Genomic DNA, 1,153,433 nt, shown 5'->3' on the forward strand with positions numbered 1-1,153,433 from the left:
ACTGCCTGTCCTCAAAGCCTCTGTAGCTCCCAGGCTCTGCCTGGAGATACCTTTTATTTTTTTTGGTATGAACCCAAGCATGGGAGAAAAGCGTCCCTCCCCAAAGAGGCTGAGAAAGCCAGGGCACTGGGAGCCCCTTCCCTGAGGTGGAGGCCAGCCCCAGGTGTACCCAGCGACGTGCCACTGTGGCACTGTGGATGGGGCAAGTCCCACGGCAGCCAGGTACAAGGCGCTTCTTCCCTCCTGGGGAAAAACTTCCTCTTTTCCAGCTATATGTTTTGCTCAAAAATAAAGTGGTATGTCACTTATTTAACAATAAAATTGAATTAATGGAAACCGAAAGAGGAACAGAGTCACCAACGAGCATCTCCACATGATTTGTAAGCGTTAATTTAGAGGTGCAGCAGGCTACAGCAATGCTCAGCTCATGAAAAATAATGTTGGTAGGTTCAGGGAGGTGTTTTCTTTCACTTTTGATTACAAAAACCTCTTCCCTTTCCTTACAGTCTTACTGTGGGCACTCTGCAACAGGAAGAGGGCAAGTCTGGCCAGGTTCGTCCTGTCCTGCCCTGCCCCGGTGCCTCTCAGCCCAAATGAATTGGTAACCTCCCCGCAGAGCTCTGGAAAGAAATGCTTCAGCCACGCAAATCCTGGCATGCCTGCACAAGGGCGCACAGGAGAGCACGCAGCTTGCTCTGCTCCTTGCTACCAAAACAGCCGTCAGTCAGCCCCAGTGAACACAGGGCAAGGCGATAACGCTGACATTTCTGAAGTTCAATTAGAGGAATGAGGCCGAAACAAAGAAATGACTTCTCACCCTGTGTTTGTGGAAGATGACTGGGCTCTTACCCAAACTGTCCATGTTTGCCGAGCCTCTGCGTTTGCGGGTTCTCAGCCGGTGAGGCTGATCCTTGCAGGGATCCTTGCCTCGTTTTGTAAACACAGTCTCTAAATAAAGGAGGGAGAGGAGGGACTTCTGTCCCCCAGGGCGACTGGGACTGCCTGGCTCCTAGCCACGCAGCAAAGCTCCCTGGTCTTGTGTCTCAGCTAGACTGCTGTCATCAGCACCCTGCTGATAACTATATACGTATATATATATATATATATAAATATACCTAAAATGTTGCTGTCCTCTTTTGTAGCTGCTTTAATAGCAGAAAGGTTAGTGGCTTTGTGAATGCTCGCTTGTGGACCTGCTTCCTCAGCTCCCATGGTGACAGCCAGCAGGTTAATGCTGACGGTCCCATGGTTGAAGCCCAGCAGGTTTGGGGCAAGGAAAGCTCTGTCCTCCGAGGCATGTGTGTTGAGGTCGGGAAACTCAGCGGCTGTTTCCCAGCCCACAGCAGAGGCATATGCTTGCAAGATGCTTGCGATGGGTGCCCAGTCCCCCTCCGACAAAAACAGATGGAGCATGGGAGTTTTCTGTACCTGGCAGCTTTTTTAATCTGAGGTGCCCTGGGGCTCACCACTGGTGTGAGATGCTAGCACAGTGGCTAACCCACCCGGCAGGCTCACCAGCTGAACTCCTTGTTATACCTGTTGCTAATGCCAGCATTTTAATAAAAAAAACAAAAAAAAAAAAAAGAGAGGAGTGAAGCATTGCTGGAAAAGAGCTGGCCTGACACCCCATCCCAATTTTCTACCTTGTGTCCCCACAAGCCAGGCCCTCATGCTCCTACTGTTTTTCCCAAAACATGACCCTCAGGCTTGGAGCTTGTACTCAGGTAAGAACTAAGGCATTTAGGCAGCCATCTCATTTCTGCAGCCTTTGGGCATCTGTTGTTCCACTCCCACCCAGGTGTCATTTGAGAGAACAAGGCTGTGCTTTGTAGATGGATGGACGGATCAGTGTCTTGGGCACTGTCACGCATCAAACCGTGGCTGGGGCAGCCTCACCAGCTGTGACCTGGGAACCTGCAGGTCTGGAAAGCCTCTCCAGAGGCACACTCGCTGTTCCTTTCTCCCCTGGCCTTTGGGCTTTGATGAACAGACAAGGTTCATACCATCTCCTGTCCCCGCTACTGACAGCAACAACCACAAAGAAACCAACCTTGTTACTGCTACTGATGGGCTTTTTGAACACTGCTTTTCCATAGTTACACTGTCCAGCCTCCTCCTTCTCATATCTTATCACCACAGGTTCAAAGGAATGGAAGAGCACAGCAGACGCTTTCCACATGAGTTGCGCTGCTAGACTCATGGTGGAGGGACCCGCGAGCTGAGCAAGGATGGCAGAGAAGATGGAGCGAGCGCAGGTGCCTTACTGCTCTTCTTGTGCCAGACCCATGCCAATGCCACCACTCCTTGGAGGGATGGGCCATTTCACACAGCCTCTTCCTCCTCTGGGGTGCGGGAAGGATGAGAAGATGGTGGGTCTGTCTGCAGGTCTCAGGAGGTGGCAGAGGGGCTGCGGGTCCATGGCTGCCTCCTCCCCAAGGGCCTGGCTCCTGTGGAGGGTGGGCACCAGCCCAACTGCAGGGCAATTTCTGGCAGAGCTGGTTAATCTTGAAAGTGCTTTTGGGAAAGACAATGAAAAAATGCAGATCCATTTTCTGCCCATACTCAGCAAAGCTGTCTGTGCTGGGCTTACAGAAACACTCCTCTGCTGCTCCACTTGAGCTTCTGTTTTCCTTTAGAGCTCACATTTTTTTCCTTTTGCTTCATGAGGTCAGCCTGCAGTTTAACAAGAGCTTTAAAATCCCCTTTGCGGTATGTAATGGTTTTCCCAGAGCATCTTCCATATCTTTTATTCCACTCCTCCCTTTGCTCATCATATCCATATTTTTTTCTGGAGTATCTGTCTCCCATCCTTTACAGAAGCCCCTTCCCCCCTGAAATTATTTATTCCTAGTTCATCATCTTGGAAACCAACTGTTTTCCAGACCTGCTTTTAATAGGTGAGATCATTTGTCTTTGCAGCACCCCAAACCTGAGTTTCTGAGAATAAAAATCTTTCTGTTAATTATCAGCGTTGTCATCGTTTGGGCTGTATTTATATTGTTTCTTTCTACCTTTCCCCACAAAGAGATGCTAAACCGGCTCTGATGCACTGCCTGTCATTACTGTCAACTATCTGGCACTGTCATTAGTTCACTGAAGTCAGAGGGATTTCTCTGCATTCAGCTAAATGCGAGTGTGTGTGTTTGCAGGCTTAAGAACAGAAAAAAAAAGACAGTATCTGAAAACTTTTGATAATTTATGGATATAGACTTACACACACTAATATAATCCCTGCAGAGGGTGAAACAAATTGCCACTGGTCTGAAATGGGATCACACAAACTACAGTAGCCCCATGCTGCCTCACTCCAAACTGCTTGGCATTTTTTGCTGTCATCTGACCAGTGGACCTAAAACAGCAAGGGTACCTCAAAACACAGCACATTTATGGCCAAAAGAGCCCTCCGAGCTGTTTAGCAAATACTAAGAGAATAAGGGGTTAAAACCCAAGAAATATTTTTATTTGAGTTTATCTAAAAAACCCATCCTGCTTGCTTCTTCAGGAAACGTGGCAGTGTGTAAAAATAAGCCATACGCTGGTGCACGCTTGGCACTCCCATCAGTAAGTACATTACAAACCTATTACTTTAAGGTCAAAGAGAGAGTAAATGTGTGTGAGAGTCTCGCATTGGTCTCATAAGGGCTTAAAAATCACAGAATTTTAATGACCTCCTCCTCCCGTGAGCCACTTGCTTAGTCACTAAATTGTTTTCCTGCTCCTCGGATGTCATCCAGGAGTGGAAGAGAAATGCCCAAAGACTGCGTGCTGGTCCCCGTTTGAATGGGCAGCGCGTGCCCCTGCCCCCTTCGCAAGGGAAGAAGCACTTCCAGATGAAAGGCGAGTGTTTTAACATCACTGTCACGGCTGAGAGCCCGGCTCGCTCCTGGGCACATTAAACACCTGCACAGCTGTGCCTTTCGACGCCCGGCCGCAGGAATCACCGAACCGTGCCTGCGAGTCGGCTCACCACACAGCACTGTTGCCAAATTGCAGCCCAAGGGATGCGTGGCAGCCAGGGGAGGGAAAAGTGAAGGGTTTTCCATAGGTGTTTTCCATCAGGACTGCATGTTCCCAGGATGACGTTGCCCCCTTGGTCAGTGCGGGGCTGGTTGGGTGCCGAGGACACTGCTTGTGGGGGCTGGACATCACCCCAGGGCAGTCAGAGACTGCCAGGCAGGCACTGTACCTGTGTGAAATACCAAATTTTGGGCTATTTTCCGGTGGCCTGAAATACTGAGTTTTATCTGGTTGTTCATGCTCTTCTTCTTCCTCTGGTTTCATTCAAAGGCCTGTATTTCTGTGCAATGCTGTAAGGGAGATGCTCTCTTTAGCTTAGCACCATCCTTTGTAAAATCATATCCAGAATAGGTATCTAATGAGGTCAGGCAAAATACCAGTGTATTCATGTGCTTAGATGTCTGTGACTCACCCTGACCATTCGTGATACAGCCCTTGCTAAGGGTGCGACTGCTTAAAACTACAGGCACCATGCATTGCATCTACCTATAGGTAAATATAAGTAAGCATATTCATATGCATGCATTTGTGCGTATATATGCACACACATATAAAAAGTGCATAAATCTGCGTTTACATAAAACAAATAGATACGAAACTGGAGTTTGGTAGCACTACAGTCAAACAGATTGTAACTCAGCTGCAAAAGTACACGTTGCTGTCTGCTGGTGAGTAGTTTGGCTATCGGTTAGACATTTTTGTGCATGCACACAGCTGCTGAGTTACGAAAATTGCTGCTTTCCCTGTGTAAAAGTATAAGTAAAAATGCATAATGGGAGTGCTCTAACGACCTTGCACAGGAGACCTGGTACCCAGGGCACCTGCCTCAGCCACACTCAGTCTTCTGCACCAGAAAATGTTATTTCTGAAGGACTGATGAGCTCCTGGGAGACCTCAGCTCTGCCCGTTCATCTCCCTTGGTGCCTTAGAGGTGGCAGAAGGGAAGGAGGCAGCCCTCTCCAGCAAAGCCCGGGGCTGTGGTTGCCATTGGTGTGGTGGGCAGGCAACACAGAAGGCTTCAACAGATTTAGAAATCTCAGAGGGAGCATCCAGCAGGTTAGGGCTGTGAGTCGCTAGTGCTTACCTATCCCTATGATATGGGGATATGGGGGAAATGTGATGCCCCTGTGTCCTGTTATCTGGAGGTGGCGATGCTGGGCATAGCTCCCCCAGAGTTGTCACTGAGGGGTGGTTTTCAGCTTTTTCCACCTCGTTTGGTGCAGGAATCTGCTGTGGGGCAGAGCAGCCCTCCTTTACCCAGCCTGCTCAGAGGGGACAGAAGTCTCCAGACTCCTTTGGTGGGAGTCCAAATTTCCAGTTTGTGACAGATTCCAAGATTTTTTATGTTGTTTTCATTCCAGATTGAAGCGAGCTTGAAGTTTCCCCATAGACCACATTCCTGGTGGAAGAAGAATCTCTTCAGGGTCAGGAAAAATTTATTTTAATTTAGGGCTAGGATCTTTTTCACTGGAAAAAAAATTTGGAACATTTATTTAGAAAATACATATCAGAAAACATCTGTTTCTCTACACATCCCCATATTAAAAGAAATTATGTTAGGAGGTAACATCTCAAGCTGCTCAAAATGTTTAGGGTTTTTTTTTCTTCCCCTATTTTTAATAAAATTAAAATAAAAATCAGTATGTTCTAACAGGATATTCTGGATTTACCAAAATGCTTTCAGGCAGAAAATACCCAACCGGAATGACCCTCCCTTGGTTTTGGTTCCTAGAGGCATCCCTAGGGGCTTGCTCCCAGGGGACCCCCCCGGTCACCCCTGTGGCAGCCAGCGCTGCCTCCTCCTGCTGCTCTGGGCAGAGCAGGCAGCTGCGGGAGCATCAGCAAAGCAGAAGAGACTGCAGCCTCTCAGCCAAGTCCCACCTCAAGCCACGGCTGCTCTTGCAGCTGCAAGGGAAGTAAATGCTGGCCTTGCTGCTCCCTGGGATGCTGGGGCTGGGCGGGCATGGAGCTGGGAGACAGTTTTTACAGGTCAAAAGCTAATAGAAATGTCTTTATAACACAGGCACCTTGATGAGCGGCACCCCGGCTTTGGCAAGCAGTTCCAGCAAGCGCATGCATACTCCCCTGAGCTCCTTGAGCTCGGGTGTAACAGGGGCTCTCCTGTTAAATTGAAGTTGCAAAAGTGCAAAAAGCCTTGAAGAAAGAGGGCAGCGAGTCTGAGAAATGCTGTGTCTGGAGAAAGGAAAGGAAGTGAGGGGATACGGGAAAGCAATCCCTCCGAGACCCTCCTCCCAGCTGTCTGGATCTACACGAGGAACAATCGTGTGTGTTTATGGAGGTGGAGATGTCTGCACGTTTTGTTTTTTTTTTTTTGTTTTTGTTTTGTTCTGAGATCATGGGTCAGTTGAGAAAAAAAGGGGGTTTGGAGAAACAGCCACAGCAATACTTTCTAGTATTTTTACTTCTTTTCCCTTCATCTTGCTCTAATTCATCTTTATTAGTAGAATTAACGCAGGACTAAACCCTTAATTCTCTACCTACCTATTGGCTACAGTACTGCTGTCCATGGGGGAACTACAGCAGGGCTAGGAGGGAGCCACGGAGCTCAAAACTAATGTAGCAGCAGAAGATCACATGGTTCATTTTGGTCTGCACTTTGTTGAACAAGGGCCAAAGTGTTTTGGCAGTAATGTGCAATGAGATGTGGGACAGTCGGGAGGATCAGCCCCACGAAAGTGCTGTGATGTACCAATAGTCTCTGTACATCTACCCCAGACTGTAAATACCATTTGCAGCCAAGGCTTTCTTGTGAAGAGTTATAAGGCTTGGAAAATCTTCTGTTCAGACTGAGACTGTCTTGGGCAATGACCAAAAAAATGCCAACAAAATGCCTCCTGGCACTCTGCGCAACACTGGTAGGATGTGGGAGCCTGGGGGTCTGGGCAGTGGGCACATGGCAGGGACAGTGCAGGCTGACAGTATTTCACCTCCTCCCCTTCTCCTGTCGCTCCTGCCTGCCACCTCCCAGCACCAATGTTTGTGTGGCCTTGCAGTGCCATTGGCCTCACAGGACATCAAACAGGGGAAGCATTCATAAAGCTACCGAAGTTGAGTTAAGCGAAACTCTGTGTTAAAGCAGTAAGTCTCCTTAAATGTTGTCTGCCAGTGGCCTCTAAAAAAGAAAAAAAGAAAAATCACTCTTTACAGTAAAAAGAAGGAAAGTGTTGCTGAAATTTATGCTAGGCTTGCATAGAAAATTTATAGATTTTTCATGCTGGCAAACACCAAGACTGGGTATATCAACAAAGCTGTTGAGTTACTGAGCATCAAAAATAAAAATATATCCCTGACCATAGAGCAGGGCTCAGCCCCTTTCTCCATGAGCTTGAAACTATACAGTTGCCTGTTTGTTACTAACGCAGGTCCAAGTTTCAAGTACCTTTGCTCTTCAAAAAAAGAAATTACCTTTGACATGGGTGTTTTTACAAAGTTTGAATTAGTGCCTTTGCGTTCACCCACTGGCTCAAAATACCCACGGGCTTTCTGACCAAATTGCTTAATTTTTTTGGATGCTGTTTTCTCCGAGCCCAGATTTACTAGAGTAAATGTGCTGGTCATTTGCACAAAGTGGCATACTTGGACCACAGTAAAAATGGCCAAGGTGGCCTCTCTTGTGCCCCCCAGTTACTAGTCCCCAGCAATGCCGGGCTGCCTTCCTGGAGCAAGGTGTGTGCCACCACCACCCTCCTGCCTTGTCACCAAGGCTTAGGAGTCCACGGACAGGCAACAAGTTTGCTGTCACGTTTACAACAAGTAACCTGTAGTTATCCCACAGGTCTATGGACACTGAGCCAGTAAGACTGCCATCTGGATGACCTTTGGTTGGCCTATGCTACATTTTAGCCTCACATTCTTCCATGTCTTCAATTATTCGTTCACTCAAAATTTGTTTTACGGAGTTGTAAACTGATGAGGTTGGATTAATGAGTGTGTAAACAGCTTAGATCACTCCCTCCCTCCCATTTCTCACACTAGCTGGATTCCCATGTTATGGTGTCTATCTCTGATTTGATAGATCAGAAATCCTTACTATCAGACTGGCAATTTCATGGGCCAGTTCCCTCGGCACTGGGGATGGAGATTATCTGGTCTTTCTAGCTGGAATATATTAAACTCTTGAGTTTAGCTTCAATCTGTAGCAGGGTAATTTCCATTTCTCTGAACATTTCCATTAGTCATCCTGGCTCTGACCCTGCAGTCTAGATAATTATTCTTATTGAATTGCAGAGGCAAGCTAGTCTCTTATTTTTTGAGACCTAAATAAATTGTTACTCCTTTTAACCTGAGCAGGAAGCTGAATGTCAGGATCTCACCGATAATTTCATTTAGGAGGGTAAATCAACAGGAGAAATCGAGTGGCTCTGATGTAGTTTTGTTTGCTTGCTTGCAGGGATGTGCGAAGTCCAGAACGAAAGGCTCTAATGGGTTCCCGGCTGCCTGGCCCAGGCCCAGATGGACGGCGCTGGAGCTGCCAAGCCCTGGCAGGGCTTCCCAAAGAGCCAGGGGGCTGCTGTCACTGTGGCCACCCCACCCCACCAGCAGCCAACTGCAATGCCTCCGGTCCCAAGCACTCAAGCTCCCACACAACATTTTGTTCGTCTTTGAGAAAAATTGCTTATTAGCATCTTCTTTCAAGCCCCTTAATTGAAAGGTTAAGATGTTGGTTTCAACATGGGTTAAGCAATCCAATAACCTTAGTTTTTGTCTGATCCCTCCTTTGCTGCAAGAGCGGACCACTTCTTCTTGCCCTGGTTGTATGCCACATTTTCACATTGTTAAACACTTCTAGGATGATGCAACAGATACAGAGGGCTCTGTTATTTCTTTTTGTTTCTTTGCAAGGTCTAACTGGACCTGACTGGGGTAGTTCCTCACAGTAGCCATAGACATTCTGATCTCAAATGTGTGGTTTCTTTCTTTTCAATTTCCTTTTTCCTTTCTTGGTCTCCACTCACAAGACCCTTTGAGACAGTTATATGTCTTGTTAAGCCTGGAGGGTTTTCATGCCCCTTTCCCTCCCTGCCTGGGGTACCGTATCATGGTGGCCTTTGGTGGGTCGGTGTGGTGGGTTGACCCTGGCTGGACATCAGGTGCCCACCAAAGCCGCTCTATCGCTCCCCTCCTCAACTGGACAGGGGAAAGAAAATATAATGAAAAAGCCCGTGGGTAGAGATAAGGACAGGGAGAGATCACTCAGCAATTACCGTCACAGGCAAAACAGACTCCACTTGAGGAAAATCCATTTAATTTATTACCAGCCAAAATCAGAGTAGGATAATAAGAAATAAAAACTAAATCTTAAAACACTTTCTCTCCACCCCTCCCTTCTTCCCAAGCTAAGCTTCACTCCTGATTTTTTCTACCTCCTACCTGTCAGTGGCGCAGGGGGACAGGGAATGGGGGTTGGGGTCAGTTCATCACATGTTGTGTCTGCCACTCCTTCCTCCTCAGGGGAGGACTCCTCACACTCTTTCCCTGCTTCAGCCTGGGGTCCTTCCCATGGGAGACAGTCCTCCATGAGCTTCTCCAATGTGAGTCTTTCCCATGGGCTACAGTTCTTCACAAACTGATCCAGTGTGGGTCCCTTCCATGGGGTGCAGTCCTTCAGGAACAGACTGCTCCAGCGTGGGCTCATCCCTCTCCACAGGTCCACAGGTACTGCCAGAATCCTGCTGCAGTGCAGGCTTCCCACGGGGTCACAGCCTCCTTTGAGCATCCACCTGTTCCAGCATGGGGTCCTCCCCGGGCTGCAGGTGGATATCTGCTCCACCATGGACCTCCATGGGCTGCAGGGGCGCAGCCTGCCTCACCATGGTCTTCACCATGGGCTGCAGGGGAATCTCTGTTCTAGTGTCTGGAGCACCTCCCTCCCCTCTTTCACTCACCTTGGTGTCTGCTAAGTTGTTCCTTTCACATATTCTCACTCCTCACTCTGGCTGCAGTTGTGCAGGTTTGTGGTTTGTTTTTTTTTTTTTTCCCCTTCTTAACTATGTTATCCCAGAGGTGCTACCACCATGGCTGATTGGCTCGGCCTTGGCCAGCAGTGGGTCCATCTTGGAGCCAACTGGCATTGGCTCTATCAGACATAGGGGAAGCTTCTAACAGCTTCTCACAGAAGCCACCCCTGTAGCTCCCCCACTCCCAAAACCTTGCCATGCAAACCCAATACAGTCAGTCAGGATGGAGCACAGGACAGCAGTGGTGGCAGTGATGCCTTACCTGGCCACCACCTGCCATGCCTCAACCTCTCCTGTGTGCTACAGCTGAGCCAACCTCACCAGCCTTTCACTTTCTGATGAGCACTCTTCTTCACCATGCTGTCTCCCTGGTCCAGGGCCATGATGCGACTGTACAAACCCTTGCGTCAATGTGATGGGAGAGGTGGCACACGCCTGGAGCAAGAGACGTGGCAGGATAGAACAGCCATGAGAGTAGAAAGTCAAAGCCCCCTTTTCCATAGTTCAGTAGTCAAGCTCCCAATCCAGTTCACTTCATTTCCTAAATACCCGAAAGTATTCTATTTTAAAATAAGCCATCTTGTTACAGTTCACTTTCATTATCTTTCCATGAACTTAAACTGAATCTGCTTGTGTCCACTTCATCCAAGGTCATCTTCTACAATGAGTTTTTCTATAACCAGTTGTATGGCTAACAAAATAGGTTAAGGTAACGTCATCTTTGATTGGCTCAATGACCAGTGAGCTGTTGCATCCAAGAATACCTGGGTCTGCTGATTATTAGTAGGATTATTTTCCATTTAGTAACTGTGAACTTTAAGTATTTGCAATGATGGGATTCCCAAAAGCACCTATTTCTGACGAAACTGCAAAGCTTTCTCCCACTTCTAAATCCAATACTAGGAGTGTGCAGCAGAGCCCTAGTACTAATTCACTGATCCCCTTTCCCAATCCCTAGTTCCTTAATCATCTCTTGCAAAATCAGTACATAATACCACACTCTTCTTTTTACTTTGTTTTGTCTACTTCCTTAACAGCTTACAGATTTGCCACTTGTTCTTTCTGTCTGTCTGTCTATCCATCTATTATCTTCTATCTACCTGTTGTGGTCATTGCTGTTGCTCCACCATTGTCTGTGCAATATCCACATGTTCTTCCCTCTGTTAACTCACTGACCAACTCCCTAGCAGGTGTGCAAACACTGTGGCTGTGTCTCCCTGATCTTGTCCACATTCCTACCTGTAGCAGACCCATTACCCTCTATGTTTCTGGCTACATTAAAGCTTTTTTCAACAGTAGGATTCTTCCTCTGTCCTTCCATTTTTTTATTCCCTTGTCCATTGATATCTCTGCCTTTAAATTACTTTTCTCTCTCTGTGTGGTAAAACCAAGCATATGGCTTCCCTAAATCTCACCTAACCTCTTCCTCCTTTATTTTTTTTTTGAAAACTCCTCTGTTTCCAGGCTTGCCAAACATTTATCCCACCAGACTGGTAGCTTAGACATGCAGGTGGAGCCCCTTTACCAAGAGGAGTCCTGTTCCTGGAAATGGCTACTATTGCAGTAAGAATTTGGTGATGTTCAGTTTATGCCCTGCTGCCTTGAGGGGTGGCACATGGGTTTTCTTTTTCCTGGATCCCTGAAGAAGTGCAAGTATTCCTTTTCAATGTTATTATCGATAACTTATAAGAATTTGATGATTATTTGGTGTGAGCTAATCAAGCAGAAAAGTAGATTAACTGCATTAATTGACTTTCATTTAGCTTTTATTGGAGTTTACTTCTTCAGCAGTTAGTTGCTGAACTTGAAGATTGCTTATTTCATCCTATGGGAAAATCACTGTGTATTATCCACTGCTGTAGGTGCCTGTGGTTTTCTGGTTTAAGGCTGTTGAGGCAGGTGTAGATGTACAGGACACAGCATCTTAACTCATCTGCCCTGGCCCCTAGCTGTGACTGGAAGCGTTGAGATAGCAGTGCCATTGACTCTTGCTGGGATCGCATGGACAGTTGCACCTCTTGTGTCGGCCAGAAATAACCTTGGCAAGAAAGAAGTGAGCCAAGGAGAGTAGGAGCAAACCTAATGGGTGTGATGATGTGAAAACAAGCCTTTGGGCCAAAAGGCTTCTGCAGACATGGATTGAGCTGTTTGAGTAGTCACAGTCCTTGGTAACTGGCTGTTCCTACCAGTTGCTGGGCTTGTCACCATGACAGCAGGACCCCATCATGAGGCACGTCAAGTCACTGTGGCATTCCTTCATTACGCTAAAATCCCTGGGGATGTTGCACTGAGACGGAGTGGGTGTGCTCACACAATCCTTTACAAAGCTGCCTGTGTGGCTGCCCATCCAGGGGCAATAAAGAACATCTGGGGTGTGATTTCCCTTCAGAAGCTGGTCACTTAAATATGCATGTCTAAATGTAGGTGACTACAGATGCACCAGGTATCTACAACCCCACTGTGATTAATGGAGCCTGGAGAATGATTCAGATGACCAGATTTAGGTTTCCACTGGAAGGTGAGAAGAATAAATTTAGGAGTCCACCATCTGGACCTGAATCCTACCTTTGATGACTGATAAAACCTTCATCATCTCCAAAGGTTTTCCAAATGACAATTTGGAAAATAGTTGACCAGTAAACTCAGGCACTTTGTAAGCAGGTAGAGGCTTTCAACCCAAGTTCAACCCAGCCAAAGCTAATGGTTACACACCCACACAGTCCTTCTCCATCCTTCCGTGGGCTGGAGAAGCTACCACTGCCCGGTCCCACTCCCCACCCCATGCCTCTTGTGCTAGAGCCGGAGGGAGACCAGCAACAGCTCCTCTCGTGCCCCACATATAGTGACACAGCTGGGGCAGGTCAGCACAACAGTTGGGTGGCAAACACAGTGGCTGCGAAATATTCACTATTTCCTTTCTATTACTTGTGCTGTTCAATATTTGGGGAGAGACCATGTCTTGGGTTGGGGATGGGATCTGTGTAAACATGTGGTCCTGTCCTTCCCTGTTTGCCAGGGTAGAATGGCTTAGTGCTGCTTCTCCTTTTGTCCACCTAAGCCACAACGGAGGTGCATTTTCTTTGCCATTACTGCCACCTCCAATCCCTGCTTCAAAACCAGCTTTCTGAAACTCAGGATGAAAAATATTTCCCTCCGTTCTGAGCACAGGTAGGTTTTGCTTGTTGAGGCAAAGGTTTGCAGTGCCTGTCTTTCTGCACCGCAGCGCCAGCAGATATGTCTCACAGGAACATTTATCCCTGAAATGGACATTCGGGCATCTATTTGCTCAAAGATATGAACACAGAGACTTTTATTTCCACAATTTAACCTCTTTAACCTTGTTTGTCTACTAACAAATCCCATTTAAGTGCTTTTCTTTTTATTTCAGTTGCTGTTGCACAGAAAAAAGTTCATCGAGAAGACTCTCTGCTTGTGCCAGAGCTTACTGAATAAAAATAGGTTTGGGGTTTGGGTTTCTTTTTTTTCATTGCAGAGAGGCCCAAACCAGTCACAGGGTTCCTCATTTCTGTCACTGAGCCTGCAGATGATGCCCTCTGAGTGATGCTGGCTGGGAGCATGGTGCTTCCCATGATGGGTGCAAACCACCCATTTCCCGACCACCTGGCAGTGATGCAGCAGCAGCACTGGGGATGGCAGCAGGGAGCAGGTTGGTGTCCTTGGGCACGTTCAGCCATCCAGCAGATTGTCCCAAGACCACATGGGGACAAGGACAGCCAGGAGTGGCCTGTGCACTGGCCAGCCCATGCTGCTGCATGGGGTGCTGACCAGGGCCAGGTGCCATGTGTCCCTGTGGGAGACATCCATCCCAAGGGGGAAGTACGTGACTGGCGTGTTACCATTTCCATGTGTACGTTAAACAGCACTGATTGCAAATTAACAGTCTTTTAGCCTGCATTAGAGTATTGTCATTGAATAACTGTGCACAGTGTGAAAATTGCCATGGATGGCAGGGCAATTCAAGGATGAAAATAGGTGCCCTTCGAAGCAGGATATGCACAGCCACATCCTCTGCAAGCTGATGGTTTTCCCAGGGTAGCCCAGCCTGGGAAGTTAGCCACGCCAGGCAAATGTGAGTCAAAATGCTTTCAGCAGATGCTGGGAAAAATGAAGAAATGCTCAGGATTGTTTAACCGAGCACAGACACTTGACAGCGTGGTCCAAGCACCAGCACAGCTGGTTCCAGAGCCGTGCCACACCGAGATGAGGTTCTCCGACAGCAAGAGCGAGGATTTGGCCCCGGGTGATGGGGGCAGCTGCATAAATCATGGTGCTTTGGCCAGCTCTGTGCCATGAAACCACTCCAGGCACATGAGCTTGTGCTCCTGGAGGGGTGCAATGGGCTGGGACCAAGAGCCAGTCCGTGCCCCATGTGGGCACTGAGTATTTCAGGAAGACCCATGGCTCCATGCAGACCACCTTAGGCAAAGAGGTTTGGGTGCAGTATGTCCCTCAGAGCACACATCATGCTCATGCAAGGCAAAAAAAAGGGGTGGAGGGCAGAGGCAGGGGAGAAAGGAAACAGCTGCCTTGTGTATGAAAAGACTTGCCAAGCTCCCATGGTTAAATTTAATAGCTGGGTGCTGCAAGCCCGGGAGAACAATGTAATTTATGTCATTACTGCTAAAAAGCTGGTTTGATGGTGAGGGCTTCATTTGAGTTGCCTAAAACGTTTAACAAAGAGGAAAGTAAAAACAAACATGAACGTTGTAATAAAAATGATGAGGATTTTGGGGAGACTGCCAGGCACATTTTTCCAGCGGTACAAAGTTCTCTCCTGAAAAGTGGCTCATTTTGTCTATTTTAACTCTAAGACATGAAGCTGGAGTTAGAGGTAGAAGGAAATAATTAGGTTTTGCTTTAACTACACAAGTTGCTGGAACAGTTAGTTAAGTCACCCTGTTGTGCTTGAATAGCAGAAGTGATGGTGTGCTTTTTTCATTCAGAATTAATTTCCTCTTCTTGAAAAATGACTTCTTAAGCATCTTTTTAAGGTATTTTGGGGATGCAAATGGAAGGAGACAGAATGGGTCCAAAGGGAGGAGGTCAGGGTGTTTGTGCTAAACCCAGCTTTTCTACCAGTACATTGAGTACGACAATCCCATCCTCACAGGAGTAAAAGCAATGCGTGTGGCTAACCCTGCTGTTTCGCCTGTTTTTGTGTTCGGTGCTATTTTTAATGCATCATCTCGTCCAGCATTAAGTGGAACGTGGCAGGAACTCAAGTTAAAAAATGCAACCAGCAAAGCTGCTGCTTCATGATGGCACCGCCATGCCACCTCCTCTTAATTCTGGCTGGTAGGAGGCCGTATGGTGCTGGGTACCGCTAGTCCACCTCAGCAAATGCCACTGTGTGCTGCAAGGGGAATTGCAGCTCAGAGGTGGTAAATCTGCAGATTATTTCAGCAATGTGTTGAAGTTGGCTCAGGGTGCCTTCCTTGACCACCTGCTCATCCTCTGCCAGCAAAACACACCGAAGGACTCACGCAGCCTCATAGTGAAAACTGAGGCAGCATCAGCTTCTGATTTACCATCTGGGCTGAAGCACTTCTCTGAGGCATTTTTGCCCTGAGCAGCCGGTCGGCATCGGCTGCCATCCTAGCCAGTCTCCTCCTGCAGCATCTCTTAGGGTGGTGGCACTTAAATTACTGATATCAGGAATTCACCGCAAAGCTCCCCATCCTGCAGACAGGGCTGTGCCTGCCTGTATTCGCCCACCATTTGGCACCACTGGGATCACTGGGAACAGGCCAGGTGCCACCAACCCTTTTCCTGCAGAGACATGCACTCCTCACACCCCTCCCTGCTCCCACCATAAAGCCCTTCTCTGTTGCAGGGGGGACATTTGGGGTGATGGTCAGCCCATCTCCATGCAGCAAGGCTGATCTTTGTTTGCTGGGTAGCAATGATTTTGCAACAGAACTGCTACCAAACAATTCAGATTATCTGCTCCAGCGCATTGAGGGACAGCTGGTAAAGCAAATAGCAACAATCCAGAGAAATTATCTTTATTTGCCTGTAAGCATAGCATTGTAATGCGAGGCTCAAGTGAGCCTCTTTTTTTGGCACGCAAGGTCAGCATTGCCTTTTGCATATGGCATACATTAGAGTAAGTCCCAGCCAGGCACAGCGTCTCTTTACCAAGAAGCTGCATTTAAAACTTAGATGCTTTTTGCTGCTCTTGTCAGAGATCAGCTTACAGAACAGGCAGGCAGTGAGCTTTCCAGTCTCATGTGAGCACATACTTGAATATCTTTAAATGAGTTTGAAGAACAATTTATTTTACTTTTTCTTGGTTTAGACTTGTTGCTACACACAGGAGATGGTCACCAATTTCCCATGAGCTTTGACAGTACAAGATGAGGGATGTGCACTCCAGAAAATCCTACCCGATTTTAATGATGCCATACAACTCATTCCCCCTTCCCTCCCCCTTATGCAGCTAATGTTACATGGTGGTTTCTTATAGTGAAAAATATGCCTTTTGTTGAGCAAGCCAGACCCACAGACTCCGAATATCTCTGTAACTTAAGGGTTTGCCATTGGTTTTCTGTGCCTTTCTTTGCGTTGGCATGTGCTTTGCAGTCCCGTTCTCCTCTGACTCCTACAGCTGGGGAAACAGAGGCAGGAGGGAGGTGCTGCAGGCAGGACATGCAGGCAGCAATGCAGCTGCTGGGGCGTAAGCATCTTGGGCCATTCGGGACGCACCATTACACAAGACCTCCACAGCGGTGGGGCATTTGTGTCAGGGCCCCCCAGGAAACCTTTGCCCTCTGTCTCAGCCGTCACTGCTGGTGGGCCCCCACCCGAGCATCGCTGATGGTGCTGCCGGGGCTGTGCAAGGACGGGCACGGTGTGTGCAGGCAGCACTGCGCCAACCTGCTCGCGAGAAACTTCTCTTTTAGTCAGTGGACCTGTGGTCTGTCCTCTGGCTGGCTCCTCCATGGAGGTTTCCAACAAGGAGACGGCTTCGGCGCTGGAGCCAGCTTGGAGCGGGCGCTGCACGGAGGTCTGACTCAGACGCACAGGTTGCCAGATACCCACCAGCTGGCAGAGTATTTCCATCATTAATAATCACAGGATTAAATGCAAAGCGGCAACCGTGTTTCCAGAATGAGCCAGGGTTCTCAGCCTTAGTGCCTCTGAAAACAAGTTACTTTTCCTTAAAGGGTCCAGATCCAGCCTGTATAGTGCTCCTGGAAGGACCTTGGCTCTCCTTCAGGTTCTGTTCGTCACGTTTGTACCATACCTGTGCTGTCACTGTCACTGGGTGAGGGGGGCATCAGAAAGTGTCAGGCACTATTCCTGGCATTAACATATGAAGTACATTTAACTGACTCCACTGGACCATCCCACCCAAGGCAGATCATTTGATACACTTTGTCTTTTCCCCTGTTTCTAGCAGTGGCTACCGAAATTTCAAGACATTAGTCTGAGCAGCTCTGGAGTATTATGACTGTTGCTGTGCTTTTATTCCTTCCCATCATTATCCATTTAAGCATTGTATCCGTTTCAGTGCTATCAATTTCTTGACTGTGGTTATCACATGCAATAAACTCCACTGCCTTGTATTTATGCTGTCTTCCAATGTTTTCCCTTTCAGTGTTGCTATAAGAAGGTGCATGGACCCTGCTGGATCTGCATTTGCTGTACAACTCATCAACTGTCACATCTTCACCTCTTAGTCTCATTGTATTAGTCTCATCTCTAACTTGAACAATTCTCATTTTTTTCACTGCTGACTGCAGAAGTTTTGCATATCGCTAATCCTTCTCGTTCTTGTCTCCGGCTCGCTTTGCTGTTTCTGCTGTATGCTGTGAAATGGCATGCTAATCACACTCTACAGTAATTTCCAGTGGGGGTACAATAAATTTATAAAAAGGCTCAATAGTTTGTCAATTTTCAGACTTGCTATCTTTTATGAGGCCAGGTTATTGGACACAATAAAATGCAATGATGCCTGGATCAAGGTGACTTGAATTAGTCTAGGACATACAGTCCATGTACGATGAAACCTTTAAAATCATTCCTTTCCACGTGCATCTCAAAAAGGATTTCCACCCACCATTGTGCTATGTATCTAGTTTTCCCAGCTAGCACCAGAGCCTCCCGGTCTTCCCTGGTATTTAAGAAGCTAGCTGTATATTTTGCTACCAGCCAATTCTGCCCCCACACTGCTGTTCCAGGTCATTGGCAGCTCTATTAATCACTGTTAGCAGTTTGGAAGGAGAGCATACCCAATTCCTCACCTCTAACTGCATTAAAATTAATAATTTTTCCCTCCTCCTTTGTCTCCTGCCTGTTTCAGTTGCTAATCAGAAACATCTTTTGCCCGCTCTTGCCATTTCCGTGCCTTGAGTACCTTTACTAAGCGAGTGGGAATGACAGGTTTGACAGCGCCAGCGAGCTCTTCTGCTGGGTGATTTTTGCTGACCAAGTTGTTAGTGCTGGAAAGAGCCTTGGCAGGGCATGGCACCCGGCTCTGAGCAGAGTGGGGAACCGTGGGAAGAGAAACTTCTTAGCAAGTTTCTGTGGTGTAAGTAGGATGGCATTTCATGGAAGCACTTGAGCGTATTCCCCATTCTGCACTAGCAGTACTATTTCTTGTGCTTACAGGTGGGCAAACAGTCTGACAGCCTGCCTTGAAGACTTGGCAGTCACTTGATCTGTGTACATGAATGTCCAGGGTAGCTCCAGGTAGGAGATGCTTGATACTTCCCATCCCACAGCCCTGGAAGAAGCTCGCAGAGAGGAGGGCAGCCTGCAAAGGCGTATGGCACATTTGCTACCCAGAAAGACAACCAGCAGGAGGGTTCACAAAACAGTGGATTTCAAATACATGCAGCACAGGCACTGGAAGTGAATTGCAAATTCACATCAAGCACTGGCAGAAGGAAGTTGCTTCTAAAAGCCATACTCAGTCAGGGAATACCCCGTGACCTTGCAACCCATCAACACCGCCTCGGTGCCATGAATCTCAATTAGCACCGGCAATGCTCGCAGCAAACATTAAACAAGCATCTCCCAGGCTAGAAGGTCTCATTCAAAAGCTCTTGGGCAGGGAAAGGAGAGAGTACATTGTCACTAAAACCTATCATCCGTTGAAATGGAAGAAAGTGGCGGAGTCTGTGAGGATTTCGATGAAAGCTGCTTTTAGCTTGAAAATATGAGGAGAAAAGGAACACAATGAAATACAAAACTCAGCTCCTGTCATGCACTTAAGGACGCCCCTGCTGACTCCGTTGGAAGAAGGTCAAATGGGAAGGCCGTGCTTTGCTGCTTCCAGTTGCTAATAATTATTGCCTGTGCAACAGGTGATGAGCGCAGGTTTTGCAAGTGGCCTCAGAGGAGCTTGTACCCACTCTCTCGCCTGAAAACCAAAGGTCTCTGTCTTCACTGAAGAAGAAGAAAGCGAGGACATATAGGCACGCTTTGCAAAATGACAGGGTCACTTGCTCCGGCTGCAGGTACAAGAGCCTCCCTGACCTCAACCTTCATTTAACAAATTACAAACAAAACTATATTTGGCAGACGAGGCTTTCATCACAAGGTGGCACGTTAGCGTGCGTCACGCAAAAAGGACCGAGTGCTGGTATGGATGGAGAAGCAGAGGCAGGAAACACCAACTCCATGCCTCCTGGCTTGGTGGCTGGATCATTTATAATGAAAGTAAAAACTAGGAATCATTAAGATTGGAAAGGACCTCTAAGATCATCATTCCAATCATCAACCCAACACCACCATGCCCACTAAAGCATGTCCCAAAGTGCCACTTCTGCGTGTGCCTTCCCCCTCCTTGCCCAACTCAAATGTGTACAGGTCTGAAACAAGATTAAATTTCTTTTTTTTTTTTTTTTTCCCCTTCAGAGGCCATTTCAGGCAAACTGATTTTACTAGATGTCAGCTGGCCTCAGCCTGAAAATGTTTTTTTGGAAAAATTGTTTTTAGCAGCTCTGAGAAAGCGTTTCCCTATAGGTACATGCCAGTGGAAACTGCCTGTTTGAATCACCTCACAAGGACCCTTCAGAGCAGCTCTCAGACACGGGCAATTTTGATGTGAGAACAGGCATTTCAGCTATCGCTTTTGCTTTCCTCTTCAGGACAGAAAGAGCATTTAGAGGGTTTTTTTGGTGGATTTTGTCGGACTGCCATCGTTTCTGTGGGGGGAGTTCACACGTTGACTTCTCTCCTGTAGCCATTTTCTTATTGCTCCCTCTCCAGCTGCAAATGTCTCTATCAGTAAAAGCAGTTACTATTATTACAAACTTTTTTCCATGTTTCTCCTGGGTTTTGCATGACAGCCAAAGTCTGTCTGTGGAATCACTCCTTCCTCAGTCCACTCAGGCTATCCCATGAACTCACAAGCCAAAGTGCCCCATGCTCATTGCTTAAATAATTAGCTGTAGAAAGATCTGCATCCCTGGGTAAGGGCTGGTGAGTCCCCGAAGGGTCTCGCTATTCATCACCACGCTGCCAAACAGGCCAGAGAGCTTGATTTTAAGTAGGTAGCCTCCAAGATCAGGTTCACAAAGCATTGCTCTGGTTTTTCTTTCTCCCCCACTGCTTAAGGATCAGGGAAAGCACTCAGCATCTAGAACCAAGATGCATGCAAGAGACGAGTTCCCTGCCTGCTTCCTCCTTTCCCATCCAGCAAGCCGGAATGTGAAAACTCCCCCTGCCCCCTGCAAAAAAGCACCTTACATTCCCTCTGACCATTACATTTGTGAGCAGAAATGTGTTGTTACAGACAAACGCACCCTTCGCATTTTATAACAGCCCTTTAAAAATAATTCTAGCCAATTTACTAAGCCTGACCTCCTATTTCCCTGGCGTTGCAAAGGCCAGCTCTATTCAGGCTGTCCCTTTCCAGGAGATTCCCCATTCAAGCGCTTGAAATGCTTTTTGTCTCTTTTGCCATGTACAGCACTAAAAGGACTGGAGTAGAGTTTATGTTTACCCAGGCTATTTTTATAAGTACCAGACTTACAGAGCTACTTCTTACTTCACTGGGATTTTTCAAACAAGCGCAGAAGAGAGATTGAAACTCTGAGTTCTTATAACAAACAAAAATAATACAAACTTCCTTTCCTCCTGTTGCCTTATGCTCTGTATGTGTTGATACACTTAGAAACAGAGTAGTTCTGAAAACAATGGCTTTTCCAAGTTCCTTTAGAGTTTAAATTTTATTGTCGTTTATTGTTACTACAGGAGGCAGTTTTGCTGGGAGACATGAGTGTGGGGACCCGTTGTGCCATGGAGTGCTCCTTTGGGTGAATAACTGTCTCTATGACTTCTTTTCTGTAAGTGTGAAATGAGGATGTAATGCATCCATTTTGCTCAAGAGTTTAAAGATCATTGCCTGAGAGCATGATATAGACTATAAACTCAACAAAGAGAAGCCAAAAAATCATGGTTTTTTAAACAAATTTCACTGCAATTCATTGTTAGCCCATTAAAACAAAAGGCTGATGATAAAAGAAATTTTTTACAATGAGGGTGGTGAAGCACTGGAACAGGTTGCCCAGAGAGGTGGTAGAGGCCCCATCCCTGGCAACATTCAAGGTGAGGTTGGATGGGGCTCTGAGCAACCTGATCTGGTTAAAGCTGTCCCTGCTCACTGCAGGGGGGCTGGGCTGGGTGACCTCTAAAGGTCCCTTCCAACCCAAAGCGTTCTATCATTCTATGATTCATTCTATGAGGGTTATATATGTGTCTGGATAAATTACTAGTAAAGGGTCTGTTAAGTATCAGTAGAGAAAAGGATTTCTTATTCTCAGACTTGGACATGACAGATGTGCAAAGGTGCCTCCCTGCCGCAACAGAAAATAGCTGGGAAGGACAACTCATTTGAGATCCTGTGCCCCTGGGGTCCTGAGTTTAACTCACCTTTGAGGCACTCAGCTGACAGAAAAGCAAGTGCTCATCTTTTCCAAAGTCTTTTTACAATAGATGTGCAGAAGAAAGAAGTTGGAAAAAAATCAGTCTTAGCTGGAAACTAACTTTGTTTTAACTGAGGATCAACTCCTACCTTCTTAGAAATGTTCAACAGATATTACCAGGGTATTTTATTTTTTACAGACTTTTAAGATAGGCCTTCAAAAGCCTGCTTTTACCATCAGCACCTGACTGGTCCTGGCAGAACATTTTAAACACTGTCGTACTGTAATCACTAGACAAGGAGCCTTGCCAAGTTGCACTAGATTTTAATTTGACTTTTCTGTAGGAGCCCCACAAATTCTCCGGTCTCCATGATTCTTCCATTAACTACAGGAAAATCTCCTGTCCCACGCTCTCAGCTAGTTGCTTCAGTTGGCTATTAGAATAGCCAACACTGAGTGTTTCGCCAGTGACAGCAGTAAGTTGTGCCTATTGAGGGACAGACAGGTAAGAAATACCCCGTGCTTTGAAGAACCTCAGATGTGCTGGTAGGGAGGTGTTCAGAGAGAGGGAAAACATCCTACGCGCTACCCTGACACAAGGTTTCCTATCACCTCCCACGCCTTCAGTGACTTGCAGGTGACCAAGTCCTCTTCTCACGCCCTGAACATCTCCAAGTAGAGAACTGACTTGTACATCTCACTGGACGTGTCCAGAGAGGGACTCCTCTGGAGAGGGTCCCCTGGGACTGCAACACATCATTTCCAGCACCAGGACACTTCAGCTCTGGCTTGGAGACAGGGCAGGCATGCCACGGGCCAGGGCCTGATCCACCCTGCAAAGCGGCACGGTCTGCAGCTTGACCGCAGGTAGCGGCACACAGGTTTTGTTAAGGCTGCTGTCAGGGTGGAGTGCAGGAGGCACATCCTGGAGAAAGCCAGCTAGAAACGCTCCCACAGTGCAGCACTGCGGGCATTTCAACGCACTGGAGACCAACACAGGCAAGACGCCGGGCTCTGGGGCATCAAGCTGCTTTGCTTTTGGTGCAGCTCAGGGAAATTAATGCATCCAAGCATCCTAACAAATCTGACAGCACGGATGCTGAATTACTCTGCTGATACACCTTTGGCAGCGTGTTTATCTCGGCCAGTATGTGGTTGCTTCATCAATCAGACAACGGCCAGAGCTCTTATGGAGTCTGTCCACACAAAGCCAGGGTAATGGGAGGTCTGCTCTAAGGGGATTAGTGGGAATCTCTACTTAATTAGTCTAAGAGGGCTGATCTCAAAGATTATTTCTTACACAGAGCAAAAAGAGCTACCAGGTGATCTTTGGGTCAGTCAATTACTGCATGTATTGGATGATGTGACAGAAAACACCTCCGGTTAAGACTTCTGATCCAGAAGAAGTCTGGTAGCAGAGGTATTCTGGGACCATACCGACACGCAGCTGGTCAGGAGGAAGCATAGGCCATACTCTTCTCACAGGGTGGCAGAGCAGCAACCTCTGAAATCGCAGCAGCCCGATTAGCCCAGCTTATCTGGAAATGTCCTCCGTGGCGGCTTCTCGAAGCAGAGTGAGTATTCAGCACGCTCTGGTTGTGCAGTTCCTGACCAACACCTCAAAGAGAAGGATAGCACCCCACTCTTCCTCCATGATGGACAGCACTTGAAGGCTGTTTTTTGAGGAAAATGCAGGTTTAAGAGCAATTGCGTGATCAGTTAAAGTAGCTGTGTGTTTCTAAACATACTAAGTCCCAGCTGTGGTCTGCAGGGAAGCTTTGCTAAAGAAGGTGAATCTAGCAGCTGCTGCAACACTAATCCAGCTTTCTCAGTGCTCACAGCACCATTGCTGGAGCGTGCTGCTCGTCACCCAGTGTGCGTACGATGTGGCAGACTCTGTTCATTTGAGCACTTCCTTACAGGGAGACTTGTATGGGTAGAACAGTGAACTTCCATTTTTCTTGAATGTCTATTATTATTACTACCATCAAGCCCAGAGTGATCACCTGCTTCCATCATTTTCTTTTTATACTTGATCAGATATCTTTGCGAATTATTTTGATATTCCCATCCAAACTCAGTGAGCGTCAGAACACTCTCCCCCCCCACAAGTCTTCCCTTTTCCCTCCTTTTTTTTTGCATTTCTAGGTTTCTGGACATATATAGGTAAGAAAGAGTAGCTGAAACATTTTTCATTGGACTTACCAAGATGAGGAAACCTGAATTGGGCTTGGATTATTTTCTATCTGTTTTTTACTGTTTGGTATTTTTTGTTTGTTTTGTTTGTTAAACTTTAGACAAACATGCCAAAATTTGGAACAAGTGAAAAATTTTAATGAGGCGGCAGCATTACAAACTTTTAAAAAAATGTGGTCTTTATAATTTCTTGGAAAACTTTGCCATTGATAAACAAGCAGACGAGGTTTATAGTTTTAGTGATACATAGGCTCTCTACATTTGTGAGTCAGAACGTCTCCTGAGAGCAAGGGATAACTGGCTTCAGCCATGAACTATTGATTCAAAACCACAAAGTGGCTGCTACGTGCAAAGACAAGACAAGACAAGACAAAAAAAAGAAAAAAGGAATAAAGGGAGGAAGAATCTCTCTTGTCCTACTGAAACAAGTTGTTTTCCACGTAGAAAAAAGCTGAACATGAGAACAAGATGCTGACCCAATGGCAGAGCTGACTTGTCTAGGGCGAAGAGGCATGTACCTTGATGAGCAGTAAATCTTCCCTGTCACTATCCTTCCTCCATACTGACAAACATGAACTTTTTACCAATGTATGTTTCTGGACAAACTAAAGAGCTCTGAAAGTGGGGCTGCCTTCTCCTGATGGGGAGAAAACAATGTTTATTACTCTTCAGATTTCTCGTAACCATGAAAAGTGACCCAGAAAATGAGCACTTTGCTTTAGATCTGAAGCAGAGACAAGAGCCCACTGCCATCTCATAGAACTTGTCTCCAGGTGGATTTTCTCTTCCTGGACTAAGGATGTGCACCTGATGGGTTAACTCTCACTTTAAATGCAGAGATTAGGGATTATCTGAGTAAACTATCATGCATGTCACACATAGCATTCCCCTGCTGAAAAGGGGAACGAGTAGACAACGCACCGTAAATGCACCTCCACACTTCATGGTCTCTGACTGTTTGAGTAAGCACATTCCCAGAAGCAACCACAAATACCACCTTCATCAAGGAAGGGTGCTTGAGTTCACCTAATAAAGAGGTGCCAACTCTCACGAAGACCTCTGGAAAGTCTTTAATCTTCACAGCTGTATCTTTTTCTGAAAAATTAGGCAGAACTAGCAGAGGTTTTGGTTATCTCCCTCCATCTTAAAACACAAAGCTAAGTATGAAATCAATACTGCATCTGACTCACTTCAAGGGTTGCATTCCCCAAAACAAATTTACAACAGAGCCACACAGAAAAAATGTAAACTCAGAGAAACACACTGAATGAAAACTCAGTTAGAGAAACACACAGGTCTTTCCAGGATCCTACCCCTTTTCAGAAGCAGCAGACACAACTCTTGAGGCTTCTTGGAGAATTTGAGAAGCATGTTAATTCACATTGCATTGAGAGTCCTCATCCATTTACTTCATTATCAATAGGACACTTGCGTGTCATCCATTTTGCTTTGCAGAATCCCATCTTCTTTGGATTAATAATAATACTTGTGTTCCTGTAATTAAAATCTCACACAGCAAATACTGTAAAGGTTAACTTGTTATTGCCTTACTTAAAGAAAGCAAGACTTCAAAAGTAAAATTATGCTAACACTTTTGGAAAACTTTTCTAGCATCACTGTGTTGGTCACGAGCCATCAGGCAGGTTATGATGTTCATGCGTTCAGACCAGTCCTCTACCACTGGCATTCATGAAATCCGCCCTCTGAATCTGCTCCTAGAGGACTTCACTGCCAGCAAACCTGATTTCTAGACAATAGATTAAGATCTACAGTTGGAAATCCTCCCTGCTGAACAGTCTCATCCTACTCTTTCCCACTCTGTTTCTCAGATCCTAACCTGTGTGTACATGTATGTGTGTATATGTATATACACACACACATATACAGATGCGCATGAGGACCGTACCTTGCACCCAGCAGTTACTATATATGAACTCCAAAAGGCCGAAAGCATATCCAGTGGCAGCTGAAGAGTTTGGATGCAGACTTCTCTCCCTCTTCATACTAAGTAAACCATTTTTTCAGAGGCTTAAACTTGGCCAAATTTAGACTCATGTCCTGAGATAGTGGATTTTTAGGGCAATTTCCCAATGGTTCAAAGCAGAAAGGTGGCAGGTCTTAACAGAGTGTTTTCAAGAATTTAGCACGTGCAGAATGATGAATCTTCCTTTCTTTTATCCTTAGAAACAGCTGAACCATTAAAAAAAAAAAAGAGAATAAACAACCACCCCCAAATCTGGGACAGATAGATCACCCAGAGAAAACTGGAGCTCTACTAGATAGTTTGGAAAGCAATGAAAAAAACCTGATCACCTTGTTTCATATTGGAAAGTGCCAGGCGACCTTTATTCAGTTCGATTATCTATTCCATCTGCAAGAACAGAGGGTGAACAGTAAAAAGAAGGCAATGTAATAACCAAAAGAGCTGTAATCTAGAGTGTATTCTCAGCTGTAGGATGAAAGCATATTTTGTTTTTCTAAACTGTTGTACAACTGGAAAGCTAAGGTGCCACTTCTCAAGCATTTGGGGATGACGTTTGGGGATAATGTCTTCTGGTTATTAAACTGTATAAGGATTCTAAAAGAAGACAAAAATCCAAGTATTCAGAATTTTCCCTTCCACACCTCAAGAAGCAGCTTTATAACTTCTTTCAATGAACAGAAAGGTCTTGTAGAATGCTACTCTTAAGATCCAGTTCTCCGATTTACCTACTAACTTTAGCTAATAAGCATTTTTGTGTAGGAATACTCACAACCCTTGGTCTGTGATAAACGCTGTATTTCTCCTATTCAACATAACACTCCCTCAGTCTATGTACATATTTTTCTTGAACTATCTTTCTGTTTTATATTTACACCTCTTTGCCTAGACCCATCCCCATTCCCCTCCACTCCTGCCAGTTAACCACCTCAGTTTCCCATTCTTCAGCAAGATTCTTACATGGCTGTCTGACCTTGCAAACACTCCTCAGAAGAACAGGCAGGCACATTATCCAGTTGCCTACATATGTAGCCACTGCACCGTGAAAAGTCTGAAATAAATTCTCAGTGCTCCCCAAACTATTTCATATTCAAGTCAAACCAAAATGTGCAAACTTGAAAGTACACAGAAAAAACAGTTCCAGCAGAGTGGGACGAAGATTTGCTGTTAACGATTCCAGCATTGCATGGTGCCTGGTTCACAGTAACATTGCTTTTCCTTCCACCCACTTGCAATCCAGCTTGTAAATGCAACCCACTGTCTGAACATGGGTGTGGGCTCTGCCTGGTCTGTGCCTCAGAGAAAGAGCTAAGGCAAAGCCGGGCAATGCCAATTCCTGCTTCCAAGCTGGGTTGATTTTGCTAGGTAAATAGGCACAAAGTCTAGTAAAGCTTGCACGGATACAACTCTGACTACAGTGAGGTAGCCCAACCATTGAGATAGTTCAATATTAAAGATTTCTTTTTTTTTTTTTTTTTTTGCCTCAGCTCCTATATTATGCTCATCATATGGTCTCTTAATATTTTTAAATGGCACTTTTACTTGAAAACTGACCATGAAAACACTAACTCGACACTTCTTACCTCCAATGTGAGAAAGTAAGAAAAATTTGTTGTGTTGCTTGTCCAACAGCCAAAGTCCAAATAAGTAACAACTGGGCTTAGAATCCGGATGTTTTCACACATACATTAACTGAATTCCCCATGAAGAAAGATGAGAAACCTGCAGCTCAAAATGTCTGCAAATTCAGTGACTGCAATTAGCACAGAAAACCAGAAAAGGTCCTTCTGCAGGTTTTATGGCAAAACAGGAATTATGTATAAGACGACTGACTAGGGTGCTAGTGCATCCAAACAGAGCCAGCGGAAACTGGGAATTTATGTTTATTAAAAGAGAATGACCAAGTTGGTGCCTACAAAAGGAAGACATGACTGCATACGAGTACACTCATGTGAGCCAGATGGAGCAATAAAAACAGTTGTCAGCAATTTCAGAATAATTCTTCCCTCTCTCAGAAGAAGGATGACATTTCAATGGAGAAGAAAGCACAAGGCAGCAGGTAAACAGCAGGGGAGAGAAGGAGAGGATGCCACTGAAGGTAACTTGGGATAGAAGATGTAGTCCAGTGACTCTCTGGTCAAGCAACAGGAGTAGTGACCAAAGATTGGTGATCCAGTACGACTGATACCCATGGAGGATTGATAACAAGATATTTATTCCTAATCAAATCAAAATACTTTAAGAAGCTTTCTCGGGCACTTAATGAGTTTCCTGCAGTAGCTAAAAAAAAAAAAGGCCCAGAGAAGGCATTTGTTAAGAGTACAATATTCAAAGTTTTCTTCAATATTCAAAGTTCAGTATTTGAAAAGAGCACATCGCACACTAGCATTTTTTTGAACTGTTCAGAACAGCCCAATGAATTCCTGTTGTCCCTGTATAGGTATCTTCTCAGGCAAACCAAAAGGATATTGCTAAATTAAGACTGCAAGAACCCACCAGCAAAAATTCCCCTGGAACTGGTTTACAGAATGAATGGGCAAATCAAAACCATAAAATTAGCAGTATGGGTCAGCCTTCTATATTATCTATAGAACTAGCAGCTTTTAAGATGTGCCAGCCTCAGGCTTCTTGTTCCTTATGGCATGCATGACATGAAAACAAGAGACCACCAAGCACCCATCATTACTGAAAACATCGTATTTTAGTGATGCTGGCATGACTAAAATGTAACTGCTGATCAGTGCCAATTAGCTAGAATAATCCTGTTAGCATTAGCTCAACTGTTCATTTATAAATCTCTGCAATGCTAATTGTATTTGAAGTTCTTTCTAACACTAACTCCTTTTGTATGGTGCTGAAAGCCTGCAAAACACTCATCAACTGAACAGCTGATATAACAAACAATCCTTTTTTTTTAACCCTTTGCAACCTCAATGTTATAAAAGTAGTTCTGCGTATTAACTATATCATATATTGAGCAGGTTTGTACATCATTTTATTATATTTTACAGTAAGCACTATTCTCTTGCCATAGCAAGAGCCATTATCTTATCAAATACTGAATCCTACTGATTGTTGTCAGTGTATATCCCTCTAAGAAAAGTAAAGAAAAAACCCTTTTGCTATGGCTCTTTATCAAGCTTATAACTTAAATCACAACATGCATCCATCCATAAAAATTAAAGTATATTTGCTTTTTACTTATTGCTATTTGATTTGTGCCAGAAGAGCATTTTGGCAAGAAATACTTAGCTGAACTGCAAATAGTTGACAGTGTTGTTTGAAATTACTGGGTAGCCCTCATCAACTTTGCATGAACTTTTGGATCAAATCAAAAAGGACAATACAGGAAATGCAAGCAAGATTTCATTAAATAAATTTATTTGTTAAAATAATTTAACTCCAAATACAACTGCTGAGTTTGCATTGAGTTCTATGTACAATTCTTGTTTTATTTGAAACATCAAGGTTTAAACAACTGACATTGTTACAAAACAAACTGTTGCCCCATTTTAACTTGCCAGTTGTATTAGAGCTCAACAATTAACTGTGAAATACATTAATTCACTCCTAGGAAACTCCAAATCAACAGCATTAAGCCTGATTCCAGAACCCACTTCAGTCTTTCTTCAAACCCTGATCAAGAATTAACAGATGCACAACAATGCAGATAAAAGCCTCCTGCAGTTGTCAAACATTTGCTTTTGTTGCGGAGTTTCACAATTAAAGCCTAACCAGTGCTTTGACGGCACACTGGTAAAAAAAAATAAAAATAAAAAACAAACATGCACAAAACCCCCCAACCAAATGGCTGACATCTTTAGGCAACATTCTATACAGGAAAGCAAATACCAGTAGTTTTCCCACAGAAATGTAATGGCAACTGTAGCACTGGGGTTAGGGAGAGGCTAGAACCAGAACAGAAAATGTCACCAAAATTTTTTTGATGCTCTGAAGGGGCGGGCGGGGGGACAGACACGACAGGGAAAAACAAAACCCAATGCAATTATGTTTAAAACTCTTGATCAGATACTGGTTTGTTTGCTTTGACTAGTTTTTGTGTGTATTTTTAAGGGAAAGAGGAAACAGTTGCTCTCACTATCATAGCTTAAAAGAATAAAAGTTGCAACATTTAAAAAAAAAACCAACAAAACAGGAGAAATGCTGTCTTTGTAGAAAAATACAAAGCTCTACAAGAACAGCCAAAGGAAAAGTGGGTCTTTGGAACAAATCATAATATTTTAAGGCATGTTATAAGAAACTTTCAAATACTATAATTGGTAATCCTATCAGGGTACAAATGAAACAGTGACCCAAGACCAATGACTCCCGCAGGGTGGCCACGCAGCTGCTGCATGGCTCGCTCACCTCCCCCTTTTCTGCTACCCCTGTAATTTGAAAAATCTCTGTCGAGTGCAACTGTCATTGATTCAAGCTCCACTATCTTCACATTAGTGGAAATAACAATAGTGCATAACTACTTCCTCAGAACCATACAATGAAAAACAACACTTACACTTTCCCCCCCGCCACATTGTGTGGTAGCTTACATACGGCCTAAGTTTTTGAAAGGGTAAGAGTGTAATGAAGAAACGAGACTAGGAGATATTTTCCTTAATATTTTCTGTTAAAAATTTTACTGTGCAATTTCCTATATTAAAAGCCCATCTGCTTTATACCATGGACTTCACGTTAGGCTGTTCATATTGTACTTCACGCCATTTTCTTGGTTGATGAACAAGCTGTGAGGTAAAATTTTAACATCTCTGTAAATAACATTGTATAACATGCACTTCCAACTCAGTTTCAAATTTGGGATGGTTTCTTCTTTTTTTTTTTTTTTTGAGCGCTTATGCAGTGGATCTCACGCTGACAAGCTGTTTTACAGATAGGTTGTACTGCTCAATAAACCGTTTCCCAATCTAGATATTTTAAATATTGAAATATCATTAATTCAAAATCTCGCATCTTGCTTAAGCATGGTGGCTGACACACTGGGCAGGCAGGGGGGAAGAGAACATTCATACCATCTAGTTTAGGCATAAGTTGTGTGACTCGGAGGACCAAAGTTAAAAGCCTAAGTTTGCTATAGAGTCAATGGAAAGAGGTAGGTGCCTCTAGGAGGGCGATTCAGAGCACCCAAAATGGGCATTCAGATGCCAGAAATAAATGGTGTGCCTATCTCCCTAAGAGAACAAAGTACAGTAACAAATGGTCTGCAAGGTAGATGGGAAACGGGCTACATTTACGTTCTAGTAAGGCTTAATGTTTTGCGTCATCTAATGCCCTTTGATACATTGGTTGCGGAAAGGTCTTGAAAGATTAAGGGCAGAGACGGCCAGTTCTCTTCCATTAATGATTTCCTTTAGTTATCATCCACTGAACTATAATTCAAAATGTTAAGGATATTTATGTATGAAAATCTGCAAAGCATTTTGTACTCAAGTTTCCTTTGTAGCAGATGAGAGCGTTTTTAGGAAGTTCTGCAGATGGAGGCAAAACTCTCGAACCTAACTCCAATTACAGCATTTCTAAGGGCCATATACACACACACATACACGCTCAACAGACACACACACACACACCCCAGCACCCCTGTTTTCACTCATTTAAACACAAGGAACTACACTGTTACTGCACAAGATTGAAAAACTAATAAACGCATGGTGTTATTTAGACCACAGGCTCCGTGACTCTGTGTTTTTATGGCCAATTTTACCTATTAAAGATCCAGCTCAAGACAATCTCTCCAGCATTTAAAATCTAAACATTGTGATTGAAAACTCTTCTATACTTTGATTGTAAGACTTCGGAATAGGTATTTCTGTGCCATTAGTCATGCAAATGATAAATACTTCACTGCTATGAAACTAGCAAGTCAGAGCTCGAGCATCCTTTCAAAATAAAATATTTGCTTCCACCATTTAACACTCCAATAATTGGGGCAACCTTTGAATAGTGTGTCAAGCAATTAAAGAGCCATTTCCACACTCACCTAAGGAATTACAACCGTAACTATTTCACCTCTGAACCAAATGATTTCACATGGTTATTCAATTTAAAGTTTTCAACATTAAAGCTATCAAATAGCAAACTTGATTTTCAAAGGTTAGTTAGGGATCACACCAGAGAACGTAGCCCTTAAAGGCAAGAAAAACTGTTGTCTCTAACAAACTTAAAAATGCAGGATGTTCATACTGTCCCATGAGGTTTCTGTAGAAGGGAACATATGGATGCAACATGGCTTAATTTTCCTTACAAGATGGTACTAGTTAATCTATTAAAGTGTTCCTTGTTAGTAAGGCTCAGCAATTTTTTTCATCACAGTTGCTTCCTCCTGGTTCAGTAAAGTGATAAACAAAGATGCTTCCTGCTTTGTAAACAGAGGGTTTGTTTGGCTTTTTGCAGACCAAAACCTGAAGCAATCCTCCATTTTTGAGCAGCAAAACGAAAGATTTAAAACATTCCAATGCCAGACTGTTTCTTCACCCGTCATTTGTTTTCAGATCTTGCCCCTCATTTCACACACCGGTGCAATGTTTTCTATTTCAAGATGTGGGAGAAAGTGTAGAAATAATAGCATCAACTTTGAAAAAAATCCAAACTATATAGGTCTCTGGTAGCCTCTTCCTCTAACACTGTCAGAAGTTCTGGTGAAATCAACATATTCGACTGAACAAACTTGGCCACAAGTGATAGCGCACGTCCTGAAGCACAGTAATTAGACAGTGAAAGACTTGGCTCTCCTTTCGCACTTACACTAGTTGTGAATGGTCTTCAGAGATATTCTCTCCACTGCTTTTGTTTCCCATTTCCAAAAGTTTTCCAATGTCTTCAGAAATAGTTGCTGTCTGACATGACAACACACGTACGCTCGACTGGAACGACCCTGTAGATCAACTGGCTATGCCACAAAATTGCAGGTGCTCAAAGGGAAAAACGGGTGAGATGTGGTCATTTAACCCAATTATATTCAGAGTCAGTGATTGACTTTCAATGCTCAGCTCTGAGTTAATGTTGCTACTTCACTACAGATGTATTTCAAGTGACCCACAAACCAGGAAGTGAAGTAGACAGTTTTACCACCTTACAAAATTTCTGCAAATTAAGTCCAGGTTAGGTCATTCTTAATGCTATTGTATATTACACGCAGAACAGCATGGATCATCTTTGTCTGGCTGTGCTGCATAGTTCATTTGTCTAACAATTTCCGCAAAGAGCTCATCCACCATTGTTTTACTTTTAGCAGAGGTCTCCATAAAGGGGCAGCCCCATTCTTCAGCTAAGGCTCTGCCTTCACTTGATGATACTTCTCTCTCACTTTCCAGGTCCACTTTATTACCAACCAGAATTACCGGCACCTTCTCATACCTACAGTTAAAAAAACAAAAACAAAACAAACAAAACCAACAGCAATGATTATATTTAAAAAATGGCAACATGCTAAATGTAAACATCTATTCGCAAACAGTACAGACCGAACAGAAAAGAGACATTTGGATGATCTTAAAAGTTTATGTTGAAAAATTGCTTCCCACATTTCACATTCTAGCGATTTGTTGCACATCTCTCTCACCCCAGAGGTTTCTCAGAGTTCTAGGGAATGCTTCCGCCTCTGAATTTTCTTTCCCACCAGGAAATCTGCCAGGAACACGTCCACACTACAAAAACTAGGAATATAATAATATTTTCTATGTTGGTAGTCTCAGTTAGGGTGTAAGAACAGGATGGATGTCTAACCATCCCTTCAACCTTGTCTTACTTCTCCCTGAACAGGTATCATGTTGTATTTCCTGCTTGTGATAAGGATGCATCATTCTCCCTTTCAAAGGTACATTTTTCTTTGGTTAATATATACAGAACTCTCAGATTAGCAAGAAAAGGAAGAAAACCAAAGGGCCAGCAAATTCGTTTGAAATTTCAAGAAATGTAGCCCACTTCAAGTGCTGTATACACACAAAAGTACTGTTACATAAAAACATGTATTAGCTAATACAGAATATAAAACTCTTCCTTGCAGCATTCACATCATTATGCCAGTTAAACAAGCTGAAAAGAAAAAAAAAGTTCCAGGCAATACTATTACAGTTCTGCTTCATAATCAACTTGGACAGCTCAATATATCATATAAGCTATGAAGGAATTTATTACTTTGTACCTCCTTGTGAGGGGATCCTTGCCAAATTTTTTTTAAAATTAAAATGCCTGCCTTACATTTCCCCCCCACCCCATCCTCACACGCATAAACCCTTCTTCAGACATGGAACTAAATAAGTGTTCAGTCAGGTTTTAAATTTACATATTTGCCATAGCAGAGAAGAAAACACTGGGCCTATTTCCAAAATACTAGTTTTCTCACGAAAGCAACAAGGACTGAGAGAAAAACTGATTATGGCTTTTAGCAGTAAAACTAAACGAAGATCTAAGAGAGACAAGATGGTTCCCTCTTAATTTAAACCCGATTTTCTACTTCGTATTAGCTTAGTAGCACTGCTTTGAGTCAAATCACTTGAGTAAGACTGAGCTGTGGACAGACACCAGTCGTAGCTGACACCTGCAGCAGTTGAAGATGTCACTGTCCTTAAGCCACCTACTACTCCTTCATCCCTCCTGCCCGACCTCCCTGCCTCCCAGGCAGGGCAGCAGAGCAGAGCTGGTGCATGTGCCTCAGCTGGTTGAGGGAAACATCCAGCAGCTTGGCCTGACCTGCCAGCCATGATGGAACTCAGCTGTCAAGACTGGGACAGGGAACCTGTGTGTTCCTGTCAGCTCTACTGCAGGGACAGCAGGCTCCCACCGAGTCAGAAAGGATAAAAGGGCAGTAACTTCTCAAATCACCTCAGCAACTCTTACACTGCCACAGCAGTATCAAAAATTGGTCCATCCATGCCATATGATGCAGCTGAAATCCTAAACTTTGTTATGCCTCTCTGCTAACTATGGGAATGTCATTTAATCCACAGTCTAGGGCTGTGGTCAATAACTGTAGAGAATTCCCCTCACTTTTCACCATTTATCCTATCCTTGTTTACCATCTGAAGAGATACAATCCACATCTCACTCTGTGGATATACCGTATTTAACACAACGATACCTTTGGAACTCTTGCAAGAGCTAAGCTGCCATTAATTAAGTACCAAAATACACACAAGCATCTTGAAATCTGTCCTCCCGCATTTAAACACATGACAGCATAGTCTGTAATTACATAAGATGGATGGCATTCAACAGATAAGACAGCAATTCAATATTTCTTTTTATCTTTATTGTTCAGATGCATATGTCCTATTGTATTTGCTGTACAGCATTAAAAACCCTTCAATGAAAGTGGAATCAGGTACACCTTTCACTGCATTTCTTGATATCTGAGGGCCCCAAAATTCCCCCCACCAGCTCCTCCAGGTATTCTGTGTCTTTTCAATTTTACCAGTGGGAAAAATTGAGAAATTCAAAGCAGCCACCTGAGAAGCATTCAGTTAAGAAGTAGATGGGTGAGATTAAAACACAAGATCACATCTCTTCTCGTTCTGCAAGTTCATTCCAATTCTTTGAGAAACATATGAGAAAAAAACCCCACACCTGTTGCAGATTTATAGCCACTTCCACTGAAATATTCAAGTGCTTAAAAGGTTTAGGAACCCTAGAAAAGCTGGGCAACTAAGTATCTGAGGATCTGTTTACAGTGAGTACTCAGCACCTGGGAAATGCAGCGCTGGAAATAGTGGTTTCGTACTGCAGAACAAAAAGAAGAACCGATGAGCTGACAGGACAGATACGAAAAGTCTAAATTATTTGCACAGGACCATCTAGGAACTATTAGGTGGAACACACAGAAGCACTTTTCTGTATTGCTTTTGCCTATTGCGTTTACCCTATTCACTACCTACCTTCACTACTTAAAATAAGATAGGAATCCTACAGTCAATAGCCTTATTCACCTTATAATCCAGATTCATCCAATAACCACTTTACAACATTAAACTGTGTAAGGTGTTTCTGCAGAACTCTCATTATGTCATCTTATCAAATACCTCCTCAGAGGGCAAAAATAAAGTTGTTCTTGCAAAATACATCCTTGTATTACCTAAATTTTGAGTAGTCAACTTTACAGAGAAAATACTTTTTATATATGTATATTCTGTATGACGTTATATATAAAATATATATAGATATAAAATATATAAATATATATACTAATGCCTGCCTATAGCATATATATAAACTGTCCATTTTTTAATATATATACACACACACACATATAATCACACAATTTGTCTTTCTACATAGAAAAGTCAGTATCCGTCATCTAGAATAACAGAGATTGGAATGCAGCAAATAATGGGCAAACAGTCCATGGATACTGAGCAGGAGACTGGCTCCAGTATGGGCTTATGAGCTCCAGTTCAGTATCAGTCCTGCTAGACACAAGCTGAGTATGGGAGAGCCAGACCAGATGTCTGTGCTTTGTGTTCTCCAAATATGATGATGACAATGTGTGTGAACTAACAGACCTTTACAGAAACTATGTGGTTCCATGTAGTGCTTCCAGCCCCTCCTTGTATTCATTCAGAGTCCCTAAGGGTCTCCGCACTGTACTTCCCAGCTTTTGGGTTCTGGTAACACACCATGGAAGCCCTAGCTCTCAAATAAATCAAGCTCTACAAGCTCTGAAGTTCAAGCTGGCTCTCCACCCTCTACCTCCCAACACTGGCAGAATTTCCTGCCTCACTTAGTATCCTGGGCAAATTTATTTCTGATGAGTATGGGGGAGATCCCTGGTTCAACGCTCTCCTTACCACGGCTGCTGAACTTGCTGGAGGCGACTTCTGCCTGCCCCTGAAGGCTGCACTTGCTATTCGGAGAGCTTTGGACTGGCCAGATATTGGCATACCCACTGCTGAGGTGGTGTGCAGAAGCACAGGCCCACAACAGGAAAGGGTGATTTCTCAGATGTGGTAGAATGACATGATTCTAATGAAATTTGAAGGAAGAAGAACATCTCTTCCTCACAGGCTTTTCACCCTGTTGAATTTCAGTGACCCAAGAAGAAAATAGCTTCTTTACAAAGGAAAAAAAATAGCTGCCTTGCAACACCCAAGCAGCAATGCAGAACCCTTCCATACAACCACAAAAATCAAACCCAGGAATTCATAAATCCTTCCAAAAGCTTCAGGTAGGATCTAACCTACTCACAAATACTTCTGGCAGAGAAAAAGGGGTTAAAACCCCACCACCCACACCAGAGCCCTGAAAAGCCAAATTGCTTCTGCCATCACAGGATGTGTGAGAGGGTAGCTCAGCCCACCACGGGAGCAGGGCAGAGGTCTTTGCCTTTCGGTGCAGCTCATCTCCCCCTGCCTGTCCCCTTAGTGCTAGAGAAGTGGCACAGTTCTGCTCCTCGTTCCTGCAGCAGGAAAATCCAATTTTCTCAGGACTACTGAAAAGCTTTGAGCAGCACTGATCATTCCTAATGAAAAGGATGAGGGCCACCTTAAAATGAGAACTGCTGCCAGTTTCCTCTGTATCAGCGCAGCACAGTATGGATTCTAGGGCAAACATCATAGCAGAGCCTGTAAGAAATATACTCAAATGCAGCACGGGAAGGCTTGACTTTTCAAGACCTCTTCAGGAACAAATTTTTGCAGGACCAATCACACGTGTTTGCAGAACACGTTTAAAGAACAAGGTACTTCACCCTGTTTAAATGACCTCACTATCTTAGGCTCCAATACAACAGATACAGGGCAGTGGCAACTCCTGAAGAGATAACAGGACTGCAGTCATTTATAGCCCCATGAAAGACACTGGTGCAGAGTCAAATATCATCATATCTAGGATATCACTACTGGCAAGATACAGTCGTTGCTCCATAAAAGAAAACCAGCATGTATTTCCCAGTCCCAGCTAACTATTCAATTCTAAAAGACACCCTGTTATCCATCGTTAATGAGCTTCTGGGACCAACATGCTGCAGTAAATCTTTCAGTTTTCCTGAGGACGGACGCCATAGCCACACGGAATCAATAAATACATGGACTTTAAGTGTTTTATGTGGTCCAGCTATGCACCACTGACCACATAGCCTTATGTGCCACACAGCGATAAACAGTTTCTACATTTCATGTTACTCACGCAGCACATACATCATCCACATTTCTGTTTAGATTAGTACGTGTGCTTTGAATAACAGCTTAAAACATTTAGAAAGCCTCAAGATGAATGGTATGTAAGTGATCTTCAGAGATTTTTACCTCCCATTTTTTCTACCTCCGATCTTATTCAGGGAGAGAAAAACATGGGCAGTATCTGACATTACATCTGAATCTCTTTTACAAGGTACTTTTCAGATTTCTCGTTAGAGCTGTCATTGGATAAAGATAAAAAACAAAGATGATGTGTAGTGAAAATATAATAAAAAAGAATTTAAAAAAATTTAAAAAATTATTACCAAGGCTAATAAACTGTGCCCCTAAACTGGGTGTGAGGGCAGAGAAGCAAGCTGGACCAGTACAGGCAAAAATATTAAAAAGTTTAAATGGGTTCCTGCTCTCTAATTTCATGTTCTGGAAATGTTGCATCTTTTCTAGGATTTTTGCCTGAGCTTCATATCAGAGCCAAATATGTTCCACCAAAATGCAGAAACTTTCTGTATAATAAAAACAAATTACAAGGAAAAAATGTGTATTCTTAAAGACTTTTTTTATAACTAGTTTCAGTCCTGTTGAAGTTTATAGAAAGATGTATGATTTCTAGCTTTACATGTTAAACACTGTAACCACTGAAATGCAAAGGTATCTATCCATAATAACTATTCTTAATCACCAAAAGGAGTCTTCAGTACTAAACCACCTTTATTACTTTCTTCTCCATGCAGGGTGCCTTCCCCTCTTTTTTTTTTTTTAAATTTATTTCTGGCATTTTTGATAGTATTTAAAAAATGGAAGTAACTTAAGGGATAAAGATATTAGGGACAATGATGATGCAAATAAGATCAGATGGTCAGTAAAAATAATAATTCTTCATTTTAGACTTACAAAAAGATTTGTGGTAAGAATCCTGCCAAAATACACAGTAAAAGAATTCTGGACAATATGAAATAAAGTATAAAAAAAATAACAGTTGGATCTATTAGATTGTTGACAAATTCATACATAAATATTACTAAACATTATTTTATAACGTAACTTGCAAACTTTGATTGCCTGTAGTAGAATCTGTCGTAACTTGAAGTTTCCTCATCTAGAGAGAGAAAAAATTCCAAATGTAACTATCAAGACCTTTTCTTATCCCTTTCACACAATTCCTTGGATATTTAACACAGAACCCGTAATAGTTAAAACTCACGTCAACTTCAGAGGATAAGAAAAGACACACAATGTTCCCTAGTCTGATTCTGAGCCTCTCCAACACCAGGAAGAGGAAGCAAGACCACAGAATTGTCTAGGGGAAAACAATCTTAACCTTTTGTTGAAAGCTTCCAACTCTTGAACCAAAGCAGCAGAAAAAATACATACATACTTCTAAAGCAATTACTACCTTGTCTTAAGAAATTCAGGCAGAGAGGATATTTCACTTTTTCCAAACCCTGATTCCTTGTATTTTGGTAGCTTTACAAATTTTAAAATGAGTTCAGTCAGGGGCTCAGTCTGCAGAGCTGTGTCTTCTTCCACAGAGTCCTGCAAATATACACCAATGAAGATGTGCCTATACCTGTATACATGTATAGAATGTGTCAGGAGATAGGTATGTAAATCTAAAAATAAGTAGGTTTCTGCAAAGTTTGAGCACTTTGCTTGCTAATGGAAATTATTACAGCTTCTCAGGTAAATCCATACAGAACAGCTGTAAACCCCCCACCATTCTGAATCAAACAAGTCATTCCAGTTTACCAATTAATTGCATTTAATAATCAGTTTTGTAAGCTATATTGTGTAAGGATTTAATTACTTAAGCAACAACTCCTAACTGAAAAAAAAAGTCTTAAAATCATTTTTATAAATTATTAGATGTTAAAGAGCTTATTGGAAGTCCCACTGCAATTAGGTGGCCGAGTCATGAATTATTTTACTGTAAAGAACAGTGTATGGCCTAATTGCAAGACTGGGAATGTCACATTTTATTCTAGGCTTTGACATGAACTCCTTGTATAGCCTTTGGGAAACAAACTCTTCAGATGGATAGACTGAGGTATATAAAGTCAGGATAATTGTACTTACTCATAGGACAGCAAATTAAATAATAATTGTAAAGCAACTCAAAGAATAATATTAGAATAATAAATAACCACCACACCATAGCGCTTTTGAGGAGGCTTCAGAAACTCTCTTTGTTCTTGTACACAAAACTTTCTGGAAATAAATCACCTGAACTTACATAAAATACTTTAAGAACCACAGAACTGAATTGGCTTTATAGTCAGTTTACACTTTCCAGTTTGGTTTCAAGGTCTAGGGAAAGTCTCAACCAATGCCAGTTTTGCTAAAATGGTTTGGCAGGCTCACCCTTGGTACTGTGCTTGTAAGTAATTAGAGGTAATAGTTCTCTTCCAAGCAAAAGCCCAACAACAACAAAACCCAGTGTAACAAAGCAGTATATATATTTGCTTCCCAACTGTTACTATAACCACTTTTCAGCCAAAGCGCTTGAACACATTATTTCTAGGCAGCTTACAGCTGAGACCTTCCAAGGGACAAGAACAGTGGATGGTACTATCCGATACACATACTCAAAGACTATCTAGTGAACCTACATTCCTTTGCTGCAACAGAGGCAACAGGATGATGCATATAATTTCTGCATGAAGGACACTAAAGAACTTTCCAGGTTATTTCCAATCACTTCAGAGAGAAATTCTTATCTATAGAGGATTTTCCGCACCTAAGATCTCATGGGGCAACTAGAATAATTATAAACTCCTTCCACATGTTCAATCTGCTTCTGCAAGTTACTGCAGATAAAACCTATCTTCAGCTCTGTCACCTGCTTAAATGGTAAAACAGCAAGTATACCTGAAAATTTAATGGCCTGCCAACATACCCTATAGGAGAACAGTTCACTACTCACTAAAGCAAAGTCCTAGATCATCAAGATCTCAGGGAGACCTTTCCTCAGCAAGTTTGCAGAACTCCATGCATCTTTAATGTCCAATGACATTATCAGTTCCCCTCACAGTAAGGTGCTGGCATAGGAACCGACAGGCAAACAGCACTTTGAGCGCTGGGGATGACAACGAGGAGCCTATGACAGGAGTAACAGCAGTTCTCATCCACTGCCATTTCAGATGCTCAAAAGCCTTTGCAAACAAGAGGTTAGCTTTCACCTTAAACAGGACACCCCTCCCTAGTAGCTATCATTAGAATTCATATCTAACACTATTATCAAGACTGAAAAGACTCTGAAACGATATATAACATCTACTTGCTTAGCAGCAGGTTTGCTGTGAGCATATCCAAACAATATTTTAATCCTTGAGTTCCCTCTCTATGCCAATCAAAATTCTCATCTTATACAATCCAGCACCAACATCATCTTGTTGAAATCTTGAAGCGCTGGCCACATTATCAACTTAGAAACATTGGAATTTGTATCCTTTGTATAGTTTAAGAAGCAATAACCACAAGTTTCAATTCTATATAAAATGCAAGGCAAGTGTTTTACCTGACTTTTTTCCATCATGACCAATTCTCTTGTTTCTAAAAGCAACAGGAAAATCAGAACATCCTACAAATCTGAGATTCTCACAGGTGGATCGATTTCACTTAGTTCCTGTCTCTATACTCAGTTTGCATTGAAAGAATTCTAGCTGTCAAGAAAACTATGAACAGTTTACGAGGCACAATATGGCTGCTTAATACAAAGTTCTTGCTCAAAATTTCCAGACGCTAAAGCTGAGCATCTAATTTTTCAAAAATTGCTGCTACTAGCTGTAGGAATGGCTCAACATCTTGAAAATTAGGCCTCATATTTAAGTATTTAAACTTCGGGTCCATAACTGAAAATTATTCTTAATGACCGTATTAGTTTTCTGACCTTAAATATTTTTTAAGCCATATGCCATGATAGTATAATAACATTTATTCCAATATAATGAGCATGACTGGATATGTCAAGGTTTTCAGTACCTACCAAATGTGCAACTTATGTAAGATACTAAAATCAAAGTGACTACCATCCATCTTTTATTTGTAAAGTCTTTAAAAAAGACTATTATTTAAAATGACCGTTTTTTTCAGATATAACCACTTATAATTAAACTTCATCCTCTGATACCTTGCAGAAAACACATTAAACATCAAGTGAGAGGAGTGTGGACACGCGATTTAAGAGATGTGGGTTCAGTTGCATACGCTGCTATGGACTTCCTGCGTGATTTCTAGCAAGTCCCTTGGGCTCTGTATCTCTGTTCTCCATCTGAAGAAAACAACAGTCATCAGATTTAACCTCTGAATGCCTGTGGTGCATAAACACTTCTGAGGTCTTCCATCCTTTGCGATGGAGGCAACCTGAGTATCTTTAAGGATGCATTAGCTGTTCTGCTCACTCTTCAAGAGAAAAACATCCCACATTCCAGCTATTCTCAGCAGTAGGCTATGTAACACCACAAATCTTCAGGTTTTCTTTACAAGTATTGAGAACAGATACGTTAGGGCAGATTCTGCGCCACCATCAAGCTTGCCAGCAGAAAGAATAAAGCTATTGGATTAGGTGTGCCTCAGACCAGGAGCAAGAACACAAGCATAGGGGACAAAGCCAAGGTTGTCACCTCACTTCAACTCCACCAGCTTGAGCAGAAACTCCAAGGGCTCACAATATCTTAAAATATGCTGACATTGAGGGATTTCTCCTCCTCCTTTCTTCTCCATACAAAACTTCTACAAGGTCAAAAAGCCTGCCTATTCTGATGGCATGGGATTGAATAGGTCCCTTTGCAAAGGCAATGAAAAATGCAGATACCTATTAAAAGCAATACAAGCCTCTTGCACGTTATACAGGAAATCTACAGATTCTAATTGTTTCATATTTTTAATTTATTACATTGCTGTGTTCAAAGAACTTAAGTGACCCTAACATGCATTACCATTTATCTATCAATACATGCTTTGTCACAAGAAATTTCTCTCAGAAGCATATCTCTTGACATGCAAACCTTTAGACAAATTATTGTAATATTTTAAAATATACTGTAAACCTACTGCACAAGGAAGCATTGACAAAGGTCGGGGAGGAAAAGGAAAGTGACTAAACAGATTTGTACCAATTCACATGTAAAGTTTATGCCTGTAGCTGGGTTAAAGAAAAATTTTTGAGACAAGTATATTGTTAATATTCCATTTGGAAAAGCTGAAGCAGCATCCAGCCCTTCTACAAAGCACAGAGTCTGCCGAGTAATTTATGAGGACAACAGTGGGTCTAGTTTCTTATAGATTCAGTCAATGCTGATATCTAAAGCTCTAATTTTTCCTTCATCCTACAACTCTTCCCCTTGCTATTCTCCAGTCCACAATTAAGGCTGAGCACATGCCACAGTTTTTTTCCACAACTAGAGCAGTGACAGGGTCTCTTTCCTACCAACAATTCAGATAGAACTTAATCATCATTTAGATTTCTAATTCATTCCAGGCTTTGAACCACAGAACCACTGGGGTGGGAAGGGACCTCAGGAGGTCTCTAGTCCAACCCCCTGCTCAGAGCAGGGTCAGCCAGGAGATCTCAACCAGTTTGCTCAGAGCCGTGTACAGTTCAGCCTTGAAAACTTCCGAGGACAGACCTTCCACAATCTCTTTGGGAACGTGCCCCAGCATTTAATTTAGTTTAACTTTGCCACAGAATTCAAAACTTAATGGCAGGTAATGGAAGAAGACGAGACAAGCAGACAACTGAGTTGCATAAGGCTTGTTTCCATAGAAAATGGACTGAGAAATAAATGCCAAAGCTAAACAAATAGCTATAAATATTTGTATATGTAGAGGAACTGATCATCATACTTAGAGGACTCAAGATAGACATATATCCTAGCATTATGAAAGCAAAGTGAATTAACCAGATTTTACAGAATTAACTAAAGCTCAAGCATAAGTTAATGACAACTTCAATCTCTTTATCCTTGTTTATTTAAACTATAGAAAGCAAAACTTTTTAGTAGATACACAAAGTAAAAACTTTGGCGAACAAAACCAGTCAAATGCATATGCATTTTAAAAGGGCCAGAAGACTATAGTCCTGTAATGTACTATTTCACTTTTCAAAGTGAACACACTCTTATGTTCCCTTAACCAATCTATAATCACCGATAAAAATACCACTACAAAACTTATTTAAACTATTCTAATAGGATTTTCTCTAGCTCATTAAAATTACACTTTTACAGTCTTCAAGAATAGGTCTAACAATTAATTCAAAACCTTCTTAGCAGCATCACCTGCTTCCAACGGATTAGAGTTCAGGAATGATCGTGTTGTGCCGTCCAGTCAGAACCACACAAAAAGCAACAGCTTCTCCTCCATGTCAAGGTAAGAGCCTTCTTACTCCAAGAAGTCAGAGCTACTGACTTTCAGCACTACCCAGATTTAGCCTCTGAAAACATATGCAAGCCTGGATCACAAAATTCACCTCTGACAATTTGATTGCCGCAATCTGGTCTGTAGAATCAAGCATTACGTATGGATACGAACTGCACTTCAATAGTGGCTTTTATTCATTTACGTCTTAAAGAATTTGACCTTTTGCAATGAGCCTAGCTTCAGGTCACTTAAAACTTAAGAAAAAGTAAAATAAAAATAATGGATTAAGAGGCAAACAACCTGGCGTAAGTTTCTGCTCTCTCATCAGTCCCCGTGTAGAAGCTAAGGCAGATAGATACCAGAGCTTATATGATATTGCATAGCCCGAAGAGAATTTGTGTGTCTAGTACGAAGCAGAGACTTCTTTGTTGCCCTAGTAACCAAAGAAGAATATAGCTTAATGTCCTTCAAGCTAATAAAAATATCCTACAACACTTACAAGAAAACTTTGCAAAAAATGCTCTGTTGAGACAGATATTCTTCACAATATTACAACTAGGTTACAACTCTGGGTATTTTGGGGTATTTTTCAGAAGACAGACTTTTACAGAAACTCTAAGCCAGTTCACTATACCACACTGGTATAGTGAACCAATTTAGGAGAAAATAGTGCAAGTTCTATCATTTCCTCTTTTATTTCAGCAGTAGTATTATGACTTCACATCCTTTTGACTATAGTCAAGCCCTCTTTCACCAAAATAAAATTTGTCACCAACAAAGAAAAAACAGACATGAATCCAAAAGCCTTGACTAGTTTCATTAGCAGATGCTCTTGAAAGCCTCTTCATTCCTGCTGAGTTTCTACCAGAATATTTGACTTCTAACTTGGGAAAGAAAAACATTCTGCCATGACTTCAGAAAGTTGACGGCCCTCATCTTACAGAGTAATTTATCTAATGACCATAAGCCTGGTTTAAATAATTGGAATCTTTGAATGAACAGACACCAAGAAGTTTTTCATCTACACAGTTTTGCAGAAGTGACCTCCATCTTTAATAACTCAACTTTGTAACTCTAGAAATTTGATTCAGAAAGAGCACATCAGCTAGTTAAGTGAAACCATTTCCATATCTAAACATGAATATACAAAAATAAGAGCTTCCAAAGTCATGTGGGGTTGGTTTGTTTGTTTTGTTATTTGTTTGGGGTTTTTTTTTAAATAAGTTTTGGTTCATCTTCAAGTATAAAATACTGCTTCCCGGCATACTACCTCTATGCAGCGAATATAAAGTGTGATTTACTGATAACCTCTCTTCTATGTTGAACATAAACTTCAGAAATAATTTTTTTAGGAACATTTTTCATTCTTCCTACAATAAGACAGGTACCAATTACAGAAAAAACCCCAACAGACTACTTCATTCTAAATCGGCGTCCTGCATATATTGGAAGACTTGAAGCTAAAGTTCACCCATTCTAGTATCCAGAACTTTCCTAGTAAGAACTTGTTTATAAAAATGACATAAGATATAAAGGTATCTAGTACATTAAACAGTAAAATCTAAACATCTTTTTCTTCCTTACATGTGTGTGCATGCATATCTCAAATCTAATATTTGAGTAACTACTAAAGTGAAGCCAGCTAGAATGAGGAGCTCAGATACAGCCATCATCTCAGATGTCAAGCTATTTATATTTTAACTACTGTATAAACGTTCATTTCTGTGGGTCTACTCTAGGTTAAAAAAGGCTCCCTTTTCCCAGGAGAGTTTTACTAACCTGTCTGACAGCCATTTTATTGTCTATGATAACACTGTGGCACTCAATGACCTTGAAGATCATTTTATCTTGCACACATTAACCCTATCAGCTATTAGGCCATGCCTGCACCAGCAAGGTGAGCCTCTGGGACTCCATCACCATGCAGCTGCCCGTGCTGCTGCATCTCTGGAGCTTTAGGCGCCTGGCTGCTTTGGCCAGTGCCAAAGCTGTGTCAGCAGCGGAGCACGTGCACCAGGGTCAGAGCCCAAGGCTCCCGGCTGTCAGAATCCCTAGGGCACTAGAGCACCTCCATGCTGGCATTTTGCCGGTGGCTGTACGCCGGCTGATGGCCTGCGTCACCCAAAGAGACAGTTACTCAGCTGACGGAAAGGTTGGGCTTTGCTAGCTGATTGAAAAAGCAACGCATGCATGCATGCATGCGTGAGAGAGGGAGGGAGAAAAAGAATGAAAACCTTCACAACAAGAGGCTATGTCTGTTACTGACTTTTTTTTTTTTCAGAGGGAGAGAAAACAAACAAGCCAGGCCAACATAAATAATTTCTTTAAAACATTGCAGATTCCTACATGGACACCAATTTTAATATTGCTTAAATTACATAGGAAATGAACAACATGGCTTTACATTGGTTTAACCAAACTTGTTCAGAAAGTAACTTAGTGACAAAATTTTTTATATGTGGACAAAGCCTATTTTTAAAATACTTTAAATAGAAGATGAATGCAGAACCTGATGAAATCTACATTTTCGTTTTTGTCCTAACTCCTGACCCCACTGAGAGGAAGACCGAGCAATCCCTCTGCACATATTTGTGTACACATGTACATTTCAGCTGTCACTCCTTCTGAGTAAACTTATCTTTAAAGTGGCAGCATTTAGGTAGGTAAGTTTCTGAAAGACACTGAACTATAATGTACTTTGGTTTATTCTGAGAAACAAAATATCACCCCAATATTTAAATGTCTGTTTGTCACATTCTAGGTACAGAAAGGATGATAATTTGTATACTTAACCCTCAAAAGCGATAGTAATAATGGTAAGAAAATATTTGAGAAGGTTGGATTTCTTTTAAGAAAGAGCTTATATTTCAAGGTACCACACACCCTAGTGTCCATTACACCTCCTTCATTGAATCACTAATGGGTAACTAGAATTTCCTGAAAATAGTCCACTAATTATTTTTTCCACATTAAGTTGTCCTATGCAGAAAGGCCATTTCAATTAATATGAAGGTGTGTGCGGGGGCGTGAAGCCCAGACTGTTCCCAGTCCTTTTAATCTAACCAAATTTCTTGCAGACAGACAGAAAGTCTTTCAAAGGAAGGTGTTTTGATCATCTCTGGGAGAAGAATGTAGACTTCAATTACCCGTCCAATTATCCCAGCCAGGAAGGCAATACAATTGCTTAATTTTAGAGTAATAAGGGACTTTAAAGGTGTGCCTTCTCAGCTTTCACCCAGGATTGAGCTTTCCATTGTCCCTCTCTAGCAGATGAAGCTACGCACGATGGCAGTCACTATTTCTGAATAAAAACCATCTGGAGAAGAATTCAACATATGCTAAGTTCAGTGATTTCACACCTTTAGGTGATTTGTTTTCTTTCTTGAATATGCTCATCTCAATTTAAAAAAGGATGGGGTTTTTGTATATTTTAGCCACATATAGTTTACTAGGGTTAGAACAAGATAAAGAAAAATAAGCAATATCCTGCAATAAACAGCAAATCGTATCAAATGACCAAGTTCTTGAAAATACCTGGAAAGAATACAGGGGTAAACTTTTTTCCCCCAAAATCCTATTTTCTTTCCTATGTTGAGTCTACAAAGTGGCAATTCATCCCAGATGCAACAACTTTGTAACCACAGGTTTTTTGCTTTGGTGTGTCCATATCAGGCCTAGAGATACACCAGTAAGCCCTGCAATACATGGCATGCACATCACCCTCCTTCCCTTTTCCTTACGTGCCAGAGCAATCTGGGCCTTTCAAGTTCAAGTATCCTGACCCCAGCTTCCCGTGTATTTTATTTGCCTTTTCAGAATACAGTTATATTGTAACTTCAGTAGGTAAAACTGAATTATGTGGATTTGTTTAATCAAAGAGTTACAAAAGTGGTTTGAAGCAGCAGCCAGGAGAAAACACCTTCCCATCATCAGATCAGACTACCATGATGCTTATCTTGAGCTTCTTGTGATATAATTTTTAGAACGTGTCTGCTATATAGTTCAGTAGTATGACTGAGGGTTCATATCATCTGCAAGTGCCAGTCTTCCCTTGAGAAAGGGCCCTGCTTTTAGTTAAACATTCACATTATGTGTCCTGTCTATAAACCATTACAGCTGCCCAGCAGTTGAACTCTGGGTAATTACAAATGTAACTGAGAGTGTAAATCAAAAAGATGGAAAGAACAGCAGCTCCAGTCCATCAGGAGGCTGTCCAAGGACTGCATTTGCTCACTATGGTTCCTGAAAACCACCCTTGCACAGATGCAGAGCAAGTCCAGCAATCCTCCATTACGTGGTCAGTGCAGCATTTGAGGCACAGTGCCTGGTGGCAGCGGGACTATTTCCACAGTAACACCAGACCTTTAAGTAAAAACTGGTACTTGGAGTGGTAATAGGAACAGCATTCCTTGCCAACAGTTGCTGACAGATTCATCTGATGGGTAGCAAGCATCTGACTTTGGTTGCTATGAAATCTGGTTACAGAGAGCACTAGAAATAAAAGGGTTACAAGAGGTTTGACTAAAAAACTGCTAGATGGTAAACAGGCTCATCAGAAATTTGCAGCAGCTACATAAGACAGTGATACTTCGGTAAGCAACAGAAGCTACACAATCCCAGATGGAATGACTATAATGTATATAGTGCCAGACTAGAGGCAAGACTATTAGATATCCATTCACACAGTCCAGGCAAAATTATCATCTGATCCATAATGTTATCTTTGAAGGCAGCAAAGGGTTCTTCAAATCTAATACCATCAAAATACAGCCACTCATTCACCACATCAACAGACAGCCTAGCTTCTCCACAATTTGAATCAAATTTGGGAATATTTGGATTGAGTGAAATTCCAGGACATGCTGCCATGCCTGAATTTTATGGAACATCATTGAGGATCAAGGAGCAGAAGGCTATCTATTCTCATATGGTCAACCTGTAACAACTACTGGAGAAGCAGATGATATGAAGATAGCCTGCTGAGCATTCACAGCTTTTAATGTTAAGTGAGGCTGCAGATCCAAACTAGGGGAGACACAGAAGAGATGCCTATGAAGACTAATTAATGAAGTTTCTTTGCATTTGATATTTAACATTAAAACTCTGTGGACTCTCAGCAGGCTATCTTCATATCATCTGCTTCTCCAGTTTCTTCCTAGGAAAGAGTCTATCATCCCTCAGACAACTATCTGTATGAGGATAGCCACCTAAACAGATTCTACTCCAAAGATAATCTTATAATCAGCTATAACCCGTGCACAGAACTCCTTTTTTAGAGAAGGAACACATCTGAAGTACAAGAACTGTCAAGCCCATGCTGTGGGTGATATGATCATCAAGTCTGTGGTCTACTCAATACTCTGTACTAACAAGATCCATACAAAAGGATTCAGGAATCCACTGCTCAAAACTCAAGGAATGAAACTGACGTCAAAAAGCAGGAGGTAAAGAGAGGAAAACATTCTGATGGTAAATACTTCTGCGCCCGAATGCAAAACCGAGGTAGGTAAATATACTGGGACTCCAGAAGAATTTAGAGAACCACATCCAAGAGGCTGCTCCACAAAATTTCTGCCTACCCACTTAATTTCTTGACAGGCCACATCCATCCAAGTTTTTTGTCAAAACAAGGTAGCTGCCTGAAGGCCTACAGCTGCGCAAGCCCAGCTGAGCCATATATTGGAACCACAACAGGGTCACAATCTCTTGGGATTTACAGATGAGGCATGCAAGCAGTCAAGTCCCTCAAAAGGCCTAATTCACTAAACATTCCTCTGAATCTAGCAACACACCAATAGTAAGATACTCAATAACAAACACAACAGGTATCACTTCCACACAAAGCCACAGGAATAAAAGCAAGTAGTGGCGATGCTGTTTCTCGCATTTAATGCAGCAGTCAGCGATTACAGCACTGATCAAGGAGGTGGAAGACCTGCACTATACACCTTCTTTGGTCATAGGAGTTTCACATCTGCTTTTCCCAGAAGACTGCCTTAACCACTAGGCTACCAGTGAAGTTGAGAAAACACTCTTCAATCTCCCTGTTGAAGATGAGCCACTATGAAGGCAAATACAAACACACAAAGGCAAATTCGTAGATCCTGAGGGAACAACAACAACAGAAAAAGGTCAGGTGTACCAGCTGAAGAAAGATACTAGGGACTAAAACCCAGGGATTTCTCAGGACTGCTTATTCACTTAAGATAAAGAAGTTACTGAAAAAATGCAAAATCAATATTCCATACAGTGAATGGTTACCAGCAGACTCCCCTAGTTGAAGTGACTACAATATTTCAGGAAAGGTCAGCTGTTGCTCCATGGTGACATAGCGGCTTCCATTTTTCTCCCATTCTTTTAGAATTTAAGTGTTTTGATGAGTGAGAGGGCCTGCCCCTCAAGAGGAAAGATTCTATATACATAAGGAGATAGTTCAAGTGGTTTGCTGCAACAGAACTATACACCTCAGAGCAAAATAGATTCCTAAAGAACTGACACAGAAAAGAAACACTAAGCTGTTTTGCAAGACCCATTTCTCATTTATTCTCAATGAAGTGAAAGAAAAGAGAAGGCTGACACTGTGTCGTGCTTTAACCTCAGTTGGCAACTAAGTACCACACAGCCGCTCGCTCACCCACCCCGCCTGCAGTGGGATGGGGGAGAGAACGGGGAAAAAACATAAAACCCATGGGTTGAGATAAAGACAGTTTAATAGGACAGAAAAGGAAGAGAAAATAATAATAATAAAAGAATATACAAGTGATGCACAATGCAATTCCTCAGCACCTGCTGACTGATGCCCAGCCAGTCCCCGAGCAGCAGCCACTGCCCCCTGGCCAACCTGCACGTCCCCCCCGCCCCAGTTTCTATACTGAGCATGACATCATATGGTATGCAATAGCCCTTTGGTCAGTTCGGGTCAGCTGTCCAGGCTGTGCCCCCTCCCAGCTTCTTGTGCACCTGGCAGAGCATGGGAAGCTGAAAAGTCCTTGACTAGAGTCAGCACTGCTTAGCAACAACTAAACCATCAATGTGTTATCAGCATTCTTCTCATACTAAATCCAAAACACAGCACTGTGCCTGCTACTAGGGGGAAAATTAACTCTATCCCAGCTGAAACCAGGACACACTGGGGGGAAAAAAAAAAACCAACCAAAAAACCAAACCCTCAGCAAAAAGCCCACACATCTCCTCCAGTGCATTGCATGTTCAGAAGATCAGTGCCAGGATTCCCTGCTTTGGACAGCATCCTGCACATTTGGTACAAAAACAAAACCAACTTCTCCTATGCCCAAACACCCCACTTTATACTAAGGAGGTTTATCTGTTAAAGAACCCAAGCAAATTAAACAGATTTAAGTGGTACTACATTGACTGCCCCTCTCCTTCCAAACCTAACACCACACCCAAACAGAGGAAAGCAATGGAAGAATTAATTCCAAATTACTGCTTGGATGTTGATTGTGGACCGCAGTGTTAACCCAGCAGAAGGTGACTCATGCTTCTCTCTTCCAGGCATTGTAGGGAGTAACCTGCATGTCAGCTACCAAGAATCTAACTGCTTCTGAGACTAGCACAGCAGATGCCTTAAGCAGCGAGATGGAGAGCCTGGATTTGATCGGAGACCGAGAAGCACTCAGATTAGTTAGATTTTTTTCTTTTTTTTTTTTGCGGGGGGCGGGGTCTGGGTGGGGGCACATAACACTGGGGCACATATGAAAGGCATCTGATAAATTGCTCCAGAAGAAATAGTTAATGGTGATCATCATCTGCCCTCCAAATTATTTTCAAAAAGAAATTGAGTTCCTAAAGTTAAAAAAACCCCACCACTAAACCACAAAAACCCACCATTTGACTCGTTTTCAGCAGAATTAATCACAGCAGAAGAGGGGCAAATTTTGAACCTGCAGATAGATTACTACTAGGAAAACCCTTTACAACATCAAGTCCTTTTGGCTGTAGAAAGTAATCCACAGACTGAAAACATACCTTCTTAAAAACAGTGTACAAATAGCAGTATACAAATAAGGACACACACGCATCCAGGATTCTGCATCATGGCCAAATGTAATTAAATGCAGAGGTGAGTGAAAAGAAAAAAAGCCACCCAGATTCCAGGCGCCCCCCCCCCCCCATTTATAACTTCTCGAGAAAATGGTATAAAACCCAAACATTTCATATTCATCATTTTGTTCTGACAAAAACAATGAGCTTCTAAAATTTAAAAATGAAACTGAAAACATGGCAAGGAAATTTCAAAAGAAAAGCAGTTCTTGAGGAAAGACTTAATTTATGCATTTCTAGATAGGTCTTATAAAGTTCATAGTTTTTCAAAAGAAAAAAGCATTACAATTATTTGCACATTTATGAAACATTTCAGGTAAGAATTTTTACAGCAGCTAAAAAGATGTTATAGAAATGTGGGAAACTGCAACCAGATCTAATCAGATAAAGTAGGTTGATCAGTCCTGGCTTATCCTCTATACTGCAAAATGTATTAGGAGTAAGAGGGCAAACAGTACATTCTCCTACCAAAACTTGCTCATCACAGGAAGTGCACATATAACCCAGAGGCGATCTATGTGGCTATTTCTTGAAAGCATCTTTTTTTTTTTTTGCAATTAATCAGAAATCCAAGACCAAATCTCTTCTTCACAACATTCAGGGCACAAGTTCAGTGTCCTTATCCAATTCATTTCCAGTTCAAATTAAACTGTAGTTGAATTTATACTCACATGGGAACCTCAAACACTATTGATTTTTAGTTAAGGTGGCTACCTGTTAACCACAACAATAATGGGAAGTCACCAAGCCACTCTATAAAGTAAGAGTTATATTTTATCTTACCCCAGACCACTACCCTACTATATTCTAATATTTTAAAATGCTTTAACGTCTGCCTCATTACCCTGAGTTTTTGCAGAAGATAATAACAATATTTTAAAAGACATTAAATCTCTATCTACATGACACAAGCAATGTTTCAAAACAAGCTAATCAACTCTAAAAACACCCCTGTTTTTGTTCTTCACCTGATCTTTCACCTAGTCTAGGCCTAATCAAGACAAGAATTAAAACATTGTCACCATTGCATTTGTAAGGAGTACAGCACCAACTAATTGAGCTAGCCCCATGACACTAATGTTGAGAAAGGATAATGTAGTCATATCACACCTTTAATTCTCTTGTCTAGACTAGGATTTAAGGCAACGCAGCTGCTAAAATGCAACCCATTGACAAAGTGTTGGAGTTGCACTCATCATTATAAACTGTACCTAGAGTATACTGTTTGCCTTAGTGCAGCAAAAACTAAATACTAGTCCTGTATTGGAAACCTTTAGGGAAAAAAAAACCCACAACAAACCAAACAAAAAAACAGACAAGCAGGAAGCTAATGAATAAGAGAATATGAAGAAGCAGATAGCTATAATTCTTGTTACCTTAACAATCACATAAATCTTTGTACAAGTCACTACGTGCCAGGATAATTTAGCACTGCAGTCCCAATTGCTTCCCTATTCTCTCTCAAAACGTTATCATCACATACCACCTACACAATTTACAAGGAGAAAAAAAAGGAAAAAAAAAAAAAGATAGGTGTTTGAGCAACACTTGCAATATTTCAGAAATGAAATAACCAGTAACCACAGGTTTGTTCTTAGGTGCAAAAAATAAAAGTCTGACAGTGAATTATTAAGGGGCAAACTAGAAAAGGAATGGATTTAATGATTTTGGGGAGAGTCACCCACTCAGACATTTCAAATTTTATTCATCTAAAAACTTTCAATCACCAACGAATGTCTATATTTGAGATTTCAGTCCAAAAAGTATGCCTGCTAACATAAGAGTTTTAACTAAAAATACTGCTACCCAGAATGTTTTATGTATGACCAAACAACAAAATTTGTTTCTATCCACATACTATCCAACTGAAGAGTAGAAAATCATGGTTATTTTGAAAGAAAAGATGCAAGTTACTGCCAACTGTGTTGGCTATAAAAAACAGTATTTAAAGAATTATTGTCCTCTAGGCAAAACAGAAATCCAAAGGCAAAACAGAAATTCTAATGAGCAATGATTTTTTTTTTGATAAAATTTTCCAAATATTCATTGCAAAAATCTGTGTCAAAACAGCTTAATGAATAGCAAGATAGAAAACATTCAACCCCAAGCATTAATGCTATATGATTGTACTAAACCATGAAAGCCATTAGAGTCACTGTTATATTTGGTCTTTAACACATTAAATAGCATTTTTACAACACAGACACAATCAAGCAACACTGCGCAACTGAAAACAAATTTAAGAAGTCTTGCCACAAACTATTCTACTATTTGACAATTGTAGCTATCCATATGTATTCACACACCTCTATAACAACATGAGGTATAGCAGCAATTAAGACCTGAAAAGACAAGATGATGCTAAGCGATACAGGCACCATAAAAAAGATATGCTATGCTCTAAACTAGCACAATCTAAACTAAACATGCATACAAACGGAGCTTGCCTACCTGGCTTTTTCAATAAGTCCAAAGAACACCTAAAAAGCAGGAGGGGATAAAAAGATTTATTTTCAGTGCCCACATATGGAAGTTACAATGTCACTTTACCTTACAAAGAAAAATAAATAAATCTTGGAAAGGAATACCTATTGAATTATCGGGGCTGGGGGGGGGGGGGGGGGGGGAGCAGCAAAAAAACCCCACCCCAAACAAACCCCAAAAAATCCATTACAAGACTCTGGTTATAATCATTGTCTCAAATTTTCATGGTTTCCACAGAAAGTAACTCAAAGTATTTCAGATTATCAAGAAAGTGAGAGTGGTGGGGGAAGAGTCAATAGAACTCTGCAAGTACGGAATTTAATTCAAAAGCTTCTACAGGAAAACATTAAAGGTAATATGTTCTGAAGATGCATAAGCACCTTGAAATATTCGAGTTTAAGACTAAGCCAAGCAACTTTAAAATAATCTTCTATAGCCTAAAATTGCACGCTGTCAGAGACACTTTTTAGAGGTTTGTCTATGTATGAATTCCCTGCTTAAATCAAGAAACCTGTAATTTTTGTCTGACAGAATTAGTTCATTAATTTAAAATTAAAACAGAGGTAGATTCACTTAAAAAAAAAAAAAAAGAAAAAAGATCTAAACTCTTTAGAGCCAGAAAGAAGTGTTATAAAGTTATTTTAAAAGCATGAGAACACAAAGAGAAACTAAAAATCTGAGTTTAAAGCTAAATAAAGTTTACAGTAATGTCCTATATCCTGCAAACTTGTACTCTTTCTGTTATAGACACTTTCTAGGGGACGGTGTACATATCAGCTCCCCAATAAGACCTAGGAGATCACCATACAGCTGAAGGCTCTGATGTTAAATACAGGGTCAATTTGATATGACTGACTACTTGTATTTACCACTTTATATCTCTACAGATGCTTTAAATACTTGCATTTCCTTCTTGTAAATCAATAACGTTCTCACCTGAGAAACAGCTCTCCATAGGTGTCCCTTTAAAGAGGTCAGTAAAGCTCATCTGTTGCACTTAAAATATTTAACACAATGGCCGATATCTGCACCATGTCAGAATTCCGTTCAGGTTCCTACATTTTCTTAGAAATATGTACTAGTGTTTGATTGGATTTAAAATCCATTAATCTGTTCTTGCAATAAGTGCTAAGTTTTATCTGATGGGTGCACAAGAGTAGCTGGCAGCTTGGCCGGGCATCCTGTGTAGGATGGGGGCCATGCTTAATACCTGCCCTGCCTTTTGCACGTAAAGATGAGTACTGTAATCAATCCACTACATTGAGATTATTTCAAGAAAAAAAAAAAACCCTCTTGCTAAAAAAGATTTCAGGATTTCAGTCTGTTCTTATTTCTAAGATCTCCACATGGCTAGCACCTATGAAAGTCCCTAAATACTTGTCAACCTTTTGCATACAGTACTTCAGAAGGAACAGTATTTTCCAAGTTTCACTTCTGAACACTAAGGTAATTCTTCCTGGAAGGTTAGACCCACTTTTGTGGTTGAATGTGTTGTAGCAGTGTTTATGAAGAATTCTCTAAGTAGTTCTCAAAATTAGAAAAAGACTTTCTTTAAAAAAAGATGATAAATACATAGAAATTCGGAAAACTGGTAAATTCAACCTTGCTTAAAGAATACTTATTGCAGTGAAGAGTGAAAGAACAAACTAAACTATTTAATCTCCTCAAAACTCTATATTTACTGACAGTCATCTCTATGATCATATTATCTAGTTTTAATAAGGATCTGGGCCCCAATGTGCTAAATGGTCTTTGAATAAAAACCATACTTAGTTTTCACAATACTTGGAAAGCAACATTTTCAAACTAGACATTTGAGCAATTTGTAATTTCAAGTATAGTTTTTCAGACTTAATCACCATTAAGTCACTAAATACATCAATTATCATCGACTCAGGATGCTGATTTCACAATTAATAAATTTCAATAATTACATCTCTTGTATGTTTTAAATTACCACAGAGAATCCCTAGACTGGGAGGCAGACTTCCATCCTGATGATAAACACTACCACAAAGAACACTCTCAACTTGGAGACACATTTCTGTGATATTTCACAGCAACATACCTAGATCATTTCGTCTGAATTTTCAGCCAATCTAAATTAATAAATTTTCCGGTCTTTGCTTCCTAGAGAAAAAGCAATAGATTAATGAAAAGGTTTTTTTCACTACTTGAAAGAAACCATTTCTCAGAAATACTATTTTAAGTAGAATCTGTTAGATTCTCCAAAACATGAAGACAACAGTCCTGTCTTTAAAGCACTGCTCAGACATCTAAAGAAACTATTGCAAGTGAAGAACTCTGAATTAACTTTGTGAGTTCTTTTTTTATTTCTGTGCTTTAGTTTTCTGCTTGAATGGAACTAACAAAACTTTTTCTATTTCATGGGTTTCTACTAAAAATATTTATACTAAAGTCTGTAGGACAGATTGAGAAATTACATCATTGAAGGCTACATAAGCACTTAGAATACATACCCAACGAGGTTTAAACATACCTTCATGGGACAAAGACATTGGGAAAGTAATTTACCATATTCTGAATTTTAATTTTGGAGATATCACCAGATTCTTTTCAGAGAGTTTTCTAATCACACAAAAGACAAACACAAAAAGTGTTACAAGTTACCTAACTCCTTTTTCCACAAAAAAAAAAAAAAAAAAAAAAAAAAAAAAATTACACTGCTTAATCTGCAGACTCACTACTTATTTCTAAACCTTGATATCTAACTGGAATGTACCACTTTAAATCCGTTCCATTTGACAGCTTCTTTTCTTACTTCACTGCAGACCTTCGCTGGCATGGGCCCCACTTATCCAGTTTAGTCTTGCTCTCATAAATAAAGGGTTTATCCAGAAAACAGCTCATTCTGAAACTACAGGGAATTCTGTCTGCAACATAAAAAACAGACAGGTCTTTGCTGCCAAGCTTGCAAATCCATTTTGGAGGGAAAGAAGGTCTCAGAGTGGCAGCACCTACAAATGCACAGATAACATATTTTGTGCAATATCTCACCAGGAGGCAGTAAGGCAGCAGTTGAGTCCCTTTCTCCTTGTATACAGAAAGTAAGGGGTATCCTTCAAAGCTACCACATGAAAAATATTATCCTTATGTACGCTGCATCCTCCCAACACTACAAGCCCTAAGCATTTGCAAGAATCAGAAGAAACAAGGCTTAATGGACATATTTGGCACAAGTGGGATCCAGAAACCGGTACTAGGTGCCTGAAATGCTAAGCTCATGGGGTTGGAACAACACATTTCAGGTAAGCAGTCAATTGTACAGTGAATAGGAGCTCCCAAACTGTTTACGTAGCTATCATCAGTGGTAACACCTGCAAACAAGCATGGAGGCACTCTCAAGTTCCTAAATCCAGAGACCAACCTTATACATATGGCCTCATTCTGCACAACCCCCCACCCTACATTAGAACACAACCCCTCTGTCCTCCTACCTTCCGATGACACTCCTTATCCAGCAAAATAAGGCATCCACAGCTTCACTCTCCTAGGGCACATCCCCTTTCATCAGTGTTCTGCCCCCCCACACCCCATACAGATACTAAAGCACACGTTCCAGATAAGCAAGGCTAGTTGCAGGCACTGCAAGAACAGCTGATTGCAGACGTGATTGCTTGGTACAACACAAGCTACAGCCAAGCCACTCCTTGGGTAGAAACTATTGTAAGACACAGCATCTGGAGGAAGAAGAACAGCAGCTGTGATTTTGCACCACCAAGATCCTTCATCCAATGCTGGCAGCATGCTGCACAGTGGGAAACTCCGGCCCAGTGTACAGTGAGCACGTCTGAAACCTTTTCCTTCTCCTCATCCTATGCCTAGGCAGAACTGCTGGGGGTGCACCCGTCCACTCGGAACCGATAGGGCTCCCTTCCTGAAGGTAAAGCACCCTAACTCATTCTTACAAACATCTAGACAAAAATATTTTATTTCCTTCAAAAAGAAGAATACGGTTTACCTTTAAACAGTTTCCCAGGAAAGAACTTTAATTACCTGTTTAAAAGCTATGGAGGCATCCTCCACTCTTCTTAAGCTGTGCACCATGCCTGAAAGGGATGCAAGGCTCCCACACTGCACAGTGCACAAGGAAGCTTGACTTCGGAGTTTTGCCATTAGGAGTCTTCTCTGCAGACTGGAAGACCTGGATTTCGGTCCTGTTTCTAAGTCTATTTATGCATTTTTTAATATTAAATAGTCATTTAATGAGAACAGAAACTATAGTGGCAAGAGTGATCTCAACCTCTTCTAATCACTAGCTTCAGAGTTAAGTAAAGGTCCACTTGTTTCCTCTCTTTCATTCACGAATATGTCATTCATTCCTATAAAGTAACTCAACTTCATCAGGTGGAGTGAAGGACTGCCCGAGCTTAGTTTGGCCTGGTATGTGGTGGTTAAGACCAGGGAGGCAGAGGACCCAAGCGTGCATCTCTTAACATGAAGAGGGAATTGCACCTGGCTTTTCTACTTCTTGGGAGAGTAATTTTAATTACTCTATAATTATATGGTAACACAGGGATTCTTTCATCAAAAAAAAAAAAAGCGCAAGGGTAACATGTAAAATGCAGAGATACCTACCAGTTAGAGACCTGGCCAATTGGTTTTCAGGTACAATGAAAGTTCAGAGATTTTTAGATCAAGATTTTTAGTTTTAGTTTGGTTTTGTATCAATATAAGTATACAGTTGTAATTTTCAGGTACACCTCATCGCAAATCCCTGAGTAAACAGGACTATGATTATTTGTCTCTCAACGTGGATTAAATGCATTTGTGCAACTGTAAATTATAATTTAGAAGTCCTTGTCCAGATACATACTATATCTGTAAATTTACGCATTCTTCCAGTTTAACTGGTAAAAAGGATGCAAGCTTAAGTCAACAGCACATTAGGTCTTACACTGCCTGCGAACTTAGGTCAAGTTCCAAAGCGTACCACCACCACCACCCCACCCCCCCCCCAAATATGAGGTAAGTTGACAAGGAAAGATCTGGTACACTTGCTGAAGCTACATCTTTTTAATATTGCAAGTCAACAGCACATCCCTTTCAACTACAACTCAGTTAAAATTTTCAGGATTTCAGCTGCTTTTAGATTACTTTGCATAAGTGAAATTCAGGATTAGAACTTGCTCTATGTCTTTCACAAAGTACCTAATCAAAAGCCAAAACTAGAAGTCTTGCAGTAAGAAAGATGGCAGAAACAAAATAAGAGCAGCATTTAGATCCACTCTGAGCAGTGCTGAGTCAATGTAACTATGGAAGTACAACTTGCTTCCTATTCCGCTTCACCTACCTACAGCTTGTCAGCTGGGGTCTGAACGCAGACGCTCCATTGTAAGGCGCAATGCAAGCTGCAAAAGCAACAGCTAGGCATTCGGAAACTAAATGAATTTGTATCACTGATTAAACACAGGAAAACCAAAAGCATTTATTAATAAAAAGTCCACTCTAACTACTCAAGAACTGTTCAACTACAAGGTATGCGTGAACAATAAGGATTGCAAGGATGTGGAAAATGCGTTTTCCATAACAGATTCCAAATAACTTCATTACATTGGTCTTTAGAAATCCCCAGTGAAAAAGTTAGGACACACATTAAGAAACACCTACTATGAGAAAGTTGCAAGTCTCCAAAAATATCAGCGCTTTGTCTCCTCCCTCCCCTTTCCCCTACTCACCCTCCTCCCCAGTTTCAAAATACATCTTCCCCAGGCCTTGGTCTGGAATGGCAGTTTCTGTGAACGGACCATACCCAACCATATGATTAACCATTATCACCTTTTATGCTCCTCTCCACATCAAGATGGGAATCCAACAGCTGTGGTCCAACTAAGTTATTTACAAGGGTTTCCCTTTCTGATGTCCAAGCCAAAGCTACAACCAGTTCTGCGACATTACAACCACTCTCCACAGGCAATAACAGACCTTGGTCTGTGATGATCTGGCCAGCGGCATTTTCTCATCCACGCTATGGTTCAAACGGTTGCTATGATTTCAAATGGTGCATCTACCCTCATTTTGGTGTGACTGGCTACATTGCAGCTGCTGACATCTAACTGATCGATGCATACCTAAACGACGTAGCGGTTATAAAAACAAACAGGCAGTATGCACCGGTGTTTCACCACTGTGGATTCACTCGTAACAGAGTGGCTGGCAACACGACCGTGGGAAATTTGAGAGAAGCATCGGCATACATAAGGCCTAACGCTCCCAGCCCTCATCGCTTTACCAAGGAAGAGGCTTTGCGTTCCGCACTTTTAAGAGGAGTGGGAAGTTCACAGAAATACCTATGCAGGTACCCGAAAAGGCGGATCTCTCTCCGCCTTTGAAGACGTGTGCTGCACGAAACCACCCAGGCGCTTCCCTTGCAAAGCAGCTACGGCACGTCCACTAAGAAAGTACACCGGGGGGCTGACCCGATACAGGATTCGGGGAACTGCTTTTCCGCCCCCCCGGTTACAGCCGCGGCACACACCGCCGCCCGCCCGCCCGCGGCCAGCCTGCCTGCCGTATTTCAGGCAGGAGCACCCCAAACTTACCGCGTCGTAACCGCAAACGCGGGGGAGGGCGAGCAGCGGAACCCGCCGGAGCCCGCCCCCCCCCCCCGCCCCCGCTCCGCCACCCCTGCGGCCGGCGCCCGCCCACAGGGAGCCCGGGGCTGCGGGCGAGGCACCGGCGAGGGCGGCGGCGGCGGGGGGGCCCGCCGCCCAGGGACGCCAGCGGGGAAGGCGGGCGGGAGGCGGGTGAGGGAAGGGAGCCGCGGGGCAGGCACCTGAGCGGGCAGCGGGCAGGGGATCCGGGCACTGCGGGGCGGCCCGGCGCGGGGGAGGGGGCGGAGGTTGGGGGGGGGGGGACGGGGACGGGCGGCCCGCAGGCCCCGGCGGGCCGGGCCGCAGGTGGGCGTCGGGCGCGGCCGTCGGAGGAGCGGCCGCCGGGCAAGTCACCTCTTGACGCGGATGATCTGGTCGCGCATGGGTCGGATGTCCTGGAAGCTCTGCTGGTTGACCAGGCTGTAGACGAGGATGAAGCCCTGCCCGTTCTTGATGTAGAGGTCCCGCATGGAGGCGAACTGCTCGGTGCCCGCCGTGTCCAGGATCTCCAGGACGGAGGGGGAGGCGTCCACCTCTATCTCCTTGCGGTAGAAGTCCTCGATGGTGGGGTCGTACTTCTCGATGAAGGTGCCGGTCACGAACTGCACCGTGAGCGCCGACTTCCCCACCCCGCCCGAGCCCAGCACCACCACCTTGTACTCGCGCATCCTCCCGCCGCCGCCAGCGCGGACGGACGGACCGCCCGCCCAGCCCGCCCGACCCGCACCTGCCGACGGCCCCTCCTCACCCCCCCGCCATGGGCCGCCCCGCCCTGCCCTGCCCTGCCCTGCCCGGCCCGGCCCGCAGCCGCCGCCGCCCCCGCTCCGCTCGCTCCCGCCCGGCGGATGCTCCCGGCCGCGGCGGCTCCCGGGCGGCGCTGCCGGCGGCGGGGCCGCGCTCACGGGGCTGCGGCGCGGCTGAGGTGGGGCGCCCGGCCCCGCCCCCTCCTTCCCCTGTCGCCACGGCAACAGCCAACCGGCCGGCGCGCGGAGGGGGCGCTGAGGAGGAAGAAAAGAGCGGGGAGGAGGGCGGGCGGGCGGCGCCGCGTCACGTGGCACCTCCCCGCGCACCCCCCGCCCCCCCCGCCGGAGGGCGCCGGCCAACCGGCGGGCGCGGGGGCCGCACGTGACGCCGAGGGCAGCAGCCACTCGGCGGGTGGCGGCGGCGGCGGCTGCTCCTCGTCCTCTCCCGTCCCCCGTCCCCTTGCCGTCCCTCTCCGGGCGCTGTCGCCACGGCGACAGCGGGCCTGCCCCCGCCCCGCAGCCCCGCCGCACGCGCTCGCCGGCGGGCCAACCAGCCGCCGCGCAGCCGTCACGCGCCGGGCGGCGTGAGCCAATGGGAGCGCGGGAATGGGGGCGAGCGGGGTTGGGCGGGAGCTCGCCGGCCCCGCGGCCGGAAGTGGCTGTCAGGGGCCGGCGGCGGCGGCGGTGCCGGGGCTCTGGGCTCGGTGCTGGGCGGGGGGGGACACGACACATGGGATGGGGCGGTGCGCTTGCCCCGGGAGCGGCCCGTAGCCCGAGGGGGAGCTGGCGTCGGACCGGGGCGGGGGGTGCAGGGCTCATTGGGTGAGGCGGCGGCGGCGGCCCCTGCGCTGCCCCCTGTCCCGGTAGGTGGGCGGGAGTGGGGGAGGGGGGAGAGGCCCTTCCGAGCTGCCCGAGGGGAGATCCCCGTGCAGGCTCCCCGGTTCCGCTTCCCGGTGTGTTGGGGGAGAGGGGGCTCTGGCGCGGTGAGTTCTTGCCGTTTTAAACCTGGCAGGTGTTGGGAGGCAGGAGGTGGCTGCGGCCGGGCGGGTGCGGAGGGCCCGAGGCCGCCCTGCTAATCCTTCTCGTGTATATAAAAGTACAGGGGATTCGTAAAATCCAACGCAGCGATGGTGTGAGCGTTCCCTGTGAATGCGCTGTGATTGTCATGCAGGCGTGCGCTTGCAAGGGGCGCCCTTACGTGTTTGTCACTAATGAGTGCCTACCTCCTTGTTCTGACAGATTGAGGGCCAGAAAAAGATGGTGGTATACTTTGAGAAAAGTACTCCATATAAACAGTGACGAAAATGAAGGTGACTGGTGAGAAGACAGAAACGATTTCTCATGGGAACCAGTATCACTCTGGAAAGATGCTTGCATTTGTATGCTCATCTTTCTACTATGAGACAGACTCCTTAACCCTTCATTTTTTTTCCTCAAACATCACTGTTTCGAATGATTTGCTATAGGGAGAAAAGACTTTATTTCCGTTAGAGGCTTGAGGTTCAGCTAGAGCCATTAGTCTGCTGTTCAGATACTTCCCGAAAGCTGTCAGAAAAGGAGCTCTCTCCCGGGGTTGCATTCCTTATTGTGCTGTTCTTCCCTCTGCATTGTCATGTCTTCATCTTAGGTAAGGCCTAAGGTGTCAGCCTGCTTTCCAGGCAAGTCCAGTTCTGCTTCCTTGTTGGTCTGCTTTCACATTTCTGAACCTAACTAGGAATTTTTGAGTGGCAGATGTGTTTCTGGCTTTTTGGAGCCCATTTGTCCTCTGTCTGAGTCTTTTGGTTAAATGCTTGCCTTGTGCAGTGTTTTAAGCTTTCTAGTGTTTTGCTTGTGCCTTCTGCTGTCATAGTTTGGCTTTTCCTCTGATGTTCAGGCTGTTTTTTTGGTTTGGTTGTTTTTTTTTTTTTTTGACTGCAAAGCTTCAAAACAAATTTATCTTAGTAGGATGTCCACAGCTTTGGTCTGTCTAGAAGGAAGAACATTATTCGCTGGCTTCTCGCAGTGCCCTTGTAGTCAAAAACCACCAAAGCAAAACTGAAACCCCACACATCTGTGTGATGCAAATACATTCAATACCAAAGAGATACACGAAATTTTTTACAGGAATGTCAGAATCCACTTGTAAATGTTGCAGAGCCTGGTCAGTCTAGTCAGAAATGAGTAACAATTTCAGTGAATAATCTCATTTCTGTTGGTGACTTGAGACCTTCAAGTAGTAGAAATGAGCCTACAAGAACATGTAATAGCACAAAATGCAAGATACCGCATGTGTGGATTAATAAGTGTTTGTAGTACAAATCTGGGAACCCTCCGGCAGAGTAATGGGAAAATACCTGGGTTTATTAGTCAACGATGAAAGGAAGCTCTCAATATAACGCGGTTGTGAAAAAACAAATATGACACTGGTGTGCACACAGTCAAGCTTCTGGGTGACTGGTGAGACAGTACTGTGTCCAGTTCTGACAAACTATGTCCAGGAAAGAGGAACTTGTACAGAAATACACCCAGGAGGGTTACTGGGAAAGAACAAAGCTTATCTACAAATAGAGTACACTAGGAATCTTTGATTAACCTAGGAAAAGCGAATGTGGAGGAGGCTTATTGAGTAACCAATAAGCCAGGGTAGAGTCAAGCTCAAGCGAGTAGGCATTTAAGCTAATGAAAAATATTGATAGAAGAGCGTGGATCTAAACTGATTATAATCTAGATAGAAAACTAAGAGCTATCTCGGAGGACTGAGGATTTCGCCTTCCGTTAAGAACAGGGAAAGATGAACATGTCTAACAGGCTTTAAAATGTGTTGCGCTTCAGAACAGGAAGATGATGTGCTGTCATACAAAATAGGTTTAAGTGATCTGTGTTGAAGGGAGGAGATTTGGGCCTCCCTTCTTACTCATTCCAAGACTGGAACAATCTCCTGATGTTCCGTACTTCTCAGAAAGAAGCTGTCGACTGCTGGTTCGTGATGAGGATGATGATTAGAGTGAGAAGGCAGTGATTCAGAAAGAGGTAACAGGAGTGGCCTCACTGGAAAGATTTACATGAGGTGTTCAGCCTCATAGATTGCTGAGTTTGATGGGCAGCAAAGCGTTTTTTCACTTAATGATAGTGGGGTGATATGTGCAGGGACTAAAGAAACATATATAGAGGGACAGTATATATAGCATGGAGGATGGAAAAGGAAAAGCAGGATGGTCAGCCAGAGGAGGTGCTGGATGCCTTGAATGGATGACTGGTCCCAAGGATCTCAGCCACTTCACTTGTGAGGCTGAACAACTTACTATTGCTCTATTTTTCTAGCCTTCACCCGTGGTTGATTTTGATTCATCTGGGGAAAACGACGACATTGAAAATTCAGCCGGTACATGCTGGAGGCTCAGCCCTAAAAGCAAATACGGTATCAGTTATATGGAGTTATTTATAGTGCGGTGGAGAACATGGGGCCTTTAGGTGTTGCCAGTCTTTCTTTTATGCACATTGCTTATACTTTTGTTATTCTCTACCAAAAAGTGTGTGTGTGTGTAAAGTAGTAAATTCCAGTGGAAGAAAAACTTCCTGCCACAAAGATTGAACGGGGCAAGGCTTGCCAGGCAGATTATCTCGGCCCACAGCATGCTTTCCCAGCATGACTTCCTTTGCAGCTTCTCTCAGGAGACTCAGGAGTCATCTAGTCCTCTGTGCTGTACAGCTGGGGTTTTGCCAGCTTCCTAGGATTTAGAAACTTCAGTTTCATTGCTCACTTCTCAAGTCTTTTTAGGTCTTATTTCAAATGATCTTATTTCAAATTTCAGCAGCCTGTGGCTAACCACACTGTCTTATGATAGGCTGGAGTTTCTCAATAAATACTGAATTTTTATCTTATGCAGAAACCAACATACTGTTTCATAAGGCTTTTTGCTAGCTATTGTAGCCTCTGACTAGACGTTAGGGTACGTGTATGAAAGAGGAACAAGGCCTCTGACATGTATTTCCATTCCAAGGCCAGGGGTTGCTAATTCTTCAGCAGTAACAGTATCAGTGGCAAGATGTAAACTGGAGCAGTAAGAAAAATGGGGAAATCCATAGCCCCCTCTCTCTGAGAGCTGATGATGGTCCCCTGACACCAGAGCACAAGAGAACATGTGAAATAGAGCCTGTCTACTCTACAAGCTGTTCTAGTGTATATTTGTTTTCCATGGTCAAGAGCTCTTTTAAGTGCATGTTAGTAGAACAACAGTGATTTCCTGTCCTTGCTTACTGTCATATTTTTATATTCAGGCTGGAAATGCAGTTCTGTCATCACATGGATTGCTCCTAACCATATGTCATTACAGTATTTTAGGAAATGTAGCCAGTGTTAAGGATTGAGATTATGTTTAGTCTTTAATATTTCTTGCTAAATTAATTACCTTATTAGAACTGTCCGTAAAGTTGTTATCAAATTCAGGATGCAACTAAGTGGAGTGAAAGGAGGCTGACTTTTCTTACCCTACCCTTAGCATTTTCAAGTGATCACACTGTTAATTTCCCTTTCATCCCAGCAGTGATATTGTCCATTTTTCTACTGACTGCAAAATTGTAGGTGCTTGACATCTCTGTTCATAAAAACTGCAGCTTCCTTAGAGGAGGGCAGGGACCACCTGAGTGCACTTGTAAAGGGAAAGAAGGTTGGACCTCCTCCGTCCTGTTTGGCAGCGGTCGGCTGGCAGCTCTGATTGCCCAAGAGCGCGACCAGTGACAGCAAGTGCCGTCTCCAGCCTGATGGAGGGCGTGGGGTGGGATTTAATATACTGCACTGGAAGAGCGTGTTGCGGAAGCTAGGTTTCATTAACTTCACCGCTTGCAGGCCGGTTTGGGTTTGCTGAGGTTTTTTGTTTTGTTCTTAAGGAAATCTAAGCGCTTGTTTTTGAAGGTGTAGTAGGTGTGCTTTTGTTTTGTAGTGGTGAAGCCTAGCGAGAGCTCTGAGTGAGATGACTTTCTGTGTCTGCGTTAAGCCTTACTGAAGTCAGGTGTGCTCTGTGCAAAGATGAGATAACAGCTCTGTATAACCTCACTGTAAGATCAGAGTCAGAATTTGCAGTGATGAATTGCAGTCATCATGTCTGCATTGGTTGGGGTTAACAGTTCCCTAAGCTGTCCTGTGTACCATCCCGGGCTCAGCACCCCAAGCTGGTAAACTAGGGTGCATGGGGGCAGAAGCTCAGCTGATCCACTGAGTGTAGTAAGTGTGGTGGTGATCAGCATTGCCGTGCTTTAGTTCTGGTACCTGGTTTTGGGAAGACAATTCACAAAGCTGAGGTAAGCACTAGGAAGTTCTTGGCAAAATTGAGACTTTAGCACTTGGATTGCCAGCAGTCAAGCATGCTCAGTGGGGAGATCTTAAACCAGCTGATCGGAAATGTTGTGTGGGCAGCTCTTTTCTCCTCAGTTTAAATTGCTTATAGCCTTCATTTAAGCATATTTAGAGTCAGAGAGGCAAAGGCTGAAATGGTCTCTTACACTTTCTGCGACTCTATAGGGGTGTAAGCAGACCCCACCTGCTTGCTGCGTTAGCTCCCCCATTCTGCCCAGACCCACACCGCCTTTCTTCCTCTTACACCTGTGCTGGGCCATTTTAGCTCACTAAATTTGTAGAAAGCGAATCCAGACTAGAAATGCAAATTGTTTTATAATTGCTAGCTGCCAGCAACTCAACCATGAAAGAGGAACAGAGTTAACGCCATCCTCAGCGTGAAACAGTTTAAACCCCCACCTATTGCTTCCCAAGAGGCTGTTTTGTGTTGTGAAGGAAAACAAACTAGATTACATTCCAGCAGAACGAGATTTAATTAATGTGTTTTACCTTACAACTGGAGAGGACAAGTGTGAACACAGTTACTGTGGCTTCACCAATAGGTACTCACTCAGTTGCCGTACCTGCTACTTTCAGTTGTGTGCTCCAGTCCCCAGGGTTTGGGGTTTTTTTGGTTTTTACAGTTTGAAAGAGATGGAGACAATACGAGTAGGCATACCGAAGTGTTCTCTCAGTCATAATTTAATTTTCTAACCAGAAAGGAGCATTAAGGCTTTGGTCCCATGGGTTTGTTTCAGAGGCTGGCCAGTTTGGTAGCTCTGCAAATCGCGACAGCTTTCTGTTGTTATCATCTCATTAATGTTCTTCCCTGACATTGCAGATTAACCATTCAAAGGAAGGGGATCACTCATCGAGGGATAGGGCTGATGTTCTTTTAACTACTTCATGCAGTCAGGTAGCCATCCCTGTCACGTAATAAGGTCGTCGTGTTTAATTAAAGATGGTGGTTAAATTTAAAAAGAATAATTGCTCCTGGCCCCTCTTTTTATTAGGAGTGAAAATTTGATCGAACCATTCCCCAAAGCACCAAGAAATCTAAGTGAAAATACTGCGATTTAGCTTGTGACCTGATTTTTATTGTTTTTAGTGGAGTTTTGGTGGGCTTCTGCAGATGTATTACGGCATTTCACAACAATGTTTTCTTTGCTTCCCATAAAAGCAAACAGAAGACCTTGGTGGTGTTACTAATTTTAATGAAAAGCTTCCATTGCATATCTGAGTTTTGTAAGAAATACTCATCTGCCACTAAAGTTAAGTTAAATAGCTGTCGCTCAGATGTAGCTTCAAAACAGGGGAAGGCAGTTTCAGGATATAAAAAACCACAGTAAAATAAACTAAAACCAGCTAATTTATTATTCCATTTGACTCTTTCTTTCTCCTTATCATGTTCAAAAATAAATCAATTCAATTGCAAGACTTAAGAGAAAGTGAAGATAATGATAGTCTGTTTTTATTAAGGTACAAAAGTCTTGCAGTATCTGTCACAAGTCACATAGCCATTTTTTTTTTTTCTGAGTCAGACTTGAAAGGAAATAAGTTTAACTCCTCCTTTTTAATAACCAGAGTATAAGCATCAGGGACTTGTATTTCACAAGCATTAGATTTTGTAGGCGTCAATAAAAATTTAATATTACAGTTATATTTTCTTTTTACATGGTTGTTTTGAGCAAAATATTCAGAACTGAATTAAATTGTAAGATGCTTTAATTGCTGTGAGTTACACTGTAAATTAAAATAAGATTTCCAATACACTTTCCTCATATTTATTATATATGCATTTTCTTAAAAGGGGCAGCATTTAGTCTCCATCGCATCTGTGAACAGTTCATAACTTAGATCAGTTCAATTCAGTACATGTCCTAAAACTGAGTTGGTCATTTTGGTGTATGTCCAAGTAGACACATTTGTTCTGGGTGTTTGGATTTACATCATCTCTTCTAGGCAGTGAAGCTGGTTGCTCCGCAGAGTATCCAAAGCAAACTGCGTAAGACCCCTGAAAGGTCCCCGAAGAGAGGCAGGTTTTAAGGGCAGACCACAGAGAGGTAGGTTTTAAGGGGGCTGTGAGATCCCCCGAAAAAGACTCTGCAGCGAATTTGTCAGCAAACGCTGACCCCGTCTTCATACACAGATGGACATGTGTGCCCAGCTCAAGCGTAGGCCCACGCTCCCTCCCTCAGTGAATGCATGGATACAGATAGGAGGTGGTTTGGGGATATGGGTGTGGGGAGGCAGGTCTTGCCTGTAGAATAACTTGTCTCTTTCTACCTGAAGGTCTTCTGGAGTTCCCACTTCTGGGAGCTTGTTGAGCCTAACCTCTAATTAACAGAGCAGGAAGTTTTAACTGAGTGCTTCAGAACTGTGAGTTTTATATATGATCTTTATCAACATAGGAGTTGCTAACCACTGGCCTTCAAAGATAAACATTAAAGGCCTGAAAATCATGAGGGTTTGCATCCCAACAGCATCTACTGGATTTGCCTTTTAGTCTCTAGATATTGTTGCTGCTTCTTGCTGCTTTGTCATACATTAAACGTTTGGGTTTTTTTAACAGAAGCCAGGAGTCTCATGTTCTTGATTCCAGTAGCTGGTGCTTTAAGAAGACCCAACGTCATAAATTTGTGATAAAATCGGAAGTTTTGGCAACACTGACTATGGATGGAGTAAAAGTAGCTCAGTAATCATTCTGAGCCTGGAGAAAAGATTCATGCAAGGGAAAACCAAAAAGGAACTGAGTTTGTGAGGTGTACGAAGCTCTCATACTCTTCTTTAGGTCTTCAGTGCTGTACCTGAATGCAGTCATGTGACTACTGCTTTCAAGCAAACTTTCAGAGCTGTGTTATAGTGGGAGGCCTATCCTACAAGCGCGAGATATGCGTATGCTACTTTAAAGAAGAACCACAGCTCATTTGCTTGAGGAAAAGAATACAAAGAATTAGCTCCAGTCTCTCTTTGCATTTCCTCTTGGGACTTCAGTGAGGGCTGACACAATTGCAGGTAGATTCTTGCAAAATAATTTGGGAGCAACTCGGAACACACCAAACATCCATAAATTTTCCAGAATTATTCTGGAGCTTTCATGTAGATCTGGTCCCACTGCACATAGCTGAACTTTGTCAGGATAGCTTTTCTGGGGCAGCTTCCAACGAGATTTCCTCGTGGGTTTGGGATGAACATAGAGGGCATATTAGATGACTGATGAGTCTGCCAGGACTGCTCCGTGACAGTCTTCTCAAGGTGGTCAGTGTCTGCTAGTTTCTCTCTCCTTCTGGTTCTCCTGTCGTCTTCCAAATCAATGTTTTTCTCACACTTGGATCTCTTTTCCAGTTACTCAGCAATGGGGGAAAAAAACCAGATAACATTTTGTATTTACTTAAGAGTTTGATGCAGCAGTGCAGCAAGGGGGTTATCTCTTAGGCATTTTTTTCATGGTGTCATAATTCTTGGTTCTACACTTCCTGCAAACTTCTCTTCCTCATGTGGCTTCTTCTTGGTTTCCTTCTTTTTTTAATGTAATGTTCTCACAACTCCTCTTCCACAAGGCCATGCTTTCATGGTATGTTAGCTCTGACAGGGAAACTAGGTGACCGAATTCCTACTCTTCCTCCCTAGCTACTGACCATATCATCCCGCAGTGGTCTCTCATCCAGTTAGCACAGAGCCTTTGGGCTCCAACACACCGTTGCTCCTCGGGCTCCAACATGCCATTGCTCCTCCATTTTCAGTCACTGCCTGTGGGGCTATTGCTGCAGTTTGAGGAGTTGTAGGAAGGAAATCAGTGCTGTTCAGTTTTTTAATTATGATTGCATTTATGTCATTCGTATTTTCTACCTCTTGGTACAAAAACTCCACCAATGCTTTGATTAAAAGTTCAGCATTTGTAAATTCTTTGGGTGTATCACATCCTGATATCCCAGCCCTATAAACATTCACTGGTTTGTATAGCTCTCAGTTTCTGAAATCACCCATGAAGGGGATTATTTCTACCCCTACAGAGGGACAGCACTGAAGCATCTTACTCAGGAAGATCACTGCCGTGAGCAGCTACAACTGAAACATACTGGAATTTCTTTAGAGCTACAGAAAAGATAGGGTGATGAGTGGATTTCAAGAGATCACATAGGTCATGCTGTCCTGTGGGGCAGTTTGAGTGCATCAGGGTAAGTCCTGATGGACATCTGCACAGCCGCTTCCTAAAGACCTCATGCGATGGAGGTGCCACATCAGCCCTAAGCAACCTATTCCTGTCTGTATTGTGTTTGAGGTTCAACTTGAATCTCCCTTTGTGTAGTTTGACCCTGTTACACCTTGTCCAGCTCGCTCAGGTTGTGAAGCTGCGTGTCCCCTTTTCAGCAGACTTCTAGGAACTTTAATAAAATCAGATTTTTCCCTTGGTCTTCTCCAGGATAGAAGTGCCATGAGCAACACTGACTAGACCTCTGATTGAACTGACATCTTCCCTGGATTTTTTCTGACTAGAGCATCCTTTTCCTGAAGCAGAGCATCCCAGACTGCACACAATACCTCAGCTGAGGCCTTCCGAGAGCTGAGTAGGTAGGACTCACCTTCTTGCCAGTGTAGGCTTCTGTTTGTACCTATCAGTATAACCTGGAACTTCTTTTTACTGCAAAACCATGGTGGAGTTAATTTGTATTAAGCTTGTGATCTGTAATTAGCCTCTCCCACCCAGCTCCTTCATGAAGAACTTTTGCACAGCTAGTTGCATCTCATCCCAATTTTGTAAAGCTGATTATTCTTATCTAAGTGCAGTACCGTTCACTTGTCTTCACTGAATTACATCATAGTTTTCATACTATTTTTTCCCAATTTGTCAAGACAATTTTGAATTCTAATTTTGTCCTCCAGTATACTTGCAGGTCCTTCTCAGCTTTGTATCATCCTCAGATCTAATATGCATCATCTGTTCCAACAGATGTAATACACCAATAAGTGACTGGTTGCTGGATTGTTCCCTAATCCAATAAGTATCTATTATCTTTACTGTTATTACATCAAAAACTAGATTTTAGCAAGTTCAGCAGCAGTGTATATCAGATACAGCTTAGAGGTGTCTGCTCTGTGACTGCAAAAAGTGATGGCAATGCAGAGTACAGAGATCTGAGCCAGCTAGCATAGATAGCACATAAATACTCAGTAAACTTGAAATAGTAATTAGTAGCATAATTTGCACTGTTCCATCTAATTCTCTAGGTAGTGGTTGTTTTTTTTCCTCAAGATATCTACAGAAACTTGCTGCCTGTTTAGATATGGCTGCACCGTTGATCATACCCCCACTGAAAAAAAAAATAATCATTTAAGTAAAAATTGTGATGGCTCAGCTTTTTCATGGTCTGGGACATAAGTCACCTCAATAGCCACATCCCATCCAGGCAGCTGTTAGTAAAATCTAATTGTTTAATAAAAAAGCCTAATTAATAATACGTGTCACCATATAACTTTCTTATACTTACTTTTGCTTCCTAAAATTTGCATCGCTGGGTCATCAAATGTACTCTTGCATCAAAGCTACCAATTGCTTACAAATCAAATCCTTGATTTGCATCCACACAAAGGAAGTAAGATCCTGAAAAAGTCCAGAATTGTGTGTACTGCTGTCTTTGGATAAAGATGCAAGACTCCGGTGTAAATACACAGAGGCCACAGAGACCTGTGAGAGGCCTGTGGGAGACCCACCCAGAGTCTGAAGACCTGGGACCACAGTATTCAAAGCCCTGCTCTGAATCTCTGAATCTTGCTCCAAATCTGCTGGTTTTGGGGCCCAGAGCCACGCAGCAGTGCTTGTGCCCTGCTAAGGGAGTAAGCGGGTTTGCAGAGGTCCGGTGCCACGCAGGCACGGAGGTCTTTGGTTGGGCTTCTCGCTGGTGCAGGCATCCATCATTGCTCCTCAGCCTGGTGCGACGCAAGGACACCTGAAGGCAGAGGCAAGTCTGCAGGCAGTATCTGCTGGAGGCTGCTCAGCTGATCCGTTGCTTTATGTCAGTCATTCCTTTAAGTTAAAAACATTTTAATGGGTCATTCTCAGTAGTTTCAGCTGGGAAGGCATCAGATAATATGCAGGTGGCAGATAACCTGTGGAGAGCACGTAAGTATCCAGGGAAGAATCGTGGAGATTGGTGGTCCAGAGAGACATCATCACGTGTGTAGCATGCAGCAAATGAGACCTGCTTGTTGGATGAGAGCTAGCAGTAAATCAATGCAAATCTGAGCTGGGAGAGCATGGGGTAAGGGGCATTTCTTCCCACGCAGCCCTGGTGTGGAGGGGTCTCCTGCAGTACCACCCTGTGGCTCTTGGCCTTCAGTGCCTAAATCACCTGTGAAGGTGGTTCAGGAGCCCCTAAGTCATTCAGGTGTTTGAAAAATGTCGTCCTGTACAGCTTTTCGGCTACAGTCTCTAATGGGATACAGGAGGGAATTTGTGTCCCTGAAGTAATTTAAAAGTTGTTTGGAACAAAACCCAGAAAATAACCATTTAGGTCTCCAAAACAATTCTTTACAAGAAGAAATAGCTGCAGTTTAATGTGGGAGGAAGAGAAACCAAGCCAGCAGTAGCTCCAGATCAAGCCACGAACAAATGTGCTACGTGTCAGATGGTGATATATCCAGAAAAGCGCTATACCTATATGTCTCCGCTGCGGTGTAGGTATGGCTGCCGCTCGTGTTAGGGCTAACTGCACATGTGGGGACGTGGCGATGCAGCCCGGCCTCTGTGTGTCCATCCGGGGGGGATGGGGGGGGTAAATGTGTGCCCCCCTGCTCCCCACAGGGCTATATTCAGCGGGTACCGGAGCTCCGTCTCATCTGAAGGCGAGGTGAGTGCGTATGTATGTTAGCTGTGGTTATATGTGTAACCACTGTGCTGGCATGCCCCACACCTGTTTCGGAGAAAATAATTTTCTATCAGATAACCTTGTATCTCCCTCTGCGTAAAGAAAAATACGAGCAGCAAAAGTGACTGGTCACTGTGGCCCTGAAATGTTCTCTTTGCCATACAAATCAGCCACCACATGTCTAGTTAAGGACTAGCTGCTAATAAAATACTCTTACAAGCAAAGTTTTTAAATTCTTGAAAGCGTGCTGGGAAAAAAAAATCGGTGTTGTATTTTAAAAAGTGATAATTCAATTTGCATATATTATGTAAGTACCTGTGTGTGTATACATGTAAGTGTATTCTCTCCCTGTGTGTGCCTATGTGTATGTAAACAGGTTCAAACCCCACTGAGTTTTATTTAAAACTCATCACAATCAAGAATTTTTAGATGGTTAATTCTTGCCTGTTTGAGCAGGAAATTATATTTTCTCATGTTCTAAATTAGATAGCTGTCCAGATAAAAATGATGATAATATAGCTAACACACGCACACGCGCACACAAAAAAACTATTTACAAAGAAAAGACAAAGCAGCGTGTTTTGGTTAAACAGACTATTTACAACTCTCTTTGCACTTTTTTATTTCCTTTATTTTGGTATTTTAGCTAGTGCCTAAGAAACGGATTGTCTCTGATGCTGATATATTGTTACACAGAGCCATTTGATTAGAGGAAGAAACATCTATTTAACAAGACGTAAAGGAAATAAAAGAGCAAGAACAGTTTTAGCTGCAGTATTTTCCATGGCCTTGAAAACCTTCAGCCAGAGTCTCAGCTGCTATAAATTGGCATAAACTCCACTATCTTAAAGCTGTGTGTTGGTTTATGTGACCTGAGGAGATGACCTCTGGGATTTGTGGGACCACTGTATAAATACCAGAGCTTTCAACCTGCCAGGGTCAAACTAAATAATGCTTGTGGTCCAGTCCTGGCTCCGTGCTTATGTGTCGCTCCTGGATTTAAGCAGCATCGCGTGGAGCAGCAGAGGGGAGAAGGGAGCCTTCAGCAGCTCTGCACTTCTCCCCAGCAAAACCCCTGCCAGGGTGTTGCCATTTTCATCTTGCAGGTGAGGAAGCTGATGAAGAAAGAAGCTGTCCCCTCACTGCTGTGCTAAAAAACGCACTTTTTTTGTAGCCAAAACAAGCAATGGCAGAGCTTTTTAGTACTAAGTGAGGGGCAAACCCTGCTCCAGGGGAACCTCTGGCAGGACAAGAAAACTTTGTTGCTCCAAGCCCCTCACTTGCCACTGGAGTGACGCAGAAGTCGGTGGAGAAAAGGGGAACGACAGCAACAACATTCATGTCCTCCAGAGGCTAAAACCGGAGGGGCGAGGTGCTGCTCCGCAGTGCTGCAGCACTCCCCTTGCGCCCACACGGATGCTTCATTCGTGTGAGGGCAAAACAAATTAAATGTTAGGCCCCCATCAGCTCTCACTGTGCAACCATACCCATCTGCAGCGGGTGGGTAGATGGACACGCCGGGACTAGAGTGGGCGAACTAAATTGTTAGGAATGTAAATGCCTGAGGAATGGCGGTTTTTAATTTTTATTTTTCCCCTGAAATAAAAGAGGCAGCGATGAACCCAAACCTTGGGAGCTGAGGATCGGCAAAAGGTGCCGATCCAAGCTTTATCCAGAGGAAAAAGGCAGCAGTCTGTGAGGTGCCAGGGATGCTCCCAGCAGCAGCAGCGGAGCACGGAGCAATTCTTCCCCGTGGCAGGCACAGCGGGCTTGCTGTACTAGCAGGCGTAGCTGGCAGGCCGCTATCATCATAAACCTCCAGCTATTTTCATTTCATCAAAACAAATGCAAACTCCTAAACGGGTACAAAATGCTCTGAAAGGGTCTTGGGCTTTTCCTAACATGGGAAAGGCGCAGCGAGCCAAGCCCCATGTCTCGTGCCCGCATGGGGAGGGGGTGCAGAGGGACACCAGGAAGGGCTGAGGAGCTTTTGCTGGGGGGCTTGCTTGGAGCTGGGTGAACAGCCGAAGACATGAGCCTGTGTCACTAGCATTCAGGTAGCAGGACGGCTGCAGGGTTGAGGGCCTAAGGCACACAAATCCAGCGGGATCTCTCTTCTGACGGGGCAGGAGCTTTGGTAGCACCTTGGCTGCCAGTGGCAGCGGAGCAGATGCCATCAATGGCCAAGGGAAGTTGAGGGCAGAAGCAGGCAGGCAGAAGTTGCCAGCAAGCCTTGTCTCACCTCAGCTGCCTCCATGGTCTGTAGGTGTCCCACGGGAGCTAATCAACCTTGCAGGCCCCCAGCCTTCTTAAATTTACTGATTTAAAAATAGCCTCAGGCTCCTTCAGGGGCTGCAGCTGAGGAGACTCCCTCATAACCTGGCTGGCTGAACGGGCTGTGTAAAACCCACCTGGTCCGCAGGGGACATTTTCCAAGTGTGATAGAAATAGACATTTCTACATTTCTGTCTTTGCTTGTGTTCCGATTCCCCCGTGTTTTGCAAGAAGGAAACATGGCAGAAGGGGATGGCTCCAGGGCAGCCAGCGCTGGCATCCACCAGAGATTTGGCAGAAGAAATCCCAACAAGGAGAAGCAAACAGGACTTAACTACAGAGGCCACAGGCTTTCCTTCTTCATACTTAATAGCTTCTTAGAGGGGTCCTGCTACTGCCGATGCCAAAGGTTAGGGGACTTTGGGTTTTATTTTGAACAGTGGTATTATTTTGCATGTGCAGGGACAGGACAGCTGGTGAGGCCTATAGGATTTTGCCATAGGGATGTGCTGGACTGCTCAGGATGAAGGGGCATCCCCCGGGCTGTGCCTCTGAGTCCTCTCCTCTGGGCCCTCCCATTGCCTCCAGCTCTGCCAGGAGGCTGCAGGACGTTCCTACAGTAAATCTAGTAATATGGCTGGTGGACAAAGCTGCTCTCTTTTACTCAGGCACCTGAGAGGACCTTCAATGGCTTGTCCACAGTTAACTTGGTTATCCATGTGGTGATTGCCACAGACAGACACCTTGGGATCCTGAAAAAAACCATTATGCTTCCATTTCCAACAGCCAGGGCTCTTTTCACTGCAGAGCAGCTACCAGCAGCTCCTGCAGAGCACGAGCACACGGGCAGTCTCCATAAATCCTCACACTAGCTTATCCTAATACCATGCACAAGTAACCCAGCCGAAGTTTACTCCTTTCAGCTGTGCATCCAGCTCCAGTAATAAGTTTCTAATCCCAACGAAGCCCAGCTGCTGCAGGTCTGGCTGCTGAGGAGCCCCAGCACAAACTCCGGCCGGTTCGATGGGCAATCGGCCCCGTTAATGGGAGCTCCTGACACCATGACACTGCAGCACACATTTCTAGATAAAATTCACGTTGGGACATGTTTCTGTCGCTGGGCAAACTAAATCCAAGTTCTAAAAATACCACATCTTATCAGGGCTGTTTTCTTTTATCAGTTTTATTGCAAATTGGCTCAAGCGTATGGACTCCTGGAGCATGAAGCCACATCCAGCTACATCTTAGAAAGAAGCTAAAAAATAAAGGAGAGGCAGCTGTTTCTCTCTGCAGTATTTGTGAGGTAATAATAGTAACAATAAAGGGAAGTAAAATAGAGCAGTTTCATTGTGATATTTTCAAAAAAGTAAGGATTCAATTGAGTATAAAATGATCATTGATTTTAGGCACTTTGATGGACTAATGTTTGATTCTAACGGAGTCATTTTCTGAGAAGAGCAGAAGAAATCTGTGTCAAGAGGAAACAACCCTCACTTTGTATAGAGAGGTGCTGCTGAGTAGCATTGCCAGAGTCCTTTATTTAAATAGGAATAATTATATTGCACAGGAAACTTGGATTTGAAAACAGTTCCTCTGATAATTACTCCTGAAGAGGAATGTATCTGTTGCTTTTACCAAAGCCTGAAGACCGGTCTCTTCATTATGGCTAAAATTAAAGCAAAGGGAGAGGAAACAAACAAGAAAGGACATAAAACTCCCAATGCCAGGTCCAAAAAAAAGTCCTTTCCACCAAGAAGTGGTGAAACATCTTTTAGAGTGAGCATCTGATGTAGATGGAGATGAGAGGCAAGTAAGACAATAATTATGCCGCACTTGGTTTCCACTTGGAAAGGAATTCCTACTGGCTCCTCGCCGTACAATGTCCCCTCACTGCTCTACACCTTCTGCTTTCCATTGGGTTTCCACCATGCCCGCAAGCTCTCATCAAAACCTTTCCTATGGACAGCATTCACTGTGAAAAACTGGAAAATTTCTCTGGCCAAATAATGGTAAGCAGAGAGTTGCTTCTGCTGCTGAAGTGGGGTTTGTTTGCAGTCAGCCTGGATTGCAGCCTGCCCTCCATCCTCTCCCTGACCTTAAAATGTTGGACGGAGCGGGCAAGGCACTGCCTGCATGAAAGTCAGATCCTCTCCAGGAAGGTTTAGACCACTCTACCTCCCACGCAAAGCAAATCTGTAATTAAACGATGCTTTAAATGCTCAGACTGTTGTGGTTTCCCGCTTTCCCACTTTAGTTATGAAAATGAAGACCATCTGGTCAGTCTCACTGGAAGTGACTGTCACACAGGCTTTCATAAGCTTGCAAGGAACTTCTCTGCGTGGTCACGAGCAGCGTGGCTCTTAATTTGGATCCAAGGGTCTCCTAAGGAAGGCCAGCAGAATCAAGTGGGTGAAGATAAAAGCGTCTGCACACAGATTAAACCAGGACTGACTGATACCATAAGTAGCACGAGGACATTTTCCCCCTGAAGTTTCTCTAAGCATTAAAGGATTTGTATTAATGTGCATGTGCAGCGGTGGGGAAAGATATTTGATTACGGCAGAACAGGTCACTTACAAATCATCTCCTCGCCTTTCAGGCAGCATGCTCAATCCGTGCTGGCAAGAGAAATCCGTTCATTGCAACTAATGGGCCTAAATGACCCATTAAAGCGCTGCAATGGTGCAAGGACCAAAAATGTGCTCCTCAACCACATGACGGTAAAAAAGCCTATGTCATTTCTAGAATGAAAGGAAGAAAAGAGGAAGAAGATGCTTTAAAAAAACAACCACCCTCAGACAAAAATAAAGGCGCAGAAGCTGGCAGGCAGCATGGGGTTCCTGCAGTTCACATACGCTCAGAAGAGCAGCTCAGGTGAAAGCCAGAGCACGAAGGATGTGGCTCTCTGGGGGCAGGAACAGGGATGCACAGCACCTCGCCGTGTGCCCCAGCTCGATGGAGGAGGGGGTCACCCTCGGCATCTCTGTAGACAGCCGGGCTGGGAAGGCTCCAGAAGAGGCAATCCTGCCAAGAAGTTGAATGTTGTTGCCCTCTGGCAAAGCCTCAGTCGCTCGCTCTCCATTTGCTTATACAGGAAGCCTGGGGCTGAATGCAAAAAGCATGAATTTTGTGTGGTAAAAGCATACTTCTGCTGTGTTCTGCCTGCGCACAGAATAGGATGTTCAGAAGAAAACTATTGCCACTGTTTAGGCAATCCATATATATATACTGTGCTACATCTGGCAAATAGAGTGGCTGCAAGTAAGGAAGTGCAGAGCTGGATGACAATTTCATGTAATTTGGTTTCATTTGCCTTACAGGCTCTCTGTATAGAATTATAGAATCATAGAATGGTTTGGGTTGGAAGGGACCTTTAAAGGTCATCTAGTCCAACCTCCCTGCAATGAGCAGGGACATCGTCAACCAGATCAGGTTGCTCAGAGCCCCGTCCAACCTGACCTTGAATGTTTCCAGCGATGGGGCATCTACCACCTCTCTGGGCAACCTGTTCCAGTCTTTCCCACCCTTGTTGTAAAAAATGTCTTCCTTATATCTAGGCTAAATGTACCCTCTTTTAGTTTAAAACCATTACCCCTTGTCCTGTCACAACAGGCCCTGCTAAAAAGTCTGTCCCCATCTTTCTTATAAGTCCCCTTCAAGTATTGAAAGGCCACAATCAGGTCTTCCCGGAGCCTTCTCAACTACAAATAAAATTGGACTTGAAGAAGTTCAGCCTCTTCCGTCATCCAATTAACGGGAAATAAAAGTCCATAGGCCACAGGAGGGGTTGCCAGTGTGCTTCTACTGTCACCTGTAAGCACTTACCATGGACTCTGAGACAACAGCTGAGGAATGGTCAGTGCCATCAGCCCAGCGACTTCTCCAGCAATTGGTCTTGGCAAGTTCACACTCATGGAGGAGGGCACCAATTCTTTATTAGAAGAGTTCAACCTCATTTATTTCCTCTAGAATGAGTATAAAGGTATCACTTTTAAGGTCAATAGAAAGGGAAAATGCATTCTGTCACATCCTGTAGTTAGAAAGCCTACTGAAATCTGCTCAAGGCTGATCACTTTTTTTCCATGAGAGTCCTTGTTCACTTGTGCTTGCTTACGTAGCTTTTCTTTTGACGTATTCAGCTTGAGGAAGGACACAAAGCAGGACTCTTGCATTTCACCATTTATCTTAAGCCTGGAAATGAATGTGTAGGCTCTACCTAACACCTGTCCAAGGACAGCTTGTTATCAAGCCTTACAGACAGAGAAATTAAAGCAACACAACTACATTGGACAGAGTAGGGTACAATTGTTTCACATGAAACATTTAAACAGAATGATTTATTTGCATATAGGGACAGTTCATCCCATTGCAACTGCCTTCAGATTAAGTTACACTGATAACATCACACCTTCATTGGCATAATAATTGAATAAAGCCTATGTGAAGATTAAGCCTGAAGAAATTATATTACATGCCAAAGGTTTACCATATGCTGGGTTAGCTCAGTTGGCTAGAACATGGTGCTAATAATGCCAAGTTCACAGGTTCAATCCCTGCTTACTGCAGGGGGGTTGGGCTCGATGATCTCTCAAGGTCCCTTCCAACCCAAAGCATTCTATGATTCTATGATTTCTCTCTTCATTCCTCCCTAAACATGGTGAGAGATAAGAACATCTTGAACTCACCAAATCTGTAAAATTGGTGTTGCCAGTTTTTATGACTTTCTTAAGAATTTTATGAACTGCTCTTTAACTTTACCTCCATGAGCACATGGAAAACATTTCTAGGCATCATGGTAGCAGAGAAAAAGCTTAAATATGCAAGCTGAATGTACTCCAAGTACCTACAGAGAAGAACAGGGTTTTTAACTACTAGACCATTTAAGCCAATCTCATGATTTTGTCATTTCTTGTGCACGATGGTGTTTTAAAATCCATCAAAACCATTGTTATGATTGACGGTCCCTTGTGAAAACAGGTGGGGTTCATTGACTGAACTCATTTGAGGTGTTGTAGAGCATCTGAGACACCTGCATGGGGCTGGCAGACTTAAGATACCCACCCAGACCTGTGCTGCTCCACAGCAGCAGCTTTAGGCCAAGTGGGTACCCTGCAGTGTCTGAAACGATACGTGACAGCTACAGAGAGAAAGCTGGATCCCACCCTAACAGCTTTCCAAGTGTGAAAAACTCGCTTGCAGTCCTGAGCTGTGCTGTCAGCTACCCACTTCAGCATCTCTGAATGTGCTCCGCTGGCGTTCAGCGTGGTGACTACAACCATAAAACAAGGAAATAAAAGCATTTCCTCCCTCTGTCCCTCCGTGAAAAGGGGAACCATTCGTGGCAAATGTAAACACAGCGCAGGTTTAGCATCGGCACGAACCTGCCTGACCATCCCTTCCTACAAGGTGAACCTTACACCATTGTGGTTGCCCTCATCACCACCACATTCCGGCATCTATTTGGTCCGGTGACCCTCTGAGGAACCACCCACCACGCAGGCTACACCCTGACTGTTTTGTGACAATTAGACTAAGGAGGACACTCACCAGAATTTGTTTTTCTTAAAAGCAGCATCCAAATCCAGCTCTTTGAAGATGAGAGGAGCAGGGCGTCTTTCCTGTAGTGATTTTCCTAAATCATAAAGCCAAGTGTATTTTCCTCACTCTGTAAGAAGCTTTGGTGGAAATAATGCAACTACAACACAACATTGCATAAGCAGCTCACACCAGTATCTTCCTTTCACATTTCTCAGTGTTTTTTTTTTTTTTCCCCTGCTACAGCAGAAGGTATTTTCATGTAATGAAACATGTGATTTATTTCCTACAATTTCTATGGTTTCTATAATTACAGAATTAGAAGAATTTAGAAGACATTTCTGTAATTTATTCATTCACAGATAATCTAACCATATATTCTATACCTATCACTATTTGCTCGAATACAATACATTACATCCAGCAATAGTAACTGGTTTAATGCAACAGCTGAGCTGGTATTGCCCTCACACACACTCCCAAATCCAGCAATAAAAATCATCTTGACCCATGCAAAAAGCCTCCAGAACTGCCAATTAGATGACATTAAAAAGGCAGGTTACTCGACAAAAGGCTTGGCTAGAGAAATATCTGCAGGCATAAAGATCATGGTATGCATATGATCAGATGCCAAAGAAAGTTTTCAGCCATTCCAGGAAAGGCACTTTTTTGGGTCCCGTGAATTCATGCAATTAATGCCACTAGCAGAAGCCTCAATGCCCACACTGTCAAGAGGCCTTGCCCACAAGTCCTTTTTTCCATCATCACCCACAGTACAGAAATGTTGGGCTGTTCCTAAGCTCTCTTCTGGAGTGAAACAACTCTTCCTGAAACAAAACCCAGCTGCTGTTTCGGTAACTTGCTGAACAGACACTCCCAAAATGCAGCATGGACAAGGCTGAACCAGTTTTGGCTTCCTTTGCTGTACACAAACATGCAAAGTTATCCCAGCAGGCTCTGATCCCTCAAATGTCACATCCCCTTTTGTTTCATCCTATTAATTCCAGTGGGCTGCAGAAAAACCCACCCAGCCCTTGGATGACTTCAGACTTTTGAACTGAAAACCAAGCAAAACATACTGAAAACAATAATTATGCCTTATGGTCATGGCTACACTACATGGGGCCAGAGGAGATACACAGCCAAACGCCGTGAGCGTGGACCTGGCCGGTCTGCTGGAGAGAAGGCTGATGTTGAGCAACGCGATGCTGCTGCAGCGCTTGGCCTGGGGCGAGGGATGCTCCCTGCGGGGGAGCCGCCTTTGGCACCAAAGCTGTGGCCACCGTCTGCCCATGAGGACGCGTGTGGCGGGGAGAACGCCAAAGGTTTCTGAAGCCTCTTCTCTAGGAGGCGCTTGCTTCATTTTGGAAAAGCTGATGCTATCTGAAGGGGGTACGCTCTGCACGCGGAGGTGTACGGAGATTGCTGGTTTGGTGTGGCTCCTGAAAGCTCAGGGCTCCCACGAGGGCTTCACCACTGCCAAAAAAGTGCCAAAGTTGACAAGAAACAAAGCAGCTTTTAGACAAGAAAATCGACATGTCCTGACCTTTCTTGGCAGCTGACAACTGTCCAGGGTGGGGTTTAACATAAGACAGTGTGAAGAGAGAGGGTTTCTACTCCCGAATCATTAGGAGCTGAATCTGAATCATTTGCTGCTTCTGCTCGACAGTGCCCTTGCAGCCCTCTAATGCTGCAGTCCTTCTCTGTCCCTGCAAGTCATCCCCGTACCTCCTCTCCATCCCACACGTTGGTTCTCGGCAGGCTTCTGGCTCGGTACGTTTGGGGTGATACATCCAAATGGGCTGGTCAACCTGGTGGTTTTCCACATCACTTGTGACCTTGGGCTCCTCTCAAACCAGCCCCGTGCTGATGCTATGTATACAACTCTATGACACAAACTCTTCTTGATCCTGCAGGGGTTGTATTTCCTTTCTTTAAAGCATTTAAAAAGATAGATCAGAGAAGATCGCTTGAAGAAACCATGGAGCTGCAAGGCAGAGGTTTTAATCCCTCCTCTGCCACTAGCTTGCCGTGCGATCTCTGCCCTTGGGCACGCAACTCCTCTGCGACGCTGCTCTCCCCAGAGGTAGACAGACAACGGGGATTATTGGCTGGTGTAACACTCTCCGAGACGTAGGCAAGAAAAGAGGATGCAGAGGATGCGCCGGCGAAAAAAATCCCCTAACGGTGAGGCATCTGCGAGCCACACCGCTGAGATAACCGCTGCCTGCCTGCACGCCAGCGGCACGGGCAGGCAGAAAGGGCACGAAATGACTGACTGCGGCTAAAGCCGTGCAGCGCGGCGTCCTCGGCACACCGTCTCCAGCATGAGAAGGGTACGCGCTTCCTCATACAGCGTCTGCGCGTGCCCCGAACCAGGGGACTGCACTTAAGGATTTGTTACTTGAACATGCAAACTAAGGGAAAAAAAAAAAAAAAGAATAAAATAGAATTTTAAAAAAATTATATACTTGTTAAAGACTCCTCCACTTTCCTTTGACTATTTTCGTTACCCCAGGCCCCTCTTCCCAGAGCCGCGCCACAAGAAAGGATCGCCCCGACTCCGCTCTCATTTTAAAATGCTTCTTTTTATTTCAGTGGTTGTACATTGGGTGAATGAATTTAACGTCACAACAGAAATAGAATGGCTATTTAACAGACCACTAGTAGTTATATGCTGAAAAAGAGTGAATGGAGGGGTTCTTTTAACTGTTACCGAAATATTCATCATACGCGTCGTCAATTAGGCTGGATGAGAGAGGCAAACAAAAAGGTATTTTGGTGAGGTGCTGTATCCTTTGAAGAAAAGAAACACTGAGACATCTCAAGTAACTTGAAACTGTGTCCCAGCTACAGTATTCACTGTCTCTGTGTTGGCCCATCTCATGGTTCTTTCAGGGGGTTTTATTTGTTGTGTGTTTTTTTTTTTTAATTAAACAAAGCATTTAAAATTTAATCATTTTCATTAGACTTTTTTTTTAAATATAAACAAAGTTTTGGCAAATAATATTTATACAGAAAAATAGTTTTAGATCTTCCCAAATTTTGAAATAGTCTATAAAATTACTTTATAAATAAATAAAATGCAGAATCTGTTGTACACGTATTTGCACATCTCTGTAATTGCCTCCTTACTGTTAGCATAGGTTTGTACTTGTACAATTTTCAGGAATATTACAAAGTCATAAAGTCGGAAAGTGGATCTCTTATTAAAAATACATTTTCTCTTTTTGTCTGTCAGTTTATCTGGATGAAAGACCTGATGTATCTGAAGCTTCGTCATCCATGGGCAAAAAATAGTAATATTGGATTAATTGTAAAAAACATAGAATAACAGTTATTTCTAAACATAAAAAGTTCACACAAAACAATGTCTTGAAGAGTTATCTACATAAAATATTTAAACGACATGGATAATTTACCATTTAGTATTATACAATAAGCTACCCAAATGCCTAAATTAACTATTATAAAAAAATAAAAACAACTTTGACAGATATAGGCAAGTTGCAGTGTCAACTACCTAGTTATAATGACTGAGAAAGTCTACAAATATTAGTGTTTTAATAGTATATAATGGTGATACCTTAACTGCTAAAGTAACAAGTTAAGATACATTATTTTTCCACAAATTAAAACTAACGCAACGTTACAAGCACTATGTTAATTTTACAATCGAATCGTGATTATTTTTTTCTTTCGGATGATCAAATCTCCAGCTTTATATATAAATAGATAGTAATTAGACATCGGACAAACAAGATTTAGCCCAGAAAATAATTTCCTAGACAAATAATTATATGGTTAGTGCCTTCAGTCGTTCAGAACAGGCAGTGCTGCCAAAGTTTAAAATAGTTTACAATCAATCTGAAGAGGTTAAGTTAAAATACTGCAATCACTAATAATGTCCACATAGAAAACTTATGCTGCAAACAATTATACATAATATCCACTTATAACAGCTGTCTTGTTTTTTTAAACAATAATTTAAAAACTATGTCATTTATGTGATACATGTGCAACATATAAAATGTGAAATATGAAATATTTGGTACAATAGTGCTTGAAACAAATCTCAAATCAAACAAATGAAATTTTAATTATACATATAGAATTACCTTGTAAATCAACAAAGTATTTAAAAAAGTAAACAACATTAAAATCTGCTTCATCCATATATATGTATGTATATATAATATGTATATAATCGTATTAAAGATATCTTCATACTTTTGTGACATAAAATATGTTTTTAAAGAAAAACAATTAAAAGAACTATTTTTTTCTCCACTCTAATCTGGTTACAATCGTACAATCCAATTAAAAAAAAATGCAAATACAGTAACGATTTATTAAACTGAATCTCATTCTACATTCTTAGTGTTCAGTTAATAGTCTAGATTAAAGTCACCTATGAAGTTTCAGTGACTCAACTGAATTTTAATTAAATTAGAGTATCATACAAATCTTTTCATCTACAGCCTTCTTTTTCGCCTTTTCTTTCGTTTGGTCTTTTTTTGTTTGATTTTACACTTCTAGAAGTTACTTCTTAACAGCTTGGGTCTTTTTGGTAACCTGACTATGAGTTTGAAAGATTATTCGCTTCTGGTGAGATTTGACTGTTGGCATCAGGCTCACTTTCATCAAGTCTGATGTGACAAAATTTAGGCACTTCTGCAAAGTCTCTTTTAAAAACATTATAAATATACTTGTAAAATAATATTTTCAAGACTTTGTTCTTTTGGGGATTGAAAGGGGTATGAAGTTCATACTGTGCAAAATCTTTTAATTTTCTTCTGCTATTCTGCTATGATTCAAATGCAACTTCTCCATACAAGTCAAACACCAACCATGTGCATCAAAAGAATTTGTGCTTTACTTTGGACTTCTGGCTAAAAATATTCAGATTGGCAGGGTGATGTGCAGGACACTGGGCTGCGTTTCACTTCCTCTGTCTTGGAATCAACTCGCTAGGGGAGCAAAACCAAGATTTTTTTTTTTTTTTAACCGAGAAGAAAAACCCCAATCATAGCTCGGGTGAAAATTAAACCTGCAACTGGGGTAAGTTTTTAGCCGATACAACTTAATTATTGCTGAGCTCAAAAGATTCATAAACACTGAATCTCACGAGACTAATTTGACTGGACCATTTCCTTTAGGTATAGTTATGGAGAAAAGACAATATTTGCAAGAATTAAACTATGCTTAGAAAATCTTTAAAACTAAATGTTACCCTTTATGTCTTGAAACATCACAGCTGGTATCAGGTAGTTAACTATTTTAGGTTGGAGTATAGTAAGCATACCATATTTAATATTCATATATGACATAGCAGCACTAGCTTTTTCGAGTTTGTGATTTGTCCGTAAGAACAAATTCTTGACTTAGCATGCAGTTTGTGGCAACTCTAGAGAGGAGGAGACGGGGTAGTATGTACAGTAGCCGTGCTTGGCCGTCCGCAGGGAGGCTTCGTGACACTCCGTTCCGCTCCTGCCGGCTATTTCAGGATTATCTGTCAAGAGAAAGGAAAGCGTGATCGCGCTTTTAGGTGACACGGGGAGAGCAGTTCGCCCAGACGGCCAGCACCGGACTAACTAAGCTTGGGCGCAGCTCGTACGGGACAGCATCCCAAACGGGACAGCATCCCAAACGGGACAGCATCCCGTATGGGACAGCATCCCGTACGGGACAGCATCCCAAACGGGACAGCATCCCAAACGGGACAGCATCCCGTATGGGACAGCATCCCGTACGGGACAGCATCCCAAACGGGACAGCATCCCAAACGGGACAGCATCCCAAACGGGACAGCATCCCAAACGGGACAGCATCCCGTATGGGACAGCATCCCAAACGGGACAGCATCCCAAACGGGACAGCATCCCAAACGGGACAGCATCCTGTATCCTCACGCTGCCTGGGAGGCGATTGCTTTTCACAAACCTGGCCGTCCTCCTCCCGCGCACACGTCCTCACGCGCGTGAGAACACGCGGAGGGGATATTTTACGTGCCAGAATACTGGAGACCGTGCGGAAGCCACGAAGGAAGGGCCTGGCCGCAGGCAGGGTGCACACCCTCAGCGCCCCGGCTGTCAGCGGAGGGGGAAGCAGCCCTGGCCTCCCGAGGAGGCTCACAAGTGCATGGGTGCCTGGCGCGATTCTCCAGCTCCCACCCTGCTCCCACAAAGTCAGGAGCGACCAGGGGAAACGGTGGAGGCAGGGCCCCTCGCCACTAACAAGCAAAAAAAAATGTACCGGGCTGGCTGCTTTCAACAAGCTATAGTGTCTTTTCAATGCACTTTTAGCAGCTGCTTATTTCCTAAAAAAATTATCTGCAGGTCAGCAAACTTCGGAGGCTTTTCACGCTTCCTTAGGTCAGGAGACCCAGGGGGATGATCGTAATGGTACCCCTGTGCGCCTAGCTAGTCACTAACCTTGCTGCTTTACCTCCACGATGTCTCAAACTGAGGGTGAGGCAACCATTTTACAGACGCAAACTCTCGCGCTTCCAATACTGCGAAGGTTAAATGCACGATGTGCCCAGCACCTGACTCAACCTGCTCACAGCATTGGAAAACACTCCAGATTTCCATCACCTGCCTGAAACGGCTGCCAGTGAAAGCGATGTCAAGAGCCAGGGGTGTGATGTTTTATCATGCCATTGCTAGTCTGTGCTCCAGACTTAAGCACAAGTCAAGGAATCGGAGCGCATCACCTGCTCTTCCTGTTTCATTTGGCACTCGACATATTTTTAAGCTGTATTTGTAGGTGGCAAGACAGTCATGACAGCACTTTGACCTACTTGTGTATTACGAAGCTAGACCGCTGCTTAATGCAATATTTATTTTAAAAGGAAAAAAAAAAAAAAAAAAGGTGTTTTGAAAATAATTTCAGCAACATACTACCTCTGACATACAGATTGCTGAGAAGAAACACACTTGCCTCTGCATGGAAGGTGCTTGTTCTAGTCCCCTGCCCGGTCACATTTTAACACCCCTGCAGTTTGGCCTGCTCCGAAACCAGTGAGGATTGCTTTGTTCAAGGTACGGCATGGCGTGGCATGCCATCCAGACTCCTAACTACTACAGACAGCTGCCTAGAGACCTCAGTTCAACAAAAATATCGCCAATGAGACGAAGCGTTTGCAGGAGCGACGTAAATGCTGTCACACCTGAGAGCCGCCCTCCTCTCTCCCGGAGGAGGAGGGGAAGAGCCCGGTTCTGCAGAGAGGCAGGATATGCAAAACCCCTGAACCCCAATTCCTACAGCACCTACAACTTGCCCCTTCTGCTTGAGCTTGCCATCCAACCCACACGGCAGGAGTGACGACTCCCATTGCTCCGGGAGGCAAGGGACCGTCTCCAACGCTATGTGCTCTCTGTACACAGCTACCAGCTCCCTGACCCCACATAACTTGCTGGCATGCCAAAAAGTCATCTCTGATTACCATCAGCACTGAAAATCCGGTGACACGCGAGGCCCCATTGTAATGACACTGTACAAACACCTGCTGCTCCAAAGGGCTTAACATCTAAATACATCATACATACAACAAGGACATATATTTTTAATGAACTTCCACCCATTGTGAGTTTGTTAGCTTATCGCCTATCTTCTGTTTCCTATTGAAATAACAAAGAAATACCTTTGCTGGAATAATAAAGCCCTGCCTGTGATAGCCCTGGTCCATCTACAGCACAGTGATTCGACAGTCCGTACAAAGAATGTAGCCGTGCTGAAAATAAGAAGTGACCAAGATTATCAGCACTGATATTTTTAGCAGGTTACAACCCAACATGTCTATGTAATTAATAAAGCAGCTTTAGCTATACTGGGTTAGCCATAATCACGCAAGTGTATTTAAAGGATCCTAAGGACTGAGTGTACTTAAAGGATCCTAAGGTCTGATTTAATGGGACACAACCTGAAATCTACTCAGTGTAAAAAACCAGAATTTCAGACACTGCAGTTGCCTACATCGCCTGCCAACTTTTGAGGGGATAAAATTGCATTTTCCTATAGCTTTTTTCTCCCCGCACAGGAAGACAGATCACTGCCCCTTATGCCGAGACATCCTAAAAGGTGAAACTGCCCCACAACACTGGTGCTCCTAATTCCTCCAAGAATGCATGACAGAGGCGGCAGAAGGCCTAATCTCAGGCTGTGTCTCGGGAAAAGGGTAGGACGGTCCCTGGTGCTTCGATCAACCCAAGCGCAACCCCCGCTGCCGCGTGCCAGGCGGGACGGAGGGCCCCGGGCAGCGTGGAGGAGCAGGGACCCCATCTCTGCTCCACTCTGGCGAGTGGCAGAGCCCAGGTAAGGACGTCCACCGCCCCGTCCCTATTCCTGCCGCTTCTCCCCTCCTCTGGAAACTCAGGAAACAGCAAAGACAATGTAAACACTTTCCTTTTGTGTGCGAGCACGTCCTGTTTACGCGGCTGTGGGTGCAGGAGGAGCAGCTGGAGCTCGCCCCGCTGCCGGCTTCTCCCGCTGCCAGTGGCTACGGAGCTGGCTTGCTCCCACATCGTCCTCACCGTGCTGCCACTCGTGCAGGGGATGGAACTAGGGCATGTTGCACCCTGGCTATTTCTAGTACACGTAGGAGTCCTCCTAGGAAAAAAAAAAAAACCCTCCAGTCTCTCCTTCAGAACAAGCTTCTCCACTGTGGAGATGCAGAACTGAGGAGCTACTTTTTTTTTTTTTTTTAAACCTTAGCCACAAAGTGTAAAACGTATCCCGTAGTCTTTAATTATATGTTCACACCCTACTTCTCAAAAAGATATCACAACTCTGCCATAGCTACATACACATGTATCAGCTTCTGCAACTGTTTTTTTCACTGTGTCTGACAGAGAAACATAAAATGCTAAACTGCTTTACATGGAAAACACACTGTGAACCTCTTCTGTTTAATCTACAAACGAAGTAATAAACTGTGATGGAAGACGGAGGCTATCTAACTCTGCATCGCTACTAATTGCTCCATCATCTACGTGCTGAAAAAGGAGAAGCTGTACAGAACATACCGACCAAGGAACATCCCTGCAAACACCTATTACAGAGTCTGCCCTCCCTCGTTACTTGTAAATAGGTGCAACAACCTTCATGTTCGCTACTGAATTACATCTTAAATGTACATATGTATGACTCGTCACATTCGCAGTGATACTATTATATCATTATACTTCACAGTAACTTGAGATAATGTATTGACACTTTTACCAGGGTATATATAAGCATAAAAAACCTGAAAAATAAGACTACACAATGCATGTGCATTGTCCCATGTACAAAGGTCTACAGGTCAAGCATGGGAAAGCATTTTCTCATGCTCTGTATGAATAAGATCCACAGGTATGGATACAGATGTGCCAGAAAACATACCTTCTGCTCCTGCAGGAAGAGATCTAGCAAGAATGCTATTTCTAGCAGAAGCAGAATGGCCTGGTGCTTATAGTCTGGGGTAGTAATGCACAGAAGATTTAATAACAGCAAAGGGCATTTTTTGGAGGCAATCACAGACATAGGGTACCCTCTCCATTGCCTTCTTGCTTGGTACCCGTTTGAAGTGCCAGAAAGCTGGCTACCCTTAGACTGAAATCATTAAAATTGTGCCAATGTTAGTTACTAGATCCCACTGAAACTGCAAATACATACAGTGAACCTAAATTCCTGCAAACTACTTTCTAACTGCCAAGAAGCGCTTGCCCTTCCAAATTTTCCAGCTCTTTAGAGGCGGCATTTTCAGCTCCCAAATGCCAAGACTTGACTTTCTCTCTTTTCTATCAGAGCATGGCTCTTTTAGACCTTTACCTTCAGGACCTCTGAATGACCACAGCGGTCATTAAGCCCCCTGTGCAACACAGCACGTCCCTAAATTCAGCCAGGGTTGCTCCTAAGGGTGATGCAGTTCTGCAGTGTCGTCCATGGGAATGACAACCACGAGAGGTGTTACTGCCAACGATTTCAGCTTCTCACCAACCCACCGTATGCAGCAGACCAATCGACATCAGCTTGGGACTTCCTCAGACCCAGCAAATGCGGCTGCGACCGGTTATTGTCTCGACTTAAAAGGTAAAATTGAAAATCTCTTTTAAATTAAGGTGGAAATTCCACCCTCGTGAACTCTCTTCTGACACTCAGGTTACTACGTGCACTGCCTTACTTGATACCGTTCCCGGAATTAGCCAAATTACCTAGAATCATGACTGGGTACTACAAATTTCAAGAATACCATTTGGCTTTAGATTTTCTGTTTTGAAGCTACAACTCATGAAGCTTCTTTATTCCCCATGTCTTAAATTCTGTTTCCAGCTGTGGATTTATTATACAATGATGAGTACAGAAAATTTACCATTCTGCATGAATTCAGTGTACAGGAACTCTTGTTCAACTAAAGACCTGTCACAGTGGATCAGCTGGAAAACATGACTTCGTATCTACCTCCAAGATGCTTCTCTTTCAGAAGTTCTGAAATTGTTTCTCCAAATTACACTTTGCTCTACCAGTGTTAATACATTTCAAGGGGGGATTAAGATCGTATTTGACCTCCACGTTGTGAAGCACTTATCCCTCCAAAAATGAACTCATACATAGTTAACATTTTAGACTGCTCAGCTTTTCATTTAAGCACAATGTAGTAATAGGAGTTTCTTGTAGACAAGATTCATTTCAGATTATTTCAGACATGTATGCCTCAGCTGGTCACCCTGTTTTACATCTTCCTAGCCTACCTCAGGCAACTTATTTTAGCATAAGACAGATTATCAACTCATGATGCTTTTTTCCCCTCCACCAAATATAAGAGTCTGTGGCAAACAGTTCACACTGAGGTGTTTAACTTCCACACACCTGCGTCAGGGCAGATGAATCCTACCACAGTGACATTTTCTATTTTCGTGGTTTTCACACAAGTAGCAGACTGGTCAGATATATCTAGGGTATACATTAAAAATGACAGATATTTTCAGACAGCCGACTCATATCAGGCTGTCTCATAACTTCTCCCGCTTTCTAAAAATAAAACTAACACCAAGTATTTCTTCCCTTTGACAAGAAACCCAAGCTATTTATATTTCTCCATGCCTTTGGGAAATGCCTCCATCTCTTTATTTTTCATTTTCTTGTAGAATGCTCTTTTGTGGCATGTGCCTTGTCCTTGTTCTTCAAAATAAATCCGTCTTTTTTTTTTTTTTTTTTTTTAATCAGAAGTGGAAAAGGATGAGTAAATATTCAGACATTTGCTGAGAGTAATCACTATCATATCAATTATGCTTTGTCTTACTTAATTTTTTACATAGTCTTACAGATGGACTTCACATCCTATTTCTCCATGACTTCAGCAGCAGCACCTCCACGGAACTGAGCTTTCCAACCCGCCGCCCCAGGACTCTCACCGACACTCCCCCAAGGGATGGGATTTCATAGAATCGTCTAGGTTGGAAAAGACCTTTAAGATCATCCAGTCCAACCATTAACCTACACTACCAAGCCCACCTAAACCAATCAAGGGTAGACTAGACTAAACCATATCCCGAAGTGCCACATCTACCTGTTTTTTGAACACTTCCAGGGATGGGGACTCCACCACCTCTCTGGGCAGCCTCTTCCAATGCTTGACCACCCTTTCCGTAAAGAAATTTTTCCTAATTTCCAGCCTAAACCTCCCCTGGCGCAGCTTGAGCCCATTTCCTCTCGTCCTATCGCTAGCTACTTGGGAGAAGAGACCAACACCCACCTCACTACAACCTCCTTTCAGAAGAATTAATTTGCCCCCGTCCTCCACTGGCTGGAGCTGGCTCCAACTCTCGCTTGCACTAGAAGCAGCCTGCCTGCTCCTAACACTCAGGGTGGAAAGGTGCTGGGGTACGCACACCTCATCTCTCCCACCTTAGCTGTTGTCCCGCTCCCTTTCCTGGCCCCGGCACGAGCTGTAATTCCCGCTGGAAGTCCCTTCCTGACCTACTGTCTGCACTACATTGCAGGTTTTGTCACTGCCACAAGAGCTTCTCTTCCTTGTCTCTACCACATACATTTGCGCATTTGCGCACCCATCATCTAACCTCAGGCCTGCGTCACTCATCTGTCCCTGTCCACTTCAAAATTCACAGTCACCAGTTTGCACCCCTGTAAACCTAATGTCAAACAAGCATCTTTCTGCGGGTTCATCTGCAAATACTGAAAAGAAAAAAAAAACCCAGTAAACGTATCCCCAAACAAAACCTAAAGGAACTACTAATAGGGTCGGAGGGACCTGCTGAAAGCAATTTGTTACCCTTGCTATCACTGTCAATCACTTCATCACTTTTCACAAACACATTGAGCTCCACCTTGCGTCGCTGGCTTCTTTCCTTTGCTACCCTTCCTCCCTCGATGGCCAGAAACCTCATCCTCATTTCCAGCACATTATGATTTAATGTATACGTGCTTCATTTTTCTTACCAACTGTGGATCTCTCCTCAATTCAGGGTTGAAGGAGGATTTTTTTCTTATTGCTTCTCCATTAATCCAATGCATCCCCAATATATTTGTCTACTTTGCTCATCGATAAGGTGACCTCTGATTTGTATACAAAGGGTGACATGTCTAGGCCACAGATGATCTCCTTGGTTGCCTGCCCACGCAGTAACTAACAGAGGGGGCATCAGGTGTTTGTTTCCTGAGGGGAGAAGGTCCTATTTGTTTGGCTTTCCCACAGCCCATCCCCTGACATGGTAATTCCAGTGCCCTGCTCCACCCTCTCTTTTCTTCCCTAAATCTGAGCATGCCCAGTTCTGTCTGTCCCATATGTTGATAATATGCCTCTGGAAATGGCTGAGGGTCAGATGTCCATGCTGGGCACATCTGCTAGCACATTTTCATCCCATCAGACACAAGTTGTTGGCCATCAGGGTGTCATAAAGCTGACAGAGATGTTGTCTGAATCCAGTTCTTCATGATGATCTAAAGAGAAGATCAAGGCAAGTGTGGGATCCGAAAGGGCTCAAGGATTAAACAGCATCATTCTTCTCATTTAATATTCATGAGGTCCTGAAAGAGAGTCCAAAGCCACTTGTGCTGCCAACTCCTTAGTGTGCTTACAAGCTTCAGTAGGTATTTACTCAAGTAATAATGTATAATATTTAAGTTCAACTTAATAGGTATTTACTCACTCTGAAGAAACAGGACTAGTTGTTTGAGAAATTAAAGCAATCTGGCTTTATTTATTCTTCCTTAAAGTAATAAATAATGCAGTACTAAAAATTGATCATAACATACTGTAGTATATTCTACCAAAATCTATTTTTAACTAACCACACAGGCAGCAGATGGACTACATAGAAATGAGAAAACCACTGCTATAATATTTTAGGAGCACCGTACAGTGGCTGTTTTGAATAGCCACTCAATTTTACCTTTCAGCAGGTCTGAGCTACTGCAGTCATCTGTGTTTTTCACTTCCTACTTTCAGGTCATTTTCCTTCTCTTCTTGAATTTTAGAAACTGCCAGAATAGGCTTATGCAGAGGAACTGAGAGCACAGAGGACTGAGAGGCCAAGCACAAGTTGTGCATTACCTGTGAAGGTGCCCCTATTCCTCTTGTAGGGGTGCTACTTCTCCAAACCTGCATTTTCTTAGGTGTCCTCACCTAGCCTTTTTTTTTTCTTCTTTTAACAAACCCTGCTTTATATTTTCCTCTTGCACATCATATATGCCCAAATCATGCAAAATGAGGCTGCCATTACACATATGGCATCCCTTTTAGGCAAACGCTGCCAACTGCACGCAGAGCACGGCTAGCGCTTCTGCGAGTTCCCCAGCTCTGAAACCCCTCCTCTCCCAAAACCTGGCACTTCAGTTCAGACTCCCTTCCAAGCAAGAGACGGTCCACTGCAACATCCAGAACTTAAATCAAACACAGAAAGGTACCAAATTTATGTTCATCAAGGTATACTCATCAGACACCACATACAACGCTTGTGTCAGTTTTATAAAACCCACTGTATTGGAACTTCTCTGGGGAAATCCTGGCTTTTGACTGCTTACCGCTTCCTTAATTTTCTTCTTATCTGAATACTCTCACATAAACAGACATACATACTATTGTGTGTCACTGCAGATAATACTGCGCCAAAAATGAAGTCAGTCAAAGTTAACAAATCTCTGCCTCAAGCTGAAAGTCACGACAGGTACAACACACAAACAAATAAATAAATAGGTGTTTCCACTACGGTTACGTGGGCAGCCTCCTGCACACTCAAGGCCAAAGACTGGCATTTCTGGTGGCCAATAAATCATACACCGAGATAAAAATATGATATTTGTTTAATTCAAGGGAAAATAGTTGGAGCAGCTAGAGATGTCCAGATGCAATTATTTCAAAGAACAGAATCCCAAACAAGTACATTTGGAGCTCTGCACTGCACTGTGTTGTTAAAATTTTATGATGGAAAAAAACAGACTCACACGAGCTGTATGTACATGTTAAGCACAATGAAACAAACTCATTTTTTCCCAAATGCCTACAAAATGCGTTGACCTCAGAAAAATTTTCCTATGTTTAAATAATAAATATACGCCCCAAAAGACTTCAACTCAACTTGTTCAAGTATCATTTGTTGAATAATTGAAAGCAAGAACATAAAAGGACGTTACCATATCAAACATAAACGCATTTTTTTAATTGCAATGATATGAAAGCTAAAACAGTCTATAACAGGAAAGGGAAATATGTCTTGATTTTTGTTACATAAAAGAGGTGTTTGCCTTTGTTACTGCTCATGTTATGTGACACTGCCATCTAGCAGGCTATCAGAGGAACTCAGGTTTCAGTCCTCTACAGGGGTGGGGATGTGTGAGGGGGGAATTTCTTAAAAAAAAAAAAAAAACACCAGAGATTTTCCATTTCTTCCCACTGGCTTCTTGTATATGAGCATGTGATCTAAAACTGTATGCAAGCCTGCCAGAAGTCTTCATCATCTACACAGAAACAACAGTCTATCTTAAGACACCAAAAAATGTTATTAAAAGTAAACCAAAGACTTGGTTAAAGTTCGCATGAGACTTAAAACAGACTTCCTTTAAAGTTTCCAGGGCAATCTTTTGGTTTTGCTTCCTTGCTGCCTTACAGTTAAAGAAAACAAAGTTTTGCCACATATTTTGTAATGTCAGTTGTTTCAAGGCAATTCAAAGGGTCTTTTCTTGACACTGCTTGAGATTTGTTGTGGGCTTTAAGATTGGAAACTCTTACTTCTTGAGCCTGCAAACTGTTAATTCTGAAAGTTACAGCTACTTACATGTAACTCAGTGTCTTCAGACAACAAAACTTGATTGAATTGAGGCTAGTGATTCTTGGGTGTCTAGCATGAAAGAGGCAGCAAGCGGTTTACATTTGCCTTTCCTACCGTGACAAGCTATCGCTATACCTTCTCTAGAGGAATGACTCTTCATGATCAAGGACCGTTTAGGTTCATTTTTCCAGCCTGGTGCAGATACAAGGTGAGATGTCCAGTCCTGCACCCCAGATGCCAAGGCTTGCTAGTACCTCTACATGGATGGGCTTGCTAGATGCCCGACGCTGTTCTGCCCAGGGCTCGCTCCCTGCAAGCATCCCCTCTGATAATGTGTCTGAGAAAGGAGCTTATTCTTCTATCTCCTTTGTTGGAATTTTTCATTCAAATTGCCTTTTCTGTTGTTAGAACAGAATTTTCTATAGGAGTATTTAATGTGGGACTCTATGGAATTTCTAGACCAAAACTTTCAGTCAAAAAAAAGACAAGAATTGTTTAGATACTTATTATTCACAGCAGAAGTGCTTTCCTACCTGTTCCCCCACTCCCTCAGAAACTGCAATTAAAGCTCTTCAAATCACTAACAAGAATTTTGCACAGGCCCTTATTTGTAATGTTGTTGTATACTGGCATTAAAGATGTAAATAACATTTGTTTCCCCTTCCCACCTTCCTTCTCAAAAGCTTGCTTTCAAGCAACAAAAAAGACTGTTTCCTACTACCTTCCAGATTTTCCAAATCATTTTCTCAGTATGTTGCTACTCTTCTCCCCATTTACAAGTGCAGCAGGTTTCCACAAGGAGGAAAGGCATCGTGAGACAGAAAAAGCCTTGTCGCTCCTCAGCAGCGCCGACGACAGCCCTTTGCCCTGCCGGAAGGCTTCCCAGGGTTAGGCTAGAGAGGAAAGCCCTTTTTGGGGACACCACGGAATATTTGCAAGAGGGAGCAACCGGCGCTTCTGCTTTACACAGAGGAAGAAAATAGCTTGAGTAGGTGCCACGTGACATTTCGGTCTAAGGGGAATTGGCCTCCTCTGGGAGTGGCAGCTGCCTTTGTGGGCACTTTGGCAAGGAGAGGTGCTCTGTTGCTGCACGTCTGTCCTGGTTTAGCCCCAGCCAGCAGCAAAGCACCACGCAGCTGCTCGCTCACTCCCCCTGCCCCAGTGGGATGGGGGAGAGAATCGGAGGAGTAAGAGTGAGAAACACTCCTGGGTTGAGATAAGAACAGTTTAATAATTGAAATAAAGTAAAATAGTAATGCTAATAGTAACAGTATAATAATGATAATAATAATAATGATACACGAAGCAAGTGATGCACAATGCAATTGCTCACCACCCACCAACCAATACCCAGACAGTTCCCAAGCAGCGATCACTGCTCCCCGGCCAACCCCCCCCAGTTTATATCCTGAGCATGACGTCATATGGTATGGAATAGCCCTTTGGTCAGTTTGGATCAACTATTCTGGCTGTGCCCCCTCCCAGTTTCTTGTGCACCTGGCAAAGCATGGGCAGCTGAAAAGTCCTTGACTAGCATAAGCAGTACTCAGCAACAACTAAAACATCAGCGTGTTATCAACATTCTTCTCCTACTAAATCCAAAACACAGCACTATGCCTGCTACTAGGAAGAAAATTAACTCTATCCCAGCCAAAACCAGGACAACGTCCTGGCCCCCCTCCCTCCCAAGGGAGCTGCCACGCACGGTGTCTCAGATCCCCACTAAACATTTGGCATGTTCGTATTTTACTTTTTAAATTCTGGGGCAAATACTTTAATTGTTCTTTTGTCTGTGGCACTCTAATGTAACATAACTTTTTATTTTCACTTCATTGTATTTTTACAGATTTTGACAAAACTGAAGGCTACTGAATGATTTCATAATTAATATCTGCATAATTGCCACCTAATTTAGTGCAAACGCTGATGCATAATTTAAAACAGCTGTGCTTGATAATCACAAGCCTTAGCACAAGCCAGCCTGTTGATCTTATATTTCTTTTCAGACATGGCCTATGAGTATTTCATTTTTCTATTGGCTCTGCCTTTTAATTTTTCCTTCTTGCTTAAAGGTCATATAGTAGAATAACGTTGTCACTAAATAAGATCTTTAAGCAGCATCCTCTGTAATGCTATTTTTATACTGTCAGTCTTTTGCCCATTTTCATTGCTACAGAAAGTAAAGCCATGTACTGTTCTGCACTGAAGTGGTGTGAGCAAGACTATTTTCTTTAAAATAATTTGGAATTTGGTAATTGCCCTGTAATAAGCAACAACTGAGGAAGTAACCACTGAGCCTAAGGACACAGATTAAGACACAGAAATGCTGGTGTCTATCTCCCGTCGCAGTCAATGGGGTGATACAGCCTAGTCAGTGCGCAAGCAGAGCCTGGAGATGACTTCATGTGATCACCCACTGCAGGCACAGGTCATTTGCTCACCAGGCTTTTAGTACCATTTGGGCTAAGGCCTCCTGCCTGTTGTCCAGCTGCCAGTTCACAAGCGTGCAGATTTGTCTGTAGGTCCTCAATTGCATCTGCCAAACTTGTCAAAATGTTTTGGATAACCTAGACATCCAAGGTTATCTTAGGACAATCTTAAATGTCAGTACACACATGTTTAGGCAACTGAACCAAGCCCTGCGTGACTTTTGAAGAGTGAGCCAGACTATTCTCCAGACTTCATCTGACTGTGCTGATAACCTTCACAGTCTACAGTGGGCACTTAAATGTCTAGCTTGCATGTAGACACCCATACTCAGACATCAACACTTAGGTGTCTTAATTTCGGGCTGAGTCCTAACCTTTTAATCCTTGTAGCACTCATCAATGCATGTATGTAAATAAGCAATAGTATGACTTTCTACTCAAGAAATTTAAAGCCCCCCAAAACAGGTGTTGGCATTATTCAAAATTTAAATTCAGTCCCAGAATTCAGAATAACCCCACTCTCAAATACTGCTAGGATAGATCATCCTCTGTGAAATCTTATGGCTACCTGTGAGCGAAGCTGAGGAGGTAACAGTTTCCTGGCTTACTCGAGTTCTGCTAGTCCACTAGCTACAGGAGTAGTAATGAAAAGCTTTGTTAAAGACCTCTGAAGTATATATTTACAAACAATTACTGTATTAATATTTTAAATAAGATGTTTTACATACCTCTGCCCACATGCATGCACTAGAGGGAGCTAGGACCAAATCCTCCGTATACATGCTCTAACGCTGCTTCTCACCATCATTTCACACTTTTTGGAACTTTGCTCGTTCCATCCTCCAAGAAAACGTCATCAGCATCCCCAGACGACTGAACATAAGTTCATTAAAGATCTAACCCTGAAGTGAGGTTAGGCAGCTGCAGCTTCCAGCCCCACTCTGGTGGGAACGGCTGGAGCAGTTGTGAAGGGGGGAAGAGGAAAAGGGGGAGGGACCTCTCACCTCTGATCAGTCATGCTCCCAGACTGCTCATGTACCTTTGGAAGTCCACCTGCCTTTCACTGGAAAGCCCAAGCTGAAGTCCCCCCTCCATCCCCTCTCATCACAGCCTGGCAACCAGAGTAAGCGGGGACACCCCTTCACAAGATGTCTACACTCAGTCAATGGCAACACCACCAGCTTGTGTATCAACTGAGTCATTTTTTAATCAGGATTTGTAAAACAGGGTTTGCTAAAGCACTTTTAACCCATCCTGTTTTCATTGCGCTGACTCAAAGCGATTCTCCTCCCCTCTGAAGTACGCTGCAAAAAAATTATTTTGGTTTTAAAACCTAACTTCCAGAAGTCAGGAAAAGCAAGAGACTTCCAATTTTCCACATGTTCTTAACTGGTGCCACCCTGCATGGATGTACTATGGTATACCATTCAACCCTACACAATCTCCTCACGTGCCTTGTGCCATATATTGAATGCACAATGCATAGAGTTGCTAGCCAAGCATGACTGACAGTGCGTGTGTCAATGCAGGCACATTTTGAGCTACTACTCATGTTATTTTCAGAAAGAAAGGGCATACAGAAGACATGAGACATAGTTCATCTTTTTTCAAAATACAAGCTGACAGCACATACTAAATAATTTACTGGACCCAACAGAGCTGTTAGGTTTTTTTTAGCCATCAGCTGAGACTCCATAACTTTGGGGATGTTGACTTTTCCTTCCACTGGTGCTTCAAGGACACCGGGATCACCACACTCAACCCAAGGAAGTCCAGCAATCTTTCCCCAGGCCAGAATACTAAACCAATGATATTCAGCTAAATGATTAAGCCCTGTTACAACTTTCTTTTTGTGCCTGGCATTGTGAAGAGAAGCTGAAATGGGACGGGCTGAAGGCTGCAGGTTGATTAAAAAAGTGCGGTAGAGACACTGGCAAGAGGAATCCGTACCCCACAGATATGTAAAGCAGTGTGGCACAGACCAGGAAAGGAAGTTTTATCTAGATGGGAATAAAAAAGCCCTTTTCTGAAATACACAGGAGAGTTTAAATCCATACAAGAGGACACAAAGGATGTTACGACCTTGAACAAATTCTTAACCCAAGTTGATTACCTGTTCCTTCTACGTTTCTTGGGCTAAAGAAATACTGGGAGTTAGGACCACAGAGTTACTATGGGGCCTTTCCCAGTGTTGTAGCTTTGTCTCCAACTCTTAGGAGGTTGTAAATAAACAACAAACTTGGAGATTTGCCTCTTATAAAGAAAAAGTAACTGCTACTACTTTCCCTACTTTCAAATACACAGTTTTTTTACAGTAGCTTTTAAAGATTTACAATGACTAAAACAAAGACAGGAGTGAGTTGAAAAAGACAGCGATGGCACACGCTACAGAAGCCAACGAGAAAAGCTGCTGGGGTGGGACTCATCTCCTCCATGTGCAGTGGTGCAGAGCTTTGGTTACGCACCTACGCTCCTTCCACAGGCAAGAGAAAGAGGCAGGACCCTCCAGGGCAATTTACCTTGCCCTAACACGGGCTTCTAGAAAAGCAGATGAACTAGATGCCAAACTTCTAAATGGCTGAAGCTAAAAAAGTGGAAACCCATCCCCGTGTTAAACTATCCTTTAATTTCAGCATGGAGTTATATGTACACACACACACACACACAAATATATGCAAGTAAATAAATACAGACAGATACTTTTTACAACTCCTGTTAAATTTAAAATGCTCTAATCCTCCAATGCAAACAAAATCTGCACTGGGAAAGGAGGGGCTCTGCCTGCTGTCCTGCTAGATGAGAAAGTGCATTAAGGCACACCTATGTCTCCCCAGTGGCACTAGGTACTCGTGTGAAAGTATTCCCATTAATGAAAAAAAAAAAAGACTGCTTACTGGTCCTTTTGTAGGTGTACATGTATTTATTCAACTTCAGCCACAGTCGGCCCCTCTGGCGCTCCGGAGTGCAGGTGGTGGAGCTGCCCTGGCTGCACTCCCGTGCTGGAGAGGGGCCCCAGCTGACCCCCTCCCCAAACCGCCCTGTTTTCTCATAGTCCCTTGGCATCTTCAAGTCCCTCTGTCACCAATTTGGGATCACAAAACTACACTGGATACCACCAAACAATTTTCTGCTGCAGATGCTGTTCTGGGAAGGACAGTGAAATGCACCATTTGCCTGCTGCACTTTCTTCCTTGTTCCAAGCATTTTTTCATTAAAACAAGCTAGCTCTCAGAAAAGAACGCACAAAACGACAAACCTCTTTTGATGAAAATGCTAGAAGCACAAACACCACAATGTTGGCAAAAGAGCCTTTAAAAAAAAAAACCAGAGAAAACGGACTGGTTTTTGTTTCTTTAAGAAAGTAGGGTGTATTTCAGAGGTAGTATATTTTTCCTAAATTATTATAAATAAACTCTTGCAACAACTTCTGTTTTTCCATGGGATACTTAGATAGTTTTGGGACTGACAGTTAAAAAAAAAAAAAAAAAAAAAAAATCTGCTGGTATAACATTACTAAACAAAGCATTTTGACTGATTTCTTTGTAATTCCTTGGCAGGTGGAGGGGAATGAATCAACGGGTGAGCGTTTCTACTAGGTCTGCAACAGCTTGTCGGTCTGGCCAGGAGCAACACAAGGAAAGGTGACGGGGCCATAGCCCTTTGCTTTCGCTCGGTGAGCAAATCTGCTTGCTTCCTCCTCAGTTTGACCTCTCAAAACCTGAGGGAAAACAGCTCTCAGGGGGAAGTGCCTGAGCGTGGTCCTGAAGCAACAGAAAAGCCAGAGTGACCCAGCTGCTGCGCAAGCCCCTCTCCGGGCAGATGCCAGGCGTGTCAGGGTGGGAATCTCTACAGCCCCAACGGAGGAGTCAAAGCTACACACTCAGAGCTGCAACAGATACCTCTTCCCTGGGAATCAGGTCCCAGGAGGAGGGGGAAACCCTACCAACATGAAAACTGCCATTAACGTAACAAACCGCAGAAGAAAAAGAGAAAGGATCATCTTTCCTGGCCTGCCTCTGCCAATAACCCTACCGGTTCTTCGTAACAACGTCCTTCCTCGGGGAAATATAATTCCCAGGTTAAAAAGACACTTGCAAACATAAAGCAGGCATGGTCATAAATATCTCAAGTGCTGTTTTGATCACTAGCATTTACAGAAAACATACAATTTTGTTTCTATTTTTTTTTTTTTTGTTCCAGCTACCTTGTCCCGCTTGTGATTTTAGGCAGCTTCCTTGCTTACAAATTAGTCACTTCCACACACGGCATGGAGAAGGCTACATTAACACACCTGAACCGTTTGAAACCTGTGATGATCTTCCTTTTGAACTTAGGAGTTAATAATAGGCTTTTGTAAGTAGTCCAGTACTACGGTGATTCTAACTCCAGCTGGGTTAATTACACAGTAATTAGGTACAAACATCGCAACACAAAACACAGCTACATCATTATTTGCAACAAATGTTAACTCTAAATAAGTGCAACCTGTCCCACAAACACTTGCTATAAACGACTTAAAAATAAAAGTAAAATTTGATGGGGTAAACACAGGAAAAAAAAAAAAATTCTCCGGGAGAATTTTTTTTGTTAAAAAAAAAATTAAAATAAAAATCTCAGCACTCATTTAGAGTTCGGGATCTTGTGAAAGAAAGCTTTAAAAGGAGCAAACCTGATTTGCTGTGGCTGTTGCGGCGAAGGGAACACTTGTTGCAGGAGTTGTTGCTGCAGAGACAGTGGCGGCCGTAGCGTTGTGCATCATGGGTACTTTCAGGAGGGGAACCATGGAAGCAATGAACAGGAGGGTGCAGCATTATGGTAAGAGAAGTGGTATTTTTGGCATGGTGAATATCAAGAGCGGCAAGCCATCGTCATGGGTTAAACCGGCAGATGGCATGCAATCACAGTGCAAAGCGAGAAAGCGTGGCGGAGAAATAAAAAAAAGGGAAAATAGCTTATTACAAGTACAATTAAAGGAAGGTTGTCAACACGATCGGCGATTCCCAGAAAAAAGGACAAGGACCATTGAAAATGCGGGTGTTATCTCTAAGAACAGGATTACTTGTGCAAATGAGGCCTCTACCAAAATAGCCTGTTACCTGAGAATTGTTACATGGGCAATTTGTTTTCCCCCAGTATCAATATAAAGCACTCCAAAATAAAATTCTGCTAAAAAAAATACAGTGGGAAGGAAACTGATAAATGTTTATCTTAATTTTTAAACACAATTAAAAAATGAATTATTTTCATGTATCTTCTTTTTGAAGTAAGCCAGATACTCGCTGTCTTCCTTTACAATTCAATTTATGCATTTTTTTTCTACTAGCACTGCATAACTGCTAGACTTTATCAGAGTTAAATTACCGTCTGCTTTGAGGCAAAAATCAGGAGAAGGATGATAATAATTTTCCTGATTTAAATACTACTTTGTTTGATCTAAAAAAGCAAGGTCGATTTTGTGAAAGCTGCTGCTTTTGCTCATTTTAAGAATGAATTTTAATCAGCATCTTCATGGGAGAATTATCAACTTGATGTTTTAAAGGCTTGATATTTTAACTGCTTATCTGAGTAGTCCCACAAAAAAAAAAAAATCACTGGGATAGGGCTATAGAATAGAAGAAAGATTACTTTTCTGTCTCAGGGGCTGTTGCACTGGACTTCCATTTTTCCATGCCCAAAATGTTAAGTCCAAGCTGCAAATATATTTAAAGGAGGGGCGAGATTCAGATCCCAGGTTTCAACAGAACCTCTGTGGATCAAAGTAGGCATTTCTGGGAAACGCTGATAAAACTTTCTAACACACAGCAAAAAGGAGAAATAGGCACACCACTATGAAACTTTAAAACACTGATGAAATTTGCTGGCTTTTTCCAGTATTTTATGATTTTATAGTACTAGACAGTATAAATTATAAAGAGAAATAAAACTTTGAAAACTGAAAAGCAGACTGGAATTCATGGTATTATGCTTTTGCAGTGTAGTTGTTATAGCAGGTGATATTACATCTGAACTGCGGCTTTCATCTGCAAATCTAAACACTCTGCAAAGTCAACCAGAAGGACAAGCGAACCTTTAATTCTAGTCATTGTCTAAATCTCGCCTACCATTTTTGAAACAAGTTGAATATACATCATATACAATACAAAAAGAGATCAATAAAGAAATTTGGAACCTACCAATACTGGTAGCGGGTGTCATGCACAAAACTGACCCTGCGTGTCATGCAATGATAGGTGAAAAAAGTGGATAAAGGGAAGAAACAGGTTAGCCATTTAGAGTTAACATTCAAAGTGAGATTCAAGCATAACCACAGAGAAGTAAGTTAGTTAAATGAAACTGTAAGGTCATTCATAGTTTTGCTTTAACACAAAAAAGGTGATTATGTTCTTACTAAACTCCTACCTGAGTATACTGCGTGACTTTTGGCATGTTTCTGTGTATATACAAGATACTTCATAAACTTTTTTATTTAGTACCTTTATTCTTTCACTTAGTACTTCTGCAGCAACAGGTTTTCATTTATAGAAACACCTCTGGTTAAATATTACACATCTTTGGTTAAATATCACATTATCTGGGAATTTTAGAACTCATTGCATAATTCAGACAGCTCAATGTTGCGCAGATCAACATTCACCGACTTTTTGACGTGCAGCAGAGAAAGACGTTAAAATGGAATTAGCCAATATTGTTCCGCGGGGGCTTTGCCAAATTTAATGTACTTGTTCTTAACATAACACCTGAGATGGAGAGGTGCTTCTGACCAAAGAAAACACTCCTGTGACCACTCCCCAAGCTAAACACCTCAAAGTGTGTAATGTTCCAGCAAAAGGCTCCCAGTACACCTCAACACCTCAAAGATGCTCTGGAAGGACTGCTCACCTGCCATGCAGTTTAGGTTTGGTGCCTAGTCCACCTTTAACCTTTCTGGGAAGACCAAATGAAAAAGAAAAAAAAAAAAAAAAGAAAAAAAAGAGAATAGCATATTTTCAGTACAGTGCATATAGCAAGCTGGTGAAGGTGAGCAGGTAAGGAGACTAGTTGCAGGTACATGCATATTTGATACAAGGTCAAATATGTTTCCTGTATTCCTGCTTAATTACTACAGCAGCCCCTTATCGGACCATTGCAGTAGCAGTGTAACTATGAATGACCTTACCCAAGAACAGTCCCCGGAGAATACACAAAGCTCCTCCTCTAGAGGCTACAGAAACACTAACAAACAGCAATGGGAAGAGAGAAAAGATCTGTTGATTTTAAGATCATTCACCAAACAATAAGGAGAAGGTGACAAAGCAATCAAACTGATGTAAAACAAACAAAGTGCAGAACTTCAGAAGTAAGCCATGCTAAGTCAAGCCCCACACTTTATTAGGGGAGCAAGTGGTTAAGAAAGCAGAGAAGTTATATAAAACAATTAAGTTTTATATATATTCCAGCAGCAAAACTTGTCTTAAAATTTAACTTAACACACACAAGGAACACATTTGAAAATTATACCAGTTCAGAAAATATCACATCATCATTTAAAATCCAACAGATAATGTCATGCATTGCTCCTTCGACCTGGGTGGCATGACGGTCCTAACACCCACCAAATCCAACCTGCCCAGGAAATGTGGGAATATCAGGCGTAGCATCTTTAATGAAAAACTCATGAGACCCACTCATATAGATGGGGTTCCCCTTTCCTAAGCTCCTCCCATACCCCACTCCTCTCTCCAACATCCTTTCTAGGTGCTGCACAAAGAGCAGGAGGTTCGGCACCATGAGAAAGGTTTTCCATGCTGGGCCTGGGCTCCATCTGCTATCTTATCCCTCCGTTTCTTCTTTTTTCATGCACTTGTTTTGGGGCTTGCCAACAACCTGGCCCTCAAGGTTTGGTTCCAAGAGCCACCCTTCCTACCGTCAGAAATTTGTAAGATAAGACTATAATTACAACTATTAGTTGGGAAGAGGGATGGACAACAAAAAGCACAAAGAATAAGCTACTTAAGGAAGCATGAGCACTCCAAAAGTCTGGAAAATATCCAAATGCTATTTCATTGGAAAAGGTTTAAACTACTGTATTTTCCACAGTTAATTTTAAATCCTTGGCAATTGCAAATAATAGCGGTAAGCCCTGAAAGGGAGTGCTTAAGAGAAGGAATAATGCATATCATACTGCAAATTCTCAGGGTTACAGCGTAGAATAAATTTGTGGAAATTTCTGTATGTTTGTAAGCACAGGGCAGTCTTCCATTCATGTCCAAATAGGCAATCTCACTATTTTTTTTTTTTTTCAAACACTCCCATAAATGTCAGTATGTTTTCTGCCACAGATATTCTGGTGCACCAATGTGCTAAAAATACGGCATGCTATAACTTACTATTATAAATACAGGGGCAGGCTCCAAGGTTGTTACTCAGGCCTTATAGCAAAATTCCATGAAGTCAAAGCCATCTGTGTTTGTTTTTATCTTTAAAAACATATGGGAATGCTGATAGATTGGGAAATCATCGTGTGTTGCGTTCCATCCCTTGTTTAACCGACATTATTTCTATAAACTAAAATAACATCGCTGAAATGTCAAGTGCATTTGCAAACACGTAGTTTTAAACGAATCTGGAAGTTCACACTCGATAACATTCTGATACTAAAATATGTAATTTGTTAATTACAAATGAAATCACAGAATTCGTTAGGTAGGATATCTACCTTTGGGAAGTTTGGAGTGGGGGTGACTGACATAATTTAGAGGGTTATGTTGTTATAGTTTACACGAGTACCTAGCACATGCTTTCTTCTGCAGTGTTAAAGAGCAAGCCCTGCCACCAGCCACGGTGCAGTTCAAGCCACCTCTGAATGCTCTGATTTTTACAGAGTTCCGAGCACTGAAATGCAAATTATGTTCACTCGTCTTCAGATCACCCCTATGAAGAATTATAACGCCAGCCACTAGCCGCAAATGCTCGGAAAAGTTCTAGTGGCATTCCAAAATAAAAACTACGAAAACACATTTGATGCCTCAAAGCCCTTTAGTGCGGCTGCGGGGAGCGATGTGTTCTGCCAGTGCTTCCATGCAGGCATCGACTGGTGCTCCCCTTCTTGCTCGGCTCGTGCGCAGCTGGGGTAATCCCCACGGCTGCAAAACAGCTCCCGAGGGAGCAGGAGGATGCGCCTCGGCCATGGCACACTTCCCGTGGCATCTCTGAAGCGTCATGCTTTTCCCAGCATTTTTGTTAGCGGAGCTTTGCCCTCTTGTCTCCTAGGAGGGCGCTGGCAGATAAAAGTCAAAATACAGCCAATTTAAGGTAGGAAAAAGGGGGGAAAACTCTGGTCAATGATGAACGAAGCTATGAATGTGAAAAGCAGCCTAACATCATGTTGAAATTTCTCCTTCAATTCTCGTACTTTGCAGGAGGAATTAAAATAACCTGTAAATATCTGTGCAGACTTTACCTCAAGTAGGGCAGGGAGCGTAATAAAACCTTCTGTTAAGTGCAACTGCCTGACACGGAGGCTTACCTAAGGAACACAGAATTGGTTCAATGTGGGTACAACATACCTGTTGGGATAAACGCTGCATGTTGCTGCAACTGAGCATTGGCAAGAGCCTGTTGATAGTGCAAGACACTGGGATTGAAAACGGCACTGGCACCATTGCTTTTTTCAAGTGCTTGTCTCTTTGGTAAAGGGTGAAGAACACCAGGAGGAAAGGCCTGTAAATGAGAAAGTTAGTTAAAACGGCGTCATTTTTAAGACGTTGTCTGTAACTTATACATAAATACAAAAACTTATTATTTTTTAAAGCAGCTAAAGATGCCTCGCCATGCATATTAACTCAAAGCACAGCAATGTAAAATGAGTGAAATTTTGTTATTGATAGCAAAAGCGTGGTACTATTAACCTAAAACTGTAGCAGCACAACTACTGAAAAGAAAGGCCTTTAAAGCAACGAAAATGACATTGCCTTTAAATAGGTTTTCAAATATTATAGGGAGAAAAAACCACTTGTGTTTCATTGCCAAGTATTTTCTTTTTTTAATTTAAATATTGTTTCCTATTATTATACAGATTAATGGATTACGTTAAGCGTTTTCAATTACAGAAGCAGTTTTATCTCAATTCGACTTTTCATGAGAGGATATTTAAAAAAATGAAACCATGTTAGGAACCAAACTAAATTGTCTGCGTTTATTACGTATGAGAATGAGATGGATAGAGTTTCTGGTAAATTAACGAGTATGTGAAATCATTTCCAGTTGATGTTCAAAAGTAAAGCGATACAAATTTCATTAGTTGCTTCTCTGAAAAAAAAAAAAAAAAGCTACATGCAAAGCAAAAGGTGAAAGGTCAAAGTACCAGGTCTACAGTTGCTTCGAGAGGTCGCTTCATTGCTTTGGCAGTCGACTGAGTCTTTTAATAACAGGCAGCGAGCACATGATGGCAGTGGGCCAATGGGATTCAAGCGAATTAACATACAGGTAAACAGCAAGCAGAGGTGCATCATGGGAACGGCATTGCATTTGTGGATAGGTGAGAAGGAAAAAAATATTCTGAATGCAATATACAACATACAAAACACTAGGCATGCACAACAACAAAAATGTCTTCTAAAGAAATGAATATTACATTTCGAATTAGTACCGAAGCAAAAATGCATCTACTATACCTTAGTTAAAAGCATATAAGAGAGTAAAATATAGATGTTTGAAATTCAGGAAAGTTGAGTAAAACAGCAGCTTGCAGACACTATTAAGCATCGTATAAACACTTCACAGAGATGCAGAATGTTGTAAGGATACGCCTATAAGAATTCCTGATAAGTTAGTTAAGTCACATTTTAAAGCGGAAAAATCAATTTGGAAGGCTACATTTTCAAATACAAAGCACTACTGAAAGTTGTAAGGCATTACAAATGCTATTAATATCAGTGCTTGCAAGGTGAGGGTCTTTTAATTAAGAGAAGTGCGTCATTCAATAGATTTGGGGTTCAAAATGACAGAGGTTCTCCTTTTCCAATACAAAGCAGAATAAGTAATATGTCTAGTTACACTAACTTATCATTAATTCCTTTTTTTCCCCTACAGCTGGGTCATTTTCGCAGATTTTTTTTCCTTGTAACTTACCACATTACATTGAGAGGGAAAAAAGTCTTTCAGAATTTAAAACCTATTTTCTAAATTTTGCTACAACCTTCAGTACTAGCTTCAGGAGCACGGAATAAAAATACTGCTCTCAGTTCATAAGCAAACATTAACGTATGAGTTATGATACTAGTCCAGCATTACTATTTTTTTTAAAAGAAAATATTTAGGCATAGTACGTAGGCATATACAATTATGTATACTTCCATAGTAAGATCAAACTTATGACTGATATGATGGTATTCTGTAAAAAATCTTCTCATACAAAATATTACTTTCAAGTTTTATAGTGTAAATAATTCTTACAAACCTTTAGAAAGGAAAGGAAGATTTACTTAGAAATCAGAATTTTTACTTTTTTTTTTTTAAACACAGGCTGATATTTAGCTCTTTTTAGGATATGCAGGTTATGCCTATCTTGACATTAGTAAGTGGAAATAGGGAACAAAAGTGAAAAAAAACAAAAGAGGACAAGGCACAAAATGCCTACAAACAGCTTAGGGTCACAAGATCAGCTAGCGCCAACAGGGTATTTTGCAGGATAGCCCTCGCTTTGCCTATTCCTTGCTCCTGGCTTGGTTGCACCTACGTTGCATGAGGCTTCCCAATGGCCACCCCATCTCTCCTTCAGCACACTTCTGGATTACACACCCTGATCTACAGGATCTGCTCACCTCTCTGGGTCCAAGCCTGAGACATAGCAAGAAACACCTGGTGCAAACTGAGGATCTGGAGCACCTTCTTGCATCTAAGCAGTGCGCTGCACAGCTGATGTGTGGTACCCCCCATAGACACCTCCATGGGGGACATCACTCCATCTGCATGGGGCACAGCCTCAGATCCACTCTGCATCCACCACGGATGGAAGTCTACATGGAGGTGAAGCATTACAACTGAATTCAGCATTACGTGATGATGAAGTCCACAAATTCAAATCAACATCATTAAGAGTAAAGCATTTCAGTTAATTACCTTTATTATGTAAATGCAGATCTTATCTGATCACACTTGTTAGCTTATTATCTCTGTGTTTATGATTGCCTTTCTCCACTTCTCCATGCTCTTCTTAACCTCACCTCCCTGTTTTGAAGCTTTTTGCTGGCTCTCCCCTCATCTTCCACAGCAAGTTCAGTCTCACAGTCTTCCCAGCCTGAAGGCTTTAACTTGATCTGTTTCTAGACCTACTCATCAACCTTGTTTCCACGTAGTCGTCCCCTCTTTTCAGGCTTTCAGACTGACTGTCCATTATTCTCTCCCACCTTCACCTTTTCTTTCATTTTGTCCTCATAGTAAAACCTCCTTTGCCTCTTTCTGTTCCATCAGAACATCTCCTGCTCAACATTTGATCTCCTACATAACTAACAACCCAGAAAATCAATAGCTACAGACTGGAGAGGAAAAGGCTATGGAAAGGAAATAAAGATAATAATAAAAATGATCAAACATACTTAGGCATAGTATTTGTCTGCCATATGTCACATTGGTACACTGTAATATCTATCTCTGGGAATATGAGCAAGATCCACACAGGCGGAGGCCTGTACAGATGTGCAAGGAGCTCCTGACTGAACTCAAATGCAAGAAGGGAAGCACACAAGAGGTAGAAGCAGGGATGGATGCCCCAGGAGGAATAGGGACACAGCCTGAGCATGCAGGCATGGGTTAGGAGAGCCAAAGGCCACCCGTGGTTGAATTTGGCAAGGGATGTGAAGGACAAGAAGGGCTTCTCCAAGTATATCAGCAACAAAAGGAAGACAAGGGAAAATGTAGGCCCGTTGTTGAATGGCGCAGGTGACCTGGTGACACAGGACATGGAAAAGGCTGAAGTACTGAACTTCTTCTCCACCTCAGCCTTTACTGGTAAGACTGGCCTTCAGGCCAGTGGGAGACCAGTGGGAAAGTCTGAAGCAAGGAAGATTTACCCTCGGAGGAGAAGGATCAGGCTAGGGAACATTTAAACAAACTGGAGGCACACAAACCCATAGGAGCTGACAGGATACACCAATGGGTGCTGAGGGAGCTGGCTGATGTCACTGCAAGGCCACTCTTAATTATATTTGAAAGGTCACTGCAGCTGGGGGAAGTTTCCAAAGACTGTAAGAAAGTAAATGACACTCCTATCTTTAAAAGGGCAGGAAGGAAGGTCTGAGGAATGACAGGTTGGTCAACCTCGCCTCAGTCCCTGGGAAAGCCATCAAGCAAATCCTCCTGAAAACCATCTCCAAACACATGAAAGCCAACAAGGTGACGGGGAGTAGTCAGCACAGATTTATGAAGGGGAAATTATGCTTAACCAACCTGACAGCCTTCTACGATGAGACTGGCGTGGCAGGTGAGGGGAGAGCAACAGATGTTGTTTCTCTGGACTTCAGAAAGGTTTTCAATACCGTCTACCATTTCATCCTCATAGACAAACTTATTTAGTATGGGCTAAATAGGAAACAGTGAGGTGGATTGAAAATTGGCTCATCTGCCAGGCTCAAAGGGTTGTGATCAGAAACACAAAGTCCAGCTGGAGGCCAGTCATTAGTGGTGTAAAACTCAGAGAAGTAGTTGATAGACAAGATAGATGTGCTGCCACTCAGAGGCACCTGGGAAGGATGGAGAAATGGGCACAGAGGAACATCACTAAGTTCAAGAAAGGGAAATACTAAGCCCTGCACCTGGAGAGGAACAACGCCAGGCACCAGTACATGCTGGGGCCCACCCAGATGGAAAGCAGCTTGGCAGAAAAGGTCCTCAAGGTCCTGGTGGACACCCAAGTTGAACACGAGCCAGCAATGCTCCCTCACACCAAAGGCAGTAGACAGCATCCTGGGCTGCATTAGGAAGACCATCACCAGCAGGCTGAGGGAGGTGATCCTTCCCCTCTACCTCGGCACTGGTGAGGGCACATATGGAGCACTATGTCCAGGTCTGGCCGCCCCAGCACAAGAAAGACATGGACGTACTAGAAAACAGTCCCATAAAGGGCCCCAAATATGATTAAGAGACTGGAGCACCTCTCATATGAGGAAAGGCTGAGAGAGCTGGGACGGCTCAGTCTAGAGAAGAAAAGATGCAGGGGGATCTCATCAGCATATATGAATACCTGATGAGGAAGTAAAGATGGAACCAGACTCTTCTCAGCGGTGCTCTGTGACAGGACAAGATGCAATGGAAACAAATTTAAATACAAGAAATTCCATTTAAATGTAAGTTTCTGGTTTTGTTTTTACTGTAAGCATTATTTAACCATGGAGCAGGTTGTCAGAAAAGTTGTGGAGTCTCTGTTCCTGGAAACTTTCAAAAGCCAACTAGGCATGTCCTGGGCAATCTGCTCCAGCTCACCCTGCTTGAGCAGGGGGGTTAGACTAGACAATCTCCAGAGGTCCTTTCCAACACCAACTATGAATTCACATTTTAACTTAGGCTGTACATTCTTCAGTGACTTTTTACTCTCTGATGCACCACATGAATATTTGGAGCTCCCCAAGTACAATGATATATAACGCTGCCTTTTAATGCACTTCATATTTAAGCTATACGTGGTCTACAGCCTCTTTTACAGTGTCTTTCCTCTTTCTTTTGACTTGAAATGATGGGGTCACCTAAGATACCTGACTAGAAATTCCTAAACTTCAATGTACAGAAATATAGACAGAGCATTTTCTGCAAGGTCCCAGGCTGCAGTATTCATTAACCTTCAATGGTCTTACAAGCTTTGCCTACAGTGCTCTAACTCTATCCTCACCTATGCTCACCTACACAAGCACACTCTGGACCAGAGCAATACAGCCAGCTCCCCAGCTAGGAAGAAAAACCTCTTGGACACAATTTCAACCTGGGAGCAACCTGCAAGTGAACCCTACAGGTAAGCATTTGTATTTCTGCCTTACTTTTGCTCTCTAGAGCCAACTGAGTAATCTTGGTCATTCTTGGGTGGCCTTGCAGGCATGTGTCTTTTCTACCACTTCTTTGTTTGCTATGGCCATTCCAGTGATTTTTCATTCACACTATCTGATTGTTTCAAATCTATATTAAACAAAAAATAGTTGGATTGTAAAGAATCTTTTCTGTTCGGTAGTCTAAATATGCCATTAAAATATTTTGTACATACTTTTCTGCAAAAAGTTACCCTGAATTACAGGTCCCTGCCTTCTTCTCCTGTGACATTAGAATGCTAACATTTCAATTCTGTGTTTCCAAAGATGCTTCATCTTGCTCTGAGGCTAATGCAATTCCAATTACGACTTACTTAAAATCACAGGATATGTATCCAACCATCACTGAAGCACAAAAAAGTGGATCCCCTCATCTCTCTCCTTTCTTCTTTAGTATATTGCCTAGAAATATTACATTCTCTAAATGGACAATAAATATTGCACAGTAGAAGCTAATTAGAATAAAAAACCAATCTCCTTTGCTTTAATTTCCAGATGGTATTCAATTTCTGCAAGCACAGGAAAGTTTAATTAAAAATCACCCAGTTTGAAACAGAGACTGGGGATACTATAAGAGAAAGAATATTAAAATTTCAGAAATGTTCTTCTGTTTGGAGGTTTATTTTCTTGCATAACTTAACCTTTGACCCTCAAAAAGTCTGGTCTTTGCTAATTTGCTAAATACAATAGCTTCGGGTAGTTATATACTGTACTGTATTGTGTTTCTGGTAGGCTTTTTACCCAGAGAATAACTGTATTGTCTATAACTACTGTATGCACTGCCCACAAGTCCACAAACCACATCTGCTTAATTATTCGTTCACTGCCAGCAATGAGGACAATGATTCTTTGATTTGCTGCCAGCAATTCTGTCTCCCAAGTCAGATCCTGCATGCTCGATTTATTTAACTTTATCAATACCACTCCATTTAAATTTATCAACTTTCCTGGTAGCAACCGTAAGAGATATTCAATAACTGGTAAATGGATGGGCTGACTTGCCTGAACAGTTTTCAGTAAGAGCTTAAAATATCTGAAAATAGAAAGCCCTCAACCTCTTTTCTTCTGACTATAGTTACTATGCTTTTTCTTAATGATTCCCATTTTAGTTTACTACTTTTAAACCCTGTTTTTTCTAATAGAACACTTGTACCATAGAGAGATTCAAGTAACTTGCCCATGACAGTGGGATAGGCAAGAGAAGTCTCTGGGTGTGAGATTCATCTAACCAAAGTTCAAAAAGATATAGTCAACACTTTTTAGTCAGTGTGGACAGACTTGTATCTACAGAGGGCATTTTTTTCTCATCCTCAGACAAGCACTAGTGGTAGATCACACGAATGTGCTGGTTTTTCTCCACTACCTATAAAGTGAGACCAAGGTGGCTAGGCTAGGCTCAGTTATCTAACTGTCTGACATCTAAGGTGGGGCGAGTTGAATCCTAACACAGGTTTCTTTTCTACTGCCAATCTCTGAGGCAAAATCTCTCTCTTTGCTTTTCTTCCTTTTCTTCCAAATTTCCACGTGTATATCTATCATCAAAGAGCTAAAACAGCATATGTGCCCCTATTTTCTAGGGGACATTGAAGCTTATCAGTTTTATTTCTGCTCGGAAATACTAGGGGCAAATTTAACATAGAATCAAGGCAGAGAACAGAAGTGGTATGAAGTGTCATTTGCTTCACTGTCTTGGCTAGAAACACAGCATTAAAATAAGGGCATAAAGAAAAAAAGTGCTTCCTCCCATCAAGCAATAGTAATAGTTTTATAAATTCTTATCTTTTACAAAAAAAAAAAAAGGCAAAAGACAAAAGAAAGTATAAGCAAACAGCATTAAACTGAAGCAAAATAGGCATCAAAGAGCTTCTGTCAAAAAAAGGCAGCCATATATGCCAGCACTTACCATCACAGTCGCAGCTGCCGCAGCTGCCTGGGCTGCCACCGCAGCCTGGTTGGCTTGGTGTTGCGCCGCTTTGATTTTGGCCTGCAAATGTGCAGGAGGGTGAAAATACTTGCATTTCTCCCTCATGCAACGACCTTTTATGTAATCCATACACACGGTTACGGTGTTGTCGTTTGTGTCAATCATTGTGCTGTCTGCCGGATGCGCAAAGCGGCAATCAGTCTCTCCACGCGCACAGTTTCCCCGCTGGAACTCCCTGCACACCTACGTGCAAAACAACACGCGTTGCAGGGGAAGAGCTCGGTGCAACGCGGAAGGGCAGGGAGAGCCCCGTGCCCCCAAAAGACAGACCTGCCCCTTTCCCCAGTTAGTTCAAGTTTTTCCACAAATTCAATTTAATAAACCCTTCATCTTCTTCTGGGAGAGGGAAATGCATCTATTTTACCCTTACGTGCTTGGCTCCTCAGGTAGCTCTGCGGTACAGCAGCTAAATGAACTTGACATGCAACAGAAGCATTCCCAAGTGCCTTTCTTTTTTTCTGTCTAGAAAACACCTAGGAAGGATAATTACTGAAGTAACTGCCCCTGCAAAACTAGCTGGGAATCACAAAATATTCAGTCCTTTTCTGACTACACTATATTCTTGCAGCCTCACTGGTAGGGAAGGAGTTCCTCTTGCTGGGACCCGGGGAAGATATGCATCAAGTGCACTGTCTTTTTTATGGAGTCTACAAACAAAATGGAGAACGTCCTCAAAAATTATTTTCAAAAATGTGCAGAATGAACGCTCTGATCTTCCTAGGAGGAAACGTGCTCTAGACACTAGTGCTTAGGCTTTTGGGAAAGGACATTCATTTCTGCAAGAGCCATTTGGCCTTCTCGTGTACTTGGATCACAGCCTCCACTGAGCCCAGCCACGTGGAGACCCATCAACACCAGAGAGGCTCTGCACGTAGCTGGGGGCTTGCCCATTCAGCCTGCTGCTGGGTTGGTAACATTCAACATCTCCATTTGTAGCTCAAGGCTGAAGGGCTATACCATTTCCCTAATATCGATCCATAAGGTTATAAAATTCCCCTAATATCAATGCATAAAAATGGGGACAGAATTAATACTGCAATAAAAATGTGCCTGTTAGATACTTCATCGAGGCATACCTTTACAGGCATGTATACTTGAGGTGTTTTGGAGGAGATGAACTTTACAAAAGATGAAAATTCATGTTGATATCTGTGTATTAAATTTGAGCGAATGCACTACCTTAAAAATAAGTGTTTAATTACCACTGGCTGCAAGTGTAGAAATCCTGCCTGGTTACAAGGTCTTCATTCGTAGCAACTAAATTTAAGCATCGTTTCTAAAACAATAGAGTTTTTCCCTCCAGGATCTTTCACACAGCCTAACAGAGAATTGTATTTCTAGTCACGGTGGAGTCTACAGTACCTCCAGTTTATCAGTCCTGAGGAGTTTCTGGGTAGCAGTTGAACCAGGGACTGAAACCGGTGGACTTCCAGGAACAATGACAGGCGGCGTGGGTAGGATCTCAGTCGGGACTAAGCCAACTCCCGGTGTTACTGGCGTTAGGTAAGGAGCAAAGCTAATAGCCGTGTTCGTTCCTATTGTGGGACCCACTGGAAACGTGGGCTGCAAAAGGAAAATACAGACCAAGATGAAAAAAAACAACCCCTTAATCAAGAGCTTACTTAGTTGTCTTTTGCATGTTCTTTCTGGCATTGATTCATTTTCTTAATGAAAAAATTTCAAACAGCTGGCAAAGCACACGGCATACTCTCTTCTTTTAATCACATAACACTTTCCAGTGGCATACGAAGAACCGCCCTTGTAGCTCTATTACTGGAAAAGAGGCTGCCAATGCAAAGGAAGTCGTACTTTGAACCTCCATCTCTATGGAGGTCCAGCTTACACTGCAGGCTTATTTACGCACCTAAAAGTAGAAATAACATAGACTTCATTGCTTTTTCTCAATACTTGCTTTCCTTGGGAAAACAGGCTGTTTTTCAAAGTACCAGATTTCATAGGTGAAGCGTTATTAACTATATTAAAGCCATATTTCTAATAAGAGTATATATAATGAGCTCTTTGGCATGTAACTTCCATCTGTTTGCATGCTGTATTTTGCCACCTCCTGCAATTATATGTTACTATGGCTCACACATTGAAAAACCTCACCTTTGCAAATGTTTGTGTGCTCAGCTGTCACCAGTGGCAAGCAGAATAAATATTATAATCTCAGCTGGACACAATATTTAGAAAGGGATTATTCAGGCTTAGCTAGAGTTCATCTTAGGAAAAAATTTGATTGGAAGGAATGATACAGGTCTAAAAATCTGTTTCATGCCTTCCTACAGCGAGTCAGTGAAGTCATGATCAGAAGAAAGAGCACTTGTGTGATGCTAAAACACGGCCCTACCAAGGCAGAATGGTGGGTTTGTTACCACCAGCTCCATGGGGGGTGGAGGCAGAGCATCACCATGGTCAGACCATGGTCAGACCTGGAAAGTGCTTTAGTTCTTCAGAGAGTGAAGCTATAATTATAAATGAGGAGAAAAAATATGCAGAAAAACAGGACACATCTCAGATCAGCTTTGTCAGAAATTAAGTTCCCAAATAAACGGGCAGCTAGAAGTGAACTTCGCAACAGCAAAACACTAAGGAAAGACTTAAAAACAGTTAACAAAGGAGGAGCGTCCTTCTCATCAAGGTGGCCTGCATGGCCTCTGTTGGAGAAGGGAAGCCAGCCACGCACACTATGAAGAAAATATGCATGAGAAAGCACAGGCGCTAGAAGGTTTATTTCTGTTTTGTTTTGGTTTTGGTTTTTTTTTGTCTTTGGAACAAATTACTAAATTATAAATGAATGTGAGTTAGTACCAAGAAGATGCTTTAAGCAACAGATTAGCCAGGATACCCAACTGCATGGAAATGGCATCTACCTGCCCTAGAGAGTTAAACGTGAATAACGTTCTGGTTTTATCACAGATCAAAACTGCTTGGTATCAAACTGCCCAGTTTATATGTCAAGCACGAGCTAAATTCTTCAGAGCATAATAATGAACATTCATATGAAACAACAGTTCAGCTATGTTGAGGACAATATGGGTTATGTAAAATATAAATAACAGCTTTGTATCAGATATAATTTTAAGAATAAATCCACATGTCAAATGACTTCTATGGAATTTTCTTTCACTTTTTATCCATTTGGTCAAGGCTGAGTCATCTTAATCTGGCAATTTATGAGAGACAGAGAAATAAACCCCAGCACTTCTATCACAGCAATCAGTACAGAAGGCATTACGTCAATGAAATTATAAAGTTCAAATGATGAAATGGGTGAGTAGAAAAAAGTATAATTTTGTCACTTCAATTTTTCTCATAATACTAAGAGGTGGAATCTAGTCCTTCATCAAAACTTTTTCTGGTGAAAACTTTAGCAGTAAAAAACCAGGAAATATCAAAATACATTATGCCAACATACCAAGATACATTTTGATGAACATGTACCAGAAATTCAGGGACTCCTGACACCCAATTTTTGTTCATGCCTCCCACCTTACAGCAGATGTTTCAAGTGTAAAAAACACATTTGAAAAAGGCATCTGGGGTGAGCTTCCTGTGACCAAATACAGGTGTCTTCCTCTGAGATGCTTACAGTTGGCTCCTGTGATAGCCCGTGGAAAGACGAAGGCACTTAAAAAACCAAATAATCTAATCTGAATGCAGACATCTGAAACAAGCCAAGTGAATAGTAATTAAAAGTGCCTACGTCTTTTCATAAACTATAAATGGACCTTGGAAGCCCAGCGCAGAAGTTGATGCCAACACTCCAGATGCCCCAAGTTAGAGAAAGAAATCCCATCCCAGTGCCTTACACCAGGCATTCAGATTGAGGAAAACATCATTAGCAGCCATGTGTGAAAAGTTGAATTCAGGTTACTTGCCTGCTGCTCAGGCCTGCAAGACTCTAGTTTTACGTTACCTTCTGGATTTGAAGTGTCCCAGGCACTCATATGCATTACCTTAAGATAAAATGCTGAGTTTGTAAAGTGTATGCTCCAGCAGTTCTGTGTCTTATTCTGGGACACTTCAGATTTCAAGAGTAAGAAAATGCTACCCAGAATGACACTAACCTTTGCTCCTGGTACTGGGATTAAATACTATTTAAAACCACTCAAACCCATAGACTCCTGAGAGTGGAACTTTGCCCTCCTACTCAAATAGCTTACGAGCAATTATTATTATTATACAAATTTTTGCCTCCACAAGAATCATAGGTAAAAATCTTGCAAATTTAGACTAAACCTGACATGAACTGAATGAAGGAGTTAAAAAAAAGAAAGAGAGAAAGAAAAAAAAGCAGATGAGTCTGGGGTAAAAAAATATATCAAATCTACAGCAACACTCCATTGTATCTTCAAATGCAAATATAAATGAACGTCTCTCTAGCATCTCGGCAATTCCTTAAGTCAACAGATGGGAACTATTTTTATTGACGCTAGTTTAGAGAACTTTTGCAGGTCAATATAGTCTTCGACTTTACTTACCAACAGCACCATCAGAGAAATATACTTACCACTGGCTGTAGTGGTGTCCCTGGAAACATGAACTGCATTTGCTGGGCAAGCATTGCTGCTGCAGTTTTTTGTTGGATTAAGTTGTTTCTGCCATTGATTTCCAGTTGAGTTTTTAAATGTGTTGGTGGATGAAGGTACTTGCAGTTCTCCCTTGTACAACGACCCTGGAAAAAGAAGTCACACTAATTGGTCTACTGCTTTTGATGATAGTTTAATGCCTTCGAGCAAAATATTACACTATAAACTAAACAAGAACTAATGAAATACAGGGTGTTTCCTGGGAACTATGTAGCCGGCTGGGAGGAGCTGATGGCCTTGAGCTCTGCCTCAGCCCACTACCTCTGATTGATCATTAAGGTTATTAGCCATGAAAAAAGAGAAAGGCTTTGAAAATAGGTGATGGCATCTTCATTGTTAAGTACAGATCACTGCTATACAATTAATATTCTGAGTATTATCCAGACTCCCTGAACTGCCTCTCATGGTATCTTGGCTAGAGTATCTGGTATTACCACAACATAAATGTTTTTATAAATGACATTACATTATGAATAACAAATTTAAACTTTCTTTAAGAGAGATGCAGCTTTTAAGCACATTATATTAAAAAATAATTGTATGTTCATGGCAGTAAGGCTCTAAAGTGGCCACTCTCTGCTTGTGTTCTCTCATACGTTCACCCTTATTCAAGTTCACTGCCTTCTGGCCTCCTGTTTTTATTACATCAGCACAACTTTGAACTATTTCCATCCAAGTATAAAAGAACAGAAATCAAGCTGGTACTTTGGCAGACTAAATTCAGAATCAGTGCATGGAGCTAAATCTGAAGGTACACAGCAAAAGGAGAGCTCCTTATCAACCTGAAACCAGGAATTTTTAGACAGTTATGAGACAATAAGAGACAATAAAAATAGGGGTGGGCAGTCACCTCTGAGGTGGCTTGTGTTGAAGGAGATGGACATGCAGCATACCTCTACAAGCAGTGCATGCTGACCAAAACACAGGTAGAGCAGCATAAGACGCGCTGATACGTTTTCCCCCAGAAAGGGAAATCGTAGGGTGCAGCAGCAGGTTGTGCAGCTGCGGGGCAGAACCCGCTGAGATCAGAAGCTCCTCAATGACACGGCTCACAAACAGTCTCCAAGTTTTAAGAGCTGTGACCAGAGGACCTAGAGCATTAGTCAAACTGCATTTGACACACTCAACTTGTTGAAGATAAGTTTCTAAATTGAGACGTTTTTAAAAAGTGTTTTTTAAACTTTCCATTCACTGGTATAAGGGCTTTACAATTCCTAGCCAAGCAGGAATATCCTCCTATAGCCAAGAAAACATTAAGATCTCTATGCAAGAACACCACACAGTACACATGTACACCGCATATGCGCACACACACAGCTACAAAACCTTCAATACGCTTTGAATGTCCCAGAACAACAGTGTTTATGTTACACTTCTTACTCAGACACCGAAACCCTGCTGATTCTGCCTCTAGTCTGCTATATGGATGTAATAACTACCTACACAGGAGTGAGTTAAACACGTTGAGGAAGGTTCTCCTGCACCGCAACTGACGGGAATGCAAGTAGCTATTTCCACACTACTAAGCTATTGAGAACAGCCCTTTCCTGAACTGTGCCTGGCCACTGCTTGGAAGTATACTAAAGAGCAGAGGCTAGAAGAGTTCAAGAAAGATAAAAATTTAAGGAAAAAAAGGTCTCAGCACTCAGGAACAGTTCTTGGTGTTTTAACCTGCTAGTATCGATGCAGCCATTTTCAGGACATCATGCTTTCCCTCCGAATTCTGTTGTGCGAGTCACCAATGCTGTCTGGTTGCCATCTAGTTTAATGAAGTACACAAAATGAATGTTACTTTGTCAGCTGGCATGAGCAGAACCGGAAATAGTCACGACTTGATGGACACAGAAGGCGGCTGGCTCTTCCATTCGGGGGGAACAAGGCCATAGCCTTCATAATGTTAAATTGGAGCATGCTCAGCGCAGGCAATGAGCAGACGCTTTTGTGTTGGCTGATGAGGCCAACTGATTAAGGCATTTTTTACTGAGATCTATTTAACCTTAATCTATTTTGTATATGAATGGTTCATACAGCAAATTTGAAAATTGAAACAGCAAAATTGAATCAAACCACTCTACCTGATGGAAATATCTACCTATGGAAACAAAAGTGCTCCTCAAATAAGGATTGAGAGCAACTCTCAGCCACAGTGGCTTTTGAAGTACCTTAAGCCTGAAGAGTGCCTTCAGCCAGCCCTCCACTTTTACCTCTGAAAGCACACGGCTACTATATACCATCACTTCAAGCTCTGCAAAGCAACCCATGGTGCACAAAAGATTGGTTATTTCAGAAAACTTTCCAAAATAATCCAACCATACAAAAATGTACTGTCTTTTCTAAACTTATTCATGTCTGTGCCTCATTTACTATTTTTTTGAGCTCCTGGTTAGCAATGAACATATTATAAAAGAGCTGCGTGGCCCCGTCACGCTACTATAGAAAGCGCTGTAAACAGATCAAGCCTTGTTGAAATTAAATGACCCAAAATAAACCGCAGTGGAATGAGCACTGAAAATAGTGAGCAGATTAATCTAGCCCTAGCTACAAAAATTAAATAAATTCTGAGACCAGCTTTCACTTTTTGGACCTACAATGGTTGTGGGAAAATGCCTATAAGCAATTTTTCATTCCTTTTTTAACAAACTCTCCGTGTCTCTGTGAACGCATGACGAGATTAGTTTCAGAGAGGAACCGGGCTGACTCCCAACTACTGATCACTGCAAAAACAAAAATTCAAACTTGTAGTGTCGTGTCAGTCAAATGGGACCCTGGAATTTTTTGTTTATTAAAAAGTCAAATATGAAGTCCAACTGAGATGCCAGCATGTATCAACCAAACAGCAGAACAGGCAACTGTACACAACATGCAGGGCTACTCAGCATGTTTAGGACGAGAGGAAATGGGCTCAAGCTGTGCCAGGGGAGGTTTAGGCTGGAAATTAGGAAAAATTTCTTTACGGAAAGGGTGGTCAAGCATTGGAAGAGGCTGCCCAGAGAGGTGGTGGAGTCCCCATCCCTGGAAGTGTTCAAAAAACAGGTAGATGTGGCACTTCGGGATATGGTTTAGTCTAGTCTACCCTTGATTGGTTTAGGTGGGCTTGGTAGTGTAGGTTAATGGTTGGACTGGATGATCTTAAAGGTCTTTTCCAACCTAGACGATTCTATGATTCTATGATTCTATGTTGGCTGGGTCAACATCTACAATAGGAGTCCACTTTGGATTCTTGTAAAAAACTACTATGCAAGCAGGCTGCCCCATAACAAATACAGAGACAAAACTGAGTGCTTTAACTTTAGGATGCATCAATATCAAGCCTCTGGAGCATGGTTTGGCTCATCACAGCTCTTAAAACCACAGCCGTTCAGGAACTGCTCCGCAGACATTCAGTCCCCCCAGCGCATGGCGGCACAAACTCTGTCAGCAGGATGAAGCAGGCAGCAGGGAAAATAATTGCTTCATACAGCTTTTAACCTGCTCCCACATATGAGTCAGAGTCCTGAAACTGAGGGTGCAGACAGATTGGTTTGAAACTTGGTCCCTGGAAACTCCTGTCACCCGTGAAGCGAAGGTTATCAACAAGCACGTCATAAGCTGTTGCGCACTTCCCATGCGAGTTCACCTGAAAAAATCACTTTCAATGAGCTGTCCCCTTATCTGCAATGGATAGTAACGATGAACAGATATCACATTAAATTCCTGGCACTCTGATACTCCCCTCATCCTGCAAGGATGGTACCTGCCTCTAACCTTTCATTTCTCTGCCTTTGTCCTCCACAACTAGCCTAGCCTAACGCATAAGGTCACATTTCAGGCAGGTAATGGAAAGTTTTAGCAGAAAAACTACTCTTCTACTGGGAACATGCTGGGGCTCGCGTTGGGGGTGTGCCACAGGCTTCATTCCAGTAATGAAGCGCGAGAGGGAAAGGGTGAACCAAGGAGCTGGGAACTCAAAGGGCTCCAGTGCCTATCACCCAGGCACAGCAACGAGAGGCTCCTTCTGTAGGGGCAATGGTCTTGCGAGCTGCTACCTGACTGGCTTCATATCAAAACCACATCCCTTAACAAGCCATGTCACACCACTGACTTTTTTTTTTTTTTTTAAATCAATACATTTCCCTATTAAGAACAATAGGTAGTTTGCCTAAAATCAATGGCACAAGGCAGCCCACAGACAGGAGTATATTAAAAAGTTACGTATGTACTAAGAATTATAATTTTAAAATAAGCAGAACAAGGTGAGTGAAGAAGTAACACCCCATAACTTTGCATATTAAAATACTAAGAACCCATTTCCTGTCTACAAGTTGTACAGCCACATCTCTGTCTTGAATATTTTATAAATCCACAGCTTTCTTCAGTATTTTACTATTGCTGTAATAGTAACAACAATAATACTAATTCATCCAGGCCCAAGATGAGAATTGTTTATGCATAATAATGAGTTATTTTTTACTTACTAAAATTACCTTTATCTTTGATAAAAATAAGATGTTTGAATTTAAAAAAAAAAAGAAAAAAAAGGCAAAACAATGTTTCTTTTATCTCTTAAGCCGAGAATCAACTAATGCATCCACAAACATTTTGCTCAGGTAATGAATTCTGCTTTTAAGATGGGGGGGTCAATATATATTCTTAGCACACTTATCATAAAAGTCTCACTAGTAAATGTAACTGCCCCAATCTACACAGTCAATCCAAAACTGCTATAAGACACTTTTCTGCAGCACAGTGTAGTAGGGTTTTCTTGGCAAAAGGAGAGGCTAATTCAGGTTGGAAGGGACTTCAAGAGGTCCCCAGGCCAACCTGCTCTAAGCAGGGTCAGCCCTGGGGTCAGACCAGGTTGCTCCAGCCAGGTCTTGGAAACCTCCACAGGTGGAGCCCGCACAACCTCTCTGAGCAAATCTGATCTACTGCTTGGCTGTCCTCATGATAATTTTCCTTATACTCAGTTTGAACCTGTCTAGTTTTGGCTTACACCAGCTGTTTCATGTTCTCCACCATGCACAGCTGTGAGGAGCTGGGCTGCACCTTTGGACAACCTCCTTGTCCTTGAAGGCTGCTCTTACAGGAGGAGCATCACCGTGCAACATCGTCGTGTCGTCTGCTGTTAGTGTGCCTGTGTCAGGTTTGAACCCCAAGGGATACATGTTAAGTTTTTTAAACCATACCAGCTAAATTAAGTCTCCCTCTACGCTTTATCTCATACTTTGGGAAGGCAGCAGCCATGGTTACCTGCCATCCCATCAAAGCAGCAGTGTTATCCATCATCAAACCAATCAAATTATTTATATTTTCCTTAAATAGCTGAAATGGGGAAAGTCAGGCTTGAAGCTCAGCACACAAATCCAAAGTTAACTGAGGCAATTTATTGATACTATTAGCGGGAAATAACAGAGCATGCCTCCCCCACCTCACGGCGTAGCCTAACATCTGACATGGCACAACTCCCTCCTTCCTTCTCCCCCCAAACCACCCTCCCACCTCTCCTAACTATAGACTAGGAAACAACTCATGCTATAAATATAACTTGCTCAAGCCGTGCATGTCCTGAAGGGCCAGCCAAAATGTGCACGCGGCTGGCAGACCATGCTCGGGAGCGGCTCAGTGCGCGCTCTAGCCTTTTCCTTAACGGGGTAGTAATTTGGATCTCTCTCTTCTACCCAGACACTAATTTTTGCATAACCAGTAAGAACTTTGCAGTATGTCTTTGAGATGTCTGCTTCTAGCAATTTCGCTTGAAATTGGCCAGGGTGTTCAAAAGTTATTAGGGTACGAGGATGATACTGGCAAAAATATGGATAGTGCAACTATGTAAAACCTGTTTCCTTAAGACAAGAAGCTAAAACTAACAAATGCAGATGAAATTGTATGATCTCTCAGGATTAAATATGCAGTCTCATGGGGAAAAAAAAAAGGTATATGACTTCCGAGACATGAATGCTTTCAGAAGGCATCTGAGCAACTGGTTCTACAAGGGCAAAAAGATTTTCTGGTTTCTAGCTAGACACTCTGAGATCCAAACATTTGCTGGAGTCAGAAAAGACACACACACACACACACACACACACACAAATTAAAACTAATAAACACCTGATGCCACAACCACCTCTCCTACTGGGGGGAAAAAAAAAATTCCAATTTTCTGTATCATGCAGCTGCAGCAAACTTGCACATGCTTGTAAAGATCAGATCACATTTTAATAAACTAGGCACTTGCAACTGTGGGCATGCTGGTTAGCTAGACATCACCTGCTTGATATTGATATTAGATACCTGAAGATATTACATACTGTTCAAACCTTGGCAGAGCAAGAGCTAGCACAGGCCGCTGCCGGGGGCGGTGGCAGCACACAGCAAGAATAGCCACAGAGACAGCAGTGTCAGCAGCTGTGGAGGTACCTAAGCCGTAAATACTCCTCTGGACGAGTTTCTGACAAGAGCACAAACTGTTTCTTCTCCTTTGGGATTCCTCCTCGGCAGCCCCTCAGCAAATTCTGGTTGGGAACGTGTGTGGCCTCACCCAATCAACTCTAACAATTTCACCACTGCATAAATCAGGAACTTCTCAATTCCAATAAGCCCAGGCTTCCTGGGGCTAAAACGAGACCCAGTCAATAGAAGGGCAGGGTATTTTGGGATCCTTAAGCTTCTGCTCCTGTCCATAGACAGCCACGCTAACCCTACCACCCCAAAACATCCAGTTCAAATGTCAGTTTTCAAATGTAGAAATACCAAAAAGAGGACAAAAAAATCTAAAGAAAATAGTGTGTATTCATATGCAGGGAGGGATGATTCCTCCTGTTCTACAGGACTTGCATTTATGCATTTCCCTATATATTTCAGTACATGAGAGCTCAATCACCAACAGCACTTTCAACGCTCAAGGAAAACCACTAGACTGCAGTTTGGACCAAGTTAAAAAGTATTTTCCATCTAGCATCACAATGCAGGGAACTCAATTTTCCTATGCAGGTCTGTCTGCTTCCTAACTTCTCTCAGAAAGTAAAAAAACAGATATCATACCCCCATTAATGTATTCCCTTTGCACTTGCTGTGAATATGTAACCTCTCACACAATCTGTAGGACTACACATGCCCATGGAGTTAAGCATATCTGCAAGGACTTAGGGGATTTAGTTAAGCCTTAAGAATGACTAGTCGTAGGTTTTTAAAATGTAACTTAGCATTTTATTTCTTCCTTAAGGTATACAAAAAAGCTTCAAATGTTTTTTGAATTGTGCATAACTTCACATCTAGAGTATGTTGACTTGCAAATATGCATGCTTATGAAAACATGATTCCATTAGCCTAAGTAGAATCATATCTAATTTTATAGGAAGAAATGGAGATCAGAGTAAGATCCCTTATCTTGAAAATGAGACATACTTCAACTATTTGAGAAAACGAAAAATAATTTCAAAAGGACCAAACTGTACTAGTAACAGAAATATTAAGCTTTTGATGGAGAGTTCAAATGCCTCAAACTTCATTTGTTGCCATGCACCTTACCAGCACAAAGACCTAGAGTAAAAAATGTATTTCAAAAAAACACAACCATCTCTTATATTACACTTGAAATATTTCTGCTGTTGGATCTGTTTTCCTGGAAAAAACCCCAAAAGCCAAACAAAAAACACCAACACAAACAACTTGGAAACTTCGCTGAGAAATTAATTCTGTATTTCTAAAGCCACCTTGCAAGTTCGCCCACCGAAGTTAGTGAGTGTGCATACATATTTATACGCACCTACACACCTCCATTTCAAGCAAAAGTAGAAGGCAAATTCACTTTCTTTCTTTAAAGTAGAAAAGGAAAAGAAGGCAAAAAATTCTCAGGTGACTTCAGCTTGATTCAGTTTCCAATAAGCTAAGAAAACCCATTAGCTGCTCTTCTAATGATTTCAATTATTTGTAAGAAACTAAAAGCTGGTAAAATAAAAATGACCATTTTATTCATAAAGTTATAGAACAAGAACTGCCTGTAACTGACAGCAAAAATAGAAAAATATTGAAGAAAAATGGAAGTCTTACAAAAAGATGGAAGGTCTAAATGATGTAAGAGTCTTAACACTGAAGACTTAATAGGAGATATTTATTTAAATGGAAAAAGACAAAATGTTCTACTGAAGAGCACATTTGCAATGCACAAAGAGCTCCGAGTTTCTCAAGATGCTCTTTCAAAAAAATGTTGAGAAGGATGGCTATAGAGAATGGTTTAATAATTTGCCTTGCAATATCAAGGGAAGTGTACTCAATATTAAATTGCTCAGAAGAGAAAGAACTCAAGCAGATATTGCAGATGCCAAAAAAAAGAAGAGACACTTATGAAATTGTAAATCGTTTGACAAATATCCTCGAGGTTACTCTAACAAATAAGACAAAGAAAATTCAGACAAAGAAACAACAGTTTAAACTAATATAAATTTATTTTATTTCTGTGTTTACTGCCTTGAAAATAATTTGAGACTAATAGGGAAATAAAGATTATTTCTTCCCCAGTTATGTAGCTCTTTTTCTTTTCCCTTTTCTCCCCCTCACTGGCACTCAAAATCTAAACCAGTTATTTTTATCTTAGCTTCATGTTTGGCTACTAGCATCGATCAGTACATCACAAGCAGCCGTGGACAACACTTGAAATAAATCTTCACTCTAGTGCACACAGGCAGCTTTCATGCAACAAGAGGCAGCCAACATGCAATATAGGGGAAGAGCCCTATGAAATAAACATAAAGAAAGCAGAGAGAAGCGTGACCTCGTTTCGTTAAAATTCCCCAAATGTCTGATTTCTATTACATGGGTGCTGAGACTTTTCACAGAGTCCTTGTGCAGGGCTCTAACAAACATACAGCTCCTCCCACGGAAGGTCTAGATGCAGCCTGCCATGCCACTCAAGACGGGTTGCAGTAGCAGAGTGGTGATTTAAGCCCTCCAACTCTGCCCATTCAGAGAAGTCAACGTATTCACAGATTCCTGCATTACAGAAAAAAATGTCTAAGACCTTTACGGAGTCTCACAATACAGCATTACACACAGTTAACTGATGGCTGGGCAGCTTTAACGCACCCACTCATCACAAGGATCGAGTGTTTTCGTGGAAGACAGAAGACAGCTGTGTAAATTGCAGGTGGGACCACATGGTAGCTCAAGGTGACATGGATTTTTTGCTGGTAAACAACATACTCCACCATTAAGTTTAACTTGTCTGAACTGTAAAATAAGAAGAAAAGAGCTTGGAAAGAGGCAATTTTCTTCAACTCTTCTCAGTATCTCAAGAGCAGACAAAAATAGCCATTCCAGAAGTTACACCAGTAAAGGAAGGTAAGTTGTTTGACTGCAGGTCAGCTGGCAAGAGAAAAGGCAACAGTGGTGTAGTAGGACAACAGCAGAAGACCAAGCAAGAAGATGGGCATAGTGTGGCACCACTTCCTGACGTGCCTCTTTCCTCACCTCCTTTACAATTCCCATAAAAGCCTTCAAGCGGACGTATGCTGACTTTAATGCAAGCTTGCTCATATGAACAGGACAGAGGTTAAACTCCCTTGGTTTGGAAACACCACTTGCCATGAAAAGGCAGGCAAAGATAACTGCAGAATTGACAATCAAGCCCTGAGACACTTTATTTCTCTCTCAGTGGCCTGTGAAAGAAAGCCATCATGTCTCAGCACATGGACTACAACCTCCAACATCCATACCACATGTCCTCCACCGTGACCAGGTTAGAAAAGAAAGAGTGAGTAGTGAGGACAGGTCTTTGCTGCTGGGATGCTCGTGAGCCTAAACGGTGAGCAGCCCAGCAAGGACCAGGCAATGGGCTGGTACGCTGACAACAGTTCCCTCAACAATGCAGTGGGAATCTTAACGTGCCTCAGAAAAAGCCATGAAAACAGTTATATGGCATCAAAAAGGGGCAGGAGACATGCCTTGGCAGTGAGGAGCCTGGCTGACCAGATCGGAAGGAAATGGGAGGAGAGCACTGTAAAACTGACCACATTACCCTCCTACAGCGAGTCACCTGCCCAAGGGAGCCTTGAGAAGATGCTTCATTCAAGAGTTGCAGTGAATCAAAAGAGATCTGGCAAAGGCCCACTGTTTGGAAGAGTCTCACCATATGGAAAAGGTCATCAGCACGATGTAGCAAAGCCCCTTATGTACCAAGGGATCCCACTGGTGTGCTACGGAGAAGGGCGGACCGAAAGTACCGGGAGCAAGTGACCACCTTGGCCACCGGCATGTCATAGCCCTCAGCTCTCGAGCTGGATGCCCAGCAGCCATGAACTGCTGTGGGGGTGACCTGATCTGCCGTCAGTGAGTCCCTCTGCCACTCCTTGTGGGGACACTTTCACCCTGGCCAGGCTACCCCACAGCCACACGTGCGCCAAACAACGCGCTGGGGCTCCCGGTCCAGCGGGGGCTTGCTGGGCCTCTTCCCCATTGGGGATTTCACGCTTTCTTGGCCAATCGCTTTACAAAAAAAAGGCAAAAGCAAGGGCCGAGTTAAATACACAAATTGCCAAGGACACCTTACGTAATTGCAGAGGTGAAAAGTACACCGTCTCGTCCCTCTGCAGAGGAGGAGTGTTCACCCGCCTTCAGCGGCAGCGCTGGAACCGCAGCTGCGTTATTAATAAATCATCGGCTTCGCTCCCAGGATGAGCCAGCAAGGGCTGGAGTCTGACACCAGCTCTCAACTCACTGGAAAGTTGATGAAAACACATAGAAACTTCTCAGTGTTTTAGAAACTCCATGTATTTGCAACTGCATTAACAAGCACAAATTAAAGAAAAAACTCCTAAAAATGAAAATATATTTGCATTTCCAAAGAAGAATCGCATGTAAAATCCCCTGTATTATCTATAACTGTATGAGAAGCAGCAAACAAATTATCGAGATGAAAAGACACCAGCCATAGCACTATAGGACCACCCACAGAGAGCAACCAAGTGTGCCTGACCTGAAAAGCAAAAGGTAAGCGGGCACCTTTCCTAGTCTTTTCTGTACCCAGTCCATGCTCCTCCTCTTCTGGGAACTGGTTTCTTAACATCAGCGATATGTTTCTGTTTCTATCTCTTCTTGCAGTCCGACACACCTCGGATTTCCCTCTTCAGGGAACGGGGAAACCAGCACTACTAGCAGGGAGGGCAGTGAGACCCCTGCCCCGAAGCAGCAGGACATGAGAGCTGTCACAGTGAGAAATACCCAGAGAACCAACAAACTAGTTCACCTTAAAAATGAAAAAGGGGGAGGAGGGCGGCAAGAGGTCCAGAAATTCAAGCAAGAGGAAAGAATGAAGCCCTGGCATTCCAGTAACCCAAAGAAACCCTCTTCTTTTTTGCTGAAGGGCTATCTGTCCCCCTCCACTCAGTATTAGGAAGCTTCCAGAAGATCTAGCAAAAATAGCAAGAAGTATAATGCCGTTAAATTTATCTCAAATGGTAGCTTACAGAATTAGGCAGCTAAATCATGGTTATGAGAAAAGATAAGACACATTAGCATGTCTTACTACCTTCCTTGAATGCTATATTCATCTAAGAACTAGAATATGTGATTGTGGTCTTGAGAGTGCTTATACCTTCTCAATACTGTGTTGAAGGAGCAGATAATTATTCTCTTCCTTAAGACAGATTCAGCGCCAACTAAATAAAATTCTAGGTTAATCTCAAATTAAAATACAGCCTCTAGGTTTTCCAAGGCATATATCCGTGACTTTCAGGGGAACATACACACTGGACTCCCTGCTATTTATTATACTGCAACGACATTGTCAGTGTACTCCGATGTCCATGGTACCCGTCTTCATCAGTGTTGTGAGTAGATGCGGTGATATCAACCTCAATTATGTGACCGCATCTACTATTTTACACAGCCTTCTTTCCCAGACCACAAATAGCCAGTTGAATGGTATTTCTTTTAACCCTGACAGTCAGTGGGTAGTAGTACTCTAACGCACGTTCATCTATCTCCTGGCCTGAATGCAAGTCATTCACTTCCATAGGGCTGGCTCTATAGGATCACATTAGGAATGGCTCCGTTAAAATTATTAATGGATTGCTCAGTCTTCTTGTGAGACTAGACAGCATTACTCCCACTCTACACAGAATAAACTGAGACCAAATATGGTTAAAGAGCTGAGAAGTGCCTGCAGTTTTTGGCTGCAGATTTCTGTCCTCCTTCCACTTTGCCGTTGCATCCACGTGGCACATGCAGGTGCTCCACTAGACTCCCACTGCTCTTGGGTTTTGGGAGTCCAACCACCTAAGGGCTAGCAGTGAAGATGCCAGTTTCGGTGACTCGCTTGCTGGTCTCCAGAGGAGTAGCGAACACCTGACCAGGAGGCCACCTCCTGCCAACTCGGCCACTGCCCACCTCGCTTGCTGCACCAGCACCCTTCAGATGGAGACCTGACCCCTTCTGCATGCCATCCCCTCTCCAGAAAGCTGTCTGTGATGTTCATCTACTGAGGCCGAGGAAAATACAAGGCTGGAAGAGAGAGCACACTAACATTACTTGGACAGCACAGCTTCGACATGTTTTCCTCAACTCTTGGCTCCCACCCAGTTCACGTGGGCGAACTCCCACCCTGTCCCCACCTCTTCCTTCTGCCTTTCCTCACCTTCAGCATCGCCTCTTCTCCGCTCCTGGCACCAGCACCTTACACCAGAGAGAGCAAATGCAGAGCACACCGTGCTCGGTCCTCGCTCTGAAGCCAGCTCAGTGCACGTGGAGCCCGTCTGACCTGCATGCTAGCTCATGCACGGCCTCTGCTAGGCATGCATAGATGGCAAGTGTTCACACTTAAAAAATGACCAAATTTGGGTGAAACTGCACAAAAAATAGCATAAGGCCAATTACTGATATCAGAGCAATGCTTCTGCTGCTAGATCTCAAGGTTCAGCTGTAAAAAATGAGAAATCAAGTTTATTATTGAACCAGTTTTAAGAAACACTTAAGAAGGAAAAACAAGGTATTTATGTCTCGGCTGTTTCTCAAAAATGGCTGAAGTGTTTCACCGAAACTTTAAATAAACACTCTGAGTCAGTCACTCATATGTTTCAGCCCAGATAATTGCATTTTGAGAGACTTACAAACCGCAGAAAAAAAAGGATATTATTTGGAAAGTAGTGGGCAAGATTAAATCCAGGTGATGATGATGGCACACTGTTGGTAATAAAACACTCATGTGTGTCTCATCAGCACACCCGACCAAAGGCTAATGATCGCAGGAACTCCAAGCACTTATGGAGAAATAAAAGTATTTAAACACAAGGACAGTAAAAAATCCATGCAGTAACATGTTAAAAATGAAATCTGCTGGACCATTTGTCCAGAAATACTTTGATGCAAGTAGTCATTACACATACCAGCTGATGCACTCCACAAACAGAATAAAGAGTTACGAACAGTGTTTTGGAGAATATAATGCCTATAAGCATATAAACGCCATTTCAAGGCAAACTCTTTGTTATATTTCAAATTGCATCGAAAGGGATCGTGTACTAGTGTACCAAGTCTTTCCAGCATCACAGCAAAGCCCTAATGATCTATGCAGAAAGAAAAAAAGGCATGACCATTTGACTTGAACAAGGACTTCTCTGATTTGTTTTCTTCAGCATTTTGAAGATGATACCTTCCCACCTGAACTCTTAGCAGGTAAAAGAAGTTCATCACGTATTGACAGGCTATTACAAGATCTACTAGAAAATGTGCAAACCCACTTGGATAAAGGAACCACCTTTGTGACTTGTTCTTCCTTCCCCTTAAAGTTTCTACAGGAGACAAGCAGGCTCCCCTGCAACAGCAACCAACTGACTGCTTTCAGTGTCTGTCTCCTGGAAGCCTTCACAGGTTTGGCACCACTCTCATCTGTTTCTCAGGATAAACTAACACAGGGTCTGAAATACTGTTCTCCAAGCAGGAACCAAAGGACCACATAATTTATGACTTTCCTTTGTGGGTAAAGTGTTTTCACTGCCTGCACCTTATCTGAGCAGCAGTCACAAGACAGAGATTCCCATCAAACATCTTTCTGTCAAATGCTTCCCTTTGTTTGGGTGCCAAAGAGGAAGAGGCAGGAAGCCAAGGGCACAGCCAAGGCTTCCGTCACTGCTTTTTACGCCAAAGTGGGAACAACAACCAAGTGAAAAACTCTAGGTGAAGATTGCACCACCTGCAGTTGACAGACCTTCTCCTTCTCTGATCCTGAGCAGGACTGGAGAGAACAGAAGTGCTGAGAACTTTCCTCTCTGGAGCAGGAAGGAGGAGAAGACCACAACCCCCAAGTCCTCAAAACTGCACACAGTCTCTGAGAAGGTATCCAGCTCACCACCTGGCCTGGCAGCATGGCTGAACCATCTCTTCATCATTCCCCGGAGAATCATTCATCACAGCTACATTGTAGAAATTTGGTTTAAATATCGTTTATAAATGTCACAAGGCTGAGGAACATATTAAACTAAAACTCCGCAAACCAAAACAAAGTTTTATGGAAGAAAAAAATGCATAATGATCTCATGCTTTTCACAAGAGTGGCTCTTTCACAGCCAGGAACCATGAAGTATTTGTTTCTATTTTCTATTTTTATTTGTCTGATACCCACATCATAAAGTGATTACAATTGCTGTGGCACGTCAAATTCAATCTGAAGGACTTTCAGGTTAAAATGTAGTATGGCATGATATGTTAATCATAATTGAAAAAATCTTGATTCAGATTCTTCAAAAAGCCTTTGTAATTGCAGACAGTCTGGAAAAGAAGTATTTAAATGGCCAAATCAGTGTTTTTTCCCATCCTGCTGCTTTTCAGTGAAGAAAAATTGTGATGGATGAGTACCATTCATCAGGAGAAATAGTCAAAATATGAGATCACTAACCCGCATCTAGACAGGGTTTAACCAACTTCCTTGTTTAATCACTGGGGATTCAGTGTCTGGATGGAGAGAGAGCAGGAGGGAGTTTAGACGATTCTACAAATTTAACACTAACATATTAAAAACATTTTAAAACATTTTAACCATTTTAACCAGCTTGTGGTACCTAGCAATATTCATCATGGGTTTCCAGCACAGCAGAGAGAGGATTCTCTGAACCAACAGCGACCGCATGAAGGTTGGCGTATGTAGCTATTTTGCCATGTTAGCAAGACAAAGACTAGAGTTAGGTTTTTTTTCTCAAATGTAATGTAAAATCATGCCCAAAAGATACAGCTCCTGATACAAGCCGTCATTTACCACCTACCACTCATTCACAAGGCAGCCTACAAAACATCACTCTTGTCAGGCTATTATATCCCTACACTATACTACTTAGTAGATAAATAAAACAATGAAAGCAAAAGGAAAGATCTACCTTCAAGATGTTTTCACATCTTTAGGCCAGTCTTGGGGGCACATAAGCTGCTCTGTAGGGGAAAGTATCAGGGTACCAACAAACACAGTATGGGAACCTAAAACTCATTAGGGATCCTCTGGAAGACCTATGAACCAGATGGAGTATCTTCATACGAGGGCAAAGCTCTGACCCTAGGCACTGCCAAATAAATCACAAGCACATGGGCAAAAGATGCAGGAGGTTGGAAGGACTGCACTCATCTCCCTTCAGTCGCAGCCAAGCCAGACACTACAGGATATGTGGATTATATATATAGGCAGACCAACCAAATACAAAGAGTGAGATTTTTATAAGGATACCTCTGTACCTCTAAAGATACGGCCTCTGATGCAGAGATTGCTTTGGAGACGAGTTAACACAAATGCACCCCAAGCACGTCATTATTAGCTTTACAATTATTTAGTTCCATTTGGTTTTGTAGATTTTTAGATACCTTAAAAGCAGACTGAATAGAATTATCTTGCCTTCCTACAGCAGATCATATGGAATATAGTAAATAATCTCAATCTTCCTTGGCAAGTAACTTCAGTAGAAAGGAAGAAACTGCCAACGGGGAAAACGTCTTTTAATGAATTTTAAATTTACATTAAGACTATAGCAGTGCTATTAACATTTTTAAAGAAAATTGTCTCCTCTAGTAGATGTCACTGGGCTTTTTATTTATTTTACTTTACTGTCCCACACTGAAAGCCCAGTGTTTCATCAGCAAGTATTTATCCAAGTTCTTCTCAGCAATGGTAGTCCCAGTCTCAAAGTTTCAGTGAATAGAGAATGCCAAATTAGCTTTAAATGTCAACTCTGCTTTGAGAAGAAGAAACACAGTGAATTTTAAAGGTATCAAGGCCTCAGCAGAAGGTTCATCATATGTACAGTCACCCACCATGCTGTAGACCACACTTTATTAGTTTTCCCATGCTATAATCCTGAGAACAATGAAATAGAGAGACAGCAAAGAATGGGAATGCATGCCCGAAGGATTCCTTTGGCTGGTTGTATTTAACAAATAAAGTGTTCAGTTTTAACTAGTTAAGGAACATTTGATTAGCATATCATAGCAAAACCAAAGAAAAGGTAAGAGCTATGAGAAACCTTTTCAAACATCAAACAGAAATGAAACAAGCTTATAAATAGAGTTGCCTGCAAGCAAACAATTTCTGGAATGTACTGGGGGAAGCAAAGGAGAATCCCACAACAAAGGAGATTGCAAAAGCCAACCCAGTTTAACAAGTGGAATTAGCAGTTTGGAGACTACAGGGAAACAGTGCAAAACCACCAGCAAGTCTGATACAAAGAATTTTTCTCAGCATTTAACTAAAAAACTCAACATGAAGGCCAACATAAAGGCCAATCACTAGGTAATTAAATATGGCTCTTTGGAAATACAAAGCCTTACACAGAATTGTTAACTACTGGTGGAGTACTAGAATTAATGAGGAACTGAAGGTCTCTCAGAGTAAAGCTGAACAATTTCAGATACATCTGATCACAGTTGGAAAATGTTAAGCTATTTGAGTACCAGACAACAATTTATATATCATCAAACAGCTGTCTGCCAATTTATCATGTACTACTTGCAGACACACAAGGAGCTGATAACCTATGAAGACCTCTAAAACATGATTCTAATGCTTTAAAATCTACCTTTCATGCTTGTTATGAAAAACAAACTCACACACACTAGACCCTAGATGTATAAGGAAGTATTTTTCAGATCTCTCTGACTGCAGCTAAGAGGACAATGACAACCTTGCTATGATGGAAAAGTGATGGCCACCACTGCTCTTCAACACTCTAAAAAACCCCACAAACACCCTAATGCTGTAAGGGAGTACGGGTAATTGAGCATTTGCCGGTCTGGGAATGAGAGTCATTTTGCAACATTTCTCTGTGCCCATGCATGGCCCAAGCAGGCACCATGGCTCATGGATCCAAGCAGCGAGCTGTCTACAGAGCCCAGTGGAGTCCCTCAGCTGCTGGACACCACACTCCACAGCAATATTCAATGCCCCCAGTCCCCATTGCCTCTTCCCACACAGACACAGGGATTATCCAGAATGGCTCTAAGCAGCGGCACTGGGAGGTGTGGGATTGCTGGTGGTGTCTACAAGCTGATGCCCATCTCTGAGGACCCAGCAGAAAAGGCAGTGAAGAACCCTATCCAGCCCAACCCAACTCCTCTCACCTTAGCACTGGCAGATCCCACAAAACATGGGGTGGGCCAGCCTGAGCTTGTGTGTTCAAATAATTAGCTATACATAAGCACCTATTTAATGGTCTTCAGATAAACATCATCTTCCATTTGGAAAGGTAACTTACATTACAAAACAAACTGCATCCGGTCTTTTCTTTTGCTCATGTTCATGAATAGATTAGAGGTTAACACTAATATTCCTATGTCTCTTTAGCTGCCCTATAGTTAGAAAAAAAAAAATTCATATTCCAGAAGTTTAAATTTTCTTTGTTTAAACCTAAAATAAAAATACATATTGGCATTCCTTAAAATGAAAGTGCTTCAAGGACAGTGGAGTCAGATAAAAATATATTGCCTGTTGGCTAGTTCACCATCACCGGAGAAGTGAAAACTGCTACTCCAAGTACCGCAGCCAGGAAGTATTTAGGACAGATATTCAGCCAACTTTAACTCCTGAGCAACAAGTCAACAAAGCCCAGTAAATGCTCTGACAATTTATAACATAAAAATAAGGGTCAAGGTTTTCAAAATTTCTAGCTCCTTTTAAAAACATAAAAAAAGAACGTACAGGTAGAAGGTGAATGCATCAAATGATAAAAATTCAAAAAACAGTAAGCGAAGAACACTAACCTTGGGGAAAATAATTAAATCAGGTAATAGTGTACTTAATTACAAAATCAGTTCTGATGATTAAATGGGTAAAACTACAGCAAAAGTAAAGTAAAAGTCTAACCTTGATGTCCAAATGTAGAAATTGGTTGGAAATTCTGTGAACACAAATCCTAATCCCAAGAAAACTTTCACCTTTACATATGGTCATGTAAACAGGCAAAATTAATGCCCAGGAATCTTAAAAGACCTCACTCCAAGGTTATCATTGTAAGACCATCTTCATTAGTCCAGTGTCATTAATAACAGTATTTCTATGATTCCCAGCCACGTCTGCGCTCACTGCAGCATCCACAAACCTGTTATTGACTTCAGTGGTATATGAATTAGGAATACAAAAAAAATGAACATTATAAGGCAATAGAGCTCATGTTTCTATGTCTGCTTTTTAAAATAAAAAGAACACTAACTTTTTATTATTTTACATATTAGAAGGAAAAAATATTTAAGGATCAAAATTAATGTTAAAACACAGAAGTTTCAAAAAGAAGGTGTGAAAGGTTGTAGTTGTGGGCCCTTAAAGTTTTGCTAAACTAAGGATTTAATAAAACATTTACCACCTACAGTTTTGGTCAGGTATTATGGAATTTGGACCCCCCCTGTTCTCCCCTATTCCCCTTCCTGAGCAGTGGCAACAACAGTTACCAAGTCTTGGGCAGATTTTGTTCCCCTCTGGCACCCCTTTTTTCTCTCCAGAGTGCAAGCTGGGGTAGCTCCCCTCTTTCCCTGCTGTTGGGGTCTCCAGCTCTTCTCCTCCTCAGACATCCAGACCTTCTGCAAGTTGCACACTTCATTGCAGCACAGACTTACTGCCTCTGCACTCGGCAGAAGGTTAGAATTAGGAACGCTTCTGTAATTGCTTAGATGAGCTGTTGTACACCTCTGAATTTGTCTTCATATTCTCAAGAGCAAACCGCAGACTCTGCTTCTCAAGAGCCACTGCAGCTGCATATAAGTAAATAAATAAAAATCACTTTTTATGACAAATGATTCAGCATTTAAGAAAATAAAAACAGCTGTACTGTGTTAGACCAAGGTCCTTCCAGCCCAGTATCCTGTTTCCAAAAGCAGTCAGGAGCAGATGCCTAGGGAGTAGTATAAGAACAAGGAAACCATTTAATGATATATATTGAAAATATTTTTCACATATCCTTGATGGAAAACAGAGATGGAATTTTGACAGAAGACGGAAAAAAAAGGAAAAGAAAACAAAGAGTCCAACACACACACCCTTTGCAAAAGCATGAAACATTCCTTTCAAAATATAAAAAGAACTGAGGGGAAGATAAATCTTACAGATTTCCTTTTTCTTTTCTTTTTTTTTTTTTTTAAAAGAAGCCCGCAGGAGCAAGAAGAAACCAGAATCTCACTTGCTATTCACAGAAACGGTGTAAGCACATATTGACGCACATCACTGGCCAGATAATATTTAAGAACTCTTAAAACTATGAGTGTCAATGGCTTTTCTCTTGCAAATGGGTCCCCATGGAAACCTACAGGTAGGGATTCACGTCGTGATATCAAAGCTGAGAGTCCCCAAAGTATTTAAACTACTGGATTTATAAATACAGCTTCAAAAAGTATATACCTCAGACAGAGGGAAAGCCTGTTCCAATTAATTCCCCGGGTAGGCGAACAACCACTAAGGCACCATACTGGAAACAGGCAAAACAGGCTGCACTTAGAAAGGTACAGAAAATGTGGGGACAGTGAAGTGCCCCATGAAATCAACTGGAGGTTTACGACTGGCTTAGTTGGACATGGGATCAGTCCCAGGAGCAGTCATCCATGAGGACATAGGCTGGAGGGGCTATAAATTCACAGATGCAGAAACCAACCGCTTTGATTACACTGTTAAGCTTCGTATCTCCGGGACACCAGATCAGTGTTTTTCAGAACTCCAGATAAGCTAATGAAATGTGCCGATGACTCAAGCTCATTTGGCAATGGGAAGAGAGAAGAATCAGGGTATGACAGAAGATGATGACCTTGAAATCTGGAGAACGAGAACCAGTATGAAAGAACAAAGTCTTTCTAGCCCGCGACGTGAACCCCACACGCCAGTGCAGGGACAGATAGGAAGGTGTTCGGCTGTAACCTGGGGATGGAGCTGGCCGTGGCAGATGAGAACGTCATGGACGCTTTGATCAACCACTGACTGACGGTGGAGACACCGGTGTGACAAATCGTGGAAATGGCAATCACAGCCCCAAGGATGTATCAAACAAGGATTGTCTAGGAAAGGCAGCAAGCCGCTGTGGCAAGGCTGCTTCTCTCACGGCGAATCTCTACTTGCAATGCTGCGCGTGCTTCTGGTCACCAGCATCCACATAAGATGGATTTGGCCTGGAGCAGGCAATGGGCGAGGGCTGCCAAGGCGACTCAAGGAAAGGAAAGCCTGTCTGACAAGCAGAGAAATAGAGTGTGGTGGGGTTTTTTGGCTGAGTAAAACAAAGGCTGAGGAGGGGTATCCCTGTTTCCAGTGAACGTCCTGGGAGAATTTGGGGTGGTAGGGAGGGGTGGCAGGAAGGGGGAACACAGTTGCTTCAGCTGTAGAATAACAGTGGCATTCAGCTGAACACAGGCAAGCTGGCAGTGAATAAATCCATGCTGGAAATGAGAAGAATGCACATGAAAAGTGAAACTATAGGAAAGTCTTCTGATGGAAGCAGAAAAAAAATCCTTCCAAAAAACCCCACCCACGTTTAGTATGGAGATTAGTAAATAATTTTAGCGAAGAGGTTATGTGGCTGCCCATGAAAAAACACAGCATGGAAATCTCTGACTCCCTCAAACCTATCTTTCTAACCTGTCATTAATAAAATAGGTATCTGCTGATGTACCGGAATAGTATTGGGGATTCAGAAGTCCTTGCTCAATAGAGCACTAGTAAGCAAAGCACTCGAGTGGGCTTAGGTTCCTCCTGCCTCAGCAAAGCACTGAGCGTAAAACACTGCAGCAGGATGCTTAAGGGAAAATGTGAAGCATATATATATATATATATATAAAAAAAAAAAAAAAAGATATGAGAGATAGATATATATGGTATATATGTTATATATATGATGTCTGTCAAAAAATAAAGAAACAATCAACCTCACTGGATTTTTGAGCCTCCAATTTCACACTGAAGAGCTGTGTTACAGGTAAAAAAAAGGCAAGGGAAGAGTGCATTCAGATGTTACCATATACCTTCCAAGGGTCAGTTTTGATGACTACACAAAACCTCAACAAAAGAGCACACTTCCCACTCAGAAGTTAACAGAGAAGATTACATCAAACTTCAGCAGATACCCTAGCTTAAAAACAAAAATACCGTGTGCTTGATAGGGTTTGAGAATCTCTGGCATGCCTTATTTTTAAAAAACCTGGAAATGAAATCTTACTCCCTGTGGTAGTCTCTTCCCGTGCAAATCAGCATTTGTAACCCATTCTTTGCAAAGCCTTCAGTGTAGTGCCGGGCTGCGGGTGCAGCTGCGAGGTGGCTAGAAGGTGTCCCTCGCTCAAGGGGCTTCTTACACAACCTGCCTCCACTTTGGGGAGCCCAAATTTAAACACCTGGGCCAACAGCTGAAAAGGGAGAGACCCAACTTTAGGTACACCAACCCAGGGGACCTAGATTAATGACCTGTTTTTCCCCCGACCATTGGATTCCAACTTACACTTCAACCACCAAGGTGCTAGAGGTAGACAAAGGTCACTCCGTAATTTTGGGTACAAATCTATTTTCTGAGCTGCAGAAGCAATCTACAATGCTCTTAATTCTACCACTTTACCATAACCTACCATTTTTTTAGGTGTCAGGAACCCACGGGCAAATTGCTATTGCACTGCAGGAGTGACTCAAAGTCCAATGCATTCTGGGTCCACCAACTCTAGTGCACAGCACATGCTAAATATTCCGTGTCTCTACATATATATGCATGTGATCTATGCGTTCATGGACTCCTAGGTGAATAATAAGTTGCATTACAGATGCAGCCTCTTCCAGATATTTTAAAATGCCTTTTTTTTTTTGATGAGTGAATATTGATGGGCATGCTCTGTATTTCCAAGACGCTCTATACTATAAATATGACCCAAAGAAGGGCTTGTAAGCACAAAAGTTTGTCTGTTTTTTTCCCAGCTATGTTATAGCAGGTCTGATAGAAAGTATTGCCTCTCCTTACTAACCTTGAACAGCTTATTAATTTCTCCTAAAAGAAAAAGAGAAGATAAGTAAAAAAAAAACCACAACAGGGTTACATCCCTTTCACAATGGGGAAAACAAAGGGACAGAGATGTTAAACAATTTGCTTCAAATAACACAGCACATCATGTCAAAAGCCACCATTTAAATAAACATCTTCCAATATCCAAGGTTATCTATTTGTTAGCCAATAGCAGTCCGCTACGATGTGAGTGGTTACTATGACTTGTAGACCAAAGATTTACTATATCAGCTCAAAACAGACAGATACAGGTATTTTGCAAGCAGAGGTGTGCTTAAATATACATATAAAGATTCGTGTCTTCTGATTTACCACTCACTAATTTTAAGATTGGTATAAGAGAAAGCCATACCCATAGCAAATCTGTGACTAAGAAGATTTACAAATACTGTAGATTTCACACTAATCAGACAAACGCAGCCTTATAAAGAAAACAGAAACAAATACCACATTTAGGAAACTGTAGTTAAATAAAATTTAAGCACGTCCCTTCCACATTCTTTGGGGAAGAGAAAGCATGTTAAAGTTACTGTATTTATTTAATCTATTTAAACTGGGGTCTTAACTGCACGCATTATGCACATAAGAAATGCAAAGACAAAAAAAATCAAACTAATCAATTTTAATAACAATCCTGCAGATACCATATCAGAAAGTTTCAGCCCTCCCTTCAGATCATTTAAGGTCTTTTTTCTTTTTTTTTTTTTTTGTCTGTAGTTGCACAGTAAATTTTTATTCCGCATGATAATGCTGCTCTCCAAGCCAGTCCGAATTAAACAGCCAAGCCAGAGAACATGCAATACCATCTAAACACCCTCATAACAACACTGGCATTCCCATACTCTCTGTACCTGCTGGTTGTTATCATCATACCAGAAAACAGCGAATTTAGAGAGAAGGCTGCTTCACGTTACGTGCAACAGCACGCAGTCCTGCCTGCAGCTTTCCCTTTTCTACGCACCTGCTTTATTCCTACAAATGTTGCTGAAAAACCAGCGCAGCGTTTTCCAAACTGCATTGTCCTCTCTGTGGTCTCCTCCTGGCATCCGCAGCGATGCAGGGCGCCGGTGTCTACTACTGGGCTCTGCTACCTCACCACTGTCACCCTCTCTTCCTTTGGGCTGCTCTACTCACATCTCGTTTCAAGCAATAAAGCAGTCTAAGATCACAAGCGCACTGGGATCAGCAAAACCTGTTAGGTATATCCGTTAATTAACTTCTGTTGAACTGAACCAAAAAAACAATTTGCCATCATTTCTTTATGGCGTCTAAAGGAGCTACACATTTATTAACTTATTGCACCACTTTTCCGTTTAATATTTCCACATCTGTATCAATAAGCAAACCTGCTAAATAGAATTTGGCCATGTATACAGATATGTTACGAACTAATTGACCTTCACTTGCTAATTAATTAGTGGGTGATAACTTTTCTCATTTCACATAAAAAAACTCGCTGGCTACTTTCATACCCCTGATTCTCACGTGCACCACTGAGATGCACAGCTGCTTTATAGTGAATCAAAGCACACTAAGATACAGTTGACACAGATCACAGCAGATTTTTTTGCAACATCCAGGACTGAAAGGCAAATAACTAATTAGAAAGAACAGCCTTATTCCATTACCTAATAATAAACTCCCTTGCTCATTAAACACATTACATATATTCTAACAGCTGGCATCCTGAAATATCTGATAAAGGAAAACCTGCTTATAGTATTGTTGGTGCTTTAGGGAAAGCTGGCTAGATCTGTTTGTCTTTTTTTATAGTAGTACTTGTTTAAAAGATCATCTACGCATGGAACAGTGGAGGACTTAATTACACTGCAAAAATGTCAAGTTTGGGGGAAGAAAGAAAGAGCAAACACCTCCTAGGCCAGCCTTGAGTAATGCCAAACCAGCTTACTCCTGCACCGGGATACAGGAAGTGCCTTGTGGGCTGCTGCCCCAAAACCAAAATGAGATGCTAAGAGCTCAGGACAAAATGGCATATGGTTCTTACATAAAATGCAGTCACCTCTGCTTCCAGGACAGCTTTCACTTTTTTTCATCAAGTGGCTGTCTAAAGAAAAAATGCCTCAAGATACCTAGCAGCAGAGATGGTCTCCCTCCTTCCAGATGAGCTCTAACCACATACCCTAGAGAGGCTCACCTTCTCTTCCTCTCTCCTACTGCCTTTTATAATTTCTGTGGTGCTTTCTATACACCAGCCAGCTTCAGTGAGGGACGTCACCTTCCCCACCTCTCATCCGGGATCCTTTCACTGCCTTGCACACCCAGCTAAAATAAGACCTAAACCTGAACTCCTAATGGAAATTTCCTTCTCCCTGAAGAAAAAGAAGTAAAGGTAAGTACCAAAGACTCAGTAAGATAAATCTATTTGAAAAGGTTGGAAAAGGAAAATACCATGAAAACTACGCTTAACAAGCAAGGGGAGACTAAACGCAAGAGGGAATGACTGCAAGCAGTCCTCTGCAACAGCTCTGCTCAGCACAAAGACCGCTAGTATCATTAAACGGGTAGTGCTGCAAGCACCAGCACAAATGAAGGCAGGGGCTTTACACATTTGATTGTAAATCCCAAAACCCAGCTTCCTTGTGGTTAACCGAGTTTTAAGGCTCTTCTCTTGCCTGCGCTCTCTCAGAACCTCTACTTTCATTTGGGAGGGCTTATAGGTCTCTCTCTCTTTCTCCACCCTACTATTTAGCTGCCTGTTTTTACAAAACTTGTAGGAACTTATTTATCCTTGAGACTATGATCTCTTTGTCAAACTTAGCTGAAAGCAGCCAGTGGGTTCACAAGTTAGTGGGGGAGGAGGGAAAGAGAGGCAGCCTGACTGCATAAGCCTCATTTTCTCAAGAATCCAGGCTAAAAACAATTATAGCCAGAAGTTTCAAGCAAAGAAAGAGAACCATAGACTTTTCCTGCACTTTGAACACAAACCAGTTCATGCATACTAATCAGCTAACGCTGCTCTCACTGAAGTAATGAGAGTTTTGCAGCAAATTAATATTTGTATTGATTTATACTGAGGACTGTTGCAGGCTTGAACTTCAATGGCATCAATGTGTTCAGCATGAAGCACAAAATCACCTTCATACCAACACCATAATTTACAGATGCTCACAGTATCTCCATAGCTATATCCACACACCTCCATTTCTGCACATGCAAACCCCGTGCCTCCGTTTTGGGTAACACTGACATGTATTGTATGACCAGTACTATGAAGCACACAGGTAAGGCAAAATTTGTTTGGGGAGTAGCCTGCATTTTCATCACATTCATTACTACCCACTACCTTAGGAAAATCACCATTAAGATACTCTTTGAAAAGCAAGTATTTTTTCCCATTTTGTATCAGAAATCAACTACATGCATATTTGATGGCACTTGGCATATGTTCACATCTGCAAATGAAGTAATGGAGAATTATACTTTAGAATCATAGAATAGAATCATAGAATCATTTAGGTTGGAAAAGACCTTTAAGATCATCCAGTCCAACCATTAACGTAACATTACCAAGTCCACCACTAAACCAATTAAGGGTAGAGTAGCAACCCCATGCCTCCTGGCTTGGTGGCTGGATCATTTATAATGAAAGTAAAAACTATGAATCATTAAGATTGGAAAGGACCTCTGAGATCATCAGTCCAACCATCAACCCAACACCACCATGCCCACTAAACCATGTTCCCAAGTGCCTCGTCTACCCGTTTTTTTAACACTTCCAGGGATGGTGACTCCACCACCTCTCTGGGCAGAGGGGAATGGGATTTCTTTGTTGTAACTTCCATGGTTTTTCAAACACATCGACCGCATTCTGATTAATTTCTAGTTTTAAAATCTTCATGAAGAGGTAGTTGTTGTTGCTACTCAATTCAGATTTGCAAAAGGTTGCCCATCTTTTTATTTTTAAATAGACTGAGTTCACTGTCCTAACATCCCTGTGTCTAGAAAGATTTTCTTTCTTGTCATAAATAGCAAAAGACGAGCCCAGTTACATAGGTCACAACTATTTCAAATTAATGAGTTTACATTAGCTGTTAGCATTACTAATGGTGAACTATAAAGTACATGCTGAAAATGCTCATCCCCTTCTTGGTCTCCACAAGGGCATTCTTCTGCTACAGAAGACAGTTTCTTCTGGGTTTAGCCTATGCCCCAGCTTTCCTCTCAGCCAGGTCATCACTGTGGCAAATGCATTGTCCACCTCTTTAATCAAAGCAGTTGACGTCAGAGTCTCCAGTTAGTACAAGGGCTAATGCTGCCTCCCAAGAAGGGCTTCACTCTGTTGCCATAGAGAAGTCAGCAGGACCATTTGGAGCACCCTGGGACATCCTGGACCTCCGCATGGTGCCAGCAGATATGACACACTCCTCTGACATGTCACTGGAAAGCCATCAAGAACACTCTAGGGCATCCCAAATAGTATCAGATGCCTCGGTTGGGGCAACTGAATCAAGCCTGAAGACTCAGGTCCTATAAATACAAATAAAGGTCCTATAAATACAAATAAAATACATACAATACAAATAAATACATATTAATTTTAAAGTGATGGCCTAATCTAGAAAGTGATCTTAGAGAGAAAAAAGCATTATACATCTCTTCACTTTCACATGTTACATCTAGCTTAAAAAGTTGGCTTTTGTTGAGTTTTTTACTTGGCTGGGGGTGAGGCTAGGGGTGTGTTTGACAACAGCCAGTGGGGCTTGGTCTAGTGTCTGGCATGCTGGATTTTATTTTTTGGCTCACTGTGAACCAACAGAGAAGGTCCAAGCAGCTCAGCTAGCTTCTGAATCACAGCTGAGCTGTTCTTATGGCTACCGTGTATCTTCACAGGTGCCACCAGACTGCCACTCAGTAAGCTCCCCTCCTGACAACACGTAAGATGGTACATGAACCCATTCAGGCAGAGGTACAGCTTCACTGCCAAGTGCTCAAGGCCCAAACTGAATTTCAAACAAAAGTAAATAAATCAGGTTTTTACAAAGTTTAAAAGGTGTCTGGCCTATGGGATGCGCAGGTGAGGCGGGAGCAGCAGTCCTGATGGGCTGCTAACCCAGGCCATCCATGTGGCTGCCACGACGCTGCGCACCGTAGATCCCCTCTTGTTCAAGCCAAATGAACCCTGGCCAACCAAGGGCTGAGGACTTGTAATGCCCCATGAAAAAGAGTACATCTACACTGTGGTGGTGGCACCAGGTCGTCTTTCAGTCAGGAGCGTGGCAGCGCACGGTGCCGTGTTGCGGAGCAATGCATGAGCCGGGAGGGTTACAGCTGCCCACAGGGCGCGGGACGGCTCCATGGCCCCCCGAGCCGTCAAGCGCATGCAAGGGTGTTGCACCAGAGCTGCTACGTCTCTCATACGTTTCCACGCTGCTTTCTACTGATTGTCTACTTCTTTCTTTTTACTCCTCAATGATTTGTCTTTGCAAGCGTTGGGACTATCTGATTTTCAGGGTGTTGTTCACAACACCTTGCCATACAGCTCATGGACAAAGCAGATGACAAGACAGTTTCTCTTCCCCATTATCATCTTCTTTGTTGTAGTCAAGTCCTTACAGGAATCTAATCCTGGGTGGCACAGCATGCTTACAGCCACCAGAAACACATCAATGTGGAAGAAAACAGATGCTTATGATTTCCTCTTGCATTTCAGTTGTGGGACAGGTATCTCTCATCAGGCTTTCAACGGTATGTTCCAACATCTCTAAAACCACAACAGCTTTCCTTTTATTGCAATGGGTTTTTAATACAATCCACCTCCTCAAAAACAAGGTGCCAGTCTTCATATGAGGAGATACGAGGGGTATAGTTGTCAAAGAGACTTGCAAATAAACTCCCCAATTCTTGTCATGTTTGGTTTTTAGATTTAAAATATGTTTCCAGTGCTGGGGATGACCAGGACTAATAGGAACACGGGTCTTGTCTCTGATGGGCTTTTACATCAGGAAGCTCCCTGCATCTGAACACAACCCTGTCTTTTGTATTGATGATGCCATCAAAGTATAACAGCTTGGGAAGAACAGCTGACACCTGAGCTGAGACAAACCTACATACGCAGGGCCAAGGAGAAGAAGAAGGAAAAGAAAAAAAAAAAAAAAATCCTGGAATGAAAGAGAAACCACCTGCCAGAAAAATAAAGGAGTAGGTGGGGAGACCTGGAGAGAGCAAGCCTGTGGGAACAGTGACCTGAGTTAATAGGGAGCGTGGGGGAGGAGTGGGCAGGGAGCAATTGCTCTTGTGTTCAAAATCCTAGTGATGGGATGAGTCAGAGACTCTGATTGAATTTTGCCTTCACTACACCCGCAGACTGGTTATTATAAAGCTTGGGGGAGCACGGGTTGGTGCAGAAACAAAAAGTACACAGTGAATCAATGGGTATATGAAGCACCTCCAAATGCCCAAAAATCTGAAGAACAAGGCCGAACACTGTGCCCTTTCACACAAGGTTTCCTGCAGCTCTAATTAGTCTGCCTAGCTGCTCTTCTTCATGTAATCAGACTTAGACTGATAACTGAGTGGCAACTGCATCTGAGTTGAAGGGGTATGGCAGACTACCCAGGGAATGCTCTTCACGAGTGTCTGCTGGGGCTTCTGGAAGTAGCAAGCTCCAGGAATTAACCCAGCAAGACCACTGCCCAGGAACTACTAAATACTCTTTCAGTCCCTCAGGATAACACGATTCAGTGAACAAGAAGATATGTTTTATTACATCCTTCAGTTACTGTTCTTTAACTGCTTTTCCTTTCAGACATTTCTGGTCCTAGTGCTCATCTTCCTCCCCAGGCCAGGGGCTAGGCAACCTGCTCAGCAAGTTCTACCATACCAAAAATCACAGTGAAAACTGCCAGTAAACGCCCACTTGCTCACATTGGGGAGCTGTAATGGACCAAAGGAAGCACAAGCTGTTGCGACAGGTCTCCCGCTTATGAAAGGCATCTACTCTGATCACCGAGAGGCTTTGCCACCGAATCGTGCAATGTGGAAGAGGGGCTTCCCATGCCTTCAGAGGGAAGGAGGGTCTGGGTAGCTCAGTGATCAACCGGGCTCTCCTTTGAGAATGGAACTTACATCAAGTTAAAACAAGGTGCACAGGTTTAAAATCTGACAGATCGGGTGGTGACAGGGGATACTAGTGACAGTCAGGGCAGCTTCGTGCTCTCAGTGCTGCTTCTGAAAGAGACAAACAAGGAAACAAAACAGGGCCTGAAGAAGACACCCGGCTTTTCTAACAGCCTACGTAAGTTGAACCAGTTGAAGTTCATTCTCTGCTTTTCACAGTTTCAGTTTGAGGGCAGAGACAGTAGCAGCAGGTTAGTACTTGCTCCTCCGAGTTGACTGCACGGTTGGTGCCCTTCTGCTGCAGGGGCCAGCCCTCGGCTCAGCCCTGGCAGCCCGCCGGGGGCTCCTGCCCTTGCACGCTCCCGCAGGGCTGAGCTGCGCCTCTGGACTTTGCTCCGAAACAGGTGAGAAATGTCCCTCTCAAAAGAGGGACAAATCCTAGCGAACGGCACAGCCCACCCACTCTACAGTGAGCGAACGTCCACAGCTTATTTTATTTATTTAAAAAAAACTAAACACCATGTAGCACAACAGTTAAAGGCTTAGTTCAGTTTTGTTTGACTCTCTGCTAACCCATTTAAGCCAAGCTTACGGATTTTTAAGAGCCTCCGCCCAGCAGTTCATCTAGCTGGTTTTTAACCCTACCTTTAGTTAAGCCAGAAGAGCTGGCATGGAGAGAGCTATGTGAATAGATGGGAGGGAGGCAAATGGGTAAATGGAAGCGGTAAAGGAACTTGTGCATGCTGAGAGGACTACCGGAGACAACTCAAAAATAAAAATAGAGGTTTTTGCAAAAAGCAAACAAGAAGAGGTGATTGACAATGCAGGGAATACTAGAGTCCCTAAACTCCAAGATAAGGGAGGGGGGGGTGTCTTCAGAAAGAGATTCCCCTTTCTTAAACCCCGCTGTATCTCAATTTATGTTAGATGTTGCTGCCCAAATTCCTAGTTTCATCTTGCATTTAATGCAGTTCTTTCCTTTCCTTTGCATCAACGCAAACAAGTTGCATGGCTGCATGATCACTTGAACAGAGATAAAAAAGGGGAGCTAGCTGTGATAGGACACAGGACTGGATATAATCATCTCTTTTTAGCAGCAGCTCACAGTTGCGCAAGTTGGGTATAAGGTGAAATATAGTCTCAGGAAATAGGACGACACAATCTCATGCAGCATCTGATGCCTTGCACTTTATTCTGAGCCAAAAAATTCCCATAGCCTGAAAAAGCAGGGCCTTCAGGAATCATACCTGTCCTGGGAACAGTATTTTTATGGAACAGATTTAAAACAACGAGTCTTCTCTCATGAGACTTCCTTTGAACTCAGTGGGGATAAACATGCCCCTTCCAGAGAAAAAACCCACCCAGATTCATCCTTAGGACGATTCACAGGAGATTCTCTTCTGCTTTTCCAACATAAGAACTGGGGGTATCCATGAGACAAGGAGGTTTAAAATGAACAACAGAAGTTGGTTTCCATGCTATACATAAGGAAGTTGTGAAAGTCCTTGCTGTGGCATGCTGTGGGTGCTGAAGGTGTACATGGTTCAAAAAGCAGCAGGACAGCTCCAGGAGAAAGACGGTCACTGAGAGCTATTAAGTACAGCCATATCATGCCTGGATCTCAATGTCCCCGAGCAGCACAACACTAGCAGAGCACTCAAAGAAGCCATTGCATGTTTGCACACCACCTCCTAAATATCCACTCCTGGCCATTACAGGGTCACTGGGCTAAATGGGGCTTTGGTCTGACCCAGGGTGGCCACTGCTATTCTGAATACAGAGGGAGCCTACAGAGTTAATTCTCAAGTCATCTAAATCCGTCCTTGATTGACACTTTGTCTTCATGCCCACACTTTGCAGCAACTCAGACACGTGAAAGCTTCTGCCAGGCGGTGTTCTCAGACTACCTGTAGTTTATTGGACTTTTTACAAGAAAAAACAAAAGAGGTGGGTGAAAAAGGAAGGATGCAACTGGAATTGTTGGTCCACAGGAAGAGTGAGATCTGGATTCTGCATCCCCCACCTGGAAAGGTCCAGCCTACAACTTCCAGCATCCCCAGAGCCCACAACTACTGAGAAAGGGAAGCCTATATCCGCCCCCCCATCCTGCTGAAATTGGGTCACTGTGCAGCAAAGCAGGCAAAATTCATGGGCCCAGAAGAAATAAGCTACTCTGTCACCCAGGAGAAATGAGTTTGCCTGTTTCAGTCATTCTTCCCCACCAGCTGTAGGCACAGCCCTTGAACTCACCTTGTCTTTGAACAGTGTCGCACCACATAACCAGGCGATGGGCAGCAAATTCAGCCAGCTAGGACGCTATAAATACCCATTTAAATGCTTTCTAGTATAGATAAAACTAGCCAATCCCCTCTGCATATGGTGCTCATCTACAGTCTGTTCAGACTGCCTCACCTGCCAAGTGAGAGCAGCTACCACCTACTTCAAAGTGTGAGACGATCCTGAGTCCTTGAAGTTTTGAAAACATTTAGAGACCCACAAAAGAATCACAGGAAGGCAAGTGACTACCTACTGCATTCCAACTCTGAGCTCACTCTCTTACAAACAGCCTGCTCACTTTACAAGGACTTTTTTTCCTTTTTCTAAATAAAGCTGAGGCCATCTTAAACAGATTCTTTTTAGTTCCAGATATTTCAGTGAAGTGGATGTTCCTAAAATTTCTTTTTTTTTTTCCTGGAACCCTTTTAACTTGGTAAACAGGTCTCTGTGTACAGCTTTCAATTACCTTTTATTCTGTGGTGCCAAATGAGACCAGATAGGCATATTCTTAAAAGGCTTTCATGAAAATGCAAATGAACAGTTCACACTAGTCTGCTGGCTCAATAAATAGAACAGTTCAAAGAGTTTAGACACTAGTAAATAGATAAAAATACAGAAAAAGCCATCTGTAGCCCTAAAAAAGCTTTCGTTTTCTTGTTACCACCATAAAACTTGCAATGACAGTATCTTCAAGATACCTCCTCTGTTATCTGTATTAGCTTAGACAACATATCCTTCTAGTAGCTGACCTGCAGAAAGGGTATAAATCTGAGTAGAGAAATAACACCAGAATTTAAAACCCAGACTTGCCTGCAAACATGAGAGTCAACTCCCAGCAAAACGCACATGATCATATTTTCTTATCTGCCAAGATTTTCCGCTCTCCCCCTCCTAGACGTCACCATTCATTTTAATGTTGGAGGTCTTTTTTTTTTTTTTAATTCCAGCTCAAATACAGCAGCATGTTGCATGTTCTTGTCCACAGACATTATATTATACATTAGTATTCCTTTGAAAGGATTTTGTTCTTTACTACCAGCAGGACAAGAAAGCCTTAAGAACAGTTTTGCTTATAGTGTCCAACTTGGAGGGGATCTAAATGTGATATATGAAGTGTTATATAGTTTTTATATATAGTATATAGTTTAACAGTTCTTCACTTTTAAATTAAGCTACTAGAACCCAGCGAGAAGCATAAAAATATAAACAGAGCAGTTCCTGAAAGTCAGACTTCCCAGTTAGACAGGCCACAGACCCTTCCCACTGCACAAACACTGCAGCATCCAAAGGGGAGTCTGTAAGGGCTCCAGAAAGGTTTCGGGAACATTGGAGGCAGCAGACGAAGCTCCGGCTCTGGCAGTGCTTCCTCAGCATCCTTCATCTTTCCCCCACTGTCAGGGCTCTGGGCCTCGCCATGGAAGTGCCTTCATTCACCTCAGGCACAGTCAACCAGCTTAGCTTGGAGACACTTTCATCCTCACACTAAGCTCACCAAGGCCACTTGCCTGGTACAGTTTTGGGTGTGCCCGCATGGCCCCCTTGGTTGACCAAGTCATGGGGGGCTTCAGCTGGAGGGAGCCCCATCACTGGAGGTGATGTTATGACCAGCCAACAGGCACGCATCTGGCCGATTGCTGCATCAATCATGTGCACGGGAATGATCCACCTACACTATCCTAACACCCCAAAAATGCCCTGTTCAGATCAGACCAGGCTCTGTCCTTCACCAAAGAAGGAGAAACAAATGCTGAGCCGCACCTTAGAAGCTCATGTGGCAGAACCTGGCTTGAAATCAGCAAGTTTCTGGCCTGAATCTAACCAGGCTCATTAGTCATTAGCTATTTCTGTCTAGCCTGGAGCATCTCACAGATGAAGGATATTCAGAGCCCAGACGGTCTTCAACAGTGAGCATTTTGGATCCTCAAAACTATAATCTGTCCAATGGGTTACTGTTGCAACTTTTGCTGGGTTTAAAGTCAAGTATTGCAAGGACAGGTATTCAGAGCCAAAAATCCCTTTTGAGTTAAAAGCAAACAGGGTCCATTAAATTCTGGTGACCTTTTACTTGGAACCAACAGACCTGCAAATATACGTCTTTAATACAGGAAAATTTGGATTCTGATGCAATCATGTTACTCCAAAAGCCTGGCCTAAGGCCACAGCAATACCACCAGAAGTGACGCAGTGCTCTGCTGGTGCTACACAGCCCCTCTCCTTGCTGTCAGCAGTGAATACAGCAACAGCTTAGGTTTAACCACAACCTGGAGCACCACACAATCACAAAGACAGCAGTGGGAGCACAAAGGAGGACATGGCATGGCGTGGAGGCAGCTGTCCCTGGCTGGGATGATTTCCTCCAGTCCCAACGCCAGCTGTTGCTAGCTTAGAACAACCCTGAGGCTACGGGCAAGTCAGCATGAAGATGTTTCTGGTCACAATCACAGGATGGTTGAAGTTGGAAGGACGTCATCTGGTCCAACGCCCTGCTCAAGCAGAGCCACCTACAGCTAACTGCCCAAGGACGACATCCAGACGGCTTTGGAATATCTCCAAGGATGGAGGCTGCACAACCTCCCTGGGCAACCTGTGCCAGTGCTTAGTCACCCTCACAAAGGGTGATCGTGATGTTCAGAGGGAACCTCCTGTGTTTCAGTTTGCGCCCATTGCCTCTGGTCACCACTGAGAAGAGCCTGGCTGCGTCCTCTTTGCACTCTCCCTTCAGGTATTTATATACATTGATGAGATCCCCCCTGAGCCTCCTCTTCTCCAGGCTGAACAGTCCCAGCTCTCTCAGCCTCTCCTCGTAGGAAAGATGCTCCTGTGCCTTCATCATCTTTGTGGCCCTTTGCTGGACTCTCTCCTGTAAATCCATACTGGTGCTTTGGCAGTCTGATCCAGCTGGCAGATACTGACACCATGCTCCCTCATCTACCCTGGAAATCTGGAAAGAAGGCAGCACACAGGAGAGCACATGTCCCTTGCCAAAACAGGGACTCTTGATCAATCAGCATGTGAAGGAGAGCCTGTCTCAGAGTGCTGTGTCTTGTGTTTGACCGACTTCTTAGGGAACAGCTGTAACTACCAGGCACCACCTAAACTTAACAAGTACCACAATGGGGGACTAAAAAAAATTCTCTGTCTTCTCTGGGTAGGAAGACATTTATTCAAAGAGACTCAACATACTCGATATAATTTATTTTTACAGCAGGTACACCAAACCAAGACAGTTAAAATGCTAAGTCTCCAAAGCTCTAGATATTATGTAAATAAACTCTAAATAATTGCTTGCATTAAAGTGTGGTTCAATGTTCAGTAAGGAAAACAGCTCTTGTTTTTTTTAATTAAATTCTCATTTTATCTATAATTCTAGACCGTTCTGTTTGCTTATTTACATGAAGTTATCGTGCTTGTGGAGTGCCAAAGCCTTATTCTGAAACTGTATGATTAACACCAGTATTTCTGAAAGCCACGCAACAAATAGATTTATGTGACTAATGACATAAGTCCCTCAACCAGCAGTATAAGCAAACTGAGCTAACCAGGCACATTCTTGCCGTACGTATGGTGATCTACAAACACTCTTCTGAATAATGGAGATAATGGCTGCGAGGATATTGGCTGACACAGCCAAGAGCTGTGCACTCGCAATGATCCCTAACAGCTTTTTATGCACCGTGGGGTCCGGCAGCACACCAAAACGCACGGCTCCAACCCGTGCTCAGCAGCGAGGAGCTGCAATTGAAGACGTTGTCCCGTTATTGGATCTCCCTCTGCCTGCAGCAGGGTTGGCAGGAAGAAACCTGTAGCACCACCTCTGCTGCTTCAGGCCACAATCTGGCTTCTTGGTATCATCCCATCTTTACCAGCAATTTAACCCAATAGACTCAACTAGAACATGCAAGATGGGAGGCCCAGGTGCATGCTCCCTTCTGCTAGCTGGGAAGAGGATGATGATGGGCAGCAGGATGGAGCAGCATCACTTCAGCCACCACAGCCAGGTTGGAGCAAGCTGACCGCTTGGAGCAGATGCCCTCCCACGCCAGGACAAAACACACCTGCTTGCTTTGACTACATTGTTTACACGGTTTTGGACTTCTCTCCACTGAGCAATGATGCTGGCTGTCAGTAAGTTATCTACAGCGATCCCTCAGGATTTCTCTTTGTGTTATTATTAGCTTAGTCTGTGACTCCGGTTTTGATTCACAGGCAATAACCATCCCTGCACAAAAGTCTCCAGCTCAAATAGCTGGAGTGCCCTACACTGCCAGGGAGAGCGATGGTGTCCTCGGACAGCGAGGACAGGCACATCGCTGCTTCGGCCAGGACGATGCAGCAGCAGCACCTCTTGCACTCCAAACCCACCGCCCTGCCAGCCCAGGGGTGACCAAGCCCTACTGTCCACCTTCGGCCTCCCAGCCACAGCCCCGAGTCTTTACAATAGCTAAAAACTGTATTTAAAAAAACCCTCTACTGACTTGCTTATTTTTCGTAAAAGCCGAGTATTACCCATTTGCTGTGGACACTAGCCTGGCTGTTTAAAAAAAAAAAAAAAAATTATCCCACTGGCAGGCAACCAATATACAAGAACATCTACAAAGAAGCTGTTACAGTTTATCGTTCAGTAATCCATGGATTAAGGTCATTAATAGCACTGATGACATACTGCCACGACTCCAAAGGTGCTGTTCTAGCCTGCAGGATATACAGAACATAACCTCCTCACAAACATTTCCCCTGAATTACTTTCTTCTAAATCTTCAAAAGAGGAGAAGAAATGAGAAAACCCAGAAGAAAGATGCTTATTACAATATCTTGCATTGCACCAAAAAAAAAGTTATAATGAAAATAAATTAACATTTTCAAACAACACTGAATTTTCTTCTCATTCACACTGATGTTTTCACAGTAAGAGAGGTCTTGGTGAGTAACTGAAATTTTGATCTACAGAGCTAAATTTAACAAGCAAGCCAAGACATTCTCCCATGCCCAAAAGACAAAACCACAACTAAAACTTTCAAAATAAAATCTGAAATGCTCAATTTTGCCCTTCAATTATTTATATGAAATAAGCTTTTTCCTTCTGTTGACATGAGAACACAAATGTATCACCACAGAAAACACTGTGTACTCCACAAATCCCATGGGGTCATTAATCTTCTTTTATGCAGTACATGAAGTATTTTCACAGAACTTAAAATAGTCTTCTAAAGTGTGCCTGGTGTCATTGGAAGTCAGAAGTTGTTGATGGCCTAACAACATAATTGCTAAATATCCTCCAAAAGAAAGAATCCCTTTACTCTGTTCTAAACTTATGCTGCTATCTGCACTATGCATACATGTAATTTTCAATGCTATTAATTTATCTGAGAGTCCCCATTACCAAGGGTAAACAACTCGTTGTGTCAAAATTGAAGCAATGGATAGACTTTTCTTACTTCTGTTGATTTAAATTAAAGTATCTGCACTCTTTCTGTATGATTTGTTTCATTAGGACTCTGGTAACAGCCTGATTTTGTGCCACCATGTATTTACATTTGCCACAAAACAATGATAAATCATAAAATGTACTTGGGAGAACACAATTGTCCCACCAGCTGTAAGCAATCCTGTATCCCACAGTCATATGCCATTTTTGTAAACAACATATTGACACTGGAAAAGAAAATCCTTAGAAAGAAATCTTTTCAAAGCTTCAATAAATAAAAGTTATGACAAATAACATTTGTATTAATATACATCTTACCAAGAACAAATCACTTCCTGATTAACCTGGTTTAGTCGTAACTCGTCATTTCACTTTTTACTTTCAGTACAACGTAGTAGCATTTTCACTACACATGTGATTTGTTTTTCTTACCTTTAAGGAATCAAAGCAGGCAATAACTCTTCCATTTTCAACCTGGCAACTTTTAGGGGGGTGTGCAAATTTGCATTCTTCATCAGAGCGTGAACAAGTTCCCCTCTGAAATTGCCTGCACACTTCTAATGTTAGCCATTTTGTATCTCTTACGGGAGCAACATTCAAAGCCATGATGAAAAGCTGATTTTGAATTTGTAAATTGCTGTCAAGTGAATTATGACAAAGAAGTTTCCAAAACTAATGATGAAGGGAAGGGAGAGAAAAAGAAAAAATAGCACAACAACAACAACAAAAAAAAACCAGAAAAAAATAATTTCAATTCCAATTGAAAAGAAAGTTAAAAAAAAAGTGGGGGACGATTAACGATCTCCAATGCACACAAAGCAGAATAAACAGAGAAAAGTTTATCAGCAAGCAGTCACTCATCAATCATTAAGTCCCATTTGTAGACTTTTGGCTGGGAAAAACCATGCTCAGTCGCATTTCTGTCTGTAAAACACGTGGATTTGTTGATTGTATCACAGATGCACCAGTTTTAAGCCAAGGTCCTTCAGTGCAATGGCACTCCTTGATAGAATCGTAGTTCTCTGACAGTTGCTTGCTGGTATCGATTACACAAGGAAAGCAACGCAGTCATTTGTTCATGTCCCAGGAATAATTATAATTCTTCTTCCTCTTTTTCTGCTTTCAGTTTCCCATCAACTAATTGGCAAATGGAGACAGCTGAGGTATCTTCCGCCACGTGTAAGGTGAAGGCGATGTCTGGCTGGCAAAGACGGGATTTTGAGAACACGGGAGTAGCAGGCCTCGCTCATAAAAGTGACTTGACAAAGGCACTTTTTAAGTCACTGACCTGACAAAACAAATACAGTATCAGTGCACGTTCAAATCATTCATTATGAAAGCTATCATCCCTTTTTATCAGCTATTATAAACATACTGCCAATGCTCACTTGTATTTCTTTTTTCCAAACAAAACCAGCCTCTTTCGTGAAGTTACACGTGATAAGGGAATAACCAGTTGAAACACGTATTGCAGTAAAATCCTAGGCAGCAATCCAAAAGTTGGGAATGATTTAAATAGATGAATGTGGCAGACACAATAATTAGGCATGCTGGTTGTGAAACAATTCAATCTAATGTGCTTAGTCTCCAAAACAATATACAAGAACCCGTTTCCATTAATTTATCATTTGGCCCTTTAGATTGTGTTACTACATTATAAGCTGTTGCTTGTTATTTGTTCTTCCCTAGAAATGAGGACGGTAGTATTCTGTTCAGATTTTTTTGTCTGTCCCTCTGTTTCTCAAGGGAAAAAAAAACAAACCAGAAAACTGTCATTCCAAAATTAGAGGGAAAGAAAACCTTCCATATCCAGAAAACAAGAGTTAGTTCCCCAGTTAAGCTAAAGACTGTTTCATAAAGGCTTCATGAAAGGGCTCACCACTAAGTCATCATCCTGTAATGAGTTCTAATATGAGGCAGTCTTTATCTAAATTTTCCTTTGATCAAATTAGCTTTCATGTACCTTCACAAATACATGGTTCAGCATCAAAATCTAAGACTTAAATATGGAACTTCAGCTATTTGGGGACTATAAAATATCCTAGGTACTTTACAGATAAACAGATCTGAAAAGCAAAGGGTTAGATATTATAAATACTTTTAAAATAAATGACTGTACTTTATATGCAGATGGTGAAACCACGGACCTGATGTTTCCTTCTATTCAGCTTCAAAGAAACACAACTTTCACTTTGCAGGTACCAGCCAGAAACAGTTGATGGATTATTTTTGTGCAAGCATAAAGAAAAAGGGAAGGACTGGAATAAGTGAGGTTTTAAAATGCATCAATAAAAATAGCTCTAAAAACACTGTCAGCTTTCCCATGCCAGAATAATTACCATTCTGTTCCTGGATTCATCCAATTTAATTGAAGTCAGTATTGTTAATATTGCGAGTAAGAATTACTCACACACAGTTTCAGGAACAGATCCCAGTTCCGACTTCCAGGTCTTCACATCAAAAGGCTTTTCTATTACTTAGTAATGCTACCACGAAGAGTTTTACTACGTGACTGATACCTACACCAAAATTTGCTACTGCTAGCATGAATAAAGGTATTCCAATGCTAACGGCTCAAAAATTCAGTTTCAAGTCCAACATGCAATAAGATGGGTCTGGATGATACTTAGCTAGCTTTACCTGGTCATCAAGAATAACGAGTTGCAAGAGAATTAGTACATTTTTAAATAATTCTACACAACTGTAGTTTAGTACAGTACATGAATTAAATATCCCTCAAATTAAATATCCCATTGATGTTGTTCCACAGCATCGATGAAGAGTGAGGTTAAGCTGAAAATGTACAAAGAGGTGAGAAAATACTCATAACTGATGAAAAGGAAAGAGATGGGGAAAGACAAGGAGAGCCTCTCCACAAGAGCTTGTTGAGCTGATAGCTTGTTGGGCTGATGATTTAGCTGGCTAAATGCAAAAGAGGAAATATTATCCCTAGAGCCACCCATTCCAATTCAGAAATGTCAGCAATGGTTTTTAGTAATAGATGTAGGAGACAGACAGAAATTTTGGGAAAAATGTAAATGTTATACCGCACACTGCTGAAAGTCACAAGTAGTAATACTCTGCCGGGCTGCATACTACTAAAATTGACAAAGTCGTTTCTCAAGTAGTAGGTGTTAAGACTGAAGAAAACCAGACATTGCACATGGTAGCAAAGCAAACAGCATGCATTATATAAATGGCAGTAGCCATGGTTTTAAAAAAAAATGTGCACAACAGAATCACATATGAGATTCGTGAGACTGCAGCAAGAATTAATACCAAAAAGCATTTGGGAGGTACAGCGTAGAAGAGGAGTGAAATACAGCATCATTGTATTTCCTATCTTCTTACTACATGAACATTTTCTTTAGAAAGGGAAGCATGAGAAGTTTTTCTCAAAAATACATTTCTTGTCAAAAATAACAACACTATCTGATTTCTCAAGAGGCACTGAGTGCTTCAGCAGTTTCTACTGATGCAGGCTTAGGAGAGACAGAGCCAAGACCTTTCTGAAGGACACCATGCCTTCAGCAGGAGGCAGGTACAAACATGGTGGAGACAGAAAAATTTGGAGTGCTTCATCTCTACTGCTTACATGGCCTACATATTCACAGCCACATCCTAGGCAGCTGTCATACCTCCTCTGCCCATCACCTGCACCAGGAGGGCGAAGGAAGAGATGCCACCCAGAAAGCCTGAAAGTGAGAGGGAAGCAATAGAAGGAGAAAGGAGAGGAAAGACAAACTGGGGAAAAAAAATTGTGGGAGGAACCAAGGAAAGTAGAGTTCAAGAAATGAGGAAAGAGCTCAAGAGAAGTTAAAAATGGGAGTGGAAGGTAGGAAAGTTAAATGGCTGGCTGTGGAAGAGGAAGGAAGGGAGAAGCTTCATGGGAAATGAGGAAAAAATAAGGTGGGTGTGGAATAAAGATGGAGGGAGGATGTGAACACTGCAGGAGAGAAGGGCAAGAAGGAATTTTAGAAGGAAAGCAGAGGAGACTATGGTTACAGGGGAAAATCCAGCTGTTTGGGTAAACAGAAGGAAGAAATGAGGGGAAAGAAACATGGGATTTACAGAAGAAAATACATAGAATCATAGAATCGTTTAGGTTGGAAAAGACCTTTAAGATCATCCAGTCCAACCATTAACCTAACACTACCAAGTCCACACTAAACCAGTCAAGGGTAGATGAGACTAAACCATGTCCCAAAGTGCCACACCTACCCATTTTTTGAACGCTTCCAGGGATGGGGACTCCACCACCTCTCTGGGCAGCCTCTTCCAATGCTTGACCACCCTTTCCATAAAGAAAGTTTTCCTAATATCCAATCTAAACCTCCCCTGGCGCAGCTTAAGCCCATTTCCTCTCGTCCTATCACTAACTACTTGGGAGAAGAGCCCAACACCCACCTCACTACACCCTCCTTTCAGGTAGTTGTAGAGAGCGATAAGGTCTCCCCTCAGCCTCCTCTTCTCTAGGCTAAACAACCCCAGTTCCCTCAGCCGCTCCTCATAAGGTCTGTGCTCCACACCCTTCACCAGCCTTGTTGCCCTTCTCCAGACACGCTCCAGCACCTCAATGTCTTTCTTGTATTGAGGGGCCCAAAACTGGACACAGTATTCCAGGTGCGGCCTCACCAGCGCCGAGTACAGGGGGACAATCACTTCCCTGCTCCTGCTGGCCACACTATTCCTGATACAAGCCAGGATGCTGTTGGCCTTCTTGGCCACCTGGGCACACTGCTGCCTCATGTTCAACTGGCTGTCGACCAACACCCCCAGGTCCTTTTCGGCCAGGCAGCTTTCCAGCCACTCTTCCCCAAGACTGTAGCGTTGCATGGGGTGGTTGTGACCCAAGTGCAGGACCCGGCACTTGGCCTTGTTAAACCTCATACAGTTGGCCTCGGCCAACTGGCTCTTCTTTCCACTACTTCTAACTTCTATTTGTGTCCCAACATGTCAGCCAAAGTTAGCTGTCCTGCCAAAACCAATAGGATCTCACCAGCCTAGAGCCCTCAGCACCAACGGGGTCCCTTATCCAGGCAGAAGGTTTGCTTTTTCGTTTGCTTGGGTGTTTTGTTTGGTTGTTTTGTTGTTACTGTCATTAAGGATTCCAACTCAAGCCTATGCTCCCCACTGTAGCTAAACAAACTACCAAAACTTACACATTGACAACTGAGATGCAAAATGTTCTTACTGAAGCTGAAAAAAGCACTCAATAAGTATAAAAGAACTAATGTTGTTTGTTTTTTTTACAACTACTGCTGTTTATTTTCAGTCTCTCAATCACTTGATCCAGAATACATATCTACAAATCCAGTTTTTCATATGCTAAGTGAAATAAATTCATGGACATGTGTTTGTAAAAACTATTTAGCTTTATACTCCTCTTTTCAGATAAGCACCCTTTCCCTTTTTCAGAAAGCTAGCAAGCCATGGAGGAGTAGGAGGCTTTTGCCAAGCCCATGTTCTCCTGAGAGAGCAGGAAAGAGCCTGTGTTAGGCTTCAGATCTTCTTTCTGTTCTAAACCACAAAATCATTTCTCCTTTTCCAAGTAAGTCAAAAAAAAAGAAAATTCCCGGAAAAAAAAAAAAAACCAAAACTCTTTTTAATTATTAAACAAGGCAAACCACATGCATGCTAGGAGCCCCCAGAAAAGGTTCTCGTTCTGAGGAATACTAGGCAGCCAGAATCTTTAGGAGTTACAAGTGAGCACAGAGCCCTGCCCTCTTACAAACCAGCTGGATCACTCAGCTGGAAAACAGGAGCTCTTGCTATATACAAAATATGGGCTGCTCTGGTACAGCAGTTTTACTTATCAGACAGACTATGTGGCAATGGATTACGTAGTATCTGTCTAATGGAGAAGCTGAGACTTCTTGGACATGTTGTATTCACGCTTCAGTAGATAATGTGTAATAATGAGCGAAGACCTCATCTTCAAAAAGTCAATTCTGCAAGTGATGACCTCCAGTAAAGGAGCAGCGTCCTCTGCATGGTCCCAATACAGATCTCTAGTGGAACCACTAAGTTATCTCAACACAAGACTAAGTTAAAAGTTAACACTAAGGCATTAAAACAAATTTTCACTTTACTCTTAGAGAATTAAGCACTCTGCATTATTCATCACATTAAAGTCTTCAGTAAAAGATGTCAAGACCGGGGCTCAATTTGTTGCTCTTATTGTCAAAGTTTATCAATATGATCCATATATTTCTTCTATATATACACCAGAAACTCAAGAATTAAAGAGTTAGAAAACCCTCAGTTGTACCTAAGACAGATTGCACAGTTTAAAGTATACAAACTCTTCTGTCCCAGCAAACCAGAAAAGATGTGCAAATATACTTAGCTTTACAAGTTTGATTATTTACAATGATCTGTTTTAAAAATAAGGAATTAAAAACAAAGCAAAAACAAAAACCACAAAGACTCACTATACTGTGGAAGCAGGGTGTTCCTCCTTTAGGTGACTAGCAGGGCAGAAACCTGTTGACTGTCAGAGTAGATTGCTGCCCAAATTCAGTTAAACACCCAAACTCAATGGGATAAAACTCACCTTCAGGACCTACCTACAGTCACCAAAATTGACCTGCTGGATACTCTAATGCCAAGAGAATGTCTTGAGAACTTAGTTTTCAAACCCAGCATGCATATACTGCAGTTCTTCAGAGAGAGACTGTTGGCTTACCCAAATGTGGGAACACTTTCAAGAGGACCAAAGTCACATCTCTAATCCCAGGGAAATGGTACTGCCCAATTTTAAGCCCTTGACCCAAAGAAGGTTGCTGCTACAACTTTCATACGCTTACATGTAAACACAAATTCATGTTGCTTACTTCCAGAAAATCACGTCCATAGTCTTAATTTCGCTTCAGGAATATTTTAACTAAGAAACAAAACAATGACCCTGCAGTAGACACCAGGCCCAAAGAATTTCAGGTTGAAATCTTAAGCTCTGGCTGGAAGTTGTAAACAGCAGAAAAGAGGCTCTCTACCCTTAGACACGGTTAACTAAGGATCACTGGCTTCACACTCCACAATACAAGTTCACAAACCAGCAACATTTTAACCACATATTACCTTAACTCAGATTCTTATGACGTTCCTATTTGTCCAGGAGATAAACCAGTCTATAAGAAATAATACCTTCGGCTTAGCCACTCCCTTCAGCCTGGATTTAACTAGTTTCCAGTCAGTGATTTTACCTAGGACAGGCAATGTGGGACAAAATACAACCATTCCCAGATGACCCATGACATCCAAACACAAGGATTAACCAATTTGCCCCAATCTACAGATGCATCTTCACACTACTGACAAGCATTGTGTTCCTTCAAAAAGCTGCCGCTCCTTCGGCGGCTGACCTTTTTTGCAAAGGAAACTTGCTTTGCGGTTCACTATGTTTATAGCCAAAACCTAGCGCAAAGAGTCCCCGTATAAGTCTAATGCATAGGGATCCTTCGATAACCAGATCAAGTTAAGTATCTTGAACATTCACAATGGAAATACAGATATTCAAAGACTGACAACTACTGAACCCTCACCCTGAAGGTCAGGAAAAGGCATCTAAATCCTGCTAAGTCATACCTCTTGTTTGCAGCTGCACAGTGGACTGCACTGTCAAAGCGCTCAGGACACAGACACACATTTAGGAGACACTGGCAGGTGCTTTAGTACAAAAATATGGTTGGACTTTGCTTCAGTTTTTCAACTAAACCTCACTGTCACATTCTTTTAAATGTATTTTTTTTCCCTGTTGTTTGTGCTTTAAATAGTATTCAAGGCCTCCAAACCAAAGAGAAGCTGTACACCAAAGGACCGCCACGACCCCACAAGCACACTCCAGCATCGCTTTCAATTCCAGCTACCTGCCATTTCCTCGACTCCCCCGCACTGTTTTCTCTTGCCCTCCCTCACACTCCCTGCCGAGGAAAGCAAGGCTGCAGCTTACTCCTAGGCTAAAGCTGGATCCCTTATGATCTGCCTCCCCAGGTGCAGAATAAAGCCAACACAGCAGCGCAAAGCACCCTGCATCACACATGCTGGACAACTCAACTGGGACATGCCCACCTGCCCACGCCCTCGCATCTGGTGGAGTAAAGAGCAGGGCAGGCGTGACGGGGCGTGAGGGCATGGGCTGCAGCCCCGCTCCCTCTCCTGCGCCCCACCTCCGGCAGGTCTGGCTCCTCGTTGCAGGCTCCTGTAATTACGACGCTGTATCCCACGGGATGTGCCCCCTGCCCTTTGAAAGCGAGGCTGACTCTTAGTCATTGCACGCTAATTTAAGCCTCACCATGCAAAATCCTCCGCTAACCAATACCGAGAGGATCTTACGTCAAAAGATGCTAATGTGAATTAAAAAAAAAAAAAGTAATTTTACAGACAAATAATATGACAGTTGGCACACTTGTTCATCACATTTGAATAACTTACATTCTTAAAGAGAGAACATGCAACAGATTTTCATGTAGCGGATAGGCTTTTCTCACTCCATCAGCTCACCAGATTAGGAAACAGGACCAGAAAGTGATGCAATAGCACAGAGGTATCATTCACCGGGGACTACTATGCCAGCTTCGTATTCTTCTCTTGAACCCGTTTCTACCATCTCATTCATATTTTTGATACATAGCCAAATATTAGAGTATCTAGTAAAACTGGACAATGTACAGTAGAGTTTAGTAATGTCTTTGTGTAGTTCAGTAAAATTATAGCATTAAAACCAGAATCAGGCATCTGGCTCTTTTCCAAACTGTTGCAAAGTCACAAAAAATATATTCCCTATATTCAGGGAACAAGAGAAAACAAGCCAGACTTCGATGAAACACGATCCGTTCTTTGATGGCAAATAAGAATGGAAAACTTTCCTGCCACCATAACATTTTTAAGAAAAACATTCAGTTACAGTAGAAAGTGGTGAATGCATTTCCTTCCACAAATGTCAAGTGAAAGTTGTGAATATTTCTTTAATAATTTCAAGGATTTTTTTCCACTTTTTAAGATGTTAAGCAGCTTCCATTTTGCATCGAGCAAACCAGTATTCCTCAAATGAGGAAGAAGTCAGAACTGTCCTATCAGAGAGGCAGCCCACTAGTTTGACCAGGTGGTCGGGAGCCAAAAATACTAAAATTCTAATCCTGGTTCCTGTATTAATTGAACCTGAACTCTGCTGAGGTCAAAAGTGTCCTGACTTACAAAAGAACCATTATTTATTTTATTTGCTTGACTTGGAGATAACTATTGCAACATCTCCCTTTGCCTGTTATACAACCAGAGATGAACGCCTGTCAACTGTAATTCAGATGAACATGAAACCTGGAGTCGATCCTAACTATTTTAGTTAAGGCAACAGAAGTCCAGGGACAGGTTAGAAAACACTGGTCTGTTTTATTTAAACTGAGCATGACCTCCAAGTATCAGTTTTGCTAAATGAGCCATATTCTCCTTGTCAAGATCACCAATGTGCCAGATCCAGGGTTTTTAGAATGTCCCACGCTATTTATAATACGGCAATGAGCTGCTTATTAAAACCTACCGGTTGACTTTAAAGCTGGCTTTACAATATAACAACGCTAATGTCCTTTGTCCCCAAGGAAGCAGGTGAGGAGGAAGGGGTACCGCTGACAGCGAAACAACAGGCACAGCCCAGGACCTTTTCAGTGATCCTCTGTACTAGTTTGCTAATGGACCATGAAATATTTCTGCTGAACTTTAAGTCTGTAGATGCCTTGAGCCCACAAGAGCACTTTCTAACATCAAAGCGCTTTGAAGTCATGCTGATAAAAGTAATGCTCATTATGCTTCAGTTAAAATACAATTGCAGAAAACAGTTTTTCTTCTTGTAGCAAATTTTTTTTTTTTTTTTCCTAAAAACAATGATTTTTATCCCGCTCCACTGAACCTTCTCCTCTTTTGGTCTGTACCTTCTCTCACAGTCTGTAACTTAAAACACTTCTTGTTTCTAAGTCCAAAGAAACCTTATTTTATCCTCTAGGTGTATGAATTTCATATGCAAAATTCTGCTCCCACCTTGACAAGAGGACGAAAGCAATTTCTGTTTCTGTGCCCCTGCAAGCAGAGTTAATCATCCTCGGCAGCAATGACGTTATCACTTGGCCTCTTGTGGACACAAATGTTTTGATTTTGGCAGAGTGCACCACATAATAACTATTAATCAAACCCAGTTCCCCAGGGAAGGGTACCCCCGTGCATTAGGAGCTTCTACTCACACCCAGCTGCAGACATGCATTGTATTTATTTTTTTTTTTTTTTAGGACTGTAAAAATATTTATAGAAAATTGCGCTTAGGTACTGTGAAATTTTTATAGACTGGCATGGAGGGAGCATGTGATCAAATGACTGTTCTCACCTGCCAAAGGACCGATAACATGCTGTTATACAGGAGCACAATTTAAAAGAGCTCAGGCTGTTGTCAGTTTTCTATTTTCTCTACTCCAGTTTCACACTAAGCCCAGAAGGCAGAACTCTGAGGTATTTGTTTATGTGACAAATAACATCCCTTTGCACTGAAAAACAAGGATAGGCCTGAATAAATCAAGGACTCCATGCAAATTAAGGTATGTTGAACTCACAAGCTGAAAATATGTTTAAGACTGCCGATAGCTTTATTAATAATATACTCCTACAAATTACCCAGCTCAGGGAAGTTGCATGGCACATCCAAACAAAGCTCCCGAGGCGAGGGCACCAAGAGCACCACCTAATTCTGTTAATTCCGACCACCTCTTAAGTGCTAAACCCATTCTGCTGAACAGATTCCCCACACAAAATCCAAGCAGCATCACTGTTCTGAGATAAAATACCTGCATTTCTGTGCTGTTTTCTCCATTTGCATTTTACCTGAGAACAGGGTACCAAAGTAGACAAGGTTGTCTTTAGCAGGTCAGCCAAAAAGTCCATCTTGCCCAATATCCAGTCTCCAACCATGGCCAACACCCATTTGTCTACAGAAGAGCACATAACCAGAGCAGGCAGAGCATGATAATTTCCATGAATCTTCTCCCAGCAACCTGTAACTGATCTCTTTGTATTTAATAGGTCTCACTGGATTTTTCTTCCATAGATTTGCCCACTCCCTTTTTGAACATTGCTCTGTCAGAAGTGTCTTTCATCATCATGTGCATAGAAAGTAAGACACCGAGAGGGAGCCTGACTGGTTTTCACAATTGTTGGCAAAAGCTTGGACTCACAGGAGAGGAGTGTGGATATGGAAAGGAACACTTCAGGACTTTGGAGATTTACAAAAATTTGAAAACGGCAAATAGAGCTGGGGAGCAAGATGACTGATTACAAAACTCCGTAAGTAAATCTGTGTTGTTAGTCTTTTTATTACTCTTGAACAGGTTGAACTAGAAGAGAGAACATGCCTTTTCCTTCCAGTGAAAGTGGAACTTGGAGAAAAGCGCTTTCAAAACCTACCAGAAGAGGAAGAAGCACCAAGATCCCTTCTTCTGCACCCCAAGGTGCATCACCTAGGAGTGCTCCCAGAAGCAATGCTTTCTTAGCCATCCAGCAGAGAAGGAGGAACACCTGAGGGCACACCCAAAGGAGCCCAAGCAAGGCACTCCGATCGCGTTCTGTCAGTCCCGAAGGATTTCACAACCATCTCAAACACATTTTGGAAGCAGTGACTCGTCGCAATGGGAAAGCGCTTCCAATAGGGAAAAGAAAAAACCTCAAGAGTGTCTTTACTTCTTAGAGGGTTGCCCAAGCAAGCCTTCATCAACATCCATTTTATCACAAGGATTCAATTCCCTTTTCTATCTCCATTAGTAGTGTGCACATAACATGCAACAACAGTTTTATTTACTTCCAAAACTAAAGAAATCCTCATGAAGCAGAACATCTGCAAGTGCTTTACTACTTATGTATCTCACAGGACATACTGTAAAGCCAGATTAAGCGTCTATGTCAGAATACTTTGTATCTTAAAGCAGTTAAACACACTGAACAGCAACCTAACTTTAAAGTCACCTATGTATAGCAGATTGTTATCAAGTACCTTCAAAGGCAATTTTATGTTATTTTTTTAAAATAATGTTTTTATGCTAACATTCACACAGCAATATTTTATATAACAGAAGCTGAAATCTTCCACTAAAAGCCATATTTCAAAGACCCTTCCCAGTCAAGGAGAAACCAGTAATGGGTTTTTTTTGGCACTGCCCTGGAGAAAAAAAAAAAAATTAGTAGTAATCAACAGGTTATTGGTGTCTTCTGAAGGCAGGTTGCCTTTTTGTGTTTTGAACAGAGAGATTGCTTCCTGCCTGATTATCACTGGTCCTCCAAGGCAAATACAGAAAATATCTAATCAAGCTCTACATGAAGATGGCAGGAAAAGACTCTTTTCAAAATCCATGCCATTTGTCCACAAAAAAACCCCACCCAACACCCCAAACCATTTAAAACTTCAGAGGTTACCTGTGTTGTGTTTGACAACACATAATGGAAATTTATTCTCCTTGGAATAAAACAAATTTGCATTTAGTGAACCACTATTCTGTTGTCAAATAGGTATCATGAGTTCAGAAAGAGAACACTTTTCCTCTAAAATTATTTTTGCAACTGGTGGCAGAGAAACAAAGAGCTTTCCTCAGAGTACTTGCAAGTTCTGGTGAACTTCTGTTTTCTTGGAAATCTTGAAAACTATTTAATCCTGAGGCAAATAATGGAGTTAGAACTGGAAGGACTGCACAGTAACTGTCTGCAGGAACTGCCTATGGGAGCAAACACTAATTTTTTTTCTGATCTCTAGGATGATGAATTTTGGGTTTGGTGTGCAGTACTGCTACTGACCTTCCTTTTTGCTTCAGCGCTGATTAAGAAGCACTGACCCAAAAAAATGGGTCATATCGATCTGTTTTTTTAATTTGTGTAGCACATCTCCCTCAGTCCGAAAAGCTCACCACCCGTTGCAACTTGAAGAAAGTTACTTTTTAACCCAGTTTCATTTCAGAAAATAAACTTTTTTTTTTTAATAAGTAACAGGAGACAGAGTACTTAAAACGACCGACAGAGGATACACAGGAACAAACTCAGAAAGTTTATTAGTCTACGGTAAGGACATCGGATGAGTTCACACTCATTTTTCTGCCATGTGCATAGTTCAGTTGTTTGCAATAGTAAAAGAGGACATAAACTACGTTCATATTTCTGGAAGGGAAAAAAAAAAAAAACCAAACCTGCCAGTGTGTTGTAAAATCAACTTCAATGTACAGAGCCTTCCTTTTCACTTCTGTTAGCTTAAAAGTTGAAAAGGGAATGGGTTCAGGCAGCAATACTGACTGGTTAGGCAGCGGTAGTCCAGTACTCCTAGGTCCCAGACCCAGACATGACCCTGCCTTAAAAAATTTTCTCAATATTTAAATGACAATCCCTCTCTATTTTAATTCAGCTACTTAATATGGAAAGAGAACAGTAGGAAAAAAGTCTTTCCTACTCTCACTAGGTCTTGCTGACAACTTTCCTGAAGGAAATTTGAGCATCTCAATGCCTCCTCAGACTGAAAGGTGAAAATATTGGGGAGAAAAGTAGAAGTATTTCACTAATATTGAAACAATTCCACCTCAACACTTTATTTTCATATGGTTGAATCATTTTATTGTAACTTAAATATTATCATGGATAAGCACACAGCTATTGAGGAATACATCGTAAATTGTGTTTCAATAGGAAAGCTGAAAAAGAGTTCTTTCATCCTCTGACACAAAGAATTACAATATTTTTTCAGTGAAAACGGAATGCACTTTCCAGAAATGTTTTGACAGAGCACTTTTCCAGACCTTTTTCTACTATCTCTGCTTACCTGTAACTGCAGAGATTTCTCCCTCCTGCTGGGGATGGCAGTGCTGCTAAGCACAGTCCAGTGTTCACCAGCGCTTCCAAAGCAATGGATATGTTTGTGACACGGAGCACAAGCCAACTGGCTTTTGGCAAGAGAGAGTTTTCTGCTCACATTGCAGCAGAAACTGTGGACTGGCTAAAATAAGTCTTGACAGTTTTGTCCTTTTCAAAGGTTTAATTCGTTTGTTGTACTTCAAGCTTAGTCCCAAATGGGTATTTAATGCCATATTTTGTTTTCCACTGTACAATTTGTATTGCCTTGCACAACTTCTGGGTTAAATCATAATTCAAAAACTTCCTTTAACCCTGCATAAATCTCACCTTGATAAACAGCACTATTTTTGAAAGATAATATCAAACTTTCTGTGTTAGCAAGTCAATAAATAGCACAAAAAATATTTTGTATTTGGTCAAATAAATAACATCAATATTCAGAGATTAAAAAATGTCCATTTATAAACATGAGTGGACTGCTGTTGTTATACTTACACACATTTCTATTCCGGAAAACAACTTTGCAAAAATGACTTAATAGATTTCTGTGTTGAACGTACCTCATTTTAATGCAAAATTTGCTTAGCTTGTAAGTAAGAGATTTTATATCTTCTAACCTCCAGCCTATGTACACACACTGGTCCCTGCCACTTGATAAGACTTCTTTCCATTTCATAGAACATTTCCAGGACAAAGCAGGTGAGACACAAAATCAAACCAGACCAGAAAAAAAACCCAGACAAATGAACCAACTCTCGCTCAGTCAAAATTATGCTCTCCAGCAATCCTCTGCAACTTTATGGGCTGCAAAGTATATATTACCAATATTTGGCTTTCACACAGACACCCACTTTACTACAATGCATAGACTCTAGAAATCTTGAAAACCTACTTGAAGGGCCCTTCTCCACATTTATCCCTCTGCCCATCATCTGAAATAGTAGTAACCGTGGTACCACTTTACGGCCACTGAACAGAACTGCCTGTCCACTCCCAAAAAAAGCACTATTATACTCAGAGAAGGAAGAGACTAAAAAGATACAGTGGTATTCTAGTTTTATGCTTTCAGGATTTCTCACAAACAAAGTTCACTCAGTTTACATATTAAGAGGGTTTGTTAGGGTTTTTTCAATTTAATTATTATGGTTCTGTAAAGTTGGATGGAAATCCACAACTTCAGGTTCCAGTTTTTTTCTGGCTTCGTTATTGCCAAACATTCACCAGAAAAGCAAGGTCCACCATGAAAATTTTAAAGAACAATCCTGCTGATGCACAATGCACAACACAATCTAAGTTTCATAACTGCAGCACTGGAGTCAATACAGGCACACAGATAAAAAAGTTTAGTATTTTTAAATTAGAAAAGTAGACACTCGCCTGCTGTTTCTAATGTCCTATTTCAGGGCAATCATTTTTACATTGCAGTGAAGCACTCCAAAGATGAACACCATCACATTACCTTTCCCCTAAGTGAAGTTTGCTAACATTTTGGTGTCTAGAGGCCAAGAGGGTTGAGGTACAGGTGGTTATCTTTGCCAAAGCAGACCATTACTACTAAGTCTGTTTTAATTTAATTTCTCTCTAAGAAAAAAAAAAAAAAAAAACAAAACCACAAAACCACACCTACATTGATTCCTGTGACACGAATCCTCAAGTTAAAGGACCCACTACACAATCCTGCTGCAGCACTTCTCGCCCATTTCACTAGAAGCCTGAAAACATCAAGTACATTTCATAAAGCCTTATCATCTACAAGTATGTTTACAAGGAACTGTCAGTTTTTAAAGAGTACAATTCTGACAACTGTAGAGAAGAGATATAAAATACAAATCCTACAAGCTCAAAATTAAGCAAAATAAAAGCAAATGAAACATCTCACCTTCATAAGCTGATGATTTTTGTGGGACCTCGTTCTCGTGATGACATGAGTCTTATGTAAATTTAATCAAAAAGGGTAGCTAAAAGTGCTAAGAATTCGCAGATGGCATAAAGACTGAAGTCAGAGCGGAAGGTCAGGGTCAACAAATTCTACAAAAGCCCCCAAACCCAACAAACTCACATGGTTAAACATCACGCTTTCATTTCTAATAACCTGCTGTAATTTTCACAATGAAGTTTACGAACAGAGTTGTCCTCCAATGCTTTGCAACATAACCATAAACAATAAAAGATATTTTGCAGTTAACATAAATTTTTTGCAAAGTCATACTTGAAGCCAACTGTGAAGAGTTCCAAAAGGATCTCATTATCATGAGTATACTGGATGATAAAATGACATAAGAATTTAACATAAAGATAGACAAAACAGTCCAGATGAAGGGAAAAAAACAAAATGCAATAAACAGTACACACAAAACACTAGGTTCAAACAAGACACTACTACAGAGGAAAGATCTTGTGGACATTACGGGCAATTCGCTGAAAACTTCAACAAAACACTCAGCAGCTGATGGGAGTATGAAGCAAGGAGAACATTTAGCAGTATCGAAGGAAAACAGAAAGAAATTACGCTACTACATACAGTCATGGAGCACGTAACTATTGAGTGATAAATCAGGTTAGGATCCCTCCCCATTTCAAAGAGATTACCGCAGAGCTAGGAAAGACAGGGCAAACAGCAACAGCACCATCAGCGCTACAGAAAGGCTTACATATACGAAGAGGCGACGGCGAGGCTTTGGACAACAGAAAGAATGTGACATTCATACAGACCGATGATGAGGACCACTAAATTTTGACTAGGAGGCAGGGGACACTCAGTAAACTACCAGTCAGGAAGCCACACCTCTGCATACGGCAAACAGCTAGAGTGTGAAGTTAAATGGCAGGTGATGTATTGAAGGTCAAAAATCTGAAGAAGTTTAAAATAACTTTTGAACCTGAAAATCAGATTATTTAAAAAGTCATCAGAATCACCAGCGGCTACTAAATTCAACAGTTGAGAAGGAAAGTCCTCCTCAGAAAGCCTCTCACCCCTGGTGATTAACAGCCAGAGTCATGTGCCAGTCGAGGCATGTACTCCTGTCCTCAGCTTACCCTTTTGCCTTCTCTGCCTCGGGACAGCAGCTCCTTACAAGCAGCCTAGTCCTGCATCCAGGGCTGGCTACGGATCCATGGGGACACGCTGATCCTCAAGCCCTCCCATGAGAAACTCAACACTTTCATCTCCTGTTTCAAACAAACAGACGTCGGAGATGGCGGACTCGTTCCACCTATCTTCAGGCACTCAAACGCATCACTGGCGACCAAAAAGCACAGCCTCCTTCACCACCCTCATGCCAAAGGGGAGATGGACACCTCCAAAGGACGATTCACAACGTGAAGCTACAGCTTTATCTCCTGGGGCCACCACAAAGCCACCAACCTAAAGGGACAGACACATACCTACAAGGACCGGCAGATGACATGAGCGACTGTGCCACCTGCTCTGCACTCCAGAGCGATGACTTGCCAACTTGGGAAGGCAAAAAAACCCACCCCAACCTTGCAGAAACAGGTGTTTGTTCTCAGGCCTCACTCCCTTGCCCTTCAGTGGTTGTGTTCTGCTCCTCCGCCAGAGACTGGGGAGAGAAGGGGGAACAGAAAGAAAGCAGGAAACCAGAGGAAGAAGACTGGATCCCTCCCATCCTACAGAAATGTCCAACCACATGTGAGGTGCAGGTGATGGATTTAGTTCGAGGTATTGCTCTCCAGCTTCTCACCTTGAGATGGATGTTGTGGCTTCTTACCACTTAGGACCTTTTACACCAAGGATTAAATCACCAGCTTGTCCTCCGCTGGCGTTTCCACTTTAATGAGCTGCTACTGTGGATACCACAGCCTTTGAAAGTGGCCTCACCACACAAAGTCATAAGCATTAAATGAGGTCTTCTAAAAAAAAAAAAAAAAAAAAAAGCAGCACTGGCTTTATAAACACATCCGTGCAGCCACTTTCAAAGCCTTTCATGCCTTTCCCACCATGGCAGAGAAAATCTTAGGGTTTTTTTGCTTCCCCCCACCCCCTTAAAATTATGGCAATAAAGCAACCCAGCCCCAAAATGTGTCCCAGGATCAGCAGAGGGGGACTAAAACACGCAAGGGAATTGTAGAAAATAAACACGTGAAGAGAAAAGTTTTTAAACGCAAGCGCTAGAGCTCCAGGACAGCGGCGCGCCGTGCTGCCGGCGCATGTTCAGCATGCCAATAAGGACTGCAGCACTGCAATCCCTCGCACGAGCAGCCCACGCACCGGCGTCCTCCTCCGCAAAAGCTTCTCGCCAGCCGGAGGAGGTGCCCCGGGCCCCACCGCTTTTGGGCTGCGGGGCGAGGAGGTGAAGGTGGGAAAGCCAGCACGGGTCTCTTCGCGGCAGTCGGAGGCCGCAGCTGGGGATGCCGTGCCGCGGGTGAACACAGCCGTCAGGGAAATCCCGTACGTGTTATCGCAGCCTTTTAAGTAAATAAAAGCGAGGCAGTGCTGAAGTCCTGAATCATTAACCGGGCGCAGGGGTACGCTCCTGCCAGCCGTGGGCTTGCCCGTCCCACCGCAGGCACGGCCAGAGGTGCTTGCTGCCAAACCAGTGCGGCTGTAAGGCTGAAATATGCATATAGCTGCTGCTAACAGCACCGCGGACCATCTGAAAAGGGGGAAGGAGTACCCAAAAAGAAAAGATAAAAAATGGACTAAAACTAAGCTTTGATATCCTACAAGGCAGCCGCTTCCCCCACCACGAGGAGTCTGTCACAGAGAGCTGCCGGAGGAGAGCTTTAAGCCATAAACCCAACATGCTGAAACCCAGCACCGAGAATCATCCTTCTGAGGGCCTGAAAACAAATGGAAATCTTGCCACTTTGCAATTTAAGGTTAGTTTTAGCCTAAGTTCAGTACACTGCCCATAATACCTATAAAGTGCAGAAATCATGACAGATTCAGGAAATTGGGGGGGGGGAGCTGAGCCATTTGATATACCTGAAGCATATATAACAGAGCACTTGGGCGGGGGGGGCGGGTGGGGGTGGCAATCCTTAGAAACCCAGGGGAAAAAAAATTATTCAGCCTGGATAGGAGAGAATGCTAAAGGTTTAAAAAAAATACAAAAAATTTTAAAAAATTATTTGGTAGGCCTATCTCTTAGAAGTGATCACACACAAAAAACATACTGAAAAGTTGCCTTCAGAATTCACAAAAAGAAAAAAAAAAAAAAGAGGCATTCCTAACTGAGTCGTAGCTTCCTTCCATAAAACTACAGAGGGAAAACATTTCTGTATTTTTCATTACCTGTATTCTCCAATTCTGCCTATTGTCAGAGGCACTGCACTCTCTGCAGGAGAGAAGATTTTACAGCACATGAACCTCCAGACCGACCTTGGCTCTACTTATGAGTTCAGCAATGTGTGACATCAAGACCTTCCTGAAACGCTGTTTATAATCCACTCAGAAACTGGTAAAAAATTATTGATCTAAAATAGAAAAAAATTAACAGACTCTGATATGAGCCATCTTTTCCTATTTCTTGATCCATTTCTTCATGCAACAGCTGTACCACTAAATCCCTCCTACTGTCTTTATTAGCTTTTGGTTTTGTATTGAAAAAAAAAAAAAAAATCACAAGACTGAAAAAACATCTCTTTATGAGTGTGTGTATATTACATGTGTGTGTATGCATCTGTAGACATACACCTAGGTATAAAGGGGGGGGGGGGGGGGGCAGCAGAAAGAAATGGGGGGGAGGGGAAGAGTGTGAACATGTGTGTTTATCCCTTTTGTTTACACCTGAGCTATCCTAACTTGCAGAGTTTAAGGTATCACAAGCCCACCAAGTCCTTTGCCAGACTTAGGGCTCCAGGAATCCTACAGGTCTCCTGCAGAAGCGGCAAGCTGCACACTGGCAGCTCTCGACAGCTTTAGTAATCATCAGTAGCACAAAGAGTCCCCTACATAATTAGTATTTCTTTGTGTTAGTTATAAGGATTTTACATTTAATCTCCCATTGGGTACTCTATTCAATTCTCACAGCCCCAAAGTTTTCCTTTTTTAGCACGTCCAAAATACTGAACTAAGAGCTTTAACATTGCCAGCACTGTTGGAGGGAGAGCTTGGTGTTTTAATAGCCTTATTAAAAGAGAATAATAAAAAAAAATTGGGGAGATTAAGAAGTTGGCAGATTCTAGAAAGACGCTGCACAATTTCTTTCTCCTTATGCACCCTCTACCCCAAATACAGCCAAAAAGTTTTTTTTTTTAAAAGACAACTTTGGACTCCTACATCAATAACCAACAACTGTCACTGCATTTGATCATAATGTATAAGAAGATTAGTTTAATTAGTCAAGCAGTTAATACTACTATTATTTGAACTCATTTTCAGCACTGACACCCTCTTGAAATGAGTTTTATTTTCCTCAGGCTATAATTTCAGCCTGTTTACAGGCCAGTTACACAGCACTGGTTCACACTAGTTAACCATAACACATTGTATTAAACATATCAAAATTAGCTTCACAATCAAAGGCTGGAAAATGGTCTTAAAAAGAAAATATATACTAACAAATTCTAAAGCAAGTGCTTTTATTCTCTCTTGCTACAGTTTTGTAATAGCCATATTCACAAAAAAGGGGGGAAAAAATCATTGGGCTTTAAAAAAAAGTGTTTCTTCCCTGAAAGAGGAAAAAAAAAAATCCTCAAAGTCAGAAATTTCTAGTAACATTAGAAAACAAGGTATCACTAATAGCTATTATGTGAAATTTAAATCTTAGCATTGTGTCTAACTAATGATTTAGGAAATTAGAACCATATGTGAAATCATCAATAAGAATTTAATTTGAACACTAAGTCTTTTTCTCTCAATACTATAAAAACTGGATATTGCACAGAGCTTTTTACAAATAAACACAGTACAGATTATTCCTGACATACTTATGAGCAACAGAGAACATTCATTCACAGCAGAGATGAGTTACCAGACCCGAGTGCCTGAAATCCCACGTAACATTAAGAGCTATTTTTTTTTGCTCAGAAAAAAGAAAGTTGTAGTACATGATTATCTTAGATTTCTAGAAAACATACACTTACAAATGAAGAACTTGATTTGACTTTATAAACACTCTATAGTCAAACACTATACTTCAGGACCTGTAACTCATTAGAAAATCCTACCTTAGGAAAATGAAGAAACTAATTCTAACCAGAGTAATTATTCCTTGAAAACAGGCAGACTGCACACAATAAGACGTTACCGCACCAATAGCTCTGATGAAATCCACAGAGCAATTAAGCAGTAAAGATACTACTAAATGAAAAGAGGTACCAGAATCTGGTCCAAAATACTTTTATTATCAACTATTTGCATAACAAAGGTACATACAGAATATTTACTACTACCTCTACTCTCCAAGACAAAAGCCCACTTACCTATCCATATAGTAGTAGTATATATACACCTTGAGCAGGAAATATTTTTTTAAATCCTTTTGTCACTTGATTGTCTCTCAATAGTTTGATACAAACTATTTGATTGAGCGATGAATGCAAATTTTCACTTTGGCAGTCAGGCATAAGGAGGATAATTCTATACAGTGTGATCTCCGAGGTACAAAAACCAGCCACTTAAATAATCTGAAAGTAAGAGACAGTCTCAAAACACAAGACTGAAAAGTTTTCTCTGAAAGCTGTGCAGGAAAATGGTTTTATTTGCAAAAATTTAAAATTCAGCTCATATTTTATAGCTTGAAAAAGATTATTTGACTTGCTTCCAATTATCAATCTTTGCTTCACATGCTTAACACACTCTGCACACAAACAACATATTTAAACATCAACAGCGATAGTTAGATATCCATAACCCATGGATTTTTTATAAGAATGCTCTATACCCTGACACGTGTTTCACTTGTTAGCAGGGTTTGAAATTCTCAGAAGAGACGAGGTTGGTTTTACTTAGAAGAACGTAGCATTTAAAAATAACTGCTTCATGAACTGAAGATGTGTCAACAGCCTCGCTGCAGGTCTTCAGCGAGTATTTAGCCACGGAACGGGGAAGTTGAATCAACCTCCTCCAAGCAGAGTCAGCCGTGAGGAGCCAGGAGCTGACATGGAAGTTTTGAGCCCATGTCCCGCACTTCTCCTTGGAAAAGGGCAGGGGGGTGGACAGTTGGTCTAGAAGGGCCTATTTAATGCAATACTTTTAAAACTAGTCTAACTTGTTCCTAGGATAAAAAAAAAAAATCTTGAAACTTTCCCCAAAATTACACCACTGATAGCTCTTCTAGGCAGTAAAAGGTTCTTTTACCTAATTTCTTCTTTAAGAAATTGATCTTTAGTCTTCCTCAGCTCGTACACTTGATTTTTCTACCAACATTCTATTTGAATACACATATTTATATACAATGTTCATGGCTATTAGATGAGAAATAAGATGATAACGTTTTCTTGCTGTTTCACCATTAGTCTTGAAAAAAAAATGGATTATATACTGTACATATAAACAATACTGCTATAACGCAACTGAAGACAGTATGTGAATTCAGGTGACTAATTGGGTGGGATCCTGAAAGGTACTGAGCACCATCAATGCATATGGCACTCTAAGAAAAGTTGAAGAGGCTTCAGCACGTCACAGAATGAGGCAATGTCCTCAGACCCCTCCCGCCTTATGACGGTAAAGCTTGCTTCCAATCTAATGAATAATAATAATAATAAACTCCTCTATTCTTCCAGAATTTTACAGACTTCTGCCTAAACAACCCATTTCCTTCTCTCCAGAGCATTTAACATAAATCTTCTCCATTCCTTCCTGAGGCTCCTCCTCAGCAAGAAAGTTGATGTGCCTCAGCACAGTGAAATCATTGCTGTAAAAGCCAGCCTGCTCATTAAATTATTCTGCTAGCTGTGTGTTCTCTCATTAAAAATGTATAAAGATCAGATAATTGCAGCACGTATTATTAACCTTGTTTTTCCTTGTTTTCATGTACAGGTTTTGTTTTGCTGCCGAGACAAAGACCTGGAAAGGGCAGGGGAAACGCTCAGCTAAACTACAATACAAAAAACTCTCCCGGCTTGCCTTCAAGAGCACAAGGAATCACAGTGCAGTCAAAAACACCCATACTTTTATAACAGGGTAAAATATTGTAATCTCGTTGTATGGCTCCTACAAGTCTAAGACAGGCAGTCTTGTCTTTAGTTAAAGCCTCCGACAGGGAATTATTTCGATCAGCCGGTCTAATTCACCTAAATCTTCTAACATATCTGCTATAAACTTCACAGATTTCCAGGTTGACTCCTTCTCTTTCTTAACGCTAGGAAGCACTACCAGACGACAACCCAGCTAAAAATCCAATTAGGGTAACAGCACTTCTGAAACACACTGACCTATTTCTTTTTTTACTTGTGTTATTTTAATATGCGTATACTCACGTTCTGTTTCTGAAGAGAGCTATTTACATTGGAAATTAATTCCCTTTGAAAACAAGCTACCATAAAATCCACCTATTGCACCCAAACAGAATATATTCACCGGAGAAACATTGTTTCCCCGACTCCCCCAAGCAACACATACAGTATGCAGCATACTGCAGCAAACTCTTTAAACATTCAATAAAAGACAACAATCCTCCTACCTTGTTTAGCCCTGTCTATTCGGCACATTCCCAACGTGAACAGGAACATCCGATATAAACAAACAGCCGTATCTTTCCCATCGCATCATGGTAAGTAATTTTCACATGAAACGATGGGCAGCCCGTAATTTTTTTTTTTTTTTCTTTTTGCGTTCAGAAAGCCTTGTGCCTTATCTGGGGATTTTTCCTCAGATGATGAAGCAAAGACACAGCCTAAACTCTGTTGCTGAAAGACTGCAGCCCTTCCTTCTCCCAGAGCCCTCCCAGCATATGGCAGCCAATCACACCCAGCTTCGTCAGCCCTACTGCTCTTAAACTGATCCTAACGGGATGATTGACACAGCAACACAGCACTTCTAATGTGTAAAAACAATGCATCCATACCGATGAACGGGGAATTTCCCTCGTGCAGGGAAGGAGTTTTACTGGTGAGGTAAAGTGATACCTCCATGAAACAACATACGCAGCAAAAGCAAGCAACCCCCTTCCCCTCCACTGCAACAGCAGCTACACCATTTCTTGCACAAGGATTTTCAAAGCTTTTGCTAATCGTAAATGCTTGCACAAACAACGTTTCCGAAATTGCAGAACTGCAATGATGCTGTTTTGGTTGTAAAGGTGAGCTGTGCACCATAAACCAAACAATCTAGCCTTTATTTTAACACACAGCCGAAACACACTCCGATTCAGGCAGTAATATTCTCATTTTAAGACTGCATAACCTTCCTGTGCAGTGTTTGCATTTAACAGCAATATGCGCATAACGTCTTTCCAAATATTTGAGGCCAGTTGTTAGGGACTGCAGGTATGGGATGCTTCTCAATGAAAACATAATCTGTATGATGGTGTTTCAATATCCTTAGCAGACAAATCACATCAGCAGCATCTGAACTGCGGAACTGCAATTAGCTTACAACTGATGTTCATTTGTATCAAGGTTCTGGCTTAAGGACTACGATACCAGTTGCCATTTTCAAGTCAGACTGTGGGCAGCTCGATACACTTGGTACACAAGGTCTGCTGTCAATCAGTTTTCCCGCAAATTTTGCTGAAGTTTTGAAACAAGAGAATAAAGCAGCCAAGGATTATTGAACAAGTGTTGCAATTAAGAAAAATACAAAAAGGAGATTAAGCTGAAAGTCAATCTTTATCCAGAAAGGGATAAAGATTGCAATGCAATACTACTTTAGACAGCCGTTTATGCAATTCAAGCCATTAGATTAAAAAAATGTGTAAAATGTGTTTAAAATTCCACTAAAAGTTTAGAAATATGAATAGACAAGAGGAAAACAAAGCTCTCATTCACTGGCAGCTCTGTCCCAAGGCCCCATTGTTTCCTATGGACTGTTTTGCATATTATAAATGCAGCTTCCCAAAAATCCATTATTCCTCCATCCCGCAAGCGGCAACTCTCCTTCGGGCTCTACCATCTCCCACCCAATTTGTGAAAACCCTCCCCTTCCTGGCACGGGTGAAATGTGCTGCTGCCGAGGAGGCTCCTGCCAGCCAGCCCTCGCTCTCTGCTCAATCACCTCCTCCACTCTGCTCTATTCTGCCCTATATAAAAAAAACAAAACAAAACAACCCCCCCAAAAAAACCCAAACAGTTGATTCTGGTGGGTCTCGGGAGAGACCCCAGGGACAGGGGTGGTAACTCCATCTGTTATTAAGATGGCCTGGTGCTTCTTGTCGGTATTTTCCACATTCTTTTGACTTTGCCAAACTCGAGCTGCCCATGTTAAAAATTTTCCATGCTGGACATCTGCTGCAGGATTTATTTACTTTTCTGCCAAAACACAGTTTGCCCATTTCTGAGATAGCCTAGACAAAAACATGTTGCTCTGCCACCCTTGTAACTCACTCACTGGGGAACTCTTGGCTCCCCTGCCCGTGTTGGGGCAGTCTTGAAATCTGGCAGAGTGCTGATCCCTTGCTTCTTTTGGTTGTTTTTTTTTTGTTAAATAAAGGCTACGTTTTTTTGCTATACTTATGAAAACATTTTCCTATTCGACAAAGCTTTAAAACGTGCTAGAATGCAGCTGATAGACACCATCTTTTTAATTGCTTTCCCCCCCCCCGCCGATCTCTACACTGCAAGCCTCAGAAAATGTTCTGCAACTAAGCGTCCACCACCTCCTCCAGCCATCCCTCCGCATGTGGCTGGAAAGGCACCAGCCCCACAGTGCGACCGAGCATGTAATGGGCTCAAGTTACAGGAGATTAGCAGGATTTCCCCTGTAACTGCTGCTCCCATCTGCCAGAGACCAGACATGGGAGCTGACAGCAGGAAGACAACCTCGCCCGTCGCTTTCATGACCCTTCGGCTGCGGCCCCACGGACGTGCGGGAGACAGGCCCTTGAGAGCGTGCTGCAAGAGGGGGTGTGAGAAAGGTCGGGTGGACCAAAACGTGACACAAAGCTGGGCAGAGGAGGGAGAGACAGCGATGAGAGGGAAAGGGAGAATGAGACGCAAGAGCCAGAGTCTGCAAATCCTGGATCCGGTCGAGCGGAAGGTTAGGAGGAAGAAGACGGTGCCCAAGCCGGACGAGGGGCCGGGGAGAGTAAGCGGCACAGGCACCACCAGTCAACAGGAGCCAGCCGCCCTCCCCAGCGCACCACGTGCACGTTCATATGGCAACACGTGCTGAGACCTTTTGTGGTCCACTAGTTTGCTTCTAAAGAGGGAAGAAACTTGCAAGTAACTCCCCCCCCTCCTCCCCCGCAAAAAAAAAAAAAAAAAAAAAAAAAAAAGACCTACAAGCCCAAGACAAGTTGCTAACACAACCCCCCGAAAGGCAAGGGATCAGCATTGCCTGCACAGCCCTGTTTCAGCGCCACCGCTTCACAGCACGTATGCCAGTCTTTGACCACTGCAGAGCTTCAACTGCAGTCAAACGGGGTTGAGGTGCTCCCCGATATCATTCCTAGGACTCTCAAATCACGAACGCAAAACTAGCAGGCACACACCCACCCAGCTTCTCACGTGGGTGGTTACGTTTTAGTTGCTCCCTTGCCAAAGGATCAGAAGCCCCTCAACTCAATAGGGCATGCTGAAAATAAATCACGTCACATTTGTGAACCCTTCGGCTAAGCCCCGTCAGAAAGCTCAAGAGAAATTGTATGATCTTTCTCAAAAATGGTGCTTGAGTAGCGTGCAGCAAGTAAGGCATGAGTTCATGGACTGAAGAAAAACAGAGATTTTTAAAAATACCTGCTCTGTACCTTGAAGAATGAGGAGTTCCAAAGTGACTGATCTCAAATTGAGATGTACCCATGTGCCCATTCATTTTTCACATCAGTTACAAAGAAAAAGGCCAGGATTTCAATTTTCAGGCCAATTTATACAATCGTATTATATATTTAATTGCAAAATGACATCATCTTAGAGAAGCTGAGAAATTCAGATGTCAAACACAACAAAGAATAAGAAATAAAGGTAAATTCCCAACTCAGAAAATGCCATCTGCTCTACTTGACATGCTCCTATAATTAATGAATCAAGGGGAAAATGCTGCTAAAGGTGACTATTACACATAACTTTCTGAGAAAAGTGGGCTATTTTGGAAGCAACAAAGAGGAGAAGAACTGGAGCATGCAGAACCCGCAGAGTTGTTTTTCCTTCTTTACTCTTGAATCATAACAATTAGGTCTAATCCCAAAAACAACAAAACTTCTCAATTTAAAGGGATTTTTGCAAGAAGTGTGGAATATATATAACAGTAACATTGAAGCCACCAAGCAACTTATATGACATTCAGTACAGCAGAAAGATGATTTTGAGCCTTGCATGGATGACCGATGGCAACAGTGACATTTTGGTAAGTTCAGCGATGGCAAGAAGAACTTCAAAACTATTTCTTGTGTCAGTAATAGACTCTTCCCTTAGTAACCTCCCACAACAGCTACTACCAGCGAAATTCAACCTTGGTAGCTATGGTCTGAATGACAGCATAAAGAAAAGTCAAGACAGCTGCCAAGATTTTAAAACTAGGCACCTAAACCTATTCATGCATAATACCACTGATGCCAGCCTTTGCAAAATACCTCACTCTCTCTCTCGTGGCTGAAGTGATGGTAGAAATCATTACAAGTTACAAAAATAAAGAGTAATGCCAAAATTCAAGTCACTAACTGGAAGCAGGTATGCTGCTCTGAAAGGACACTGCTAGGTCTAATTTTGGTTTTAAAAATATGCTTATCAGAAGACCTTTACATCCAGGATTTCAATTGTTTTAACTTCCTAGCACCCAGACATCCCAATATCTCCCTAACCTAGGAAAACTGGACACTGATTGTGCACAGACATGAAACCAGACTATTCTATTTTCATCATATATGCTAAGAGAAATATGAAATGAAAACACCCCACAGAAGCAAGCATATATTCAAGTTACATGCTAGGATTCAATCTTACCAAAATTAAGGTGGCTTCTTGGAGGCCTTCCAAATCCTTTCTCTCCTTCCGCTGGTTGCATAAGGAATTTAAGCCATGTCTAAATTGTGAGATCCAAACACATGCCTTCAGTCTGCATCCTGACTTTATTCTGGGATAACACCAATTCCCCATCAGGATGAAAACTGAGTACACATGCACCGTTCCTTCACGGAGTGGTTCCAGCTGGGAAGGGTGATGAAGGCACCAGCCAGGGGAGAGTTGCAGGACACTCCAACCAGGCTTTGTAGCTGAATGTTTGAGAGACATATCCCGGGTGCCATGGAGAGCTGAGCTGCCTCTGGATTGTAGCCTTATGCACTTAGCTCGAAATATATTTGACCAAATATAAACAACCACATCTCACTGAGTCACTCTACTCCCCCTCTCTCTTTATAGTCACTGAAGAGAAATAGGCATTTGTGAACTGTGATTCATCCTATCCCAAAGCAGCTATTCTAAGAGATTCTATCATATCCTAAAAGCATCTGTGTTTCTCTATTGGCTACCTGAGACGATCACCCTTAGGCTCCTTCTATCACATCCTTCATTAAACATGTAAGGGGTGAAATCTTACTAGAGAAGAAGCTTCATCAGGAACATAAATGTTTAGACACTGAAGTTATATGCACTGGATAGCACTTTTGATTTTCAAGTTCATTTAAAATAAAGACATGAACATATAGCTAAAGAACACCTGTATTTTGACAATGTACAGTTACAGCTTTGGTGTAAATCCTCAGCTTGCCATAAGCATGTTCCAGCTATGTTGCTATATAAGCTACATAAGCTTGTTCTCTAAGCTATGCTGAACATGTTCCAGGGTTTTTTTTCCCCTGACTGAACATCAATTCTTGCACTCACGCTTTCTTCCTCTGAACAACTGACTGACACCAAATTAACCTAAGTGGAGCTGGACTGGGATCCTCCTCCTGATTTTCCTTTTAGTTTTGGAGGGGGGGCAGAGGAGGGAGGATGGTGAAACAACTGATATCTTGCTGACTCTGTCTATATAAGCTAGGTAATATAAACTGGCAAAATAATAAGCTAGGCAAAATAAATTGGCAAACCACCTATGCTGCCTTACTCTTAGAACGCAGACTTATGCAAAAGTTTTTCCAGGAAAGTGATTCTATTTTTCTTCATGACAGCTGAAAAAAAAAGCTGTTTGCAGTTTGCTGATCTGAAATACCAAATCACAGAAGTATTAAAACATTAGCACTTAAATTTTAGTCACCCAAACCCAGACATCTAGTGCCTTCTTAGACACCCTAGGGAATTCCTGTTGGCCTCCAGTGGCCACTGCTGGAAAGACTGGGTTACTCGTATGTCCTGGCTTGTATCTGCCAGCCCCATGCAGACATCTCAGATACAAAATGGTCTAGTATCATTTTAGATGCCATATATTTAGGTACCTGTACCCATCCAAAAATGTAAACCATTTCCTCAGTACCTGTCAGAAGAGATCTTCCCAACTCTTCTAGCAGAATGTAAAAAGGTTACATACAAAACAGAAATCCTTTATCTTCAGCTGCTGAACCCTACTCAGAATAGATGTTTTATGAATCACAAGGAATCACAGGGTAAAATCCCAAGCACTATTTAAGCCAACAACATATATCATAAATTCAAGATAAATCCTTCTCTTTGCTAACTGACTTCATGTCCCCCTACTTTGTACAGCATCTACCACAACCAGCAAATTATCTGATGGAAGCCTCCCAAGCCTCTCATTCCAGCTGAAATAAACACCAAATGCTTAAGTCTTCGTATAAATGTATTTTGAATCCATGTGCTTATGAAGAATACTTTCCAAATGTGTCAAATTAAGAAGGAAGCAAGCATTGTATCAAAGGGTCTTTAATACCCACCTGGAAACAATGTGAAGGTGTAAACCATCACTGCTCACTAATGCCTAAATTATCTTTAGTGAGACCCCTGTGTATTGGGAAGTTCTTCCATTGCTGATAAAAACATGCTCCTTCCTCCTCAGATCTCTCCATGACTAATTTCCTCCACAGCTATTGTTCTGGCCTCAGATTTGGAGTAGCTCCTATTCAAACCCACAACAGGAGGAAACCATTTGATATCACTGTGTCAGAGAACCTACTAAACTCATCCACAAAGTCATGTGGGCATAGGAAAACCCTCTTGTGTTTCAGGGAGCATAGGTGGAGGATACATATCCTAAACTTCTGCCCCTTATCCTGAGAATTTGCTGGCTTCCCATAATAGCCAACCTACTGGGAAGACACAGAACCAAGATTTGTCCTCTAAACTTAAAGTTCCTAAACTACCAAAAATAATACTTCGTATAATTACATGAGAGAAGATTACGTTTTCTGCAGGTAAACCAAGTATTTTTTTTAATCTTTCACGAAGCTTCAGTTATCAGCCTCTAATTTATCCCAGATCCTGCATATAATTCAAGCAATGGCTGCAAATAATAAATCTTCTGACCAGCGATGTAATGAGGACTCTCCAATTATCCTTTAAATCCAAAAGCTCTATTTTATTACTCCATTATAAACCCAAAGGGGAAAAGATGCCACTGAAACTAAGCTACGTTTTGAATTCTCCCATCTTCAATTAGCAAAAAAATAATTCCACTCACTCTTTCTAATTCATTAAAATTATCCTATTGTTTTTGCACACTACTGCAATACAGGTGTAAAACACCCCATTGCTATCTAACAGGTGATGCTCGCTCCCATTTTCCTACAAGCTGCCGCTTAACAGCCTGAGCCTGTAGGGTAGATGCTCAGGGGCATGCAGCAAAATCAGCAAGCAGTCTCCACTGTAAGCAGAGAAAATAGGCTCCAGGAGACTTCACAGAAAGTGAGAGCCAATTGGATAATTTTTGTTTTTTAAAATCACTAAGAGTAGGATTGAATCCCTCACCCTTTTACCGCAATTAATAACCTGCACATGTAAGAGCAGAGGACTCCATATAATTAACAAAGCATTACTTTGGCAAGGAGGGAAGGCCTGGAGTATGTAAGTACAGGGTTTTATTTCTTTCTGTGAAGTATGGATGACAGGTAGGAGAAAGCTATGCCAAGTGAACTGCTGGCAAGCAACTAGTCTTTTGGTTAGCAGGCAGCTCTGTTTTGTGAAGTCTGGGTTTGTGTTCACATAGGCAAGCTTTTCTTTAAACAGCGGAGTTACATGCATTCAAAGGCATGAGTTTTGCACCAAATTTCCATTTTCACCTCAAAAGAGGTTGTTCTGTTTCAGCTTGCTCTCCGATTACTGTGAAGTGCCAGGAATACTTTTATTTGTGTAATGTTTTTAAACATTACATGTGGATCTTTGCCTAATTACTCTGCCCCATAATACTATATACATGATCATGAACCTTAATTTTTCCCCAATGTCACGTAACAAGAAACCAAAAAATAAGTAGCTGTATACACAGGAAGAAACAAGAATTTTCACTCCGGAAAAATAAGCAAACAAGTAATGAAGGGCAAGAAACAAGGTCCTCTAGCAAAAGCACCAGGTGTGGGATAAAATGGCTTCCAAAAGCCTGATCTCTGACAACAGCGTGTTTCAAGCAGCGCGCATCAAGATTTAATCCCACCACCTCAAAAATTACAGAATTACAGAAAGAATGCCTCAAAAATCAAAATGCACACAGGACTTCATTCACCAGAGGTCCAAAGATAGAACTGAGAGTTTATTTGTAAGGAAAAGTCTGTAAGTGGATAGCATCCAGCCTTCTAACATGGCTTACCTTACCTCTTCTGTATTTTTCTCTGACCCTCCTCTCCCTCCCTCTCTCAAAAGCAAGTGTTATAAAATTAACAAAGCCATTCATGTGGCTATTCCCCCTCATACCAACTCTAATAACGATCAAGTATTAGCACTAATACATATTAGTAGAGCCAAAAGAAGATTAGAAGCCATCCTGTCTGCTACCTTTGGCTTGCTTAAAGGCAGTACTAGGCAAAAGGGACTGCAGAGGAAAAGCACGAGATGACGATTATACAGACCTCCAGCTGTGGGGAATAGTCTGATGAACTTAAGATCCTAAGGCCAATTTCACTGCAGTCCACCTGCCCTCTTGGCAATGGCAATGCCACCTCATCCCCTGAAGCCACCTTTGGCAGGCCCATGAAGAGAGATTTGCCTGTTTGGGCAGTATTAACCATCAAAGAGTTCTGCCCCTTCCCTCTGGGCTGGGTGAGACCAAAAGAAACCTGTTGACAAAAATAACCTGCAGGTCCTCAGGTCATAAATACTTACACCAACAATACCGATCTCAGTATTGGTCACTGAAGCATTACTGTATGAACTACAAAAGCTGTACTGAGGACATGAAATTAAGTTTATTACCAAGCATCCCACAGTAGCTGGTCAGTTCAAAGCTCTCTAAAAATTTCTTTGTTTTTGGGGAATCTGAGCTCCTAGAAACTTTGGTTGGAAGAAACATCTGGAGGTTGCCTAGTCACGCCTCTGACTCAAAACAAGACTATCATCAACAGCAGATCAGGTCAGCTGTGGCTTTGTCTTGATGAGTCCTGAAAAGCTCTGAGGACAGATATTAGCTTCTCTGGATGACCTGCTGCAGTGCTGCACTACCCTCCTAGTAACAAGATTTTCCCAACATCCAACTTGAATCTCCAAAGCAACAATTTGTTGTCATTGCCCCTTGCTGCCATCTGGCGCTACTAAGTAGAGTTTGGCCCTATTACCTTCATAACTGTCCTCCAGCAGCTGTAAACAGCTGTAAACCGCTACTGGATTGTCCCTTAGCCTCCTTTTCATCCACCTAAAGAAAACCAGCTCCCTCAACATAGACCCCTATTCATAGTAATAGCTCTTCACTGGACATGGCAACAGGACTTCGAGCTAGAAGTACTGCCTTTGACAAAAGCAGTGACAGTGTGCTCCGTTCCCAATGGATGAACTAAAGAGAATTCTATCTCTTCCCTTTACTGTTGGCAGCATATGCACGGGAATATCACTCAGATGTTTTGCATTTGCTTCTTTTGATTCTTCTTTGAACTGCTGACAGAAGGGGTAGGTTAAAAGCTCTGGATCCTGCACAGAAAGGTCCACAGAATTTTAGACCTTACTATTTCAGTCCTCTCGGATATTTTGCATATTGAATGCACTTCCATTTTACAAAGATATCTACGACCAAGCCACCTAACAACAAAAAATGAAGTTACCAGTGCTTACTTTCTAAAAAGAGTTCTTTATAGGTCATTCAGAACCAAAATTTGATGCAGATGTTTCCAATTATGGCCATGTTCAAAGATTTCTTTTTGAGACAACGTAACTTCAAGTGTATTGGCAGCTCCAAAAAAAAAAAAAAAAAAAAATCAAACCACCACCAAAAAACCAACCCCTTTAAGGATATCCCATTCGTTCTGCTCCTTTTTTCAGTCTCTTATGCAGAAAGCAATAAATAACTGTGAACCCACTGACAAAATCCTGCTGAAGTAAGCACAGTGGAACTACAGTAGTTTCAATCATTCCTCCTGTTTAGAAAACTCATCATCTCAATCCTAAAAGCCTTCTGCACAGTCCTACACAAACTGATATTTCCCCTTTTCTGGTTTGTTTCCAGCAGCAGACACCACCAGGGACTCAGCAGCAGGGACCACCTCTAGCAGGTTTGGCACTGCTGGTACCACGTAAGAAAAAGTGCTTCAATCATCTTTGAAATTGGTAAAGATGAATGAGGTAAGCTTTCTAGAAAGCGAGAACAATGCTGTAATAATCCTCCTGTCAGCCCTAGTGCTGTTGACACAATTCAGATGACCAGATCGCTCTGCTGCTTCATGAGGGAGGAGTATTGAGCTCCACCCAGCTCTGGCCTCCAGTTATTGCCACACTATTAGTCAAGAGGCCTCTTCATAGCTCAGAAAGCGTATTGATTTTTCTTCCCCCTTCCTCTAATTCACGAGAGCGAGGACAGGTTATTTCAAGAAAATGACTGACTGAAGCCACCAACACCACCTCCTTCTGCTGGAACGTGCCTTAATCTTACCATTACGGCTATTACGCCCTCACTCTTCCTGTCCACACTCACCACTGCTGCCACAGGATGCATACCCAGGTCTAACCATTCCCAGCATTCAACAGCTTGCATCTCCAGAAAGAATCACAGGGTGTCCGTGCCTCTCCCATGGCACCCAGCAATCCAAATAGCACAGCCCACTTCATCTGCCACGGATGGTATAAACTGGAACGGGCTGTTCAAGGAATTAGGAAAAGAACCAGAGAAATCAGATGCCTTCTAAAAGCTCTAAGTAGCAGGAGAAATACACTCCACCACAAACAGAAAGCAAAAAGCATAAAGCATTATGAAATTAAGAGAATGAATTGAGTAACATGAGACCTACCTCTAACTGCCAACAGGCAATACACCATCCCAAGAGTGAAATACCTGATATGCATTGCATCACCCAAAGCTGTCTAGATGAGATCTAAATCCCATGTCTTTCCCCCCCGCCCCGCCTCATAATACTGAATCAAAAACTCAAGCACAAGCAGATGGCAGGAAGCACTTTGTTCACCTGTTTGGCAAACATGAAATCTAAGGTGCCTCTAGTAAGGCATCTTTATTAGATTTCATTAATCTGCAAAGCTAAAGCTAACATTTATTCACTTAAAGGCTACAATAAATGAACGGCTTTAGGAATGCTAGCACTAATACCTTGTAGCAGAAGGTAGCAAAATGTCCCAGAGTGATAAATCTTGGCAACTTCAACAGATACCTTGACAAGGCTGAACATACTGAAGTGCCCAAAATTAACCTTTTCGTGTTTTGTATGAAAAGCCAGTTTCCTCATAGTCCCCTTGGCACCTTCACAGGTCACCGCTGGTCAAACCTGCGGAGTTGGTCATATTTTTGACCTGACCCTTGACAGAGAAGTTGAACATTAAGGATATCACAACACTACTGCTGTTATAGAAACTGCATCACCTCATTCAAGCAAGTGAAAGAATGTCCAGTTTCCCAGGAATTAGAGAAAGTAGAGAAGTAGAGCAAAGACCAAGAAACTCCAAAATCTTCTCCAGCTCACAAACAGCCAGCAGGGCAAGGGCCTGAGGGCTCAGGGAACCAGTAGCTGGTACCACTAGCAATGATCAAAGATACAGTCAACTAACAACTACTACTCCAGTAGCAAACCCCAAAATCACCCTGATGTTTTGATATCTCACCATAAACACACATAGGACAGAAATTCCAGATTTGAGAACTGCAAATAAAGGCTGAAATAATTAATGCATCAAAGCCTATGCTAAGGCCTTCAATGCTCAGGGCCTGTGACATCCATATAGACACACTGCACTGCAAGGAAATGCTCCACTTTGTGGAAACCTTGTGTGCACTTGGAAAGCCCTCTCAGGTAACAAAAATGCACTTCACCCATACCCACCAACAGCCAGCTTACAGAACTCAAGTCGAGCACATTTAGACACCCCTGTACCTTAAAACATTTTTTTTTTCACCGAGACCTGTGAGTTCAACCCATACTCCCTTCCAGTCAAAAATCATTAACAAAATACTCAGAAGTTTCCTTCCTCCTTGAAAATGTAACAGTCCTACCATTGCTGAAGAAACTCGCCATGGATATACTGTCCCGAGCAAGCACTGGCTGGTGCCAAATCTCCCGTTCCTGAAAAAGGTCAGTAACAAAGCCAACTATCGGCTTGCTTAAATGAACCAGGGACACCAAACTAAAGAGAGGACATGGACCTTCCTATACTTCAAATTATCTCCTGTCAGAGGAGGTGTGGGCTGATATATACTCAACCTCCCAGACCTCCTCTTTGAGACCATCAGGCATGAAATACAAGTCTCTCACCAAGGGGGTGGGGACACCTCACAAGGGCCCACGAAAATATGGTGAACGGTCCGTGTCCTTCCTGGATAAACTAGGAGCAATGGGGAAACAAGCAGCAGTACAATCTAGCAGCAGTGGGAAGCTGCTCCCCCATCGCTCCATCCTTCCCCTGTGGAGACCTACAAAGCCCAATTCCCTCTACGCTGCTTTCTAACATCAGCATCAAACCACCAGGTGAACCAGCCAGAAACAGGCTCAAATTCTCTCAGCATGGAGACACAACAGACCTATTTATCCTTCAGCACAAACAGCTGCAGCACCATCAAAACAAGGAGTAGGTGAAGTTAAACCTAAAGCCGGAATTGGGTGCTGAGCAGAGGAAAACACTGTCAAGAGTTTTTGCAGCCACAGATAGACCCTGGTTTTGTTGCTTTAAGATACGCGATCCCAACTGGTCATAGGTCGGCAGCATTTCTGGACTTTGCACTGAGGTTATACTTTCATATTGAAACATTACTCAATGACAGTGTTGCTGTCTCAGCTCCATCTAGGCAAAGAGTGACCTACGTCTCCAGTACGCTGTGGGCAGCTCATGAAGCCTTCCAGTTCTGGGAAGGTTTTGATTGCTCCAGAACATTCTATATCTTTCCCCAGTAATGCAGCTGCGTACCATCATCCTCCTATCTTCCAGGCTGCATCCTCACAGTGCTCAAACTTCTATCCACGATCTTACAGCTCTCCGTGGCTCAGGCCCCGGGCAGCAAAAGGGCTACCTTGGGCTCCACAGAGGAACGGTCCCTGACAATCACCACTGTCATCAGTCACCCAACGTGAGCCAAAAACGTCAAGTGTGCAGCTGCAAGTCAGGATAAACTGCTGAGTTATTCAACACTTGAAGCTCTTTAAAGAAGTCTACTCTTCCTTCATACCTGTAGTTGATTGAGCCATACTGACTACATTTTTTATTCCAAATTCAGTTGAGTGTTTCGATATTGCGTTTCTCTGAAGCCATAAGCCAATTGATTGTGTCAGACCCAGTTATCACAAATAATCCAACCACAATGATCAAGACAGCAAAAAGCGCAGGGGAAATATCAGCAGTAGAAAAGAGATTGTTTTTGTTTCTAAAGGTTTATTCACCAGAAATGAGTGACTTGAAACTGAAAAGCATTTTTGATCAACACTCTTCCTGACTTTCACTTCAATGACATTTTAATGAACACTTTCTAACTAGCTCTACTTATGTAAAGTTGCAAATGAACGTGGGAGAATACTGAAGAAAGGTAAGGGGGGCGGGGGGGGAAAGAAAATTCCATCAGGCATTTTATTTCTTGGATGCCTAAGAAAATGAATAATAATTCATCTAGGGAAAAGTGATCCAGCAAAGATTCAATTGGTAAAAGACATCTGGAAAGGAGTAATGAGCAGACAGAAAGAGTCTAAATTATGATAGAGGGACATGAGGAAATATACAGTGAGATCTGGAAGCCAATTAGGTTACTTTGTAATTCTGCAAAGATGAAGGTAGCGTGTTCACATCTGTCCTGAGTACTTCAGCCCCAGACAGCTAACAATAAACTGCCAGAAAAGAAATTTATAGAAGAGCAGTAAATGTGATTGTAGGGCTGGCTGGAGCCATCTGAAGTGAGATTTCTACCCTGATAACTGACAGTATGAAAATACCTTCTTTGGTAACAGGTTTAACATGGTTCACGGTTCTTTATTTCTGTTTTTATTGGCAGGTCGGACCAAATTCTGAAACCTTCCAGTACAACCACAATAAGACCTATGAGGGCCTATTAAAAGTGGGGGAAAAAAAGGCAATATGAACAAGCAGACTGTTCATTCACCTAGCATGGCATGAGTTTCAGTGCGAACGTGCCAAACCTAAATAAATTAGGCTGTATAATTTTACTCGGCAGCGTAAGGAGTAAAATAATCATGCAGTGTTGCTGAGATTCCAAGAGCTACCCAGAGGATGCAAAAACATCTAACACCATCAGGCAGCAATGGGAATACCAATTTAATATGCTTTTTCTTCTTCCTGCCATAAATTTTTAACAGAAGTTTTTTCCAGTGTCTCGTAGCCAAGCTTTTAACCCAAGAAAAAGCAAGACTAAGAAGGTTCCCAAAATGGCAGACACATGCCACTGGTGGCAGTATTCATGTACCACTTTTGCTATGGTAGGTATACCACAGTTTAAGCATCCCTAGGTTAGCAGAAAAAGTAGTCTGTTTAGCACGGCACACTACAATTCTAGAGACTCTGCAACCAGCAGAGAAACTACAGAGCAGCTGTAGTAGAAGAGATGAAAATTTCACCCACCAAGTGTTAGCAGCAAGTAGACTTTATTTTTAATCTTCTCATGACAACTGTTATTCTATAAAAGCCAAATTTAAGAAAATGATGCTCAAATGAAGATTTCAGACTCACAATCCCAAACACACCCATGCCAAAGATTTGAGATTTTGGCAGGTCTGCTCATGTCTAAAACCAGGCCATTTCTTCAGAGAGAGGGCCATAACTGATAGAGGAGGTAAGTTTCAGAGGGAAAGCATGTTGAGGTGACACGTGTCATGTCATCCACCCACCGATCCGCACCATGCAGAAGCACCACTCTCGCGGTGACAGCAGGGATACCACCACAAAACAGGCCATCTCTTCAGCTACAGGAAAGCATTACTGTACAGCCACCATCCTGCAAGTCACCTTGGACAGACAGACAGACCCTTACGCTAGTGCAAATCACCACTGTAGCCCCACTACTATTCCAAATTTCACTCGTATGTTGATGAGACACAGCATAGGCCGGCAACTATATAGCAAGTGCCGAAGACTGACGTCCCCCGAGTCGGAGCTCCGGCCTGTGTCAGAAGTTTTGACGCCAAGACCTCCAATGAGCAAGACCGGCTGGCACCCCACGACCACCTTATCACCGGAGAGAGAAACCGCAGGGCTCTACCCGGGGGGTTCATAGACCTTCTGAAAGCATACAAAGTTGACGCTACGCAAAAGGGCCTTGCCCACGGCGGGAAGAATTACATGCCTCCCAGCAGCAGTATCAGCTGTACTGGATGCAAGCAAATGGCATTAATGCCAAATACAAGTTACAAATTGGCATCCCTGATGCTGAAGCAACTTGTTTTTTAAAGCATACTCAAAAACCGTACTAAAGCAGCTTTCCACTAGTCCTTGACAGTAACTTTAGAGCATTTCCCAGAAAGAGTTTAAATACGTATTTGGCCCCAAAGCCTACCACAGGTACTTTTTTCATTTGCACAGTCTGGTACGTGCACACACGAAGGGAAAAGGGAGGACAGATGGCTAAATCCATGCATATTTACCAAGGTATGAATACCACGTTAAAATCATACGCGCTAGGCCAAGTCACATGCTTAAAATTAATTACACTTCCGCTACTACCTACAAGTCCACACTGCTTTAAAAATCTACAAGTCTGAACAAGATACGTCAGCGTGACATGATCGCTTAAGTATATTAATCCCACATGGATATCCTCTGCAGCTGAATTAAAGGCATACAAGTTGTTCCACGCTACCGTTCAAATACATATTCAGCAACATTACGGCTGCCTCTTCCCCTCCCAGCAGAAATGCAAATATATCCAAAAGAAACAGAAAACAAAACATCTGGAAACAGAAGCCTATAGGCAACGTTCTCATAGCTCAAAAAATGCATGTGTATGTTCCATGTATACGCAGATAGATATACATATATGTAGAGAGAAGGCATAAATATATAGGGTTGCCGCACAAAACTAGGAGTAAGAAAGACATTGTAATTTCTGATAGTTTTTCCCTCCTGGTACGCTCACTTTCACGGGTGGCAATCCAATCCAACCCCCCCCCCCCTCCCCCGAAACCTGCCCGGCGTTATTCACTGCTGCCCACGGCGAGCCCCCGGCCGCTGCGCTGAAGCGGGGGGCAAGGGGAGAGGCGCGATTTGGGGGAATGGGGCCGCGGCCCCACGGAGCCCTTCTCCTCTCCCTTCCAGAAGTAAGAAAAACTTAGAGGACTCCCGCTCGCCGCCGCTCCCCGCAAGCACGCCGTGCCAAATGCTGAGTTAACAAAATCATAAATCACCGCTGGAACCAGATGCAGCGGGCAGGCTGCAGCGCCCGCCGCCCCGTCCCACGCCGCGGCGGCTCCCCCAGAAAGGCGCAGGGGAAAGGGGCGGGCGGGGCGGGCGGGGGGGGGGACCCGAACAAGTGCGGGGCTCCGGGCGCCTTCCCGCGCCCTCGGCGGGGTGGTGGCAGCGGCAGAGGAGAGGCCGAGGAGGGCTCGGCCGCCGCCCGCCCAGGTGCGGCGGGACGGGCAGCGGCTCGGCCGGGCGCACCGCGGCGGCCGCTCCCCGGGCAGGGAGGAGCCGCGGGCCGCCGCCGCCACCACCGCCAGGCTCCCCCCGGGGCGGCGGAGAAACGAAACTCCCGCCGCCGTGCCCCCGGAACGGCCCGGCCCGCTGTCCCCGCGTCCCGGGGTGTCCCACCTTACCTGGCAGCCGAAGGTCGGCGGAGGCCGGGCAGCCGCTTGCTCCTAGCCGGGCGGAGGCTCCTCGGCGCAGCGGCTTGTCACCTCTCCCGCCGCGACCGCGACGGCGGCGGCTGCTCGCCTAAGGGGCGGTCCGGGCCCCTCCCTGACGGGGCCGAGCACCGCGTCGCACCGCCCCGGGGACGGGCCGGGCCCTCCCGCCGCACCGCCCACCGCGCCGGAGCCGGCTCCGGCTCCGGCTCAGGCCCCGGCCCCGGCTCAGGCCCCGGCCCCGGCCCCGGCCCCGCGGGTTTCCCTCAGGAGCCCGTCCCGCCCCGGGGACAAACTCGAGCGTTTCCTCCACAAAACAACATGGGCGACAAGCCGGGTGGTGGTGGTGGTGGTGGTGGTGGGTGTTGCTGCGGAGGGCCCAAAAGACTGGGTTTTGAGGAGTGCTGTCCTCCTTCCTTTTCATCGCCGGAGGCATGGAGTGTCACCCGTACTCTAGGCGATTTTCTGGAAGGAACAAAACCTTGTGGTTTTTGGCTGCCGGAGCTCGTTCTTCCCAGATTCTTGACCCGAATTCCTGAAGGGTTGCTGTTGCCCTCAAGTGATTTTTCACAGGCGAAAAAGCGCTCTCCCCTCGCCCACAGCAGCCAGCGCAGGCCCGTGGTACCCCCTCGGACCCCTTCTCCTGCAAGCCGCTCTCCCTGGAGCGAGGGTTGGCATCTTTCCCTAAAAAAACCACGAAATATCCCCAGCCAGTGAGAGAGGGGAGCTGCAATGGCTCCCGGTTTGCCTCCAGCCCATCAAACCGCGCTTGTGCTCAGTGAAGATAAAGGTGGGTTCGGCGGAGCTGTCGGGGCACTGCCGCCTCCGGCCGTGTGTCCCCCGCGGTCCCCTCGCCCCCCGTGATCTCAGCTAACCCCTGCTCTGTGGGCTGGGATGGCTGAAGCCTCCTCGGCCGAAGCCCACAATTCCTTTCCAGGTGGTTTGGATCCCTGAGCAGGCTCTCCGGAATGTCAGGCAACAAGGAGATGGTCAGGCATGGCCAGGAGTGAGGCCACAGCCGCCCTACCCGAAGCAGACCTAAACTGCTGCAGCATCAAAATGTAAGGGGGAATAAATCAGAAAGCATCTGCACTTCAATTTCGCCTAAATTCTTTTAGTCTGTCCCTGAGGTCTTCTGCAAGAATCAGTAACTGAACTTTCAGATTTTTGCTACTGCCAAATGGGTTATGTTTTGAGAAAGAAAGCGAGCCTTTCAACTTAGCCACCTCCTTTGGCATTCAGAGGCTGAAAAAGAGACAAAAATATATATTTTTTTTAAAGTAATGAGCAGAGTAATGAATTAATATTTTAAGGCTAACTGGAAACCAGTCCTAACCAGTCTGTTCAAGGCGACCCCATGGATAAAGGTGTTTGAATATAACCAATGAGAAAAAGTATGTTAATATTGCTCTGCTTTGAAAGGGAAAGACAATAAACGGAATAAATACAAAGCCCAGCCAAACCCTAGCTGAGGATGCCACCCTCCCCCAGTTGGTAGGAGGAGAGAATGGCTTTGAAAAGGGGGAAAAATAATAAGAAAAGAAATCTGCTGCTGCTGCTCCAGCTTGACCCGCTGCTGAAGACGGTGGTCCCCAGGCGACCAGGAGCAGCAACAGCAACATCTCTACCCACTCCTTCCCTCCGTTTGTACGATTTCGGTCTTGGTGAATGGCAGTTCTGTGAAGGAAAACAAGTGAGATTGTAAAATTTTTCCTGGCAAGTTGTTTTTTAATCTTTGTTAAAATGAGAGCAGGTAGAACTGAGAATGAGGTTGTTAAATATGCAAAAAGCCTCCGCAGGATGTTCCATCAATAAGACTTTAGTACAGAGCTGGTATCATAAAACACAGGATCTCCTGAGGCCTCCTAGTAGGCATCTACTGACAGTGAAGCAGGATTAAAGATATTTCAGGCCAAATCCAACATGGTTTTTTACCTTGCTTTTAAAAACCTCAAGTCGGGTGCCTGTTCTCTTCAGGCAACTTCTTGTGCCCATTAACTGTTTTTGTGCAAGCCCCTCTTTCTGCAAATTAACCGGATTAAATTTTGCCTTCCTCTTGTGATCATGGAGGACAACTGATGTTATCCTATTTACAACAATCTTTTACATATACATCTGAAGCTATCATGAGGTATATTTTCCCTTCAGGCTTCTCTTTTTGATCCAAACTGTTGTGTTTTCCCAAACTTTTATCATTCGTATTGCTCTCCTCTGGACACTTGAATGTAATGTCCACAATAGGGCACTGTGGGCCAGCTGAGCATCAACAGTAATGACGAAAGTAGAATAATTAATGGTGACTTACATATAGCATATTTGCTGATAATGTCGTGGTTTAGCCCCAGCTCAATGAGATTTGTCTTCGTTGCAATGGCAACTTCATGTTGACTGCATAGGGGGTCGGTGCCGACAGCACCCTTTCTTCACCAGCTGTTCCCCATATGAATTCCGTGCCTTCCTAAGTGCCTGCTCAGCACTTGTCCTCAATTTGTTCATTTTGGATACTCTCCACAAATCGAGGGTATTTTTTTAGCAGCGATAGTTTATCAATGTACATCCTGAAGTGGCTTATTGATATTAGAACATGGATCATTAATTTCGCATTTTTCTTGAAAAAATAATTTCTAAATCAGTTTAATGAGGCTTGGTCAATATTATCCTACTTTGAAAGGTGCAGCCTAGAAAACTGATGAGAAAGCAGGACAAAGTTAAATACCATTAACTCTTTAATATTTGCAGGGGGTTTTGTCTTATTTGTATGATTACTTTTTGCTAAGAACATACCACAAAGACTCAAGATATCTTAGCGTTAAAACAAGGCATATGAATAGGGCCATTCATATTTTACAAAATGGTAAAACGATACTCAGAAATGTTGAGTACACTTCAAGCCCATCTGTCAAATCTTTTAACAGAGCACGAGAGCCCATTCTTCTGTTCTCCACTCCGCGCTCCCCCGCTGCACCACCTGCACCTCAGGGGCTTGCCGTGAGGCCACCAGCCATGTCCCCTGCCTGGAGCCCAGGAGTTTCGTAGGAGCCAGCCTGCAGAAGGTGCCCAGTAGTCATCACTTTTCCACCAGCAGCCGTCCCCCGCCCAGTGGTGCCCTCATGTGTCTTCACACGTGAACTTCAAACACTGGGATTCCAGGAATTCGTTCAACCTTTACGGGACACTAGAAATGTGGCGTACGTGACCTACACGCTGTGCAGCCCCTTTCTCTGGAGCCTCAAATCAGTTTGGGAATTGCATACAAGGGAAGATGTATGGAGTGAAATAACTTGAGCCCATACAGGCGTAAGCTGTGCTTTTAATTGAATAATAGTCGGTCCGAGAAAATCCAACAACCTGTTTTAGATCACGGCAAACTCCTAGGTTCAGACATGAATTCTCTTTTCCCCTTAATTTTCAAGGCTACCGGTAAAAAGAAGCTTTACAAAAGACCCTTTTTAGTATCTATATATTCACATGCTGCGGCAAGGGAAAGTTGGCATGCTTTCACCGATGTTATGCCTGTCTACACAAGTTGAGATTAATTTGTTGTTTCAAAGGCAGTCAAGTCAGTTCAACCCTATCTCATTTTTTTAAAGAACAGAAAAATTCAGCTGAGTATGAAGTTTTCCTATATGTGGGCACCTATAGGTACATACAGAGGCCATTAGGATTCATAGCCAGTGCTATAACTCGTTCTTTTCGTTCCTTTTTTTTTTTTTAATTCGTAAGGAGAAAATATGAAACTTAACCTATGAACTCATGCAAGTTAATTGAACAAATATTTTCTTATTTAATGCTGGCGCATCAGGTTTCCATAAACAATTCACCAAAGTTTGTGCAATGCCATCATCCAAGGAAATTAAGTCTGCAAGCTGCTGCTTCTGCACAAGTTTTGCAACGCCTTTTTTCATGTGTGCAACATGAAATTTGTTCATATGATGACTGGGGGCATCTGCCCCATCTGTTAAGGATGCTTTTTGGAAATAATACTTCAAATACCTTCACAATACATTTATTAGGAAGTTTCACTGACCTTCATTATTTCAGCACTTAAGGCCATAGTGGATCAATAGATTACAGACACCGTGTGCTATTAAATTTCTTCAAGACACAGCCACAGAGAGCCAGCCCAATGACTTTGTTGCTCATCTTCAGCAGTCACAGCAGAAGCTGTCTTATCCCACAGCAGACTGAGCTTTGCATGCTATACTCAAAGAAAAGGGGAAACTAAGGTTGACCAAGGGCCTGGTAGGGGCTGGCTTCTTCTTTAATCCACAGTGGTGCCGTATCTCCAGATGATCCTAAGAGAAAACCCGTGCCCTGTGCTCCAAAGGAAGATAGGATCCCCCTGACTTGGAAGCAAATTCTTTCCCATTTCTAAATTTGTTGAGCACTTTGGCACTTTGTTCGCCGTGTGAAAAAGCTGTAGCAGACAGGCATCTGAGAAGGAAGGTTCTCCATATGATTTCAGAAAACAAATGCTTCCCCACCTATGTTCCAGCTCTAGGAAAGACTCATTTCCAGCGCGTCAGAGGGAGATAACCCTCTACCCACAAAATACAATTGGGTTATTGTGCACAAGAGAGGAGCCTTTCCTTACTGTGACAGCCAACCAGCTGAAGTCCGGACACACAAGATTTTAATACATTCATTGTCTTAATGAAGAGCTGCAAATGTAATGAACACGCTCAGGGCAATGCAGGGCTCATATCCTCCAGCAGGCCTGCAGAGGGGCATCTCTATACTACGACATATGACTCTTCTCTGCCCCTATGGCCAAGCAACACAGTGTGCGTTGCATGCACAAAAACTTTATTCTGCGCCCAATAAAGCTGGCCACATTCGTGCAGCCTGGTGTGCACAGTTATTCCCTGAACTTAGGGGATGGCGGTGTCTGTTTGCATGGTCAGTATTGTCTGAAAGCGTGTTAGCTGCCGTGCAACTATGCCACGTATGAGGTAGTCATTAAACAGTATAGACCGATGCAGATTGCCAATGCTGAGCCTATACCATTGCCCCGTGCAGTTAACCTGTGTGCACATAACCTCCTAGGCTTCTTGACCAAAAGAACCATGCAGCACTATGACCACCCATCCTGAAACGAGGCTAAACTATATGTGTGGAGAAGAATTCTGATGAGGTTTTTACCCACTTAGTAAGCATGAGTCCTCCACCTTCCCCACTAACCTATTCCGACACTTATCTTTGCAGCTAGCATGCCACCTCTCATTTCAAGTTTGTTTTTAGCCAACTTCAAATTTCCAGCCACCAGACAGTGTTGTACCTTTGACATCTGGGTTCCGAAGCCAGCCCCGACTGAGATCTCTCCTTTGCTCGTTGCTATACCTAGCAGTCAGTTTAATTCTCTTTAGTCTTTGATAAACCACACGTGCTGCATTTCTCAAGCCTCAAATTGTAAAACTCCTTTCTGACCGCGAGTCTCCTACTCTGTAGAGACAGCTAGTCTTGTCAGATCCCTCATGGAATACGTTGTATTTGACTCTTTTAATTTGCCTTTTTATTGAATTGTGACTCTCAATCAGATGATTCAGCCCCACTGGCAAAAGTAGTACTGCTCTTCAATAATTACTATCATCTGCAAACTTACCATAATATTTATTGTTGTCTAAATCATTGATACAAGTATTAGGCAAAAAAATTGATCTCCGGGGAAAAACTCTCATCACAATCATTTTCTTTGTTTATGTCTTTTCATTAACAGTGACATCTGGAGATCAACCAGTGAGTCAGTTTTTAATCGATGTAATGTTAATTTTGTGTAACGGAAGTTCTTTTAAATCGGTGTTATTGTGCTATTGACTAAAAAGCTTTGAAGGAATCAATGGCTGTTACGTGAACAGCGTCATCTTCAGCACTCAGAATTACATACTTTTCAAAGCAAGTGAAGAAGCACAGACACCTCCCCCAGCAAAAGAACTGTAGTAAGATCTACCTTCTGGGATCACATGTGTTGACTGATCTTAATTATATTTTAACCTGTAATTTTTGTTAATAAGATCCCAAATTAGCAATCTCTTTGCGATGGTTATGAATGACATCATTAATTATTCAATAGGTCCTTTCAGGCTTTTCAGAAAACTGAGGCAACTTTTGACAATACTCTTCTGGAATTACCCATGACCTAAGGAAATGAATTATTAGCAGCTGAAGACAGGTACTTGCCTAACTCTGTTAAGGATGCAGTTTAATTTCAACAGATCCTGGCCTGCTTGCACTCTTGCAGGTGATATTTATTCTTTGTGCCACTTTCTCACATGGATACGTAATTCCTTGGTTCCAAATACCAAACAGAAATCTCTTGTACTCTTTACTTGCCATACTTCATGTATACTTGATGCAGGATTCTTCCTTCCTTTGCGTTCTACTGCTTAGTAAAAGTGCCCTTTTACTGCATTTAATCCAGCTGCCCACTAGTAGTCCAGCAAGTAACTTTTTTTTTGTATCTTGTTAAATTTAATCCCTGTCATTAATTTAATTTTTTTCCCACGTGAGTCTATACAAATTGATTTTATATTTTCTCATTTCCTCATTTAATTTTTTAACTGGGGTGGCTTTCTGCCCAGTAAAAGCTTTACATGCTAATGAAATCATGGCTATATACATATCCAACTGGCTATCTTTGAACAACCGGCAGTTTCTCTTAACACTTCCTACTTCAAAACCATGTTCTCTGTCCATTATGATGACAATTAGTCTAAGCTTTGGGTAATTAGCTCTTTTAGATTTTCATAGATGAATATTGTTGCTAGCATTACATGTTTACGCAAATGGAGTGTAATCAGATTCTAATCAGAAATACATAAACAACAGAGTAATTTTTAGAGTGACAATTAACTATTCTTTGTCAAGAGAAGGTCTGATAATGAGTCATTCCCTTTGGGAGCAGGGCATACTGCATTAAGAAGCCTTGAAAAGAAAACAACCCTTCTCCTTGAAGTTTTGTCACTTATTTTTCCATACAAGCTATCCAGCAAACGTTCCCTAGGTTGAATTGACCAATGGCGTGTATTTTCCATCTTGATGTTTTATATGTAGTTCACAAGCTTTAGCATAAAGCAATTTGTCATAAGGGAGGATCCAAACGTTTTGACAACTCATATATAGGAGAACTCTCATCTTTCACGCATTCTATGCTATAGCTTTTTAAGGCTAGTAGAGACCACAGCAATAATCCGATCAGACCTGCATTAAACCAGGACCTACATCAAAGCCATATCCCCCTCAACTCATAGCATCAACAGGTCAGATCATAGACTCATAGAATCATAGAATCGTTTAGGTTGGAAAAGACCTTTAAGATCATCCAGTCCAACCATTAACCTACACTACCAAGTCCACACTAAACCAGTCAAGGGTAGACGAGACTAAGCCATGTCCCAAAGTGCCACATCTACACGTTTTTTGAACACTTCCAGGGATGGGGACTCCACCACCTCTCTGGGCAGCCTCTTCCAATGCTTGACCACCCTTTCCATAAAGAAAGTTTTCCTCATATCCAAGCTAAACCTCCCCTGGCACAGCTTGAGCCCATTTCCTCTCATCCTATCGCTAACTACGTGGGAGAAGAGACCAACACCCACCTCACTACAACCTCCTTTCAGGTAGTTGTAGAGAGCGATAAGGTCTCCCCTCAGCCTCCTCTTCTGCAGGCTAAACAACCCCAGTTCCCTCAGCCGCTCCTCATAAGGCCTGTGCTCCAGACCCTTCACCAGCCTTGTTGCCCTTCTCCAGACATGCTCCAGCACCTCAATGTCTTTCTTGTACTGAGGGGCCCAAAACTGGACACAGTATTCCAGGTGCGGCCTCACCAGCGCCGAGTACAGGGGGACAATCACTTCCCTGCTCCTGCTGGCCACACTATTCCTGATACAGGCCAGGATGCTGTTGGCCTTCTTGGCCACCTGGGCACACTGCTGCCTCATGTTCAGCCGGCTGTCGACCAACACCCCCAGGTCCTTTTCGGCCAGGCAGCTTTCCAGCCACTCTTCCCCAAGACTGTAGCGTTGCATGGGGTTGTTGTGACCCAAGTGCAGGACCTGGCACTTGGTCTTGTTAAACCTCATACAGTTGGCCTTGACCCATTGATCCAGCCTGTCCAGGTCCCTCTGCAGGGCCATCCTACCCTCGAGCAGATCGACACTCCCACCCAGTTTGGTGTCGTCTGCAAACTAACTGAGGGTGTACTCAATCCCCTCATCCAGATCATCGATAAAGATATTAAACAAGATGTTGCACCAGTTATTCCTACTGCCATGACATTGACTAAATCAGGGCAGAATTTACTGCTGCAGATGATCACATGCTAGGGAAGTTGTATCTTTAAAATAATATTCTTTTTGTTTTTATACAAAACTCCATCATGCATCTGTTACTACACATGCTTTTTAAAATATCATTTTTGTACCTACATGTAACCAAACTGTGTAACTCTGTAACAAGATAGCACATATATTTTTAACTACTGTTAGTTCCCTATCAGAGAAGTTTTCTCAGACTTATTAGTAAAGTTGCTAAGGTTCATACTTTACAGTTTTACCTACCTCTATTTAATAATTTACAGGGTGGGAATTGCATCACTGAATTCTGTTTCAACAAAGCACTTAACTTTAAGCATTTGTTTAAGTTCGTCGCTATTTGTCAGGCCACTTAAGTATGTCTTGAAGTTCCAGTGGAGCCTTGGTATGCTTAAATGGTTTGCTGAATAGAGATGAATTTAAGTACACACATTTCGGTTTTGGTTGGGTTTTTTTTCTGAAATGGAGACTTATTCTGTAATTTTTTAACATACACTTTCAGTGTTTCTCCTGCTAAATGTCTCAGAATGATAGCTGTTTAAGAACTTTGATTTTAAAATTACCTAGGAAAAATATGCAAATATTTTTTACAATTTATCCTTTGAAATATAGAACAAAGCATTGAAATATCTGGTGGCTTATAAACTATAGTAAATTTTTAAAATGTGCAAATGACTCTTATAGGGATACGCTCAATGAATACTTAACAGATCCCTAAAGCTACTGGCGCAACTTCACAGAAGTTATGTTGGAGTTTTATACCTATGCACCACTGCTGCAAATGGATAATGTTTAAATAATTCATTTTCTTCTACACGCAATGCATTGACAAGCATAGGTGCCCTCCTAGCTACCTGAGCCTCAGTTACGGTGTGAAAAAACAGTTGAGAGTTTCTGGAAACACAAAGGTGCAAAAAGTAACATAATGAAGTAAGTCGTGTAAATTCTGACATGGAAAAATGAGCATTGAAAACAAGAGGCAGCTAGTCCATTTAAATTTTTAAAAATCCATTTAAATAGATTTTTTTTAAAAAAAAATGTACAGTATAATTGTCCCAACTGCAACGAAGCAGGTTCACAGCCAGGCAATAATGAGTGCCTCAGTTCCGACTGTGCCATCTGAGTTCGGTATTGCCAGACGCTCAGTGCAACCAGAGAGCAAAGGCTCGGAGAGGCCAGCCAGGAGCTGCAGATGAGACGATCAAGTTGGGCAACCCTGGCAGAACGTGGAACTGGAACTGAGCAACCGATTAGAGGAAAACCAGAAGGGTTTTTATTTCCAAATCAATAGAGAGAGCGATACAAAGTGAAGTTGCAGATGGGAAAATGATACATGCTTTCACATCTACATAATTCATCACTAATGTATGATTCATACAAACGCTTTCTTGTGGATAAATCCAACGCTGCACTGCGAAGAAGCAATGCATCTGTAGGTTAACTAATAGGGTGTCTGGCACTGAACGGGGAAATCTTCTACTTGATTTTACATCTTGTACTGATGTTACATATAGAGTCAAACTCTGATTTGGCAGCATCCTATTTCTAATTGTGATTTGGCTAGCCTGGACCAAATTTACAGCATGTAGGGTACAAATGATGTCTTAAGTATGTTGACCGTATGCTTTTACACTTAAACGGCTGTCTACGCTGTGTTTTACAAATCTGAAGAGGCACATGTGTTGGGTATAATCCCCATTATTTTATCTTTGGCATTTCTCTCCTACGATTTATTGAGTGCCCCCTTTTTTTTTTTTTCCCAAACCAACATAACTCAAAAGAACTTAACAGTGGAAGTCCTCTGCCTACCCAGGTTAGAGTCTTCTTTACTTTGAAAAATTAAATAGAGCTTTATTTGGGAACAAAACTTTAAAAAATGAAGCTGTGAAACCTGATTCACCTGGAAGCATTATGGAAACATGGTACTTCACCAGTGAAAGTTCAGCTGTGGTTTGTGACGCTAGAAGAAGTTCTGTTAGATAGTATACAAATATACAATATAAATTCATTTGACCTAATCTTACGGATAAAACAGTCATCTTTAAAAGTATGGTTATTTTATAGCAACACATCTTAAGGGAGCTGGGTAGGGTTAAAACTATACAAGAATATTTCTGTTCCTTTTTGATGGATTTTAAACTGGATTGTGAAAACCAGCTGCAGCTAAAAATTGCAACCATATGAATTCCTAGGTAATAGCAAAGGTCAGCTGGATTTAGTCCTTCTTATTCTGTTATTGTACCTACCATTATCTACCTTCAAATGTACCATTGCTGGGGCACTTGAGTTCTCCGCAAAGCAAATTCAATTCAGTGGAGCTATAATACAAAGTAAGAGTGGCACCATGAAAAAAATGAGTCAGGCAAAATGGATATGAAATCACTGGATAATAAAAAAAGTGCACTGTCTATAAATTGAGGGGGTTGTTGCAGAGCTATTTCTGTTACCGGTCTTTCTAATAAATTTGGAGAACCAGAGGGTTACACAGAATAATTAACTCAGTGGAAATCTCAGTTTGGGGCCTCAATTTCTCATTGCCAAAAACAAGAGCTGGGAGAATGATACAGTCTTTTCTACCCCCAAGTAAAACTACCAGTCTTTTTAAATACTCAATAACATCTTTTTTGCTGCATGATCAATACTTCACAGCACTCTGCCTTTTCAAAGTGCAACATAAGTGCTATGAATTCAATATAATGTTAGACTAAAGTTTAATAGGCTAAGGATTATATTCATTTAAGAGAATGCCATCAAGTCAGAAATTACATTAAAGTAAGTCTTCTTATTGTTGTTATTGATTAGAACTAGCTACGTTTTCTTCTAAGACTCAGTGCTATGCCCACCTTTATGGGTCCTGTCTATTTTAACACAAGACTAACACCAATCCTAAACCACCTTATTTCTTTTACTCTTTCCCCTCCTGAGCCATCATAGGGTTTGTACACTTCATACCAACACCGCAATATAAACAAAGTCCCTGTGCCTTTAAAGTAGCAAAGGCTCATGCCTTAATAATCTGCACTGAACTTAATTCTTTGTATTGAATATATATTAACAGATTGTCCGTCACAACATCCTTTTTTTTTTCTTTTCCTGTCTTTTAATTACGGACGTACCTCTCTACATTAGAGGATTTTCCTATTTGCTGCCATTGCGCCTACAATAAATACAGTAAAGATTAGTGGTAAATATTACTGGTTTGAAAATACACCTTATGTATAGGTTTCCTGAGATGGTGCCTCATATGTCAGGGAGAAAAGGCAGCAACTGCACATTTCCCCTTAGGACAAGACATAAAGGATTCCTGGATTATGGCCAAACAGCCTTGGTGCACCCACCACAGGTATATATTCTCAATGCATCAGGCTGCCTGGTCTCAAGAGCAGTGTAAGCAAAAGGAAGACTTTATTCCTAGGCCCTGCAATGAAGATAACGAGCAGTATACTAATGCAGAGCCAGAGAGCACAGAGAAAATTATGTTTCTGAGAAAACGTGGCTTCTCTAGGGGGAAGATGAATGTGTGTGACAGAGGCTCTGGAAAGAAAACAGACTTATCCAGTTCCCAAAACACGCTAGGCTCTCTTAAGGATAGAAGCTGGCTCTGTTCTTTTCCTGTATTTGAAGAGGGCCACCCCAGTAATTAGATGAGATGAAAATGTGTGTAGGTTGTTTGCTAAAGAAAATAATTTCTAAGCAGCAATTTACTCAATTTGCTAATAAGTTTCAACTTGCTTTCACAAGGCTCTTTTGCTCATCCCTATCACGACTACCATGACAATGGCAGGTTGTCCCAGGAGATACAGAACCATCTGATTCCAGTCAAAGGGGAGGAATGCTATGAAATTCCACACCTACCCATGAAAGGGACTAAGGCCTAATGCTTAAAAGCACACACTCGTTTGCTCTTCCAAATCACATGCCACTGCTTTACTGTATTTTATAAAATCATTGCACACCATATGGAATTAAAATAGCATCTGGGAATTGGCTCAGAATTCCAAGTTTCCATATAATCCTCAGCCATATCTTTCTTGTTCATTCATATACCTTGGATATCTTCCGAATTATTTATAATGTCTACTTTCTAGATAACAAAATAGGCTATCTCTGTGGTTCTTCAGCAATTTCTTGGCCTGCTGTATCTTTTCTTCCAACAGACAGGATTAGAACTTTATGTCCCTTTTTACATACAGACATATATACTTATAATCTGTACCGTTTCATCTTTGTATTTAAATCCCCATCCAAAAGATTTTCTCTTACAATCTTATTAATAGTATTGAAAGCAGCACCCATATATCTGGGTGTTTCCACTCTTGCAGATAATGCTGAAGACCCTTACATGCGTTTTGCAGCTGTGTACCAGCACTGTAATGCTTCCGGCAGATCCTGCAACACTTGGTGCATACACACATGTAAAGACAGTCTTATTGATATTCTCAATCCTTTGTAACGATGTTTTCTGGATAAACAGAGAAGTGGATGTCTACAACCATTTCAGCTTTTCAAGGAGACATGTAAACGAAGCCTGATGTACAGGTTCTTGTTTCTCATCAGGTAGACCCAGAAAGAAACAACAGAGAAAGGGACAGATTTGGAGACATCATTTTATTGTGCTGGAATTCCTTACAAGAGGAACTGTGATACCACAGTATTCTTCAAATTGTTTTCTGGCACATCTGAAATGGCAATGAGCAGTGACTGATATTACACTTGCATTATTTACAACTCTTTAAAAGGCAGATTTAAATTATTCTTTTAGTTACTATGGTAATCTAGGAGACCTTTGCAGCCTCCAGCTTTTCTGACTAAGGAATGAACTGTTGCTTCAAAGCACTTTCAATATTGCTACAGAAGATTATTTATGATGCTATTTTTTTTTTTAATCTTTCCCTTTTATATTCGTTTGGCTGGTAACACATTAGATTGCTGTCATCTGGAGTGGTGACTTCAATATAATAATTCTGGCACCAGATCTGTAGACAGCATGGGTTAAAGATGCTCAGACTTTTATCCTCATGTGTAATGATGTAAACCTAGAGTTGCACCAGACCAGATCATGAAGGTACTCCTGATTAATAAAATATGAGGTAAAAATTTGGAATTTATTTTATTATAAGGTTACATAGACTTTTTCATTTTTTTGTATGTCTTCATTGGAGGATCTACATTGGAGGTAAGATTTAAATTACTCTTACGGATGCTCTTTTTCTGTTGAGACTTATGAGAAGTGTTTCCAACCACTACCTCTGAACTTCACTGAATAGTACTAAACATTGCTAAACTGCTTTAAAATATTACTCAATTTTAGTGAAACCTGCACGCAAATAGATTTTTTAAAAGAATTACATAGCTATGAAAGGTAATGCACTGGGAGAGCCCTGAGATCTTAACTCACAGAGAAGGTGTGATGATGAAGTGTGGTGGAGCATTTTGTGATACACCCACAAGTCTTCAGGGAAATCAGCCTGACATCACCTCAGCTGTTTTATGGAATGGTCATCCTGATGATAACAGCTTTCAGTCATTACTGACCTGGATTTGATTTGTATCACAGATCAAAGGATTAGCTTTAAACTTGATACACAGTTGATTTTTTTTTGTTTGAATGTCTGTGGATATAATTCGTATTCCTTTCATCCTGATTAGAAATTATAATTTCAATTAAAATATACATTTTTTAAAATTATCTTCTGCTGCATTTTCCCCAAGTTTGCAAAGGTAGAGGCACTTATGCATTCAAGGGATTTGGGTAGGCTTTGCATTCAAATCACTTTCTTTGTCCTGTATACAGTGCACAGAAAAATTCACAAAAATATAGCATAACCTACAAGTTTGTGTAAACAATCGTGTTGCAGTGGTAGCCACCACCTCAGAACTTCTGAGTTCTGAGCTTATAAGCTTAACTTGTTTCTCTGGCATTTAAATTCATTATCTGTGCAGCATCACAATGTAAGTAAAACTCGTATTGTTAAAATTCATGCTTCTTTCCAGAGGAAGCCATTGAAATAAAACATTTGGATTTTTCCACCAATTGAAATTCTCAATTTCAAGCTACTTTTACATGCTCTTTCAAGAGAATGCATATGGAATGACACTGGGTTTAAGTTACACGACTTGTACACATCTTGCTGATCTAAAGGAAATGTTGAATCAAGTGACCAAATATAATTAGAAAATTAATTCGGCTGTGTCTATGTTGACATTTTGGTTTGGACCGTTAAAGCAGTTTTGAATCAAATTCCCCAGTTGTTCACACTTACTGCACATTGTTGCGTAAAAGGAATGGGGTTTGTATATACAAACTAGATTTCTTTCAGAGAAACTGAATCTCAAGCCCCGCACCAGGTGCTCCCCAAATGTGCTCCAGCCCCATGAGGGTCTCCAAACCACAATGCCCAAACCAAACTTCAGTGTCTAACTGCATGTGTGCCAGAGACATTTGTTCCAGAACACCAGAGTAGACCTAGTCTGAATCGAAACTTCAGACCACATTTATTGGAGAGGTAGAAGGCTCAGCATCTAACAGTAGATCTATTGATCTGCTCCTAATGTGCCACATAACTGGCTGGCATACACATAGCCTCCGTTTCCTCTGCATGTGTAGGCCTGGTGCAGCTAGAAGGAGGGACGTGTCTGCGTGCTTTTTGCAAACCAATGTGCAAACCCGCGCTCCGAGACAACCATTGCTGTGGTTGACTGAATCACAGCTACTAAACCTTGCTACGAGAAGTGCCGATCATCGCACTGACATTGCTACGTGGCTTCTGTGCAGCTCAGCGTGCAGGCCAGCTCACGCCTGCCCACCAAAGGCTGCGTGCCCATCCTCAGGGCACTGCTGCACATGTGCTGGATGTGAATCTGCACGGAGCTTCCTTAAGAGCAGGAAGATCACCCAAAGATGCTGTTCCTAGGCTCCGGGCCTGTTCCGGTGCCCCTCAGAGGAATGTTCCGATGATGGCATGCAAACTTATACAACGCTATCAGATTTCAGCCAAATCGGGACCATAGGTCACGTACAACACAGAGATGTCTGGAAAACAGATGCTCCTCATAGCTCTGGTTATCTAAATGTATGTGGTTGATTGCCTTTTTCACGTTAATGAATAGAAAGAATGGGAAGTGTTCAGATATGAGATTAAAATAATCACGACTGCAGTGGGTCCGAGAGGTCCAAAGATGTTTTGCAAACACACTTAAAAATGCAACAGCTCTGAAACTACAGTGAATACTTGACACAAAGAGTCATCTCTGTCAATATACATAATGTTCCCCTTATTGTTGTTGATGAGATATTCAGAATAAAATTCTCAGGCTTATTTTTAAGCCTATTTGTGGATTACTTCCAGCAAGTCGGTTTTACAAAACAATCCTAACAAAAAGCACACGGTGTAGCTCTTTATAGCAATATATTTCCTATTCCTCTTTTTTATAGATACTTTATAGTCCACCCATCTTATCACATAAAAGAAAAAACACTTTCATTACTGAGAACTGGCTTTCATATGAAATAGCATAACTCAATACTTTTCCACTAGGTAGGAAAATTAATCCTTCCTTGTTAAAAAAAAAAAAATCTGTTTTCATTTCACTCTCTTCTCTTTATCAACCAAAGTAAAGATGAGCAAACTTCAAACATATGTTCAGTATTTCAGCTAAAAATCCACCAGCTTATTTGAAAAAGCCAAATTTCAAACAGGTCAGAAGACAGTTTCTCTCTCGTGACATGACTTTGAAGGACACTTACCAGAAGACCCACTCGCTTGGCCAGAAAACCTTTTAGCAACCAGAAATGACAGTTCAAGCACGCACTTAAGTCCTAAATTCTAATGCCCAACATTAAAAGCTTGAACATCTCTACAGCCACCACGCAAAAGAACTTTGCTTTCTCTTTTTCTGTCTTCCAGTCAGTTCAGCTGCTTGCCTGTACTCATCTCTCTCTTTCTTATCAGACACAGAGACATTGTAAGATTAATATCTGTAACAACTTGTTCAAAAAATAGCATTATTCCTGCAGGGTACAGAGGACTGGATGGCCAAGCAGCAAAATTGGCTACTGTGAGATTTATTCCTATAAAGTAAATGAGGGACAAGTCAAGAAATGATTAATTTCCCTTAAAAGATAAATTCCGAATGCAACCTTGAAATGCTTTCTAGCATGTCACAGAATTTCATTTTCATAAAATTGATCTTACTGCTTAAAACATCAAGCAAATAAAAGAAACGGAAGGAAAAGCTTAAGTTAGTAACTCCTGACTGTCCTAGACCAACACAAGTCATCTTCATTGTTCTAGAGATACTCACTGAAGCTGTTGTCACTAGCCAGAGATTCAAAGCCATTGTATGGCTTAAGGCATTTTAAGGAGAAGCACAGAAGCAGAAGGTAGTTTGCTGTAGTGCAACTCAGTAGTGTAAGAAAGAGTTAGTTGTGGGTAAAAAAGGACCTCTCGTCCTCAGCAACTCTTCAAACACACTTGCTGCACAAATGTAAGCACTCTCTGCTTTTGAGAATGAGTCTTGGATCAGCTCAGATAGTCCTGTTGGAGTCAAGCAAAAATTCATACCACCTAGTCCTAATGTGACCTCAGCTGGGCTCCTGTGTGCACCTCTGCCCACCCATGGTTAAGAGAGAGGTGCTGAAATTCCAACAGTTGCAAATGATAGTCAGATAATCCAGGGAATGGAGAGCTTTCTTTACAAGAGGAAACTAAAAGGCTTTGGATTGCCTAGTCTAGCAAAAGGGTGACTGTTGGGGAATATGATTCATGTCATGTGCTTGGGCTTCTTCCAAGCTGTGTGAATCTTGACCAGCAGGCCAGCACACATGTGCTAGCTGGCTAACAGGCAAGCCAAACAGATCAAAGTCGCGCTGGAGCCTCTCCAACAGTGGCCTGCTGATGTGGTTGCCTACCTAGCAAAAATTTTAGTTCCTTAAAACTCATGAAAACTTACTGTCTGAACTTCTAAATGCTCTGGCAAATTCAGCTGAACCTGAGCCATGGCTTCAAAAGATACTGAGGCTAGAGCAGACTGAAACGGACCAACTGACAGGCAGAGAGACAGAATCCATAGTTTCTTAGGAAAGCAGCTGTGGACACCTTATTAAAAACGCATACTGACAGTAAACATATCTTAAACAAGAAACAATGGTGAGACAGAGAGGTATGGGAAGAGCAAGAGATATTTGCATGCGTTGAATAAACCAAGAGAGAAAACAGCTCTTGTGAGACTTTGATCAGCAGGAGCAGTGTAGTACATTCTCAACTTCTCCATTAAACAAATATAGACTGCAAGTAGGAACAACTACATAAAAGATACAATAAACAGCATACTATATTATTATTTCAGATTACAACAATCATAGTTTAAGGAATTGCACTGAGGGAAAAAAATCAGCAATGTGGTTAGTGAATCTGGTTGCAACACAGTCTGCCTACTATAGGTGCTACATTTTACCAGTTAAACACGTATTTTAAGAGGACTGATTCACCAAGGTAGCCGTGTAAAGAAAGAGATGGGTATCTCTGAAGATCTCTACCCCTTCACTTCTTAAAGAACTTAGGCCCTTACTTTGAAAATGGTGATTCAACAGGCATCTAAAATTGAGGTACAAGTCAAATATTCAAGATGCGTGAATTGAACATGATCCTTACAGTGAAGTAAGTTCTCAAATCCTATTTTTTTGAATCAATACCTTGCCAATTGCAAGAAAGCACTTACTTTCATTATTTTTTACATGTACACTGTGAACAACACTGCTTCCTGGTCCCCAGCATTGTAAAGTAAGATCCCTCCCACGTATATTCAACATTTCAACATCCCACTGAAACATTTCAATCTAGTTAAGGAGTTGGCTTGGAAGGCTGATGGAACGATCAAATAGATTTAACTTTCAGCTGCTGTCATTCATGAGTTTCCATAAGAAAATGTTGGTTTTTCCTCCCTTACATGTCATGAGGGAATTCAATTCTTTTTCAGTCACATTTACTTAAAGGAAGCAAGTCAAAAGTAAAAGACTCCACAGACCACCAGACTGGAAGGTCTTGTAGTCAAGAACGAAATTGTATTTGAAATACCCAAACACTGCTGTCTTGTACTTATGGCTTATAGTCAGCAAGACCCACTGGTGACACTTTCTGCTAGTGGGCAGGGCTTAATTAGCACTAGGTATCAACTGCAACAGGTTGTCAGTAATGTACAGACAGATTTTCTCAGGGCGATGAAGGCAATAAGAAATGGGGAAAGAAGATTTTGTGGGAGGTGGAGGGGGTCCTGTACCCCCTGCAACAGGGGGACTGCCAGGAGGGGTGGCTTCTACGTCATTTGTGTGGAACAGCATGGCTTCTGAGACATACACCCACAGCAGAGAAGAACTGAACAAAAGAAGAGCACAGGGGATCCCACGTCACTCGTGGCCAACTACAAGGAGGAGTGCTGCGTCACGCCAGTCAGCGGGGTGATGTAGGCAGCGCTCCAGGTGGCCGAGAGACACGTTCCTCCAAATCCCTGCCGACGGCAACTTCTCTGCCTTGCCACTGCCAGGGACAGTGCACGCAAAAAAGACTGAATTCCAGATGTTGGGAGCTCTCTAGTGGCCCTTGTCTTCTGGATTTCTACCAGAAAACACAAGAGAATAACAGGGAACATACTGTGTTTGTCTGACAAACATGTCCTCATGAAGAAACCATACAGAGACTCAGAACTGCAGCTTGACAGAGTTTTTACAGAGGTGGGGACTTCTTTTCCACAAAATCCTAACTCCTACAAAAGACAGAAGGAAAAAAAAAAAAAAAAGAGAAACCCCGGCCTTTTCTCTCTTTACTCAGCCCACTGGTATAGAGATGAACCTGGCTTTTTATTCTGGGCTGTTTTGCAGTCTAGTTCTCCACAGGAAGCCTGTCTAATCTAAGAATTGCCTCAGACTGACTCCAGGCCAGTAACTGGATCTGAGCAGGAAGACCAGCGCATTGCTATAAAGCCCCACTGAACTGTGGTCTACCTAGCACCGTAATTATGGAACAGTTTTTCAAGTGAATGTGATGTATTTCAAAGAATATAATGTATTTAATACTTTGGGTATCCTAGCACTTGTGTGAGACATTAGAGAGTGCGCAGCGAAGCACAGTCTTGCCAGACGGACTGGATGATCCAATATAATGAAAACCTTTCATTTCTAACATCTGTAACAATGTCTCCATTTCAGGCATTTGTGACAATGATCTTTACTTGCTGTATTTTGGATTAGTCGTCCAAGTGATATCCTCTCCAAGTATTAGCAGACAGAATAATAACAGCTCATCGTTGTAGATGGCAGCAGGCATAAACAGTAGGAGACATTAATTATCAGCCTTTTAGTTTACAGCAGCAGAAACCACCATTAAAAGAAAAAGAAAAAACCCTAAGTACAGGATAACTCTCCACTATCAAAGCTTCATTTGCTACCAAAAGGTGACCTAAAAAGGAAAATAAAGTTGAGATTATGCCAAATTTGTTTTGGGTTTGTTTGTTTTTTTTTTTTTTAATGAAGTACAGAGGCAATCTGGAAAAATATTTTTGATCTGCCTATTGGTTACATTTGAAATTCTGACGTGTAATACGCGGAGAACAAAAGGGATGGTGATCTAAGATGCACCAGTAGAAAGTGAGCACAGGAAGAAGGAAAGGACTTACTCAGATTACGTGTTTGCCTATCTATTAGTATAACAAGTCCAGAGTAAACTGGGACAAAAGGATACATGGCACAAAGCATAAAATACTGCTTCCGCCTCTGTTAAAACACCAAAAAAAAGTAGCCACATTATCTTTTGCTTGGTGTGACAGTAGGCTGGTATCAACTCTTCTTTGCCTTACTTGCATTTTCTTATTTTCATTATTATATTAATAAATCTGCTTTTTATGCTACAAATATTTTGGACATTATTGCAGGGAAGGCTTTCATAACTGTAGTGATTTTTGGTATCAAATCAATTCATAGCAGTTGAATTAGTGTTACAGTCATTAATAGTGTAAGGTTCTCTATCTGCATCACACTTCCCAACTTTATTACTATTTCTCTGATTAGACAATTTTCATCAAGGTTTTAGAAAAGGTAATAAGAAGATCGCATTAGCTCTGAAGTCTCCTCAGAAAGATATGGATTAGGGAATCTTCTCTCAAAGGGAAATGTGATTAAAGTTGAGGTTATAAGAATATACTAGCAACATTTAAAAACGATTGGGATACAACTGAATTTAAAACATGTAATGCAACTTTACTCTGGAGATCTTTCCATGCCAAATCTGCATCTTGAAATAATCCTGCAATAATTCTGTTTTAGCAGTTTCATCTATTTTAGATTTTCTATTTGTAATCCTGAAGTTGACCAGAGGTGTTTGATATAAAGGCTGCACAGAAGCCGTTCATGAAAGAGCATGCATTAAAAGCAAAATCTTTTATCCCACAGAAGATCTGACACTGATCCAATGGACCCGTCACAGTATAAACAAATCGCTGTTATACCACATCAGCTCTTCCAAACCCAACCTGTGTGATTTATTGGATTGTGTGTTTGTGATCTCATCCTCTAGGTTTTCAAGGCTAACGATTCTTCATATGCCTATTGTTGGAAATTCCTAATAGCCTCTGCTATGTATCTGATGTTTGATATATACCAAAGTAATTCAATTTGATTTTTAATGCAGCGCCCCAGCTCCACTTTTCAACAATATCTCATATGAACATTTAGGTGAAAGTTCTTGAAATCGCCCTTCTGATGGGACTGCAGGAAGGAGAATTCCAGGGCATGGAGAAGGACACAAAGCAAACCCCCCTGCGATGGTGGGCATCAAGCGAGGTGTTCAGCTCAGGTGTCATCAGTCTGTTCATTGATAACAGATACTTTTTCACAAAGCTTGCTCTAACAAAACAATAACTTGTCATTCCTAAAAAAGGCAGTAAGTCAAAGAGTGCTTAACAGCATAAGATAGCACTGCCGCTGAAAGAAGGGGTCCCCAATCTCCTCCACTCTCTGCAGCTCATTCCCACCTCTGCACTACGGCCGCCCTTTTGTGGACACAGCTGCTTCCACAGCTTACATACTCAGTCAGACGGGAGATTGGGTCAGGCGGTGTGTTAGCTTTCAGACCGCTCTGTTCCCCAGCCTAGTGCATGGTGTAACCATGCAAACACGTGTGACTCCATAAAGCAGGGATTGAGCAGCTGGGGACTAGTGAAAGCTTTTTCTGTCTTAAAGAGTTCCTCAAATTACGGAGTTGGCTATGAACTGCGCACAGTGATGGCTACTCAGGTTGGTCAAGTCCTGAAAAGACCCCTAGGAACATCAGAGGGACTTACCCCTAGCTAGGCAAACAAATAGCACAATGGCAGACTAAGGTCAATGTCACTAGATAACGCATGTGTGAAGAGAAACTTGGAATTATTTGGGATTCTTATTTAGGAAGGACACCTGCTTACTACTAGGGACAGCTCAAGCGAAAGCCTTTCTTCAGTATGCAGCTATATTCAGAAACAAAACCTGGCATTAGATTGCCTGAGAGCAGCACAGGAAAAAACACAAAAAATAATATGTACCCATTATATTAAACGAAAACAGGTTGCAGAAGTGATTGCACCATCTGCCAACAGAAGAGGGTACAAAACAGAGGTTGTGGGTATCAAGAGGAAGGCAACAGGAGTACAGAAAAAACATGCACATATAGATTGAAATGATTGGGATTGTTCATTTCACAAAGCAGACATTTAACAAGGAACATGATAATAGTATTTAAAGTAAGGAATGGTACAGGCAAGGTAGGTAAAAAGCTTTGTTGAGACAGCTTTGTTCCCTGGCTCAACACAAGACTAGGGAGACATTCAGTGAAATTGTAAGGTAGCAAATTAAAACTGATAAAAAATAACACTTTTTAGCACAGTATGTAATTAGAGGATGCGGTGCTGATGCAGGCAGTGGGGTGTATGGGGTAATTTGAGGTTGCTTACCCCTCAGTGAAAGAATAAGCAATTTAGCATGGGGTGTAAGGTAAAAAAGCATGAAGCTGGGCGGTTGCTGTAGAGCAACACAGATTGCCACCAGCTGCTGACCTATGCCAGCTTGCTGTCTGTCCCAGCTTGTAACCATCCACCTCGTCTCGCCAAGGGGTTCATAGTTAGACAAATGGCAAGACTCCTGTCTTCTGAATAGTGTGAGAGGTGTCTATTCAAAGGAAGTCAAACACATGGACTTCATGGGATTAAATGTGTGCAAGCACTGAATCATGTAGAAGGGGATTTCCTAAAAAGAATGGTCTACAAAGGGACTTTCACTGCATACGGAAGACATACATCATCACAGAACATCTCTGTTCTGTTCCAGAAGAGACAAACTGTTATGTCTAAAGATTTAGGCCAATTTGATGCACCTGACCCTCAGTACAGAGCTGAGGCAACAACTCCCATTTTCCCACCATTGGGCAAGCAGCAGAGAACAATACATGAAAGCATCAAAATAAGTCACTTTGGAAACAAGATCTAAGGCTGTATTCATAGAATCATAGAATGCTTTGGGTCAGAAGGGACCTTTAGAGGTCACCTAGCCCAGCCCCCCTGCAGTGAGCAGGGACAGCTTTAACCAGATCAGGTTGCTCACAGCCCCGTCCAACCTGGCCTTGAATGTTGCCAGGGATGGGGCCTCCACTACCTCTCTGGGCAACCTGTGCCAGTGCTTCACCACCCTCATGGTAAAAAACTTCTTTCTTATGTCTAGTCTAAATCTATTCTTCTTTAGTTTAAATCCATTATTCCTTGTCCTGTCACAAGAGGCCTTGTTAAAAAGATTGTCCCCATCCTTCCTGTAGGCCCCCTTTAAGTATTGGAAGGCCGCAATAAGGTCTCCTCGCAGCCTTCTCTTCTCCAGGCTGAACAACTCCAACTCTCTCAGCCTGGCCTCGTAGGAGAGGTGCTCCAGCCCTCGGATCATTTTGGTGGCCCTCTTCCGGACCCGCTCCGGCAGGTCCATGTCCTTCTTGTGCTGAGGGCCCCAGAGCTGGACGCAGCGCCCCAGGTGACTCCAGGAAGGAAGCCCGCTCCTTTAAAGACGCTGTTCCCGCATCTCCCTCGCACGGGGAAGGCGGCGCCGGCCGATGCCAGGTGCCGGCCGGGGACGGAGCCTCTCCGCCGGCTCAAGGCCGCAGCAGGCCGGCGCTGAGCCCCCGCCCACGCCTTCCACCGCCCCCGCCGGGCCCGGGAGGGACGCGGCCCCCCGCGACACTCCCAGCCGGGGACGGGCAGGCGCAGGGAGGACGGGGGAGGGAAGGGGCGGGCCGGCGCCTGAGGGCTGGCGCGCTGCCTGCCGGCGCCCGGCGGCACCAGGGCGGGCCGCCCTCTGCGCCTTTCCCTTTCTTGCGGCGGCCGCGGGTCCGGCTGCCCTCAGGCCGCGGGTGGCGGGGCTCCTTCCCCCGGCGCCGAGCGCTGCGGGGGCCAGCGCTGTGAGGCGGCCGCGGCCCGCCATCAGGCGCGGGCCGTCGGCCCCGGCGGCGGGGCCTGTGCGCGACGTGGCTGCTCGCCCCGCAGGGCCTCCGGGGTGTCACAGGCCGAAAAGGACCTGGGGGTGCTGGCTGGCGGCCGGCTGAACATGAGCCAGCAGTGTGCCCAGGTGGCCAGGGCGGCCAACAGCATCCTGGCCTGTATCAGGAATAGTGTGGCCAGCAGGAGCAGGGAAGTGATTGTCCCCCTGTACTCGGCGCTGGTGAGGCCGCACCTGGAATACTGTGTCCAGTTTTGGGCCCCTCACTACAAGAAAGACATTGAGGTGCTGGAGCATGTCTGGAGAAGGGCAACAAGGCTGGTGAAGGGTCTGGAGCACAGGTCTTATGAGGAGCGGCTGAGGGAACTGGGGTTGTTTAGCCTGCAGAAGAGGAGGCTGAGGGGAGACCTTATCGCTCTCTACAACTCCCTGAAAGGAGGTTGTAGTGAGGTGGGTGTTGGTCTCTTCTCCCACGTAGTTAGCGATAGGATGAGAGGAAATGGGCTCAAGCTGTGCCAGGGGAGGTTTAGGTTGGAAATTAGGAAAAATTTCTTCACGGAAAGGGTGGTCAAGCATTGGAAGAGGCTGCCCAGAGAGGTGGTGGAGTCACCATCCCTGGAAGTATTCAAAAAATGTGTAGACGTGGCACTTGGGGTCATGGTTTAGTGGGCATGGTGGTGTTGGGTTGATGGTTGGACTGATGATGTTAGAGATCCTTTCCAACCTTAATGATTCCTAGCTTTTACTTTCATTAAAAAATAATCCAGCCACCAAGCCAGGAAACATGACATTGCTACTCTACCCTTAATTGGTTTAGTGGTGGACTTGGTAGTGTTAGGTTAATGGTTGGACTGGATGATCTTAAAGGTCTTTTCCAACCTAAACGATTCTATGATTCTATGATAGGCATGTGGGAGGCTGCTCCCTTGGCCCGACTCGGGGCCCAGCGGCCAGGGTGTGAAGGTGGAGGCACCCTGGCCAGAGAGCGTGACCTCCACTCCGTGACACCGTGGCCTTTGAGGCTGGGGCTGGACCGTAAAAGAATGCTGTGGAAGGTGTCAGGAAAATGACAATGTGGTGTGTGGTTTTCAAGTGCAAGGTGTATTGGGCCCAACAGCCCTAAATAAAACTGTAACACTGCGTTTACAGTACAGGTGGAGAAGTGAAAGCTGCATGATACAGTTGGGGTACAACATAAAACCAAAGGATGGGTTTATTACAGTTTCTTGGAGCTAACAACCCCTTTGAAAGAAAGAAAAACTGAGCAGTTGCTGTAATTTTAGTCATAAATTTACTGATTTGTTTTTTTTTTTTAAGAGGAAGCAGAGACCCAGAGAAGCACTAACAACTATATTGGTTTCTCCCACTTCAAGGTTCTTCTCTGTGCTGTCAGCTCTGTCCACTTGTTCTCTAAAACTATTTTCCTCTTTGGTGAGCTGGCTCCACCAGGCCAGCTGTTCTGCTCCCTCTTCGTCCCCTTGCCTGATCCATCCTGCAGCCACAGAGGTCACTCTTCCCCCTCCCTTATCCAAAACTGAATTATGGTAGCAGCTCCTTTGCTTCATTTTGGAATTAACCTGCTGCTCTTTCTTTATGCAGCATAGCCTTATGCACACTGTTACCTCCTTTCTTCCTTAGCCCAATTTTAATCATGTTTGAGGTTTTTTTCTGCTATGTTACTCTGTGGTTGGTGATTTGGCTTAGGAAGGAACAGAGTTGCTCAGTCTTGTTATGGTCAGATTTTTGCCTTCCTGTGATATAATCTTGAATATATATTTTCTGACTTCTCCCTTTCATCCCATTGGTGAGGGACACCGCAGCTCTGTGGTAATTTATATATATGGTATGCAACGTGAACCCACACTCTTGTAAGTATCTAAGCATCTTTGTTTTTAATAGGGCTTCAGTAGGGCTGGAAACACTTGAGGATCTAGGCTTGGTGATTAGCATAGTCACAGCCAGATTATATTGCTTTGGTAGCAGTTTGTTGACACACTGTGAGAACACAAGCAGAAGACAAGACAATCATTTAGCAAAGTCCTTGCAATTTGATACAGAGCGCAGCAACTGTCCGTAGAAGGTTAGGACCTATTTGTCGAAGAGCTCACCAAATAATTTTTGACTAGCAAAAACTCTAGGAAATGAACCAGAAAACAATCTAAATTGACAAGGACATTTTTCTGCCGAGGTCTGGGGAGCTGTTTGCGCAGAACAAGCATCTGCCTGGAAGGCTGCAGAAGATGGAAGAGTACGTTCTGGGGGTTTTATGATGGCAAAGCTTTGCCAAACTAGGTGCCCACATAGTCCTTACAGTGTTTGGGGAATGGCAAATCCTTCTAAATTATCCTTTGCCTTGACTGTTAAAATTTGCTTTAATCTCTGAACAATGTTGTGATAAAATGATCGTGTGTTCACAGGCTACTAAGGGGAAGAGTTTTACCCAGACTGCCAGTATGCATGGTACACAGGGTGATTGAAGAATTGCAGAATTGGCACCCCAAAGTTGTCAGACCTCACACTTGAGGGGACATAGCCAGACAGGAGAAGAGACAGCTTGCTTGGTACTAATGGCGCCTGTGCCAAGAAGTGTTAAGTTGTCTCAAGTTCATGGAAATGCTGGCCTTAGCACTGAACAGTACCTCTGTATTTACTGAGTGAAGAGACAAGAGGGAGAGGAAGACAGTAGTAAATCCAAGTGACCCATTTGTAAATGTAGAGGTCATCACATTAATTTTGTAACAGCTTTTGTTAAGTAATATGAGCTATACAAAAGTGCTCAAAATTATTCTGGGCATGTTTTTCTCTGAGGAAAGCTGAAGACCATTTTGGCTCCTAACCTCAATGTATGTCCTGCCACTGTTTTGAAGGAGAGCTACAATGAGCCAGTGAAGTCAAGCAGAAAATACTGGGCATAAATGAGAAAGATGAAAAGAAATCCAGCATTTCTCCACATAGCTAAAATACACCAACACTTTTCACTAGTTGAAAAAAAGCTGCTGCTTATGTCAGCAGCAGCACAAGGTTTAGAGTTTACCAAGAGAAACAAAGCAGAGACAAATGTTAAACTGCCTAACTTTTTAATGTCAACACAACCTACATTCAATAATCCAGTATGAGACTGACCTAATGAGACAGGCAATAACCGTATTTCAGGTTCAGTGGTTCTCAAAAACGGCACTGGAAGAATGCAACCGAGACTGGAGACAAGAAGGTTATTTTTAGAAGCACTAGTATTAGGGCAGTGATTAGAAATAAGGATGCTTTTCTCAGGTAATGAGTATATTAATCAACAAGTGTAATTCCCAACATTTTGAGACAAGATGGTGCACCAGAAGTTAGGAGCAGAAGCATATATAGGAGCACACCTCTACTAAGCAAGAAGCAAAGATTAACTGCTTTTCTGGTTGAGGAAAGAGAAAAAGGGATGTCTACCATGAGATTTTCTATAGCGTAATGGGGAACCAGCTCTCTGCTCCTTTGGACAGGGAAAAAAGGAAGAGGGAGCCCAAGAAGCAGGCTAGAAAACTTAAGACAGGATGTAATGAAGGAAAAGACCAGCACTAGCAGTTAACAGGGGATGAGGAAGGAGACTTCAGTGGGGCCGTGGCCAGCCAGCATCTAGAGGATGTAGAAAGTTCTTGACCTAGCTCTTTACTCCCAAGCAGTTCTGCAAGAAAAGGGAAACTAGTCCATGCCATCAGCAATCCAGTAGCTCATCATACAAGCCTTGACTTACAATTAAGCTAAAGGATGCAGCTGTGGCTGGTGGCATAACATGGTGAAGTTCCACACATGAGATTGAGAGTCCAACCTTGAGACCACTTTTTGTGGAAAGAAAACACTGGCTATGGGTTTTATTTGGAGGAAAGTGAACCCGGAAAAATATTGTCACCCTAAGCCTCAAAAAGAAATCCTATGGAATGAAAGATTGCTTCTGGGTGGCATTTTCTTCTAAACTTTAAGTGTATGTATAGAAGTTTTGGTCTCATTGAAGACATTGTAAAAAAATCAACAATGCAATGATCAATATTTTTGAAGAAACATTAAAACTGTCTTGATGCGTCTGGCATCCTTGGTTTATTGAACTTAAGATGAAGTTTAAGCTAATCCATCGATATTTTGTGATCTGCCGTTTACAGCTATTAAACCCTTGCATGCATTCATCAGTGGAAACATTAATGGTGACTAGCACTGCTAAAAACTGGGTATTGCAATGGGACTACATGTAACAAATAAATTCTCTTGACCCCAATGAATGTAAAATATTGCTGGGCTTTTAGTACTACCCACTGGGATGCAGAAAAGCATTCTTGCTGGTATGCTAAACTATTCTGTGATCAATAAAACCTGTATGAGAACACAAGACTGGATAAATAAAACTGTCCATATAATTAATGTATTCTCTTCTCCCTGAGTATTGCATTGCTCTTCTGTACCTCTGAACTTCTGTGCTCCCATTGCACTGCTGTAGCCATTTCACATTTTTATCATTGCTATTTTGTTCTGCCTTCTCCCTTGTCATTGTTCTGTGGTGTGTCAGGGACAGAGGAGGAGGGAAATAATGTGGTTTTGTCAAATGGCTGCAACTGGGGGGGGAAAAACAAACCCACTGACCAAAACAAATATACTAGCTCTTATCGGTGATCCCTTGTGAGAGCAACAGGATGGGAAGGAGACCTTGAGCTACCGACAGACTGGTATTCTCTACATCTACTTATTCCAGCTGTGCAGCTCATCAAAATCCAAAGCACTTTTGATACAAACTCCTAGGTCTGCCAAAAACCCATACTGTGCAAAATGACACTTGCCAACCAAAGTATTCATGCATCTTCCCTTTTCCCTTGCTTTTCCACTGACACTCCTTTGCCAGTCATGTTTTCTCATCTGTGGGCTAATAAGTGAGTGAGTGAGTGTGCCCTTGCTACTTGGCATGTCAACTCCAGAAAACTGTGCCCTTCAATGACATTTTACTTTTGGGCTTTTAAACAACAGAATCTGTTGAAAATTTGCACAGTATCAGACTAGTGTCATCTCCAAAACAGCTGATTTCCAGTGCCCATTTAAGCAGGTGGAAATGGCCATGCTTTAACGGAGGTGAAATGGCCAAGTCCAATTAGATAATTGGTGCTCATGGATGCAATAGCCCCTCCATGTTGTTATCTCAACACATTTAGTATACCTCATTGCCTATAAATTAACCTAATTCTCAGTGTAAGTTGTACTGTGATACTGATTGGCATCATTTTACCTGCTGGGGAGCAATGATAGCTAATGACTCTGCATACAGCACGCAGTAGCTTTGTGGGAAGGAATATGTTGAAGGAAATCCTCTACAAGTAGTGCAGATAAAGTTGGTTTTGTTTCTGTATGCCCAAGACAACCAGGGTTGGGGTTTTTTTTAGCATCTACTGTGCAGAGATAGTGCTCCTCTCCAGAAGGGGAGGACTGGCAGGGTACAGTGAGGGCCGGCAGCTCGCTGAATTCAGGATGATGGGAGTGGAGAGGGCTCCCTGGGCTGGGGGATGTTGGGGCAGGACCCAGCAGCCAGGGCCCGTCTCGCCCCCTGAGCCAGGCGCAGGGCAGCCAGGGGCAGCCGTGGGCATCGGGCAGCTCCCTGGGGATGGGCCGAGGCTGGGATGGGATCTCAGCCCTGGCTCAGCGTGGTCCAAGCAGCAGCTGGCTGGGCAAAAGCCCTAGCAGCAGGGCATTCAGCTGAAGGTACAGTACACAGGCTTGCAGTCCTAGAGGCAGCACCAGGTTTTCCAAACTTCGCTACTGAGAATTCTTATGATTTCAGAAACATCCTAGAATAAATACATTACTTAAACTCCAGTCGAAGCAGCTACTTTGAAAACTCTCCTACATATCTCTAAATGAGTGTATATCCTGCATTTAACATGAAAGTATTTACTAACCTCTGAAGCAAAGGCTGCTAAAGAGCTGAAAATACAGTTAATTTGCTACTGAAAGTAGTCAATTCCTAGTATAAAGTCTTCAAAGGTTAAACAGCTATATTTGAAGTAATTTGAACAGATTCATGATTGCTGGGAGTGTTCTGGAAGCCCTGGGCATGGTGAAAGCTAAAATGTTGCCGCCTTAGTTTTACAGAGTGAAAAGACATCTGAATTCAGTCTTTCCTTATCTATGTACTTATTTTTATAGTTATGGTATCACAGAAATAGATTCGGGGGCAGGGGGGAGAGCTGCTATTTTGAAAAGATTTATATCTCTGGCAAACTGGGAACCAGGGTGGGGAAATAGGGAAGTTCTTGTCAGAGGAATTTCAGACTGTTAGGACTCACTGGATGACAAAAAACATAACTTGAGAAGGCAGAAGATACTTAAGTATTGTATGTTAGACAGTACATTACATAGTTCCTTTATCCAATGTCCCATGAAATGAAAAAAACAAACACTGTTTGGATTTTGTTTCGGAACCACTATGCTCACTGAGCACAAGTGGTGAGCCACTTTTCCTGCAGGAACAAGAGACGGTTGTGGCATATATAACTGTGTATACACTGTGTACACAGGTACGTAAACAATCCCTACCTCCTTCTCCACAGGCACATTCTCCTCAGGTTTTTCTGTTTTGCTGAATGTGCAGTGTGGTAGCTGCTGTACAAGATCTAAAGAGCAAAAGGTTTCGAACTAGACAGTGCCAGACCAGATATTAATTTGCTCCAGTGTGGAGCAAAAATACGTTTCTCCTTCACTTACTATAGGGAATGGGTGCAGAAAGCTTCATTCTTCCCTCTGTTTGAAGACCCAACTTTGGTTTACTGAAAGAGAGCAGAAGTTTGTCCTAGATCTCCTGCAAATTCTAGTTCAACATCTACTTCCTTCATATACCAAACTCAGAAAGTTCACACCACCTAGTTGAAGGCATCTAAATGAGGCACCTCCATTGAAAGCTTAAGTCACCCATGGTCCCTGTGGGGAAAGTGGAGGGAGACAGCCCTCTAGAGGTGTCTATTTTGCCCTGTTGAGATACGAATTCCTTTCTGGAGACACCACTATAGGAAACATTAAGAACCTGCATTCTCATTCCAGTATTTCAGTTAAGAAGCTAAAATGAGAGCGCATGAATTTTTCCCAAAGCTCTCAAACAGAAATTCCCTCCCTGGGATTTCTGTTATCCAAGTCTTTGAACTATTGGTCCAAGATGTCTTTAGTCACTGCCCAGGCTCCTTATAGAATTTATTGCAGACGGAGGACTTACACGCATCTTTCCCAGCATCCCGTCGTCATCCGCAACTTCATGACTTCCTGAAGTGAACACAGTAAGGAAACCTTCGTGCCCAGGTCAGGGTGATGTGTGAACAAAGGTGCTGTTAAGCAACAACAATACTCATTACGGGGTTTTCCAGGGCAAGGGGAGGGGAACAGTGGTATTAAAATGTATATTGTTCTGGAATGCTTTTGTGTATTCCATGTTCTTTGTGACCAGATCCTCAAAGGCTCCCAGCTGATACTGAAGTGCTTTAACTTCTACCAAAACCTAACTTAGAGTTAGGAGCCTGGTTGCCTCTGTATCGTGGCCTATGGACACTGTGTGCAGGGATATGAAAAGTTAACAATCTCTTTATGAAGGGCCTTGTTTACAGGCATGTAAATAATGCAGATATTTTATTTAATAATGAGAATAAATTTTAGTTCTGTTTCCTATATTAACAGCAAATGGCTGCTGTTTGGTATTCCTTGTGCAAACAGTGGATCCCATAGAGTAAGGCAGATCATAAAAGGCCGGATTAAATGAAGCTGAGGTTCATCTTGCACTGATGGAGTGGTACAAGATGGCAAGAGTGTGACTTAGGTCCACAAAAAGACTGAAAAGAAAGAGAGGAATGGTAATACTTGTAAATCATACCTCAAAGACACAGTAAGTTTTTTCCTTCTGCATCAACCTGACTTGAAAGTCCAAATGACTTTTAATGAAAGTTGGGCTGCACGGTGCTTATGGAGTCTTGAAAAATGTAACCTGTACTCTTAAAGCTTTGATAAAGTAATAAAAACCTTAAAGAAATGTACAAGCACAAAACATTGCCAGACGGTTGCTTAGTCTGGGAAAGAAGTAGTGATTTGGGGTATCGCCATGGCCTGACTATACGTGAGTGCTTGCTTTAACGCTGAGTACTGCAGAAGAGTGCTGGGAACTGATGCAGCTCTGACTCAAGTCCAGGGAAAACATTCCACTGTCTTCAGTGAAAGCTGGACTGAGGCCTTGATTCTGAGATAAGAGGATGGTCTTTCTCACCCATGGTAAAAAGGCAGGCTGAGTTGTAGTCAACTTGACTTTATTTTTTCTTTTTGTGGTTTTTCACTTTGTAGATGCCCTTGTAGGCTTTTATCTATTCTAGGAGTCCCATGAGACAAGAACATTCATGCTGATTTCATGGAATGGACTGAGAAGTTTCAAGAGGCTCTCTGAGAAGCACTTTATGCCGCTGGCTAAAATCTGAAATACAAATCTACAAGAGAATAGGGAATTAGGCTAAGGAAAAGAATAAAAGAAAGAATGAAGCAAGAGACAAAAACAGGGCAACAGCAACAAAAACACATTTATCTCTGAAGCCAAGGGCTATTATATTCTATTCTCTGTAGAGAGAAGAAAGAATTAGAATTCTACTTAGGTATCTTCAGTTGAAAGGCATGGAAGTAGGGGATTGGAAACAGATATTGATGGCTCTAAATAATCATTTTTCTAGAAAGGGAATAGAAAATTCATCCAGTAATGCACTCAGAAAACTGCTTACCTAAAATCACCATCATTTTAAGTGGAACCTCATTACATTTTTGTTACTTGAGAAAGAAATTCCCTTATATTCAAAGCTTAAACAAAAAAAAAAAAAAAGGAAAATATAGATACTGGTCTTTATCTATGCACTCATTTCTGAAGGTCTCCATCACAGCAACATCTGAGCATCCATGGATCCCAGCCGGACCTTCAAAACAGCCACAGAACATGCTAGAGTTTCTCTTATTTACTCTTAATGGATATTATTATTTCCTATCACAAATTGTTTCAGTCTGGAATTTAACAACTTCTACATGCATTTTTTTCACTTTCTACTGGTATATATGAACTGCATTAGTATTTGGAGAGTGGAGAGTATAGTGGTCGGAAAAGTAGTAAGATAAAAATGAATGGTGTTTATTTTTCTTTGATTATACCAAACAGCAAACAGTGTGAATTTGGGTAGACAAAGAAGCCTGTTATTCCATTTTTGGGTGAGATTAACTGCTAAGTTAAGGCTTGCACAATGGTCTAGAAAACTGCTATCAGACTAAAAGGATAATAAAATGTTTTGGACAGAAATCCAAACAATAGTGAATAATGAATATCGAGCGATCTATAATTCTGACAAAGGTTTTTCTTTGAGGCTATGTGTTAGAATTACACACACATACACGTGCTCAAAATACTGCAGTACTCAGCATGATTTATGTACTTGATAAAATGCCTCATAGTAGCACAAAAATAGAATTACACCAGGTGCAAACAAACAGACATGCTACTTTTAAAAAACTCAAGTAAGCCAACTGGAGTGGGAGCCAATGAGAGCAGATGATCGACATATTTATTTTGAAAGCAGCCAGAATGCCTCAACCTTCTTTAGTTGCAACTCTCAACTAAGTCATGGTAGTCCCAAATTCAGCTAATCCCAGTTATGGCTCTGTTATCAGGTGAGAGTAAGAGTAATTCTTTTACTCTGGCCAACTTTCTCATTTCTCACAACTGTCATAATTTTTTGCTTTCTCTGTCTATGGTCATATAAACATGGGGCTTCCTAAAGCCACGACTTAAGTTCGTATAACCCAATGTCCAAATTAAAACACAGAGGAGTCCACAAATCCTGCCCCAGTAGGCCCAGGCTCCAGGGACACGAGAAAATAAGCCAGTGACACCAAGAAGAGAGTTGATACAAAGTCCAAGGGAAGGGAGCAATAATTGCTTTGGTGGAGCTGGAGGACAAATATGACTCCTCCTGCCAGTATAGTGGCATCTTTGAAAGAGGTAGACTGCAACTCTTAATTAAAACTGGACATGCCTTCTCAATAATTTTCACTAAGCAAAGAAAAGTATCTTTCAATATGGGGATTCAGATTCTAGATTTTAATGTGAACGTTCAAGAAATAGATAATAAGATTGAGGAACTTTAACTTATCAGAGGGAAGTAATGTTACAGAACATTTTTTAAAAAAAAAGTCTGGGTGGCAAGAAAAGTTATCAATATAGTATCAAAGTATGGTCAATGGTAGAAAATAGGGGAACAGGATAAGCACATATCTGGTGAGAAATAACAATTTCCCAGAATCTAATTCTAGTATTGGAGTAACTAAGATTCAGCAAAATGGAAGTTCTGCTGATGTAAAGTTATCATTACCTAAAAGTTTTAAGGGACATAAGTGTCCTGTCTGTCAGCTGTAAGGACAACGTACTGTTTGGTCAATTTGACATCTTGGCTTTCAGAATTTAAGGATGGTGAAAGCGTTTGCTGATAAACAACTGAGGTGACTGTGGAGCACTTTGCAGAGAGCACAAATAACTGCATAGGACAGGACAGGGTCAGACAGGAAGAGAAAATACAAGAAGAAACAAGCAGATCTGGAAGTAACACAGAAAAAGCTGTAATCAAAGGGTTTATGTGAGCAGAGAAAAAAGTTTGGGGACTGTGATAGGTAGGTGAAGCACAGGAATCGCACATCAGAGGAGGTGTCTCCCAGCAGGTTGAGGATGTTGGGGGAGAAGATTAGGAAATCAGAAAGAAATCAGAAGGAGAGGACTTGAACAAAATGGGTAGAGACCTAGAGGTGCAGTGAGACTGGCAATGCACAAAGCCAACATTGCTCATAGACTTAGAAAGCAAGCTGTTGATGTGGATTTCAGTTGATGTGTTGTATTGGCTGTGAGAAAGGTATCAAAATGGAGACCCATTTAATGATGTAGATCTCTCCTGGAACTGTGATGGCATACTTTTGTCGATTAGCATTTTAATGAGTCATAATAAAATATAATATGTGGATGTAATCTGTGCACAAATGCTTGAGGAAATGAAAGACTGACTAACAACCATTGCATAATTTCAGCATGGAGAAGTTATTGCCCAATTCAAATGTCAAAACCATGCAAATAGAGATGCCTTGGTCCTACTAGGTTAATGTTCAATTTGTTCTATTACCATTTCAAACATCAAGAAACACAGGCAATAATATTTCTGATTTGGATATTTAACCTTTATTCCAGTAATTTCTCTTCTGGATGAAATGAAGCCTACAGCTGAAGCACTCTAACTGAGAATAAGGATCTTCACCTAATTCTGTGATTAGGCAAGGGACTTCACATAATAAATCTGGCAATATTTTCCCTTAAATCAAAATTTCCAGGACAAAAAGGTCTCTTCCGTAGACCTTCAATTCCTAATTTACTGAACATAGCCATTCTCAAATCCTGAATTCCTTTAGAACAACAGACAGTAAAGCTGATAATCATTTTTGCCAGTTTTTTTTTTTCTAAATAAGGAAATGTCAATTTATTGAAACCTCAGTTATGTCTGGATTCTGACCACAGCACAGGGACCCCCAGCTGGAGTTATGACAGTCAGCTCCTAAGAAGAACAAAAACATCCTGATTAAAAAGAAGAAACTTTTTAAATAATCCTTTTTTTTTTCCTCATGATACTTGATTTGCATGCTTCCTCAGAGTAGAAATGGATTTTTAAATCAGTTTCCCATGCAGTTGGAAAAGGTTTTTTCTTAAATGGCTTTTCTTGCACAATGATATTTAGTGTTCCCAAGAATAGCGTGAAGAGAAGAGAATACGAAGTACCAAATCGGGGAACAGATAGTTGGGTAAATAGGGAATTTAAGACAAGGAGCCATTAAGCATACTCCTTTTACTTCAGGAGTAAGTCCTTTTCAAGGACGAGGGAAAAACAAAATGTACAATTCAGCTCCGTGGCGGTAGGTGTAACATTTTAATAGCTGGCATACTGCCTGTATCTGATGCACTTGTTCAAATAGGCAGATACTGGATTGGATAAATGGAAGGGCATGTAAGGACACGGAGTCTAGCTCCTCGCTGCATTTATTATCACAATATCTCACTGACTGCAGAACGTGGGAAGAAAGTTCGCTGGATGTTAAGAGAGGCTTTATACTGACAACCCGAGGTGGAGGCTTTTGGTGTGATTAATGGAAACTAAAGCCATAGAACAGCTGAAACTATTCTATGTCCAACTCAAATACCACTTTTAACATTTACTGGTGGAAAAATCTCTCTCCCCCAAACATCAACTCAAACTTAACTCACATGATTTATATTCTCGCACGGGTAATCTTATACTACCAAACTTCTTTTTTTTGGACTGGGTATGATGGATGACATGGCTGATTAGTGACCCCAGGTCTGTCTTGCCATGCTCCATGTCACCCCATAGCACCCAGCTGGTAAAGCCTGGCAATCAGTAGACTGATGACAAGAAAGCTCACCGTTTTACAGCAGAAAGATGTCGGGTTTTCCTTCTTGTTTTTTATGTTTTAGGGTTGACATTGACTTTCGTCTCACCCAAGCCACTAGGGATGTGTTCTTCCTTAAAAAAAAAGAAAGGCGCCCTATGCCTCTGGAAATGATTTCTCATACAAATTTGTCTGTGTGCATTTGAAAAGGAAAGCTGATTTTTAATGTTTGTATTCTTTTAGCCTTTGATGGTAGCACACCACACATTTTATGTACGTATGATGTTATTGTTACTAAAAAATGTCTTGGGAGAAAAGCTCTAACCATATCAGCTGGTTTCTAAGCAAAGATGCTCAGATTTGCAGAGCTGCAGAGCACCTGCTTGCACTAGGTGAATTACAGTCACGGAGGATGCAATACCAGTCGCCCAGGTATGAAAAACAGCTTCTTAGAAAGTATAACCTCAAATATCTGTTGCTGCCATGAACGTCACAGGTGTCCATGACTCAGCACTGCGGTCCGTCCTATTTTAACGCAGAGACCGAACCAAAAACTTCCGCAAGAAAATAATGCAGCGCGCAACCGCGGCTGTCGTGTGTGCAGGGATCTTCCCGCCGCCTCGCAAAATGAATTAAAAAGGAAAGAAAATGTTTATTTGCCTGTGCAGCCCTGGGTTCTTGGTGGTTTTGGGGTTGGTTTTTTTTTCGGTGAGTAATGACTGCTCTCTGCTACTTGATAGCCGAGGCTGGCAGCGCTATGGCAACCGGGCTGCGGGAAGGGCGGAGGGGAAAAGTCGCTTAGCAACTGGAAGCTTTAGACAGGCAAGGCTGGTTTAAAGCACAGCAGTTTAAAAAAAAAAAAACAACACAACAGAAAAGCAACAAAAATCCCCCCCCCCCAAACAAACCTACAGTTGCTACCATCAGAAAAGATGAGATGATTAAAATATAGATCACAAGAGTTGAGAAAAGAAGAAGAAAAAAAAAAAGGCATGACAAAGCCAATAAAAAAAGGAGATAACAGCTTAGGGAAAAAAAAAGTGGAGATATTTTATGCTGATCATCCTAGATGCAAGCTTCATCAATGCAAACAATAGCCCTAAACCAGCCCAGACAGTTCCCTGCCAGATGCCAAGACTGTTCCGCAAAGCAGAACGCCATAGGCGGCATCTCGCTGGCCCCCAGGCTTTGGCGGGGAGTCCAGAGGGGCTCGGTGGGTGCAGCCCCGAGCCCCCGCACAGCCCCTGGGCAGGGTTCCCGTGGGCTGCTGGCACCCAGAGCCCGCTGGCAGCGGGGCCGCCGCTCCTTGGGGAGGTGGAAGGAGCAGCGCCTGCGTAGTCTTGCTTCTGCTCATTATTATTTATAGCCTTCCTCCGGTATGATAAGGACTCTACAGGCAAGAAAAAAACCATAATATGAAAGGTTATCCAATACACCAATTCAGATTTTTAGTAATAATTTTCCAGAGATGTTTTTCCAGTGCTCCAGGCACCCTAACACTTCATTAATAATGCAGTAAAATCCCAGCAACATTACATTAATCACTCCGGTGGGAACCCAGCCAGTCAGGCACCTCTTTTTCAGTCCTCCATCCTCAGCCTTCTCTAAGCACTGTCTCGAACAGACGTCTTTCACTGCATGCTTGGAAAGTTGCCCAGTTTGAGCTATTTTGGACTAACAAAGGGACAATTTCATCCAAAGACACAGAACCCCCACAGAACTGCTGCCCTCCCCCTCTCTAGTGCAATGGGGGTTGGGTGTTTCTGCTGACCATCGGCCAGGCAGGAAAACATGAAAGAAGAGACTAAGTTGGTCTAACCTTCCCTTTTAAAGTCTACCTAGAGACCGACGGACTTGCATCTGCAGGTACAAGGAGCCACAGACTCTACGTGCTGCTTATGCCACCGGCTTTGTTTTTGGTGGTGGGTTGTTTGTTTTGTTTTTTTTTTTTTAATGCAGAGAAATCAGTTTAATATTGGAAAAGCCTGATCAAGCAAAAATGAAAATAGATGCTGGGAATGTGTCAGTCTGGTCAAATATCAGCATAGCCAAGTCGCAGGCACGTTGGCAGGCAGAATTGGATGGCATAGTTTTTTTTCCAGCCAAGCAACCCAACCAGCAGCCAGAACGAAGACGCTGCCCGAGCTCCCGGCCACCCCTGCGCCCTGGCCGGCTGGCCTGTCCTGGCTGCCTGCCTGCTCCCTCGGACCCTGCAGCGGCCAGCTGCTGACGGGCAGCCGGCGCTCTGGCTGCAGCCTTGCCACCTCCCAGGCTCCAGGGTTGCTGGCTGAACCAGTGTTTTTAGGGCTTATAATGCTACAGGATTTTGTGTTCACGTTTACCAGCGGCATTGTCTCCCCAGTAGACAGTGCTGACTAAATTGATACTTTACAAAGGCACAAAGGAGTCAGCTTGTGACTGATACACAATACTGGTTAACAAGACACATACAATGGTGGTATTAGTGGGAGGAAAGAAAAGCTCAACTTTCTGTCAGTCATAGGTTCATTAGAAAGTAAAGAGCTGTTAGCAGGCAGAAAAGCTCTTTAGATGCATGAAAATGGTACCAGTTCTGAGAAAAAAAAAAAAAGGAAAAATTAATCTTGCTTTAATGCTGGTGGAACTAACTCAAACTGTCTTCCCTCAAGTAACCTTTTTTTTAACAGATTTCTGAAATGTGTACATTAAAAGAACAAGATCTAGGAAAAATCCCATTTTTCTTCATTAAAAATACCCCCAAAGCATCTTACATACGCTTTGACCAGAGACTGATACTGTCAACCTGAAGCTTCTTGAGGAATGTCATATGTTATTGTAACACTAATAACCAATAAAAGCTTCTAGAGTTATAAGAAATAAATAACATGAAACGTATGTTATCTTTTCCTTTTGTCTCTTCTAATGTTTTTCTAGAGTTCAGGGAGGTCTTACAGTCAGAAGATGTGAGAAGGAGGTATATAAAATCCTTTAAATCCTCTAGTGACACAGAGAGAAAAGAGGTGAATTGTTGCAAACAGCGTGCAAATTTTTCTTCCAAAAATGTTCAGTGATTCTTGGATTTAAAAGTCCGAGAGACATACCAGCAAGCCCTAACAGCTAGGTGTTTATTTCACCTTTTTTTCTTTCCAACATCTTTGTGTTCATCAGATGAACTGTCAAAGCCTCCAGCACAGCCTGCAAGTCCTGCCCCTTTATTGCTGTACAGCATTTTTGGCTGACAAGTTGTACAAATCTTATTGCAGTTCTGTTTGTCTTGGAGCAGAAATAGCAAAATGTAACCCACCTCACTCACATGATCTTACAACTCAAAAATAGCCATAGATTTTAACATTGCCCATGGAATAAGGTACCACACTCGGTCTAAGATCCAAGAATCCCAATACAACTGTGAATATGTAGATTCACTCATCTCACTACATTCTCACTCACCCCTCCACTTGAAAACAAGTCCCAAAGGTAGAAAACTTCAGATATTAAAAAAATCAATGTAAGACATATGAATATTGTGAAATTCGTGGCCACTGTCATCTACTGGCCTGCTCGCTGCCAGTGACACCAATGAGCTACCGGATTAAGCTATATAAGCTGTAAGGGTTAGTTTTGCCTTGCTTTGGATGCCATATATTGCAGGAAATAATGTATGCATTGGTAAGGACAGGTAAATGAATTAATTTTTTGTTAAACGGTAACTTCTGGGAAAAGATAGTAGTAGGATGTAATTTTAACCTAATTCTTACCATGTGTCTTCTGTAACAATGTTCGAAAAAATACATGCCCTTAGAGGACAAATAAAAACAAAAATATGGAAAAATGAACATGATCTATGCAACTGAAGATTGTCGTAACAGATGCCAAAGCAAGCTAAGCTTGCTCAGGCCACCTGTATTCTTTGCTAAATTTTGAGTATTTCACCTTGAAAGTTTAACGGTCTTCACCGGAAGTCTCTTGCACCCTGAAAAGCCTGACCGTTTTCTGCTTCTCTATGCAGGGACACTGTATTATTATGATTACCGTCACTGGGAAAGCCTGTGAAGACAAATGTGTTGCCCGAGTACCATCTAGTGGAGGGAATGCTGGAGACACAAATGAACATGCTGGACCCACCACCTCTCCTGGAGCTTTCCTGGCCTCCTCCCCTCGCCTGCTTCACTGCTGCCCTCTCTGCTGCTGCAGTCACATCCACTGCCGAACACTCACTCCAGAAGTGATTGCAGGATTTGCAGAAAGAAGAGGAAGTTATTTGAGGTGGGAGCCAAGCCCAGCAGGGCAGTGTCGGGTCTTTGGGGAAGGAAGATGCAAGACTGATAAATAGTCATCTTCAAGTTGCGCAGAGACTTTTCCAAGGCTCCCTCCCCCACAAAGACTACCTAGGACTGAAATGCCTTTTAATAATACAGACCATCATGCTTAAGAACATTTGGAAATTTTACTTTGTTTTCTGAAGAAATTTATAGGCAAACCACACGTCAGTGATGCCACCTGTTTCTTATTTGACAGCAACCATCTGGACAGCAAATACTCTAAAGCCAAGAAAGTCATTGCAGTCTGCAAGGCAAGATAGAGAGCTGTAATTTAAATGCCCGAATGTCAACCACAATATGAAGAATTATATGCGGCCCAAGGGAGGGATGCATAAAGTGGAAAGCATGCCTATAGCAATAAGCCTTGCATTAGAAGAAACAATGATTAAATATGTAATGTATGGGCTTGAATGGTCTCCTACTCACCTTTCTGTTTGCAATGACCGCTAGACAACAGAGGAAGCCTTTCCAGAGATTAAACCAACTTAGAGGTGGAGCAATCAAAACAAAAGTAGCAAAAAGCAGAGCACACACACTTCATGACCTCCCTCATTCACACCCCCTGAGCAGCAGTGAAGTAAACAGCCCCTGCATGCAGCTCAAATGCAGTTGGCTTCTGGCCGCTGGCTGCTAATCTGACTCTCTCCTTCCCCTAATTTTCGTCCTCTGTGTCCCATCAGTCTTTTGTTTACCTTCTCCTCATTTCCTTCTACCCATCTCACAGTTTATTTGGTTCCTAAAGATTAAAATAAAATGAAAAACTAAAACCAGAAAGAGCTCTAGGAGAGTTATGGCCTGTATCTCATTGCAGCAGGGCAGTGCTCTGCACAAGTAAGAATAAAATTCAATAGACGGTATAGGGCAGTAAGGCTAGAACAGGGAAAACATTGGAAATTGAAGTGTATAATTTGCTTTTGAAAGGTGGAGTACTGAGCCAGACAGAATAAAAAAGTGATGATTTTTAGTGCTGCTTGACTAGCTGGCAATTCTCTCATCTTCAGACTGAGTGCTAATTTTTAAACTGTGCAAAGTGTCTCCTGGGGCCAGAGAGCGTATCTGTAAATGAGACCCAGGGGAGGGAGGGCAGACTTCAGTGATGGGCACTAACCACAAGAGAAGTGACTCAAGGTAGCAGTGAGGCAAACAAACCAACAACCCTTTATTTGCATTCTGTAAGTTCCTTATAACAGTAGTGGCCACACAGCAGTGATCAAGAGAAGAATTACCAGTGACAGAAAGAGAAGGGAATTACTGTCAGGCAACAAGGTGACAGTACAGTCTTAGGCCATAGCTGTAACAATTACATTAGTTATGATCAGTATGAGAGATCCAAGATATTTTGGAAATCGACTTGAATATCTGACGCTTTCATAAGGAGATGGAGTAGAAGGTCTTTCCCATGTAATTCTCCCAGACATAGGTACCGTTAAGTATGAGAGTGTTGCCTCCATGGCTGTGGCTTGTGCTCCATCCCACTGAGACAGGCATCCCTACCTGACACCTGAAGTCCCTCAGAAGACTTTAACTAAGCCTCCACCTCCTTCAGCACCAAGGGGGAGCATCCCTTCAGTGGCCAGCTCCATGCTGGAGGACCTTGAGGGACAAGGCCAAGCCAACATCCCTTGTAGTCTCAGTAGTGAGTGGAGATGCTAAAAACCTAGCGTGGCTATCTAGACCAAAATTCTTGCTGCACATACATCTCACACCTAAACTGTGTGACTTTGTATGAGAACATTCAGCTAGACTGGTGCCTCTGCAAACCATGCCCCAAGACCTGCTTAGAGAAAAGGTCTAGAGAGGATGGCATGGTAGCTCCTGAGACCATGAGCCTAGGGGAGATGGCATGGTCTTGGGTATCAGTGCTACTAACTGTTCAGCCATGCAATATCCCTAAATCTTAGTCTGCAAGAGAAGGAGGGTGTTGAAGTAAGCACAGGCAAAGGGAAGAGAGAGAGAGAGAGAGCAGGAAGAGCCCATCTGTCTCTGCCATGTGATGTGTCCCATGGCACTTCCCTGCTGTGTCTGTAGGCTGCACTGCCAAGTGAATGGATAGCCTTATGCTATTTCCAGTGTCTTGCTGGGAAAAGGAGAGGACATTTGAGATCAATAATAGAGCTTTGGCTAGGTTTGCTGAATGACTGCTGGCATGTGCCATGCCAGCAAGATCTGGGAATGGTACCAAAAGCACTCCGCTCACTGGGAATTGCCTTTACTGGTCTGGAACTGGCTGCAGAGTGTCCTGCATGAGAAGTTTGCTTCCCTCTTCTGACACGAGTCACTGCATTTGGCAGGGGGAAAACATAATGTTCCCACAGGAGCATGAAATCCCAGGGAGTTCTGCCCAGGGTTGGTATAAAAGGTTTCTCTCCAGTCTTGGTGTTTTCCCTGCCTCTGTTCCTCTGTCCTGAGAAGGGAGCAGTGCCTCTTTTGTCCCAGACTGCATGTAAGAGCCTCCTCAGTCAAACCTGTTTCTTTAGGATCCTGTCCTGCAAGTGCCGACCTCTCACCGGAAAAGCACCTGGAAGGCTCTCTGTGCTTGAGAGTGAAAGATTGCGTGTTACGCAATGTCGTCGTCTTGCCTGACAGATTACAGTGTATTTAGTTTAGCCCACATGGTTAGCGTTCTTAGTTCATCATTCCCTAGCATTTGAAACACTGGGCTTCTAGGGTGGGAAAGGGCAGTGGTAGAAATGTGGCATTGTTTTGGAGCTTTGTAAGCTCCTTGGACACCAAAATAGAGACAAAGTCTCAGGCTGAACTGTGGACAGTTGTACACCACAGTAGGCTGCATTGTAGCTCCAGTTCAGGTCAACAGGGGATGGACCTCTCTGCTGAGCTCCTGGCTCTCACCAATGCCTGGGCTCACTTCTGCAAACTAGTTTGCTCCAGGACAGCATGGACAAGACTGCACCAAGTGTGACTCCTTCTATCCTACACAATCTTCCAATGCTATCCCAGCAGGTTTTATACCCTCAGACATGCCATACACGTATGCAGCTTCATGTTACAAAACCACCACTCTGGCAAGCTGCAACACAGGTTATGCACTACTTCAGACATCTTGAACTGGGAAAAAAATACACGAAAAGAAACATTTTCCATTGGGCTGCCTAGGCATCACATGGGATGAGACACGTTGCAGGGAAAAAAGCTGTGTAGCATGGATCTGCCTGTGCTTACCACTTGGCCTCAGCACTGAGGATTAGCTCCTGGCTCTCTTTTATTTAGCAGTGTAGCCACAGGGTCTAAGTAACCTTCTTCAGCCTTGTCACAGCTAGTGTTGTAGTAACATAATCCTATTATTCTTAATATAGCTCAAGCTTAGGAAATCATTGTCAAATTGAGCCATCTTCCAAAGGTACACTTTCAGACTCTTCGAAGGACAAGATTCAGCATTTCTGAAGAACAATTTCATGTTGGTTTAGATCCATATCCTGCATCGATAAATACATTCTAGGCCAAAGAACACATGTATAGCGGTGTGGTTCTTATTTCTTCCAATTTCTTTTATATTTGAGGAGATTGCAGTTGCTTTTTTTTTTTTCCTATCAAGAAAAAGTATGATGTGGTGTGCATATGGCTATGATATAGATGCTGTATTCGGAATTAGCAGAAAGATCAAATTTACTAGGCATTTCAAGAGCTCTTCAACTGATACAATAAATCAAACATCATGGACCCAACAGTGTTGTCTTTATACTGTAGCAGCCAGAGTGAAATTAATTCATAAAAGTGGAGCCAGAAGGATTTGGCCAAACACCTATTTATCTTAAGGAAGAGTTAAAAAAAAATTAATGATGCTTTGGGAAGATGTCAGATTTATAGCATGAAATGCCCATAACCAATAGTAAAAATCTACTCAGTTAAATGGATGCCATCTGTGTATTCTGGCATTTGGTAGCCTAAACAGCTTTTGATATATTTGGACTTAGAACCAAAACTATAACCGGTAAAGCTTCCAGAAATCATAAAAGAGAATAGAAGAATATGAATTCACATGTTTCAGCAACTCGTATTTCACATTTGTAACTCAAACTTTGTTCCATGATTTTATGACAGAAACAAGAAGAGGGACTACAGTTACAGCAGCCAGAAAGTATCTTTGCCATTGACAATGATTAAGGAAAAAACAGGAGAAAATGGCTACAAGAGGCTTAGTGCCAGACTATAGCCCAATAGACAGCCATGATCCAGCCTGCTGTGGGCTTGCCTGAGTCTGGGTCATCTCTGTTACGACTGGACAGTAGCGTTGTAACATAAAAACCACTTCCTTCATCATAGTTGTTTGCATTTGAAATGTGAGCTTCTAATAACTTGATTCACCCATGAACCAAATATAAGTTGGTCTGATCTATGTTATGGGAACACTAGTCTACCTTATATGCCCACCTAAACCTCTGTGCTTACCTTACCTGAGGTAGCTTAAATTGACTTTCCTTAAGTCTTTTAGAATTCCTTTTGCTAAATGGAAACATGGAAAAACTCCATTTTGAGACAGATTTGTTTGGGAAAAAGTAATGAACCAGAAGTATGGTATATCATTTTTGGAAGGAAGATCATATTGGAAGATGATACTATTTACAGCCTTAGCTAATGCAAAACGCTATTCCCAAACACTACCGAAGTGCAGTTGGTTTTCGGAGGAAGCCTGGTGACTGTTTATACAAATCTAGCAACAATATGTAATAGTTTTATACTTGGCAGAGAGCCAAGGAAATGCCTCCAGTGTTTGAAACTGCAGGAGTAATATGTCTATTGCCTATCTCAACTGAATTTGATCCAGAACACTGAAGTTAATATAGCTACTCTGTAGGGGAAAAAATAATTAAGCTTTGAAATAAAAAGAAGTCAGGAATTTGGATTTCCTTGCTCTCCAGCCAACTGCTCTCCCAGAGCACCATACCTTTTCTCAAATGCACATGAGGGACCTGAAAACTGGCAGTGCCTGTAAATCTGCCTGCGTCTTGGAGCTGTCCAAATTACAAGGCACTTCTTTGCTTTGGGCTGGTAGGGGGTTTGGTGGTGATGGATGGCGGCGGACCCAGCCATAATCAAACGTGAGCTGCAGAGCAATGGAGGTTGGATTGCATGAAGTGATGAAAGCAGAAGTAGGTCTGTCTCAAATAGGTACCTGGCATAGATGCAGTGTATTTCACCCACAGGTGCTTTTTTAAACCACAAAATAGTTGATTTTACTCAAAGTACCAGAGAAAACATTTTTAAAAAATACAGTGTTGATTTTTAATGTTTTCTGAGGAAAAGAGGAAAGACTAGATCTGCAGAGGAAATTAGGCACTAGAATGCTCTGTGTTCCAGTGAATAACTAACATAAAATGCTTTAACATTCATTGCAGATGAACTGAGATTCAGGCTGCTATTATACCATATAATTGCCAAGGAAGCAACTGGCTTCAGTTTCCAAGAAATGACTGCAAGTTGTAGCATAATGAATGACACATCAAAAGAGCCCGCCGTGAAATTCTAGTTTATGGCAACTTGGTGTTAACGGCAAAAATCCACTTCCTGCTTTGCATAGAGCTAGGTTGGAAAGTCCTAAGCAAGATGGACAATCTGTCCAAAAGTCTGCAAATATCAGATGTTTTAGGAAGTAAATTATAAAAAGAATTTTAGAAGGTATTTTGTGCAAATACTGACTGCCCTAAAACTCTTTAAAAACCCAGTGTTGTGTACCTATGCTGAACAAATGACATAGTCATGTATGAACTTTGCACTGAAGTTGTAAAAAAATAAATATTGATATAGTAGCTGCGCTATATACTTCATAGATGATAAGGAAACATTAGCCTTGGGAAAAAAACAATCCTTCAAAGCTGTAAGCCTTGGTCCTGCATGGTTTTTGTTTTTTTCCATTGAATTTGCTAAAAAGTCAGTTGGACTCTGCAAAGGCAGAGGGACAGACATCATAATTTCCCTTCTGCCAGCTGAAAGGATTTTATAGCGACATTGAAAATACGAAATGCTTTGTTGAATAGTTGGCACTAATGTCTGTTTTAGGAACACAGAGGGACTGTGGCAGTTCCTTTTCATGGTGTCTGGAGAACTTTTGTCAAAGAACGACTCCATAAACAACAGCCATGCACAGGATTTAGTATGTAGAATGCTATTTAAACAGTTAAATTAAATGTGAGGTAGTGCCCTACACATTCAAAAGGTTGTTTTCTTTCTTACCCTCTCGGTTCCAAAAAGGATCTTTGTCAGAATGTAGTTTATAACGTATCATGCAACATATTTTAATAGAATAGCTGAGATGGTTGTTCTTCATCTAAAAATTAAAGGGCCCCACCAACATCATCATAAATGCTGCATTACCTTTGAGGTTTGGCAGGCTTTTAAGGTCACCTCTCTTTAAATTTGAAAATGCTTGCTCACATTCAAGTCTTCCTGCCAGGAGGACTCAATTCATTAACTTGCACTTATATGGATGGCTATTTTACTGTTTCTTTAACTGAAATTTTATGCTGGCTGCCTGCTGTGTCCTGAGTGCTGCGAGCATTTCAGAAAGTAGGTGCATGCTGTGAAGGCAGCCCTCTCTGTAAATAATGTTCCAATTAATAAGACAATTATACAGCACTGCAGTACTTTATTGGTGTTCTCTGTTACTGCAGTGTTGGTCAGAGCACAATAGTTAAGAGAGCATCAACATTTTCTTATAAGCCCTTCTCGCCAGAAGCTTAGACTTAGAAACTCATACCACTCTGAAAATTCAATAGCGAAGAAGCAGAAACGCATGTATTTTACAGTGTTTTTATACAAAATTGTTTATACAAGTAAAATTAAAATGAGAAGAGGGGATTTTGTTTAGAGTCTTTTTATATGAAATGCTTTCTACTTTATGGGTTGTAAGAGTAAAAACAGAATGGAAATATATCTTCAGTTACATTTTAAAATGTTTACTATAGCCCTCCAAAGGCATTTTAAACTGAAATTTTACTGGTCATTAGTCTGTTATATGAACGAGTCCTGGAACAACTGTAGATTGAAATTTCTAAGGTCCAGACACAACCTCTGAAGACCAGGTAGAATTTAGCTGTCCAACACAAAAGATCCTGCACCCACTCAATGAGCTGCTGTGTCACCCTGGGGATGCCTGCGGTCTACAGCTGCTTTGCGCTTTTAGTTTAAGTTCCCCAGATACCTGGATTTGTGCTTCTGAGTGCAGAAAGAGTTTCTGTCTAAACCACTTGGTACCTGTGCCATGTCTTAGCCCCAAAGAGATGCAAGTTAGTCACTTAGGCTGATGACAAGTCACCCAGTAGTTTCGGCGAGGACAGAACAAGATAGCTACACGTGCTCCTCTGTGCTGATTGTAGTTTCTGGAATGTGTCTTGCATAAGTTGGTCTTCAGGTTATGAAGGTTGTAGGTTTGGCAGGATCGTTGCAGTTGGACTGGATGATCTGAAAGGTCTTTTCCAACCTAAAGGATTCTATGATTCTGTGATTCTAAGAAGTAGTGGCTCTTTTTGCCTCTGGGCCCTGACACTGTAAGGGAACCTCAGACTATCCCCTCCCAGGTAATGATGCCCTGAAGGGCTATCAAAATCCCACTGCTGCTTTCTTTTAAAACGTGTGAGAAGATTTTGTCTTTTTCCCATACAACAGCTTTCTCATCAAATAGTCAGAGAACTAATGGAAGAAGGAGGATGTCCAGGGTGAGGCCAGGAAATAAATGCAAAAAGGAAAGGAGAAAGAACAGAACTTACAGCCCAGTGGTGAGAACATGTGCATGGAGGTGACAGTCCTGTGTCTCTGCATAAAATACAGATGCAGTCTTCCATCATGTTCACCTGTGAGTACATTTCTATATACACATATATAAGTGTGTATATATAAATACATATTCATTTTTAATCAGTTAAAATGTTATGACAATCCCATAAAGTATATTTCAGATGTAATCAATATTTTTCCATGCCTCTGTTGCAGTTCATCCAGCCATTACGAACATTTTAATTCTTTAAGATGTAGAATGTCTCTGTTGTATATTTGTGCAAATTCCAGAGCAATGCAGGTCTAATACTCAGTTGGGATCCTTCAGCTCTGTGATAATATTTAATAAGTATCAGTTTTTCTTGTCTTGTGCATACAAGTGGTTATGCATTTTTCAGATTATCAGTTTGGAAATTCTGCTCCTTTCTGTCCTTATCAGCTCTTGTGGCGTTATTGCAGGTTATTTACCATAGCTTAGATTTTACAGTATAAAATACAGCATACAAACTTCAGAGCCTTTTTTAATCTACTTGATGTAAAATCCACTGGAGAAACACCTGTCCTCAGCACCATTTACCTGACAGGGTGAAGCTGTTTAAGCTGACCATCAGCCAAACCACATGAATTTGCACTGTTGGTGTCAAAGGAGTAGAAAAAAAATAGCTGTTCATGTGCCTGCATTCACTTTTCAGGGGCACTCCAAGGTCAGCTACTAAAACCAAGCTGTGACCTTCCCTCCAAATTCATTTGGCCTCAGTTTAGGTGCCTGTGGTGGTGAGGTCCACACCTGAGCTGGGTATCTCATCTCCCATTATACCCAAAACTGGCCTCATCAGTTAGTAAAAAGTCAATGGTGCTTTAAGATCAAGTGGAACTGCTGACTGTAGGATGAGGTGACTGCAGCCTATACACTGCTGACTGTATTGTCCAGCTTTCCATCCCCCATGGAGACAACCTGGATTATTTGTTCAGCTGTACTGAGGTGAAGCCACCCCTGACTTCAGCATTCCCCCTGACCGCAGAGCACGGGCAGACTGGAAGGCCACCTTGTCATCGGTGTGTATTTATGCATTTTACACTGGATCAGTATGGTGAAATCTTGAGGAGAAAAAGAGTGCTCTACATTTGTTGCAGATATGAGAAACTAGGGAAGTGGAAAAACTAGCAAATCTAGCTAAGCTACTGACAAGAGCCCTCTTACAGGGCTGTATGGCAAGCCAGGTCCAGAAGAGTGAAAACCACAAAGCCATTCCTTCCCCATGTCGCAGAGAAGGTTTTTCCTGTCGACCACACTGAATGTCACTGAAGCTCATCACATTTCAGTACCTGGATGCCCAGCTCAGAATATCTATGCTACAACACATGCAGGCTGCATTGTGCTTGGCTGCAACTTCATACCAATAGTTTAGTCTGACTAGCGGATTTATATCACTCGCATGTTTCAGAGATGCTGGCATATGAACCTGGCACAGCACGGATAAGAATATATGCAAAAGTAGAAGCCATTTTCATCATCCTGGGCAGCAGAGCAATGCTAAGCACGACACAGCTAATCTGCTCGCAGGGTGTTTTGCCTGCTCCCTTTTGTCCCCCAGCTCTGGCAGGGCTGTTGTCAGTGCAGCACCGAGGCCTTGGGTAGCACTTACGTCCTTGCTCACTTTAATCAGGCTGACTCAAGTGCAAAATAATGTCACATTTGAGAAGACAAATTGTATTAGTTGAAACATTACTTTGTGAGGCTACATATGAAGGTCTGTCAGTGGACAGTGGGAACCACTAGTGTGAGACTCAGAGAAAATATCATTTACAGGGCCATTTACAGATTGTTGTTAATGAATTTAGTCTACCCATGCCTGAAAAATATAAATAAAGGTTTTCATTAGGCTTTCTGGGGTGCAGATGTTCCCTCTGTTGGGTGTCCAACATCGTGCAAAGGAGGTGCACTGGTTTCCATAGGGCCTGAACCAGAGGAAAGACAATTGTGGGGAGGACAAAGAGGAAGGATGACACAGCTGGAGACACAAATAGACCTCAGTAAAGTGATCTTTCTCCACTGGAAACATTTCTCCTGCTAATACATTGCCTCTTCTCATTGCTGTTTGTGCACAGGTAGGAAATGAAAGCTTCTGGAGGAAGCCAGGTTTCCCCTTCATGGGGGTTGTGGAAAGGCATGCAGGCACCTGGAGCGGGAACATTTCTGCTGTGCATGGCTGTGGAGAAGAGGGTGATGGGGAGGGAGGTGTGCCCAGGAGACCGGCTGTCCTGCAGGCTGTTGGGAGAGATGAATGTCCTTGCTCCAGAGTTTAGGTGGAAAAATGTTGTGACAGCTAGAGAAGGTTGGGGAAGGAAGGATGAGTGAGCCAGCTTCCTCCACTGACCTCCTCTCCACCAGGAACAAGCGGGGAGCAACAACAGCTCTGTCCTTGTCACACCAAAAAGCCCGATGTCCTGCAGGCAGGGCACTAATGACCAATGACTAATGAGGTTTATTCCCCGCAGCCAGGGCTCGAACACTATTTTGGGTGCCAACCATCACATCATGCAGTAATTTTGCGGAGGGGTGTCACACACAGATCCCAACGCCTGTAACGGAGATTGATGTAGCTGGAAGTGCTAAGCAGAATGTCTATTTTTGTGCTGTTCCTGTTACACTGTTGAACAGCTGGCCCTGCGCTCTGACAGCCACCGAGGAAAGCCCAGCATGGCTTAAGAGCGAGAGAGCAGCACACAAGAGACGTGCTGCGTGGGTTATTATGATGCCCGATCAGGTTGTCAAGATCCTTAAATTTCTTTTGGTAGCGTATAACAGAAGACAGAAGCAAAAGAAATAGTAAGAGAACCAAGACTTGTATGTCTACTGTATAAATACATATATATATGTATTTTAAATACTTTATTGTTAGGGTTCTTCAGGCACCTTGCTTTGGGTTTGTCTGTGACATTACTTTTTCATTTCAATGTTATAGTAGTATTCTGGAAGCACTTACTGTGAAATCTATAAATTCATACAAGCTGTTTTAAGGAAATCCCAGTCTTCTAATCAGCTTTGTGGAGAAAGACTGTTATATTAGGTCACTTGTGTGATTAGTTTCCTGTGCTTGCCTTTGCATGGCCTTTACTGTAAGCCACAGACTTTGCCAAGAAAGCAGGCCGAAATGAGGGTGAAGACTGATTACAACAGAGTTATTTATAACGACCATAAAATTAAGTCTTATCAAGTGACAGCATTATCCTGTGGTAATAGACAAATTCTTCTTTGTTCGGAAAAGCTAATTTGTAAATAAAAAAATTCAGGCTGACAGCTGAAGCATGACAGTTGATAAGTGCAAGATGACTTGCTTTCCAAGGTTTAGCTCATTTATTGCAGCTCTGAAAGCTCAGACAAACTGTTTACATACCTAACCAGTGGCCCAAAATGTAAGATGTTTGCAAACCTCATAATGTTTTCAGCAGCTCCATTTCAGGCTATTGAAAACCATTAGTAATGCACCAGAATAACGGGTTAAAAGAAAAACATACTGTTCAAACAAATCTCCATTAAACTGTCATCTTTATTTTTATACTTCTTTTATTGCTATTACGGGGATTTGTGTTTTTTTCTCCGTTTTCTCCATCTCTCCATTACCAAGCGGTAGAAAGTGACTGCCTAAATGGACTTTTTTCATGATTTGAATTGTACACAAGTTGAGCGCTGTGCACAGAACATGGAAATAACACATAGCTGTGCCAGTTTTATTTGCAATTAAGCGACGCAGAGTTGTAAAGCAAGTTCAGCTACAGCTCCTGCAAGTGCCACAATGATAACTTACGTCTGCTTCTTGCTCATGGGCAAATAACCTTCACCTGGGCCAAATAAACTGCCGTGATTCTGGCCTGTGCATTAACAGCAAATAAATGTCAGGAGTAGGAAGTTTATTAGATTGAGATACAAATAATGAACGGCATCGTAATGAAGCTTTTAGTATTTAAACCGTAAATAAAAAACCAAAATGACAGGAAAGCGCTGAGCAGGCTGTCAGAGCACTAGATTTTTAAAGGCCGGGGAAGGAGCCCTCCCCTGCGGTGACGGCCAAGCTGGGGTCCCCACTACCTCCTCCGGACAGGTCGAGGAGCGAGGTGTTAGGGCTGCCCACTGTAAAAAGGAGCCAGGCCACACAGGAGGGATGATGAGGGTGGCGGGGGGCGGCCGGGCTGTGCTGCAAGGAGGGGAGGCAGAATTTGGCGGGTGAGAGAGGGAGGAAACCCAACCCTTCTCCCTGGTGCCCAGCAAAGGACAAGGGGTGACACGGTCACTGGTGGCAGCGAGGAAAATGCCGGCGGTATGTAAGGAAACAAAATCTTCCCCATGAAGGTGGCTAAGCATTGAAGCTATTTGCCCAGAAAGGTGGTGGATCCCTGGAGATGTCCAAAATTAGACTGGTGTTTGTTATTCCAGTTCTCCGTACAAAGTGAGGGACACCGGCAGCACCGCAGCCAGTCTTTTGCTCTGCACTTGCATCTAGCCGCGTTAGTATAGAGATGTTTAAAAATATTGTGCCCCATAGCAGCGTGACACTGGCAAATATTTCTGGTGTCGAGCTGGCCTTGGCCACCCATGCCTCTGCAGTGCCCGCTGACGAGTCAGGCTATGAAGGTCAGAATATCCTATAAACTGCATCGGAGCCATGATGCCTTTTAGCTCCTGCCAAGTGACTTGCTCGTGACTGCAGGGGGAAACAAATGCGTGCCCTTGGCAGCCGTGCGGCTTTCGGTATGCTACAGTATTTAATCACATGTTAGGCATAGCATCTGATACAACAAGCCTTTTTTCCCTCACACTGTTTTTTTGGTAGCTCTTTTGCAGTTCTCTTCCCAGTCTTAACGCTCATCTCAGTGCTTATCTCCATTTGGGAAATCTTTAGCATAGCACTAACTCTACCTTTTGAATTTCCCCTGTGAAACTTCAGACTAAATAGATAAATCGTTGGTGTCATAACAGCAGCTCCAAGTTACTTTTCTGGTATTTTCTTTTAACAGAAGCAAAAAAATCTAGCCTGTACCAGGACAATTTTCCAGAATAACCACCTTGGCAAAAAATTTTTCAGTGCTTTCTGTGTAGGCTAGCATTTGATGAACAAGGTTAGTGATTAAAAGCAGCTGAGAATCTCTTTTTGGAAAACGCTCTTTTTACCTTGAAAACAGCACAGTATAAGCAGCCCATTGAAAAGTATTTTAAACCATGATACATAAAGTTCACACAATGTGAGAAAGGCATTAAACTATAATGTCAGGAATGTCAGGTGCCATTGAAGGCTATGGAGCTGGTCAACAATTTAGTCAGTGACTTGAAAGCACTGATTAAAAATATTCAATTGTCAGCACTAAAAGATCATATATTCCTTAAAATACACCAAATGACCAAAGAGTGTTCCAGCTATAGTTACTTCCATCCTAGCTGCACTTCTGTAACATTTTCTTGACTTTATTGAAAATTTGGCAGTTGGACTAGGTGATCATTGTCGGCCCCTTCCAAGTGAAATATTCTATTCTATTCTATTCTATTCTATTCTATTCTATTCTATTCTATTCTATTCTGTTCTGTTCTGTTCTGTTCAGTCTTGGTCCCTGCTGAAAGGCAACCTGTTTCTGAAGTTTAAGCAGAAATGTTAGATGAGCTTTGAGCAGGGAGAATACTGGAAAAAATACCTCTTCTGACCTAAATATATACATATATATACATGTATAGGTATATACATACCTTACTGATTTTTATAAACAACTATTTACGCAAAGTGACTGGGGAAAGATACTGAAATTTGGCTGGAATATAGACAAAAAGAGGGCCTTTTGGCACTCTGGTGTATATTGTCTTACTTCATAGTGATGATCCATTAAAAAAAAAGTGTTTTTTTTAAATACAATACATATTTTGCTTTGTATAGACTGACCATGCATTGACCCTAAGGCCCCAGAGCATATGTGCGTATGGCTCACTGTATAGCTGACTTCTCCTTCAGCTGTCATGCACTCAGCAAGGTACGGAGCAGACTTTTGTAGATGACAGCAGGTAAGGCAAGGCTGATTGCAAACATAAGAGTAAGCTCTCACATTCATATCAGTAGGAGCACAAACAGTTGCAAAGAGAGAGGGGAAAAAAGCCCTTTCTAGCAATTATTTTAATGTCCACATTTACTCGTTTGGGAGTTTCCCCTTCAAGCTCCTAGCAATGAATGATATCATGGGAATTATTATTGTTAGATTTGGGTAACTTTTTTTTGAGAAAACAGTTAACATGGCAAAAATGGTGGGTTTGTTTTTCTCCAAACCAATACCAATTTTCCCCTGTTTTTTTAATCTGGAATCAGGGCCGGCTTGGAATGGGAAGCTATGGTCATAAGCCTTGCGGGTAAGTTTCTGCCACCCCCTGACTGGGTGGTCAGCAAGCTGCATCGCTCACTTGGGAAGTGGGGAAACTGAGTTTAACATCTGTACTGCCACCAGCGTTTTAAACCCAAATATCCTGCTTCTCAGGAGCATGCTGTACCCTCCTTGTTATAAGATATAGATGATGGAGCAGGGGAGATGCCCTCAAACTCTCTTGTTGATGGCACAAGACCCTGAGTGACTGGGCATCTGGCGGAGCAAGGAGAGGCGATCACCTCGTCCCAGGTGAGCAGCCAGCCCTCCCCAGCGAGCAACAACACTGCTTCCTTCATTTCCCAAAGACTTTAACAACATGGAGCTGTGCCACAGGAGACACTCCTTAGACATACTGGTCAGGTAGCAGAGGCAGGCAAATATAATTCTTCCTTAGGACGGGCAGCTGTGTTCTCTCTGAGCCCTTGGGTAAAAGCTAGCAGGAGCAGGTCAGCTTTTGGGAGGCTTTCAGTAATATTGTATAGCATTTTATTTCTTTTGCTTGTCTTGATGATCAAAAACTTAGCTTATTGTTTTATATTACAACATACATCAGTTTTTTGCATTTACTTGTTGACCGTACACTCTATCTGTGAAAAGTGAAAGAGGATTAAGATGTGTTTCAGGATCTTTTTATTTTACTTTTTTTTAAACAAAAACACAATGTAAGATTGGAAGGAAACCCCCCACAATTATTGCCAAGAATATAATCCAAATATTCATATAGCACCACAGACATCAACATGGTGCCTGAACACTGCCCAAATGGCTGTGTGTGGCCTGGAGGCCCTTTGCTACATACAAATTTGTCTGCCTTTTTTCTGTGCAAGGGAATTACCTTGTTAGGAAGTTTCTAAAATGCATTTTATTAGGGTTTTTTGGGGATGTTTGGTCAGTTTTATGTATTCAGTGCTGAAGTCAAAGTGAAGAGCAGAGTTCCTGTACGGGGATGGAGCTGGTGGTACCAACATTGCTGATGTCCAGGGCAAAGTGGGTCTTCAGCAAGTCAATCCTAGGGCCTTTTCGTAGCCTGCAGGAACCCTCCTCCAGGGGTGACTTTTATCTTCACCATGGAGGTCTCACACTGTCCTGCCTCCTCTCAAGACAGGTCATGATCCTTACCTTAGCACTTCAGCTGCCCAGCACTTGGGGATGAGCTTTACTGAAGCATCGTGAAGGTAAGGACAGACAGTCTCACCATGAGCTGCTGTTGAGTGGAAAGTCATTGTAAGCAGGAGGTGGCACAGCTGAGCTGTTTGCAGTAGTCTTCCCTGCTGGGGAGCTGCTTTATACTCTGTGTTAATATCCTAAAAGGGAGCACATGAGCTCAGAATATTGCCCTTCAGCATGGTAAATGTGTGTATAGTTACTGCATGGTGTTTAGCATTACAGTCTGGTGTAATGGTACTGTTTCAAGAAATACAAAACAGAATACCCTTGTGTGATGTTTTGTAATCACATATTTACTTCAAAATATGTCTACAATGCCCAGTTTTCCTGTCCTACCAAACTTCTGCTCACAGTGAAGAAAAGTGTGAGGCCAGTATGTACATCTTTTTTTTGCCTGACAGGCATGTGGATGTGCAGTGAGCTGATAATCAAAGGCTTTACTTCAGAGCAGACATAATTTTTCTGATCCCTCCACAAAAACATACAAACCTTTCAGAAAAAAAAAATCATGTTTGAGTCCATACCTCCAAAGGAGGGTTGTGGGTGTTTTGGTTTTACTAAGGATGAAGGCATTACCACCTAGTGGCAAGACTTCAGAACATAGCAAACCTGGTGTCACATCTTGGATTGAAAATCAGGTATCCTGAGTTTCTATGCTTGACATAATGAAAAAAAAAGAACAAGGCAAAAAATAATTTTAGTTGTGAATGCAAACAGGCAGCAGAAAACTGGGTGTATGTGTGTTGGGGGGTGAATTTCTGAAATTCTCAAGCCAAAGCCTGCTGCTTGCCAGCTGGTTGTAAATTTTCATCCCACCTGAACTGAACAAAAATGGCATATCCTGAATCCTCCAGTTAACAAGTAGATGTGAGACGAACCCTGCAATTAGGAGGCTGATCACACTTTGTGCTTCTGCACACAGGCTATTTAGACTGGGAAACTTTGGCTCTGGGTGCTGGAAAGAAGAGCTGGTGCTGATGAGAGGGGTTTCCAAAATGAAGTAGCAGTCTCAGAAAGAAGAAGGGAGCCTGGAAAAAAAGAAAGCAAAGATCTTGCCTGAAGGAATAACCCGGCGGTAGGGGAAGATGCAGGAGACCAGGTAACTTGTGGCCCATAATGCCTGAGACTGTTAACGAAGAGCAGCAGCACGTCATGAGCTAACCTGACTTTCAGCTTGACTGTCCTGCAGCAACCTCCCTGCTGAGACGGATGGTGAGACCTTGTGACTGTAGTGCAGCAAGGGAGTGTGTGCCTCAAATCAGGGTGAAACTCTTGTCCTCCTGTTTTAAGAAACCTGAGTTATCCAGAGCCACTGCAGGCTGTTGTTCACTGTGTCTCACTCATGACAGCATCCTATTTCCAAATGAACCTTTTCAGCCAAATAAAATATCCAAATAATGTAAATGACTGGATCCGTGAAGTTTCCCTTGATGCTACCTAAACCCCTTGGTTTAATCAGACTTGTACAGCTGCCAACGATTTATTTTCTCCTGACACTCTACCATCCTCTTGCATAATCTCCTAGGTGGATGTGACTCGCTGTTATGAAATAAGCTGTACATTGGCTTCCTCTGGAGAAATTCAAGAACTGCCAGACTGACATACATCCCTGTCACTGTCTTCACTAGCGTTATTAATAATGTTGCTAATTTGATAAATCTTAGGTTTTTCAAAGATTCTTCTGAAAAGAAGCATTTAATGCTTGACTGAGATCTCTGTTGGAGTAGGTATAGGGGAGGGATTCAGAAAGAAAGGAGTCTGTAGCAGATGTATATTAATGAAAGTCTCGTCTTCAGCATCTCTCTCTCTGAAGTGATGTCCCAGTCAAGAAATTCCTCCGTTCTGCCTCACTCCTGAAATCGCATATCCTCAGCAGACATTAATAATAAAGAATTGGTGTCTCTTTTTGTAAACACCTTCTGGTCCTCTACAGTGAAACTGTGCTTCTAGGGATCCAGAGACAACTGGAAGCATTTGTGTAATTGATATATCTAAACAGTAGATCTTTTTCTGGTATGGAAATTATCTTATGTGAAAAGTCTTTAAAATAGTCACTATTTGAGAGAGAGCCTGATTTCTATAAGAGATCACCAGCCAGAACACCAGCAGAAATGAGAAATTACTGTGATTTCCATGTATCTCTAGAACATTAAGTTTACTGTGAGATACACTGAAAATTGTCACCCCTGTGAGAGAATCTAATGTTTCTGTTCAGGGAACTTGGTTTGTTCTTACTGAGAAAAAAACCAACAGAACAAATAGCACAGGTGCTTACACAGGTTGCAACTTTGCAGGCCTTTTAACTCTGTCTGGGCATGGGTTCTGTCTCACAAGATACTTGAGGGGACTCTGGACATGTTATTTAAAAATAAGTGAGGTATAACAACAGACATGACTGAATTTCTCTACAACCTTCTGAAGGCTCCAGCCTTGGGTGCTTGGGGGATAACAGCAATGAGGTAGTTGCACAGCTGCCAGACAGCTGTTGAGCAGAGAAGAACACGGGATTTGCCTGCACAGCCCAGGCTGGCAGCCTTTCATTGCCAGACATTACATTATCACAATATTGGAGCGGGTTTGGTTTGTTCTTGACACATAACATGGATAGCCAAGAAATTCTTCAGCCCCTCAGTACCCAAATTTACTATTAAGTTTCCACTGGTTTATGTATCAAAATGGCAAGTTTTTGATGAGATGGGGCAGTTCTGCATAATTTAGCAGGTCCCCAACACACATTTCAAAGACTGAGCTAAAAAGAAAAAAACCCAAACTGTACCAAAAAAAGCCCAGAAATATACCTTTCGTTAAAGATTCAATATACCTTTTGTTAAAGATTCAATATGCCTTTCTTTAGGGATTCAGAACAAAGTTTGGGTACAACATCCTGCCTAGGAAAGAGAAGGCTCTGAGGGTACCTTATATGCAGCTTTTCAGTACTTAAAGTGGGCTTATAAGAAAGATGATGAGAGACTTTTTACCACGGCCTGTAGTGATAGGACAGGGGGCAATGGTTTTAAACTGAAAGAGGGTAGGTTCAGGTTGGACACAAGGAAGAAAATCTTTATGATGAGGGTGGTGAGATACTGGAACGGGTTGCCCAGGGAAGCTGTGGATGCCCTGTCATTGGAAGTGTCGAAGGTCAGGTTGGACAGGACTTTGAGCAACCTGATCTAGTGAAAGATGTCCCGGCTCATGGCAGGGAGGGTTGGACTAGAAGACCTTTAAAAGTCCCTTCCAACCCAAACCATTCCATTCTATAAAAGCTATGGTTTTCTAGGCGGACATCTTTTTATCTCAAAATAAAGTTTTCACTCAGTAGCAGTCATGCTCAGCAGTCGCTCTTCTTCCCCCGTACACACTTGTAGAAAGGCTCCATTCTTTCAGTGGAGAAACCAATCTCTGTACGTTAGGCAAGAGTGACATCTACTGTCCGTCACGACCAGCAGCTGCAGAGCTGATGCATCACTGTCCCACTGGCTGCCCCCTGGCCTCCCCGGGTTATAAGGACATGGGTGGAGGTGGACCCTGTGCATTTCTGCCCTCAGGTCTTCAGTCCGTATTGTCAATTAAAATGAATGAGAGTCAGTATTTTTGTAAATGTTAGTAAATCACCCAAACTTCTGGTTGATGAACAAAAATGAAATTTGGAGTTAGTACCAAAGCTAGGGCACGTATGAACAAAGCAGTACTACTAGCAACTCAAAAACAATGAATCGAAAAGGTGGGAGCTCTCAAGAACTGGGGGTGTGTAAAACAGAGAGCCAAATCCTTTTTCATTTTGAAGAGAGGTCTGCAGAGAATGAGAATCTGGGCTGTAAAATCAAACTGAAATCAAATATGCCACTTGAACGCTGAAGCATTTTCATATCAAAAACAGATTACAACCTAATCTGTGAGCACAGATCTCAAAGCTTCCCCACAGGACTTGTGTGCAATCCTAGCCTTGTTCCACAGTGAAATACCACAACGCAGGCCTGCAAGAAAGTATTCCTGATAAACAGAAGCTTGACAATTTGTTTATCAGAGATTAGATTAAAAAAATAGGAATAATTTTCAGGCCACATGTCAAGTCAAATGAGTAATTTCAGGATACAAATTTATGTTTCAATCCGGGTAGCTTGCTTCATGTGAAAGCTGGGGATAATCAAGCATGCACATATGTATGCAGCCATACATATCCAAATCCTAAGTATGAAAAAAGAATATAAAGGACTGCAATATCTTGAGGACTAATACAATAGAAAACAGGAGAATTTAGCTATTTCAGCTATCAAATTCTGTTTTGCAGCTTTCAAGACTCCTGGGAAATGGGGAGCAGACAGACAAGGCTGGCTGGTAAACAGGACTCTGGCTGTGGAAGAGGATTGGCCAAGGTCAAGGGTAGTTTTGATATACCACGATTTGTCTTTCTTGAAGCAGTAAGATACTTCTTGCTCTTGAAATTATGGGCTTGGATTTTACCCTTGACTTTTACAGCTTGCAGACTTCAGAGGATCATAAGACCTTGGAATCAAACAGGTTGGAAAGGACATCAGGAGGTCTCCAGTGCAATCACCTGCTCAGAGCAGGGTCGGCACTAATTTCAGACCAGGTTTCTCAGGACTGTGTCCAGCTGGGACTTGAAAATCTCCAGGGATGGCACCTGCACAGCCTTTCCGCGTGGCCTGTTCTACTGCCTGGCTGTCTTTATGGAGGAAAGGTTTCCAATTATATTCTCTTGCCATGCTCTCCAAATTCTTCTTCCTGCAAAATTTGACTGGATTACATTTTCAGTTTTTAACTGCAAAAAGGCAACAGCAGAAGGAATAAGGAAAAACACAGGCCTTTGCAAACACCAGCTGGCCTGTGGGCCAGCCGGGCATGCAAGGGGAATAATACGCAGACTCCAGCAGACTGGTTCAGGCACTGCTTAGGACTAAGAAGTGTTTGACAAGAGGTGACCATCACATCTAGATCTGTACCATCCTCTGCTCTTCCACAGCACATGCTCACTGTGTGGTAACTGGCATCTGTGCTGGACAAGGATGACATATGCAAGAGTTTTATTCCTGTCTTACAGTGAAAGGACATAAGGGCAAAGGAGATCCATGGCAATGTTTGCTTTTTGCCTGAGCTAGTCTTCACACAGCGTAAGATCTTATGGGCTTCCTGAGCCTTATCTTCCTCCCTTCCCAGCGAGCTCCATGCTTCCCTAACTCTCAGTTGGCCACCACGCTCTTCTTCTTGCCTTTCCACATTCATGCTGGTCTTGTTTTGCCTGCAGCTAAAGAGAAGCAGCAGGGTTTGTCCTTAACTGCTACAAACCGGGCATGTAAGTAACTCGCATTGCGAACCCAGTAAAGGGAAAGGCAACATGGAAATGACTTTGGAGGACTCAGCTGAGCTGCAGAAAGATCCATCAATAACACCCACCCTCAGTAGAACACACAGCCTGAAAGCTAAGAGAATCCTCAGCAGGGTGTAGTAGAAACAAGGAAGGAGAAGGGATGTCTTAATGCCATACCAGAGACAGATTGAATAAAGTGTCAAATTCTTGAAAGGTGAAGTGAAAGCAGAGAATAAAACTAAGCAGCATGAACTTCTAGTTAAGACACACAGACTGTGGGCCCCCAAGTGAGATATATGATAACCCATCCCTGAAATATATGTTCTGTAGTAGTTGCCTAATTTGCCATAGCACTACAATCCCACTGAACTTAAAGAAAAAGTGCTACAAATAAAACATACCAAAGACTGATGTACCAATTACATATCCTGTTGTACAAGGGCCCATGGGTATTTTCGTCATACTTCCATTTTTTTTTGTTTCACTTGAATAAACAATGACAAAACATGTGGGAAAATAAGTCAGGAACAAACGTACATCTTTGGAATATACACCTCTGACTTGCAGAGCTGCCGTGCACGGGAAGGGTATGCATCCATCTGGCATGCACCCATCCACCCTGCTAGGTCCTGCAGACACACCAGTACTCCCCTGGGGGCAAAGCTGTTATATCAAGAGGAGAAACAGAGGTATTAGCATCACATTTTAGCAGCCTGAGTTTCCCACTGAGTGCAGGAAGGAAGTACTCAGTGCAGGAAGGGGCGATGAATGGCCGGAAAAATGTGTGGTGGTGGCACTTCAGAGGCGAGAATTGCCAAGCTTTCAACTCTCATGGGACAGCTGCACCCTGGGAATTTTTTGCAGAGTCAAAGGAGAAGGAAAGTTTGTCCCAAAGGAAGAACTGTGAGTGTGAATGAAAATATATGCATGTGTTGTGCATGTTTTAAACACTTTGATGGCAACTGGTGAATGCATTTCAATGGTGGGGCCTTAAAATGTCTCCATTGCAAGTATGAAAACTCTCTGTTGGAAAAAGAGGGGAGCAACACAGGAGGAAAGAAGCACGCGGTCAATGAAGTCAGAAGAGATTTATTGGAGGAATCAAAAGCAATTAGTATCCAACCCCTATTGATGCCCACAACGCCTTTGAAAACCTCCTATCAGTCAACATGAAACCTGGCAAAAATAGATAACATCGCTGAAGGCTTCAGTTTTAAGGGACCCAAAATATTATGGCAAAGTCAGAGCAATTTCAAAGACAAACATTCTTTGCACAGGATGAAAATGGTTCAAGAGCTGTATATAGGGAGATTACGTAACAGATCATGTGGAATTTGTGTAAAAACACATGTACCTAATGTCTAAATTTGAGCAAAGAATCCAAGCTAACTAAACTATTTAAGAAAAACTCTTTCCAAGGATAAAAAACAATTAGGTTTTGCTGGGAGAGACAGCAGGGGAATCCCATATATTTTCTGACAGAAGGCAGCAATCTCGGACAACTGGATCACCTTAAGATATTTTACCGTGACACATATTTTGGAAGCAAGCTGAAGACAACGTAGCACAGCATAGTCAGACCTGAAAAGAGAAATTCTGACAAGGCTTGCATTACAGAGGCTTTCCTTGCTGACGTTGCATGACAGAGGTTGCTTTGCTGCATGACTTCATTGCTCTATATGATAGAACTGGGCAGAATAATTCATTCCTTGCTGTTGCTGGTGTAGCAGCAGAATGATTTTTTTGTGATCCTTTGACTCCATTCATTGCAATCCATTTTCTCCCTGCCTTTCTCACACTGAGTGATGGTTTCCTAGCACAGGACATCTATTTACATTCCTGTCTTTCAACCACAGTGGTGGAGAGGAAGATTTTTCTCCGTTTCTAGATTTTTCAAGAGGGCAGGGATACAACGATCTGTCCTTTCTTCCATCCCCCCGGCAGGACAGAGAGTGCCCACAATCACTACTTGGTGCTCCAGCCATGGCCAGAAGGAATGCCTATGTGATAAGTGGATGAAGGGACAGAGAGCCCCCAAAGCAGGAAGGATTCCCCAATTGCTGCAGGAGCACATTAGGGCTCAGGAGAGTCATGTGTGCAGTACAGACCACCTTTTACACCCCTCAGCAGTATCCTATGGGGTGGCTTGGGCAGAGCTGACTGGTGCACGCTCACCAGGGATGCCTGGGATTTCTTCAAGTCTGGTGATTCAGGCAGAGCCATGGCTCCAGCCACATTGCCCGAGATGCAGAAACCCAGGATGGAGGCTGGAGGACCTCATGTTCTACCTAATAAGGCTGATGGCAGGAAAAAGAGAATAGGCTGGAGAAGTCCAGATGTTATGGTAGGATGCCCTAAGCTACCAAGCTAATCAGGAAAATATGAAAGGTGATTGGATTATAATGTTTAAATACTTCCACAGAAACAAATCAGCCATTGCTAAATGGGCTTCTCCTTATAGCAGAGTCAGGCATGAAGAAGGTGAAAGTCTGGAATCACAAACTAGAGAGTCATATTCAAATCTAAACCCATGATTTAAACTGTGGGCATGATTCATATTTAGAACAAGCTATCAAAGGAATAAGAGAATTCTGCCGGCTCTTCAAATCAAGATTGTCCTCCTATTAAACAAAAGTGACAAATACGAGTTACTGGGAATCCTGAGCTAAATCCTATGGCCTTGGGTATGCAACCCTTTAGACTGAGTTTCCTAGAAGTCCTTCTAGCCTTTAAAACCTATGAATCTCTCCTGCAAAGTTGTATGATGGTATCGTCTCATGCTACTCTGCAACCATACCTATGTTTATGCAAAAGACACTCAATGTTGGTTTAAAAATACCAAAAGTTGAAGAATCTACCATATTACTAAGGGGATTTGTTTTAGTAGCTACCCACCCTCACCAAGAAATACTTGTGCTCTGCTGCCAGCCTGGACTGGCATAGCTCCAGCTATGCTGATGCCAGGAGTCTCTTCCCATGGATGTGATCACAGCTGTCATGCATTCCTGTTTAAATCTGCTCCTGAATAAACTAAACAGAGCAAATCTATAAAGCCTCAAAAGTCTCTCAAGGCATGTCACAACATTTCTCAGTACTCCGTTCATTCCTGAAACTGTTTTCCAGCTCCTCACAATTTTTCAAAATCTTTTCCTGAAGAGCAAACACTGAAGTATTCAAATAATGATCCACTTTTAATATCATTTAAATCATAAAGTCAGAGCAATATCAATTCTTACTCAAAAATACCATACCAGAGCAGAAAAAACATCAACTGATGAATACAAAGATTTAAAAAAAACCAAATGAGCAATGAACTTGATATTCTTTATACATTGACAGGAATTTATAAATAACATGCAGAAAGTTCTTCATCTATATGTGTGGGGATAAACTGGGACTCCTGAGAACATACAGCGTCATGCCCCTGGTCTCTCCATGACTCCCCATATGCCCTTTGCAAAGGGTGTTTTTCCACTTTCCAGAATGTACACTTTCCAAGATGAAATTACTACCAGCTGGTAGCTAGTCACATGGTAAAACGTGGTTTCAACCCTTTTGATAAAAAATGGCAGCTCATATCAACTGTTACTCAGGGATATGTTGACAACTGTCAGTTTATTTCTGAATATTTGTATTTAGGAGTCCAAAATAAATGTTCACATTCAAGACTGATGTGGCCAAACTTACGCCAGGAAGAGTTAAGGAGAACAGATTATGTATGACCAGTAAGCTGAAAGTCATTCATGTGAAGATGGCAAATACTGAAAGCATCAGGTAAAGCAACAGGGCAGTTATGCAATCATTTTCAAGCTTATATTTACTAAATAATTTGAGCCTGATTCACCATTAAATTATGCAGTACATAATTGCTTATGTTTCCAGGTTCACATCTCTTATCCTCATGAGAAAGTAAATAATAGCTTCAAACGAGATCTGAAATTAAGTTCAGTGTTGGAAAACATTCAAGTTCTTTTCAGCCTCATCTAAACATTTCCCTCTCAAGATAATAACTTTCCTACCTGTTCACAGAAGTTTGCAAATATTTAACTCAAAATCAAATCTGGAATGCTTATGCTTTTGAAAGTGTTTTCTTCATGGCAGAAAACAAAGAAAAAAAAAGAGAAGCCTGAAACTGGTGTAAGAATGACTGCTTTGAAACAAGGTGAAAGCCAATGGAGCATTGTTAGCCCAAGAGTCAAAAATCTATTGAAAAGGAAGCGGGAGAGAAGGTCAAGCAAAATGTGTAAATACTGGCTCTGTAGGAAATCTCTGCAATGTCATAGTCTTAGCTTGCACCACACACTGGAAAGCTAAGTCATCCCATAAAATCTTTAACTTCCACACCATAATTACCCTGGCATCTCTGGGTGGGCCCATGCTCCTTGCAGTTTACTGTGCAAAGGAAGGAGAACTCCTGTCATAGGGCACCCCAGAAGGTGCCTGTGCCCTTCTTCCCTCTCCAAAGGAAGTGGAGATTTCTGCTAGCCCCTTGAGGGTTGGCCATCACATTCAAGGAAGTACTGGTCTTTCTTCTGCTTTTTTGCCTGGATATTTGGAGACGGTGAAATGCTCCAGATCACACAGAAAACTGGGTATTTTTTTCAAACCATATGCAAAGGGAGCACATAGTTTGACTTCCTTCCTAGGCTTCTTCATTCCTCTGACTTCTGGACAAGTCATGCCAGCAGAAAAGCATATTGCCCATGGAATATGGTCAGGATAGTTTTCTGGCAGTCATGCAATCCCTTTCTCCAGCAACGCCCTCCTCCGGCCAGGTTGCCCTCACAAACACATGGTCTTAGATACCTCTTCCAGCCACAGGACCCTGCTTGTCCCCCAGTTGCACATTCCCTGCTCTTCTGAGAGCCAGGTCGCTCCCTGCAGGAGGGGCAGCTGGTCCCACTAAGCTCCCAGTTTGGAGAGCATGGGTACTTTCACCCTCCTTGAGAGGCAAGGGTTTGATCTCACCCTCAGCGTCCACCAAACCCTCTGCAGGGCAGCTCCTGCCAGTTCAAAACCCTGCTCTCCCCCCCACCTCCCGCATTCTGTGCTCTGAGACCCAGGGAGCAGATATTCCTTCAGGCAGGCATTACGGTGGTGTTGCTTCTCCCTGCCCCAGGGGTGCTGGCCTGCCTCCCTCGCCAAGGGCTGGAGGTGCCCGTAACAAACCGCTCCAGCCAAACCGGACAGGTTACAGGTAGTCCCAACCGATTTTGCAAGCAACACAGGGCAGGTCCCCACATCCCGCACAAGTGGTAGAAGCCAGAGAGGAGGACAGCCGACAGCAGCATGGCCCTGCCACCGGGGAAGTGACAGCCAGCCTGCAGGAAGGCGCGAGGGGTCAGAGCAGCTCTCGCTCTGCACCAAGGAGCCCACATTGCCTTCGCCCAGCAGAGACCTGGAAACAGAGGCAGAGCGTTCCTGCAGCCTGCCCGATAGCTCCGGGGGGGTTGCTACAGCTTTCCCAGGCAGTCTCACTGCACAAGCCTGTGGAATTTAAAAGCAGACTCTGCCAGCTGGAGTAGGGTATTTAAGGAACCAGCTATGAAGAGAAGACAGCACCAAGGATTTACAGGTAAAATACATATTTTTATTTAAAGGTGTGAATATAGAGGCACAGCGAAGTAGAGAGAGATGAGCAACGGGTTGAAGGATGATGGAAGCGTGGATCAAATTAAACTTATCTGGGATGCATCTAATACTCACATCAAATCCACATACTCTTTCAGCAGGGAGATACCTTCCTGAGTTATAAAGGGTAGGGGAAGGAGGGCTCACATCTTTGTCCCTAAATATATCATTTGCATCTCTCAAATCTGAGCCAGTGGAAGAGTCAAACACTGCGAGCCAAATCCTATTTAATTTATTCAGCAACACATCTGTGTGAAATATAGTCCAATTACAGGCATTAAGTTACTTTGCCATGGCTGCAGCCATTTGGCTTTTATTTCCAGCAGGCTCTAATTAAATTATCACAATGCAGGAGCAGACAAGTTTCCCTTATACGTGACTGCAATTAAAGACATGCAATCACAACATTTTTTAAAGTGACTCCAATCAATTGGTTACGGTAAAGAGTACCATGTAATACGGCAGTGACTCCACCATTAAGACTGAAAGAGGGTTTCTATTTCCATAATCTAGTTCCCTTTTATTACAAGTTCTGCTCTTGGATAATTTATTTAAAGTTCATTATGTGTCTACAGCATATATCATTTACCCTCAGCTTGGGCTGCAGAAGTCCCATTATGGCCAATTACTTAGTGTGATAAAATCTGCCACAGTACAAACTGTTCTTTAATTAGATTTAAGTTTTGTCTAAATTCTATTTGTAATTCAGACAGCAAAATAGTAAGGCCAACAGCCAAGACTTGCTGTCTCCTTTCTTTGGTCCCTGTGGTAACCTGTTATGTTGGATGTAATCTATGGGGAATTCAGAACCAAGATCCCCACACCCATGTGCTGCTTTTGCAATGCTTGTCCCCACCTTGGGTTTTCTTAAGCAGCACTGGGCTTGGGGGTGGCTTGGCCTGTGAGGGAGTCCCAGATTCCCTGACCCGAATCCAGCCCTATCGGACACCTCACCGATAACAAAAGGGATGGCTCTGAAAGCACCTGAGAGTGAGTGGCCGTGACTGAGTGCCACTGCCGCGCTCTTCGGCGATCGTAGGTATTTGCTCTCCAGCCCATATAGGTTTGCTGCAGCAACACGGTGGTTGGTGGAAAAAAAGCTGCTGACAAAAAGGTAGTCCTACAAACCCACGAAGGAAGTGGTGCGGGGAGCAGCACCCAGCCGTGCCCTTCAGTTTGCTTAATAGCTGCGCACTGTAAGCACCATGGTATGTACAGCTCTGGTGCTTCCAGCAGCAGACAGCATGCCGTGACCTGCTGCTGCAGGATGGGGCCTTTGCTATTAACCTGGTTAACCATTAGCCTTACCAGAGGCTTCAAGTTTGGGGGCAACGGTATCGTGCATTACTTCTTAATTGAATTAGAGCCACTGGATTTATCTAAACCACCTCCTGCACCACCCCCAGCCATGAGAAGAGGCTTGAAGCCATTTTGCTCTTTAAAAACAAATGCCAGTGTTTGGCATGCGTCTTCTCAAGCTCCAGCTTCAGTTTTCAAAGTGTTTTAAATATGTTTGAACCAAATGTTCTACACGAATTTGAATTCAAATCCTGCAGCCTGTCTCTGTGAGATCTCACAAGTGAGTGAGGGTAGAAGCTACATAAAGAAAATTCAAAGTGGAACAAGAAATTGAAGTCATGATTCAGTAGGGTCCATTCTAACAGATGCAGGCCACAGTAATTTGAGGACAGGCATCATCCTGTAAGAAGTTGTGTTCCTCCAGAAAAAATTCTGCTAGAGTTTTATTCATTTTTTTCCATCAAAACATTTACTCCACTTTAAAAAAAAGAAGGCATTTACAAAAATGCACTTGCTGGATGCAATGTTAGCAGTTATTTGCCATGTGCTTCAGTGGCCCCATATTTTCTGTTGCAGAGACTATGAACTGGGCTATCTTTATGTCCCTTGAATCCTGTTCAAGTCCCATATTGTATCTTGCAAAAGGCTGCTTTGCAAAGTTGGATGAATTTATTCTGATATTTCAGAAAACTACGATCTGTGACTACTGTCTAAGCAAAACACCATTTAAAAACTTTACAGGGATAGAAATTTACAGCTAATGACAAGCCTAAAAATAATTTTATTTCTTTACAACATCAATCTTGTTAATGGACTAAAAGAATGAAATATTCCCATATCTGTTGTTTCCAAGGAGCAGGGAGAAAAATGTTAACCAACTCCAGCATCAAAAAGAATATGAAAACATTTCAACATCTGCCCTGTTTTCCATTTAATTAACAAGGATGCAAATAGCATTTATGGAGCAGTTAGGTTCTGGACATTCCTCTCTATACTTTTGGTCAGTAGAACAACACAACTAGTCTGTCCTTCTGCTCCACTTGACACCTGTTGAGAGAAGAAGGTGAACTTTATATAGCAGGGACATACATCACACACTGTGGAGCTGGGAATCCCTTATATTACAGCTTCATTGTGCCTGTGCATACCCTTCCCTGAAAATATGTATTTTAAAATAAAATTGTGTCTATCTATATATAGGTATGATAAAAGGCCTCTAGATCAGCATTAGTTCTCATCAAAGGAGCAAGACCTTTCCTTATTCAATAATGGTACTTTAATAGTAGCACTGATGGGAAGTTGAAAGGAAAGACCTCTTTATTAGTTGTTTTTAATGGGCTACGAGAAGGTCTTACCTGTCAATGAACACTAAGCATTTCTCTCTTCCTCTAAGCACTAAAGAAAAAACATGAACAGAACAAATGATGACTTAGTCAATCCCACCACCTGGTGAGACACTGAAGGTGATTTTCCCAACTTCACTGCTGTGGAAGTTGGTCTGAAGACTTTGTACCTCCCCACTATGTACAGCATCATCTTCCTGGTGGGCTTCCCAGGAAACATCATTGCAATTTGTGTTTACAGCTTCAAGATGAGGCTTTGGAAGACCAGCACCATCATCATGCTGAACCCGGTGCTCACAGACCTGCTCTACCTTACCAGCCTTCCTTTCCTGATACACTACTATGCCAGTGGGGAGCACTGGATCTTTGGTGAATTCATGTGCAAGTTCATCTGCTTCGGCTTCCACTTCAACTTGTACAGCAGAATCCTCTTCCTCACTTGCTTCAGCGCCTTCAGCTACGTGGTGATTGTCCACCCTATGAAGTTCTTCCACATCCAGAGAAAGTGGTGGACAGCAGTGGCTTGTGCAGCCATTCGGGTGATCTCATGGGCAGCTGTCAGCCCTGTCAACTTCTTGACCTCCTCAAAAGAAGCACAAAACAGATCCTTACGCCTCAACCTTACCAGCTCTGAAAACCTGGGCACAGTCAGATGGCTGCTGACCAGCCTGGCTGCCTTTTTGCCCTTGCTGACGGTGACTACATGCTCATTATTTACACCTTGGCTACTGGGCCCCACATGTGGGCTTGCTACAAACAAAAGGCTTGCAGACTCGCTGTCATCCTCTTGGTGGTCTTCTATGTGTGCTTCCTCCCCTTCCACCTCTTTCAGGTGGCTTGGGTTGAACTACAGTTGTGTCCAGTCAGCTGTCATGTGACCAAGTCAGAAATTGCATTAAAGTTATGAAGGAATCCCAGCAAACCTGGGGTGGCTTTGGTGCTGTAAGCTCCTGCAAAGGCAGGTGTCTTGATAGGGTAGCAAGAATTGCAGCTGGCTTCTCCCTCTCCCTGCAGTAGAGCACTTCTCAAAAAGCGTGCTTGGGAGCAGGTTTATATATACCTCTTTTAGCAATCAAAGAACAGGGAGTGAAAAGAAAAGATTGTAAGCCACCTCGAAGGTGGGATGTAAAACCACCCAGCCGGACTGTTTCCAAAGACACTTGGGAATTGCAGGGTTCTCTCTCTTCAGGCTTTGCGATTGATTACAGAAACATGGAGAGCTTAGTTTGGACATGAGAACAACTTCCATTGATTTCAGTGTTGTCACTGATGTAGTGCTTAGTTTATTACAGCCCAAGCAAAATGCAGTAGATATTGTCACGGTTGCTTAAACTGCTGAATTACATTCTTAGAAAGCACCTAGATAAATCTGATGCTTTCAAATGAGATGGACCTGATAAACTTCAGCATAGGGCACTGAGGAACTGAATGGTGAAATCTCAGAGCTGGCCTAGGGAAGGATGAGAGGAATACCACAGGAAGACATACATGGTGAATGCAAGGAGACAGATAGATATGTGTACACAAGGAGGTAGATATATATAAAAGGAGATATATAGATATATATATATATGGAAAATATGGAGGAACAAGGAATTAACAGTCACATTAACATCCATTTCAGAAAAATACTGAAGCAAACAATCAGGTGATGAGTCTACAGAAGATGAATACAGGTGAGTACCAGCCAGTATGGATCTATCAGCTATGTACAATCCCAGATCGTTCTGATTTCCTACTACAACAAATTAACAGGCTTGTACGTGAAGGAAAACAAGATGTCATATATCTTGACTCCAGAAGGAGTTTTGTCTGAGATTACACTCTTGTGTATAAGCTAAGGAAACAGTCTGGAGGAAACTGTTTTTGCTGGTTACAGAGCTGCACTCAGAGTGGAGATATTAGTGATTTACTATCAGAGTAGAGGGAGCCACTGAGTGGGGATTTGACCAGTCTGTCCTGGGTTTAAGGATATTTAGTGTTTTCATTAACAAATTGGATGATGAAATAAAGTCTGGTTATTATATTTGCAGATGACATGAAGCTGAGAGGACAAAATTACGTTGACAAATTGCGGCTATGGTCTGCAAATGCACAGGATGCTATTAGACAGTGACAGGTGCAAAGTACTATGTTTAAGTAGAAATAATGAACTGTGCAAACAAAAGGAGAAAAAGAATATTTAGGTAGCAGTTCGGCAGAGAAAGATCTGTGGTTACTGTGAATCACAGGCTGGACAGGAGCCAACAGTTTCAGTGGGCTGACAGTGTGTGCTGTGGCAAAAAGGGCAGATGCCATGCTGGGATGTATGAATAAGAAGATAATGTGCAAGATTTGTGTAGCAGCCCTTACACCCTTTGCAGCCTTGTTACCCTCTCAGCTGGAGCACCATGCTGCCCTTCAGGGAAGACAGATGAGCGCTCAGAGAAACGACCAATGGGGAAGGAACCAGACAGAAAACCAAATGGTCTTAAAACCCTCAGGGGTGGATATCAGGATGGACCTTGTCTCAGGATGGGTGATGAACCACTGGACAGGACAGGAGGAGTCTCCACTGCTGGGTCTCCCTCGGAGCAGGCTAGCCAGGTGCTTAGCAAGAGGGACACAGGCCTGCCTGGCCTCTGGAGGTCCCTTTTGGCCACGAGGCTCTGCGATTAGCCATACATTGCCAGCAACATCGGTGCTAGTGAAACAAGTAGTGCCCGGGAGCATCCCCAGTGCCAGAGGTTGTCGCACCGCACTGCCGTGGCTTTGGGGAGCCTCAGGCAGGTGGCTGGCTGGCGGCAGCCAGCACACTACAGCAAAGCCCAGGCTCCCACCAGGAGTTAGCACCGCGCCCCATGGGCAGCCTGCACACAGGCAGTGCTGCACAGGTACTGCACCTACATAGGACAAATGATGACGACGTAGTGTTTTAACGTGCCTTGTGGGTATTTAAAATACTTTATTTGGTAAAGGCTAAGCCATTAGATACATCTTTTTGAAGCAGTGCTACCAGCCTTTTGACCTATTTTCTCTTTTAGATTGTCCTCTTCTTTATTGTTGTCAAAGTCTGAATTTTACCGATTGCCACTAGGCGGTGATCATTCATGGTCAAGCTACCTGGTTTCACATATGCATGGTTGATTCAAATCCACAAGTTACACAAATACACAAGACGATTCACATGAAAGAGATATTTTCTGACCTAGATTCATAACATCCCAGCTCCCCAACATGGGCAAAAAGTACAAATGAACTGCATCAATTTCTTTTCCACGTAAGTGAAAGCAGAAGATGCGACTACCAGTTACACATACACATCTGAAGGAGTGGATTAAAAATTATCTTTTTTCCTCTCTCAGAGCATTTTTAATTCTTGTTCTCAGAAGCTCTTCCTTCTCAAGCCCAAGCCGAGCTTATCACACATGAACAGAAGCTCTTAAAATACAACTACACATACAATATAAAATGGAACAGCTGAAGGTAAAAAGTGTGAAATGGAAGTGCTCAAGGTTTTCCACCTCTGACAGCAAGAGTGACAGTCCCACAGTTTCAGTGACTTGGAGAGGGGCTACCTTTTTTTCTACTCCTCTCTTGCCTTAACATAGCTGTTGTTTGGTTGCATTCTTCCTATCTCACCTGCTCATCCACCATCTCTCTTCATTTAGTTTGGGCTAAACTAGCTGATTTTGAAGTGCCAAAGTAGATTAGGGAATGCTCCTGGGAGCCGTAGTTTGCTGGTGGGGCAAGAACCTCCAAGAGAAGAGTGGTCACGTCTTCCAGTAGCATGGCTGGATCTGGAAAAGGAAAAAAGCTCAACCATAACACAGACATTTTTAAAGCATTCAAGGACTGCTCAGGTGCTCTGCAGGACTGAGAGATCATTATCTCGTGCAACTCATTCCTTTTGCTTACTCTGAAGGGTGACATCTCGATAGCTTCTATTTTTAGCAGCTGTTAAATTTACTGCTGAAACAAGGATAAGTGCTTCAATTGCAGTAAACAGGAGACACTCTCCAACCTCTGTATATACAGTGTGACAACACAGCTACATAAATTACTACACTATTGCAGGCTAATTCACAGCATAGTTATGCTCCAGTAACCAAGCTTCTGTCAGAAGTCTCTAGCAGGTTTGTTTGCAAAGACAGTTATGTCAACTCACGTACCTAGCAGCAAGCTGCACTCTGCCTGGGACTATAGAGGGACCAAGAGAATAACTTTGCAAGGTAAATGGGGTTCACACCTCTCAGAGGAATGTCAACTCTGATGATGCTAAAGATGGAATTTTGGAATTGCCGACTGGTTTTGTAGGCATGTCGAACCTTGTTCTTCACAGTGACTCACATACTGTCACAGACTGCAGCAGAGCTATTTTCTACCCTTAATTGTCAGGAAAGGCAATCAGCAATCTTTTTCCTTTTCTCCCCAAATCATGTGTTCCCGTGAGAAGTGAAAGCAAAAGGCCCTCCTTGTATTCAAACCTCCCAGAGAGCAGAAATACTGACTGTAATGTTCTGCATAAAAAAAAAAAAAAGTTTGCAAAATCCATCCTGATCCTGGTCGTGCATCTAGCTGCCTTTCAAGCAATTCTGTGTCATACTGAACACCTAAGAAGAAAGAGAGTGTGAAGCAGACTGCATGTAGCATCAAAATGAATAGCTCGGTAAACAGCTAGTAGAGAGAAAGGCTCAAATAGCTTGAGAACAGTCTACTCTTACCAGGTCTGTGTTGGATATTGATGTGAGACAAGGCTGCAATTTTATCCCGACGTAATGGTATGCGCTGTAGGGGTGCTGCTGCATTAGCTGTACAGTGTAACTCTCTGGTAGTGATCCACCACATGAAGCGGAGGGTAGTGCCAGCCTCACCGCTGAGTCCTTTAGACTTCAGATAGATGTTGTCATTTTGCTGATAAGGCTAAGCGAGCAGAATAAATGTTGAATGACTGCTTCCATCTGTCAATATTTTGTACTCTGAAAATGCAGGTCGAGTGAACCTAAACTTTAAAGCGGCAAACAACAAACGAACACATCACTATTCAACTCCTACGAGCCCCAAACTGTATTTGCCTTTCCCTGCCACCAGAAAAGGAGAAGAGATATAAAGGAAAATACTTTGTGTGTTCCTTCACAGCTGCCTTACATTTTGTGAAAGTAGAGGTATTCAGCAGTGCCAGCTGATGCCACTTCAATGTAAAGGCCACACAATTAAGTGTATTTCAAGGCTTTTTTTTCTCAATAGCTACTGGAAAAGAGCAGTAATTTTGACTAAGGTGTCTTGCTGACTCGGGTGCCTGAGCCTGCTGGATGCTGCACTGGAGAACAGAGCGAGTCAGGTGCCTTCTAAAGCAAGAGAAAAAATACATTCCTGTTTTTAGTCAGAGCTGGACTCTGGGACCAAGAATGAGAAAAAGTAAAGTTGGTAAACACTGGGCTGAGTGTCTTTCTAAAGTAAAATTTAAAGCTCAAATGCCAACTTTTTAAAACACACAGAGGGAACATGATTTTTTGGGGCTGCTGCAGGCAAGTATAATGCAGAGTATGTTGGATTCATCATTGCTAGAACATTCAAAGGCATTTGAATTCAAAGGTATTTTATCTTCTAAGATCTCTCCTCAGTTTCTTTGCTCCCCAAAATGGTTGATATCACTGATTTCTAAACCAAAAGAGAGGCGGTTGTCTGGAAGCTATAGTACTGGTGATGCTCTCCACTCTTAAAAGGAAAAGAAAGTTCTGAGCTCTGGGTTTTTTTTAAAAAGGGGAAATATATGTTTTTCCAAATTACTTTATGGATTTCCTTTTACTTTGTAAAATAGTGAAAGAAGATAAGGTGAAGAAGAAAGAAATACAACTTTGTGCACAGACAGACAATGCCATACTGAATCCTAATAAAGCAAAGTAGAAGGTATAGTTCCTGGAGACATCTTCCTTCACGTGTTTTCATGAAATGCAGTTGTATTTCCAGCACACTCCCTGCCACCAAGCTAGCAAACATGATACCAGGTTACTTGGTCCTTCGCTCTCCCTTGGCCACATCTAGCCTGTTGCTCAAGACCCATCAGCTTTTTGGAAAAATAATTAGGAAATGCATTCTGTCCCTTCTAAAAATCTGTTCTGCTAAAATCTTTGTGATTCCCATGTGCCCCCGATCAGCATGAGTTAGTTGGCTGCATCCCAGGGCACTTTCAAGACAATTCCTGTATGTCTGGCATAATTCATATTTTGTCAGTGGATCTGTGATGAGGTATTTTGGTATTACTGCAAGAGCACTCTGTGATATTCTCACATCTCTCCTCCAATTTTCAAGGACTTTCACGGTACCAGCCACTGTGCAAAGTGATGCCCTGGACCTGCAGCTGACAGGGCTAAAAAACACCTTCTCTGGAGGTGCCTCAAAGGGTATCCAAGGTAAAGGCTCCTGCTCTGCTCTTGTTACACGTCTGTTAAGCTGGGCAAAAAGGAGGTGACTTAGCACAAAGTGAGGAAGCATTATGGGTGGATTTATTTCCAGCCCCAAATGTTCCCAAAGGGGCAATTTTCCACTGAGTGAGCCAGGCTGGCCCAATCGCTTATGGCCTCAGCAATAATGAAGAAGACCTAGCAGACAGTGGCGTACAAATGCACTGTGCAACAATTTCAAGCAATAAATCTTTTTGAAAATTCCCTTTTCCTTTCACTTCATGATGCTTTTTATCAACGGGAAGTTATCTTAACAGACAAGGCAGCAACATCTGCCTACAGGAGTTTCCTCACATTTGCCTTTCTGCTAGTAAGCTGCTCTGAGATATTTCTATTTTACAGGTGATGAAACTGAGGCACAGTGGAGTTAAGTGACTTGCCTCTGGTCACAAAGCAAATTAGCAGCCAAGCAGGGAAGAGATCAGTTCCCAGCCCAGAGCCTTTTCAAAGTGCATTTTAGGCTTAGGGTAAGATTTTCAAGGGAGTCTTGATTGCTCAGTTGTGGCACTTCAGTAATAAAAGTTGAGTTAGAGCAGTGTCTGCGCTACTCAGGCCCTGGTTCATCCCAATGTTATACTCTGCATCTGTGGAAGGAGCACTTCTGTTTTCCTTCAGAGAAGGTTTTGGGGGACCAGTTCCTTATCACAGAAGTTATTTGGCTACCACTGCATGTGATCTCAGCCAAGAGCCAGTAATGAGCTGTATTCATCCCATTTACAGGTTTGTAGCAAGTATTTGTTAATTTGCAGGTTAACATGAAATATTAGCAGTATATAGGGAAACCTTTCAGGCTGAAATGTGTCCATTGCACTGCAGGTCAGGAAGTTGTTCTCCATGAGGTGCAAAGGTCAGAAATAGGTTCCATAACTAGCGAGCTGCCTTCACCCAAGGAGCAGGGTACCACTGCTCACTGCGTACATATCCCAACACTGGGAGAGCACATAGGTTCAGCTAACATACCTCAGAGCCAGGCCCAGCCCCTTCCCAGCACACCCTAGCTGAGATCCAGCAGCCCGTGTTCTGCCTTCAGATGTGGATGTCAGCGCTATTCTTCTACTGGCAGAAGGGAAAACGGAGTTAAAATGCAGATTTTTTTTCATACATCTTCTAAAGTTCCATCCTCGCTTCTATTAACATGATTAAACAGCTATCAGAACTAACTTACCAGAGCTAAGTATTTGGCCAATACACACCAGTGAAAATCTAGATCTCTACCAGGAAAAAAAACCCTAGCAAACATAGCCCCCATCCTTTTTTCCCAAAATGCAAACCTGAATATCACTGTGGGAGGGGAAGGACAGCAATGGGGCATCGTGTTTGCTGGAAACACCATGAAGATTGGTCCTGCAGTAATTCCAGGCTGTGCCCAAGGGGCTCCAGCCTCCCGTACTCCACATCTGGGCTCTGCAGGTGCTATAATTCAGATTTCCACTAGAGGGTAGACAAAACTCTTCCATTAAAAGGATCACTCTGGAAAAGCATAAGTATGCGGGAAAACAGTGTCCGATTTGGAAAAGGAGGTCTGGGCTGGAGAAGCAGCAGAGAGTAAGAAAAGGAAGAACAAAATGATGTTCATACCATCTGCGAGAGCAAGGTGGGAGCATTGTTCCAACTTTCTCTAAGGAAACACAGTCTCTGGTTTATACTTTTATATCCAATACAGCTAGAGTGGCTTTGTGGTTATAAACATGTTAGTCATAAATCAAATACAGCTGATCTTGCCCCTACAGATGTTATCTTGCAAACAGTGATAGGAGCCTATTAAGTATATCAAACAATTAGAAAGGATAAATATAGGGAATTAGGGTTTATCCCCTTTGGGACAAGAGTGAATTCACCTGCTCCTCACTACCTGGCCAGAAATATCAAACTGTGGATTTATCTATTATTGACCACTCTACTATTGCAGGAAATAATGGCTTGCATTTCCTCCTCACACATTTCTCCACTGCCGAAATGCAGACAGGTGTCTCTGAACCTTGCTGTGGGAATGGAAAGCACGGCTGTAGGCATCAACACATCTGTCCTGGTTTTGGCTGGGTTAGAGTTAATTTTTTTCCTAGAAGCAGGCATATAGTGCTGTGTTTTTGATTTAGTATGAGAATAATGCTGATAACACGCTGATGTTTTAGTTGTTGCTAAGTACTGCTCTTGCTAGTCAAGGACTTTTCAGCTTCCCATGCTCTGCCAGGTGCACAAGAAACTCGGAGGGGGCACAGCCAGAATAGTTGACCCAAACTGACCAAAGGGCTATTCCATACCATGTGACATCATTCTCAGTATATAAGCTGGGGGGAGCTGGCCGGGGAGCTGCAATTGCTGCTTGGGGACTGACTGGGCATCTGTCAGTGGGTGGTGAAGCGGTTGCATCACTTGTTTTACCTGGGTTTTGTTTCTCTCTCTCATTGTTCTCCTTTTCATTACAATTTTTATTACTATTTTCATTACAATTTTTATTACTATTTTCATTGCCATTTTTATTTCTATTATTATTTTATTTCAATTATTAAACTGTTATTATCTCAAACCCTGAATTTTCTTACTTTTGCCCTTCTGATTCTCTCCCCCATGCCATGGGGGGAGAGGGTGAGCGAGCAGCTGTGTGGTGCTTGGTTGCAGGCTGATGTTAAACCACAACAATGTCTTCCTCTTGGTCTCCCTGAAAGAGCAGATCCTTCTCCAGGTAAGTCTGACTGTCTCAGGGAGATCCCTGCATTGCAGATAAGGGCATTGGGAAAAGATTTTTCTCACCACACATCCTACTTCTCCAAAGTAGGCTTTCACACTGATTCAATAAGCCCAATGCTAGGGAAGCCAAAGCAATTCAGAGTTTATTTTCTAATTTAGTCCCAGATCTACAAAGATGGCCTAAGACCCAGAGGTACCACCTATGAGAGCTAAATGGCATTTTTGAATGCTAAGCAAGGATTTGATTTGATCTTCTTAAAAGTAACTTGTTCGTGCTGACAGAAGTAAGAACCAAAGAAGGCCCATCAAAGAAGCAGAGCTCTCAAAGGCTCTCAGAGGCTGCAGCTGGGACACCTCCCACAGCTAGGATAATTAAAGGCTGAATTAACTGTACTTTGGAAGACAGGCACGCCAACGTTTGCTACCACAAGCGCTGTGCTATCTCGTCTCCCCCTTAAACAGATGTGGGTTTTTGAAAGGAAACATTGCCCCTCTGTTCTGGATGGGTCCCATCTGCCGGTCCCACATAGTCTTGTCGGTGGCAATGACTCTCTCTCCAAAGCAAGTTGATGAAACTGGATGAGACATGGCACTACAGGCAATAGTCTCCACAGTTGTCACATCAAAGGTTAAATAGGAGGTGTGCCCAGAGAAGGATTACATTTGTGGCCCTAATGAGCCAAAGAGAGGAGCCCTTCAGGCAGCAGCATGTGTTTTCACTGCATTAAGGCACGTGAATCCATTGCAAAGAGATTTTCACAGCACAATATTGGGAGCAAAGGAAGAAGCATTAATCCTGAAATACAGCCATGCCAAATGAGGTTAAACGATATATTCTCTGTCTGACTTGTACTGTAAGATGTGAATGATAGCTCTGCTGGATGCTGACATGCATTAAGGAGAGGTATTTGGAATTTGGTGCAGGGCTGCATTTGGTGTCTACTAGACTACTTGAAGAGATCACATTTCTCTACCCTATGGTTATCAATACCTCTACCACTTGTCCTTGCCATGGTAACTGGGAGAACTACTTCATAGAATCATAGAATTGTAGAATCATAGAATGCTTTGGGTTGGAAGGGACCTTTAGAGGTCATCTAGCCCAGCCCCCCTGCAGTGAGCAGGGACAGCTTTAACTCAATCAGGTTGCTCAGAGCCCTGTCCAACCTGACCTTGAATGCTTCTAGGGATGGGGCCTCCACTACCTCTCTGGGCAACCCGTTCCAGTACTTCATCACCCTCATTGTAAAAAATTTCTTCCTTATATCCAGTCTAAATCTATTCTTCTTTAGTTTAAAACCATTACTCCTTGTCCTATCACAACAGGCCTTGTTAAAAAGATTGTCCCTATCCTTCCTATAAGCCCCCTTTAAGTACTGAAAGGCTGCAATAAGGTCTCCTCGCAGCCTTCTTCAGGCTGAACAACCCCAACTCTCTCAGCCTGTCCTCATAGGAGAGGTATACTTCAAGTGATGTAGATCTTATGCAAAAATCTCCTGTCTTCATCACTCTGAAAAAAGTAGTATTTTACTGAAGAGTTATTGTTATACAAAAGTCTGTCACAGCAGGTGAAAAATAGAACACCTCTCTTGCAGGGAGTCAAGAAGCTGGATTTGGTAAGGAACAGATGGATGTCAGCAGCTGTGATCTTTCACCAAGTAGTTGCCTCAGGGGGGCAGTTGATGTTAAATTTTGTACAAAATTTCCTTTTCTTGCATGAATTAAAGGTATTAAAATATAGAGAGGTGACCTTTATTTTGGGACGCTCTTACCTATTCACTTTTGAGGCCTTTGGAGAAATTGAAGGCTGTTCCTTTGTTTAATAAAGCTTAAACCACACACCTGGCTTCAGCTGTCTTCCTTGTTGCTATCTTTCTGGGGTCCATGAAATGAATCATCTCATCAACACAAGTTTCCATGCTAAACCTTTCTGCTCCCAGGTGGATGAGCTAGAGACACTAGAGGGTGAAATGCCTCACTAAGTAGCTTCAGAACCTGGTCTTCAAAGAAAGAATAAACTATATCACTGCTGAACCCCTCTTTCTATTCCTTGCACAGCCCTCTCTGGTAGACAATTTATTGATAGTGTTTTCAATTCATGGAGAAGGAAGGAGGGGGACCAGCAGAACTGCTACCTTGGACTTCCAGAGGGCAGACTTTGGCCTGTTTTAGGGGCCTGGCTGACAGAGTCCCTTGGGAGGCAGTTCTGAAGAGCAAAGGAGCCCAGGAAGGCTGGACATTCTTCAAGAAGGAAATCTTAAAGGCGCAGGAGCCGCCCATCCCTACGTGCCGAAAGATGAGCTGGTGGGGTAGAAGACTTTGACACCATTTCCCATGGCATTCTCCTGGAGAAACTGGCTGCTCATGGCTTCAACAGGCATCCTCTGAATAAAAAACTAGCTGGATGGCCAGGCCCAAAGAGTTGTGGTGAACAGAGTTAAATCCACTTGGTGGCTGGCTGGTCACAAGCAGTGTTCTCCAGGGCTCAGTACTGGGGCCAGGTCTGTTTAATATCTTTGTCAGTGATCTGGATGAGGGGATCGAGTGCACCCTCAAGTAAGTTTGCAGATGACACCAAGTTGGGTGGGAGTGTTGATCCGCTTGAGGGTAGGATGGCCCTGCAGAGGGATCTGGACAGGCTGCACCGATGGGCTGAGGCCAACTGTATGAGGTTTAACAAGGCCAAGTGCTGGGTCCTGCACTTGGGTCACAACAACCCCATGCAACGCTACAGGCTTGGGGAAGAGTGGCTGGAAAGCTGCCTGGCCGAAAAGGACCTGGGGGTGTTGGTCAACAGCCGGCTGAACATGAGGCAGCAGTGTGCCCAGGTGGCCAAGAAGGCCAACAGCATCCTGGCCTGTATCAGGAATAGTGTGGCCAGCAGGAGCAGGGAAGTGATTGTCCCCTTGTACTCAGCACTGGTGAGGCTGCACCTGGAATGCTGTGTTTGGTTTTGGGCCCCTTACTGCAAGAAAGACATTGAGGTGCTGGAGCGTGTGTAGAGAAGGGCAATGAAGCTGGTGAAGGGTCTGGAGCACAGGCCTTATGAGGAGCGGCTGAGGGAACTGGGGTTGTTTAGTCTGGAGAAGAGGAGGCTGAGGGGAGACCTTATCGCTCTCTACAAGTACCTGAAAGGAGGTTGTAGTGAGGTGGGTGTTGGTCTCTTCTCCCAAATAACAAGTGATAGGACGAGAGGAAATGGCCTGAAGTTGTGCCAGGGGAGGTTTAGATTGGATACTAGGAAAAATTTCTTCACTGCAAGGGTTATCATGCATTGGAAGAGGCTGCCCAAGGAAGTGGTTGAGTCCCCATCACTGGAAGTATTTAAAAGACACGTAGACATGGCACTTGAGGACATGGTTTAGCGGTGGACTTGGCAGTGTTAGGTTTGTGGTGGGACTTGATGATCTTAAGGGTCTTTTCCAACCTAAATGATTCTATGATTGTCCTCCACCCTGGCACGCAGATTCAGCACAATACTTTACTGTCACTTAGGAAAGAGATCAGCAATTTACCCTTGGCGTCCTGGAGACTTCAGCTCAATCCAGCTGCTGCCATGTTAGTGCTGAGGATTATCTGTGTACGCCAACCATTGAGGAAAAGAATTAGGAAAAATTGCCCTGCCTGAGATGAGAGAGATCTATTCGCTCCCTGAATTAGGGCTGACTTCTCTGTACCCAGTTTATTTGGGAAGAAATCAGACATGCTGATTTCAGCTAATCAAAAAATTTCTGACTGAATGCTTTTCCCCTGCAAACTGCTGAATCAACAGAATCAAAATGCTTCATGTGAATGTCTTGAATCTATCAAAAATGTTGATAGAAACAAGTAGGCAGCATCCAGGCTGGTTACCCAGCAAAGCAGTCCTACACAGAGAACAAGGGAGTTGGTGATGGTGGGATGGAGAGGGCTGCTGCATCATTTGTCAGGATGGTCCAGCATCATCCAGCTCCCTTCTTGGGATGGAGCAGGTTTCTCTCTGAAATGTTCTGGGAGGGGGACACAAGTCATAAAACTTGTTATTTTGCTTCTTTTCCCAGATTTTGCACAAAAGCCAGTGCTGCTGGGAGCTGTGGCTGAGCTGCTCCTCCAGGTACAGATAATACTGATAGGAGTTTCTAGGAGAAAAGTGCAAGGCCCAGCTCTATGATGTTTAGCATGACAAAATTTTCCATCCAAGTCCAGATTATGCAGTGAGCTCACTCTTATTATATTCACTAGTGATTTGGGCAATGGAGTAGAAAGTATACCCTTTAAGCATGCAGATGACAAGTGAGGGGACTGCCGGCACGCTGGCGGACAGCATTAGATTCAAAGCAATTTACAGAAATTGGAGAAATGGTCTGAAAAAACTAGGATGCACTACAATGAGGACAAATGCAAAATTTATGTTTGTTGGAAAATAATCAAAACTGCACAAATCTGGACTATCTGCTTAGGCAGCAGTACCACAGTAAAGAATCGAAGGGCTATGCAGGTCACAAGCTGAACATCAGTCAAATATGTTGTGCTGTTGTGAAAAGGGCAAACAGCAGAACAGGACATAGAAATAAGAGCACAGACTGCCAGGCAGGAGGAGTAACCCTTCTGCTTTGGTAATGTGTCTTCTGGGGTGGCATGTCTGGTCTGACACTGCACTTTAAGAAGGATGGGGACCTGCTGGACAGGGAGCAGAACAGAGGTTCAAAAAAACAAAACCAAAAAAGAAAAGTTTGTGGGACCGAGAGTTGTTCAATCTAGGAGAAACACCACTGAAGGAAAGATGATGGTGACCTTCACACATGTGACCTCTATCCAGAAAGCAGAATGCCCCTGGCTAGCACTAGATCTAGGACTAGATGTCAGACTAGAGGTTGGACTAGATGTCAGATATGAGGCAACATGTCCTGTGGGCAGAGAGAAGCAGAGGACTAGTTTGGTAGCGAGAAGATTTTAGAGGACATTAAAAAAACATCTGCTGGGACTGCCAAGGATATGACCCTGTCTAGGGCAGCAGATGGACAGCACGTGCTGAGGAGTTTCCTTCTACCCCAGCTCCTGCAATGCCGTGAGCAAAACCCCTTTGAGTCAGGACAGAGGATTTTGGGAAAGGCAGGCATCTTGCTGTGCACACCAAGATAATCCCTCAGAGAGGGGAGGTGTCTGTGCTCAGCTCCTTGCAGTGACTGTGCCTGGAAAGCTGATGGATTAGATACTCTGCTGGGGTGAATTAACTTGGCTCCAAAGCCAGTGGCAATGCACCAGTTTACATCTCCTTTGAATATGATGTGTGAAATCTGATGCAAAAGCCTGGTTAGCAACTCCCTCCTCAGGTTCCAGCAGGCCATCAATCACGCCAATATGCAGCAGGAGATTTGTATGTTGGCAAAATGCAGAGTAATGGCTAAAATACCTGGCCTGACCCCAAACAGCCTAACCATGCAGGGCATTGTATTTCTTATATCCTTCAACGCATTGTATCATTTCAGTTTATCGCAAACTATTAAACAGTTGCTTTTGAAACACAAAAAAGCCAGGATCAAGTGCACAGAGCTGCTTCTAATTGTCTTTTATTTTCTCACTTTTCTTGCAAATTGTAATCTTCTCTTCCATGGTGATGTGATTTCTTCCATCTTCCTACTATTGCAAACTTTGATAGATACTGTCACAGTGTTTAGAATAGGCAGTGCCAGCTCTGAGAGCAACGCCAGAAATACACTACATCATTATCCTGTACCACTGGGTTTACAGAGCATTTGCTTGTGAAGGTAGCCAGGTTAACTGCTTTCTGCTAACTCTTTGCTTGGGTAGAGAGAGTGAAATGCGCACCCTCATCTCTTTGGTATTTCTCTTTGAAGATACTGCTCCAGCAGGAACCAGTTCCACTGCAGACAGTGGCAAAACGTTACTTTCTGAATTACGTGAAACTGATTTTCCAGTGCTCCACATTTTTTGCATTTGGCCTATATAAACTGATGCAGTCAGTCCACTGCTCTGTCTTCAGAATGACAGAATGACATTCACAGCAGAGATCCCCAGCTGACCCAAGTATGGCGAGTAAGCGTGATGCTGTGTTCGTTCAAAACCTGCAAAGCTCAGAGGGAGAAGACCTGACCAAAGCCCAGGAGAGGCCCTGAAGCTCTTGGTGAAAGGTAGCATAGAAAGGCAAAGCAAGAGAAAGCCTCTGCAGAGAAGAGCACCTCTCTTTCTTATATTTGATTTAGATGAGCACAAAATAGCCAGAGGAAAAAGGTTAGATTTTAAAAAAGTGAAAGTATGAATTCCACAGACTCAGCTTGCATGAATTATCTCTTTGAAGGCTATTTCAACAGCCTGTGCTTCCACCCAGTCTGAATAGTTGGAGAGCCATTTAATTCTCTGAGGATTATAATACTTAACATTTAAGCATCATTTAAAGAGCACAAGACTTTCAAAGGCAGGGAAGATGCATGACTATGAGGGTGAAGCTGGCAGAGAAGCCTGGGCAAGCGGGGGAGCAGAGGGAGCTGCCCTCACACTCCCATACTGGTAGGGAGGTTTCTCTGCCAGAAGGGATGCAATGGGAAGGGTTTGGGATGAGGAGCCTGAACGGCTTCCCTGTTTGCACAGCTCTTTCCCAGAAAGCAAGGGAGGATGCTCTGAAAAATACAAGACCTTTGACTCCGCGCTCAAGTGATGATTTGCAGAGCATTTCCTTGTGGGTTTCTAGTTCTGTCTATTTTGTCACTGTGGTCAAGCAGCCTCCTAATTTCACTTTGACTGAGGATTATTTGTGCTTGTTGCTTTATGATAGTAAAATTCTACCTGATAATTACCTTACCTTATCAGAAACAAGCACTAGTAATGCAACCAACTAATTTACCAGTTTATAACTTTAGCGACTGTGTGAAGAAAAGAATTAAAAGAGATAAACTCGGGAGGGAAATGATGCTGTTAAAATTTGAAGTGTATCCTACGTGGCTGAGCTCTCTTCCCTGTCCTCCTTGTGCTCTTCTTGGCACCAGTCCTTCTGGGAAAGGCTCATTTCCATAGGGTGGGAGGAATTTCGGCAGGCGGGAGCTGGGCCCAGAGGGAGACCAGTGCGGTAACAAAATGACCCAGGGTCCTACTGCCAAGAGCCAGCCATTAGCTAAGGGCTTGTGTTAGCTGAGGGAATGGTGTCTGGCTAATAGAAATGCTCGTCTTTGGCTGTGTATATTAAATTCTTGTGTAGAGGGCTGTGACAGTACAAGTCACTCTCTGAAGACAAAGCTTTATTAGAAAGGCCTAAGGCAAAGGGCAAACTTTCCTTCACGTGCCATAGCACCCTGCAAACAAATTACAAGAGCTACGGCATCACAACAGAATATATCTTCAGTGACTGAAAACTTGCTTGTACGCTGGAGGCCACATTAACAGCACCCTTTGCTGAATCCTGTACTGACACATTACTGGAAGCCAAGGATGTACGTCTCATCTCACAAGAGTTTAGAGGCTGCTTCACCTTAGAATTGAAAAAAACTCAAAATAACAAGGCAGCAAATTGGTCCTCTCTGTTTTCAGACCGACTAAGCTGGGTCATTTTCAGGAAATGCCCCATTACCTAAAACAATTACAACTGTTGTCACATCTCCAATGAGTTTAGTTTGGCTTTTAGTGTCTGCTGGGAAAACTTTAACTGGCACAGCTGCTGTGTTTAAGGCCACTTCATAGCTGGGTGCTCCTGTGGCGTTTTTTATTCACCGGTTTATGGTCTTGCCTGTTCTGTACCAAGATACCTGAGCACATATTGGCTTCGAGTAGGCGGACTGTCTCATTGTCTTTCCTCTCCCCACTCCCCATGGGGCAACTCACCTTCTGAAAGTTCAGCGCTCATCTAAGGGCTGCAGTAGATTTTATCTTCTATGCCCTGTAGTCGATGAGCACCAATTCACTTCAAGGACTAATATTAGCCTTAAAATAGTGCCTCGGATCCATGCAGGCTATTTTTGGAACTGTATTAAACTACTGCTGCTCAGCTGATGTGGCAGCAGCACTGCTTATATTCCAGATTATATATGCAATTTTCCTAAGGTAAAATATTCCTTTCCAGAAGTTTTCATTAACAGTCTCTATTACCTACATAATTGGATGGCATCATTTAACTGTGATTAATTTAGAGGTACCATGCATTTAGGGATTAAAAAAATGCTGCCCTTACCAGTCTGTCTCAGGGGAGAAATATGAAAGGAGAGCTGGAGCTGATTTCCCTACATGATGAAGACGCACAGTATCATTCTCAACAGAACTGAGCATCTCCTGACGGTGGTCTGATAACAACTGTAATTAGGTATTCAATCACACACAGAGTAAGATCAGCCAAACAAATGTATGTCTGCTAAGGGAAATAGCCCATGGAAAGATTATATGTTTGCTGAACCTAAAGTAAAACGTATAATGAAAGCTCTTAACACTTGGAGCCTAGCCCTTGCCCAATGAACTGCCTGTTTTCCTACATAGTTATTAGTCAGAGCTATCCTTGCCATTTCTATCGTGCCACACTGGGTGCTGTCATGTCCGAAGGTTTGACTCTGAAAGGGGTCTTCTGCTCATGCCTGTGGATTTTGAGTCAGGTTTTATGAGATGAGAACAAGGCCCTGTGCTGGAGGAGCAACTTGTGAACCCTCATGCCTACAAGTCCTAATTACAGTCAAGTTCAGCGGTGATGCTGAGACACCACAAAAAGCCATGCTACAACCTCTTCTGCCCCAATGCCTGCAAAAGCTAATGGCCAGCTCATTCGGAGGAAGACGACATTGTTTGCAACCAGCCACATGTGATTTAACAGAACAAAGCAAAACAAAAGCATTGGACTTTGTTCTCCACTTCTATATTTTAGACAGATCGTGTGCTCCAGGTGTGCAAACTCATCTGTCATCCTGTGCATCCTGTTCACCCTGCCATCACAGAAGAAAAAATACAATATGAAAAGATGATTCTATTTATGTAATGCACTCTGATAGCTGATCCAGCCTATACTATAAAGTTTTAAGAGGAAGTATTTAATTAATAATCTTGCCACCAAGTCATTCCAGTTTCCCTTCTATATGGTGACTAAGAGCAACATTTATATACACATATGAACTCTGTAGGATTTTATAATGGTTGTTTCAGGAAAGGTGCAAAAAGCTAGCCTTTTGCTGTTGGATTACTGGTCTTTGCAATTCTTATCAATACTCCTCAAATTAGGGAAAATGACAGCCCATCTGCCAAATCAATCCAGCCTGCCTGGAAGTCTTGAAACAAGAGATGAGTGCTGTCCCTGGGTGGGGGGAGCATTGCTGGAGACTAGCTTCAGCTGAGGGTGGCTGGCTGTCGGTAACAGCGAGAGAAACACCGCTCCACAGCAGGAACGCACCGTGCAACCTCGCTGTCAGCACGAGCCGGTCGACCTCTGCTGTCCTCTTCTTGGCCCTGGTCAGTCCCTCTCACTGCTTCCTGTAAGCCCTGGAGCCCACGCATCCATGAGAAGAGCCATAGCCCCTCACAAAAGTGCCAGAAAGCTAACCTGAGGGTAAGAAAACCAGTTTGTTTTCAGTCAGCTCACTTATCCAACACATCCCATGATTGCACAAGCACTGGGGCCATTGAAAAGCTGTGGTTTAGGATGAGAGGAGGGAGGTGGTGCTGCCAACTCCTTTGACAGCAGGCTGCAATTAGAGTCACTTAAGCCAACTGTGAAACTACAGGGTATTTTGATTTCCCTCCAATGCTTGTAGAGGGGAGCAGGGTGAGGATAGCCTTAAAGCGCAAAAAGGGCCATGTTTTTGGAAAGGATCAGATTGGTCTACCTATGGGCAGACTTAAAAGGTCCATGGACATGAGGTGGAGAAACTACTGGTAAAGAGAAAAGGCCCACAAACTGAAGAGTTGAAAGTCACACTGCAGGATTAGCCTTTATTGGTAGAGATCCTACACGATGCCAGGCAAGCGATTTAAATCAGCTATTCACAAGTGGCCTTTGTCAGTTTATCCATAATTTCCCAAGTGCCTGACATGAGCCCCTTGGCCAGTCGCATGGCTGCAATCGAAGCCAATGTATCTGAAGCTCCGTGTGCAATGAGGAGTTGCTGAAACCCTGGTGAAGGGTGCAGGGAGCCCGGGGGGAGGCAGGAGACACATGGCCTCTACAGCTGCTGCTGAGACAAGATTTAGGTAAGCCAAGGAGCACAGCTCGGTCTCCATGGAGAGCAGCTCTGCATGAATGACCTGTTAGTTCCTCTTTCTTGAAATTGATCTGAAAATGGGGGGCTTATTTTCTTTTCCTGCCCAGTCAGATACTCGGACGTGACCCCAGTGCCTGCTCAAGACCCCAGTGCCCCAAATCCCAGGCAGTTCTGGGTCATGGTGTTGGGAAAGCCCATTTCTGCTTCAGATAAGGCACTGCCACTGCCAAGGAAGGATAAATACCAGCCACTGCTGCACAGGTTTTCTATTGCTCTGGGGTATAATGTATTAAGTAGTGGACGCATTAAATGATCCCTAACTATAATTAGCTCCCCCTGTGCTTATAACAGTACAGCCTCATACAAATGGTTTCTAATGACACATGCAGTGTCTAGGAACAGGGTAATAGCTATTTAAACAGTTGCTGATCCCTGAGCTGGTACACGACAGTGTATTTTACAATTATTGAGAAACTTTGGACATTTTTTAAAAGTGCTCTGGGCGTTGATCTAGAGAAAAGCTTGGTCAGATGAGAACAGAGATGATGCCCTTCCCCTAATGGTTACAGATAGATGATGTTCTAGTTGTCAGACATTACTGCTGCCCCAGTCTTGATTGTCCCTGTTACTGCTCTTTCCCTGCAGTACGATTAGCAAAACAGATAGTCTTCTTCCAACTCATGCCTACGGTACAGGCACTCAAGGAGAGTCAAGACAGTCTTCCTAAAAATATTCTTATCTGTGGTTCTCAGTAACCACACTAACATACATAATGTTCAAAAATGAAAGCTTGCTCGTTTAATGCCAGATCATAAGCCTCATCAGCGAGTAGGACCTATAAAATGTACCAAGGCCAAAAGGCTGCCAGCCACACTGGGCAGCTGGGGCCTCTTTGCATGGACCAGGTTGCAAGCTCAGCGATTGAAGCCTGCAGTTTCAAAATTCAAGACACTATGACCTTTTTTCTTTTGAAATAATAATTTCATTTGATCTTGTTCCTCAAGCTAAGGATGATAATGAAATTTTTATTCAAGAACAGTCTTTTTGTTCAAGAAGCACGGAAAATTGCAGCTCTTGTGAATCATGAAACCTGAAAGCAAAGACTCAAAAGAAAACGAGTTTGTAACTTCGGCTACCCCAGTAATAACCAACCAATGCTAATTGTAGATGTTTTATTCACCAGAAATAAGCAGAAAGTTTGCCACAGTTCCTGAAAAGCACATCATGCGAAAAGAAACCTTAATTTCTTACATGAGATTAAAACTGTACTTTGTTAGAAATTTGTTTTTAATGACGACAGTACGTCATAACATTTTTCACCTGACCTTGAAATGGCAACACGCCTTATTCACTTTGGTGATCAGGTTTCACTTCACAGGAAATGGAGAATAAATTTAATTTTCTCTTTTCTAAACACATGCATGCACACATACACACTAATTTAAATATGATCCACTGCTATTTGAATAACACAGGTCTACCTCAGCATGCAGAATTGCTGCCAGCAAAGCATGATCTGCCCACTGAAGGCAAGACAGCATGAATGACAGAGGGCAAAAGAGATCTCATACAGCCACCCAGGTCTAAGAGCTGATACCTGAGCCGGTAGCCGAGGTTTTCTACCAGTCTCCTAATTTACGGCCACATGGAATCTCTTTGGCCGTAAGACTCTGGCCACTCTTGGAGTCTGCCAGGGAGTGAATGTATATGGTTGCAAAGCCTGCTTCGCTGTAAGGAAGACATAAATACATTTAATTTGTAGTGCTTTTTGCTCAAAGCAATATCAAAGGGAGCGGCAGAATTGCAAGTTTTCAGGTAAGCAATATTTCTGCATGTTCAATTTGGAGGGCTCAAGATTGCAGTGAAGAACCGATCAGCAGTGCAGAAAAACTAAGTTGGGGATGAATCAAATATTCTTGAAAATTTTGTCTAACTTTACTTGAAATATACCAGTGACAGGCATAAATGTGGGTGACAGTAGTATCACCAAGCAGCAGAAAAGAGATAAAACATGTATATCCCTAGCTTTTGTTTGAACATAAATCTGGATTTGTTTAAAACAAGCTTCATGGCCTTTACCTAATGCATCTTTGACTGCAAAGCTGCTACACCAGAGTTAACATTCGTGTTGAAAAGTGTTAGCATTTTAACTAAATTATGGGGAGACTGTTCAAATTTCTCTCTGAAGCACTCCTGAGTAACAAAGTGATACCCATCTTTCTGACTGGTTATGATCAAATAATTCCTGTTGTGTCCCAGCTTTAATGACTGGTTTTGTCAGAGAAAATTTGTCATGTTCTACCAGTCATTGGGATAATGAAGAAACATCCATACAGGTAACATGCTAAATGCTGTTAACTGAGTCACATAAAAAACTAATTCTATACACAGGATTTTCAGGGCTACAATAAGGTACACTTCTGTCCTTTTTCTTTTTTTTTTTTCTTTTTTTAATGCGATTACCTCATCCTGGATGCTCAATGTAACATTGGTTTACTTTAAAGACTGTTTCTGGGACAAGAGGGAGGAATCTGGGCTTGATAGTAGCCTGTCTAGCACTTTATGAAGTCACTTTAAAATATTTGGACTAGGTTAGGATCTGGAGGAGCGCTGCTCACCCAAGATGCTGAAGACCCACTGTGGCATGCCTCTTGCCTCACTTGAGACATCTAAAGGTTAGACATGCAGGTCTGAACTAGTCACCTTCAGCTGCCTTTGTCATCAATAGAAAGAAATAGGCATGCCAAAAGAGTAAATAATTTATCTTAGAAACCTCTCTTCTAGGAAGATATATTATGTCCTGGAGGAACCTACATTTCTCCCTTGGTGATAAAGGGGGGCTTAGGATGACTGGCTCCACTTTAAGCATCTAACTTTTTGATATCTGAAGTTAGATGAGATGATTTTCATCCTTGGTTACCATTCCTTCAGGTTAAAACACTACCAAGAAAGGTTATGTCTTGAACTCACTGTGGAGAGATCCAAATTGGCCATAGCAGACAAGAAAACTTTTCAGAGACAAGTCTATCTAGTTCAAATTCACACAAAATGGGAAGCAAGATCAGTGCCTTCACTCAATATCTGTGCTTTCGACCTTTCCTCTGTGCGTTGAGAAACAGTCTTTAATCATTTAAATCTGTTTTATGCCACTGTGAAACTTGATTTTTTTTTAAAAAAAATTAAGCATTCATACAAGTTTTGTACTCTGATGACTCCAAGAGAATAACATCATATTCAGGGAACAAGCTATGATTGTCAGGTTATGGGAGCACCAGGTCCTAAGGTCTGTATCTGAACCTAACATCTTTTGGTTTTCATGAAACCAGAACAACATCTCTGGTTTCATGAGCACAAACCACTGATTAGCTCAGATTAATGAAGATAAGATATGGGTACAGTTCTAATTCTGACAGGCTAAGACTAATTCACAGTTTTGCAAAATCCAAGCCCAAACTCTCTCTAGCTCTCTAAATGTGCACTTCCTACTCCTGAAGGTTTCCAGATAAGCAGTAATTGTCTTCTTCAAAGTAGGAGGTTAAATAAAGCAAGAGTAAAATTAATCATTATGAAAATTAAACATAAAGGAGAGGGAAGGATGAAATTAAACATTTGAGTGGGGTTATCTAGGTCAGATCTGGGTATGTTAGCAAATCCCCATTCCCTCCCTCTACGATGCCTTGTCAAACATACAACATTTGCTCCAGTGACAAAAGATTTAACCGAATGCATTTGTCCCAACAAATCAATTAAAACTAAACATCTGATTTTTGTAAAGCTTTAAGAAGATTTCTGCAAACATGGCATCTGAACGCACCGGCAATTTTACTGCTCTGCCAGGCCACTCAGACCTGTTGACAAGCTGCAAGGATGAAGATTTCTTACAGGTGAAATCCTATCTCTCCGTCCTTTACAGCCTAATCTTCCTGGTATGCTTCCCAGGGAACATTGTGACAATTTTTGTTTACTTTTTCAAGATGACACCCTGGAAAAGCAGCACCATCATTATGTTAAACCTGGCTATCACTGACCTATTATATATAGCCACGCTTCCTTTCTTTATACACTACTCTGCTAATGGAAATAACTGGATCTTTGGAAACTTCATGTGCAAGTTTATTCACTTTTGTTTCTACTTCAACATGTACAGTGGTATTATCTTCCTTAGCTGCTTCAGCATCTTCCGCTTTTTTGTAGTTGTCCACCCAATTAAATGCTTTTTTGTTCAAAAACGGAGATGGGCAGTGGTGACTTGCATTGTAGTTTGGATGATTTCCCTGGCGGCCATCAGCCCCTTGGGCATCTTGATTTCCACGAGCCATATGCAGAACAGGACGATCTGCCCGGACCTGGCTGCTGCTGAGGATCTTGACACTAGTCGGTGGTATAACTGGCTGCTGACGGTGTTTGCCTTCTTCTTGCCCTTGCTGACGGTGACTCTGTGCTACATGCTCATTATTTACACCTTGGCTACTGGGCCCCACACGCAGGCTTGCTACAAACAAAAGGCTCGCAGACTTGCTGTTGTCCTCCTGGTGGTCTTCTATGTGTGCTTCCTCCCCTTCCATGTCTTTCGAGGGCTTCGGCTGGAGCTCCGAATACGACCAGTTAGCTGCCACTTGAAGAACACGATCCTTTTAATGTTTATCATAACTAAACCTTTAGCAGCATTAAATACTTTTGGAAACTTACTGCTCTATGTAGTGGCAGGAGACAACTTCCAGCAGGCGATCCTCTCACTCCTCAAGTTTCGGACAAACAAGAACTTGAAATAGAAGAGATTGATGCTGTAAAAGAGTTATGGAGGAAGGGTCCAAACCTTCCCTCAACCAGCCAGGCACAACCTCCCTGCCATCAGAGTACTCAGGTTAACCCTGACAACGCCAAAGGACAGTTAATCTGTTCTGTGTTTTAGAGTTACAAATTGATCATCAAAAGAGAAAATTTAGAATTTAAAATAAAAAGCTTTAAATAAAATACTAAAAAATTAAATGTTAAACTTCTCAGAAATGTCTCTGCATTTGCTTCCTGAACCCTTGATACTTCTTTTGGAGAGTGGCCAACAGTTCCAGAAAAAAATAGTTGCTTATTAGTGGCACATATAGAATCAGGATGGGAGTAATTTAATTTAATTTTAGTAACTTAGAAGTTAAGTGTCTAGTCTAAGCTAGGTGCCTGCCTTTGACTTGCTTCCTAAGCAATGGAGAGAGGTAAGACCCTCCAGAGGGCAATTCATCACACCTGTCTTAGACCTGTAGGAGGTTCATCTCACCTCCCTGGAGACATTGACAGGGTAGGTGTATGTGTATAAGCTAATCACCTGGTCCTCCCTTTATAATTTCCCATTATAGTGGAGAAAAATAAGTAGTTTTAGAGTGTGATTCACCTAATTATTCTTGATGCCTACATTTGGACAAGATGAATCATGATCTAGAAGTGTCTGTTTCTTGCCATTGACCATAAAAGGTAAGTAGATCACACACGGACCCAAATGTTCATGCCTGCCTTTACATAGCTGAGGCCCAGAGTGAGATAGATCACTCTCCAGAGGTGGCTAAAAGGGTGGCTTACACAATAAGACCCTGTTCAGTGCCTTCAGTGATCACCTGAAGATTAATGGTACAATAGTACAAGACCACTCCTATAAGGGTTTTCCATACTACTAACTGTGATTTCTGGATTAATGTCAGTCTAGAGGTGAGAAGTGAATGGATGCATAAATGTGCCAGATCCATAGAATCACAGAGTCATAGAATCATAGAATGGCTTGGGTTGGAAGGGACCTTTAAAGGTAATTTTTTCCAACCTCCCTGCAATGAGCAGGGACATCTTCAACTAGATCAGGTTGCTCAGAGCCCTGTCCAACCTGACCTTGAATGTTTCCAGGGATGGGGCATCTACCACCTCTCTGGACAACCTGTTCCAATGCTTCACCACCTTCATCATAAGAAATTTCTTCCTTATTTCTAGTCTAAGTCTACCCTCTTTTAGTTTAAAACCATTACCCCTTGTCCTATTGCTACAGGCCCTATTAAAAAGTATCTTTCTTATAAACCTCCTTTAAGTATTGCCACAGTCAGGTCTCCCCAGAGACTCTTCCAGGCTAAACAACTCCAACTCTTCCAGCCCTTCCTCACAGGAAAGGTGTTCCATCCCTCTGATCATTTTTGTGGCCGTCCTCTGGACCTGCTCCAACAGGTCCATGTCCTTCTTGTGCTGAGGGCTCCGGAGCTGGATGCAGTACTCCAGGTGGGGTCTCACCAGAGCAGAGTAGAGGGGCAGAATCACCTCCCTTGACCTGCTGGCCATGATCTTTTGATGCAGCCCAGGAGATGACTGGCTTTCTGGGCTGTGAGAGCGCGCATTGCCGGCTCGTGTCTAGTTTTTTATCCACCAGTACCCCCAAGTCCTTCTCCAAAATCCATAGACAATACAAAGTAATTTTTTCAGATTTCTTTACTCAGTGAAGCTCTGCTTGGTCACACCAGGTGAGGAACAGCTTTGGGTAATAAGACAACTGACAGGCAATAAGGGCTGTCTCACAGGAAAAAAAGATAGACTCACAGGAAAATGTGAGTCCACTGCTTGCAGATACCATCTAGAGAGGTCCCAGGACCAGCTGAGGTACCCCAGCCAACAGCAATGCAAAACTATTAGCAACATAATGTTCAGAGTTCAAAAGTATGACCACAGAGTGAATCCTCCAATACATTTTTATAACAGCCTTATTTCATGTTTCATTACTTTTGCACTGCACTCTGAAATATTCATTAATCAATGGTAACACATACTGCTGCAAGGCTCTCATATGACCCTTCTCCTTATCCAATCCTTCTGCGCGTGGTCTGGTCTTCAAGTGACCACCAGACCAAGACCACCGGACCACCATTCCCATTAAGCACATGCCTGAGTGACTGGCAGATAGCCCGTGACTCCTCTGTGGCATGGGAAGCCCATTCGCTGCCTCTCTCAGGGGCAGCTAGGGGAGAACAACAGGCAACAGCAAGCTACGGGCTTGTCGAGGGAATGAGAGGAGATAAGAAACTATTCCTGACATAGAAAGAGCAGGATGGGGAAAGGAAAAACAGCGTTTGTCTGGGATAGGGTAGAAGATGGGCTGTGAAGGAAAAGGTCTGGTAGAAGGCAGAGGAGGAAGCCATTTTCCTGCAGAAATAGCCTATTTGATTTTAATCCACCCCAGGTATTAGTCAAGGCAAGTTTTAAAACTACTGCACAGTGCAGCATGATCTCCCCTGTGACCATTACCCATCCTCAAACTGTGGACGAGCTCTTTAGGTGAAGAGGGAAGCTCACCTAGTGCAAACCTGCAGAGATGTTACATGAGGCAAACATCCAAAAAATGTAAAGAAAATGCCTCCCACCCCACGTGCTGCATTGGTTTTGCCAGTCTCCAAAGGGCAGCCCCACCTTCTGCGCCGCACTTAGAGTGCTGCTCATAACCGCTTGCTCCTGAGACACCAGAGGCAGCTGAACCACCATCAGAAGGCAATACTGAACATGGTGTCTTTTCAGTTTAAGGTATCCTATCAACAAACCACCAAGTTTTTTTGAGCAGAGCCAGGCTGATACATTATCTTTTAAGCCTCTACTGCATATAGACATAAGAGTTTCATTAACTTGAATTGAGTCCTACTTTAACATCTACATTGCGGAGTCTGGTTCTTCTGGTGTTTGAGATAGAAAAGGAACTGTGTCTGGTTTTGCAGCAATATAGGAGCAGTTTTTGCTTTCACCTTTGAATGAAGCTCTGCTTTAGTCCCCTTTCAGCTTGACTTGATACTTTCTGGATAAATTACTCGGCACACTCATCTGTTCTTACATCCAGGCTATGTACTCTTTTTTAAATGCAAGGTGCCTGGAGCATCTTCAGTACTAGCATCATCACCTGGAATGATCTGGGCAGATATCATCCTGAGCTGGTGAGGGGATGAACCAGATCTTGGTTTCTTAGATTTTTCTACAAACTGTGAAGAACAAACCTATAAGCTACTTTATTATAAATGGTACGCTTACAATTTAATAGAAGTCATAGAAAAGAGAAAAAGAAATCTATACAAGAGTCCTGACTGTTCCCCTGCCCCCTCCTGATCAGTACCAGCCTCCCACTTTTATATTGCTCCATGCTGTAATAACCTTCCCCCTTTGCATGTCCTCTGTGCATATGTACTTGCAATTTTCTCCTGCCCTCAACTCCTGCTGCTCCTCTGCATGTCTGCCATGCTGATTGCTATAGGGCCATAACTGCTGTCAGGTTCATCCCTAACCTGGTATCATATGGTGTGACATTAGCCAAAGACAGTAATCACGGTTGCTGTGGAGTTGTGAGCATCCATTCAACTCTCCCTTCACCCCACTACAATTCAGGCTCAGCTGAGCAAGGGGAAAAAAGGGAAAGACTATAAAAATATTATCAAGAAACTGCTACCAGCTGGCATGACAGTCATGTCCAACAGCAGAACATGATCCTTGTATTTTAAGATTTACATCACCACAGATAGGGACAACAGTTCAGTCATATTCATATTTTACTAATTTTTTTACATGTCTAAGAGTTATATTTGGTTTTAGCTTTAATTTTAAATGTTCTTGTAGGTTTTTCAGAACTGCTACAATGCAAAGGATTGCTATTCCTTCAAACAACCTCTAATATGTTTGTCTTAAGGAGAAAGAACTAACCATGTTCAAGGAGTAAAAGACAGGCCTATATACGCAATCTGCTATGGGTAGGGCACCAGTCCTTAAATAAGTATCATACTGTAATCATTTACTGCTTATGTTTGTAATGTTCTCACAAGATTAGAGCATTATTACATCCATAGAACAGCCACAGAGACATAAAGTCAAAATTTGTATTTTACTGTTCTCAGCAAAGGCCCAGATCCATACCTCTATCCTCAGCACCTGCCTGTGCAGATGGGCAGGAGGAAACAATGTACTAGAAGAGGACAAGAGTGGCTTTTTCTCAGCAAGGATAGAATTTCTCTGGTGCCTAATTCCCAGCAATAATTAAAATAAAAATGACAGTTCCTAAAATAATTCCTTCCATAAGGTAACTGACAGTAATTGCTCTTGTAAAGCAAACAGTAAGGCTTAGGAGTACCACGGTGTGTACCATCTTGCATGTGTTCTGCTCTCGTCCTCAGGCTGATCTTTGGGATCTCTGCAGAGCGTGAGAGCAAGGGCTCTGGGGATTTACAACAGGTCTGTTTAAGGCAACAGATCCACCTCTGGAAGTGTAGGAGGTAACATTTTAACCCCTTGGGCAGATCCACCAGCTTCATCCCCACAAAAGGCTTAGCTGTCAGAAAGCAGGACTAGAAGGAGGAGGCTATAGGCTCGACAAAATGTCAGAGAGCAAAACACTGTCCTCCACCTGTCTATACCAAGTCACCATCCAATGGCCAGGAAAAACGGTGGGAAACCTTTTTAGACAAACACAGGAAAAAGCCATTCAAGGAGAAACCCAGCTGGTGCCAGCAGCATGACAGTGGCTCAGGGACTTCATGACTGTGCCAGTGAAGAAGGGGGCAAAAGTAGTTTCATCAGGTGTACAACATATGCACCTCATTGTATCCCCACCTCTAAGGAGGCAGAAATATCTATTTTTAGGATGCTTAAAGAGCCCAGCAGATAGTATAAGCCTACCCAAGCAAGTAGCCTGGAATTACTACAGGCCTGTATGTGTGTCATGCATGGGAGTCCATGAGGGACAGTGAAAAGAGGAGGGGAGGAAAATCCATCTCAACTTTGATGAGACTCCCACCTTTTCTGAATGAATATGATACACACACACCTTCCTTTTCCTTTTTCAGTATTGTTTCCTTTTTTCTCTGGCAGCCTGTGCTCTGGGATACCTCTGCAGACCCCACAAAGAGCAGGAGATATGAATCCACATGCCCAGCACAGCTGTGGGGAGGGAAGGCACTGCACATAAAGACTTTGTAGAGCAACCCACAAAACCAAGTCAGCTGCTTACATTTGGTTTAGAAGTGTTACCATACAAGGATGGACATACAAAATGCTCTTTGGTCTTGCAGCAGTGGTTGGAGGAGAAGAAGCTTCTGCCAGTTTATCAACTGTGTCCATTCCCAAGGAGTAAACCTCAGCCTCAGTTAAACATACCATTATTTAAGCACTTTATTTAAAAACTATGACTGCCAGTAACCTTTATTTCTGTATATGTACAAATCCAATGCAAATAGCCAGCTAGAATATCCCCACAGATCCATCAGCAGATTTCCACTTTATAAAACTGTCTACCACCATTAACCTCAGTGGCTGCTCATGGGTTTGCATATGCAAACCTTGAAGAACGGATACAAGGATGACTTAACTTGCAAGAAAGCACATGCACTAGGCTGAGAGCATGAAGCAGGGGATCAGGCATTAGCCACAAATTACACTGAAATTTTGAATCTGTTATATAAAGCCTTCCCAAATTCTTGCGATATCTTGGGCCAGCATCACAGGGATGGTGGCAACACCAAAATAAATCATGTTTTTTTATAGTAGAAGGAAATGAGGGTGTTAGGGGTTTCTGAATTTTACACAAATCCGCCAGCAGAGGTACAGTAGACAATCACACCAGTTTGCAGCTTTGATTCTCATTACTGCATGCCACAACCATGGCAGAAGGTATAGTTCCTACTGCTCTTCAAAAGTGACTTGAGCAGGCTTAAGAAAGCAGTTCGTTTAACTTGCTCTCCTGGTCACTTGGGCAATTTCTCACCAGAGATACAGAAACATGGGAGCAGCAGCAAAGGCCAAACAGCTGCCTTTGTACCACCGTGTTTCTCCTCCGCTACCCACAGCGGGGCTGAACTGAGTACATTAACAGCAGTGGCCTGGCTCATCCCAAAACCAGCGGAGCTGACAAATGGTACAAATGCAGAGGTAGAAAACTTCTGCAAGAGTCACCAGTGCAAACTAAAACTCCTCATCCTGAGCAATTGAAGGCACCTGATTTTCAAGCTGGCTCTGGCACCTTGGCTCCAGAGAGAGCTGGGGGTTCAGGGGTGTCCCTGTGCCTCACTTTTCTTGTCAGCTCCATCCAGTGCTCAAGGTGACCTTCTTCTGCCTGGCTATGGCTACGTGTTGGATATGAGGGCCTGGACTTTAGGCACAGAGATGCTGGCATTTTGGGAGAGCACTGCAGAAGGCTGATACACAGAGCCAGGAAAGGCAGCACGTGGGGATGTGCCCGAGCTTGCCACTCCTTGGGGGTTCCCCCTGACAGTGATGTCCCCTTGGCCCTTCCTTTTTTGTGTCATGGAGAAACAAGCCTGTGGCAGGGAAACATTTTCTTTCCCCCTCCTGCCTCAAAAAGAAGTCCAACAACAGCAAAATCTTTTCCTTACGTGAGTCTCGGGCGTGATTGCTAGCAAGTGTGCACGTGGAAAACGTGGGGGTTTTATGCCATGGGGGGTCTTCTCTGGGAGGGGACGACATCGCTGTGCAGCTCAGCCGAGGTCAGGGGTGTCCTGTCACCCACCAGCACAAGGGGGAGGGACAATCTGGCTGTGAGCCCAGTATAAAGCCGGGTCGGTGCTGCTGATTCACCAATAAATCAGTGCTGGGCAAGTAAGAATGCTTGTTCTGGTCCTGGAGCTGACCGACCCTCCCATCTAACCAGAGAGAGTCACTTTATCTCCCCCTAATTATTTCCCCTGCCACATTTTATCCTCTTAGACTTACAAGCTCTTTGGGGCAGATGTCTTAGTGAGTATTTGCACAGCAGGATCTGAATCCCGAATGGGCCCTCCTGGCATTATGAAAATTCAATTAAGGGCTTCAGCCATAAAAATGTAAACGATGTAGCAACTTATCATTTGTGCATGTAGAGACACATAAACACACGTATGCAGATACACATGCCCGGGGAAGCAGCGCCTAATGCAAAAATATAACTCTCTTAAAATAGCAGTGCTATGCTGTGTTTAAGCCCCTTCCTTTGGATATGACTATATATTTTACTTGTTCCTTTTCTGTCCTGTAGAATAAAAATAGCATGACACCGGGTGTGGAAGTTGGCTGAACAGAAATCACTTTTCAGGACAAAAAGCAATTGCTACAAAAGTAATTGCAGCAATACACAAAATCTTCTGAAGCAGTTTTCTAAAGTTTGTGGTGACATACTGGGTTAAATAAACATTATAATTTTTCAGATATAATTTTCTGCTTTATACAAATTAATAAGGTTTTACTACTGATTCGAAGACCAGTCTCTAAGTATGCTGTTTTATTTATATTTAATATCAGTAGCACCTGGCTATTTAGCTTCTTTTTTTGTGCCATGGAAACAAGCTGTATTTGCCTGTGTGAGAAATTATAATGTTCTGTACTAAAATGGATTTGGATGTGTGTTCAAGGATAGGTTATTCAAGTCTCGGGTATTTGTTTGTGTAAATTTTGATGTAAATTTTGCTGTTAAGATGTTGATATTTCAAGACGATTGTGTGGTGGCTCATTTGTGCACTGCAAAATTGAGTGTGGCTCACTGTCCAAGCAGTTTAGGCTTATTCAGGTACTTAGAATAAAAAGAACATTCCCAACTAACTTGTTTTAAATACACATATTACATCACACTAAGCTGTATCACCCTCTTGAGGCTACTATTTTTGCCCCACTTACTATAAAGGAACTGTTTTTTTCTCCTCTGAAAAAAATAGAAGTGTCGCTCTCATCCCTTTTTGTTTTATTTTAAATTTTCTTTTTTTCTTAGCAGTCACTCTGGGAAAAACTTCCTCGGCTAACTTCAGATAATATATAGGTCTAGCTCTGAGATAGCTGTCTAGGGTGTTTTTATAGTCAGCAGGGAGAAATGGGAGCTTGGAGGGTCCAATTATTCCCCCCAAAGTGGGCCAGATGAACTGTGCTTTACAAGTGCCTGCACAGGGAGTCACTGGTGTCCAAACTTCTGACTTCAACACCCAGGCTTTGGCATGACGGACCTGGTTCACTGTGTCTCATCTATAGGTTGATTTTTATTTCTATATTAAAAGTTTGGCAAAAAGAGGTGTAGGTTTTGATTTTATGACAGTTTTTTAAAGTATATCTGCAGGGCACTTTAGTGAATTTTTGCAATGTCCTCTGGATCATCATTATCTTCAGGTAACCTAGTTTAAGAAGTCTGGATTATATTCATGTGCCTTGCTAAATGAGAGGCTACAGTTATGCAGAAAAGAAAAATATAGAATATCCTATATGTCTCCTCTATATGTATTCTAGATATCAAGAGAATATATAATAAAACACATGGAATTGTGAAGAAATAAAAATAAGTGTAAAAGCTTTTAAGGACAAGACCCAGCTCAAATATGCGGTACATGAGAGTTGGGATGCCCTATGCTCTGCCCCCATCCCCAGTCCTCAGGGAGCTGCCCACCCTCCCTGCACGCACCCGTGGGGGAACACACCCCATTTAAGGGGTTGATTCACTTGTGCGAGCCAGGTGCTGATGGGACCCCACTGTGTCAGGGAGTGCAGGGCAGGCCAAGGGAGGGGGCTGGCTACTGTGCAGATTTGTGCTAGGATTTGGCTTTGAGCATCAGTGAATAGCAAGAAAGGAACTGGGAAGGATGACAGGAGCCCTTTCTAGCACTAGGAAGAAAGAGTCTGGTGAGTTACAAGGAAAAAAAAAAGTGAGCTTACTGGATTCGAAAAAAGTATGAAAAGTTATAAACAAAATATAAATAATATCGGCAGAGAGCCATCACAAGGGAAGAAGAGAAAGACTCCGGTGTGTCAACATAGGTGCAGGTACACACACACACACGCGGAGTTAAAAGCCAGAGAAGCTGTTCAGAGGGGTGGCTTATGCCCGAGACCGGTTTGTGCACATTTGAAGTATCACTGCTCTCTACCTCTGCAAACTTTCTGAGTTTGCTGGAGAACTTTTCTAAATGTCCCTTGCAGGAGCTTGTCCAAAAAGGATTTCTCATTAGACCCCTTTAATTTGCCATAGCTCTGAGATGGGACACACTGTGACTGATGCCCTAAATGGGGTATTAAAAAAATATTAAGGAAATTCAGCAGTACAATTTATGGGAGATTCCTCCCTGTAATATAACCAAACTATTAAATTTCTTCATGAAACTTCTGAAGCACATAATTTTCAGCAGCGGAATTGAGGGACTGCCAAGTGCCTGAGAAATATAGGTGACGGGGAGATTAAAGTGAGTGGCAGCCCACAGGATGACAGCTGCTGGAGAGATATCTTCACCACCTGTGGAACCTGCTCCCGAACCGACAAGCGTTAATGCTCCTTCCTAATACTTAGTAATCTCTAAGCTACATGTGTAGTTAAAAACTGACACGGCTGAAAATTTGTATCAGTTGCACCCAAGCAATGCCCACATCAAAGGATACGATGCAAAAATATCCTCCATTTACGCAAGGATAATACAACATAACGGCTTAAACAAACATTGTGAGATGAACACGGAGGAGAGAGCTATAGAGGGATGTATGTGACTTATTCCTCATGTCATGAAGCCTTCACTGTGTCTTGTTGATCCAGCTGTTTTTACACTGTCCGTTCAACATTACCTTTGTCCTTTAAAATTTAGACACATAGCTACCAACCACAGCAATAAATTAGGAGGAGATTAGAGAGACCCTTATCTACTCACAGGATCCATTTTCAAATAATCTGCCCTAGCTCTTCATAATCTAAGTTTATTCAGACACCCAAAAGAGCTGATAAATACAGGTCATTCTGTCATTCTGATAAATTTTCTCATCTCGCTTACAGTGTTTTTTCCCTAAGAGAATCATGCTTTTCCTCCACTCTGGGGACTCCTGTGAGATCACAAGGTGTAGAGACCTTTTGCAATCCAGCCCAGTAGATCACGGGGTTCATTGCAACCACAAAATGAAATCCATAATCTCTGGATGGGACCTAACATGTGCCTACAGCTCAGAAGGTGGAAAATCAGTGGCCAAAATGTTAAGTCCCTCCATTTGCCAGAGGAGAAAGGCAGGTACCCTTGAAGTCTGGGGGAGGAAGGGCCCTCTCTTTATCCATCCACAGCTCTGACCCATGGTCCGAGCTCATCTACTTGGTCCTACCTCCAGTTAGTGGAAGGAGGCAGGCATGCCCAAAGGGATTTTTTTTCCTCCTAAGCAAGCTGAAGGCTGGCATGAAGCACCCATGGAGTCTCATTTCCAGGCATCTGGACATCCACAGGTTACACATCTGCACGCAGACAACACTGGGGAATCATAGAGTGGTTTGGGTTGGAAGGGACGATCAAAGATCATCAAGTCCAACATCTTCCACTAGATTAGGTTGCTCAAAGCCCCATACAACCTGACCTTGAACACTTCCAGGGACAGGGCATCCACAGGTTCTCTGGGCAACCTGTTCCAGTGTATTATACATACAGGGAAGCTAAGCTGGAGGTGACTACATCACCCTCAAAACATACTGGAAAGCCCAGACCTTGGGCTCAGTCTGGTGAGACCAAGGGCATTTCAGCCTGAGTATCTCTTGCAAACAGCCATAGCTCACAGTCCATGCAGGGGGACAGGGTCTGCATTGTCACCCTGCCGTTCCCAGCTGCTGTGACAACCACCAGCCACTCCCTACCAGCTTCTTCATCTCTCCCTTCCCACCAGAAGTCATACACTGGGAACGTCTTCTTTTTCCCTGGAGCCCCTCATTTTCAGGTTTGCCTTCATCATTCGCTTGCATACCCATGTGATCCTTTTTACTTCCATTTTAAGATGAAGATTTACTTATTGTTCAGCTTTCATTTCTAAGGCAGTGGTCATTTGTCACAGAGTATGTATCGCTATAAATATTACCATGTGGTTGTCACCCTCACTTCTCTGGTAGAGGGTTTTCTGACACAGACTAATGACACTGGGGCTGACTAGGGCCACCACTGCCAGCTCTTGCCTCACCACTGAGACAGTGTATTTGAGTATAACTACTGACTCAGTGGCAAGGTCAATGGAAAGAAGACCAGAACACTGATGAATACTGATCCAGGACAGCTCCCAGCTAGTGCCAGCATCTTCTTTCATCCCTTTAAATAGCTTCAACAGGACCTGTTCCTCGCACATGCTTTGCAATTATCGGTGGCACTGGTTATTAGAAGATGTGCTTCCCAGGCATGTAGAAAGTACCATGCCAAAAGCACCCCTCGGAGCAAGAGAGTTTATTTACCTTATTGGAGGTGGAGGAATGTTTTCTTAAATCTGGCTGCAGCTGTCATAGGATAATTAATGTACATATCTTGTATCCATGACTATTATTTGAATAAGCACCTGTGTCTGCCCCCCAAAATTGCACATCAGTTACACAGAATTGTCACCAAGAGATAAATGAATCCTATCTTTAAATTCATGATTCATGTGCTACCCTTGAAAACCAAATGCTAAGTTTAATTAGCTCCTGGACTAATTGTTTAATTTTATTTAGAAAAAAAAATCCTCTAAAGCATTCCTAGCCAAGCATTTGGGAGACTACTGCTCATCTGAAAGGTATTATTAATACCAGCAGAAGATAAAGTCAACAGCAGATCCAGTGCCTGGGCACACAGCCTCCCTCCGGCACAACACTGGAGTACCATGGCCAGGCTTACTAATGCTTACTGCAACAAGGAGATCAGATGGTTCTTCTTTTGGTGAGAAACTGAACTTGGGGGTTGACCAAAAGGGTCACAATAAACACATTAGGACAAACTGATATTGGGTTCACTGGTATGGACTCAAACACTCAGGTAAGTATGAGTGAGCAGCATGATTCTGCTCAAACAAGAAAATCTGTGGTCTAAACAGAGGCTAAAACTACACTGATGTAAATATAGAAGACAGGCCATATTTAAACCTGGTCCCACCATTGGTGAGATTTATTTAAATGCTTTAGAGAACTGGAATTTAGGTAAATACCTCCATGTATATTACATAGGTAAGAATTTTAACATGGAGCTTTTTCAGCCAGTAATGCTTTTCAGATTGATAATTCTGATAAACACTATTAAATAATGACTAAACGGTAAAGACAGTACATTTATTGAATGCTTTTTCATATCAACCCCAACAGGACTTAAGAGTTGTCAGGGCTTAGTGAGCCTGAACATTTAAGTAGTCTGAAGGAAAAAAGAGGCCAGAGTCAAGTCTGCATGCTCAAACCAGGAATGAATACCTAAGTATACTGGAAAAGGTAATATTTATCTGTTTTTTAAATTAATTGTAACTTTAATTAGTATTTCAGTTCTCTGCAAACTCACAAAATGGAGTTTTGTTCACTGCAGGCTCTTTTCGAGGTGTTGGGCACCTCTGGTGACAGCTACAGATTTTCTCCCTTCTGACCTGAACCTTTGGGCTGAAACGTGAGCTGTGGCTCTCTCTGTAGTGACTAGAGGGTAACCCCCTGCAGCCCCTCAAACTTCACCTGACTCCAGGAGCTGGGGCTGAGAAGCAACCAGCTAACCTCTGGTTCCCAGGATCCCCCCCTAAGACTAGAGGGAGTGTCCTGCACTCAGGTCAGTGCAGAGGTGATGGATGATGTCTATGCCTGACAGTATCAGGGCGAGACACTATACCACTGGCCTGCAGAAAAGCAGAAAACATCCTCCACTAGTGTTGTGAAATAAGCTGGCCCTCAGATACAATTGCCATCTATGCAACGCTTAAGGAAAGCTGCCATTTATATACCTAATCCAAACTACTTCCTGTTGGGCTTGCACAAACACTGCCAGCAGAGCTGCATGAAGCCTCAGAGCAAGATGGGGAGCATAATAGTTCTCAGCAGTGTGTTTCTTGCAGTCTGTAACATACATTAACAGACAAGGAAAGTCAGTGAATTCATGCATCCACCATAAAAGCCTGGTCTCACTGCTAGCTTGTTTTACTGGGAGCACTTTTTGTCAATCCCTCTAATTAAAGACTCCGGCCCCAGTCCTGAGCTGCACCCTACGCACCCCAACAGTTTTGAGGGCTGCAAAGTTCAACTTGCGCATGCAACCACCAGGTAAGTGTTTATTTGCTGCATGTTGTGTAGTTATACAACCTGCACATTTATATCAAGCTCCTAATATTTAAAACAGAAAAATGAGTTCAAGATCCCTTTCAAAAAGCAAGCAGGACAACAAAGCAAAGCAGAGAAAAAAAAGCAAAGCCACCCTGTGCCACACCGTGTGCAAGGAGCCCTGAACTTGCACGGTGCATGAGCTGGCGCATTTTTATCCCATGGGATGTTCAGCTACAGATTGCACTCTGCCATTTGTGAATAGCCTTTACCTCTCAGCTCTTTGGGCCAGAGGAAATTATTTAGGTGGCATCTAACCCAAAGCCAAGGGATTTTAGCTCAAGGTGCAGTCCTTGTCTGAAAGATGGGGAATATCTCCAAGAAATTACTGAAATAATTAAGAAGGAAACAACAAAATATCCCCAGCTCCAGCTCCTTCTGCCAATCTGCTCCTCACTGTCATTCCCATCCTCTCCCTGTGCTCTTCCTTCTCATGCCACAAGTACTTTGAACATTTATTTAGCCCAAATACCAAAGAATCAGAACATAACAACATGAGCGGGAACACCAGTATTTTTCTGATCAGTAATTCAGTTCCTTGGATTGTCAGGGTAAACTACACAGCCTTGGAGAGTATTCATCCACTTGGGAATTGGATTACAGCCTCATAAAACAGCACAGTGCTCCTATTATCACCTAAATAAAGCTGCCATAATTCTGGAAAAAATAGGTGGAAATAGTCAGTCACCGAGTATCCAGACTTGAAGTGAAGAATAATGAACTGACATACAGTTCTTAAGAAATTCTTCACAAGGAGGCAGATTTAATGCCCTGAAAGCTCGGCTTTTACACACACAAAAACATACACTCATCTTTTTTATCACCGTCTTATCTAAAGCACTGAGAGCTCTGTAAAGACAGGATCCAGGTGCAACGCTTTCTGAATAGCTGATGATGACAATGCATCCACTGTGTTATCCTCTCTCGCAAGAGGATGCCTGAGAAGTTTCTCAGCATTTATAAGCTAGACAAGGAGCTGGTTTGGTTGCAGCTGCCCAAGATTGTACCTGTCTCAATACAAAATCCTGGCTGATTAAAAACTTCTCACTGTAGGTTTCAGCAGCTTGTGGTGGCAAAACAAGCTGGTAAAGATAAGTTCTTCCATGTCGGCTGGACCCTGTTCTGACTCCATTGCTGAGCCACCACGAGCTTTGAGCAAGTCATTTGAACTTCTTTGTATATGTTTAAAAGGGGACAGGCTCATCTTTGCGAAAATCTTTGGGCAAGTCCCTATAGACAGTGATGTGTAAGTGTGATGTGCTGTCACTATATTTTCTCCTCTGGATATAGGGGTGGAACTGTTCACCCCATAGTTGCCGCAGGGGACCAGGCATTTGCAAAATAAGGATGCACAACCCATTTAAAAGGCCTGTTAGCAAAAAGACCAGCTCCTTTTCTTTTCTGGAAATGCTCACACAGCTGTTTCACAAGGATCATCAGTTAAGACCTACTTTCAGGACCATGTCAGCGTGGAAAAATAGTATCACTTAAGGCCTAGCATCACTGCTCCCAAGCTCCTATCTCCAGCATCTAAGGGCTTGGGAATAGGCAGGCTCCCTCACAAGGACCAGCTTGGCCTGTGCACAGGCACCAAGAGGGGACACATCCTCTCCTGCCTCCCTCTGCCCTCTTCCCGCTCCCAGCCCTTTCCTCCCACTGCTTGCCTTGTGCCAGTGAGTGGCAGACCCTCTGAGCCACTTTCCCTCACATAATTGCAGAAAACTACCTCAGAAAAAACCTCAACCTGTGTAGTTCCCTGCTGTTGGAGTCAATTGAAGGAGCTCACCCAGGAGTCTGAATAAGAGCCGAGCCTGCACAAGCTGGTAGGGAGTACAGGGAGAGGAGTGGAGACAAGCAGTGGAGAAGGGAAAGGGCTAAAACCTCTCCCCATCAGCATCAAAAAGCAAGGAGGAGCCATGAAATTGGCCCGTCTGTCTGCAGAGAGGGATGCAAGTGAGCTCAGACAGTCACCAGGCAAAGAATGGGGACTTCTGCTGTACACAAGAAGGCGGCGTCACTCCTGCAGGCAGCATTGTTGGGGTCGGTACCAGACCACTGTGTCCACTTTGGGTGCCCACACTTCAGACAGATGTTAAATGCAGTTACAGGAGCAAAGGTACTGAGAAACCCCTGATGTTCAACCTGTTCAGATTAACAAGAAGGGGCTATGTTGGGTTAGTCCTATTTTAGGTGTAGCTTCATGATGAAATCACTGCTAATAGAAAATTCTTTAATCCAACAAGCAAGCAAAACAAGCACAGCCTCTGGGCAGGAAACAGAAACTAAATTAATCGAGCTTCAAAACGGGGTGCGCAGACGCGGTTGATTCCCCAGTACTTGAGGTGTTTAAATCAAGGCTGGACGCCTTTTTGAAGGCCATGTCATAGCTCAACAAGAAGTTACAGGCTTGATGTAGCAATCTCTTGATACAGTTTTATGGTGTGTAATACACAGGCCCTTCTTGCCTTTAAAATCGCTGGAGGACCAAAATCAACAACAAAATGTGGGTCCTGTTGTTGCACTGCTGTGTCCCCCTGCAGCGCACTGGGATCCTACAAGCCAAGCTGCACTTGCACCAGTGTGTGCCCAGCTCTGCTCCACAGCAGGGTGAGGGAATTACATACTCTAAACTGGTATATCTAAGGAGCTGCCTGGACAGCCCTGCACGCTGGTGCCGCTGCTGCAATGGGAAACACAAGCACAGGGCAGGGCCAGACCTGGCTGCCCTGGTCCCAGCAGGCACCACGTGCCCCTCTAGCAGCACCCTGCTTCTCCCACTTCCCAACGCTCTTGCCTCTTGTTGGTTTTGCTGTGCTTGCTTAGGGTCTTTTTGGTTTTCAGCTATGGAAGAAATCACTTCTCAGAGTCTGAACTGCTGATGTTTGCCCTGTGAAGCACACACCACCAGCCCGTATGCAATATGCAGCTGGGATTCTGTGTGTGTGTGAGACACTGTGGGTGGAAAAGAGTGGGTATGGAAAAGGCCAGTGCTGCCAAAGCACAAGGGGTAGGAGATGGAAAGCGTGCCGCCCAGCCTTTCTCCCAGGGTGCATGCCGTGAGCATCACCAGCAGGAACAACAAGCCTCTCCCTGTTTCCCTGCATATGCAAACATTTTCTCTGCTCCAGCCAGGACAGTCACTGTCCTTCAGTGGTTTGCAGCCCTCTCAGGTCTCTCCAGTTTGCAAATGTGAAGTTTGAATCTATTCTTTTCAGTGTTAAACATGACACTATGTTTGAGGTGTTTGAGCAAGCAGATGTGGTTGGCCGGACTGCTACATGCTATAAGGTGTAAGTGACCTCTTGGTACAAATGATAGGCCAACAGTCCCCAGCTGCCAAAGGGGAGATGGGAGGGATAGAGCAGCCTTGAAGAGTGGGTGTGAGACCCTGATAGGGAGCTCCATTCCACTCACGCTTCTTCCTCCCTGCAGCAAAGGGGGGGGGGGGGGCAGCAGCAGGCATCGCCCAGCCTAGAGGCCTCCCTACACTCCTCACCCTCCTCATCCATCCCAGCAAAGCCCAGGTTGATTGGGTTTTTCTCCAGACCTCTAGTCACACTTCTCCGTAGCTATCCCCATCCTTTTTTAAGACCCGAAGAGCTCAGCTTACCCCTGCAGCTTTAACACAGCCATAACAAGCTCCGGCAGCACGATGCCCTTTTAAAATCACCTTTGCTCCTCCTGCCTGACAGATGAGACTGTGGCAGCAGTGTGGGATATTATGACATCCAGTGGTCACTCAGGTAAATCAACACTTCTTTCTGAGATCTCTATCCCAAATTTAACGCCCCAAAAAAGCACAGGGGTGACCACATCATCCTTTGTGCTGGAGAAAGGCGAGTGCATGGTCGCCTCCCAGCAATAACGCCATACTCCAAGCAAGCAGACGTCAGCTTATTCCAAAAACTATTTGTTCATAAACATGTTTAGCCAGCAAGGCAATAACTCGTTAAGGCAAACAGCTATCTGCTAATCACACCTCAGGAGATGGAGGTGCTCGCCCAGAGCACCAACAGAAGTAGACTGATGTGCCCCATGAATACATGGACTTTGCAAGGTTTCTTTTCTTCTGTCCAGCTCCAGCAGAAGCACAGAGACACAGGGAGCAGGGTGCTAATAGGGCTTAGCAGCATCAGTGAGCAGGATCCAGTGCAGCTCCTTGCTGGAGCAACTGGAGTGACTGGCCTCCTCGATTTCCACAGCTAATTCTGGGGAAGCCATCAGTGCTTTATTGAGCATAAATGCAAGAAACACAATTAAAGAGCAAACTTAGGAGCAATGATATCAGGATCAGGATATATTTAGTTTTCTCCAAGGACAGCCAGTGATATAACCAGAATTATTACTCACTGTTTCGCAGATGAACTGTTCTTTCAGAGCCTGCGATGTGGCGGTTGCTTTCTTGAGCGCTGAATTCACTCCACTCCCACTCATGTCAGCAGATTGGCTCGCAGCTGATTTTAAATCTTTTAGCCCAAATTGCCTTTTTCTCCCCTCACAAATGCTCTCGCCAGGGAGCCTTCCTGAAAAGCACAGCGAGAACTAGATTGCTTAGGTTTACAACAAATTGGGAGAAAATGGAGTAGGAGCAACAAGGCAGCTGCTCCCCATCGAACATGGCGGTAAGGACCTGCCTGCCGAGGAGACCTGACTTTCTTAGCTCCTCAAGGATGATAGGGACTTCAAAAGCCTCTTCCTGGAACTGAAATAATAATTCTGCAGTCATTCGCCTTAGTGTACGGTCTTCGGTTTTTATGTGTGTTTCATTAAAAGACAGATACTGAAGAACAATGTAATTTTACAAGGAACTGGAAAAATACCCAAAGATAAAGGTTTCATTTAAACAGAAGTCCTTCATTTTGGCACAAAGTTACTATTCCTCTATGCTACAAGGACAGTGCTATGAAGTTACCACTTATGCATGTTCGTCAGATATCTATATGGCACATGACTGAGCCCAAGCTATTGCTTTTCTTTAATCTCACTGCTCTCTGTGTGATTAACCCTCCACCTCCAGGCTGTGCCAACCCTTAGCACACAGCTTGAAATCCTCATGGTCCCTGAGAGCAGAGGATACTTGGCAAGAAAAAACTGCCTCCCATCCACACTGCAAATGCAATGATGTGGAGCAATGGCAAAACTTAGGTGGAGAGGCTGGGTGGCTATTGGGAATGTAACCTAATGTTGGAGCTAGCACACCTTGCACACAGGCCTGGAGGGAAAGGTGTGGTGCCCTAGGCATCTCCATTTCCAGCGGAGGAAGAATTGGGCTGTTGTAAAGACGTCCAGAGGCTGACCCAGTCCAAGGAAGAGGAACTACAAGGCACCTCTGTCCTCTTAGGACCTGGTTTGCCTAAGCATTTTTAAGCAGAAGCACCTAATGCAACCGGGTCACCTTCTTTAAATGAGAGATCGCATGGACAATTAGGTAGTTACAGCTTTCCCAGAAGGAGGGGAGGGGAAGCTGGGTTCTCTCAGGTTTAAAAATGCCGGCAGCCAGGAGGTGTCCCATCCCCTTGGTCCTGGGGTGTTTTGGAGAGGGGGACACCCTCCACACATCCCACAGAAGTGGGACACTGCTTATCCCAAGAGCCCAAAGCAGCCTGCTCCTTGGGGAGGTGTGGCTGCTGGGGCGTGCGTTTGGCACCAGATCCCCATTCAGTTGGAGATGGTCCTGGCAGGAGGGACCACTGGGCCCCAGTGGAGGGCACAGCACCTGGGCTAAGCGCCGGCTCCCTTCTGCATCTGTTCTTTTTGTTCTGGTTTCCCTTCAGCCTGGTGCACCAGGTTGCAGGCGACCGCACTGCTTCGTGAGCAGCTCAGATGCCTCTGCCTTGGTGGAAGCTGCCTCTGACAAGCCAGAGGACAAGGTGAATGGCCAGGGGCTTGGGTACAGCTTCTGCTGTCCAATTTTAATCTGCAATTGCAAGGCTGTCAGCCTCTAATCCCAATTTAGGCAGACCAGCTCGCACCTTCAATGAGAGGAGGTGAGGAAGAGCTTCTTAAACTGCCTCTCATCTATGTCTGACTGTGAGCGTTTTTAGCCCATTGCACTGCAAAGTCAAATGTTAATGGTGATTTATGCTAATGTCTCAGATATTGCATAGAGAAAGCCTGGGATCAATGACTGGACAGCTACCGCAGAAAGCCGAGGGGCATAAGAAGCTGTTCCTGCTCAGGTGTGAAGTTCCTCCTTCCTCCTGTCAGTGTAAATACCCACCTTCTGTTTCAGCACAACAACAACAAAACATGTTCATTTAAACTCCATGAGTGCAGCCAGGAGAGCAGCCTCTGCACAATTAGGCACAGCTCAGAGAAGGTTTAAGTGCTTTAGTGCCTCTTTGCCATTAGTGGCTGCTTCCCAGCTGAGACTCGGGGTCTGGCTGTCTGTTAATTTGGATACAGCAATTAGAGGCTGAGAGTTCTGCTGGGCCAGATCCCAGCCCCAACGTGCAATGTAGATATAGCTATAGCTGCGTTTCTGGCATTTATGGTGAAAAAAGACATTTGCCACTGAAAACATCAGGTTAGATTTTATATTTCCATCAAGTGTCCCTTGGTAATGGATAACATTTGCCCAGATGAGAGTGCTTGGTACTCTCCCAAATCTGAGGAGACCTGCATTTGAGCTGAAATTAAAACCTGGTGACTTTAATGGTTGGGTCACTTTTGAAATAATAGTTTTAAAAAAAATCAGTGTCAGGAGAACTGCTAGAGGAACTTGGGGGGAAAAGTCACGGTACAAAATGTACATTATGACACTCAAAAGGTCACCTTGTTCACCTTATACAAGGGAATGTTTTGGGGATTGGTCCCCCCAGCATCAAGCTGGCTGCACATCAGTGGGGTGTGGGCACAAGCCTGACTACCAGGAGGGGCAGTGGGAAGGAGGAAGGCCCACGGTGCCATTTTGTTGGGCAAAAATCTCTGGGTAAAACCCCAAGAGTGCGGCAGGGCCTGGCAGCAGCATGCTGCTGGGGTAGGCAGGGAATCGGGGAGCAGGCACCTCAGGGTCCCTTCACCACAGGGAATAGCATCCCCTCCACAAGCAGCCCACATATGTCCTTAGAAGATATCTCCTAAGCTAATTTTCTTCTGGCATATTATCTTCCCCTATGATGATGTGGCTGTTTATCAAAAGCATAGACTGTTTTCTAAATCCTTCCTAGCTCACTGCAAACAGCTTCACCTGATGTCTCAGCCCTTCACCCACCAGCTGCATGTGATTTTTCTCTTTGTAGCTTCTAGCCAGCCCCCCCTGAGGACATAAGGGCTTGTTGTTGTTTTTTCATTTAAGCAAGCTTTTGCTAAGAAGAGGGATCTGAGGCATGCATATACTGTTCTTTAATCCTTTACCTCCCACACTTGCCTCTTTTCTTAAACCAAGCTGTTAATAAGAATGAAGATTACTGTAGCCAGAATTTATAGCAAGAATTTGCAGTAGCTAAATATAAATTTTAAAAAGTGGCAGCAGCATGATCAAACTGCAGCTCTGCTCATAAACATTTCTACAGTATATGTTTTCCACAGTTTACCTATCACAACTTATAGCCATAGATACAGCTTTAAATGAGTAGGCCTGTTTTTAAGGATTTCCTGTGTTACAACCATCAGAGACAGCATTTTCTATCTCAGTGTCTTTAAGTCTGCAGTAACTGTGAGGTCCCAGTGTGATTATCACATGTAAATGGCAATAAAAAGAAAAAAAAAAGGCGAATCGCCCCATGAGTCCTACTGAAAATGGAGAATGCAAATTCACCTCCGTATAGCCACAGTTTGGGGAGGAATTGAGCAACTGGGTGTCCCCCTGAAACGGCAAGCACAAGATAGAAAGGCAGAAAAAGTACCTTTTCTTCTTTATTAAGAAGAAAAATTTGATCTGGGTTTGAAAGATGTGCTCCAGTTGCCCTTGCCTGCTTTGGGGGGTGGCACGCCCCAGCCCCTCACCAGGGGCATGGGGTGGATGCCAGGGAGCAATGAGCTGAGAAGCAGACGGAAATGAGGACAGCCTTGTGTGTGCACACAGGTGTAGGCACTGAGCGTGGCACACAGCGTGAGCACAGGCCAGGTTTAGGGCACGGAGTGCCCCAGCAGGGCAAGCCGGGCTGGTGCTTGATTGCTTCTCGAACCCGCAGCCACCTGTTTTCCCCCTCAGCTGCCATTCAGATGTCTTTTACTCCTCTTTTCCTCACCCTTTTCTGGCTCAGAGTGATGGTGGCACAAGCCCCATTGATGGTGGTGGTCAGACCGGTGCCCGGGGCACTCCTGGGGCTCTGCAGACCCCGAATCACCCCACTGGGAGGGATGTCTGGGGGCGGCTTTAGAGGCTCGAGGCTCGGTTGAGGGAAAACCCCGCCATGGCGACCATGTGCCTGTCAGAGGATGCCATTACCTCCCTCATGCTCCTCTTGGTGCGTGAGGTATGGCACAGGGGGAAACCTGTCACCACAGCTAGTGCCAACCCTGGGGCAAGGAGGGGTTCCTGCACGGCACCATGGCTGCTGTGCATGCTCAGCCCTCCTCTTGTGTCGAAACACCACCTGGGATCACTTCGGCTCAGCCTTTCTTCCTCACCTCGATGGTGAGTGGGAGCCACGGACAGATGTACACCATCCCCAAGAGCTATTGCACAGCTTGGCCAGGTGGGACCAAGCTGTGGTTTGGTTTTATTTTAATGTAAAATAGCACAGACAGTACCTTTCAATGCTAATTTACCAGAGCTACATCTCCAGAGGTACCTTCCTGAGTCAGGAGTTTACATATGCATGACTTAAGTAGCCACCTTCCTCTTCTCCCTTTGACAAGACCCCCTGCCAGCTGCTGGCCGCTGGTTTTGAGCAGCTGCTGTTGGATCCCTGCACCGCTCAGCCAAAGGGGCACGTCCCTGTCTTTTCTTGTACGAAGCTGTACTGAAGGTTTGCAGGCATTATTCTTTGTAAATTTTTTACGGTTTGCACCCAGCATAAAAACTTACAATTAGACACATTTTAAAGGCGTAGTTTAGCCTAAGCACTTTAGTCTTGGCTGAGTGCAATGCAACTTTTTCAAAAAGCAGTAACCCATCACTGAAAAGGCTTCTCCATTGGTAGCACTTATGCTACTTGTGCATATTTAATACAAAATTGCTAGCGAGTAAAATGGCCATTACATCTCAATTAAATTGACATATGCAGGTTATGCAGATCTCACATTACCTTTGTACCCTCATTCACCGCTCACTACAAACCTCCATAACACAGAGCCTCTCCCGACAGTTTTCCCTGCAAGGAACAACAGGGAAGGAAAGGACATCTCAACACCCCTTGCCTCCTACATCGTGCGGCATTTAGCATGTGTGCCCCTGTTCAGATTGGGAAAGTCACGGCCAATGCAAGCGATATCAAATGAAAGTAAAAACTTATTAGCCGTGTTTCTGAGAGATGGTGAGTTTTATATTGTCGCAGTCTCACACTTCATAGCTAAAAAAGCATGAGACGTGACAGCACATTCATTATTTAAAGATCCATTTCAGTCAGTGGATGACAATGATTGTAAAGGCAGGGAAGATAAAGCACGTTCTGTTTTCGAGTTCACTGCTAGGAGCACGGATCACAATGTTTAGACAGTCCGTGACACTAAAAATCGACAGCCTGCCAATTGCTTTCTGCCGCACTTCCAGTCTCTCCAGATTGGGGATGGGGCAATGGGTCTCAGCAGGGAGGTCCGGGGTCTCAGACAGGGTGCAGATGGCAGGGTGAGTCCCTGGAGAGCAGAGGAGCAAATGGAGAGCGTGCCTGACAAGAGAAGAGCAGCTATGCTGAGGGACTTGTGACCACAGACACTTTTCAGCTTTTCTGCTTTATCACCTGCTCTAAGGAAATCTGAACTCCTAAAATGCAGCAGCCCCGCTATGTTCTAGTCAAACTCATTTTGCTGCTGGTCAGAGAGATGCTTGGCAGCTGAAGGAAGCCAGCATTACTCTCTTTCCTTACCAAACTCTTTTATGAGTTTGTGACCCTGACTCCTCGATCACTGCTGCTCGTTGTACCTGATGCTAAGCTGTAACTGCAGAAACTCCAGGGAGGAGTGGAAATCTTTGCCCTCAAATGCTGTCTGCTTCAAAACAGGCACCTGCTTGGTGTGATGAACGTCACGTATCTTTTGGGTTTTTTTTTCCCAAGTTACTTACTGCTCCCACCAGATGTTCAAGGTCTTGGGCAAACACCTCTGGTGTCTCCCAGCCTGGTGTCTGCCAGCCCCCACCGGCTCAGACCGGGCAAGCCTACGAGCTATTTTCTGTAGAGGATTGGAGGAGGGAGCTGGCTACGTCTACACCAGTGGCCTAAAGGGGGCCAAGGCCAAACCAAAGTGCTGTTGCCTTGTGAATGTGCTCCCCAGCACAGGTCTGACCTGGCTTTCGCCCAGACACTGCCTGTGTGTAGTTTAGGGGCTGGCACAGTCCAGGGGCAGCTCCTAACGAGTTGCACAGGCAAAGTCAGCCTGGTTTAGGAGGAAGGAACTGCGTCTGACCATGCGGGCATGAGCTGGACAACCCCGTCTCCCACAGGGCAAAAAGGCAAGCCGCGCTGCAGGTTGTTATTTGTGCAACCCCTGCCTGCCCAGCCTTCTCTTGTGCCACTGTCTCATGTCCTGCTGCAACGGAGCCTCAACCAGCCGAGCTGGGACCTTCCCTTACAAAACTACACCCGCCATTACCTATGTTTAATGGTTGTAGCAATCCCTGCCCACACTATAAATTCAGACATCTGCCAGGACTTTGCAGGACAATTTCAATGCTCTCCCACAAAGTAGCTGCTGCAGACCCAGGAATTGAATCATCCTAAAAATGACATTTTACTATAGCATGCTGGAGAGCCTGTAATGCCATGTGTATGAGGCACATTCAACATCTGGCCACAGAGAAAAATCTATGAGGAACAAGTAGATAACTACTGTGCAAATGAGAGCAGTAATAGCCCGTTTCTATACCTCAGACATCCTAAACTACCTTTTAGGCCAAATCTTTCATCAGATGAACTGTTCACCAAGCCTTGAGCCCCAGGTTTGAAGCTCGGATAAGTAGTGGTATTCCCGGGAAGGGAGAGCAACTTCTCTCTCACCTTGTCAGAAATCATCAGCAGAAAAAGCCACAACATTCACTTACTATCAATTATTTCAACAGTGGGCTAACAAACAGAACAGCTAGGCCAGGCGTCACCACATGCAAGGCTCTGGCACTAGGAAAGGCCTTTTTAGCTCCTGGGCAACGTATATTCAACAACAGTGTAGGCTGTGTGTGTTTGTGTTGACCAATGTGTTGATCGACTAATGACACGAAAGGCAGGACATCGTATGATTTAACTTGCTATTCTGTTGCTGTCTCCTGCATGGTTCTCCTCCAAAGGGCTTTTCTGTCTTCAGACTAAAAACATGATGTTTATTATTTCTTAAGACAGGCCATATCAATTACAGTAGCTAAAGAATTCAACCTGCCATACTTTTCCCTGAAACCTTCTTGATATTCATTACCTGCTTGGCAGATTGCATGAATTTGAATGCTGATTTACAGAATAGAGCTTAAAACCAGTGTGACGTGATATATCTAGCCAGTTGGAGAACAGGACACAGGGTCTCATTTCCAGTTTTATTGAAAGGAAACGCTAAATGCTCTGTTTTATTACCACAGTTCTGATAAGGGCTGTGTTATGCTAAATAATAGCTTCTGTATTAACCCAAGTATAGGTTCAGCAGGTCCTAAACCTAATGTGGCTTCCAATTCTAACAAAACAGAAGCTGAAGTAAGCTATGTAGATTTATAAAAAAAAAAACAACCCACATCTTTCTTTACCATCCTCTCCTCACCCCCACAACCTTTTCTATTTCCAACAGTCAGGCGCCTCCAAATCCCACAATTTTTTCTCCCCACATAGTCCTCCTCCCAAGCACCCTGTCAGCAGAGTTGTTAGATGCTGGACCTCTCCAAGCAGGAGGTGCTGTGCCATTGCACTGGACCTGACTGGCCAGGACCAGCTCTTGACTTTTCTCAGTACCAATGACGGACTCGTGTCCTCTTTCAAAACCATTATTTAGCTGGTGGCTTAGGTTCAGCCAGCAGCAGGTTACAGAGTTATGGTCTCATGTGTGTTTTCTGTGTCTCAGCAAGGACCCAGAGATGGTGACTGCAACAGATGGCTCCGTATAGTAAATCAGCATAGGGTATAGTTTGCAAACGCCAGTCAAGATGGTTAGATCTCAATGTTTGGTAGGGAAGGGGGAATCAAGTCTTTTCATATTCAAGCCGATCCTCATGGAAAAGAATGGTAACGTTTTCCCTGGCATTTTTTAGGTCTACCTCATGTTAGACTGACCTACCCACAGGCCTGGATCTTGTGTTTGCTAGTGCTTAAGGCACATCCTCGGAGATGGAGTGATATCTCCAAAACAATGCTGAAGTGCGAGAGCCACATACCAAACATCAACCTTGAAACGGCGGGTTGTGTGTAAAAGAATATGTCCCTTTGCGCTGGATAATCTATTTCAAATTGACAGCAAACCAAGATTAAAAGTAAGACCTCTGTGGCAAAAAGAACATGAGGTCAGAACCAAAAAAAAACCCTCCACATGGAAATGAATTGAAGAGGGCAACCCAAACAAATCCACAGACCTCAGCCAAACACTCTCCCTAGGAAGCACAGGTACCCAAACTTCTTTGTTGAGATGAGCATCTGAGAGGCTATCATCTCCTTCACAGTCCCCCAGCTCAGCTGAAAACGGAGAGGAGAATGTTGCTTACCTGCTATTCACCCTCCTCCTCCCCCCTTCAGCTTGACTCTGCCCTCAGCTGAATGGATGGCCATGCCAGGCTCTTGGGAAGAAAGACCAGTAGGTTTGAACCACTTTGGGCCAGAAGGATTTACAACCTACATTTACATATTCTAATCTCACTTCCTCCTCCCATCATGTTCGCAAAGAAGAAAGGAGCAGGTCACCCAGAGCCACATGCAGGGAATGATGTGCCCCAGTTTGGCAGAGATGCCCCATTTCGGCTAGATGCCAAGGTGGCAGGAAGGCAGAGGCTCTGGGCACTGCCCTCTGGCATTTCAGACTGGCTGTTCTGGGGGTCAACATGATGGATCTCACTGGAGCCCTCTGTGCTCCCCATCAACCCCTAAACTCACCACAAGTGCCACTCCAGGAGCTTAGTGCCAAATTTTAGGCATTTCAGTGTGAATACCACAAAACCTGTTGTGTCAGTGGCTGGTAGTTATGGAAATATTCTGCATTTGACCTGGCCTTGGCATTGGCCTTTCCAGCAGAGGTTTACTCCTGTATGCTTAGGGCACAAAGTCTACAGAGACACCAGTGACACATCTCAGTCACACAACCATAGCCATTAAAAATCCTGCAACTGCAATACTGATTTTCATCTCCCTTACAGATGAGATTCATTTAAAAAAAAAAAAAAAAGTAAAAGAAACTCTGTGATGGCATCTGTTTAAAGAAAACCTGTGAAGCTTATTGCAACAGAAGGCATTTTGCAAAATGCTTTACCTTGTTTCACTAGTCTCTGACAATCCACCAGGGACAGGACTTGTCACCCCTGAGAGGGATGTATCCATCTCAGAGGCAGGAGAAGGGGTATCCGGGATGGTTTCTCTTGAGCCTGCTGTCAGTAACAAGTCTGGAGGGCTTAGAGAAACCGAGCAGTGAGCCTCTTACCCTGCCTCGGCTGCTCACAGCTGGCGCTGCCATCACCTGCACAGCTGGCACCCCGTCAGCAGCAGCCGCAGTAGGAGGCATCTGCTCAGGTTTGCAGCAGCTCTCCTGGCCCTCCCTCTGCTCTTCCCCTCCACAAAAGCAAGATGCGCCCCCGCAGCTGGCCTCAGAATGGGTCAGCGACCATGGCCGACCTCTCCTCCTGCTTGCAACAGGGCTGAAACACAACATGAGGAAATGAAAGATGACAGCCTTGTCTGAGCTGCTTTTGGGGGCATTCCCTGGCCTGTGCTATGCCTCAGCCTGTGCCTGGGCACCACGCAGGAGGGTGCTGAGTGCCATGGGCATGGCAGGCATCATGCCAGCAATGATGGGCCACGGGCATGTCCTGGCCTGTGTAGTTCAGCAGCAGAGGTACAGTGTTCACAGACTAGAGGTAAAGCTGAAGCCACTCAATTAGACAGGCTCTACCAGATCCTCAAGAAAAAAAAAAACAAAAAAAACAAAAAAACAAAAACACAAACCAAGAAACAACCCCAACCCCCTAAACCTTAGGGTTTGTCTACAAGGAAACATGCTTCTGAGTTTTCCCATAGCCTTGTGTTGGCGTGGTCATGATGACACCCAGGCGGCTTTCTCTGCGCCAGGTTAATTTGCCTCCTGCGTGAGATAATGTGGTCACAAGCTACCCAAACTGCTGCAACTGTTCTCCAGGGAGTGACGTCCCACGTGCAATGTCCCACCAGCCCACTGCGTGGCTAAGGGGCTGTTAATGGCTGAGAGTGTCCTCTGTCTACACAACTGCAAAATATTAGCGTTACCCAAACAGAAAAGATAAACTTTGGGAGTTTGCCAAAGACTTAAACAATTAATAAGCTAAATTTCTTTCCCTCCTCACTGAGATCCCAGTGTTGTCAGAAGCACATCAAGGATTTCTTTTTGTTTATTGGAATTAATTTACTTCTTCCCCCGAATGACAACTGCAGCTTAGTTAAAGCAGTCAGTCTCACACTAATTTATTTGTTCAGCGAGTACCATTCAGCTCCCCACAGAAGTTACCAAATTAAAAATTGTCAGTTTCTGTAATGGCCTGACCTTTTCAAGCTGAAAAAGTTCTAAGTCTGGCCCACTGGGTGCGAAAGGAAAGCTGCCAAGAGCAGCTGTCCATGCTGGAGCATCAATGTAAATGTTCCAACAGGTAAATAGTCACCCAGAGAGCTTGGGAAAATATCTTGCAAGTTGAGCAAGAAGACAAGGTGTCATGTGTAGAGTAAATTAAAAAGGAAATACCATTTTAGTGACATATCCTAGGGAAAAGACAGAGCTCAGGTATCTAGCTAATCAAACCCAGACACTGGAAGTTAATATATTTCCATACTCTGAATTAAAAAAAAGGGAATATCCAAAAATCCAAGCTTGCTTGAACAGAAGCTATTAACCCTCTCTTTCCTGCTTTTCCTTTTTAATCAGCGTCCTTATTCACCAGTTATCTTCAGCAAGCTTAGGCTTCGGTAACACTCAGAGCCATTGTGCTATGGTCAATACAAATGCACCCTTGGCGACAGCAGGGTTTGTGCTTGCTGTGGTCTCACTGCAAGGTGCTGCTGGAAGAGATACCCCCAGTCTTCCCTCTCCCCCTGTTCCCTGGTGGCAGGCCCTTGAGCACCCACAGAGGGAGTGGGAGTCAGCTTGAGCCCCTTCTCCAGGCCTTCCAGCGTTTCCCATCTACCTGGTGGCCACACAACCGCTGGCTCTGGGGTGGGGGGGGCTGCGGGCCAGGGCATGCAGGCAAGGGAGAGCAAACCTGGCCTCTCCCCTGTTAGAGGAGATCAAGCATAATATAAAAATACACCCCGATGCCCCAATCCTGTTCCACCTGACATACACGAGCAATCCTACACAGTACCAGGGCCAGGTCACACAGCCGCTTACACAGGGGCAGGATTAGGGCTGGGTTTTAAGCAGGCACAGATGCGGTAAATTAATGCAGGGAAGGATGGGCACTAGCTAAAGCAGTGCGTTAGGATGCAGACCTTGGGCTGTTTGCTGTCACTTGCTCTAACATGGATTTGCTGGAAGGGTCTGGGATTTGATTTTTCTGTTTGTTTGCAGTCTTTGGAAGCACCGCATGGGACTCCTGCGACTCCCATAAACAGATGATTTCTGATGTAAACTTACTCACACATTGTAGCGTATAATTTGTTAATGGTCTTCCTACTAATGATGCAGATTAAAAACAACAGCTGACAAATCCCAGTTCAGAGGAAAGGCTACAGCTCTCACAAGCCGGCTGGGCACAGAGAGCGAATCTGAGGGAAGAATTCATGCAACCGTTCCTGCTTTCCATATAGCTGCAGCAATGTAGGGGTTAATGCACACAGCTCCTTGGGATTTATCTCACATCTCTGATGAGCAGAGAGAAAGAGACGATGCCTCTCTTGCCTTTTCTAAGTCCCTGATAAGTTTCTCAGGGACTAAAGGTTTTCTTTTGGCCTCCTGGCATGACAGTTACCGCAGAGTTTAAATAGTAATTGCTCCATGGGATGCTCTCTGCATCGACAGAGAGCGGCTTTGGTCCCTCAGATTTTATTTTTTTAATCAGAGATTCAGCCATTTTACTAATATCTAAGAGGCAAAGTTGAAAGCTACATGACCATGTGCTCTAATTACACTATTTCTGATAACAGCGGGGGTCTTCACAGGTTTAAGTATTTTAACAAAGATTTTTGGGGTTTTAACATTTTTTGCCAGAAAGGGGAGGACACTGAGAAGAGAGAATCAGCAGAGAGCTTACTGACTAATTACAGCCTAGAAAATACCATTCCTGGTCCCTGAGATTACTCTGTTTTGATTACTGCACTTTGAGACCGTGTTGCTGGCTCTACAGACCTCTCTGAAAACATTTTTCCAGTAGAATTAGGAAGTCAATAATTGATGTCACCAGGCCTCCAAGAAGTCCTGCTGTCTACCTAGCTTTTTGTCTCCACGTGGTTGAAAATACTGAGTACGGTTAGGTTTTGCTTACTGTGAACACTTTCTTCATGAAGAATCTGACTTTGCCTGCCTCCTACGCATTTGACCTGGTGTCCTGCAAGCCTCTCTTGGCTTCCCTCCTCCCTGCCTTGTGTCACTGGAACTTCCTCCCCAAAAGAAGGTCCAGACACCTTCTGTTCCCTCATCTAGGCCTGTTTCGCTGTGATGAACTGTAAAGTCAAACCAGAAAGTAGGTGGCTTGTAGGGAAGGTCCATCGTCATTTCGTGCATGTGTATGACACATGGCCTAAAGAAGTTTTTAGTGTGCAGGGAAGAGCCTGGAAATACGTCCCTGCAGCGCACCTTTCTTCCCATCAGTGAAGCTGCATAGGGGTAGACATTGTCTCAGGAAGTTTTATTTTAATTCTGAGTTTTGGGTGATATATTGGGGTATACTTCAAAAACCTCCAAGGGACTCCCTTGATGGGTAGTGCACAGGCACGACGCATGTGATTTTTTCCATGCTGCATTCCTCACCCACTGTACCGAGACCTCCCCATCGAGGAGCGAGAAGGTATTCAGGGTTTCAGGCAGGTTGTCTCGCTCACTGCTAATTAACAGTCTTGAATTAACTCTCCACTAAGAAGCAAAGTCAGATAAATCGTTGCAGACCTTAAAACATCTGTCAGCTTGAGGTTCCTTACCTGGGGTTTTGGTGAGAGCCAAAGCAGTGCTCTAGATGCATGAAGCAACCAGAACCCAAAACTCCCACTGGGCAGAAGCATCCCCCTTGACCCTCCAACCCCACTCCAGAGTCACCCCATACCCATGGGCAGGCAGCTTTTCCTGCCTGCTTTAAGACAGAGCATGTATCAATATTCACTATGTATTTACAGCCTTGGCATGGAAATGCATCTCCTCATGCTGCTGTATTATTTATAGGCTAGGCCAAACACCGGGATATTGAAGTAAGGCTACAAGACATTTTCAGTTTCGGAAGCAGCTCATAAATAAGAAGTTAAGTATTATATTTTAAGAAGAAACGTTAAAGTTCTTGTCCTTGAGCCTTACAGGAAAAAAGCTGAAGAAAATACGCTCCACAATACTGCCAAAATCTATTAACCTGATTCTTCTCCAGCTCACCTCTGCTGTAAACCAGCCTGATCCCAGGGCTGTCCTGCCAGCAGAGGGGAACCAGGCAGCTGCTGTCTCTGCAGTGAGAAGGCCAAAGCAAGAGGGTTGGTTTCACCCAACGAGTCGCCTTACCCCCTCTGCAACAGCTCCTTTCTCCAGCCACCTCTGGCTCACCTCCATTTCCTGCCACTCCCCAGTAACTGACCGCAAGGAGAAAGATGTCCACCTACCTTCCAGCTGCTACTCTTCTCCTAATCTGGGATTTCTGAGGGACGGGTTTATGAAACCGGCTTTTGCTCATGAGGAAGGCAGGCTTGCTTCCAACAAGTAAAGAATTTGGGTTATTTACCTTAGAATGGCTTTGGTATTCTTAAGCACCAACCCTGGGTCATCTGCACACTCCTGGAGAAAGAACACCACAGATACAGACTGGTCTGTAGCAAGGTATCTCGGTTGATCCCACTTTTTATGGCTTCTAGAGTGGGTGCCTCCTCACTCATGTCTCCCTACTGCAGACATCCAGAGAAGTAAACGAGCCTGAATTCTTGCATGCTATTGAAATATAAGCATTAAATCATTGTAATTATACCTTTCTGGCAGCTGCTAGGGTAGCAAGTTTGATTTTTGAGCTTGCAAACCAAAACACAATTAATGAGATTTTTGCAGAACGAAAAGCACCCCACCTCTTCTTGACAATCTCTGCGTGTAGCTCAGCCTTGCTTCCTACTGCGTGTGGCTATCAATGCATTTTTGCTATAATTTCTAAATGCAGTTGGAGCAAATTAAATCAGAAAAGGAAGTTTATAGCACTTCACATTTTTCCATATATGGATTCATGCTGTGTTATACAGTGTTCATCACATTCTCCGTACTTTATTTGCTGTGAGATATCTGAAATTCTTTGTCTTATCTGATCTATGATTTAAGATTCTGACCTTTTCAGCTTTCTGTAATTTCACTGCCAGCTCACTCAATATGCCTTTGTTTATAGCCTTACAGCAGAGAGGCCAAGTGAAGACGGGAGCTGCTTATGTGCTGGAAAGACAGAAATTTTCGTTTGCCAAAATTTGCGTGTGAAAGAGGGAAGCAGCAATATAATTTCAAAAGTTTTTGAAGAATCTGAGAATACAGATGAGAAAGGGGATTAAACACCCTTTCAGTGTGACTTTCTACTAAAAGAATGAACCAAAAAGCAATACCTTTCTGTTAATGGCAACCTGTGTGAAAAGCAATTTCAACACTAATAAAAACTGATTTTTCAGCTCCATGGCGAGAACAGCAGAATGGCAGCATACATCTCAGCATTTTCATCAAAATGGTTGAGAAGGCAAATGAAGCCTTTATATCTGCTCCTGGGATGTTATGTCAGGTTGCCTCAAGTTCTGCTCCCCTGCTGCCTAGGCAGGTTGCAGAATGAGCTCTGGGGACACTAATCTGTGCTGGAGAATAGCTGCTAAATTATTCAGGGTACTAAAGACAAGGGCTGAGTGTGAATTGCAGAAGACCCTGACAACACAGAGTGACGCCAATAAAATGACAGATGAAATTCACCTTAGATAAATGCAAAGTGAGGCACATGGGGCAGAAAAACCCATCTTAACTTTCCATACACTGTGCTGAGTTCTGAGTTGACTATTGCTGCTTAGAAATGAGATCTTGCCATTAGAATAGATAATTTTATGGAAATGTCAGATTTATGCTCAGAACTGGTCAGAAAAATCCAAAGCTGAATTCTAGGAAATATTATGAAAAGAACAGTAAACAACATGGAAAACATCACTCCTATTCACCATACAAATCCTTGGTGTGCTTGTGTATCGAGTACTGTGGGCAGCCCTGGTCCTCCCATCTCCAAAACCAGGTGTAGCAGAATGAGAAATGCTGCAGGCAAGCTCAACCAGGATAATCAAAGACATGGATGCTTTCTGAACAGTCTTACGCTCTTCCACCTGGTACAGACACAGAGGAGAGAGATACAAATGATACAGAACCATGAAATCGGGAGTTGCACGAAGATGAGCAGGGACATGTTGTTCAGTATCTCTTCTAATGTAAGAACTAGGCATGCTTAAATGAAACTAGAAGGTGTCCAACTCAAAACAATCAAAAAGAAATAGTTTCCTGTTGTGTTCATCAAACTTTCATCACAGTTAAGCTAAAAGGTACTAGAAGTTAATACTTAAGTTCAAGGAGCAACTGGGTAAATTCACAGAAGAAGAAAAGCACATGAAAAGCCCTGTTAAATTCGGAGGTGCTAAATTTGGTCAAGAAGTGAAATGACTGAAAATGACTGACAGCTAGGAGGCAATTGATCATATATATATATATATATATATATATGCTTTCCTGCTCTTAGAAGAAGCCACTTGGGCCACTATCAGAGAGAGGATGCAGGTCTAGTTGGCCCTAGTTCAACTCTTCTAAAACCTGTTTTTAATGTAAATCTTTATAGTTTTGTTCATAGGATGTTGTTGGCAGAGGGAGATGAGCCAGGGAGATTTCTCAGTTACATTAAAGACATCACTGTAGCTTGGGTTTGTCCAGTCGGCATGGCATCAAAGCAGATAAATAAGAGTCTACAGATGCAATTCATCTGCTTTAGATTTCTTCAGTTTACTTCCCTTTGTAGTACACAGAAATAAAAAGGCAGATTAGTATGTCCTGGTTTAGGTAGGTGTTTCAGGAGATGAATCACCCTCTACTACTGCCTACATTTCCGAAGCCTGGGACCATTATGACTCAACAAGAGTGCATATTTTGCCCAGAAGTACCAGAAATACATATTTTCTACACAGTCATTCCTTCAGATACTTACTCCATTTTGTGATTTATTTTAAATAGGTTTAAATGTGGCATAAACAATGTTGACTGATAAATTCTGCTCGGAGCTTATAAACAAAGATGCTTCTTTAAAACAAAATCTGGCAAAGAGAAGCCTGGCTCAGACCCAGAAGAAGTTTAAATTCAGCCCATGATCTGCTGAGCTAGCTGCCCAATTGATCCAAATAGAAGATGAAACACCCTATGATTGTTTATCTAAACCTTTCATAAACTGCAACTCATTTATTTGCCATTTAATTCTCACAAATGTACAGCTGAGTAATCATTTGATTGTGTAATTTAGATGGTCAGTGCTGGGGCCACATCCTGAAGTCTTGGTCACCGCATGACTCACTACAACTGGGGTGGCCGTAGCTCCCATTTAACCCATCTGCTCTTGTTTTCTTTGGGTCGAGAGCAGGATGCTTGGAGGGGGCAAGGGTATGCTTATGCCCCCCCCCCCCAGTATTGAGCTGGGAGCCAGAAGCTGAGAAGAGCTCCCAGTTCATGGATAGCCACGGGAACTAAGTGCTTGTGTGAGCATATCAGAAGTCAAAGGGACTCACAAAGCGAGAGAGAGAAAGCAAGGAAAGCTGTGAGACCAGCTGAGGTCCAAAGAAACTAACTTGAGATAGGGACTTGCTCCGTGGTTCATAAAAGCAGCTTGATGCAGAGGAAAGAATTCGCTGGAAGAAGCATTAGTCCCTGAGAAGGCGTTCACAAAAAACCTACAGCATGCCCAAGAATGGTGGGGGACTGGGGAAGGGATTTAGTATTTCTTATTCTACCTTCATCTCTGAAGAAAGTACTGTCTTAGAAATGTTCTGCATAACCATTTGCTACCACCACCAAGCATATAAAAAGAGTAGAGACAGAACAGAAAGCTCAAGAGGCTCCATCTGGTGCATGGACGCTCTCAAGCTAGCAAGCCATCGCTGAGCTGTTGACAATACTGCAGGTGAGGAAAAGCTCCTGCTCTCAGCAGTTTGTGCTGGATGGAGGACCATTTCTCTGTATCTGGTCATTACATAAAGTATCCCCCAAAAGAAAGGCAGATGCATGGCTGGGCTCTCTGACTGGGAATCCAAATTCCAGTTCTCATGACTGCGAATCCAAAGCATACGGGTCTAGTGTTTAGGAATCAACCCAAACTGTATGCAAGTGGCCAGCAGTGCCATTTTGACAGACACTATGTGTGTGCACATGTGGGCATGCAGACACAAGCGCGCACACACACACATATTAGCCACTCTCCGGGACCACACCTGGAGCTGTGAAGCATTAAAGTCTTCCAAAACATTCATGCTTTCTTGACAGTGTTTATTTTCACATTATGTCTTTGCTGGAACCCTGTCCTGACCGGAACATCACGCATCTGCAAGCCAGTCAGATTGCAATGTTAATTATAGTAATGGTAAATTTTTATTTTGGTCCGTTGCTGAGGGATTCCACCTAGGGTTGTTTTATTTTTCCTACATAACATCCAGCCATTTACTAGCATGCATATTCCTGCATCCTGTTAGTCAGAAACATTTTCGCTTCCGTAGCTGTGACATTGTCAGATATGGACAATGCTGGTGATGCTTATCGTAAGCATCACCAGTCCCAGATTTCCAGTCTCACAGTTGAAGCAGCAAACCTGACACTGAACTTGCCATAGACAAAGGGAGACATCGCTTGGCCCCTGCATGTCTGTGTGGCAATAGAGGGCTGCTTGTTTTTCACTTGGATGTCACGCCATGGAATTGAAATCCCAGATGGACTGCTGGGTGACCTTGCCTGCTTTTGGCAGAGCACATGTGGGTTTGTATGTCCCTGAAGACACTGCCTTAAGATGCTGGGCCGGAGGATACATTAAATACTCAGTATAAAGATTTCTAAGACAAAAATCCACCAAAATCAACTGCCAATTATTTCCTTGAAATTTGCATAGCTAAGCAGATTTTTCAGGGGATCTTCACACCCACGCTAGCCTTTTGCAGTGGGTGTCTCTTCAGCTCTCTGATGCTTGCACGCCTCCCCACTTCTCTCCTATTTCTTTGCTATCTCACTCATTACAGTGGTTTCAATCATCTTTGTACAGAGGGTGCTCAGATCAGCTCTCTCGGTCTCAGTTCTCCCCCTCTGGTCTTTGTTGCATCTTCAGACATCTCTAGACCTATCCACTTGGAAGCCTTACTTCCATTTCAAGTGCAGTCTTTCCAAAAGTGAAGTGCTGCCCCCTCATCCTCTGGCACAGTCAAGGCTCTGCCTTCTCTAAACTACATTTGGGGATTGTTTCCCCTTGTTTATGAACAGAGAGGGGAAGGAACCATTTCTGGGATGAGATTCTTCTTACCCCATTGTAGATGTCTGAAGCAGGCCAGATGCTTGTGCCCTGAAAGTGCATTTGCCTCCATTGCCTGTAAGGAGGTCCCCAGCAGTTGCACGAGGATATTGGCTGCCAGCTGACCTCTACGTATGTGAAAGGAGTCTCAATATGTTTCACAGTGAAGTGGTGAGCTGCTTACCCAGTGGACAAACTCCTGCCGTAGCCCCCTTGTCTGAGTAAGACAGGCCTTATTTATTCTCTCTGTTACACGTTCTCAGCACTCTGTGCTTTTACAGGACAGTAAGATTTATAAGTCATTGACTTACCTCCATATTGTCTAATCTCACTTGCTAATATTCAGAATTTTAGGGGCATACTCACAAATTTCTTCTTAGGAAATGCTGAAAGGTGTCACATTTTGTATAGCCTCTGTAGGTAAAATAGAAATAAATGCGAATGAAAAGCCTTTCTCCAGCTGTACGTAATACAGTTCAGCAATGCTGAGTCTCATTCTTGCTTTTAACTGTACCATAAACTGCACATTACAGTACAATTTTCTGATGCATTTCTTGAAATGTAACCATGTATGTGGAAAAAAATTATCTGTCTTCTGGTGGCAAAATACATTTCTCCTTTTGCTATATAGTAATATTTATCAGCAATACGGACATTTATTTCATTTACCATCTTGCTGCCCCTGCTTCATAACTGCTTTCACCTGAGTGCAGGACCCAGAAATGTAACAACATTCATTTTGCTCCTCCATCACTCACACTGCCCTGCAGTGCATTTAATTTTGCGCTCACAGCCAGTGATGATGATGGACTCTCAGCTTGCAGATTGTCTCAAGTGATGCCCCCAAATGCTACAAACACTGTGAGAGCTATTTGGGTTCCTAACCATAAGTCGTGAGGAGAGAGACTGTTGTTCGGAGATCTGCAGGTATCTGAGACATCTGCACAGGGTTTACGTATATGACAAAGCATCTATTCTGAGATCTGCATCCTTCTGGAGCAGCAGCTGAAGGTCAGGTGGACAACTTCAGAGCACCATAAATGGCACTGGATGATTCTGTTTAGCAGCCTGAATTGCTCCCCAGTAATATGAACTCCTCGTGCCATCTGGCCTTCACTGTCAGGATCCAGCCTTCATGCCTGCTCAGCCATAAGCTTCTGGGGGTTTGGTTTCAAACAATAGTATGAGTTTCCAGAGGCTGACATCTGTCTCCCAGGAACTAAGCTTGTTTCACAGCAGCAACCAAGCAAGCAATGAGATACTACCACCACAATCTAAAGAAATCTGGAGATTATGAAGTCCTCCAACCCTTTTGCTTCCCCAAATGTTAAATACTAACATAGGTATGGGTGGCATGAAAATAGAAACTTGCAGTGGGGATTTCATTAATAGCACTAAAAGTGGCTACAAAAGGTTATCTAAAACAGTCCTGTTGCAAGGCATATATATAATTGTACTTAGTTCTTCATGACTATTAACCTGATCATAAGGTTCTCTGATATATTAATAGTCCAGATGCATATACATATACATATACAGAATCATAAAATCATAGAATCATTTAGGTTGGAAAAGACCCTTAAGATCATCAAGTCCAACTGTAAACCTAACACTGCCAAGTCCACCACTAAACCATGTCCCCAAGTGCCACATCTACGTGTCTCTTAAATACCTCCAGGGATGGGGACTCAACCACTTCCTTGGGAAGCCTGTTCCAATGCATGATATACCCTTCAGTGAAGAAATTTTTCCTAGTATCCAATCCAAACCTCCCCTGGTGCAACTTGAAGCTGTTTCATCTTTCCTACTGCCTGTTACTTGGGAAAAGAGACTGACATCCACCTCGCTACAACCTCCTTTCAGGTACTTGTAGAGAGCGATGAGGTCTCCCTTCAGCCTCCTCTTCTCCAGGCTAAACAACCCCAGTTCCCTCAGCCGCTCCTCATAAGAATTGTTCCCTAGACCCTTCACCAGCTTTGTTGCCCTTCTCTGAACACGCTCCAGCACCTCAATGTCTTTCTTGTATTGAGGGACCCAAAACTGAACTGCAGCCTCAACAGTGCCGAGTACAAGGGGACAATTACTTCCCTAGTCCTGCTGGCCACACTATTCCTGATACAAGCCAGGATGCTGTTGGCCTTCCGGGCCACCTGGGCACACTGCTGGCTCATGTTCAGCCAGCTGTCTACCAACACCCCCAGGTCCTTTTCGGCCAGGCAGCTTTCCAGCCACTCCTCCCCAAGCCTGTAGCGTTGCATAGGGTTTTTGTGACTGAAGTGCAGGACCCAGCACTTGGCCTTGTTGAACCTCATACAACTGGCCTCAGCCCATCGATGCAGCCTGTCCAGATCCCTCTGCAGGGCCTTCCTACCCACAAGCAGATCAACACTCCCGCCCAATCTGGTGTCATCTGCAAACTTACTGAGGGTGCACTTGACTCCCTTGTCCAGATCATTGATAAAGATATTAAACAGACCTGGCCCCAATACTGAGCTCTGGGGAACACTACTTGTGACCAGCTGCCAACTGGATTTAACTCCATTCATCAGAAGTCTTTGGGCCTGGTCATCCAGCCAAGTTTTTACCCAGCAAAGAGTACACCTATCCAAGTCATGAGCAGCCAGTTTCTCCAGGACAATGCTGTGGGAAACAGTGTCAAAGGCTTTCCTCAAGTCCAGGCAGACAACATCCACGGCCTTTCCCTCATCCATTAAGCGGGCCACCTTGTCATAGAAGGACATCAGGTTGGTCAAGCAGGACCTGCCTTTCATAAACCCATGCTGACTGGGCCTGATTGCCTGGCTGTCCTGTATGTGCCGTGTGATGGCACTCAAGATGATCTGCTCCATAACCTTCCCTGGCATTGAGGTCAGACTGTCAGGCCTGTAGTTCCCCAGATCCTTGTTCCGGCCCTTCTTGTAGATGGGCATCACATTTGCTAACCTGCAGTCAACTGGGACCTCCCCAGTTTGCCAGGACTGCTGATAAAGGATTGAAAGTGGCTTGGTGAGTACTTCTGCCAGCTCCCTCAGTGCCCTTGGGTGGATCCCATCCGGCCCCATAGACTTGTGTGTGTCTTAAGTGGTGCAGCAGGTCACTAACCATTTCCCCTTAGATTATGGGGGCTTCGTTCTGCTCCCTGTCCCTGTCTTCCAGCTCAGGGGGCTGCATACCCCGAGAACAACTGGTCTCACTATTAAAGACTGAGCCAAAGAAGGCATTAAGTACCTCAGCCTTTTCCTCAGCCTTTGTCACTGAGTTTTGCCCCGCATCCACTAGAGGATGGAGATTATCTTTTGCCCTCCTTTTGTTGTTAATGTATTTATAGAAACATTTTTTATTGTCATTTATGACAGTAGCCAGATTAAGTTCTCATTAGGCTTTGCCCTTCTAATTGTCTCCCTGCATAACCTCATGACATCCTTGCAGTCCTCCTGAGTTGCCTGCCCCTTCTTCCAAAGGTCATAAACTCTCCTTTTTTTCCTGAGTACCAGCCAAAGCTCTGTTCAGCCAGGCCAGTCTTCTTCACCACCTTCACCGACGGCTCGTCTTTTGGCACATGGGGATGGCCTGCTCCTGCGCTTTTAAGATTTCCTTCTTGAAGAATGTCCAGTCTTCCTGGAGTCCTTTGCCCTTCAGGACTGCCTCCCAAGGGACTCTCTCAACCAGGCCCCTAAAACAGGCTGAAGTCTGCCCTCTGGAAGTCCAAGGTAGCAGTTCTGCTGACCCTTCTCCTTACTTCTCCCAGAATCAAAGACTCTTATCATTTCATGATCGCTGTGCCCAAGACAGCCTCCAACCACCACATCACCCACAAGTCCTTCTCTGTTCACAAACAACAGGTCCAGTGGGGCGCCTTCCCTAGTTGGCTCACTCACCACCTGTGTCAGGAAGTTGTCTTCCACACGCTCCAGGAACCTCCTAGACGGTTTCTTCTCCGCTGTATTCTATTTCCAGCAAACGTGGTAAGTTGAAGTCCCCCATGAGAACAAGGGCTAGCGATTCTGAGAATTCTCCCAGCTGCTTATAGAATATTTTGTCTGCCTCTTCATCCTGGTTGGGTGGTCTATAACAGACTCCCACCATGATATCTGCCTTGTTGGCCTTTCCCCTGATTCTTACCCATAAACACTCGAGTCTTTCATCACCATCATCAAGCTGTAGACCATCAAAACACTTCCTAACACACAGACCTACCCCAGTCTTCATATATGGAGACTTCAAGAGCAAACCAGCAGTACAGATGAATTCAGTGTTGAAGGGAATGGAGCTAAAGAAATAAAAAAAAGGGAGACTAATGTGAAAATAAACTCTAGAGAGGTACTGATTCCTATAGGCTCAAACAGCCCCTGCTTACAATGGTGCTTTTTAAACAGTAGCTATTTGAGTCTAATATGCTGTGAAGAACGATTAAGAAAACAAAACTAACCAGAACCTTTGAGAGCTTCCTTTCTTCTGCTACCCTCGTCAAATGCTGTCTTTGTTGTGTCCCAAGAGTAATTTCTCATGCAGACTATATATATTTTTTAACCATTAATATAACTTTCCACAGCACTTAGCAGAGGTCAGTCAACTTTGATCAAAAAGGGGTTGGTCATGGTCATTACATCCTAATTTGCCACAGCATGGCAAATTTTAACAAGACTCTCTTTTAACAAGACTCACCTCCAGGGATGTGGCATGTCTGCAAGGCTTGTTGTTAGGAAAATTGAGAAATGTGAAAAAGTTTTGGTCTGATAAAATAGTCATGGAAAAAGGGCCTGGACTGCTCTCGGAAGGAGCAGACTAAACAGAGGGCCTCAGTTACTCTGTAAAAAAGCGGTCAATGTTTCCTCCTTACTCAAACTGTCCATGCTCCTCCATGCTCTCATCCCTGTCCTAGTTCACTGTATTCATGCACTTACATGAAATAGTATGGGTGAATAAGCAATCAGCTCCTCCCAAGCACCCTCAGAAAATATAAGGACATGTATACGAGGCTAACAGTGTGGCAACAAGACTGCAACTTTTCATCCTTTCCCACAGCAGCTCATGAAATTATCCTGACAGTTTGGACTGGTCCTCCGTCCCGCTGGAGTAGAAATTAAGTCCAATGAATTCACTACCACTATTTGCATACTTAGTTCAATCCAAGTATGGAAGTTCTGACACTGGGGTCACTTGTATTAGTGCTGGTGACTATTCAAGTCTCAAATCTCCTGTCTTAATTCAATCTGAGATAAAGCCCACCAAAGTCAATTGGAATCAAAAGATTTGGTATTGGGTCCCAACATAATTAAACAGTAAGTTGTATCAACATGCTTTTCCTCCATATACATTTTGTTAAAAAAAACATAATTACGATCACGGCGGATCTTTACTAATGCTTGAAACTGGCCTGGCAGAAGCATTTTTAGTCATTTTTATGGCTATGTAGATAAGATGGAACCTTTAGAGTTTCAAAAACGCAAACAATGTTTATTCGTTGCTCATAAGTAATTCATGGACCCAACAATATTCAACAAAACTTCTTCATTTTTAACAGATTTCTCAATGAGCATCATTTTACAGAAAACCACCAACAAATAAATATATGAAAACGATTGCTTTTGACATCACAATGGTTAAACACATTAAATAATTCATTAAATTGTGCTTTACATCAATGAAAATCCCTAGGTCTACAAACTATCTTGTAAATAGGAAAAGTAGATATGGTTACTCACAATACAATCTCTTAGTCGCAGAGTTCACACACATTATTGCACATAAACAGAAGGAAAATTCCTAAAGAATAAAGTAATTTACAGCCTATTAATTTACCCTTTCATCTTAAATATGGCAACTGATGGGAACTCTTGATTTTTTTTTTTTTCACTTCCAACATTTATTTGAAATCACAGAGCTAGCGATATGGCCAAGAAGAGAGCCAAGGACATGGTAGGCTATGGAACCCATTTCCCTCCACAAAATATCAACAAAGAAAGTATTACAAGAACCAAACTGAAAGAAGTGTTTCAGTGCAAACTGGGTACCTTTTCCGAGTATGCTTTTGCCACATATAGGGAGGATACAGCGATCTGCTCCAGCAGATTTTATTGTGATTGTTCATCTTGTACAGGGTAGTCTCCACCAGCCTGGAAAAAAGATATTCTTTATCCCAGACTAAAAAAGAGTAATTTCACATATATCAGGGGAACAGTAATGGAAGGAAAAAAGTGTCAGTGAGATAAGTTTTATAACATCAGTGCTCATAACTGATACAAGACTGCAGGTGGGAAACAAGAACCCACTAGTGCAGAAGGAAGCATGTGTCGACAAGAAGGCCAACTGGAGAAACCTCCTGGTTTAGTAGTGGATGTCAAATCTGAAACACCTCCAGATGCAAAGGTGATGTGACCTGCCATTTTGTTTGGTTGAATGTATATGTTGGAATTAGGAAGTTTGGCTCTGGATCTGACTGCCATCACTTCTTTGTTCTGTACTTCTGTTTTTAGCGAACTGCAAATAACTACTGCATATTGGGTAGAAGCCCTAGCAAGACTATCGCAGCCTCACTATTAACACAACTGCAGTGAAGAATACGCAACATCAGAAACAGTGTTTTTTCTTTCCCCATGGTGAAAAACCTTTTTATCATTAGCACTGATGAGTGGGGAAGAGAGGACAAATTTTCATTCCTTAATAAAGTATGGCCCATAGGCAATAGGCTGAGTTCTTGGACTAGACATTGAATTACCAGGAACAAGTTTTAATGACACAGCATGTTTCTCTGTCTGCTCCAAGCCTACAATGAGTTATAACTGGAAAAGCAGCCAGTGCTGAGGATGCGATGGGAAAGATTAGCAAGTACATCTCCATGACAAAAGAATGAGATCTGTTTCCACACCACAGTAGCAGAAGCCAAATTGCCTTGTTTAAGCAACAAAATAATGCCAGGAAGATGGACAGAAATCCTATAGAGTTGTTTCTCACAAAGGTTTTGAAAGAAACACGCTACGCTCCAATCTTACATGAGCCAGTGTAATTACAGTGAAGTCCATGCTGTCAGAGCAACGAAAACCTGGAGTAACAGAGATATGAACCAGGGCCTTTATTTTGCTTTTGCGTTATGTTATTTCGAGCGCAGTGCCCAAGAGGAAAAAAGCTGCAAGCCTGTGTCTTAGAAGTCAGCCTGAAAGTATTTGCAATCTGCTTTATTCTTCATGTGCCAGGAAATTCTGTGAAGAAAAACAGTATTGTTGGCGCAGCGAGTTTGCTGGATCTGCTGCTGGAGCTGGGGAAGGAGGTGCGGGATCCTTCAGTCCCGGGGGGCTCTGGGCAAGATCTCAGCTGCTGGCTACCCCCCCCCTCAACTACTCCTGCACAACCAGGGCTATCTGCTACACAGGCTCCAGGGAAAACAACCCCAACAAACCAACTTCAATTTTAACTAAATCCCAAGCGTTAAAGCAAATCCCATTAACATAGATGCTACAGCACATTAGCAGCTCTTCAGGACCCTAATCTTGTCTCCTGGGAAATGACTGACGAAAAGGTTAGGCATGGCATTAAGGTATTGCCAAACTATTAAAGCTAATGTAAACCACCCAAAGACTGCTTCGATTTTCCTCATCAGCCTTTGTTTTGTGTCAGGCAGAAGGAATAGTCTGGAGAACAGTTGGTGTGCTTAGACAGCTAAAACTGATACTTACAGTCACTGGTGAGGCTGCAGGGAACAATTTCTGAGCTCTCTCTCCTCTCCCCTGAAAAGACAACACTGCATTTTCCAAATGAAAAACGAGGCCCCCATTGCAGTGAGCGATGCAGAGAGGTGGCCTGCTGGGGAAAGAGGCAGGGACGCAAGGAAAGGGACCCTTTTTTCGTGCTTAGGAGCAAAAAGAAGGGATGCTTTACAACAAAAGATGGGCTGGGACTGATTCTACTTCCTCGCTTATCTTCCCCCTTGATGTGAATTTGGCCTTGCGTCTTTCCTCCAATGTGGCTGGCTTCTCTCCTGTGCGGCCCTGCTCCTGCCAAGCCCCCCCGCCCTGCCTGCCAGCCCTGCCTCTCCTGCACGCCCCGCACCACTGCCCACCCCACCTCTGCCTCTGCCGGGGTGTCCTTCGGGGCTCCCCCAGCACCCACAGCCCCCTGCACTCACGGAAACAAGGAGCGCACCTGCAAATCCTGGACACGGCGTATAGGGTGCCAAAGGCATCCTTCCCCTGTCTTGCTGACGCAGCAATGGGCCCGGGAATGGGGAGATGCAGCAGCTCCCCATCATCCCTGCATCACCAGCTGGAAAGCTCCTTCCCTCCGCAGGGCCAGGGCCAGCCCAGCCTGAAGCCCTGTTGCCAGCGGGCAAGATGGCAGCTTGCTGCAAATTACCCGCACTGCGCTAAAGGTGCAGTAATACCCGTCAGGCTTAGCTCTTCACGGCCTCACCCTCCTGCAGCCATGCAGAGTGAGCTTCAGTCCTAGACTGCAAACATTTCCATTTAAATCTCTGAAGGTGGGTGTCCTTATGCGAGCGAGGTGTCTGAGCACCTCTTCCAGGTGATGGGGATCCAAGTGGTACCGTCCAGGGAGTCTAGAGAGCTCCTCACTCTTCTCTAAGGTGGACTGCCATGCTTGGGCAGGAGAATAATGATCTGCAGTCCTGTGTTCTCCCTTCTGAAAGCGGAGGTGGGAGGATATGCACGGGATCCACCAGTGGAACAGGTATTACAGACCAAAAAACACCACTACTCACCCCAAAAGTAGCACATTGACAATCAGGTGTAAAGCAGCATATTGCTAATAAACTACATTGATAATGAGGCATCATCCCGGTAGCCCTCTTCACTTCTTAATAACTGTTATGATATTCCATGTTTAATGTATTATTGTATGCATTAACTCTCAACAGGATCGTCAGATCATATTTTTGATATTCTGCATAGGTAAGTAGCAATAGCATTGTCAGAAGAAAAAAAGATACAGCATCCGCTAAAAAAAAAAAAGACTTGGAAATGAAGGGACAAATTTTCAAATTCAGCTTCTTTTTTCTGTAACACATTATTTTTTTTACTGACTGGATAAAAACCTTGAATTTTGAAAATAAATGAGAAATGTGCATCCACATCAGGTACTCTGGTATTTCTAGTTAGCAAATCTGTAAGGTAAAAGCCATTCATGCATGCAATAATATACTTTCAGCATCTTGATTTAGCAGCCACGTTGAGGCACTTAGAGAAATTTCCTCCTAAAGCTTTACATTTATGCTAGAAGAAGGAAAAAAACTCTCTCAAAAGATCTATGGTGCACAGGACCCTCTTTTTAAAATTTCACTATTACAAATGGAACAACATAAAATCTTGGAATAAATAGATGCAGTTTAGCCACAAGAATGTAACATGTGGAGGAAGAACCCATTGAATCTTTTTCTAGACAAGGAAGAAAAACAGATACAGATCTCTCATCATGAAAACAATAAATTTACAAAGAATCTTCATACAGAGTAATAAATATCAAGACTTTCCACGTATCCATTAAGTATCCTATAAAAATGAAAGCTGATTTTTTTTTCTAGCCACTACCATAGTTAGAGAGAAAACCAATTTAAATTGTATTCACTTGGCATCAATGTGTTTTAACAGACAATATCATAAACCTGCCTACCTTCACAGACAATATATCTCCAGGCTTTTACAGCAAAACTGGAAAATGTCACTCTCATATTTAAGCTTTTCCTGCTCTCTCTTTCCTCTTCCCTGTAGTTTGCTTGGCCTCTCTTCACCTTTTGTGAATGTGAAGGCTGATTTCATTGCCTCCAGCCAGATAATCTCTGCAACGTGTGCCCAGCTCCCACGTGGACCTCATTTCTCAAGGCTTTCTGTGCCACACGCACTCAGAAAGATGGCTGCTACCTGGCTGGGCTCGATACTCTGAACATCCATGGAGAAATAAGCTAACCCCCTCATCACTTCACTTATAAATCATCTCTGATTGCTGGCTAACAGAACAGAACAGAACAAGCGATGCCCCTATCCCACATTTCCTAGGTCTTTTTTAATTACCTCAGCAAATTCTTCCCTTAATCAAAACACAGCATGTAGAAGTTTGAAGGGCAATACGCTTTCCTCCATTTCATTCACTAGAAAGCTACACACTACAACTGCAAAGGACAGTATGAAATAAACCAGCTCTCATGTTACAGAGGAACCAAACCAGATTTTTTTTGTTTCAATTTTTCATTCATGTCTGCACAGGTTTTGGTAGCTCGATTGTATAGGGTACATCTGTTAACGCTCTCTCTTCAACGCTTCCTCATAGCTTAGGTCTTTGAATGAAGTCTTGACAGGAATCTATTCTACTGCCATTTAATAACACTAATTAATGCCTATTGAGAAAAAAATAAATTTTTCTCACTGGCAGAAACCAAGAAAAATGGAGACAAGGAGGGGTAATTGTCAGACGCAGCCTCATTTTCCAAAGCGGTAGGCATTCCTTCGCTAATTCCCAGGTAGCCAAGTTGCACAAACTCTCTGATCCTCTCATCGGTTAGTCAAGATGGAGGAGCATCACCACCTTGCAACCTGACTATTATAATCTTCAGTAATGGTTACTTCTGCTGCCTCTTCCCTTGGCCACTGGTGAGCTCTCTGCTCCCGCAGCAGCCGCCGCTCCTCTCGCCTCTTTAGCCTGTTCTTCTGATGCTCCTCTTGCTTGGAGTACTGGAAGCGCTGCAGGAACAGGTCTTTCGCATATTCGTAAAGCTGCACGTCCAAGAAATTCAGCTCCTCTATCCGTTGCCGCACATCCTCACCAATGTCCACATTGGAGGCCCGCGTAACGTTGAATTGGGTGAATGGGGAAATGAATTTCAGGTTGAATGTCCTCTCAAAGAGATACTGCGTTTTCCTCTGAAATTCTGTGAGGCCGAAGAAGGCCATATTTTTCAGATTGTTCTTGGCGCTCTGGAGAAGAATCGTATTTCTTTCACTCTCATTCATAAAAGTCAAGTTGTAGCATCCCACCAGGCTGAGGTCTGCCAGCATGCGCACCTGGCGGTTGTTGGCCAAGTTGTAGCTACAATCCATGAATTCCTGTAAACTGACTCCAGACCAGTCATCTCCTTCGTAACAGGTAGGCAGCTCGTCTGGTGTTGGGCTTCTTCCATCGCACATATGAAGAGAAGTTTTCCACGTCGCACCCCTCTGGACATGCTTCCATTCACTCAAGTACCGTGACACCGGGTCTCTCAGCATCGTGATGTAATAGAAGTTCCTGAAACATATCATTAAACACAGTTTTAACATTCAGTGGATTTCACTTTTTTATTCTCCAGTAAAACAATTACCAGCCACCACCACCCCCTTCACTTTTTCCAGTGTAAAGCAGGCACTTAAAATGAGTGCTTCTGAGACAGTAAAAAGCTTAAAGTTTCATAAATACTGTGAATAAAATACCAGGTAAACTGGGAGAAAGAGAGAGAGATGAAAGGAAATAAGCAGTTATCACAGAAAAGGAATTACTTTAACCTATCAGCTGTTCAGTGGTAGTTACTTTATGCAGAGGCCAATTAACTGAAGTTTACTCCCCTCTACTCTGAAATGCTAACCCTCAGTAATATCAGAAACAGTGGGAAAAGAGATTTATATAAACTTGCCACTTCTTTTCTGGACTGAGACGTGCATTTCTCACAAGATACACAAGACAATAATCCATACAGCACTTGGTCAGAATATAAGAGAAGCATGAGCAATTTCATGTGGATGCTGCAGGTGCTAAAAATAACACCAGTGGAAGACTGGCATGAGCCACCTACTTAAGAAGAACCGTATTATTAAATGGGTTGGAGTGAAGGTAATGAGAGACCCAAAATCCATTCATATGACTTAATTCATATGACAAGTGCTTGATTGAAATTAGTTATAATTGTGTAATACAAAAGCATTTGTTGATATAAAGATTATCATTATTCAACCTCACCTGTCAAGAATACAAAAGAGACACCAAGAAATATTGATTTGAAATAGAGAAAATAACTGCAGGACTCACACTGTCAGTTCACCTTTTAGCTACTGAATTCAGTTTGTACATCTATTTATGGCAATCTGAAATGGACTGCAATTGGGTATGCGTCAAGCAGGCTTTCACAGATTGAGTTTTTTTACTGAGAAATGTTTTATTCAATAACAACTCACCTGAATTACAGGATGATATCATAAAGACAAAGCACAACCAAAATACTTATGATTTCTGTCAGCTAGAATAACCAGCAGAAGATTCATGACTAAAATTAACACACGGTCTGGTACAAAAATAGGCTCATGAGTTTGCATGACTCATCTGACTGCAAACAATACATTAATAAATCATGAGCCCTAAGAGTTCTTAAGAAAATACTGAGCTCAGTACTCTTTCTTGAGCCTAGAGAACGATGAAGTAAGCAGGAGGCAAGCTTGCTGCAGACAAGTCACCCTGTAAACAAACCAACACTTTGTGAGGGCCATCTCATACACGAGCTAACTTCAGTTAAATGAAAAATCTCAAAACTCCTAATGATCTCCAAGACAATTACACTTCTTTTTCAGGTATCACCCATTTTCTGCCAGTAAAGATTCCCCGTAGCTTCTCCATAAAATTCAGGTTTGTCATAAAAAACAGGTATTTCCCCACGTATGCCTGAAAATGCATTTTTTTATTTTCCCCAGTGCAGACAAAGCAAAAAGAAAAAAGGCTGAATGCCTTCTCCTTAGTCATTCCGAGTTCTCCACCTACAGGATCTATAATATATTTTCTGTAATAAGGTTATGAGGCCAAACTATGGACTATGTTCTGCTGCAGGGTCATTTTTTGAACTATTATCTAATGGAAACAGCTGTTTCAAGAATTATTTTGCAGCAGAAGGGTTACAGGTGGAATGATAAAAACTAGGGAGTGCCATGCATGTATTTTCATTACCACTTGCATTGGAAGCCATGATTTGGGTTAGCATCAGATGATACTCTGAAGGATGAAACTTCCAAAATAATTTGGGGCCTGGGTTTTTCAGTTGCTGCTCACACATGATCAAACTGCACTTCAGCTGTTTTGAGCCACATCAGTTACTTACACAGCCCACATCAACAGTGAACCCAAGGATGATGCAACCATTCACAGATATTTCTAAAATACCTCTTCACTACTCTTGCAGAGTAGTGGACCAGAAATTCTCCTGTGTGCTCTGCAGTATAGCTCCACTGCAGAAAGCACTGTCTTTAAGCTCTTCAAGCACAGCGTTCCCTTCTCAAATTGATGCCCATCTCACCTTGCATGCACATTAAGAATTGCTTTCCAACTAACGGCACAAAAAGTGGACACATTTCACTAGTGTTGTGGAGATAAAGCAGCCAAACTCTCAAACATGCATCAGCTCCGAGCGTTACACACTGCTGTTGCAACATCCAGCAGGCATTGATAGGGTTGTGAGAGAAAATGATTGAAGCTCCAAGGGAGCAGAAATGAAAAAAGATGAACGAAGATTCAGAGGCAGTTGCCAACATCTACATCCACAGAGACTTGGCGTTGGCTTAGTCCTTGTATTGCTGCCCCTCCCCTCTTTGGATAATTTTGGATGTTGATATGCGGTAACAGATGGGTTTAAAAGTTGCTCTTGACAATTATTTATACCTCTAATAATAGTTCTGTCTTTCCTCACCCATCTCCAGCAGTCCCAGTCAGGCATGACTCAGAGCAACAACAATTAACAAAAATACCTCCTTTGCATCAATCATTTCCATTTCATCCCTGGATATGTAAATGTGTTTGATGTGCAATAAACAGGAGTACGAAGCAAATGCAGGGAAATGAGAACAGCGTGTCTTTGTATAACATCCGCAACTTCCCTTATGCAGACTGGCTGAGCAACTTTCGCCAGGCTGTTGGTGCTCCTCCTTGCAACTACCTGTCTTCTGCATCTGTTTTTGCTATCCTGACTAATTTGCTTCTGGTTTGTACATCTTTCAGAGTTGTGCCTTCTTGTGTTACCAACTGAACAGCTTCTTTGTCTGGCAGACAACCTTTAACAGCAGCCTGATACACGTTTAGTTTCCAAAGCACTAATAAGTAAGAGCGCAGCCATCCCCACCGCATTCACGGTTTAAAACCTTCTGTTTAGCCTTCTGTTTGTGACTCTCCATCACCCTTTTAACCAACTGGAGGTTGGAAGACCTTAAGATTTCTTCCACCTGATCGTGTCCAAATGACACTTGCTACAAAGCTACGCAGAGGATTGGGGGATGCTGCGCAGCAGTTGTGGCACAAATTTTTCTTTCAGGGAAAAGGATGTCATGTCTCTAGAATAATGACATAAGTAAAAATACAGAGGTCACACACATTTGTTTCAGTTGGAAAATTATAAAAATTATCTTAGGAAATTGTTTTCAAATGTTGACATTTATGGATTAAATATAGCAGCATTTCAGAGCTCTCAGTGCCTAACACACAGTGTGCAATCACACTAGGAATGGCTGAGGAGTCAGCTCATAATAAAGACAAAAAGTAGTTCATAAAAATGTGCAACTGGGGATGGCCTTCTCTTCACTGTTCAGTAAGAGAGCATCAAGTCAGCTGTATATTGAACATGCCTGAGCCACTCTGAAGACAGACATGCACTCGTTCTTGTCGGTGTTAATGACCCCCTCGTGTCGCCCATGCTCGTGCCTACGGGCCATGTTAAACTCCACAGCTATCCACTGTGGGAAATACTCAGCCAAGAATTAAGTAATAACTTCTGTTACCCTGTTTGACAAAGCAAACTCATCACAGACTTACTGGCTTCATTTCAACGGACTCCCATCATCGATTACTCAAACTGCTGTCACAGACAGCCTCAGTGCTTAAAAGCTAGCCAAGCAGAATACGCTGGCACGTCAGTCAGGAGATGTTTTACACAAAACATTCCAAATTAATTAAAACCCATACAAATTACATCTATATCAGCGTGTGCGTGCATGTGTGTGTGTAAAAATTTACATGGGAATGTGGCCATAAGCTGCAGTTGTCAATGAAAGAAAAATCACAGTAAATGCATAGTGTGTATTTGCCAACATATCTTGTGACTGTCAATATAAACACATAGACATGTACCAGCACTTTAGATTACATTTCAAACAATCCTTATAACAACACCAGCCCACTAGTCACGATGTTAGCTCCTCCTGAAAGGGAACTTCATACAACTTCCCCAGATTAAAAAAATCCCCCTTTGAGCATAATGTACTGAACTTAATGGGTTATCGAAGTCACCACTATAGGATGGTTGCTTTTTTGGACAGATGCTAAGCACCATGATGGTCAGGCTCAGTAATCCATGCAAGATCCCAAACAAGCACTGGTGTGAAGTGTGGGCTGCACACTACTCTTTACGGTAGAGTTAAAAAGCACTTGGGAATTCAGAAGGTTCTCATCCCACTGGAATGAAATCCAGTCTCTTCATTAGCATTAGGCAAAGAAAACCTTTAATTATTAGAACAGCTAAAACGAGCTTCTAGTTATAACCTAAGAACATGTATTTCTTTCACATTATAAGGTATTTTAATATAAATACTGTAATCTTACATTAATCCTTCAATAGTATTGCTCTGGTTTAGAAATTAATTTCAGAGGAGCAGACTCTGATGTTAGTGGAGGTGATCCCAAACCAGGGCATTTTGCCTCTTCTATCACCATGGAACAGACGTCCCAGCTGAGGGAGATTTGCTAAATACGGGAAGGATCACCACACATCAAGAACAAAAACATCCTGCAGGGCCTCCTGGGGAAGAAGGATAAATGGCATCTTCTCAGTTGCTCCCACTCTTGTGTGGAGCAGCCAGCACAAGGAGAGCTCAGGCAGCTCTCTCAGAGGCTCAGAGAGGAGAAAAAACACGCTACTCCCTCTTCTTTCAAAGCGTGAAGAAGGACCTGACATGCAGAGAGCAATGAGCTTCATAAAAGGAGAACAGCGACTTACAGCAGCTGACGCGGAGACGGAGGAATATTTGAGGGGGAGAAAAAGAGTCACCAGATAATATTTTGGAAGACACTAATAGAAGAAAGAAGAACCAAAAAGACTGAAAAACCCAGGTCCATCATAAAACCATCCACATTCTGTTTCTTCCTGGTAGCAGGGAAAATAAAAGCCTCGGTCAAGTTTATGACCCAAGCTGAGAAAAAAAGTTAGCAGCTTTAATCCTGGAAGTGAGTGTGCTCCCAAGGAAAGGTCTGAAATACCCAGCAAAAGCCAACCTGGCAGCACGCTTCTGCTAACGACAGAGGTTGTGGCAAGACGAAGGGTTAAGAAGGATCTGCATTATGTGAACAAAAGCCTATGCTTCCCAGTTTTATCCTGAAGCCCAAGTTCTCAGAGGCAGTAACAGAATTAACCACGGATCAGCAACCTCTCTTCCAGCGAAGTATCGTCAGTATGGGTAATGGTGAGGAGAAGAGGGTAAACGAAACAAAAATAAGGATAATGCAATACATGAACAATTGGGGAATAAGAGCATGCAACAGGGGTGGTGGGGGGAGGCAGAAAGCAAAGAAATATTGTTGGGCTGATCCGAACTGGTCGAAGTCATCCTAGCGTAATGCAGATAGATAAATCAGCTCATGGCTGGCAGCATTATTGTGCAGTGTCACTGCATCTATGCTGTGCTCAATTTACAGATAACCTGCCCAGTGTAACAAGAACTGACTGTATACTTCTCATTCAGAACAACAGTACTGTAGAGAAAAAGCTATGAAACAGTGCACAAACTAGATGCATGTCCATCCAGCTGCAGGAAGCATGTACAGCTTATCCACCAAGCCAAACAGATCAACATTAGCTAACCCACAAACTTTTGCGAAGATGATGTAGTCAACAGCACATAGGTTTCTTAAGCTCAGCATCTGTCGCAGGATGCTAGACCACTGTGATGGGAATGGTTTTCTAAGACATCCTTTACAAAACGAACACCAGTCACGAGCAGTGTTCCCCAGGGCTCTGTTTTGCGGCCAGCCTTGTTTATTTATCAATGATCTGGATGAGGGCATTGAGTGCACCCTCAGTAAGTTTGCAGATGACACCAAACTGGGTGGGAGTGTTGATCTGCTTGAGGGTAGGAAGGCCCTGCAGAGGGACCTGGACAGGCTGCATCGATGGGCCGAGGCCAACTGTATGAGATTCAACAAGGCCAAGTGCCAGGTCCTGCACTTGTGTCACAACAACCCCATGCAACGCTACAGGCTTGGGGAAGAGTGGCTGGAAAGCTGCCTGGCCGAAAAGGACCTGGGGGTGTTGGATGACAGCTGGCTGAACATGAGCCAGCAGTGTGCCCAGGTGGCCAAGAAGGCCAACAGCATCCTGGCTTGTATCAGGAATGGTGTGGCCAGCAGGAGCAGGGAGGTGATTGTCCCCCTGTACTCGGCGCTGGTGAGGCCACACCTGGAATACTGTGTCCAGTTTTGGGCCCCTCAATACAAGAAAGACATTGAGGTGCTGGAGCGTGTTCAGAGAAGGGCAACAAAGCTGGTGAAGGGTCTGGAGCACAGCCCTTATGAGGAGCGGCTGAGGGAACTGGGGTTGTTTAGCCTGGAGAAGAGGAGGCTGAGGAGAGATCTTATTGCTCTCTACAACTTCCTGAAAGGAGGTTGTAGTGAGGTGGGTGTTGGTCTCTTCTCCCAAGTCGTTAGCGATAGGACAAGAGGAAATGGGCTCAAGCTGCATCAGGGGAGGTTTAGATTGGATATTAGGAAAAATTTATTGACGGAAAGGGTGGTCAAGCATTGGAAGAGGCTGCCCAGAGAGGTGGTGGAGTCACCATCCCTGGAAGTATTCAAAAAATGGGTAGACATGGCACTTGGGGACATGGTTTAGTCTAGTCTACCCTTAATTGGTTTAGTGTGGACTTGGTAATGTTAGGTTAATGGTTGGACTGGATGATCTTAAAGGTCTTTTCCAACCTAAATGATTCTATGATTTTATGGAAGTTTGCAACCTTAATATTATTAGCTGTCATTTCAGGTTTTCATGGGTTTCTTTACAAGTCTTTTACTGAAAGAACAGCAGTCACCATTAAGAAATCAACATTTATCCAGTCTTATCACATACATCACCCATTCAGCATGCAGAAAAAACATTTAATTGGCTGTTTTTTCAGAGGATCTGAGCACCCACCACTTCGGCTGGTTTTGACTGCAATGATGGCACTGTGCTTACTTAAAGCAGTGGCTGTAATGTCCTATAGATGTTCAGTTTCTCCATGTTAAAGGAGAAATTGCCATTGACTTCAGTGGAGTTAAATAAAAAAAAAAATGTAACTTGTACTTTGAGCCTGCTCAGAGAAGGGACTGGACACTACTTCCAGGGTAAGATATCTAAATGCAGTGGTCTAAATAGAAGCTACATGTCTAAACACCCTCTGAAGCCATCAGGGAGCTGCTCAACACAGGCAGTGGTGTGTGTCTGGAGAGTGATGCAGCTCGCCAAAGGTAGGTGCCAGCTCTGGCATGGTCTGTATCACTTTAGAGGTTCCCTATGCATTGGACTGTGTACCTTGACCACAACGGGAGCTTAGATACCCACTAACTTGGAGATATCTACATTGTAGGCACCTACGTACAGGTGTCTCCATCTGTAAGGTGAACCCCATGCCTGGAGTCAAAGGCTCCCTGCCTGCACAGATGTATTCATAGAGCACAACCTTCAGGCCAACCTCGAAAACTGATCAGTAATGTAACATTTTGTAACGAGTGAGAAGTGACTACAGAAAACCGCCATTTCATGATTTTTTTGTACCTATGATATATATATATATACACACCAGTCACGTTACAATATCTCTTTCTAAGCATGTTTGTAGAGCTGGAGCATTCCCAAAGTAAACAGAAGTTTTAAGTTGTTTATTATTTCACACAAATCTCCAAACCAGCAGTTAGAACACCAGCCTACCATAATTTTGTTGTCCTTGCTGATATATCAGTATATCAGTGAGATAGGGGGAGGGCTTGGAGTCAGACAGCTAGGATTATATTTCTAGTTCTGGAAAGTGAAGGTGGTTGCTCAGGAAGTTACTTGTGAAGACACAGTCTGTTACAGGCAAGAGAAATGTGTTTGGGCGCTGGGAAGCACTTAAGAAATGGGAAACCTCACATTTCGTTGCATGCTAGCAGAGATACTCCCTGTCACCCGCTTCAGTTTCTTTTACATTAAACTGTTGCTTTAGGACTCATTGTGAAAGTCCTGTTTTTTAGTGTTTAGAAATTGCAAGCCCTTTTTTTTTCCCTAAATATCCTCTGAAATATCAAATTAAGTTCTGTATCCATGCTATCAGAAAAACCTCAGGAAAGCTTTACAGCACTATTTTATTTTTTTGCATGGCTGTTGATGAGAAGATGTGTCCCACACCTGATTAAAGAATGACAGGTGACAAGTATTTCAAAGACATGTCTAAGATGTTAGGTAGGGACCAAACAGCAGCCTTCTAGTACCTAAGAGGAGGTCAGTGAGAAGATGGAGCCAGACTCTTCACTGACGTGCACGGTGGGATAATGAGATACAATGGTCATAAATTGAAAAAGGGGAGGATACAGGGAAAATAATTTTCACTATGAGAATAATTAAGCATTGGGAGAGCTTTGCCCGAAGAAGCTGTGTGCCCTCCATCCTTGGAGGTTTTGAAGACCCAACTGGACAGAGCCCTGAGTAACTCCATCTGCACTCAGTGGCGACCCTGCTCTGAGCAGGGAGTTGGACTAGAGACCTCCCGAGGTCCCTTCCCGCCCCAGGGGTTCTGTGATTCTGCATGACAGTGCACAGTCTTCTGTCACCAAATGTACGGTCCTGCCAGAAAACACTTCAATCCAGAAACAACTTGCCAACTAGATCATACCTGTCCTCCCCCGCTCTTTCCTGGCTACCCGAGAGAGTACAGGGAATATGCTTTGCCTTTTATGAGATTGGGTTTTTTTGTATATGATTTTAACTAGGGCTATAACACTCTGAATCAGCATGCCCTGAATTACTGAGCAACTTCATGAATATTTATTTCAATGACACTTTGTTCGACATAGAGTCTCTAGAAATTGGAGAGGACAGTGCAGCAACTACATGTCCCTAAAGAAATTAATTCTGTTCACAGGTATCAAGTCTGGATCTCGAACAGCTCCTAGACTAACGAAATGATGTAGCTATCCATGGTTTTAATCTCAGTATTTTAGAAAATGCACACAAACAGCATATGAATATGTGTGAGCTTTCTGAGCTAATATATGTTTTTCCTATGTGTTGCCTTTAGGATTTAGGCATAAATTTTCAAACACAGAGCAAAAAATTAGGCATCTAACTATATTTAAATACGTACAGAAACTCAGCCTCATTGTCAGTGAAGAAAATACACAGTAGTAAGAGCTAAGGATGTTCAGGTACCCAGAAAACATGGTCTGCTGATTTATTTAGCAAAAGGAGGCTCCCAGAGCCATCAAAGTGCCCTGCCCTGCCAGCACAGATAACAGCACTCTATTATCCCCTTCATAAAACATCCTAGCCCCTTTTGAAATATCCTTTTCATGCCATTGCTCCCATTGAAAAGAGCTTGTGAAGGTTGCTTCTCATGGTTAGGAACAAGTCTCATTCCCAGACTAAACCTGGTCTTGGTCTACTTACATCCAGTTGTTCTTGGGCTAACACTGCAAATTAGAAATACAACATCAGAGAAGGAGAAATGGCATTTAAGTTGGAGATCAGAGAGCAATCACACTTCTCGGCTTTCATTTTACGAAGCTGAACTAGTTGTTATTGTCTCCTCTGATAAGACAAGCCAGAAGTGACCACACTGTAGTCCCCCAAAACCTTTGGGTCACACTTCGATCGCTTCACTCAGAGATGCACCCTGAGTTTTCCAACATCTCAGTTTTCCATGCTGAGATTGGTTCTGGTTTTTGACCATCCGAGCAGTCCTTTCCTGGCATTTGAATGTGCACCACTTCACATTTCACTATACATGACTAGAAATGGGCAAATTTCACATGAGGCCTCACAGGTGCCTTGTACAATAAATACTTCTTACCTCCACTGGCAATGTATTCTCTGATACACCCCCACGTTGCATTTGTTTTTTTACAGGGCCGCATAGCTCTGGAAACTCATACTCACTGTGTTACTGGCTAATATACGGAGGCCTTCCTGCTCCCCCTGTTTCAGCTGATAAGCACTCAGTTGATAGAGGAAATCTGTTTCTGATGGCCTGAAAGGCATGATCTTGCACTTTGCGCTACCAAACTTCATCCCACCTCATCTACTGAAATCCTCAAGGTCATTAAGCAAATTCCATTAACGTACTTCAGCTTTTTGTGCCAACATCGTTAATGAAAACATGAAATAGGATCAGAGCTTAAGACCAGCCCTGAGGAAATTAATTAATAACTTTCCTTTCACCAGAAAGTTCCTCTTTCAGCACCTCCCATTTTGTTACCAGCTTCTTGTCCACCAGAAAATTCTTATGCTCAGCCTCATGTTTTCTGCCTTGTATAATAACTTTGCAGATGCTGCTCTGTCAAATACTTTATTGAAGGTAAATTTCCCTTCTCGTATCAGAGACAGATGCTGGGTATTTACATATCTCAGCCCAAAGGCTGAGAATGGTGGCAGCCCCAGCTTTGCTGCGCGTGAGAACACAGAGAACGGTTAAGAAGGGGAAATGACAATTTATTTGAGAGCGAAGCGGTCTGGAATAGAAATGTACAGATTAGGCATTTTGATGGAAAAACAAATCTGCCACTTTCCATCAAACAACCTTGATACAAATTGTAAATCATTTCTTGATGAGACACAAATCTAACAAAGTTCCCTCCAGAGATTTTTGTTCTATGCCTAAATTATATCAAGCTCAGTTGTTCTAAGTGTTCTTTAAATTGCTGAAAGGAGTGCAGTGGCAAGAGCCTTGCTGAAAGAAATATAAACGTAAAATGCAACAGTAAATCAAATAATAAGAATTTGGTTGTTCTGTCAAGCACATGCATAATAAAACCCTTGTACCTTGTAAGAAACGGTGTGTGAGCACACACAGGAAGAAATACTATTCAAAAGTAATAGATACACAGTGTCTTGTAAGATTCTTTAAAGACACTGTATGCAAGACCTTTGTGCCAGAGAGAATAATAAATCCTTTGTGGCCAGTACTGGCAAAGGAGGAATCCATTGCTCACATCGCCTCCACTCTACCTCATCCCTGTTGTGCAGAGGTCATTGCTGTGTCCCAAAAGAACCACGCAAATCTGGGGCACACGTGACGTCTTTACTCAAAAATGTTGTTTCTCCTGTCTCTGCCTTTGCTATGCCACTGCACAGCAGGGAAAATGAAATAAGGATGTATTTGGACTACTGTACTACCTGCCTCCTCCCAGAGTTGCCTCTAGCCCCAGCTTGGGGAGGAAGTACTGAACTTGCCTTTCTCAGCGAGATGTTATGAGTACAGGGGAGACAAGCTAAGGGGATGACCCACAGCATCAAGCGTCAGCAGAAAACAAAGGCTGGCCAGAGAAAAGAAAGGTGATGACAGGCAAGTGACAAGAGAAGAGCAAACCTGGAGACAGTGCAGCAAGAGAGACCCGCGGTTTCAGTTGTTTTGCCAACTTAGCTTCCAAGGGAGACAGAAACCAGGTTGGGAAGGGACCCTCCTGATCAAGTCTGATGCCGATAAGCACGGGTAACGGTTTAGCACAACAGGATTCGTAAAATGTCCCTTATGAACACAGGACAAGCCACAAAACCTTCCTCACTACCAGGTCGCAGTCTCTGAGCAGCTGCCAGCAAGGTTAGAGCAAGTGCCTGTTTCGGGAGGAGTCTCCCTGGAGCAGGTTACTGCCTGGGCGACTGAGCATGCAGCCCCAGCTGCCCTCAGCACGCGCTCCTCCAGCTCTGCTGCAAAGAGATGGGGACGCAGAACTCCCACCTATTCAGTAACTTAAACAACCTAAGGCCTTTTGTAATGGTTATAAAGAAAAAAACCCTACGTACTTTCACGCAGGATTATGAGAGATCTGTTATTGCAAGAGTCCTGGCTGCCTACGAGAATATACCTGATTGGGAAAATTCAATTTCAAAGAACCCCTGAAAAGACAAATAAAATGTAGCCAGACCCTTAAATCTTCTGACATTTATATTTCTTCAGTCAGATTTTGTTAGGTCTGAAACAGAGCAAAAATACTTACGTTAAATTCAACTACGATGCTTACTTTCCTCCTCTTCCTCGTTTTTGAAGGAGCTGTTGCTATCCCATCTTATTCTCTGGCTAGGTAAGACAAGCAGCAGAGGCATCGTCAGTGTTCCTCTATACCTGGCTTCATTGGAAACCCGTATGTGCCGCAAGTGGCGTGTACCGAGGCTCCCCCCCAGCTGAGCTGTCGCTGATTTCCAACTAATAGCTCAGGTGCAGACGCTCTCTTCCAAATCTGTGATGCTCAGATGAAAGTTCTGTGGGATTTTTCACTGCAACGCATTTTGAATCAGTACAGTAATTCTGCTCAATTAATAAAGTAATTAACAATAAAAAGGCCCAGTAATTGAAATCCCTTTGAAAGTACATCAATTTATTCTCTCTAAGCTTTGCCTCAAGTCTTTATTAATTCTGACATCAAGCATAATGACCATAAATTATAAATGATCATCACAAAATCCATCACAACCATTTTCTTGTCCTACATGCTGAGTTTCTAAAACATGTAGGTTTGGTCAGAACTTTTGAGATTTGCCTCCCATAAGGGAAAGAATATGACAACAAGGATATTAAAGAATTTCAGGTGATTCTACTAATGAAAACATTGTAAGAGTAGTCTTTCCTATTCATTCATTGAAACAATTCACAAAAGCTAAGGAAACTGCTCAGCTGTAAGACAAAAATGCTAACTTACTCTCTCCTAACATTCCTCTTCTTGTGAAGTAATTGCACAGTTTTTCCTGTAAGACATTAAGAAAGCAGATGATGGGGTATTTCAGTTGAATACTTATAAGACAGACGACTGGCTTCCCATTTTACACTGCACATTGTGTTCCCACTAAAATCCTTGATAGGATCTAATCAGAGCCAGAAATGTTTGCTAGGTGAATAATACAACTTAAAGCTACAAGCGAGATTGCTGTCTTCCCGCTCCACTGACCTAACAGATTTCTTTCCACGTCAGTTTAGAGTATGTATGTGCGTATATATATACACACATATATATACACAAAGTCCACAAGGGGGCCCTCTTATCTTCCCCAAATCTTGGCAAAAGCTGAACTTGCTTTCCAAAAATTTATGTTGTAAAGCTTTTGTCTACAGATCATATGGTATCTTAGAGAAAAGTTTTTACCAACTAGAATTTAGTTTATGATAGAATTTTATACAACAAAAACTGTACTTTGAAAGGGAATCAGTTTTTATGTACAATCTCCATTCTATACCTGGCACGTGGAGAACTTTGATGAAGCAAGTTTACTACTTGCAATAACCAGCCCAAGTGAGACCTTACACACACACAGAGTCAGCTCACACTGCCATAGCAAGGCAGCCTCCAAGATGCAGGCTGGCTCTATGTTATATTGGAATTTGCAGGATAAACCCAAAGTAAGCCACTATTAGTGACTTCAGCTCTGTGTGAATGCATCCCCTAGGCACAAAAGTTAAGGTACAAATAGTATTAAAGTTATTTGCACTGTCCTCTCAACTCCCAGAAGATATGGAAAACAAATCTTGTTTGAGATACCTTGTTATTTGCTTTAATATTCTGAATGTTTTATGGAGACAGTGTTATATGTCATCATCTTCTTAACTCAATTGTAGCTCTGGGAGGTTTCTATTATTTACCATCCCTTTGACCTTGGAATACCTGACACAAATCAGACCATCTCCTTCTTCTGACCTCAAACCTTAACGAATCAAGCCTACGTAGCACATGCCAGGCTGTGCACTGCACTATACCACTATCGGCTGTGGATGCTATGCTCTGAGAAAGAAGGTATTAAGATGAAATAAAGAAGCCTAGGCTTCAAACCTCCAGCTTTTATGAGGCATTCCTTACCTTTCAGGAAAACTAGCAAGCAATTATGTGAATTCAGCCTTGCTGATACAGCACAAACCCACCAATCTGCTAAGTCATTCGAGTAAATCTCTGAACCTTGATCTGCAGTGCAAACTTTAAGCAAAGTTTGCACGATCGCTCAGCAATACTGCCATGTGATACTGTCATGTTTAACCGATGTCAATGATAGAGTTCAGGTTGCTGCAGTACTTGTGCATTCAGGTAAAATAAAATACCCAAGGTGCTGATGGGGCTCCATAGGAATTACTGTCCGCAGCAAGTCATCGGGGATGCCTTTAGCTCTGCAACCCTCCTCCAGAATGGACAAATCCTAATCAATGAAGCACATCTGTACAGAGGAGGAAAAGCACTTCCCAGTCCCTTCAGGCCATGAACTGACTACTTGAAGCATGACATTTGATTAGCCTTATTATCTCAACTCATTTATATATAAATGTTGTTAGGGGCCATGAAGCCATCCAGCTCTTATTAAAAACCAGCCACAGTCTCTGAGCTGATGTTCCCACTCTTCTTCCTTTTTGTCTGCAAAAACAAGGAAGAATTTCTGTTTCTGAACTGCGGGTTATCATTTTTGCATTTTTATTATTGTAAAATAATCTTCTTCTCTTACATTAGTGCAGCAGACTGTTGCCGTACCCCCTCACATATGCAAATAGGTCAGGCTTTCTAGTCTTTCCCCACAGAGATACTTGACATTGAGATTCAACATGATCTAGCATCTTTCTGAACTAAAGGCCAGGGGAATAGTGCGCAGGACTTTATTTTCAAATGTATCTCTCACGGAAATTAATGAACATCTGTGCAGACACTGAACATGAATTCAGGCAGCAGAAACAAAACCTGTCTGAAATTGAGCTTAAGGTCTAGGAGTACCTAATGGTAAGGATCTTTGTCTTTGCAAGTGGAGGATTTCTTCCCTCCCCTTTAAAGAACCAGAGTACTTTCCAGGTCACAAGCTTATCTTGCTCTAAAGGAAATGGGATGATAACAGGGTTATGAAAGCTGTTTCTGCATTAACAAGGAGCAAAGTTGCTGATGTGTATCCTAAGTAACACAAAGATTTGAATACAGAACATTCATTAAGATTCCTTTATAGACTCTATAAATTGCTTTCTGTTTCATACAGAATATTACTGTCAATACAATCCAGCAGTGATGCAAACAGGAAAGCAAAATTCAGGTTAAAATCTCATAACATCATGAACATTTTTCTACAGTTGTAATGATTTCAATGTTTGTATCTTCTGTCTAGTGGAGTAGATTACTTAGTCTGGGTCAATCTTATTTTTGATACACATACTGAATATTACATAATTTTACATAAATTAATACCCGTGATTTTAAAAAAGAAATCTCATCATAGTTTCCTGAGCAACAGAAGATATGCTACCTGCCCAGTAAAAATAGCAAAAAAAAGGACGCAAACTAATCTGGTTTTGCTTTTTTGCTTTGAAGATGTTCCTTTTCAATGGGCTTTTTCTAAAGCAAAATTTTTGTTTATAATTGTATCATTTTTCATATATGACAAAACTATACATCCCAATAGTCTCACCAAGCGCTGTTTAGCACTTGTATCTCCACTCTCCATCTTGAGATAGCAGCTGCTGTACGCTCAGGCTAAACTGCGGCTCTGCCTAGATGAAAAGGAAGTTTGCATGCACATAGACCTTTATTTGTGACACTTTAATTTGCTCCATGGCCTTAATAAATACACCAGCATTAAGCATACTCATGCAAACCACAGCTCTAAAAATAACTCACTTCAGACATTCAGATGTTTTTCCGTGTTGTTTCCAGTAACACCACTCTTACTGCTAGAACAATCACTAGCACAGGCAGGGATTTATCATCAAAAAAATCACACTCAGAAATGCAGCAGGGATCCTCAGAGGTGTGGCAGGGGACTAGCTGAGGGGTCACATTAGTATTCCTTGAGCATTAATGGGAAAAAGCCCGGCAGTGTAGCTGGGCCATTGCAGTGAGTGGGGTAAGCAGTCATGGGCAACCCTCCTCATTCATCATCCGGAGTCCGACGGCACGGCCCACGGGTGAGGGCTAGGGGCAGTGGCCACCAAGCTGCACGGTCTCCCCAAAATCCCTGGGGACACATTTTGCTCAGAGGCCAGAAATCCACCTCCCCCAGTCCAGCACCCCTCCCCAGACCAAAGTCTTCCCTGGCAGACACCCCAGCCTACCTTGTCGGAAGAAGAGGGGCTGGTAGAAAGGGATGGTACAGGCTCCTCCTTAACTTCATAAAGACAATCACAACCTTGCTCTAACCTAATTGCTTTTTCTTTTTGTCCCAGTATTCTCGACAGAACAGGAAGATGTATTTAAGACAAATGCTGTGCAAACAGCAACAGACCAGGCAATGACAGAAGAATACACAGTTATCTTGAAAGAGTTTTTTACTCTTAAATGCAATTCTCTTTATCTCGTTCTAAAACATGCCTGCCTTTATTGTAAAAAGGCAAAAGCAAACTGCGTATGTAGAACAAACCAATGGCCTACAAACACACATAACTCAGAGACTGAACCTTGAATTTAAAAAAAAAAATACCTGATTTTAATGAAAAATCCATGCTAAGTGCCTTGGAGCAAAGGATCTGGGGATAAAATTCTTAAATCGCTGAGCCCTGAGCACAATCTCAACACTCAGACTGGGAAGACAATGTTGTGATTCATCAGAGCTACAAAACCTGCATTCTTTCTTACTACGCACTTACTACGTGTGCATTTTTCTTCTTTTCCTCCTGGCTTCTCTCCAATTCTTTGGTACGACCTTTTTTTTCCTCTCTATTTCTTTTCTTCTTTTCCCCCTCATTATTTGTGTTCTCACACAGCAGCATAACTTTATGCCTGTAGGAGCTGCAGAGAAAACACAGCCTTTCCATGTGCAATGGACTGCTGGGCTGATACAGAAGAAAACCAACTTTTTCCTAGCTAGGGTTAAGCCCATTTGCTCCTGCACCAGGTTTCTCTGCACATTGAGCTGGCTGCAGAGAAAAAACTGAGCGGGAGTGGGATGGTGTCACTCAAAACCCTTGCCAGCCGCAGAGCTGTGCCTGCCGCTTGCCGGGGTCGGGAGCAGGGGCTGTGCAGCCGACTCACGAAGCCAGGCTGAGGGCAGGCACCTGGGGAGCAGGTCCCACCCGGAGATGTGTTGGTTTAGGTACTTGGCTGCTTCCCCCCAGGCCATTTTCACAGCACTGCCCCCATTTGTGCCTCTCCCTCTGCTATCTACCAGGATAGGGTTATTTGTTCAGCTTGGGATTTTTTAATTTTAGCTCATCCACCCAATTTTTCCATCCTGGATACACAAACTCTCCAAGGGCTCAGTTTAGATCCCTGTGCATTAGGTACATTACTGTCAGTACAGGTTTTCTTAACAAATATGAGAGCCAGAAATTATTTTGAAAAACCTCAGTGTAACTTCCAATGCCGGACATCTTATAACAGTTATAATATTACGGTATTGCATTTGGACTTTGTTCTGCTAAACCTAGCCTGAATTTGGCTTTGGCTTTCTAAAAAGGCTTTAGAAGAGTGATGTTCTGCAAAAACAGCTGAATGAAAAATGGCATATTAAAAAAGAGTTCAAGAAGCTACTTGACTAGCTCACGGAAGATAAACCCATCAAGAGCTATTAAATACAGAGACATCTCCACTAAGCAAGAAATTCTCAAGCCTTGAATTTTTAGACTACGGGAGTATATTCGGGGTATCATCAGTACATGCTTGCCCTGTTCTTGCCCTCCTTGGACATCAGTTGCTGGCCACTGTTGAAGACAAGGTATTAGGCTAGGTGGACCTTTGGTCTGACTCAGCTTAGCCATCCCGCTGCTACTTCAAGCCATCCACATAGTCATACTTTTTTTTATTAACATTGATGAGAGAAGTATCTCACATGCTGATGAGTTAATTCAAAGGAAAAAAAAAAAACACAAACCAGACAAAAGATCTGTACAGTTTTAGTCATAAGTGTAAAGCAGAATTTGGATGTCATGCTTGCCATAGAAAATGTTCTCTCACCTTCAATAAGAAATCTGTTATCTGTTTTTTAAAAAATGGATCTCACAACGTGGGTGTTACAAACGGCAGTTCTTTCTCTACCACTTGTAAAAATGAACACTTTCCATTCATTTACAAAATGACTACCAGAAAATACGTTATTACCAGGGGTTGGTAGGAGGCACCATCAAACAGCATGTCAGCTCTGAAAGAGAAATGAACCATGGAAACAGACTGAACACAGGAACTGACCGCCGAGGTTCAGCACGCAGGAGAGGAGCATCCCTTTGAGGCCACAGAGCAGAAAGGGCAGCTGAGGAGATCTTCAGGCAGGCTGAAAGACGCTCACCCCGCTCTTGACAACTCCACCGCTGTTCAGTGCCAGCTCTGCGTGTGGCTGGGTGGCCTGGCAATGCAAACACGACCCACGGCAAACATGGGCAACGCGAATTAGCTGGAGTACAGAATGTGGTGCCTATGCTGGTTTTAGGTGTTCACATGCGCCCGAAGTGACAGTATAGATGACATCAGATGGGGCACAGGGCGATGCAAAGCCAAACCACCTCTTCTGGCACAAAGTCTCCTGGCACAAAGACAATTTACCGACTTCTCCTGAACATCTTGAATTGGCACAGTGAGTCTACGCTGGAGTAGTACTTTGCACTATTTGTTTACTCTGCTTTTGAACAAGTACTAGGAGATCTAAAGCCAGTTTGACTGTATTGTCGAACTATGGCCTCAGTACCTAAGCTGTTACAACTGTGCAGGAGTTACTTTGGACTTACGAGGGTGCAACCACACCAGGATGATCTGCTTAGTTTTGCTGCCCTGTGCGCTGCTCCTCTGTGTCTGTCCTAACTTACCTAACCTCTGCAATTCTTTCCACGTGATACACATTTCCTCGCTCCAGTGTACTAAAACTATATGAATGAGAAGAAAGTAAATGACACAACTGAAATATTAAATTCCTTAAATGTTGAATATCACACATAAAATTTAAAGAAGTACAACATATTTAATAACAATACCATGTCAATTCCATGAGAAAATAAATGTATAAAAGCCTCTATTACAAGGTGAAATATTGTCCTCAGAATTGGAAAATGCCAGAAATAATATTATTTGTGCAGCTTTATTTTGCCATTATGATACCATATTTATTTGCAATAAAAATTATTATTTTTCCACAGGACCCCTGCTTTGTTCAGTGCACAGAACAGGCAGTGCTCAGCGAGATGCCTGTTCAATATTTCATTTTATCATCACCTGAAAGCACACAGTTCAGTGTTTTATTTACAGCATGTCGCACAGACTCTGCTCAGGGTACAGAATGCCACATTTCCTTACCACCTTTACTATCATAATCATCCTTACAATTCATTGTACTTAATTTTTTTGGCTTAGTATTTCCTACAACTCCTAGTATAGTCATATCCTTACACTTTCACCCACTGAATCTTGATTTCTTTTGGGTTAAAAGGAAACCTCACCAAACTGAAGACTGGGGACAAATTCCTTCCTCTAAGAGGCAGGAGCCACAGAGCTGCAATGGTCTTGTGGGCGATGGGAGAGGCAAGCTTGAGTCCCTCAGGCAGAGCAAGAAAATGAAGAAACATCTCTCACTTCCTGCACACCACCACCAGCTTTTGACAAAAGCAGCTGTGATGACTATTTGGTGTGGCACTCGCTTACATCTATCTGCAGGTGCTACATGTGCTGCACGGCTCCTGAAGCAAGGCGTTCCCCACCTGTGCTCCCTGAGAGACTTGTTGGGGCCTCCCAGACCCCCCCAAAGCAGGCAGCTGTACTGCACACCCACAATAACACAGCTGGAGACTCCTAAAAAACCTACCTAATCACAGCTAAGGCTTCCCGTGATGGTGGAATCGGGCAAGGTTTTGAGTAGAAGACTACCAGCCTTGGTACTCACTCCTTATGGCTTGGGGTATCAGACTACTTCATTAAATACCGACATCTTTGGAAATCAGGCCACCCCTTTTCAATTCCAGCTGGAATCCTGAACTTGAGAAACAATTTTAAAATATCAGCATCTTGAAGATTTAGTAATTTATCTACCTTATAGTCTTGCAGATTTAGTAATTTATCTACCTTATAGTCTTGCTGTGTGTACTGATTGCAAGTGTGCATGGCCCAGGATGATGAAACGATTATCGGTATGAAAATACCATTACTACTAAATGATCCATTCTCTCTCTCACTTTTTGTTTGGAAATTGCATCTTTCAGGCAGTACAAATCTTAATAGGGAAACGACCGACATTAATAAGGCAGTAATGTGTTTTCGGAGCCATCACTTAGTGGCAGATGCTAGGAATAACTAAGACACAGGTAATGGACAATTAAAAGAAAGATGTTCACATGGCATGGCTTATTTTTGTCCACATATTTCTCATCAAGAAATATATTCTTGAGTACAAGAACTGTCTCCAAATAGTTGATAGAGAAAAAAATGCCTAATACAAAAGGGATATTTGATACATCCACAAATAATACACACCTTTCTTTCTTTTTAATCCAGAGGATATATGGATGCACTATATTGTCAGTCAATCAAGAAGGAACCTTTAAAAAGACGTACATCTAGGCTACATAGAAAACTTGATTTTAAAATCAGCCTACCACTTTATACTCATTAATAAGCACAACTTCACAAGCAAAGTTACTTGAAGACAAAAATAACAGTTTGATGAGATGGTACGAGGGACCAGTTGGCTATCTTGTTGCCATTACTACCTTGTACAAAGTTAAAAGATTGGCCTGTGCACTTTGCTGAATAAAGACAGGCTTTAACTGCCTTGCTGAACCACGACTTCAATTATTTGTGGACATTTAAAAAGTTGTTATCTAATTCATTATGCAGAGAGACAGTTGTGAGCACAGTAAATTAGCTGGATGATAGGTGGACTGTACATGCTCTGAATTAAAGTAATCAGCTTTTGATTTTCTCCGACAGGGATTTATTCAGTCAAAGCACAAATAAATGATGTAAATACGGGTAAGCAAATAATTATTGCAATATTGCTTCAGTTCTGGAGACGTTGTGCATTTGTTTGTGTTTGAAACCTGACTGCTTCAGACCTCAAGAGTCTGCAAGAAGGAGACACCACAGCTGACAGGAACAGAGAAGGAAAGGCTACGGGAGCCCTGCTTCCATCCTGGGCAAGAGCCCAGGTTGAAATGCAGAGGTGAAAGGCTGGGTAAACCCAGGGAGACACTGTGTCCCTGATTCATCAAGCAGCACCACCGTGCATGGGTAAACCAGGAGGGGGCAAACCAACATGCTCCAAAGAAGATAGACTCCTTCAGTTTAATTTTTCAGATAAAGTAGATGTTTTCTGTCTTTAAAATATGGAAATATGCCCAAAATATAGTCATATGACTCTCTGTGGGATACAATATCAATGATTATGATTATATGATGTTTGATTTCTTCTTTTCCAATGACTAGATATCTCTTTTTTCAGACAGTCAAAGCTTTGGAGACTCTACGGAGCCAATAATTCCATAAAATCTTTGCTTCCTTGTGTTTCCTCTGGTCTTTGAAGTCTGTAGGACACAACTGAACAAGAATCTCTTTTTTTTCTTGAACCTTCAGTAAATTGAAATGCTAATTTTTGTGAGATCTCTTCTAAATAACCATTGCCCTGATCTATAGACTCTCACTCTTCCCAGTTGTGGCCTCAGAATTGCCATATGTGTGTTTTGCCATGAAGCACTGAAATAACTGGTCTCTGTAAACCGTTTTTGGCTTAAATGTCCTTACTCTGGAAGCCTTGGGAGTACACTCTGCCAGTGGACTATGGTGTAGCAAAGATCTCGATGGTTTGAGAACAGTGTGTCTGGTTTTCCTTACCCTTTTGACATTTTATTTTAATTTAATTATGCAGATAAAAACCTTCCTCTTAGGAATTTTGCACTAGGAATGGGAACATTTATCTAAGAGAGAAAACATATAACTGTTACAGACACTCAAACATAGATTTTTGTCTGAGCTATGTCTTAAATGTTAGCCTCTCCTATTTTTAACCTGTCTTTCAGGATGAAAATGGCAGTGTAAGCACATTGAAAGTATCTTCAGTTTAACATACTACCTTTTGACTTCTGCTGATACTTACCTCCTCTTTTAGAGTAAGACCTATTTCACCTGCTGTCAGCCAATGTTAAATATCTAGTTTCAGTTAGACATTTCAGCTACCTCTGCAGTCAACAGCAAAAGGTGCGTACCTCCAGAGATGATCTATCCCCTCCTAAGAGAGCTGTCTGCGAGACACGGAATAAGTTCGTCTCTGAAGGTGTGCTCCAGTTGAGCTTTTATACAGTTATATTCACTTTTGCTTGCAACCCCCTGCCACAGCCACCATCATCCCATTCTTGACGTCAATGAGGTTAGATCAAATTCAACTCAATGACTGACAGTCATCACGCTGAGTACTTAACTGCCTGCACTTGGTAGATGCTCCTTTCTTTTCAGCAATTGGTGAGCCACACAGCAATCAGTCAGAGTCTTTGATGACCAGCTGGCAAAGACATTTTCCCCAGATGACATGCATTACATTACTGGAAAAATTACTTGGTTGCACCACTTCTTTTACAAAATGCTGACTTTTAAAAGACAGTTATCTCTTTGGCATTTAAAAAGTTGAGTGCTACTTGTCCTGTTTCACTGTTGTGCTCAGTTCTCCAGCTTCGTAAGTGTGGCCGCTCAGTGATCCATTAAGTCACTCGTTTATTGCCATATCATTCAAAATAAATGACGGTCCAATTCATTTTTCAAAATTCTTTTGTGTCGCAGCTTTTGCCAAGACCTGTTCATTGCTGTCACTTGTCAGAGGACATTACAATGCTGTTTGGTGTGTGCATGGTAAGCATGGGGTTATTTGGTCCCTTCTGCTTCTGATAAGAACAAATACCATTGAGGAATTTCACTGAGAAAGGCAGTGGTGGGTTGCCTGATCTGAGAGCTTGATAAGTGATAGCAATTCTGCCCATAAATTGCAAGCTCAGACACCAAGAGTTTTAGAAACAGAGGATGGACATTGAGCTTTTAAACGTGTTTCTAGATTCCAGTACAAGGTGGCTGACTTCTTGCGCAGCATGAACTTGCAGGGATTTCAATCACCACAGTGCAGGTATTAGAGGAGTGCAATCAATGTATACGAACTGCTGTAAAATCTAATATTGTCCCATAAATCTATGAAAAAAATGCTAACATTTCTCAGCTGTTGGCATGGTCATATAGACTGGTAATTAAATGATGGGGAAAAAAATAGAAATTAACGTCAAGTCTGGAAATACTGCAAGGAGGAATGTATAATGGGTGCTGCTTTGATCAATGTTATTGGATGCAATGTTATCTAGTGTAATATACTACGATTAAATACTCTAAGAGAAAAGATACAGGGTGCATTAATTAATTGTGATGATGACAGTAGAGTTGGAAGATGCCAAGTAACTGCAGGAAAAAAATGTAAAGATATCTAGAGTATTTAGTAAAAAAAAAGTCACAGACAATTGTATGGAAACACATGAGAAAAATATAATCTGAAACAAGTATTTTATGGGATGGCAACATTTTAGGACTCAGAAATATGGAATAATATGGGAAGTGCTTTTTACGTATACACTTTGGAGAAAAAAGTGAAATTTGTCACTTCACACTCAGAAGTATCCCACCGTATGGTATGACTGCTGACTTAAGCGTATTAATGTCTGAATTAATTACAACGTTTTGGGATAAGAAAAAATACTAACAAGCTGGAGGGAATGGCAGCAAAGTGTTGACAGGACAGGAGTAAATCTATGAAGCTGGGCTATATTAACTCTTGCTCAGTTTGCTCAGGACCATGTCCAGCTGGGTTTTGAGTATCTCTGATGATGGAGACTCCACAACCTCCCTGGGCAACCTGTGCCAGTGCTTGGTCACCCTCGCAGTGACAAAGCGTTTCCTGATGACCAGAAGGACCCTCCTGTGTTCCAGGTTGTGCCCACTGCCTCTGCTCCTGTCACTGGACACCACCAAGAAGAGCCTGGCTCCATCCTCTTGGCACCCTCCCTTCAGGCATTTACAAACATTGATGAGATGCCCCTGAGCCTTCTCTTCTCCAGGCTGAACAGTCCCAGTTCTCTCAGCTTCTCCTCATACGTCCAGTGCTCCAGACCTTTAATCATCTTAGTGACCCTTCACTGGACTTGCTCCAGTATGCCCGTGTCTTATACTGGGGAGCCCAGAACTGGACACACCACTCCAGCTGTGATCTCGCCAAATGCTGTCCTACCAGTGCTGAGTAGAGGGGAAGAACCACCTCCCTTCATGTCAATGGTTGTAGGATGGGACGCCTTAAGAATGACACAATTTAAAACTATGCCATTTAAAGCATACAAACAAAGAAGGGAAAGATATGAATTAGGGAAAAGTAAATGGCTAAAGAGTAAGGAAAGATGTGACAATAATAAAAACCCCCTGTAAATTAAGAACAAATACCTGGGTGGCGGAGGCACTGTTTTCTCTGAGAAATGATGGCAACTGTACTAATGAAAGTCACTTGGAGTTGTATTAAGCATAGCCAGACCCAAGCACTGGGAACAAACACTGGCACTGGCAGAGGGAAAAACAATGTTAGAAAATGCAATATGCCTCTTCCATTTTTAACTTCTAGGAACATGCGTTGCTTCTTTTCTGAATGCTAGCAGATGTCAGCGCCCTGCAGACTGGTTTCTCAGTGGAGGAGAAATCAAGAGTGGATATACTCTAAAGGCAAATTGAGTAATTTACATTTAGACACTCATCCTGGAGCAGAGATTGTCATAAATAACATGCAGGCGATCCCTTCTTTCAAGACACTCAACCAAACCCCAATGCCCTGTTCCCAGGGAGCAACTTCAATCAAAGATATCGGCCGAAAGCAAACTCTCCGGCCTCTCACACAGCGATGCCCTCATCAGAAAGGTGTATTAAAATGTCAGCAGGAAAGAGATGCCAATCTCTGCATTTCTTAGCGCACAATGACATTTTGAAAGCAGTGCCACCTGGTGACACCTGCCAAACAAGACTCCGCTGCTCAGCAGAGCGTACACTGCCTCGGAAATACCTCAAAGGAGGATATGGAATTGAATGAAACCAAAAGCAAAAAAAAAAAAAAAGTGGATTTTTTTTTTCTGTATTTCGTTTTATAATTCCTTGTCAAGTTTCCACATGCAAAAATCTTTTCTTTTTTTCTGAATAGTGGTGAGAGCAGGCGATGGGTTTAATCACTGGCATCAGTTCCTGCCTGCTGGCACCATAATTTATCTCAGCAGAGTGCAGCCCTCCCCTGTGATAAGCTGCCATGCTACCACGAGTTATGAATCCTCTCGCTAACAGTGAGGCTGACCGATAACCAACAGCATCCATGCTTGGTACAAAGCGGGTTTTGAAGCACAGTTAAGCTGATGCGGGAGTGATCACACAGCCACTAAATGCTGCAAACACCCAAACACAGTTTGGAGCAGCATCTCCTCCTCACACGGCCAACACAACGGTTTTGTGGTGCTGGCCACTGCAAGAGCGAGCCTTCTGCATCAGGAATGGAACCTAGACAAATCTGTGCATCGGGGTTTATTTAGAGGAGGTGGGTCAGCTCTCTTCTGGTTCAGATGCTGCTCTGCCAGAGGAAATCCCACCCTCATTCACAAGTATTCACCCCTCTCTCTAAAACAGCTCTTTTTTTTTTTTCCATTCAGTTCCACATCAAACTATAATCTGTAACTATAAGGGAGCCAAGAACCTGCAGGCTGAGAGGCAAGCCAAAGCAATACCTTCTCCATAAGCATCTCAAATATGGCAGGGCTGCTACACAAAGCAAAAAGCTATTGCTTTAAACTGTCATATCCTTCAGCTGCTATAAAAGTAGTCTTTTATCTGTCCTCTGGATCTATTTTTACCTGCCTATTCCCAAGTATCAACATTCAGCCAGCAGAGAGAAATCTGTTGCTGCTGAAGGTCTGTGCAACTGCAATTCCCCTTAGGTCCTATGTATGCCATCCTCTCTGTCCACTGAATGATTGACATTAATTACTTCAATCACAGCACGGACACTAGCTCTAGTGAAAGGGAAAGGGATTAAAGCAGGAGCAAATGGAGGAAATTTTCTGTCTGTAGGAGGATGCAACACCTCCAGTCTCAAGAGCAGCTTCTGCTGGTACGCTGTATGCCACTAAAATTGATCCCCATGCTCGACCCATCTGGATATTTGTATGCATCCAGCCATCACAGTGCTTCAAGCCCAAAGAATGGATGTGTCATCCCACCCAAGTAGGAATATATTATCATCCTTGCCTTTAGAGAGAGAGATTAAGTAATCTCAGAGTCACACAAGGAGCCTGTGGGAGAGAGAAAAACTGCATCCAGCTTCCCTATGTCTCTGGTCACTCCTGATCCATCAAGGTGTCCTTCCAAAACCAAACCATCAACTACTTACAGACAAAAAAGCCACTTTTACTTCATAATTTCCTGACTAAAGAAGAGACGGTAGGTGAGTGAATACAGAATATTCATTCCCAGTGTATTTTTCTTGCACTGCTCATAGACTGGCATGAAGTCAAACAGGCAGGCACCCCCCACACCTCTTTGTGTTCATACCTATCACATCTGATACATTTACATGTCAAGTTTGAAACACAGAAGAAAATGTAACTTGCCTAACCTATTTCTCCCTGCCCTTTAAAGACCAAACTGTAGAAAAGAAGCTTGCTAAATGCTTCAGGTCGGTTGGTTATTTTTCTCCATCTTCCAATTTGCAAACCAAAAGACTTGATCATAAAAAGATTAAGAGCAGTCTCTGAAAAACGGAACACCCAGTACACATGCAAATAATAAAAACATCAGAAAAGAAAAATCACTTGTCAAATTTCCCTTAGACTTCTGGGTGTTTTTTTGAGAAACAAATGTTCATTGACTTGGATCTGGGAGGTATATTTTCAATATATGTAACCATCTAGCTCCTGAAGATGAGGGCAAGCCAACAGAAGCCAGAGTACCACTCCAGAGGTTCAAAGCTCTTTAGCCATTTTCTTGTTTCTCTTTAAACTGGGGATTTTTCTTCCTATTTAAAGAGCTATTAAAACAAAGAGAGAGCTAGAGTCAATACATGCTCTGGATCTAAATATTTTAAAAGGCAAGCCATAACACTGAAAATATCTGGATGCATATATTCTACCATGAGTCATTATATTTTAATATTTCGGTGTCTGGCAAATCACTGAGTGCATCACTATCTACCCTGTGAGATAATTAAGTTTAAAAGTCATAACAAATGTAAAATAACACATAATGAAACAATCCAAAAGCTATGCATTCACATTTTCCTTGGAATATTTTCTGATTACCCTCTTGCAAATTGTCAGCTACCCAGTGATAGTAAAATTGTTTGAATAATTTTAAGAGAAAAATCAAACACATTAACTTTTAATAATATTTTATGAGACTCATAATTCTTTGGGATGTAATAACCTCTAGTCCTACTGCGATTAGTCACTTGGATCCATCATGTTGGTCCCCTGGTATTCAAGACAATCTAAATTTTGAGTAATACTGGAAAAGGTAATAGAGATCCTAAATTAATACAGTCCTTTGTGCTTGTAATGTTATCCCTAATGGAAGCTTTTTTAAAAAAAAAAAATTTAAAGCTGACCAAGGAAGTAAATTGTGAAGAGCCAGAAGATGACATAATTTGCGGGAGACAACACTGTGATGGGGCCCTGGTACAAGGATTTAATTATTATCTTGAATAATCACTGTTCTAATGGTAGTTGTCTGAAACAACACTAGACACTCAAACTCCCTACTGTCAAGGCCAGCAGCAAGAGGCAGGAAGGCAGTGAATCCCTTTTCAACTTGACGGAGTGCAGGGAAATCTCACGTTAACGTTAGCAGCCCACAGCTCACCAAGGCCACCATCCCAGGCTGTGGGAGGTACTCCGTATCTCACAGAAGACCGACGTATTTCTCTTGCGTTCTTGTCATCGGCGCTGTTCGCAGTCACGTTTATCAATTTAATACCTTGGCTAATTTCACCCCAGAATAATGTTTGTTTACATAAATCTATTCTCCATGGTAAAATAGCTAATGCTTGAGCGTTTCAAATGTTACCCTATTAATGGCAGACAGGATGGTGAGAGCAGACGTCCTATAGAAAATTACCACACTCTCCAATTGCCTGTGTTAGTCCTGCCTGTCGGTAAGTGGTGATTAACACCCCGCTGGCTGCAGCTGTACTTCTCAATATAGCTTCTCTGAGTAGGAGGATGCACAGAGAGTACCTCATTACTATGTCTTCAAAGCTGTAAAGCAAGGAATAATGCAAAATAAATCCTTTAAACTAAAGGTCATAGACCAGAATATGTCGGCATGAACACCTGCTCGCACTTTTTTTCTGATAAAATCACAGAGATAAGTGATTTATCCGCTTTTATTCCACTCCCTTTCATTGCAGGTATGCAGAGGCCACACAACTGGATGTTAATAATTCTCAGCGATAGCAGTATGTTTTTATATAATGCCAGAAGAAAAGCTTAGGAGCTTAGCTAACAGGCTGCTCCGCTGGCTGAGACAGCAGAGTTGGCATTAGCTATTTCCCCTCCTTGCCCCAAGCTTTCTGTTCAGCACAGACTGAGGGAGAACACACCCGCCATCCCATTCCCTCCATGCTTCCAACACTGAAAAGTTTGTTCCAATCCAAGCCCCTTTTATGTGCACGTTTAATCCGTAAACGGACACGTAAAATCTGGCTGTACTGGTAAGCTATAAAACCCAATAACCACAGTCTTATATGAGAGAAAATTGTCTGACAATGCAAAGGAGTCTGCGTGGTCACCACCTCAACAGATTTTGGTCTTCTTGTGGATAATGCTTCTGACCAGGGAGGAGGTTGGTGGCTGCCCTCAATCTCTATCTCTTGCTGTCTCTCACACAAGCTCAGAGGCTGTGCAGTTATACAGCCAAGGGCAGATGACACCCCTGCACCACGTTTTAACCTAGCAGTGCTCTGGTGTGGTCCCATCAGCTCCCTTTCTAGCTGGAGATAAACCCTTTGCCTTTTTACCACACACAGGGCTACCCTGCACCCCTGGGCACCGCTGGGTGCTGCAGGAGTCCAGCCCTGGCATGTGGCGGGGGGCATTGTCAGGCTGAGAGCAGGTACCTGGTCCTTTTCCAAAGGACCCAGCACCCCTTGGAAAATCTAGTCCCACATATGAGCAGTGAACATATCTAAAAATACACCTGCAAATAAGCGAGGCACGGTCTTCTTGCCCTACTGCCTGCCGATGCAGCTTCCACCACTCCATCTGCCACAGAGGTGAAAGTCAGTCTTGGGCAGATGCCGACAAAGAAAAATAAAAAGAAGAAAGAAAACCTCACTGTTGTGGGTGAAAGGAGCACAGGCTGTTTCAGAAGTACTTGGACAGGAATGATTTTTACTCAATTGAGTCACTGCAAAACAAAGCAAAGCGATCGCATCTCCCGCTGCCGCAGGAACTGAGCACAGCACCCCTTCAGATCGCAAACGCCTCGTAAGACAGACATGCAGACTGAGTTGTCCCCAGAAGACACCACCTCTCACTGCGCAGAATTATCCTCCCAGGCGCAGGGTTCACCCACGTCCAGTCTGGCCGAGCAGCCTGCTGAGAACCCTGCCAGGAGGAGGATCGGGAAAACATCCACTTTGCATTTTGGTGACTGAAAGAAACAGTACAATGGAGACTGAGCAACAGCTCTGAGAGCTCTGCAGAGCTGCAAGATGATTTCTTAAGTCCTGGTTGGAGTACCGCAATATTCAGGAGTTGAGGGTTGATTTGCTGCGGTTCCCTGCTCGTCTTGCTGCTCAACCAAAAAGATGTGAATGATACTAGCCCTGACAGGCTCTGTGATCAACCAACATCTACCTTCTACCCTCAAACACTTTGCAGTATTATTGTAACTTCAGAAATTACCACGTTTCTATAAAATTCACAAACTACTGCTGAACATATAACCTGTGCCTTCTCTTTGTTTCTGAACTGGCTTGTTCAGAAAGCCGGCACAGGGGGTCCTGCTGGGACTCGAGATTCTTCTTTGCCAGCTCTCAGGCTGAAGACTGAGATGAAAGATCTCCTTCTTTCCACAGCAAAGGAAAATACATCCTCCTGGACCTCTGAAAGACTGGCTTCTGCCATCTCCAAGAGTGCCGTTGGTGCTGCATGAAGAACAGCCAGCGAAAGCCAAATTCAAGTAAGACCAAGATACAGGCTGGAAGAAAATAGGCAGCGCTCTCAAGAATTCAAAACTCGTTAATAGCAGCCCACATGGAGGACAAAACCCCTGAATTCAGCAGGTTTACTAGCAGAGTCAGGGCTTCCGGGACCCTCGAGGAGCTGCAGAAGCCAAGGGCACCCAGTATCACCGGAGACGGGCAGGCGACTCTCCAGTGCCCACCCAGCCTCTCGGCCCGCCCTGCCTGCGCTGCCTCCAGGGCAGGTCAGTGCAGGTCTTCCGTAGGTAAGGAGCTCTGCTTTCCCCGCGTGTGAAACCGGGCAGCCTGGAGAAGACACAAGACGAAAAAGTTCGAGGAGATGATGGAACCACCACTCAGGCACGTATTCTGCCCTGGCAAGCCATTCGGTGTGTAGCGTGATTCAGCTTTCTGAACGGACATTTCATATTTGCATTTCCCTCTGATGCACACGGGATTATGCCTGGATACCTGACAAGTCACCTTGCACTCTGTAATCACAACTGCCCGTTAGGATAATTAAACTGTCACCTAACGGGGGGAAGGTTATGAGTGCAGGGGACAAACCTGATGTAAGAGCCAAACCTGGACTACTGAACATTTTATTTATCTACTTGCTTACTTTGTCACAGATAAGAATAGTCAAGAAACACGTGCCAAACTGCAAAAATTTAGCACAGCTTTTCCTCAACGTGTCATTTACAGACAGAAGCACAGAAAAATTCATCATTACAAGAACTCATCACATCTAGAGAATTATAAGAAATAGAATATTTTTGCTTTTAAATACTTGAGAGACACTCAGTTAGCCTGGTTATGTCAGAAGGCTTTACATTAGATTGATAATGCAAATATGTCAAACTTGCCCACCTGGAGAGATGCAGTACAACTAAGATTAATAAACATGTCACCAGGAAAAGCTTATGTACCAGAGTCTGCAGATTTGCAGCTCGAATTGTTGAGGCAGTTTTGGGAAAAAAGTCCTTATAGAACAAAAACGTGAGGTAAGTTCAGAAGTGAGAGTTCTGACCACAGCAGTCCTTATTTATGCTCAGGAAGTATTGGGGCTGGAGAACACTCCCCGTTTCCCAGCACTCTTTTAAATCTGGAGATAACAAGTGGGCCGCTGGGCTGTTCCCAGGCAACTGAGTTCACCCTCACCAAAAACCTCTGTCCCCTGGAATGCAGAAATCGGAAGGAAAATCTGAAATAGGTATACTTGTGCATGTGTTTTGGCTGAAATGGTGAATAGAGAAAGCCCTAAGGCAGCAGCAAAATCCTTCCTCCCAAAAAAGCTGCACAGCAAGATAGCAGAACAGGCTGGGAAGTCACCCCGCACTACCACCAATGGCCAAGGCCATTAGAGGGTCCTGAAGAGTACCACCATCCAAGACAACTGGAGGAACATCAGGGAAATCAGTCACTGATCAAGGCAAACCCCTTCAAAGCCTCCCTGGCTGTATCACTGTATCGTGGGCCTGTCTTGCCATCGCTGTCAGAAATGGGCTCACCCCTAAGCCGGCGTCTGTGCCGGGGGGGATGGCGGTCCTTCCCGCAGCCAGCTGAAGTTGTGATGGCCAAGAGCCGTGAAGACAGCCATGGCCCTCCACCCCACATGCCCTTGCTTAAGCGGTGTCAGACCAGGCTGGCAAGTACCAGGACAGACAACTGAAAAGAGAAGGATGCCACCATCCTCATCTCAGACATGTTTTAAGGCTGGTTGGAAATACATGCCAAGGGCCTCCACTGGTCAAACTCAGGTCCCTTCTTCCATGGCTATTCGCACTAGGTTCGACAGCCAGAAAAAAGCTTTTTTAAAAAAAAAAAGTAGAGACTGTGATGCTGTCACCAAATTCAAGCCTCAACCACTCACCGTTAGGGTAATCCTGCAGGACAACCACAGCTGGTGAGGAACCAGCACTGAGAAGGTCCTGCTCCAACCTGAGCTACGCTGGCGCAGGCTGAGTGGAGATCCTGTTACACATGCTTAATGTATCATTAACTATATGTGTAACATCTTCAGTCCCATGGAGAATGATTATGACTTATTGCATTAAAGGCACGGTTTGCCATGAGCCAGGAAAAGTCATTATGGAGGTTACTTCTCACCTGCAGATGAGCTGAAACACTTAAATCACACCTGAACCATGGCATAATCGCTGCTTTTCTCAACAAGGAGAAAAATGTTTAATTAACCATGTATTTTTAAAATTTTTTAATCAATTAACCAAGTGAATTTAATTATTTAAAAACAATTAAATATTACAGTTTTTTTCCTAAGATTTATGATTACATTTTTAAACGAAAAAAGGGAAAGGTGCACAATTTTTTGAGCACTTCCACAATTTCTTTTAGACCTCAAAATAATTAATTACAATGCAGTAAGTTACCTTGGAGTAGTTAAGTCTTCTTGATACTTTCATATTCATTAACTATAACTCAACAGTATGCTCCTGGGAGCTCCACACCTAATTACCTTTCATAGGTAAGAAAAGTTTTATTTAAGTATTCATACTGAATGCATTCTCATGAAAAGTATGTCTTAAAGCTACATTAATGCAAAATATGTACACATTACTGCATCTGAGTAATTTGAGGTGGCTTGTTGATGTATTAGAATGAAGACTACAAAAATTATGAAAAAAACCTGACATTTTTCTTAAAAAGAGGTACCTCCAGAATACATGCATAGTTAATATTCTCCATATGCACAGCACTCAACTAAAAGATTTTCAGAAACAGCCTCATTCTATGTCATGGCAAGAAACAATACAAAACATATCGGTTATCGAACTGCTGGCATGAATTTTTACTGCGCATAAAGAAGCATTAAATTGCAGTGTGCAAGTTACCCAGCTGCCTTAACAAGAAAAAGTGCGTATGATCACATTATTTTAATTCTGCAATATGGATTCTTCATGAAGCCATTCTGCACAATGTTTATTTATTCATGCCATATGAAACACAAAACTTGCCCTGATAAAAGGAAAGCACTGTTAAGAAACAATTATGGTTCACAAAGTTTAAAATAGCCTTTAATCAGATTTTATTTAAACATACTCAATTTTAAAATAGATGCCTATAATCTGTTTGACAAATTTTGTGTAGTGTCTAGTACTGGATGCCATTCTTGCTCAGGATTGCCTTCAGTAACCGAGCCGCTACCTTCTCACCATGAGAGGAGCGGTCAGCATGATATAGGGGATCAGGCTGATCAATCCAGGCGATCGATACAGCTGTAATCCTACTGTTTGTTTTGCAGCATGTCCTGCCTGTGAGAGAACAAATGCAAACAGAAAACGTAACTTCCAAGCAATTAATTGTGTAGAAGGGGCAAGCCGCTTTCCTACTACTTTCTAACTAAATTTCAGAAGCTTTACTCACTCACCACAGCAGACTAATCAGCCCTACCAGAGATGTAAGAAAACAAAGAGAAGCTGAGTGCAAGTGAAGTTCAGCAGGAGCCTGCTGCCGGGCCAGCGCAGCAAGCAGGCTTTTGGTGAAGAGCCTGAAGGGAGAGGGAAGCGCTCAGTAGCAGCTCGGTGCTGTGTAATTTATCACCGTGCAGCCACAGGCTACGATGTATGGTGCTCTCATTGATGCACCTGAAGGCAGCTTGGTAGGGCTCTATGAAGATCAATGATACACCAAAGAATACCATTAAAAGACACATTCATCTTCCCCTAATCAATAACGGCCTTAAAATGATCTCTGTGACACACTATTCTTACAAGCATTGCTGCTGGGCTTCTTCAGCTCACTTGTCATCCTCTGGCTCAAGTCTTATTACTGGCAACTACTTCACATGCTCCCCTTAGTGGAGGAATTCGGCTTCCACTGAAACTTAACAGACAGAGCCAAGAAATATAAAAGTGGCATCAAGTTCAATGAAGACACTGAAGCACCTTCAGTCTCTTCAGCAACCTCTGATACAAACGGTGCATGCAGAAAGTGTTTTGTTTCTTTTATCAGACCAAACCAGTCTACTCTTACACACCATTCATAGATTTTAGCAAGCCATTGCCAAGGGGATTCAGAATCCTCAGATCTGAATAAAGAGCAATTAAAGAGAAAGCAGCAGAAGACTAAAAATGGAAAGCTTGATTTATCTTTTTGCGCAGGCAAAGCGTTACGTGAATTTGTGTTCCCTCCATCAACAGGAATTCTTGCCCTCCTGGGATGAGTTTTATCCTCTGCGTGGGAAGTCGAGGGACAGCCCCTGATGCAGCGATGTACTGAAGCAGTGTCCTGAGGGTGCCAGAGTCCCGTACGTTTCTTGATCAGCCTGGCCAGGGTCCAGCCTCCTGCACGAATGGGAGCTGCTAGTGGTCTGTGTCCTTGCAGCTCAGCTGCCGGCAGGGTTCTTGCTAGGGGGCTTCCTACAACCTCCTGGACCACACCATGAAAGGTCTCTCTGTGGTCAGGGGAGCACAGAGAATGGCAATATTTGCTGTTGGACCTTCCTCACTTTTGGAAAGGTAGACAGGCAATTTCTTCTCCCCCACACAGGCATCACTGAGGCAGAGAGGATGCCTGTGGGTCCTCAACCCTCTCACCAGGAAATGATCTTTCTAGGCAATGCAGTATTCACTCCCTGAAAAAACAAATCCTCTGGCTTTCCTTTGGCTGAGACAAAACAGATGCTGCTGTTGGCAGGGGCAAGGGGGCTAACACATGAGTTAACACATCCTACATAAATCCCTTTTATTTTTGTTGATCCTTCTATATCGGCTTGACCAAGCTGCTAAGTCAAGATATGTTGAGCACTAATGTCAGAGCGACATTGCTCATCGGCCTTACAATATGCTTGGTCAGCATTGTTGAGCAGAGTCTACCATTGCAGTCCTGAGGGCAGTAACTCAGAAACCATTTAGGAAAGGCCTCCCACAGTCAACGTCCACCAGTAACTCTAAGAGACCTCCTGCACCTGTGACACACAATTATCCCTAAGTTCACCACGTCTGATTTAGTGCTCTTTAGCGCTGTGCTGAGCACGGATAGAAAGTCCTCTGCTTTACTACCTGACTAGAGTTTAGTTCTGGTTCATTAAAAACATCACTCTAGCTAAATGAATGAGATTTCATTAGGATCTTGATAGATATTCATTTGGTAGGGGTCACAATCACGATAACTATTTTTCTTGCACCTAAACCATAGTTCGCCCCAAGCTACAACAGTTCAGATCTGAACCCATTGTGCTGGGAAATCCAAAACCCATGCATATATTTGAATTCAAAATCATGCTTGAGAAAAGTACTGTTATGGACTGAGCCGAGAGGCTACACACCTACAGCATCCAGAATTAGTAGCTTTGCAACTGAGCCTTTGCCCGAGACGATTCTCCCATCTGACACTGAAACTTGCAACTGTGAAAAGGTTTATATATACTTAAGAAACAATTACAACTAGTGATGCAGAAATAATTTCCATGCCAAAAATATTTCAGAAATTAAGAGAAAATATAACTCAATGTTGATTATAATTACGTTTCCTGTGGTTAGTTAAATGTTTTCTCATTTACCCTTTTGTTCTACCAGTGTAAGCAGTCATGTCGTTCTTTATGAACTATATACCATGGTGTACACACAAAACTGGCCGGAGATAGTCTCAGGACCAGCTTCTGCAAATGTGATGCCCCAGGCAGGAAATAGGCATGGGGCACATACATATTAAGAAAGATAATAATAATAATAGTAATTAAAGAACAAATCTTAGCTCCACTTTATTGCTTAAAACTAATGTAGTTATAATACCGAGCAACAGGACTTTTAATTTCTAATTACAGTATTTATTTTCCTAAACAGATTTCAAAGTTGTTGCAAAAACCTGGATAATTGTTTCACATGAGCAATTAAATATTAAGGCTCAATAAACAATATTCATTGGATAATTATGTTGAACTATGTAATTTTTTAGGAAAACAAAAATGAATCAACAGTTTACATTTTCTAGCTTGGGGAAGAAACCATTTTTGGAGTTTCTTACTAAAAGTGGAAGGATTTTTCATTTCTTGTAAAATTCAGACTTGAGCTAGTTCAAAGAGCTGTTTGCAAACTGGATCTGTATTTGCAACAATGGTAAAAAATCCAAAGAACGTTTTTCACTGCTTAAAACAAACTACTTTTGAGTATAAGACGCCTCAGTCAGATTTTAGTTTCATTTAAAGGGAAAGGAAACGTTGGCAGGGAAGCTGAAACAGGATACAACTAAAAACCCAAACTTCTCCAAATCTTTCCGCATTTGGTTCTGTTCCATTCCAGCTTCCCTGCTTTGCAGGATGAATCAATAAAACATATTCACACCTTTAAAGGAACATAGAAATGGAGCAATTCCAGCAAGTACCCCATTTACTACCAGTAGGTACATTAAGATGGGTCTTTGTGATTAGGTGCTTTGCATAGGCTCTCACCGAAGCTCACCAGCAGTTCATTAGCGCTGCTCTAATTCCAAGACCACTATCTGCATTCCCACCTAAACACTGTATTTCACCTGTACTGAAAATAAAGTGCAATATATGGTTTGGGTTTTGCTGTGGATTTTTTTTTTTTGCTGGAAGTTGCGCAGAGTGGGTAGGATAGCATCTATCCCCTGTTGCTGCTATAGTTAACATTTTGCAGTGCAGTTTTAAGTACTTTCAACTCTGCTGTTCTTCACTTCAAGCATTCAAATAGCATTTTAACCCAAAGTGGTTCCTAGATCAAGACATCGATCTTTCATTGCGTTTTATCACTTTTAGACTGGAAACAAATAAAACCTTTTTTTTTTTTTTAAAAAAAAACCTTTAATTGTTAGCTGGCATGAGAGTAGCATTGTAAAATCATGCCAACTATTCCCTAGACAATTGTATGTATTTGTGCATCCATATGTGTTCATTTCAATATATTATCAGTATTAACCAGCTGTTCTCTTTACTAAATACAGGGAATACAAGCAATACTCTAAATGTTGATGTTGTCACATCTAATTGCCCAAAATAAACCTGACAATCTTCTAGGGAAAGGCACTGCAGGTATCGCTACATATGCTCACTGAGGGATGTCTAGTGAACAGCTGAAACAGAGCTTGGAATGGCAGAAAACACCAATATTCTCGCCTAGGTTTTAAATACCACGGTCTTTATCAAAACAAGTGATTGCAAAATTTTCAGCTTCTCAATATTCCTCCCACTTGGCTGCATGTGGACTTGTGGCTCCATATGAGCATAGCTGAGCAATTGGTCTGGTATTTGCAATTACTTTTTGATGAGGAAAAAAATTTCAAGTAATGCAAAATCTTACAGAAAAGGAAAATTTTATTTGGGAGGCATACATGTCAAAGCCACTCATCCTCTAGAAATCCAGGCATGTTTTACAACTAACAGTTTTGTAAAAAGGAGGCAAATTTCAGAGCCAGAAACCCGTGAGCACAAACAGTCCCAGACAATTTATAATTCTGTACCATAAATAGCTGGTCCATAATTCATTGACAGCGAGTTAATGAGAATATTTGTAACTAATACCCATAAGAAAGATAAGGGGTGGTATAATGTGGCTTATACTTTCCTACAATACTTTTCAAGGACAGCAGGGAAAGCTTCCTGACAGCAAAAAGCAACAAGAAATATTACACTGACCTACCGATTTCCTACATTCCCATCAAAGTAATCCATGTGTAGAGACATTAAAGAACAATTTGTCCCAACTGACAGTTTCCAAATAACTAGATGCCTTTTAATTGCTGGCATCATTAACCTTAATAGTATAATTGTGTAGCTCCAAATAATAATAATAGTAATATAATTTCCCCTCACTTCCAAATCGTTCGGCAAAACTAGAAAAAAATGATGCGCAGAATAAATTAGAAGAAGGAAGAGAAAGGGGAAAAAGTTCCTAACAGATAAGAACAGGAACTTTATCAGTTTTATCTGCCACAGCTCATAACCTTTAAGGAGTAAGTATCTGCACGTAAACTTCTTTAGACAAGTAATAAATATTAGTAATTGCCAACTGCCTATAGGTTTTAAGTGACCTTTTCAAACAACATGTCAGCTCTCTCCACTCCGAGGATGCACTGTGGAACATCCTAGAAAACCAGCGCTGCCTTGAATGATTCATTCCTGTGCACACCCAGGCTTCAGCAACGCTACCTGCTAGAGCAACCTCTAGTGAAGATGTGTTGACACACTCTTTTACTGGTAAGTTTAACCACACATACAAAAAAGGAGGTATGTTCCCTCTCCCCAAACAGCCAAAAAGGCCTCTCCTACCTAGTCTGGAGTTCATGAGACATGCAAGGCTGGATACTGGTCACCACAAGTTGCCTCTGCACTCAAGAGGGAGGGAAAGGCAATTCAGATTCAATTATCTAAATGACCCTCTGGGGGTAGTAGATGGCTTAGTCTGCACCTAGTTGATGAGACGCATTTGGATTAGAATCATCTATCGTGTTTTAAACAGAATAGCGTATGTGAAGGGAAGGGAAAATTCGTTTTCTCAGAAAAATCTGATGTGATAATTGTCATTGGTATAAACAACAAAACTATTCTATTTTTTTTGCCATAGTCACCTTCATGGAAAGGGAAGACCCCAATAGATCACTTTGCTCTTCTGCATTAGGGAGTGTAATGTAGCAAATGTCTGATTCAGCACATAAACATCTGGGTAAAGAGCACCGGACTTCAAGGGGAAACAGTTGCTCAGTGTTTAAATACATGCATAAGTGCTGTATTAAATATAAACCCCATGCTTTGCAGTTCTCTACGTCAGTGAAAAACAGAACTAAACAATATAACCTGAATATTAACCTTTGGGGGAAAACCTCATTAGAAAGCAAAGACTCAGGAAGAACAGCGTCCTGGATAATGTATGAGGCTGGTCTTTGGCTCTGTTCCTATTTTGGCCATCGTTATACTCTTCCAGTTGCCCTTTGCCAGTCTCTTCATCACCTCTTGACTCCTTCCTCACATACAAAACAGGGATAATGCTTCTTAGCTCCTTTAGGTAGTGCTTTGAGACCCATTGATAAAATGCTAATTTTCTACAGGAATTATAATTGTCCTGAAAGACAAAAAGGTATACAAAGAGGATAGTCCTTAAGATTTGAACTGTAAAGTATGCTTCACAGAAATAATTATTGAATGAAAGTGTTGTTTCTTAAATGTTAAAAATTCAACAAAGCAGTAAGATTACAAAATTTGTGATTCTCATACCTTCAATTCTGCATGAGGTACACTGATTTTTCAGTGAGGAGCCGCATCTGACAGCAGTGAACACTTTCCTTTGAATCTATATTCTCTGATGAGCAGTACTATACTGTTTCCTGCAAATGTCTTTCCAGGGAAGAGTCCAAGTTTATTTTGTTTGAAGCCCTGGCTTGATTCCTATCATATCCTTATATTGACCTATGCTGGGGCTTCTGTGTCTACCCCATTCTGCTGCACGACAGCACGCAGTAGCTATTCTCCACAAACACTTCTTCGCTGAAGCAGAGTATAATGTGATCAGTAAAAATTAGACAGGCACTGGTGTACCTTCAGATATGCTATTTTAATTCTTGGGACAAAAGTGCTAAGCTTCAAACTTAGCCACAAACATACTTAATGTCCGAACTAGAAAAGTTATCTGAGGACATGTGTATGCACTATCTCTGGTATTTTGAAATTTAGCACTTTTGCTGAATATCACATTTTCCTCCCCACTCTATGCTCAGAGTTGATGTTTACATGGCAATATCACATTGTGGGAGAGACCTAACAAAAATCAAAAGGATTTGATTCTTTGCCATGGTATATATACACATATACTTTGATATAAAAAAACCCCAACAGAACAAAACCAAAATTTGAGTAACAGATGTTTCCATAAAGGCTCAGCTCCAGCAAAGCTCTCTCTAGTGCACTATGAATATTCCTGTTAAAAGGGACATTTAAACACTGTGGCTCTCTAGAGCTGCTTTGTTGAGATCTATGTAGCAGTATTACGCATGGAACTCCCAGCAGAAAAGTTCAAAGCTTGAGACATCTCATAGACAAGCAGTAGCAATCATGTCATCAATCATCTCCAAATTTTATCCAATCCAGCTCTCATAAACTGTTATTTAATATGGCTCTGTCTGGATAAAGCTCCTAGGAGACCTCCTGCTTCCAAACAGGGAAAGAAAAAAAAAGATCTGTTGTTAATCTTTCATGCTAAGAAAACAAGATTGAACTCATAAAATACAATTAGCAAATCTGTTCAGTGTAGTGAAATCCAGCCAAGCCTGCTGCTTTAAAACTTTCTGCATTTTTGTTAATGCCAATTTTTGTCTTTCTCTTGCATTTTTGTAAATTCCAAATTATTCTCTTTTTAGTTGCACAGTTTAGGTATTCTGTTAGGATAGCTGGACATGGGCATTGGGGCATAAATGTTCCTCTGTGAAAAAATCTGCAAAGGTGGGGCAGATTGCATTTTTGCTTTGCTACTAAAAACCTCTTTTGTCTTAACCTTCTCTACAGACACCCTTAGGGCTATGAGAAGAAAATCATCAAAAAGAAACATGCAGGTTGCCTCTTATAAAATGCTGATATCAGCAGAGCGGAGAATTCTTGTACATGGAGGTGATATTTTCATCCATTAATACCTCAAACATTATTGCTTTTTGTCACCTATAAAAGTTATGCCTTATTTTTAGGCTGCAGACTAGCAGTTGCATATTGGGAGAGAGCTGTATAAACTCTATTTGCTGCATGCTGCATAGCAAGAGAGTTGACATTTCTTGGAAACAAGTCACCACACTCACAGAACTCTGCATTACATTCGATATTCAGAGATGTTATTCACTAGGTTGTGACAGCTGTTGCCAAGTTTTGCTGCAGAATGCACTGTAAGAGTGAAAGCACACCAAAATAAAAGGTAAGCTTTATAAAAAATGACTGCTGTAGAAGAGTTAGAAGACAAAAGGTTTGGCTACTAAAAATCATGTAAGATTCCAGGACCAGATAACTGAATCTCACCTTGAACACGCTCATCTCCCCCGAGATGAAAATGAACTAGAAAACTGACTTTTTGGGACCTCTGAATAGGAAAAGATTCTTAATTCTGCAGTGATCACACAAAAGGAACCCTGTAGGGATAATCATGATCAAAAATATCTGCTCTGTGTAAATGAAGGTCACATCATATGTTAAAACCATATTTCTGACAGTTACAATGAGCAATGAGCAGTTCTGCTATTGATGTGCTCTAAGAAGCTAGTATGACCAAGACTTTAAAAGGGAGGTTACAAACAGGATTAAACATTGAGGAAAAAACATGTACACTTCCAGGAGCTCTTGCTTAATTTGATAAAAGCTCAAGAACATTTTCTCTCCAGACCACAGCAACAGATGATTTGACTGGGGCAAGAGTAATCCTGAGAGTCACGTCTCCTGCCTTTGGGTCTTCTGTTTGCTCATTAAACCTAGGAAGGGTTATTCCACATAACTCTTCAGACAGGCCTAAATAATGGTGCCTTTCTGCAAAGATCTTACCAGGAAACAAGTGCAATTGTGCAATTCATGAGACTGAGTCACATGTAGTAGTTTAATCGGTGTGTAACTGACTGATGCTTTTCTTGACTTTTGCCATTAGAAATAGATTTTTCCAACTTCTTCTCTCCTTTGGCACATGACTGTTATCAGATTATATATACATACATATTAAACACTTGCGAAGAAGTACAGTTTACATTTTGATCCTTAATGGATCAAAGCATTCCACAAGCACAAGACAGATGTGTTGTAGGCTTCCTTACTTAAGCCGACCAGATGGCCACATTATCCAAGTGGCTGAATTGTTCCTACGCGACACAGAAAGAGAAGACTGATAAAAATGTAATATAGAAAATGATGATGAAAGAGGAGTTAAAGAGAAGAAAAAAAAGGATTACTGCTTCAGGTTGTGTCCAACAGAAGGCATTACACCCATTTGCCTGCAATCACTTACCGTATTAAACTGCACAGCTGTGATGAGGCTTGCTAGTCTCATTCTCTGTTGGCATCCCTGTGTTGACTGGAACTTCATCAGAGAAGGTTTGTCACTCCACATCCAAGCTAGTGGGCCAGTAAATACCAAACAGCTAATAGGCCCAAAAGGAAGGCCCTCATTTCTGAAAGAAGCATCTCTATTCCTATAGAAATACTGGAATATGATTTCCCAAAAGACATATTAACCGATTATGCTCAGCTTACGGTATTCAGCTAAAAGCTTATCATATTCAGCTCACAGGTTCCTTCTCCCTCTTTCAACAAAATATGCCTACTTTCCCTAAGGCATTTCAAGAACAACAAGCTGTTTGCAACACAAAACAACGTCCCTTCAAACTAAGCCCCATCAAAAGACCAGTCAACTCTCAAAATCACTCAAGGTCAATCAAATGCAGTTAGCACTGAAGAATCTCAGTGGTCAACAGTGCTATGAGAGGTTTCTTTCTTCTAAGAAGCAGCAGGTCACTAATGTGATAAATTCTAGAGCTGTACAAGAATAAATTGCACTGGAAATTGCAGCTCAAGTAGCAGTCAGGCTCCTTAAGAAAAACTTAGTAGGTCTAACAGCATGCACAAAATGCCGTCTGTCCAATATACAAAGGACTCCTATAAAAGCATCTGCCAACCCTTGGAGCTTGGATCATACAGAGAAATAACGTAAGGAGAATTAAGTGGACCTCCTATTTTAAAACTCAGCTTACACATTCACTCCAATCTTCTGCTCCTGTTCCCATGTTTTCTGCTAGGAAATATATCCAAGCCAAAAGGGAAGAATTCACTTCTATGGGCCAGTGTGATCCAGTTTGGTTTAAAAGCTTCTGATCTGTAAAAAGCACAGTAACAAAATATACAATGTGGTTCCTGTTTACTTAATGCACTATTTCCCCAGGAATTCTGGTACTGTCATAAATGTAATTTCTTGCTTTTATTGCTTTGGAGAGATTTCCCTTTTTCAATAATTCTAACAGAACTAAATTGTTAACATAAATTTTGCCTTCTTTCCACTAACGTTACCAATCAAGCCTATATGATAGTAAGCAGTGTCAAGATTTTTATGAATATTGTTCCTCTAATAACTCAGTGCAGGAGGCACTTTGGTCTTTTGAAATAGGCCAGAAATTAGACTGTTCAGGGAAGAAATATCTGGCACTTCTGTGTATCAGGCATAAACACTCCTTTTCTTTTTTATGGCCACTGTCAGCCTGAATGGATGGAGCAGAGGGCCAGCCACCTCCTGTGCAACTCCCCCCACTGTGGGTGTCCACAGGTTCCCCTGCTCACCAAGCTGCAGTGGTGGGGATGGAGCTTGCTTGGGATGCACAGATGAGACGCTGTGGTTTTTGGAGCATTTGGGCCAAATTCCTTTTTGAGATCTACTGTGAAGCTGGCTCAGGAAAGGACACATGTCCATCTGGCCTCCTGTTAGATCAGGAAGCCTCTATGGCTCCTGGATTACCTTGTCCAGTGTCCTTCTGGAGGTAACCGTGTCTCAGGTGGTCCAACGCCTGGCCACAGATGCCAACCTACACCTGAATTCTCCAACAGCACCTTGAACTTTGATCCTTCTAACCACTCAATGAGAAAGCAATTAAGCCCTACCTTTTCCCCTGGGGTCAAGCATATCTGTGCTGGTTTTGGCTAGGATAGAGTTAATTTTCTTCAGGGCAGCTAGTATGGGGCCATGGTTTGGATTTCTGCTGGAAACAGTGTTGATAACACAGGGATGTTTTCATTACTGCTGAGCAGTGCTTACAGAGTCAAGGCCTTTTCTGCTCCTCACCCCACCCCACCAGCGAGCAGGCTAGGGGTGCACAAGAAGTTGGGAGGGGACACAGCCGGGACAGCTGACCCCAACTGACCAAAGGGATATCCCATACCATATGACGTCATGCTCAGCATAAAAAGCTGGGGGAAGAAGAAGGAAGGGGGGGACGTTCAGAGTGATGGCGTTTGTCTTCCCAAATAACTGTTACATGTGATGGAGCCCTGCTTTCCTGGAGATGGCTGAACACCTGCCTGCCCATGGGAAGCAGTGAATGAATTCCTTGTTTTACTTTGCTTGCATGCGTGGCTTTTGCTTTACGTATTAAACTGTCTTTATCTCAACCCACGAGTTTTCTCCCTTTTACCCTTCTGATTCTCGCCCCCATCCCACCGGGATGGAGCCGCTGCATGGGGCTTAGTTGCCGGCTGGGGTTAAACCACAACAACATCAAATGGATTCAGTCCAGCTATGCAAGGAAATGCCTATTCCGAGAGCGCACTACCAGGACGTTGGCACCATCTGAGTTATGGCTTGGCAGCAGCACCCTGGTGCATGCTGCACTCCCACCACCACAAAGGAGCAAAAGAAGGCTGAACGGCAGCAGCACGTGAATGACAGCGCTTAGCACCACTGAGGAGCTGCATCAAAACTACTAGGAGGAGATCTAGGTACAGAAATTTAGTAAGTAGCATCGTCACAATGCCACTTTCTTTTTTCATTTGCAGAGCAAAGAAGACAGGAAGAAATAAGACCAACCACAGTGTAGTTTTTTCAGTCTGTCCAGAGGTTACATTTGCTTTTCCTAACTTTTAAACAAAGTATTGTGTCATGTCCGAGACCTGCATTAAAGTTCCTCTTTACTTGGATGAAAACCTGAAAAAATACATGCTTATGGTATGGCACTGGCAATTTTTTATTGACCCTTTTCTAGGGAGGAAAGTAATTTTTAATGTTTGTTCCAAGATATTTATATAGTTTTCCATCTTCCTATGATAATAGGCAAAAAATCCTTAACCCTTGTGTCAGTCTGCTCACACCTAGGCACACTTAAGGTTACTCCTACGGCTATACAGTGTCTTATCTAAGCAGTTTGCTCTTAGTAGTAGATACACTCCTCAAAATAGGTCTAATTTCCAAAGACTTTACTTACTCCTTACTCCTAAATGATATTTTTAGTAGCAGTTCAGACACTTGTTCTCATTGATTGGGTAACCCCACATTTGTGCTTCTTTCTGTAACTTCCTCAGTTCCAAAAAACCTGCGGGAATTAAGATCCTACTGTGGATGGGGGAGAGTGGGACTGGACACAAAGGCCATTCCTCCAAAAGAGTTTAATGGCCCCAAAGAGGGCACAAGGAGAAATGGCTTCTCCTCCAGCTCACAGGTTGAAATACTACCACCAAAGTGGTGTGAACACAGAGCTTGAAATTCTCATTTAGTTCTCTACATGAAGTCTCCTCATCCTTGACTTGAGAAGAGCAAGATGAATTTCACTGATGGAGAATTTCAGGACAGTGCTTGATGCATACTGGCTTTATAATTAAAAATATACAACTGAAGAAAATATGGTCATAAAATGTTGCCTAGGGCTATATCTAATACATGATGTTGTTTTAGTTTCCTCCTTACATTATATTTTTATCATCAACCCTGGGAGTTCATTAAATCTGTAAAGCTGTTGGAAGTTATCCGACAGTGGATTGTATTACGAGAGAGAACTATCGATTCAGGCTACTCGATCCCATTACAACACACTTCCATAAAGCTTGCAAGAGGCAGCAATCTGTTGCTTCTGCACTGACTACAGTTACTTCTCATGGATGGAATAATGAAATGTTTTCTGATGTATAATCATGACAAATTTTATCTGGAATGAGTAAAACAAGTAAAAGTCAGTCATAAAATATAGCATGGCTGGGATCAAAGGAAGCAAACTCCTCTGCTCTTCCATCAGACTGACAAATAACTAACACATTGTGCCGCTCCTTGTATATGACATTAAATCTCAATCAGTTGTTTTCCTACTGTGAGATTAAAATGGAATTATTTATCTGGAATATCAAAAAGGGCACTGCATCATGAACTCTAAAGTTCTTGTTTTGATACAGTATCTTTCCCAATAAAGACTAAACAATGTCAAATGGACTGCCTCATCACCGAAGATGCAATATATGAAACCTTCACCAGGGCAGGGAACCACCACTTGAATCTTAAAAACAATTATTAAACAGGGCTTATGTCATACATAATTCTTATGACTGGAATTCACTAGCCTGAAATTCACAAGGAGGAACTCAAGCAAATTTGTAACACAAAGGACTCAGAGGAACTCTGTTAGCAGGTTTTACATCATGAAATACCAACTTATGTACCAATTTATGCTACTATATTGACAGCTGGCAGAATTATATCCCACTAAAGCAGTCCCATGCTTTCATATGATAATTTCAGTACTCACAATTTAAGCAAATTTGAATATTTGGGGCTGAGATTTTCAAAGACTAGTACATGCACAAGTTTGTTTTTTTTTTTTTTCTCCTGGAGAGTCAGTGTTAAAGGGAAAAAAAAAAAATCTGTATTCTCCCTACTATCCAGTTGACGTGCAAGAATTTAAAGTTCACTTTATGGAAAAGCCTGAACATGATCATGCTTTGGAGCACAAAACACAGCTTAGCTGCTACCCTAGTATCAGGAGCAGATGCATGTTGAGGTGTTATCCAAATTTGGCCATGTTATACCACTTCTGTGAAACAGTTCATACATGCCAATACGTGCGGGACTGACCACCTTGGGGAGGGAATGGCAAGATGGACAAAGAGAGACTGAGAGCACGCTTCCACCCTGAATTTAAAATTTAGGGACCTCTCAGCAATGCTCTGCTGGCAGGAGAGAGACCCGGGTAAGTGAGCATCTCACAGTCCTTCAGCCTGGCCGCTGGTCTACTCACTAGCAAAGAATTACCTGCTGCCTCATGAACTGAAAAGGTCTAGTCCCTGCTGTGGATGCAAAGGAGTCTTCTGCACACGATTTGTATGAGACAGTTTGCACCAAGTGCTGTATTTTGGCACCTTGTCCCATCTTCTCCCTGCCCCCTACCCAGCATACTTCTTCATATTTAAATTAAAAATGCTAAGATGGCACAGTACAACTGGTGAATTCTGTATGCAACAGCTCATCCACCCCATAACACGGATTTGGTCCTTGTTCACTATCTCACTATAATCACAAAATAAGCTGGTGCCAGGGTGACTATACATAATAGGCACTTGTCAGTCTAACATCTGGATTCTAAGTCATACACATGAAAGAATGAAATTAAAATAGCATGAAACAGCCTTACCTCTGGCATTTCTTGACTTCCACATGCTTACTTTGACAATGTAGCACTCTTCTGAAAGCCTTTTTTTTTTCTGCGTGCATGCATGTCTACCTCTTATACCATTAGAAAGTACATTGTACTTTCATTGCATCCTATCTGTCTGTTCAGTATTGGAGTACTGCTTAGAAAGAGGCATGACAAATTGTAATTGTAACTTGGAAAAGGATGCCCTATAGATGCACTGTATGAAAGGAATCAAAATGCAGCAGAAAATGGCCCATGTGAGCTTGTGGCATCAACAAGCAAGAAGGAACAGAAGTTGCACATCTGGGCTAAGGCTCGAGCTCCAGTCGCATCCATTTCTCACAGTTAGAACACGCAAAATCTGTCCCCTGTTCTTTGCTGGGGGGAGCCCACACTACAGACCTTCCAAGCAGAGCTCCTCCACCCAGCTACTTCACGTTATTAAATGTATAGGGATAATAATCTTCCCACCTCTACCAAATTTTTCCAGCAGATTCACTGAGGAAAAACAGGCAGACAAACATGATACAATCACATAACTTGGAAATGACTTTCAAAGAATCATAGAATGCTTTGGGTTGGAAGGGGCCTTTAGAGGTCATCTAGACCAACCCCCCCTGCAGTGAGCAGGGACAGCTTTAACTACATCAGGTTGCTCAGAGCCTCATCCAGCCTGACCTTGAATGTTGCCAGGGATGGGGCACCTACCACCTCTCCAGGCAACCTGTTCCAGTGCTTGACCACCCTCATTGTAAAAAATTTCTTCCTTATATCCAGTCTAAATCTACCCTCCTTTAGTTTAAATCCATTACTCCTTGTCCTATCACAACAGGCCTTGTTAAAAAGATTCTCCCCATCTTTCCTGTAGGCCCCCTTTAAGTACTGAAAGGCCGCAATAAGGTCTCCCCAGAGCCTTCTCTTCTCCAGGCTGAACAACCCCAACTCTCTCAGCCTGGCCTCGCAGGAGAGGTGCTCCAGCCCTCGGATCATTTTTGTGGCCCCTCCTCTGGACCTGCTCCAGCAGGTCCATGTCCTTCTTGTGCTCCTTCTGTGACTTTGATAAAGTGCTGTTGAGAGCTGAACAGAACAGAACCAGCAATCAATAACCCAAATGCTACAATTTGACAAGCAAAAGACAAGCAAATTTGACATGAAAGACAGTTGGCTGCAGAGAGTTCACACATACATTGTACAGCAAGGTCAGTTGTATAAGTAGAGAAATATAGAAACCTCCTTTATGAAGGTGTCCTTAGATGCTACCAAATCATTTCACAAATGGCTTCTTGATACTTTTGCACAGGGTGGTTTCAGAGTTTAGATCACTATATCAGAGCTTTATTTCTGAAAACCTGACCTCAAACTCAGTGGCTGCTCCCCACTGGGCTTAAGAACTAGCTGAAGATGAAGCACAAATAATTCTAGCAGGTCTCCTACCAGCAATAAAGCAAAAGGACATAACATAGTAGATCTTTCCTTGCCATTAAAAGTGCCCATTTCTTCCATAATCTCCAGACTGCCACATTAAATTTTTATTTTCTTCTTTGGAATGTAGTTTCTTTGCTTATTAGAGACCATATAAAAGATAGGAAAATAAAGAAGAACTCTCCCCTTCCCTTCTCCAACAATTAATGATATGGTGTCCCTTTTCTCTCAAAAATGGCAAATAAGTTGAACTGAGCGAAGATATGACACAGACAACGCAAAGATAACAAATATAACCCTGGGTTGGAGAAATGGAGCAACAGCTAGGAGAAAGATAACTTTACCTCTAAATGTTCCATCGATGGGAGCAATACCAGAACATCACATAGCATTCTGGCATTTTCCTTTTACAAAAATAAAATAAAACTGGAGAACCTACGTAAGGTTTAGCTGAGAGCTGGGAAAAGGTGTTACAGTGAGGGACTTAAGAAGTTAAAACTGTTTAGCTTTTCAAAATAAGACCAAGAAGAGATTTGATTACAGCAAAGCTGTACCTTTTCAGGGAGAAAATGCCAATATTAAAGGCCTATTTAATCTAATAGGGAATGGCATAACAAGAACCAATGACTAGACGCTGAAGCTAGATAAATTTAAATGAGAATTAATGCCTCTACTTCTAGCAGAGAGGGTGATTAACCTTTGAAACAAACTACCAAGGAAGGAAGTGCTAGATACTCCATTTATTGAAATTTCAGATGAAGACTGTATGACTTTCTGGAAGATATCCTTTAGTCAAACAGGTCAGTGGGCTCCACACGTGAAGTTTTTCTGTTGACTTCCTTAAAAGTGGAATCTACTTCATTTCTTGAATGACAGCACTACAGCCTTACACACTAACATCTCCACTTTCAAAAACCTCAGCTCCCTTCAAGGGAAGAAAAGCTTCAGTGTATTTTATAAAGAGATTAAAGAACCCAAGACTAACTTGCTCCTCTTCTCTCTCCACATTAAAAGCAACGCAGGATTTATCTCCCATTTAGCATTTTCGCTTGGAATGCACATTACTGGACTCCCAAGTTCTTGGTGGATCCCATACTGCTCTTCATTTCTGTCATTTCTGCTTCTGCTCAGCCTCATTCAGCCACACACCTTACTAAAGGATAATTAAGCTCTCATTACAATAGTTGGAAAGCTACTCAGTGGTGTCAGTCACGCAAACTGCCCTGTTGCCTAAACTCCTATTCATGCCTCTAAAAGCCCACTCTCCTCCACGTGGAAGGGGCTGTGGGTGGTTTGGGAGTAACAACAATGCTCACCAGAGCGATGGCAACTATCGCACCGATGCACCACCTCGCTCCTCCAACCTGCCACAAGACCCAGAAAGACAAAGCGACAGTTAAATCATACATTTTTAAAAGTGTTTCATTTAATACGGTACAGGAGGTTTCACTCTTCAATTACCACTGTATCATATGGCATGAAATTGTAATAAATTTATGTGTGTTTCTTAACAGGTTGATTAACTTATTTTCTCTATTAGAAAAAGGTGGCATCTTAATTTATGTGCAAATTATATTACACTGCCACCGTGACATCACTGAGAATAAAGTCTCTACATTTTGTCAGGTAATGCATATGCAAACCAGGTACAAAAAAAATGACAGTCACCACACTTGAGCCATAGCCAACTTGCCATCTGACCCATCCTGATACTTTTACTTTTATCTTCTCACGCTCCAGAGCCCAGAAAAAAAAACTTCCCCCACTTCTTTCTTCTGCTCTTTTCCACCCCAAAGCCATCCTGACCTCACCTCCAGAGGTTTGCTCAATGAAAAGTTCATGTGAGGGAAAGAAAACTGTTAGATGGCACAGCGCTGTCTATCCTTGCTATCTGCTGGTTACTTGCGGGACTTTTACAGTAAATCGGTACAAGACTGGCAACAGAGGTTTCACCACCAGCCTCACCTCTCCTCTCCTGGAAGACACTGCACAAGGCTCACAAAATTGCAGTGAGCCAGCCCACGTGTATTTTTTCCAAAGATGTCCATTCACTGATTGACTTTCTACTGCTGGCTATGTTGCATTTAAAAAGTCCACCCCACTCATGAGCTACTTCTGACTGCAGTGATATTCCCTATATTTAAAAGGAGGGGAATTGTCATTCCACGAATCATACAAAGTATTTTTGTATTCCTCACCACAAAATGTCAAGTCCACAGTTTTCTATGATCCTTGGAAAATATGTTTAAGTTGCTCTTTGTTTCATGCCCGTTGTAGTGCAATATGCTTCCCTCTACTTTGGCTCAGGTTTTTCAAATTAACCGTGGCTGGCTATTTTGCCAGGGTTAAAAAAAACACTTACATGATCCATCACAGGCAGTCTTAAAGATAGATCAGCTAAGTTTGTGTAAGAAGTACCTCCCCCCCAAATATTTAAATAGCAAGTAATTAATATGCTATAATAAAAAACTGCCTGATCCTGACAGCTCCAAAGTTTGCAATGCAAAGAGTGCAACTGATGGAAAGAAAATTCTAATAATTAGGCCAAAATGTTCTGCAGTTCCAGCATCAAATGACTGCATTACAGTTTATACATGACCCTCCATAACCCAGAAATAGAAATGTAAACTCTAACTTCCCTTGTGACACAGGTGACTCATTGTCTCTCCAAAAAGCAAATTGCAATGTATCTCCTACCAGGTTTGACTAAGTTTTCGAGGTGTTGCATTTAGAAAGTCTTTACATATTCTTTGAGGTATTTTTGACCGCAGTGATATTTCCTGCATGTATAAAAGGGGATATTGCTGGGAGGAAAACCAAAATGGAATATTTAAGTGTATTCATTTACAAAGGCTCTGTCGTGGTTTAGCCCCAGCCAGCAACTCAGCACCACGCAGCCGCTCGCTCACTCCCCCTACCCCGATGGGATGGGGGAGAGAATTGGAGGAGTAAGAGTGAGAAACACTCCTGGGCTGAGATAAGAACAGTTTAATAATTGAAATAAAGTAAAATAGTAATGCTAATAGTAACAGTATAATAATGATAATAATAATAATGATACACGAAGCAAGTGATGCACAATGCAATTGCTCACCACCCGCTGACTGATACCCAGACAGTTCCCGAGCAGCGATCGCTGCTCCCTGGCCAACCCCCCCCCCCAGTTTATATACTGAGCATGACGTCATATGGTATGGAATAGCCCTTTGGTCAGTTTGGATCAACTATTCTGGCTGTGCCCCCTCCCAGTTTCTTGTGCGCCTGGCAGAGCATGGGAAGCTGAAAAAGTCCTTGACTAGCATAAGCAGTACTCAGCAACAACTAAAAACATCAGCATGTTATCAACATTCTTCTCCTACTAAATCCAAAACACAGCACTATGCCTGCTGCTAGGAAGAAAATTAACTCTATCCCAGCCGAAACCAGGACAGGCTCCTTCAGCTCGGCTGAAAAATCAAAATGCTGCTTGCCTTCTTGTCAAAACTCGTTTCTTTCAAACTCCTTGAGTATAACCAAAGAGTCAGTGCCACGTATACCTCTCTTAAACCACCAGAAACTCTGACCAGCGAGTAAGGGACAGTTCACCAAACCAGCTCCTTTTGCAGCCACACAGCCAACTTGAGGCACGCACAGAAATACATTTCTCTGCAGTCTCACCACCTCCTTCAAAGCCATGGCTTGAATAGGAAGTTCACTGAACATTCTCTGATGGAAGAATTCCACTCAGAAATGCCAGCGTACAAATTTCAAATGATTTTGTGAAGCTGTCAGTTTTAATGAGGCTCCTGAAGGAAATGTGAGACTCCCCAGTCTGCTGAATTCTTGTATCGAGCTGGCCCATGGTCCTACATGACCACCCCAGCATATGCATGGTCCATTATCTTAAATTACCTACCAAACATCTCCTAAATATCTCACCTACATTCAAAAGATGTCCTGAATGACCATTTCTGCATCTGCAGGAACGGTTCCTACTGATTACGGACAAATATCTTGTCTAAGTACGATCTGGTCAATTCTGCAAAAGGAACTACCTGGGGGAGTCTCAAACGACCAGGTTCTCCACCCAGGATGAAGACACAAAAGTAGTCCCTACCAATTAGTGCAGACATGGCAGGGGCTGCTTAGGTGAATCTATAGTTCTGTCTGAAATTCCTACCTGGATAGCTACTGCCCCAGTGAGTCAAATACTGTGCTGTGAAGGTGGCTCGGAGTTAAGCCAATTGCCTTGTCTCAAGTTGGTCTGTTGTCTCAAGCCAATCCATTGTCTCATTTACATACATGACTAACTGGGGAGCTCCCAGACCACACAGAAAATTACAAATTTAAGAGTACTGGGTGTGCACACAGATACGGTCCTGATACCCAGCTACGTCACAGTTACAACTACAGGACATGCTTGAATTTCATCCTTGTGTCTCTCTTGTAATTTACACTTTGTAGCTCTTGCCACAGTGGCAACCTCCCCAAAACACAATACCCTTCCTCTAATGGAATTTAAAGAGTAAATGGTATTTAGCTTTTACAGAGTATGTTTCACCAACAGAAATCAAAGGATTAACATTATTATTCCCATTTTACAGACTTCACAAGTAACTGTAAAAGGGCAAAGAGACTTCCCTAAAAAATTCCTCAGCCCAGCATTGATACAGAAGGGAGAACACATGTCGCAGAGCAGGCTTAATTTCTGTCCTCTCAAACCCTTCATCAAAACGATAAAAAAATGCTCACCTGAAATGTTGGTATCATCACCTCAATTCAACAACAAGGGGACAAACCCAGGACATATCAAGGGATCTGACTAGGAAACTTGTGGCTGAGTCACTAAGACCCACATTTTTACTGACTCTGTGTGACATGCTTTTACTCATTAAGCATTTTTCCTATATACACTATCAGAAAATACATTAGGAATATAAAAATATACATTGTCTGCTTGAGTATAAGGCAGACCAGAAGCCAGCTTCTCAGATTTATGATCTTGCCATCAGTGAAATAAAGGAACCTGAAGACAGAATACACACAAAACCCCCATAGTTTTCCTTAAAGCAAAAACCATCTCCTTACCTTCAAAATGCATCCTTTAGGATGCTCCTCTCCTTTTTAAGCACAAAAGCACCAGGAACAAAACTCATCATGATTTATAGGAACCACTGATAAATAAATTATAATTCAAGACTACACTTGTTAGGATGCATGGTTCTTTTATTAAAATCGGCCTTTGAGCACTAAAATGAGAAATCACAGGAAATTAGACCCATGTTTCTGCTGCACTGCAACAGCTCTGAAAATACAGGGCACTCGCTGATTTACAGCACTGACATTGCCGATTCCACCAACTGATGGCTACCTACAGGCTTTGCTGTTGGTTTGAAATAGCGCTGAACTTTAGCCAGTGCAGGAGTTTGATTATGGAGGTAATCTCCTCTCGCCCTATTCATTATGCTGATAAAACAGCAGCTAGCACTTCACATTAGGTGGAACTTCTACTTTAATTACAGGATTTTTACTAAAGCTTGTCTTTCGGTGACATTTCAGGAAATGTGGAGTCTGCATGTGTAATGTAAAAACAACTAATTGATTCTGTATCACTGTGACTGCATTAATACTCGCACTAGATTATGGTTCCTGGTATTTAAAGTGTGGAGAGGTAATATAATGTTATCCACTTGCTACCTAAGTAAATATTCTGTATGAAGAAAGGCCTTTTCCTGAATGGTAATGCAAGCATAGAATTAAGTTCTTTCATTGTATCAGGTAAAAGTTTATATTAAATATACAAAAGTTTGATTTGAAGAATATTTAGAAAAATGGTTATCTATAGATGGTGACAGATTACTCAAGTTTAAAAACTGAGTCAGGTGTTGAATTTAATCAATACGTTATTGTGATGGCAAAGTCAGATTCATGAACATTATTAAGAGCAAACCTGCTAGGAATAAAAAACAATTCCTAACTAGGAACAAGTGGCACCTCACATGAATGCTGATCTTCCCAGCTTTATCAGTGATCCGAAAGAAATACAGTTAGTAGCGCAGCATTGCAGTAAGTCCTCTCATGGGCCACTGCATTCCTAAAAGTCTTAATCAAGGTCACAGGCTATGGCACATTACGAAGACTTCCAAAATGACGTGACTTTTGTTTTCTTTTCAGGCATCAACCATTTTTGGGAGTCGGTTTTAGTCTCTCTCATCAGGCCCTCAAGGGGTCACCTTGCCTGTTCAGGACATCTGCAGAGGCACCCACCAATAGCCAAACAAGTCACTAGAAACTGGCACTTCAGGGTCACAAGTCATCTGATCCTTCTGGATGCCTAAAGACATGCTTTTAGGATGCAAAGAACTGTGCCCCAAAAGTGTGTATTTCTCTTCATACACTATAAGAAGAGCCCAGACAAATAACTCTGATGCAGACACCTGCAATTAGTCAGACGAATCCCACCCTTAGTATAGCTGCAGAGTCTCAAGCCCAGCAACTTGGATGCACACTTCTTATACAAAGAGAATCAATATTTCCAGTGTAAGTGCAGAACTTCTTTCCCAATCTCACTATTTCCAGTGTAACAGAGGTAATATGTGACCTGCCACAGCAAAATACGCTTCACAGCCAGGAGGAATCTCCATGTAACAGAGACATCATCTTTCTCTGCTGGTGAGAGGGTGTAAATGCCTTATAGCAAACAGGAACTTGAGGTCCTCTTCAGCCCTTGGGCTGTACAGTATGATCAACTTACTGCCTTGCAGGCACTGCCACTTACCCAATCTAGGATAGCTCTGTTTGCACTACTGGAATCCTAAATTTGTTGATGGATTTAATTCAGCCGCCATTCCCCACTCCAAGAGAAATCATGATCACCTCACCCAACATTTCTAGTAGGATAAACCAATCTATTCCGGAAAATTACTGATCTAAGCATACTTTCCATAAATTAATAGTTCGGTTTTCAAAAGTGACATGCTAGCCATAACTTAAAACACAGATACCGAATGCCCTGACATCAACAGCAACACTCGGCACCAGACTATAAATAAGTGAGGTCTGATTCAGTCGCCCCTTTCCTAAGTGTAACCCAGGTCTGCCCAGCTGCCACCACGAGTAAAACTGCAATTGTCCAACAAGCCTTATGCAGGATGGCTTGTTTGCAGAGAAAGACTATTAAGTGGCCATTTAAAACAAAACAAAACAAAACAAAAATGGATATTGCACATTTGTGCAAAATTATGCAAAAAAAAGAATTAAAAGGTAAAAGGCAATACATAGACTTAAAAGCAGCACTTACCTTCCCCACCCCTCTCCCCCCCAAGCTTGTCCCATGCTTCAGTGGGCTCAGTGGTGGCTGCTGCATCACCAGCATGCAGCATGCTGGATCATCACTTGAATGGGAGCCAGCCAGCCATGGCAAGGATAGACTCATGGGCACTAAAAAGAAAAAAGTCAATTTTGAGGTAATTACGTGTTGAATGCCCTTCTTAACCTGCAGCTGTTGGGGGCATTCAGCACATATGGTTAAGGTTGATGAAATTTTTAAAGTCACTGAAATTTATAAGGTTACCTTGGCAGGTCACCCAGCTTGAATTTTTTTTCTTGCTAGCGTACAGAAACAGCTGAGAGCGAGACTACACTGTTTACTGACTGTAAAAGGGGAATGCAGTTATGCTGCATCAGGAACTGCTCAAGGACCAAAACTGAACCAAAAATCCTCAGTGCTCCAGGGAAAATGATTGAGGGGGAAGGAGAAGAAAGACAGGAACAATTATCCATCGCCTCCTTTAAAGCGCAGTATCGCTGTCCTGGCTTTATCCATCCCTTTACCCCAGCCTCAAAAGAGAGGGAAGCATTTGTAAAGATGCTGCTTCCCCTTCTGGCTGCCGCATGTGTTTTCATGTGGGTAGCTCCTGCAGTGAGTCGGGGAGCTCCTTATGGCCCTCAGACTATTTTTTAGCTCAGTAAAGAATTTTGACAATGTTTTTTTGGGATGGAAAATTCCTTGAGAAAGATCACTTTTCTTTCTTCTTTCAAAGAAACACATGGACAGGAAGTGATTGGCTCACAGAGTCTTGACCACTTGCTGTTCCTCTTAGATTTCCATCACACATCTCATGACACTTGCTGTGTGGCTTTAACTACAGCTGAAGTGAGTAGACTTAGAAGGTCATTATTACCTAAAACAGACTGAAGTCATTTGGGGTTCCTATTTCTAGCCAGCTCTCTGCGCCATTCCCCACTGTCACAGAGCTGAACTCTTGGCTTTAAGAGAAGCCAAGCACTGAAGAGCTGTCAAGACCCAATAAGCCTTTGCGGCCTCGACGGTGCCAGGAGAATTCCCTTCCCTTAATTACCAATCCCTCTTCTGCTCTCCTCTGACAACCGAGGGGCCTCAACCACACCCTGCAATTAAAGTAGCCATGACCCTGCCCTAAAAAGTTCACTCGCAAAAGAGAAAGTATGTTCTACACATTTTCTTGCTTTTTCTTTTCTGAATCAGTCTTTAAAATGGTGTCTGTTGTGTGCCTACAAACAGGTATTACAATCAGATCTGTACAACATAATACAAGTCAATAAGATGTTAGCTGAACTGTGAGTAAAGCATAAAGCGAGAAGTCCTCTGACTCTGAGGATCTGAAAGGATCTTCCCCAACAAAAGGATGTGGCTCCTTTGCATTCATCACTCTGTAGGAAGGCTCCAGCATTCAGCCCTGTACAACACAAGTTCAGTGTTATTACAGAGTATTTCCAAGCAAGCCACTGTGGAATTGTGTTGGCATTTTCAGAGAACTAACCATGATAAATGTGTTGCAAGCTTCTTTACAGCTTCTTAACGAGTAAAAATGTAGAGCTGGGTGATTCACAGATGATGGAAGCTTCGGATGTTCAAAGTTTGTGTTACAAGAAATCATTACAGTAGGACAACCTTACTGAGTCCTTGCCACTTACATTCCTTCATGACCTGATACAACAACATGTAAATAGAGCTGCTCTTTGGAAATCTTATCATTTTTGTATTGAAATTAGTTACAAATCCTTGATTAAGTACAGTCATGAAGTACAATGCTGTAAATAGTGAATAACAGCAGTCTGCACTTAGAAGATGTGATTAAAGTACATAAAATCTTCAGCAGAAGCCAGGATTATTGAAAGAGTTCAAGGCAAAAAGATTCTATGCATATGCATGGCACTAATATTGAGGAGTACTTGCAGAAGACTCAAACGCATTCATCTTTACATACAGCTGGTCCCATTGAATAGTTTCATGGCATTGCAGACACTTAAACAGCCATATACTGGTCAGATGAGTGGTACGATTAGGTGAGTGAAGTACAATTAAACTGATATGTATGCATACCATATCTCAACAATCTGTGTATTTTGACATAACATAGAACTTGAAAGAATTAAGTGAAGCTTTAAACATGGCAAGTGAAAAATTACCTATCTAATTGTCCCTTTTGGAAAAACAGACTAATTTGTGGTGCCGCTCAATCTTGCAACAGAGGAAGAAAAAAAGCCAGCCATAATGGGCAAAGGCAGTCAAGCATCTCAGCCATCTGAAAGAAGGTAAAAAGAACTTCAGCCTTAGGAACAGAGATTGAGTTACGAATTCTCCACATGGAAAACTTTAACCTGTGATAAGTGTAGGTCATCTGCATGGGATAACAAGCCGAGTCACCAAGTATTAACCAGAAAGTGAATGGGAATCACCTTGTTAATACTTTCTATGTATTAGAAGAACATTAATTAGAAGCCCCTCATCCTATACCCTGACTGTAAAGAAAGCAGGTTAATACAAGTAATTTTGAAAAGGAAACCAGACTCCAGATGTGTAAACTGACCAATGGAGATTAACCATTCTGGTTATTCTGCTGTAGATAGCTTTATTGCAGGTCTGTACTCTTAAGAAACAAGGGAACAGCAAGCCACTGCTGAGACAGAAAGTCACATAGAGGTTTCAAGAGACTTTCCCAGGTAAAGTCCATTTAAAGCACTTTCTTCGACAACAGCTTGAAGAGCTGTGTACTACAGTACTTTACATTACTACCCAAGAGTAATGATGGTGTTCAACAGCCATGTGCCTTAACACCACATCCTCACACACTCTGAGGTATAAATCAGACTGCACAATACAAATAGTCTAGGCTGGGGCTACTGGAAATAATTAGAGAATAGAGTACTACCTACTGATGTGTTCTTATGATTGCATACGACTAAGAGTACCTAAAAATTCAACCAACTATATAGTCAAGCTTAATCCAGGTGACTCAAAAGGATTTCCTGACTCAAATGCTACAAACAGACATGAGGGATCTGCTCCAGCCTCTAAAGCCAGTACAGGTCTGCTGACTGGATGAGCTAGTAGACAGGCTTGTTGTTCCAATCCCTCTGAATGGATTTGGGATTTAGCTTGCCATGACTTGCTGACACAAAAGATGGGAAGAAAATAAACCTTTCCTATTCTGCAGCCTCCAGGCCAGTACTTTCTTCTTTTGTGCAATGCCTTACAGTATCTTGGACTTTGGAGGTGGAAGGGAGAAAGGAGCTGAAGTGAAGAGCGCTCTCTGCTTTCCTGACTGACTGGGGCAGAGAGCAACAACACGTCCATACAGGAAAAAAAATTAACCGAAGTAGGTTAGCGATGCGTGGTCTTTCCGTGGAAAATGAACCATCTGGAATGGAATGGAACGGAACAGACTATTTCAGTTGGAAGGGACCTACAACGATCACCTAGTCCAACTGCCTGACCAATTCAGGGCTGACCAAAAGTTAAAGCACGTTCTTAAGGGCATTGTCCAAATGCCCCTTAAACACTGACAGGCTTGGGGCATTGACCACCTCCCTAGGAAGCCTGTTCCAGTGTTTGACCACCCTCTCGGTAAAGAAATGCTTCCTAATGTCCAGTCTAAACCTCCCCTGATGCAGCTTTGAACTATTCCCATGCATCCTACCACTGGATCCCAGGGAGAAGAGCTCAGCACCTCCCTTCCACTTCCCCTCCTCAGGGAGCTGTAGAGAGCAATGAGGTCGCCCCTCAGCCGCCTCTTCTCCAAACCAGACAAGCCTATGAGGTCCTCATCCGCTCCTCACAGGACATGCCTTCCACCCCTTCACCAGCTTTGTTGCCCTCCTCTGGACACATTCAAGGCCCTTCACATCCTTCTTAAATTGTGGGGCCCAGAACTGCACACAGTCCTCCAGGTGAGGCTGCACCAACGCTGAATATGGCGGGATAATCGCCTCTTTTGACCGGCTGCCTATGCTGTGTTTGACGCACCCCAGATGCGGTTTGCCCTGTCAGCCAGGGCACACTGCTGACTCATTGAGCCTGCAGTTGTCCAGCACCCCCAGATCTTTTTCTGCGGGGCTGCTCTCCAGCCACTCCTCTCCCAATTTATACTTGTACCCGGCGTTACTCCGTCCCAGGTGCAGAATCTGGCATTTGGACTTGTTAAATTTCATCCCATAAATCATAGCCCAATGCTCCAACCTACCTAGATGCCTCTGCAAGGGCTCCTGTCCCTCAAGAGAGACAACAGTACTTCCCAGTTTGGTACCATCAGCAAACTTGCTAATGGTGCATTCAACTCCTGCATCCAGATCATTGATGAATGTATTGAACAGAACTGGCCCCAGAACTGAGCCCTGAGGAACACCACTGGTGACTGGTTGCCAGCCAGATGTAGCCCCATTCACTGCAACCCTTTGAGCTCTGCCCTTCAGCCAGTTCTTCACCCAGCGCACTGTGAACCTGCTCACCCCACAGTTGGACAACTTCTCCAGAAGGATGCTGTGAGGGACAGTATCTTGTGAAGTGAGAGAAGATTAGAGAATTTTTGCAAGTCGGTCTTGAAACTGCAGGGAGCTGAGTGTCCACCAGAGAGTCTCTGCTGAAAAAGGAGGAAGACTGCAGAATCAGTGAGTGAGGCAGCAGCCTTGGAAGAAGTCAGCCAAGGATTTTGTCTGAGAGGGATCAGCATGGGAAGATCAGAGACAGAAGTGATAGAAACTGGAAAGTGAGAGTTTCAACCAGACAAACTTCAGTCTAGAGAGGAATGGAGCAAGTAAACTTTGTGATTCAAACCTGTATAACTTCTATAGTGCCATCACTCAGTGTCAAGCTCTTGTGCCCACTTGGACTAAATGCTGTGTCCAACATTCATCTTTCTTACCATCTTTCTTACCCACAAAAAAGTCAGACTGCAGTGAGTACTGATTTCTGCAAAGGAAACAGTTAACACTAAAGCAAACCTAGTTTTAGTTAAAGTTCTCCTGCTGCCTACAGGAGCTAATTGCAATCACAGGCTTCTTCCTCTCCCAAAGCACTAGCAATGGGTAATGGAAACATTTGTCATAATTATCCTTTCTGAAGAAGCGCGAATCAAATAAAATCACCACAACACTACCTGTCTTGAAAAGGTATCAAGATGATCTATTAATAAATGTTGATATATAGCTAGAGACTAAGATGAAGCATTGCCTGTGCCCACAATATAGTCCTATTCACTAATCACACTGTGGCATCATCAGCACCTTCTCCTTTGAAGAATTGGGCAAAAGGAAATCAGAGAAAAAGGAAGGCTGAAACCCCGTCTCTGCACTGATTTTATGTAGGGGCACTATATTTGTGTCCTGTATGAGGCAATTCAGAAGACCCATATGTTGTTACTATTCCTTTAACCATCCTTTAAGTGTTCAAACTTCACTGCTAGTGTGGGAAGTGTGTGACAGATACACAGTATTTCCAATAACGACAGAAATGAATGACATCCTATTCAAACAGTTTAGACAACGGCGATAAAAATAAAAAAGTGCACTAGAAAAGAAAGGGGAATGTCTGTGTCAAAAAACTACCTGTAGCTTGAATGATGTAGGAATAATTTAAAGGGTGCTATTAGAGCAGCAGAATTCAAACGAATGTCAGGCAAGTTTGAGGCTAACATGCTCATAATTCCTTTGATCACAACGTTTCACAGTATTTAGCATGTGATGAGAGAGCTTTCACTTATTTCCAGTAAGAAAAGTAGGGTACAAATTATTAATAGCTCATCTTATTCACCAAGTGTTAAAAAGTAGCAGGGGGTAGGGAACAGCAAGTAGTGCAATGGCTGTTTAGAAAGCTATTCTCCTTAGAAGGTTTTAAAGGAAGCACACATATAGCCCAAGCTACTAAAATCCTTTTAAAAGATAATACAGGTTAGTGATACCACTTCAGAGCAATCTCCTAGAAATCCTCCAGTGATACAGAAAGCACCAAGCCAGCATCCCAGCCAGTGCTTTGCCATTTCAGTGGTTGTCAGTAGCATCCCAGGTTCCAACCCAACACGTACGAGTTCTCAAATTTGACGCCCCTGGTAAACCAACAGGAGGAATGATCTGCTTTCGCTGGACCAGAGTAGGAATCTTCAAATAGGCTGAAAATTAGCACAGATGTGAGGACAGCAGACAGAAGGAATGAAAGAGGGGGTGGGGGGGACAACGACGGACACACACAACACACCAAACAAAAAAACCCACCAAAACCAAAAAATCAAAGCAAGGCAAAACTTGCTGCCTCTGTAATATCCACATCCTACCCGTTCCCTGGGAAGCCTAAACCAGGAGTGGAAAAACCACGCGTATTTCCTCTGTGGCTGCCCAGAGTCTGGATCTCAAATTCCATGATTGTTAGTCTCAATCAGGCCAACACCATCCATCCATCTGCCATCTGAGGGGCTGGTAAGAAAACCTGTTAGGTCAGGAATCGGATGTGAGTGCTGATGGAGATACCTCGGGCAGTCACTCACTGCACCCTCCCATACTTACGCTCTTCCTGACAGATGTTTGTCCAACCTATGCCTAAAGAGCTCTACAAGCTCCATCTTTTTCTTCATTACCCCTACTGTTGCAAAGTTTGCCTAATATAACCTGCAGCTGGCACAAAATACCAACTCCTTCCCCCAAAAAGAGACTAAGCTTGCTGAAAGCCTCCACAGGTGCACTTAGGTATCTGTGTTTACTTGTATTTGTAGAAGCATGCCTACTGCTAAGCATGTATAAACTAAAATGAGCAATAAGTTAACCATGACTTACATTTTAAGACTCTCTAAATAACAACTCGGACTGCCAGAGAACCTCAAGTTGCACTTGAACTAAGTACATAGAAAAATCACTTCATCCACAAGCAATAAGCAGACACCACTGGGATAAAAGGCACCACCTGCTTAACAGAACTCCATGACACTACACAACAGTTTATGATAAAAGTGAGATGCCAGGAGGAAAATAAACTGATTTTAAAAAAAATTCTGTATCAATTACTCAACAATTCTCCTCCCTGTGTGTAATTCTAGTAACACCTGCTTTCCTCAGTGCCTAGTATCTCCTTTTTCCTCCTTTCAGTTCTGCCCAGCCAAGAGAGTTATGGCAGTGAAAGCTCCAATTCTGGTCAGCACATCATCAACGGAATTGTTAATTAAATTGCAAGGTCAAATTGCACCCTCACTATTCCAATATAATGAAGTACATAACCTTTGGAACCTGACGAAATTGAGCCAAAAGCAATGGGAACATAAAATACTTCATTTCTCTCTTTTTTTTTTTTACTTCCCTTTTTTAGTGGATGAACCTGATCCTGTGAAATCCATGTGAGTTTTAGCACCAGTTTCAAAGTAATTTGGGGTGTGCGTCATGAAGGCTGCAATTTTCAGCAGAATTCAGCAAAGGCATTCAGACTAACATGGAATTTATTATCAGGGGCCTCAGTTAACAGTTTCAGAGAGTTGAACTGAACCAGCTTTCGTTTGACCCCACATAAAGTTGTAGTAATAAAATTAGGGCAATAAATTAACCTCGTACGGATGTTATTCTACAAAAATCTAGCAATTTCTCTAAGAAGGATGAAAAACAAACTGTGTAAGACACTTCCATAGAAATCAGCAGTCATACTGAAAGGACATAGTGGTTCACACATACTCATAACTGAAACAGCTATATTGGTACAAAAATCTGTCCTTTAGATTACAATGTTTAAGAAGATGCTTTTTCAGTTCTCCACACCACTGACACTTCATAATTCTTACAACTCAGCACAGCTCTAGCAGGAAAGATTGAGAAAAAGCCATGCATCGATTCCACACCACAGTGGTTAAGGCCACACTAACAAAATCAAGTTCCTTCCCTGTCTAATTCAGAGTAAGGACATAACCTAAGCCTCCTCCATCCTATTCCACACTGCTGTCATTCTAGGGTAGATCACCAGGTCATTCCTGCTGGAGCTGTCCGATTTTATAAGACTGATTGAGAGCTTGCATATGCAGAAAGGAGACTGACCTTTAGGCAAATGGATTATTCACCTGGAGCTTGTAAGGGTCAAACTGCTACACCAAAGAATTTAATATGTGGTGAAAGAGTTCCAGCATGGAAGAGGCACTCTAAGACAGCCGGTGGGCTGTGGGCTTGGACTGTCTCCTGCCGTGTGGAAGAACAGAGGTAGGAAGACCTGACTAATGAATTCATGCACTTGCCCGGTGAGGACATTAGGTACCATGTTATTACACACACCATGGATTGCCTCTCCTGTTTTGAGCTGAACTGTTTGTTTTACTAAGGTTTTACTAGAACTGGTATTTTCACTTGAAAATACACATTTTTGATGAGTGAACATTTTCTGATAAATCACTTCCCAGCACAGTCTCAGTCTTGTTTTAGATGGATACATGTCACATTCTGAACAGCCATTACGCTTCCCAAACACCCTCAGACATTTTCCCATCTAAATGCTAACTAGAGGTGATACTGCCTACTTAGGAAAGTCAAATGAAGTCGTAGCCCACATAACTATAACTGCAATAAAAGGGCAAGAAAATGAGGAGCTGTGCTATTAAACATGATGAAAATAATAAATGTTGTAGAGTTTGCAAATGGGCTGGGAAACATTTTGAAGTGCAAGCATTTTTCTTCCCAGTCTAGAACAGAGGTTGGTAATGAGGAGCAAGTAACAGACACGTTGCACAGAGACACGCTGGAATTGGTGGATCTTTCCTGTCTGCTCACTGTAGATTAGGCGAAGAGCGTAATGCACTCTCTGCAGTGTACTCAGGCTGAAAAAACTACTACCTACTAGAGGACAAGGCAGATTTCAAGGAGACACTGGCACTTTACAAAGATGACACTGAAATTTTGCTATACAGATCACTTTCATAAGAATGACTGAAAGTGGGTCTCAAGGTCTTTTACAGTCAGGTAATAAAAATAGAGAACTTTGTGAGAAAATCTTCCACTGTAGCTGCAAAGTGTATCTGAAGTCAGGGGGGAAAAACCCCAAACTTACAAAATAGAATGAAAAAGTTACTTTTTTCTTCTTGGGGAGTTGTATCTCTTTTTGTAAAAAAGAAAAGAAAGAAGCCCCCTTGATTTTAATACTGTCCTTGCTTAGGTACATCCTTACGGTTTAGATTTTACTCTCCCACGACAGACTGCTTGCTGGTATCCCATGCCAGGCTGATCAAGTATCACTTCCATCCCGGCCTTGCTGCGAGTTATGCTGAGCTAATCCACTTAGCGCACAGCTACCCATCTGCTGGCCTCAATCTGCCCCTTCATCTCTTCCCCAGAGGAGGAGATGAAACCTCGTTACACTTACTCAGGCTAATCCCACATTAATCATGGGAGCTCTGGTAGGCTGGGTGTTATTTCCCTCCTTACACCTTAAAAATGTGCAATGATACAGATGAGAAATAATGAGTCCCTGAAGGTGAGCAGATAATAACTCTTCTCTGATACTGTGCTCTCAGACTTTCACAGTGGGGACCACACCTTGAGCAGAGGAAATATCTCCTGCAGAGGCAGTTTGATCCCTGGCTGGAGGAAAAGAATATGCAAGATGCAAAATAAAGGCCAGTCCATATGCCACATTTTTATCCATTTAGCTAACTTGGGAAAAAAACCATTTAGCTGCAACAGTGCAAGTTTCTATGCAGAGAAGCCCTAACACTGATACAGTCAGCAAAGGAGCAAAGGAGCAGGCACTTGCACTGAAAATAACCATCAGCTACTCTCTCCACTGTTTTCCAGTTACTCTCAACTAATTCACTCAGAAACCATAATCACCCATCTCGTCATGGCAGACTTTAAATTAGCTTAACCGTTTACAGAATTAAATGCGGCCACTCAAATGTTTCAGTTCAGACAAGCAATGCTGTCATCTATAGCCACGATAGAGCCGACTGATGCAAGCCACTGCGGTTTCCTTCAGAAGCAAGTCAGAGGTTGTGAAATAAACTCCAGGAATGAATACAACCCACAGCACCCTCCGCCGCAGGAGTGCAGCACGCGTCACTGACACTGCCCTCAGCAGCAGGCACACCGAGCCGCAGCATACTGAATTATTAAAAAACCAAGCCACAGCGGGCTTTAATTTTTCCTCCAAGAAAAAGAACATGGGAACAGTGAGATACAGTACAGGCAGCTTAGCGTACTCTGGGAAGTACTAGGGGGCTGTAATTCAGATGCCGGACCCTTTGTAACACTGGAACTTCAGCAGAGGAAAAGCCAATTCAGTTTGTACAGCACTTTATTTTTAATTTGCTGTCATGCAATGGCTAGTTTATTCTAGAGTTGTGTTTTTACAACTATACCTTCAAATCTGGCTTCTCAGTCTTCACTATCTCTTAGCACACATACACTCCCTGTTTTCCTATTATCTACATGAGTTTTCAAGAAAATGACATTACTATTACATACACTTTGGTGTTTCCGACAAACATGACTGGTTTATTTGTTTCTTCTTCCATGGATTTGATGCAGAGTGGCTTACAATCCCTCTCCGCATAGCCATTCACATTAATGGAGCCCGTCTTTACTCCCCACTCCTCTTAACATTGCTCTTACATCCTGGATCACTTCCTCTTTTCAGTTCTCACAACTCTGGCTTCATGTTGCAAACTTGAGTATTTGGTGCAAAGCCAAAATATTTCCTTTTGTTTGAACAACAAACCAGACTGACAGAGGAAGCCTTTTTTGGCTTTCTGTAGGGGTAGGGCTGTGCGGATAGATGATCTGAAGCAGCGTGTTTTAAGACTACAGAGCTTTGCATGTGTCACTCTGAAATTCAACAGCCATCTTGCCTTGTGGCATCTTTGGACCCCTTCACCTCAACCCCTTTACTTATTTTAACTGAAAGAAGCTTCACTTCCTATTAGTTTTAATCCACTTCATAACAAATCAGAATTAATGCAGGCTAAGGAAGCCAGAAAAAATCAGAAATTAATTTCCAGCATCCCGACATATAGCCTCTAGGGAAATTGTTGGGCTTGGCCTCCAAGATTGCTACAAGCTGCTAAGACTTCAGTGGACAAAATGTCGTACCGTAACTAAAAGGAAACAACTGAAAGAACACAAATACCCTGCTATGATTTAGGTTTAAACAAGAACACAGACATTAGGAAAGGATTTGATTTGTGGTAAGCATGAAAAGAAATAAAACTGAGTGTGTGTGCTGCTATTTCACGACCCACTGTGCAAATGTTGCTATAAGCACTGTGGGGTTTATTGCTCATTAGTAAATAATCAAGTTAAAAATAAGATGGTTGGGAAACTGCTGATTGATGAGGAATAAAATAACACGACATAAACATCTGTCTCCCGGTCTAATATGTGTTAGTAGAGGAAGACATTGCTAAAGCACTTGAATGCTCAATGCACTGATGTGATAGTGATTACACTGGGAACAGTGTAAAGCAACTACAGCTGCCATTCCCTTTCCCACAAGGGGAATGTTATAGAAATGCAGGTCCCGATTGCTTACTTCCAGAGCGTCTTTAATCCCCAAAGACTTCCACATGGCACAAACTTTCTTTCCATATAAAGCTCTGCTCCCAAGCTCCATGGCTCTCAGGCTCTTGCTTGCAACACGAATCCCTCCTTTACTGGAAAACCCTTTCCCAGCCACAGACAGTGACAGCTGACACGCCCTCTCACCTCAGGCGGGCTCAAATCAACTTTGTCAAACACAAAGACACACCGGGGCAACAAGGAGCTTGGAAAGCTTAAGCATTTAAGAAAGGTATCTCACACAGGTATCCCTACTTCATTAAGGAACTTCCCTGGCAGAGAAGGAGCAACACACAGACTCTTCCACTAAGGCGTCTCCTTCAGTGGTTTCCTCTGCCAGGCTTCAGACCTACAGAATTAAAATCACTGCAAATTTTACTACTGAACTCAATAACTCACTCAATTTCTGTCCTCCAAAGACGATAGAAATGCCATTCCTCCCAGACGCCACCTGCACCCTGCTCTGTTGGTCTATCTTCACATAGAGAAGGCGGCCGTATTTGCAATGGCCATCTCTTTATATTATTAAAACCATAACAATCACACACAAATACAAAATAGCCTCACCCTTTTCCCCAGTTAAAGATCAAAATACCTAGCCAGTATCTAGCACTGCCAAACAGCCTGTCCTCAGAGCTCAGTGTTTTGTGTTTTCCATAGTTCGAGAAATAAATATGAATAAAACTACAAAGCTGAATAAATACATCCTGTAATAGATGCAAATAGCTTTCAAGATTTTATATTATAATACACTCATAATACACTTATTCAGACTTTTAACAGGCTGATTTCAGCCAGTTACAAGTAAGAAGATATTGATTTTATATTTAAAGGATCTACCTACTTTCCCCAGCTACACCACTAAAAATGAAACTATTTATGCAAGATTTAGAGAAAAAATGTTAGTTACTACCAAAAATATTAAAACTTGGCTCAAAGAAGAACCTGGACTTTGGTTTTATTTTTTAGTTAAAGAATCAGAAAGGGAATTGAACACAAGCAATACTTTCAGAATTTAGTCAGAGTATAATGCCATAGCACACAAAACTCCACCTGAAAAATAAATGCATGCACACTGGAAACTCTCTTAAAAGAATATAAATGAAGATTGCTAACAGATAATACGTGAAAACAGTATGAAACAAGGACAAATAAAAAAGGGTCCAGAATGGTACTGATGTCTTGGATTTATGTAACATCCTCATTTACAACTTAAAAACAATAAACAATACACTAATTTCTAATTTGACATATTCAGTTGGGAGTAGGAAGGAGCTAGATCAGAGGGAGTGAAAAGAATGGGCAGAAAACAGTATCTAGGCAAAATACAAGAGATAAAACATCGAAGGGAAATATGCATGACTGGTATACCAAAAGAGACAGAAACGGCAAAAGCAGGAATGACAGTAGAGGCGGGAGTGAGAACAGCAAAGTAAGATTAATTTGCCATGCAACATGGCTGTAGCGAAGGCACAGCAAGCTTGCCAATTTGCACAGCCAGAGCAAACACCGGGAAGCCCGCGGCCAAACCCACATCTGATCAGACCACCACGAACGGCTGGCTGCCGTCTTACCCGCTGCTCAGTTTGCCTTCTGTAAGCACCACCACAAGAACACGTGTCAGAGTACACCGCGCGCATCGATCAGCAGGTCTCACACAATAACTAAAATCATGTCTCTTTCGATACGGTCACAGCCAGCATCAGCACCTCCTGCTTCCGACCGATGCAAGAGCTCTGTGGTGGGTTAGACTTGGCCAACAGCCAGATGCCCACCCAGCTGCTCACTCACTCCGCCTCCTCAGCAGGACTGGGGACAAAATAGGGTAAGAATGCTCATGGGTCGAGATAAGAGACAGGAAGATCACTTACCAATTACCATCATGGGCAAAACAGACTCAACTTGGGGAAAATGAATTTAATTTATTGACAATTAAAATAGACTCAGGTAGGGAGAAACAAGACAAATATTAAAACAACATATTTCTTCTCCCCCTTTCCCACGTTTAACTTCACTCTGGGCTCCTATACCCGCGCTAAGTGGCACAGGGGCAGTGTGTGTGTGGGTACGACGAGTACATACCAGTTGCTCTCTGCCGTTCCTTCCCTCTCACTTTTCTTCTGCTCCAGCGCTGGCTGCAGGGGATATCTGATCTGGCACCATGGAGCACCTCCTCCTCCTCCTCTAACCTTGGTGTTCCCTCTGTTGTGTCTCACTTTTTTCCCCTTTCTCCTCTGCCTGTCCAGGCAGCTCGGCTGAGGGGCTCCTGTGGTGTGTCCTGTGGTGGGTCCGTGGGAGCCAGCTGCAACCTTCACACAGCACCAGGCACGGGGAGAGCCTGGCCCCAGCACTCTGTGTGTCCAAAGTTGAGGTGGTGTCTGAGACTGAAAAGGTCTGGCTGTGAAGACCCTCTGGGGCAAGGAGCATTGCACGCCCCGAGGGAGATGGGAAAGAATAGGCTAGCTTCTGAACAGAGTATTTCAACCCAAAGCCCAGAAACAGGACAGATGGGTGCCTTCCCCTGAAAGCCACCTGAAAGAGGGTGAGGGGAATGGGAAAGAGGGTCATATCTCACTTGTGGAGGATTAGGAAGTTTCTTCAAGGGCCTCTTTTCATCCTTCAGGGCCTTATTAGCCAGCCTGCCCTCTGCCTCCTTCACACCTGCCACATCTCCCCCTCCCAAACTGCAGCTGCTATTCTCACAGACCTGTGAAGCTCCCCTTTACTCCCACCATCTCCTGTCAGCTCCTTGCAGAGCCACAGATAACTAAAATGTAATGTCCTCCTGACCTTCCCTTGCTTTCCCCTGAGCTGAATGCACCTGGACTGGTAAATCAAGTAGCCTCTGTGGGAAGCAGCTGTACCTCAAGATACAAGGTGGGGAGTGGTGTTGTGAGGGTGCTGGAGATTGTGTTGGTGTCACACACCAAATCACATGCAGAGGTCAGGAAAGACGTATGCAGAGCAACCATTCTGGTCAGGAGTGACTGAATCCAGGCACTAGAGAATGTGCAGAGGAAGCAAGAGGCATGTAGGGGCTATGACAACGTTCCCCATCCCTCACTGGGGTCAGGGAGAAAACATGATAAGCAGGCGTTTGGGGCATCTACACTTTTTAGTCTTCATGTTACAATAGTTACATTTGGTAAGGCATTGACATTTAAGTATATTCCCTTGGTCCTGTTCAGTCCGCTCCTGAAGGTACAGTGGTATTCACAGCCTTCACCAACTGGGGACCAGACAGTGCTCTACAGCACGCCCCACATGTGCACAGGGCGTGTAAAGGTCCATGCCGACTGCTGCTGCAGACGCTGGTCTTCACTATTCCAGTTTGGATTGATCTACTCTACACGGAAATTGCACAGCTCCAGAAAACACCTATGAATTCAAAGAGATGAGGTAACACAGGCATCAAGTCATGCCTTGAAGACCTCTATCACTACTTTTCCACCAAGCTGGGCAGCCATTGACTTGAAAGAGTTGGGAAGTTAGAAGACTCCATAAGATAGCCACCCCAATGCCGGTGCATGTTGGGAGTAACAACTCCCAAAAGGTCATACAAGGGAGGCATGCACACAGCACTAACTCTCCAGAGCAGACCTTGAAAAGGGGCCTCCTCATCTACATGTCTTCCATGCGCCAGTAGTCACCTCATGTCCCAATACAGGATGATACAGTCCCAACAGTTCCAGCTCACTGCCAGGCCCAGAGCCTTGGCTGTCTATGGACAACACAGCCACATTGGCAAGGACTGGCAGAAAAGCTGTCTTGACTGTCATCTTCTGCAGAGGAAAAGCAGCATGGCAGAGACAATATCAATTAATTCAAAGGGTTAATCCCAGGACTCCTCTTGCAGGCACAAGATTAATTTTGCCACTACAGTGTCCTGCAGTGCATGTTACTGGAACTGGAAGTGATGAGTTTGGTCAAGCAAGTACCATGATACCACTGAGAAACAACATGAGCAGTAATTAAGGTTTTAGGTCCATGGCCATATGTGAACAATGGTGGCATGAGCATTGACACAAGCATTGCATCATGCTCATATAATCTGCATTAGACAGACAAAAGCGTGTGGTGGTCTTTCCCAGAAGGTCTTAAAGGGCTCCATATAACAGTCTCCCCTCAGAAGGCTTTGTACTACATTTGTAGTGGAGATGTCCAGCCAAGCAGACCAAGCTATATCTAATCTAAAGTAACACTCCCCAAAGATATATAATGAAGATAGGATGAGCAATGTGTAATGTAATCACAGCTGATGAAAACACCATCAATCACATAATTTAAATTACTTAGGAATATTTGCTGGGAAGTAATGTTGCATAAAGAGGGGAATTGAAGAGATGACCTGAAAAGTTTCTTTTTCAGTTTTCACTAGTCAACAGGCAAAACATTTCACAAGCTGACTGGGACTTCTGCTGCAGCCAAGAACATCTGGAGGAAAAATGTATATCACAACTGTGCTGTAGAAAATTAAACTAGAAGATCCCAATAATTACAAATGATAAAATTCTCAGGCAGCTAAAATGTACAGTGTGTTTAAATAAAAGGGATGCTAACTATACTTTCTCTGTACAAGCTGCTGACTCAAGATGGAATTGATTCAACAATACCTTGGGAAGCTGAACCTCTTGTCACTTGAGAGAAAAACACAAAAGGTCTTCAACAGCCACACAAGGGAAATTCCTCCTGCTCCTACTGAAAGCATGGAAGTTCTTCCCTCAGCTTTCCTGCTGGTAGGTTTCTACACCTTTTAACTTTTCTTACACGTATGAAGAAGCTTTGTCTACATTTCCCAAAAGTGTAGTATTTGATGGAGCTAAAAGACTTAAAAGCTTCTTGGCCCCACTAGATAGGGTACTGCAGTGGTTACACCCCGATATTTTAATGACTCTTTCCTTTCCTGATTCACTATTTCCACATTTTATATTGCTGCATCTTTTTGTTATAATTGATGTTTTTCTACTTTTGGATGTAGTGTGAATTACGTAGTGTTTTTTCCTATTCCACACTTTACCATACAGACAAAGGAAATACATTTGTGTCTCTTTTGAGATTATCTTCTCAAGGTCAGTTTCCCAACTTCTTCTGTTGTCAGTCAGCCCAGAATGCACTTATGCACAATGCTTAACTTTAAGCATGATAATCATCCCACTGTATAGTAATTTCCATAATGAACTCAGAGTAAAAACTCTCTCACCAGCTGCCTCAAAATTAAGAGATGTGGAAGGTCTCAAATCAACTGCCCAAGTACACAAGTTCATTACCACTCTTTAAAAGTTTCTATTTACTAAAGCAAAACTACTGCAGTCTTAGGAACCCCATTGTCAGCATCCTTTCCTTCTGAGATTGCTACTTCCCTCTAGTCAATATAGTCAAACCACCAGAAACTGAGCAGAGTTCTGCTATTAGTGGTGGTTGTGCATATGCTTTGTATTAATAGAATCAGTTGCCCTGAGGAATTAGCCATCTATATTCATGAACTAAATGAAATAGTATTCATTGAGCAGCTGATGACAGCACGGTTGCAGAACAGGTCAGTTCTTGTATTTAGGAAGAAATCTTTGCTTTCTGTTGCAGATGAAGGATATTCTCTATGGGCTCAGTAGTGTTCCACCCAGACCCTTTTCTCCTTTCACCAGTGCTTTAGTCTCCTTCTCAATGTAATTGAGATTTTAACTAGTGTCACTAGATTGAAGTATGGTTCATGGTGACACAAGAGAGTCCAAAGAGAATTTTTTCAGGAAACATGCATTAGTCACTAGTAAGGCAAAATGCAAACAGCAGGTAGCTTTTGAAGATATATTAGATGCCTTTCCTATCTTAAATGCTATCTTCAAGCTAGCCTACTGTATGATTATATTATCAACAAGGGGTTCAGCAGTTGTCCTCCCCTCAGCTAAACGGTTCAATGTCCATTTATAGATCCATTTGAATACGGTGAGATATTCAGTGAACAAAGAAGGAGCAAAATAACAATGAACGTGTACAGAACTGACCTGAGATAATAAAGGAAGGAAGCAGCACTGTATGGTAAAGTGCTAAGTTAAGTACAGTCTTTCATGAATTCTCATTCTAAGGCCTTTACTTCCATTTTCATCTTTGCACTGCATCTTTTCCCCCTTTTCAATGACTCTACAGTGACACATGTGAAACAGCTTCCACTGGGAAAGGGGTTCAGAAGTTACCTTCCCTTTATTCTGAATGTTGACTTCAGGAGAAAACCTTGTAAGGGATTGAAGAGACAAAACAAAAGCAGAATAACAAGAGATCTTTCATTTCCAGCATGCAGAGATACAGTCATTGGATGTCACGGTCATGTATGTGGCCTTGATAGAGGCACTTCACCTGAATGCGTTCATGTAGCTCTTTGCTGCGCCAATGGGCTCAAGAGATTTCCTCAGTCTGGATAAGCCCTAAGATTTGGCCTTATCATGGCTCCTCTGGTGTATCTGTTGGGAGCAGGCTCCCATCCTATGATTACTTTGCAAAAAATGAACCCATACCTTACGCAATCTGCATCTTCAGGTCTTGTTCTGCCCTCCTTTGCCCGCTACCCAACAATTCTGATAAGCACACTTTTCCCCTTGAATGTGGACGTCTTTGCCTCTCTGCATTGACAGTGTAATGCCCACGATGCCCTATAAAGTTCATTACATGCACAGATCTGGTGCGGGATGCTGAAACATATGTCACTCTCACACTTCCCTTACTGCTTCAGCGCATTTTACTGACAGATCTTGAACATTTCCAGGGATAGGACATCCTGGGTCTCCAAGTCATGGTGGAGATTGCCCCCATCTTCTGGCTAGGACAGCACTCTCTGGCCTTGGCTTGTCCCTTGGTTAAACAGGATTCCTCCATACCCCTTCTCCCCATCCCTGCCCAGGGAAAACATACCTATTTTATTCTCTTTTGCTCAAATCTTCTGAGCATTCTCTGCAAATCTCAAGCGCTCCTATTCCTAGACACTGGTTCTCTTGTTCTGCAGCTAGATACTTACGCTGCTCCCAACCCCCTTCTTTGCATATCCTCCTAACATGCCTGCTGCTTAGCCATTGTTAACAGCATTAAGCTTCACGTTTTGTGAGTAGTCCTCATCTGCTAGTACATGTGGAAGAGCTGGCAGGCAATTCACATAAACCAAGGCACTCTGTATTTCCAGAGCTAGAGAATTTTGCACAGCCGGTATCTCAATGGTCATGGTTGTAAATGCACAGAGGGTGCAAGATGATACAACATAGTATCTGTGGCATTACTTCAAGAAATACCAAAGCCTTTTCTGTCACCTGAGCCCATGGAGACACTTTGTTCTACTTCCACATCATGATTTTTTCTACTTCTCCGGAAATAACATACACTCTTTTATTTTTCCTTACAGGGTCTCAGCCCAGCACCATACACATACTAATACAGAAATTAAGCATTTGCTGAGTAGTTTCATGTAAGTTTAGAAAACAAGAAATGAAGTAATTAGACTTACCCCAAGAAAATTACTCTTAGGATCTTTTCAGCTTAGGCCCTAAAGTTTCAAACAGTGTACAATGAAATCTTCTGGCAATGACTGTGCCTGCCAGTTAGTAGGAGAATAGACTTTTTCACTCTGGATCCAACTAACTTCACTCTCATTTACAGTTTCCCATTTGAGATTTAGATAACTTTACAACATTATTCATTATTAACACTGGATTCAAATCAGTAACCTTAAGATGGGAAGTTACATATCCCATTTGTTACTCAGTTCTCCAGATAAGCACTTCTGCCTCAAAATCGTGCATCAGTTTTGAACATGGAAGTCACAGCTGATGACAGGGAGAAATGATGTTCATTGAAGTGTTGCTGATGCACTCCTGAGTCTGACTAATTACACACAATCAACACATTCTCTAACATCAGGATACCGAATGTTGCCTTAAATCACTCCCACTTGATGGGAAACTTTCTGTTGCCTGAAGAGGTGAAAACAGTTGAGTTAGTAATGAAAATCAGATCCAAAATTTTGAGAGCAATCTCTTGAAGGCAGCTACATAGAAATTAAGACCTTTAACACCATTCCCCCCCTTGTCACACGGAAAATAACCTCAGCTAACGTTTTTTCTTTCCTACAAAATTGAACAAATACAAGACTTCAAAAACTAAACACAAAATATTTAAATGTGTGCAGTGAGGGTACTGTTAAAACTCTTACCTGACTAAATTTGTATGGTGAGAAACTGGCAATATGCTGCCTGGAAGACAGCAGTTTTCTGGGCTCTTTATCCAAGGAATATGATTCCACATGAAATTCCACACGCTATGGAACAGAATCAGCTTCACGTGGGTAATCCACTAGGACCATAAAATAAACCCAACCGTTACCTTTACTCTGGATCCAACTAATTTCACTTTTATTTAGAGTTTCCCATTTGGTATTTGAATTAGCTAAAATATTACTGGTCAAGACACCTGAAACTCCAGCCATAACTAACATAGAGGAATCTGGTCATGGGAGACTGTTTCTGTGTTTGTAAATCCCCATAGATATGCAATTGCTACAGAAATAGCAAGATGACAAGGCTAAGTAGCTGATAAAATAAGACTAAGATGAAACTATTGATACCATGCTTCCTAAAGCAGACTGTTCCATCAACTCAGCTTCATTTCCCAGGCTAAGAGTAAAAATTATTTAGGTGTTACAAATCTACGTACCTAGCAACTTGACCTATATCTGTCATATGGTCTCCAAACATTTAATGCTGAAAAACACGGAAAGGAGAAATGTGCACAGAGTGAGGCGTGCCAGGGTTTGACTGCCCTCCCTCCAGGCGCACACCCATCCGTGCCCTGGCACCCAAACCGCATCAGTGCCTCCCCTGCTCTGCTGCCCAGGTTCTTGGTTGTGCTCCCTGATACCAGCCTCATAAAAGGATTTAGGCATCTATAGCAGGACTTCTGAGCAGGTCAGCTACCTATGCCTGAGTCAGGTCCTCAAAACACCCATATCTTCGTATTTTATGCTGTTAATACAAAACACCCTGTTTGATATTTGGCATTGTACCCCAGAATTTTGTCTGGGCAAGTAACCTGACCACTGGTTTTCAGAGTTATGACTGTTCACTCATTTGCGCTCAGTCTTAAATACAGTGTTATTTTGAAGCACTTCATTCAATAACAGAAGAAAGAAGGGGGAACAAAGAGCTCCTAAACCCAAACAAGCCAATTCCCCATCAGTTTGGACGTCCTTAGACTGAAACCAAGATTGCACCATTTATCTGTTTCCAAAGAACAGCACCTGTATAAGATTCCTGGAGAGGATGCTTGAAGACCTTTCAATGGCTCAAAGCTGGCAATTAAGCCTAGAAAGGGTCAGAATTCAAGATATAGCCTGCACCGCAGCACTTAACATTTCTTAATTTAGGGCGTTGCTGTGCACTGTGGATCTGTTTTGTGTGTAGCAGATCTGCTTGCAAGATTTCTTCTTCATGCTGTAAACAGAAGTCAGGCACCAAGATGACAGGTACGGATGCTATTCTGGGGACCTGGACACGCTGAGTACCACCAAGAACAGGTGCTTTACAGGTACAATGCAAATGCACATGGCGTCATCCATGCATGTGCAGGATTTGGATGTTTTTTTCCGACTCTTCTGAAACTAATCAAAAATACAGAGCTGACTGCCATTGCTGTAAGAAGCAGAGAACCGCCTTGGAAAACAGGCATCTGTTGACAGGTTCTCATCTCAGCTGAAGTCAGGAGTAAGTGCACCTAAATCAGCCCTGGAAGATAAAACTTTTTATGGCAGCTTTGCATCACTGTAACTAGAAATGGAACTGCAGCTTTGTATTTTAAAAGCCAAATCCTTCTATTTCTTTGTTCTCTTTCCTTCTTTTTGCCTTTCCCTTTCCTTCCCTTTTCTCCAAATTAACATTTGAAACACTTGGGAATACTATTTGGGTTTCCCTTCATTCAGACAGGAAATAATGACCTCAATGACCTCAAATAATTAACACAAGTTAATAGTCCCCTGCAGGTAAATTAACACAGGACCAAATGGTTGAAGACCTTGAGGATCACAACTGTTAAACTTAAGTATGCATTCAAAGCAACTCTTAAGCATCTAACAAAGTAGGTCACAGATCATAAATCAGAGCTATTGAAAAAAAACCTCTTCAAAAAACCAAAGGAACTGCAGAACACATGAAGTTAACTTTCTTTCAACACCCACTATAATACGGCCAACTGAATGAAGATTTAAGTAAATTAAAAAAACCCAACCTGAATGCTGAATGTGTGTGGAAAGGAGTGCTCAATGAAGACACTAACTCATTCCAAAATCAAACTAGTATGTTTTAGTAAGCCATCTATCAGAGAGCCTTTGCAACATAGCATTTTCTTCTCATAGTCACTTTATAGGCTTCAAAATACAAACTTGATTATATTATTTCCATGAAGACAAAATGCTTACAGAAATCATAATGCTGTTTAAAGTCACAAACCAAACGTTGCACAGCCCATAAACTGAAAAGTGCTATAAAAGTGCCCAAAGCATAATAGTCACTCCACAAATCATCTTGACATCAGGATGGACAAAAACGTATGACCTAAAAAAACTCATAGGAAATTACCCTCTCTCTTTAAAATATAGTTATTGACAAATAAATGGATAATTCTGACAAACTACTCAAGTTTAAATCCCTCTATTAAAATAACACAAATATGTTTTAAAATTTAACATATGTTGCTGAATCATGTACAAATTAATAAATCATATAACACTGATTTAAAAAATAGACAATTATGAGAAATCTAAAATTTGGCGTTCAATATCATTTCATAGATATCACTGTATCTTATAATCCTTTAAGCTGCTAAATTAACTTAGTGTTTAGAATGGAGAAAAGCTGTTATTTAAAATTTTCTAGTTTTATTTGGAGCTTTTTCCTTAATTACTTTTGGTTTCAGCACAACTAGCAGGTGTCAAGAGCATATTTTCTTTGATTGCACAAGTTCATCAAAAGTTAAGACACCAACTCTGAATTGAAAAAGCTGAAAAGCTTCTTCTCCTCTCCGAACACTGAATACAAATTACATGGTAAGAAGGAAGACCTAGCAAACACAAAAACTGAAGGACATGCACAGGTATTCATGGGCGCGCAACGGTACAGGTAGGCAGCGGATAGACCTTTCAGACGCATCTCAACAGGCTCTGAGCTGTAAAGCCATTACAGTCCTTGGTTGGTTTGGTGCTTCATGCCAGGGCATGCCCAAGGGACAAGAGAAAAACGTAGGACGCGAAGGCCTTTGCAGGCTGTAGCTCAAAGAGGCTGAGCTCTGCCTGCTAGCCAGTTTTATTAGCTCTCCTGATAACTATAACACCAACAAGGCTACTGAAGACACAAGATTTACAGAACATTGCTCCTTTGAATGGATGCAAGCATAACCCTGAAACTTTACCTGCTGGGACACGCTGCTAAAATCTCTACATTGATAGCTGCTTAGATAGCCGGAAAACTCAGCCCAACAGTGACTAGAAACAGTACTGAAACTGAGTAAATCTATTGCTTCAAGGTGAAAAATAGACATTGACTACAGTAATAAAGACAAAATAAATGCAATGACTAAAAATCTGATTTAAAATTCTAGCTTCTTTTTTTAAGCCCCCATTTCCATCCAAATGGGAAGGGCACAAATCATGAGTGAACTAATAAGCAAGTCTGAAATATATCAAACAATGTTTTCTGCATAATAAAAATTAAACAGAATAATTTGATTGGAGCATGCTAACGATTAAACTGCCTGAATTAATGTTCTGCAGAAACAGTATTAAACGTTTGCAAAAAGAAGACTCAAAATTGAGTGTGAAAGGTTGTTTCAATTAGAAAAAACTAGATATGAGTGGTTACAGTTTTTCCTGTTCTTTGGTCTTTCTTCTGGAAACACATACAAGAGAAGATTAAAACAAACCACTTAAAACATACTCACTTATTTTATCACTACTGTCATCACATTAAGCTATCGTTAAAGACTTTAAATCTTTTCTATTTAAGCCAGCTCACCCTTCTCATTTCTGTGCTATTTCCTGCATGGCTCAGTTCTGTTTTGCAGTGATTTTGGTTTTGATCTTTTCTGAATGTTACCAAAAGCACCTTCTGACAAAGTTTCTATACAGTTTTGTCTGTAGTGGTTACATGCATCGTAGCAGTATTTCTCCAAACAATGTTGATATTATCTGAACAAAGCTTTGCAATCAAAAGGCCAGATCATCCAGGTTCAGGGTGGTCCCTGAGAAACCTGAAATGGTTTCCAGAGGTTTCATGCAAGTACACACAGGTCACAGTTACAGCAACTGTTCCAAAGCAAAGAGAAAAAGGCGCTCTAGAAAAGGACTGATATTTATCCCAGCATTTTGCTGCTAGTGCCCCAACCGAACATGAAAAGCACTCAAAATGCATCCCACACCATTAGAGAGCCTCAGTCCACGCATCGTTCCAACTCTAAATAGTTCAGTTGCCTTCTCCTCCATCGTTTCATTCTCATTTTCAAAAAAAATGGTTCCCCAAGGTCCTGTGCAGCATCCCACTGATCTGTTGCTTTGAAACTAAGGAAGAGTTCAGAGCTTTTACCAGAAGTATTGTGGTCAACACCAGTTTTTAGTACTAGCAGAGGTGAAAGTCTATCCTGGTCAAAGAACAATTAGGTAATTGGATCACAGTAGGAATAATACAGACCAACCTAATTAGGTTTCTTTTCTACTAACCCAAATGGATATACTGATTACCTTTCAATTGGTTTAATAAAGTTATCTTAATAATTTAGAGCAGGTCTCACTCACCTCACAAAGGAAGCCAGCATCATCCATAAATTTGGAGAAACCTAAATCCTTGTGTTTCACAGACTCTGTGGTATCGCCCTGAACGCTACTGAATTCCACCTTGCTCCCTAAAAATGAATGCCAAAAAGATCTGTGTAATATTTACAGTATGTTATACTGCCACGTATAGCACACTTTCTAGAAGCACCTTCACATGTAAATAAAGCATAATAAGAAAACCTCAGTTTCATTAGTATAACTTGTACACAATTCAATTCCAGATGTAGCATTCAAAAGAGTCTTAATTTTTCAGCCTGAGGTATGACAGCCAGAGTTGCTCTGATTTACTGATTTATGCCAAAGAGCTACAGGTGCTGCAGCACCTTGTTTAGGGAGAGAGAAGAAAAAAGGGTATGGCATTTCCATACGAAGCTCTGAGGAATTATGCATGACTCAACCCAAATTTAATACAGGTTCATATTGTCCTTGTTTAGATAGACATATGTAATAGCCAAATTTAATACTATCAGAGATCTGTTTACAGAATTCAATGCTCAATGGGCTCAGTCAACTTGAAAAAATTATAAAGCTGTGTGACAATATTAGACATTGTTGCAACTAAAATGTTACATGACAATGACTGAAACAAGGTAGTGAAGAAAAACAGTTAATTTTACTATTTCTTTATGCAGTTTGTCAGTTCATCTTTTGCTGTTATAAATATTCCCAGGAGAGCAGAAAAAATTGTACAAATGGTCAAAGGATCTTTTTTTTCCTAAAAAAAAAAAATTCTAATTTGTCTTCTTACTGTAAGCTCTCACCTTCTTCCTAATACCAGCAGCTTTGGCTACCCATTTTTAAAATTATTTTTTATTTTTGAAGCCTTCTCCTCACTTTCCTCCATTCTTCTTAGGCTCGGGAAGAACTCAGCATGGAAATTACGAGCTCCTGTTCTCCTTCAGTTCCTTCTTTAGCAGCAAGTCTTCTGTTGTGATGCACATGCATTACTAAATATGACTACTTTGACGTTTAATTTACAAAAACTGACTTCTGTTTTTAGTGTCTATGCCTCTCTCTACATTCTCTCCTTTTACACATCTGTTGCCTAGGCAAAATTGTCTGAACTTGAGCCAGTTTGTGCATTGCTTTATAGCGCATGCCCGACTGAGGCCTTAAACTTCAACTGAGATTCAAAGACACTATCCCTTACAGAACTGAATAAAAATATTCTTAATAGGAGCTGCTTTGGTTCAAAGTTTATCCTACTGCCACACTGCCTAACTGTGCTTTTTCCTGTGGGTCTGCAAACACCTTTTCCCAAGTAGCAATGAGGGCCCCAACTATGAGCGGCCAGGAGATTTTGAGAAAGTTAGTGGTTCTCCGTAACATTTCAGGTTATAAGCCTCACTGGAGCAAGGACTGCAAATGGAAACCAGGTGGCACTGAGAGATATTTGGGGCAGAAGGTACATGACATTTCCAGATCCCTAATGCATCATTCTGCACTGCCACCCAACCACTTCCCGCATGACTGGCCGCTGTCTCTCTGGTGTCTACCTCCAGCCTGAAAGGACACGGCCTACAGAAGGCAAATATTCTTCACCTAACTTGTTTCCAAGTTGGACAACTGAAGACCAAGCAGACAACACTCCTTAGTTTTTTTTATACATACAGTTGGTATATAAGAGTTTGCCTTTTGTCTCTCACTAGCATCAAGCTGTCGCTCCTAGTGATCGTCAGCACTTGCTTGAAGACCTGAACTTTCTACACATAGTGGAAGTGCATTTAATTCTTATTTTTACATCAGTTTTTACATCCACTGCCTTCCGGCTTTAGAAAAGCAAATATCAATATTCTTTTAAGAAACAGAAAGACTGAATCCAACTCACAATAACTATGTGCCTAACTTATTCATGTGGACCAGAGCAGGGGAGCAGGAAGCATCCTGTCTGCCTACTACAACTACTGACATTTCTTCTCTGGGGCAAGTACATTCCGCTGAAAGTCCACGTAACTCGAGTATCTTCTTGTCTCTATTGACTCACAAGGAACTTTTATACTTCCAGAGGAAGCCTAAGCCTGCTCAAATTGTGCATCTATTTCCTGCAGTGAGAGAACAGCCTACCACGTGGAAATGTGAGGCAACTTTGGTGATACAGATCCAAGACTGGATTTAGCTTTTATCAGTAATGGTGTAACTCACATCCATGTTCTGGGGATCCCTGAGCTGGGAAGATCAGTTCGGCATCCTCCCCACCCATTAAACCAGCATTCTTCTCAACTGTGTTGTTCCTTGGCCCAGCTTCCACAGCACAGAATGTGAAAAGCTCTTGCTGAGGACAGCTCAAGACCTAACAGTCAGGACAATTCTCTTGCCAGGAGGTTAAGTCATTCTTCTGCAGGTTCGTCTGCAACCAGAACCTGTGTCCCCGGCCCCCTGGCTGACAGCTCTAACCATGAACAATAATGTGAAAGTGCCTACCATCAAAATCCATTTCAGACCCATCCATACCTTGTTTTCTGGGCATCTCCTGAAGATTTATACACAACGTTCCTAAATTCATCTGATAACACCTACAGGGTCTGAACCTTCCCAGGCCACTGGAGTTAAACATGCAGAGACCTTAGAGAATAAGTAATGAGTTCAAAAAATGCAATCAGGCAGCCCTGGAAAGTCATCAGACTGGATGTCTGTCTGGACTTAAACTCCAGGTATTGAAGTCTTAACACAGCAGGGTTTAGGAGTCTAATCTCATACTCATTCATGGCCACCTACAAATCACAGGAGCTGCATCATAAACAGCTCATGATCCAGGCCTCAGCTGAATTTCCACAAAGCAGAAATGATCTGAAATCTATGGCTTCAAACTGCCTATGTAGCCCTGAACTACCTGTATATACAAAATGTAGTGAATAAAATCAGTAACTCACTCAAAAGGTCACCTAGTCATGACTATGCACACATGCCTTCCTGACAGATATTCTTAAAATCCTTCAGCATTGCCTACGGAAATTGTGGCACCACCTACTACATTCCTGTGTTTCATTACTCTCACCATTAAAAGACATGCCTAATATCTGACCCGAATCTTTTTTTTTGTAATGAAGTCTGTAATTTTGCTACCCTGTCCCTTCCTCTATGCAGCAGCATTTATGTATAAAGACTACATTTTTATACAAAAGTTTAATTCATTGAACATCTCTTAAGTTTCCCAAGTATCACTGATGCCAAAATTATAAATCTCTGCTTCATAAAGTATAATAGCTGCTTCATTAACTCAGAAAGAGTAATTACAGTCATTTGAACAAGACTGAATTACACCCATCCAACTAAGCACACTAGCATGATCCAAAAAGTTCCCAATTGCAATCAGCTCTTATTTTCTGTACCTGCAAGTATTGTGACCATACTGACATATTTGAGGGTTGCTGTTCAGTTCCCCAGACCAGTAACCACATTATAAAAAGTACCATAGAATATGGTAGCCTCTTGGAAAAGACTAAAGGACTGAAGGTGGTTGGACTTCTCACCCAAAGGACACTTTGTCCCATTTGCTGCTTTGTCTGAAGAAAAAGCTGGAGGTCGGGAATGACAACCTGCCACCTTCCCTAAGCCTAAAATAATATTAAAAAATTGTGCAAAAGGAGATACTTTCAGGAGAGAAACATTCTCTACTGTACTTTGGGGGAAAGAAGCATGCAAGATGCAAAAAATCCGGTTTCCTTCTATTAGCATGAATCCTTAACTAATTGGGGCTCCTGATCATTGCATTTTAAAAATTATTTTATATAAATAAAACATATCTTATGTAGAAGAAGCATAGCTCTGTATCTTGCATCTTGAGTGCGTCTGCCTTAAATTGAAAACAAAGACCAAAACAAAGCATGCAGTACACAAGGACTGCCTATAAATTTAATCAAGTCTGACCCTTTGTTCACCCACTTTCCAATAGCTAGAGGAAAAGGAATTGAGCTGTAAAATTTGCTCTGGGCAGGAACTTGGCATCTGCTATCAAGTCAGAGTCCAGAGCAAATTAGCGTCACAGATTTCAAATAGATTGACTTAACTCACATAAGGCAAAAACACAGCTTTGATTTAAATCATAAAGGACTAAATCCAGGCAGGCACTCACACCCATGCATGAGGCAGAGAGAGAACAGGGGGCAGAAAAGTCCTAAGAGATTTTGCCCTGGTAGGGGGATGGACTGTTTGACACCCAGTTTCAAATGCTAGTAGTAGATGTAAATACCAATGAATCCATTCCTGTGTCTCTCTCATGAACTACTATTCAATCAAAAGCCTCCGAGTACTGCATTCTTTGATCCCATCCTTTTTCAGTAGGAAGTGTCTCAGATTTCATGCTTTTTGACTGTTCTCTAGAAATGTTATTTTCATTTTTAATTAGGATGCACCCACAAACAGCAATCCTGTTCTCTCTCAAGCAACTATCAGCTTTGGAAGGTATGAGTGAAGCTAAAACAGGGTGAACTCCCTACTCTCCAATCAAAAGCATAAACAATGCAAATAATGAGAACCAGAACTGCAGAAGGAATGCCTCGTAGTCCAGAGAACCCCAGGGATGATCGTACTCTTGGAACAGTAGGATTGGAAAGAGTAGATTCCTCATCTTTGGTAGATCAATCACGTCATAAACAAGCAGAAAAATGGGGAGAAATACTGAGATTCTGCATTAAAAATTTATCCAAAACTACAGACAATTTTACTTTTGCTTAAAAAGAAAGCATCTGCTAAGATAACAAATTGTGTTTCATAACATTGTAAGATGGAAGCATTCACGGATTTTACAGTAATAAGGAGAAGGTGAAATACCTTCTCATCAGTATTCTTCAGCACTCTGTTATCTGAAATGCTCTTTTCAAAACACTTCTATCAGTCATCACAGATTATACTCTTTAGGGGAGAACAGAATTAATGTGGCATTTGCCTTACCTCTCTTCAAACTAATTCATGCTAGCACAGTTCTGATGTCTTCTGTGTTAACTTGTACACCTGCTGTTGGCTTGGTATCAGAAGAAAACACTACTAGCTTCTACACAGTGAAAAATATTTTGGTTTCTGTACTTTCAAGAAGCATTCAGAAGCATTTCATCAAACCTATAAAAGTGTTGCGGTTTCCAGAACAGGCCAGGTTCCTACACGAAGCAAGCTAGATCTAAAAGACTGCTCAACAGTCAACCACTTAGAAAAGGAGCCACCACTGGATGAAGTGCTTAGTCTATAGTTTTACTCATAATATTCATATTATTTTGGTAGAAGAGTTTGTAGAATAGTGTCTTCACCTATTTTCAGAGTTGTCACCTTCTCCAGAATGTAGGTATATATGTATGTATAACTGAAAATATTTTGGCAGAATAATTCATAGTTGAGATTTTCAGGCACCTCATTTCCTCTGTACAGCACCATTTCGGGACACAAAGAAACATGAGGGCAGTTTGAAGCCAGTCACATTACCTGCAGTATCTTCCTACTGCCTGTCTTATCCTGGGGAAGAGCTCACTCTGTCTTTTGGAAGAATGCGTTACAAGATGACTCAAGGATGAAGACAGGACTCGGAGAAGGCAATTTCACTCAGGGGAAAGTTGTAATGTTTTACTTAGAATTGGATAGCCACTCCAAACACATTTGTAAGCCCCAAACAGTTCTTTCCATTCCTACATGTTTTAGGAGCAGTGACTTCAAAGGTATTTCACTATGTGGTGCGTATTTTGCAAAGCAAACACCAACACATAATTATCTCCCATAATTATTTAAAATAGTTCTCAAACAATTTCTTTTCTAAATTACATTACTGGGCAACTGGAACCACTACAAATTATCATACTGTTTAATTAGCCAGTTTCTCCTAATTTCTCCTACAAGTAAAATTTTTAATTAACATTTCATTGCTCTTAAACTCAGTGTAATTACTAACAGCTCACATGAAATCCAAACTAAAACTGAATCTTTTAATAAACTGCTATTCTGGAAGCTGTAAGGAAATACAATGTTTAATAATTAAGCATTTCTTTGGCTAAAATCCTTACCTATTCCAAATTAAGAACTAGTTCAACAGTCCAACAGCACAACCCATCTATGCACAAAAAGCAAACATAAAATTGAAGTAAAAAGCCCAAGCATACAGTAGTCTCTGTTTCAGAAACTAAAGTAACTGTATAGAAAAAAGGTGATGTTGCATCTTATGTAAAAAAAACCCCATGTTCTCACTTTCAGCTTCTGGAAGAAGTGGAAGGCAGAATTTTGACTTGGTTGAAGATAAAGGCCATGGAGAACATGGCTAAAGTCATGGTGGGGAGCTACCATTTTGGGATAAAGCATGGGATTGATTTATACAATCAGTGGAAATGCTTAGGGGAAAATCCAAGCTTTGGGATGTACATCAGGAGACTATTCCTAAAGATGAAGGAAGCTACTAGAGAAGCAAGTATTTTAGATTTGATAGATATTAATGGGAAATAATTGGGAAAACTAAGTGGTAGTAAGCTCAGTGAAGCTGAGAATAAAGGAAAAGAACCTGCTATTTTAAGGAAAGGAATCAGTGAGAACAGAAGAGAAGGGCAACCGTCTTGAAAAGCCAAATTCAACCTACCCAGGGAACAGGTTGAAAGGGTCTCCTGGGAGAGAAGCATAAAGGATGGAAGTGTTCTGGAGAGCTGAAAGAGTCTTATTAAACACAACAGCAATGAACTATGCTATTGCAGATGAAGGGTACAGAGAACAGTGATAAAACAATATGACTGCATTTAGAGCTCTTCAGTGACCTCAGAATAAAAAAAAAAAAAAAAAACTATACAGAAAGCTTAAATAAGGACACCTATTTAAGGACAAGAACAGAGGAACAGCACCAGCATGTGGGAGCAACACTAGAAAGGTTATGACACAGGACAAGTTATAGTTTGTATCGGATACAAGAGGCAACAAAAAAGGTTAATAGTGAGAAGAAATAGACAGGGAAATAGAGTTTATTTCTGTAATGGGAAAAGAGAGCACATAATGGGTGATGCAGGGAAATCTTTAAGTATTCAATGCCTACTTTCTTTTAGTCATTTATTCTCCCCCACCCCAAATTAATTAACCCAGCTTTAACAGCTGAACAGGATCATGAAGGAACCTGCTAGGAATTACTGAGTCAGAGGTATTCAGGTCAGAACAGCCTCTGAAACTGCCCCTTACACTCTTCTAGGAAGTAGCTGAAGATGTCTCTGAACCTTACCCATGTCAAAATATTGTCAAGAATGTGAATTTGTTTAAAGGCCAAAGAATTGAGCTGAAATTCCTTCTCTAACTAGTTCAGAGCAGGAATTTCTGCCAAAGTCTCCCTTCTTAGTAACTCTTCCTGGAGCAGATATTACATGAGAGCCTAAAATAGCGTCCTTAATATTTTGTTGGAGCTGTTCCCTTCTGCACAAAAAGCTTTACCAGCAAATGAAACAGAAAGCAAGAAGAAAAATAGTCTCTAATTTAGGTGATTTGATTGCAGGCATCTGGGTCCTAGTTCCTTGTCCCAGTGACTGTTCTCTTATCCAAAGTGAAAGCATGTCGATAGGAAAGGTGGAGGGTTGGTGCTTAGGTGTATTTCAGATTTGGAAAGTTTGGGTTTGTGCCCCTGAGGTAGAGAGAGGAACTGAATAAAGTTCTCCCACATCAAGGGTGAATGTCCTAATCACCAAATTAGTTATGGGATTAACAAAGAGAAAACTTCCAATTAAGCCTTGGATTTTTTCCAGCCACAATTATTTGATGCATTCAAATGCTCCTGAGACTTTAAATCAAACTGTTCAGCAAATTTGCTGTTTCTCAGTAAATACAAACACACTCATACAGCCTTAATGATTATTGCCGGAAGGTGAACACAGAAGGAAAAGAAAGTTATAATTAGTTGAGCCAGGACACAACTTTCAGATAAAGTGTTCAGCTGGCAGTTACGGCCTTCATCCCTGCCATCCCCCTTCACTCCAGCTTCTTCTGGTGGACACGCGCTGCTGGCACTGCCAGCTGGGAAAGCACTGTGCTTCCCACATGGCATGGCAGAGCTGGAGAGCAGCAACAGCTACTTCACTGTAATACCATTTACATCACATAAATACGGAGAATTAGAGCATATTTTTCATAAGACACGCTTTTAAGCTCCATATGTTGCTACCACTGTTCTCAGAGTTCTCACTCACTTGTCTCCCTTCTCATCCTCACATTTGCAAAAATAACACTGAGTTATTATTCAGTCTTCTTTATACAAGGCATATGTAGGGCACTAACTGGCAACAAAGGGTGAAAACAGCGTATTAGCTAATTCTTGAAAATATTTCTTCTTCAAGCATCCCTTATCTCCTTTTATCAGGCTCACGTCTGAGTCAGCAATTTTGCCCAGGCTGTTGTTCCAGGAGCAATGCAATATCCAGGTGACAACAGTACCATCCACAGCATCTTCATATTCAGTGCTCATTGAGAAGGAGGGGAATGAAGCCAGATTTAACCCTGAGAAGAGGTCTGGGGAAAGCAGTGTGGCTGCTCATCGGATTTGGACTTTAACATCACACCTCCTGAATACAAACCATCAACATATTGCAGGGGATTGAAGCCAACTGTTCAAGAACTGCCAGTTTGCCTGTCCTTTTTCTGTGGCTATAAAATATGTTATCAAAGCCATTTCCATGTACTTTCCTTAAGAAGACTGGGAACTGATAGATTTTGATGGATTTGGCTTTTCTCCACCTTTCTCGTCCATTGTTATCAACCTACCATTTGAAACTACTAAATTAATTACGTTGTGCCAGGAATTTTGTATTTTCCCTTTATATTTACAGAAAATAATCTTAAATGTTTCTGCTGTGTGCCAGCTATGTTTTGCTTTGTGTTTGATTGCAAAAAAAACTTTTAAAAGAAGAGTTTGAATGTCACATTTTTACTAACCCATAGGCTGTGAATACACTGCAGCTTCTCTTTTGGCTTTATACATTATTTGAAAGGTTTTTGTGTTTTTTCCTGCCATGCAATATTCCTTGACTGTAGTTTTTAGAAATTTAAATTATATCATTTGCCCATCAGTCCAATTACATGATGAAAATTTTTTTCACAACTACTATGAAAATCTTTATAGCTGTACTTCATGTTCCAAGAAGGTTTACAGCCATCCTCTAATAGAATAATGGAAAAGAAACTCACCCCCCTAACTATGAGGTTATGCAATTGTTCCATGCCCAGAACACTGAAGCTACCAAATCTCTTATTTTCCACTGTAGGAGACATTATAACAAATCCATGTTTTTGGTAAGAGAAATAAGGTTACCTGAGCAGCAGTCTAAAGTTTTAAATCTTTGCATGTCATCTTGGATAAGTGTGCAACTGAGCTTCTCTAAGAGCAGCCCAAATACCCTTCAGGCCCTGAGTGGCCTTTTTCCAACAGGAAAATGTTGGCTTAACAAAGTGCAAGCTATGCTATTTGCTTTCAGTTCAAACATTACAGGATGCACCATTCTAAAAAGCTGCCTTTTACACTCAGCAAAGCCACATGATGAGTCTTTCCAACATGAAAGTGTTGGCATTAGTAACACAGGAACTAGCAATATATGACTATATGAACTGATACAACCCTAGTCCTATACCACAAGGAATCAAGCAAAACCTGAGGGGCATGAGTGACAACTGACTAAACAGCTCGAACCTATGCCAAACGCATGTGCTACGTAATGTAAGTTATACCTCAGTGACACACAGCTTGTGCTAGAAAAAGGAATTCAAACAGGAAGGGTGAACATCTGCTCCTAAATGGAAAAAATGATTAATATTCGCATAGGAATAGATATATTTAAAGAATTCCTTATGGAATTTTAATATAGTTTAATTGTATTTGTTCAGGATAAGCAGAAGCATATTACAGGCACCCTGTGATTAATATCACCTACAGAAAATGAAAAATTTGCAGCCAGCTGTAATAGTAGTTAATACAATAGAGACAACAATTTGTTTTAATGAAAGTTACTCTCAGCTTCAAGTAGTTCGAGAAGCCAAAAAACCTCTCAGGATCCATACTGCCAAACTATAGTTGCCTAGAAGTGCCTAGGAAAGCACTTCTCAAAGCAAGAGAGGCAGCTGTCCCTGAAGGCTTCCAGAAGGAAAACCTCCCTGCTCAGCTTTAAGCCTTTTTGTTACCAGACATGTTTTCCTAACATATTTTAAAAGATTCAGCTCTAATCCCAGTAGTTAATCCTATATTATTAAATACTTCACTTTAATTATGAAATAAGTGCTTGTCAATCTTCCTTGCTTTCACTCTGGATGTAATCTCCCTTCCAGGCCTCTGTCACTAAAAATTAAAGGCTTGATTTCAGAAGTTGGTGGATAGCTTCTGCACAGGAAAAGACCTACTACCAATAATAGAAGAAAAATATATAGAAAAGTTGTAAGGAAAACTAAGGAGAACTTGATATGCTGGAAAAAATCGTAAATTTGGTTATGTATGATTTTTCTGTCGTTTTATGTATCTATCTGCAGAATAGCTCAATCAAGGAACACTTATTAAAGCTGAGAGAAACAGAACAAGTAAGCTTTCCTGACTGGCTTCAATTATTGTAACCAAAAATAAGCCGAGTTACAGAATAATGTATTTTTAATTTCATCTTAACATAGAAAGAAAATGAGGTTCATCTGTGTTGTTCCTAAAGTTCTTCCAAATCGAAAAGCTGTGTAAGAGTTATTATTAGTTATATAAGTCTTGGAAACTTGTTGCGATCCAAAAACTGTGATCACTAATGACTATAAAGCAGAAATCACAGTAAAAATTTAGCAATGAGATGGTTTATCTACCTGAAGCATTAATGAGCTGCCCCCCACTCTTCCTAATGACCAACCTCTACCTGCCTGACCTGTTCTAGTTCCTTGTTCCCATAACCATGAGATCTTCATTTGACCTGCAGCTGTGGTTTATCTTCTCCATTCACAAAAGCACATTCATCTTCACCACATACACTGCTTCTCTCTCAGAAGCCTCTGTAGCTACACTCTCCCTTGCCAGGCACCACCAGCACTCCTCCTTACCTTTCCCTACTTACATCCTGGCATCCATCTTATATGTGATTTCCAGTGCATTAGGTCTGATGACTTTTTAGCAGAATTGAAGTCTTTTTCATGCTTCTCCATTGATAAAGCTGCTGAAACTGTTCATCTTTCAAACCATCTCTCTCTTGTTCCCTTTACGTAGCCCATGACACCAGTCCCTGTGCCTGGATCATTCCAAAATTTGCTACCCCTGCACCTACTTTTACTCGACGAGGCACCTTTAGTATACACTGCAAGTATCCCTAGTGACATTCACCATCATTGATTCATCCACTCTTCCTTTAGCTCAGCCATCCTCTACTCAAACAATACCTTTGTTTTAACTTCAAGAAATCGCACACTGACAGTCCCAGGGAGCTTTTCGATGTCCAGGATTTGTTCCTCAAAATCCCAAAGCATCCTTCTCCCAAGTAGTTAGCGATAGGACGTGAGGAAATGGGCTTAAGCTGCGCCAGGGGAGGTTTAGGCTGGAAATTAGGAGAAATTTCTTCACGTAAAGGGTAGTCAAGCATTGGAACATGCTGCCCAGACAGGTGGTGGTGTCACCATCCCTGGAAGTGTTCAAAAACCAGGTAGATGTGGCACTTGGGGACATGGTTTAGTCTAGTCTACGCTTGATTGGTTTAGTGTGGATTTGGTAGTGTAGGTTAATGGTTGGACTGGAGGATCTTAAAGGTCTTTTCCAACCTAAACGATTCTATGATTCTATGATTCTATGATTTCCCACCTCTGCTTCTCTCTCCATGAAGAATCTTGCTGATTTCTTTGAAAAAATGCCAAATGAAACATTATTTGGGCCTTTATCTTCCTTTCAATCCTACTTCCACGGAGACAAATAGGTCAACCTGGCTCTTCCATGATCCCCATCTCTCCTTCTCCTATAAAACCTGTGCTTCCCACCTCTCTCATCAGCTGGGATTCATCTCACCTCACTCTAGACACATCTGCACTGTAAATGTCTACAATGCAGCCAGTTAGACTCAGTTAGTCATTTTTTGCCTTTTCATCAACAGAGAAATATGTCCTCTCAGGGCACAATTCACCTCCCCCCAAATCAGCTTTTAAAAGAGGACAGATGAGTTGTGGCCCCGAAGTGTCTGCTTCCCTGAATCATCTATAACAGGAATTTCAACAGCTAACTCATTCAGATGTAGCTGTCTAAATTTAAGCAACAAAACAAGCCCCTGACTTGCGTTCCTATCTACCCTACAGCTGCCAATGCAGGTTCAAATAACTAAGTAAGCATGTCATGCCTCTTTTCTTGGTTCTTATGATTACCACCACAATATGTATCTTGGACCGGAAACTTGGACATCAGACCTAACTCTTTTTTTTTTCCTTTTTTAAGATCTGTTTATTCAGGAGATCACTAAGCCCTGCACATGCTTTCAATTTAATGCAGAACTGCTCTTCAAATCTCCTCCCATGGTTCTCCATTGCCCCCAACCTCAAAAAACGTGGCAGATGGTACTCTGCTCTTGTGCAAAGGTCGGTGTTTATCATAGTACCATTTGGAGTACTGACTGACATACTGTATCGTAACAGTAACTGTAGCAATACTGTATTGCTCTCTTCCTTGTTCTCCTGAAATCGTTTCTTCCCTCATCTTAAATTTAGATCACAAATTCTTAGGGGTGTAGATAACATTTCTCTTCTGCATTTATCCAGCACTTCTTGCAATGGAGTACTGTATCATGACTATGCCTTTGTGGTAATATAAATAAATAACAAACACAAATACTAACACAATTACATTTTGGTTTTGCTTACAGCTACACAATTTTGCTTGGGCATTAAGCAAAAGAAAAATTAGACCTAGCATATGTAAATGCTTCTGTGAGACCCCCCCCAAATTATAATATTTCCTTATATTAGAAATGCCATATAACAAATAACAGTAATAGAAAAATGTTAGCAGATTTACAAAAGGATCAAACAGCACAGATATAATTATATTTACTTTATTGCTAATTTGTAGGGCTCAGAACACTTCTGTACACTTACTTTCCTCTCTTTTCCTGACTGTTCTAGTTTCCTCCTTTTGCAGTAGCTCACACACTTGATGGACTTGACAGCACTAGAAAAATAAGGCAAACCTACAGTCGAAGTGTTTTTCACAAATTCATCCAGCTCTAGGAAAAATATTACAAAAATGCCCTACTTATTTTGATATTCTGCAACTGTAAACCTTTCCAAGTTTTCAAAGGTAAGGTTTTAAGAGCAATTCTTTCCATTTGTAAGAGGTTATTTAGTTATTCCCATCTGCCAGTCAAAAATCAGAAACTGCCTTCTTGGATGACAGGCAAGAGACTAAGCGAAGTCACTGCTGTAACCTGAAGTCTTTTAAGATCTCTTAAGCTATTTTACAGTTCTGCTTATCATCAGTCTTACAGTAATAGGAATTTTTCCCCTCCCAGAATAAAATCATTATCTTAATGTTGAAAAAGCGTGAAGGTATAAATGGAGCACAATACTTTTCACTACTTAGATGACACATTACCGTATTTAATTATATAGCTCCTAGGTTATATATGCATACATGCAAGCAGGGCCAAGGCTTGTTTTCAGAGCTTTAACTTGAAGATATTTTTTCTTTTCTTTAACTGTTGTTGATTGAAATTAGTGTCTTAATGTTGGACAGCTTTGTCCTTTGATTACTGCATGGGATTAAGGCAACCAGTGGCAGTAATTTTTCACAGCACTATAAACCACCACATAATAACACTTTCCAGTTCTTCATTTATTCACATAACATAAAATACAGCTGTAAGTTCACTTGGATTCCAGTAATGTAGTTCATATGCAGATGACAGCCAGCCACAGTCACGGGAGTAATGCTTTAACACATCCTGCCCACAACGTGAGAGAATCCTACGTTGGTTATAGGACATAACGTTATTTATTTTAAGTTGTCCATCCTTCTGCTTTTGTGTAAGAATGTTTCAACAGCTGGATGAAACGCATTTTCCAAACCACAGAAGTTGAGTAAAATTACCACCTGGTTACTTGTTCAACCTATTAACAAAGAAGTATCCATAGCCCAAGTCAAGCAGGACATACAAAAAGCTATCAGGGCAAACAAGAATCTCCCTGGTTTGCTGTTGACGATATGTATAAAGATTGCTATTCCTACAGATACAAATTCTGGAGCCTGATAGGAAAATGAGTATTTATGGTATAGAAATTCTATAGTAGTAAAAATAATTACAGTTATGCACACATTACAAATGCTACTGAATTATGTGCAACTTGCAAATAATAGGAGAGTGCAAGTAGGAATTTTGCAGAATAATACACTTTTAAAAATTAGCTGTTGTGTGGAAACAAACTCTTTCTGGTATAAAAAAAAGCCAACAACGAACAGGACATTTATACACGTGCCCTGTGCAGAATTAAGCCACACTCTTCAGAGATGAACATTTCAGCTGAGAAAAGCCAGATCTATTGCATTGTGATTACTCACCACCTAGCTTTACTTTGAGGTGGGCTTTTTGCTTCTGTGGCCAACAGGCACATGTACTTGAGCGGCCACTCTGCTCAATGTTCTCCACTCTGCTCTGTGCAACAACAGGGAATGAGAAACTCCCTATCTCAACCCCTTGGAGGCCAAATGCAATGTGCCTCTCAAATATCTGAGCAGCTGGTGACACAGGTATAGTCTGTGTTGGGCCAAAGTGAAATTAGAAGGCAAGGCTGCAAAGCAAAAGATGCAATATAGCATAATGTTAAACAAAACTGAGAAAACACTAGATCAAACCAAAGCAACAATCAAAGACAAAGACAGCTTCAAGTGTTTGTGATGACCATCTCTTACTTCATCTCTTATTCCTCATTCAAGCCATTTCTTCCTTGATGCATAAAGAAATACCTGACCCTGAACGCTTCTGCAATGGTACTTCCATCTCAGCCTTCATCCTCCCTGAAGCTCACTGCTAAGGCATCATCTTCACTATGACCTGGCACTTGCTCTGTGAGCTGAGGCTAAGCTGCTGATAGCCACTGGCTTAACTCTTTATGCACTTCGTCCTCTTGACCAAACTTCTCGGATTGCCAAGAGAAAAAAAAAAAAATACCATAAGCATTCAGAAGTCAACATGATTTTTAAATGTGTTTTTGTGGTATTCTCTCTGTCACATTCAGCAAAGGGAGTTTTAGTTTCCTGAGATGTATAATAATTTTCTGGCATTTCCTCTCCCAAGTAGTTACTGCACTCCTTTTAATGACTTCTAACACTGAGAAAACTCAAGAAACATACTGCAATTCATCCGACCTGCATTTCACAAACTTCAAAAGAAATAAAAACGTTGTTAAAGCTGCATAAATGACAACTTAATCCCACATCAGATAGAGGTAAGCATAGCAAGAAGCCAAATTAAATGCCATCTCTTTTTCTGTTTTTCTCCTTGGACTGCCACACACCAAACATTTCATATGATCTATGAGGTTTCCAAGATAATAAAGCAGAAAGATACATTTGTATAATTCTTTTTGTATTTACAGCAAGACAAATTGTCTTGTTTTGAAACACCAGGGCTGATTGGAGTTGTACAATAGGGTATAAAATTGTCATTGCAGCAGTCTGTGTGTGTGTATAGTCAAATATCACATTGACAGCATAACAGGAGCTGATTGCACTTTGAAAGAACTGTATCTACACATTGTTATCCAAATTAAACCCCTCAAACCTTGCTTTACACTTCTAATCTTCTAATTTTACTTTGTTTCTAATGTGTACAGATTGATTCAAAATGCAAATGCAAATCTGGAAGAATACCAGAAAGTTATTTTTACCTATGTTGTGCTGGCTCTACTGAGATGTTTTGGTATTTACATAAAACATGTTTTCTGCTTGCAATTTTTCTTCTGTTTGTTCTGTGAAAAACCGAAGTTATAGCAGCCAATGTTTTCAACGGTGGTGCCTGAAATTATTCTCCTACATTTAAGCTTACAGCCTCCATAAAAGCAGACATATTTAAAGGACATCGTGAACCATCCTATTTGCAATAAATTGATCATGATCTGAAAATCTTGCACCTTGTTGACCTAATAAAACCAGACGCTGACACGTGGCACAGTTGATACAGTCCACGTACATTCCACCTAAATCCCAGAAAGCGCCCAGCATCCACACGGATAAATCTCTAGTGTGTTTACAAGTTCTCCCCAAGACCTTGAGGTCTGGGGCCCTGCATCAATGCTCAAGACCAAGCAGCGGTGCCTTCTGCCATGTCGTCCCCTTGTAAGCAGTAGCCAGGACTCAGGTTTTGAGTGGGACCCATTCACAGAACAGCACAAGGACAGAGGTATGGGTCAGATCAAAGGGTCCACAGAGCTCAGTGTCATGAGGCTGCAAACAGAGAAGTTCAAGTGTAAGCATGGATACACTCCTAGCATGCACCAGCTTTTGATTCATGCACTTTCTAATCCAGAGGGGACAACTTTTGACCTCAGTGGATTTCCCTTTCATTAATTTGTTCAATGCTTTTTTGAACCTCTAAAAACTTACAGCATCCATTCATTGTCCCCCAAGGGGAAAGAATTCTATAGCTCAAATAAACGTTGCGTGCAGAAGAATTTGTCTTTCAGAGTTCTGCTCACTTTTGTCATCTATCTCCAGAATTAGAACTATTGACAAGATTTTCTTGTCCTATCCAAAATAGTATCTAAAATACAAAGACTATCCCATTCTAAAAATCTCCTCCTCCCTGAAGTGAGCCATGAAAGCTCTGACACTGAACAGCAGCAGCTTAACATTCCTTCCCATTGCACAGCAATGTAAATCTAATAGGAATGACTAGGAAAACTTCCCAGCCTGCTCGGCGAAGGCACAGAATGCTCGTCAACATCTGTACTCCATAAGGGGTTTGAGTACACAAGATTTTAAAAAAAGGAGGGAGAGAGACAGAGAGACACCAATTCAGGTCACAGGGAGCCAGCAGAGAAGACATACTTCGCTTGAGGTCAAAAGCCTCCAGAGTTAATTGCTTGAAGTTGTTAGGAACGCCAACAGACACAAGCTTTTTTCTCACCTCTTTGTAGTGAAAATATTCACTGGCTTTGTATAAAGCTCTTGCACTGGGAAAGATGAAAACCAGGTAAGCTGTACTGCATGGCTATGAGTTTGGCATGCTTGAGAATGAAAACTGAGCTCGAGAGGGGTATGGTATATTGGTCACAATAGAGCAACTAAGTAATGAGACAGAAAATCCTCACCTACCTGTTAATCCAAAGGCATCCAGCAAAACACAGTCAAATCCAGGTCATTATAGGACTTTGCATTTCCCTTAATGGAACTTCATGAGGTTCCTGTCAGTCCAAGTCTCCAACCTGTCAAGGTCCCAATGGCAACCCAAGTACCAACCACTCCTCCCATTCTATACTGTCTGTAAACCCGCTAAGGGTGTACTCTGTCCCATCATCCAGGTCATTAATGAAGATGTTCACCATTACTGGCTGCAGTATCCATCCCTGGGGCGCACCACTGGTTACCGGCCTCTAGTTGGACATTGTGCCACTGATCACAACAACCCTTTGAGCTTAGCAGTTTCCAGTCCACCTCACCGTCCACTTCTCCAGTCCATTAAGTCCCCAAGAGACAATAATATAACCATTCTCTACTAAACCGAATCAGACAGAAAATCCCAGAACATTTTGGATTCACAGTAGAGCAACGCACATCACTAAGTCAGATATTTCAGTCCAGCTTCATTCACCTTCAGCTGCAAGGTGCCTGCTGTGAAGAGAACAGCGGGACTTCCAGCGCCATAGGGCATTACCAGTGGTTGTGGCTCACTGAAGTTACAGACTTTCACTGTAGATGACACCACGTCACTGACACTACTCTTTCCTTAGTTGTTCTCCCATAAGATTAAAGAAGATAGGGTCCTAAAGTGGGAATTATATGCCCCAATACACTACTGAGGCCTTTATCAGTAGCACAGAACAAACTGATTCTCTTAAGGAGTGGATTATCCTACAGCCATGTGGGTTTTCTGGGACGTGCTAGTCACCGTGTTCTGTCAGACGTCATGTTCTTTGCAACTCCACCAGGAGCAACAGAGCTTACGGCAGGTCCAGAAAGAGGGTCTTCATTGTTCAGCCCCTTTGCAGGAAGCATATCTATGATCATGGTTTCCCTCTGTCCCACCGTATGCCCTGTCCAAAACCTGCATGTTTTTTGTAAAGCCTGACTGGACCATTGGTCACTCCCATCTAAAACCTGAAGAGTATTTCACAGGCCTAGTTTGAGTCTGACATCTGCCGCTTAGAGCTCTGTTGAACTTTTGGGATCCACAAACTGGCACATCATGCTGTCACCCATTTCATGGTGGAAAGACTATGGCACTAGCATTTTACAACTAGCCAGATAAATTCAGAGGCCACATGCAAGTGGGATCTAGAAGATTTAATCTGTTTAGTGTGTCTATGCTTTAATTCTTTTCAGTATAAATGGGATTTCGGTTAAGAAAAAAATCAATAGCAGCTCTGCCTTTGAGCCTTGTTTCTGAGGGCTAAACGACCCTTTAGCCTGTTAATCCATAAATGCCCTGTTCCCCATTCTTTTCTGTTTCTCATTTCATACCTTTGATCCTCTCAAAATCTATTTTCCCCAGGCACTTACGTCTGTGATTAATTTGGGTATTTCACACTTTGCTGTGTGTGGAAGTCAAGTTTACTTGCAATCGTAAATGAACTAGGCTATAAATAAAGTCATCACCGCACAGTCTGATTCACAGAGCTCTTTTCCTTTTGGGTTGGTTTTTTTTTTAATATATCCAAAGCATCTGTATTACAAGCTGTCGGTCCTAATTAAAAGAGGATCAAGAGACATTGGGCTAATTTCACCTTGTGTAGTTATTTGCCAGCAGACAAAAGGAATATAAAAATGCAGCTATTCTGTTCAGATACGATTTCAAAACTTTTGCACCCACAAATCTGGAGCAGCACACTTTCCAGCTACAGTCTCATCATTAATTTTTAAAAATGAAGTAATCATTACATTTCTCCTTCAGTAAAGTCACATAAAATAACACAAATTCTTAAACAAAATTATTATCTATTGCCTGGTTTCCTAATTAAACAGTCACAAATCCTGAGATCAGTACAAACATCTCTCTTCCTCATTATTCCAATACTAGAGAAATTACTAAAAAACTGCATGTTCACTTCTGTTTTGTGAAGGATCATTGAGAATTTCACAATATGTTTCAGAGAATCCCAGAGTAGCAAAGCATCCCAAAATGTTTGCAGAGGATAAAGCACTCTGGCAATAGACTGCTGTCTGGTGATCCAGTGTAAAAGCAACACAGGTGTATTAGGAATGCGTGGCAACGTTTCGGCAGTGACGGGGCTACAGGGGTGGCTTCTGTCAGAAGCTGCTAGAAGCTTCCCCTGTGTCCAACAGAGCCAATGCCAGCTGGCTCCAAGATGGACCCACCGCTGGCCAAGGCTGAGCCCAAGCCCATCAGCGATGGTGGCAGCACCTCTGGGATAACATAGTTAAAAAGGGGGGAAAAAACGTGAACAACTACAGCCCAAGAGAGGAGTGAGAATATGGGAGAGGAACAACTCTGCAGACACCAAGGTCAGTGAAGAAGGAGGGGGAGGAGGTGCTCCAGGCACCACAGCAGAGATTCCCCTGCAGCCCGTGGTGAAGCCCATGGTGAGGCAGCTGTGCCCCTGCAGCCCAGGGAGGTCCATGGTGGAGCAGATATCCACCTGCAGCCCTTGGAGGACCCCACACCGGAGCAGGGGGATGTGCCCGAAGGAGGCTGTGACCCTATGGGAAGCCTGCGCTGGAGCAGGCTCCTGGCAGGACCTGTGGACCCGTGGAGAGAGAGGAGCCCAGGCTGGAGCAGGTTTGCTGGCAGGGCTTGTGACCCCGTGGGGGACCCACGCTGGAGCAGTCTGCTCCTGAGGGACTGCACCCCGTGGAAGGGACCCACGCTGGAGCAGTTCATGAGGAACTGCAGCACACAGGAAGGTCCCACGTTGGAGAAGTTCACGGAGGACTGTCTCCCATGGGAAGGACCCCAGGCTGGAGCAGGGGAAGAGTGTGAGGAGTCCTCCCCTGAGGAGGAAGGAGCGGCAGAGATGACGTGTGATGAACTGACCGCAGCCCCTATTCCCTGTCCTCCTGTGCTGCTCAGGGGGAGGAGGTAGAGAAAATCGGGAGTGAAGTTGAGCCCTGGAAGAAGGGAGGGGTGGGGGGAAGTTGTTTTAAGATTTGGTTTTATTTCTCATTATCCTACTCTGATTTTGACTGGTAATAAATTATACTGATTTCTCCAAGTCAAGTCTGTTTTGCCCATGACAGTAATTGCTGAGTGATCTCTCCCTGTCCTTACCTTGACTCATGAGCCTTTCGTCTTATTTTCTCTCCCCGGTCCAGCTGAGGAGGGGAGCGATAGAGCAGCTTTGGTGGGCACCGGGCATCCAGCCAGCGTCAAACCACCACAACAGGTGAGAAGAGAACTCAATAATTTGAGAAGAGTTTGGTAAGAGATGAATTTCAGAAGCTCATCCATTTTTTTCTTCTATCAGGTGAGCTAATAAAAGATATCATTTCCCCCTGAAAATCAAAGGTCAAAAACACACAGAAAAAATACTCAGATATGAAATGAAGGCCCACGGAAAAATGTACTAGGAGGAACAAGCAAGGGGAAAAATTATGTTCTGCTTAAAAAAAAGCTGTATCACATACAAAATGCATTTTCTGTATTTGATTAAGAAATAGGCAGGTTTGTGTAAAACTCTCATCAGAAACCATGAATTAATCTTTATTTACTTGTCAGTGGGGATCTTTTTTCTTTATTTCCTTTTCGCCAACAGCGATAGAAGATGATATATGTAGCAGTGGGGGAGACTATGGGGAACGGGCGCCAACACAGCTACCTCTTCACAGGCTCAGCTCGGGAGTCGCTTTGGAAAGCAGGAAGACTTAGTGGCACATCCTGAGTTTCCCTCACAGAAATCAATGGCATGTCCTAAATTTGCTCAGTGCAGGTAATGTATGCATACCTGCCTTCAGCAAGTGCCCTGGTGTATCTCCGCAATGAAGTTAAAGAGCTGAAGCAACTTCTTGTGAGGGAAGGAGAATGCAAAGCATGCTCATTGCAGAAATAATGTTTCATTTTTCCAAGTATCAAATTTAGAAAAGACTGGTTCAATGTCTACATTAAGCCTACTGAGCCACTCATTCCACCTTGGGGGTCAATTAGGAAGTAGAGCCTTTGCCTACAGATAAAAAAGTAAAGCTATGCCCTCATTCAGGAGGGCAGATGGGAAATGAGGAAACTGCAGGGAAAGGCAAGAAAATAGAACTTTTTTTACAAAATCAGGAAAAAATAAAAGAGATAACAAAATTCAAAAGATCCTTTATATCAACTTTCTTCTGTAAATAAAGATTCAGGAGAACTTCAGTAAAATAAATAAGAAAAGTCCCCTACCACCTCTGGAAGCCCTCTGCAGTTATAAGTTTAAAAGAATAAAAAAAGGAAAAGCTAAGTTAGTGTAGACTTGGCTCCATCCTGCCATACTGGACAGAAATTGCCATAATTAATTAGGACATATGCCAAAGACACTCTAGGAGAAGATTACTTGAAAATTAATTTTAATGTACCTTTAGACAGAAAGGATTCATACTATAAAGACAAACTGACATCCTGGGTTAATAATTTTCTTCTACTATAAAACCAAAATGCATGTTCCTTTATGTCCTGTTAAGCATTCAGCATTAGTTTTCAGGTTGTTTGTTTGTTTGTGGGCTTTTTGGGGTTTTTTTGGTTGGGTTTTTCCCCCTAAAACCAGTCTTCTTAAGCTTTTATATAAAATTTTCATGGAAATTTATATTTGTGCTGGAAATTAACCTAACATTCAATGTTATTCCAGGGCCAAAGACACTAGAAAGTAATTCAAATACTCTTGTGCCAACATATCAATGTCCAGCCACGGAACTGGAACAACTTCCACTGCCAGTGGTAAAATACCTAAAACCATTTAGCATAGTCTAGCACTATTAAAATCTGCATAAAAACCTACTTGTGATCTATCAGCAAACCATATGATTATTTCTTTCAAGGTTTTGAATGATTTTTGTTTAAAGTCTTTTTCTGGAAAGTGCAATAGTTCACGGCACTGCCCACAGAATTAGTCCAACATAGGAAGCTGGTCATCAATCTGATTTAACATGAGTCAACAGCAGCAAAAGAGAACTAAATCTTAACATATTTAATGTTTATATACTGGTATATTCAACCATATCCTATCTCCTCAAAATACCCCAAACCAATCTACTCACTGATAACCACTCCTTCATATTCTACTATTTTTTTTGGCTTTAGATACCACAGTTACAGAAAGAGGAGTTGGATCAGGTGTCATTTTTCTTTAGTCACACTCAGAATTTTGTACTGGTATCTATTAAAAATACAACTATCTTCTAACTAGACACACTCTGGAAAGAGAAGGTGAGTAGTGACACATAAACGTGTGCTCATGCTGTTCAGTCAAGGCGAGCAGAAAACATGGGAGAATGATGCTTTGGAGACCTTCTTCACCCAGCAAGGTTCTTCCAAGGAAGAAGAAAGGTCTTATGACATTTTAAAGGCCACAGGCACTTAAGAGGCAGTCACTGTCGTGCTACTGTCATGAAGTAGATTGGGTTCTGTAACTGTTTCTAGCTCTTCGGCATACAGATACTACACATTAAACTAAAAATGTAGGCCTCAAAAGAAGAATGTAACTCTTGGGCCTTTGTGCTAAGGTGCGCTAGTCATGAATATGCAATCAGTAAGAAATAAAGAGTATTTTAAAGGAAAGCAACAGGGTTTCCACGTTTTACAAAACAATTAATAATACAACTGTCCTTTCATTTACAATGTACTATGTACATTAAGTCCTATAATAGAACGAAAACACAGGAAAGTCATAGAAGTAATCAATTAATATTTTCAGATTACATAAGGAAATGAATAGAATTATTTTTATGTTGTTCCAAAAAGGCATTTATTTTTCTCATTAGCAGAGTAAATTCAGTTATACATTTTGATAGCTGCAAAGGAGTTAAATTTTTTTTCATCAATTCATGCAACATTTCAACATGATCAAATACTGTTTATTCAAAACTAACAATTTGGGAAACCTGGTTACAGCTCTGTCGCTAGCGCTGGTTCTTTCAACAAATCTGCTCTGAGTGCAGTGATGACACATAACCTACTGTCCTGTTCTTTTAATCTCTGTAGCATCATTCCCAGAAATTTATATGCAAACACCTTAATGTTTTGCACTGATGAGAGCTAAAGAGTACTTAAAACACTTAAATGACATACTGAGGTCAGCATGCCAGTGCTTGGTACAAACCTCCCACTTTCCTCCATTTCAGGGCTTTAAGAGCCCATCAGGTTCACCAGCACTTGTCATTTTCTGTTTCTTAAAGCACAAATAGCATTCTACACAGGAGACTCACAACAAAAGACTCATATAGAAAACCAACTACGCAAGCAGTCCCATCATGTAACAGCCTATCTGTAGGGCTGGGGGAGAATCTGCACTCAAATTCTTTTTCCTCACTTTTAGGAGTAGGAAAGCAGCAGCCAGGTGTGAGGAAGCAAGCAGGAAAATTGCTGCATATATATCTAAGCCCACAGACCTTGTAGAAACATCACAGGAAACTTTCCTATTTTTTGTCACAAAACTTACCACATGGGAAAGTTTTCTTAAATTCCAGTTTCTAAAGGCAAATAGAGAATCTCAGCCCTTGTTTCTACACACACACACACATATATATCCCAGATCTGTATTTGCTTCTAGCTTTCATTAAGATCAAAGTTGTGCAAGTACAGCAAAACAAGAAACATACATTCATTATCAGCCAGGCAGAGGTAATTTGTGCTCAAGGGTAAGCAACAGCCACACCATCCTGCAACAAGTGGGTTTGCATCGATCACAGTTAGATTCTTGGGCGGGAAGGCAGATGCCTCCTGTGCTGCTATCACCCCTATAAATCACACCCCTTACAGTCCCTAATTTTTTACCTCAGGTTCATTCTTCTTCTCAGACCTAAAACTGTTTGGGGTGGTCTTGCTTACTGTACAGCAAGAAAAAGATGGCGTAGAGCTGTAACACTGTAAGTTTTCAGAAGCCTCCCCCACGCTTTTCTTCAAACGCAATGGACTTGTTTCTTGTGTCCTCTCTTTGCTCCTTGCCAGGCAAGCAGTGGGAGCATAGTGAACTGCAAGTTTTGCAAAGTGGTGAGCAGAAGCAGAGTGTAATAATAATAACAATACAACAACAACTCACCGAGTAATATACTTAAGCTTGCAGTTGCCAGCCAAGAAGGCCACATGGGAAATCAACTCTTGCATTTTCCTGACAAAGAGACTCACCCCACACTTTAGTGCCTCCCTGCTAAGCCTATTTATGAAAAGTAAAAATTAAAACCCCAAAGCCACAAGAAGCCCAGAGATACAGCTTGAAGGTTCTCAAAAGTGAGGTAATTAGTCATGGACAAGCTGAAAAAAATCCTTGCTGGTAAACTTTTAATCAGCACACTTAGAAAATCCTCAAGCCTCTTTTTGGAAATATTTGTGTTAATCATAGAATCATAGAATCATTTACGTTGGAAAAGACCTTTAAGATCATCAAGTCCAACCATTAACCTAACACTACCAACTCCACCACTAAGCCAATTAAGGGTAAAGTAATAATTAATTTCATGTTTCCTGGCTTGGTGGCTGGATTATTTTTTAATGCAAGTAAAACTAGAACAGAGTAATTAAGGTTGGAAAAGACCTCTAGGATCATCTAGTCCAACCATCAACCCAACACTACCATGTCTACTAAACCATGTCCCAAAGTGCCAGGTCCACCCATTTTTTGAACGTGTAGCATGGTGGCTCCACCACCTCTCTGGGCAGCCTGTTCCAATGCTTGACCACTCTTTCAGTAAAGAAATTTTTCCTAATATCCAGTCTAAACCTCCCCTGATGCAACTTGAGGCCATTTCCTCTTGTCTTATCGCTAGTTACTTGGGAGAAGAGACCAACACCCACCTCACTACAACCTCCTTTCAGGTATTAAGACTCCTCTTCTCATAGAGCAAAAACATGCTGCAGATTAGCCATCTCACAAAATGCATTTGAATCACTGTTTTATTTCACCATTTCATTTTCAGGACTGGAGGTATCTGAACAGACTGAGGACAGTCGGCCTACCCAGTACCCCGATGTTTTGGCAAGAGCGGTCAGTTGTGCTCTGCTTTACTGCCTACCTGCTGAAAAGCTATGCTGCCAAGATTATGCAGCTTTTCAACAGCAAACCTGGTGTTTCTCATTTAAATAATTTACCACTAATGTTCTCAAGTATTTGTTCCCCTTGTACTCCTCTTGCTTTCACTGACACTCATGTGGCAGATGGTACAAATGGCTTGACATATGCTCATTGCCTCAGTGCTGAGAAGGAAACGGACACCATTGCTGAAACACTGGATGTGGCCCTCCAGAGCCAAGACTCATAGGCTGAGAAGAGCAATGTCTGAATATTAAGTCGTGAGGGCTTGGATGACTTTATGTTCTTTGTGGTATCTTACAGTACTCATGAACACCTCACAAACCATTTAATCTCAACTTGAATATGTGTATATTTTCCTGCTAGCATAAAGGCACGTCTACAGTACCAATATCTAACATACACATTGAGAGGACGTTCTTTGTTTTCTAAATCTTGTTAGCACTCATATGCTGGAAGGAATTGGGGGACTAACTGGATCATATTCTTCTAAAATTTTACCACCAAATGGCAGAAAAGGTGATGTTACCTTTTTTTTTTTTCTTTGATGGAACGGCAAGGCTCCCCTGTTAAGCAACCTTTGCCAGAGACTAATTCACTGGAAAATTGCTTCTCTAGTGCTAGTTCTTTTCCCCTTGAATTGCATCTGATTGTCTCCAGTGGCAGATTAATACACAAACATGACAGACATGGCCAAGAATTACTTCACCTTTTCTGATTTCAAATTACATGTATTAAGCATTGTTCCGTATTAGTCTTTTCAATATTTGAAGTATATTTTTCTAATACCATAACTATCCCAAATCATTATTAGGAATATAAATTTGTCAATGTGTTATTTTCTCCCAGCTCAGTTATGATTCTCTAAGGTTTTTATGTAGTCAGTCACTGAGGCAAGAAAGAGCTCCATATAAAGAACACAAAAGCTGAGGGGAAGAAAAAGTCCTTTCAATTACTCTAGGAAGAAATGGGCAATTTCTTTGGATGGACAGAGGTGGGCAGATACCAGGTAACAGAAAAGTCTTTCCCAAGTAGTAGCCAAATTAGCAGCTTTCCCCAACATCTCAAGATCTTTTCTACTCATCTGTGCATCAGCATGCCACAGATCTTGCTATGAATGAGTCAATACAGTTTTGAGAGAATCCCTGATTAAGTTACAGACAACACATCACTGAAACCATCAGTGTTACTGCTGGACAGCATCTCAAAACCAAACTGACATGGAAATAGATGACCTTTGCCTAATGAGATGCTAGAGATTTGCATCCCCATCTGATTTGTACGCATTTTTGTGTCACAGAAGTGACATAAGTGAGAGAAGAAATTTTATTACAGTGGTACAGTCTATTATTTTCTCAAAGAACTTATAACACAAGTGACTACAAGACTGTGTGTAAAAATGCACTTTGAACAAAATAACCAGCACGTATTGCTTATCTCTTAAATAACAAGGAAGCATCTAAATGAGAGCACCTTAATAGAAGTCACTTAAATAAATGAATTTCAGTGACAGCACTTGAATTATCATTGGAAAAAATTAAAAATAAAAAAGTTCTTTTAGTGCAACTGATGTTGTGCTGTCTCTTTCAATGAAATTTTCATTTGCCAGTCATTATCATTTTGGTAGAAGACTAAATTATTTGCTGCTTGTCAGTGAGGGGCAGAGTGTAGATGAAATGTAAGAAGTTGACAAGTTAGATGATAGAAATGAATAAAATTTATGTTCTTATGAACCTAATGGCAAGTAATTATCTCTGAACTGGCAGTACAAATGTGCTTTTTCATCATGAACACCTGACGTGTATTAGAAATTTCCAGAAGCCATATTATTTATACAGTAAAGCAACAGAGTGGAAAACTTGTTAAATATATGGCTTCTGCATCCAGCATTTAATAGAAAAGTTTAATTGAGTGGTGAATGTTTTAGAAAATTTTTATGCCATGTTAAAAAGCAGATGCTAAAAAAAACCAACAAAAAACATCCTCCTAAGTCAACATCCTAACTTTTTTTTTTTCTTTTTAGCATTTACCTGAATCCCTCATTTGGCTGCATCGTATGTTCTGGTTACAGACTCCAGCGTTAACAAAGCTGGTTAGAAGAGGATGTGCATATGTGTGTCTATGTAATACAACAGACAATATCACAAAATATAGCACCTCATAGAAACAGTATTAAAGCTGCAAGTTGGCAGACAAAAAGTTGCAGATATCAGAATTATGGTAGCCTGTCCTACCTTTGTTTTTTTTCATGTGTTTATGTACCCTTACATACTCAGCACAGAAGTCTTGATTCACACTTCTTTTTTTCTAAGGTAGGCACTCTGCCTCATTTGGATGCACAGCTCTCTATTCAGCATTTTGTGTATGACCCAGTACCTCATTTAGTAAACAATATTCAGATCCTACTAGAAAGACAGAATGTTTAATTTCCTTGTAGACTTTACAACATTACTCATCCCTTAAGTACTTAAGTGCTTCACTAATAATTTATCCTCACAATATCCCTGAAAGATGAACAGCTGGTATTATCCAAACTTACAGATGAGAAAACAAAGCACAGAGAAATCAAGGTCAAATATACTTATTAAATGTAGGTGCCTAATTTGTGTATCTAGATCACATCACTGCAGAAGACACAGCACAGCGTAGCTACTACTGCTGTGAATGTTCAAGAGTAGCTGGAAGCAGCCACCAGCCGAAAGCTCCATGAGCGGTTCCTGCTCTGAGCTCAACCATGGTCAGGCACCCTCAGTGACAGCCCAAGCCCAACTTCTCCAAGACATTGCCAGGGAGCAGCAGATACAAGGCAGCAGCTATGGGAGACCCACATCCTTCTGGAGTGGCAGCTGGAGGCCAGGCAGGGTATAGTACAGTGACTCAATGACACTAGATGCTAGCACATGAGCAATTGCATTGTGCCCACAAGTGGTTTGGAGTACAGTTTTCTTTATTAAAAAAAGAAAAAAAAAATCGATTGGGAGAACATTTTTGCCATAAAAAGTTTAATTTAGCAGTTCTGTATAAAAGAAAACAGTTTTCATATCGAGCAACGTCAGGAATTATTAACATGCCCTGTGCGTAAGTCTACTGAGAAGTTAAATGCATGTGTCTTGAAAGTTTTAAGAAGCAAATCAGGCCTACTCACTATATTTGGTTTCAAAGTACTTTTGCAAGAACTAAGTATTTTTAAGTTATGTAGGAGTACTACAAGCTCAACCAGTACAAAATTATCTCAAAGAACATCTTATATACAAGTGGGCAGGAATTGCTAATTGATTTTTGGAGTTGATACAGCCAAAAGTGACTAAGCAAGTATGCCTGATACTTTGGTAGTGTTATTTTTGTATAATACTACTTCATAAAAATCCTTGAGCACTGCCTTGCAGCAGAGCAGTGCAGAACAGGACAAACAGTTCTCCACAGAACTGACAATTCCAAGTGGATACAAAAAGCTACATTGGCCAGATTGCCTTGGGCTCTTCAGCTGAACAGTACCAAGTCCTTCCTTCCCAAGAGGAAGGAGGTAGGTGTGACTGAAGAAAACAGTGCTCTCAAAGGACAACAGCTGCTCCCATAAGCACCAACCCTTTCATCCTCTCTTCCCCAGAAGTGCCCATGCTCTCTCATGAGCTAGCAGGACACTGCTGCAGGAAGGAGGATCCAGGAGTTCTAAAGAAATAGGAATTGAAGAATTAACCACCCAAAGTAAACATCTGACCGAGATGCTAAACTGAACACAGCAGCAGTGTTCAAAGAAAATGAGAGCTCGTTTCTGGCCCACATCAGAATCAGCTGTGAAGAGCAAAGGAAGGAACTGCTCCTTAGTACTGCTACATTGCCTGGAAACAGAGGCTCTGAAGAACTTCTGAGAAAAAAAGGAAAAATTATTTTGTATTCAGTCAAAGAGTACTTTGGTACCACACAACTTAAGCATCAGAGGTGAATCTCACTACTCTTCAAGGATTTCCTACAAGGACATATGCAAAAGTTAGACAAAAAGACTTTTTATCGACCGTATGGCAACCCTGGAGATGATGCACATTGTTTATTCACAGCCCTGACTAAATCATTTGAAAGACTGTATGCCCAAAGTGATTATTCTCTAGGTTCTTCCATCCTGGGGGCTAAGAAGAAGGTATAGCCCACGTGGATTTTCCCACATTTTAATAAAGCCCTCCATCACAGGTAACATTAGTCTCAGGACACAGCAGTATCCTATTATTAAGTTGGCACCTCAGAGAGTACAAACAATACTAAGAGCTTAGCTAAGTGAAAATAAACTGGGCTAAAGTTAAAAATTTTCAGTCATCAAAGACAAAACTTAGTTTTGTTGTAGTATTTGTCTTTACTGCTTGTTCCATTATAAAAATTTGCTGAATGTTGCTTGAGAATATAAAACCATATTAGTACATCAGTCCCAACAACTTCAGTATTGGGAGGAAAATGTCTTGAAAAGCTTGCTACCCAAGGTTGGTGCTCCACAACGAATTTTCCAATTTAGTGCATGAGAAACACAGTTCTTTCAGAAAGCTTGTTTTCACTGCATTATTTCATGATATACAGAAAATGCATTTTCTTGACAACAAAACTACAATATTTACATCTTTAACACATATAAGGCTGCATGTTATTATCCATTACATCCATCAAACGCTAACAGGTATCAAGAAATGTAATTTCTCTTACATTATTTGTGTGTGACAGAGGGACAGTATCAGTGAAGAGCCACAGGACAGCAGCATTAGCACACATGCACATCCTTCTGCTATCAGAAAAGTTAAATATAATGCATTTCCTAACTAGAAATATCTCAGAACTCAGCCTGTACCTACCACACAACCTAGACTGTACATTCTTTGCTGGGTTTAGTGTACGTGGGTTTTTTCCCACCAGCAGAAGGAGCTCTTTATTAAAGGAAAATTTACTCATTTCAGTTTGTTGGAGGTTTAGAGCCTTCTTGGCTCCTCCCGGCCAGAGAGCAAATGGTAAAGAATTTAAGATGTGTGGTTGATCTGGGGGGAAAACTGAGTGGGGGACAACGACACCAAACCAAACCCAAGAAAAGAACCCACACAAGAACAGCAAAGGCAGTATGTTTACTCCATCAGCTTCTGAAAAACATAATAAAAACATAAAAATTATAAAACATACATTTGTGGGCTTATCAGGAGGACTGCCAGTACTTGAAGAATGTACAAATGCTGACCTACCTACCTGAAGTCAGTTACTGAGCTAACTACCTGAAGTCACAGCACCTGGGTTTTCCCCCATACACAGGGGCAAAAAAAGCCGAAGAGAGTTAATTTTCTGAAGTTATAACACTTGACTGATTAAAATAATCAGTTTAGGTATTCTAATAATAAAATCTTCTGTTAAAAAGTAGAGATCCAGTGCCTGCTATTAAGTGTGGGAATATGGGCAAAAGGAATGCTTGAACTGGGCATTAAAAATGAATCCTCGATCTCTGAGAAGTGAACGGTTCCCTCAAGATTTCTATTACCATTTCTCAACAGGCCTACACATGCGGTAGCAATTTGGTGCTCCCAAGCAAAAATACTGAAGGTTTAAGGTTAGTCTCTGTTGTCCTAGTAGGAGAGAGAAGATAAAGCACCAAACAGCAGCTATCTTCAGTTACCTAGGATTATACAAACCTGAAGGATTCCTTTTTATTTCAAATCTATGCTGGGCAAACTGGGTTACTTCTTAAATCAAAAGACTCTGCTGCATTAACTTTCCACAGATACGTCATTACAGCTGTCATTACAATAGTTCTCTACTATTTTCTATAGGAACCATAGGCAACTGTACAATTTTAGAAGGTTCCTCTATTACATACAGATAACTGTTTCTCTTCCCTCTATCTGATCTGAAGGACAATAGGTAAAATCTCTAATTTGCGTGAATATGTAATGCCTTCACCTTCTCCTTTATCTTCAAGTTTCTATTTTTTCCCCTTACCCCCAATTTTTTTAAAATGTGGAACATGGTCACATCTGTTTCCCTTAAAGTATTTCAAACTACACAGTTTTGTTGAGGTTATAGTGTTTAAATCACACAAGCATGGTCCCAGCCTGAGTAACTCTGTATAAATTCACTAATTTTACTCCATGTTTTGAGCAGAATACTTTTCATCCAACTGTGTCTGTACATTTGGTACCTACTCCAAGTCACTCTGCGGAGATGGACAGAGATGTGCCACAAGACAATTTATCACAATCACCTCTAACATCCATGTGAGGATGGACAAGAAATGCCCTCTGGGAAGGGTTTCTCTCTTTCTTGGTTGGTAGTGACCACAAGAAGATGGGTAGATGCTGAGCTCAGTCCATCCACTTTGTATCCCACATATCCACTTTTGGCAGGATCAGTCCCGTCCATCACCGTCACACCAGAGTGCATCCTACAGTCCCACCAGAATACAGATAAGGAGGGCTTGTTCAAGAGCTTTTTTTGACTCACACTCCCAGTGTCCATGTCATTACTTGACTCCCAGCGAGTACACTGCCCCATGCCTATCGATCTCATCTTATTTGCCTTCACCTACCAAACCTGCTACCTGACTACCTCCCCGTGCTCTCTGGAGCACCTTCTCCCTGGCTGACCCTTATGAAGGGAAGGAAAGTGCAATCAAAGCCTTTAAAGAGCATCTCCAAATTCTCCTTCAAATTCTTCATGAAAATATATCTTCTGTGGTCTTCTGCAAAACACAACACCCTTGCATGAATGGGGCCACTGGTAACTCATGAGTGCTGATTTATACATGCAGTCCTTCCCCCATCACCCCCCTGAACAAGAAACTCCCTTGTCATCAGGCTTCCCAAAGCTACTAAGCAAATGCATTTTGCCTATCTGTTGAATGCTTCCATAATCCTAAACTTGAAGCTCTCTGGTTGTTTTAAACTTTATTAGTACATACAGCATAGATGATTGTATAAGCCTCTATCCAATGGGTACTGTCATGCACATTATTCCAAATAGCTGTTGCAGCCTACTGCTTCTGGATTATGAAACAAATCTGTTTTTAAAGAGAAGATTATAGTATCTCAATCCTTCCTATAAACTCAGAGAATGTATCAGAGACTGAGAACATTTTGTTAAAAGTGTTAGCAAAGTATGCCTAGTGTAGCCACCTCCTTTGAGGATTTTCCTGCAACTTCAGTAATTCTTTTAAAAACTCCTTTTGGAGATAAAATCATTTGCAGTGGTCTTTTTTTTCACATGAAACAAAGAGCTAAGCACCGATTTAGCTCACTAAAGCTTAATCATTAAGTTAAGGTGACTAACTTAGCACTATAACTATCTCCAAAGCGTCTTTCAAATTTCAGTTACCTAATTCTGAAGGGGCCTCTCCTCCTCTGTTGCCTAGAAGGAAGGTATAAGCAATTGCATCGCTAATGCAGGTGCTTTGACAAAGTGTGTGAAAGGAGGTAAGCTGAATATATGCCTCATAACTGTGGTGTGAAGCTTGGAAACCCAAAGTCTATGTGTTTTATAAATAAGAGACAAAATCTCAGTATTAACTATTTTTTAAAATCCTTTCATTTAGTTTCAGATCCTACTCCATGATTACTAATCTACCATACTGTTGAGAAAAATAATAAGGCATGGTGCTCTTGCAAAAAGTGTGATGGGATAATTTAAGTCTTAGGAGACATGCTGAATGCACATTCCTTCTCCATGTCAATGCAATTTAGCAAGTTAAGGCAGATGAAGAATGGAGGTTGCGTGAGTTTTTTGTTTCGCATGTGAAGCTGATCTCATTAAGACATGCCTGAAAAGTCCCAGTTTCTAAGCAGAATTCTAGCCTGGGCTTGTTACTTGTTTATATTGCATGAGATTGTGAGTGTTACCATCAATTGAGCCCTTTGGCCAATTCTTTTTTTCTCTGTATGTTATTTTATCACGCACATGGAGTAGCTGCTGACCTCATTTGGACTACACTTTCCTCTCAGTTGACTTTGAAGAAAAACTGTATCAGCATCAATAAGCAAATTTACTAGTATTCACCCAAGCATTACAAAAGGTAAAAGCTCCTGTTTCCCTGCCCTGGCATTCATCAAAGCCAGAGACACACACACAAAAGAAAGGGCACACTCCAATGACATACATCCAGCGACGGGAAACCTGCCACAGCATCAGTTCAGTGCTTCTCAGTCACAGTACACAGCATTTACACCGGCTGCTTAGTTTGACCCCTGGAAATCTGTTCATTTGCCGTAATCCCTACTTAGCATCCCCAGTCACTTCAGGAACTAAATTCTTCCCAGTTTGCTAGTTTGGTTATGCCCACCTTTTCTCTTCAACTGGCAAATAATTAATTCAGTAAAGACTGTCAATATGCAAATGCATGTTTGATTTCTGATGGAAGTATTTAGAATATTTCTGATTTTCAGAAAAAAACAGAATAGAAAGGAGAAAATAGAATAGAAAGAAGGATAGAATAAAAAGGAGAAAGTGCTGAGTCTGTTGGTTTGACACCTGTATTTCTATTTTGGAGATTCCGCTTATCTGATTGAGGATTCAGAGAAGCTCCTTTTTTCATCTTTCCTTGTGCACTGTCAGTGGTGATAAAGGAATGAAGTGGAGGGGAGAAAAAAAAGGTTACCCTGCACTGTTGAGCGCACCATTCACTTAACAGGAGAAAAAGGAAAAACTGTCAACTAAAATTGGGTGTCCTGCTCAGAAGCAAAGCCTCTGATCTGTGCCACCCTGCAGAACCAGGGAATAGACCTACTCAAAGAACTCTGCAGAGTGCCGCTCGTTAAAAGTAACCGTCTAAAACAGATGGAGAAAGAACAGGCAGAAAGAACAGGCAGAGCAACTCAGGCAACAACAAAGAGCCACTTCGTGACTTGCAAAAGAAGAGGTTTCTTCTCCCTCCTGTCCCCAAAATTAATAATTTGATAGGAGGGGGGGAAAAAAACCCCAAAACCCAACTGGATAAAGGAGAGAACAGAACAGTGAGCTAATGGATGAGAGGTAATCAAAAAGTCAAGACAGGCAAGGTATAAACTAAAGGATTAAACTGAAGGACCATGCCGGATCAGGGATTCGTGTGCCTGGTGAGCTGGTTCGTGAGCTGGTTCAGGGTTTGGACCTGTTGAAAAACTGGGGTTTTTTGGAGGGGCTGTGGTGCCAAGCTGGGCTACTTTTCAGCCAGCTCAGGTCCCTAACCACGATGACTCCGTGGCCTCAAAAGGGTTCATGCCAGCATAGCACAGGGGGGTGAAAGAGCAGAAACTGCTTTTTTTATTGGTAGACCTGGCTGAAACAGTAGGTACTCTGTATGGAAAATGTTCTGTTTCTGCAGCTGGCAATGGCAATTTCAGGCAAGAAACAGAGAAGATGTGGGAACTACTGGCAGAATACTGCAGCTTTCAAGTTAAGCTGTTTCTTAGCACGGCAATTTTAACTTCAGCTATTTAATATTGATGCTAACACCTTGAAAAATTACATGGTACATAATCTGCAATTTTTTTTCCTGCCACACTTTCAAATCAATGTACATTAAGTGAGTGCTCTGTAACGCTTCAGCAGTGACCGCTCCGACAGCTCATCAGCTCATCTGTGTGTCCCTCCGCAGCGCACCTGTAGAAGTCACACACACCGACTTCAGAGACCCCACCACCACCTCACTTGTATTCCTAAATAATAGCAGATGTTCCTCGTGCATTAACCACCCACTACTGCGTCCTTTTATTTCTTTTTGCTTCACAATCCCACATGCTTGACACAGCTGGCCAGCTGTCCTGATGCATGGGACCCTGGAACAGGGAAGAGGCTGTGGGATTGCTTGGTACTGCAAACTGGGTGCTTCCCAGCAGGCGCCATCCCGACGGGAGCCTTTCTAGGAAGCATGAGCTCATGCTACAGCCTTGCACCCACAGCTTTCTGCCATCTGGCTGTCATTGTATCTCAAGACATGGACTGACGCACTGGGACTTCATGAATTAGAGAACTTCGATGTGGTGTTTCTGAAAAATCACAAGATCTGCTGCTTGGTCCTGTTCACCTCCTTGCCGCTGTAATTTTCAGTCCTAGTTTGTGACAAAGCACCAACCGGCAAACGTTGGGAAACATCATACTGTTACACACTACAATGCCGTGCCTAACCCCATTCAGTGGAGCACCCGGCAGAAATGCCCAGAAAAGCAATCAGGTGAGCTCTGAAAGCACAGCCGGAACAGCACTGTGCTGCATCCCTGGTAGTTAACCTGAGATGGGGCCTGCGAAGGTCACCTGCAGTTTCCCTTGGTTTGGTTTTGTCCATCCGTCTATGCATTCTCTTAAACTGGCACATCACTGATTTCACAATGACCGCAGGTATCAGGATGCATGTCGGCTTCCAGGTGGAAGGCGAATAAACCAGTAAAAACTATGGTGAAATTAGAACAGTCTTCCCTGAGGACAGCCTCAGATAGCCATTTCGTGTCATTTATATCCCTCTCTTCTTGATTTCATAGCCACGAGAAGCAAAAGGAAAGGATGGGTCTTTGTTCCAAATCCATGCACAGATGTCAAATGAAATGCCTGAAGACTGCAGCACCGACCATAAAAAGCACGCGTGGGGGATGATGTGCCCAGAGCTCTGTTACTGCCCGTTCCCAGTTACGGCAGGATCCTGACTCAGTTCTCAGCCTAGAGACCGCAGGAGTCACAAATAGCTGCTGTTGTGCTTAAACCTACTCAAGGGCCTGATCCCGCAAATTCTCCAGTTTATTGGTTTACCTTCTGATAGACAGCAACCCACGGGGACCACGGTCCTGGGATGTGGGACACTTGAGTCCCCTGCCTAATCCACAGCTCCCACCTCCCAGCACGGTGCCCAGCCAGGACTATGAGCAACTGCGTAGGGTTTTACCCGGCTTGGGAAGATGGGCCACTGCACGGCTCCAAACTGCACTTTGCTGCACCAAAGACAGAATAAACACGTGCAAACCTAGTATCAGACTCCACATGTGTATTCCACATATTACAATTTTTCTAGATATGTCAAAATCATATTGCTTGATCCTATCCTTTGGTGAAGCATATGATTGCAAAGGGGTTTGGTGTTAGTTCTACGCTTCAGGTATCTTCACCTGTCTCTCACTGACTTCTTTTGGATAGTGTTTCTGTAACACCATATAGTTGATGTGTAGGACCATGTGCTCACACAAGCCTCAAAAAGCACTGTTTTAGTCACTGATTGAGGAAATTGTACCTGAAGTGAGTAAGGACAAGGCCCTATCTGTGTTCCAGGTGTTAACATCTAAATTCTCTCCTTCAGGAGAAGAAAGCGAATAATGTACCATCCTACGCTTCTCTCCAATATGCAGGAAGCTGGTTGCCCACCTAACCCTAACTACTTGTGAAGTGCTTCTTTTGCCCATCTGACCTCTAAGCAAGCTCTTATCCTCACAGCATTCCTTACCCATCTCCCTCCCCATGGCGACACAACATGCTACGCTTGCTGCTTTGCATGCTGGCAGCACCCAAAGACCCTGGGACATTTCCCTGTATCGTTCTTTGATCAGAAAAATAGATGATTGTCTCTCTTGGACTTAGTAATCAGCCCAGGTACTAGGGCAGACCCAAACCAGTAGCGGCAACAAGACCATCTAAATTTATGCCTGACACAGCATTACTTGAACCAAGGGCATAATTCTGAGCGATGCTCACGATGGCATGGTGCAGTGCTGGTCAGCAGCTGGCTTGCAAATTGACCGCAGGTCTGTAGATCAAATCAAACATTTTAATTATCTTGTATTTTGCATGAAATCATTACGTCTCCTATAATCACCACCTGTAAAATTACTGCAGGGATAGGGAACTTCATAACCATCTCTGAGGCAGTCAGGCATTTTATTCTGCCTCCTCGGTATCATTCATGACTTACATTCCTATTAAGCAGTCAGGTCTGACACCTGTCTCTTTAACCCACTCCCACAGATAACCACATACGTCTGCATGTAAATGATTAACGCTCCCCCCTCATGAAGCCACACATCTTTGCGCTCCAGTGAGAATAAGTGCTTATAGTATTGCAAATAATAAAACGTGTCATTCAATCCTTGTAATAAAAGCTTAAAATCCAATGTGAGGTGATGTGGGTGTAAGTCAACATGAGCGAGTTGGACTCAAAGGCAGTTGAACACTATTCATGGGATCAAAGATGAGCAAATCGGTTCTCCTGGTTCCTATACCCTACCATCATCCTAGTATTCAGACTTCTACCAAGAATAACCTATTACGCACTACTCAAAGCCCCACAGTGATCATTCCTCTGTCTACTTTCCCCTCTTAATTCTGGCATATAAATTACACTAGCTTTGGTTGACAAGGGAAAGTGCAAAGCTGATGTGTAGAAGAGTGTAAATAACCCATATTTAATACCTATCAAAAAGCTTACTTCTTCAGTCATCTTCACTGATGGGCGTATGTAACCTCACAAAGCAGTACAATATTCCAGGAGACATTTACCAGTGTACTCTTACGCAACTGCAATGTACTTGTACTTCCATCTTTTAACACGGAGAAGGTTTCTAACATATGTAAAGACAAGTATTCTGCCCTCCGCCATAGATTTCCAGCCCCAAATAACTGAGCTCCAGAGGTGCATGTTTCTCCTAACTGTATCCTACCGTGAGATACTAATATGAGCAGAGCAGAAACACAGAGGAAGCGTAGCTAACGTTTTAAATTGATCCAGTCTTATTTAGTTAGAAAACAGTTTTTCTTCCTATTTCTTCACTCTCCCAGGATAGTATGATTTGTTTCTGGTTTTAAAACTCTATTCACAGAATCACGATGCATGACCTTCCTTCCTTCCTTCCACTAGAATAATATGTTCTTAAAAGGAGCCCACACCGTATTTTACTCTTCACAACTGCTGCTAGAAGTGTTCTTCCTCTTTTCCCAGCATCAAGCAAGCCTCCGCTAGAGGGAATGCTTAAAGGCACAGAGAAACCAAATCTCCTACCCTCAAAGTGTTCCCGATTCTGGATGCAATGGTAGTGATGTCCGGTTCATGTAACTTTGTGATGCCATTTTTTTAAAGCCTGACCTACAGGAAACAACAAAAGCAAAGGGCATTCAGAAAGCTAGGCAAGTATCCCCTTACAGGGAGGAAGTGCTGTACCAAAGCATTTCAAGTCTTACACAGCCACTATTTACACAGACCTTTTTGTGAATATACTCTCATAGCCTGATAGCCTGTAATTTATCAGCCTTGCCCAACCTACCCAAAAGGTGATCTAAGGGCTCATATGCCATTTCCATGGGAGATGGGACATTAAAATAAAATATATTCCAGCTCTTTGATTCCCATTGATTTTGTGGGTAATACAATAACCAGAATGAGATAGCTGAAACCAATAAAAACTGATTTATAGCATTAAAGGCATTCTTTATAGCACTTATTTATGGTACATTACATCTGAAATCCAATTTCACAGGCTGCTGTTTGAAACTTTCTGTTCAATCATAAATACACTACATACAGCATAGCTCAGTGCCACAGAGTCAGATTATACAAATGTCTATGTTCCCAGAAGGAACTGCACTTCTGCTGCAATTGTGGTAAATGAGTTTGACAGTAATTTTTCCCAACCAACTTCCAACCAAAAAGTTCTAGTCGGCACTCAATAAATTTAGAATATACAGTTACTCCTTTAATCATAATAAACATCTATTTATTCATATACTTCAGTTATTGAAAAGGCATTAACAGAAATCACGGAAAACAAACTTGGCATATGCTACATGATAAACTACTAAGTATATTTAAGCATGCTAGCAGGGGTACCGTTTGAAAAGCACACACAAGCAGGCACTTGTACCACTCCCATTTATGGGGATGGGAACATTACAATCCTGCTAGTTTCATTTTTGAAGGGTGAAAAGAAGGAGCCTCCTCAACGTGTCTCAAAGCTGCTCACTTCAAAGGAACAGACCACATTCAGGTCACTTACTATAATCATTGTCAAGAAAAGGGCAAAAAATCAGATCTGACTTCTACAGAGGCACTGTCATCTGAATCTGGAGCAAATTCTTATTTATTTGAAAAGGCTTTTCCCTGAAAGTAAAATTGCCGCAAAGAGTGTTTGTCAGGCTTTATACAAATTTAAGTTGAAAGATGTTTTCTCCCTGTCTGTGATATGAAGGCAGACTTTGTCTTTGTGTGATGTTTCCCTTCTCAGTTATAAGAAATTATTTTTAAAGATGCAACTACACTGATGTGTTACAAAACAGAGTACCTGTAGTGTTACTACTTAGAGAAATAATGAAAAAAATTTCCTATTGTGGCATATCACATTTTGCTCCTCTAGAGACACTACTCCACAGAGAAATAGAGCGAGACAAAATTAAATCTCCAAACATACAAGAATACTCTTGGTCTTTGGTTCCTCAGCTATAAAACCACAGACTTCTGTGGGGAATAGAAGAGATATCAATATTGTAAAAGCAGACAGTGGTTGAAGACCTAGTGAGAATAACAAAAAATACGTCGACTTGGTATACATTTGGGGGTATGGAGGGGGGAACAGGAAAGAACAACCTAAATCCCAGGTTGCCGGTTGAGAACAGACCTGACCTGACGTGTATTTTATACAAACCTCTGCAGGAAGCAGAAGGGAGGGAAGGACACTTTCAGTGAGAAAACTTGAGACTGCAAAGCATTAATAATTTAATATCCAGTCTTTCACCTCCAGAACACCAATTCAAATCCAATTCACGTCAGCAGTGACCCAAACTTATTAACTGGCCTGCATGTTGAAATGATATGATAGATTTAATTGGTTTCTAGTGTACATGAGATAAAGCTGGCCACTACCTTTGACATTCATAGCAAACTATACAACAGGCTGAAGACTATAGATGAGAAACACTCCCCCAGAATAGACTCCCCCCTCCAGTGCAAGCTGGGACAGTTCCCAGAAGAAATACTCCCTCGTACTGTAAACAAAAGGAACCTACCTAATGTTAAAGCAATATAAAAAATGAACTAATGAGAATTTGTTAGCTTGTTGCATATATTTTTCCAAAGAGTAATTACTCTATAACGTAGAGATTCTTCCCCCTTCAACACCCCCCCCCCCCCCCCCCCCAATGAAAGAAGGGTTTGGCCACTAAAAGCAAGTATTGAATCAGACCACACAGCTTGCTGCCATGGACATGATCAACCATCTGACAGCTTGTATTCCTCTAAATTGTAACCCAGATCCTACAGCTGTAGCATAGTGAACTCAAGGATGAAGAGAGGCAGAATGGAAAAGAACTGTAGATCACGTTATCCAGGTCCTGGTCACAGGCAGAGAAACACTTTTCCATTTTCCTTGACATCATTTAAAATGACTTGTACTTGAGAAAATACGTAACTGTGTACCATCTTGTAAGTCTTCTGGACATTAAAGACAAACTCAGGAGCCTCGTGGAAAGAACATTTATATACATTTCACTGACATGAAAAGATACCATAGCACCTATTTTGAGTTTTAATGAAATAAAATTCACTAGCCTTGATCATAAACTGTCCACACCCACATCAAGACTTCACTTCAAGACAAGGCATATCTACATACATAAGTGTACAGTATTTCCAAAAGAGATTTTAATCCCATTTTCAGACCAAACCCCCTTCCATAGTCTTCTCACATAAAATGAGTAGTACAGCTACAGAAACATTTTTTCCATTTTTCAGCAATCCAGTGTTTGGCTTACACTGCAGTTGAATTTGTACAAGAATTTGTGAAGAGTCTGCTCAGAATATTAAATGCAACACGCTAGCATTTTGATGACCTTTCCAATGGAAAAACGTCCCCAACCAATCCACGAAACAACCGTTTAAAAATCTAAAAATTCTGTAATGTCTCTCAAGGAGAGATTAATAGAGGCAGAAAAATTTGCAAAGTAGAGAAAAAAATTCAGTTAGTCAATCAAGATTTAAAAAGGCCTGAGATCATTAGAAATACTTCACTCAGATCAATGTACAATATTAAACATGTTATTGTATACAATGTATAATGCTTAGAAAATGACTTGAATCACTCATCATTCTGAATTCTTCATTAAACCACTCCAATGTGAAAAGAGTGAAATTTATAGTGGATAGTTCACTGACAATCTCTGCTTCATGTAGAGGTTCAGCTAAGAAGATGGAATTAATTTGAAAATTAATTAAAATATTCTTTACTATGTTATAGATTTCAAACATGCATTGAATCACTTTGTTCAGTTCCAGTAAAGTATACTCTTTGAAAAAGAATATACAAGTGTCAAAGGGATCCAAAAATATAGTGAGAATGGTAAAAGACATGAGAACATCTCTTTAAGCAGATAAATTACTAAAATGATAAATTATGCTTGTATTTGCATTTTCTTCCTATAAGACAAGATCAAATTCAAAGGTAATACATTCAAGTCTGATTAAAGGAACTTTTTTTTTAATTAAATATAATACATGCCCACAACATAAACTGCAAGCTAGGCTGCTAAAAACCCCCAAATACAATCCAATGATGTTACAGATTATGACAAGACCTCAAAATAACCCTAATGTCTTTTTGGTTTTTTCTTTTAAATGAAACACATAACTCCTTAGACCTGCAGAAAGTGACAAATACAATGCTGATGCAGGTGTAATGCTTCACATTGACACATAGCTTTTCTCTGAATACCTGAGTAGGAAATTAATAGCATAACAGACACCAAAGTAAACACCTCATGAAATCTAGATCAATCTGGCTAACCAAAGAAAAGCAATAAAGAATCATGAAACAGATTCAGCTGCAGCAGGAAATAAAACTTGACTCTACTGCCTATGGGGTAGACCGACGGGTGGATGACAGGACACACTAAACCTCTTCAGCAAATGCTTAGCCTCCAACATCAGGGTAATTAGAAAATACAAGTGTTTTCCCTGTTTATGCATTGTGTTTGCTGTTACCTTGTTTCAGAAAACTTACTAAAAAAAGGCAGAAAACCAACAGAAATGGAAACATATGTCTGGATAGGACCTCTCAGGTTCTCAAATTCAGTTCCCTCGAATAAAAGCTACCTCTCCCGTGACCCCTCTCATGAATGGATTAAGCCCCGTTTCAAAAACACCTAAGAGGGTGATTAGATATACAATAGCTATGCAACCTAGGATTGACTGGTAATGTTAGGTTAATGGTTGGACTGGATGATCTTAAAGGTCTTTTCCAACCTAAACGATTCTATGATTCTATGATATGCCATATGCGAAGCCTGTATCTCTCACAAGAGAAGTCAGGTCCAAGGACAAAGGAAGTAGGCATGTTCCATGATCTACACCGACGGACAGCACATAAATCTCAGAGTACACTACCTAGAATCCCACCTAACCTCGTGGATGTTTGAAGTCTCGTCTACACTGCAAAAAGAGGGCCAGGGTCTGAATCTCAGCCCCATTAGGAGCTTCATTTTATTTTGGGCTAGTCCCATCTAGCCCAGAATGGACTGAGCAACATTATTTGTGCGTGATTTCAAAGCACTTGAAATGTCTGTGCTGCAATAAACAGGAACAGGGCTTTATAGCAAGACACTGAGTAGGCACTTGCAAGCCATGGCAGGTAATGGGCAGGCATGCAGCCATCCTTGAGAGTGCCAAGCCTGCTCAGATAGTGTCAGAGAACTGCATGGAAGAGAAAAGATGAACCTTGTGCCTTTTTGCCCACAACACTGTCTGAGAGCAGTCCCTACAGTGAACTATCCCCAGGCGAGGCGAACCCATACCTGGTAAAACCATCTGCCTTTAGGAACGTGATGCCCACCCCGGGAATGCCTCCCTCCTCAAAAGATAACGGGTGACTGCTCAGATGACCTTATCATCAAAACTAGATGCTTTAGACAAAAGGTGGAAAGATGGTCCAGGGCCAGCACGAGAAGGGCATCAAAACCATTCGGAGGAATGCTTTTATCACATATACGAGCCCCGATTTGCACGCTCTCAAAATCCTCTGGGGCTGCAAGGAGGAAAGGTGCACAGGCTCTGAAATGGCCCCGCAGTGCTCTCCTGCTTCCTGCTCCGAAACGGCTGGAGCCTAATAAGCCATTAGCTGGCAAAAAAAAAAAAAAAAAAAAAAAAAAATCCTTCTTCATTATTTGGTTCTGACTTTCAGGGTAATTTAAAACATACTATTTTCCCCAAGTTCTACAAGAAAACCAAAAGACCTCTGTCAATGTTTTCCCACTGGTACGTAAAGAAAAGTCTGAAAATCACAGTACTAAAAGTACAGAGCACTCAAAGTCTGAATTCACAGTGCTTCCACCTACCATAAAAAGATCTTTCTTGCATTAAAGTAAAAGGATAAGGAAAGATGAGGTAGTGCACTAAAAAGCAAATTTTAAATGGTATCCCAAATGCTGCAGAGTAAACATTTTATGACACATATTATGCATTTTCCTAATTTTTCCTTTTCATTAGAATCTCAGAAACAGGCATTTCATTACTGTGCAATCTACCATAATTCAGGCACCGAAAAGAATATCAGTCTCAGCAATTCAGAGCTAAGATTTAGTAGGATGATGCTGAAGCATACGATGAAGAATTGTAATTACTAAAGCAAACTAGACTTTGTATTTAATTTTCACACCTAAAGACTTTATTATGTTTTATTTACTAATTCATAAGATTTAAAAATTTGTAAAGCACTTTGAATTATTGATGTGACTTAAGCTTTCAAATGTGCTCAACATATTCCTGGCCTCATAACCTAAAGCCTAGAGGTTCTTACTTTCTTCATGCAACTTCTGTCCAGCTGTACACATACAGAGAAAAGAAGGGAGACTCCCCAAACCAGCCACCACCATGCAGTATGAGACCTGTGGAAGTTTAACCTCGATTTTACAGTCTAATGTTACAAATCTCGATAACAACTGGCAGGGGGAGCCATTCCCTACACCCTGAGGATGCGGCACAGCATATTTCCCTTCATTTCTGGAGTACAGGTAACCACAGAGGACACGCTATCATCAGAAATCTTGCCTGTTTGCAGGGCTTCGCCCACTCTTTCTGTAAAATGTTAAGAACTTTAAATGAGAGAATCTCTACTGGAGAGTGTTTTTTTCTTAGTATGTGTGACAGGTAAACAAAATATACTTGCTGTCTTAGCTCTGAATCTTTCAGACAGCGTGTATCATATCATGAAAATTAGAAATTCTCCCTTTTAACTGACTTTTCCTTAATTAATAACCAAAGTGCTTCTTATGTTCTTATGACCATTGTCAATGAAGTCCATGAACTCACTGCAATTGGGAAAGTTACAGCATGCCAGAAGGGCTTCATAACTATTCTAAGTTGATGAATAATTTTCATGACCTGGCAGATCAAAGCCAATTCACTTCATTTTCAGTTTTAAATGGTATTGTCTGCAGCAGTTGTACCAGACGGCAACCAAGACACCTTCTCTTTTTTGAAAGTTCGTAACATCCTTTCATCAGTTGTCGTCTCTACTGTAATCCAACATTATAAATTTCTGAGAGTTTCTTTGACTGAAAAAACAAGTCATACCTGCACGGAGAAAATATCGCCTACTATGTGCAGACTTGCAAACATCTTTAAACAAGATCAATATTTTTTTTATCTTTTTTAAGTTAATTTTTAATGTTTTTGTCATTAAGCTCATAGGGGCCGGAGTGGGTTAAAAAAAAATAGTACTCGACTTCAAGTGGTCACCTACAGAAATAGCTCAGAGGGATGTAATCCTCGCAACTGAAGCCTGAGAAACAAATCGTAGTAATCTGCCAATGCCTTCTACTGAACCGTGCAGCTCTATCAAGCTGTCTTGCAGTTAGGAAAGTGAGATCACGTTCCCATTACCTCCACACTACTCAGTACAATTTATTTGAGTGGTACTGCTTTGACTTTGACTGTGGGAGCAGCAAGGTACAAGTGGTCAGGTATAAGCTCACTTTGACCATGCCTTTCTGACATGACAGGGATGCACAGCAGCTTTGGCAATTTTCAAGGATATTTGTACTGAAAAATCTGATCACATGTACAGCCCCTTTGGATACTGATGATATACCGCCAAGAAGCTTCATTGGTTCCCAGTCTAAGTTCTGCAGTTTCTTGACTGCAGAACTGAAGATGCAACCAGGAGACCTACCCTCTCTGATTTGTGTAAGGTGGTGGGTGATTTTCCCATAGCCATGGGCTATAAAATGATCCTGCTGAAGTCCTCAGAATCAAGAAAAGACTCATCTTTGACTTCTTGCTCTTCCTAACAGAGGCCCAGCAGAATAACCTGGGCAGGGATGATAAAAGGCTGACAAGGTGAATAGCAAGGCATGAGCACACCAAGCCTCACTTGCTTAAATTGGACAAAATACATTTTAAAGTCATTTTCCTATACAAAATGAATGCTAAACCTGCCCATTACGAAAGGGAAATGCTCTCAGACAGGGCAGGGAATTTGGGAAGAAGCATTTTAGCCCTTGAATTTTTAAATATCCTTTTCTCCAAAACAAGGAGAGGGAAGGGGGAAGAGCTCGAGTACCTGCAAAACTAACTAAACTCAAAAGGAAGTACCAAACCATAAGGTCCTATTTCAGAAATACGTGTGAAAGATGGTAACATAGCTTAAATTCAGCACAGATACCAAACAGCCTGTCTCTAGGCAGGAGCACTGTGGAGCCTGCAATTTATGCTGTGAGGGAAGAGAACTGCAGAAAAACCTCATGAAACCGAGTGATTAGTCAATAAAATGGCAAGTGAAATTCAGTGTAAACAAATGTAGTGCACATGGGGAAAACAGTAATCTGAACCATGCATTCAGCCTAGCAATGAGATCTTAATGGGCTGTTTCCGCTCTGGAACGAGACTGTGAGATAACAGGAATTTTTATGAAAACATAAGCTCTGGGCTGATCATCTGCATATACTCCAGGGTTGGCGGGTCATCCGAACCAGATGTCTTTCTCTTTTAAACATGTATTCAAATGTCTTTCTGTAACACATTTCTGTTGCAAACATCAGATTCTGAGGCTTGGGCTGTAATTTGCTTTGTGCTTCTGCACTGTTACCATAATCACACTGGAACGATTAAAATGCTCTATTAGGCCTATTTAGGTAAATCCTACTAAGTGGTATATTATCTTAGAATAATACTATGGTAAATTGTTCTTCAGCCATCTTCCCATCTTAAAAATAATACCACAACACTCAACACCACTTCCAATTTTTTTAAAAAACCTGCACCCTTACCCAGGACTTACCCTTCATGGAAAGGGCTTTCCCCGGTACCTAGAAATGCTTATTCCTTAAAACAACACTCCCTGGAAACACCTCCCAAAACAAAGTTACACTGCATATTCGAAGAGGCAGAGCAGTAATGCATATTTACAGAACTAAGAGACTCAAATATTTTCTGCTGTTGCAGCAAAGCACAAAACCGAGGTCCAGTCTCAGAGCACACAGGCAACCACACACTAGCTCCTTCTCTGTTACCCCTGTTTGGTACAAAAGAGGCAAAACAGAAGGAAATTAAAAATGTTTTGCACAAGATTCATGCTCCTCAGTCTGTCAAGTCTGTTAATCTCAGCAACGAGAAGTGTCAGAGCAGCCTAGGAGCTATTCAAAGTGTTCAAAGTCAGGTTGGACGGGGTCTTGAGCAACCTGACCTACTGGAAGATGTCCCTGTCTGCGGCAGGGGGGTTGGTTGGATTAGATGACCTTTGAAAGTCCAACCCAAACCATTCCACAATTCCATGATTCTATTCAAATTAATACTTCGGCAGCAATAACACAGGCGGTCCATGTAAACAGTAGAGAGTAACCAGATGCCTTCACCACTCGCTCTCCTACTCGCAGCACACAGGATCACCCGAAAGAATGCGGGGAAGGACAGTGATAGGACCCCACTATTTATTCCTCCTTTGTAACCCCACAGCAACATAAGGACCACTGTGTTGAAGACAGGAGCAAGTACAGGAAAAACTGGAATCACAGCAAAGGTTAACAGGAAAGGTATAGTTCATGTCATTAGTCGTATTATATTTTGGTTTTCCTGTTCCCCAACAACTGTCCCCTCCCTGCACAGAAAGGAACCCTTTTTCATGATAAGGTAGTTTCATGGTATGAAAAATTTAATGAGCAGATGGAACAGCAATCCATTATCCATTAAAATATTGCAGTGGGTTAATCCAGCAAATAAAAATGGAGAATGAAGCAGATGGCCGTTTATAGTTCTCTTGATTTCTTAAATATTCCTTCCCAGTGCACAGCCATTCTTGTATTTAACATGAAATGCACAGTTCTCACTATGTGCACATTATGCAACAATTCGTATGACCTCATAAACATTACATCTTATAGAGCAATTATTTTTTATGCCTTTTTTTAAAGGAAAAGCTGTATCATTTCATGGCAAATTATTCCCAGATCTCAGATATCTTGAAATAATTTGAAGTAGCTGCCAACAGCAAATGATAAATCCACCAAATGCAAATATTTGCTCAAGATACTTTTTGGGTGCATCTTAATTTTCTGGGTTCAAGAAATAATACAGGAAAAGCACTTTGACATGGGATTTGGGTGTAATAGTCCAAGTATTTAGCAGGAAAATAGGTATCTGAGCTCCTCTCTCAGTGTGATAAACTGGAAAGAGCTGCTTCATTAAAGCAATTACAATTCATAGTGAAATAGCAACTGACTATAGGCGACTGCTACTTTAGATTTCATAAAAACATATTCTCTGTCACTAAAAAAAGTGAATATAAAAATCAGTGATTGTCTCTTAGTTATGTCTATACATGACAACCAAGTCCAAAGCTTGTCCATATACCTTGCAAAAAGTTGGCTGTGTAAACAGCTTAAAAAGTACACTTCCGCTATTCTGAGACCCACATAAAGATAAAAATCTTGAAAATAATTTTTGTCATTAAGATGCACTAAGACATTAACCGACCAAGTGCAATTAATATACCACAAATTAAATCTGCTGTGTGCAAAAAGCCAATAAGAGTCTTACACACCAACTAATCTCAATTACACTGACAGGTAAAGTGGCCCTTATATACATATTTTGCAATGGAGCATTGCTCACTAGGTAAAAAACAGTGTACCCATCATCAAGTTTTATACTTTGCTCCTTTTATAATTACTACTTTGGTAATCTACCACTGCGTAATCCACTGTGCAACCGGGACAGCACCCAGGAGAGGACAGGAGTGCCTAGACAGCCCGAAGAACCTCCACAAAGAAGAGGCTAGAAGAGGCAAGGAAAGGGTCTGAAAAAGGAACTGGGCAGAAAGAAAAGACAAAGCAGGAAAGGTCAGAAGTGCTTTGGTAAAAGGAGGCAGGGATGGGCGCACCCAGAAGCACACTTTGTTCCAGAGCTGGAATGAACCCTGAGATTTCCACCCTGGGAAGCCAGTTTGTATGAAGCTACTGGAAAAGGGCAACTCATTCAGAGGATCCAGCTGCTGACTGCTGAATTAGGTTTAATAGCAAACCTCTGCACAGTGGATCTAAAATTTTTTGGTCCTTCTGATGGTCTGTCCATGTACTGGCATATTTGCTGCTTTCTTCCCAATGGATCTGCTAAAACTACTGGAAACTGCACATACAAAATTTTGTTGAAACAACCTTATGATGATTGTAAGTCAAGCACTCCAGAGAAGTAACGCCAGAAATTGGTTTCCATCCGCAAATTTAACTTATTCCCCCTCATGCACACACACTATAATCCAGTCTTTAATTATCTGATCACACTAGTTCATGGATGTTGGATTCAAATGGTGGGATCTATTTGCAGACTGATGCCCAACAAAATCCTGAAGCAGCAGTCTGGCTATAAATGACAGCTTGAGATGGGCACGGGAGCAGGTATTTGGCTTTTTAGGCAGACACTGTGTAGTGGTTGAAAACCATAAAGGTCAACTGAAAGCCTCCTTAGGATAGGTAAAACTATCTGACAGGCACAGCAACTGGACCATGCTGATACTTGCACAAATACACCTCTTCTTATTTACTACACAGAGCAGTCTACAAGCGAATCTGATGCACAGGAAAGAAAGATGTTGCAGAAGCTTTGTAAAAAGGCATATAATGACAGAAATAATAATAGCAAGGACTGAAAAGGAACCATTGTGGGTTTGGGAGGTACAAAGAGATGTTACACTCCTGATGTATCTATCACAATTACATGCTTAAATTCTGATGGTATGAATCCATGTCAGGAAGCCCCCAGTTTAGGCTGATTCCTGGAAGTACTCTCACAGTTGTGTTTGAAATAAGAAAAAGCTCTGTCTTAGACGGCTAGTACAATGTCTTAGCATTACATGATATTTTACACAGCAAGGACTTTAAAAACCTAGAATCATAGAATCGTTTAAGTTGGAAAAGACCTTTAAGATCATCCAGTTCAACCATTAACCTAACATTACCAAGTCCACCACTAAACCAATTAAGGGTAGAGTAGCAATTTCATGTTTCCTGGCTTGGTGGCTGGATTATATATAATGAAAATAAAAACTAGGAATCATTAAGATTGGAAAGAACCTCTAAGATAATCATTCCAATCATCAACCCAACACCACCATGCCCACTAAACCATGTCCCAAAGTGCCACGTCTACCCATTTTTTGAATACTTCCAGGGATGGTGACTCCACCACCTCTGGGCAGCCTGTTCCAATGCTTGACTACCCTTTCTGTCAAGAAATTTTTCCTCATATCCAATCTAAATCTCCCCTGGTACAGCTTAAGCCCATTTCCTCTTGTCCTATTGCTAACTACTTGGGAGAAGAGACCAACACCCACCTCACTACAACCTCCTTTCAGGTAGTTGTAGAGAGCGATAAGGTCTCCCCTCAGCCTCCTCTTCTCCAGGCTAAACAACCCCAGTTCCCTCAGCCGCTCCTCATAAGACCTGTGCTCCAGACCCTTCACCAGCCTTGTTGCCCTTCTCTGGACACGCTCCAGCACCTCAATGTCTTTCTTGTATTGAGGGGCCCAAAACTGGACACAGTATTCCAGGTGTGGCCTCACCAGCGCCGAGTACAGGGGGACAATCACCTCCCTGCTCCTGCTGGCCACACTATTCCTGATACAAGCCAGGATGCCGTTGGCCTTCTTGGCCACTTGGGCACACTGCTGGCTCAACCTAGGTCCTACATGCCTGAATATGGTCAACTCAAGCATTATAATTTTCTCCATCGTTCCTCAGTGGCTCGCTCTTTTAGCTATACACCAGGCAAAGCACAGTTCTCTGAGGCACTGACAAGAAAAACACATTTGTGAGGCAAACAGATCTTATTGTGATGAGGAAAAGAATTTTATTCTCACATAGCCAAGTTTAAAAAAAATTAGTAAAGTAAGATATGGAGAACAGGCTGAACAAGAATATTATAGCAAGTTATTATATTTAAGGGAATGCCATGCAATTCTGTATGAAAAAAATAGTAAGAAATCATTTAATTGAAGACTATGTCACAGGCATAAAAATTAAGTTTGTATGCTGCTTTTGCAAGCTTATTATGGTCTTTTAGCAATTTCTATATTTGCAACAAATGTATATTAATATTTCATGCTATACTGAAATGAGATAGATGCATTTAAACTGGAAATAATTGGTCTTCTGCTGTATTTATTTATATTCAGCAGTTTATATTTGTTTTTGTATTTCATATATTTAATTTGCATTTATTCTGGATAGCACAGAATATTTAAAATGGGTATTACGAAGTCAAAGATATTCTTACAGCATGAAAGAGATTTTGAGAGGAAAAATTTGTCGGTTTAAAACTGGAGCAAGCATAATTGAATAATGAGAAGAAATTTGAACCATCTAAAAGAATTATAATTAGAGCCCAAGTCAAAGATGACAAATTTCACCATTTAGAGCGATCATGATGAAAATGGTAAATATGAGTTGTCATGCTTTAATTAAAAAGGAGTGGAAACGGCATGAAAGCATTCATTGTTAAAATGTTCTTAGCACTGTAATTATTTTTATTGATTAAAGTAATTATTAATTCATGAACAGGCTCTAAAATGTTGATACTGTAATTCATGAAATGAAGAAAGGAATATGCCATCTCATTTATTCATGAAACTCTTGGATTTCCATAAATAGATCTTTAGAAATGCACGATAGCTAAAAAAAGCATACCCCAACCCAAGACAAACTTCTGAAAACATCCAAGCTTACACAGTGCAGTGCCTCACTGAGAAATGTGCCTTTTGCTGTTTGCCATGAAGTTCAGCCCACCCTTAAGTTACACCATTGCTCAGCAGCTCCCTGCATTTGAATAGCTTTTCAGCAGAATTTCTTTCAACGTATTAGCCTGGTGACAAGAATACTATTGATATATTATGAAAACAGGGCTCTCTTCCCCCAGATCTGTCCTATTCTTCCTCCTGGAGATCTGTGCCTGGGTGGAAAACAAAAAAATTGTGTCTGAATTTGTAAAATATCTGGGACATTTCAGACCTACCGTACATGCACAAGCTGGTCTGGATGAATGGGACCCCCTGAATAAACACTGCATTGACGTGCACAAGCATGGCAGTTCCCAGCTGTGTCTGCCTCGCTGTATAGCGTATATATATAGCATATATACGCTGTATAGCATATATACAAAACAAATGCCAGCTTCACTGGACTCACTGCATGTATGCTGCACAGTGGACCTCTGCCTGTGTACCTATTCCAGTACATCCTGAATGGGCAGATGCAGCTCTTCGTGGGCTGTATCTGCACCACTGGAGATACAGATATCTGCACCACACATCCTTTCTGAATAGGTGAAGTTTGTATTTCTTGGCTACTGAGAATGTGTAACAGCTAAAACAGCTAAAGGTGACGTGCCCGGAAACAACCCTGAAATAATCGCTGGATCTCTGCTCATTTGTTAGTGCACTTATGTCTATAATATGTGTAAAAAATCAATACATTTCTACCGATGAAACAAGAAGACAAGAGCAAGTTGTTTTAAATTAAATGCCCTTCAAGAGGAAAAAAAAAAAAACAAAACCAAAAAAACCCGTACAGCCTACCAATCATTACACTTGGTGGGGGCTGAAAAAGTATAACCACGGTGACATTTAAGGTCATGAGTTTCCAAGTGGTGTCTGATAGGGGGAGAGTGGGTTAGTATAAAGTTCCATCAGCTGTGAGCCAGATGGGTACCAATTGTGCGACAGGATGACTATATGACTGTATGCAGGATGTCAAAGAGATTTTAATTATGCAACAACTTAAATCTAAGTAAGGAAAAAAAAAGGGGGGGGAGAGCTCATTTTGGGGATGTCAAGAATACTTTGTGTGACAGATTGCTACATTCTTTTGTTTAGGAGGCTAGACAAGGGTCATAAGTGAGAAATAGACGGAGCACAGAAACTACTCGTTTGTTTTTAATACTCACAATTTTTCTTGCAGATTAGCTTTTCATCATGCCAGAGTCCTCAAGGAAAGAGCTAGAGGGGTGTTTTGTACGGCATACCGTGCTCACATCACTTGTGATTATCTAACTGCTTCCATAACACAAGCAACCCTAACACAAACTGGAAAAAGAGAGTGAAAGCTTGGTGATTTTTGAGTTTGTCACTGTATTTTAAGAACTGTTCTGCCAATGCACTTCTCTGACATTTGACTGTAACTCCAAGCCATGAAACACTATAAATGTACAAGAAAGACGAGCACTGTTCCCTGTTCATGAGCACTCAATAACTTTGCAAACTAGCACTTCGGGGCAGTGGAAACAGAAATGGAAAATACCATATTAAATGGCAAACAGAATGCATGATCACTTGAAGATATCCTTATTGTACATATTCTGGATGCATTTATGTACTATGCCTACACCTCTGACCTTTAGCATGCGACGAATCAGCTATTTACTCTCAGGGTTCATACTACAGAACACACTACCCAGTCTACAACTACTAATACTGATAAAATAAGGAGTGCAAAGATCACCCAGCGAATTACAAGAAACAGATGGTCTCTAACAGAATTTGTTTGCAAAGACTACACCTGGACTACTGCAAAGTCTGTCAGAGATTGCCAACAAGCCACTTGATGCCCAGCGCAACGCTGTCATACAAATAAATGGAAGACAGAGTGGACAAAGACACAGCAATCCCAACATCCAACCTTTGTAATTTCCTAAACCTAACCATCCTACAACCATACAACTTCAACCTTCTCTATAAGGTAAAGAGAACGGTTTGCCTTCAAAAAAGAGATGTAGAACAAGAACCAGTCCCATGATCTTTAAGTCCTAGCAACACCATGGGAACAATCTGTGTCATGTAAAATAGACGCCACAAAATCCTGCAGAGCCCTGCTTCATTGAGGACCATTAATACTGTCGAGTATCATTTTGCCTAGCAAGCTCTGTGGAATCCTTTCTGGTTTGGATCAAGCATGCTCCAGAAGGATGGATACCAGAGAGCCCTCTGGAGCTACAACTGCTAGCCCTGGGGAAGAAATTCCACACTGGAAGTTGCTTCATGACAAACTGGACAAATCAATTAATTTCCAAAATCTGCTTTAGCCCTCCTAAGTTTCCATAGACCTAATAATGCAGAATAGAGACAGACATTTCTTCCCATCTGTTTTTACAGGAAATGAAGCCTTATTAAATAGAAGCGATTAATCATTTAAGGAAACATTCTTGTTTCTGGCAGTACAGGAAAAGAAAAATGCATTACCAAAGTTAGATTCTCTTATCTTTTCTGCACCATGAAAAAGCCTACCATAATCAAGACCTACAGAGAAGCCTGTTCCTCCTGCAAAAGAAGATGGGACATTCGTTCTGCTAGAACTGAAGAAAGTAAGAAAAAATAGAAATAGTCAGTATTTGGGCTACAGCCGGTTTTCAGAGGCATTACTGCAAGGGAGAAGAGCTGCAGACCTGCATTACCACAAGGGAGAAGACTCTGCAGACAGAGGAGAGACTGGCCAGAAAAATTTTGTACCACACATGGCTCTGGCTGTCAGATGAGAAAATCTCACCCTTTACTGCCTGGCCTGTATTACTAGTATCTACAATCACTTTGCTTTGCACTAGAATTTTTTTTAACACAGTTTTTAACTACTGGTACTATAATACCTGTGGCTGTATTTATTTGTCCTGGATAAAATTTTATCCAGGTAACTGACCCAAACAGATGCAAACTTTGAGGGAGGAAAAAAAAAAATCTTAAGATGAAATGCTTATGTACTGCTATCTTCTCCGAAAGTGCTGACAGCTATTTGAGTTTGCGTTTAGGATAAACACTTGATTGCCTACAGTTTCTGAAAAGAGAAGAAAAATAGTAAGGAAGTGTAGTTTTGTATTTTTAATTGAATTGCCTCACAAATGGAAGACATTATTGTATTTGTTCTCTGTCCAACATGCCATTTTTGCAGACTTTCGGTTTAGTTGGAAATACAATCTCCTGTGATATTTACACTACAGATTTTAAAGACAGTTACCTGCCAGGCTTTGAATCTCTTCAGTGAGAACCAGAGGTAAATAAATTCAGAGAGTCTTTAAAACTGCATTTACTAAGTTTTCATTGTCATACCATAAAACATCAGTGAATAAAGTATTCTTCAAAGAAACTGCTAGGCCATTACATTTAAAACACCCCAAACCACTCCTCAATCATACATTATAGTGTGTATCACTGGAGTTCAGTGATGTACACACTAAATAGAGATGGTTAATCATTTGTAGAAACATTCTCACTTCTGACAGTGCAGGAAAAGAAAGGGACACCAGCAAAGTTGGATTCTCCTGTCGTTTGAAAAGCATCGTTGGAAATTCATGTGATCCCATGAGCCCACATGTACCCTGTTGCTAAGTCACTAACACACACTCGAGTGGCTTCGTATCCTGCCGGGAACACTCAAAGGCATCCTTGCACAGACTTGGTATAGACAGGGGACAGCTGAACACCGAAGTACTGTGCTCCCGCTATCGTGGTTAGGAGTGGTGTGGATACAACCACCGGGTCCCACCATATCACTTCTCTAATTGTTACTTTGGTGTTGTGTTGTAAATGGTCTTCAGCAAGGAGGATTTTATGAATATGAACACCCTACTGCTCTTCTTCCAAAGCTCTGCCCAGCATTACTCAAGCTATCACGTGCATGAGAGCTTACACTTGCATAGTCCTAACTCAGTGGACTATTCATTCTATTTAAAAAGTCAGTGAAGGGCACATATTTTGCAAACTCTCAGTCTAGAAGTTTAATCAAATCTCACAAGAAGATGCTACTAGGACTCCAAAGCTTTTGCAAGTTAGAAACCTGACTTCTGTGTGAACCCTCTTATCACAACAGAAGTCAGAACCATAGTCTTTCAAGGACAGAAACATCAAGCAAATTGAGTGATCCTACAGAATTAAACGCTGCTATGAAAAGCTGTTGAAATTAAAGTGACTAGATGCTGTAATCGCAGACCTGCAAGTGTGAGTTAGCACTGAGTTAGTCTTTGTATCTTGTTTTTACAATACATATAAAACCCGATACATTTCCTCCTAAACTGCAAAAGTAGATTCCCTTGTTGATAGAGATGCTAACAAAACAACTTCTGCTACAACAGAAGCAAATTTTAAATGCACCAAATTATAAATGCACCATCATTTAATTTGACAGTGAAATATGATTAAGCTCCCTGATTGAAATAAAAGAAGAAAAAAAGAATTGCAATCTTGCACATCTTCACTGACAAAAATAAGGAAACCTCATAGCACCTTCTCTCCACAAGGATATTTTCTCCCTGTCTCCTCCTTTACTTAATTACTGAATTCTTGAGGTACAAACTGTACAACAGACACAATGCAAAATAAAACTGCTCTACCATGTATTATCGGAACAAGAAACCTCATCTCTTGCTAAAAGTCTGAGCTATTTTTTGCAGTTACTAATTAGCACTCAAAAGCCCATTATTAGGTAGGATAAGGAAGAATTCAGGAAACTGAAATAAAAAAAGTCCAGAACAGCTTAGCACTAAAGCAGTAAATGAAAAAGGATCTCTCATTAATATCTTCTCCCAGTTTTACCAGCAAAGAAACCCATACCAATTATTTTAAAGCATAACAGCTGTCAAATTGTGCATTAATTCAAGTTCTATAGCATCACAGGCATCAAAAAGAAATCTGCAAACAGTACAGCAAAAGGTATGCTTGCAAGCCTTGGCAGGCAATCACATGGCTGAAGGGAAATGCAAGTGTGCTCCTGCTCATAATCTGCGGGTCTTTTGATGAAGAGAGAGACCAGGATCAATCAAAACAAGGTGAGAGAAAGTTCATAGAATCATAGAATCATAGAATCGTTTAGGTTGGAAAAGACCTTTAAGATCATCCAGTCGAACCATCAACCTAACATTACCAAGTCCACCACTAAACCAATTAAGGGTAGAGTAGCAACTTAGTGTTTCCTGGCTTGGTGGCTGGAATATTTTTAATGAAAGTAAAAACTAGGAATCATTAAGATTGGAAAGGATCTCTAAGATCAGTCCAACCATCAACTCAACGCCACCATGTTCACTAAACAATAACCCCAAGTGCCACATCTACCCATTTTTTGAACGCTTCCACGGATGGTGACTCCACCACCTCTCTGGGCAGCCTCTTCCAATGCTTGACCACTCTTTCCGTGAAGAAATTTTTCCTCATATCCAATCTAAACCTCCCCTGGCGCAGCTTGAGCCCATTTCCTCTCGTCCTATCACTAACTACTTGGGAGAAGAGACCAACGCCCACCTCACTACAACCTCCTTTCAGGAAGTTGTAGAGAGCGGTAAGGTCTCCCCTCAGCCTCCTCTTCTCCAGGCTAAACAACCCCAGTTCCCTCAGCCGCTCCTCATAAGGCCTGTGCTCCAGACCCTTCACCAGCTTCGTTGCCCTTCTCTGAACACGCTCCAGCACCTCAATGTCTTTCTTGTACTGAGGGGCCCAAGACTGGACACAGTATTCCAGGTGAAGCCTTACCAGTGCCGAGTACAGGGGGACAATCACTTCCCTGCTCCTGCTGGCCACACTATTCCTGATACAAGCCAGGATGCTGTTGGCCTTCTTGGCCACCTGGGCACACTGCTGGCTCATGTTCAGCCGGCTGTTGACCAGCACCCCCAGGTCCTTTTCGGCCAGGCAGCTTTCCAGCCACTCTTCCCCAAGCCTGTAGCGTTGCATGGGGTTGTTGTGATCAAAGTTTAAAGAATATTTTTATTTTTAAAAATCTCAGTGTCTTTCAAAAGTTTAGTATTGATTTCTTTGAAGGCAAAACCCAAAACTAGCAAGAAGCAACAGATACATTCTTGTTTCCTTACTTCCTGCTAAGAAGAAGGTTCATGTAGTCATCTTTATGGCCATGATGCTGAGTGCTTAAGAGTGTATTTTTATACAGAGGAACATTCTAATTATTCATTTAAATGTATTTTAAATGTATGTGTTTACTTTTTATAGAATCCTTTTAGTAGCTTCGAAGACTAAAATGGAAGAAAAACATGTAGACTCACCATAATTTAAGCTTAACAGTTTAGCAAACTATGCATCTGTTGTGAAGTCCTCTAGAGTTCAAACACAATCTTGATAGTCGCTGAGGAGATTTGATTTCTAGGCCTAAAAGATCCTTGATTATCAGCTTCTTCACAGACTTACTAGCTAGCCTGCTATATTGTATTTAAGTAGCAGAGATGCAATGAAAACAAAATAAACTGTTCACTGTTTTGTTCTAAATATTGTTGGTTTACATATAGCCTACTTTGCAGTCAAATTTCTGTAGAACACAACTGCAGTTTTTGTATTACAATTTAAAAATCCAAGCAAAACAAAACCAAAACAAGCAAAATCCCCAGCCTCCTAGAGACCTTGTTAAATTTGCAACTAAAACTACGTTTGAGGCAGAAAGGAGAAAGTTCAGGCTATGTCCCTTTGAACACGTTTAAGTGCGTGGCCACAGATACTTTTCTACAGAACCCTTGCATCACTGCAGATAATTTACGCACATGCTTTTGATGACTTCTGGTTACTATGCTACCTAAGCAAACACCACACACAGCTGCAAATGACAGGGATGGTTTTTGTTTTTTTTTTTCCAAAATAAGACCACAAAATAAAAGGTGAAGTGCTTAGAAAAACAGATCTTCTCATTGATTGAGGCATAGTTCCACTGCACATTCCCTGCTCAGCAGCCAGTGCCTGCCTTCAGCAAGGAGTATCGTATTTTCCTCCTAGACAGTGTTTCTATCGCAAGGAAACGCTAGAGTAGCTAAGATCCTTTCAAACAGTGTTCTCTCCGCTACTCAAAAATACTGGTCCTTCCTATATTGTCGCTACAAAATGGAGAGAAATTACATTTATTGAAAAACAAGTAGGGTGTGTATTACAAAGGGAAAAATAAGCAAGCATGTTCTGGACCCTGCCACTGCTGAACTCCATACGTGCCCTCATTCACTTTCCAACACGCGCACTAAATGGAGAACGGGTCTCTCTGGAAACATGTTCTTAAGGACTGCAATACATGGACATGCAAAAGAAGGGAGCAGTAAGGTGAAGCAGAGAATTCTGTCTTTACATTTACAACTTTTTAAGTTTTTCATCACGATACTTACTGTACATTTGCTTGTAAGTTTCCTATGTACTTCAAACAGAAACATTAAAAAATTCATACAAAGAAATCCCACTGCATCCCACAATTTATCAGGCAGTGGCAACACTTTCACTACAAATGCATTCCACCAGTGAAGGAAAATTCTGTATTTTGTATTAATTTTTCTGTCTACAGACTAACAGGTGGAACAAAATAGGAAAACACCCCTCCAGCTTGCCATGCCAGAAACATTTCATTTAGAAGAATGGACAAAACTTTCACCATGAACTGGCTTGTTCAAAAGTACATAATTTTGGAAAAGTGCTTAAGAATAAAAGAAAATTGGTGTGCAGGCTTAAGGGAATAATTTTTATTTCCATCTAATTTTGAATGCAAATGTAACTTAATTGAAAGGCCTGTGTTAAAAGCTGACCACATGATTTCTGAACCATTATGATCTGTTTCTGAACCCCCTTTCTGCTCACTCTCTAAGAAGCCCAACATGACCAGACTGCTAGCTTAGGTAACTCACAAGCTTACAGTTAACTGGTATGAATCTTCCCCTCTCTCCAGCTTTTAAACAATCTCCTACAAAAATGGCAATGTTTTTTTTTAAATTTTATGAGAACCATATTTGCTATTTATAAAGGATCTTTTTGGGAAGAAATTAAATTCACTAAACCAATGAAGAGTTCATGAAAAATGAAAAAGCCCATGAAAAATAAACCAAGAAATGTTTATTTTCCTATGCCAGTAAAAAAGATTTTAGTGCTGTGGAAATACTCCAAATTCATACTTAGGCAGCTAATGGAGCTGGCAAATTGTTCCCAAAATGCACTAAATTTGAGAAACTGTAGGTTAATGAAGATGGACCTTGAGACTAAAAGAATGCTTACTTAGACTCACCTGTACCTTGCACTAAAGCCTTCACTGATGTCAACAGGCTTTGCTCAGGACAGAGCTAGACACACAGCATCACTTATGCAATTCTACTGCCATTGCTTACCCTACACTAGTTTGACATTTTTTGAAAAGAATTATTATCATATTTTAGCCAGACATACCAAGCAGAGATTGAAGTCACTTACATGAAACTTCTTGAGCAAGTGTGGAGAATAAGGTAAGTAAAACCCTACAGTGAAATTCCATCTTCATTGAACCTGTTATTCTCAAGATTACAGAGGTTATGAAAATGGTGGATAACATATTCCATATACCCACAGTAACCTGAAAAAAGCAATTTAATTACTTCCATCCTGCATAATGAAGTTTTATCTTTACCTTTGCACTTAGTTGAGATATATCCTTCATCTCCATTTCATGTATTATAATGTTCTGCTAAATTTGCTATTTTGGTGGACTGACTTCATCTAGAAGTCTCTTTGACTTCATAAGAAGTATCAACTAAGAGCTCTTTCCATAAAGAGTTTTTTGATTGATGAACAGATGCTTAGTTCCTAATGATATTTCTGAGGTTAGTCTACTCTAAATGAAACATACTTAGATTAGCTAATTTTTAGTCTCTAAAGAATCATCTTAAATAAAGGTCACTGAACATCTCACTGTGCAATTAATGAAGATTCAGCTAGTAATTCCTTGATCAAATATTAGTATTTTGATTGGTCCCAGAAGAAATACCCTTTTTTATGTAAACCTGGCACATGAATCAGAGCCACAGCTGCTGCCTGATATAATCAGTGTACAATATTCTAATCCCGTGAACTCTGACTCAGCAAGCATCTGCTTTCCAAATAAGCTTTATCAAACGTCGTTTTTTTCAGAACTAATTTTGTCAGCCAAGGTTTAAAAGGAGACAAATTTCAAAACCTTTCACAGAAACACTTTGAAGTCAACCACTACACTTCAACTTCTTTCCAGAAGACCTTCCCTAGGAATTCAAATGGTTGTAATACTGAGTTAGACTGTTTAATTAATAGAGAGAGTACTGTTAATTTGTTTCCTGGCACTTTACGTAGACTGCAGTTAGTGGAGTTGCTGGATCCAGAAGGTTTGATGTGCAAGTTTTAAGTACTAACGTTTTAATATACCAACAGTCCCCTGGCTGATAGGATCTGAAGTAAATTTGTAACACCTGCACTTAAGACTGTACATTGATTACCTGTTTGCTTCTAAGTATACACAGAAAGACATAAATAGAGGAGGTCCAGGGCCTGAGACAACAGCTACCATTCTCTCCTACTACTTTGCAATTAAAATCACAATTCTGTGATTGCAAATTTCCCATGCAGTTTGCTATTTCCTATACAGTTTGTACACTGATACCCTTCCTACCACCAACAGAAAAAAAATTGAGTTGCAGATTCTTTTAGAAATGAACAATGTTAATACCAAAACACATGGACCTTCCATAATGCCATTTTTTCTCATCTTTTTGCATTAATGCTTTCTAATGTGCAATCATGCAGGTTGCAAACAAGCAGTAAGATTGTTCTCCACAGCTGAGGGTGAGCCAGAAACAAGAATAGCACAGCAACGTCATCCTGTAAAAAGGAAAAGCACAAAACTGTAGAAATGGTGTCATGGAACCGTGTAACTCTGAGGTCCAACCAGCTTCCCACTCAAAGCAGGACTATTACCAGCATTATATCATTAGGTCACCTGTAGCTTTATCTAGCCAAATCTTGAAAAACCTTCATGAATGAGACTCCACCACCTCTTTGGGTGACCTGTTCCAGTCACGACTCACCTACTGAAGTTCTTTTTCTAATGTCCAACCTAAGCCTCCCCATCCAACGTTTGTGAGCATTGCCACTTGTTGTGTTCTCCAGCACTACTAAGAAGACCTTGTCATATCTGTAAATACATTTCAAGGCTGTTATTAGAGTGCTCCTAGACTTCTTTTCACAACTAGAAAAGCCCGGTTCCCTCAACATCCCTCACAGAGGATGCAGACTCTAGCCTCTGCTCATTGCAGCAGCCCTCCACAACACCCTTCCAGTTGCTCAGCATTCTTACTACACCAGGGAGGCAAACCAAAGTGTTCCAAGTGCAGCCCCACAGGATCACAAATAAAAGCTCCTCTCCACGTGTTGGCTGTGCCCCTTACTTTGACTATATACAGCAGTGAAGAACCTCTAAGGAGACAGGCTGAAATACAAAGAAGCCTTTAGCATATCACACACCATTCACATCTGACAGGTGCACAGGTAAAATGAAACACAGAATACAAGGACTCATGCTCCATTGCTTCTTCTTCCCAACTTGAGGTAGGCTGAGTTTCCAAAGAATTTTGCTCCACCATGAGGAGAATACACTTCCTCTTCACCCAATTTATCTGTTAGCTTTTATTCCTAAGGGCTTGCCATGCTATCTTTGCTAATTATAACAGGACTCAGTATGTATGGCTTAGATGGCTGGCTATTTTATGGTGGATTAATTGTCCCCTGAAAGCATCTCTCTTACTCAAGTGAAAGTGGAGGGAATCTAGAGCTGAGATTCACTGTGTGTCTGCCAGAGCTCTACAGCATAGATATCTACAAATGAACTAGTCATGTGGGGTGGATACATACAGCAAAACACTTTCATAACCTTTTTTTTTTTAAACCAGTACAAGCACCTCTTTCAAAAAAAATGTTACATTATATCCTTTTAGTTATTGACAGGTTTGAAGATACACTAGTATAAAAGAAAACAGCTTACAGAAAAATTATTGCTATAATTGGTTGAAATACTATTCTCTACCCAAAATATCTTTTATTAGAAACATTCCATAAGCATTCAATCAGTATGGATTCATTAAAAATAACTGTCACTGAGATTATATAAAGTCTGTTCCATTTCTAAAATAAAAAAGAGTTGTCTAATAATCTGGAAAAGCCCCATTATAAGATTCCATCTTTCTCCAAGTGTTACACAGTTAAAATAAAGACCTATCTCTGTATTTAAAATGAAATTTAAGAATTAGCGTAAGAAGCTATAATTAAGGTAACAGCATAAGAAACATTATTCCCTGTTATTTCTCCTAACTGCTAGTAAGTTCAGAGTAAAAAGTATTCTGTGTTATTTGAATGCCAAAATACGAAAACCTAGTACAAAAGTAAAACAGTTAATTTCAGTGGAGAAAGGCTTTACAGAATTGTTGTGGTGCCATGGGATGGGAAACTTCACAGTTCTGAGACTAATTATTTTAGCTTGCTTAAGTAATGTATTCTCATTTTCAAAAATCTACTTGTACAGGCAAAATTTGGTATTTTTATTAGAACTTTTGTTCAGCTTATAGTTATATGCTGTATTAGTTTTACTGATTCTGGTCTGCATTATTATTTTTAATCTACTATGCACTCAAAAGCTTCTGCAGTTCTATAATTGTTAATGACAAGTTAATGGCTGTAGTTTCAGGCCTCATTGAGCTAGACCCAACTAGCAGGTCATACTCTAGGTCATGCCATCATCCTTGCTGAGGACTTAAATCTTACACAGGTCCAAGAGGCAGAAATACAAGTACTATAGAAGTCCGTATGACACAGTGCTCTTGGAATGGCAAAGGGAAAGGGAACATCATTGTGAGGTTCCCAAAATGCTGGAGCAGTTGGAGAGCATCTGAGAAAATCCCTAGTCTTCATTCCACCTAAGCAGTCTGAAACGGCAAGCAGTGTGGGAGCCAACGTGACTAGAATATCTGCCCTTGAGATGTTTGCTCCAGTATGTAGCCTGAGAATAACAGAGAAGATACAGATACGGTGGACGAAAGAGAGAGTCTCCAAGGAGGAGTACGCAGGCCACAAAAGAGGCGGGGAAGTAAGACTCCTCTAGCTATCAAAAGGTGGCTGACTACAGGAGAACAAACCAGAAGCAGAAGAGATAGAAAGGGAAGAAGAATATCAATGTGGGATATCCACAAAGAACATAAAAATGATAAAGAATAGCCATATGCCGATGGAGAAGAAAAGTAAATGGGGAATCACAATGCAGGGTGGGGAGGGGAAGTGAGAGGCTGAAGAAAACAACAGAGAAATCCAGGAAAGAGAAAGCAACATTGAAGTCACAACGTTTTATTTATTTCAGATTTATGCACTTCTATATTTGTTTGTTGAAGGCGAGATTCCTTTTGAACCATCAATCATTTCTGCAAGACATGACAAGTAGTTTTTCATCTAGACACCCTTTTTCCATTTCCTTTTTCTTTGCCTTTTCAAAGACCGACAGATCACTTCACTAAGCTATCTATCACTAGCACTGTACGGCAAGGCAGCAATTTGGGGTGCACAGGCAAACATGCACACTCTTCCTCAATGACGCAGCTGGACTGCTGACTCCACCAATATCTGCAGCTCTATACAAGTATCGTTTTTGTACATGCTTTTCGAGGCCATAAAACATGACTCTTGTTCTTTTGTGTGCCTGTGATACACATACTTAACTTTTGAGTCCTTGCGTGTCTAAAAGACAGGGAGTGTAAGGATAGAGGTCACAACAGCTTCACTCCAGTCCTCATCACCCACAGCAATGGTGCAACGGTTTCTGGAAGCTACAAGTAAACTACCAGGTAGGTTCTCTGCAGATCCGCAACACTGAGAAGTTTCTCAACCAACTGCAGGAGTAGCTTGGAGCTCTAATGAAGGAAGGAAGATATCTAATACAGGGAGGTCTACAGTCAGAAGAAGAAAGTTACTTGTGTGGAAATTGTTGAGTTAAAACTGGTCTAGTTTCTACCCATTCAACCTACGAAATGAATAGAGGGAGGGCCTGAAAGACTTCATCCTGCCAGGGTAAAACAGTAGGATTTCAGTGATACTAAGGGTACTGAGCCAAGGTGTAGCTCCAGTGAATAATGTGTTTAAGGAAAATGAGGAATATTCTAATTAAACTTAAAAGTCTACAGTGTTAAATCTGTCAGCAATTTAGACACCACCTCTGTATAATATTGCCTTGGAAGGCTCAGATAGGACTTCCATGCCATCTCTATCCTAGAAGATTGGATGCATATGACAAAGATATGTTTTTGCAAGCAAGTTGTATCAGTTTAAATAATGTCCCCTGCAATCTATTAGGACAAAATTTGACCCCTAAAAATACACCGTTTCTAGTAGGATGTGATAGTCTTCTCATGACAGAAGTGGATTTTACCTATTGATGAATGGGGATGAATACTTGATGTAGTGATCTTGAAAAATTTACATATTAGATGAAGCATGTCTCTGACTTTTTAAGATGGAATTAGTAGTTCAGGACATTTTGTGTTCTCATAAGGAGGTACCTGTGGCTATGACTGCACTGCAAAAAGTATCTCCATTAAATAAAACATACGATCCTGGTGGGTCCTTTTCTGCAATTCAGCAGAACACCCTGAACTGCCAGTTTCTCTGTGGGCAAACCAGCGGTTCTGGAAGAACTAGAATAAAGAATCTGGCCCTAATACAGAGATATGAGACCTTTCATGCCTAGAGGTAGGTTCATAATCTTTTTACAGACAGCATGACAAGGTAGGTGAGCTTAAGCGTTTCATCTGTCTGAGGCTATGAAATAATTTTGACACAGCCTTCCTTCAGTACAAACTTTACTTTGGTGTAAGAGGGAGTGCAGGAAAAGTGTATGTTAGACCTTCACAGGAAAGCTCAAATGCATGTGTGTGCTTGCTTATATTTTTGCACAAGCGTGTGATGTTCCTTCAAAAAAAGCAGTAAGGCAGAGGAAAGAACAGAAGACGGCCTTTCTTCTGGGGAACTACTGAGCATAGAGCGAAGGACCTACCTTCCAGAGACTGCAGTGCCTGCGAAGAGAAAAGGGAGTCACAGCTCAGGCTGGGGATGCTGCAGCTCACATAGAGACTGCCCAGAGCCAGGAGCAAACACCCAGACCTTAGAGAGATAGCTGGAAGGCAAAGTCCTCAGTATCAGAGGAGTCAGTGCAGCATTTCCTGCTATTTAGAGCCATTAAACTGCCTGGAAGCAAAAACTTTGAGCAGACTCAGTGGGTAGCAGATTTTTTAAATCAACAAAAATGCTGTATCCTTTCTTTTCATTCCATCTTATCTAGCTACTCTGGGGTTTTCTGGATTTAAGAAGTTACTTATTCTAGCTTTGACTCGGATAAAATCTGATGAGTTCAAAAGCTTTTTGTCTTCTTCAGGGGGCTTATTACAGATCTATGCATATCTACCTTAAGGGTCTGACTCAAGGCTTTATTCAAAGTGTAAATGAGGAAACCAGGAACACACCTTCATCTCGAGAAGACCTTGTTTTGCCATGAACAGATTCACATTTAAGATCGCCCAAAAATTAACTCTGCCACTTTAGAATCATAAAATCATAGAATCGTTTAGGTTGGAAAAGACCTTTAAGATCATCCAGTCCAACCATTAACCTAACACTACCAAGTCCACACTAAACCAATCAAGGGTAGACTAAACTAAACCATGTCCCCAAGTGCCACGTCTACCCATTTTTTGAACACTTCCAGGGATGGTGACTCCACCACCTCTCTGGGCAGCCTCTTCCAATGCTTGACCACCCTTTCTGTCAAGAAATTTTTCCTAATTTCCAACCTAAACCTCCCCTGGTGCAGCTTGAGCCCATTTCCTCTCATCCTATCACTAACTACTTGGGAGAAGAGACCAACACCCACCTCACTACAACCTCCTTTCAGGTAGCTGTAGAGAGCAATGAGGTCTCCCCTCAGCCTCCTCTTCTCCAGACTAAACAACCCCAGTTCCCTCAGCTGCTCCTCATAAGGCCTGTGCTCCAGACCCTTCACCAGCTTCGTTGCCCTTCTCTGAACACGCTCCAGCACCTCAATGTCTTTCTTGTAGTGAGGGGCCCAAAACCAAACACAGCATTTCAGGTGCAGCCTCACCAGCGCCGAGTACAGGGGGACAATCACCTCCCTGCTCCTGCTGGCCACACTATTCCTGATACAAGCCAGGATGCTCTTGGCCTTCTTGGCCCCCTGGGCACACTGCTGGCTCATGTTCAGCCAGCTGTCAACCAATACCCCCAGATCCTTTTCGACCAGGCAGCTTTCCAGCCACTCTTCCCCAAGCCTGTAGCGTTGCATGGGGTTGTTGTGACCCAAGTGCAGGACCCGGCACTTGGCCTTGTTAAACCTCATACAGTTGGCCATGGCCCATCGATCCAGCCTGTCCAGGTCCCTCTGCACGGCCATCCTACCCTCCAGCAGATCGACATTCCCACCCAGTTTGTGTCATCTGCAAACTTACTGAGGGTGCACTCAATCCCCTCACCCAGATCGCTGATAAAGATATTAAACAAGGCTGGCCCCAAAACAGAGCCCTGGGGAACACCACTTGTGACCAGCTGCCAACTGGACTTAACTCCATTCACCAATACTCTCTGGGCTTGGCCACCCAACCAGTTTTTTACCCAGCGAAGACTACGCCCGTCCAAGCCATGAGCTGCCAGCTTCCCAAGGAGAATATTGTGGGAGACGGTGTCAAAAGCTTTGCTAAAGTCCAGGTAAATGACATCCACAGCCTTTCCATCATCTACCAGGTGGGTCACCAGGTCATAAAAGGAGATCAGGTTGGTCAAGCAGGACCTGCCTTTCATACACCCATGCTGGCTGGGCCTGATCCCCTGGTTGATCTGCACTTGCCTGTTGAGTTCACTCAAGATGAACCTCTCCATAATCTTCCCCGGCACGCAGGTCAGGCTGACAGGCCTGTAGTTTCCCGGGTCCTCCTTCCAGCCCTTCTTGTAGATGGGCGTCACGTTGGCAAGCCTCCAGTCATCAGGGACCTCCCCTGTTAACCAGGGTTGCTGATAGATGATGGTAAGTGGCTTGGCAAGCTCCTCTGCCAGCTCCCTCAGTACTCTTGGGTGGATCCCATCTGGCCCCATAGACTTGTGAGCGTCCAGGTGGCATAGCAGGTCATTAACTGCTTCCTCCTGGACTATGAGGGCTCCATTCTGGTCCCCATCCCTATCCTCTAGCTCAGGGGCCTGAGTACCCTGGGGATGACCGGTCTGGCTGTTAAACACAGAGGCAAAGAAGGCGTTAAGTACCTCAGCCTTTTCCTTGTCCTCGGTGACAATGTTCCCCCCCCACATCCAGCAAGGGATGGAGATCCTCCTTGGCTCTCCTTTTATTGCTGATGTACTTATAAAAGCATTTTTTATTATATTTTACAGCATTGGCCAGATTAACTTTTTGCTGGGCTTTTGCTTTTCTAATTTCCTCCCTGCATGACCTAACAAGATCCCTGTACTCCTCCTGAGTTGCCTGCCCCTTCTTCCAAAGGTGGTAGACTCCTTTTTTCCCTGAGTCCCTGCAAAAGCTCCCTATTCAACCAGGCCGGTCGATTTCCCCACCGGTTGGTCTTACGGCACGCGGGGACAGCCCACTCCTGCGCCCTTAAGACTTCCTTCTTGAAGAAGGCCCAGCCTTCCTGGACCCCTTTGCCTTTCAGGACTGCCTCCCAAGGGACTTTCCCAACCGGGGTCCTGAAGAGGCCAAAGTCTGCCCTCCGGAAGACCATAGTAACAGTTTTGCTGCCCCTCTGCTTGGCATCGCCCAGAATCGAGAACTCTATCATATCGTGGTCGCTAAGCCCAAGACAGCCTCCGACCACAACATTTCCCACAAGCCCTTCTCTGTTAGTAAACAGCAGGTCAAGCGAGGCACCTCCCCTGTTAGGCTCGCTTACCAGCTGCGTCAGAAAGTTATCCCCCACATGCTCTAGGAACTTCCGAGACTGTTGCCTCTCTGCTGTATGGTATTTCCAGCAGATGTCTGGCAAGTTGAAGTCCTCCATGAGAACAAGGGCTAGTGATTGCGAGACTTCTGCCAGCCACTTATAGAATGCCTCATCTACCTCTACATCCTGGTTGGGTGGTCTATAGCAGACTCCCAACAGGACATCTGCCTTGCTGGCCTTCCCCCTCATCCTTACCCATAAGCACTCGACCTTGTCATCACCACTGTCAAGCTCTATACAGTCAAAACACTCCCTAACATACAGAGCCACCCCACCACCTCTCCTTCCTTGCCTATCCCTTCTGAAGAACTTATAGCCATCCAGTGCAGCACTCCAGTCATGAGAGTCGTCCCACCACGTTTCTGTGATGGCGACTATGTCATCGCCATCCTGCTGCACAAGGGCTTCCAGCTCCTCCTGTTTGTTGCCCATGCTACATGCATTGGTGTAGATGCACTTGAGCCGGGCTATCGATTTCACCCCCAATGTTGCCATGCTGCCCCTGGGCTCCTCACTAGCGGGCCTGTTTATATCCCCTTCCCCCTTCAAACCTAGTTTAAAGCCCTCTTAATGAGTCCCGCCAAGTCATGGGCAAGAATCCTTTTCCCCTTTGGAGACAGCCGATCTCCATCAGCTGCCAGCAGGCCTGGTGCCGTTTAAACCTCCCCATGATCGAAATACCCCAAATTCCACCGATGGCACCAGCCTCTGAGCCACCTGTTAATCAGGTGAGTTTTCCCATTCCTTTCAGCACTCTTAACTGCCACTGACGGATTGAGGAAAACACTACCTGCGCTCCTGATCCTGCGACTAATCGCCCCAGTGCCTCTTCATTGCTTTAGGACTTCTTTGTGACCTTGCCAGAGCATGCGGCTGCACAAGCATGCGTAAGGACACATACACGTTCCTGGAGGACAAGAGAGCTCGAAATTAACCTCACTTCAATCCAGAAATTCCTGGGAGACTTGCTGACCTGAGGCAGAGCAGCGCAGAATAGAGTGAAGCTGTCCAGTGCGATTTGGTCCCATCTCATGGCTTCCCAAGAAATGACGATAGTTTCCAACAGCTAGGACTCAAGCCTGACTAATTGGCTGCCCTTGAAAAGAGCAGATACTGGCTGTAAGAGACGAGAAATGACAGCAGCTGGAACAGGAAGAGGTCTTCTCTGTGATATGGATCATCTCAAGCATTCACAGCATACTAGGCCTGACTAGGTTGATGGTTACTGATGGGATGTTGCCTCACAGAGCTTATTCAAGTGACCTAATGTATAGGGACCCAGTATGGAGGATTTCAAGGAAACCTCTGTGACTTCCTGTGTTTAGCAAAAGGAAAAAAAAAAAAAAGTCTAGATGGTGTCTGAATGATATCCTGTAACTGAGGAGAAACTGTAGGTATGAACTTCTCTGGGAAATACACAGACAACTTAAAACAGATGTAGAACACCACGTGCAGTACCAGAGTCATCACACACAAGCTTTTTGGAAACAGAGTGAAGTCCGGTACCTTTCCTTCAAATTAAGTTACTCAGGAGGAAAGGATGAGTTGGAAGCTGATTTTGATTGAATTCACCTGCTAACTCATGCCACATGTCATGTACCTTGGTGATGAAGACTTTTTTTCCTTTTCCTCTGGAGTTCCCTGAAGAGACTCCAGTATGAGTAAGGACGACTCTGAAATGAAGACCATATACTCAGGGATCACTCGCATGAGAGGAAGCAGCCAAAGCCCAGACTTCTGAATTGCAAGGGTCTGTAATTACCAAAACAAAAAATTGAAGAGAAATTTCTTTTCCTTTAGAGACAGATGATGACACAGGTCATGCTACATTGGGTCACTAGTTATATTAAAAGTCTTGGTGCTCTCCTCTACAATAGATGTGTGCTTTCATTAAAGTTTTCCACTTTCATCCCCTGTTGTAAAAAAGAAAACAAAAAAAATCTTAAACTGACAGAGAAAGCAACATCTTGCTTTCTTAAAAACACCGGCTTCCATGAGCAATCAAGCATCTATTTCCAATCCCAGATCTCCATCCCCCTAGGTTTCCCTAGCATCTTTTCTTCCAGAACTGTGTGCTCTAAATTGTATTTGCTGCAATTATGAGATTGTCACTGGAGCAAATCAGGATGCCCTAGTCTTTAAAATGTATTTACCCAAGTGATAATTGACGAGCATTGGCTTGTAAATGTTTACTGCTGCTTCATGCACTACTCCTCCCTTGTTAAACTGCTGTAAAAAGATTGCATATAATTTAAAACTTGATGGATGTATACATACAAAAGCAAGCAGCATAAGAAATTGTTACATTACTGCTAAAATGGTTGAGACCATGTGATTACAGAGAGCTCCATAAAATGCTGAAAAGGCCTTTGATTCAGTAGAGTGGAATAATATCCTACCAAAGTCCCAACATCATGTTGTTCAACTGGACACAAGTTTCTTTACTGAATGAAAAGACGCATAGGAAAGCGTAATATTTCCACTTCGTTCAAAACACCAACTAAACCTACTCCTCGCTTTTCTGCACTGCACATAAAGCAGTTACCAAATCTAAAATAGCAACTTCTATTTTTCTTACTCAGTTATGTTAATAAAATGGTCATGAAACTTTAAAGTTTCATGAATTTAATAGTTTTGGGACTCTACAATATCAAACAATGTCTGGAAATTTTGCAATAAAAATTTAAGAAAATATTATTTGTTTTAAAATAAGCCAGAATAAAGTTATTTATAAATACAATTCAGCTACATTATCTTAAGTTTACTCCATTATTCAAAAATTTGAAGCAGTGCTATTACTTCTTTGATAGACTGGACGGCTACAATCAAAATGAATTTTCTGCCTCAACTCATCTTTTTATTCCAGACATTTCTAATTAGGCTGTTCTCAGGAATGGACGTGAGTGAAGAATGCAAACTATAAGATATTTTCTCTCATATCAAAAAGAAAAAAACCATACGTGCACAGTCTCAGTAAACCCAATATGCCGGGCAAGGCAGCAATCCCAAGCACACAGGTCCATTACCATTCCAGACAGTTCAGAGTTACTATTGCTCAGGTGAGATTCATAGACTTTGCATTAACAAGTTGTTTTGGTATCCAAGAACAGCCTTGTTCTGAAAATCCAGTGAAACGACTCTGCTTGCATGAAGTAAGATACTACATAAGCTGAGCAGTTTCTCATTATTCGTTCCCAAAGCATCAGCCTAACACTCAGTTCAGGCATATGTAGATAGATGAACCAATGAATTTTCATGCTGGGCAAGATAAGGAGGCACACAAGCTGTCTATGGGAGCTATTGCAAGGGGATGGAAAGTCATACTGTGTTCGGCTATCCCAGTCCACACTTCACCCGTTATTTATGATCAGACACCACAGCTAACCTTCATCATAGCTAATTTAGGTGTCTAAAATTCAGGTCTCTAAATGTTGAGTTATTGTTATCACCCTGAGTGTACCTTTAAGACCTACACAGAAGAAAGTGGATCAACAAGCAAGACCTGCTGCCTGGTGGGTGCGTATCAATCCACTCAGATAACAGTCCGGCCCAGGGACAAGTAATTATGAATTGCACTGACTATTAACATGAGAGACTCTGGTTTGAAAAGGACGATCTGATAGCTAGCGTAGGAACAGGCTCATCATAAATCATGCAGACCAGCAAATCAGACAGCAGAAAAAGTCATAAATCTTGAACTTCTCTCAGCCTTTGGGAAGAAACACCTCTTGGTGTTGAAAGGTAAGCTATACTTCATCGGCTTCATATTTTTCTAAGAAAAACAGAAATAAATGAGTTTGACAGAGACAAAACTGTTGCACCCTTGGGGATTGATTAGTTCTTCTATGTATTCAACTGTCACTCTACACAAATGTCCCTGATACAGATGTCCAAGTGCAGATAACAGAAAATTCAGAGAGTATGTCTGGCAGGCAACTACCTGGGAGAGTAAGGGACAAGTTATGGTGGCTAAGCCTTTAAATACGTTTCACTTGTGCAGCATTTGTGTAGCACCAGTACAAATCACAGAACTAACGTTGCCTGCCCACAACTTCTTACAGCTTTCCCAGCGACAGGTGTGCAACACATCTGTACTATGCCAGCAGTCCCGGCAATACATCTGTATTGTGGTATAAATCAAAGAGGCAGTGCTTGTTTGGCACATTTCCTCCTCAAATTCTGCTTATCACTTAACATTCCCAGGTAACACTACTCGTCCCAGGCACCTTTTACAGTCAAGAGGGAATCATACCTCCAGAAGGTGACTTACCTGGCCTCTTTTAGGTGTCTTAGAATGGTGAATCATCCCTTGGAGTATGTATTTCTCCCCCTTGACTATAAATAAGTGAAGCACCTCAGATTAATTAGCCAACTAGTTCAGACGAACATGTCAAGTTTGGACTTCTAAGTTAAATGAAATAAATGTGGCCATATGTTTTAATTAAGATGTTGCTTTAGATCAATGCAAAAAAAATTTACATTTTAATCAGCATCCGTAGGTTATCACCATGTACCTATATAAATTTTTTGTCAGTGGAAATGTTAAGGAAACAGCTTGTCCCAAGGAAAGAGGCAAAAAAGCATATTCAGACATCTGATTCAAAATATTGATACCACTAATAGTAATGCTATAAAAGAAAGCAATTTAGAAAAGGTACTGTACGTACAAAATATAAACAGCTCAATATTGATGCTTGGGGAAACACAGAAACACAGGAAGCATTATTACTTGAACTTGCATAGTCTATAGGCAAGATATGTTTGAGCAGTACTGTAATTCAAAACAGTAAATGCAAATCCGTTTTCAGAAGGCCTATTAGTGACTATGAGCTCCTCTCAATTAATGACATAATTTTTGAGGACATTACAAGAGACAGTATAAGACATGAGACAATCTTAAAGAATCATAGCTCAATTAGCAAGTATTAGAAAAATTGTGCCGTTATCTTCATGTCTGGAAGAAAAAGGCTTTGGACTCAGTTATGGAGGCATTAACACATCAGATTAAAATTTAACAAGAATAATAGCAATAGACAGTGGTGTTACAGAACACATGCTTGGACATTCTAAATGGAATTGGAAGGAGGAAAAAAGAACACCCTGAAAAAGCATTAATTAGCTATTAAACTGGAGTAGTTTCAGCGCCTGTGATAAATTAAAGGAGATGAAAACTTTTTAAAGTGAAACGTGCAGAACTAATACTTACAGTGTTTTTCAACATTTTATGTAAATCTGAACACTTAAAATGCTCTCTACCATACTTGAAGCATGAACAAAGCAACTGGTTGCATCTTTACATGCCCTCTGTATTGTTTCACTCCTTAAGTTACCTTAAGATTTCTTATAATATGCTACCCTGATCTCCAGATAGAAATGAGATGCAGGGTAGAAAGAAATGCATTAATATGAAATTTCAGAGAAAAACATGGAATAAATTACAGTACGTAGCTGAGCTGGTCACTAAAACACAGGTAAAAATAGGTAGCCAGGAAGGTCTGGGATTTTGAAGAAAAACAAATGGAAAGCAGCATCTAATCTGCAAAGGCAATATCCAAAAGCCTATCCCACATCAGGAGTGACTCAAAGCCCAATGGAGTAAGACCTTGCTTCTAGATACAAAGCTATTGGGGATTACTTTAATAGAGAACACTTAAGTAATCATGTTTGATGGGTAAGACTGCATCATTTATCAAAAATCTATGGTAAAATTTAATTTTCCATGTGAGTCAAAGACAGCAGTGGCAGCACTGCTTGTTGTTGCTGATCTGAGCCTGTTGATGCCTTCTGAAGTGGAAATGATGGATGCCACATGTTCTGGCTGTGATTAAATTTGCTTTGACAAAGCAGCATGGAAATCTGATTTTCAATAGACTCTTGCATTTCACCCAGTGCTGAGTAAACAGATACACAACATAATGCTATATGGTTGTCAAGCTGATGGCTAATTCATTCTGCCAGTCCAATCAATCTATCCATTAAAATATTACCTGTCAATATCAAGTAGGTTCAGCTTGGAAATTGCATGGAAACGGGAAGCTGTTTAGAAGTAAACACTGCCAAAGCCAAATGCGTCATAAGTTATTTCTCCAGGTCCTCCCAATAGCTTCAGTCAGCCTCAGTAACAAGGTCGGCAGAAGATACTTGCTTCAGCGTGCTCAACACTTCTCAAACCTGTTACCATCCAATTATGCCACAGAATGAAGGTACAACGTACCAAGACCCTCTCTTCCTGTGTTACTGCCTGAAGAGAAGGAAGCAGAAAATCACATTAAGAATATAGCTTATCTAAATGCTATTATCCCAATACTTGAAAATACTGTACCTACGCTGCCATCAGAAAGACGTCCTTCATACCTTCACTGATAGGGAATAGGAGTTGGCAAAACACAGTTACAAGAGATCTTTGACTGCACTGAGCTCAGGCACCCTTACATAACCTTCTCATTTTACCCTTCATTTAGAGGGAATTAGGATATTACCCACTAATCTTTATCGGCAGCAGTTCTGTGGACATTCCTGCCCTCTCCGCAGTGCCTGAGCTCTCCTGTCAGCTGTCATAACCACACATGCGTGATGCTCCCAATATTATCTCTGCTTTCAGCATTCTGCTCCTCACCACACAGCAAATCACCATGGCAAGTGGTATGAGTATATACTGAGTATATCCGGAAAAAAAAAAAAAAAGTCTAAAACATCAGTATAATGATTTTTTCTTTTTTTTTTCTTTTTTTTAAACAAAAGGATGTCTAGAATCATAGTACAGTTGCTAAATTGTAAAACAAACCCCAGCCCTTTGACAGTGTCAAACAGAGCAGTAATTAGAGAGGGTTATTTTAAGCTTAATTGAATCATGATGAAAAGAAAAAAACATGCTAATAAGCACTAACAACCACTTCCTATTCTTCCTATTCCTCTGCTGTTCAGACTTTCAGAGCTAGAAAAAACAATCTGATTTAATACAATCTCCTTCCTAAGAGAAAGAAGAAAGAAGAAGATTTAATTCAAATTACACCAAGAGAAAGCTGAAAGTCCTTGGCTGATGGTCACATAATATAACAAGAGTTGCATCCAGTGCTTGGCTTTGTCAGAAAACCATAATGGTATAATGCTATTTATTTACAGAAAATGAAAAGATACTCCAAGTTCTTATACGTTTATGCAGGGACTTATGCTGTCAACATAAGACAGAATGAGACTGTTGTCTTTCTCACCAACACTGCCTTCCAGTCCAAAATATAACCCTATCGAGACAGGGTTTCTCTGTCCGTAGTCTTGCTTAACACCCCTGGAAGTGTTACGTTCATCATGAACAGAAAGGTCACAGCACTGAAAACCACTGAAAAATTACACCAACTGAAGAGAACAATAATTAGTATCTCAAATTTCATCAAGATCAAAAATCTCACAGTCTGTGTATACAGTACCTGAACCTGAGTATTATCTCGGGCCTTTGAGAAAACTACTTCAAGCTTGAAATATGGTACCTTCAGCATGTTTTTAAGCAGTACATCCATATTTGCATCATTCTGAAATACCTGCTTTCTTCTTTGCTTGTGGTTTGACTGGTGTCATGTTATTTGGAGCTGGAACATGAAATTCCATGCCAGACAACATCCAGAGTCTGCCTGCTCAACAAGTCTCTAACAAGGAGAGTGCAAGAGAAAAATTGCGCGTATTAATACAAATCTTGCAGAAAAGTTTTAAAAGATTCTCTGAAGTAAGCTTAATCCTGACATAAAAGATTGCTTTCAGAGCTTAGTGTGCCGATCCAGAAAGACGAACAGATGAGCCTGAGATTTAAGCTCAAAGCCGAAACAGAAAGATTGTTGTCAATACACTCATTTGTGAAAAAATGGATCATAAGTTATTATAATTTATTTTAAATTTGCTGATTGTGTTTTGTGACCTGTTGAAAAAAAAACAGCTGTATGTATAGAATTTATGTCAAACTCCTCTAAAGCTGCTGAAGGCACATCCATATCAAGTAATGCATTACAGGACACAGATGCTCAAGGCAGCTCTGACCCAAGCTAATACATCCATAACACTTATGCTGGTTAGACACAGTAATTTGTGTCAAAGGGAATGTAGATTTGTAAGGGGGCGGGGGGGGGGAGTTGATAAGCTCTATCCCTGTGTAATTGCACTGTTCTTAATTCCACAGCAGCCCTGGTTGAAGACTTTCCCAGTTTCACCAGAAGACATTTTCACTTTGGTAAGGATGTGTCAGGTGCCTCATAACCATCTTAAATACTCATATATATATATATATATATTCTGGAGGTCTGCTCTCTAGAATATTAATCTGTTTTCACACAGAATCTGGTTAAACAGATGTTTTTCTCTGGATGAAGTTGTGGGGAGGTAAAAGTGCAGTCAGTTCTTATTATTTGCAACTGGAAGGCATTTCTTCCTCTTCTGACTCTGGGCATCCTGACGCATACACCTTCTATGAAGGTGGTATCTTTTTCATCCACTTTGAATAATGGGGTGGATAAGCATGGCTCTTGCCATACTGTAAATTTTCTGTGCATTTTGATTAGGAAACTTGCTTTGTTTTCAGCTAGTTCTGTTGAAATCCCTCTTTATTCAAAGTAGGCTGAGGTTAAACCCAAGTATTAATTTACCATATCCAAAGTAGTCAACACAGCTAGAAACAGCTGTATGAAACAAAAGTGAGGAACTGAAGGGAAAAGAGGATGTAGCCTACCTACATACACCAAGATCAAATCTGAAAGTTTTCTCTCCTCTTTTATGCAGGTGACTTCGACACACACTATGAGACTTTCTGCATGCCCTATCCTAAGAGACAGCCTTAACTACAGAGGGCCTGCTCCTAGTGGCATGCACTCACTTTCACAGGTAACATCCTCTTCGCACTCCCCTGGGGGTCCAGACAGAATTAAGTTTCCTCCCTTGAAATGTATTTATTACTTCTCCCCCCGCCCCCATAACTTAATTACTTCTAATTTATTCAGGAGGCAGTCTTGCCACTCCTTGAAAATAACCCTCCTCTTGCTTCCTTAGATATGCAGAATTTCCATGTTAGATTAGGCATCATCTCTTGAGTAGGTAATCATCAGCCTCCCATTTTAGTCAGAGTTGAACTCTTCCAGCCTCCCTCACTCATATAAATCAATGTACATGTTTCAATCTGAAGAATCTCCATCCCCTGAAATTTACGTTTTGTACCTGTCTGGTACTCATGTACTCACAAACATGTCTGGAACAAATGTGTAACTGGGAGAAACACAAGAAGGTCTCCTTGGGCTCCCTCAGTAAGGCAAGGAAGACCAGTCATTAACTGCTCTGGGATGGCAGTGGGCTGAGGGTGCTAACCTCCTCCATCTGGCTAATGGGATAAAGGAAATGAGTCCTGTTGATGCTGAGCTGGTGCAAGTTATATGGCTCCAAGATGCTATTGCAGGCCTAATGCTAGACAGAGTAACATAATAATTGCACTTCAGAAACAATGTCTTGAGGGCAAATATGAGAACCCTGTTTTTCCAGGCCCTTTAGAAGGAATTACATCTTGGAATCACAAAGTCTTATTGCTTTGAAGAAAGAACTCAAAATCACTATCCATCCATCCTAGCTTGCGGTAAGGGTCTACTTGCAAGAAGCAGTGTGCCTGCAGACCATTCCTATCTGCCTTCTTGTCCTGCCCTTTATTATACCAGAAGACTATGAAAACTGAGCAGTCTGAAGGCTACAGTTACATTAACTATTTGAGGTGGCTGATGTTTGAGTGGCTAAGTGATATACCAGGCAAGTAAAAGGCAGTATCACATAAGGTATCCGAAAAGTTTCCACCAGGAAGAATATAGTAAGGGCAGTTGCCTGATGTAGTCCAGCACAGTTATCACATGGATGACATACAGCTTGTTCAAAGGTCTAAAATCAGATGTCCTGGAGTATTCGAATGTGTTTTCTAGTTTTCATGGGACGAGAGAGAAACTTTTCATTATCAGACATGTTATAAACACTGTTATAAAGTTTCTAAGTAGAAAGAAATGGCATGAGACAATGTGGTACAGGCAAGGAGCTCTAACTGGCATGAGAGGCATGGTTCGAATAGTATGTAATTCTGTTTCACTATTAAAATATTAGACTGGCTCCATCTTGTATTATTTTAGAAAGAAGGTCTAAGATTTTGGCCCAATAAATCAGCACTGAAACCTGAGACACCTTCACCAGCACATACGCAATGATATATCGTACAATTAAAAATTCTAATGAAAAGCTTCTCTCTAAAATGCTTCAAAAAATGGTTTTTAAACTCTTGTGTCATTAATTTTAGAAGTTGCAAGAACGCTTTCATAATTAACTGCCCCATCTGCCTATACTTCTGTGAAAATTTTCAAGTTGAAATTGCTGAAAATAATTTTTGAAGAACCAAAAACACTGGTAGTATAGAAAAATATCAGACTTAACCTGTGCGTAAATATACAGCAAATAGGAAAGCATTCATTTGAGTGTCAAAATAGGCTCTGAACAGAAAAAAAAATGAGGCCCATGGAATACTGTTAATCATGTCTTAACCAGATTAGCATTAAAACTAAGAGATAAATTAACCAGAAGACATGAAGTAGTAGTGTTTCTTTCAACACCAACACAAATAGAACTAGCAAATTTATCTTTGACAAAATAGAAACGCCTCCCATAATTAAAGGAAAAACAGGGTAATATTTAATGAAAGCAGAACAAAACACTATCACCAGTAGCAGGTGGAAGGAGAGACGGAGGAAAGGTACAGAAAGAAGAAAACCACTATGTGAAAAACCTATAGATAAAACAAAAACTTATGGTAACTGTCGTGGTTTAACCCCAGCCAGCAACTAAGCACCATGCAGCCGCTCGCTCACTCCCCCTACCCCGATGGGATGGGGGACAGAATTGGAGGAGTGAGAGTGAGAAACACTCCTGGGGTGAGATAACAACAGTTTAATAATTGAAATAAAGTAAAATAGTAATGATAATAATAACAATATAATAATGATAATAATAATAACAACAATATACAAAGCAAGTGATGCACAATGCAATTGCTCACCACCCACTGACTGATACCCAGACAGTTCCCAAGCAGCGATCTCTGCTCCCCGGCCACCACCACCCCCCCCCCCCCCCCCCCAGTTTCTATACTGAGCATGACGTCATATGGTATGGAATAGCCCTTTGGTCAGTTTGGATCGACTATTCTGGCTGTGCCCCCTCCCAGTTTCTTGTGCACCTGGCAGAGCATGGGGAGCTGAAAAGTCCTTGACTAGCATAAGCAGTACTCAGCAACAACTAAAACATCAGTGTGTTATCAACATTCTTCTCCTACTAAATCCAAAACACAGCACTATGCCTGCTACTAGGAAGAAAATTCACTCTATCCCAGCTGAAACCAGGACAATAACAAAGAAAAACATCCAAATATGTCAGCCCCAAACATTTTCCTTAATGAAACTTTATAGGAATAAACTCACTAGAAGTAAACCTCTGAATACAAGACTTACAAAACAAGGGTATCTATTCATTTGGTTAATAGAAAATAAAGCCATTTTTAGAAAGAAATTTTGAGTAAGGATGAAATATTATTTTGTTGATAAGAAAAACGATATAGTGATTATGCCAGCAGTACCTGCAATAACAGGTGATAGCTGTTTGCAGAAGTAATTTTTAATTATTCCTTCCAATTTAATCCTTGTTTGTGGCAGCACAAATTGTTGCAGAAATCAAGATGGCTACTGGTCATCTTTACTTTGGAAGGGGTAAATATGTAGCTTCCTAACTAAAACAGTATTATCCTTCCCTGAAAGACTTGAAAATTCTGATACTCATTCTGAATTTAGAACTTCTTACAGTTTTTTAATTGCCCACAGAATCACAACTTTAAGCTTCACTTACCAAGAAGAGTATTTAGGACACACTTTTGAAACCTGTCGCTGACAATCAATCTAATCAAATGTTGCGGGCAAAACAGTCTTGCCTCAGGGAATTTTCCTTTATTTTTCCTCCACTGCTCCTCTGTGGGTTCCTATGGTCTCTTCCACAGGCCGCAGTCCCTTTGGGTGTGTTCATGCACCAGTGTGTGCCCTCCACCTGCTGCAGTCCCTTCAGAGGTGTACCTCCTCTGGTGTGGGTCCTCCGTGTGTAGCAATCCCTTTGGGGGTGTACCTGCTGCAGCGTGGGTCCCACATGGGCTGCAGTCCCTTCAGAGGTATACTTGCTTCTGGATGGGTCCCTCCATAAGACGCAGTCCCTGTTTGGGGGTTTCCTAGCTCCAGCATTGGTTGCCTACAGGCCACAGTCCTATTGGGAGTGCCCCTCCTCTGCCATGGAGTATCTTTTCCCAGGAGGGCATCTCCAGCTGCACCTCCAACAACGTCCTCTTCCACACCTCTCTTCTGTTCCTCCCCCCTGTTCTCCAAACACACCTCTTCACAAATCTCCTCCCGTGTCTCCTCCTATGTCTCCTACTCCTAGCAGTTCAGGCTTTTTCTTAAATGTGTCTAAGCAGAGGCATCATATACTCCCCTGGTTGGCAGAAGTTTGGGCACACTGTGGGGTGTTTCAGAGATGGCTTGAACCGCTTGTGTCTGGCACAGGACCGTTCCTGGCCTCCTCCTGCGAGGGGTACCCCTGGCAGCACCCTGCTACTGAAATCCTGACATTCATACCCATAAACCAGAATTCCAGTAAGGCACTAAAAATCTCACATTTTACTGTAATGGAAACATGGAAAAGTTGCACCCAGTGGCTGTAAAGGCATCAAACGTCAGAAGACAGAAATGGGTATTTTTCTAACACAGGACATCAACTACATGAAGAATTCTTGGGGGTGATTACACTCTGTTAAGAGAACAACGTAAAGAGGGGTACTGAAAGACTCAACAGTGAATTGACAAGGTGTTCACTAGTTTTGACATGCACTCAGCCATTGAATATTGCTTTTGGTTTTTAGTATTTTTTTAAAGACACAAATTTCCATTTTAATAATTTCATAGCTAAGGATGCTCCAAACCAAATGAATAAGCCTTAGCATGTAGACTACACCTCAAAACATTTGGTATGTTCATTTTTCATTGCAAATTATGGATGATTTGTCACCAATTCATATCCTACTGCTTTTAACTGATTAACCAACATTTTAGAAAGCCAGCAACACCAGAGAGCTTGAGAGTTGAATTTCAGAAGAGAGAGGAAGTGGGAAACAGCCCATCCAACGTTTTTATCTTGAAAAAATACAGTATAATTTTCAAACAAACATTTTACTCTTTTCAACACAGATCCACTGCCATGGGTAGCTGATGTTATTCTTGCAGCATTGCATACCATTAAGGCATTGAACAGTGCAACAAATTTGTTGTTATCTTGGTTCTAGAGAATATGATGTGTTTCTCTGGGATAATAACAGACTTACTGCATTATGTACTATGCTTGTTTTGTTTCCATTTTTTGGACTCCACAAGCAACCTATCTGCTCAGCTGGGAAGACTTTATACAATTTGCCAGTACTACTGGCTTCCCATGTCAAAAATAATCTGTAAATTTAAATTGCTTTTGTCATTATGCAGTGGTAAAATAATGTTCTGAAACCATCTATAAATTCAGAAAGCAGTTTTCCAGCCAAACAAAACCAGACATTTGAAGAAACGCAAATAATTGAATCCAGAAAACATGCAGGTACACTCTTCCACAAAGATTAATTTGATTCTAGATTATGCACTCTTTGAAAAAAAAAACACAAATCAAAATAATTTATCGATTAGCAACAGACTATGAAGGAGGATGAGCCAACACTAATGCATTACCAGCGATAAGGAAACCTAGGAAATACTTTATGCCATTCACTAAGATAACAAAATAAAATAACTTTTGTATCAATTTTTGCTTTGACCCATAGCATTTTGATGGGTGGCATTGATTAATACATTGGTTGTAGTTCTGAGTTTTCATCTGACCACCCGAAATCAACAGGAATTTTATTGTTATTCAACTACTGTCAGGCAAAACCACGGGTAAATATAAATCATAATGTTATCAAAAGCCCACAGCAGTGAGAGACTGAATATAAAAAAAGAAGTTTTGTGCAAGAACAGTTTATCAGTGATAAATAAGCAATATGCCACCAAGGCTTGCTACATAAATCAGGAAAGAGCTGGCTGAGACAATGTTAGTCTGACTAATACCTTAGTTAACAGTCCACATCAGAGACCTCACTTCATTCTCAGTGTTCATAACCAAATATTTAGTCCTGCTCTGCAAGCCCCTGTCAAGGTCAGGCCAGCTCCCCGGCCACTGAGAGTGCCAGAGGAGAGGGCACACGGAATGAGGTTATTGTCACATACAAATTGTTACCAGCCCCTGTATAATCTTCTCGTGACACACATGATTATCTTTTACATTAAAAGCGCAGGAAGGTTAAACAATATACTGCATAGAGCTTACGTACCACGCTGATACACCCAGTAACATGTTCAGATACAGCTGGATAACTCTTGGCTGTTAGTGTTGGGCAAGCTCTGATAGCTCTATCATGAGGTATTTTGCATACACAGTTTCAAATTACAGTGAATTAATAGTACAATTTTTATCAGCAAATAAAATTAAGTCTTCTGTTGTCAAATATTAGCGCGCTCTTTCATCCTTAAATTCATGCATGAAATACTTACTGAGGACACAAGACTTTCAGCCCCAGCAAGAGTATGTTAATTCCATCAGACGTTATTTATGTTTTGTATTTAAAAAAAGGGAACAAATAATTTCCTCAGTACTTTCTTTTCCAGATACTTGTTCACTCAGGACACTCAAACTTGAATCCCAATTAACTGAACATTTGGCTTTAAAGTTCTTTAGTTAACTTAGATCAAAGTCTCTGATTTGGAATATAAGTGAGCACACTTAGGTTTGCCTCAATTTTTAAGTGAATTAAAATAAATCAAATTAAGGCTATCACAATTCTGAACCAGAAAGGTTAAACAAGGATTTGATCTAATTTAACTAACATAAATTTGGCCATTGAGTGAATTCGAAGCGATGGAACCTACTTTAATTAATCTACTTTAAAAATCAATTTGGATTAGTTTTCCTGAATGACTCTGTGTAGACAAACCCCTGTTCTCCTACCACAGATAAAAGTATTACTGTGCTAGCCTGCGCATATTGATAAGAGATTATTACCTCTTAGGTAATAAAGTGCTGAATCAGCTAACAAATATGCCAGGTGGCACTAAAATTATTTACCTCTGCTAGACTGACCAAATTGCTATGAATTATTTTAAGTACAAGCTTGCAGAGAAGCAAAAACTTCCTATGGACTTTCCAAGCTCACTGTCCTGGAATGATTTTGGTTTTGCACTGATGACTGCTATTGAAATAGCAATGAAGCAACACCAACCAGCTGTCACCAGCCAAGCCTACTCCTTGTTCACTTAAGTCCCGGTCAGCATCAGTGACAGCTTTCAAGAGAGTCACACAAAGAGCTCAGGGGGGGTATGCCAAGAGCAACCATGTCCTGTCATCCTCAGGTGCCAGATGGATATTCCCAATCTGCATCACCTCCTACATGCTCTATACTCAACAGAAGCAAAACAGCTAGCAGGAAATATTGGGGAAAGGGACATGGAGAAGTGCACCCTGCTGTAGGCTTGGCATCTGCCTTGTGGTGTACATTGAGTTTTCAGTGAAGGCCAGGCTCACAGTTTGCGTCCACACTTGCACAGCTTTGTCTATTGAGTACAGAGAACTGAGACTTCCTCCTACATTTGCCAAAAAACCCTGTGTTGACTGGAACAGTTCTCCAGTTCATCGCCTGCTGCAACCCATTTAGGGGAATGGTGATCACCAAATTATGAGTAAGAGTAGTATTTTAATGCCTTTTGTTGAAACTGTGGTGTTGAGCAGCAAAAAAAAAGCCTCATTCTGGGTTCAGAGGCAGTAAGTAGATGGGACCAGGACACTGCAATTAGCAATAAGAACAGGGATATAGCCAGGAATATCTGCACGAGCAGCCCTGAGAGCAGGATGGGCTGGACAGCTTGGCTCCCCTTTCTTCCCGGTGAATGTCCAACCACTGGGCTTCAGAGCCACGCTCCACACCGAACGCTCACTCTGCAGCTACAACCATCTCTTGCTACTCTGTCTGCATCAGAAGCAGAAGTGTCCCGGCTGCAGAGATGCACTCTTACTTGGCTTTGGTTATTATTGGTATGCTGCCTGTCATGAAAACCACCAAAGAGCACCTAGGTCCTATTCACTACATGGAGGATGAAGGCACACAACTCCAGATTGTGAATTCTGTCTAGAGGGACAAATGTGTAAAGCTTAGGTATTGCAATGCTGAAACCCCTAAGTGTAAGTGCTACAGCCAGAACATCAAGGGTGTAGATTAGAGAAGCTCTCCTAAGCCTGAAATTATCTAGCTTGATGCTGAGAAAATCAAACTAACTGGTCCACACTTATGGACGGCCCTAGCAGCATTGCTGGAAAAGACAAAATGTAACTGATAACCAGGTATCATGATAAAAACAGATCTAGAAAAATTACAGAAAATAAGTTTTCAGCTGTGGAAATTTTCAGCTGACCTCATGTTTCAGCATCTCTGTCTCTCCTAAGGAGCCAGTATGCAGCTGAGTATTTGCTCTGGATTGCCACTGCCTCCTACTACCTATAGTTTATATCCAGGAGTTTCAGGACTAACAAACATTTATATGAAAATAGATTGTTATTTCTGCCTGTGAAGAAGGCTTTTGTAGTTCCCCAAATTGTCACCGATTCAGCTGCATCCAGTTACCTAAAGCTACAAAACCAGCTGCCTGCAATTTGGAAGAAGAAGCTGCGAGACTACCAGATATTTACTGTCCCAGTCCTCTTCAGCTCTGTTCTTGTGAGTTACTGGAAGGTGCGCGTCAGGGAGCACAAGACTGTGCGAGACCTCCTATATTTAGCTACAAAGAAATCTAACCACTGTTGTTTCATTCACCGTACTGAAAAAGAGCAAGCACCAAACCTTTCACACAAGCACATTCAAAATCAAACACGTTACAGAAGAACGGTGGGGAGGTTTGTGAGGATTGCACTGGCCTGTTTGAGAAGACGAGCACAAGCTGAGACATTTCTGTTGAGACAATTCCCAGAGAGTCTGAGGTTTCTTGCATTTTAACTGAGATATCTTCAAATACACCATTGCTATTTACTGCCTTTTCCAAAGTATGTGAATATTACCATGTTTTTAATTACTTGTATCAAAATTTCATTGTTTTGGTAGCTTCTTAAACAACTGGCAAGAATTTAACCCCGGAACATGGCTGTACTCTTCTACTTCACCGTTTTCTTGGTATTCACCTCTCAAACCACTAGCAGCTACTGAATTCAAATTGCCTTTCTCTCCTTGTCATGCATTTGCTTTAATGCTCCAGAAGTTCACCAGAGAAATGTTTGCGCAGCCCTTGGGTGCTGAACCAAGAACACTTAATACCATAATACACATAAACTAACATACTTGCATCCAAACACTGATTATCCCTTAAGTACGTTAGCCATTTCTTTAAATCATTAGACTTTAAGCTCCCTCTACAGCAGGTTCTTGCTGGTTTCCTAATAACTTCTCCCAAACATTTTCAGATGCAAATATAACCAGTTGTTTTAACGGGAGGCAAGCATTAAGCAGCTTGGTGCCCATACATCAGTTTGCCCAATACTGTCACATTTGGAACTCCCATTTTTCTCGCTCTGTTTGGCGATCCTAATTTTTAACACAGATGTTTGAGAAAACACAGATGAATACAAACATCACTCGAATTTTCTTCCTCCTTTTTAAATTCAGCAGATATAAACATACTACAAATAAGTAAATATTTAACACCTAACAAGCATTCAGCAGTTAGGATGAGCCCATGGTTACTTTTGCCTTGTTGGCTTTATGCCTTGCAGTGTCTTTACTCTGTACCACGCCTTGCCTGTTGCATACAAGTAGAGGAATGCATTTTTCTTCTCTGTTACTATTAATTCAAACATTATCATAGATCTAATGCCAAAACCAATGGCAGGGACAACTGCAAAGCCACATGGAAGCACCTACACCAAATGCTGCTGGAAGAGAGCTGAGAAGATTGTGAAGGGAAAAGGCTATAATCTCCTTTACACCTGCTCCCATTGGGTCCAGCCAGAAAAAAAGGCTGTATTTGAGTTAGATGCAGCTCTTCTGTGACATCCTAACAGTAAAATGCAGCAAGAAAGATATTTTTATATGCCTTCTTTTATATACCATCACTCCTGATCAAATACATACTTCATAATTCTTTGCCTTCCTGACTTTTAGTTATTATAGTTTCCCCAAATATTTTGGGCACATCAAGCAAATAATAAAATCAACAGGAAAACACACTTTCCTCATAAAGAAGTAAATATATTATTAGGGTGAAGCAGATCACATTTGTCTTTCTGAAATTTATTTTCAGACACTTCCTTTTCTGAGAGTAATTCAGATCAAAAAAGATGATGCCAAAACAAATGTGTTTAGAACATCCTCAAAAGATCCAGAGCTTAATTCATGGTCCACACTGTCCTTGTATAAATCTCTATAGCCTTAGCAACGTAGTATTTTACAGTGCTCACATGACTAGACACAAAGCAGAATTTTAAAGCATGTGAGTTGAAGGTGACATGAACACGAGTGTTTTTTTCCTTGAGTTTAAAACCTGCACCATTTTAGAAGCTCACACCATCTCATGACTCTGTAATGTTTCTAAACTACAGTGAGCATTTTCAAATAGGTGAAGATATACTTCTGAACAAGCTATATTCAGGAAAGAACCAAGGAAACAAGCTGAGGAAAGAAAATACCTGGGTAACAGTCAAAGAGTTAGTCCTCTTATTACCAGTTTAAGCTACAGTTTAAGCTGTAACAGTCAGCAGCTCTTTACTGCCTTCTCATACATCAGAAAATCACCATCCTGTATGATCATTACTTTCCTGAAACGATTACACAACTTTTTTTCACATTAGGTACCTGACTGTCTGCATGTACATCCATACACGCTATATATAATAAGAGCTGTTTGATCTAAATATGATCATAATTGTGAACCACAAACTTTTTTATTGCTGCTACTGAAACAAAAATGTAAATGGAAGCGATAAGGATGCCCAAATGGCTATTTCATTAACTGGATTCTTTCACACTTCTTCAGAGTATCATAATGACAGTCATCAATCCTGGCATGCAAGGACAGGAAACGATTCATAGCCAACTACACTAAACTAATTAAAAGCATCTTGCACAGTGCAAGATGAAAACACTGTCATCTGCTCTAAGTAGGGCATAGGTGAAAATTATGCTGCAGAAATATTTACAAGCAAGTTTCTTACCTGTTAGAACTGAATACATACCAAGTGAAAGTCAACGTTCCCAGTGTTCACATGGATGACAGATTTGCCATTCAGAATAATGAGATCAAAGGGAAAACAAGATGAAATTAAATTAGGAGTTTTATATTCAATACTACTATCTAGGGTCCCACATAGCACTTTCCTTAGTAAATATAAAAGCACTTGATTATAATTACAAAAAGCTAATAATTAACCTATTTCAGGGTATAATTTTCCAGGTGTTTTTACAATTTTCTATGCTAAAAAGATCTGCTGACTTTTAATGAGACTAGTGAAAATAAATTTGGGCTTTTATCATCACTTTATAGAAAAGTGCCAGTGTATTTTCCTTTCATTCTATAAATTTAAGGTCTAATTTAAGGATTCGCTTCTCTTGGACGCAGCAAGTTGCCACTACCTTTCCTTCGAAAGCTGCAATCCTTCCCAGGTATTGCTTGATGCAATCAGCAGGGGTCATGGCCAAAGGCAACATGCAGGGTTTATATGCTGCGTGTCCTGGTGAAACAAGCAGGTAGGCACACAAGCAATATGTACAGTAAACTTGTTGTCCTAGAAGCAGTGTGCAATCAGGCTTGCAATTAAGATAGAAAAAGGTGTGTACAATGCTAGAGTAGGATCATATGTGCCGTACAGATTCCCTGGGAATGCTTATAAGACTAAGCAATAGTCGTTCCTGATCAGCAGTAGTCTTACGTGCAAGAGGTCGGGTAAGACCACTCTGTTATTGGAAGAGAATATCCAGTAGGTGTGGTAGACGAGTCCCCACCCCTTGAAGCATCAGATTTCTTAAACTGATCAAGGTTTGTGCAATGTGTTATCATTCTTTTTGCTACAGAACCTTCCCTGGGGTTTCCAGCTCACCTTGAAAACAGAGCTTTCCAAACAACTTTTTAAAAATCTGAACGAAGAACCTAAAATTCCTCAGCGAACTATCTAGTTTGTTGCTCACTTTTTCCATGAGCTTTTGTGTAACGCAGCAGACAATTTCTGTCCACTTAAAACAACATATTTACCAAGAACTTGGTCATACTTGGCGAATAAACAAAATCTAATTCTGTGTCTGGTTTTATCATGCTATAACACAGGTTAATATGGAATAAAAGATTGGTACTTCTTGTCATCTATCTCAAAAATAAAAAGCCGTAGTAGGCGGTATGTAAAATGTAAAAGTGGGCAATGAAAAAACACGGAAGTATTTAAGGTGCTTCATAAGGAACAGTAACCTGAGAGTTAGGAAGGACAGAAGTAGGCAAAGCAGGGTACATAATAAACCAATGCAGAGATAATACATTGACTGTTTTCTATTTATAATCTCAGAAGAGGAGGGGAATAAAGAATGAAACTGAAAGGCAATGACAACACATTTTAAATTAATACTCTAATTTTAACATATTTTTATTTTAATAAATTAATAAAGTTCTTTTTTTTATTTCTAAACCATGCATAATTAACCATGGCAATTGTTGCATGTATATACATATGAAAAAGATATTGACATATGTGTATCTGTTACCCAAAAAGCTTAGAGGGATTTGAAATGAGATTACATACTTACGTAAAATGATGGGAATACACAATTACAACAGATAAAAAGAGCATAAACACCTGCAGTGCTTCACAGAATAAACCATGACAGGTGCTTATTGTGCATCATCGCCAGATGTGGGATATCGGAAAAAAGATGTTACTGGTTTGCGCCAACACAGCCATTCCTGATTTTCTCCATTGACAATGCTGAAAGTCAAGGAATGGGCAAGCCCATTTACTGACCCAGTTGAACTTGTTAGGTTTATTTCAGTATGAGAATAAGAAAAGCAAAGGTGTGTGCCGCTTCAACCTTTTTTGCTTAGATTATGACTTTGGAGTTATCAGATGGCTCCACATTCTCAGAAATTTGCAGGATCTCATTCTCGTTCCCAGTTCGCCACTGATAATTTCCTAGGCCCAGGCATGAATCAATGTTTTCTGTGTGAAAAGGAGATGGAAAATCTGACCTTTTTTGGGAACAAACCAAAACTGAAAAAGGGTCTGAAACAAATGAATGCAGAAAAGGGCAATACTGTGTTGAGGCACCCAAATATAAGCCTTTTGTAGGCAATGGGAAGAAGATCTACACAGAAGAAATTATTTAGTATTACAACTTCAGAGTTGTCAGAAAGAGGACAATAGCTCATATGAATGCTAGGGATGTTCGAGGATAACACAAGAAAGGCTTCTGAGCCAGCTATTTACGAGTGAAAATCTGTTAATTAATGGAAAGCCTGAAGGGACAACAAAGGATTGATGGCAGTCCTCCTCTGCATCGCCCTGCAAATGAGCTTGTTTGGCCTACTGAAGGCTGAAAGGCAGCACTTCGCTCTCAAGGAAGGTATTTCTAGAGGTATCATCAGCAGAGGAAAGCTGTCTGACATCTCCCCCGCTGCCCCACAACGTTGTTATCAGAGTCAGACAAGTGTTGTTCCTCCAGGAATCCTGCCTGCCTGCTTTCAGCCCAACTAGAAGGCAGAGCAGAGGTTAAGGATGCAGAAGACAACAGGAGGCCATTGTGCCAGGAAGGGATCAAATCAGTCTTTAAAAGCCCACCTTGAGTTCTGAGTCATGGATCCCTGCCACGTGAGGCAGCGATATTTACAGAAAGCACATGCCATGAGTTGAGAGGAAAAAATGTGATGGTAGTGAAACAGGATTTTGGTTTCATTATTTTCCCCCCAGAAGTTCACTGAAAAGGAAATGCATCTGATGGTCCCACCCCAAACCCCCACAGATCAGTGAAGATGTAAGTTCTTCCCTGGCAGCGCTGGCCACCTCTGCTGTTCGGTCAGAAAAACACCAGCCAGCACTCACTGGGATCCTGCAGGTCACGCAGAGGAGCCTGGGGACAGAAATGATAGGGACACCATGGCTGCATGAAATCGCAACCTTTAACAGCAGTTTTTCTTCCAGCGCAGAGTGATGGCCCTGGGAGAAGAGAGACAGACGCCTGCACGTCTGTGTGAGCTCAAAGGTACTATGGCAAACACTTTGGCTTTCACTCAGCTGTAGAGCCCTCCAGCCTTTTTTCTGCAAATTCATGCAGCATATCCACCAGGAGTGGCCAATATGTCGTTTAACAGGTGAGAGGCACAGCTTCTCAGCCAAGCCAGTATGGGCAAATCTAGTGTCTTATTTGAGAACGAAACATGTATTACCCTCTAGTACTGAATTAGAACTTCAGCCCCCAAAATCTATAGCATGGACAGGAAATTGTCCCTATTTCACTACTGCCTCTGAAATACTCTCTGCACAAGGCCCTGCTACATTTTCAGCGGTAGTGAAATTGTCTTCTTGCAGTTTCGTCAGGCCCATGTCACAGCTCTCCAGCTCTGCAACCCTTAGACAAAGACGAGGGCCACTACGCTAGCAGTCCCTCACATCTACATTTGTTCCTCCTTTGTTTGCACAATTCAAAATTGCCTTCTACTTGTTTTTGAACTCCTTTACTGATGTGTGGCAACCAATCTCAGATTGTGCTGCCCTTTAAATCAACCCTTCTCTTCACTTTGCATTGGCCATTGAAGATGCAGCAGGCATGAAAGGTCACATCATCACAATTCCTTATCTTTACTCAGACATCCCTTTCCCCCTCTGCTTTAATCACTTTCCATCTCATCTCAGATCTTAGCAGACTTTTCTTCCCCTCCATCGTTCTCGATGAAGTTTTACTTCTGTTAGCTTATATGATAAAAAGCTCATCTGCACACACACACACCTTCTATTATGACTTATCTCTGTAGCTATGTTATTTAGGCCTGCACAGGGTTTTCAGAGCATAAAATCCATAGACAATAATGAAAAAAGAAACCCACAAGTCTAATATAGTCTACAACCTCTTATACGACATGATTCAGGACAAGGAAAGGAAGCTTAGACTCATTTCTGGTAATGAACAGAAGAGAAGCAGGAGATGACAAGGCTCCAGCCAAGAATCCTTGATGGTCTGGTGCATTGTAAAGATCCGTTCAGATGTCTGTTACAACTGCGTGAACCTGAGTGCTCTTTTGAACTCTAGCCTCCCACACACAGCAAAAGAAGTGAAAGAGCAGACTTACTAAGTCAGACCAAAGGGTCTTTTAGCTCAGGATCTTCAGCAAAAGGACAAAGCGATCACACAGAGACACATTCTAGGGATATGCCCCCAGCCGTATGCAGACCAGCATTGCCCCGAGTCAAAGGCATAGTGCCTGTGTGCTTTGACAGAGATTTTCCTGTGTTCTGTGACACATTTTTGTTCCATTTTACTCAATTTCACTTTGTTTTCTGAACCCATGTAAACGCCTGGAACATACAACATCCTTGATCACCCAACACATGAAGCGTCTCCCTTTGTTCTGAACCTGCCAGCTGTTAGCTTCATTTGTTGCCTCTGAGATCTGGTGGGAGACCAACATCCTGAATGAGAACCACTTGCTGTTCACCTTTTCCATTTGTGCTTATTATTTCCACTGCTCAGTCCTCTCATTCCAAGAATGGTAAGTCCTGGTTTATTTAATCATTTACTTGTGCAGAAGCTCTTCCATACCTTTTTTTCTTTATTACTCTGCAACGTACGTTCTGCACTTCTGTTAATTCCTTTTCAAGACAGGGGGACAGAACCATAAAAGTCATAGGTTTCTGCAGTGCTGCCTGCTTTGCTCTTTATTCTGCACATAATCATCCCCAATATTCTGTTTGTTTGAATAGTGTTGAACACAGAGATAATGCTTTTATGGAATTACCTGGTACAATTCCAAGATTTTTTTTTTGAATGGAAATAGAACGTTCAGAGCTACTGCCACACGTACAAAGTTAGGATAATTCCTCCTCTCCCACCTCAACACACACCTTAATATTTCATACAAGAACTGCATTTCACCTGCCATCTATCACCCAGTCACTCAACACTTTTAATCATATATTTCAAATTAAGTTGAATAAATGTCCTTCTTACATGTTAGTGTTCACTTAGGGAGCTCGCGTAGCTTAGGTTACATTAAGCAGAAAACAGACCTTCAAAACAAATAACAAATACTTGTAAGCTCAAGTAGTGTTACTCTCCCTCCACTGTTACGTTTACTCAGCTGATTTATTACTCACACGCTGCTATACACAGCGCTCTAATACTTTGGTGTGTTCCATTCCGCCTGGGTGCAATCCAGGTAGATTTTTCTTTCTTCCCTCCAGGTAAATTTGTTTAGACAGGCTCAAAACAACACTAACAGCTTACTATTTTTACATTATCTAGTGAAGCTAAGAAGCATACATGGGAATGATTTCAAGCATTCATAGATGCTTTGTTTTTTCTTGTAATCACTTTAAGCTGACTCTCTGCCTGCAATACGCATCAGCAGCTGACGCACCAGAAAACACAGCAAAGGTGGCAGTCAACATATATAGGTAACAAAATACATTAGTGAGAGGATAGGTGAGCTGAATTAATAGGTAGTTCTCCCTTCCGTGACACTCTAAAAATAAATAAAATATCTACCTTTCTAAATAAATAAAAAGGTATCTAAAAAATCTGTGACTGACCAGAATTTTTACTGGTTTGTGGAATTTAAACAAAGTTTAATGATCGTTTACATTTTTTCCTGCTTTTTCCTGCCCCAAAGGCTGGGGGAGTGAGGGTTTATTTCCTTCTTTCTTTGTTTATTTCCTTCTTCACACCTGGGAACTTCTGGGAATATTGCAGGTTTTAAATATGGGCTGAGGACCATGCCTGAGATGTCAGCATCACAAGACCAAGCTGTCAGCCACTGGAATGCAAACCACCCGGCAGGGCTGGGTGCCACGGTGTCGCGGCGGGGTGCAGGAGCAGCCAGGCACCTGCCAGCGCACACTCTTACCGGGCAACTCTTAGGACCACCCGAAGAAGCACCTCAAATGCTGCCCTGCTTCCCAGCTTACAGCTTGAATAACAGTAGACCCAGGCTAATAACTTGGGACTGTAGCAACGCACACACCCCTCAGTCACGGCTCCTCGCATGCAGAGATGCAACCCTCTTCAGTCGGAGAGGGTCAAATGGAGAGCCCATTCGTTCCCGGGCTGCTATATGACCCACTGCCCCTTTGCCAGGAGGCGAGGAGGGGGGCAAAAGCAAGGGCCACAAACTCCACCAACTTCCCATGCTCACCACCGCGGTACAAAGATGCACGCCAGGCAGAGGCGTCTAGAGTACTCGACAGGCAGCACCTGGCTGGCACCCGGCCAGCTGCTCGGCTCCATGTGCACATCTTCTAAAAATATCAATGAGCACTTTTGTTTAAAATTGTATGTTCATGTATCATGTCACATTTTAGTTGCTGGACAAAAGCCAAACTGCCCTGCCGCTAGCAGGCTGTGTTAAAATGGAAATCTATTTTACAAATTATTGAGCTATTAACTCATGCTGTATGCATGCTGTTCAAAGTATTAAAGGGTTGGACAACAGTAGGGTCCAAATATATGTATCTTGAAATTCAGGTTAAGATGCAGGCTGCCAAATTTAGGGAACAAGATTACATCTCTGATACCAGCCCTCCACATCTCTAAATTTCTGAATCTGCGTGCCAGGCGAGACCCCAGCGCTACACTGGATCATGCAACAGGTCTAGTTTGCTGCATGTGGCCCAGCCTTCATGATAAGAAAATGCCAGGGAGCACCCAGAGAGGAGCCATGGGCAGACACACCCGGTGAGGGTCTCTGGCTGTAACCCTAATAAAGCAGTTCTGCAAAAAATGCATGCACTCAAAACACAGGCAATGGTAGTAAGGAGATCCTGCTGAAGTGAGACGTCTGAAACTCAGGTGAAAACTAGTATCTGTTGGTCACTAACAGCATTTTTAGTCATAAATAGAGATTAGAAACAATGCTGCTCCTACTTTTATGTCAATTTACATTCCTGTTCCAAGAATGGCTATGAAAAAAGACAAGTCAACATCACCCTCTAACCAGTTTCGCTTTCTTCAGATAGCACAAAACTTCAGTACCTAGGAATTAACCACTGGTTTGCTGCCTAGAGCTGCTCAGACAAATACTCTTCTTCAGTGACAAACACTTAAATTCAACTAATTTTAATGCACGTCTGAACCAAGGTTTTTATTCTAAACAGATGCTGAATTTGTTTAGTCCCTCTGCCTGAAGTGGTGGATGAAATGTAGACAAGCAGAGCCTTGGTGAGTTCTGTATGTGCTGCCCAGATGTTACCTACTGCAATAGATATAACATCATAAAAAAAAAAGGGTTCTTTTTCTGTTCTTAAAATACTGCTCATGGTAAACCTGGCCCTCATGGATGCTCAGTGATTATACTCACGAAGACAATGTTAGGCATATACAAGAATATAAGAAAGATTAGGATCCCAGATGTGTGGATCAGATTATGCCGTGGACTATCTTTAAGAAATTATCCATATTCTCTTTACACTCTGAGTTCCTGGTTCTCACAAAACCCACATTAGGGCAGCCTTAAACTCGTAAGCTATTACTTTAGAAAGAAAGTCACTTGTGATATTTCACTTCAGAGGAAGACTAGTTACAAAAATTGCAGTAAGGCACTCAACCCTCTGAAATCCAGCTACTATATCTTTTACTGATTTGCATAACTTCTTCCTTGTGATAGGCATGCAAGTATTGTTTAAAAAGAAAAAAAAAAAAAAAGAAGAGGAAAAAAAAGCATTCCACCTAAAAGTATCACAAAATATCCAGAGATAGAATGGCAAGTAAATACCATGAAGATTTAGGAAAAATAATTTCCTTAACATAAGATTCAACTGCTCCAATGCAACCTTAATTTCCTCATAAAAGTAATAAAGTGCATTTTGATTTTAGTATAGAAGTTCTTAAACAGGCTGTGTAAATCAAAAACAAAAAATAAATTTCTCTACAGCTATTACCAGGTAATCCTTTAAAATAAAATAATAACAAAGAGAAGAAAATGAACTACCTGCAAGTGAAAATGAAAAAAGCCATTAATGGGACAGGGGATACTGAAATATTAGTAAGCCAACATTTTCTACGCAGCCCAATTTGTTTCCTTTAAGTGCTTCATTTAACCCTCCTCAAGAAAAAATTCCCCATCTCCATTCTCTGATGCATAAGGTTAAAAGGCAGGCAATATTTTGCAAGTTGTTTTCTAGGGCAGGAAACTCCCGAGACTGGAGTTTAAATCGGGCTGAGCGATGACTAGCAGGGCAAGAGGACAGCCTGAAGAGCCTTCTGCCATTCTGCACTTCTTCTCGAGATTGAAATTCTCTTCTCTGCTCTTCCTGCGGTTAATAAATATGTAAATACAACCTGGTGGCAGAAGTATAGAGTGTGGGAATTAAGTAAGACTCATGATGAGAGCTGGAGAAGCCAGTGACACAGCAGCCAGGCTGCGCTAATAACCTCCGCTCTCAATGGGTATGGTCTACTGCAGAACACATTTTGATAGAAACCTACTAAAAAAGTATGTGCAGCCATGGCTTCACTTCTAATGTCCCAGCACAGAGCAAAAAGAAGGATTCAACTAAGCCAATGATGGAGAAAAACTAATTTCATGGTAAAATAATTCTAAAATATATTTAAGGTACATTGGCAAGGCTACTTTAAAGGGAATCTGCATTACAAAACACATAAGGGAATTGAAGACTATATTCTGATGTTCTCCAGCTGCTAAAAAAATAGTTATTCTTTATCACTTTCTGACTATGGTATTTTATGTAAACAATTTTCTGAGAAGAATACTTCTTCCTTTCTTCGCTGTAGTGGTTTGGGTTTTATTTTTAAGACAGAAGAGAAAGAGCTGCTGCTTCTCTATCATCCAGAATTTCTTTTTTCCTGTTAGAGGACACAGAAAAATAGGATGGAGAGAAAATCTGAAAATAACATTTTAACTAAAAAGGCAACTGTCTAAATGTGAATCCTAACACCTGATTAGGAGAAGTTACTTAGAACAAATGCAAAACTGTGGTTTGGCTTTTTACATACGACACTACCAGGAGCTGCTGCAGAAAACTTGTCAAAGCAGCTGTAACTAAACTTTGCACATTTACAGAGCGAGAAATGGAGGACTGTTATGCACTCCCTGCTGCAGCAAAACATTTGCAGGAACAGCAGCTTAATGTCAGACAAAAACAGAATAGCGAGGTTTTCAAACGTGTGCTTCTTCTACAGCAAAATATTAGATGTTTGAACAATACCTGGGATCCTGAAATGAGGGCATTAACTTTTGACTAGAACACAGAGTACCTGAAAATATCATTAGAGATCGTAGATTGCTACTGTATTCACTACCTGGTTAAAAAACCCCAATCTATTATAAAGATCAAATAGTTACTACATGAGTATTTTAGATAGGAGTGTAGCATAATTTTTTCAAAAAGCAGAATTATAAGGGAAAAAGAGCTTGGGCCAACAGAACAGAAATGTAAATACATTTAACAAAGAGCTTAATTAAAGCATGCAGTGCCATTCAAAATCCAAATATCTGTGTAATGGTCATTTATGTTTGCAATACCAAACTTCATTACAAAAATTACATATGAAGAATATTTTAAATATAGCATTTATCTCTCATTTATGCATCTTGTAACTGGAGAAGCAAGTCCTTTGGCCAGAGAAAGCTAGTTTAAAATCACATTATTTAAATTATATCACTTTTCTATAATTGCAAGGTTTTGTTATTATTAAATGTGATGCTATTGGATGTAGCATAACTCGGATGTAACACTGAATTTGCAGACCAGAGCTGAAAAGGAGTATTAATTTAATTTCCAGTTAAAAAAAAAAAAAGGTGAAATGGATCACATGCGGAAATAAATTGGTTCATTTTCACTTCATGCATAATGTGAAATTAAACAGTCAAAAGATGAAAGATGAGCACAATATGACACCACTCAATTATCATTTCTTTAACAACTCTTGCTGGTATGCAAGATGTATTTTGTTGTATGAATTTAAAAATTATTTACAAACCCCATGGCCAGTTGCTCTACAAAGGTTCTATTTGTTTAGAAAAAAGATGGGGAAGAAGACCATAACAGGAGTATTTTTCTTTCCTTTTTTTTTAAAACCAATTTTATTCTACCATTCTCTTTTATAGGCGCAAGCCTGTAACAGCAACTTACCCTGCTGCTTTCTGTATATCTTTCCTCATCACATCAGATGCTGGAAATAGTTATGAAGGAAGTCTCATAAATGCCGACCTGTACTGCATCTTGACACGTGTGATGTGATCTGCACTGCAGCCAAATCGACCTTCATTTGATTCTTGACACTGATCCATGTCACCTGTCCAAGGAGCTCCACTGGTCACTACAGCCAGACTGCTGAGAACAAGTTTTACTTACGCTCCAAAGCAGGAAAATACAATCATCTCTCCTTGCAATGCCCCCCATCTAGCCACAGACCTTTTTCTTCCATGTTTATCGGAAGAAAACTGTAAGATTATGATTATTTTTATGCTTATAATTAAGATTATTACTAGCTCGCTGGTTTTCCCACATCTAAGGGATTTCTCAGGTGCTAACAGACCCTTGGTCAAGCACTGTCTTAACCTATGGATTGCGCTGCAGTCTTGTCTTACCTGTTTCTGCCTATATTCTGTATCCATTTCACCAGCTCCCACTCTGGTCCCTGTTTTGCTAAGGACTTCCTGCCACAGCATACATAAAAGTAATAGTAATATGATCATGGAATTTCAAGTCTCCAAAATGCAATCTCAAAACATTTCACTTTCTATACAGCGTTGTTACTATAGCAAGTAAAAAAGTTCACAGGTGAGAAAATGGTGAGAGCAAACAAAGAAACCCGAAAGCCAGAACCGAACGTTGCAGCTTGAACATCAGATGTATCTGTATGAGAATCTTTATCCATTTGTAGTTGGCGTGTTTTTTTTAAAAAACAACCCTGCATTATTGTTCATTCTGAATTTTAATCATTCATTTCAGATAATGAGAAAATATATCACACAGATGACCTTTTATAATTAGACTGATAGGCTACCTATGCAAAGCCCTTCAGTTCTATCCATTATGAAGCTCTACTTTTGGACCACACGACTGAGTTGAACGGTGGCCCTGGGCCAAGCAATTAATCTCACTTTATCCCCATTTCTCTCTAAGAAGTTATGCTATTACTCTTTTATCTAGGGGACAGAATCCATGAGTTATGTTGGTAAATATTCTGAAGGTGAAATTTTGCATCAAAAGTCTTCTAAACCCAGCGTTAGCCCATGATGGCTCAGTTTCCAGCTCTCCCTGTGATATGGGAGGGATGACACATAGCTCTTGCTAAAAGCAAATGTGTTTCAAACCAAATGTTTACAAAGAGAGAACTGTCATATGCAGCTAAGGAAAGATAGATGGAACTTGCCAAAATTAATATTATGAAAAAACTATACTCCTCTAAAAAATAACTGGAGAAAATTCAAGGGGCTTGGATAGACTTGTACATATTTAACAAAAATTTGTTTTCTATTCTACTTCAGGGGCACGTGATGATGATGATATTTCCAGGGCTAAATTAACATGGCCAACATTCTGCAATGTAAATAGGCTCCTATTGATTAAATTAAGAATGGGGTGAACTTAAGCTGTTTTATCTGACCATCACTGAATGTTTTGCTGGCTGGGAATGTCCCCAAAGAGGAACAGAAGTGCTTGGAATCGATACTGTCCAAACCAATTTTTTCTCCCTGTTATCAAGGACAACCCTGTAATTAAGAAGCAATTCCCTTAAACCGTCCACCACAGTACACAGGAATGAGAGTCTAAGACAGGTTCTCAGAGATATAGTTTGCACTTTGCCTGGTGGGTTTGAATCACCCAAGCAGAATCTTAAGTGTATATAAAAGGCTTCATTGCAACTGATTTTTTTTTTGCTGGTTCAAAGAAATATTCCTTTCATATTTACCTTGATTGAAACAGATGTCATCCTGAAGAACTCAGAGTGTAGTAGATAAGTTACATAAAGTCAAATTAGTCTGAGTTTTTAGGTTTCTAATAACCTTGCTATCTCGGAAATCCTAGCTACATTGCAGAACTATAGGAAATTTACTGTAATCCACAGATATAACACTGCTTATTGATCTGCCTAATAACTACTGCGATGTTTGACTTGAGAGATCCTGTCCCAACACACTCCAAAAGCATATTCAGAAATTCCATTGCAGCAGTAGCTGTGACACATCCTCACAACATACCTGTTCCATCTGTGGTCCCACCACAGACCTCCCTCCTGAGATCTGAGGTTTGCAGAACATTTTGTGTGCTGGTCTTTTTTTGTAGCTCCTCACTCTCTCTGTATTTATATCGAGGTGTGAAACAGTTTTTCCTGCCCAGAATTCATAAGGTTTCAAAAAGAAAAACCTCCAGAAATTCAAATTACAATAAGATGCAGAAATGGTTACAGACCAAAATAAGAATCAAAAAGTTTACCTTGAATTTCTAAAAGAGAATTTACTGAGTTGAACAGTCTTACCGCTGGTGTTTTATAAATCACCTCTAAATTCAGCAGAATTTGCAGTTACAAGTCATTTTATTAGAAATAAGCATTAAGGTAGAATAGAAATAGAAGTAAGGTAAAATGATGTTCAGCTTCCAGTACAATACTTGAAAATAACTGTATGACAAATGTTTGAGTCAGATAATTTTGTCCACATAAGCTATTTATTAGAACTACCACCTGTCTTGGCAAAGACTATTGATTATCTAATAACTCTCACGATTTCATTGTTTAGTTTCAAACACAGTAACTGGCAAATGATTTTTGACATGTGTGTTCCTTGTTGAGAAGCTGTTTTCATATGATTAGAGAAATTTAAGAAATATATGTTTTAGGATAAATTTACCTATAAAACTGATGCATTTCTGTTGTGTAACTCAGAACCTGGAAGGGTACATAGACAGGACTTCTCAGAATGAAGAATAAAGCACATCAGCTTGGAAGAAATGAAGCACTGTAATTTTGCCTTTTTATTCATTGATACTTCAATGCCCTGCAGACCTGCTTCTCCTCACCAAGCATTTGAATAATGTGTGGTTCCTGAAGTCCCGCAGCTCCTTCAAGAAACATCATCAACTTTATAAAAAGGAAAGGGCTTTTGGGTAAAAAGTGATTGCTCAAGTTAGATGGTGCTTTAAAAGTTATTTCAACTGTAAGACAGGAAGGGTAAACTATGGAAATGTTCTTTAAGAAAGGAGATTGAACATCATGAAATCGCGTAAGACCTGTGTGATTGAGATGTTTTCCATTTATCAGGCAAGATAAACAAGGCAAAGGAAACATTAGCTAGAGATCAGAACAGAAGACAAGGTTCCTCCAAGTTCAGAAAGCATTTTATGTGACTATTGCTCTGCATCAATAGTCAATCAGCTGCAGGGTAGGTCCCTAGCAAAGTAAGAGTAAAGAAAAGCAGCAATTAGAAACAAACCTAAACTAATATTTACAGTTAATACCAGGTCTAATGATCATTTAATACTACGATTTGGCTAGGAAGTAATCTAAGTTAACTAAAGTAATGCAACAGTTCTTCTTACTCACTGCGGGGAACAGAGCAATACATACTGAGTTTTTTAGGCTATGAATGTACACCGCTGTAATGTCAGGATGATATCAAAGTCATACATCTTAAGGAAAATTATTTTGGAAATTTGGTTCTCTTCTTATTTTAATATTTGCTTTATAAGTAAATACAGGATTAGAAACTTGAGGGAAGATTAGATATAGCCCACTTGGAGACGATGATGTGCATGTTAAGGCAGTTGCAGAGAGATGCAACTTCCTCTACGCTGCACTCCAAAGATGGTTTAACAGAGGACAAACACCATCCTATCTCCAAAACATATACACCCCGCCACACCCCTGAAACCCCCAAGATATGGACAGGCACAGGGAGAGAGAACGAGGTGCCTTCTGCTCCTAAAGCAGAAAGGTGTGCAAGACTTAAAAACCAGAGGGGTAAGATCAGGGAGCAGCACTCGGTAGATCAGATGCTCTCTGAGAAGTGAAGGGAGTTCTTGCTCCTGAACTGCCCTGCCTTATTTATCATCCAATGCCTACCTTATCAGGGAAGGGTACGAACGGGTTTGGACCAGGAAATGGGAATGTGCAAGTGCTCCCTCTCGTTTTACGATTCCTAAGCACTATACTTCTGAGTGAGACTACTGTGTTGAGACAGTTGCGGAAGCATCTCTGCTTCTCAGGAAGCCATGGTGAACATATTATGTACGTCATTCATTCTGTCACTTGTATACAGCGTGATCTGTACACACTTCAAAGGTTCTTCAGAGAGGAGGATACTCAAAAACACTCAAATCTGTGTATGATGTACAGATGTCTCTGCTAAGACTGCTTGCACCACTAGAAGTGTGCACAAGCAGACTTCCAGGCACCGAGGGAATTTAACTGGAGCTACGTTAGCTAAAAGTGCTTATGGATTTGGGGCTTGATGGAAATTTGGCAAAGGTTAGGATGACACAATTAGACTCTAACGCTTAAATTCCTCCCAGGCCCCACTTCACATCTATCAGCCTTGCTTGGATTAAGCTCTTAGCTGCTTAAAGAGAAGAACAGAATCAACTCAAAATTAGGTTATGATTAAAAACCAATGGCTGTATGGAGGAAGAGGCAACTCTTATTGCAAGCTTAGCAGGATAACTAGGAATGAAAGAGAACCCTTTACTCAATATAGGAGGATGCTATTGAGCCCTGTGGAGGAGAGTTCATGAACTACTGGCATTCAAGAAAGGGGAATATTTTTAGAGTAACCCAGCAGACCTGAACGTCATGGAGAAATGGATAAAGGTAGCAAAGAACAAATTAGAAACATCCTTAGAACAAGGTGAAATTTTGGTGTTCCCACTTTAAACTCTCTATTTGAAATAAGTGAAAGGAAACTGAAATAGCAGTGATGAAACTTTTGAAGCAAGTACATGAGGCAGAACCAAGGACTCTACACCAGGAATGTTCCATGCGCAACTTTCTGATACAGAAAAATAAATCAGTAAATTGATGCAAAAAATCCAAGTAAATAAATAATTAGCAACCATAGTACTGGCTAACCCTTTCCCTTCTGAAATCTAATGCAGCTATTGCTCAACCAAAGGAGGATGCTCTATAAGACCAAAGGTTTTTAACCTGCTATCCTGTTTCTAACAGTGTCCAGTAATACAGACCTAAGAGATGATAAAAATAGGCCAAACTTGCAATGTTTTTTTTCCTTAGCATGTCCTTCCAATTTCAGGAGATTTCAGCTCAGGGATTTCCCAAGCCAGAGATAGTATCTTTGTGTTTAATAACCCTCAGCAGATTTTTCTTCCATCAACTTGTCTTTTTCAATACATGAAGGCTTTTAGCATACAGAAGCATCCTCTGGTGAAAAGTTTCACCATTTCATTAATTCATGTGAAAAACTATCTTATTAGGCTTATGTTGAACCTGTCACCTGCTGACATTTAATAACTCTCAGTTCTTATATTACAAAAAGTAATGTTAATCATGTCTCATATAAAACATTATTCAGCTAGAAAATGGTTTTACAAATGCTCAGAAGATCCCTTTTTCTTGAAGCAAGAAACCTAGAGAAAAAAATTTGTGCAAGAAAAGTAACAGTAGAAGTATTTTTTAATATATTGAGTTTTTCTCCTGCCTTATTCTAGTTGATCGCTTGGCATGCAATCCTAAGTGTTTATTGCACATTAAGTTCAGAGTTGTCATACTAAGACTTATACATATGTTTGCTATGTCTTGACTCTCTACCAACCATTTTTTATTCTGCAAGCAGTGATCAAAAAGGATAGGACACCCACAGCATGACCATCCTCAAAACTCCCATCAGAGAGATAATGATCCAGTCTTCTTAACAAAGGGAGCTTGCAGGAAAGGAGAAAAAGTATGCCATGGATGCCACCAATTAATTTTTCCTGTACAAGCAAAAAGCTAATAATGTTTCCTTGCTTGAACAGCATTTACATTTGCAGTAACTTGTGAGACCTTTTTTTTTAAGACAGAAAATCCAGACTTTATAGAAGTCACAGAATTTGTTTAAGTTATCAGGTTAGTTCTGTGGTATCTTTACATTCCATTCCCAAATTTTGACAGGCTACAAAAATAGTATTAGTCATTATACACTATGTGTTATTGTAAAACTACAGCCAAGTGTTAAGTAGTTATTATGACTGAGTTGTTTTCTGTTTACAATTTCATATTGCAGTTTGGCTTTTTGGTTCTCACTATATAACAAACACTAAAAGCCGATAATAAAAATGTAATGCAAAAGTAACATACACATTGTCTCTCTAGTAGACTATTTTAGACTCCAATTTCTGACGGCTTCAAAGTTCTCAAATGTGAATCACAGCTTCCCCCCCCCCCCCGAAATATTAAGCATCTTTCATCATTTGAAGAATGATGAAAAAACACAAAGCCAGGGAAAAACATCCATAAGCCTTCCTCAACAATAAGAAGTATTATATAAATGATGGACTTCTGCAATATTTCAAAATGTCAAAAATCCTTTTAGATACTTTAAGAACTAAAACCAATTACAAGTATGCAATTCATTTCATGAACACATTTAGTCTAAATGTTCCTCTTTGCACTATACCTTTTCTGTTTGAAGGTGGCAAAGAGTTAATTAATCCAGCACAACAAATCACCCATTGCAGCATCACAAACACAGCTTACATGATCACACTGTACATGGGTAAATAGTTATGGTTTTTTGGGTTTTTTTTATAGAAGGAAAAACATCACTGTCTAGATTTCTCAAATTCTTATTTTGGAAAAGAAGAGCAATTAGAACCCAGTTTAATCTTGTGCCTGAAAATTTTGCTTTTGTTTTCCAGTCTCATTCTACTGGTAACTGGTCTGATGTTTGTAAACACATGGAGAATTTTGTATGGTAAAATAAAATAAAGGACTTTTACACATACTGTAGATTATCAGTGAGCACACAGATGCTCCTGAAACAACTTCAGAATATCAAGTGAAATTCAGATTGTCTAAGAGTTTCAAACAGCACCTAACACTCAAACAGCAATGCACAAGCATCCATTCTCCTAAAGCCTAAACCACAGACACCCAATTAAAAAAAAAAAAAAAAAGTAACTCTGCTTTGCTGAAATGTTCTTTGACTTTGATCCAGACATGGTCAGATGTACTTTGAAAGCTGGCTGCTTAACCCACCTTGAGCTCTGCTACAATCCAAGCCCTCAAAACACAATATGAACTCCACCCACTTAGCACTGGTACAGCCACACCTGCAGTACTGGGTCCAGTATTGGAGAGAGTCCAGCAAAGGGCCACTAAGAAGATGAAAGGACTGGAGCATCTCTCCTGTGAGGAGAGACTGAGAGAGCTGGGACTGTTCAGCTCTGGAGAAGAGAAGGCTGGGGGGATCTCATCAATGTATATGAATAACTGAGATGCAAATAGGAGGGAGCCATCACTCCTTCCCTACTACTTCCATCCCCAATAGTGGCTAGCATTGGATTCTTAGGAAAAGAATATGCCATCCAATTTCATAGAGCAATGCTTCCTTCCCTCTGCCCAACCCTCCAGCAACCTTTCATCTTCCCGTAAGCTGTGGTTTAGGGATTCCCAGTTCCCATCATTGTGCTTAATAGCCCTAGATGAAAGTATCCATCATGAATTTGTCTAATTGCTTTTGAACCCATTCAGACTTTAAGCCTCCACAACACTCTGCAGCAATGAATCCTGCAATTTAATTATGCACATGATGAAGAACTACTTCCCTTCATTTGTCTTAAATCTACTGCTTGATCATTTCACTGGATATCCCTTGCTCTTGTACTATGAGAAATAGCAAATAATTATTCGTTTTTCACCTTCTCCATTACATTCATGATTTTATGTATTTCACTTATTTCTCCTCAGTCATTCCTTTTCTAAACTGAAGAATTATTTCTTATTTAAAGTCTGTTCACACAGAAGTTGTTCCTTCTCCACAATGCAAGATCACTATGGACTTATACAAGAGCATGACATTTTTCGTTTATGCTCTCTCCTCCTTTCCCGATCTTTCCTAACATTACCAAAGCCCTCCTACAACTCCTCCTTTTCAAGCTTTAGAACTTAATTTAGCCTTTCTCTGTGCAGAATCTGTTCCATCCTTTACTTAATGCTACTGCATCCTTTCTGAGGCTGGGAGACCAGAACTGCATCCACGTAGATGCCATACACAGTAACACAATGGCGTTTTCTTTTGTTTAAAGGCTACCTGGAACTATTCTATTTTTATCCCAGATCTTAAAATCTGAGCTTTTTCTTCATGAAAGTAGGAAGATGTTGAAATAATATGAGAAACAGCCCAGGTCAAGACAGAGAGAATGCATTTGAATTTCATTCCAATCAATAGACAGCTTTTTAAACAAATCTCAAAACAGATGGGAGATGTTCTTATAACGAATACCAGCTGAAAGGTTCACAGAAGTTAATAAAAAGTCAATACCACCTTGAAAAAACATCTGTGTGTGTGTGTTGGACCATTTATTACCACTAAATGATGCAATGGCAGATAGTATGTTTTAAGTTATTGTTTATGCAAAGTATGAAAGCCAGCCATTAGCTTAGCCACACACACACAAGCCTAGCTCTCTTCATTCTGTCAACTTTGCCAATGTGCAGCACACAACAGAAATTGTTATCTGGATGACAAAATTAGCACTGCAACAACATATGCTAGAACTAAAACATGGCAGTAGTATTTCATAAGTACTCATCTATGGAGTATCATGTCCTTTGGGCAAACTCAAGTTGTGAGTTTTAGAAAGATTTTGTATTTTCCTTTAAAGCTCTATCTTTCTCTGCTGTACCAAATTCCAGGTCCTTCATGTTTTGGAATGCATCTGTCTAGCAGGCAGTTATGTTCTACCACCACGGACACTTCTTCAGCCACTTCCTCCAGATGGCTTGTGTATAGGTCTTTGAAAAATTCCTCCTCACCTAGATCAAGCCTGGTCCAGAGATGAAGATATGAGCAGCTCCACCCTCTGAAGATCTCATGTGTGCTGCCTCTCAAAACTCCTGTGAGCTCATGGCACACTGAAGTCACCACCTTCACAGAATTAAGCAAGCTCCCTGCTAGATAAACACATATACAGCGGACTATTTTGCAAGCACTCCTCCTGCTTCTTGGGAGTCACTAGCACTTTCCTCAAACTTTAGAAGGAAGACTCTGTACTGCCCCTTGAAGACAGCAGGAAAGAGGAGAAATAAGCACTTCAAACATGAACTCAGAAGAATGAGGAATGTCAACAAAATAAATATGTAGGATAGAAAGAACAGAGACTTGAAGGAAGGGGATGCAAAATGGCAATGGGAAGAGACTATGAACAGAACCAGAGCAGAGAAGGATGGGATGTAAGATGACAGCTTCCAAAAAACGTGTAGAGAACAGGATAAAAAGCAGGGGCATGAACATTCATAAAGAGTATTACATTAAGGAGTGCTGTTGTCAGTTTAGCTCTCCGCCATGTTCCAGGGGAAGGTCTGTACAGAGATGACATTCCCCTTGTGCTAAGGGGTACTGAGGGAGCTGGCAGAAGTGTTCATCCAGCCACTTCCAATCCTTTATCAGCAGTCCTGGCAAACTGGGGAGGTCCCAGTTGACTGCAGGTTAGCAAATGTGACGCCCATCCGCAGGAAGGGCCGGAACGAGGATCCGGGGAACTACAGGCCTGACAGTCTGACCTCAATGCCAGGGAAGGTTATGGAGCAGATCATCTTGAGTGCCATCACACGGCACATACAGGACAGCCAGGCAATCAGGCCCAGTCAGCATGGGTTTATGAAAGGCAGGTCCTGCTTGACCAACCTCGTTCTATGAGAAGGTGGCCTGCTTAGTGGATGAGGGAAAGGCTGTGGATGTTGTCTACCTGGACTTTAGTAAAGCCTTTGGCACCATTTCCCACAGCATTGTCCTGGAGAAACTGGCTGCTCATGGCTTGGACAGGCATACTCTTAGATGGGTAAAAAACTGTCTGGATGACCGGGCCCAAAGAGTTCTGGTGAATGGAGTTAAATCCAGTTGGTGGCCGGACACAAGTGGTGTTCCCCAGGGCTCTGTTTTGGGGCCAGGTCTGTTTAATATCTTTATCAACGATCTGGACAAGGGGATCAAGTGTACCCTCAGTAAGTTTGCAGATGACACCAAGTTGGGCGGGAGTGTTGATCTGCTTGTGGCTAGGAAGGCCCTGCAGAGGGACCTGGACAGGCTGCATCGATGGGCTGAGGCCAACTGTATGAGGTTTAACAAGGCCAAGTGCCGGGTCCTGCACTTGTGTCACAACAACCCCATGCAACGCTACAGGCTTGGGGAGGAGTGGCTGGAAAGCTGCCTGGCCGAAAAGGATCTGGGGGTGTTGGTAGACAGCCGGCTGAACATGAGCCAGCAGTGTGCCCAGGTGGCCAAGAAGGCCAACAACATCCTGGCTTGTATCAGGAATAGTGTGGCCAGCAGGAGCAGGGAGGTGATTGTTCCCCTGTACTCGGCACTGGTGAGGCCGCGCCTGGAATACTGTGTCCAGTCTTGGGCCCCTCGCTACAAGAAAGACATTGAGGTGCTGGAGTGTGTCCAGAGAAGGGCAATGAAGCTGGTGAAGGGTCTGGAGCACAGGTCTGATGAGGAGTGGCTGAGGGAACTGGGGTTGTTTAGTCTGGAGAAAAGGAGCCTGAAGGGAGACCTCATCGCTTTCTACAAGTTCCTGAAAGGAGGCTGTAGTGAGGTGGGTGCTGGTCTCTTCTGCCAAGTAACAAGTGATAGGACAAGAGAAAATGGACTTAAATTGCACCAGGGGGGGTTTAGATTGGATATTAGGAAAAATTTCTTCATGGAAAGGGTAGTCAAGCATCGGAACAGGCTGCCCAGGGAAGTAGTTGAGTCCCCATCCCTGGAGATATTTAAAAGATGTGTAGATGTGGTGCTTAGGGACATGGATTACTGGTGGACTTGGCAGTGGTAGGTTAATGGTTGGACTTGATGATCTTAAGGGTCTTTTCCAACCTAAACGATTCTATGATTCTATCTATGTATTAGGATGCAATCTGTAATTACATGATCATGTACTCTTTTCTCCATTAAATTACATAAAGGACAGACTAATCTGAGACTGTCAGTGATACTTGTCTACAGAATCAGCCATCTGGCTCTCCTTATTTCTGCTGTCACAAAAGTTAGAAAGTGTGTAATGAATCACACAGGAGACTTCAGAAGACAAGCAGATCATATGGTTCAGGGTGGTTTCTGCTCTCCAGATCTGGAGAACTGTATGCCATCTCTAACAATGCTGTGTAGCCCCTGTGTGATGTTGATCAAGGCTCCTCTTTAAAGATAATCACAAAATCCAGATTCTTCTCCACTAGCTGAAGGTATTTAAGTCAGGTATCTACATCAGACGGTCAGAGGTAGCCAGGTGGACTGACTGCTCTCTTGTAGAGCTTTTCTCCTCTATGGACTTGGGAGAGGATGTTGGGCACCCAGCACTCTCCGTCTAGATGCCTTTTTGCATCTTTACTACACCCAGTATGACAGCTTGAGGTCTGATTCATTATTTAATAAATCCAAATAGCTGCAACTGCTGTTGATATAAAAACACAGTAAGATAGTACTAAATAAAAATGTCCAGCCCCAGACACTCTCAAACTTTTCAGTGAAAAATTATTTATTATAATCTCTGTGCTTTACTTCCTCTTGTGTGAGCAGTGATTACAGCACCACCTCACTTCATGGGGATGCTCTAAAGATTGTTTGCAAAGATCTAAGAGGTTGCTGTAATCAGGAAGGAGAGGGTGTTTTTTTCTAATGTGCCTTTGATAACCTGACATCCTACAATGAGGGCTACAAAAAACAGCTCAGGGAAATGAAAAGATTGCATCTCCTGTAGGATGCGGCTGTCATACATAAATGACATACAAGAATGCATGATGAACACGAGCAAACAGCAAGTGCGTGTTCATTCAACATGACTAACCTTCTGGGATGAATGAGACAGGGATTTTTGCTGATGACAAGATGCTTGGAGAGTCTTCATATTTTCAAGAATGTTTTCAACTTTTATTTGTACTAAAAAGAATGATAAAGAACCGTATTTGTGCTTCTACGTATCCAGTAAAAACAAGGTAAAGAGCCAAAAATTTCACCTGTATTTCACTTTTGATCACAATGGAAATGCAATTTCTGTCCTACTTGCAGAGGGGAGGAAAAAAAAACAGATTTATAAACAGTAGCAAGCCAGGCTGACATGTCCATAGCCCATGGAAGTCATCCCCCAGTGAAACAAAGGTATGTTATAAAACCAAATGCTCTAAGAATAGCTCATTAAATAGAACACTGCATGGCTTAAGTACCCATATTAGATGAAAATAAGTAATTCCTTCAGTGAATGCAGACCTTTTGCTACTTTCTGAAAAACACATATACAAAACTCAAGGGGAGTGAATATGCAATGCAGTGAATCATCTGAGCAACAAATTAGTTCCATTAATTTATAAAGTAACCCTGAAGAATTAGAGTCTGATGAGATCTCTGAGTCAGTAGCGCTAGAAACGTCAAAGGAATATACTGTTTATAAATTTTCATGATTTTGAGTTACTATGAAAGTATGTCCAGTTTTCTGTTTTTTTAAAAGCTGTCCCCAAGTCTCTGCAAGCATGTAATCACAGAAGCATGTATACTGTATTTTAAAAGACATTAACGGTTTCAGTGCTTTGTCTAGGATACAATGGTAGTCACATAAATCTCAATGTCTGTTAGCGCAGCAAAACTGTAACCGATTACTGATCCTAGATCAGAGACCTCAAATATCATGTGTGTATGAATGCTGCATAACATTACAAATAGCAAGCATTATTTCAAAATACACTATCTGAAAATGGTTACCTTCTACTCTCCCATTGTGAGAAGTGTCACGATCTTTCTCATACCCTAAGTTACACAGTGTTAGTACAGTGAAAGGGGAGAATACACTACCCAACTTTCAAATCACACTTCTCATTTGGAAGTCTGTATTGCCTCCACTACTTCATAAGGAAATAAAAAATGATTCAAAGCACTCGTGCCACATGCAGCTAGGTCAGATGGTTGGTTATGATTAAATTCTGCCTCAGCTTACTGACTTGAATAAATTCTAAGGCACACGGAACAAGATGATAAATTCTCACCCAAGAATACCAACCACTTTCTCTTAATAGCTGGATGATGTAGAGTGATTCAGTATTACTCATGGGACATTTTAAAAGATAATCTTAGTCATGGCTTGTGTGCTTATTTGGACAGAGTAATTCGCAAATTTACCAATGGGATTGTGAAAGGCACCTAGAAACATTTGTGATAGATTACTGTAACGGAAAAATAACCTGAGAAAACCTTGGAGAGTATTCTCTCCTATTCACAACTACTTTGTTAATTTTACTTTAAAATATTTTGATCAATGTCATGTGACAGTCTGTTTTGTGTCACACAGAATGTGCCAATCACCCTGATTTATTCCTCTGTAAATATCAGGTGATCCTGGTTCGGCGCTTCACAGCACAGAATTATACCGAAGGCCAGAAAAATAGGCTTGCCAGACTTTTTTTTTTTCCTTAATCTATTTCTTTCCAGTTTCCACAATGCACTATACCATCTACCACCACTAAGGCACAGTAACCCACTTTTGAATACATGAACAAGTTTGAGCCCAGCACGTATCCAGATCATTATCCATTTCTTTATTTATTCTTATTTGGTGGAAATGTTTTTAGATTTTCCCACTGAAGGTTTTCTGATTTCATAAAGCATTTCTGCTTAAGCATATTATTGATTGGCTCTCTTTAAGGAGAATAAGGTGCAACTTACTAGAATCTAACGTATTTTCCTTTAATCTACTAACACATACTACATGAAAAATTAGTCTCATCAATACCTTTTTACCCATGATACATAAATATAGTTCAGAAGTGACATAAAATCCCAGTGATACACGTAAAGATGAAATTCTGATACCACACTTGAAAGATTTCAATACAAGATTTAAGTTCATATGTCGTGTGTCCACTCCCACTTAATCTATTAAATTACTTCCATAAGGTAGTTATGAATGCATGCCTCTAAAATAATTTGAAGATTGTATCTTCTGTTATACACTACTGCCTAGATAAATTAGCACTAAATATCAGTGACTAATACTGCTGGGAAAAACTTCATAATTAGAAGAATATACAGTATTGAAAAATTAGAGCATTAACATTTTCTGTAACCTGGTACTCATGCAATTGTTAATATATTTCTGCTTTTACATGCAAGCCCGTTTCTTTGAGAATAACATTAAATGTAATATCTGCAGAATAGGAAAATAATCAGGAATTCTATAGCTGGTAGATCCACAGGAGCATTTAGTGGATTTTTGGTGTGCACATCAAGAGTGCGATGAAACCTCCACTCTTCATCCTTTCCCTGCAATGCAGTTCCTAAATTCACTGGTCTTTCAACATAACAATTTACTAAGTATCCTTAGGGTATGTTGTGTACATGTTTGGTTGTCTCCAGAACTGAGCAACCGGCTACCTGTCTGATTGCATCAGATTTGAGGCCAGGAAACTACAGAAAGCAACACAAGAGCTCCCTGAAAAGCCAGTCACTAGGTATGTTCACAGTATCCTACTAAGTACCAACTTCATAGGACCATCCCCAAACCAGAGCCAATTCTTTTCTTTTTAAAACTGAGCTGCTGGAAGAAAAGTTTCCTCACTTACTAGCCTCCCATGCTCATCTCTTCCCACAGGCTGCAGAATTAAAACTCACGCATCTTACCACACTAAACAGCTCTGCAGCCCCCAGGTTAGACTGGAAAGGTCACCTTTTCCCAGTCCTGTTGAAACTTGGCTAACAAAGCCACAACAAATACCAGAACTATGGGGCATGGGGGTGTAGTGGGCGTAACTGGCAGGGGTGGGGTAGAACCTGCAAGGGTGACCAGTGGAAGAGGAGGTCAGGGACTGCCCTGTGCTGGTCACAGCCACTTCAGCGACAGACAAAATGGACTCGTCACCTACCAAAACCTAGACAGAGAAACACATGGCGCCTCTGCAAAAACGTTTTTAAGAAAGGGCAGTAACCTCTAGGGGCAGGAGAGACACTGGAGAGAAGGAAAAATAAGAGCAGATGCCCGGGGAAGGGGCAGACTCACAGAAGACAACACAGGAGAAGGAACACCTCTGAGGGGATTAGAGCTGATGGAGAAACCCACCCTGGAGCAGGTATGAACCCTGCAATGGACTGCAGCCCATAGAAGAACACATGCCAGAGCAGGTACATCCCCTGAAAGAGACTGCAGCCCATGGAAGAACCCACATCGGAGCGGGTAGAGCTCCTGAAAGGGACTGCGGCCATTAGAGAAAGCTACCACAGCAGCTGAGTAACAAACAAGGAGGGGCAAAAAGCTAGTGAACCCCACCACAGTGTCCCCATGCTTCTGTGCTGCCTGTCGCCTCAACGAAGGGCCTGTGTATAACATGCCGCCGAGGGACTGCAGACCAGGAAGGGGGAAGGAGAAGTGTCTGGAGGGAGGGCGGCTGCGGTGTTTTCTCTAAGTGTTAGTTTAACTGTTCATCTTCTTTCTTGATACTGGAATCAGAAATTACAAGTTAACATAAATCAGCAATAAACTAACTTAAGTAGAATTCCTCGATTCATGACTGATTTTGCTGATGACGGGGGGCGAAGGCTCTCCTTTAGTGTCTTCATCTGCACTTCGGATGATGTTCAGCTCCTGTGCTTCCAGAATTGTATGAACAAGTGAGCTGACAACTACACTTTTTTTAATGGCTTTGATGGATGGCCTTAAGTTATGGAGTCACCACACCAAATTACTGTTAAAAGTGCCATCTTTTTGTGAATCAATGTGAATATTCTTGTAATTCTCTTCATCTCAAAGACATACATTTGGATGATAAGAAATACAGCAACCAACCTGTGGGACAGTGTCACGGGAATTTACTGTGCTGTTACATGAAAAGTACTGAGGATATCAATTCCTCAGGCTTCTGGGCACAGAGTGAATCACCATTTAAGATCCATAAGGATCCATAGGGACCCATAATCTTCCTCACAGCGTGTCATACACAGAATTTTCCACTCAGCTACAGTATTCCACAGGTAGTCTTCCAATTTTATCCTTTCAAGACAAGTTGAAAATATGAATTCAGTATAATGAAAGTCTAAAGCTCTTCACCTCCTGGTTTAATATTTCTATCAAATAACAAGCACTGTACTCCTTTCCACACTTTTTTCCAAAGTCTTCCACTTCCACATTTTCTCTATGCCATTTTTGAAGCTTTATTTTCCACACAACTTTCTTCTACAATGTAATGGCTAGTGTATTGGGTTTGCGTGGCAAAGTTTCACTAGTGGCGGGGCTACAGGGGTGGCTTCTGTGAGAAGCTGCTAGAAGCTTCCCCTGTGTCCGACAGAGCCAATGCCAGCTGGCTCCAAGATCGACCCGCCGCTGGCCAAGGCCGAGCCAGTGAGTGACAGTGGTAGTGCCTCTGGGATAACATAGTTAAGAAAGGGGGAAAAATAAAAAACCCAGGACACAAACTGCAGCTGGAGTGAGGAGTGAGAATATGGGAGAGGAACAACTCTGCAGACCCCGAGGAGGTCAGTGAAGAAGGAGGAGGAGGAGATGCTCCAGGCACCACAGCAGAGATTCCCCTGCAGCCCCTGGTGCAGCCCCTGGTGAGGCAGCTGTGCCCCTGCAGCCCATGGAGGCCCACAGTGGAGCAGATATCCACCTGCAGCCCGGGGAGGACCCCATGCTGGAGCAGGTAGATGTGCCTGAAGGAGGCTGTGACCCCATGGGAAGCCCACGCTGGAGCAGGCTCCTGGCAGGACCTGTGGCCCCGTGGAGAGAGAGGAGCCCACGCTGGGGCAGGTTTGCTGGCAGGGCTTGTGACCCCGTGGGGGACCCACGCTGGAGCAGTCTGCTCCTGAAGGGCTGGACCCCGTGGAAGGGACCCACGCTGGAGCAGTTCATGAAGAACTGCAGCCTGTGGGAAGGACCCCTATTGGAGAAATTTGTGGAGGACTGTCTCCCGTGGGAGGGACCCCACGCTGGAGCAGGGGAAGAGTGTGAGGAGTCCTCCCCTGAGGAGGAAGGAGCAGCAGAGGTGGCGTGTGATGAACTGACCGCAACCCCCATTCCCTGTCCCCCTGTGCCACTCGGGGGGACGAAGTAGAGAAAATTGGGAGTGAAGTTGAGCCTGGGAAGAAGGGAGGGGTGGGGAGAAGGTGTTTTAATATTTGGTTTTATTTCTCATTACCCTACACATGTTCTACTCCTCTCTCCTACTCAGTTTTGACTGGCAATAAATTAAACTGATTTTCCCCAAGGCGAGTCTGTTTTGCCCATGACAGTAACTGCTGAGTGATCTCCCTGTCCTTATCTCAACCCATGAGCTTTTTTGTTATAGTTTCTCTCCCCCATCCAGTTGAGAAGGGAAGTGACAGAGCAGCTTTGGTGGGCACTTGGCATCCAGCCAGGGTCAAACCGCCACAGGTAGACAGGCTGGAGATCCAGCTCCATAAACTTTAGGTCTCCCCTCGTATGCAGGAAAATCTGCTTCTAAAGTCCTGGCAAATTTCTCGGCAATCCTTCAATTTCTAACTGCCAGTCTTCAATTCCCATTGGACTACAGCCCCCTAAATGCTTTTCTTCTAATCTGATAGCTGGAATAGGAAAGACATGACACAATCTTTAAAAATGCAAAACAATATTAAACTCCAGAAACTTCAAGGAACTTGTCTTGTCAACAGTCAAGCACAGACTTAACAGTAAAGCTACAAGCATAACACCTTCTGCTCTAAAGATGCTCCTAAATTTAGGGCTTTTTAACTGTTTCTAATAACCATGACCACTACTCACCAGAATCAAAGCTTTTTATATACACACTGTATTCGTGTCCACCTCTTGTCACTGTCTCACCTCTACAATTCCCCTTCATCTCTGCTATGCCTTCAACACTACAGATCATACAGACTTACTGGTCTGGACAGAGGATCACCAGAGATGCATACAATTACTATTTGCTCCATCTATTCTGCATTAAGTGCTGCCAGGAGACTATTCAGGCAGTCATTTCTATACATATACCTCTTGTGGTTAAATTTTAACCTATGTGTAAGACCAGCTGTAAACCCATATGTCAGTCTAACCAACCCCCTCTCTCTAATAGCAGCTGTAGGAGATGCTGAAGAAAATGGCATTAAAAAAATAGGGGAAGTATGCAACTAACTCTTCCAATTTTCAGCAATCTGGATTTTAAAAACTTCTGAATCTAAAGAATATGTACACATCCTTGTGTTTACCAGTCTTTGATTTACTCTCCCTGCCTAATCCAGTCAGTGGACATTTAGATGTTCATCCTTTGCAAAGAGGTCCACGGAATAACTAGGTACAGTATGAAAATGATTTCCATTAATTTAGAGATGCTTCCTGTTCATTTTCCTAAGTAACCTCTAGTCTAGTATTCTCCAAGACATTTATGATTTTTATTTATATATATATTTTTTTAATATATATTAAAAAAATCAGTTTCTCCTCAATCACCTCTTCAGCAAACTGGAGAGCCCTAGTCTACTCAATCTCTCCTTGTACAGTAGCTGTCTCCTACTCAAGATGCAAGTGCACAATACATTTATAAAACATTTTCCATTTTGTTCTTGCCTCCTCTCCTAATCATTTTTAACATTCTTCTGACTGGTACTAAGCACAGCACCACCATTTTCAGCCTCCTATCACAATGATTTCCAGACCTCTTTTCTGAGTGCTAATGGATAATTTACAGCCCATCACTGTGTTAGCAGCAATAGTTTTATCCCCTGTGCACTACTTTGAATTTATTGCTACAGTTTCATTTGTTGCATTATTGCCCAGTCACTGAGTATCATGAGATTCTTCTGTGATTCTTCAGTTTTAATTTAATGCTTTAATTATTTGATGCTACAGAATTATGTCTTTTCACTATTTGTCCTTTCTCCAGATTCAGGAATACGTTGAACAGTACACATTCCAAGAGATTCCTGTGATACCCCAACCATTGTGGTAACCTCCCCGCCACAAAGAAATATCATGTTAACTCCATATACTGTCTCATATTATTCCCAAGTTGAGTTTGCTAACAAAACTCAGCTCTACATACTCCCGCCCAACAAAATAATGATGCTATCTCGAAGATCCCAAAGCCTCAAAGAAATTAATGACTGGAAAAATGGAATTCATGATCCCTGAAAGAAGACGAGGGAAGACGGGGGATGAGTGTATTCCAGTGACTGCTGTGATTCCTCAGAGCTCTCCAACTGATCCTCCTGCTTTCTCCGAGTGCTTTTTCAAGCACGATTTAATACTTCAGACAGCACCAATATGAACAACTGGATATTTCTTTTAGAAAGTGTCAATCTTCACACAGAAATGCTTTAGTTAAACTGGTCCAGACTAAGGGAGCAATCCCATGACTAGCAGCTCACTATTGCTTCAAGAGCAACAACTTTCCTCCTCCCCTACTCACACAATCCCTTGGCATCAGCTCCAGCATGCCTTACATCTGTTCATGAGCTGATTCAACTCACTAGCCAGAGAGAAATTGAATTTATTTCACTAGCCTACTTTCTTTCCAGGCTAATGAGTTTAAGTGTTAGACAAAGCGGTATGGTGAGCATCAGAGACATTGAGTGGAAGCACAACTGCCTCCTCTGAGACCAGTTCCTCCTGTCTCACGCAGCGCCACACCATCAGGGGCAAGGGAGAAAGCAAGTTGCAACAGCAAGCCTGCCTCTCCCCCTCCCACGACATATGAGCTTCAACCTCCAACTCAAGAGACAAATATAGTCAGTCAAAGCCAGAAGTTTCCTTTTTAAACTGAGTCTTCACTAGATTACCAGAAAATAAATAAGAAGCACATTTTAAATTGTGTCAATAAATTTCAAAATCATATTTAGAATTACTGTATCAAATTAGTCATCCCAAAATTATCATTTATTTCTCTAGGAAATATGAAGATTAATTGCCTGTAAATTCCAAAGACACTGAATGCTAATAATATCACTATTAATGTGCATTTACTTTAATTAAACTGTAAACAAGCCTCTGGTCTTGAGACTTAAATGTCCATTCAGTGTTCCAGGGAAACTGCTATTAGATGTTGTGGTCAGAATATTATTTTCCTATCAATATTATAAACATTTTTTGCAATTAATTAGTGCCTATGATCTGTGCATCTCAAAGTGAATTTACACTCATCATACAATCTGATCATGGTACAATTCAGAGGGAGGCAAGCGTTAGAGTGATTCAGGCTGCTGTAAGAATCATCATCTGTACAAAAAAAAAAAATTTTTTTCACTTGAGTGAATGCATTCAATATCTAATTCCTCTCCAGAACCATGGTCTGATGCCTATGGGCTAAAACCATGACATCGGGTACCCTAATCCCAACTTAATCGCATCCTTATTAGGTGGGACACAGACAAATCTGCTCAGAGCCACAGTGACTGTGCTCCAAGTTTCTAGAGCAGTTGTCCAAGCATTAGTTAGTTGCCTTTGGCTGCTCCATGACATTGTATTAGTCACATTCGATGGCTGACGCTGCTTCCAGTTATGCCAGTTAAGTAATAACTAATTCATCCTGCTCTCAGCAACCAGGCTAAATCTCCCAGAAACGTGCAATCAATTGTTATTAGATTATTACTACAGCCTCCCTGACCTTTGGTGTCTTGAAATTAAGCTGCTCAGAGACTGAAATAAGCATCTCATTTAGGTGCACAGTAGTAATCTCATCTTAAAGTATAATGACTGGAAGCCATTTATAAGCATTTTCTAAGGTACTTGAAACTGTTACTTAGTAGTTGGCATTTCCAAGTTACACACCTCCTTGAACTATTCCATATGGGCTAAAATGGAATCTAATTCAGCTTCTCATGCTCTTAGCTACATGGAACTTACCTTGCTTTATGTTACAAAACTTTGCGCACACATTAATCAACCCACCTTCTAGGGGGTTGTTAAGCGTTTTCCTTAAATGCCTACAACTGCTTCGTGCATAACAAGCAGAAGTGTTCAAAATAAAAATGATTTAACTGCTGAAGCACATTAGGTTGTCTCTCATCTGTGAATATGCAGATTTGCTGGAAGTAGGAATCATTCACTCTTTTTCTACACACTTTAAATTTGCAGTAGGAAGCACCCCACTGCATCTGATCATGGGTTTTAAAACTCCTTTAGTCTGGAGACAACACTTGGTTCCCTATATTATGTCCACCTATGTAAGCAGGTAAGTGTCAGAGAACTGTGTTTCTCTAACTTTTCTAATTTCCACTGAATTTCCAGAGAAATACTGTAAGAAATTTCCCAAATCCCTACAATAGAGATTAGGAAAAGTGTGAAGGGAAAGTAATTGCCTGCTTCACCTATAAAATGACAAAATATTATTAACCACATTTATAAAACTTTACAAACTACGGAAAGAAGTAAATAAACCAGTGATTTACTTGTGAGGATGACTTTCTGAATTGAATTCCTTTCTCGCAAATGAACAATGATGTGACTTTCTGCAAACGCGACAGAGTTGAACTGTAAGACACAGAAGATGAACAGATAGTGAAGAGATCATGGCTAAGTTTACACCTGACAGAATCAATCCCAATTCCCATCAGTTGTGGTCTTTTGGACCTATTAATTTCAGGGATGAGCTTACACTAATGTTATTTTAAAATCTGTTAGCAGATCAACACAAGCTGTTTGTTACTTGTCAACATTTCTGAATATATCCAATTACTTGTTTAGGGTAATAAAGCAAGCACAAAGTGAATCTCACACCTTGCAACCAAGACTAAGGAAAAATTTGAGTGCCTGCTCAGAACTTTTTCTATTCAGTTTCTTTGAAGAAATCTGGAATTGTTTCTTAAGCAGTTTAGCACAGAAAACAATAGACCTGTGTAATGTAAAACTGACAAGACTTTAAATAGAAGTTTTGTTCATTTGATAGTCACTACAGACATACACCAGAGTTGTAAAAGCATCTACAGGTGAGAAGTTCCCTAACTCTGCCACTGTTTCTTTAGAACATTTTATTACATTCCCACCTTAACTTTCAGTTTTCACATATTGAAACATTCATTAGTCAAAGTAAATAAAAATAATAAAAACTTGTGAACAGGAAGTATCAGTCTCTTAAAGAAAAGGAAAGATCTGGAAAGCTGGAATAGCAATGAATTTAACAATCATTGTTCTTTATACTGCCAGAGGTGGACAACCTGGTGCAGAGGTGAAAAAACCTACTGAAGCCTAATAGCAAATGGACAAACTTGACCACCTTCCCTCCTGCAGGATCACCCTTCAGAGTTAACATTCAGAAATGTATTCTATATATTGCAGCACACCAAATATAATACTTGGCTTACGACCTCCTTGAATTATACTGTCAGTTTATATTTTCAAAATAGTCAATACTTTTGTATTAGAATCTTCAAAATAAAAAGAGGAGTCTAAGGAATGATGCAACATCTTAGGAAGGCCATCACCACTCTAGTTGTGAAATCTCTTTTAGGTGTCTACCTAGGCTGCTTTTAATCTGTCAGGAAGTACAACAGATTCTACTTTGGGACTGGGGACAGGAGTAGATGACCATCCCAGGAAGATCTTCCATGACTCTATCATCTGCTGCTGACCTCTATCTATAGCAAGATTTCTAATTAATTCTCATTACACTTGCAAGCCTTATAGAACAAGTGCAAGCTACTATAAACACCATAACCATTCAGACCGGGAACGACACAACACAGAGTTACAGAAGGGCAGTATCTGGTAAGACTCTGTTAACTGAACTCTACACTAGAAACAGACTTTGTCCCCCATTTCTCCTGCATAGCGGAAGGAAGACAGAGAGGCTGTTTTCCTGATATATCATCTAATTTTTCTAATGAACTGCTTTAGCCTTTGGCAGGTATGGTCAACAACTGAGATTCAGTGTTACTGGAGAGACCACAACAATTTTCTTTACCTCTCATCATGACCTGTGATGCTGGTAACTCATAACATGTATCGCTTGACAGTAACAACATGACCAAGCTCATTATTTGACAAACACATAGCTCTTGCTCTTGAGGTCCTTCCACAGAAACACCACGATAACAGGGTGAAAGAGTGAACAAAAATACAAATATAAAGTTGTTTTTTATAGGAGATCAAAACTGAAACCTACACAGATGTTATTTGAAGGAACATAAGGAAGGTAAACAAATGTCAGAAGCGAGAAGAACAAATGATATCTGTACGTGTTGCATAACTGGCCCCCCTCTCCCAGAAACAACAACCACAACAAAAAAAATTAGTCTCAACTGCCTTGCCCCCTCCTGCTACAGATCCCAGGCAGGAATTTGATGGTGTGGCTTGGAAAGCAGAATAATTTTAAAGCCTGGACTTACATGAACCAAGGCCATCCCATCCAGACTAAAACCGGAACAGAAGTTCCACTGAGCCATCTGTACTCTTCACTCAGTTGCAATAGTCTATAACATGCAAATGCAGCATCCTGTTGTTCATATTAGCAAGATAAGAAAGTAATTTTCCTTGTAGTCCAGACTAGAAGAGATGAAGCTGCTTTTTTGCTTTCATAATGAACTGGTCAGTAACTCGAAGACTCAACTGTAACAACTGGCAGAGGTAGATGGCCAAAGGTTTCAACAGACATAAGACTTGGCAGAAAGCCAACAGACATGTGGTACCATCAAAGGACAGACTGCAGGAAGAAAAAATAAAATCAGGAGGATTAGCGGACCCGAGCTTTGGAATAACAGTAAGAGAGCAGAATCAGATCATCTTTTCCTGACATGCTCCCTAATTGAGATTTAGATATACGCACAACAGGTGTGTGGTTAAATATACATAAATTAATAAAGATGCCACCTGCCATCTGAAGTGGCACTGGAGCATCTGTCCCACCCCCTGCCTGAGGGTTGAGACTGACCTAGAACCAAAGAACACGCCAGACTGTGAGGAGGAATACTCATCTGTACAGTTGGCTTGGCAGATATTTCCAAGTGTATCTCTTGTTGATAAATCAGTAAAATGTACTTGATGTAAATAATATTTCTCCCTGAAGTCTATGAAGTGTAACTGTAACGCAAAGAGGCTAGCAAACAGATGTTGCAATAACCAAGTGTTAACAAGTGGTGGGGATTAGGTAAGTGTTCATTAGTATTTTCATACTCAACTACAATGAAATATAAAAAGCTATGAACTGCTCATGTCCAACAGGACAACTCATCTAAAATGGATCTCCATAACCAAGACAGATAGTTCATGAAGCCTGCAAAGACAGTGATGCCAATGAAGTTGGAAGCCGTTTCCCTGTAACCGAAAGATCATTTCTTTATGATCACTAACCAACAGTATTCAACTAAATCTAGCTTACTGCTCTAATGGGGAAAAAAAAAATCAGAAACTAAAATTGAAATTTTACGTTGATGAGAATCATAGAATCATTGCAGTTGGAAAAGACCTTTAGGATCATCGAGTCCAACCACAACGATCCTGCAGAAAAGTCAAAAGTGTTCACAGCCATCTTGAAAGGTTATCAAACCAAGGCAAAACTGCAGTTCCTTTGGATCCCCCCCTCCACTTTTTGCCACTCTTACTTGTTCCTATTGTGAGCAACTATATGACCTGTAGGCACTGAATAAAGAAGGATTTATTCTGAATTTCCTGTCACAGTTCAAAGAAAGCATTCATAAAACAGCAGTTTATATTAGCTTTTGGGATTAGGAATTCTACAAGCCAGTGCCCAGCCAGTATTTCTGGATTCTATTTTCCAAAAAAGAGTAATGAACAAAGAAGATGTGTGCCACAAAGCAGTAAGATACTATGTGTTATCATTTAACTGCCACGAGTTGTATTAGCCAACACCATGACTTAAGATTAAGTTTTTACTATGAGAACCTAAAAAGATAGTATGAACTCCCACCACCTATTGCAGAATTAAGCCTTTCTGTTCACAAACATAAGTTACTTTTGTAAATATGCTGCACCCAAACTAAGAACCAAGTCATCACTATGTACACATCATACTTCTCAGATAACCTTTAAAAATGTTGCCCCTCAAAAATAAAAGTACTTTAATAAGCTTCCATCCTTAGATAATCTACCCATAGAATCACAGAATCATAGAATTGTCTAGGTTGGAAAAGACCTTTAAGATCATCCAGTCCAACCATTAACCTACACTACCAAGCCCACCTAAACCAATCAAGGGTAGACTAGACTAAACCATGTCCCCAAGTGCCACATCTACCTGTTTTTTGAACACTTCCAGGGATGGTGACTCCACCACCTCTCTGGGTAGCCTCTTCCAATGCTTGACCACCCTTTCCGTAAAGAAATTTTTCCTAATTTCCAGCCTAAACCTCCCCTGCCGCAGCTTAAGCCCAAGAAATAGAAAAAGAAAAGGTATATAGGCAAGAAGATTTTCTTCCCGGTTGCAGAAGGAAAGGGGACAGGAGGCTTTTTCCCAGCTTGGGCCAGAGGAACTTTTTATTTATCCTGTTGATAAGTTTAGTGTAGTAGAACTTGTATCACTGCTGTATTGTACTATCATTGCATCATCATACTATGAATAAGCTAGTCATAAGAACATAACAGGGCTTAAAATGCACTGATACTATTGCAGGCAAGCAAGATTTAAATAACCATGAGGTGAATCAAGCACTGTGTCCATTTACTGGACCACTTGGAAACAATGATCAGTGACACAGATCTCTTGCAGCTTTTTGATTTGAGCAAGTTTGATAAAACTTCACATAAAGAATATATACATTCTTTCCCCCCATTAATTTTGAAGGCTGGAAAGGATATGAAAAATTAGCATTGGTAATTACATGCAAACAGATCTGACACTATATTATTTGAACAAAAAAAATAGATCATTCAAAATAGCACAAACAGCGGGTGCTGAGATGGATCAGTGGTAAGTAATCCTCCCAATGCTTCCTTGTAACAGCCGATTAAATGTTTGCAAAACTGTAGGAAAGTTGTCCTCTTTTTCTAAGAAACTCACATTGTAATTTAGTTTGTAACCATCCCACCATACTGGGCATCCTGTATTTTATTACCCTCACTAGAGCTGTCACTAACATGTTATAAGCAGATCCTTAGCATTCTTTATTTCTTCTGGTGAAGGGACCACCAGATTGAGCTACCGTGATTTTAAGGATAGGTCTGCATTACCCAGCCAAAACAAACAGACGTTGCAGAATAGGACATAAAATATCTGTATGAGAATAGGACATGCTCTACCTCTAACTCCAGCCTACCTGCAGAGCCCAGTTGCTGGGGGTATTAATGATTCCAAAGTGCATTATGTTTGGAAGATACCTGCAGAGCTACAGTGCAGTTACACTGAGATGCTTTCTTGGTGAATTTAGTCCTTTCAGGATTTAGTTTGATGGAGTAAAAACTCAACAGTCTGCATTTGTTCATAGCTGGCCAAACTGTTGATTCAACAAAATACTAGCAGTGATTTCTTTTTAGGCTAACACAATTTTTTTTTTTTATCCATAGCATATCTATAGACCTTCAAGATGGGGGTCCTATAAGTCCCATAAAAGCCTTCAGCAAACAGTGTTGCCTTTGCAATTTTTTCCCCCAAAAGCAGTAATGTTTTTAAGGACAGCTTAAGATACTAACATAAAACCTGTTGAGTGATTAAATACCTTTTCACCAGTCCAATAACCAACTGCAGCAATTTTCTGTAGGTTTGCTCAATCTCTTGTCCCAGCAATGGTGTAGGTGTAAGAGCAGTTCTTGTTCCATAAGTCTATGTTACTTATCACCACTGTCCTTTGTTACTAAAAGATCTGAAAAGATCAGGGATTTCTGCAATCTCATTAGTACATCCTGTGATACACACTTCAAAATACAAAAAGAAAATTAATTATCATTCTTGCCTTTTTTTCCCTGAATCAACATTAAGATTTTTCCACCTCTTTCTAGTCATGAGCCTGTAACATTGTACTAACTTGCATTGATCTGAATGTATTTTAGACTAAAACCTCACTGTTTCCCTCCATTTCCTAGCTATGGGTATTTTCCTTGGTGCCCTTCCCTTACTCTTTCCAAAGGAACTCCCAATTTTCTGTCTATACATTTCTCCCAGACAATTTCAAATACAGTTTTCTTCAGTTCTGCGAAATTAGCCCTTTTGATATAAGCTTGTGATTGGACTTGGCCTCTGTTTGTCTATACTAAATATAATCAGGTCACGATTACTGGTCCCTAGGCAACCATCAGCTTCCAGTCCAGTGGCTAGTTCATCTTTATCCATCAAAATGAAACCCGTAATTGACTTACCATATATTCAATGCAATACCTTTTTACTTTAGCAAATTGTCCTCTATTTTCTAGTAACAACAGCTTGTTTTATGCCCAACTGCACAGATCTTCCACTAAATGTCTCTTAAATTGAAGTTCCCCCATAACACCACCATTTTATTAACTGTGAATTACAGAGGTACTTAAAGTAACTCTTCTGTAGGATCATTTGATGGCTGGTAACAGATCCCTCCGGCAGCATATCGATCCACACACATTCAAAAACCCATGGTTACATTCTCAGTAACTCCAAGAAAGGTAACGAAGTCTTTAAAAACCAGAGTGTTACCCGACTTCTTCTTCTCTCTGTCCTTCATAAAGTGACTCTGACTCAGTTCAAATGATTCTACCAGTTATATGCAGCCTCTCATCACAACTTCTGCTTGTTATCTAGACCCCTATCATTATTGGAAAAGGAACAAAAAAATATTCTCCATATTATATGGAGCTTCACTGCAATTTTTCTAGATGCACCAAGCTGCAGTCTGTATGTATTTGCCTTCCTTACCAACTTCTTATGAAAATGGGAATTTGAAACCCTCCTCGCTTTTTGTATGAAGTTTTCAATCAAGACAATTAATCTTCTTCCTGCCAGATGCAGAACACCTTGTTTCTGTGGCTCCCCTGACTACAGATGCAATGTAGGGTTCCACAAAAATGGACTTGCAGCTTTGCCTCCACCAGAGTACCTCCTGCACTTTCTGAAGTCACGGAAGAGGGAATGCATAAAGATCTCTAAACAGATCAAAATCACCCTGCGAGTTTGGGATTTTTTTTTCTTTTTCTTTTCTTTATACAAAGCATACATTTGTCTTCCTAGGACAATCTCTATGGGAACTATTAAGAACATGCACAGTGTTTGACTTCACTAAGCATCAGTGACAAAAGATCAGCAATGCTCTTTTTTCCTAATTCAAGCAGATCGTGCTCATTTAAAAAGACAGATAGTTCAAATCAAGTGAACAAATGCGAACAAATAAATCCCATCTTCTACACTGAACTAACTACGTTACATGGTTTTATTTAAAAGTTATACTTAAATACTGCTTAACATCAATTATTTTTTAATCTTAATTCTTGTAAACTAGTGTTAGGGATTTTTTAAAAATCCAAAATATGGAAGTATAGCCAACCAGTTTTGATAAGAAAATATCTAGCTTAATTTGCAGCTCTTATCTCCTTGACTTTGTTGTCCTCTGAAAGGAAGTTGGCTATTGTCCAGCTTAACTCATGTAACATTTTGTTGCTTATGTTTAATGTAATTGCAAACATGACATGCATTCATAATTAAGCCCAAGGGGTAAGCCTAGACCCTGAGACATGCTGGAAAATGCTAAAATAAGAGTGGCTAATCTCTTCAAGAGCAAAAAGTAGAAAATATACTACTAATGAAAATAGAACAATAAAAATATCTACTGTAGTTCCAACATGCTGCAACACCATTGCCCATGACATTGAAAAGTATGTAGTCGCTTTACTAATGAAATTAAATTATACTAGTTATAACAGACATCAGTCTGCACAGCCTACTTAATGAGTCTGTAAATCTAATCAGAGGAACCTGTGATAGTCTGGCCCTGCCTGGCCAGACCTGAAAAGCTGGAAGACTTTCACTGCTACACAGCAATAAATCTTAAAAACCTTGCAACACCACTTCTGATAGTTGCCCCTTCCACTCTCTTCACTCAGTCTGCTGGAAATGTAGTATCCTACATTATGCCATGAAGCCTTTCTAAAAAATCCCCAAACACTTGAACAACTGTGGATGCATCACACAGACCTCCTCTGACATTATGACCTTGCCAGAGACAATTATATATAGCAGTGTTTATAGCTCTTGATTTTAAGGAAGGGGAAACCAAGACTGAGCATGACTGATGGAAGGGGAGTAAATGTTTGCCTGGAGATTACTGATGGCAACATCCCAAAAGTAACATGAAGAAATAACCCTAATGCTAGTACCCAAAAGTAAAATGAGGGAGTAACCAACAAGAGCAGAAAATGGGATATTGAGTAAATCATTCAAAGTAGTATTAGATTCAGAGAGTCATGTAATGCTTAGGCCAAGAGACAGGTGACATCACCTGGCATGGCAGAGCAATTTTGACAGTGGAGAGGGGAAAGATTCTCCAAAGACCTTGGGGGAACATCAGCCAGCAGGACAGACAACTGTGCAGAGGCAGTGGGGCCTTTTCCCTGTTGTTCGACCTGGGACAAAGCTCTATGCTGGTCCCTGACCTGGACCGTGGTCAGCACAACCCCATCCTGATCAGTGACCGGAGCCAACACAGGTAGCTTCCCTCAGCCACCCATCAGGATGCATAAACAGGGGCAAGACCCCCTCTGGGTAGCCATGGTGTGGGCAGCAGAGAGTAGGCAACTGTAATAGGTCATAGGAAGTGTTATTATTTGTTACTGGTTTATATAGCTTTTTCTTTAGCTCTACTGCATTACTAACTTCAGGTACTTTAATCAGTAAATAAAATAAGTATCAATTAAGCAAGGGTTCATCTATTTCCCTGGCATCACCACACGCACGTTAATCGATCGGCTGTCACAGTCCTACCGTGACAAAGCTCAGTGCACAGTGTGCGGGCAGGAGGCACTGAAGGTATCGAAAGCTGCAAATCAATCCCGGCGCTCCAGTGCCACGGTTGCCCTCTGACAAACGGGGAGCACACAGGCAGTGCGAGGCTACCCCGCAACGAATAAATACCCCCATTACTAACTCAGTAGAAAGCAACTTAAATGCTTCTTGGTACTTCACCCCCACTGCACAAAAGACCATGATATCAACTGTGTATTTATTTTACAAAGACAATGTGATGCTTGCACAGACGCCCACATCCAGTTTTAGAATACAGCATGTTAGGTCTTATTTTCTTCGCAGAGGACATAAATAACCAAGAGAAACTGTGCTAACAGGCACCAACAATTATGAATAATAAAAAAGGAGAAAAAAAAAACCTCTAGCACATCTTTGTATCTGGCTGACTGAAGGGGGGGGGGGGGGGGGGGGGAATCATCTACAGCCCCACAGAAGAAAATCCTTGGATTTCTCATAGAGCAATGGGAGACTAATTACCAGGAAGACATTAACGTATCCTTATGTACCACAGCGTAATAGGCAGAGCTAAGCCAGGCTTATTCTTCAAATTTACAAAGCTGAGGGGTACTAAGATGGCAGCAACTCGAAGAAAAAGAAAATGGATCTTCAACATTCAGTGCCCTAGAGGATACAGAAGAAACTGGAATAGCTTATGGTATTATGAACTTATAAATCTACTGTAGTAAAAAGATCAAAAGAAATGCCTGCCCGTATGAAGTATGAACAAATCACATTAGTGCAATGGTATAAGCGTAATCAGCATTATTCTGGATTTTCCTTTAGATACAGATGGGAATGATCAGTAAAACCAAAAATGGAAGTAGATTAATTTTGATGTGGGACAGATTCTGAGGAAGAATCTAATAAAACTGCAATACACAGAGGAATGACTTGACAGCAACTGGTATCAGTCTATCCAGGCAATAATAGGAGAACAGACTGTAATACGTGCACAAAGTCCCTTTTCCCATAACGTGTTTCATTTCTTCCCCACTTCTATAGCTTCAGGTCTACAAAATCTACAGTTTTACAGCAAGTACAAAGGACTTAAGAGCTGTTCTGAGACTAAAACATAGAAGCTGGAAAACTGAAAACAAGACAAACCCAACCTTACAACTCTCACACAAGAGCACAATCTTTTATATTGTGAAAATGATGAACTACAAGAAGCACTGGAGCTGAGTAAGACAGTCGGAATTCCTTTTTCAGAAAACTGTAAAAGTTTTGCAATTTAAGTATAGAATTAAACAGCATTTTGAAAAGGAATGCTAAATAGCTCAACAGTTAAAATAAATTAATAAAAAAAAAATAAGGTGAACTAGAAACAAATATTGAAACACTGCCAAAAATGGACAAAAGAAAATAAAGCTAAAACTGCCAGGTGCAGCAGAGCAAGAGAGCAGCCACAGGGCTGATTACATGGGGACTGCATTAACTTACACACTAGGTTGCCTTAAGGCCAGCATGAAACATGACAAAAGCCACAGCCTGCTTGAAGCTCCTAACCCTTCCAGCGCAAACAATTTTTAAGAAAAACTCTTGTATCATAGAATCGTTTAGGTTGGAAAAGACCTTTAAGATCATCCAGTCCAACCATTAGCCTAACATTACCAAGTCCACCACTAAACCAATTAAGGGTAGAGTAGTAGTTTCATGTTTCCTGGCTTGGTGGCTGGATTATTTATAATGAAAGTTTAAAAAAAAAAAAAAAAGTATAAAGCTTTAAGAATAATCTTCCAATGTCATTATTGTAGATCTGTGCACAGTATACATGGGGCAAATTATGTTCTCACTTGCTAAACCCTGCATGTGTAAACATAAAACTCAGCATAATCCACTAGTGAGCAGGAGTACTAACCTTTACATTTTGGGAATATAGTGAGAAGTCTCATCCTACTCATGTGATCAGTGGATATCTTTACATCACAAATTTTACAAGATTCTCTTTTATTATGGAAAATCAGACACTGACAAAGCCTTTTCTAAAACAAAACAAACAAAAAAACCCCAAACCAAAACAAAGCAGGAAACAATTTTGTTGACATTGTATCTTACAATACCTAGCTTCAGTGAGACTAAAGAAAAACATGGAAGGTACTGTCAAACCTGCAGTTCATTGTCCAGTCTGCAGTCTCCACTCTGTGCCTGCTTACCTCATAAATATATGTAAGAGGACTGCATGAATACAAGTGTAAAAGGGTGATCAGAAAGGCAAGCGTGACATCTCTGTGTACCTTCCTCCCCAACAATGTCAGCCATAGCTGTGGGCTTTCACACAAGAAATGTGACAGCCAGCAAAAATGGAAATAATACAATTTCACATAAGTATCATTTGACTCCTCACCTTCTTATTAGGCAGCTGAAAGTTGTGTGAGAAACAGCAATACTGTACGCCTGTTTCTGTAATTTCCTTCCAAAGCATAGAGAACAAGCATACTAAACAATTATGTCAGTACAAAAGTACTAAATCAATCAATTAGAAGACATTATATCTTACGCAAATATAAATATCAAAGCATTTCTCATTCGTATTTCAAACTAAGGATTAAGAGAGCAACCCAATTATTCACTCAATCTGCTCATTTAAGAATCCATCAACTAAAGAGATTAACATGCCTGTGGTTGTGGAACATGAGACAGCTTTGTCCCCATATCTGCGTTAGTCCCATTTATAAATGCATTCTGAGCATGTATTAACATTTTTTAGCTCTCACCTGTGAAATGTCCCTGAATTTGAGGTAATGAAAGCATTCAACTTTCACTTCTCCCTTGTACCATACAGTAACTACAGTAAGGAAAGCCAACTCAAGTAATTTCTTTTTAAAAAACTAATCATTGTAAAATGGTTGTTCATTTTTCTTTAGGAGACCAAATAAAATAAGTGAGAGAAAATTTAAGTCACACTATTTAAAGTGTAACTGCGTAATGATGAGCCTGTAACCAGAGGTACTCTGCACAATTACAAGCAATTAGAAGAATAAGAGGATGGCAATAGCTGCTTTAACCAAACCCCCCACACCCTCGTAGCAATCAAGAATACCTTTTCATTCACTGAAAACACTAAAGAAGAAATAGCCAACTGAAAGACAGTTTGCCATCCCATACTACAATATGTCTCGCAAGGAACTGGGGAAGAAAAACCAACCCTGGGATTACCATCTCCCCCTCCATCCACAAGCCCTGCCCTGTCTACTACCGCTCCTAAACTGAGGATGGGCAGAGGAGGGGCATTATCAGCACTTGCTTCTCCATGAGAGGAGAACACGTGCATCTCAAACCCATCACTGAGAGCCCGTTGTTCAAAGTGCGCTGCTATCTCCTTTATTTTAGCATCACTCTCAACCATGCACTGCTCTGAGGGAGCACTACAATGCTTGGCCACAACCACCACTCTCCAGATACCTGAAGCTGACGCAAGGGGGGTTGCAGAATGGGAAATGAAAGCAGCACGTAACAAGTGTCGATCCAGATTGCTTCTCTTTGGTCACATCACCTTATTTATAAATTATGCTCATAAATACATGCACTGTTTAGCCGGGTCTACATAAACAGTGTTCTACATAACTCACAGTAACTGTTGGGTTACTTCACTGCTGATTCACAAGTACAAATGGCAAATATGCATCTCAAATTCAGCACAACTTCTTACTGCTTGCCATAAACCAGAGGGCTCAACCTAGATAAGGGTTATAACACAAATCTAACCTGAATTCCACCTTTTTTTCCCACATGGTGTACAGAAAGATAGCTATTAGGGTGTGTCCTGGTTTTGGCTGGGATAGAGTTAATTTTCTTTCTAGTAGCTGGTATAGTGAGGTGTTCTGGATTTAGGATGAGAATAATGTTGATAACACACTGATGTTTTAGTTACTACTGAGCAGTGCTTACACAGAGCCAAGGCCTTTTCTGCTCCTCACACCACGCCACCAGCAAGCAGGCTGGGGGTGCACAAGAAGTTAGGAGGGGACACAGCTGGGACAGCTGACCCCAGCTGACCAGAGGGATATTCCATACCATATGATGTCATGCTCAGCATATAAACTAGGGGAAAAGCTGGCCAGCGCTCTGCTGATCGGGAACTGGCTGGGCATTGGTCAGTGGGTGGTGAGCAATTGCACTGTGCGTTGCTTGTTTTGTATATTCTTTTATCGTTATTATTATTTTCCCTTTCTTTTTTGTCCTATTAAATTGTCTTTACCTCGATCCATGAGTTTTACCTTTTTTTTTTTTAATTATTATTCTCTCCCCCATCCCACTGCAGGGGAGTGAGTGAACGGCTGTGTGGTGTTTAGCTGCCTGCTGGGTTAAACCACAAAAGGGTGACAGAGTACAGGAGAGGGCAGAAAAGCAGTTAAGTACCTTGACCATCATAGCCTGCAGTATTGCTATGGAAAAGTGATTAAGACACAACAAGGTCTCACCTTCAAAACCAACTTCAAAGAACAGGCATATTAAAAAATGAAGTCTGAAATAGCCGTAGCAATTTCTGTATCAAGGAGACCTGAAGAAAGGCATTGTTGCAAAGTACATCTGCATAAAACCACATTTTTTTAAAAATGTCTAGGAAACAACATTGTACCTATTTCATGTCTACAATGATGCTATGCAACAAGTCAATCCAATTTTCATGGCATTCTTTATGTCCTAAAAACTGATTCTTTATGCCGAGTTTGCCTTTTTTGATATTCTGTCATAACAGCTTTAGACAGAGCACCACAACACAGCATAAATCCTCAGAATAGGATCATGCTTCGGGCATTTTATTTCCGAAGATTATTTGCTAAAGCTGTACTCATGCCTGCATTCATTTTCTGTACAAGTAGAATATATAAGCAGTGTAACTACATTTCAGTAAGATACACACCTGATCTACAGACTGAAGTGAAGGTTGTCTCAGTTCTGAATAAGCACACTGAGTACGTTAACTAAAAAGCTCAGCAACTGCAGTTTGTAAGCCTTTACACAGCCAATTAAACCCAGGTAACAATAAAGGAAGGTACTCACCACAATGCGTAGCTTAGAATGCATTCTCTATGTATCTGGCCATACAGTGGATCCAGATACTGCAGACACTTGTGGAGGAAGCTTGTCCTTACAGTATCTATAATGTGTGAAGGTATATATCAGGCTCTTCCTTTTCCTCTACACATATAGCAAAATGAACGTGTTATTTTTCCCCTTGATCCCCTCTCATCAGGGGGCTATCGAGACTATCACCCACAGAGGATAAGCGTTGAACGTACACTCAATTAACTTCAGCTAATTTCCATTGTTTACTGTCCCTCACCTTCTTGTTTGTGTGCACCTTTACAGATGACTTCAAGCGTGACACATTCAAACTCTCAGATTGGGATATAAATCTCAAAACCTTTTGGAGAAACAGTGACTAAGACAACTTATTCAAGTGGAACAACACACCTCAGTACATTAGCCCAGTACTTACGGGGTGGCTGGAACTAGTTTCAATTACAAATGGCTAAGATTATGAGAAAGGGCTGCTTTGTACATTAGGAATGACAGTCATTTTTTAATAAAGTCGCTGATACACCCTGACCTCCTGTGAAGCATGCTCTCATTACCAGAAGTAACTCCAGCTTAGCTGGTTCTACACAATCTTGGCAAGGCTGCTATCTCATTGAATAGCTGCTGAAGGGAGACTGCAGAACTTTTTGGTTTCTTAGTTATTGACACATTTACAGGAAGGTCATCTGAGAGGCTTGATCCTGGGCAAATAGAAGGATGGCTTTCCACACATGACCTATGTGGCAAGCATGTCCAAGGCCCTGGTTCCACAGAAGGAGGCTTGGAGAAAAGCAGAGGCAGCTGAATTTTGTGACTCAGAAAAAAAACAAGTCAGGCATAACATCAGGAAGGGACTGAAGATGGACACAGATAGAGCTTACTCCCTGTGGCATGGGGGCAGGGGGCAAGAGAAGAGAGACAGAAATCTCTCAGTCTCCTGGCAAAGATGATAACCACCAGAAAGAGCCCCTTCCTAATTTTGATCCAGGAAAAAACTTCCCAAGAAAATCTGCTGAAATGTTTGGCAAGTCCATGAGAAATACCAAAATCAAGTATATTCAACGTGGATTATTACACTTCCAGAATTCAAATCCCTTAAGAGAAAAGAAAGGATCTTGCACCACTATATCAGCTGATGTAAAACTGAATCCACGGAAAACTGCAAACATGCTCCAGAGTGCCCTGAGCTTTAATGCAGTCGATATTCTTGAAGGACCAGCTATTCAACAGAAAAGCTGTCACAGTCAGTCTGGGAAAGCGCGAACAGCATGTCTCTGCAAACACTGAACAGCCCTTACAGCATCTGCAACAAAGATCAGGCTGATCTTGGAAATAGGAAAGATCCACTCTGAAAGCACTTCCTCTGTTTCCTGAGGACAGGATAACATGACCTGAAGGCGAAGCCAAGAACAGAGTGCCATACAGGTGTGGGGTTGTCTCTCTTCCAGAGCTGGAAGACAGGTCCTAAGAATCATAAAATGAGCCCTTACAGCTAAGAAACTGTCTTGTGACACAGATTTTGGAGTGACAGAAGCCACAGTTGTTGTGACAAACTTCAGAATTTACAGAAAGAGTAATTATCTTTGTACCTTCATCAGGAGACAGAAGAAATATCTATAACATTGTCTGGAAGGCATTTGAAACCTCCTTAGATAAACCTGCCCTTTGCCACCAAAACAGAGATACAGGACTAATCCCCCCAGCTATTTAAGTCTCAGGCTGGTGGTGATCCCACACAGGGCTCATAACTCAAAGCTCCAAGTGCTTTGTGTAATCTGCATGTAGTCTGGTCTCCTCTCTCTCTTTCTCCCTTTCAAACAGCAGTATTTATTTTTATATATATATATATATGGGAGTTTCTACGTCTTTCTAATTAAGACCCTATCATTTCATTTTGTCCACCAGTGAGTCCCTTTCAGCCCATGCTTCCATTCATGAAACCATCTACACATACTGCTCAACTTAAGAGGGGCTTCAGTTGTTTCCAGGACCTGCTCAGAAAAGCACACTCCATATGGGGCAAGACCTGGGCACACAGTGGCGTCTCTCATGGGCTGGTTTCCACTACCCCACCAGTACCCATAACCCCCGTAAGAGCAGTGACACCATCCAAAAAAACGTTCAGTCCTGTCACTGGGGGAGCTGGATCCTGATATGCACAGACGTTAAGTGCAGACTTAAGTAAAAATGTGCGGAGGCCACATACAACAGAGACATCTTTTGCACATTCGCTCCCTAATCTCTGGCAAATTTACAAACCAAATGCAGGCAAACCCTCAGTAGTTGTATGTTGTCCTGCTTCCATCAACATCAATGAAGCTACGAAAATTTAAGGCAGCAGAGGATCTTGCATCAGACAACTACATGTCATCCTTCTCAAAATCTTACACTGTGATCCACATGAAACAAATCATCTTTGCATACCTCAAATGCTAAATATCTGTTTTCCCTTGCTCTTCATTGTACTCTAGATGACAACGGAAATCGCACATCGCAGATGTTTAGGCAGGAAGACAGACCCTCAAGGGTTTGGTTTCGATGCTCACTCCAAGCTTTAAATGCTTAACCAAACCTGTCGAAATCCCTTGTTGCCTCACAATCTAAGCACAGAACACCTGGACACATACAAATTTCTACAACTACTTGTGCCACTGATGAAAGAATAAGATGATTAAAGAAAACATACAAAGGTTTTAGTTCTATTCAGATAAAACAGACATCAACAGTTTGGACGCTTGGCCAAAGCTTCTTTGAACATTAAGGACTACATCTGGCAAGGAATTTCAGAGTGAACTTCATGCTAAAGCCTAAGAGCCTGTGCTTTGTGCATAGCACAGAAGACAATAAATCTACTTTTCCTATTAAAAAAAAAAAGCTGATCTATTCTTAAGCAAAGAAGGCACAAACACGGGGCTGGATTATCAATCACTTTTCATAGAATCATAGAATCATTTAGGTTGGAAAAGACCTCCAAGATCATCCAGTCCAACCATTAACCTACACTACCAAGTCCACACTAAACCAATCAAGGGTAGACTAAACTAAACCATGTCCCCAAGTGCCACGTCTACCCATTTTTTGAACACTTCCAGGGATGGTGACTCCACCACCTCTCTGGGCAGCCTCTTCCAATGCTTGACTACCCTTTCCATGAAGAAATTTTTCCTAATACCCAGTCTAAACCTCCCCTGGCACAGCTTGAGCCCATTTCCTCTTGTCCTATCACTAACTACTTGGGAGAAGAGACCAACACCCACCTCACTACAACCACCTTTCAGGAAGTTGTAGAGAGCAATAAGGTCTCCCCTCAGCCTCCTCTTCTCCAGGCTAAACAACCCCAGTTCCCTCAGCCGCTCCTCATAAGGCCTGTGCTCCAGACCCTTCACCAGCTTTGTTGCCCTTCTCTGAACACGCTCCAGCACCTCAATGTCTTTCTTGTATTGAGGGGCCCAAAACTGGACACAGTATTCCAGGTGCGGCCTCACCAGTGCCAAGTACAGGGGGACAATCACCTCCCTGCTCCTGCTGGCCACACTATTCCTGATACAAGCCAGGATGCTGTTGGCCTTCTTGGCCACCTGGGCACACTGCTGGCTCATGTTCAGCCGGCTGTCAACCAACACCCCCAGGTCCTTTTTCCCCAGGCAGCTTTCCAGCCACTCTTCCCCAAGCCTGTAGCGTTGCATGGGGTTGTTGTGACACAAGTGCAGGACCCGGCACTTGGCCTTGTTAAACCTCATACAGTTGGCCTTGGCCCATCGATCCAGCCTGTCCAGGTCCCTCTGCACGGCCATCCTACCCTCCAGCAGATCGACACTCCCACCCAGTTTGGTGTCATCTGCAAACTTACTGAGGGTGCACTCGATCCCCTCATCCAGATCGTTGATAAAGATATTAAACAAGGCTGACATCAGAACTGAGCCCTGGGGAACACCGCTCGTGACCGGCTGCCAACTGGACTTAACTCCATTCACCAATACTCTCTGGGCTTGGCCACCCAACCAGTTTTTTACCCAGCGAAGACTACACCCGTCCAAGCCATGAGCTGCCAGCTTCCCAAGGAGAATATTGTGGGAGACGGTGTCAAAAGCTTTGCTAAAGTCCAGGTAAATGACATCCACAGCCTTTCCATCATCTACCAGGCGGGTCACCAGGTCATAAAAGGAGATCAGGTTGGTCAAGCAGCACCTGCCTTTCACGAACCCATGCTGGCTGGGCCTGATCCCCTGGTTGACCTGCACTTGCCTGTTGAGTTCACTCAATATGAACCTCTCCATAATCTTTCCTGGCACCGAGGTCAGGCTGACAGGCCTGTAGTTTCCCGGGTCCTCCTTCCAGCCCTTCCTGTAGATGGGCGTCACATTGGCAAGCCTCCAGTCATCAGGGACCTCCCCTGTTAACCAGGGCTGCTGATAGATGATGGTAAGTGGCTTGGCAAGCTCCTCTGCCAGCTCCCTCAGTACTCAGTACTCTCGGTTTTACAAGGTTTTGGTTAAAAACACCACACAAAATCAAAATGGAGGACTCAATGTGGATACCATTCCTGTGAAAAGGCATTAGACACTCATTGGGCCAGGGGGCAGACCAAAAGCACCAAAATTATCACTGAAAATTAATCCCAAGTGTTGAGGAAAAAGCCTTCCTTGTCCATGCTTTGACACACATTCTAGCACAGAAAGTTATAAACATATCGTGCTTAGAATGGGTCAATCAAGTGAGTCAGTCCATCAGCTTTGTAATTTTTTCTTTTCATATTCAAGACAGAAGTTGGCTTTCTCTTCACTTGTAAAAACTTCAGCAGCCAGCGTCAGCTGGACACTCCAACTAGCCCTTGATTGCGACCATGACCTTCTTGGCTGACTGTTTGCATTCTGAGTTTTGTTTGGGATTTTTTTTGTTTCCTTTTGAAGTTTTAACAAAAGCCTTTTCTTCCCCACCATCACATTTATCTCAGACTGCTCAGTAAAAGTCAGTCTATGAAAAAGCAAGAGTGGATAAGCAGAACAAATACTGATTTCATTTAAAATTAATACTTTAAACGTTTGAGCAGAGTAAAAATATCTTCCCTTATAATCATCTTCTCCCTGTACCAGACTGTAGGTATGATTAAGCTCCAGGTGGAGACACCTAAACATAAGTGTCTGCATTGCTCTTCTACTCAGCAGAGATCTAGTTGCTAGTCAGTGAATCCTAGGGAGCAGCTCAGCTCTCCTGCAACAGACACCTATGGCTGGTCAGCTAAATCACTATTCAGTCTCTGCCACCACAGTGATTTTATCTCCTTTGACTAGAATGGCATGCTCACGGATAGATAACTAAATTACAGGTGTTTTCATGCAGTCTCTTAATTTGGTATGGACAGCGAGTAAGACTTTAATAACCAAAACCGTGCATCTGATTCTTTGGTGTGACACCACCCCAGAAGAAACTAAGCATGTTCATGTCAGTGAAATGCCAAACTGAAGATGCTAGACCAAACCAGGCTCTGCTGGTACAAGCTCGCTTGTGTGTTGGACCAATGGACCAGCCTGAATGGACCAACTCAGAAACAGTATTTGCTGACAAAACGTGTGGTGAGTGGTGTTGGTATTACCAAACCTGTATAATGTAAAGGTAGGCAAGATCCTTGTTCCTCTGAGTTTTTAGTCTTACTACAATGCAAAAATTTGCTCTACTTCAAAGTCTTAATCCAGAATATTTTTAAAAAATAAAACAGGCTTTTGAAAAAAATGGGAGTTCTCCCAGGCAATATTCTACTCCGATTATTATTATTCTAGTTGCTGGCTGCTTCCAAGAAAAGATGCTTTTGTTGTTATAGCACCCTCCGCTCAAAATAGGAAAAACTACGTTTCTCAATTTATTTTTCTGAAAACTAAACTAATGCCATACCAAGGGCAGCAAGCTGTTACATAAATAGGTCAAAAAATTACAGATTAATATCATAGCTTTATTACTGGTCTTGCTGAAGTGATATCCTAAATTGAAATCAAAGTAAATCTGAACCCCTTCCTCTCCCTGCTGGCCCCACAGGAAGATTGCTACTTTCTCTACAGAGCTGGGGGTGAGCAATGTCCTGGGTAACAACTGTGTTTCCTTGAAGAAACAGAAGTGTGTCCCCCAGCCCAGCCTTGCCATCAATGGCAGCAACAGCAAGCCAACTGACCGAGGCTTCCTCCTAAGCAACACAGGCGGCAAAATCATGGCCATTTTGCCAGCAGGTCCAATTTGGACAACAACCTTGCCTATCCCTTGAGCCAGTTCTGCCTTTGGACCCCATTGTAAATAACCATATTTTTATCCAGTCCCGTCATTTTGATGCCAGGTAACACCACTGTTGCAAGCTCTCTTCGTATTGTTCCCCATAATAGTGTTAAAGTATCAACAATGTTTAATAGCCTCCAGCATTTATTCCAGAAAGACTACCTTTTGCAGAGCAGTAGTTGTAGGAATTGTGCCAACTTCCAGCTGTCTGACAGGTCTTTTATTGTCGCTGTAATACATCCGAAATGCAGAAGTGGCATGCGTCTTGATACCACAGCTATAGACTACTAATGCCACAGAATAATACACTTACAGGTTGCAGAAGTAGCCAAATAACACATTAAGGCCTAATGAAGCAACTTACCAAAGGCCGTTCCCTCCATTTCAGTATATTCTCATACATTAAATAGATGTTGATGCTTCCCATTGACACTCAAAAGTGAAGTGATGATTTCGTCTCTATAATAAGCAATTAGGTAACCCACAAGTAGATTGAGAAAATTATAGAACAGAAAAATCAGCCAAACCCTATATTGAAAATGTGAACTTTCTGCTTGAGAGCAGTACCTTTAAGGTAGAAAGCTTGTAATTTAAACAGGTTGTATAAATATATACTAAAGCAAGTTAATTAACTTAAATAGCCTAATGTAAACTACTTTAAGGCACACAAGAAATACAGGTGACACTTATGACATAATTAAATGAAGGTGCTAGCAGCTTCAGCAGAGTGTCCCATATGGATTAGCTATGGTTGGGGTTTAAAGTGTTTGTGGCAGTACTAATGGCAATGCTCAACTTCTCTTTCTCCTCTGCTTCTTAAGGCAGTCCAGAGACTGCAGGACCAAACTAAAATCCCTCTGCTCCAACTTACTCAGCTCTCCATAATATCCTATAAATAAAAACCAGTGTAAGTAGACAGATGCATACAACAAAACACTTCTGACGTATCTTATCTTTACCCACTTGCATAAAACAGGTCCTTACCCAGCACCTACTTCTTCCCATTGAGTATCCTCTGCCAACACCTGCTGCTGTTTCTTCCTATGAGGATAAAAGAGTTAGAGTTAAGACCTTTGTGGTCTTCTCAACAGAGGCGTTGAGAACACCTGATATTCAGTAATATTCCTATTAAATACAGTTATTTAAGGCAAAAGATTAATCTAATAGCATAATACACCAAAATTTATTTTTCAATTTTCTAAACAAATGCATTATCATATTATCATGAACCAACTGAGATGCACCATTGAAGCCTATGTAAAAATAAATAATGTGTCATTTAGACCATTCTGCAGTTTTTACATAAAATAGTTCCCATGTTGTTTGATCTCCATCTGCTCTAACAACAGCAGTCACACCTCCTACTCTCCAGGAATCCAGTCTCACTCAGGTTACAATCAGTCTGATTACCATATGCTTTCATAGCCACTGTTTTCACACTGCAAGTGGAATATAGGAATGAAACACTGAAAAGAAGAAAAAAGCAAGTAACATAAACCAGTACGCAGTTATCAGTGAAACGCTAGAGTACAAGCTGATTCCCCTTACTAGATAATCCATAACACAGTTTTCAGATGTTGGTTATGTTACCTGTGCAAAGTGAACTGTAATTTTTATACTTTCCCTCATTTGGTTATTAGAATTTGAAAGTGTTTAGAGTTAGTGTAAAGTGGTCCTTCGGTTCATCACCACTACTACACATAACTTCTGTGAATAATGACCATAATATCCATTTTTAGAAGCAATAAGCCATGAATGCATGTTTGTGCTTGATTAATTTTGTTTTACAGCTTTTTATGTTGCAATAAATACTTTAGAGATGTGAAAACAAGAGAAGAAGCCAAAACGAGAAGAATGAAGCATAATTGGTGGGTGGGGGTAATTCTTTTTGAAACCATCATGATCCCAGGCTCATTACATACCATTCGGGTTTTACATCTACACAGCAACTAGGTGGAGTGAGCCCACTGAGCTAATTCAGGCAGCATTAATCTATCTCGGGAGATACTCACAGGTCTGAAGACTGAGCAGACAACCCAGACATGACCTCAGGCTGACGTTCAGTGGCTTCATTGCTTCTTGTAACTCAAAAGCTGCTTGATCACACATATCCATGCCACAGTCAATTCTGCCTTTTGGCTGGACCAACTTCTATGGTATCAGAAATAGCAACTTGCCTTACCTGTGGAGTGGCATACAGGCGTCCAACATGGAACCGTGATTGCCATGCTGAACTTCCACAGTGACAAACAGCTAAACGCTGGTACATTTCTGAGTTCTTCTGGACCCTCACAGATTTTCAGTACAGCCACTGGCTCCAATGAACTCTACCTGCCTGCCTCCACTCACATTCAGGACTGACCAAAAGCTCTGGCACACACCCCATACCTCAGCTTCCAACTTTACCATCATTAGCTTACAAAGTAAACCTCACAGGACAAACACTGCATGAGCTGAGAACATACACTTTGCTGTGGAAAATTCTGTACAGAAGAAGAGACCTGTGGAAAACCAAACCTGCCTGCAAATTCCCAAGCTATGGCACCTTTTACCTGTCCTTTGAAATTTCACCAGTGCCTGTTCAGGGGACCAAAATTGCAGCTAACCCTCTCCTGCACCTCCTGTTCACCTGATTTTCTCAGTGAAGAGAATCACTATTCGCATGACATGTTGTTGCCACAAAAAGTTTCAGTTCTCCCTATGAGGCTACTTCAATCCCTTATACCTTGACCAAAGTCCCTGGTAGATAATCCACCAATTAAGATGAACCTGCCTCGGTGAACTTCATCCAAAGCTCTTTGTACATGAACAGAAACTTTAAAAAAACAAAAAAACAACAACAAAAAAAAAAACCAAAAAACCCACCAAAAAAACCCAACCAACCAAACCCTAAGCCACTATTAACATTTTCAATCTGGTTTTCCTGCCATGAACTCCACTCTTCCAAATGAACGCTCAAAACTGGCAGGATCTGTTGAAGTATCTGCCACAGCAGATTCTTGAATCTTCTTAAACTTTGTCTTCATGCTGAAGAAATAGCTCCCTGCTACTTTCCACTGAACTCTAGCTTAAATATTTCTTTAAGTCTAGAGAAACCATATTCATCCTCCATCCTCCTATTGCTGCACACTCTTATGAAGCAGGCGTGATCCTCTGGCACCAGTCTGAGAACTGGGACCTCTGCCAGTCCAGCGTGTCCTTTGGGATGAGATATTGTGACCCTGGCAATTCCTATTCACATTGGTAATTTGAAGCATGTATGCATGCCACTGTCTCTGCTAAATTCATAGAGAATTCAGGGAAGACTATGAAATTAAACATTAAACATGTTTTCATTATTTCTCTCTAGCTAATTTGTGAGAGAGTCAGCCAAGGACAGATTCACCCACAAGCCCAGTTCCTGTACTCTGGTAACAACACAGACATCAGCAAAGGACATTGTCTACATGGTGCAAGTCCTGTTGCTTCAACAAGAGCTGGATCTTTTACAAATCCCAGCATAGAGGACACTCCACTCTGAGAAGAAAGACTGCAACACCTACCTCTGTACCTCTGCTGAGATTTTGGCTCTGTTGCTTACAGTTAAACTGTTCCTCACTGCTTACAACAACGCAGAGACTAGTATCCAGAGCAAGTAGGGCAATGGTAAGTAAAACCATCTTTAATGAGAAAGAGACAAGGAACACAGTTTCACCAGTATAAATTATAGGCATGCTGAAATTGTGTGAATGTGTCATGAAGATTGATTCTACGGTAGCTGCTACCATATGGCTGCACAGCATATAGGGGTGGCACACCAACAGAGGTTAAAACTAGTTGGAGTCCCAAAAGCAGGAGAGTCACAATACCACCGAGAAGTGATGTGCAGCCCACGTGAGGAAATGACAGCACAGTGTTTGCTTTCAATATTCACACTAGCTTCACTGCACTGCGAAGTAGCACATAGCATTGATGTTCCTTGAGCGTCCATTTTGCCAGCGTCAGAGACCAAATGACTACAACCTTCCAGGATAAAGAACTGCATCTCCATTAATATAAACACAGGCATGAAAGTATTATAGAGGAGATGCTTTAAAACAAAAAAAAATAAGTATGGATGCACACATGTATATACACAGATACATTTAATTTTAGGTAAAGGAGATGGAAGGCCGCAGTTGAAACGCTGTTTAATTTGGGGACAATATCTATACTGTTCAATACTAAGTCAAAGAAATGAAGTTTAGCAACTTGTGGGAACTTAGCCTACAATATTCTCCATATTATGCCACCTAAATACTTTAGATGCAGACATCTGAGTCTTCAGATTTCTAATTTGCACACAATCCCAAGACTTTTAGAGGTACTGAGCACCTATTTCTTATTCTTTACATTAAAACCTTGCTTTGCCTAGACAGACAACTGTCATAACCGAAAGAGCCTAGTGTAGAACAGCATTCTTGCTAACAAGCTTTGAGACAGCACCTCAGAAACACCAATAGTTGCAAAGCAATTCTGACAGCTCCACACGCGAGTACCAGCAGGAAGTAAAATGATACTCGCAGGGATGAAGGCAGCCCCTCAGTCCCAGCCCCCAAGGGAAGGAACCACCTCAGCTTTCTCACTTCTCCACCTCTCAACTCCTGCGTTTCTTTACAAGCAAACAACACTCACCCTTCTCTCCCTGCCAGAACACTGGCAGCACAGTGAAAATGAAGGAAACAGTAGACCGTTTCAGTTTTATACTACAGATTCCTTATTTTCAGGAACACATTCAAAGGCAGACTTGTTACTAAGATTTTGGTCTGTTTTATAATAGACATCTTACGTTTTACACTCCATCAAATACTAGCATATCCACAGATCTAATGATAGGACAGTTCTCAAAAGTTTGCTCTCTTTTCTCAGTTGTATCTCCTTGTTTAACAGATAGTATTCCCTCCTTTAAAGCCCCTTTTTTTCTCCGGACATTCATACTTCTTAGTAAATTTGAAACCAAACAGCCAGCTTGCTGGGTTGTTAGCTGTTACCAAACAGCTAACTCCACCGGATGGATTCATAAATACAAGACGGTGCTCTTATTGTTTGGAAATCAAAAATATCCTTGCTGACTAGTCTGCTGCCTCCACATGTCATGAGACAATTACAGCAAAATGAACTCAGTTTGCATATTCTGGAACTCAGCCTGCTTTGTACACAGTATATACTAGTTCCAAAAAGAAATACAGGTTATTTACTTTTATTAAGAGACTGGATTTCCACTCAGTAAGATTACATGTATTATTTTAAGTCCTAAACAATAAAAAACATTAAGAAAACTTTTAAGAGGTGTTTTCAAGCACAGCTTTCAGACTCTGAAAAGCTAGTTCTACATTTTCCATTTCAGAAGGGACTTGGTGATCCTCTTGTCCTCCCCCCATTTCATTCTCATTCCAGTGTAACAAAGCAACATGAAATCACTTTGCAGAATGTCAAAACCTCTCCATTCTCCATCCTTCAGGGTTTTTTGCACTGCTGCTGCAGAGAGGACAGAGGCCACAGTAAGGAGCTAACAAATAGGCAGGTATGACTAGAAGGGGCACAGACTAGAAAATAAAACTGTCGGTATTTTTTTCTTTGTCATTCTTTGAAAAAACTTCAACCCTAAAGACTGGAATATATTTGGGTCTTAGGAAATGCTCTAGAGACCAACTCCGTGCCCCGTAATAACGGGATTGACTTTAGCAGTACAGCAGCAGAGATAAACGTGACTTGCAGCAGCAAAAAGGCAGCTGTTAACAATACTCCAAGAATTTGGGTACGGTAAGAATTATACTTCCTGCTGAGCTATACAGAGGACTAGGAAAAAAGGCAACCTATTGACTTGTATCTTGGTTTCATTCCCAAAAGCTCAAAAATCTTAATATTTACATACTCCATGGCCACTGGATTTGAAGGGAGAAGAGAGAGTCACTGTGGGACATTTTAAGTTCCAGCACTGCTGCTTTCTGTATCCATCATTTATTCTAATTTTCAGAAAGGGAAAAAAAATGCTCAGCTGCACAGATTTACCACAGCTGAAATAACAAGGATCTATAATATTAGCATTTCATCAGGAGAAAATTGGAGGAGATGCTCTTTCCTAACCTAATACGAAAGAAACTAACATTTTGCCTTTGAAACACCATGACCTCTGTGTGCAACCTGTTGCATTGGTTATGTGAGACAGAAAAGTCTAGAACCAGCAAATAATAGAATGCAGCAGTAATTAAAGCTTGAAACAGTTTTGGAGATGAAGGTCCAGAATGCTCAATTAAAGGCTCTGCTGACCATCTCTGATTCTGTAGATCCATGTATTCCCATACAGACAGAATACAGTAACTGTTCCACTCAATATCTAACTAACTGAACAGGACAGAGAAACTACAAACTAGAAGTCAACTTTTAGACTGGAAGTGGAGGAGGAGGGTCATTTGGATTTTTTGTTTTCACTAGTAAGAGCAATCGTTTTATCTCTAGTATCACTGTGTATCTACTTCTGAAAATTCTTGCACTATATGGATGTTTCACTCCTGTAGTTGAGCACTACAGTTTCTTAAAAGGGAATCCAGCTTGTGACACTGAGCTTTATCACAGTAAAGGGTCAGTTCCTGGCTGCACCCACTACCCATAACACTACGAATTTCACTTTCATATCGTGCTCCTCTGTCCCACTTCAGGAGCAGAGTGGAGACAGGCAATTTTTACTTAAAGCTTCCTGGAGCCCATTGTCCGGGATGGTATTCTGAGATGTGGAGAAGGTCAGCTGAAGCAACAGTCAGCAGCTAAGCTTTGCTGACTGGTTTACAGGCAAAACTAATGAAGGTATTTGCAAGGGGAGAATGGTGGTATTTAAAACAAACAAACAAACAAAAAACCAACCAAACAAAAAAAAAACCCAAACAAAAAAAAAAAAAAAAAAGAGAAGAGCAACAAATAGAAAGAACAAATTAACTATAAGTGACTGTTCGGATTTCCCCTCCCACATCTGGGATTACCTCTCCATAAGACAGAAATAACATGATCATACAAGTACCTGTGTACAGTTACCCATTGAAACAAGCTTAAGTGGGTCACAGCTTACCAGGCTGACAACAGCTGACATTTTGCCGAACCAGGCAGGTCTCCTCTGCCTGAGCAAATGCTCTGCAGCACTGCATGTGTCCCATAGCCTGAGGGAAAAGATGCCTGGTCCAGAGTAAGAATTCATGGAAAACTCTGCCCCAAAATTTAAATATTTACATTATCTCTAGACAGATTTATTTTCAACTTAGTATCCAAAATTTTGCCAGAGCAGCACTTTAGTCATCAAAATGGATTATCAGTCTCCAAGGTAGGAGGTACACAATATTATAATCCTTTTTTTTTTAAAAAAAAAAGGTATCTCAGCACTTAAAATAGCCATAGAAATGGATGCTGCATTTAGTCAAAATGAAAATCCTACAACGAAAAAGTACACTTTACACAAATATTTCATGACTGCAACGTTAAACATTTCAATATACACTTAAATTATTGATATGTTTATCCATTGTTATGAAAGTAAAACCACTTGTATTTTATGAGTTTGCTTTTCTGATGGTTTGAGAACAAAATTGTTGAAGATTTTGGAGTATTTTAGGGTCTAAGTTTATTGTTACAGATTCTTCCCCCATCATAACTGAACACGCACTTTCATGTAAAAAAAGAAATACATACCAAAAGTTATATCAAGAGAAAAAACAAGGCAAGCATCATGTGAGATTTAGATATTAATAATGAAACCACAAGGATAAAAAAAAATTCTTACACAGCGCAAAATTCTTGAGCGTCATACCAGTAATCAATGTATAGAAACAACACTAACAGGAAAGAGAAAGAAAATAGCTTATTCATACTAGGAATCAGAAATCACTGTCACTATTTGGGGTTAGCCTGTGAACTTTGGTGTTAGCATTTTGGGTTGTGTCTGCACCCCTACTATTCATCTTTAGAAGTCGTACTTGCTAAAAAGAAATAGGGAAGTATATAGTAGCTGTCAGAGAGGAAAGGGAAGCTGCTACTTTCTACTACTGAAGCAGAGGAACAGACAACGGCAGTCAAACTTTATTTGCATGTTTATAACCTAACATCACTGAATTGGGATGAATAAAATTAATAGTGTATCTTTACTGCATCTCCAAGAGGCAAAGCAAAACAACTGTACTCAGACCCTACGCAAGCAGCCATCCTAGCGAACATCAGAACTACATATTCTGATAATGGAGTTGCTAAAGTAAATTGGTAAATTCAAGTAAGAGAAAACGGGTGTTGCCAAAGTTAAAAGAAAAATTCATACATCCCATTAAATGTGTAGATGCGTCATAGTTTCAAATAAGATTTCAAATAGATTCAATGTGTGACACTGCTTGTAAACAATAAAGATGTTTCATGGAAGCAGGGTTGGTTTGTTTAGAGACCAAAATTAGCAATATTTTTCGATTACCAGAATAGGAAAAGCAAAATTTAGTGTTCAAAGGGAAAAGTCAACTTTCTCAGCTCTTCCCACCGATTCCGGGTGCTTCAAAATTCTCTTCAGAGCAGCCAACTTGAAATCATCTGATATGGATCTTGAAATATTTCAACAGATATACTAACAGAAAAGCAACTTGCAACCTTTTTAAATTTTGAACTTAGAAGAGTAATTATATAAAACTGCACTGCATCCCTACTCAATAGCAGAGGGGTTGTTTCATATCCATGAGCAGCAGGGTCTACGGAAAGGTGAGTTTTTACCTACAGAATTTAGCTTTTTGGTAGAGAACTGACATATTTTTCAGGAAAAAATGTCAACAGCCAGTCTTTTAGACAAATGTCCACAAAGTCTGAGTTGCAATATATAAGAAAGGAAGGGAGACTTAAGGAGACTTCCTTAGACTGCAGTCTAAGTCGGATCTGGTCATTCCATGGGAGTATTATGGTAAAGACAGCTGCACATTGTACAGCACAAGAAGGTTCCAGAATTGTAGTCATAGAAAAAGGAAAAAGACAAAAAGAAAAAGGTGTGTGTGTGTATGTGTGTAATGTCCAAAGATCACCTGACATCTCTGATTTTTCTCTGGATTTTCTCCTCCCTTCAGACAGAAAAGGCAGAAAGAGTATCTAAACACATCAAAATTGGGAGTTGATAAGCACTTGGAACTCTTCAGTCAACAAAACTATTTAAAAAATTTTCAGCTCACTGCCCCAAGAATCTTACTGAAGTATTATTTCAGGGACAAAATATTAGTTTGAACACTAAAGCAACTACTACTGACTCGGCTTTGAATGGTGAAGCAAGGGGGTTCTGGAGAGGTGGACAGGGAGGGATAAAGAAATTGAAACATCCTGTACGCAGGTATTGTGATCACTGGCTTTTTTTTACACCCAACAAGATCAACTAGAATTAAATGAAGAAACTTGTATACAGTTTGAAATATTATTCATCCCAAACACAAATTAAGTTATTGGAGGGGAAAAAAAGGGCAAATTGAGTTTTTAAAATGGTGGTTACATTAAAAAAATCAGAAAACTCATTAAATCCTGAAGTAAGGATCAAGTATCATAACACAGCATGTAAGAAGAATGATGAGTAAATACTGCCTACCAGCCCTACTAGATCTGTAGATCTAAGTTGGAAAAGATAACTGTTTGTCACTGAAAAGTGCAAGGATTTATGACTTAATTGCAAAGGCCATCTTGAGAAAATAAATATAGATATATTAAATATTACAGATAGGAACTGGCAACATACCAGGTTAAAAAAAAAAAAAAAAGAAAAAAGTATTGAAAAGGCAAGTTTTGCTTTGATTTCTTTGTCACACAAAAGAGATTTTAACAATGTTTTCAGAGGAAGAAGATGAGAAAAAGGAGGCACCAACAGAAAGGCAACATTGGAAACAGTGCTGAGGACTTATCTGCCTGGGAGGTACAAAGCTACTGATAAAGACTTTCAGTGATTACTCTCAGCTGGGTGTGTGTCACGATTGCACCACCACAGTGTGCCAAACTGTAATGTAGCTGCTCCTAGTGTAATAATTCTGACTGCTAATACTCTCAGTCAGATCACAAGACTGAAGTACATTACAGAGATACTACTTAAACCACACCATGAAAGCAAATGAGACCTGCATTCATTCCACTACCACTCAGGAACAAGTCTTCCTAATGAGATATGCTACCCTCACGTTGCAGGAGTGCGTTGCTGGACAGGTCTGTCACTTTTCAATTTATAGTCCTGTCACAGCGTAACCTGAAGGTAATTTTAGTAGAAAATACGAACTATCTCCTACTGCTTGCATTCAAATCTCATCTTCACTCAACAAGAAGCAACTCCCCACCGTGACCTTACTATTTACACCTGGAGGCGCAGCGTTTCCAACTGAGAGCCACCAAATGAACTGATAGTTTTCCTAGATACAAACAAGTATAAATTGTTCTGAGATTCACTGTGGAGATGGTATTTCAATTGTACCACGTGCATCACTCCAATACACTAGATGACCCTGAGTAAAGACAGAATACGAGAGAAGAGAGAATAGACATGTTGGCTTAGGATGGGATAAAGGTATTATCAGATCTGTTTTTGCAGGAGGTGCAGTTGTTCAAATGTTTAAACCAATTAATTATGTTCCCCACCTCTGTAAGTCTTAATGCAACTCATAACAACTTACACTGTCTTATGCTTGTACATACTAGATGTAAATGTAAATAAAATTGTGAAAGTTTAATATTTGTATGTATTGTTCCCATATAGAGCGGAAAGCATTTACCTAAGGATGAGCTATTCGCTCCCCTTCTCCCTCACAACAACTATTTGAACCCCCTGAGTAGTCTAAGTTCAGAACAAGTCCCTGGGAACAATGGATTAATGGGAACACTGAAGGTGAGGCTCTCAAAGAAGCATGGCAAACGTGATTTCAGAGCAACTGTGTAATTCTACTTGTGTACCACTCTCCACAGTACTTTACCATGTTAACATGTCACTTTACCTATACTTTTAACATCCTAACAGGGGCAACGTAGCAGGTTCTGCGCTGTATCTGCTCTATAAACAGATAAGGACTCCATCAACAAGGCTGCCTAAAAACCATTGAGCTCATTTAGAACTGGAAATCTTTTCCATAAAGAAAAATGCAAATATTCCCCATTGTCGTGGTTTAGCCCCAGCCAGCAGCTCAGCACCACACAGCCGCTCGCTCACTCCCCCTGCCCTGGTGGGATGGGGGAGAGAATTGGAGGAGTAAGAGTGAGAAACACTCCTGGGTTGAGATAAGAACAGTTTAATAATTGAAATAAACTAAAATGGTAATGATAACAACAACAACATAATAATAGTAATAATAATATACAAAGCAAGTGATGCACAATGCAATTGCTCACCACCCGCTGACCGATACCCAGACAGTTCTGAGCAGCGATCGCTGCTCCCCGGCCAACCCCCCCCCCAGTTTCTATACTGAGCATGACATCATATGGTATGGAATAGCCCTTTGGTCAGTTTGGATCAACTATTCTGGCTGTGCCCCCTCCCAGTTTCTTGTGCGCCTGGCAGAGCATGGGAAGCTGAAAAGTCCTTGGCTAGCAAGAGCAGTACTTAGCAACAACTAAAACATCAGTGTGTTATCAACATTCTTCTCCTACTAAATCCAAACCACAGCACTGTGCCTGCTGCTAAGAAGAAAATTAACTCTATCCCAGCTGAAACCAGGACACCCATATTACATAGGATAAATGCAAATTATCAAAAAACCCTGCAAGTTGCATATGAACACATGACCTCCTCTGAACCCCTCCTCTGACATTGGTTCAGCATCTCCTACAGCCTCCTAAGAGGTCAATAAAAGACCACCAGCTTGAGGCATTCATTAACAGTGACTACGCCTCTGACACTACATCACAGGAAATACAATGTATCATGACATTAAAAGTCCTTTTAGAAAAAAACTTTACTGTCTCTAAGCAATCAAATCACCAGGTTTTCCCTCCTACTGTTGCTCATATCCTGTATAGTGGAAAGACAAGAAACGTACCCAGATGAATGGGTTTTGCACTTGACGTCAATATGAGCATTCTCAAAGCATACTAAATCCCTTAAACAATAATTAAGCACCAAATGAACCATTTAAAAATTCACCGCTACCGCTAGAACAAATTAAATTAAGCCAAGATTAACATAGTAAGTTTGCTCAACCCAAAAGCAGATTATTTCACATAGTTCCTGTGTAGCTATGTGTAAACTATGTTTCAAAACATCGGACTGTAAAGACAGGCCAACAAATAAATGCAAATAAGTAAATGAGATAACTGGGTAACTTATATTCAAATTTTAATGGTGAACTAGCTCTTTATTTTTTTCCCCTACAGTAGTTAAGATGCTCAGTGTCCAGATTTCTGCTGACAAAAATTTTTTTCACATTCCAAAGTATTCTACTACCCAATTTACAAAGCGGTATCCCCCTTGTGATTAGCACCTGTATTTTACCTGCAGATTCTTGTGGGGGAGGAGTGAGTAAGGAGAGAATTTCCACAGGATTCCTTAAATATCTACAAAGTCTATTTTACTGAAAACTATTCTGTTCACGTATGTGTTGTAATTTGTGACATACCTGTGACCTCTATGACAATGAGGACAGCAGGATCTAGGTAGCTGAAAGATTTCAGTACAGTAGGTTACCTTCTGTGTAGTATTCAAACCAGAAACTACCAAACATGGAGTCATTATACAGGGCTGCAGGTTAAATTTAGGTGTCCGAGTTATTCACAGAAATAATCCAAAGTTCAATAATTTCAAGGGGAAAAAAAATCCAAACAATTTCAGACACACACGCATGTTCTATAGCTTACAAGTGAAAATAACGTGAGGTTTCAATTAGGTAGAGGAGGAAACTCTTTTCTTGGAGAATTGGTGTCTGTTACCCATCAGCAATCATGGCAATGATAAATGGGTAAGTATTTGCTTGCAAAAATATTTACAGATTCAACACTTTTTACTCCTAACACTAGTATTTTTTTTCATTTTTACTATGCAAGCAAGCACATAATTCCTACAGCAAGCTAAATAGGGTCATCCTTTTAAATAGTCACCTAGCAACTAGTTAGGAACTAATTAGCTCACATTTTTGCATAAGTGTCAATAAAGATGATGCATTTCTCTTTAAATAGTTTAGAAATAAGTTCAAAACTATAAAAAAAGACACCAATGTTAGGAAAAAAATCCCAGTGTTTCCCATGTTCCAAATGTTTTGAAACAGTTGGGTTTGTTCTTCATTTCACCAAAATATAAAACTGAAGTATCTTAGTATGAAATTCCTAATATACCAGGTTCCCATAAGATGATTATTCAGGAATATAGTAAGGTTGTAAAGCTTTTAAATTAAAAAAATTCTTGACAACAGACCAATTTTCAGTACAACTACTATTATCTTATTCAATAACCAACTACAGTCTCTTGCACTTACAATTGCCTCCCAAAATCTTTATATTCTTTTCATACAGAATTTCAGTGTAAACTAACCGAACAGGAACTAAAAAGGCAGACAAAATACAAAGGCTGAAGACTTCACTACTGGGTCTGAACAGCAGTTTATGCTGTTGATGATGTCGAAGAGTGGCTACTGATATGCCTTGTCCACACATTTATAATGTGAAGAAGAGAGAATAGTGGAATAGTTCCCGAAGCTGCAAACCTCCCAGCACAAACTGACGAACATGACATCACAAATAACATTTAAATTTCAAAGGCACTGCAAGATAATCTTTTCAAGGAAGCTGGACATGGCATTTTATTGCTGACTGACATGGCCTTCACATTTAACATTACTTAAGCTTCTATTTATGCTACTTGGAAACCTAATTATCCAACCCAGTCATTCTAACCAAGTCTGAAAGCTACCTAAAATTGAATTTGACTGTTGTATCAAAACTTCACCTCATTTTCAATCCAGTGATTAAGCCATAATTATACTAAACATTTCTTTAGATTGTATCTGGAAAATAAAGAAGCATATATCAATAGAATGAAGGATATTGCAAGCATCTTTCAAAGTTTCTACTTAATTCTTCAGTATTTACCAAGCAGTAGAGAGAATAATGCAAATAAATAGATGTCAATTTTTATGAAAGAAAATTAACAACCTCTTTACAAGCACCTGAGGGTTCTGGTGGGGGTGGTTCTACTTGCTTGTGATTGCCCCATCATAGCCACAAACTCCTCAGGCATGAATCTAAAAGTTGTAATTCTTCATAGTTTGATAAAACATTTTTCTCTGTGCTATATGCTGTTGCAAATTCACAATTAATGGCTCTTCTTTATAGTGGTGTTTTTTCACAAAGGCACTGAAAGGCCAGAAGCAAGCCATTCTCACGGGCTCATACGATATCTATAATCAACAGTAATGAATTACAATCTCCTAATCAACATCTCCAGTCTACTGCTGGCAGTAGACTCCAAGCAACAGTTCTGACAACACTCTATGCACTCTTCAGAAGACCTACAAGTGGTCATAAAGGCTAAAAAACTGTGCAGGATTCTTTGTTTACTTTGTTGTTGTTCATGTTTCATACCCTTTCACAATCAATTGCATAATCACAGGAGTGGGATCAAGTGTGAACTTGTACAGTTGGAAGCCAAATTCAGTACTTCAAGATTCCTTTTCTTCTTTGCCTGTCCCACTCTAAGCTCTACCTGTGTTCTGCTCCCACACGTCTTTCTCAGATCTTCTGTTTCTAGAAGTTTTTCCAACTACTGGCATTTTTTTCTGTAAATAATGGTAGCATGCCATAGGTGATGACGATTTTAGGACCAATTTCCCTGGGAGCAGAATTAGACTAATCACCTTTGTAATTCATCTTTGTGGTTTTTTGGTTTGGGGTTGGTTTTGGGTTTGGGGTGTGGGGGGTTGTTTGGGGTTTTTCTGGGGGGGGAGGAGGGGCAGCGTATTTTTCGGTTTGTGTTTTTTCTTTGTTTTTTTTTTTTTTTTAAACAAACAACCCATTATTACCAACTACTTCATCAAACTGGACTTCAAAGGCTTTCTCCCAACACTCAGGAGGCATGCCTCCTCCCACCATCCAGAGAGATGCTCATGCACAGATTTCTTGGGAAGGTAAGGTAAACTGTTACAGCTATTCACAATTCACATTCATTAACAACGTACACCATACATCACTGTCTTCGCTGACAGCTATCATGCATTATGAAGCTCCTAGTTTTTACCAGGAACTGAAATACTGTTACACTCCACCACTTCAGGTCATAGCCAAAAATACTGGTTGACAAGACTTGAAAGACATACAGCATGCCTAAACTACCCAATAATGCATAATTTAAATCTTTTGCAGAGACAGGACACAAATCAGTTATTTTTTCATCGAAGTAGTTGACAGTACATCCACTGGATGGCAAAACTTCCCCCTTAGAAGCAATTAGACTTCCTCATGCCTCTGCAAGGTCAAGCACATTGAAAAAGATCTACTGGACTACAGGTACTCATGATGTCAAATTGGTAAATTGAAACAAGTGTCCTGTGACCTATTTCTCTTTCTCCCTTCATGAGAAAGAGTTTCTATTGCCAGAGATTCTTTTTTAATCTTGTCCCCAACTCTCAAGTTCACTACATCTTTGTCAAGGAGACAATCAGCACTACAAATGCTGGAGCAGGAGTGTAAAATTAGGAGCAGCATGTTGCCTTCTAGTTTAGGGTTTTTAGGTAGCTGTATTGAAATACTTACAGCATTGTAGTTAATTAATCTGCATCTTAAAGACACTGAATGATAGAGTACAAAGCAACAAAGTGCTTACAGTATTCACAATATGTACTGCACTGCAGTTACTACCCAACCTATGCTTTGCAGCAGTACAAGAATATACAAGATGTGAATAAGCTGTACAGGTACTGCTTATGGCAAAACCTGTCTTGCTTTGGTACAGGTGACATGAACACCCACTTTGTGAATGCACACGGAGACAAGGGAGACCAGCATCCTTAGATCTGCTCCAGTTTTTGGTGAATACCTGCCACCATTATCCCACAGAGGCCAGCACATGGCATGTACAGTCAGGCATGACAGCACCCACGCCGAAGCCAAAGAAGAGCATGCCTAACAGGTTCAGATGCTTTCTTTTTTATCAGCCAAAGGTGACAGCTCTTAGCCTAACAGAGGCTATGGGTGGCACAGCAGGGGCCACACAGTGTGAGCAGGGCTGTGAAGTTTCCTTTGCTGGGCAGCAGAATTTGAAGATTTGGAAACAAAGGGTGATCTCAGGAGAGGCACAAGAAAGAAAAAACACCCACCCAGGATTCAATCTTTCCCTACAAAGCAGCAGAGTCTGAAGTAGAACAGCGACAGGAATTTCTCCCACAAAGCAATAGAAATTCAGCTGACGACCCAGACCATGAGGCCACAGAGACACTGGCCTTGAAAGCAGTTCCTGGGCCTTTTTCATATCCCACTCAGCAACTACCAGCTCACTGTGCAGCTGCTCAGAAAGTTATTGCAGGAGAACGACTCTGGCACTGATATTGCCTCCATATGAGAATTATTGTTGGAATAAGAAGAGTTGGAAAACAGAGAAAAGGTAACAGATGTTCACAACATACAGGAGACCCACAAAAATACAATACAGTTGAGAAAATTCATATTAAGGCTCAAACTAAAAAGTTACCACCTCTCATTTTAAAAAGTGAAGGCAGTAGCTGGATGCAGAGGACAGTATAAGGGACCAGAAGCACATCAGAACAGAATTAACACAGTTGAGGTTTTTATTACTAGGAAGAAAGCCGAAGCAGCAAGACAGATCTACTCAAAGGAACTTGCACAGTGGATTTTGGGTGCCTAGGAAGCCAGAACTCTGCCAATTGGTTTTTACCGATAGGTCATGATCAAAGGGTTCGTTCCGAAGCTGCCTGCCTGCAGTGCACACCTGCAAGACCAGCGCTCCTCAGTCATGGAAATATATACAACAAGGAAGAATTTGGGTTTACACAGCAAAACAAGCTGACATGTAAGCATAAGGTGGCTCCTCCTTTTTTGTAAGCAAAGATCCAAAAAAGCCTCCAAAATCAAAACATCTAAGAAGCTTACAGACATTTGGATTGCAATTATTTCATTAATTCTGAAATGCAACACTGCTTTCTTTTAAAGCCAAAATGAAATTAGAAGACAATAATACAACACAATTAGCACTGTTACTTGGGTAGTACCAGAAAAGGGCACTCTCACCTTCCAAGCAAGAGGTTAGGTATACAACTGTGAGCATCAAGGGACTTATTCAAGCACCAAGGGTAGAAAAGAAGACAGGCAGAACTTGAGGATGCAGATGTTGCAAGACAGCTCTAAAGGGAAAAGAGACTGCAGTCTGGGACTCTGCCCCACAAATGCCATAGTTGGACAAATCTGATTTTATTCAGAAACCATTACAAAGAAAGAAATTGTTACAGACCAACAAAAACCAGCTGTTCTAAAATGTTAAAATTATTAAAGTAAAAAATTACTTTCCCCTTCCTCCCAGCGTCATTTCTTTTATTTATATTATGTGCAGGGACAATAACAGCAATAAGCTTATTGCAAGATTACAGTAGTAATTACGGGGTTAAGATTAAAAAAAGTATGCACTACAGTAGTGGTATTGTAAAGTGAGTTTTTTCTCCTCTTTTCACTGATCTTCATATAAAGCTGTATTTAAATGTTATCAACTTCAGCATCAGTTAATCATTTTCACAATTCTTTTACATGAAATCAGTCCCCCTTTTCTCAACAACTGGCAGAAGGTGATGCCAACCCAAATTAAGCAATTATGTCGGAAATCAAGTCAAACCATTTTCCTTTTTATTCACTGTAACAGTCTTTAAGTGTGATTAATCAAATCAACCTTCCCTTTCCAGGCAGAGCTGTAATTGCTAAGAGCAAATTAAAGCGTATTATATATGACATATGATACTTAATCTGAAGGCAAATTTTTATTAAGGTTTAAGTCAAACTTTGTTAAATGAGTTAAAGATACCCACTGAATATATCTTAACATTACCTACATGCCCTAAGAAAAAAAAGAAAAAAAAATTACAAAAATACTTCATACCCCATAGATAATCAGATTGCTTCACAAAAAAAGAGTAACTGTAGAGTATCTTTACAGATCCTATCATGCAGTTTAAACTGGGGTAGCAGATATTTCTACATTATGATAAAAAAACCAAAACAAAAACATCCCAAACCTAGGATTTCAAACCTAATTCTTTTTCAGCATAATGCACAACAATCCTTCACAAAGATAAAGCAGAACTACATTCACTGCTAGAGTAAGATGATACGACTTCTATGATTTTAATAATTGTTGACAACTGTTGTGAAATCCATTGCTATCACTGTCCCCTAAGCAAACAGGGGCAAGGAAACTACACCAGTAAAGAATTTGAAGGATGAGAGTTTATATTCTTACTCAATACACTAAGGTTTATATTACCTTCTTAATTTTGCAACTATTGATAACCATATCAATGCTTTCTGATGCAATTAAATACAATTCTTTGTCCTACAACATGTGTAAGTAACTGTGAACCTATCTTATTAACAAAAGCTGGAACAGAACAATATTGTCTCAGAAATGCAAACAGGAAGACGCAGCCTGCAGAACCACTGAAAAACCTTCACAAGCTAACAGGAAAAAAAAAATCCAAAACCAAACCTACAAAACATGACAGGGGATATTGCTTTTGCAGGTTTTGTTACCTACAAAAACATGGCATGGGGTATCGTTTTAGTTAAAAAAAAAAAGAAAAAAGGTATCTGGGGACATAGTAACAGAATCCATCTTTGGTACTGAACAGTCAAAATGCAACATACTAAAGGATGTACAATTATGAAGAGTTAAATCAATTACTTTTAGGACAGTGTTTCATCCTATGAATAATCCTCCACAGAGAGGTTCTGCCCCACCTCCACTAGACTATTGTTTAGGTCATAGAACAGCTAATAACATCTGTATTAATAATGAAACCTTATAATATATTTATATATAAAAATAATTAAGACACCTATTCAGTGTCCTGTGCTTTTTTTTTTTTTAAAGTACACCATTAGTGCTCTTAAAAACATCTTACCTGAAATAACTACACTGTTGTGTATCACAGGAAAAAGTGTATCATAGGAAAAAGTGTGTTGTATCAGAAAACACAATGTTTTCTACCCAATTCGCATTATAAGCCATCCATTTAGAATGTAAGCACAAAAGTAAAATAATTTAAATTAGGTGTGACACTGTCATACACCAAGATGATTTCAAGGCTGTAAATCCTCTCAGTTTAATGTGAATTAAGGCAGAATGGAAAGGGTTGTCAATATCTAAAATCAATTCTGGAAAGATTCTTTAAGTGCAAATTGCATAACTATGCCATAGCACAAGCAGTGAAACGAGAGAACCTGGTCTCCAGCAAATGTGTCATCTTTATCCCATGAATGTCCGCAGCCCAGTCCCTTAGGTCAGCTTTCCTCTCCCACAGCCTATGACATCCCGCTGGACAGTATACTCTGACACCACACATCCTATAAGGGATCTAGCAGGTGTATGATGACCGGCCAGCTGGCTGCCACTGTATGGAACAGGATACCAGCTCAGTTCTCCCCTGAATAGGGAAAAAAGTGCCATTTGTTCTATTAAATTCTCATTTTTCATTCAGTAAGAGCAGTGTTTCTTGTAGATGGATATATCCAAACTACCCACACAATGAAGAATAAAGTAGAGATGCTAAAGGTAGATTTCAAGAAGCCTTTGCTGCTAGGAGCCTTCTGACTGTGAAAGCTCAATGCAGACTTTCCAATCCCGCTGAGCAATACCCTAGACTCTGTCTGGTGCCTGAAATACCTTTTTAAACATAACTCAAGGCACACCTAAACCATAATGCAATTATCACACTTCTGCTCTTTTGTTTTTCCCATTAATTGTTGAATAGCATTTCTAATTGGCTATCACCACTTTAAAATATCGTTACAAAGCAGAAACAAGTTTATCACCTAATTCCATCCATGCTGCATTCCTGCCATTACATACATTTCAAATTACCAATTTAATACCTCATCTCACTTGCACTCACCTGGCACGGGCAGCAGGGTATGGGGAAGGAGATGAAGAGAAAGACAAAAAAAGGAAGAGAGAAGAAATAAAAAGGTGCAGTTGACCAAGTAGTATAACAGTCATCTAACTCTCTGTACCACGTCAAGACAGCATTTCATAGTCTGGCTTTGAGTCCAATAGTAAATACACTTTTACTTGTGAAATCAGGTACTTTCAAATGCAGTTTTCCTTGTACTGTGCGCTTCTGGCAGACGCATATCTAATGTTATTTTTTTCCCCCATACACAGTCATGTCTCAAAGTTAGCCATGTTATTTGATAGATATTTCGAAACTAATAAACGCTATGAAAGTCACGTGATGTTCACTCACAGAAAGTAATCTAACAGCTCACCACAGCAGGCAATGCAGGGCTTCCTTACCAGAAGTTTTAGCCTGAACACATGTCCAGTGACATTATCTGCTGCAGAGCCACTCCTCCTGTCTCACTGCTTAGGTGAGGGAAACAGAATATTCCTCCCCCAGCCAAGCAGTGCTCAGGATCCAAAGCTTAAACCACGTCTTCCACGCCTGAAGAAAGAAGTATCAGATTCTAAGCTGTCAGTCATGAGAATGACACCTTACATGTATACTATGCTATTATTTGCTGTACAAATAAATGTATTTTGCAGTCTCTGGAAAAGTTTTCCTCTCATGACACAGTCTACCACAACTGCCATTTGTTGTGAAAATCTACAGAGAGTATCACTTTTTGCCTAAACGTAGCCAGACGCTACATGAAGTCTCTGGATTTACAAAGTTCTCTTTGAAGCTGCCTTAATTATGAGAAGGTTTAGGGCTTTTTTTTTTTTTTTTTTAAATAAGAGCTAAGAGAAGGCAAGGACAAGATGATTAGTAGTCACAACATTAATCTTTTTGTTGTACCTAACAACTTCATTTAGCATTTAAGACACAAACCCTTGTGGAGTTGCTGTTCTGTTGAGCTGAAGTTGATGTACTTGCTAGGAAGTTGCTTCTACCTCTCCTGTCCTCCTCTGAGATGTAACAGATGTGCTCTCAGGAAATTGAATCTGATAGGAAACACTCTCACTGACTTCACTGAAGTCTTACAAGGCTAAAACAGAAAAATAAGGTTCACAAGTGACAAAGGAACCCAACACATTCCATTTAAAAATGAAGACTTCTCTGACAGTGGGAAAGAATTCCTGCACCAGCAAGGAGATTTAGAAAATATACTGTCTGTTGATACCATCATTAACACTTAAGAACGGTGTATTTTAACAATTTCCAGGACAGACTTGACATACACTGCTTTTATCACTAGAAAAGAGTAACACCACTCAAACAATAGACATTAAACACCAGACTCCAGCCCTTAACTTCCCAGCACAGTTGAGCAGCTTCATGCTACATTAGCCTGGTAATGCAAAGAGAACCCAAAAATAGAGACATTTTTAACCTGGACTGTTTAAGCCTCCAAGGAAATGAGGCTTAGGCAGTCCCACATCTGTTCACTTGTCACATTTAACTTCTAAACTTGCTGGCCAATTTCAACTAAATTTGATAAAGGCTTTGGAGACTCAAAAATAATTAAGTTCCTGCAAATTCTACAAAAATTAGAAGCTGAGTACAAAAGAGACGTATACATAATGCTCTGACAGCAAAGGAGTTTTGACCAATCTATTATCCATCACCTAACTAACAAAATAAACACACTCAGTGTGTTTGTGTACGTTTATATATTTGAGTATATTATGTGTATATATATTTGAGCATACATATAGTTTATCATAGAATCATAGAATGGTTTGCGTTGGAATGGACCTTTAGAGGTCATCTAGTCCAGCCCCCCTGCAGTGAGCAGGGACATCTTGAACTAGATCAGGTTGCTCAGAGCCTCATCCAGCCTGACCTTGAATGTTGCCAGGGATAGGGCACCTACCACCTCTCTGGGCAACCTGTTCTAGTGCTTCACCACCCTCACCATAAAAAATTTCTTCCTTGTATCTAGGCTAAATCTACCCTCTTTTAGTTTAAAACCGTTACCCCTTGTCCTGTCGCAACAGGCTCTGCTAAGAAGTTTGTCCCCATCTTTCTTATAAGCCCCTTTTATATGTTGAAAGGCTGTAATCAGGTCTCCCTGCAGCCTTCTCTCCTCCAGGCTGAACAATCCCAACTCTCTCAGCCTGGCCTTGTAGGAGAGGTTGCTCCAGCCCTCGGATCATTTTTGTGGCCCTCCTCTGGACCTGCTCCAACAGGTCCATGTCCTTCTTGTGCTGAGGGCCCCAGAGCTGGACGCAGTACTCCAGATGACGTTTTGCCAGAGCAGAGTAGAGGGGCAGAATCACCTCCCTCAACCTGCTGGCCACGTTGCTTTTGATGCAGCCCAGGACACAGTTGGCCTTCTGGGCTGTGAGTGCACACTGTCGGCTCATGTCCAGCTTTTCATCCACCAGTACCTCCAAGTCCTTCTCTGCAGGACTGCTCTCAATCCCTTCAACTCCCAGTCTGTACTGATACCAGGGGTTGCCTCGACCCAGGTGCAGGACCTTGCACTTGGCCTTGTTGAACCTCATGAGGTTCACATGGGCCCACTTCTTGATATATATACAAAACCTAACTGGACATGGTCCTGGACAACCTGCTATAGACAACCCTGCTTGAGGAAAGGGGTTGGACTAAATGATCTTTAAAGGTCCTTTCCAACCCAAACCATTATGTGATTCTATGATCTCAAGAGGTCCCATCCAACCTAAACAATTTGGGGGTGGTGGAGTGGTGTGTGCGTGGCTTCAGAGAAGCCACACCAAATGGTATCAAACAGGGATGCTAGAAGAGAAACTCAAGGGGAAAAGGAAGAATAATTCTTTGGAAGGTAAAGGACATAAATCCAAAGGCAACCGAGCTTTAGCAGTTATGATATTAATGATCCTTTTTCTCCAGTGACCTTCAGAATTTCACTGAAGACTTGTCACTCCACTGCTAATGTGCTATTAGCAGAATCATTTTAGAAATCATCTCTAGGGATACAAGCTACACAACTGTAATTACACTAGTGTAAAACATACTTTTGATAGCAAAGATCATTCCTCTAACCTTTTACACTGATGTCAATGTATCTACGTTAGGAGTTGCATAGCTTTCTAAAACATACACTCCTTATTAAATGATTAAATGAATACAAAAATGTAGATACGAGGCTGAAAAGCAAAATTTATTTTGACCTGCCATTTTGGTGGAGCAGAGCATCGGATCACAAATTTGGAAACAATTGCTAGGGGAAAAAAAAGAGAACCAGCAAACTACAGCAAATGGGGAATTTAGGGAGATAGCCAAACACTTCCAGACTAACTGAATGCTACAGAAGAGTCTTGTACAAGCAAAAGAGCAGGAGTGGGTCTGGGGACCCATGGCTGGGTCCTCCCCACCAGCAGACCACCATATGGACACCTCTTGGACAAAGTGTACATTCCTTTATGGACAGGAACAGAAGGAAGCTGAGAGGAAGACAAAGGCATTGTGTAGACAACTGCAGAGTAATACCACAGTGGATGCAGGCTGAAAGCCTGGTAAGCAGAAGGGTGACAGATCACAAGAACGGGATTACTCCCAACTGTGGACATGCAAAAGTATGTATCTGCAAGTGACCTTGTCATCTACACTGCTGTTACAAACAATGGGCCATCAAATCCATTCCTTCATGAAGACTAACACAACACCACCTTAGAGTCAAGTCAAATGAGGAACTTAACCACACCAACAAACAGGATAGAAGAGGGCTTCAGAAGTCTAAGAAATTCTATGTTGAAATTCTGGGCCTAAACAAGAACTAGACATGGTCTAGTTCTTGTCTCACAACATGGTCTGAATGCTGACAACAGCAGTTAACACGCTGAAGGAATCCGAAGCTGCAAGGCCAAGAAACAACATCAATGGCAAATGTCAACACCACAGAGAGTAGGTGAACATTTGGTTAGGGCACAGTGCCTGAACAAAGACTTGTGATAGAGTTCAAATTTGGAGAGGCATAAGGAGAAACAAATCTTGACGTGGCTTGGATCAGCACACCAGCAAAGTTCATAAAACTGCTGAAGGGCTACTCTGGCACAATGCACTTAGATTCAGCACGCCTGCAAGAGCAACAGAAGTTGAAGAGTTCACCAACATTAATGCTTAATTTTAAAAATGGAAACAGCATGAAAAATTATGAAACTTTTGCAAAATACTATAAAAAGGAAAAGCTTTGTAGGTAATCTCAACACTATTTAACAGCACTGTACTAAAGGGTAAACTGATGCACACCATCTATCAAAGTATTTGAGAAAATACAAGTGAAAAACCATATGGCTGAGCAAAAGAGTAAGGTGGGCTATTGGAAGCAAAACTTATTTTTTAAAATGGGCCTACTGAAATTATAAAATTATAATTCTGACAGGCCAAAAAAATAAAAGACAATAAATCATGCCCAAAAAGATTTAAGGAACAATCTGGGAAAGACACAAAAACTAATAATGCCACTTCTCAACTAAAACTTCTGTCATACCAAAAGATTAACATGACTAATGGGACACTAACCTTTGAGAAGGTCTGGGTAAGTACAAAACAGTAAGGCTTGTAAACTACACCGAAGTGGGAGAAACTATTCTGAAAAACAGTATTAATGACTACACAGACAAACAGGACATACTGCAGAAGACTTAACAAAGCTTTTGTAGAGCAGTATCATGACTGACAAACCTTAAAAGACAGTTCCACCTGCAAGAAAAACAAATTAGAAATCCCATCAGGTAGTATTAACAAAAAAAAAAAAAAAAAATCTTTCAGTATCCTTCAAAAAAAGCTCTTAAAGACACAAAGCTGCCACAGCATAAGAGGAATGTCCTTGCTTGGATAGGTAACTTTACGAAAGACAGAAAACCAAGGAAAAAGAAATGGGCAGTACTCACCCTGGAAAGGCATTGCCCAGCAGCTTTTCATGGGAATCTGCTCAGATCCACTGTACTCTGCTGTATATAGACAATCTAACTATTCAGCAGCAGAAGCAGAGAACATCATTGCTCTGGTATAAATTCATGAAGCAACCAAATCTGCAATACTCTGTGCATTTCTGAGTCCTCTTATCACAAAAAGGATGTAAATAGGAAAGTTACTGAGAAGGACAGCAAGCACCTTCAAACACATGGAACAGATTAATCTGGCGAACGATTAAGACACTTGAACTCCTCAGTCCCAAAGATGAGATAACTGAGATATGACAGTAATTTATGAGATAATAAACAGCATAAAAATGGAGACAGAAAAAACATTCAGTGCATCTTCCAATGTAAGAACTAAGGAACATTAAATGAAGCTAATACGTGGCAAGTTCACAGAGGGCACTCCTCACTATTTGTTATCCTATGAATTTCCTTGCTGCAGTACCTGGAACAGACCTGAGAAGCTTCTTATATTTAAAAAGCAACTGGACATATTTTTTTGGACTAAAAGTCCTCCAAACTACAGAAAACAAGAACCACCACAGGCTTGGAGAGTATTCTGGGGACTTTGTCCAGCGACAATGAAAGTTGCTATCCTATTGACAACAGGAGACTTTGGTTTAAGTCAGTGCACCCATCTGTATATTTTACTGGCACATTTCAAGTAAAAAGCATTGGGGTAATGACCATCTTCAGACATTTTGACAACGCAAGATCCTCTAATTTTGTTCTAACCTTCAACACCACATTCACCATATTCAGAATAAGGTTAAAATAGATTTGTGCTCAACAAAGACAAAGAAAACTTGGCTTTCATATATGAATAATTCAGAAGACAGACCTACTGGTGATTATTTATATCATCCCAGATTTCCAGGAAAATCTGTACATTACACAGAAGTCTTTATAATAAGCTTGTATTACATAACCGAGCTGTGTGATCAACTTCAGAAGGCATCAGAAGAACTAATCCCAGCTTTTATATGCAAAGCAATGCTTTAATTATATTTCTTGGCCTTAACTTCCAGGGTAGGTAGGGAAGAGTCAAAGTAGTAATGTATGTGCAGTGTCCCAAGTTTGCACCTTTTCCTGTAACATGCAGCATAGACATAACACCACAAAAATAAATACTTTTAAATCTTCATATATTCTATGTTAACAAAGTAAGGCAGTTAAATGAAAGTCTGATATAGTAAAGGTAGCTGGAGGCACAAAAGGGAGAGGGGAACAGGGAGCAGCAAGATATGATAGTATTATATATCCTCAATGATGTGAACAAATTATTTTGTTTGCACTTAATCTCATTATATTCTCCTTCCCAAGCTCTGAATTTCATTTATTGCTGTTGCTGTCTGATGCACAGGCAACACTTTCATATATTTTTGTGTAAGAACAATAAAAACTTGATCTTTATTAAGGCTTCTTGAAGGAAAAAAACCCTAAACAGTAATTTATATTATTTTTATTTTCCATCAAATAGAAATGGAATTTGTTCTACAGAAACAGAATATTCAAAGTTTCCCTTGAGGCAGGAGGGGGAATGTTACTAAAATGGAGACAAAGTGGTTGGTTTGCAATCTGTCATAATAGGTTAACCAAAGTTTGAACTGTGAAAAGTTGGCATATTACATGTTTTACAAGATGAGAGAAAAATTGAAAAGAGTTCAGAATTATCATTTGGGGAGATACATATAGTGCTATTTTAAATAAAGCTTTTCTTCAGGAACCAGTTCTGAATCAATTCTTTCAAGAACAAAAATCTAAAATCTGCCTACAGAGCTGCACAGTATCCATAACAGAACTCACACTTATTTCCATTTTTTAAAGAGGTTAAGTTAATAGTTCCTCTCTAATACAAAACAACAAGAGGAATAGAATTTGAAGAGTAACTTGGACTCTCTGCTTGGCACTTAAGAGTAGAAGAAAGAACAAAATCTTTGAAGAGTTCTTATTCCTACAAAGAAACATGTATTGAAAATATGCTGAAAAATTAAGCCATACAGTGAAGCAGCTGGAGAATATAGACTGTTCACCATCCCAAGATCTGCAGGATAACTGTTGAGTTCCATGGTAATAGTTGAGAAACTCCAGTTATTTTTACAGGATACCTTCAGAGATAAATCTCCAGAAGAAGATACAGAATGTAATTACCTTTAATATTACAATAATGCCAGCACCCAGTGTTTCCTGTAATATGTTTAGGGAGGTTAGAATTCAAATTCCTAGGACAGATAAGAGTATTTTTTCTTTAAGCAGTATTTGGTTTTACAGAGAGGTAGGAGAACCATTCTCATAGCTATGCAATATAGACTTCTATATGCACCCTTAACATAATCAAGTCAGTGACATGTATGAGCATATCTACATAACCATACAGCTGCTGACAGACTATGCGCGCTCAATATTTGATTAGCGGGTAGAAGCTGTGTACCCAACTTACTATACATGCAGACATACAAGTAGAAGTAGATGCAACTAATCAAAAGATGGCTTTCAGGTATGTTATTGATTTGCATACTATCTTGCATATAGAGCATGTTAGGCAAACCTCTTGATTTTTAGCTGCTAGATGTTTTAGCCCTCAGGACCACTACTCAGACAAGGTCTCATAACACCGTAGGATGGGTTTTGATAGCCCATAATCACTTCTGGCTAGACAGTAACATATATACCCAGTCTTAGAGAATGTATTTTTCTGCTTAGAAAATCAGTCCATCACAACACAGCTTGAAGAGATTTAGAGCCTTTCCATATACTGAAGGCAGGCTAAAGAACAAGAAACTTTGTGAAGTACTGAAGTCCCAAGAGAGAGCGGGGTATGCCACACCCAACCATTCTTTCAGCTGCTGCCAGTGATACAGCAGGCACTGGACAGAGATGCAGCTGCATCCACCATTACCCCATTAGTAGAGGCATCACCTTGCCCTTTCATTTCACTTCAAAGAGAAGAAACTTACTCTCTCCTCTGCAATGGCAGCTGTCTCTAATTTCTAAGGAAGAACCATGACACAACAGTTCTTGCAAATGATGGAACCTATCAAAATGTTGCAGCTTACACCACCAGCCCATAAGGCAACAGCACTTTCTAACAGGACACCTATGATGTCAAGAGATCATAGAATCATAGAATGCTTTGGGTTGGAAGGGACCTTTAGAGGTCATCTAGACCAACCCCCCTGCAGTGAGCAGGGACAGCTTTAACCGGATCAGGTTGCTCAGAGCCTCATCCAGCCTGACCTTGAATGTTGCCAGGGATGGGGCCTCTACCACCTCTCTGGGCAACCTGTTCCAGTGCTTCACCACCCTCATGGTAAAAAACTTCTTTCTTATGTCTAGTCTAAATCTATTCTTCTTTAGTTTAAATCCATTATTCCTTGTCCTGTCACAACAGGCCTTATTAAAAAGATTCTCCCCATCTTTCCTGTAGGCCCCCTTTAAGTATTGGAAGGTCACAATAAGGTCTCCTCGCAGCCTTCTCTTCTCCAGGCTGAACAATCCCAACTCCCTCAGCCTGGCCTTGTAGGAGAGATGCTCCAGCCCTTGGATCATTTTGGTGGCCCTCTTCTGGACCTGCTCCAACAGGTCCATGTCCTTCTTGTGCTGAGGGCCCCAGAGCTGGACGCAGTACTCCAGGTGAGGTCTTACCAGAGCAGAGCAGAGAGGCAGAATCACCTCCCTTGACCTGCTGGCCATGCTTCTTCTGATGCAGCCCAGGATACGGTTGGCTTTCTGGGCTGCAAGCGCACATTGCTGGCTCATGTCCAGCTTTTCATCCACCAGTACCCCCAAGTCCTTCTCCGCAGGGCTGCTCTCAATCTCTTCATCCCCCAGCCTGTACTGATACTGGGGGTTGCCCCGTCCCAGGTGCAGGACCTTGCCCTTGGCCTTGTTGAACCTCATGAGGTTCACAGAGGCCCACCTCTCCAGCTTGTCCAGGTCCCTCTGGATGACATCTCGTCCTCCTGGTGTGTCAATGGCACCACTCAGCTTGGTGTCATCTGCAAACTTGCTGAGGGTGCACTCGATCCCACTGTCTATGTCATTGATGAAGATGTTAAATAGCACCGGTCCCAGTACGGACCCCTGAGGGACCCCACTTGTCACCAGTCTCCATGTGGACATCGAGCCATTGACCATGACCCTCTGGATGCGACCATCCAGCCAATTTCTTATCCATCGAACAGTCCACCCATCAAACCCATATATCTCCAATTTAGAGAGAAGGATGTTGTGGGGGACTGTGTCGAACGCTTTACAGAAATCCAAGTAGATGACATCCATTGCTTTTCCCTTGTCCACTGATGCAGTTACTCCTTCACAGAAAGCCACTAGGTTGGTCAGGCAGGACTTGCCCTTGGTGAAGCCGTGCTGGCTGTCTCAAATCACCTCCCTGTCCTCCATGTGCTTGAGCATAGCTTCTAGGAGGATCTGTTCCATGATCTTCCCAGGCGCAGAGGTGAGGCTGACAGATCGATAGTTCCCAGGGTCCTCCTTTCTTCCCTTTTTAAAAATGGGCACAACAGATCCCCTTCACCTTCACAGTAACTACTCACATTCACACAGCAAGGTATGAATTATTTCTCCGAGGTTGGGATCAGCATCGGTACTAATGTCAAGCTGCAAAACGCTCTGCTGGTACAATGGAAAGGGGTGTAAGAATTGGTTGGAGCAGTTTCAGCTGTCCTTTAAGAGTCCCCGGTCCCCCAAGAGTCATTGCCAGAGAACTTGTAGCACTTGCAGTACTGACAGCCACAAGGCGAAGCACACCATAAAACAGGGCGTAACACAAGGGCACGTCTCCTGCCACTGAGGCCTGTTCAAAGTCTCTGAGGGACTAAGCAGGAAGAGAGCCTCACGAGGATGCTAGCCAGCTGGCACACACCAGGTATTCCTGCTATTCATGTTCCAAGCACAGCCCAAGAGACATCTCTGTTCAAGCAGAGGCAAGTGTGTGAGTGGGTGGGTGCACACTGATGTGTACACACACGCAGCAAGTATGTATGTGTATCGGCTGATGCAAGTGGTAGTGGTCAAGCACAAAAAAAGAACAACCCTGCACATACCAAGCAAGAGCTAACACAGGACTTGTTAACAGGCCGTTGAAAAACAGCCCAATGTAATGAGTGTATTCTGTTACTGTGATTTCGGTAGCATTTTAGAAAATGTTGCCTTCCAACATCAGTTTCATGCCAAGTACTTCACGTTTACATTAATGTAATTTGTTTGAAAGTTGTGTTGACACACACCATTTCGTGGCATTACACTGTGTCAGTACATACTCACTGTTAAATATACTCTGTGTTAGTCACAAAGTAACACCCAAACAATTTTGAGGGGAAGATGGTCTGTTCATTCTATCAGAATAAGGAACCCTTGATGAAAATACACAACTGAACTTCATGCAGTGCAGAGCAAGTGACAGATGCAGTTCACTGTGTCCTTCTATCTTTGTAGCTTCAGCTTCAAAAATGAGTTTTCAGTATACAAAAATTAGTTTGAGGAAATTCCTATATTGCTTCCTTTAACTCATTACATCCCATGATTTAGGGCATAGTGTTCATCATGTACAGCAGACCACATCATTATGATGTTCAACTGGTAAGAATACTCAAGTAGATGCTTTAGTGCAATATGGATCCCTGTCAACAAAACCTGTGCGTATAGGCAGCAGCTACTCAGCTAAGCCCATTGTACTAATGCAGATACCTGTCACAAAGTTAGCCAGATACAACAGTTACTAATTTTAATCAAATTCTCACAAGGGTTTCTGTATTTAGCTTCAGTCCATGTGCACTACACATACATTGTTTGTATTCTGTAACCATTTGGTTATAACCTGCTTTAAGTAAGAGTGTATGATATACAACATGGTAAAGATCTACACATGGAATTTACTTAGATGGTCTAAAAAGTGGGATCATGGATAACAAATCAGTAAGCTTTTGGACTAAGTAATCTCCATCACCAGCTAGATCAACTTAACCCATCTGAAGAAATGCACAAGACTTCCAGTACTCTTTAACACGGATTAATGTATTCAGTATGGGGTCATTTCTGCCTGTGATGATTTTACTGAGGTACTAAACCCAATTTAATTCTGACTTGTGCCTGGAGATAACCTGTTGCTTACATCACCACCTCCTTTTTAAAAAAAAAAAAAAAAAAAGTCTAATTCTACCCACAGACCTACTAGCTTTAACGTGTTTCTAATAGCTAAGGCAGCACAGTAATTGTGTGAGAAGTCAGAACAAAAAAAGAAGAGTGAAAGGAAAAGAGGTATCATTTTACAAAGAACATTTATGCAGAAACTTTTTAGACAAAAAAAAAAAAAAAAAAAGAGTATGGAAAAACAGTTTTGCCTGACATCGGTTTTTACTGACCTGATTCTCTTTGGAATACACTATCTTAAAAGGTAACTTCATCATGTGCTCAGTTCTCTCTTTTTATCTAACAATACACACAAGCAACAGTCTTTTGAAACTTTTACAGAAACACCATCAGGTACTTAGTTCCCACTGAAGACAAAGTGTTGAACTACACAAAAGAAAACCAGCATGATAGAAGTTATACACCTCTTAACTTTTGGGGATAACAAAAAGGCAGGAATAAATAGCCACAGTAAAGAGGAAGTAACACAAAAGGATGGTCACAAGCAAAGAGTTCTTACCAAATACAAAAGGATACAGGGCATACTTGACAACAGTTCAAATAAGCAAAAGAGTTGAGTGCATTCTAAATTCGGGGGCTGGGGTGGGGGGTGTGTGCCTGTTACAGGCAATATGTAATCTACCACCAAATTTTGTTAATACTTGACACATGATAAAAAGCTTCCCACTGAAAAACATGTAAAAGGCCAGCACAGGTAACCTTACATACATTAAAATATATCATTAATTGTATTAAATATTCTAAAAACACTTACAGAATGATAACTTACCTATATTTTTTGTTTAATGAAATTCCTTTAAATAAGGATTTTGACAATGCTATCTTGGCACGCAAGGTCAAAAGATGTATTGCTCCTGACTTCAGTCAACACATGAATTAGTTAAATCTTAGAGGAAAGAATAATAGGAAGGGAAGGGAATACTTCTGTTAAATTTAATGTGTCAATGAACAAAACTAACAGGTAACTATTATTGTTCTAGTCAACTTATCTGCACATTCAGGCTTCAAGTTCCACCAGGAGGTGGAACACCCGAGAGGACTGAAGAAGTCTGTGCAGGAAGACTCGGTCAACAGACTAATGGTTATTTTCTTGTATTTATTAATGGTACCAAAAAAATTGCACCCCAATGGATTGTGCACACACCCCACTTTGAAGACCATTGGTCCCTAACACCAAGCCACCTCTTACCTATGTGCTAGTCCTGCAGTGGGACAAGAAAAAGTGGTCTACATATTCAGCGATCCAGGACATTAAAGTGCACAAGGGAGGCAGCTTTCTTGTTCTGCAGAAACAACCTTGAGTAGTACTCAATCACAACTCAGTAACAGTACAAGCTGATAGCAGAGATTTCTCTTTGCGGCTTTTCTATGACAGCGTTTCTTTTCTTTTATATAAGCAAACTATCTGGCTTTTTCCAGTCTCTTTTGTTGTGTTCCCCAGACTTTGTCCCAGATAATGAAGAGCTGACAGTGGAGCTGCCTTGCGATTTCAGTCCTACTACTCCTGAACAGCTGGTGTGGAAATATAACTATTACTCAGCTAGGGTGACATTACATCTTATAATTAAAGTCATTGTCATTTAAAAAAAAAAAAAAAAAAAGAAATCAATAGGTTAGGGTATCTATTGCCATTTCACTGTCAAACTAACTAATCACTGAGTAAAACCCAGAAACCTAATTACCTCTCACTATTAAAATTATTTTGATAAGAGCAGAAACCAGGATTTCTCCCTCTGCCATATGCTGCCTAAAAACTGTAGCTGCAATGACAGAAAGAAGCCACACAATCAGCCTGACTCTTAAGAACACACGCTGAACACACGTCAACACTTCCTAGAGAAGAGCTCCTGAACAAGAGGAGTTATCATTTGTCCTCACAATTATATGCACAAACATAAAAGGTTTAATTAAAAAAGTACTCTCCAGTCCCAATTTATTGCAAAAGTAATAGTACAGAACAATTTTTAAGTGTCACCACCTGTTACGTGAAGTCAAAAACAGCTACCAAAAAGAGCTTTTGTATTAAGCACTCAAATTAAGACAAGGCAAACCTTCACTGCAGTAACCACGGTGTTGCAAGGTTAAAATAGTAAGAGTGATCAAAGTACACTTGCCTTCACCACTGGTTCTCCACCCCAAAAGCTTCAGACTACACAGTTGCTCTCGGTCTTTTCAGCCACGACATGTAAACTGACCAGTGAAGTACAGCCTCTTGCACAGATTGAGCTCCAGAACCAAATGCAAACAGCACATCCCAAGCCCAAGAATTAAATAGCAATAAAATCCAGAGGCCTTTATGCACATCTAGCATCTCCAAAGTTTATAGAAGGTGACTCTGTAACACTTAGTTCCTGCTACCTCTCAGCTCTACACGACTGTCTCTGCTTCCCACAATGACCAAAGGAGCAGGCTCAGTTCAGGGAGTAGAAAGCTCAGTACCAGTCACTAGAAAGACCATCTAGTTCGGCTTCATAAATTCTTTGGTTTATTCCCTAATCTCAATACCAAGTTACTCTAATTTCCGATTCCTTCCATTTAATGCTTGCTAGGTATTTCTCCAAAACAAATTCAGAAAATGAAGAAATTTTGTAGAAAATTAGGCAATTTATATCTATTCCCACAGCTGCCTCTGCCCAACTGTATGTGTATAAATAAACAAATAAAGTCAGTCAAAGGGAAACAGCAGCCCCATAACATCCACCGCTTCAACACAGCATCACCTCTGGTTGCACCTGACTGCACTGCAGAAGTGTCCCCCACCGCAGTTCCATGAAGAGCATGGTCACATAACACAACCTCATGGTCTATTTACTGCTATACTGGCACAGCCAAGCCAGGTCTCCTCAAATAAGGGTGCTGGCATTAGCTCAGTAACAAGTGCTGTATCGAACAACTATTTGAGAGAGGGGCCACTCCTACTCTCTTATGAATAGTGCTATTCCAAAAAACCCCACAAAAAACGGATGTCATCCCTCCCAAGTAGCGAGACAAACCAAATGAAACTAATATCAAAACCAAATAATGAGAATTATTTCCTGAAACAGCCACTTGCTCCTGGGGCAAGCCTCCACAGCTTGCATGTGGTGGTGGAAAGGAGTATCTTATACAGATTCATTCCTTTACAATGCAGATAAGGGTATTTTAAATTACTAGTCCTCCAGAAGACTCCTTTTAACATCATGAACATCTACAAGTCATTTAGACATGCTTTATACATAAGGACAATTAGAAACCTCACAGCAGACTAAAAATCAAAATTTATGCTCATTTATATATAGCTGAGTAACTTTAAGACTTTGATCAAGACAGAGCAATAGGTATGAAACAAAATTCTCAAAGAGCTATTGGTTTCTCAGTTGCACCAACTCAATTCAGATAATTTAATCTTCATTTTTCTAATCTTCAAATTTCTAACTTTCTGAAACGCTCAGTGTAAGGCTCAAACCTAACATCTCCTTATTATAACTCAATTTCAGTAGCTTGCAAGAAGTAGTATTTTTCTCAGCTCTCTTTTAACAGCTTTGATGATGTGCACAGCACACAAGGAAAACACAGCCGTGAAAAATGATAAAACAACCCACTTGGATAGACTCAGCATCTTAGCTCCTATGAAAGCACTGAAAGGCATGAGAAATGAGAGGTCTCAGAGAAAAGGCATTAGCTTGTGACTGTAACTGCATACAGGAACATGACTGTAGCGTATATGTAGATTGTAACCCCATCCTGTCCCTGTTGTCCTCCCCCTCCCCTTTTTTATTTTTTAATGGAAGGACAGATCAGAAATCTCAAGAGTACTGGCTTGGCACCCTCCACATACCCCTTGCCCAATATATGTCAAGTTTAGACACCGCTGCACAGTGCAGGGCGAGTGTCTGGCAGATGTGAAAGCTGGAAGATAATATCCTCGTTTAACTACTTTCTAGGGCAGTTTGCCTCCTACATCCCTATGGACTGCAGGTGCACCCATGGGTGCTCAGGTTGCGCAAGTTTTTTTTTTAATGAGAAGGAAAATACCAGCAATGCTGAGTATTTCACAGGAGGAAAAAAAGAAAGAAAGAAAAAAATAATTAGTATCAAGGACACTTAAACTGGGAAGAAGAATGTAACAGAGCAGGAGAACCTGCTCTTTTGCAGCTATGAAAGATTCAACAACCCAGTTCAATACCTTCTTTCTTATTTATCGGAAACAACCTACAGGTTCAGGGCAGCTAGGGTACAAGGTCCAGAGCAACTCCACTCACACCAGCTACTCTTTCCCTCCACCCCCAAAAATGATAAAAAAATCACAAGCAAGTAGAAGTAGCTCATTTCTGAGGCACACAGACAGTTCTTGTGTGACTATCAAGAAAACAATTCCTAGATTCCAAAACATGGACATCACCTTGACAGGAAGAAAAACCTAGTCTTCTATTATATTACACAAGGTGACGTAATGTTTGAAGAGCGCAGCTAAAACCCATGTCATTTACGGTATTAACCTGAACACTGTTGGAGTTACTTGAAACAAACTAATTCAGCTTACCCAATACAAAAACCACATACAAAGGCAGTTCATCACTGTGGGAATTGGGTATGTGTTCTTCGCACCTGGAGTATCTCCTTTTTTTTTTCCTTTGTATATCACAATACTTTCAATTGAGTTATAGATGCCAGACATCCCAAAAAACCGATAACGAAACATCGTTTCATTCTGACAACTAACTTTGTACATATGCTTTGAGAAGTCTTTTTGAATCCAAAAGTTGCTCCGTAATCTATTAAATTATTACTAGATTAATCAGCTCAAAATGAAAAAATATGGACACAGTAGATATAGAAATGTACAGAACATGGAAAACACTAAATGTCAACATTTCAGTTGTCAAATCTTGCTTTGCAGACATTTACTTACAACTCTTACTTACTTGACTAAATAGGAGTTTCTATATAAACATTTTTCCTTTCTCTATTGAGCTGTTTTTCTTCTATTTAAAAGGGAAAGACATAGCTGAAATTATTTAGTATCTATGTGCTTTATACTTTACCCAAAATTGAGTAGTCATTTTTCTATAAGGAAGGAATATGACAATCATGCACAAGCATACTTAAAATCTGCGATTTTTAACATTTTTTTGTTTGTTGCTGCAGGGTCCAAAATCCCCAAATAATTATTGGAAAGGCCCACTGCCATCTAGTTGTATAAACACAAATAAGCCTAAGATAACACCCCAAGCACCAAGAGTAATGACAGAGGTGGAAGAGATAGCCTAGTCAGGCATGAAATTGATTTTATAATAGCAAATATCTGTTGCCTTCCATGTGCTAAGTAAATAATTCTAAAGAAGAGAGTAAAGATAATAAAAACAAAATCATTAACTGCTCCTACTAAATCAAATGAAAGAGAGAAACCTGTTCTCACATTGACCCTGAAACCTGTTTAATAGCTAATTAAAGCAATTACTCCAAGCATGACAAAGTCCTTAATCATCAACACTTTCAGATGCAGAGATTTTTTTTTTCTTTTACTTTCTTCAAAGATAGTAGTATTTTATTTAAATGAGAAGTTTATGCCAGCAGAATTTTCACCCGTTAGTCACTACTTTGTTAACCACCGACACAGTCCCCAGACTTCGACAAGCCTGGCTCACAGAAGATATTCTGCATAGCCTTTAGCAGCTCTGACTACTCAGCAAAAGGAAGATTACAGTATTCAATAATTTCACTGCTTTTATAAAAATATTTCTCTAAAACACTTGAAGGTAGCCCTAAAATTGACTTTTTTCCTCACATTCAGAAACAAACTTGATAGCGAACGGATATCCAGTGTTACTGCAAGGCAACTACAAAAACGACTCTGCTGGACCCCCTCCAGCACCTGGAATTCTGCACTCCTTCGCATCACGTACTCTTTTTAAGCTTACCTCAGTCACTTTTCTGCTCTGCCCCAAAGCCATCTGACAGAGCCTTAAATTGGATTCCTTCATTTGTAAGTTCCAGCCACAAACAATGTTTTATTTTTAATAAAGCTTTATGTTCAATAACTTTTCATAGCCTTTTAATAATGAACAGTTATCTCGTGTCGTTCCTAATGCTCTACTGGAGTTAATTAAGCTGCTGTTTTGAAGACTGATCATTTTCAAGTTACTAAACATTTCAGCGCTGTAACAGTACACAAAACAATATTGTGAACTAATGGCTTGACCATTATGAAGTGTTCAGCTTAACAGTTTATCCAGTCATATATTAGGTAACTAGAAAGTTAACAAAAAGCAAAGGCAACTTTATTAAACTTAAGCTCCAGAAAAACAAAGTATTCTTGTGTAGATCATAAAAAGATGAAAGTACAGTATTAAAAACACAAAGGAAACTCTTTCAGTCCTATTTAGGAAAGATGTAGAGCAATTATGAGTTGAAGCAGGGGAAGCTCCCAAATGAATTCCAAGTCAGAGTAAAGAACCACGTTACTAAAACAGAATTGCTCAAAACACTGCTATAGGGATGACACTGCTGCCAAGAATACAATAAATGGAGGCATGCTCTCTGTAAGAACTAGATATTCCCAAAAACCTGAAAAGTGCGTTTAACTCATAGCAAAGCACCCTGCCTTTAAACAACCTGTCTTGTGACTACTTTCTAAGCTTTACTGATTCCATATGGAATTTTCTTCTGGCAGCTGATTTTAAGATTTTAACTGATGCCATTTGTGTGGGTTTTTTTCTTTATACTTGTGAATCTGCATAGCTATGAGTGTATTATTCAGATAAAGCTGGCAACACATATTCCCCTACTCATCCACCCAGTTTACCCCTCTCTTACCATCCTGACAGGTTTTTTTGCTGATGTGCTGCAAATATTTGAACAGGAAGCTACAACTAAATCAATTCTCCCTTGCCTACGATGAGCCGCAGGTACCAGGGCTAGATGTGCTGAGGAGCAACTTCAAAATCTGTTCATCTTCCCAATAAAATAAATGTGCTTTCATAGCCAAATAAAATGGCACAATTGATAAACTTATGTTAAAAGCACCTTGCAGTAGATATTTACATTCTGTTCCTGAAAATTATACCTGACACAGTGATAAAGCAAAACAATATTCAACTTTCATACTAGAAAACAGCCAAGAAAGAGAAAAGAAATGTTAAGGATGACACAGATCTCGGAGAACAGGTCATTTTATATGAATAATTTGATTTTTAAAAAAGCATGCCTTATATCCACTTCAGAATTGAACTGAATTTGAATTCAAACAAGTAATTGTGAAGAGAACACACCCTTTAACAGCCTTCACCTCTTCAGTCTAAGTTGTCCTTAATTATTCCCAAGCTATTACCCTATTTCTTCATACGCTTCTAAGGATCCTCTTCCTTCTGGATTTTGCCAGGTTATACAAAAAGATAACCACATACTTTTGTGCATATTAAATATAGACTTATTTAGCATTTATTTTAAAAATCCTATAATCTGGCTCCCTACAGAAAAAAAATACAAAAATACTGACCAATAACTACTTCCACTAACTTTTGAGCTCACTGACAAGCTTCAAACAACTTTGACCAAAACAGAGTCCTCAAACACATCAAGTTCATACATATTTTATTTTAAGCAGTATTTTTCAGTACCTGGAAGAAACAGAAAGGTCCAAAGCACTGATGTTTCTAAAAGAAAGGCAAAGATGGACAATCTTTATCATAACTTTGGGAATTACCACATTGTAAAATAAAATAGGAGAATCCGAACTTACTTTTTAGAGTTTTATCATTATTTCTTGGAAGATTCAAGTTACACCAGAAAATGCAAGCTTGTAATCTCTGTACATCTTTCACCTTAAAAGGAGAAGTTATAAAAAACAGCTGCTGATTTAAAAAAAAAAAAAAATTGCCCCAATGGCATTTGAGTGGAGACTAGTTCTTATCACATATTTGGATCCTGCATATATTATAACACAGCCATGTTGCATGCACCATTAAAAAGAAACCATGGCTCTAAGGCTCTCCTGGAGAATAAGAAAAAAAATAAAATACTTTATAGATCTCCTTTCTGACCTGCAACTCTACAACAGCAAGATAAGTGTTTATCATATATAAAACGATTTTTTCCTGTAATCATTCAAAACAACTCTAGTATGCTCTGAGGTTGCTGACCAAAACCTGAGAGACAGCTGCTGCTATCCTCATCATAGAAGAGACAGAGGACATGTACTTACACACACCCTCACCCAAAGAAATGGGGAAGGAAGAGGAAGGGAGAAGGGAACCATTTTAAAAGAAAAGTGGCGCATGATAGTTTGTCAGAAAGACTAATTGTTGAAAACTGAGTCAGTAGTGAGCTGTATCTCGTTATTGCTAATGTACTACATTCAGCAGACTCTTTCCAGTCACTGAACCTATTTTAAGAGGTAGATAAGCCTTCACTCCTGTAAGAAATAAGCAGTAGCATATGATATATTTTGTACACACACAGACATCTTCTTTACTAAGGTAAACACAAGAGACTGCTGAAACAAAAGTAAGGGAAGCATTTACTACTTTGCAATCTGTTTGCGGTTTCATTTGTTCACTCTGGAAGAACTCCAGGGGCCATGGTGAAGAACACAACAAAAGACAAACTCGAAGACAAGCTTTAGGTTCCCTTTTTTATAGTCCAAAATGGAATAATAAACCAAAGTTTTCTGAGCTGTCTAGGCCTGTCCTCCTCAAAGCCAAGCTTATTAACCAGCACCACTGCAAAATTCACCTGAGTAGTTTCAGAAACTGATGTTTTTTCTAATGGATACCTGTAAGTGTCAAGCGAATATCTGAAAAAAGTAAAATGAAGCTTTAGGTTTCAGTGCAATACAAACATGCCTCAGCCGTAAATTTTAATTTGCTGCAATCAAGCCTTTCAGCACCCCTACAAAGCCCCAGTCATTTCTACTGAGTACAAATTTCTTCCTTCTCCTTTGCCCACATTTTGGGGGCACAAATGGGAGATGTGGTCAATTGCCATGTAGCATTCCCATGCTAGTTTCTCCTACACACACACTGCCAGTAGATAGAATCATAGAATCGTTTAGGTTGGAAAAGACCTTTAAGATCATCCAGTCCAGCCATTAACCTAACACTACCATGTCCACCAATAAACCAATTAAGGGTAGAGTAGCAATTTCATGTTTCCTGGCTTGGTGGCTGGATTATTTTTTAATGAAAGTACAAACTAGGAATCATTTAGGTTGGAAAGGATCTCTAACATCATCAGTCCAACCATCAACCGAACACCACCATGCCCACTAAACCATGACCCCAAGTGCCACGTCTACCCATTTTTTGAACACCTCCAGGGATGGTGACTCCACCACCTCTGGGCAGCCTCTTCCAATGCTCGACTACCCTTTCCGTCAAGAATGTTTTCCTAATATCCAATCTAAACCTCCCCTGATGCAGCTTGAGCCCATTTCCTCTTGTCCTATCACTAATTACTTGGGAGAAGAGACCAACACCCACCTCACTACAACCTCCTTTCAGGTAGTTGTAGAGAGCCATAAGGTCTCCCCTCAGCCTCCTCTTCTCCAGGCTAAACAACCCCAGTTCCCTCAGCCGCTCCTCAGAAGGCCTGTGCTCCAGACCCTTCACCAGCCTTGTTGCCCTTTTCTGAACACGCTCCAGCACCTCAATGTCTTTCTTGTAGTGAGGGGCCCAAAACTGGACACAGTATTCCAGGTGCGGCCTCACCAGTGCCAAGTACAGGGGGACAATCACCTCCCTGCTCCTGCTGGCCACACTATTCCTGATACAAGCCAGGATGCTGTTGGCCTTCTTGGCCACCTGGGCACACTGCTGGCTCATGTTCAGCCGGCTGTCTACCAACACCCCCAGGTCCTTTTCAGCCAGGCAGCTTTCCAGCCACTCTTCCCCAAGCCTGTAGCGTTGCATGGGGTTGTTGTGACACAAGTGCAGGACCCGGCACTTGGCCTTGTTAAACCTCATACAGTTGGCCTTGACCCATCGATCCAGCCTGTCCAGGTCCCTCTGCACGGCCATCCTACCCTCCAGCAGATCGACACTCCCACCCAGTTTGGTGTCATCTGCAAACTTACTGAGGGCACACTCGATCCCCTCATCCAGACCACCGATAAAGATATTAAACAAGACTGGCCCCAAAACTGAGCCCTGGGGAACACCGCTTGTGACCGGCCGCCAACTGGATTTAACTCCGTTCACCAGAACTCTCTGGGCTCGGCCATCCAGCCAGTTTTTTACCCAGCGAAGACTACGCCCGTCCAAGCCATGAGCCACCAGCTTCCTTAGGAGCATGCTAAAAAAAAAAATACTAAAAATTCCTTAGGAGATATCACATACCTTCCTAAACCATACAGATGCACTCTCCAGATGACAAACTCAAGTAGAATAACACATTCAGTTAACATATTTCAGAAACTACAGATCAGAAATAACAGTCTTGTAATACCTACTCCTTTACCTCACAGCCATCTACACTATTCCCTGGAATATCATATCTGTTCCCAGTGCCAGCATGAAAAGAGTTCTTAAAAAATATGCTCTGAAGAAGAACTGCCTTTACTTCAGATGTGCTACTTGAGCTGCCAGCAAAGGTTGCAATACCAGGTATAAAGGCATTATACTTAGCTTGTTTCATATAGGATGGAAACTCTCTTGTTGCACTGACCTGGACAAAATTCTGCTTACTACACCCTGGACTCAAGTATTTGTACGTACCCTGAAGCATTTGTATAACATAGTGCTCACTTTTAGACTTACAAAAAGTTAAAAACTGGCCCTTAGATTCACTTTGATGCATCTAAGGCATCTCCTCTGTGAATTAAAGCAATCAGGGTCACAAAATAAGATCACATTTGGTGTGCCCAGGAATACATATAAACTTTAAAACTTTCTGCTGCTTTCATACCTTTTGAACTCTCTGCATCTTTCGTATCTCTTCAAACATAGCTTTCAGAGGAATTCCATACACACGATTTACAAAAAATAGGGGCAACAGTCAGATCAAGATACACCTATACGCTGACATGTTCTGATCACACTGACATACTACTCCACTTGTCTGTCTCACCTCTACACTCCTTGCCAACAGTGGCCTTTTTTCCCCCTCAGAACTGGCCCACCTATACAACGAATTTCAACACAAAACCTAAATACAGTAGACGGTGAAAAATGAGCACACTGGAGGAAATGCTGGTTGGAAGGAAGAGGGGAGAGGGAAAGGTGCTATGTTCACAATGTTTCCACCTTCCATCTAAAACTAGAGCCAAGGTAGGAAATCAGACTTGTTACTGAAATAAATTTTACTTATGTATTTACTTTTTTATTATTTTTCCCCAGAAAAAGTTTGCCCTCAGCAAGCTGTCTTCTTTTCTAGCTGGTATCCAAACTACAATGCTGCCATTTCTCTGATGGCGCAGACTGAAAAGAAAACAAACACTTCGACAGAAGCAAGGCATTTCCCTAGGGAGATGCACAGCAATCTCTTATCTCTATCCAGAATAATTCTGTCTTCCAAATTTAGCCGGCAGTAACTGCTACCTAACTGTGCAAACCTCTGAGCTATATGAAACTTTTTCTCTGTTTGGCAAGACAGGTGAAATACAGAAACTTCATAACTCACCTGCTTCTGGGTCTGGGAAGCAGGAAACATGACAAAACCCAAAACGCTTTGCTTCTTGATGAAACATGTGAACCAGGACCATTTAAGAATGAGGTCCCTATCAATCAAAGCTCATTTATCTTTCAAAAAGAGTTAAAAAGACACTTGTAGCTAAAAAGCTAGCAGAGCAACACTCATATTTTTGCGACTAATCATTTAGATTTGTGTATTGCTGTTCATTTTACAAAGCTAAATGGACAAAATCCTAAATTCAATTATCATCAACTTTAAATTCAGAGAAATTATTTTTGAAACACTGGCTGGTTAAGTAGCTGGAACTCCTTCCCAATTGCACTGTCTTTCCAAAAGCTGTCACACTACTCCAGTATCCAAAAGTTAAGGGAGCAAGGATAACACGGCACCCTTTTTGCACTCAAAAAGAATGGAATATATTCCATTTGCTACCTCATTTAATAACTACATTTCTACTTCATTCTTTGTTTCTCTTAGGAAGAAATGTTCTAAGAGACTATCGCATTTTAACAGAAAGACAACAGCCTCTGCTCAGTGCTCTGATTCTCCATATCTGGCATGCATTTATGTACAAACACACTCCTCTTACAAGTTTAAAATTCCTCAAGAAATATCCAGGTAGGAAGGTAAATCTCAAAACTGTACAGAAAAATTAATAAACCGTAAATTAGTGTTAGTTGGTGGTGCTTGGTTTTTGAGGGGAGGGAAGTTCTGTTTCTTTTAAAGTAAACACTAACCACATCCTTATCCTGTTCACAGCCATCAAGTGGAAACTCAGCACTTCAAACAAGAAGCAAGGACAAGAAGCAAGACATCAAACAACAGGTGACGGGATTTAGTTTTTAGTCAGTTATCTCCCCAGCAAACTAGCAACTAATGAAATGCAACTCCTAAAGCTGATTTGGATAAATTCTATACCATACCCTAAGAAAAAAAAAAAAAAAATACAAATTGCACAACCACACTAACAAGAGAGAAGATTAATGATGCAACACAAACCCTCCTTTGTCTTTAGGCTGTACCTCGTTCCTGTTGAGAATTCCTGTCACTCCTGCTTTGACTTGCAAGGAAAATGAGAATGTGTGCTGTTTTTTTCAAAGCATCCATATCGTACATAATAAACCCAGTGTCAAGTACATCTACAAAGAGCCGAAGTTTCCTTCAGACTAACAGAAGGAAATCAGGGTAGCATGGGCACCAGTCCCCAGGCTGGACTTCCTCAAAGCTGTCTACCAAAGGAAAGAGATGGAGACTCCTTGAATCACCTAGAGAGCACAGAAGCTCAGCCTGCAGGTTCACCTACGGAGGAAATTCAGAGCAGCTCCATGAAATGGTACCCAACTTTCCAGTCAGTGGTCTCATAAGCTAGTAATAGTTTGTTGTTGCTGTACCAGATTACAGATTTTCCCCTGCTCCCTCTTGACCTCTCCTTCCTCTCCAGATACATTTACCCTTTCAAGAGGCAAAGCAACACCCCCAACACACACATTCAGCCATTAACTGACATCTCCAGCAGGAGGCAAGAATGAGGCAGCACGGAACACTGAAAGGAATCAGCTTTTGGCAGAACAGCAACATCCTTCATTGGCAACAAACGCACTTTTCAAAAGTTTCTGTACCAAACACCTTTAGCTGGCAACTAACTCCTGTTGCCTTCTCCCCTCTCCTTTACAGTCTGTGGGGTGGCTATAGTTGATTCAGCACAGGTTCGAATTAGGGGAATGGAAACTTGCAGAGACATGTAAATGCTCATCTGAAAAAACATTAAATACTTTTTTTAAAAAAATCAGTTATTGTTTTTCTCTATTACAGTCACGCATTCCTAATGTGTCTAAAAAAAAAAAAGACAACAGAGTCCAGAGAGATTTAATAAGCTCTCATGAAAGCTCCACCAGCTACTTCATTCCTGCAACAATCTAAAAAGACAGTTTAACTAATAATTTATTTAAGGAACAAATGTAACTAATTACTCAAAGTAACAAATACTTTAATTTTATGAGCAAATATAGACAAGACTAAGAAAAAGTCAGATTTTAAAGGCCCCCCCCCCCCCTTTTCTTTTTTAATATTTTTTATAGTGCTGCCTTAGTGGATTTAGAGGTTTAGGTAACTCATTCCCAAAGCTAATCCTCAATGGGTTCTTTCGGTGCCACCAGAGAATTTTAGAGGCACAAGACAATTCCACCACCCCTTAACACCCTATGTCAAGTCAGTTCTGCTTTGCAACTTTACTTCTTTTTACAAGTGGCAATAAATCATCTGAAGAGTTTATTTGCCCTGTCCCCCCCTTTAGTTTTGTGTTTGTTTTTTTTTAAACATACCACTTTAAAAGTTGATTTTGAGGTCACTGACTACATACCCACCAAAAGTTAACTAGTAGATCTCCAAGCAGAACCAAAGACCTGGACAGTCACACTTCAGGAACAAAACAGCAAACAGCATGTGCTGTTCATCTTTCTTCAAGGTAGCTTGATACCTCTTCATTTTTTAATTGTTAAGAGCATTTTTTAATTGTTAAGATTTCATTATGTTTCCGATCCAATTTCCACATGCATACTATAAGCTAGGTCTAAAAGAACACGCCCAGGGTTCCTGCATGTCGTTTCCAAATTAGAGTCCATTCATAACCAAGCTTTTTTCTTACTGTTTCAATAACATAAGTATCATCTGCATAAAATCCCAATGAACTTTCTTTCATAGCAGTAATGAAACTCATCATAGCTACTTTCCTACTACATGAATTTCGCTTTAAATTTTTAGTACAGCAATTACATTCACAGGAAGTGAATTATCCCAATCTCTATCATTTCAAGTATGATGGCTTTAGTTACGATAGAAATTACTCCTTTTCATGGGAGATTACAGTAAACACAAGCCACTAGATTTTCTATTACAGGATGTTCTTGATATGATTAAACTGTTTTAATTTTTTATTTATCAAAATGAAGTGATTGCCATTTCACACACCCCCATACAAAGCAGCATCTCTGTCATACAAATTTAAACTTTTTTTAATCTCATATATACTTCTAACTACCCTACCTATCCTCCACAACATTCGCAACATCGGGAGATGGACCAATAACCCTAGCTTGTAAATAAGGATAAAATACACAATATAGATGCGTATCAGGGCTCAGAAAGAAAAGAAAGATCTAGTACTGTGTTGGCATTCTTGTTAACTCAGGTTTTAGTGGGCAGTGTTTATTTTGACAAGCTAGGGTCTCTCTCCACTCCACCCACTCCTTAAATTCATACTGTTGGCAATGAAGATTGCTGTTCTATGTATACATGAAGGTTTACCTGAAACAGCAAGGGAGAAAACACAACATTCAGTGGTACCATACAAACATAAAATGAGAAAAAGAAAGACTCAGACTTCAAGAGCAATGAATGATTATTCTTCTTTATTCATAAAGAAGTTTTCCGTAAGGAACTCAGAAAATTTCAAAGAATGTTTTCACGGTTAAGATTGGTTGAAATATTAAGCAAAACTGCTAGTTAGCTGCTCAAACTTTGTCAAGGCAAAACAAGCCAACTTGCTGATAGGATGGGGCTGCTGCATCACAAACACCTTTGGAAGAAACACTTCTGAACAGCACCCAGGATGAAAGTAGGGTTTTCATTAGATTGTTATGTCTCCTGTCATATCATAAACTGTATTTCATAGGTAAGAAGACTAAAGACTTCAGATTTTATACGTTACTTGAGTCCAATGTATTTCAGAGCATTAAAAGCAACAACTCTGAAGAAAAGACTAATGGTAACGCAGTAAGAGTGAAGACATCCTCTCATGCTGTGCAGTTTGGAAACAGTTCTTAAAAACCACTGCTCTGAACAGCACTATTGTATCTAGAATACATAGTAACTTCTGGCATCCACTTACCAAGAATTACAAAGGAAACTGGTAATACTGCGAAGTTCAGCAGGGACTTCATCTGTATGCATTAGAAATAAATAAATTACCTTTACCAGTGACAAAAAAAGCCATTCAGACATCTCCATTCTCAATAAATGGACTGTCTTAAAGTCTTTAAAAGGTATTTTCTGGGCCAAAGCCCCAAATCCAATAGCAAGCAAACAACATTTCATGCCACGTTATTTCATCTTCTGCAACTTGTATGCAATAGCTAAGTGTTACTACAATCAGAAAAAGCAGGGTAAACACAGTCCTTTGACACACTGCTTTCAAACCACAATACACAAATTTATATTCTTGAAGATTTCAAAGTGACTGTATAAAGTCAACTGTAGTTACTGCACAGATTAGAATATTCTATTGTAAACATAAAAATCTCTCTGAAAAGGGCTTATGCTAACTCTGAAAAGGGCTTATGCTAACACATCTTGGTTCACAGAAACATTTCAACAACATAAATTACCTGCCAAACACTGACCCCAACTTTTTGGGGATTGCTCATGATAAATCACCTGTTTTCACTGCTAGCAAAATTTCTTCTCCTGGCCCTGCAGACCATGGACTGCAAACAATGCAAGACACTTGGCATCTGAAAGTGAAAGCCAAAATGTCTTTTCATGAGAAACCACTGAAGCAAGCAACTGCCTTTTTTCCCCAGATGAATTTTTGATACATTTTTTGAGCAGCAAAGAAGTTGCACTGACGTACTACCTATACACAAAGCAAAGTTAACCCTACCCCTATGTTACATATTTTAACATGAAGAATTCAATTTTTGTTTTTAAAGTTCTACAAAATACTCCACATGATGCTTAGGATGGAAAAAGGCTGACCAAATGGGCAGGACTGATCTGGAAGCTACTTGTTATCATGAAGGATGGCAAATCACAAGCTAGTTAATGTATCAGGTAATCTTAGTCTTAGAGACTCTCCTCCAAAATGGCCTTTGCTAGAAAATGTTTTTGGAAAGCAAGAAAATGCTTTCTTGGTTTAACTGTTAATAAACAAAATGTCAAAAGCTACTCTATCCACTCTTGACAATAATATGACTAAAGATTAGCTCTTATTTGTAGATTTTATCCTGCTTACCCATTATGCAAATAAATCTGAAAGGGACTTGCAAGCTTTTTCAGGTACTCCAATTCTAGCCCCATGAGATGATGACAGCAGCCTAGACATAAACACAAATCTTAAAAATAGAGAGCATATTGCCCATGTTTCAATCACTCTGTTCAATCAGGCATATAATTTTAAATCTCTGGTGCTGATGGATTTGCATTCTGGAGGATTCCCATGAAGCAAAGTAGATGTGTACCACACTCAGCCTTTTCCAGCACTCATACAACCAATGGAAAGTTTCAAACCAGGGCAGTTGCAGGTAGTCAGGCTGGTCATCTCTTCAAAATGCCACCCCTTGTTGCTCAAGACATAGGAGTCGGAGTCCTAATTCTCACACTGAAGAACACCTCAGTGAGTCTAGAGTCATAGAATCCATCGGTTGGAAAAGACTCTTAAGATCATCCAGTCCAACCGTAAACCTAATGCTGCCAAGTCCACCACTAAACCATGTCCCTAAGCATCTTTTAAATACCTCCAGGGATGGTGACACAACCACTTCCTTGGGCAGCCTCTTCCAATGCTTGACAACCCTTTTGGTGAAGAAATTTTTCCTAGTATCCAATCCAAACCTTTCCTGGCACACCTTCCTCTCATCCTTCAACGTAGTTGTAGAGAGCGATAAGGTCTCCCTTCAGCCTCCTCTTCTCTAGGCTAAACAACCCCAGTTCCCTCAGCCGCTCCTCATAGGACTTGTGCTCCAGACCCTTCACCAGCTTTGTTGCCCTTCTTTGGACACGCTCCACCAATTGATATGGGGGACACTTCAGCCACTGGATGTGTGAAAAGCAATACAACAAAGGGCTAAGTTCCTCCACAATAAGGCTAAAAGAGTAGGTAAATAAGACATCAGTGTGGGAAATTTATCAACAGGGTAATTCACTAAGTGATGTGAGAGCAATAAAAAAGTCTCTTCTGACAGTTTTGATGCAGGCTCTTGCATTGATGGAATAGGCCAAACAAGCAGCACAAATATGCGTTTTAATAGTTTTCTAGGGTGAAGTGGTATTTTGCTAGAGGCAAAAAAGAACTACAGAGAAAGAATTAAAAATAAATAGGCCAGAACAAAGCATATTTTCAATTTCAGTTGCAAAACCAATGTAGCAACAATTTTTTCTTCTTTTAGTATGAAAAATAATGCTGGCAAATTGCAATGTCACCAACATAAAACAAAGACTGAACACCAAAGACTTTCTGGTGCTTGCTTTTTTTCATTATTTCAAGAGAAGACCGTTTGCTATACTGAGAATTTTCTTCACATGTAGTGAAGGGAAAGTACAAAAACAATATGAAAATCCAATATGCTCAATCTCTATATTTGAGTTTCCACTGAAATAAAACAACTTATTCTTCAGAACTATTTGAACACTTAATTAAAGAAATCTCAAAAATAAGGCTCACACTTGCGTTATTTGCTTTCAGTCACTAGGATTTTATTTACACATGGTTTAGCGTTTGCTCCAAAGTGTCTGTATGTAAACCCCAAAAAGCAGTAATTTAGGTCATGATGGCCAAACAAAATTCAAACATCAGACAGATTTGGGAAGGACCTTAAGCTATCAATCCTAACAAATGTGTTTTCTATTTTGTTCCTGAAGACCTCAGACACAGGAAACAAATCTCCAGGCAAAACATCCCAGTGGTTCACTTGTATCGCTGTTAAGGGTCTGCCAATCCTTAAGAGAAAAAGAAAAAGGTTTTATTGCAATTTACTATTGTTACTTCTTGCCAGGTCTGTCAGAAATAAATGGAGTTCTTTCCTCTCTTCACTGTAATATTATTACCACATCGCTTCTTAGTTGTATTTTTACAGGTTGGGATAAAAAAATCTCTACTCTTCACTTCTCCTTTGAAAGTCACATACTTTACACATTTTTCTGAATAAGGTAATGCTTCCTCTTTAAAGATGAGGAGCTCAGTGATGCGAAGAAGTCCATTCCAGAGGTGGGACTTGAGTCTCCTGACTTTTCCTTACCAAATTTTGGTGAAAGTATGAAAAGAAACACTATATGTCATCCATGTGTCATCCATGTCAGCTCTGTAAGCTCTTGATATTGGGATATTCAAGATTCAAGATATCAAGATATCTTGATATGGGATATTCACCAGGTGAGCATAGAAAAAATGGCTTAGAGAAAAAAAGAGTACAGAAAATAGGTATAAATATTATACAAAATATACACATTTTTACAGGTCAGGATGAATTGCCTCTACTCTTTGTTTCTCCTTTAGAAGTCACATACTCCAGACCCTAGGTATTCTTATTCCTCTCTTCTGCATCGTGTTTAGTGTTTACCTGGTACTTATCTCTCCTAAAATACGGTGCCCAAAATGGGGCAGAATAATGCAGAGGGTTTACCAATGCTGAACAGAGCAGAAACTTTACTTCATGTGCAGCATACCTGCAGACGATGCTCCTCTTTATACAGCCCAATATAATTTGCCTTTCATCAAAAGATCTTGACATCACTGAATTGCATTCAACTTGTGATCAGCTACAACCTCCTAACTTTTTCCGCAGAAAATGAAAAGTAAATGAGTTATTCCCATGTTTCATCTGTGGGGTTCATGTTAGCAGCTTAGGCAGGGAGTAGTGCACAACCAATCCTGAACTCAGCCCCTCATTTACCTCAGACCACTTCTCCAAACTACCAAGCTCCATTGAAATTCTCAAACTGTCCCTTCAGCATCCCAGCAGATGCTCTCAACTCTGTCACAAACATCCATATCATTAACACACTAACTACTGATGTCTTCAGACACATGAGTCTCTGGACTACACAGTAATTCCCTGCAAAAGGGGAATACTGAAAACTGTGCTGGATACATTGCAAACCAATTTTGGACCTCACTTGCATTCATAGAATCATAGAATGCTTTGGGCTGGAAGGGACCTTTAGAGATCACCTAGCCCAACCCCCCTGCAGTGAGCAGGGACAGCTTTAACCAGATCAGGTTGCTCAGAGCCCCATCCAACCTGACCTTGAATGTTGCCAGGGATGGGGCCTCCACCACCTCTCTGGGAAACGTGTTCCAGTGCATTAGCACACTCACTGTAAAAAACTTCTTCCTTATATCCAGTCTATTCCTCTCCTCTAAGCCATTCTTCCCATGTTTACCTTGTGAATATCCCATTTCAGGGGCTTACTAGAGGTCATGTGGATGGCATCTAATGTTTCATTTAATGCCTTCCCCACAATTTGGTAAGCAAAAGTCAGGACACTCAATCCCCCCTCTGAAACGGACTCCTTCCCACCACTGAGCTCCTCATCTTTAAACAGGAAACATTACCTTACTCAGAACAGCAATGCTCTGCTTTCTCTGTTACTTGGGGTTTTATGAGAATCATAGAATCATTTAGGTTGGAAAAGACCTCCAAGATCATCAAGTCCAATCTTTAACCTACCACTGCCAAGTCCACCAATAATCCGTGTCCCCAAGTGCCACACCTACGCGTCTCTTAAATACCTCCAGGGATGGGGACTCAACCACTTCCCTGGGCAGCCTCTTCCAATGCTTGACAATGTTTTGGTGAAGAAACTTTTCCTAATATCCAATCTAAACCTCCCCTGGCGCAGCTTGAGCCCATTTCCTCTTGTCCTATCACTAACGACTTGGGAGAAGAGACCAACACCCACCTCACTACAACCTCCTTTCAGGTAGTTGTAGAGAGCGATAAGGTCTCCCCTCAGCCTCCTCTTCTCCAGGCTAAACCACCCCAGTTCCCTCAGCCGCTCCTCAGAAGGCCTGTGCTCCAGACCCTTCACCAGCTTTGTTGCCCTTCTCTGAACACGCTCCAGCACCTCAATGTCTTTCTTGTAGTGAGGGGCCCAAAACTGGACACAGTATTCCAGGTGCGGCCTCACCAGCGCCGAGTACAGGGGGACAATCACCTCCCTGCTCCTGCTGGCCACACTATTCCTGATACAAGCCAGGATGCTGTTGGCCTTCTTGGCCACCTGGGCACACTGCTGGCTCATGTTCAGCCGGCTGTCGACCAACACCCCCAGGTCCTTTTCGGCCAGGCAGCTTTCCAGCCACTCTTCCCCAAGACTGTAGCGTTGCATGGGGTTGTTGTGACACAAGTGCAGGACCCGGCACTTGGCCTTGTTAAACCTCATACAGTTGGCCTTGGCCCATCGATCCAGCCTGTCCAGGTCCCTCTGCAGGGCCATCCTACCCTCCAGCAGATCAACACTCCCACCCAGTTTGGCGTCATCTGCAAACTTACTGAGGGTGCACTCGATCCCCTTGTCCAGATCACTGCCAAACATATTAAACAGACCTGGCCCCAATACTGAGCTCTGGGGAACACTACTTGTGACTGGCCGCCAACTGGATTTAACTCCATTCACCAGAACTCTTTGGGCCCAGCCATCCAGCCAATTTTTTACCAGCAAAGAGTATGCCTGTCCAAGCCATGAGCAGCCAGTTTCTCCAGGACAATGCTGTGGGAAACAGTGTCAAAGGCTTTCCTCAAGTCCAGGCAGGCAAAAGCGGGCCACCTTGTCATAGAAGGACATCAGGTTGGTCAAGCAGGACCTGCCTTTCATAAACCCATGCTGACTGGGCCTGATCACCTGGCTGTCCTGTACGTGCCGTATGATGGCACTCAAGATGATCTGCTCCATAACCTTCCCTGGCATTGAGGTCAGACTGTCAGGCCTGTAGTTCCCCGGATCCTCATTCCGGCCCTTCTTGTAGATGGGCGTCACATTTGCTAACCTGCAGTCAACTGGGACCTCCCTGGTTTGCCAGGACTGCTGATAAAGGATTGAAAGTGGCTTGGTGAGTACTTCTGCCAGCTCCCTCAGTACCCTTGGGTGGATCCCATCCGGCCCCATAGACTTGTGAGTGTCTTAAGTGGTGCAGCAGGTCGCTAACCATTTCCCCTTGGATTATGGGGGCTTCATTCTGCTCCCTGTTCCTGTCTTCCAGCTCAGGGGGCTGCATACCCCGAGAACAACTGGTCTCACTATTAAAGACTGAGCCAAAGAAGGCATTAAGTACCTCAGCCTTTGTCACTGAGTTTCCCCCCACATCCACTAGAGGATGGAGATTCTCCCTTGCCCTCCTTTTGTTGTTAATGTATTTATAGAAACATTTTTTTATTGTCTTTTACGACAGTAGCCAGATTAAGTTCTCGTTGGGCTTTCTAATTGTCTCCCTGCATAACCTCATGACATCCTTGCAGTCCTCCTGAGTTGCCTGCCCCTTCTTCCAAAGGTCATAAACTCTCCTTTTTTTCCTGAGTACCAGCCAAAGCAATCTGTTCAGCCAGGCCAGCCGTCTTCTCTGCTGGCTCGTCTTTTGGCACATGGGGATGGCCTGCTCCTGCGCTTTTAAGATTTCCTTCTTGAAGAATGTCCAGCCTTCCTGGAGTCCTTTGCCCTTCAGGACTGCCTCCCAAGGGACTCTCTCAACCAGGCCCCTAAAACAGGCTGAAGTCTGCCCTCTGGAAGTCCAAGGTAGCAGTTCTGCTGACCCTTCTCCTTACTTCTCCCAGAATCAAAGACTCTTATCATTTCATGATCGCTGTGCCCAAGACAGCCTCCAACCACCACATCACCCACAAGTCCTTTCTCTGTTCACAAACAACAGGTCCAGTGGGGTGCCTTCCCTAGTTGGCTCACTCACCACCTCTGTCAGGAAGTTATCTCCCATACACTCCAGGAACCTCCTAGACTGTTTCCTCTCTGCTGTATTGTATTTCCAGCAGACATGTGGTAAGTTGAAGTCCCCCACAAGAACAAGGGCTAGCGATTCTGAGACTTCTCCCAGCTGCTTATAGAATATTTTGTCTGCCTCTTCATCCTGGTTGGGTGGTCTATAACAGACTCCCACCATGCAATTTGCCTTGTTGGCCTTCCCTGATTCTTACCCATAAACGCTCAACCCTATTGTCACCATCGTTAAGCTCTAGACAATCAAAACATTCCCTAACATACAGGTCTACCCCACTGCTTCTCCTTCCTTGCCTATCCCTTCTGAAGAGTTTATAGCCATCCATTGCAGCACTCCAGTTGTGTGAGTCATCCCACTATGTTTCCATGATGGCAATTATATCAGTTTTCCTGCTGCACAGTGGCTTCCAGCTCCTCCTGTTTGTTGCCCGTGCTGCGTGCATTGGTGTAGATGCACTTCAGTTGGGCTATTGATCCCGCCACCTTTTTGCAGGGAGGAGTCCTAATTCCTCTGTGACCATTCTCAGGCGCTTCCATGATTTCTAACACAACTGTAACCCTTGCATCTTTGCTGCTGCATGGATCTCCATCCCCTACCTCCACTGAGATGGCAGACCAAAGGACCTCGCCAGCACACTGTCCCTCAAACATTAGTGTGCTGCCCCCAGGCATATCTCTAGCAATCCTGGTTTTATCCCTTTCCCCCTGCAAATCTAGTTTAAAGCTCTTTCAATGAGCCCTGCTAACTCCTGTGCAAAGATCCTTTTCCCACTTTGAGACAGGTGTACCCTGTCTGTCACCAGCAGGCCTGGTGTCGTGTAGACCAACCCATGATCAAAAAACCCAAAATTCTGCTAGTGACACCAGGCTCAGAGCCAGGTATTGATCTGCTGGGTCTTCCTGTGACTTCCCTCATCCTTGCCGGTAACTGGAAGGGTAGAGGAGAACACTACTTGTGCTCCTGATCCCTTAGCCAGTCCTCCCAAGGCCCTAAAGTCTCTCTTGATTGCCCTCAGCCTATTTGTTGCAACTTCATCGCTGTCTACCTAAACATCAGTAATGGATAGTAATCTGAGGGCCCTACTAGGGTAGGAAGCTTTCTCTTCACATCTTTAAGCTGGGCCCTAGGGAGGCAGCAGACTTTCCTAAGAAGTGGGTCCGGTCTGCATATTCAGCATTCTGTTCCCTTCAGAAGGGAGTCTCCTATGACAATGACCCGTCTTTTTTTCTTCATGGAGACAGTTTTGATGCAGGGCATAGGCTGACTTAGCCTCGGCGACGTCTCCAAGCTAGATGAACCATCATCCTTGTTGTTGTTTGGTTCCACTTGCAGAACCCTCATACATATTACACAAGGGCATCTGGGAAGGTGGGCGGTCACAGAGGAGACGTGCCTGTTGCACCGGGCAGGAACTTGTCGCCATTGCCCCCTATCCCTTAAGTCACTGTGTTCAGCCAGGCGGAGAGAGGATAGGGAATCCTCCATATCATGCGTCCTGTCTGCCTGTTGGGCCTGTCTCGGGGAAGGTAGGGTGCAATTCCCACAGACTATCTGTCTTGCGCTCTCCCTGACAGTCCTCAACCTCCTCACCTCCTCCCGGAGCTCTGTCACTAAGCAGAGGAGTTCCTCTACCTGGGCGCACCTGCCACAGGTGTGCTGCAGCCTGACACCTGGGTGGCAGCACATTCCCAACAGAGCTCTGTCTGGGAAGCTGCGCCAGTCGTGGTGTGTGCAGAGCTTAGAGAAGCCATGGCTTTCTGCCGGGTGGATACCATTGCTCCCTGGTCATGCTGGCAGAGCTTCAGCACCTTTCCTGCATGCCCTGCCACGAAAACCGCTGTGTCACGCCCTGTTTGCCCGCCCTGTTGGTGGTGCGCCTGGTCACTAGCGCTCCCCAGGGGCTTCTTTTATATGTGTGGGAGGCTTCGCCACCATCGCTCCTGGCCCCGGCCAGGTCTCACCAGCCGCTGTCGTGTGAGCTGCAGGCTCCTAGCAGGTCTCTTGGCTCCTCCCGAGGCTCCAACGGTTCGGGAAAGCCCCATGTGCACCACACTGGAGCACTCCGCTGCATATCCTGCCGGCACTGGAGCTGCTCTCCTTGGCAAATTTACTTAACCACTCACAATTCCCCCAGCTGATCCTACCCGCTTTTTAAAGTTCGAATTCTGACTTACCAAGGGAACTGGAAGGCTGATAGGGCCACTCCGACTTCACAGACTTAAAGATACAAGCCTAAAGACATGTAAGTCAGGTCACAGGTCGTGTTCAGACAATACTATTCAAAAGGTTTTGAGCACACAGCATATGACGTTAGCACATCTAGAAGAGGATCCAAACAGATTTCATTTTAAAGAAACATAGCTACTAAGTATAGCCTTCATTCATACACTCAAAAAGTAGTCTGTTGTAAAATAAATTAGTATTTTAGCTGTTTGTATTTTAAATGGTTTTGTTGTTTGAGTAGTACTTTCCCAAAATGTGAAATACTGAGTTTGACTTCAGCTGATCTTCAGGGCACTTAAATCCAGAACCTTGGAAGATAAACAGATACTTAACTCCCAGTCTCATCAAAAGCCATTAAGGTGACTAAACACATTTGGAAGTCTGAGCCTTGGTCTCTCTGATTCTCATGTCCCCATCTGCAAATTAGTGACAATTTTTCCCTGCTATTTTCTATCGTATGAGGGCCAGCTAGTCAGATAAGATGATCAGAGACTAAGTAACTCCATTGGTTTAATTTTTATATTTTCTTTTACAGATTTCAATACTTTTAAAACGTCTGGGCTTCCTCTAGCAGTGCATTTTCATGCAGTGCAAGCTATATTTATACACCTTTGTTTCTGAAAGTATTGCTCTTAACGTTGGCACAAGTGCAGCACAAACAACAGTAATCAATTTGATTTGGCCTTATGAAACAAGTGTCATTTTGATAAATGATCCTAATTAAGTTGATATTTCAGGTAGAAAGTGTATTGAGTTAATGTGTTGGCACCTCTCTAGTTATATACAGACAAGTACAGATGTTGCAATAAAGTAGCAGTAGTACATTATTAACTTTGCAAGTCACTCAGTTTGCATTCACAGAGTTTGATCAAAGCCACACAACTCAGCAACTGAAAGAAAATGCTGATTTTAAGTTTTAATTATTCAGCAACATACACAAGTAGTAGCCCAGGAAGTTTCTAAGCTATAGGTCATTTCTTGATGATCCCTCTCCAGCATGAAAATGATTAATTAGTCTAGCAGCAGCACAGTACTTAGGGCAGAGTCACGTTTGTTTAGAAAACCTTGCTCAAACAGCAAAAGACAAAACCTGTGTTTCTTCTCTTTTACATAAATCTAATTACAGAATGTCCTGTTAAGGCTAAAAGACACAATACATTTACATAAATCTAATTACAAAATGTCTTGTTAAGACTAAAAGACATCATACACTTATGCAGTGCTTTCTTATGCCTTGGAAGCCTTTTGATACATGGCACATGGCTGGCAAATACAAGTTTGTTTTCCATTTAGCAATGGTAGCAGATAAAATAACACAGTGAAGTCAAAGCAGTCTTACATTGTCCCCATTTTTCTACTGAGTCCTCTGTAGCCCTAAATCAGTTTATTGCACTTATCAATTCATGCAGACTTGCAGCTGCAGTTACTATTAAAACACAACTCTTGCAGTGAGGGAGCGGCTTTCTTACCTAGCTCTCCCACGACAGGTATGACTGTAGAGTACTGGGCTTGCAGCTCAAGCACCGGTAAGAGCAGTCAGGTAGGTAATCACAAGCATTGGTGAGACTCCACGCAGGTCTGTCACTGCAAGCTGGCAACACTCCAGCACAGGCTTGAGCTAACTTCTGAGATAAGACAGTTTTCTCCCTCAGATACCACAGGGCTACACGCCATTTCTGGATTCCACAGTGAGCTGCCAGCCTGCTGTGCGGCAAGCAACAACTTAACTCAAAGCCTCCTTCCTCCTCTCAAAACACATCTTCTTGGAAACACTTCCAGAAGCATAGAAACTGAAAGGGACAAAGCACTTCCTACCTGCAGCAAGTTTCAAAGGAGTTTCAAGAACCATGCCACAACTACTCAAGCCCCGGCCCTTCAGAAACTGTCTTCCCTTCTTTTATCAAGTTTGGCCTGCTCAAAACAAGCGTGCACTCAGAATGGTTTCTGATGTTTCTTGTATCCAATTACCCATCTCCTCAGGGGTTTCCTCTTGCAAGACAGCTGAGAGAAATGGTTTATCTTATTTTCTTCAGATCCACAGAAAAGTTCCCTCTGGAGTATAGAAAAAAATGCTGTTCTTGATATCTACCTGTCAAAAATCAGGATATTCTCCAGTAGGTGTTTACCCCCCAGAAACAATCTTGACATTAGAACAGTCTACTTTCATGTTGTAGACCATGCGACAGGGATCAGTCCCCATGGTTATAACATCTTTCAGGCTGACACATCAACTAAGCCGGTCTAGAAATGGATGTACCACGGGCATGACAACAGAAGAACATGACTTCAGGCAGCCATGCTTCTGTTAGATTCAGATAACTCAATTAAAAAAAATACTAAAAAATTGCACACCTTAGAAAAATGCATACTTCTATACTGTAATGAGAACAGCCATATAAAGAATAGACACAGGGAAAAAAATAACAATAAATACCATTGATTGTGACAGTAAAATACTCTCCTCTGGTCGCAATGTAATGGAATATTCAGGCATCATTCTAGAAAACAGGGCAAATTATATACCTATTTCCTTGATGAAACTACAAAATGAGTAGCATTGCCAGACTTAATGTTTCTAAAAATTATTTATATCCACAAAATAACCATGAGAACACCAAGAAAATGACACTTTTAAGCAGGTATGTAAGGACATAGTTAATTTGTTCAATTTTTCCCATAACAATGTATCCTGAGAAACTTTAGCCACAAAAAAAAAAAAATGCTAAAGCAATCAGGATGTGGGGCGTAAAGAAAAGCATATGTAGTGTTACATTTATCACAAGATGAAAGAGACATGTAGCAAGTGTGGGATGTATTGAACATTAATATTTGCAGAAATACAGCATGAAAAGAGCCACGTCATCTAGTTGGTGAAGAACTTAAAGTATCCTTCAACTATGAAGCATCTTTCTTGCAGATACTAGTATCTGACAACTCCACTTAGGTTTAAAAACCTCTGTCAGGATTTCAACAACAGGAGCAAGTCAAATAAATTAAAATGACACAACTCCATAGAGGTGCATACTCTCTCTCTTTCACTCACTAGAAAAACTGTTTTGACTTGTCATTTTGCATGTGCAGCACAAATACAAATGCCAGGCAACCACTGGAAGCCTGTGAAATTGCTCGTATGATTTTTTTCAGGGTTTCGGGGTTTTTTTTCCATTTAAAAAAGAAATTATGTTTTCATTATCTGCCAATTTTGCCAAAAAGGCAGGGTATCTAACACTGCCATAAAATCTTGCTGGATGGACGAGGCATCTTAGGAGTCAAATACTTCTCCTCCCTCACAACAGTTGTTCCAATGTGGAAAGATCTTGTAAGGCAGTCAAATAAGTCCTAATGCTTTAAGATCATTAAGCACTAGTACTAGAGCCAGAGACTGACTCGTGCAAGAACATAAGTAGTCCTAGCAAATGACAAAGTGCTCTGTACACTCATATCCACTCTTCAGAGATGTGTTCACGTTCACTCTTGCCATCAGACAGGGAACTGCAAAGAAAAACAACAATAAACAAGCTTCATTCAACAGCACCAAAGCATTGCAGGTAGTACTGGATGAAGTTGCTTATGTTGTTTCTATAATAATGATAGATACAAGGTTTTCCAAGAGTCTCATTTACAAAGATGGCTCTACCTGTCAAGATCTGGAATCTCAGCAATTTTTGTAGAAGTTGTGTTTTATCTTAGCTGTGAAAAAAGGTAATTGATGTTTTCTATGTGTTGAGGATATTTCTTGGTGCTTTTCTTAGACAGACTGATCATGGTTATGGGGTAGGTTCCTGCAAGAACAACAACTAAATACTACGTTCTGCCAGTGGTAATGACACCACTGCTGATGCAGAGAATCAAAGAATTAACACCATCAACCACAGCACTCAGCTAATGGTGTCTGCAAACACAGCTTGAGGGAAGCATGTCATGTGCAGAAGCTGACCTGGAGACTGTACCAACTCTATCAACCACTCTTACAAGAAGAGGCTTCTAACTGTTCTGAGGATAAACATTTTCACTTCTTCCCAGACCAGCATCAGGTTATGCATTCACCTGACACACAACTTTGCCTGGCTCTGAGGCAGAGATGGTACCAGGCTGCAGTGCTGGAGTGGCAGCCTGCAGGAAGGGGGCAAGAGTGGTTAATCTCTGCTCAATGCCAAGGATGTTCTACTGACACAGTTTCCATGAGTTTTGCAGACACTGGATGGCTAAAACCTCAGATGAATAGTATTTTTCCCCAAAAAAAATTACCCATCCAAGTTACAGCTGGAATCTGTTCTTGTGGACTATGAGAAAATACAGGTGCTGACAGCTATCTCTGAACTTCCCTGTCCTCACTGAGAAGGACCAAGACAGACACAGAGTCCAACAGAGAAAATGGACTAAGGCAGAACACGCAGCTTTCTGTGGCTATCTGTAAAGGAGTTAAAACAGTGTCTGAGAGAAGCATTGAGGGGTCTGATGCTTTGATTTGGTGACATCCTGGCTAAGGCATTTTTAGAGAAACAAGGGGAACATATCTTCTGCTCTAACAAAAAAATTAAACAGTTAAAATAATACAAAAGAGTCCTAACGTTATCCTAGCAGTAAAGCTACTGAAGACTAAAGACGACACCGCTGGGATCATACGCTACCATGACAGCAAGACACATTTTTCCTGAGGTGGTACTGCAAGAGGGCACCCCTGTATGTCAGCTTGGCCCAGAATCAGCTGTTCTGTTTCCAATCTTACTTACATCCATGTATAACAAAGTGCAATTCATAAGGAAAATACACAGTAAAGGATTGTTTTATTCATTACAAAAATAAAAATTACCAAGGCCATGAAGATACAGGAAGAGAGTTTGAGATTTGGAATCTAGAAGAAAAAAGCTTCTATATCACAATCACTTCCACCTTAATCATGGATAAATTTATCATAAATATTCCTTCACACACACTGCACCTATAAAAGGGACAGAGTTCAACACCACTAACAGTCGATGCTTAAACAGTAGTCCACTATTTAGTTTAGTAATTTTGCTATTCTACTTAGATGCTCTTCAATGGAAAGAGCATCTCCGCATTAAGTACCACTCAGAACAGTTTCTAAAAATGGGGTATAACTATCTCTAGACTTCTTCTTTACAAACTGCCTTTTGAAATTGTTTTTCCCATCACAGATTGCTGAATATTCCTGCTTTAGCTACTCAGAAGCAAGAATACACAAAAGTTGCAATTCATTTTACTGCACCATCTTGTGGTTAATAGTAGCAGCCACACAAAGAATGACTGAAACAGACTGCCAAGCATTGACAAGACTTCTGCTCTGCCCCGTGCTTTTGTGATTAAAACCAATTCTTTCAAAGCATGTCACGGAAAGCTATCAGTCTCGCTCCCTCAGTTAGGTTCCAACAGAGAGTGGAAAACACTGCAATTTCTCAGTTATTGGGTGTTTATTTGGTTATGCAGCAAGTTTTGAGTGTCCACAATCATCTAGCCTGGTCATCTTGCTTAATTCAGCATTTTGCTTTCCCCTTGACCACTTCACACTCCCTACAGGCAGCTGTACATTACGAATGCAACCAAACCCACACCTGACCAAGTTCAGGCATGTGAGATGAGAGTCTGGACTAAGTGGCACATGGCATTGCAAAGGGGTGCACCACCTTTACACGGAAACTCAAGTCTGAGATGTCAAAGCAGAGGTACTAGTTTAAGAAACTTAATGCACAATGGCTCCTTGAATATTCACTTCAGAGAAAACTACAGGATGTTTGCAAATAGCCACAGACCCTGGCTAAAACTGAATATAGTGATTATAGTCCCCCCTAGAAACTCTTGTGCGTGTAGAGGAGGCGAGGACAATTTTCATACAGGTACCATCAGCATGAACACATCTTAAAAACCAGCGTTTTTTATTGTTTTCCAGTATTCTTAGGCCAGACTGAAAAAACAAGCAACCAGCACTCTTACTGCCATATTTATAAATGCCTTACTGCTGCTTTTGAGATCAAATGGGTTTGTTAAAATGAACACAGCTATTTTACTATATAGGGCAGTCACAGGGATGAAAACCAGTAAACACTTCACTAGATCAGTCGATACATTCCTACGAAGATGAGCTTTTGATGACTATTAATGCATATTCAAGTAGTTATTATTTGGAAGGCATTTAGGCTTTGCAACTAAATGATAAAAAGCTGCACAGAGATTAATATTTTTCAATAAAATCACTTTTTAAAACTTTACAAAATATCAATAAAGTATTAACTTCCCAGGAGTAGAGAGCTATTAGCTCATTCCGATTAGTGAATTTAAAACATTCTCATCTCCTCGAAAACCATTAGCCACCAAAATATTTATGCACAAGCTGTTATAAAAGCCACTTTACTAAAACTAGATAATTTTACTATTCAACAGTGACAAATGAAGCAGACACCGGTTTAAATGAAGAAAAGTGCTTAAAAGATCACTAAAGGGAAAAGGAGAGAGCACCCTTGCTATTGATGATATAAATGAAGACCCCTTAATAGGCTAAGTTTTAAATGGCATAGTTATTCATGGAAAAGTTACTAACACAGTAAATCTGTATAAATAACTTCAAGTGTTCTAGTGCTGATTCAGTAACACTTAGAGCCGTCAATGCAATTACTAGCTGTTAAACCTGAATAATGAACTCTCATTTAGGCAACAAGTACAAAGGAAAGAAAAACGCTCCATCTTAAAACCAGGCAGATTTTTCCTCCTCAAACACACTGAGGAATTAACAAATACTGTTTCAACCCAGCACTGTTGCTCCACAAAAATCGCAATACCTCTCTGTTAGTCTACATACCTCCCAATCAACTTTTATCCCGTAGGCTCACTGCCTACTATTACTTTACATACAATATTCAAATCACTAAACTGAAACCTTTCATTAATCTATTGTGTTCATGCTCTGCACAAGATGAAGAGCATGGAGCTGTTTCAGAAATACATTTCCTTTTCACAAGTAAACATCAAAAGCACCAGCACAAGGTACTGCCCAGACCCGCATCACAGACATTTTAGCACCTTCCTGCAATAGCATTATATATACTCTGACAGACAGTCATTAAGCAAAAGTTACCATCACTACACCATGACAGGCTAATTTGCTTCATAAAACAAGTCTGTGTCTTACGTATTTCTTGCTAGGGTTTACATCAGCATCCTTGATGTTGTATTAAAATGCTTGTACTGTTCAATCTGCAAAAAGCCAAGGGGAGTACATTCATATCTAAAATTTACTTATAATATTCTTTTTAACTAACTGATCTAAAATTACATTTAAAATTATTAAAACCTATGCTAGAAGCTAACCTAACTAAAATCTGTTCTAGAAAGCTTAAACAATGTATTAAAAAGCAGTACACGTCTTCTAATAAAATTGTGAAGTTGCACAAATGTCCGACACACATGGAACTACAAATTCCCAAAGTGGCAACCCAGTGTTGCCAGTAGCATCTTCTTCTGCAGGACAAAAGGCAGATTTTTTGCATTTTATTTCATTCAACTGGTTTCAGTCATTGCTTCCCTCCTTCATAATTAAGGATCTGACTGGGAGCTGAAGAGGCAGGAAAAATTTATGCACTTTCACATGAAGAATGAGTATCTTGAAGTGGACATGACAACCCCTACACACACCCCCACAGACAGAGCAGTATGAAAACATATGTCTGATGAGAAACAATGGAATTTCTATAGCATAGTTTTAAGAAGACTTTTGAAAGATGAGGTGAAGGCAATTTCACAGAGGAAAAAACTGCAGAGTTCTTAGTGTAGTATTAGCAGGAGTGTTACAGATACCATACAAGAAAACAAGAGGAATTGTGAAAAAGATTTTTAAAAAGTAAAAGGATTACTAAGTACAAAAATATAGGAGAAGAGGAAAAGATTTTTTCCTTAAGTCTAACGTTCTTTTCAAAAACATATGCAGTTTAATATGAGACAAAAAAGAGAAGACAGATTTAAGTGGGAGAAATGCACACATGACAGACCCTAAGAAGATGGATAGAAATGCACTCTTCTCTCCGCTTGTTAACTTTTTCTACAAAGGTAGATAAATGAAGGCTTGGTTTCATTCACTAATAAAAAGCATATGTACAATTTTATATCTTAACATTTCTATTTAGGTTCACACCACCATTTAGCTTTGATGAGCACTACATATATTTCACATCCAAGTGAACAGCACAGTTAATAAGACAAAGTAATTTTACAGCAGCTTCTCAATTTAATCAATCCATATTAGGTGCCCATATGGATGTAAAGACAAGATTTGTTACTTCAACTGCTATCTCTGAAATACAATTAAAGTGTCATTTGCTGAAAAGCACTTTAAGGCACACATACAACCCAGGTTCTAATGGACACACAATTAAATAGATTAGACTTTCAGAATAGTAGAATAACTCCAACTGTTAAGAAATGCATTTAACAAAAACAGCCTTCCAGAAAACCAAACCTTGAGCAGGCATTTTCAATCAAACATCAGAAAGAACATCTGAACATCAGTTTACTTGTACCAATGAAAAGCCCTTCTGCTCAAGTACGTGGCAATATCATGGCCCTTCCTGGCTTACTTTTATCAGCTGTTTCTAAATAATCTTTAAACAATCTCTGACAAACACTTTGACTTACTCTTCCAGGATCCGGGCTAGGATGAAAACCTTTGCAAACATCTTTGGAGAAGCAAGGGGGAGGTGGTGGTGGTGGGGGAACCAGACATCTAAAATAAGGCATTAAAATTATCTCATGGCCCCTCCCTTCATGGCCCGCATAGGGTTGGATTTATTATTTTTGCTCTTTCTAAAAGTAAATACTGTGTTCTATTTTTGGTACTCAAAGTCCTACTTAAGACAAGCAAATCCCTAGACAAAACTCAAGAGATGAATGTTCAAGGCTGCTGAATCCAAAGTAAGTTCAGAGTTACTTTGATAAAATAAGTCTGTGGTTTCTTATTACCACATATAGATGCGCAAACTTATGTTACTGTCATTTTTGATCCTCCCTACCGCCCCCTACAGTGATTAGCATATCTGGAAAGGAACGAGGCATACGTGTGGGAGGGACAGTCAGTCAAGACTCCAACTAGTAACTATGCTGAATTAGAGCTCAAACAACTTCAGGATTTTTTTGCTTTCTGACATAAAATTTTCATTATCAAAGAATCAGATGTGAATCTCCGTTTTGTTACGGATTTCATGGTTCCTCTTTCTTAAATTTGGATTACTTACCCTGTACACAGGGCATACAATGAAAGTCAACAACAAATACATGGCAATATATTTAGGAGAGTCGCTGTCCAGAAATGAATTATGAAAACAGAAGTATACGCACACTGTATCAGTATTAATATTAATCTTAACTATCTCCAGAAAGCAACTATCAAGACAAATGACATCCAAATGGGTAAGCCATTCCTACTCCTTAATTCTTTCTGACAGTACTGAAGGCTCCTTGGAGTGAAAATTTAAGCTTTTTATAGCTATTAAAGATTATAAATTCACAGTTATCAAACCAGGAAAGGGACTTCAGTTCCCATGTGAATGGCTCAATGAAACTGAAAGAGCAGTTGCTGTTTAAAACAAACTTGATCTAAGCAAACAAAAATAAAGGACTGGAGAATAACAGGGAATGCACATACACCATTATGTAATTCATCGGTGTGGCCTCCTTTATAATACTACATACCGTAAATTTCTAAAAATCCTGACATCAGAGTGAACTCAAGGAAATGCCATACAACAGATCTAATACAGAGAGACTGAAAAGAATTACAATGGTTTCCATAAAAGAGGAATAAGAGCAAACAAGAGCCATCTATTACCTTATTAAAAAGTTGTAAGCGTCTGTGGTATGTGTGTGGACAGTTAATAGGTACCCATCTGTTCTCCATGCAGAAGAGGGCAGTCAGTAAAATAAGCCAGTAAAAAGTCAACAAAATAGCTGGCAAACAGTAAAAACCATTACATACCGTGTAAGAGTTCAGCAATGATTGCCAAAGTTAGTCAACATCAAAACTCAGAAGGGACTGACATTAAGAGACTTAGCACAGTTAATGAAATATAGGTGCCCAACTGCTTCTGGCGAAACAGAACAGAGGAAGAGAGCGAGCATAATCATATCCCACACTGACTCTACAGAGTCCTTTGGCTTGGGGCTTTTTTTCCTGGTTTTGTTGTTTGGTTGTTTTGGGTTTTTTTCTTTTAAAGGTCTGGTAGTGAACACAGCTAGCTAGCTGTCATCTAGACAGACCAGAGGATTTCACCCAGCATGGCAAATCCTATTTTTCTGTATGCTCTTCTCTGTGCTAGTGTGCATCTTGCCAACAACATAATTCACAAACATCCATAAACCAAGTTGCATATGCGACATTAGAAAGCCCTCAAATTAGAAAAAGGCCACTAAAAACATAAGCTACCCATGAAGTCTGCTTTGTACATCATCGAATCACAAAATAATTTTGGTTGGACAGGACCTCTGGAGGTCACCTAGGTCCAAACGCCTGCCCAAAGCCGGTCTGATCAGACGGCACTGGGCGGCATCCACTCATGAACATTTCCAAGGACAGAGACTCCACCACTGCACGTGACAGCCCAACACAGCATTTTGACCACCAGTGTGGTTAAAAAAAACCCCTAAGTTTCCTAGTCCCCAGCTGCAACATCTCACATGCCTCGCTAGCTGCCGAGCCCCCTCGCACGTCCCCGAAGCCCCATGCTGCAGCCCCGCCAGTCGCCCATGGGGAGGCACCTCTGACGCCAACAGCTGGTCCCAGACAAGGTCACCCCACTCGTGGACAGCACCGGGGCCAAGGCTGTCCCGGCACCACGCTGCTGTCCCAGAGGCATCTCAACTCCTGCACCCCCGTCTCGTCATCCCCGAGACCTCCCTGACTGCCCGGGGGCTACAGTCACCCACAAACCCCACACTCACCCCAACTCTCCAGCTGCCCTTGAAACCCTCCTCCTGATCACTGGCAGCTCCGGGTCACAGGCCTCCCAAACAGCCGCCAACCTGAGCCACCTTCCCTTCTTGCCAAACTACGAGCACCCAAAAGCTTTGCCACTCACTTTACTTGCACCCATGGGACTGAGGTGCCCCCTCATACCCCCGAGCCTGCCCCAGAGCCCCATGCCCACCGCTCGGCACACCCGACTGCTTTGTATGCATCCTGGGAATCTTTTTCACTGAGGTAGGAATCTCAAAACACAATTAACATACATAGTAACAACAGCGACATCTGTGCAAAACAACGGAGAAGCGCCTTCCATCGTCAGAGCTCTGCAGGCTGCAACGAAACCCACAGAAAGTCCAAAGCTGTCTAGAACAGCTGATGGAGAGGAGGAAGACACGAAATGTATTTGCTAACAATGGCCCACACACGAGCAAAAAGGGGATGACCAGCACAAGAATACGAGCTCAACGCTGTATGGAGAGACAACAAAAAGAAAGCACCTCTTGCTTAAGAGTGGAAAAGGGGCATATATTTAATCAGACACTTATTAGCCAGAAGCTAGAAGAGTCTGAAAGCGCACAGGGTCCTCTGTTTTCTGATAGCTATGAGAGGAGGGTTGGGGTTTTTTTTGGTGTCTCACTCAAGCATTGCCTCTAGACAGCATGGCTTTCTATTTCAAATACCAACTGCATCTAGTCCTTCAGTCCAGTAGGCTTTTCAAACCCTATGACTGGGTGGTGGGATTGATGCTTGGCTGGGTGGGAGATACACGGAGACAGAAGGAGCAGGGAAGTAACAGGATTAGAACAGGAAATAAGGGTGAGATAGGAACACGACACAGAAAAACAGAAAAAAAGCAAGAATAGCAAGGCAGTGGCACAGAAAACCAGGGAAGAGAGTCTGCAAATTGCAACCAGGAAGAAAAAAAGAGGAGGTGGAAAAAAGTAGGGGAAAAAAACAACCAACAAAGAAGAGACAGCAAAAATCTTTGATTATAAAGTAAATTAGACATTTTTCCAGTATCAAAGTTGACTTACAATGACACCCATTAAACACAATGCTCCAAAACCAATTCAACCCTTATGTTCTCTGGGGTAAAGGAGTGTAGCCTTTTTTTATTTGCTTGATATTTTGAGCCTATTTCTTCATGGTGAATGAAGAGATTAGTCAGAAATTTTTAAGGATGAGAGATTTCTCTAATGCTTTTTGACTCCTTAGGACTGTATGCCTGATGTTTCCATATGCATGCTTCTCTTCTGCTTGAAAATGTCACCTGTGAAAACTGGTGAATCCTAACTGCAGATTGTGATGGCAAATGCTAAAACATGACAGAGGTACAATTTCATATCAAATTTGATCTCAGTGTGATCTAAAGCTGCAACTGTATATGATATTTCTACAGCTACTAAGCTCAACTGATTGATTGTAACCCACAGCACTAATCAGGCTGGCAGAAGAAGCAACAGTCTCAGCCCTCCTAGCCCCAGTTGTTATCCTCACACTGTCTTCCTTCCCTTATATGCAGCTGCATGAACATAAATATAGCTAATTTTAATTGAGACAGATCTTCAAACCAACTCAATTCACAGCTACACAAGCTTTGGGAAGTTGGGGGAGGCGGGGGAGAGAGAAACAAGCATTGGCACAGTAACTGAGATGAAGGAGAAGAGCACAGGATTTTCAGAGAATGCAAGTTTATCCTGGCTTGAAGTCTTCTGCTTTAGTTTCACACACATTTTACAGCAGCTCACAGAATTACCATCTACGTGAATGCCTACAAGATCTCTTCTGACACAGCAAAGATACAGTAATGGTGCTTAACCACAACACAACCACTTTTTAAAGATAAAATATTAAGGAAGACATCTTGTACCATGTACCTAGTCCCACAATAACCCCTCATCAGCTTCTTTAATTTTAAAAATAAAGGACCTCTCCTTTGCAGGACCACATTTCCAGAAGCAGCTGTGAATAACTAAAGGTGTACTGGAAGTGAAAGTGTCTAGCTGTTCAGAAGTCACAGGCACAGATAGCCAGCTTCCCAGACTGGGAAGAGGAGAACCTAGATATACGCAAAACCCACTACACCTAATTTATGTAGGTTTTATATTATATGTGGATTTGGTTTTAGACATGTAAAAGCACAGCGGAGAAAACAAGCATCAGTGATGCTGCTCACTGAGGAACACAGAAATTCCCAAGCTAGTGTGAATACAGACTTCTCACCTGGATTCTGATGCACTGTTTTAGACCAAGTAAGCCCTCCCAGGCCTGGTTTGTACAGAAGCTGTGCGACCAATGCTGCCTATCTCCTTTTGTATCACCTGCCATTCTGAGGTTTGCAGGTGTGCAAGGAAACAACCTATTTTTTCTGCACTGACTGTGTATTTCATTCACACTAGGATAATCCAGATTTGGGACTACAAGCATTTCTGTAAGAGAAATAAATGAGAGAAGATAGTGTATGTCTGCATTAGCTCAGACTAAGACGAGAGTTAAAAAAAAGAACACAGTTTAAGTTTTAGAGAAGCATACAACTTACCATACCCAGGTCTCGGGAAAGTGAAAAACACATTGAGCTGAGAAAGCACATGGAGCACTTGCAAGTGCCCATAAGTACTTACAGAGTTTTACCTCAGTGAAAAAACCTTTTCCCCCTACAGTCATCAAAAGCAACCTGTTGTATAGTAATTAAGCAGTTGTATTGGTCCTGCAACCAGCCATTACTTATTCAAACTCTTCATTCTGCCGTGAAGCAGGTCATTCTCCCACAGCTATATGACTAAGGAGTCTGAACAAAGGAATGAAGTGTTGCCTTTTCCTTTCCACATTACCTGTGCCTTGAACTTATGCTACGCATAAACTGGGCATTTTTCCTGCACACTCTCTCATCACTAGAGGCTACCACAAATGAGAGGGGAGCTAACAGGTACAGTTACACTGACATTTACTGCACTGGGCAACCAGTCCACCAAAATTTCTTACAACTAGAGATAAACACAATAAAACTACAGCATACCAACAGCTTTATTTGATCTAGCATCCCAATATATGAAAACACTGCAGGATAAAACTAGAAAAGCTTCTCCTGTGATGGGCATTTTATTATAGAACAGGTCAAACAATGAGATCTTCTCAAAGACATCCTTAACATTTCAAGGATCTGAATGATCACCTTATAGAACTAAAGTAATTAGGCAACAGTTTGAGAGATGTCAACAACTGTAATAAACTGCTGTGGGCATGAAGGGCTTTGATTAATCTTACTGTCCATATGCTTATACATAAAATTAATTTATGATAGTCTTCAAATAAAAGCCTGCTACATTTCAATAATCTTCCAACTAAACATTTTTAAATAGCACAGAATCTTTTTCAGAAGTTACGCATGGCGGATTCAGAGCAGATATTAATACATGTTATCACAAAAAATAAGCTTTACTGTTGTGTTATTCAGGGTGGTAACTTTCTTACACAAGGAACCCTTCTATGATTCAAACAAATCTTTGATTTTCTAAAATGTACTTTTTTCACTACTGACTCTAGCCTAAGAATGTAATGCTGACGTTCACATGCAAAAATACTAGTTTGGGGGGATTAAGTGTTTTTTATTTTTTATCAATTAGGTAGAGAGGAGGTTTGGGTTCATTTTGTTGGGGGGATGTTTTGTTTTATTAAGAGTTAGGAGGTAATTCTTACCACATTTTGCAAACTACTTCAAGATACAATAATAAATCGGACACAGAAGCACACAGGCCAGTACATTCACACAAATAAGCATATGTACCACAGATAACTGCATATGAAAAATCCTCAAAGAATTCATCTTTGTAAATAACTGAACATTATAAAAACAATTAATTGCATGTCAAAAAGCTTCGGAGGTAGACACAAGCACCAGAAGAACAACCGAAAGCAAACTATATAAACTGGTTACTCTTGAGAAATACAATAAAAATTCTAAACTTGTAACAAGAAGCTTCCTGTTTGGGACCTCTTGGGCAGATGATCTCCAGAGGACCCTCCCAACCTAGACCACAGAATCATAGAATGGTTTGGGTTGGAAGGGACCTTTGAAGATCATCTAGTCCAACCCTGCCCTGCCATGGGCAGGGACATCTTTGACTAGATCGTGTTGCTGAGAGCCCAAGATCATTCTCTGATACTAGGCAATACCCATATGATAAGGTCTTAAAAAGCAAATCACAGAATGAACGAACATCAGAAAACTATATTGTGTAGAGCAGACAAAATTTCAGAGTATGGCCACTCGTTCATAAATGCTTACACATTCATATATCCAAAATGAAAATCAAAATTTTAAAATAACAGACAGTATGCAGGTCACATCCATTCGCAACTTCGTGGTTTCTTCATTACTTAGAGTTTACACAGACTACTTCAAAGTTTGGCTAACATTTTAACAATGGATTCACAGAAGGACCAACATTACATAATTTCAATGGCTTTTATCTGCTTTAAGGTATAAGAAAAGGCACCGACCATCCATTCACAGCACTGGCAACCAGAATCTGCTTTTTGTACCCGTAACAGCTGAAGAGTAGCCAAGGCGTTTTGATTGATATTATACTGAATCTAAAACATTTGAAAAAACAATAGCTCAAATTTTGCTTCAGACTTCAACAGGATACTCAAGTGACAGAAATGCAACAGCTACATAGAACATATAAAACAGACAGAACAGTTGGAATACCTTCTTAGCCTTAATTCCAAATGCATTTCTTAACTATTAAACTCTTCCCAATTTATTGCCCACTGAGTCAATTCACTTCCTACTGAGATGGTTTTTTAAAAAACTGATTCCATTCAGTAATATCATTTCCACCAGGAAGAGACTTCAATACTGATGCAAAGATGACTGCTAATACAATCATCTCCTAGTTTTTTTCATTTTAATTTATAACACAGTAGTGTCTAAAATGTAGTAAAGGCAAAAGACTTAGCAGAGTTTTTCTTTTCTGTAAGTACACTATGAGCACCTACCTTATAAATTCAGAAGATTATTTGGTCAAATTGCCTTCCCATGCATTTTATGCAAAGAAAGTCCCTCTCAAATATTGGTTTATATATTTAAATTTAATGTAGATTAAGTGTTTAAAATAACAATGATGATAATATAAGAATTGCTGGTCTTACTGAAAACTCAGTAACTGGAGATACAGCTTGGGCTACACAGGTACACAGGAAAAAAATGCAAATGCAGGTTGTGAATTAACAGTTCCTCCTCTGAAAACTCTCTCAGCATTCAGTGATTCTGCCACAGAAGTGCCTCAAGCACTTCTGGCACTTTTGTATAGCTCTCAATGAGTTTTCTTTCCATGACTTTGCCTAGTCACTTTTTAGAGGCTGGTTTCAAAAGGAGTGAAGCCTAAGGTACATAACTAAGTCACACCCCCCCCTTTGCTTTTTCTCACAATGCTAAGAAAAGCCATTTTTAAAGCTACAGAAAGCATACTAAGAATACTGAAACTGGTGCGTTGTTCTTTTTAAGTTACACTGAAGTCTTCATGCAAACTCCAGGGAAGTTGGAGAGTTTGTTGTAAAGAAGCTAAGGGTTACTTCCCTGTCAGATTTACTTGTGGAGATAGAAAGCTTGCTTCTTTCTTGAAGCATTGAGATGGCATTAAAAGTATTTTCTACAATACATATTTGAAAATGTTTTTATCTAACGATAAGCCTTTCCATAATAATTTCATGATGATACTCTCATAGGAATAATAAAATGTTATAAATACAAGATGACTTGATGTTGTAAGTAATTACTAACAACATTTCTATCAGACAAGAAATAAACTGCATGCTGTTATTCATGCAACTCCTAATCAAACAAAGATAAGAATCTCTTAAGAACTGCCAAAAAGAAAACACTCTTGCTGGTGAAGTACAAAACTAAGAAATACAAAATAAGTCTTTAAAATGCAAAAGAGCTGAGAGATGAAAATTTTCTATGAATTAAATATGACAACAGATTATCTTTCAAGCACAATGAAGCCCTCAAAAGAGGCATATCTCCCAGCTTTGAAAAAGGCTGTGAAAAGCATACTATTTTTTGCACTTTTCTTCACTCTTACACACAGCATACTCTCAGTACGCCTGTTTGCATCACGACAGGCAACAAGGGGCTAAAACACAAAGAGTGGCAAGAGAGCTAATTGGTATGTACCACAGCATGGGGAAGAAGGAGGTAACAGAATAACTTCTTGAAAAGATAAAGATTTTGAAGTAGTAATTTGAACAGGACAATGACTTGCTACATTCAACCTAGTTTGTCTGACCTGGAGAAAATGGTTCAACCTAGTATTAGGAAGCAAAGAACCACCACAAAATTTAATTTTATTTTCAAATTGCTAAGCTTGCCTTTTTCAAAAACTACACATTTAACAGCTTCAGATATGAAAGAAATATATTCTTCTGACTTTTCAGAACTTATGGCTACTAACCTCTTTTGTATATTTTCTAGTTACATGTGAGATAAGGTGAAGATTCACAGACATTCTGGTTGAACTTTTTTATCGAACTTGCTTCAGTTGTTGGCAATGCACAAACATATGAGTTCCTACCAATTTTTGAAAGAACATCTATTTTGGTCCAAAGTTACCTTGAGAAGAACATCCCAACTAGAGGTAAACCCATCATCAAGGATGTAATATATACAGAAAGGTCTTTCACGCAAGATACAGATCAGATATTTACTAAAGTATCCATTTGCAATGGTTACTCATTTCTTCCAATATTGATTATTTTCACTCCCTTCAGTAGTTAGTGGCAGTATTTTTAATAGTATACAATAAAAACCTGGAAAGGAGTATCCAAGAAATTAAGTCTAGAACAACAGGTTCACACTGCTGATTTGGCAATTAAACATTAATGGGAATCTCTCTGAACTCCAGGCTATATGTGTCTATTAATTTGGGCCCAAACATCTTAAACACAAGTTTTCTCAATCCACTGAATATCTCTCAGTATTTCATTATTAGAGAAAAAACAGGTTACACAGTATGGCTAAATGACTCCTATCACACCCCTTTATTGTTTGCTAATAAGCTTTGTCAAGCTTTCACTAATAAGGCTAAAATTTATCTTGCTTACTGTCTGTATGAGGCTTAGGAGATATTTTGAAGAACAGCAGACCAACAAAATGAGACACAGATGTACAGGAAGCAATGTAAGGGAAAACATTTTTGTGAAACCAGTTTCATTTTATTTTCCAAGAGAAAGATTAATTAAAAAAATAAAATCTGTCTGTACTTAAGAAAAAACTTGAAATCCTTAAGCTATGAAACGGGAACTTTCATAGAAGATGACTTGGATGCCAGGAATTTGCCTTTTTCTAATCTCAATGAGAACTCAAGCAAACTTGACAAAGTTTGAAATATCAGACCTGATAGATGCTAGCAGTCCTCTAAGGCATCTAGAATTTAGCAGCATCTTCAGATATTTTCAATTAAAACAAAGTTTTATTGAAACAAAGCACCTATGATTACAATCTGGCTTGCCAGGGCTCTTTTTTTTTTGGTGGCTGGCACATCAGCTCCCCTGTTGAACATGCTGTGTATATACCACCACCCTCTACCAGAGAAACAGAAGGTGCACTACTTAAAGCTCCAGACTTACGACCAACTGTTCTTCTGCCTTAACCACAAAGCCATTGAACTTGACCTATCATGGTTTCTTACCCTACTGATATGAGGGGAATGTCAATACATAATTCCTCTTCACATCTTTTCTACTGTAATTGTTGCTCCCAGCTCTACAGAGGCCAAAGCTAGCCCACACACAGCGCTCACAGTAACTTACCAGCTGCATGCTGGAAGGCTGATCTGACTAGGGATAAAATCTGGACAAAGGAAGTTTGCTTAAATGTAAAATTAACGAGAAGCTTTATTAAGGCTTCTAATACCTGAGTTCTGCCAATAAGTTTTCTTGTATACACCTAGATCTGACTCCCTGTGCACCTATACTTTAGGAACATCCTCCACAATCTTCAGAGAACCCTTGCCTTGGTCATTGATTAGGAAAGATCCACCCCAGGGATAAATCAGAGTTGAACAAGGTCACAGGTCCTGAACATGGAATGCAATGCTTTTTACTTCTCCTGCCTCCCTGTTCATAAGCTCCTTCCCTTACCCACCTTTTCTTCTTTTATCTCTTTCTGTCTGGCGTTTAATTAGAGTCTTCTTCAGGCAAGACTAAATCTTTTCCTGTGAGTCTGAAACTATAGAGGCAATCAAGAACAGCATCTTAAAAAGCCAGATGCTGCAACAAGTTTGGCAGGTCTCCAAGTGCCTAATAAAACTCTATTCTGTGCCAGAATACAGTATTCTAGGCCAGAAGCTGCAACGCAAAGGGTCAAACACTAAAACGCAGTATTTTTCCTTTTAATCTTTCATACTGGATTGAGAGCAGCCCTGCAGAGGAGGACTTGGGGATATTTGGTAGATGAAAAATCGGACATAAACCAGCAATGTGTGCTTGTAGCCCAGAAAGGCAATCATCTCCTGGGCTGCATAAAAACAAGTGTGGCCAGCAGGTCGAGGGAAATGATTCTGCCCCACTACTCTGCTCTTGTGAGACCACACCTGGAGTACTGCATCCAGTTCTGGGGTCCCCAGTCTCCAGCACAAGACATGGACCTATTAGAGCAGATCCAGAGGAGGGCCACAAAAATGGTCAGAGGGTTGGAGCACCTCTCCTATGAAGAAAGGCTTAGAGAGTTGTTGTGCAGCCTGGAGAAGGCTCCAGGGCTACCTTATTGCAGCTTTTCAATATTTAAAAGAGGACTTATAAGAAAGATGGCAAGAGGCTTTTTAGCAATAGCAGTGACAGAACAAGGGTAATAGTTTTAAACTAAAAGAGGGTAGATTGAAATTGGGTATGAAGAAATGAGGGTGTTGAGATACCACAAGTGTCACAGGGGAACAGATTGCCCAGGGAAGTTGTGGATGCCCCATCACTGGAAGCTTGCAAGGTCAGGTTGGACAGGGCTTTGAGCAACCTGATCGAGTGAAAGATGTCCCTGCCCACAGTATGGGGGCTGGACTAGACAATCTTTCAAGGTTCCTTCTAACACAAACCATTCCATGACTCTGTGATTCTATATTCTTGTGCTTTCCAGGTCATCTCTTGACCTCAAAAGAATGTTGAATTTTTTTTGAGGTACTCAAACATTACAGCAATGAGCACTACAGAAAAGACCATACAGAAATTAATATTGTAATAGGGACTTAATAGCCTACAGTAAAGAGAGCCTGAGGCTCACAATGAACAACCAGGCTAAGATAAAATATTTATTAGTGGCTTAGGAAGTGAATACCATCTGTCCTCTTCACTGAATGAGGCAGGACTGTGAGGGGAAAGAAATGCAAAAATGATTAAGCAACTGGAGGTTGTATCATGCTGCCCATGCTCAAGGGGACAAAGTGGTAAATTAAAAACACACCTACCACCTTAGTTATGGGATTTCTTAAGTGTTTGATGCCAATTTAATATAGTCTGTGCTTATAATTAGCACTGCTGCCTTTCTACCACCAAAATTTATTAACAATGAATTTACAGACTTCTTTAACCATCTCATATCATTCATTATATTACTATGCAAGCAGGTGGGAGACATCCAAATACTGAACACTGTATTATTCAAATCTATTTTTATTGACACTTTATCCTTCAGTTTTAAAAATCCTCAAATGTAACTGTATTGGACTTGCGTGGCAAGGTGGGGGGGAGTGCTACAGGGGTGGTTCCTGTGAGAAGCTGCTAGAAGCTTCCCCTATGTCCAATAGAGCCAATGCCAGCCGGCTCCAAGATGGACCCACTGCTGGCCAAGGCTGAGCCCATAAGCAACAATGGAAGTGCCTCTGGGATAACATAGTTAAGAAGGGGAAAAAAACCAAAGGAACATAAAACTGCAGCTGGAGTGAGGAGAGTATGTGAGAGCAACAACTCTGCAGACACCAAGGTCAGTGAAGAAGGAGGGGGAGGAGGTGCTCCAGGCACCACAGCAGAGATTCCCCTGCAGCCCGTGGTGCAGCCCCTGGTGAGGCAGCTGTGCCCCTGCAGCCCATGGAGGCCCACAGTGGAGCAGATATCCACCTGCAGCCCGGGGAGGACCCCACACCCGAGCAGGGGGATGTGCCCGAAGGAGGCTGTGACCCCATGGGAAGCCCACGCTGGAGCAGGCTCCTGGCAGGACCTGTGGCCCCGTGGAGAGAGAGGAGCCCACGCTGGAGCAGGTTTGCTGGCAGGGCTTGTGACCCCGTGGGGGACCCACGCTGGAGCAGTCTGCTCCTGAAGCACTGCACCCCGTGGAAGGGACCCACGCTGGAGCAGTTTGTGAAGAACTGCAGCCCACAGGAAGGTCCCACATTGGAGAAGTTCATGAAGGACTGTCTCCTGTGGGAGGGACCCCAGGCTGGAGCAGGGGAAGGGTGTGAGGAGTCCTCCCCTGAGGAGGAAGGAGAGGCAGAGACAACAAGTGATGAACTGACCACAACCCCCATTCCCCAACCCCCTGTGCCGCTTGGGGGGAGGAGGTGGTAGAGAATTCAGGAGTAAAGTTAAGGCCAGGAAGAAGGGAGGGGTGGGGGGAAGGTGCTTTAAGGTTTCGTTTTTATTTTCTCATTATCCTACTCTGATTTAAATAAAACTGATTTCCCCCAAGTTGTGTCTGTTTTGCCCATGACAGTTAACTGCTGAGTGATCTCTCCTTGTCCTTATCTTGACCCATGAGCCTTTTGTTATATTTTCTCTCCCCTGTCCAGCAGAGGAGGGGGAGCAATACAGCGGCTTTGGTGGGCACCTGGCATCCAGCCAGGGTCAACCCACCACAATAACCTATTAAAAAAAAAAAAAGTATTTTATTAGAGTTCTTGTTTGAATGCATTACACTTCAAGTAATTTATATGTGCAAACATTCACACTATCATAATGATCAAGCATTAAAGGAAAACAAGCATCTTGCCTGAGGAACATTTACGTACTTACAGATGTGTACAAAACTAAACTAAATGTGCCTGTGTTTCTGAACAGAGACAGATGCAGCCTCCACTGATAAGACACTTAGGATGTAAACAGAAAAACAGATTTCAAAGTGTTGAAACACTCAGTATTGCCTCTTTGGCAGTTTCTTTCCTTCTGGCCATATTTCAACTTTCCCAAAATACATAAAAGATATTTAAGTTATTAATGTACCCCAAAAAAAATCAAATTAACTATAGATTCTACAAAAGACATGGTATTCTCAATTCTGTTCTCAGGTATTATATTTTTCTGTCTGTAGTTAAATCACAATAGCATCTTGGATGCGTAATGTGACCTTGAAATCACGAGGCATCAATAATATACACATTGTATCTGCAAAAATATAAATTAATACAGTCCTAGAAAATCCACGAAGTCAAACTTTTGGGGATGGAATAGAAGTATAATTATTTCTCTGCCTACATATATACTACTGAAATATTTAAGACCACTTCAAAAGTGAAGTTGGACTATGTGTTAACTGGGCATGCAAAGTCACTTTTACTCAATCCAGTGATGCCTAGAAGACATCTGGGGCCAAATAAGATTCAGTAGTTTAAATGCAGACAGTCAGTTCTATTTCAGGCATCCTAAGGTAGCACCGCCTCACCCCCAGCCTCCAGGTTTTGCTCTAAAGTACTGCAGGTCTCCCAAAAAAAATCTGCATCTCCGTCTCCATCTCATCTACCAGCCAGCTGCAAGTGCTTAGTGTACCCTATGGGAACTAGAACCATCAGCTAGTAGACTAGGTGGAATATCTTAAAGACACTTAAAAAGCCTCTCAACAACAATGTTTATATAACCAATTCCTGCCTTCAGCTCTGAAAATGGAGTCCCTGTTTGAAGTTAGGCACCCACAATCTCTAGTCATTTTGAAAAAAAAAAAGATACTTGAACAAAGTTAATAATTCCACCCTTATCCTCACCTATTCTTCAAGCTATTACAAGTTTGGTTTAGATTTCATACAGCAGGGTTTTCTTCCTTGCTTGGTGCTTCTATCATTTAGTTAGTCTTCTCTTTTGTTAAGTGACTGTTTTCCCCCGAATATATTCTGCTGTCCGCTCTCAATCCCTCAACTGCCTTTACACTTATAAAAGGTTATGCATAACAGACCATCACCAGTGAGCAAGTATACCAGATTAATTCCACATATAAACAAAATACATTTAACACCTTTTAAACCTACAAACCCAAAGCATAACTGCCACTTACAGTCAACGTGCGTGTATATTATAAAGCTGGCTTCCTTAGTAATGCCAAACAAGGATAAATAAGTAATGAAAAACCCCAAAGGACTGAACATTTCAGGAGCTGTGCAAATCAGTACTGATTTTTAAAGGCCATAACTATTCACTCTCGCTTCCAAATTTCAACAAAATCATCCTCCTGACCTCAGTGCAAATTTGAAGAGGTCTGCTCATTTCTAGAAACATTTGTACTGAAAATGATTAGCTCTTGAAACTGTAATGCTATTCTTTGTGGTCAAAAGAGTAAAAAAAAAAGGAAAAAAGCACTGTTCAATATTTTGCTTTTTATAATCTTTGAAATTACAGAAAAGCTATGTCATTAGCTAGTATCTCAACACTGATTTATTTTCTGCTCTATTCCATAAATAATGTCCAGCAGTGAGAGAGTTTACAAAACAGATCAAATATTTTCCACAATTTTCTCTAACAAAACAATAATAACTGCTATTGTAAATCAACTAGACCTTTGAGTAGTAGCTTGTAAACCTTCCTCTGAAAAATCAGTGATTCACATAAAATTCTTGTAAAAGGATAAAAGATTTCAACTGGACTCACAGCTATGTCATTCTAGAACACTGTTCCATGTTTCACAAATGTCAGATTTAAAAAAACACCAAGAGTTTAAAAAACCCAACATATTTAAAACAAACAAAAAAACCCCCACACCAAACCAGATTTAAAACCTGGAATGCTACAGTACATACTGAAAGAAACCAGCTGAAGTTTGTAGCACTCTTGAACAGACTACAATTACGGTTACTTTCCAATGCAAGAAAAAGAAGGACAAGGCTCCCTGCCTGTTCACTGTGTTCACCACTTATGGAAACTTCCCACTAGAGGGAAGGCAGTCCTAATGGCACCAAGATCTACTATATTAAAAAAGTTTGTTCTGGGTAAATTTTGAAGTACTAATCATGGCAGGAGATTTGGAAAAATTCCAACAGATTTTAAACAAATGCAGGTGAGACCATAGGTCCCTCATAGTCTTAAAACACACACATCCTTATTCAAAGGTTATCTTGCTGCTAATATCACCTACAAGTCAGTGAAGTCTGAGCCACTACCCATTTTACTCAAGTGCTGGCAGCAGGTCAACACTGCCAGTTGCCATCTAGTCCCTCACCAAAACAGTTAGCTTAAAACACCGATTTGCACAACTCTAATTTCAACATCCCCCAGAAAACTGTCAATACCAAATTAGCTCGTCAACAAAGCACAGGTTTAAAGGAGCTGCTCCTCAGTCATTTTAGGTCATACTTGAGAGGATAAAGTTGTGGAAGAATATCAAATAATCTGAAGCCCATACTTCTGTGATACCTCTGAAGTAGTTAGCTGAGGGTTTTCAGAAGAGAGGCATAAACAGATCTTGTTTAAAGTAAGAGGCAAATTATTTTTGGATCACTGTATGAAGATTTCTGTTAGAAGGTGAGTATACCTCATATTGTATCAAGGAAACCAAGTAACAGCAAACTTCTAGATTTCTTTATTTGAGTAGAGTTTCCTTCCACTGGTATCACTGGGGGAGATCTCAGGGTGGCCTTTGAATCTCCATAGCATAAATTCTAAGTTTAGTTAGTTTGATTTGTTCCAGATGAAGCACTGGATTCAAGTAGTCTGAAACACTGAGATAAGTGGAAGCAAGCAATAAAGTTGTTAAGGTTGCTCAGTGACCTGACCTCCCCATTTATTACCATTTCGCAAGAGCAACACAGGAATACGGGAAGATATAGATAAGTATTCATTGCAACTTCTGAAACAAGGAGATGCTACTGTCATCATGATTCAACAAATCCAACTGTGGAAATCTGCATTCTCTGCTACATGCAAGAAGTATTTTTGGTTGTTTTTTTTTTTTTTTAAAAAACAAAACAAAAAAAAAAACCAACCAAAACACCAAAAAAAATCCCACACCACCAACCCACACAAAACTCTACTGAGGAAACCATTTCCCATTCCCTTTCACCCAATAGCCGGAAGATGCAAATATAGGATACATTATTTGATAGGACTGCATGATATATGTGACTGAGTGGCAAAGGCATGCAGCAGGGACACTTATGCAACTGTAAATAACACACTATGTGTGTGTGCCTGGGGGAATAGTTTGTCTACAGGCTAGGTAATAACAAACAGACTTATTTAGCATTTCCCAAATTAGAACAGATGAACTTCAGAGTGTTTCATTTACCCATGTGTGGTGGGTTGACCTTGGCTAGACGCCAGGTGCCCCCGAGCTACTCTATCACTCCCCTCCTCAGCAGGACAGGTAGGGAGAAAATGAGATGGAAAAAAAAACAAAAAACAAAAACAACACTCATGGGTCAACATAAAGGCAGTTTAATAAAAAGCAAAAGCAAAGGCCATGCACAGAAGCAAAAGGAAAACAAAGATTTTATTCTCTACTTCCCATCAGCAGGCAACATCCAGCCACTTCCCAGGAAGCAGGGCTTCGGGACACCTAACAGCTGCTCCAGAAGACAAACGTAAATAACAAATGCCCCCTCTTCCTCCTCCCTTCTCTTAGCTTTCATTCCTGAGCCAACGTCATACGGTATAGAATATCCCTTCGGTCATTTTGGTCAGCTGTCCTGGCTGTGTCCCCTCCCAAGATCTTGCCCACTCCCAGGCTACTGGTGAGGGGGGGAAATGTTGGAGAGACAGCCTTGGTGCTGTGCGAGCACGGCTCAGCAGCAGCCAAAACCCTGGTGTGTTACCAACACCTTTCTAGCTACCAATACAAAGCACAGCTCTCTCTGAGGGCTGCTACAGGGAAGATTAACTTCCTCTCAGCCAGACCCAATACACCATGTCTATAAACATGAATGGCCCTTAATTCCATATGAATCAGAATTCATGTTTTTCTTGACCTGTTAGCATTGAAACACCATTCTATTGAGAAGTTGTGCCTCCTTAAAATACATTAGCAGTGCGCCAGTAAACACCTAGATATATTGTCTCTGTGCCAGTAGGGATTTCTGTTGTTGCTCTTGAGAATGACCTGTGATTTTGTCATATACTCACTCATAACCATAATCTTTTCCTGGACTCTTCTCCGATTAAGAACAGGGACGGGGGAAGTTCTGCCACTGTTGGACTGCTGCTACAAGGCAGTGTGAGAGAGACAGCACAGCTATTTCACTATGTATGCAACAACTGTCAATTGATTTAGCTTTTCACAATAGGTAATATTGTTCCTTCTTTTCTGAAAGTCATAAAGCTGGAGTCTGTTAACGGGACTGAACTGAATCTTTCCAAATCCTTCCCACATGTGCAAAGCAAGTAACTACACCAAGACAGTTATGGTAAAATACCTTGGTAACTGGCAGTCATCCTTCCACCAAGATGATGACTACGTGTGTCGCCTTCAAAACTGAACATCAAATAACCTAGAGCAAGACTAATCTGTGAGAATATAATAATTCTCAAATTCGTGGGACTTGAGACTTCGTTTTGTTTAAAGTGTGCATGTAACTTTTGCATAAGTAGAGTATGATGTAATTAAGTTTACACCCACTAAGCTTATCAGTTAATTGTAGATCTGATCAACTCCTCAAGAAATTTAGAAGAGAAATTGTTGTAATCAGTGGAAGCATTATACATTCATACCATCAACTGCAGGTACAAAGTTTGCTTCCATTAACACCAAATAAAAAGGTTTTATAGTGTCATTACACCATTGCTATTTGCATCCAAAACAATCATTAATGATGGCAGTACATATGTTGCAGTGAAGAAAAGGAAATAAAGCAAGGGATTTCTCACCTGAATTCCTGGGACACCAAAGAAGCCCTGTCCTATCACTCCACCTCTGGAGCTGCCTGCCCACCTGCTCCTCCTTGGCCATTCCCCCTGCAGGCGATTCAGCTCAAGAGAAACACACAGTACCAAACACCACAAAGAACCACTGTGTCTGGAAAGCAGCGGCAGAGAAGTACATCAGCCCTTTCTCCCCACTCCCTTCTTTACACTGTGAGTAGCCAGTCACCTTTACGTGAGAAAATAATAATCTACTCTTAACAGGGCCAAAATCAGTCTCGACCTTTCAACAGAAAAAAAACTGAATGAGACATCATTAGCTTAAAATGTCTTCCTATACACTTCCAAAATATTAAGGACTTCTTTTGTAACAAGTTGTTCTCCACAATACACTTCTTACCTCTTCTCTCCAAAATACATACGCATATATAAGAAGAACATAAGAGGTGCAAAGGAGTATAAGCTGACACAATCTGAATAAAAGAAAACCTGCATGCTTTGATCAAAGTTACAAAGAAAAAAAAAGTCACTTAGTAGCTGTAAAAAAAAAAAAGTGAAGCCACTGGGGGAATACTGAGAGTAAATAAATGATTTTCCTGTGCGTAACCGGTGCAAGTGGTTGAGTACAAGCATCTGTGAGCAAGCATACAAGAGAACAGGAGTGTGGTAAACCCACATTTAACATTACGCTAAGAAGACACAAACTCATGTTCATGCTTTACAGAATTTCATATCTTCATTACTTCGTGAGGTTACATTTTACAGAACATCATAAAACACTTTGCACTGCATAAAATGTTGTGTGACAAAGAGAGACTAAAACAGCAGTTTTAGGGAATGAGTTGGTGGACAAGAAAGGAGCCTAGGGAAGAAAGGAGACTTCCGTAAACACTGAGCACTCTTAGCCATTAAAAATACAGGAAAGAACCACACAAGTGACAGAAGGACAGATGGCAAGTAGGGAAGCTACAGGGCAGCTAAGACTGACAGTGTTCTTGACAGCTTCAGAAAGAACTGCAGTCAAGCCTCAAAAGGTGATTGAACAAGGAGATTTGCTCAGGGACTCTGAGGAAAAATCTCAAGATGGAAAATGCAGATTGTCTCAAGCTGAGCAACCACTGAGAGAGGGAAGAATGAGCAGGGTTTGAAAGAAGGACTAAGGAAAAACCAACACACTTGAGTGACATATGAAGCAAGCAGTAATTTGTTCTCCAGCCTTTACAACTAACACTCTCTCAGCCTGAGGTTTTCGTAGCTTTATCCTGGTCAGATTTGTTGTATTCTAATAAAGTCTTTAGTTTCAGGGATTGAAAAGTTTAGCCTCTTTTGGCATGCTTGATTTAAAAATGGAGATGGGGATGCATAGAGGAAGTAATTCCACCTAAATGTACTGTCTGATTCAGGGTCCTAAGAGATTGCACTGCATTTCTGAAAGGAGAAAAAAACCCATCATTTTTTAAAAAGCCTTGGAGTTGAAGATTTAAAATTACAGTTTCAAGAGCCAGTGTAGTTTATCTTACAAGTGCCAAATGAAGGTAAAGGATTTCTTTGCTTTATACATATTTAAGAACTCATAGGTAGTATTTCCAAGCATCACTACCATATGTACCTATGCTAACAGCTGTACCACTGAATAAAAAGCTGTCAGAATTTGCAGATTCAGAACTTCAGCTGAATAGGATTTACCACAGCAGATGTATCTAAGCACATCTTTTTATGTGCAAGTACTTTTCATACCGACATCTCATCAAGCCAAAAATGCGTTTTCATTATGGAAAGGATTAAAAGGTGCATATACATGCAGCTCACAGAAATTTAATACAAAGTTTATTGTATTCCATAATGATTATTTTGATTCAATGGATTTACAATCCATCCTTTGCAGTGCAAGTGTCTGCATAAGTCTGAGTTTGAGTGCTATATGGGCAACCATGGCCAAGAAACATGAAACTGATGTGACAAACCCAAGTACCTGTAAGACATGAAAGAATTAGGGCATGCAGAAACTTCTTGTCTCCTTCCCTCAAGAGTTTGCATTTATTCTGAAAAGTTACAAGGATTTCACTGTTGTTATTTATAAACTGTTTCTCTATCAATGACTCTCAAAATGAGCACTGTCCTAAAAAGGACTCTCTTAATGTAGAAGTTTTGGATAGGCAACTGCTAAGAGTTCAAGGATTTGAGTTATTTTTGAAGACAGGAAAAATACATTAGGCTTAGCTATTGTGAGTTTTAAAAGCTGGAAAGAGCAATAGGCTTCTACCCTACCTCTGTGTTCTACGGATGGCAGTTCAATTTGGATTGAATTGCCTGTTAAAATAAATACATGAAATTGTAGCCAGTTATCAAAACTCTTCTTAAAACCTCCAGCAGTCTCTGTTTCACTTCACCGCCGAGCCACACGTATCCTTCCGCTCCTCCTCCCCATTCAAATTCAGATCTGAAAGGCCCCCATCTCTCAGTAACATCCACAGCCTTACCCCCATCTGCTCCGATTCCAACCCTGCAGTCCACTCATGTTTACAATGCAGTGCATCCCATGTCCTTTTTCTTTCTCTACCAGTCCTCCCGCACACACTCCTAAAGCAAGGGTCCTCTAGACTTTCTGCATTTAAGCAAGTGCCAGGAGTTTGTCAACTTTAAGAACTTCCTCTGCCTGTCTACTTCTTGCTCTGGCCACACAAAACCCCTAAAGCATACTTGCAATGAGCTAGTGAGTAACGAGTCACTATATCACATGGCTAGCAATGTCATGTCATCCTATACTTGAGAGCCATTTGAAAGATCTTGCAGGGAAGGAGGACACAACCTCCTTCAGTGTAAACCATCAACACTGGACCCAGTCCCTATGAGAAAATGAAAATTATATTACACCAGTTAAAATTCTACATTTGTATCCCTTCCCTCGCATCAATCACAACTTGCCACAGGGTAGGGAACTTGATATTGACATAGCAGAATCACTGCAGCCCAGAAGTAAGCTTCCTCGTTCGTGGTGCCTAGAAAACCTCATTTAACTTTCATCCCAAATAAGAAAAAACCCCAGTATATATTAAAAAATCTATTATTCATTCACCCATTTAACTAGCCACACACCTTTCTCAGTCATTCCCTAAACTTCATCTCAAGTGTGTTCATAAAATGAACTTCAGACATACTGACCACACTCTACCATCTCTATGCCTTCCAAGTCCTTTAATTCCCGTATCAAATTCCGAATTTTCTCCTGAAGAGTTTTCCTATGGTGGGTTGACCTTGCGTGGACACCAGGTGCCACCGAGCTGCTCTATCACTCCCCTCCTCAGCAGGACAGGTAGGGAGAAAATGAGATGGAAAAAAACCCAAAAAACAAAAACAACACTCATGGGTCAACATAAAGGCAGTTTAATAAAAAGCAAAAGCAAAGGCCATGCACAGAAGCAAAAGGAAAACAAAGATTTTATTCTCTACTTCCCATCAGCAGGCAACATCCAGCCACTTCCCAGGAAGCAGGGCTTCGGGACACCTAACAGCTGCTCCAGAAGACAAACGTAAATAACAAATGCCCCCTCTTCCTCCTCCCTTCTCTTAGCTTTCATTCCTGAGCCAACGTCATACGGTATAGAATATCCCTTCAGTCATTTTGGTCAGCTGTCCTGGCTGTGTCCCCTCCCAAGATCTTGCCCACTCCCAGGCTACTGGTGAGGGGGGGAAATGTTGGAGAGACAGCCTTGGTGCTGTGCGAGCACGGCCCAGCAGCAGCCAAAACCCTGGTGTGTTACCAACACCTTTCTAGCTACCAATACAAAGCACAGCTCTCTCTGAGGGCTGCTACAGGGAAGATTAACTTCCTCCCAGCCAGATGCAATACATTTCCATATTTCTACCCATGCTATTATCCTTCACTGTTTTTTTTTTCCCAACTTCTTCTAACCCAGGTATTTCTGATGATCATGTTCTCACAACTGAATTTGTCACCCTTTTTCACACCTCACCCATTCCTCCAAATCACAAGGAATAAATAAATAAACAAACAAATCAACCAGTAGTCAAAATCATCTCCTTTATATGAGAATGGGTGGAGAGTTTTGTTTTTTTTTTTTTAAAGGAACCACTGTGTGAATCACTAATTTGTCATCCTAGGATTCAATTTTGTAAGACTGAATTTCACTCAGGTTTTGGACTATCAAGCCTAACAGCCTGGTTTCAGTGTACAATACAGACACTTAACTAAACTAAAGCCACATCACCAGAAATACAAAAAAAAAAACCCCAACAACAACAAAATAATAAAAGAGTTAAAGGTGCAGGACAAACACCACTCAGCTCAGAGAAGAAACATTAATTTACAACCAGCATAAGCACCACACTGCAAAGCCCCACTGAGACCCCTGTGTCCTGGTTTCGGCTGGGATAGAGTTAATTTTCTTCCTAGCAGCAGGCATAGTGCTGTGTTTTGGATTTAGTAGGAGAAGAATGTTGATAACATGCTGATGTTTTTAGTTGTTGCTGAGTACTGCTTATGCTAGTCAAGGACTTTTTCAGCTTCCCATGCTCTGCCAGGCGCACAAGAAACTGGGAGGGGGCACAGCCAGAATAGTTGATCCAAACTGACCAAAGGGCTATTCCATACCATATGACGTCATGCTCAGTATATAAACTGGGGGGGGTTGGCCGGGGAGCAGCGACCGCTGCTCGGGAACTGTCTGGGTATCGGTTGTCGGGTGGTGAGCAATTGCATTGTGCATCACTTGCTTTGTATATTATTATTACTGTTATTATTATTATATTGTTGTTATTATTATTTTACTTTATTTTATTTTAATTATTAAACTATTCTTATCTCAACCCAGGAGTGTTTCTCACTCTTACTCCTCCGATTCTCTCCCCCATCCCATCGGGGTAGGGGGAGTGAGCGAGCGGCTGCGTGGTACTGAGTTGCTGGCTGGGACTAAACCACGACAGTCCTTTTTGGCGCCCAACGTGGGGCACGAAGGGTTTGAGATAAGAACAGATTAACTAGAGTGTATTAAGGAGTCTGTTAACAGTTGCCGGTCATGATATTAGTTCATCTGATTTGTACCATGTTCTTTTCTTGGCTGTGCATGTTAAAGCTTGGTGTTGGTCTGTGCATTGCGCTATGCTCTGTAGTGATTAAGGATGTTTTGATTGGGAGGTTCCTTATCAAAATCCTGACCTTGAGCATGGTTTTGTATCTGGGTTTTATACACAAGTCATTACTGTACTTCGGGTACCACCTCATGGAGAGAGTTAGCAATTATACCTTTCCCTCGGAGACGTCTGTTGTGGAGGAACTACAGAATGGCACCTTCATTACCTTATTCTATAATGCTTCCTCCCTCATTACAGAAAGTTTTCAGTATTTTGAACATCCCTGGGCAGTTAAGATACTTCTATTGATACTTCTTGGGAATATTGTTTTGGTTTTGACAAAGGTTAGTAAGCAATTTAAGAATATCATCCAGAGATCTGCCCCAAGGCTGGAGAGTTATGAGTGGCAGGGTGTGTGGGATCGTATGCGCAAGTACCTAGGGCAGTGGGGACCTCCAGTGTTTTGGAACTTCACCCCTGAACAAGTGCAGAATCCTGAAGAACTAGTAAAGTATTTGGAAGAAGTATGTTCTCACCCTGGCAACTCCAAAGAGACACAACTCATTGCAACATGCTGGGGACTGGCTCATGCTTATAGAGCCCTGTTCAACACTATTCAGTACCCTCAAGGGAAAGAGAGGGTCTCTGGATCTGATGACAAAACAACAGGCACTGTGGCTACTCCAACCACAGCCATGAGCACTGTGGCTACTCCAACCACAGCCACAAGCACTGCAGCTACTCCAACACCCACCACAGGCACTGTGGCTACTCCAACACCCACCACAGGTACTGCAGCCACTCCAACCCCAGTGGCAGGCACTGCGGCTAAACCAGAGAACCAACCTGCGCCGGTATCAGTTGCCCCTATACAGAAGAAAAAATACACAAGGAAATCAGTTCGTTTAGTAAGGGATGAAGATGAACCAGGGCCATCACGAGAACCAGAGGAGGAAGAACCCATAAATGAGATGGTGACCACACGATCCCTATCCCTGAGTGAGCTGCGAGATATGCGAAAAGATTTTGGTCGTCATCCAGGCGAGCACATCATCACCTGGCTGCTCCGATGCTGGGATAACGGGGCCAGTAGCCTGGATTCAGAGGGTAGGGAAGCCAAGCAGCTGGGATCCCTTTCCAGGGAAGGGGGCATTGACAAAGCAATTGGAAAAGGGGCAAAACCGCTCAGCCTCTGGAGGCGACTTCTGTCAAGCGTGAAGGAAAGGTATCCCTTCAAGGAGGATGTTTTATACCGCCCAAGCAAATGGACCACCGTAGAGAAGGGTATCCAGTACCTGAGGGAATTAGGCGTGCTGGAGGTGATTTACAGTGACCTGAATGATGAGCAGTTAACCAAAGACCCAGATGAAGTCAGGTGCACACAATCCATGTGGCGGAAGGTGGTACGGAGCGCACCAGCATCGTATTCCAACTCGTTGGCAATACTAGCCTGGAAAGACGACGAGGCACCAACGGTGGATGAAGTGGCTAGACAACTCCGGGACTACGAAGAAAAGCTCTCTTCCTCCCTACGGGCCTGTGTCTCGGCTGTGGAAAAACTGTCTGAAAAAATATGCCAAGAGTTCCAACAACTCAGAGAGGATCTGTCCTACTCCCCACCTGCACGGACCAGTGTCTCAGCCATTAGGAGTCAACGTCCCTATGCTCAAGAGAGAGGATATAGAGGATACACACCACGGGGCACCCTGTGGTTTTACCTGCGTGATTATGGAGAGGACATGAGAAAGTGGGATGGAAAACCCACCTCAACCTTAGAGGCACGGGTGCGTGAGTTGCAAGGAAAAACTATTAGGAAAGGCGGTTCTCCCAGGAAAATTGCAGCTCCAGTTTCCAGTGAGCAGTTCCCGAGACAGAGTAAGAGGGCTAATTTTACTTCCGACCTTGATCAGGGGACTTTTGATTCACATTTACAGGAAGTGAACAGCGAATACTGTGACCAGTGTTAGAGGGGCCCTGCCTCCAGCCAGGTGGAGGAAAGGGACAACCGGGTTTACTGGACTGTGTGGATTCGATGGCCTGGAACGTCAGACCCACAGGAGTATAAGGCTCTAGTGGACACTGGTGCACAGTGCACGCTAATGCCATCAAACTATAGAGGGGCAGAACCCATTTGTATTTCTGGAGTGACAGGGGGATCCCAACAGCTAACTGTACTGGAAGCTGAAGTGAGCCTAACTGGGAATGAGTGGCAAAAGCACCCCATTGTGACTGGCCCAGATGCTCCGTGCATCCTTGGCATAGACTACCTCAGGAGAGGGTATTTCAAGGACCCAAAAGGGTACCGGTGGGCTTTTGGTATAGCTGCTTTGGAGACAGAGGAAATTAAACAGTTGTCCACCTTGCCCGGTCTCTCAGAGGACCCTTCGATTGTAGGGTTGCTGAAGGTTGAGGAACAACAGGTGCCAATTGCTACCACAACTGTGCACAGGCGGCAATATCGCACCAACCGAGACTCCCTGATTCCCATCCATAACCTGATTCGTCGACTGGAGAGCCAGGGAGTGATCAGCAAGACTCGCTCACCCTTTAACAGTCCCATATGGCCAGTGCGAAAGTCTAATGGGGAGTGGAGACTAACAGTGGACTATCGTGGCCTGAATGAAGTTACACCGCCGCTGAGTGCTGCCGTGCCAGACATGCTAGAACTTCAATATGAACTGGAGTCAAAGGCAGCTAAGTGGTATGCCACAATTGATATTGCTAATGCATTTTTCTCCATCCCTTTGGCAGCAGAGTGCAGACCCCAGTTTGCTTTTACCTGGAGGGGTGTTCAGTACACCTGGAACCGACTGCCCCAGGGGTGGAAGCACAGCCCCACCATTTGCCATGGACTGATCCAGACAGCACTGGAACAGGGTGAAGCTCCAGAACATCTGCAGTACATTGATGACATCATTGTGTGGGGCAACACAGCAGAAGACGTTTTTGAGAAGGGAAAGAAAATAGTCCAAATCCTTCTGAAGGCTGGTTTTGCCATAAAACAGAGTAAGGTCAAGGGGCCTGCACAAGAGATCCAGTTTTTAGGAATAAAATGGCAAGATGGACGTCGTCAGATCCCAATGGATGTGATCAACAAAATAACAGCTATGTCCTCACCAACTAGCAAAAAGGAAACACAAGCTTTCTTAGGCGTTGTGGGGTTTTGGAGAATGCATATTCCAAATTACAGCCAGATCGTAAGCCCTCTCTATCAAGTGACCCGGAAGAAGAACGAATTCAAATGGGGCCCTGAGCAACAACAAGCCTTTGAACAAATTAAACGTGAGATAGTTCATGCAGTAGCCCTTGGGCCAGTCCGGGCAGGGCAGGATATTAAAAATGTGCTCTACACCGCAGCCGGGGAGAATGGCCCTACCTGGAGCCTCTGGCAGAAAGCACCAGGGGAGACTCGAGGTCGACCCCTAGGGTTTTGGAGTCGGGGATACAGAGGATCCGAAGCCCGCTATACTCCAACTGAGAAAGAGATACTGGCAGCATATGAAGGGGTTCGAGCTGCTTCAGAAGTGGTTGGTACTGAAGCACAGCTCCTGCTGGCACCCCGACTGCCGGTGTTGGGCTGGATGTTCAAAGGGAGGGTCCCCTCTACACATCATGCAACTGATGCTACATGGAGTAAGTGGGTTGCATTGATCACACAACGGGCTCGAATAGGAAACCCCAGTCGCCCAGGAATCTTGGAAGTGATCATGGACTGGCCAGAAGGAAAAAACATTAGAATATCACCAGAGGAGGAGGTGACACGTGCTGAAGAGGCCCCACTGTATAATAAATTGCCAGAAAATGAAAAGCAATATGCCCTGTTCACTGATGGGTCCTGTCGTCTTGTGGGAAAGCATCGGAGGTGGAAAGCTGCTGTATGGAGTCCTATACGACAAGTCGCAGAAACTGCTGAAGGAGAAGGGGAGTCGAGTCAGTTTGCAGAGGTGAAAGCCATTCAGCTGGCTTTAGATATTGCTGAAAGAGAAAAGTGGCCAGTCCTTTATCTCTATACTGACTCATGGATGGTGGCAAATGCCCTGTGGGGGTGGCTGCAGCAATGGAAGCAGAGCAACTGGCAGCGCAGAGGCAAACCAATCTGGGCTGCCGCATTGTGGCAAGATATTGCTGCCCGGGTAGAGAACCTGGTTGTAAAAGTTCGTCATGTAGATGCTCATGTACCTAAGAGTCGGGCCACTGAAGAACATCAAAACAACCAGCAAGTAGATCAGGCTGCTAAGATTGAAGTGGCTCAGGTGGATTTGGACTGGCAACATAAGGGTGAATTATTTATAGCTCGGTGGGCCCATGACGCCTCAGGCCATCAAGGAAGGGATGCAACGTATAAATGGGCTCGTGATCGAGGGGTGGACTTAACTATGGACAGTATTGCACAGGTTATTCATGAGTGTGAAACATGCGCTGCAATCAAGCAAGCCAAGCAGTTCAAGCCCCTTGGGTATAGTGAACGATGGCTGAAATATAAATATGGGGAGGCCTGGCAGATTGATTACATCACGCTCCCACAGACCCGCCAGGGCAAGCGCTATGTGCTCACCATGGTGGAAGCAACCACTGGGTGGTTGGAAACATATCCCGTGCCCCATGCCACCGCCCGGAACACCATCCTGGGCCTTGAAAAGCAAGTCCTGTGGCGACATGGCACCCCAGAAAGAATTGAGTCAGACAACGGGACTCATTTCCGAAACAACCTCATAGACACCTGGGCCAAAGAGCACGGCATTGAGTGGGTGTATCACATCCCTTACCATGCACCAGCCTCCGGGAAAATTGAGCGATACAATGGATTGTTAAAGACTACCCTGAGAGCAATGGGTGGTGGGACGTTTAAACATTGGGATACGCATTTAGCAAAAGCCACCTGGTTAGTCAACACCAGGGGATCTGCCAATCGAGCTGGCCCTGCCCAATCAAAACTTTTACGTACTGTAGAAGGAGATAAAGTTCCTGTAGTGCACATGAAAAATATGCTGGGGAAGACAGTCTGGATTACGTCCCCCTCTGGCAAAGGCAAACCCATTCGTGGGATTGCTTTTGCTCAAGGACCTGGGTGCACTTGGTGGGTGATGCGAAAGGATGGGGAAGCCCAATGTGTACCTCAAGGGAATTTGATTTTGGGTGAAAATAGCTAATGAACTGAATTGTATAATATTAATTGCTTTATAATACTGTATGTTATCTCTTAACTATATGTTATCTCTTAACTGCATGTTAATATAATAATATAGTAGGTTAATATTAAGTATATAATACTGTATATTATGATTGCTATATGTCACATCAATGGTATTGCAGTAAGAATTGCCCAGCTTAATGAAAATGAACTTTGATGAAACCATTTTGGAATGAGAACTGACTTCAGCATGCAACAGTCCAACACTGCACACCACCTCTCCTGCTCTGAAAGACTGTGATGACAGATGGAACCCAAAGTCATGGACTAAATGAACTCAATGGACATTTTAGAGGGATGGGCCATAGACGAAGGGAATGATATCTGTGTGTATATCAAGATAGGGAAAGTGGTGGTGATTAATTGGAACACATTGGAAAGGGGAGGGCCTGTGCATGACTTAGATGGTATAGAATAAGGGGTGGATACTGTCCTGGTTTCGGCTGGGATAGAGTTAATTTTCTTCCTAGCAGCAGGCATAGTGCTGTGTTTTGGATTTAGTAGGAGAAGAATGTTGATAACATGCTGATGTTTTTAGTTGTTGCTGAGTACTGCTTATGCTAGTCAAGGACTTTTTCAGCTTCCCATGCTCTGCCAGGCGCACAAGAAACTGGGAGGGGGCACAGCCAGAATAGTTGATCCAAACTGACCAAAGGGCTATTCCATACCATATGACGTCATGCTCAGTATATAAACTGGGGGGGGTTGGCCGGGGAGCAGCGACCGCTGCTCGGGAACTGTCTGGGTATCGGTTGTCGGGTGGTGAGCAATTGCATTGTGCATCACTTGCTTTGTATATTATTATTACTGTTATTATTATTATATTGTTGTTATTATTATTTTACTTTATTTTATTTTAATTATTAAACTATTCTTATCTCAACCCAGGAGTGTTTCTCACTCTTACTCCTCCGATTCTCTCCCCCATCCCATCGGGGTAGGGGGAGTGAGCGAGCGGCTGCGTGGTACTGAGTTGCTGGCTGGGACTAAACCACGACACCCTGGCTTGCCACCATTGCTGCACGAGCAGTAGATAAAGCTAGTTAGTTTACAGCATAAACTTCTACACCACTTGCAGTTATATCTTTGCAACGCAGTCACATAAGCATCAACAGTAATTGTGAGCATTATATTGTTGGAAAAGTGCATAGACCATTAATCTGTTCTGAATCAAATAGAAGAAAAAGGCAAAGCCCACTCTAATAGTTTTTCAATAAAAAGATACTGCTGTTGAACTTCTCATTGAGGAGATTCTTCTCCTCACAGCAGGATTTCAGCTCTAGAAGACTTAAGTTTAAGTGAGCTACTGATGCAAAAAAAAGTGTATCGTAAGATCTAAGAATAAATTTTTAGTCCTTCATTTGGAATCCTTTCCCAAGATTGTGACCAGAAAAAGGTTTGAGATCAGAAAAAATTATGCAAAGAAGATATGGTGACCAGCTTTATCATCTGCAGCCTTTGAATTTGAAGAGACCACCCACTGAAAAGCAACACTGTACTTAAAAGCATTTTCACATGCACTACTAACCAGCTTGTATCTCAGATAAGGGAAAAATCAATCTTCATTCAGGAACTGGAGCAATACCACAGGTCATAGGGCCCATGTGTCTGTGGTGCCAGCAACTGGAGTGAGCAAGGATACGTATTGTCGGTGTGTAACTGCTAGCAAGTACCAAGCCAAATTAGCCCAAGAGTAGGTTAAGTGAATGGGGAGCCAGGTATCAAGCAGCCGTAAATCTAGGGTGTTTATCTGTGAGCAAGACAACTGAAGGAGTTGGCTACTGGAGGGACCAGGAGGTCCAGCTAGCCCAACTGCTAGAGAGACTGTGGGGTCTGATGGTCAACCAAGAGACACATTTGTAAGTGTGTGGCGTGTGTGTCCGAGACAACTGGAGGAGTTGGCTGCTAGAGGGGCCAGGAGCTCCAGGCCAACTACTGGAGAGACCATAAGGTCTGGGGGCCAACCGAGAGGTGTGTGTCTGTGTTGGTGTATGCAAGGGGGTCTGTACCAACAACTGGCACATGGCTACAGGCCTCAGGGGCTCAGCTACCAGCAGCTGGTGAGACTGGGGATCCAGGGGCCAGCTCCTGAACAGACAGTGCCTAAGGCCAGCCACTGGAGGGATCCATGTCATGTATATACATTTCCCACTAATGGACTTTTATCCTCATCAGCCAGAGAGGGGAACAGGGTAAGGTCATTGGTACTGTTTGTGTTTGCATGAGTGCTGTGTTTTCTGTCTACACTGCTCTCTGTGACTGGCCATGCATATGTTATATACATGTATTTGTGCAGGTGCCTACTGGGAATACTTGCTCAGCCTCGCTATTGGTTGGAGCTGGGGACATGGAGCTGTAGCAGCCCTGCCTCCATTGAGCAACTGGAATTGGCAAACCCCTAACACATACTGGCCCAGACCAAACATCCAGTATCCTTGCTTCTGACAAGCAAGTGATGATTAATAGGAAAATTAACCAATAAGGACAACATCTAGTTTACCCTAAGTACTCATCCAGCTTTCAAAGATTTATAGCCTGGGGATTTCCCAAAATGGTGTATTTAAAGGCTGTTGACAGACCTTTATAGGTGTAATATTGTTATCTGAACCCAGATTAACTTTTAGCATCCACAGTGGGAAGGCTCCCCTCCTTTTACTTTGAACCTGATACTTCCCAATTTATCTGACACCCCTTGGTTATCTGTTCTATGTGACCTACAGTTTACATAAAATAATTCTAACTCCCTGAGCACCCAGCAGTCTTTATCCTAGCCAGTCAAACCTAGCCCTTTAAAAAAATGTCGGCACAGAAGTCATTCCTGCCTTTCCCTGAATACTAAGCATCAGATTAATAAGGTTAGAAGAGATCTCTCCAGTCAATTAGCACAAACACCTGCTCAAAAGTCAGTCTAACTAGAGCAGGTTGCTCTGGGCTTTGCCCAGAAATTTTGAGTGACTCCAAGGATGGAGATGCCACAGTGTCTCTGAGCAACCTCGTCCAGTGTTTGACCACATTAATTGTAAAAGAGCTTTTTCTTCTAGCTGAAATTTCCCATTTTCCAACTGGTGTTCATTTTCATTGTCCTATCTCAATATGCATCCAAAAAGAGTCTGGTTCTGATTGTCTACACACTCCCACTTGGAAATTGACTCTTATCCCCAATTTGGGATCACCCATGAACCTGCTGAGACCAGACTTTGTCCCATCATCCAGGTCATTAACACAGACCTTTAACCAGTATTGGCCCCACTGTCAGTTCTTGAGTGATACTACAAGTAATCAGCCACCAGCTGCGTTTCGTATGGCCACTCACCCTCACTTGCAGCCCGACAGGCAGCTCACTATATCGCCCTGTCACCTAGTCCATGTCTCACCAGTGTGCCTCAAATAACACTGTGGGAGAGCATGTCAGAGTCCTTGCTGAGGTCAATGCAAACATCCACTGCTCGCTCTTTGTCTGCACAGCCAGTCCTCTCATCATGGAAGGCAATTGTGTTCGTCAGGCACAGTTTGTACCTCATAGCTTTGTGCTGGTTGTTCCCAGTCACCTTCTGGCTCTTCACGCGGCCGGAAATGGCTTCCAGGGAAATTTGCTCAATCACCTTCCCAGGGATGGAGGTGAAACCAACCCACCTGTAGGTCCTTGAATCCTCTGAATTGCACTTCTTGAGGAGGGATATAATGTCATCTCAGAGCCCATACTGTGTAAGTAAAACTAGGATGGTTTGTATGCATCACTACACATTTATCAACAAAGCAAGCCAACTGTCATTTTAGCACTTACCTAAAAACATCTTCCTGCAAGTCCTCACAGTCAGCTTTTTCTTCACAATTCATAGTATCATTATGTTAGTATTCATCTTCTTTCCAGACGATATCCCCTTACCTTTATTTGTCAGCATTTTAGAAAATAAATATATGAACACCTTAAAAATAAAACAGAGGAAGAATATTTCTCCACCCGTGCCATGGCCTTTCTTCTCATCTGATAGCAGCTTAGGTTCCCACAGTTTTTGATGGAATGCCTTGTTGAATGCCCTTGGCAACACAAGCAGACTATGACCACCAGATTTCCCTTGTGAACATGGTTTTTAACTCCCTTCCGGAATCCTACAACATGCAGCATGATTTCCTATTGCAAAAGCCACATGGACCTCCCACTGTGTTGTACTAGGTAACTATCCACTAATTCTATTCCCTGTAATAGTTACTCCTAGTTTTCCCATTGCAGATGTTAAGCTTACTGGTAAGTAGTAGAGGTCTTTTTAAAAATTACTTTCAAATTTTCCAAACAGCAAGTTTTAAGCAGAGGTCACATCCACGTTTAGTAGTTTGGTTGTTTAATTCTTGAGCACCTTTAAATACCATCTGGTTCTGGCAACTGGCACCTCTAAATACCATCTGGTTTATGCCTTTTTTTTTTCCCCCCACTTTTTTTTTTTTTTAAACTTATTCCATAATTGCTTCTACCAACACTTCAGTTTGAAGAGAGATCCTTTGATACATCTTCCATAATGAAAGGTTCCAGATCAGAACTTCTTCAAAGCTCAAAGATGAGCAGAGATGCAAGAGGTAAAACAACAGCTTCTTTTTTGACAGAGCTTTATTTCCAATCAGAGAATAGGAGGAGAGGTATCTATTAGTCCTACACATTCTCTAATGGGCTTCTCGTTCCCAGTGCACTTCAAAAAGGTTAACTTTATACCTTCCGCAAATTGTTCCTCAAACATCTATCTTAGCTGTACTGCATTTTTACCTTATCCTGCCAGAATTTATGAACCTTTGTACTTTGCTCTTGCAGATGAAACTTGACCTTTAAAAAAAAAAATGGTGAAAACTATTTTGTGTAACTACCTCTCTTACCCTGCTGTTTAGCTATGCCACACCAATTTCTTTTTGGACCTATTATATCTGATGGGTGCATGCATTTTCTCCAAGCCTCCCACACAGCATCTTCAAGTAGTTCCCATGCCACTTGCAAGAATTTTACTTTTATAAATGGTCTTCAATATGCTTTTTCATTTTAAGAAGTTTTCTCTGAAAACCAAAACCCCCCAAACAGGGAATTTTGAGAGGTAGAAGTGTTTGATCCTGTAAGACATGTAAATGCATTCTACAGAACAACTGTTTGACAGTTAACACTTTGAACCAGATCCTGCACGCAATGGCCAGAACCACATAAAAAACTGCTTCTCCATCTTCAGGTTTGCAGAGTAACTGCTCCATGAAATACTCACTAACTGTGTCTAGCAATTTAGTCTCCACATCAATCATTGCTGCAGCCACTGCCACTACCATGCAGGCACCAGGCTGATCAGGGAACAATACAACTAAAAGGCCAGAAGAGAATGAAAGGGCTCCAAAGAGAAAGAAGGGGAGGAGAACAACCACATAATAAAGTCAGCTTCTGTGCATTTATACACCACATTGTTCATGGGGCTCCAGGTCCTGGAATTAGACATTTACCATTTTTCATGAGCTGCTGTTTCTCTTAGTTTCTAACCCATGATTGCAATGAAAAAAAAAAATTAGAATTCAGATACTAGATGTGAATTCAAGAAGTAGAAAGCAAATAAATCTCTATTAAAAGATAACAAGAAAGCATAAGCTAACTGCTTAAAATTAGCTCTCAAAAATTTAAGAGAAATTAAAATTTGACTACTGAGATTGAACAAGCCACTACAGAGCCAAAACACCTGCTGAAAATTGACTTGATAGAGCTGTGTGCATTCCTGTGTTTTGATACAAAAAGATGTTCTATTTGGATCTCCTTGTTTATCGCTTCTATCATGAAATCACTTTTCTCTCTGTGTACCCCAGGGCTATCCCCCCTTACTTGTACCCAAACTCTCCTCTTTACTTCATACCTTTCTAGTCCCATCAAACCATCACATTTTTTCCCCAGGTTACAGAAGCATTAGTAATCTTCCTTCTTTCCCTCTGTGGCAGGGGGACAAAGCCAGTACTTATCTACCTTCCTTCACCTGCCAGGAAGGACTCCCCACCTCCCTGCCTCAGGATGAAACTGGTGGCCCACCCTGCAGACCTGTGTTTCAGTACTGCCAACCAACAGCTGATGGTAAAGCACGAAATTTTTCCACCAACTCTGTCAACACTAATCTTAAATACCTTCTCCACCAAGACATCAAAAAAGCAAAAGACTGAGGCATGCACTATAGAGACAACTTGCAATTGTTTAATACTACATCCTAGGAGGAACTGAATACAAATCAAAAGGGAAATGATTATAAAAGCCCTCTGAGCAGCAGCTTAAGGGAGCAGACAGAAACTCAGAGGAGTTACACAGAAATGCATTTTTTCTGTCCCCTGTCTTTTCAGGTAGGGAGAAGAGAACAGTTATTTCTCCTTATCAGTTTTTGTGTACTGCTAGGAACAGAGGGAACAATAAACCAAAGAATTTAGGACAGATTAAAGTAGTCAATTCTGTTAGCCCTTGCAAGGCCAAACAGCTAAAAATCCAAAAGCCCCTTTGAACCTCAGAAGGGCAGAGAAGCTCAACAGGGCTGAACAATTCAAGCCTGCAGCTTGCCAAACAAGCTGAGCAGAGATGAGCACAACTCCAACTAGCTCTTCCTGTACGCAAAGCAAGCGGATACAATGCAAAAGGGATGCGAGTCACACAAGAAAAAGATATAAAACAAAAGCAAAAGAGCTGGCAAGATAGGAAGGACAGCCATGTGGGAGAATGGGCAACATCAGGCTGACAAGAAGGTAAGTCAAAAGCATACAATGTAACCTGGATAATACAAGAAATAGGAGGCATCTTTACAGAAAAAACGGAAAGCGTCATTGTGGAAGAAAAACTTCCCTTTTTCCTTGTCCTTTTAAGCTCTTCTGTTATCTATACATATGGCACAAAGTGAAAATCCTCTAGTCATATAGTACCAAATTTAACTCCTGAAGTGATACACAACTTGTAATTTTGTTTAAAATATCAATGCAACTACAATGACCTTCTTGTTATGAATACTTCCTAATTCACTTAATTTTTATGTTTCGTTTGGGTTTATTTTTAATATTTTTTTTGGAAATACCTGATAATGGACTGAAATACAAGTAGCAGAGCATGAAGCAAGAATGATAAACATCTACCATTCCCACTGCTCTCCTAATCAAAGCTGCAGTTCTGTGTGGCCGCACTTAAGCCTCCCAGTCAATCTGTTTGTCAGACACAGTCCATCAGTTTTACTATTACTCTATAGCAATGCCCAGCAGCTGTTTAGATGCCTGCTACTGACCCATATCACAATGGGATTCTTTCTCCCATTGTCATGTATCTGGCAATTTAATCAAAAGGAAAAGAGCTATGCACTAATACAAAATAATCTGCAGAACTCGGAGACAGTGCTGCAAAACCCAGCATACATTTACATGCTCGTTGACCTGCCAGCTTTGGACAACAGATGCAGGAGACTGGATATCAAAACAAAGACTTTGCTGAAAAAGGTAATGTGTTACAGAGGACCTGGGCCTTTTAGGAAAAGCTATGCTCAGGTTATTCCTTTCATTGAGGCAGCTAAATTTTCTAATTGGAGGAAACTATTTCAACAGGCATTTTCAGGTTTTAAAAGCTTGTCAAAAAAAGGCATGACCATTTTGACACAGTTGAGCTGAAGTTTGTGATACAAGTCTTTAAACAGGGACTTTAAACCTTTACTTCACAAGAAACCCCGTTAAGTAGTAAAAAAACCACACATATACACACAAAATAGTTATTTGAGGTTTCTCCCCAGTACCTTAATTAAGTAGACTGATTAAAAAGAGTTTTGAAGATCACATCTTCCGGATGTCTCCTACTTAGTGTTTGTAAGTATTTATAGTCCACTTAAAAGAAACATAAAGGTATAAACACCAGTTCTTTGCCTGTATATTTGTTCTTCTTTTGTGGATTCTGTATTTGCCTACAGAAGATTTTATACAGAAGCTTTGAACCTTGCACAAAATAATCGTACCTATATTGAAAGTTTAATCCCATAACTCAACTTTGGAATAGGAAAAAGAAAGGCAAGACAGTTATATTCTTTCATTGTAAACTCTGGGAAGTTATTTCATGTTAACACATGACAATTGAGATTTTACACTATAATTTAACTCTGAACAGTTTAATAAAAGAAAGTTATCATTGTAGATGGAAGTTAAAGAGCTCTGAAGAACACTGCCTGCAATATGAATATGGAAAACTATAAAAGCTTTCTGGATAAAAATAATTTGAATAAAAATGTTTGACTCAACATACCCTGAAACTGTATAAATATTACAGAACACTAGGAGTCCAAATATTAACAACAAAAAAGGCAAATATGCGACCACCTCTTATTTACTGAATTGCTATTCAAGTTCTATTTTACCTACTAAGCTCAGCTTAAGAAAAAGTGGACTCTCCCTGGCACCAGGGAAACATACCATTCCAGTCTTAAAAGAAATGTACAAAGGAGCACATTTACAACGCATGCTTGAGGCCAGCTTTACATTGGATGTCATGGACATATCATAACACACTAAAAAATTATTGCTGGTAGTAAGTTGTTTCTTTCGACAAACTGAAGTAATGATGACAATGAAAAAAATCATTGCCTCTATCCTTCCTTTATTTAATATAATTATAGCTTCTGATCCTGTTCAAGGAGTTCTTAAATTGAGGGACTAGTTAAAATATCTACATCAGCATGCTGCAGCATCTTCTCCATTATAGTTCTTCTCCTTATTGTCAATAAACAAAAAGCAAGCCTCACACTTACCTTCAAGGACTCAAGGAGCTACAGGCTGGTCAGTCTCACCTCCATCCCTGGGAAGGTGATTGAGCAAATGTCCCTGAAAACCATTTCCAGCCACATGAAGAAGCAGAACAGGACTTGGAACAGCCAGCACAAAGCTACGAGGGGCAAACTGTACCTGACCAACACAATTGCCTTCCACGATGAGAGGACTGACTGTACAGACAAAGAGCAGCGGATGTTGTTTGCACTGACCTCAGCAAGGACTCTGACACGCTCTCCCAAATGTCATTTGAGCCACGCTGTCTTCTCACTTTGGGCTCACAGCTTATTCCTACACTGCTTCTCTTCTTTCCTCTCTTTTTCTGAGGAGTTCCTCAAGCAAACACCATGAGTTGCTATTCCACCCACCCCCACATTCTCAGCCATAGTCTGTGTGCAAAGATATATGGAAATAAAGTCAAAAATTGCAAGTAGCTACTTTCGAGTGTGAAGATACACAAACACTGAGGTACAAACGTATCTGCTACTTAAACAAAAGCCTGCTCAAAAAACAAGAAATAGGCTATTTGGTTAAAGAAAAAAAAAAAAAGAATTAAGCTTTTCCCAACATTACTACCTCTAAAATTTAATTTAACATACATTTAAAAGCATAATGTGCCCAAGTCAGCAAACTCTTTCCATTGACATTATTAGACTTTAGATGAGAATTTGAAAAAAATTGATTTTTGATTAGTGTTTTGTGAAGTACGCCTCCTCCTTTCACTCCACTCATTTTCAAGTTTATTCGTTTGCAGAAAGTAACTGGTCTCAGAGAGGTCAGATCCTCCATGTACTCAAATGTCCTGAAGAGGCCATTTCCTTCCACTACCAAACACCACCAGAAAAGAAAAATGCGGCCAGCATTCTCATCAACATCAAGTTACTTCAGAGTTGGGAAGTATACTCTCAAGTCAGTTATGAATATCATGGTTTGTTTCACCAATCCTTCACTATTTTGACTTTGGAAATTGAAGTTGCATCTGATCATTGCTTTCCCCATCCCAACATTATTTTTCATATGGCACTGAAAGTTTCTCCACTACTAAGCCCGTGTGTTTGGCATCTCTTATCAGTCTGCAGACGCTCAGAGCCACGCTTCAACCTGCATTACTACACCTTCACAACTGACATATAACTGTATTAATGCAACACTTCTACTATGTCTGAAAGCCAACCATTTTCTAACAGATTACTAATTTTTAAAGAAAAAAGGAAGTTTAAGACATTAAGTTTAAACCATTAATTAAAAACCAATCCTCCCCCCGCCCCTGCTTTTTCTAAAATTACTTCAAGCTGTAGGACAAACTCCAGATCTTTATAGAAATATACATGAGGCCACCTAACAGTAAGCTTCATAGCAGAACCAAAGTCCTTGGAGCTTGAAAATAAAAGGCCCTATCCTTACAAGAACCCATTTTATACTTGTTAGTCAATACATATTGAGATCTTGAGCACTGCTCATATAACAGACCACAAGTATTTCAAGAGTTACTGATTTTGCCACTGGAGAATTTGTTCTAAAAGAAGATCCATGCCATCTTGAACAAAACCCCAAGTTTTACTACTTGTTATTCCCCCTCCCCCCCCAAATCAGTAGTTGTTTCAAGGTTGAATCATTTTATCATATAGGCAGTCCAAATTATACCCTTAATTCATACAATCAGCCTCCTACACAGTATCTGAAAACCTTGTTCAGCAATAACAGAACTTTGAAGGGACTGTCTAAGGCAACCAGGAATATTAAGGCATCCAATGTAGTTTAGCACTAGAAGTTTGGGTTATAAATACTTCCAGAGAACAGGCAGCAAGTTGAATGCAATACCAAATACATTAAAGAATACAGGTTCCCTTGCTTTCATCAGGTCTCATTCTGCACAGAAAGTAGCAGAGTCTTTACATTATTAGCTCAATTCACTACCACAGCTGCACCGAACTCTGGGAGGAAATGCTTTACTCTTGCTGACTTAGAAGGCAACACATGAAAACTGCCAACACACCTGAAGGGAGAAATCGTTCAGCTCAACCAGCTCTCTACACTTTCCATTGAGCTTCTTTGTGATAACTAGAGCTGAGCTGGCAGAGATTTTTTTCTTCCTCCACGAAATGTTCTCAAAAAAAAAAAAAGGAGTAAGCTCACAATTTTATCCCTGTTTTTGCCACTGGCTGGGCCTACAGATCTAATCTCTATCAGTGTAATGGCATTACACAGCAACTTTTCCTACTCACACAGTAACTTTCCACATTCCACCTCAAACTGATACATACCCCAAAGCTATGTAAGAATTTAAGTGACATCCTATTCAAGAGGATTAGAAAATACTCTAAATTACGCAGCTAGTTAATAGAAATTAAAAAGCGTCTTAACACAAGAGAGTTAGAGCAGCTGCTATGTCTTATAACACTGTACAGCCCTAGGGGATGCTACTGACACTTCCACTCTCTTCTCCCCTAGGGCTTCTCTGCCTGGCTCCCACACAAAGAACAGAATAGCTCCTTCATTTTAAAAACAGTCTTATTAGCCTGTTTTCCAGAATAAAATACCAGAAGAAGCCAAAAACCCACCCCAACATGCTATAATAAGCTAGATTAAAAAGGAAGCAAGGTCTGCATGAAAGGAACAAGCAAATTTGCTTGGGTAAATCACTTTAAGTTCTCTTCCAGACAACTAGAAGAACTGCTACTTGGGTGACCACTTTCATAACATGCACTTTCCTGTCTCAAAACTTACTAAGTTTCACAGTTATCTGTAAGTTAGAATGATGAGTGAATAAGAACAATCAATTCCTGATTGAATTAGTGCTGACCACTGTTTTATCAATACTAGCAATTAACAGTAAACATGAGTTCCAGTCATTTTTGTAGTCCTCAGCAAGGCAACCTGCTGAGGTTTAGTGCAGCAGCTTCAAAAGTCTGAAGACAAGACTTATCTTTGGGTCAAAAGTTTTCCAGAGCTATGACAATCCCGATCCTGAAAAGTTCTGTCCGCATCAATCATTTGTCTGCTACTCTGGGCAGGGGAAAACTCACAGGAGATGAGTACAGTGCAAAAAGTAATTAAGGAGAGTTGCTAGTTGTTGCCAGAAGTTCTAAGACAAGTTCTCTTTAAACACATAGAAGATTAGCAGACAGTATTACTGTCTCAATCAAGTTGGATCAAATCAGTCTAATTTCCCTCTGAAATACAGTAATTGACTTTGAATAGGAACAGCAGGAAGGAAATGCTTTTTAAAAAAAATTAACAAGTACAACTTTAGACAACATTTCCAATTAGTGTCATAAGCCCGAAAAAACACAGTCTAGAAAAAAAAAATATGATGTGGCAGGGGCAGAACTCCCTGGAAAGCAATTCTGAGTATATCAAACAAAAGGTTTATTACAGTGGGATTTAATTCTATTCAGTGTTTACATCAACAAAGTGGATGCTGAATACAAAACACATTTATTAAATATGCCAATGATGAAAAGCTAGGAAGGACAAAAATAAGGTTTAAATCAATTTTACAAATTAAAGAAACTGACAGAAGAATGAAATACAGGGGGCATGAGCACAAAGCTCATATAAAAAGACAATGGGAAATATAAGTAGTAGTCTTTAAGAAAATGAATAGTGTCTAAATCCCAAGCTGAACAGTCAATGTCAAGCAACTGCAAAATATGCAAACATCACTGAAGTGTACAACCACAAGCACAACTTTCAGAATAAGCAAAGTAATCTTTTTTTTGTTCCACTTTGTGCTACACTTACAAACAAAATACTGTACCCCCAATGAAACATCATATTTCAAGAAAACAACTGACAAAAATCCAAAGAATTAAGAATGGCCTACAATAACTACAGAATGAGCTGGATCTGGTTACGTTTTAGGAAGGGAAGGTTGAAAGAGGACTTCCTAAGAACCAAAGGACCCAATAGGCTACTGCAGAGAAAAGGGGATCAATTTGTTCTCAGTTTCTCAAAAGACAGAAGATGCAATGGGCTTAAAATTGAAGTTAGTAAGATTCACACTAAGCACTGGGGGAAACACCACCACTTTCCAATAGTAAGGACAATGAAACCCTTGAGCAGATTACCAAGGTTCTAAAGCATCCAACAGCAGAGACAGTTAAGGAAGGAAAACACCCACACTGTCGGTAGCAGGACCTCAGGAAATTATTTAATCCTTGTTGCTCCTTACATTTATTGAAAAAAAAGAAAAAAAAACCCAAAACCTACATAGAGCTTACTGGCTCTAACATTCATTTCAGTAGAAGATACCAAGGTATGGTAGAGAATTTGTGCTTTTTTTTCCAGTTTAAACATTTGTGGCTTTTTATTCTCTTCTCCCTACTACCTTCAGCATAGTCTTAATTTTCAATTAAATGCTCTTACATTTTTATGATGATCCTAGTTACCATGGCTGCAAAGAACAGAGTCCATCTTACACTCTGTTATTGCTAGAGCTTTAAAAACACTCAGTAGTCAAATAAAGGACTGTGTAAGAAGAAAAAGGAATCCTACTAATAATTCCTATTCAACCCTCCCAATTCCATGACTCATGGGTTTACTGCAGATTTATATTTCCATAGAAAAATGGAGCACACAGTAAGTTAAACAGACATGAGGAAATGGAGAGTATAATGGAAGCAAATTAATGAAAATCAATAGTTTTGAAGACTAACCTGCACTGATAATAAAGCTCATGGGGTTTACACAATTAGACTGATTTCACTGTTTCATATAAGAAAATTAGACAACACTTTCAATGCAGTGTTCTTTCAAGTGTGTAGTTTAAAAGATTACCTTCCTAGTTTAATCAAACTTATAATAAATAATAATGAATAATTATTAATGATATTGCAGGCACACCAGCAAGGGAGAAAACGTGCCTTGATTAGGACTTCTAAGGTCCCCTCTCAATCCCTCACACAGAGAGTAGAGAGGCAAAGCAAGCCCTACCTCACATACCAAGTTTTACCTGGTAACCTAACAGAGGCAGACAGTCAGTTTGGACAATGTCGCTGCAACGTTAGATGTGGAATTCTTCTCATCTAGTTTTAGACATCAAGGCCTGATTAGCCATTCCATGCTTCCCTTGTAATCGGTGAAAGGAAGACCTGCCCCTCCAGAAGACAATTCAGCAGGTCTCAGACATGTCTTAGAACCTCCAAAGGACCGCCTGTATTATTCAGTTTCTCCCCACTGTCTACAGAGACAGCTTAACACCACTCAGTCAGACTTGAGACCAACTCTTCCCTGGCATCCCAGGTTAGACATCTAACAACATTTCTCTTCCCTTCCTTTCCTCAAGCAACGTTGGCTAAGGCTCCACAGTCTCAGCTTCTTGGCACCTCTGAAGGAAAGCCAAGTTCCAGAGGTGGAGCTAAACACAAGCATCATCAACTTCAATGACTTTCAGAGAGGGCAGAGAAAATAAATACATAAGAAAACAAAAGACTGTTACTTATTAGAGGGGAAAAAAAAAAAAAAAAAAAAGATTCTGTGCCAGTCTCAGTTACTTGCTGTTGTAACAACCATTTTTGTAAGGCAGACTCAATAACCCAAGTTGTAGACACAATGCATAGCAATAACTCTCCTGTTTAATTACACTAATTATTTGCAATGTTGAGCTGAAAACTACGTTAATAAAAATTTAATTTAAAAATGCATCAGCTGCATACCCTTCTCAATAACCTCACTATCCAGACATCAACTTTTGTAAGTAAAATCTGCACACAGGTATGAAAAACTAAATAGCACTTAAGCAGGTATTTCAGCAGAACATCTCACATCCTGAAAATTAAAACATATGCAAAAGTCTGAAGAAATGAAGTCTACAGTTATTGGTTTGTTTTGTTGGGTTTTTTTTTTTTAAAGTAATTTTTAAAGTAGTCAAAAGAATAACTTTGATTCTTAACAAAAAAGTTCTGCAACTTCACAACAGCATCCAATTCATCGAAAACAACCAACTTTTCATACTGAAGTACCTAAGCTAGGCCAAGGGCATGGCACGCTTCATACCATTAAGTCACAGAGAGGTAAAGGCCCAGTGACACCAAAATTAGAGCTAGCGCTTGGGTTTGAAAGAGTTCAAATTGCTGGGGCACAGCAGCAACTTCTGCCCTGTGTTCCTTCTTGGGACCCGAGACCTCAAAATGTAAACATCAGAAATAGGAAAAGTTGAGATAAAGTATCTTCAAAACCCTGATGAGATTTCAGAAGTAAAATGTCTTTAAACACACTGCCCACGAAAGACAAAGAACCCAGGCTGAGGTGAGAGAGTCCTTCACACACCTTCTAAGACCCTTAGGACCATCATCCACTCCCTCCTTTCCCTACCACCTAGCCCCTTCCCTCATGAATTCCAGTTTCTTCATGAACTCTTCTAAAGACCTGTGTTAAAAGGTAGCATTTAATCTAACTTACTCATAACAAAATAGCAAAGAAAATACTTCCAAGAGCCACTTGTTTAATTTTTACTTATGTTACAACATTACCAGCCCTCTAAGAAGCAAATTTGCAGAATGCAGAGCTTTATACTCCAAATCCCTTATTCCCTCCGTGCAGTGAAAGATAGGCTACATATATAGAGATCTGAAAGAACAGATTATATTAACACCCTGCTATGAGGAGGAAAAAAATGAAATGCAAAATACACTTAACATCATCCTTACTGCATCAAATACAAGGCACAACAGATCAAACACCTTGGTACCAAATTCATAATATGGTTTGTCCTGCTGCCCTCCTAGCCACAAAGAAAATTCATTGTCAGATATTTAACCAATTTAGCCTAGCCTAGTTTTCTGACTCCATAGCTGGAAGGCAGAAGAGAAAAGTTGAGCTATTCAAGGAAGCTTTAATGCCTCAAATACATTCAGAAGCTTTAAAGGAGGACTTAAAAATAATCACTATGCTTTACTTTAGACTCATATGCTCGTTTCTTGCTTATTTTAGGCATACAGTCCCCTCATTCTCAATTCTCCGTTCAGACACTTTCAAAAAAAAGACTAAGATGCATGCCTCTAATAGTACAGTCCTCCAGCAAAGTATTTTAAGCTTGATTCCAACTTTACCAGGAGCAAAGACGTTCACAGCAGAGACAATCCATACTTTGGGGTTATCTGATTCATTTTACAGCTCCTTGAAAAATGTAAGTCAAGCTACATGATTATAAAGAGAAAACAAAGGGAAAAATGAAAAGGTGTCTGCCCAGCACAGGATATAATAGAAGAAGGAAGGAGTATTAGAACCATGCAACAAATAATTATTCACAGCACTTTTCTCACTTATGTAAAGACAAATCAAGAAGTGCAGTGTCACACTAACCAAATCATTCACTAAGTAAACAAAAAAATTTAAAAAAAACATTCAGCTATAATGGCAAAATGTCACTTCACATCTTTCTTCGGTCAAAATAATTACTAATTATCCACTGAATAACCACTACGACCTGCTCTGTAATTCAACTCAAAGTTTTAGATTTACTTAATATAATCATGTTTTTTTACTTAAAAGTACCAAAGCCACTAATCCAATTTTACCGCCCATTTGTGTTCGTTGCAATTCAATTTAATGCTCTGTTATTTACCTACTAATATGCTTCATGAGACAGGAAAAGGGGACTTCAGTGGCAGATTCTGTCTCAGACATTTCTACAAGTATTACTCTTCCTCCTCCCCTCCCTGGTTTACATTACAAGTTTATTGAATGTTCCTTAAAGCTATACAGTTACCACCAAGTTATTGTGTCCTTGAAGCCATTCACAGCATCTCTCTTCCACTAGCACACAAATCTTTACGCTTTATCTTCAGCTAAACATCTTTCACAAAATTGCATGAATAACCTTAACAGTATTCTGCAAGTCCAGTCCAAGTCCACAGCCATCAACAGTAAATTCAAATTGTCCTGAGTCACACCAAATGTGACTAGCTTTGCGGTATGGGAGGGCCTTTGACAGTCACATCAAGTAATCTTCAAATTGTTCAACAACAATAATCAACCCTATTGTCTTGATGAATAGGCCCTGTGAAAATGAGTCTACATGTCACAGACTGTACCTGTTTTTAAATGACAAGACAAAATACAATGTGTGAGTGGTCCTATTGAAAATTTAAGGTTTGCAGACTTGTAAAATTAAGATGGACAGTAAATGAGAGAACATAAGTTATCTGGAAAACCACAGGATTTAAAAAAAAAGTATTTTTTTCTAAATATTTTACAGGTATTGAAGTTACAATCATTATAGTGCAAAGGTTTAGGATAGAATTCAGCTCCTAACTTCTTAATACATATGTTCAAAACCTATCACACAAATAAAGAATCTAATATTAGCCTGGAAATCTGATTTAATGGTAAGTAAATCAGAACAAAGCCCAAAACTTACTGAATCACCTAGAGCTACCTTGTATCGAGATTACCCATCTGACAATTTTTCCATTTTAAAACCAGACAAGACCTTTTGCAAGACCCAACAACAGCGCAATACAATACAACACGCAGAGAGGCAGCATGCACGCAAAATCCCAAAGTTTTCCACTGCCATCAGCTCATCACAAGAGCACGAACACTGCAATTTTTGCTCGTACTGCACTCCCCGCACAGAGCCTGGCGCACATCGTCTCCTGACTTGCAGCTCGCACGTATTTAGAGCGAGCGATCAGTACGCGACGCGAAGCGGAGAAGCAGTCAATCTGCCGACCAGAACCAGGAGGCAAGAAAAAAAAAAAAAAAATTAAAAGAAAAGAGTTTAAGGGCTTCTGGATACTTCAAACTCCAACTAGTTACAGCATTCAGCAGCTGCAGCAACGGTAAGACTCTGCAGAGGCACTCTTCTCGTGCAGAAGAGCGCTTTGCTTTTTAAAAAAGTCAAGTTTCACGCGGACAAATGGATAGGAGAAACTTGCATAAAAGCGAGCGGAGCCCAGTTTCCCTCGCGCTAACCTGCACGCAAGGCAGCTGCCTACGGGCGGCGCGGAACCAGCACAAATTTGAGGCGAAGCGAACGCATCACAGGTCCCAAGCAGGGAGGGGAATAGCCCAAAACTAGGACCACCTTTGGGAGATGAGCCTTCTCTCCCCCCCCCCCCCTCCCTCCCCAGTTTGCTTCTTAATGACGGCGGCAGCGGACAATTCCTGCCGAACTGCCGGGGAGCGGGACCCGCGGGCGGGCCGCCTCCCGCCCCCCCGCCAAAACTGGGATGAAGATTTCGAGCGGGTGGAAGTCAGGCGGCAGGCGCCAGCGCTCCGAGCAGGCGTGGGCCGGCGCCCTCCGCCGATCTGCGGCCGCCCCGGGCGGGCTCCGTCCCCCCTCCCCGCCGCTCCCCCGCCGCCCCCCGTCCGGCGCTGACCTGAGGGTGCGGTTGCCGGCGCAGCCGCGGCGCTCCATGGCGGCGGGCACGCAGCTGGTGAGCTCGGTCCAGTCGGCGTGCAGCCCGCAGCTCCAGCCGGTGGAGAAGCGGGAGAAGAGCCAGGTGTCCTTGTCGCCGCCCGGGCGGTGGCAGGCGCACTTCTTCTGCCCGGCCCGGCAGTAGCAGGGCTGCTCCAGGCGGATGTTGCGCACCAGGTGCCGCCCGAAGGTGGTGCCGCCCGTCTTCTGGATGTGGAGGAAGACGATCACGTCGCGGCCCCGCATGTCGAACCGCACCCGCCGGCACAGCTCCCCCCGCGCGAACGGGAACTTGGCCACCAGACGCGGCAGCGCCGCCGCCGCCGCCTCCTCCTCCGCGGCGCCCACCGCCGCCTCCTCCCGCTCCGCCGGGCCCCCCCCGCGGCGGGCGGCGGAGGCCGGCGGGCGGCGGGGGCAGGCGGCGGCGGGGCAGGCGGGCGACACGTACTGGTAGACGATGAGCAAGAAGAGCAGCGCCAGCAGCGGCGGCAGCAGCCACCTGTTGAAGCGCTCGTCCATGGCGACGCGCGGGGCCAGCGCGGCGCGGGTTCAGGCGCTGCCGGGCGCTGGCAGGGCGGCCGCCCCGCGCGGATCCCGTAGCCGAGGGGCGCCCGGCTCCCTTCCCCACGGCATGGTCCTCGCACAGCGGCCGCGGCTGGCTCGGCTCGGCTCGGCTCCGCTCAGCTCAGCCCAGCGCGTCGAGGTCGAGCTCCAGCTCGGCGGCGGCCATCCCGCGGCTGAGGCGAAAGGGAGGCGCCGTGGCGGGAGCGCCTCGCGCCGTCCCCCGCGCGCGCAGCCGGGCAGCGGCAGCACCGGCTCCGCCGGCAACTCTCTCTCCAGCCCAAACACACCGCTCGGCCCCCGCGGGGCGGGCCGGCCCCGCCCGCCAGCCAATGGGGGCAAAGCCGGCCGCCTGAGCAGCCAACGGGCGGGCCTAGCACGCCGGCGCTATCGCCAATGAGAGCGGGCGGCGAGTAAAGGGGGGCGGGGGGAGTCGCTCCTCGCTCCCCTCCAGGTATCGGAGGGAGGCCGGTCGCGCGCGGGGGGGCGGGGAGGGGAGGGGAGGGGGGGAGGCGGCAGCAGCCAATGAGGCGGCGGGGGCGGGGCGGAAGGCAGCCAATGAGATTGAGACGGGGGCTCCGCCAGGTGCGCCGGGCTCCCGCGGCCGCCCCGCGCCGGCGCCAGGCTGCTGAGGCCGAAATAAAGAACACGATGGCTTTGGTTTTTTTTCTTTTAAACTCCTTACTATCCCCTTAGCTTTGCTTTGGGGGGGTGGGTGTCGTGTGCCGTCTGCGGTTTCAAGCCCGTGTTCACAGCCCCGGTGTTCGAGTATTCCATGGAACCGGGTCGGGCCGCGCTGCTTGCTGCACAGATTAACTCATTAATTACAGTGCGCTTGGTTCTTGGGGGCATTTGAAGTCTTCAGAGCACAAAGTCCTAAATGCTGAACTGACTTTGCGGAAAACTCTTCTCTTCCCCGAGGCACTAAAATCTATTCCCCGCCAGCCACTTTAACATAAATTTTCAAAAGTTAATTTTTCAAGACCCTTCCCACATTTACCAAAGTCCTCGGTTTGCAACTGTGTTGTCTTCCCTATTAAAAATCATTTTTTTCAATAGACATTAAAATCTTTAGCTTACGGGTCATACCTGGCTGAGAAGTGTTTTGTCAAAAACCCACTGTTCTGTCTGCAACACGTTTTCCATATTTTTGCAAGTCTGTTACAAACACTTCATATCCAAATACAAGCCTCGTACAGCTCCTGGATTATAATACATTAATATGCAAAGCATTTCATGTTAGAACTGATTGCACATCTCAGTTATTTAATTACAGAATGTCTTTATTTACTGAGGGATTAATTAGATATCTGACAGTGCTAAAGCAACATTCTTGCTCAACTCTAAAGACAACTTCACCTCTGGAAGGCTGATAACTGAAGAGTACTGCCTTCCCATGGGACCATTTAACTTTAGAACTTAAAAAAATAGTTAGACAAATGTATTTTAAGCTGAAGACTTTTATATAGAAAGTAAGAGCATTTGGACTCTTGGAAGAGAGTATCAGCTCTCATTAAAACTTGCCAGAAATAACAGAAATTACCAGAAAATGGTCTAAACAAAAGGAGTTAAAACTCTAAACGCTGTGAGATGTTCCAAAAGGTGCTACCACAAGAGCAACAGCATACGCGTCAAACACACGAACATACCCCGCACACAGACACATCTCCAGGGGCCCACAGCGCTATTAAGGTATTATGCTGACAAAAGTTTGAGAGCAGCCAATTCTTGGGTCCTGCCAAGACTTCAGAAGAGATGCACTTTTATCTTCAGTGACATTTCATACGGAGAGCATCATGGGTTACGTGAAATTCACCCTTGTACAACCACACACCACAGTGCTGGAAGCCCCATCCCTCCATCCTCTGCCAGAAGAAAATGTGGGTCTGGTGTCAAACCGACCTGTTCAGTCTTCTTCCCATAATGACAAGAGGCGTGCACCCAGCCACTCTTACCAAAGTGGAAAACAGCATTTTTGCCTTGGAAAATGCCTGTGTTCTTTGCCAGCAAGAGAAGCAGAGCATCCATCTTCTCTCCATGGACACCTGACCCTCTTCTCTGCTTTGCCCACCGCCATGCTCACCTGCTTTCAGACTCCCTGTGCTTCCCAAGAGTGGACTTAATGAGGTTGCCTTTCAACCTCTCTCTTTTACTAGGTGACAGGCAGCCTATCCCAGAGAAATGTAAATATTTATAAATGTAAGATGCAGAAACATTTTGTTCTCACCTCAGCCTATTCATTACTTAACAAGTAACCGTAAAAAAAAAAAAAAAAAAAAAAAAAAAAAGAAGCAACATTAAATATAGCCTTGTTTCAGTATCAGAATAGCACTAGAAAGGCTTGTGTGGGTGAATTTGTATTTGGAACAAAAGCACTGCGAAAGGGTTTAGACTGAAGTGTCCCTCATAATGCTTTTAGTAAGATCAAGAAATGCTATTATAATTTAAGATTTTCTCCTTAATTACAAGATTGATGACACTGTGCCTTCATCTCCATGAAAAGGAGATCAAAGCTAAATTTGCTAAACAGAGAAATTGTGAATTTCAGTTCAATTTTAAATTCTTATTTATTTAAACTTGCTTAAGACAGTTACCGATTCATGAAGACTGGCAAAAAATATTTTTCCCTGGACAGAAAGGATGTACAAGAGAAGTAAAAATATTTATAATGAGGTTTAGGTGAAAAACTTGACTTTTAAAAAGCTCCCATTTTTCTGAAGCTAGCAAAAAGTACTTGCAGGCTCACATGTAAATTAACGTGCTTATGCAGCTTTCAAAGACGGGCTTTTACTTACAAATTTTAATATTCTTAATGACGGTTTGCGGACCACGCTTCATGTAGAGTCACAACCCATGGCACATGCAGCCACCACCAGGTTCTTCCCAGTTGCATACAGGGTGTGCAGTTACACCCCAAGTTATACTGAATGTGGCCCTAGTCTGAAAAAGAGTTGGGGTCTCCAGAGTGAACCTGAGCCTCACGATAGTCAGCAGAAGCTAAGTATCCCTACGCAGAGAACACGGCCGTTAATTTGGTAGCATTTTATGTTCTCTCACTAGAGGTCCACGTTACTATGCAAGGCCCTGTGGGATTAAGCTTTAATAAAATCAGTTAGATTCTTTAGAAGTCAATGGCTGTACCTCGTTAGCATCAATGAAGTGATGATAAGGGTCATTTTGAACACGGTCGTGCTTCCATTGATTGAATGGGAACACAACCGGGCTCAAAATGAAACCCTAAAAATTGCAAACGCTGCTCAAGCCCAGCATTTTCCCTTTCAAACATGACAAACATCTGTAAATCCCCAATGACAGTTTAACTACAAGGAAAATCCAAAGTCAGTTACAAGCTAGTTTTGAGATACTCTTACAAAGTGAATGTAGTTTCTGTGGATTTCAAAATAAAACAATTACAAGTAAGACTTAGGATTCTCTTATTTCTAACATAGTAATTCTCCAAGAACCTACGCTGTCAGCATATAGCTCAGAGTCTACCAAGCATTCAAATAAAATAATCCTGAAATGACCTATTCCTCGTAACAAGCTCAGGCAGAATTACTTCACCTGTTAAAATTTACGTGCCAGCCCTACTGTCATTTCTACCAGAGATGTGCTGGCATGTGAAAATGTGCACACAAAATTATTTTAAAATTCCAGCACAGCATGTCCCTTCTCCTTGCCACTTCTGAGGTAAAACACAATGCATTTTCCAAGCTGCTAAAAATAAAAATCGGCATACTTACCATTTATTTTAAAGGTCAGTACAATATTTGCTAGTCTGAAGCAATGGGCATGTGAGGCAGTGTCAGTGCCAACATCAAGGTTTGTACAAAATGCATGAGCAAGCAAATGATATTATGAAGCAAAGGTACAAAAGTATGATTTCATTTAGCAATTACCTGTCTGATGATGTTAACATCTAATAGATCTGTTAATGTAAAATTAAAGTGACACCTACCTCACACTGGTTTCTTTAAATTATTTATCACCGCTTGACCTGAGCTGTTTCCACACTTGTAGCCAGTTGAGATTTCCAATAAACCAATTTTTCATTGTACAGCAAGTCCCAGGTGTCTCCCTTGTCACAAGGATAAAAATTGTTAAATTAATAAACTCATGCTAACTTCAGTCATCTCTCTGGGATTAATTTGTTCCAAGGCTTCCACTATAAACCTCCATTATTTTTGTCAGATTAAATTTTAGCATGTGCTCTTACTGAGCCTTCTATTTCAATGGCACACTGAGTGCTGTATTCCTCCTTTTAAAGCAATTTATGCATTATACTGTCAGCAGCCCATCTTCTTGTAAAGTTGCAATTCATTATAAGGCTTGTTAATTTTCACTTCTCCTGCTTGCCATTCTTTTTCTGGACGTAATAACTTTACTAAACCCATGACCCCCTTTTATTTCCTTCAGTCAGAATACAGACAATATAGAAGCAATGTTTTCAGTCAATGTCTCCTATGTGCCAGTCCATAAGCAGTGGCTTCTGCAAGTCATTCCTTACACATTGCTGCATGTTTTCCTTATGAGAGAAAGGATCAGCTATATTCTGCTTCAAATATTCATAATTCCACCTGTGTAAGACACTGACCTACGACAACTGGAGCATCTTAAATCACTTCCAGCATTCTACTATTTTTTCTTTTGTTTAAAACCATATAAACGCTCACAGAAATACGCAATATGGATTTTTTTTTTCTTAAGTTACAGTTGTTGGGAAGATAGTTTCCCAAAATAGGAACATTTCTGAAAACTTTGAGGTAGATTTTTTAGATCATTGCCAAAACTAGATATTTATAGGTAGATCTTCTTTCTACCACATAAACTTGGTCATCTTTTGTTCTTGCGCCATTGCATCCTTAGATTCACAGTGCGTATCAAATGAACCACTACCTCGGATCATTCCTGGGCTTTGCAATGTGGACATCTAGCAGAGTAAAGAATGAGAAAATGCTCCAACCATGTTTGGGCATGTGCCAGCTAGCACTCTCCCAGACAACTCTTGGACATAGTTTGGGAGTCAAACCATTCCAGAAACTGTTTCCAACCAGTCACTGAGATTACAGCTTCAACCTAGGTCAGACCAAATCATGCTATTTGGCCTCAGTAACCAAGAAAGTTCCTGAACGTGTTTAATTTACCAATGTAGACAACGCCATTGAGCGTTTGCAGATTTTAATTTAAAGAAGGAAGATCTGTGTTCTCTCTTGCCTTTTGTACTGTGGCATAGCCAACTTACCTTACAAAACTCAGGTTGAAGTTACAGTATATTAGCTAGCAAAGAAAATGTCTGCCATGTAGGACCAAACTGGGGCTTACTGGAGTCCACTACCTAGAGAATGGGCTGGCACTTGGGACAAGCGATGGCGAGCCTTGCTGGTATCCAGCTATAATCAGAACTGTAGCAAGGAGGATGCAAGCCATGACCGGTGGCTGCAAATTAGCCAAAGAGCCTATGGCTGCTGTTGCCATTGAAAAGATGTATGCAGCTTCACAATATGGCCAGGCAGAGTTGGTGAGTGGGAAGATACTTCAAGTGGAGTTACAAATATTCCAGTTATTGCAGGCTGCAACATCAAATGACCAGCAGCAAATGCTGGTCTTGCACCAAAGGGAGAAGGCAAAGAGTATGAAATGCAAAGTGGTTTTCTGTAATCCCAAAGAAACTAAATGTAGGGCTGTTTGTGCATGCTCTCTACAACTGGAATCTGCAACGTGAAGACAGACTGAGGAAAGCATTTAGCAGGACAGACACAACAAATTGCTCTCCCATTTCTGTTCTGTGCACAGAAAAACTTAGATGTACTTATACACATTCCTTCCAGCCCTCAGCCTTCTGAATCCTGCAATATTTATGATGCAAACTCTAGAGTGTAGAGGAGCTTTTGTGGACTTACTACAGATCAAAGGTATGTCATCTGTACCACGTCCACATTTCTTTTTCCAGATTCGGGTGCAAGTAGAAATGCTACAGACTCAGTCATTGCAGTCATGTGAAGGATGCTACTGCCTTTGCATATATTCTTTTGTTTCTCCCGGTAAAGAACGGTCTAACAGCATGCAATAAATTCCCTTGTTTAAAGATTAAGGTGTCCAAGTCAATGCCCAAGTTCCCAGATTGTAACTTCCTCCCAAGAATTGACTCTGATTAGGGAGATCAATGCAGAGAGAGATCTGTCTCCCTCTGACACCGCTACATGCTTCCTTCTGCCTAGCAAAAATGAATATATAGCCCTATCAGTATTCCTCCCAAGACCCCAAAACTTCGCCTATAGTAACGTATAGGAGTTGCAAGACTGTGTAACACTGCCACCTGGTGATAAGCATTATAGCAGTATTTTCTTCCTCCTACCATCACGCAAAAGCCTTTTGCTTCCTTTCAGGTGATCTTAACCGGCAAGTCCCCATCAAATATAACTTATCCCACCAGCAGTTTATCTTGAGCACCTCTGCTTGTGTCTAGAAGGCAAATTACTAAGGTTTCAAATTTGTTTAGGCCATATCTTGTCTTTTCCTTCAGGATTGACTTTTAGATGTTCTATGGATAGACATGGTCTAACTTGATCCAAATGCCCATCACAACTTTCTGTGAAGTCTAGAAACTTTAGTGTCTTCTGAGCAACGCATCTGAAGTAATATTAGAAGTGATCCGCTGGGCTTCCCCTCTCTCCTTTTTGTGTTCATCTTTTCAGCCTTTGGGATGTGATGTATTTAAAAAAAAAAAAAAAGGCAAAGCAAAACAAAACCAAAAAGCCTCAACAGCAACAACAAAAAATCTTCCAAGAAGTTTTCCTCTCCAAGATGGAAAAAATTGTTTCTGTAGTATTTGATCTCAGACTCTTTCATCCCTTTCATCTGATCTCTGTGGGATACAGATGGAAAATGGAGAAAGGCATTGCAAATGGTAGGTCGGGCTCAACTTCCAGCACCCCTATCTGGCTTTCACAGCTGTCCGCAAATCTGAACCTTTCTTTTATAACTGACCTCCAACTCCTTACCGAAAAATCACAGCAAGTCCAGAACTGTTATCGCTTTCTGGGTTGCCACTATTTCTTACTAAACCTTTCTTGGATTCATTTCAGCAAGCTGTCCTGGATACTTTGAAGTTTGAATTCAAGAACCACACTTTTTTATGTGCCGCTACAGGAGTTTTTGGAACAATTCAGCCCCTTCTGAGGAGAACTCCAACTCTTGTTTGGGGATTTTTCTTAACTCTTTCTTATTCACCTGTCGTTCTATAAGCACCTCAAGGCATGTAATCAGTGATTCTTCCCTAACATATAGCCGTACAAAGATTTAATGATGTCTTTTCGTGTATTCGTAAAATGTATGAATGGTAACATTTATTCTCTAAATGATCCTACCAAGACCAGTGAAGTACTGGTCCTGTCATCAGTTAAAAGTTCAGCTGGACTTCTGGAAAATGCTGAGAGGAATTCAGGTATAATTATGAAGGGATGTAAGTTATTTCACAGCTGGGGCTGCAGTGAAATTACCATTATTACCCCAGATCTGGCTGACCTACAAAAGTTACAGTGCAGAAAAGTTACTAATATTGTAGGTGACGGGTTAGATACTCATACTAAGCTTGAAGTCCTGTTTTGAGACACCTGCCTCCAGCACCAAATTCCTTTATGATCTTGGATTAGAGTATGCTAGGAACTGTAATTACCATAAGAACTGGGAATTTTAACCTATAATGGCAGATTGTGACAGCAAATGTCAAAGATATGAATAGTTCCCCTAACCCTCAGCAGATGGAAGGATCTGTTGGCCTTGCAGTCTGTGACAGACCAATGACTAGGTAAGAAATACAAGAGGGAAGAAGAATCGTTTGACACTGTGACAAGTTTGAGATGAATAAACTGTAAATTCAGAGGGAGAATTGAGATGAAGATTGCTTGAGTGTTTGTTCGGATTAAGAATCAGCAAAAAATGAGGGAATAATTCTCCAGCTGGCAGAAAAGGAGATCGAAATACAGGTTGGTCAAAGCAGCTTGTTTGGACAAGGGATCTAAGGGCACCTCAAGTTGAAGTGGTTTAGTGAGGAAAAGCACGTACCTACAAACTCCCAACATGGTATGTAATTTTGTGGCAAAAGGAAAGCTGAAATAGAGTAAGAACTGCACTGGTAAGAGAAGACAGAAGTGGCCCACAGCAGTGTAGTCACATTGTGGCTTGCAGACCATTGATGGTGAGTGAAATATCAGAACTTGATCTGTAAAATAATTACAGCCCTGCACACTCACCCATGGCTATGGGCAAGCGTAACTGGGAATTAACAGCCGCTAAAATATTTTAAATTGAGGTTTATGATTATAACATAAACATTCATATGCTGTAAAGCCTTTTTATTTAAATACAGATGTTTTTAACATAATTATCATCCCCTCTCCCAACTGCTAAGAAATAGTAGGATAAGAGCTGTCCAGAGATTTTATAATTGCATTCCTTTAATAAAGTGTTTGAGAACCCCAAGTTTATAGCAAAAATGTGGAGAAAATGGGAGCTTATGCTTTCTTTTGGAAGGACTTTTAGAAAGACTCTTCTGGAAAAATTTGCTGGGGCCTCTAGCAGGCAGGATTTCATTTTTCATTCTTTAGTATCATAGACCTATCATTTAATCTTAATAATTTCAGAAGGCCTAAGTGTATCAGCCTAAGATAGTAAATTGTTTATGATAATGGTCAGTTATCAAAATTAGAGCATGAACAGCAGTTTAACAAATGTGACTAACCAGTACAAGCAGCGTATTTCTGATTTAACTTCACTTAATCTAGGAAGTCATGATCAAAGAATAATGGAAAACCAAAATAAGGCCGATGTTTGCAGTCAGAAACCTAGCTTTATTACAAACTAATAGATAAACATAATTTTCTCTTAGTTTAAGATGAGATGTTAGTTACAGGTGATTACTATGTTTACCTGTGTATAATCTTAGAAGTTAGCCAAATATCTGTCTAGATGCATGACCGTTTTATTTTAGCGACAAAGATATTCAAAAGAGTATGCATCAAGATAGCATGCGTCTAGCATTAATCCTGTTGCCTTCTTTTTCTTCCTGTGTCTTCAGTGTCCCGTAGCCTGGAACTGCACATCACTGCTCCAGCAGCACTAGGGAGGGGTGAAAAAGCCTGCACAGCACATCCCACCGGCTCTTACCTCACCACTGCGGTAAGCTTGCACGGCTGGGAATCCCTCTACCAACGGAAGGATACCGGAGATACCATTAGCAGAAGCTAGCACATGAGGGGTTAAACAATTTGCATTTCGTTAATAACACTTCATTTTTGCCCTCAAAGTTTATCTACATTAAAATATTCTAACTGTAGTGTGTTTCTGTAAGTCTAATTATATGCGGTATGTGAAAACATATTTGATAATCACATTTCTAATTATGTGCAATCACTTCAATACACAGGTGCAAAGCTCCAGAAATATGCATATTTGAATCTCTTCATATACAGCTATAAATCACAACTTTGCAGTTACTGCAGTGTTCAGTGCCCCATTATTTCTCTGGGACTGTACTTCCTTGGATTTTTGAGTAGCTAGTGCTATTGGAACCAAAGGAATGTGCTAGGCTACTACAGACCTAGGATTGAATTTATGAATTTATGTGTATGTTCCAGTGCTAAAAAACTGTAATTCCTGACTTTTCCACCATTTATGAACACTTTAAAGTACATATTTTATAATTTATTGACAGGTACATCATGCTGACTTCAGAGATGTGGGAATCAAAATTTTTAATTTTCTTCTAGGAGCTTTAATTCTCACAATGTTCCTTTAGTATACATTTGCCTGGAATATCATATATATGTGCAAGTGAATGTGTCTTCTCCAGTTTGGATTAAACTTAAGGACCTTCTTAATGGTTTAATAATAGAAGATAATAAAAGACTTGAGCAATAAATCCATTTTCATTATACGTGTAATAGCTTGTGGCTGCACTTTTTGCTTCTTTTTCATTTATGTGTAACTGTTATTTTTTACATTGATTTTTAAAGCTGTCTTCACAATGGATTGTAATTAGCTTTGTGTATAAATCATAAAAATTGAAAATTTTATATACTCAGATTAACTGAAAAGGACATAAAATATTAATTCGCATCATCCAAAAGTAATACTTCTATGTTCCCTCTAAAGATACTCAGCATAAATTATTGGAAGGAATAGCTTTAGATGACTCGTCCGTAAGTATTCTTTTTCACATTTGGGAAGTGAGCTGAAATGAGCCCTGACAGGCGAGAAACCTAGCTACTAGTTTGCTACTAACATTACCAAAATGATAGACTGATGAGAAGGGACACAGCAAAATCTGAAAAGCAGGATTGGAATTTGTTCCACTGGAACCCAAATCCATTGTATTTCACACAATAAAGCAGCATGGCTCGTTCTGTTTTGCTTTAGCTACACAAAGCTTTAATTAAAATAAATTACACTTAAGAGTCACAGAATAGTTTAGGTTGGAAGGGCACGCTGGAGGTCATCTTGTTCTACTTGTGCATAAAGCAGGAGCAGCTTCAAAGTTGCCTCAGGTTGCTCAGCGCCTTCCAGTCAAGAGTCACAGCCGCATGAAAGACAGGGTGTCATCCTAAGCGTCGAAATTAGAGTCTGGAAATTAGAACAACGTAGTGCAGAGGTGAACATCCTTTTTAAGAAGTGCGTTACATTTTTCTTTCCTGCACTAGAGGTGCGCTAGCAAGACGGTCAGTAGGAAAGCGAGGGATAGCTTTCCCAAAGACACAAGATTTCTCCTGCGGGCTGCTCAGCCTGCGAGCTAGCTGGTCCCGGCACTTGGCTTCTGCGGTGGCACTGCTCCACGCACAGCCGGGAACAGGGAAGTTCCTACTGCGGACAAAGTTACCTCTCTAGGAGCACGTGCCTCCTCGCATGGCAGTGGTTCCTCGCTCCTGCCGGGTCTGTAATTCAGCCTGAGCCAGGAGCTGCTGCGTCGAGCAGCCCTACCTTACCGCTATGCCTTCACTGGAGGATGCTGGACGGTGCGGTCTATACCATAAAGCTGCACAGGTGAAAACACAGTTGTGATTCCGAACCAGTTTAAAAAGGATAGAAGAGTTTCCACAAAGAGAAACTGCACTTGGCTTTAAGTAGACACTATGTCGTGATTCTGCTGTCCTCCCTTCAGTCAAAGGTGACTTGGCTGAGTGCACATTCAGGACTCACTGGCTAATTTTCCAACTTATCTTATGTTTTCTAAGGTATCCTGGAAAGGATTCATAACTCGGCTCACTGATCTGACTAAAGAGGAAAAATCATTGATATACTTTGTTGTACAGTTATTTTATCTTTATATTTTCCATCTTGCATGTAGCAACAGCGCCTTTTGATTTGCAGATGATAGGCCTACGTGTCAAATCCTACTCCTCTGTTCTGGGAAATACTGTATTTTCTCAGTGAATGCACCTGTACCTTCACACTAGAGTCTTTTTTGATGCTGTTGTCACACTACGTGGCCAGAATTGTCCTGAGGCACTTCGTTGCACATATCAGCTTATGAATTAATTTAAAAATACTCAACTTAGTACTTTTTATGTATAAATATTCCATCTACTCAAGTTATACTCTCCCAAGCATTTGCATGTGACAAACCATGTCTAAAATACAAGTATGTGGCTATTATTTTAATCATTAAAAATGGTGATTTAATAGCCTTATTGTACATTTTAGGCTAATTTTTGTGTCACCTGTGTATCACCTGTGTTCCTTTCACCAAGTATGCAGACAGACTCAAAAGTTACAGTTAGGGAAAGAAGGAAAAACGTTCTTTTTTTCAACACCTGAGAACCTCACAGGGTTCTGTAAATGACAGAATAAGAGGATGCCAGTTAAGAACCGGGGTTGTTAGCTGGCATCAGAAGTGCCAACTCATGTTACATGATGAGCTTGATCCAGTAAGCTAGGCTTTAGCATAGTCAGACTCAGAAAAAACCTGCTATGTTAAGGATCAAGCCCTATTTTTATCTGTTGGTACAGTCAGTTGCTCAGATTTGGCATGGTAGGAGCCAGCACCTACCATGAGAAATCCGTAAAACCACACTGTCCTGTTGGCACAGCAGAGCAGTGGCATTGCTTATGAACTTGAGCCGGTGTATCCAAATGGAGCTGCAGTCCCCATTACGGCCACATTTTACTGCCCTCCACTCTGCAGTACAGACATGCTCAGAGATTCATAGGAAAGTTGTTGATCTGGCCTGGGAAGTATAGTCTTTACATTTCTGAGGTGGGTCATTTTAAATAACAAGCTGTAACGTCTGTGTTTATTTTACAAAGCAAAATGTTGCTTCAGCTTCTTTTCTTTTTTAACAAAAGTTGGAAAGAGAAGCATGCTGGAAGCAAGCCATTTACTGTCACTGCAGCTGCATGTGTAGGCATACCAAGCAGCACAAATTCTGAGTGCTAGAAAGTTGCCACTGAGCAGCTTCTGTGAGCTGTTGAAACCAGGCTTATGTTGCTTCTGCACCATTTTTTCTTTCACTTGCTTGTCTCTGTAAATCAAAATGAAGAGCTACCAGACTATAAAACATGTTTTGCATTGTTTATTACATAATACCACTATATTGAGATATGCTAATCAAATAACCCAGGTTGGTCTTTATTTTCAATGGAACGGACGAAGAGCATCCTTAATCTCTTCAGGGAAACACCTCAAATGCCTGACATAAGAGTGACATTGACAGGTTCTGAAGAGATCGGCCTGCAATGTCGCAGCAAGATAAAAGGATGCCAGCAGTTACTGCTCAGGAGGCTGTCAATTAATAACCAGATAACAGGTATATCTTTTGACGAGTGTTTGACATTTACATTACCTCCGAGTTATGAAGAAAGGGAGCCTTTCAGCTCAACAATTGTTTTCAGTCTGTTAAAAAATAAAGTTTTATTTTCAGCTAACTGAATACGCTGATGAAGTTCAACTTATTTGCACTTATTGCTACTGTTTCTATTAAATAGACATAGCTCACTGTGACTTATACTATAAAACATTTGCATCTTACTGAGAAGTCTCCATTAATCACTTCCTCTATTCACACTGAAACAGCTATGATAATCAATTCTTATTTGCACAGCTGTGATATGAATAATTTTAAAATTTTGCTGTAATTGTTTTTCTGTTCTGCTGAAAAACAGTTTCAGAGAATTAAGGATGTTTCTCACATATATATGGAATGTACGTACAAGAATGGCCGAGTGTTATTTGGAATACTTAATTACATAAAATTCTGCTGTAGAAATGGAGATTAAGTCAGCTCACCATCTTCTAGGTTTGCACACTGCTTAAAGATTTAAATCTGCCTTTGTCCAAATATAAAGAAAGAGATTTTTGAGAAGCGTGTATTGGCTCTTTGTGGCTAGAATGTAGCTAAGGTACCAAAGCAAAGGGAAGATGGATAAATATGCAAAAGCTTTTCTAAGGAAGGTAATGTATTTCTTTCTAAGGAGCAACCAGAACTGCATCTTAAGCAATGGATCAGGTTGCCCTGCGAGGTTGTGCAGCTGCAGCTTTGGATTTTTTTCAAGACTTGACTGGACCTCAGAACTGACTCTGCTCTGAGCAGGAGGTTGGACTACAGACCTCCTGAGGTCCCCTCCAACTTCATTTAGCCTATACATGGTCCTAAATTTTAAGCACCTAATAAAACAGTAATCCTAAATGTGAGAGAGAGAGACGTCTTGGCAGGGAGATTGTGTCTCATGGAGACCTCTGAATTTAAGCAGAAAGGATAAAAACTGGAAAAGCTATTTTCTGTAGTTCACCAGATGAGTTATCTGACCTTTGATTCAGAGCTACTACTTTATCTTGCCACTGAATTTGAAGCTAGTAGTATTTCCACAACCAGTGGCAACAAACTTTTATTTATCTTTTTGTATGGCAAATCATAAATTGTCACAGCTCAAGATGAAACAAGTACAAGCTATTAAGAATTCACATTTAAGCAACAATAGCAGCCTCTTCAATATCAATATCAACCAAAATGTAATACAGCAACTTTATACAGAAAAGCAATTGATAGATAAGGGTAAGGTAGATGCATCCATCATCCCAAATACACGGTATTGCATGGAGTTATGAAAAATGTGTGGTAAATGTATATACATGGGGAACGTGCTTAGTAAATTTCAGTTTTGGCTGAAGAAACAGCAAAAACCAACTCACTAGTAACTGCTTTAACCATAAAAGTGTTGTTGGGTTGGTTTGGGGACTTTTTGGTAGATGATCAATATAAAATAGCTATAGCCTATTCCGTGCAGAACAAGCGTAGTGTGAGTTCTACTAAGTCCATCACATGCATTTTGAACTTTGCTAGGGAGTGGTGGAAGTGTCTTTTATCAGTTCATCGTATGTGTTTTTACTTTCTATGGATGTGAGAGTCTGGCCACGTATATAAGTTATTAGCACAGAAAAACAAGGGGCCCAAACTCACTTATCCACACACTACTCTGACCGTGTCATCCCTGTTAGCAGCAGCAACTGCTTTGGAACTATCAATGTAAAAGAAAAAAGCTGCTCAGACAGTATATCACAGTCTTTCTCCATATAATCAGACGCTGAATTTTGTTATTTCTAATGGCCTTACAAATGAACCAATAAAAATACTCCTGTGCTTTTAATTATTTCTGTGGAGCTATATGAAGATTTTACTACCAGTCTTATGTAAGGTTACTTAAATCAACTGATTTACATTAAAGTTGGCATGACTGATGTGTCACAATGGTACCTGAAAATTATCTGAGATCTTGTAACAGCACAAATTTGTGGCAGGAAGTCCAAAAGAGATCAAACACAAGGGCCCCAGACTGAATTTACATACAGCCAACCATCAGGGATATCTTTATCGTACTTTTGGATTATAAAGACACAGCAGCCTGTAAGTACAGTCATTTTGTTTGGGCAGAGTTTCTGCACCACAGTTTGAGAACACCTGGCATACAGATTCCTTTTGTTTGTACACGATTTTATACTGACCAGTCCTGAGTGCTAACAAACCAAACTATACAATCCATAGCCTGCACCCTAGACTAAGGCCTTAACCGGCTCCTGCCATCCACACAGCAGCTTTAAAGAGTCAGGAGGTGACTGTCAGCAAAATAAATTAAGGTGCAATCAGCAGTGAGACATTCCAGGTTTCAACTTCACGTTCCACGTTTCATGGGTCACGTTTTCCTTGGAAAAGGCGATACCCTCTGTTTTTAATACAGCTGGAGGATTCTTTCTCCAATAAACAACTACTTGGAGCTGCTCCGTATTCACATCCCACAATATTGCTTCAGAAGCACCTGCATCAGCTCTTCTAGCTTCGCTATACAGCTGGGGGAAGAACTAAGGGAGAGAGCAGAGTTTTGTTGAGGAAATGCAATTAAGTAGTGAGATTTCAGTAACAGGTGAAAAAGAAATTGGAGACCATAAGCCTGAAAATTTTAAGTTTGAAAATAAAGGTAGGGTTCAAACAAGCATATCTTAAGTTTTTCCAGCAAAGCTCATTATCGATTGAAGAAAAAGTTACGGTGGTAGGGGACAGAACACATCTCAAAATAGAAATTTGTTTGGAAAACTTTCACTTTGAGGGAGGGGGAAAAAAAAAAAAAAATTACATAATTCCCTCTTCCTGTACCAAGTATATATGAATATGCATATATATCCTGTATGAAGCTACTCACACTTACTAAATCCCTAGCTACTACTTTTAGCCGAACAACCATTTAGGACGAAGCAGCAGCAGAGGCACTGGGAGGTCTGGGGAGCTCAGGGAAGGCAGCTGCTGTCCTGGCTGCGGGATGACACGGCCCTGTCCCTCCTCAGGTGCCAGCGGCCGCCAGCAGCGCCCGCCTACGGGAGCGCCCCGCTCCGCAGTAACGGCACAGCCCCACAGGGGAAACCTGAGGGCACCCCACGCAGCACCCACACTTATAAAACAACCCGGAAATTAGAAAGGCAACGGAGATGCCCCAACCTCGGCAGAGCGACGCCTCGGCCCCTCGCAAGGCGGGTACAGGACCCCGCCGCAGGGCGGCGGCCTTAACGCCGCTGCTGCTGCGCTTGCGCGGGAGAGCGAGCCGGGCGGCGCGGCGCGGCGCCCCGCCCCCGCAGGTGACAGACAGGCGCCCGCGCCCCGCCCCCAGCGCCGCGTGTCAGCCGGCCTAGCCCCGCTATTTCTGTGGCGTCAGCCCCTGATTGGTCTCTGGGCTGGCCAATAGCCTGCTAGCAAGGGCTGAGCGCAGCCAATGGGAGCAAGGTAGAGGCCGAGTGGGCGGGGCGGGGGTGTCACGCCGAGGCGGAGGCTGAGGGGGCCGCGGCTGCACTGGGCACCCCTGGCCGCCCCTTCCTCCCCATGGCGGGCCAGGCCCTGCTGCTGCTGCCGGCGGCGGTCGGCCTCCTCCTCGCCCTCCTGTGTGCCCCGCCGTGCCTCGGCGGCCCGGCTCCAGCCTCCTCCCAGGCCGTGACGGCCCGGCTGGCGGCGAAGTGGCCGGCGACCCCGCTGCTGCTGGAGGCGAGGTGCGTGCAGCCTCCTTCTCCTCCTCCCCCTGCTGCTTTCCTCAGCTGCCGCGCGGGGAGGCGGCCCCGGCCGTCTCCTTGGGGGGCGGGAGGAGGGGGGGACCCCTGCTTCTCTCCGCTGGGCGGGCTGAGGGGGAAGGTGGGCTGCCGGAGAGGGGCGGCTGCGTGTCCCTCCTCGCTTCCCCTGGCAGAGGGGGTGTTAAAGTGCTCCTGTGGCGTAAGGCTTAGCTGTCTTCTCCCCTTGTAAAACGCTGCGGGTCCTGCTGACAGGCTTTCCCGCCTTTGCAGTGTGCTGTTCAGATTGCTGTGTGCGTAACCTCCTCAGGTGTTTTGCAGGTTAGGTTGAGGAGGTGCAGTGGGCCAATCCACACAACCCCTGCTTTCCACTGACTAACAGTATCTCTTCCTCTCACCCCAGTTAGCTTACTTTCACTCATGAATGAAGTAATTATGCATAAAGGTATTAGCGAAGATGTGAAGCTGTAGTAGTAAACCATGTCTTTTTTAAAAAAAGGTATTGTTAACTTGTAATCATAATTTCAAAATAAGAAGTGAAAATGTGTTCCAGTATTACATCTTTGTAGCCCCCCTGCCAGTTTAGTTTAAAATCAGGGTTTTTTTAATTTTGTTTTTAAACTTGCTTGCTGCTATTTGCAGAACACCCGTGAAAGGGAGAATTGCAAGCTTCTGTAATCAAAGGATTGGCAAACTTGCAAAGTAAAGATTAGAAAACAATACACTCATGCTAGCAAGTAGATCTTTTCAGCAGACGTAAGGGGGCGGGGGGAAGTAACTGATGTTCCCTTAAGAAAAAACCACAAAACTAAAAAGTGTTACCAGTAAATGGAAGAATGGTATTTGGAATAAAGCAAACCTTACCTTTTATGCTTTGTAAGGATTAACTCATCTTTGAAAGTGTTCCAGAGATTGGGGACCTCCCCTACATAGCAAAGTAGACATTGTCATCGATAAAAGCCTGTAATTTAATTAAAAACTATAAGCTGACACAGTGTGTGTTCTTATTTGTATATTTAGCCACTATTAAGTAAAGTTTCTGTGCTGGATTGATTTTATTTGTAACTGTATATTGGAATACCATTGGAAAAATAAAGTAAAAAATTGTGTTTATTGCTGTATCACAGAATAGTCTGCTTGCTTTACAACTCTGAGTTCAGATTCATGGTATTTTGTTCAAAATTTCTTTTGACTAAAATATACCACTGTTCAGTGTTTTATGCTACAGAGATGTTAGATGGTCATTGAATACTTGACACTTGCTTGTTGCTGGGTGTTTGTTACTTTAAACAATGGAAGATTTTTACTGTGGTACATCTTTGGACAAAGTCAACCTATGGCCAATTCATTTTTATTTTTAAACAGTGAATTTATTGCAGAAGATGGTAATGAGAAGTTTTGGCAGTTCTTGGAAACTGTACGAGAGTTAACAGTTTATAAGCAAGGAGGTAAGTTAAACAGCATGCTAGTTTTAATATATTATCTTGCACTGTATTTAACTTTTAAACATTAAGCTAACACGTTAACTAGTTCCAGTCAGGTAAAGCCTAACTCTTCCACTATTGCTTACTAGGTAGTTTTCTTTCAGAAAGTTGTAGCATATTTTCCCCTAGGAGCTCCACCTGTTAGGGGAGTTCTAAAAGCAAGGACGATGAGATGGACTGAACCGCTGTTAAAATGCGGAACAGAAATGTAAAGGTGAAAGATACCTACCTTCTTATGTGACTCAGCAAGAACTTATAGGATATTTGGACCATGTTTTGTGTAAGATGGATGTTTGTAGGTGTCCTGGTTTCGGCTGGGGTAGAGTTAATTTTCTTCCTAGTAGCAGGCATAGTGCTGTGGTTTGGATTTAGTAGGAGAAGAATGTTGATAACACACTGATGTTTTAGTTGTTGCTAAGTACTGCTTGTGCTAGTCAAGGACTTTTCAGCTTCCCATGCTCTGCCAGGCGCACAAGAAGCTGGGAGGGGGCATAGCCAGAATGGTTGACCCAAACTGATTCCATTGATTCCATATGATTCCATACCATATGACGTCATGCTCAGTATATAAACTGGGGGGGGTTGGCTGGGGAGCAGCGATCGCTGCTTGGGAACTGGCTGAGTATCGGTCAGCAGGTGGTGAGCAATTGCATTGTGCATCACTTGCTTTGTATATTATTATTATTATCATTATTATTATGTTGTTACTATTATCATTACCATTTTACTTTATTTCAATTATTAAACTGTTCTTATCTCAACCCAGGAGTGTTTCTCACTCTTACTCCTCCGATTCTCTCCCCCATCCCATCGGGGTAAAGGGAGTGAGCGAGCGGCTGTGTGATGCTTAGTTGCTGGCTGAGGTTAAGCCATGGCAGTAGGGGAGAGAATGCCACAAATAACTAAAATGAGAATTCTAGCTAAAGGAAAAAATGAAAAGAATGACCCAAAAAGGTTTGATACTTGTAGATGATGTAGAGACTTTTCTAGCAGTAATACTGGTGTGTTAGAATAAATGTTTATCACTGTCAAAATAGGATTAAAAAAACCTTGCATGATTAAACAGAAGAATATTAAGTTGTTAGAAATCTGGAGAGAACAATAAAGCCTAAAATCCAGCAAAGGAAGCATTAAAGTGAGTCACCCCAGAAGATACCTTAGAGAGTAGTTTACTAGAGATGACCATGGTAATGAAAAGCTTTGAAACCTACCAGGCCTTATAGCAGTTTGGTCAATATTAGACCTGCTTAGTAGGTCACTAGATGAACAAGGTGAAAAAAGCTTCAAAAGAAGGTAAGGCAGTTTCATTTTGCTCTTTAGTTCAGAATAGTACAGCTCTTTAGGCATGAGTGTGAGGACCTAACGCTACCACTAGAAGAGACTTCAGGTAAATTGAATGTTACATTAATAGTCAAAAGCTAAAAAATTGTGGAAAGGTCATGCAGGAAATGACAGAAATGTATCCTTGTTATGTGAAAAATGCTGTATATGGGAGGGAGAACTTCAGAAACAACACGCTTCAACAACTGTGACTGACTGAATACAAGTCAAAAACAGATTGCGATGTCCATGTAGATAGGTCAGTGAGAATGTTATTTGAGTGCTGAGCAATGCCCAAAGCAGCCAATGGACTTAAAAAATTACTAGGAAAGGAACAGGGACCCATGGGGTAAACAACATTTTGCTGCTTATGATTCCATGATGCGCTTTTGTGTTGAGTAAAGCATGATGTTCTACTTTACTGTCTCCCTGTATATTCCTCTTCATTTCCTTAGAAAGGATATAGTAGAAGCAGAAGATGTACAAAGAACTGTGATTATAATTGTGGGATATCAACTGGAGAGGGGGAAAAAAAAAAAATTACTGTGAGCTGATGGAAACTGGGGACGGTCTGAGGTCAGAAGTATAAACAAAACCAGAGAGAATTGCTGAGAAAAGTAGGCCCAGGTGGTGAATGCTGCTCAGAGCCATTCTATGTAAGGGCACGAGGAGATGGAAGATGGAAGTAGGTGCAGAATTTGACCTGTGGTCAGCTGCTAATAGCATTTGCTGAGGCAAGTACTGTTGAGGTCTTTGTCAAGGCACAGGACGGTGGCATGGGTTACACCTTCCACAAGGTCGAGGATGATACAAAACTAGGAGGGGAAGTTGAGAAGCTGGAGGGTAGGGCTGCTGTTAGAGGGGCCTTGGTGGGCTGGAGAGATGGACCAACAGAAACATTGGGAAGTTCAGCAAAGACGCTTTGCAGACTCCCGCACATGGGCTGGAATAATCTCAGCAGCAGCGCAATGTGGGCACTGACTGACTAGAAGGTGGTTTTGAGAAACAGACCTAGGGATTCTTGTCAACACCACTGACTTGCATTAAAGTCATGCCTGTGAAGACCAACTGTATGCTGGGCTGTGTTAGCAAGAGTATAGCCAGCAGGTCAAGAAAGTGATTATTCCACTGTATGTGGCATTTGAGAGACCGCCTCTGGAGCACGGGGCCCAGTTTGGGGCTACCCATTACAAGAAAGGCATAGACATACTGGAGCAAGTCTATGGTTCACCACAGTGGCTGGGGCATGGAGCAGATTTCTGAGGAAAGGCTGAGAGAACTGGGTTATATTCAACCTGGAGAAGGATAAGGAGAGACCTCGAATCCTCAACTTCCTAATAGAAGGTGTAGAGAAGATGAAGCCAGACCCTTCATGAAGGTACACAGGAATATGAAAAAAAGCGATGGGCACAAGTTGAAACATGGACATTTTGGTTAGATATTAGGGAAATGTTTCTGCCATGGAGTTGGGTAAACACTGGAACAGGCTGCCCTGGGAGGCGGTGGAATGTCCATTCTTAGAGATACTCAAAACCGCTGCACGAGGCCCTGGGCAGCCTAATCTAGCATTGAAATTTCCTCTAAGTAAAAATTTGGGTGAGGTGACCTCCAGAAGTCGCTTTTGACTTGAATTAAATTTTTTTTTCTATGAGTGGTTTAGATGCAGCTGATGTTGCCTTGAGACAAGATTGATGTATTAGATGATGTGTCAGGGGGGTTTATCAGCTATCTCTTGTCTGCTTGCTTGGACCAACTTTCCTAGAAATTTGAAGCTTTAGTGACATTTACTATTAGTGACATAGATGCCTGTTGAAATTTACTGTTAGCTGCGTACTTTACCCATTTCACCTGGATAAACTCTGTGAGATTGAGAATAAATAAATTACCAGTAGGATGATCTGCATGGTCTATCTTGCCAATAAAGTATTAGGTGCCAGTAGCGGGGAATCTTGAGAATGAACTAAACTATTACTTAAATTGAGCATATTAAGCAATTGATGTGTATATGTTTGTTTATCATTATCGCCAACAAACTCCTATGTTCATAATGCAGGAAAATTTAAAGTTTTGGCACCAAGTGGTTTTCCTAAAAGTCAATTCATAGTTGGGGTAGTATTGTACAAGCAAATTAATGCTCTTTATGAACAGGATGAGAAGGAAAGATTCAGTTTTAGAGGAAAAGAAAGTGGTTATTAAATGACAAAATCACATCAGTATTGATTCTTCCCAGTTAAGAGTGTCTTACTGAAGTCAACACAATAAGTGTGAAATAGAAATATTATGAGCGTCATATGTATCCAGCAATAGTTAAGCCACTTTCAGTAGGGAAGTCTGCATTAGACATCTATGATAAAATGGTCATCTAGAGTGAAGAGTACTGATACTGAAATACTGGAATGGCACAGTTACTGAGAGGTGTGTAATAGCAGACCTCTGAGGAGAAGTCAGTTCTCTGGTGTCTGGTCTGGTCTTAGCTGTTGCATGTCAAGACACATTGACATAGAGGGATGTTCATGATGCATTAAGGCTGAAGTAACAATAACTGCTTGAACAAATTAAAGGATCAGGCTTAAGGGTTGGTTGGGGTGACTGACTTTCCAGTTCTGCTCTGGATGATATCAAGAGTAGATAGGATGGATAGCTGGGGAATAAAAGCATTTTTAAATAGAAACATTTTCATAGAAGGTAAAGAATTACTAGATTTGAAGCTGAAAAATTGGGTTTATAGGAGAATTGGATGATAGATTTGTATCCCAACCTACTGTTGAGTATTTCAGAAGAGTCATGAAGTGTTAAAGCTAAAAGGCAACTTAGAAAATCAAATATGGTGGCCTTTTTTTCTTTTAAATCATTCCTTGGATGATTTCCAATCTGTTGCTTATCAGTTCTCAAAACTTGTTATTTTAAATTTAGAATACTCACATCAATATCTGTTGTTAACTTGCTCATTTAAAATACGCAGCCTTAGCAAACTAGTTCTAGTAATGGGCTGTTTAGCTATGATGTATGTAGCAATTTAATGGATTTGGTAGGAGGAACGTACGTGGAATTTGGTAAAGCATTTAGTCTGGTCAATATATTTGGTTGTCTCAACATTTTCTTTAATATGAACTCAAATCAGTTTGGGCATCATTGAGATTGTACACTATAAAAAACATCAAGAAGTTAATGATGGGATACGCTATATTAAATTAGAGTGAGGTCTTTCAGGTAGCACGGGTGACATTGTGTATGTCTACTTAATATGCAACATACTTGCACCAGGCTTGTGGAAGATTTGGAAATGCAGATGATGCTATTTTGGGCTGCATGTATATTATGAAGAAATCAAAGCTGCAAAATTTCATATTAAAAACAGCACAGTTACAAAACACTGAAGATTGCATTTTAAACTTGCTGCTGCTTTTATATCTCAAAAGGTTAATTTAGGAACACAAAGTGAAGGTAAGTAGCCAGTTCCCTGCCGACTAATTATAACTTGAGTGTTTACTGTCTTCCCAAGTGGTTGTTTATATATTGAATTTTCAGCAGCCTCTTAAATATATATTTAAAAAAAAAAAAACCACCAAGCCACACAAACCTATTAATAGGGAAACTATTTTCTCAGGAAAAAATCTAACAGTATATTGCGTGTAAACCACAATCATGCAAATTATTTGTTGTAAACTAGAAAACTACACATTATTCACAATTAAATTAGAGAAGTATTTTTTTACGTGCTTATCCACCTTAAAGATTCAAGAGGAGTCAGTTTCACAAGCATGGTACTTATATAGTAATCATGCAATAACATAAATTATTCCCTCTCTACCGGCATCTTGCTTGAATGTCATAGGGATTTGACTGGCCAGTGATTGCTTGAAGTGCTGTTACCTGGGACCCCTAATTCCCTAGCTGATCTGCAGATAAAGATATACGCATCTATGCGGTTGCAACAATCCCTATAGTCTCATCCTTCAAAATAATGATCCCAGCACCCTGTGCTCTTCTGACTAATTATGTCCCTTATGTTTACTCTCTCTACCTCCTGTGCCTCAGTACTTTGAATTCTCCTGTGAGCCGCCAGCATATATTCAGATTAATTTTGTGCTGCGTGTACATGGGATCTGAGGAGCTGTGATATAGACCTCTACTTTAGTTTTGTGACCGTTCTGGTTGTCTTCCTTTAATTATTTTTAATCTACCTGTTATGTGAGATACTGCTGTAGATGCTGATAGTAAATGTTGATGTTTAAATATGAGTCTGCTTAGCTGGCTGTTCAGTTCTCATTGTAGTCAATCTAATCAATTTGGCTACAGGAGCTGGGAACTATTCAGCTGACAAATTTAGGCATCTTTAGAGTGAGCAAAATAGCTTTTCAGGTTTTGTTGGCTGCTAGGGTATATCTCTCTTGGCTAGAAAGGAAGTACAGATACGTAGCTCATACACATGCATTCAGATGTCTGAAATCTAGAGCTGTATCCTATTAATGTCTCATTTATTTTTAAATCAACTTTGTTAATGAATTTAGCAGTAATATGCTATCATGCAGCATTTTATGACCAGAAACATCTGTTTTTCCATGGTTCCCTGTAACATCCTAAGAAATTTATTATGACTTACACTCTTTGGCATAGAGTGCAGTGTTAAAATGTGTCTGGAGGGCAAGTAGTTATCAAGTTTAAAGGAGCAAATACTATGTGAAAATAGTTTGCAAAACTGAAACCATAGTTCTGTATGTAATAAACTTTAAAAAATGTTTTTGCATTAGGGGGATTGTATAGCATTGGATGTGTATTAATTTATCTTGCTGAAGTTTAAAGTACAGTTATAGTCTGAATGAAGCCAGCAGTGTTAATATAAGTTGAAGTAGTAGGATAAGTGGATGCACGATTTGATAAATGTAACCTTGTCAATGTTATACAATCATTTTTGAAGGCACATGACAAATTATCTTTTTTTTAACTTACTAAAATCATCATTGTCTTAATCATCTTTCAGAGCAAAAATGTCTGCTGTTTTATATACAGCAGTGAAAGCACAGCTGGAATTTGTAACCCAAAGTATTTGAAGATTTGTGGTAAAAATATTTTATTGAGGCGGTATCTTTAGAATTGTATATTTAATAACTCTTCATTGTGTTCAATAGGATGTTATTTGGGGCTGAGTGGAGAGGCAGAAATTTCAGATCAGATTTTTATTTTTGTGGAGATAATTTGAAGAAAATCTGAAAGTGTAGTTACTGGAAAGATGTTTCAATCTGGAAGTATTTACCACTTGCAGATTTTTTTAGTCACTACTTGGAATGTGTGAAGCCAAATTTCTCTCATTTGAGTTCTGCCAGGGCTATGTGTAGGTTTAGAAAACTTAGAAGAGATGGCGTTTTCGTCCACTGAATTTAATGTTAGATGGTAATGATTACATACAATTAATGGGAAGGCAGCTTTCTGGAAATGCAGATCATACCCTTTTGTAATCTTAGATCCCACCCCCCCAGTGAATTACAGCAAACTCAGCCTTTCTAAATAATGAGTTTTAAGAAGGAGGAAAAGGCAGAAAGGAGATCCTAGAGGCTTTAAGAACAAAAGAAGGTTAGAGGTTGTAAAGAGGAAAGTGAGAGGATAGGAAGTGCTTAGTTATGAAAATTGTGTACAGAACTTCTGGGAGCAGTTAATGGATATTTCCATTTCCAAAACTGTGGCCTGCAGGGCTATTGTATGTGGTCCAGTGTTTTGCTGGAACCTAGGCCATGGTGAGGGAATGGCATTTTGGTTGCTGCACTCATCATTTGATACGAGTACTTCTGAGATCTGCTGCAGCTGAGGCAAGTAAAATCTGGCAGGCTAAGTCATGTGAGAGGATTTTCACACTGTGTAAAAATTTGGTGCCACTGTGGACCCTTAAAGAGGTTTCCCACTGGGATGATTATTCCACTTTCACAGCAAGAACACCTTTTAAAATAAGGTGTTGACCTAAGAACACAGATAAATTCAAGCTGGACAGCTAGAAGGGTTCCTTCCTGCAACTCACTTTCCATTTGCTGCAAATTTTCACCTTTATAGGAGAATATTTGAATTACACGTGAAAAAGATCTTGAATCACTGTAGTTTCCAAGTAGTATCTATCAATGGAAGTAAAATACATGCTGACTACATAGATTATTTGGGGGGTGGCATAAATTGGCAATTCTGGACTGCTTCACACATTTCAGCTGTTCCTCCTGTGGAAGAACAGCCTCAAACAGTGATGGTGCATGATGCTTGGTATGGTCACAGCTTTGGTTGTCTGACTCTAACTTGTTTGTGTTCAAGAATATCATATAGTACAATGTATACAGTCTGATTTAAAATTTTGGTGAGCGTTATTCCTTAAACAGATACAGGTCTTTTTCACAACTTATAAAACAATATTACATCCTCTTTCTAATTAGGTTTCTTTGCCTCACAATCCAAAGACAGCATGAGAATATTCACTTGAATATGCCTCTAGAAGAAGAAATGAAGGTTAATTATTTCCAACCAATGTTCATTATTATCAATTCTGTTGTTCCCAGATACCATCCACCTTCTTTCTTACTTGGAGTCCTAATTTTGGCCTTGAGAAGGCGAGATGCAGGGAGGGGGGAAGCCACTTCACATATTGCATCCATTCTCATACTCTTGTTTATCATGTATCTTTAAGGACAAAATAGAATATGTGAGAATAGCTCAAAGAATGTCACCTTTAGAAGGTTTTTATTTATATAAGTTGCTAAGACTAAATGTGAGGAAATAATTTGTAAAATAGTGCTGGTTGAAAGTAAGTAACCTTCAAAATTTGCGTTAAAAGGCTAGCATAAGCTTGACAAATAGAAATAAATGAATGAGCTCTATTCAAGACTTTCCGTATGGGTCTGCAGAGAGACATTATTGTCTTGAGTGGATTTTTATATTGCTGAAAATGATCTAGATGTTAACTAATGCTATTGCACCCCCTTTTGTTATATTGATGTTGCATTAGGCCTTTAGAATTGGTAGTGAAGGAAACAATTATCAGTGGACAACATTCAAGACACTAATATTTGCCTATTATGTAGCACAGGTAGATATGCCACATCATTAATGGCTAAATACTAAAAGTTTGTCTTTTTTTTTTTTTCCCCCCCTTCAACAGATTCAGAACATTCCTATTACAATTTAATCTTGAAGAAAGCAGGACAGTTTTTATCTAATTTGCAAATCAATCTACTGAAGTTTGCACTTTCCATACGGGCATACTCTCCAACTGTTCAGATGTTTCAGCAGGTGACTATATTATCTGATCTATTTGGTACATGATTTTATGTGGCATTTTGGCTGCAGAGTAAAGAATGTTCATTATTACAGTTTGCTAAAATATATGCCAACATTATTTGGAGTCAAACATGATCCATTTATAAAGGTGATGCTTTATAAGCTGGTTAGATTGACAGGAACAAATATTCATGTTTAATTGTAAGGATAGCATTATTTTCAGGGTAGGATTTTTTGAATTGTTCATTTTTAAAACTGAGATTGTGGGGTTTTTTTGCATTACTTTAAATAATCCTATGGGAATTCAGACATTCCCAAAGTCGGAAATCTCCTGTGGCTTCAAGTCATTTATATTTGTTACTTAGCGGACTTCTCATCTCTTGTTATTTTAGTATTTGAAAAGTTGAAAGATAGAATAGTCAAATACCTGCTTTGTGGGTGGGACAGAAATTCACTGTGCTTCTAGCCTAAAACTGCTCCTCCTCCTTTTAGCAATGCCACCTTCAAGATAAAGTGAGAAATCCATGTTTCTGAAAGGTAATAAGCTGTAATAAAGTTAGGGTTTTCTGCAAGTGTTCTCTGGAGGAATATCGTAATCTCAGACTTATATCTTCTATTTATCCTTCAGCTTGTGAATCCAGAGTCATTGACATACAGTCATAGGATTCCCACTTTACATGGGAATAGCTGAATAGAGTTAAAAAAAAAAAAGGCAGGGGGAGGGAAGGAGAGAGAACCAAAAATTGACATTAATTGTTTGGGATTTATTGGTTAGCAGTCAAATCTTTGTACATTAACATGATTGCTGACAGTGACTAAAATTAAAAATATCTCAGAGTACAGGCTGTGATTTCAGCTTGTCAAAGAGATTTCTTAGCCCTCTTTTCACAGAACATAAATGGACTTGAATTTTCTGGAGTATGACTGCATTTGATAGACTATATCTCACAAAGGTTATAAGGTCTTAATCTTGTAATATTTTCCATTACTTTTTTTATATGTACCCGATTTTGAATGGGCTTAATTAGAAACACAACTCAATGGCAGCTGTTGAGTTATTTTAATCAAAGGGATGTGAGTTTAAGTTGAAGTGCAATCAAAGCATTCTGGTTGAGTATAATTGTTGAAATATTAGATTGCAGCTGATGAACCTCCACCAGAAGGCTGCAGTGCATTTGTGGTTATCCATGAGAAGCACACCTGTAAGACTAATGAAATAAAAAAGCTGCTGAAGAAGGCTACTAAGAGGTAAATGTAACGATCTGTTTTTAAGAGGAAAAATAGATTGCTAAAGAGGAAAATGTATTATTGCATATGTACTCATAGTATTTTGAAATTTTATGTTCTGCTTACTTGATAATGCCAAGCCCATAAATCCCTGTTTATTGGATATTTAAAGACATACCCATTTAAAGTATACATTATTTTAAAAGAGTTACTTTTGGTTTTGAAATATTTTAAACACTTGATGAATTTTCATAACAGTTTGAATCAAACTAGTGTTTTAAAAAGAAGTCATAGAGCTTTGCTCTTCAAACCACATGGATAATTATGTATTTCTTCCCTTTTTTTTTTGGTATGCAGTAGTAAAGTTTAAGTTACAGTGTATTTTCTATACAAGCTTACCATTTAATGCGTCTGAGACAGTACTTCTGATGACAGACCTCTCTGCGCAGTGAGTGCTGCTGTATTTGAGGTTTTCTGGATTGTAAGGGCTTGGCACAGGGGTGGAAGAGGAGTCTACCTCAGCTGGCATAACCTTTCCTCACCTGGTGCTAGACTTTGCACCTATCAAGCCTTTCTGCAGGCTTTGTTCTGTGGAAACTAGCATCAGTCCAGAATGAATTTGGGCCATGAAGTAAAATAATGTAGAACCTATCAAAATAACAAAGAATAACAAAATAATGAAAGCAAAATGTTTGATCTCTGTAAAAAAAAGAATTCATTTGTATTTTTTCCAAGACCTGTATGTAGCATTTTTTTGTTTGGTTGGTTTTTTCCTGCAATGGTGAAGGTCACCATAATATGCATTAGTATCCATACCCTCAACCACTTAATGGAGATATGTGGAGCTGAAAGATTATTTAGTAGGGCATATTTCTTGGATTTTGCTTTCTATCAAATATAAATTGAAAAAAAAAACCCTTGAAAACCTATACATTTGTCTCTTCGGGAATGGTTGCTTCTGAAAACAAATTTGTGTTCTACATGTGTGGTTTATGGTATTTTCTAAGTCCATTGATAGAATTACAACCTACTCAGTCATTGTCTTTTACTCATTCAATAGCCAAAGTTTTTGCAAAAACACTTCACTGTCTAGTTTGCAATGTCCAATTTTTAACTATTACATTCTGCCTAACAAGTGTCTCTTACTTTCTTACATAAATTATTTGTACTATATTTTGGCTTTTAAAATGATGTTGAATTCTCCTGGTCATATATTAAGGCATCATGACACCTTAACGTTTTATCACAATGTCTGAATGTACTCCTCTTCTAAAGCAGTTAAGTGGATTCAGCACATTCTCCTTTCTGGAGATACTATCCCCAGATTTACAAGATTCTGGAAAAACCATGATACTAAACAATAGAATCCTGAAGTATTCAGAATCAAGAGAGTTAGACTTCTAGGAATCATTAACTTTAAGAACTCACAACAAAACTGTAGTTCTTGCTATTAAATTGTTCTTGTGTTTTGTATAGTTTTGTGTGCACCAGTCACATTACAACCTTCAGAGCTGCAGGGACAAAATCTTGATAAATTTCCTCTCCTTCTCCGCACCCCAAAAGTAGCTGAGTCACTCAAATATTTAGAGTTCCTGAAGCTAGACTTAGAAAAAAGGCATGTTCACCTTCAGGTAAATGTGTCCACTATTATTTCTTAGAGTTGTACTCTGGCTAGCAGATGCTTTTCACTTGTGCTGGAGATGTTTAGCCTAGGTGATACAGATAGGGCTGTGCTCCTGTTCTGCCTTTTCTATATAGTGAACAAATGATATGGGACAGTGTGCCATCTCACTGTTGGTTCCTCTAAACCAGTCATTCTTCTTCTCTGTGGCTTTTATGAAAAGAGATCTTTTTGTTTCATTGCTTCCTTTTTTATTTCAAACTGTTTTCCTTTGTGTTTCATTTTCTGTGTTTTGTCTGTCATGACTCTTTCACTTAAGCCAGGCCAACTTAAGCTAGGCTTCCAGTTGTGTCCTAAAGTTCCCCATATTGGATGAGGACACTAGAAATGTTCTATTTTTAGGGATGATAGTTTCAAATCTCACTGGAAGAGGAAGAAGAGGCTGCAGCATTATTTTGTGCAGATTCATCGGCTCAACCTGAGATCCTGGAAGTCTCAGGCACTTTGGACTCAGGAGAGCCCAAATAGTCTGCTTGTCAAGATCAAGGTTTTGCTTCTTCCAGTCCTTTATGCAGCAGCTAGCATGATTTGGTCTGTTGCACTTTCAGCCATGTTGAAACAGACTGCATGGCTCTAATGCAATGCTCAAGGGCTCTGGACATTTCAAAGGAGGATCTTCAGTGGTTCAGTGGTTGGGATTGCTTATCTTGCAAACTGTCCAAAACACAACACTAAGATTTCTGGGGCTGTTGCTGCCCAAAGCAGAAGCATTGGTGGGAGTCTCAAAACAATCAGTGCCTTAGAAGGTTTGTCAGTATGCATGTCTGCTGTTTTCTGTCCATCACATTCCGTCTGCATCCCTTCTTGGCAACTATCTAGTAGGCAAGCATATAGTTGCCTGTGCTACCCTAGTAATTGGTTAGCAAGTGCTGAAATCCACATCCGTGTATTTGTTTTTAACTTTTTTTTTAACTTTTTTTTTTGTCTGCCCAACTGTTGTTCCTTCCCTTTCAGGCAGCCTTGTCATGAGAAGCTCTTAAGGAAGGAAATAAATTAGCTGTCAGCTCTAAGAGCAAGAAAATCAATTACTACTCACAACTACTGTTCAATGTCAAAGAGAAACAGAGAACAGAGGCTTATCTTGGATTTACAAGGGCTGAATGCTTTAATTCTCCAATCCAAGGTCATTATGGTAGCCCTATGTGGTGTTACTTCACTGCAGCACTGAATTTTTTAGTGAAGCTTGGTCATTATAGTATAAAATGCTTCCTTTGAGACTGTCAGTGTTCAAGAAAGTCATGACAGCACTTTGTACCCACCTTTTGAGAACAGGAGTTGCTCTTCTGCTATACATAGGCAACTAGTTAAGAGGAGCTCCCTTGATTTATGTTTTCACCTCTCTATAAATGACTGTGGCAGTTCTTGTCTCTCTGGATATGAGAGGGAAGTTGCACAAGTCGCATCCTATATGTATGCTTTCATTGGAGCAATGTGGATCTGTTCTTGAACAAAGCTTCCTCATGCAAGAGTTGTTTCAGACTCCCCGATGACACCTACTTTGCCTGCCCTGTCCTGTGATGACAGTGGGAAAGCTTCCCTGGTGTTTCTGTGGCACATGGCTGCAGGTGCCCAAGTTAAGTCCCAAATCAGGCCCCTCCTTTTGTCTCTGCCTTACAAATGCGGTCTTTGATTGCATACCTACCAAGCTTAAATAGGATGTTGATGTTAAGGCCCTGAGTAACCTGATACAAATTGGCCCTGCTTTGAAGGAGGAATTGGAGCAAATGACCTCCAAAGGTCCTTTGCAGTATAAATTATTCTGTGATTTTTGTAACGAAGATATTCCTAAGCTTTGCATCACAGAAACCGTGGCATGTGGAGTTCTGCTCATACCTTTCCAGTATGACTTTTCAGTGAGCATCTAGTACACGCATTTCTGCAGTGCATGTTGGATTAGAGTTTCTCAGCTCGCCTTGGAGAGGTTTGTACTGGTCTTTCAAGTGTGACTATGCAAAGGCAACTTTAAAAAAGAAGTGCACTCATCAATAATTAGCACCTTGAGTATATTACTCAATCACATCCTCTATTACTTTTCCATCTTTCCCAGGTTTTATTCAAAAGATGTTTGCAGTCATCTAAGAAATCATTGCAGGTATAGAAAGCGTAACTCTTCTACAGTCATGGCTTTCAATGAGGAGGGTAGGTAGGCAGTCAAATTTTGTAAAATTAGCTAAATTAACAGAGCTTGATGGTGTTAAAGCACAACCCCAGTTAGTTTCCATGTGTGTTAGCAGCTTTCTCAAACTTCACTGAATAACCCTCTGCTACTCTGTTACTCACTGATTGCTCTGTACATCTCTAATAGATGTAATGCATCATTTAAATTAAAAGGTTCAAGCTGCAACTGATTGTTGCACAAAATCTCAGTGCTGTGCTTTTCATTTGCTCTTTGTGTTGTCATTTGATAAAATACATTAAAGTTATTTATAGTTGATGCTGATTTTTCACTGTCTTAGACTTCAGTTCGAAAATTTGGTGTTCTAAGTTAGTTTGTGAGCAATCATGATTATTTCGTGATGTTTTTAATATCGCTTGTATACTTTTAGCATATAAGCCCTTACTAGTGTTTTCAATTATGAAGTAGAGAAACTGCCACTGTTTTCATTTTTTTCTGAATGTATAATATCACAATTATTTGTTTTTAAAACCAGACCCAGGCCATATCTTTTTAAGGGAGATCATAAATTTCCAACTCTCAAAGAGGATGGCCCAGTGGTTGTTCTTTATGCAGAAGTGGGTACGAAAGACTTTGTCAGATTCCACAAGATTTTATCTGAGAAGGCACAAAAGGAGGAAATTGTTTATGTTCTACGGCATTATGTTCAGGTATGTAATTCAAATTAACATTGATTCAGTAAACTCTTCATTGTTTTTCTTGCTTTTTGACAAAACAAGTTTTCTACGTTTATTTTTGCATTTGCCTACATCATGTCCAATACATATTCTAATTTTAAAACTTTCTAGATTAAGTTAATTAATTAAGATTAACCTAATACAAACTTCAAAGATGGGAAAGCATGATAATACTATCTAATTCTGCATGCAAGTACTGTTTGCATCACCGATTGATCTTGAAATATCTCTTTTTTTGGTTGTATGTCTGGTTTCTGTACATTGTACAAAGATCTTGGGTGAATCTTGGTGCAGCAGACTGAACATATTCTTAACAAGAATTAGAAAAATGGGAGCTAGAGTAGAAAATCAATCACATAATTTTATATATTCTCAGTATAATCTCATATGTTGGTTGCAGTACAGCAGCATGGGCTATCAGAGTCAACATCACTGGTCAGTTTTTCAGTGTTGGCATTCCACAGTGTCAATATTTTAAGTATAACATTTCTGAATGCTTTTCTTAACTTACTCTTCCCCCTGAAGAAACAACAACGACAAATATCAGTACATGGAACTATATTGTCCCCAATTTTGGTTATTGGAAGCTTTTTGTAATTTATATTCAAAGTACAGTTGTTAAATAGCACAGCTAATACAAGAATAATCTGATGGAGCGAGAGGTTGCTGTGATTTATGTAGACCAGGCATTTCAGGGAGATGAGATCCACAGTTTGCAGATGACTTTGAATTACTTTGCTCACAGTAATGAAATAAAGAATTTGAGGAAACCAGTCTTAAATTCTGAGTTGTTTAGGGGTATAGTTTTTACTGAACTTTCTGTTCTTCTTTTATGCACTTTTTTCCCCAACTAAATACCTACAGTCTTTTTGCTCTGACATGCACCATGGTCCCCCCAAATGCCTGTTGTCTTCCTCTCTCTTCAGACTGCTCCTTTTCCTCCTTCCTCACAACATGCATTTTTATTCTTTGGTTCCCATTGAGGCGGATTCTCTGTCCTTCTTTGCATTAAATGCCAGAAGAGGGAGCATTGAGAGCAGAAGAGGTACAGTCTTTCTGCTGTCATGGGGTTTTTTGGCCAGTATTGCTGAGACTGTGTAGAGAGTCCAGTGCTCTCTGCATTGAGATTTGCTTAGAGGACCAACAGAGAACATCCCCAGCCCTGCTGGGTTTTAGTTGTGGGCTTGGAGGATTCTCAGTACAGAATGATTCTTAGAAATTGTAAGCTAAAGCTGAAAGGCTTTCAAGAATTGCTGCTGTGCATGTGCAAATTGCATTTTGGAAAGGGGATTTTCATACATTTTGGGCAAATTAGGGCACATTTTCAGAAATAAGTATGCTCTGAGTAATTACACTATTGAATGTCAAACTTCCACTCCAAAGTTAGAAACACTTCTTGTTCTTAATAAGTGGCAACCTGTTTTTACCAGTGATACCATACTACATTTTTTTAATCTTCCTTGCAGATAGTGATTAACTCTTTCATCAAAACTGTTTGAAAGAATCAACCTGATGCAGAAATAGAGAATTTCCTCCTAACATGCTGAAATCTGGCAAAATTACAAAGAAATTAACAACAGTTTAAAATGTGAATTGTAATAATTGTATAGGGTGCTACCAGCTCTGCCTGTTCTAGTCCTTCTTCCAGTATTATGTGAAGGGACTACAATTTTGACACAGCCTTTCTGTGGTGTGCAGGAGATAAAGGAAGTCCTAACTTTCTGTTACACACCTTCTGAATGGACTGTCAGTGTGCCTTACATGACTCTCATAATTTGTTTGGTGTAGTATTTTGTACTTTGAATCATAAATTAAAGGGGAAATTTAAGTTATGACTGTCATAACATTTTAAAGTTACAATATTAGATATTGTTAATCTCCTATAAATACAGTTTTTTAAGTTATATTTTTTGTTCTGTTAAAATAATATCCTCAAACAGAAACCAAGTTCCAGAAAAATGTATTTATCTGGATATGGTGTAGAACTTGCAATAAAGAGCACAGAATATAAAGCAGTAGATGACACACAGGTTAAAGGTATGTGGGGTTTTTTTTATTTATTTCTGATATCTCATTGGAGACACTATTGAAAGATGTTATAATCTTCAGTTATAAAGTCAGTAATATTTTGGAGGTTGCACTTAATTTCTTTTTACAGGAGGAAGTCTCAGGCATTAGGAACTAAGACATCAAACTCTATGTGAGCATTTGTACACAGCTGTGCTTAGGATATAGTTCATTACCTAACCTCTAATTGTTGTTTTCTGTGGATCTTCAAGACGTAACACATTCTTCTTCCTTTCAATAAGTATAAAATCGTTTAACCTTTGCTCTTCAATTACTTTATTTGTTGGCATCTCTAATATGATGATTACTACAGTATCTACACATTAGTGTTTCAGGGGTGAGGGGTTTTTTTATGAATTTATGTGGAAGTACTTTCACTATCTTCTGTAGGAAGGATGTGCTGTATCATAGAATTTGGCACCAGTGTACATTACTATGTGTTGAAATGAGGCATTTACCACAGAAAGTGGTAGCTATAGCATTCTGACAAAGAGAAATTGCTTTGAGTGGACATTTGCAGGATATAAAGAAAGTTAGTTAACTCTCTTTGGTAAGACTAAGGTTTAATAGCCTTTAAGTCACATCCAAAATAGTTTAATTTTTTTAACAGAAAGAAACTGATCTCTGACTTATGTGAAATGCTAGCTGGAGATTCAAGGGCTTTAAAGTCATCCTGCTTTTCAAGCATAAATTTGGTAGTAGTTGGCTGATAACAGTTATACCTCACCACTTAATCAAACAGAAATGGCTATTTTGGGTAGTGAACTATTTAAACATATCAATTTCATTTATATAAAAAACGTTACCATTGGATGAATTATATTTAAAAATTAATTTGAATGTTGCTAAGTTCTGTAAAGTGATTCATTCTGATTCCAAAATAGAAATGCGTAAGTATGAATCTAATTGAAATTATATCTGGGAACGACAACTTTCTGATTGTATGTTTCTGTTAACCTTTTTATAATTCATAAGAACATAATACATCAGTAACTTTCCTGGCTTATGTTGTCTACATGTCCTATGTGTTCAGGAGTGAATGACACAAAAGAAGAAGAGGAGGAGGAGGAGGAGGGGGAGGAAAGTGATGTCCAAGGATTTCTCTTTGGCAAATTAAAGTGAGTTGGTATAAGTTATAATTAAACTTCCGCATCTGTTTCTGGAACCTGAACCAAAATTAAAAAAAAAAAAAAATTATAGAAGTGAGATTTATGTTGGAAGTTACTTTATTTTCCACAGGTGAAAACGCTGATTAATGTGTTTGTGTATGTCTTGTGAATGTAAAGATGCAACAGTTGTTTATTCTGTTCATTTCAATTTATTGCTTTTAGTTTTTGAATTCTCTTAGAATGTATACAGTAAACTGTTTTTAAAGGAAAAAAACTCCCTCCGGGCAACAGTCACAAAAAGTTAGAACACCATGTTTTCATGTTTGTATCTACAGTAAATTGTTGCTGCTACTTCTGTTTTCAGATAATTAGAATCAAAATGTTGGTTTTCAAAATGCAAGTAGTAGCAGAACAAATCCAAACCCATGTGTTGTAGCTACATAAGGTGTATTTAAGATGGATAATCATTCATTTCTTAGAGTTAAGGAGTGGTATTTCTTGGAAGATATGCTTATTGTAAACATGGAATTCGTGCATTTGCGTTCTGTTCTAGCAGGAGCTCTTTTATCTCCACGTTACAATCTGTTAGATGAAAATGGATGCTTCCCTATTGAGGGCTCCTTGCAGTCCTCCATTGATGGATTAATTTCATGGTTGCAGTCATGCAAAGTGCTTCCCCTTTTCCTGTAACAGATCCATGCAATGAATCATAAATGCTGTGTTTTTTCTACAACAAGAAACTCAAGAGTGTGGGTCTTCTCTAGTGTCATTCTCTCATTATTTAAAGCAAAAAGTAAACTTGTTTGTAGATACTCTCACCAAGCTGTAAGTCATCTCAGAGTTTGGAGCTGCTAATGCTGTCTAAATTCTTGAGAGCCCATCCCCTTTCTGCCTTTTTTAAAGTAAACACATTGAGATAGAAGTGCACCCACATGGGCAGGCTTCCTTGTTGTTTCACTTATGTATTAGAGACCTTCCACAGCAGGTAATATCAAATGCTTATGTCATATCTTTATCTGAGCTTTTTGTCTTCTGGGATTGCACCAGGTTTAGCTATACTTGGGTTCTTGATGTTGCACTGTGACCAATTTGTGAAGCTGTCAGATAATTACTCAGACTTTTTGATGTTGTTTCTAGACTCATATTTTTTTCTTCTCCTTTTCATACTGGAGATGAGATGTTTCAGTAATCTGTAAATTGTCCCTCAGTTTTAGCCATGTCAAAGGTTATACTTTTCTCAGCTGTGAAATAGTTACGAATGTAAGCAGAATACATAAAATCCTAGAAATATAACTATTTGATTGTGCAAATTAACATAATTCAATCCCACATCATGATACGTATCCAGAGAAGGGTAGCTTTTTTTTCAGTTGGCTTTATGTGTGTTTGATTTTGTGCCTACATTGACCGTAGCATAAGTGAACAAGACAAATGAGGGACCAAGCATCAATAATAGATCTCAGATGTGGCTTGTGGCTAGGTCTTATTTGTCAGTTGTCTTCCATTCACAGAAGAATTGATGGTCTGAACGGAAAAAAAAATACGTATATCATCAAGGTAAATTTGCAAAGAAGGCAGTAAAAACAGTAATTAAAGAGCTCAATACTAGTTAAGAGTTTGCTACTTCATAGAGGGATTTCTAAAAGTACGAACTATGTTTGTAATTTCTAGGTCTATGTTAAAAGTAAGAAAAAAAGGAATTTTCTGTCTTTGCTTCCCTTTTCAGCTGAGTATGCTTTCTTTGAGGAACCTGGACTATATTTTAATTCCAGAACATCAGTTTCATCAGTGATATTTTTCTTTTTCTATAAAGAACCATGGTTAATATCATGCAACAGCTGAAAAATGAGGAGGGAGGGATTCCTTGTGAAACTTCTTAATATCTAAAATAAAATACGAAACATTACAGAACTTAAAGTCTTAATGCTTTTGATGTCTGTTTTTTAGCTACTTTTTTCTTCTTGTTCAATACTTCTAAGAGAAGAATTTTTAGAAATGTGATGGAGATTGTTTGACATTCAAGGGTGTCTTGTAGCAGGCTGAAGTCTTTGCCCTCAAAACTTCTTGGCCCAATTATGTTTTCAAAAAAAAATAGCCACGCTTTTGGGCACCATGCTCTTCTTCAGGTCTAACTAGTGATTTGTGTGCTCAGTACCATGATTTCGTAAGTGATGTTGATTTATAAAAGATGTTCTCAACATTGTCTTGCCTGTGTCTTTTGTAGGTAATACAACAAACTCTGTGTACAGTTACAGTTAATCTATAGTACAGTTAGTATGCAGTTAGGTATACATTATGCTATAGTGAATTAACTATACAGTTACCTGTATTGTGTATTAATACTATTTAATCTTTGAGTTCATTTATTGCATCAAAATTTATGTGACAGGGTTTGAGACAGATCACTACAAAACAATTGAACTCCTTCTTGTAAGTAACTGGTTTTTAGTCCTCAGAAATCACTTCTTCTCACCCCAAATCCTCATTTTTGTTTTAAGAATGAATTAAAATTTCAAATCTTGCTTGTTACCCTAAAGATACAGTATTAGCTGTGAGCAATACTGTGGATAAAAGCAGATATTGATGGATGTCATTGATTTTGCCTTTTTAAAAAATAATATTTTCTTGTAGACAGATGCATCCTGATCTGAAAAATAATCTGAAAGAGTTTAAAAAACATCTAGTTGAAACTACTAACAACATGGAACCACTGAAGGTTTGGGAGCTACAGGGTATGTATTGCATTTTTCTGAATTAACACAGTACTCTTTAATTTTCCTTTGTTATGCTGATGTATCAATATTGTGATAGAGAGACATGATTTCATAAAAAGGCAGTATTATATCAAGTATTTAAAAAGAATGTGTTGGTATCTTGTTCTAGTATTATATGCTAGAAATTAAAGGAGCATTGAAGTAATTTTATAAGATGGAGAATCATAACTAGCTTTACTCATTTTAAAGGCAGAAGTTACATTGCCTGGTTTTCTGCCTGATGTCTTATCTCAGATGTTAAATTTAGTTTCAGATATTTTTTTGAGAGGTCAGGCAAAAAATACCATTTTGATACAACTATTGAGTTGGGACAAAATATAGGTTAAGACAGTTTGTTTAGTTTATAAATTCTAACTTTTACCAGTGTACTGGAGTTCACGTTGATACATTTTTTTAATATAACATCAAATAGAAGAACATGCTTTTAAAAGCTTTCCTGTGGAAAAGGAGAACAAATATGTAGAAGTTGATTTCTAATCAGCTTCTGTGCAGATGACCTGTAGGACATTCTGTAGCATAAATGGAATTATAAATCACTCTAAAATAGGCCCCTAAAATGTCATGACACTCAAGTTTAGGCAACTAAATTTTGCCTGTTACATTCTTCAGTGTTAGAGGACAACCTGATCAAAACTGATTTGCCTTTATACTAGTGCAATGAAGGAGTCTGAGCAACCATCTGAACTTCAGTTTCTTTTGACTGTTATGGAGCTTGCTAGCAGCATCCAGTCTGAAACTATTTGAGATAACTGCAGTTCACTTGCAGTCTTTTATCAATGAAGTCCCCTTCAGCTGCAGGATTTATCTTGGTCCAAAATTTTAAAAAATTGAAAAACATTACATTTCAGTTCTCCTGAGAAATCTACTGTGCAAATAAAAAGAAAATTCTCTTTTTTGTCTATTTAATTTTTTTTTTTATGTGATTGAATAGCGGTCTGTTGAAACTTTGATCCCTTTAGTGTCTACCTTCAAAAGCCAGAACAAGGTCTCTCTTTTTTGGTGGTCTCTTCTGCGGTCTCATGACTTATATAAATGAAAAATTAAATTGGTGCTGCTCCCCAGGCAACCAGTTCATACAGTGTTGAAAGTAGTTAAGCGTTGGGATGCTGTTTGTCCAGTGCCAGGAAGACTGGTACTGGCTTGTGATAAGTATATTCAGGGCCTTTTCAGACAGGGGCTCTCCAGCCCCTCTTTGTATGGTGCAGTTGTTTTGGTACTCGTACTCCTGACGTGACTGGGTGCTTTCTCTAGTTCATTCTTAATGACTAACTACAGTGGCTGAGTTAATGGCTCAGCTACTCTCTGATTTCCTTTAATTAGCTTCCAAGTAAAAATTTAACTAAATTTAACCAAAACTCCTTCAGCTATAGGGCATACTTCTATTTATAAATTACCTTAAACGCCATTCAAGAGTTGTCTTTCAAGAGCCTTTATGTTTTAGGTAAGTAATTAGGTTTACTGTTCATAGTGAAAAATGGTGCACAGAGTACCAGTGTGGTATTCCCTTTAATAACTCATTCTTTTATCTGTGTGAACTGCCGCTTGATCTCTAGTGCTTTGTTAGTTTTCAAAGCATACATTGAGATCTGCTTTAAGCTTAGGATCATCTTTTCCTCAAGGTGCCCTACACTGTTCTCTCAGCAAAGGGAGCTCTGTAAGTGACAGTCCCTGACCAGAGATAACCAGGAAGGTAAAAAGACACGTCAGTTTGCCTCAGTGGGATTTGAATATTCGTACTCTAGCTGTTCAGCATAAAATGGAAATAATTAATAATTTGTGAAAGATTTTGAATCCTAAGCGCACAGCAGGTAAGGCATTGCTGTCTGTAATAAGAGCAGCAATTGGGTATTTCGTCACCTGATCACAGCTTATGTGGCTGTTGAAAGGGATCTGAAACATTCTTTTAAAAAAGTGATCTCTTTATACTTTTTGTTAAAAGTATTAAGAAATACCAAGTTAATACTCCACCTCTCAGACTCACCTTTTTTTCCAGCCAAGATGTACTTTATCAGGCTAATCTAGGAATGTATGCTATTCACTTTGTTTCATTTTTCTTCAGCCTTTTTTTTTTTTTTTAATTCCTAATTGCTCCAAAAAGATGGTGTGAAGTTCTACTAGGCAGCATCTTCTATAACTTTCTGCCCAGCACTTTTTACTATATGTGGCATCAGCTTCCCTCAAACTGAATAACACGAGGCCTTCAGTTTCTGCTCAAATGTCTTAACTAGCAGATTATGAGGAAAAAGTGTCATTGCCCTGAGGTAGTTAGGCAGATTGTACCCAAAGTACATGGAAGCACCTAGTGTATTTGTTGCCTTACCCTGTTGGTACCAAATTTGGATTTTCCCCGGTCTCGTGCCAAGATTTGTCACTCCCAAGTTAGGCACCAGAGAGGCTAAATCAATTCCATTGTTGTTCTTCCAGTGGATAGGCAAATGAATTATAAACTGTCCTGATATATGAAAATTTACTAAACTCTGAAAAAATACCTAGAGAAAAAAAATGAGATCCCTTTAAAAACTGTGCTAGACACTTAGGAGAACTGAAATTTGACAGTAGATTGGCCTTTCTTTCGTGAGTCTCTGATTTCTCTTCCTGTAAAATTGCTGCTACCCTTGAAAATTGTACACCTCACAGGTTCAATACAGCCTGCTACATTTCATATATCTGTTTGCTGAAAATCTTGTGAAGTCCTGGAGCTGGAAAGATCTTATTCTTTACTGCAGTTATGGGTGTCTGTGGGTTGGTCTGTATCTAGGTTTGAGCATGATACCCTTGTAATACTGGCATAATGCCACGTGATGAATTGTCTGGTTTTTTCAGTGTGTTATTGTAAACTTAGAAATTACATGTACAATATGTATGCTCAAGACAGCACAGCAGAATTCTGTAGGAAAGCCTGAATTTGGTATTTCCAACTTTTAAGTGCCCATCTTTTCGACCTTAATAATGTTACTTCATAATTTTTTATAATGTATAATTGAAACATAAAAAATATGAATAGTGAAAGTGTGCATGCAGAACAGTTTTCTGATTGTAAGCAGTATTGATTGAGAGTGTTATTTCCAGTGATTTTTTTTTTTTTTTTGCCCCCGCTAGATCTTAGTTTTCAAGCAGCTGCTCGAATTATGTCTACCCCTGTTTATGATGCCTTAAAGGTAATGAAAGACATAGCTCAGAACTTCCCAATAAGAGCCAGGTATGATACTTAAGCTTGTTTTTCAAATACTGTTTTTATGTTTGAATTTGAATTTAATGACAGTAATACAGATTTATGTACAAATCCTGCAGTCATATAGTCATGTTTTTCCGCTTGCTAGATGGATTCCAGGCAGTTGCATCGAGTAGAAAGTAACTCCTGGGAGAGCTCATGATCGCTTTCTGAAATGTTTCCTGTCTGGTGCAGGAGATGCCATGAAGGCATCCTAATCCTTCAGGCACTTATGGTTGAATGCCTCCCAGCTTTTACTGGAATTGTATTTTCCCAGGTGGAAAATTCTGTTGAATGAATAGCGGATCTACTCACAGTAGGAAGAGGCAAAATTCTATTAATAAATTTTGTAGAGGATCTACCCGCACTGGTTCTAAGCACAACATTGCTGAAAAGATTGGGCCCTGGCTACTGTATGTTAGTGTCCTTACTGGGGAAGATCTGTCTCCCATAACAGATTACTTCATAAAAGATCAAGATAAATATTAAATAAATTAATAATGTTTTCCTCTGTACTAATATTAAAAATTGTTCTTCCTGTAAGCCAATTGTATTGTAATTGAGAAAAGCATTTCTTTATATTTAGTAAGTTCTTCATGTAATCCTATCAGCAATATTTGCTTGAATTACTGAATTAAATATGATGCTAAATGGGATTCTTAACTCAGTGTGCTTCACATTTTACAACTCTTGTTTAATTATCACAGTGTTTCATTGTCATCTCTGATTTTCTGTTAGAGGAAATCTACACTGTAATAGAAAAACTACCTTTGTAACATCTTGTTTCAAGGAAGAAAAATAACTTTTAAAATGCCTGAAATACCGTGTAGTTGTGGCATTAGAGCACAATTTACCTGCTCTTCAAACATTTTATTTTTATGGGTAAAAGTATAAGAAGACTTTAGAGTTATTAAAAGGTGAATTGCAGTTCCTGTCCTGTATGATTTATTCTAATATGCTAATCTAGCATGTTATTTTTAATATGAGAGATTAGAAATATTTAAATAATTTAAAGTTAGTAGGTCTACATTGACATCAAACTTAAATCAAAGGGGCATTGTGTCAAAGAAGTGCACAAAATATATTTCCTTAATAGTCTAATCATGCTTAACCTGCTGAGTCAAAAAATACTAGTTTGGAAAACAAAACCCTAGAATAAGCAGGAAATAAAAAGATACTGCTTAATCACTTCAGATAACTGATCATTATAATAGTAATATTTTAAAATTGTTTAAATTTCACACAGATATGAAAACAACCATTTTTTAATTATGCAAATTTTGGTTTGAAAAGGCTGTATAAAAATTTTAGAACTATAGTTATGAAAAAAAAAAATTAAATATTATATGTTCCTTAAAAATGGAGGGGTTCCTTACACCATAAAAAATAAATACACCGTTCCTCTGGAACTTTCTTTCACTTCCTAGTTTATAACCTGCATTTTTGTGTCTCAGTGTTTCCCATTGAAATGGTTAGTCTGAGGTAGATTTTAGAAAATGTCATCAGATGTAGAGAATGTAACAACTGATATATGTCATGGCAACGTTTTGGTAATTCATTTTATAGGGTATTTTTCATCTTTGTTTTGTTGTATACATGTCATAATTATCTGTTATTTAAGAATGCTGTAATAAGAATTATAATACTCTGTTTCTTGCTATTAATTTATCATTCATGAATGTTAACATTATGAATATGTGAAAAGTTTCCTTTTTTCCCCTGATATGCAGTACTACATAGCTACATGTTCTTCCAGGTAAGAATAAAGATGCATAAAATTATATGACAGAAAATATTACAACCTTAAGGTCATACAAGAATATTTCTGCATCATGTAGAATGATAAATAGTATCCATTTACTTTCAGACAGTAAAGTGTTTCTCTTTAGTGAGTCCTTGACACTTAATATTTAGAAAAATATGCATAAAACTTTGTGAAGCTCTGAACAAATTGAACAAATGAGTGAACTCAAAATGAATGCATATCTTTCACAGGTACTTTTACACTTGTTACCTCAAATTCCTAGGGTGTCCTTCTCAAGGATCGACCATCACACTTTCTCCTTGCTAGAATCCTGCATCATCAACTGCCGTGTATAGACAAGGAGCTAGTTAACGATTCTTTAATGTATTGCTTTCTTATTAACAAAAAAGCTATCAGTAAAGCTTACCTGATACGTATTTTACTTCCTTGCTAATGTTCTCCTTTCTGCTTTTTTATTATTTTCACATTCTTTTTTTTATGTTTCTGCCTTATTACTCTAAGCTATTTGGAAAGATTTAGGTTGTACTTTTTATCTGTGCAATTTTGATCACCTGTGTATGCAGAATGAAGCATTGATTCCGAGAGTTGCAGGCCCTACTACTATTTATGTTGAGTTTAGCAAGATAAAAATCAGAGCTTTTTTTTCCCTAAAGTATTTTTTTCTTCAGGACTCTCTAAAACTATTGCTATGAAGTCAGAATAATAGTTGTGGTAGTACTGCCACACATTAAATTTCCACCTTGCTATGGAGCCCTTCTGTTAAGTAGCTGTTTTGCTTGTTGGCTAAGTAAATTCTCAGTAATAATTCCCATCAATTACAGATGTTCTTTGAATGAGAAAAGTTCTGTAGTGTTCCTGAATTATGTCTGTTGCTGGTAGAAGGTAGCTTAAAGCAGTGTCCTACATAGTCAGCTTTCGAGACTTCTGACTTGATAGTGTTTTTTCCTAATCCTTCTCCATTTTTCCAAATTTAAATTTGGCTGCAGGTATTCTTTTCTTTGGACTTACAGTTTCTTTTATTTTTTTTAAAATCTTAATCAGCAGTCTTTATTTTTCAACAGAAATGTTTCTTGGTTTCTGTTCTACAATTTTTATTTCAAAACGAGTGAACGCAGAAAGTAGTGCAGTATGACACATTTATTCAGTATTGAATACACTTACTACATTTTTTATGTGCATAGAGAGTACCTAGCAGTATGATTATGAAAGCTTTATGAGAAAGAGTTTAGATTAGTTAAACAATAATAAGCAAGTCATTAAGCTCATCCTCCAATGACTACTGATAATAATATATTTGAATCATGTTGACTGTTTTTTAGTGCTGGCTTTGACATCACAGTTTGAGTAACACTTTTCTCATTTTGAGCCAAGGAAAGCCCACCAAGTATGGGCTGGTATAAATACAGCTCCTTCTTGATCCTCTTTTGCCCTTTCATCACGTGGCCCAGAAGGGATTCATGGTGACAAAAATAATCTGCCAGAATATTTAGAGGGGGTGAATGGAAAAAGGGTATTTAGCTGTGATGAATTGTGTAATATTTATAAACAAAGCTTGGAAATCATATTGTTTGCCCTTAACAAGTAGTCTCTTTGATCACCTGGAAAGCTTGAATATTTGTTTAAAGTAAACTGATTTTGTGTCTTATTTCTGACATATTCTGAAAAATGTGGTATTTACTAGCAAGATCTATTCTAAATCAGTTTCTTTTGGGGGGAGGGGAGTTGAGGATTTATACTATTAAATAACAGCTTTATTATCCATAAGTATTTAAGTTGGCTTAGTAGAATCATTCTCAGTTTTAGTTAACTTTCAGGTTTAAGATGACTCCACTTTTTCTTAAAGCACCATACAGATTTGCTAAAACATGTGCAATCATGTTTTGAAGAAAATATTTATGTAGGCAACTACAGTATTTGTTTTGGCATTTATTGGGAGAATCAGGTTTAGGTTAATGTGGTTTAGGGTTTCTTAAAACATGGAGAGATTAATTTGCCTTTGGCAGTATTTTATGATAGCCTAGTAATTATAAACCTCACATACAATACATTGTGGTAGATGTTCTTGAAATGTTCTTGAAACATTTCAATGTTCTTGAAAGGCAAAAAAAGGCAATGTTCTTGAAAGGCAAAAAAAATCAATGGATTATCTTCTAAAGGTAGAATAAGTAAGGAAACTAAAATTTTGACTGTCTGTAAATACTTAACATTTCCAAGGGTCTCAATCTGTAAATCTCTTTTCTAATCTCAGCTAATTTTGAAGTGGTCATTCTTTGCATATTGTCCTTCTCTTTGGCCAAAACATCGAGTTGTATCCTTGGCCGCCTGCGCTGTAATGTTGCGTAGCATGGAGTTAGTAACATTAACTTAAAATATACAAATATGACATTTATTTAGGTAATAATTTAGATGATTAAACAACTTTTTTATAATATACATGCTATTTTCCAGAAAAAAACCAAGAGGAAAGAGTGAGAGTGCTCTCACTATCAGCAAATATGCTGATAATGTTACTTCAACAAAATGTAGCAAATTTGAAACCTGGGTTTACTAGAGTAGCACAGAACAAAATACTTGTTTTGAAAATAAAATATTTATGACACTGCTTTACTCTTCTTTTTAAGTTTTAATTACAGCATTCTTCAATTACAGTGCATTGGATATGGTATTAAAATAAATATTTCACATTATTTAATGCATGTTTAAAAATATAGTGGTTGAGTGATACCAATATTTTACTTTTACAGATCACTGACCAGAGTGCCTGTAGACAAGAAAATGAGAAAAGAAATAGAAGAAAATCAGAAGGTTTGTTTTTATTTCTGTAAGAGGACATTTTAGTTACTATCATATTACTGATTTTTGAGATTTTTATTAGTGTAGCAACATTCACGTGGTTTCTATCAGAGAAAAAAAGCTAATTGTTCTAAACATCTTTTACTAAATAAATAACATTGAAATACTCAGTTCAAATGTTTTACTTTCTGATGTTGGTGGTACCTTTTCCCTTCCCTCTTTTCATTTTACAGAATTAGGCAAGGACAGACAATTTTTATGGAGCGTTGCGTTGAGTCATAAATTGTGTGCTGTGAAAGCAGAATAGTTATCAGTTAATTTTTCTAGAGCTTTGGTGTTGAATCTAGGCCTGCTGCTTATATTATGGTAAGCACGTGCTAGCTTTGAGCTTTCTGTGCTTTCAGAATCATGCATGCAACTATTCTGCAAGGTATTTTGACCGTTGTCTAAGGTGGATGGTGGTTTTATTTTCATCCTTGATGCACTGCATCTTTTGTGCCTTGTAGCTTATGAGGAGTCATTTTTTATGTGATTTTGACTGATCCCAGATGTATCCCAAGATGCCACTTTGCGTTTGTCAGGTCATGACATCTGTTGTATTTTCTGTCTCAGAGCTTGGATTTTTTTTTTCTTTTTTCCCCAAGTTGAGTGTTAAAATTAACCGTTAGCCACCGTGCTTTTAGGACTGGTCAGTTGAAATGACATCCATAGCACTGCCCTTAATCTTGATCTTCAGAACATATATTTTCATGTGGTGTTAAGACTGACTAACCACTGTGGTGGAAGGCATTTATTTCTTGCTTATGGCGCTCCTGTACTTTTGCAACTTTTCCATGTATCATTTTGCTTTGTATCCATTCAGGCCTTTTCCTCTTGCCTTGCCAAGATTAGTGTCTCCAGGGGAATGCCTTTCCAGTTTCTTCCACCTTCCAAAACAGTAAAAGTGTACAATGTTCCTGTTGCACCGATGCAGCCTTCTCATAAAAAGCTGTCATCTCAGTTGTAGCAAAAATTTCACATAAATATGTTAGAGCTCTCCACCATGCAATACTAATGTAATGCTTTCCAGTCTTGGGTATTTCCTGCCCAAACAGCGACAGGCTCAAGTGTTACATCCTTGTAATGGTTATGCAAACCATTGTATAGGGCTTTTTTTGTCCATAGGTGATTGTGTGGGGGACTGGTGTATTGAGAATACATTTCACATATCCCAGCAGTTCAGCATCTTGAGCCCTTCCACTTGTGTGCAGGGTGCATGTTTGATTCTTGGGTTTTCACAGAGATCTCAGAGTGGGCTCAACATTATGCAGGTCTCTTTATGTCTTGCACTAGTGAGAAGTCCCATAGTTTTTGCTCAAGGGAGCAAATCTGTATCTGCACCCTGCTTCATTGCTTTCTGTATACAGCTGAGATGAGCATTTTCCTATGTCTCTGTTGTTAGGGTTATAGTCAGGATAAAGCAAAACAAAGCCCTGATTATCATAGTTTCTCCAAAGTATGAGTGTCGGTATCGGGACTTTCCTTGTTCCTTGATGAAGTCTTTACAATGTCTTTCTCAAATTGCAGCTCTGTTAACACAAAAATCAAAAACCACTGCTTAATCAAAAACTACTCCTCTACCCCAAAATGCAAAAAAAAGTAAAGGTATATCAGGAATTGAAATGTCTATTATTACTAAATACAAGGATTAGGAAAAGTAACTAAGATTTGGTTTGAAATGAAGATGTCTGCATTTAGGCGCATCTGTATGGTATCTAAACTCCTGTTATGACAATGAAGATGTAGTCAATGGACATGAAAAACAATTTAGCTCACTCAGTGGTTGTTTTGTGGGGCATGATTGAGTTGCCTAAACCTGAATTTCTGACGTCACTTAAGATGCTGCAGGCTACCCAAGATAGCCACACAGGTCTGACAGATGTGTCCACTGGGACATCCATGCCCTTCTGCCTGACCCATACTTTCCAGTCTAAGATGTCTTATCCTGAAACAAATGGCACTGGATATCTACATGGTTGGTCAGCTGAATCACTCCTATGATTCCATGACTGTATTAAATACATTAACTGTAAGAGGATCTTAGGTACCTCTCACACCAAGTTTAAATTTCATACTACATCCTACCTGTAGTCTAAAGGTTACAGACCTTTAGACAGCTAAAAGCTAAAATCTGTTGAATAAAAGTGGGGAAGCTTCCTGAACACTGCTGCTAGAGCACAATAAATTGTCATGTGCGTTCTTGAACTGCAGTACATCCATCTAGCAGCGGGAGAGATATGATCTCATGCTGTGTGTAACTGGATGATTCCCTCTCAAGATAATGAAGGTTGAATAGGAAATGCAATGGGAGGAAATAAAGGTATTAAAAGTTGAAAGGCATGTGATGATTTAGGTGTAATGAATTGATACCTAACTAAGAAACAGACGAAGAACTGCTATAGATGAAAGAAAAAATAAAATCTCATTAAATGCAACTCACAACTTCTAGTGCAATAGTTTGCTGACAGTTTAGCAAGAAAATACTATATGAGTATTATCAGTGTTAAATTCTAGTCTTGGATGCCTAAATACTCCTTCCATCAAAGTTGTTACAGCAAATGGTTGCTCTTCTGAACAATCAAATGCCTAGCATCAAAATTGTATAACAAGTCTCAGCTCTGATTCAGCTCAGTTCTTTTCCTACTGCAGTGCTGAAGGCTTCAAAAGACTTTTAGACTCCCATTTCAATACCCAATGGCTGATAATTTTTTCCTTGTTCTTGCATTCATTTTAGTGTTAGGATTTTTGTGACTCACATCAGCTAGTTGTGGTCTTTCTCAGTATCTGTGTTTACATGAGTATTTGGGCTTATAGGAATGACCAGTAAGCTTTCAGTAGTGGTAGGAAATCTCTTACCCTAAATGCTGATTTCAGTGCTTCAGGGAGAGGGCCTGTTCTAGCTGATCTCAAAAGATCTGCGCAAGAGCCCTGAAGGATGTTAGTAAGATTTCTTGAGACTGTAATCCTCTTTATATTTATTGTTTGCTCCTTGAGTCCAGTGGCATTAAGGGGGATTTTTCTGCGGTCACAGTACTTCGTGGCACAACGCTGGTATGAAAACTGTAATACAAGTTGGATTTGCTAACTACAGAAAAATTTCAGCTATATCTAGGACTTTGCGTGCTTCTCTACCTGGTGCAGAGGAGTCTCATCACTGTGTGCCTGGCTGTTTAATTTTGTCCTGACTGTCTGTTTTGGTTGTGTCTCAGGATCAAACTCTGTGTAGGTAAAATGATCAGAAATTTTGCCTGCTGCAAGGGCACTTGGTATCATCAGGCGTCTATGAATTTTGGCTGTGTAGAAGGGATGCGTAGAGTGAGACCTTGGGAGGGCATGTGATCCTATGTGAAGCTGTGGTAGGAAAACTGTAAATGTCAGACACCAGCCGCTACTTCTAGGTTTTGTTTTAATGGTTGTATGAGGTTTAACAAAGATGAATAAGAAGTCCTGTGCTTGAGCCAGAGTAATCCAAAGCAGCAGTTAGTTGTAAAGAAGATAGAAGCCCTTCCTCTCCTGTACCAAGTTTTGGGACATATAAAAAACTACCCCCATTTCTGTAATTTGTATGAGTATATGATTGGGAATAAAGTGAGTTTCATAAATTTGGAAAGTAATTAAATTACTTTCTTTTTTTCCTTATCTGACCACAGGAAACTTACTGCCATGCATTTATGCTCCTCATTTTTGAAAGGCCACTGACATCCATTTTTTAGGTGCCTACTAAAATTTTCATGAAAGACAATAACTAACTAAATGTAAAAAAAAAAAACCAAAAAACAAAAAAACTCTTTCTGGTTATTTCTTAGCATTAGTGGGATGCAGCCCCTCCCAAATCCACAATATTCTTCACGTTATGTCTGAGTTTGAATACATGTTTTCAGACACTTTATAAAAAGCATAAGTAATTATATTACTCTTTTGTAAACCCACATACAAAAAAGCAATGAAAACACTACAAAGTTTATGTTACACCATTAGAATAAATTAAATTTACAAATTTCAAAAGCTGTTTTTCAAGGTCAAGGACAGGTTTTGGACTTCCATAAAAATTCTTTTGCTGTTAGGCTCAGGGTTATCACAGTTGCATTTTTCCTTCATGGAGAGTCCTGCCTTTCATATGCTGGTATTAGGTGCCATTACATATTTCCATTCTGCTTTGGGTTGTGAAAATGTTTATATATACTAAGGAATATGGTACCTTTTCAATGAATGATAAGTAACATGCACATTTGTTGGGTTACAAGGAACTTCAAGTAAACTGTTTTCTCATTTATGTGGTTTTGCACTTGTAATGCCACAAACCTCTAAGCTTTGAGTTTACTTACATTTAACTGTGTGAAAGTAACCACACTACTTTAAAGAAATAATATCGCTTTCAATGTTTTCCCATTTTTTCTCTCATTTGTTCAGTGACACGCTTATAAGTGGAGTAATATACGCAGCCTGAGTTGCTTGCTCTAAGTGTGCTTTTGATCAAAGTGTATTTTTTGTTCACACTTATTTTCTTCAGCAAGTAGGAGCTAAATGGGAAAAAATATATCTTTCTCAGCTTGCTTTTTTTCTGCATATTTTTCGTGCTTTCCGTTCCTCTGTTGGGAATTAAGACAGATCTGGAAATCTGACTGCTCCTCATGGGGTGAGTTGGAATAAACTACTGCTGTTGCTCCTGTTACTTATCTTGCTACAGCCACCATAGATTGAACGGTGTGGTGCCTTGCAGCTCTCTGAAATAAAATAATAAGGCGTACTTTTACTCCCTAAATACTTCCTTCCTCTTGTATTCATATATTGTGGATTTTTTTCCTTCTTTGCAAAGCAGGGATATGCTATGCTATCCCTTTCTGATCTGTGTTTTTTCCAAGGTCTGTGTTAGATGAGATTATATGTTTCTAGTCTGTCTTTCCTAATTCCCCATAACAATTGCGATACACATGTTTTGGAATTGTGAAAGATGTTAAGCTGTTGAGAAAACTAGTTTCAAGTGGAGATCTGAAGGACACATATAAAGTCTCCCTTCGTTGAATGAATATGTAGGAGTAATTTTTCAAAAACTTACAAGCCGTATTTCTGTACGTGTGTGTATTTTCACTTTCTGTTGGTAGACACTGAGAACGTGTCCTTGTCTCTGCCTTGGACAGGTAGGGACACTGTAGGTTGTTTGGGTAGGAATTATCAGCTATTTTAATTTGTATTTGTACATTGAAAGTGTGTTAAATAGCACTCATAAAAGTGTGTTGTCAATATTTTTACCAACAAAATTCAGCCAGAAGAAGAAATGATGTGGAAGAGATTTGATGTGTCTGTATTGCAGAATTACTTGAAGTTTTTTTTATACATATATATTTTTATATATTTATATATGTGTGTTAATGTTGACATATACGTAAATAAGTTAGCAGTACTTCTTACTTTTTAGCATTTTCATGAAACACTTGGAATCCTACCTGGAGAAGCACGTTTATTTCTAAATGGCCTTCATATTGACCTGGATTTTCATGATCCTTTTAGGTAAGATGGTACATTTTGTTTGAAGACTACAGAATTACTAATAATACTGGAGAAGTTGTACTCATGGTGATAGATAATCTCATCTGTTGCTTTTCGGGGGCCAGGAATTGCTGCAGTAGAGGGAATACTGGTTTACAGTGGTTTTGCTTTGAATATGAATTTTGTATAAGTAGCTGAAAACAGCATTTTCTCTTGGAGTGTTTTCTAATTTGCTTACAATTTTACAACTCCCCCTGTAAAATTAGTTTGGAAATGGAAAGGAATCCAACATGTATGTATAGAAAGGTGGGGAAAAGCACTTTATAAAAAGTAAATTAAGTGCTTTCACATCCCTGTTTCTTAAAAATTACAAAAAATTTGCAGGCATTAAATTTAGATACACAGCACCTTGGGTTATTTTTGGCATGCTTGTGAGTCTATGTCTGGCCACCTTTTATAATAAATTCTGTTAATGCAGAACTAATATGCTTTTGGTTTAAGAAATCTTTTTCCAGTTTGTGTAATTATAGTATAATTATTTTGGGTGTAACTTGCCTCTTTTATGCAAGCACTCATAAACTGTCAACATTTTCCCTTGCATTCTTCTGTATGTTGTCAACAGCAGGACAGACATGACTACTTCAAAATCATCTTTGGTGGCCTGCAAACTGTCATTAAATCTACTGATGCTAAGGCTGAGGGTTTTTTTCATGTTCCTATGATTTGTCAGAGTCTACAATTTTTTATTTTCTATTTCTTAACTCAGAATGTCTTCTTTTCTCCTCCATGGAGATTCTTAAACTTTTTTGGTTTTAGCATTTATACTTGCAGCTTTTACTTAATTTTTGCTCAGCCAGAGTTTTGAGATGGTGTAACTTGCACCTTTTCTGGTAATGATGCAAATATTAATAGGTCTTTTTAATGCTAGTGCTAGGTTTAATTTCAGTATATTTTAGAAGAAACCTTTCAGAATAGACAAAAATCTCAAAATTAAGCAAGACAGAAATAAAGGCATTTGCAAAATCTTGCCTGCTGTGTTCTACTAGTGAGTATTTCAGGCTTGTTTCCATTCTCATATTGAATTTTGAGATTGCAACAAATGTTCCAGAGTCCTGTTGGGTCTTTTGGGAAAGAGTCTTCTTTTGGAGGTGTAGCTATGTGTTTCCTATGTGCTGTTTTCAGGGTTCTGCCATGATGCAGACTTAGAGCTCGCCTGTGTCTCCATCACTTGCTGCGTGCTTCTTTACACACTTGCAAAGCTTCCTCTTAGGGTACCCCCTGCTTGGATTTCTGCCTCAGCCAGGACATTGCAGCACGCAACCTTCCACTCTGCTGTCCTGCCACATCTTACTAAAGATGGATGAAATTCCTTCATATAAAAGAAATGTAAATGAACGAAAGAGTTGTATAATCTGTTACAATACTGCTTTGAAATAAGTTGGAGATGTATAGTGTTATTAATTGGTTTTGTTTTAAACATTTGACTGCAGGGGAATATAAAAATTATATTTAATAGGAAAAATAATCCTCACATTAGTTGTCTTTTGAAATTTTTTTATTTCTTTTTATGACATGATGAGTTCTATGTAGACATTATGCATTTTGTCTTCCTGAAAAAGTATCTTAGAGACTCTTAAACTGGAAGGAAAAGCAATGCATGGCCTTTATGAACTTGGAATCAAAGAGGAGATCCTGAGTAAATTTATGAGGTTGCATATACATCCTGCAGATAACAGTTATGCACTAGATATTCGTCACTCTTCAATAATAGTAAGTAATTAAACAGCTATTTATTTAACTATTACATATTTGATAACGCTATGTATGACACAGTCTACCTTTTTTGTAGTGTAATTGAAATACTAGACATAAGACCATATATTGATAAGCAGTTTAAAATGTTTTGCAGGGTGATACCTCTTCAATATATTTTATGAGTAATTTTCTCTAGCCTATACCTTACTAAAATTTTAAGATGTAGGATGTTTAAAAGAAGAGAGGAATGTATGTAAGAGTAGTTGCACACTCATAGCTATAGAATTTGACTTTACAGCAATTAATCTAGCTACACAGTATCTTCATATTATGCAAGACTGCTAAATGTACTTTACAGGTATGGTAAGTGAATTGTGGACAACGTAAATATTTTGTTTCTAGTTGTGCAGTGACTCTGCTTTTTTCCCTTCTTCAAAATTTATACAGTTTTCATTACAAAGGCTGTATGCCAGTGGAAAAGGCACTAAAATACTGATTTTCTTTGCCTGAAAGAACCATATTTCACTCTTCTGTTTGCCAAGTATAGACAGGCTTGCACAGAAAACAGTAGAACAAATTGGCCATATATTAATTAGTTTCTTTGATATATCGAAAGTGCTCCTGTGAGTTATAAATACCGTATTTGTCTTACAGGAATGTTATGCTGTGTTATACACATCTGTGTGATATGTTGTTACGACCTTTGTATTGTGAAAGTAGTTTCCACAGTGAAAAAATGTTTTTATTCACATCCTGATACAGAGTACAAAGTACAAATGATCTTTTTTCCGTTTCCATCCATTATTAGTTTTATTATGTACTGCAAATAAAAACCCCGAACAGTTTGACTGAAAAGAAAAAAAGAATTAATTTTAGATGCTATTTTCTGTTACTATTTCACAAAGAAGATAAAGCATTTTACTCTTTCCAGGCTTTCCATGTGTTTTAAAATATCTTTATTTATACATATTTTACTCAATGTTTAATATGTGTTTTTTACATGGTTGCCTTTTTTGTTTTAGTGGGTTAATAACATAGAACAAGATCACAGCTATAGCACATGGCCTGCAAGCTATCAGGAACTGCTAAAACCCACATTTCCCAGTGTTATCCAGCAGATTAGACGCAATTTATATAATTTGGTAAGTTTGGAGAACTTAATTTTTTTTGCATAGTTGTCGTGGTTTAGCACAATAGTGTATGTATTAATACGTGGACAGACAATTTACTGAAAAATACACAAGCTGTATTCATTGTTAAGGTAGGTTAGAATTTAATGTTTTTTATATGGGTCTGCTAATAGTAGTGAAAATCTTTTTGTCTAGTGAGTCATATGTGATTATTAGTCTGATTTCCAGAAGTGGACTTGGGCACAGTTTTGTCAGGAGCTTTTTCTGTTCCTTTCCATGCTACATACAAATAATTCACTATTATCAATGAATTTTCTTCGTAGTACACTACTGAGAGAAGGTAATGATAACTGTCCTAGTTTTAGAGATGATGAACTGAGATACAAAAAGGTTTAAGTTATAAAGCGTACTAATTATGAATGTCTTGTAGCCTAATTTTTCCTCTGTATATAGCATTCTGTATCACTTAGCTGTTTTCTTAACTTACTATTGCTGATTTTAATTGAAATTTAAATTACAAAAGGTAATTGTATGAATTATGTATGAATTGTATGAATTGAATGGTTTGGGTTGCAGGGGACCTTTAAAGGCCATCTAGTCCACCCTCCTGCAATGAGCAGGGACATCTCCAACTAGATCAGGTTACTCAAAGTCCTGTCCAACCTGACCTTGAACAATTCCAATGATGGGCCCCTGTGACACCTGTGGTGTCTCACCACCCTCATTTATTCATATCCAATCTAAATCTACCCTCTTTTAGTTTAAAACCGTTACCTCCTCTTGTTCTGTCCTTACAGTGTCACTACTGCTAAAAAGTCTGTCCCCATCTTTCCTATAGGTCCCCTTTAAGTACTGAAAGGCTCAGTCAGGTCTCCCTGCAGCCTTCTCTTCTCCAGGCTGAACAACCCCAACTCTCTCAGCCTGGCCTCATAGGAGAGGTTGCTCCAGCCCTCGGATCATTTTTGTGGCCCTCCTCTGGACCTGCTCCAATGGGTCCATGTCTTTCCTGTGCTGAGGGCCCCAGAGCTGGACGCAGTACTCCAGGTGAGGTCTCACCAGAGCAGAGCAGAAGGGCAGAATCACCTCCCTCGACCTGCTGGCCATGTTTCTTTTGATGCAGCCCAGGACACTGTTGGCTTTCTGGGCTGCAAGTGCACATTGCCGGCTCATGCCCAGCTTTTCATCCACCAGTACCCCCAAGTCCTCCTCTGCAGGGCTGCTCTCAATCCCTTCATCCCCCAGCCTGTATTGATACCGGGTGTTGCTCAGACCCAGGTGCAGGACCTTGCACTTGGCCTTGTTGAACCTCATGAGGTTCACATGGGCCCACTTCTCAAGCTTGTCCAGGTCCCATTGGATGGCATCCCATCCCTTGGGCATGTCAGCTGCACCACTCAGCTTGGTGTTGTCTGCAAACTTGCTGAGGGTGCACTTGATCCTCCTGTCTATATCATTGATGGAGATATTAAACAATACTGGTCCCAAAACAGACCCCTAAGGGACACCACTTGTCATCGATCTCCATTTGGACATTGAGCCATTGACCACTACCCTCCGGATGTGACCATCCAACCAATTCCTCATCCAGCAAATAGTCCACCCATCAAATCCATAGCTCTCCAATTTAGAAAGAATGATGTTGTGGGGGACCGTGTCAAAGGCCTTACAGAAGTTCAGATAGATGACATCAGTAGCTCTTCCCTTGTCCACTGATATAGTCACTCCAAGTGGCATGAAGTTCAGTATACAAAAAGCAACCAAAATACAAGCAATATGTGATAAATAAATGTATGTTTATGAAGCATAAGATGTATGTAATATGAAATAGATTACATTATGTATTCAAAGTTAAATATTGGCATAGATGTATATAACAGTTATATTATAGAAATCTACAACGTATCATTTAACTATAATCTGAGGGGGAGGGAGTGTTCAAAATTTTTTAAATTATTCTGCTGCATTTCAGCTACTCTAGCAAAATTACGATAAATTCTAAGGGGAGTTGCAGTGCAAAGCTGAATAAATAAGGTACCAATGTCATAATTAAATCTGCATAAGGATAATCTACCTGTGCCGACAGATCACAGTTTTAGATTCTGTGCATACCTGAAAGATCTGATTTTACACTTCAAGGTGAATACAAAGATATGTGTGACAGGAAGGAAGAACTCTTTCCCAGTGCTCCATTTTTTAATAAAAGTTTTCAGTCAATATATTCTGTTTGTTTATTTTTAGTTTGGTTTTCATAACAGAAGAGTTGAAAGAAGTAACAGAAAAATCAGTGTTAGATCCTTTTTAATTAAATACCAAGTTCATTAATAAAAAGAAAGTATTGGCACCCAGTCTTTCAAAGGAGAGTAGTGATATCACTTGGTTAGAAGTTCAATAAATGGTTAAATCCTGTTTTCAGTATTTGGTCCAAATTCATTAATTCCAAAGTTATTTTCAGTTACACTCTTAATGTTTTCTTACAATGAATGCTCTAGGAAATTGAAAACAGTTGGGGCGCACAGCTCCTTTGGAAATTTCTGTTCTTATCTTAGATTTTATGTCTGAAAGAAAATAAAAACAGACATCAAGAATAAATATTGGCTGTATAATATCTTTTCTCTTCATAGGTACTTTTTGTTGATCCTGTCCAAGAAGATACAGGTGATTATATGAAACTGGCAGAATTATTCTATCATCACAATGTACCGCTCAGGTAAGGAAAACTGAAAGTCTTGAAAAAGTCTTAAAAGAAAGTGGCTTTCCTTTTTTCTTCTTCATCTTCTGTTCTGCTAGGCAAAGATGTGAATTCAAATGAACTCCAATGCAACAACATTCTAATAAAAGACACATTGGTTACCCACTTGTGTTAAGCTTACTTGGGTATTAAGTATTCTTAAGGAAATAGGTTGCAAAGGATAACATACTTGAGTGTGGGGAAACTGAACTGCAAAAGTCTGATAAAAAATTACCTTGTCAAATAGTCCTACTGGATGCCCATGTGAAGTTGCAGCCTAAGCAAAATATTCTGTAAGTAAAACATGATTTGAGGGCATTTTTTAATTTAGTTCTTTCAATTGGGGTTGCTTTACCTAATTTTTACCTAATTTTGTTTTTATATAAATATTTAAAGACCAAAGCGAGATTATCCTCACCAAGTTTTGAATTTCTAAAAATTAGTTGTCTGAGTCTGAACTAGTTGTCATTTGAGAGAAGGGAGCACTTCTGAGGAAAAATCTGTTTGATCTGAGATGCCTACTTGAAGAAAAAATGAATTGCTTTCAGAAATGCCTGTTTATTTCCACAGCTTATAAAAGAAGAGAAGGGTGTCCAAACTAGATCCAAGGTTCAGCAAGATGAATTCCATGTTAAATATTTTAAATCTTCCTGTGAAATGGCTTTTTGTTTCCTCAGTAAATTACAGGTTTTTCATTTTCCTTTACCGTTTTACTAGTTCTGATCATTGTCTTGTTTTTCTTTGTTTTTCATCATTCAATGACAAAAAAGTAATGGAGGACAGATATTAGTTACCTGTGCATTTTGTCACTGTTGTCACTACCTGGCAGACAATACTGCTTCAGTCCTTGAGGAGAATATAGACTAGAACCTAATGTGCCTTTTCTGATGCGTAACAGCATAAGAGCAGCCAAGCTGCATCAGGCTAAAGGTCCATTTAGGTCAGTCTGTCTGCAACAAGCCACAAGGAACTGCCTAGGTACGATAAAAAGAATAGGGCAACCAGGTACTTTGCCTGAGTATTTTCCTGGCTTTCGCGCATTTGGAGATCAAAGAATTTCTGACCCAGATGTAGTTTCTAAATATTTAGCAACCCTCAATGAGTTTCTCTTTCACAAACTTTTCTGTTTTTCCCTTGACTTTATGTAAAGTTTTAGTGCCCATAGTATCCTTTTCCAGGTGTTTTCACAGTTGAGCTATGTGGTGTATGAAGAACTGCTTTGTTTGTTTTGAGCCAGACTTTCAATAACTTCATTTACTGTCTCTGTTGCTCTTCTGATTGGGAGAGAGACTAAGCACTCTCCTGCTCTCCAGATGCCAGTCATGATTTTATAAAGCTCTGCCACGTTTGACTGCAGTCAGTTCATAGACTCATAGAATGGTTTGGGTTGGAAGGGACCTTAAAGATCATCTAGTTCCAACCCCTCTGTTATGGTCAGATGCACCTTCCACTAGACCAGGTTGCTCAAAGCCCCATTCAACCTGGCCTTGAACGCTTCCAGGGATGGGGCATCCACAAGTTCTTTGGGCAACATGTTCCAGTGCCTCACCACTCTTGTCTTCCTTGTATCTAATCTAAATCTACCCTCTTTCAGTTTAAAGCCATTACCCCTTCTCCTATCACTACATGCCCTTGTAAAAAGTCCCTCTCCAGCTTTCTTGTAGGTCCCCTTCACCTACTGAAAGGCTGCTATAAGGTCTCCCTGGAGCCTTCTCTTCTCCAGGCTGAACAACCCCAACTCTGTCAGCCCGTGTTCATAGGAGAGCTGTTCCAGCCCTCTATCCCTAGGTTACTAGTTATTCCTTGCCTGGAAGCTGTTCCAAAGGTTTTTTTTGTTTTCTGAGTTGTCCTTCTCTGAACTTTCTTAGTTTTAATATAACTTTTCTGAGATGAGAGCAACAGTCACATACACAGTATTCAAGATGTGGACAAACCATGGGGCCTGTATACTGTCATATAATCTTTTGCTTTGCTGACTGTTCCTACGGCACCCAGATGACACAAGCCTTCAGCAAGAGTTACTGACAATAACGAGAGTTGTAAAAAACAGGAAAAGCAATTACTTGTAGAACATGGCGCATCTCTATGCATTAATTATTTTTTATATCTTTTTAGAAAACTTGCTGTATTTCTTACTTCCCTCTGTCCTTTGATCTGATGCACACCTGATTATGTCCTGAACATCTGTCTAAACAATTTTATACTGATATGACATATTTCATTTTAATAGTTTTAAAATATCTAATGTGAAGCGGCTATCCAAATGAAAAGCTGACTTCTTAAATCATCTCATTGAATTATTGCTTGTAAATATGAAGGTCTTCTGAAACATAGGTTCAACATTGCAGATTGTCATGTTGTTGTAGTAGCTCTCATGTACTATGAGATCAGTGGGTCTCTCATGTTCTTGTAGCAGCTATGATGGAGCTGTACGCTTTGTGGAAATATTTGCAAGATGCACAGTGTTTTGTATAGCAGAAGCCAGCTTTGAATCTCTGTGATACTCCTTTAGAAAGACTGTGATTCCCTTGTTCTATTGTACAATTTACCTCTTTTTGATAGTTGGCATAATTTTCAAGCTTTCAACCTACTGCTGCATATAGAACATTATCCACTGCTGCCATATGTGTAGTCAGGAATAGACAGCAGTTTATACAACTGTATTTCATAGATGGCTGCAGTTCTGTAAGCCAGTTAGCACATTATTAAGTGGTTTGGGTTGCAGGTTGGCAGCTGGAGACATCGCTACCTGTAGGTTTGCTAAAAAGTAAATGTAGAGGAAAACAAAGCTGAATAGCTGTTTCCATATGGATTTTTTCATGGAGCAGCTATTTTGTGCACTGCTGGGTTTGTCTTGGGAGAATTGATGGCTAATAGTAGAGGATTTTGCTGCAGATCTAGTATAAATAGCATTAGCTGCACGTATTCAGGATGATTCAAGGATGTGTTCTGGAAAACTACATGAAGTTGATCCCTGAACTGCTGCAACAGCGAAGTATTCACATAAAATCTCCATTTCTGATTCATAAAAATATCTGGTTTTAGCCATCATCTTCCCATTCCTCTCTCCCATTATACAAGCAGGCTTAATGTTGGAGTGCAGGGGTGGAGGGGAGGGTATTCTTCTAGGAAAATTTAATGATACCAGACAGCGGAAGGCTTGGAAATCCTTAGACAGGTTATGATGGCTTTGCGCTCACAGAATTCCGGGTGACTGGCAGAATCCACCTTCCTAGTCTTTATCTCTTAATGCAGACAACTCGGTTCATGAGTAAGCATATATTTCTCCCTTTGGGAATCTGTATGTTCTAGCTATGGGTGTACATATGCTCTGTCACTTGTGACTGGAAAATTTTCATTTGAAATTTTCATACTCTTGCTCCTCCTTACCTATTGATTGTGACATGGCATGCAAGATGGAGCTTGTCTACTCTCCTTCCTTCCTTTCACTGTCAGAAACTGTCCTAGTGTTTTCTGGTCCAGGTCAATTATTTGCTGGTCCCAAAGATCCTCAACGGAAGGATCTTTCTTGTCCTTTTCCTATACCAGCTAAGATGGAACTGACTGTAATGATCAGAAGTCCTTTCAAGTAGCGTAGCAGAGACCAGAAGGATCCTTATGTGTTCTCAGCAGGGAATGAACTTCAAATATCTTCAGTTTTATCTCTCCCGGCTCTTCAGTCTGTGAAAGACTTTGTGCTTTAGTCATTGTGCCACTATTTGCAGCCTGTTTGACCAGAGTGTCTCATTGCTCAAAGTATTTGTTCCCTGGAGAAAGAGGATCTTCACATCAATATCTTGGACTTTTCAGCTTTCTGGAGTGTGTGCCAAACCTTTCAGTGACATCTTCATGAGTTACATATGCCAGTGATGATGCTCAATTTAATCAAAATGTTTTGTATGACAAAAGATGGCTGTTAGGTTTGAGTTTCCCCTGCTATTATAGAACACCAAATCTGTTACACTTCATGCTATAAAGATATTATGGCCTGATCAGTCCAGGTATTTTTCATGAGAACAGTATCAAAATACCACCACACTAGGAGTTTTCTCCATTTTTTTTTCCTCTCAAGCCTCATATTTCTAGGGCTTTTTTCATTTAATGGAAATGTAGGGAATTGTAGTAGATGTGTTAAAATTGCTGTGAATGGAGAATGAATGGCAACGGGAGGGTGGGGAAGCCCCAGAAGGTAGAAAAAGCAAGAGAAGGGCTAGTAAGAAAGGCATGTATTGATTACAGGGCATCAAGACCCCAGCATGTCTATACGCAGCTATTCAAGACACCCATTTCAGGAAAAATAAAAGACAGATTATGCTCAGACTAAAACAAAGACTCAGGGTTAAGAGATGACGGCAGGAACATAAACAATGTCATAACCTTTGATCAGATAAGGCAAGAAAGGGCTGTGAGTAAATCCTAATGACTCCCAGAAACGTTAATTACTGTCAGCTTTTTTGTGCCTGAGTGCTGTACAGATTACTTGAATGCAAAGATCTTGTTCTCCTCTGTTGGTATTAGAATGTATGTGACATTGATATTGTTTTAAAATGTATGATCTCTTTTTGTTTGTTTATAGAATTGGATTTGTTTTCATTTTAAGTTTGAAAGAAGAAATTGATGGAAATGAAGATGCTGGAATAGCTCTTTGGAGAACTTTTAATTACATTGCAGAGGAATCTGACACCTCTCAAGCCTTTACCTCGATAATTAATGTTAGTTCTTTCACAAGAAATCACTTTTTTTTTTTTAAACTTATTACTTTTCTATATAGTTAGGATTTTGCTACCGTGTGACAACAAGATACATTTGCATTTACTTTACATGGAAACAAAGTATTAAAAACACGTATAGCATTAATATGCTATAGAATGATTTGCAGAAATATTTTCCTCCTCCGGAAACCAACTTGTTCTTGTCATTTTACCAATCTACAGGCTTTCTTCAAGAATGTAAACAGGTAGATGCATACCTTACAGCTTTCAGTATATTTTTGTGAAAAATGATCCTGTATTATTTGCGTTAGCATGATGTGCCTGCCTTTGTGTTCTGTATCTCTTGGGGAGTACAGGCATTTTAATATCACTTTGGCAATCCCATAAGCTTTGAAAAACTCTTGGTTGTTCTGTAGTGTAGAAAGTGAAACCGAGTAAGATAAGTTCTTTTCTGGTCATGTTTGAGCTCTTCATGGGTGTAGAAAACACAGAAATATTCCAGGCTTGCAGCTTAATGAATGAGCCAGGTTTTCTGTGTGAGAGAATGCAGGTTCATGTAAAGACAGGAATTTCAAAGACAAGAGATGAATGAAGGGAAATAAAGTGAGCAGTCTATGTGAAGACTCTGCAGGCAAAATTGTATCAGAGAATATGGTATTAATACATAATATATTTTTCTTACTTTTGTGCCTAGAAACTAATGTCATGAACAAACTCAGAGAGCTTAAGATGTAAGGAATTGAGGTAACTAGGAGTACCTTGGAAGGGAAATAGAAATCCACAAATGTTAGGAGCTGACACGCATGCGTGACAATTATCTATGACCAGATCACAAAATACCAATTTACACTGTGCTTTTTAAAATGTTGTGTTCCTCTGTTTACTTTGTTTCATAATATAAAAAGCAGGGGATGATAAATATAATGAAAAGATAACAAAAGTAGAATCAATAAAATACAGGTTTGAGATATTCAGCGCTATAGAGAGAAATGTACTGTTCCTCATTTGAAAAGAAATGGATTGAATAATTTTCACTTCCAATTTCTTTTGTATGTTTGAAAGTAATAAAATCTTATGCTAGGAAATAAAATAGCATTGGTAAGGAAAAATTATCACTGTAGGAAAATGTATCACTGACTAATTCAGGCTTAGATTCATCCCATATAGATTTAGGTAACTACCCATGGTTAGGTAGTTTATAGTAAGAATTTAGATTCCTTCTCTAATAGGTGCGGAGAAATAACCTTTCACATTCAGCTCGCATAAGTGTATTTACTTTGCCACTTCAGATTTAGACTAAAGGTATAATAATAGATTAATCAGAACAGTGCTCTGATGAAAAATTGTGCATATGTGCAATAGTGATAATTACTACAGCAATATAAAAAACTGCAGTATAGCAATAAAGACAGTATGAAAGTATACCGATATAAAAATTACTACAGCACTATAAAAAGATATTTACTATTTATTTACTTTTATTAAATTATGATTGAAAATTTACTACATTTTACTTCTTTCTCTCTTTTATAATTTTTACAGATGTACCATGAAGTGAAAGATGGAAATGTTCTAACAGTAAATCACGTGAAAGATGTTCTTAGAAGCGAATACCCCCATGCTGATATTCAGAGTATACTAGGTGTTCATTCCGAATATGATGAAGGGAGGAAGGTATGTTGAGAGCTAAGTGGTAAGAAATATTGCAGTGCGCAATTCATTGCATTTCCTAAGCTGAAAGATTGCTAGATGTTGAAGCACGTAAATACAGTATCTTTGAGTTAAATTTTTCTTCAGCCACCATTCAGGCATTAGCGGAAATGTTGAAAGGGTTTCTGCATTACTACTCTCACTATTAAAATTTGCTATTGGCTGCTGCTTTCAGGAGCACAAGTTTTTTTTTACTAAGCATGTCAAGGGGTCTTTCTCGCACTGCAGATATTGTTTACCTGTGCCTTCTGGGTGAGGAGCTGAAGCCTGTCTTCTAGGCGAATCATTGGTTCCTTTAATTGTGCTTTGTGGTTATAATTTCCGTTGGGAAAGAGAGCTATGGATTTTGATTTAAGGGCTGTGGAGAAGACATTTTTATCTATAATTGATTATGTAGACAATTTTCTGCTAAAACGTATGTAAAAATACTGTTTTACTTCATGTGTCTTCAGCCATGCCATCTATACAATCTTGTGTTTCTGACACACGCCATCCATTTTATTTATTTCCTTTTAAAATTTGTTATATAACATATAATATATTCCTTTAAAAAGGTGCATCTGGGCAGCCAGAAAAAAAGGTGCCGTTTGCCTTACGCTGCTTGTTCCTCACGGAGTCGCGTGGAGGCTTTGTATAGAAGGGCAGTTTGAATCTGCCCTGGAAACAGCTGGATATGCTTCGGGGAGGAGAGCTTCCCACAGAGACTATTAAAGGAAGAAAAATAGACGGGGGCCCACCAAGAGGAAGCCCCCTGTATGAGCAGGGACTATGAGGCTGCAGTGAAGATCCGGGAGGAGACAGTGGGGTGACAGAAAGATGGACGGATGGATACGGCCATAGAGCTTGTACCCATCCAGAAAGTGACACTGAAAGAAAACATGAAAGGACGCGGAATAGGAAGGAGGAATTATTTACAATACATTTTTATTTCTGTTTGCCTCACTGAATTTTCTCTGTTTGGGAAAAATTAGCCTGTTCTGTTTTCTTACCAAATAAGGCTTGACTTCTGAACGTAAAAGCGTTTTCAGGGTTTTAGGGGTGATGTCTTTGGGGAAGAGGTCTAGGTTGAATACACCTCAAACTGTGACTGTCTCAAGGTCCTTCTCCAATGTTATTTGCTTAATATTTTTTGCTAAGAATATTAAGCAAAATAAAATAATATTTCTCAGCATGATGAGAAAGCAAAAGTTTAAAACCCCACATATAGATCTATAAATTTTTTTGTCATTCTAGTTGAAAAATGAGGCCCATTTGTCCTGTCTGGTTTCCAAACATTTCCTGTTTTGTCCCTGCTGCTCATGAGAAGGTGTGGCAGTGAATAGAGCTTGGAGACTAGAGTTCATTGTCTCTTGATATTCGTTTTATTTTTTGCTACAGTCAGCCACAGTCTATTTAATCCCGTGAAATTTCTGATATGATCAGGCAGGAGCAACCTTCTATAAAAAGACTGGCCTGGGTCCATTGCCTCAAGCTCTGTTTAATGGCGTGCCCTTTAACAGAGAAGAGATGGATGCTGCAGAGTTAGAGACAGTTATTCTTCAGAGGATTATTGATGCCACCGGGTTCTTCCAGAGGGCAGTGTTCATGGTATGTTTAACATTTCTGAATGAACGCGAGATGAAGTATTTGGCAGTGGATTGTTTGAGTCATGCTTATATATTACATTTTTTGTAATGAGATGGCTTGAAATTAATAATATGACAACTGAACTTACATTGTTACGTTAATGTGTGGTCATCATTTTGAAACAGTATATTTAGACTATATAAGATTGAAGGATCAACTAAGCATATAGTAATCGTATGGAATTTTTCAACCAGAAACTGAGAATGTATTGCAGTTGTTCACTGAAAAATTTGTATCTGATATTTTGAAATACTATCTGTGTGATATACAGTTTTGACTTGACATTATCCACAACTTGGTGTATATAGAAGCTTTAAGCTCAGTTGAAAGATTGTACAAATACTTGGTCTTTGTTTATCTTGAAACCATAAAAGTACAGATTTAATTTTTTTCTCTTATTACAGGGTTTGTTAAATGATCATGTAAATGCAATGGATTTTCTTATGGATCAGCACAATGTAGTTTCCCGTATAAACCCCATTATTCTTGGAGCAGAAAGAAGATACATACATTTCAGATCCACATCTGGTAACTACTTTTCTTGGATTGGCTGTTGTTATGATTTTCCTTTTTTTAAGTCTAACTCATTGTGTTTTACATTTTGTAGTTCCATTTGATGTGGAAGACTTCTCTACGTTCTCCTTTTTGGACTCACAAGATAAAAGTGCTGTAATTTCAGACAACATGAAGTATTTAACAAAAAAGGGTATATTAATTTTCTATATGGGAGATATATATGGGTATTACAAATTGTTGAAATTTGCCAGTAGAATATCCCAAGTAAGTACGTACCCGAAGGATCCCATGTAAATAAGTATATTTCCCAGTATTCCAGTATCTTCTTTCAGGAGCCAGATCATATCCTAATATTATTCTAAATAATAAATAAATACAAAATAAATTATAATAACAAGATAGTTATTTTAAATTTTGTAGTTTTGAAATGGGACAGATGTCATCGCCAGTTGTTTTTTGGTTTACAGACATGAAGTTAAAAGGTTTTGTAAGACTTCTGCAGCTTCGAAAACAGACTCAGTTTTCATATGTAGTTTTACCTGAGAGTATTAAAAAGAGTATATTCAGTTTTCAAGTGACTCTCATGTGCAGCATTATCGAGTCAAGACTTTGTAATATCTGTATCAAAGTTAGGCATTTCTGCAGTTTAAGAGAGAATTTATTTTATTTCTTATTTGTTAGCATTCAGTGTCTCTTTATTATTTTTCCTCTAGTTGATTGTTTAATTTTGGTATCTGAAGCTTTGTCTTTCTATAGAAAAGAAAAAATACATAAATTCTGATGGATTATCACTCATTTATACATTTTATCTTACTAAAACTCACACTTTTTTGTACACTTAAGATAATTTTGATGTAAAATATTCTTATTGCATATGCAAGTACTTTCCCTCTAAGTTAGAAAAAATTATAATTACAACAGTGGGGGCATAATACTGTATGGAATTTTGCATTAGTCTGTACCTTGTTAACATCTAGGAGTAGATAGTTAAAAACTGCTCATTTACATCAGTCTATCAAGGAACAGAATAATCCTGTTAGCAAAGTGCTATTCTTTCAGTAATTATTATGTGCTGTTAACATAGTTTTTACTTGTTCCATTATCAGAAGGAAATGCTATATAATTACATTTCTTTAGAATAAAATTATTTGACTGTATTTGATTCTCTGTCTACAACCACACGGACATCCCAGCGAGTTGTCAGATGATGACTGGCTTTCAGTCTGTAGGCTCATTTCTAAGATTCAGATCTCTTGTGTAAAACCATAACCTTTAAGCTGGAATCTACATTTCAAATCTCTGTCCCCAGTGTGTTTCTCTAGACCCCAACAACGCTTAATCATAACCTCTTCCTAGAATCTCACCAGAACCTTGTAAAATTCCTGTCTATAAGTATTACCTTTTAGGGGATATATGATAGACCTGAATAGACTGATATTCTTCTACAAATTTTGCAGAATTTTTCATGTACCATTGCCCTTCTATGAAGAATAAAGAACAGGAGGCTATAGACCAGGAAAAAGGGAAATTTCTGCATATACGCCTATACTGTAGTTTACTTTCTTTGGGCTGTATTTGGTATATACCTGTTTGTGTCCAGAAATGGTAAGTTTTGTCCTGCCTTTGGTTGAAGGACTCTCCCTTTGCTGCCAGGGAAAGCGAATGGCCTCAGGCATTCTTGTAACTACTTAATTCTTTTCATTTCTGGCGCTATGACCAGACTTCATCAAATGTTCAGAAGAAACCTATGGTAAAGCAGGTCTCGTTAATTGGAGCTAGCTATTATTTAGGGTAATCTTGTTTCAGTGGTACAACAATACATTGGCTATTTTAGTGACTTTTTCATATTAACATGATAAAGTACCTCCTAAGAATTTTCAATTCAGAGGGCAAAAGATTCTCATGTGGCAAAGAATAGTCTTACAGTTGAAGTCGACAGTCAAACATACACATAAACTTCAAAATCTCAAACAGAATTAATTAATTATTCATTACTTGTGAGAAGATTCTCCAGAATGTAAAGCAGGATTATCTTTAATTTTCAGATGAAGATGCATTATATGCTGTTACTATCTGGATTATTGCTGATTTTGATAAGCCAGCTGGCAGACGACTGCTTTCTAATGCCTTGAAACACCTGGTGAGTTTCTAGCAGTTTTTATTGAAATAATTATTATGAATATGTTCTTATGTGCACATTCAAAAATTACACTCTTAAATAAAGGTCTAACAATATTTTTTTGTGGGTCGTGAAGGCTTATGAGACTGTGCTTTCATTTTGCTCTACTCTCCTGCAGCACTGGCATCTTACATGCCTGTAAATGATCATTTGATTCATGGACTCCTGACACAGGAGAGAAACTATGACGCTGTGCGTTAAAGGGGTGAATTTCCTCCCAATTACAGAGTGAATTCCCAATTACAGGGTGAATTTCTTTCCCAGTTACCCTCTCCCATGAGGTAACCTAGCATGTTACCTGGGCCAGGGAAGTTAGGGTAATGCCCGTTCATGTGAACCATTATGCAGTGTTCTCCAGTATCATATGGCATAACTGTGGCCATGAAGTGACCATTTTTCCACGTACTGTTTGTATTCTTCTGAGACAGATTACTTTTTTGTGTGTTTTTTAATATGCTAGGAGGATCAGCTACATTTAGGAGTTTGCTTATTTTTAAGTTCTTCAGTATTAATAATAGAATTTAACGTATACAAGTAAATGTCACAGGAATATAAATGACAAAAAAACTCAGTTCTGGGGAGTTTAGAAGAGTACTTAGACTGAAATTGGGGAAACATCTAGATTTAATAATCAGGAATGAAAAAAGGATGCATCATAAGGGAATTACAAAATCGGTATGTTGGAGAGAGCATGTGATACCAAGTATGTTCTAAAAAGAGGCTTAAAAAATTGCAAGGAGGGATATGCAGTACAAGTCCTTGCTAGAGGAAGAATATTTAATTTATCTGACTGCTAGATCTGTGTCCCAAGCTTGACATATATTCCTGCTGTAGTTTCACTATTTTCCCCTTTCAGTGAGGAAAATATGCCATAGGTCCCAACTCCAGGAAGCAAGAACTGTCTGGGCAAGTCCCCATGTGTTAGTGAGCAGTATCTAGTAAAAGCATTAGAAAAAGCTGTTCTGAACAAGGTTTGTTGGCTCTTCTATGAAATAGCAGTTTAATTGATTATGTTCATTCTAATTCATAGATTTGATTTAGTTAAACCTCCTTTCCAGTTGTACTGCTTGATCTAATGATTTCTGAGTTTTGTGACAAACAGAAACATAGTATTTTTTAAAAGTCCATTGATTTCTATAGTGGTTCTCTACTCCTTTCTATTCCTTCTTGTCTGTTGGGTCAGGGTCTAGTAGAATTTCTGATAGGTGCAGAACTGGCACAGACACCTCTTGTGCATGACTTGCCATTGGCCTTTGAAGAAAATTGTGCAAGAATCTGTGAGGGGAAGGGACTGAAAGGAACTCACTTTTCACTATTCCAGCTAATATATAATATATTCTTTTGAAAACTACTAATATTTTTAACGTCATTTGAAAAAAGTAGAGATGTCTTAGCTGGACTTCCGGATGTCATCTGGTTCAGCCTCCCACTCAGCGGGACTATTGCCATCATTAGACAGGTCAGCTGTGGCTGTGCCTGAAGGAGTCCTGAAAATTTCCAAGGGGATGACTCCATCCCTTCCCTTGATAGAATCGTCTAGGTTGGATCATCAAGTCCAACCATTAAATAATTTGCTCTGGTGTTGCACTGCCTTCCTAGTGTAGTTTTTGCTAATGTCTGCCAAGCCAAAATCTGTGGCCGTTACCCCGGTTATATTGTTTGCCACTATGAAGAAGAGTTTGGGTCTGTCTTGTTTTTCGCTCCCCCTTCAGTAGTTGTTGGTTGCTCTTAGGGTTCTCTGTAGCCTCCTCTTCACCAGACTGAGCAAGCCCAGCCTCTTCAATGCCTCCTCATCAGTCTCTGACCATCTTGGTAGCCCTTTGCTGAAGCCTCTCCAGCATCTCAACATCTTTACTGCACTGGGGTTACCAAAACCAGGCACAGCAGTCCAAGTGCAGCCTCACAAGTACTGAGTAGAGGAGAATAAGAACTTCCCTTGATCAGCTTGTCATGTGTCTCCTAATGTAGCTTAGTATGCTGCTTGTCTCCTTTCAAGTGAGAGAGAGCATGCTTCTCAAGAACAGTTTAAAGAACACATTTTTCAAGCTTTTTAAATAAGTGTTTTAACAAAATTTTCTCAAGAACTGCAGTTTGTAGATTACCATTTAAGTATGTTGAATACCACTGACTTTATCCTTTTTTTTATTTTTTATTGCAACAGAGAATTTACCTTTTCTTCAGTTAGTGGCACTATTTGATTCTAGCTTTGAATCAACACTCTTTCTAGTAAGATTTAAGTGGCATCACCGATTTTAGCAAGTGAAAGATTTTCCTGCTGATTAAGATTAAAGTGATAAGTGGATAACCTTTCTTGTGTTTATTTTATAATCAGTTTGATATTTTCTGAAAAATAGGAAAAAAATCTACAAAACAGGTTCTGAAGTCTGTAAATAAACACTTGTGTATGTCCTTTGTTAAAAAAACACTGCTGCAGAATGCTCAAATGCAATTGTTCTGTCAAAAAGAAAAATCTTCTGTTTAAAGATATGTATTACAGAGTAGGTAAATCCTTACTAATACCATTTTTACTCCTAGTTGAAGTTCTGAATTAAGCATTGATGTATGTTTTCTAAAGACAAATAGCTGCAAAAAAATAAATACTTAAGGGCATTTCACAGAGTTATAATAGATATGAATACATTAGGTTACAGCAGATGGAACTGTAAAATAGTGTATTATTGTGTATTTTTCTTTGCAGAAAACAAGCAGTCATACACGAGTTGGGATTTTGAACAATCCTTCATCAAAAATAAAGGAAGATAACACAGCCATTGCAAGAGGAATTTTGGCTGCTTTTCTAACCCAAAACAACAGCAACTTTAAAAGTTTCCTAAGTAAACTCACTAAGGAAGAGACAGCAAAATCCATTGCTGCTGGAACTAAAATTGCTAAATTCCTCATCCCAGTGAGTGCAAACTAAATTAGACTACTCTCTTTTTCATTTTACATATATATTATTGTAAGGAGATGTTGTTGAGAGTAACGGTGTTTGGCCAAATGCTATGAAGTTTATAACCTTTATACAGTTTCTGCACAAGCAGACTTAGATTTTTGACAACTTATGTGATGAAGAATAGAGAATTTCTCTAAAGCAAAGGAAGAAGATAAAAGAGTACTGAAAAATACAGAGTGCAGATACTGGATTATTGAGACCAAAGTAGTTTAGTTTTTAATGGGTTTGTTTTGTTTTAAAGCTCTCAATTAAAATTACAGTATTAATATTTGTCAAGAATTAAGACTTCAGAAGTAACTGTTTTTACCTTGCTGTTGTGGTTGTGAGTGGTAATAGGCACAGACTGAAGCAGTTGAGGTTAATGAGCATTGTACACTTCTGGCCATCATTTTCTGGTACGTTTCTATGAAAATTCATTGGTTTAAAATACAAATGTTGCCAACTTCAAAGCTCACATGTAGTGTAGAGCTGAGTTACCAAAAAGCAGCTTTAAACTACAGTTTTTGTTTCAGAAAGAGCTGTAAATTGTAGTATTTTTAAATAGGAAGATTTGGAAGACTAAGAGAACTCTCTGGCACCATATTGAAAAATTAATTAGGGGGTTTGGGTCATGTTCTTATTTCATTGTCTAATAAATTTTGAAAGACAAAGAGATAGCTAATTAAGCAGTGTATGCATGTTACTAATTTATTTTGTTATATTAACTGTATCTGAATGAATCTGTTAGCACAGTCTGTATATTTCTAATGAAGAAATACATATCAGTAGAGTTTAATATAGCAGGATAATTTTGATAGGTGAGGCACAGTGTCATTGTGTGCATGGCAAAGTTCCAGCATTTTTTTCCCACTTTGAACATTGATTTGTTGTGTGTCTTACTGGATGATGTTGGCTTCCCCAAAACATGTTTAAGCTGTATCCAGTGACCATGTTAAAATGACTGTTAGGTTTTCAGATTAGTATGGAGTTTTTCTACATTTTTCCTAAAGGTGAGAATACAGTTCAGTTGTTAACAGAGTATGTTATTTTTCATGCAGCTGTGTGCTGGATCTTAGAAAAAGTGTTTAACCCGAGGCTCAGCTTTCTTCTCATGGTTATTCACAGTTGCCCAAGGGTAAAAATTGCACACTAGCTAGTTAGGAGACTGTGGCTCTGCACCAGTAGTCATGTATTACATTGAAGCTAAGGTTGTGGTTTATTCTGATTTCTGGTTACTATATAACTTGAAGAAAATCTTTGCTTACCTCAGCTGTTACACCGTTTTGCCGAATCGTTCCATCATCTCATACTTTACCTTTGCTTTAGGGAATGGATGACAATACTTTTGAGAAGAAGTACAACACTTTAGGACTGGATATAATTAAAACCCACCAGATGTTCTGCCAGGAGGTTCTTAAGCTGCTTCCTGGGCAAATGGCTGTTATGAGCAATGGCAGGGTAAGAAAGAAATTAATTAATCTCTCAGTCTTTTTGCAGGTACTTTTTATTTCCTGGAACTTCAGTCTCAAGCTAAAGAAAATGCATTATATTGATTTCTCACTTTTTCATCCTGTTGGTAGAGAGTGGTATGAATGTTTGCCTTGGTTTTTATTTTGTTTCCTAATAATTTGTTTATTAGCTCCATTCCATTGAAGCTGCTATGTACTTAATGTCATTCCCACAGGTATTTAAGGGATAACTTAATTAAATGATAGACAGAATTCTCTAAATAGGTTCATATTTGCTGTGTTATTAATGATATTTAAGAATAAATTCTGATCCTGAAGTTACCTATATTTTACACATTTGGTATAGGATGAACTACTGCATATATAATAAAAAACAAGTTATATTGAATAGGGTAGTACTTCAAGATCTGTTTTAGGAAAAAAACCAAATTGTTCATAAATATTAAATTGTTCTATAGTCTTACTCTTAATATTCAAATAAAGTATAGTAGTTTTGCTGTTTCAATTTCTTGTATGTATACTCTGAAACTAATAGCCTTTATTACACTGTGGCTATAGGTGAACTGTGACTAAAAACTACAGAGTTGGGTTCAATATTTAGTACTTGTTAATGACAGTCAATACCTTATATTACAAATACAATTTATACAAACTACTCTTTGAATTAAGTCTTTTCTATTTATTGCTCCACCGTTAGAAAGAAATAAAGATACTATGTTGGCATCTAATTATTGGAAACACTTTAAACTGTGTTCTTAGTTACTCTTGTGCATCCTAAATGGCTTCTGAGATATAACTGAAATACCACTAACAAACCCACAGAAAGCATCTTTGTTGTTGAAGCACGAAAGAACTGTCTTGGCTTTTTTGTGTTAACAAAAAAACCCCGTAACTAAATATGCAATTTTATTTTATAAGTGGTTATCACTGTTTTCCATGCCTAAAAAAGCTCAAATAGTGTCATATATTAAGTTTTGAGGAAATACTTTTCTTATAAATACTTGGATAAATTTGATAATATTCATCTATCTGAAAGTGTGTTTTTCACTTTAAGAGAGGAGTTGAAAAAGGTATGGGATATCCGTCATTTCTGCCCTTGCCATTTCAGCACTGAAGTTTTGGTTTTATGAGCAAATATTTTTTTTTTTTCTAATTATGACTTCTACTGGTATTTCATAATCACACTATGGTTCGCTCTATCTCATGCATCATTAATACTAATAGAAAATTCAAAGGTGGAATTTAGTTAGATGATGTCTCGTTTCTAGGAAGCAGTTGAATTTCAAGAGAGAGGCATTCAGCACCAAACTTACATCATGACATTCTACTTCCTGGGAGCCCTGTAGGCTCTTGAAGTTGACTTGGGTCAGTTTAGCCTGGTAGACTATGAGTAGGAAATTCAAACAACATTCTCAGAGCTATTTTCTGGGACTTCAAGGCACCTTTTTTTCCTTCAGACACCCAAAAAAAGTAGTAGTTCTGTTTCTTGTCTCTGGATTTCCTGCATTTCTTATCCTTTGCTCTTGTCTTCCTTTCTATCCATTCTGCTTCATCTGAGAAGCCTTGAGAAGTTAAGATTGTGTTGACAGAATTAAACCACGAAAGACTGTGGTAGGCAGATAGTAATTTGAATTTCAGTTTAAAATAATGTACCTAACCGAGCTTTTTCTTAAACTTAGATTTGTTATTTCTAAATAGTGTACTCCTTTACATAGGTTTGTATAATGAAAAGTATCATGGATCTTTCCATTGCAACTGTGCTTTGTGACTGGTAATTAACTGTAATTACATAACTGTAAAAACCTAATCCTGTATAGTTACTGTACAATTTAGTACTACATAGGTAATAATATTGATATATATGGGGCTGGGGATTGCATATTGAATATTGTGTATTCATTTAAAATATATTTTTGCTTACAGAAGAAACATTATTGGGACATTTTATGCTTAGTAACATTTCTTTCTCTATCTAAGCTACTGGGTCCTTTAGATGAAAATGAATTCTATGCAGAAGACTTCAGTTTGTTGGAAAAAATAACATACAGTACCTCAGCAGAGAAGATTAAAGCTATTGTCAAAGAGATGGGAAACAGTAGTAAAAGGTAAAATTCTTCTGCATTTTGAGGCTTTACGATATACTGCCTTGTTTATTGCCTGTTACTAATAATCCTTTCGCATGGGAAATATGAACAAAGGTTCAAATATATGGTCATGGTAGTCTTCATACTATGTACTTATATATATATACACACTCTACATGCATTTAGTCAAAGTGTTTGTTGTTTGCATGCTGTATGTTTGCTATCCTCTTACTTAGCATCTGAGTACTTCTACGTAGACAGGTTTAAGTGTCCCTCATTTTCTTTGTAGCATTTCCCTGACAGACTTAGTATACTTACCTACTCAGACACTTGCCCTATTTTTCTAGAAGAAATGGCACATCTGTTAAATTTTGTATCACCTTTATGCTTGGCTAATTTTGGTATGTAATACAGTTTTCCACTATATATATATATGTGTAAGCTATATATGCTCATTTTCAACTGCACGTGTCATTTACCCTGCTGCTGACAGCCTCTTTGGTAGAGAGCAGAAAAAGCACCCTGTGTTATTCAAGAGACATGCGCCTTTTTATCATTGGTCATATGTGTGATAAGGCTGAGGCATAAGAGATCACTGCTTATCCAAAGAATCATATCCTCTCCAACTTGCCTCACAACATATGTGCAGCTGTGATAAATTACTCCAAATACTTTATCTACTTTCACGGTACTTACAACCAAGAGACAAGTACAGCTAACTAAATAACTAGCTTTTGTTTACTTAAGAGTAATTATAAAGAATAATAATAAGCATGATAAAACCCAGTGTATCTTAAAACCACAGTAATATCTGAGTATTTATATTTGAAGTAAGAAAGTGAATTTTCTTTGGGAATTGTTAGAAAAGGAGCCTGTAGAGGCATGGAAAGATGTGGTGCTTGGACACCCTGCTAGACAACACTCACACATCTGTTAATTGAAGAAGCATGAAGATGAGTTCTAGCCAGCTTTTATTCTAAGGATCCAGTTTGTGTACAAAGAAGAGAGCAAAATTATATTGTTTTTACAATATCTATTGACTTTCTGTGTCCAAGTATCATTTCTGTGATCTGGAAGGACTGGCGCAACTGAGAGAGTAACTACCAGAAAAATAAAATCAAGAAGAGGTAGAACTATCAAGGAGATGAGTAGTGAGAGGCAAAACATATTTAATCAAACAGTAAGACTTAGTGACATTGAAATAGAACTACTAAGGTTTCTAAGGAATTTCTAGTAAGAAATAAAAAAAAATTAAAAGATGTGGCCAAGTAAACTTGAAACTTGTTCATTTATGTCTGTTCCTAGATGTTGTCAGAGAGGAAAAAAAAATTGCAAAAAAAGAAGTAATAAAGACCTATAAATATCAGCAGATTGTACCATCCAAACTGTGAGGCTGAATGGTAATTCTGCATCGCTTAATTTTAAGAAGTGTACAGTTCACAAGCTCTGAGGCGGTAGTAGTTCTTGGGCGTTGTCATGCTAAATGTTCTACTCAAAGCTACAAATCTTAAGGTGATAATCTTTTTAAAGAGTTCAGGATGCAGGCTTTAAAATACCCCTTATGTAGACATACCTACATTAAAATGTGAATGTTTTACTCCTTTTTCTAATGAAAAACAAATTGCATGTGCTTTATTTAATATAGTGGCAGTGATTTGATTATGAAAATAGATGCCCTACTGTCGTCTTTGCCTAAAACAGAGATGAGACAAGGTGCTGAATTACTCAAAGAACAGCACAGGTAAGTTCTGTCTGCCATGGTAATGCACTTACAGTACTTTCATATTGAAATTAGAATGTACTGATTACCACATAAGGTCTTTGAAAACTTGAGTAAGCATTCCAGTTTTAAAAGAAGTTGATTGTATGGTTGTATGAACAACCTGTTCATCTGACCTGGTGTAATGCATCTTTACCTCTCTCTTAATAAATTAATTAGTAATACCTAGTGATTTTCCAGCCCTATTCTTTACTGAGAAAAGAGCGATTAGAATTGATGTGAATACAAGTGGTGATCTGGAGTTAGAAAACTTGGAGTCTCTACATTTACTAAAATGTTAGAAGTAATTTCACAGATTAGAGCTAAAAGAAGCCCCCACTAATTTTCATTAATGTGGAAAACTCTAGCAGAGCTTTTTCTGTTTGTGGATCCTGAGTACTATTGTCAAGGCTAATATACATATGCTTATATTGTATAACAGTTTGTGGGTTAGCAGTCTCACTCTTAACCATGGCTTCTGTGATCAGCTTGACCCTAAAATACAATTAGATTAGACTGTAAAATGCAATTCGATTACATTCAAGTGCAAGCTGATGGGGCTTATTGGCACTTAATTCCTTCAGAAAAACTGAGCAGACTGTCTTCAGTTAACAGATTTACACTTGGCGAGCTCCTATTAGTGTCATTAGTGTATTTACTTGTATGTTGGCTCCTTGTGTTTCTGATCCTAGATTTAGAAAGTGAATATGGCACAAGCATTGTCTTTTGTTGTCATTGTTAATGAATGAGACCTAAAATACCAAGATGTGCATCTGTGAATCCTGTCGTCTTTGTAACAGGATACTAATGGTAGCCATTTTTAGTTTAAGCTTAGCTGGGGCAAACTTTCTGGAGCAAAGACAGGTACACTTTTTAAAAGGACATATGATAGCACAAGAACCATGATCAAAAATTTTTTTTTTTTTTAATGCTGTTTTCGAATCCTTACTTATTTTTATTGGTAAAGCTGCCCTAGTGTGCTGCTGTTGTGCTGGCCCTATCTAATACTTGTTGAAAAGACAAGGAGTGAAATCAATAGCCTGTTTTAGGTGGCTAACACGTCTTCCAAAGCTATACTTATAACAGGGAGTACTATGCTGCTACCATATTGGAGGGAGTTTGACTCACTAATGGTACTCACATTTCTAAGGGGTTTTTTGGTTTGGGTTTTGGGGTTTTTTTTTTTGTGGAAAACAAATTCAGATAGTCCATTTTGGGTATTTACAGTACATGATTTTTTCTTTTCTTTTTTTTTAAGTTTTAAAGTTTACTACCATTTCTTTCCTGTAGATCCAGAGTACTTTAACTAGGATCTCCTTGACTTAGTCTAATCAAGTTTATGAAACGAAATTATTTTCTGGAATGCATAAAGCTAATCCATCCTATCAAGTTTCACACTTCTCAGTTGCCATTTTTTCCTACTGTTATTTTTAAATTGTGTTACTGCTGCCACTTGTCATATCTGATGATTCTAGGTACCAGTAAAGGAAACTGTAGACCAGTGACAGAAAGGGCATTTTTAAAATTTTGCTGTGTGTTTTTCCTTTTATTTTATTGATTTTATAATGGGGCATGTATTTAATCAATAACCAATATGGAACTGTGTAGATTAATGCTAAATTTTAATTGCTGCTCATGTTTAGCTTTTCTAGTGATATCACAGGGAGCAATAATGATTACTGCTTGAAATAAGGGAAACGTCTTCACAAGCAGTAAAATCTAAAGTGGCTCTGATATTACAAATTCATGCCTGAAAATGTTCGTTATTTCCACAAATTCAGTTTAGAGTTTTCATGTCACTTATTATTTTTTCTAACAGTGTAGTAAAAGTCAATCCCCAACAGAATGAACCATTCTATGATGTTATTGCTATTGTGGATCCATTGACAAGAGAAGCACAGAAGATGGCTCATTTATTGATTGTAAGATGGTGGTAATTTCTTTTAATTTGCATATTTGTAGTTTAATTTTTACTAAACTTTTTCTTATTTCCATGTACAGTGTAGTAAAGGGGTAAACAAAACGTGGGTTTTTTTAAAAATATATATTTGGTTATTTCAATTCATATTAAAAAGTTGGGGATGATCTAATTCATCCTTGTAAGTACTTAATTTGCAATTAAAATTCAGATGCCCCATGAACCATTCCTCTTAAAAGGGAGTCCATAAATGCTCTTTATAGTCAGTAGAAGGAAAGGAGGAGATTGCGTAATATAGAGGAAAGGATCTCCCATCTCAAAATCTTAAGAGGCATATGCTTCTTTCCATTAAACCAAATCACCTTAGTTTTCCAAGGTACCTAAATGAGGTAGTCTAAATCTGACCCGCAATATGATCATAAGAAGATTGGACTATAAACCTTTCAGTTCTTGCAAAGGTATTTCTCAGTTGATTAATGCTGCCAAGTATATCTAGAGGCCTTCTGTTGTGTGTAGCTATTGATCATGTAAAGAGAGACTGTCCTAAAAACATAGCTCCTAAAATGATTTTCTTTTTTCACTAGCTGCAGAATATCACTTTACCTCAGGTTCCTTTATAGTTTCCCATAAAAATGTAAATTTTGTCTTCTCTTTATGGTCCGTTACAATTCTGAAGCCTGTAACTTGATTTTTGCCGCATCCTGGTTTATCTTTTTCTCTGCAGTAATTATGAAAGTTTCATAAATTTTTACACTGCTTTTCCCCCTTCCATTTTCATAGCCTTATGCCTTTTGTATTAAAAGTTGAGGCATCCACTCACTCTTCATACATAATAGTGAAGCAAAGTAAAACATTTAAAAATTTCACAAAAATCTGTTATTTCAAGACTCTGAAGTACTAGCTTTTCTGTAGAACCAGTTCTTTCATTTCACCATTCTCAGTTAAAATGAAAGCTTGATATTACCAAATGAAAATATTTTCATTTTGGAATTTACTAGAAACTCTCTCCATTCAGCCAGAAGTTCATCTTATGGTAAGTTGTGTGTAGGACCTTGTAGCTCAGATCAGAAGCCTCCATTCCTCCTAGAGCAACAGGCTTCCTAATGAGCAGTATTTTCCCTAATGCCTGCTTAGGCAAATGACTCCCATGGTGTATCAAGCTGTTCAGCCATTGCAGATCCTACTTGATTCATAGGATCTATAGTCTTATTCAAGAAGCCAACCCTTAGGAGAGAATAATAAAATGCTGATGAAACTGAACAAATCAGAAATATTTTAATGTAGATGAAACTTATTTTCAAGTTTTTTTTATTATTTTTAAATAAAAAATAAAATAATCTGAAAATTAGAAGAAAAATATATCTAATTATCTGGAGAGCTACCTCCTCCTGGTGTGGAGACAAAACATGCATACATATACAGCAAGCCCCAAACTCTAAGTTTCTAAATGGATGCCTTTCTGATTGTCTTGCTATATATAGGTGACTTAAATACTGTAAACTTTAAGCACTGGGATATATTTGTATTTCAAGGATCTTTTTTTGAATAACACAACTGGATTAGTGCACAGTATATTGGGATGGTAGCTATTCATGGTGCAAAATTTGTGTAGTAACTATTACAGCAAAGCACATGATTCTTGCCCCAGTCCATGTTCAATGTGTCCACATTATGATTTTTTTTTTTTTTTTTTTTTACCCTGGTGAAAGTGTGCTATTATATTACTTTGTGTCACTTAATAGTCACTTCAAAGAAGTATTTTGGTAATTTTTTTTTAAAATATAAACAAAAAGTTACTCATATTAAATGGAATTGAAATTGAGAAGGTGTGAACAGCTATAGGTAAACTGTAACCTAACTTTACTGCATAGTCTGAGAATGTGGCAATTTAAGGCCAGGGGCAAGGTATGAGTCACAGCATGAAAGAGCAGAGCGAAGGCTTTTATCTGTTTTTAAAAAATATACTGGATTGTATCATAAGAACTGCTCTATATGATCTCCAGAGAGAAGCAGGCAGAACTTTCCATATACCATGTGTTTTACCTTTTTCAAAAAGTTTTGTCATAGACTTTAGCATCAAATATTTCCAGACAAGGCAACAGTCACTGTCTACAGTAGATCTTTAAATGCTAGCCCTGGCTTGACAAGGGTTGGACTGTATCAGTTCTCAGCAGAATACATGGAATAGCTAACTGGTCCTAAAGTTACGAAGGTGGTCTCTAAGATGATGTGAAAAAAGTAGAAATTCCTCCTTCTAAAAATGAGGACAAAATGGAAGAGTTGTGGGTTTTTTTTCTCATGGTTCACCAAAAACAGCTGAAAAAACTGTACATGGTGCCATTGAACATGCTACATATCCCCTAGTCTAACTGCTTCACTTCAGCACTATGTAACTCTTAGGATCATCTACTTTTCTTTTTCTTGTTCCAGTAACTGTCAAAGAATTTTAAAATGTGGAGAGAAAAATCAAACCTTTTCTTTTTTCCTGTCAATTATCTTTTGCATTTTTTTCTTTGTTCAGTCTGTCTTCACAGAGAAACTCTTATTCCATCCCTAAAGTGAGGAGAAACCTCTGAAGGAGCCCCTTTTGATAATCTAGTCTGATTTCCTGTATAACATAGGTCATAGGACTTCTTTTTATCAATTAGTATTTGAAGTAGAAATCATTCTTTTTAACCTAATCCTAATTTCAATATTATCAAGCGGTTGAGTAAGATCACAGCTCCTGGTGAGCTTTTCCAGTGGCTAATTAACCTGTTAAACTCGGACTTAGAATTGCAGAATTTTATTTAGCTCCATACTGTAAGCATTCATCTTCTGATCATTTTGCCAGTTCTATTGAAGACTCTATTATAAGAGTTTGTTTTCAGTGCAGATGCTTCATATTATGGTGATGTGCACTCAGAATTCAAAGTGATTGTTGAATAATCGTGGTTTAGTGAGTTAATGCTTTTCAGATGAGTTGTGGTAACTTACAGTAAGTGTTTTGCAAAGTGACTGCACATGGAAAATAAAACTTGGGCTTAAATCATTTTCAAGCCATGCAAACTGAAGTAATTCCGCCATTTGTTACAGTTTGAAATACTCCCTGAACAAAATTTCCATGCTCTTCTTTGCGTTTTCTTAATTAAACAGACTGAACTCTTCAAACACCCTGCTATAAAAAAGGCCTTCCAATCTTGAACCATTTTCATGTGTTGACTTGAATGCCCTGCCTTTTGGTGTCCTTATAAGCCCTAAATAACAGAACTGAATTCAGTATTCCAGAAGTTACATTGTTGGAAAACACAGAGATAATGCATTCTTGTCTTATTTGTCATTTCCTATTTAAGTTCCTTTGAAATGCTAATTAAGAGTGGCATTATTCTTTTGGCTACAATACTATGTTAAATTTCATGGTCAGCTGATGAATTGGGATGACACCTCAGTCTTTTTCAAGATCACTTCATTCTGCACACAACCACCTATCAATGCAGATTGCTGAAGTGTTGTTCTTACTAATGGAATGAGGGTTTTGTCTTGTTTGGAGATAAAGTGCAATACACGTTTACATAATTTTGGATGCAACATCTTTATTTGAGAAATTGTTTTCTTTAGTGTTGAAAATTCTGGGTATGTTTCAGAAGATGAGACCAGCTAGCACTGGTTACAAATGCTTTTTATTCTGAATGATGGCTAGATACTTGTGTCACTTTGACCTCTGTTTTGATTTTGGAGGTCTTTAACCCATGTCATGTAATACTTTCCCTTCTTATGCTTTCAGTGCTGTTTAAGTTCTTGTTTCCTGCTTCTTCACTTGTTCTCACCCTTACGCTATTCCCTAGTCTTTTTTTTTTTTTTTTCTCGGTAGTTTTTCAGTGATTGTATTCAGGTGACACAAAGAATGAGAATGAGAAACTAGGAGCAGAACTGGTCCCTAGGACTATGTAAAGTTATAGCACTATAGTAAAGAATATGTGTAGCCATGGGTTGAACTGAGGAAAGAAAAACATGTTTAGAATAAAAAAGAGATTTAATGATGACCATTGTTTTGCTTTGTTCCCAATTTACTTGCCATTATGGTAATTTTAGATTTTAGCCTTAGTGATATCAGTATTTTAACTTAGCTTTAATATCTTATTTGCTTTTCTAATAATATCTGTAAAGGTAGACACAGCTGCTTTATGCTTTCAAATAAGCACTTTGGATCGGAAACCACAGAATGAAGATAACTTGGTAAAGGCTTTTAAGAGTGCTTTAAAGAAATTAATAGCTTTGTTAACTTTAAACAAAATAGATTGCTCAAAAAAAAAAAAGAAAAAAAATACTGCCCTAATATGGTTTTTTATATAACAGCATCCAGAAAACTAGTATTTTAGAAATGAACAGATGAAGAAACTGAGAAAGAAGTAGAAATATTTTAACTTACTGGAATGTTTTGAAGTTGATCGAATAGTTTAACACATCCTTAATCTATTGCTGACATTTAAAATTATTAAATCATAGAATAGTTTGGATTGGAGGGGACCTTTAAAGGTCATCTAGTCTAACCTCCCTGCAATGAGCAGGGACCTCTTCAACTGGATCAGGTTGCTCAGAGCCCCATCCAACCTGACCTTGAATGCTTCCAGGGATGGGGCATCTACCACCTCTCTGGGCAACCTGTCCAGTGTTTCACCACCCTCATGGTAAAAAAATTCTTCCTTATATATAGTCTAAATCTACCCTCTTTTAGTTTAAAACCATTACCCCTTGTCCTATTGCAACAGGCTCTGCTAAAAAGTCTGTCCCCATCTTTCTTATAAGCCCCTTCTATATGTTGAAAGGCTGTAATCAGGTCTCCCTGGAGCCTTCTCTTTTCCAGGCTGAACAACCCCAACTCTCAGCCTTTCCTTATAGGAGAGGTGCTCCAGCCCTCCGACCATTTTTGTGGCCCTCTTCTGGACCCACTCCAACAGGTCCATGTCCTTCTTGTGCTGAGGGCTCCGGAGCTGGACGCAGTACTCCAGGTGAGGTCTCACCAGAGCAGAGCAGAAGGGCAGAATCACCTCCCTCGACCTGCTGGCCACGCTTCTTTTGATGCAGCCCAGGATACGGTTGGCTTTCTCGGCTGCAAGCGCACATTGTTGGCTCATGTCCAACTTTTCATCTGCCAGTACGCTCAAGTCCTTCTCTGCAGGGCTGCTTTCAATCCCTTCATCCCCCAGCCTGTGTTGATACCGGGTGTTGCTCAGACCCAGGTGCAGGACCCTGCACTTGGCCTTGTTGAACCTCATGAGGTTCACATGGGCCCACTTCTCAAGCTTGTCCAGGACCCTCTGGATGGCATCCCATCCCTTGGGCGCGGCAACTGCACCACTCAGCTTGGTGTCATCTGCGAACTTGCTGAGGGTGCACTCGATCCCACTGTCTATGTCATTGATGAAGATATCAAACAGTACTGGTCCCAGTGTGGACCCCTGAAGGACACCACTTGTCACTGATCTCCATCTGGACATTGACCTGTTGACCACTACCACTAATTAATACTTAATTAAGTATTAAATTAATTCTTTGAGCTGCACTATATTCAACAATTTACTGCATAGAACAATTTTAATAAGAGTAAAAGTGATTGGTTTAAGATTGGTTGTTGAATAAAAGGCACATGTTGTACTTACAAACTTTCAAGTGCTTTAAAATCTTCTAGAAAACACAATATAAGAAAGGTGATAATATAATTTACTTAAGCATTGGAAAATGGGGATAGCTTCTCTTTAAGAAACTGCATCACTAGGGGAAAACTAATATTTTTACTCTCAAGAATATTGTGTGCTAAATCATGCAGCTTTAAAAAAGGTCAAATCTTTATTTGGAATATCTGATAACAGCCGTTAATTTACAGATATATTTTGAACTTTAAAATGTTTGCGGTTTCTACTGAAGTTTGGGAAATGACAGGATGTCACAAGGATAACGGCTTATTTTCAAAGTTTGATGATTACCAAGAACCATTTTTTATAGAGATCTTTTTTCTGTAGGTACTCAAAGACATTATCAATGTGAAACTCAGGTTGTTTTTGAACTGCAGATCTAAGCTGTCAGAAGTGCCACTGAAGAGGTAAGTAGTCTATAGCTTTTCTTAGAAGTATATGATCTCGCTCGGTTTGGAAAAACAGCCTTAACAGTCTATATTCCCTTAAAAAATATACAGTTGTTTGTGTTTCTGGATTCTTTTGTTGCATTAGTTATTTTCTTTGAACATAAGTTGAAAGTTATCTAAGGAATTCGCAGCTGTTGAGAAAAATTCTAATTCTAAGGTGTCAAGCATGGGATCACAGGGAAATGATCTAGTCCATCAGATGCACCTCTCAAACAGTCCTTAGAGAAATCAGTGGAGAGTCTTTCATGCCTGTGAAAACTTGCAGAGGGAGATTGTCTGCCTAACTTGGTCACTTCTTACAGTCCACTTACTGTGTAATGAATTTTACAGATTATGTACGCTTAACTTAAAGAGGAAATTCATCTGAGTAAATGTACTGTCTGCATTTGAGATCTCATTATAATTCATTAAGAATATTATACCCTGAAAGTACTTGCCTTAAATTGAAGTTTCTTTTAACTGCCTGTAAAGACCAGGGTTCACTAATTCAGTTATAGACATTTACCCTGAACTGAATTCCCCAGAGAGGGTTCCTTTCCCTCTAAAAGAAAGGTTTAAGCACTGCCATCCTTTGGCGGATATTTTACCTATAATCTTATTATGAGAGAGAGCTGGTGGTAGTGCCTTCCCTTTAGCTAGCAGATTAGAGAATTACTCACTTGCGCCCAAAACAGAAACCCTTAGTTTCTGTTTGGTTTGAGAGGAGTTGAACTCGTACCTCTTATACTGCAAGAGAGCGTCTTAATCATCAATCTTGTGAGTATCTTGTGTGAACACTGTCATGATCACTTTTAAAGCTAGCCACTTTGTAGGTATTAGTGCCTGGTTCTTTCCTTCTGCTTGGCGGAGGTGAGAGAAAGAAGTGTTCTGGCATCTACTCTGTGGACAGGTTGTATTTTTCTTGCAGCAATGATTTCATATGAAATGCATCCATGTACTGGCCCAAATACATTGTGGGAAAATTGCATTCCTCCTGATGGGTACAGACTTTCTTACCTTTTTACTTTTCATAGTAATTAAATGTGCTTTTTTTTTTTTCCACATGAAGCACTCACTGCTTTCTCCTTTCACTCTCCATCTTCAGTGCTCTTCTTTCTCTGTTCTGATTCTTTTAATTTTGTTGAATATCAGTAGAGGAAGGAAGAAAATCATCATTATTTTGTTGTTGCAAGGATCTTTTTACCTGTGGAATAAACGGAGTAAGTGTTGGAGAGGAATAGATGCACCTCTCCTTTCCTGTGCTCTCTGTCTTTGCTGCTCCTAGTGCCAGGAACTGTTCCCAAAGACTTTTCTTCCAGCAGGTTAGTCCTTCTGCTTAGTTTAGGAATACAGATTCTGAGAATCCAAAGCAGTTCACAGTCAAGATGTTAAGATGCCCCTCTTGGATGTTTACCTTTCCAGCTGTTTAGAATGTTAGTGGGAGCTATGCACTTTCCCAGCAAAAATTTATCAAAAATGAATAGTTCTGTCTTCATCTACCAGCCCATTTGAGATGCTGTAGGTATTGTCTGACAGTACCCCAAACAACAGGGAGCTATCATGCCTCCAAATGTAACTAATTTGGTAAACGTTCACTGTATTTCAAAGTATTTTAGAAGAAGAACTTCATGTTTGGAACTTTATGTAAGTGTATTTTTTTTTTTTAACACTTCTTTTTCAACAGCTTCTATCGTTTTGTTCTGGAACCAGAATTAACTTACGGGATCAACAAGCACCTTCCTTCTGAACCAATGGCAAAATTCCTAGAATTGCCAGAATCACCCCTTTTGACTCTAAACATGATCACTCCTGAAAGCTGGTTGGTTGAAGCAGTAAACAGTTCCTGTGATCTCGATAACATTCATTTACAGGATGTAAGTAATAGTTTGTAAACATTATAATACTTGTGTTGGACCTTCTACCTCAAGAGGGAAATGGAAATCTTGTGGGATTTTTGTCTCTTGTTTTCCAGAAATGCTTTCTGTGGTAATTGATTATTTGGTCAGTATTTTACCATTTTTATTTTCATTATCTGTTTTTCACATTCTCTCTTACTTTAAAAAAAAAAAACCCAAGTCTTAAAAGAAAGCCATGAAACAGAAAAAAATCAGAATGCAGAATACAAGTAAAAGCAATTTATCTGCTGTGTTAAGCTTTATAATGTCTACGGAAATATTCTTTTTTTTTAGATAAAAATAAAGCACTGAAGGGATTCTGTGTGCTAGCTTTTTTTTTTTTTTTTTTTTAGTAAATATTTTTGGTAATAATAGGTTTAACCTAGGTAAATCTTCAAATAAACCAGAATATATTGCTGTTTATTAATATAGATTAGAATATATTTGACCCTTTTTTAGTTCACTATTTTTTAAATTATATTTTTAATCTCTCTGCTCTAAAATCGCTAGATTTGTTTCAGTCACTAAACCTATGCAAAATATTGAGTGTTTGATCCACCAAAGCTGTGTATTTGGAAGGCGTATTGTGAAAATAAAGGTTGTGATTTACCTTACTGAAGCTGAGATGTCTCAGCTTCCTCAAGAGTCAATGGAGAGAAGGTCCCTCTCCACAGTGATTCATCCTCTCTCTTTACCTTACATACCTATTTTAAAATTGAGTGAAAGTCCTTCTGGAAGGGTCTTTCTCTTTTTTTTTGGGGGGGGGGAGGTGTAGTTGAATTTAGGTGAAGTAAATCCCACACGTTTGTCATTGTAATATGTTGCTTTTCCCACATAGTTAAATGACATAATTTGCCAATGAAATGTTCCTTCCACAGATAAAAGGGATGGTTATAGCAGAATATGAGCTAGAATATATATTGCTTGAAGGACATTGCTTTGATGTGACAACTGGACAACCTCCTCGAGGGTTACAGTTCACTCTGGGCACAAAGGCTAATCCTGTCATGGTTGATACTATTGTGATGGCCAACCTGGTAAGTACAGAAATAGGCATTACAGTTGCACAGTCTTCATGAGAATTCTTTATGAGCTTCTTGTTCTTTGAATCCATTTCTCTGTGTTGCAAGCTTAGCAATGCTAAAAGTAACAGGAGTATCCTGGAATTGAGACCACCTACAAAAGAAGATTTGCATCTCTAATTTGCTGAGCTTTTTCCCCCGCCTCCTCTGACCCAGTGTAGGTTTGGATGTAGCCTAATTTTAGATCCTTATCTGAAGTGCCTAAACTGGGAGTCTAATTGCCTTAAGTAGATGTTAGGATGTATATATATTCAGATGGAGATTCCCCTAACAAATGTAAGGTGTGAATCACATTCTGATTGAAATAACCATTTTTGTTACACAGTGATCCAGGCAAAAGAAGGTTCTTAGTTTAGATGCTTCAGTTGAGTGCTTAAAGCCTCTGTGGGACAAATCCAAATCTGAGAATTCCTCTGGTCATCTGAAGTAATTAGTTTTGGTTTTAGCAGGCTGTAGAGCAGAAGATCTTGTGATTTCTGAAGCAAAAAATTTATTTTCTATAGGCTAAGGTAATCTGATAGGGAAGGATTAATTTTGATGAATAAGATCTGTTACCTATCTGCCATTCTCCGTTCTCTGTATATATTCTATCACAAGGAATAAAATGCTTAATAAACTGTGAATCTTTGATTTATTTTCTTTTTTTTTTTTTAACACAAATACTGAATACAGTCTCAATAGTAGAGGATGATGAAACTTTTAGTATTTCTTCACAATCCAAAGCTTGCTTCATCTGCCTTTCACACAGTGATAGCTGTATGCAGTGTTCCTAAATGGGGAAGAAGCTGTGTTGACTTGTAAACTTGTTCCAGACAAAAATTTTAAGTTCCAAAGAAACTTTTCAGTTTAGGGTCAGTATAGTAATCTGTTTCTTTACTGCTCACTTACTATTCTAGGTGGAGATTTTGTATGCAATTCAAATTCAGCTACAAACAAATGGAGCACTGAAAGGCATTCATATAGACATACAAGAAAGGTGATACTTAGTTGCATCACTGCCGTATTACTTTCAGGGCTAGTATGACAGTAAGTCATGGTCACTAACCTTGGCTGCAGTACCAAATGTTGGATAATTGATGTTTGTATGTGTAAATGGTTGATTCTGAAATGCTGACAGAACAAGTGACTGTCTTTCCCTTTTTTTCATAGGGGTATTTTCAGCTGAAGGCAAATCCAGGTGCTTGGACACTGCGATTGCGTAAAGGAAGATCTGAAGAAATTTATCAGGTTTTTTCGTAAGTATTAATTTATCTTTTGGAAACATACTTATAAATGAATCTGAAAGTGCAACATATTTTGAAAAGATCTGACAATACTGAAGGAAAATGAGCAAAGATAACATGAAAAAAATAGAACAAGAAGCACATGATGATCTGAAGTTTATAAGAGATACCTTATTTCCTGATAGTGGTGGTGTTTGATGGCTCCACGTGTTCTTGAAGGCATTTGCATATGTTAATGCATAATAAGCCTAAGCTGCTGAGCTAACTTGATGCTAGCAAAGCCTCTTGCTATACAGCTGCACAGCTACCAGACACTTGCCCTGTTAGTTCCAAGCATGGTTGTTGTTAGCATGCAACTGCCTGCACCAAATTCTGTAGAAATGTCACTCATGGTTTTGTTGATTAATATTTTGGCATTCCCAACATACTTAACGTGTAATTCCAAGAACATGTCCACTGGAGCATCGCTAGCTCTCCAGCAGCGTCTTGATCAGCTGGAGCAAATGCCATCACTTTCCCTCTCGTAATCTTTCTTTAGCCCTGAGGGTGCTTCTGAATGCAGTGTTATTGATGGGTGGCATCTTTTTTTAACAGGAGCAGTATACTCATTTCAGCTCTAGGCTTTTTTCTTCAATTAATTTTGAGTGGTTTTTAGTCTTCTAAGAATCACTGTGGTTACACCTTCACCTTAGGATTTAGAAGCACCCTTCAGTTCGGCACCCTGGCTGCATGTGGACTGCGCCACACTTCCCTCTCTTGGAAGAAACACCTGTACATGGAAAGAAGTCATGTTGTACTCCACTAACTGGCATTTAGTTGCCACCTATATGGCTTATAGATCTGTAATTTCTGTGGTCAATTTTGATACGAGGAACATGTGCTAGCCATCATTCCAATTACTCCTTAGAAGAAGCACCTTTTTATCATGTTTTATGTAACAGCATAGATCTGTAGCATATGAGGGCTTCCTCTTGAAACCTTGGATCTGGTCCCTTCTAGAGGAACAGCATTGTTTTATTTTATTTCAGCTTCAGTTCTTAACTTCCCCCCCTCGCCCTGTAATTCTCCAGACTGAAACAGGTCTATTTTCTTATAAAATATTTGTTATTACTTGGAGTTCAGCAACGCATTGTTCCATATGATGTTTAGTCATCAGCTACTATTAAAAAATGAAAAAATTGATGAACATATTTGCTGGTTTGAATATTTAGTTAATGTATCAATTTCAGTGTTACAGGAAGAAATGTTAACAGGATATTAGGTTCATTCTATTTGTTTGCAATTTTCAATTTTTTTTTCCTAGAAACCACTCACAATCTGTTGAAAAAGCAGAAAAGCATAGTCTTTACCCTAAGAAGTTCACTTAATCTCCTCCAACTGTAGCTATATAATTTGTCTAATTTAACATTCAATTCCTAAGATACAGAAAATGATTTATGAAAGATATCAGTGTAAAAAAAAATGTAGTGAGCTATAGTTGAATTAAAAAATGAAACAAAATGAAACAAAACCACTCTACTTTCTAGGATGGATCAAAGGAAACTTAAAACATCTGCAGTTTTTTAAGATTGCTGATTTTCCCTAAGAAGTAATACAAATGAGCTTAATTGAGCTCAGCTAAGTTATGTGAAATTAATACTTGATGAGGAATCTAAACAATAACATTTATTTCATTTAATTTTTACAAGCCATAGGCTTAGAGTACAACAGCCAAAGTATGTTTGGGAGGCTGTACCAGGATCTTTGCTATTCTTTTTAATGATATCAGTATTAATGGTATTAAATTGCTATCAGAACTCAAGGAACTATTTGACAGGATGGAATTTTGCCAAGAGGCATTTCAGGATATTCTCCATCCTCATATACGAGTCATATCCTCTCCTGTTGAACTGTGAGATGATCTGTTTTCTTGGAGGCACAGACCTGTACATTATAATAAGAATTTTAGGGGAATTACAGGAATTTGAAGTTACAGCATGTTTTACACCTCAGTGCTTATTTGCTTCTCTCATAGTAGCATCTAATACACATGCAAGTAATTTATTTTTACTCTGTGTAAATACACAGCTTTTGAAATAAGCTTCTTTTTTTCCCCTGAACACTGCTTCTAACCAGGTTCATTATTTTGAAGCAGTCACACTTGTAAATCAATTTGATATTAATAAATTACTATGAGTATTAGGAAGATGAAAATTTGTGTACTTGGCAACAGTCTGAGCACTGCTTATTATTGGAACTTTGATTCTGTGATGTCAGTAAGAAAACAGGTAGGTATTGCAAGATAAGACTTAGAAAGTTTATATATGAAGATATGTGTGTGTATATATATGCTCCTGCTGAATTGTAATTTTTAAAAAGGCAGGTAGATACAATTTATTACATTTTGATGGTTTGCAGACTGCTTGCTTAACTGACAGTTGTATCTTTTATAATTTGGGCAAAGGGGAGGGGTTTGTTTTTAAAGAGTCTCCATTTGTTGAACTTTAATGCTTTTTTCCCTCCATATGGAAATTTATGAATGATATTATATTTATATTTATTTGTATATTAAAAGTATGTAGGTATTTTGAAGCATTTTAAAGCTGTGACCTAAATAGTGTGCTGGACACGTTTAGTTTCATACAACAATTATATAACAATAAAGTAGCTGTTGTTAAATATTTAGTAGTGCTGTCAGTATGCAAGACATTTTGCTTGGATTTAAAATGGAAGTTGCGCCTACTTTCAGTGGGTTTACAAAGTTACACTAACAGCATTCAGTACCTTTTGGACAAAACACAAAATCGTTACTGGATTTGTTAAGGCAGTTTATAAATCATGATCCCAGTTCTTCCAAACCCCAGGTCACATTCAAAACCTTATTGACATAATTGCTCATTTGAAACATGCATCTGTTACGTGAATAAAATTACAACATGCTGAATATCATATGGATAGAGATGGAGAAAGGAGGAGAGGTCCTGTGTAAGATTCCCACTGATTTAAAATTAGAGGACAGTGTGATGGACTCTGTTTTCTTTCAGAGAGATACCTACCTAAAAACAAGTGGATATCCTCGTCTATAAGTAGCCATTGAGCACATAGTTGGGTGGCTGAGAATTGAAATGAAGAGAGGTACTTTATCAGGAAAAGAAGTTGCCGTAGTGTAACAGCAGGAAGTATAGAAAGATGTGAATGGAAAACCAGATAGACTGGATCTTGAAACCAGCGTTAAGTGTCCAAGGTCACTAATGGTAACTAGCGCTATTTTCAGTACAGTTTTCATACCGGGGCAGAAATTCATCACACCGAGTGCTGTGCAGAGTAAAACAATTGGCACTTGGTAAAGATGGAGCCGGCAGTGAGGGAACCACGGAGGAGATTTAGGGAGACAAAGTGATCTTATTAAATTTACAGCCAAACCAAACACTTTGAGAATATTGTAAAGACTTTGGAAAATCATCTTCATCAGCAGAGCTAGCTACAGAATTCATAACATAGAGATTTTGAGGTAACTGAGTGAATAGCAGAGAAAATTTTGATTGTGTAAAAACTGAGGGTAAAAATGAGAACACTGTGCCAGCTGCTGCCATATTTGCCATCAACAGTTTGTGTTTGGCTCTAGTTTTACTATTTTAGAGCTTTGTAATGACATGCTTTATTTAAAATGGAGATCTGTGCCCTTTTACGTTGAGTACTGTCCAGCCCTGTGATAAAAAGACAGTTCTTGGACAAGTGTTCATAAATGCCATATTTTAAAAGTGTGAAAATGAAACTAGATCAGAGAATAGATAGATAGTCAAGATAATCCTGAACACAATTTTGTGCCAGAATCAGCCATCTCTGTGAAACTTAGTAATGATAGGCACATTTTACAGAAATGTATTAAATAGAAAATACAGATAAATATATAAAATCCTGTCACTTTTAGATAAGTGATACAGGACAGATTGAAACAAGGTTTTAATATTTCTGTTTTCTAGGCAAAAAAAAAAAGAAAAAAAATCAAGCCTAAGGGGTAGCAGATTACTTTCTCAAACCAATTTTTTGTATGCGTAGCTGTAGCAAGAGGAAACCATATAATGCTGTTAAAAGACAGAAAGGATTGAAGGAAAAATGTATGGGCTATTGAGGTATAAAAGCTATAATATTTGTGAATTATGTTATTACACTGTATCACAGAATGGTAGCAACATTATTAATACTTGTTACTCAGTGGACTGCAGTACAGTTCCAAGATGCCTGAATGGCTTTAAACTGCTATTCAGTAGGGCAGATGTTCATGTTGCACGGCCATGTCTTTAGGGGTACAGTTGCCAAAGCCAACCAGTTGAAAGCCAATCTTTACTATCTCAGCACTGTGATGAAGCTTTGCCTAGACTTCCTAAAGCAGATTTATTTTAAAAGTACGTTTAATGCTTTCACACAGCAATTTCTAAGATGTTTTCCATATTTGAAAAATAAAATGTAGTTTAGTATTTGAATGTAATATAGAATCATAGAATTGTTTAGGTTGGAAAAGACCTTTAAGATCATCCAGTCCAACCATTAAACCAAGTCCACCACTAAACCAATTAAGGGTAGATGAGACTAAACCATGTCCCAAAGTGCCACGTCTACCCGTTTTTTGAACACTTCCAGGGATGGTGACTCCACCACCTCTCTGGGCAGCCTCTTCCAATGCTTGACCACCCTTTCCGTGAAGAAATTTTTCCTCATATCCAACCTAAACCTCCCCTGGTGCAGCTTGAGCCCATTTCCTCTCGTCCTATCGCTAGCTACTTGGGAGAAGAGACCAACACCCACCTCACTACATCCTCCTTTCAGGTAGTTGTAGAGAGTGATGAGGTCTCCTCTCAGCCTCCTCTTCTCCAGGCTAAACAACCCCAGTTCCCTCAGCCGCTCCTCATAAGGCCCATGCTCCAGACCCTTCACCAGCCTTGTTGCCCTTCTCTGAACACGCTCCAGCACCTCAATGTCTTTCTTGTAGTGAGGGGCCCAAAACTGGACACAGTATTCCAGGTGCGGCCTCAGCAGTGCCGAGTACAGGGGGACAATCACCTCCCTGCTCCTGCTGGCCACATCGTTCCTGATACAAGCCAGGATGCTGTTGGCCTTCTTGGCCACCTGGGCACACTGCTGGCTCATGTATATACCTGTATAATACATAATAATGTATTCAGCTCTAGGTTGCTGCATTTTTTCATTGGTCGATAGAATATCCTGTGAAAATCCAAATTAAAAAGTGAGGGCTACCACTGTGGACAATGTCTAGTGATGAATAAAACTCAGAAAGTTTCTGAAGTTAAGGTATAATTAGATGCAAGTGAAGAAATTTTGTTTCTATAAATATCATCAATCCTAAACCTTATACTCTAATTAAACACAAGTAATAATGCGTGTTTTAATGAGCCAGTACATTTGCATGTTTTTTTTTTCTCCTCACAGCCATGAAGGAACAGATTCAGCAGCTGACCTGGCAGATGTTACTGTGGTATTAAACAACTTCAGAAGCAAAATTATCAAAGTCCAAGTATGTAAAGAAATGCCTCTTTTGTCTGCAGTATTTCCTTATATGAAATATGACTCATGCTTACATGTCTTAGGCTATATTTAATTGGAAGATGTATACTGAAATATATAATTTAGATTTTGTATAATTAAATAGAGAAGGGTGTGCAAATTAATGTAGTTAATTTGATCCAATCAGGTTATACTAATTGCATAGGAGATTGTTAAATAGCTGTTAAAATAATACATCCGTGTGCATAACAGACAGGATTTACCTCATCTAGCTTAAGGTGTCTGAGCGTGTAGTCTAGGTGCCTTAAACTCCCTCTCTGCTTAGCAGAATGAGAAAGACAGTCCAAAGAACTGCTCATCCCAGCTCGCATGTGTATTTAAACCCAGGGGGTGACCACCTCTTGAGACATCCAGTTCTCTCCTGTGACCAGGGAGGGATTTTACATGATGTCCAGATACCAGAGTGGAAGTTAAAATTAGGTATGTTGAATTCTACCCTAAGCTACCAAATTTGTGTAAATGAAATTGCATTACTTACATTCTTAAAGATGTATCAAAAAGAGATAATGAAACATGACTTACATTAAGGAGAAAGAACCTCGTATTTTTATATGGTTTCCACTATTTTGTAAATAACATTTTGTGTAGGTGTACTTGGTACATCATATCCTCATTTTTGACATTGAGAAAGAGAGAGAATGATGTCAACATAAGTCCAAAAGGATTTTGTAAAACCACATATATGAGTCTCTTCCCCAGTCCTGTAACTCAAAGTTTCCAGAACCTGGAGAAAATGTCTAACTCTCTGGAGTGTGATGAGCCTACCTTTAAACCACAGAGGAAGGGTAAAAGGGTGCCATTTGGGTCAAAATAGGAAAATTATTCTATGTGAAAGGTGGCGCGTGTTAAGCTTATAACTAGAATATGTAAGCTCTGTCATTTAGTTGAACCGTAGAATCACTTCAGTGATACCTAGGATGTGGCTTCAGAAGTGTCAGCTAAAAAGACGCATGATTTAGGGTGAACAGAAATCTGTAAGCATTAGCTTGACAGTATAAACATGTGAAATTAATAGGGTTAGAATTGAATATGTTCAAATATTTAGTGTTTTAGAAGCTATTTGGGTTTCAAAACCAGTTAGGTTTCTTTTAATCAAGGAAATTAAGGTCAGCAAACAAAATTACTTTGGAGCCTTTATTAAGTATCTGGGTAAGCAGAAATTGCTTAAGTTGGACAGGAGAGCTTATGTTTCAGCAACAGATTTGTTTCATTCTCCATGTGAAGGGCTTATGAGAATCACAGTTTCCCTTCAGGTAAGTTCCATGCATGGTGTGATACCCCGCTACCCTTCTTCTGCTAGCTAATGGCTGGACCACAGACTCAGGAGGGAGGAAAATGAGATGCGATTCCCCACACTTGTAGTTATTGTTTGCATAAAGAAGTGGAGAGGGCTTGAACATACTGTTTGGTTTATTAATCACCATTTAATTTTTCATAATTGATTACTTTTCTTCTTATTACAGTAAGTTCTGTACATAGTTTAAAAGTATGAAATGACGTTTTCACTGTTCAGTTTAATGCAGTTCAGTAAGCATTTTACTGAAATAGAAATTGGTAAGATGGTCCAGCTCTAGCCAGTAAGTACACCATAGTTAGATAATACAATTGAAGTAGTAATTACTATCAACTAACTTCCCAAATTAGACAAATACATTTATTTTAATGACTAGGTACAGAAAAAGCCTGATAAAATGAATGAAGATCTCCTTACTGATGGAACAGGAAAAAAAGGAAATCGGGAATCAGTTACAAGGTAATGCATAATTTGCTTATACTTTAACTGTGCCAGGACATGTTTGTTATTGCTCATAGCATAAGTGTTTCTTAGTTGATAGTGATACACATATGTAAAAAGGCTCCCAAAGGGATTTATAATGTAAATAAAAAGGGGAAAAAGACAAGCTATAATGTCATGTACATCTCATTATTTACTTTTTAATCCCTCCTTTGCATTTCTAGTTTTGTTCGTTTTCTCCATTGGCGTTACTTTTTTTTTTGTGGTGGCAGGGAATCAATCTCAATGTGAAAACCTCAGACGGTAATGTGGTACTCAGATGTATCAAACTCAACATCAAAAAGCAGGTTATGATGCTGCTTGTTTGCTGCTAGACATAATTTTTGAAAGCTCAAGAAGTTTTTCTGTATTTGTCAATAAAATACCTTTTACTTTAAAGTTTGAGTTCTATAAATAATTGTAATAAATATCTCAAGCTTTACATTTGGGGCTAATAGCATTGTAGTATTTGTAATTTGCCATATACTATTGTAAAATTTTGTTTTCAGTTGCTCATAGTGTTGCTTATAATTACGTTGTCTGTGGATGGTATGTGGTTCAGGCTGATTTTTTTTTTTTTAATTTAAATTTAGTTTTTATTATTAAGATACAAATTCCTATGAAAGTGTTCTGTCATTTTTGAGAATGAGGTAAGTGCAAAGAAGGATGTTTCATCTGTGCTTAGAAAAAGAATTTTAGGTGGTTTTTTTTTTTTAATAGACTAGTATATCTGTGCTGTGGATCAGAACATGGGGTTTTGTATCATTTTCCAAGACATGTTAATTGTCCTTTCAAGAGCATTTCAATCAGATGACCTTTGACCAACGTGTTTTAGAAACAGTGGCCTGGATGCTCTCTGAGCATTCTTTCCTTGTAACACTTCAGAGACCTTTTTCTCAGAGACCTTTTTCACAAGAAACATCGCAAAAACCCAATGTTCTCAAGTGTGAAAATTGGGGTGCTGGCAAAAGTACTTACTGAATTCCCAATGATTTGATGAGTTACTTGTTCTCAATATTGCTTAATGTCAAAGAAGAATGAGCTTGGGTCTTTAATCTTGAATGCTGGCAACACAGATTCATTCACTCTTTCAAGGTGATGATAATTCCTCTTCTGGATCTTCAAGGCTGTTGTGGGGGGGACTTAATTTGTAATACATTGTTTCCATACTGGACTCCATCCACTTTGTAGGAAACGCTCATGTTTGCTCTCGGAACATCTGATTACCAGCACATGTTGTTTCTGCAGTATGCTACGAAGCTGTCATGGCTGTATAATTGCAAAGGCAAAGAACTGAAGGTAATGCCTTCTGAAATAACCAATTCAGGGCTAATGACTTACTGTGTAAACAAGTTAATCCAAGCAATCATAGATCTCTTTGCCCTGAAAGAAAACAGAAATTGCAGTAGCTTTGTCCATAAGTACCTTTAAGCATTCAAGATTTACCATCGAGGTAAAGTCTGATTCCTCCATTGTTCAGGAGAACATCTTTGGACTATAATTCAGCTAGTAAGAAAGGGATAACAGCGTCAGTATGAGGGATTTAAGTAGAATGGCTTTTTCATCATTATTTTCTCCACACCATAAAGCCTTTCTGGCCCCAAACGACTGCTGTGAGATTCAAAAAAGGTTTTCTTCCATTTTCAGTAGCCTTGGCAATGGTTGTCAGTCACAAAGACTGCTGAAGATAAAGAAAAGGCATAGCAGTTCTACTTCATCTAGTAAACAGTTGACCCCAGTTAATCCTCAGCACACACTTTTCTTGGTAGATCCAGGGCTGGCTTCTATTTCAGCTTTGTCATCTCTCCTGACAAAGGCCTCTTGTATCTCAAGTACCTGGACAGACCTTACTGACTCTCTGTTGTTGATTTTATGTTTATCACCATTTATCCACAGATGATTTTACTGTTACAGTATTGACTAGCTTCAGGAAGCCTTCCAGACTACTATACTCAACTCTCAAATTTCTTCCTGAAGCCTCAGGTCAGGGAAGTGGACCCACATTTCTGCACAAAGGTGGCCTCTTTTGCTGAATGACATTAGTTGAAGGAATTTTTCATCGTCTTCAAGCTTCCTTCTTCTAATTGGCTGCGTGAAAGGATGTATGCGCAGTGATCAAAATCTTAGCTCCCTCTAAGAAGGTTACAAGGCCAGAGATCTCATGATCTTCTAGGTCTAGTCTTTTTTCACAGTGGGTTGGTTCATCAGTGTGCATCAGGTACAGAGCTTGGCTGGGCTGTTGAAGCCTCTCACCCAATAAAGTTTATTTGCTCTTGCCGTTGATTCAAGGTTATGGCTCAGGGGCATGATTTGAGGCCTGCCATTTGTCTGCCCGCTTCTTCCTATCTAGGAAACTGTCAAATAACCTTCCTCTTTTATATCCCAGAATGAAAAATAAATCCTGCCAGCACACTGTTCATTACAGGAATCATTGTGGGCTCTGACATGGAACACGTGTGCACACCACATCGCCCAAGTCCTTTTGTAACTGAACTGGCCTTCTCCACTTGACTGCTTTTCCCATGTGACCTCACAGGTTAACCCAGCCATCTTCAGAGCAGCTTGTTCCATTTGGAAGATCTCTGCCTTCTGTAAAGCTTTGCATAATCAATATTTTCAAGATCCTGTCATCAAAAACTGATTTTCTTTTTCACATCTGTCTTTGTAGTCACATGTTGTGATGGATGCATTGTAAAAAGCTTGACATTCTCTCAGCCCTGCTATCACTAAGTATAAGTAGTGGGACAGAAAGTCAGAAAGACAGAAGACTGCTTGGGACTGTGAATGGCAGTCTATTTAGCCTGTGAGAACCCAGTGCTAGTTGAGGGGTTGTTGTCTTCAGAGACGTCACACCATGCAGTCAGTGCTGCTCCAGTGATGTCCCTTTCTTTTGCATTTCCTATAGTCCTGGTCAGGTAGGACTACACAATCTCCTCTTACCATTGCTGAATGAAAAGAACGTGGGTTTCTCAGAAGATTATTCACACCACTTACAGACATTGCAGCCTTCTAAGATTTCAGCTTTGTCTTAGCGGAGTGATGTGAGACTTGTCTCATTTGTTCTTAAAGATTATGAGGGATACTTATTTTTATACTTTTTAAAGTATACTTTTAAAAGGGATCTAACTAGAAGAAAAATTAATAGGAGTGACTCACACAATCCAAGTGTGTGAGGAGTGACTCACCTCAAAAAAAACCCCACTATTGAGGTGAATCTCCAACAATATCATGCCTTACTGTAACCAATTTGGCTAAGGCAGCCTTTGCAGTTATGACATCTGCGAAACAGTGCTCTGAGGGAGGCTGCAGCCACCATCCCCTAGCTGTTTGTTCTGGAAGCCATACATGATTAAAAAAACCCAATCCTGGTAGACACTGGTATTCAAGGCAAGTAAAGAATGCTGTGTAGCAGAAACAGAAAACCTCTTGACAATGTACCTCAAAGATCTAGGGTGGCTTATGGGGAGAGTAATCAGATGAATTTAAGGAAGAATTTGGCAAGCATTGTGAAAAACACTTGGGAAATCCCATCACCATGGACCATTGAATGTTATGGGAGTATTCTGCGAAAGGCTACCACTCCTTGGCCTTGTCATTTGCTGTTGGTAAGGTAGTGGGCTAAATAATGTAGTTTGGCCTGGTGGGGCCATCTTTATGTTATGTTCAGTCTGTATTTTAGAGTATACGTTCAACTCAACCACCTATGGGGCTACGCAGACCTCAAGAATATGCATTGGTTCTTGTGATGCAGAATGCACGTGGGTATAGCTTAAAAAATAACTGTTACTGATTTTAAAAAAAAACAATTCTCAAGATATTTTGGCTGTGCGTATGTCTGATAATGCACAGAGTTCTTGCCAAATTTGGGTTCTGTTTGGTTGAAAATATTGGAGACTGCAGTTGTGCCATCATCAGTCCTGAGTGACTGGGTATGAGGTGTTGTTCCCAAAGGGTTTTGGTATCACAGGCATGTGCAGTGGGAGTAGAATATGTGTTTTCAGTTACTGTAGGATGAGTATTTCTTTTATGTATTTTCTTACTTCCAATTATTTGCGAGCTCCATGGTAATGTAGTAGTATTTTTATATAATAATTTGGGGGTTTTTTTCTTAGATTTTCAGAAGAAATTCCAACAGAAGAGAAGGAAAAGAAAAGTGATATTCTTAACATTTTTTCAGTTGCTTCAGGCCATTTATATGAACGTTTTTTAAGGTAAGGAAAGGTAAAAGGGAAACGAGAATTTTGTAGCGGGACTGTAAACATTCATCTTAAAATTAAGCAGCTTAAAGAAACTGACTTTTTTAACAAGGTGTAAAGAATAAACTGTTAGAACATAGAAAAGTTGTATACAGTGAGGACCAAATTAATCTTTATTTAAGAACAAAGTGATTTAACATATAGATGTTTAAAAATGCCATTATTCTTCGAAGAAAGAAAAATGTTCTCCATGTCCTTCACAAGTGAATGTGTGAAGTGTGAACATAAAGGATGAAGTTCAGCCTCTCTTTATAAAGACATAACAGCAGTGACATCATTAGAGTTGTATCTATTTATATGTAGTCAAAACTCCAGATACTGCTATATGCACGTATGGCCCTACTGGGGTTGTTTAGCCTGGAGAAGAGGAGGCTGAGGGGAGACCTTATCGCTCTCTACAACTACCTGAAAGGAGGTTGTAGTGAGGTGGGTGTTGGGCTCTTCTCCCACGTAGTTAGCGATAGGATGAGAGGAAATGGCCTCAAGCTGTGTCAGGGAAGGTTTAGACTGGATATTAGGAAAAATTTCTTCACGGAAAGAGTAGTCAAGCATTGGAACAGGCTGCCCAGAGAGGTGGTGGAGTCACCATCCCTGGAAGCGTTCAAAAAACGGGCAGATGTGGCACCTTGGGACATGGTTCAGTGGGCGTGGTGGTGTTGGGTTGATGATTGGACTGATGATCTTGGAGATTCTTTCCAACCTAAATGATTCCTAGTTTTTACTTTCACTAAAAAATAATCCAGCCACCAAGCCAGGAAACATGAAATTATTACTCTACCCTTAATTGGTTTAGTGGTGGACTTGGTAGTGTTAGGTTAATGGTGGGACTGGATGATCTTAAAGGTCTTTTCCAACCTAAACAATTCTATGATTCTATGATTCTGCTCACCTCAGTGTTCATTCAGTAAGCAATGATTACTTTGAAGGAATTCTTACAGTATCTTACAGTAACCTACAACAACCTTCATAAAGAGAAAGACTTGTTTATTTTGAAAGAAACAAAAATTAATTTTAAGACAGACTTGACTTCTTGTAAGGCATTGCTTTTCTGTCTGGTTACACTGAACAAATACCGCAAGAGTGAAAAAAAATTGAACATAAAACCAGCGAATTTTACAGTTATCAAGGGTTTTCTGAAGAAGATCTTAACTTGAACTATGCTTTCTCTCCTGCACTGTTTTTCATTTCAGAACCTATTAAACTCAAAGAATATATTTCTAAAATAAGTTATCTCAGTAGGTATTAATTAATAAGGTATTAATCGTTATTCTAATTTTGTCAGGCACCTCTCTTTTAGAATAAAACTTGTTAACAGATCCACTTTTCAAATTGTTCCTTCTAATATTGCTTAGCTGATCTGGATTGAATAAATCAGTCTCAAAGCAGTCTTGAACACATGCTCTTTAAAGCTTTTAATTAGAAAAAGAAATTTCTGCTTACACTGGGTTGAAGAAAATTATACTTGGAAAGTTTTAGCACCTTTTAGGTGCATTTGAAATTTAATGACCTGTGTGTATTCGTTTGTTTATTATAGACTTCTATTTCCACAGAATTATGATGCTTTCTGTCCTACGTCATACAAAAACACCAGTTAAATTTTGGTTTCTGAAGAACTATCTCTCCCCAACATTTAAGGTAGGAGAAATGTCTTAATTTTATTACTTTTTCTTAAAAAATTTAAGTAGCTTTTTTTAAAAAATTACAATTGAATAGTAATATAATTCAAATTAAATTTTCACTGTTGGAAATGATCTCGGAATGCATTGAATACCAATAGTTTTAAAAGTCTTATGTGTAAAGTTCTTTTTTTTTTTTTTTTTTTTTGGAACCCAAAGCCCAGTTATATAATGCAATAATTTGTTCTCTTCTGATAGTCTCCAAGAGCTTGAAAGACATGCTTTTTATATTTACATAGTTAAGGATACTGCTAGAACTAAAGAAACATTTTAAAATAATAATTTATGTAGTCAATAAGGCCAACACATCTGCAACTGTTTCAACATTCCCTCTTTTTCCTTCTGAGTCCTTGTGTGTCACATACATGTGCAACTAATAGTTTTTTTCATTCTTCTAGGATGTTATTCCTCACATGGCTAAAAAGTATGGTTTCAAGTATGAGTTAGTACAGTATAAGTGGCCCCGCTGGCTTTATCAACAGACAGAAAAACAAAGAATTATCTGGGGCTACAAAATTCTTTTCTTGGATGTTCTTTTCCCTTTGGCTGTGGATAAAATAATATTTGTTGATGCTGATCAGGTAAGAAAAAATAATGCTGTAAAAATGTATGAGGAATTCATTTTGGCTTGAATTGATCCAGTTTCATTCTCTGTGGCCATTTTATTCAGATGTTGGTCTCGTAAGCCTATTGTGGTTCTACGAACAGAATCAGTGGTGTTGCAGAATGTGAAATGCCATCACAGAATCATAGAATCGTTTAGGTTGGAAAAGACCTTTAAGATCATCCAGTCCAACCATTAACCTAACATTACCAATTCCACACTAAAACAATTAAGGGTAGACTAGACTAAACCATGTCCTCAAGTGCCACATCTACCTGTTTTTTGAACACTTCCATTTCACTTGTCTTTAGTCATGTAGAAATTAAATGTCTCACTACAGTGAGTTGCCCTAAATTGCCTGCGGAGAGCGAAAGGCACCTGGCGAGCTATGTGTGATCTTAAAGGTGCATTTCACCTAAGGCATATTCGAGTGATTCAGTCTCTGGGCTGATTGTGAGAGGACTTCTCCACTCACTATGGGAGGGGGTCCGCAGTGATCAGTTTAGACCACTTGAACAACTTCTAGATGGCTGAATTTTTTCAAGATTAATCTTGTCTCTGTTTTTCTTAAATTTGTATGCATTCTTTCACTCAGAAATGAATATCGTGTAATACACTGAAAGGTAACATGCTGTCTCAAACAGACAAGACATTGAGGAGCCTATCACGTGATTATTAAAAACCTCAGAACAAATATGACGTATCTTGGTCCTTTTCTGAAGCTTGAGAATAAATTAAATTTAGATGTAGCAATGCAGAGTGCAACTTTCAGCAATTTTGTCTGGACACAGTAGTAGTACTGGTTGTCTGTCCTAACTACTCTAAGGATTCCTGTGTACTTTGAAACAGCTAAAACTTTTTTACCACTGATAAATTAGATTAGTGGGGTTTGATGGAAGAATGATTGATTAGTAAATAAAGGGTATTTGTAAAAAGTCCTTATAACCTATTTTTAAAAGTACATTATTACTAGATCCAAAGATTTTTCAAATGATGCATTAATTTTGGAGTGCCCAAACTAATGTAACAAATAGGAAGGATTTTTTAGAAGGGAGATGCTCAGTAAATTTTGAAAGTTATATTCTTGCATGAAGGAGTTTAATACTGGGCAGCCAGAAACACTGGTCTATAAATTAAAAATACTTGGCTTGTTTTATTTAATTTACTTATTAAATGTGTTCCACAGATGGCCACAGAATAAGCACACATTTTTTTTTTTCTAGAACAATAATTTGGTAAATGGCATTCCAGTGGAATACTTTATCTATACTCCACTGTTGTAGTGTCTCCGTTCTTTTTAAAAATTAAAATTAAACTTGGGAAGCTTGCTGCCATAACTACCTTCATATGCACACCTTAAAAACGGTATTAAATTATAGAACTAAATATATTTTTATTGTTACTTAGATTGTGAGAAGTGACCTAAAAGAACTCCAAGACCTAGATCTAAATGGAGCTCCCTATGGATACACACCTTTCTGTGACAGCCGTAAAGAAATGGATGGATACCGTTTCTGGAAGTCAGGATACTGGGCATCACATCTTGGGAAAAGGAAGTACCATATTAGGTAGGATAACACCTTACATATTTCTGTGGAGTGTGTGAATTTGATTAAAATTGTCTTGGTATTGATCACTGAGGCATTCAAAATTGCTCAAAAGCAATTGTCTTATAGTCATTCTGAGCAAGAGATGAATAAGACATGAATGCTGATGACATACTGACTTCACTTTTTTTTAGTGTAGCTTCAGCTACTTAATTAAAAAAATATTCCTTTAGGATGGGAACACTTTTTGGTTTCTTGTTACTTTTATTACTGTTGCCAAAAGAAGGTGAAACTCCACAAATCTTAATTAATTTTTTTATCTTTGTAGTGCCTTATATGTTGTGGATCTTAAGAAGTTCAGAAGGATTGCAGCAGGAGATAGGCTTCGGGGCCAGTACCAGGCTCTTAGTCAAGATCCAAACAGTCTGTCAAATCTAGATCAGGTATATATGGGTTTAAGCAATGTAGGTTTTATTTTCTTTATCTTTTTTAATATACATGGAATCATTTTGTATCTCTCTATATATGTCACGTCAATCTGAAACTATTTGCCCTTTACTGATGTTCTAGCAAATTCTTAGGTGTGCATATGAGCACAGTTCAGAAAACCAAATAATTATTACTTTAAATAATTGTTTAGTATGGAAAAAGAGGAAAAAACAGCACAGAGGACAAATGTATTGCGCTGCTGTCCTTTATTTGTAGGTGTTCTATGTACATTTGTGTTTTTCTAATGCTAATCTTACATTCTGATAATAGTAATTGTATTCTTATTTAAGGGGTGCAAATCACAAGCATGTGAGTAGATCCCAGATGTACAGAACATACTAAAATTTATTATTTTCTTCTGTAGTAGAGTCTCTTTAACTCAGCAGAAGATTGATAATACAGCTCATCCAATTCCTGCCCAAGTAAATAATAATTTTATTCATGTCTCTCTTTGGGTGAAGTTCAGAAGGCTTAATAAGTGAGATTGTCCCTGCCTTTATAATTTTCTTTGTGGAATTACTAAAGCACAAAAGGTTTGTACCTACAGCAGTAAAGGGATCCTAGAGTAGCAAAGCCCACATCTCTCCATGCCTGCATTCCACCTACTCTGCAAGCGAGTTTCTCTCTCTCTCCCCCCTACCTAAACACATTACTGCCACTTGCACTTTTTCCAGAAATAAAATTAAAAATTGAAGATAGCAGTTCTTACGATACTGGACAAAGAAAAGTGGAAATACAGCCACACTACGAACTCAAACTAGACTGGACACAAGGAGTTGAGAGGCCTTAAACTATGACTGTTAAGAGCAAAAGACTGATATAACAGCAATAGTCAGATTTTTACCTCTCTTTTCTGGACAACAGAATGAATTATTGGCCCTGTATCGCACACTTAGAGCTCTGATGTGATTAGCTGTGTTTTTCAAACATAGTCTTAGCCATAGATACAAGGTTTCTTTCAGAAAGATCTTCAAGATTCAGCAGCTGGTTACAGGGCTTCCACCACAACGCTGCTTCTCAGAAGTAGTCATTAGTTTTATCTAATGTTCTCAAAATACTAATAATATGCATCTTTTGATTTTGAGATTCATATATTTTCAACGACAGCATTAATAGTTCATAGTGTATATCTCTTCTAAATCTGTTGGATCAAATCAAAAGCCACTTAAGTATCAGCTACCCTTCCCTCAGCACATGAGTGCTGAGAGCATACATGAAGGTAGCTAAATCTTGGCAGAATGGAATTGGAATTAGTTTGGAAAGGGAAATATTTCAAAGTAAAATTTTTCATAGGAATCTGCTTTCTGACTGTATTGATAGGAATCACTTCGTCTTCATCGCTACTACTTGCGCCAAATCCAGCATCATTCCTAGAAATAGGAACCGCAGTGTGATATTTTACAAGAGTCCTGGAGAGCTTTTGTCTACTGATACAGATGCATGATGATAATTTTTTTTTCTTTTTATTTTAAATATCTGGCTGGAGTGCTCACTGCCCTTCTCAAAGAAGCAGCAATCTCAGCACTTGCTAATCTGCCAGCACTGCTGCCTTCATGGGTGGTAGTTAAGGTTATGCTAATATAAACCGCAAAATAGAAGTAAGATAGTGTGGAAAAAAAGGTAATTTTAAATGCCAAGAATAGTAAGTAAAGAACTCCTAGGGAGAAAAATTATACATGATAGGAACTAGATTTCCAGTACAGCCTATTTAATAGTTCTTTTTAAAGAGAAGCATGAAAATGTCTATATAAAGATGACAAAACAAATTCATACACAAATACCAATATTTATACTAATACCAATTTGTTAAAAACTAGGTAATTAACCACCTTTTACTTAAAGAATAAAATCAGCCGAAAGGAATGTAAGAGTAAAATCTCTTATTAAGAAGAAATGTTTCTGTATTTTTACTTGAGGTTTGATTTTCTAATAAAGATGCTGCTGTAGTTGAGTCCCCCTTTAAAATTGTGTAGGTTATATGACTAAATGTGAAAACAGTCGTATTGTAAATCAAATTGAAGAATAACTTTTAAATGTTGTTTGTGAAAGTCGAAGACTTTCATTTCAGCAGTTTACGTATTTCGAGTGAACAAGAATGTTGCCACTGACAGTAAAAATGATCTGTTCTTGTTCATTTATTTTTCTGATTCGTGAGTATTTCCTCTCCGATCTTCCAGATGTATTTTAGTGGTTTTGAGGATAAATCACTTCCTTCTGAGAAGACAAGCAACTTTTTGGTTAGGTTTTTGTTTTGGGTTTTTTTTTTTAAATTTTCTTCTATTTACTTTAAATCCTGGAGCTAGCTAGCAGCTGTCTTTCTACTCCATATAACAATTTGTAAACTCATAACTTTGAGAGTTACCGTAGTAACTTGGGAATTGTGATTTCGTTTAGAAAGTCAGAGAGGCATAACAGAATACCAATCTCTTTTTTCTCTTGAAATTGAGATGGTGATAAACCATTTATTTTATATTCCAAAAATTCATAGAATTGAAGTTTTTCAAAAAATAAAGCAGTTAAATTAATGCTGAATGTCTTGACTCCCAGTATACTTATATTTGATGATATTTTCCTGTACTAATGTCTATATTTGAATTAAATCATATGCCTTTCATAATGCAGCTAGATGTGCTATCTTATGCTGTCACATTTAGCAACGTGAATTGGCAAAATAAGATGTGACTAATACTTATTTGAGTACTGACGTTTATTTTTTAAATATAATGTAGGGGTTGCACGTGTGAAGGAGCTTATGAATGGATCTACCAATGACACCTGTTATTTTTAACTATGGCCAGAGTACATGCAGTGTATGACCACCTGAGGTTTTTCTTATTTGTAAATGCTATTCGCTACGTTCAGCAAGATATTGATTCCGAGTTTTCATGATGAGAGTAAAAGAAATTTTAAGTGAAGTAAGGAAGATAGCCAGAATAGCAGTTTAATAGCTTTTCCTTTTCATGCCTATGTTTCTGGAATCCATTTTCCTAGAAGGCGGCTAAATTTAGAGTAGTGGCGTAATCCTAGATTATATGCTTTTGAGCTTTTTTTCCAAATCTCAGGAATGGAAAGATGGTTAAGTTTTGCTTTAATAATTTCACACAGTCTAATTCTGCCCAGTAGTATTTGTAGTATGACATGCAGTATCCAAACCATAAGTATTGCTTATGTGAAGCTAAGGAAGGAAAGACACAAGAACAATAAAAAACTGCTTGAGAAATGAGAGGTGGAATTGGCCATCAAAATGACCATGACTAAGTTTTGAATCTACTTGAGAAAGAACTAGGTGAGTACGTAACAGGAAACGTAAGGACAATTTGCAGAAATGGTAATAGGCTAAGATATTCTACTTTTAAGTAGTTGCCTGACAACCAGTTACATTAAATTCAATGCTAATTTATTATTTTACAAAATTTGTACAGGATCTTCCCAATAATATGATTCACCAAGTAGCTATTAAGTCTCTCCCTCAGGAATGGCTTTGGTGTGAAACCTGGTGTGATGATGAATCCAAGAAAAAGGCTAAAACGATAGACTTGGTGAGTTGATTTTGAGTCACGTTAGTTTTATAGGGTTATATGCTATAATTTCTGTGGCTTTTGACGTACGCATATATGATGTCATGGAGGCAGCCTTGCTGGAAGGCACTGGAACGCTACTCCCGTTCCCTACACTACAGCAACTTTTCTCCTTTCCTCTGAGACCTCTCCCGCTTCTCTGTACCAAATTGGCTTATGTTGAAGCTGAAAACTGTACCTGAAAATTAAATGTTGCTATCTCTAACTGGATAGGATCAGGGTTTTTCACACCTGCATGTATATTTTCCTTATCTTTTTTCCATGTTCAGCCCGGTTAGTGGCCCTCTAACGAAGTACTACTAACTGGGTATTGTGTGCTGCTGTTGCACTCCCTACAAAGCAGGTTCCTCCAGAACCCGCTGTGTAGGGGATTAATATTATCGTGGTTTCCTCTGTCCGTTTCACCACTATAACCTGGAGATAAAGCAGAGCTTAAAAGGCATAATGCTGAGGAGACTATCCACATCTAGAAAGAAGAAAACGTCTGTCTGTGGGAATTGAAACAGAGAGAGAAAATGTTCTTCTCTGTCATTATTACCCCCATCCTCATTTTTTGACAACCCCCATGCAGTGTGAGTGATACTTCAGAGCCATAATTCTGAAGAAAAACAGACAATTGGAATCTGGTGCGAATATTCATTATGTAAATAGTTTTGTTTTCTTTGTGTCTTTACAGTTGTTAAAATAAGCTTTTTTGTGAACTAAACATGGGTACTCTCTATCAGGAAAGATTGAAATTAAGTTACTAGACTTTCTTTCAATCCCCATTATCATGTATCACTTTTTATTATGATTTGCACTTTTTTTATGGAATTAATCAATACATTTTCTAGACAACGCTAGAGGAAGCATCACAAGCTTAATAAAAAACATACCAGATTTAATTTCAATGTGCTAATGTATATCTTATAGCTCCCTGTGTAACTTTGACTAAATATTAGTAGTTTTGTGCTAGCTATGTCTCTGCTATCCATATAATCAGGAGAAAATACAGGTATTTACAATAAAATGTTTTAATTAATACAAACAGGTTTTAGTTACAATTTTTTTTTTAATTACTATCAAGATAAATGACCTTGCACGCTGTCCTTCAATGAAACTCTAAATACTGACAAAATTATTTTAGGTATGAAATAATTTAGAGCAAAGAAATATGTTGGGGAGTGGAAATATTTCTGTAAGCTGGTGAAAGATGGCCCCGTTTGTAAAATATGAGAATTTTAGCCGGGTATTTAAACTGGTACAGTGACTAGTATCGATGGTAAATAGCAGTTCTCTGCAAAATACTAAGTTGTTATTTTTGCGTAAATGACTTTTTACTATACTTCTCTAAACTCCTTGTCAAGATTCATGATTTGCTGTTGATAGTTTCTGTCTGATGTTATTTTTCACTTTGAAATAATTGTAGACCATTTTGAAACATTCAGATTATTGTCCTGGTCAACATATGACTACATAGCTAGTTTTTAACAATACGTTTGGTGTTCTGCTTGTTGCTAGTGACGTTGAGGGGGGAATCACTTCAAGTTCCTTGAAGAGGTGATATTTTCACATTTACTTTGTTTACATCTAGTATGTTTTAAACTTTCAGTGTAACAATCCCCAAACCAAAGAACCAAAATTAAAGGCTGCTGCCCGGATAGTTCCCGAATGGGTTGACTATGACTCCGAGATACGAACGTTAATACAGCAAATTGAAAAAGAGACGAAAAATCTAACATCGTTCTTTCAAAAAGGTAGTTTACATGCGTATTCATCTGTTAACTCTTTAAAATAAATATTCATGTGGTTGAAATTAAGATTGGGGTCACTAGGCACAAATATTGTATTTGTGTAATTTTCCCTGCTCTTAGAGAAATCATGTGGGTTTTAAGAGTTGCATGATGCTTCTTTACATAGAAGTTACACTAAGAGGATAAAATCTTTTGTTTCATGCCAAAATCTACAAGAAAACTGCTAGCAGTGTCCCAGTCTTAGAGTTCAAACACAACCCTTCCACATGATTTAAGCCACAATAAAGTACATTAGCTTAGACCTTACTTAGAGAATCTAAAGCTTAAGCCTTTTAATTCAGTGTAGTCTGTTAAGCAGTAGGTTACTGAGTCCCTATTAATTCATTAGTTCACAAAAACTTTTTCAAGAATTTGAGTCCTCAGTGTCAATCACCTATATTAATTCAGTAGTAAGGTATCCCTTACTGATCTTTTCTTACTTACCTTTTCAGCTTGAAATTTCCTTGAAAGCCACTTGTTTAATTTTCTAGCATGAATTTTTTTCTTTTACATTGCTCGTCTAAATTCTTCATCCTATAGAGCCAGTGCATATTCAAAGTACAAAGTATGAGATTTTTTTTTTTTTTTAAATGAAAGGGGGGGTGGGGGGAAAGCTGCACATAATACCCCGAGTAAGGTAAAAAAACCTCCTTCCCTCCAAAACTAAGAACTGCCGACCACTGTGAACCATCAAGATAAATGGTATAGCTGAAATCTGCCAGTTCGGCAAGTGCTGCTTGTCTCGGCATCCCTCGCTGGGCTTACCTACGCGGGGCCTTTTCGCACCTGGCTGAGCAGAACGGTCTCCGTCACTTTCTCCGTACTGCCCGGATTTGCAGCCGTGGTCTCTGCGCCTGGCTACTTGTGCTCCCCTTCTTTCTCTCTAGAAATTTCCATGCTGCGTTCTCTGCCTTCAGACTGTAGTTTACAGGTTTCCCCACCAGTCTCGGTCTCCGGTCCCGTTTCCTTTCCCATAGCTCTGTGTCCCTGCACGCTCCGCCCAACAGCTACCGAATCCCAGGTAGATGTTGGCAGCTTTCTTCTCAGCCTTGCCCAGGCCAGAAGGGAGGGGAACTGAGAAGAGAGAAACTGGGGGTCTTTCTAGACTGGAGTCACTGGGAAATGGAGGTAGGATGTCCTGGGAGGTCTCCTGAGCTGCTCTTTTCTAATCTGGTATTGCATAGCAACAGGCATATGTGCGTCACTTCAAATTTTTGCCGCAACACATGGGAACACTACAACTTCCCAAATTAGAAATGAACAGAACGCTGTCACGGACAAACAGGTGTATTTTTTCCTAACTCATGGCGTCAGAAGACACTAAAATATATTTGACGTAGCAGACAGCTGCCATGAAAACAATTATTATTAAGGACTGGCAAAGTTAGAATGGAAAACGTGATCATACAGCAGGATATGGCAGGCAGCTTTTGTAACTGTACTACAGCCATGCTTGGTAATATATATTGTACCTAGGGGAAAAAAAAGAAATGACAATATAAATGGTGTTTTAGTTTATAAATAGATTTTGGTTTATTTTTTTACTAAAATTGTTTTAAACTGAGTTAAATAGCATGAGGAAAAAACCCCACTCCTATAGGACTTCCAGTAAGACTTGACTTCTTGGAGTAATGTGAAACAAAAAAAGGTGGTCTCAGCTCTCAACGTGGAAGAAAAAACTTAGCAGATAAATATTTAAAAGACTTGAGTCAGGGAATATATTCACTTTTCATTATAAAGAATTCTTAGTAGTTTTTCTCCATTGAGAAAGCTTATGGTCAACATTTAGCGAGGCTCTAAAAATTAAGTTCATGTTGCTGAACTGACTGACTAGCAGTAAATAGAAAGTAAAGGGTTTTCTCCACATTTTACAAAACTAGTCATTATGTCTTTATATAATTGTTTTTTCTGATTTTTTTTTTTCCTTTGGTTACAGGTCTTAAGCACGATGAACTTTAGCACACCCTATAAACAGCAACGGTGACAGCCCAGCAGTCTTCTGTGAAAGACTGAATGGAAGTTATAGCTGTTACATTGGCACTATTTGTAACATTCTTTAATGTGAAGTCAAATATTTTATAACTTATAGTGTTATTTAAAAAGTTTTAAATAAAATACAAAAACAGAAGAGAAAAATCCACAGGTACTTGATTTTTTTTTTTTTGTAAACCAGTATAGAGTAGCTTTCCTAATTTCTTCGGGTTTTTTTTCTTCTCTAGAAGACAGTTTGCCCAGAGGGTTTTAGAATATAAAGAATTATGCGTGTGTTCAACTCTTCAAAGATATATTGTGTCAGCCTGGAAGACAGCATACACATTCAGTATGTACATGAAAACTGTTTTGTGCATATTACATGCATTAAGCTAATGCATTTAAATATAAAGGATTTTGGTTACACATCCATAGTTTTGTCCCTGGAGAAATGCTGTGGTTACAAAAAAAAAAAAACAAACCCAAAAAACCCACACAACTCAGCGTGGCAAATATACTACATAAAAAATAGCTTTTGTAATTTAGACCACATGAATCTAAGTCAACTTTGAAGCTTACTGAAGCAAGGAGTGTCATTTTTCATTGCTTATGCAGGATTGCTGCACTCTTACTAATTTAAAAGAACCATTTTGATTCTTAGGCTCCTTTTGGTCATTTAAATAGTATGTCGTACAATTCCATTATGGTTTTTGGTTAAGATGATTTTCCAACCAGCATACATTGTATCAACAGGTCAGTACCTGAAAGCTCTTTCCACTCACTTTTGATTATCATAATTCTGTTTAGAATTTAAAAGAAAATAATAAAATACTTGAGTAATTTTGACGATCAGTGGTGTCCCCCCCATAGTTTTCTAAATATGTACTCACAAAACTGTTGTTCTAATGGGCTACTGATTATTTGATCCCACAAAAATTAGCAGTGAAAAGTTCTCGCAATACACATTTTTGGAAGTTGGAAATCTGTTTATTAAACTGATAGCTAGTGCCTTAAATACATACTTTGTTGCTTAGGCTGTGCTGGTTTCAAAATAGATTGAATATGACCACAAATTCTTATAAGAATAGCTTAATGCAGTCTTTCCATCTAAATGCTTGTAATAATTATAAAAGAGAAGGTAATTTGCACTAATGGGTGAATCCCTTGTGAGTTGCATTGTATTTCCATAGCAGCAAATAATTTAATAAATAGTAAGAAAAATGAAGCATATTTTTATGTACTGTCAGTTGTCCTCAGGTGTTGGTTATTTAAAATTTCCTACTGTAAGAGCATCTATTTAAAATCAAGCTTTGCTGACATTTTTCAAGTTTTAGTAATGAGACGTGATATTTTTTTAGATGTTTATATATTTTTCGTTGTATTACCTTTGTGCATTTTGAACAGTTTTCACATGTCACAATGCAGATTTTAAAAGGTCTGTTGTGGGCATTTTCTTTGTCTGAAGTACGTCCTGTGTAACTCAATAGCAATAATCAGTTAATACTAATTTCAGTTCTCTTAAGCTATCCCATTTCACTGCGATATCTATTTTGTTACACTTGTTCTCTAACATGATTACTTCAGGATAGCAGGCAGCAAGTTGAACATATTTGAACATAGAACTATTTTAAATTGGTATTTTTATACTACATAGATGGAATTATAATTGACTTAGCACATGTATATGCACCATTACTATAAATTCAGTGTGTAACAAGGAAACAACTGATACTCCATATCAGAGGGGAAAAAAAAAAAAAATCATTATTAGTCAGCTGCTTGCTGCTCTTTTCTTTGGGTTTTTTTGTTTGCTTGTTTTAAATCTTATACTTCCATCCTGATGCTTTACTCTGCAGCAGCATTTCACATTGATCTGCCTTGGAATGTCATGCTTGAAGTGTACATAGTATATTATTAAAAAAAAAGATAATTTACGCACCGATTTCCTGTTCATTTTATCTGTAGCATCCTGTTCTTTTTAAAATTGGATTACTTCTACAGGCTTTAAAAATACCTCTTTAAATACTATTTCCTTGAGTTTACATAAATGATTAGAATATAATTTCTTAGAAATGTAATTTGCTGGAGATATTTTGAAGATTTAAAAGGTCTCACGCCATTTTCTACAGTGTTGTATATATTTGTAAAAAAATGTTTTACAGCCTTTCTTTTTTCTGCCTAATAATATTTTGAAGGAAAACTCTTTTTTGAAATGATATATTGGTTTATAAAACACAGAGGTCTGGCAAATACATTAACTACTTTTCAAAGATCTCTTTAAAGCAGCACTGATTCATTAGCATATCATTTTTTTTTTTAATACTAAAGCAATGGATTGTATATGTTGTACAAAATATTAAAGGTACCACTGGAGAAAAAATAATTATTTTCTGTTCTCCTATTTTGTATTCTACAATAACCATTAAATGCTTGGTTAATAGATCCAAGGCAAAAAAAAATTGCAAGTCCTCAAATGTCTTTAATCTGAAGAATGTGTGTGTGCTGGGAAGCAACGGCAATATTCCAAACTCGGAATCTGCTGTCGGGTGAGAACGTAGAGGTGCAGAGAGAGCTTATTTCTAATTTCCAATCTGTGTGCTCTGCCCTGTGAAAGGGAAGAAAACACATCCTGGATTACAGGAGTGTTACCGAAACCTGGTTCAAATCAGTAAATAAGCAAAATAGTATTTGAACTGTTCAAAGGGAGAGTTTATATAATTTATATTCATATTACTATTACAATTACAATGTCTTTTCTAGGTCTTACTCTTCCTCTTAATATCAGCTTGTGAGTTTAACAGAAAATGAACCACCCAGACATTAGTGCAGTATTGTGGATGAGCCAGAGCTTCAGTATTGAAAATATTTCTCGGTAAGGTTCCTTTTAACCTTTTTCCTAAATCAAGCACTTGTCTTCACACCAAGACTTTGTAGAATACCAGGTTGGAAGGGACCTCAACGATCATCTGGTCCAACCATTCTCAGCACACCTCAGTTTCTCTAAGAGGAGGCTGTGGGAAGCCATTTCAAAAGCCTTGGAGAAAGCCAGGTAGACAACGTCCACCGCTCACCCCACATCAACCGAGCAGGTTACTTTGTCGTAGAAGGCGAGCAGGTTTCTCAAGCACGATTTGCCCTTGGTGAAGCCGTGCTGGCTTCTCCCAGTCATGCGCTTCATTTGACTTGTGATAGCCCCCAGGAGGATTCCTTCCATAACTTTCCCAGGGACTGAGGTAAGACTGATGGGCCTATAATTTCCTGGAACCTCCTTAAGCCTGTCTTGTAGATGGGGGTGACATCAGCCTTCTTCCAGTCTTCTGGGACATCCCCCGATCTCCACGACTTCTCAAAGATTGTGGAGAGCGCAGCCTCGCAACGGCATCAGCCAGCTCTCTTAACACCCTCGGGGGGAATAACATCAGGGCCCAGCGATTTGTAGGGGTCAAGCTCCTGTAATGGTTCACACACAAACTCTTCCTTCACCAACAGTGGCTCTGTGTTTGATCACCCTGGATTTTTGTTCCCAAGGCCTGGGGCCCAGCAGTGCTGTTGAAGACAGAGGTGAAGAAAGCATTGAGAACCTCTGCCTTTTCAGCATCGTTGGTGACTAATGCACCTCTCCCATTTAACAGGGGGCCAATATCTTCCTTCTGTTTCTGCTTGTTGTTTACATACCCAAAGAACCCTTTCTTGTAGTTTTTCACAGCTCTGGCCAATTTCAATTCAGGCTCAGCTTTTGCTTTTTTAACTGCATCTCTGCAGACCCTGGCACCACCCTTGTAGTCCTTAATGGGTGTTCGTCCGCTTTTGCATCTCTGGTACGTTCTCTTTTGAGCAGTCTCAAGCTCACAATTAAGCCAAGGGCGCCTCTTCCTTCACCTACTTCCCTCACCTTTAAGGGGGATGAACTCTTTTTGTGCTTCCAGGAGAGCATTCTGGAAAAACTGCCAGCACTCACTAGCTCCTTTATCCTCCATGGAAGCTTCCCATGGCATCCTGCCCAATTGAGCTCTGAGCGAGCTGAAGTTTGCTCTTCTAAAAATCTAAAACCTTTGTCTTACACTAACTTTCAGCATGCTCAGCAGGAGCCCAAGCTCCACAATACTGCCATCACTGCAGCCAAGGCTATTGCTAACCAACATACTACAAAGCAGGTTTTCTTGGTTTGTCGGTAGCAAGTCCAGCAGTGCCTCATTCCTGGTTGGCACATCTAACACTTGTATGAGGAAGCAGTCCTCCACCTATTCCAGGAACCGGATGGGCGACATCTGAGCTGCGGTATTGTTCCTCCAACAAATGTCTGGGTAGTTGAAATCACCCATAAGAACCAGGTTTTATTGACTCAAAGCTTGCTCAAGTGACCCAAATATGGCTTTGTTGGCTTTATCATCTTGGTTTGGAGGTCAGTAGCAGATGCCTACTGTAAGATCCCCCTTGGAGATAAGCCCTCTGACCTTGACCCAGAGGCATTCGATAGGGCTTCCACAATCACCGTAGTTGACTTCTATAGATTCAAGGTTCCCCTTAACATAGAGCACAACTCCTCCTCCTCCTCCTCCTCTTCTTCCCTGCCTGTCTTTACAAAACACCCTATAGCCATCCATCACGATCCTCCAGTCATGCGAGTTCTCTGTGTGTATGAATTGATGCTTTCTTCAGTGAAGTCACTGATGGAGTTCAAGCTCTGCTGGAGTATTTTGAGGGCCCAGTCTGCTCAGAGGCCCATGATGCAGCTTCTGCTCCAGCCTCCTCCAGACTCTGCCCTTGCAGAGCAGCACTGCCTCTTCTCCTCCTCAGCTGGCGGTGAAGCCTAGCTGAAAGAGCTGCTGCTTAAGTAACTGCTGCAGGCTCAACAACTTCTCACCTGCCTTCCAAGTTCTGGTACTTTTGCCAGCCCCATTAGAACATTTACTGGATTGAAAAGAAAATAATAAACAAACGAACAAAATCACTTTACTGTCTTAAAAGGTGGTTTTTGTCATTGCCTAGAAATCACGCCTAGAGTACACACTCACCTTACACCTCCCCTGTGCCCTCAGCCACCCACCTTCTCTCCCCGGTTCCAGCCTCAGGCAAGAGGGCAGAGGGGATTCCTCCTCTCCCCTCATGCCAACCACAGCCGAGGGGCCAGAGGCTTTCCTGGGGCAGGCTGCGACCCAGAAAGACTGCCCCAGATTCGACTCTGCCCCCAGCGCCCCGGAACGCAGCCGGGTACGGCTCCAGGACAGTTGGTCAAACCTTGCCCTCCTACCTGCAACACAACGCGTGTCGCCGCACCCCGGCTACCTGCTCAGCTGCAGGGAGAGGGGGCTGCAGCCACAGGCAGACGCTACCCGTGTCCGGCCTAACAGGAGGGAAACCAAGGTTTGAAACCTAAGCGTGAAGTATCCAAACCCTCTGCACCTTGCTTGTTAAAGCCTGACAACTTGTGCATTGGCTGCTTACAGAATTTTAATTTAGCCCCCAAGCCGGCGTTTTGGCAGCCTTGTACTGCATTTCTGCACAACTTCAGACTTGGGAGAGCAGGATGAGGAAGGAAGGGCAGACAAATACACTGCAGTGCTTTCTTGGCATCATAAATATCTTTATTGTGAAAAATACCATAAAATAATTCCCACAGTTCTAGAAAAAACAGTTCTTGCTTTTTAGAATTATGAGTTTATATAAAGACATTTTATAATTTGAAACATTTGATAAATCTCTGGCTAGCTTTAACTTATCCTTCTTAAAACGTAAAACTGCTACTTTGAGATTTGCTGAGGGCAAAAAAAAAATTAATTCTCCCATTTATTTTTTCATTATTTTATGGATCAAAGTGTGTATTACAGAGCAAACAAACAATACCTTACAATAAGGCACTTTTAAATACAACTAACCTGCTATGCTATACTGGCTAGTTTCCAGCAAAGCTCCTACAAATCACAGTCCTAAACAGAAGAATAATTCTTTATTCCAAACACTGGTCTGAAAACTGAAACGATAACAAGCTTTATTTTTTTTAAAAAAAGTTTAAGCTGACATATTTTCTGCATATGTCACAAGTTTGAGCTCTTAACTTTATAATTCACTTTGAATCTGTTTCAATACTGATTTATTAATACATCAGTATTAAGCATGAATCGAGTAAAATACGCTCCCCCCCACCTTCATTTTAAAACAAGCTGGAAACTAGTTTATTAAAACTGAAAGAGAGAATTCAACAGAGAAAGTTTGCATCTACATGTAGGCCAATTATTGTAACGATGCTTCATGCACATCTCGGGGTTTACAAACTAACAAGACATTTATTTCAATGTTCAGTTATAGAACATTATTGCACTACAGACACCCACTAATAAATAAAAAGGCGAATTCAGCTTCCTTGTACATCACTTGCACCATTAACACTCAGTGTGTTACCAGCGCTTCATTTTCTAAAGTCACATCAGGAAATGCATCACCATTATCTGGAGATAGTTGACATGTAAATACTTTCGTCTTATCACAACTTTGTCCTTCTGTATTTTCAGAAGTACCCTAGAGCTAAAAGCCAGCATCTGCTCCCTTAAAAACAGCCCCAGAGCGATAACACTTCTTTTAATCAGCAGCCACTTAATATCAGAAAGCCTTATTCCCCCTTGTCATTTTGTGTTTTTGTTTTCAAGACACTGACTTCCACAGAAGGAACCTATGAACAGCATTCATGCATTAATCATCTTCCCTCTTGTGCTGGCTACACTCAAGCCTTTTTTTTTTTTTTTTCCCCCCTTAATAGGCAATTTTCCCTTTCCCACTCATTCTCAAAATAAACATAATCCTTTTTGTTCCTGACTGCTTCCAGTGCACAGTAGAACTGTCCACTGCCCTAGAGAAACAAATACGCACTGCTCTAACATCAGTGCCTCATATGAATGATAATTACTTATGAGGGACCATCTTATTCCTCCCCTTACCAAAAAAAAAAAAAAAAAAAAAAAAAAATTAAAAACCAGGGAAGAATTTTCTCAGCTATAGCTTTTAAAAGAAAGAGAGGGATGGGAACAAAAAAGCTGAACACGGGCAGTCCTTTAAAAGAAGACGTATCATTTCTAGCACTTCCCTAGCACACAAACACAGCTGTCTGTGGTATTTACTGTGACTTCCTCAGACTGAGCAACACTCCTGGTATGTACAAAATACGACATACTGCCTACACTGGTCTTTTAATACTAATTTAAAAACAGCCCCTCCTGTAGTGAACAAGGCAATATAAAAGTGTTTAGAGAGAGCAGCGGCTCGCGCACGAACACGTACAACCGGCAAACCAGGCAGCAGCCACCCAGCTCGCAGCAAGCGCGGCCGGGAGCAGCTCGCCCCTCGGGGACAGCGGGCTGACGCCAGCCAAGAGAGGCCGTCGTACGTGCAAGCCACCTACCGACCTTTTACGTACGGCGAGCGAAAAGCACGTGCGCAGAGAGCTGCCTGCGGCGGCCGATACCACGGGGCAAGAGGTTATTCATTGTGCGGCAGGTTCCTATGTCTGAGCCCTAGAGGTCCTACGAGAACCACGCTAGCCTAGAACGGCGTGAACAGCGTCCTGAGCATTTTCTACAGTTTAAACAAAAAGCTTTCAGACAGGTGAAAAGCAGAAGTCAAACTTCTAGAAAGTCATTCAACTTAGAAAATATCCGACACTGGAGTTTTAATAGGCTGCTGGGGTGGTTTTGTCCCATAAACTGTTAGAAACAGCCACATGCACTCTTCAGCTTGAAGATAAATTTCTGCTGAACGCACATAGACCTTTAAATTCCTGTTGAAAAACATTTTACAAAGCCACATGGCCTCACAATTATGTTTGTAAAGTACTTGAGGCAGGAGACAAGGGTTACGCTTCAATAGCAACTTGGATTACTGTAATAAAAAACCCACTTTGAGACTGAAGGCCTGATTTGCTAATTTCATTTGTTTTGCTGAGGCTGCTTATGCTTTTGAATGCCATGAGTTGAAGTGAGAGAAGATTCCTATCAACTGATTATTGTTTTCCAGTTAAAATCCAATCAACAAAACATTGATGAACTCTAATTCTTGCATTCTAGGAAAATGCCTGCTGATTAAACTCATCAGCAATTACAATATATTCGGTGACAGAACGAGAAGGCTATTCACTCATAGCAGCTCAGTCCTGGTAATACCTCACATCGCATTCACACAGTTCTATCAATACACTAAACCAATTTTAGCCACGTGCATAGAGAAAAAATAAACCAGACTTTTGGCTAACGGAAAGTTAGACCCCCTTTTTGCACACCGGCAGTTGTTTTTGCAGTACTGTGGCTGTTACTCAAAACATAAAATTACTTCAAACAATTTCACATCGTATTAACTCACTGTTGCATCACCCAGCAGAAATGAAGTTGTATTATGGGGGAAGGCTAGAGTTAATATCATACTCCTACAGTCCGCAGTACACTCACCTCACAACCTGTATTAGTTCTGAGTTTATGTACAGAGAAGTAACAAACTGCTGCACAGTTGGGGAAATGTCACATCAAATTTTTTGCTCAAATCTCAAGCAGATATTTTGCTAAAGCGCAAACTACTCAAAAGTGATACCTAAACATCCCAAATCACACTCAGAAAAAGTCTTTCAAAAAACACCAGGTATATATATTTTTTTTTAACTTTCGTATTTGACAATTATCACCAGGGAAATCATCCCCCTTCATTTCAGGTTAATGAATAAAGTGAGTAGACATTTTCAGATACAATTACTTACAAGTGATCTTCTTTCAGAGCGATTGTTCAGACTCGTTCAGTACGCAGCCTCTTCACCCTACCTATGGCACTGCCGACAGTAATACAGCAGGCGGTCACTAGGGGTTTCCTTTTAAGAATACTGAGAGATGGATCATTCTGCTGAGCACAATGACTAACAATATGTTAACGTAAAGACTACTGTAACTACCCTTTCCATGTTTATTAGGCCCTGATTCAGAAAAATATTTACATGCATTTTTACCTTTAAGCATATACTTGAGTCCTAAATTTATGTTTAAGTGTTGTCCTAAGTAGCCTCTTACTGTTTTTCCCATCCATAGGAATAAACACATCCTGCATATATCCACAACAAATACATAGGCAGTAACACACCCCCCCCCCCCAACCAGTATGAGCTTATCAAGTTCACCACAAAGCCACCTCTCTGAATACTAAAAAGAAAGAAGGAGCTTTCTTCTAGTGCAGTAAGACTCTGGGTTAAGGACAACATTAAAAAAAATTAAGATTTTGGGTCTTGAAGTGAGAGACTTTTTATTTTTCAACAAATTAAGTAAAAAACAGCAGCAGCCACCAGAAACAGTCTTGGCTCTAACTGAAGTGAAATTTGAATGTAAATGGTCCTCCGCCAGAGCCAAAGGGGTTGAATCCTTGCCACGTGTTCCAGTTCCTGTGGAAAGGGTTGCCCCCACCCTGCTGACTCTCTGCATCCAGTGGGTCTTCTCCTGCATCAAACTTCCGCCTCATTTCTGAAGGAAACAAAACCAAGGTGGAATCATGGCAGAGCAGTTAGGGCAGTAACACCAAGCATCTTTGATGACCAAGAACCAATTCAGAACCCCCCCCCCGAGGCCAGAGAGCTGCAATTATCATTTGTATTGGCAGCATCTGTAGAACCAAATTACTTTGAGTTTTTCAAAGCTGTCCAGGAGACTGGCAGAGAAGAGAGTAACTCCGTGAAAACACCATACGAAAAACTTCAAACAAGTCATTTAGTTTAAAACAAGGCAAGATAGTACCTGGCTGTCCAACAGGACAGGTATGAATTTCAACAGGGTCAGGACAGTTGCACTTTGACCAACTGTGTCCCACAAATAACATTTTGTCCTTGATGAGTTTATTAGACCTATTCTCTCATAGCTGCACTCACTCAGGATAGTCCGAGGACAGACCATGTACCTGTACCCTGCCAATTCTTTGCAACCAATAAATTCCAATATTGATCATTCAGCAACAGCATGAAAGTCAGTACGCAGAGCCCCAAATGTTTTCAATCTTCTCCACACACCACTCAGGCAGAGAGATGTCTAGGGGACAGCAGTCTGGAGGCAGAAAGCATGTTCTTTAAGTAGTTTTGTCCAGCAGGGACAAAGTTGAAAGACTTCCCTGAGACCCACAGGGAAGTCACAGGCTACACCACTATTCTGTTTTACACCCGCATTCAACCTTCCAGCAGCCTGCAAGCACCACAAGGTTTCTGATCACCCAGCACTTTTTCAGGACACCCATTTTATCAAGACAGAGAAGGGAAGCCAAGGAGTGAGTTAGGGCGGAACCATGAGCCTGGCTGGGGAAGGAATGTGGAAGATGGCCTCAAAGTACACCAGAGCCGTATGATAATAAGCTTGCGAATCAAAGCTCAGAGTTTCAGAGGTCCACATGCTTTATAATTTTTCTTTACATAACCAACATGGTCGCTAGAGCCAGAAAATGACCTGGATGAAAGGAGAGAATGTCACTGCAGAGACAGAAAGCAATACAGATGGCATTACAAAAGCCAAATAAAACTGGTGTTACTTTTCTTGCCCAGCTGGTTTGACAGGAATGGTAAGTGTGACATAAGAAACAGTGTCAAGTAGATGAACACATCCTGGAGACGTTGACAGGGCAAACAGCATCTCAGACGCTTCCAGTATATAAATCTCCTAATTTGTGCTGGTGATTATGAACAAAGATCACATGAACACAGAAGAACGTTTTCTGACCAGAAGCGCTTGTAATGTGGTTCGTAACTCTCGGATCCCTCCTTCCCCCAGGAAAGTCTGAGCCTATCTGCTTAATTATCACTTAGATGATCCTGAACAGTTGAAGATAAAAATATCTAAGTCTTCTATGTGCTTCTCTTTCCAGTGACCATACAGGAACAGTTTTAAGACAAGAACTTAACAGATGGCTCCAGCTGAGGGTTTTGGGGTTTTTTTTTTTTTGGTTGTTCTTCTATTGGGTTTTGGAGTTTTGTTGTTGGTGGTGGTTGCTTGCTTGCTTGTTTTTTTTTTAAGGGAGGCAAGATAACCACACCATCCTGGTTTTTATTACATTCTTGAGACTAAATGGTCCAACCCCTTCTGCTCATCTCTTGGCAAGACAGCCATCAGACCTCCTAGTCACCATACCACAGGGTCTCCCAGGAAAGCGACCGTATTCTTCACTTTTTTCCCCTCCTCCAGAGCTGAACAGCAGACAGCCAGATCTGACAGGGCTTCTTGCTCCCAGGGACTGGGCCAGCCCCAGGAGCCCGGCCACAGACCAGCAGTGAGGGCATCCTCTCCCTCACGCCAACAGGAAACGAGAACTCAGTCCCCTGCCCTCAGGGAAATGCTCTGTTTGCAGAGCATCTGTTTGCACAAGGCATCTAGGCTTTGATACACACAACAATGGCCAATTTTGAGGGTCCCTCTGGAGTACTTCAGGTGCTGTTAATCCAAACGTAGTTTGCAACAGAACTTTAGGCAGAAGGAGACACCACATCATTAAAGTAAGTGTCTCCAGAGTTAAGCAATCCTGGAAATCCCTGCAAGATGGTATCCTAAAAAGAGACCTTTGAAATAGTAATTTTTATTTGACTTTTGTTTAAAGTCACTGAAGAACAATAGATAATTCCATGTTTACACCTTCATGCAACAGATTGGATGCAAGTATTAGTGCATTGCTTTCTCAAGACAGATAAGGGGAGAAAAGGGAAGCTGTAATGCTTATTATGACTTACACTTGCTGCATTGTTACATTACTGTAAAAAAAAAAGTAATTTTAAAAAAAACAAAGTCACTGCGTAAGAACAATCATTACCCGGGTCAGTAAGGACTTCTTTAGCAGCTGCTATATCAATGAATTTTTTCTCTGCTTTCTTCTTTTCTTCCTCACTCTGGAAGTTATCAGGGTGCCACTGGGATGCCAGCTTTCTGTAAGCTTTTATGATTTCTTGCTTTCGAGCATTTCTGCATGGGTAAAACAGATAACTTAAAATGTTCTAATTGTTCATATGCCACACTACTGAATCTACAGGTTTATTTTAAACACTGAGACAGTATTAGGGGCACCAGAAAATTATGAGGTGCTAGTTAACCTTCTGCAGGTGGCACTGAAGATTGTTTACACAAAAAAACAGAGGAAGCAGGTTGCAACTTTAAACAGATTACTCACTCTTTCCTTCACCACCCATTTACTTTCCTTGGAAAGATGCTACTGCCAGCTACTATGCAGTTCCCAGTCTGAAGAATTTACAATCAGGTGAGTAACAAAAAGCACAAAGAGTAGAGATCAAATTAGTTCATGATTGGAAGGATGACCAATATAGTTCTGAACTGGACATTTGTTTGGTCCTCATAGAAGTCGTTAGTTTCTCAAGGTTAATGACAGATTCTAAGTATTTTAGATACCTTTCAGTTAGTCCTTTCAAACTCTTCCAATCTGTCACATTACTTGCCACAATTTTATTTTTTGTTGCTTTCAGCAATTCTTTTGAGTCTTCATTTCTTCCCCAATTCATTCACCTGACTCTTGATCATCTATACTAAGAACTTCTTGCCAAGGGATTTATTTCCTTCCTTCCCAATGTTGTTCTTTCATTCTTTCTAAAGGAACTGTAAACAAATGCTACTTAAAAGCTGAACACTGCTAAACTAGTACACCAGGAAAGTGAACAGAGCAAGATACAAGAACAAAAACTAACACTCAGCAGAACAAATTCAAGTGATCAGCCCCATATGTACTGGTTTAATAACCAACTTTCACATCATCATCTCAGATACGAATATCTCACCTTTTTACTCCTAAGATTTTATAGTAATCCCTCTTCTGTGATTGCTTCAGCATCCTCTGGGCACGTTCTAGCCCCTCCCGAATCTGCTGGTCATTTTCACTATGGGCTTGAGCAGTCTCATAGTCTTTAATAGCTTTATTAAAAAGGTGGATGAAAAAAAGATTACACAATGACTTACAAACTTCAAATTAAAGAACTCAACCACTCACCAAAACTGAAGTTTTGCTACTACCATATATAAATAGCAAAACTTTTATTTCAACTTGCCATGTTTTTTTTCCAAATTAGAAAACCTTGGAGTAGGAGATACATTTTCACATATAAATTAGGTACTTTTCTTTCTTTATATTCATCACACTTTTTGAAAAGGAAGGAGAAGGGAGGTTACTAGCGGTAGGTCAGAACACTCTCTAGATGTTACAAGAGTCACATGGATGAACATAATGAGCATCTAGGACTGGAACGAAACAGAAGTCAAGCAGCAAGTTTCAGTGACTAGTATTTGAAGAGCCCACTGCACAGTGTTAGTCCCATACATTGCTGTTCAACTGAAGGATGCCTTATACAGAGTCTTTAAATTAATATGCCTGCTTCTCCCACAGTCTGCACCCAATCGACACGATAGAAGGCCTCTTCCCCTTTAATGACAATAAAGATGGATTTCAGATTACCACTAAATTCATACAGTTAGTGAAAGACAAATATTTGCTTTTTACGCCTCCGCATAATATGCGGACAGTTATATTTTAAGGGGTTTTTCCTAAAGGCATGCTCTTGCTTTTATTTCAAGAATTGTATTTCTCAGGAATGAAAGCAAGAGAGGTGCTGTAATGTCTTCATGAATTTTTAAGAAAGTCCAGGGCTACACTTTTTTTTTTTTTAACCTATATTATTATTGTAAGTGGTAACTGAACACTTAAGACACCAAGTTTAAATATTCTTTGATATCAAGATTTATCAAGGGAAGCAACTGTTGAAGTCTGTAATGAGACTGCTCTTCTTTCACTGCTATAATCCTCAAAGTCTCATTTGCAGATCCAAGTCTCCTAGGTTTCTCAAGTTAGACAAAGTACTTGCATCGAGATTATTTCCAAGCAGATGCTATTTCTCAGCAGGTGTTACATTTGTTTTTCACTGTTTCTGAGCAAGACAGCAGGAAGTGCTAATGAATTTGTATTACCCAGACAGCTGACACCACTGCAATCTTGTTTTGGTTATTGAAAAAAATTCCAAAAAGTATTTCCAGTGCTCCAACAATTTCATATGTTATTGCAAACAAAACAAAATTTCTATTCATTTTCACATCACTGGACACTGTCATTTGCTGCTTGAACAAAGCATTTTTGCTTTTGCTGATATTTTTAATAATTTGTCCAGTCACTAGAAAAAAACAAACAGGAGCGTACACTAATGCATGTGCCCAACGTATGTTGTCAAAACTGATAAAAATAATGAAAATACAGGGATTTCATTATGCTGCTTTACCACCCCAATAATTTTAAGCACCAGCATACTTAATCTGCTTCATGTAATAATGGGAGGTCCCATCACAACGTCCTGCCAGATGCAGATCAGATTGCTCAACTTCTCTGAGCACCACACGATCTACAGCACACGCCACTGGTGGAAACCAAGCTGCTCAGGGGTCAAGTATTTGCAATGACAGTACTAGATTTCTCTTTTTTTAAATTGACTCCCTTATGTAAAGGCTGCAAGTATCAAGCATATGGGAAGATACGTTTTTTAGTGCTGCACACCACAGACGGAATGCACCCAGTACACCTGACAGCAAGTACATTTTGTACTTTCTCTCAGTCGGAAGAGACTTCAATTTTGATGGTACTCTCCAGTGTAGGAATCTTCCTCTTTCAGAGAGCTCATTGCTCTCCCCACCTGAGAGGTGAGGGTTGGAAGCAGGTCGAAGCAGGATGACAGAAGTTTGCTATGAAACCAGGAAACTTATTACTAATTCACGGTATATTGAGCAAGATATTTAATCAATTCTTCTCAGTCACTACTTCTAAAAGCACTAATACCTCACAAACCAACATAAGAATCACTGCTGCTTCTTACTGCCCTGCTATTTCAGAGACCATCCTTTCTTCCTCTCATCCTGTCCCACGACATGAAAGGAACAACCAGTCTCCAGCATCACTTTCAATTTAAATATTTTAGGCAAATCTAACTCTCCTTCTTTCAATGCAAGAGTCTGCACAACCTCTCAAATAGTATTTGCATCGTATCTCTATAAACACCTTAGCTGGCTTTCCTATCTTGCCTGCATCTTTAAAACAGAGTGACCAAGATTGGCCATTATTCCATATGGAGACTTAATTTCCTATCAAACACGAGTAACTGCAGATAACCTATGCCCATGCCAACTCTGTTAGAGGAATAACTGAAACAGTTACGCTCTTACTGAAATTGGGACTGCTTCCCCTACAGTATTGGCGGGGGGGAAGGGGGAAGGGGAAGTATGTCCTGACCAATTTTGAAACAGCAAGGTGGGATTTTTTTCTTCTTTGACAAAACTTGTGCTGTATACTTTAGACAGATAGACTCCTGTACTTATGAGGTAAGCCAGAAAGGGAGTCATTACACATCTGTCTCAGTAGACAAGCCCTGGATCCCATGTGATTATAAAGTAATTAAAACCATTTGATGGGAATCAGAGCTCAGCTATACATACTGAAGTGCATCTTAAAAATTTAACAATAATCACCTTCAAAGTTCTGAATTACAAGTACTTCGAAATTTCCTGTCTTTAAACAGGAAAATAGGTGCCTCCAGCTTGAAATTTTCTTGAGGGAAGAATGAGAATCAGTTTGCCCCTTTAAATATGAGACTACAATTTTAATTGCTCTACTGTTCTCTACAGCAGAGAGAAATCGGCCATCATTTTATAGCAGTTAAAACTGAGGATAAGTGAAGAAACCTTCAGGCAGACTAACATTAATGGACTATAATACTTTTTATGGAGGCTCTGCTGGAAGGCAGAGTGTAACTACAACTACCTCACTAATGTCAAGGGCAGGAGGAAGGCAGGGGGTGTGCTGAACAACAGAGATTTGGAAGAGCACAGCTTCACTCTAGCATGGTTGTCCACTCAGAACCAGGCTAGGACAAGCCCAGCAGGCTCCAGCCCAGGAAATAAGCTCTCCCAGATCCCAGGTGTGTCCTCTCTGTGTTTCCTTACATCCCATGATAGGGGGGCATTTGCTCCAGCACAAGACCAACCTGGCTCTGTGCATTCATGCAGGACCTTGTTACAAAACTTTTTCCCCTCTAATGTGCAAGAGTTGCCAGATTTTCTCACCCTAGAGGAACCAGAAACAGATGAGGATTTAACAGAAGATAATGTCAGAAAGATCCAAATTGAGATTCATCAGTTTCAAGAAAACAAACAGATCAATTCCGTCCACTAGTAAGGAGCAAAAGGTACATCTAAGAGGATTCACAGCAGGGCCTGTTTGGCCTGCCCCTCTCTGTACCCTCCTCTAAGCTGAAGGTTCATACACCTTGAAGGGAAAATATAATCTTAAATTTTCTTTGGGTTCTCCTTTTGCTGATACTCCTTCCTCTTAAATCAAAAACCTTTCTACAAGCCATAACCTATGTAGATTTGTATTCTGTACCCTTAACTATTTTTAGCGAGGTGGGGTTTTTATATTCATTTGTAAATGTACTTTTTCCAACACTGACTGAGCTTACTCCCACTGCACTGAAGCACAGAAAAAGATGAGGAAATGTCCAAAGGGGGCCTCATCACTGAAATCTTCGTGATCCTCTTAGGTTGACACTGCAGTTCTAATCAAAAGATGGAAAAACATTACCCTAAGAAAAACAGAAAGACAATTTTTCCTCACACTTTGGGGTTTTTTTAAGCAATCCCTTTGTACAAAAGGACATCAGTTCTCTGAAATGCTGTTGTCTTCCACCCTTTTTCTTATAAGGAAGAATGCAGCTTGCCAGCCTCAAAGAGGGACCAGGACTAGGTCACTTGAAAGGTACAAAGTCTACAGGGCTGATGAAGAGGACTGCCTGAAACCACACCAGTCCTCTTTATACTGTGTTTTTATTTGAGTCAAGGAGGCCTAAAAAAAGAACAAAATAGGTATCTCATGTTTGAAGTGAAATTCAAGAGGTGAGCAATATCATCTCAGTGATTAATTTCTCAAAAAGACAAAAAAAAAATGAGCATGCTATTAATGAGAACAGCTGCCTTCATGAATGTTTAAATTGAGAAGATCTTTTTTTGTTCAGTTGTAAAGTGAAAGATCCAGCACCAGAATACAGAAAAGGAAAATTGTTCCGAGTACTAAAATTAATGGAACTAGTTTTCTGCAGATTTAAAGCCTACAAGTCCTCTCCCTCATCATATTTGACTGAAACAGCCCAAAGCTTCAAAAACTGTTGCTTGACTGAGAACGGGGGTGGAACAGATTGTCCAAATTTCCTTCTTAAGCCTCGTTTCTTGTGGAAATGAGATTCACTAAATTAAATTTTGAAGATTTTTTTTTAAATAGCACATTAGTAGTTAGTACGCTTAAAGAAGCTAGGTAACAACATAATGGTGTACTCGGAGACACCCATTACTCAGTCCCTACTTTCCAAGGCTGTAGATAGGACCATGTAACAGTATGCATTTTATGGAAACCCCGTATGGAAAAATACAGCCTCGAGAGTAGAATCAGTTTACTGCTCTTAGCAGCACTACAGAGACCCACGACAGTGAAGCAATGGCTGTTATCTTCCTCTGCCCTCAACACGTGCTAGGGGATAGAACAGTATTGTTTCATGCTGCCATCTAAAAACATTAAAATGGAGTTCCTAAAATGGATTTACATCACCGGAACTATAATTACCCTTTATCTCTAAATGCAGTTGTCTGACATTGCTGATTATATAAAATGTGTTGAAGTAGGTTGAGTAAGCTGTACAGTCTCATAAAACATCCTGAAACATAGCCCACTGTTGTAAAGACAACTCCACTGCAGATAAAACAAGTACATTCCACTTATACTAATCAAGACAAAATTACCGGCAGATATTTTTGTAAATCTGCAACTACCAGTACTGATTAGGAATAACAACACAGTGTAGAATCAAAGTGTAAGTTAAAAATTTTTGAAACACTGACTGCATTTTAAATGCCCACAAAAAAAAGAATATGCAAACTGCATGCAACTGTACCTTCTTCATAGAGGTCTTCTAGCAAATAAGCTTCTGCTCTGTCTTTCAGGGCATTAACATTGGCTGGTTCCAGCTGCAGAACTTCTGTACAAAGTTTTATGGCTTCTGTAGCCTGCTGATTCTAGAGAGGAGAAAGCAAACCAAAATTCATGTAGTTGTGGGGTTTTGGGGGTTTTTTTTGTTTGTTTTCAAGAAATTTACAGAGGGAGATAGAAGCAGAATTACCTTTGATAAACAGTGGCAGATCCTTTCTTTGGCACGAGTAGCATAAATTGGGACTTCTGGCTCAGTTTTCGTTACAGAATCATATTTATTGATAGCATCTTCATACCTGTTTAAATCATAAAGATAAGCATAATATCACGAAATGTAATAACTACTTCAGGGTATTGCAATTAATTTACAAATTCTAAGATTTTAAGATTCACAGATTTTCACATCCTTCTAGCAATGTACCATAACTTTAATAGTCCTAAAGGTACGGCGTGAGACAACAGTATGAAGAAAACTTTCAGCCACTTCAAGAATTACACCCCCATTCCCTTTTCTGTGCTATGAGACAGAAGAGCAGGCACTACGCCTGGCAGACTTTTGCAGAAGATAATGACTACCATCCCTCAGTGTGCACAGACAACAGTCTCTAGATATTCCTCCTGTCCAACACGCCACTCAGCACTTAGAGAAAAGCATCTCTCTCTCTGGTATCCAAGATGGACTAAGTCTGGAGTCTTGCTGGGAGCATTTTTTGCATTTCTTGGTACAAAAAAAGAAAAAAGTTCTTTAGGTTAGCTTGAATTGGGCAGTTGTTTTCTGCCTTCCTTCTCCTCAAGTCACAGAGTAAAATGTATTTTTACTGTGAAGGTTTCAAAGATGCTAAAGTTCTATGGTTTGGATAAGAAATCAATTAGAACATTCACCTAAAAATACAAGTGTGTGATTGAACCCATCAGCTGGTACAAGCTAGGAGAAATTCAAGCTCTCTGAAGACTCCCTGAAAATGTGCTGATACTGGATTAAATAGAAGACTAAAGTGAAGAGAGTCCAAATGGACTGCTGACTTAATAAAACAGTCTTCAGTTGTGCCGATTCACATTCCTGATGTACTTCATTTTAAAAAGACACCCTGACAATGTTTAATCACTTGTCAGGGGTCCTTACAGTTGGATGTCGTGAACATGGAAAACTGAAATAAAGCAAGAAGTAGAAGAATGCAAAGGCACTGTCTATCATTTAACAGGGTGCATAAAGGGTCAAACCGCCACAGAAGCCCATCAGTCAGATGCACTTTTGCCATCAAGGCACTGCAGAATTACTAGGTGGTTTTAGTCTAAAGATGGGGTCCTTTAATCACAGAATAGTTGAGGTTTGAAGGGACTTCCAGAGGTCATCTGGTTCAACCCCCCTGCTCAAGCAGGAACATCTAGAGCAGGCTGCCCAGGACTCTGCCCAGCTGGATTTTGAGTATCTCCAAAATGAGGAGACTCCACAACCTCTCTGGGGAACCTGCACCAGTGGAAACAAGGTGGTGGTGGGAAGCGTTTCCTTATGTTCAAATGGAATCTCCTATTTCAGTTTGTGTCCGTTGCCCCAGTCCTGTCACTGGGCACCACTACAGGAGCCTGGCTCTGCCCTCTCTGCATCCTCCCTTCAGGCATTTATACACATCAATGAGATCAGCCTGTAGCAGAGAAGGCTCAGGGGGAACAGTCCCGTGCTATCTCAGCCTTTCCTCACAGGAGAGAGATGCTCCAGTCTCTCAATCATCTTAGTGGCACTTCGCTGAACTTTCTTCCTCGGTAGCTTAATCTCTTTTGTACTGGGGAGCCCAGCACTCCAGGTGTGGCCTCACCAGTGCTGAGTGAGAGCTGACAAGTATTATCCCTACCTTGGTCTTACTACCTGCTCCACAAATAAATTCAGTATTCAAAGAAAAGACAGTGGCATCAGAAGGAATCAGAACAGGATTGTCACTATGTGAGTCAATATTTATTTTAATTGTAATTTGAGAGCTGTGCTCAGTTATCCACTTCAACTGATAGATGCAAAAAGCATCACTTAATCAACTCCTCAATCAATAAGTTGGCGCCTCAGTAGTGATTTTTTTCCTTTTTTTTTTTTTTTTTAATACAGCAGTGAACACTTACCTGCCTTCTCTGATTAATTCCTCTGCTGACTCAATCTGCTTATTGAGTTTCTTTACTTGCTTATAGAGAGAGAAGCACTGCTTATGGTCTTGGTCCAGTTTCAGACACTCCCGGACTTCACTTTTCAGGGGAAGGTGGCGGGGGGTGGGGGGGACAAAACAAAAAACACAAAACAGAAAGACATTACCACATATTACAAAATTTCACTTAGAGACACAATGCAGCATCTATAAGCTGTCCAGAACAAGAGCTGACTTCTTTACACAATCTCTCCCTTCATCCAAAAATGAATTTAAAGTGAGACAAAAAAGTCTTCCAGAACATACAGGGATATTTGTCTGGTTTTGGTTTTAATTATTTTGTATTGCCAAATATGCAAAGATTGAGAAGTGTTGCATTAACAGGTGGTGGAGTCACCATCCCTGGAAGTGTTCAAAAAACGGGTAGATGTGGCACTTCGGGACATGGTTTAGTCTAGTCTACCCTTAATTGGTTTAGTGGTGGACTTGGTAGTGTTAGGTTAATGGTTGGACTGGATGATCTTAAAGGTCTTTTCCAACCCAAACGATTCTATGATTCTATGATTAATAACTGACTAAATAGCAGAAGAAAAACACATCCTGGGAAAGAAGTTATATGCAGCAGTTATCAGACACAATTGTTTGTAATTTTCCTATGTATTTAACTCAGCTATATTGCAAAATACCTATACAGAAGTATATTTTATGCTGCCTGAAACAGACAAAGCTCAGCTAAGACCCAAACCTCCTCTTGATTGAATATCAGCCAAGCCTGAGCCTGACTTTTCACTGTGAAGACTGTTTAATCAGACTCTGATTAGGGCAGATACCGCTTAAAATAGTCAAAAGTCTTCAAAAAAAAAAAAAAAAAACCACCCAAAAAAAACCACCACACCAAAAAACCTCATGCAATCACATGAAGGAATAAAAGTTTCGTATCATATTGAGTCACCACAGTACAACCAAGGTGTTATTTTCAGAAAGAGATCACAAAAATCTTATTTTGTTCCCAAGCACAGACAAAAATATGTATTATTTGAAAATCATTAATCCTCTAAGAGGAAGAAACTAAGGGAAGGACAAGATTAATCACCCAGCAAGTCCAAGAGCTATAGAACTCTTTCTTAGTATATCTTGTGATTAAAAAAAAAAAGGAATCGGAGAAGAATAAAGAGGCTTATCCCTTCATTCTGATATCATTCTGTTCTTCAACAGCTCTCTCAACTGTACTTACAAAAATCTTCAGATTTTTTTATTAACAGAGGAAGTCCATATGTGGATTTCAGAGGAAAAAAAAAAAATACCACCTATTCTTGAAATCACTAGGCTAAAGTGATGGAAAGCCACCAAAAGTCACCACAGAAGTGACCTACGAGCTCCAGAGATTAAGTATAATCTGGAAAGGGGATCCCTAATGCAAACCAATTAGTTATTTAGCATTTACTTTTGCCCAGCTATAAAATTTTTGCTGTTATAATCACATGCAGTTTCCATCCACCAGCTTTTGTCATACACTGCCAAGAAAAGAAACTCAAGCTTTTCCCATTCCCTTCACCCTCTTACTGAATAGATTCTGTGGCAGAAACCATATTGGAAGGAGTCTGGAGATGCGGGTAGCACATCTGAGATGATGAGCTGCACAGAAACCATTTGTGTGCAAAAAGACGGATTATACCATCTGTCCAGCTGAGCACAGAATATGAAGTAAACAGTCCAGACTGGGCAAGGGCAGTTATCTGCAGGACTGTCTAGGGACGTATGGCAATAACACCTTAAACTTAACTGAATACGAATAAAAGGATAGGGTGTTATAAAAAAATGATCCAAAATACTGGACACTATCTGCAAGAATGAAAGATTAACAGCTCTGGATCCCCAGCTCCTCACACTTGGATGCTCCTGTACTTTTTATTTATTCTTAAGCTTGTAACCTTTTGTTTCCACTCTTGAAAATAAAAATCTAGCCCTAAGACCTAATGCATACATTCTTTGTTTGCATTGTAAACTTAACCTGAATGGAGGTTCAAGGTTAAAAAAAAAACTCCACCAAAGCAAGTTTAGAGAAGCACCTTCTTCTAGGACAGAGAAATACAATAAAGACAGTAAACATAAGCAACTCTGATGGACCTGCGCTATGGCTTCTATTTAAGTAAACACAACGCTAGGACCAGCCGTCAACGGCTGGTCTGCCAAGAATGGTGTCTTCACTGCCAGTTCTTGGTTTCTGGAAAGGAGCTTCCTTTATCAGACTGAGACTAGAGCTGCTACTCTATCCAAAAAAACAGACAACATAGATATTTCACAGCTTATCATGACCTGTATCATCACATTTTCTGTCTCAATTATAATGATTACAGCAAACAGTAAAATTACCTGAGTGATAATTCATGGTCCCCCAGCTGATAATATATTCTGCTGATTTTATAGAAGGCTTCAGTGTTATCATTCTTTAATTTGGCAGCAGCTTTCAAGTCACTAATGGCTTTGCTTGGTTCCCCTTCTTTTATGTAACACTCAGCTCGAAGTTCCCGTAGCTCTGCATCCCAAACACAAACCTTGAGAAATCAAAATTAAAGCTTGGTTTTGGTCCATAACACTTCACTTCTTTTCCTCCCCAATAAAAGAAAAATCCCATTTAATTTCACTTTGCCAACTGTAATAGCATAAGGTTCAAGCTGCATGCAGAGTGCATGAAATTAGCATCTCTGCTTCCTGGTGGATGCTGTGATGCACCTGCCCAAAGAGAAAACAAAGGCCTGAAAAATTTGTAAATGATTCAATGAGCTCACGCAGGGAGATGAATTAAATCTACTGGCACTGCTTAAACTGGGACAGTCTGTTGAGCCTCCAGGGAAGGCTATCAGAATCATAAATTATTATATCTTCCCACAAGAATAGGGGTAATGAGCAGCAAGGACCAAGCTGTCAGTTGTCCTCTAGAAAGAAGCCTGTGGGTAAGATTCAGCTATGCAAGATTTGACCTTAGTATCTGGATTTTAAAGATCTATGCAGAAGCAGCAATGTCACAGTGTGGCAAGAAAATTACTTAAAAGGAATTGCCTATCATACTTCGTTTTAAAGAATTTATTCTGCATCTTATCATTTGTTTGTACACCATCATTTCAGAGAACGAGGCTTTTCTGCTTTTCCACATTCCCTCCCCATAAACAAACTCCCATACTATGGCAGTTTCTTCACCAAAAGCTAGAATGTTGTAAATTCCAAGTCAACAGCATTAATTTGGATGTGAAGAGTCACAGCAGTTAACCGTCTTTTCATATATATTTCTACATGAAAAACAAAATGCCCACATGATTATTTACACTTATACTATCATACTACCTATACTGATTAAGATTCAGCAAATACAGATATCCAAGGAACAAGCTGAACATCCAAATAGCTATGTACATTTGTTACGTTTGATCTTTTGTTACTTCATTTTTTCAAGACAAAAATTACCTGCATACAGGCAACAAAAAATCTAGATGGAAGAAACCTATGCCTCATATTTGGCAAAATTTCATTGGTTTGAGAACAACTTTTTTCCCAGCTTCCCCAAAAACACTGAACTGTGGAAAAATGAGAAAGCATAATCAAGAAAGTTATCCACAACAGAAGTTCATCTGAAGTTGTATCTTTAACCCTAACTACAATCTATTACTTCAACTTTTTTGCAGCTAGCGCTCAGCATTCTCCAACTTCATTATGGCCTCATGGTGCTCAGCAAAACTGAGCCAATTACACCAAGTGTTTTCACATCAGTGAAGAAGTTATTAAACAAAAATACACAGATGTCAGACAGGAGCTCTTACTTCCCTTTCACAGTACCATTTTACTTAACACTTACTGCCAAGATTTCATCAAGAAGAGAAATAGCGGCTTCGTAATCCTCTTGCTGGTAGGCAGATAATGCTTGTGAATGCAGGCGCTGTAGCTCATCAGATTTTGTCAGCTGAGTCTGGGCTTCTTTTTCCTCATTATTACTGGGATTGGATTTGAGCTGCAAACATTAACAAAGAGACAGACTGAAATGCTTGTTCAAGGATCTCTTTTTGTTCCATTAATAATCATATAATGGAGAACTGACTAAAGCTGCAAATAAAGCAAAACTAGTTTTAAAAATCCACTGGAAATCTTTCCAACTCCAAACTTCAGAAAAAGATATTTTTACCTTCAATAAGAGTTGTCAGAAGTCAGAGAAATCTAACCCCACAACCCCCCACACACTTGATCATTTACCACTGGACACATCATACACAACAGTCACTATCATGTCTGTCCCCCCCCCACCCCCGAAATCATGGACCTCTCAATTGTAGCTTAGTTAATTCATCTCTCTGCAGACAGTTATTAAACACTGGATTCTCCGGCATCAGTAGAAAGTAAATCCACTTGGCATAATCATGTATCTCACTTTAAGCACTACACTTATTTATAAATTCATGACAAACAAACACAACATGTCACAGATAGTATTACTGTAAAGCTGTGTTTCTTGTATTTTCCCCAGAAAGAGTGGCTACAGCAGCAAGTTAAGATAGGGAAAAGGCTCAACTGGGATCAGCTGGGAATTTATGCACTTTGTTTCATATGTAGTTTTAAACAAGTCTAAAGTTTTGTCTACAAAGACTCTCATTTCTCAAACCCCTCTCTCTGAGCAAGTAGAAGGGGTTACACTGTACTTGCCCTCATTTGTTTAGGCAGCTTTTTATTTTCAAAGGAAATTAAAAAGCCCCAAAAAATCTCTCACAGGCAACTCTGCTACCACCCAGGAAGACAAATATGGGTCAGGAAGAGTGTCAGTCATTCCCTTGCAAAGCCAGGGAGTCATTTGTAAAATTAGTGTAGTTTGAATAAGGCACTGGCTTCACACTTGTTGCTTTTCAGAATGACTTCCAAAGTTTTAACAGGGACAGATCAGCAGGACTTGCTTTTTTTGTTTGTTTGTTTGCTTTAAAAATCAAAACTTGCAATACCTTGCATTTTATACACAGAATGTTGCCTAAAGTACTGAGTCCTCAAAGTCATCCAGTACCTTTTCTTTCCTTCTTTATCTCAAAGTGGCCCCTTCCCTTCTTCTCATCAGTAAGTTCTTCAACCACTCATATTTTGTGCTGAAGTCTCTAATGTAATTCAACATCAGCCCTCAGAACTCCTTTAACAAAATTTCCCCTGGTTCTAACACTTAAGTTTATGAAAGGAAAAAGCCTAAACGCAACACAAAAAGCATGCACAGGTCCCACCTCTTAGTTTCCTCATTTCAAGTCTTTTTGAACCTTATGTAGTAGTTTAATTTTACTCTGGCAAAAATTAAGTTGTACTTAGACCTGAAAATTCTCCTTTATCCCCTACACTGTCTTTCAGCAAGAGGAGAGGAATGTGATCAAAGAGTTTTCTTTGTGGGCTAATTCCTAATATACACCTCAAAAAGCTTTTCTTCTGGTTAAAACAGAAACTCTGTCTATAAACCCCTGATGCTGTGCATCCTTTTTCTCCCCCAAATCTGGAGCTTGTAGTAGAGGCAAATTTCTGCACCTGTAATTTTAAAAGTTCCAAGACTACAAAACTCTCTGAAGTTCTGAACTCTTTAGCTCCAGTTGACTTGCTTAATTTTCTCCCTCAATTTCTAAGCATCTTCCTCTCTTAAAAATTAAGAGGTTTTGCTACAGACAAACTTTATGCTTCCATTCAAATTTATCTCACAATAACACCACACTCCTTAGACACACAGTATGTTTCTCATAGTTTATGTGGAGCAAAACAGCAGTGGAATATGAAAAACAATGTTACAATCATACATACAAGTCCAACAGTAATATAGACCATTTAAGTGAAACATCCTAGACAATTTTAGGTAGTACAAACTGTTCAGTTAAAGAAAGGGAAACTTTTCAAGCTATCATTCAAATTAAAGCCATCAAGTGTTAGTGTGCTACAGTATGATGAAAAGATACACTCAGAAGCTCTTAATACGTAATTACTGTATTGCCGTGAGGTTTTAATCAGTAATGTTAACGAAAGCAAGAAGCAGCCTGTTCATGCAGCTCCCAGAGAAAAACTGGAAATGTGATGCAGTTTGATACTCTCATTTTGGTTTGCTTGCCAATTTTTTTTTTTTCCCTGTTTTTCTACCCTGTGATCAGAGGACTGACACATCACTATCAATAACAAACCACATTTGAATTATTCCTCCTTTTCCTGTGGAGCAGTAAGCTTGGGGGTGACAAGTCAGAACAAACGCTTGCACTAAGTGGCTAGATTTCCAAGAAAGGAGCAAAGTATTAAAAACCCTTCAGCTGAATTTAATACAGGTCTAAGGCAAACCTAACACTCCTCTACCTGCTTCATCAATGGCCTCAAAGCACAGTCGGAAGCTATGCTCTGCTGAGGTCTGCTGGACAGGCACACTGCTACTGGTGAACGTGTTCTCAGCACAGTATCTTTTGCTGTCTTTGAGGTTTACTACATTTGGATTAGCACACTAATTAGTTGCAGTTGAAGCTGCAGCAACAAGAGCTAGCCGTCTGTTACAGCAGCTTTCATTCACCACCACCATCCCCCCCCCCCCCCCCAACCTGCACCTCATTCCTTTAGAGAAAACAAAGGCCAGTATACAGGAACAGCTTTGTTACTCTAATTTTCTATCACAGAGGTACTACTATAGGTGCTGCTTTATTTTATAGCCTAGTCTCACTACTATAGGGGAGAAACACACCCTAGGGTAAGCAAAACCCCACTTTTTCCCCACCAAGTGAGCAACAAGGGGGAACAAAATCACCATCATCCCCACTCAATTTATCAAGTCAAGCTTTAAAAGCATTTGCATGTCTATCTTTCTCCCCATTACCCTCAGTGAGGAAGCTGGCTTCTTTCAGAACTTTATCTCAAGGACTTGACTCAAAAACTTGCAACATTACCTTGCTGCACCCAGGACAGTGGGAAAAAGGTATTAATAGTTCACTTCATGAAACTCAGCATGGTTTTGGCATCTAGAAAGCGCTTAGATCATTTCTATTCAAAGTAGGCAGCCTTGGAATGGCTGCCTTGCATCTGCAGTCAAACATCAAGTATTTAAAAGTTTTCTGATGGGAAAAGCATTTTAACAAGCTAAACAATTCATGCTGGTTTTTAAGAAGGAATATAATCCCTTATCCAAACCTGCCATACTTCATATTTCACAAGTCCGTCAATGTGACCTTTCTAACCATACACAGACATTACATCAGCCACACACAAGACTACATGAAAAATATAATGCAGCGCTACCTCAGAAAAACTGTTAATAAGGGGCCATCGATACAGCCAAACTGGTATATTAGCAGTGACAAGACACTGAAGCGAGACCATGGATCTACACAGGATCCATTTGCATCTTGTGTTGGATGCTGCCATCCTGAAGATGCCATGTGCCAGTCTGAATTAATTAATGTATTTCAATGTGTTGCACCTACATGTGTCTTACACTTATGCTTTCTAGATCAGCAATATGCTTTTGATTTAACAAAGCTTTAGAACATCACGTGTTACCATGCTTAAAAAAAAGGATCCCCATTACAGGAGACGGAACTGGAAATCATGAACATAATAGGCAGGAGGCACTTGCTACAAGTTTAGTAAGGACTTTTCACTTCATGATTTTTTTTCGTAAGTATAGGGAAGAATTACAAAAGCATGGCTAAGCTAATTCAATGGCTTACCACAGCCTGTCCTGCTTTCCAGCTACACAGTCCTAGATCTTCCTTTGCAATGGCCCATTAACAATACAGGAAAAGGTTGGGTATTTAGCACAGGAATCCTAATGAAGAACAGTTACAGCCACCTTGCCAACAACTCAAAATCCATACTCTCAAAGAGTATAGTTTAAAGAGATACAGGCAATTCACCTGTAGCATTTGAGTATCTTAGTATGTATTATACACAGACACTATCAACTTGAAAAACTCTTACATACTGTTGTTTAAAAAACAAACTATTGTTAAAAAACCCAAGTGTTCTTAGAGACGCTGTTTCTACGCCTTGCTTACAGCGGTCCAGTGCCACTAACATAGGCATACATCTACATTCTAACACTGCTTTCTTTTCCTGTTTTTCACACTGGTAAATACACAGACAATGAAAAGAAACTGATTAGGCTTGTGAAAGACATTCTGAGGGGAACTGAAGGAACGTCCATGGTTTGTGTTATCTAAGATCAAGACATCCATGCACTCAAGACAAGTGCACAAAGGAAAGCTCTGAACTGGCAGAACAATATATTAGATAACACAACTATGATGTTAGACAGATGGAAAAAAAGCAAGGGAGTATTTCAATACCTTTTATTCTTTACCCAGGAAGCTACAGATGACCACAGTACCACAGAGGAATGTATCTGGAAACAATCTAATGTCATTTTGACCTGGTTAAGAGGGCTTCAAATACTCAAACCAAGCTTGCCTAGTAACTTACTCAGATCAGGTTAACTTACAGTGCCATAAGATGGTCTCCTCCACCTACATCCAAAATAGTATCATTACACGTACCAAACAACCATGGGAAACTATTGTCCAGTGTACTGTGCAACAGTTGAGGTATTCTCTAGATTAGAAAACAAAAATTTGCAGATGTACAGTGCTCAGTCACTTGGTCTTGGCTGACATCTAGTGGAGCTGGGAGCAGCACCTTCAGTTTCCAGCTTTTAAGTGTTTATGCTTGCAAGAGAGACAGAATTGCATATTTAGGATGCCTCAATTTACAGTATTTATCACAACAAACTGCAACTGTGAACATTACAGTCAGTCTAAAAAATAAAATTAAGAGAATTTAAAAGAAATATGACAACTTGGTCCTTTCCACAATTTCCAATAGACTAGGCAGAAGTTCTGATCTATTTTTGTGCCTTCTACAGAATTCAGCAGCTCAAATGCTTGTCATTTTCTCTAAGACACAAGCAGGGCCACAGACAATATTACAAGGCATATACAAAGGGCTGCCAGGACTTGCATTGCTTTTGTCACCTTTTCAGAAGGCCTTCCATCAACCAAAGTATACTAATATTCCTTTTATTTTCACTAAAAATCACATGCTTAAACATAAAATAAATATTCCAGGGCTTTCATGGATTGAGGCCTTAGACATGAATGTTGATGTGCTCACAGATCTGTCCTGTTGACTTCTGTTATTCAGAAACTACTAACCAAACAGAAGGAACTTCATCTTAAAGCATATGAACACTCAACCAAAGTTGGAGCAGAGAAATAAATACTATTCATATACTGTGAGCAATGTCTAAAGTCACCTAAGGACTTCTGCTTAATCCCCGTTCCATCCTGGGCACTCTGAACACAAGTATCAGACCCCTCTGCTGACACCTGTTCAAGCAGTTAATGACCTGCTACACCACCTGGATGCTCAGAAGTCTATGGGGCCAGATGGGATCCACCCAAGAGTACTGAGGGAGCTGGCGGAGGAGCTCGCCAAGCCACTCTCCATCATCTATCAGCAGTCCTGGTTAACAGGGGAGGTCCCTGATGACTGGAGGCTTGCCAACGTGACGCCCATCTACAAGAAGGGCCGGAAGGAGGACCCGGGGAACTACAGGCCTGTCAGCCTGACCTCGGTGCCGGGGAAGATTATGGAGAGGTTCATTTTGAGCGAACTCCACAGGCAAGTACAGGTCAACCAGGGGATCAGACCCAGCCAGCATGGGTTCACGAAAGGCAGGTCCTGCTTGACCAACCTGATCTCCTTCTATGACCTGGTGACCCGCCTGGTAGATGATGGAAAGGCTGTGGATGTCATCTACCTGGACTTTAGCAAAGCTTTTGACACCGTCTCGCATAATATCCTCCTCGGGAAGCTGGCAGCTCACGGCTTGGGCAGGCATACTCTTCGCTGGGTAAAGAACTGGTTGGGTGGCCGAGCCCAGAGAGTTGTGGTAAATGGTGTTAAGTCCAGTTGGCAGCCGGTCACGAGCGGTGTTCCCCAGGGCTCTGTTTTAGGGCCAGCTTTGTTCAATATCTTTATCAATGATCTGGATGAGGGGATCGAGTGTGCCCTCAGTAAGTTTGCAGATGACACCAAGTTGGGTGGGAGTGTCGATCTGCTCGAGGGTAGGATGGCCCTGCAGAGGGACCTGGACAGGCTGGATCGATGGGCCATGGCCAACTGTATGAGGTTCAACAAGGCCAAGTGCCGGGTCCTGCACTTGGGTCACAACAACCCCATGCAACGCTACAGGCTTGGGGAGGAGTGGCTGGAAAGCTGCCTGGCCGAAAAGGATCTGGGGGTATTGGTAGATAGCCGGCTGAACATGAGCCAGCAGTGTGCCCAGGTGGCCAAGAAGGCCAACAGCATCCTGGCTTGTATCAGGAATAGTGTGGCCAGCAGGAGCAGGGAGGTGATTGTCCCCCTGTACTCGGCGCTGGTGAGGCTGCACCTGGAATGCTGTGTTTGGTTTTGGGCCCCTCACTACAAGAAAGACATTGAGGTGCTGGAGCGTGTTCAGAAAAGGGCAACAAGGCTGGTGAAGGGTCTGGAGCACAGGCCTTATGAGGAGCGGCTGAGGGAACTGGGGTTGTTTAGCCTGGAGAAGAGGAGGCTGAGGGGAGACCTCATTGCTCTCTACAGCTACCTGAAAGGAGGTTGTAGCGAGGTGGGTGTTGGTCTCTTCTCCCAAGTAGTTAGTGATAGGATGAGAGGAAATGGGCTCAAGCTGTGCCAGGGGAGGTTTAGACTGGAAATTAGGAAAACGTTCTTTACGGAAAGGGTGGTCAAGCATTGGAAGAGGCTGCCCAGAGAGGTGGTGGAGTCACCATCCCTGGAAGTGTTCAAAAAACGGGTAGATGTGGCACTTCGGGATATGGTTTAGTCTAGTCTACCCTTGATTGGTTTAGGTGGGCTTGGTAGTGTAGGTTAATGGTTGGACTGGATGATCTTAAAGGTCTTTTCCAACCTAGACGATTCTATAAGTTTTATTACCCTCTAGGTCCTAAATTTCTAAACTGGTAGCTGAGTTGCAAAGGAAAAAGCTAAAGAGCTTCTAAAGATTAATGAGTTGTGATTCTGTATTTCTGTAGACAGAAAAAAAAAAAAAAAAAAAAAGGCCAATGTAAGGAACTTCATCAGCTTGGTGCATCTGTTGGCCAAAAGGAGAGGTTTCTAGAAATGTAGTATTGCTTAACAGCTTAACATGTCAAGGCCTATGTCTGAATCACACCTTTCAGCCAACAGGGAAGTACATGTGCAGGGGGAAGAGCACTCTAAAAATAAGGCATGAAGGCTGGGGTCTCAAGAGGCTCTGCTCCTGAAAGGAGCACTCCCATCCTTTCCAGTCAGGCATTCCCACTGCCTGCTCTCATACTGACACTGCCTTGTGAGAGAGCCAGTACTGATATGCCACAGGTGGTAGAAACATCCAAACAGAGCAACTGCTCTGCTTAGCAATCATTTAACTTTAAAGAGGTTTAGGGTGCTTATGACATTTTTCCCACATACTATAAAACTGTGTAGAAAAAATTTAAGGGTATGACATTTTTCTTTCCACAAGTATACAGTGAAGGATAGTTTTGCTATTATATGTAAAGAATAGTTTCAGTGATTCTTAAGCTCCACACAAAACTGCTGCTGTTATAAGCTGGGAAAGTTTACCTGTCACCCTCCCCTCCCTTTAGATGGGCTGAATTTTTCTTACTCTTTCCCTCCCTCAAAAATGACTGCATCTGCTAATCTGCTGAGATCCCTTTCAAGGAGCATGGTGCCAAGAGAGAGTGGAGAAAACAGCATTTTTCAGACTGTTCATTACTTCAGCCACCTTGCAGTTCTGGTAGACACAGAAAGCAACACTGATGACACTGACTCTTAATGCAAGTGTCATACAGCAAACTACGAGCCATCTCACTCCTACAAGTCTGTCCTTGAGCGGTCCAAGTAAAATTACTCTCATTAGTTTCCACACCCTGACCTGGTTTCTCCAACTCAAAAGTGGGGAATATTTTAAAATCTGATCTACTCCCTTGAAGTCAACACCTGACCCAAACAAACAATCCCTTGTGTGAAGTCACACAAGAGATAACAACACCTCTACTATCATTCAAGGGCATACAATCTACTTCAAAGGCTGGCTTTACCAGAAAAGAGCCCATCTCATCTGCACAACTATTTCCTCGGGAAAAAAAACTTAACACTGAAGGTAAAAACTCTCATATTTAACATCCCACAATTAATTTCTGTAAGCATATGACATCCTCAGGACCACCTATTCTAGATAATGTCCTGAAACGCTACGCAATAAAGAAAGTGAATTATTTTTCTTCAAATTAAGACTTCCCTTTCAGTGAAGAGTGATGAATGGGGTGGAGATTTGTTTTTATTTTTTTTTTTAATACAGCATTTCCATCCCATCTTTTCAAGATACTCAGCTTCTGCAGACTCAAACATATGACTGCATGCCTACTGACTTACAGTGACTGCAGATTTAAAGCCTCGGCACTACTAATGCAGGATGGCCAACGTTTTTCCCCAATTTATGTCCAGATTTGGACAACAAAGTTTGTTGATGTGCTACAGGCTTACCCAGAGTGAGAGCATTCTAGTCAGCTGATATCCAGCCAAAGTGAGAGGCTAGAGGGCTGTTCATATCCTGAACTACATTTACTCACCTAAAGAGCAGAATCATAGATTACATGCTCTGTTCACATGTAAAACATGCAATTTTAGGTATCCAAGTCCATGTCTAAATTTTAGCCTAAAAAGCTACTGAGATCCCACTGGCATTTCTTTGGGCCATATCAGCCCCAGTAGTAGAAGCAACTTTCATTTCAAGGTACAACTTATTCCTTCTGACTCCTGACAACTCACAATATGAGTCAAAGCTTCCTAGTGGCTACTATTTACCTTTCCCCTGTCGCTTTTGGTAGCAAAGATAGAGTCTGGATGTACAAGTCTTGAAATCATTTGAAAAGACATCCAATCCCTAACAGCCTTCCTCTTTCTCTCCCCTCCTCTCACATGCACAAAAACCCCAAAGAAACACGAAATGTTAATAAGTTTCACAGTATTGTGACTCTGACTTCCTCTCATCTTGAGATTAAATGCAATTTCATACTTAGATGCATACATACTGCCAGAGTAAACTAGGTATTTTAGACACACAGAGAACTAGTAGAATAATCAGATTGACTATCTGAAAGATTTAGAAGAAAATAAGGGAAATATCTCAAATACATAGTTATTCTACTTGAGTCACAGTATGTAGGACAGCTTAATCCCCTCCCCCGTATGAATAAAATAACCTATTACAAAGGATTACTTTAATATTGGCTTATTTTGCTTGAAGATACTATATTTAACAGAAAATTGTGCTCTTCAAAAGAGACTGCTTGCCATATTCTTTAAGTACGTAGGCAATATTATCCACAGAATCAAGGAAACCAGAAGCAAGATTTAGGACCAATATGGTATCTTTGTATGTCACCTTCTGAGAAGAAACTCTTTTCTACTTCAGATTTAAAACTTGACTGAACACTGAAACTACCTGACCGACCAAAGGCAGCAATCTAAATTTTTGCACCTGGTTTGGAAAAAAGGCAAGCTACTTGACAGTTGACTGAAGAGGCATTTCCATATGTAGTATGAAGCAATACTCCATGAAACAGTAACTGCAAAGAGATGCATACACAAACTCAGAATCAACACTAATATAATTGCTATTGCAGCAACTATGTCCTCAGTTGATCAGAGCTGAGTGACCACCCCCATGTCGATAAAAAACAGCCTCAGGAGCACTGCGAACAGAGCAGGCAAACAGAGCGTGATGCGTCAGCCAGGGCATGGCACGGCAGTTTGTGCGGCAGGGTGTGCAGGAAGGGTGTAGTCACCCTTCCAGTTCAAGAGATGAGTTCAATTGGTGGTCATCACCCTCTCAGAAGGAGCTTAGCTATGGTATCCACCCAGGGGAAAGCCATATCCTCTGCACTCACCAGAATGGATGTGGCAACCCAGACAAAGCTCCCACAAAAACATGCAGACACCCAGGTCTCAGGCTGCAAGGAGCGCAGAGCCTTTCACAGGTAACAGATGGCAGTAGTGAGAACAGCTGTGTGAGGTGTGACCAGATGGACGATCTGCCTAGCCTGGTGGCAGAGCTGTAAGAGGAAATAGAAAGGTTGAAGAGCATCAGGGAGTCTGAGAAAGAGACAGACTGGTGGAACCATGCTCTGCCCTCCCCAAGACAGAAACAGCCACCAGAAAAATACCAAGATTAAGGGTATCCTGCCCCTGCCAGGCTGAAGGCAGTAGCTTAAAGAAAAGGAGTGAACAGAGGCAAGTCCACACTCGTGGTGGCAGGCGAACTCCTTCCTTACCCACCTTGCCTCCCCAGGTGCCTCTGTACAATAGGTATGAGGCTCTGGATGTGGAAGGGCAGTCAATGGATGATGTGGATGGTGATCCATCTACACCAGAGATGTTGCCAGGGTCAGAAAGGCCTACCCCTCATATCACAGCCACCTCCACAAGAAAAAAAAGACAGGTTATAGTTGTAGGTGACTCCCTTCTGAGGGGAACAGAGGGTCCAATATGCCAGAAAAACCCTCCTCTTAAGGAAGCCTGCTGCCTCCCTGGGGCCCAGGTTAAGGACATTACTAGGAAGCTTCCTGGCTTGCTACAACCCTTGGACTATTACCCATTGCTGCTCTTCCATGGGGGTGGCGATGAAGCCAAAACACATAGTCCAAGGGCGATCCAAAGAGAATTCAGGACCTTTGGACTGTTGGTAAGGCAATCTGGAGCACAGGTTATTTTTTCCTCTCTCCCTCCAGTTGCAGGCAGCGACACTGGAAGAAACAGGCCCATTCTATTAATACATGGCTCCATGGCTGGTGTCACTGCCCCAGTTTTGGTTTTTTTGATTATGGGATGGCCTACACAGCACCAGGCTTGCTGGCATCAGATAGGATTCACCTTTCTCAAAGGGGGAAGAGGGTCTTTGCTCACAAGCCAGCAGGGCTCATTGACAGAGCTTTAAACTAGACTTAAAGGGGAAGGGGGACAATATTAGGCTTGCCCATAACAAGCTGTGAGATGACACACCAAGATTAGAGGGACGGGGTGCTAGCGAGGGCCCTCAGCCTGTTGCTACAAGACATGCTGGCTACGCTACAGCACACTAAGTTTTATGGAGATGAGCCAGGGGCTCCTGAGGTAACAGGAGCCAACAGATACCTCAAAGGAATTAAGGTGTGTTCCTCTAAGAAGATGACACAGCCAACAGCCCAGCTGAAGTGCCTCTACACCAATGCACACAGCACGGGCAACAAACAGGAGGAGTTGGAAAGCACTGTGTTGCTAGAAAGCTACGATCTAGTTGCCATTGCTGAAACTTGGTGGGACAAATCCCATGACTGGAGTGCAGCTATCGATGGCTACAGGCTCTTCAGAAGGGACAAGCAAGGAAGGAAGGGTGGAGGCGTTGCCCTCTACATGAAGAAATGCATAGAGTGTGAAGAGCTGTCTCTGAAGAACAGCCATGAGCAGGTTGAAAGATTATGGGTAAGAATCAGAGACCGAGGCAACAAAGGGAACCTTGTGACTGGTGTCTACTACAGGCTGCCTGATCAAGGGGAGCCTATTGATGAAGCCTTCTTACTCCAGCTACAGGCAGCATTGTGCTTGCAGGCTCCCGTCCTGCTGGGGGATTTCAACCACCCTGACATCTGCTGGAAAAGTAGCATGGCAAGCGGTAGGCAATCCCGGAAACTCCTGGAATGCATAGACGACAACTTCCTAAGCCAGGTAATAGACACACCTACCTGAGGGGATGCGCTACTGGACCTGTTGGTCACCAACACAGGTGAACTAATTGATGACATCAAGACTGGAGGCAGCCTGGGCTGCAGTGATCATGCACTGGTGGAGTTCACAGTCCTGAGGGATATGGGTCAGGCAAAGAGTAAAGTCAGGACCCTGAATTTTAGGAAAGCAAAATTCCAGCTTTTCAAGGAGTTAGTCAATAGGACCTCCTGGGAAACTGGCCTCAAGGACAAGGGAGCAGAACAGAGCTGGCAGATCTTTAAGGACACTTTCCATAGAGCACAAGAGCTCTCGATGCCCAGGTGTAAGAAATTGGGAAAGGACGGCAAGGGACCAGCATGGATGAGTCAAGACCTGCTGGTCGAACTAAAGGGCAAGAAGGAAATGCACAGGCAGTGGAAGCAGGGACAGGTATCCTGGGAAGAGTATAGGGACGCTGCCCAGTTGTGTAGGGATAGGGTGAGGAAGACCAAGGTGCAGCTGGAGCTGAACTTGGCAAGGGATGCAAGGAATAATAAGAAGGGCTTCTACAGGTATGACAGCCAGAAAGGAAAGTGTCCCCCCCCAATGAGCAAGACTGGCAAACTGCTAACAACAGACAAGCAACTTCTTTGCCTCCGTCTTCCCACACCTCTTGAGGGGATGGACCGCAAGACAGGGACTGGGAGATCAAAGTCCCTCCACTGTAAGAGAAGATCAGGTTTGTGACCACCTGAGGAACCTGAACATACATAAGTCTACGGGACCTGTATCCCAGAGTCCTGAGGGAATTGGCTGATGTAGTTGCCAAGCCACTCTCCATCATATTTGAAAAGTCATGGCAGTCAGGCAAAGTCCCTGGTGACTGGGAAAAGGGAAACATTGCACCCACTTTTAAAAAGGGTGGAAAGGAGGACCCTGGGAACTACCGAGCTGTCAGCCTCACCTCTGTGCCTGGGAAGATCATGGAACAGATCCTCCTAGAAGCTATGCTCAAGCACATCAAGGACAGGGAGGTGATTTGAGACAGCCAGCACAGATTCACCAAGGGCAAGTCCTGCCTGACCAACCTAGAGGTCTTCTATGATGGAGTGACTACACCAGTGGACAAGGGAAGACCTACGGATGTGGTCTACATGGACTTCCGTAAGGCCTTTGACACAGTCCCCCACACCATCCTTCTCTCTAACTGGAGAGACATGGATTTGATGGGTGGACTGTTCAGTGGATGAGGAATTGGTTGGATGGTCACATCCAGAGGGTAGTGGTCAATGGCTCAATGTCCAAATGGAGATCAGTGACGAGTGGTGTCCCTTCAGGGTCCACACTGGGACCAGTACTGTTTAATATCTTCATCAATGACATAGACAGTGGGATCAAGTGCACCCTCAGCAAGTTCGCAGATGACACCAAGCTGAGTGGTGCAGTTGACATGCCCAAGGGATGGGATGTCATCCAGCAGGACCTGGACAAGCTTGAAAAGTAGGCCCATGTGAACCTCATGAGGTTCAACAAGGCCAAGTGCAGGGTCCTGCACCTGGGTCTGAGCAACACCCGGTATCAATACAGGCTGGGGGATGAAGGGATTGAGAGCAGCCCTGCAGAGAAGGACTTGGGGGTACTGGTGGATGAAAAGCTGGGCATGAGCCAACAATGTGCGCTTGCAGAGCAAAAGGCCAGCCATATCCTGGGCTGCATCAAAAGAAGCGTGGCCAGCAGGTTGAGGGAGGTGATTTTGCCCCTCTACTCCACTCTGGTGAGACCTCACCTGGAGTACTGCGTCCAGCTCTGGAGTCCTCAGCACAGGAAAGACATGGACCTGTGTCCAGAGGAGGGCCACAAAAATGATCAGAGGGCTGGAGCACCTCTCCTATGAAGAAAGGCTGAGAGAGTAGGGGTTGTTTAGCCTGGAGGAGTCTCCAGGGACACCTGATTACAGCCTTTCAACATATAAAAGGGGCTTGTAAGAAAGATGGGGACAGACTTTTTAGCAGGGCCTGTTGCGATAGGACATGGGGTAATGGTTTTAAACTAAAAGAGGGTAAATTTAGACTAGATGCAAGGAAGAAATTTTTCACAACAAAGATGGTGAAACACTGGACAGGTTGCCCAGAGAGGTGGTAGATGCCCCATCCCTGGAAACATTCAAGGTCAGGTTGGATGGGGCTCTGAGCAACCTGATCTAGTTAAAAATGTCCCTGCTCACTGCAGGGAGGTTGGGCTAGATGATCTTTAAAGGTCCTTTCCAACCCAAACTATTCTATGATTCTATGACATTCTCCCGCATTTGCAAACAGCAAGGCTGCACTGCAATCAGACATGCAACTGCAGACCACACACTCCTAAGAAACTTCCTGAGGAAGCAGCAGCAGCCAGAGAAGGCATTGCTACATGAATTTCAGAATAAGCTACTGTAGCTTTGCTATAAACAAAGACTGCCTGGTGCATTTATACCTACAATAGCCATTCCTTCCAACTGCCCTGCAGAGTGTACAGTATAACTGTTGGTTTTTTGTCATACATACTCACTAGCAAGATTTCCATTAAACATCTGTAATCTGCAACACAGAACTGCTTTCTCCATCACATTTCAAAGAAAGCCAACAAGACAGCATCAGTTACACTTGCAAATCCTATTTATTTTGGCATAAGGGACACGCAAGCTGTTCAAACTAGCAACTCTTCAAGAGTAAGCAAGAATAATAATGAATCTTATTTATTCTCACGCTTACAGAAATTTTGTGCAACAGAGAGGAAATCGAGTTTCACATACTCTCTGAGGAATTTTGTTCTAGGGTTAGACCAGTTTATTTTTGCAGCATTAGGCCAAAATGCACAAAATATCCATTGAAAGAAAAAACAACCCAAGTGAATTTTAGGCGGGTAATATCCAGCCGTGTTTGTATGGGAACTCTGGGCACTTCCTGATTACAGAGAGAAAGAATTGTCAACGCATTCATGAAAGACAGAGAACTCCTCTGCAGATGAGAAGACATGCAGATGGATGCCACAGAGACTTGTTGAGTTTTAACAGCCCAGTGACTAAACTAAGAGCCCAGGATCCTCCTGCAATCAGTGAAGAGAGATAGGAACCTTCAAAGGTTGAGCCATGAGGCCCCTAGTGATTTCCCAGGGTGACCTGAATACAGTGATGTAAAGCAGTGTTCAATTACGTACTTTGAGTCCCATGTCACTTATCCTTTCTTTCTGAATGAAGATTGCTCCCTAGTATAGGCATCATCAAGCAGAGATCATGAAGTGCCAGGCACACACACAAAAAAAGAGACTTTTCAAAGTGCTTTGCTACTTCACGGAACACCTTCTGATTTCATCTTCATCACTGCACTGCAACTTTATCAGTCATTTATTCATACAAGGTAGCTTAGCTACAATACCTTTAAAGAACAGAAAAGACAAACTCAGGTATACATACACATATGCTCTAGAGCATCACAGTTGAGATGAGACCTTGGCTCAGAACCCAACCTTAAAGGCAGTGATGTAGTTCAACTTAGGCCTCCAACTTACCACATTTTTAAAGTCATCTTCTGCTTCATCAAATTTTCCTTGCTTGAGCAGTAAGTGTCCTCTCTGTAATCTTGCCTGAAATGAAACATAAGATCATTTCTTTTGATTTACAAATTGGAATTCAGCGAAGTATGAAAATAAGCTTCAGTTTCCTTTAGCAGCAACAAAAAAAGTTTAATTTTAGGACAGCTAACAAGCTGAAACAGAGATCATAACACCCATTCTTTGTCTTCTCAATTTGACAGTGTTCTTATGAGGCCTCTTCAATGGTAAGAGGATCACTCTGCACCAGAACTGAGGGACAAAAAGCAGCCACAGTTTTTATGGGCAGCTGCAACTCATGGAAAGAACTCATTTGAAGAGTTGTGTAAAACAAAGTGAATGTTTACCTTACAGCACTTTCTCGACTAGAACTGCTTACAGATTTTAAGAAATTAGCAGAAATAATAATCAACAATCCCCACATTTAATTCTTCCACTGAACTTTCAGAATAATAGAAGCTATGTAAAAAGACAAGTTAATGATTTAGAAGAGTTTGATTTATAAGAATATTTTCATACAACAATGAATTTAATGTTTGCTCCTTCATTGTAAGCTATACAGGATATGTCACTGCCATAGAAAAAGGAGACAAGAGAATCAGATGGAGAGGACTCCAGCATCAGCCTCCAACTAACGAGGCAGTCTCCGCACAGGGTAAGCAGAAGTGAGCAAGGGGTAAGTAAATCGTAACTTGCAATGATTCCACAGGAAGGCAGTGAGATTAGGACAGTTCCTGTGGAGAAGAGATGCCTCAAATCAGATGCTGATTAAGACAGGAGAAAAACAGAGGCATCTGTACACTCTCTTCCCCTCCTCGCTCTCAGAGGGCATAGCCTTGGCGACAGAGAGAAGTGAGAAGGAAAGTGTTCAGCACACACCCACGAGGAACATGAACTTAATAAAACTACTATCAGTTGTTAGAATAACTGCCTAGACTGTACTCAGCATAGCAAATTCAAGCACATACACCATTGCTATTATTTTATCCTATTTAAAGCCTTCTGAGTGATAACGTATTTTCTATTTCTACTTAGCAAAATCTGAAAAAAAACCTTCTTTCAAAGCAGATTTTTTTTTCACGCTTGAACAATTTTCAATTCCAGTAATACTTACTGATGTGAAGTCCTGCTTTAACTCAACCACTTTACTTAAATCACGAATTGCTGCTTTAGATTTGCCCATGGCTAAGTACACTGTTGCTCTTCTGTAATAAGCAATGTAGTTCTCAGAGTCTCCCTCTGCAAGTGAACAAACAGTAATCAGAATACTATCTCCAAGCAACTGAAACTTTGGGTACAGTGAAACTGTAATGACTAAAAATGTATTACCTGTTTTAAGCCACTGGAAAAAGCGGTATTTATCAATAAAACACAACATTTGTAACATTATCCAAGCAATATTTTCTATGCAGTTTGATTATTTAACAATAAAGATTTACAGAAACACAGTAAATGCCAAATAATTAAAGAGCACTGAAGTTGAAATATGTACATGTTTTTCAGCTTTGTACAGGAAAACAGCCACTACGTACCAACCCTTTATCTCCAACTGCAGGCCTACATTTGAAAGCATGTTAATTCATCATTCTCCATCCCAGTCCTTGTCCATCATATAGGATAGAAGCAAATAATCCCAAGATGACCCATATGTTAGTCCAGTGTTGTCACAGCCACATAAACCCTTTACACCATCCATTGAAACAGCAGCAACTTCTGTCTTTAATATTCAAGTGAGCACCAACACCCCCTCTCAATGGCAGACAAACTCATGTACATTATCAAAACCTGAAGGCTGACTTCAAGGCCCACACATTCCATGTTGTCTGCTGGTCAAACTTCCAAGATCCAGCAATTTTAACACTCTCTAGGCTAGCACATATATGTACACCTCTACAGGAGACAAACATCAGTCTCTGAAACCAAGAAGAATTTTCTTAATATTCTTCTCTATGCAGTATTTCAAAGAAACAGATGACAGTTACTGTGAGCTCTCAAGGAAAAGTAACTTAGACCACCCAAACGACCATATGCAGTGGAAGACAATAAATGTTTTAGTGTGCTATTGGGAGGGAAAAAAAAAGCAAAACAAACCATAAATCCATAATTTGTAGACAAGAACATCCATATCTGAGGATCAAAACAAGTATTTCTCTTCCTCACCTCATTTGAGGTTAAAGGTGAACTTTAAAATAAATGGAACAAATAGCATTGCCAAAAATCTTATGGTTGGTAACAGAGCTTCGTAGCTGGCCACCTCCGCTACCAAAACACTAGTTCAGTTCTCACTGGAGAAGGTATCTGCACTCTTCCTCTACAATGTCCTGGCAGTGGAAATGCTAACATCCAGCACTGAAATTTAATAATAACTCCCATGCTTGTACGCCAGCATTATGGACATCAAGTAAAGTCAAATGTTACTATGTTTAAAAAAAAAAAAAAAAGGAAGTATTAAGTCCTACTGCATACAACCAGATGTGCAGAGTAGGGGCAAATCAATAGCTGAAATTAAGGAACTTTATTAACACACAAAGGATGAAAGATAGGTAAAAGCTAACCCAGGAAGCACATTCTGGCACCAGATGATGATCTTTCTGACAGTCAGAATGTGGTTTTGCCTCAGTTCCCCAGCAACAGTAACAAAGAGCAACTGACATCTACCCAGAGACAAGGCATAAGCCATCAACTTGACGGGACTGAAGAAAGAGTTGAAAATTTAACTGAAGAGAGAGAAAATGGACAGTAACTTTCTTTTACTTCAGATGTTTGCAAAAAAGAAAAATAGGCTAAGGTAAGACTAAATGATCTATTTACCTCAGTCTACAATGATGCAGTACAGGCAAAAAAGATTAGAGACATTTCTTCTCCCCTCCTCTACAAACACAGTAGGCAAATCGTGCTTAAAATCTTTTCAAAAAGGCAAAATACAAAGAAGAAAGAGAAGTCTGATGAAAGTTTAGGCAATCAGACTGAAACCAACATCAAGAATCCCATCAAGGTCACAACAGAGGTGGTCACACCATAGCTCTACCAGCTGCTCGAGCACTGCTGGCGAAGCAGAGCGTTTTACCCCATGCAGGCACCTCACTGCTCATCCCACCTCACACCGCTGCTGCCTTTGCATGGCCACAGACTGAACCGGACTTTTCACCACATCCAAGTTAAAGCTTGCTAACCAATAATAAAGGAATAAACCACGCTGTAACACTAACTCTGCTCAGATCCCACAGAAACACTTTGGCAGCAACACGCAAGGCAAAAGGAATAGCAGACTGCCTCTTGGTGTAATGAGGAGCTTCCATAGAGCAGAAAAGAAGAAGTTACCCCCTCCACTCCCTTTATATAAGGGAAGTTGATCTTGGAGAACTCACAGAAAATATTAATAGCTCAGAATCAGCAGATATTTCATTTACATATCACTATTAGACCAAGGCATAAACAGAAAAGTCTTAATAGCATCACTCATTACTGTGTAACACCTTGGTATTATTCTTCTCAGAGAAAATGATGCAGTTGTTCACTTTATAACAAAGTCCAACAATTTAAAAAAACAAAAACCCCCATCCAATTGAGAAATTGTGGTGTTAATGAACACTGCTCTTTACTGGTGCTGTCTGTCTCTATGCTTCAATTCAAGGATTTTAACCAGCAAAGTCGCTTTAAAATTTATAGAAGCAAACATTTAACTCCTAAGTTTGTTGAAAACATAGGTCACCAAAACAAGAACTCACTCACTAGTTGAGTGTAACAGAGGGAAAGTTAATACACCTTTCACTACCAGTTCAGTATTTCAAACTTGTAGCATCAGTTTCACTGAGGTATCACCCACTTCACGATTTAATTTTTAAAAAGAAAGATAAAAGAGAGAGACTATTTTAAATGTTGAATTTTTTACAGCACTGGAGAGAAGAAAGCATGGATAAACTCAACCTTTCAAAGACATACTTCAAAAAACTTCATAAAGATAAAACCTAATCTTGATGGGATTCGATAGAGGGAATACCTCATCAAATGATACAACGACACCACGGTCAGTTATAATTGTTTCCATACAGCTAGCCTGCAGAACAGCCGTGACAGTGTTCACATATCACGTAGTGAATTTAACCGTTTATTTTATCGAAGCCAAAGCATAAATATTCTACTACATCTCTGTTGGCTCCTGTCCAAACTGCTCCATAAAGGTGCCCCAACTTCTGTGACTCATGAAATGCAATTTGCAAGAAAGCAGGATACTTAATGAAGCCCATAGTAGGGGAAAAAAACCCTCATCCAAAGGTATTTCAGTAAAAGAGTCACCTTCCTCAGATACGTACCTATAGCCGCATGAAAGTGAGACAAAGCATCTGCTAGCTGTCCAGCAGCCAATAACTTCTTTCCCATTTCAAGTTGTTTTTCTACTTCTGCATTTATTCCACATTCAGCCCCTTAAAGAAAAACAAACAGATCAAGGTTTTGAGTGACCATTTTAATTATACCAAACACATACAGTGATAATATATATAATGAACAGCTATTGATGTAGAGGCAGAAGTCACGTCTTCCTGTATTAAAACAACCTGCAGCCTAATAAACATGTAGTATGTCTCCCCTGCCCCAAAAAGGATGTCAAAGTAAATAAACACTGTCAAGCACCGCATTGTGAGAAAGTGCCAAACATGCATTTCTATTCCTGTCTATGCATTTAGAACATATTTTTGCACATCAAGCTTTATACATCAACTATAAAAACACAGTTTGACAAAATACATTTCTATGAGGGCTTTCAATTTCAAAAGAATCTGGAAAAACAATTATAATGCACACATAGCAAACATAAAAAGGCTTTAAGTTAAATTTCATGGCCCTACCAATAACTTAAGGCTCAACTGAGAACTGTTAGCTACTGCAGAGATTGGCTTCTCATCTACTGCACTTTATCATTTCCAAGGCAAACTGTTTCCAGAGTGCAAGTTTTGATAAGCAATTAAAATTCTCACTCCCTTTTCATTTAACCAGTAGGATGAAAATCATATTAAAGTGGCATGCTTTCAAAGTGCCAGTTTTAGTTTAAAGCCAATAAATTGCTGCTGCTCAGCCAACAGGGAAAAACTATTGTTGAAAAGAAATGAGCAGCTAAGTGCAAGTACATGCTGTACATACATCAACTCAGCCACAGAGTTTTTTTTCCTTCGTACTGCTCCCAGCATTCTTCAAATCAGGACAGAATTTCACTACAACTTACCAGTTTATGACTATTAAAACTTCCACACTATAAACAGTTTTCTTTTACTAAGAGCATATCCTATGCATAAATTTAAGCAAGGTAATACATTAAAATCCTGAATAAATACATTACATTAGAGAACAATGAACTACAATTACTAGGAATCAATTTCTTTCACTCAGGTTTTCTATCAAGCCAATTCAGATAGGCACTTGAATTAATCTTAAACACAAAAATGCAGCAACACTTTGAAGTTGTTTCTTAGAGTCTGAATAAAAATGTTACACTACACAGATTGAAGGAAAGTGTATCAGAACTTCTCACACTGAAAGGTCATTAAACAACAAAGTATTTGTAATGAAAGAACAGTGATTTCTGATCACCAAATCATCAAAGTTTTAGAACTAGAAGCTCTCAGTACCTGGCATCTTAATTCAATTTTCCTTTCCTACTCCTTAATACAGTTCATAATTCTTTTAATTCCACATTATAAGAAAATTATTGAGCTCTCTATACTAAAATGAACAAAATGCCCTCTGTAGCCACTGGAAAAAAGCTCTATCTGCTAAAAGATTGAAAATAATTCAGCAAACTGGATTCAAGGGCTTCAATTCAATGATTTGCTTTAGAGCAATGACAGCAAACAAATTCCTTTTTTAATTAATGCAAATGACTCCATAAAATAAGCCCCAAATTTCTACTCAGTGATTTTTTTTTTTTTTTGTTTAAATAGATGAAGTTAAAATAGCAATTACTGATCATATAGTCAATTTGGAGACCTTATTAAACAATGCATTTTAAAATCCATTCTAGGTATGTATAGCTCTGAATAAAATATAAATAGCTCCACTCATAGTGGAGAAGTATTTCTTGACAGTGATTTTTTCCACACACGGTATTCTACTTCAAGGTAGCTTTTATGTGAATGTCCAATTTTCAGAAAAATGGACATTCTTCTTTAGCATTTTGCTTCTTCTCTAGCTTACAGCTTTGATCACCAAGTAGTCCAATGTCCTCTAAAATGACAAAGGAAGCATTGGAGGGGGGGAAAAAAAAAACAAAACCAAAAAACCTCCAACAAAACCCACCAAAACAAAACTGGAAAACAAACCCACCATAAATTTCCCTGGCTTGGAAGTATACTAGCAACAAATCAGGTATCAAACCATAAACAGAGTGAAGTATTTAACATGAGCTAAAATAAAAAATTCTTAAGCTTCATCCCTCCTGTCTCTCCTCATGTATGAATATCTGAAATCTTTCAAAATTTGTCAGTTTGGAGTGGTATCCTAGAAGTGGGCTGTAAATCACTCTTTGATGAATCTCCCATCCACCTAAACATGGCATCCAATTTTCACAGACTCTCAAGCACCTGTAGGCGTGTCCTTGTTTCACATCTAGTCACATCAGGATAGCTCCAAGAATCAATTTGCCACAGCGAGATGTACCTATACAATTCAGTGCCTTTCATACACATTATGTTCAGTACAGTTTTACAGTTACGTAATACTTTAGGCAGGAGAGCCATCTTTTTCTCTGAAAATACTGAAGATAGTAAAGGAAATGAGAAAGGTGACCATTAAGAGTAAATAACAAAAGCAGGAGCAACATGGATAAAAAAATAAGGCAAACTGTGAAGGACTGTAGGTTCCCTGCAGAACAAGAGTAATTATACTAGACATACACTAAAACTTGGCTCTGCAAATTGCTGAGCATCATAAATTGATGTGGGAATCTACAGAAGCAGTGTATATAGTCAGTGCAACCATGATGAAAAGTGACATTTACCATAAATACTCAGGAACACTGTACACTGACATGATAGTTGGGCTGTTTATTCATATAAATCTATTGCTTATTAATTTTCTGGCTGTAGGCGAACAGTTGCTCTAAATAAACCACCCCACAGTAGACACCTGAAAACTGTTACCAAAGGCACAGGAGCCTAAGGACTCAAATTCTGTGTAACCTATTTGGTTACCTATTCAATCTTTGGTCTGGGAATGAACGTGAGGACTGAAGTTCAGCCAGAGGGAAAAAACAAACCGACCCTACAGAGCGCTTTCCAACAGCCAGACAGTTGTTACTGAGCTGGATACCAAGGGCCCAGCATCACAGCCGAACCAGCTTTGTATGCTCCAGCAAGAAACTAAATTTATGCAAGCAATATGCAAGCATACCATTTATTTTTAAAACTTCCAAGTATTTTAATTTGAATACTATATCTAAAGCCTGCCTAATTGTTATCTATTCACCTAGGACCTCAGATGACCACACATGAGAGCCCAGCTGTCAAATCAAGTCAGATATTCTGGATAAATTCACAGTCTGTAGTCCCGGCACTGATGCAAGAGTGGAAGAGTCAAAAAAAAAAAAAACAAAACAAAAACCCAAAACAAAACAAAAAACCCAACAAAAAGCACCCAAACAAACAAAAACCCGCACACTACTCCCAGATAAGAATTGGTACCAGGCCTTACAACTCAAAGGAAGCCAGTTAGAAGGCACAGGAAGACAAGCAGGTGCAGCTAACCTACTTTTCCAGTTAAATACACTCACTTCAAATAAATTTTATCTTCCTGGTAGGATAACTGGGGGCCAGTATGTGGGTACCTAAGTATACAAGCTTCAACTATATCCTCATGTAATAAGTCACATTCACACTGTAAAAAGCTTAAGAAAGCCCTCCAGCTTGAAAACAGTTTCAAGATTTTACATTCATCTACACACTCCTCTTTTTCCCCCTACAGAATCTCCACCTACTTTTTTTTTTTTTTTTTTTTTTTAAAAATCTTGTCCCCAAGCTGGGTAACAGGACTATGAAAATAAACAGAATTAGTACCAACTGTGAAACAATTCTATTTCTGGTACAAAGATAAAGAAGAAACATGCATGTCACTAAACTTAATTACAGTGACCCAAACTTTTTTTTTTTTTAAATCAACATAAAAAAGCTTGATGATTGTCTTATCATGCGAGTGGGAAATCCTGCTTTTGGGGCATTTTTTGGTCAGAATGACCCTGTGTTTAGCATAATAAGTCTTAAGTTTACCCTTATTTTTAAACAAGTTTGGGCTTTGCTTTTATGTGTGTTTGTGAGTGTGCTTTACAAGGATGAGACTGAACAAAGCAAGAAGTGGACAAGCAACTACAGTTTCAGGAGCAATACAAAAAGGCTCACAAGGAGCCTCAGACCATCCAGGTGAGCCATGTGTAACTTCCACCCATCAAGTTTTTACTCCCTCTGTTTGCAAAGAAAACTGGTAAATATAGCTAAGACTGGCAAACCAAAAAGCCACCCCCCACCCCCCCAAGTATCCTTTGGTATTTGGGGCGAGGAAAAAAACCTCCCAAACTCAGGACAGAAACATACGGTGTGGGGGCGAGAGAAACACTTAAGGCTAGTGGTCTGACAATAATGAGCTGAGCTCTGTATACTCAAAGCCCATTTCTTCTTCCCCTTATTACATTTCCTTGCTTTTACTACTAGGAAGAGGGGAAAGAGGAACAATACTCCTCTACCCTCTTTTTGTTGCCATTACTGTGGACAAAGAGCCATGAAGGATGAATCTTCGCAAGAGGTGATCTGTGCCAGATGGGAGCTTATTGAGCACAAGTCGGCATATTTGAAGAGGAATAATTCAGGAAACGCAACAGTAAGGGCTGAACTGCAACCTGCCACATCACCAAGTATTCGAAAACCTTTATTACTGAACTCCTTTACAAGCCAGATATAAATTAGTATTCATAGATACCGACTGTAAGATACAAAGTTAATACGGGCTGACTGTTCCACTGATTCATGAATCAGATGGCACAAGGCAGACTTCTGTTATCAACACAGCAAGATGCAAATTTAAATGTGAATATGAACACCTTTTGAGTTCAAAGACCAGTAATATTGGGGGGGGGGGGGGGGGGGGGGGCGGGGCACGGGGGGCAAAAAAATCCAGATACTTAAATAATGTAACCCCCCTAATTCCCTAATACATACTCTGGAAAATGAACTCATGAACTAAGAGGTTAGTAAGTTCAGTGAAGAAGATCCAGAACCATCACTTTTCATTCTACTGCTGTACATCTTTATTAACTGAAGTTAAGAAAATATGCCCAAAATTAGGAAATGCGGCTTCGGTAAGTCCACATAGCCATTAGCTTGGTAACTCCAAATACAGAATCCTCACCAGGAGCATCACTGCTACAATCTTATGGGGGAGGGGAGCATACTTTGACCACAATTATTATTATTCCTCTAACACTACCAGAATACACATCCAAAAAAGCAATTCAGCACCACAGTATGTACTCTTACACTACAGAGCATCTTTGCCACGGTATGTTCCTGTTGCCGCTTGGCCAGCTGAAGTAGTCGTTTGTTTAGTACATTAACCGAATTCCTAATGTCAAGCCCAGGTCAGTCTGAAGTCTGTGGACTTATTCTGACTATCAACAGCTTCAGTCCCACTTCAGTCTGCCACTGCCATTTAAAGAACGTCCCTCAGGCAAAACTCTACGTGCGTGCTTGTATAACTATATATTTAACAGGAGCCTGTGAATAAGAGTTTGGCCATACAGGTGTCGCTGACATCGTAGTCTGAAAGTAAACAGGCCGGACAAAGTGCGGATAAACTTCTCTGCTGAACTTCAAATACTAATGGGGGGGGGGAACCCAAAACACAAAAACCGCCACAACGAAACAAAAACATAAACAAATGAAACACAACTGTCAAAAGCCTCGGTGAATTTGTAGGTCTGGCACTAATAATGGCTGTGGCTGAGGAGGACCCACTGAAAAAAGCCTTTGGACTTGGGAACTGCACAATTTTCACACAGAAGTCAGAAATTCAAGGCCGGCACAGACCTGGCCAACGCTGTCACACAGTTGCACTCGAGGACACCACGACATTTTCAAGACCTCACAGCAGCTGGCACCCTACCAGCGGGCCAAGGAAAAACGAAGCACGCACTTAAACAGCACTGCCGGGAATTCAGGCAAAACCAAACAGCCTGCACGCAGCGACGGTGCCCTCGCCACACACCCTTCGCAAAGCCTCGATGAGGTGGCAGCCCTGCACCTCCTTCTCCCTCACACCCTTTCCAGAAGTAAACACCCCCCCCACCCCAGGACGTCCCGCGGGGGCTGCCCCGCCGCCATGGCGCTGGCGGCCGTTGGGCCTCCCCCGGCCCGGCCAGCTCCGCCGGCTCCCTACGGGCAAGGCCGCAGCCCCGCCGGGCCCGCTCCGCTTTCCACCGGCACCTCGGTGCGGCTGTGCCGACTGCCCCACGGCCCGGGCGGACACACCAACAGCCCCGACCGCCGCCGAGAGCCCGGAAGGAGGGAGGGCGATCAACCACCAGCTCCCCCCGGCCAGGCACCGCTGCGGGCTCACGCTGTCTCGCCCCACGCCCCGGTGGGCCACGGAGGGAAGCGGCAGCCCCGCCTTCCGCCACACACACACCCCGGCCGGGCCGCGGCTCCCCCCGCGCCCCCTCACCAACCCCACCCGCGGCCGCCGACGGCACGCACACCCCCGCCGCTCACCCTGGTACTGTAGGTCGAAGAGCACAAGCAGGAAGGGCAGCGCGGAGCCCAGGCGGCCGGCGGAGGCCGCGGGAGACACCATCTCCGCCGCTCCCCCCCACCACCCCGCGGCGACAGCAGCGGTGGCGGCGGCGGCCCGGCCCGACGGCTCCAACTTCTCCGGGGTGGGTCGTGGGCGCCTCTGATTGGCCGCGCCGCTCGCGCTCGCCGAACGTGGAAGCGGCGTGAGGGCGCCCCGGCGCCCGGCCCCGCCCCAGCGCGGGGAAAGGGGCGTGGCTCGGCGCCTGCGCGGCACGGAGCGAGCCGCCGCCGCCACTGAGCCTGCGCCAAGGGGGCGGGGCCTCCTCTGCCGCGCGTGCGCAGAAAGGCGGAGCGACGCCAGCGGCCGCGGCGGCCTGCCCTCACTGGAGATGGCGGCTGGGGCTGCTGGCCTCAGTCAGGCGTCGGGCCCCAGACCTCCAGCAGAAAGATAAACCCTGAGTGTCCCCATCTGCTCCTGTACTTTATCTCGTGTCTCTTTGCCTGCCCCCTCCTACCGCAGCCAGGCTTCTCCTGTGGCGAGGGGGCTTTGCTGCAGGCCCGGGTTCGGCCCCTCTGAGGGGGTGCTCCGCAGGTGCTGGCAGGCCTGCAGAAGGACGCGGCTGCTTAGCCCGGGCCAGCCCGGGGGTGAAACGGCTGGCGGCGGGGCGAATGGAGTGAGTTCAACACGGTCAATACACAGGGCCACCCTTTTGGGGTGTGGTGGTGGCTGCGTGGCTGCTTAATTGTTTGAAGTCAGTATCTCTGGGCTACTCAAATTGTAAACAAATCGGGCAGTAAGTCAAAGTAAATTGATCCTGCGTCTTCGTCGCTGTGCCTGACCTAGCCATAGAACAGAGGAAGGCAAGTACGATTTCAAACTGCGTGATTGTCCCCAGGACCCAGTACTGTTTTCCACTGAGAAAAAAGCCAAGATAGCGTGGCCTTAACTGTATGCTGATCTCCAGGCACACCAAAAAAGTATTAGGGAATTTCCCAGTCTACAGAAAAACTGGTGATATGACTTAACAGAGCACAGTATTTCCATGCTAAAAGTTTGTATTGGATCTGTAAGCTGAAAGCAAAGCCTATGTAAGATAGCCTGCAATCTAATGCATAATTTTGGAGACTTCTTTTCCTTTTTTTCATAATGAAAATGCAATCTATTCTTAGCTACCACAGAAGAACTAACCTTGTATGTGCCTAGTTGTTCATTGTTTCAAATTACCTGCCTAGTGTTGTTGCATAAACAATTTGTATTAGGAGCATATTATATGTTACACCCCATCAATGTAAAAAAAAAAAAAATCTTGTTCTCGGGGGAAATCTGCCAAGAAAGTAAAAAACTTGAAGCTTGAAGTCTGATTTGGTGACCACAGGAATTTCTTTTTCATTCTGCAGGTACGGTCACATTACCGTTCTCACCCTAGATGATATAATTCACAAGCTTTCTTGAAAGATCAGACTGAAAAAAAGAAAAGTAAGTTATCCCTCTTCAACGCTTCATTTGGAAGATGATGCTGTAAAGGTATTACCTTGAAATTTGACCTGCAGAAGATATTCAGAAATAAGAATTTGAAATAACATGAGAAGTGATAGATGTGAAATGAATAACTGACGACATTCTAAAGATGTCAGCATGAGGAAGAACATGACAATTCTGTAGCACTATGGATAAGACAAAATATGAAAGCCTAAAATTGAACTGAGCAGAATGCAATCAGTGTTACAGTAAATTAATTCCTTTGATTTTACCTGAGGAAAAAGGTATTAGACCAAAGCTGGGTAAAATTAATATGAAAGGGAATTTACACCCCCAACCCTCTAAGATAATTGAAAATAATAGTAAGGATGATGATATACCTAATGGACAAGATTCTACTAACAAGAATAGGAGAAAACAATCTGAAGAAAATGCAGTACCTCATACTGGCATACCAAGCATAAAGATTCAAGCATCAAATCCCTTAAAGCAAGATGGAAGAAGTATGATTAAAGCATCAAGTATCACTTTGAATAGACGCTTGGCAAGCCCTTGTTCCCTGACCTTGGCCCTGAAATACTGAGCCAAGGTCAATATTTCAGGCTGACACAGTAATGTAAAGAACAGTGTGTAGTGCCAACACTACAACATGATCTGCTCAAAGACAAAGCATTTATCATTGTCACTCTGTGCTAGAAATGCCACCAGGTACACAGAATTACACAGTAATTCTTGAAAGAGACCATAAACCATGAAGGACCATTCTTGATTATCATACATCCCCAAACATATATTATTTAGATACTAAGTATAAACCTGGGAGAAAAAGTTCTTTAACACATATTCCCTTGTGCAATGTCAGAAGCAGAAGAGGAGAAAGACTTGAAAGAATAAATGCATATGACATGCCATCATTATACTTTGGAATTCGAAAAATAGCAAAGCAATACAGCTGTAAGGCAAAAAGTCTTTCAAAGGCATTCATCAAACTCAGACTGATAGCAGAAACAAGTTTCTTCAGCAGTCTTGAGTTTTGGAGTGAAAGGGTGGATGGCAAAGACTATGCTAATGTTCAAAGTGCTCAAAAGATGTGAAACCAAGGAATTTTCTCCAAGTTACTGCTGGTAATATATACAGTAACAGCAGAGGGCGGCAATTAGCAAGGAATGACTCTTGAAGCTACTCATTGCGTCTAATAGAGATGGTGAAATGAGTATGGTGACATATGGTGGAGATTGTTAAATCTGTAGTTTCTATTTATTAACTGAGAAATGTTCTCGGATATAATACAGTAAGAAGTCTGGAGTAGACATGACAACACACGGGATCCTGGAAGGACCCTGGTATACTTGGCAATTCGTTTTAATTAATAATCTCGATTCCAAAACCACCCAAACAAGTCAAAGTTTCCTGATACAGGAAAAGGAGCAATACAGCAGACTGTTATGCTGCATACACAGTCTAGTATGGAAATAAAGGAGGAGGTTAGAGGGGATGGTAACACAGAGATGCTATTCTCAGGGCTTCTTTTTGTAAGAGGTCTCTCAGACCTTACACCTTGTTTTTATTCTCACCTATGTACATCCTTATCAGAAACTTAGCTGTGTTGGAGCTAAATGAAATAGTAGTGTACATCTGGTTAACATGGGATTGTTGTTTATGTAGCCACATCTTCTGGTAATTTCACATTTGGATTGGTGTTCATAGGAGAGGACTTCAGGGAAATTCCTTTTTCTGGGTTCCTTTAGCAGTAAATGGAAGTAGAAAGGCTCCTAGAACTTGCAGTTCAGCACAAGAACTTAATTTATGTGCTCTAAACTTGCACTTGGAAAAGCCGATCTTTGTCCATGGACTTGAAAGGGAGTGTGAGGCACCAGGCTTGTTTAGGGCAAGGCTAGCCTCTGTTAACGCTTTCCCCTCTGTATTGTCCTAACAAAATTCTGCACGTATGTCTTTGTCATATCTGTGATGGGAGAAGTACATTTCTGGTGTGGAATTATTTAGCACTCTGTCATATGACCTTGCGTATAGATGCTATTTATCAGACATATATAAAATTATACATGTTCCTTTTCCAGGTTAAGTAGAGGTGGCCGGTCCACCTTGGTAAAGACCGGTGGTTAATGTCTTTGGCAGGGATTTGGTTGGTGCGTCATGATACTGAGCCCATTCGATCCTACATAATGTCATACCCTGTTGTGTCACCCTTTTGCCTAAGCTTTTGTCGCCCTTGGCACTCCCCAGTGGGGTCCGACTCCTGCCTTAGATAGAGAAAAGAAATCAATTTTTATTTACAGTCAAACCGATTACAATTCATTAATACATTAAGATCTTATAACAGTCCAAGATTGGCTCATAAATATGTGCACAATGTCCACTGCTGAAAATAGCACTCGATTCGAAAAATGACGAGCAACCTTTTTCTCTCAGGAACTGGAGAGTCCAAATTCTTTCAATGACTCGTAATTGCCTTCATACGATTTTCCTCATGCTCCTAGCAGAAATCCCATAAATTTAATATTGTTGGTGTTCATCAGTTCTCAGATTTGCTCTTTCAGATGTTGATACTTCTTAACTTTTTCAGCCGCTGCATCCACCAGAGATGTTGATTTACTCTCATATCTGAGAGTGATATCTACCACTATGGCCTGGTCTCCTTTAACAAATACCACTCCAGCTTGTATAATTTATTCTGTTCATCTTTCAGCAGCGGCTCTTAGAATAATACCCAGTCCTTCTTTTTCGCCTCATTCACCAGTAGTTCACATAATTGATTGTGTCTTTTAATCCTTGCATCTTGTACCGCTGGGCAGTACCCGATAATATGCAAGCAAGTCTCATTTTCCACACAATAGTGCCGGCACAATTTAATTTGGGTTTCTTGCCTACCGCTTGCTAAAAATTCTCTCGCGGGGTAGATGTTTGCTCTTAACTGTAACACTACGATGAGCTTTCTGTGGGGAATGCCGCTATAAAATTCTAACCAGTTGTTACTTACCTTATTTTTCTCAAAGTTGGAAATTCCACAGCCCTGGGATACCAGCTGGGTCCAGTTCACAAATTCCTATTTCTTCCAGTTACATGGTCTCGGAAAGATGACTTTTAGAGCGGGCATCTCCCATTCCAAGGCTGGTTCCTCACCGCCAAATTCCTCTGGTATCACCATGACCACTCTCGAATCCCAGATAGATGGAATTTTATACTTATCCCCTCCTGCTGCAAACCACAGCCTTTCGAATTCTTTCTCAATACCTTCCTCTTGGACAACTGCTCTTATTGTCTCATCCGAAGACTCTGCAATTCTGTGCAGTCTTCAGGCCTGTACACTGGGAATCAAGCCAGAGAGCCTGGTAATACCTAAACCTCCATTCCAGGTGCTGGAATACAGGATGGCATCACAAGTACTTGCTGGAAGATGTAACCATTCCTTGACGGCTGCTCAAATTGCCAAGTCAGCGGTTTCTAGGTATGTCACTTTCACATTGGCATGGTCTGCCAAGTAGATCAATTGCAGAATGGTATATCCTTTCAAGATGTCAGCCTTCTGAAATGGTTTTAATGCAGCCTTTCCAATCAGGTGTACCTATTCCTTCACTTTTTCCAGTAGTTCTGGTTTTGATATTCCAGTCCATGGGTCAATACATAGACCCAGGTACTTTCCAGAACTACCGGGTTCAATCATACTGAGGGGGGTGCTGTTAATTGTCCATGGAGGACAGTCATTGATTGTATAAGCATCTTTTGTCAGCTGGATGTAAAAGCCATGGCATTTCTCCCCTTGCATTTTGAAGCCAGTTAGTTCACAAAAGACCTCTGATATCCCAATATTCTTCTGCATTCCATCCCATGGTCCGCTCAACAGTACCAGCTTGTCTGCAAAAGCCATAGTTGTTGTATTTTTCAAAAAGTATTGGTAACCATTTCCATACTCCTCCAACTTACACAGCAGAGGGTCCACAGATAACTTAAAATTGGGGACATTGGATCACCCTGTTTCACACCAATCTGGATCCCAGTAGGATCCAACTGTTCATTCTTCAGGTCAATATGAATATTGATGTTATGATACAAGTTGGTAATCAGGGCAATAATATGATTGTCTATGCCCTTCTGTTTAAGAGCCAGAATGATGTGGGAGTGGCTCATGGTGTCAAAGGCTTTTGCTAGATCGATGAAGATGACCCCCAGGGGTTGATGTTCCTTTTTAGCATTGCGAATTAATAGCTGTAGTAGTTTCAGATTTTCTGCACATGCTGATGATTTGATAAATCCCCTTTGTCGTGGGTTAATGGGGCACGCCCGTCAGCCTTGCTGTTAAAATTCTTGAGAACAGCCTTAAAATGGCTGATCCGATGGTAATTGGCTGGCAGTTATTGATGTCATTCTGGCACTCAGGCAAGGCAGATTTTGATATTAACAAAGTCTAACATTCTCTTACCATAGTATATAAGTATATTACCAAGTTAGTATATAAAAATACTAGCTACTACCTGCTATTTATACTGCTATAAATATGCTTTACCTAGCCCATTTGGTCTCATTTATTTTAAACTTGTTGTAATACAGGTCCTTGAGTCTGCTTTATTCACTAAGCTATATCACTCATTAATTTATCAACAGGACTGTGTTATATGTAGGACAGAAATTGGAAAAGGGAAATTACACATCAGTGTTTCCTTACACTTAAATTTATTTTAAATCTCATTTAATCAGGGGAATTATACTGTCCGCAACTTTTCTCACGAGCCATGGTAGAAACAGCAAACTCCAAACATCTCAAAACACATCCACTATCTCCTGCCTAACTTAACCTTCTGGTATAATGAAGTGTCAAACAGGAAAGGAGATATTAGGAACCACATTTTGTGCTTTACCTTGACATTTTAGTGTCCCAATTAAAGTTGGCCAAGTAGCAGATAGGTTGGGATTTTTTGTTTGAACCAGAAAAACTCTAGAAATAATTCAAATTAAAACGTAACTTCAGTTTGAAACAATGCAAACAGTATTTTTTCAAGTATTTTGATTTAAGATAAAAACTCAGTTTTGTTATTTGGGGAGGGGGGAGTCTTGACAGAAAGCAAAATATTTCATATATTATGAAAACACACCCCTTTTAAAACATTTATTTTAATTTTTTAAGGCATAGAACTTTTTTCAATTAAAATGCCACTCTGAAAGTCAAAAAACTTTGCCTCAAACATTAAAATACTGTTATATTTCTGAAATAAAGCATTCTGTTTTGAAAATATATGGAAAATGTTAACATTAATGAACTCTCCTCTTTTTTGATTGAAGCAATTTATGAAATTCAGCCTATTTTAATAACTAGTTTTGATTTCCCCAAAACTGGTTTTGGTTTACCTATCATTTATTACAAATATTTTTCTCAACTCAACTCCGAGTTTCAAACCTACATGATAACTGCAAGCTGTTTGTTTCTCTCGAATGTCTCTCTGATTTTAAAAAATATGAAAAATATCATTGACAGAGTACTGTGCCATCACTGAAGGTGTTCATTCCTATCTTATGCCCTGCCAAAACACCACGGTCAGCAAAGCTCACGCTTCTGAGCATTGAGACTAGAAGTTAAGAGTGTGTATGCGTGCAACCTTACCTCTGCCTGCTCCAGCAGACACCATACTCTTCCTTCTTAAGTGGAAGTTTCCTGCATCTCTTAAGCGATTATTAATGCCATTTGGCAACAGAATACCCCGCATGCACATTTTTACAAGCATGTAAGCCATTGGCACATGATGCCATCTAGCATCCTCTTCTATACACCCACCTCCAAATCAACAGACTTCATTTATCCTCTAACTGCTAATAGTCCAAAAGGCAACAGAATTTGCCTTGCTGGTCCAGCAATGATGGCCTGAGGAAATGAGGCATCCTGCATCTCTCTTGTGATCAGATAGCCAGAAGCCAAGCAGAGATTGTATATATATATATATATATTGCCTCTCCTCACACTCACAGGTTTGCTCTAGCTAATCCTTCCTGCCATTCAGTATAGCAGTCTGCTGACAGGTGTAACCTAAGGAAGACAACAAAGAGCTTCTGTACACCCTGCAGAGCCGCTGGTTATTATTGATTAACTCTTCATTTCCTTGTTTTCAGAAATTAGAGTTTTGCTGAATGCAGGACTCTGGAGAGTCCTGAAGAGGCACAAAGTCCTAAGGCATGCCCTTAAATTTTGAATATCAGGATTGACAACATTTGCGGGGAAAAAAAAAGAAAGGGGAAACAGATTGCCCTTGTATACTTTGTGACTGAGGTTCTGAGAGATGGTGGTTCATTTTCTTTTTTCATACAGTTTATTTCTTGCCACAAAAATGATTGCATCCCGTCAGTGTAAAATGGCAATGTAGTTGCTAGAAAAAGAACAACCATCTAATGTATTTCATTAAAAATTCACCTAGAGGTTGCTAAGCATTAAAAACTAGAAGTCCTTGATTCTGTTTCAGTGTTGAGTGACCTTCCTATTGCTCAAATTATATCAGCAGTTTCTAAATACAAACAAGTTAAATATCTGTCAGATGATGGACAGTGGATGTTTTTCTGAGTGCAAACCTGAGCTTGGCTGAGTGGAGCACAGTGGGTGAACCCCATGGGTTGGAAGAGGGATATCGACCCTGCCTGGAGCTGCAGACTGCCTGGAAACAGAGGAAATACGATTCCTGTTTCAGCGCTGCATCCCAAGCTCAACGACGGGGCTCTAGGGTATGCGGACTGTTTAGTTAGAGCAGATGATGAGCCAGGCTGAGGTTGACATCACTTGAGTTGCTCTGCTGAGTATATACAGAGGCTCCTGGACAAAACTCCGTTTGGCAAAGGAAGGGCTGGAGCTGAGGGGAATCACAGTGGTCTTGCCTGAGGTCCTGCGTGCAGCTTTCCCTCTCCTCATCACACAGAGTTGATCATGGGGAGGTCTACACGGCACCGGGCCTGCTGGCGTCTGATGGAGATCGGCTGTCTCCAACGGGGAAAAGGATTCTCGCCCATGAGTTGGCGGGACTCATTGAGAGGGCTTTAAACTAGGTTTGAAGGGGGAAGGGGATATACACGGGCCCGTTAATGAGGAGCCCAGGGGCAGCACGACAACATTGGGGGCGAAATCAATAGCCCAGCTTAAGTGCATCTACGCCAATGCACGTAGCATGGGCAACAAACAGGAGGAGCTGGAGGCCCTTGTGCAGCAGGATGGCTATGACATAGTCGCCATCACGGAAACGTGGTGGGACGACTCTCATGACTGGAGTGCTGCACTGGAGGGCTATAAGCTCTTCAGAAGGGATAGGCAGGGAAGGAAAGGCGGTGGGGTGGCTCTGTATGTTAGGGAGTGTTTCGACTGCATAGAGCTTGACAGTGGTGATGACAAGGTGGAATGCTTATGGGTAAGGATGAGGGGGAAGGCTGGAAAGGCGGATGTCCTGTTGGGAGTCTGCTATAGACCACCCAACCAGGATGTAGAGGTAGATGAGGCATTCTATAAACGGCTGGCAGAAGTCCCACAATCGCTAGCCCTTGTTCTTGTGGGAGACTTCAACTTGCCGGACATCTGCTGGAAATACCACACAGCAGAGAGGCAGCAGTCTTGGAAGTTCCTAGAGCATGTGGGGGATAACTTTCTAATGCAGCTGGTAAGCGAGCCTACCAGGGGAGGTGCCCCGCTTGACCTGCTGTTTACCAACAGAGAAGGGCTTGTGGGAAATGTCGAGGTTGGAGGCCGTCTCGGGCTTAGCGACCACGACATGATAAAGTTCTCAATTTTGGGTGATGCTAAGCGGAGGGGCAGCAAAACTATTACCATGGACTTCCAGAGGGCAGACTTTGGCCTCTTCAGGACCCTGGTTGGGAAAGTCCCTTGGGAGGCGGTCCTGAAGGGCAAAGGGGTCCAGGAAGGCTGGGCCCTCTTCAAGAAGGAAGTCTTAAGGGCGCAGGAGCGGGCTGTCCCCGTGTGTCATAAGACCAACCGGAGGGGAAATCGACCGGCCTGGCTGAATAGGGAGCTTTTGCGGGGACTCAGGGAAAAAAGGAGAGTCTACCACCTTTGGAAGAAGGGGCGGGCAACTCAGGAGGTGTACAGGGATCTTGTTAGGTCCTGCAGGGAGGAAATTAGAAAAGCAAAAGCCCAGCTAGAACTCAATCTGGCCAGTGCTGTAAAAGACAATAAAAAATGCTTTTATAAGTACATCAGCAATAAAAGGAGAGCCAAGGAGGATCTCCATTCTTTGCTGGATGTGGGGGGGAACATTGTCAGCGAGGACAAGGAAAAGGCTGAAGTACTTAATGCCTTATTTGCCTCTGTGTTCAACAGCCAGACCAGTCATCCCCAGGGTACTCAGGCCCCTGAGCTAGAGGATAGGGATGGGGACCAGAATGGAGCCCACATAGTCCAGGAGGAAGCAGTTAATGACCTGCTACGCCACCTGGACGCTCACAAGTCTATGGGGCCAGATGGGATCCACCCAAGAGTACTGAGGGAGCTGGCGGAGGAGCTCGCCAAGCCACTCTCCATCATCTATCAGCAGTCCTGGTTAACAGGGGAGGTCCCTGATGACTGGAGGCTTGCCAATGTGATGCCCATCTACAAGAAGGGCCGGAAGGAGGACCCGGGGAACTACAGGCCTGTCAGCCTGACCTGCGTGCCGGGGAAGATTATGGAGAGGTTCATTTTGAGCGAACTCCACAGGCAAGTACAGGTCAACCAGGGGATCAGACCCAGCCAGCATGGGTTCACAAAAGGCAGGTCCTGCTTGACCAACCTGATCTCCTTCTATGACCTGGTGACCCGCCTGGTAGATGATGGAAAGGCTGTGGATGTCATCTACCTGGACTTTAGCAAAGCTTTTGACACCGTCTCGCATAATATCCTCCTCGGGAAGCTGGCAGCTCACGGCTTGGACAGGCATACTCTTCACTGGGTAAAGAACTGGTTGGGTGGCCGAGCCCAGAGAGTTGTGGTAAATGGTGTTAAGTCCAGTTGGCAGCCGGTCACGAGCGGTGTTCCCCAGGGCTCTGTTTTAGGGCCAGTCTTGTTCAATATCTTTATCAATGATCTGGATGAGGGGATCGAGTGTGCCCTCAGTAAGTTTGCAGATGACACCAAGTTGGGTGGGAGTGTCGATCTGCTCGAGGGTAGGATGGCCCTGCAGAGGGACCTGGACAGGCTGGATCGATGGGCCATGGCCAACTGTATGAGGTTCAACAAGGCCAAGTGCCAGGTCCTGCACTTGTGTCACAACAACCCCATGCAACGCTACAGGCTTGGGGAGGAGTGGCTGGAAAGCTGCCTGGCCGAAAAGGATCTGGGGGTGTTGGTAGATAGCCGGCTGAACATGAGCCAGCAGTGTGCCCAGGTGGCCAAAAAGGCCAACGACATCCTGGCTTGTATCAGGAATAGTGTGGCCAGCAGGAGCAGGGAGGTGATTGTCCCCCTGTACTCGGCGCTGGTGAGGCTGCACCTGAAATGCTGTGTTTGGTTTTGGGCCCCTCACTACAAGAAAGACATTGAGGTGCTGGAGCGTGTTCAGAGAAGGGCAACGAAGCTGGTGAAGGGTCTGGAGCACAGGCCTTATGAGGAGCGGCTGAGGGAACTGGGGTTGTTTAGCCTGGAGAAGAGGAGGCTGAGGGGAGACCTCATTGCTCTCTACAGCTACCTGAAAGGAGGTTGTAGCGAGGTGGGTGTTGGTCTCTTCTCCCAAGTAGCTAGCGATAGGACGAGAGGAAATGGGCTCAAGCTGTGCCAGGGGAGGTTTAGACTGGAAATTAGGAAAACTTTCTTTACGGAAAGGGTGGTCAAGCATTGGAAGAGGCTGCCCAGAGAGGTGGTGGAGTCACCATCCCTGGAAGTGTTCAAAAAATGGGTAGATGTGGCACTTCGGGATATGGTTTAGTCTAGTCTACCCTTGATTGGTTTAGGTGGGCTTGGTAGTGTAGGTTAATGGTTGGACTGGATGATCTTAAAGGTCTTTTCCAACCTAGACGATTCTATGATTCTATGATTCTATAGTGCATGCCCTGAGACTTTTGGCTATATGAAGTCAAGAAAGGGGTTTGAATGGTCAAGAGAGTATCCCTGTGCTAAAAATATGGTACCTGCAATTACCTTATTGTTCACATACTGGGAAAGAAGTAACAGGAAGATCAGAAGTCATCAGAAATTAGACAGCAATTTCAGGTTACACTCACCCAAGAAGCAGCAGAAGACGTTCTCGCTCCTGTTCTCAGCATATGACTTAGGTGTTCACTACAAAGAAGACAGATGGGACACTATTACAATAATACCCATGTGTAAAGTAGATGAAACTCACAATCAGTGTGTCTGCAGACATTTCTTTAGAATTAAGCTGAATTCCCCACATGTTTGGGAGAAAGGAAGATAAATTAACTGTGTGGCCATCTCAGTAAAATCCAGCTAGACTCGTTACGTGAAGACAAACCTTTAAGAGAAACTGTTTTATTTGTAGAAAAGAAGATGATTTAGTTGGAGAAGAGTCTGAAGTACCCAAACTTGAAAATGAAATTTGTTAAACTACATGGGGCAGTGTCTCTTCAAACTGCTTAATCACAGCTGGTGGTGTGTGTTGGAATGAGGGAGGTGGCACAGAGGAGACAGGAGTGGCTTATCCTAGCTTTCTTTTCTTTTAAATACTTTGTTTTCCTGCGATAAAAATAGATATTTAAATTATTTCCTCAGGTAAACTAAGTGATGGAAAGATTGAACAGATGGAAGTATTGTAGGCATTAAAATTAAAAAATGTGCTGTGGAGGGAGTTGGCAGGAAGGAAAAGATTAAATAAACTGAGAATCTGGCTAGACTCATTATTATACCTGTGCTGTGCTACCTCAGTCAACTTCCCACCAGAGTTAATGATTACTGGTACGCATCAGTCTGAGAGTGCTGTTGGAAGAAGATTACTGAAGAGTCTATTTCTCAGTTCCCAAGACAGTTTTTCCACTGCCCTCTCAAACTAAAACATCTTGCAGAACATGGATGGTGTCCTCCTCCACTCCACAAAACAGGCAGATAATTTTTTCACTTGAGGTATTGCATCAGCGCCCCGAGGGCACCACCAGGCCTGGCTGTCCCTGCCCAGCCTCCCCGCACCGGCCCAGGGCCCAGGACCCCATGCCAGCCCCCCGGGGCTGTCAGCCCCCACCCCAGCGACCCCGCAGAAGGAACAGTCTCCAGCTCCCCGCAGCCCTGCCCAGCCATGGGCCCCACTGAGCCTCGGACCATCCCCGTTCCCAGGGAGGTGCCCGATGTCCCGGGCTGGGGCTGCCCCGGTGCCCCCGGCTGCCCTGCACCTGGCTGGGGGTGGGATGGGTCCTGGCTGCCAATTTCTGCCCTGACACCCCATGGGGAGCAGCTGGCCCACTCTGTGCCCTGACACCCCTGCTACCCCGGGGCATTTCCCAAATAGCCATGGCCAAGATGCCATCGTATTTCACCCCACAGTCAGAATAATCTCTCCTTTTTGTGTTCTCCAGTTGCAGGTACCCTCTATAAGCCTCACAGATAACCTCGCTCCAATCGATATCCTAGGTTTACTTCTCACGCTTCAACTCACTTTTCTCATCCCATCTTAATTCTTCCTTGGCTCTTCTCACCAGCTTTCCATAAAAATCTTTCTACTTCCTAGAAACCTCAGTTCTTCCCTACTCCTTTTTCCTGAGTTCTACCAAAACCCTCCATATTCATCATTGCACTGTGTCAACAGAACATGGAGAATCCTCCTAGAACAACAGATCATGGTTTCCTAATAGTTTCATAAAACCATCACGCACACAAACTACCTCTAGAGGACTCTGTTAATTGCCAGAGTCCTCTACATTAAGTAGAGTAGTTAAGTAGTAACGTAGACTTAACATTATTTGATAAACTTGGGCCACAAACTGGGAATGATCTTTATTTAAACCATCCCCTGCAGTAGGCTGGCATGTGGAAAATAATGTTAGAGTGCAATAATGAGACGTACAGGCTAGAATAAGAAAAGTGTAAAATTTGAAGTGTGACTGGGTAGAAGCAACTGGGAATAAAACAATACAAGGGGAAGAAAATGCTTTGAGTTAGGACTCTAGATTAAAGTCTTAAGTGCTTCAGTGCAAATTTAGGTTCCCAAAATTCCCATTCAGCTATCATCTGTTCAGTAGCTAACTGGAGAAGCTAGTATTTCACTGTCTCCTAGGCACCTAAAGAAAATAATACACCACTTTGTATGAAAAAGCCCAAAGCACCATGTCTTCAAGAAGTGACCTGCTGAGAGTCTTTTCCAGTGCTTTGTGGTGTGCACAAGCTGGGCATACCTTAATGTGGTTCACCAGAGGAGCATATCCCACGTGTTCTCACAGTATGTCTGTGAAATGTGATGATTACTGAACTTTGGAAGGCGGCCAATGGAGAAAGTTTACTGTCTCTCAAGGCAGCAATTCAGAGGGTGCATCACCTGTGTGGCTGGGCATCAGCTGAAACCTTCTTGGCAGATGTCGGTGCACGCTGGTTTTATGGTTGATTGCACACCACTGCCTGTTTGTGCGTGAACAGTAATCACCCGTCTGCTCCAGCCGGACTGCCGGCTGTCCTAAACCTCCTGCGTCAAGTCATGCTGATCGGGAAAAGCTAAAATGCTCTTGGTCCTCTCCTAGTAAATCCATGCCTGTTTTAGGAGAGTACTTTTGTCACCAAGCTATATGATACGAGGAGGGAGGAACCAGGCACTAATGTGGGTTAAAGAATACCCGCTCTTGCCAAGGGAGGCTGTACCACTTACACCAAGTAATCAAAGATTAATCAAGCTCTGGAAGGAAGGAAGAGGGAAAGAATGAGACTCTGTCTAGCAGACAGGGTGATGGCCCTACCCTCACAGAATAGAAAACTTGGTTCTAGCTCTTGTTCCAAAGGCTGCTTGTGTATTTTGTATTAAACAGACAGTAGAAAAAGCAAGCAAGATCCACATGATTCTGCACACTTCATACACACCTCCCCTCATCAACTGACGACAATCTCCAACATCTTCTCACCCGGTCAGCATTTACTTTGATATAAAAAACAGCTTCCACAAGAGATCCTTAGAAGGCATGCTGAACAGACTACGGTGTTGACATTAGGGCATTTTAAGAAGGGCATAGGGTGTAAGAGTTCTTGGGCACAGAAGGGACTGCACTTGCACATCTTGCTTTCTAAGTGAGCGCTCCAACCATTCACATAACGTGCTCATCAACTCGTGTTGTGTATTTGCCTCTAGGCCTGACCCACAGAAGCTGTGACTGTTGCGTTGCTAGTTGTCAAAGTCCTCTCTTCATTATTAGCATTTATTAAGGTTTACCACACTAAAGCCTTGGTATCTCCATCTTCCTCTGCCAATGCCTGCTTTAGTAGCCTAACAGGAGCAGATCTGCAGAAGCACAAGTCAGTCCTGAGGACCTGACGTCCACATTTTACACATGTTCAGGTTTTCCTTCAGGCTAGCTCTAGCCCGATCCTCTGGATTGAACGCCCATTAGTGACTGGAGCACGCTGAGGTACCCTCAGGACATTAAAAACTGAAGCATCCAAATGATTACTTACTTTCTTAAAGCTGGTGTACGCAGCATATGTGCCCATATCAACACCGTCGCAACAGAATTTCATGGTTCGGGAAGGGAAGTTGGTGTCTTGGTACGTCTGAGCATGCACGTTGAGAGCCAAAAGTTTTCCAGAGCCTATTGCCTGTGTACTTTGGAAAAAAAAATGGTGTCTCCCCAGCCAAATGGAACTCCTCAGTGAAGATTAGGTGTTGTAAATGTGCAATGGTGATCTCCTCCACCAAATCTGCTGGCATATTTTATATTAAATACACACTGTGTGAAATTTTCCTCTTGCCACAAAGGCTGCACCGCATTTATTTTGGAAAAACACGCTTTAAAACCTTCTGGGGAAGAGGTAGAGCATTTGGAGGATCTGATGTAATGTGCAGCCGTTGGAATGATTCTACCCGCCTGACACGACACGCATTTTCATTGAACCCAGTCTCTTCAACGTCTGACATCACCCAGGTTAAGAGATCTGCAGGAAAGCAATACCCCCGCCTTACCCTCGCACTGGAAGCTGGTGTCCTCTTGCACGCTTCAGGAAAACTCTGATGAAAGCGTGTTCCCCGGCCCCCCGGGGGCTAACGTGACCCCCCACTGCGGCCCCCCCAATTTTCGCTGCCTTCGATGTCGAAAGGGAACCTTTCAGAAGCTTCTTTTAACTTCCTTTGTATGTAAAGAGATGGTAAAGCGGCTGCTTCTGGTCGGAGAGGCTCGGGGCGCCGGTCCCGGCCGAGGAGCGGGACAAAAGGACATGGCGCCGGGCGGCAAACATCTGCCGGGCGGGCTGCGAGCGCCGGCAGTCGGCGAGCAGCGGGGGGAGCCCCCGCCTGCGCCCCGCAGCCCCAGCCCAGCCCCGAGTCCCCCGCCGCCTGGGCGCAGGGGGACGGGGGAGGCGAGGAGGAGGAGGAGGAGGAGGAGGAGGAAGGGGGAGCTGCCTCCCTCTGCGGCACACACCAGTAACCGCCCGGGTCGGGGGCGGGGAGCCGCCGCAGCCGCGCCGCCCCTCCGCGCCGAGCGGCGGGGAGCCGGGCTCCGCGGAGCGCCTGGCCGCGGCCCCCGGCCGCCGCGGGGGAGCAGCCGGAGGTGAGCGGAGGGGGCTCCCCGCTTCTGCCCCCGCCGCGGGGCCGGGCTGCCCCTGGGGCGCAGGAGGGGGAGGGGAGGGAAGCGCTCGGCGGGGCCTCTCCTCAGGGGGACGGCGGGAGGGAGCGGGGGGCGGCCGCTCTCCGAAGCGGAGCCGGAGGTTTTGGCTGGGGGCTGGAGCCCGGCCGTGGGCCTCCCGCAGGCCCGGCCCTGCTCGGCCGGCTGCCGCGGCACCCCGCCGAGCGCCCCGCCGCCTGCCCGCCGGGCCCGGGCCTGGCCTGCGGGCACAGCCGGGCTGAAAGGCGGCTTTTGCCCTCTGCCGCCCCCCGCCGTGGGAAGGGGTGTCCCGGGGAGCGGGCCCGCTCCGCGGCCCACGACCCTCCAGGTACCGCGGTGCCAGCCCGAACCGAGGGGGCTCCTGGGTGGGTGCCAGCCCTGGGTGGGTGTCAGCCCAAACCGAGGGGGCTCCTGGGTGGGTGCCAGCCCTGGGTGGGTGTCAGCCCAAACCGAGGGGGCTCCTGGGTGGGTGCCAGCCTGAACCGAGGGGGCTCCTGGGTGGGTGCCAGCCCGAACGGAGGGGGCTCCTGGGTGGGTGCCAGCCCGAACTTCTGCACAGGCACAGCTCCAAGGATGGAGTAAATCTGACAGGAAGAAAGGGGGAAAAAAAAAAAAAAAAAAAAAGTGATGGAGACTCGGGCTGAGACAGCCCTTTTTGATCACTGTTTTTCCTTTCTGCCTCCATTGAGATAAGCCGGGCAGCTTGTGCCTCTCCTCAGCGTAGCGATGCACCGCTGCCAGGTCACGTTCAGTTAAAGCAGGTTTAGTTGGAGCTGCATGAAACTCCATGTGGATGTTCCTACCTAAATACATCAGTCGAGGAAAATAAGGATATCCATGGGTTTGGTTTAACTTTGCCGGCTTTAACTCACGGGTTTTTTTAATTAAACCCATGCATCTGCAAGTTGAAGACCCTTATAGCATGTGTGCTTTTTCAGGTTCCTGCTGGACACACAAATTGGTAGTTTACAAAATTCACATGGTTTTTCCATAAAAGAGTTTCTCCTCTGTCAAATAGATAGAACAGATCTTTGGGAGATTGATTTCATTATGTGCAACTTAGCAGTTCCTTTGACTAGGAAAAGTATCCAAATACAGGTTTTCCAGATGTTTTAAGGAATTCAAGGCATGAACATTTTGAAGAGTAGTCAGTATTTGAGCATTTTTTTAAAATCTAGCTGCTTACAGATGAAAGTGTATTTATCACAGTAAATGGAAGTGAGCCTGCAGTATGTTAGAAATAGCTCTAAAGGAGATTAGCAGTATATTTTCTTAATACTTCAGGAGTCAGAGCAGTGCAAAGTTCAGTGGTAAACTAGGCAGATCTATATTTGATATATATAAAAAATGTTAAATAAATTTCTTTGAAGATAGCAATTGCTGGAGGCCCTGTTCGTGGAAAGTGAGGTGGCAAAAACATCACTCTTGCAGGAGAAGACTGCACTGTTACAAACACCACATGGTATCTTTCTAAATTAAAAAAAAAATGTCGTGGTAAGTGATGGAAGAATCTGAATGGAAGATGTACTGAGCCTTAGGTATTGCAGTAAAGTGTGGCTAGGAGGCTCAAGCTTAAAGGTCCAAAAAGCAAGTTGTAGTGCCAAGTATTTTGGAAGATTGCCTTCCAGGGTGCTTGGGCCAACAGACAGGAGGGCTCGCTGTCCTGCGTTCATGTTATTACCTGCTCTGTTCAAAATTCCAAAACATGGAAATTAATTTTGTAGATTAGTGAAACCTTGTGCTGGGCCTAGGCATGTTCTTGGAAAGGTTGATTTTCAACTTTTTTTACAGAAGTGGGCAAGACAGAAGGGTGTAACTTTTCTGTATGTGGATAAAGCAAGAGAGAAGTCCTCGTGGTTCTCTGTGGGTATGAAAAGACAGGCATTTCCTCAAGGTTTCCCTTTGTGTGGGGGTAGATGTGGGTGTGAAGGATGGGAGAGGCTGGGAAGAGTTGGACCCTGGGTTGCTGAAGTGAGTGATCTGGGTCTGTCTGATACTGGCTCGGGCAGGGTTTTGGTAGCTGAGGGCTGGAGGAAATGCTTGGGCCTGTGCTGTGAAGCAGAGGTGTGTCCCACGGTCGGTTTTTTTGAGGTGCACCTGGGTGCGCTGACTGCAAGGAAGACACCTCTGCTGCGGGTGTTCAGTACCAGACCCCCATCTCTTCCCATCAGAGGTCTGTCCTTTTGGAGTGTGAGTCTGCTGTGTGCCCCGGTTTCCTATAGGAGGAGTGGGGATGTGCAGCCTGCTCGCCTCCTGACGCCGAATGAGAATGCAGCCAGCATGCATATGGAGAGCAGAGCTCATGGCGGGCACCGCAGAGTAGCTGTCCCAGGGGTTGCCCTGACCATAGGTTGGATGTATATGTAGAGGTGCATCAAACACAGCATAACCAGCCGGTCAAAAGAGGCGATTATCCCGCTGTTTTCAGCATTGGTGCAGCCTCACCTGGAGCACTGTGTGCAGTTCTGGGCCCCACAATTTAAGACAGATGCAAAGGTACTCAAATGCGTCCAGAGGAGGGCAACAAAGCTGGTGACAGGGCTGGAAGGAATGTCCTGTGAGGAGCAGATGAGGACTTTGGGTTTGTCTAGTTTGGAGAAAAGGTGGCTGAGGGGCGACCTCATTGCTCTCTACGGCTTCCTGAGGAGGGGAAGTGGAAGGGAGGTGCTGAGCTCTTCTGCCTGGTATCCAGTGGTAGGATGCATGGGAATGGTTCAAAGCTGTGCCGGGGAGGTTTAGACTGGACACTAGGAAGCACTTCTTCACCGAGAGGGTGGTCAAACACTGGAACAGGCTTCCTAGAGAGGTGGTCGGTGCCCCAAGCCTGTCAGTGTTTAAGGGGCATTTGGACAATGCCCTTAACAACGTGCTTTAACTTTTTGTCAGCCCTCAATTGGTCAGGCAGTTGGACTAGGTGATCATTGTAGGTCCCTCCCAACTGAAATAGTCTAGTCTATTCTATTCTGTTCTGTTCTACCTATGTCTGCTAATAGGAGGGGAATTAAATGAGGCCACATTTGCAGAAAGATGCAGTGTATTTTGTTATATCAATTCATGGCCAGGTTTGCAGGAAGATGCAGAGTATTTTGTTATATCAATTCATATATGTGGGAAAAGCGAACAAGCTTTTTTGCACAACAACCAACATAAAAACCTACATAAAACTAAGAGCTTGTAATTTGTGAGGAAAGCGGTCCTTGTGTTAGTGCAAATACCAATAATGTTGGTATTTGCATGGAAGTAGAGGTGTGGTGTGATTAATAGTAGACATGTTACTGTTTATATTGGAAAGGGCAATGTTAAAAATGCAGATGAGAGGTGAGGCTCATTGCAAGTTCCTATGAGATGAGTGGAGGAAAATATTAAGGGGGAGCCTGAGGGATGTGGAGAAATTGAAAGGGGGCAGAGGAGGGCTAACAAGGTGGTTAGGGGTCTACAGCACAGGATCTGCAAAAAGAGTTTGAGGGGGTGGAGCTTGTTTAGTGTGGTAAAGAGAAGGCAAAGGGGCACTCTGATAGTGGCCTACAGTTACTTGAAGAATAGTCACAAAACTATCAGAACCATTTTCTTCTTGATAGTAGCAGATACTCGGTGAGCTATTAGGAAAAACTTTTTCATCAGGAGGAGAGCACAGCCATGCAACAGGTTGCCCAGAGAGGTCATGGACTGTTTGTTCATCTTAAAAGCCACAGGTGATGTGAACTAGTGTTGGTGATAGGCCTGCGTTGAGCAGAAAGTTGGACTAGATGATCACCAGAGGTCCCTTGTGAATGACATTTCTGTGAGTCTATGATATATGGTGCAGAGGAAGCGATGGAATGGAGGGTATGATCAAGTATGTATGGTGTGAATGTTCTTGGAGAGGTATATATTTACGAGTGACCAGAAAGATGAGAAACTGAAGAGTGTGTGGAAGGGACTGAAAAGCCAGGTAGCTATAAACATGGAACATGGTGGTAAGGCAGGGCAGTGCAAGGGACTGAAATATTAAGAAAAGGTAACAGGAAGAGCAGGTTTTTGGAGAAGAGTAGTAAGGATGAGTGAGGGAATAGGATAATTTTGTATGATGGAGGAGAAGGATGCTCCTGCCTGGGGACAGTGTTTGAAGCAGCTGAGCAGGAGCAGGGGAATGGGAACACTGAGCTGGGGAGTACGAGGAATCGTGGTGAGGCAGGGAGATAGGCGTCAGTTGTCGGTTGCCTTTGAAGAAAAGTATTTGGGCGCGGGATGGTGAAGTAGGTGATGTACACAAGCCGCGAGATGCTTTGTGGGGATGAAGCGTTTGGGATTGGTGGAGCGAGGCAGGAGTGACAGGCAGGCATGGCGAGGTTGTAGGGTTATATGGTTGTAAGAGAGGGTCTGGTACGTGGCGACAGCAGGCAGAGGTGTGTTGGTGCGATGGGTGAGGAGGGCATGTGGCAGCGGCATGCAAAGGGCGCATGACTGCGTTAGGGTGAGGAAGGCGTGCGAAGGCGCCTGACGGGAGGTTGGTGTGCGGGCGCAGGGAGGGTATGGAGTTGCACGGGAGAGATTGCATGGAGCTACCAGGTGAGGCACCCGGGCACGCAGCAGCGTGAAGCAGATGTGCGGAGAAATGGCATACGTACCATATGCTGATGGTGGGGAGGTGACGGCTTGTCACCACATGAGTAGGTGGGGCTGGAGAAGGGCCTAAAACGGGGGGGGGGTAGAGGAGTGTAACGTTATGGTAGTGTGAGGAAGGTTTGTGAGCCAGGAGCAGCACGGAGGAGGGACAGGGTGGTGGGTGGGGAGGTGCGTGGATGCAGTGAAGTGAAATGGGTCTATAGGGTGCCGTGTATAGGCTTCCATGGTGTGGAAGAGAGAAAACACGGGCTGTGTAGCTGTGGTAAGGGTCCATATACGTAATGGTGTAGCTGAGGCTACGTTTGTAGATGTGAGTAGGGTGTGGAGGTGGTAAAGGACGCGTTGGTACAAGCCTACGGCCTCCAAGGCGGGAGGAGCGCTGGGATCCGCGGGAGAGGGCAAATCAGCGCGACGCTGCCGGGAGAAGGCGGAGGTCCCGGGGGAAGAAGACAGCGGGACGGGGAGGTGGACGGGCTTTGTGCCGAGCAGGGAGCCGAGTCCCCGCAGCGGGACGCGGGTGCGGCGTGCCTGGGCTGCGCGGCGACGGCCAGACCGCCGCCGGTCCCGGGCTGCCGCCATCGCCGGGACGGGACGGGGCAGGGCCCGGGGCGGGCGAGGTGTCCGGCGCAGGGCCCGGGGCGGGCGAGGTGTCTGGGGCCGGGCCGGGGCGGGCGGGAGGCGGCGCGGCCGGGCCTCACTGCCGCCTCTCCCCGCTCACTCGGCGCAGGCCGCGGCTGCCATAGCGACGCGGAGGACGCCGGCGCCGAGCGCAGCCCCGGGGACGGAGCCCGAAGGACGGAGCCCGGAGATGGTGAGCGTCGGGGCGGGCGGGCAGCGGGCAGGGTGCCGGCCCGGGCTAAGCCGTGTCTCTCTCCCGCAGCCCTTCACCGAGCGCGCCTACTACCCGCCGGCGGCGGCGGGGGGAGCCGGGGCCGGCGCAGGGCCGGCGCCGTTTCCCGCCTTCCAGTTCCGCGGCCGCCATGAGGGCCCGGACTGGCGTCGCCTGAGCGCCGTGGACGTGGGCCGGGTGTCGCGGGAGGGGGACGTGGCGGCCCTGCAGGAGCACCTGGAGCACGTCACCTTCTGCAGCGCCGAGCGGGAGCGCTGCCCCCACTGCCAGGGCCCCGCCGACCCGCTGCTGCTCAAGCTGCTGCGCCTGGCCCAGCTCTGCACCGAGTACCTGCTGCACTCGCAGGAGTACCTCAGCGCCCAGCTCGGCAGCCTGGAGGAGGCCCTGCGGGCCGCCCAGGCCCAGCGCGACCAGCTGGGCAAGGAGGTGGCCCACCGCTCGCAGGAGATCAAGGGGCTCAAGGAGGAGTGCCGCCGGAGGAAGAAGATGATCAGCACCCAGCAGATGATGCTGGAGGCCCGAGCCAGCTACCACCAGGTGAGAGGAGAGGTCCTGGCGAGCCGGTCACTCACACCTTGCCAGCTCCGAGGCTCCCCGGGGACGGGTGGCAGAGCAGTCCCCTCTGCTGGGGCGCAGTCGCTTGCTGGGCGAGAGGCTGGAGCTGCAGGGAGCGGTGACCCTGCAAAAAGGGAGTGCATCGCTTGCAGGTGCTTCACTTCCCATCTGTGTTTCACAGACGTTTGGCTGGTATCACAGATGTTTGGGAGAGTGCTCTATCATTAACAAATCCTCCTTTTACTGACAAGTGCTCTTTATTCTTGGATTCGCTTTTGACGCATCTGCAGTGTCAGATACACGCACATACAAAACCTGCGATAAACACGTTACTACTTTCTGTTGCTGTCTCTCCTTGCCTATCAGCTACACGGTCAGAAAACACACAGCGCGAGTACATGAGAACTGGCGCTAAGCGGTAACCTACCTGTCTGCAAGCTGTCACTTTCCTGCAGTAACATTCTCCAGGCACAAAGTTTCTACTTGTGTGTGTGACTCAGAAGTGACTCAGGCACGATGGTAGAGAGCCCCAGTCAGGTAGCTCATCCCTAACTCCACAGCAATCTGTTCCATAAGGATCTTCCCTAAGAGCCTTAGTACATTGCTGTTCTGACTCTCTGTGTCATGGCACTCTGGTTTTTTTGGGAGGGGTTTTTGTGTTCTGGGTGTAATAGTTTGATTTAAATATTTTTCAGCTTCGGCTTTTTTCAGCAGGTTTCAGGAATGCAGACTGCAGCTTCAAATGTAGTCTGAAGTCTAGAGAATACACTGGACACAGACTTGACATGGTTTCAGGCTAGCTCTTTGTGTTTATATGTTTAAAGTTATAGTTTTCTTCCTTTTTTTAAATTCTTGGGATACTAACAGTCCTGATTGTTGAAATTCTCCTTAATCACGGAATAGTTGCAGTACAGAACCAATGCAGGTTTTCTTACAGTGTGTACAATCTCATCCCACAATATAATACCAATTTCAGCAGGCTGGGAAAGTTCATTTTTTTAAGACATCAGCTAAGTAGGCCTAAGTGTTTCTGTAGGGGAAAAGATACCTTATGCCCCAAGAGTAGGGCTATACATATGGCAGACTTCATGGGAACCTTGTCTCAATGCATTCGAGCGTTAGTCTTAAGGACAAGCTGCTAATGTTGAATCGTTTTAAAAAGCCTTTATGCAACTTACAGAGCAGTTTGTCTGTCCTGTGTTGCAAAAGAAAACTGATTGCATGCATGATTTTATGTGTAAAGTTAAGTAATTCTCATACTGTGATTGCCAGTTAAATATTACCAAGTTTTCCTGAAATATTTGTAGGATACATCTGTCTCAGTGGAAGCTGAAGAACATGGTAGGTGATCTTGGCTTATCACTAATCTTCTGTTCAGTGACATTTACAATAAAGCAGAGATGGAAAGCTATTTCCCATTTTTAGTTTAATTTCATATAAAGTAAACACCTGCCCTCCCCCCCTTTTTCCTCTCTGTTAGTAAATTCTTATCTCTAGAAGTTATTTAGGTTCACATGGGAAAAGTGAGTTCAGGAAGTGACGTTCCTGCCATTCCTACAGTGTTTTCAGGATTCTGAGTGTGAATGCCAGAGATAAATTAAACTGTTCCTAGGATTTGTAAATGCAGGGCAGCAGTGTGATCTGTAGCCAGGAACTGTGTGTTATTTATGTGTGCCATGGTCTTGGCTGATTTGCAGTGCCAGCTAATAAGGGTTTTGCTGGTGTTCCTGGGAGGGTAGTTCAGGTTTCATCCCCTTAAAGTCTTGGCTGTTTAGCAAACAAGCCTGTAAATAGTTATTTGGCTTTTTTAGTGGAGGCACACTTTATATCTAATGTAACCATGCTTTGGAATTCAGATTTAATGCCTTTAACCCACCCCCAATGTAAGTTCAACCATGAAATACTGCTATAAAATGGTACTGGTACCTACAAGTCATAAATTTAAGACTCATTGGTCAATATCTTCATCTGAGGAATACAAACTTAATTTTAAATGATAATTTTTAATCTTATATTCTCATGCACAATGTAGGCATAAAGTGCACATTGTGTCTAACACAGTGAAAAGTAGTTGCAAGAATAATGTTACATAATTCAAAACCTAAATATTCCCTGTGTTAATCCTGTCTCCTGCAGTAAGAGCTTTCTTTCATTACCAGCAAGTCAAACTGACATGAAGTTTGTGCTTGAATGAATAACATTATTTCACAGCCAATTTCATTCCATAAATCATGTGCAATCTGTTACACTGTGAGCTCCCTCTTGGTCAGCAGCAATGCTTTGCTGCCATACTGTATCTCTCTACTTTGGTTTTGTGTTAGCACTTTTTGGCATTTGTCCAACAAAATTTGTCTTAATAATTCATGGCTTTAGTGTTTGCTGAAAGATACCTATATTTAATAGCCTACCTGCCTATCGGTGGCAGTATTTTAAATATTAGATGAAATCTGGGAATTTGATTATGGTGATAAGGTCTTGAATCTGCTAAGTCAGTCTCTTACAGTCATATCACATTGATGAGGAAAAAGGACTCAGCTGAGTATTTGTGGTTTGTTAAAATATATGTATTTGGAAAAACAAGTATTTATTTGAAAGAAAGAGGTAACAAGCAACCCTGCCTAAAGCGATTAGGGGCTTTGATTCACATTCTTACCAGTATGTTGCAAAATCTGTAGATGTAGCTTCTGATGTACCAAAAAACAGATGTACCAATCTGTTTTTTACATTCTGAACATTAGTGGAATGTACTTTGAAGGTGAACAAAAAACATCTTTTAAAATGGGTAGGATCCAAATTTTACTTAAAATATAACTTAAAATTCAAATTAAAAAATAGTAAGTAAATTCTAGGAAGAGTAATTTAAACAGTTTGCAGTTCAGAAGGATGCTAGGTAGCATACTAATGTATGTATGTACCTTTTCTTGCAAAATTGTGTATTGTTACTTTATTTTGGTTGAAATGTCTGACCTTTTTACCTATCTATGGTCCTTCTAGTGCTGTCATCTTACAACTCATTTATGTATACTCAAACCAATCTTTATTGGGTTTTTTTTTTTCCTGACTGTATGGTGTTCTCTTTTAAGATACAATAGTCTTAGAATACCTGAGCTGCTAGTTGGCTGGAGTCGGTGTGTATTTTGCTGAATAGTATTGTGTTACTTTTTCCTTATAATTCTCTGCCTATCTATATTCATCTCTTATCTGTGGTTTATATCTGAATTTAAACTTCCTTGGTCAGAGTCTTTTTTGTTCGGAGTTTGTACAGTGCCTAGCACAATGGGATTCTTGCCTATGCCAGTCACTGAGAGACATTAAATAACACAAATACATTAATAACTTTACAGAAATCTGGCACTGTGAGAATTGTAGTCATTATTCTTATGAAATGGAATTTATTAAAGTTACCTACTTTTGACTTTGAGACAAAATGTAATAACCTGTTAAAAACCTTAACCGCTATACTTACTAAACGGATGCTACTAATAATAACTAAAATGTTTTTATCTGGTTTTTGTAGTGTCAGTTTTGTGAAAAGGCTTTTATGAACTATTCCTTTTTACAAAGTCACATGCAAAGGCGTCATCCAGAAGAATCTCAGATTGGTATGTACTTTAATGTTATCAAAAAATTGATATAAATAGTTTAGAAAAGTGTAAATATAGTGAGGATGTGCAGTCTGTGATTTTGTGTAACTGGGAAGAATGATTTTCACATTTCATTTTGTAGGTGGCAGATACCAATTTGTGTGAATACAAGCAACACTGACTGATGAAATGTGTTGGGTGACATGTTTCAGTCTCTGGAAAATAATTAACAAAAAATTGTATGCTGTGTTTACAGTACCTTTTCAAACCTGCATTCCCACTGAATACTTTATTCAATAGCAGAGTTCAGAGCACAATTTCTCTTTAGGCATGTGTGTTATGAAGGTGTGGGTAAGATGAACAAGTTGCGCTAGGGCAAGTACCTTTTGTGAATACATATCAATTATCAGTACAGAAATAATCCAGCTCACCTGAAATCAGTTTGAATAGGATCAGGCTCTCCTGAACTAAACTGGCTCTAAAATATAGTGAGAAAAAGAAACTGTCAAGAAAATCTAACTTCATGTATCTACGATAACCTTGGTTGCAATACCACTAACTTATATACTTTTGTCTCTCTTGATTGAAAAATGTTTAGTTTGAAAAACATTGCTCTCAAAGTTTATTTCATTCATCTCTACATTCTCTCCCTCCTGTTAGGCTCCATGCTTATGATTTATTGCTAAGGACTGACAAGTGCTGGCAAATGGCAGTGATTAGAAAAGGAAAAATTAGATTAGATTAGGAAAAAAGAGCATTTGGGAGGAGAAAGAGTGGGAAGAATCTAGCAAGGTCTGAACTGTAGTTTGTCAGGCAAATAAAACAACAGGAGAAGTGAGGGGGTCTGAGTAGGCATCTGAAGAAGCGTTAATGTATTGGAAGAAGAAAAAAACTTTTGTCCACTTTGTACTTGATAAAAATGATCGTGGAAGTAGCTGCAGAACCAGTTGAACTAATTATCGTATAAAGAATTAGTCTGAAATGGCTGTACAAGGGAAATACTCCATGCAGTTATTTCTGAAATAAATATTCTGTGTTGTGCTCAGATTCCCAGATGATGGGCAGCCTAGTAAGTCCTGGGTAAATTGGTAAAATGTTTCAAGATTAAAGATTGTTACAATTTTTGCGTGTTCGTAAAATGTTTTTTAGAGTGACATTCCCGCAAGTCATTCCAGATAAAAAGTTGTATTCCAAATGGACTCCTTACTAAAGTTGTTCAGAATAAATTAAACCTAACAGAATTGAACCGTTGACGTTCACTTTGTCCTTCATACATCCTTTTTTGAGCCCGTGTTGCTTAGATTCCTTTGAAATTAGATCATATAATACTTTTTTGTGTAAATATTTTATAAACTATTTCACATGTCAGTAATTCTGATATTTTTCAGTCTTTGAGGATGTTAGCAGTCCAGAGAACATATGTATTTAAACCATCTTTGGAGACTCGTGATAGTAGGAAGGGAAATGGTCTGTGTGAGTCACACTTCATGAAGATGTTATTGAAACACTATAGAAACACATTTGCAGTAAGTATCATGTTTCCAGAAACTGCAACAAACATTTTTAAAATCTGTGTTTCTTTCAAACAGAGCAGAAGAGGAAAGCAAAGACAGACAAACTGCAGGATGAGATTGATAAACTGAAGGAGCAGTTGCAGCTCACCAAGTCTCAGTTAGAGGCTGAACAACAGGCTAATATGGTCAGGTTTTCTAAGGTAATGTGTAGTAAGTAACGTGAACCTTTCAAAAGAATTAGTACTTTGGACTGTGTTCACTCATTTTGTAACTGGAACAGAACAAAAATGTGTCTACAGCTTGTCTGTCTGTCAGCAATGGTGCTTGGATGTTAAGAGCATAGCCCTCCCTCGCCTCCCATCATTTTGAACATCCACTTTCTCCTTACTTTCCATTTTAGACATACTTTAAATGAATACTTGAGACAACATTTCTGTTAGCACTTGCCAGTTCATAAGATGTGTGGCTTGTTACTGAAGCAGATAAAATTGCCCTGCTTTGGTGAAATATAAGCTATTTTTGACATTATGATATTTTGTGATGATTAAGTGTTTCTTAGATATGACTGTGATTTTTACATGTGACTTTATAAACTGACTAGGGTTTATTCTTTGCTGTGGAGAACTTTACTGTCTAACAGAGGTGTAAGGCAGTTCAAGGAAGAGAGACTGAGAAGAAACAAAGCAATCTAGAACTTGTATGTTGGTCTTTAAATCCTTAGGATTTGGCTGACCAGAAAGCCAAAGCAGAAAGTAGTCTTAGCTACTGCTGTGTGAATAAAAAGACCTTAAACCAGAATGATTTAAAAACAGTAATTATCTATTTGTAATCAAATGCAAGGCTTTGTTTAGGACGATACTGCATCTTGTAAGTATGCTTACTGGCTCATAAGGAGAAAAAAGAATCTCTACGTTACCTGTTTAATTTTTTTTTTTTTTTTAAAGCTTGATAATCTCAGATCATCTCACAATCTTCATTTCTGTTTAAGTAAATACAATCTGATAATTTGCTATCAAAATAGGGATGGAAATTTTTTTAACAGGGAGGGGCTTTGCACTTCAATTTGACGAGCAAATTCTTGGCATAAGAGACAAGATACTTCTAACGATTGAGCTAAACGCTGATCTTCATGTTGCAGTTTGCCCTGTATCACATTCAACAGCAGTGTTTTGTGGAGGTTAATACAACCTGTTAAGAACCTTCTCCCAGTATTCAGAACTTCTACATGGCTTTCCTAGTGGAGTTTGAGGACCTTCAAACTTAAAGCCAACCATTACATTTGGAAACAAACACTACATTTTAAATTTCAAGGGAATAAACAAAACATGGCTATCATTAATTATTTTCTTCCTTGTTTTCAGAGGAAAACCTGACCTTCTGTAAAACGTGCAGTGTTTCTTTCCCTGAACACAGCTTCAGACTCTCCTTTCTTCAGTCCTCTTGTTCCCCTTTTCTCAGTATCATTCAACTTCCTGGGTTTTTTTCAATTTTCAAAAGTACTGAATGACCAAATGAAGAGCGTGGGTAGAGTTTCACTTAGGAGCACTATCAGAATAATGGGCCTTGGCCCTATGTGGACATCTGCTAGGTATTCTATTCGTTCATTCGGTGCCTCACTTTTGAGAGGTACATTATAACATATTTCTCTTGCCCCTGAAGCATTGTTTTTCTTATGAGATGGAATTTGGAGCATTCATAACAGTGCAGCATAGATTTTTTGGTGCCTTAGGGGCTTATTGTGAAGTCAGTTGTCTTAGCTGAGACTCCTAACTACAAGGGGACTGTATCAAATGTCCTGAAGCTACAGCCTGCAGTGTTACACAAGAAGAAGCTTCAAAGCTTCTGTGTTTTTCTGGGATGTCAGGGAAGATACAAATGTGAAGTGTGGCTGTATGCAGTTTGTCTGCTATGACTGACATCCACTGTTGATTCAGGTATCATTATGTTGCTGTCTTTTGATTGAAAGAGCAGAAGATCTTTCCCTCGTGTTATTTTTAGGAGAACCACTACTGGAGGGAATTTGGATAAAGACTGTCATGCTTCCAATTCTTGGTCCCTTCTACCCCTCTGAGGTGAAAGGACACAGAAGATCCCGTTCTTCATAAGTGTATAATGATTACTTGTTACAGTTAGTCAGAGAACAAATCAGAGTGAATGCCGTGATGAAAAGATGTAGAGGTTGCCTAAAAAGTGTGTATGTTCTGGGCAGTGAAATGCAGGACTTTGAACAAGTTGGGGACTGTACAAAAATGAGTGACTAGGTAACAGAATGGCAAAAGTAATTTGACAGATAAAGTGGGGTAAATGTATACGGGTAAAAAATAATTCTAACTTCATCTACAAAATGATGGGTTCTGAGCTGAATGTTATTACTGAAGGGCGAGATCTTCAGGTTGTGATACATAGTTCACAACCATTTCATAGGAGATGTCAGCCCAGTGGTTAGTAGCAGCCAGCAAAGAAAATCAAATATTATGAATTATTCTGAAAAATCACTGTGCAAGCCACAGCATGAATACTCTGTGTAGATCTAGTCCCTTCATCTCAAAAAGGATATGATAGAATTAAATATCCTGGAGGTATTTAAAAGACATGTAGATGTGGCACTTAGGAACATGGTTCAGTGGTGGACTTGCCAGTGTTAGGTTTGCAGTTGGACTTGATAATCTTAAAGGTCTTAGCAGATATTAGTATCTCACCTTCCATCCCCACCAAGCTGTTGTCTCTTTTTCAGACTGACAACTCAGCATGCTCAGCCATTCTAAATACAGACTGCGAAGTAGTCATGAGTTACATAGAGTAAATAGGTATCAATCATTCACTCTCTTCTCCAGTTCAGGACCTAGCATCCATCAAACAAACCTAGCAGGAGCCAGATTCAAACCAAAAAAAGTACTTGGCTCTTCATGCAACTTGTACTAGACCTGCGGAGCTCATTGGCAAAAGATGTTGCAGTTGCTAAAAGCTGATGCAGCCACAAGAGACGACTGCAAAAGTGTATGAGGAGAGATGTATCAAAGGTTACTAAGTTTACAAAACTGTATCAGGCTGAGGAAGTCCTCTGAGCTGAAGACAGCAGCTTGGAGACTATTGAGGAGAACGTGCATGTTTGCTTGCCCTGCTATTATCCTTTCCCACCTGTACACTTACGGCCTCTGTGAGAAACAGGATGCTGAACTAGGTGGATCTTTGATATGACCAAGTAAGGTCATTCATGTGTTATTCAATGACAAATCATAGAATCATTGAATGCTTTGGGTTGGAAGGGACCTTTAGAGGTCATCTAGCCCAACCCCCCTGCAGTAAGCAGGGACAGCTTTAGCCAGATCAGGTTGCTCAGAGCCCCGTCCAACCTCACCTTGAATGTTGCCAGGGATGGGGCCTCCACCACCTCTCTGGGCAACCTGTTCCAGTGCTTCACCACCCTCATTGTAAAAAACTTTCTTATGTCTAGTCTAAATCTATTCTTCTTTAGTTTAAATCCATTACTCCTTGTCCTGTCACAACAGGCCTTACTAAAAAGATTGTCCCCATCCTTCCTATAGGCCCCCTTTAAAATAATGAACTACCAAAACTTCTTGAAGCATACTTGTTTTGCTAGCAAAATGTATAGTTTGCTACCCCAGAATTCTTCAGAAACTGGTGTTTTTTCATGTTTTTTGATGTCACAATGTTGCCCATTGAAAGTGACTGTTTCCCAAACATAGTTTGGGTGCTTGAATTAATATTACATGTGAGGGAAAAATAACAAATAATGTTTTTAAAATAATTTCAGGAATGTGAACAGCAAAAATCAAAAGAGGAAGAAATTCTACAATCATTTCATAAATGGAAAGAGGAGGAAAAAGAGAAATTGGCTGATGAAATAGAAAAAGTGAAACAGATGTTTATGAAAGAGCTTAAGGAGTTATCTTCAAGAAATTCAACTTTAGAAAATGTAAGTGATTTAAATTTTCCAACGTTTGAAGGCATGAATCCTTTACAGTAGATGGTAGTGAACTTCATTTATTTGAAATGTGATGTAGTCATCTTAGAGGTCTTCTTACAAAACTTTGAAGGTAATTATTGGATGATAGCCATAATTGTATCTTTGTATACTGGTACTTTATTAACATAATTTCAGCTCTTTTTTTAATAGCATTGTTTTGGATGAATGAATTATGGCTTCAGCAACTATGTCAGTTTTTTCTTACTCCTCAACTTTTGAGTCCCTGTTTACAGATTAGTAGATATTGTTATTATTGCTGTCTGTAAGGTATCCTTGTATCAATATTCTTATAACTAGCATGGAGGGGACTAACCTCTGCATTATAGTCCTGACAGTAGAACTGTATGTGTTTTCAGCACATGCTCTGGAAATGCTTTCCAAAGTTTTGACTGGAAAGAGAATTGTAAAAGTGTAGGTGGGTCAGAAAACAACTACGTACGGCATTACCAAAGCAGCTTATATTTCGTAGCTGCTAGTTCCTGTGTATGTTTGCAAGGTATATTTATGTTAGATGTACATATTAATTATTACATGAAACTTGATAAATGCTGAACTCATGAGAAATGTGAGAAGTGTCTGATGCAATCTCTGTGTAGTTATGTTTAAAGTAAATTTTGTATTAAATGACAGTTTTATGAAACAAAATCTGTATACCTATTTGGGTCTTCATTTTTTCCCCCTGCCTTTTAGCAACTGTTAGAATTACAAAAGTCCAATGTGCAACAAAAATCCAATTTAGGGACGCTGAAAGACAGCCAAGAATTTACAGAAGAGAAAGCTCAGAGTCCTCAGGATTATCACAGTGTGGTTAAACTTCTTGAAAAACAGGTAACGCTGTAACTTTATGTATTGCTTTTAACAGACTACTTGTGTTCTTTTCATTTTTGTACATCTCTTGAGTAGGATTTTAAATCCATAAGTAAAATTCTCATCCCTCTCAATGTCTAAAATAGCTGGTTTTAAAGATTTGCTGCTATTTAGTACAATCTCTATAATGGAAATCGAGGAATTATTTCCCTTATCCTTTATAAATAAATTGTTATTTATTTATTAATATTCTCTTATTCTTTATTATTAAATATATTAAGCTTTACCAAGTATGGTTGCAGCTCAGTTCCAGAAGCCTCTAATAAACCGTTTATGTTTGCTTATCTGTGAGGCCACTTACGGAAGAATTGGAACTTTCCATTTTCCAAGATGAAAAAAAATGTTAAGAAACTTCCTGACAGGATTTGTCAGATGGTGGCTTTTGAGTCATATGAAGCACTTGAGCTTGTCAGGTGCAACTTCTGTACCAGGACTATATCATTTGACCAGCACAGATGCTGGTGCTAGTGCAAAGCTGTTGGGCAATCCAAGTCCTACCTATAGGAAAGATTGAGCTAGGAGGGGCCACTGAGGCCAAGAGCACTGCATTGTTCTGAGACTCACCTGCATGTCCAGGTTGTTCCTATAAAAAAAAAAAAAAAAGAGTTGTGAGGCCTTTAGAAATACCCACAAACCTTTTTACTTTTTTTTTTTTTTTTTTTTTTTTTTTTTTTTTTTGGCACTTTGTCACATGCATTACATATTTCATGGTTCTTGGGATGTGAAGGTCTTCATATACTGCTGGTATGATCCAGAAGTTTTGTCACTTCTGCTCAAAGATGTGGAAAACTTCTTGAGTTTTACTTTATGGGTTTTTATTTCATCAAAGAAAGTTTGGTTCACTCATATATTAATACTGATTTTTGTCATCATTATGCAAAATACATTGTTAGTGAATGCTTGAAATGACATTATTTGGGGGGAAGAACCCCTGCTCTTACTACCCTTATTGTTAATACACAGACATGTATGAAAATACTTGTGTATTTCTCACTCACAGTCACTATACATACAAATCAATGAGCAAATATGTAGCTTCTAGAGTAATTGGTAAGAAAACCACACTCGGATGTATAAAACATGCTGATGACTGTTCTAGGTCTTAAATACAGGGTTACTAAAGTTTCATATCATCAATAATCTTTTCAGTATTTATGCTTTATTTAGAAAAACAAAGCTGCATATATCGAACTAAATGGTAATGTGTTATTAACAGGATTTAATATTGATTTCCTCTATGCAGGAAAGTAAGTGGACATCTAGAATACAAGCCCTTCATCATGACCATGAGACAGAAAAGTCCCTGGTAAGTGGCACAGCAAGACACTTAAACTATACGGAGTCTTTTTTCTTATTTTCTTACCTTTTCAGTAGTTCTTGATATGCTATAATACATCTGTTGGATTAGAAAGCTTATATAAAGTTTATAAGAGTGTGTCCTCTTAGATGTATTTATTATCTCTGTGTTTCTGTTATGCTAGAACCTTAAAGTTTCAGGTAAGGCCAGAGTTGAAATGGAATTTATCATGTAAGAATGCGACAGATGCCTGAAACTGTATCTCTGTTTTGAAGAGCTCACAACTAATTCTGTGAGCACTGTGTTACACGGTGTTTTCTGTGTTATGTGAATATGCTGAATAGTTGAGATATAACTTGCCAACATGTAGCTTTCATCTACCCTGTACTGTCTGCCACCATGGACCTATGGCATATGTCTCAATCTTTTTTTCTCTTTTCTATCAGTTCTCTGCTGCTTTTTCTGTTATAGCTTTCTAAGACAGAATCTGTTCAGCTTTTCCAGGAAAAAACACCATGGCATTTTATTTTGCATCAGTTTATATATTTTACTATACAAAGCTTTATTCCTCAGATTTTTTTATGTCTGCATTTCTTTTTAATCTCTTTCCTGCTTTGTTTCTCTTGCTTCTTTTCCTTTAATTTTCCTTTCATCTGCGTGACCATGTAAGAACTGAGCAGATCGTAGTGGTCTGACCAATGCTTCTTCTCCTCTGGCAAGAAAGCAGTGGGGAGGAACCATGGAACATTCCCCAAAATGGATGTAGTTAATGATACACCCACATACAATGCAAGAATAGAATAAGGGAGGAGTAATGTAAGTATTACTTTTGGGATGGTGCACCTAAAATATTGTTCCCTTTCTTCTACATTCAGAGCTAATGTATTAGTTTTATAATGCAAATTCACATCTCATCACCTTAAAATATCATTATTTGACACTATTTATAACTAAAACATTTTTATAGAGTTGTATGCTTTTTCCTGCAATCTTATTTTTAGGCAATCTCAGCAATGTGTTTGTATGTCTCTTTCTTTGTATTGGATTTAGGTAGTCTTCCTTGTGTAAATAAAAAGTGACCCAGATAACTGTTTTGTAATATATGCAAGTCCCAATGAAATCACAGGAGGCATTATGTTTTTGCTGAAAAAAATAGTGTTAAAAATATTTAAGCATGATGCTTGCTTGTTTAAACTTTATACCATTAAACTATTTTATATAATATTAATATGAAGTTACTTTTCTTCTGATTGCTTTCTAGCTGCTGTCACAGATTGAGAAGCTTAAATCATCAGTGAGAGAAGACTTGAATAAAAATAACACCTTTTACAAGAGGAGGATAGAAGAATTGGGGCAGAGGCTTCAGGAGCAGAATGATCTGATTATTACTCAGAAGAAGCAGGTCTGTTTTGTGAAGCACTCTACATTTCAGAGACCATAGGACACAGAGAAACATTTCACTAGCATTTAGTCTTTGATATAGCTCTGGTTGCATAGTTAATATTGCCAATTTGTAGTAGTATTGCTGTAGTATTTTGGTTACACTTTGGAAATTATGTTGCTAAATAAGACAGATCTGGAAGAGAGGCACAGGACTGTACACAAGGAATTAAAACACAACTTGAAAGGATTAATAAACCAAATGTTTTTAATAAATTCAACACAAAGTTAAAAGATTACTAGGTTGTAGTCACCAAAGACCTCTACAGATGAAAAAGTTCTGATAATGAACTGGATTTAATCCACCACAAAATAATCATAATGAAATCTAATGTTTGAAATCTGAAAATACATGACTTCTACACTAAAAATAAAGTATCATATTTATCCCTGTGAGAATAATTAATTAAATTATTACTGTATGACATTTAACAAAAGCAAGTGCTGGATTCTCCACCTGGGATGGCATAATCCTGGTTATATGTACAAACTGGGGAACGAGAGGCTGGTGAGCAGCCCCATGGAAAGAGATCTGGGGGTTTGGGTTGATGGCCAGTTGAGTATGAGTCAACAGTGTGCCCTGGCAGCCAAAAGGGCCAACCATGTCCTGGGGTGCATCAAGCACAGGATAGGTGATTGTCCCACTCTACACTGCACTGGTGCGGCCCCTCCTCAAGTACTGTGTGCAGTTTTGGGCGCCTCAATACAGGAAGGACATCAAACTATTAGAGTGTGTCCAGAGAAGGGCGACCAAGATGGTGAAAGGTCTCAAGGGCAAGGCTTAGGAGGAGCGGCTGAGGTCGCTTGGTTTGTTCAGCTTGGAGAAGAGAAGGCTGAGGGGTGACCTCATTGCAGGCTGCAGCTTCCTCAAGGCGGGCAGTGGAGGGGGAGGTGCTGATTTCTCTCTGGTGACCAGCGATAGCACACAAGGAAGTGGAATGAAGCTGCATCAGGGGAGGTTCAGATTAGACATCAGGAAAAGGTTGTTCACTGAGAGGGTGGTCGGTCGCTGGAACAGGCTCCCCAGGGAAGTGGTCACGGCACCAAGCCTGTCAGAGTTCAAGGATCATCTGGACGACACTCTTAGTCATATGGTTTAGTTTTAGGTAGTCCTGTGAGGAGCAGGGAGTTGGATTCAATGATCCTTATGGGTCCCTTCCAACTTGAGATACTCTGTGATTCTATGAAATTATTTGTTTGGAAATGATTTGTTTTTTCTTAAAAATACACTTTTGTTCAAACATAACTATAGATTTTTTGAGGTGGTCGGTGGGTGAGTATCTGGGTGGTCTGGAGTTTAGACTATAGCATGATTATGTGGTCCTTGCAACCTATTCCTCTATTAGATGGTGCATTGTTTACAAATCAACATCTGATTTTACGCATTTTTCCTAAGATTAATGTTAAACCTATACTTAAGTGCTTAAAGAATTGGAAAGACAAATAATAGCTTTTACATCTCCACCTTAACAAATTTCATAGCTGGAGCAATAGAGGACTTAATCCTAGAAAAATTACTTGCAATAAAGTGACCTTTTAAGACAAAACAGTATGACTATAGATGTGAAATAGGCTCAGAGGGATCTGAGTTTGGTGTTTGTGAAATACAGTTGTGAAGATCATGGAATGCTTTAGGTTGGAAGGAACCTTGAGAGGTCATGTAGCCCAACCCCCCCTGCAGTGAGCAGGGATTGAACCTGTGACCTTGGCATTATTAGCACCACACTCTAACCAACTGAGCTAACCGGCCTGGTCATCTATGTTGTCAAAACCTGGAAACTGGAAGGGCTTGAGAAATGGCTAATGCTTTTGTAGAATCCAAACTGAATGGACAATGAATTGAGGCACTACTGACTATATCCAAATGGATAAATAAAAGAGGACCAGGGTCCAATACCTTGTGCCAGGTCTAGCTGACATTGGCTGTGTGCCTAGATGGTTTCGGTTTAGCTTCTGTTTCGGGAATTGGAGTGCAGAACATTGTTTTAATGATGAAAGATTCACAAGTTTCCTGTTTCCTTTAGATTGAATTACAGCCAGCTTGTTTCCTCTACACTCTTGAGTTTTGTTCAGTGCATGTCTTGGGTGTCAAATAGACAAAACTGCAGAGCAGACAGGAGAACTGTTCATATATTTAAAATCAATGTGTAATTAAGTGTTTCCCTGGAGTGGAGCTAGACTTGCAAAATTGAGCATGAATTGCTGAAGCAGAAAGTATTGAAACTGTAAGTGCTGAAGTGGCCTATAAGCCCGCTCTCATTTCACTTTATAGCTTGTAATAACAGGGTGTACAAAGCACAAGTTCACATAAGTCAACAAACAGAAATAAGTCTTCAACATCTATTGAGCATGAATGAAATATGCATTAGGCAGTAGACTACGGTTCCACGAAAGTAGTATTTTTCTCCCCAAATCATAAACAATAATTTCTGTTATGGAATAGTACTGAAACTAGGTATTTTGCACTAAATGTGCGTTTCTAGATATTGATCATGTACCTTTGTAACTATTCATGTATCTGTCTTTTCTCTTTTAGATAAAAGAATTGTCCACAAGATCAGTTGCAAGCATTAAACCATATGATGGTAAGTTCAAACTGTAAGAAAAAACAAATTTTGTTTCTGATTTCAGCAGCTTGGCTGAAACAAATGTTACAATTCATTAAAAAATACAGACATCAATTTTGGTAACTAAATATTGAAATCAAATCAGTACTGGCAATTTATTTATGTTTCACAGGGTGCCTGCCTGTTTCCATGCCTTGATTTTCCAAGTTCATATTTTGCAGCTGTTAGGACTTCTAATGTACAAAGTTGATTGCTTGAGTAGTGAAGAGATGTGAAATATAGTAGCTCTGTTTTGTATTATATAAACAACTTCTGGCTTTGATTTATCAAGTGTAATTTTAATTGTTTTTTCATGCTTGACTGTCCTTAGGCTGCAGAACTCACAAAAGGGAAAATACTGAAAGAGTAGACAAAATTGATTAATCTACCAGTTAAGATACAGATGTTCAAAGAATTTTAAGAACTCTGATATTTTTGTCTGTGCAATGCTTTAACATCTGAAGTCCATTACAAATAGCTAAACCCGGTAACACTGTTTTGGGACGTAGTCCTGCACCACAAACACCTGTATAGTTGATGCTGCAGTTGCAGTGACTTGAAATAAGTTTATTGCAAGAGATGATGACAGCTGGATTCATTGTAATCCCAGTCTGGAAACCATCTTGCTTTATTAGCAGGACATTGGCTTGAACTGAATCTAACAGCAGGAAGTTGTTTAGTTTGAGGAGAGTATAGTAATGGTATAGCTGTCTGGCTTCTCAACAGGGGCTGGTCATATTCAGCCACACTGAAGCACAGACCATGGCACACAAGTGAATTTGCTCCTAGGCCCCAAGCTGATCTGAGGAATGTAGAATTGAAGTGATAATTGACTCCAAGGCTACACCTAATACATGTTATATATAAGGTTTGCACTAATTGATATGAAGCGTGGATGCAGCAGATCCTCTTCGGGGAATACAAGTGTCGATCAGGCTAGACTTGACTAAGTAGCTTTGGGCCAGGGCTTCTTCCCTGGGACACGAAGACAACATACAGACATGACCAAAGAGACGATCTGACTAGTGCACGTTCACATTCCAGTTCAGTGACAATTTAATTACTAGTTTCTTTTCCCAGTTCTAGAAGTATTAAAGATGTTAAGCATATCTAGAGACATACTTTTATGTTGTGAAGGACCAATTTTTACTTTGTATAATATTTGTTTACAGTAATATGCCAAAATTGCATAATTTATAAATATGATTAAATACTGCAACATTTATGAATCTGTATATGTCTGTTACTGTTTACTGTAATACATTTACATTATTTTTTACTTTCATGCTATTTTAGTGAACACTACTGTAGAGCATCTTGAAGAATCTAAACCAAGTCTACCACTGATGCATGGTGAGTTTTTTTGATAGGTCCAGATCCAGTACTTTCAAATCTAACACTCTGTCTTCCCAAATGTGTTGCTTGTCAAATCATAGGTGTAAGAGTAGTTATATTGAAAGAACATAATCTGAATTGCTTTGCTGTACGTCAGCATTGAGAATTCCTATGAAGTAATTGTAGAGATGCACTATTGAAAAGAATAAATGAAAAACAAAACAAAATAATTTGAGACTATTTCCTACAACGTGTATAGTTTTAGAGGACTTTAAGGTAAATTAAACTAACTGAGGAAATAAAATTATGTTTTCTTTTAGAAAATATACTTATTTTCTGGTAGATGCATATACTGGATAGGTATGTGCGTAAACTGGAATTTGTATAGAGAAAAATGTGGAGATGTTTGTTTGTAAGTCTTGAAATACTGTATTTTTCATGTGACTTCAAATGTCAAGGAGGAAAAATACAGAAGACATAATCAAAATAGACAGTCATCCTGTCTAGATAGTTCTTTCAGAGTATATCTGTAGTTATATATAGATCATTATTTAGTTATTTTAACTAGTGGCACTGTGATATTCTTTAGTAGTGGGGGGAAGCGATGAGCCTCCATTTATATCGTTTGGTGTTTTGTGAAAATAGTTTTCACTTTTTTCTCAATATGCAAAGTAATGGAGAATATTGTTACCATACTAATATTCTGCGATCAATTAATTCTGTACTTTCACTTCAAGTAGGAAAGTAATAGGAAAAACGAACTTTGAGCAAGTAAAATGTTTGCATGTTAAAACCATTTTATAAATTAATTGAACTATGATAAACTATTTAATAATAAACAATCATTATTTTAAAAACCTGTCAAGGGGAGAGGAAATGGAATTCATCTAATAAAAATGTACAGAACTTTTGTTTTTCAACAAATTCAAAAGGTCTGAAAAGGCATATGGGGAGAAGGAGCAGTATACAACAGCAGCTTTAGATAACTTGATGAGGAATGAAAAACTGATGAATATGAAGTGTTGATTTCAAAATATTTGTTGTGTTAAGAATTATTAAACTAAGGAAAAGAGATTTTTATTATATGGTAAAATTATTTTACTAATACAGAGATTTCTTACTAACCTATGCAAGGTAGCTGTTCATTACTAAAAGCTTTTTAAGTGAAATTATATAGATGAAATGTTGTGTGGAGTAAAGTAATAATATATTAAATATAGATCATTAATAATAGTATTTTAAATAATCCAATTATTTTTCATTCAAACCAGCTTCATTGCACCAACACAGTAGTGCTGGTTCTAGCTAAGAGATCTCACAGGAAGTAGCTTAGCTATTGGCCTGAATTTAAGAAACAAGTTTTATGAAGAATGTTGCTGCTACGGGCTTACACACCAAGCTTGTCAAGCATTGCTTTCTTAGTGCATTTACTTTCATTTGGACTGAGGAGGAAAACAGTTCTGTGAACATTAGTATTTTCTGTACTCTGACCATTTGTGTCGAGTCATTCAGATCTTTCCTTATTTCTTGCTGCTCCAAATATGAAGTCTGGGACGCCTTATGCAACTTCTCAAGATAGAAAAGGCTGTTCCTGCCATTGATATACGATTCACTATCAGTCTATTATGAAACCTCAAAGAAGGTGTTTCCTTCAGATTCCTTTGCTGATGATTATTTTATTTATCTCTGCAGGTCTCTCTGTCTGTCCCCTTTCTTCCCTTCTGGATTTTTTTTAAACTTACCTAATTTCTGGATATAAAGGTTAGCAGAAATTAAAGTGTCTTTCCCAAAATTTTGACAGCTCCTCAAGGGATTGACTTACATACTGAATTAAGACATGGCTGCATCTCGTGCCATTATGAAAATGAAAGTGCTTGCTGGTAACTTCTGTACACGAATTTATTTAGCACAGAGCATCTCTGAAATCACAAGAGCTATAGTTTACCTACCAAGCGATTGCCTGAACATGGAATATCTTCCTTTTCTTTCTTTTCTTCTGTTTGAAAGAAAATTATTTCTGGAAAAGGCTCTCTTATGTGAACTTAAGTACACTTTTCAAAGTTGCCTAGAAGCTTTTGCATCCTAAGATTAGTTCTGCACATCTTAAATCTGAGCTGTGAAAAGATACCCAAATTACAAATGAGATGTCTTAGGTGTAAAGTAATGCAAAAGCTGTGTTAGCCTGGTGCTCTTGTGTTCATGTTGTTCATGTTGTGTTCTTGGGAGAGCTAACAGTCTGCCTTTAATGCCATCCTGGCTGACCATTCTTCTCTCACTTTCTGAGCTAGCTGTAGGGTTTTGTGCAGATATAACTTGTCTTATCTTCAGAGATTACTTAAGTCTCACAAAAAGGCAACGGATTCAGTATGATTTTTTAATCATATTTTAAAATCAGACTTTGGCTCCTATGTTACTCTTGAAATGTTGATCCTTGTTCAATATTTAATCTTTGTTAGGTCAATAATGGTAGGTGGAATTGAAGACAGTAGTTAAAAAGCAAAGATAATAATGAGATTGTCCATTAAAACCTATGACTCAGTCTTCAAACTTGGTGTGGACTAAGGCCCAGCTATCATTAGGGACATAACTGAAGCACCTGGGGAAAATTTAGTCAAAGTAGTCTCCCTAGGCAGTTGACAGAGAAAAGGGGCACCTTCAGAGTTTGGTTCAGCTGAACTAAGATCTGAATTGCTCTTTGAAGTTGCCTGTGTCTCTTCGTTGACTGTAGAAGGAGTCTGAGATGACTAGGCTCCTAACTTAGAGGCCTCAGGTAAGTCAAAAATTTTGGTTTAAAATTAATATTTATGCTGCTTATGTGCAGTATATGGCTTCCCATTGATTAGTTAGGAGAAAGATATATGAAGTGCATCAATTCAAAGATGATGGTCAAAATCACAGATTAAGTCTGGCAGCTCTTTGGATGTGAAATTTGAGTATAAATTAAAGGAGTAGATAATGACTATACCTATGGCTTACATTCCTTACATATTTAAGAAGCGCAGCAATTTACAGCAAACAAGTTTTACGTTTCATCCTTGGTTTTCATATTGCAAGTGCAAAGTGCTTCCTGTAGGTGATACTCCGCTATAGATAATTGTAACACTTCTCTCAGGCTAAAAGTAGTTTAGCATTTCATATTTCAGAGTAAATAGACAGGATTTCTCCTTTAAATATAGGCCAGAAGACCACTTTTCCAATACTAGGGTCAGAATATTGTTTTTTTTTAAACTAGTAGATAAGAACAGACAAATATGTGATACACTTGAAATGTACACAGCCTGAACTCTTCATTATTGTTAGGTATATTTTCCTATTCCACCTGCACAGAAATTGTCTTCAAATATTATTTAAAACTGATATTTAATGATTTGTCAAAGTATGCCAGGCACATAATGTTTCAGTAGTATAATTATCCACTGAAGAAATTAAGACAACCTGTATTTTTGATACAACTCATGTATCTTTCCACACACATTAGCTGGCAGAAAAGATATTCTGGAAAATGTAGGATGACACACACATCGTTGTGGAGGTCATCTTAACATTGCTGGCCTTAATGACAGCTAGTATTAATATGGCTGGATTCAGGCCAGTGAGCTATGAATATGACCAGCCTTCATTAAGACTGGTGTTGGTAGCTGCTATTTAGGTAGGGTCAAGCCTGAGGCTGACAGGAACTGTTCTTGTGAGGATAATGGTAGGGTTAGGTTTTGGACTGAGGCTGGCTGATGACATCCAGTGAGGATATGTCCAGAGTTTGTCACTGGGCTAGGTGTAGGATTTAGCAATGGTGCTGTTTGGTTAGGGTCACGTGTGGGACTGTTGGGGAGGACCAAATGAATTAGGTTTAGACTTAAGGTGGTTCATGCCAGCATAAGAAGTTGATCTATGGCAGGGTCTGCAAAGGGCTGGCATCACCCAGAGACATGTGGTTATTGCTGAGCCAAGGTTTTACAGGGATCACTGAGCTTGGGTTAGGGTTGGGATTAGGCTTAGGCAGACATTGATTGGCAAATGAGAGTTATGCTTGAGTTAAGAAGGATCAGTTAAGCAAGGCAGCAGCAGCAGAGCCTGACTGAATTGGTCTAAGTATGGAGTTGAAATTTATCTCTATTTTGTAGCCAAGAAAGGGGTGGACATGAGAGCTAGGGTTCAAGCTGTGTCAGTGAACAAAGTATAATCAAGGTTGCATCTGAACTGCAAGGCTGATGTAATCTCCAGTTCTACCAGTACTCTGGTAGTCCAGATCCAGCAGGTGATCTGCTGGAGCACAACATGCCTCCTGCCTTGCTTCAGCCTCCTGGGATCCACTTCCAGTAAGGCAAGGACAGTTTGGGTGTTCCTCTGGAATGGGGAACAGAGAAGTGACTAAGAACAAGTAATTTATGTCTAGGTGTGAGTCCAAAAGGGAAGGTAGCAGTCTGTCTAGGTTCAACACTCAGGCTGGGATGAAAAGGAAAGCTAGGAGTAAGATCCTGGCCAGCAAGGTCTGATGTTGAGGTAAAGCAGCACCCACCAGGGTCAGCTAAACTAGATTTAGGGCTGATAATTGACAGGAAGGTAACTGGCTCTACTTAAGTCAGAAGTTGTAGTGATGATTTGTTTAAGGCTAACGTTGGATTCTGGCTTGGTGACATTTTGGGCAAAGAGGTCTGATGAACTAGAGGTTCAAGGTTACAATAATTCAGAGTAGTTAGGATTTCAGTCTGCATCAGCAGGATTGTTTTAGATACGAAGTTAGCAAAGACTGCTTTGTACAGATTTGAGGCTTAGCTGGGTAGTCAGACTTAAATGATTCCTAAAAATAAGCTTGCTAATATTTAGATGCTGCTGATTTCAAGGATGTGCACTAAGGTAAGAGCTGAGAGGTCTGATCAGATGGCTAGAAGAAGCACATTTCTGGTAAACACAAGGAGAGGGCTCCTTAGGGGGCTGATCTCCATACCTGTCTATAAACCAGAGGAGCAGTGAACCAAGCTGCTTTTTCTGACATTGGATTCCAATGTGGTTTTTTAATAAATATCTCTCAGAATAAGTGTACAGTAAAGAAAAAGAAAAGTCCCACTTACGTTAGAGAAGTTGGTGTTTCCCGGTGTTGCACTCCCCTGTGTCTTGGCATTCGATCTCTGTCATCATCCAGTGAACAACAATATTACACATAGCAAGTAATACAGTTTGGTTTTGCTCTTGCAATTATTCTTTTACTGATTTTAACTTCCTCTGTTTCTAGTATACTGAGGAAGAGAAGCATGTACCTTTATGCCAGATCAGCAGACTATTTTCAGATCTGAGTTCTGGGGAGTGGGTTTTTCCTGTTAAGTTACTTGACAAGGGCTTGTGCAGAGATGAGTCAGCTCCTTTAATCAGATTGCAGTTGAGTAAAGTACAGGTAAAACAAGTATAGTTTACATCCAATTACACAGCAAGTGGCTAGCTGTCTAGTAGGTCCAGCCAAGAAACTTGGAGGCCTCAATGCCCATGCAGCTAAATTAAATCCCCCCAGAACATCCCTCATCTCTGCTTCCGGCTCTGTCCTCCAAAACGGGCTCACTGTAGACTTTTGGGAATGATCCCAAACTGTGCCTGAACGTTGTTTTGGAGAATGTTAGTTGGTGCAGGGCAACAGCGTGCCAGGAAGAGCTTTAGGAGTTCAGTAGCGTGGAGGATCATATTCCAGTGCCCAGGAATGCTCTGGCCACTGCTAAATTTTACAGCCTTGGAGACTGAAAGACCAGAAGCCTATTTGTCAGCTGGTCTCTCAGAGTTTTGCTTTTAAGTGTTTCCATAAAATATATTGACATTTGCATCTTGTTAGTATCTTGTGATGGTGTAAGAAGCATTTTTTTAGAACTTCTTATTTAGTGCAAATTATACAGGAGCAAATCTTAAGTGTTGTAACCTGCTTGGAAAAGTGGGTGAGAGAATAGAATTGCAAGTATGGAAAACATGGAGGGATCAGCAGCCATATCCAAGCATTTACATCACTTTTAGTCCCCTTCACATGGGGAATATTGGAGATGTGACAGTAAGCTCCAAGTGCTCATTACATTGTGATTACCCATCACAGTGCATCCATGTTTGTACCTAATTGTATGAGAAGTGCTGAAGAGCAGGCATCTTTAGTGCAGCGTTACATCTTCCCCTTCTACCCATATAGTGTAACAGCCATTTATAGTGCCAAAGGTTTCTTGTGAGGGCTGGGGCAAATTGGCTGGGCCAATAAATTGTTTTCTCCTATACTGCCAGTAGTTGAATGCTGGAAGTATAGTTTGCACATTTCTCTGTTTTTATCATAAACCCTAGAATAAACTAAAAATTCTAGTTTTCATTGAAATAAATTTATTTATGGAAGGTGAATATTAACATTTTAAAAACCTGAATTTTATTAGTCTACATATAAGCATTTTCATGCATGTCTAATATCTGAAGTCTATGAAGTTGTAAATAAACTGTACTCTGGCTTCATTTATATAAAGCAAATTGTACCAGACAGCCTATAGAATGATAATTTCAATGTCTTTAGGAAGCTGTTTTCAGTAGAGGACATTTCAAGATTTCTTTAAAGGACGTGATAATATTGAATCTCACTATATTGGAGTGATTGAAGATTTTTTAAAATTAGTTTTATTGGAAATTATCGTACATCTATATAGATAAAATTTCTCTATGTCTTGCACATATGGACTCAGTACTTAATAATTCTCTGGAATAATGAGTTAACATACTTTTTCCATATATTTTTGAGGATTTCTATGTCCATTTTACTTGCCTTTTGTAAACTTCTAGTATCAAATTGCACATAATATTTTGAAATAAATTTTAAAATTAAAATGCTTCTTATGAGAAATGAATGACAGTATTTGCTTACTTAATCCTAGGTGGCCTTGTTGTTGTAGATGCCTAAAAATATCCCACCTGGTCTCTAGGTGCCCTTCCAGAAGTGCGTGGGTTTTTCTATAGTTGTGTGAAATATCTGCCAGCCCTGTGGCAATGGCTTAAAACTCTGATACATCTGAGACGACAGTAGACACCCACGCTTGGGCAACTGAATCGCTCCTGAAGTGACTATTGTATTAGGGTATCCTCTACAAAAATGTACCGCCAAGGCAGTGAAGAGTCACGTTCCGTTGGATTTGTGATTGTTAAGCAGGTTGTCAGCAATCAGGAAAATTGACATCAGTGTGTTTTTTTGCCTAACTTTCCCACTCTGGACCTTGACCTTCTTCTGTCCTGTTTGTCTGGTGTTCCTGTTCTTCCTCGTTATTAGAGCAGGCACCCTTGGTGCATATGCTGGAGCCCATAGAGGAGCTTTCAGAAGAGGAAAAAGGTAATGGTTGATTCAGCTCAAAATGTAGTGGCATGTGTTTTTTGAAAAGAAAAATGTAAATATTATTTGATACCTACACTATTTTTTTCATTGTATTTGAGTATGCTTATGTGATTTGGGTGGAAACTTTCCTTGTTTGTGTCAGTCTCCTGTTTGCTATTGGTGCTTGTAAATATTATGATTTCCTTATCCAAGTTAAATGTTTTTATGGAAAGCTGGCTAACTTTTTAAAGCAGGCATATTCCATATGTCTAAAGGCATTTGAGCTAAGCAGAGCAAAAATGTTTGACGGGGAATACCCCTTTACTAGGAAATTTTTGGTGCTGACGCTGTTGCAGTGTATGCTCGCTTCTTTTTCAAACTCTGTGTAAGAGGATAAAGAGTTCAGATACAAGAAGGAAGTTGGTGGTGGAGGTTGAAGCTGCCTGCTTTCATAGATGCACCAAAGATACTTTTGCAAGTAATCTAAGTTACGCCTACCTCTAAGCAGTCACAGCTCCAGCCAGGGTTGTGCAATTCTGAATGAAATTGCATAGGCCGGTGTTGGCAGCTGTTGTTCTGCTTCATCTGAGGAAAACTTGGAGAAGGCCACATTTACAGTGACAGAAGAGAAAGCATTGGTTCATCCTGCATGGTATTCTTCTCCTGAAGAAGGCTAACAGTACTTTAGATGCAACACCAAATAGCTGGATAGCATAATAATAATCTGTACTGTGTGCAAAAATCAAAGTCAGTCTTGAACCTTATAGCAAATGTGTTTAAATTTTGAAGGAATGATGCTGTTTCGAAGACAAAATTGTTGTTTGAATACATCTGCGCCTAAGTGAGAGGTTTCCCCAGGGAAAATCTGGTGACTCTAAACAATCTGAAATAAAGACTGCTCGCATTTTTGCCGTTCTTTCTGCTATTGCTCTTGCTTGCCATCTTCTCTCTTGATGGATTGTCTTTGATTCTTCTGCTATGCCTAAAGGCATGGCCTGCAGTACAAAGGAGAGAAAGAAAGAATGCAGTCTGAAAAGATAGACCAAGATTTTTTTTGTTTTCAGTGACAGCCATTTGTAAGGGAGAGTGTGAAAATTCTTGACTTGGCAGATTATTTCATAGGATTATGTAGGAGCTGAGGCAGTGGACCAGACTTAAGATCCCTTGTCTCCAAAGTTGTCAAATCTAGTATTTAGGGTTTTTTTAAAAAACCAAAAATGAATAAAAAAGCAGTTCCTTAAATAGCTGGCTCCAGCAGAGAGAATTTGGCTTGAGTTAATTAGCAACAATTAATATTGTCATTAATTAGGATAATGCTGGATAGTCTTGTTACCCATATTAGTATGTAGTCATTATGAATTTTAAAACGATTTTAGATGGATCTATTTTATTGTAAGGATTAACATCTGAAAGGGACAGGATTTTAAGAAGGCTCCTTGGAGCCTTCTGCTTTAAAATGTCTTATGTTTGGCTTTGTGGGAAAATTTCATACTGCATAATTCACCTTTTCCTGACTGGGGATGGTCTGATAGCCCTGTGTTTCTGCACTGAGGAGTAGTTTGCCTCTCTAGGAGTCAGCGCTCCAGCCAAATCACTTTTAATCCGACCTCTGTCAGCGATTGAGTTGTCCACACAGTTCCCAAAGCCACTTAAGATTCCAGCCAGATTCTGTCCTCTTCAACACCAATCTCTTAGTATGGTAGCTTGACTCTTTTTTCAGTTTTCATTACCTATAGTTCTTTCCCAGATCCACAAGAAGCCACTGCCTCAAAACAACCTAAATATCATTTGTGTATCTTGAGGCTTTTTTGGGTCCTCTTCAGGGTGCTTATCTTTCCCTTAAACAAAAATGAAAACTAAGTGGAACTGCTTTTTAAGCAATCGTTGTTTAAAAATAGGGAAAGTGGCATGTTTGTTTTGAAAAAAGCATTTGAAAGTCACAATATGGAATTATTCCTTCATTGATGTCCTTGTGTGTGGGCTGGCAAATGACTCTGCTGCCCTGTAAGGCATACTGGAAAGACACAAACTCCTGCCCAAGATTTACCTTTTATTTCAGGGGGTGAAGCTGGGAGTGTGGTTTGCAGCATTCTTTCCTTGGATGCTGTATACCCCTCTGTGTATGCTTTGCCAGCTTTGCTGACCACCGCCAGACAGAAGAAGCTACCATGGTCCCACTGATTATTGATTCACTTGGTGTAAGTGGCATTCTGTAAAGCTTTGTCTTGCCAGAGACACTTCATAAGCAGGTTCCAAAGGGGTGGGTTTTGCTTCTTTACTCCCCTGTGTGACCCTATTAGACTTTGGCCTAACTTAAATGTCAGTCTTTAATTTAGATGGAAGAATCTGTCTAGATCATTCTTTATTTCTTGCATAAGAGTTCATGTCATTACTGACAAAGTAAGGGAAGAGATAGAAACTTCTTTGTCTGCTTTTAAGTATGTATGATGTCATAGACCTGCATGGAAGAAAACACGACACTGAAATTTGTCCTTGAAAGAGGTCTGAAGATAAGTATTATCCATCATATATTTTCTGTGAAAGGGTCTGCCTCAGACTAAGGCTTTGTCTTTACCAAGACTTTTGAAAGTGTTACAGCTTTCCAAAGATTTGATTTCTGTAGGTGTTTTTTATCAGAGAACATTATGTTGTTTGAAGCTTTTCTTGAGAACAAGTTTGTCATATTCCTGTTCTAATTCCTGCTGGAGTTCAGCTTTGATTTGAAATACCACTTTTAGAGAACTTAATTATCAGAAGATAGTCTTTATCAGAAGTTTCCAAGTACAGTTCTAAAAGTAAAGATCTTTGTTGCTAAATATTCAGGCATATATCTTCACAGTGATTCTGTAACAAGAAAAATAAGAGATACTTCTGATGGTGAGTATGAGGTGCTGAGGTATAGATTTCAAATGAGCTGATTTTGTAAGCTAACCCAAGATTTTAAAAATAACCCAACTCCATGTAGACAAAAAGTACACATGTATGTCTGTGGTGTTTCTAAAAAAAGCATGCTTCAGTGCAGTTTTTAATTGTCTCATGTACTGTGGATTTTTCAGATATCTCTTAAATACATTTTTCCTTTCTTATTTCAGAAATTGAGAAAGGTGATCATAAAGCAGGTAGAAGTAACCACTATTTAATAAATGCTTTGAAGACTGATCCTTCTTTAACTAAAGAATTACGAGTTGTTTTGGAGCAAGCCCTGGAGGAGAAGCTGGAATCCTTGGGAATTAAAGCAGTAAGATTATTTTGAGTTATTTAAAAGAGGGGTAATCTTTGTCCCACTTCTTTGCTGTTCTCTTTCACTCCTGGACCACAACCCCCAACCTATAAAGTCCAAAGCTAAATTTCCACATGTTATAAATGTGTAACTCATTAACCTGAGAGGATGTCCATCAAATTACAGCTGTGGGGGATATGGCTACACCTGTGAGCAGTGTTACCACCTTTTGTGATTTTTTCTACAAGCTTTGTGATATTTGAAGTTTAAAAGAGTGTATATGATTGTAGGATAGAAATCCCAGAAATAATAGGCCCTGTGTTTACAATACAATTTGTTTCCTTAGGGTGTTCGCGGTATCCCAAATGAGCGCTTAAATAAAATTTTGCGTGCTATTCAATCTGCTAGAGAATGCAAACAGAAGCAAGAGCCTGACATTCAGCGAATTCGAGAGCATCTTGAACGCCAAGTTAGCTTTAGGGTTGAAGAGAAATCATCATCTTGTAATAGACCTGTTTCCTGCCCTCAGCTTCCTTCAGAAGGTTAAAATATTTTTGGTTTTTTTTTTTTTTTTTCCATTCTCTTACATTTTCTAACTGCTATTTAAGGTTTTATTTAGCAACATTTCTGTATAGCTGCTTTCATAATTTTTCATATAAAAATTCTATATAGGACTAAAAGGAAACTAAAGTTTCCTTTAAAGGGTTCTTGACATTGTGTTTAACTGCAGAAATCTTAGCTCCTATATTGGCAAGATAGATGGTAACTCTGAACTGCTTTGAAGAAAAAAATTACTTTTTTTCTTCTTTTTTTGCAAAACTATAATCTGCAGCAGAGACATCTCTAATTTTAGAAATTAAATATAAAAGATACCAAGCATTGTTTCTAATAATGAGTTAGATAACTTCTCTTGTAGGTAAACAGAAGTTCCATCAATTGGGAATTTCCTCATCTTCCACACCACGAAAACCAGTAAAACGGTCTTCAACAGCTGTCCGCCCAGCTGAACAAAGAACGGCCATCGCTGAGAATACATCTACACCAAAGTAAGAGCTGCTGTTCTCATAGTACACGTACCTCAGGTAACAATCCTGTGGGTTTGGGTTTTTGTGGCTGATGTGAACATTTCCTGCTAATATTGTAAGAACTGAGCAAAGAATTCACATTAGTTCTGTATAAACTTAATGCTTACTTAGTTGATTGTCAGTCTTGAAATAACTTGTCTTATTATTTTTAAATGCAGGAAGCTTTTTGGAAGTGGAGTTTCCAGAAAGACACCTAGTATCACGTATGTTTTGTTCCCTTGTATTTTTGAAGAAAACATTTTTAGTGACTGAATATTCACATGCTTGCCACGCAAAAGCTATTATTAAGCTGAAATCATAAACACTTTCTGGACTGCATATTTCATATTTTGTTTTAAAGTATTATTCCATTTCAGTCTGTTACTATAACCCCTGAAAGATAGCATGTTCTCCTTTCAGCAGATGTATTCTGTATTGTGAACCACTTCCTTCACTTTCATTCTCGGATGCTTTTTCTGAGCCAGTTAAAAGCATTTAAAGACTTTGGTGACCTTATTTTTTCAGTTTATTGGTATTTTCTTACTATGGCCAAAATTAAAAACAATATTCCAGATTCCACTCACATCAGGCACATTACTTTGTAATTTCCTGCACTGAAAAACTCCTCAATTATTTTCATCTAACAGAATATCAGAACAGACACTTTCTGTGGTGCAAATTCCTTGACCCTGAATTTTTCTCTCCCTGCTGATCCTTGAAAGCCTATCTTTGCCTGGCAAGACTTGTTATATATTGGTCTGTTGTTTTGTGAAAATAGTTGCATAGATGGAAATAATCGTGTCTATATATGAGACTATTTTGTGATAACTTTCTGAGTTTACTTAGCAGCATGATTTCTTTTAAATAGTTTTATGGATAGTTAGAATTTATGGGACCTCCTGTTTTTTTCACACAAGAAAAATGCACATGTTACTGGGAAGGAAAATACAAGGAAGCTTAAATATGTATATATCAATGCAGTCACTGAAACCCAGTAAGTCCTCGGGTTGTATGTGTTTTTGCATAGAACTCCACCATTCAGTTCAGAGGAAGAAGGAGATGAAGACGATATTAAGCAGTCTTACATATCACCAGAATTATTGCAAAAGCAGTCAAAAACATCAAGCAGCAAAGTCAGTGCTTTTCAGAAGGCTTCTGGCAAAAGCGATATGGATGCGACAGAGGAGAGTGAAATTGAAGAAACTGGAACACCTGCGAAAACTCCAAAAGGTTTTTTCACTGCTTTTGTATATGCATGTTGTAACAGCTGTGCATGATTTTGCATTTCCTGACAATAGTTCTGTGTTGGAAAACATAATGAAGGCAGACTGTCTAGTCCTGAGTGTATGTGTATTTGTGTGCACTTTAGGGTTTTGCTAATATGTTTATATTAATACAGTACTTAGAGATTTCAGTTCAAATTAGATGTGTATCATGCTGTTGTATATAAATGCAGAAAAAGAGACAATCTGTGCCTCGGAGAGACTTCTGTCTGAAACAGTTTTTCTCAGCCTTTTACTTATTTTTACTTTGTGGAAGATTTCTAGAGGGTTTACAGTAAATCCCCTTACTTGTGAATGGAAACTGTTAATATAATTTTTTTATGAACTTTAGGAGCAGTTATTCAGAAACTGACCGAACAAGTTGGAAAGAGTCTTTCTAACCGTGGAAATAAGAACAAACCAGCTGGAGGGATTAATGTTGCGCAGGCATTTATTAAGAAAGAAGAGGTGCAAGAACTGAAGGTATCACTTTCAATAGCCATTATTATTTCATTAAGTAATTGAACTAGATATGTGTGTATTACTTTTTTTTTTTTTCACGTTGAAATCATCTTGATGCAGTGAAGAACTTCATTCTCAAAGACAGTTTTGGAATTACAGTTAAATAGTCTTTTTGGTATATAGAAAAGTGCTAGCAAGTGAGGTATGGCAAGTGACCTCTTCATCCACGCTGCTTATTAGTTTATACCATGACTGTTTTGGATCACTACAGCTAGCCCAAAGTTTGGGCACAATTGGTATAGTTTTTATCTTCTATTCTAGCAGCACAGAGAGCGTACTTGCTTTCCTAGTATATTGTTTTGATGAAGGAAAAAATTAATTTGCTTGTCTAGTATTTTAAAATATATTTATTTCTAGCGCTTTATCTGATACGGAACTTTTAAATACATTTTAATGAGGGGACAAATTCCATTTCTGAGTATGGTCTTTGTTCTGCTGCATCTATTTACAATCATATACTGTTTTCAGACTACATCAGATGTATCACTGATGTCCGAGAATTGAGTATGACATGTGTTCACAATCAGAATACTAACACAACTTATTCTTTACCCCTCAGGCTCCTAAGGTCCCAGTCTTCCCCTCAGTTTAGAGTTTTATAATTGGTAAGCCACTTTGATGCAAATCGATCTTTGCCTGAACAATTTTTTTTAAAAAGAACAAAAGTTACTCCAGAAGTCAACAGCAGATAGTGCTATTTATTTCAGTTTTAGTAGTTGTTATTAGAGTGAAGACAACAACCAGATACTAGTTCTAGCATTCAAGAAAGTATTTTTTCACTAAATAAACAAATAATAATTACTGAAAATCCTGTTATCCGTAATAAAACTGATAGCTTCAGGCTTCCTGACTAACAGTTAAATCTGAAATGTATCACTCCTCCCAGAAACAGTGACACTTCTATTTCAGTATCCAGAAAGGGGTGATTGTCTTAATCAACTTTAGCTGTAATGGTAGGGTAATCACATTTAGCCTGTGTGCTTTTAATTGCCACTTGGTGACACCTAACTTGTCCATTGACTGTGTGGGAACTGCAAAACACACCAGACTCAAAATTATCAACTCAGACATGACTATTACAGTGTAATTTTCTGTCCAAATGTTACTTTCAAATTCTCTGCAATGTCAGATGATACAAGACTGTAAAATTTTCACAGTTAAATGCCTTAGTTTTCACTGGTAACCTCTCTTCCCACATCTCTCAAGCCCCTGAACCTCAAGGCAGGGACTGGGGGAATGAAGTCTCTCTCATTGTGGGAGAAGATCAAGTTCAGAAGATCAGGTTCGAGACCACCAGAGGAACCTGAACATACATAAGTCCATGGGACCTGACAAGATGCCGCCCAGGGTCCTAAGGAATTTGGCTGATGTAGTTGCCAAGCCACTCTCCATCATATTTGAAAAGTCATGGCAGTCAGGCAAAGACCCTGACTGAAAAAAGGGAAACATTGCACCCATTTTTAAAAAGGGTAAAAAGGAGGACCCTGGGAACTACTGACCTATCAGCCTCACCTCTATGCCTGGTAAGATTATGGAACGGATCATCCTGGAAGATATGTTGAAACATAAAGAAGACAGGTGATTAGAGACAGCCAACATGGCTTCACCAAGGGCCAGATCGTGCCTGACTAATGTGGTGGCCTTCTATGATGGAGTGACTGCATCAGTGGACAAGGGAAGAGCTATGGATGTCATCAACTTGGACTCTGTAAGGCATTTGATACTGACCCCCACAACATTCTTTCCTCTAAATTGGAGACATATGGGTTTGATGGATGGACTGTTAGATGGCTGAGGAACTGGCTGGATGGCCGCATCCAAGGAGTTACACTCAATGGCTCAATGTCCAAGTGGAAATTGGGAATGAGTGGTGTCCCTCAAGGGTCCGTACTGGGACCAGTACTGTTCAGTATCTTTATTACTGACATAGTGGGATTGAGTGCACCCTCAGCAAGTTTGCAGATGACACCAAGCTGAGTGGTGCAGTTAATGTGCTTGAGGGAAGAGATGCCATCCAGAGGGACCTTGACAGGCTTGAGGAGTGAGCCCGGGTGAACCTCATGAAGTTCAACAAGGCCAAGTGCAAGGTTCTGCACCTGGGTTGGGGTAATCCCCAATTTCAATGCAGACTGGGGAATGAATGGATTGAGAACAGTCCTGTGGAGAAGGACTTGGGGATACTGGTGGATGAAAAGCTGGACATAAGCTGGCAATGTGTGCTTGCAGCCCAGAAGCTAATTCATCCTGGGCTGCATAAAAACAAGTGTGGCCAGCAGGTCAAGGGAGGTGATTCCACCCCTCTACTCTGCTCTGGTGAGGCCTCACCGGGAGTACTACATCCAGCTCTGGAGCCCTCAGCACAGGAAAGACATGGACCTGTTGGAGCAGGTCCAGAGGAGGGGCCACAAAAGTGATCTGAGGGCTGGAACACCTCTCCTACGAGGACAGGCTGAGAGAGTTGGGGTTGTTCAGCCTGGAGAAGAGAAGGCTCTGGGGACACCTTGTTGCAGCCTTTCAAAATATAAAGGAGGCCTATAGGAAGGATGGAGAAAGACTTTTTACCAAGGCCTGTAGTGACAGGACAAGGGGCAATGGTTTTAAATGGAGAGTAGGTTTAGATTGGACATAAGGAGGAAGTTTTTTATGATGGGGGTGGTGCGACACTGGAACAGGTTGGCCCAAGAAGTTGATGGCCCATCACTGAAGTGTTCAAGTTCGGGTTGGACAGGACTTTGGGCAACCTGATCTAGTGAAAGATGTCCCTGCCCATGGCAGAGGGGTTGGACTAGATGATCTCTAAAGGTCTCTTCCAACGCAAACTATCCCATGATTCCATGAAAAATATTTTTGCTATAATTCGTTTAGAATATATTGCGTCCTTGATGTATTAACATAGTGGCGTGTTGCTGTATGGACGTGATGAGTCTATGAACCCCAGGTAGGCACTGATGCTTTGTTGCTGGAATCCTTACAGAACAACACACTATGTTGTATTCTTGCTAATTACATATGAATGTGCATATATTCATGTCCGTATTTGTATGTTTAAATGTAGGCATATAGTTCTAGTTAATTCTTTAAATTTTAGGTGAGATTTTCAAAGGTGCCCAAAGACATAAGCACAAAATGCCATTGGAATGATGGTTTGTCTGAAAATAATTTTTTTTTCATTAGCTTAATTACTAATAGCTTAAATACTTACAGCTACTAATGGTTGTTCTCAAAACCTGCAATACCATAAAACCTTTGTAAGGCATCCCATTGTCACATGTTTTATAAAGGTCATGTTTTACAGAAGTTACTTTGGAAACATTTTAGAGAAAATTAATTTTCTGCTTACCTGAAGCTGTATTACCTGAGTTCACCTGTACCAGACATTGTATGGATTATGGTATTTCTTTGGAATAAGTCTTTGAGTTAATAAAACTGCTTAGCAGTTTTGATTGGTGTTGTGTATTTACACTTGATCAAAACTGAATTCTCTTTGAAGTTTGACATTTTTCTCTGTATTTTGTACTTTAAAAATCAGGTGGGACTTAGTGAATGTTTGAGGAAACTCTTCCTCCAGCATTTCTTAATATATATGACTCTGACTTGCCCATTACCATGCCCTCCAAATGCAGAGAATTTAAAACAGCAAAATGTTAAATCCTGGTATGTTAACAATACAGCACACCAAGCAGATCTGTCAGTTTTTGAGAAACAGTTTGCAATGTTAAAATTGAATTATGTTGCAAGATAGAGCATTACTGCAGTCTCTTCCCCTTTCGAGACACACGACACGTTCATTTGTTGATTTTTCTCTAGTATGTACATACCTTACATTGTTTTTGAATAGAATCTGATTCTTTCTTCCGTGCAATAGAAGCACCTTCTATATCTTATGTAATATTGAGAGATTCTAGTGAAATAAGGTTTTAGCTTTGTGAGAAACCATCTCTCGGTTTCCGCAGTTAAGCTCTCTAATAATGGCTTGATTTCATTGAACCACATCTGATTGACAAACCAGGAAATGCTGAATGAAGATATTTAGTTCTCAGGCAGATGAGATAAGAAAGACCATGGACTCATTGCCTTCAGGTTCATCCGTTTAACTTGACTTTCATATTGTGAACTCATTATGCAAATCCACCACTTAGTTAAAAATCTACTTGTACATGCTGACAGTGAGTCCTAAGAGGAATACATATTTTAACTGTGAGCACCATGTGTTTTTTTTAACTTCCGTTACTTAATTTTCTCTTTAAATATATTAGTTCTAAGTTGACAAGGCCTTTACTGCAATATTATATTTTTCTAGTGTGAATACAGAATGCTTATATAGCAAACTAAACTGCCAGCTTGCATGATAACATGTCATGTCTTTATTTTCATGTAAGTAATATACATTCTAATGCTTAAAGGACTTTTCATCTCATTGCAGTAGCTAGTATCCCAGAAAAGACATTCCTGTTTTAAGTTAGACATGTAATACCTGAAAACATAGGTTTCTGCCAGTTTCATAACTGGCAGAACTTTTACCTTTTGCAGTTCCTGACTTTAAAAAAAAAAAAAAAAAAAAACAAACCACTTTTAGCTTTGAACTATAATAGTGAATTAATACAATTTAAGTAACTGAATTATGCAGATTTTAAAACTGGGGTGATAGATGCCATAAAGGCCATGTGCCAGTGCATTTTTCTTTAGCAGTTTCACATTGTTGAGTTTGTGGAAGATCTCAGCACAACTTGCATGGACAGAGGAAAAATGCATGTTTCTTCTTCTCCCTATTAGTTCACAGAAGTTGAAGATGATGATTGGGATATATCATCAGTAGAAGAAGACTTACTATTAATGAAAGATGATAGAGGCCAGAAGGCATTGACAGTTCAGAAAAATGAGTCAAACGCTGCATCTGTGGTACATGCATGGGGTCTTCCAAAGACAAGTGTACCAAAGGAGGAAGGTAACGTATTCATACTTCTACATGATAAGCCTTAAGTGCCTAACACACCTAGAGGAGAACTTATGCATACTGTATTACACATTGTAGTTCAATAGATGGTATTTTATAAGAAAAGAACAAGTAAGAAAACCTATGTGCTTGGTTTTATGTCATACAAATATCACATATGATGTTTATGATACCAACTTCTATGTAAACAACACACACAAATACACAGAGATGCCAAGAAACTTAAATTTGAGATTTTAAAACATATAATACTTTAACTTTGTCTTAAAAATTAATCATCCGGGATTTTTTTTTTTTTTAATCCTTTCCCAGATTTAAGGAAGTAGGGAAATTTTCTTACTTTGTCTTGAGAATAATAATCAAATTTCAGGTTTGTTCAAGATACCGAAGTGACCTACCAGGCTGAGATAAATATTTGAGCTACTGGTAAGGTAATAGCCTCAATCTTACATAGAACTTAGATAGTAGTTTCGAGCCCTAACATTTCAATATACTTAAAGGTTAAAGCTGTGTCAGTTACATAAAGATACTTCAGGTTATTTTTAAAGGGAAAGTAATGTTGACACTGACTGCTTGTACTGTGCATTGTATTCTGTGACAGAAACAGCCTTCATATTATCAACACTTGTAATTTCCTCACTAGGTGAAATTCTCGACTTCCTGAAGTCCACAGGTGTTTGCTCACATAGCATGTGATTTTATCTCATAGATAAATACAGAGTAAAAATACCCCCAAAATATTATTAATAATTGTTAATATTTCTTCGTTATGTTAACAGGCCTTCATGAAGCTGATAATACAAGCACGTTAAAAAGCAGCTTAGTCACTGTAACAGATTGGAGCGATTCTTCAGATATATAATTGTTGCATTCCTGATGGGAGGCACTGCTTTCGGGTTCTGTTGGGGTTGAAAATGTAGTTGAAAACATCGTGTTTCCTATTCATTTCTCATATTGGTCATGTAATAACAAGGAATACCGTTTACAGAGCTCTTGCATCTTTCAGTGTTGAATCTGAAACAAGAATATGCATATACACATTACTGGCCACGTCTATTTGGAAAGCGAGAGTTAATGCTTCTTTCTCATGAACTCAATGGTGAAAGTCTCTTTGATTTCACTGAGGTGAAGATTTTGCCTCTAATGTTTACATTAAAGATTGAAACTGGTCTTGCAAGAAAGCCTGTTAACCAATGAACGGAATTTACTCCAGAGTATTACCTTATAAAGTTTTTAATGTACATTTTCTTGTATTTTATCGTAAACTTTATATAAAATTGTGAACATTTTGAATAAAATATTTCCATCTAGTAAAATGTTACGTTTCTAATATGGTTTACAATAAACACCAAATGAAAAGGAAAAAAAGGCCTGAGCTATAAAGCTAGTTATTATTAAATGCCTCCTATTATGGGAAGTCACTCTAATCGAAAAAGAAAGACTTGAGTTTTAGTTAACACAAAAGCACAAAAATTGGAAAAGAAATTAAAACGTCAGGCTAGGGTGAGGAAAGTACTGACCTGCCATTGCTCAAGTACTTCCCTATTTCTGTTTTGTCCATAGTGGCTGCCTTCTTAAAAAAAACCACAAAATACAAATAGAAAACCAAGGTAAAATAAAAAGAACCTTGAATAGCTTTGTAGTTTTGATGTATTTTGGATGGTATCAGATATAAAACCTTTTCTGTCATACTGTGCCATTAATAGATAGGACTATTTATGTTTTTATATTTACACCCATGTCCCAAAATGAAACTCCAAGGGTCTATCAGTTCAAACCTCAAGACAGACCTGAGTTTGTGTCTAATTTTAGGGTCCCAGTCTAGAAAGCATTTTGTGGTTATTCCTAATCTCTAATCTCATTTATTAAATCATTGTAGAAATATTCCCTCAAAAGCCATCATATTTCTATGACAAGCCCCAAAAAAGTGCTAGCTGAATTTTTGAACTGTAGTAACTAACTCATGATCAGCTAAAAAGGCGGCCAACAGCATCCTGGCTTGGATCAGGAATAGTGTGGCCAGCAGGAGCAGGGAGGTGATTGTTCCCCTGTACTGGGCGCTGGTGAGGCCGCACCTGGAATACTGTGTCCAGTTTTGGGCCCCTCACTACAAGAAAGACATTGAGGTGCTGGAGTGTGTCCAGAGAAGGGCAGCAAGGCTGGTGAAGGGTCTGGAGCACAGGCCTTATGAGGAGTGGCTGAGGGAACTGGGGTTGTTTAGCCTGGAGAAGAGGAGGCTGAGGGGAGACCTTATCGCTCTCTACAGCTACCTGAAAGGAGGTTGTAGTGAGGTGGGTGTTGGGCTCTTCTCCCATGTAGTTAGCGATAGGACGAGAGGAAATGGGCTCAAGCTGCACCAGGGGAGGTTTAGATTGGATATTAGGAGAAATTTCTTCACAGAAAGACTGGTTAAGCATTGGAAGAGGCTGCCCAGAGAGGTGGTGGAGTCACCATCCCTGGAGGTGTTCAAAAAACAGGTAGATGTGGCGCTTTGGGACATGGTTTATTGGGCATGGTGGTGTTGGGTTGATGATTGGACTGATGATCTTAGAGATCCTTTCCAACCTTAATGATTCCTAGTTTTACTTTCATTAAAAAATAATCCAGCCACCAAGCCAGGAAACATGATATTAATTATTACTCTACCCTTAATTGGTTTAGTGGTGGACTTGTTAATATAAGGTTAATGGTTGGACTGGTTGATCTTAAAGGTCTTTTCCAACATAAACGATTCTATGATTCTAAAAAAAGCGCTGTTAAGTATTGCCTGCTTTTATTTGGTCAGTCCTTCAGGAATGTCATTGGCAGAGCAGGCCAGCTGGTATTGCCTGGGGTTTTTCCTTCCCTTTTGTAACCCAGTGGCCTGGAGCCATTCTGGAGCCAAAGGTGTCCCGGCCCCCTGCCCAGCAGGATGGAACGAAAGCAACCTCCTGGAAGTGACTTGTCCTCAGCAGGGCTGAGCGCTGAGGCAGGGCAGGAGCCCAGCGGCACAAAGCAAATCCAGAACATAGGAACTGTCTCCAAGCCTTGTCTTGCCCACCACAAAACTCCCCAAAGGCGGCAGCCTCAACTTTTTCTCTCCCTGCCATGCACACAAATGCTCACGATCACGCATGTATTCTTCTTCTCATGCACACGTTCTTCTTAGGCCTCTCTAGTGACTGTCTTCATAACAACTGGCCCTGATTCTTTTCAGTACCTGCTCCTGCCTCCCGAAATCCCATACTTACTTACACTTTACCCAGTCTCTTCCTCGTCTTATTCCTATGGCACCAAATTGACCAAGTTGCACGTTCATCCATCGCGGCAATGTGATAAGGCGGTAAGAGCCTGCTGGTTCCCACTGACTCACTGTCTGGTGCTGCACTTACGATGTGCTCTGCAATTCCGACTTCACTGCTAATCAGTGGTGAGATATTTTACATATTAACCTGCACAGAGTATGGCTGTTTTCTCCAGTACTGAACCCATTTCAGAAACGGTTGCAGTGATGCACCGCAGTCAGTATGATGTGTGTGATGCCATTCCCATAAGCAACTGACATACTGAGTTGGTAAATACCCCATTTATTTTTTTTCAAGAAAGCAACATCAGCTCATGATTCCCAGGTATAAACTTCACAATACCAACATCAATCTTAAAATATTATATAATAAAATTTACATCAATACGTAAAAAGCTGCAAGTTAATGTTTTAAAAATTCATTGTCTTAGTGATAATTACATTGGGGTTGGGGGGAAATCACTCTGCATGAAACGTACATTAAAACGCTTTGAATCTTCCAACAGTACAATTAAACATAAGCATTCTTGTCAAAGTGCTTTGGTGGGGTTTTGTCTGGGACGCTGTTGTGGACCTTTGTACGAGAAGACATCACAGATGTGGCTCCATTATATGCATACCCCCTCCTGAAAAGAAAAGAGAATCAACCATTTACAGCTCATCCTACAGCCAGGTAACTTCTCTGTATCCAAGCGTTATGGCAATATAAAACTAGAAGAAATGTATAGGAGTGTACCTACAAATTTCAGGGGGTACACACACCTTCCTTGCCTCTGTGGTCTCATTCTCATTTGACATTTCCCCTCCAGCATCTCTCTTTGCAATTCACTTTTATATAAACTTGTATCCCTTGTTTACAGCCAAGTAAATTAGGGCCCAAACATGAAATATTGAGGCTGTGGCAGATCCTAGGTGAAGAGTCACTCCCTCCAGCTGTGCCTCTTCATTCTCGCCCCTCTTCTGCTGCTGGAGGTCCTACTGCCACCACCACGGTCCTTCACCTCTCTCACTTTTGATCTGATGATTTGTGATTAAACAAACTTGTCTGTTCACATCTGTAAGGTGACTTGACCACTTTTCCTACATCAGTGAACGCATTTTTTTTCCGGCTGTAGTAAAATTATCAAGTATATATAACACAAGTATTTGTTCTGAGTCAACAGCTTTTCTTAATTACATGAATGATGGAGAGAGCATTATCCTTAAATCCCATTGTTTCCCTTCATCCACACAATCCTTTTCTGAGTCTCACTACAAAGTGTTTTGGAAAAGTAATCAAGCCACATACATACAGTGGGTACAATAAGTACAACTTGTGTTTTACCTTGGAGAATTACTGTTTTCAGCTATTGAGAAGCAGAATATACTGCCACCAATTATACAGAGTGAAGCTCCAGCCCATCCAATGAACAAAGCTGCTCCTAGTTCATACCTACAGGAAGTTAATAAATGGGTTTAACAAAAGAAAGCATGGATTTAACAGTTTTTCAGAATAAAAGAACTAAATTTTATTTTTTCCTGAATAACTTGCCATTGACACGTTATATCGCAAAATCAGCAGCTCTGCCGTTCACCCGTGTTCTTTTCATTATTTCCCTCTAACTCAGGAGGCAAACTCCGTCCCTGCGGTACGCTTGGGCTATGCGTATCTCCCCACGCAGCCAGCCAGGGTGCCTGGCTTTTCCACATCTCCTCCTGGATTGCTTGGCTGCAGGGTTACATGATTCTTTGACCCATTTACAGCACATGGCTCCTATCCCCGTGGACCATTTTGGGTTTGTTCCCGCTGGCTCCCAAGCTGGACCGGGGCTTTCACTGAGCTGGTGACTAGAGCTGCTGCCGACAACTCTCCTTAACTCTCCCCTTGGGCTCTCGGGATCTCCCTCCCTAGCCACACTCCAGCCTGCTTAAAACACGAGGTTTTTATACGTGTATATATAATATGCATACGCAATACCTATACACACATACGCAATGTATGCATATACGTATACAGATGTATCTGATACATGCATATACAGATATGCACATACATGTGTGCAGATGCACGTGTGCATGCACGCACAGGTGCACGTGCTGGCAACTTTCTGCTTCTCTAGTCCCTGTGGCTGGATTCAGGCTGGGAGACGCCGCTCCCCTCCGAGCCCCTGGGCACGGCTCCGGGTCACCACCAACAGTCCCCTCTGCCACCCGGGGCAGCCACCACGTGTTTGCAGCCAGAAACTGCTCAGTTTGACTCCGAGAGGAGATGGTGCTGCTTCAGGAGCGTTATCACACGGGGGCAAGTCCAAGCCTCTAAAGCAACAGTGGTACCTGAAGGAAAAGAAGGGCATGGGGAAGACATTCTTTTCCTCCCGCTGCTCGAGCTCGGCGCCCATAACCTGAGCTCTGGAGCTTCAAGACGAGCAGCAAGCCATGGCTACCACTTGTCTGCTCCATTCACCAGCTCTCTGCCCGAGGTACCGCTCTTTGAAACACTTTCAGGATGACCCACGTTAGACCGCAGGCCCAACAGTCTCCAGAGTCCCTCCTATTCCTCACTATTTAGCACAGACTGGGTGTCTCTTGCTCCTTCTGCTCTGCTCCAGTTCCTCCTTGAAGAAACCTTTACCTCTTCCTGAATCCCAGAATCCTGCGCTGAAAACACAGGCCCCTGTCCCCCATCCAGCCACAGTTACTGGTCAGGGGGCTGTGCTGTTCAAGCCTTTGATAGTAAGTTTGTTCATTTATTGTAAACTCTGCTGAGGCAGCCGAACGAAAGCCTCTGCTTGACAGCCTGCCTGAACAACAGGAAGACTGCGCAGTTGCATGCTTTTCAGCTAGTTCTGAACATTTCCATGTGAACACATCCTAATTTAACATTAGCTGAAATACGTAACTGAAAACGCCCGTTAAGCTGTTCTACAAAACTTGTATCTTTACAAAGATGACACTGCGGAAACACTCAAAAATTGCCTGTGAGCCCAGACACCCAGAAAATTATATAGCAACTTCTATAATAGGTCACACAAGGGTGAACACTGGTTGGAGAACAACAAAAAAAAAAAAAAAAAAAAAAAAAGAAAAATCACATTTCCATGTTTTCTTGAGATTCTAACCAGAGGTAAAGCATGGACTTAAAAAAAAAAGTCACACAGGGAGAAAAAGCCACACTTAGGATATCAGTGCTAGATGATGTGGACACCCAGGTTCAAGTCATTTCTGAGTCAGGGACTTGCTGCCAAAAAGAGATGGAGCCACTGGAGCTCAGAGGTAGGACACTTCGTGAGGGCTTGCACCTGACTCCTCATGGCCCTGCTAGTGCTCCAACTTCTAGGCTTCTTTTTCATTTTCTGTTCACATATCTAAGCAGAGTTTTTATTTATCATCCCTTGTTAAAAAAGGATCAGATTCCTCCAAACATTCTCCATACCCAGTGTGGGATTTAGGCATCCAATCCCCAAATTAAACTGCTGGAAACCATCGCTCAGCTGCCTTTCACCCTGCAAAACTCTACGCCCAGCTCCGTTTGACTTAAAAATCTGCGAAGCGTGTAAAGCTTTAATTCTAACTATGCTCCCATTTCCAACCATGTGCTACAGTTTTCACAAGACTTGAGCAGATTTCTGTCTGTTCAAGGACTGGGGGTTCTCTGATTAGCAGCAGATATCTACATCAGAGCTCATCACCTAGGATCCCGTTGTAGTCAACACGCAAGAAATACACACAAAGTAGGCTTCTAAAACACCCTCAAGGCACCTCTTTCAACGAGCTGTAAAGGCATATCAAAGTGACTAACTCCAATGTGAGGTCAGCCCCATCCTGGGGATCCCTCCATCCCGCAGGTACTGCCAGAGCACACCTAAGGTACACGGACCAGGGTCAGGCTCCCCACAAAAGCCAGCGCAGACCACCACGGTGCTGCAGGACACAGCTGGACCAAGACCCAGGACGGCTGTTGCTGTAACAACTTACTCGTCAAGACCATTTGCCTAGAAAGTGGGAAACACAAGTTCATTTCCACATTTCCACCTAACAACATTAAACAGTTGGCCAGAGGCTAATGTGACAGAGATAAGGAGACCAATTACCATCTCCCCTCCTGAAGCTCTTCAGTTGTACAGGAAAGAAATCAAGATTACATTGAGTTTAATTGGGTAGAAAAGGGTTACCTGACTCTTGCCTGCTAGTTGGGAAAGAAGACATTGGGTCCGGCCTTTGTTCTTGGGATTGTTTGTACTTTTTAAGCAACATTTGTTACTATAACATGTATAAACAGATTGCATATATGCACCCTTCTTGGGTGACTGCCACACCGCTAGGTTAATGAGTTGCAGAGCTGGCCTAATTGGTCTTTCCTCCACATCTCTAAACAGACAAAAAAACCTTTCTGATTTACACTGGTGCTTATGAGGAAAACTTCAAATTTTCAATTGCATATCAGCCTGTGTATGGCTTCCTGGCTTTTATCCAATCCATCTTTTCAGCATTTAAGAAGCCAACCATAACCTCCATCAAAATCCAGTATGTAAAAAAACCTTACCATATGAAAAAACACTTACATACATTGATACCTCCAGAAAAAAAAAGAAAAAAAAAAAGGAGATAGGCTTTCTTAGAAGAAATTTCTGCACTTGCTGTTTTTCCCTTTCCTCTTTATCATTAAAATCTTTGCAGGAAACACACTCTTCTGTTCTTACAATTCTTGGTTGCAAGAACCAAAGCAGCCGCTCTCCGAAGCGTGTGCTTCAGCATATCCACTGTCTCCGGTCAGTGAAATCAATCTGATTAGAGATCGCTGGCAGCTCAGCAGGGAGTGGGACATTGATGAAGAGGCTTAGAGCTGGTGATCATTGAGGACTACGAGAATTCAACTGCAGAGAACTGAAAGCCACCTTCAGCTACACTGACCAAGCAGGCTAAAAGCAGAGTTTTTGCTGTAATCCAGTAAGAGAGGCAGAATTCAGTGAAAGAAAGAAAGTACAATATCAGTATAGAAGAAAAACATTCTAGTTGTTACGTACATTAGGACCACGAAGTAAACTTCCAAGCAAACCAGTGGAAGCTTCATTAGCCAGCTAGATGTCGGCATATGTAAAGGAGAGACCTACCTACCTACCGAATCAGCACAACTACCCAAGGGAAATACGCATTTTGAATGTCTAATTCTTATGATTCTTGGAAAATGAAAAATAGATTCAAATATAACAGCAGGACAGTGGAAAGAGGGCCTGTGTGAACTCTGCATAATCCATTCAGAGACAAGAAAGCTGAAGGGAAACAATTCTCCATAAAAGAGAAAAGGAAGTTAGTCAGATAATTTGGATACACTAACCCTGTTCATCAGTGAGAATGATCATGATTATGGAGTTCAAACTGCAGCAAAGGACAAAAAGGATAAAGACTGTAAGAGGGTTTTTTTTAATTAAAGTAGTAAAGTGACAAAATAGTTTCCGAAGAGAAGCTGTGGGACCAACATTAGCAAGACAGCAAAACAGAAGCACAGATTTTCCCCTATTACAGATGTCTGAAGAAAAATGAAATCCATCTTGGCTGCAAGCACCAAGGCATCCCGTGCTGTCCCCAAGACTCTGCGTGTGTTATTATGTAGGGTCAAGCAATTCCTTTGCAGCTGTTTTAAACTGGCAATGCAAACTATCGCATTGGGACATGAAGTCCAGCCTAAGATTTCTTTCTAAGTAAGGTGGGTTCTAGGGTGTCCCCATGGTGCCTGCCATTCCTCAGTTTGGTACATAATTCAAACCAGAAGTCTCCTGGCCAACAGCTTTAGGCAGGTCTCTGGTTCCTCCTGCACCCATACATAGCCAGGGTGCCTCTTCCAAATGCAGAAGGCTGAAGGGAAATTCTGATGGCCGAGATGATGCTAACATCTCGTGGTGTTTGTTTTCCACTAACAGCATCTCAAGCCTGTCTTTGACACCACCAGAATAAATTCAGGAGAGAAATGTGCAGTAAAAGGTGAAAGACTGAAACCCAAAGCAGCACCCTCTCTCAGTGAAGAGCCAATGCCAAATTTCCAGAATATACCAGCAAAGCGTATTACATGCTTCTGCCATACATATTAAAGTAAGAGTTCACGGACGGCAACAAAATACATTACTCCAACGTATTTTACATTGGTTGAGAGAGAAAAGAGTCGAACGCCAGCGTTAGCTTCAGCTGATGCAAGGTCATTGCATGAGCTACATACACCGTGCCAACTCAAAATACAACTTCCGGCTTTCCTCTCTGCCTTGATCTTTGCAGTCGTGATTATGTGTCCCCACAGCTGAGCTACGCTGGTTGTTCAGGAAAAAGGTAATTTCTGCAGAGGATGTTTTAGTACCTCTATTTTGAGATTTAAACTGGATTTCTCATTCCCTCGCAGTAAAACTCCACTGTGAGGTCTGCCTGCTCTTTTGCAGCAGAAGAGTGTAGGAATACAGCGTAGGAAAGGGACTTCTGGCAACAACCATGGTATTTTTCACTAGGAACAGTAAGCCTGATGAATAATTAACTTCTGGCTATATAGCCAGGCTCCATTTTCTTCACAGCACCTCACATCCTTGTTTCTTTTGGAGGCCTTTGGATCCTGTCCTCACCGTCCAAACAAGCAGAAACTATAGCAGAATTATGGAGGAAACTAATATGAACCTGTTTTCAAGACAGGAGAAGCAGTGTCAGCCCTACCACAGCCCTACCACATACGTGGATGCAGTTAATGTTATTTATTCAGACTATTTTCTTTCTATCAAGGAGAAATGGAAAGGCTCAGGGTTCCTTACTGAGCCCTTTCTTGGGTCTCAGGGAAATTTGTACCTGATGCTTGACTTATTCTGGAATCACCACCAAGAAAACTTTGAAATTCTTGTCTTTAAAGATAGCTTTATGTAAGAAGCCAAAACAAGAAAGTCCATGATGGTATAATTTACAGCCAATGTTTTCAGACTTGGTGGATGTGAACCCAAAATCCAAGCACTGGTTTGTGAATTGCTGCCTTCGTAGGTCATGAGAACTTGCACAGCTCTAAAGGGAGTCTTTAGGGATGCTTCTTTATTTCTGGTATGGATCCTGCAATTCTATAAACACTCAGTCCCTTAAATTTAATTACACATATAGCCAAAGGGTTTATGTTAGTGCTTATATGATCACGGGTTACGATAAGGTTTGTGATCCAAATTTCAGTCATCTGGATTTGAAAATCACTCAGCAAAAAGTCCACAGAGCCTGCAGAAACCTCTCTTCAAGAGGAGTCAAGATTGCGCAGTGCTCGACAACTTTATGGAAACCACCTTCTATCAAAAGCTTAAGGAAATAATTTTCTTCCTTTCCTATCGAATGATGCGCCTAATTGAGCGCTTCTGTCTTGTGCAATCCTTTTGCTTCATCTCTGACATAAACACAAGCTCACTCCTGCTTATCCCCATTCGCTCTGCGGCAAGCGGGGCAGAACCCTGCCGAGCTGCAATAAGCCTGGGCACAAAGATTACAGAGCAATCACTGTACGGGAAGGTGTTTGTTCATTAAATTTAAGCTCACGGTTACTACAGTTGGAAAATATGATTAAATAAAACTGCAGGCCACTCTCCTTCTCTGCCCAAGAGGAGAAGCACCTGCTCTCTGTCTAAATGGGCTCTGGTGCACAGTTTGAAACTTAAGGTCTACTTCTTTGAAAGATTTATGGGTATAGGAAAGTACTTACTTTTGTGCAACAAAAGAAGGATCAAAGAACTCAGACGTGATCCTGTTTGCATACAGGGAACAACTAGTCATAGAGCACAACCCTGAAAAGCATAAGACAAACCATTCAGTGGAGCCAGCAGAAGAGCTTTGGGCGTGACCCTGAAGCCAATGAAGTCATGGAGAATTGCGCGTGGATTTCTGCAGAAAAGAAGCAGCTCTGGTATGACTTCAAATACCCAAACTTAAAGAAATAAGGCATATTTACCAGAGAGTATGAAAATCAGTCCAGCTAAACAAGCTATTTTTGCTTTAGTCTGATCGGAGCCTCCGACTTTTGTACACTTCATCCCAACCAGTCCAAAAACGGCACCGAAGAAGCCCAGGCAGACGGCGGAGATCATCAGTCCTCTGCAGGCTTGGATGTAACCTGCGGTGAGAAAGAGCACGGCTAATGTGAGAACTGGGACCACAACGGGTTTCGCTGCAGCTCCTCTCCCTCTGCGCAGCGTCAGGCATTCACTATTGCAAACCACATCGGACCTTGGCTGGAGTAATGTCACCTTACCATTGAGTGCACTCTCCTAGGTGATGTATGCCCTTCAGAGGGCATCATCACCTCAGCCCAGCTCATAAGAAACATACTATGGTATTCAGGGCTGCAAAAAATAATCTCGTGGCATTGGGTACAGTGTCTGCAAGAGGTTGTACCCATGAGGTTTTGAAAAGCAACTCCACCTGGTTGGCACGGCGGCCGTCACAGGTTGCGGAGCCACGCGGTGCACACAAAGCAAGTCTTAGGTGCCAGTCTTGCGGTGCATGTGTGGTGCGGATGCAATCCGACTGGCAGCACTGGCCCTGGCTGCAGCCCTGGGCCTGCCTGGACATGCCACCGATTTGAGTCGGATCCACGGCGGCCCTCATTCTGCAGGGAAGTCAAACGTGCTCAGCTTCATGGACAGCAGTAACCCTTTGAGATAAAGCAAACTACTGCCGTACTTAAGCCTGGAGAAATGTGGCTGGCTTCAACCACACACAATTTTGCTGTGCTGGCTGAGACTGCTCTGAGCTGGACCTCCCAGGGGCAGAGCCTTTCAGCAGGACAACGGGTTGCTTGGCCTCTTCTCCCTTCGGAGAATATCTTGTAATTGAAAGACTGGATAATCTCATATCACTGTTTACAGGGGGGAACACTGCAATCTTACACAGCTGAATAACCATCACAAGATGTTTTTCTTCATAACCTGTTGTTACATCTCATTTAAAATGAAAATGTACTTCCACTATTAGGGTATTCATTCATTTTGCTTTGATCTCCAGTGGGTGGAAACATTGAGAGCTAAACCATGTTTTTATTGCCTATTACACCAAATATTACGTAATAACAAATAAACCAAAAAAACACCCCTGCATAAAAGTCTTTAGTATATAGGAAATTACTATATTAAAACAGGAACTAGAGGACATCTAATGAAAACAGAAAGCAGCAGATTCAAAACAAAAAGTGCGCTTGTCCATATAACTAAGTTGCAGAACTCCTTTCCGCAGGGTATGTGGATGCTAAAGGTTTACAGAGATTCAAAAAGACACGGGATACATTCATTAAAGAGAAATCTGGCTGGCTGGCAGGTCCCTGAGCTGCAGATGGCTATCACCGATGCTTGGCTGCCTTCCACTCTCCTTACTGCCATCCACTTTGGCCGCTGCTGGAGGCATATCAGCTCCAGGATGACTGCTCTGTGTTTGAACACTATTTTTGAAAAACCCATTGATTCACAGCTTTGAGCAACAAGCGGCACAGACGCAGCAATTTGTACCAGGTAACACCCCATTTTATCAGTCCTACTGAATTTAGGTGCTGTGCTGCACGTCCGTGAACACAACCTACTGCCATTTATCTACATCTGTTGGCATACATATAGACTTCTTCAGTTTGCAACACGCTTCCATAGCCCATCTGCTAAAGAAATGCAGAGTCAATGAAACAACTGCAGCTGTCGTACACCTCTCATGTTGGAATATAAGAGAGAGGGTGTCATTTGTGCCTGTTGAAGTGTCTATCGTTATAATCAGGTATGTTAAGTCTGAACTATAAGGTAGAATTCTGTGGCAGAAGGATGAGCCACCCTCTCAAGAAACCTCCTTTTCTCCATTTGTGGTAACTGGAGCGGAGAGCCTAGGGTGACTCACAGCGAACAGCCAGATTGCGGTTACCTAAAATCAGGCAAGATGACCACCCTTCTCATCCAACTGGACGGCATAAAATTTCCTCAACAGTGACATAAAACCGTACTCCCAAACAGTTCAGTGCAAACTCGGGTGATAGGTACTCCTCTGCTTTTGAGCCAAATCCCCTGTTCTTACTCCTTTTTCTTCACTCGGGCAAAACCCAAGGGATGTCAGTAGGAAAAGGGCTTTATGAAGATTTCAAAAGGTGGTTCTTAGTTTATAAAACCCAAGTCTGAAGAAAGCAGACTTGCTTTGTTAATTTTTGCCATAGGCATGGAAAAGTTGGCTTTTACTACTTTCGATGGTGTGTAATGTATTTCTTGTAGCACACGGGTAAAGCGGGAGATGAAGACTGGCAAGGAAGCTATTATTTTTGACAGGTCCAATTTATTGACACTGTTAGTAGCTAATTGACACATTAAAGTGCTGAACCATGAACATATTTACCCAGAGGTCCTCTAAACTTTTATTTATGTCTGAAACTCCTAGGAGAAACAGTAAATATTCACCCCAACCAAAATAACCAACATATGCTAGGAACCACACGGCTGAAATTCAGCTGTTCCTGAAGGTCAATACACAGTTTTAGAATAGGCAGAGGGTAGTGAGACAGCAAGAAATAATTAACTCACTCACCCAGAAATCATTTTCAATTATAAACAGCATGAGCTGCAGGACTGCTCAGTTCTGCTGAATGAATAACCTTCCTCACTAAATATTTCACCAAATTGGGCAGGCCAGCCACAGCGGGACTTGTTTCCGTTCACCACGGCAATCATCCAACTGGCACACATTTTTAAAACAAAATAGATGAAAAAAAATTCACAATCTGAACCAGTAACATAGAAGAGCAGAAGACTCTGTTAGTCCCACTAGGTTGACTGGAGCACTAGGAAGCATGAAAGGGTAAAATCAACCTTTTCACCAAATCCCGCCTCCTGTTGCTCAGACCCTATGTTAAGACTATGTATAGCATTTGGCTGTAAAAGTAATTAAACTTTGTCTTTGCTTCCTAGAAAGCAAGAACATTACACTGCTTAACCAAGGCTTATAATGCAGAGAAGTGTAAGGAGGAGCTGCCTATTTCTTCCACTCAAGACCAAAGACTATCCCCTTTCCAAATATTTATTGTCTGTATTTGCACCAGCTCCTGTAGGAAGCTTGCCATGTACATGTTGACCACCCAAATGAAGCTCCCAAGCAACAGATAGCCGTACGTTTTACACGGACAAGCAGACAAACGTGCATTACTCATAAAGTCATGTTTAGCAGCATTCCAAGAGAAACCGATTTCAAGGTGTTTTTTTTTTTTTTTTTAAACAAATGTGTTTTGTCCTGCATTCAAATTAATCTTGTTAGACCTTCATCTTTCTTGCCTCACTGCTCTCACGCTTGTCTCTCATGCTCACAAAGAGTTAGGAGGAATTCATATATTCATATCAGATGACACTCAGAAAAAAACCATATGCAAAATTCTGGGGATTGTCACTTTCACAATAAGTGCCTCTGGTGGCATCTTGCAGTCTGCATCACGTGAAGTATAAGAGGTTGCCTTACAGATACAGCGCAGATTCCTTCTAAAAGTACACACCCATTGCTTTGTCTGCTTTTCTAAGCTCTAACACCCTCTTTTAGCTCAGAAGTGAATTTTTGTTCAGCTCTGTTCTTGCATAAGGTCATCAGATCCACTGGTGGAAACACAGTAACTGATACGTCCTCTTTAGGGAAGGTAGTTTCATCACTAAGTTTCCACCTATGACCAGTAGCGCACAAAAGTAAACGCAAAATGATTGCAAGTCCCACAGACAGCAAGAACAGTTTTGCTTGCATACAGAGTGTGGGGCTGAGCCCTTTAACGAGGGCTGGCCAAACTCATTTCTTGTACAGGAATGCATAAAGGTGGAAGGGCATCATGCAATTTTCTCTGGCGGCCGCTCGTTTGGAGCGATGGCCTGAAAGCCATCGGGGCAGCTCCACTGCTGTGCCACCCTACGGCAATCCGGGGGCACGGTCCAAGACCACTCCATGATGCAAACCAAAACAAGGGTAACAAGGAACCATCTCCAGATAACTCCTGACCCAAACTATGACATTGCTTCTGAAGAAGGAAGGACTTCTGCACCCCACAGGAGTGCCCCAGCAACCAGCATGGTGATACCCCAATTTCTTACCCCTTTGTTTTGCCTCTGATCCTCTGGTGGACCTGAGCGGTCTCTCCAGACAAGAAGTGCGGCAAAACTCAAGACGTCTCCAATTTGACAAAAAGATATTTCCATAGAATAGGAACTGCTCTGCGAGGCAAATTCTCTCCCTTTCAGTGAGGAAGGAGTGGACTGCAGCCACCTTTCCCTGGGACAACAAAACAAGTTCTAATAATTTCCCAGTCCTGCCCTACCGTTTTGAGGAGAGCAACAGGTTATCCCTACATGTATCTTGACAGGGTTACTTCTTCGGCTCACAACCACTTCAGGGAAAATGGGAAGCCAGATCTGCCCTTTTTTGTGTCTTCTGAGTCCCCCACCTGAGGATGGAGCGAGGAAGTTCCCATGTTCCCCGTCACAGGGAATGGGATCCGGCTCAGCCACATAAGCCTGTGCAAAGAGGAAGGGAGAGGCTACTTGAAGGCCAAAGCAGATTCAGCTTCATGCTGACATACAAATCCTTCTAAGCTATGCATGACCCACTGCAACCCCCAAGCACGCTCCTGCACCGGGGAAGGGTTCGGGCAAAAGGGGCGACGTACCCACCCACCGTCAGAGGCGGTAACAGGCTCCCAGCAGAGCCCGTAACCGCTAGCAGGGGAGCCTGGGCTAGGCTAGCTACCAAAAGCACCTCTGGTTGTGGTGGCTGCCCCTCTGCCCTGTCCCAGCTTGCCCGGCCTGTGCTGTGGGGGCGACGGCACTCTCCCTCCAGCCTGCCTTTCATCCACATCGCGCCTGGGCAGCGGGATCTGGCCCCACAGCATTTAGAGATGTTCTTGAGAAACACTGCGGCCAAGCTTCCTTCCACTACTGATAAACTGTCTGGCCAGAAGGATGGGATAAAGGCCCCTCCAGATGTGCATTTCGGATTTACTTCTGTCCAAAATGAGTCAGTGCTCGGACAGCTGTTTCACTGTGCAGCAGGCACCTCAGAAACTCATTCCTTGGGCAAGTGGAGCGTCCTACCCAATGCACAAGGCTTCCTAGACTTGAGTTTGGACAAAGGGGTGGTAAGGACTTTGCTGTCGCATTTCTTCTTCTTTCTGGAATTCTAAATGTTCCCAATTCTGCACACTTGCTTTGTGACTACGCTCTTCTTCTTCTGAAAACAGATTAACCCAGCACTAAAAGAACAGCTAAACAGTAGATTCGGTGGATGCGAAAGGTTACGCGCTGGTGATCACTCTGTGCCCACCCGCACACAGACCACGGCTCCTTGCCCAAGCCTGGAAGCCACATTCTCGGCTGCTACACTTGGCCGTAGGGTCACTGAGACCGGCGGAGTTAAGCCAGCTCTCCCACCCCTTCGGAAGAACCGGCAAACCCCTCTGCCACCACAGGGCTGGGTGAAAAGAAGGTCTGGGGAACGGTACTTCTCCATCCGAGGGAAGCTGCCTGCAATAGGGATGCTTAAGGGTTGCACGCGTTCCCTCTTTTTAGTATCTTGACCTCTTTTAGCCCTTTCTATGTACAGAGGTTAAAGGTTTTCTGATATTGGTATTAATTAACCTCAAGATAATATTAATCCCTGTTACGATAATATTAATCTCTGTTAGTGATTTGATTAACAGACTTTCTTTTCCTTTTAAACAAACCTTTCACACCAAAATCCACTCCCAGACTCCCGCGCAAAGGCAGCGTCTGGCCAGACCGTGGACAGCACACCTGATTTTTTGGGAGTATCAAAGCCACTGGGACCCTGTAGAGTTTATTCATTTATGACCATAAAAACCTAGAAAAGGTGCAATCATTTGAAAAAACTTTCCTCCCTTTCTTTACAGTCACTCCAGAGGCTACAAACCGATGCCAGCCGCGCTTCCCCTGTTTCTACCGGCCATAATCAGTGCGGATTTATCAACTAAGAGTTCAGTCGCAAAGATTTCCTGCAGTCACCCAGTTTCCCAGTAGGGCTTTCTTAAAGGGCAAAAATGTTTCCCCTGAACCGGGGAAGAAACGCAGCACCAGCTCAGTCTTTGGTGTCAGGCACTACAGCAAAACTCGCAGCTTCGCTTCAAAATAACACTGCCCTAAAACTAAGCTGAGCTATGCATCACTTTTGCATACCTTTGCATCCCTCACCGCCCCAAGCTTTTACACTGTCATTTATCAACGAAGCAATTACATCCAAGTTAATAACCGCTTAGCACAGAAAAGCCCAAAGGAACATTAATTAAAACAAAATGACGCAAAGGCTTGTTCTTCTCCACCGACCGTTGCACGGCTGGCAAAACCATAAAAAAGAGGAATGTCACGACAGGCGGAAAATAAATCGGCAAGAAAAATTTGCCTGCATTCTTCTTGTGTCAAATCCACACGCACGGAGTATTCCGATGGCGGGGCAAAGAAAAGAAAAAAAAAAAAAAAAAGAAGCAGGTAGCGACAGCGAGAAAGGCCAAAACGGGCACTTAGGCACCGAACGGAATCTAAATCGGCGGGTTTCGGGGGGCGAGAAACCCACTCCCACGGGTGCGCACCTGCCCACGAGCCCCCGTGGGAGCCGCCTCCGCCGGGGTCCCCGCCGACCCCCCCCAACTGCCCCCCAGCCCCGCCGAGGCACAGGGGCCGGCCCGGGGGGAGGGGGGGGAGCCCTGGAGCCCCCCGGCTTCCCGCATGCTGGTCTGGGGAGTGGGATGGGGTTGGGGTGGGGGTCGTGGGGGGCCTGACCGTCCAGCGCCAGCATGGATGGGAAGTCCTTGCAGTTGGAGACGCCGGTGGAGTCGGTCACGCAGGTCTTCCAGAGGTTGGCCCAGAAGGTGGCGGTGGTGATGACCGTGCCGTCGATGGTGGACACCTTCCAGTAGTCGGTGGGCAGCGTGGAGGAGACCAGCACCCAGCCCGAGATGGTCAGCAGGAAGGCGATGATCTCCGCCGACGTGCTCGCCATGGGCCCGGCGGCAGGCAGGCGGGCAGGCAGCGGGCAGGAGGGCAGGGAGGCGGCGGGCAGGAGGGCAGGGAGGCGGCGGGCAGGCAGGGAGGCAGCGGGCAGGAGGGCAGGGAAGCAGCGGGCAGGAGGGCAGGGAGGCAGCGGGCAGGAGGGCAGGGAGGCAGCGGGCAGGAGGGCAGGGAGGCAGCGGGCAGGAGGGCAGGGAGGCAGCGGGCAGCAGGCGGGCAGGAGGGCAGGGAGGCAGCGGGCAGGAGGGCAGGGAGGCAGCGGGCAGGAGGGCAGGGAGGCGGCGGGCAGGAGGGCAGGGAGGCAGCGGGCAGGAGGGCAGGGAGGCAGCGGGCAGCAGGCGGGCAGGAGGGCAGGGAGGCAGCGGGCAGGAGGGCAGGGAGGCGGCGGGCAGGCAGGGAGGCAGCGGGCAGGAGGGCAGGGAGGCAGCGGGCAGGAGGGCAGGGAGGCGGCGGGCAGGCAGGGAGGCAGCGGGCAGGAGGGCAGGGAGGCAGCGGGCAGGAGGGCAGGGAGGCAGCGGGCAGGAGGGCAGGGAGGCGGCGGGCAGGAGGGCAGGGAGGCAGCGGGCAGGAGGGCAGGGAGGCAGCGGGCAGCAGGCGGGCAGGAGGGCGGGCGGGCAGGCGGCGCGGAGCCGCGGCGGCGGCAGCCCGGGAGCGGCCGAGTCCCGGCGGCGGCGGGCGGAGCGGGGCGGCGGCGGCGGCGGCGGCCCCGGGCGGCGCAGCCCAATCAGCAGCGGGAGCTGCCGGTGCCCCCGGGGCCGCCCCCGCCCCGTCGGCCCCGCACCGCCTCCAGGGGGTCCCCCCCGGCCCCCGGGGCCGACCCCAGCCCTGCGGCGGGGCTTGGGGGGGGGGGGGGTGTGTGGTGTGAGCGGGCGTTCCCCGCGGTAGCCATAAAAGCCAGACCCGAAAATAAACAACCAGCCAGGCGCCCTGGAATTAGGCTGGAGTTTCTCCTTCCCCTGCAGGTGAGCGGTGCAGGGCACGGGAGAGAGTGGCAGCGACTCGGCAGGTGCCTCCTTAGCGTTTTCTCCGCGCTTTCAGGTGTGCATCTCTTGCTGCATGCAGGCACCCCCCCCCCCCCCCCCCCCCCAAAAAAAAAAAAAGCAGCCTTGCCAGGGGGGTAGTTCTGAGCAAGGCTTGTAGAACACAAGGGGTGCCGATCATTCCGAGCGCTCCACAGTCACGCACAGGAGGTAAGCTTTTGAAATACCTAGCAAGGTGTTTTTAATCCTCTGCATTTCAGCTGGCCTCCTGTTATTACCCGGCCACGGACGATACAGCTTTTAATAGCTGGTTTTGCAACGTGAGGTGATGAACTCGGGATTTTCTACCTCAGTCTTAATGCACTGGCATTCGAGCCTGCAGCTCACAGGTGTAAAGTTATCCACCGGCATCTCCTCTTGTTCGAAGCTGTTTACTTTCCACATCAATAGTATATTTGCCATTGATGTGGAAAGTACACTGCCGGTCTTTACTTTCCTCCTATTTATTTCAAAACTATTGTTACATTTTCTAAACCTTTTTGCCAGACGGGCAATCACTGGAGGATCAGAAGCCACATTTACATCATTATTCTTATGATGAATGCTCTTTGGTTTTGCTGTGTGACACAAACCCGGATGTAATCACCTTATAGACACTTAAAAAAAAAAAAAAGGAAAAAAACCCAGCTAGAGTTAGGTGTAGCCTTGGATGTGTGTCAGAGCTCAATGGGAATGGGCTGTTTGTTGATCTGTTAATACCCCAGTGGGATAAAATGGGGTTCGCAGCCATGTTCACTGATGCGGTGGCTCGCTGCCCGCTCTCTGCCTCCGTGGTACCCCCAAACTTGCAGGTGACGCTGCAGAGAGGCACTGGCAGGGAAGAGGGAGAGGGGAAAGCCGGCAGGAGGCTTGTTTGCACAGCAGCATTGGGCATGGAGTATGCTGCAGCTCCCGTTCAACCTCAACCTGTCCTCTCCCCTTCTCGGGAGGGAAAAGAGAAAGAGAAGTGAGCCAAAGGGTCTGGATGTTGGTGAGCCACACTCTGCTATGGTGTCAGGCTGTAGCCAGAGCTCACTTTGGGGCACAGAGAAGTGCTTCTGAGTCAAGGAACAGGGGCATGGTTGTAGAGCCAAGTCTCGTCTACATGACATTATGATCTATTTATTGTAGGGCGGGGCAGCAGAAAGGGAAAAAAAAAAAGTTTTTTTTTAATATTTTCTCCCGTTACAGCACGTTGAGGTCCTGCAGACTGGATTTCTTTTGGTGGTGGAAAGCTAGGCCAATCCAAGCAGCTATCAGCTGGGATCTAATCCAGTCTGAGGTAGGAGACTTGAGTCTAAGTCTGGGTCATTGTGTTTTTTTGACATGAGGAGCTCACCTGTTCTTTTGCTGGTAAAGCGGCTTTGGTTGGTGTAAAGCTTGTTGAATCCAGGGACTGGTGTGGGGACAAATTTTGGCTAGAGCCCATCAGAAGTTTTCAGTGTGCTGCCACGCTATAACCAGGAGGCTGGAGCGAGTGTTGAAGGATAGGAGCACAGCCTGGGGGCTTGTAGGTCTGAGTCTGAGCCCCAGGGAAGAAGAGGATGAGGAAGAGGAGCCTCCTTACAAGCATAGGCACCCCTTCCCAGAGGGGCTGTGGAAGGGGCAGGCTGGGTGGGTAACCCTGCTGAAGGTGGATAATGCTGCTGAACCTGCTGTGGGCCCTGGCCCTGATCTCCAAAAACTGATTCTGCTGCCCCAGACCACTGTGCTTTCAACAGAGCTGGACTTCGGCGGCGACGTGGCAGTGTGGATCCATGGCTTTCTGACAGGCGCCTATCTACTGCCAGGGTCTTCAGAGGGAGCCCACGCAGGTGGCTTAGGACAGATGAAGTTCATTCCAGCTCAGACCCACTCTGCCTGTCAGCAAGGACCCTTCAAGCAGGGCTAATTTATACATTCATTCCTTTGTAAACCCTGTCTTATCCCGCGTGATGTAAAGTGGCCTCAGCGTACATGAGAACAAGGCTCACTTCAGCTTCGGGGAAAGGCTCCTCTTTTCAACTCCTGACACTGCTGCTTCTGAGGATGTTTATGTTACCAGTCCAGTTGTTACCATCTTTCTCATTTAAAATCAAAGCAAGATGTTGAGCTTCTGATCTCATCTGTGGTGGTACACCAGAATGACAAAATGACATCATGCACCAAACCCGAAATGACATCATGCACAGCTGAGTATTCACCCCAGATTGAAGGGTAAAGGAAGTTGCAAGAGATACTCTTCCCCTGTGGCATTTTCTTTGTGTTGGCTGGGATCTGCAGGGATTAGACGCTGGAAAACATTCATCTGTGAGGCTGTGTTTCTCCCCTTACTACATTTTCAGCTTCTCTCTCTTGTGCAACTGCAAGTCCCTCTGTTGTGAGCTTAACTCGCATGTCTTCCACCTTCCAGTTTCCCAGAAAACAATGGTCCCTTTTCTCCCCGTTGCTGTGGTAGGAATTTAATATCCATATGAAGACATGCCTATAACTCCCTTCAACCTCTGTCTTCCTGCCACCATAGCTCTGGCTTTGGCTTTGCTTGCTTGGCTTTCTTAGCTATTTTTAACTTGTGTAGTAGAGTGAAAGACTTGGCTTTTGCTTTGTTTCTTGTTCCCATGTTTTGGGACAAGCTATGACTCGGGATTTTTTTTTTTTAAGTTCCTCAGACCACTGTGGGACTGATTCCTGTTCTTCTCTGTACATGAATTGATCAGAGCATTGCATCGACATAGTTTTGTGCCGGGTCATTTGAATGAGTGTAGATTTGTTCCCTTGCTCTGGGAGAGAAAGGTGCTCACACCTTTTTGTAAGAAAACCAACCCTTGTGGGGTTTTTTTTGGCAAGTCTCATTGGCTCTTAGGCATAAAAATGACATTTTGGGGGTAATTATTAGTAAGTGTTTAGACTAGACTATTTCAGTTGGGAGGGACCTACAATGATGACCAACTGCCTGACCAATTCAGGGCTGACCAAAAGTTAAAGCACGTTCTTAAGGGCATTGTCCAAATGCCCTTTAAACACTGACAGGCTTGGGGCATTGACCACCTCCCTAGGAAGCCTGTTCCAGTGTTTGACCACCCTCTCGGTAAAGAAATGCTTCCTAATGTCCAGTCTAAACCTCCCCTGATGCAGCTTTGAACCATTCCCACGCATCCTCCCACTGGATCCCAGGGAGAAGAGCTCAGCACCTCCCTTCCACTTCCCCTCCTCAGGGATATGTAGAGACCAATGAGGTCGCCCCTCAGCCTCCTTCTCTCCAAACCAGACAAGCCTATGAGGTCCTCATCTGCTCCTCACAGGACATGCCTTCCAGCCCTTTCACCAGCTTTGTTGCCCTCCTCTGGACACATTCAAGGCCCTTCACATCCTTCTTAAATTGTGGGGCCCAGAACTGCACGCAGTCCTCCAGGTGAGGCTGCACCAACGCTGAATATGGCGGGATAATCGCCTCTTTTGACCGGCTGCCTATGCTGTGTTTGACGCACCCCAGATGCGGTTTGCCCTGTCAGCCAGGGCACACTGCTGACTCATTGAGCCTGCAGTTGTCCAGCACCCCCAGATCTTTTTCTGCAGGGCTGCTCTCCAGCCACTCCTCTCCCAATTTATACTTGTACCCGGCGTTACTCCATCCCAGGTGCAGAATCTGGCATTTGGACTTGTTAAACTTCATCCCATTAATCAGCCTAATGCTCCACTCTGCCTAGATGCCTCTGCAAGGGCTCCTGTCCCTCAAGAGAGACAACAGCACTTCCCAGTTTGGTATCATCAGCAAATTTGCTAATGGTGCATTCAACTCCTGCATCCAGATTGTTGATGAATGTATTGAACAGAACTGGCCCCAGAACTGAGCCCTGAGGAACACCACTGGTGACTGGTTGCCAGCCAGATGTAGCCCCATTCACTGCAACCCTTTGAGCTCTGCCCTTCAGCCAGTTCTTCACCCAGCGCACTGTGAACCTGCTCACCCCACAGTTGGACAACTTCTCCAGAAGGATGCTGTGAGGGACAGTATCAAAAGCCTTACTAAAATCCAGAAAAACTACACCCACCGCCTTCCCTTCATCCACTAGGCAGGTGACCTTATCACGGAAGGATATCAAATTAGTTAAACAGGACCTTCCCTTTGTGAGCCCATGTTGACTGTGCCTGGTGATTGCACTATTCTTTAAATGCCTTTCAATAGTACCCAGTATAATCTTCTCCATAATTTTCCAGGAACTGAGGTTAGACAGGTCTGTAGCTTCCTGGGTCTTCCTTCACACTTTTCTTGTAAACTGGCATAACGTTGGCTAGCTTCCAGTCAGCAGGGACCTCCCCAGACTCCCAAGATTTTTAAGCTGCATATCTTTTACAAATCAGAATGGAATATTATTCAATAGCTGGATTTTTATAATGTACAAAAGTTTACGGTATTACTATGTACAGAAGAGTCTGCAGAAACTGTTTTGCTCTCAAGTCTGAAATACCGGATATTACTTTAGCTCTTGCAGGATCAAAATCACAAGCAATCGTTATTGCCTTCTAAGTTAAACACCGGATGACAACAGCATTTGTTCTGCAGCCAGGATAAGCAGGCTAGGGTCGTCATGCCTTTGTCCCGGAGTAATTTTTCTTGTAATTTTACCATGCATATGTTGGGCAACTTGAGACTCTCTCCTGGCTCTGCCGTGTTATGATTTCCAGTGTGCCTAGAGCACTTGTGCAAAAGAAAAAAAACCCAACTTTATTTTTCTAAGACTGAAGGACAACTTCCTTGTTTGCTAGGGTTTCCCTGAGAATTTGAATATTGAAAAGGTAGGGCAGACATGCGGGGAATATAGACAGGCTTGTAACAGCGTCATCACCTGGACAAGGTCAGGTCTGCTGTCAGCGATAGATCTGGGGAATACACCTCAAATTGACGTATGCATTACAGGAGATTAACACAACTGTAAAATGTGGGGGCTTGCACGGTGTTCTGCATTGTGCAGAACAAAAAAGTTTCACCTAAAAATGAGCAACCAGATCCTCTTCTCCAAAGGAGAGTAAACAAAGGAATGGTTTTGTATCGCCTAAAAAAAAAATCCATCAGAGTGGGAACATCAGTTAATAATCACCAGTCCTTGCTGGGGTCGCCATCGTTGGTTTTCTTAAGCTATCAGAAATGGAATTAAGTTACTGAACGTCTTTTGTAAACTGCCAGGACAAGAATGATTTTAAGCTATGCAGTTCATATATTATGTAACAAAAGTAAAAAATTAATAGGAAGTGACAACCCAGATCGGTTTAAAGGAGTGAAAAATTGCATTCCACGAGCCAATAAACTTTCCTCGCTCCCATTCTGTGCAGCGCGTTCAGACATTACAGACTTTGTTTCTTGACACCGAGATTAATGCATTATTTCTTTCTTTTTTTTTCAGCTCAGCTTAATTTTGTTGAAAAAAGCCTGTGTTGTTCCCTGAAAGTTTGTAATACAATGCTTTTAAAAATAGATATAACCTGTTTAACAAACTGAGCAGGAAATGTGAAGAAGTGCATCTCCTACTTTACTGGAGGTGCATTCCACCTGGCCAACAGCACAGGTGCAGCTCTTGGCGTTCAGAAGCTGCCTCCACATCAAATTCAGTTTTGCTAAACCCAGGTAGGTCACAGTGGAAAGGAGGGAAATTTTCAGACTGATTTTTTAGAACGTACAGCCCTCCGTAATGCCATTTAAAAAGCGTTTGCAAAATGAAAGAATACGGTATCTAATGGAATTTAAAAGGATGTAATCAATGTGGGAGGGAGGCAGATAAGCAAGTGTCTTTCCAAAGCGGCCAGTGTTCAGAAGCGATCCTGGCAGTGAGCCATAAAGATGAAGAGGTTGAGTCCTGACCGGTGGCTGAGCCGCAGGCCAGGGTTGAGACCTTGGTGTTCCCGGAGCGGGAACGCTTTCCCACCAAGCATGTCCTCTGCCCTCATGTGCCACAGCCGGTCTCTGCTGTTTCCTGAGCACTTGGTAGATCTGGGCATGAGGAATCTGTCATTTTTTACGGGCACCGGGATAGCTCCCAGTTGGAGGACTCAGAGAAGCTGGACCTGACCTTCTGGGAGGAGCACAGCAACAAGACAAGGGGCCTGAGCTGGAGCATGGGAAATTCCCAGTCGGCATTAAGAAAAAATTGTTTACCATGAGGATGGTCAAGCACTGGAGCAGGCTGCCCAGAGAGGCTGTGGGATCTCCCTCTGTGGAGGTGTTCGAGACTTAACTGGACACTGCCCTGAACAAGCCCATCTGATTAGATGTGTTTTGGGCTAGATGACCTCTGGAGGTCCGTTCTAACCTGAATTATTCTATTGCCCTATGATTTTGTTACCTCGCTGAAGCAAACTGAGTAGCACTGGGATGCATTTGGCTTATTACAGCTCTAAGTGGCACACCAATGCACTAATGATTACATGTTACATGTTATGCTCAGAACATGATTGCATGTGGTCCCTGCTACCCTGTTATTTAGCCCACATGCTGAAATCTTCTTTTCACAGATATGTGTCTTTCAGTTCATAACAGTGGTACATTTAACTACTTTTCCAGCTGTCTACAAATAAGAATTTTTCCAAAGGTCATCTTTTTTTTTTTTTTTTTTTTTTTTTTGAGGGTGCCTCTGGATATGCTAAAGAAAACCCAAAGTGAGGAGTATTTAAAGCCTTTAGCTCTGCCAGTGTAATACCCTTCCCGAGACAGCGGAGCGGGGATGAGGAGAAGAGAGTAGCTTCTGAAAAGAGGAACTCATTTCCCGAATGGATGCAAGGAGCAAAGCTGATAGGTGCGTGCTTCAGCTAAAGGGGGGTGGTACCAGCTGGAGGCAGCAGCGGAGCAGGTGACAGGGTGTGAGGTGGCTGGCGGGCACGGCAAAGGCCCTGGAGGAGGCAGAAATAAGCCATGGGAGATCATGGGCGAGGGGTGATAATTTACACCGTGCTCTTTGTACCCAGCCCTGCTTAGGTACCTCCTAGCCCTCAACACAAATGTGACCCAGTTTCCACCTGGGAGGAACCGGAGGCGGGTGAAGGTGAGGGTCTGCTTTATGCCTTCCCAGCAGTATCTCTATCTGCAAGGAAGCTCTGCCCCGTGCCCTCCTCCAGTTCCTCTCCCCGATTCCCACAGCAGCCCCATATTTACTCAGAAAAGGGTTGTATCACAAAGAGGGTGCTGTGGTTTACCATCTCTGGCCTCGCTGTTTATCAGGCACCAGTTGTCCTGGCCGGTGGCATAGAAAGATTTCGTTTAACCAGGAGCATGAAAACCACAACCTGGAGCAAAGCAGCTTCTGTAGCATGACTTAATCTGAAAGCAAATGGGCTGGGATCAAAAAAGGTCATGGTGACAAAGCAGAGTTAAAAGCTGACTTAGATCAACATGCGCAAGCAACTCAGAAACAAAGGGAATAAGGAAATAATATGTAACTTTTTTTTGATCAATACTGATTTGAAAAATTGATAAACTGAGGTTGAAGTTAATGTGCATTCAATCCATCAGTAATACTGCTTCTTTTGATCCTGCTGGTTTGATTTGGTTTCTGAAGTGGTGTGTGTATTTGAAATGGAAGTGATAGTCAGACTGATTTGACAGGAGTGGGCAAAACCCTCCAGCGAAAAGGGGGGCTGCCTGCAGAAGCAGAAGCTCTTGGATAAAGAGGACAGATTTAAAATATGATTTAAAGTCTCTGAACTTAAGGAACCACAAATAAAACTGACAATAATGAGATCTGAGGAGAAAAAAAAAAAACCAACTAAAAACATAGATGCCAATGGCAGCATGCATGTGCTGGGGGACATGGTCAGGTTCCCCCTGTCTTCCTGTCCTCTGAGAGCACTGCCTTGTCAAAAATCAAATGGATCAAATGTACTCAGAACCTTTTAGTGTACCAAGCGGTGCTTCGGTTCATTTTGTGTGCAATTTGTGTGCTGCACGGAGGCTTCCTATTCCTCAGTGCAGTGTCGTGCCCCCATGCTGGCTCTTAAGAAAACCATCTGCCAGTGTCTACTGCACACACTAAATGAAGCCGTATATTACCTAGGAGAAAATTAATTTGGACTGCTTACTTTTGCTGGGTCGCAGTCCAGAGTAGCCAGCAAGACATTCGCCAAGGGCAGGACACAATGTGCTCAGCCTGTTATGTTAATGTTTTCATGTTCCCATACTGAAAATACTTTTCTTTCATTACGTTGTGCAGTAGTTCTACCTTGCCATTGCCCTTGTAAAGAAATAAAGCGTTTTCCGCTGATAATAGAGGTTCAGGTATGCACCGTGTTTTTCTGTTTTCCTCTTTGTTCAAGTGTCTTTTCTTAGCTGACTCTTTGTTTCCGTGGCTCATTTAGATGTTCATTCTATTTTTTTCATTCATTTTAGCTGCAAGCCAGGTGAAGAAGGGCAGAATCACTTTTGAGAGTTTACCGTTAAAACTGTGTAAAGTCTTTTTTCATGTCAGAAATGCATTTCAGCTTTTTGAAAAGGAGAAATTCTTAAACAGTTTTTACTTAAGTCCAGTTTGTAAGGAAAGTTTGCGGCGCTGAATGATGCCTCGTGCACACAGTCAAGGTTTCTGATTTTGGTGGTAACGCTTTTATGTGGATTTAAATATTGCACTGCACTGTTTTTCAGTAAGCAAAGTTGTAACGTGGGAGAAAATGGGATAATGAAGCAATCTGTTTACTTCGTGCCAGCTCTGGGAAAATTTAGTTTCTTTTGTTTCCCCTTTCTTTCTGGTGTAGTTATCTTATGTGTTACATGTAGGCAGGAATCAGAAAACCTTCCAGCAGCAAATTCATAAATTTCAGACATCTCCATGTGACAAAGTAGTGGCTTCTGATTGTAAATTGCTTGACAAATACCAGCAAAATAAAAATGCCAGCAGATGCCAAACAGTGAGGTCGGAGACACCAGTGCTTATTGCAGTGACTACTCTTTGTTTTTCTATGGGATGGTGCACTATTGACAAAAATTACTTTTGGTGATATCTGAGGATTAAGGGTTTATTTGGAAAGATGGCCCAGAGCGTTTTTTTCATGTGGTATTCTGGGAAGTGTTAACTTTTCTATGTACATACGGGAAAAACCTGATTTGGTAAGAGAGAGTTAGGACATAACCCGGCACGCAAAAGCTATGGGTTTGCTGCATCCATTAAAGAACCTGACACAAATGTTAAAATTCAGCCAGAGGAAGTGTTTGTGTTATTGCTGGCTATACTGTTAATGCAAAATACTGTACTTTATTATGAAATGCAAAACATAATTGTGCATGAAATTCAATTCCCAGTCATAAATCCGGCCCTCCCCCCTCCAGTCCCATTAAATACAGGGCATCTCTGGAAGATGTGCAGATTTATGAGAGGAATTTTCTTGCCTGTAAAAGAAACCTAGAGGGACTGCCTTGGGCGTAGGCATCGGCTTATAGATGCCTGTGCGCAGGCTGGCCGGTGGCAGAGTGCGGTAGAGCCTTGCGGAGCTGCGGTCCTGTGCCAACCATTGTCCTCGCCGGGCACTTTCCAGTGACACGTCACATGCCCTGAGCTGTGAAAATATTGATTTTGGGACCACATGCCTGAACCAGTTTCAGTTTTCTTCCCATCCCAAACAGGAGCTAACCTCAAGCTGGGATCCTCATCAAGCCGGTGTAATGCCCTGGAGGTTGCTCCGAGCCCTTTTGCTGCCTGTACTTTGCAGGAGGTTTTACCCGCCTCTGCCACAACCGTTTTCCAGCTCTGGCAGCACAAGCTCCAGCGCCGGGCACCTCCGCAGGCTGAGGTTTGCTTAAGCGTGACCCAAGGCACAAGTCCCCCTTGCCTGCCTGCGGGCTCTCTCTGCAGAGCCCCATGGCAGCTCTGTTTCAAGCCACTCTCCCGGGGAGATGGCTGGCCAAAGCTCACCAGCCTCAGGCAGATGTCATGCCCCAGCTCCACACAGGGTGGCCAGAGAAATGAAAGCAATGATGGTTTTTTGAGGATTGAGTTTAAAGTATAAAAAGGAAAAGCCACAGTTGAAGCAAAGGGAAAGTGCAATCTGCCCTTGTGTTTGACAAAAGTTATTTCTCATGTTTTTCTAGCAAGCCTCACTCCTGGAGCGCTGACCGAGCAGCCTCCGCTCGCCCACTCCACCAGCCCAGTATTGTCCTGGGCTTTTCCAGGCCTCCCACCTAATTGTACACATGGGCTGCCTGCTCTTATCCCGGCCAGTCGTGGCATGAGTGGCTCAGCAAACGGGCATCCTTGCATTTTGAGCCCTCATCCCTCTGCCCCTCCCACGTTTCCGACAGTGGCTCCCACAGGTGAGCGTCTCGTGCAAGCAGAAACTGCCTGGTTGCCTGGAAAACCTCACAGGCACTGGCATGTTTCTTGGCTTTTGGCAGGGACCAGCGGCATCCTTGGATGCACACCTAGCAGCTGACAGGCTCTTTGCCCAGCTGTGTTTCAGTGATTAACCTGCTACCTCCGTCTGTCAGCTTAGGAGTTTCTACACCACACCAGAAAGACAGGAAAGTTAAAAATTTCCTTGAACTCTCTGGAGCTGGAGTGATGCCCCAAGGCTGGGCATCCATCTGGATACCCAGCTAGATACCTACCATGTGGTCAGAGCAATACGGACAGCTGTAAATAAAGCGGGTTACAGCTCGTGTTGCAGACCTTGCTCTCCAAACAAGGCTTGGAGAAGCCGAAGGGCTGTGTTTTCCAAGGCAGGACTGTGTCCTGGTTTTGGCTGGGATAGAGTTAATTTTCTTCCTAGCAGCAGGCATAGTGCTGTGGTTTGGATTTAGTAGAAGAATGTTGATAACACACTGATGTTTTAGTTGTTGCTGAGTACTGCTTATGCTAGTCAAGGACTTTCCAGCTTCCCATGCTCTGCCAGGCGCACAAGAAACTGGGAGGGGGCACAGCCAGAATAGTTGATCCAAACTGACCAAAGGGCTATTCCATACCATATGACGTCATGCTCAGTATAGAAACTGGGGGAGTTGGCCAGGGAGCAGCGATTGCTGCTCGGGAACTGGCTGAGTATCGGTCGGCGGGTGGTGAGCAATTGCATTGTGCATCACTTGCTTTGTATATTATTATTGTTATTATCATTATTATATTGTTATTATTATCATTACTATTTTACTTTATTTCAATTATTAAGCTGTTCTTATCTCAACCCAAGTGTTTCTCACTCTTACTCCTCCGATTCTCTCCCCCATCCCATCGGGGTAGGGGGAGTGAGCAAGCGGCTGCGTGGTGCTGAGCTGCTGGCTGGGGCTAAACCACAACAGACTGTAAGAGGTCACTCTCCCGTTTGCGCTGCCCCTGAACTCAACCCCTCTTCTGCGAGACACTTCTCGGCACGCTGGTGTTTCTTGGCTTGTGAGAATGGCCCCCGCCAAGTTCTTCAGGCGTGGAGCAGGTCGTTCCCTTTTCGTTTTTAGTGTCGTGGTTAATTTCTAATGAGAAGTGCCTTTGAACTTCTGAACTTTAAACTCAGCAGAGGAAGCCCTCCCTTGAGTACATCAAAGCCTGTAGCTGTGCTTGGGGGAACGATTCATGCCACGTACTCATCATGCCGAGAAATTATCCCAAGTCCTTCATGTGGCACATGCATATATTAATATACATGAGTAAATAAAATAAAGCTGTTAGACTAGGGTGCATGTCCCTGAAAGCAGCATTTGTTCTGCAGGTTATCAAACAGACTGAAAGAGCAATCACTGATCTTTCACAAAATCTCTCACATCTTAGAACAAAGCAAACAAGCACATGCACCTATATATATATTTGTATATATTGAATGTGATACAAAGACTTTTTTATAACCCTGCCTTATATTATGTCTCAGAATAGGAAAGAGAGATCAGACTCTTATCAAAACTGCCATTTCCTTGATATAGGAGTGGAATTATTAGCCAACAACCCCACCAACCACAGTTTCATCTTTTCTTAACAAAATTAAACTTATACAGCTCAATAACTAAGTATTACCACTACAAAATGATGAAGCCAGTTCATAAAACAGCAAAAGGGAAAGAAAGGTTTAGGATAAGTAGAGGAGACTAAAGTAACCCAACCCTCCCTTAGCACATAAAAATGTTCTTTTCCCTCTCCTTACAGAAATCTACAACTGGAGACTGCAAATGGTGTCTGATCACAGGGCTTCTCTTTATTCACAGAATTTCTTCTGCATTAGATATTCCTATATACTACTACCCACCACCTGTATATCCCTAGGATTTTTCATTACTAGAAGTGGGATGGGCATGTAATAACTACAGCAATCCATTAGCCATATTAGGAATTAGCTAGATTTACTTGCAAAACAGAGAGGTCCTTCCTTTGTAGCTTTGTCTTAAAAACCCATGGCCTAAAAATGCCCATCAGGACATTAATTTCATTAGGATTTTGCTTCTAATTTTTTTTTTTTTCTCCTTCTACACTATGTGTGTTATTGCTAGTTAGAACTTGTTTTAGTGTGTTTAATCCATTAGAGAAGATTTCCCAGATGAGCCAGTTGTGAATCGTGGGTTGTTATCTTTCATCAGCTCCACTCAAACAGCGGGTTACGACGAAGTATGACATTCTGGCTTGGTTGGTTTGTGCAACAGCTGGGATTTTTGTAATGGGGAAGTGAGGTACTTGAGTAATCTCCATTTGTTTTCAATATAGCTGCAGTAGCCTTGAACGGAGAGGTGTTTCTGAGGTTCTTTCCCTGTTAGTGTCCAGCGTTTGATGCCAATTTAACTTTTTTCTTTTATGGCAGCAGTCTCACCTGGCTAGATAAGCTATCTCAAGCCCTTCCTGATACTCAGATGGGCAATAAGGATAGTGTTCAGCATTTCTGTGGGCATGCTTTGTACCAGCACAACCCAGTATTTTTCAATTTAGAGTTCCATCACCTTCAGTGACTTTAGCTCTACTGTCCCAAAATATCTGCAAGCTTGGGAGTACCCAGAGCTCTGATGGTGGCCCTGTATAATCACTCTCTCGTGCGTGTAATTTTGGAGTAATTTGTACTCATTGGTAGAGCTTGCCAGATTTTGTATTAAAAGAATGAAGTTGCCAGCTTATGTAAATTTGCTGTTGTCCTACTCTGCCTAGTGTCTTCCTTCACTGGTGGTTTGCACAATTATTTCTGCTCTGTGCATCTGGTGTCTTATGGTCCTGTTTGAATGATTTCCGCTCATGACCAACTCACTAAATAGTTCACATCCAAAACAAATTGCCAGTGGTTCTTTCTTCATTATGAGGCTGGTCCTGGTGGGTTTTATTATCATTTTGGAAGCAGCGAAGGATTGTTTTGGTTTTGGCAGGGGTAGAATTAATTTTCTGACCCCAACTGACCAAAGGGATATTCCATGCCATATGACACCATGCTCAGCATATAAAGCTGGGGGAAGAAGAAGGAAGGAGGGGACGTTTGGAGTGATGGCATTTGTCTTCCCAAGTAATTGTTACACGTGATGGAGCCCTGCTTCCCTGGAGATGGCTGAACACCTGCCTGCCCATGGGAAGTAGTGAATGAATTCCTTGTTTTGCTTGGCTTGCTTGTCTTTGGTCAGTTGGGGTCAGCTGTCCCAGCTGTGTCCCATCCCAACTTCTTGTGCACCCCCAGCCTGCTCACTGGTGGGGTGGGGTGAGAAGCAGAAAAGGCCTTGACTCTGTGCGAGCACTGCTCAGCAATAACAAAAACATCTCTGTATTACCAACACCGTTTTCAGCATAAATCCAAAACATCGCCCCATACTAGCTGCTATGAAGAAAATTAATTCTATCCCAGCCAAAACCAGCACAAGGATCAATACTATGGGAGGCAAGTCAGTGAGGGATTTCGTTTGTTATTATGTTAATATCGGAGTATTTTAATGTAGGTGTGAAACAGCTGTAAATGCTGTTTCTCCAGCTCCCAAACACTTTTCTGATGCCCATTTCAGGAAGGGTCTCTAAATTGTGATAGTAAAGGTTCACTTTGCCTAATGTACTAGCATGCTCGTGAATTTAGCTTAGACTTACTTTTGTTGCTTCTTAAACTAATACAATACTACTACATAATTATTAGCTATCCCTGTTTGCTGGGAGCAGGCGTGAAATTAAAATGCATTTGTGTCTAGGAAGCAATCTTCAGATGGGAAACCCCAGAGAAATGCAAAATTTTCCCCACCTTTGTAGGCTGAGACAACAGGAGGGCTCACTGTGTGACCTCCCCATTTGGCTGGACCACAGCTAGAAATGTGACACTCACTTTGCACCTGAGTATGCAGAGGCACCTTAACAGAAGTGGTTTTGTGTGATGACTGCTGTATATATGCTTAAGGGGGAGGGTTACATCTTCGAGCTGAAAGCGTCTCTTTGTGAATACATAAATCACAGCAGGACTGTGTTTGAAGATTGTATCATAACCAGTGGAGGTGATACAATCTACACAGCATGTACATCTCTGAAACAAGTCATTATTTTGAATAGTGATCCACTTTCGTTTGTTTTCATGTGAACATTTATGAGGAAGATGTAGCAGGAAGGGCTTACTTCAAGCTTTCAATGCCTCCTCAAGATCCGCCAGTCTGTGAAGTTTAAAGAGCACTGACAAAGGCCATGTGAAATGGGAACAGGGATTCATGACAGGTGAATAAACGGAGCTATTGATCTGTGCGACAGCTGGCGTAAGTAGCAGTGTGGTCTAACCACAGTGATGCTGCTCCTTTTCCTCTCCCTTCCCTTGCCAGCCATTTTCATCATGACTTCTTTAGCGTCTCTGCAAGGGGCCCTTCATCCTGGTCTCTATTGCAACATTGATAACAGCGCCACAAATGCAGTAATCAGCACGTTCCATAAGTTCACTTAAATTTCCAATGAATATGATGTAATATGAGAACTGGTGGTTGGCAATAAGCACAGTACAGGGTAGCCCTGTCTCAGACTGTCACTGCAGAGCATTACCTGGCAAAGGCAAGAGGTGGGATTCTCTCTAACTTAGATGTCCAAAGTCCAGATATCCACATCTGAGCTAGTCACCCTTGTCTCTATCTAAAATAGACCTATCTAAAATAGGTCAGGTGAGTCCTACCCCAGATGTAGGATTCAGTTCCAGATTGTAGACACCTAGATTTAGGCATCTAGTTGTAGGTGTCCGCACGTTAGATAGATGTCCAGGCTCCACAGTGGTCATCAAGCTCCAGGCAGTATAGTCAAAGGAGTCTGGAGAGCTACTCAGCTGAACAAATATGGGGTGAAATGGGATGAACTGTGTGCTTTAAGTGCTTTTTTCATTTTACTGACTGTAAAACGAACCAAGACTGACAGATTCATATGTAGTCATCTACATTATAAATGTCATGGGATGGGATTTTTACTATGTTTAATGCCAAATCCCATATTTACAAATGGAGATAGAAACAGTCTGAAAAGGTTTCAGCATGCGCAAATACAAGCTGGCAGCAAGGTAGTTCTTTTGTATTGCTGGAGATAAATTTTGCGCCCTCTTCTGGAAAAAATTTTTGGCACATTGATGTAATAAAATATAAAAAAAGATGTCTATACAGTGAAGACCTCTCTTCATGTTTCCTAGAGCAGACTTAGCACAATGAACAACTTACTAGATGCTGACTGTTCCTTCAGTTCTGATCACTTACAAGTACCGGCACATATGGCTCCTGAATTGTGACTTTATCTGCTGATGAAGTGAGTAACCAGGCTGTGGTCTCTTGTGAAATATGACTTCCAAGTGTATATGCCAAAGTGCAATGAAAGCAAAAATTTAAAACCAGTCTATTGGTATCTGTTCACCTGTAATACGCAGAGCAGAAAACAACACGACAAGTCTGAATGTGATCTCAACTATGGCAGTTTTACAGTGATATCACTCAATTAGAGTCTACAATGTTAAGATTTATGCAGCTCTGAGTTCATAACCAGATCCTATGTCCAGTCACAGGAAAGCAAACAGCAATTATTATTTCACTTGTAAGAAGAAGTGGCACTTTTCAGGGCTACATCACGCACCTTATCTCCCTGAACAAGCTGAAATGTGGCAGACGGATGATGCAAGCAAAAGAAGTGGTTGGGCCTAGTGAGTCTGACCTTGGAAGAATGGTAATCTCAGCTATCAAAAGAGAGATAGTTACCACTTCACGCACTTATGTGGGAGGTTCATTGTCTGCAACTTGAAACATGTAGGAAAAGGGGCATGAGAAGAGTATGGACAACTTTCCAGGTAGGATCTGCACATTCCCGTCTCTGAGTGGTTTCGTCCAATTCAGCTGAATGACACCTCTTCCAAGCTTCTCATTTAAGCAGGATAAACTAAAATGGAGCAGGCAGTTGCCAGGGTCACCAGTCTGCATGCTCTCATCAGAAGTATTTGCAGGGTATCTGCTTTCTGCTGATACTGTGCAGTCATGTGTTGGAAATGTGTGATCGCTCAGAAGCTTGTTGCATGCTGGCCAGGTGTCAGCAAGTGAATAGCAAATAAACACTTCTATCAACAGATGGATTTACTGTGTTAAAATTGCAAAGATCGCAAACTACTCTTTGTACTGCTGACAGACCAATAATGTGTATTAACTCTGGTCATAAAATCTTTGGCAGAGTCTTAGCCAATCGTCTGGTCAGTCACTGGAATAATCAGTTCCCTTCAGTCACTTTGAGCTTCAGAAGGAAAAGAAGCTTTGCCAGGGAGAAGAAATGAGATGTGTTTTGTGAAATCAGCTGTCCTTCAGGCCAGTTCTCCAGTCTGGATAAGGCAGGATCAAGTCAGACACCAGCCTGACTGTTAGCTTTGCTTTGCTGAGCTGCTAGGTGTTAGCTTTGCTAACTGTCCTTGAAAAGGGAGGAGCAATGGGGTAGCATGTGGATATGCAAAGATGTGGATCCACCACCTCTTCTGGGGGAAAGGACTAGCACTGGAGTATATATAAAAATTTCACGTCCAATCCTTTTGCCATTCCACAAAGAGCAGGCTGGGTCTGAAGCTGCTCTTACCCACAACTGCACAAAAATGGCTTGTTAGAAATGCCCGTATTTTGCATCAGTAAAGGTCTGGGATCCTACCGTGCAGCTCCTCCTCAGTGCTGGAAGTTGCAGCAGCCACCAGCGTTCCCTGAGTGGTGGGCAGAGTCATGCAGGGTTAGCAGAGCCCCAGTGGCCCCCACTATCCCCAGAACCATCATCCGATCCCCTGAAATGGAGACCTTGCAGCTCTGGCCAAGCTCTGCGCCCAGGGAGCCTTGACTGCTCCCCACTCCCAGCCTTGCCTGTGCAAATTGGCGGTGGCTCCCACCTCCTGTGGACCCGAATGGCAGTTCGGCTTCCTGCGCTCCAGCTGATCTTGGACCTGAACACATTTTGCTACCGGGACCTCGCAGCAACAGGGCACCTAGGCTTTCCAAGGATGGGAAAAATCTGTTCTTTGGGAACTGAATTTCCTGTGAGTTCCCAAACTCCGCACTGTGACGGAGGAATAGGTCTGTTCACACGTTGATACTCCCTAAGAGCAACATGGGAGCATGGGGATGCAGAGGCTGCAACAGGCGTGGAAGGTGGAAAAAAGTGAGAAAGCAGAGGAAAGAAGCAAACCTGTCTCAAACAAACCTGAAAGAAACACGTCTGCTGTGGACCCAGGAGACATGGAAACGTGTGGCACTTCAGAATATGCTGCCTGTGGGCAGGGAAAACACAGGCATGAAAAGTAGTAACAAGCCCTGAGGAAGAACCTCTCAGGACTTAGGAGTGTTTTGGCACAGAGGTAGGAAGGCGCAGCAAAATGAGATATATGGGAGCTTTGTAAGAAAGACTTACTCTTCGTGTAATAGGGCTATGAAAACGGAGGAGTCCATGAGGAATCTATAATACACGAACCACGGGTCTCACCTGTGAGCCACGAGCCTGAGCCACCTACTCATTTTGGATGGGATTTGTCTCTCTTCACTTAGCTGTCTAAGGTTTAGGATTTAGCCCAAAGCACTGACTCTAAGCTCCGTGTCTAGTGGATGGACACTTCCAGAGGGAGATCTAGCCCATTGACCTCATACACATTGCCCTCTGGGGACGCCTGTCTGTTTTCACTTATTGCAGAAGAAGTTTCAGATGATTGCCTTAGACATTGCCTTTAGACTGCTAAAATTAGTAAAGTGAGTCCCACCTCCTAAGCTCTGCTCAACTCAAGGGGTAGTGCTGTTGAAATGAGTGACTGTGTGCGCCCCTGGAAGAGCAACTTTCTGGACCAGTGATAAACTGCACATACTGCCCACAGCTTGGCGCCTGTCTGCGTCATCTCCTCTCTGTGGACAAACCCTGTGGTCGCACTTGGGAAGGATTTCTCTCCTCTTAGATGATGCCTGCTCCAGCTGTGGTTGGTTGAGCCTGGTCTTTGACTAATAAGGTATAGGCGCAACCAAAAAAATCTGCTTTCAGCATAACAAGTGGGTTGGCTTTTATGCGTGTGGAAGGGTATGGCCTCAAATTATGGTGGAATCGAGGTATCGTACTGCAGACAGCTTGAACACAGCAAAAAGGTCACACCGGGAAAGGGGAAGGAATACACCTTTGTTCATTGTCTTCCCAGGAGCTGCCAGTATTTATGTAATTCACCGGCTGTGCGCGCCCTGGCTGCCACAGTATGCAGCTTTTGAAGCATCTTTCTTTACCCAGGCAGACAGCAGGTAGGATCAGTGGGCAAGATGGTCATCCTCGCAGCAGGAAACCCCCCCATCTGCTTTTCAGGGGTAAGGAGCAGGGATGCTACGTTTCCTCCACATCTGCTCCTTAGGGAGAAGGATGTGTCTGACCAGTATCTTGGGAAATACAACGTTCGCGTTTACTGTGTTATTTATGATAGGGTGAAATTTCACGCTGTGTCGCAAGTCATGTGGACTGTGTTTGCCTTGGCATGCCCTCTTACTGCCCTCAGTTGAATTACGGCCATCTCTTCAGATATCTACTCACGAAGATCTTGTTCATCGAGTCATTCACTGCCTGTGGGAGGAAGACATGGTAGGCTGCTGCTGCTCCAGTCTCCGGTACCAGCTCCTTCTGGCGCTCCATGGGTGGTGAGGGAGGGTGGTGTAGGAGAGCTTCACCACTTGGTGCTTGCAGAATTGGCATCTCATTAACATATACAGCTCTGGACCTGTTCTTGCTGCCTGTTAAGATACTGCTGCATTTTTTGGTGTGGAATGGGAGGAGTTTATGGGAGATTTTGAGACGAATGTATTCTGTGCAAAGTGATCTGTATGGAAATGTACGTGTTTTTCTGTTCTTTGGCATTCAGCAGAATAGTAGGGAAGCTCCAGTGTGAATGGTTTTGTCCTAAAAATAATGCTTTTCCCAGGTAAGGTCTACTGCTTCACACTTTGCCGTGTGAGTAGGCCTGGATTTTTAATGAGTGGTTTTTTTGGTTAAACCATCATGATTCTCTTCAGCTAAGTTATCTGACAGGCTTTCCATATATTCACTCACACTTCATGGCATCTCTGCTTCATTTCCTACCTGAAATCCTTTGCTACATTTTTACTCTTCCATCATCACTTTTGTTTTTCTTGCCTATTTGTTTTCCTTGCCTATTTGTTTTCTCCCTTTCACAGCCCTAAGCCAAGAATATGGATCACTCTTTCCCTCTGTACTGACTTGTTCAACTTTACCCCACCTAGTTACTCTTTATTTTTTCTCTTTTAGATGCCTTGGCTGTCTCTGTGTTGTGTTGAAGAGTTTCAGATGTTACAGGGAAATTATATGTCCCCTATGGTAATGCATTTTATATTTCAAGGAATATTATTTTCTGCTCTTGAGGATTCATCTGTCTCAGCTGCACTGCAATTGTAAAATGACTGCAAGAGTTTTCTGGAGATGGGAATTCATTCTTGCTTTGATGATAGAGAGGAACGCAGGAACAAACATGCTGGTAACAGCATGAAATGGCTATCTGCCTCCCTCTCACAAGGTCCCATAAAGCTGTCCCTCACCATCACTTCTAAGGCAAGCTCCATGCGAAGCAGCAGTCGGCAGCGCCTTGCTCCCTGGGCAGGAGGCATGCCTTCGCTCTTGCAGGGGAGAGACCTGTGTATGTGGGAGATGTTCTGTCGTTTTTCCCCTGCTATTATAAAAAGCTGAAACAACATGATATTGATTTTGTTTTTTCCAGACGATTTATTTGTCTGATCCTCTTGGTGGTACTTTTTAAATGCTACTTTTATTATTTGGAATTGGTGAATGGGTCTGCTTGACCTCCCAAGCATCAGTTTTCCAGGTATTATTACATTTCAGCCTTTCAGCAGAATTAAAAGTCATAGTAAGTGACCTGGCTGGGGGTCCTTTTGGAGACATGAAAGCATTTGTTTTCCTCCTATCGTATAATTTTGTTTCTCACAACTGAGCCTTACAGTATTTGAAACACAATTCTGTATCTTTTCTCAATGGCTTCTGTATCTATCTTTTTTCTTATGAGTAGATCTTTCTCTCAGTTGCCCTAATATACTATATATTCCCTTTCTAAAACCTTCCCTAACTTTATCTAGCATTTGACATATACCAGGCAATGCATAACAGGCTGGACTTGAAGGGTTAAAAGAATCCCATGTCTGAACATCCCAGCACTTAGTGCATGGAGCTACTCCTGTCTTCTGCTCAGCCTTTGTAATGGGTGGTCTCTGTGGGCACCAGGGGGAACAAGGCAAAGCTGCAGGGCAATGCATGTGTTAAATGCCTGGAGTTCAAATCTGGGGCAGTGCTACAGATTCGTTTCCCTAAACTTGAGCACTTCACTGAGGCTCTTTTGTAAGGAATATTTAAACCTTTATTTAAACTCAAATTTTTTCCCCAAGTGATGGAGGGGAGCCCCACTAGTGGGATAATGTTTGTGGCCCTCTGCTATCTAAAGGGCTTAGCCGAAACAAGGGTCTTGGTGGCCCTGACTTGGTAGTGCTTCAGCAGTTCTCAACTGAGACGCTTGTTGCGATACTTTGGGCAACTGAATGTGCTGGTTTTGGCTGGCATAGAGTTAATTTTCTTCAGAGCAGCTAGTATGGGGCCATATTTTGGATTTGTGCTGGAAACAGTGTTGATAACACAGGGATGTTTTCATTACTGCTGAGCAGTGCTTACAGAGCCAAGGCCTTTTCTGCTCCTCACCCCACCCCACCAGCGAGCAGGCTGGGGGTGCACAAGAAGTTGGGAGGGGACACAGCCGGGACAGCTGACCCCAACTGACCAAAGGGATATCCCAGACCATATGACGTCATGCTCAGCATATAAAGCTGGGGGAAGAAGGAAGGGGGGGAGTTTGGGGTGATGGCGTTTGTCTTCCCAAGTAACCATTACACGTGATGGAGCCCTGCTTCCCTGGAGATGGCTGAACACCTGCCTGCTGATGGGGAGTAGTGAATGAATTCCTTGTTTTGCTTTGCTTGCGTGCGCAGCTTTTGCTTTACCTATTAAACTGTCTTTATCTCAACCCATGAATTTTCTCACTTTGCCTCTTCTGACTCTCTCTCCGATCCCACTGGGATGGAGTGAGTGAGCGGCTGTGTGGGGCTTAGTTGCCGGCTGGGTTAAACCACCACACTGATCTAGTACCAACCCCTCCTAAGATAACCAAACTGTGCCTTTATGAACTTTCTTCTCAGATTTACTAGACCTTTTTTGGCTTGAGTACAGGACAATTTACTCCCTGGAAACCTGTACTAAAATTAGGCTTTGCAACTCCTTTGTATTCCATGCTCCTGAGATGCAAACTCTCTGGGAACATAACATACAGACTCTACAGCTGGTGCTTTCAAATTATGGAGATAAAATTATCTGCACAGGCAGCTACGGAAGGCACACATATACACAATGACCATTACAAGTAGCACACTTGTGCTGTAGTACAAGTAGCTGTGACCATCTGCCAGTGTCACAGATAGGTAACTAAACGTCCCTTTCAAGAGGTGGTCATCCTAACTCCAGGATGAAGCACTGCTGAAGAAACTTGCACTGTTAAGATGTATCTCATCTAGCCCAGCTTGAGCAGACTAGAATTTCAGGGGGTAGTTTATGCCAATTCTCTAGGTTCTCTGTATATGCAAGACAGAGACAACAGAGGGGGAGGGACATCATATCCAAAAATAGTTGTCTGAGGTAGGTAGGGTGAGTTGCTTCTTTCTTTCTCTTGACAGTGGGGAGAGCGGAAACTAGTTATTTAATTCTTATTGTCCTCTGCATCCATTTTTTGGACATTAGAGGATTTCCATCTTCAGCTGTGACAACCTGATACATACAGCATTTGAAAGAAGGTAGTGTCTTTTTCTTTATGTTTGCAGGATAGTGATCTACCTGACTGGGGAGAGATAGGATTAGTTATCTGCATACTTAAGTGGACAAGAAATCCCTGATTGGCTAATCTTCAGTGACCTTGAGGTCTGTCATATATCTTTGAGAACAGTTTTCCCCCAAGCCAGCCACGCTCTGAACAGTGCTTTCTAATGGACCTAATTACTGACCTGTTTATCTCCTTATTCTACTGCACTGAGCTACTCTTGTAGGCAGCTTTGGGTCTATTAAGTGACAAAATCTTACTGGTTTTATATAACTTCTTTCTGTAAACATCTTCTTCGTAGAAGATTTATCTTACATCCTTTCCTGTTTTAACACTTCTTTGTGCCCCCATCACCTGCCGAAGAACATAATGTTTTCTGTAAATAATACTTACCTGTACTCAGGATATCTCATTTTACTGTATATTGTTCTCTGTTCTCACAGAAGTGTCTCACAGAAGTTTGGACTCTGCAGATACTCTGGACACAGTTCTTGCAAAACTGGTTATGTCTAATGTTTTGTAGCCATTCCAAAACACCTTCGGCAATATCTGCTTTCTCACCTATTTTAACAATTTCTCAATTATTAAGTTTGAATGTTCTGTTGCTTGTATAGGCTTTGTATTTTGGGGCTGACCTCAGAAAACGCGAGGCATGTGGCAGCAATCTCATTAACAGCAGGAGTTAAGCACAGAAGATTGCAGGGCAGGCTGCAGGGATGCAGAAAGCAAAGGTGAGCAGTCTTAAGAAGCGCTGAAACTGGATTCAGGATCAGCTTGAAGAACAAAGGAGGTGCACCCTCATAAGCAATACAGTAGCTCAGGATTCAGATCTAGTTCAAAGGACCTAAATCACCAAGGTGGCTTAATTTTGAACTTTTTCTGTCTGCTTTGAAAAAGGTAAAGATCTGCAGAGGATTTCCTTTGCAATACCTTTGTGACTAATACCTTTGGCAGGTCCCCAGTAGTAATGGCTTTGCTATTGACTGGGAGAGCGTTGTTGTGAGCTGCAGAGCCAGCTGGGCTGGCTGCTGTGAACACTGCATTCACGCACAGCTTTGGTACCTTCCTAAAGGCATGAGAATTACAGTCGGCATCTGCATAGCTGAAGGCAGCTAAAGGCACTCCTGGGCATGAGATGGTGCTCTTGGGCCAAATTTTAGAGGGTGGCTTTTATCTGCCCGCTAGCTATCGCTAAAGCAAATTGTCCGGGATCTCATTGTATATCATTTAGTCTGGATCTCTTCCAGATCTGATGTGATGGCTCTAAGACGTAATTATGAATTTTAAGGCATAGTTTTTTCAGTGTTTTTATATCATGAAACTGAATTTAAGGTTTTCACATCCTAGTATAACATGTCGGCATGTTTGGGAGAAGGTGTTGCCTATCGGTAAAGCCGATCCATGGAGCCTGCTGTCCTCAGAATTACATCCCAGTTTATATTTTGGTCAAATTAATTAGTTATCTCCAGAAGAGATCCTGGAAGTGAACTAAATGAGATAGTGTGGACAATGATGGTGAGGATGATGAAGGGCCAGGTGAAGACCCAGTGGCAGTGTGGGCAACTCTGCACCTGGAGACTTCAGTCTCTAAGAACAGGACCCCAAGCAGCTGGGAGCTGCCTGGAGTCACTATGTTGCATCTGGAGGGAGATAAAGCACTAATAAGGAGCGCTGCTGCCACTTCCTTATATTGGGGCAGGGTGCAGCTCAGCCAGCTTTAGCTAAAGGATTTCCCCCAGATTCGTCATTCAGTTTCTTATAGTTTGCAGAGAGAGAAAGAAGCAACCCCAAAGGACAATTCCTTCTCCGGTTAGGGCAACTGCAGTAGACAAAACAACTAAGGAGCAATGCAGGTACATAAACATATGTGGCTAGTGCCGTTTTAATTGCCCTGAGGTGTCCTCCAGTGCCCTGACTGCGGGATGTGGGTCTCCTGTATCATATTTGCCAGGCCTGTGGAAAGTCTCAGATATTTTAAGGGCTTGTAAGATGGCCTATGTTTAAACACCTCAGTTGTTCCCTTCTCTCTAAGTTAGATGAGCCCTCCTCTCAGGCCCTGATTCATCTGGTTTAATTCAGGAGTGTAACTGCCCTGTGCTCCCCCTGCAGTAAGGACTGGAGAGGTACTCAATTTACCTAAAATTTGATCCCCTCCCCTCCGGAGATGTCTCTACAGTGCTGAAGCTGAGCATAAATGCTGGTTGACAATGTTTATTACTCAGATTACAAGTATGCTTAGAGATTATCCTATTTCTCACGGTCTGCCCAAATAACAAACAGGCAAACTTTAAACGCCTTTTTTTTTTTTTTCCCCTAACCAAGCAGACAAAATTACCAACTCCTCAGCATGCCACTCCAGCTTGGGCCTCTCTTTATCCACTGCGTGCAGTGGGAATCCAACACCTCAGTTAAAGGTCTCAATTTCATGGCACACCTGAGCCTCTCAGCTGAAGGAGCAATTTTGAGATGACACAGTCTGCCCAAACTCTACTACACCAGAAAGTTCCTCACCTGGGATCACACAAAACTGCAGCAATACTGCAGCCACGCCAGAGAAGTTGAACGCCGCAGTGTGTTTGGAGCTCTGAGCACAGGGCTGGGAGCAAGGATGGCTAGATCCCAGTTTCTGCCTGGGACAAGCCAGTTCACTTTTGTGGTTCACTTTTCTGTACAATAAGATACTACTTCAAAAGCATGTATGCTTGAGACTCAGTTTTAGATAAATTATATCATGAAAATCTCTGCTTGCTGATAAAAATCTCTGACTTTGCTCAAACACCTCTCCAGGTAAGCAATACATCTGAGAATTGATTTTGCGTTAAGACTTGATTGACATTCAGGGCGATACCATAATTCACTGAATGGCCTTTAGAGGGAAGCAGATCCAAAGAATCCATGGAGAGAGCAAGAGGCAAGCATTTTGCAAGAACAGGCTGCCAGATCTTGGTAAACAAAATCCTGAAGCTGAGACACTTGGCTTGTTCTCTATGCCCCTGTGTAGTACTGGGTGAGATTTGAACACCCTTTACATTATTCCAGTCTGAAAGCTCTCATAGAGCAAAGGAAGCCAGGGCTAAGTTATCTTAATCTGCTAGTGTCAGGAGACCTTGCTGCTTTGTTATGTGGGGAGTCTTCCTTTAGCCTTCAAAAGCTCCCTTGAGAGTAGGATTTGGGGATGACAGAGAACCACAGGAGCATCCAGGGCGCTGTGAGAGTGGTACTAATCAAGTCTGGAAAGAGGTACCTTCCTGTCCAACATTATAAGGCATGATTTGAAGTAAACCTGTGACCTGAAGCTTCCTGACTTCTGTCTGCTCTCCTGTGAGGGTCAGGCAAAAATGTTGCCTGAAAAATATCTAGGTACAGACTTAGAGCCAAAAGCTTAAACGGTGATTTTTAAATACCACATATTTGAAGGGCTGTGATATGTATGGCATAATTCTACCTGTTTGAAGCATTCCTTTTACACTAAAAAGTGTTTTAAAGACAGAAGATTACTTTAAAGTTTGTTAAAGATCAGAAGTGTCAGCAGAATCTCTACGGGTAAAGTTCTCTGCCCTTGCTATGTCCTCTTTATGTCTTGGTGGCGTGTTGATGGGGCAGGAATTCCCCAGTGGGCGTTCAGCCAGGGCAGAGCGCCTGTGTGCTGCACTTCTGGCAGACCAGAGCTGTTGTTTTATGGGGAGAAGGCAGATGTCCTATATATAGCCTGGAATGAGAGAATGAGTTTGAAGCAGTCTTAGAGAAGTTCACGCAATTTTCAGTACATGCATAGTTCTAGAGAAAGAAGGTCCAAGCAATGAGCTCTGGTGTTGGACTTCTGATTGCCAGTTGTACAACTTTATGGCTCAGTTTAGGCCACACCAACTGGCTCTTCCCAAGACATATTTGCTCTGGAGTGTGTCCTGAGCAATCCTGAACACCAGACTGGCCTGTCTTATTTTGTGCCATAGACAGAGCCTTCACAGGCTCATGGAGGATTTGCAAGTTCCAGGCAGAAGCCTGGAAAAGGATAAACAGGGCCAAACTTTAAAAAAAAAAGCCCCACAACAGAAACATCAAGGAATTAAAAATCCATTCACCGAATGTCAGTTGTTGGAATTTTTGGGAACAGGTAGTGAAATAAACTGTTTGTAAGTATGTGTAAGACAATGAAGAGATGCATACCAGCCAGTACGGATAAGCCATGTCAAATCAATCTAATTTCTTTCCTGATAGAGTAGAAGGTCTTCTGGTTAGGAAGCTGTACTTAAATGTTGTATACCTTGAGTTTTTTATACTCAACAAAACCAATATGAAATTTGCTGAAATCACCCTAAAGCAGAGACCCCAAACACCCACTGAATCATCAGTGGCTTTCTGTCCACGATGCCCTCAGAAGGGGTCTGCAGGGATGTGTGCTGAACCTGCTACTTTTCGGTCCTTTGTTAGCTTAGCTAGCAAATAGGAACTCTGTTATTGCTGGCCAAGCTACAGCGTGAGCTATTGAAACTACACGCGTGTAAATTAAAGTATTCCTAATTCTGTCACATTATTTGCAAGATTATTTTTAGACTTGTGCCTAGCTCCCCGGCAGCCCCTGCCCTCTCTGAGTGAGCCAACACACCACAGCGCTCCCAGCTGAGGCTCCTCTGGAGTTCCCCGGCTTATGAAAGGACGTGCTAGCTCCCTTTCAAATGAGATGTCATGCCCCAGACTTACATAAACCCAGGTTAATTACATCAGTCTTAGTGTATACCTTTTCACTGATAATTGCTGAGGGAAGCTATAAGCAGATTAATGAGTACTGGGTGTAAGTTTAAACTTTAATCACATATGTTAACATCCATTGTTGTCTGAATAGAGTAAAAGTTAGAGACATCTTTCCCCAGGAAATCTCTCTTGTCTTATGTCCTCCTCTCAAGAAAGTTATTTTAATCTGAACCCCCTCTTTAAAAGCATTATCTGTGTAAAATAGATTGGAGCTAAACAGTCAAACCCTAATTATTTTTTCCTTGGAAAACAGATAAATCAATTTAAAATATGATTTGTCTGAGGTGGTGAGTGGAGGTACCATTTGAATCTTTCTTGTACTGATACCAGAAAAGTATTCTGGTGCTATCACCAACTTGGAAATCATTAAACAATTCAAGAAAGTGGCCATGGGGTTTCAGAGCTGAGCTTTTCTCGCTTTCATAATTAGTCCCTTTTTCACAAGCTTGTTCTCTAGCTCCAGTGCTGATCAACCACCCCAGAGCACCCCCTCATCATACAGACTATGTTTTGCCCTAAGATGCACTAAGGTTTTGTATGAAACTCAAGGGCTGGAGAGGACTGGATCCAGTTTCCCATCTCTAATGCTCTGCCATTCGTGGGCTGGCCACCTGCACAGCCCAGCAGAGGAAGGTGCCCTCCGCAGTCCCGCGGGCGCCGCAGAGCAGGAGGGGGCTGATGAGCCCACGGCTGCCGCCATCGTGGACGTGGTTTCCTATCCGGCAGTCATCCTGTGGCGAATGGTTCTGGCTCCCGTCTCATTTCTGGTTGCTGTCTGACTGGACATTTTGATCCTTTTCTTCAAGACGCCGAGTAACTATAAACTATAAAACATTTCAAAAGGAGAGCTGGGGTGCTGTACCATCTCAATTTTGACAGAAATGATTCCAAGCTGGGAAACGCAGTGGTGGCTGGTGGAGTAGCTCCCAGCACCCCAGAAGAACAGCCTGACAAAGAGCCTACAAATCCCACCAATCCAAAGGATTTTTTTCCCTTTGCTTTTTGTGAAGCAGCATAATCAAACAAGCTTGATCTTCTTCTTCCACCTCCTTCCTCCACCTCCTTCTTCCTCCTCCTTTATAGCGTAAACTGACCTGCTTCTTTTGAATTTTGCTCTCTAGATTATAAACGCTTTGGGACAGAGCTGTCCTTTGTGTTCTGTGTTTGCACAGTGCCTATTACAAGATGTACTCCTAGAAGCCAATAATAATAATAATAAATAATAAACATTTGTTCTGGTTTCAGTAGTTCCTGATAAGTGCAAACAGAGCACAATGCCTGTGTTTCGTTCCTTTGTGGAACACTGCATGGGAGAGATGTAATCCCCAAAATATGTGAACATAGCTGACCATCAGCAGAGCATTGAAAATATCTCATGAAGCAGAATCAGATTCACAAATGCCCTAAGCACACTATGAAGCAATATTTTCCTTCTTGTCCTTGTCAGTTCTAAAATCTAAAAAGTGTGGTTTATGGTAATAATGAAAGTGGCACAGCCTTTCTGATGCAAATACAGTATTGACTTCAGTCTGATCCTTCAAGAGAAAGAACACAACATTATTGCTGGAATTAAAACGTAGATATGGTATTCAATAGTACACAAGCTACTGTAAAAGGGAAGTAATGTAAGTCAAACTTTAGCACTACTAGTGGCCACATTGCCAAATGTCAACGAGGCTCCTACATTCCCATGAGAAAATGTGTAATTTCTCTGCTTTGAGGATATTCTGCCAAAGAATATACATCTGAAGCTTGTTCCCTTGTCTCTTTTCAGTGGAATTTGGTGGGTGTGCGCGGAGGTGATGGCCTGTCCTTTCTGTATAAGCGTGTTGAATACAACATTAGTGAATAAATGTGACAAAGGCTGTTACTTTTTGCATATGTCCTACTAAGGGACTTGGTAAGTGAGGAGTGGGTTTAGTTTTTGGGAGAGGTATCTCGTGGGAACAAGTGGCCAGTAATGGAAAGGAGGGGAAATCCTACCTCTCTGTACTGCCTCTGTTAGGAATCCCATCATCAACCTGAGCTGAAATGGATTTGCTTTAATACTTGGGTGTGGGTCATCCATACACAAGCCATCCCCTTGCAGGTCTCCTTGCCTGAAGGACACGATCATCAGCTGCACTTGGCGTAGGGAAGATCAGAGCAGGACAGAGGTGGCCCCGTCTGCACAGGACGGGAGCGCTGGCACTAACATAGGAAAGTGTGTGATGGGAGGACAGTGGGAGATTCACATCAAAGCCGCAAGACTCGATGTGTCTAAATGCACATCTCCAGGTAAAGGAGAATCTGTCCCTGCATCCTTTCCAGACTTGAGTCCAAAGGCTTGGACAACCAAAACCAGTGAAAACTGCATCCTCTATGCACAAGGCCAGTTAGTCTGCTTACTTATCCGACATTAGGCACCCAAAGTGTAGTATTTTGGGCTAAGATAGCAGCTATTAGGAAACAAACACTAACGAGATAATAAAAGCTTCCTCACAACATTTTTAACTTCCTCAACCCATTTAAGAGCAATGCTTCTTCCCTCCCACAAGATGCCTCCTGGTCACACTGCTACAGCCGATGGTCTCTTTCTCATGCCCTACTTCTCCCCTCCTAGGACCTGGGTCCTTTGCCAGACTGACAGGCATCCCAAGGAGTGGGGTAAGGACAGTGGTAAAAGAAGTAGCTTTTGAAAAGTATTTTATATGAAAGTAATGATTAATATATGAGCTAAACATAAGGATAACTGGAATAATTATAAAGGTATCATTGTTATTATTTTGTCTGTATTTTAGGACAAGAAAAATTTAAAAGAGTTCAGGTTGGTTGTGTATTTTAGACCTGGTAAGGCAGTTTACTTAAGGCAACATGTTTGGGATAAGGCAGTCAAGTTGCTGGTATTGCACTTCTTCCCCAGTGTTTTTGTTGTAGAATGTGATTTCTATAAAATTATCCTGACATTTTCTTTTAAAAATATTTGACAATACATTTTTAATAGGACTAAGTTCTGAGGGCCTGATTCAGTCTGAGTCTGGTGTAACTACATCAAAATCTGTGGAGTTTCCCTGGCGTCAAAACTGCAGTAATTTAGGAATGACTCAGGCTTTGAATTTCTTGAATTTTGCCAGTAGGAACTTGGAACCAGCAATTCAAAAATTACTTTTAATCACATCCGGAGATCCCCATTTACTTTCAAAGATACAATCTTCATCGTCACATACTCTGGAACAGCACACTTGCATTCATGTTTAGAAGCTTAATTATGCATCAATTGCATGGGGGAATTTTAAATAAGATTTGCTGATCCTTTTGTTTCATGGATTTGACTAAAACATTCTGTTTATTTTGGTATCACTCTCATAGCTGGCATGACTGATTTATCTGGTGACTAATTTATTTGACTCCAGCCAAAGATATACTGCCAAAATTTCAACAAAGGGCTCCTTTGGAAAGGGTTTATATTGTCTCAGTGCATTCTAACTATTAAACACTTTATGAAAATGTCCACTGATTCCCAAAAGCTGCCTGGCAATGATATAGCCTTGAACAACTGAGCTTAACCAGCTCTTCCTCTTGATTAGCCTTTTTGCCTGCTGTAACTACTTCTCCACTAGCCTGGTATTAGTGAAGCATCTCTGAAGAAGGATAGCATTATTTCTGCACAAGGAAAATGAGGGACAGCTTGACTTTGTGTGTGCACACATGCACACAGAGCGTGTTTTATGTAAAAGGTTGATCAAAAGAACAAATGGCAGGCTTAGTTTTTGAAATAGCTGATGTTATCTCTTGCGTGAGATCCAGGCTGTCAGCGAATGCCTACCAGAGACTTGTTTTCCATACTCATGCCCATCATCACACTATGGCTAAAGAAGAACATGGATTTCATTGGGGCATCCAGGCTGTGTGGAAAGAAGGGGCGACAAGGCTTTGCACATCAAGGCCAGTTGAGTCCTGGTCAGGTAAAGTCTATTCAATGAAGACTTAGTAATGTGGGATGGAGAGGAGCTCCTCAATCTGAGGTGACATTTTAAGGGCTGCAGTGCTCTACCCCTGCAGCAGTTTTGGGTGAAAGTGTTGCTCCCTTTGGGCACAGACTGGGAGAAGGAACAGTTGTGAAATATGGGAAAATAAGCTGCAGGAGGAAAGGAAGAAATTGCTCTCCATGTGCACTTTGTTTTGGATTGAAAGTTGTGGGTATAAATTACATCCAACTGATCTGAGGTAGGGTAGGATTCATCTGCAGGTATCTGCTGAGTCAGGATGGGATTCAGTCGAATCCTGCCCAGTATGTTCATACCTTCACTAATCATCCATCTGCTTTACTGTCAATTGGCATGTCTAGACTGCCCTTCTGACTTGGTGTAGGAGTACCCCAGGGATAGGATGGATCCTGTCCTAGACGATGACACGATCCCCTGTCCCTGTTGACTATAAGGAGATCACAGGGTGACTACCTCCCACACAGCATTTTACACCGCAGATGTCTAAAGTGGTCTGGGATAAATCCTAAACCTATGCTTAAGATCCAGTGCAGCAATTTTAGCACCTCATCTGTGCCCAACTTCAGGTGCCTGATGAAGCAGGACAACATCTCCTAGGTAGGAATAGAAGAGAACTGTGGAACCCACACCATTCAAGATTACTAATGCGTGACTCTCTGTTATGTACACAAAATTGCAATCTCATGGCAAATCTCAGCTGTTACAGAGGATAGGAAGCTTATTCAAAAGCATTGTCTCTCCCTGCCAGCCTCTCTTGACTCTTCCCTGAGCTGGCCGTTAACTGGACAGTTTTTGTTCAGATTCCAGTCTAAATACAGGCTTTATATTTGATATGGTTTATATTTGATACAGTTTATATTTGATACAAGGAAGATAACATACAGCTTGAGTACTTCAAGCATTTTGGCCTATATTGTCTTCCCACCTCCTCCATTTTGGGCTGTTTCAGATATGTTAGGAGAATATTGTTTGGCAGTGAAAATAGCACAGAAAAGTGAAATGGGATGAATGTGAGTGTGCTGCCTTTCATCAGGGCTGTAGATCTCTCAGCAATATCTAGGCCAAATCATGGGCATCAAATGTGTTACACAGAGCTACGTGCTCTGCAAGCTCAGAGCAAAATGCCTACTCCAAATTCAGACAAAAAGTAGGAAATGTATATAAAAAAAGTGCAAGAGGATTTAATACCAACCAACCTTTGGAGACCAAAAGTCCACTGAAAGACCTTCGTAGACCAAAGGCTACTAACCAGTGGATAGACACTTTATAGATTATATTTTCTGAAATACAGCTTTCCACCTAAGCAGGCTGCAAGGGGGAGTCCGAGACAGAAGAGTGAAGGACTTCAGGGGGCACATTTCACTTCTGGCAGCTAGAACTGACCATGGGGTATAAGGTTGAGCTGATTCAGGTAACCACAGAGTAAAACAACCACAGAGTAACAAAATTAAACTAAGGCTTAGACCTAATCTGCCCGTAGACAGACAGAAAAGGACAGTTGTTTTTAGAGTATAATGCTAAAACTGCGAATAGTCTTTGTGGTAATCCAGGCTCACCATTTCTTGTGGTACTGCCCCTGGACATGGGGAACTGATTATGCTCTTCCTGTTTACAGCCACTTTTTACGTATTGGAAAGCTATTTTTGTGCCTACGGTTAGTCTGCTCTTTAGACTAAACAGTCTTAACTCTTCCAGTCTTTCCTCATAGTCCATGTTTCGTAAACTTGAGGGGTTCTAGTTGCTTTTATCTGTGTGCTTTCAAAGTGCTCTGTCTTGCTTCAAGTGTAGTACCCAAACTGGACACAGTACCGCAGCAGAGGCTTTGCTTGGGCCAAGCAGAAGCCACCTCACATCTTCCAGACAAGCGCTTTTTTATAAAGACCTGCTTTTTTTTTTTTTTCAACACAGTACAATCTATATGTCATGCATTGCCTGATCCCAAGTGGGAGGATGCTGGATATTGGATTGATCCCTGCTGGGTATCTACACAGACCTGATAGCTGACTAGAAGCTTGTGGAAATTATTTTCTGTTGAGTTACCAGTAAGTTATTTAGAAAGGAGAAGGTAGGTATTTTGAGGCAAAGGAGGGGATAGATTATAAAAACTTAACATTACTTGAGCAACAATACCGGGTCATACGTAGCACTGAACTAATTTATGATCCTGTCTCTGCTAGTGACATGACGGAGACAGTAAGGCTGCAAAGATGTTGAGAGAAAAGAAAAAAAAAAAAGAAATAAATCCATTTAGAAAGTACTGTTGTTGGTAGAACTGAGTGAAAGCAGATGTGACCCAGTGAACTTCAGACCCTGAAGTAATGTTATTTCTTTCGCTTACTGAGAAAAGTAAGCAATGCCAGTGAAAAAAATCTCTGGCTCTAAAAATCACTTTGCATGACTCATGTATAATAGAAATGAGTCTTGTTTGGGAACAGACTTGTCCTCATCATTCCTTCGTCTTTTAAAAAGGTACTTAGGAGTTTTGCACACCTAAAATATATTTCTTGGCTTCCTAGTTCCTCTCCCTTATTCAGCAGTGCTTTCCCTTCAGCATTACAAACTGTGGCCATCTTGCTGCAAGGCCATGTGAGCAAGCAGGCACAATGTGGAAGTCTGTTGCTGGACACCGATTTTTATTTGAAATGATCCAAGGTGGTAAAATTGTAAAGAACAGGTGGTTGAAAGCACTCAGATTCCTTAAATAAAGGCTCCCACTCATTCTTTTGATTAAAATGCTAGAAGGTTTTGGAAATGATCTAATTTCTCCCACTTGAGCAGTTAGCCTTTGGCTGGTCCCTCTCGTGCAAGCAGTTGCCAGGTTGTCACCACCAGGTCAAGGCAGAGCCTTTGCACCTCGCGCAGTCACTTTCTGCTTTCCTAATTATCTGCTTCCGTCAAGCTGTCTGATGTATTTTGGGTGGCTGTGGCCTACATGTTTTATCAAGAGCTCTCTGCCTGCCCTGTGCCCCAGCTGTTGCACGCTGGACTCTTTTTCCTTGGCTGCAAGCGTTTTGTCTCCTTGCAAACTGTTCCCAGGAATGAGGAGTGCAAGAGAAAGCCTTTCCTGTCTCCCTGACTCTCCTTTCACCAGGGCACATCTGAGTCTTGCACACTCAGATCTTGTTCATCAACTGCAAATCCTATCAACTGGCCCAGACAACCGGTCGTGCCTTACTCTGCCCCGGGCTTGCCCTTAGGTCTCTGCAGTAACTGGAGCAATCACCACACTGCAGCACAACTAGCGAGTGACCTTAGGAAGTGCTCAAACATTTGCATATTATTGCAAACAGAAAAATAATAATAAAAATCTATGGGATGTGGGGTGGCGTGGACTCCCTCTTATCAACAGGCTCCACAAAAGCTCCTTCTTTTGTTTATAAGGAACTGCAGACCAGGGATGCCTGGATTTGCAGACAGGAAGGGTGAGGGGGGAAAACATCCCCACTTGTTTTCTCCTTTGAGCAACAACATTTCTCTTAACCTTAACCAAAGAAGGTAGCGAAGCCATTTGGCAAACAGACTTGTGTTAAGTACCTTGCCTGGAAATGTTTATGCTTGTTCCTGTTAACACCCACAGTGCTCTGCTCCGTGTGTGCTGAGGGGAGGGAGGGGAAGGACTCGCCACCCCACGCAGCCATCCCCCTCGCAGCCCATCGCACCCCTGCACCGTGTGTCTGGGCAGGAGTTCGCCCACAGATGGTAACTGCTGCCTGCAGGGAGGGATTCTGGCTTTGGCTGCCCGTCTCTCCTCCTGCCTCCCTCCCCAGCTGTGCCAAGCGCAGCCCCTCGAGAAGGACCACCACCACCACCCAGGGCAGGAGAGCTTCGCTGTTCAGAAGTGAGTTAGCTGAGTCGTGGTTTGGGGGAGTCTGCACCCCCAGTGAAGGCCAGGCCAAAGCAAGGTTGTGGCAGTGCAGCATGTCCTAAGCACAGAGACCCAACCAGCCATTGACCCTCTGAGAGTGAGGGTCTGGAAAGCAGCTGAGATGCACAGAGCTGGAGAAGCACAGCCCCTTCACTCCCTGCTATACCCATGCACTGAACCTCACCATCTCCAACCACTCTGCATCTCATTTGCTTTAGAGGAAGGTGGTTCTACCATATGTGGCCTCCCACTCCCTCAAGGACACACATTTCCAGCTGTAGATTATTTCTTTGCTTTTGACTATCCCACCTTGTACCTCAGCCGGGCTCCCTGCACCTCTGGGAAGGATGTACCCATCTCAAATGCCTACACAGAGGCAGCAGGGACGTGATGGTCCTTCTGCAACCTGTGCTGTCGCACTCCAGCGTCGGCTGGAAACACAAGAAGAGCCCTGTGGCAGTCTCAGCTGGAGATGCCCTTGGGAGAGCAAGGCTGAGGGAGAAAAGCAAAGATGATGAAGGCTGTGGGGTTGGCCAGGGATGTGCAGGATGGCCATGCTGTGTTCACAGTGCCACAGGCAGTGACCTTCCTAGCAGAGCTTGGTGAGCAGTGCCAGCCCACAGTGCTTGCTCAGCTCCTGGGACCGCAGGGCAAGAAGCTCTGACTAGGATGCTGGGTGACTTCTCAGCTGGTGTGGTTTTTTGGTCAGGTCACATCACCTTGGGCTTTCAACAAATCCCATTTCTGGATACAGCCAGTGTAGAGATTTTGTAGCCTAACAAGATGACACTCAGCTCAACAGGAAAGCTGAAGAACCTTTGCCTTTTGCACTGAAAGGACGTCTTCACAGGGAGCTTCGATCTGAAATGAGGATGCACTCATGAGGGTCAAAAGCCCTGTTGGGTCCCAGACCTGCACCAAGCCAGTCTGCTTAAAGGGGACCTGAGCCTTGCTGCACACGGAGGCTCAAGAGTTACTGACACTTTAAAATGCTGGATTTCTGTGAAGATTAATTGTAAACCACTAGGTTTCTACAGAGAATATTAAGTAATCATGACATTGGAGGTTTTGTAATAGCTACCGAGTAAAGCAAAACTACTTGCGGCATGAAGATGTTGAAAGGTGGTGTAAATTAAAGTGACATTGTCTATTGCATTGTTTTTTCTGGGATATAATAGTATCATCTGTTTTGTAAGCTGGAACACTTCCAATAAAAATATGCTATGGAAAAGCCAGATGCCATTAATGATTATTTAGTTAATTAAGTTACCTCTTCTCCCCACTTTGTGAGATAACTACTGCTGTTATTAACAAAAGGTGGCTGACTCAGGGCCGAGTACGTGGTGTGATGCTTGCTGGGGATGGGAAGCCAGCCTAGGGCAGCAGCTTGGGCTTGTGGTGGGCTTGCAGTGGAGAAGCTGCTTATAACTCTGGAGACTCCTGTTCTCCTGGTCGCCCAATTAAAAACTGTATGGAGATACAGTTAGTGAGTCACTTTCACTGTTTCTTAGTGGCTTGGGTTTGGTTTCTGCTTTTGCTGCTTACAGGATGAAATGTCAATAGAAAGGCTTTTATGTGACATTCTGTGTTATTGTTTAGAAATTCATTTGTGAAGAAGGAAAAGGCAGTCTCCAAATAACAAGGTTTTGGCGGATTTCCATCTGCAGCGGAAATTTAGAACTTCTGAGCTCTCATTTCCTTTGGAAATATGAATCAGTGTGCGTTGCCCTGAATGTGAGCCCAAGACACATCTTTCTGTCTGACTGGTATCTGCAGAAGAGTAGCCTCACATCTTAGCTGGATACAAAAAAAATAGCAAGTATGAAAATTGGTAGAGTGGACCTGGTAGAAAACCAGTATATATTATTATTATGAAAGCAAATTTGTGAGGATCTTCAAGTATTCAGTTTTGCTTCTCATTTTGACTGTCAGGTTATGTAATTGTACTCTTTCAAATACTAGTAGCGTCTGTGTAATTAACTTTCGGGAAAATGGGGGGCTAGAAGGGAAATTTTGGAGTCTAACCTAAAATAATCTTATAAGATTAATGACATATCCAGCTGATGGTGTATTAAAAGTATTAAAATCTACCATGTGGAAGTCTTGATTTACGGAAAACTGTTCAATAGTACAACATAAATCTTAGCTCAAGATGTGGAATTTAAAAATTCTATCTTTAAGCAGGTTAATCCTGAGGACATGTTTTACTAGAGCTTGGTTAATTACCTCCAGACTAACAGACATTTTCTTTAGAAGAAGTTAACACAGTAAAAAAGAAACATAACTGTAAAACGATCACATTAGTAGACTGTTGCACATGGTCTTTAGAAATCTTCAATGCCTCTGCTTTTTTAACTGTTTCGGGTCCTTTTTTAGAAATTTAGAGGGCAAATGTCTGGGTGACCAGTACAAGGTATTTAAGGCGAGAGTTGAACAAAATGTTCACAGGACACTTTGCACATGCCTGAATTTCAGTATGTGCTTTGCAGAATTAAGACCATAAACGTTTAAGTTCTAGATTTTTTAATATTTGGGCAGACAACAGTATCTCCAAGCATCCCATAAAAGGTCATCGTAGGTGCAGAACAAGAATCTGGCTTTCCAGCTTTCTCTCCAGGCCAGCACATTTGCTCATCCCCTGTCAGTCCTGTCCCCGGCATGAAGTAGATACATGGCCGTCTTGTTTGACGGGTCCATCCTATTTAGCCACCATCCTTGTTCTTGACTGACCTCAGCTAGCTAAATGCCAGTTCGCAGGGTCTACACTAACAGATTCTGGTAGATGTCTGCTCAGTGTTGTTGGTTACCTGTGCCACCCCATCAAGTGACTCTTCTTGACATGTCTCATTCTGTTTACTTTGACCCTGGTTTCATGCATTTCGGTTCATTTCTCTCTGACAGAAAGCATCCCCTGGAACAGAAAGACTTTGCTGGCTTATTATTAACAGTGAAGCTAATGAAGGTTTGAATGCTTGGCTTTGTGACTTGAATTTTGTTTTGAATATATTTCTGTTTTTAAAAAAAGAGAAGTAATAAAATCCAGGAAGATTTTAATGACACAAACCCATTATTAAATCCTGAATACCATCAAAAGAGAGGTGCTGCTTCTTCACTTCAATAGTGAAATGTCATCAGAAGTGCCCCTTTCCTTGCCAGGTACCCCCTTGCCAGGCCTGTCTGTCTCATCTTGGGACCCGTCTCAGCTGCGCCCTTCCAGGCTTCTCCTCACTGCCTGAACTGCTGGCTGCTCGCCCCCATGCTAAGATCATTTGGTCAGCAGGTCCATGAGCTGCTGCACAGCTGTGCTGGGCAAATGAGGCCATGAACGGAGAGGCATGGTGTGGGAAAAGGAAGTGCCCTTGCACATAACAAAGCCCTGCTTTAAGGCACAGCCACCTGAGCTGATGTGCTATCTCCTGTGTTAGGAAATGCATCCCTGGAGAGGAAAGCCATGCAGGAGCCCTGGGCTTCAACGTCTTGTCTGTAGAGAGAAGACTGAGTGGATTGCAGGCATCTGCTAGGCACAGCCAGAGGTCCCTCACAGTACTGGCACCAGGACTAAGTCAAGGAATAAGTGCCCTGAAAAAGTGGGAATCTGAAGCCCTCAGTAACACCCCTGGTAACACCTCTGCTCCAAGCGTTTGGTCTCATTTGAATCAGTGAAACACCCAAGAGGATGCGTCGATCAGCCTCTAGACCACCAGAGAGCCCCATAGCATCCACTCCAGGGAAGGCTTGTAAGGATAATTGGACATTGTGGGACTTGATGCATGTGGGATATGGAGAGGAATCCCATGTGCAAGCTCCACTAAAATGGCTTCGCTCATCTGGCATCTTGCTTGACATTGCAAAACTATGTGTAAGTACCATGAGACATAGAGTAACACTTGCATTCAGGGATGTAAGACCCCTGTTGTCTGTGCAGTGATTTGTTTTCTCTACCAAATAGGCACTTAACTCACACCTGCCCAGCCAATGGTAGCCACAGCAGAGATTTTTATGTACATAGATTTTTTTTTTTCTACAATTTCTCATCTCATGCCCATTCCCCTATACCCATTCCCAAGTTGTTTGCTGCTCAGCCTCTCTCCTCCCCCTTGCACCGCTCCCTGGAAATGTCATATGTGCTAGAAGGCTAAAGATTTAAACTCTTAAATCTCAGCAGTGTGAATTCCAAAATCATCAGCTTTAATGATTTGTATTTCAGTCTCGTTCTCTCACCCACCCACCAACCACGGCTGGTTTTGCCAGATCTCCTCTCCCCTCCTGCTGCAGGGACTTTCAAAAATGAAATGGATTGTGTCTCTGTAACTTTGAATGAAGCTCTGGTTGTAGCATGACTGCTAAAAAATTAGAAGAGGTACATTGGCTCTAGGGTCCTCAGTGCACGCTACAGGGAAGCTCTCCTCACCCTCCTCAGTGCTCACAAGGCAGACCAGGGTACAAAACCTGTTTGAACAGAGGTATTTTAAGACATTGGCTGCATACCAGTTACTGCTGAGTCCTACTCATTTTGCAGTATACTGTCTGCTGCTATGTAGGAGTAATCAAAGAAAGCTAAAGGCAAAGCAGAGATAACGATCTATCCTGACGTGAGTATTAGAAGATGAAAGAGCTTTGTTATTAATGTCCCAATAACAAGCTTTGCATTCCCATCCTTGCACCAGCTGCATGGGAACCACACTAGCAGATAGCAGCACTTTGCACCTTCCAGATTTCCTCACTGATTTTCTGCAAACGAAGACCACTTCTGGGGGACTGTCCAGCAGGCAAAATTCTGTAAGAATGACTGAAGAGAAGCACAAGCAGCATTGGTCTTGTCCAGGTCTTGGCAAAAGTGAAAAAGATCTCAGCACCATAACATCTGTCTTGTACAGAGGTGGGAAGACAGAAGGCTTATAGCACAAAAAGAGAATTGCAGAGATACTGTCAAATTGCCAGGTGTAAACAAAAGCTAAAAAGGAAGGCTGGTCTGCAATGCCTTATGTTTTCCTGGAATCCTGCAGATTTCAAAGCAGTGTCAGAGTCTGTCCTTTGTAACCTGCCATTAGCTTCTCCTCCAAAACTGGCAGCTGGCTGTGAAAGCCTCCACCCTCAGTGTTTTCCAGCTGGCCCCATGCAGTCTAGTCCTGCATTTCCTGGATTACCTTTGTGTATCTTTCTGGCTGCAGATCCCCCACTAGGCACACCTCTTCCCAGTCTGCCCCATAGCTCTGGACTATTCTGGTTGAGGTAATTGACTAGCGCCAGACAGTCTTCATAGTAAATAGCAGTAAATAGTGATTCATTGTGGTTTAAATTAATGAATTTTCAGAGCTTGTAGATTAAAATCTTGGAAACAAAGAGCTCGAAGAGAAAACAAAATTTGGCAGCAGGATTCCTTGTGAACCACTTCAAAATCTCTAGCCTATGTTTCAGCTCTGAGATCCAAAAATCCAGGTTTCACAGAGCTGTCTTGCCTCTTGGGGGACTCCTCAGCTCTGGATGCTTCCTCTGGAACTTAGCATCCCCATGGAAGCTCTGGGTTTTGCTCTGGATCTACTGCAAAGCTGCTGCTGGAGCTCCCTGGGGGGAAATCTCTTGGATACTTGGGAGTTAGCCCCCTCCTTCAGTTCATATCTGTTCTGCTGGGGGCTGCTAGGTCAAACATGGAACTCTGCTTCGTGAATGGCTCTGCTACATATCATTCAATTCCTTCCCCCTCTTGAAACCACCCTAATAAGACCCATTATTCCTCAGACTAACTCTTACCTAGGCTGAACTTTTTAATTTACTCTCTTCTTTCACTTTTGGGGGTGGGGGGAGGGGAGAAGGTGGGCAATAATATACAATATATAACAGATTCCAAAAACGTTTGCTGTATGTTGTCATGACATCTCATGACCTCTACTGCATTACCATCTTCCTCTAGGGACCAAACACGTATTTCAGGCTGTCTTGTTTGAGAGGAGAGCAGACCTAGTCATCTAATGTCAGAACAGAGGACATGAACTTGGAAAGAGGCTTGCTACAGTAGAGGCAAACTGTGAGAGCGGAGAATCTTTTGTTGCTGAGATTTAACACCCTGTTTCACTGCATACACAAAAGTCCCCATGCTGGAATCAGCATTTCAATCAGTCCGAACAGTGACTGTTGTGGTTCAACCCCAGCCAGCAACTAAGCACCACACAGCCACTCACTCATCCCGGTGGGATGGGGGAAAGAATCGGAAGAGGAAAAGTGAGAAAGCTCATGGGTTGAGATAAAGATAGTTTAATAGGTAAAACAAAAGCCGCGCACGCAAGCAAAGCAAAACAAGGAATTCATTCACTACGTCCCATGGGCAGGCAGGTGTTCAGCCATCTCCAGGGAAGCAGGGCTCCATCACGTGTAACGGTTACTTGGGAAGACAAACGCCATCACTCCAAATGTCCCCCCCTTCCTTCTTCTTCCCCCAGCTTTATATACTGAGCATGATGTCATATGGTCTGGGATATCCCTTTGGTCAGTTGGGGTCAGCTGTCCCGGCTGTGTCCCCTCCCAACTTCTTGTGCACCCCCAGCCTGCTCGCTGGTGGGGTGGAGTGGGGTGAGGAGCAGAAAAGGCCTTGGCTCTGTGTAAGTGCTGCTCAGCAACAGCCAAAACATCCCTGTGTTATCAACACTGTTTTCAGCAGAAATCCAAAACATAGCCCCATACTAGCTGCTCTGAAGAAAATTAACTCTATCTCAGCCAAAATCAGCACAGTTACCCTTCTGCCTACTAAGAAATGGAGTGTACTTCGGAATCAAGCCATAGAACTCTGGAGAGAAATTCTGGCCATGTCTCATGGTCACCATTCTCAAATTTGTGCTACAAATCCTAATGTATTTTTATATTGGTGCAACTTTGCCAATGCTGTTTTGTCTTTGTTTTTCTAAATCAGCAAATGGATATTGTACTCAATGGGCAGAAAAACTTAACGGAGGAGTGGCTCAGTCTACCGAACATGAATCAACCTCACCTCGCTTCAGTTAGCATTTTTCCTACAAGGATTTGCTTGCTGCAGAAAAGTTCTTAGACAGTTATGCTCTAAGCTCAACATCGGACCTGGGTGACTCTGTCCCTTTGACTACCTGGGCTACCCCTCAGCAGAGTCCTCTGTGGCTGGCCATCACTCTGAAGCCAAGCCCCCCGATGGATTTCTCCCTTCCCGCTGATGGCCGCGGCCGTTCACCCCTGCCTGACGGCCCGGCCCTCTCCCCTTCTGACCTCCCCAACCCACACCCTGCTGCCGCTTTGCCCTGGCTCTGGGCGCAGTGAAACCGCTCCCCTCCTGTGCCCACTCACCCGGGGAAGCCGGGGCGAGGGAGGCTGCCTTTCCAGGGGGAGAGGGAGCTTCTTGCCCGCAGCCGGGCGGCGCGGCTCCTCCCGGGGGCACGGCCGGGGCTGCCCCGGGGCCGCGCCTGCAGCACCATGGAGAGAGGAGCGCGATCGCCGCCGGCGGGCGGGAGCAGGCAGGGTGCGGGCAGGGTGCGGGCAGCCGGCAGGGAGCGGGCAGGGTGCGGGCAGGGCGCGGGCAGGGCGCGGGAGGGGAGCGGGCAGGGTGCGGGAGGGGAGCAGGCAGGGTGCGGGAGGGGAGCGGGCAGGGCGCGGGAGGGGAGCGGGAGGGGCGCGGGAGGGGAGCGGGAGGGGAGCGGGCAGGGTGCGGGAGGGGAGCAGGCAGGGTGCGGGAGGGGAGCGGGCAGGGTGCGGGCAGCGGGCAGGGAGCAGGCAGGGTGCGGGAGGGGAGCGGGCAGGGTGCGGGCAGGGCGCGGGCAGGGCGCGGGAGGGGAGCGGGCAGGGTGCGGGCAGGGCGCGGGCAGGGCGCGGGAGGGGAGCGGGCAGGGTGCGGGAGGGGAGCAGGCAGGGTGCGGGAGGGGAGCGGGCAGGGTGCGGGAGGGGAGCGGGCAGGGCGCGGGAGGGGAGCGGGAGGGCAGCGGGCAGGGTGCGGGAGGGGAGCAGGCAGGGTGCGGGAGGGGAGCGGGCAGGGTGCGGGCAGCGGGCAGGGTGCGGGCAGGGCGCGGGCAGGGCGCGGGAGGGGAGCGGGCAGGGTGCGGGCAGGGCGCGGGCAGGGCGCGGGAGGGGAGCGGGCAGGGTGCGGGAGGGGAGCAGGCAGGGTGCGGGAGGGGAGCGGGCAGGGTGCGGGAGGGGAGCGGGCAGGGCGCGGGAGGGGAGCGGGAGGGCAGCGGGCAGGGTGCGGGAGGGGAGCAGGCAGGGTGCGGGAGGGGAGCGGGCAGGGTGCGGGAGGGGAGCGGGCAGGGTGCGGGCAGGGCGCGGGCAGGGCGCGGGAGGGGAGCGGGCAGGGTGCGGGCAGGGCGCGGGCAGGGCGCGGGAGGGGAGCGGGCAGGGTGCGGGAGGGGAGCGGGCAGGGTGCGGGAGGGGAGCAGGCAGGGTGCGGGCAGGGCGAGGGCAGGGTGCGGGAGGGGAGCGGGCAGGGTGCGGGAGGGGAGCGGGCAGGGTGAGGGAGGGGAGCGGGCAGGGTGCGGGCAGCGGGCAGGGAGCAGGCAGGGTGCGGGAGGGGAGCGGGCAGGGTGCGGGCAGGGCGAGGGCAGGGTGCAGGCAGGGTGCAGGCAGGGTGCGGGCAGCGGGCAGGGAGCAGGCAGGGTGCGGGAGGGGAGCGGGAGGGGAGCGGGCAGGGAGCAAGCAGTTGGGCGGGGAGCGGGCTGCGGGCAATGGGCAGGGTGCGGGGAGGGCGTGGGGAGCAGGCAGGCAGCGCCCATTTTGGACCCATTACAAGAGACGAAATGTGACCACAGTTGGGGAGGGTGTTCCGCCAGAGGCAGATGGCTATTGCAAGGTGACTTTTGACTTCTAAATTTGTGAAATGCAGAAGTGAGTGAGAGATTTTTAAACTGCATGCTTCATTTCTTTGGTATTCACTTCTCTTGGAAAATATAAATGCATAAATGAATGTGCAGAACTGATAAATTGTTCTTATCTTACTCAGGCAGGCAGCGGGGAGCAGGAGCGCAGTCTCTGGCCCCAGCCCTCACTCAGCCTGCCCCCCATGTAACCGCACTTGTGATGAGTACGGAGGGCATTGGCCGCCGGGGGATTTATCATGAAGTTCCCTCCTCATAAGCTCAGGAGAAGCGTGGCCTCGACTGCCACACAGATAATCTGCCCAGCTCGCTGTCGACTGGCAGTAATCAAACGGCTAGTGTGTTTTCCCTGGCAGTAAGCTTCTGTCTAGTGAGGGAACCTCTCGTGTCAGTCCTTTCCTGCTCTAGGTTGAGCCCTCTGGGAAAGTTGCTAGCGTCACCCTGAAGCATGGCTGGCGTTGCTCTCCACACCCAGATGAACTCAAAGGGCATTCGACTAAGCAAGGCTGCTCTGGGTGCAGGTGCTGCAACGGCAGTTGCCTTGTTTCAGCCTCCTTCCACCTCTTAACTGTATTACAGTGGCAGCTTCGTGAAATGGCAGCTCTGAATCTGTCTGCCAATGTGACCCAGAATGCATGGGCATTGCCCTTTCCGTATTGGCTACCATCAGGATAGCACTGCTTGCCCCACCTGGCTCCATCAAAACAGGCACTGGCAAGACTAAGGGATGCCAGCAGAAGACCTGAGGCTCAAACAAGCAAAGGTTCAAGGAAGCACAATTCTACTTTCCAGTACGCCTCCCTGAATGCGTAGCATGGAAAACCAGAGAGTGTGGAGGAGTCATGAAACAGCGCCATAGGTAAGGCATGCCAAATGCTGAATCAATTATTTGAAGAAGCCCTGATGAACTACGGAGGTGCCGTAGGAAAGGGATGTGGGCACACTTCAGTTTGCTAGTTACACTTACTCTTTTTTATGTGAATGAAACAGCTCTCTCTAGCATCACCAAAAGCAAAATACTTAAATAAAGTATCTAAGCAGTGCTAGCATAGACAACTAAAAGGTAAATAGATATAGATATAGATAGAGATATAGACAGAGATAGAGATAGAGATAGAGATAGAGATAGAGATAGAGATAGAGATAGAGATGAGAGGAATGAGAAGAGAGGTAACTGCTGCCTGTGGAGCACTAAGGAGTTAGGAGGAGATGGGGTGGGTAGAAACTCTGCTGTACAATTCAGTATCTTTCTGAAGTCCACAATAGCTCTGATTCTAGTGCAGTTAGGAGCTTTAGTTCCCAGGCTCACCCTTTGAAGGTACTTTGTGGGTCCTTCTTATTAGTAAGGACTGAGAGGTTAATCAGAGATTAGCAATTTTGTTAAACAATATCGTGTCTCTGTTAGTTTTAATTTCTGGTGTTTATTGACTATGTGAGTTTATGCCTGTGTATAATGGCCCCTTGGTTTCAATCATATAATTTCCATGAGTATATCTGGTGCACTGATAATCATAACCAAGTTAACTGAAGAGACAATGTTCCCAGATAATATTTAGCTTGAAACTTGCTGTATTTGTGTCAGATCTGATGAATGACTTTGTTGCATACTTCTCCCAAAGCAGCTGATTTAATAAAAGATATTATTTCTTCCCACAAAAATTGCCTTAAATGACTGCAGCTACAACACTATTACTATTTGTGCTACAGTAAATGCATTGTACTCCTCCAGGATCTTTCATCTGAATGTTTCGGTCACTGCAGTGGCGTACACTGTGGCTGTACATGTGAACGTACACGTACATTTGTCAACAGCCCAGCTAGCTTGGATACTGTTAGTGTGCCGTGCTAACCCATACTTCCAGAAACATGAAACGCTCTAGATCTGTAGGTGGGCTGCGTTGCAGAAGCTGAACTCTTATTGCCTTGGCTATGCTCCTATTAGCACAACTAGTCCTTTAGCTGAACGTCAGTTCTAGTATATATCTACATATTGCCAGTGATCGCAGGGTAATCCTGCTAAAAAAAAGACTGCTGGAGTCTGTTTTTTGTTTACTGTGATTTAAATAGGGGAAAAAAACCCTTAAAACTTCATAGAGCTTATGTAGAAACCTCGCCTGCAGAATCCCCCCAAAAGTGCAATCAAAACTTTAATGATCCAATGCATCTGCTTTGGAGTAGAACTGACTAGTATTATTTACTGCTAATACTTTCTGTGGGGTAACCTGAAGATGGATAGGTACAGAAGAGCTTGTAAAAGAGTTATCTTTGGCTGTGAGTCAAGTTGCAAATAGGTTCCATAAAATCATAAACGTGCAGAAGAAAAAATATATTGCCAGCCCACCCTGACGTCAGTATGTCAATAGTGATGATAAATTGAAGCTCTGAGGACAGAGATGTGAGTTCATTGCTTCTTTAATCTGAGTGTTTTATTGTTTTACAATGTAGGACAGAGTGAGAGTGCAAAGCTCTTTCCATGTTGAACTCTTGTCTTCCTTGGATTACCAGGAGTTTATGTTTACCAGGTTTTCCAAACAAAATACCTCACTCTTTCCCAGTAGTGTTTATGCTACATGTAACATTACCCTTTGCTGGTGCATGCACTGGCAGGTTAAAATTAGACTTCCTAAATGTCAGTACAGCAGCTTGCTACTTGCTTACTTTAACAAGAGTCTGCTACTTCAATTTGTTGTGAATTTCTTGTCTACGTTACTCTAGACAGCAAATATGCAAAATCTTACTCAGATGCTTAAGTATATATTTGAAGGATGCACACATAATGATGTGTGTTTTGTTTATTCAAGTTTCAATCTGCCAGTGATCAAAATAATAGTAACAATACAAAGTGGCAAATGGATTACAGCTCATTATTCTGAAAGCAGCTTTTGTACTACTAATGATAGGAATAATGGTAGTTTCTAGTTACTGAAGTACTTTACATTGCTTTAAATAAATTTGATCATATGTGCCTGAGAAGAAGAGTTGGGTTTTTTTCTTTAAATCTTGGCAGAATGTTGTGGTTTAGCCCCAGCCAGCAACTAAGCACCACGCAGCCGCTCGCTCACTCCCCCTGCCCCGATGGGATGGGGGAGAGAATCGGAGGAGTAAGAGTGAGAAACACTCCTGGGCTGAGATAAGAACAGTTTAATAATTGAAATAAAGTAAAATAGTAATGATAATAACAACAATATAATAATAACCACAACAACAACAATATACAAAGCAAGTGATGCACAATGCAATTGCTCACCACCTGCCGACCGATACCCAGACAGTTCCCAAGCAGCGATCGCTGCTCCCCGGCCAACTCCCCCAGTTTATATACTGAGCATGATGTCATATGGTATGGAATAGCCCTTTGGTCAGTTTGGATCAACTATTCTGGCTGTGCCCCCTCCCAGCTTCTTGTGCACCTGGCAGAGCATGGGAAGCTGAAAAGTCCTTGACTAGTGTAAGCAGTACTTAGCAACAACTAAAACATCAGTGTGTTATCAACATTCTTCTGATCCTAAATCCAAACCACAGCACTATGCCTGCTACTAGGAAGAAAATTAACTCTATCTCAGCTGAAACCAGGACATAGAAATAATGCATAAATGGTGATTTGCAAAGATACAAAATTCACTTTTAAAGTATATGTGTGAGTTTCTATGCCTTTTAAGTAATTTTTGATGAACAGCATTCTTTAAAAGAAGTAAAACTATTCTTATCCATTCACATCCCTCACATGCGATTTGTGATGGTTTGGAGTAGAGCATGATAAAATGTGTACAAAAATGATTCTGAGTTTTATCTCAAAATCCTCTGTACATATAAGAGTCAATCTGTATGGCCCAGCATGCAGTTTGATGTCACAGGGGCATGAGAGGCAAGAAAAGGTATGGATCTGTAACAACCGCATTTCCATGTTTCCACATGTGTGTGTGGGGGGTGTGTGTATATGACCCTGTTTCTGTAATATGGTAATAACCATGCAATGGTACATTTTATATCTCGTTTAGCCACTGGCTGTTAATATCTTATAATTGTGCTTTTTTATGGTCTCATAAAAGCTTTGGAAGGCTGATTCTGTCTAGCCTGGATTTCTTTTCTGGTTCCCTAAAATACCAGTGTCTCAGCGTCTTAGCCCATTTTTTCCTACTCTACTTTTCTGACTCCATCTTGCTTGTGTGCTGCCCACATCCAGGAGAGAGCAGTCCCGCTTGCCCCTGCCCTCGTGACTGCTTACACACAGTTTCACTGAAAACACTATCTTGCCTACTGTCTCAAGGCTTAACAACAAACAGAGAACAAACCTCTTCATCTACTGCTTTATACACAGAGCAAAATATACATTGCGTAGTAGACTTTTAGTTAGTCCCTGTCTCTCAGAAAACCCGTTCTTGATATAAGGGAAGGCCCCATTTGTTTTTACGCTCTGATAGATGGCTTCCAAATCCAACGCTTTCCATTAAAATGGACATTCTGAAACAGCACACCTTTAATCTTTAAAGTTAAAATATTAGCCTGTGATACAGCAAGTATATACACGCGCACTTAATTTCCAGCATGTGAATATTTGCATAGTATTTGTGGACATGGTTCTTTGCTGTCTAATTTCATTAGATACCAAAAAGAGTACTGATAGCTGTCACTGATCTTGCTATCTTTCCTCCTCTCCCCATCCAGCAAGCAGGACGCTTATTTTTGCATGGAAATTAGAGCTGGAAGACAGTTTAGTCCATCTCTCTGCTCACAGTGGTTTGTTACTGACAGCATATTTACTGGAACTTTGTCCAGTATACTTATCGCATATTACCAACCACAGAGTAGAGCTTACTGTCTTTCTTGCAATACATATAATTCCTACAAAGTTGTTTCTGATATTCTGCCTACAATATCCTTTACTCATATTCATCACAATGCTTTAATCATAATCTCTTACACAAGCCAAAATAATCTTTTTCTCCTCAGGCTCACATCTTGCAATACACATAGCTCTCCATATGTTCCAGTTAAATTACACTTACTTACCTTCTACTTTGAAGATAGTAAGGTGAGGTCTGCAGTGAAAAGCACCCAGTGCGTTGCCAGCACAGTTCATCCAAAGACCCTGGAAAACCCAGGTTGCAGTGATAACAGATGATGCTCGACTAGTGACTTTCCACTCATTCGATGCAGTAGCAGCAATAGCAGCTCCCAGCCCACAGAAACAAAATATGAAAGCTATAATCTGTATTCCTAGCATGTTTCTCTGGAACCCAGGGACTTAGTAATGCCACTGCGTGGAGAGAAAAGTACTCTAGTCATGTGAGTAAGCAAAAAGGCATAACATAAGCAAATTATGCTTGAACAAGTTCAGTAACGCTTGCTAGAGAAAGTTAATGTGGCTGAAAAATTGTCGTGCTTGAGTGATTTAAGAAAGGCTCTAGGCATTACAAATGTGTAGAAAGAAAGTCAAGGTACAGCTTTATGGGAGCTAATTACTAGTACTAATTACTAATTGTAAAAATTTATTAAAATGTTTTCATATTTTTTTCAATTAAGGTATTCCAGTTAATGCTTAATTTTTAGTTAATTGGAAACTTACAACCATTGCATCTAGCAAAATAAGTTCAGAGTCCAAACTGTACAGCGCTATTTAACAGATTACCATAACATTTTAGAAGGATCACACAACACTTGAAAAATAAATTTTGAAAAGGTGGTGAAATTAATTCAGCCATAACTAGCCACCATACAAGCAGCTCTAAAACAGTAGCATCCTGGAGGCAGTGCCTGTGGATGTATTTGTAGAACAGGAAAACTAGAGCAACAACAGAAACAGCAAGTGGTCCCTGAGCAGTGATGCAGCTGCAGTAGTCAGCAGAATGAATCTTGTGTAGCCCCCACTGAGACTTCTTCTTTGGTCAGTGTAGAAAATGTACTGCTTCTTATGGCATGTCTGCTCCGCATGATGAACATAGCACAGAAACACCTGTCCCACCACTGACTGAGCTCCTGCAACCTCATGCCGTGAAAAATCCTCAAAGAATATAACTGATTTAATAAAATGTCATCTTTAAAGTAGTGGGCAGTGACAGTACCACACTGAAACAGCTATTCTACTTCCAGTTCCTAAATATACTATCATTACTGGTGTGGGACCTACACACCAGGTTTTGCAGACATTGTGGCCTTCACTCTTTTTAACATGCCAGCTTCCAGCTTTGTTCATGCCTCTCCTCATACTCTGGTCCTTTTGGCCTCCTCTCTGAAGAAGGAGCATGACTCCTTTCTCTTTGGTGTTACTGTATGCCATTTGGTGACATGAGATCACCCTGGATATTGAGCATACACCATGACTTTTGATAATGAGAGTAGTCTATTTTTTTTTTCCCTTTGGGTGTTTCTAGTGCTGCTTCACCCTGTTACAGCTGTGATAAACACCACACTGAACTTCGGCATCAGAGTTTTTCTGTAGACTTTTCAGAGCTCAAGGAGCGGTAATCGAGGATGATAAAACATCACTGACATTCCATGTAAAGAGCAAGAGGAGTTTTACTGAGACTGCTCTATTGAACCATCACCTGATACTTCCACTTTAACCAGCCTTTGGCTCAGCGCTGAGAAGTAGGATCCAAAAGTATGATTATACAGACCAGATTGTACACTACAAGAAGGAATTCCTTTTCAGAATAATTAGTAGGCTCACATCCCACACATCAAGGGCAAACAGACAGCTTTTTATTAACACAGCCAGCTTGAGAGACATGGAAAGTGGTTTTGCTACAGAGCAACACTATAATATAGCAGGCTGTTTTAACAATGAGGACAATATTACACAGTCAGGAAGCAATTTTTCCTTGCTGTCAAATAATGCAGTAACATATTTTACTTATGCCAAGGGTCAACCTTCATGTAATCCTTCATATATCTTTTCACTAAATGTGAAAGGTATAGAGGAGAATACAGAAATGGGTCCATTGTTGAAGCAGATTCCTGAGAGCTAATATTATTTTTTTGTTCTACCTCTGCCATACAAAATGGTGGGGTTTGGGGGTTTTTGTTTGTTTGTTTGTCAAAGGCTGTGTTAGTTTTCAGAGGAGATTGAGAAGAGATGTCATTAGGTACCTTTTTTTTTTTAAACCAGCCCAGTGACAGTGATGTTGGCTGAGTGCTCAGAGAAGCTCAAAGACATATTTTACATCTGATGCTAAATTCAGGCCTTGTTCTGGACTTTCCCTGAGTGTTCTCCTCACTGATTCAGAAAAAAACTGAGAAGCTGCTCATTTGGGCTGGAAAAGCAAAGGTGACTGGATGCAAACACTGTCCCATCCCTCCCTGCTCTGCTTTGTGCTATGCATAGCAGTGTGCCTTATCAACATGGAATCATAGAATCATAGAATGCTTTGGGTTGGAAGGCACCTTTAGAGATCATCTAGCCCAACCACCCTGCAGTGAGCAGGGACAGCTTTAACCAGATCAGGTTGCTCAGAGCCCCATCCAACCTGACCTTGAATGTTTCCAGGGATGGGGCCTCCACTACTTCTCAGGGCAACCCGTCCCAGTGTTTCACCACCCTCATTGTAAAAAGTTTCCTCCTCATATCCAGTCTAAATCTATCCTTCTTTAGTTTAAATCCATTATTCCTTGTCCTGTCACAACAGGCCTTGCTAAAAAGATTGTCCCCATCCTTCCTATAGGCCCCCTTTAAGTACTGGAAGGCTGTAATCAGGTCTCCCCAGAGCCTTCTCTTCTCCAGGCTGAACAACCCCAACTCCCTCAGCCTTTCTTCATAGGAGAGGTGTTCCACCGTTCTGATCATTTTTGTGGCCCTCCTCTGGACCTGCTCCAACAGGTCCATGTCTTTCCTGTGCTGAGGGCTCCAGAACTGGACACAGTACTCCAGGTGAGGTCTCGCCAGAGCGGAGTAGAGGGGCGGAATCACCTCCCTCGACCTGCTGGCCACGCTTCTTTTGATCTGTAGGATAAGGTTGGCTTTCTCGGCTGTGAGCGCATGTTGTCAGCTCATGTCCAGTTTTTCATCCACCAGTACCCCCGAGTCCTTCTCCATAGGGCTGCTCTCAATCCCTTCGTCCCCCAGCCTGTACTGATACCAGGGGTTGCCCTGTCTCAGGTGCAGGACCTTGCACTTGGCCTTGTTGAACCTCATGAGGTTCATACAGGCCCAACTCTCCAGCTTGTCCAGGTCCCTTTAGATGACATCTCATCCTTCTGGCGTGTCAACTGCACCACTCAGCTTGGTGTCATCTGTGAACTTGCTGAGGGTGCACTCGATCCCACTGTCTATGTCATTGATGAAGATATTAAATAGCACTGGTCCCACTATGGACCCCTGAGGGACACCACTTGTCACTGGTCTCCATTTGGACGTTGAGCCGTTGACCACTGCCCTCTGGATGTGACCATCCAACCAACAGTCCACCCATCAAATCTGTATCTCCCCAATTTAGAGAGAAGGATGTTGTGGGGGACCGTGTCAAAGGCCTTACAGAAGTCCAAATAGATGCCATCTGTTGCTTTTCCCTTGTCCACTGATGCAGTCACTCCTTCATAGAAAGCCACTAGGTTGGTCAGGCAGGACTTGCCCTTGGTGAAGCCATGCTGGCTGTCTCAAATCACCTCCCTGCCCTCCATGTGCTTGAGCACAGCTTCTAGGAGGATCTGTTCCATGATCTTCCCAGTGAGGCTGACAGATCAGTAGCTCCCAGGGTCCTCCTTTCTTCCCTTTTTAAAAATGGGTGTAATGTTTCCCTTTTTCCAGTCACCAGGGACTTTGCCTGACTGCCATGACTTTTCAAATATTATGGAGAGTGGCTTGGCAACTACGTCAGCCAATTCCCTCAGGACTCTGGGATGCATCTTATCAGGTCCCATAGACATAGCTTGTGAGGAACTACCCAGGCTCAGCAGGACAGGGCTACCTGGTTGCTTCTCAGTGATCTGGGCCAAAGGCAGGGGGTGCCTCTTCACTAAAACCTTGTTCTTTTAAACCAGGTATCATGCTAGGAAGAGGTTTCACATTTAAAGTGCAATACAAACCGCTAAGTCAATTCCCCTTCTCACTCTTAGGTAATTGTATACAAAGGTCCCATCCAATATACATTCACTCATGACTGTCATGCTCCTGGGACACTGAAAGCCACTCACTTTAGTGGAAAGTGCCTGTAGGCACCACTTGAACTGTAGACTACACTTTTAGGACTTAAAGTGGACTTAGTGGCTTCTTGGCCTTTATCCTGATTCTCCTTGCATGACTTTGTGGAATTCGTGGTTACAAGCACTTCACCCAGCATTATTTCTAGGCAGTTAGTGTGTGAGTGATGAATAAATTAAACAGATACTTAAGTGATAAGAAAGAAGTAAGCAGTCCTGTTTACAACCCTCATTTCTTCTATAAACTGTCAGGAAGTAAGTTAATCAGTCATTTAAGAAGTTCAAGGCAAAGTTGAAAGTTAACCTGTTAATGGCATTTTCCATTGTATCAAAACTTCTTTTCTCTGTTACTGAACAGACAAAAGTTGGAAAACAGCTGGGAGCTTAAGGAGTGTTTAAATACAGAGTTGGAAAAAAAATGGCTACAGGCCTTTGTTGAACCGTTTTCCCAAAACTCCACAAATACATTAGCTGATCATGTGACGTATCACTGGCTCTGTTTAATTGAACACTGTCAGTAACATGTAATATTTTGATTACTACTGATACTCTCTTTTTAAATCAGTCCAATGCCAATTTTTAAACACAGCTGACACCTTTGCAGCAGGGCAAGAATGTTTATACAGGTAAGCTGTAGCCTCCAGTTTGCGATTTCTACTTCAGCCTATGTTAATTGTTCTAACCTACTAGCAGAAGGAGTTCCCAAGGCTGTTATGTTGGCTGATACAGATCTGACTGCTGACAATATGTTTCCCTCATAAAGACATACACACTTAGCTAAACTGAATTAGTTGTGGGGAAAGTTATGGTAAAATTTAAAAAAAAAAACAAACCACTAAGTGCAAATCAATCCTGATGTTCTCTGGATAAGAAAAAGGAAAGCTCTGCAAAGGAGGTAGCTACAGTAACATGGAGACAATGTGTCAGATAAATAACTGGTAATGCCAAAGATATCCCTCTGCAGAGTGGGTGGATAATGCAAATTGATCCTGAGCACTGTGGACAAGTTATGAGAGGCCTAAACAACCACGGAGAAGTTCCAGCTCATTCCAGTAAAACTGGAAGTTACAGAGACTGAAGAAGTAACTTGACTTCTGGAGAAGCTGATGAAGTAAAATCATTCTGTAAAGTGCTGAAGAAATCAAAAAGCCTGTAGACATCACTACTCAACACAGGCAAGGGCTAAGCTGTGTGGCAATATGGCTGGGCCAATAACACAAACACAGAAACAGTTCCAGAGAACTGGCAGTGAAGTACGAGATGGTGTTGAAAGTAGGAAGGGTGCATTCCAGTTGAGTGCCAAATCCTGCTGTCTCTTCCAGATGCACGCACCCTAGAAACTCTGGGTAAACAGGGTAGCAGGTGAAGGCTGAAGGGGCACCCCCTGGAGAGGAATTTCAAGGAGAAATGAGATCACTGGAAATGGGAAAGTTGAGGCAAAAGACAATTTAACAGTTTGCTATAGCAAAAGGACAACATCAGGTTATAGTGGTATGAAGCAGTTGTGGTTTGAGATGCTTGCTGCTTGCCTTGTTACTCACTAAGTGCTGGTTGACACACACAGTTAGAGAAAGTAATTTCAGAAAGTAATGCTCATTCCAAATTTGTTGCTTTTTATTGAGCACTGCAGTCACAACACAATAATATGATTATAATATTAGTGTTACATACTGTAGTATAATCCTATTCTTAATAGCACAGTTGTTATATTGCTGTGGAACAGAAAGAGAAACTTCACATACTCATCACTAGGAGAATTGCTTTGTGAATACATGGATACAGCAGGTAACCCAGTTCAGGATTTACACTAAGTAAAGTCCTGATAAGCAAAGGGGTCCAGGAAGGCTGGGCGTTCTTCAAGAAGTCTTAAAGGTGCAGGAATGGGCTGTCCGCGTGTGTCGTAAGACGAACCAGAGGGGAAGATGACTGGCCTGGCTGAACAGGGAGCTTTTGCTGGGACTCAGGGAAAAAAGGAGAGTTTACCACCTTTGGAAGAAGGGGCAGGCAACTCAAGAAGAATACAGGGATCTCGTTAGGTCATGCAGAGAGAGAATTAGAAAGGCAAAAGCCCAGCTAGAGCTCAATCTGGCCACCGTTGTAAAAGAGACTAAAAAATGTTTCTACACATACTTTAACAACAAGAAGAGAACCAAAGCAAATCTCCATTCTTTATTGGATGCGGGGGGAAACATTCCCACCAAGGATGAGGAAAAGGCTGAGGTACTTACTGTTATCTTTGCCTCAGTCTTTAATAGCCAGACCAGTTATCCCCAGGGTATTCAGCCCCCTGAGCTGGAAGACAGGGACGGAGAACAGAATGAAGCCCCCATAATCCAGAATGAAGCAGTTAACGACCTGCTACGTCACCTGGACGCTCACAAGTCTATGGGGCCAGATGGGATCCACCCGAGACTACTGAGGGAGCTGGCGGAGGAGCTTACCAAGGCACTCTCCATCATCTATCAGCAGTCCTGGTTAACAGGGGAGGTCCCTGATGACTGGAGGCTTGCCAATGTGACGCCCATCTACAAGAAGGGCCAGAAAGAGGATCCAGGAAACTACAGGCCTGTCAGCCTGACCTCAGTGCCGGGGAAGATTATGGAGCGGTTCATCCTGAGTACACTGAACAGGCATGTGCAGGTCAACCAGGGGATCAAGCCCAGCCAGCATGGGTGTATGAAAGGCAGGTCCTGCTTGACCAGCCTGATGTCCTTCTATGACCTGGTGACCCGCCTAGTGGATGTGGATGTGGATGTCATCTACCTCAGCTTTAGTAAAGCCTTTGACACCATCTCCCACAGCATTCTCCTAAGAAAGCTGGAGGCTCATGGCCTAGGCAGGTGTACTCTTCGCTGGGTAAAAAACTGGCTGGATGGCCGAGCCCAGAGAGTTCTGGTGAATGGAGTTAAATCCAGTTGGCGACCAGTCACAAGCGGTGTTCCCCAGGGCTCAGTTTTGGTGTCAGTCTTGTTTAATATCTTTATCAACAATCTGGATGAGGGGATTGAGTGCACCCTCAGTAAGTTTGCAGATGAACCAAACTGGGTGGGAGTGTCGATCTGCTCGAGGGTAGGAAGGCTCTGCAGAGGGACCTGGACAGGCTGGATCGATGGGCCATGGCCAACTGTATGAGGTTCAACAAGGCCAAGTGCTGGGTCCTGCACTTCGGTCACAACAACCCCATGCAACGCTACAGGCTTGGGGAAGAGTGGCTGGAAAGCTGCCTGGGGAAAAAGGACCTGGGGGTGTTGGTTGACAGCCGGCTGAACATGAGCCAGCAGTGTGCCCAGGTGGCCAAGAAGGCCAACAGTATCCTGGCTTGTATCAGGAATAGTGTGGCCAGCAGGAGCAGGGAGGTGATTGTCCCCCTGTACTTGGCACTGGTGAGGCCGCACCTGGAATACTGTGTCCAGTTTTGGGCCCCTCACTACAAGAAAGACATTGAGGTGCTGGAGCGTGTTCAGAGAAGGGCGACAAAGCTGGTGAAGGGTCTGGAGCACAGGCCTTATGAGGAGTGGCTGAGGGAAGTGGGGTTGTTTAGTGTGGAGAAGAGGAGGCTGAGGGGAGACCTTATAGCTCTCTACAAGTTCCTGAAAGGAGGTTGTAGTGAGGTGGGTGTTGGTCTCTTCTGCCAAGTAGATAGCAATCAGACGAGAGGAAATGGGCTCAAGCTACATCAGGGGAGGTTTAGATTGGATATTAGGAGAAATTTCTTCACAGAAAGACTGGTTAAGCATTGGAAGAGGCTGCCCAGAGAGGTGGTGGAGTCACCATCCCTGGAGGTGTTCAAAAAACAGGTAGATGTAGCACTCTGGGTCATGGTTTAGTGGGCATGGTGGTGTTGGGTTGATGATTGGACTGATGATCTTAGAGATCCTTTCCAACCTAAATGATTCCTAGTTTTTACTTTCATTAAAAAATAGTCCAGCCACCAAGCCAGGAAACATGAAATTATTACTCTACCCTTAATTGGTTTAGTGGTGGACTTGGTAGTGTTAGGTTAATGGTTGGACTGGATGATCTTAAAGGTCTTTTCTAACCTAAACAATTCTATGATTCTAACTTTATACAAGCTAGGTACACTTGTGTTTAAGAGTACACATGAATATGTATATTCACATATGTACATATTTAATATCTATATAGACACAAGCTATGTTTTATTACATTTTTAAGCATTTTATGTTAGTTGTTTAATGGGCAAGCAACTTACATTATTTACATGAGCACTTTTTGAATATTTGCCTAAGAATGGGTGGGATTTTGAACAACTGGTTCAAATCAGTGTTTGGTGGGAGAATAAAAATACACAGGATTAACCTTGGTTTTTTTCATTATGTTCCTTAACTGGACATTAAGGATAAGAGATGGATTTGAAAATGTTACTTTTGGATCATCTAGCATTAGACTCCTTAATTTATGCTGTTGACACTGGACACAAGCAAACATATTTGGATTAAAGACATTTGCTATCATTAAGTGTATCGTTATTGTTGGTACACTCCACTTACACTTGCAGTAAGTGGCAGAAAGCTAAAATGGTTGCATCTACATAAAACTACAAAATGCAAAACACTAGAATGCAGGGAAGTTGAAATGGTAGGACAAGTCATATGTTTAATCAGTGTTGAAAGCCAGGGTGAAATTCAAGGTCATTGTGCTTTGCTGAGAACTTCTGAACGGACATTAATGAAGTGATGGGCTCAATGAAGACATCATGGTTTTTACGGAGCTAACTCATCAAACCCAGCCACTATTAGAATTAACCTGTGCTACAGTATACTGATAGCATTATTGGAAGCAGTAGTATTAGACATGAACAAGCACCAGGGTGCTGTGGACAGGAGAGTTCAATGCTCTGAAAGATGGCAGATACAAAGTGAAATGATTGCAACACAGATGAAGAAGGACGGAGGCTGGGAAACAGGGAAAAGAGGGTAGTAACAGAAATATCGTGATGTAAAGGCTACAGAGAAAAACACTGAAGAAAAACATCACAAAACTGAAAAAAGTATTGGTCTGCCATCCAAGTGAACTCAACCTTGAGAAAACCCATGTAAGGGCCCTGAGTGCATCCTCCCTGCCTGGAGGTTTGGCTGCCAGGGCTCCGGGCCAGCTTACAAAGCGTGCAGCCGAGGGCGGTCCCCTTCCTGCTGGAGATGTGGGAAGAGGTTCCCAGCCAGTGCGGTGCTGCGGGGAAGCCGTGGCAGGCATCCCTCTCTGTGGGATCTGCTTTTAAGCTGAGGCCTCTAGAGCTTTGCCCTTGCTGGAGCTACGGTGGCCGCTGCCTGGCAGCCCAGCTTGCACTGGGCCATGGGCCACTGATCCGGAGCCGGACCCTGTCCCTGACCTGCCAGCTGGACTTCCCAGCTTGACCTTGGACCTGCCTCATCGCCATGGACCTGCCTGGCAGTCACTGGCCCGTGTCTGACCCTGGTCACTGTCACCATGGACTGCCACTCCCTGGGCTGCCCTGCTCCCTGGCTGGGGCAGTGGGATGGGTGCTGGCTGAGGAGGCCCTGCCCTGCCATCCCTGTGGGGAGCCCCTGCTGCCCCACAGCCAGCTCAGGCCACCCTGAGCTCTGCGCTGAGCTCCATGAGGCCTGGCCCCTGCCGACCCTCCCTGGCTGAGAGCTGCAGGCCTGCCCCAAGGCTCCCCATGGCGCCCACTCTCAACATGGCCCCCGGCTCAGCCCGGGGTCCCAATCTCCTCAGTGGCACCTGAACTCCTCCGCCCAGCCCTGAGGCCCCTCAGGGGCAACCCCAACTCCCCCCATGCCCGCAGAGCTCTTCAGGGATGGCCTGACTCCCTTCCCCTGCTGCCTGCCCTCGACTGTGTAGTGACTCCCCAGCAATACCAGCCCAGGCCCACCGGCTGCTGGGGACGGATCTATCACCCACCCCACTTGGAGCCAGGGAGCTGCACAGACCCTGGAAATAGCTCCATGGGGACTCCCAATCCGGCCTGGGACCCATCAGACATCACCCAGGCCCCCCCAGCCATGGCCAGGGTGCCTCACACCCAGCACTCTGACCCCAGGGCTGTGCGAGGTGTGAGGACACCCCTTGTTGAGGCAGGGGGGAATGGCCGGGGCCCAGCCTGTCCCATGGGAGCTGCTTTGAAGCCCAGACTTCGGTGCTGGATCCCGAGCAGAGCCACAGCCCCTGCTGTGGTGCCGCCCAGCCTGCGCCTGGCTGCGGGCCCCATTGATCCTGACACGGATCCCCACCCATGGGCCAACACCCAAGCCCGGCCTCAGCCCGTCCCCGTCCCCAGGGAGGTGTCCAATGCCCGGGGCTGGGGCTGCCCCGGTGCCCCCGGCTGCCCTGCACCTGGCTAGGGGGTGGGACAGGCCATGGCTGCTGGGTCCTGCCCTGACACCCCCCAGGGAGCCATGCCCTGAGAAACCATTACCCAAATGTCTGGGCATTAACAGCAGAAACCACGGTAGAACTGAGGAATCAGAAATCCTGTCTATGCATAGTTCACGTTATCTGATTGCGTTAGTAATTTTGAATGAGTATATTTAAAAGTACATGCAAATAACCCTTCCTGAGTACTGCGCTGTGTTATTGAGTAAGGACACAGAAAGAAAAAAGCTTAACATGAAGAATATACCTGAAATAATATTGTAAATTTTGAAGATAAGGTCCAACCATGCCAAAGTAATCAAAATTGCATAAAATATTTTGACATAAAGTAACAATGTTATGAAAATTAATAATGAAAATGAGCTACTTAATTACTTCCCTAATACTCTGTTTTGCAGATCAGAAAAGGTTTTTGTGCCTTCACAATGTTCCACCTGATAATACAGCTCTTTAAAATTGCAACACATAATCAGATTGCAAAACTCCACATCTCTTTAGCCTATCTCATAAGGAGTGTTGCAAACACATCTCTTTCTGCCTCTACCAGCCTGCTATGGTACCAGCCCTCTAGGATGCTATCACTTCACATGGTATTTAGGCAAGAAGGAAAAAAGTGTTTTTGCCTTCCTGCACCAATTCACCTCCCCGCCTCCTTCAAGAGGATGCCTCCACCCAGCCCACGTCCGGTTCTAGTGTGGTGGGGAAGCAACCCCTCCTCTGAATTACTACATTTGTTGGGCATCTGCCAGCGTTCAGATCTAATGACTTTTGCTATGCTGCTAATCATTCTTTCCCTAAAGGCAGTAGAAACATATCTGCTCATAAGCACACATATGTACTCCTTTTGTCTTAAATAACTGAGATACTGAACAAGATATGCAAGTTCCTTTGAGCAACGCCAACCTCTCCTGCTCACATAAGCCCTTTAGTACCATCTTGTCTACTGACAAAGGCTAGGTGATTTCCCCTAAAGCTGGTGCACAAAACACAGAACTATGCCCACACATCCAGGTGTCAATTCCTGTGACTTACTCATATGATCCTGAAGGCAGAATTCGGTAGAGTTTAGCACTCTTATGTCACTGAGAAATCATCTTCAATAGGCCCATTAACACATTTGCTTGTCACCACTGACATCCCAAATCCATGACATGCCAGACACACCTTTTCATCACTTTAACCAAGGCCTAATACCAGGATTTGGATAGGTCCTTCTTGCAAATTCTTTGGATTGCTTCTGGGAGCAGCCCAAAGCACTTCATTCTTGCTCCAGCTGTCTTTGCCTCAGACCATTTTCTCTAGAGCAGGAGAGGACTCTTGGGGTTATGTATTCTACTTTTCCTTCTTGAATCTTAGCAGTATTGCTTACCCTGCCAGAAAGCCCAAAGCTAGTGTTTCATAGAATACATACAAATTAGCTTTCAGGTCTGGCTGGGCTCCAGTTGTCCCTTCAAAGGGAAGCTTATTGCAATGTTCAAGAAATCCTCCACCTCTTCAGTTTTCAGGTAGTGATGCATTAGTCTGAGCCATGATTAAGAGCAGCTGACACTGCCCAGAGCACAAGTTTGTAAAACTGAAGAAAGCCAGTATTGTTCTCACACCTCCAAATGGACCAGGTGGAGAGCATATGTGAGGAGCTAAAGGTGTGGCACAGCTCTCCGTTTGCTAGTATGTTCCTAGCTTACCACTCAACTGGGCTTAGGCCCAGCAGCTACAGCCCTTTTCTTAAATCTGGCCTTGCTTCTAATTAAAAACATACCCAGGCACTCCATCACCCATGACTCACACACCTGACTGAGAACTGCTAACCACATTAATGTCTTCCAAAATTGTCAGGAGCTGGTAAAGCATTGTCACAGTCCTCCATGGCCTGAGCCCAGCTTCACCTGTCTTGTAAAAAACAGCAGACGAACACAGTGCTGAGAGTAGCCAGGAAGTTCTTCAGTGGGATCTGAGCCCTTCCCAGCTCTGTTCATAGCAGGGCATGCACTGAAGAGGAGGGGAATTGCAATGCTGCATCTCACTCATCGCTTACTAGCTGCCTCTCATATGGATTACTGGCTGCAGCACCTTAAGGCAAGAAAGAACCCTTAAAATCTTTTCATCTTTCTGTATGTCACAAAATGGATTAGTTTTCAACAATTTCCGCTTTTCACTGAGGATAGTCTGACTAAAGTCTGTCTTTAAAGAAGGCATTTGCTTCTGATTTAATGGATGAAGATGTAGACAGGAATGTATTACTGAGTAGTTTTCTCCAAAGGCAGTTTGTTCAATATCTTAAATGCATCTTCATCATTCAGTGTCTCTTCTCTTGCTTTATTAAACAGCCTTTTAACATTGGCTACTCTGGAAATGGACCAGGTTGGATGAGATGATCTTTTTGGGGTCTCTTCCAGCCTGGGGTGTTCTATGAAATAATATTATACTGGAGTCAGTGTATAATTGACCCTCAATTACAGTTTTCATAAACTAAACACAGTCTTTTAGTCTCTTGTATTAAGTATTTTCTTGAACTTCCAAATATTTTTCTGGGGCTTTTTTCTGCATCTTTTCCAATTTTTCAACGTTCTTCTCAAATTATGGGCACCAAAATGGAAAGTTATAGTCTGCTATTGCCTGTTCCAGTGCCAACTCTGTTTTTTTATCCAAAATAATCTGATTAATGTTATTTTCCACAGTACTGCATTGGAAACTCATATTCAGTTATGACTCTTGAGCACTTTCTAAAAGCATTATTTTCCAGAACTGGAAATTGAGGAGTAATCTCCATGTGCTATTTTAAAAGTTACTCTGTTAAAAGAAAATAATATTTGATGCCACCTATGTCAAAGAAAGGCTTGCTCATTTACTGTCCTAAATGAAAGATAGTAATACAATTTTTAAAAATACAAAGAAAGTCTTGGTAAAAGTAATAGTCCTTGGAAATTAAGAAACAAGGCCATCTTAGACAAATAGCTCTTTCACATGAATAGCTGCTTTGGCAGAGTAAAACCAGTCCAGCTGGGAAACAAGTAGTTCAATGACCTTTCAATATTAAAACATATTCCTCCTAAAGATTTTAAACCCTGGAATCATGCCAGAGGTGAGGTACCTTGTAAATTTACCGACCATCCTTTCCCATTCTGTACTCTGCTTAATTCCACATAAGTAGCCAAATGTGTTGCATGGTGCTTGGAAAGCAAACCATTGTCATGGTGTTAGAGTTTATGACAGGAAAAACATGACTGACCTACTCCAATTTTGTGGTGCTATCTACTTTAGCAACCAGAGCAAAATAAGTGCTGTCTTGTAAACAGTGGTTTTTATGCCTCCGTATCTGTACTTGATCGTGTCCCAGCCATGTTTGCATGAGAAGTTCTCAGACAGACTGAAAAGCCAAACTCCAGAATACTTCAGGACAAGAATTAATGCAATTAATCCTGCAATTTCATGACAGAATTGGTGATGCTTAAGGAAAAACATCACTGTTTCTTATAGCAGTGTGGGGTCTGCGGGCTCAGAGACTAAAGGAATTTCATTAGCAGGATGACAGTATTTATAGTGATTATACATTGTGCTAATGTTTGCGGTTTTTTGTTATTTTATTTGGCTTGGGAAGGGAAGGAGGGGGTAGGAATGGGGAATGATATCACTGGGAAGTTTTTGCTGGAATAGTTGAGAATTGATAGTTATGCTGTTCAGAGGCTGAGCTTTGGCAGGAATGAACACTTTGTACTCCCGTGTGGAGCTGGCTTCTCAGGGGACCAGGAGCTGAATGCAAGCGAGAAGAGCTGTGCCTTCTCCCGTCTGGTCCTTGGCCCTGAGCTGAGGGAATTCTTTTTGTCTCCATCTCCCCACCTCCTCCCTCCTGAAACACAAGCTGATGGCAGGGCAAGAAACAGACCCCACCCAGAGGTGAGGGGAGAGGAGGGAAGGAGAGGATAAAGTAGTGGAGGACTGTGCAATTAGTCACAGTCACTGGCTAATGTTGATCCATTCCTGAATACGGATGTGCATTGGTATGCTCAGTGGGACAATGTCTAGGGCTGAAGCCCATGCTTAACACATAGTGGGAATAACAGCTTTTCTGTTATGTTCCAAAAGCCTCTTGCTTGCATTTATTGTTCCTGGACATCCTGAACCAAACCTTGATCTTCACCATGGGTGACTGAGCTGATCGGCGCTACAGTTTTGAGTCTGATGGAGCAGCATCATGGGCAAGAGCTTTGAAAACGTTCATATTGTCCGAGTCAACATCACCTTCTTGTCACCATCATCTTTCATCTTGCATGCATAAATTGTGTTTTTGCCTTTCTTTAATATTGAGTTCTTTACTTGCAGCCAAGAAATAATTCAATCCGGAAGCTTTTTCGTTTTTGAGGAAGGAACATAAAAGAGTGTCTAAAAGAGACTGTGTGCAGATATAAGGCAAAATAAGACTCTTGACATGACTTTAGCGAGCACAGAACAAAAAATACTTTTTCATTTGGGCTGGCAACTACAGTCTTTCTGAAAGTTCTGTATCTCCTTGGCACTGCCAAACTTGTTAGCTATCATTTGCTTTTCAGAATTGGGCAAATTCCAAACAGTAAATGGTTCTCAGATTTGGAAGGGACTAAATGGAAACACCTTCTGCAGCAGGTATTTTACAGCTCTCTGAGTGATGTCATGCCAAAGCCTCTATCATGTTACACATGCATTCCAAATGTTCCAGTGTTTCTCTCTGTGCCTTTCAACAGATTTGCAGTGGGCTCAGAAAGTAGAGGACTTTGGTTTAGAGAACTGTAATCAGATGTCAGTAAAATCTCTTGTTGCCTATCAATAGCATGTACAGTTCAGTAGTGGTGAAAAACATGCTCTTTGAAAAAAAAAAAAAATTGTTTGATTCACCATTCTCTCCTCGTATTCATTATCGTTCCAATGCAATATTGGAACCATGCTAATTCTTACAAGAAGATGCATTTCTTGACAGGTGTATACCCATTGTTTGATTCCTGGTTGATGATTTATAATCTTCTTAAATCACTGGTCTATTTGGGATTTGATGGAAGTAAGAGTTGTATGTTTACTGAGAAGGGCAATCGTGAGAGAAGAATACCTACTGAATTGCCACCTCCTCAGCTCTGGAAACTTACAAAATCTCATTCAGAGAAGACAGACAAAACACATTTTAAAGTGTAGAATTCTTTGTCTGCCCACCACACTCAGTTGCATTACACAGCCTCATTTGGCAATAGCTCTCCTGAGGTCAGTGGAACTACCCTTGGTGTGAACACCTTCCACAAAGCTGATGTTACTCACCTGTTTTATTTTTCTTTCATATTTTCTACCCACTTCACGTGGTTGAATACTAACACTGCTTCTCAAACATAGGTAGACAGATAATGTTTTGAAAGTCGTGCTTACAAAATATGTCTTTTATCTTCTTTAAATGAAAGCATGGAATTTGCATTTTTGCCATTGAGTACTTTCCTCTGATAAAACTAAGATAAGGATGTGACTACACATACAAACAATGAAACAGAAATTAAGAGTGAAACACTCATTTGAGAGGATATATACCACTCCAGAAGAAGAAAATATGAAGGCAGTCCATATCACTAATGTGATATGCATATCACTAATATGTTAAGTTTGCAAAAGTAAGCAAGGAAAATGGGGCTGGACAAGAAACCATCTAGATCAAAGTGCCTTAAAAGATGACCTGCTTGGGTAACGCTGGTAAAGACCACCTAACTCAAATTTGCAGAGGAACGTAAACCTTGACAATTTATCTAAAAGGTAAATAGCTCTGATAATTTGAAATCACTGGGGTGGAATGTAACTTTTGGGACTCCAAACAGTATTTGTTGCCAAAGCATCATGTCCCTTTATGGTTTCTGTCTATTCTTGATTAGCCTTTTTTGCTCCCTGTCTCTGTTCTTTCTTGATCCTGTTTTGCCAGCTCTCCCTGTTTCTTGACCAGTCCTTTACTACATGTCTCTTCTGTAATGTAAAACCTTGGCAGACATAGATGGATGTAATCTCAAAATGTTAGCCACCTGAGCTGCTTTACTCCTTCGTGTGCTCACAAACTTTCTAGATATACATTGAAAATATGCATTTCCTGTTTCCTTAGTAGCAGTAGAGCATATTATTTCTGACTGAGAGATGACAGGTTCTTCTCCAAATAGTAATTTAAACATGAGGAACTGATGTAATTTTAAACTTGGTTTTGAAATGTGTGCTTTATGGAAGATCTGGTTCTGGGGTAAAACTTTAAATTAAGTGGTCACAAGATGATTCAATTCAGGATAAAGGGAGAAATTAAGGTAGTTTTGCAACTAAGCACCCTTATTTTGAAAGCAGAAGTGATGATGAATTCATAGGACTTACTGGTAAAATCAACTGCATTAAGTTTCGCAACTTGAATGCAGAGGAAGTCTGTAACTTGCAGCTATACAAAAGGGAAAAAAACAGCTTTAAACCTACTGGATGAATAGGAAAAAGTGAGTAGCAGGGACAATTTTAGCCTGCTAAATTACTTATCTCTGGTTCAGAATGCAGTGGGATAACATTAGGAAGGCCAAAAATCAAACCAACGCAAAGCTCAGAGAGAACTTCAAAGTAAATGACAAAAGGCCTCGAGTTGTACAAAGTAAGAGAGGACAAAGAAAGAAAATGTGGATCAACTTTATGGAAAGGAGGAGGTAAATATTAATGCTATGCTGGTATTAACCCAAAATACAGGGTTGGATCCAATAAGGGACATGGGTTGTGCGACAGTCGGCACCCAGCTGGAAGCGCCCGTGTAGGTGCCCCTGCAGTTGTTTGTTATGCAGTGACTGAGGAGAGGTAAGCACTACGAACTGGATTTGTAGCATCACAAGGCTGTAGAGTTAAGGCTTATGTGAGACTTAATAGAGAGTACCAAAGGGTGTTCTAAAATGCTGTCTGTCTCCTGGATTTAAGCATCCTATTAAGGGCAACAGGAAATGTCCCCGTGAGGCCTGCATCAGTTCTGTGCTTAGTACATTATACATTGGGATGCAGATGACTGGCTCATGGCTTCCTTAGCAAAGATGGGGAAGGGGAACAAATATGGAAAAGGCAGCAGTCAGTTCTGAAGAATAATAATTAAAGCAGTCAGCAAAGAAGTGGAAGTCCCATTCCTCGACTTGTGTAAATCCAAACCCCCAGCTCCTAGGTGAATCCTGCAGACTACGTGACAGGTGGATTACGGAGCAAGTGGGATGAAGACACACTTCAGCTGCTGCCCTAGGCAGCCACACAGCTGCCAATGCAAGATTCGTGATTTCAGAAAAGCCATCAGACCTGACCCTGGGGCCTAGCAAGTAGGGGACATAGTCAGATAGGGAGACACCTAACATCATCTCATCTTTCCGTTCTTGTATATTTTATGTTACCCAGTGTAACAGGATAAAAAGCTGAAATAATTTTGGTGTGAGGAACCATCTAAACACAGGCTGATGTAGAGAGTCTAGGCTTGTGTTATCTTTATTCCTCAAAGTCAGTAAAGCTGAAAAGCTTGCACCTGGTTTGTTCTCCCCTCAAAACTGGTATCAGCACTTAGTGGGACGCAAACTCCTTCTGCAGCGTGCAAAACTTTTTGAGATTCTTCAGGGCAATATTAAAACAAAAATGACACAACATCTTTATAATTTCCACATGAGTGAGGAAATCAATACCTCCTGCCATACAGTGCAGAAGCAATCTGTTCAGGGTTCACTTTCTGGATGCAGATTTGGGCTCTTTCTCCTGTGGCAATGCTTCAGTGCCTCTGCATCCTTCAGCTTCCAAAAGGTGCCTGTAGTGTGACCATGCTGCTGGAACTGCTTCTTTCTACCAAGGTCTTGAGGGAGTCATTGTCACTAGGCCAGTTTTACAAATTAAAAATTCCTGCATCTCTAATGACTGGATCATCTGCAAAATCTTATAATCTAATTTCCAAGTGTTTCAAAGTAACAGAAGTCCCATTCTTTGCTGCAAAAAAGGAACAGCAGGTCTACCAGTTCCCCTGTTTCTTGAATAGTTGGAATAGGAGCAGAGCTTTTACCTTCCTCGGGAGACAGTCTTAAATCTTTTGATTACCTCAGGGTTCAGATGGAGCAAAACCAACACATTTGCTAAGATGTTTCACCTGACCTGTATTTGGAAGCTCAGGCTTGGGATTCATGTAGACGATGTCTACTCTAAAGTCTTTATCTCAAGCTTTCCATGCAGTCTCAAATGGATGCAGTGCTTTAAACTGACAGGCACAACTACTACTTTCTATTTAAAATGCAAACAAAACAATGCCTTTAAAAAGCCCAGTTCTTCTTTAAAACTCCGTTACGGTGATTTTGTTGAAACAGTTCTAATGGACCCAATCAGGCGTGCTACAAATATGCCACAGATTGGGCCTGTGGAGGATAATGTAATAGTACTTAAGAAGTTTATTGCATCTCACAAAGTGACCTGCAGTCACTCATGAGGATATGTACTAAGATCCTAATCCTACAAGAGCAAATTGATTTTTTTTTTTTTTGCAATTGCTTTACAGTGAAATCAAGTGGATTGCCTTAATGTGCAAGTATCATCGATCATCATTGTTTATGTTTGCAAAGCCCACAGACTTAGTCATGCAGATACTTACATTACATCATCTAAATTAATGTAGGGCCCAGGCCCCTACATACCTCTGCCAGTCTCAAATCCAGCACTAGTACAGCGCTCCTGGGAACGCCTCCAAGGCCAAGGTCCTGTACAACCATATGCAACAGGAAGAGTTAAGCTTATTATGAACATATTAATGCCACAAGCAATAGCAGATAAAAGAGAAAACAAAATTATCCAGTTCATGAAGCAGAGCTGAGTGATGACCTCATGCTGCTCACCAGCTAGTTGGTGTGTGTTAGCTGCTGCCATTAGGCTGATGTCACTTCTAATGCAACAACTACATCGCATTCTCAGGTCTTGTGTTTGCATGGACTTCTTTGGCCAGTAGCAAGTGGCTCAGCATAGGCACTGCAGCAGGCACCAGAACTGTCCAAAGCTGGTACACAGAAACACGTGAGAGAGAAAAGTCAAACATTCCCCATACTTCATGGTCTTTGCTGTCTCTTCCTAATCACCTCTAACCAGCCTGCATCTGAGAGGCCTCAAAGCTTGGCTCTGCCCTCAACTTCTCCAAAAATGGCAGTGGTAACACACTTCAGAGAGACAAGATGACCCACTCACTAGCTGTCTTGCTCCTACGTAGTTTCTGGCTAGACTGAATGCACAAGAAGGAAACACCATACTCTGTGTCACCTAGATAGACTAAATTGTGTCCCTGGTAGTGCTTAGTTTACTAGTACAGAAGTGGGGTTGCTCTGTCAAAGGCATCCCCAGCAGAACAGCATTAGCAAACAAGGCTTTAAGTGTTGGCTGGATGTCCTGCCACTCCTCTGTAGAGATGCAGCCACCCCAGCAGTCTAGCTTGCTTGCTCTGGGGGAGGGAAAAATACTTTCCAGGACTCTTAGAAATGCACGCAGCCTGCCAGAGCTGGCAATGTGGAAAGGCACCATCTCTGACAGAAAACAAACTTTGCTCTCCCATGTCTGAGAAAAAAATCTTTGTGCGTTTGTCCTGGAAGAGCACCAGAGCCTGGTTTTGGCAGGAGGCTGTGCCTGCAACACACTGTGAACTCCTTCTGCAACGAGGGTGAAAAACAGGAACAGGCCTTGAGGCGCTGCAGGGAGTTTAGATATCTTCTTTTATCCTTTGGGCTTTCTCATTAGATAGTTGTGTGTTGTTCTAACCACATTAGCTGGCTGAGTCGCCTGGGCTAAGCTGGCTGGAACTAAAAGCTATAGGCAAAAAGCACATTTAATTCTGGAGTCTTCCCTGAAAGGTATAGCCAGGAAAGTTTCATCTGATGTTACAGAGTCTTTCAGACCCCTACAGTCAAGGCTCACTATCCAATGCCAAATTTCTGAGTTTTCTATGTGGTCTGAGAGAGACAGTCCCCATGTTACACTGCCTTGGGAGGCTCACAGGGAGCACGGGATTGCCATTCTTTGGGGGCCAGTTGTAAGGGTCTACATATGCCCATGGGCTTTGTGAGCAGGATGAAAATGATCTATCCTGTATGTCAGCAATGGTAACTGGCTTTTGCTGGGTTGCAAACATGTTGCAGATGGGCCTTTCTGCCCAAAGTACTCCCTTCTCCTGGCTTCGCCTATGTCTCCCAAAAGGATGCACCCTCTGCCCTGCTGTAGTCTGAGGTCTTCTGAATCTGGAGCACCCAAAACAGTGGGACATCCAGGCATCCTGCCAAAAGCCAGGGATGGAGGGAAGCACATGGCTGAAAGGTCCTGCCCCACGCCAGCATTTGGGCAGGCTGGGCCTGCGGGAATGGGTTCAGGTCAGCGACCCCAGCAGGGCTGCCAGGTATACCCCAGGAAAACCCCTGGGGGACAATATGGAAAACTGCCAGCCTGGAGGGCTGGTTCTTGATTTTTACCTCCCGTTTTGCTATTAGACCCTGATGGATAAAGGCATGGGGCAGCTGGGTTACATGGTCAGCAAGTGTATATGGAACACAAGGGGAGTGTGTGGTATAGGCACCGTGTAGGAGAGGTGGGGAGCGTGGTATGGGTATGATGCTCCTCCTTTGGGCCCCATCACTGTGAGAGCTCTGCAGCATACACAGTGCTCTCCTAAGGAAAACTGCCTAATTGAGTAGTGTTTCCTTTTTTAAAATGGTTGTTGGAGATGTTGTTGGTGCTGCTCATCTTTCATACTATGGTTGAAGCACTTGTGCATGAAGTGTGCATTTAATGTTCAAGATGGCATAGCTAGGGAGAAACTGTTCTTTTAAAGCACATCCCCATGGATGTTGTGGTACCCATTAAAATTGGGCAGTTGATAATAAAGTTCTACATGAGGGCATAGCAGGGATAAGTGACTTCTTATTTCTTTGTAATTTTCAAAAAAATACATTCATGTTTAAATATTTAAATTCTTTTTTTTTTTGTCTGCTGTGATCTTTCACGTCAGATCTATTTCTGGGCGGGAGGGGAGACCAACTGGATGGAGACAGTTGTGTGTAGCTCTTTAGGGAAGCGGCTGTGTCTATGTCTGTGTAAGAACATGTGCAGTGCATGCTTTCAATCTTGATTGCATCCTCTGACTAATATAGAAATGCATCTATGTAATCAGAAAAATCTGCTTATAATAAAAATGAAAAGGTTAATTATTCCAATGCCTGTGCAGATGTTATTGATAATGCCTATTATGTGAAAGAACATGAACAAAGCAGACCTCTGACTTTCAAAGAGACAAAAGAAAGGAAAAACCCCAATACTGTGCTGAATTCTAAAAAGAGAAACCCTTAACGGAAAGGAAAATAGAAAGTTTGAGAGTGCAGAGTAAAAAAGCAAGTACTAAAAGCTATGCAAAAAATCTTGTCACTACCACATTCATTAGAAAAATCCTGTTCTGAGTACCCTTTGTAAAATATCAAAGTATTCTATCCCAGCAACAAATAAGAAACATAAATGAAATCGGGAGGGTTGAATTACATTATATATTGCTTCAGTTAAGTCTTCAGTTACTTGCATCCTCAGCCTATAAATGTACTGATTCTAGAAGATAAAAATGCTCTTTCATAGGATCAGAAGAGTAGAAACCTTTAAACCAGATACTGCCTCAATCCAGTAATAAATATAACATTCTTGGTTTGAAAAGCCATCCTCCTGTTCGACATTTTACCTTCTGTTTTCTCCATGGTTGCTCAGAGTCCATTTGTTTTGCCTGTGGTCCTACTTAGGGCAGCAATTCGCAGAAGGTTTCATGCAAGAAGAGGCATGAGCCTGGCAAGACCTAGCGGCCCCCAGAGCTGAGGGGCAGGACCGCTGTGTTATAGACCCAGCAGGGTAAATCAGGGATATCTACCATGCGCCATCCAATTTTAATTCAGAAAAAACACATGCCCCATGTACCACAACTTTTAGAAACGTTGGTTTGGAGTCAGTTTAAAAAGAATGCGTGAACCTGCAGCCCTAGAGGAGCCAGAAATGATGCCTGCTGGTCATGGAAAGGGGATGTTGATAAAAAGCCAACTAGTGATAAATTTAAATGTGGGCCCAGAGAAATGAAATGCAGTAAGAGATTGCTTCAGGCCTAATAAAACCTAAATTAAAAGTTTTGGGTCTAACAAATTCTAAACTTGATTTTTTTAGGGGGGATAGGTAGAGGAGCACTATCTCTACTGCTGAGTCAGCGTGAAAAGAAATACAGGGAAGGGGATACGCAGGGATTAAGATATGCCAAATAGAAATAGAAAAAAAAAATCTGAAGGTTCCTCGGATCATAGTTTTCTTGAAATATATTGCAAAATGTTCAGTAGTCTTTTATGGAAAAAATTAATTCTGGCAAGACAATTTGTTCTGGATTCACTGAATTGTGTCAAAAAAATACAAACTGAGAATAACAGCAAAAGAAAAGAAAAATACTAATTTTTATGTTAAATAAAATCTTTTGACTCTTCTATTTGAAATTACTTGTTCAGGCTGGAATTTCTCTTAAGATTAAAAATGTAAAGTGCCCAGATTCACAGGCTGCATAAAAAGCTTTCTTCAACCTGAAACTAACCTTTTCTGTGAAATTACCATCAAATAATAAAATAAAAGTATCATTCACATAGGTTCATCCATCCATCTAACTACCAGAGGGGTACCTTTTTTCCACTTCCCTTACTGCTTTGACTCTCCATCTTCTGTCATTTATTGTTATTTAATTTGCTGCCATTCATCCAAGCCAGGGCTGAACTGTGCTAGTTAGGTAATTTAGGTTTTTGCTAATTAGGTAGCAAAACCTTTAAATTGACTGTTTCACTAAAGAAACCTTTTAGATTAGAGACATAAATAAAAAGGGTTTAATCGAATATTTATCACAGTGCAGTCAACCAGAAAAAAAATGGTTGCCATGGCAGCTAAAATTTCCCTATATGAGTGCTGGGAGCTATGATAGTTCACTGGTCAAGCCACAAACTTGGGAGCTCCTGCTACTACAGATTTCTTCTTTGGCCGCAGGAATGTAGGGTAGGTCTCTTTGCTTTCTTCTCTACTTGTTCAGCTGCGACCAAATTTAGGTGTGGGATGTTTACGTTGCAATCTGCTAAAGAACATGCACTTTTCTGCCTTCTGTATTGGTCCCTTGTTGTCATTTGTACAAATTATGTCCACCCTAAACACACTTTGCAAATGATGCTTTTAGCACCATGTCCCACTAGGGAGATAAGGATGTGCTTAGCCTAAGCATATTGCTTCATGACCTGTAACAGTTCTCAGCTTGAAATAAAACTCTAAACCAGTTTACTGGCTACTGGAAAGCAGCATTAGCAGAAACTAAAATGCAGGCTTGTATCAGTTAGGCATTTATGGAATTAGGCCATATTATATTACTATTGTGTCGATGTGTGATTTTTTTTTTTTTTTTTTTTTTATTTGTGGCAAAGACGACAAGACCTGTGTTTCCATGTTGCTTTTCTAACATTGTCACACCTTTAGAGAAACATACACTGTCTGAAAGGTCACCTAGTTCACACAGAAGTGACAACATGTGGCACTTCGCACCTGATCTGGACTCCCAGCATGAATAAGTAAGAGCTGGAGGGATGCTGAGTGATGTATTTCATATGGACCCACCTGAGGCGTTATGCAAAGAATGGGAGCAGGCTTTGGAGCCTACTGGGTGCTCAGTAGGATACTAATTTTGTTTTCATTTCCAAAAGTCCTATTTACTCCTATTTACCTATTTGGGTGCTCTCACTCTAATTTCTGTGCAGATATGTCCAACAAAACAGGTGGGTGTACTGAGTCACTCCTGCTGAATAGACTCTGCAGGAGGAAGTGGAGAGCACTTACCCAGTTCACCCACTCACAAATGTTCCAATGCAGAAATTACTAATGCCATGGGTGTCTTATTCTGGGTGGGCCTTCTTCCTTCAAAGAATGGCCTTCCTATAAGGAAATATCATTCTTACAAAATTACTAAAGGAAAATCTCTTTAAAAATCTGGCAGGTTAAATGACTCATTTGAAGGGTCATTATTTAATGTGTAGAACAAAAGCTGGCAAGATTATTCTTTTTCTGTGGTAATGTAGCTCCTGAGAGTCCTGCTCCCGAAGTAGAAGCACTATACCAGTACTGGACAATTAGGGAATGAAAAGGATAGTCAATCCCCAAGGAGCTCAGCATCAAAGTATGAAGACAGTGATTTATCCAATCCTCTTCAAAAGTCTACATTATAAAGGTTACCTGGTAGGAAAATGACAGAGTTCACTGAGGTTGTTTACACTCCATTTTCCTCTGTTCTTGAGAAGAGAGGGAAGGAAGAGCCATCAGCACAGGTGCCATGTTGGAGGGGGGATTAAAAAAGATTCCATCTACATTGTTAGCAGCATGGCAGGTTTGTGGAAAACTAATTCAGTTAGAGCTTCCTGTTGGGAAAGGATAATCATGGTGCTGCCTGCACTTAGGAGGTGGGAAGCTTTTGTGTTTCCTTGTAGTTCCTTCCAGAGAGAGGGGTGGTACTTTTGTGCAACCCTCTGATGGCTGGTCATCTCTTTTGAAGATGATCTGGAGAAGAAAGGAGCACACATGGTGGCACTTTCTGTGTCAAGAGGGAAGATGGTATAACACTTTGCTGCTGTGGAGTGTGTTTTGAAGGGTATGAAATGCATTTAGTTACATGAACAGAACTACAGCTACGACTACTGATATAGCCTAAAGCTATCCCATGCACAGTGATGAGTGTATAAATATACACACAGATTTATCTCACCTGTTCCTGCCTGCCTCTGGTCACAACTGAGGGGATTTGTAAAAGAGTTTCCTCTCTGTCCGTTTGGTCTTGAATTTCAGTTGTTGTTGGGACTTGATGCATATACTTGGCTTGTTGGACAAGGCAGCTATTCCACACTTCAGCATCTGCTGGTCATCTTAGTACCTGACACAACCATCCTCCTTCCCTGTTCCCCTTTCATGATTAACCTCACCTCTCTCTCTTTTTTTTTTTTTTTTAATCATGCTCTGTCTTCTATCCTTCCACCTCATTTTTCTTGCTTCTCTCTCTGGCACCGGTTTGGACCCACATCCTCCCCAAGTCTTGCAGAATACTTGCCCCCAGCCCTTCTTCTGTTCTTATTCTCTGTCGTTCACCTAGCAGTCCTTACTGCCACAGCTGTTGGTCTTATGTTGACATTTCTAACTTCATGGTTACTTCTTGTCTTTGTGCTGTGCCTGAAACTATGTGGTGGGTTGAACCCTGTCTGGATACCAGGTGCCCACCAAAGCCACTCTATCACTCCCCTTCTCAACTGGACAGGGAAGAGAAAAAAAAAAAAACAACAAAAAGCTCGGGCGTCGAGATAAGGAGAGGGAGAGATCACTCAGCAGTTAATGTCATGGGCAAAACAGACTTGACTTGGGGAAATCAGTTTAATTTATTACCAGTCAAATCAGAGTAGGGTAATGAGAAATAAAACCAAATCTTAAAACTCCTTCCCACCACCCTTCCTTTCTTCCCAGGCTCAGCTTCACTCCTGATTTTCTCTACCTCCTCCCCCCAAGCAGCACAGGGGGTTGGGGAATGGGGGTTGCGGTCAGTTCATCACACGTTGTCTCTGCTGCTCCTTCCTCCTCAGGGGAGGACTCCTCACACTCTTCCCCTTCTCCAGCCTGGGGTCCCTCTCACGGGAGACAGTCCTCCATGAACTTCTCCAACGTGGGTCCTTCCCATAGGCTACAGTTCTTCATGAACTGCTCCAGTATGGGTCCCTTCCACGGGGTGCAGTGCTTCAGGAACAGACTGCTCCAGTGTGGGTCCCCCACGGGGTCACAAGTCCTGCCAGCAAACCTGCTCCAGCATGGGCTCCTCTCTCTCCACAGGGCCACAGCTCCTGCCAGGAGCCTGCTCCAGCATGGGCTTCCCACGGAGTCGCAGCCTCCTTCGGGCACATCCCCCTGCTCGGGTGTGGGGTCCTCCCCGGGCTGCAGGTGAATATCTGCTCCACCATGGACCTCCATGGGCTGCAGGGGCACAGCTGCCTCACCATGGGCTTCACCACGGGCTGCAGGGGAATCTCTGCTGTGGTGCCTGGAGCACCTCCTCCCTGTCCTTCTTCACTGACCTCCTTGGGGTCTGCAGAGTTGTTCCTCTCCCATATTCTCATTCCTCAGTCCAGCTGCAGTTTGTGTCCCGGTGGGTTTTTTTTTTTGGTTTGGTTTTTTTTTTTCTCTTCTTAAATATGTTATCACAGAGGCGCTACCACTGTCACTGATTGGCTTGGCCTTGGCCAGCAGCGGATCTGTCTTGGAGCCGGCTGGCATTGGCTCTATCGGACATAGGGGAAGCTTCTAGCAGCTTCTCACAGAAGCCACCCCTGTAGCACTCCCACTACCAAAACCTTGCCACGCAAACCCAATACAGACTACCACTCCTCTTCTGAAAACATCCACAGCCTTTTTATATCTTTTTGGCACAGGGTGTAAAGGTTGAAAGGCCATCAGAATGAATATGCAGGCAGAGGATTTAATCAGAGAAATAAGAATTGTTTGGCAAGGATGAGGGCGCTAACAAAGAAAAGAATTAAAATGTAGTGAATGCAAACATGGCCACAGAATTCCCAGGAATGCTCTGCAGATTAAGAGCAAGAGCAGAAGGTGCATATGCATCAGTTTACATATGGCCAGTTCAAGTCATGGCATGCGAGTGCTCCCACATGTCTCACCAACACTAACCTTTTGCATATTAGCAAACATGAGTACTTCTTTCTCTTATCTCCCATAGAATAGGAGACTGTGACTTAGTTTGGGGTGACGCATTTGAAACCATGGTATTCTTCTTTTTTACATTTACCCATCTGCCTGTTCCATCTGGACTACGTCCACTCCACGCACTTGGACGTGAAACCGTCAGTGCATAGGAAATACCCTGAAGTGCAGAATACAAGGTGCACATCCCCAAGGTAACGCAGAGTACTACAAACATATATCTCTGCTTTGCCTTCCATAAACTATTGTCAAATGCAAGATCTCAGTTCTTGCCCTCCACGTGCACTGTTGCTTGTTCTCAGAGATCTAAACAAATGCCTAAACGACCAAGGTAAACATCTTTGCACCACAGAGGAAGTAGAACGTCCCTCTGTAAGAGCAAGCCTCCCTGTGTAGGAGACAAAATTGTCCACCTTGGTTTGTCTGAGGCTGAGAAACAAAGAGTCATGGCATGGGAGCACTAAGGAAGACCTCACTGCCTTCTGCTCTAACAGCAATGTGTATTGCTTCAATCTTCTTTTCTCTAACCTAAACACAGCTGTGGGCATATTAGCCTGAAGCTGCACTAAATCAAAACAGATTGAGAGCAAGAATAAACAACACTTGCCATGTGTTAGTCATGGTACTTAACATGTTGCTAGAAGATACCTAGATGCAACAGTGGTTAAGATGTTGTCAGAATCTACACACAGAAAAACATTGGGTATGTAAATATCCTTGGTGACTGTGAGTCAAGATGTGTAGACTTTTGTAGTATTTCGGCTTAAATTTATAATTTTAAAGTAAACCAAATAAATAAAGAATTTAGCACAAATACAGTACAATAATTACATTACAATCTTATAATGTAAATTCTGACTCACAAAATGCATGCGATTCAGAAAAAAGCTTCCTGTATTCTTGGTATCTAGTCCATCCTTGCTTGCAATACCCAAGATTGGTGTCAGGCTGCCAAGAAAGAATTAAGGAAGAAGAGCCTTGCCCAGTGGTGTGTGGTTAGATGAGGAGGATATGTGGGCCAAGGATACATGGACAAAAAAAATTGCCTTTTGGGAGCTCTGCATTGGCAGGTAACTGGTGGTCTGCTGAGAGCTGTGCCCAGACATGTCAGAGAAACTTCTGTTTCTTCTCCAACTCTAGGTGCTCTAGAAAAGGTGGAAACTCTGTGTGATCCAGCCAAAAAATCCAGTCCATGGACCTACATGTGCTAGACCCTGGTGAAGCAGCTGAGAGCTAAGGAAGGCCAAGTGATAACAGTGTTGACAGACTGCATTGGCCAAGGCTGACAGTAACTATGTTTGCAGTCATTTAACATTTGTTTGCGTTCTGATGATGGTAAGTGCCTATACCCAGGTCAGATATAACATATTTTGAACATGGCTTATGTTTTTACATGTGACTAATTGGCTCCGTTCTCATCCCCTGACATATCGACGCTCTGCTGGCCTATTTCTTTTAGGACAGAATTACTTTTTCCTCATCCCACCTGTCACTAGCTTTCCAGTAAAGTACTGAGAACCAAGTAAATCATCCTCTCCTGTCTCAGCAGAATAAGGAATAATAATTGTCAAACACTGAGCCTTTTTATCTTTTTTTTATTTTCCTGCCCTTAGCATCTTTCTAGAATGGCTGGTCATCTTCTGTGCCTGTATCTAAAGCTAACGGTGTATGCACACACAGTTGTATTTGACTTTGCATTGTGAGGTTCTTATTAAAAGTAGAAATTAAATTCTCAGTGTGCAGCGTGAGTGTGTTCCATTTGTTATTAAACTTACGTGAGTGTTTAATTTTGTGATGTCTGAACATTATTTAACCTAGCAGTATTGTAGGGTTTTTCCCATCTTCATCCGGGATGCTGGATGACATTAGGCTTTTGCTCAGTCCGTTGATGGCAGCAAATACTATCAAGGCATCTCAGAAAAAGTGAAAAAACAGTTATCATATTTTTTAGGTTCATTGTTATCTGAAGAAAGTGTACAGACTGAAGACCTCTGGTGGCACCATCTGCAGTTTCCATTTTGAGGTCAGAAGTAACTGTCTCGTAACAAAAGAAATTGTTTTAATTATGTCCAACATCCCACCATAGTTGGTAACCCCCAGTAAGGCAAAAACCACACTGTGCCACTCAATTTAAGCAAGCTTTTCTGTGGCTTTATGTTACAGAAGGAATAAACTCAGATCTATGTAGTAACGTATGAATTTGTCTTCTCTCCCCTTGCTATTGCCAAAAGTAACTTTCTTAAAGTTAAGTCTGGCAATGCCAAATGAAATACCATCAGGATCTAGATGATCTTGATGGTGAAGTTTCATTCTGCAAAGTGACTTATGTGCCTTTTCTTCTTGACCTTGTTGATTATTTCTGTTATTCCTAGAAGGAAAGGAATTCTTCTGGGAAGAAAGGAGTTTTGTTTGACCATTTGCACACTGTTTGTTTTCTGATTTTAGCATGGAAGCAGAGTGGTTTCAAGAACAACCAGAAACATCTGGGCCATAATGGTGGACCTGCTGATTGATTTGCTGTGTGGCTTATAAATGCATGAGTGCTCACCATTGCTTTTTCCTTCTTTACTCCTTAGGCAAGGGAAAACTTCTATGCTTCCACTTTCGATCTCTCTCCTCTCCCTCTTGCCTATTTAGGTTGTGTTGCATTAAGAGGTTAAAGTAATTTGGCAGATGCACAATTCGTCGTTATAAGTCCAGTTGCGTTCAGTGTACTGAACTACCACAATTACGGATGCACAAATAACACGAGGCACCTTCCATCTAGTCGCATTCCATGAACTACCACGGCCACACTTAAAGTGTCTGGTCGCGTTCAGTGAGAACTATCACAGCTAGATTAATGAATAGTGTAGTTTATCAAGGCAACAGATACACAGGTTCTTTTGGATTACCGGTGATAAATTCACTGTCTGCAAAGCATGTGCAAATACCAAAAGTATGAGTAACACAGCCTGGCTAAAGATGCATTAAAAGATAAAAAGCGACTCTATATAGAGGATTCTAAGTTTCCTGGGGAGGCACTTGGTACAACCAAGTGTTCAAATCTTACCCAAATGCGTCCCGATGGGGGGGAAGAGACGCTCAGCCTGTTCATTGATCCCAGCAGTCAGAGTGGTACACGATGGTATTTTCCCTAACATTCGCTCTCTCTTAAGTTAATTTTTTAGTATTTTTTACTTTTCAGGTGGAGCTTGAGTGACTCTAGTCATACATACCTTTGTTAAGATTGGTATAAAGTTTTTTTGCTTCGTTTTTAAAGGTATAGATGAGGAAAATTCAAAACGCAAGCTCATTGAGGGGTGGTCGCACCTTAGAGGTCAGTAGGTTTTGGGATGGAGGTGTGTTTTGGTATTATAATGATATTATAATTGTTGCCTTTAAGTAGTAGATCTTGTTATACTAATGAAATATAGTCCTATGCCTTTAAGCAGTAGATCTTGTTCCTTGAGTAGCAGTGAAGTAATGCATATTTTGCTACGTTGATAAAATGTAAGATGGAAGGGAGGATGGCTAAGCAGCTGGTTGCTGACCTTCAAAGATAAGGGGATGATAGAACAAATGGGCATGCACAAAATAGGAGAAACTGGGTAAGAGGTAATTCGGGCAGGGGGAGATCGTGATCACCGACCCGATTAAGGACTGAAGCAAGTACCCCCGCCACTCCTCCTGTGCAAGCGCAGTGAATTAAAAAGACACCATGGCTTTAAAGACTATGCAAGTAAACTGTTAACCAATGAAGATGAGTGCACAAAGACAAGTTAATGATTATGTATTAGAAAGGTGTGGAAATTGTATATTCAATGTATAAATAAGGGAATGGAATCCAAACTCGGTGTGCTTGATCTGTGGAATTCTTCCACCTTGCACCCAGCACAGAATAAAGTAATATCTCCTTTCAAAACTATTTTTGGTTTCGGGAGCTTTATTTCCAGGTAACATAATGAGCAAAGTTCACCAAAAGGACAGCATTTTGTCAAAATCATGACAGACTGTTGGCCCAGGGTAACAAATATGCAGCTTATCAGTTCCATGGTACCTTCGAGTTCCCATATCATCACAGAGCTTGGCCGTGCTGTCCTCACACCGCTCCACCCTCCAGAGAGTTCGTCTTAGAGCCAGCACACCAAGTTCCCCTGGCGTTGCCGACATCTAAGGTTGCAGGCCTAGGGAACTTCCCGTGGAATGAATCCCTTGCATGCCAGCTGCACTCCACCCTGGAAGCTTCTTTAATGCTGTATCTTTCCTAAAAATGTGAATATAAGTTTAATTTCTAAGTCACCTCCAGCAATTATTCCACAGGTTGACACCAAATGCAAGAGATCATACAATGGGAACTGTGTTCATGTAAATAAATGTGGAAAGCACACAGGAGAGCTGTAATCAAGAAAAGCATTGAAAGAAGCACAGGTTTTACTAACTTGAATGGAAGCACGTTGTTTGCTTATTACATGTCATCTCAGTCACTTTCGAAAACAGAGCTTTCTTACTGAAGCGACTTGAATTTTGCTTTTCTCAGTGTTGTATGTCCTAGATGTTGCTTTAAAAAATCCAGACAAAACTGTTATGTTTAAGATCCTCATCTGTACAGCAAGTGCACAGTATTACTGGAACCAGACTTAGATGAACCACAGTGGAGATCTACCATTCACCTCCAGGCACTGAGAAGAACTAAAAAAAAAAATTTTTTTTCTTTTTTGTATGGATGTCATGGCAACACCCTGGGAATCTTGCCTAGTCAAATGAGTCCATGGACACTGGCATTAACAGAAAACACGGATGTCAGGAGGTCAGCTATTCCATTTCCTGCCCTTGGACTAGGTTGCTTATGTTGATCAAACATCATGACAGAGATTAATCTAACCTGTTTTTTAAATGTGAGGGATGGGAAGTCTTTATTTCCCTAGGCCATCCGTCACAGTCTGCACAATACTCACATAAGTTTGTTTTCTATTTGCTGACTCACCCTTGCCCTGAAACTAGTTCAATTTAATTTTTCTGTTACTGTAATTCACTGTTGCTTGGAGATTATCCTGGGCTGCACTGGCTAGTATTAAGCTAGAAAAACAAGAGGTCAGGATAGGAAGAAGGCAATTAAGTGCAAGAATTTCTGCAATGTATCAGTTGGTAGAAAATGTAAAGAAAGACTTTGCTCTTCAGAAGCTGTATTATCAATATTAGAAGTGCGGGTTAAAAAACAGAAGACTTGAAATTGTAATGAATAGAAGCAGAAAGTTTAATGTCTATTACCTGGTGAGACTGGAAGAGTGAAATAAGCTCTTAGCTGCTTAGGAATGGATAAGAGAGGGCTATGTAGCTCAGGACAGCAATATTATAAATACACATGAATTGGTGTTGTAACTAATAGCACAGGGAGCTGCTGCTGAAGGTCTGCTGTAAGCTCATCAAGTCATCCCACAGAAGTATCAGTCTCTAAGTATCTGTGCATGAAGTACAGAGATGAAATTGTTAGGAGGAACTGAACAGGTGGTAGGTGTGCCAATTTTAACTTTTAGTAGAACTTCTTCTGTTACTTTCCTCTTGCAACAAGTATTTAAATTTACTAGAAATTAACTGGTTTGAATCTTCTCTTAGCAGATAATCAGTAGAAACTATTTGCTATGGATAAATGATTGTAACATAGTTTTGTGTTAAGCAAATAATTAAACACCCGAACATCAAAAGAAATAAACTATGAAAGTTAACAGAAATATTGTGTGTGCATGTATGTGTGTGTGTGACATTCGGATAGAAAAATGTGAATGGAAATTAAAAGCTCTTTAGGAAGAATCATATTGGCCAAAATAACCTTAATGTGGCAGTCAAAGACAGAGAGGACTCCAGCTTAAAACCCAGACTGGTTCAGTAGCGAAGATGGTAAGGGCAAGATCCAGTTGCCTAAACATAGGTGCATGCTGTCATGTATAAGGCACCAGATACACCAGCATGGGATGGGAAGATACAACACAATAAATGGAAGACCTGAAACCCTCTGGAATGGTAACTTGTGGCCAAGTGGAATGCCCTACTGCGTCTAAAATGGAAGAAGGCACCTATGCTTAGCCACCTGAATTGCACCATAACTTGAGGAGAAGGAATAAGCCAATTAATATAAATTAGAAACTATGGCATGTAGAAAATTGATACAGGTAGTTAAAAATATGGGGAAAATAGAGATGGCTAGTGGGGTAACAGGAAAAAAATATGAAGAGCATCCGAGGAAGACTGTTGGTATTATATACTGATGACCAGATCAAAATAGCAAAATTACTTACAGCTTGGTTCTGTGGCACTGACATTTCTGTTGTGCAGCTGAACAAGAACAGGCTGATATGTCTGTATTGCAGAAGGATGAGAAACTATTCTCCAGTGGATACGTCAGCAAGATGATGAGTCAGGCCACCGGATAGTGACAAGCTGGGCTCACAGCCAGCGGGACAGCCTGCTTTCTTGCCTGTGGCACGTTGGGAAACAAGGCTGCCTGTTTGGTTTGTCAGGCAGACATACAGCCTGCCTTTCTGCCTGGCTTCAGTCAAAAACATTAAACTCAAACAATGTACTGTTGTAAAGCCTTCACATTCTGCTATCATAGCTTGTCTTTGGGAAACTCCTCCCTCTGATGCCTCTCGAACAGCTTTGAATCTGATTCTGTCCTTAGTACTGCCTCAGAGATACCACGTAGTGCTCAGCAAATCTTTTATCCAGACTTTTCAGACACGCTCATGCACCTGTCTTCTTGGTTTTCTAGGTACCCGTCTCAAGGCCCTGGGGTATGATATGGAGAAACTGTTCAGCCCTGAAATCAATGGCTGCTTGCCTGGGAGGGAAATGTTACAGAGCTACATCCTCTGAAAGACTAAACTTTAGGTTCCTATTGCATAATTGGGATTAGTGGGATCATTTCACCTTAAGATCCACATGCCTTTATTCACCATCTGGAAATTAGTTGAAACTGTCCAATTATCTTCCAAGTGTCTTGAGAAAAGCAGATGTTTGTGAACTCCTTGTACCCTAGTGATAAGTGCCATAGGAAATGCACATGAAGAAACTTGTCAGTCTGACTGTACGCAGAATGAGAAGAGAGCAGAGCAAAGAAGGCTTAAGGCCACACATCATACATATGCTTATTTAGTGACTATTGTCTTTCTTGTGCACTGAATAAATAGGGAATCTTGTGTGTTTGCATGTTTGGGACATCCTCTGTGATCACCTAATTGAGTTCCCTAGCACAATGTACATACATAATGGGTTTAATTCAGATGCCATTGGCTTAATTTGGCCATTACCCTATTTGAGCAGTTGGTGTTGCTCGACTGCTACCCATATTACTTAAGTTGCACTTTGATTAGTTTGTTATATATCTTGCTCTTTCCATGTTGTGAATATACTGTTGCCATAGGAAAATATTCAGTGGATAAATTGGCAGTTGCTTTTCTTTTCTCCCCCAAAATAGAAAGGAGATTATTAATTTCATTACTGTGCTATTTTCCCTTCCCCTTCCCCTTCCTCTCCATGTGCAGCCTTAGATTTTCCCGAGCATCTCTGTTGCTAATTGCTTCACACTTCTTTATTACTGCATCAGTTTCTAACAGTTACTTGCACACTTGACAGATAGAGTTATGGATTACTTTGGCTTTCAGGGTATTCTTTTTCTGGTTGAATTTTATTTTCCCCTTCCCTTTTAGTTTTCCCTTCTCCAGAACTTCTTAGAGTGTTTTGTTTTGGACTTAGAAGTAAACACTAATATTTATTTTAAAATTAAGTAGTGTCAACATTTATCACTGATAGTGCTGCAAAGGAAAAATGTAGGTGCTGTGCAAACCTTCTTAAGGTTTGTTCTTTGTCCTTTTCCTACCATTACAATAATAGTGGAAAATGTTACTTTAGTATTTTACTTTAATACTTTTAACTGTATTCTTAAAATAAATTACTTGTTCATGACCAGAATTCTACTTCCAGTTAGCCAAATTTGTTTCACTGAAATCTAAACCTGCCAGATTTTGCTGGTGGGCAGAGCTTTTCTTCATACGTTGTGGGAGACGATTTAAATTAATTATTCAGGATCTGGAATACATAAGCGCTATTTTGTTGAATCTTGTCCTTTCAAACCGCTGTACCATTTCTGGAAGTGTATTTCCTTCTTTTAATCTGGAAGGCTCTATAGACAGTTGTTGACAAGCATACTACTTACTGCTTGCAAAATTCTGTGGCGTATCGTCTACGCTCAAGCAGCGTATGTTGTTGCCAGGCCCACCAGTCTTCACTGACAGCAAGCTTAAGCTTGATTTGTCTGTCTTATGGTTATTATGACATTCTTGCAAGCATGAACTGACACTCTTTCTCCAATAATAGAGTGTAGCCCAGACCCTACCCCTCTTTGATCTCAACAATGTGTCAACTCCGATGCCCATAATGAAAGTCAGATGTCAGCCCTGCTAATTGTTTCACTGGCAATACATTTGAGTGGGAAGAGATAGGGCTGGCATGAGATGAATAAACAGAACGTAAGAATGGTGCCTGTCTTGCAGCTCGCTCAGCTAGAGCGGGAAGTAGTCTAGGAGATTAGGGTTGCGATCAGTTGCATCAAGTAACCAGAGGCCAGTAACTAGCGGTTAAGCTAGGGGTCAGCACTGGCTCCAAAACTGTCCAACATCTTTGTTAATGATCTGGATGATGGGGCAGCGTGCACCCTCAGCAAGTTTGCTCATGATACAGAACTGGGAGGAGAGGTTGATACACCTGAGGATCATGCTGCCATCCCAGAGGGACCTCGACAGGCTGGAGAAATGGGCTGGCAGAACCTCATGAAGTTCAACAAGGAGAAGTGCAAAGCCCTGCACCCGGGGAGAAACAGCCCCAACACCAGTACAGGCTGTGGGCCAATCAGCTGGAAAGCAGCTTGGCAGAAAAAGACCTGGGGGTCCTGGTGGGCACCAAGTTGAACATGAGCCAACAATGAGCCCTTGCAGCAAAGGTGGCTAACGGTGTCCTGGGCTGCATTAGGAGAGGTGTTGCCAGCAGGTCGAGGGAGGTGATCCTTCCCCTCTGCTCAGCACTGGTGAGGCCACACCTAGGGTACTCTGTCCAGTTCTGGGCTCCCCAGTACAAGAGAGACATGTGCATAATGGAGGCAGTCCAGTGAAGGGCTGCAAAGATGATGAAGGCACAGGAGCATCCCTCCTATGAGGAAAGGCTGAGAGAGCTGGAACTTTCAGCCTGGAGAAGAGAAGGCTCAGGGGAATCTCATTGGTGTTTAGAAATACCTGAAGGGAGGGTGCCAAGAGGATGGAGCCAGGCTCTTCTCGGTGGTGCCCAGTGACAGGAGCAGAGGCAGTGGGCACAACCTGGAACACAGGAGGTTCCCTCTGAACATCAGCAAACTGTCACCGTGAGGGTGCCCAGGCACTGGCACAGGTTGCCGAGGGAGGTTGTGGAGTCTCCATCCTTGGAGATATCCAAAAGCCATCTGGATGTGGTCCTTGGGCAACCAGCTCTGGGTGGCCCTGCTTCAGCAGGGGTTGGACCAGGTGACCCCCAGAGGTCCCTTTCAGCCTCAGCCATCCTGTGACTCGGAGACTGCAGAGAAATAACAGCATGGCAGGGAGCCATTCTGCCAGTTATTTTTTCATGGAGATGAACAGTTCTTTGGCTACTTCAGGTACATGCCCCGCATTCCTATTTGCTTAGGTCTCTTGCAGTTCCCTCTACTCCTTTCGGTCATACTGCCCATGGCAGGCCACAGTAACAGTACGGGAGAGGAGCATAGTGATCACTTGCTGAACTTTGGAGAATTGCTTCAAGGATTTCTGTGATGCACCATCTCCTGGACTTAAATAACTACTTTACCTCGTACCACCAAAATCTCCCAAACATCGTTACCCTGAGCCACAGGTAGCACTGGGGGGCTGTGGACTCAGACCCGTCTCTGCCTCATCTCCCGCTCCCCGAGGGCCGCAGCAGCTGCCACCCTGAACACGGGCCCTTATTTCAGGTCCCATGCCCAAGCTGGAAAGTCGACGGGGAGCTTTTTCTTTTTTTTTTTTTTTCCTCCTTTTTAATAGAAGTATCCGCGACATCTAGAGAGGAGGGGCGAAAGCAAGCCTTTCTGGCGGGGCTCGCCCCCTGACCCGGCGGGGCCCGCAGCCAGGCGAAGCCGCTCGCCAGCAAGGGGCGCAGGCAGGCGAGAAACCAAACCGCGGGGCTCGGAGCGCAGCAAGCCCCGGCGCCGGCGGCCGCCTCCCGCAGGCTGGGGCCGCGCTCAGGCGACCCGGCGGCCCCCGGGAGCGGGGCGGCCCCGCTTCCCCGCCGCGGGAAGCTGAGGGGCGGCTCCCGCCCCGGCCGCGGCCTGCGGGGCTGCCCGGCGCCTCGGCCTCAGCATCCGCGCTGGGGCGGGCGCCGCGGGGGAGCCGTGTCGGCAGGAGGCGTCCTGCGGCGGGAGGGAGGGACGAGGCGGGGGGGTGCCCGCTCTCCCGGAAACAGCGCTGGCCGGCGGCAAAGCGGCGGCGGCTGCCGCGGTGAGAAGTCGCCCTCTGCTCCGGCAGCCCTCGCCGCCGCCGGGCGGCTCGGCTCTCGGCTCGGCTCGGCTCGGGGCGGCATGGAAGCGGTGCCCCGCGAGGAGAAGCCCAACCCGCTGCGAGATGCCAACATCTGCTCCCGGCTCTTCTTCTGGTGAGCGCCCGGGCGAGGGCAGGGGGGGAGGGCAGCGCCGCCGCCGCCAGGTGCGGCCCCGGGGCGCCCGCCGGCGGGGAAGGCGCCGCGCCGGGGCTCAGCGGGGCTGCGGGGCCCGGCGTGCGGCGGCGGGGGGGGGGATGCTGAGCCCCGGGTGAGGGCCGCCCCGCTCGCACTTGAGCGCGGCTCCCGGCAGGGTCCGGCGGCGGGGGGGATGGGAGGCGGCGGCCGGCGCTGCCCGCGCTCCTCAGTGGGCCGCCGGCACTGAGTCTGCAGCCGCGGCGCGGCCCGGGCCCGGCGTGTCGGCGCCGCCGGCCGGGGCAGCCCCCCTCGCACGCAGGTGGCTGCGGGGAGCGCGGCGGGGCGGGGCGAGGTCTCCTGAGGTGAAGGCGGCAGCCGGCGCCGGGCGGTCATCGCCGACCGGGGACAGCCCAGCCGGGGGGCCCGGCCGCCTCGGGCAGGGCAGCCCGCAGCCCCTCGGCCGGGCCGGCGGCGCCGGGCAGGGCCCCGTCGCCCTCCCCCGGCAGGTGCGCGGCTCCCCCGGTAGCTGCGGGAGCGCCGTCTGCCTCCTCGCCCGGCGCTCCGGCCCGGGAGCGGGCGCTGGGCCGCTGCCCGGCGTGGTTCTGCTTCCCCGCCCGCATAGCGGATCGCGGCCAGGCATTGCTCATCTCGGCGGGCTGGCTGAGCTCGCTCTCGGCGTGGGGCTTTCCCCCGCCGTGAGTGAGGCGGTTTCTGAGCTGCATAGCTGCGGGGGAGTTTCCCGGTGTGAGGAATGGCTGGGCAGCAGCCCGGCTGCTCTCATCCACGCTTCGGCTGCAGTCGGCCGCCTTGGCTCTAGGGGGAGTTGGGGTGTCGCAGAGCGAGGGCGGGGGGGCTGCTGTGTCCCACAAACTTTTGTGGGACCAGATGACTGTTAGCGCTTCTTCTCTTGTTAGTGGGGGACCTTGGCGCGGGTGTATGTATAGTGGCTCAAAGCAGTGAGGAATTACAGCTCAACGGTTGCGTTGCCCTGAAATCTAATAGGAAAAGATGTGCAAAGTGAGGTGGGAGGGCATCAAGTTTGCTTGTCTTAGCAGATCCCCTTTGGAAGGGAGCAGTTAACGGGGGTACCGCTTATTCGGCTTCACCTCCTGCACCCTGAGCCAGGGCACGCGTGCTGTGTTACGTGGTGGAGGAGAGGGAAGGAAGAGAGGGCATGGCACGTGAGGCTCTTTTTTTGGAAGCCTCTGAAACATAAGTAAAAAACTCTTTGATCCTATAAGCAATTGTGAGCAGGTGCAGGAATCCCTTTTGGGAGGTAGAGGGATTCTAAAAGCTCCAACGAATTTTAGCAAAACAAATTCTCAGTCAAGTATATGTCTTCGGAGGATTTTCAGTCAAGTATATGTCTTCGGAGGTACTCTGTGCAAAAAGAAAGAAAGAAAAAAAAAAAAGGCGGTCATATACTTGTGCAGAACTCCCTGTGTTCGGCATTTTGACTTGTAATTTCTTCTTTGACACCAGGGGTGCCCATGTGGGAAACAGCTTTGCTAGGAAATCCAGGCAGAATGGGATGAACCTCGGCTGGCCATGTGGCATTCCAAGGCTGCTTCGGGTCTGTTCCCTTTCCATTGCCGGGATCTTGTGGTGTTACTGGTAGTTCTGTGAAAAACAACCCAGCTAGATGTGAAAAAGGAAGTGTGCAGTGCTCGTAGCTAGTTTTCTGACTGCTCCTATCATCCTTTTTCCAGGCCTTTTGTATCGATCTCCATGTACTGCAGTGAAGTGTTCAGCCGCAATAATGAAGTACCTTAAATTTCCCAAGTTTTAGGCAAGTGCCTGGAAGGTTCCTTTTACCACAGACATGTTTGTAGGTTCTCACTGTGCAAAGGGAGGAGTAGGTGGAAGTCTGTGCTTGTGGGGTGACAGGCCTGCTGAAAGTCCAGAGATCAACTGGGACTTGATGATTTGCAGTCAGATGGTAGTGTACAGCTGTAGGCCTTGTGCTTTGAAAAAGGGTTTAGTGGGGTATGAAAAGCTTTGGAAGTTGCCCTATGTACTGTTTTTCAGGCTTTCATAGTACTGCAATTCACAGCAGTGGAAATAGCGTTTTCAAGTCTCTTCTCTTACCTGTGCTGCATGTGGTCATGAAAAATACCAGAATATCCTTGTTATTTACTAGTCGGAAAGCATTAGTGTTTTCTTAGTGAAACTTTCAGTTGAAATGATGTCTGCAGTGGCTTAAATTTAATAAGCAGGGGCTGTCGGTCTTCTGCAAGTTAATACTGTTTTACATAAAATCAAGGAAGTATTAAAACACCCTTCATTAGCTATAAAGCTAATTTTAAGGGTAGCTTTAAGAATTGTTCTTCCTTTCTACAAAGCGTATAGTGTCTGACAGCTGTGTGAGTGCTGCTTCGGCATTGCTTCATTTTAATGGCTGTCTCACACAGGATGTTCTGAGATGTTTTCAGCTGGAGAACTGGAAAAACACTGTTTGAGGAGGGCTGTCCTGGGAGTAGTGGCAACCACCAACCACCATGCTGGAGTGTGTCTGCTCTGCTCTCCAAAACCCAGGCACTGGCTGCTTGTTGTCAGTGAGGGTAGAAAGTAGGGCATTGCAGGTAGCTGGGCAAGGGCCATTCTTATTTTTATTTTATTTATATTTTGCTCCAGAAGTACAGTTTCGCCATTGTAAGGAAGCACCCTCTCATTTGTTGCCAGTGGTGCAGAAGAAGAGCTAAAATTATTGCCTGGGAGAAACAGGATCAAACTCACAGGAGAAAAGAAGTCATGTTTTAATTGAATTATAAAACTAAGGTAATGAGTGTGTAGGCTGAAGACACATTCTTCTCCCATTGTTCAAAGCTTGTCTTCTTGCTTTTGGGTTCTGACTTTGACAAGTATGAACTTGATGAACATTAAAAATGCTCTAGTAGTACATTCATGGGAAAGAGGAGCATCTGGATTGTGTGTGAATATTGTTATTTTTATAATGCATCCCTTGTGTAATGTTAGTCTGGATGTTACAACAATAAACTACTTATGACAGAAATATGAAGATCAGGACGGTTGCAAAATATTCTTGTTTTCCATATCTTTCACTGAATTATCTGTATTAACATAGGATTATCAAAGCCCAATTTGTTGTTCTGGATGTTTCAGATATTGCTGTAACTACTGACCTTTGGAGTCACAAGTTCCCACGCTCACCAAACTTCTTTAAGCTCTGGTTGGTAGTTCACTTACAGAGTGAGCAGCGCTTGGGACTATTTCTGATTTACTTCATCTATGTTTTGTTGCTGGCTTTTTTTTTTTTTTTTATTGCTGGCTCAGCTTGCTGGTGAGAATGAGGGCTTTGAAGGATGTATAGGAGGATTTGCTTTCTGTTTTAGGTCTGACCAAGAAAGAGAGAATTCAGTCTAATGTTTTTCATGTTTAAACAGCTATTCCATTGTAGAAAGTGTTTTGAGTTTAAGAAGCCTTATACTGCATACTTTGTGCAGTTGAGCATAGCACTTTCCACATCTTTTTTTTTCTGCTGTGGGGGTGAGGATTATGAATTTAACTGTACACGGTGAGAGTATTTCTCTTTTCTCACTATTAACCCATCTTTGAGCTTGCATGTTCATTAAATAGCAGGTGTATTTTTATTTGCTTATAGGATTTGCTCTGTTGATTTATCAAAGATGTCCTAGCTATACAGCAGTTGAATTTTTATGCACTCTGTTGTTCAGGCATCAAATCTGCTTCAGTGGAAAGTTACAAAACATGTGCTATGATTATGTTTTTAAAAGACTGGATAACTTTTAGCCCGTTAATAACATGAGAAGGAGGGCAAGCTGGAACACCCTGGAAAGGGTATCTGGTGTTTTAGTTCAGAGAAGTTAAAGAAATTAAAGTCATACTAAATTTCATATAGTTTATTTTTAATAATAATAGTAGTTACGTGTCTGTCACAGACTCGCTGTGCCTATGACAAGTCCTCTGCTCCTTTGGCACAGTGAACATTGTCAGCATCCTAAGGCTGGATGCCTTTTTACATCGTCGCTTAACATGTGGCAATTGCCATTACAATAACAGCATTAAAACATGGACTGAAAACTCGCTGCAAGGCATCCGCTCAGTTATAATTCCAAGGAATAAACGATTGGTTTGTCATTACCTGTTGGTGTCTGACAGCATTGTTCTTGGCTTACTAAGCATGTGCTTTAGGGAGAATGACAAAACCACTAAGTCGTCTTCACTGCTCTGACTTGGAGTGTAGTGGCAGAAGAGCAAAAAAAAGAAAATCTTTAACTGTGGATTTAAGCGTAAACAGAGTGGGGTAAACACAGATATGCAAGTCCCAAGATTTTCAGTGGTGACTGCACACTACATAGGTATTTGTCTGACCAAATAGTCGTGTCACGCACCTCTTGTAGCAGTGTGAATAACTATCTGCTTTCCTTAACTTCTTCCTCCTCTCTCACCCCATAGCTTAGAATCGGAAGGGCCACTGACTGATTTATTTGGACTTCTGAGTAGGCCTAAGTGTCACTTGCATTTTAGTCCTGTGACTTGGCTCTCTTCAAAAGCAGGTCTTGCTTTGCATTGAAAGAAGTTAGGCAAAGAATTCATTGCCTTTTTTGGAAGTTCCAGCCGGGGTCCAGCAGTTGCCACTGTTAGAACTGATCCAAGTTCCTTGCTGTGTCAGTGAATAGATTTGCCTGTGAGGATTTTACATTTACATGAGGTAACAAATGAAAACATCAAGCAGCATCAGGCTTTGCGATTTGCTTGGGATCTTCCCTGGTATCTAGTGAATTCCCACTGGCAATGCCTGAAATTGGTGATTGGTGACGACTCTTAAAAGATGGCACTTTATAAACATCTCTAAGGTAGCTAATTTGTAGTTCATTTATTGACTTATTGGTGCAGGATGATTGTGGTACTGTAAGAAACTCTAAAGAACTATGTAAGCATCTTCAATATAGATAAACAGAAAACACATTTTCAGTAGCCAAAGAAGGAAATCCCACTTCTTTTTTTCCTCCTGATTAAAAGCAGACTGAGGATCTCACACAAAACTTTTTTTAAAGGTAACGCCTTGTTTGTTCATTAATCAGATATTTAATATTCTGTAGTCAAGGATTTGAATCGTTTGGTCTCTTGAACTACTGCATTAATTTGTAAGTTTTGCTTGTTTCATTGCAAGATAGCTGTATTATGCAGAAGAAAATATTGTTTGAAAATCATTGTTTATGAGCTACTGAAGTTAGGTGGGTAAAGAGTGCTAAATAGATAATATTGACTAGGACAAGTGTGTATAAACTATCGGAATGTTAGCATTTGCTATCTACAGTAAACATCTGCTTAGATATGCAACTTACATGAACTTTTCGAGTATAACAAAACACTGAGGCTATTTGCCTTTGGACTGCCCTACATAAAGCATGCTGTATCATTTATGAGAGAAAATGTACTCCTTCTAATTTGGAAATTTTGCAGGAATTATGAGTATGTTGTGGTTGTGATGTTTTCTTTTTTTCAAAAAATCATTTTTTTCCCCCACTTTTAGAAAATTCTTCAAGGACTTAAGTGGAGTGGAGGAGGGAGATAATACAATTAGATTTTGGGAGTGGAAGGTTAAAAAGACCAATCATCTATTTTTTTTTGTATCCCTGGCACCCAACCACTTGTAATAGCAATGTGAACTCACAGGTGATGTTAATTCTTCCCATTTCCATTACTTGCCAGAAGGGCAATACAGAAATTGCTACCATTAGGTTTCAGCATTTCCATTTTCTTTTGGAAATTGAAATCGGAGACCATTATGCTCAGCTGGACTTTCTGTGTAACTTTGGTTTCAGGGTTTGAGCCTTTTTTTGTTGGTTGCTTTTTTCTATTGAACATGTATGTGAGCTAGAACACAGTTTTTAGATGCATTTTTCAAGTGATGAAGAAACTGTCCACTCCAACTAAGTTGTTTCAGTAGTTACCTAACCTGAGATTAGAAACGTGTTTGCATGACTCATTCTTTTCTGTGAAACTGAAGAACTCTCTTCCCTTTGCTCTATGTAACTACTTAGGCCCTACTCCAATAAATAGCTTGTACTAAGATTTATTGTTGTAAGGCATAATCTTCAGACCTTTACATCAAATCTTTGGTATTTTGGATATTCTTCTTGGCAGTGGATGCTGGGTTTGGAATCAATATTTTAATGATAGTCTTTGCAATGCCATAGGTACAGGTGATGCCACTCCTCCACAGAATTGTAGAATCGTTTAGGTTGGAAAAGACCTTTAAGATCATCCAGTCCAACTATTAACCTAACACTACCAAGTCCACCACTAAACCAATTAAGGGTAGAGTAATAATTGAATTATTTCATGTTTCCTGGCATGGTGGCTGGATTATTTTTTAATGAAAGTAAAACTAGGAATCATTAAGGTTGGAAAGCACCTGTAAGATCATCAGTCCAACCATCAACCCAACACCACCATGCCTACTAAATTTCTCCATGCCTCCATTCTGAATGCCTCCATTCCTCTGCAGAAAATGTTAGCTGCAGTATGCGCTTTTTTTTTTTTTTTTTTAATTCCCACCCTTGCCCTGTTTGTACTACTTCTTGCCATCTGGAATACCAGGAAGTGTGTTAGAGTAATGAGATATTTCATACCAGTGTAGATGAACAGCATTAAAATAGCCCGCAATAAGTGCAGTTACCAATTGAGTTACCGTTAGCATCAGAAAGTGGATGTTTAGCAACTTAGCTGCTTACACTGTGCTGTGAAAAAGTACAGTGGATGGAAGATGAGATGAAGCTGGGTATCAAAGGTTAATACAGTCTGGCATTGGAACCGGAAGCCTGAAGGGTGTTTTTGAGTTAATATGGCTTTGAAGTAATTTCATTGTATTCCTATTTTTTCTTACTGTAAGCAATGAGAAAATCCCCTGTTTAAGCTGCAGTAAGCTGGGGAGGGGAGTTGCAACTGAAACACCAGTTGAAAAGCATCTGAAGAAATACCAGAACTTACTCTGTTTACTTTATTAATTGTAGATGACTGCTGTGGTAAGGGGAAGCAGGAAAAGGCAGCTTACTGAAGAGAATGGGTGAGCATGTGAAATAGGCATAGGTTAAAAAAAAAAAATCACATGATTGACTACAAACTGTTGTGGTGATATTTCTGAATTCATGCAAAATAACACCAGAGGCAGTCTGTGTGTGTCCTTCTGTCTGTACATCCCATCCCAACAGCGCTCCTCTGGGACTGAGAGCATGCATGTGGCAGTGCTGGATTTGTGCTGCTGGTGTAGAACTTCAAGTCATGAAGGTGGGTAATGAACAGTACAACGAAGCAGGTAGACACCTGAAGTAAGCCACGGAGGATAAGCAACGTGGATTTATAATCAAAAGGTCTTATGAGGAAACCCCATGTATTTTACAAAAAAAACCAGCTCCAAAGTAGGTGATTAAAGAGAAAGAAATACGTGTTATTTTGCAGCTTAGTAGTTGAAGTAGTGCTTCCAAGCTGCTCAAGGAGGTGAAATCCTAGTGCTGTGGAAGAATTTGAGTAAACAAAGACTCTCCTGTGCAACTGTTGAAAGTTAACTGGGCATGTATAAAAATCTGTGTAAACAGATGATGCTTGTAATGTAATGGACAAATAGGCTTAAGAGGAATGGGGAAAATGCAGTTTGTAAACCACCTCCTTAAGGAATTAGTTGATGAGAGTATACCGGATGTGGCTTTGACTGGGTGCTGTAAAATTACCCAGAAGTTAAACTTCTGCCTACAATTACAAATAAAGAAGGACAAAAAGAAAAGATTTTTCTAATTAGAAAAGTAGTCCATGTAGTCTGATTTTTCTGACTTGGCCAGTGATAAAGCAAGGGCTTTTGTGAAAGTGGTGAGAACAAAATTTTGCACTTGTGTAGAGGAGGGTACTGTAATACGTCAGTGACTGACTGTGGTGTAACTGTTGGGGGGCTGGTCAGGGCAACTGAAGCCTGTGGGTGTGCCCAGGGCCCTGATGGACACATCCTTTGGTCTTGGGATTTTTTTTTTTATTTGTGTCAGCTTTGTAATGTTAATTGCAAGTGCTTCTTGGCTGATGTTTTGTGACAAACTTTCTCAGTTGATGAAAAACTTGCAATATATGCATGGGTTTCTGGCAAGCTCTGCAAGCCTGCTCTGCAGTGTGAGAACGGTACTTTTTTGAGCTTTTGCAAGCAGGACACGATATAAATCCAGAGGTACAGCAGGTCCCATCCCTGGGGGTAATGAACCAGTTGAGCTGGACACTGCTAGTAGTTTAATCTACCTGTCCATCACGTGTTTCTTCCTTGGCTGAAAGGAAATTCTTCTGGGATGCTCACAAACCTAATTTAAAAGCTTTCTCATTTAGGAAGTTGTATTTCATGTATGAAATGGAGTAGCATGAGTATTCTGATTGCATAATGACCCTGCTTTTCAGATAGCAGGGCTTGATTCTCTTACATGCCATCTCCGTGAAGAAGCGTACTTCTCTTACGAGGGTAAGAAAACATAGCGTTTTTTAGCTTTTTCTGCCGACCTCAGAGGCTTTCCAAAATCCTGCTGGAGTTGCTCTAATTACAGCTGGTAAAAACTGCACTTTCCCGAACAACCACGTAAATTGTGGCTGGTTGACTGTGTTGTAATGTTACAGGGTGTGTAATGTCAGGGCCCAGGAGTAGAGAAATGCAGGAAGTGAATGTTTATATTGTGGTCTTTGTGTATCTGCTGGTTCAGAAATGAATCACGTTCTTTTTTTATCAGTGCCCAAGGTACTGCTGTAGAGGTGGAATACTTTTTGGATTCAGAGCAGTGATTTTGCAGTTGGCGCTCTCTTGAGTTTGCACCAGGTTACAGAGTGATTTATTTATTTATTTTTTAAATCTTTATTCCTAGTGACATCAGTATTCTGGCAGTAGCAGGGACTAATTCTGGGCTTCTTTCCAGACTGATGTCTTTGATCAGCTAATCACCTTGATAGAACAGAGGCATTTCCAGCAGAGCAGAAGGTACTCAGGATTCTTCCAGATATTCACATTTTTATGTGTAGTTCATGCTAGCAAAAATTTGGGCTAAGCTCTTTGAAAGGCATCATGTGAACCCTGTGTTTTGAAAGAGTGATTAAAATGAGGTGATAAGAACCAAATAATTAGTCAAAATTTTTAGCAAACAGGAAGGTACCTGGGGAAAGAGAAGACAGTAACCAAGAGGTCCTATTTTTATTTGTTGAACAGCTTCTTCAGAAGGAAATATAGAAATGTGGGACTGAGGTGCAAGTCTTTCTTCCCCACCACGTTGCTTCTCTCTTTCTCCAGGCAATAGATTGGTAGCAAGTCCATTTTATGTCCATCCTTGGATAAGAATAGTAGTTTGCATCACTGTCTATATATTCCCTCTGTTTCTTTAGGTCATCTTAATTTTTGTTTATTATTTTAGCTTTTTTATTAAAGAATAATGCAGCTTGCACAGTTTCTGTGTTCATAACAAATTCCAATTTTATGTGGGCTTTTCTTTATCCCCCCTTGAAGAGATCAGTGTTAGCTGATCTTTGTTTGGACAAAAGACATACCACTCTAACAAGGAGTCTTCCTTTATGGCTAAGTTGAGGTTTCAGGGATGTTCTTCATGTAGGCCATTGCCCTATTTGCCAGCTTCCTTTAACAGTCCTTTTACAGCCCTCTTTAATTTAACTGAGCATTCAGGCAATAGAAAGGCCTGGTTCATTTGCTTGTTACGAGTGTGTGTGACTGGAGTAACAGCAGGCTGTGTGAAATAGGATGGTCTTAATTCTGCTCAAGTGCAGAGAATTCCATGGGGCATAATCTGCATGTGGCGTCCTGGTGGAAATTTTTACTTTAATGACTGAAATGAGCATCTGCTAAGTCTTCTGTCTGAAGTACACCTTCCAGCATGAAGTTCAGGACTCATCAGTGAGACGGTGAAACTTGAACTGTTCTTGCTGTACTGAGAATTTGCAGTGGACAAAGACCTCATTCTTGGGCTAAAAACTCTTCAAGGACTAAGTGTAATTTGAAAGGAAAAATTTTTAACCTTCTTCTAAAGATCTTCAGGTATAGTCTACAGTAACACAACATACTGTTAAAAGCTTTTGTACTCTTCAGGCCTCCGTAGCAGTAACTCTTAGAGATCAGTATTTTGGGTGAGAGTAGTCAGAAAGCTCAACAATGGGTGATTTTGTTATTTTTCTTTCTTTTTAAGCATTTTTTTTTCCCTAACCCTACAGAAACATGTGGACTTGCGGTAAGCCTTTACTGTATTGTCCATTATAATAAATGAGTCACAAAATGAATTACCACAGTTTTCTGCATGCTCTGGATTGGTTTTCCTTGCCTTCTTTAATGTTAAAATAGGGGTTGTAGTGCAATATATTACTGTTTTCAAAATTATAGTTTTAACTAATGGAAAAATGTGAGAAGCCCTGAATTTGTGCTAGGTCTCACTGGAACTAATAGTCTGAAAACCTTGAGATCTTTGCAGTTTTTGCCCTGCACTATTGTCTCTGTCTGCTACTTGATTTGGAAATTCAGTCTCATAGTGCGTACGGTACTTGATTGGTGTGTAGTTGGGACAGCAGGGATTTGCTACAAATCATAAGGACTCAGTGGTGGAGGTGGGTGTATCATCAGTAAGTTTTTTGGACAGTTTAAGGCCAAAGGATAAACTAGATCATTCTAGCAATCCTGTAGACTTCAGACCATTGCCTTTCATCAGGTTACTTTGCAAGTGGGCTACACTACAGCTGTGGTCAACACCTGCTGCTGCTGTTGGCTCTAGTGCTGAATCAGACTGACATCAGGATAGAGCAGTCACCCTCGACAAAAGTATTGCTCTTCCTGTGGCCTAGTTGTGGTTTTTCACCATGTTTTGAAAAGTATAAGTGAAGGAATGGTGTTCTACAGAGTAACCTTAAGAGCATTGTTTTGTTTTTTTAAGTACATATTTAAGTGTATTTTTTAAAGTGTCTTTTCCTCTGTGCACCCTGCTACATGCCAATAATGGACAGTACTATTCAGCACTGGTGAGGCCACACCTGGAGTCCTGGGTCCAGTTCTGGGCTCCCCAATACAAGAGAGACATAGACATACTGGAGAGTGTCCAGCAAAGGGCCGCAAGGATGATGAAGGGATGGAAGACAGAGCATCCCTCCTATGAGGAAAGGCTGAGAGGGCTGGGACTGTTCAGCCTGGAGAAGAGAAGGCTCAGGGGCATCTCATCAATGTTTGTAAATGCCTGAAGGGAGGGTGCAAAGAGGACGGAGCCAGGCTCTTCTCGGTGGTGTCCAGTGACAGGAGCAGAGGCAATGGGCACAACCTGAAATACACAGGAGGTTCCCTCTGAACATCAGCAAACACTTTGTCACTGTGAAGGTGACCGAGCACTGGCACAGGTTGCCCAGGGAAGCTGTGGAGTCTCCATCCTTGGAGATACTCAAAAGCCATCTGGACATGGTCCTTGGGCAACCAGGTCTAGGTGACCCTGCTTGAGCAGGGGGGTTAGACCTCCAGAGATCCCTTCGAACCTCAGCCATTCTGTGATTCTGTAATACATATCCTATTTATGCTCCTTGTTAAAGTTAAATGGTGGAAAGATTTTTGTTTTCACCACCTTGGCAGCAGTAGCTAGTGGAATCTCATAACCATTTCTGTAGATCTGAGAAGGATTTATCTCTGTATTTTCCTGAAAGGGCTGCCTCATCCTCATTCTCATGCTAAAGGAGTTGGAGAAGACACCTTGTTCTCTGTCCTTCCCTGTCTGAACAGAGACCTGTGACTTGTTTATGGCATACACTGTAGGCTAATACTAATGTTGTAAGAGGAGGAACACTTGGTATCGGCCACAAGAGTCAACTGAAGTCTGCAGATCTTTCCCATAACTGTCTGTCCCAGAGCAAATAGAGCCTCTCTCATCCAGCAGGCAGAAATTGTTTGAATGGCCTTGAGGTTATTTGCCTTGTGTCTGCTTTTTACCTGTGGTCGGCAGCAAGAGCTGAGGCCGAAGAAGAAATGTTTCAATGGAGCAGGTTCTTTGTGTCAAACCAGGCAGAAGCTTTTCTGCTGGTTGGAACAATTGGTCTTTGAGACATTTCGTCAGAAGCTGTAGGGAAGTTGTGGCAGTGATCCGGGCCCTGAGGCTATTTGGCCATACAGTCCAAGGAACAGACTTGTCTGACAAGCAGTTTCTATTTCGAATTGTACCCTCAACATACATAGAGGACTTAACAGTTCATGTATCATACAGATCTTCAGTACTCGCTCCAAGAGTTTAAAAAGGGCTGTTAGGCATCAGAGATGCTGCTCTAAGGGTAGAGACTTAATCTTTGAATGAGTCACACAACACTGTGCTAACACGCTAAGTAGTGAAGGAAAAACACTATTAATCCCATTTGTTACATGCAGTTCTGCCATGCAGCCTGTGAAAAAGGTTTTGCAACAGTTCTGTCTTTGAAGAAACTCTGAGCCCCCTCTTCTAGCATTCAGCCTGCCCCTCTGCCCTCTCTAATCAACAAAGTTCTCATAAGCCAGTGTATACAAAATTAAATTGGAACATGCCAGAGCAAGAAATGCAAAGCTAGTTGAGTATTCATAACCACCATTGTGGTTGTGAATAAATAAATGCCCTCATTGTAAACCATCCCAGTTTTGAATTCTCGCACGTTGGCCTTCCAGAAAATAACACACTTCACCTAGTGTACCAGGTGCTCTTTTAAAAACTGTTGGTGAAGTCAGGGAATAATTATGCATCAGAAACTAAACAGAAATTTCACAGGCAATCAACATCAGACAAACGTCTTTCCATAAGCGCAGGTATTTTTTCCAAAACGGGTCCATCCCTGACCTATTGGTTCTGATCATGTTGGCCAACTGAGAAAGGACTTGTAGGAAACAAGCCTGAGAGCCAAACTCTGCATTTCTCCTGGAAACCAAGCATCATGGATTCAGTAGAGACAAGCTAAGTGGCAAACTGCAGTTTCCCTACATGCCCTGTTCCCACTAAGCCACACCTGTTTCAGGGGTGTTCATTCTCTTCTGCTCCATCTCACGAACAACTTTGTCCCTTTTGTGCTTTCTGCCGTACACCTGTCCTGTGGAGCACAGCTGAAAGTGTTTGGACCTCCTTGACCATGTTTCAGGCTTGAAGAAGGATCTAGGAGCATAAAAGCTAGTCTTACTGTTCCCTGACGGTATTATTTGATCTAAACAAAATATTGCCTTTGCCAGGAAACCTACAGTAGCGCTATTACAATTTGTTTTCAAAGCACTCTCATAAAATACTGAGCTTTTAAAAATCTGTCCACTAAGGAAACTGAGCTGTTAGACAATATTTTCCTTTTTTGAACTTACACTCTGTGACAGTGTGCTTTTTGTTTATATTTCCAAACATGGCTTAAGATCAGTTTTAGTAATAAACCATTATTTACCCGTTTTTACATTTGAGTCATTGTCTTCAAACTGCTGACTTTAATATTTGTCAAGACAGCAGCTGAACAGCATGTTCAGTTTTTCCTCATGTAAATGGATAGCCACACTAGTTACAAAAGATGTCTTTTAATATGTATTACAATTTTATTTACACCTCTCTCAGTACTTTAATAGTTGGATTAAGTTCTGTTTTTTTCTGAAATACTTAAACAAATGATGATTTTCCTTAAATATAAGGAAACACTGTAAAAAAACAGTTGCCTTAAGGCCAAGAAGAGTTGTGCTGACTGTCTGGATGCCTGAGAGTAAGGTGCTATGGGGCATAAACAGCTTTAGGAAATGGCAAATGCTTTCCCATTTGTAAAATGGGTGTGACTTAGTTCTTAGGTAAGAGAAAAGTGCAGTAAAATGTGTGGATCTTAAGTGATGCAGAAGAGGAGGGAAGAAAGGGGTAAAAGAATTAGATTAATATGTAAAGAAATTACTCACTTGGTCTGCTGATCAGTTTATTAATAATTTGTATTTAAATAGGTGGTTGAACCCCTTATTTATTACTGGCCATAAACGGAAGCTTGAAGAAGATGATATGTATAAAGTGCTGCCAGAAGATTCCTCAGAGAAGCTTGGAGAGGAATTGCAGTGGTAAGGAGAAAAATCATTGTTCTTGTTCTTTGTATTTCTGTTGGTGAAGGCAAGAGTTTCATTCCTATTCTAAAATTAAAAGAGGTTGTTGTAAAGTTTAACAAGGTCTACTGTTAAAAATGCCGAAGAGCTAAGAGTAATATTTAGAACTTGTTTACCATGGAAGCATTTTAAGTTTTTCAAGTTACACATAATGAAAATTTATTAGAGTATTTCCGTTATGTCATTTATAATTAATATGACACTTTGCAGAATGCTTGGAAAAGACTTTTCATCAACTGTTACTGCAGTAATCCTTAATAAATTAATGTGAGTCTTCTGGTCTGTGGTAGAATAGCTATGTAAGCTTTTAAAATAAAAGTAGGGAAGAAGTTTTAGGTTTTTTCTTTGTTGTTTTTGAGCACAGACTGAACTGACAGCTGTGTACCCTTTATATATGTGTGTGTACAAATATATGTATGTTGAAAATATGCCACTCTTTGGCAAAGTGGATAAAATGCCTTGGACACCTAAAAGCTTGTGTCTAGGAGGGTTTTTAATACTCTTTCATGGACTGTGTACCAATTCATGTCATCATGAACCCAGGAGGATCTTTCTCTCTTTCTTTTAATAGTGAAATATCTTCCAAGAATAACAGTTTATGTAAATTGTCTTGAACCTTGCAAGAGAGAAGGTTTTTGCCTTCAAATAATCTTTGTTAAATAATAGGAGGAAGAGGTGTCTCCCAATGAAAGGCAGCCCCTGTATTAAGAAAGTGTGGCCATGCTATTTCTTGCCTTTATGCTGAAGGTAGACCAAATCAACTTTCCTGATAGTTTGGTTGGGATGAGAGATTCCTCAAGAAGTAAAAAAGAATCCAAAACCAAAAGGTTATGACTAGATCTTACATCACCCTGCTCTGGCTGAGTTAACTAAAGAAAGAGGGGCAGTGATAAGCTCATAGGAATGCAGCTTTTAACATCTTTCTAGCTGGAGACCTTTGCCAAATTCCACGGATGTGTCTTGAAGCACTTCAGGGAGTTCACTGTGGAGGAGGATGGACTCTTTCCAGAGATTATTACAGTAAAAGCACACACTTTCCGTGAGTCAGGAAATGGTAGAAAATACAGCATGCAAAAAAAAAAAAGAATGGTTTTTAATTCTTTAGTGTACTTGGCCAAGAAGCAGAGAATATAATTCAAAAATAGCCACCTAAGGAAGTAGCCTTTTCTCTTGGGCCAACAAACCCCACGGAATCTACACAGTTGCAGTTCTGATTCTGAAGCATTTAGACAATAACTCTATAATCTTTTTAGCAAAAACGAGAATAAAAATGAGAAAGTTTTGTTTTCCTATCTATACTCTATGCTTCAAAATTGTGTGCCTTGTTGCAAAATAATTTGACTTTCATGCCTTAGACTCATTTCAGCCCTCAAACTAGCGAGATCAGAGGGCCTGGCAGAAAATATTTAGTGTCCAGAAGCAAGGGGAGCATCCTGTCTGACAAAATTGTGCTTTAAGAAGTCTGTTTAAGTTCTGATACTTTCTTGTTAAAATCATGCTTGTTATTACTGTCTTGGATTTTAACGTGAAGCGATTGTGTCCTGCTTGTGGGCAGGCACACAGTAGCGCAAAGGTCTTTGCCACTCTGCTGCTGTAATCCTTGCCTTCAGAGAGACGTGGAGGGCGTTAAGTGCCAAAACTGCTGCAGACAGTTCCCTCTGCTCTTGTGCCATATCTGTTCGTCCTCATCGAAGCACATGGTGGAAAAAAGAAAGGGCCGGACATGAGAAAGGGTTGTGCGTCACAACGTTTCTGGGGAAGAGCAGAACTTGTAAGAAGATAAAGACACTCCATGCTGCCTCAGTTTACTCCATAGTCAGGCGATCATATGATAATAGGCTCTTAACTAAGGTGAGCAGCTGTCTGATCTGAGAGGAGAAGAAAGAAAGGATTCCTCATCTGCAAATGTGTCAAAAGTGACAGTAGTTAACAGTGGTGACTTGTTTGTGATTATACTAGAGCAAATAGGCCTATAATACTAAGTACAGTGTGTTTATGTGAATGAGAAAACATGACTATATGTTAACTTTTTTTGTTGTTGTTATATAAAAGTGATTGTGGCAATCTGGCTGTAAGTCTGAAAGTATTTTATTCCAGGTAATTGCCTTATGATTTTGCTTCTGTCCTCCAGCATGCCTGTGTTTTGTTTGTCAGGTACTGGGATAAAGAGGTGCAAAAAGCAAAAAAAAGAGGAAAACCACCGCATTTAACAAAAGCCATTATTCTTTGTTACTGGAAATCCTATTTAGTTTTTGGAATTTTCACAATGATTGAGGTAAGTGGTGTAAAATGTCACACAACACACTTCTTAGCTAACAGCAATGTAAAACTTGGCTTCTTAAATTGCATGATACATGCCGGTGACTTCATGCTGGGCTGTTCAGAGAATCTGTAATGTTCATGTACCCTCTCAGAAAAGTAAAACAGAGCTACAGCCCCATAGAGACTGAAAAATTGAGTTGTAACTGTGGGATTATGGATGTGGAACAGAGAGCTGATTTCAGTGCAATATTTTTGAGACATTACAAGCCATTGACTTGCTTTATAAAGCCATTGGCTTTCTTTGTAAGGCTTAGCTGTATTTTATGTACCTGAGTGGGGTGCCCCATAGAAAAAGGGTTTTTTTGCTGTGTGTAAATGGCTGTAAAGGAGACACTGTCATCTTTAAAAATGGAAGTGTAATACATATTTGTGCAATTTTTATAACATCAACATTTTTATTGGTGATTGAAAGGGTTCTTTTTAAAGATTCAGCTAAATTTTAATGTGGAACATAGTTCTTTTGGATTATGTGTTGATAAAAATTGGCTTGACATTTTAGAGCACAATAAAAGACAAAAATAATAGGGGGTGTGACTTGCAGCAGTACTTGGCTTTTGTTTGCCCAGTTACAAACTAGGGTAGTGTGGTATGATATGAAACTGTTAATACTTTTTTTCCCCTTTTTTTTTTTCAGGAAACCCTCAAAATAGTTCAGCCAATATTTTTGGGAAAAATTATTAATTATTTTGAAAACTATGATTCCTCAGATGAGGTAGCTTTGAATTTTGCATATTTCTACGCAGCTGCTCTGTCTGTGTGCACGCTTATTCTAGCTATAATGCACCACTTATACTTCTATCATGTACAGCGGGCTGGCATGAAGCTGAGGGTAGCTATGTGCCATATGATTTATCGGAAGGTAAGCAAACCTGTTTACAGGTATATTAGGCATTTGACAGCTGTTTCATTAGAGGAGTTTAAAAATCCAGCTATTTGTTATGTTCATGCTTGCAATTCCATCGAAGTTACTCATTTGTAGAAATGTGATGCATGCTAATATGTATCAGACCTTAAATGTATACAGGTGCTTTTGCCCTCTCTTTGGTAATATGGTATCTGAATGACAGCTTCAGTCCTCCTAGTGAAGGTGGGGATTTAAATTGCCCTAAAGCCTGGGAGGAGCTGCTGATTTTCACCTGCTCGTGTTGTCGGAGAGGAGCCCCCCGCATTGCTGATGGAAAGGCTGCGTGCTGGAGTGGTAGGAGGCTGTCAGCACACAGCAGGAGCGGGGCAGAGCTCCCAGGGGATGCTGGTGGTTACTCAGCCCTGCAGTCTCATCCCCGGGGAGGACGTTGTGCCTGGCTGTCACCATCTGCTTCAGCACTCTCAGTTGCCTGGGAATTGCTTCACTGTCCGATTCCCAGTGTCAGTTGTCCCCCCCCGCCCCCGGCCCAGTTGTGGTTAATGGTGGGATTTATTTATATTTTATTCCAGCGGTGCTGTAGAGCTAGTGAGTTGCCTCCTTTGCGGGTCAGAGAGGCTGCACCCCTCCCTCGGGGCATCCATTAGGTTTGTTCAGGGGAGGCAGCAGCACTGCAGTCCTGCTGCTGGCCTCTCCAGGCTCACAGGGATGCTCGGCGTCTTCACCGGCAGGTCCCTTCAGTATCCCTGCTACTTGGGGGGGAAGAAGGAGAGGAGTGGGCAGAGGAGAGATGGTTCAGAATCAAGCTGAATCCTAAAGGTAGGGTAGAGCCGGTTTTTAGTATCAATTACTGGTTTTACTGTGGGATCACTGGAGAGCTTCATTAAAGCCAACGAAGTGTGAGAAGGGATGTATGTTCAGTAAGCTGTGGTTTCTTTCCTGTCTGCATGTCCTGATCAAGAAATAGCTGTCCTCGACTACAGACGGAGCCGAGGCCACTGTCAGATGTAAAGTGGAACAAGAGAATTATGGATATTGCCTGCAGGAAGGAGTTGAGCGACATCCAGGATGAAATGCTGGCCTTGGTGTGCTCTGGGGAGAGAGCAACCCAATTGTAAATGTCTGCTTCCCTCTTCTGAAGCTGTTGGCAACACCCAAACCATTGAGCCCATTTCCACTTCCAAGCCGGAAGTCCCTGCTGGGAATCCTGGAAGGGAAAATGCCCTATATTTCTAGCTTTAGCGCTGCTAGAATAGTGACCTGCCACTTCTTAGCTCAGCAAAGAAGTTGAATTGAAGGATCAGGACTGTAACGTTTCTTTAGAATGTGAAGAAATCCATGTTATTTTAACGATTAAACATAGGTACCATCCGCTTAAGGCAAACACTTGTACTATTGGTATAGGTCATCTGAAGGTTTTGGGCAAAGTGGTACAGTGAGGAGAGTAAAAATGGCCCCATTGTGAGTGTTGATTGCTTTTCATGCATATATTTATTCTCCTCCCTCTTCTGATACCTTGGAAATTATCCTCTGGGAACTCGGCTCTAACATGGCACACTGCTTTCTTGTACATAAACATCTCTCTAAGGTATTAATTTACTAAACTGATTATCATAACACAGTTTGAAATTCATGAAATATGTATATAGTGATGCTGTTTGTTGCTGTGTTGATATTAGCTTAGAAGCTTGGGAAAGAAGTGTTCATAATGTGCACCCTTATTCCTAGAGATGTGATTAAATGGAAAATTAATCTCCCCTCATCTCATAAATGTTTACTCCTGAGGGTGACGGCTGAGGTCACAGCAGAACATTGATAAACCTTTCTAATCATTTGTCTTCATTATCTGAGGCTTATAGATAGGTCATACTTTCTCTTTATCCTCATATATGCTTTTGAAAGAATCTGGATGCTAATTTACCAGCACTTTTGCAGTGTTTGTTAATTGCTGTAGTAAATAAAAACTTGGATTTGCAAGGATGAGTGGGTTGGATGAGAGCGCATTCTTAATAGAGAACTTCAAATGCTTATAATTCTTAAGTTTTAGACCCTTTTTCATTTCCTGAAAAGTTAAAATCTCATTTGCAAAAAGCCTGCATTCAAACTCCACAATGTTTGGTGATGAGTAAGAAGTATTAGTGATGCACGCAGGAAGCTTGTACGAAAAATGAAAATGGAATCTGTTTTGGCTCACAATCTCATGTTTTAAAACCAAAGGCTACTTATGGGAGGCTGATTTCTTTTTTTTTTTTTTTAAGACTTAACTTTTAGAAGTTCTTTGAGGTTCAGAATAAACACTAAAGTAGTTCAAGCTGTGGCATAGTTGGTTGAGGCAGAAAGCAGCCCAAAAGGTGGCAGGAGTTATTTGACTGAACAGTTATATTATTCATTGCTATGGACAGTTCTCCCTTTTTAATGTGCTTTTGAATTAACTATTCGAGGCAGGGAGAGATTAAAACGCTGAGATGGGAGTACAGAATGCAAATAATGGTTAAAGAATTGAAATTGGGCCTATGCAATTGTATCGGGGGGGGGGAAGTTTAACCTAAGACATCAAGCATACAAACTGCTCCCATTAGTTCATATAATTAAAATGTATTTTCCTTCAGAAAGCGTGCTTGCTAGGAAAATACGTCTTGTATGGAAAGTTTATAGACAGAAAATCAAGCAGATCTGTGTGCTGAAAACAGACAAATAATTGGCAAATGTTAAAATAAAATGTAAATTCAAACTACAGTTGCTTTTTAAAAACGTGTGTGGCTCTAGATAATCTTTAGTATTTCTTACCTTTGAAGTGAATTTATGACTGTTACGGTCAAAGCAGTATTTAAAGCCACAGCGTACTGGCTTTGGCTGGGATAGAGTTAATTTTCTTCCTGGCAGCTTGTTTGATACTGTGTTTCCGATGTAGTAGAAAGGAAAAGTACTGAAACAGGACTTTTTGGTAGAAATCAATTATATAAGTAAAACTGCTCCTTTGTGTCCAATGTTTCCATTTTCTTCTGTATACTTTGCAGTCTAGACAGGTCCATTCAGCCAGGAAAACCTAAGGCTTATTTCACTTTTTTTTTTTTTAAAAAAAAAAAAGTAGTTTTGAAGCAGGAAGGGAAGAACAGACTAAAATTGCATTGCCACTGATGATGGGAAGGGCTGTCTCTTCCCTGAAAAGACAGATCAGTCAGACGAGGACCCTCCTTTTGGCTCAGACGCTTGCTTGCATGCTTCCTCCGGAGCCTGTCTTGGTCAAAATGAACTGGGCTAGTACATTTTGAAGCTGTTTTCCCTGCATGTGTCTGAAATAGCTAGAAAGAGGTCAGAAAGGTGGCTCAGGTGGCGGGTCTGAGGCTCCCGGGCCGTGGGCCGCTAGCGAGACACCAGTGCAGTGTTCTCCTGGGTGGCTCAGGTGGACCTCAAATAGCAGATATGTCTGCATTGTAAAGAAGCAGCGGTAGGTGCTGTAAATACTCCCTGGTGGGCAACTTCTTCAAACGCGCATCACTTGAACTCCTATTGTTATGGTCTGTGGATATCTAACAGCTTTTCTAGGGGCTTATCAACCTCGATCTGTGGTGCGGAGTAAACGTGATAGAAATGTGGGTGCGCTGCGGTTGCATTACCTGCAGGCAGCTTCGTGGGGGATTTCAGATGTGTGAGAGGCAAATGGCTTAAGACAGGGAATGAAGCAGTGATTTTCTCAAATAATTAAATCTTTTGTCTCATATACCCAGTAGCCTAGATTTATTATTGGAATATCAGGGGAGTTTCTTAGTGGAGTTTTAAATGTTTCTGCCTGCTGGCTTCAGTGAAGTTAGGGTTGGGATTCCCTCTGTGATTAATAACCTTTGTAACCCAACAATGAGGTGCAAGAAATTTGAGGCAGTTTGTTTGCTTTGAATAGTACTTTGATGTCTGATATTCTTGTACCTGATTTAAAATACTGTGTCCTGGTTTCGGCTGGGATAGAGTTAATTTTCTTCCTAGCAGCAGGCATAGTGCTGTGTTTTGGATTTAGTAGGAGAAGAATGTTGATAACACACTGATGTTTTAGTTGTTGCTGAGTACTGCTTATGCTAGTCAAGGACTTTTTCAGCTTCCCATGCTCTGCCAGGCGCACAAGAAACTGGGAGGGGGCACAGCCAGAATAGTTGACCCAAACTGCCCAAAGGGCTATTCCATACCATATGACGTCATGCTCAGTATAGAAACTGGGGGGGGGGTTGGCCAGGGAGCAGCGATCGCTGCTCGGGAACTGTCTGGGTATCGGTCGGCGGGTGGTGAGCAATTGCATTGTGCATCACTTGCTTCGTGTATCATTATTATTATTATCATTATTATACTGTTACTATTAGCATTACTGTTTTACTTTATTTCAATTATTAAACTGTTCTTATCTCAACCCAGGAGTGTTTCTCACTCTTGCTCCTCCGATTCTCTCCCCCATCCCATCGGGGTAGGGGGAGTGAGCGAGCGGCTGCGTGGTGCTGAGTTGCTGTCTGGGGCTAAACCACGACATACTGGAACAATATTTTTGAAACCATTAGTGCTTTTCAGGTTAGATTATTGACCAAAAAGGAATTCTAATAATAGCTGTTTGGAGAGGGAGAAGTAGATGCGCACCACCTGAAAATGCAAAGTGTTTTTGAGGAGTGAACTATTTCTGTTACAGGAAAATGTGTAACGTATATTTTTTTACTTGTACTGCAGAACTGTGTTTCCTTTCTAGCAGGTGTAGAAGGAAGCAGGGTCTGTTATCTGCATCTTTGAGCTATTTCAGTTTGGATCTTTGCAGTAATGTTCAGACTATGTATTTCCAGATGTGATTTTTTTGGGGGGTGTTTTATAATCACATACTATTTTCTACTGATTAACTTATTTATTAACCTATAAAAATATTTGCTGTTTACTCTTGTTGCTTTTCATAGCATGTGCTAAACTTCATTTAATATAATTCAGAAATCTTATGATTTTACAAGAGATATTAACTCTGATTTGCAAAGACAGCATAGTTTGCAGTGTTAGCAAGAATTGATAGTGTAAAATGAATGACTTGGGAAGTTTTTTTGTCTTCTGTCGGGAATCTTATTCAAAACTGAATTCTTTCAATTGGCCAAACATTGTCCTGACTTTAATTTGCTCTTCAGATGGAGTTTTCTGTTCCTGTTTTGAACAGATGCTCATAATCATGTGGGGGAGAACAATGCAAATGAAAAGTTATGGGCTCTTTTAGTTTTAATAACTGACTATGTTGGTATTTTCCCATTTTTAATCACTTCAGATGTGAAGATAGTTGTGGCACTTCTGTTCTCGCAGTCCTTCCCTTGACTTTTTTTCTACTCTCTTCTTCAGGACTTTCTTCAGAATATTTAACCTAACCCACATGTTATCTAAGGTTCTTGAGCTGTGCCCAGATATTCTCAGGCAAAAGCTGAGATGTGCCTTCAGTTTTTGCCCCAGTATTGTATTTGTGTATTGAGTCTTCTGTGTATAGGTGTACTGTGCTCTGTAAGTTGTGCCAATTTGAGACTGTTCTGACTTTTTCAGGCACTTCGTCTCAGTAACGTAGCTATGGCAAAAACTACCACTGGTCAAATAGTAAATCTTCTGTCAAATGATGTGAACAAATTTGATCAGGTAAGAAGTATTACAGATCTTTCCAAGGGGCTGAAGAAATTGTGGGGTTTGAGTTAAGAAATTTTTGTTCATAGCTGGTGATTAAGTGTTTCTTATGAACATTTCTTCTAGTTGTTTCTCGAACATCATAGGAAGAGAAATATTCTCTTAACATATGGGAAGTAAACATGCTTTTTTTTCCCCCTTAAATATCTTCCTGCTGTTTTCGTAAGCTCAGAGAAATGTTGGTGCATGAAGATAAAACAAAATCAATGTGGTAATTTGCTTACTTTCTGGAGGTTAGGCACCTCAGTGTACATTTAGGTCTCTGAATCTGCTGCAGAATTCTCACTGGATGCCTCTGTACCTGCCACTGGCAAAGATGCTTCCTCAACTTTGTGTTATTAGGGTTTAATTTTTTAGCTAAGACCAATGGCTAATTTTTGTTTTTTCACTATTTGCCTAGGTAACGATTTTCTTGCACTTCTTGTGGGCTGGACCAATTCAAGCTGTAGCAGTAACAGTACTTCTCTGGATGGAGATAGGCCCATCATGTCTTGCAGGAATGGCAGTTCTGATTATTCTTCTTCCTGTCCAGACCTGCATTGGGAGGCTTTTTTCTTCCCTAAGGTAAGGCTGCATGTGTTGGGTTGTAGGTATTTTCTGTCCTGGGTTTTAAAAATGTGCATACTGGATGGAAGGGGAGTGTTACTCTGAGATCAGCTTCTGTCTGGTGAGGTTTTTTGCATTGTCTTTTATCTTTGCCAGTGCTTTTTGCAGTTGCTAATGTGAGATTTCTGAATTCCTGTTTAGGGACTTGAAGTCATCTGTCTTCCAGACATGCTGAAAATATCAGGTGCTCATTAGCTGTCCAGTATATTAAAAGAGTTGGGCTAGGTCTGTAGCTACCTTGCTGTGGATCTTGGCATAGAATTGTGTAACTTCTTGAGCTTTGCCTTCCTGCATTGATGCTTAGGGAGTGGTTACTACAAAGGCAATACTGTCAGTCCGGCTGTAAGTTTGACTTACTGGGGTGACACGGGAGTTGCAGCAGAAAGCTCTGAAGGTTTTGTGTTCAAAGATCTTGCTCTCTCTCCTCCAAGACAAAGATGCAGAGAGGAAAAAGGGGAAGGAACTGAGAGAGAAAGGAAGAAAAAAATTATGATGGTGGTTTTGATGCCAGCTATGAGGTTTCTAACTGTAAAGTTCTAGGCTATGGAGATATAAAATGAGTTTGCAGTAGTTTTCCATTATCAGACAAATTTAATTTGTTTTTCTGTGACTTGCCTCAAGTGGGAATATTGAATTATCTTCAATGTTCTCACTTCCTAACTTCCTTTTTCTTTTGTAATTAATCATGCTCTACTTACATCATGAGTTTATAAATGGCTTTTGCATCTAAATGGGAATATTTTTGTGTTCCTTTACTGTGTACACATATGCTTAGTAGTGTTATGCATCTTTGTTGCATTTGTATTCAGGGTAAATGGGTTCCTTCTAGCTCTTTGGATAAGTAAAACTTTTTTTAGTGGGTTACTGTTGCTTTCAGGTTGTATTTTAAGACAAGTTTTCCAGAGGTATTGAGACTGGCATTGCCATTGCATGGCTAGGTATGAAGAGAGAGCTGAGAATTACAAAGTGAGAGCAACTCGTAGACTTTCTTCCATTTTTAACCACTCTGATAGTCCTCGGTTGTTATGCTCACGTGCTGTTTCTCAAATAATGAGCCAATCAGTGTTCTCTGTCAAATTCTTAGGGTTTTTTTTTTTTTATGATAAAAGCTGTTTGTAGAACACTTCCAATCAATTCTTACACAGCATTTTCACTGCATGTGTAATATGCATGCATAAGTATGAAGCCACTTCACTGTTGGGTTTTTTGAGTTTTAAGTTTTTGAGGTTTTGAGCTTTGAGTCAGTAGTTAAAATACTTAGCACTTAACTAGTGCCTTATCCATGGTAGTAAGCATTATTATCCCCATTTTACAGATGGGAAACTGAGGCACAAAGAGATTAAGGGACTTGTCCAGGGTCAGACAACAAGGTGGCAAAATCTCTTCTTGAAGGTATGTATTTTAAAAGCTGATCAGTGGCAATGTAATGTTGTTTGGGTTTTTCCCCCATTCATTAACAGCCACTTGTTTGGATGCAGTGCAAGGGAAAGAATTTGTTAACCAGAAAAAGTTTTGCTTGTCTACATGTGCACAGATCTTTGTGAATAGAAATGTATAGTGAACAGAAGGAGTTAATGGAAAAACTGAAATAGATTCCAGCTCTGTAATAATGAGTGTGTTCACATGGCAATTGCTGGGAATCTGCATGGATTTAAGGAAATCAGCCTACGAAGAAGTAATTTAAGCATTAAAGCTTTTTCTAAAATCCAGGCACGCTCAGTGTGGCAGCTAATTTGTGCTATTATTCAGCATTGTGCTTGTGACCCAGTCTTGTAAACGCATATATGCACACCAGTTTATGATGCAGGCATTGGCCTCAGTGCTGTAAGAGTTTGCAGAAACGGACTCAGTATCTTACGGGATGATATACACTGTATTATGTAGTATTGCTTTTACCTGCACAAGTACTAGAAGTTTTACAAAATGCACATGACCTAATATGTTATTTGAGAAATAGTTCAATTATTGGACTGAAGACCATTTTATATGTATTTATTCAAAAGAGCTCAATCCTTTCACTGCTTAGCCATGCAACTGTAATATTCTCATTTAAAGCCCTTTTAATTTTTTTTAAGAGGAAAACTCTGTGGAGCTGTTATGTCAGACATGATTAAAACTTGCCAAATATGCCTCGTGAAAGCAAAAAGGAATTCTGCAGCTTGCTTAATTTAGAATGGTTATTAGTATCACAGAGGGGACTTTGTGTACTTCAAACCATTATATGATATCTCTGAGACTGTGGCTTTTGGTATGTATTTGCAAAATATGCTTTTTGCAATGCGGAGGAGCATAACTTCAAAAAACCAAAGAAAAATACCCCCCCCCCCCCCAACCTCTTGAATATTTTAAAGGAATTTGAAAGAGGATGGTTACTATGATAACATTTCAACAGGAAAACTGAAAAATTGGTTTGAGAACTATAGCCTTTTTGATCCACGCAATTTAAAAAAGAAATCTCTGTTAACTTTATTATTTTGAATCATCTTCAACCTTCTGTTATCTGGAGACCAATCCTGGAAGTTAGGTCTGAAAAGTGACTGTTTCAAAAGATTGCAGGTGAGAATTGTTTGCTGCTGCAGACACATGAACAACACGTGCTAAATTTTGCCTTTTGCAGTGGTGGTGTGTATATGGGGAAGAAAGGACGAGCTCTTGCATTCTTTTAGGAATTGTTTTTCTTTTACTATTTCTTTTTGGAAAAGAAAAAGAGGACTTAGCAAAGATAATCTCGTTCCATGTCAATACGGTTGGTTTAGGCTAAGCTGTCTTCCTCAGTCTTAATAAGAAGCCTTGATTGTATTAGGGCCAATTTCCTACGGTTCTTTCATCAGTTTTCTTGTATAAATATTTCGTAATACCCTGCTTCAGCCATCCCAACATTTATGGAACGTTGGTGCTGAGAAGTTTTTTTTAAAATGATGAGCGGGTGCCTGAAATTCTTAAGTGCTTTAAACATGGGCTATTTCTTCCAGAGCATCAGAGAAATCTTGCAGGGGGCAGGTTAAACTGACAAAACCCAGCCACCCCTTCCAAAGAGCTTGCTTTTTTGCTTTTTTTTTTTTTTTTAAAATAGGATCTCTGAATCTTAACTTTCATTGGTATATACAAAAATAAGTAATTTAGCAGGAAAATGTATGCTTTATCAAAACAAGGCCTACCATAGCTCACTATGTGCGAAGTATGTTTGTCTACATGAATGAATTCAGAATGGTAATAGGCTTTATTAGCATGGTTTAGACATTCATTACATGGCTTCTAACTTTCAATGCTTTTTTTCCTAATGAATACTGTGACTTTATTATTTAATTATATATATTTTGCCATTTGTTCATTAGTGCAAACATAATGTGGGACTAAAATAGATATATTTACTTTAGTGTTAATTGTAATTAATGCTTAAATAATATTTATTTATTAAACAAAACCACATCCAGGTTAGCTGTCCTAAATTATAGCTCATGTACGAAGTAATCTTTGCTTCAACTAGAGTTAATTTTAAAAAGACACAAACGGAGGCCAGTTTCTTTAACAACATCTAAAGAGCCTTATGAAAAGGGTTGTTATTTTGGTGTTTCAAAACCATTTTAAAAAGTAATTTTCTGATTTTTGTTTAGTTCTAAATTTAATATTTGTAATTTTTTTTATTTGAGGTGGGTTTTTTGTACACAGATATGTTGTTTAAGGAATACCATGTGTTTGTGCAAGCTGACAGATAATTCTGAACATAGAATCAACTCAGTTCCCTGAGAACAGGGAATACTGTGAATACCAGGAATACAGACACACCAAGTCTGTCTGCTGTATGTCAGCTTTGAGATACTGTTTTAGAAAGACCCTTTAATGCAATTACAATTATATGAATCCTCTTTACAAGTAAAAGCAAGAACTTCATTAATATGAATATGTTATGCAATTGTAAACAGTCTCCCTTCTTTTGAGAATCTGAGAATTTTTACTTTGTGTTATTTACAGAAGCAAGACAGCTACCTTAACAGATGTCAGGATTAGGACCATGAATGAAGTCATAAGTGGTATGAAGATAATAAAGATGTATGCTTGGGAAAAATCATTTGCGGAACTTGTGAATGGTTTAAGAAGGTAATCCTGGAAAGATACAGCTTGGTATATGATCTATATCTGTTTCCATTTTTTTACATGTCAGTAAGTGCATTATTTTGTGCTTTAAAGTGCAGTTTACTTGAACTTCTCTGCCTTTTTTTTTAAACTTTCTATAGCAAGAGTGAAGGAATGAAAATACATCCTAAGGGAACAGAAAAAGAAAAAAAACTTCCGATATTTATAAATTCTGGGGTTTTTTTAATGCTTCCTTTTCTGGTTGTGTTTAAAACCAACAACCAATAAACTGTAGTAGTTGTAACTGAACAATTTAATCCTCGCAGTTCTGTAAACTAAAAGCAAGGAACCAATAAGCAGACATTTCCCTTCTGAGAAATATATGGAATCTGACTTTCTGTCCTAAATGATAGCATCCTCAGGTAGTACTCTACTTCCCTTTCTGTATTTTGAAGTATTGCTCAAGCCATCTAGGAAGGGTGGAGGGCAGAAAGACAGCAGCTCAGAAATTCCCTAATTGGTCTGCTGGCAAGGCCAGCCGAGTTTGGTATCCTAAGATGTTTCATTTCAGAGGTCCATCAGCATCTGATTAAAACTTATTCATAAACTCGATTTTCAATCAATATTTGCACTTTTACTTAACAGTATAAGAGCATTCAGTGCTAAAGGATAATTGTAGGAGTTCAGGTGCATATTTCTCATAATTTAATTTTCATGTTATGTCCCTCTCCAGCATATGAGTAGAAGGTTGGTATCCCGCTGTAGATTCTCTGATTTTTTTTTTTTTAAAGTTTTTTTTTTATTTGGAATTCGTTATTAAAGCATTTTTTTCCATTACATCCATGTGCAGGCTTGCAAACTTGCTGATGTTCCCTGAGACGTTTCTTCCCATGCACATAATCCTTTCCTCCTTTAGATTATAGGATCCTGTGCTGATTGAATGTTCTTGATTGATTGAAAGCTTTGCTCTCTTGCATGGAGCCAGAGAGAATGTTTCTTTATTGAAAGCTTCCTCAGTGGGCGTATTCACATCACTAAACTTTAGATTTCCAAGTTCAACACCTCATTAGGATTAGAGGCTTCCTTTTTAATGATGGAGTAAAATAAGCTCTTCCAAAACACATCTTGAGCCCTCTTTTTTTTTTTCTTTTAACTGTGCTGTGGAAAACTGTAGTTAAAAGTCTTAAATTCAGCCAGGTGATTCATTGCCCAGTATTTCCACAGTGGCCCTTGACAGTTGCTAAGACAGCATCTGAACTCCTCCATTGCTCTTTTTTCCTGTGGCTGTTTGTATTAGTTTCTGTGCCTTAAGACAGTGTAGTATATTATATACAGCCTGCAGGTAGGCTGTAATTTATCTGATAGTTATGGAGAGTAGCACAAAGAACTTGCTGATTATCCTCAGATAGTGAGAGGATTATTAAGGGTTATTAGAGGGTGGGAAAAGAGTTTCATCCAAGATTGTAGAAGTAATTGAATTAGACCCAATTCAGATAGTTTACGTACAAATGTTCTTTCACTGTACTCCGGAGATCAGAGATTGTGAGCCCTTAAGCTGAAAAAATCTCTTTGAAACTCTTTGAAAGTCTGTCGATTTAGCCAATTTGGCAAGTATAGTGGGAAAGTTGCTTAACTAGTTTTCCAGTAGCGCATCCTGCATCTTTTTCTCTGTTAAGTGAGGACTTAATTTACTTCAAATTGTATAATCATAACTTGAGTTTCTAATCTTAGTATATACTTCCAAGTGGAAGGTAGTCAAAATGATCAAGATTTTCCCTGAGAATTGCCAGAATATTTGGGAAGAGAAATTAGGAAAGGTTTCAGGATTTTATATTCTATATTATTTCAAGCAGATAAAATTAGGGTATATGGGGAAGGAGTAAGTTGCTACCGCTCTCTTGATAAAGAAAAACTATTATTTTAATAAGAACTTAAGCCTGATGGCATCCACATTGTAGATAGTGCAGTAACATTTTGAGGATTGGACTTGATGAGTCATTTAGAAGTGGAAACTGAAATTTAACTGAAGTGGAAATTGAAAACATACGCATCAGCAGCTTTTCAATTGCTGGAGGGAGACTTATGTGTCTGTGCAGTACTTCAATCACTATTTAGCTTGGGTAATGGCTGGCAGAACAATTGGCCTTATAGATCAGTATTTTTTGAATTATAAACCAGAATTCCTAGAGCAAAAGAAGCCAGGAGCAGGGTCCAAATGGGGAAGGATTTAGACTGAGATCAAAAGAAATACTGAAAATCCTGTGATCCAGCTTGAGGAGCAGCAGCTGAATAAAGGCAGATACTTGGGCCATGATTGAACTCTTGATCTTTTGGAAGCTCCCCTGTTTTTTCAGTTGCAGAGTATGTGTTGATCTTATCAGGAGTTTTGTGACTGAACTCTACTGGATTTTGATATTGGAAGGATAAGGAGTTTGTGGGTGCTTGGCCTTTATGTGGAGGTTTTTTCCTCTTTGCTCTTGTACACAACCCAGAAAGATTTGAAGCAGATTAGAATCTGAGTTACAATACTAGTTTGACCAAACCAGAAAATAAAGAGTATTTTGGTTTTCTGTCTCTGAAAAATAATTGTTTTCTATAGCTACTAAGATATTAAATACAATGATTTTCCCCACTCAGTTTCTAAGCCTTTTAAATTCTCTTTTGTTATTTACCATATAATGTACTTTCTTTACAGTTCTTTACATATGAGTTGGGGTGGTGCAAGGGGAGGAGAAAGGATATAAAAGTAAAATCCCCAGAGTGGGTTTCCCTCATGCTGTTGTTGAGGGCAACTGTAATGAGAGAGATTGATGGGATTCTTTATATTTTTCATTTTTAGGAAGGAGATTGCCATGGTTTTGAAAAGCTCTTACCTTCGAGGACTGAACTTAGCGTCTTTCTTTGTGGCAAGCAAAATAACAGTGTTCATGACTTTCATGGCATATGTGCTACTTGGCAATGTTATCTCTGCAAGTCGGGTGTTTGTTGCAGTGTCCCTGTATGGTGCAGTAAGACTGACAGTAACTCTGTTCTTCCCTGCGGCTGTTGAGAGAGTGTCCGAGGCAGTGGTTAGCATACGACGAATCAAGGTATGGTTATTGATTTGAAAGGTATGTCGATTTCTTCTCTTATTCTAACATTGTTTTAATGTCACTGACAAAAGCCACCTTATTTTAGTTTTGCAGTTTGGGATTTTTAATGAAATAGCCTATTTCGAAAACTGAATGTGTTGCTGTGTATGCATGTGCAAAAACATGACATACACTGTAGGCCAGGCTGAAATGTAGCAGAAAAGTGTACGTGCAAAGATGCGTTGTAGACATTTTTGAAGTAAGAGGAGCATGTGTACACATATGCAGATATGTTGGGATTGGGATTTGGAGGACAAAGCAGGCAGATGGGAGCTGTGGGATTCATATTCATATTCCATGTGCACTGGACTACCCTGTCAGCTATAGAGGACAGATGTGAGCCCTAGCTGGTGTCTTGTGGCTGCTCTTGGTACTGGAGTGAAGACTTAAATTCAGTAAGGGTGAACATCAGTAATGCTGCTGGTTTTGGCAGATGGACTTTTTGTTTGGTTTGCTGTGTTGGGTGTGTGTTGTGAATAAAATAGTCACGTTTGCTGTATGTACCAATACTTTAGCATAAACTGTAAGAGCTAAAGACTTAAATGCAAAGTGCATTTTGAATTTAAAACTTAAAAAATCCCAAATTGTCAGGTTATCCAAATACAGAATTAAAGCATGGCAGCCATTTTAGAACTGAATTTTGCAAAAAAACCCAGGTTAATCTAGTGTAGAATAGGGAAAACAAACACTTTAGATGTCATCATATAGCTTTGCATAGTGTCACTATGCCATTTGTTGATGAAAGTAGCTAAAAATTTCCTATTTTATTTTCTTCTCCATGTGCATGAATATAATAAATCTTTTTTTTTTGTTGTTGATAAATTTTCTAACTGTACTAAGCCTGTACAAAACCCTGTGTGTTAAACAGGTAACTTGTACACTTCAAAGAAGCATTTTGTAAAAGTTGATGGAGATGGAGTTAGAAAAGGTTAATGTGTGAAAATCATGACCACAGCAATATTGTAGGCATTAACATTTATTATTACTGCTTAAACTAAACTGTGGGAGGGGAGAGAAGTGCTTGGGATACTGGATGTTGCATATTGTCTTTTCTGTACCCTGTGTCCAGCTGCAGGGCAGTGCTCTTTCGAGGGATCTTTCAAGCTGTGCAGGTTGAGAGACATGGATGGCTGAAAAAGATGTCTTAGGAACAGGAGAATGGCACTTGAGCAGAGGCAGTGATGATCTCTTCCTTTTTTTTTTTTTCTTGTTTCTGTTTCCAGCGTATCCTAGTGGTCACATGATTTTGCTTCTGATAGCTGGCTCCCTTGCACTTATTATTCCTTAAGGATGGTTTTTGGAAACCAGCTCCAGAATTGAGATTCATTGGGCAAAGGATTGTCCTAATCAATCTGTAGCAACCTTGATGCTGTCACCAACTTCTTAGCTTCCGTTTCCCAAACTGTTTCAGGGTTGGACATCTTGCTACTGAATGACAAGACGCTGCCTGACCAAAGATGTGTTATTGAAATGTAAATAAGTGGAGAGGAATTAGAAGAGAGTAGAAAATACAGAAAAAAATATTAAGACAATGGCTAGGTATATTTGGACAAAACTGAAAATGTGGGGTTTTTTTAAGAAGGTGCTTTCCCTTAGGTTTTGTAGAACAAGTGAGGTTTCTGCACTGATCTTAAAGTACGCTCAGATGGGAGAAGGAAGCAGGAGGTTCTATGCTTCAGGTGACAATAAAGAACGATAGTCAGATGGGAAGTAGTAGCCTTTCCTCCATATTCATTTATACATACATAAGAACTGGGTGGCAAAAAGAATAGTGGTCTCGTGTTTTTCACCTAAACTCTCTTTTCCCCTTACCCTAGCTACACATCTGAGAGCTGATCTGCATCTCTTGAAGCTCATTCACTCTTTCGTGATGGAGCAATAGGCTCAAGGTCCCCTTGTGAAACAAAGTGAGAGCAGTTGTTTTTCAGAGGGCTATTTTGGCAGACATGCAGAAGAGAGGATAAGTTTCAGCTAGGTATGAAAGACAGAGGTTTCTGTTTCAAGGACACAGTTTACTTCTCAGCATCCTGTGGATGGTAGCAACTTTTATTTTTCTCTGCATGGAAGATTATTAAGTACAGAAAGAATGGAAGAACGTTTTAAGATAACTTAACGAGTCTCTAAGGCTTAAGTTATTTATTACATTTGAAAGCTTTATTTCTAGTAATTTTATTGATCCCACCCCCCACCCCCACCCCCGTTTAAAATTCATGGAGTTAACCATATAACTCTTTTCCTCGTTTGTACTAGTTTTATTTGAAATCTTCCGTATGTGATAGTGTAACATTTGAGAGTTAAATGGCTAGGTAGGATTTATACCTGGGATGAATGCTACTGCTAGAAGAGAAATTCCTGGTAAACGCAGAAACAAGAGACCGATTCCTTGCTTGTAACTGCCATGGTATTTCAGCCTTCATCTAAATCTGAATCACACTTCTGATGTCTTTTCTCAAGCCACGCCCCCCAGTACTGATTGAGGCTGTGCGTGGAGTTTCTTTCCCTGCCTACCACTCGGTTATCCCCAGTTCTCTTTTACACACGTACCCGTTTGGGCCTGCCTATCTGGAACAGCGCTCAGCAACACTCAACCTGGCTGGAGAGCTCAGGCATGTGTGGCTCTGCACTTTTGCCTTTTGCTGGAGATACATGTATATGTGCGTTGAGTTTGCAGACTGCTGCATTAAAATGCTTGACTTCTCACCGCTCTCTGAAACGATACCCGCCAGCTGGAGTTTGAGCAGAACCTCTGGGGCTGTTAACACCTAGCAGTACTCTTCCTGCCCTTCCATGGCTCCTGGCATCGTCCTTCTGCTTCCTCTTAGTTACTGATTTCTGTAAGTCTTCAGCAGCTATCTCATGTCTGCAAACTGTTAGCTCAGTACTTGTTAACTAGTCTTGGCTTCCAAGATCAAGACCTATGCCTTTATGCTCTGTGATTCAAAGCATGATAGAATTCTTCTGGTTTTGTCTTAAAATTGTGGTAACTGTTATCCTTGAAAGTTTTCTCTAGAGTTTGCCCCTTTCCTTTCTAAATGTTTGGGCTATCTATAATCTAGCATCAGGCAAGGTGTGCTAGAAGTGTGGCTGTGGTACAAAATGAAACTTGAATGCAACTTGAAGGAGAGGTTCTCTGACTGTGATGTAATGTAGAAGTACAGTAGTGGAAGCACAAGGAACCAGTTACATGGGTGTAAGCAGTTGTTTTTGTTAATGCCCTGGACTTCAAAAGGAGGAGAGGTTCAGATAGTGTTCTGCAGCCTGTGACTTGAAGAATGCTTAACAGGGACAGTGGACAGCTTCTTACCATGACCTCATCGTTCTTCCGAGCAAAACAATGTAAGCCTTTACCATCAAAGCAGTGGAATGATAAGGTGTTGCAGTGAGGGTTTCGCCTCTTCTGCATGGGAAGAGGCAGTCAAACAATTGTAAGATTTGTCAGTGTTGCAAGAGACAGGGCGGGTTCTTAAGGTCCGTTAGCTTCAGGAAATCTGTTTTATTGAGCAGGTGGTTGTTGGAGTCCTGTAGTACTTTTATGCTATTAAATCTTCGCCTTTTTTGCAGGGGGGACGGGACAGGGGACAGTTAGCTATTTAGAGGTACACTGTTGAAGCAGTTGCGCATTGCTTTGGAAATGTAATTCCTTGATCACGTTGTGGTTGTTGTTCCCCCCGCCCCCACCCCATAATTAATGTTCTGTATGCAGCTTCCAAAAACATGTGCTTGGGTTCCTTTCCCACTCTCAGTCTCACATTAGGCAATACCCTGTGTTCTTTTATTGCAGAACTTTCTGATGCTTGATGAGGTCTCACACTTCAAGCCACAGCTACATGGTAATAATGAGAATATCATTCTTCATGTTCAGGATTTGACTTGCTATTGGGATAAGGTAAATTTACTTCTACTAAATGTAAAGTATATTGGTGCTGCAGGCATTTTAAGTCTAAAGAGCAGTATGTCTATGTATAGTGTGCTGATGTTTTGTGTTCCATCTTTTGTATATGAGAATCCTTTTAGTATGTTAAGATAACTCTGTAGAATAGTACTAAAAACACTATCAAGTGTATCTCAAAAGTATCTCCTCCTGAATATTATACTAAATGAAAATCTATGTGTTTCTATGTGAAAATACCTCTTGTTATTAAACAGCACTGTATTGTAGCTGAGATACTGTGCTGTCTGTCCTGAATTCCAGTTTAAGTAAGGTGGGCCTTAGTGCGTGGGCTTTTTTCTGTGAACTGAACGCTGATCAGTCAGTCCCATTAGTCTAGAACCAGTATAATACTATACTTCTCATAACAGATTTGAAAACTTTAGAGACTAATCTACATGTATTTGTTACTCTGTGTATTTTAATTGAGACTGTTCAGCTACAAATTGTTCTCTGCTTAAAATGCAGCAAAACCACCAAAATGACTAGAAAAAGGGACAATACACAGGTGATAAATCTGTTATGTCCTTTTCTGTAAGAAAGGCAAAGATTGACTGTTGTTTCTGTTTTAAAACTTCTATTGCTATGGTAAGCAGTAATTTGAGATGAATTGTTGGAGCTATTACGAGCTGCCAGTATTGTTGCACAAGGGAAGCTTCAGTCTCCATAAGAAATGCTGGAAGCTCCAAAAATGAATTTTGCATATAAATGTAATGCAAATAAGACATGTCACTATTTTCCTTTATATGCCCTCTTCCCCTACATGTGCTGTGTCCCAAGGAAGATAAAAGTGTGAAAACCTATGTGAGGATCTACCTATTACTACTACTACTGCTCAGCTGCAAAAGAAAATTGCTCTATTATTGTGCTTTACTTTCTCAGAGTTGTCTCTGTGACATGAATCTTTCTGAGACATTGAACAAATTTTAAAAAATTAATTTATATGAAAAACTTAATGGTGAATACATTCTAATGCAAAATGGAATGTATTTCTTTGTTTTGTTCCCAAACCAACATTGGTACCACTGTTAACAATTTATAGGAAATGGTTGCATAATATGCCCATAAAACACCTTCTTTTTTTTTTTTTTCATGAGTTGTTTATATTACATAAAGCAGGGCAGCATGACTGGAATTACTGGTTTCCTTTAGATTTAAAAAAAAAAAGAAACCAACAAGCCACCCACAAAACTGTTAATGTAATTTTCATTTTGATATTTAACTGCAGTGTGCATGGGAGAAGAATAGTTCTCCCAGAACTGTTAAGAGCTGCTCAGAAAGTTTCTCTTACATACTCTTCCAATGATGCAAAATAATTTTATAGAGTTGCTCACTGAGAAGATGATGAGTTCTGAGAGAGAGGAGTTATAAAAGGAATAATAAAATATGCTAGCCTTTGTCAAGTAACCGACTTAGCTTGCTACCCTGACTAGGTTTCTCAAGACTCTTTGGTACAGACACTGTACAGCTGGATGATAATTTTTTTTATTTTTAAAGATTGTGAGCCAAAAGAGATACTAAAAAAACCCCAACAAACCACAAATCCAAAATAACTGGAAGTAAAAAAGGGATTATTAGCTAGAGTTTTAGGAAAACAAGCTAACATGGTGTATTACAGTTTATCAAAAGATAAACAAAACCAATTAATTCATGGTCACACTCTTGTTTTACTAAGGCAAGTATTATCTTGAGTCCCACAGGCTAGTCTGATACCAGCATGGAACTGGGGATCGTTCAGCATGGGTTTTTCATTGATGTGCCTTGAATTTATAGAACAGTCTGTCTGCTCAGCTGAACAACTTCAGATTTAAACTTCAAGGATTTCAACAGAGGCCAAATTCATGCCTTGTAATTTTAGTCACTTAAATGAGGAGCCTAAGTAGTATGGTACTTCTGTGCAACATATGACCTCTGTATCCCTTAGATAGGATGAATTGCTTCCTTCTTTTGACTGTAGGGCGTGTAAGGTCTGCCCAAGCTCACCTAAGGAGTTGCTCGCCTGAAGGGATCATTCTTCTGTCCTTCTGTCTCTGTTCCCTCCCTTGTGATGGTGTTAATGCTTGTATGTACGACCTTGTGATGAACCAGTTCAGAGGGGTAAAGCAATAGAAAATGAATTGCTTTTAATGTGATTTGTTTTCTGATAGCTGAGTCCCATGAAAAACACATCTGCAAGGTTAGGCAAGAACAAGTGGTGGAAGAAGGGAAGTGAAAGACGCAGATAGTTGACGGGGCACAGGGGAGCTGGGAAGTTTGTCGTAATGAGCTGTGAGATGGACTTAGCTGTAATATTAGTCTGTGCTCTAAGTTAAGTGCCTCAGTTTAGTGCCTAAAAATAGGTGTAATGAATTCAGGACAAATTGTCTTTGATTATAAGGAACGCTGTTTTGCAAAAATACCATGCCCTTTAGGTGTTTGTGGCCATGCTGTTGGCTTGCATTACTACCTTTGTATAGGGTCTATGATGTCTTGCAATACCACTTTAATATATAATATTTGGGTAATGGTTTAAAAACTTTTCTGAAATTTGCTGTAATGTTTTTAGGCTCTTGTATTTTTTTTTTTTAAACCTGAGTGTGGGAGGAAATATCTTTGCACTTTTGTGAATACATAAACAGAACCTCAAGAGAGGTCTGAAGGAGGGCCCGTGTGTCTGAAAGCTTATTTACTTTTTCCATATAGACTAATTGATTTAATAAGTGATATTTTCTCTTCCTACAAACTCTGCATTAAAAACAACGCCTTGACTGCCATAAGTTGGTAGAGTTTCCCTGACCTTAGCACTGGCTGAGCACCTGAACTGTGTACTCCGACCGAGAAATCAAATTCATGGTAAAATGCTGATTGGAGAGGGTGGAGAAAAGGAAAAAAGACCCGTTGATGCCACCTTGTGGAAATTAATAGCAGCAACAAAAGTAGTTTTGCAGAGGCGTATAAGTTTGGGTTCTCACAGTGTGACTGATTTCGTGTGTACCCTGCAGTGCTTCTGCGAGGTGGGAGCTCTGATGGGGGACGGCAGCTTTGAGCTCTGGGTACGGTGCTGCCTAACCAAATATTTCTCCTGGCATGAGTGGACACGTGTGCTAGCCCAGCTCTCCCAGCTGTCAGAGGTGTGGATGGATACTGTACCTGTGTCTCTCTCAAATAATTTGAAACGAGTTGTGAGCTTCTGCTTTTCACAGTCCCAGAATTTGGTCATGCGGCATCTTTCGTGCAGGGTTAGGTGGTGGCCTCTTCAGCCTCTTGAGCTTCAAAGGGTGGCTGGAGATTTTAAGCAGTCTGCAAGCTGTTAAGAGGTACACTAGATATTCTTCACCTTGTTCTTCTTGCCTGAAGCTTAAGGCTGGGTTTTCGTTTGGTCCTTTAATAGAAATACTTTTCTTTTTTTTTTTAAATGCATATATGTTTGCATTTTAGTGTCAGTCATGCTTAGTGCCGGCTAAGATGCATGTAAAGGCAGATCCTGTTACAAGGGTGTTTTGCTTTAATGAGAGGGAGCTGCACCAGGCCCTTAGGAATTGCAGTTTAACATAGCTATTAAAGACGTGAGCATCCTTTCTTTTCACAAGAAATAGGCATTTTTACAAGCTTGATAGGAGAGGTGCAAAATGTGTTGGGAAATAAGCTCTTATCAGTAGTGTAACATAAAGGATAGGCATACTAAAAAGGAATATTAAACAAACAATCCTAGTGTAGTATATTTTCACACAAATAGCCCACTGTGTTGTCTGTGAAAAGTCTCTGAGAATCCACAATATACAAGGTGAAGTTATGTAAAATCAAACGGCATTTTTGTATTTTCGCTTTGGATAGAGCCTTGACTAGAGCAAACACAGACCTGGCTTTCCTGGGGCTCCGAGAGAGCTTCAGCCCTCCCTTTTTCCAGCATTTTTCCAGCTACTCTGAGTCGCCGGGCGCGCTGTGCTGGGGCCGCGAATGCTGGTGCGATGGCCGGCAGACAGCCCCTGTTTCCGAGGCTGCCACCCCAGCCTTGTGCTGAGCTGCAGTGAGGATGTGTGGGCTTTGAGGAAGCACTGCTTCTGCTGCCTTTGGCTTCCATATTCCTTGAACACTGTTTCTTCTGCATTACTTGTTTGTGGTGAAGGATCAAGGTCTTTCAAAAGTGTCTGCAAACTACTGAAGAAGAAAACTGTGCCTGAAAATATGGTGGGCCTATGGGTTGCTAATTTATAGTGATTTATGCGCATTGTGTTCTGTTTTTGAAGAGTTGTTTTGATGGTGCGTATTTCATTACTGAGGAAGCCTAACTTTTTCTCAAATCCATAGAGTTTAGAAAGCCCAGCACTTCAACAACTTTCATTTACTGTCAGACGAGGGGAATTATTGGCTGTGATTGGTCCTGTAGGAGCTGGAAAAGTAAGTCTCAACGTTTACTCCATTCTGTGGAGTTTTTATGTGTCTGTTAAACGTGGCTAGAAACTTGAAAATGTACAGTTCCTTTCTGTGTATCACATCAAGATACTGGCATTGAAGAAAGGCAGATATCCTGGGGGTGGGGAAGAGATGGTTAGGAGTTACAACTACTTTGTACGTTGCCTCTAGACTGCATGTAAAGGGTACTAGTGCTCTTCTACTGTTAGCAGTAGTTTGAGTGACAGGGTGAAACAGGCCATTGTGCCTCTAAACACTACTCTGTGATGTCTTTAATGCAGTCAAACTTTTCAATTTTTATTTTATTTTTTTAATCTTTTCCAGTCTTCACTCTTAAGTGCTGTGCTTGGTGAGCTGCCTAAGGACAAAGGTTTGATAAACGTTACTGGAAGAATTGCCTATGTTTCTCAGCAACCTTGGGTGTTTTCTGGTACAGTAAGAAGTAACATACTGTTTGACAAGGAATATGAGAAAGAAAAATATGAAAAAGTTTTAAAAGTCTGTGCTCTTAAAAAGGTATGGTTTTGTCTTTGCGTGTTTTATTTTCATTATCTTTATTTTTAGCTTAGTGTTCTTTCAGACTTGCGGTATGTGATGCAATATATAATATATAGAATTGATTACTATTAGTAGCATGTGAAATAAATCCTGTTGCTTAAGAGAAATACATGTAATTATTTTTGACATTTGTGTGTAAGCACATTCTTGTAATTCCTAAAACTTTCACTAGAGGGAGGTGTAGCTTATGTGAAGCACAGACAAATTGGGGAAAAAGCTATTCCCAATTATTTAATTTCATAATCACGTTTAGCCCTTTTCACTGGTATTATGGTAGGTGTGTGTAAATGCAATAAAAGGTGGAAAACAAATGATCAAGCTAGCGTTAATTGTGACTTCCATTTTGTAAATACCCTATATGCTTTTATAAAAATAAATGTCATGTATATCATGTATTATGCATTGCTAACAGCTATCAAAAGAACCTTAGTGCTATATATTGGAGAACTTGGTGAGCCCAAATAGTTTTATGAAAAAATATTTTTGAAAGGTCTGTGCGCAAAGGAGTTTGTGACATGAGAGATAGAAGAGGGTTAAGCCAGATTTGTCAAGAAACAGACATTTTGCTTGGCAGCTAAAAAGGTTTTATGCAGCATGTTACGATATTCCTGTCAGCAGCAACACAGGTGAAAAGCAGATGGTTACTGTGATGAAAAATTTTTTGCAAGGTTTTTATACATGGTAGATAGAGTTTTAATATCTCCTGCTGATACTCAGTCATACGCTGTTGTCTAAACTTAAGGTTTTAGTGACTTTAAAAGACAGCAAACTGCATTTAAAAAAAACCCACTTCATATTGGATGGTAGACTTGCTTTCATGGTTTTCTTTCAAATGTATGTGTCTTATAAAAGCTGTGAATAAACTTTCAGAGTATGTCTATAGCTTAATATAAAACTTCTGTATTTCCTGAATAGGAAATACAAGAATATGACATGGAACACTGTATAATTTTGTTCTCTTACTCGTAGTCCCAAGCCCCATAAATTAACCAAATTTGTGTGATGAATGTTGTGGTTATTTTTCTTGGATACATTGCAGTAAGAATAAAAATAATGCAGTTCTTGGGGATGTTGGCAAATGGAAGATAATTTGCTGATAATAGTTCAGTTTTATTTATTGTGACAGCTCATTTTGTTCTAGTAAAAAATAATTTACTGTTATACTTCATAATTTTTAGTTTGATTTTCTTGAATCGCCAGCAAATATTCCTTGTAACACTAAGAATAGTAGTGTTTCCCTCTGGCAAAGCTGTAGGAAAAAGTGAACTGTAAGATCTCACGTATTTTTTTCTGCTTTCTTAATTATGCTTTGCTGAAGGTACAAAGTCATAAAGTTAACTGTGGATATTTCATTTAGTAAATCCTTGTATTTTAATGTCAGATGATGTTAATACTTTTCAAATAAGAAAATGTTATGTTTAAACAGCTTTGTTGGTCTTTGAAGTTAAAATTACTTTAAAAAATAAAAAAATCTTGCTATCTGTTCTTTCACATTCACAGGACCTGGAATTACTAGCAAATGGTGACCTAACAGTAATAGGAGATCGTGGAGCTACGCTGAGCGGGGGACAGAAGGCCCGTGTAAATCTGGCCAGGCTAGTGTTTTCTGCTGTTTCTAAAATTTGCAAATTGTCAGAATTTAGTGACTAAAGTAAGCAAATGTAAGACTTTGTGATACTGACTTTTCTTTAAACTTTTTAGAGCTGTGTATCAAGATGCAGACATCTATCTTTTGGATGATCCACTGAGTGCAGTGGATGCTGAAGTTGGAAGACATTTGTTTGAAAAGTATGTTACTGCTTTATTTTCATTTAAAATACAGTTGTTATCTTCTAATTCCTTATAGAAAAACTTGAGAAAGCATTTTTTGGGAGATGGATCTCTTCACAATATTTAATGCATTCACTTTCTCCATTTATTTTATCTCTATTTTATGTATTTGGAAGATGTATAGTTTTTTTACTGTGTGTCTTTCATTTTGTTCTTTATTTTTAAAAGCCCTGTAACAGTCTGTTTTGAAGATATTATGATTAGAATCATTCTTACGGGAATATATGCCATTTTCTTGGGGAAAATGTCAGATTTCATACAAGAGTATTGGGGTTTATGAATATTGGGTTTTATGCTGAGTGAAGAATAATATGGGTGGGATTTTCAATCATTTCTTAGTTTGCTGCAGCATCATTTGCGTAGTAATAAGCACTTAATTCAAGTGGCTAAAGAAAAGGACAGAACTCTCTTAGATTCTTGAGTGATTTTTCATTTTGGTTCTTGAATGGTTGAAATTTCTCTTAGGTAGGTGAAACAGGGAACCGTGACCTGCAGAGTAGACTCTGCAGAGCAGAAATAGAGGAAAAGAGAATGTATAAGCTTACCATGAAAGAGAGAGATATTGGACCTTCCTTCATCCCTGAAGAAATAGGAGAGTATTCATTAAAAGTCAGGTTCCTTTCTCAATAAATTTCCTCTTCTCCATCTCTCTCTTCTTTCAAACTGCCTAATCTACAGCACATAGTGAGTATGAGAATAATCTAGTTATTCCCATCCAGGGTTTCGTCCTTGCTTCTTCATAGCCTGCGCCTCTTGGTATCAAAAGGTATGATCTAGAATTTATTAGAAGTAGAAGGAAAAAATGCCATTGACTGAATTCAGTGGGCTTTCGTTGAAGCCTTAAATGAGAGCATTTTCTTGAGCATACTTACATCCTTTGAATTCCGTGCTCCAGATACATGAATTAATTTGGGGTTGTTCCCTCCTCTCCACCCCTAGACAATCACAAAAACTTGTCTTGCAGAAATGTTCATAGAATTCGCATTGACCAGCATTGCATGCATGTTCTTTTTCCCCATGCAGGGAAGCTTTTACTATTTACATTTGAAAATTGTACATCCTATTGATGTTTGCAGTTTCAAATCTGGACATCCCTCTGAAACCCCATCAACATTTTGTTTTATTTTATTGATTTCTTCAAATGGCTACTGGTTGTTTCTATCAGCCAGTATGGAGTGAGAGTTTTATGATGCATAGGCTTTATGTTCATTATTCTATGCAGGATCATTTTCACCTGCCACGAGTGACAGACGGAGTTCATTACTTCTGTAGTTCACATACTCTTATCAAATTTCTTTAATGCCTGTTGAAGCTATCTAGGCTTTAGCTGCTGCTTTTCTGTTTCTGCACAAGATTGCTCTACAACTCTAGCATCTGACTCTGTCAGTGCCTGAGTTCTGAAAGTGCACCCACCTGAGCTGTTAACATGTCTTTCCCTTAAGTACAGTAGTGCCTTGCAAAGGAGGTTGGGTTGCCTCTTCAATTTATTCTACGTTTCATGTGAGCTGTGACACTGGGAGCATCTACATCCTACTGGAAAACTGGAAGTCTGGATTTTTGTACGTGCAAAACCATAAAAGAGCCAGAAACCATTGCTCTGCTAGCACAGCATATGTTTTGCTGATAAATGTGTGGATATGAGGAGGAATAAGGAGATTATCTTGGAGAATTTGCAACTCGGAAAACTAGCTGGGGTTCTTCCTTTACTTTCGTTTACTCTTCCTTACCAACTCTAGATCAGTTTGAGCAAAACAAATAAAAGTAGAATGAAGGCATTTTGTGGAGAAAATGGACTGGGTGGAGTAGTAGTGGCAAGGAAAACTGAGCAGTGCCTCACTGTTCAAGATCGTAAGGGAGGGCTTTTTTACAAACAGAAGTTGTTTTCTGAGGCCTTCATGGCAGCTGTGAAAGGTGCTGGGGGTAGTGGGGAGAGTATTGTGTTCAGTAGCTCACTTTGAAAAACAAGGCAGGGCATGTTCTTTAATGCTTCCTGAATAGTGCTAGAAATGTGGAGGGGAGAGAGAGAGACAGCACTTGGGCAAGAATGATTTCTTAGAACATGGTGCTGAGGAATGTCCGGGACACCACTTCATACAAGCTGGCCCCAGGAGTCCAAACCGCGAGGCATAAAACAATGGACAAGATGGAAGAAACAGGGCATTATTTAACGAGAATCTGAAATGGATATTGTTCAGTTTGCTTGCTCTTCCCCCCCCCCCCCCCCCCCTTGTAATTTTATATTAATGTTTAATTTTTTAGAAGTGTCTAGTCTATGTGTTTACGTCTAAAGATAGGTATGTTCCTAGTAATTCCCCGAAGCCGTCCCATCTGTGGATGGCTGGTTCATTACATTTGCTGTTTCTGCCTGTTCTGATCAGCTCCTGCAGTAAACAGTTTAAAATATATAAATACTTTTCAAATGAGAAAGAATGCAAGTAGCACAGCTCCAGCGGGAAAACAGTCCACGATATTATTAGTAAGGGATTGTGTCACTTAAGAATTTCTCCATAATGCAGACAAGTAGTTCCGTGGATGATGGAGCAGATAAAGCCAGTTTTCCAATGAATTCCTCTCTCCTGGTCAGATTCCTTGGGGCCTAGTAAGGTATAAACTGGAGATTCCCTATTTTTATGTTATTTGTAGCCTCTTTTCCTGTGAATTCTCTTGGTAGTTAACAGTAGACATGCTTAAGCCTTTTCCCAGTGGGGGGGCACCAGTATAGTTCTATGTTTCTGTATATATTTGTGTGTGCATATGAAAATATGCATATATTTTTTTATATATAAGTAAAATAAAAATAGCTTTTCATTAACTTTTAAGCAATGTGGTATTTTGAGACTTCTAGTTTTGAAATGAGGAACAACCATACAGGTGTGATAGCACATTTCCTTGTATGACGAAGTTTGGAATAGCCTGTGATGTTCTAAGAAAATCATTCTGTCTGCTTGGATCCCAAGAAATTTCCTGCTCTCCCTGTGCATCTCTGTAAACATATTTCGGTAGATTATATGGTTTCATATCACCTTTGGATAGAAATTAAATTGTGCCCCATCAGTGACGCTGACTCAGAAATGGTGTTTTTAAGAGTGAGTTTTATATTCCATCAGTCTGGAGAAGAGCATCTGTCTCAATAGGTATTGTTCTTCCCTTGTATCTTTTCCAGGGACAGGAGCTGTGTGCCAGTCTCAGTTGATGATCAGCCTGATTTCTTTCTGCTCCTCCTCTGTGCTTGTGAGAGTAGATAGAGTTGCAGGACGACAGTCTGGGAATCCTTTAAATCCAGACCTAAAGTTGTAGTGATATTTGAGAGTGGTATGCACAGGTGTATCATTCCTGCTATCAAACAGAATTCTGCAAATCTGTTTGTTTAGCAGGAGGCTGGTTTGAGTGTATGGTCTTTTGTCTTTTCTCTCTCAACTTTGCCTCTAGGTAAAACTAGATAAAAGCTGCAGAAGGTATCACAGCATTTATCACAGCACAGTAGTGAACTTTAGCTTCTATTCAGATGGAGCGCCTTGGTAGTAGGTGATGGCCTCCCATAGGAACTCAAGGGACATGTAACTGGGCAGTGGGTCATGGGGTAACCATATGTTGAGGCTGACTGGAGAGTCACCTGGCAAGTTGTTGTGTCAAGAGGGCTTTGGAAGGTACCCAATTTGTCGTTGTAAGTCCAGTCGTGTTCAGTGCACTGAACTATCACGATTGCGGATGCACAAATAATGTAGGCACCTTTTGTCTAGTCATGCTGCATGAACTACCACGGCCACACCTAAAGCATCTGGTCGCATTCAATGAGAACTGTCACGGCTAGACCAATGAATCAAAGCAATTTATTAAAGCAACAGACACACAGGTTCTTTGGATTACCGGCGATAAATTCACTGACTGCAAGGCACATGCAAATACCAAAGCATGGGTAACACAGATGCATCAAAAGATATAAAGTAACTCTATATAGAGGTTTTTAAGTTTCCCGGGGAGGCACTTAGCACAACCAAGTGTTCAAATCTTACCCAAAGGTGTCCCAGTGGGGGGGAAGAGAGGCTCAGCCCTTCGACTGATCCTAGAAGTCAGAGTGGTATGCGATGGTATCTTCCCTAACATCCCCTCTCTCTTAGGCTAATGTATACTATTTTTTACCTTTCAGGTGGAGCTTGAGTGACTCTAGTCATACATACTTTGTGATGATTGGTGTAAAACTTTCTCGCTTCACTTTAAAGGTATAGGCTAGGAAAAATTCAAAGCGCAAGCTCAGTGAGGAGTGGTCTCACCTTAGAGGCGGGTAGGTTTTGGGATGGAGGTGTGTTTTGGTATTATAATGATATTATAATTAGCAAAGTTTACCAAAGGGCAGCATTTTGTCAAAAACATGACAGGTTGTTGGCCCAGGGTCTCATATTATACCCTTTCCTATTGTCCTTCTTCATTCATCCATCGTTTGCCCAAGTTCTCGCAGTGTTCCATTATACTGCACTCTGTTCCTTTGGTAAGTACATCTACAGTAAATTGTTTGCCATGTTCTGGCACAGTCAGGACTGTACAGGGACTAAAAGCAGCAGCAATAAGGCGACAAATGCTTCATCTTTTCGTGTCCATAGATAGACCAAGTCTCTGGGCTTGATGGAGTGTAGTGGGGAATCCAAGGGCACGGGAGCTGCCCCGGCTGGGCAGAATGCTTCACAGCAGTCCCATCTGGGGTGCCACACAGAGCCTGGCCGTGGTGTCTCTACACCGCTCCACCCTGCGGGCAGTTCCCCTTAGAGCCAACACACCAGGTTCCCCTGGTGTTGCCGACGTCTAAGGTTGCAAGCCCAGGAAACTTCCATGAAATGAATTCCTTGCATGCCAGCTGCACTCCACCCTGGAGGCTTCCTCAGTGCTGTGCCTTTCCTAAAATTGTGAATCTAAGTTTAATCTCTAAATCACCTCCAGTAGTTACTCCACACAAGTTGACCAGGTGTCCTGAAAGATAGTCTCTCCATTTGCCATCTGAGGTAACTGAGCATACCTCTGCAAGAGAGGGAAAGGAGCAGGCATGGTTTTGTAGCAAAGGTGTCCTTCATAATTGCAGAAAAAGGTGAGAAAGAATTGAACTGATGGCAAAGGAGAGTGGGGAAATTCCATGTGGGGAAATTCCATCATGTGAAGTGCATGGATTAAGAGATCCTGAATTCCTCAGTGCATTGTTACCTAAGGCCCAGAAGTGCTTGAGAGGAGGGGCAAAATGAAGTAGAGAAAATTAAAAAAAGGAATTTTTTTTTTTTTTTTTTTAAATTGGATATACAGATCTGAATATTTACTTTGTCTGTTTAAAGTAATTTGATTTTTTGGAGCCCTTAGGAGTCCACGAATGCTTCTGGTCTCATATCTCTCAAAGTGGCCTATGCTTGTAGATCTCCTATAACACTGAAACTTTAAGGAAAAAGTGCTATTATGGTGGTATAGGTAATTAAAAGCAAGTGGAGCTCATCAGTCCTGTAAAACTAGCAGATAAAAGTTAGAAGGTCTCGTTTCCTTAGAGGGATTACAGACACAATGAGTGTGTCAGAGGAACCAAGCAAAGATAACCCTGGCATGTACTCGTCAGTGCTGTGTTTAAAGGCATATACATACTACCTGCATTGTCCACTGGTGACAAGTGTACAGGGGAGTTCGTGTGTAAATTTAATGATTTCACTCTGCTCCATTTCAGGTAGATCTCTCTAAATCAAGGATACCTCTAAGGCTTCCCACTTTGTGTTTCACACCTCATCCATGCTCATTACGACTCTCATACCACTGCAGTGGTTACAGCCCTAATAAGAAGTACTGGGCGAACTGGAATGCCCTGTACCTCTTTTTTTTTTTTTTTTTTTTTTTTTTTTTTTTATTACAGGTGTTGCTCTTAAAAACATATTAGTTATACCTTTACATTTAGATGACAGAGCTGAAATTCCGTGAGCTTTGTTGTGTTTATTGTAGGGAATATGTTTGAAAGATATGAATATATTGTAGTAATGTTGCTTGGGGTTTGAGGGTTTGCGGGTGTTTTTTGTTTTTTGGTTTTTTTTTTTAGGAAGCGAAAAGCGTAAATGTGATCACTGTACATTGTGTGTTTTAAAAAAACTGTAAAATTTTACAGTTTTTATCTCAGAAATGTGTGTGGTTTTGTTTTTGTTTTTTTTTAATCATGCAATATAAAAGACAAAAAAACCCACTTGCAGAACTCCAGTGTGGTTGTGTGCTTTAGTGGTCTGTGGGTGCAGTTGCAAAACAGTATTATGAATACTAAACCAGAAATGGGCTCAAGAGTATGCAAATTCATGTAGCAAAAGTTCACAAAGAGCTACTTAAACACTAAGATCTCTGGCTAAAAAAGTCCCTAATAATGTGGGCTCTGGAAGCAGGAAATGTGTACCAAGGGAAGCATCACTATGTGTTTGCTTATATACTTTCTCCAGCCATTCACTACTGGCTGGTACCCAGGACAGGGGGATGGATTTTGTGGACCTTTATTTTGTGCCAGAACAGTTGTCCTTACACGTTAGCCCAGTGGAGGCTGGGACTTGTCACGAGGTGGAGATAAATGGTTAGCAAGATAAACACAGAAGTAGAAACAGCATAGTAGAAGTAGGTGTGGGGTTTTTTTTGTCTCTGGCAAACATACCACAGCTTTTTTTTTTTTCCCCTGAAATTTTGTAAACTTCGAAATGTACAAAAACAACTGGGGGATTGTTCTCCCTAAACCACTTAAATTTGAAGGGAAAAGAGAGGAAAGCAAATGTAGTAAGTAAATTAATATAACAAAGGCTTTATGCCTGTGAGCACTTCTGCATGTGATTTAATTTCATTTCAGTGGTTATCTCCATTGAAACGAATATAAGTATTAACTACAGTGAAGTTAAACTTGCATGTGAACTTCCAAAAAAGAGAGGTAAAAAGAACGGTAAGGGAGAAAATGGAATCATTAAAGAGGAGACACTTTGCAGAGGTGAAAGAAAGCTGGTTCTTGGAGATAAAAACTTAAAAAAGATTAAAGAACAACTTGTCTCAAAGAAAAGAAAACCTGATAGAGAAGGAAGAACATATGAGGATTCATATGCATGAAAGCGCCAAGACACTGCCTTTGCATAGAGGAGCACCGTGTTGTTGTAGGCCCCCTTCTGAGTAAGTGTGTTCTGCTCCATGCCCTGCAGTATCAAAGCTCAAGCGAATCTTTTTTTTCTTAATTGCATGGAAGTTTGCTGTCAAAGTGCAATGGGTTTTTTAAATGGGTGCTAGTATACTCTTGCTTAGGTTTGTTAACTTAAAATGTTTCTTCGTTTATTTTTGTCAAACTGGAAGACTGTAATTTCTGGAGAGATCTATCCTGAGTTTGGTATTCCTGATGATGAATGAAGGTCATTGATGCTACGTTTTCAGGGGCTAGAAAACCAGGCAATGCTTCAGACAGTTCTGGAGATGAACAGGGATTTAGAAAGTCTTGGTTGCAGGATGTGAATTAATAGATGCACACAGCAGGGATAAGTGCAAAGTGTTGACTCCATGAACATACTATGAGCAGGGACCAGTAGTGCGGTAGTTTTATGGAAAAGGAGGTGCAGACTGGGTAGATCACAAATCCAGTATGTCAGCAATGTCATGCTCTTGTTAAGGAAACTGCACCCTGGGATTTATGACCAGTACTGTATCTGGCAGTACAGGTAAAGTAATCCTCCTGTTATGTTTTGTACCTGTAAGGTCTCAACTGGAATAATGTTTCAATTTTGTGCACTTCCAAAAAGTGTAGACTAGCTTCAGGCTCCAGTATAGCCCATCAAGGACATTTGGGTGTCAAGGGCAGGGGCGGGGGGCGAAGGGGAGGGAGGGGGAGGAGGAAACCCTTTCTCACTTAAAAGGAGGGGAAAAAGGATTTGGGGGACTATTTTTTTTATGGAAGAGAGAGACTTAATGTATAAAGGGACTGTGCACACCGGTATAAACTGGTCTATTGTCCTCCAGGAAGCAGTGGATTTAAATTGTACGAGAAGATGTGAACTTGGACTTTGGGGGGGGGGGGGGGGGGGGGGGAATAGTAATGGTAAAGGTAGCTTCCCCCCAGAATACATGTTCAAGGATGTTGAGATTTCTGTTGTTGAGTTTAAAACAAACAAACATACAGACCAACCTATCCAATGTCTGTCAGGAATGGTTTAAGTTTACGTTGGTTCTTACTTGGGGAAGAGGATGCAGCTTTCATAGTCCCTTCATCCCCATTTTCCTTGTACTGAAGAGGCTGAAGAACCTTTGGGTTTTCCCTGTCTGCATCTCTTCTGGCTGTGTGCATGTGTCTGCATGTGCTTGTGTATTTAATAAATGTGGCAATGGCAACTGCATCAAGAGGAAATGGGCTTAAGCTGCGCCAGGGGAGGTTTAGACTGGAAATTAGGAAAAATTTCTTTACGGAAAGGGTGGTCAGGCATTGGAACAGGCTGCCCAGAGAGGTGGTGGAGTCACCATCCCTGGAGGCATTTAAAAAATGGGTAGATGTGGCACTTCGGGATATGGTTTAGTCTGGTCTACCCTTGATTAGTCTAGAGTGGGCTTGGTAGTGTAGGTTAATGGTTGGACTGGATGATCTTAAAGGTCTTTTCCAACCTAGATGATTCTATGATTCTATGATTTTGTGCAGTAGTTCATCCTGCTGTCATGCGTTAAATGTGCCCACAAGTCTAACTAACAGAGTATGCCCCTCGAGAGAGTAATGGAGAAGCGCAAAGAAGGTGAACTTTGTGGGGTTTTAAACAACAAGTAAAAAGGTGGTGGCAGTTCTGGGGGTACTGCAGCAGGTATCTGAACTCTTGGACCAGGTATGTCCCCTGCTGAGGAAGGCTTTCCCTGGATTCTCTCTGTTGTCAGTGAGAAAGGGAGTCGCTGTCAGATGGTGGCTCACCTAGAATTGATGGTTGCTTTTCTTCAGCTACACAGAGCAGTATTTCTAAAAGTAGATGTGCAATGAAACTAAGCCTTAGTGAACCAGCTGTAAACATAAATACACATGGACTTTTTTTTTTTTCCTTTTTCAGCTCTAAGACAATACCAAGTTTTTGCTAATAAGAATTCAGTGAGCTCTCAAGAGTTTTGTGTCAGCCCTTTTATCACATTCGGTTTTGCTGAGCCTCCCTTTGAACTCTGGTATTTGTTTTCTGTGGCAGCCAAGGCACCGTACAAACTTAATGCTCACTGTAAACTGCAGAATGGATGTTGTCAAATGGGAGAGAGAGTATTTAAAAGAAAAAAAAAATTTAAAAAAAAGGTTTCAAACATAAAGCTCAAGTAGTTTGATATTTTGAAACACGTTAAGTATATACGTAGTATTTTACTAGTTTTGCAACTTCTGTGCTTCATGATGATACAGTATTTTAAATGGCAAAATTTTCTAGTGAGCTGTCTGAGCAGTGAGTTGTTTAACTTGGTAATAGATCTAAGTATACGCTCTTTGTTGAGATTTTTCCTCCCTGTGCTCATGCCAGTGAATTGTGACAACAATTTTTCTACTCACCTGTTATCAAGAAACTATTCAGCTATCTTCTTTCTACCCAGATAGACATCAAATCGAGAGTTGTTGTTTTTTTAGAAATTCTCTATTGAGCGACCTGATAGATCAGTGGAAATTTATATTTTCCACAGAGGTCATTTTTGCTTTCTCTCCTGAGATCACGCAGGATGCTGTGCTGACAGCTCTGGCAGTTCTAATTGGTTTGCTCTGATGCTAACCCACTTCCCACTCCCCACCCCCCCCAATGCAAACTTAAAGTGCAGTGGGCTCGCCGTGACTCAGGATCAAGGTTTAAAGGTTTTCAGCCATCAGATTTTCTCGTTTGTCCCAGTCAGCTGTTGGACATACATCTGGAACACAGAAAATTCAGTGATCAAAGTGGTGTATATAGGCTTTGGGACTATGTAAGGGAAAGCTAGATCTCTTCACGGTGAATACCTGATATGTTCTCTTTTGGCAGCTTTCTTGCTAGGCAAGTAAATATCCTGTAGCCTCTCTGATCTCTGTCCAGTTCTCTGGACAGGTTTTGTTGAAGATTATGTCTTGTTGCGTGTCTTCAGCTGGTGCTCTAGTTGCCATGTGGCTTGTTTCAGTGACTGCTCAGAGGGGTGGACAGTAACCACACCAGAATAATACTCCTACAAAGAGCTTGGTGTATAAATAGTTGCAGCTGCTCAAATAGTTATGCTGCTGCAAATACCTTGATGAATTGTTATCTTGGCCACCTAAGCATGACATCATGTGTTTACAGTTGCTTCTTGAATGCTGCATAGCAAGCATGTAACTTTCTCAGGAAGAGTATTGCTTTTAACTTAATTTTATTTGGAACACTATAACATACTTTCTGCATGTAATTATGCTGACTAGTACTAGTATTAACCATTTTATAGTACTCTACTTCCTACAGTCTTCGCAGGTGGGATAAAATAGATGTTAAAAGCTGTGTAGGGAGTTAATTGGGTATACAATGTGAATGTGTGAAACACAGTAAGCAATATGATATCATTGCTGTTAAGCTCATGTTCTTTTTTTTTTTGCCTTACTCCCCTTACTGCTTATTTGCATTTCTGCATTGAATTTGTACTATTGGATTGCTGTGGTTTTGCTTGTGTGTTTTTGGAGAACGGGGAGAGAGAATATGGGGGGGAAAGGGGTTTTTTTGTTCTTTTTTGGTGAGTGCCACCCTCCTGTGTCACATTAGCAAATGGGAGTTAGCATGTTAGCGAAAATAAGGCCAACAGGAGCGGATCTGTGGAGAAAAACGCACAGTGCCAAGGTCCCCGTGCAGTTCAGAAAGTTTTGCTTTGAGCAGGCTGTAGCCTGGCCCTGTGGGCTTCATTCCTCGTCAGCTGAGTACTGATGAGGGGTGCTACTGAAGTGTGTGTTCCTGCTTGGTTTTGTCTAGCAGTCCAGTTCATGGGCCCCAATACCACTCAACAGTATGAGCAGCAGCGGATTGAGGTGACACAACTGGGAGATGATCTTCAAAAGGGCACTCCTGATCCAAATGGAAAATGCTAATGTATACACCTTCAGTGGACACTTCAGTTCTAGATAATACCAGTTTTCCTTGTTTTCTTAAGATAGTGAGTAGTTGAGAAAGGGGCATCCTCTGAAAGGGTTTGTCTCCCTGCTGTGTTACTGTGGGGATGAAGGCAATGAGAGTGTTGGTAGTGTTGGATACTCAGTTGTGTCTGTGCTGTCCCTGTTGTACATGAAGAGGCATGCTTGCAGACCTCTGCACTTGTAAACCATTGCTCCACTGCTGTGGTTTTGGGGTTTGTTTTGTTTCGGGTGTGGGGGTTTTTTTTGGGTTTGGTTTTTTTTTTTTGGCTCCAGCAGCCTTCAAGGCTCTGCTGAAAAGATACCAGGTATCTTTTCTGCTAAAACTGTATAGGATTGAACTGTACTTGCTGACTGGTTCTGGTATGCCCAGTCCCTTCTTCACTTCTCTCTCCAAATCCCAAATTTCTGGGGAAGTCTCTAGGGTAAGAAGGTAAGGTACTGGAGAGGAAGGTAAGCCCTGATTCCATAGGAGAAGGACAGAGATGGTTGAAGGATCTCGCTCCTCTACCTTAATACATACCTGGATGTAGCTCAGATCAGTAGTGCTGTTTACTTCTCCAGAACTCTTAGTGGCTCACTGTTACAGCTGCTTTGAAAGCTCATCTCCAAGAATTTTATTGGCTGTATTTTTTCCATAATTGCCCACAGTATGTTGCCCTGCTTTCTCTTTCCGTTAGTTTAATTTTTGTTAAATACCCTCTTTGCAATTCAGCTTATGACATGTACATTTGTTACGAGGATGTTTAAGACAATTTGAATGAAATGTCCTTAAGATATTTCTTCCTCTTTTGCCCCAGACCAGAAATACGAAATTTCTTTTCCCTACCTTGAAAACTTACAAAGTTAAATAAGGAACATGTTTGTTCAGTGTAATTTTTTTATAAATGTAATAAGCACAGGCATCTTTTTTTCCTACTTTAAACACTGTATAATTGAATAGAAGACATTTTCCAGAAACAGTCAAAATGTTTTAGGACTCTTCATTTTTTAATTAATTTTTCCATGTCTTTGCAGGTGTATTTGTCAGGCCTTACATCAGAAGATCTCTGTTTTGGTCACTCACCAGTTGCAGTATCTCCGTGCTGCAAATCAGATTCTAATTTTAAAAGATGTAAGTGATTTCAGTGTCTATACTTTTATATCTCACATACTTTCTAATTATCCTTTTTATCTAAGAATTAAAAAAAAAAAGGTTAAGATTTTTAATTTTGGTTTGTAAATATGTTTTCTGCCTACTAATGACTATATAGGTTTTTAAAGATTTATAATTATTATTACGTTGATTTTTCTTAGAATACCTTCCCAGAAAAATCTGTTTCTGAATTTTGTCATGCATATGCACAATCTTACATATTAATTTTTATCTCACATATGTATAAAATAGTGTGAGAGAACTACTTATTTTGAGACTATGTTAATGCTTTGCTTTTATTCTTGCTTCTTACACTTTTGTGTGAATTAAGAACTATGTTGATTTTTGCAACCAGTCCCTTTTTTAAATTAAGGCTGAAAAATGGTCACAGATACCTTTGAGAACAAGCAGGCCTTGTTCAACAACTGGTTCCTTCCAAACTTCATTGTACCAGATATTCACGGGTAGAGGGGAAATGCAGAAACTTCAGCTGGTTGTTTTTTTTCTCTTTTTAAGGTTGCGTAGTGAAGTACTTCACATTACTTTGATGCTTCACAAAGTTGCAAAAAAAGGACACTAGCTGTCTCCTCCCATTTAGATCTCTTTGAGAGTTACAGTAGCTTTCTAGAAATGAGTTTGTGATAAAGCTGTAAGAAGTGTGGAAACGGTCTGTGTTGCTTCTTGTAGAGCTCTGTGAGGACCAGAAAATTAAGCTGTTGTTTACCCCTAGCCTGGAGTAATATAAAAAGACTGATGGTTATGTATGTAGTTCAACAGCTTGTCCTAAAGCTGCATGGCGGTCTCCTGCAGCTTCTCCAAGGAAGTAATTCTCACCTGGCTGTACCTGGGACTTTTGTCATCGTGGTTGTATGCTCCTTGTCCTGGTTAGCTGCCGGAAGGGACTGGTTAGAGGGTGAAGAGCTTGTTTCTGCTCCTCTAAATGAGGACCTGATAGTTAGAGACTTCAGCTTGGTTACTGCAGTGGGATGTGTGCTCAGCAACTGCAGAACCCCGGAGGCAGCAGGAATAGATAGGAAAAAATGTCCTTTACAGAAAGCGTATAATAAAGATAATCAAAGCTTATATTAATTGTAGGGTAAAATGATGGGGAAAGGTACCTATTCAGAGTTCCTGAGATCTGGCATCGACTTTGCTTCCCTTTTGAAAAAAGATGAGGAGGTAGAACAGCTGTCGGTTCCAGGAACCCCCAACCTGAAGTCTGCCCGGAGCCGAACCTTCTCGGAGTCCTCTGTCTGGTCCCAGGATTCTTCTGCCCAATCGCAGAAAGACGGAGCACTGGAACAACCACCTGTGAGTGCTCAAAGGAGAGACATGTCTCAATGCTTGTCTGGCTGTTTTTTTAACTTAAACTGCGATAAGGACTCTCCCTGCTGCATTTGAATTTCAGGGATTGTTGGATGGCATTGGCAGGGGAGAGCTCACCCACGCCGAGCTGTGGGTGCTGTGCTTGGCTGGCAGACCTGCCACCTGGGCTGCAGAGGGCAGGCATCCCACAGCTCTGCGCTGTTCTGTGCAAACTCAGCAGAGTGAGTTTGTTCAGGTTCAGCCTGAGATCTGCTGGATGCAGGAAGCATTCTTCTAAGTGTCCAAAGATGCCGCACTGTGCTTCCTTCATCTTGTCCTCTGACAGCGGTGCTTTAAAGGGGCAGTACCACTGTATTGGGTGGGTTCTGTCTGTTCGTGCAGTGCTGAGCTCAAATTAATACTTTCCCTGAAATCCTGAGCTCTGGGAAGTGCATGCAGAAGCAGTGGCTTTATACAAAGTCTGCGTTTGCATGGCTGGCATTAACATACCCATGTGACCTTGAGCTGGCCCCGAGGGGGTAACCTCGGGACACCACTGCATTGGTCATAGAATCATAGAATTGTTTAGGTTGGAAAAGACCTTTAAGATCATCCAGTCCAACCATTAACCCACACTACCAAGTCTACTCTAAGCCAAAGTGTCTCCCCAGCCCTTCTGCTGGTGAAAACAGAATGCTTTGTATGGTGCCAGTTTGACTTCCCAGTGCCTTCTTATCTCTTGGTCTGCACAGTGCAAAAGCAGCCGTAAGGTTTCTGTACCGGGGGGCCTTCTGCTGGTGTGCGTGCATTCACGCAAAACAGCACAGGAGCCCTGTAACCCTGCTAGGCTTGTGCTAGCACTGCATCCAGGGAACACACGGAATTCCTGTGTGTCCCTGATGATTGTCACCTTTATGCTATGGGTATATATTAATTCATTTTATTTTCTGTAATACAAAGCAGTGAGAAACAAACAAACAAACAAAAAATACTACTACAGACTTTTTGTTTTATACCTTTTTGGAGGAATGGTTTTATGCCCAAAAGCCAGTAAACCAGTAAACTTACCTGATACTATTAATGTCCCAGTAGTGACTCCACTATTAAATCCACAAAGGTATGCCAAACTTTTTAGCAGCATTAGAGCTGTTGGGTGGGGAGGGGGACGGGGGCAGGGCTGGAGAAACAAAAAACCAAGATAGGCTTCTCTTCTCTTATAGGCAAGTAGGTGGGATTTCTCCTTTCACATCTGAGTCAGGTCTGTTGATTCCACTGCTCTTGTACAGCCATGTCTGCTGAAAACAGTGGATGTGTAACACTTTATTTTGAATTGGCACTAGTTTTTCTGTCACGTATACTGTAAAAAAAAATCAGAATTTTTTTCATTTGAATGGTTCTTTTACCTTCTTTATGCCTGTCTCATTTTTTTGCTTTTCTGTCTTTCAGTGTCCCCCATCCATATGATTTCTCATTTGTCATTTTACATGTTTTCCCTATTAACAGATGCTTTGTTGGTACTTACAGGGACTTGATTAGAACTTTATGGGTAATTTGTTACTCTGGGCATATGTTGATTGATTTTGGTGCATACTTGCAGAAGAGTATTTACTTCAAATACTTTTCTGAAAATGAAAGGTTACACACACTTGCATTCTGAAAACAGAATCTTTCCCAAGTCAAAGCCTTAGTTTCCAGAGCTGTTATGACTGAAGGTAGTATATAAGAAAAGAAAAGTATATAAGAAAAGAAAAACCTGGTAGCTAGTAGCTAAACAGCAGTCAGTTAGAGTAAATATTTCTGGCTGTAAATGAAGTCATGCTACATTCTGTGGTGCAATGCAAAATAAAATCCTCACAGTGTCATTCTGCAGAGTAGATTTTTCAGTATTACTGCACTGAGACTAATTTTTTTTTGTCAAAGCTATAGTTCTGATATTTAAAGTTTTTATATGTGTAATCATTTTATCTCCTTATTTAATTGTTTGCTAATTCTGAACCATGATTTTCAAGTGGCTTAGTCTGAATCTGTGACTGCAAGGTTGATGTTTTTTATTCTGGTTGTTTTTTCAGGCTGAAAATGCACTGGCTGCAGTGCCAGAGGAGAGTCGCTCTGAGGGAAAAATAAACTTTAAGGTTTACAGAAAATATTTCACTGCGGGAGCAAACTACTTTGTGATTTTTGTACTTTTAGTATTCAATATTTTGGCACAGGTAAGTTGTCAGGAGCCATAAATAACTTTGAATGTATTTTGGGTTCACCTTTTTTTTTTCCTTTTTCTTTTTTTTTTTTTTCTTCTTAACATAGCATATGCTTGTTACTGTGATGTTTCATCTAAAATGTTTGGGATCATAGTGTTCTTTAATTTTGTAGCATACTTGATCAAATTTTATATATCAGCATGGAGTTTTGGTATAGCATTGAGAGATCTTGCACTGATCCTTATTTCAACAGTTTTAATACTTCAATTAAATAATTATTTTACTGGCAGCATGGCACAAAAGTTATAAGCTAGTCTAATTTTTGGAGATAGAGAACAAAATCATAAAGTGTTTAAAGTAGTGTCTAACAAATCTGAACAGTCAGTATGTTTCTAATTAAGGAGGGTAAAGAGATTTACTGGGTATGGGAGGACAGAGTCTGACAGAAGTGTTAAAAGAAAAGCTCATCTGCTGATTAGTGCAGGTTATGAGAAGGGCTAGAAGGAGGGTCACTGTTTAGCAGAATAAGAAAGTGAGGAAAAGGATAGGCAAATATTGTGTGTAATGCAGTCTGTAGCAGGTATGTAAAAGAATTTTTAAACAAGGAACATTACTTTGAAACTTACTGAAAGAAATGGTGAGCTGAGGAAGCTGCGTGAAGATAGCTTATTGCCTTTTTCTCTGTTTCCTGCTGAGAAAGCTTAAATTCATTTCATGGAAATGATTGGTCTTGGCTGTTAAAAATAGTCTATATATGTTACTTTCTTCTTGCTTGTCTTTGAATTGAGTCTGCTGGAAAGATAGCTGAGCAAGATCAAATCTCTGCAGTAGACCGCCCAGAACTTTAAATTCACGTGAACAGAGGTGTATTTTGAGATAAATAACCCTGTTACAAGTTTGTAGTCACCTCTCGGTGCGGAAGGAAGGTGGCAGTAAGACTTTTTCCCTCCCTCTCTTCTCTCATCCTCCTTCAACCCTGTTTCTGGTAATTATCTCCCGTAAACACCAATTTCTGGACTGGTAACATCAGAAAGTTTGTTCATCAAAAAGCATTTTGGAATATCTCTAGTAGCAAATTTAGGAACTGAAAAAATGAGTTCTTTAATGTGCATTAACATACATTAGGAAGAGCTACTATATTTTGTTTGCTTAAGTGTATTGCTTTCCTTTAGTTTGCTATCATGTAAGGTAATTTAAGGTAACTTCTTTCTTTGTAGAGGGTTCTAATGCACCTTCTAATGTGCTTTGCAAATTTCTGCTGGTCTGGAAAGACTGGATGGCATACTTTCCTGAATATGTGATGTTTTCCCAGAGAACATGAAAGAATAGCAAGGAAATTTAATTTTCTAATGATTTTTTAATTTTGTATTTGCCTCTTTTACTCAAGGTGGCATATGTTCTCCAGGACTGGTGGCTTTCTTACTGGTAAGTTGATGATAATAACTGGTCAGTCATTTCTGCCTTTTCAGTCAAGTGCTGTTTGTCTAATAGAAATCAGCGTTGTATGGGGGGTGGTGGTGGTGGAAACCTGTTCTAGGAAACTTCAGAATATGCTTGATCTTTTTCTGATCTCTGCTTTTTGTCTGGGGAAAAAAAAATAAACTTTGTGCTGAAGTGTAGCCTGTGATCACTTCTGCTCATGGTGAGATGCATGAAAACATCAGTACATGGGATCTTTTGAACTGGAGATTTCAACAGAGTTGGATCTAGAAATGGTTAAACATTCTCATGAATATTTGTAGAATGTGATTTTTATGATCGTTATCTTCTGTGCGCATTTCCACAGGGCAAATCATCAAGAAAAGTTGAATGTCACAACAAATGGAAATAACGGAGCAAATGAGACTGAACATCTAGACCTTAACTTTTATTTGGGAATTTATGCAGGTAATTACACATGCACGTGTGTGTGTCTAAAGAACTATTTATTATCTGACCTATCATAATAAACAGTTTTGAGAGGTGGGAAGAAATGGCAATGTGGGGAAATGTGATTTCTAGCAGTAACTGAATAATGTCTTAACAGATTAAGAGCCTGAGTCTTGCTTCCTGACTAAATTAATTGGAATAAATAAAGTAAAAACATCTAACAGAAGAAATAGGTTGAATCCAGACTATTAATTTGCTTTGCCTGGATTTTGGAAAGTAAACTAGGAATTGCGTATTCAAAAAGTCAGTCACTGTAAGGTTGTGGTTATTGTCTATACTAATAGGTCATTGAGCTAAATCTTCAGTCATTATATGGATGGGCAAGAGGGATTAGAAATGGATCTTCATTCTGTGCTGTTCTAAAACTTGGTCTGGCTACATTCCTTCTGAAGTGCCATAGCAAAAGAACCAGTTTTTAAAAAGCATCCTAGATGGATATGCAAAGCAGGATGTTAAAAAAACATTTCAATATATTTCAATAGGTAGCCATATGCTTCTGAATATCCAGAAAAGGGCATTGATTCTTGTACTCAGGCATCCAAACATCTTGAAATACTGCTCCGAAATGTAGTAACAATTGGCATAGAAAAATCATGTGTAGAAATACGCTCTCAGACTCTGCTATTTAGCACTTATAATGATGGAGGTGTAAGTGATAGGTCTAAGAAAACAGGTGGAATACTAGAAGAATATGCATTGAATGTATTCAGAATCATCTCTCATGGGTGAGAGGATAGGTGGAGGATTTTTTGTTTGGGTTTTTTTCGGGAATCCACGTGATCTAAGTGCTTGACAGAAAACATTGTGCTTGGCCTGGGAAGCAACAATTTAGGAGCCAGATAAACTTGGCACTCACTTTCTCTGTGTAATGTCTTATTTCATGAGCCGTTCCAGTGGGCTGCACAGTATGATTAAGTATGGCAAACTTGGCTTTCTCTGACCGTATAACCTAAACCATGTTATGGAAAATTTTATCCTTTAAGGCAAATTTTGTTCTAGATAGCAGAACAGCAAAAGTTACCTTTCATATTGAAATGTTCAGGTGGCTTAGTGAGATATTTGCAATAGTTGAACAGACAGCATTGATTTACCTATGCAAAATTGTAGGTGAAGTTTAAAAAGTTATAAAATATAGTACACTTCATATGAAGTATATAATAATCTAACTTACCTTTTTCTGTAACCTCTGAAACTGTATAAAATAATTTAACGTTTTTATTTCTGATTCTCAATGTTTGGAACAAGAAAAAAAAAAATCGCCATGATAGTTCTTTCCTGGATCTTGTTTCTATGAGACAAAGATTTAGAAGAGTAGAAATTCTGTTAATGGGAAACCCTGTTGGCCCGAACTGAGGTGCTGATTCCAAACCTTTTCTATAAAGTGAGTGTGCAAAGAGTCCTTGTCTCTCTCATACCGAGGTGGTAAGCTTGTAAATGGGGAAAGCAAAAACCTTCAGTGTGAGACAGGATGAAGGACTTCAAAGTAAGTCGCGTTCCTCCCCTGCTCCCCAGCCGTTAAGTCTTTTCAGGCGATTCGTTTGGTGAGGGTCATGCCAGCAGCTTCCAGTGGCTTCCAAGCCTGAGTGAAGTTGTACAGAAATGTGGGGTTCCCAGGACATAAAATCATAGAATCGTTTTGGTTAGAAAAGACCTTTAAGATCATCCAGTCCAACCATTAACCTAACATTACCAAGTCCACCACTAAAGCAATTAAGGGTAGAGTAGCAACCCCACGCCTCCTGGCTTGGTGGCTGGATCATTTATAATGAAAGTAAAAACTAGGAATCATTAAGATTGGAAAGGGCCTCTAAGACATGCTCCCTCTCCTCCCATCACTCCCACAGACTGCTGTTAGGCGTGGGCTCTGCCTCAGCTTCCTGCTTGGTACCTCTTCTGCTCCCTTTTTGCATGACCTAGCTTTCCTGTTTGGGTACATGCAGTTACTCTTGGAAAAGTTGTTTTCTTTTACCTGGCCTGGAATAGAGCAGTTAGGACAAGGCAAACAAGTTCTCATCCCAGCCACGTGCTTTTTCCTTAAAAACAGCACCGTGCAGAACAGGGGCAATAAACTGCGAACAGACAAATGAAATAGTGATACCTGTTCTTGCATCCTGGGAGGATACAGCAGTAAGCAGGATGGAATAACTGATTGACTGAACCACATCATATAATTTAAAACCTCACTCTTTCCCACTGTTACTATAGCCATACCTGAACTGCATCCAGTTTTAACCTGTCCTTAGAATAGGCAATGTTCTATGTTGATAGTTAGGGTCTAACTTAAGGGTGTCCTCAAGGCCTGAGCATCTGGGCTTGTGGTGGCTATGCGTAGTTTCTGGGGCAGATCATCTGGAGCCTGGAAGCACTGCCAAATGTAAGGTTAACACCTTCACTGTTCACCTTCATCGACTGGGATGGGCAGTTGATGTGGGCAGCCACGCTGGAGATCACACACAGCAAACAAAGCAGCAGCAATCTCATCATTCTTTGTTTCCATGTTTTGCCCTGTAGCACCTCTGTCTTGTGAGTGGAGATGTGCCCAGAAGACAAACAAACAGTCTGCAGACCAACTCCCTAGAAGGGCTCTATTTCACATGGCATAAGGGATGCATCTTATACTGTGTTAAAGAAATACACATAATTTAAATGATTTGATGTGGTTTACAAGGGGAAGAATGGCATGAGTGGTTTGGGCTGATTGAGAATAACTCAAGGTTGTCTCTAAATAGCCATGTATATATTACTTGGTTAATACCTGCTGGCAAATGTTGAATCTTCACAGTGACCTCTGCAAGCCACAATTATACACGGCACTGTGAAATGAATTTCTTAGCAGAGCTGTTATGCAGAAGGTTTTAATACAGATTTATTTCATGGGTTAACAGTCATTTCTTACATTTCTATAAAGTACCTGTTCTTTCAAACCAAAAAAGAGAAATTGTTTAACTTGATGATATGATAGTGACAAACATAAGGTATCTGTGTTCTGCGCTCGGTGAGTCCCTAGGCTTACGTTTGGATTCTTGCTATATACAGAAGTCAACAAAATTTGTTTTTCGTTTATTTTTATTTTTAAATTGTTTTCCTTGTGAAAGACCCATATCTGTATGCATGCTCTGTCCATGTTTTTTTAATTTCAGGTTTAACGGTGGCTACAATACTGTTTGGCATAATAAGAAGTCTTCTGGTGTTTCAAGTTCTTGTTAATTCTGGTCAGAATTTACACAACAAAATGTTTCAATCCATTTTGAAAGCTCCTGTCTTGTTTTTTGACAGAAATCCTATAGGTAAGTTTAACAGTAAAAAACCCCTCAACATTCAATGTACCTCATTGATTAAGTTAACTATACTATTTCTGGGCAATTACAATTTTATACTATTTTTGCATATTTGTGGGTTTTTTTTTTCTTCTTAAAATCTTTAAATTGAACAGTGTTATTTTCAACGGTGTAAATTTAAGAGTTTAAATTTAAAAGTCAGAGTGTTGATTGCTTATTGATGGTTGATCTTACTCTCTTCAAATGCAGTTTACAGAAAACTTAATTACCTGTGGCTTTGGTGTTGTACATTGACCTGCTAGATGCATTGCTGTTCTGATTCAGTTACACAGGGGCGTGTTCCATATGCTGAATGTGCATGCATGTATTTTGTGGGGATGCCTTTCTTGTGCTTTTCTTTGAAACCTTAACCCAAACAATTATTTGCCCTTTTAAAAAATAATTTTAAGTGTGCGTGGTAATTCAGTTTTGAGAAACTGTATAGCTTACTATCCTTCCAAAATGCACAAAAGCATAAAGCATGCAATTTAAACCTGTAATCCAGATCCTTATGTTCTTCAAAAGAAACGAGAGAGAAGCTGGAGCAGAGTGAAGAGAGTGGAGAAGTGCAGTGGTACTGATTTACTAGCCGGTCTTCCATGAGAAACAGAAATCTGATGGTCTTCACTCCTTTGAAGAAAAGGAACATAGGCTTGTTCTCATAGTTCCAGAAGCTGTTTAATGGTTGTAAGGGTATATAGGGATGGCTTTATCATTTCAGAGAAATTAGTAATATTTTCAGGAAAAAAATACTCATGTGGAGAAAAGATTCATGTCCATAATATGATGAAGGAAATGTGTACAATTTCCCCTTTAAAAGAAAATAATCTACAACTGCAGAAGTGTAAAGCTGTGTTATATGGTGTACTTGTACTGTGAGTCTGTGGTAGTGTAAATTCAGGGCCACTGCAAAGGATTAGAAGTGAAGCCATAAGCTCAGGAGACAGGTTAGTGGAGAGCTAGTGAGAGCACATATATCAGAAGAAATCGTAGTACCGATGGGGTTTGTTGTCAGATAGGCAGGGATTTTCCTCTTATCGCTTGCTCTCTCTCTCTTTCTTTTTTTTTTGTGTGTGTGTATGCGCGCAGCATATGCAGTAACTGTATTTTTGAGGGAATATATAATCGTCTTGTACGAATGCCCATAAACCTCATCATAACAAACTAAGAACTACAGAGTAAACATCAGGGACAATGTAGAGTGATAAATAACAGTTTGCTTTGTAACGTACTGTGAAGTTCAAATTAGCAGTGCTTTGTAAAAATGACATTCATAAAACCTGCCTATCGCTGGTATTAACACACTGTCGTGACTTACAGATGTGTGTTTCTATTTATCAGCAGATATTTTATAATAGAAGATTTAACTTCAGTGTGCATATATTTCTTTCCCTTCATCTTTCTTTTGGTCATGGTAGTATGCAAGGGTACTGCTGTTCTGATCTATACATCTTTTGAAAAAGGAAAAAAAGAAAAGGGAAAAAATGACATGCAAGACGATGCTCTTGTTCAGAACTGCAGCGTGTAGCAGTTCTGAAATTCTGTTTTCAACGTCTGTGTTTCATTGTCTGATTTACGTGGTTTTTTTAGTGTGTATTTATCTTTTAGAACTTCAGATGCTTTTTTTTTTTGCATTGGGGTGAGATTTGTTTAAGTAGAAGTGTCTTTTTTTTCCTTTTTTTTTTCTTTTTTTAATATGCTTTACTATGGAAGACATACTAAAAAGAAATTGAAATTATTAAAGGCTCCTTTTTCTAGGATTATGATTGTAATAGCCAAGCCAAACTATTAGTTATCATATCCCATATTAGCAAAGCTGATATTGCAGTGTCAGATCTGTCATTTAAGCATCCAGCATGTTCTCAGTATTTGTGTGAGGTCTCTAAGACCTTAGCAGAAGCAATTGCTGAACTGACTTTCGCTGTTTTATTTATCCAAAAATAATAAGCAACTAAAAAATGCCACGGCCAGTATTTTGAGCACATGGTGATACATGTTCCAAAGTCGGGGAAGGAAACTTAAATAAATAGACATTCCAAGCTCTCGATAGTTCTTACTGGAGAAACAGACTAATGAACAGCATCAGGGAGTCGACATTAGGAAATGGAAATGCATGGTGAATCATGACATGTCTGTCAGCTCCCAACAGTGTAGATCCAATCAGTTGTGGGGAATAAATGAGATGACTTATTTCTACAAAAATTATGCTTTGTGAATCAGTTTAGCCATAAGCCCAAGATCTCTCTTTACAGCTTACATTAGCAATATATAGGGAAGGGAAGGTTGTAAAGGGAATAGTAACGAGCATCTTACCCAGATGATATAAGAATTTGAATGTATTTTTGGAACCTGGATTACATAGCAGAGACAGAAGAGGAATATGAGGACCCCTCTCCTTTCTCCCTTCTCACCCAAAAATATTTGTATGTACCCAGATTTCACCTTGGTGTAATTTGGCATAGATGTAAAAATAGTTAGATGTTACTGATTTTAAGTATGTTTTGCATTGGTAGAACCTTATTAATAAATGACTGTCTCTTTCTTAAGCACTTAACCTGACCCTATTGAGCTGATAAACCTAAGTGACTAAAGCTTATTGTGTTATCCAGCATTCAGAAAGAATGATCAGATATTTATGACTGAAATGCAAATTTATCAGCAGATATCTATACAGCATCACTTAAACAGCTATAGTGAAAACTTGATGTGAAGTTAGAGATTAAGTGGTTGTATTTTGGGCTTTATCACATCTGACTTGCCTGTATTTGCTGACAGAACTTACTTATTTTTTGGGGTGTAGAATGTGATTCTCTTGAAACTTCCTTTGCTCTTCTACCCATATCCCAGTAAGCAAATTGCATGCATGTCAAGGTATCTGTAAGGAGGAAAACGCGGACGTTTTCTCCTTCATAGTGAATGCTTTCTATATTCCTCTTCATGTGTCACTTGCAGGAATAAAGGGGTTGATTTCTGTGCACGTCTAGCACAAGAGGGCAGCATGATCTGTTTTATCCCAGTCTAGCATTACAACAGCTTGTTAGAAGGATAACAAAATTTATCTGTTATGTTTTTAGAGATGATATTTGAGGAGTTAATTTTCAACCTCTCCCCTGTGCAATAGTAATGTGGTTCCATTCAGTTGTCCTCATTATCTGCAAGTACAGTATTTTCTCTTAAACTTTTACACAGTAAACTTTTCAGTTTCATGTAATGCTGAGTTCAGGAACTGTGTTGGCTTTGTAATTAGTGGCCAAAAGTAAGATAACCCTATAAAGTCTGATGCTTTGGTCCTGTCAAGGAGACCTTCAGCCATTATTCCTTTTAATTTCTTTTTCAAGATGTTTGTGACATTTCAAAACAAATTTGGTAGAAAGCCAGGTAAAAGGGACCAGGACTTCAGCAGCAATGACTTGAATTGGGAGTTCCCTCTTTTGAAATTAGTTTCTTATTGATAGTTTAGAAGATCTTAGTTTTGACAAGCTTCAGGATTTGATTCAAGATTACTTGCTTAGCTTGTAAATGAATTGTTCTTTTCTGGGATTTGGGGACAGAGATTTCTTTAGAGAAGGGATGCTTATGTGTAACTGCATCACTCTCAGTAATGGTAGTTTTAGTGGAGATTGTGTGTAATTTTGAATTGCATTGGGTTTAGGAAACTGAAACCTGCTGCTGTGCTGATGGGTGCTGTAAGAATGAATGAATGATATGCATGAAATTGTTCAGATAAAATAGGAATCTCTTCCCCCTCCAGAGATCTGTCTAAAATTCAAATTGAACCAGAACCACTACAGAAATGCATATGAAAATCTAGCTCTTTTCCTTTTTCTTTTCTTTCTTTTTTTTTTTTTTTTTTTAAATTGTATCTTTCCAAACTCTTGGTTCTGACAGTTCATAGAAGGAGGAGAAATGGTTTGGCAGACATCAGTGTTTCTGGCCTTCCTAGAAATAGAAAGCACTGAATTATGTGATGTTGTCCTCTACCTGTTAAATTAGCAGATTTTTTTTTTTCCCCTGCAAATGCTTTGTGGAAGCTGTAAATAAACATTGATCCCTTTCAGTGCGTACCCATACTTTGAGGTTTGACCAGGTTATAAAGAGAAACATTCTTCTGTCTTGGCAGCCAGGAATGACATGCCAAACCGATAGCTAATAGCAGCATATAAAAGCAAACTCCTAATATTAAAAGATAAAAATGTGAAAGCAAGCTGCTGTTATAATGAAGAGTTTGTTTTTCTTTAAGGCATAAGGATTTTAATTATGGTGTTCATAAATCAAGTGTTGAAACCCCTATAATTTGACAGAGAAAGTTTCTTTATAGGATTAAAAGCATGTTCATCAATGCACAAGTGCCTGTCTGCATTTTATCTGACAGAAGCGTCAAATGGGCAATGTTGTTAAAGTATTTAAACCGTATAATAATTATAACAAATATGATATTTCAGCAGTCTGAAAATTACAATGCTGATAATGAGGTTGTTAAATTATACTCTATCAGTTGGATAGTGAAACTGCTCTAGTTAGTGTACATTAGTGTATGCTTGTTCACACAAGTGATTCTGCTGAACAAGTAGCATGTTTAAACAAGAAATACTGGTCTTAAACCCTATGATTTACAGTAGGTGGTGTTTTGGCATATCATGCAGTTAACAAGGCAAAGCTTCATGTTAAAATATTTCGTTTGTAGTCTCATTCATCACTGATATAAATATTCAGTAGCGATGCCAGAAAATGTATTGTATTCCTATTTGACTCAATGACTCAATTGCTTGCTTTCTTTTCGGAAGCAAGATCTATGCTATCTTTCTGATGCAGTTTTCAGATATTTCCTTGTGGTCAAGATGAATTCTGCGGGATTGTGAAAAACTATACTAGCTCTTTTGACAGCTTTCATGTTCTCTTAAGCTAATACAAAAAAATATGTTGTCCTTAAAGCAGCAGAGGCTTTGTTTTTTACTCTCTGTGCCAAGCTCTAAAGCACATTCACGTGTGCACAGGTTTGTTAGTTTATGTTGCAAAGAAGTCCTATAGGACAGCCTTTTGTTGTAAAATAAAAACACAGATTCTCTCTTCCGTGTTGGTAATCACTTGCATTTGTTGTTATTAAGATGGCAACACAATAGGTTCCATCAATCATTGAGATCCTTAACAACCTCACAACGTTGTAAATATTATGTTTGGGTGTTTGAGTGGAACAGCTCGTCACTGAAGTAGGTGTGGTAATTAAAACCTGTTAGGTTGCTGCATGTGTTAAAAAAAAAAAAAAACAACCAAATACTTTAATGTTTTTTCATATAACAATGGCTATAGGTACTTTAAATCTTATCAGGGCGTGATTATTAAGTGATATTTTGTGGGAGTTGCTCATTTACTGTTAGTATTATCATGGCTTTTGTTAAGAGTTTAAATAGTCTTACGTTTCAATGTGTTTTATTACCATTATGATTCTGTCAGGAATCTTATAAAGTTGATTGCTGTAGGAGTAGTCTTTAAAGTTAGTAAATAGTACTCTGGAGTTATGTTTACGTTTATTATCTATTAGCATAACTCAATTCAACTCTCTCCTATTTTTCTCTGCAGTAATAATTGAATGAAACTTGGCCGTAAACTGATGAGACAAGCCCATTACATTTTCAGTTCATTGAGTCAGTGCTCACCCTATTTACACTTAATTTTATCTCCTGAAAAAATTAAAAGGCTTATGGAAAAGCTTTTTGTAGGAGGGGATGGGACATTATTTGATAGGGAAATAACGTGAAGCTTGTACTAACAACCACTTCCAAGTGTAGTCTCCTGCTTTCCTGGCAGAAGATTTCACTTCCCTTCACAGAGATTTTCTATCTTCTTCACATTAAGATCCCCTGGTGGGGAAAACAGCCTGCTGCGAAACTCATTTCAGACCATATGCTGACCTGCCCAGATACTGCAAAGTCTAGTTTTTTCATTTGGTAAAGCAACCACAGAGAGAACTGCTCTCGCCCCACCTCAGCCAAGCAAAAAGGAGGCACAGAGGAGTTGATCAAGACAGAGAAACCTAATTAAGAGTATTGACTTTAGAAGACAAACCATTCAGAGACACATCTTTTCCACAAATGTAGCAGGAAGGTAAAAATGGAGTTATGTTTTAGTCTCGCATAGATGGTAGGCTATTTCACAAGCTTTGTGGCAAGGAGGAAGGAAATGTTGGTTGGAGACACTTCAAAACAGAGGGAGAGACTGCAATAATATCAATGGAAAAACTGCAAGGGGCTTAAAAGAGGGCCTAACTAAGGTGATGTGGCTGCCAATAAGCTTTTGGAGATAATCTGAAGGATGGAGGGGGTTTTGGTTTTGATAATAAATAGTTTAAATATATACCTTTTTTTGCTATTTTTAATCTGCCTAGAAATTGTTGGATGCTGCTGTGACTGTTGTGGGTAGTGGGGATTGCAGGCGTCACATGGATAGGACCTCCTCCTCTCTTGCTGTTCGTAGACGCCTGTTCTGGGTGGGAAATGAGCGTTTCTGAGAGATGGAGAAAAACTTATCAAAAACCCACTTTCATTCCACCTTGGAACAAGGCAGAAGCATTTCCAAAAAAATGATTTTGGGGAAGAGCAGGGCAGGGGTAATGAATAACCAGGTGATGAGAGCATGTATGTGGAACATGGGGAAGGCAGCCCGGATCTCCTCCCTCTCTGATTTAATATGGGCCTTGAACACGTGGCTCCCCCATTCCAGGTGACAGCCCTGCACGTCAGGCTCTTGGCTCTTCTGGGCTCTTTCCCGTGCCATAATCTTTCATTACTGTCTCTTACGGACACACAGGCACAGTTAGACCACTGTGGTGTTTGCAGAAAAAACAGCCCATTTAGATTCCCCCCTCCCTTCTTGAATGGCTGTAAATTAAGAGAAAACAAACACTATCAAAAGACTGTCACAGTGCAAACTCATTTCATTAGCACTGTTCTTCTGCATTATACTGCACAGAAATCTTTCTCCCAGATGATCCTAGGTAATCTGCACTGCAGCATCTGGGTGAATTAATGAGTCTTTTTTTTTTTTTTTTTTTTTTTTTTTTCTTTTTCTCCTCAGATTGCCAGCATCTTGCAGATTATGCAACAAGTGAAGATTAGTTTGTGCCTGTGGTGATCTTGCAGAGTGTTTGGAAACAAAAGGCACTTCTGGATCCAAAATTAAAATTTTAGTGTAGAAAAGAATGGATGTTGTATGTGAATCTGCCTGTTCTGGCAATCCAGAATAAAAACCAAAGGACAGAAATCAACAGTTAGGGGAGTGGAGGTATTGAATCGAGCTCAACTTTAGTGTGCTGTTCAGCTTAAAAAATACAAACGTGGTAGAGTTAATTACTAAGCTATTCGCAAATAGTACAAGACAACATTACTTGCTTGCTTCCACCCTGTCTTCCCCAGGTGTTCTTTTTTTTTTTTTTTTTCCATCAGAATCAGTAGGTACTTTGTCAGAGGCTTTCTGTTACGTATTCAGGTGAATACATATGCAGGACCTCCTTCAGGTTTTGACTTCTGATGTCATTTTATGCAAGATAATGTTATATTTGGAGGGGGCAGCGTTATGACAAGCTGTATATGTTGACAGCTACCAGTCTTAAGAGAGCTTTACAAAGTGTTTTAAAATAGCGTCAAGCGTATGAAGAACATTTTTTGTTGTTGCTTTATCAGTTACTGGACAATAGTCCTGTAATTAGAATAGTAGTATGTAATGGACATTAATTATTGCTTGTGGCAATACCAACCTTGAGGTAGGTAGCTTGAAACTGGAAATGGCAGGTTCATGGAGGTTTATTTTAATGTTCATTTAAATTCGGGCTTTTGCTGAATATTTTCCTAGGTGATTTGCATTTGCATCTTTTGTTGCCATAGCTTTTGATTTTGGCTTGAGTAGAATATTTAGTTGTGGTGGTCCCTAACGAGAGGTTGTGGAATGAGGAAATTTCTGAAACATTCGGAGAAGCTGAGGCTGCTTTAGCTGTTACTTACCTGAAGCTGGGTAGGAAATCGTATTCACGGAGCCAGCATGCAAAGCAAGCTGACTGGTATATGGAAGAAAGGTGTCAAAGTCTTCATTCTCAACTGTTTGGTTCAGAGTAGAAGTGTGTTGTATACTAAGGAGGTGGTTTTGGTTTTGTGTTGGACTTTTCACTGCTATAGAAGACTCAGGAATGACTACTGACCTGCTTGTCTTCTAGTTGTAGCATCCCCTCATCCTTCCTCATTTGCCAGTTAAAAAAAGAATATAGAGGTCACTAATAATCCTCAAACTTGAGCTTTTATCATGTGCTACTTGCGCAACATTTATGACATTTGTAAACTCAAAGGAAATTTAAAGTTAAACTCCTTGTATGTTCGTGGTTTTTTCTGTCCACTGGCATGGTCCTTGTTGGTTTTCACCCACTGTGTACCTGAATTTATCCTCTGCTTTCTGTGTCTGGGAATGCAATTCTTCCATCTCTCCCAACCCCTTTATTTACACTGTCTTCTGCATATTGCCTGCCCTCTTCCAAGCATAAATCTTCCCTAGTTTGTATTAGTGTTGGGGCACGGAGTGCAGAATAATCTGAAGGTGCATGGAAAACTGAAGAGGTGAAGCTTTGGAACGTGGACGTTATTGCTGCCAATTGTAAGGTATAATGGATGGAGGACAGATGGCCTAACTCTTCTCTTCCTCAGTTTTCTTTTTATCAGATGTGATGAGATTTCTCTGTGTGTGTGGTAAACCTGTTTTTTTTCTCAATGAAGTTATTGTCTGTTTAATATGCAAATGATGCAATGTAGAATATTGCTAATTCGTGTGTAGGCAAGAAAAAACCCTCTGCTTTGTGGTAAGCTTCCCTTCATCGGGAATACATGTTCCTTTGTCCCTGCATGTATTCATTTCTCAGCATAATTTCATGTTAATCAGTTTGAATGTTCACAACCCAAAATAGATACAGTTCAGTCTAAATTTTCATACAAAGTTCCTACATCTGTTTTTAAGATGTCATAAGTAATTTCTCATACAGGATTACTGTTCCTGCCCCATCCTTTCTAGGACATGCCCAGAGGAGAGCAAGTGATTAGATGCCAGGGGCATTTGCTCAGTGTTGTTTTTTCCTCCTCTCTCCTTTTTAATATGAACATTTAAAGCTGTAAATAAACTTTACACTATCTCATTCATCTCTTCTTCCAGTGTGCTTATGTTTATAATCTGTCATGCTGGTCTTGAGAGAGAAGGTGGTGACTGTCTGTCTTCACTTAGAGAGATTTGGTTTAGAAAGTTGAATGTTTTATATGCAGTGATCTTCTCATTACATGGGATAATGAACAGTTTCAGAAGTGCTGTTGCTGTCTGTCAGTCATGTTTGCTTTCTTTTTCCCTCTCACTGCAATAGAGGAATATATCCTTAATGCTGGGCAACTTAATGAAGAAACTTCTATTTTTGTTATGACCTGTAAACATGAGTAAATCTGTGCATTGCCTAATGAGATAGGAGCCTAACTTTCTTTCAGTTTACAGAAGGAGAAACTAAAAGCAAACTGAAATGCTAGGGTTCCTATGCCTGTTCAGACCAGATCTGGCACTTACTTGATTAAGATATTGTTAAGTATAAAGTACAAATGGCATCTTTGTTATGGTAAGATCATCCTTTCAGTAATAGAGGTTAAGGGTTCAGGAAGTAAAATACGCAATTTTCTGGTACAAAATAGTAGAACTTCTTCAAATCCATGATTATTTCTATTTTCTAGCCATTTAGGATTCCAGTTTGAAGAGTAAGTATAATGAGGAATGGACAGATGAAGAAGGGTATTCACAAAGGTTAACATTAACCTAGGTTTACCAGGTACATGATAGAGAGGCAGGCCCTTCCAGGCCATTGTTGAGAGCACCAATGTTAGGCTTTTGCTCTAAATCTCGCTGGAGAAGAGCTGTCTTTCCTACCCACTACAGTGTGGGGGTTCAGGGTACCTAGCTGTCTGTGTGCTTAAGGATGGGTATCTTAAAATCTTCAATATTCTGAATTTACCACTAAATTTAAGAGAAAGGAATGAACCATAATTTTAGTATTTATTTTTACATGTATATATATACACACACATATATCTATTAAAAATACACATACATATATATATAAAAAATACATATGCTTTGCCTGATGTTAGTATAATACTTCTCTTCTTTCTCCCTTCCTTCATTTACCAGTCTCCTCTTAGAAGAATAATTCTCCCTCCCTCCAGTCTCAACAACCAGCCAAAAGTAAACAATTACTGTTAGGTTTCCAGAATATTTCTGGTATTTCCTGACTGAAAAATGGTAAGATGGTTTAAGGAAGAGTTGGTAGTAGTTACCTTTAGTCAGCTAATGTTCCCTTACTGTTGGAGAAAAAAAACCCCTTGATGCTTATTTAGGACAAAAGGTATCTGCAGAAACCTCTGCAAATTCAAAGCACCAGAATTGTGAAGTATAGATGGTTTTAGCTTTAGAAGGGTCATCTTTTTTCTATTGAACTAACAATATAGAGGGAACATTTTTCCTCAGTATTTTCAACAGAAAACTAGTTATACTAGACTTGTTCTAATATTAAGAAATACTATCTAAGGAGTGCTTTCAGAATAAAACCAAATTTGAGAGAAAAAACTGCCTTGAGGTTTTTATAAAGCCGACAAATTTTAATATTTCAAATATGTAGTGACAATGATCTTTTTTCATAATTAAGCTACAAATATGGTTTAATATTGAAATCAAAGCCATCCACTAAATGCTGTTTAAATTTAACCCCCCAAAAATCCCCAACAGAAAAAAATGGAAAAAAAAATCACCACTTTTTTATTTTTTTTAATTGAGATAAGAAAAAATAAACTCTGCTGCACCTCAGTTTAATAACCAGTGTTGCTCAGCTACTACCAAAGGCTTAAGGAACAGTGTTTAGAAGTGATTGTTCAGAAATAAGTGTTTCTCAAAGATTATGAGGGCTTATACAGATGATTTTGTTCACCTGCTGAGTGTTCGAGAGTGGAAACGTCCAATCTGACACTTTCCAGAAGTGTTTGTTTGCTTAAAAAATAGAAACAATCCTGTGGAAAAATAGGATTTCATTAATTGTCTTCCCATCTTAGCTATGCAGTAAAGCAATACTGTGATGTACTTTCAATAGAGACACGAACATTTTGTGAAATGCAAAATCCCAAGTTTCTGAAATGATTTGACATGTTTTCAGCTTAAAATGTAGTGCTGTGAGCACCACTTAATTTTTTAATACCTTTGCACTCTGCTTCTGTTGCTTGTACTTCTCATGAGATGCAAGTGTTCAAATGCTTACTGACTGCTTTTTATTAATTGTAAAGTAGGCATGGAGGTGTTTTGAATAGAAATCATCTGTATTTTTCAATTAAATGGGTAGGAGAATAACAAGTTGATATTATGGTTCTTGGAAAAGCAGAAGAATATATTCATTCTTTGACTCCAAGAATATTACCCCAGCTAGTGACCTCCAGCACTAGAATGGAATATAATAGAATTTGCAAACTTCTTTGGGTTGTATCTGAATTACTACAAAGTAAATGTGATGGCTTTCAGCATAGAAGAAAAAGGCTTAAAAGGCCCTTCATACCCCTTAGATTTGGTGTACAGCAGTGATTCATACTTGTCTTTCATCTCATCTTTAAAGGGATGATGTTTCTCCATAATGGAGCTTGACCAGCAGGATAGACCAAGTATGCTGCTGGTGTAAGAGGAAGTGTGATGAGTATAAGGCTTGCCCCTTAGACCAAATTTGCCTCTTGCTGTATGCCTTTCTGCTGTAATACCAGAGCAATTCAGAGAGGAAACAGAGCAAGGCAGGCAGTTATTTTAATTAGTGAATTCTAGACTATCCTCAAAGGCTCTGATACTTCGATCTAATTCAGTCTTCTGATTTTCTGTTGATTCTTCCAAATGCTTCAGACTTACTCAGACAAAAGCCTCTTTCTTCACAATTGTCAAATTTCATTGAATCTCAAGTCTTGGTAATAGAGCTTAATTGTCAGCAAAATAAGTCTTGGTTTCTGTAAATTGTTTGATCCTCAGTTGGTTTAGAAGTGACAATATACTTGCTTTTACAGGGTTTAGATATTGTTTCCATGTGGCATATGGAGCAAAGTTAGACCAACTAAAGAAATTATTTCAGTTGTTTTCTGTCAGGAAGGCTTAGACAAAGAGCTTAGTCTCAGATCCTTTAAAGTTCAAGCATCTACCACTAGGGGCAAAAATTATTTTCCTGTAGGCATTCATCTTTTATTGTAGATTTACTGTGCTGCTTCACTTGGTTGATAATCTAATTTAAACCTCAGAGATGAGTCATACCTCCTCAATGGGATTCACAGCTAGTTTAAATTCTCTGTTGTCAGAACCTTTCAGTTCTTCCAGGATCTCTTTTCTGAATATAATGGTCCTTTGGGTGTCTGAGTGCATTGAGGAGGAAAGAACGTGACCCGTGCAAGCGGTAGCACTTCAGTGATACTGTTTTACAACATACCTCAAATTTTGTTTTCAATATTTATTTGAGTTTCTAGTTCAGGTAATTTGTGATGTCTTGACTTAATTTAGGTCCTAATCATGCCAGGTGGTCCATTGTGGACAGACTTCTGCAGGCATGAGGTGCCCTGCTGAAGCAAAGAACCTTCTGGAAGGTGGAATAGACCTCACCACAGGGATTGTGTGCTGTACTAAAGACTTTTGTTTCACAGGACCAGCGTTTTCTATACCAACTGTGATATCACGCTTTTCAAGAAAAACACTGGATTATGAAGGGGTACAAAACCTTGATGTCAAGAGACATTTCAGTCTCCTTTCTTTGGAAAAACAAACCAACCAACCAACCAAAACCTCAGTTGTCCAGAAGGTCCTAAAAGGTTTTAGAGTGATCCAAAGACTTAAACTTGTTCATGACCTCTTCCTGAAAGCAATGACCACTGTATAGTCAACCACTAAGAACTTTAGGAATTGAATGTTCGTATTTGGAATGTGAATTGCTATTTCAGGACTTCCTCTCCAGAGTCAGTCAAGGACAAAATACACATTGAGAAAGTTAAGAGGCGTTGTAAATGCCATTCAGCTGTGATGAAAAGTTTATTGGATGCTTTTCGTATGCATTCTAAAGTTAAGCTACATTTTGAAAACCATCAGAGCCAACATTTGTTCTCTAAGTATTACAATTAAATATCTACAATGCTAAGTTGTTACTAATTAATATTCTCTAATATTAATAGTGGTTGGGTTGTTGACACAATTTTGCCTTCCGTGGTTTTTTTGCTTGAAGTTATACTTTTGTTTTGTATGTTCTAACAATGTATCCACAAATTGATCCAGAATCAAGTTCTGTGCTCATGCTGTTTTGTGAAGAGGGAAGGAAAAACGCAAGATATTTTTCCTGTCATTTAATTTCATTATTATGTGTGTATTTTTCCATTTTAATCCTGCCTTATCAGAGATTTGGTTAATGCCTTTTTTAATACAGAATGATGGCAAAGCAGTTGTTTTAAACAGCCTTTCCCAAAATGTCTGGGATCAGATAATGATCAGTGATAATTTGCAAAATCTGTAGTGTTTATTCCAAAATATAACTTGTGCTTTAGGTCCATGAGACGATTTTATAGTGTTTTATATATTGGATATGGATACCTGAAAGATAGGTATTTTTGTCAGTCTTTGCATTGCTGTTCTAGTTGTCCAGTTCCTTGCAGTCCTGGAACTTCTTTCATCCTAATATGTCTGATGTAGTTTTAGCAGAGAAGCTGCTGGTTTAAAAAAACAAAAACAAAGTAATGAAAATGGATGTCAGAGAAACAAAATGAATGCATAAATAAGTAAACTGCTAAGACCCAAAGACAGGCATGTATATTTTGAAGGAAGAAAGAAAACTTTTACTGAGAATTCCTCTACCTGAAATCTTAATTGGTCTTGTGAAGTCTTAAGACCCCATGTGAATGAAATTAAGCAAACTAATTAGAGTATATTCTAAAGACTAACTTGAGACACAACTGGCTGTTGCCCCTGCAGTTGGCAGAGTGAAATATGCTCCTGTAAGAGCAGTTTAAAGCAAGAAGTAACTGAAATCATCTGAATTGTTCTCTAAAGGCATCTCTCAATAGATAGCAAGTCTTGCCTCATCTAAGTATAACCTTGTGAATAGTCTGTATCTATCAAACGCTTATGGTTATACGGTATGTCCTGGATGCACTTTGTCATCTCCCTTCAGGTGACAGTGGCCTTTTGGCTTCTGCAGTTTTAATTTGGGAACTATGTCAGAACCTGATCTCTCACTTGCTCTAAGGACTTCCCATGATTTTCAGTGTAAAACACCCTTCCTGTTGCCTTTACAGCTCATGTGTAGTTATTGTAGTTCCCTATCTGGCTCTTTCTGTCACTCTGCATTTCCAAAACATTAATTCAGGCATTCTTCTAGTTTAAGTGTTGCAGCCTCCTTCTGTTCACCTTCTGTTCTCACTTGCTTTGTCCCAAACTCTTCCATGCTTCCTAGCCTATGCCTCGCCATGTCAGGCTTCATGCCTTGGTTGTGCATGGGATGATGTTCTCTCCTCTTTTTCAAGCGTGCTTATTTGTATCCAGAACTTGTGCCATTCCATGGTGAAGGGGAATGGAAGAAGCAGTGTTGAAGGAAGAGGGAGAAGAGGAAACAGAGAGCAGATATACAGTGAATGAAGCAGAGGGTGAAGGAGAAGGCACGTGCAAGCAGCCAGTCTGCACAGGGCAAAAATTCAAGTCAATATGTACAAAGCTCTCTCGATATCCAAACATCCCAAGGTCGGCAACTTCTGTGACTCTTACTACCAGCTGGTCTTTTGACAGTTCTGTCTTGCAGCTCCTCCCCAGGGCCAGATGGAGAGAAGGCTTTTTCTTGATCTTAGGGCCCCAGTGTACTTTGAGGGAGTCTACCAGGAGGTGTAGAAAGGAGTATGGCTTCATTTGAACATTAGCCCTCTCCCCATGCAAAGCTTTTACTATTTCTGCACCTGGTAACTGCAGCTGTTGGCACATTCCTGTGTTTTTTCCTCCCTCCTTCATCATTTTGCCTGCTTATCTTTTATGCTTACATCTTTGTAACTTCCTGCTCTCTGTGCAGTAAAGTTCATCCACAAGCTGGCTCTTCTTCATCTTAAAATCATCTCTCAAGATATACTACTATCATTGTAACCGCAGTGTAACTATACACTGACAGTAGTTAAACTTATGGGTGGAGAAGCTCATTAATTCCCTGACCCCTTTGTTTTCCCGTACTTTAAAAAAAAAAAAAAAAGCAAAAAGGCACACATCTTGTCCTGCAACTTTCTGTTCCAGCTTACTGCTACACCTTACCTTTGCTCTTTGTTCCTTTTATAGTCAATTATGTTGCTTTCTCTTAACTGACACAACAAACTCTTCAGGGCAGGGCATGCTGCTGGCTACATGATAGTCCAGTATGCATCCTAGTGAGTCTCTGCCTCCCACTTCAGATCTATTAGTTTCTTTTTGGGTGTTTCTGTCGCACAAATAACAAAATGGCAGTGTTTTCAGGAGGCCCTTGTTGCGGGCGGCACTCCTCTATTTTTGCCTATTTATTTATTTAGGAGTTCATAGTGCTGGACAGCTGTAAATCAGAGCTTCACAGTGAAGTCTGGCTTTGAATTGAACAAAGACAAAATAGATTGTAAATTGTATTCACTTTTGCTTGAATGGCTGTTCAGTGAAGCCATATTTTTCTCCTTGATGTGTGTGAATTTCTTTCTCTGTTCACAGAAAAGTAAAAAAATGGTGCTGTCAATATATTTATGTTTATCATTCTAAGTTTCTTTCTTATTATTTAAAAGCCATGAAAAAACAGTAAATTATAGGGCTATGTTAGATTTTTCTTTAATATTATGCAATGTATATGTAAGCATGTGTTTTAAAAATAACCTCTAGCATTCAGCTGTCAAAAAATCTAGGGGGATGAATTTAAGGTATATTTCCACATGAACATTAAAGGTTCTTTGGTTTTGATTTATACACTGCTAGCATTTTAGTACGGTCAGCAGCTACTTACTCCTCATTTCCAGCTACTTCTAGTATGTTTTTCTTTTTGTTCTTGAGGTGAAGCTTTCTAATAGTCGCCCAGTAGAGGGGGTACATTAAAGTCATATGCAGTGCAATATAACTTTTTACAGTGTTTAGCATTTAATAATTTAGTTAGTAGAATCTCTTTCTTTTACCATAATGAATATACTATACAGTAGAGAAAAGGTCGTATTTTGGTTTTTTCTTATTTGAATGTGTATTATACCCCACGTTTCCATTTCAGTGGTGTTAATTATAGCTTAGGCTGTAAAGAAGTTCACATTATAGTGATATTTTTTCCCCCAGAAGCTGATGGCCCAAAGAAATACATTGTCAGACTATATCTAGATTCCTTTGGACAGCATTCATTGCTTGAAGAGAACACTTGGGATGTGGTTGCCTTCAGCTTTTCTGAGCCAAAAGATTTTTGGTTGTTTCTCAGGCGAGATTGCAAGTGGAATTTGGTGCCAATCACAAAACCAAAAAGGAGGTGAAGTCATCCCTCCTTATACCAGCTCTGCAGAAAACGATCCATTCTGTGCCCTAAACTGGGGGGGGGGGGGGGGGACGACGACCCCCCTTACCCCCCCTCCCCCAAAAAAAAAAAAAAAAAATTTGAATCCAGCTGTAGTCCCACCCATGCTGATTGACGTAGCCTTCAGGCACGCACTCATTTGCCTTCTTCCGGTGCCATACTTACTTACTGATTCATCCAAAAGGAGAACAGCTTCAAGAGCGGAGACTGAAGGAGGCCTACCGCAGAATTGCCTCTAGTAGAGCAATTAACATGCTCGCTGAAGAGGTGGGCGACTCGCATTCAGAGCATGCTCTATGACTGGTAAAAATAACACATTCCCTTGTGTCTCTGCCCAACCTTCACCTCTCATGTAAGTGTCCTGACCCCTGGGCTTGGCTGTACCTTTATAAACAGGACGACCGGTTTCCCAGTGTCTTCTTCCTTTGTGGTTTTGTGAATGGTACCTAAGTTGTGAATCTAGTTGTTTCCAAATTTTCTGTGGCTTTGGTCTAACGTGTGGTTTAAAATGTCCTAAATTGAAGCAAAATTTTTAATGTCATGGGGGGTGTGTCTTTTTTAACACACAGCAAATTTTCCAAGCAAATGTTTTGATTATTTTCACAACAAACTAAGAGACGCAGTTCTAATTTTCTGATAGTTACACCAGAATTTCTCTTGAGTTCTGTAGTAATGACATTTCATGTGAGACAGGAAAAAAACCCACTGAAAATTATCCAGTGTCATCCATTGTGAAGTCTGGATAGCCAAACCCATGTTGTTGCAGTGGCTTTTTTTAGTATGAGTAGTTAAAAAGGAAAAGGTATTTCAGGAATCATTACATGGGTACATAATGAATGAACTTTAGAGAGAATCTCTCCTTGCCAAACAATTCACATTTTCCAGAAGAGGAGAGAAAGAAAAAGAAACTGAAGCTAAAGAAACATGAATAATCGAATGAAAGGAACGTGCCAAGCAGAAGACAAGGGTTTACAAAGTCAGATGAAGACATGAAATGCCTCTGCTGTTTGAGCTGCCTGAAGGCTTTATCGTCAAAATGGATGGGCTAGGTAGAGGCCAGAAGTCTTGGTTTGGCTTGCACATCAACAGTCTGTATAGAATTCCCTTCCATTGTTTCAAAGAAGGAAGACAATGGATGGACTACATCAGAATCCATTCTCAGTGTGTTGCGGGGATCTAAATATATATGATTGGTAAAATACAGGATAATATTTGTTTTCTGAATGCTAACTGTATCAGCCAGATAGCAGTTTCAACTGAAGATTTCATGAGGCAAAAGCTTTATACTCGGTAACGTCCTACTTGGTTATTGTCTTCTGAGACTGGAGTGATGATTGAGTCCTTCTAACTTCAATGCCTAAAAAAAAATAGGGAAGAAAAACATTAAAAAGCAGCAAATTGAGATTCTTATTCAGTGAATTATCTTTAGGAGATGGAATGGTAAGAAAATGAACAAATATGAGCAGATTTGCAAGAGCTATGTGAGATTCCCCCCTCCGATATTTTCTGAAATGCAGTGTTTAAAGCCTATTCTGAATCTAGTCTTGATAGTATAAATAGCACAGGAAAACTCCTTTTTGTTGTTGGAAAAACCTTACCAGAAAGGTGACATGCATTTCCATTTTTGTTTAATCATTTCATTGATGTATATTTATATACAGCCCTCCAATCTGAAAGTAGTTCTAAAAGCTGTTTTTCTCCTCTCATGTAAAAATTCCAGCAACAGAATACTCTTCAGATATTTCAGTCCATCCTGATTTGTAGTATTCAGTTTAATTAATTGTAAGCCCCCCCCCTCCCCCGCCTCCAGCAAAACACCACTTGGGACATATTTTTGATACAAACTGGATTAATAGCAGAAAGTAGAACTAGACTACACAAGTGCTCTTTCACAAGTGGGTGTGTTTGTGGTTAAATAGTTTAGTGAAGAATTAAATTCATAATCTTGCTAGTAAAAAGTCAATACAGGACTATATTTCATATCTATTATTCCATGTTTCTATTATAGTGATGCTTTGTATTGCGGTGAGAAGTTGAAGTAGGTAACTTTACATCTGGAATAGAAAACAAAGGTGGTGTAACTCAACAGAAAATTCTGTAGATAGTGTACAACTTGACATCTTTTTAAAGGCCAGTTGATAAGAATTTGTAAGTGGTTACCATTTTTTAATTTTTTTCTTTTTCCCCTTCAGGAGGGGTAAGGAGGCTAGTGTCAACTCTTCTGTACGCTCTCCTCTGTATAAATACTCATTTTTTGCTTCAGTTGGAAAAAAAATCTTGTTGCTTATGGTGTAGTACACAGCAGAAATTAAGTTGTGCTGTATTTTGGTAGTACATTAGAGTTGGCTTGGTTTTAATTTTTTATTTGTTTCAGTATGTCTAAATGTAGATTTTATTCATTAAACTCAGGATAACTTAAAATAGCTCCAGTAAATAAAAATGAGTTTAAAAAGAAGCAGAAAGGATATCCAGAGCTTTGGAATTATTAGAACTTTGTTCTGGCAGTCTTCACCACAGTATTACATATGAAAGGTTTAATATTACTCCAGGGATTGGGGGGGGGGTGTGTGTGTGTGTGTCTGCTTTCATTGTCATTCTAATTATGAAGCAGAGATGCAGCTTTGTACTCAGGTTATGGGATAAAACTTTGTTACATAGCCAGAATTTTGTTCTTTTGAATGATTCTGATACTTTCTTTCACAATGCATTACAAAGAAAAAAAATCTGTGAATGCTAATTATTGGGGGAGGGGGTATCATTGCAGGGATCAATAATTTAAAAGTTGCTAATGCATATGTTATCCTAGATCTATCATGCTTTTGTAAAAGAGATAATTTCGTTAGCAAGTATAATACAGCACCAAAGTTAAATTCTGTTTTGCAAATTCTGTTACAGCTGAAATTGTAGGCAAATTGGTTAATTGGTAATGATATATGATATGAAAGGCAGTTACAATGCAGAAGGTATTTTGAGATTTCTCATGGAAGGAATTTGAGAAAGAAGGAAAGTTATGCTTTTTTTTTTTCCAATCAGGATGTTTTTCTTTGTGTGTTTCTGTTTTTAATGAATAGTTATGTCCTTTCTGTATTGTATTGTAAGTGAGGAGATAGACTTTGGCTGGTGATAACTGATGTTAATACACATGCTCTTCTAAGCACACCCAGGAAAAAAGACAAATCAATTGTACCACATAATCTAGCAAAGGGATAAGTCAACTTGCATGGAGCGTTGACCTATTTTGATTTTCTACAAGCAGGGTAATTCTAATCGGTAGGTCATTAAAATACTGTGTGTTTCTAGTGGACTGGAAAGCTCAAGAAACAACTGTACAGTTAGGATCAATGTATTCATACTAAGTAATGTAGACATCTCCATCAGCAGTAAAAATAGAAATTAATTTCCAAAGAAGCCCGCTTTTCATTCTTATCTTCGTCATAGTTATCATTCTTTCTTTAAATCCTACACTTAAAAATAAGATCAAACACAGTGTTCACGTTTTCTTCTTGTTTCCTAACTGTTTTCCTGTTTGACAGCATTCGTGTAAAAAGTCCTTTTCAAGTAGTAAATTAATTTGGATAGAAGGCATCCCACCTGAATTCATTACATGCTGGCAGTTTAGATAAATGGATATTATGATCTCAGCATATTTTGGCCCAGCACCACTGTGCCCATTTGCAAATGTCTAAGAAAGTGATAATATTCCTGTCAGTTTCAGACTGCTAAAGGAAAAAAATGGGGTAGAATTTCTTATTTATATTTATAGGATGCCTGTGGGGAAGACAGTAATGCTGTATATGGCAGTTTGTGTGGACATGTGGTGCTAAACATATATTAAAAAAAGATAACAGACCTATTGACGTTTCTTTGTAGAAATACGGAAGAAAAGCCAGAGTAGATCAGTAATGGACAGCTATGCAGGAGATGCCTTTCCAGATTTCTTTCTGAAGAAATATTTCACAAACTTACAATTCCTTTCAAAGTCAGTAATCCATCTTTAATTATTTTGTTGATTTCATAGTTGTATTTTACAAGGTTGATGTAATGTCTGCTTCCTGCCAACATTTGATATGGACAATCCACTTCGTCGCTGCTTTGATGAAATGGAAGGCTGCTTGTAGTTGCAGTCTTTTTTTTTTTTTCTCTTCCCCCCCCCCTTTTTTTCAGCATATGTGTGTGAACTGAGCACGGGTGAAGACTTATCAGTCACTGAATGCCATAGCTTAACAGCAAGATACGTGGGGAGCTGTCAATTTATACCACTAACAGAATGGGAAACATGTTCAATGTAGCTAAATTGATGGGTGTTTAAACGTACCCAGTTCTGTGCAGCTATTTCTTTTATTCCTACCTTTGAGTATGTTTTTATTACCACATGTACATTTCTGAGCATTATTTTACTCCCGTGCGTATGTCTAAACTTACTTTAGTTTTCTAAGCTGTAATTTGGACTGCTGAAGTACATGATTTCTCTCTTTAGGGTAAGTTAACACCTCTACGTACCCAAAACCCGAGGCGTGGTCTGTCGTAGCGCGCCTGCCCGGGACCGAGCGCGGCGATGACGCCCTGCCGTGGCGACCACCTTGGCGCCGGCGCTCTGCCTCCCTCGTGCAGGAGGCGCACGCTTTCGACTGTCTCGCGTCGGTCCTTCTAAATGAAAGTTGTCTTAGACTAGAAGAGCATCTCTGTGGCATGACTGCCTTCGAGCAAGTGTGCAGTCCCAGTTGGGGTTGCTTACATTTAGTTATACGTGTACGACCAAGTACCTTCTTGAATCCATTCCTCACGGTACAAGTTGTTTTCAGGCAGGTTTCTGCGAGTTTGCAGTGAGGAGTGGGAGATAATAGTGTTTAGTTTGTTACTTTTTCTTCATGGAGGCTGGGCAGCGGGGGAGTGTTCCTGGCTTCACCGTTGCGGAGTAGATAAATAGATTTTGAATATTTTTTCCCCCTGGTAAATGCAGCGTACTTGTATGTGAAAACTGATATTTAGGCCAATTGCCATGAAGGAGTTTAGGTTACTATGCAAAGCAATATTTATTAATAACATTTTTGTATTGAACTAAAGTGTGATGCAATTAAAATTCTCTGGATTTAGGATTAGCCTGATCTCTGAGGGGGGAAAATTCTGAGAGCGTGCACCCGTGCACCCACACATATAAGTGACAAAAGCTTTCTGTTCCTAGAAGGACCTTCTCTTAAAACCTTCTTCTTTTCCAAAGAGGCAAACTGGACTAGAGAAGTACCAACAAAGTATTTCTGCAGTGTGTGATAAAGCAAGTCGGTATAAAGGCTTTGTAAACTCTTTGCAACGTATATAAATTCAATCTGCCCACTCTATTCTGTTATACAGGAGTATTTCAGTGAACGCACTGGCCAACAAAGTATACTAGAAATGCCAAATACATTTAGAAATAATGTACTGCTGCTCTTAGGGTCCTTGATACTTGGAATTTAGGTTGCATAACATTGAATGCTGTTGGTGGCATTTGGCTGTTGCAGTGGAGGATCCTGGTTTCTTGTTTAAAAAAAAATCCTTTTCTTTTCTGGTGTTTACTTCCTAAGTGTTGATTCAGTTTGGATTATATTTCTTTCATCGTGAAGTATGAATAAACATTTTAAATAGGTGTGGCACACTGTCAAGTGTTTTCATTATTTGGATGAGGTTTGAACATCTATTCCAAAGTATCAGTAGGCACCTGCAGAAGCAAAGTGGGTATGTAGCACCTGAACACATTCTGATTCATGCAATTAAAGCAGTTTACAGAGTGAGGAAGAAAAGAATATCACATACTGAGGTTTGATGTCTTTTTTCATGGAGAACAAAAGATGTTTGATTCTTTCACTTCAAGTTTAGCCTAACTATTGTGTAGTGGAGTAGGTTTAATGAATCATTGTTTAACTTTGATACTGCCAAGTATTTGACCATTAAATAGTCTGAAATGTGTACATAGCACTTTGGTGACAGACCCTTATTTAACTGTGATTAATTGGCATTGAATAGTTATTTAATTACTTTGGAAGAAATCTAACAACAGTGTGTGTTCTGATTGAGTTATTTGATCTAAAAACAAACACAGGACTGTTGAAGAGAGCACGTTCCCTTTTGCAGCTTGCTACTGATGCTGCACACCACATGCAAGCCTGAGAATGATTAAAACAGCAGATACTATTCACAAATTGGGATGCCATTGTAACATTGGCATACTTAGCTCTTGATTTCTTAAAAGACTTTTTTGTTAGTGGTTTCATGAAATTCCTTTGCCTTACAAGTTTTAGATTTAATATTGTCATCTTGTTTTTGAAGCCCAGACTGAAACTCACCAGGATAAGTAAAGGGTGCAAGTATTAAGTGAGCTTGAAAATTTTTGTAAATTGAAAATACTGGACTAGATCTAAGAATTACTGTCTCATGGCATGTATCTATATCACAGAAATGCTCACTTAAGGAATTTGGGGTTTTGGAAGTATGAAGTATTGTGGGAAGGTGATGTTGACAGTCTGTAAGTTTGGGAGAGAAAGATGTTAGAAGTTTTGGAGAGGAAAAATTTTTTTTTTTTCTTTGTGAGTTGTGCAGGTCCTGCCCTTCTTGAATAGCAGGTGCAACAGTTTCTTTAATCTGAAGAACCATCCCCAAAAGTTTGGTTTGCAAATGCTGGTAGAAACTGTAGTCGTAACTGTAAGCATTTTGAGTCCTGACTCAAAATGGCTACTTTAACTTTCATATCTAGAATGTTTTCTCTTGCATGCTTAATAATGCATAAGCAATCCACTGATTTACTATGCTTCCAGTAAGTGGAAACAGTTGTTTCTTCATACCTTGTGAAATAGACCTCATTTACTTGTAGACATCCTTGTAAATGTAGCAATCTCTCTGGATGCAATATCGTGATGGCTGTGGGGCATTTTGTGGGTATTTCCAAAGCATAGCACTTCTGCTTGGAGGTGCATTGCTCTCTCTGGCATATGGTGAGGGAACTTGCTTGCTTTAGTGGGTTACCGTAGCTTGCTTCTGCATAGGACGTGCTGAATAAAATGACAGTTCAGTTACATCCATATGAACAGGATTTCAAATACATCTCCAGGTCTGTGTTTTCTCTTATACAGTCACTGGGGTAATATCATTGAGAACCAGCAACAACAGAAATAGGGCTAAGGCTTGCGGCTTTGTCGCTTGCTTTTAGCAGTAAAAAAGCATTAATGCTCACATCCAGTGAGCATTAGGAGAGGGACATGTGGACCTCTTAGTGAGAAGTGAGGTATTTTCCTAGGCATAATGACTTCAGGTGTCATTTTCCAGAATTACTATGTGCAAACACGAAATAGACCATAAACAACTTTTTTTCAATAACTTGAAAATTTAAAAAAAAAAAATTCTGCTACCAGAGATTCACCTGAATGCTTATTTGGGAAGTGGCTGATTCACGTCCCCACAGTTTAAATTGCTTTAATTGTATCAGGTGGACTGTAAAAGGTTCTAGTTTTCAAGGTTTGTCTTCTTGATAAACCATTTCTTTTGCTCACTCATCTTTTAGTCCATGTCGTTTTACAGAATTACTGTATTTACATTTTAAAGAGGATTAGGCAGATTAAAAGATGTTTTCATGTTTTATTGATAATGTCAGATTAATTTCCACTTTCCTAGTGGCAGCTCGCAGCTCTGTCAAAACACAGTCTGTAGAAACACTGTTATACTTAACAATTTCATAGGGCAATTGCCAAAAATGCAGTTTTGGCAATTAATTAGCAGCTTGATTACCAATGGGAACTGGAGTAGATGGTGGTTAGTGGATATATGGAAGAGATAGTAAGACCAGAGGACTACCGAGGCCAGCTCAAGTGAGCCAAGTTTTCCTTCGTGACCGTGTTCCTTAAAGAACTTCACTGGAAGAGATGTTACTGTGGAGAGCATTGTCACAGTGGCTCTTGATGTGCAGGATGAAGGCAAGTATTCTGCAGCTCTCATTTATATCTCTGCCGGCTTATTACCCCCAAGAGCCAGAACAGATCTGTATCGTGCTTGCAGCCTAAAGCTTTCCTTGTCACAACACTGAAACTTTCTCAGAAAATGGCTGGAGATTGTCACAGCCTCCAAACAATTGCTGAAAAAACCCAAAACCCACACTCAAAATCTGCAATATTTCTTCTTGAGCAACTTTAATGGGTCATTCTTCAATAGAAATGAGGACTGAGCTCCGAGATGCTGTTGGAACTGAAACTAAAATTGCTTTGACAGCGAGCATTTTGTAATGGCTTCTCTCCTCTAGCCTTTAAGGCTTTGTCCTTGCCATAGACATTGAGAGTAAGCAGAGTGCTTTTCCAGGAAGAAGTTTGGATGTTCCACCTGTGGGATGAGGGAGATGATGAAGGCATCACTTGATTCCTGGAGGTGCCGGCATTGACCTGACCTGCGCTATGGCCATGGAAAGTAGCCAGCCTGAGTGACCTTGCTGCCTCCCGGCAGTGTCGCATGGGATGGCCTTTGCACAATTGCTTCTTATATCAGTCTGAAACCACTACAAATAAAACTTATTTTGGGTTAAAAGGCAAAGGGGTATTCTAAGGCTGAATTAAGGTGGGGTTTGCTCGCTATGGGAATAATCCTTTGCCTTTGCGTACAGCTTGTCATTGGTGGGTCTCGCAGCATTTCAGGGAGGGGCTCGGCACTGTCACCTCTCCTTGCTCTGCTCTTCACTCTGTAAAACAAAGTGAAGTCACTCAGCAGGCAAGTTACAAAGCTGGAAACAGTTTGCTAATGCCCCAAGCCCAATCCATTATACCATCTTGTTTCCCTCATCTGCCCCTCCTGGACAGGCCACTAAGGAAAGCTGTCAGAAGGAAGCATTTAACCTCTTCGAATTATTTTCTTTTTGCCAGTGAAGTCTTGGTTCATTTGAAAGTAACTGGGAATGTGATATTTAGTGATATTGAGAAGTCTTAGCTACAACATGCATGCAGTATCTGCTAGATCACTCTTCCATGACCAGTCTCCGTGTAAGCAAGTCACGGGGAAAAGAAACTTGAAAAAAAATTGCCTTGGAGTTCTTTCTGATGTATCTACCCCAACATGAAATAAGTGCAAGGGAACATCCCCAGCTGCCATTCCCAGTAGAAACAGATGAAAGAGATTTAATGGAATCTTGCGCTGCTATATACCCTTCTTCTCTGCATGCAAATCCTAAAAATGGGATGAATTCTACTGTTGTCTGCTTTGAGTTGCCTTAAGAAATTGAAAAAAAAAAAGAATAAGAATATTCTATTTCTAAGAACAGAAAAAAGTCAGTTGCCTTTGGTAGTAAAGTACTGCAGAACAAGATGTTTGCCACCAGTATCTCTCTTTCGAGTCGTGCCCCAGGCCTGAGGAGAGGATGTTTTGTGTATCGCCTGGTGTGGAACAGAAATTCCCTTAAAAAAAGAAATCAGTGTTATGCAACAAAATTCATAGTTCTGAGACAGCCGTGAACAGAAAACTTTAATGATGGTTGCTACAGAAGTTACTTCAGTGTCTCTTATCTCTGAATTACGTCTCCAACGCACTCCATGGAAACTTTAAACTTAACTACTTTCAGTTTAATGAGCTCCTTTGAAAAGAGAAAAAAAAAAAAAGTCTTTTGTTGCCAATGGAGTGAATGTGTTTGTACCAGTTAGAAGTAATAATTGAATCAAGATATATGTAGATAAAAAAGCAATGTGAATGCATGTATGGGCATTACACACCTTAGAAAAGGCCAGATTCCCATCCTTAGCTTAGTTTCTTTCCTGGTGAGTAGAGATATTGATTAATAGAGAAAGATATACTAATCCACTTACAGGTGGCAGCGTTGTGACTTCAATTATTAAAGAACTCTTGCTGTAACTGATTTTTTCACTCAAGTAGAACTTGGGAAAATAGAGAAGTGTAAATGCTTCACTGACAGCAGATTAAAAATTGTTTTATTAGCTTTAATAAAGATCAGTATTGTCAAGGTTTGAATAAGTATAAATGTAAGGCTGCATGAACGCAAATCTATCTCAAATTTTATTTCAGAAACGCCTGCAATTTGAATCCATGTATAATGGTGGAGGGGTGGGAACGGAAATACTCAAAAGGATCCGTTAGATCAACTATGATCTATCTGGGGCATGCATGCACTTGTGAGTTTCAGTCAAGGATAGGAGCAGATTCTGGCTGATGTTACTTGATGAAACTTGTGTTAAGTTGTCTGAACTGTAAACCTTTACCTGTACACATTGAGCATATAAAGCATGTGTGTTTCACCTGTTAAATTCTGTTGAACTATTATCTTCAAAGCCCATTTTAATTTTTTCCTAGCAGTTTAAGTAAAGGTTTTATATTCAGGTGAAAGAAATTTGTAGAAGCATATTCTTCTTCAAAATATAATGCTGTGGTTGTAAAAGATTCCCTTCACGGTGGTTTCAAAAAGTATCTTTTTATCTTCAGATTCCAGCTGTTTCCTTTTTACTGTTACTAAAATGGTAAAATACAGTGTGTTTTAAGATATTTTTGATCTTTTAAGGAATTACATTTACTTTCTTTTTCTTCTTACATCTACTTTCTTCTCCAATCCTGTTTCTGTAGGAAGAATCTTAAATCGTTTCTCCAAAGATATTGGCCACCTGGATGACTTGCTTCCATTGACATTTTTGGACTTCATGCAGGTAATTCAGTTGCTACTGTCAAAACCTTCTGCGCTGCATTCTGAATTTAGATTCCTGTATGCTTTGGTGAAGATCAGCTATTTGTCACAGATGTAGCTGAGTTGAATGAAAGTGCTTGTTTGTGAAAGAAAGGTGCGGTTGAAATTTAATGTGTCAGTAAAAAGCTAACATGAGTAATAACTGGCAGGTAGGAGTGGCTATACACAGCTTGCTATTATGTCAAGATTTCAGTAGCTACATGCTTGGTAAATTACTCCTGATTTGCCTCCAAGCAATCTGGCAAGCTTATTGCTGTTATAAGAAATATGTCCATAGTAAAGAAACAATCAACTCACATGAAAAGATAGCACAGATTAACCTAATTACGTGTCTACTTCCACAAAGAATCAAATGCTTACCACACCATTTTGGATTAAAATAGGTGTGGCTATTTACAAAGAAAAGATTAGTAGTAATAGGGTGAATATAATAGCCTTAATAGGAACAAGTGAAATAAGTTGCTGCAGACAAGAAAGATGGACAAAGCACTGAGATTATGATGATGATGAAAGGATAAAGGATTGTATATGACATCAAGGTAATTTTTCTGTTGCAGCTGCTATTAATCCTCCTTGTAAAAAATTGCAGAAGGATAAAGCTGCAAAAAAATTGATCGTACTGCATCAAAATAACATGAATCACAGAATACACAGAATCATGGAAGCTAGAGAAAGAAATGTCTTAGTGGATCATCTGGATCCACTTAGTGGATCAGACCTGTCATGCTCAAGTCAGAAATGTTTCTTAAGGTGCTATTGCTAACTTTGCTTCGTCTCTTAGAGATAGCTCATTCAGAATCTAAACCTTGTTTTGAATTCTTTGAAAATAAACAAAAGACATTTCGGGTTGAGCAGTTTAATCATGTTGTGAATGCTAAACTCCTGAAAATGGGGTGGGGGGGGTGGGGAATAATCCAAGGAGTTAGTAAAAACACTTCTTAAGATAAAGTCTTTTTCCTAGTTTAGTGAAGTTGTGAAAGTTGAGGTGTGTGTTTGTTTTTTCAAAGCATTACAGTGCTACATGTCATTCTGGGGAAGAAAGGAAGGTGATGTATTTTACCTGTCAATTAAAGCAATTGGATTTATTTGTGAGTTAAGGAGTTGCTTATGGTGAGCATTAAGGTTTTGAATTCATGGGCTTTTAAGGCCCTTACAAACCCTTTCCTGAAAGTGCAATATAAACATCTTTCTATAATATACTACTCGTTTCCTACTGTTTATACAGATTCCAAATTTTCTTCAGTCTCATTAACTGTCTTATTAGACAGAATATCTTACTTTATTTCAGCTCTCTTGGGACAATACATTTGTGCCTTTCTTTTTGGCTGGAAGCTTGGGCTGTCCTGCAATCCTTATCCTCTTCTCTTAGCATAGGATTTACATCCAGAAAGTCGAAACCATCTCTTCCGTGTAGTGCTCCTTGGCCATTTGACCAAGCAATGCAGAGGGGTTTGTATTTGCATATGTTTGTCCCCTTTACAGCAGACCGCACTGTGTATGTTCATGCTACATACTACTCATGGCCAGAGCATCCTTTGGGTTCTGTGGTCTTGAGATAAAATGATTAACCCTTTTCCTTAGTTCCCTGTATTTCAAATAATGTGAGAGTTGTGTTGCAGCCCACTTGCATGGTGTTTTTATAGCAAGAAACTGTGTGGGTGTTTTGCATGCCCTGGCATGTGGTTTAAAGGCATGTGGGGTTGTCTGAGGATGCAAAATTTGCTGGGAAAATGTTAGAGAAGTCTGCGTAAGCAGAGGGAGACAAGATTGGTGTGGTCTTGTCCATACTTCCTTTTGGGAGCAGACCCTGAAGCAAACTGTCTTGAGAATTACACTCTCTTTTATTCTGAGGGAACCAATTGGTTTCCAAAAGAAAGCTAAGGAAGTAGGTAACCTGTATGCTTGGCACACACAGAGGATCGAATCACCTACTAGCTAATTGGAGAACCTAGTTATTTGACCAGCGTATAGATACTTTAGGCAGTATATGCTTACCAAAACTTAACTGGTCTATGATGAAGGAATGAAGGCTGTTGCTCTAGATGTGATTGTTTTCTTTTTTCATGCTCCTAGTGTAAACCTCATTTTGTAAACATTTCCTTTCATGTTGATTACTTCATGCATTTCTTTTAAATTGGCTATTGAATAATTTGTCAAATTCTGAAGTTTGTATTTTAAGTGAAAAGTTTTCCTTTTCAAAAAAATAAAGTAGATGTTACATGTCCAGTACACTATTAAAATTATACTATGTTTCAAAGCTTGCCTGTTCTGTTTGGCATAGGAAAAAGAAAATTTAGGAGCTTACTGTTGGTTAATAATGCGCTGCTATCCATAAGACAAAAGCACTTCCTTCTTGGCAGGTTTTCTAAAACTTACTATTCTTGATCGGCGGGCTCGTTGGCCTTTTGAAATTCAATAGCAAAGAGATGATATTTATTTCTGAAGAAGCACAGATTTTTACAAAGGATAAGTGTTATCAATTATGATAGAGATCTTTTGTCGCTTGTTTTGTTTGCAGGTGTCTTTTATAAGACTTTCTATAATCCCTTCAGGAAGAAATATTTCTCCTTTCTAAAAACAGTATTAGCTAAATATAAAAGCTCTGATCCCAGCCATTGTTGTTGATTCTTTGAGAGACATTTCCCAACATTCATTGTTTAAATGGTTGTCAGGAGGAATCAAGTGAAACTTAATAAACAATGCAGTAACTGGTTCATCTTACTTTGTGTGTAGAAGCTTTTCTTGAGCGGATTTGTATTGAAGAAGTGGTCCTTTTCCTGAGTTATTGCTAGGATCACTGTGAAGCATTCCACCCTTTTACTATATTGGCAAGTGAGTGTATAATTTCTGCACAAATAAAACCAATGTGATTGGACACCCAAAAAGTACAGTATGAGGCCATTTAAATACCTATAAATAAATAAATAATATCTCCTAGTTTTGAGAATCTGCGTACAGATTTTAAGGCAATGCTAAAAATTTATAATGTTCTTTTTAGAGTCCCTAATAAGATTTATACACTGCACTACAGTCATAATGAGCATGATTAGTCTAGACAGCTATACCAGATGAAAATTAATTCCTTGAACTAAGAGAGTTGATTTTTTACATCTTCCATTGAGTCATTGACGAAGAAACAGTTCTCTTAAAGACAGTGGATAGTTACTGTACACTTATCTGTTAAAGCAAAAATAAAAGGTATGTGGGAAGCACAAAAATGCATTATAGACCTTGTGTATTCTTCTGAAAACCTGGCTAGGTTTTGCAAAACTGTTCCTTTGCAATAGTTCCCAAAGTAGCAACTCTCACTGTGTTTAATGTTTTGCGCCATCCTTCCTTCCTTTGGTTTTAAGTGCACCAAAATATAGCACACCTGTCTTTGGAGAGATTGGGGGCAGGAGGGGCAGTCCTCACTAGGAGGCGGCAGTCATTTTTTCTTTTTAACTTATGAAACTTAACAGCGTGCGAGACATGTCATGCTAGTGCAGTTGACTATCTTTTTGTAGAAATTACTGCTGTATCCACAAGATTTATAAATAAAAAGTAAGTCTCTCTTGTGAGAACATGTTTATGACTATGTTTGAACTACATGGCTGTTGAACAGAACTATGTGGGTAGATGTGAAGTATAGAAACTGGAAAGAAACCAAAGGCTAAGTTAGGCACTTCAACTGAGATATCTTTAATTGTGCATTTATAGTCCAGTTAGAAGCTCATTAAAGTAAAAAATAAACTTTACAGTCCGCAGTCTAAGCCTGGGCCTTGTCTTCTGTAATGGATTCTGGCTGTCCCTAAGGTTCCACACCAGCTCTCCTGAAAAATAAAATAAAAAGCAAATCTGTGTTCACTATGACACTTGTTATTTCTACTAAATACAGCACTAAATAGGTTTGTAAAATCGGTTAGTAATTAATGTTTGTTGGTTAATTCAGATAGTCAAAAAGCTGAATGAATTTGTTTAGTGAAGGTGGTGGTTTTGGGGTTTTGTTTTTGTGAGCTCCCATATTTTTAATCACGTGAGTTAGTACCGTTAGCCTCCTTAGCCTCAGTTCTGCATCTGCCTTTCTTTTTCCTAGCCTGAGTTACATATTTTTTTGGCAGGTGTTTTCCAACTAAGTTACAATCTCCTCAGGTAAGGGACTACTTGCGTGAAGGCCATTATAGTGCTTTAAAATGTTCTAAAGGGATTTAAACATCTCCTTTATTTAGATATACATGCTTTATTTCTGTATTTGTTAGTTTAGTCAGAGGGCAGGCCTGACAGCAGCCTCAAAGAGCTACCCAAATGCAAATAATTGCAGAAATGCTTTCTTTAGTTGGTATGAACTTGATCATCCTATAAATAAGTCCAAAGGGACTTAAGGAAGTCAGGTGCCATTTAAGATGACTGGGATTTTGTTACTTAATTTTCTTAGGCTCCTCTGAAAATACTGGCTGATTTACTCAGTGTTGTAACCAAGTGTTGTTCCTCCTCCTGCCTTAAGTTCTGTGGGAGTGCAAGGTTCTGTTGATGTGGTCTTCACTGGTAGGTGTGGGGCTTGTAGTTTACAATGTCGTGGTTAAAATGCATAGCAATGTCTAGCTCAATGCAGTGCTAATAAAACACACTGTACTAAATTGGGAAGATGTCAGCCAAGGAACAGAATAAAAGAATGTGATGGGGAAATATTAGGAATTAAGAATCCAATATATATAATAGTATTTTATGCACATTAGCCCAGATATTCCAGCATTTTGGATGCTGTATTTTTGAGAGCTCATCAAAGGCTTGTTTTTAGTACCTGAATCTCACTTTGACTTGAGATACATCTGCAGAGGCTTAACATCTTTAAACTGTGGTCTTAGGTGATGCAGGGTGCATACCCTACTGGTTGAAAATTGTATCTATAAACTGATTGAATACATAGGATGGTGAAATATGTTTCAAGCTTTTGTTTGTTTGTTTGTTTTTTTAATTATCACGATAGATTTTAAAGGGTGGGTTTTTCCATGTATTTTCTTGCCCTTTTAATTCTTCAGTGATCTCATTACCTGTTAACAGAATTGATTTTCTGCTTTAGTTTTTAGTGAATTTGAGTAACTTAATGTGATGACCCGTTCATTTTGATTTCTTCCCCTATGTTGGATTGGGGAGAAAAAAAAAAAATCATTATCTGTTTTGTTTCTGGAGAACACTGTGAACATGTGAACTATCTGCAGCTGCCCTTGGAAAAGGGCAGTGATTTATTGAGGAAAACTGAATTGCAAAACCTTTTTCCTCCCCAAAATCAACAGCTTGACTGAGTTTAAATAACTGACTTTTCATATCCTTTCATCACACACAAAGACCTAATCCTGAGACTACTTGAGCCACCAATGTAGGCTGTGGCTGAGACCACCACTGAATGTGCCATTCCCTTCTCACCACACACAAAACACATTGACTGCCGCTTTATGAAGTGAAAACGCTGAAGAAAAGGAAAATGTGAAGGAGGTGTCCGCAGTCATTTCTTAAAAAAAAAAAAAAAAAAAAGAAAAGGGGGGGGGGGGAAAAAGCTTCTGCATCTGGATATTAGGAACAAAAAGTGCCTCAGACTGGAATAATAGCTTGGGTCACTTGCTTTCGTATGTGCACAAGAGTGGAACTGCCGTTCCTTGTTTCAGTACCACTGACCCCTGCATTTTATTGTGTGAAGGTGTCAGGGAAAGTGTGTAGAAGGAATTCCAGGATCTTTTAGTTCAACAATGACGTTGTTATTTTGCAATTTCTGTGAGAGGTGGGGTTCTAGAGGGTTTGTTGTGTTGTTTTTTCCAGTTTAGCCAGGTTTTGTATATACGCATGTGTGAGTTTTAAGAGATATTTTTATTCGTTAAAGAGTAGTTCTTTCCATGTGTTTGCATGTGTGCATTTAAAATATGATCATAAATACGTTGTGAGAAAGTAACTAGTGCTGGGATCTATGTTAAATGTCAGTGTATTCTCTTCAGCCTGGTATGTAGAGCAGACCTGTACCTTGGAGACACCTTTCATTTTCCTTTCTGATGAATCCTGGTAGTTTTGCTTGATAGTTAGATCATAAGATTCTGCAGTTTTACTGAAGTTTAAATTAAAAATAAATAAACTTGAAAAAAGAGATGCCTAGTGGTACTTGGCTGCTGAAATGTCACTGAACTTTTTCTCTGTGGAAGTGATGTTCTAACTGTACATTCCCAAGATGCATACTACACTGCATCTTGCTAGTGCATAATGACAGACCAATTAAAACTTAGAGAAAAATAATAGGGGGTATATATCTTTTCATTGGTTACTTTTGAACTCTAATGTCAGGAAAGTTTAAAATTATCATTATGATAAAAAACTAATTTTTGGTACAGTCATTTGATATTCAGATGTGCTTTCAGTTTGCTATTTTATTTGAAATAAAAGGGGGTTATACACTGTTGTTAAAAACAAACAAACAAAGAACTCTCCATCCTCCCTGCCTGGTCATCATCATCATCAACCAAAAAAAAAAAGGGGGGGGGTGGGGGGGTGGGAGGTTGAGGAGGAGGAGGAGGCTTGGGTTGCACTTGTGTCTCTAAGACCAACATGCAGGAGCTGTGAATTTAGCACAGACACTTGTCTAAATAATGCAGTTCTTTATTGACCTTTCATTCCTCTGTCCTTGAATGCCTTGATTGTTAAATCCCAGTAGCCAATTAGTCTTCTTGATGGTGACCAGCAGTGGAGATAATCTATGCCAAAGCTATTGCTGATCTTTACTCTGTACCTGTCATCACATTCCTTTGAAGGTAAGGATGAGTGCCTTGCATCATACAGACTGCATATTTACTCAGATTGTTCGTACGTGTCTAGGATGAAACGTGTAAAGTCTGGAGTCACTGCTAATAGGTGGATTCCTGTTTACATGGACCTCGGTTTTCTAGGGAAAGCTAAAGGTCTGTTCTCACTATAGCAGTGATATGTAATCCAGCCCAATCCTTTCCCGCACCCCATTTATTTTTCCTATTTGCATTAGCATGTAGAATTTTTATAAGAATCTGTAGGTGTGTTGTTCTCCACATATTAGCGTCAAGGCAACAGATATCACTGCAGTAACAAAACTATTTAGTGTGGGAACATGATGTAACTTTTTAAATATTTTAGGGTTTCTATTTACTTACTATTAATAAAATTTGAAAATGTAACCCCTTATCTAACATGGGAAAGAAGGTAAAATAATACTGAAAAATGTGATTTCATTACCTTCTTGTCATCTTGCTTCCTGGGGTTTCCTTTACCACTCTTCTGCTTTTCTTGTTTTTCTTAACACTTTTTTCTTTTAGTTTTTATACTTCTCTATTTATATAGTAAGTACGTAGATATTATTTTTGTTACTGTGCTGTTCCTTCCATTTTCTCAAGGAAATGGGGAATACTGCTGTTTTGAATATAGTACTTGGAAAAATAAAGCTAGCTTTCACTTAGTGGAATTCTGTCTTCTGTATTTCTTTGTGTAGAGCACATGAGCACCATGAGATGCAGTTTCCCTCTCCATTTCTCTAACATTTTGAACAGGTTGTGGCTTAGTGGTAGGAAGACAAAAATGTAGCTGTTCTTGCAGTATTCTGGTATGTTCAACTGAAACCTGTAAATATAAAATTTCAATCAGGTTTAAATCTGCTCTTCTCCAAATTGGCTTCTCTGTTTTCTTTATCAGATTACTCTCAATATATTTTCAGCTACTAGAAAGCAGAATAGGTGTATGGAAGTCCAGTGATGTGCCCCAGTTCTGTGTGGTCTGGAAATTTCACCCCTTTTTGGTTAAGGTAGAGTTTGTGAAAGTTCTAGAGAGAGATTCCATTCATCTGGGACTGTTTATATCTGTTGGAAGGCATTTTCTTGTTTGCTTTTCTTACTGTGAAAGAGGGCAAAGAAATACTCTGATGTAAGTGAACTTGCGTTCTCCAGTTTCCTCTTTTTCTTTCTGGTCCATCTTTCTATATATCCTACTTCTGCTTTTGCTGCCAGAGTGGGAATTTTTATTATTATTTATAGGTATTTACCTGACTTTTTAAGCGTTATTGCAACCTTTCACATCTGTAGCTCAAACTGATGATTATTTCTGAATTACTTACTTCTGAAGATCATTAACATTTCTAACACTTGACAGTAGCTAGGAATCTTTTAATTCTTCTGTCAGTCATAGAGTGTAACAATCCTGCTCCAAATGGTGATAAGTACAAATCTGCTAGATTGCCTTAAACTACTGATATACTATAGATAGGACAATGTGTGCTTACAAACAAATTAGGATTTCACTGTTTGGCAAAAGGACTGGAGATTTCACTTTTGATGCAAGAGGGAAGGAGAAACTTGGAGGTAATTTGAATTACTAAGCCATATAGCTGTCGTATGTGTGTGTTAAATCATTATGCATATTTATGCCCAAAACAAACATGTGGGACATGTAATTATCTTTAGCAAAAAAAAGACTGCATCTCACAGAAATGTGCTGCCAGGGTTATGTGTGTATCTCATCCAGAACACAAGAACTTTTTTCTTGCTGAAGCTGATTCCATGGCTGCCTGGTGAACTCTGCGGCTGATGTGAAAACTCCAGACAGGTTTGTTCTTGAAAAGGTAGAGGCTGCAGTGTGGGCAGTTTTATACAGCAAAAGATGAGAGTACAGCTGGGAACTGAATGTCACATGTCTTTAGGAAGCTTATACCTATTTGTGTTACATCTATGTTACAGGATAGTTTTGTATCATTTTAAAAAATTGATTCATTGGATTGCACTCTTGAAATAGTAAAAATTTTTGTGTTAAGAAAGGCTCTTTCAAGGTCTTGATAATAGCTATTCCTGCACTGTGGAAGAATAGGATGCTGGGTGATTGCATTTTCTTCCACAGTCACATCCCTAAATCTTTCTTTCTTTCTGTTTTTCTTACTGGGTTTTGAATTCAGTCTAATGTTTAAATAAGCAGAGCTCTCTTACTGTGAAAGTCACTCGTATGCTGAAATAATGGTTTTAGATCTTCCCTTCTAAAACTGAAAACGTGCTGGCTTTGGTACCCAATTCAGTTGTCCGTCCTTCTATTAAACATAATGTAATACTGAGAAAATAACGTGATGTTGAGAAAAATAATTTTTCATTTTTCTCACTGATAGTCTGGATTTTGGGGTCAGACCTTGTATCAGTTAGTTACTTTGGTAAGTGTGTCTTTGTTGATGGTTTGTGATAAATAAGCTTCTGAAAAGTCTTCCTGATGGTCTTGAGCATATATGTAACAAACTATGAATGAGCATGCGCTTACCACAGCAAATAATGTTTGTTCTCTGCCAAGGAAGGTTCTTTTTCCTTCTTTAGATACCACTGGGTTCTGTACCTGCAGAGAATGGCTGAGGTGCATGAAACCTGATGGTGGTGGTGAAAGGCTGGTGTTGATTAGTTAAAATACAGTTGCTGAAAGTGTTAGGCCACTGTTAAGCTTCCTGGAGCTGAGTGATCACTGAACAGAATGTAGTACTGAAGAATTATGAGTCAAGAGTTTATTCTGAATAGGAAATTAGAATTTTATAGCCCTATTAGAGTGGCAAAGCTCTGGGGAAGTTAGGAAGAAACCCAGAGACAGGCTAAAAAGCATTTTTTGCAAATCTGCTATGAAAGAGTGCGACCAGAAAAGAACAGAAGGTAATTTTATTTCTTAGGATAGCTGATGCTATAGTCCTTCGTATTTTTCGTAGTTTTCATTCAACTGGGGCAGAGGGGCCGCTGCGGAACTTACAGAAATATGAGTAGTACTTCATTCCACCTAAAAATAAATATATGAGTAGTGTATTTTAAATAGCAAGAACAAACAGTAAAACGCTTAAAAGCTTGTAATTGCTGTAAGGCTGAAGAGCTGTGTTAGTGAAGAACTGATAGTCTTTTTAACAGAAGAGCCCACAGTTCAAATGTAGCACAAAGCTTTTAAAGTTGCTGAAAGACCCAGAATTGACTTCTGGCAAAACAATTAGACTTGGCTGAGCAGAAAAGGTCATGCAGTTGAAAATGAGGTATTCTTGGGCAGGGCGGGGGGACTGCTCTGGCATTATGGCCATGAGGGACAGGAGGCCTGAGGCAGGAAAGTCCATATAGCTCAAAGACAGAGTTTGCAAAACTGGAACATATGGGGCAGCAGCATATGTGGTAAGCAAAATTTTGCCAGGCATTTGGAAGCACTGGGAAAAAACGTGCACCGCATGGATGAAAAGGTTATGATAACATCATGATTATCTCAGAGGAATTCCTCACAGGAGCAGTGGACAGTATTTTAGCAAATAAGTTAATGGACTAGACCGTAAGAACACTAAATAATGCCATGCAGTGTCACAGCAGTGGTCCGTCTAGGCCAGTGGTCTTTCTCCAAGCAGTAGCAATAGGAGATGCTGTCAGGGGCAGAGCATAAAAACCTGGCTGCTTTCTGTGGTCCATTCCCTGTTCAGTACCCCGGCATTCACGGTTGTGTACTGGAGGTGTCAAAAGGCCTATCCCTTCCCCAGTCCTTTTACTATCCATTTTTTGCATCATTTTGTATCAGCTTGTAAGATCTGCCTCCTGCAATCTAATAGCCTGAAAGGAGTAAGATACTTGTTGATTTTTTATTTTGTTCTATGTATATGTGCCCCTTCTATGGAAAAAAAGCAGTAATTACCACTGAAAGAAAAACTGCTTCTAGAAAGGTTGTTAGTGGGATACTGGTGAATCAGCCTCTGCTGATAAAGTGCTAAACATATGGGCAAAGAACAAAGTAGGAAATACACCCTTTGTAGTAGTACTGAAGAGAAAAGTAGCCATTGTTGAATCAAATGTTTTGATCTCATCAGGGTCTGTGCCCAGTGGGGCTGTCTTGGGCTTATGTAGCTGGGGAAAAGTTTTGGAAATGGTTTCTAAGAGGTAGGAGGGGAGCAGAAATTGTCAAGCCATTCTTTATTTTCCTTTAAAAATATCAGTTATTTGGCAGCAGGGACTGATAGGGGAGATATAAAAATGCATTATTCTGGGAATCTTGAAGCAAGTGGAACAACCAACAAAGTGGCCGCACTTGGCAGTGGTGAGGGGTATTGGAGTCACAAAACCCCTAAATTAATAAAAAGGAAAGGGATGTTTCCGCTACCTGAGAAGAGTAACTCTGGGAGGGCTGGGTGGTGCCAGACATTTTTCTGTATTGTTTCAGGCAGGTTCTGGCAAGAGCTGTTGAGAAAGCAAAGCATGTGTGTGTGCATGTTCTACACTCTCTGATTAATGCTGTTTCCTCAAGCTACCATGTAAAATTCTGCTTGGCATCTGAGGTGTTCCACAGGAAGATATAATGTGTTTGTCATGGTACAAAGAGCACTATAGTTTATGTGAATAGTTTTTGCATGTGTGCCTTTTTTTCCTTGGGAAGAGAACAGTGTAAGAATATAGCCAGGGACTGTGGGCATTTACAGGAGATGATGACAAACACCACTGCTGAACAACAAAACGTATTAACTTTTTGTATCATTTTTATACGGAGATCAGAATAAAGTTATAACTAACTCACTATAACTTCAAGAAGAGGACCTCTCACTTTTATATAGATCCTCATTGCAAAGTTGTGCCTTGCTGCCCAAATCACTGAGAACTTTTTGTGCAGAAGTGCCTAGTGGGCCCAAGGTGCAACAAAAGAAAAGCATTTGAGAAAATCAAATTAAAGGGCCTCCCCAAGTTTTTACTGCTTATAAATAGAAAAATACATTGTCCATAGACATTTACAATAATGGGTGTTGGCACTGTCCTTTTTTGTGTGACGGTATTGGTTTCCATGTGCAGTGAGTATGAACAGGAGCTGCATGTAGAGATGCATAAGTATAGGCCATGTATATTTGGCTCTGATAAAAGCTTGGTTTTTCATGGAAAATCTGTATTAGCTGGAAGTAACTTATTACTGTGGCCAAAGGGCCCTGGCAACTAACTTCTTACATGAGTGAAGATAATTTATTATAAAAAGGAAAATAACTTCTATATGATGTAGGAATGTAATGCGGAGTTTAGAGGACGAGTATTTTGAGTGTCTGGCAGAATCACAAAGTCCAGAGCTTGATTATACATCTGTTTCTAAAGCATCAATATCTGGAAGTCTCAGACACCATATGGACTGTGATTTTTGAGAACTGCTATTGGGATCGAGACCTGCATAAGATAGTTAAGCCTCTTGGCCTAAGGTGCCCAGAAAGCCTATTTCTAGCCCTTGTTGTAGGGCAAGGGATTATTGATAGGATGCTGTTTAAGTACAACAGAATGGTGGCAGTGCCAATGTATTAAAGAAAACAACCTTTTTATTATAAGGTCACTTGTTAAAGAACAATTGGACACAGTTCGCCATGATGTCAAACAAATATTAAGGCTTCTCACTTAATGGCAAAATGCATGCCAAGTCAAATGAATGAGCATGTTGGTGGCACAGAAAACATTTGCCCTGAGGAGCTAAGTATATGCTTGTTCACTTGGAAAAACAATGATCCAGAAAGACTATCTCGTAGAGACAAGAACAAATAGAAGGTACTAGCATTAAGGATGTGATTGGGAATTTTGAATACATTTCTGTGGTATGTCTGACATGTATTCAGCCCATTTGCAGTGACGTATGGATTTAGTAGGTAACCTGTTGTCAACTAATTGCAAATAGCAGGATTCAGAGGAGGAAAGGATGTCTTGCAGAAGATAAGACAAGCTTGCTGGTTTTGAAGCTTTTAGAGCTGGCAGTATTTAGTTTTACTTTTTTCTTTCACTCAGTTTATCTGAAATTAGTTTTCATTTCTTTCCCAGCTGTGCCTTTTTTTCTTCCTTTCAGTGCATTGGTTGTCTTGTCTTTATATGCCCAGTTTTCTCGTGGATGCACATTTTCCTAAAGCTGAATTAACAGTGACTGAGAGCCATCAAAGATTGCTGTCACTGGTTGCTTCAGAAAAGGATGACGTCTGAGATGTCTTTTAAATATTGGAGTTACATGCAGCACTTTTTCTCCTGTACTCATAAGTCTTCATTGCTTTTTTTTCTCTCAAGACAAATCTGTTCCTGGCAGTTCAATGCAAGCAATAGTATAAACAGCCATATGTACTTTTTTTAACCAGTTCCGAAAGAAAGCCCATACATTCTATTAAAAAGGTAGTTTAAAGACGAGACTACATGCCTCAGGTTGGCCACTTTAAGTGAGTAAAATGAAGTAGAGCTGTTTATGTGCTAGGGCTACAGTAAAAAGGTAAAGGTTTCTATTTGGATGTTTCCTGGGTTTTTTTGTAATAAAGGAGAAAAAATGCAAAAAATCTACAATGTGGTTCGATGCGCTGCTCTGGATGCAGCTGGCCCGAGTGAAGTGTTTATCTCTCAGATCTGCTTATTGCAATGTCTTCTCCCCAGAGCAGCTTGTCCCCTGGTGTACCAGTGTAACCAGCTGTCTCCGCAGTTGTGCTTTAACAGAGCTGCAGGACAGTCAGTCCAAACAGTCCGGTTTGAAAAAGCGTGTTTTAAAAAAAAAAAAAAAAAGTGTTCAAGGAAAAAGAAAATGTCAGAACTGGATTAGGGATTGATTGTGCGTGCAGTTATTTGGCAGAGCCAATGAGGAAATAATTTTAGTCAGGGGGAGGGGAGGAGGAGGAATGGTGATGCCAAGCAAGTACGAACAGAGTGGGGTTTTGTAGTTTCTTGACCTGGCTTTACTTCAGACAGCACAGCCTGACTGAGAGTGCCCTAAGTTAATGCAGTTAAGGTTGCAAACTTGAAATCCAGGATATGCACTGTTGCTATTATTAAATTAGTATGGCTTCGTGGCAGTGTCCATGGGCTAATATAATCCTTGGGAGTGTATATTGGGGTCCAGGGAGTAGGAGCCTGGGGGGGGGGTATGTTTGACTTGGGCTTACATGCTGGTAAAACTGGTCCTGGAACACCACAGTTCTTGGGTGGGCTTTGACTGCAGATTCAGTCATCAAAATGTAGGTATCTGCTTGTTGGGCTTTGGATGCTTACTTTGCTGGAGTCAGAGGGCATCTGGTCAATACAGTTAGTGGACTCTTGAGAAATATTCAACCACAGGGTAGCTAGGTATCCACTGAACATTACCTGAATGACTTCCTAAACTCAGCCAAATAGGACAGGAGCTTTCCTATGTAGACTCCCACAATCGGGTTTCTGAGTTTCAAATATCATCCCTTGTGCTCCTCTCGTTCATTAGAGATCTTACCAGGTCACCAGCTGCAAGTCCAGAACGGTGCGGTTCCTACAGCAGTAGCTGCTATATGATAGCTGTCAAACCCAGCTTGGCATCACAGGCCACACAAGGCACTTACAGAGACACAACTGTGTGGTACCCCTTATGCATATATTTTATAAGAGATGCTGAAATAAATTGTAAGGTCCATTTAAAGAAAAAAAAGGAAGGCAAAATTTCTTCTTGAATGATGGAAGACCTCAAAGATCTGACTGTTGTGCTCATTAGAGAGAAGACAGAGGCAATTGACAGGTACTTTCACAAGGAGATAAAGGACTCTAAGAAGTGAGGGTACCTACCCACTGGAACAAAGTGCCGGCAGACCTGAGGGGTTGAAAACATCTCTATGTGAAGGCTGGGTGCCTTTTTTAAAAAAGTACTTGAGCCAAACATGAAATACTGAGCTTAGGGTATAACTGATACGGAATAGCAATGATCTATAGGATGGAAGGGCAGACACTCTTACGAGACGTCTTGAAGTCTCTAAATCTTGCTTTTGCATTTTTGTGCTGTCAACTTTATTAAATGACTTCAAATGGCTTACAATTTGTCATAAGATTTGTAACATTATATAAATGGTATAGTTTCTGCAAGAAAAGGAAAATCTTTTGAAAAGCTTTTGATTTATGTATGGCTTACAGCGTGTAATTCCCATTTTTTTTCCAGATTTTGTTTTTTCTTATTGTTTCTTTACTTTGCATTAAATGCTTTTCTGTTGTGTGGTTGTGGTACAGAAATACCTTGTTCTTCCTGGATCAAGACCTGTTTGAGATAGAAACTCCAGGATATCACTCTCAGCACCTATAAGAATTACGAATATGTAGGTCATCAGAAGATGAAGGCAAAGCACATGTGTCGCAAGTGAATGTGCTGATCAGAGCATTCACTTCCCTAGAGGGTTATAGGAGGGTATACTTGCTCTAGTGAGATGGTAAGGGAGATTTCTTGAGGAAAAATAAGCCACAGTGAATGGAGTGACTGACCAAAGCATGAGGGAAATCTCTCAGGACTCTTACAAGCAAGAGGATGACTCTAACAGAAACAGCACGTGCTTTTCTGTACTCCTAGGGATAGGGTACGTGCAGTCTGTGAGTGGGAGATTCTTCTTTCTCCAGGGAAACTGAAGCAAATTTGACGGTGGACATTGGACAATATGGCTCCATTTGGAAGCAAATTAGATTTCTCCGTCCAGGTCTTCTCAGTCTCGGTAGCCTGTGCGTCTGTTGTCTTTTGTGTAAGGTGGCCTTGTTTCCAGTACTGTGCAATAGCTACAAAATGTAATTAATCAGCTCCCTTTTTTTTTTAAATGTGGCTACTGTTTTCTGCACGGTCATTACAGAAGACTTTTAAATGCTAAAATTAAGAAATATGGTAAAAGATGCAGATTTTGTAGGCCATATTTCCTTATGTAGGGAAATCTTGCAATTTTCAGTTGTAAGCTGATCCTTCTAGACAAGGTCTAGATAACCAGTCCTGAGTGTTTCTTGCTGTGCAAGAAACCTAGCTCACTGCTTGTCTCCAGAGAGGAGGGCAGTCAAACTGCTTGTGTTATTGTTATTGTTATCATCAGCCTACTGATTATCTCCGGTCCTCCTGCTTGCACACAGTGAATCTACTAGAAGTTGGGGCAGTCTCCAGCTGAAAAGGTTAGTTATCTCTTGTGAAACTTGGGAGCTAAAACCTTTGCCTTACCTCACGCAGTAACTACATGATTACAGTCTGCAAATGGTTGTGTCTGGCTTTCAGACTACTTCATTAAGAGTTAATTTGTATGCAAGTTTGGTTTTCCAAAAAAACAACACACATGACTGATCCACCCTATCATAAATTTTTATAATGATAAGGTGGTGCAGGCTCATCTAAAATTCCTTCCAAAGGCGGTGTCAGATTTTTACTTTAGTCATCCTAACCATCTTTTCCTTCCCTGTATTTTCACCATAGCAAGGCTTTGTTTACATGAGCTGGATCCTAATAGTTCTACTCCCACTCCCACCCCCACCCCCACCGGCACTTTGCAATATATTGTAGATTATAATCACTGAAACTTCAGTTTGGCTTTTTTAATTTTTTTGTTAATTTTCCTTGGAATTCTTTTCCTTGAAGCAGCTTTCCTCGGTGCTTCACTTCAGGTTTGCAGCTGATGGTATAAGGAGGCAGAAGTACTTCAGAGACTGCTTTATTGTGACTGTCTAGGAGGTGGCGGAGGGAGAAGGGGAAAGCAGCAGGCGTATAAAGCAGATATGGGAGTTATCAGAAGGAAGGAGCGGACTTCAGTCTCCATTTGCCATTGAGGATGGAGGTGAGGGAGCCTTTAGAAATGAGCTAGCATGTGGATGGCTGACAGGCTTGGCAGAGGCAATGAGCAGTACTGGGGAAAACAGTGATCTAGACAGGAGGAAATTGGAAGAGGTCAGGAATCTTTATTTCCCTTCTCATCCGACAATAAAAATGAAATACGCTTACAGGGTTTTAAAGAATGCCGGAGAAGTGGAAGGTAGAGAAGGGCTGACGGCAGCAGCGCTGGTGAGGAATCTGGGTGCTTTGTTTTGCTTTGTGCTGACATAACTGTGTGCATAATTAACTGAAATACCTTGCACTCTCGCTGCCACCTTACCTCCTCGTGATGAAATCTAGGTAAAATGTTTGCAATCTACTGTATGTATCTAGAAGGTCAAACAACATGATGCCGTCAACACCTTAACACACAGATGAGCAGTGCAGTGGTAATGCAGCTTCCTTCAGAGCTCCTACCCCATACCTACCCTATAGCTATTTTCCTTAATAGATTTATGAGACCCTATAATGTGCTTTCAGGATCTGTGAGATGCAAAGCTGTTAGCTGATAAATCTTCTATCGTGAGCTAAGATCTTGCCTAGAGCTGAAGACTGAATTGTGCTGACTCATGCAGTTGTAATGTGTAAGGTGTGTGGGTTTGCTCTTTGGTCAGGTGAAATTACGGTAAAGTCAGAGAAGCCTCAAGAAAAAACAGATGTAGGGGAAAAGGTTGTGCTTGGTTTTGGCTTTATAGCGTCTGTGTGGGGGCTACCAGAAGTGCAAGAGGAAATTCAATGTTTCATAGGCACTTCATTGAAAGTGTTTGAAAATCCAGGTAGCTCTCTGGTATCCGACCTTAGCTGATGTGTTGCTTAGCTTTTCCAACTCGATGCACAGATAAAGGGATGGAAGCCTTTTTGCTGGAAGACACAAATTCTCAGGACCCAGTGGTCACTAATGCATTTTTTGCATCCAAAAATCAGGCAGCCACAAAGTTCAGCTGGAATCTACTTGTGTGTTGTGTGTGATGATGGTGAAGGTGGCTTTTCTGCAGTCTGTAAAATGGAGACATTTTAGAAAATATTGTCATTTCTAAGGAATTTATTAATGAAAATAATACAGGAATTTACTATTGAGCTAGAATTTCAGTTGTCTGCTTTTTGTACAGGGTGGGTTCTTTTGGGGAGGGGGAGGTCCCTTTTTTAAGGACCCAAAGGGACACATCCTGATTTCATTATGCCAGGACTCCTGGCAGGCATACATACATACACAGCTAGTGTTCTGAAAGAAATTTGTGTGCAGATACTGCTTTTCATAGTGTATTCAAACTGGAAGTTTGATCTGAAGGATGTGAAGTGGCCTGCAGGAAATGTGAGATTTAATTCAGAAAGTTGGGCTGGGATCCACTGTCCTAAGCAACAAAGCTTCATTCCACATTATATCTGGTTTTCTAAGAGTAAATTCAGGTTTAGCCCAGCTGTTCATTTCATACTCTTAAGTAAACCTGGTATAATGAGCTTCCTGTGACACTTCTCATTGCAGTGTTTGATGTTTTTGTCTTATTTGTAACTTTCCCAATGCAATCCTTTGGGAAGAGAAAGCTCACTTTCTCTGATACTGGGTTTTCTTTTTAAATGGGACAAAGCTGTTTTTAGGAAAAAACTTACAAGTCTGTGTTGAAAGTTGGTCTTCCAGCTGTCAAGTCTTTCAACTGAAAGTCAGTCTTTCACCAGTTTCTTTTTACCTGGAGTGAAACAAACATATCCCTGATTCACCGTATAGCTTGGATCCATTAAAGATTAGTTGTCTATTTCATTAATCATCTATTATTTTGTTATAGCAGTCACAGAATAGTCCACAAAATAAGATGCTAATGTTCAGTCAACCAGTTTTGTAAAGACATTTCTTAAAGAACAAATAATGCAGAAGAAAACCATGAACTGCACAATTAGTCAAATTAGGCATTACTGTAATTTCTTCAAGTTGCTTAAAAATAGATGTCACTCATGTTATACAATGCATCCGCTCTTAAATTTGGTAGTTATGTTTAAATATGTAACTGTTTCAATAGTGTTGAATAGCTTTATACTTGTTCTAACTTAAATTCTTCTGGCAATGAGTTTTTTTATTTTGTTTCTATTGTGTTGCAGACTCTCCTACAGATTTTTGGTGTGGTGGCTGTGGCTGTGGCAGTGATTCCTTGGATACTCATCCCCTTAATTCCACTATTTATTCTTTTCATTTTTCTTCGACGATATTTCTTAGACACTTCAAGAGATATTAAACGTCTAGAATCCACAAGTATGTAGTTTGGCGGGACTTAATGTTAGTTTGAACCCTGCTTATTATTATGTGAAATGCTAGTATTTTATAGACAGCCCACCAAAGATTTTTTTTCTTTTGCTATGCAAATAACTTTCTTACTGCCTTGGCTCTCAACTAGTGAATTACATGCTTAACTCCTGTTTTGTGTAATGATAAACCTTAGGTATGTCAGTTTAACTGTCTGTAAGTAAAGCTAGTTACGAACATGCTAAGCTGCTGGTCTTTGGGACCTTGCATGCACATACTAACAGTGTTTCTGACCTAATGTGACTCTTGTGCCTGACTTTAGCTTGACTATGGTATGAAATATTAAGCAGGATGAATAACAAACATGGGTGCCTCATGTCATTAATAAAGCTCAAAGAATTTCTTCAGTGACAGTTATTGTTAAAAACATAAGACATTTTTGTATAAATTAATCTTCCTGGCTGTGTGACTGATTCTAATTGAGTAAGAGGACTTTGGTTAAAGATACCACATATTTATTCTAAAAGGATGCAGTACAGTAATTTATGGTTAAATATAAAGTAGTAGGATTAAAGATTAGTGTGGTACAAAAAGAACTAAATGTAGTCCTTCAGCTATTGCTAAGTTACTCTCATTTCCCTTTGTAGCTCGCAGTCCAGTGTTCTCCCACTTGTCGTCATCTCTCCAGGGACTTTGGACTATTCGGGCTTTGAAAGCAGAGGAAAGATTTCAAAAATTATTTGATGCACATCAAGACCTTCACTCAGGTTTGTGGTAAATTGATGTGAAAAATCAAATATTTCACTCTGTAGGAGGGTAATATCTTACACCCTCAGTAACATGTACATAATGTACGTTAAAATCAGTAGGAGCTGTGTGTTTGACTCTTAAGGGTAAAATTTCTCTCTTGGAACAAAAAAGTTATTATCTGTCTAGATTTTGAGAGTTTACTTTGGTCTGTAATATAATTTGAGATAACCACGCATATGTTTTAACAATGTCTAAGATAAACATTTTAAAGTATGCCTGGTAAGAATATTTAAAGAATCATTTTTGACATTTTCCTGGATTCCATTTTAAAAAGAGAGAGAGGGGGAAACATTTAATATTAAGTAGTGTGCTAGGAGTAGGCAGAGATAATTAATATAAATCATCTTGGAAAAGTTTCATAAATCTCACTTCTTTTTTACTTTGAGCAGCTTTCAGGGCTCAGATCTAATATACAGTATTAACATGACCAGAAGGTATAAAATACTAGTATTCTGCAAGCATAGGTAATATAATTCAGGTTTGCGCTGTGATTCTTCGCCTTCTGTCAATTATATGTTCTCTATTACAATATTTTTCAAGACATAGCAGAATGCAAGTTTGCAATTTTGTGTTTGTTAGGTAAGATCTTGAATTTTCTCTGTCGTAAGACAGACAAGTATATTGTATGGCTTTTTTTTGTAATTTATGTGCTTCTAAGGTTTCAGACCAGACCAGTTGATCTTTTCTGAAGTACAGTTTATTGCAGGCTGTAGAATCGTGCACACTGACCTCCATGTTGAGCCCAGTAACTTGTGACCAGGGAAGCATATCTTCCGGGGAGGCACCGCTAGCTCTGAATTTCCCCATTCCTTAATATTTTCAAGTCGCTAGTTACCTGACCAAAGAAATTTTACAGTAGCTGATAGCAAGGGAATGCAAAGTTGATTTTTAAGCTTTGTATTAAAGAACATCTTTAGTTGATAAACTGCATATAAAAGTTTCACTACACAAAGAGAACCATGACCTTTAAAATAAATATTTTCTTGTATTTTAAGGTCAGATCTAAGGAACATAAATGCACTATTTTCCAGTCAATTTTATGCATCTCTCTAACAAAACTGTCAGTAACACCCCTCCTGGGCAGTTCAGGAACCTGCTTTTGAGATCAAGCTTCAGTGCTTAGAGTCGCACTCTTTTGTGTACCTACATGCTTCATCTTGGTGTCTTTCCCACCAGAGTACTTGGGGTATACCAGCTTGCTTAGTGTGTGTGTGGTTTTTGGTCCTCGGAGGGAATGTGAGCCAGCAGTGTGCCTGGGCAGCAAAGGCGGCCAACAACATCTGGGCTGTGTTAACAGGAGCGCAGCCAGTGGAAGGAGGGAAGTGATTATCCCCCTCAGCACTTGTTAGCCCACATCTGGAATACTGTATCCAGTTTTGGACCCCCAGATATAGGAAACACTCTAACAAACTGGAGTGAGTTCAGTGGAGGGGCCACTAAGATGGTCAGGGGGCTAACAGGAGAGATCTCCCTGTGAGGAGAGGCTCAGGAAACTGGGCTTGTTCAACTCACAGAAGGAGAAGGTTTACAGAGAATTTAAAAGCTGTCTTCCAGTACCTGCAAGGATGTTACCAAAAAGATAGGCTCTTCACAGTGGTACATGGTGGGAGGAGCAAGAAAATGGGTGTAAGTTGAAACCAAAGAGGCTTAACCTGGATACAAGGAAAAGAATTTTCACCATGAGGACAGTCAAGCAGAGGAACAGGTTGCCCAGAGACGATGGGCAGGCTCCATCCATGGAGATTTTTGAGACTTGAACTGCATAAAGAATGGAGCAATGTGGTCTGACCTCAGAGCTGACCCTGCTTTGAGCAGGAGGTTGAACTAGAGACCACCTGAGGTTGCTTCCACCCTGAATGATTCTTTGATACTGAATGTGTGCAAGCAAGAGCCAGTAGAAGAGGATACCTTTCATACTAGCTCACAAAGTTGGAGTCATGGGTTCTTAAGTCTCCCAAAGAGTTTTAAATTCTTTCCTGTATTACAGAAAGCTCTCCCAGCCAGCAATGGTTTTGTTTAGTGCTTTTGGCTGGAGTGGTATCCTCCTCTCTATTTAGGGCTGAGCCTGAGAAACAGGACACTTGCTTTGAACCCTCTTTCAGGGATGCCTGTGAATTTGATATGAAATAATCTTTAGATAAAAAAAACATATAAAAGGCATGCTGAGGTTTGACCAAACCTAAATTTCCATCCTGCCAGTGCAACAACTCTATAAGCAAGCTCATGAGTCATCAGAAGTTACACCATGATGAGTCTTTGGTAGTCCCCATGATTTCCATGTTCCTTCCTGCATGCACAGTGACCCCAGTTACATAGGGAGGTTGTAGAATGACCCAGCTCAAGCTGGCAGTTCAGTGCACCTTCCTGGACAATGGGATCAATGGAGCAAAACCTTGGAGTTGACAAATCTACAACCCAAGTGTCCCATTTCCTAGTCCTACAAGTACACTACTGCGCCAGAAATGACCTTTCGTGTCACCAGGAAGCTGCCATAGACTGTTTCAAGGGACACTTGGCTCCTGGGTTTCAGAGAGGTACCTAAATTATCATGGTGAATTCAGTTTCTGGAACTAGGTTTGTAACTGGATGCGGCGCTCCCTTCTGCATGTATCATCCCATGCGCCTAGGTGTATGACTGTCCGTTAGACCATATCAAATGTCTTGGTTAATGAAACCAGCTGCTAAACGTCTGGTCAGGCATACGCAGTTAGAGTTGATGGAAATGGGACTAAAAGGTTACCCGCTCTGGCCCTTACCGGCTGCCTCTTGTCATTCTCGCTCTTTCCCTCTGCTGCCCTCCAGAAGTTACGTGGAGTTCTGTTAGCCAAATTGTTGATTTGATTACTCGGTAATCTGGCTATCCAAAATGATCTGGCTTAAAACCAGACTTACCTCCTCCTTTTTTTTTGTAAAAGGGAGGTATTTTTGGTTTGAGTCTTTCCCAGCACTGGGCTAAGGAACAGTGAAACAGTTGAAACAGCACTGATCTTTAGCATGGAGTAATGACAGGCAATGCAGAAAGGGTTGGAATGGTAGCCTTCTGCTGTGACTTGTTAGCAGCTGGAGCAATTCATCTGAGTGCAGCCTAAGCAATAAATAATGCCGTACTTTGTTATGGCTACTTGACTTCTGGTTTTGGCCCTGAATTCAAACACTTTGCCTTCTGTATTGCAATGTCTTTTCCTGCTCTATCTTGTACTGTAACATATCTATCTGGGATGGAATTTAGCACCAAATTGTGGACATCTGGATGTGAGTGCCCAGTAGAGATGTCCACCTGTGAGCTTCTCCAAAAGTAGGTATGTGCTGTTAGTGAATTGAATAGCTCTGTAGCTCCACTGGCTGTATTGAGTAGCTCTTATGGGAGCTTAACCAGCTGCAGCTGCCTTCTAAAGACTTGGCTCTGACAGCTGTGTTGTGATATGTTCTAGCTAAAAGCCTGTAGACGGTAGTCCAGCTACAGCAAACATAGTTGTACTTCTCCTTTCTGTATAAGACTCTCAAGTCCACTAGAGTTAAAAAAAGGCTTCCATTTTAAAAAATTGGACCATGCTTCAGACCTTGACTGTCCTTCTTTTTCTTCCTATTACTGTTTGTTATACTAGCTGTTGTTGTTGTTAGTGTGAAAACTAGGTTAGACCATTTCAGGAAAACTGGGCAATATTGTGATTGTCATCAGTCCATACAGATGTGCACTTGAAGATGGCAGGTTTTTTTTTTAATAACTTGTAATATCAACATGAATTAATTTAATAATAATTATACAGCTTAGTTTTCTAATAATCCGCTGTTCTTATGTCTTTGTAAAATACACTTTAGAGGCCTGGTTTCTATTTTTGACGACCTCGAGGTGGTTTGCTGTGCGTCTGGATGCCATCTGTGCCATTTTTGTTATAGCAGTTGCTTTTGGTTCCCTGCTTCTCGCCAAGAGTAAGTACAGATGTTAGAAAAAGTTCACCCAGTAATTACCATGTATAGTAATGTCTAATTCTTTTTCATAGTTTGCTGTTTCTAATTGTTTAAGGACTATAATTAAGTTAAATGTTTCTTTCTAGATCATGATCTCTTCCTTAGTCTAGGGCATTGGGGCTGTATCTGCTTTCCTGCAAATACTGGAGCCAGTTCAGACATCTTCCGGGCTTAGGCTTGCATCTACCATCATCCCCAAATGTGCAAACAAACTTGCAGATCTGTAGTCTTCGCTTTTGAGATTCTGGCTTTCAGAGCAATAACAACAAATAAATCTTTTTCTTTTTCCCCACCTTTGCCTTTCTTTTTTGGGGCCTACAAGGCTTTGCTTTTCATACTGAAACACCCACAGAGCTGCTTCTTAACAACTTTTTTCCTTTCTGCAGATGGCACAGTAGGCCAAAAGGCAAGCTAAAACTCCTAGGGATACTCTTCTAATATCTTGGATCAGCAGGATAGGCCAGTTCCAGAAAGAAAATCGCCTCATAATAATACACTTTATGTTCACTGTCACTCATGAACTGTCATTAGTGGATGCATCATCCAGGATGTAATTGGGTTAGATGTACTAGAATGAGATAGTCATCTAAAATATGAAGGAAGAAGTAATTATCTTGGACATGAAAATTAGTGCTAATTTGCTGGTTTTGTTTCTTTTCTTTTTCCTTTGGATAAGTTCTGTATATGCATGTGTGTTTTAGAATTTGAACACCCTGTGCTGCTCAACACTGAAAATTTTGAGCTAGGTTTGATGTTGTTAGAATGCAAAAAGACAAGTCAAAACAATAGTCCTGAATCTTTCCTTGCCTCTGGATAAGGAGTAGCTCTCTTGAAGCCAATAGAGCTACGCTAGGATAAAGTTCAAGTAAGTCAGAGGACAATGATGCTTAATATTGGGGCAGACAGAACTCATTTATTTTGTGAGAGTAGACACACTGAACACAATAAATGCTTATATAAACATGGGAAGAAGTATTCTGTCCTGTTATTTTATATGATTGCTTACACGAGTGCAAAGTTGATGTAAATGTTCGTAACTTATTTTGAAATCATTTTACGCTCATTTTTTGCTTAGGTTTAGGGTCTGATCTAATTCCCTTAGAAAAAAGTGAAAAGTTACTAATGTTCAGCCAGTGAGAGACGACCCTAACAAGTCTTGAGAGTGAACCTCAGTTTTTAGATAAAATGCTGGGCCAAGGAGAATTGCGATTATCTTTTCAAATATACAGACAATTTCCAAAGCATACCAAAAAAAATGCAGCAAGTAGCTGTTCTGCCTGGAGCTACTCGCTGCACAGATGGCAAGTACAGTGTAACCAAACAAAATTCTGGCTGTGATGCTTCCGTCATGTAACTAACCTCATGAAAGGGAAGTTAACTAGAATTTTGTGTAATTACCAGTGTACCTATTTGATTCTCTTTTTTCTTTGTTCTGCAGCTTTGAATGCAGGGCAGGTTGGTTTGGCGCTATCCTATGCAATCACCCTCATGGGAACGTTCCAGTGGGGTGTTAGACAGAGTGCTGAAGTTGAAAACCTGGTAATGTTTATTTCTTCCTTTTCACCTCTTGGTTCCTTTTTGTGGTTGTGACATGAGGCCTTAAGGATGGGATTCTTCTTAATTAACTTAGGACATTAATACATTAGCAAGCGATTGAGGCACCACTCCAGTCCATAAAGAAAAATAGCCTCTTCTAGGGTATCATTTGTCTGACTGATTTTGAATGTCTGTTGAGATGAATTGTGCCCAGTGACTGTCCCTCTCCATTCATAGTAAGGAAGGCTTTATAATCTCCCTTTACAGCAGAAAGGTAACTGTCTTGTTACAGTGTAGACAATTGCATTGCAACTCAGAAAAATTACAATAAATTAATCCCTCTCCGTAAGATTTGTTTAAATGATTTTTTTAGATTTGGGATTTTTAATTTATTAGTAATTATTACTGCATTTTAAAATCTGATTTGTATATCTCATGGCATTTTTTTAGGGTCCTGTTAATTCGTTGTAAAGGCTTATATCTTCTTAATTTGTTGTAAGTTAACAAATACTTGAAAGTATTTGTTTGTATTCAGCTGAGAGGATTGTGTATTTTCCAAAATATATAAAGTAGAATGCCTTCCACCAATTTACAATATTTACTAGCATGTTCTAGTTTGCCTATTTACTTTTTTAAGTTAATGTATGAGAACAAAAACTATAAAAAGAACGTACTGAGCATAAACCTCTCTTTTTTGTGTTGTGTTGACAACTGAAGGTTGCTTGTAATTATGATTTGCTGACCGTAGTCTAGGAAATACATGTAGTCCTTTTGTAGAAGTTACAAAGCCATGTTTAATAACAGATAAAATTAATAATAATGTTAGATGTGTATTTTTTTTGTCTAGCACATTGCTGCTTCAGAGCATTTTTCAGACATGAATAAACTAGTGGTGACAGACTTTAGTGAAAAATGGGAAGAAAGCTTTCAGGTTTTTTTGTACCAGTTGGGAAGTTTTGGACGTGTCAATCTGTGGGATTCTCTTATGTAGAGAGTTACAGTCTTGGAGGCTGTGATTCAGAAATACTTTGGAGGAGAAAGTCTTGTCATTCACTAAGCTGGTTTTAATGTGGAACATTGATCATTTTATGGAGCTATGATTAGCATCGACTTCTTTGACAGGTGGACATCCACCAAAAATCCCTTATTATTAAAGGCTGACTACACCTGGGGGAGGCAAGAACATTTCCTCTCTATTGTACTCTGTCACTCCTTCCTTACATGTTTTTACTTGGAGCTTATTTTGTAATGTGGAAAGGGTAGGTGGCAGTGAGGTCAGAGAAGTTGCTGCCTGGTGACCTTTGCCCTTAAAGCCACTGTAGGCAATATAAGCCTACTGGATATCTTTGTGATGGGTTTTTTCAGAATCCATCTATGAGCGGATACAGTTAAATAAAATTAATTGTGTTGCTAAGATGTGTGAGTGAGGATGCGCACCAGAGCCTAAACAGAACTTTTATTATTTGCCCAAGGGAAAGAAAGCGTCTAGGTAGCTCAACTTCTGATTCTTTTCCTTCCTGTAAGATTAGAGGCATCAGCTAATATTGCAGTTTCTTTCATATCTGGCATAAAATACATAGGAAAACAAGTTCTGTTGCATATAAGCCACTAATAATATGGTGACAGCTATCTTGGATTGTGGAGTTGCTTGTGACAAACATATTTAGAAGATTTGCTGGGGGTGAACGCAGTGGTAATGATGAGGACAAAAAAAAGGGATGATGAAACCAGTAACTTGATGCTAGTAGCTATCGTGGGTCTGCCTGTAGCTCATGGCAGTTTCATTTCTAGCTTTGTCTTCCCAGCACACAATGAAATGGTGTCATCTTAGCTAAGACTGACAGACAACTGTCATAGCTTAAACTTCTTAATACTTATGCGCATACTTGGATTTGTAATTAATCCCACTGATTAGAAATGAATGTTTATGTATGGATTTATGTATCGTGATAGCTTTGGGTGTGTAGTAGGACATGAGACGCATTCTTTCCACTTTTCAGTTGTATAAAGTAAGCATAGGATGGTACCAAATACTCTTACCTGTACTTAAAAGAAAAACTCTGGAATAATTTGCATTGAATCTTTATAGTAAAAATACACACACACACACATATATATATGCATGCAATATTTGCAGTCTATGCAAAAAGCTGAAATTTATGCATATATGTCTTCTTTCCTCCCCTTAGATGATATCAGTAGAAAGAGTAATGGAATACACAGAACTTGAAAAAGAAGCTCCTTGGGAGACCAACAAGCATCCACCACCTGAATGGCCAAGCCAAGGAATGATAACGTTTGAAAATGTTAACTTCACTTACAGTCTAGATGGACCTTTGGTGTTAAGACATTTGTCTGTTTTAATTAAACCAAAAGAAAAGGTATGTATATGGCTGTCTTTGGTCATTCACAGAAACTAAGCAAAGATGGTAAGTTAACAAGAAGCTGTGTGGTAAAAATACATTATAAAATATGTGGATGTTAGGAAATCAGTAAGTGTTCTTCTAAAAAATAAGCCTTCACCATATTTAATAGCATATTTATTTCCTGTAAATGTAGCATAAATGTGTCTGGGAACATGGCATTTCTGTCTGTCAAACCAAAGGGTTAAATATATTTGATAATTTTCTGATAAAATTTGGGTTTCATCAGGAAGTGGCAGACATTCAAAATACAGGCTAAGCCCAAAATGTTTGTTCAAATTCAAAGCAAATGGAGCTGCATTAGGAAATTGGGGATTCAGTAGACGGAACGTAAGTGGAACGAAGGGTGTCAACACACAAGGTGAGCAGAGACAACTGAAAATAAGGAACGTACATGCTCTTGCACAGAGCACTGAATGGAAGAGAGAAGAAAGAAACACAAATCAGTTGCATAAGTTTAGAATTGGGGATTTTATTTCAGTTCCTTTCGGCTACCAATCCAATTAACTGTTGCTGTTAATTAGATTGGTAGCCAAAAGAAACATAGAAATAAAAGTCTTCCTCTGCAAATTTGACTCTTCCTCCCCAATTTTGACACCATCCCAATTGAAAGAGTGCTGCAGGGAGTGTCTCCCCCACAGACAAAATTAAATTAGAGCCCTGCAGTGTTAATTCGTGCTTTGCTACATTTCAAATGCACGCATACTTTTTTGATTAGGATATCTTCCCTAGGAGGCTGGTTCAGTTCTCTACAATCATTGCCCTGGCCTCATTTGTAGCATGCTTTTCCATTCAGTCCCAAACCTGTTTTGTTGCTCAAGTGGACCTTTTTAATAACATGCATGTTACCAGAATTCAACCCAACGTTGCTGCATGGAGATGATCTCATGGAATTAGGTATGGGCAAGTTAAAAATGGTGTTTAAGAAGAAGAGCAAAAGGGATGTTTATCTACTCTCTACTTCTTTTGCCTATGGGCCATCTCTTTAGCTGTTATATATCACTCCAATATAATAGCAGACAAGAAGATTTACATTTCTTAGTGAGAGACAGAAATAAAATAAAAAATGGAAGCAAGAGATATTAGTAGTGCATGACTTAATCCTTGGTGGGGGCAGGAAGGGGAGGGATGACCGGGGGTATTTATTTTTGCTGAGCAGTTATGCTGTGGTTTTGTCATCCTGAAGTGAATTTGCCCATCTTGAAACTACTGCCAAGAACTTCGTGTTTGTTTTCTGTGATGTTTTGGACAATACTGCAGTAGACTGCTACTGTGTAAAATAAATCTCCCAAGCATCTGTGCTCCTTATATTGGTTTTAATTATGGAGAAGCGACTCTTCAGAACCAGGTTTCCAGATCCGCTAGGGATTCTGCCCATGCGGCTGTCAGTGAGAGCTCTTACGCCTGTTCAAACCCCTGGCTCGTACAGACTTCTGGTGGCTGCAGTGCCACTGGCAGGATGAAAGAGTTTAAACTTCTGCCATGCCTGTAGTTTTTCTTGTAGCCACCCCAGCGCCCAGTTTGGGAAGCTGTAGGTGCAGTAAGAATGGAGGGGGTGATTACTCGCAGATCACTCATGGGTTAGGGTCTCTTTTGATCTGCTTGTCTCAGCGTTCAGTTATTTCCCTACAGTCAAAGCAGGCTAGGAAGGACCCTCTGTTTTAACCATCTTTGCTAACACAATGTAGTCTGCCAGAGACAGACCAGGGAGTGCTCATGTGAGGAGCTCTGCCAGCAGCTGGCTGTGATTAACCTCTTCAGTTACTATAGCTGCAGCAGGAGAAGCTTAGCATGTGCAGCCTTGGGTTTTGAACACCACTATCTTTGTTTTAGGCTGCTTACGAATGCTTATTGACTAATATATTGTTAAATGCACCTTGTCCTGACAGATCCTAAATCTGAGGGTATGGCTACATGAAAAAGTTAGGAGGGTGAGGGTCTAGATTTACGGCATGGCAGCTGTTCGCGTAAATACTCTCGCAGCGTAGCACGAAAGGGAGGTTGCCTGAGGGATAACAAAGACACGGGCAGTTTCAGTGGAGTAGCTGACATGCTGTAAATCTCACTCTCATTTTTTGTGCAGCTCTACTTTGAAGTACAAGTGACGCTTGAGTAATGATGAGCCCAGCGTAGCAGGTGTACTCCTGTGTATGCACATGGCTTACATCGGGCAACAAAATCCTGGCCATGTGATTCCTGTTAGGTGGCTGGGACTTCCATTTGCAGGCTGTCGCTGTGTTTGCACTGGCTATGAACATGGGCCTCTGAAGAATACAGTGTATTAAAAAAATAAATAAATGTGTATACTGAGAGCTGTTTCAAATTCATGTCAATTTTCAGCAGCCTGTAGTCAATTGGACCAAAAATACAAATAGATTCCTCTAAATACTGAAGAGCATAGTCCTTTCATTTGATGCCAAACTGAAAGTGGGATTTTGACAATATGCAGAGCAGCTGCATTTTTATTTTAAGTATCAATGTATTTTTAATGTTTTTTTCTTTATATCCTTAATACAATACTTTATATCACTGACATTTACAGAGAAACAATTGAACTTTTGTTTTCACAACTCTGGGTGTCTGTGTTCTCCATTCAGCATTTTCTTTCTGAGCTGTAGTGTAACTGTTCAGAACTATTTTTCCTTTGTTTCACTGATATAATTTAGAATGCTAGACATATTGTCACTTATTGTAACAGATTTGCTTAAAATAAGCGGTATCTTTAATAATAAGCACTGTATAAATGTTAGTTTATATACAATAGTACAATAATGAACTGTTGGATGAAATAGTTGAATCAGAAAACAGAAGTAGAAAATACCTTTTAGCTTATGCCACGTAAGTTGTTCCTTGCAGTATACTTTTTTAGTGTTTTGTGTATTTTTGATCAAATGTGGGCGCTGCTGCTTTGTCTGAGCTTAGTGTCTCTGACTGTTAGAAAGTTTCTCCTGCTCTTGGATGTAATGTTTCCTGTGCTTAATTTCATTCCAGCAGTCATTACTGCATACATCTGAGTCTCAGGCAATGGGTAATTGCCCTCTGGTGTCTGTACGTATACTCATGAAGGTTTTCATGTTTCTTCCTCCCTTCTGCACCCCAATCACTTCACCAGGCTCTGTGGTACATGTTTAATCCTCATAAATCCTTCCTCATCAAATCAGTATCTCCAACCCGTATTAATTTTATGTTGCACTTCTCTGAACTCTTTCCAGTGTGTTGATTTCTTTCTGGAAATGTAGCGATTAGAACCAAGTGCAGGAAATAACAAATCCTGCCAGATCAGATCTGTGCAGAGTTACTCCATCACCTTCTCTGATACAATTGATTACTGTACATTGTTTTCTCTAAGAATCCTTTACCTGAAGACAACATATTGAAAAAAAGTTTGCTGTTCAAGTAGTATTCAATCACCACTAATTATATGTCTCCTCTCATTTATTAATGGGCCTACTTTCTCCCAAGTGTTGGTTTCATATGAATATTTGTAGGTCTTAACCCCTTGTCATTAAAGTTAGCAATCCCATATTTTGCATTTGCTCTACCTCTTTTTTCTGAACGCATTATTTTTTCACATTGCATACAGCTTCTGATTTTTCTTTGGGAACATATAAAAGCCTGAATCACTGTGGTTTTATTATTCACTGTTTCTCCTGTTTGGAAAGGAATCACAGCTTGCTCACATGACCTTGTAGTTTCAATACTTGTGAACTCTTTCAGTACTTGTGAATACTCTCTTGAAGCTGTCTGAAGCATGAATACAGTTGATAACCCTCCTGCTAGTTTTGGCTTTATTTTGGCTACTTTGACTACTTTGAACTACTTCACCTTAACTATGCTAACCAAAATCAGTCTCAGTTATTTAAAATGGGAATACTGCTCATACATTGTTCCCAAAGTGCTTTATGGGAGTCCTTTTTTGGATTGAGAAGTAGGTGCATGCCTGGAATGATTTGCCTACCATCACCCAGCAAACCAAGTTTAGTATAAAAATTAGCAGCCTTGAATCACATTACTCTATATACTGTATACACCAAGCCACTCTATCTTGTTTACACAATAAACCACCACACATTAAGGGAAAATCTTTCACCTTTGAATATGATCCAAGAAATTGTTGGGTATCCAAATGTCACCTGAATCCAAACTGATTTGGGGGGAGATTTTTTCCTCTGGAAAAAATGTTAATTATGAAGAAGTTTTATTTGGGCTTGTTCTACTATAAATCCTGTGATGTTGTAAAACTGTTGCTTGACATATTAATTTATCCTGAAAAGCTCATGGTTTAATTATACAAGCTTGGCTTGCTCTGTAGGTTGGAATAGTGGGAAGAACCGGAGCTGGGAAAAGCTCTCTGATAGCAGCCCTCTTTCGCTTGGCGGAACCCGAAGGAAGGATTTGGATTGATAAGTACTTGACGTCAGAGCTAGGACTCCATGACTTGCGGAAGAAAATTTCGATTATACCTCAGGTAAGAGAGTGAATTGATCTGCTATAAACATTTTCAATATAATGCTGTGTATTTAAAATGTTTTGCCGGGATATGTTCCCCCTGCACCCCTGTATGCAGTAGACATAGAAACTTTAGCGAGTAAGTCAAGTAAGACTTACTTGAGTAAGGTCTTGATTATTTTAAGATAAACAGAATCAGCTTTGGGGACTGGAGCGTTTTCTTCCTAGTTTTGTTTCCTGTCTCTTCCTCTGAAATACTTGTGAGTAGGTGTTAATACATATATATATATAGGTCTCCTCCTATAGTCTGGGAAAGAGCAGAGAAGATCTGACAGGAACATGCCAGTTTCAGCAGTTCTCTGAAGTCACTTGATCCTTTGGCACCAATTCCTGCCTGATGCGTTGCCTGAAGCTTCCTTAGTAAAGGACTTCGAGGGACCACTTTCACTTCTCTAGTCACCCCTGTACAAAATGACTGAGGCTAGATGTAGAAAGCAAACATGCCAGCTGAAAGTGAGCTACCAGCCTTTCCATTATTTGGAGATGGTTGGACAGGAGGAAAGCAGAGGAATGGACAAAAGGGTGGGTCATTATGATCCATACACAAAAACTTGGTGAGCAAGCTGAATGCAGGCAAAGCTGCAATGCAGGAAAAAAACCTGAGATGGTGTTGGGAATAGCCTCGTCTCTGGTGCTGGAGAAAAAAAGATGTTCCAAGAAGTCCAGTAGGTCACAGGTCTTCTCTTCTGTGGTCTTACTTTCAAATGAGATGCTGAATCAGAGAAGGATTACGTATAACCTCAAAACTTCCTGAAGGCAGAGCCTGTGCAGGTTACCATGTTTCATGAGAGCTTTGATCTCTTCCATGATCATTTGCTCTCCACTGGAGAGGGAGGAAGAGGGAAAAGCTCATATATTCTGTAAATGCTAAGTCATGGTTTTGGTTAATAATTTGTCTGGGATGTTGTAGCAGGTAGATAGAACAGGAGGCTGGAAACAGAGGAATTTGTTTGCCATGTTTAGCAGTTCTCAGATCTCTATATTTTATTACAGAAGATGTATTTAGAGTCCTTACACCATCTTTGTATCTGAATGTTTGCTAGCCTGTTGGCAGGATGGCTTTCAGAGTGTATTATTTTCTTTAAATTGAAAATCTGATAAAAATAGTAATGAACAGTGGTTCTAAGCCTGTCTTGATTACCTGCTTTTTTTTTTTCCTTTCCCAAGAATGGGAGTCACAGAAAAACAGGTATGGTGTTATCAAAGGAAAAAAAAAGAGGTACTTCCCCAGCAACTGGATTGTTGCCTAGTACAGGATGTCTTTTGTTTCTGTATGCTGAAGGCTTTGTTATTACACAGTGGACGTACTTACTGGTACTAGTCATCTTTTGTATGTAAAGAGGACTTTATGTGGATTTAAGTTCTGGTTTTTTGTGTGCAGCGTTCTTTTCTCCTGAAAGCAGATGATCATCAGTTCATTCAAGGTTTACAGCTCTTTGAAAGCTTTGCCTGTAACTATGGCGGGTGATTTCTACGTTTGGAAGAATTCAGCCTAGTTGAACAAAATAGAGTACTGAGACAGGAAAACTGCTGGTCAAGTACAGTGTCTACATGTTGAGTGATGCAGATGCTCAAAGTTCACTGCATTTAATTATACATGTGGTTTTTTCATACATTCGTCTATTGACATGGTTGTAAAACTGTTTTAATCCAGTTGAATTCTGTGACTTCTATCAAGTTTATATGATAGGGTTTTCATCATGGTCCCAAAGGGGTTTAAGTGTCCAAAGGCTAGCAGGTAGCATTTCTTTTCCTCATAATGGAAGACTGGTTTCCACTAAAAATATGCAAAACTATGAAGTGGTTGTAGTAAGAAGAGGAAGAGGGTTTGCAATAAGGTTTATACTATAGTAAACTGAGTGATAGGCATTGTCTTGCACTGTGTTAATAGTAGTGTCAATAATAGAAATAATAATGTAACATCGGGTAGTTATTTTGCAGCAAATATCTTCATAATTATGTGGGAAGCTAAGAAACCAGAGGGAGAGATGCTTATTTAAATTATAAATAAAACATGCTAAACAGAACCATTCCTAGAGAGTGATGAGGCAAGACTGAAGTTTTCTTATACGTAAGTTTAAATACCTACCTGGAGAAATAAAAATGCGCTTAGGCTTCTAATTGCTTGCTTGGATGGAGCTGTGTGAAGGTTGTGTTTGTAAATCTTTTCTATGCAAATGTTGTCTGCCTCCCTGACTGCAAGCATTTTTACAACAATTATTTACAGGTTTGTCTTATTACTTTCCTCTCATAAACCAGACTATTTTAAATAATAATCTGTGTCAGAAATGATAATTAAAAAATATCCTTATCTTCTGTTGCAGTACATGTCTGTTGTTAGGACTTTTATAATAGTTATGAACACTTTATAAATTCAGCCTCTTATTTTACCAACCTATAAAAATGTATTGAAAAGGAAAATAAACGTAACAATACCTTCAAAACACCAAATGGTGTATTAAAATATGTATTGTTAAACAAATTACTTTCTAGGTGTTTTTGAAGAAAAATGTTCTCTAACTTGTTAATGTTTTTTTTAAAATCCTTTTGTTCATTCAACAGGTTTTTAGTGACATGTTGCTAATGCAACAGATACTTTCAAATAATTGGCATGTTATGTCAAGAAATGCATACATTCTTTTACATTGCTTGTGGCATTTTCTGTCTTTGTTAATCCTTTTATACCACTCAGAGTGGTTTAGAAATGAAGATACAATAAAAGGGTTAATGTCTGAATTCTGTTCTGATTTACTGCAGCCCTTTGGAGCTGGGCATCACTAGGGTTAGATAGGGCATAAGTCATGACAGAGGTTGATCTTGGAGTAAGCTGAAGTTATCCAATGTAAGTTAGACTTTATTTCCTAGGGGAGAAAAAAAGAAAACATTTTGCATAAGATTTCTCCAATTTAAAGATGACTGACAACATGATGAATGGTCTCCATTTATGATTAGCACTGTTGCAACTTTTGGCTTGTTGTTGTTGTCTTTATGTGTGGTATTAAGAGGAGTTTAGCCCTATAGTTGTGTCAGTGCATGACTCTCAGGCTGGGCAGCTCTTCGTTAGCGAGTACTGATCTGTTGCTTGAGGAGTTCTGGACCAAAAGTTGTCTTCCTGCTTCTCAAGCACTACATTTTCCAGTGTGAATTGATTTGTGCCATTTTGATTAATGATCTGTTATTGGTCTGACCGGGAACTGAAGTAGAACAAAACTTGCTTCGACCACAGGTAAACCCACATTGGTACCTGAATGGGAGGAGGTACTGATTTGACTCCCTGGTGTATTTTGAATTAGAGCTTTGCCCAGCAGTGCTCCAGTTCTAAGTAAGTTTGCTTTGATGCTGTGGCAGTATAGATTAGCTTCTATGTGTATAGGTTTAAACACTGCGTTGAAATGGTGAGAGCTGTTCCTCTTAGGCTCTGGTGATAAAATTGAAGGGCTTTTGTTGTATGAAATGGGAAAAAAAAACCACAACCAAATAGAGAAGGAAAACCAGAAAGGCCTTGTGAGCTCTTTGATTCCTCTCTGGTTTATCTGCTTCAAAACCAAATTTTCAAAACTGCCCAAACGTGATTTAGGAGTGTGAGCTCATTGGCAGTGGTAGTTGCTGGTTTTCATTAACAATACCAGGAGGATAGCGATGATTTCATGTAAGCATATATATAGCTTGTGGCACCAAAACAGTGGCATGTAAATGCCTGTTTGAGTATGGACATAACTGTGTGCATCAATTTGCAAGCAGACCTGTCCTGTTTGGTAAATTATCTTCACACAGACTGGTTGAATGCTTGCCTTCCCTGCTCCACCACCGCCCCCCCCAGCACTCCCCCACCCCTCCCCCCCACCTTTAGGTATGCTATTGTGAAATACACTCCTTTGCATTTCATAAAAGATAGCTTTTTGTTTGGTATTTCTGTGCTATTGTTGATACAGGTTGGTTCTGAGTATTATTAAATTACCTATTGCAATGTAAAACCTGTGTTTATAATGGAATACTAATTTTACTTGGTTTTAGGAGCCTGTTTTATTCACTGGAACTATGAGGAAAAACTTAGATCCTTTCAATGAATACACTGATGAAGAGCTGTGGAATGCCTTGGAAGAGGTGACTTATTAAATCTAGTAATGTACATCTGATATTTACAAGCCAAAGAACACTACAGTGCTTGTGTGCGTCAGGTTTTAGATGTTTTCATCAGGTTTGATAAAGGCATAGCTGTTCATGGAGAAACGTAGACCGTTGTGTGCACGTTTGTATATGTGTGCGTTTGTGCCTGTGTGTGTAGACATGTATATTGTTATATAAGCCTTTTATGAAAAAATTATCCTTTGGGATGATGCTTTGGTTACGTTTTGATTCATATCTTAGTTTTAATGAACATTAATAGATTCTTAACAATGTGCTTTAATGTTTTTAGAATTCTAATAACTGACACACTGTGTAATCCAACTTGGCACGTACTCGTTTTGTGTCAGAATATAAAAGGTAAATCTTGCATACTTATTGTTGTGTCATCAGACACACAATAGCTGATTTAAAAGAGAGTTACTCATCCTACAGTATGTTGACATGTCAACAGGTGCAACTGAAGGAGGTTGTGGAAGATCTACCTAATAAAATGGAGACGCAGCTGGCAGAATCTGGGTCTAATTTTAGTGTTGGTCAGAGACAGCTGGTGTGTCTTGCCAGAGCGGTTCTAAAAAAAAATCGGATCCTTATCATTGATGAAGCAACAGCAAATGTGGACCCAAGGTAAAAACAAAATCTGTCATGTTAGGATGAGCTGTTTTTTCTTCTAATGTGATCATCTGTACTGTAGAGATTAACTTAAATGCTTTGTATTTCTTGTAGTTTGTATTGCTATTTTATGTTTTTAATGATAGCAACATAATTGTCTATTCAAAATGGGGTGGTTGAGCTTTGGCTACGGAGCAGTTGATATAAACTAAGCACTCAAAATATCCCTAATTTCAGTGCATTCCATAGGGTAGCAAATTTAATATTCAAAGCTTATTTGTCCTGCAGCCATAGACAAGACGACAAGAACCTCCTTGGAAATGCACATCAGTAACATCAGAATAGCCATGAAACAAGTTGAGTTCTGTTGATTTCTGGAAGAAATGTCTCTTGGAAAGAAATAAATAATAAATAAATAAATAAATAATCTTCTCCCCCCAAAAAGACCCTCAAAACTAGAAATGTAAAAAATGGCTATAAGCAAAACCGGATACTTCTGATTATGAGATGCTATCCCTTCAAGTGGCTCAGATACCAGTGTAATAAGTTACAGATAAAATAGAGGTGGGTGGGAAGGTAAGCTGTCCTAAACACCACAGGAATTGCAAAACAGATTTGGAGATGTTTAAAGCTACAGGAGGGACTCATTTATCATTCGTTATTTTCTCTTGTATAACTCAGGCCGGCAGAACTTCCCTGAATTCATTCCTGTTTGAACTAGAGTGTACTTCTAGAAGAACATCCAACCTCAATAGAAAAAAAATTCAATGACAACCCTTGTTAAATTGTTCCAATAGCTAAGTGCCCCCACTGTTAATTTTTGAAACATTTGAAACGCTGGTGGAAATATTTTGGAAACAATACTGCAAACGTACTGCATCAATTAGTCTGAGCTGAATATATAGTTCCAACAAACTATGGCTTGAGGGAGAACTCAAAGTCCAAAGAGGACAATAACACAGCAAGTCCCTCAAACAGATGCATTAAGGATTTTGTATGTCATCTGGGCGTGACTCATTTTTATAACATCTTCTTGGGGGAGAAGTGGTGCCACTAGGGTAGCTTTGCAGTTCAGCTGACAGTGTATTTCTAAAACCTTTAGAGAAGTGCATTCCCTTCGCTGAGGTTCTCTTTTTTTTTCTCTGTTTTTTTTTTTTTCTTTTTTGACTATTAGTTTATTTTTGGCTGAGCTCTGATAGATTAACTGTGATTAATCATAACTGTGGAAATTTAATACCATCTTAGTCATCCTCCCTATTTTGGCATCTCACATGTGTGTGTTCTCAACTTACACTAGCCATTTAATTGATCTTGATTAAGGTGTGCTGCAATATGTATTATAATAAGGTGAATGTTTGTTTGTATCAACTCTAGGCATAACAATACAAATAATAACTTGGAACTTCTTTGAATTCAGTTTGCATTACAGTCATTATTACCTGTTCCTTAATGTGCTGCTGTAACTAGAGCTGAGTATTTTTCAGCTGTGCAATCTGATAGGACACTCATCAGGAAATGCTGATGTGGGTTGCTTAACTGAGCAGTTAGGGAGGCATTTTTGGCATGTATGGAAAACCTCCTCCTCTTCTGATGCACAACCCCCATACCTGGCATCCTTGTCTCTAGCCTGGCGGCAAGCACACATCGTATCAAGCACCTGGGATAGGAAACCGTGGAGAGCTGCCGCTGGCTCTGGAGATACTATTTCTTTTTTTGTTTTTCTGGCTCTTGATCTCCTTGCCTCAACCACTGCTGCAACTGTGTCCCTTCTCCAGTTCAACCTGGAAGCAAATGTGAGGAGGCAGGGCTTGGGGGTGGGAGGAGGAGAAAAAAGGGTGGGGTGGCATGAGGCATTGGATAAAACAGCAGGGTGAGAGGTGTGCGTGTACCTTCCCCAGGGCTGAGGGACTCCCCAACAAGTTTCTCCAGCTCAGATAGGCCATTCTTGTTTGCTGCTGAGTAGACTGGACAAAGGAGCGAAGGGAAGGAGTTTGGAGTGCACCTTTCTCCCTCCTTCCTACATCTTCCAGCTCCCATATGTACCCTTATTCTTGCCCTTGCTCCTCGTAGCTACCAGCTGCTCTGCATGCTGCAGGGGTGTCAGCGCTGTCGTGAGGGAGAGGAGGAGCTTGCCATAAAGAAGGTTGCCCTAAGTCAGACTACTTGCATGTTTTACATGATGACTGACAGATGTTTAATTTGATCTTATCTTCCTGGTCCTGAAGCTGGCATTCTTACCCTGAAGAATGGAATCATTTCGTAGCAGTTGAACTATTCTGGGAAGTTGTATGAAATCTGGAGCAGAAGAGCTGAAAATCTTTCTGTAGTCACTTTGGTGATATATTGAAACAAAATCCTTAGTAACTGAGACTTTTTTTAAAATATTGAGTAAGTTCAACTTAACTAAGCTTGCTGCGCACTGACTACAGTATTATGCGTTAACTCGTATTTTTACTGCTTATGGAGGAGAAAACTTTTTCAGACCAGTCCCCTGCCACGTTTTTACAATGGTTGTTCATTGAGTCTGGTAGAAACAGCCATTGCTCATCGTTCAGTTCATTAGCCAGCTTAACCTTGTACGGCGTAACCTTTCGTTACGTCTAACTGCTATCTGTAACTGTTTCTCTTTTTGAGAAATTATCCAAAGCCACTCAGGAATTGTGTAGTGAGAGATACGCTTCCAGGACAATTCCAGGAGGACATTAGACTGAAGATAATAACTTATCCAGTGTTCCTTTCAGCAGCTTTGTTGCTTCTCATTCAGGTTATATTTATTCTTGCTCTTTAGATAGTGGGGGTTTTTTTTGTTGTTTTGGTTTTGTTTGTTTTTTTTTTTTTTTTAAACACAGTCAACTAATTCAGGTTACACCAGATCTTGGGTTGCTGTGAAACTTGGTGTTAGGTCCTCAACCCGTGGTGCCAGTGGGACAGCTATACCACCATTTTGTGCTTTATTATTGTACTGTTCCTTGTGATGGGGAGTATCATGGTTCCCTTTTCCATACAATCAGATTAGGGTTGAGTTTTGTCATCCAGCAGCCCTGGTTTGGTATTCAGGCTGCATCTTTGGTTTCTAATATGCCTGAAAGATGATGGGGTTTGATCCACTGAGGTGGGTGATGGAATCAGTTGGCACTTGCCTGGGAAGTTTCTCAGTGTGGGTAGGTGCCACAAAGGGTCCATTTATGCCCTGAAAAAAAGGACAGAAATGCTGCTTCCTTTGGCACTTTTCTAGAGGGTAGATGGCTCTAATTGGCACGTGATATAGTCTCTGCACTCTGTCAGCACATAATTCTGTACACGGATCTTTTCTTAGTCTTCTATATTTTCTTGCCTTTCCTCACTTTTTCCCAAGATTCTTCTGGAGCTTACTGATGGTGCTTCTGCCTGCCACCCCACAAACTATACTCCAAGATCTACCATGAACCTTAGAGAGAATCTGGTCAAGTCCCTATCAGTGGACATGGCTGCATGAGATTTCATACTGTGATATTGGAAGATGGAGCTGTTAGGTCTGTTTCTGATTACTTTGTAGTCTCATTTTAGAACATTTGTCACACCTGCAATATGGCCAGCAGTTTCTCATTAGGGATAAGATTATATTCAAGAAATACCTGTTTAAGATAATAGTTTGATAGTATCTATCTAAGAATGAGAAATGGTTTCCATTGTAAATGTAGGAAGAGGTGGTGCTATAAGGAATGCACATAATAAAGGAAGATACAATAAATGAATGCAGAGGACAGGGATGTTCAAGGCTGAGGCATTCTTCTCGGATAACAGTAGGAATAACCTGAGAGTTACGAATCATTTTGAGCCCTTTAAAATGTTGTTTTCAAAATTCCTGAGCAAGCTACGATCCTCTCTGCTTCTTAGTAGCTCTGCAGGAAACCTCACCTTGAGCTTGACTATAAGGAAAGAAAAAGGCTTTCTTTACGTTATTCTAGGGAGTACTGAACCTTTTGTTTCTGTTTTACTATCTCTAACCACTGCAGAGAACACATCCCGCTGTCTATATAAGCCTCTTCCCTACTGAGTGTTTTCATGTATGGCCCTGATCTTTTTCTTTTGAAAGTCATTGAGGCATTGCTGAGAAGATAGCAAAAAAAAATACACGCATTAACACTGGGTTGAAAGCGCTGGTATGGCTGTCATGTCTGGCATTAATGATGAGCAACTTCCTTTTCTTAAGGAGACTGTTAACACACAGGGCTGAACAGCCTGGCTCTGTCCTGACTTCTCCTCCCATCTCTTCCCTGATTGCGTACTGGCCTTGGTTCAAAAGGAGGAGTTCAGGAATACCTGCTCCCCACCAAGTTGTTTAGTTTCTTCTAGGAAGCAGGAGCAGAAGGATGAAGCCTTCTCAGACTGTGGCCCAGAACCTGGTTCTCTTAAGCTCAAGACAGAGCTTAAATGTTTCTGTCCCCCGATGGAGGTGACAGTCAGCATGCATGGGAACTCTTACTTAACTGTTTATGTCTTCCTTCTCTCTGATGATTCGTCCTGTCATCAGCAGGGATTTGTCTAATCCTTTGTCATGCTGATTGCTTAAACTTAGTTTGTAACAGAAGTTATGTTCAGCCCTTCAGAGCATGTGCTTGTGCTTTTTACTGTGGAAACGTAATGGTTATTCTATTCCTCTAAGTCATCCTCTTCTTCCAAAGTTGACTTTGTTCACTTTTTATTGTTAGTGCCTCCTGACATGGTGACATCAGAACAATTCTTCTTGCTTAATATATGAAGTGGTACCAAATATTTATCATGTGCAGACAGATTCAACGTAGAGTACTACTTCTGTCTAAAAAATAATAATTTCTCAGAGAAAGACATGTGTTGCATGAATCTTTGTTGTATGTTATTTGATTTTCCAGTTACTTCTAACAATTTGAAGAATTAAGGCTTTGCAAGCAACTGGTTGAATCCAACATGGCTGCCTAAATATACCAGTGTATCCAGATATAGATATCTCCTTTGTCTTGTTTTAACCCTGTCTACAGCATTTATTATTCTCCAGACATTATATATAAAGTACAATTGCACGTTTTAATAGAAATCCTGGAAGTGAGACCCATGCCTTCAAGTGCCTGACTTCTAGACTGGAGCTTCCTTGGTCCAACTAACTCAGTATATTTTGAGTTCTTTGTGTCTTCCTTCTATCCTGGATGAGAATTTTAATTTCTATACCTTTTGCTCCATTGTCACCACTCATCAGTTTTTTTGAAGGGTCATGGGCAATATGTGAGTATTCACATGGCCTGGCTTTGTGCCCAGGTTGGGAGCCAAGGCTTCCTGTGCAGTGTGGGCTGTCAGGTGCCTCTAGAGGGCATTCATCACCTGACGGCTGCCTAATTCATGTGCTCCGATTCACCTTCCAGCCATGCCTTTCCCCTTTCATTGACTAAAGACAGGACTATATGGATTTCCACATTTAAGCCTGACTGGTATGCTCTAGGTGGTGTCAATGCTTCTCTTGTACAGTTAGTTACTTGAATAATCTCCAGTTTTATGAGTATTGCACCTCTTTTGCCTTAATGCTTATTTACACAGCTAAAGAACATTTTAGTGTCTGATGTATCTTTCAGTATTAATTTTATTTCCTTTTCACGGTTCTCAGCTTTGTTTGTGACAGTTATCACTTTAACCCTGTACTTCAGTGTTTGTGCTCTAGCTTAGTTTTCATTCTTTACAAGTCTTATGTTTCCTCCTGATATCCTTTTCTTAGGTGGTTAATTAATATAGTAGGTTGAGGCTCTTAACTTGAAAGCTTTCATCCCTTTCCTTGGGTTGTGTGTTCCAGTTAACACTTTTGGTTTATGGAATGTGCCAAGTTTTCTTTTTTCTGTGTTCAAGTCCTTGAGCTACTCCAGTACTAGTTTAGTTTACCAACCACCTCCTTTATTTAATCCCCTTTTGCAATCGAAGTCAAGAATCTTAGTTATAGGCTGTCTTGTGTTCGTTCTTCAGTTGATTTGCAATGAAGGATATTTACTTTCACCAACATGCTGCTTGCATGAACTAAAGCTTGAAAGAAAATAACAATGACCTTTTTTTGGTATAGAAATCTGTAGGAATATCTGACTCTACAGAATTTTCCTCTTTCTGTAATCAAAGCCTGGGAAATTAGTCTCCTGAAATGAAACCTATTGCTCTACTTGCAAGAAGAAACTCTTTCCTCCTCAAGTATTAGAGGGTAGATTTTGGAATATGTTTAATGATATGCCTCCAAGTCATCTAATATAATAAGAGGAAGAAGCACTGTGATGACTTCATAAGCATATTTCCTGCTATACAGTCATGTTTGATGAAGTCATAAAACCTGCCTGCCATTCAGTTATGCATGCAAACATCTTATTTTTGTCTGCATTGCTCTTGGTGTGTTTCAGAACAGATGAATTCATTCAAAAGACGATCCGTGAAAAGTTCGCTCACTGCACAGTGCTGACCATTGCACACCGCTTGAACACCATTATTGACAGTGACAGGATTATGGTAAGAGAGTTAACAGCTTAAAATTCTTCTTTATTCTTCTTCAGGGGGGGAAAAAAAAAAAGTTATTGACTCTTTCTTCTGAATTTTGATCCAAAAGTGGGCGGAGGTTTAAGTCATACTTTAGACTTATCCTAGTTAACCTAGTTATCCTAGTTACTGTGACAGGCCACTCATAAAACTGTGGAAGTAATGACCTGAAAAGACTTCTTACATTGTCTGGCCCTGTGGTTTCCAACCTGCGAGGCATAAACCGATTGCAGGTGAGGTGCAGCAGCAGACCTGAGCAAATAAACTCTGCCAGCACTAGGAGCCTGTGAAGACACACCCAAGAGGCTCTGGACAGAGTCAGCTGGATTTGGTCAGGTTTATTAATTCAGTCTCGGTGGGCTGAGGGAGGCAGTGACAATAGTTCGTGGTGTGGGATGTGTGAGGAGGAAGTGGTAGAGGTTCTGGGGCAGGAGACATGGAGGTAAGAGGCAGCAGCTGCCTTGGGGCAAGGGTGGTGGTGGGAGAAGTGGAACTAGACTGGTGAGGTAATGAACATGGCCAGCTTTCTAAAGCAAGGTTCAAACAGAAAAGATGAAGCGCTACCAATCCAGCAGCCTCTACTGCTCTCTGTGTTCTCAAAAGAGCAGTGATATACTCTGCCACTGTGAAATACCCTCTCTGCCATCTTGTCTGCCCCATGGTGCATTGCACGCACGTAGAAATTGGGAAATACTTGCTGATTATTTTCATCAAGGCAATGGTCTTCCCTAGGCTCTCAGGAAATCAGGCTGGTTTGTGTCCTTGAAATGATGTGCAGCCTGCAGTTTTGCAATTTTCTGCAGCAGGAACAGGAGCCCTTTGCAAACATTTTCTTCACAGCCAGTTAATGAAGTAACTGACATAGTGGGCAAACCATGTTCATGAGCGGAACTCAAATTTAACTGGGCTTCAAGCAGAAATTACCCTTCACCTTTCAGTGGTAACCTTAAAAAAAAGACTTTCTTCAACTTTTGCTTTGTGAAAATGAAGCATGTTAATTCTTTCCATGTTTTTTTACTGGATGCTCAAAACATTTTAAAATCTGTAATTAAGTTACAATGGTTGCCTGAAGTACACAAAATGAAACAATTGGGTCTACTGAGGTGAGTGGTGTTCTGAGGAGTAGAATAGATTGTGAACTGAGTGATTATAGTTTACTTACAAAGAGAGAAACCAGCAGAACTGCCATAAGTAGTCATATAATTGCAAGCATTTAACATATAATAAATAAATATTTTCTTCACTGGTGAATACCTCCCCACAGGTCTAATGGATACATTGGTGTTTTCTACAACTGAAGTGAACAAAAGATTTGTGAGGAAACAACTGTGACCTAATTAATAGCTCTGTGTGTGTGTTAGCTATCCAAAGGGATTTCTGTGGGTTTTGGTTCATTAACTACCATTAACATGTTATGCACAGAATGCTCTTTCCATGAAGATGTTTTCTTAGTTTTACCTTTAATATCATGCAGTTGTAATGGAAACTAGATGTTTCATTTACTTTTTTGCCAAAAATCATTGGAACAAAGCATAGAAATTGTCCTTCTCCCCAGACTGCTCAGTATTATTACCAACTATATAGCTACTCTACTGCATTTTTAGAGTCTGTATGTTATTCTTAACCTTACATTGTTTCAGTTTAGCCACTATTAAGATTTCTAGTTTCCTGAAAGTCCATTTATGTTCGTACATTTTCTAATACAGTCTTTTTGGAATGCCTTTGTCCTCTTCAGAGTATTAAGGAACAGATTTGCAAGAAGATGTGCCTTTGAGTCTGCAGTCATTAGTAACTCTTGAATATTTTTCATCTTTTTACATTGCTCCATTTTGGTCTTCTTACAGATTTCTGTAATTTTTTGAGGAGGGAGGAGGGTGAGAAGTATAGGACAGAAAAAAGGAGGAAACCGACATGTGACCCCTTAACAAAACTATCTTCTTGACATCCTTAGTCAGTTATTGATTCTGTTTCCAGACAAATCAGAAATGTGGTCGCATATTTAGAATGATCAGAGTTATGGCAGGTGTGCTTTTGTTACACTTTTAATTACGTGGTTTACTCAGGCATGTAACTCCTAGTGGGAATATAGCAGAATTTTGGAAGAGTAAAAAAAATGTGTGTTAAAAATGCAAAGAAAAAGAATATCCCTCTAGAAGACTAACTGTTAATGAGTGCCGTTAACAAAAACAACAGCATTCATGGAAAATTAATCCTTTATTTAAATACCACAAAAATTAAGAAGACTTAGCTAAAGAAATCTTTCAGTGTATTTTAAAATTTGGTTAGTCAATTTGGTTTTAGTAATTCAAAAATTTAACTTGATGCAGTGTCGTGGTTCAACGCCAGCCGGCAACTAAGCACCACACAGCCGTTCACAAGCTCCCCCTGCCCTGGTGGGATGGGGGAGAGAATTGGAAGACTAAAAGTGAGAAAACTCATGGGCTGAGATAAAGACAGTTTAATAGGGAAAGCAAAAGCTGTGCACGCAAGCAAAGCAAAACAAGGAATTCATTCACTGCTTCCCATGGGCAGGCAGGTGTTCAGCCATCTCCAGGAAAGCAGGGCTCCATCACGTGTAACGGTTACATGGGAGGACAAATGCCATCGCTCCGAACGTCCCCCCTTCCTCCTTCTTCCCCCAGCTTTATATGCTGAGCATGATGTCATATGGTCTGGGATATCCCTTTGGTCAGTTGGGGTCAGCTGTCCCAGCTGTGTCCCCTCCCAGCTTCTTGTGCACCCCCAGCCTGCTCGCTGGTGGGGTGGGGTGGGAAGCAGAAAAGGCCTTGACTCTGTATAAGCACTGCTCAGCAACAGCCAAAACATCCCTGTGTTATCAACACTGTTTTCAGCACAAATCCAAAACATGGCCCCATACTAGCTGCTGTGAAGAAAATTAACTCTATCCCAGCCAAAACTAGCACAGATTCTTCTTTAAGAGTAAGAATGCAGATTCTTTTTTAAGAGTAAAAATGCACAAACTGAAGTGCATTGTTCTTCCATTACCCAGTATTACTAAAAACCCTGGGTTTGTTTCTCCTTTAACTGAGACCTCTAGGTGCCTTTATTTATAAACCATCCCAAATCTCTGTTGTTTACTGTCATGGTAAGTTTGTTAGAAAATGAGGGAAGAATAACAAAGATGGAACCTGGCAGTTGGAATATTAACAAATGTCTTTTGACAAATAATGAGTAAAGTTATTTTTCAAACAAATTTCAAGCAAACTTGTTCAACTCTCTTAACTCAATCACAGAAGTCCAAGCCCATTCCTGAACAAGTATACATAATCTGAACATAAACTAGGGTTTCCCTCCCTTCTCATTGAATCAGATTGCAAAGGAACCTCAGGAGGTCTCTAGTCTAACATCCTGCTCAAAGCAGGGTCAGCACTGACTTCAGATCAGGTTGCTCAGGGCTTTTTCCAGTTGGGTCTTGAAAATCTTCAAAGATGGAGATTTCACAATCTCTCTGGGCAGCCTGCTCCAATGCTTAATTATCTGCCGTGAAACCTTTTTTTGCTTATATCCAGTTGAAGCCTCCTTTCAGTTTATGGCAATTGTTTCTTGTTTTCCCACTGTGTATCTCACTAAAGAGCCTGCTTCTGTCTTCTCAGTAACTTCCTTGTAGGTATGGGAGGGTTGCTGTTAAGTCCCCTGAAGCCATCTGTTCTCCAAGGTGAACAAGGCCTGCTCTGTCAGCCTCTCCTCATAGGTCAAGTGCTCCAGTCCACTGACCACCCTGGTGACCCTATTTCAAGCTTTCTCCAATTTACCCTCATCTTCTTTGTACTGAGGGGTCAAAACTGGTCACCATATTCCAGGTCTGATCTGATGAGCACCGAATAAAGCAATTCCCTTGATCTGCACTCCTGTTGATACCCATGGCACACTGCTTGGACTCCTGTTCAGCTTACTGAACACCAGGACCCCACCTCCTTTTCACCACAGCTGATTCCCAGGCAGTTACTCCCCAGCTGGTACTGATGAAGGGGCCAGTCCATTCCAGATTCAGGACTTTGCATCTGTCATTGCTGAGTGTCGTGAAGTTCATGCTGACCTATTCCTTTAGCCTGTCGAGATCTAAATAGCTTTGAATGCCAACCCTTTCTTAAGCGTATTGACTGCAATCTCCAGTTTGGCATTGTCCACAAGCTTTTGATTTAATTCAATTTAATTGCTGGTTAAAGCAGAACTTTCCAAAAAGAAAATGTTCGCTTTTAGGGTTAATCCAAACATTTTAAAAAAAGAAAAAAATTAGAAGAGAAAATAATTTTGAGAAAGTTATGAGAAAATGTCAAGTTGGATGAGTATGGAAATAGGAACTGAACGTGAACTGTTGCATGTCTGCTCACACCCATCGTAATAACCAGTTCTATTTTAGAAGAGAAGAAAAGCCTACTGGAAGAGGAAAAAAAGGAAGAACAGAACACATTTTATACAACTGTAGACAAAGCTGGCCTCAGGAGTTGTTTTAATTCTCGTTTGTTCCATTCCCAAAACCATACCTCTGGTTTCATAATCCAGGTCACACCTTAAGAGTATTTCCATTATATCTATCTTAGTGATAAACACATTTTATCAGAACTTCAAACGCTTAAAATCATTGAGGGAAGAGCTGTATTGTGTAACGTGATACTCTCTAACCTAATCACCTCAATGAGTAATACTCCATTGCACTTGCATAGGACCTTTCATCTGGAAATTGTAACGCTCTTTACAAACATTAATTAATTAAACTTCAAACACCTGGGTGAGATAGGGAAGTATCCATACAATCTTTGGAACCAAAGTTGGAAAGACTTGTTAAGTCAGACCATCAAATAATACTACCATAAAATTATAATCCTGTGGTTTTCAAACTCTTCTTTTTTTTTTTTTTTAAACTTCCTTCCCTCTGTGTTGCTCCAGAGTCTCATAGGACATTTTCTCATTCCTTTTTCTTCATTAGTTTGAGAACCCAAGTTGTAACTCCTCCCACCAGGTGCTAGCAGTACCCGTTTTAGCTCTTTGGCACTGGCAGCCACCCTGCTTCCTGGCAGAAGGGGAGGATGGGATAAATGCTGCAGTTGCCTCTTCTGTGATGGCAAATCCTGGCAGAAGCTCATCTCAGGCGTGCTCCTCTGGCCTCTCATTCCACATAGCTTCCGCACCACCGCAACAGCTGCTTCGCTGTCCTGTCCTCACCTTAAAGGGCGAGGGCCTTTTACGTAAATTGCATCTGCAGCTCACCAAACTCAGCCAGCAGCAGCCTGGACAGCCAAGAGGCACCACTCCCAAGACTTCCAGTGGGATCTTGTAAAATCCCCATCACCCACTCCTCCCCCTCCTCTCTGCTTCCTTCGCCAGGTTGAGAAATACTTTTTAGAAAAGAGGGGAAAACGGAAGCATACAGAATTTGAGGTTCACCCAGGGACATAGTGAATCAGTAGCAAATGAAGTATATGCATCTGGCAAGAGCCTGATGCAGTTGTTTGTTCTATATGCTATGCCGTGGTCTTTCCATAGGAAAGCCACAGAGTAGTCAAAACTTGTGTATTTTCCAATGACAAGGATGTTTCTCCACAGAGGCTTTTCATATCAGTGCAACACTTCTTTGAAATGGAAACTCTTTATGCAAGCAGAACTTGATCTAGTAATTAAAAACTGTCATTCAAATAGGAAGTTTTTGATGAAGAGAATCATGGGAAGAGATTTGATTTATTTATGGGAAAACCTGTTATGGTTACATTCTGAAATGACTAATATTCAGGGTAACAATACAATGTACTTCACAGCCAGACTTGAGTTGGTTTTTTGGTCAATAGAAAAATACTTCCCACGTCTTTCCGGTAAGGGTCCCTCATTCAGTTTTTCTCATTTTCCTGACGTTACGTTTACTGTGGTGGAACATCTGGGCCTTATAAATCAGGCACCATGTTTCATGCACTGTAGACATCTAACCTCAGCAGGGCAATCAGTCCACCAAGAGTAGGTGTAAACATCTTGAAAGCAAAGGGGAAACTCTGGAGAAAGATCCGGGCAGTTTGCATGGTGAAAGGGGAGTCACCTACAGCTGGACAGAAAATGCTATGCAGTAGACAAGGTCTGAGTACTTGTCTCTCGCTGGAGTTCTGGTATCTGACCCAGTATTGCACATTAGTATCCTTCATCCATCCAGCTGGAGATGAGGCGACGGTGTTAATAGACACCTAAGTGAACATGATAGTGATGGCAGTGCTGCCCTTCCGTAGCATGGGGATAACAACATTCTTCCAGGAAGTGCAGAAATCTGTGTCCTCTGTCTGAGGAGATCTGGACACAATGCTCCCCATTCCCAGGAAAATGGTGTACCCACCAGCATACATAGGGCAGTCGGGTTAAGGCCAGTCTCCACCCTTCCTTTTGAAGCATTGTGTTGCCAGAAATGCAAGAATCATGGAGCTAGAGGGAGAATAAGCATGAGGGAGTCTGAATCTGCAGCTCAGTGAGAAGCAGAGCTCTTGAAGGAGTGGGAGAGCCCCATCTGCCCTACTGATACCTTCAAGTGAGCTTTTGCTGCAGTGCCCCAGCTTCAGATGGAGATGTGGAGAACGTAGGAAGGTAGTGGTGGTACACTTAAGTCAGTAATACTGAGTTAAAGCCATAAATGCTGTGGTCTATTGGTTCTTCTTTAGGTGACTTTTTTGCCACTTATTTAAGTATCACTGCTGGAAAACGAATGTGTTTTACAGTAAATCTTAGACATTCTGTTTAGGGGGGGATTATGTAAATCACAAGATACAGAAATGTGCAGTCCTAGTTGTAGAACAGTTCTTTGTGAAAACTGCGTGTGTTGCCATTAGTGTTGACTCTCTCATCTTAAGTATGTATGTGTAGGACCGTTTCTTTGGTGGAGAGCAACCTGCTGTCAGGTACAGGCCCTCAAGTGTATAAGATGTGTAAGAGAGGTCAATTGGCAAGACCATAAATTTTCCTGGAGCCTCAGAGGTAAAACATGAAACTTTGTGAAAAGTAGTAGTTAGGGCTACATTCAGAGCTGTTGTTCAGTCCTTCAAAATTCTAAAGTAGGAGAACTGCAAATGTATAAAATGGGTTTGGTTTTGGGTTGGTTTTTTTTTTGTTGTTCTGTAACACAGAGCTGAAAGGGGTTTTGGCCTTATATTAGCCCAGTATCTGGAGCGTGGTGAAATAATATTGGATATTATACTTGTGCTATTGGAGTCTGTTCTGTTAAAAAAATATAAAGGGAGCTTAATGGATTATAATAGCTTGAATGAAAGCCAAATTTTTGAAACTAGGGATCATACCTCCAAAGATACTTAGGCACCTAATTCTTCATAGAAACCTTGAAGAACCTTGTGGATCTGAATCCAGTAATCCACAGTAAAGTTGCTACATGCATATTTGTGCACCTGCTGCTATTATTCAAAAGGGACAAACACTAATAAAACTAATTTTTTTGACTAAGCCTCTGTCTTGAAAATATAGACTAGGGAATATTAGAACTAAATTTATTATTTTTTATTCAACTTAAGAAAAATCCCAGCTGTGCTGTGCAACCAAAGTCTCTTGGGTAAAGAAATGTGAAAATAAGAATATGAAGGATAGTGACAGAAGGGGACCTGTATGGAGCAGAAGACAGAAGTTAACGGTGATAGGTGAGATGCCTTGCAGAGGGGAGGTGAAAGAGTCTCAGCATACCTGAATATCAGTATCAGTATGTTCACAGCAAAAACACTGCTTGGGTACATGTGTTCTGTAAGGTGACTGGTGAATTGTCTGGATGTCCAGATTTTCAGGATCCAAACAATCAAATGTGAAAACTTAGGAAAGTTCTCAACACTTAACTATAAGGGCTGATTAAATATTTCAGGGAGACTCTTTGGCGTTTTTAAGCAGTTCCACCAGATGTTGTGTGATGAATGCCAACCTATCTACTTGGCTCTTGGCTGTGTTGGAGCCCATCTGGCCAGATGATGGAGAGTAAAGGGCCTGGGAACTGTTAGGTTTCTCCTTTCATTTGGTAACTCAAGCCTTGCAGAGTTTCTGGAAGAGCTGACCATTTAGCAAGTGATTTTTTTTCAGAAATGATCAGTTTTGTTTTGAATCTGAACAAAGGCAATTTCCACCGTTCCCAGATCTTCTGAAACTGGGTTGATGTTTAGCAAACCACAAGGGAAAACCAGATCCTTCCATGTTCTATCTTGGAATTTAATAATTGAGTTCAACAAATATCAACAGTGAACACATTGTTTTCAAAACTGAGTAATTTATGCATCTTTACCATTAAGAGAAGATATCATATTGATGTTTAGGCCAGGTTTTGCGTAAAATACTGAGCTATGTGCCATGGTCACGTGTCAGAGCAAGTGTTGTCAGCTGAAATAAAGTGTCTACCACAGTTGTAAATATCACACCTGGCTCGGCTGTCTCTAAAATGAGTCAAAATCCCGATGAGCTTGAAAAGATACTATGATCATTGATTCTCTTTGCCAGTTTTAAGCCACACCTCTCCAAAACATTGGCATCTTTGAGTTCTTAAAAGCTGCTCCCATTTCAAGAGGGCTGCTCAACAAGATTCTTCTTTTGCCTAAATAAAAAAACTAATTATTGAGGCAGTACTTCAGCTGGGAGCATTCAAATGAAGAGCTGGATTTGAATTATTGCAGGAAGTGAAGCCAATGTTTGATGAACCCTGATCTCATTCTGTCAGTCATTTGTGTGTGAATGTGTTTCCATCAGTATAAGGACAGGACAGTCGGATCATGTTTCTTCAAAGACAATGGTATGGAATCCAGACCATATTAGAAATACTAACAAATCTTTAGAGCATGATTTTTTTCGCTCTCAGAAATATTATATTACTGTTTAAAAGCAAATTAGCACAGGACATGCTGGTGGCTGATGCTTTGAGCAGAGTTTCTGATAAGGTAAAACTGTGTGCACGGTAGCTGAGCCACAAGTTCATTGTCATCAGAAACTGATAAAACCAGGAGACATGCCCAGTCATCTGCAGCAATATTCCTTAACCTCTTGCAAAGTGTAATATCCTAGAACCTTATCTAACTTTCTAAGACCCTCAAAAGCTGAAGTATATCTTCTGTCACTTCAGGGCCACATTTGAGCTATTCTGCAATCCCGATTGAGAAATGTGGCTTTACAGTGATGGAAACAGTCATTACTGATTGACCAAGGGAGAGTTTTGTCAGCATGTACAGCTGTTGGTAAGAACTGGCATGAGGTCCCTTCATACTCTCTAAGGGAAAGGTTAAACTTGCACTGCTATATCAGATATTTTGAGGTGAGGAAACTGAACAATACAAGAAACATCTGCAGTGACTGGTTAACAGGCTTCTTTCCTCCAACAAGGTACAGAAGGAATTAATATCGAATGATTAGCAGTAGAATAAGAGTCATTACTACGTACATAATTGATACTTTTTCCCACAACATTCCAGTCAGCTTACAGTGGCGTGCCATCAGATGGAGAAAAAGAAGGTAGATCTTTAAGCCTCTGCAAATAAGTAAAGATAACTCGTATGTGGAAAAATTTACCAGACAGCATTGCATGCTCAATTTTCCCGAAGTTATAGCTCAAGAATAATTTTAGTTTTTAAAAAAATCCACTATTTCTGGTTACAGAACAAAATGTCTGAAGTTGCCTTTTCTGTGAAGCAGGGGAAGGGGGTCAGGGGGTACGTGTCAAATCCCAGTGACAAATTTGGCATTATTACAGCAAAGTTAAGCTCTGCTGAGTGAAATATTTGGAAAGTCTGAAAATAATAATTCAGATTATAAGAAGGTAGACGCCCAAGTGTACTCTGCTTTGTACACACGATACATGAAATGTACATTATTTAACACCAAATTTGTTTGGAGTTACTGGTAGAGTAATTTCTCTAGGAATCCTGAAGGAGCTTGGAGAATGCTTAGATTAAACCTGAAGACTAAAAAAAACCAAATCAAAAAACCAAAAGTCAGCCAAGCAAAGCTCCACCACCAAAAATTGAAAAAAAAAAAGGGGGGGGGAGAAAAACCCCCTTAAAAAGAAAAAAAAAAAAACCAAAAACTTTAAAGTGGATGCTGAGTTATATTTGCAGCCTTCTCAGTGTTCTTCGATGTTCTCAAAGTTGTTTAGATAGATTGATATTCGTAAATGATTCTTCAGAGAAGTATATACATGTTTCTGATCTGTTTTGACAAACCATGATGAGACGGAAGAGGCAGAACATGCTTGCATCTGAACTTAATGCCAACTGGAGCACAGGCTGTTGACTCTTTCCCACAAAGCTATGTATTGTCTCGGGTAAATATATTTCTTATAATATGATGTAACCAGAAGCATCTCCTGAATATTCTCCTCTTCCCAGGACTTTATTGAAGATCATCTTGATGTATGCTCTCTGAGGAAAACATTGTTCAAAGTTGTACTCCTAGCGGAGTTTTGAACTTTAATAATAATTTTGTTGTTTGGTGATGTCTTCTCCAAGTCTAAATTAAATCAGATGTATTCCCTAGGAGATAATTTGCTTGAATTATTTTCCTTTTGAATAGGAAATAAAAACATTTATGATCAACTCTTAAATGTCCCATTTTCCCTCTGGCTTTATGGTGAAGATGAACGTGAATAGGAATACTAGTCATTCCTCAATAGTAATTGAAATAAATTTCCATGCCCCCCTCCTCTGTTGCTGAACACTTCCAACCTTGGACTGTTTTTTTTTCTCAGAATGTTTTATAACTATTGTTCTCTTGGCTTGTCTGCTTTTGTTGCTGAAAGTTAGAAAATGCAGGATTTAGAACTTTCTTTTTTGTGTCTATGGATAGCCATAAGTATATGGTATTTGTTAGAGCATTTTTAAGGGTCCGTTTCTTTCTCTTTCTGTGGCTAATGACGCTTCTTTAACTTACATTAATCCACAAAGATGATTTTAAATTCACTTACAAAATTAATGTTTTCTTTTCCAAAGTCCTGTGCAACAGACCAATATAGATTAGTTGCAGGAATCATCAGGGAGAAAAGGTGCTCTCCTGGTTCTGCTGCCTAGGTCTCTGCCAGAAACTGGACTATCTTGATGTAGTATCCCTGTCATTCATTGTCTCGTTTCTCTCTTTTCTTTGTGAAATGGATCTCTGATTTCTTTTTCACCATTTTATGTTTTCCTTTTTGTCATCCGTCCGTCCGTCCCCCCCCCCCCCCCCCCTTTTTTTGTCATTGTTAATACATTAAACTGTGAGGCTATGGAATGGAAATACTGCAAAATTTGGTTTTCTTGGGGCAGACCTAGGCAAAGTGGAGATAGATACCCTGGTAGGGTACAGATGAGGCAAAATGGACAACTGGTTTGTAGTTGCCAAATCTTATATAAATTTAGTTCAGCACCATTTTTGTGGTATAGGCAAATAGTCCTTCTGTGCTAGCTAGAGTTAACATAAACACCACGTTTAAATGGCTAATACACCATTTTCATGTTTGCCTTTGCAGGTCAGTCAAATTAAAATACTTCTTTTCTGTTTCACCATCCTTCCCTGCCATGTTTTTAATCTCACTCTTTCTTTGTTATTCAGTGTCTCTATGTCAAACAAAGTGCTGTTCCAAACTATGTTGCCTTCTACCCAACATGGTGCTTATCCTTCTGAAAACATCGCAACTAGGATGAGCAGTCACTGCCCAGACTGTTCAACCAGGATGAAACATTAGATGGAGTGGAATTAGGTAGCATGAGAGGATTTTACTCAAGAAGAATATAGCATTTGAGCCCTGTTTGAACTTAGGATGTCTGAATAGTGCTGCTTGAGTAAGGATAATTTGGATAGCTATAAATAAAGAGCAGTTTCACCTTATGCAAGGACATGAGCAAATTCCATTGAATAAGAATTTTCCTGCATGCTTTCTTTTGCATGATCACCAGCAGCCAATTTTGTAAATTTTGTACTGTTGGAGTTACTCTTCTACTTGAGAAAATCCTGTTGAAGTCATAAGGATGTGACTACAAAGGCAAGAGCAGTGCAAGTGAGGTAAAAGAAGCTGCCAGTGCAAGATGGTGGAGAATCTGGCCCTGGTTTGCATATGACTACTTTGGGTTTATATAGCTTTTTTGTGTTTGTTTTTATTTTACTCTGGGCTGTCTAAGTATTTCACAGGCAGTTAACTCCCACAGAATGATTATGAGTCTTTATTTGGTGTATTTTATAAAGAGTCAGATCGGAGAGCTGAAAAGTTGGATGACTTGTCCAAATCCCCTCTCTCTGTGTCTGCGTTGAAGTCTATAATGAAATCCCAGTCTGATTCAGAGTCCTGTGCTCCTGCATGCGTCCTCCATAATCACCCTGCCGATCTGATTTCGCCAGCTACAAGCTTCTCTGGCTTTTCTGTATCGAGTTCCACTGGTACAACTGCCTTGGAACGCATCTGGGTTCGATTCGGTCATATTGTGCAGTGATAAGCGTTGCATGCAAGTTGATCAGAAAATATGTGGCTGGTAAACACCAGATTCCACCTTTCCTGAATGATTAGCTGGCTTTTTGAAGTCCTAATGATTTTAATTTGGCTTGGAGTCAGTGAGTGAGAGTATGCAAAGCCTTAGCCAAAGTACCTATTTATTTATTTAAATTTTATCAGCACACATTTCTTCAAAGAAGAGTACCTCTCTCTTTGTTCAAGCGCTTTTTAATAAATGTGTAAGTATATAAATGTATAACTACCAAGTAGATCAGCTTAAATTTTCTCCATTGTCTCGTAGATGACAGCAGTTAGTAGAAACAGTGTTTTTCCTTGGTGAATAGGGTTTATAGAGTGTTCCTGACTTGCAGGAATGATATTGTCTCTTCAGTTTCATTCTTTATTTTTCATTTCAAATTTTTAAAAAAAGTAACACGGGTTGTTTTCCCTGTGTTTGTTCTGTCTATTTTCATAACACAAGTTTTGTTTTATTCCCCAAGAAAGGATTTGAATAGATTAATGATTTATTTAAAATGTGAATGGAATTTTTCTAGACACAAATCGCTCACTCTCTCTGTTCATCTTCTGGACTTGGCTGTTTAAAACTTGTCAGGGAAGAATAAATTTTTCCTTTTTCCCTCCCAGGTTCTCTGGAGGAGAAAGATTGTCCGTGTTTGTGGTCGTTTCATATATTTGCAAAATTAATGTTAAAATTTGGATCCTGCGGTAATATAAATTTTAAAAAACCCTCTATTTTTCTATTGTAGTTCTTTACTTGTGAGAAACACATTTAATGAAGATGCTTTTTGTTTTCTTTCTTAAGGAGTGGTTACATAATCTAGTGCTATGCTAAAAAACCCTTTAATTGTTCAAGGAACTAGAGATGTCCTATGCTGTGGCACCCCAATTTAATTATTATGCTGAACTGCATATGATAAATTGATTTATTACATTTTTAAGGAAGCTGTCCTTAGCTGTGACATCCTGTAGTGTATAAAAGACTGCAGTTAAAATTGTATTTATAATTAATCCTTAAATATTCAGATTAAATGGGATAGGACCAAGTACACTGAAAAATCAACATGTGTGCAAGTATACTTTTGCAGGTGAAATACTGCATCTATTGTATATTAAATGACTATATATTGTGCTATGCAATAGTACTAATATTCTAAAATTTTTCCTCGAGCACTTTCTTCAGCTATATACCCAACGGTATTGGAAATCGCTTGCAAGGGAAAATCATAGTATAAGCTGGGTGCTCTGAGATATGAACTTGTGAAAATAGCAAATAACTTCTTACAGGTTTCTGTGCATACAATTTATAAAATCAGATGTAATTACGCTGCTGCTGTTGGCCGAGTTATTTTCCATTCAAATGCCTTGTACTTAATTGAACTGGAAGCGAAGGAGTGGGCGCCTTTCCCCTGGTGCCGGATGCCCGGTGTCAAACGAGTCGACAGCGATCTTGGCAGTGTGTAATTTTCACACCATTGCAGGCAAAGGGATCAGCTCAGCTGTCCTACTTCACTGCGGGCTTTGTCATTAATGGCGTTCAGGCCCCTTGGAGATCTTGGCCATCAGGACATTTTGCTTTAAGGAGTTGCACAGGCAACGTGCACATTTGAAAGATTCCTCACAGGACTTTGAATTTGTCTCCAAGCTTATTGGAGCTCCTTCTTGCAAACAGAAGTTTGCAAACTATTTTTGTTATTTTGGAAATTGTCCTCATAATACCTTTTATTCATTTCTATCCTGAAATCAACAGCTCCAGTTCCTTAGATCTTTTTTTTTTTTCTTAGAAGTATGTATACCACAATTATGGCTTGGTTATGAGTCCTTGAAGTCCCTCTGTTGTGGCACTGTCTTTATCAATAGTATGCCATATGTATTCAGTTTTTTATTTATATAAGAACAAAAATATTTTCTGAATTACTTTGTTTTCTCACATAAATTCTTTCTCTTTTTTTTTTTTTTTTTCAACTTCACTGCTCCTACACATGGACTAAAGTACTGAACTTGTAGACTGATACCCAAATCTCTTTCTTGAGTCAATACCATTAATTTATAAGCCAGTTCAGTATTTGAGGGCATTGCATTTGTCAATATTGACTTTTCCCTGCTATTGTGTTTCTCGTTCTCTTAGGTTAGTTAGGTGTAACTGAATCTCCGCTGGTCTAGACTTACCTGCACATTTTTGTGTCATTTGCAGGTTTGTCACTTTTCTGGTAACTCCTTTTTCTGATGACTAACACATACATAGCTACCCCATGTGCCAGAATGATGTGGTTCCTACCAGTTCCTACCTGTTCTGCTTTCCACAAAGGAAAATGCGCTGTTTATTTCTAACCTCTGTTTTCTGTCTAGGTTCCTGAAAATTTTTTGTCCCTTGTGGCTATTTAGTTACACCAGATACCTTTCTGGAAATCCATATAAACCATTTCTCCTTTAGTTTTCTTCTGGTGCATTAAGAACTGTATCAGATTTGTGAGGTACAATTTACTTTTGCTACAACTGCAGAGAACAAATTCTACCTGTGATCTGTGTGTCTTCTACTTGTGTTTTAATGATTGTTTTAACTAAATTTTATCTCAAAATATATATGCTAGTCTAAAAGTTCCCTGAATGAATCCTGTAAGGCTTTTCAAAATGTAAGTGCAATATTTGCTACCATGCAGTCCTTAAATAGAGCCACTAGTATGAGAATATTTTCTTAGAGGTTCAATCAGCTTATTCTTAAATTTTTCTGATATTTTTGCCTGTATATATCCTCTGTGGTATACTGATTTAATGCCTTTTTAATTTCTTGGTTTTTTCTTTCTCCCTCTCTTTTGTGTACCTATGTCCCTGGTGGCATCTCATCTTTTTTTTTTATGTAGAAAGAATAGGTTCAGGGTAAGTGTCTTTCTAATATGTAGTTGGCAAAAACTGATGCAAGAAATTGTTTATCTTTTCAGCAACACCCTCATTTTCTTTAATTACATCTGCACCTCCTCTAATCCAAAAGACCTACTTATTCTTCCTTAACCGTCTTGGTGGTTATTGCGTGGTTTTTACCCACAGCTGTTTACTTCAGAGCCCATTTTAGGCCTCTTTGTTTCTTTCTTACACAATGAATCTTATAATCTGCTTTCTTGGCTTCACAAACATTTTATTTCCATATTCTGCATAACTTTGCATTGGATTCCTATAGGTGGAATGGCTGTAGGGCACTCTAAAATTGTACAACAGGTCTATAAACGGAAAAAGTCCTATGCTAGTTTGAAGAGGACATATTTCATTTTCAGGATACAAAATTCATCTTCGCACTTAAAGGGCATACATTCCCCCTTTGCTTGTAGTCTCTAACATTTGTTTTTGAATTTCTTATGTTAATATGTTGGTTTCTGCTGATTTAACAGGTTTTAGATGCAGGAAGACTGAAAGAATATGGTGAACCTTACATTTTGCTGCAAGAACAAGATGGCTTGTTTTACAAAATGGTGCAACAAGTGGGCAAGACTGAAGCGGCTTCTCTGATTGAAACAGCAAAACGGGTAATTTTAGAAGAAGGGATAATTAAGTTTGTCTCTGCAGTTTGTTTATCTCAAGTTAGCATATTCAGTGTTATAGTAAGCCTTCCACTAAAGAATCTGTCAGCTTTGCAAGGCAAAGCCATCATTTTCAGTGGGTTTTTTTTAGTGGGATATACACACTTCCAAATGATAAGTGTATTTATATACCCAGAGTTGAAAGAATGTTTGGATTTCTTGTATCCTTCTGTATGTACACAAAACGGTAAGTGTAAATAATATATGACATACTCACCTGTGCTGGGCATTGATCTTTAAAAAGCTTGCTGTACAAACACGTTAGGGCTGCAGAGTCCAGCATTTATCTGTTATTTCTATATTTTTAAAAGGGCCCATCAGATTTTAGTTTGAGGTTCAGTACCTATTATGGTCTCTGGGAGTGTGATCACATTCTTATTTTTGTGCTTTCTCTGACTTCGTTCTTGTACCCTTGCTCTGTTGTGCACATAGGATGAGCAGGGCTCAATTAAGAAACAGCTGTTGAATGTTTTGTTGCCTCCTTGTTCCCTACAAGGCTCTGTGCCTGATTTACTGCTTACTATTCAAATCCTTCTCCGAGTACAGAATTATTAATATAATTGTGAGCATTCCTCTGGCAATCAAAGTGTTTAAGAAACATCAATGGATTAATTTTCATAATATGCCTCTGAGGTGAGGCTATATCATCTCCACTTTTCAGATGGAAAGCTGAAGCAGAGATAAGAAGATAAAAAATTGACCTGTGATTGAGGAACTCATTTTGACTAGCTTTTGGCTTGATTTCTTTGATGATTTACCACACAGGATGTCCAGAGCAAGGTTTTATTTCTCTCAGTGCCTAGGAAGTTTCTGCACTGCTTCAGTTGAGCCTGGCAGTGCTCAGTTTGGCAGCAACTTGCTTCATAGTCATGTAACTTTACTTTCAGCATGTCAGTAAGGCACTGATATTAGACATGTAGCGACCTAAGAGAGCCTTTTCAAGTCAAGAGGCAAAGGTCTTATCTCTAGCCTTTGTGCTTTCCTCTCCTCAAGTTGCTGGATGTGTGGAGCAGAACTAGGGGAACACAAACTCCAAACTGTTTTCTTGGGAGACGGGAGACCAATAGATTGGAAGCAACACATAAAGACAGGAAACAAAATGGCAGGTGCCTGGCTATTTCCTAGTAAAAATAGATGCATTTCCAGCAAGTTGGAAAAAGATGAAAAATTGTGCTGTCATGGAGGCTGCGTGCTCATGTCTGGAGGCTATTTTACTGGACTTTCTGAAGATTAGGGAAGAGATTTCTGTGTCTGTTCATATTCTTAGAATTTTTTTAGAGCTGCTGAAACCTTTTTTTTTTTTTTAAAGAGTTTTTCAAGTGAAACTTTGTAGCTAAGAGCGTACACTATAAATTCATACATAGCACTAATTGCAGAACTGAGGAAACAGCTTTGTCTTTAACCAGACCATGTAATGAGTCCTGCTGTCCTTTGCCATTGCTGCAATGTAGCTGCTTATATTTTATTACTAGAAAGGAATGGGTTAGCCGTGTTTTTTATGGTATGTGTATGACAATCTGGAGCTATACAAATGTTTAAAACAGTAGCTTCAAATTCATATGACCAGTGTTTGTCTGTAAAGTGAAGGCCAGCTTCCTAAGGCTCGATCCTTGGAATGGCAAGAGGTGAGGCTGTCTAGCTGTCATCTGTAGAGATTTAGCCATGTCATGCTGTCTCTCTTTACTTCCCTGCAGCCCTCCCCAGTTGCACAATTGCATTCAAAGATAATTCAAAATATATAAAAATAATTGCCTGATGTTACTTGCCCATATAGTCATCTGCAGTTACCACATCAATGTTATGTGATTTTGTACAGGAAGGGAAGAGATCCAGGAACCAGTCTCTGCTGAAATGTGGTTTGATGAAAAAGTTTGCTAACTCCCAGGCTAGAAGGCAGATAGAAGCTTTAGCATCTGCCAAGAATGCAAAGCATGGTGCTTATCCGCACTCAGCCCAAGAATATGGGAATCGAGAGACTATATCTCCAGTCAGCAGCTACCCAGAAGCACAGTTACAGTTCCTTCTGTTTGAAGGACTTGGACATTAATTCAAGGTTTTTGTTATTGCCGTCCCTTGTGCTTCATGCATACTTTCAGAGAAGTTGCTTAGTCAGAAGAGCTGATTCCAATGGCTTTTCTTTTTACACTAGTAAGTCTGTTACATGTATTGCTGTTGGTCTCATACATTCCTGCTGTGGTTACTAAGAACTGTTTTTATGAAGAACAGCTTTTTTTCTGTTGTTGAAAAAACAGCATGCTGCACATAAGAAGAAATGGTAATATGACATATATACATACTTTTCAAAAGCATTACAGTGGGTTGCTAAGTAAAACGGTTTGGAACGTGGCCATGCTTTGGCAATAATTATTTGATTTATTGCATTTTGGACCTGAATCTTGCGCAGAACAAACTTGTACCAAGAGCTTCTTTCAGTAAGGTGAGACTTTAAATGCATTTTCTGGAACAGTATGGATTCTGCGTATATCCTTTAAGTGCAAATGAAGAGGGACTACACATCTTAAATGAGAAGACTAGCTTGGACATCTTTGAAGAAACCTGATTTTCAAAAAAATCTCATGGGCATCTTAGCTAAACATTGCAAGATCGAGCCATCGCTGGAACTTTAGCTCAGGCTTCTGAATTGATCCAACGTTGCTATTTGTATGTCTCTCTTGGTCACTCAGTATCCCAATTTTTTGTGCAAATGCCAAAGAAAACAACACGGTTGCTCAGTTTACAAGAAGCTAGTAGGAGAAAATCCTATGGGAAAGTGAGAAAGTCATCAAACAGTTAAAAAGGAAAAAAAAGCACTCAATTATTCAGATAAACAAAAGTTGGTGTGTCTTCCATGCTCTTGGCAGCACTGAGAGGGGCTTTTCCTCAAGCTTTGGTGGCATCAGGATGGGGCTGGTTTTCCGTCAGTCAGTTTTTGAGTACTTTGAGGGAAGAATAAGGGTTATTTTATTTTAAAGCTACGGCAGATGTGTAAATATTAAAATACTAGGTGTTATCTCACCTCAGTGATTACTTTTAAAAAGGTTGCAGCTCTGTTGGCAGTGGAAGAAACTTGTATAAAGACTTGGGCATTTAATATCTTGAGGGATTGGGCTCAGGGGAAGAATTGCAATGAGACAGTTGAAAAGCAGCTGCCATTTCATTACATCTCTAGTAACGTGCCAAGGTTTTCTATTAACTTTCCATTAAAAAAAAAAAAAATTGCATTCAGAAGCTGCATTAAAAGTATGCCAAAGTTTTATGTTTTAAACCAGGAACAGGATGGGAATACACAACTGGGGCTGCCGTCTGCAGCGTGTGTGCAGGCAGGCGCCTGATTAACTTTCCTCTGTTGCATCCGATCGTGGCTGCTTGCTGAGGAATGCCTCTTAACAGGACTTCCAATTCTTTCATTGATTCAAATCAGACCTTAATATTCTTTGAAACTTGTAAAGATGCATATATCCTGCGTTAACGTGTGTGCACAAAAGACGACAGTGGTACTTACAGGAATGTTTTTATAGAATTACTATTTCTTTTTTATCCTGCATGTCTTATACATGTATTCATATATATGAAAAGGACATTATTATCAAACTGAACTTTATTGACAACACTCTCAAATATAAATTGGAGAAATGTTTCATAAGCCATAGTCAAAGCAGTCTGACTATGAGACCTAACTTGTGACACGTGTCAGCTTCAGAAAGATAGTGTATTTTCTGTTTTTAAAGACTCAAACAAAACTTTTCACATTCTTCTTTGAAAAAATTGCATTTGAAGTCCTTTTTCACCCAAACACATTTTTAGATAAGAGCACACAAGTCTTGACATTATTTCATTTTGTTATGCGCATCTGTCAAGGAACAGAGATATGATACAGCTACTAAAAACTGATGATTGTGGAACAGTGAAACTTGACAGCATTTCATTTCCTTTATGTTCTGATTATACATTTATCAGGAAACCTGTATCTCTTCTAGTTGAGCTAGAAATTGGTAGAATTCATGAACTCAAAGGCTTGGCAAAGAACTGTCCTATTATTTGGTATCACCTTACATTTTAGAGAAGTTGCTTGCTTGAGTCATTGTTAAAGCTTTTGCTTCTTCTTTCATTATTGTGGTTCACTATCCAGAGATCACATTTCTATAGGCCCTATAACTGCTCTGCAGCACAAATTAAACGCTGGGATATTTCATACATATACCTTGAAGTTTCAATGGTTGTCAATCATAGTTTGTAAAATATAGGGATTACAACCTGATATTAACATCCAAATCCATTGTGTTCATTTTATGTGTGAAAATGAGAAACCCTTGTGCAGACGCAAGATTTCACAGCTTCTTTGTCGTCCTGTTTTTAATTTATCTCCATGTTTTGAGCTAGTAAAATGATTTTACTTATCAGTTTAATGTAAAGTGATAAAACATATCTATTTATCTGAATAACCAGAATTTGAGTAGATCTACAGGTTGTGTGGGGTTTTTCTCACATGTTATTATAACGTAAGACCATATAGTAATTTTACTAATTTTTCAGTGACACAAAGTTGCTGAAGGCCAGTAACCTGAAGTTCCTGTTGGGATTCCTTATTCCTTAAGGACATTTATTTATCTCTACTGTATTTATCTCCAGAAATTCTATTTGAAACTAAAAGGAGTTTGATGCATAATTACTCACAGAATCTGATATTTTTCCTAGGTGTACTTCAGTAAGAATTACCCAGAAGTTGTTCAGAATGGTCAACTTGCCACAGACTCCTCCTTGGATCCTTCCTCAGGATTATGCATAACCGAAACTGCACTGTGATTCCTAATAACCTTAACTGTTTTCCATAGAATGTAAACCTGAGATCATCTAAACTCAGTGACTATGTTTGCAAGTGTCAACGAAGAGGAAAAGGAGGGGGCGATTCTTTGCACTGGACATCCTTCCTATTTAATACTGAGAAGAAAATTGTTACTATCCCTCTTTCTTTAATTTCAGTGCAATATGTTTTCCTTTCCAACTGATTATGTTTGTATTGCTAAGGAAATTAGGCAGACTCAGTTTTTATTTGAAAGTTATGTGATAGAGATCTCTTTTATTTAAACAGGTGCAGGACACCTACCAGATCTAGGGTGCATATTTGCAGCTTATTAAAAAATTGGAATGTGTCCTTTTTCTCTTTTGGAAATATTTTGAGAGCAAGCAAAACCAAATTGTTTTCAGTGTCACTTTAGCGTGACAGCTGTGTCTAAACAGAAGATTCAACAGTGTACAACTTAGTTGTCTAGTGCAACTGTCTTTCCACGTGTCATAAGTAGCTATGCAGGTTGGCAAAGAAAAGAATTGAACAAGCCAAAAATACTTTTTCTTTTTGATAGCAAGAAGTACTATATACTTTTTTTTTGATAAATAATTCAAATAATGGTGTTCAAGAGGAATGTAAATATTCGTTTTATTTTGCTGAAATCCAGATGCTGAAAAATCAATCTCAATATTTAAATAATTTAACATACATTCCTCTTTTTATCCAGGTTATCAAAGAAAAAAAGGTATTAAAATAACTTGAGGAAACGTTTGAATGACATGTCATTATACCTAAATATGTGTAGTACAAAGTTATCTTCAACACAACACATTGAAATGTATACATTATTTGCATTTATTGTGCCTTAATATTTGTGCCTTCAAGCCAAAGCTGTAACTGCAGGGTACACAACAAATTCATTAAACATATGTTAAAAATATGTAACCTTAGTATATTTAAAGTTTTGCATTAGGGGTTCTGTTGAACTCGAACTGTTTGAAGTTACCATCCTACCGGGATAGGTAGGAAAGTACAACCTGTAGTTTTGAATGGCTGTTGCTGATAGTGAGAGGAATGCAGTGAGAGAGAGAGGTTCGGTATTCATAAGTTATGTCCTGATTCAGCAAAGCACTTTAACACAAAGGCAGCATTCCCATGGTTTTTCTAAAAAAAAAAAAAAAAAAAAAAAAAAAAATCAAGTGCTATGCTGCTTCAGATTTTTTCATGTTTAGTGAGATACCTACTCTTTGAGGTCCAGTAGAAAATAAATCTATTCATCTTACTGTTTAAAGGGCACAGAAGAGACTAAAAAGCAACAGACCTCTTCAGGACATAGGAAATACTGTGCTTTTTAAAAAAATACCGAAGATGCTTGCTATTACCTGTGCAACACAAACGTTATTTACCTGATGTTCACCCAGTGGTCCAAAAGTAAGGCAAACACAAATGATTCTCATTTCAAGCAGTTCTACCAGCAAATAACTGATTCAGATACAAAATTATTCTCTCCTTCTAGAGAAGTAAATTGAGGCCAAAGCCTGTGCCTCAGCATAAGGGCTCGTCTAGAAGGACTTTGTCGTGCTCAGGAGTCAGCCCAGTGGTGAGAGGCAGAATCCTTGTTCCCGTTGCGGCTTCTTCCCTGCAGTGAGGCTTGCTGTCCTGCTGTGAGATCCCAGGAGAGAGGGGTGGACCTCTTAGTACCTGCAGTGCCACCAGCCAGCTTCCCTTGCTGGGGGGCAGAAACAAACATCAGGCATCTGGTTTTGCTGGTAACGTCCTCCTCTGTCGTTAGCAGGAAGTTAAAAAATGAAATGCTCTTGTCCCTAGCTTTCTTTTGGCAGGTTCTGACACTTCTGCGATGTGTAGCACCTATAACAAGTGCCATTGAGATCATTGGAACCCAACTTCATGCAGCGATGCACGGCATGGGGCTTGTGTTACATCTGGTGCTAAATAGCAGACCGTCGGGGATAAGTGGCTACCTGTCTCCAAAGCCACGTGGCGCAGATTGGCTCGTGTAAGCAGTGCTTACGGCTAATCCTTCTTAGAGCACACCAGCCACATCCACTTTTCTGTATCTCTTGGCCCTCGGTCTTCTCCGGGCTCGTGCAGTCCACTTATGGACCTAGCACAAAATTATCATCTAATGTGATTTGTTTTGGTTTCCTTTTCAATTCAAATTGTATGAAATAAGGATAGGGCTATTCTGCGGCTCAGCAGAGTGGTGTTTGTATTGCAGAGTTATGTGAAGACATAGGGAAGTGTTTGAGTGCGTAAAGTCACATGGGATAATGCTAGGGGACTGTGTAGCATGAAGAAAGTTCAACCTTGCACGGTCTTGTCTGTAACTGCCTTTTTGGAAGGGATCCATGGTATGAACCATGTCCAAACTCTGCTCAAAGCTTTGTCATGGAGAGACCTGGCTGGAGTGGTCCAAAACAGAGCTAGGGTGAGCTGACGAGTAAGGCAGTGTAGACTTAATGGAGTCTGATGCTTGAGCTCATTTGTTTACCTTTTTTATCGAGCAGTTTGGACATATCCAGAGTCTGTGTTTTACAACAGTGAATTCTTTGATTTCTAAATAGTTCTTATAAGAAAGTATGATGTATAGTACACTGAGACTTTTAAATACTCTAAGAGAACAGTACGTTCTCCTGGCTGTATACCTTGAGTTTGGTTTTTTTTATCAGAACCAAGGAGATATGCATGCATAAACCAAGGGTTTAATTACAGTTTTAGTTCATTTCAGCTCTGAAATGAATCTATGGCAAGTGATATTTCAGAGCAGAGCTCCAAAACGCTGGCTGCTGCAGACTCACTGGTATGAGACCCTGACAGATCTAGCTATCAGTCTATAAGCTAGAATTAATTTGATCCTGTAGCTTTTTGAATGCACACAAAAAATGTTAGCTATCTCTAAAAATGCTGATTCTGCTTCTTCACATGTTTTGGCAGGACACTACTAGCTGTAGGTATCAAATATCAATTTAAGAGAAAACAAATTTTTTACAAAATCACACTTGAAACCCATAAATTGCTGAGTAGAACAACTGATAGCGAGTCATTCATGTCTGTCATTGGCATTATATCCCTCTTCTTAGCTTAAAAGTAACAAAAATATTTTAATCAGGAAATTGCTTTTTAGATTCTTTTGTTGGTTTTGTTGCCGATAGTTGTTTTGTTTAGATGACTGTTGGTTAAGATCGACTGGCCCGTTTAATTTCAGTTGAGTAAAAAAGTGCAACGTACCT

General features: G+C 41.3%; 10 protein-coding genes across 25 annotated transcripts; 5 read left to right on the forward strand and 5 right to left on the reverse strand.

Annotated features, from left to right (window-relative positions):
* Window positions 1–32,183: 32,183 nt before the first annotated feature.
* On the reverse strand, window positions 32,184–62,400 carry RAP2A (RAP2A, member of RAS oncogene family). Of its 3 annotated transcripts, none has more exons than XM_075727863.1 (3): window positions 62,086–62,399; window positions 33,284–33,440; window positions 32,184–32,337 (listed from the first exon to the last, which is right to left on the reverse strand). In XM_075727863.1, exons 1-3 carry the CDS (start codon window positions 62,397–62,399, stop codon window positions 32,245–32,247), a joined length of 564 nt encoding a protein of 187 aa, XP_075583978.1. In that variant the 3' UTR covers window positions 32,184–32,244. The 3 variants fall into 3 exon arrangements, with proteins under 3 accessions (XP_075583978.1, XP_075583987.1, XP_075583993.1); XM_075727872.1 differs by lacking the exon at window positions 32,184–32,337 and having other exon boundaries at window positions 33,203–33,440; window positions 62,086–62,213; window positions 62,265–62,399; XM_075727878.1 differs by lacking the exon at window positions 32,184–32,337 and having other exon boundaries at window positions 33,203–33,440; window positions 62,086–62,400.
* Window positions 62,401–87,844: 25,444 nt separating this feature from the next.
* Window positions 87,845–159,620, reverse strand: MBNL2 (muscleblind like splicing regulator 2). 11 transcript variants are annotated; one of them, XM_075727904.1, is made up of 8 exons: window positions 159,447–159,620; window positions 121,706–121,870; window positions 118,555–118,755; window positions 117,268–117,375; window positions 117,112–117,192; window positions 110,501–110,554; window positions 109,704–109,857; window positions 87,845–87,972 (listed from the first exon to the last, which is right to left on the reverse strand). In XM_075727904.1, the coding sequence occupies exons 1-8, from the start codon at window positions 159,618–159,620 to the stop codon at window positions 87,845–87,847; spliced, it is 1,065 nt and encodes a 354-aa protein (XP_075584019.1). The 11 variants fall into 11 exon arrangements, with proteins under 11 accessions (XP_075584019.1, XP_075584015.1, XP_075584014.1 ...); XM_075727900.1 differs by adding an exon at window positions 104,828–104,922 and having other exon boundaries at window positions 109,766–109,857; window positions 117,112–117,375; XM_075727899.1 differs by adding an exon at window positions 106,332–106,367 and having other exon boundaries at window positions 117,112–117,375.
* Window positions 159,621–268,763: 109,143 nt separating this feature from the next.
* OXGR1 (oxoglutarate receptor 1) lies at window positions 268,764–269,605 on the forward strand. The gene is given in 2 exon segments (XM_009480658.2): window positions 268,764–269,403; window positions 269,406–269,605. Coding segments are annotated over 2 exon segments (840 nt in total).
* Window positions 269,606–291,789: 22,184 nt separating this feature from the next.
* LOC104029330 (2-oxoglutarate receptor 1) lies at window positions 291,790–292,764 on the forward strand. The gene has a single exon (XM_009480646.2). It carries the CDS (start codon window positions 291,790–291,792, stop codon window positions 292,762–292,764), a length of 975 nt encoding a protein of 324 aa, XP_009478921.1.
* A 46,754-nt stretch (window positions 292,765–339,518) lies between these two features.
* HS6ST3 (heparan sulfate 6-O-sulfotransferase 3) lies at window positions 339,519–671,334 on the reverse strand. The gene is made up of 2 exons (XM_075724702.1): window positions 670,778–671,334; window positions 339,519–340,224 (listed from the first exon to the last, which is right to left on the reverse strand). The coding sequence occupies exons 1-2, from the start codon at window positions 671,332–671,334 to the stop codon at window positions 339,519–339,521; spliced, it is 1,263 nt and encodes a 420-aa protein (XP_075580817.1).
* Window positions 671,335–687,731: 16,397 nt separating this feature from the next.
* Window positions 687,732–783,368, forward strand: UGGT2 (UDP-glucose glycoprotein glucosyltransferase 2). The gene is made up of 39 exons (XM_075727799.1): window positions 687,732–687,895; window positions 689,276–689,358; window positions 697,847–697,977; window positions 699,101–699,213; window positions 703,525–703,699; window positions 705,667–705,763; window positions 706,827–706,911; window positions 709,534–709,634; window positions 712,776–712,875; window positions 717,397–717,457; window positions 722,901–722,992; window positions 724,591–724,741; window positions 725,749–725,868; window positions 728,478–728,563; window positions 733,161–733,296; window positions 734,839–734,970; window positions 736,429–736,593; window positions 737,037–737,160; window positions 737,240–737,338; window positions 739,194–739,288; window positions 742,026–742,232; window positions 743,586–743,717; window positions 745,706–745,833; window positions 747,458–747,553; window positions 749,391–749,493; window positions 755,489–755,568; window positions 757,274–757,463; window positions 758,363–758,521; window positions 759,716–759,801; window positions 765,217–765,301; window positions 767,022–767,104; window positions 771,238–771,336; window positions 772,932–773,016; window positions 773,456–773,638; window positions 775,069–775,229; window positions 775,537–775,651; window positions 779,120–779,236; window positions 780,867–781,011; window positions 782,984–783,368. Exons 1-39 carry the CDS (start codon window positions 687,732–687,734, stop codon window positions 783,004–783,006), a joined length of 4,587 nt encoding a protein of 1,528 aa, XP_075583914.1. The 3' UTR covers window positions 783,007–783,368.
* Window positions 783,369–789,763: 6,395 nt separating this feature from the next.
* On the reverse strand, window positions 789,764–833,315 carry DNAJC3 (DnaJ heat shock protein family (Hsp40) member C3). The gene is made up of 12 exons (XM_075714743.1): window positions 833,234–833,315; window positions 826,802–826,912; window positions 823,603–823,727; window positions 822,447–822,521; window positions 806,998–807,150; window positions 805,521–805,702; window positions 803,128–803,247; window positions 801,209–801,314; window positions 800,984–801,104; window positions 795,791–795,923; window positions 794,818–794,966; window positions 789,764–792,500 (listed from the first exon to the last, which is right to left on the reverse strand). The coding sequence occupies exons 1-12, from the start codon at window positions 833,313–833,315 to the stop codon at window positions 792,343–792,345; spliced, it is 1,515 nt and encodes a 504-aa protein (XP_075570858.1). The 3' UTR covers window positions 789,764–792,342.
* A 20,197-nt stretch (window positions 833,316–853,512) lies between these two features.
* On the forward strand, window positions 853,513–891,280 carry DZIP1 (DAZ interacting zinc finger protein 1). Its single transcript, XM_075717954.1, has 19 exons — window positions 853,513–853,676; window positions 854,388–855,438; window positions 858,974–859,058; window positions 860,630–860,754; window positions 864,330–864,491; window positions 865,233–865,370; window positions 866,653–866,715; window positions 867,968–868,108; window positions 870,683–870,731; window positions 872,049–872,105; window positions 879,355–879,414; window positions 882,489–882,634; window positions 882,963–883,158; window positions 883,533–883,662; window positions 883,860–883,904; window positions 884,708–884,910; window positions 885,295–885,425; window positions 890,238–890,409; window positions 891,198–891,280. Exons 1-19 carry the CDS (start codon window positions 853,513–853,515, stop codon window positions 891,278–891,280), a joined length of 3,201 nt encoding a protein of 1,066 aa, XP_075574069.1.
* A 2,932-nt stretch (window positions 891,281–894,212) lies between these two features.
* On the reverse strand, window positions 894,213–958,451 carry CLDN10 (claudin 10). Of its 3 annotated transcripts, none has more exons than XM_075727590.1 (5): window positions 958,382–958,451; window positions 901,629–901,790; window positions 901,383–901,464; window positions 895,026–895,133; window positions 894,213–894,327 (listed from the first exon to the last, which is right to left on the reverse strand). In XM_075727590.1, exons 1-5 carry the CDS (start codon window positions 958,449–958,451, stop codon window positions 894,213–894,215), a joined length of 537 nt encoding a protein of 178 aa, XP_075583705.1. The 3 variants fall into 3 exon arrangements, with proteins under 3 accessions (XP_075583705.1, XP_075583704.1, XP_075583702.1); XM_075727589.1 differs by lacking the exon at window positions 958,382–958,451 and adding an exon at window positions 908,455–908,674 and having other exon boundaries at window positions 901,629–901,670; XM_075727587.1 differs by lacking the exon at window positions 958,382–958,451 and adding an exon at window positions 908,455–908,674.
* Window positions 958,452–996,254: 37,803 nt separating this feature from the next.
* ABCC4 (ATP binding cassette subfamily C member 4 (PEL blood group)) lies at window positions 996,255–1,150,446 on the forward strand. 2 transcript variants are annotated; one of them, XM_075711521.1, is made up of 32 exons: window positions 996,255–996,328; window positions 1,010,298–1,010,408; window positions 1,012,605–1,012,725; window positions 1,013,407–1,013,631; window positions 1,019,176–1,019,265; window positions 1,019,711–1,019,874; window positions 1,023,889–1,024,014; window positions 1,026,830–1,027,079; window positions 1,030,903–1,031,007; window positions 1,035,337–1,035,426; window positions 1,035,766–1,035,957; window positions 1,037,500–1,037,594; window positions 1,037,701–1,037,787; window positions 1,049,927–1,050,023; window positions 1,051,140–1,051,355; window positions 1,053,419–1,053,559; window positions 1,054,935–1,054,972; window positions 1,055,334–1,055,434; window positions 1,058,617–1,058,763; window positions 1,085,966–1,086,045; window positions 1,104,744–1,104,894; window positions 1,105,533–1,105,652; window positions 1,109,515–1,109,625; window positions 1,111,103–1,111,203; window positions 1,113,390–1,113,581; window positions 1,116,615–1,116,671; window positions 1,117,936–1,118,091; window positions 1,122,147–1,122,236; window positions 1,122,712–1,122,884; window positions 1,129,253–1,129,358; window positions 1,145,208–1,145,342; window positions 1,150,092–1,150,446. In XM_075711521.1, the coding sequence occupies exons 1-32, from the start codon at window positions 996,255–996,257 to the stop codon at window positions 1,150,197–1,150,199; spliced, it is 4,050 nt and encodes a 1,349-aa protein (XP_075567636.1). In that variant the 3' UTR covers window positions 1,150,200–1,150,446. The 2 variants fall into 2 exon arrangements, with proteins under 2 accessions (XP_075567636.1, XP_075567640.1); XM_075711525.1 differs by lacking the exon at window positions 1,116,615–1,116,671.
* The last annotated feature ends 2,987 nt before the right edge of the window (window positions 1,150,447–1,153,433 follow it).

The sequence above is a fragment of the Pelecanus crispus genome, chromosome 1, assembly GCF_030463565.1.
Source record: "Pelecanus crispus isolate bPelCri1 chromosome 1, bPelCri1.pri, whole genome shotgun sequence".
NCBI lineage: Eukaryota > Metazoa > Chordata > Aves > Pelecaniformes > Pelecanidae > Pelecanus > Pelecanus crispus.

What these genes read in the sequence shown, in the direction of transcription:
- UGGT2 (XM_075727799.1), top strand. Translation starts at nt 687,732, where the DNA reads ATGGCGGGCCAGGCCCTGCTGCTGCTGCCGGCGGCGGTCGGCCTCCTC. An exon ending in TATTTGTTGATGCTGATCAG is followed by an intron (nt 773,639 to 775,068) that starts GTAAGAAAAAAT and finishes ATTGTTACTTAG; the next exon opens with ATTGTGAGAAGTGACCTAAA. An exon ending in AAAAGGAAGTACCATATTAG is followed by an intron (nt 775,230 to 775,536) that starts GTAGGATAACAC and finishes TTATCTTTGTAG; the next exon opens with TGCCTTATATGTTGTGGATC.
- RAP2A (XM_075727863.1), bottom strand. Translation starts at nt 62,399, where the DNA reads ATGCGCGAGTACAAGGTGGTGGTGCTGGGCTCGGGCGGGGTGGGGAAG. An exon ending in CAGATCATCCGCGTCAAGAG is followed by an intron (nt 33,441 to 62,085) that starts GTGACTTGCCCG and finishes TTTTAACTGTAG; the next exon opens with GTATGAGAAGGTGCCGGTAA. An exon ending in CAATGGTGGATGAGCTCTTT is followed by an intron (nt 32,338 to 33,283) that starts GCGGAAATTGTT and finishes TAGATTAACTAG; the next exon opens with TACCATCTTGTAAGGAAAAT.
- DZIP1 (XM_075717954.1), top strand. Translation starts at nt 853,513, where the DNA reads ATGGAGGAGAAGGATGCTCCTGCCTGGGGACAGTGTTTGAAGCAGCTG. An exon ending in GAGAATACATCTACACCAAA is followed by an intron (nt 883,663 to 883,859) that starts GTAAGAGCTGCT and finishes TTTTAAATGCAG; the next exon opens with GAAGCTTTTTGGAAGTGGAG. An exon ending in ACCTGCGAAAACTCCAAAAG is followed by an intron (nt 884,911 to 885,294) that starts GTTTTTTCACTG and finishes TATGAACTTTAG; the next exon opens with GAGCAGTTATTCAGAAACTG.
- CLDN10 (XM_075727587.1), bottom strand. Translation starts at nt 908,674, where the DNA reads ATGGCGAGCACGTCGGCGGAGATCATCGCCTTCCTGCTGACCATCTCG. An exon ending in ATCCATGCTGGCGCTGGACG is followed by an intron (nt 901,791 to 908,454) that starts GTCAGGCCCCCC and finishes TTCTCACCGCAG; the next exon opens with GTTACATCCAAGCCTGCAGA. An exon ending in CCTTCTTTTGTTGCACAAAA is followed by an intron (nt 895,134 to 901,382) that starts GTAAGTACTTTC and finishes AACTTCCTGTAG; the next exon opens with GTATGAACTAGGAGCAGCTT.
- MBNL2 (XM_075727899.1), bottom strand. Translation starts at nt 159,620, where the DNA reads ATGGCTTTGAATGTTGCTCCCGTAAGAGATACAAAATGGCTAACATTA. An exon ending in TCGAAGCAACTGTAGACCTG is followed by an intron (nt 109,858 to 110,500) that starts GTACTTTGACCT and finishes TCTCATTTACAG; the next exon opens with GCCTTTCCTCCTGGTGTTCT. An exon ending in GACACCCGCTACCAGTATTG is followed by an intron (nt 87,973 to 106,331) that starts GTAGGTTCCAAA and finishes TTCTCTTGACAG; the next exon opens with ATAATCCTGAAATAGCCGGC.
- HS6ST3 (XM_075724702.1), bottom strand. Translation starts at nt 671,334, where the DNA reads ATGGACGAGCGCTTCAACAGGTGGCTGCTGCCGCCGCTGCTGGCGCTG. An exon ending in GCCGGCAACCGCACCCTCAG is followed by an intron (nt 340,225 to 670,777) that starts GTCAGCGCCGGA and finishes GATATGTTTCAG; the next exon opens with GAACTTCTATTACATCACGA.
- LOC104029330 (XM_009480646.2), top strand. Translation starts at nt 291,790, where the DNA reads ATGGCATCTGAACGCACCGGCAATTTTACTGCTCTGCCAGGCCACTCA.
- ABCC4 (XM_075711521.1), top strand. Translation starts at nt 996,255, where the DNA reads ATGGAAGCGGTGCCCCGCGAGGAGAAGCCCAACCCGCTGCGAGATGCC. An exon ending in GCCATATGATTTATCGGAAG is followed by an intron (nt 1,013,632 to 1,019,175) that starts GTAAGCAAACCT and finishes TGACTTTTTCAG; the next exon opens with GCACTTCGTCTCAGTAACGT. An exon ending in GTGCTGAAGTTGAAAACCTG is followed by an intron (nt 1,111,204 to 1,113,389) that starts GTAATGTTTATT and finishes TCCTCCCCTTAG; the next exon opens with ATGATATCAGTAGAAAGAGT.
- DNAJC3 (XM_075714743.1), bottom strand. Translation starts at nt 833,315, where the DNA reads ATGGTGTCTCCCGCGGCCTCCGCCGGCCGCCTGGGCTCCGCGCTGCCC. An exon ending in TTCTTGATGAAATCTTGGCA is followed by an intron (nt 805,703 to 806,997) that starts GTAAGTGTTAAG and finishes TGATTTCTCAAG; the next exon opens with GTTTGTGTTTGGGATGCAGA. An exon ending in GACCATGAATTATCACTCAG is followed by an intron (nt 803,248 to 805,520) that starts GTAATTTTACTG and finishes TCCCCTGAAAAG; the next exon opens with TGAAGTCCGGGAGTGTCTGA.